This window comes from Podarcis pityusensis (genome assembly GCF_964106645.2).
Source record: "Podarcis pityusensis genome assembly, chromosome: 10".
Lineage (NCBI taxonomy): Eukaryota > Metazoa > Chordata > Lepidosauria > Squamata > Lacertidae > Podarcis > Podarcis pityusensis.
In genome coordinates, this window is record NC_138035.1 from 37531755 (window position 1) to 38685187 (window position 1153433).

Below are 1153433 nucleotides of genomic sequence, written 5' to 3' on the forward strand. Positions count from 1 at the left end.
TATGTCATGGATATATAAGTCCAGATTCATGTACAGTTTAGTAGTTCCCAATTGACAAAGATATATCCTGTGTCTCAAGATGCCAGGGGCTCCTGTTTCATTTGTATCACAAGTTACACTGATCTCTGCTTTAACAGTTTTCCTCCTTTCATCTTCTCCAGTTTACCACAGCCCGAGCAAAACTGATTGCAATCTCTTTTCAGAGTTATCTTGCTGCAGGCTGTTTGGATCTAACTGCACGCTTCTTCGTTGTTCTTTTGTGGCTTTCTTATTTGAGTCACTTTGCTAAAATGGAGACAGCATGTTCTGTGCTCTTATATAGCTTTGTTACATCAAGAAGGAATAGGCCAAATGATGATGATGAACATTTTATATTTATCTGTATTTGTAAATAGGTCACCTTGTGTAAGAAACCTACTATTTTTAAAACTGACTTTATGTATTATTTTGCCCTCTTGGTGCCAAGTGAGGAAGAGGTAAGACAGAGTGCAATGTGTTCTGATTGGTTCTTTGCCAGGACACTGCTCCTCAAGAGAATGCAGCAGCTCATCTGCTTCTTCTTCTTTTTATTAAAAAGAGTAACTCCCAACCTATTTGAAATGTTGCTACAGACATTTTTGGTCCTGCTTTGGCAGAGTCAGAAAGGACATGTAGAGCAAAATTTCCTTTGCTAGCTGGCAGGAGCACTGGGCATACCCAGAAGACTATGAGGGATTTGCAGTTTGCAAGTTCCAATTTTAATAGCTGCTATCCCCAACAGGGCCGGATTTAGGTTTGAAGAGGCCCTAAGCTACTGAAGGTAATGGGGCCCTTTATATGTCCAGCTGTCCTTTGTCAACAACAAATTGTCACTGTTTTTTGTGTTGAATATGTGCTATATGGTAATTTATGGGCCTAATAGGTATCTAAAGCCATTTGCAAATAACAAAATATGTATTTTATCAAAGTAAATTCTATCAAAGTAATTGTTGAACTGAAATACAATTAAGAAGAAGTATATTAATAGTGAAATACAATTAAGAAGAAGTATAAAGGTAAAGGGACCCCTGACTGTTAGGTCCAGTCGTGGCCGACTCTGGGGTTGCGGCGCTCATCTCGCTTTACTGGCCGAGGGAGCCGGCGTACAGCTTCCGGGTCACGTGGCCAGCATGACTAAGCCGCTTCTGGCGAACCAGAGCAGCGCACGGAAACACCGTTTACCTTCCCGCCGTAGCGGTACCTATTTATCTACTTGCACTTTGACGTGATTTTGAACTGCTTAGGTTGGCAGGAGCAGGGACCGAGCAACAGGAGCTCCGTAAAAAATATAAGGTTTGAATATTACATATTCATTTTCAGAATACCCTAACCTACCCCAAATAATGAATCTTTTAAACATTTGGGGAGAAATTGTCATTTGAGGGCTGCAATCCCAGCCTGCTGATTTCTGCTGGGTGAATTATCTGAGAATCACAGCCACAGATGTACAGCTAACATGCACTAGAATTTACAAAGTCTGAGGGCAAATACTTCCAGTTCTTCAGCGATCAAGTCTGCTAGCAAGAAAGATTCGTTATTGTACTTGGGAATTGGGGCCCAGTTAAGCAAGTGATTATGCTGGAAGGTTTTGACAGTCAAGCTTAAATTTAACACAGTGCAGTCAGTTTCAAATGCCAAACTGCTGGGTGAGAACAGGTGTTAACAACTCTGTTCTTCTTCCTAAGGCGAGACAGAAAAAGCACAAGAGTGCACGGTGGGCCCTTTTAAAACTGTTGAGTCTTGTTCGCTAACTGAGGAGGACTTGAAAAGCTTCAACGGTTTCCCAGACTTTATTAATTTAATATGACTTTAAGTGGGCAGGGCTGTAAACATTAAGCCCATGAAACTTATTATAAAGTCTTCTCTTGAAAAGTAGAAAAATAAATATCCTGAAAATTCTGAAGAATAATATGTCATCCCCATATCTGGAATATAAACAACTGAGTACCATAAAACAGCTTTACTGGAGGGAGTGATCGGGAGAAGTGAACACGATCATTATATTAAACATATAACTCACTGTATAAACTGTATATGCAAACTCTAAATAGTTCACTGTCTTGGATTCCAGGCATGCTAGAACATTTGTGAGAGACATTTTAACAGATATTGCGGTTATCTGCTTAAGACGGGAAATATTAAGGATCTGTTTATCACATGGCATCTGAGGTAGAAGTTCATCTATACAGAGGTACCTCAGGTTACATATGCTTCAGGGTACGTACGCTTCAGGTTACAGACTCCGCTAACCCAGAAATATTACCTCAGGTTAAGAACTTTGCTTCAGGATGAGAACAGAAATCGTGCTCTGGCGGCGCGGCAGCAGCAGGAGGCCCCATTAGCTAAAGTGGTGCTTCAGGTTAAGAACAGTTTCAGGTTAAGTACGGACCTCCAGAACGAATTAAGTACTTAACCTGAGGTACCACTGTACATATTTAGACAGCTTTGGGCTTGAGGACTCGGGGGGGGGGGGAAGCACTGCCTTTTAAATGTTCCATCAGGGTGCTTGTCCCCTTTAACAGTGGCATGATGCAGAGAGCACCAGCAGCCAAAACAGAGATGGGGGACCTGTGGTCCTCTAGATGTTTCTCCCATCAGCCCCAGCCAGCATAGCTAGGGATGATGGGAACTGAAGTCCAGCAACATCTGGAAGCCCAAAGGTTCTCCATCCTGGGGGTGAACCATTATCTTGTATGGAGATGATGTACTGATGGTGAAAGCTACACCATTGTAACCCCTTTCTGTTGAACGACTGTTAAATGTACAGGAACCCTGCCATACTGCCATAAAAATGCTAGGTGGCAATGATCTTACGGACAAATTGAAGAGGTGTCAAGGATACTTCTTCTTCTTCTTCTTCGGCGATCACTCATAGCCAAGTAAGATTGTCTGCCATGAACACCGTCTTAATAGTGAATCTGTAAGCAACTGTGGAGGCCAATTCTGGATCCATATGTCTTCCCCAACACGGGCTGAAAAGTCAGCACAGAATAATTTCATGGCTTGCACATGATGCAGAATTTGGCTCCTCAGATTAAATCTGATCCTTTTGGAGGACTCCCAGCCCCATTCCCTGCATCCGTAGATGCAGCTGTGCATTCCGTGTACTTTATATGCAAAGCACTGCGTATCTGGGGGAGAGAGACTAGCAAGGGAAGATTAAACAGGAGGGAGCCTCCATTGCAAGGTAGGTAGCAATGGAAGGGAAAGAGGTGGTAAGGTTCCCTTGGTTTGCAGCTATTTAATTAACCATTTTCTAGTGCGCCTGGTGCGGGAAGTATGTTTGAAAAATATTAACCTCTGCTCAGCTGACATGTTTGCCCTGTTTCTTTACTACACATGCGCAACTTGATTCTATATCAGTACCTCTTCCATCCCCCATCCCCCATCAGGCTGTGGGATGGGCACAGGTCTCTCTTGCCTGAGAGTCTGCAGAGGCCTTTAGAAATTAATCCTTGGTTTGGATGATCAGCCCAATAGGGCTGGTGTAGAGAGAGGATGCAGCTTGCATACTTTGTATGCAGAAGGTCATGGCAACTCAACCTTGTTCCAAGTCTGAGCAGAGGTCCATCTGACTTAGTGTTTTTGACTCTGCCTGGCAGAAGCTCATACAGGAATTTTTGCCAACCCTACCTGGAGGTACCAGGGATTGACCTTGGAACTTTTCACATGCAAATCATTTGCTCTACCACTGAGCGATGGCTTTGTTCCAGAATCACTCCTTGGCATCTCCAGTTTTAAAAGGATCTCTGGTATCAGGGCTGGCAAAGATATTTGCCTGAGACCCTGCAGAGCTGCGGCCTGTCAGAAGAGGCAATCCTGAGCTAGAAGGCTGAATGGCATACAGCAGCTTCTTACGTTCACAACAGAGAAGCACTGAACTCCTGCCCAAAGCCTTTGGAAGCAAATGTCACCCATAACCCAGTCAGCAAATAGCTCATCCAGACAGCGGTTAGCAGATTCACTCTCATCTCCCTGAAACTGGAGAAGGTGACAAATAAAATTGATTAGAGCTGTACTTTTAGAAACTGAAAGATGACTGTGGACTTTCCTGAAAGAGCTGGGAGATATCAGGGATGTGGGCTGAGGCAGAACCTCAAGAGGCAATGTCCCCATAGGCACCATGTTTGCCTCACCACCTTTGCTGCTGGCAGAGAAACAGTGGTGGCTTCCAACAAGCTGTCTTGTGACAGCTTGTGGAAATCTCATGAGATCTTGTGCGCTCAAAGATATCTTCCAAAAAGCTCTGTAAGATCTCATGAGATCTTGCCAGAATACGCTGTGCGACCCAGGTAAGGGAGGCTTTGGTGAGGGGACTTCAGAGGCATGAAGGCACCTTCCTGTTTCACCTCAGGTGGCAAAACAGGCTGGGCCACCCCGTCTTGTTCTCACACATCAGGTACCTATGGCTGCAGATCATTCTAGTGCTGGCTACTTTAAAGAGGGTGGGGGGAACCTTTTTTTTTATGAAGAGCTACGTAAGTTGCCAATCACACATTGCATTGACACAATGAGAGTGTTCCACATCTTTTCTTTTTTTAGAATCACAATATGGTATCAACATGAACAAAATTTGCATTTCACACAAACGTATACATACACACCTATGGTACATATGCAGCTGCATTCTAGATAGTACAGTAAATCACAACTGATACATTAAGCAGGTAGATAATTTATATTTTCTTAACAATGATATATAATGCAGTATTTTGAACATGTGATCTCATTGCAACTAAAGCTTTTCCTAAAGGAAAGGAACAACAGGCAGGTGAGGCTTGCAAAAAAAAAAAAAAAAAGCATGGAGAGGACCAGTGTTTTTCTTGTTAAATATGTGTCTATTTTCCCATATGTATTTTAAATAAATGCAGTATCTGTATATTCTCCATTATCACATGGTGAACTTTTGGATACGAGTGACAACTTTGTCTGCCAAGGCCTGGTTCTTTGTTGACCTTGAGTTCACTTGGAGATGCATGCACAGTGCTTTCTTGTTACGAGGAAGTGCCTTCTTAGAAAGTTTGGCTCAGGTCTCGGTAGTACCAATGGGTAGAAATGGCAGGAGGGCAGATAAGCATTAGAAGACATGTCCTAATTATATAAGACAATGGGGCAGTCTGCCACGAGGAGCTGGTGGAATAGGCTCTCTGCTACAAGTATTTCAGCAAGGATCAGCCATCTGCCAAGAACGCCATTGTTGCATCCTGCATTGAGCAGGGAGGGGTGTTTGGACTGTATGAACTCGCATTTCCCTTTCCAGCTCTATGATTCTAAGATGTTCCCAGTGCTCTGTCCCTCATTGCTCCTAATATTTAATTTCTGCCTATAGAGGAAGTGTGGCTGGAGTGTTGGACTTGGACGGCGGAATGCCCACCTTTTGACCCTTGTTGAACCATAAAGCTCAACAGGTAGGCTTGAGTAAGTCACTTTGTCTCAGCTGAGAACTTACCTTATAGGATCACTGTGAAGCCAGAAGACCTCAATGAACTCATTGACAGAATGGGGTGGTGGTGAGATGCACATTTGACCAATTACATAAATCATAGTATAGGCCAATGGTTCCACATTTTGCGTGCAGAGGACACAACACGAATGGTTCCTCATTGTTCCATATTTACTTGTCAGGTCCAGCTCATCATAACCAGGAAGCTGCCCATTTGCACCTCCCGGGTGTGTGGCATTGTTTCCTGTACACAGTGTTGGAAATTTGGCAATGCACTTGAAGAGCCTTTGCTTGGAATGATTGACTTGAGAGTCACAGCAGTGGGTGGAGATTCAGGCTGTTGTTCATCCTCAGGCAGTTAAGCAAACTGCTAAAACAGCTGTGAATGCACCTTGACTAATCATTTCCTTCTACTAATGCTGAGGAGATCTTCAGTTGATAACTCATGTGTGAGCTCCAGGCAACAAGCAACCTTCTCCAAGGACTATTGGCAGCACATCTAAGGCTCGGCTTAAAACAAGTGCTAGTGTTGCATTTTAAATGTAAAGTAATAATAATAATAATAATTATACTCTGAGTATTCCAGATACTTCTTTGTTGTAGTCCCAGCAGTTACCTCAGTATCCTGACTGCAATTGTACATCACTCTGGATACGCCATTTAATAGTAAGATACACATATTACAATTCAGTACTCTCAAACACTTGATGTCAGGGGAGGGGAAAAAACCAAACCCATGCTGGAAATACAATTATGTACCACTGAACGGACCTGTGCTATCTTCTCACTGGGTTTAGATGTGGACAAGCTTGGTCCTCTGCAATGAAAAGGTGAACAAAGTTTAGAATAAGTTCCTAGTGTGTACCTCTTGGAGGACAGAAAGTTTTTTCTTCTGTGTTCTAGGCACCCAGAGATCACAGCATTGAAAGCAGCACAAATAATGTGTCAGGACAGACTTGATTCATTTTCTCCATGGTGTATGGAAATGGGCATGCTTTGTTGAGTCAGCCTTCATTAACTTTTAAGTGCTTAGGGTCTCTAGAAGTCTTACTCCAGACCTGCCTGACAGCTAGGTTAGACAGAGAGAGAGAAAGCAGTCTGAAGACACACAGTGAGCTTCACGGCTGTGTAGGGATTTGAAACTTGGTCTCTCAGATCCCAATCCAGCACCCTAACTACTATGCCACACCTGGTAAGACTTTGGCACATTTTCCTCAGCTTTAAGAGCTTTGGCCACATTTAGAAGGTAAATCAAACCTATTCTTACTGTGGTTGCTGCATACATTTTTCTAGGTCACCCGGCTTAATATGAGTGGAGTGATTTTCACAGGCAGGATCAGTCAGTCCCTTGAGGGCCTTGATACACTTCCAGCCACCATGATGGGGTAATAACAAGTAAAATATATGGACTCAGCTGGCAAAATGGATGGGTTCTTAGGTCCCAAGCTGAGTATCAACCTTGGATCCATGGCCAGGTGGTTCTTAACTTCTTCCTCTGATTCCTGACTATCAGAAACCGTTTATTAATGAGTGTGACACTCCCTGGTTTCATTTTACCTTATTTCATTGGGAAACATGAGCCCGGACTGACTTCCACTGAGGTAAATAGAAATTACCTTTGCTGGGTAAAAGCAGTTTTAGAACCTTGGTGGCCAAATTAGATTTATGAGCCCTGAGATAATCCAGGGACATTTCACAAATAGGTTGCTTAACAGGCTCTCAAGGACTTTGTCGTGTAGCATTGGAAAACAATCTTTGAGCCCAACTAGTTGCATCAGTTCCTAACATGGTCTCCTTATTTGGGAATCTCATACTTGGCCTCCAGACACTGGTTTTAAGACTGTATGCTTAGGCATTAAATATGGTGTTTTCTGACCCTTTATGAAGTTTTATTTAAATTTTGAGAGATTAGCAGTCCAAAGCTCCCTGACATCCAGATTGTTAGGATAACAGCCTTTCTTTCTTTCTTTCTTTCTTTCTTTCTTTCTTTCTTTCTTTCTTTCTCTCTCTCTCTTTCTTTCTTTCTTTCTTTCTTTCTTTCGTGCGCATTGCTGTCTCCATTGCCCAATGGATACATATGTGCACCTCCAGTGACACAGCATAGAAGGGGATTATGACTCCCTCTAGATGCGCGTTGATGTGACAGTGCATACAGATAATATCCAAGTTTTAAGCTAATTTTAAATAGTTGTTTGCCTGCTGTTGCAGTAAACATCCAGCAACGCAGCCACTCTCCGGCAGCATTGTCTGCAATGCCTCGCCCTGAGGAACAACCCCTTCCTCAGAGGGGGACATGGAGCACCCAGGATGTTTTGTTAGCAGCATGCAGGTGAGAAAACAGGAAGGAGAATTGGTGGTAGTAGTAGCTAGCCAGCCGCTTGCTGCTACGTTGGTGGTGGGTGCCCTGCAAGTGGGTGTGCACCGTCCTCTGTTTCTCCTGGCCCATCTGAGCCATATGGCTCACAATAGGACCAGCCTGCTTCTATGAAGATTGGTATGGTGAGGCTACTTTCCCTGATGATTAAATATAATAACTAGTGTTGACGCTTATTGTTAGACCTCTTAGGGTGATCGAGGGACTCCAGTCAATGATGGAGTTCTTCCTTGAGTAGTTGAGCGGGTGCACAATTTGGGGGCTCTGGGGGGCTCTGCACAGCTTGTGGACTGTCAGTGGCTGCATCCAGGAGTGTGTTGTACCATCTGTACCTACTGAGGTGACTGAAACATTTCCTGGAACAGAGGATCCAGCAGCCATCATCCAGGTCTTTCTAAGGCTGCAGAAACTACTTTCTTCCAAAAAGTGACACAGGAATGAATCCAGTGTTACTTCTACTCAGAGTAGGCTCACTGGAATTGATGGGCATGGGTTCATCCATTTCAATGGGTCTACCTTAGTTGGATACAACCTATAGAGTGTGGATTGTTTTTGGTCCACAGTACCTATTCATAAGCCCGACCAGTGCAATCAAATCTAATTAGGAAGCAGTATTAAAGGCCCAACCCAGCAATTGGGCAATTTTAGTCTGCTAACAAAAAGAATGAAAATGTAAATTATAGTAAAAAATGTCTGTTTTTGCCAGAAGGGAGATAACTTCCTGCCGACATTGAATCCATCCCAAAAACCTGTTTTCTACAAGCTCTGCGTTATCGTGAACTTAATTAAGATGGAACTTAATTACATTTCTTTCACATTAGGTACACCAGAGCTAGTCAGAGCATTTGGCTTTCTCCTCACACCAGTAATTTTTGAGCACACAGTAGGAGGTCTGTCTACTTGGCTGTTTAAACCATTAACTGGAAAAAAAGTGTTTGTCAGCCAAGCTTCTAGGTTACTTAATGCATCAAAAATATCACCCAAGCAACGAATTCTTCTGAATGCGAAGGGAAATAGGGTCCCCTTCAGACTGTCACTGTTCTGCAGAAGGGATTCAAATGTATACTGTAAATTTAGGTTGGTGCAATTAAAGTGAGTGACAGGGCACTTTAATGATAGTGCAACAATTTTTTATTTATTTTTTAATTGCAGTTTAGAAGCTGTCGAGGAAATGCATTGAAAAGTGAGATGTGGGATGAACAAATGACTAAAGAAATACAGTATGGATGATTAAAATTTTAGTTAGGGCTTTAGTTAACTCCATAACCTTGCATTTCCCCCATCTATCGTAAGAGCTGAAGACTCCAAAAGTATTTAAAATCCCACCCATTAGGTTAGAAAGTTTACAGTGAATAGCGTAAAGCAGTTTGGCATGTAACCTTGCCAACTCAACATGGATCCTAAACTGCCCAGGCGCGTTACGTTTCAGACAATAATTAACTGATAAGCTTGTATGGTTTTCCTCATGAATGAATTCTGCAGGAATTACAAGTTTAAGCATAGCCTTGGCACATACTTGAGGGAAGTGTACATATGTTTGCTGTGTGCAAAATTGCCATTCAAACCATTAGAATTCTTATCACTCAAAACTGCGCCAGGTATATATATGAAGAATAGTCATCTTAAGTGTATTAACCTTATCCCAAATATTGAATTTAAGGGATGCCTGTCTTTCCAAGTAACCTCCTTTATCAACCTATTCAAATTCAATTTAATAATTTGAGAAATGTCTCTCTTGGAACCAAAAGGCCAAGATATGTTAAGACCTCTGGGCACCAACAAAATCACCAGCTGGCATACAAAGTAGGTGAACTACAATTACCCACTGACATTGATTCAGATTTTGACCAATTAATTGTATACCCTGAAATTCTATCAAAACAATTAATTATTGTGTATTAATTCTGCTGTATATGTTTCAGAACTACTACTAATAGTAATAAATTGTCAGTGACAGTTTAGAAGCACCCTCAGAAGCAACGGTGGTGCAATCATGTGACTGCTTCTTCCACTCAATCCACATTTTCAATATTACAGTTTGGTAGCTTGATTTGCCCTCCCATGCTTTGTGAGAGAAAAGGACAAGTAACTGTGCAAAATACCATATTTTCCCGTGTATAAGACTATATTTTTTCCTAAATTTTTGAAGTTTAAAATAAGGGGTAGTGCATAGTGCATTTTCTTAATTCTGAGTCCCCCCAAATAGGGGGTGTCTTATACATGGGGGCATGTTATACACAGAAAAATATGATCTATATATATTCTATACTAGTAGCTGGTATCTCTGATAGGTAATTAACGTGCTGCCTTCTGGGGCATTTCTAGGATGTATAACCCCATGTTATCTAAGCAATGTGCTTCAGTTAATGATGAATGCTCACCCTTGCATGGTGCCAGTAACAGCGCACGAAGATCCTTGCAGGAAGCCAGAGAGCAGCTGTCACTCAAACAATGCTCCATTTTTAGTTGGATGAGTAATTGTTGTGCTTCTGACCGTAACAAACATAGTCACTTAGACACAAATGTAGCCTATAGTAGGTTGTCACATATTTGAGAAGTCTCATCCGTGAATGGTGTGCAATTGAGCCTGCCTCAAAAGACATCATTAGCTTAGGTTTCAATTGACTATGGCCGAGGGTTCAAAAAGGTCACCTTTGGGGAACTGGTTCTCTCCCACCCCCCCCCCCAGTAATAATAATTTTTTGTTTCGTTTTACAAAATTAAAATTATAATCATACCACAACGCTTCTACAGTCAACAGATTCCTCTGAATCTCTGAACTTCCCACCTTCCCCTCAGTGGGCTCTATTGTTAAGCCTTTTCTACTGCATCTTATTCCAATATTCCAAGTTCTTTTATAACTCCATTATATCCATAGTTCTCGTTACATTCCAACTGTTATTTCAGTCCTACTAGTGCTTTCAACTACTTACAGTGATCTTCTAAGTAATTTATAAATTTCTCCCATTCCTTATTAAAGTTTTGGTCTTCCTGGTTCCTGAGCTTTCCGGTCAGTTTTGCCATTTCGGCATAGTCCAACAACTTAATTTGCCATTCTTCTCTGGTAGGGACTTTATCTCTTTCCATCTCTGGGCTAACAACATCTGAGCAGCTGCCACTGGGTACATAAAAAGTCTCTTCTGCTCTCTTGGAATTTCAGGACCCACAATTCCTAATATTTGGGGAACTTATTCTGATCAAATGTGGGTCAAGGCCTGAAGTAAACCTTGAGTTGGCTCCATCCAACGTAACTCAACTACAACCAAATCCTGTTTGTTTTGCCCCTTCATACTATATTCCCAGTGGGACGCGGGTGGCGCTGTGGGTTAAAGCCTCAGCGCCTAGGACTTGCCGATCGAAAGGTCGGCGGTTCGAATCCCCGCAGCGGGGTGTGCTCCCGTCGCTCGGTCCCAGCGCCTGCCAACCTAGCAGTTCGAAAGCACCCTCGGGTGCAAGTAGATAAATAGGGACCGCTTACTAGCGGGAAGGTAAACGGTGTTTTCGTGCGCTGCTCTGGTTCGCCAGATGCAGCTTGTCACGCTGGCCACGTGACCCGGAAGTGTCTCCGGACAGCGCTGGCTCCTGGCCTATAGAGTGAGATGAGCGCACAACCCTAGTCTGTCAAGACTGGCCCGTACGGGCAGGGGTACCTTTACCTTTACTATATTCCCAATGGGAGGGTGAAAAGCAAACATTAGGTAGTCCTGTCTGAATTCCCACAGGGATCCAATTATGTGCCTGTTCCATTGGTGTTAAAAAGCTAGATGGCAAGCCTCCGGTTAATGAAAGGAAAGCATTTGAACGACAGGAAATCATTAAAACAATTCAAAAGGAAATGCCACAGAAGTGGAAATGGTGCTGAAAAGGGAAACTAAGATGAGAAAGGGGTTGGAGCAAATTTTCTATGAGGAAAGGCTGAAGTTTTGGTTTTTTTTGGAGCTGGAGAGCACTTCCAGACTATTGCTATATTTCAGTGGGATTCAATTACATACTGGCAAATTCAGGTTGAGAGAAAAAATAGAGTTGACTGAGAAGTCTTGCGCAACAAACCCACTTCCCCAAAAGGTCAGGGTTGGGGTTTTTTACGATAAGGAAAGTGCCAGGATGCCAGGGTGGTTATTGTAAAATAAAATAAAATTGAAATATTTAGAGGGATTTATGGAACAAGTCAAATATGGTCTGTAGCTATAGATGAAATATTAACTCACAAATTGAAGGACAGTAGATGAAAACAACAACAAACAGACTCATTTTCAGGTATGTGGCCAAGGCTTCTTTTATACGTGAATGATGATAACCATGTTCAAATATGGCACTATGGAATTATTGGAGACTCTCCAGCTTTGAACATGAAAATATCACAAGATGCCCTTGGGCAATATTCTGCTACTAAAAAAGTTAAGGGGGTTGGAGAGGACATGTTATAACCGTTCCAGACCAATAATTATTAGTCTTCCAAAGGATGGTGAATGCAGTGACCCAAATTTGTACCTCCTCCTTTTTTGTATGTTTTTCCTGTTTTATTATATGTTATTGAACTATATAGTTTTGATCAACATAAATAAAAAGAAATTTTTTTTTAACCTCCCATCATCCCTCACCATTGGCCATGCTGGCCAGGGTGATGGGAGTTTTAGTTCAACATCATCTGGAAAACACATTGACTCCCTTTGCCTTATATTGGGTGGGACAATTGGGTGGGACCCTCTAGTCCAGTATTGTCTACATTGAGTGGCAGTGACTCTCCAGAATTTCAGGAAGAGATCTCTGCCAGCCTTAAGTGGAGAAGCCAGAGATTGCAATTTGGACTTTCTTCATGCAAAGCCAATGGTCTGGTCTCTCACTGAGCTACAATCCTTTCCCAAGAGCATTGGGGATTCTGATAATGCCTTTATAAAGAACGTAGACATTGCATTCCTCTCCATTTTCTCCTGCAATTTCTCCCATATGACCCTATGGTCGCTTTAAATTACTGTCATTTGTTTTGGTATGCTTGTCACCAAATTCCAAAAGGAACGGAAATATTCGCTCCACTTGTTGCAACAAACTGCTGCTTCTCTTCCCACTGGACGCAACTCTCAGAGCGGCCTGAATGCCGTTGTTGTTGCTATCTGCTCTGATATCTTTGAATAGAAGCTGGCATGCATATGGACACTCTTTCCAGCAGCGGCTGCTTTTACCTGGAGGCATGCAAAGCAGGGTCACTGGGTGGACAAAGGCACCCAGCCCTAGTTAGCTCCAGGCAATAGCCTGGTATTTTATGCAGAGACTGAATTTCTCCAGCATGCCAAATTAGCTGGGCTTGCCTCTGCTTCTGCAGATCATGCAACTGCAGGGCAGGGCAAAACTGTGTCATTGTAGTATTTCTTTATCAAGATCCACCGATCAATCAGGAATATTACAGGATGTTCCCTAGATAAGGAAAACCAGAATAAACATGCTGAAATGCTTTGCATTTCTACGAAAGCGTGGCACTGATTAGAACAGGTATGGGAGCTACCTTCACTTTATAAAGCAAAAAAAGCACACACACTGATGTAAGTTTCTTGCCAAAGTCACCTTGCCAAGGCAGAGCCAGGAATACAAGCAAGGTCATATGACTCAATCCCCAAGCTTTAGCCACTAACTAGGCCCTGATTCATTTGCTACAATGGAGTGGAGGGATGGGTCTGAGTGAGGAGAGCTTTGTTCAAAGTCTATAGATCTGTTCATTTGGCGTGTACGTTTGATTGCTTCATCCAAATGGCCAAGTGTCTTATCTATCTGTCTGGCTAAACTTTGCCCTTAGTAAAAAACATCATTATATCCAGTCAAAGCAGGGCTGTTCTCATTTCAGCAAGACAGATGCCAAAATGGAAGGCTGTGTGACAAAAGTACGAAACATGTTTCCCCCCCTGGGATATCACTCCCATCTCTCTCTGAAAATTCTTAAGATTCAAAAAGCCTGCAGAAATTTCCTCTTCATTATTCTCTCTCCCATGGTATTTTTAGACTCTCTTCATAATGTGTTTATAAAACAGAATTGTTCTTTCCTTTCAGCTGCAAGTCACTCAGTTAATGGGGATTTCTCCTTAGACTCCTTCAGGGATGAGCAGTGCATAGATGTCTGAGCAGGACTTCTGGGGTTACAGAGTGAAGTTTTTGGTGAGTCCAGAATTCCAGCTCAGCACAAAATATGGTTATGATAGTAATAATCAATGATGACTTAATGGGGAGAAATGGCTTTACCTGCGTGTTTTTCTGCCCACTGGCTGAAAAGCAAAACGAAAAGCAAAACAAAACTGGCCACCCCATTTAGTGGGGGATTGGATGCTAGGAGCACATCAGTCGCTGTTGAAAGTACATAGCAAGTTGGAGCGTTACCTTTAAAATATCGTAGCAAAAACAAATATTGACATATAATGTTTCTGCATACATAACTGGATAGTTGATGTTATGGTTTTATCAGAGGTTGCAGAGTTCATTAAAAAGTTCCAAAATAATCTTTATTTGTTACACTCTTTTTATTGGTCTTTTGACTAACCTAATGGAAGAACATGGTAATTTATATTATTGTAAGGTGTGCCCCTTTCCTGTGTTCTTCATAACTCCCGATACCATAAAGCTACATGTGGAAAAGTTTCTGGAGGCAAATAGATTCATCTTTCCATTCTGTAGACATTAACAGCCACAGTCCTGAACAGAGAATTGTTACATTGTTTGTTATTCACACTTACTTGAGAGTAAGCCCTATGATTGAGCATTATGTTGGAGCCCAAGTGAATGGAATCAAAAAGTTTGATTCTATAGTGAATAGAATCAAACTTTTTGATTCCTTGTTTCCTGGGGTTTCGTGTTGGTGTTTCCTTTTGAAGTTACTTTGTTCACAAATGGCCACTTTCAGGTCAGTATTACAGGTTCTGAGCATAATGCTGGGCCCCAAAAGTCTGCTGTTTCTGAGGGCTCATCAAGACTTGCTTTTGTGCCACATTCCTAGGCAGAGGCCCATGATTTAAAGCTCTGCATCCTAGCACTTTTTCCCTTTTCTTTTTGCCCTGGTGCTTTCCCCACAGAAACTCACTAGTTACTGCTGAATTGAGGCAATTGGCAATCCATTGAAAACCTCAATTTCCAGTTGTTTGTATTCAGTGTTAAACAGTGGGTTTTCTGGGGAAAGTGGCATGGCAAAAAAGGAAAAGCACTCTGACACGGAGCTTTAAAGCACAGATCTAAGCCCAGAAGGCACAGGAGAAAAGGTAAGTGTGTGAGGCCTCAAGCTTTAAATGGAAAATGGTGGAGCTAGGCAGATCTAAAGCACAGTTCTATACTTGTCTACTCAGAAAAGTCCCATGAAGTTTAGTGGGACTTACAGGGAAATCTGTGGAGGTCTGCAGTCTCAATCTGATATATGTCTGCCTGGTGCAAAACAGATTTCAAATTTCACTAAAGGCTTCTAGGGCAAGCAAAGAATAGTTGCTGCTCACCATTAGCATTAAAACTTATCAGCAGCTCAGGTCTGTCTCCCAACTTCATTGGAACCCATGGGAGGCAGGGCATGGTAATAAAGACAATATTTATCTGGCAATATTTATATTAGCAAAGCTGGAGGGTGTGTAAGCTCCAAATGCCAGTAGTGCCCATTGGAACTGGTAGGGTGGAAGGTAGGAAGACCTACAGTAGGTGAGGCCAGAGCCAATGACAGGCAAAGCAGCAACTACTGTAGTTCTTCTTTTGTCCCCATCCTCTTCTCTGCTGAGTTCTGCAACAGCGACACTCAGACTACGAGGGAGGGAGCTGAGAGCCAGTGCAACCCTCTGAACTGGATGTCAGTAAGAAGGTAGGCAGGTACGGGTTAACTTGAGGTTGGTGGGGCAGCTCCCCATTCACCATAACAGAGCAGTTTCCACTGTCAAAAGTTATGTCCCATCCTCAAGCAGCAGAAGAAAACCTTTGTTCAGTTTTAGGTTCCCTCTCCTGGATGGCTAAATGTTGTACAGTGGTACCTCGGGTTACAGATGCTTCAGGTTACAGGCGCTTCAGGTTACAGACTCCGCTAACCCAGAAATAGGACCTCAGGTTACGAACTTTGCTTCAGGATGAGAACAGAAATCGTGCTCCGGCGGTGCGGCGGCAGCGGGAGGCCCCATTAGCTAAAGTGGTGCTTCAGGGTAAGAACAGTTTCAGGTTAAGAATGGATCTCCAGAATGATTTAAGTTCTTAACCCGAGGTACCACTGTACTGTACTCTTCAAAATGTATAAAAGCCATGGGTAGTTGCGAAGCTAGGCTTTTGGCCCCCAACAGTATTCTTTTTCTAGAAAAAGAGGTGCCAGAACTCACCATGATCACTTCTCTCGTTCTCTTAGAATGGCAATTGTGCCCACCTGAGAGGTGCCAGAACTGAGTTCTGGCAAGTTCTGGTTGAAAAAAAGCCCTGGGCTCCAATATAGTGCTCAATTTACTCACACTCTTGCCCCATAGGCATTTGCTTAACATTCAGCCTAGAGAGACAGAGACATATTTTACAGAAGTCAAAAATTGCTATTTTGTGACATTTTAGTTGAGCCTGGTAAATGTATTACCCTACTGTGGCCACTTGGATTGGTTTCTAATGAACCCGTCTAATAAACTAGCCCTTCATTTAATTAATCCAGGTTAATCCCAGACAGATCTCAAGAGTTATTATCTCTTCCGTGTATTAAGAGACCTGCCATTTTTGCTACAACAGAATCTGCATTTTCATTATAAACATAAGCATCTAAAATTATGCTCTAGAGGTAGGATATGAATAAAAGGGATTCCTCACATCTATGCATTGTGACAAGTTCTTGGAAAGATTCCTGCTGAAGAATGTATCCAAGCAACACAATTTCCTCACTTGAGATCATTCTGGTAGTTGTACCTGAAGCCGGCAAATCTCAAGAGACAGATTGGCATATATTTCAGGAAGGAAGTTTGTGTTGATAAACGGTGTGGCATGGGTATTCCCTTAGACACCAGTGGTGAGACTTGGAAGGGTCACTGAGGCAGAAGAATTTATGAGGTCAGCTTGGTCTCACTAACACATCTCACAGCTATAAACGTTTAAAAGCCTTGGCTGTACTGTCATAATTTATCATGGTCTTTAGAGATGAAAACAACCTGATAGCTCGGTCATTGAGTCCAGACATTGAGTCCAGTCCTTGTTCGCTTAACCTTCTTATTGGGTAGCTTGATATTCCCTTTAGGGCAGCCTCCCATTCAGTGGCTTAGCAGTCTGTGTGCATTCTGAAATGTAGGCTGCATCCACACCATATATTTAATGCACATTTAAAGCGTACACACACCCCTGAAGGAATCCTGGGAACTGTAGTTTGTTAAGGATGCTGGGCACTGTAGCTACAGTTCCCAGGATTCTTGGGGGTGTGTGCTTTAAATGTACTTTGCATGTGTGGTGTGTATGCAGCCCTACTCCGTGAGTTTGAGATAATTCCATATGAAACTTAAACCTTCGTGAACTGAAAAGAAACTGGTCTTGTCACCCACTCCCTCATTATTTTCTTGAACAATAAAACCTCTATTTTGGTGCTGTAGTGTAGGGATTAAATCAACATCTATGTAGATGTGCATTTATCCAAAGCAGTTGCTTTTAGCTATAAATCAAGGCTCTTTTCATCTCTCTTGGTTTCAGGGGTCTGGGGGGATGACGACCATAGCAACCTCCCTCAGTTAATAAGATATATAAATGTAATATGTTAAGAAAACCTAAGGAGAGAGTGTTTTTCGGACAACAGCCCTGATGAAAGACTGTGTAGAGAGACAAGAATTTATAGTCAGTATCAGTATTCTGAATCTAAACTCACCAGCCAAAGACCAAGAGGAGGTTGAGTTCAGTGTCATTCACTGGATTGGACCCAAACTTAGTCATGCTTAGCTAACCTATATCCCATTGATTCCAGTAGAGCAGTTCACACATTATGCTGTTCACAGGTACAAGGGTTTTGTACACATGTATAAATGCTTGTGGGAATGATTGTACACATGGTGTATTTAAAAGGAAACATGTGAACTAACCTAAAAAAATGAGTACAGAGTACATGTAACCACATATTGAATATACCTGTGTAAGATTGAATGCAGTGCTCTACTGTATTTACTTTAAGCATCTGACAAAGTCTGAGTGGATTGCCTTTTTTTTGGTATGAGGACAAGAATGATGATTATGATGACCATTGCATGCACCCTTTGCTTAGGCCACTTTGTACAGCACCAAGAAGTTTACAAGCAAAGGGTGATATCTTATGATCAAGCTTTAAGCTGCCCAGAGTGGCTGGGGAAACCCAGCCAGATGGGTGGGGTATAAAATAAAATTATCACTACTACTACTACTACTACTACTACTACACCTTATGTCCTACTTCTGAATAAATGTCCATAGGATCAGGCTGCACATCTGCCAACTAATTTCAACCTCTGAGCAGATGGAGCAAGCATTAAATCCACAACCAGGTTAGTGCCTGGAATAGAACCTCTTTTGGAAGGACAATCATGGAGATTTTTTAAATAAAAAGTTCTAGCTATACTAAGTCTAGACAATTTTAAAAAATATTGTTTATTGATTTATATGCTGCTTAATTGGTAAAATGGTTTCTAAGTGATTTACAAGTATAAAACTGATTACAAAGAAGCAACAACACACCCATGGGCAAATTAAGAGGGCAACTGATTGCAGACTAGACTTTGCAGTGCGCCTAGCTACCTTGCAAGTCAATTGAACCACTTCCTAACATGGGGAAGGTCATTCCCCTAACATTGGGGGATGGGGGAAGGGGTTCTTCCTCATCCAGCTGTCTCTTCCTCTTGACTGGAATGTAGGGAGCAAAACTTGTTTTCACATACTTGACTGATCCAGTGTGAAGATGCTTAGTGTTTTCCACATTAACAGTGAAACGGTGGCTGTGTATTTTACAATGTACACCCTTTTCCTCTGTTTATGTAACAAGAGGCACCGGAGGAACAGATTTAGGTGTTTTTTTTAGTATGGTTCTGTGGCAGCCATAACTGATTTCCCAATGAAATGATAATAACAGTATTTGAAGAAGTCACCATAACTGAACATCTTCTGGGGTAGTAATTTTCCATGTCCATTATGTTCTGCATTTCGATGAAGTCAACAAAGTAAGGTGCTGGTTTAAGAAATATCTAATTTACTTTGTTAATGAGTAAGGGAACAGCTGGAAAAAGAATTATGTACTGTAAACACAGACTTGTTTGGAGCTTAATGCAGGGAATAGCCTCTTTCCAATGTTAACAAAATACTCGTTTTATGTAACACTGTAATTAAATTCCCTCCCCAAGGAAAACAAAGATAAGGTAAAATTTTAGTGGAAGGCACAAATGATTCTGAATGTATGTTATTGTTGAAGGATGCCTGTATCTTTATTTAGATGGGAAAATTGAGAAGTCCAGGCATTTAAAAGTCAGGGATTACGTAGCTGAAGGAGATCCGATCAGCAGAAGGAGGGTGGTGTGGGAGTTGGGAGAAGGGCTTCTTTAAAAATAACCTTTCCTACGTTTCTTTTATTTATTTGGACAGTTAGCCTGCCCACTCTGGCAGCTCTGAGGAGGTTACAACAACAGATTGTGGCTGTGTACACATTGCTGCTTACCCCAGCTCCAGCATGCTTCCACTGCTTGTGTTTGAAGCCAAGTACACATAAAGTTAGCCACAATCCACATGCATCCTGTCGTTTCTTGAGAAATACTCTTGTGCTTCCCTTCAAACCAGCTTCCAGTCAATTTGAAAATGGGAGCAGCAGTTAAGCTGAGGTGTGTACATTTCAGAGAGCTGTTGCGCATGTGCAAATGATAGCACATGCGCAGATGACAGCTTCAGTGAACTGGCATGAGGGAGGAAATCAGGTAATGGGCCTCAGGTGAAGACATCCCCAACCCCTCTCTGGGCAAGAATGTGACATGAAACAGTGCGAGACGGGGGGGGGGGGTGACCTTGCTGCATTTCAAGCCACTCAAATTTACATAGCCTTAATCACAACAGCAGCTCAGCGTGGTATTGTGGTTAGATTGGAGTGTTGAATCCAGGTTCAAATCCATGAAGCTTGCTGGGTCACCTTGGGCCAGTCACTATTCCTCAGCCTAATCTACCTCACGGGGATGTTGTGATGAGAAAATGGAGTGGGGGGGGGGGAGAGAGAGAGGAAAGGTGGAATATGACTGTAATAATGAATAAATAAAATTTCCCCACCAGTCTGAGCACAAACACAGTAGGATGCACGAAGTCTGGATGGAGAGGGAGGGAGGGAGGGAGGGAGGGGAGAAAGAAAGAAAGAAAGAAAGAAAGAAAGAACCTGAGAACACAATCTATGTGGCAACAAATGGTCACTCAAGAACTAGCCATCAGGAGGAAGAATAGGTTGCCTTTCTGCCTATCCCCACCCTCACTGGTTCAGGTTACTAACAGAAAACATTGCTGCATTTACTCACAACACAGCAGAAAATAGTTCGACTTCTTTAAAAAAGGAAAATAAAAAGGGAAGACCCACTCACAACCAGCTAATTTTCATCATAAAATCTGAATTCGTTGACTTTAAAATCCCCTTTGTGTGTGTGTCTCCACATTATACATTTAAAGCATATTCAACACACAAGGCATATGACACCCCCCAATAATCCTGGCAACTGTACTTTCCCCCCACAGAAGTACTGTTTCCAGCACTCTTAACCAACTACAGTTCCCATGATCCTTTGGGGGATGTCATGTGCTTTAAATGTGGATGGAGTATGCTTTAAATATATAGTGTGGATCTGCCATTCAAAGATAAGAGACCTGACAGCAACTTAACAAGAGAGTTATGGATCATTTGAACAGCCTTCTAAAGTGCTTTACTAGGAAACACTGCAAATGATTTTTAATCATTAATAGCTTCATTTTAACTAGAACTGGGTGGGAAGGAAACAGAAAACTTTCCACTTTGGGACCTTTGGTATCTTTAATGAATCACTGACACGGCCCAGGAACTAGAGGTTAATGTTGTAGTAACCATTATCTTGCCACCTGCTTCTGATTAGTAGCAGTAGCCCATTTAACTCCACCACAGTGGATACAGCTGACCATTTACTAAAGTTGGACTTGCCAGACTGTGCATGAAGCCACGTGGGAAGTTAGTTTTAAACCACTGCTTGAACGTACGCCTCTCAGTTTCCTTCTCATCCAGGAGCAGGTCTATTTTGTCAAATCACAATCTGTTTACATGTTACGCGTCCTTGGATTTTATATCCAAGCTGTTTAGTTATCTCCCTTATTGTAAGGTTCTCAGATGCTGTAACGCTCAGTCCTCCGACAATGGCAGAGCTCGTCTTCATCTTGTGGATGTGATTCCTGCTGATGGCACCAGCACACAGTTGTCCAGCAGCCATGTGCAGTTATGCACAATATCAAAGAGATATCAGATAAGCGTTGAAGGTCAAAACATGGAAACTTAAAGGTTCATGACAAGATTGCTAAAAGCACACAGTTGATGGAGAGCATTTGGAATTTCTAGGCAATGAATGCAGCACTCTCACAGGAGTATTTTCTTTAACTCCTATGCCGTAAAATCAACAGGAGGTTTGCAGAAACCTCTGGAAAAACCTTGATGATTGAAGAAGTGAGGCAAGTCAGAGGCTCACACTTTCCAAGTGTCCTTTGGCATGAAGGGTGTCAGGTGTTGGACAAAATCTGTCTAGGGGTTTAGGATAGAGATGAGGAAATTGTGGCCCTCCAGGTGTGGCTCTAATTCTCTCTCTTTTTTTTAAATGATATTTATTGAAAATTTTAAAATTATAAAAGAGAACAAAAAAGAAAAAACAAAGAAAAAACGAAGAAAAGACAAACCACAGTCAAACAATACAGATTAATAAAAATAAAAATAAAAAAAACACACGACACAATTAAAAGACAAAAATATTTAAAAACAAATCCAATATTCTCATATCTTTAACTGTCATTACCTTCTTTCTTTGACCTCCTCCTCCCCCCTTTTTTTGTATCCTGATTATTAATTGTCACAGCAAATCCTTTCCATATTTCATAATATTCTGTCATTACTTTACCTTAATCTATTTTAATCTTATCTTACTATGAAAACCTTAAAACTTAAAACTTAAATCTTATTTTTACCAATTTCTCATAAGCATAATATTCTTACATAATTCTTTAAACATTTTTACTAAAGCCAAATAATTTTGTTCCAACATTTTTTTAACATTCATCAATTTTGTAAAACAATCATAATAAAAGAAATAACAATCCAATCTTCATCCAGCGTCTCTTCCTCCTGGACCCGGGTTTTGTCAGTCCTTTCTATCCCATCAATCTAGCGCATTAACCTGGTAACCTTATGTCCGAGGCCCTTAAGTCTCTTCCATGTCCCTTCCGCAGCTCTTCTTCATATTTATAGCTATATTTTCCTTTATCTCCTACTTCTTTCACTCTTGGGAACTCCAGCTTGACAGTGCTTTTGCCCTTCTCGACAAATCAGCCCCTTTTCCATAGTTCCCACTAAGCTCCATGTGGTATTTAAGAACATGTTTCAAAGTCCCTCCAAAGTTGAGAGCCCTCACAACCCCAAACACCTCACGGCCCATTGCCAGACTCGAAAAGTCCAAACCTCCCTGCATAGGGGGGTCTATCCAACCCCCCATTTCCAAACCAAACCAAACTTTATCTTTCCAAACCTGGCTTTTTCCAAGTTCCTTTGTCAAATCCAAGAATTCATGTTCCTGCTGGGCCGCAACTCCCTCCATCTCTGGCGCCCAAGATTCTGCAACATCCTCTTCCCTCATCTGATCTGTCAGGGCGCACTCCTGATCTAATTCCTGGGTGGGCTCTATATAATATCCCACTGCCTGTCCAAAATTTCTAATCGCATCAGTCATAAAATCCATCTTCTCATGTAGCTGTTCCAGTAGGGCACTTGTTTTACAGAAAGCACTCAACAGAGCTTCTGAATACATTGTCCTGCAAGGTCAGAAGTCTATTCCCACGATCGTAATCTGTAACAGCTGCGAGCTTCCCGATTCAAAATTGGTTACAGTTTCACAGGCTCCCTCTAGGGGAAAAACTTCTGCTTGTTCTTTTCTTTTAAAAACAAATCTACAACAAAGTTTCCTTTTTCAGATATTTTGTCAATATTTGTTCCTTTAAAATGTGAAGGGGAACAATGCAATCACTATGTATCTCTTCCTTTAGCTATCTGTCAGAAACGTTTGTCTCTGGTCAATGAGCTTCAAAGAACGTCAGTCCTGACACCCCGCTCCAGGATCAAGACGGTGGAAAGTTACTTTACTTTACTCTCACTTCTGCAGGTTTAAACAGTCCAGAAAGAATCCCCCCTCTTCTCCTGCTTCCGAAGCGGGTTCCACAATTTGAAATGATGAAAGTTAATCCTTTAGAAGCGATTTTCAGAACTTTAGTTTGCAGTGTCTTTGCTTTAATCTATCTACAAAGAAACGGAAGGCTGACTTCCTGTTTAGACCTTCCCGTTTCAGTGCCAAATTAAATTAAATTAAAGTTTTCCTTTCTGCTCGCAAATCCTTATTTAGAGTCCAATTGTCCGAAACTTAAGTACTCACGGGTGGTTGTTTTAAAAGCCAAATTGTCCCAGGAAAAAGGCAGCGCTCTCCGGCAACGGCTGTGCGGCTTCGCTCCACGGAAGAAGCAGTTGACTCTCAGCACCGCGCCACTTCCCCCTCTTCGCTTCAGAGCCCGTTAGTGGGTTCCTTTGCAGGTTGGGGGGGCGCTAAAGGTGCCCGCCGAGTCCCATGGTCACAGGCTTCATCCGCCTGTGATTTTTGAATGGGTCCCCACTTCGCCGTAGCGGAAAAAAACCAATTCCCGTGGAGCTGGTCCCTCCAATTCAGAGGGAATCCGCCATTGCCGATGGCGCCACCCCGGAATTCTCATCAGCTCCAGTCAGGAAGGACGGAAACTACAGTCCAACTACAGCTGCAGAATTCAGGAAGAATTCTGCCTGAGGCTGGTGTTACTGAGAGCATGATAGGACACAGAACAAAACTGCCCTAGGTTTTAGCAAAAACAGCAAAGAGCCTTGTGGCACCTTAAAGCAGGCTTTCCACATGTTCTCGGACTCCTACTCCCATCAACCCCAGCCAACATGGCCAATGGTTAGGATGATGAGAGCTGTAATCTGACAACACCTGGAAGGCCATACAGTAACTTTCTAATTTCTGCCTTAAAGGCACATGCTTATTATGACATAACCTTTACTTGCTGCAACACCTACCCTGATTAGATTCATTTAAAACCACCCTTCATCAACTTTGATGCGAGGGCAATTGATTTTGTGAAACTTGAGGTCTTTTGCAGGTCTACGGTTGCCCCTTCTTACGCAGTGTGGCATGCATCTCACCCATCGCCTGGAAAGCTGGAAATGTGATAAAGCAACTCCCCAGCAGCAAGGGCTCCCTTCTTCCTCAGCTACATTTGGGTATTGTGCTACAGGTGCTGGTGTTGAGGCCTTCCTAGGCTTCCCCAAGTGCCATACAGAGCCGTCTTTCCCATTGGTCTTAGTGGTTCGTTGCACCAGGGCGCCGGCCTCTCGGGGTGCCCTAGTGAGTGGGGGAGCTGCGCGCCTTTGCCAGCAGCCTCCCCTTTCCCTGCACGCCCACCAGCTGTGCCCCTCCAACTATATGGCTGGCAGGCATGCAGCTTCCTTCCCAAGCCACCGCAGGAGGAGAGCGATCCCCGCAGAGGCTTAGAATGGAAGCTGCGTGGCCTCTGCATCTGCTAAAGACGGCCCTGCTCCCGGTCATTGTCCTCCTCCTGCTTCCTGATGAAAGGCGGTGTGCAGCCTTCCCAGGCTGCCTTCTTGGGTGCCCCGATGCCGGAGAGCATGTCTGCCAGTACGTTTTCCTGCTTGATCGCCGCCACCACGCTGGGGATCATATGATGTAATTGGCATGTCCCTCAGAGAAGGCAGCTGTGTGACATTGTGAATGGAATAAGAAGTCACAGAACCATGAGGAAGCATCCACTTCAGACAACTTACTGCAATAACATATCTTTCCCTATTAGACCAGACCCTTTAGATTAGATCTATCAGATCACAGGCTTTTTGTGATGTTACGAGGAGAGTTGAGTCAGTGTGGGTTTTTTTTTTATCCGGCACCGTTTAGATGTCATTCATTAGCTTTGCAACTGCTTCAATCTAAAGGCCGGATGAACAGGTGTAAGGGTATGATGATATCAGCAGCTCTAAACCTACATGGGGCTTTTATACTCTGTTTTATATTCAGAAATAGAACATGCTGTGAACACAAGGGCGAGAAACATTGCGCAGAGGCTGGCCTCTGTCCAACCAGCACTTTGCTCTGCAGCAACTTTCCGCACCAAAGAGCAGATAGCTTTTAAAACTTGGTAGACTTCTGAAATAGCTCAGAGAGAGGAGGCTGCAAAAGTTAAAAAGAGGAAAGAAAGAAAAAGCTTGGCTTTATCATGTCCAGGTCAGTCTGGCCTCCTCCTGTGACTTAACAGCTGCTTGATTTGCAAAAGTTACCAGGTTAAGCTTTTCACAGCATGGAGAGAAGCATAATCACCTGCTAATATCTGTAGATAAAGACATGGGGGGGGGGAGGGAGAGGGAGAGGGAGAGGAGTTGCTGAAAAAAGATTGGCAGCCCTAGAGCCAGATGATTGATCTATTTAGCTCTGCGCTGAGACCTCCTTTGCAGAGCACAGTCCTGTGGTAGTTAAAGGGCTGTTAGAGGGCAGTCTCCTACTTGAAGTTGTGTCCACTTCAAACCCAGTTTAAGAATAATTTGTGTTTTGTTTTGCTTTATTTATAGATGGATTTCTGTATGGCTCAATCTGGTCAAGGTGGTTCACCGTTTAAAACCCATAAAATAAAATTACTGTCAAGATTACTAAGAACAATCAGCGTGTAAAAAGCAACACCAGTGTAAAATTAATTTTAAAAGCATGCAACGTTACAAAGTGATGATCCAGCGAGTGAGATAAAAGCAGTAAGCGGCACTTAAAAACCATCAGGTTGGAGACAAAATAGTTCTAAAAGCATGGGATTTTAAAAGCCTGGAGGAGTGAGGGAAATGCCCCACTAATGCAGATGCCAGGTAAGCCTCTCTGGGGAGAGCATTTGATAATTATGGAGGCTAAGGCTATCAATGGCTAGCACTAGTCACAATGGCTATGTTCTGCTGTCATTGTCAGAGGCAATATGCTTCTGAATGACAGCTGCTTGCAATCACAGACGGGGAGAGTGCTATTGCTCCCGCTCACATGCTTCCCATAGGCATCTGGTTGGCCACTGTGAGAACAGGATGCTGAACTAGATGGGCCATTGGCCTGATCCTGCAGGACTCTTCTGACATTCTTAACCAATGTGCCACCACCGGAAAGACCCTCTCCCTTTGCCACACCATGTTAGATCGGGCTTCCAATAAAAATATTAAGGTACAGTGGTACTTCGGGTTACAGGCGCTTCAGGTTACAGACTCCGCTAACCCAGAAATAGTACCTCGGGTTAAGAACTTTGCTTCAGGATGAGAACAGAAATCAAGCAGCAGCAGCGGGAGGTCCCATTAGCTAAAGTGGTACCTCAGGTTAAGAACAGTTTCAGGTTAAGAACGGACCTCCAGAACGAATTAAGTTCTTAACATGAGGTACCACTGTACACCTGGGAGGAGGTGCTCTCAAGCTTTCATTATAAAGGTTAGTGACAGCACTTAGAACTGGGCCTGATAACAGGCTGGAAGCCAGTGCAGATGATGGAACATCCTCCCATCTGATGTCAAGGAGATAAAAAAACTACACAACTTTTAGAAGACATCTGAAGGCAGCCTTGTATCGGAAAGTTTTAAATGGTTGACTTTTTATGTTTTATGTGTGTTGGAAGAGTGGCTGGGGAAACCCAGTCAGATGGGCGGGGTATAAATAAAAAATGATGATGATGAAGCACTGGCATAATATACTGATATCTGCCAGCCCCTATTAACAATATTGCTGCTCTGTTTTGGGCCAGCTGTAATTGCTTGTCTGTCCTCAAAGGCAGCTCCGCATATAACACATTGCAGAAATCCAGCTGGGAGGTGAGAATAATAGAATGATAAGAGTTACTAGAACATGGATAGTCATAGGGCTCTCTTTGTCCAGATAGAATTGGTATTACCAGCCTAAGCTGCACAAGATGCTCCATAACACTGAGGCCACCTGTGTCTCCTGTGATGCAGCTGGATCTAAGAGCACCCACAAACCTGCTCTTCTAAGACGGGTTGGATTTCACATAAATGGCCAGACACAGACCAAACCTGAACAATGCCTCCATCTTACATGAATTGCTGCAGTTTGTTGGCCTTTATCCAGTCCATTACCAAGCTCAGATCCCATATCCCTACTGCCTCACCTAGATTAAGATCCCCAAGAAGAGGAAGCAGGGGGTCCCATCAACAGGACCTGGACTGAGCAGGCCAGAAGATTGTCTGGTCACAGTTTTCCCCATCACAGTATAGTGAAAAGGATTTTCAGGCTCCTCCAAATGACCTGTGAATTGAACATTCATCATGAGTCCCTTGCACAAAGCTTACGTGAAGCTTAGACTTTGTTCTTTATAGAGTATTTGTTCTGATTTGTTTGCGGGGAGGTTAACGAGAATTCATCCTCTTTTGCTTGTGGGATGTTTGTGCATCTTCACATTACCCATTTGTTCATCCCACACTGTCCAGGGCATTTCCTCAGCAATTTTCTAACAAAAAAACTCAGAGGTCCCCCCCCTCGGTGATAGATAGTGCTTTAATCTACTTTAATTGCACAAATCTACATTTTCAGTATCCACCTGACTTCCTCCTGCAAAATATTGACAGTCTGGAAATGACCTCTATTTAAAATATAGTCATAAATTGGAACATAGTAGCTCAGACTTCTGAAAAGTTCTAGCATGGAGGGCAAGCATAGCTCTTCAGTGATAGAGCACTTGCTTTGTCTCCAGGCAGGGCTGGGAAACCTCCTTCCTAAAACCCTGGGAAGCCAACAGTGCTGGTGGACCAATAGTCTGATTTGGTACAATACGGCTTCCTGTGTTGACAATGCCTGCAATGAAGCAAGCAAAGGGAATTATTCACTGGGTTTTTTGTTTGCTGCAAATCACATTGAAATGAGTGGGAGGTGTGCAAAGGAATGGTTGCAATGGGCTGCGTCAACATCCTATCTCATATATTGCAAGTGCAAACATCGTAGAAACCTGGAAAAGTAACATGTGGTGTGTTTTGTAAATAGGCAAGAGAGGAATTCTTTGTGTTTCCCCCCTCCCCCTTTCTTGGTCTGAAAAAGAAGAAAGGAAAGCTGGCTGAATAATGAAACAATAGTGCTGCCTTCCCTTTCCAGGACAAGGTATAGGAAGGACTATGTGGGGTAGATTACTTCACACACACACCATTCTCAGCATCTGAATGTGCTTGAATAGCAGCTTTTAATTTCAGACAGTTTACACATCTTAAAATGTGGGTCTGATTGTAATGCTGCCGTAGCCTAGAAAATATGTCAGGTCCCATAATGTAGCTTTCCTCCTCCAAAGTGTAACTGCCAATAAAGTTGTCGCAATTCCCAGTGGATGAATTAAGTTAATTCTTTATTCTTCCAAGAAAGCCTCCCGCTTGACCCTGTTGGTGAACGCAGGCATGTTCAAAGCGCAGGTCAACAACTAGGGCTGGGTGTTATGTTAGACGGGGTGAATCGGCTGCCTCAGGCAGCAAAACATGAGTGTCACGAAAGGACAGCAAATTGTACCTGATTTAATTTCTTATTATTGTATTTTTGTGTTTGGAGAGGTGCTTTGTGGGATTTTCTGCTTCGGAATAACTTGTGTGGCCTTGGGTATTACGCACCTTGACTCGGTGGAGAGATGGGATGCCATTTGTTCTTCTGCCTCAGGCAGCAAAATGTCTTGGGTAAGCTCTGCTAAAAACCCATCTCATTTCACTTTGCTGTGGACTAAAAGGTACCCTGGGGCAAAAGCAGATGAAGATTGGATTACAGCAAAGCTACTGACTTGGCAGTGGATATTTACTAGGATGGGGAGCAAACCTCAGGGGAGAGTCCACAATGAGGTAGGAAGAAACATGAGTCTTGAGCTGGAACGAAACTAAAGCTTTGGAGCTGAGTCTTGCGCTTTCCATTTGGAATCAGGATGGGGTGTTAACTGAAGCTGTGGCAAGGAACAGAAACTTCCAATAAGTTGGTATTATGCCCAACAGTACCGACTTTGAATGCCTCCTTAACCTATTTAATGGGACCTTTAAAATAAACTTTAATTTAATCCAAAGTTTTTGAGCTTGAGCTTGGTGTTGCCTGCTTGCCCAGAGTCCTGATCCCTGCTCTACTTGCACAGATGCAGGCAGGCCTGGAAGTTCCCCAAGATTGATGTGCTGCTTAGTAATAATTTAAAAAACTTACATATCTGAACCATTTATATCAGGCTTCCTTAACCTTGGCCCTCCAGATGTTTTTGGCCTACAACTTCCATGATCCCTAGCTAGCAGAACCAGTGGTCAGGGATGATGGGAACTGTAGTCTCAAAACATCTGGAGGGCTGAGGTTGAGGAAGCCTGATTTACATAAAATAGTGTAATAATGCAATATTAGAAACACTTAGATCAATTGGCATCAGAAGAATGTTCCCTCAAATGGTAAAACCCTCCTTTGCAGTGGGTAAGAAATCTAATAAACAAGATATATAAAGCGTTGGTTTTAAAAATAGTGATAAAAGGAGACCTGGAAAGCATTAGATGTAAGTAAATTATAAAAACACAGATAAAATATAGTTTTGAAAAAAAATATACAGAATTAAATTACATGCCTGGGTATTTTAGCAGGCATCAAAAGCAATACAACGAAGGCCTGATATTAACAGGCAGGCTGTTCCAGAGCATAGGTGCTGCCACACCAAACAGCCAATTTCTTGAAAGTTTAAAATGAGTATGACACGAGAGTGCAAGTCCTGTAGCCTGAGCCAGTTGTCGTGAGCACATATAGCGAAAACGGGTCTGGCTTGCCTTTGCAGATGTTAACATTTTGGTTCTGGTGGCATCGTTCTGACTCCATTGCTACAGCTATTGGGGATTATTAATAGGCTGTTATTGTATACAAGCGGCACTGGCATTTGTCATGAAATAAAAAGCTGCATAGCTTTCCCTATAAGAACAACATCAGAGCCAGAACCTGCCAGCGATGACAGCAGATGCCTGGGCATAAGGAGACAGTCAGCAATTATTTGCGCATGTCAAGAGAGCAGGGTGTATGTGTGTGTGTGGTGGTCAGTGCCTTTGCATAAGCAAGAGAAAGCAGGAGTGGCCACTCATGAACAATTGGTTTGCTCATTTAGGGTCAGGTTTTACAAGCCACCCAAGTGAGTAAGCCAAAAAGCAGTCCTGCTTTGCACTGGGACCACAATATGTATGTGTGCTAGAGAGAGAGAGAGAGAGAGAGAGAGAGAGAGAGAGAGAGAAGGAAGGAAGGAAAGAGACATTCTTTCTCCCTACATCAATTCCCAGATGCAAGTCACCCCATCCCGAAGCCACTGGCGGAGGAAGAGGGGGGCAGGGGGAGCGCACCGCCCCCAGCACCACGATCCCTGTGGGGTGCCATCACAGCTGCCCCCCCCGCACTGGGCACCACACCCCCGCAGGCAGTGCACCACACCCCCAGGACGTGTGCCAGCCACGCCCCCGCCTGCTTTCTGCCCCCGGTGCTGGAGCATGAAGTTCTGCCACTGCCTGAAGCTGCTGTTAACTGCAGCGGCAAAAACATACGGTCAGGAGTTCTTCATAGATAGCATAATACACTGAGAGCTGGTGGTAGTGGGAGGGGCATTGTGCCATCTTAAGAGGTCCCCTGCTCAGGATAATGCTACCACAGCAGGCCCATATCGGAACAGATAGTAAAGATAGTAAACTTTTGGTAATAATAATGACAACAGTAAGTTTTAATGTAGCAAAATAATACCAGCCAGGATCATTTTTTAAAGTAGTTCATTTGTTTATTATACTATTTATATGCTAGCTTTGGGGACATCATGGCCAATCAAAGCAGAGTATCATAAAAGCAGAATCAGTACCCATCATTTAGCACAGATAACGGCAGAACAGTAAAAATATAGGCTAGTTAAAACAAATAAGGTAAACCAGTATAACTATCGGAACCATATTCCATCAAGTAGTTTCCTGGAACAGTTATCCCAATACAGTATGTAGGAAGGAAGAAAAAGATGGAAGATGCACACTATGCTGTCCATGCAATAGCAATGAGGCTCCTCTTCATGTAAAAGTATTGTTATAGGGTGTTTTTTTTGGGGGGGGGGTCTGTCTGGAGGATATCTGTGGGTGCCTTCCAGGCCTGTGATCCTGTACCCAGTGAGGTTAAGAAACTAGTGTAAGAGGCTGCTGAACCAGTAAGACAAGTTTCTTGGTAACTGGCCTTCGATGGCCAGTTAAGTCCTGCCATTTACATGTCCAAAGAGGTTGGACAGGAGTTGCCCTGTTGCTACAGAGACAAATTGATGGACCTTTCCCCATTTCATGTGGCTGAATGCCATGTCATCCTAGGATGGAGAGCAATAGGTCCAAGAGGAGCTGTGTAGGTGTGAGTTTCAGCTGACACTGGAAGCTGGAGACACAGGCTGGTCTTGCTCTATTCTGGACCCAGAGCTGTGACTCCTGAGACATCTAGTGGGAGGCAAGATCTGTTGGAGTCTTAATACTGTGAGCCCTTCTGTCCTAGGCCAGGTTGTATATAGGTGTAAATAAAATCACATATCCTATCACTGTCTCCATTGACCTTCATCACAAGGAACGTGAACCCTGGGTAAGCACAGGAACCCTTGGAGTCTCTTGCACAACAGCAGGGTCTGTGAGAGGGTGGGATCCAGTTCAATGCACTGAATCCCTTATTGCTTTCCTTGTACTATCACCACAGGAGAGAGAGGCTGGGAGGTTGGGGAATGGCAAGTGACTGCTGGCAAATGTGGCAGTTTCAGGCTGCTGACTGCACCCTGTCTGCCCACATAGAGAGGCTGGGCAGCCTCTGCTGTAAATTCTATAAATACCTTTGAACATAAAGCCAGTGGAAATCTTTTTGTGAAGTTAAACATCTGTAAATGATCAACTTACATTTTCAAGATTATCTGGAGGTTACAGTTCTTTAAAATCTCTTTGGAAGGGAGTCGCAGGCTCAATCGCTAAGCCCGTAACAAGCTTTTGCCGGAATATACTAGCATGGGGTGGCTTGCGGGGATGAAGGCAGACATTAATGGACATGAGGTTGGCAGTTAAGAATTAACTGGAAAGTAGCCAGGTTTGGTGGCACTGGAAATAAGACGGCAGTGTTGTGACTATCATTCGATACACAAATATGAGAAAAGTAGTTGCTAGAATCCAGGGGAGACCAGCACTAGAGGCAGATTTAGGGCAGTGGTACGGTTGCACCAGGTGGCCAGCCAAGGAGGGCACCTTCTCAAAGCCTGAGAAGGAGACATGAGGGCTTTGACAGGGTCCTAGAGTCCTTCCACCTCCTTCTCAAAGCCTGGTAAGTGCTTACCTAGCTTTGGGAAGGAGGTGGAAGGGCTCTAGGACCCTGCCAGAGCCTCACGAGGGCTCAGGGGAGGGCATCAAATGGCCTCGCACCAGGCGGCTTATTACCAAAGTTTGCCCTGCCAGCACAGTGTGGTGGTGCTGTGAAGCTGCCCTCCTGACACTGTCTGAACAGTGTGGGGGCTTGGAAGAGGCAAGGTCAGGGCAGGCGCATCGATGGGAGTGTTGAATTGTCACTACTGGTTTGCCCACGCAGCTCTGACCTCATTGCGACTCTGCCCCACATGTACACCATCCAGGCACATTTGCTTTGATTCAGTGGTAAAGAGCTGGTTTCCCTGGGGGAAAGCGGTGGGACAAGTGAAAGTGTGGGCAAGCCCTGTGTCAGGAAGAGGGTGGCTTCTCAGCACCACCTCACTAGCCTGGCCACTCTTGTTAGGTCAATGTTCAGCCTGCATCCACACTACCCAAGTTTACAAAAACAAGACAGAACACATAAATAAAATACAGCAAATAATGCACAAAAAGAGTGAAAACACTGATTGCATTTCATTCCCATGCACTTCCCAGTGCCCAAGGGCATGGATTTTCTAGATGGACATAAGCATATATGCACACATAAATCCAGACCCAGATATGTATAGGTCATGCGTACCTGTGTACTGCCCTGGCAACTCCACATCACGTGGGTTTATCCAAAATAATCTGTGAAGCTATCAGAGCTTTCATACTTGATTCCAAGTGTTTCTGTGGAGTTATGGGATAAATAGGACACACATGCTGGAAAAGGGCATTGAGTCCATTTCTCTGAGCCCAAGTAGGGTCCCTCGGTGGTGGAGCATGAGACACCAGTTTAATTCAGTTTTGCAGGCAAACACTATTGAGAAACAGCCTTCCCGATGGTTAACTATATATGCACAGGTCATCTCCACCAGGAGCTGTGCTTTCAGTCCTGTGGATCTAATTCTGTAGAATTCCCTGCCGGAACATCTGGTACTTGGTAAAGACTTTAAAAAATCCCCCAAAATAAAACAGCAGCAGGCATTTTCGGTATGTCCCCCCCCCCCCAATTAATTTTAACTGATTTTACGCTATAGCCCTCCTGTATACCTAGTGTATACGGCTTAATACTTGAGGTATTAAGCAGCACCTGATTTTAAAAAACAACTAACTGTTGGCATAACTGAGTGGTTATATATTGTTCTTGATGATAACAACAACAACAAATTAAATGCCTTAAAATAAAATGGATATAAGAAGGCAGATAGTGCTGTATTGGCATGGACACGGTTTCCTTCTGAAACTCAGCTCAAAGCTTGGGAAAAAGAAAACGTGTAAACTTTAGGATGGAAGGAATCTTGTGACTTGAGTTTCCCAGCTTTATTTATTATTCTATTTCAGGATCTTTTGTTTTGTAGATTTTGGACAGGATCCAGAATAGTAATCCTAGAATACCAATGCATCTTTTTTTGTATGTGTCGCATATCTGCCAGATGCAAAACAGGAAGCAGAAGGTGGTGTGAACCTTTAGTAAAGCTTGATTTCACAAATTCCCCAGGAATTTCAGATCCTTGACAGATTTCACCCATTACTAATACTTGCTTAATTATACAACATTCAGATAGGATAGAATAAGACCATTAAAACAATCTACCCAATTTAGTGAGATTAAGTCTGCAATCTTACACAATTCTCTGATTTTGGAGTAAGCGCCATTGAATTCCGTGTGATTTATTTCTAAGTTAGTGCGCACAGCATGGCATTATAAGGGTGTGACAAATCTATTTTCTGTTATAGTAGCTACCAGGCTCCTTTTGGCTTTAAATTTCCCAGATTGCACTTTTGAAGAGAAACATCACCTTGACCGACAATTGAAGAACAAGTCATTGAAAGTTAATTAAATTGTCAGTTGAGGTGTTATGTTTCATGTAATACGTTATAATACAGTGGTACCTTGGAAGTTGAACGGAATCCATTCCAAAAGCTCCTGCAGCCAATTGGAAGCCGTGATGGATGTTTGGGTTCCAAAGAATGTTCGCAAATCGGAACAATCACTTCTGGGTTTGCAACATTCGGGAGCCAAAACATTCGACTGGCAAGGTGTTCGACTTCCAAGGTACGACTGTACTAGGTTTCTCAGTGAGAGCAAGTGTGGTGTATTGGTCAGTGTGTTGGACTAAGGCCTGGGAGATGGAGGTTTCAGTCCCCACTGAGTCATGAAGCTCAGTGGATGGCCTGAGCCAGTCACTGCCTCTCAGTAGAACCTACCTCACAGAGTTGTTGTGAGGATAAAATGGGGACAGGGAGAACCACATGTGCCACCCTGAATTCCTTGGAAAATAAAGGTAAGGACAATAAAAACATATACATAAATGAAGACTAAAGCATTTCATAAGCACGTAGGGCAGCCTTTCCCAACCTGGTGCCCTCTAGCTGTTTTGGACTACAACTTCCTATCAGCCCTGGCCAGCATGGTTGTACTGAATGGGACTGATGGGAATTGCAATCCAAACATCTGAAACACATCATGTTAGGGGAACATCATATGAAGCTGGCTCATACTGGATTGGACCATTGGTTCCATCTAGCTCACCACTGCCAACAAAGGCTGACAGTGCTGTCCACAGTTTCAGGCAGAGGACACCCTCTGTCGCCCTTCCTGGGGATGTTGGAGAATTCCAACATGGACTCTTCTGCATGCAAAGTAGATGCTCTACCACGGAGCTGCAGCAATTCTCCAAAGATTGGTGAATGGTGATATAGGACCTAATTATCAACCTCAGCACTGAGGTGCCTTGTAAATGTGGATCTTGGAGTATAATATCACTTGTTCTTAGCTATGAGAGGGAGTATGCCAAAGGTCAATAGGCAGTGGTTCTCTAATCAGTCATAGAGATATGGCAATGTTGCCTCCTTGCATGGTGTTCTCTTTTTTAACTCGAGCCCACAGCAAACCAAGTGGTGACCTTGAAAAATGTCAGGTAGGGAGTCAGTCTGTGTGCTACAAAGGGAACTGCAACAGCTACACTAGCCGAGGAGACCTTCACGCAGATGATACCCAACCAGCAATTCCCTGGGAGCTTCTAGACTGTTGCTTTTTGGGTGGGATTCAATCACAAACCAGCAAATTCCGGTTGCACAGTTATAGTTGACTGGGAGCTCTTGTAGATCTAATTGGAAAGCGATGGAGAAATGCACTGGAAAATGTGGGGGAACATTTGCTTGATGCAATTGTTGTCTAGCTCTAGCCTCCCCATAAACAAGAATGAATGCTCATTAAATAGCCTACATTATCTAATCTCCCTGGAAACGTATCTGGATGACTGTTCAATAAACAGATCATCTGGAAGCAGCCCTTGCTGAAGCTTCTGAGTCAGCCATGCTCAGTGGATGGAGAAACTATGAAACCTGTGCTTGCAGATTATAGGTGTTTCCCCTCCCATCCACTGTGTCATGAGAATCCCAAGATGACTTGTTGGAAGGACTGGTCAAAGGGTGAAGAGTCGAAGAGTCTGGAGAGTACTAAGCTTGATGCTGGGGAGGGGCCAACTAACCTGGCAGAAGTCCCCTCCATGCAGATGCTGGATGTCTCTTCAGAAGATGGAGAGCTACATAAACCAGTCCCTGCCTTGCCTCCTGCAAGAGGGCTGTCCCCGGCAACTGGGGAGGTGGACAAATAGTTGGCTGGGCAGACCCACCTTCTGTCTCTAAGGACACACCTGGGACTGGATGGTTGAGGGTGCTTCCATCACTGCCCTGCATCCACCACTCTGCCTAATGTTAGGGATGGCACTGCTTCTATTGTAAGTCAGTTGCTCCAGTGCGTAAACATAAACTGTGACGTGTGCACACAAAAGCTATATAGCATTCTAGCCTTACATAGAAGATCCTAAGGCACTAAGTGCATAGCTTGGAAGTTTCAATGGTGTCTATTAAATTCTGTCCCCAGCCAAGAGCCACATTATTCTAATGTCCGGATTTGAAGGTAGGATAGGAAGAAAAAATAAATGAAAATTAAGAATAGAAGACAAAAAGAAATCTGCTGGTCATAGCTGAAAATGGAACTTTACTCAATAGCCTTTTCCTTAACTTTTCCACTGTAAGGGATTTATAATTACCATGTCTTGTTATGATATCCTGTAATCCAGACATGATTGTTAAAATTACAGCATCCTTTGCAATTTTGTACATTAAAGTAGGAAACAGCTAGCATTATCTTCTTGGAAACCTCAAACAATATAATTTTAGGGACTAGCAACTTTGTTGCAGTGCCAGCAGCTTTAAAACCGCAAGGTCACGGAGGTCAAAATTAAATTCACTTATGCAGTATTTTGAATCTAAAAATCAATTTTAAACTCCATCGTCATCATGATTATCATCCGTACTTGATCTACATTTTTTCTTTGGCCATCAAGATTATCCATATAATCCATCAAGCCCAATGTTTTAATGTTCATACCAAAGGGTTTTGAAGTGAATCTGTAAGCGGGCATATACTGAAATGTTACATCAGGGATGGGGAACATGTGGTCCTCCAGATGTTGCTGGATTCCACCTCCCATCATCCCTGCTCATTGCTCATGTTGGTTGCGTCTGCTAGGAATTGGATTCCAACAACATCTGGAGGGTCACAGGCTCCCATGACACCACCCCTGTGTTACACTGAAGTAGCTTATTCATGTAAGTATTTATATTTTTTCTCATAGCATGGATTCTCTTATTGTTCTTATTGAGTGCTTAAATTATTATTTGATAAGAGTAATGTTAGTTGAAGTTATGGAATATGTTTATTTAAGTAAATGTATATATTACCAAAACACCAACATACATATGGCTGTATTGTTTTTTAGGAAGGACAGTTAAGTAAACCAAGTGTATACTTCCTGAAAAGGTTAATCTCTCATTTTTTTGCTCTTTTTATTTACTTATTTAACAATAAAAAATAAGAAAACATTAAAACAACCCAAGCCTTAGCAGCATCTCTTACAGTACATCACACATATAAGGTCACAAAAAGCAGAGAGATAAAAATTATTATGCCTCTTTCTCTTTTTATCCCAAGATGAAAAAGGTTTATCTTTAAAGTTTTCTTTTTAATTATTTGGAAATTCAAAATGCAGAATAGTTCCTGTTACAGTAAGAGCAGAGACAACATACCACAAAACGAAGTTAAATTTCCATTAGTATTTATTTTTTATTGTGAAACGTAAGTTTTCACATTTTCAAGATACAAACATAGACCCATTGGGTTAATGCAATTTATTATTATCAAAATAAGAACAATGTTAACATCCAGATTAATGATGTATTAACGCCACAAAGTCAATACCATGGCCCTCATTATCTCTCTGTCTCTCTCTCCATACCTGCACATATATGCAAACCACATTGTGGAGAATTCAGATTTAAAAATGCATTGACACTGATTTCAACTGACTAATATATCCTTCTCCAACCTGGTGCTTCCCATAGGTTGTTCACCACAACTCCCAGCATGGCCAAGTTATGATGGGAATTATAAGGTAAAGGTAAAGGTACCCCTGCCCGTACGGGCCAGTCGTGTCCGACTCTAGGGTTGTGCGCCCATCTCACTTAAGAGGCCGGGGGCCAGCGCTGTCCGGAGACACTTCCGGGTCACGTGGCCAGCGTGATGAAGCTGCTCTGGCGAGCCAGCACCAGCGCAGCACACGGAAACGCCGTTTACCTTCCCTCTATAAAGCGGTACCTATTTATCTACTTGCACTTAGGGGTGCTTTTGAACTGCTAGGTGGGCAGGAGCTGGGACCGAAAGACGGGAGCTCACCCCGCCACGGGGATTCGAACTGCCAACCATGCGATCGGCAAGCCCTAGGCACTGAGGTTTTACCCACAGCGCCACCCGCGTCCCTGTGATGGGAATTATAGCCCAACAATATATTTATTTATTAACATTGATATGCCACCCTTCTTTGCTAAGGTGCTCAGTAGAATTTTTTTTTTAAAAAAAAATCAAACATTTAAAAACACATAAGAACATTAGAAACATCTTTAAAACATGCAGATCAGAGGGCACCAGGTTGGGGAAGACTGGAGTGATGTCATCTTAATTTACTTGTGTTCCTTATTAGCAGGAGAAAATGTTTCCCCTCAATATTACTCTGCCTGAGTATGCAGTTGGTGGGATGTTTGTCAATGAACCGCCCTCCCTGTTTTTTCTGGGTATCAGATTGGAGCCATTAGGCGAGTGAGTCGCTCAGAAGAGCTCATTTTTCTTAGTATTCTGTTTGGTATGTTTGGGCAGTGAAAAGGGGAAGACTGGGGGTGCCAGTAATTTCGCAGTATTTTCAGTGGATCAATAAAAGGTGGTTATGACCTTAAAGTCTGTTCCCTTTGCTTGTACTAGCTTCTGGGATGCTGTAGGAGGGGATTGATTTACACAGGTTATATAATTCAGCTCTTCTGAGTAGAATTCCTTCAGCGTTGCAGAAGCCAAAACTGACACCTAGCCACGTGGGCCCATCATGTAACCCACACTAACTTGTCATGAGACCAATCTGTAAAAAATAGATCACTGGTGTAAACTTACACTAGAGTGAGCTCTACAGAGCTTGTGTGACATGCTCTGAAGTCACCCATTATTTTCAGAACTCTTTTCTAAGTTGGCCTCAATGAACTTTCAAAAGTAGGTTTAGGTTACATTACTGGCTTTACAACAAGACATACTATTTTGAAGTATGCTCTTTCATTTTTGCTTGCTTTTTGCACAGTCTTGTGTGTTAGGCGGTGCAAGACAGATTAGTAGAGGGAAAAGAAATCAAAGGTCCTTTAGTTGCGTTGCAATGTGTCCTCTTCCACTCCAAGGTTTCGTGGGTGTCTTGTGAAATGGCCAGGCTTAGCTTGCTCTCACTTATTTTATTTATTTAGAAACACATATAAACCTTTTAATACTTGAGAAATCTAAGCAGGGTACAACATACAAACAATAAACAGTAGAAGTAGAAGAAAAAAGCAGCATAAAATCAGTAAAAACATATAAAAACAAACAGGGAATTCAGGGAATTCAAACAAGTAAATAATAAAAAGGGTGCCTTTAGATTGAAGACATCTGAAGCAACTGATGGTTTCACAAATGGCAAAATGAAGTGCATTCCAGAGTTCAGAGACAATAGCAGAAAACGTCAATTTTCAGGTCATTGCCCTTGTGATATTCAGTAGGCAATGTACAGCACATGTGGAATTTCCTGTAAGCGATCTTGCAGGTGTAGAGCAGATGATTTTTCAGGCTACTAAGTGAATGAAAGCATTCCCTTATATTGCAGACCCTTATCTGTTTGCTCACATATTGTGAGCAACAGAAATACTGAATTAGTCCTGTTTACCAGTCTCCCATTATGTTGCGTGAAGTTTCAGATGGAGACATCTAGTGGCTATAATACACAAGACACCTGGATTACACCAAAGACTGAGTCTAGAACCCAGATCTAGAAAGGTGAATCCTCCCCACTCCTCCATGAGAAACTGTTGCCAATTTTATTTGAAAATCATTTAATTTCCCTCAGAATTCCTACATTTTATCTGAATAATATTATCTAAATGCAATGTTAAACGCTAATTTATTTGGCAGTGCTATATTGGGTCTTGTGGGGGATTGGTCTGGATGTCATCTTTGGGGTCTTCTCCATGCCTATGATTTTATATCTGTAAGATGAGATGCTCTAGAGAAGGAGACTGCTAAATGAATAGCTCTAATCAAGTTTGTGAAGTGTCTCTTTGCATATCTAGAGTACAGAACTACAATGCCACAGAAACTATTTAATTAATTAATTTGCCAGTTTCTCTATCTCACCCTCAGGTCCAGGAAACTTGTGGTCCTTCAGATGTTGTTGGACTCCAGCTATCAGCTTGACCAATGGTCAGGGATGATGAGAGTTGAAGACCAACAATAGCTAGAAGACTACAAGAATGACTAATCCAGTGCTAGCTGAAGATGGGCAGGCCTTCTGCTCCCTACCCAGCCAAGCTGGAAGTGATGCCATTGTTGTGCGTAAGAGAACAATACAAGTGAGACTATTCTAACTTGGCAGCTGGAGCTGGTAACACAGAGATTCTGTGAGATTCCAGCACTATGGGACTGAGAGGCTCTCCACTCTGCTGTGAAACATAGTGGGTAGGGATGAACGGATCTGTCTATTTCACTCTTAGTTTCTCATTTCTCCAATATTCAGTTCTCCACGTTTTCTGCACAGATTTGCTTTTTTAAAAAAATCCTCATGAAAATTCATCAGCATTTTTCTGCAAGCAATTTTCCTTAATATGCACACATTATGTCCATTTCTTCCAATATACACATTTTTGTAAACATTGTTTTGGCTAGAGAACTACATCACAAAATCCAGAGAAGTGTAAAATTATACGAGGACCAAAAACAGTCCTCATATAGTTTTTAAAAGTGTGAATTTGTTAGGTTCAACACTAAATGTGAACCAAACCAAATTTCTCCCCCATCCCGACTAAAGGGGCCCCAGTATTGTTCAGGTGTTAATGTTGTCAGCTCTTCCTTTATATGCTCGGGCTGTATATACATTTAGATATATCACAAAGACATCACAGTCTCAAGTGACCTCAATTCTAGGGAAACCAAACCCAGGTATGCACCAGCACCACCACTCTGGTGGCAATAATAAAATGCAATGACATAGTTGCAGGGTTTTCATCTCCTCTGAGTTTTCTGCAGGCTTTGGGGTTTAGTGTTCCTAAAACCCCCAGCAAGAGATAGAGAAAGAAACTCAACTCTCTAAACAGCAACAAAATGATATTACTTGGTGACTTTACACATTTGGGCTTATTTTATCCCTGCCTGGTTCTTCCAGCCTCCCCACCCCCCGCCCAAGCTGAATGTACAAAAAGGCAAGGTGTGTCTTAATAACACACTTTGCACTTCTGCTTAAAAGGCGTGAAAGTGTGACTGCAATGAGCTGAAAGCCTGAAAGAAATGTGTATAGTTTTTCTTTGCATAGAAGCATAGTATTTAAAAAATAACAATAAAGTGATATGCTGTGATTTGGGTTGATTTGGGAGCTGGTGTGAAACTTGCTACAGAACTAAACAGGGAAATGAAGTGACTTGAGTGATTCATGAAGTGATTCTTGAGTAATCATACCATAAACTGGGTAATCCGAGAATCTGTTAATTATTATCAAGCTCTGATCATTACATTTAATAGGTTCGATGCGGCCATAAAGGAAGGATTTATGCTGTCCCTCACTAAAATGTGGACTGAGACCAAGATAACAAGCAGCCAAGGTTGTCTGACATATAAAGCGACTTCTTTCCCTGTCATTCAAAACAAAAGCACACACTCGCAGGTTTGTTGTAAACCTGTCTATACACATGATGATAGCACAGAGCGGGTGTTGTGCTCCACTCTCCTCTGTTCTGTACTGGAAGCCGGATTTGTTCATTTCTGTTGTCTCTCCTGAGCATGTTTAGGATCAGAGACGAGAAATAGATGTTTGAGGAGCAGAAAAAATGGTTCTCCCATTGTAGTCTTTCTCATCAGTGGTGTAGTGTAGGTTGCCAGCACGTGGGGCCGTTTGGAGGGGTTGGGTGGAAGGGAGGGAAATGAATGGAGTATGCATGCACATTCAACTGCCTAATGGCGTCTGTATCACCCAGGAGATTGCAGCCACAGAGATCAGAAAAGTTGTTTCTTTGTCTGGGAGGTCACTTCCTGGTTCGTATGGAGAAGCCAGTGATAGAAACATGCAGCTGTATTGAGGCAGCACCAGGTGTTGAAATTTTGTGCCCCTTACAATTCTGTGCCTGGAAGAACTGCCCTTGTTGCCCTCCCCACGCTATGCCACCAGTTTCTCATGTCATAATCTAGAGAATGATGCTGCTTTGCCTTTTCTTCAAGACCGCTCACACATTCTGTTATTTATTATTACATTCCTATCCCACCTTTCCTCCAAGAGCTCAGATTGGTATATAATTTTATCTTCACACCAATGCTCTGAGGTGGGTTAGGCTGATGGACTGTGAGTGGCCCAAGGTCACTTAGCAAACTTCATGGCTGAATGGGCATTTGAAACCTTGTCTGCCAGATCCCACTGTACCACACTGGCTGCAATCCTAATTCTCACTGATATAATGGGACTCGTGCATAGCATTGTACTGCATAGGCATACAAAGCTAGTATGGAGACCTAGATTCATATGTATGAAGTTATGCTTCCTTGTTAGCCATGCTTCGTAATCACACATTTTATAATCTGCTTTTCAGTAATGTTTCTCAGATCATAGCACAAAAAAGGACAAAAACCATATTTAAGAACATAATTCATTTAATAAATTCAGTAGTAAAAATATGTGTACTCTAAGAGTCTCTTAAGATTATTAAAGGTCAAATACAAGCCTAAAAGGAAAGCTTTTAATTGCTCTCTTGAGGAAGCTCTCAGAATTGGCAGATCTCTGTAGCAACAACCTGGCTGGTCAGCGTGAGCCATTAGCAGGAAACAGCTATTAATAGTTGAGGGCAATTGTACCTGTCTTGGCCATAAAACCTGGAGTGAGTCTTTACTACTGGACCTGAACCAATGGGGAAATGGCAAGAAGGCATTGTAAAGCCAAACCATGACTTCGTGCAACCAAATAAGCATGCCAGCTCCTGGAGAGAAGAACCCAGCTGCTTTGTTGCTCCTGCTTGTTTGGCTGATGCACTGTATCACCCAAACCCAAGATCGTGGTTTAGCTCTCTCAGATGATCTGCAATCTGTAAATCATGGGACAAACCTTGGTAACTACTTATGGTTAGTCTGCCGAGAGCTAAACCATGAGCTCATGTCCAGATGACATGCTAAGCCAAACTATGGTTTAGCTCAGCATTGCACAGCAACAATATAACCAGGGAGGAGCAAAGTGATTGGGGTCTCCTCTCTGGCAGCCTGCAAGCCCATATACTCATGCTAGGTTTGGCTTAGTATGATGTGCGATCCAGGCCAATAAAGTGTTAACTAACACTCCCATCTCTCAATGAAAGTCTTATGATATGCCCCACCCTAATCACTTTTATTGGGTTGGAACTGAGTCAACTGATGTAGCTCATTCACCCAAGAGTCCTCAAGGCCGACTTTTATTGCAAGTCTATTCTGCAGCATCTTTTTTACACAATAATAGTGCAATAGTGGTGGATTTATTCTGCTTTAGTTTGTTTTTCAATGCTCCCCCAGTGCTATCACATAATTGCTGTCTGGATGGGCTACAGCATAACAGAAGTGGGACAAAAATAAACCAGAACATTTGTGGTATAAAAAGTTATGGGATTTCAACAGGAAGTTATGGGCTATGCATTGACTGGAAGTGAAGCAATATGACTGCTCCATAACTTTTGCAGGTGCAAACAGTATTGAAACTGGGGTTGTGTGTGACTGCCCCAACACCACCAAGAGAACAAATCATCATGAATGTGCAATAAAAAGTATGTCCCCAGGGGCCACTAATCTCAATGGATGAGCCACAAATAATAAAGGGCAAGCAATAAATGGCAAAGGGAAACCTGTTCCCACACCACTCAATGGCCCATGAGCTAGGCTCATTAAATGCACACAAACACTAGGCAATTCTTTCTGATAAGTAGTCCAAAAGACACCCACACCACTTGACATCCCAAAGAGACCATCCTGTTTAGTAGTGACCCTTCCAGTGGTTTGCCTTTGGCAAAACAAAAAACCCAAATCCTTCCCTAACGCCCAGCAAAGCTCCACTGATGAGTCAGGTTGAACATAGCCCTAGCCAAAACATAGGCAGTGCCTATTAGGCACTCATTGGCTGCTGGTGGGCAGGTAGAAACAGAAGGAATGGAGACAAGGTGGAAACAGTGCATTTCTTCACCCATCACTGTGAATGTATGATCTATTAAAAAGCCTGAGAAATCTGTGCAACCTGTTTAATGGAACATGTTTCATGAAAATTAACCCCTTTCTCTCTAGAATGGTTGAATGATTGAGTATATGCATCTTTTAAAGTGATAGAATTACAGATAGAAATCACTATAAAGGAATATACAATCTACAATAAATGTTCCAGTTAGTTATAAAAGGAGTCTGCTTTATTAGCAGGGAAAACACCGTATGGTGCTTTATTCATAATGCATATTAACAAAACCAGTCAGAAGCATATGTATCTTCTAATCATGGCTTCACACTTACAGGAACGATGAATTCCAATTTGTTTACTGCATGTCTGCATGGTGAGCATTGTAAAATATGGAAAGAGATGGGTATCTGAAACGTGTGATTAAATGTATCTATGAGCTGTGAATGGCCAAGGATCTTGGGTACATTTTAAAAACCACAAACTGGTGTTTGCCATGCAGACGTGTGGTGGATGAATGAGAGCCTCTCATTCGAATAATGCACATAGGGGCCATGGGGCTGTTCCTTCTATGTGCCAACTTCAAAAATAGAAGAATTGGTCCTCTCTTTCGTATGTACACAAATGCTTTCAGCACTTTGTAAACACAGGAATGGGATGATGACATTGAAGCTCTGCCTGAGAAGCTTGCCCTTTGGTGAAAACACTGATAGCCTAGATAGGTGTGGGCCATGCTTTGGAAGTCCAAACCTCAAGCCATAAAATGTATGCAGTCATCAAACTTTGGCACAGATAATCTGCGGAAACAGAAAGAGAGGGCAAAAGCCAAGTCTTCTTTACAATGATTGCTTTGTGGCCTTGCTCATGTGTAGGCAGGCTCTGAGTTGCATTAGAGTTTGTTCCGTTAAGCCATATGCAAGGGATAGCCTTTCATTTGGAAGGAAGGAATTCATTGCCTATTTGCTTTTCAAAGCTCCTTGTCTTGTTCCTAAAACATCTTTTTAAAGCAGTCTGCATGGACAGGGGAGACATGCTAGATTTTAATGTGGTAGCATGGAGGCATCACTTCTTGCGGTATACAAATTCATTTCTCATTGTGTACCAACTGGTCTTTTGTCAACAGGTTAAGCAGATTCCAAGCCCTGTGAAACCAGAGAACTGTGGGATGAATGTTCACACTAAGGGCAATGATGCCTCTGTCATGCCATTTCCAGGTATCCAAAAACAAACAAACAAACAAACAAACAAACAAACAAACAGACAGACAGACAATTGTTTGTCTTCAGTGTGTGTTGCTGAGACTATAGCAAGCAGATGATCATTTGGCTACGATGAACCATCCTTTGCTAGAGTGTGTGACCGAGTCCACATCAGTTTCCCAATCTCTGCCAAAGCTGACCATTGATCCTACAGTTGCCAGACTGATCTTTTCCCGCTAAAAACGAGCCATTCAGTTTAGACAGCATCAAAATGATGAGTGGCTTGATGCAAAGATAAGGGCACATTCCTTCAGTCATCTGTGTTTACAAGATGAACACACTGCGTGGCTCAATAGCTTCTTAAGGCTTTGTGTGCACAATAAATATTGCTGAGCAATGTGAGCAGCTTCCCCTTTAGCACGCTAAAAATAATAGGACTTATAATAAGCAATAAATGGCACTTATTGGTGGTGCACACCAACCCTTCTTGGCCCTGGCAATCTTGCACTCAAGAGTTTGTATCTTTTGCAACTTCTCATCCAGTTTAAACTTTGCATTTGCTAATGGACGCACTCGGCCTTGTACCAAGTGACAGAAGCAGAATTCTTGCCAGCAACAAATGCCATACTATTGTGTGTGTTTGTGAGTCTATAAGAGTCTGATGAATATTAGCGGCATACTTCGGAAAGTTTCCCCCCTCTTTTCCAAAGCTAACGCTGGCACGTTTTCCCTTTGGCGTCACCTCTCTTTCCTGTATTGTAATAGACCTTACTCCTTTACTATGTGTTTGCACTATTTTCCCCACTCTGCTTTAAAAAAACAAAACCAAGAAAAACAAAAGCAAGGATAGCTCCTGCAGAACCTATATTTTGTCATTGTCTCAGCATTATACCAAGAGTTTAAGACAGATCTAAAATGTTCAGGACACTGATTTATTCTGCTAGTAAAACTGGGAGAGTGGTGTGCATTTCTTAATTCTTACAGCAATCCAGATTTCCGATGTGCTAAATGGGTGGCTTTGTTGTGAACTCGTAACACACTTCACTCTATAATTAGGTAACTGCATGCTAGTCTAGCATTAAATTGAAATGTAGTGCAGAGGAGGGAGGCAAAGTGCTAAATATAGCCTATTTCAAACACTTAATTGGCTGAGGGGTGTGTTTTTTTCTACCTGTACTACAGATATACTACTGCTGAAACAGTATTGGCTTGGCTATATAAATATATCCTAAGCAAGACATTGTAAAATCTCTCAGTATATACCGGTAAAATGTGTGTTTCACTGATTATTGCTTTAGATATTGTATCTTTTCTAATGGCACTTCCAGATGACTTGTTTATTGAGTATTCATCCTGATTTGTTTGCTGGGAGATTAGATGATGTTGACATTTGGGTCCTGAGGTTCTACGCTCAAAGTTTAAGTCACGAGTAGGGGTTGGCAGGACTGGCCACCAGCCTAAAACCACCATGGCACTCTCTGGTTTGCTCAAAGGTCTGCAGCCTCTATAAGACTGAAAAAGAAACAGAGGAAACCATATCTACAATCTGACATGGCAAAAGCACAGTAATCGCTGCCAAAGAAGGGAGAATTATTCTCTGGGTTTTGGTTTTGTTGTTTTGTCTTCTTAGCTGTAGCAAGGAGAGCAAATGTAGGCTGCATACACACCATGCTTTTAAAGCACACATCCCTCCCCAAAGAATACTGGGGTTACCCCTCACAGAACTACAGTTTCCAGCACCTTTAACAAACTACAGTTCCCATGTTTCTGGGGGCGAGTGCTTTAAATGCATGATATATATGCAGCTGTAGAGATGGCTTGGTTCCAGTCTATCACCTATAGGCAATAGTATGAGGTAGGTGGCATGGGAAACTGGAAGAAAGTCTTCCCAGCATGCTTCATCCTGTAGCACAGTCAAATGCATTATTTCAGGATGATTTTCAACTTGGAGCTGTCAGCAGGCGGTTAATTTTTAGCCACACTGCAACATATGGAGTTGGTCATGTTAAATGACACTGTATGCATAAGTCAGCATGGATTAAAAAAAAAAAAAATGAACACACAATTTCAAATTAAATGCCATAATTTAAAACAGTTATTAGAAAAAATTCCAAGTCTAACCAAGCAATCCATAAAATTAACCAAATGCATTTAAAACACAATCAAAACTAGCAGTGAAATAACCACTAATGATAAAACCAGCCTAAGTTCTTACTTATTTCTTACATTTTTAAATCTTATTATCTTTCTTACATCATGGAACCCAGGTGGCTTCTCAGACCTTCATGCATGCAAGCATTGTGATGCAGCAGCAAAAAAATTCTAACGTTATTCTAGACTGCATCAAAAGAAGTATAGTGTCCAGATCAATGGAAGTAATAGTACCACTCTATTCTGCTTTGGTCAGACCACACTGGGAGTGTTGTGTCCAGTTCTAGGCACCATAGTTTAAGGATACTGACAAGCTGGAACGTGTGCAGGGGAGAGAAACAAAGATGATTTGGGTGCCAGAATTTGTGGATGCAAGCCACCCATCATTTCTTGATGTAGTAAGTGTTGGAATTTAATCAGTGTTTGAGAATTAAACTGCAAACACTGAACTCCCGGATTCAGCAGGGATTCAAGAAGGAAACAACACAGGCTAACTTCCTCATGAGGTAATCACCTGGTCATGGCTGAGACATTAACCCAGTGCTTTTTCCCCCTAGGGGGACATTTTGTGAATCTTTGTACTTTTGTCCATTTGCTGTATTTATATTTCCCAATTTGAACTATAAAATGGTGATTTTCTTGAGTGAAAATGAGAGTACCCCTAAACAAGCACTGCATTAATTTAACAAAAGATGAGCCATCAGGACATTCAGTGCCAGACAACCTATGTGTTTGTGTTGCCCCTCCTCCAGCTGTGTGTTAGTGGACAGAGACAAAAAGGGCTTAGGGTTTCAGTTTGGATGATGTAGGCTGGAGGGCAATTGTTTCACTGGGTTAGCGGAGACAAGGAAGAAGAGCAGGGCCCGGGGGGGGGGGGGGGGGGCCCGAAGAGCACCATGTGGACTTACTGTGACAGACTGTAACAAAGAAACAAGAGAGCATGGCTGATTTCTGTCCTTAGACCCAAGCCTGATACACCTATGGGAAAAGCAAGAGACCCTCTTGGAGTATAATGCTTTGAACCCTTCCATCTAGACTCAGGTTGTAGACATGTGTAATAAAACATATATCATAAAGACACCAGTGTCTCTGCTGTGCCTCATGATCCATTGCTCATGGAGACTGGGCTGGCATGTAGCTGTACAGTACTGTACAATGCTAATTCTCACTATAAAAAGCTTTGCAAGGCACCAAGGATCACATGTTCCAGTGATAAATGCCTCTGAAGGTGTTCTGATCCTCAGAGATAATGCTGTTATGCGGTGTGGGAAGCCTAGCTCATAAATCATATTCTTTATGATAACGAGAAAGGTATGAGTTTATTCTGAAAACATCTGCACAGTAAAATGAGTGCATTTCCTCTTGCAGCAGAATCTCTTCACATATTGCATGTAGAAAGCTAAATCTGGTTGGTTTGTCACTGCTCAACATGTTTTCGGCAATAACTGTAGTTCTCTAAAGCTAGGAGCAGGGACCTTTTCATTCTGAGGGCTGCATCCCTTGCTGGGCAACATTCTGTAGGCCACATGGCAGTGGTTTGCTAGTTTCTACCCACACTCACACACCCATTTCTTTCGTACATCCAGGCAAGGAAGAGGCATTATCAGAGTTCAAGGATACATTCCAGCTAGTCAAAAACACCAGCTGGAATTCAAAGCAGGGTCTGTGGCCTCAGGAGAGAGGGCGAGGGTGTGTGGCCTGCGGACAGTCCCAAGGGCCAGATAGAGAGGACAGAAGGGCCACATTTGAACCCCTCTGGCTTACATTAAAAAAACTACAGAATGTGGATCACTTAAAATGGTAACATGTGCACGAATGCTTTCTCTATGTTTGAAATGAGGACCTTTTTCAATAGCCCAGCTTGCTGGAAGCCGTGGGGGTTATGGTGACAAAGTGGGTCATTGCCCCCTGCTGTATCTTTGGTGTCAATGTTGAGAAAGCAGGAAGGGAACTGAAGATTAGCTTTGATTAAAATGTCCATGCTCCAAATAGCCAAAAGTCACATTTTAAAGCTGAGTCATCGCAAATTGCTTCCCAAGGTGAGGGAGAGTAAAAGCCATTTGGTTTACATGAGAGAGAATTAAATTACGTGCTTAACTGTGGCTGGGTCATGCCCTCCACACTGTGCTGTTAGGACTCAGTCTATCTGAAATTACTTATAAATATTTATATCTAATTGCATCCTTCAAAACAAGAGAGCTACCTGCTTTTCGATCCTACCTTATAAAGAGTTATGTGAATCTATAACACTTGAATAAACGTCGTATATATTGTAAGCTTTAGATTACAATTCTAAGAGTGGAACCAGCAACTGGCAAGAAGGATTTGATATAGAACAATAACAGCAATTGATGGTGTTTCATTTACATCATCCTCTCATATGGATCTATGATAACAGCTCCAGTTTACTGGGTTCATGCTGAACTCGGGATCTGATGAATGACTTTTTGCTAGACTACATTAACCTTGAACGTTATACTTGCAGTTAGCTACTGAACTCCCAGAAAAGAGCTAATTCATTCATCTCTTCTACTACCACCCCCGCTTTCTTGTAAGTTATTTGCAAGTAGATCGGGCCACTGGCACCTTATCATGCTATGACTTTAGTCTTGTTGGCACCATGTGTCAAGCGCAGTGTCAAGACTTTTTCTTTCTCATATGCTGCAGCATACCCAGTACTGTCCTGTAATTGATTTATTGTACTCACTGTGCTTTAAACATTAACCTGCAGTTTCTGATGGAGCTGGATTAACAGTCCACTGCACCCAGATGTGCATGAACTAAGCAAAGAAGTGTAGGCAACTCATTAGTCACGAATTGCATTCTAACTCTCCATGCCCGGAGAGCCTGCTGCTCCACGGGGTGACTGAGTTCAGCAAGTACCAATGGATTGCGCCTCCAACCAAAATGACATGCAAACTGCATTTCCTTGCAAATATTCCTTGTTAGCTTTGTGCCCCCCTTGCCTTTTCCCTTCTCCTCCCGTCTCTCACTCCCACTGCTTAAATTTAGACCGTAAGCTCCTCTCTGCTTATCTTTGTCATTTATATATAAATAGGAATAAAGACGCAGAAGGAATTATCCAATGCTAGGTGGTAACATCATTATATCCTATAGCCTGGGTGTTGGGATCTAGAATGACAAGGAGGGAGTCAATGGCAGTGGGAAGAAATGACTGAAGTGGAGTCCCACCCCCCCACCCCAATATCAAGGGAACAACTTGGGATCAGGTGTAGCTCTTCAAGCATTTCATGTATCCTCAGACGTATCCTAAGGTAGGTCTTGAAACGGCAGCTAAGTGATTTCTCGTATACTGTCATCACAACCAGGACCAGCCTGATTGAAGAAACACTTGAAGATGTTGCTGGGGGGTGGGGGTGGCTGGTACTATTATGAGTGGCAGTGAAATAACATATGATCTGAGATGTGGGCCATTTGCAACATCACAATTCTTGGATTGAGTGCAGCTGTGCTGGAACAAGAGAGCTATGCCCTTATGTGTGTCCTCTGTGACACTGAAAAGGATTCTGGGATGGCAAAATGGCTGCAGGGTTAGTTAGCTGGATGGCAAAGTGTCTAAGACTAACTCAGACACCATTTCTCTTCTCTTGATCTTCACTAGACAAGTGTCTATTTTATAAATATTGAGTACAGAGAGCCAGGCCTGTTTTCCTCTCAGCTTTTCTCTGGTCTGTTCCTCATATCTCCCTCATGAAATCCCTTTCCCCCATCTCCTCAGCTGCCACATAACTCCCTGTCTGGCTGGAATCTGCAGCCAATCAGTCTCTGCTGTCACTCAGACCAATTAGAATGAATTTACCTGATCCAAGCCCCACCTAATAAATATTCAAAGCAATCCTCCCTCTTTCTCCTCTCCGAACCTGCCGCCAAACGGCTACTGCTAAACAGGCTTGCTATATACAGTAATAGTACGTTGACAGTCACAGAGGTCACAAGATATTTGTTCCTTCAAAACACATAGACATATATACAGCATTTCCCCACAGCAGGTCTCCTCAGGCAGCACAGTTTACCCTCAGTTCTGTTCAATAAATCATGCCAGATTAAGGAGATACCTTTTGAATAATCTGCATTTAATTGCTTCCCCCTAAAGTGTGCCATAGGGCAGAGGCTGCACGAAGGACTTGACGATGCCTGTCTTCATATTGCTTAACATCATAAAAGAGACGGTTGCACAATTCTTGGCAAGACTTTGTAATCTCTTCAGGAAATTGTAGTGTTCACTATGACAACATCCTTAGCTGAAATATGCTAGCATTTTTGCCAAAATTATGACCACAAATTATATGGCTACAGGAAGCAATCCAGGAAAAAAGAAGAGAGGGCTCCTCCTTTCAGACAGTGCACCCACTTATGGGATCAACTGGCCCCATGACCTTACTGTCTTGGATCACAAAGCAATACATTAGTGTTGTTGAGTTTTGCTGTGTGTGTGTGGGTGGGTGGGTGGGGGGAGAGTTTGGCTGTATGCTTGATTCTTTCCCAATTCCTGGATATTTTATTATTTAGTATTTATCACAGTTATTTCCTACCTCTTCTCCAAGGAACTCAAGGTGGTGCACATGGTTCTCTGCCCATTTTATCCCAACAACTCAGTGAGCTTCATAGCTGAGTGGAGTTTGAACCCTGGTCTCCCATGTTCTAGCCTTAACCACTATGCCACCCATTTGTCTCCCTCAATAATACTGGCTTAACTTTGCATCTTGGCTCCTCAAAGCCCTCTGCTGACTGAGGTATCATTCGTTTGTATGGCTTTTTCAGTGGCAGAAAGCTCTGAGGGAGGCTGGAGCTCTCCTGGCGGAATGAAAAGATTGTATAATATATTTTGTGTTTGTTCTCAAATGAACCTAAGCTGTCTGGAAGATGCCCTTCTCTATTATTCAGCAATCTCTTCATCTTTCACCTTGCTGCTGGCTGCCTTATGAAACTTTTACACTATGCATGTTTGACTGACACAGAGATAAGCAGCAACCCATTTTAAAATATAGGCATTTGGAATGCCGTTTGCATTTTGTTTACTCTTTAGGTATGAAAAGGTTCCCTGTGTTAGAGGCACACTTCTTTTGCCTGGAACACAAAACAACACAGCAACAGAGGTGATTCTCTAGAATTATATATTTGTGCATGGAGGTGTTTCTGGGTACTTAAAAGTCTTGGGGCACAGAAGATGGTGGCTGTCTGAGGTCTCACTGGCACTGTGCTTTGCCCCTAGCCACCCTGTAAGGTGGAGGGAAGGTTTAAAAATGGGGAAATAGGCAGATGTTTTGGGCTCCACCACTAGCAATGCCCCTTGCTATGACATTCAAAAACACCCCTCACCAAAGGCTTCTTATAAAATTTGGCAGCCATGGGATAAGAGGACTCATCCTCTTAAGAACTGGTAACTGGTATAAAAACAGGAATCTGGGGTGGAATCTAGACACATATAAAAAATGTTGTGAAAATGCTTTAAAAGAAGTTTTGAAAAAAAATATTGCATTTGTCATAGCTCACTGCTGCCATCTAGTGTCACATTTGTATAATGCACTTTACAACACATTTAAAACATTTTATTTGCAGCTGTACAGCTGAGTCCTGGAAGCATTTTCACAATGCTGGGAAGGTTAAAAAAACAGCCTTGAGACTGGTGCAATTTAATTTGTCTGTAAATAAACTGTACAAACTATGGCATGTGTGGCCCTGGGCTCCTTAATACATGGTCTGGAACTTCTGGTTTTAGCATTGTTGGCTGGGATAAAGTGACACTGTAACTGCTCCCATGCCACAAAGGTAATGTGGAACCGAGCCACCCACAGACAAGTCAAACACAAAACATCTCCAGTAGCCACCTTAACATCAAGATGCTAACAGTCTAATTTCAGCTTGCTTCTGAGTCCAGAGGGCTGGAGCTGCAACACTAAAACATACCTGCTTCCTTCTTTGCAGGCCTTTCCCCACCTGACCTAGGAGGGTGGGGCCTCGATTGATTCCAGCTACAAAAGCTGAGGCTGCTGAACAGACTCTTGGGTTGAAGTATTGTTTAGGGGCTTTTGTTTGGGCAGCGGTGGCAGAATGGAGGGGTTGTTGTTGCTGTTTTTGATTTTTCTTTTTTGTATCTTTATTTTAGATCTTATGGTTTACGTGGACATTGTTTAATTTGGTTTTTTACCTTTTGATGTTTTATTTATGTTCATTATTTATGTTCATTATTTTTTGTTATGTTTGCAATTACAGTATGTATTTTTTCATGTTGCAAACTGGTTTTAACTATGGAAAGCTGGCATACAAATAAAATCATGTACTGTATGTATATTAGCACACCCTGGTAAATTGTACCTTCTTGCCTGATGCCGGCATTTAGCTTGTCTCTATGCCTTTGTCGGGTGATCTGGGTTTGTTGCACTGATGTGATCTTTCCTGATTGCTGATGCTATGTATTTCTGGCACAACAAACAGCATGTGATAGGGCAAAAGGTTTAGAAAATTCTGGGGGCTAGATGGAGATTGTCATGGGGCTCGCTATATAATTCTGTTTACAGCTTTAGATGTCAAACTCTCCTAGCTCTTTTCACCTGTTGTGCATTTGCACCACACTGAGCCTGACAGTGAAAGTGCAGCTACATTGAAAAGGCTGTAAATATTACTGCAGGAAAGATTATTGAAAACCTGGCTTTGCATATACAGAATGAGTAATAGCCCTCTGAGAATCAGACATGGAGGAAAATGTATACTGTTTGCCATGGCAAATATCTCTAGCAACATCATGGTGCCTCTGCTTGGTCCTATCAGATGAATGCAAATAGCAGAATGTTGTCTTCAGCACCTGAGCTTATTGTCTAACATATCTTTTCACACAGCATTGTGACCTGGGACCTGCTCAATTTTCATGTTTTATCATCACATAATTTCTTAATTAGTGCGTACAATGTGCTCATAATCTATTGATAAAAGAAAGATGCCTCTAATTACCATAAACTGGTGAGTCACACATAACCTTTTAAGATTATTAAAATGAAGGAAAAGGCAGATAAGTGTGCATCACTTGGAAAAGGGAAAAGGGAAAGGAAAAGTTGAGGGGCAAATGTGACCCTCTTGATTATATTTTACCATCTGGAACTGAATGGGCATGAAGCATATTTAAAGGTGAAAGGTAAAGGACCCCTGGACGGTTAAGTCCAGTCAAAGGTAACTATGGGGTGTGGTGCTCATCTCGCTTCAGGTTGAGGGAGCTGGCGTTTGTCCACAGAGAGCTTTCCGGGTCATGTGGCCAGCATGACTAAACTGCTTCTGGCGCAATGGAACACCGTGACGAGTGCCAGAGTGCATGGAAACACTGTTTACCTTCCTGTGATAGCAGTACCTATTTATCTACTTGCATTAGTGTGCTTTTGAATTGCTAGGTTGGCAGAAGCTGGACAGAGCAACGGGAGCTGACCTTGTTGCGCAGATTTGAACCGCCGACCTTCCAATTGGCAAGTCTCAGAGGCTCAGTGGTTTAGACCACAGCGCCACCCGTGTCCCTGAAGCATATTTATGGTAGAGACAGGAGTTCAGCATTATCCATTTGCCAAGCCTTGCACTACACTTCAGCGAATTTCTAAGTGAAGTGCTGTGAGGGGAATATTAATAAAATAATTAAATATTCCTGGGCATAATAATTATTATGACACACTTTCAATGTATTATTTGTATCTGGAGAATTTTCACACCCATTAGAAATTAGGATTAGTACATTTTCAGGGTAATATGCAGGAATTCAATCCCCCAACCCAATTTAATGATTTTTTACTTCTTGAGACTACATAAATTTCTGTAATTTACTTGTCTAGACAGCTTTGCTACAGTCTGCTGTCTCCTCAACAATGTATGTTGCCCAATTGTCTGTCATCTCCCCAGGCTGCAGCAGAAAGCATACATTTCTCATGGTTTTATTTATTCCAAATTTTCAACAATATTTCCAAATAGGTTAGTTTGTATTTCTGTCAGGGCTTTATTGCATGACTCACTATAATTCATCATATTTTCCTATTCTTTCTTTACAATTTATTCTTAGCTCTTTTCTTGACATCTCACACCTTAAATTCAAAATGGAAGTTGCAGTAAATAGGTGAAGGATCTGCCGATGCAGACAATATCTTGCTGAATTTGCTCCCAGCTCCTACTGGGTCTCTTGTGTTTCTCAGGCAGCACTCAGGATCCCACCAACCTGAACCCTACTTAACTCTGCTTGTAGATTAGAAGGATATTATTTTGCCATGAAAACGTGTGACTTAAACATCCATTGCACATTGTTCTGAGCTGGGTGGGTTATACCCCTTTACAAATAGGCCAGAGTTAGTTTGAAAATATATTAGTGGAATCATTTCCCCACCCCATTTTGAGTTCAGAACTGTAAATGTATAATTGTGATCTCTGTTCTTATTTATTGAGAGAACTCAAGCTGAACATACTGTTTTCAATAACTGCTTTTATTTTTGAAATCTATTTTCCCCTTCCTTTTTGTGCTTGGATCAGTTTAGTTCAAACTAGGATGTCTCTATAGTGTCTCTGGGGTTTGAAATCACATAGAAGAGATGCACATATTTTAAGGGCATTGCACTGTAACTCCACTTCAGTTTATGATTTTAAAGATTCCGTTCACATGCTCCATTGCATCCGAAAGGCAGCTAGAGTGTGTATTGCCCTATGATTTTGATTTCAAGCAGGTTACTTATTTATTAATTTTAGTACATCTATGTCCCAACATTCTTCAACTCTGAGTGATGTACATGGGGTCTGTGTGTGAACCTTCATCTAGGCACAGATCAGGCCTGTGTAGTGTCAGCAAAATGGCTCCATCATGTGTCTTAGCGTGGATGACCTTCCTGAATGGACACGCTGCCCTACGGCTTATACCAAGTAAACTGTCTGGGAGCAGAGATGACAAACTTAATTTCAGACTGTGCTTTATAGAAACACACACCCTCTTCTGGCTAGGAATACATGCTGCTCTTTTTTGGAGTTTTTGAAAAAAAAAGAAAGTTCAACAATTTTGGGGTTTTCTTAAAAACGCTCAACAACTCTAGCCAAGGAAACTACTTTGGGACTGTGTGCACCCTCTTGTGGCTGAGGAGAGATCATCTACCCTCCTGCAGCTCCAGTTTAAGGCAGCCAATCATTTCAACATTGGCTACTGTCAGCAGATACCTGGTCAGGTTTCATTTGTTTATGACTGTACAAATGAGGACTTCAAGGGAATATTGAACAGCCATCATTGCCATTTCTGTGCATCTTTCCTTCCTGTGTTTTGCTATGGCCTCTGTGAAACGTGTTTTGAATATTTTTGCAGCACATGGCATAGCTGAAACTAGCACCCAGAGATTTGACCACTCATATTTTGGTGTAACTATCATAATCTGTGATGCATTTATTTAAACAATTTTGGCATGGTTTTAAGTTTTAAAAATACATATACTCACTTTCCCCCCTCATTTGGATGTCCCATTACCATCTCAAACTCAACCTGTCCAAAACTGATCCACCACTCTCTCCTCAAAAGCTTTCCCCTCTTTGATTCCTCTTCCTATCCACCAACAACATCCCCTGTTGATCAGGCATGTAAGTCTTGGCTTCATCTTCAATTATTCTATTGACTTTCCTCTTCATACTCAGTGTGTTACCAAGGCAATTAACTTCTCCCTGTATAAAAGGTGTGCCCCATAGTCCCTCCCTCCTTTCACCGTGTAGTTCAGATTTCAGATCTGTTGCCAGTGTTATTCTGCAAGGCAGAATGTACACTGAGGACAAATTATTATTATTATTATTATTATTATTATTATTATTATTACTACTACTACTACATGAGATAATCACTTATGTATCTTTTAAAAAGAAAAGCACAGGGTGACCTACTCTTTCACAGCACAGGCCTACCATTTCAAAAATATTGTGTTAATATTTTCTTTGAATAGTGTGTGCTCTCCATCTGCATAATCTTAATGCTACAATAGGAGTTCTGTGACATACTGAAGGCCACACTCTCTCCCAAGACTGTGGAAGACGCTCCAACTACCTCCGTAGCCTCTCCCAAGGCCACTGAACCTGTGCCTCTGAACGCTCTTCCAAGGCGAGTGCATTTGCAGGCGGGATTTCTGATGGTTTCCCCCCCTGCTCTCCTAGCCCCTTCTGACACTTTCCCCCTACTTCCCCTCCCCTTTTTCCAGCCAAAAACATAAATATACAAGTTATGCCTACACTACACTGTAGTCTACTAAGCCAAGCACCACTGGTTGCAGGGGTGGGAGGGGGAAAACTCAGCCCTAAAATTAGTCAGCTCCACTCCCATGGCCAGAAAAGGGGTGGCGGGTGGGAGCTTCCTTCTCCTGGAAGCAGCCAGACTGCCTGCACCTCGCATCCTCATAAAGAGCAATATCTGCGAAGCACAATAAAGGGAACCACAATAAAACAAGGTGTGCCTGTACAGTATTCAAAATTTTAAAAACCCCTTCCCATGGAAGCTGATCTGAAACTGTGCGTCAAACAACTGCTATTTCATTTATTTTACTTTTAAAAAATGTCTAGGGCTCTAATCTTAGGTATATATAGAATCACAGCATTGTACAGTTGGAAGGGACCCTGGGGGATCATCTAGTCCAACCCCCATTTCTTATATATGATTTCTTATATATTGTATTCTATTAGAATTGGAATTGCATAGAATACAAAAATAATATTATAAGGAAAAAAAGAAGCAATTAAAATACCATTAAAAACAAATGTGAATATATAACACGATTGATGTGCCATGGAACACCTTGCAGACAAGTTTGGGAACCCCGATATTACAATGTGGTGCTAAGCAAACATGTAAAGGCTATGAATTCACAAAAAAAGGCATCATTTGTCTTAATCACAGTTATAAAACTGAGAGACTCCTAACTGCAGATAGGATGAGGCACAGAACCTGAATTCCACTGCAAGGAGAAATGGAGATGGACAGGTGGGGGAACTGTTTTCAGAAAACCTCTCAATAGAAAGAAAAAATAGGGAAGAGGTGAAGGATAGAAGTGACAGGGATTAACACACATTAAATAACAGAAACACAGGGAAAGATGAGATCATGGAATAGATGATTTAGTGGGGGAGACAAATGCACCTCCAAAGTAGATTTTTTTCAAAGCACATGGGGACTTGGCTGATGCAGGTGTCAGAGGATGGAGTGGTTTGTGGACAAGGGCAATGTATCTATAATTATATACAGTACTGGATGTCTTCACAAAGCAGCCAGAAACCTGCCATGTGTGTCAATCACAGGCACTGCTGCCAAACCTTGAGCACAGCATGTCCAAGGGATTATGATATGACACTGGAGCAAAAAGTTGGGGCAGAATCTATTACTAATACTTAGAAAGAAAAAAAAGAACATCGGAATAGACCTCCTGGATCAGGCCAAAGACCCTTCCAGTCTGGCTTCTAGTTCTCACAGTGGCCAACCAGATGCCCAATGGAAACGCACAAGCAGAACCTGAAGACAACAGTGCTCTCCCCACTTGCTGACACCCAGCAACTGCTATTCAGAGGCAGACTGCTTCAGCTATGGGGGCAAATAGCCATTGATAGCCTTATGCTCTATGAATATGTCTCATTCAATTTTAAAGTCTTCCAAGTTGGCCATCACAACCTCTTGCTGGAGTGAATTCCACAGGTTAACTATATGTTGTGTGAAGAAATACTTTCTTCTGTCTGCCTGAAGCTTCCAATATTCCCTTTCATTGAATGTCCATGACTTCTGGTGTTCTGGGGACGACGATGATGACAAACCTTTTCTCTGTCCACTTTCTTCACACCATACATAATGTTACACACTTCTATCATGTCTCCTCTTACTTGCTTTTTCTCTAAACTAAAAAGTTCCAAATGTTGTAACCTTTCCTAACAGTAAAGTTGCTCCTTCACCTTGATCCTTTGAGTTGCTGTTTTCTGAATCTTTCCCAATTCCACAATATCCTTTTGGGTCGACCAGAATGGTACAAATTATTCCAACTGTGGTCATACCATAGAGCTGTATAATAGCAGTTCTTACTGCAGTTTCGTTTTCAGTTCCTTTCCTACTGATGCCTAGCATGGAGTTTGCTTTATTTCACAGCTGCCACATACAGGGTTGACATCTTCACTGAGCTATCTACTATGACCCCAAGGTCTTGCTCCAGGTCAGTCACTGCCATTTCAGACCCCATAAGCATATATATGAAATTAAGATGTTTTGTGCTGACTTGCATCACTTTATACTTGTTTACATTGCATTACACCTGCCATTTTACTGCCTATTCACTCAGTTTGGAGAGATCCTTTTGGACCTTTGCAATCCCTTTTAGTTTTAACCATCTTGAATGATTGGTTATGCTCAGCAAACTACCTCACTGCTCACTCCTAACTCTAGATCATTTGTAAACAAGCTAAAAAGCACAGGTCAAAATAATGAACTCCAAATACTTTCTACATCCCACATTAGGATAATTGTCCATTTATTCCTACACTCTGCTTCCTCTTCCTCAACCAGTTACTGAACAGCAAGAGGACTTTTCCTCTTATTCCATTACTTCTAAAGTTACTCAGAAATCTTTGGTGAGGTACTTTGTTGAAAGTTTTTTGAAAATCTAAGTACACTGTGTCAACTGGATCACCTGTATCTATATGCTTGTAGACACTCAAAAAACTCTAAACAGTGAATGAGACAGGATTTACCCTTGCAGAAGTCATGTTGGTCAGGGCTGGCGCAGCCATTAGGTGGGTTTTTCTTCTTCAAGGCTTGCTCTTTTATATGCTTGGAAATTCTATCTTTTTTCCACCAAGAACAGATGTAAGGCTAACTTGCCTGCAATTTTCAGGATTCCCCTTTGGATTGCTGATGTTTCTAGTCCTCAGATATGAAGGCTAATCTTAGGGACAAATTACATATTTTTGTTAGAATGTCAGCAATTTCACATTTGAGTTCTTTAAGAATTCTCAAGGGGATGCCAGTCAGATCCAGTGATTTGACAGTTTTTCTTTTCTTTCTGAAGACTGACATCACACCCACACCATACATTTAATACATTTATACTCACAGCTTTCCCGCAAAGTATCATGGAGCTGTAGCTTGTTAAGGGAGCTGAAAGTTGTTAGGTGACCCATCACAGAGCTACAGTTCCCAGTTTTGCTCTTTCTAGATGGCATACATTCCTAAAATATAGCACCTTCCTTGAAGCTGCAGGAGTCTCTTATGTCAGTACCTCACACACTGAGAGTAGACACCCACGGAAAGGTGGGCCCATGCATAATGTTCATGGAAATGAGGTTCAGGTCTGATGTTTGCAGACAGTTCTTACTTCATAGTAATAATAATAATTTTTTTTTCCAGTTTTAGAGAAGATTTAAATTAGTTCTTCTGTTCTAAGAGAATACTTAATTCAATGTAGTATGAGGTGAGTTAATTGTGAAGCACTGGGTCCTAAAACGTTATTTTTTTCTATGTGAACAATGACAGGATATAATTCCTCTGAGTCATCTAATAAAATATTCCAAGACTTTGACCTTAATTAAACTGCATGGTGTCTAATTATTGCTTTTGTAAATTTTAATACCAACTACTTAATAAGAACCAAAACAACTAATTAATACCTCCTTTATGTTTTTCCTGTTTTCATATGAAACTTTTTTAAACAATCTACAATTCTGTGACTTGACAGTTAAGAGGTTTGCTGTTATAATAAGAGGATTTCCCCAGGTTTTCCAAGCAGCTTGCCCTAGAGAATTCAAATTACAACTCCCATAAGTGCTGGCAATCACTGCCCATTGCCCCTTCTCTCTCTGGCCAATGGAAGCTGTAGTCACAACAACATATTTGGATGGTTCCCTTTGGAGGAAGGCTGACTGGGCCCACAACATATTCACAGCCACAGTGAAGATAGTCATCTCTATAGTCCAGAACTCCAGATAACAAATACCACTGAGATTTGCAGCTGCTGGCCCTTCCTTCCATCACCACTTGCCACCTTTTAAATGTTTCTGCTCTTCTAATTTTGCCAGCTACATAGTAGTCTGCCTCCACAAGCTGCCTAGCTACAGCCTCTGGATGAACCTCAAGGGTAGCTAATACTAATATTTATACCCCACTCATCTGTCTGGGTTGCCCCAGCCCTCTGGAACTTTAGAACTCCCTGTGATCTTTTGATCCTCCAGTGAAGAACAGCCTCTAACTAAAGCAGAAAGCAATCATTTTACAACCCCCAAAATCAACAATTGTTGAACCCCTTTCATTCCTTCACACCTTCCTGTCCTGTTTGTGGTCTTTCCAAAGGGATCTGTTTGGCTGCTCTGGGAAACAGGACTTTTGACTAGATAGGCCTTTTGTCTGATCCAGCTGGGCTCTTCTTATGTTCTCTGCTAATTGTAGGGGCCCATAAAACCACTGCTTTGTAAAGCTTTCAAGACCGCTTTGGTGATTAAAACAACAAAGAGTCTTGTGGCATCTTGCCTTGTTCACCAAGCCTGGTACTAAATGGAGGGGGTTAGTTCTCGCAAGAGCGCAGAACATGCAATCCAAGAATTTATTCTGTGCAGAAATTGTGGGGACTGTGGAGCACGACTGTGGGACCGTGGGATCTGGAGTTAAGGAGGCCAGAGGACAGTGTGGGGTTGATATTTACAGGCTTACCTCAGATATCTGAACGCCCTGGACTGAAAACTCACATATGCTCAATTTTCCTATATAAAGGCCTCAGGAGATGCCACCACAACTCCTATGTGTGGACATGGCTGGAGCCATACCTGGAGCAGAGCACTCTACGCATGCCTAGGAGCACGCTTTCCTTCCGTTTTGATTCCTATCTTTGGCTGGGTTAGGTCCTGGAAGCAGATCGTGGGGCCCGCTCCTCCTCACGGGCGATCCTTGGGCGCCTAAGCCCGGTCAACAGAAGTGGGGCGTGAGGATGAGAAACTTCCCCTCTCCGCCGCGCGTCGCTTTAGGGGAGGACGGCGGCGGCGAGGAAGCGGCCGTTCCCGCCGTGCCTGAGGGAAAGCGCCGCCAATTCTACTCGCCCCTATCGGAAGAGACTTCGAAGAGCAACTCAGCCCCTCTTTCCCGCCCGAGACCCCGGCTCCTTCACGGGGCGGACAGATGAGGAAAGAGCCCCGAGGCCTCCGCCCTCCTCGCAGCCAGTCCCAGAGGGTGACACCTCCTTCTGCCGCCGCCGCGGCGCCGCGGCACCGCCTCCTGCTCCCGCCCCAGTCCTGGCAGCGCCGCCTCCGCCTCCTCCTCTGTCAGGGAGCGACGGGAGCGAGTTGGGCCGGGCCGAGCGAGCAGGGCTTGGAGTGGCCCCGTGATTAGGGGATGACCCTCGGGAGCTCGCCGTGGTGAGCTCGGACTTGTCGCCGCCGCCGCCGCCGCCGCCGCCGCCCTGGAGGGGACGTGACCTCCGCCACAATGTTTAGGAGGATTTTGCAGAGGGTAAGAGAGCGGCGGCGGCGGCGGCGGCGGCGAGAGGGCGTTTCTTCCGCCGCTGCAGCGCTTGCCTGCCCGGGCTGGAGCAGCAGGAGCAGGAGCATGGGGAGGGACGGAGGGAGCCGCACTTCCTGGAGTCTGACCGAGGAACAGACAACCGGCACCTGACCGGGGTCTTTCCTTCCTCACGCACACGCCTATAGACACGAGCCCATCCCAGCAGCAGGGAACCTGGCTGCTGCCCGCTTCCTGGCCCTTGGGGCCGGCTCGCCAGCCGCCACTGCTGCGGCGGCGCTTCCCTCACTTCCCTCTTCTCCAGGCCGTAGCTGCCGGTGCGATTAGGCCCTTCTTCTTCCCTTGCTCATTCATGGCCAGGGAAAGTGGCCCAGGCAACTGGCTGAGCCGGGCCTGGAGCAACAGGGGCATCGGGCGATTCTGCCGCTTGGCGGGGTGTGGAGGAGTGGAGGGGGCACAGGGCCCACGCCTGTTCCCGTGGGGGGGATTTGGGGAGGTGGGGGTGCGCTGTTAGGTTTTAGGTCCCTGCCAGAAGGTTGGGGGCGAGACGAGGGTGAGATAGGGGGCGAGGAAGTTCAGGGCTACTGGGGGGGGGGGAGGAGGAGGGGTGAACTGCAGAAGGGGAGCAATGGAGAGTGCGAAGGAAATGGAGTCTCATTTGTCTCCCCCGCCCCCAATATGTGGGGCCCAGGCAGCTTCTGAAGGGGCTTCGGCCTTCCTCCTGCCCATCTGGTTCCAGTTGCCTTAGCAGAGTAGCCTGGTGCGGAAGGCCTCCTGGCACTTGACGGGGTTAATCACGGCTGGTTTCTCCCTCTGACAGGGAGGTGTCTCTGTTGAGGGTGGAAGGCATTACTCACTGACTCTTCCAAGGCTCCTGCTATTAAATATTGCAGCAGATTAAATCTCTGTTTGAAGTTGCACATGTTGTATGCATGTCTTCGGATCTTGTACACTTCCCTCTGGGGCTGGCCATGTTCTCAGGTGGGAAAATAGTGGCAGTGTGTATTCAGTGGCTGACAACAGGTTGGGGAAGCACATGCCATTTGCCACTGACATGGACTGTGAGAAAGGAGAGGAATGAAAAGGGGGAGAATCTAGCAAATCAAACACTGCTGAGTCCTGTGCTTGTAAGTACAGTAGTTAGTAGCAGTTAATGCACAGAGTGCATAAGACATTAGCCTGCCATGGTGGTCAAGTAATTCCCAGGGCTAGGGGAACTATTAAAAGCTCCTGACTAAAATATGCCTCCAGAAGCCATGGCATCCTCCATGCTCTCTGCCCTGGTCTTTGAAATTATATTCAACTGAAAGTATGGAGACTTCTTACCCCAGAATAAAAAAACACTGGCCTAACATTCCTCTCTATTCTTACCACCCACCTCTTCCATTATAGGGGGAGTTTTAAAACCAGTGGCAGAATGACTGTGTTGTGCAAACTGAATGGTGCTTGAAGTACTTTTGGGAGGCAGAGGCTCCTACCATTGCGTGATTATTTATGTATTTGCTTATTTGAGTAGATAGAAGTGTCTCACATTCACATTTGGGCCCATGATATGAACTTACACATACATAACATGGAACTACTACTGTGACCATTACTTCAGAGTAACTGCACCATCACCCTTCCTAGTACAGTCGTACCTTGGAAGTCGAACGAAATCCGTTCCGGAAGTCTGTTCAATTTCCAAAGCGTGGCTTCAGATTGGCTGCAGGAAGCCAATCAGAAGCCGCAGAAGCCCTGCCAGACGTTCAGCTTCCAAAAATAGTTCGCAAACTGGAACAGTCACTTCCGGGATTGCGACGTTTGGGAGCCAAAACGTTCAAGAACTAAGCTGTTTGAAAACCAAGGTACGACTGTACTCTTGCTGATCACCTTCTTTATCACCACCTTTGATATACGCTTGAATACTGAGATGTGTCAGATATAATGTACATAATAGAGGTGATTTCTCACCTGGCAGAGAAGGTCCTATGGCTTCTTAGCAATGTAGATACTTCAGTGACTCATAAATTCGCTCTTTTTGCTTTGGCAGCCAAAAAGATCAGAAAGAAGACCCTGGGCAATATAGCAATAAACTGTAAGGGAGTCGCAGAGATCTAAATGAAGACCATTATTTGTGGCGCAACACCCCTTTTGCTTGTATTTTTTATTTAGATTTGCCATGGCCAATGGCTAGTACAATAAACTTACTGGGATTGGACTGGAGGTACAGAATCGTGGCATTTCTGCTTCACATTTATGTGGTGAGAGTTTTCAGGCTCATATCCACAGTAATCTTGGGTAGTGCACAGTTATTTGACTTTCCTGTTCTTCTGTTGACTTGTAAACCCAAGTTAAAGCATACCATATGTTGAATATCTTGCTAGCCCATGAGCACTGTGGCTGTCTTCTATAGCTCTGCCCTTAATCTTAGTCATTGCTTATATTCGAAACTATCTTGCTGTCATGGGCATAGCAGCTGCCGCCAAAATCAATCAAAATAAATACAAATCAATAGAAACCTGAGCTTCTACCCCTCGAACAAAAGCCTGCCCCCCCCAACAAAAATCCTGGCTACGGCAATTCTTGCTCTTATCTGTCTTGCTAATTATTTCCTTTATCACATGGTGATATTGTGAGATCATAGCTCATGCTATGCTTATGCCAGTTTCGGTCCCTGACTTCACCAATTAAAGGATCTGTGATGGCAGGGCTTGGAAAAATATCTATGGATAGTACTGAGCTAGATTCATTAGTGGTCTGACTTGGATACTTCCATATTTTCATATACACCGGGGGGAGGGGGGAGAGCAGTGGTTCAAGGGGCCAAATGCAGGCTACATCCTTCTCTCACTTTGCTCCACACCCTTCTCCACACATGTTGGAAAATGTCGTAGAACTGTAACAATGCCTCTTGCTTGGCTGGAGAGTTGTACGTATGGAAACCTCTGGCTTTTGCTTGGCTGGACTGTAGCCTACTACGCAAAGATAAGAGTAACATCTGTTGCCCCAAGCACTAATGGTATGCACCCAACTTATAAAGAAGATTCACCATGAGAGAATGTAGCTTTGGACTGAAAAAGGTTACTGACCCTGATATGAAATATTTCAGCGCACCAATCAGTAAGAAAGAGAAGGGCTGATTTCTGTTCTGATGCTATGGAAGCAGGAGAAGGGATAAGGAAGGATCTTCTGTAGGTAAAAACCTAGATATTGAAAGTGAACATAATAGAAACAAGAGTACCATAATATAGAGGGTTTTTTTCAGTTGTGGATTCACTCATTGAAGACCAAAGGTGATTCTTGCCTCTTCTGTGGGTTTACCTGTAAGCTGTTCAGAATGGAGTTGAGTCACTTAGCTCATTGAAAGAGAGTGCTCCAGTTTCTGAATATATGTCTTATAATGCCAGTGCCATGAAACACTAAAATCATGTGGTGAAAACTGCATCCTAAATGTTCGATACCCACTTTGAATGCTTAGAAGATTTTTGCATAGTTTGCTGGTAATTAGCTTAGTTGTTTTTGATGAAGGAAGACATGTTTTTACAGTAGACTTGGTGAGATCTTCAAGATGTGTTAAGAGTATCTTTTATCACTAAGAGCCTGTTCTTCTAATGTGTGTACTTTATTGCTTGTTGCAATTTCTACAAGATTGTTATAGTTTGCAGCTAGCTGTTTCCTTATCTACTTATGATTTCCCAGGCAATGACCAACTTTATATATAACAAGTGAAATGAGAACAAAAAAGGTACCCTCTGATGTGCTGAGCTAGAGGTAGTAAATGCATGGGAGGGCTGGATGAAGCCTGCCAAACCGCTGCCAAGTAGTCTTCCACCTGCTTGCTGAATTGGGTGTGCCTTCTCTTATCTGCAAATGCACCTCTTCTCCCTTTGGCACAGTGCCATTGGTAGGTGCTCGGGAAACAGGAATGAGTACTTCTTCCTCTTCCAGAGCAGTAAGATCTTCTTCATAATGGTGCCGAGTCAGAGGAAGAAGAGGTGCCTTTGCAGGTAAACAGATGGGGAGAAATCACCCCATCAGCGCACTCTCATCTCAGCCATGTGCACTGATGCAATTTGAAACTCCATCACAGTGCTGGGCTTTGTAGAGTTTTAAACCTCCTCCTAGTTCAGTGCTGTGATAGAGAAATAGCCTCATTGCATTGCTGGGATGAGAGTGCTAGGATGGAGTAATATATGCCTATATATGCAGGGTTGCTTGCATGTATGTGTGAGAGAAGTGTATGTGTATGTGTATGTGTATGTGTGAGTGAAGCGTGACTGTGTGCACGCACTATGCATCCGTGTGATATGTGGTGAGTGTGCACATTATTACTATCTATTACTAGGTATTTCATTTAAAAATTGCTTCCCATAAGACATTTTACAATATAATAAAAACCTGTGAAACAGTTGCATATATAAAACATTATGATTAAAACAACAGCAATATATAAAAGCAATTCAAACTCTGTGCAACTATCAACTGGAATAAATATCTCCATATAGAAGGCTTGATGAAAGAGGAATATCTTTAGTAGGCACTGAAATAAAATAAAGAGGGCACATGTCTGATATATAATGGGAGGGAGTTCCAAAGAGTAGGTAGGAGGCCCCATGCATCTCTGCATAGGCGCAACCACTTTGGCCGTGAACACTGTTGTGCACATGCTGAATTTTGAATGTGGTCCTTGGGCCAAAAAGGTTAATCGTCCCAACTCTGAGATGGCCCAGTTGCCCTCTTGTTGATGATGATGATGGTGGTGATGAAGATTACTATACTTTTCCTTCATTTACAAGTGAAAAGTTTTCTATATGTGAATTCTTTAAAAAGATCAAATAAGTACTGTGTACATTGGTGTCGATCAGATTTTCTTTACAATATGGCACTACTGTGTCTGTTAAAATGTAGAATGGCTACCATATTTGAAAAAAAATATCTGCCATGGTAGCTTCAGTCCAGAGAAGGACAGGTGGAAGATCCATGCATTCACTAGGCCTTAAAAATGTTCAGCTGTTCCGCAAAAGTTTTTTTAAAAAATGCCACTGAACATATTCAGTTTCTAGCATATGCACAAAATGCCTGTGCTAAAAAATAAATAAGTAAGGCGAGATCTATGCTTTAAAAACAAAGCTTGTGCTACAGTACTTCACTGAGTTGCTTATGGGAAATGCATGAAGCCAAGGCAACATACATGTGTCTTTAAACATCTAAGGAACCTAGAGAATTATTGGATGATTGATAGTTTTTATTACATATTCTACTAATAAGATAAATGTTCTTATTTTGTGATAGTGCCAACCTGTATGCTTGTTGCTATAGCTCTAACACTCCTGCTCAGTTTGTACATTTGAATATAGTTGGAGGCACTAGTGTAATTTCCTGTTACTCTAGAACAGAGAATTTAAACAATTCACATGTGCATCTGTTGCGAAAGATTTTATAAAGTATAACTGATTTAATAGCTATTTATTTCTTGCAATACAATAAGGAAATATAATATATTACATCTGCCTTTTTGTTTTCAGACTCCAGGCAGAGTTGGCTCTCAGAGTTCTGACTCCGATTCATCTGCAGTCCCAGGAAATGCGGTGGATGTCAACAATGAGAGCTCTTCAGAGGTACTGTATTACAATAATACATTACCTTAGATTGAACTTAGATTTGTTCTAAACCTTGGATCTGACCTCTTTGGAAAAATTGCCTAGGAATGCTTACTCCCCAGTCGTACTTATTTCAATGTTCAGTGTTTAGTTGCATTGAATATTTTGCAATATTGCATAAAAAGTTGTTTTGCGTTGTGTTTGGTTCTCCATTTGGTGAATCCCATATTTTGTATATATTTGCTGCCACAGAAAATCTGAACATTGTGCTGCCTATTTTGACATTCAGTTTGCTTCCAGTGTTTTAAAATATATACATGCCTAAAAGCAACTGTTTCACAGGGCTTCATCTGTCCAGTGTGCATGAAAATGTGTGTTACTGCCACTGATCTGTCCGAACATTACCAAGAGCACGTTGGGATAGAAACAAGAAGATTGGAGCTTCGTGAACTGCCTACTGCCACTGTGGGTCTTGTTTATTTGGCTTCAGTGGCTTGGTTCTGGGATGCTTGGAAAAATAAGTGCTTTTCCTTTCTGGTTGCTCTGGTGTGGGCCCTTTCAGCTTTTCTGGATACTTCCTACTCTAGGAATATACAAGGTGTATTGGTGGTTGTTGGGTTTTTTAGTGGTGGTGGTGTTATATCCATAACAGAAGGCTAGTGCCAGATATTGTATGTCCTGACAGTGTCTTGTGGTTCCTTCTTTCTGATTTGCAGCTGCCTTTTGTGGAATGGCTGTGGTATCGAAGATTGGCATTTACATATTGAAAATAGGTTTGCATGTTTTTGTTCCTCATGTAGTTATTTGAACAACTTGATACATTACTTGAATTTTCTCCTGCATATTTCATTGCGAACTTACAGAACAGTATATAAAATCATTTTCCCATATTAAGTGTTTGAGGCTTGACAGACTTGTTCACTAGAAATTCTGCTTCTAGGTTTCTGGATATAGAGCTGTAATTGGGCAGCTTGGTCTGTGCTACAAACCAAGATGGATATTTTTGCCAGAGCGTTTCAAACCTGTAGAAGGCTGGAGTGGTGAAGAATCCACCACCTTCAACATGGCTCATACATAGGCAGCTGTAATTTTGCTTGGGGTTTTCTATTGAGAGTTCATAGGCATACTAGGAAGGCATGACTACTTGAAGAAAAGTCAGGATTGTTTTTTTAATTTTTTTGTAGTGTATGTAGTGAAATCTCTCTTAGAAAATGTTACCTCTTATGGTAAAGGGCTGTGATTTTTTTCGTCTTTTTAATAAAACACCAATCAATAGTAAAACAATTGCACTCAGGCACTGTCAGGAGAATCTGGGAATGAGCTCAAGTAGCTTTTGCACTGTGCGTTTTACAAAGGTATTGCTTTCACGTACATTCAACAATTAAAGTGTTGCAGTGTAACTCTACATACTAGCATTGGCAGATATGGAGGAAGTTTACCTTCTCTCCTATAGCTTCATTCATACTAGTATGCAGATTATTATTTTTTTAAAAGATGCACAGTAAATGGCGTAGTTTGTCCACCTTTGGTCCTCACCTGTGGCTCCTAGAAGCTGTCAGCATGTGACAGCAGCCACACTTTGGGAAAAGGCTTTGACTGGCCAGCTAAACCAGGTGAGGGTAGCTGATGGGTCTTAAACTCTCATTGAGTTAAGGACTTCCCTTGCATGAAAAGACAGGCTTCGGCGGATTGAGCAGACAAGACTAATAGTGGGGCCAGTGGTCAAGAAGGCGGTCTTCAGGTGTTGTAGAAGAAAGTGAGGAGTAGATGGGACTTGTTAACCTGGGAAGGTAGTCCATCTAGGGGAAGGAGAACTCTGATCCTAAACCTCTGCTGCCTTGCAGAATATCTTCAGGAGAAGAAAAGGCTAAGGAGTAAACCCAACACAAATCCTAAAAGTCCTTGTACACCCAGCTGGTGCCAAATGTATTGCTCTGCTTTCCTTTGGACTACATCAGTGAAGCTGGGTGGGCGGGTCTTGTTGTCTGGGCAGCCCAGGACCTCCATACACACTGCCCAGACTTGCGCTCCGGGTAGGTCACTTTGGTGCTGCTAACGCAGCAGTTTCACCCCTGGAGTTTCACTCCACTGTCTCCCGAGACAGATGGATGCCAAAAACAGTAAATGTGAGTGGCTTGATCAAAGTGCTAAATCTTACATGTAAGTCCATTTTAGCTTCCCCCTTTTTAAGCCATGCCTTTGCTGAAATGTTTGGAAGAAAGCATTAAAAATACTGTACCATGCTTTTGCTTTGTGTGGGGCCGATAGATTCATTCTATCAATGTCTAAGGTTGCAATCCTAAACACACTTAATAGGGAGTAAGCTTTATTGGACACATTTGGAATTAGTTATGGGTGGACATGCATAGGAGTGTGCTGTAAACCAAGCCTGTGTGGTATGAGCCGATAGCCCTTTATGAAAACATGTTTTAGTTTGTGCTCATTCTCCTTCTGCTAAGTTTGACCGCTTGTTGGAAGTGCCATTATTACCTCCCAAGTGAGAGGTTGCCATCTCTTTTTGACCAAATGTTGCCATGTAAATCCTAACTAAATATAGTGTTTTTAAATATTAAATATTGTTTGCAAAAAATATTATAAAAGTTTAGTTAACTCTGCCATAGATAACAATATAATCATTGCCTATCACTTGTGGGATCACCATAGCAACTACAACGTGATCTCTTGAATTTTAGCGCATGAATAAAATTGCTAGTTGACAGCATTAAAATGTGTACAAACTTTTAAATTTATAGTCTTCCTATAGTTTAAGTAGATTACGGTGCATTGTTTTTATGTTAAATGTGTTTACTATTATTTTAAATCTTGGTCTTTTGTGTGAGAGAGCTGGAGCGTTTGTTCCAGCCCTAAGTGTATAAAACACGGCAGCCTTAGTTGTGCATTTTAGTTGCTAATGGTTGCCTGGTTGAACGTTGAGTGATCGGTTTGCAAATAAAATGGAGGACGCTTCCATTTGAATGCTATATCTGCATTTTAGATCCCCATACTTCCTGATTCTACTACTGTTAGAAGCAGCTCTTAGTGATGAAGAATGCCATGTATACAAGTGTCTTTAACAGCTTTTTGATCATGATGCAATTTTTTCTGATAGGGTTGGTAAATACTTTTAAAAACATGTTTTTCAACATGTCTGTCTTCAACAATGTTATAATAGTTAGCACCCAACAGCTATTATTTATTTCCTTTGTGAATTGTTTTCTCGGTGGCATCTTGAAGTTATTTATGATACATTTAGAATATATTACATAAACATTGCATATATAAAAACAATTTTTAAAATTACATATAAAACAATTATAAAGAGTAAGGTAAGCTCTACAGTGAATATACAATTTGTTTTAAAGTGGAAGTCATAGGAAGGATACTACCTACCTATTCTTAATGTCCAGCATAAAGGAGGTTGGCAGTTAGCAGTGGTGCAGGTAGTAATAAGAATTTAATAGGTCAAAGGGAATTGCTGAGCTCATTCCTCATTATTAGTCTAATGACATTTTATATCAAATGTGTATTTACAGTAGACTTACCCAGCGGCGTAGCGTGGGTTGTCAGCACCCGGGGCAAGGCAAGTAATTTGCGCCCCCTAACCCAGGGCAAGGCAAGTAATTTGCGCCCCCTAACCCGGGGCAAGGCAAGTAATTTGCGCCCCCTAACCCCTAACCTGCTGCCGCTGCCAGCTTCTTCTTGCTGCTGCCTGGTCTGGTCTGGTGTGGTTCTCTCCCGCGCTCAGCGCTGCGCTGGGCGGCCGCTGCACTGTCCCTCCCCCAGATAGTCCCTCACTCTCTCTCCGCACCGCATGCCTGGCACCCACCCCCTCCACAGTGGGCGGCGACCCAGCGGCTTGGATCGGATTCGCACAGCCAGCACTGCAGTGAGAGAGAGTGAGTGAGCCAGGTAGGGGCAGAGAGCTGCGAGTGCGAGCGCCCCCCCCAGATGTTGCGCCCGGTGCGGCCGGCCCCCCCTGCACCCCCCACGCTACGCCACTGGACTTACCTTGTTGGGTTGTGCTGATATGATCTATTCAATCTAGCAGTTATGGTGTGCTTGCAGAATTCAGTGTAGGTGCGTCTTGCTCTCTTCTGTAGCATTGTAATGCTCTACATGTGAATTAGAAACCCCAGTATTCAGAGGGAACATTTCATCAAGGAGAATGGGAAATCCACTCATTGGCATGTTTCAAAGATTGAGCCAGCAGTCTGTGCTCATTGGCCTATTTCATAAGTTTCCAACATTGTGTTTCCTGTTTAGAAGTGTTTTCTCTTCACGTGGGGGAAAAAGCATGAAGCTTACAAAGAGAGTTGTGTGGCAGTTGCCAATAGGGAGCTGCCTTATACTTTGGACAATGGTCCCTCTTCCATCTCTTCCATCTGTGCTGCCGGGAGAAGAACTTTTGCAGCATTTAGTTTCTGCAGATTGCTGGCGTAGCATTATGTATGAACCATAATTGTGATTTAAAATAAACATGTTCATCTTCCTCATGTATGCATTAGAGGTCATGGTTTAAAACAGTCACTTGTGGATCTTCGGGTCTCATACTTTAGCAGTGTCCCGTGCAACTCTAAAATTTGGCACCCCGCACATCTCGCCTTCCATTCTGCATAATAGTTGCTGCACCCCATGTGGCAACCCCAAGGCCTCGCTCCCAGTGTGACCGAACCCGTTGTGCTTCCCTAAATCCGCCTCTGCTTCAATCCAGGAGTTATGAAGCTGGCTTATTTAGCTAAGCAGTTTAAATCACTGTCTTTGCTTAATATGTAAGGCTAAGCCAAGCGTCTATAAAATGGAAACTAAATGTTCCAGAGGTGTTCCTCCTGGCAATGTGGAAGGGAAGGTGAATGCTCATATAGTTCAGCATTACATACAAATGTGGCCTAGAGGTAAGTTTCCTTAGCTGTGTTTTGGCACAGTGTCTGAATTGGAGTCTGGAATCTGAATTCTGCAGAAAGATCCTATGGATCAGTATCATACATGTGTTAAGACGACCCAATGACAGAAGTGATATAGGTTTAAAATGTAAGTTAAAAGTGTTCCAAAAGTCAAAGTTATGGCATGTCTGGCATTGAATTAGCAATTATTTGCTTATCATATTCAAAATTACAATTATTGTTGACTACTGCAACTATTGCAGGCACATCCATCTCAATTTATAGTTTTCGTTTGACGCATATTTATGAGTGGTTTGAAAACTGTATTGTTGAAATGCAGTTTTCTTGTTTTGTTACAGAGTATTCTATATTTAGATAGAATGATGAATTAAAAGTAGTATAAAAAGTAAGGGAATACTATTAATTCCCCCCCCTTATGTTACAGGGATTTATTTGTCCTCTTTGTATGAAGTCTCATGGATCAGCTGAAGAACTTTTTAAGCACTATGAAGCAGTTCATGAATCTGGTATTGATACAAGCCAAGGAAGAGAAACTAACATGTCTCCAAACAGGTACTAAGCAATACTAAGCAGTAATAACTTATCATAACGGCATGTTAAGCATGTAGTAATCTGAACATTGAATAATATATTGAAGCATGTTAATCTGTAGTAGATAAATGGTTCAGTTAAATGAAAGGATGAAGGCTACCAGTGTTAGAATCTTCAACAGCTTGCATGCTATTCATTGTAGCAGACAAGGTACAATGGGATTTTCTTGTGTACCGTTTGTAAAAACTTGCTAGGCCTTTGAATTGTACATCACTTCTTACAATTTTTCTGTGAATGAACTTTTAGTGTACAATTTTTAATATTGATTTATTTTTATTATGTTTATTGTTGGTTGCTTCAAGACTTTTCTGGAAAGTAACACATAAATAAAATAAGTTGCTGCAGTAGCAAAGATGCTTTTCTCTCTATAATATGATATCATTGTTGTAGTAATTATTGACTGTTCTGGTTCCCCTTTTTTTCTTAAAATATTTTTTTCTTAAAATACATTTTTTTTCTTAAAAGATGTTTTCCTAATGCTTCATGTAGAGAAATGACTGCATGTGCATTTCAAAACTGGATTGCAGTACTAAGTTTATTTAACTAGGAAGTAAGTCCAGCTAAAGCCAATGTTTAAGTTTGGACTGCATCTTAAGGTACTTATGTTAATAAGTGTAGCATTTCTAAATATGATGGTTAATATGAGGGGGAGCTAATGGAGATATGCTTAACTTGTATCTGGAATTCAGAAGACTAACTGAAAGTAGTTTGTTTGAATATTTCTCAGAGAAATAAATGTTATTTAATTTAACTGCAAAAATTTATTTTAACACAAGTTCAAACATTATTTGTCTCCTCTTTAACATGGGATGTTTTCAGAGATGACGTAACACTACTACGGCAAGAAGTTCAAGACTTGCAAGCTTCACTTAAGGTTGGAAGTGTGCATTACTTGTAAATGCAGTTCTTTGTTTAAAATTAAAAAGTGCATTAAAAGATTGCCAAACCTATAAGCTCATAAAATGCTTTTAACTTCCCTTTGCTCAGGAGGAGCGATGGTACTCTGAAGAGCTGAAGAAAGAATTAGAGAAAGTTCAAGGGCAGAGGCAGCAAGTAATTGCTTTAAAAATACTTGAAGCAGGTTTACCACAAGCAGTTTGTTATCATCCTTGAAATGGAAGATTAAAACCTTTTTTGTAAGGCACGTGGCCTGATTCAGTTAGTTCCATAACTCATTTACTGGAGTAGTTTAAGAATATTGCATGTGTGTGTGTGTATCATTTAATAGATTTATTTAATAGATTTATTTAACCTATACCAATAGTGGGGAACCTGTGGCACTCCAGACACTGTTGAACTTAAATGCCCCTGATGAGGAGTTAAAAGTCCAGCAGCATCTGTAAGTTCACTGGTTCCCCACCCCTGAACTATACAGTAGTAGTGTCAACAGTATGACCAGCTACAAAGCTTTCATATTCCTATTCTGGACCTATTTCCCCTCTTCTCTTAAGTCTTCTGTCCCTTTCCCTCCCATCTTGTTCTCTTTCCTCCCCATGGCTTCCTTTTCCTCCTATCACCCTTTTCTTCTCTATTGTCTTTCCTCTGCTGATCTTTTCCTTCTACCACTCTTTAATGTAGTGCCAGTTAAGGAAGAATTGCTTAATGTGTGCTATTTTTTTTTTAATGCACTCTTAAAACCTGTGAAAACCAGATATGCATGTACTGATCAAAATCCTATTAAAGAGAAACCCACCCCCTCTATTTTTACTGGGTGATATCCAGCTATGTCATACTTGGCATTAGGACCATTGAAATCAGTGGACTTAGTTACTTAGGTTTATTTATTTCAATCAGCCTACTCTTGAGTATGAGTATTTGATATCACCTACTGATCCTATCTGCATCTGTCTTCATTTCTCTGGTCTCTTTGCCTCTCTCTGGCAGTTTGAGTGCCAGGTGGAATAAGACCGTGGGGGCTTCATCCTGCAGCTCTGTCCTTTGATCCTAGCAGAATGAATGCATAGTAACCCAACAAATGCAACTACTTTACAATCTTTATTCATTTCAGTGGAGTCCTGTCAAGGTGAATGGAGATAGCATAAAAGCATAGCATTATTTATTGTGCCCTTAGTGTAGTGTGTGGACTCATAAAAGCACTTGTATGTACTAAATAATTTGTCTTGGTAACTTAGTCATGTGCAGGATTATTCTTAGTCACAACAACTTGGCATTCTTTTCTCTAGAGGTAACTGTTGAATTTGATCAATAAAATGTGCTGAATTTAATCAGTTCTTAACTTTTGTAACTTAAGTGTGTGTGGAACTAAATGGCAATATTTTTAAATACCTCTGAAAATTTTCTTCTTTTCTTTTTAAGGAGTCTAAACCTGATGGACTGGAAACTGCTGCATCTACAGGTAACGTACTTTTTTAAACACAGTTTTGTGGTGGTTAAAGAAATGTAATTGTCAAGAAAATGTTATTGCATGATTCACATATCTCTTGAAGCATCCCCCCCATGATGTCTGCTTCAAGAAAATGACTCAGCCAGCTGTAGTGCAAATATTTCAGTTTGACGTGCAGCTGACAAATATTCTAAAATTTTGTTCTCTGCTTTTGTCTAGAGCCATTTCTGTACCTCTAGAAAGTCATGCTGGTTCTATATTTTAATTAGAGGAAAGGAGATTAATTTTCTTGTAAAAGTGTACATGTTCCTGTAGCTTGTTCCCTTTTAGAACAATTTCTTTCTGCTGCAGCTTGTTATAGTTAATGATTTAATAAACCACAATTGCTACCAGGTTAAATAATTGGGAAACCACAATTAACACACAGTTAATTTGATTAATCTGATGATCTATTTGCTCTGGAAATTACTTGTAGTCCTCCACTTTAGTATTTATGTTAAAATAAGCAGGAAATCCTTATAATCTAAGTGAGTAATGTGGGAAAATAAATTTAAATAACAGTGCTCAAGATTGCTGTGAGTAAATGTGAAATATGCCTGTACTTTGTATGAAAATGCAGCATGTCTGCATAGTTGTTTTGCAATATAACTGGGGTTCCTAGAAAATGTACTGATTTCTTTAGGATTTGATTATGTTAAGCATCATTTTTTATTCACATGACAAGATTCTATTTAATGTGAAAAAATGTTATGTTTATCAGTATAAGGGTCTGTAAAACATTATTCCACTTCTGAGATATTCAATAAACATGCTTTCTTTTTAGAATTAGAATCATTAGAACAGCAGCTAGAGGAGAGTCATGTAGAAAACTTTAATATTAAGCAGATGAAAGACTTATTTGAACAGAAAGCAGCACAGTTGGCCACTGAAATTGTGGGTAAGTGTCCATAATTGTTATGCAACACGATTCTTGTTTCAGTTTAAATTAAACGAATGACCTTTTGTGTGACCTTTCTCTTAACGAGATCTTAAAGCCAAATATGATGAAGAAACAAGCCTTCGACAAGCTGCAGAACAGAAAGTGGCCAGTTTGACACAAGACCTACAAAAAGAGAGAGGTGTATGCGAAGATTTGAAAACAGAGCTGGTAACTTATTATCATGTGATCATTTTTACTTGTGCTTTGTCCAAATTGGAAGGGGGCGGTTCCAGCTATTGATCATTTTAACTGTATTTTTTAAACAAGCTGTTATTGTTCATCTTTGACAGTGATTTTTTAATGTTACAAAACAAGGCCCTGATGTAAGAATCTGTTGTCTTGCCCTAAACTAAAAAAAACTAATGAAAGAGAAATTGTTGTTAGGAAGTAAGAATTTTGTACTTATTTCCCCCCCGTTTACTAAATTTATCATGGCTTTTTTTTTTTACATCCTGTTGCCACATTCAAATTTATGTACGTATGCACAATTAATCAACTGCACAGTGCATTTTCTACCCAGGAAACTATTCCTGAGTACAAAAAGTAACTAGATACAAGTTATTACCCACAGCTGTTGCAAGTTTTAACCTTCATATGACTTTGAACTTCTCTGAGCAGCTCCAGTAGATGTAGTTACAGAGTACTGTAGCAACAGGAGTTGAGTGTCAAGACATCCCATGTAGTTAAAACCAACTGTCTGGACCTAAGAAATGAAAACTGGATTTGCTGTTCTAGAACTGTTCAAATACAGAAATATTGCATATGATGCAGTGACCATGTTGGTTTTAAGCAGATCTAAATCTGGCCAGGGCAGTATAGAATATTTTTTGTGTGCTGTTAATATCCCTGATCGCAGGTGTCCAGTTAGAAAATTTCTGGCAAACCATATTGAAAATATGCTGCCAGTCTGATTTCCATAAGATGTATTTGCCATTCTTTCATTTCTCTAAAGCTTCAGAGGCCCGGGGTGGAAGATGTTGCTGTTTTAAAGAAGGAATTAGTTCAAGTTCAAATGCTGATGGACAAGATGACTTTGGAGCGTGAGGAAGAATCTGAGAAACTGAAAGATGAGTGTAATCATTTGCGAGCAGAATGTTCAACCTCAGAGGTAGAGTATCTAGCAAAAAATATTTTTCATGTAAAAATAAATATTAATCGAGGACTCGAGTTCTTTCTTTACTGTAATATTTTTTATTAAAAAAACCTTTACTAGAATCTGTTATCATTATCAATTCATATTATCTTTGGAAGCCTGTGTGCATTGCTACTTCCAAGTCAATTCCCATTTCACAATATCATTTTTATTCTCATTATTATATGGTGATATCTCTAGACAGGGCTTTTTTGTGACAGTACCCACTGGTACAGAGAACTAGCATCTCTCTCTCTCCCCCCCCCCCAGAGCCATTTTCTGCTGGCACCCACAGCACTTTAATCAGTACAGTGGTACCTCGGGTTACATACGCTTCAGGTTACACACTCTGCTAACCCAGAAATAGTGCTTCAGGTTAAGAACTTTGCTTCAGGATAAGAACAGAAATTGGGCTCCAGCGGCGTGGCGGCAGCAGGAGGCCCCATTAGCTAAAGTGGTGCTTCAGGAAAACAGTTTCAGGTTAAGAACGGACCTCTGGAACGAATTAAGTACTTAACCCGAGGTACCACTGTATATGAGTACTAGCACCTCATTTTTTAACCAAAAAAAAAAGCGCTTAAGATTGTGGTGGTCAGCTATATGAAAATCTATAAACAAGTTGTCCGTCTAGATTGTTAGTTTTGCATTGATCATATTATTATTCAGTGTTTGTGACATGTTCTTTTTAGTCATCTGTGCTCATCTTCCTCTTGGATTCTAGATACTAAAAATGCTTTATTATATAGAGCAATGGTTCCCAATTAGCGAAGTATTGCACCCCCCCCCGATTTTCAGAAGCTAAGCCATGCACCCCTACTTTTGAAAATTTTAATATCTCTTACGGTAGTTTTAGTTATGTGAATGGTGTCACGAACCCCCGTGGGACCACCAGTTGGGAACCACTGATAGAGAGTATGGGTGGGAAACCTGTGGCTTGTCAGATGCTGTTGGACTCAAACTCTCATTGTCTCTTAGCATTGGTCAGGCTGCCAACGGTATCTGGAGGGTAACAGGTTCCTTACCCAAAGAGGACAGCTGTTGAGAGATAATGGGCATAAAGCAGTATGAAAAAGCAAAACAAATACTCTTTACTCGAAGAATGTAAACTGTAGTGGGACTGGGTCCCTGAATTAAAAAGGTGCTGCCCACAAAGAGTTATCTAAATACTTGCAACTTAATCTTATATATGTTTACTTGGAAGTATGTCCTAATACATCCAATGGTAAGTGTGCATAGGCGTTGCAGTCTGATAGTGCAGCTCTCTGTGTTTCCGCTCAGAAGTAAGCCCCATTGAATTCAGTGGTATTTAATCCCAGGAAAGTGTGTACAGAATTGCAGCCTAGCCCTGCTAAAAGTACATCCATGAAATTCATGAAATCTGTGTTTAACGTGGTACTAGCATTTATCATTGCTTTCTTTCACCATTCACCCATCTGTTTTATTTTTTTTTGCTGCTTTCTCATGGAGGTCTTGGAACTTGAGGTAATACTTTAAAAAACACAAAAAACCCCAACCTATGACATTGAGTTCAGTTCTAAAGATCATTTCAATATCTTGTTACATCAGGTGGGAACTTACTGTGTATTTGTGTGCAAATCAAAGACATTTCAGTAAACCTTTTGCAAATATTTTAACAATTCAGCAAAATGTTCAGGTAAGTAGATGAACAATGCCACAGAGTGTGATTACAGAGGAAGAAAAACTAAAGGCTGTGGTTATTATGTCACATCTGTGGAAGCGTTGGGGGATGTGGCATGGTTTTCCCTCTTCGGTACCTCAGAGCCATCCCTGATTAACTCTCCTTTTTTACTTAAATAAAATAAACATGTCCTCCTAAGTTTTAAAAAGTGACCTGGAAATTTGACATAGAACCTCATTTGATATAACATCAGTGGAACAGGAGTCTTATACTCCTAATTATGTCTGAAGGGGGAGAGCAGAACAGCAGTACAGCTGCCGTATCCAGCTGAGTTCAGCCTATGAGTGGAGCATAAAACACACAGCTGGAAAATACAAAAATGGCATAATAAATCACATTATAGCAGCTAATCCTATACATTATGACAGCTTGGATTAGCGTGGCAAGGTCCCTCATGGCCAAGAAGTGTAGCTTTATTTGAATTTATTGGGAACCTCATTGGGTTGAAGAATGGGGTGTTAAGTTATAGAAATAAAAGGGCTAGAGCTTATACAAAAAGCGTAGTAGCTAGGAAGCACTCTACAATCGCTACTGCTTGTCCAAAGACAAGGTGGGGTACCTGACCACTCGCAAAGCTTGTGTTAAAATGTAGACAAACCAATTCCATCTATCACAAGCAGTCTAAACACCTTCAGTCTGTAGATGTACTTGCTTCATAAAACCACAAAAAAGGACCATGGAAAAGGACCAGTTGTTCAAAAGTAACCCTGTCTGTAGCGAATGCTTATACTTTTATGTTATGGAAAGCCAGTAGTTTCATCGCGAGCTACATCCTGGTAGCTGTTTCGTAGCCATAGTACATGTGAGTGCACACACATGCAGAATAGATTCATACATGCACACACACCTTTCAGGGATCTGAGCTCTGTCACCAAATTCTCTTTCTCGTGTTGATAGTAAACATGCTTCACCCCCACCCCTGGGACACTCAATATTTTTAACTTTCATTTTTTAAAACAATAACTTATTGTGGTAAAAGAGTAAGGGACCTGCATTTCATATGTAAAAGTTAAACACTGATTTAGTAATCAGTTAGTAAAACCTTTTGAGCTTTATACCATCACATTGTCCTGTATCCATCTATATCAGATAACTGCGAAAAAATTTTCCACACTGCCGTCTCCTTTCTGAAAAGTTGTTTCTGGTTACCACAATAAAATGGGAAACAAAGTTTCCTTCTTATCCTGAAGAAATCGAAAGAAGTGCTGCAGGAGCAAAGCATCCTCTTCCAGAGATTCTAGATATAATTAAATATGCCCAGTTTCTTGGTGGTGATCTAAACTAATAAAAACTCAGTTTCATTAGAATACCCTCATGGAACACACACACACACTGAACCAAATATGTGAATTGTTCTTCTACCTTTTCCTTTTCCTTTTTAAGACTACTATAAATCAGTTAAGAGCTGAACTTGCCAAAGGACCACAGGAGGTTGCAGTATATGTACGGGACCTTCAGAAGCTTCAAACTTCCGTTAATGAATTAACACAGAAAAACCAGGTAAGAATCCTAGAGCTATTAACTTTATTTGAGAATGTCAATTGACACCAAACCTAGCATTTTCAAGTGGTTAGCTAGAATTCTGAACGTTGCATCTTTGGAATTTCAGAGGTGTAGAACTCAGTTGATGAAGCTGGCAGAAGTAAAATAATTCAGTGGTACAGGTGCCCCTTGACTTTCTTTCTTTCTTTCTGTTATTAAAAGAACACAACAAGAAAACAGAGACCATGATACTGACCCTTGGTATTTAAAGGGGCATGCATTTGATTTTGGGGAGAGAGAAAAGATAGAAATTAAGAGTTCATATCCATGTCAGCTTTCCCATACTCCCAAGATTTGGAAATACATGGCATTGCTGTGATGTTTACGGACAGGTATAGAGATAGTGAAAAACAGTTTGCTCATGTGGGAGCTGTGTGTGCAGCTGCTATAATTTGTGGCAGACCTTTCTTGGGCCGCCACAACCATGTAAAATGTTCATCTGTGATGTGGCCCTTTTTGCAGCAGCAGCTTCACGTGAGTATTATTCAGCTTTGAGACTTCCAAGGCACTTGTGTGGAAACAAGCACAAACAGTACCTGTAGCATAGATATCATTCACTGAGCAGAGCATACCATGCATGTGTTTTAGACTGAATCAGTTGGCCCTCTTACTTGTTACATACTTTGTTTTTTTATCTCCTCGTAAAAGAATGGTACCGTGATACCAGTCAACGCTTCTTAAGAATTTTAGTTGAGAATAACTTCACAGCATAATGGACTAACCTATACTTTAATCTTAAATTAATCTAATACTGTAGAGTCTGGCAGAAAAGTTGAAAAAAAGAGAGTTGGGTTATACTCAATTAGAAGAAAGTCTAAATGAAGAATTACTCGGCAAAAAAAATCTGCAAGCAACCCTTAATCAAAAGGACTTGGACTGTCAACAACTTCAGGCAAGGCTGTCTGCATCTGAGGACTCATTACAGAGGTTACAGAAAGAATTGGGTGAAAGGAGAGAAGCAAGTCAGAAACTTAAGGAAGAATTGTCAGAAGCTGAGACCAAGTACCAACACCTCAAGGCCGAGTTCAAACAGCTACAACAACAAAGGGAGGAAAAAGAACAGCATGGCCTACAACTTCAAAATGAACTAAATCAGGTAAGATGAATGTTTTTCACACAGAAGAAACTTTTATATTTATTTTTCAATTTATTCATTTTCATATGTGGATTACAAAATAAAGCATAAATTCATATCTGAGGTAACCCACATTGGAGGAAAGGGGGGCTTATAGTGGAAGCAAGTTGTGGGGGCTGCTTGTTCTGTGTTGTAAGAGCAGGGCAAGCCTGCCTGTTAGCCATACTGAGACTTTTGCCTTAGACGGTACTATGGAAAGAGGGGAGGGAGCAGACTTGAATGCTCTCACCTGGCCACTCACCTACTCACCCGTTTCCGTTTAGGACTCCAGGAGCACCACTTCTGCTTTGCCATTGCAGCAGAATGGTCAGCAACACTCCTGCACTGCATTTTGCCCATGTCAGAATGTCTGGGCAAGGTAGCCTTGAAGATGGCCTGCACTGCTGCTGCTTTGCCAAGGGAAATACTGTTCAAAGTTTAACAGCAGTTAATTTTTAAGTGTAGTGAACGGTTTGGGTCACTTCAGCCAAAATGCCTCACTCTAAGGACCCTACATTTCCTCAGTAAACTCGGATCCAGCATATCCACTGCCATATTTGTAGATGTGAGAAGAAATAGAGCTGTGTGGCATCAGTATATTAATGACAATACTCTCATAATGTCCAGATGATTCCAACTGGTAGTTTCATACAGATGTTGAACAGCATGGGGGATAAAACAAACCCTTGTGGAAGCCCACATTGAAGGCTCTATGGGGCCAGTCCCCAGTCACTGCTCTCTGGCTCTCAGATAGGACTGGAAATAGCACAAAGCAGTGCCACTCCAGGATGATACCATGGTCATGGATATCGAAGGTTGCTGAGAGATCAAGGAGAATTAACAGGATCAGACACTCCCTGCAGCCAAGGCAGTTTCCATGCCCAAACCAGGTCTATTGCATTTCTGTGTAGAGTAGCTGGTTCCAAATTTGCATCTATAAATATAAAGTAGCATATAGACATTTTATATAAATCTGTACCTTTTTGGTGGTGTGCCAGTTCTTCTTAGGGAGGAAAAAACAACCAAGGAGAAAAGCTTGTTTGCCGTTTTCGATAAGAATCTGTTTTGGTTTTCTAACCAATTGCCTGTAGTAGATTTGTGCTCATGCTGTGCCTGTTTTTAGTGCAACATACCTCTTGTGGCATGATTGAAGTCTATTGGTTGATAATGTTCTTTGGTGATGTGCCAGAACTGAAGATTCTGACATCCTGTTTGGAATTTAGATTGGTGAACTTGCAGTTGTCTCTGTAGCAACCAAGAGTAAAAGCAACAGCATCTTCAACTGATGAGTTCAGCTGGAAATTCATTTCATCATCACAGAGTGTGCTGTAAATTAATAGGATTTGAATAAGATGATTTTCTGTAGGAGAAATACTGGACTGAATAATAAATTTCAAGAAAAAGAAGTGCAGCTCACTGAAATTCTTCTGTGATAACATCACAAAGAGATGCATTCCATCCAGACTGGAGGTTTCATAATGGAGAATCTTAATATTATCCCTGTAGACCACAAAACATTCCAACATACTTAAAAAATAATATCATACCAGTCTGGAATCCCCAGTACCTTTTGCAATTCTGATTTCAAAAGGCGGAACTAAATATAAAGGCTTCGCAGTGTTTCAGGAAGGTTCCAAAGGGAATGTCCTCTGAGAAGACCTCTTTCTAGTTGTTTATCAAACTGTTGACAATATAGTCAAGGTGATACTGCGGGTCTATTTAAGAAGTGTGATCCAGTGTGATGGGAGAGGCTGTTCTTGGGACAAATCTGTAAGGCTGTAAATATATTTCTCATCTTTAACCCTTCTTTGTAAAGTGCTTTATAATTCTTAGCTCATTTATTGCTCCTGGAAAATTCACCCATAAACCCAGCATGTTAAAAGACAACCCTGTAAACAAACCCACAAAAACATCTAGCTTGCTGGGGAAAGACAGAAGAGGGACAGAGGACTCTATTGCTGTGTTGTGCCTGGAGGAGGAGACATGCCTCCTTGGACATCCCTTTTGGTTTCTATGCTGGGCTCAGGGGATGGATAGAACACACTATCGCATATCTGCCAGCCAACTCAATTGCCTGCAGGCATATCTTTATTGTTCACGGCTGCCGTCTAGTGCTTAAATACAAGGCTGTTGAAAGATGTAGGATAGCCAGTATAGGTTCTAAAGCACAGGTGTAATATGTGTGGCACCTGTTCATAGGAACATAGTCCTGATAAAATGGCATTTAATAAAAAGAATCAGACAATCTCAGATAAGGTTAGATTTTGCAAGCCTTGATTCTTTAATCTGAGAATGCTTAACACATGATAGATTGTGTGTGGTTGGCAAGGCCTAATCACTGACAAGTGTGCTGTTCCAGCTGTTTCTAATGGAAGAGAGATAGAAAGGGTGTTTGGTCCCCGGGATATTGTACTTGCCTCAGACTTGAAAGAGGTTGCTTTGTTTGTCTCTGGCTCTTTGAGATATTTCTTACAGAATCATTCTCAAATCTTGCAATCTGTATTTGCCTACAACTGACAAATGTTTTGTAGCAGGGGTAGCCAACATGGTGCCCTCCAGATGTCATTGGACTCTCATCTTCCATCAGCCACAGCCAGCAAGGTCAATGGGCAGAGATAATCGGGGTTGCAGTCCAACAACATTTGAAGGGCACTATGTTGGCTTCCCTTGTCTTATAGTATGTGCTTCTTTATTGTAGACATCCCTTTTATAGAATCACAGAATTGTACACTTGCAAGGGGCGCCAAGGGTCATCTAGTCCAACCTCCTGCAATGTACTTATGCAGTTCATATGTGCACATACAAGCTGTACGTCTGAATAAAAACATAGCCTTCGTATGTGTGTCTTCAAAATATTTGCCATTTATTATCATTACAAATATTTATTACAGAAAAAGAAAATGCATGAAAAAGGTGAATTCACAAAACCAAAGCAAAGAATGAATATGGCCTTATGATCCCCTACTTTTTCATTCCAAAATAGGAAGGTTATCCGTATTTCAATTAACTTATTTTCGTATAAATTGTTTTCCCTTCCTTTGACACAATAAGTAAAGTTGGAGCTTGTAAGTAAGTCTCAAATCCCAAAAAATCCACTCAAAGTAGGGTATCCTTAAGTTGAAATTGACATTCCAACTGCTGCTAACAGAATAGTGACCATTTCCGTGTCCACCTTAACAACACAGTTCTCTAACTAATGTAAGTTTATATTCAGTGGGTTCTTTAGAATCTCATATACAGTTAATTATTTGATGTTATCCAAGACATGATTCCAGAAATTCTTAGTTTTACAACACTCCCCAAAGATATGTGGGCACTATAAATATAAAATTATTTGCAAGGTGTAAAATACCATCAATACAAAGTTATAGTGATTTTATTTTAAATTATTTGCTATTATACTTTGTTCATTCTGTGCCCAATCCATTTCCAAGCTCTTTCTGGTATGTTGGTTCCCATTTTTTCTGATTCCCTTTCTCTTTTTTTAGATAAAGTTTGAGAAGTAGTCTATAGGTGTTATCCACCTTTTCTTTGTGTACTTTAACACAGAACAGATAAAACAGTTATCGAAATCTAATCAATTGCTGCTTATATATGCAGAATATACAAAATGAACAAGTAAATAAAAACATGCCATTGACCCCATTCTTTAGGTGAGGTAGCCTTGAAAGGGAATGATTTGAGTCCCTCCCACCTAACATATTGCCAAAGCAGTGCCGTTTTATGTGCAGTTCCCAATCCAGTGATGTGAGCCATATACACGTTACCCACAGCATGATGTGTTTGCATGCGAGTATAGCAGATTAAAAGATAAAGTGCCAAGCGTCTGCCAAACATTTTCTTTGAGAATAATGAGACCAGTTTCTCCCTCCAGTTGCACAATAAACTTCTGGAGACAGAGCATCAGCTTGGGGAAGCACATGGCCGGCTAAAAGAGCAGAGACAACTGTCAAGTGAAAAGCTGATGGACAAGGAACAGCAGGTGGCTGACCTTCAGCTAAAACTTTCACGGGCTGAGGAGCAGGTAGGAATTATAAGCAACATGAAGTTCTTGCTTAGCTTTTAAATTATGTTCCATAGTAGGTATCTGGAATATCCGTTATCATATTGTTGGAACTTTAATAAAGTATAAGCCAGTACTCTATAAATGTGCAAGTTGCTTTGACAAATTAATCCAGAAAAGACTTTGAAGTCTCTTGACCACTTAAAGTTTGCAAAAAAATAGTAAGGACACAAATTATTAATCAGTACTAAAATAAAGGAGGACGGGAAGTCAGAATTGAACTGGCCACTGCAAAGAGGGTGAGCAGGCACTGATCGTCTTCACAGGGCTCTGTGAGATGATCTCTCTCTGGAATTTGTGGAAGGAGCCGTGGCTCATCTTTCTCTTGAACTGAGATCAGTAGACCATCCTGCACGCTGCCAACAGTCTCTTTCCTCTGCTCCCCTTCCAGTACTTCTGTGGGATATCCTGTGTGCTTCAGTTGTAGCTACACCAGGGGGCGGGGGAGGATCCGAATGGTTTCAGTCTTAGCTAAAGAACTGTGCCTTCTAAAATCCCTTATTCTGTTCCCTCTCCTCTCTCTCCAATCTGAAGACATACAAAGTAGGTAAGGTGATATATTTTTAATGGATCAAAGTATTGGTCCTCCTTGATTGAACAAGAGGTCTTTATTATTTACTTCCCCCTCAAGATTTATCCTGGGGTTAAGGCAGTTGTCGCTATCTGGCTTTAACTAAACCTATGAAGATTATTGTTATTGTTATCTAAGGCACAGCATGCAAAATTCTAATTATGTCAAAATTCTTATTAATGAAACAGAAGCCATTCTCTTTTTTTCACATGCAAATTTCCAGATGTAAAGCACCATGCCAAGTTACACACTTTTATTGTACTTTGGCACCTGTTGGTATAGAAAAATTATTCCCTGGTGAAATACTGATACTTCATTTTGTCTGGTACAAACCTAATAAATGTCTTCTAAACTCATTTAAAAGGTATCTATTGTAAACTGCTTCAGTATTAGACAAAATGATAAACGCTATTAAACTACTGAATTGTGCTTATCAGTTTTCAGTCAACAGTCTGTGACTATTTTTCTAAGCTAAAGGAGAAAGCAGCAAATGCAACTGAATTGCAGCATCAGTTAGATAAAATGAAACAGCAGCACCAGGAGCAACAGAATCTTCAGCAAAGCACGACAGCAAAGCTGCGAGAAGCCCAGGTAAGAGAGCTCATGCTACTAGAAAGAAAGATCATGGCAGTAGGTACAAGAGGTGGCAATAGCAATTTCCTCGGATGCACCAGGCGAGCCCACTACAAAAAAAACAAGGATTTGACTCCTGTCATTTATTCATGCTTCAGTGACTTTTACATTGGATTAATGACACCCCAGTTTAAAAAAGCATTACAGCTGATGGACTGAAAACCTCAACTGGTTCAGCGTTTTGATGTTCATCTGCTGATGGTATAATGATATGTCAACCATATAAAATCTGTGCTGAAGTTATCTTCATTGGCTGCTAGATTTCTGAGACCCAATCCAAGCTTAGGGTCTTAACTTTTAAATCCATAAATGATCTGGGTCCTGTGTATCTCAGGTAGTAGTAGATCTTGCATTGAGGCCCTGTTCGAGGTATCATCAGTTGTGGACATCTGGTTGTCCTTAGCTTGCAGTCGTTTTCAGGGAGGGGCTGCTTTTTTGAACTCCACCTCTTTGAAAGTTTGACAGTTTTTGAGCACAGGGACTGAAAACTTGTTGCTTTTTTTTGGGGTGGTGGTGGTCAGGTATTAGATTCAGTAAATTCTGTTTTGTGTTTTGCTCATTTTGAAACTGTTTTGATTGCCCTTCTGTTGTGGCTCTCTGGTTAGGCTTGTTGCCTGTTACATTTATTTTTTTTAGACTTTCATAATTTCAATACGTTCTTACTGTAAACTGTGCCTGGAGCCATTGTGGTTAAAAGGCAATATCAAAATACAGTAAGTAAGTAAGTAAGTAAGTAAGTAAATAAATAAGTGCTATAATTAATTGAACTCTTTTATTCTCCTGCCACCCTCAAGAATGATTTGGAGCAAGTGTTACGTCAGATTGGGGATAAGGATCAAAAAATCCAAAATCTTGAAGCCCTGCTGCAAAAAAGTAAGGAGAATATCACCCTGTTGGAAAAGGAAAGGGAGGATTTGTATGCCAAAATTCAAGCCGGTGAAGGAGAAACCGCTGTTCTTAACCAGCTACAAGAAAAGAACCACACTTTGCAAGAACAGGTAAGATTTCTAAGGTAGAATTCTGGGTTCGTTTAAAAAGAGGTGTTGCTTTTCTGTTCGATTCACAAAGTGTGTCATGACTGAAATAGTAAAAATAAATGGAAAGAATACTGTTAGGCATTTAAAAGATCAGACTCTTGTTTTTTTCCTTGTAAATTTGTTATTTTAATATTCTTGAATATGTGAAAAATTGTTTAGTACATACAATGATATGTTATTAGCCCTACCCATACTATAGAGTGCCAACACTTTTCTGATATTTTGTAGTTTAAACGTATTATTTTCACATTGGATGTGATAATCTGATTCAATGTTAGATGGTGCTTTCCCCCTCTAGTGTATATATAAAATAAATACTTGAGTATGTTGTTTGTGGATACACTGATACAATCTGTTCCCATACTGCTACACCAGTATACCCTAGCCAAATTAGCATAACATTGTCAGAGTCCTGTGCTCCCATAGCAGCAAAGTAGAAAGCAAAATAATGCCAGTAGAAATAAGAGAGAACCTAGCAACACTGAAGGCCACTCCTTATAGCATTCATGCAATAAGACTGCCCTGATTGTGCTTGCTGAAGATGCCCCCAGATTAGTTATGCATGGAAGGCATCAGTCAAAGCCTGGTGAAGACTAAATGACACCATTTAACAATACCATTCTATCACCCACCTTGGTTCACATCCTTTCTTAGGCATAGTGCAAAACAGGAAGAGATGCCAACACCTTCTTTAGTACAGATCTCCACGGTACCTGTAGAAAGGTGTAAATTGATATATGCCATCAGGAGCTTCAGGTGTCTCTGTAGGCAAAGGCTTGAAACCCTCAGCAGCCCAAACAGTGGATGGTAGTCCATAATCCACAAACATTTTGCCAGGGAGGACTGCGAGGGAGAAGGAAGATTATTCTTGCTGCAGCAGTCAACCAGTTTCATATTCTTGTTAACGCAAGAACTCCATGGAGAGCCAAAGTGTGGCAGACCTCTTGGGAGAAGAGCCAATGTATGGTGTATATATAAAATGACTTTCTTTATAGGAACGAACTGAAAGTTGAGCTTCCACCAAGAACTCAAACAGAGCTTAACAGGAGGGCTATAATCAGATAGACCCTTCTGAGTCAACTTCCTTACCCCTTACCCTTTTGACGCTTAAATTTTATAAATTGGTTTTGCAGCACAACTTTAATTTGCATTTGATTCTAATAATAGCAGGGTAAATGTGTGAAGTCTATACTAGTGCTTGTCCTACTAAAATTATAAAAGAAAGGCCAACGGTCAGTGTTGGTCTTCATATTATAGAGTAGACAATATATTTTGTAAGTTTCCCTGTTCTGATTATCCTTTTCTTTTCTTTATAGGTTACTCAGCTGACGGAAAAACTGAAAAACCAGTCAGAAAGTCATAAACAGGCGCTAGAGAATTTGCATGAGCAAGTGCAGGAGCAGAAGGCGCACCTAAGAGCCTCTCAAGACCGCGTTCTCTCCTTAGAGGCAACCATAAGTGAACTAAATACTCAGCTAAGTGAAAGCAAAGAAAAAGTAATACAACTTGATTTGCAGGTAATTTAATTTTATGCTGCGTGTGAATCAAAATATATGAGGGGCAGGGATACTAGTTTAATTTCAGTAAGCCTGGTGACAGCAGTCTATCTTGATCACCTTCAGAAATTTGCTTCTATAATTCCCTGAAATTAAACCAGTATCCATGCAAACATCACTATTTTTTTTAAAAAAAGTTTGTAACTGTGTAACTTGCATGCTGCAGTTGTTTGCTCTTCATCAGTTAAACTACAGTTGGCATGATTCTTTGAGAGAAGCTATGTGCTTTAAATATATGGCATGGATGTGACCTTAGTGCTAATCAGAATTTAATTCAAATAGCTTTTGAGCTCTGATTCGCTCATCCAGTTGTTCCTACCTTTTCCTCTTTCCTCACCTGTGCATTGCCACTGCCCACCTTTTGGTTTGCACCTTGCTGCAACGTTTTGTCACTTTGTTTTGGAAGCTCTTTTCTTTTAAAAAGATCTGTCAAAGCAAATATTTTCACGTTTATGGATAACAGGAGCTAGCTTGGGGCTATCAGTTCTGCTATAGTTAACGAAGCAAAGATTTGCATGAACAGCAAGCGTAGTTGACTTGAATCTGGCGATATTGCTGAACCATGTAATTTACCTGCAAATTACATTTGCATTGAACATCAAGGCAGGTTGGAGGAAGTATTATTATTGTCTCTTTATTGTCTTGCTATACGCTAAAGAGGGTTAGAAAACATAGAGCCAGAGTAATAAAAGACTTTGCTTTATGTTATTGGCTTTGTGGGTTAGAAGCTCTCCAGAGTTTGGTTAGTTCTATGGGCTTCTTTTTTGCACTAGCCCCTGGAACTGTAAAAATGCTATACTGGAGGAATGTTGGTTTAGCTCTGTTTTGAATTGAAAATAGGCTTAGAAAAGAATATAGGAAATTTTAAATCATTTCTATGGTAAAAGTCAGTTTAAAACTTAGAAAAACTAAGGTACATTTGGAAAGTTCTTCAAAAATACTCACAACTGGCAACCCATTTTTGGACTTGAACTGATGAATCGTGGCTTTTCCCTGAATTGATGAACAGTTGAATTGCTGTGATGAATTCTGTTTCAGTGGCATCTTTTGGGAGAATAATTGATTTAATCGGTATCATGATACTTAGTAAATTGCTTACCTCAGGAAAATAAAAGTAGTTTAAAGAAACTGCAGTTGTTGTAGTATTAGTGATTGATACTGAAGCACTTGCTTAATTCTCTGTCAGGTAAAAGCAAAGACTGAATTGCTTCTATCAGCAGAAGCAGCAAAAGCTGCTCAAAGAGCAGATCTCCAGAATCACTTGGACACTGCCCAGAATGCATTACAAGATAAACAGCAGGTGAGAGAAACAACAAGGTCATGTAAAATGCCTTCATGATTAACAATGATAATCTGATATGCTTAAAACCAGATCACTTGGGGAAATCTTGTATATAATAATATAACTCTGTGGTGACCTCTATGGTTGAAATTGTTAAAACAATATTGTTAAGTTATTTTTTAAAAATGAAGTATGAAGGGAGATGCATACATGACTTACTACAATTGTGAATGAACTGTAGTGGAAGAAAATGGGTCAGATTTGACTCGATTCACACAACTTTTTAGGATTGTCTGAAGCCACTATGGGAATGTCAATCAGCTAATGAATGAGTGGGTGGGTGTAAAATTCAGAAATTAATACTCCTTTTTTATTTATTTGTTGTATTTCTATATCTATCCCATAATGGAGTTCTCTGGGTGGCTCATAAAGAAAATTAAGCAGTTCTTTGGGTCCTAGCCCATATTTTTCAGCTGGGAATGAATTTTCCTTGATGCATATTGGCTAATGAAACAATTTATGGCTTCTTAAACTTGAGGGAGGGGTATTCTTTTTGTATGCATTTTTGTGTTTTTATATTGTAAACTGCTCTGTGATTTTCGGATGAAGGGCAGTATGGAAATTTTAATAATAATAATTAATACTTTAAAAATGAATTACCGTATTTTTCGCACCATAGGACGCACTTTTTCCCTCCTAAAAAGCAAGGGAAAATGTGTGTGCGTCCTATGGAGCGAATGCAGGGGGGAGGCAGGCGGGAAAAGCCCTCAAGAGCCGCACACAAGCTTCGTGCGCTCTTGCGGGCTTTTCTCTAGGAGGGAGAAGGGACTGACTGGCTGCAGCAGTCCCTTCTCCCTCCTGGGGGAAAAGCCCCCAAGAGCGGCACCCTCTTTAAAGGGTGCGCGGCTCCTGCGGGCTTTTCTACGAGGGGAATCCCCCCCCTCCCAGAAAAGCCAGGAGAAGCCGCACAGCCCCTTTAAAGAGCGCGCGGCTTCTGCGGGAGTTGGGGGAAGCTGCAGCAGATTCCCTCCTCCCGGGCTCCCTTTGAAGCGGCAATGTGGGAGGGGAGCAGCTTACACTTGTGTAAGCAGCTCCTCTCCCACTTTCCTCCTTCAAAGCAACTACGGAGGAGGGAAGGAAGGGGACCATGGATCTCGAGGCTGCAGCGGATTCCTCCTCCGTAATTGCTTTGAAGCAGGAAAGTGGGAGGGGGGCAGTTTACACTCGTGTAAGCAGCTCCTCTCCCACTTTCCTGCTTCAAAGCAACCACGGAGGAGGGAAAGAGGGGACCCATGGATCCTCTTCGCTGCTCGAGGCTGCAGCAGATTCCCTCCTCCCGGGCTCCCTTTGAAGCAGCAAAGTGGGAGGGGAGCAGCTTACACTCGTGTAAGCAGCTCCTCTCCCACTTTCCTGCTTCAAAGCAACTACGGAGGAGGGAAGGAAGGGGACCATGGATCCTCCGCTGCTGGAGGCTTCAGCGGATTCCTCCTCCGTAATTGCTTTGAAGCAGGAAAGTGGGAGGGGGGCAGTTTACACTCGTGTAAGCAGCTCCTCTCCCACTTTCCTCCTTCAAAGCAACTACGGAGGAGGGAAGGAAGGGGACCATGGATCCTCCGCTGCTGGAGGCTTCAGCGGATTCCTCCTCCGTAATTGCTTTGAAGCAGGAAAGTGGGAGGGGGGCAGTTTACACTCGTGTAAGCAGCTCCTCTCCCACTTTCCTGCTTCAAAGCAACCACGGAGGAGGGAAAGAGGGGACCCATGGATCCTCCGCTGCTGGAGGCTTCAGTGGATTCCTCCTCCGTAATTGCTTTGAAGCAGGAAAGTGGGAGGGGGGCAGTTTACACTCGTGTAAGCAGCTCCTCTCCCACTTTCCTGCTTCAAAGCAACCACGGAGGAGGGAAGGAAGGGGACCATGGATCCTCCGCTGCTGGAGGCTTCAGCGGATTCCCTCCTCCGTGATTGCTTTGAAGCGGCAATGTGGGAGGGGAGCAGCTTACACTCGTGTAAGCAGCTCCTCTCCCACTTTCCTGCTTCAAAGCAACTACGGAGGAGAGAAGGAAGGGGACCATGGATCCTCCGCTGCTCACGGCTGCAGCGGATTCCTCCTCCTTGATTGCTGGGAGTTTCTCTGGGCAGGAATTCCCTCAGCTTCAGTGGGGTGGGGGAAGTGTGGCAGGTAGGGGGGTACTGAGAGACACATGTCTCTCAGATGAAAATTGGGAGTGGGCATTGTGTGAAGTGGCTGTGGATCTCCTGCCGCAGAACTGTAGGACTGTATAGAGTTGGGAGGGCCACCCAAGGGTCATCTAGCCCAGCCCCCTCACAATGTAGGAATCACAGCTAAAGAACGCCAGGCAGATGGTCCCCCAACCGCTGCTTAAAAGCCTCCAGTGGTGGAGACCCCAAACACCTTCCGAGGTCATAGAATTGCAGGGTTGGAAGGGAACCCCAGGAGTCATCTAGTCCAGCCCCGGTGGACAGCGGGCGCAATCCATCCCGTTGCGCAAGACTAAAGATGCTGTGCAAGGCTAAAGAAGAAGCCAAGGCAGTGAGCGGGATGGATCGCGCTTGCTGCCTTGTCTTCTTTAGCTGCACTGGAGAGGTTTAGCTCCTGGCTGCAGAGGTTGTGCGGCTATGGATCCCGCGCACTGTCTTGGCTTCTTTGCTCTTTGGGGCTGGGGGGGGAACCCGGGCTTCCCCCGCAGCCCCGAGAAGCTCTGGGAGAAGTGGACAGGCTGCATGCAGCCTGTCCGTTGCTCTTTGGGGCTGGGGGGGGGGGATAATATTTTTTTCCTTGATTTCCCCCTCTAAAAACTAGGTGCGTCCTGTGGTCCGGTGCGTCCAATAGAGCGAAAAATACGGTAGTTAAGGGCTTTCAGCTGCAAAGTAATCTTTTTTTCCTGTTAAACATGTGTGACAGTTACGGGGATTCTCTAAAAATTACCCTTTTCAATGTTTATTAAAAGGAGCTAAATAAGGTCAGTACACAGTTGGATCAGGTTACTGCTAAGCTGCATGACAAACAAGAATTCTGTACTCAGCTGGAAGCCAATCTTAAAGAGTACAAAGAAAAGCATCTTCATTTAGAGCAGAAAAATGAAGAACTGGAAGGTCAGCATAAGGTTAGCATCTAGGAACCTTTTTATTATTATTTGTTCATATACTGCATATATGATACGTGCATTATCAACATTGGCAAAGTGAGGATGGTGTGAGTGGAGAATTGCTCTGAAGGTAGGATCAACTTTTTATTCACCTGATTCAATGGCCACCAAATGTAGAACAAAGAGAAAGAAAAGGAAGGAGGAAAAGAAAAGGTCTCCAAATTGTAAGGGATGTAGAGAAAAAAATGAAGGTTTCCTAAAAATGCTATGGCACAGAAGCCAGTGAGTAGCACTGCTTCAGTAATGTACTTGCCTTTACAACAGTAAAGAAATAGAGTTTGGAGGTTATTTGGCGTTTGACTGCCTCTTTGAAAGCGAAGTTTTAAAAACAGCACTTTTAATAGCAATTGCCAGTTCACATTTAATCACAAAATTTGTGTAAGCTTCCCTGAAATATGTGTGGAACAACATCTGTCAAAATAAAAACACGATTTCTTTTCAGAACAAATGGACAGAAGGGGGAGGGGGAATATTTTTCAGAAGTAGCATTTTGGGTGTAACTTCATTATTATTATTCATTGAGTGCCACAGCTGGACTGTCAGTGTGGGTGAGGCATATTTGATTCCTAAACATCACATAGCAGAGATGATATCCTGCTCTGCAGTGTGTTTTAGTGGGTGAGACTGAGGTGCTGATCAAAGTCAAGTTCAGGTTTAAGCAAGTTATGTTGCTTAAGGATAAATATTTTGATTGTATGTAAGGATCTTACCCAAGTAATCTCGAAAGTGGCCATTTCTTTGAATATTTGTGGTCTTCTCCTTCTTAAATGTGGGGAAAGGTTTTGAATTTGTTTCTATCTGTTACTGGGGAAATTAAAGAAAAGAAACTACGCCGTTAAAATATCATGTGTATACGCTATACAAGATAACAAGTCTTGCCCTCTGCTTACTTAGAAGAATGGGAATTTATTTTTAAAAAAACTTCTTAAAATTGTGGCAGTGTATTTTGTGAAAATTGTTAACCTTCTGAAATCTTCCATTTCAGAAACTTGAATCTGACATTCTTGAAGTCATGGGAAGTAAGGAAAAGGCACTTCAGGAGCTACAGGAGCAAAGGCAACAATGCACAGACTTAAGTCTGAAGGCTGCAGAACTGACCAAACAACTAGACAGAGAAAGAGAAATGTATGCTAAATATCTTAAAACATACTACGTTCCAACTCTGAATTGAAGCATTTTTGTTGCAGAATGCTTCTTCTTTTCCCTCACCCCCACCTTGGGATTATAGCAGGGTTGGAGATTTAACTGCAGAAAGCTAGAAACGGCGCACATTTTTGCTCCCTTAACTCACATGCCCTGCATTTTAGCAGGAAACATTTCTCCCTCCTGCTGCCAGCTGCCAGCACACCTAACTGTATGCTTTGCTCATCTGATCAAGATGCATTGTGGTGTCTCTGATTTTCATACCTGAGGCACTGTATTCCTTATGCCACAGTTACTTAGACACATCACAGTAGCACATGTCCCTCCAGTGATGGTCAGTGATGGTCCAGTGAACCATACCATTGGCCTACTGAGTTCCGTTTTGCCTATTCTGATTGGCAGAGACTCTCCAAGGCCTCAGACATGTCTTTGTCAGCGCTTCTACCAAAAATCATTTTATAAGATGCCATGAATTGATCCTAGGCATTTATATGTGCAAAACACATGCTCTGCTCCCGAGCTGTGCTCTCCACAAGTGCAGTGCAGGGATTTGTTATTGGTTTGTCCTCATCAGATAATTCAGATCTGTCGATATGTCAATGATAAACTGCTTTCACTATTAGTACCAAGTTTTATGAATAAATTGTTTTGAATAAGCAACAAGAATACAAATAAGATTAGTTAAAATTCACACAACTGACCAAGCAGACCTGCATTTTATTACTTATCTATTTATGAATTTCCTTTTACATGTTTTTCAATATACCACAAAACAGCTAAAAATAGTTTTAAAAGCAGTACAAAAAGCAACTTCACCTTAAAGACAATAAAAAATGGGCACATAAGGGAGATTTTTTAAAAATCCAACTGGAAAAGCTTATTGAAACAAAAATGTCTTGAATTGTTTCTGAAAAGTTCAGATAGCGAGCGTAGATAATATCTCATCAGGACGACTGTTCCACAAAATGGGGGCAGTGTTATGGAAGAGTTTACGTATTTCTAAATGGAAAAGAGTTGAATCGAAATGGCTCTTCATTCTAGAATTTGCATTTCAACTCACAACATATAGTTTATTGGGCTGCCAGCATATCATTTAGCTATCAGGAGATGAAAAGAAAGCTTAAAACATTAGTGATTTAAGGGGATAACACATGTGACCCACTTGTTATATTTTATGTGTGAATCTTGGCTTATGCTGCAGTTTAGTATTGAACTATTTTTGAGTTTTATTTCCTCCCCTCTGTACAGAATATCTAGTACCAAATTAGATCTACAAAAGAAATGTGATAGCCTGGAAGAAGCGAACAAGCAGATATTGAAGCAAGAAGAAGAAAATGGAAGACTGAAATTGGATATTGAGAAATTACATCAAGATTCAGACAGACGGCACAAGGAACTGGATGGAAGGCTGCAAGCACTGACAGAGGATTTGCAGAAGATGAAGTTGGAAAAAGATACTCTATTAAAGGAACTTGAAGTTATCAAAGAAAAACTGTCAAAAAGCACTGAATCTTTGAAAGAAGCAAAAGATGAATTGGAAAAAGAGAAACAGAAAGGAAAGGCAGCAGTGGCAGAAATAGTGAGTCATGAATTTTTAAACAAATAGAGATTTCCTGTGCGACTGATTTGTGCATCTATGAATACTAGCTGTGCTTTGCTACTTGCTGTGAGATTTTAGGGCAGTATGCCAGGACTGGTGAAGCTGACAACGGGAAATTAATACTCTCAAGTATACTAAATCGAGCTTTTCACTAATTAAGTGTATTATCTTGGCCTGCACGTGTGTGGTTCTTTTGGGCACTGGCTGAATTAGATGTCCATCTGCTGTGATTAATTTTTGAATGGAATTGGAAAGAATTGGGAGAGGTAATGAAACAGGTTTGTTTGATGTGGTTTGTGGAAGAAATGCAACTAAAAGTGCATGAAATATCTCTGTGTGTGTTTTTGGCAATGAGGAGAACTCAGTTAATTAAGGAACACTGTCATAACTTTAAAAAGATGCCCATATGTTTTCCAGAACATGATATAGAATTCCTTATGTTGTATTATATATAAACAGATACTACAGTAACAATTCTCACTCTCTTGTGGGCTTTTGAGGCCTTTTAGAAAGGCAAGTGACCCTAGTACCCTGTTGGAGATGAGCGGCAGGAAAATTGTTGTTATGAATATGACGACTGAAATTGCTGGCTTTGAGGGGGGAAAGTAATATCAGCTAGAAGAAATTATAAACAATATGATGATATCAGCTGGTGTAGGGCAGTATGACCCATGCCTTAAAAAATAAAACCACATCTATTTTGAAAGATGATATTATCCACGTATTTCCTCTCTTTCCTGATTTCTAAGTAGGCCAACATTAGAGTACAATAGTAATATACATTTGATGAAATTTCTGTTTTTGAAAGCATATAGAAGCTTTTCCCTCAGAATTTCATTTTCTTTTTTTATGATGACAATATATTCTCTTAGTGTGATGCATTCTAAAACATTTAATATGTGTAAATTAAATATTTTTTACTTATTTTATACGTTATACACAAAACTTTTATTTAATGCTGCAAAGATTTCAAATCTATGCGTAAGTGCTGTATTAGGAATTTTTTTTACCCTAAAAATGATATGATTCAGTGCTTTGGTTTTAACAATAAAAGAATCCTTGAAATTAGTTGAGTTCTTATTTTTAAAAAGGTTTCGCTTCCTCCCACTGATTACTGTTGTTAAAGTTTGTTTCCAAAAACTTAATTTTCACTCATCAATTAAATGTAAAAGTATAATAATGCTTACAGTGCAAGTCTGTACGCTTCTACTCACAAGTAAGTTCCATTGAGTTTAATGGGGCAAACACATGAGTAGATATAAGATGGCAGCCTTGGCTTTTAACATAACTGGTTTTGTTACTGACCTTTATGATGAACAGTGTTTAATGAAAATGGTCCATTGTGAAAAGAGAAAAGTTCTCATTGTTTATTAGTGCTGTAGATTATTACCTTTGTTTCTTTCATAACCAACCTTGTGGTGCCAGGTTCTGATCTACACAGTATATCTATCTATCTATCTATCTATCTATCTATCTATCTATCATCTATCTATCACCTATCTATCTATCTTCACTATTTATTTATTATACTCAGTTTCTTTGAAACTGTCCATTGTTTTCTACTGAATGGGATTTTAAAAGCTGTTAGAATTCATTGCTGAAACTTCCCCATTTTTTTTCTCCCCAAAAAAGAGAGAGGTCTATATTTTGGAAATTTTATGAGCTCACCGGACATTCCTTTTCACACAGGAGAAATCTTGTCAAGAAGCTAGACATCAACTCCAGCTTCAGTCGGAATCTATAGCTAAAGAGCAGAATGAACTGAAAAACTTGCTGGAAAAACAAGAAGGGGTAATGCTGACTTTTTGACCGCAAGCATGTGAAATCAGCAATTGCTTTATCAAATAGTTTTTGCTAGAATCACACCCAGAAAGAGGGAGACAGAGTGCTAACTTTCCGCAAGACTATACCCAAAACAGATTTCAGTTAATAAAACTGTGGACGATCGCTCCAAGATTAAACAGCTGTTGTGTTCATGTTCATGTTTTAACTCAGAAAAAGTATGAGCACAGACCTAAAAATGTTGCAGTATTCTATTTCTACAACCAAATTCATAAAGTGGGTTTTTTAAAAATGCTCAGTTTAGCTCAGATGATGGATAATGACATAGCAGTGTCCCCTCCAAGGCATAATGTTAAAAGCAGCAGCACAAAAATAATACTACATATGGTAAAGATAATACACAGTACTGTTCTGCTTTTCTTCTCTATGTAGATCTCCAAGCAGCTGGCAACAGAGCTTGATTCAGCGCGTGCGCAAGTCCTGCAGATTCAAAGTGTCCTGAAAGAAAAAGAAAAGAACGAACAGCAGTTGCAGTTGAAGGTGAAAGAACTGAAGGAATCTTTTGACCAGAAGAAAAAGCAAAATGAAACACAGCAAGCTGAATTGAAATCAGCTCTCTTAGAAAAGGTAAGAGCCCACAGCATACAAAGAGGGTTTGCTACCAGTTTGGATTGATCTGAACACTGCTGTCTTCTGAATAAATGTAACAAAATTAAATAAACCATAGGTATTTATTTCATAGGGACAAGTATTGTAAAGTACTCTGTAAACGGAACAGCGAAAATGTTAGCAATAACGCAAGTAGAAAATGTTCATACTTGTACGTTTCCATGTTACTCTTTATTATGTATAAAGAAAACTCTTCTCATGTGTGTGTTAGGCAGAACTGGAGAATAAACTGCAGCAGCAGATAACCTTGTCAGCACAAGAGCTTACGGCAGAGAGAGAAAAGATAGCAGAGCTACAGAAGACACATAAAAAGACCCAAGAGAACATGGAAAAACTTCAGTTGGATTTTTATGGCAAAGAATCTGAGCTCTTGGCTACACGACAAGATCTTCAGGTACATTACATCACTTTTAAGGCTATAGGGCATCTTTTCTCACTGTGTGCAGTGTATTGTTCCTGTGCCTTTTAAATTGGCAATTAGAGGATACAAGTGGAATCTGCAGCAAAATACTGCAGTGTGGAATGCTCCTGTTCTCTCTCCCAATTGCTCTTTTTTGGGAAAAAATGTTAGTGTCTAAGGTGTATACACTGCAAAACATTTGTAAGGAAGCAAGAAAGACCTTGATAAAGTGCCTGTTATATGAAGTGCTAACTTTGAGGGTAAATAACCTATAAATACTGAGTTGTCTGAACTATGATAATGGCACCCTCTGCTGGAATATTTGGGAGAAATACTTCTGATTTGTGTTTTTTTCATTTTCCTTATAACTAAAGCTATAGCAGGATTTAAGACATTTTAAAATTAAACTAGCTTTATACTTAAGTCCTCTAGCCACCGTATATGTAATCCTAAACACAACTAATGGAAAGAATTACAACCAACAGCAGCAGAAGTATCATCCTCTAACAATATTACATATTTAAAGTTTTTTTTATTTTTTGTATTATGCTGGACATATATGGCTTTTGTTTTGCATTCATTGAGAGTTAGCCCGCTTTGATCATTAAAGCAGTAAATGCTCATTTCAATGCAGATGCAGTGTTGGCCGCATTTATTTATTAGAAATATTTATACCTAATCTTCTAACTGAAGTTCTCAAAGCGGATTTCAATCTATTCAAATTATAAGACTGACTTACAATGTTGGAGTCCTTCACCTGATCTATGGCTTCTGTCAGTCATAGTTTATGGCTCCCGGCAGCAGATGCAAGAGGCATGGAGTTGGGGGCAAAAGTGCTTACAGACCATTTATGATATATTAATATTAGTTAGGTGAAGAAGGGAAGAAGACGACCTCAGGTTCTTCTTCCCCACCCCCACTAATATCGTTTGGCATCCTCCATTCACTCCCCACCCAAATGATTTCCTTTCTCCTCATCCTCGCATCATTTTAGCTACTACTTCTTTCACTGTCTGGGAGAAGGTGTATAGGAAAACACATACCTGAAGTTTCCTCTGCAAAATTGAACGAATAAAATAATAGATAGTTTATGGCACAATCTACTGTTCAGCTGTGCTTATCAGAACTATGGAACAAACACATCACAACATACCTGGCACTAGGGAGATGGAACGGCCCAACTTCCGTGCAATGTCTAGAGATTTGGAAATGGCTATTGGAAAGCAGCTACGACCACAGCCGTTTGCGTGGTTTGTATGGCAGCTTGTGCAGAGACCCAAATCAAAAGTGAGGGCCTTCCAAGACTCAGATGACATGTGGTAGGGGAAGTGGGACAATGGCATCAGTGCAAAATAATCCTTTTATTTGCACTCTAAATTTTGTATCAGCATTTATTAATATTATTTCTTCATGTTTGTATTCGGAGCTGAATTGGAAAGGACTTTGTTGCATATTGCTAACAGGGTTTTTTTACTACTAAAATGAACTCCTATTTCTTCACATTAATGCATAATCATATCTGCTACTGTGACTGGCTGACTGTAATTTTAGCTGTGTTTTTCAAAAATTCAGTCCACAGAGGAGAAGCTTGCTTTGGCCCAAGAAGAATTGGTTTCAAACAGAAATCAAATTAGTAATCACAATCAGTTGATCAAAGAACTTAAGACTGCAAGATCTACATTAGAGCAGGATGTGTCTAATAAAGAACAACAACTGAAAGAGCAGAATAAACTGTTACAGGAAATACAGAAAGACAAGGTAATTTATTTTTTATTTAATGGTGATATGCCATGTGGCTATAGTTCTACAGTGGTACCTCGGGTTAAGTACTTAATTCGTTCCGGAGGTCCATACTTAACCTGAAACTGTTCTTAACCTGAAGCACCGCTTTAGCTAATGGGGCCTCCTGCTGCTGCTGCACTGCCGCCGCGCAATTTCTGTTCTCTTTTTTAATATAATTTTTATTAACAAACCAATCAAATCACATTAATTCCAAATTACAAAGCCAAATTTTTAAATTTTTGTTGGGGGTACCCATACTTCGAGCTCAGAAAGGGATCCAAACATCTCTCTTGCTGCTGCTTTAATATTCACAATTCTGTCCAAATAGTATTCACAGTTCTGTCCAATCTTCTTTTTATTATTTTCCTCATCTTCTTGTTGTTATCATTATATATTCCTTTCTTTGTGACCTCTGGTAGTCTCCACAAGTGGGTTGAAAACAAACGTTGTTATATCCTGTGTGGATTTTCCGTTCCTCCAAGAGCCATGTTCAAACAGACAGACGCCATTTCAACACTTCCGTACAAAACATTCTTAAAGTCTGCCCTTTGATCCTCGCAGGCCTGTCACTCACTTCTCAGTCTTCTTAGGGGGTTCTGCCGGGTCACACTCACAGTCCGATATAATAACAGAGCCATGGTCTCCTCCCCCTTGTAAATCCTAGAACCAGGCCTGCTTCCTAATAAGTCTCTTTTTATAACTGCGTCATTCCAAAGGCCTTTCATTCCTTTCCAGATATTCCACAAGCCATGTCTTTGATTAGTAATTCATTTCCACACAGTTCTTAATCATCCCACTTATAATCAGTAATTGCAACGATTCTTCCTGGGGGGGGGGGATTGTTAGGTAATCACATAAGATAAAAAAAGAAAAGCCCCCCCCCCCATTCCGTCCCGTTCCGACATACGTCTCTTCTTCTTGATATATTTTCCTGAATCCAGCCCGTCGCTCCACTTCACAGAGGTCACTTTAATTAGCAGTCTTAACTCCCGTTCTTCACTCGAAATATGTACATTTGCTTCTCTCTAATTGTTTATTTTGAGCTGCTACAACCAGTCAGAGACAGCGTCCGGGAGAGCCTCCCACACGAGTGCTGTGCGCCTTGTGCCCTCACCCCCTTCTTTCGAACTCGGGGGTGATTTATGGCAACCACAGGCGAGGCAGTGTTCCCCATTCCCTTGGGGTAACAAGGGAGGCTGCATACTCCCATATCAGCCTCTTAATTACCTCGTGTGGGACGGAGAGATGGTATTGTCGGCCATCTTCCAATGCGCCCCTAGCGGCCCCACGCAATTTCTGTTCTCATCCTGAAGCAAAGTTCTTAACCCGAGGTACTATTTCTGGGTTAGTGGAGTCTGTAACCTGAAGTGTAACCTGAAGCGTATGTAACCTGAGGTACCACTGTATGTGCAATTGTTAAGTTTCATTGAACATTGAAGCTTATTTATGAGGAAACCTGCATGTTTTCACTGCTGGACTAATTTGTCATCGTTTGGTTAGAAGGTGATGTTTTTCTGCCATGTCAAAATCGATACTGTTAGAATATGTATGTAGAGTAGAAATACATTAGAACAGGATTTTAAAGAGGCAGCTCTTTACCGCCAGAAAATGATCATTGCTTTGTAAATCAGTTAAAAGTGGTCTCTTAAAAATACCTGTCCATTTCCTCTGCTTCAAGGCTGGAAAAGAAACGGATCTGGCTAATGAAAGATCTAAAACAACTGAGCTTCAGAACATAAGCACCAAACTGGAAAAAGAAAATTCCAAACTAAGAGAAGAAGCCAGAACCTGCAAACAGGAATTGGAAAAAGTATGCTGAGATGCTACTCCATTTACGCTGGGCCACTTCTTTTGTTCAGCGTATTACCATTTCACTCAAAAGTTCCCTGCCTGCTTACTCTGGTGAACTTTCGCACCTTTCCTGCCAACTGTATATACCCTTCGGTATCTGTAGGCCTTGTGTTGGTTTTTAATTAATGTTCCCTTCTTAAAGCTGTGAGTTCTACTTTTTTATTTTACCTCCCGAGTTTAATCCTTCCTACAGGTGCTTTTTTTCAGGTCCGAATTATAGATTAAACTGGCAACATTTATACCTTGGAGAAAAAAGCAGCTATATCTTCTTTGGGATCAGATAGCAATGGGCTGAGATGGTGGGTGGGGAGAATGGATTTCCAGCATAAAATTATGATGGGGCCTAATCAGAAGCATGTCCCTACTCTGGGCCCCTGGCTGCTTTTTCTTCAAATAAAAACAGCCAGTTTAAGCATGTTTTTTTGAAAGCGTTTGTAACATAAGATGTATTCCTCCCCCCACCCAAGTCAATTGCTGACTGTGTCCATTTATGTTTGTACGCTCTCTGCTGCTGCATATGTTGTACTCTGGTCAGTGACCGAAATAAATCGATTCATTCATTCATTCAGCTTCTCCTTCCTGCCAGCAGAACTTCTCCTAACCACCCCCCCGACCCCTTGAGATGTGAAATTGAGCTCCCCAAAATATTGTAAGCAGTTTGACAAATGGTTAGGAATGAGGCAAAAAGACACATTCATCTGGTTTTAAAAATATAGAAAATAACTCACTTGAATTTTTGTCTTGTTCTTTGCTGAGAATTATACTATTTCATGGGAAATAGTATGATTTCAGATTGGCTCTCACCCAAGTATTATTTTTGTCATTGTAAATACTGTATGTTTTTAACAGGAGATAACAAATTTAAAGGATGCCAAAGAACTATTGATCAAGCAGAAACTGGAATTGCAGGGAAAAGTTGATAACATTAATTCAGCTCTTGAGCAGGAGAAAAAGAACCAAGAAGTTATCAAAGATCAGTTGAAAAAGAGAGAAGAAGAAATGAAGAAGAAATGTGCTGAGATTGAGGCAAAACTGGTTGGTATATCTATTATGAGAGTACTTAATATGTATCCATGCTTAAATATGTTTAAGCATCTGTTCAGCAGTTTCAACTTTTGTAGCTGGAGTCATTCAGGGTGCTGCCCTCCCAGGTCAGGTGGAAAAGTCCAGCAAGGCAGAGGGAGGTCTTTCAGGACTCACAGCCAAGATGGTCTCCTATCTATTATCAGAATCGTTTAATCCAAGATATTTAACCTGCTCAATTTAACTTACTATGTATCAGGGAGAATTCCATATTAAGTAAGACAAAACACAGAGGCTTCTATCCTAATTTCCCATGAGCAGAACTCTACTCATGAGATACCGTTGCTGGTGGAATGAAGAGAAAGTTATTTTCACTGATTTCTCCTTTCTCACTGGCTTCCCATGTTTATTTCAAAAATCTGCTCTGGTGGTTGGAGGGACAATGTTGTAGAAGGCTGAGGTGGAAATTACTTACTCCCATCTTCTGCCGTTGGATTGGAGTCACTTTTATGAAGGGAAGCAATTTGGGATCCTAGCCAGGATTTCATTATTTTTTCCATAGCAAGAAGAGTTAGATATGGAGAATGGGGTGGTTCCCTCTTTGGCTACAATCCCAGGGGTAAAATATCATCTGAACAGACCTTTTGTTGTTGTTGTTGGAATAAGGAAAATACTTACATTTTAAAAATGTTTTTATTGACTTAGCAAGCTGAGAAAAAGGAAAAAGATGAGCAATATAAAAGTCATGAGGAGGCTGAGGGTAAACTCAACATGCAGATCACAGCTTTAAATGAAAATCTGGGTACAGTGAAGAAAGAGTGGCAAAGCAGCCAAAGAAGAGTTAGTGAATTAGAAAAACAAACAGATGATTTACGTGGAGAGATTGCAGTACTGGAAGCCACAGTGCAAAATAACCAAGATGAGAGGAGAGTGCTGCTGGAAAGGTAAGTCAGTGAATTAGAGGCAGAATAATACGTTTTTTGTGTATGTATGTGGTGACTTCTGTTTTTTATAATAGAATGGGGAAAACTTCCTATTGTGTAATTTTGTACTAAAAACAAATTATAATGGAAATAAATAAGCTTATGCAGTCAGAATAAATCACCCAAATTGACAAAGAAGCTAAAATTCAAAAATCCTAACACTGACCCCCCTTTTATGTGAAATTTAGACTGCCCTGTGTATGTACTGCATATGGTGACTTACTCCTGGAACATAACTAGCCACTTAACACAGGAAGCCAACTCAGTTGTTGTTCAACGTAGACTTCTTAATGGCCTTATTTGTTTCTACAATAAGGGAGGTTACCTTACTAGTATGGTTGAAACCATGTTGGAATAGGGATTCACACAGTTTGAAATGTAGCTTCAACTCAGAAAGTGTTGGAATGGAATAGTTCTCTCACTAACATAAAGGAAACCAAAAGGATCAATTCCCTGCTCACCCCTGGTTCTTGACAATAGTCTGAGGGCAGGTTAGCAGTATGAATTTGCATGCGAATGATGGTTTTATTTTTCCTCAGTTTATGACATTGTAATAGCATTATGATTTCTTCTTTAGGTGCCTTAAAAGTGAAGGAGAAATTGAAAAACTTCAGAGCAAATTGATGGATGCACGAAGAAAACTGGATGACACTACTGCAGCCATGCAAGAGCTAGGCAGAGAGAACCAGTCACTGCAGGTATTTCATTTTGGTGCCTAAAGACAGACTCTGCGCTACCTTTAAATTTATTAAAGTAAACAGTGCTCTTTGCTAAGTTGTTCAGGTGAGTCAAGTAGATGGGTAGGGGAGAGGAACCAAATGTGGTAAGAATGATGTGGTTATGTGTAAAATTATACGCAACAATTCTGGGTTGGGAGTACTGTGTGTGGGTGTGTAGAACACTTGCTGTTGAATTTCCATGAAGTAGCTTTGATGTGATTTGGGTTTTTGATTTAACGTTCATAAAAATCTCTACTCTTACATTTTATAGATCAAACATTCACAAGCCCTGAATCGGAAATGGGCTGAAGATAATGAGGTTCAGAATTGCATGGCCTGTGGGAAAGGTTTTTCCGTAACAGTAAGAAAGGTATGTATGCCTGGGAATATCTTCTGGAGAAGTGTGTTTGTGTGTGTGTTGAGAATTATTTTTGTGAAAGCAGTGAAGCAGTGGCTGTATTTGCTAAAAAAAAATTTAAAATGGTTTAGCGTACTGTGAATGAGCTGGAACAAACCACAGGCTCACATACCCATCTCCATTTTCCATGCAGCCAGGAAGAGAAGTTGAGAAGTTTCTTTTAACTACAGTATTTGTATTGTTTGGTGCAACAAAGTGATTTAATATTAACTGGTTAATTTCAAAGAAACAAACATCAGTCTCTGGCCTTTGAAGCTGACTTGTTGAAGTTGGCTGTGGATCGCGTTAATCATTCTGAAAACACAGGAAGCTACAGTTAACAAAAAAGTGGAAGCAAAATTTTGAAACTCCCCTCTGTGGAGGAGAGGGGAAGGTGGGAGCACATTGGGTTCAAGGATCACTGTGATATACCGTGTTTTTCCATCTATAAGACGCCCCCATGTATAAGACGCCTCCTATTTTTCGGAACTCAGATTTAAGAAAATGGGGGGAGACACTGTGTATAAGATGCCCCCTAATTTTTGACATTATTTTTAAGGAAAAAAACCTAGTCTTATACATCAAAAAAATATGGTACCGTGGTTTAGCATGATGTGCCATCACAGCCAATGTGTGTTAAGGAAGCATTTTTAAAAGGTGATTGTTTAAAATGAACTTCTTGGTGATGTCTGGCAGATTTATATAAGGGAAATATTTGTATAAGCCTCATGCTTTCTTTTGTAAGCAATGCAGTGAGAGACTTGTCAGTACAAGCCGTGTTCAGGCCTTGTATATTTTTATACAACTTGATGCAGTCTGCTCAGCCTGGCAATGGCCATCTTCCTCCCTTGTCATTTGAACGGATATTTGCAGGTAGAAACAGTTACAGGATTATGAGGAGAGCAGTGTGAAAGCGAGGTTCACAATAACAAGTTGGTTTGGAGCACATAGGAGTGGAGAGCATGTTCATGCCATGGCTTGGCATTATAACTCTCCCTGTATATAATTGTTTTGCTTTGTTTTTCCTGTTTCACAGCATCACTGCAGACAGTGTGGAAATATCTTCTGTGCCGAGTGCTCAGCTAAGAATGCCTTAACTCCTTCTTCTAAGAAACCCGTTCGTGTCTGTGATACTTGTTTCAACGACTTGCAAGGATAATTACTCACAGCTCTTAAATGTTATGCTAGAATAAAGTTTCTGTTATGCACTTCGTACAACACTCAGACTACTCTTTGGTTTGGGTGATGATTGTAACAATGGGCAAAATTATAGTATTGTTGAAAATATACATATAAAAAAGTCAAACAATTGTACTTCTTGTGAGGCTGAAATTATCTATGGCTTGTTTGGTTTTGATCCTACAAGAGCTTCTGTGTCTAGTTTATAAGTCCCCAGTAACTTGTAAATAAAGTTTAAACAGAGGAGTAACAATGTATTTTTTTAATCCTAATTTCCTTGTTTAAAAGTAACACATTTTAAAGTAAACACATTTGCAGGGATTTTGTGTATCAAATGCTGCTGCTCTAATGGGATGGTTACAGTTTAATAGCTTCATTGAAGTGTGAAAGATACGTAGCAGGCCCAAACAAGCAGCTTTTTTGCTTATTTCTTTTATTTTCTCACTCTCTGGGGATTCCACTTACAGTGAATGCCCAGATAGTGGGAAACTGTCTCGAGGTTTTAAACTTTTCAGGATGTTTCACTACAGTGTCACTATATATTTCACTGAAAATGAAAGCAAGTGTCGAGTGTATAATGTATGCTTGACATCTTTAAGAATACTTTTCATCATATCAAAGGTACTTAAGTGGACTACATCATCCTTAATATGCAAGGTCTTGCTCTGAAACTTTTTGAGGTTGGGCCATGTTTTTGCCTTTTCAGAGGTCTTCTCCTTAGTTAATTTTATTATTATTATTATTATAAAATCTTTGTTGTTGTTCAATCACTTCACAGGAAACACTGCGTGGAAGTTCCCAGGAAAAAATACTGTGAAGTGTGGGAATTAAAAAATACAGCATTAGGAAAGAAAGTAGTCACCTTGGAATTCTACCTTTCTCAGTGTAAATTTTTGTCTCCAGTTTCTTAGTTCTTGCTAGAGATTTGCCATACCTCCCTGCCAAATGGAAGTGAAATTCCAGGTTCTGCTAATGGCTTTAAAGTAACTGAGATTCCACCACCAAGAGCCTTTCTCTTGCTTTAATGAGGTACATCTCAGTCGTAGGTTTTATAGTACAACGGTGTCATGTTTCGTCCAAATGAGAAGGTACTAAAATTGCTCTTTTAAAATCCAATCTTTTAAAGATTGGATTTAGGCAGGAAATGTCATCTTTCAGCCCCATCTTTTCTTCTCTTTTGATTTGAGAGGCGCGGATAATATACATACTTCTATGCACATTGTAATCACACAAAATAATGTACTTTGTAAAATTTAGAGTGACTAAAATACAGCATGACATTTAAAATTAACACCTTTTGGATATGTGGTCTATTTAAAATGCTATGAAGGAAGTGATGCCAGCAAGGAAGAATGTTGTAGACTGAGAAATGGAAGTACAGCACTAGGAAGAAATGGAGAAGCAAACAGCTTAACAGAAATATATTTGTAGAGGGGTCATGGCTAGCATGACCTTTGCACTCAGAAGATCCCAAGTTCAATCCCTCATGCCTCAAGATAAAAAATGTTTCATACATTCCAGGTCCAGCAAATACCATTTTTTTGCCTGGAACTTTTGAGAGGCTGCTGACAATGGGAGCAGACGACATTTGATTCAGTGGCCTGATTTAGTATAAAGCTGCTTTATCTGTTAAAAAATGTCCAGATGAACAAGTACAAATAGGATGTATGAAACCTTAATTTTTTTTGAGTTGGATATGCATGCTCCATATGCCAAATTTACATCTAATCATTCAGCGGCTACATGTGTAGACATTTCCCCCATCTATTTGGTGTGTTTTTTTTAAGGAGTAAATGGTAAAGTAATATCCGGAGCATCTACTAAGGTAATTGGGAATTATTAGGGATTTTACTTGATTAAATAAATCTTAGTCGATTAATCATACCAGTTTTATTCAATTAAACATGCTTATGAATAAATTAAAGTTTTGAAGGAAAAGAGTATTTTGGTTTTAGATGATGCTCGCATGTGTTGCAGCAGGCACCATCTTAGAAAAGCCGTCCTTTGTTCTGTGCAACAGAATGGGGAGAGGCCTTTGCCAGTCAGAGTTTTTGTAAGTACTTGCCTTCAAAAGAATATCTGAAAACCATCTGCTCCCTCATTCAAACAGAGGAAAATATATTGAAGTGGTTTGATTTGTTAATTGACAACACATCACAGCCCTAGAAGTTGCGAACATATATATGGAGGCAAGGGAAAATCCATTTTGTTCAGAGAAAGAGCATAAGATTGGATCCGTAGTTCAGAAATTTGAGCTACTTCAGTGGAAACGCCCCCTAAGAATCTCAGGAAGGGGAAGATAATAGCATTGTCACTTGCACTATGCACTTTCTTTCTCGTGTAACCAACATAATATGCAAGAAATGAAACAGCTGTTTTGCAAGAATTGTTGTAGTAATTGGTCCACAAGGCTATGTATTCTTAGAGGAGTGTTCATTGAAATTCCTAGTAACTTCATTTTTGTTAGGAATATTGCATCCTTAATTCTTAAGTGCTCCAGAGGACACGTGTATATATAGCAAAGGAATTTACATGGTTTTAACAAGCATTGTTTGACTTAAGAATCGAAAAATGTGGACATAGCAATTTTGCACATTTGTATTATTAGTTGACTGGTTTCCATAGTTCATGTATCAGCTTTTGTTTTCTTAGTATTGAGTTTCTCTAGAATTTACATGGATGGTCTGTTTTCCAGGCCATAGCAATAAGTACATACAAAAATCCCTATACCTAAGAGCAGACATGTTTGTGTTCACATTCTGTTTTGAATGGCTAGAAATCTTAAAACCAGTATACTACTTAAGAGTAGTATGCATTTATAAAATAGTTACAATTTTACAATGCTGCAATTTGTCAGCATTGACTGTTCTGTCTTGGTTAATGGAGTGATGCAATATTCTATGCAGTCATTGTACAGCAGGCAAATGGAAGGGTTTTCACCCAATTCAGTAGAACATATCTGATGGTCGGAAACTAATCTGTTTTCTCTTGTGTGCCAATTAAAGAGCCACTAAGTTCAGTGAAGACTTCTTTCTTAGTCATCGTTCCCTCCTTACACCCCAGTATGGAAAAGTTTTACCTACTGGCTTTGAGTTTTAAAGTATCTAAATACATTGTTCATTGTTGATATATAAACAGACTGGTGTGGCAGATCCAGATTTCCTGGTGTTGGTGCTCATACAATGTACATTCTACCATGTGGTTAAATCCCAACTCTCGTCACCAAAGGGATAAGAAAGAATGTCACATTGGGTTAGCAAACACTGAAACCTTTTATAATAGAAATCTGTCCAAAATGCTGCTTGTATAGGATTTGTCACTTTTGTAATAAAATTATTATTAAAAAAAACCCTTTAAAATAAACACACAACCCCCCCTTTCATTCTGACACTTGATGCCACTATGTAAGATTTCATTTAAACTACCTCTTGATATGAAATTCAACTTTAGTGCATTTTGATAGGATTCCTTCACTATAATGTTAGGTATGATTTGTGGTAACTGCCAAATTTTCCAAGTGTTTTGTCTCACCAAAAATGTAATATTTGGGTATGTATGCTAATGTAGTTTCCAATTATTCTAGGCTCACTTGTGCTCTTTTGACCTATGTAGTTTAGTTCTACAAACTTGTAGCTGTTGGACAGGAATGAAACCAATTCAAGCTGTCCTGGTCATAAGTCTGTTGGACTTTGTCACCTGTATGTAATATTGGCAAACTGGATACTGGTTTAAACATGAACATGCCATTAAATTAGCCTCTTGTTTGCAACAGTCTAGACAAGAAGTTGACAAATGCTATTAAGCTTATAATGGATGTGTGCCACAAAGTGTACTGTCCTGTTGGCCTCTTTTTAATGATTGGTTTATTATGGTCGCAGATGTGAATATTGTGCATAATATTTACTGATTTTTATGTATAATTGTATAAATTAGAATTGGAAAAATTCTGTGCTTACCTTATATTTACAGATGTTTTAAGGTAGCCTTACCTACACAACACTGCACTTCTTTTTCAACTGGACCCTTAAACTCACATTATTTGTAGATAGTCTTGCATGACCATTTTTATCAGTTGGATTCTCTCAAGTCCTCTCAGTGGTGTGTTTATGACTTGTGGTCATGTAGTTGTGCCTTACATTGTGAAAGAGTTTAGTTCAGTACGCACTGTAATCCCTAAACTCTGCATTTGGAAAGTAATGAAAGCTGAGGAGTGACACCCTACATCAGCTAATTCTGTATGAAATAACATGAGTGGATACTTGTGGAAATGTTACTTTTGTATTCTAATCTGTTATTGGGCTGAAATAAAATTAGACATTTCTAATAGACCATTTGCAGTGACTTAATTTGCTGTGCTTTTGATGTCGCTGTAGCCACTTTTATTCATTTGCAAATTCAGATAGTGGTCAGGCAAAGTTGAGTAGTATCCTTTTGGTGTTACATCATGAACATAATTGTGGTAAAGGTGATAAAAATGGCTCTTCTAATTGGTGCCATTCTGCTTCATTCTAAAATTCTTTGAACTAATAATTACTGAAGCCGTGTGGTTCTTACCCAGAATTTTACAAAAAAGTGTATACCTCAAAAGTATGTGCAACCCTGTTTGGTGTTGTATAGTCAGTATGAACTGATTTTACCCTGCGGCTTTAATTGGGGGTTGGAGTAATTTTTTTCTGGAACGCTACAGCCAGAAATTACAATTTCCCAGTTCTTAGTTTAACCCCATTCCAAGTTGTGCAGGTATCTCTCTTTGTAGCATAATGTTGATGAAATTTCTTCAAAGCGCTGATGAGGTGAGGAAGGTAATCTCAAGGTGACCACACTGCTATAAAATGGGTTGTGTGATTCTATAATCTAATGTGAGAGGTGTTTTTGTGAAGATCAGTGTTAGACTGTTACTTTGTTTGACATTTTGGTGGTTGGATAAATGGTTTCTGAGGTAGGAAAAAATTGTGCAGATTTTCTTTCTTTCATAACCCGGTAGTATTTGATCAAAAAACAGAATACTCTGATTTAAGCGGGTCTCATGATTACTGGTACCCCAGTTTGACTGCAGAAGAACTTGTAAAGGCAGTTTTAAAGATGTTGGTTTAATGGCACTAGTTTCCTTTCTCTTCCCCATATCATATCGCATATATTTTCTAGTTTTTATCATGGAATGCTAAACCAAAACAAGCCATCCTGTGAGGAACCAAAGGCCATAAGCATAGCACTACAGTTTGAATAATGACCATCCAAGCTGCTCTTTTCCTTCTCTGAATTCTGTTCTAGCAAGATTGTTTCCAGAGTTTCACCTTTCCAGGCTCCAAAAAATGTTCACAGACATTTTGCATGCCTTGGTTTTTTTAAAAAAGTAAATCTGTTACATTGTCTAGGGGTTCCCAATGAATCACAACTAAATTTCAGATGATTCAGCAGGTAAACTAAAAAATGAAGTTTTGGGTTTATTTTCTCTCTTTGTGCAATTTGATATTGCTGTTTCCATCTGTGACATCCATGTTTTCTGTAAGGTGAAAAAGAAGTTTTAATTTAATAACAAAAGTAACTTAGGGATACATACTTTCCATATAGCTAATTAGGCAATAGCATCTATTCATATTTTTGAAAGGGGTATCTCACTCTAGTGGGGCAAGCACAGTACCCAAGACAGACAAATAAACTAGCTCAAATCATTTGGGGAAAGGTGTTAGCATTATCTTAGGTGAATTGCTTGTGTTTATTTTTTTTAATGTTCGTAAAATAAAATACTTACTTTAAGAGACTCAGTCTGTGCTTGTAGTAAAAAGGCTGCTATGCACTGCTGAAACCGATTTCTGTGCTGTATTAGAAAAGCATTTCGTAGTCCGAAAACTAAGAAAACAATTGACACACGGTAAGACATCTTCCACAGCTTTTACTCCAGACCTCTATAAGGAGCAAATATCTGTTACCTTTGAAACAGGCCACATGAACTACTTCAGTGGAACTTGTATACATCCATTAATTGACTTTTAGACTGCATGAAATATCAACAATACTTAAGCTTGGTTTTGGATATACAAGTAACCAGGGATAAGGGATTGGGAGTGAGCTGCAATCTTCTGGCTTTAGGGAAAATAAAACTACATGTTATGTGGTGTAACTATTTTCTAAACAACAATTATTACATAATGAGCTGCCACCTGCAAAGCTGGCACTTTGTCCTTTTTTTGACAATTTGACATAGTTGCATATCATAAAGACTCAGAAGTGAGGACATGATTTAGATGGATATTAAGCCAGTGATCACAAGGGGTCTCATAAAATCACATTGATGGGAAATGCAAAAGCTAGGTCTTCACTTGGATTCTAATTTTATACAGAAACAGGAGCAAGTCTGAATCCATGGAGAGGAAAAGGAGTGAAGATAGTTCAGCTGATCAATTTAGAATAATGGGCAAAATGAGAAGTGTTCCCAAAAAATTAAATTTCTTTTGAACATTGGTTGGTTTAGCACAGACAGTGGTGCTACATCTTTAATCCTGAAGTGAGGCAGGTCTGTCTGATCAAAACTGATTTCCTTCAGCACACATTCTCTGATTTACCATGTAAATTCTCTTCGCTACCATTGTAAGCTGTTGGACCTATATACATCCCAGAGACTGAAGAAAAATTGTGGTGGGATGACTGAAATGAATATATTTTGCTTGAGGGGTAGCAACTGGCTTATTTGTATTGTGTTCCAAATATTTTAAGAGAGAGCTATTTAAGATGGGCACAGAAAATAGCTGTCCCTACATATATGCCATGCATCTACTCAATATTTGAAGAATGTAACCAAGCCATATGTAAAACGTATTTAACAGACCTGTTATGTGGAAGGACTCAATATTTCTTACTAACATTCTGTCTAATGGGATAGGCTGGTCAAGCACAGTGCAGTAGCCACCACCTTCAAGCAAAGATTGCAATTCGGGAGTGAAAAAGGGGCCAACAGGTGTTAAACTCAGGTCAGAAACTACAGATTTCTGAAACAGAAAGGAAAACCAATACGTTACCTAAGCATTCTATATTCCGGATTGTAGTTGTGCCATTTCTGACATGTAGTACTTGACTTAAATTTGTGAATGGCAGCTCTTGGAACTTAAGTCAAAATTGCCACAAGATTAAAATGCTTATTTTTCTGTTCCATGGCGCTAGCTTTGTATCATATCATTTGTTAATTGTAACAACTTGGCATTCAGTTGGACTGCTATGCTGCAGTTCTTTAAAATACAAATAAACTATGGTGCATCAATGTATCTGAAAGCACATGAAACCTTAGTTACATCAACACCGTACATTTAAAGCATGTCTACTTTCAGATGTCTGCTTTTTACATCTAAGTCAACAAGGTAATGGGAGGTATTGGGTTAAAAGGAACCAGGCTTGGGCCACCAGTGACCGCAGCTTCTTTAAAAAATAAGTGCATATTGCAAAGTGACTACTTGCATGAAATCAAAATATGGACCTGTACTCCTAAGGGGTTACCAAAATGTGCCCACTGTGAGGCACTGCCCCTAAGTATCATATAATTGCCGGGGTCTGTTCTTCATTTCTTTGATATGTCAGCAATTCACAACTCTTTCCTCAACATTTTTACTTTAATGATTTTAAAATATTACCTAAGTGTTTACTGCACCTACAGATCAAAATGTGCATGAGCGCAACAGCTGTAACTGATCTTTCTTTTCCTTTCTTCTTACCTTTTTCTGCCGGTTAGGCTTTGTAATCAACAGCAAATCATCAAACAGAAATAGGTAGACATCAACAAGTCTCATATGTTCTAAGGAATAAATGCGAAAGTAAACACTGTTTTTTATTTTGTAACAAAACTTCACATTTTATGCCTTAAATTCATCACTACATTTTGCTTTTGGATTTATCTTGACTGAAATAATTTGGAAAATTACTTGCTAAGAAATTCAAGCATAGTTTTTCTAGTTCCAGAATTCTAGGAAGTTTGTTTTAATGAATAGAACTGAACTTTCAAGTTTTATGGCTCAAGCTCCAGAGATTAATTTTAAAGGAAATAGGAAGCCAACAGCTGCCCCATATCACCTGTTCCTTAATATTAAAAACTCTGGATGTGACAAATATTCAGCTTTGTAGTTTGGGTTGTCTAACATTTGCAATACATTGGCAGCCAAAGTAGTCTGGAAGAATGGTGGATCACTTGCTTGCATAACTCACATAATATTTTAATAGTTTTTAGCAGAGCTAGGGAAATGACTGAATCTCCCATGAGTAAAAGATTATCAAACAGATTATAGAGCAAAAATAACCAGGGATATATATTGTCAAATTATTTGTAACATTCCATGGCCTATCAGCTGTTACATTTTTATCAGTCTTAAGTATATCACCGCCTGCCAGTTCATTTCAAAAGCAGGCAGCAGATTAAAAAAATAATCTGTTGTATGCTTCACTCTCAGCAATCTAATTCAAATTTGACTGCTAATTATGAACAGAAAACACTGAAGTTTAACATATTTCTCTTTTGGTAAAGCATATTTATTTAAAAGACCTACTTTTACACATCTTGTTTTTCCCCCTCTAGAAGAGTGGTACTGAGACATCATTCACACTGATTTTATTCTTTCTGAATATATTTTTATTCTTTGACCTTGTTGGACTGCAGCCTTATTTTGGTGTCATGAGCACTCACGTTCAATAACATGGAAGCAAGGAGTGGTGTTGAACTGAGTAACCCCACTAACAGCACACACCCCTTCTGTGATGTCTGTACATAGAGCACAAACATCTGTAGCAGGGGGCCTTTGCTCATATAGTTGTATATGCAAAGCCTTCATCAGAATCTGGAACACTGAATGATTGAGGTTCCATATTCTGGGCATGCCTTTGCATGTATAGCTCTATGCAGGAAAGCCCTCTCTACAGATGTTCATGTTGTATGAGCAAATGTCAGGTGTAGACATGACACCGGGGTGTGTGTGTTAGGTGATGCACCCCACTCTATGCTCCCATGCTGAACATGGAGGTTCATAACATCTTTATACAGCACTTGTCCAACTTTTATTCATATCCTCTCTTTAGGTTTGCAGATTAGTTTGAGTTAGGTGTACATTTCTGTTACGTAACTATGATACAGAAAGCACTCTTTACCTGCTAGGGTTAATCTCCCCTCATGAACAAGAAATCTCTTTGTTGGTGACAAGATGTTTTCATTTGGGTTTTCTCTTAATAAGTTCTTGAGACACTGGTGATGGAGAAAGAGAGATAATCATGGAACTTTTGAATAAAAAGTGGTAACAGTGCAATTAAAATCCTGAGTAACAGAAATAATACAATGGACTATTTAATTGGATGACTGGCTACATGTGTTAGACAAATACCACCTTGACAGCCAATCCTATACAGCAGCAGTGACTAACCTTTCTCAGTCTGGTGCACCTTGACTCATGCCCAACCCTTAGAGGGCTGCATGTCAAAATGGGCATGGCCAATGTCACATTACCGTATTTTTCGTCCTATAGGGCGCACTGGCCCATAGGACGCACTTATTTTTTTTGGGGGGGGGGAAATAAAGGGGAAAAAAAATTTTCCCCCCCCAGCCCCAAAGAGCAAAGAAGCCATGACAGCGAGCGGGATGGATCCCGCTCGCTGTCCTGGCTTCGTTTTTAGCCTCGGGGCTGGGGGTCCGGGAGCGAAGGCGAGGTTGCACAACCTTGCCATCGCTCCCAGAGCTTGCGGGGCTGGGGGCGGGGGAAGCCCGAGCTTCCCCCAACCCCAGCCCCCAGAACGGGTCCGAGAGCAATGGCGGAGTTGCTCGCAGTTTCGCCATCGCTCCCAGAGCTTGCTGGGCTGGGGGGATAGCTTCCTGAAGCCTAGAGAGCGAGAGGGGTTGGTGCGCACCAACCCCTCTCACTCTCCAGGTGTCAGCGAAAGCCTGCATTCACCCCATAGGACGCACACACATTTCCCCTTCATTTTTGGAGGGGAAAAAGTGCGTCCTATAGGGCGAAAAATACGGTAATTCCTTGCCTTCTGTCTGAATCCATTTATAAATGCTGTGTCATTACAAAGAACTACCTCTTTTCTTTTCCGCTTCCATTTTTGCTTCCTCCCCATTGATTTCCTCAGGAATCATTACCAAATAAATCTATTTACATCCCACCTTCAGTCCCCATATTATTTTATTGTCCTCCAAATTACTCACTCCAGTTTCTCATCATGAAGAGCTCTCCCTCTTCTCCCTCCCTCCATATTTGCTTATTACTTTTTCAGTGCTCACTTGTATGGGAGCTGGTCTAAGATCTGCGTAGTCTGTGTGCAGGCACCTCTCCAGAGCGTATATAGAACATTCTAGAGCTAGTTACATATTCTGAAGTTAAGCCATGAATATTTGTCCATGTTATTTTAACAGTTTTATGCAGATTTAAGAAGACCCTGCTAAGGACATATTTTTAAGACGGATGAATAAAAATTGCTTACCTCAGGAACAAAAAATCTTTTTTCTTGATCCCAAAGCGAAGGCCAAACTATAATTTCCTGTAGCTGTTTAAATTTCTGGAAGTTATCCAGCCATTTCACTTTCCCTTCCAAATCTCCTGAAAAGATACACCATGGAGCAGCAAGGTTGGCTTAATGAAAATGAAATCTCTGTCCTTCATTAATATGGGCCTTAGCATTCTCTATATGGAGAGCTGAGTGCCTTCTGTATTGATATATTCTAGTCAATGTTGTCATCCCTGTGGATGTTAAGAGTATGAGCATCAATGTTCATGTTTCATACCAAATATGAGTTATCAAGCTTATAGTGTTTTTTGGAATGTGCTGGTTTACATAATATTACTTTTGTTTGTAGCTAGTGAAGGTATTTTCATGTTTCAGTTCCTAGGGGAATAGTGTTTGCCATAGAGTCTTCATGCATGCCTAAATGCTGAGCAAGAAAGGTTGGCCCAAGGTATTTTTGTTGGATGAGGCTGAGGAGCAAATGGTATTCAGGCCCTCCCCACCCAAACCCAAGTCAAGTGCAAAGCACACAACATCAGCCAAGTTGTTTTGGCACCTGAGGCATGAAATCCCACAAGCAATTCTCCCCATCCTTGGTATAAACATACAAGCATAATAAATTAAAGAACTAGCTGCTTTTTCATGCCACATAAAACCTGCTGCCTGAGGCAGCCATACCACTCTGCCTATTGGTAGGACTGGCTCTGTGAAAACAACTCGGAACAACTTCTGAACCAAGAATGCAGTTTCAGACCTTCTCCAACTCACTTATAGATTTTTCCACCTTTTCTTTAATTGTACCAATGACAGATTTCTCGGCTGCCTCTGTATTTTTCCATATGTTCTTCAGGAGAAGGGGGTAGCGGGTCAGTTTGTGCAAAGGGGCAACCAGCAGTTCTGCGAGATGGAGACGTTTGCACCGCTCGTTCTGTTCACACCACTATCGAATACAGATAAATTTTGTATTAGGATTAACAAGTGTACTCTTGACAGTAAGCAGAATAATGCTTCATACCACCAACCAGCAGTGTGATACACATTTCTTAAGTAAAATAAATTTCATGAGAACCCTGCATTGTCATTGCTTTCAGAATGGCAACCCAGTTCCCATAGCAGAGGAATAAATGCACCCCCTTCTCTCATACCTCACACTTAATCTGGTAATAATTGGGATGAATCATCCACCTAAATAAAAAAAAAGGAAGGGAAATATCATGCAGATAAGTCTTTTGTGTGTACAGGCCTCAAGGTGGTGGTGGAAAAGTTTGCAGAGCACACCCACTTTACCACAGGAACTAGATTTCCACATATTTCTAGGCCCCATTCAAAGTGCTTGCACTAGTGCTTAAAACCCTAAACGACATAGGCTCCAAATACCATAAAAATTCATTCCTTCCCTACAGACACTCTCAGGTGTCCCCAGTTCAGGCCAACATAAGAAAATCATCCCCAATAATTCCCCCCAATAGCATATTTTACTTTAAAATGACACATTTCTTGATGTATAAGCCACATGAAGTGGAGGGGAATGATAGTAGAGATAGTGATTTCTGATGAACAAGGATGGGTATTGATGTTATTAGTTCATTAAATGTATACTTTAGTTCACCCTTAATCGTATCGGTGAACTATGATAGCAATTGACTTTGAAAAAACTGCCGCTGTAATATCACAACCGTAAATGTTGAACAAGGATAACAGCAAAACAATTGCTTTACTTTCAAATAGATCCCAAAATCTTCTCTTTTCTTCAGTTTTTCCAAGTAAAAGATAGCAGAGGTATAATTCAGGCAGTACATCTGGTGACTCTGACACAGGTTCCCTTGGAAATACTGCAAGACAAAAATGTAAGTCATTGAGGGCAATATGAAAAACTAAGTTATACTCAGAATAGACTCGAGCCTATTGCAAGCCCTTGGGATCCCTTACAACTCTACAGTTCTATGCTTCTATGATTTTAATGAGTCCACTTGCAGTATGACTAATGTTGCATATTCCTCTTGGCATTGTGAGAACCAAATATTCATTTATTAGATTTATACCGTGCCTTTCCTCCTGAAGGAGTCTATACATTTATTGCACATAATATTTTTTTGTACTTATCTCTGTGATCAGAGAAATCTGAGATGGCAGATAATTCCTTGTTACTTCATAGTAAGGATGGATCACCACGCCCAGTGCACGATCCATCCACAGTTAAGCTTTTTTTCCTGTGTGTGCTTAAGATAGTAGCCCAGCCCACACTTACCTTCATAGTAAGTTCCACTGACGTCATTGGGATTCACTTTTGCCTAAATATACATAGCACTTTGCTACAGAAAATCCCCACTGAAATAAATGAATTTTAAAACACCTTTCGCTGGACTATATTTTTTGTTTACAAAAAGACATGGACTTTTGGAGAATTTCAACTCCACATTCTTGCTGGCTGCTTCAGGTCATTCTCGGGTCTTTGCTTAGTGGTGCTGAATCTTAAAACTCATCAACCCCTCCGCATAATCAAGAATAAGATGAATTCCAGAGTGGTAGTCATGCAGCCAACAAATTCATGCTGGCATCTTAAATGTTAAAGCTGTAACGTTATACCCATTTACCTGGCTGTAAAGCTGCACTCCTGTGCTCACTTACCTGAGGATAAGCCTCACTGAAGTCAATGGGACTTACACTGAGTAGACATGAGCAAAATTGCACCATGAGCACAACTAAACTTGCATAGGGCCGCACTGTAAGAAATGTACTGTGATTTATGCTCTCATGGGCCAGAGCCTACTTCATTGGAGGTATGAAGTAGTTATCTAAGTGAGTGTTTATATACCCTAGGTACAGAGAGAAGAGGAAAATACTTTAAAAACAAAGTCTGGTCAAGAAATAATGGTTGCCTTCCCCCTTCCCCTTGTTTCCCTCTGTCAGTCAAACTCAATTGCAGTTGGAATTGTAGTTTCATGGGGGCTACAACCTTAAGCATGTGTACACACACACACAAACAACTTAACTGTGGATGGATCATACCATGGTCAGGGTGTAAACTCTAGGTCATTTCTGAACAAGTTAAAAAGCAGCAGTTCTGATGCAGATCCCTGTTTCATTTCTCGACAGTGAAAACTGTCCATTTACACCTAGACTCTGCTTTCTGCTCTTTAACCATTTACTGATGCATCAGCTAAGCTTAACACATTGTCACTCTTACCTTTGTGAGCACAGGGATGAAATCTATGGAAGGCATAGGCTGAACAAGGTGATCCTTTATAGCACTGAAGAAACTGGTCACAAAACTGAGGCTCACCTAAGTAAGAGAATCTTATTTAAGATGTCCTTTGTATGAAAGATTCGACTGCAAGGCACTAAATGAGCTCTCTGCTTTTATAATTCAGTGGAAGAAAAATGTAAGGCATAGTGATCATATTCAGCTTCACTACTCCAAACAAATACCCAGGGATGACTTGTTGTGTATTTGAATACAACATTTGATACATAGACTATAAGTGAGCCATTGTTGCTTTAAGACAAATGCACTAGAAGATGTAATTCCACAGGTCTTATGTCTAATTTTCCCAAAGGAAGTATTTAAATAGTAGGACCCACACTGCTTTGAGCTTGTTAATATAGTTTTGATTTAACTATTGTATTAAAGCTGTAGAATGAAAAGCCACAGTGCTGATACATGTTCATGGTCAATCTACAAATTAAAGTGTTTTCTCACCTGATTTAACTCCTCTAGGTTGGCAAACAGTAGCCCAGAGTCCACATCCGAGAGAAACTCCTTGCATTGCAGGTACCTTAATGTATCCATAAATATCTTCAGAAAACACATCAATGCCTAGTTAGTTATTTCTTCTCCAAATCCCTGAACCCCAGGGTTGCTACAGATTTCCTTTTCCGAAAAACATTCCTTACCCAAGTTCATTATAGCTCTAGTAAACATAACAAATGGGCTTCATTTGTCGTCTTGCTGCTATACACCTGCCTCTAGCACTTAACAAACATTCCTTCCTCCTTGCCCTGAAACCTGAAATCTTTCCCCACAGACCCTCTATGCATTCACTAAACACACAAGCAGTCACATTCTAGGAAACACTGGAAATTCTGCTGACAAGCTGAAAAGAGCAATTTCCTTGTCTCAGTAAAATGGCCACTCAATTAATTTGAATCAAGCTATCCTGATGGCTTAGATTCTAAAGCATTTAGGCTGCAATCCTTATAAATTAACCAAGGAGTAAGTCTCACTGAACTAAGTGAGCCTTACATCTAGTAAACAGGTATAGCCAAGCTATTCAAGTGCCATATAATATTATTGAGGATGAGGCATCTTCATCATAGCAGGACTTTCCATGGAATACTTTGCTGGTCTCTGAAAACATTCTCTTTGAAAGACCCACCTGCTGATATGGTGAAAATAACCTTGACCTAATTATAATTCAAAACAAGTGATGATACATAGCTCAGGAATTTAAATGCTGTTATGAATTTTGGGGTAGATGGGTCAGAGGTTGTATGCCTGAGTCCCCTTCTAATTCCTGGGTCCAGCACAGATTCAGTTCCTGGAATAGCCAGGTTAGCTCCCTGGTGAGGTGATGACCTTCTGATTATGGGCCATTAAGGTAACAAAGGAAGTGGCTCTGTGCCAGACAGAAAATGGGTAGGGCCCCCTCCCTCAACATATTGGTGGTTAGAAAGACAAATTCCAGAGTTGTGTGTGCAAGCCAAAAGTGAGAAGCTGCAGAAAAACAGAGCCATGCTTGGATTTCTGCTGGGATCCAAAGGCTAGAAGCCAAATTAATGGGGTTCAATTTACAAGAAAAAGGGATTTTAACTAATCATTAGAAAGAACTTCCTGAAGGCATCAGATATTCAGCAGTAGAACAGGCAGCCTCAGAAAATAGTGGGCTCTCTTTCGTTGGATTTTTTTTAAAGCAGAAGCTGGATGGTCACCTACTGGGCAAGTTGGAGCAGTGAATTTCCTGCATCAGTTGGAGGTTAGATGCCCTTCCAAGTCTGTGACCCAATTTTCTAACAAGTGATGGCTCTGTAGCTGAATGGTTCAATGCACTTTCTAATCTGTAGCCTGTTTTTAACGCTTGTCAGAATATGCTCCAGTGAGCTGCAAGACAGAGATCCGTGTTTAAGTACTGCTATGAGCTAATTGCAAATGGCTGCCTCCTGTAGGAACAAACGGTTGTGCGAAGGTACTTCCCATTTAGATTGGTAGCTAGTGACATAGCAAACACCCCACAATGGGAAGGAAACGGTTGCAAAATCAAGATAACTGTTTTTATCTTGTATGTTTTTCTTTATTTTTCTTTTTTTTGTTATATCTTAAAAACTTTATTCTTTTTTCTGTATTTTGTATTTTCTTGTATTTTTATTTTTTGTTTTTGTATTCTTTGAAACTTTAATAAATATCATTTAAAAAACAAAAACAAAATCCAAACCTACCGTTTTGAGAACCTGGAGATGATCAAGAAGGTAGGTGCATTCAGTTGTGAAAAGCTCCCACAAGGCTTCTTCCTTCTTAGTATCTAACTGATCACCACTGGCTTTTGGCTCAAGCTGATGCATATTCATGATTTCCTGCCAAGTTTTACCCTATCAGTTGAGAGCACAAACACAAATATTTATGCACATTTCCATACAAACAGCTCTTCCGTTCAATCACTGAAGCTGTTGTTAGTGCTAAATACCCTTGTTTGGGTTGCCATTGGTTTCTGCTTCTGCTTCAGTGTTACATTGTAAAAGACTCTTAAAGTATACTTAGAAGTACTCAACAATTTACACCGAAAAGAAGTATAATCCATGTCTACTGAGAAGTTCATATATTCATGTATACGTGTATATTTTCTTCCAGATGACCAGTTTACTGAGCATTTATCCCAATTTGTTAATGGAGTGTTTATACATGTTCCCATTCACCCACCCCACATTTTTCAGTATGTCTCTTTCCTAACTGTAAGAAGGAAGAGTTTTTATTAAAGTGGATTTGTGGTGCTGTCACAAAGGTGACAGAGGGCTTATCTGTGTTTCCGCTTCTCCTGCTGCTTTCCCTTGGGGAAAACAGTTCTTTAGTGCCAAGTCAGAGCAAATGTCAAGTTGGGTTTCCCCCGGATTGCCGTTTGTTCCAATTGAACACTAAAGAGTGGGTTTTCCCTCGGAAAGGAGCGGGTCAAGTGTAAAACTGCTCAGACCTGTGCTTTCTAGGCACAGCACATGTGGAAGTGTGAATGAACCCAGAGTGCCTTTATCTACTTCAGTTGCACAAACCTAAAGTTTTGGTATGCACTTGAAACCCTCCTTCAAAATAGTGACAGTCTGGAAGCACTGTGTGTGTGTGTGTGTGTGTGTGTGTGTGTGTGCATCTGTCTATGCTCATATATAAATAAGTGGGTATAGGATTGCAGAGTTAAGGAAAACCAAACAGAAGAACAGAAGAATAAAAATGAGGACCAACACACAAATTGTATCATTATAGTATATGAAGCATTTTCGTACCTTAACACTTTGAAATTCATAATCACTACAATCTGGTATGTTGAGGGTTACTGTGGACAGACAGTTTTCCAGATCTGATATTTGTTTGTGTTTGTCTTTACTCTGTTCAAAGACAAAAAAACAAAACAAAAACGCAGCAGTAAATCTGTGAAATCCATAGCCATGGGGAAGATGTTGCAGATAGAGGATGTTGCAGATTCTTCCTCAAATTGTGATTTGTGCAAGCAGACAGCTTTCCCCAAACTGAATTTTGAAAATGCACCAAATTTTGAATTTATTGTAACGTGATTACTAACTACTACAGAATATAGATCCATAAATGATTAGTCTATTTTAAAATAATGGATTAGTCAGTATTGACACAAAGTATATGCATGCCACTGTAGTGAAAGATGGTCATACCAATATTCATTAGGTAGATATATTCCCCTAATATATCTAGATATATTAGGTAGATAAAAGGTAAAGGTAAAGGTAAAGGTAAATGTACCCCTGACCGTTAGGTCCGGTTGCAGACAACTCTGGGGTTGCGTGCTCATCTCGCTCTATAGACCAAGGGAGCTGGCATTTGTCCGCAGACAGCTTCTGGGTCATGAGGCCAGCATGACTAAGCTGCTTCTGGCGAACCAGAGCAGCGCACGGAAACGGCATTTACCTTCCCACTGGAACAGTACCTATTTATCTACTTGCACTTTGACGTGCTTTTGAACTGCTAGGTTGGCAGGAGCTGGGACTGAACAACGGGAGCTCACCCCTTTGCAGGGATTCGAACTGCCGACCTTCTGATCGGCAAGTCCTAGGCTCTGTGGTTCAGACCACAGCGCCACCTGCGTCCCTCATTGTTAGGTAGATATATTTCCTTAATTTCTTGTATTCAGCAGAATTACAGAACTGGAACCTTAATTACACTGGGCATCCATCCTCCATAAACATAGCGGTGAACCAATCTCTTTCTATTAAAAGTGCCAGAGTGGAAAAGTTAGAAGCAAGGATTCTGTGTCCATATAGCCATATAGCCTAAATTTGCTGAAAAACAGGTGGCTGCTGAGGTGCTGGCTCAGCTGTAATGTTTCACAGAACTCAAGGCCTGTGCATCTGATTCCAGGAGCTGCTGCATTCCCAAAGGTAAGCAGTTACCTTTCTCTCTCACTCTCTTTCACAGTCACTTAGAGATGTTTCCCCGTTCCTTTTTTAATAAATATCTGCATGTCCAAGCAACACCTGAAGTGTGTTTGGGTGCATGTCTGCAACTTTTAAAAATCTGCTCTCTTTACATTTTATTCAAAACAACATTCCAAAACCTGTCCTGCAATAAAGATGTGCTCTGGGGACTGCTGGGGGAGACAAACCCATATATATATATAGAAATACTGGGGCATGGAGAGAAAGAGGGTTTTGCAAAATACTCACAGTTCCTTTTTTAGCAAATGGCCACCAGGGCTTTTTGGATTCTAATGAACAGAAACAAGGACATTGTTAGCTATAGAAACGATAAAGAATTTCATGGTAAATTTGACTTCATAGGGAGAGGGGGGTGGGAATAAAAAACAGGGCCATCTCTTCCAATGGTATCTGTATTCACCTGAGCTGTGCAGAGATGCTGAATGGTAAAGGAATTCTGCTGCACTGTCTGATATCAGCAGGTCTCCTGGGAACATCTCGAATCCAGGCAAGCTCACCACCACCGAGCTGTGCCTCCGTTCAGCTGAGTTGTATAGACTGCAAGGCAAACACAAACATTGTGTGCTGCTACTACTGCTCAGAGGCATACCTAGGGTTCCTTGTGCTCTTGGCAAGGACCTGTATCAATGCTCCCCCCCAAAAAAACCCCACTTTATTTGTGGTGCAAGAAGGACAGGAAGCTTCTCCCGTGCTTCATCTCACCGCGGCAGTGGTGTCATGCCACCCCTCACACATACGTCATACATCCCATAATCTGATAGGTGTTTTTTGCGCTCCCCCTGGGCCTGCACCTCTGCTGGTTTCGCCAACCCTTACGTACGCCTTTGGTCCTCCTAAGAAATGATACTCAGGTTTGAGGAGAGTCAGTCATGGTCAAAAAGCCCTGAAACTCACGAAGCTTTACTTTATCTTCCATTTAAAGACCCCCAGTATTGATAAACAACTGAATATTAAAACCACCAATTTATATTATAGAGAATTAAACTCAGTGGAGCTGCTGAAGCAAACTGGAGAATTGTGTCGCCTGGGTGTGCCATCTCAACTTGTGTGTGTGTGTGTGTGAAGAAGCTGGTTGATTGAAAATGTCTCCATGCGAAAATAGTGCATGATCTTTCATGTTACAATCTCCAAGAAGTGGCTTTGGCAGTTGCTTTACCATCACAGACTTAAAAAGTAAAATACTATGGCATGAAGAGAACAGCCTGATTGGCATGGTAAGGCAATGGATGCTGTAGTGCTAATTTAAGAATGGTTTCCACACAGCAGCCATTTCATGTGCGCCATCCCAAAGAGCTGTGAGATGACGGAATGAAGATTCATTATACCCTTTTAATAGAAATGACATTCAAATACATGACCATTAGGTAGGGAAGGGAGAGGATTTTGTTTGGTTCACATTTTTAAGTAGCAACCAAAGTTGCACATCAGAACACAATTATCCTTCAGATTTTACAATTCTACAAATTTTATGATACAGCTTAAAAATGTACCCATAAGCATATTTATTTATTACATTTACTTACTGCTTACTACAAAAATGTTTAAGATTTAAGTAATATCTAAATATTAATTTTCATATAGATTTTTTTTAAAAAGATAAAGACATTCACATAAGGTTGTCTTAAATAAATTCTCATTTATACAAGTGAACCTGCTGTCCTTCCCTAAGATAGCCTTGTAGTGTTGGCATGGCAGGTAGCTAGCAAGATATATTGCACATATCACAGCTGAAGTCCAATTTTAAATGACATTTGTGACCTAAACACATTCTGTTTGTGTTTGTGCAATTGTCAGTGGATTTTGTGATTTGGCTTTGCTAAGCAAAGCAAGTCAAGTCAGGTCCAGAATTGACCTGAACCGTGTCAGGCCACAGTGGGGCTATAGGGTAGTGGCCTTGCTAGTCCTGCTGCCAGTTTTGCAAACTAAGTCATCCCCAAAATCTAATATGACAAGATTATTCTGCTGACTTTTCTTGTGAGTTGTGTACCTTAGATTTACAGTTGGATGAATGTTCAAAAATTTGTAATGAAACTGAAATAAGCGTAAGACCGCAAAAATAATACTGAACAAGAAGATGCTGTTTGGTTGACTTTCCATGAAACAGATCTGATTTTTCGGAATTATTTTTGTTGCAAGGGTGTATTAGCATTGTAGATTTGTGAACGGTCAATAATGTTTCAGGTCTGGAAAAAGCAAATATGTGCTGTGGTCAGTCAACCTTAACAGCAAAGTGAAATCTCACACCCTCTGCTCTATGGTGTGTTCAGGTCACATAGAGATTATCATAAATTCTAAAACTGTGGAACCTAAGTGACAGAGAATCATAGAAAGGATCCTGAGGATCATCTAGTCCAACCCCCTGCAATGCAAGAATATGAAGCTGTCCCATACGGGGATCAAACCCAGAACCTTGGCATTATCAGCACCACACTCAAACCAACTGAGCTATCCCCTCCAAGATTTGCTAGAAACAATGCATTCTGTTGATTGCTGGATGGATCAGATTTGATTTGTGGCCCACAAGTAGTATTAATGTGGTCTTGATGTCAACCAGGCACATACCTCATACCCATTGATTTCAGTGTTCTGGGCTGTGACCTTTATGCATTTAGAAAAGCTACAAAAATTAATAACAAATAACACAACAATAACACAACAATAAAAGAGATGCTTATCAGACTTCTCAATAAACAATAGCTGGGGCATGCCTGAGGGTCAATTTTTAGCCTATAAAGCAACTCTCATTAAGGTGTGAAAGTGGCAGAAAGTTACAGTGCTAGCCCCCTAAATTTATATAGATCTTGCTAGCTACAGTAAATATGTCACTCTTGTCTCTTAATGGCTCATTAAGAGTCAACAAAAAGTATAAAAACGAACGAGGGAGTGCTTCTTTTTTACCATTTTCTTTTAAAAGAAATACGTACCTGCTAGGTTTATGCAAATGTAATTCCTGAAAAAGAATAAAGCATTCTATGTTAGTCTTTATAAAAGGCACAAGAATGGCACTTTTAACCTTGCATGTTCTTGCTGAAGAAAGGAATTTCAAAGTGAAATTTAATTCTTAATCATTTTAGTGAAACAATTGTTTCAGAACAGAATCAAAACTCACCTGTTCCCAACCCCTGAGCAAAAACTGAACCTGCATAACAGTGGTGATAAGTGCATCTCATTTTAGTTAGGATTGGAACTTTGGAGAAGGCGAGTTTAACCCTTCCCCTTCGATCCCAAAGAAAGTTTCCTCCTTTCCCTCCTCCTTAAGCTCCTATTTATTTTTGGAGGGAAGCTCTCATTGCGGCTGCTACTGCATTTCTGAAAAAATATTCAGTGATACAAATAAGGAATGGGCAACTAGATGTGTGCTGGTTTGGCTATAAAGTGAGGCGGGGGGAGCTTTGTTTTCAGGCCAGACAGAATATGGCGGTGAGTCAGGCATGGGCAGTGGTAGATTTCGGGCTCTCAAATTTCAGTGGTGCCCTGTGTGATGCTAAAATTTGGCACACACAACCCACTTCTCACTCTCCTTTCCACATCATTGCTACAGCACTCCCTGTGGTGCCGTCACCCGATGCAGCCAAACCGGTCACGCTACCCTAAAACCACCTCTGACATGGGCATCACCTCCCCACTCCACCTCCTTACTTGCACACAGTCTGCTCTTTGGAATAATTCCCCTGCTAACTTCAGGTATTGGAGGCAGTCTGGGGAGAAAAGGCTTCAGTGGAAAGCAGAGAAGAAAGGAAATAGGGCTGGGGACAGGTTTCATTACCATACCCCCTACTGAGTTTAGTTTAAAAAGTACAGTGGTACCTCGGGTTAAGTACTTAATTTGTTCTGGAGGTCCGTTCTTAACCTGAAGCTGTTCTTAATCTGAAGCACCACTTCAGCTAATGGGGCCTTCTGCTGCTGCCACGCCGCCGGAGCACGATTTCTGTTCTCATCCTGAAGCAACGTTCTTAACCCAAGGTACTATTTCTGGGTTAGCGGAGTCTGTAACCTGAAGCGTATGTAACCCGAGGTACCACTGTAAAAGCAAACAAAATATGCCTCACTTTATAGCCCCCTAATGTGCAGATGTTTAGCTATTACGTGCATGTTTAATCCTGCTCTCAAAGAGAGGCATCACATGTAATCTGGCCTAGCTAAATATTGATTAGACTGTCACATTCTCCTTAAATCTAATGGCTGTAGTCAACCAAGTTTTACTCAAGGTCGGCGCATTGGAATTAATGGACCTAATTTAGTCATGGCTATGAAATTTCTATGGGCCTGCTCTGAGCAAAAGTTAGTTGATTACAACCCTAAGAGCGGCAATGGCTTGATTTATAGTACCAGACTTTAGTTCCATCTGAGCAATCAGCAAAACACCAAACCAAGGAACGAGGAAATGCGTTACTTACCTGAACACATTCCTGAGAATTCTGTTTCCCTTTAGTTAGGGAAGAAGGGCTGATTTCCCTCGTGTTCTGCAATATGTTATCATCAACAAAATCATCTTTAGGATGTGGTGGAACTGATAGTGTGTCAGCCAATGTGGAGTGTTCTTTCAGTGCCAGTGAATCGGTGTGCATGCCAGAGTTGGAGGTCAAAGAGCAATGCTGAGAATGCAGAGTGCACCTCTGAGAAGCAAGAAGAGTTGATTCAGTTTGTGGCATCTGGTTGTGCCCCCTTGCATTCTCAGTGCTGTTTTGTAGTGAGAAGACCTGAGAGAGTGATGAGGTACTGTTTCGTAGCCTCCTAAGAGTTGGAGAAGTAGAAATCCTTCCTGGAGCATGCCTGTTAAATTGGTAAGGTGTGAAGTCACCATTGCCATCCTCCACAGGTGGAACATGGAGCAGATTTGGGCTGTCACTAAAGGCCCTCCTCTTGGTGATATTATTAGGGTACAATTTGATCTCAGGGCTGGATGGGGCTGGGATTTCGCAGGATGAAAAGACAATATTTCCCAAGTCACTCTTTCCTGCCAAATCCAAATTGTCTTCTTGTGGTTCGGTCACCTCAAGAATATGACATTGATCCTCCAAGTAGACTGCTTCATCCACTTCAAAAGATTTGCACTCCATTTTTATGAATCCTTTAATCACAGCAGAAAGATCTACAGAGATGAAAGGAAGGATTTCATTCTCAAAGCCAACATTTTATATTTAAAAACACCCTTGTGCTGCTACAATCCAAGGAACCCCCTTTGACAATGAAAGACTTGCATACCAACACCCTTTCCGATTGTGATTCACTGGAGGGAGGGTGTTTTTGATGCCAAGTTTTAGGGGGCAGCATAAGAGATTGGAATGGGTTCTGCTGCCAGAAGGAGAGGCTCTGAAAGCTTTCCATGAAGAAGCAGAAATCAACCAAGGCACTTTGTTCTGTGGGCGTGGATTCAATTATAAATTTATACTGGCCGATCCCTGACTTTGATGCTTAATCAGCACAGACCTGTTCATGTTGGTGAAAGGTTAGGGGCAATCCGATGCACCACTAGACAGCATGGGGCTTCTTTACGAGAGTAAAGCAGGATAAAGTTGTGCAGCCCATCATTTTAAAGTAGCTTGATTTCGCAGGATTTTGAATGGTTATAACACAAAACTGAAAAGCACCCAAGGGGAGTTAATTAGCAGTATTCTATAAACAGAAGCATGATACCATAACACATGAATCTGATAACGCTCCAGCTCAGTACTTACTGTTTCAACGGCAGGTGCGCAGGGATCACTGATACAGCCAGCTTCCTTGGGGGTAAACATGATCCTGCACGAGAAAATGTGTAACAGGGAAGTTGTTTAACACAATGGCTAAAGCCACGGGTAGTTTTTCTGCCCTTTTAGACTGAAGGGTGGAAATTCCTCTTTTCACTTTCCCAGCCTCCTTTCTGAATGCAGGAATAGGGAACTTGTTTTTCCTCTTTGTATGTTTCCAAGGGATTGCTTTATCTCAACAGTGCAAAGGGAAGTGGTAGCAAGCGAGTTTACAGAAGGTAACATGATCTGCCGCAACGCATAACTGATTTTCTTTGCTCTTTGGGCATGTTTGTTGAATTCTCTTTTTCTTCCCAATTCTTAATTCTGCCCCCCCCCCGCCCCCAGCTTCTGAGTTCAACATTTTGACACATTCGCTTCACTCAGGGGAGAACAATGGATGAAAGAGGATCAAGAAACATGTCAACAGGGGAGATTTGTCAGCCACTGTGCCTGTCCTTTGTGAATAAGCGTACAATTAGAACAGCTCGACCTTTCCTTTTGTGATGTTCCCTTTGCTGTCCCTTCACACAAAGAACCTTCCTGTGCCCTTAATAATGAAGCCCTTTTAAAAATCCCCCCTTAAACTTCTTATCAAAATCTCCCTTCAATATCATGTGAATGCACAAAATATTCCCGCCCCTGCTGATAATAGCCTAGATGACTCATGTTGACATAATACTGGTAGAATGTTTTGTGGTTGTGATAATACTATATTTTTTAGCTAGGTCACCTAGCCCATTATGGTAGCTGTTATATATACACTACTAGATATGACATAGTGTAGCAAAGTAGTCTTCAGTTTTTCACCCTTTCACCCACAAATGCTTTTGGGGATCTCCCCATCCCAATCTCTCCCTCTTTCTAGCATATACTTGTATGGTGGTAGGGCTGCTGTTGTGAGCTACCAGAGATCAGTTCATGAGCCCATAGACGTTCCTGACTCACCAGTTGAAGACCAATTCTGTGGTGGCAATGAGGATTACCAGGGAGCCGGGACATCCCTGTGTTTTCAAATCTCACCTCAGCTTCGATTTATGTGGCCCAGTGAAACTTGAACAACTGCAAAATGTAACGTGGCAAAACAGCACCAAATAAAATATGGACAAAATAGGGCTGGTGATTTACCAGAGATAGGTATCAAAAAATGGGGATTGTCCCCAATAAAATGGTCGGTATGCTACAACTCCTTATGCCAACAAAAAAGGGGGAAGCTCTAAACAACTGCAACAAGGAGCAAAAAGCATAGGGTAGGAAAAACAGAACAGGGTTTTCTTTTGTCCAATGCATTTCCAACTACTCTGGTCCTTCGTTAGCGAAATCTTCAATTAATAAAAATATTTATAGTTAGCAAACTGAATATTATATAGAAAAAACTTTTCATGAACAACATGTCAAAATCATGACAGGAAGAACCATTCACAAACCAGTCTAACAACTTGTCAAATGAAAATGTAAATATTTAAAAATGACAGTCCCTATATATTAATGGTATCGTGAAAATAGGATACATACATGTAATTCTGGACCTTCTACCTCTACTCTTAAGATGCAGCCACTTGAAATCAGGAATTTGACTTGGGTGTAGTATGGTACATGGTGTAACTCCTCAGCCTAGTTAAATTTATGAAGGCGGCCTGCCCACTGCAGAACCACCAGGCTTGTTTGCTTAGTGACTGGCTTCTATAAATACTGTATAAATGTTATACCTACTTCAGATGTGTCTGGACTGGCCCTGAGCTTTAAAACATCCTTGGCAGGTACCTGGAGCAGAAAGGTTTGATTGTTCTGGACATTTCCAGTAAAACACCAAGTATAAATTGTGGGGTTTTAAATATATATATATTTTAATAACAGATGTTGGAGTCCCTCTGAACTTTTACTAAAATGAATTGTATATAATTCTGTATCAGAATATAAAATATAGAAATAAAATATATACAAATTACTGACTCTCAGTGAACTCAGTGAACTTGTGAAGGAACGGATCTGGTGCCCCTGTCACGGGGGCACAACATCCCGTTTCACCCCCCGAGGTAAACAGGAACTTGCCATTCTGCCACCACACTGCCCCACCACTGAAACCCTCCTTTACGTGGGTTGCATGGCAGTGTCAGCGAGATCTTGCTGAAATCCCATGAGATCTTGTGTGCTCTGTGAGATCTTGGTGAGAGCTTGTGAGATTTTAGTGAGATCTCACAAGACCTTGCTAGAAGCTGGGGCTGATGCTGGTACTGCTTCTCTGCTGGTGGTGGCAGGTGGTGGTGGGTGTGGCACCCACAGGGGTGCTGTCTCTTGGGCTTCTGCCACCTGAGGCAGCTTGCTCACACTGCCTCATGGGTCTGTTGGCCCTGCCCTGCTGGTACACTTGCACTGCACCAACCACCCTGCCACCTCACCTCTGTCTTTCAGAGCAAGCAACACTGACCCACCTGCTGGGAAGCTAGTGTAGTAGCTACACCCCGAATACAGGATTTATTCTTTACCATCTTAAAATACATACATTTTACACTTGTGGAGGTTGGCAGGAAGCTATTTTTCTTTATAATGTGACCGGTAATTCAGCTGTTCCCTGCAACAGCAGCAGCAGCAGCAACAACAACAACAAAATGTTGAGAAGCGGTGTTGTCCATTTTCTGCTGCCAAGCATAACATTAAAAAGCTGGTGGATTGTCAAAACAGAGTTTTCCAGCCCGACGTATTCCACAGGGTTGAGTTCAGTTAGATGCTAAGTAATTGTACCACAGCATTGTTTAAAAATCCACAGTATCTTTGGAAGGCAGGAGGGGGAAGAAAACCAGAACAAATTGGTCCTGTCTCTGGTGATCCCCTTTGCTGCCCCCCATCCCATACCCGGGGGTCACAAGCCACCAGTGAAGATGTCTCTGCCCACCCTTCCTCTGTTAGTAATACTCTATTGCATTTTGAAAATTAGTGTAAGGAAGGTTGTCTCTAAACTAATCTGTGGTGTATTTTGTCAACTGGAGACGGCTATTGTTCTGTGCGTAATCTTATTATGATACTTAATTGTTTGTTACTCTTCTTTGTTACTCTTCACCACTCTTTCACGGTGGTAGAAAGAAAAAAAGACAGCTGTTGCTTTCATCCTAGGATTTAACTTCATCAAATGTTTTTTTAAAAAACAAATTGCGTGTATTTCTGCGATTAGAGGATTCCCAATCCATTTAGGAAATGAGTCATAGTTTGCATTAGGTGTTATAATAAAACATGTAGTTCTCTGTGTGTCTAACCACCATGGGGAATGATAGTTTTTTTGCAACTGTGGAGATTACCGTGCATCCTACCATTTTCCCAAGAGCTGGATATGGAGTCTTGGCTTTCCTGATGTTTCTTAATGCTTTATTTTCAATATTTAACAATTTTTTGGTTATTGCTGTAACGCTGAAGAATCCTCAGCTCCGTAACCCCATCAACATATTCATTCTCAATGTCTCCTTTTCAGATCTTATGATGTCCCTCTGTGGCACCACCATTGTTATAGCTACAAACTACCGCGGATATTTCTTCCTGGGAAAGAGGTTCTGCACTTTCCAGGGATTTGCTGTCAATTATTTTGGTAAGCAAAATAGCTAGATATTTCTGCTGCTGCTGCTTATTGCTGTTATAATTAAAATACATTTATATCCTGCCTTTCATGGCAAACCCCCTTAAGAGGGTTTGCACAGATAAATAACAGTACAATTTACAGTTAAAATACCTTTAAACAGACAAGTCGACAGCAATATCAAGTCGACAAAACCAGAATAAACAGCCAAACATTTAGTTCCCTCTTGAATGACAACTGATGTGAGATCTTTGGGTTTTATTATGCTAAATGAAAGAAGGTCATGAAGGTGCTTTGTAGTTAAAAAAAAAGAATAAATGTAAGTTTAAAAAAAAATTCTGGAACATCCTGGCCCAATCCTAGCTTGGAATTCAAATGACTAATTTTGTTGTTGTTTCTAAACCACTACTCAAAGTGTGTATAAGCACACAGACCTTTTTCAGAGTAAGTCCCACTGAAATAAGTATGACAGACATTTGAGTAAACATAGATAGGATTGGGTAGCACAGCCGAAATTTTAAGCTCATTTATTGTGCTATCCTATACTTTTCTACTCGGAATTATGTCTCATTGACTCCCGTGGGATTTACTCCCAGATATGTGTGCATAGGGTTGCAAAAGTACATCCCATTGATTTCGAATTTTTTTGGAATTTCCTATGAAATATGATCAACAGTATTGAAATGTGGAATATTGTGGTTTGATGATTCCTAGCGCTTTTTTTTGCCTTTCTTATTATCTTCCAGGAATTGTTTCTCTTTGGTCCCTGACCATTTTAGCTTACGAAAGATACAATGTGGTCTGCCAGCCTCTGGGAACTCTCCAGATGAGCAAGAAGAGAGGTTACCAGCTCCTTGGTTTCATCTGGGTTTTCTGTCTCTTCTGGGCTGTGGTCCCACTCTTTGGCTGGAGTTCTTATGGACCCGAAGGAGTCCAGACATCATGCTCCATTGGCTGGGAAGATAGATCTTGGAACAACTATAGCTTTCTGATTGTATACTTCTTGTCCTGCTTCTTTATCCCTGTCCTGATCATTGGGTTTTCATATGGCAATGTCATTAGGTCACTGCGTGGGGTAAGTAGTCAACTGTTTCCTCCACCCCATTCCACCTCTGTCCCCGTTTGCTGACCAATGCCACCTCCATACTTTTCTGTCACCAAGCCAATTTATTCTTGGTGTTAATGCATCCACAAGTTTGCAGCCTAAATGAAAGCCCATAGGATTCCTGGCTCTTTTCATATTTGTATCCGGTCAATGTCAGTGTCATCATGTAAAACAGTGCAGACTTTTATAGAGCTTTTTTAAAAACAAAAAAAAAAACTTTCATACAGCTATATAAGCAATGGCCAGATTTTTTTAAATACCAAAAAAAATCCTTTTATGTTTGAGTTCCCATCTGAAGGCACTATAGAGTGACTTGACCAAAGCAGTTTAGGCAATTATGGCCACATTATCTTTGCATTTGAGGTTAAAAATCAAAATCATGTGCATGCACATATACAACTCAAGAGCATAACTCTTTTAAAAAAAGATACACAAGTCTAGGGCTGCAAAATGGTGCCCCGTCTAGAAACTGTCACTCAAAGCAAGTGTTAAATGATGTGAAGATCATATCCCTTTATGCTAAAGCCAATTCTGAAGCCTAGTAGCTTAGTATGTGCTGCTGGTGTTTATTTCAAACTTTTCTGCTTTCTAGAGTTCCTCCAAGAAATTTACAGCATGGAATCAAAATAACAGCAGCATTTAAAAGCTCAATGATGAAATCGTAGTAAGAGCAAAACACAAAAAATTCAAGGACATACATGTAGTTTATCAGAAGAGACGCCCAGACTGCAATAAGAGCAATGGTGATTTGGAAGATATTAGCTTTCATTCATGCACCTTGTAGATGTACAACATGCAGGCTTTGATGTAGACATAGGATTTGCATGAGTCCAAACATAGCTGAATAAATGCCTCTATTGAATGGCTAATGCTGTTGATTTGATTTAACAGCTAAATAAGAAAGTTGAAGAAATGGGAGGAAAAGGGAATCCAGAAGAAGAGTTTCGAGCCGTAATTATGGTGCTTGTGATGGTGGTGGCTTTTTTGGTCTGCTGGCTGCCATACACAGTCTTTGCTCTTACTGTTGTTATTGACCCAGCCCTGAATATTTCCCCTCTGGCTGCAACCATCCCAACATATCTCTCCAAAACAAGCCCAGTATACAACCCAATCATCTACATTTTCTTGAACAAACAGGTATTGCACTGTCTTTTGTATATTTTGTGGGCTAGTTACTTTTATAGTGAATTTCATTTTGTAGATTCAGTTGCAGGCTTCCAACTTCAAATCTACTAGTCGCTGTAGAACCTTTGTTTGGGCAACCCTATTCTCCCCTTCCTGTCCCTCAACAGGATTTTTGAAATTATTTATCTAGGTGAGACCTTATATACATTTGCACAAGCATACTGACTGGGACGCGGGTGGCGCTGTGGGTTAAACCACAGAGCCTAGGACTTGCCGATCAGAAGATCGGCGGTTCGAATCCCCGTGACGGGGTGAGCTCCCGTTGCTCGGTCCCTGCTCCTGCCAACCTAGCAGTTCGGAAACACGTCAAAAGTGCAAGTAGATAAATAGGTACCGCTCTGGCGGAAAGGTAAACAGCGTTTCCGTGTGCTGCTATGGTTCGCCAGAAGCGGCTTAGTCATGCTGGCCACATGACCCTGAAGCTGTACGCTGGCTCCCTCAGCCAATAAAGCAAGATGAGCGCTGCAACCCCAGAGTCGGTCATGACTGGACCTAATGGTCAGGGGTCCCTTTACCTTACTAACTGGGCAAAAGGCAATTTGTACACTTTCACATGCAGAATCCTCTTTTGGGTCTGCTCATGCATCAGGATTTCTGGATCCAGTAGCAGGACTCTTGTGTGTGTGTTGTTTCCCCCACGGCTGGACCATTTCCCCAGATGGTTGGCATTGCCACTGCTGGGTTGACTCTGGGATGACTCCAGTGAAGTCATTGCATGAGCAGAGTGACTTCCGCTCACGCAATAGAACTTCTCCTTCTCCTCTCTCCTGCAATCCCTGCTCTGGGGTGGGGGAACCCCCAAGGTAGATTTGGGAAGGTTATGGGGGGTACACGAGTTGAGCAGAAAGAGAAGTTCCATTGCATGAGGGGAAGTTGTTTGAACCCCACCCAGAGTCAAACAATTAACCCTGGTCAGCCCAGGGCCTTGCAATAATTCTGAAAGAAGCTCATATGCATTGTACTCTGGTGAACAAAAAATGGATAGGAAGACCTTGTTGAAAGACCACAGGATGACATGTACACTGTTTCCAGTTAGCAGAATATAATATAACTTAGAGTTATACCCAAAAGGAACGCTATCTCACTGTGACAGCACAAAAGCACAAGCATATTGATTTTCCTTTGTTTTCGTTTTGCAGTTTCGTGAGTGCGCGGTTGAATTTATAACCTGTGGCCAAGTTGTTCTGGCAAAACCAGATGAAGAGATTTCGACATCCGCAGCTCCAGCTGAACCCAAAACTCCTTGTAAGATCAACCAAGTGACTCCAGTCTGATGTAGTTCTATTGGCTGCATTTTACAACATTTTGTGCACTTTCTCTCCAAGAAAGATAATGAAGCTCCTCTTCAGTGTCTTGTTAGTAAATGATCCATGCCAGAAGATAATAAATGTCCATAGGGCTGCTTATGATGAATGGCTTCACACAGTTTTCACTTGCTAATGTCAGAAAAGTCTTGCTTACACCAAATATTCTCTGAATATGTATAGAACAACAATGAGTTTGCTTGATACACACGAGAAAAGGACTGGGTATCTAAATTGTGAACAATGAACTTTTCCTCCATTGTTGATTAAATGATTAGGCAAAGGAACTATCCTTGCCTACAAACCTTTCATCCGAAGTTTTCTGCCTCTCAGTTTTGTTCTCCTGTTCCAAGTGCCCTCTCCCCCTCTATCCAGCCACCTTTACTGTCAGGTTCAGGAAGCAGAAAGCATGTTATAGTAGCTAGGCAATGTGAAGGTATACAGGGCAACCAACCGCTATTGTCTAGGACCCAGAAGGCAGCTGGAATCCAACAGCTGACAACTCCTAAGTGAGCTGGCAACTGGAGCAAATGTCCCATTCATCTTGTGCACTTGTGGCAGGCATATTGTAGACAACTGGAGAAAGGAAACCTGAATAAATGCCCCAGTGATTGTGGTTTGCTTTCTGTCATTGCCCCTTTGTGCTACTTTTAAAAAATATGGTCATTTTTTTTCTGTAGTATTCCATGATGTTTGAAGGAAAGCAACAGATGGGAGGAGAGTCAAACCTATAAAAGTGATGGTCTTCACGGCATTATCTCATGCAGACTAGCCTTGTGTCAAGTTTGAATACCGGAAGGTTGGTCTTGATACACATTATTACTAAATTATGAAACCATCAGCTATGAATCATGCAATATTTGGCACCAAATGGCACCTACAACAAAATGTTGCAGCATGGTGTGTCCTGCTCAGAATTCTACCCACTTCATGAAACTCCCCCCCCCCCAGTTTCCTGTTCCTGCCCCCCAAGCAGTTGGTTAGCACTCCAGAGCAACTGAGCATGCCAAGACCAACCCCTGGGCAATTGTTTTGCTTCGCTCCCATTAAGGATTCCTTCCACCCCAAAAGGAAGTTTTGATGCTTCTGCAACCCTCTTTAAACCATGCATGGATGTGTAGTTAAATCAAGAGCTTCCATCTGGCAATTTAATATTCGGGTCTGATTCCTGGCCCAAAAGTCAGAGCAACTTGAAAGGTTTGGTCAGCTTTCAGAAAAATGCAACCCCTTGCCGCATACTATCTGTATCAGTCTTTCTTTGGAGCAGAAGAGGTGAATGACTGTATGCTATTAAAAGCTGTAACCAGAGCTTCCTTTTCTACATTTACATTTTATAAAAAATATACTGACGTTCTTTACTCTTCTGCGATTTCTGCAACTTGGAACAGGACACTGAAAGGTAAATTGAACTGGGCTGATCTGGCATAAAGATATATCCGGGGAAAGAGCTTAAATTTAGAGAGTGTTCCCAATATCTCTAATCTGTTGCTTTCACATTATTTTGTATCCATCCACAGGGGATACTTGATAGGAAAGCTTCTCTGCCCAGTGAGCTTGTATAATTGGTTTGCTTATACAAGTAGGACGTGATCCCTGATTAACTAAGTTAAACATCAGCTGTGGACTCTGATAATCTGTTCTTTAATGCAGCCGACAAAGATGTTATAAAAAATGTTCCTGCAACTGGTTGAAGCTCAGTGTATGAACAGAACCAGGCAGCAACGTTTTATAAAAAAATAATTAACTGCAGAGAATTGGATCCAAAACCTACTGTGTAAGAGGAAGGAACACACAGAATACATGTTGACAGTCCCCTCTCTCTGCTTGACCAAAATGGGCTCCAGGTGATGAGGAGATTCTCCAGAGCAACTGGATGATAACAAAACCAAAACTCAACTCCCAGGAAGGTTCTGGAAAAAGCCAAGGCCTAGCCAGCTCTCCAAAATCTTCAGCTGAGAGTGCGCAGATGTCATAAATGTCAGTGACATCAGGAGACCTGCATTTTAAACAACGTTCTCTTTACTTATTGTAGCTGTTCTTATTTTGTCTGTTAATAAAAATTCTAAGAGCACAGTGGACATAATAAGAAAATGGATAAGAAAACAAACCGTAAACAAACCCGAATGATCGTAAAAAAACCCACAAGACCTAAATGGCGTGAAGATCTTAAACGCCAGATAAAATTGATGAGGAAATTATGACTAAAGGACCAGAGAAAAATAGAGGGGTCTTTGACTGGTGCTTGTTTTGTCCGCATCCTCTTCCTCAGAATCTCTGTTGCCTTTGTAGGGAAGAGGATGGGGACAAATCAAGATTAGTTGGCGCTACCTGTCATTGGTTCTGGCACCACCTGCTGTCGGTCTCTTGACTTTCTGACATACCTAATGAGCACCAGCCACCACAACTGAATACCAGATTGGATTTGAACTGTTACAGACACAAACTGAGAAGCAAAGAAAATGGTTCAGCAGCCTTATCTGAGCTGAAGTAAAGAGTATCCGTATTGCATGCTTATGTCCTTGTTTGTTTGGTAGGTGGTGGTCTGGCTCACCACAGACCCAGAAGCAGTCTTCCTGCACAGATAAGCATACCTGATTTTTTAAAGTGTCATCCAGTTTGGCATGCTAGCAAATAAAAAAAATGCTGAATTACCAAATTATTTAAGTGGCAATAGGAGAAAGCGGAAATTCAAAAACACTGCCATCATTCAAAACATTGTTGCTCTTCAGCATACAGCTGAGAGTTTTCAACTTCAATTAAACAGAAATCTGGGAGAAGATTTGTATTTCCTAAACTGGGAACGGTATTGCTTTTTAAAGCAAAATGTCAAAGATCATGTTCAACAGGATTTCAAATATGAAGCTTCATGAAGATTTCCAATCCTTCCACCTTGACAAAAAAATGGTGAGTGCTATCAGACAGAGCAGAACAAGTTTATCTAGAAAATAAATGGTAGGATTTTGGTTACTTGGAGTATTGAAGGGAAGATTGCAGGCTGGTGGAAAAGGATAGGCCAAGCTTCCTTTCCAACCCAGGTCTTCACCTGGGATAGAGCCATTAACATGACAAATCATGTCCTCCCTAAAAGGTGTTGCAGTGAGACCTGGAGAACGAACTCCTGTGTTGTGGGTGGGTGAGACTGGACAGCCACAACACCTGATTGGTAGGTTCCTCGATGTTGGGTTCATCTGGCCAATGGGGCGCAGTCCAAATGGATCGAGGGACCTATATATACCCATGCACGTGACCCAGAGCTTCCTCTTTCGGCTCATGCATTCAGAACACCTGACCACCTCTCCCTACTTTTAGGTCATTTGCGAATGACCTTGCTATGTTGTGTGTCCTCTGTTGTTGGGACAGAGGCACGGCAGGAATTTTCCCCACTTGGCTGATTGGCTGCTGCCATTTGGGTTTCGCCTGCCGCATAGCAAATTGTCACAACTTGTAAGGTTGCGGATATGCACTGGTTCAGGTGATAGGGATGGGAGAATGGTCTCGCCATCCCTATGTGAAGGGTATTCCGTTAAAGGAATCCAGGGACTCAACTGGTTTGGTCAAACCCTGAGAGGCGGTTGTGCCCATGCCTGAGTCTAGGGGGGCATCTGGGTGGTGAACATAGTCTGTTCCCAGCTGTTCGCCTTCCCAGGGGTTCACCCTTGACTGACCTATGCTGGTGCCCTGGGTCAGCACTGTCTGCAAGGGTGCAGGGAGCTAGTCGAACCAGAGCATATGCATCCACTCACCTTCTGTAATCAATAAAGTTGTGGCCTGAATTCTGCCAAAAACCAAAACTAAAATTTGAGTCAAGTGTGACTTTATTTAGGGGGAAGGTCTCTGGGTCTGAACACCCAAAAGGGGTTGATGGCATACCTGAGAACCTGGACCTGGGCAGACAGAGGATGTGTCAGGTGTGCGTGCAGGAGCCAAGCCCTGTGACCAATAGGACTTTGCAGGACTGGGGCCTTCCTAAGTTTATTCTGAAGAGGTGAGGCCATTTGGTAACTCACAGCACCTGGTGGCAAGAGCCAGGAAGGGATATAAGGTCAGCATTTCCCTTTGGCTCTTTTCCACAGCAACACGTTCCCTGCCTTGCTGTGTTTGGCTCCTTGGCTCCTTGCTTCTTGATCCTCGGACCCCTGACTTCGTGACTCCTTGCTTCTTGATCCTCAGACTCTTGGCTTCCTGACTCCTGGCTTCTGGACCCCCATTCCTGCTCCCACCCCGCCATCTTGCCCCCAGTCCTGATGTCCCCTGCCGGGACTTCAATCGCCCATGAACTGGACCGTGACAGGTTGCCATGGTGATGGGGTGTGGGTTCCAAGGAAAAGAGAGAGCAAGGTGTGCTGGGAAGAAGGAGGGGGAAAAGAAAGATTGGGATCCATCATAGGCAGGTTGTCTGAAGGCTGTCTGGGAGAGATGCCTTTGACTCCAGGGCTGCATCGCTGTGGGGGACAAGCCCCTCTTGAAATGACTATGTTGTAAGATCTGGACTCCCTCCATGCAGGCTGAAGGTGCAAACAGGTAAATAAACCACATTACTTAAAGCCATGTTTCAGTTCCCCAAAGGAACTGAGCACCACACACACACCAGAATCTTGCTACCACTCGGCAGAGTGGGGGTGGCACCCAACTTTTGTTACAATATTTATAAATCAATAAATAGGGTACAATTCAGCCAATTTTAAGTCCCATTGAATTGAATAAAAAAACTTACACTGTTAACAGATGGATCTGAAGTCTCATTAATAAAGGCTGCAAAATTCCCATTTTTAATAACATCTTAAAGGATACAGGTAAACAAAGATTGATAAAGATATTCCTTCACTTCATCCCCCCCACAGTGTGTGTGTGTGTGTGTGTGTGTGTGTGTGTGTGTGTAAAATACAAAGCGCACACACAATACTGAAATGTATGTCGTCATCCATCCCAAGCAGCAGATGGCACATAGGACTGCAAAGGCTCCTTTCTGAGAGGTGATATTTAAAATTGGCAAGCATATGGATCAGCTTCATAGCAACAAAAGAGTGCTACAAGAACATTAGCAGTGTGCCTCCATGCATGAAACCTGACATTTCTTGTGTTTGCAAATACGAGTGGGTTTTGCTTTGACACTGACGTTGTGTCATGTTATTGGGTTCATTCATTTCCTGAAAACCCAGGAAATGGGTTATGCAGGCAGAAATTTACTTTTCTTTTGAAATAATGGTAGTTTCTGATTAAAATGATAGCTAACCATCTGTAAATAATTGCTTTTCTTCTGCAGAACATGTAAAGTGAGAATTAATTGTGTTGGTGCTTTATGAACCTGTAGAAATACGCTTTTCCAGCTCAAACATTGATTTCATTCATTCACACAGATGCGCTTTCAAACAAACAGTCATATTTCTTTTGTTAAGTACCCTTTCTCATGCTTTGTGAGGTATTATTAAATTGTCCAAGGTCAAAAGATGCAATTTCAATATACGCTTTCTTTAAAAGACTCTGAACAGGATCATTATACACCAAACCTAGACTTTCTTCAGAAGCAAAATTTAAAATCATACCAAAAAACTGAGCAGCTATTGGCTTCTTGAGCCTGTCTAATGGTGTGTTCATGTGTCATAGCGAGCCATATGCTAGAGTTAGTGTGCATGAGTGAAATTGCACCTGCTGTTCTCCTACTGGCTCATTCTGAGAGGAAACAAGCCATGATCCCTAGTTTAGAGTTGTGTCTGAACCAGGCATTGTGGTGTGTTTCATCCACAACAAAGCATGATCTGTAGTCCAGGTTTGTCTTTAGTTTCTGGACTGCACAGCTTGTAGGGGGAAAGGTTGCAGCAGGAGAACCTACCCTTGGTTACACACATTCATTAGACTGTGAGAACAATCCCTGTGTGCCTAAGGCCGGGCACACGGAAGCCATTTATGTATGATAGGGAGCTCTGCAAAACAGCAGGATCCTCAGCTGTGCAGACAAGCCTATGTGTATAGAGTTTGTAGGGACTGTTAGTGCAATCTTTTGGGAGGATGTTACTTGAGGTCAGGGCCTGCTCCTGTGATTCTGTCTGGTGTCTTGAACTGTCTCGCCAGAGGGTGCATGCTCTGGTTATCTCCCGCTTGGACCACTGCAATGCACTCTATGTGGGCTACCTTGGAAGGTGACGTGGAAACTACAACTAATCCAGAATGCAGCAGCTAGAATGGTGCCTGGGAGTTGCCGTCGAGACCATATAACACCAGTTCTGAAAGACCTACAATGGCTCCCAGTATGTTTCCGAGCACAATTCAAAGTGTTGGTACTGACCTTTAAAGCCCTAAACGGCCTCGACCCAGTATAGCTGAAGGAGCGTCTCCACCCCCATCATTCAGCCTGGACACCGAGGTCCAGTGCCAAGGGCCTTCTGGTGGTTCCCTCACTGTGAAAAGTGAGGTTAGAGGGAACCAGGCAGAGGGCCTTCTCGGTGGTGGTGCCGCCCTCCCTGTGGAACGCCCTACCATCAGATGTCAAGGAAATAAACAACTATCTGACTTTTAGAAGACATCCGAAGGCAGCCCTGTTTAGGGAGGTTTTCAATGTTTGATGTTTTATTGCTTTAATAATAATAATAATAATAATAATCTGTTGGGAGCGGCCCAGAGTGGCTGGGGAAACCCAGCCAGATGGGCGGGGTATAAATGTTGTTGTTATTGTTGAACTGATTGTCTGAAAATTGACCACAAGTTTACTGTCTGCAATGTATAACTCCACCTGTTCTATGTATGGAATGACAAGGGATCATATTTCAGGTATTGGTATGAGTGTGTGCACATGTGTAGAGTCATTTCACTCTCTCTCTGTGTGTAGGCAAGGGCTTCTGAGGAAAGACTGAAGACCCACTCTTATATTCGACATTAAGCAAGAGAGAGGGAGCGTTTCTTAGTTTTATTCCATAAGAATATCTGGAAGTCTTGTTAGAAATTGAGACGTCATCTTCCTCAATGGCACTTCATTCTCTCACAAACAGACAATTCACCGGAAACATGTGCCAACATTTTTTTAATGCTTTCCAAACCCCCCCACAGCCAACGAGAGAGAGGAGATGTAGTAGCGCAAGAAAAGGCTGTCAAACTGGAGGTCACATGATAAGAGGGAGAGTCAAGGGAAAGGTATTCAGTATATCTGTGGGTACCAAATAGTGATGCATTGAATTATTGTTCTGGAGAAACAAATGAAGGCCAAATTTGATGGAACATTAAACATGTTGCTCTCTTGTTGTTTTTAAAATAGGAGCTCTGGAGGGGTATGTGCAAATGTGGATTAGAATCATAGTGTCATGAGAGGGTTGAAAACCAGGCCCCCTCAAGGTACTGTTTGCTCACAAAAAGGCCATTTGCTGCAATTAAATCATTTTTTTGAGGGGGTGGGATTTTCCAAGGAAAAGTTATAGAGGGCCCACTCTTTCCATGATTGATCCTAGTCAGGGCAATTAAATAAAACAAAGAACTATCAAATAGCCTATGGTGTGTTTATGATAATCTCAGCTGTGCTGTTACATTTCATCCAGTATCTCTTTTCCTCTGTTATTACGAATTGTCACAGTCTCCCTTAAGACGTGACACGACTAACCTCATTACTAACATATTTTGATGCTTCAGATTGTCGAGGCATTATTGTTATGAAATTATTTTAAGGTTTGTATTGCTACTGGAATGTACATTGATAGAATTTGGCAGGTAACCTCAACAACCTGCTCTTTTAATTAATTGCATGTTCTGGCTGAGTGCAGATGATATTTTTTTCAGAGCGTTGAAGGCATCATTAGTCATGAACATCCATGTTCCTTTTTCATGGCCTCAGAGTGGTGTCTGTTTGGAGAGACTCTGTAGGTTTTTGTTGTCTTGTAACTAAAACAAATCATCTTAAAACAATGATGCTTGTCATAAATGTAAATATTATGTAAGGGCCATCATATCTAAAGACCACCAGATGGCAGCACAGCATCTTTCAAAGCCTTGGTCGGTCCCTCTTCCATGCCGCTTTTCTGATAGGTGTGTTTTCAAAGACTGCAAAATGCATTTAATACATTGATGCCTTGTGTGGTATCCCACTAGACCTGTGTTTGCACAGCAGTTTATTCAATTTCTCTAACTGTTAATTGCTGTATTATATTTAAGTTTTCACATGACACCAAAGCCACTTTTGGATAACTAATGTTCTATAGTACATGTATAGAGTTCATTTCCATGTTACAGTGGTACCTCAGGTTACAGACACTTCAGGTTACAGACTCCGCTAACCCAGCAATAGTACCGCGGGTTAAGAACTTTACCTCAGGATGAGAACAGAAATCGCACGGTGGTGGCGTGGCAGCAGTGGGAGACCCCATTAGCTAAAGTGGTACCTCAGGTTAAGAACAGTTTCAGGTTAAGAACGGACCTCCAGAATGAATTAAGTTCTTAACCCGAGGTACCACTGTCTTTGACAACAGAAAAATAATAATTCGAATCTCCCCTAACCCAGAAAATCATGGGAGTAAACAGTCCAGCTCAAAGCATAAGCCTGGGGAGGGGTGTCAGCTGACTCCAGAAATGTGTGTGTGTTTAATGCCCCTCTGGAGTTTCTGTAAATTTGTGTTTTGTCAATAAAGTATTAAACTACCGGCTGTTTGTTGGTTGGGTGTGCTCAAGACACATGCATTGCTTGGGTATGTTCTTGCTAAAGCAACCATGTAGATGTGGCAAGGGCAACTTGGCAGATATCCATTTAGGCCACATTCACAGCGTACATTTAAAGCACTACAATATCGCTTTGAAGAGTGATACTTTCCCCAAAGAATTATGGGAGCTGAGGTTTGTTAAGGGTGTTAAGAGTTGTTAGGAGACCCCTATTTTCCTCACAGGGCTACAATTCCCAGAGTTCCCTGTGAAGAATTATAGATCTGTGAGGGAATCTACACTGATAATTATAGCTCTGTGAGGAAAGAATGGGGTTTCCTAACAACTCTTTAACAAACGACAGCTCCCAGAATTCTTTGGGGGAAGCCATGACTGTTTTTGGTGGCATCATAGTGCTTTAAATGTATGGTGCGAATGGGGCCTCCGACTATGCTTTTTCCCAATCCCACAGCCTGGCATAGTTATTTCTAGGGTGCAGGTTGGCAGTAGGACTTAGAATGACTAAATGCTGGAAGATGGTTTATGGTTCTCCAAGGCGACCCATGCAGTGATGACACTAGGGATGGTCTCCAGTGTTAAAAATAGCTTTCTTTCCTTTGCTTGCCTTATTCCCACATGGGGGGTCCTGGTGATTATAGGTATATAAAATGATTGCATATCCTATCCTAGTTCCTTCACAATAAACACACAATTACTGTAGGACTATAAGAGAAATAAGGTAGTTATAAACATTTAACTGCTCATTATCTGGTAATTACCAAGAATACAAGAGTTCTGATTACAAATCTTCAAAGGTTTCAAAGCCTTGTTTACTTTTGCTCTTGCAACCACATGCTAGTTTCGGGAGATTAGTAGCAGAGTTAGATGCCATGAGTGCAGTTTGACTGACTTAAGATGCTTAGCTTCTCAGAACAGAACCGTAGTAACTCAAGGCCTCTTGCAGATAATGTAAACAACGTCAACAACTTTATCATGTATGCTAACCATAACCTTTTGTAAGTAAAGGGCTTGTCAAACTTTTGAAGTAACAGAAAGCAGGCTTTAAAGTCAATGGCTCTTTTATATACTGCTCTATGCCTCCAAGAGGGTAATAAAGTTTTCTGTGGTGTGTGTGTGTTGGGGGTTTGATTGAAACAACCTAAGCTCTATGGATTGCGTGAATGCACTGCGGTACAAGCAGTAACTTGCCGACCAACTGCAGTCTTAATTACACGTCTTGGTGAGCGGAGAAGAGCATGCCAGTTCTTGGATCCAAAGCTCATTAACTGGCAGAGTGTTTGGCTGGGGACTTGTAACTTTAAATGCATACCAACACACTCACACCTTCTTCCACAAGAGCGAGGAAGATTGCCATGGTGAGAATCTGTTGGCACAAAGTGGGGCCCTCTTTGTGTGAGAGGTGGAGGGGGCATAAATGGACTCCCCCAAATAAATAGTTGTACTAGTGGGAGACAGCACTTTTGCTCTCTTTCACCCTGTTGAGCACTCTGCCCCCAAAATTAGCTCAGGGGAAGGTCAGAAGAAACCCCAGAATGACACATGAGGGAAGAAGAGGGGATATCAGGCATGAAGTATTGCTCTCACTAATGGAAACTTAGAATTCCACTCCATGTGCTTTAAATGTGTGGGGTGTAATTCAATTAAGTTTTACTTACAGCAGACCGACCTGAATTAACAAAGTTAGGTCCATTAAGTTCAACAGGCCTACTCTGAGTAAATTTTTGCTGACTACAACACATGGGGTAGATGGGAAGGTAAAAAGTGTGGCATCTACTTGCTACACTGCAACTCCCTTCATTAGGTTTCATTCTCCCTCCCAATCCATGAATAATTGCCACTTTATTTTCAATGTCTATTCTTGATTGAAACGTCTCAGAATGTTCTGAAAAACCCATAGCCCATCACTTCTTTGCATACTATGGAAAAGCTTCCAAGTGTACATTCATTTAAAAGTTTAAACAGTCATGTGTTTTTCAGTGGTGCCCCCCTATTTTTTCTTAGTATAATGCTCAAAGCATACGGAAATAGATATTTAAGGAACTCAGATGCTTTTGTCATTATGCACAACATTTTGTCCAGAAATGAAATTCATCCATAGTTGTTGTTTTTTTGGGTGTGTGAAAATGCAGAATAGTAAAAAATAAAAAAATAAAAAATAAATCACAAGTAAATTCCATTTTAAAATAAATCTCACATTAACTGCTCTTTTCCAGTCTCTGTTCTAAAGTGACTCCAAAGCCAAATTGTGCCCAGTATGGGGTGGGTGTTGGGGATGCATACCTGATTGAAATCCTTCTCATGTTAATGCCTCAACAAACTCAGTATAATTGCGGGGGGGGGGGGGGAGGAGGGAAGATGGCACTTCCTGTATTAATTGGATGCTGTTAGCTTTGCTGCCTTACAGGGTACTGGAGGTTTTGTTCCAATGTGACATATGGAATAAGGAAGAAAGTTTTTTCCGGCATATTTTAATGAAAAGCTCCATATGAGATTATAAACCACACGAGGAGTGGAGGCCTGGTCAGATTCTAGTGCCAAACAATTCTTTTGTTTGACAGTGGATGTCATCCAAAAGCTGCCTGAGGCAGGAAGGCAATCTACTTATCAACCAGTGGGTGGGAAGAAGCTTTCTAGGCCACAGAACTCTCTTCGTCTCTCATTGTAGCACATCCATATTACTACTAACCATTATCATTTATTTATTAGCTATTCGGTTTTTCTTATGTTTAGTCCCACGTTTCTTGCTTCATGGAACCGAAGGCAGGAGACGTGTAGTTTTCAGAACTTGCGAAGTCCATGTTATAAAGGAACTAATTCCAGGCCAAGTTTGTCCCTTTACAAAACCAAACCAGTTTGTTTCACTTTTGGTCCTCGGTTCAATTCAAGTTCATTCAAATGATCCTTTGGCACATTTTCCCCCAGCACTGAAAATGTTACAAGCTGCTGTGCTGAAGCATAAAATACACTTAAGAAGACTAAGTAAACACACATGCAGTGGAATGTGAATCATTTAATTTATTTACTCCTACAGTCATAATCTTTAAGCTTAAAGAGTGAAATAGTCTTTCTTAAACACATGTATGAGAAAGACCTTGAAGATGAACGAGAAATTGTTCAAGGTTCTAGCCCCAAATGAAATTAATTCACATTCAGTTCACTCGGCAATTATGGGAACCATTTTCAGGTGCTGTTTGGAGATTTTTAAAAATCTCATTTAGTGAATGTAGTTAAACTGAACTAGTTCCTTCCAAGCTCTGGTGGTTTCTAAGCAGTCACTCTTCCAGGTGATGACCAGACCTAGTCCTGCTTATATCTTCAGCAAGCTGGTGGCCTCATGCACTTCCAGATATTTTCCTTAATAAATATTTTTAAAGCGCCAAGAATGTTTCAAGGGCTGTACACATATTAAAATATAAGACTTGCTTTGTCGGTGATCTTGGTGGCACTTGAGATTTGCAGTTCTTTCTAGCTGCTTATTATGGGCTCACAACACAATCTAACTTGAGGAAACTTGGCCATTGCAAAGCTATAAAAAGCCTCCCTCTTTCCCTCCAGATATGAATGTGAATAATTAAGGTGAAGCTTATGTAGTAGAAGCAAAGCATGAGAGAATAACTGGATATGTTTGTGTTTCCATATGCAACCACCAAAAACAAGCAAAATAATCATAAATAGAAAGAAGCTAAATTCTAGAATCAAACTTCAACTATGACTTAGAATGCATCATACTGTCTAAAGAAATGGTGCGGAATATTCAACCAGTCTATTTCTTTATCTCCCTCTTCAGATGAATATTGTCTCTCAAAGTGGCTCACATCAGTGAAAAAAACAGAACTAGCCTGCCTCTTCCCTCAGGCTTACAAAGGAAAAGCAACACAACAAGGCAGGCAAGGGAAGGGAAGAGGAGCAAAAGCAAAAGGTGGATCAAGGAGATCTGTTTGACAAGGAGGTGGTGAGTCACACAGTTGCATTTAATGCTGGCCTGATGTATGTGGCTCATGTTTTTGTGTGGGGGAGGGGCAATTTCACAGGGGCGAAGGACAAAAACAGACCTTGAAGATCAGAATGCTCTTTGGGGTCCTGTAGAAATTCTGAGGCTTTGGCTGCGGTTGAAGGTTACTGTGCAGATGAGGTGGCAGATGATAAGTTTCTATTAAGTAGTGGATTGACAAAGCAAACGACACAGAGATGTCTCCAAGTGGTTCTTTATAGTAAGCTGGAACTGAACTGAACAGCAAGCAGCTCAGCCGGCCTGCTTTTATAGGCAGCCGGCAGTCAACATTGTAACAACAACAACCCAGGGTTTCCCGACTAAATTAACTGACGTGGACCTGAGTGAAAACTATATGCATGATACCCCTGGTGGCCAGGGTGATAACTTCAATACATAACAGTTTCTTCTCTCCTTTTTTAACCCCCCTGCCCCCTTTTGTCATTTCTTCACCAGGCACCTTGGCAGTATCCTGTCTTCATTTCCCAAGACCTGCCAAGACTGATCTTCCCTTGCTGGTTATAATTTCTTTCATGGTGGTGGTGGTGGTGGGGACCTTCAAGCCCAGGAACCAAAAGCAGCCCTTCAGCTCTCTTCGGCTGGTCCATGGAGCTATCCACAGGTCACACCCCTCACGGACTCTTGCCTCACACCTCAGCTGGGGTTTTTTGGCGGGGCTATAAATGCATATTTGAACGCTGATCATGCCTCTTGCTTGTCTAGATGGGGGAGAAAGATGGGGGAGAGAGAGGGAGAGGAAACTAGCCCTGTGAACAAAGGTAAATTGTGCATTTGTTGCTCTGCACTTTTTTTGTCTCTGCCCCTGCCCACCATTGACACAGTGGCGTAGCATGGGTTTGTGTGCACAGGGGCAGTTGCCCCGGGTGCAAAAATTCAACACCCGGTGCTGCCTCAATACAGCTGTACGCTTCTGTCACTGGGCTCTGTTGAAAACAGCTTCTCCATGTGAACCAAGAAGTGACCTGTATCCTTAGAGGCAAGACCCTCTCTAAGGAGTTGCTAGGCCTCCCTGCTTGAAAGTTTACGATTACTAACAGTGTTTTTCAAATGACGAGAAAACTGTGAAATTCTGCAAACGTATCTGTGGTTATAGAACTCCACAAGGCATATGGAAATATCTGTAATATGAAATAGATGTGTTTATACCAGAGGGTATAACCATAAGGAAAAGTAAACAGAATTGCCACACAGCCAATCTGGTGTAGTCCATTTATGTTAACAAACAAGGCCTGCATAAAGGCAGAACTTGCTGGATTGTATATGAGTTTCTAAGTTTCTGTTTGGATATCTCGGGGCAGAGTCTGTGGACCAGGCCTTTGCTCAGGGTTTGCTGTTCTCCTGCGGCAAGCTAGTCATGCCATCCCTTCACTATCATAGGCAGAACTCCATCGGTGTGACTTCTTCTCCATTATGTTCAAACATTGGCCAACTGACAAAAAAGATGACGTATGACAAGCATACGTGAAAAGACTCTGAATTGTTCTCCATTCCCCCTTATTTTACACCTTAACAGCTATTGGAATATCCTGCTTTCCTTAGGGATAAACTAGATGTAACAATGGCCACTGCATCACTTACCATTTGTCCCTTTGAATTGCAGAATGGACAGAGATTGTTTTCACATGAAAAGTGGTAAACAGGTGAAGGTAGCTGAGTCCTTCCAACAATTCATCATCCAAAGCACTTGTCCTGCATCCCAGTTCACAATATTGGAGATGAGCGGGGAGGAAAAGAGATGAGATAATTGGCCATTGGGGGAGTGGGGTGTGTGTGGAATAAGACAAGGAAGGCTCTCCACATCTGGGAAATCTTATTGATGCTAAAATCAGGCCCCACCCACGGCTAAGGAAGTTGCCTTATATTGTGTCAGAGCCACTGCTCCATCTAGTTCAGTATTGCCAATGCCCCCTGTCTGAAATTCTGGAGAGCTAATCAGCATTGGCAATACCGAACTAGATAGAGCAGTTAATAGGATGGTCAAATCCAAATTAATCTCCTACCCAGATCCAGCTTTCAAATCAATTCCTGTACAATTGCCTCTCAAACCACTCATTTCAGCTAATCAACTCACCCCAAAATCTCTCTCTCTCTCTTCCCTCTCCCACACCCATTTGCTCTCCCAGGACGCCCAATTCCAAACTTTCTCTCTCAGGTTCACCCCAAACCCTCTATCTTCTCGAGATTTCCTTCAGAAGCATGCATCCTGTTTGTTCCTCACACCCCTCCCCCTCACCTTTTATCATGTATTTTTATCTTGTGAACCACTCTGAGATCTTCTGATGAAGGGCGGTGTATAAATCCAATAAATAAATTATATATACATGCGCGCGTGCACACACACACCCACACACCACAGAATAGGTAGAAGTGCCTCACAGGCACCAGAGAAGGTCTCTAGGGACCTGATTTAGATTTGTTATTTTTACCATCCATTTGCAGCAAACCTTGTGAATTTGATTGTGCCAGCCACAGAATTTGGAATTGCAGTCAATTTGTATTCCTGCCCAAAGGCAACAAATCTATAACTGTAATTTGAGCTCATGTTTTCCATAACCATACCCAACACTTAATTCACTGGATTGTACTGTTTCCAGTAAGCTCCAGTAACCACGTGGATCCCAAATACTTATTCATTACAAGAAATGAAGAAGGAAGAAATGATTCCTGCATTACGACTCATAACAAAGACATTTTCATCTTTTCTGGGGAGAAAATCGTAATCTGGAATGAAAGTTGAGAAAATTCCAAGGGTGGAGGATGGGACTTCCTTTCTTTACCTAACCTCTTGACTGCATTGAAATATTTAAGATTACTTTTATGTGCACTGTATCAATAAAACATGAATTGCCACAGAAAGCAATTTCTAGTACTGCATTAGCTTTGCAAAGGCAGATGCATTAAAACGCATGGAACAAAATACTCTGTGCCTTTGTGAAAAGCAGCACAGGGCACGGCACAGAAGGGACATTTTATACATCTAAAATCAGTTATAACTATGATGGCAACAAATCATTTACTGACTCCTACTGACATTGCCTATTTCTTTTTAGATACATGGCGCAGAGTATTATATACTAACACCAATCCTCAAGAAAAGGTATTAGATCACAAATCTGCCTTGAAATATGTATTATGACAAGCAGCTGAGAAGTGCCCCCAAGTAATATATTAGATGCCAAGAAAAATTCATCTCTAGAGGAAATATTATATATCTTAGTTTAAATAAAATACAGATAACTAATGACCAAGAGAAGAGAGCCAGTATAGTTTCGTATAGTTCTGCTGCAACACGGTGAGCTCCCGTTGTTTGGTCCCAGCTCCTGCCAACCTAGCAGTTTGAAAGCACGTCAAAGTGCAAGTAGATAAATAGGTACCACTCCTGCGGGATGATAAACGGTGTTTCCGTGCGCTGCTCTGGTTCGCCAGAAGCGGTTTAGTCGTGCTGGCCACATGACCCGAAGGCTCTCTGCGGACAAACGCCAGCTCCCTCGGCCTATAGAGTGAGATGAGCGCCGCAACCCCAGAGTCGTCCGCGACTGGACCTAATGGTCAGGAGTACCTTTACCTTTACCTTACTGAGAGATCAGAGTTTGAATCCCTACTCAGCCATGAAGCTCACTTCAGCTGGTGCAGAATTCAGTAGCCAGGTTGCTTACTGGAGCAAGACAGTTTGAGCATATAGTCCTGGCCCAAATGCACTGGTCACCAATTAGTTTCTGAGCCCAATTCAAAGTGCTGAATTTGATGTATAATGCATTCAGTTTCTGAGCCCAATTCAAAGTGCTGAATTTGACGAATAATGCATTCAGCGCCTCGGGACTGACTGTCAGGTGGACGGGTAATAATACTAATACTACTAATAATAGTACAGTGGTACTTCGATTGTTGAATGGAATCCATTCCGGAAGGCCGTTTGACTTCCAAAATGTTTGACAACCCAGGTTCAAAGGGCAGTCTGCAAAGTCAATGGAGAAAATTGGGATAAAAACGCAGTGGAAGCCGTTCGACTTCCAAGGTGCATTCAAAAACGGAAGCAATTACAGTACTTCTGGGTTTTCAGTGTTCAAAAACTGAAACTTTCGGCTTCTGAGACACTCAGAAACTGAGGTACCACTGTAATCACCACCACCACCACCACCACCACCACCACCACCACCACCATCATCATCTCAAGGACTGCATCTCTCCATGTAAACTGACCCAGACCCTGCAATCATCATCTGAGGCACTTCTTTTGTGTGCCTCCTCTGCTAGAGGCCCAGAGGGTGGCAACATGAGAAAGTGTCTCTTCTGCTATGGTTCCCCACTTGTGGGACATTCCCTGCAGGGAGTTATGCCTGGCACCTTTGTTATATATCTTTAGGTGCCAGGTGAAAACATTCCTCTTCAACAAAGCCTTTTGCTGATTAATATCCTACAGGCTTTTAAATGTGTTTATGGACAGGGAGGTGGCTATTGTTTTCTTATTTTTGCTTTAACTACTTATTTGTGTTTTCATCTTGTATTTTTTATCTTGTGAACTGCCCTGAGATTTTTTGATGAAGGGAGGTATATAAATTTAATTATATCCTCCTCCTCCTCCTCTAACCTAGGATTCAGCTACACAGCTGCAAGGTAAAGGTAAAGGGACCCCTGACCATTAGGTCCAGTCGTGGCCAACTCTGGGGTTGCGGTGCTCATCTCGCTTTATTGGCCGAGGGAGCCGGCGTACAGCTTCCAGGTCATGTGGCCAGCATGGCTAAGCCGTTTCTGGCGAACCAGAGCAGTGCACAGAAATGCTGTTTACCTTTCCGCTGGAGCGGTACCTATTTATCTACTTGCACTTTGACGTGCTTTTGAACTGCTAGGTTGGCAGGAGCAGGGACCGAACAACGGGAGCTCACCCCGTCACGGGGATTCGAATTGCCAACCTTCTGATCAGCAAGTCCTAGGCTCTGTGGTTTAACCCACAGCGCCACCCATGTCCCTACACAGCTGCAAATAAAACACTTAAAATGTGTTATAAAGTGTAATATACAAATGTGACACTAGACAGCGAAAGTGAGCTATGCAAAATTCAATATATTTCTCAAAACGTTTTTTAAAAAGCATTTTCACAGCATTTTTAAAATTTGTGTGTAGATTCCACTCTAGAGGTTACTACAGCATAGACAACAGGGGGTCCCATCTACCTGGTCTAGGGAACTGCCCACTAACAGTGCCTCAGTCTTATCTGGATTGAGTTAGTCCAGGACTCCAGCCTTAATTCTAACGTATTTGCACGCAGTGTTGGCAGTCCAACTATTTGATGCCTGTATTCAGTGACTTACTGGGCCAGACCAAGTTAAACAGAGAAACTAAGCCTGTTGTCTAGCAAGTGAATCTACCAAAAAGGTTTTCACTAGGTCTTCCCAAATGGCTGGATGCTCTGGCATGACAAAGCTTTATGGGTCATTCAGACTAAGTCGAGGGGCAATTTCAATTAAGCATTTACAAACAGAACCTGGAAAAAACTGAAGCTGATGTGACCTTGAGCTCGGAACTGAGCCTGCATTGCCTTTGATCACTGCTTGCATGGTGTCCATTGTTTCCAAGGGGCAGGGTACACCATTTGTTTACTTTCTTCCTTGGCTGTTTTTGTTGGGAGGAAGGAATCCACATACAGTGTTATTTATGTATTATCTTACTTTACTAAAGAATTTGAATATTAGGAGGGCAGTGCGTCATGAATAGCCTAAGGCTCAGAAACCACAACAGCGTGAACAGGGTTGCCACCATCCCTAGAAAAATGGGATTGCCTGTTCTTGGACAAAAGTGTCCCCTGTCCCATTTGGACTTCAGTCAGGATGCCTTTTTTTCTCATATTCAAGCTCAGCCAGTCCAAAATGGCGGCTGCACAGCTTTTGGTGCGGCTGATGAGGAGCCCAGCCCGGCAAAAGTGACAATAGAGAGGAGGAGGAAGGAGTGACCTCCTCCCCCTCCCTCCCTCCCTCCTTCCTTCCCTCTCGCTGGTGGTCCTCCTCAGCCACTGCCCTCTAATCTAGCATGGCGCAGGTCTGCCACCGCTTGGTGCCCTCTCCCACCCCAACCTGACCTTTCCTGCATTTTCAAACCAGCTTCAGCCTGATTAGAAAACTGGATGTAGAGTAAGTGGTAAGATGGACGTACCTTAACAGCATGGGCAGAGATGACAGCTGAATGACTAGAAATTCCAGGATGCAAATGCACTTAAAAATGAATTAATTGCTGTCAATTAATATAAATAAGACACAGATATTTCATATAGCTCAGGAACGGAAAACCCTTGGCTCTTCAGATGTTGTTAGACTCCAACTCCCATCTTCCCTGACCATTGGTCATGCTGGCTGGGGCTGCTGGGAGTTGGAGCCCAGTAACACCTGCAGGGCCACGGATTCATCAACCTTGGTACAGATCAACTGATGAAGGAAGCAGAACGTTAGATTGTTTGGTGAATAAATAAAAGATTCCCCTTGGAACACCTCTTTTACTGTATGAAACAGTGCGGATAATACAAACTGAAATATGCAGGCTGGTGCTGTGAAGCCCAGCTGCTTCTTCCTCAGCTACCATTGTGCTGCTTCCTTTTCTTTCAGCGTTGGCAAGCACTTTCTCAAATAGTTTTGTATGTCATTTCTGGGATGCTCTCCATTCTGGCGCTGCCTGCCAGCAAGACAATAGATGTGCCTTTCTACCACGGCTGCATGCATTTTCTTTGCATACGCTTGGTGTTTGGTGAGGCAGGATGGTCCCTGCGGTTTTCAAAATGTCATGGCCTTCTTGCCAACAAACACATCTCCTGTCAACCCGGTTACTTTGTTCCAGCAGCAATAATAAAAACAACAACACAAAATGATGCTCATTTGGTGCTTTCCTGCCCTGCTGTGCAGACAGACTTTGCAGTATAATTCAGGCAAGAGTCATGTATTCTGATAATAATAATAAATTTACAGCAGTTGTAAGGTCATCCAGGTTGTTTTGTGAAGGGCTGCTCCTTTCAGCTGAGGGAAAATGGCAGCATTTTATGCACTGGGAGAAGAGTCCCCTGGTGATGCTGGCTGCCTGTGTAGGATTTCAGGAACTGGTGGGGCTGAATAGCCAAACTGCGAAAGTGAGCTGTGTCAGTATATGGAAAATGCCAAAAGTTATGAAAAGGGTAGGCCATTCTCAGTCGGCAACGTCCAGCATGTGCATGTTGTATATCTCCTTAGATTTAACATTGGTGTGCCAAGTCAGGATTACAAACAGAGTGGCTGCCCACCATTTCAATTTATCCAGAATGTATAAAGACCCATAGACCCATAGATCTATGAAATGGGGTGGTGGTGTGTGTATCGGAGCAGGAGGCTACAGACCCATCTGCGAATGAACCCCTTGAAGCCTGGTGCCTAAGATACTACTCCAAGCAATGGTTCCTCATCCTTGCTATGAAAACCTTCAAGGAAAGAAACTTCCACGACAATCATAGGGACCTTGCATTTAACATTTAACCCAAACCTACCAATCTTATAATTTAAACACATTGCTTCTCACTCTATCCTCACCTAACACAACGAACATGATCATCAGTTGGATTTCTCTTGATGTTAACTCTCAGCTCCACACTATATCTTGGTTAAAAATCAGTTGCTTAAAGCTGTTCAAGGAACCAGTCAGCAGAGGGTGCAATAAGAATAATGAATTTGGTCTCAAGATTCATGCATGTGCGGTGTAATGATTGCATGTAGGTTACTAGGATGAGAGCATCCTTCTCTGATCATTTTTAGTGATATTTTGCAAGCACTGCATGCAATTCCCACCTTGATGTCAGCACCGTTGTGACATAATACACTGTGAAAACTATAGGCTGGAGGCTGATGAAACCTCATTTATTTTTTCTTTCTTCCCTTCACCCAGTACTGGACTATATATTATGCATACCTGCACATTTTCCATGCATTTTCATAAACCGAGAGAGATTGTAGACGATAATTTTCAGTGAGCAAACATATCTCGCTTGAGCTGACCAGTCAGTTAAAATGGCAGTTGAATGGACATCATGCTAGTTTCAGAAATACACCCAGAGAGAGCAGAAGTTGGTCTCTGCAGATAAAAAGGTAAGAAGAGCCTTTCTGGATCAGACCAAAGTGAATTTAGTTCACTATTCCATTCCCACAGAGGGTAACTAGATACCCATGGCACATCTGCTAGTAGGACAGAACATCCGCTATAGCTCTCTCCTGCTGTTGCTCTCCAGTGACATTTGTCAATTTTGGTTTCTTTCAGTTTTTCATTTTTCTAGTCTTAAGTTTAGTTCATCACAGTATTATTTTTGTTAAAGTCCTCACAAAAATGTGCCAGCATTTTAGTGTACATTTCTTCTAATATACACCTTTCGTATAGTTTTGCCTCGCACACATATTTCTACAAGCACAGTCCCCCAATACAGTCATTTGATACTGCTTGCTGATTTTCTGCTTGGCCAGGTTCAAGGTTCTTATCTTAATTCACAAAGCCCTAAACAACTTGGCCCAAAGATATTTGTATATAAGTATTTTTTTAAAAAAACAAGCAAGCCCACAAGTAAATCACTGCTGAGGTGCACCCACAAGTGTGAGGCCTGGTCTCAAGATGATGATGGTACATCCCCAGCTGTTGCTGTTGGTTAAGGATTACTTGTGACATCACAAAAGTACATGGCAGCTGAGTGGATATAAAGGTGGGCCTTTTTCTCTTTCCCAACAGCTGCAAGATCCAGCATTTCCCAGTCCTCCACTTGGAAGTGGCACATTGGCAAATGGACAGAGGTGATCTACTCACTGTTGGTGGCTATGGAGTGACAGTAATGCAAATTCACTTTCTGAGAGGGATTGTGGCTTGATTGTGGTTGATATCCATTGTCAGAAATTGGCTTATATCTAGTGATGGGCCTAGTGGAAGCTGACAAATGTTGGTGGGTGGAAGCTGGTGGACTTCACATTCAGAAGTCAGTGGGTGTTTGTAAGGCTCAAGCAGGCTGATGTTTGTGGATGGAAGCTGGTTGAAATTCACCTTCAGAAGCCAGTGGTTATTTGTGGGTTGAAGCCGGGGCACAAATGTGAATGATTAAAAAGGGGAGAATGAGTGAATGTGGCCATTGGTGTGGTTCATAGATGTTGACTGGCTAATGCTTATGGGTGTGATTGGGAGGTTTCAAAAGTGGTCAAGGCCAAGGCGTCCTGTGAAGGCAAGAAAGCAGGTGGCCGGCATCAGCAGATCTCCATAATTTCTCAAGACCAGCGGCAAGCAAGCCTAACCCAGAAGCATTTATGAGAATGATGGAGCACCAGATTGGCCATGGAACTCCTGGCAAGTCAACCATGTGGCCTCAACCTTGCCACTAGCCTGCCCCATACAGGTAAGTGTGACAGAAAATTATGTTTTTGCTGGGCAGGTTGGGTCCCCAAGTGTTTTCTTTTTCTTTTTCCTTGCCAGCAAATGGTTAACGAATGGCAACTTCTGATTAACCGGGGTTCCAGGAGGGGGAGTTGAAAAGGAGAGGATTTTGAGAGTTGGGATAGAGGTTGGGACAATAGGTTGGGAGATAGGGAGGGAGAGTTGGTTCTGGGTGGAAACATCCACTCACAAGCTAGAGAAAGGAGTCTCTAGCTTAGGACAGTGTGTGGCATCCTGTAAGAGTAAGGAATTAACTGGGAGGCTGAGGTTGACCCAGGAGAAGTAGAAGCTGGAAAGATACAGTCTACTTAGGTCTCATTCCAGTCAGCAGGGGAGAGATTCTTCTACAAAAAGAGAAAACTCCCAATCCAGTTAAGAGGGGTGTGGTGATCCCCTGGGTCTGTTACTTGGAGTACCTCAGGAGTAGAGTTGTCAAAGGGGTGTGTAACTGACAGGAAGTACCACCTTATTTAAGAACCAAAGAATTAAGCTACTGGGACTTCCCCTGCAGACGTTAATGCACAGACAGGATAGTTTCGGCTGATTTTTTGCATGCCACACAGCTGTAAGTAGCACAGAGACCTTCCTAGAAGCAATGTGACAAAGCTGGTTAGGGAAAACATCCGCACCAAACCCTAAAAAGATAAGAGATCACATGATATTACGACATTTGAACAGCTCTGTTTTTCACCCTTTTCCTGCTCAGGCCAGATCTTTTTTAAAAAAGAAATTGGTGGCTTCAGTTTCTGCTCTCCAATGTCAGTCCATGTTAGATTTTCACAAGAGCCCTTCTATCGCGTTGAAACTAGAATGATAAAAATAAATCCTGCTAATCTTCGATAAAGCAAGGGCATAAAAAGTGGGGAGGGTGGGTAGCAACAGAAAAGAGAATTACTTTATGATGGAATTATTGGTGTCTATGGGGTCATGCAGCCACTGGCAGTCCATCGCTGCTTCTGCCTTTTGGGTGTAAGCTATCCCTAGCAAAAACAATTCTGAAATTTGAGCTTTGGCAGAATTATATTAGCACCTACAAATCTTCACTAGAGCACAGGGATAACCATACTTGCGATGGTACAACAGAACAAATATAGGCACTTCTAAGATTCTGGGAATCAGCAAATAAAGGGCTCCAGCTGACAGCAGCTGCAGGGAACAGCTGCAGGGCATCAAGAAAGCTACTGGGATGTGATCCAGGGCATACTTTTCTCCTGTTTCCATTTTTATAATAATAAATGATAATAATATATATACGGTAAAGGGACCCCTGACCGTTAGGTCCAGTCGTGACCTACTCTGGGGTTGCATTGCTCATCTCACTTTACTGGCTGAGGGAGCCAGCGTTTGTCCGCAGACAGCTTCCGGGTCATGTGGCCAGCATGACTAAGCCGCTTCTGGTGAACCAGAGCAGCGCACGGAAACGCTGTTTACCTTTCCGCTGGAGTGGTACCTATTTATCTGCTTGCACGTTGACGTGCTTTCGAACTGCTAGGTTAGCAGGAGCAGGGACCAAGCAATGGGAGCTCACCCCGTTGCGGGGATTCAAACTGCTGACCTTCTGATCGGCAAGTCCTAAGCTCTGTGGTTTAACCCACAGCGCCACCCGCGTCCCATATATATGGTACTTATTTATAAAAAATAAGTACCATATATATAATTTATATAAAATATAAACATTATATAATGCCAACTCATCAAAAATATCAAGGCAATGCACGATGTGAAGCATAAAGCACATTGAAAACTGTAGTGAGTATAGTAATTTAGAGGCATTTGCTTACAAGGAGCATTGTGATGGGAGTTTAGAGATGGTCCCTGGGGGATGGCTCTGACTGGTCTTCTCTGTGGCAGCCCCTCAGTTGTGGGATTCCCTCACCACAGAGGAGGAGATGAATGCTTGAAGATACATCTCTTTAGTGCAGCTCAATCACATGCTGTTTTTAAGGGAAGGCGGTTGAAAAAAAAAGTGTGAGTTTCGAACTTTCGAAAGAGCTTTTGAAAAGCTTGAAAGATGGGGTAAAATTAATGGATGTTTACTGGGCAGGTTCTACCCTTCTTATTCCCAAATGTTACAGTCTCTACTGTTAAGGCAAAAGAAGGAGGAGGAATAATTTTGTCTTGCTATTATGTCAGACACTTTCCCTCCTGTCCTTTAAAACATCATGTCTATGGGCTGTATGTGTTTTTAACCAAAATGGTGTCATATATACACTAGTAATTTAGATCTTTGTATTAGAGACTGATAGGGGCAGGATGTTGAACAGGCTGTATAAATTGTTTGGGCTATGTGAGTAATGCCCTCCACCTATGAACCATTGTTGTGTTATGTTGAATTTTTCCAGGCTTAGTATTGACATACTGCATTCTCAGACAGCTGTCTGGGTCCATTAAGGCCCATTTCTGAAGTTAAAGCTGCCCTGGGTCTCCTGTGTAGAGTGGCTTGGAGTTGCCATTTGAATTTCTCCACAATGCTCTGTGGTGACACTCCTAGGGAGGGATTGGGAGAAATTAAAACACTGGATCCCAGTTATCCGCTGCTGATCACAGCTCTGCTGCCATCACCACATAAGCCTGCAGTGCTCAACTGATGTAGGAAAGGGTCCACCTCTTTGCTGTGGATCCCTCAGACCTGGAGCCAGCCCTGAGTTTTCCAGGAGCAGAGTGCTGCCCCTCTGCCCATTCTCAAAACTTTTGCCATAATTTTGTCGCTCTAAATAACAACCTGAAATGTGACCCAACATGCATTTTTGGTGGTGAATTCTATTAAGTTTACTTTGCAAGCCCATTTATAAAGTAACCTGAGGTACAGCTACTCTTAAAATTAGCAGCGTTGGTGGGAAAAGCATGTTTGTGTGTATGTGAATGGGTTGGGACAGGGTGAATTTTTTCCTTCATTCATTTACTGCTTTCTGAATGGCTTTATTGATGTTAGAAGCTTTTTATGTGCCATATTGACTTCAAAGATTGCTCTTTGCTTATATGAATCCAGATAAGATTTCAAGGGATCTGAGAGAACATAGTAAAGGCCAGATGTCTAGCTGTTTGAAGAAATGCTTCTATGTTTAGCCAAAAAGAAAGAAAAGAACAAAAATTAATACTTGTACAGGAACACTTTTAGAGCATTTTAGCCATCTCTTTTTTTAAAGCTCCATTATGACAAATTATTATTATTGAAACATAGAGGCTTTATTATTCACTTTCATACTCTTTCCCTTCTCATTCTTTCATAAATTATATTTTTCAAAGATTATCCCTCCCCGCAGATCAAAGCCAAGGAGGAAAATGCACTCTTCAAATACCTCCAGGTTATTTCAGCGTAGGAGGAGTTTAATGCTTATGTCTAACACCAGCATAGTTCCATCCACAGGAACAGAGTGATCTATAGCTAATCAGGTTCATGGAAGCTGCAACACTTCACCACAAGTAGCAGATCTGCATTTTGCACACTCCACAAAAGCACTGTTAAAAATGGTCATGTATGAATATGTCATTTGTAACAGTCATAGTCCCATCCAGATGTCAGATTACAACTTCCATCAACCCCAGCCAGCTTGGCTAGTGGCCAAGGATGATGGGCAATGTAGTCCAACAACACATGGAGGGCAGCATATTTTTTATCCTTGCCTCAAAGTGTGCCTTTTGGTTGGAAGTATTTTGATTTGGGTTATATCCTGAGAGGAGCTTCACCTGCCTAAGATTCAATTCTGTCAGGGAAAACTAGTGAAACAAGTTTGGCAGATCAATTTAGTAAATAGATTTCAAGCTGTGTGGCAGATACTTCACTGTGATAGTATTTATTAGGCTTCTTCAAAGACCCCTCCCCCTCCCCCTGAACTCAAAGCAAGGCCACTAACAGACCAAAAACTCTTGAACAATGAAGCTTTCTGTCCTGGGACCACTTACCTGGGAGTAAGCACATTGCGCTCAATGAGACTTACTTCTGAATAGGCATGTACTGGATTGTACTGTTAAATCTCATTGCTAAGGACTTGCATGAACCTGCTACACCTGGGAGGGACTGTGTGCTGCTGAGTGTGGGAAGGAAGGCTGAATTTTTATTATTTTAAAATAAGCAGTCACATGTAAACAGGATTTACATCAATCTGCATCTTTAAAAAAATATTTTAAAAATTACTAGATTTAATCGGTAGTAAGCAGTGGTGCCAAAATTTCCTCCTTTTCTTTTTGAAAATGGGACTTTGGATGGGATAGTAGAAATGAGAGACAACACTTATAATGGGCCCTCAATGGAAAACTTCTAGTTAGGCTGGAGTGGTTTGGCGCTTTGTGCCACAAGCAAGAGCTAAATGAATAATTCACAATGAATAATTCATCCGATGCATTTAGCATCTCTTTTACTCGGCGGAATATCTATGAACAGATGCCAGTTCCTTAAAACATCTTCATTATTTTCAATTTTACAAACCTTTCTGTTGTCTTCTCTCTTTTGGGGGGGGGGGTTGGTGGGTGTTGTTGCACAGAATAAAGGCTGGTACCAGAAAGAATGACTGATTTACAGAGCTGTCAAGGGCTTTGAGGCAAATGCCAGCTGTCTCGTGGCCTCTTAACATTTCACAAATGGAAATAGGGACAGACTTGTGGACTTGTTAGCACCCCTCTTCTCACACAGGGATCAGTTGTGGGCCCCTGACCTCCAGCTCTAGCGCTTGTTGCTCAAGGCTCTTTTCTGCCTGCCATTCATGTACTCAGATTCAGCAGCATTGATTCTGTGGACTGGCGTGTGTGTGTGTGTGTGTGTGAGAGAGAGAGAGAGAGAGAGAGAGAAGGAAGCACTGGAATTTTGCATCCACAATATTCACCTTCCAAGGGGAATGCTGTGTTTTTTTACTACTATACTAGTCTATCTTGCATGTGTTTTTATGTAGCATTGTTGTAATTCACTTCACATGAGTTTTTATGTCTTGCTACATATTGTACTGCTCTTTCCATAATAACAGCCACTATTTCTTATGTTCTTCACGGGACCCATTCACTTTGTCTGTGATTTTCATGTGCATCCATTTACTGCAGCCTTAAAAATAAACCCAGAAAGTTTACTAGCCTGAAATATTTTAGATAACTAGCAGCTTGCGTTTCCATGCTGGTTGCAGAGGATAGAAGGTCCCTCCTTAACAGCCAGTTTAGAATCACAGACTACTGCAGTGGTACCTCAGATTACAAACACTTCAGGTTACAGTAGTAGTACCTTGGGTTAAGAACTTTACCTCAGGATGAGAACAGAAATCATGCGGCAGCAGTGGGAGGCCCCATTAGCTAAAGTGGTACCTCAGATTACGAATGGTTTCAGGTTAAGAACGGGCCTCTAGAATGAAATAAATTCATAACCAGAGGTACCACTATAATCTTTTAGGCGAATGAAACTCTGTTGTTGTTGTTTTAACCAGACTAGTTGAGGAAGTATAGATCACTCCTTCCACCCAACCCTCCTCCACTAGTCAGCTATGCTTCTGTGCTGATTCTGGGGGAAGAGAATATTGTTATGAGTTTGTGGATGTGAGGCTCCTATAATCCTAGAAAGAGTTAAAAGCTAATCAAGCCAGGCTAGCTTCCTGATGAGATAACTCCCTGGGTGATGGGCCATTAAGAGAACAAAGGAAAGGTGGTTCTGTGCCAGATACCAAATGAGTGGGGCCCTTCCTCCAGCTGTCAAATAGTTGGAAGAATAATGCCTGAGTTGGAGGGCAGAGTTTGCTGTTATGTGAGCTAGATACTGTTTGACTGGTAGAGAAGGAAGAACCTTTATCCCAGTGCTGCAAGCAGCCCACATGTACATGTCAACCATCCCCAAATGTGGGCTCCCTGGTTGTTGAACTACAACCCCCATCATCCCCAGGCAACATGCCACTGGGCAGGGATGAAGGGAGTTGTAGTCCAGCAACATCTGGGGACCTAAGGCTGGAACAGATGGGAAGTCCACAGACAGAGAAACTGCAGCCCATTAAATCTAGAAAAGGGACTTGGAAGACATAGATGGCACCTGCAAACAAAGGATCAAACCAACTGTGCTTCCGTTGAAATGCAATGCAATAAATAAATCACTTATTTTGTTTACTAATTTATATTTATTTCATAAAATGTATACATTGCTTGACTGTAAAATAAATAGAATAATACAGTTATCATTAAAAACAATTCTATAAAACATTCAACAAAATTTAAATCTACAATAAGTCGATTACAACACACATCAACATTCTATGTATCTGGGTATTGTTTCTGTGAAGAAGCACAGCTTATCTTTTCAGTCAAATATCTGGCAATCTTGACAAGAGCTAGTTCTGACGGAAAATAAAGATATATGCATTCTAATTCTGTAATCAAAACATTTACCGTATTTTTCGCTCTATAAGACACACCAGACCACAAGACGCACCTAGTTTTTGGAGGAGGAAAACAAGAAAAAAAATATTCTGAATCTCAGAAGCCAGAACAGCAAGAGGGATCGCTGCGCAGTGAAAGCAGCAATCCCTCTTGCTGTTGTGGCTTCTGGGATAGCTGCGCAGCCTGCATTCGCTCCATAAGACGCACACACATTTCCCCTTACTTTTTAGGAGGGAAAAAGTGAGTCTTATAGAGCAAAAAATATGGTAATTTACTTGTATAATCAAGCTATCAAAAATTAATAAGCAGCTATGGAAGGTAAAGAAAGGTCTTGTTCAGATTTAGTACGGTGTTGTTGTTTTTACTAGAAAATGGCAAGAAAGGGAATCCTATGCCTTTCAGAGACCCAATATCCAGCTTGAGGCCATTCCTTGTTTGCTGCCTCTTGATCGCTTTCCTTGCCGTTTCTTAGCTACCCACCATGGCTTGAAGCTTGAGTGAAGCAAGACTGGAGCCTCTTGCTTTACCTGCTCTCCCCATCTACCACTCTCTGCATAACACTCTGAGGATAACAGCCAAAAAATCCTGTTCAGAAAAACATCTGGTGACTCCAGGCCTTGATCTTCTGAAGTGCAAATGCGAGTAAAACAATTATACCGCATTCCAAAATGAATTATCTCTCAGCCCTGTTATTTGGGCAAAAACAGTTACAAGCCTGAACATTTGAAGTAATTCCGCCCCCTGAAATGATCATCAAGCCAAGTCCTGTACAATAACAGCTGTGGGAACTAAGCCACCACTGAAACCGTCTGTTTCAGATATGGACAAAACCTGAAGGCCAATTTCAACATGAAGGCCCCCACATGTGTCTGCTGAAAAGTCCTTCCTCTGGCAGCACCCAATTGACTGGCCATGATATTTAAGAACATCATAACGTAAGATCCCTGCAAGATCAGCCCAGGGGCCCATCTAGTCCAGCATCAGCCTGAAGCTATGTTGGGTGGCAATAATGTACCTGATCCTATGTTCATTTTCACAGTAGCAAACCCCACTGAACACATCAATTTCCAAGTAAATATGCAAGGAACTTTGCTGTTAAATTCAGGATTCCAGGCTGTCTTGATTTTTACAGGTGGGATTCAACTGCATGCTTTGTTGTTGCACCACCTCCTTGCAAACAAATCAGAATGACTGCTCAATAAAGAGGTCATCTAGAAACTACCTTAGATGATATTAAATGGGCAGATGGAGAGAAATGCAATGGAAGTTGGCACAGCAGACAACGTCACCTTTGCCATGTGGATGTGAAACAGCAGAGTCAGCATAACCTTCAAAATCAATAACACCCTACCACACATTTTGCTTAGGTGACCAGATGCAAAGGAGAGAACCTTTGTGTCTTTAATAGTTGCATGCCAACCTGCGCTTGCCACAAATCCCTCTTCTGCACACCTGTTAAAGGTGCAGGAACCGTCTTTTGAACTGTAGTATAAGTAGCCTTTTTTGACAGATGCTCTTAGCTTCTTTCACACAGAGGTCATTTAACAACCAGTTGGCACAAAGATTTGGGTGAACATGCCTGAAAAGGATACTCATCATGGACTTGAAGTGTTGCTTCATTTACGGCCCGCAGTTATTTTCAAACCAAACCGTGTATTTTGCACACCTTTGATTGATTCATTTAACCCAGCGATGCATCATGGAAAATCACATCTGTTTCTTACTGCAAAGTCAGAAACCTGATCTTTGACTGTTTCTCGCAAGCAGCCTGATAGGAATCGCTATGTGCTTGAGCAGATCATAACAAAGCCGGAGCCCTCGCACGTAATCCTGATGAAACAAGTTGTGGCTCTAGGCTGCTTAAAGGGCTGGAACTTTCTCCAGGAAATGTAATCATTGTATCTCTGTGAAGTTGGGGCAGAACATTAATCAGCAAGCTTTTCTTTTAGTGATAGGTCTTGGGGAAGGGCGGAAGAAAGAAGAAAGTGGTGGAGACAAACAGGACTGTGCAAATCCATGCATTTATTTTACCTATTGCATCTTTAGGCTTTAAAAGAGTAACGACCCTTTAACGTAAAAGCCAAACATGGCATATTACTAAGTGTGCAGTCCTATGTGTGGAGGTCAGAAAGGAGGGTGGTGTGGCTGCAACACAGCCCTATTCCCCTTCCCTCTCCTCTTCTGGCTGTGTGGATAGGGCTACATGCCAACTGGAGGTAAGAATTTCTGTAGACTATGAATCCCTACTTTGCCATCCTCATGTGTGGTCCCAAGTCCTCTCCCCCTTTGTCTCATCCAACAAACAGTAGTATTTCCCCCTGTCATTCATTTATGCAGTGAAACATAAACGGTTTTTTAGGGCTCTTAATCGCACATACAGTTAGACCCTTTCATTATGCTTTCATTACATAAGTAAGCACATTCAGCCCCCAGTTTCTTTTGTTAAGTAGATGGTCTGACACATTCCCTTTTTTGGACCAGATACTGTCAACCACCCCTGTGATCCTTGGATGACGGGCAATGTAGAAATTAAATAAATACAGTAAAATAATTAAACCAGATTTAATTTTGTGGCTCTTTTGTGGTACTCAGAGTGCACACAGAGTTTCTGGAGTAAAGATGTGTTGCCTTGAAATTACACGAAAAATGCCTGGAGCTGAAGTTGAAGGTATCATTAAGAAAATCAAAATAAACAGAATTTGATGTGAAATGTTGCTAGGATCTATAGACAGTGACGAAATTGAAACTGAGATGATCCGACACTTGTTCAATGCCCTCTGTGGACTGGAATTATGCTTTCTATCCCAGTGGACAGATAATTATGTAACGTTTCCAAACTGGCTAAACTACAGTAACTTGTCACCAGTAAGAAAATGGAACAAGTGGCTCAGAAAATTTTTCAAGTCATTCAAGAAAAACAGAACTGATGCTCAAATGTGATTTTAAAAACAAAAACAAAAAAGAGAGAACTCTACCAGGAGTGATTTTCAGTGTGGATCAATTTGGTTGATCAATTTGGTACAGAATAAATGCCTATATAGATATGAATTATTCTTAGCTGGAGAAATTGGGTTTTCTTTTTACAGGTTTGGAGCAGTTTTGCTCTAGGGTGAGGTCCCTGGGGTTTGATTACATAAGCCTAGAGGTGGCGGACATACAGCATATAGCTCTGATGTGCCTTAGACATGGTGACCTATGGAATTTATTACTGTATGTGCTCCACAGCCTTGTGACTTTCAGATCATATCTACCAGTTTAAAAGGCATGTGTTTCCTCCCTTTTTTCCGTTTTATTATTTATTTCAAACAGCTCTGATGTGAGCTTGGAAACTTTATGGAATACAAGTCAGAATTTGTGAGCTTAAATGTCAATTTTTCTTCCCAGGTCTCTAGGCGGCCGTGCCACTTTCATCGAATCAACTTGTTATTTCATGGCTGTGATGCAGTTAAGAGCTTTGCTATGTTAGGCTTTTTGCAGTGAAGTGGGGGACGGGGTGGGGGAGAACAGACATGCATGCTTCTAAATCTCTATAGGAAAAAAATTGGCAAACAGTGAGGTCTTTAAAATGAATTTATTTTATCTTTCAAGCATTGTTTTCTAACAGAAACCAATATCTTCTGAGGCTTTAAAATCAAATTGCAAATTACATTTGCTGCATGGCACATACGAGGTCCAAACCCGAAGAGGAAGCAAGGGGATTCTTTTATTCCCAAGAAATACGTTTTATGCTTATAATGTTTGGAGGAAGGCTACAACTCTGAGATCCCCTTCACCTAGCAGTAAGCCTGTAATATGCAAACATCCCTCTTGTTTATGGCTACTTCCTGCATATGATGAACAGACATCATCATAGAGAGAACCATTATGTTACGATAGGCAAAATTGCAGTCATCAGGGTAGGTTGTGCAAATCTGTCCATCGGCAAAGTGGATAAATGGCAGTAAATGACAAGTTTGGTCTCGTACTTCCTACATGCAAAGCTGCATCTACTTCTTTATCTTAAGTGACTGCAAGAGCACTCTGGGTAATCAGGCTATGATTTTGTGTAAAAACTATAGACTGGCTTTGTGGCGTTTGCCTGTTCTTTTGAAAATGTCTGTACTGGGGGAGAGAAAGAGTTAATAGATAGACCAATAGAAAAGCCAGATGCGGAGCCTACCTGTTTATAAAAGGGCTTAGCCCGAGGTTTAGTCAGTTAGTTGGTTGGTTGGGAAAAGGCAGTTGGGAAAGCAATTGGCAGACAGATGGAAATAGAGAGACAGTTAGTGCAGTTGGTTCTTGTGTGAGGGGAGGTAGAAGAGTTAGAGACAGAATAAAATAAGACTAAGAGGGTAAAGTGTAACAGGCTTAAGACACTTTCACGAGTTGAAAGTGACAATGGGCAAAATCCCTTTGGCAACTTCAGTGACTGCTAACTAAAAGTCGAAGGGAAAATTTGTTCACTATGACTATATGGACAGAAACAGTGTTAAACAGTTGTCCTTTAGTAATCCTCAAAAGCAGAGAATGGTAATTATTGCCTGTGGAGCTATGGAAATAGAACTGATATGTGTGTCAAAATGGTGAGAGTGATAATAATTCTGAGATATGAAAGGGATCTCTTGCATATCCCAAGATTCTATAGACTTTAAAAAAAGAAAGTACAGGGAATAACACACACAACAGGTTGTATTGGCATTGTTATATGGCTCTTCTGAATGAAGCAAATGGGAGCCGTTTACTATGCTGCTTGCAAACCCATAAATTGTTTCCATTTTAGTATAGCTATGCATCAACATGCCCAGCTCTTGTGGTTGCTAAAAGGCTTTAATGGATGGACAGACTCCCATCCTGTCCTGTTCCTACTCTTAACTTCCCCCTTCTCCATTCATTTCAGTGCAACATAATACTTGTGAATGTTACTGTTATGCATCATCTGACAGTGTTGCTAGCATGGTGGTGACAACTTACGCTGTCGTGCCAGACAAACATCACCATCTTGCTGATGCAAGCACCAAACCACAAGTTGTGACAATGAACAGCAATCCTTGGACTAATGGCTTGCATGGTAGATTGGAGGACAAAGCCATTAGTGAAGCTTTCAGGTTTTCTTGTTACAGAGCAGGACATTTGTGGCTATTTCATTTATTCATTGTTCATCAGCCTTGCAGAGTTGTGTGCAGGTTAGTGAGCAGACTGGTAGAAGAGTACTCCGTCGCTCCTCAGCTTCCAGCACCAGAGGACAAAAGCAGCCTCTTCCACTCCTAGCACAGAAATGCTGCTCTCTGTTCTTCTTCTGACAGCACCCACCAGGCTACTTTATTTTGCAGGCAAAAAACCTTTTTTGCAGGCTGTAAGAGTGATTTGCACACTATTATATGAGAAAGTTGACCAGTGCATGTGCCATTGTGTGTGGACTATCAAAAACCTAAACACGGACTCTGGTCCCTTTGTGGTTTTATCTTGAAAACAGAGGATGTTTCCCCTCCAGATGATTTTTCTCACAGTGTGGCCATTGGGTGCCATTCTGTGGCAGAGATGCCACAAGTGGTAGAGGCAGCAAGCCCTTGGGGGACATGGACAGGAATGCCCAGGTGCAGGGCCTGTATGTAGCTCAAAGTCAAGCGATCACAACAGCCGCCTCCCTCCTAGGATGCTAATGTCTGCTGTCCAGCTCAAACCATGGTGTTGTGCAGAGGTAGCCAACATGGTGCCCTCCAAATGGGGGGCACCAGCTCCCACCCAGCATGGCCAATGGGTGTGGGTCCTTATATAGCCAATCATCTCATCTACACAAAGCAAGGAGGTTTCAGCAGGGTTAAGGGAACCCCAGTATCGCACCACTACATTTTCACAACAAATATCCAGCGCTTGAAGTGTGCTTATGTCAGCCTGTCAATTGAGTCTATGGCTGAGAACAGTTGAGATTGGGAATGTTACAGCATCAGTTGACAACAGAACTAAAACAAAAAGGGAAATGGAATAAGCCGTATGTTTCTCAGCACTTTGAACATGAATATATTCCAGAAGGTTCCCTGCTCAGAGCTTTGGGGAAATATGATTCTCTTCCCATACTCTGTATCCTCTGGCTTCATATCAAAAGCTGGCCAATGACACAGCTGCTGCTGGTTATCATGTCTTCATTGCTATGAGTAATTAAGTATCAGTCATATGGAATCAGTAGTTTATGCTAACGCAGGATGGGAATGTGGTACAGGAAAGGGCTGAGGCAGCAGTTCTAGCAGAAAGCCACCAAGATCTTGTTCATGGGTGCACTTATGTGGTTTGATGGCTTTTAATATGAAGATTATCATTGAGCGGGGAGCTGACAAGCCAAACCAGATACTTCTTATCTGCATCCGTCTTTCTTGTGCATGCTTCTGAATTTTAGGAGCTGCCAACCAGGTTGCGGCCCTCAAGTCTTTTTCCAAGTGGGCCAGTGGGATAGTACTGACTGGCCTTGAACTGAGCTAACATCAAGGACATAAATGTGCAGGGCTCAAACTCTACAATATTGGGTGAAATGCCCTGTGCTGTGCTCATAAAGTGAAAGTCACACCTTATTACTATGCTCATGCCCTGATTGTGGGTTTCCCATGGGCATCTTCTTAGACACAGAATGCTGGTTCTAAATACCAATCAGTTCACAGGGCAGAGGTGAAGAGTTTGGATTTGATATCCCGCTTTATCACTACCCGAAGGAGTCTCAAAGCAGCTAACATTCTCCTTTTCTTTCCTCTCCCACAACAAACACTCTGTGAGGTGAGTGGGGCTGAGAGACTTCAGAGAAGTGTGACTAGCCCAAGGTCACCCAGCAGCTGCATGTGGAGGAGCGGGGAAGCGAACCCGGTTCACCAGATTACGAGACTACCGCTCTAAACCCCTACACCACACTGGCTCTCACACTTCACCACATTTGGCCCCTTAGCCTGGAACCCGAGGCTAAGGGGCCAAATGAGGTCCTCCAGACCTCTCCCTAACCTGTCCTGCTTCTGCTTCCGTTTATTCATTTGCTACATTTATATATTGTCTTTTTTCCAAAGACCTCAAGGCATGGTTTCCCCACTCCTCTCCACATTATCCTCACAACAACCCTGTGGAGTAAGTTAGGCTGAGAGACGGTGACTGGTCAAGGTGACTCTGTGAGCTTCATCATTGAGTGAATCTGGGTCTTGGTGCAACCTTCTAACCCAACAGGGAATCCCATTATCAAGGTCCCTTCATGTAGGCTACTTATGCCTGGACCAGGAGTAACCTCCATGGGCAAAGACGTGGGTAGTTTGATCTGTTATGGGTAGGAAAAGAGAGCTGCTGTTTGACTACCACTGTTCATCAATGAACAAAGATAGTGGCTGGGTACTGTAGAGTTATAGAGTTGGAAGGGGATCATCTAGTTCAACCCCCTGCAATGCAGGAATATGCAGCTGTCCCGTATGGGGATCAAACCTGCGACCTTGGGGTTGTCAGCACCATGCTCTAACCAACTGAGCTATCCATTGGTAGTGGAGGTGAATAAATCTGTCAATTTCAATTTCTTGTTTTCCCACTATTGACTTCTTCACATTTCTGCAGCAATTACAATCTTTTAAATAAATGAATCCTCATGAGTAATCATCAGCATCTTAGCATGAATGCCTCCTAATAACTATAGTTTTGTATAGAATTTTGACTGACATGCACATTTTTGCTAGCAATACTCCTCAATACAATGTTAGTTACACCAAAATATTCATTTTTAATGCACACTTTCACCTAAGTAGATGCATTTTTGTACACATTGTTTGTTTGGAGACCCACGTCACAAAATTTGGAGTAGTGCGAATTTCAAAGAATAACCATGTTTTGATTCAAATGAGAAGTACAAAATCAAGGGATTTCTCATTAATAGGCAAACAAAATCAATGTTCTCCCACATCCCTACCATGTAGCAGGAAAGCACACATCCTAGGCTTCTGTTTCTATAGCAGTGCAAAACCCCCATTCCACTTAGTGCTTGAAGATTGTCTGGTCCCTGTTCTCTGCACCTGAAGGGCAGGATTGTGGCTTCTGTTCTGTGGGTAGCCTCTATTTATTTATTTTTAAAAATAATTTTTATTAACAGACCAATCAAATCAAATCACATTAATTCCAAATTACAGAGCCAAATTTTAAATTTTTGTTGGGGGTACCCATATTTCAAGTTCCGAAAGGGATCCAATCATCTTGTTGCTGCTGCTTTAATATCCACAATTCTGTCCAAATGATGTTCACAATTCTATCCAATCCTTTCTTGTTGTTTTCCACATCTCTTCTTGTTATTTTCATATATTTTTCCTTTTTCTTTGTGACCTCTGATAGTCTCTGCAAGCGAGTTGAAGACAAATGTTTTTGTAGTCCTGTGTGAGTTTTTCCATTCATCCAAGAGTCATATTCAGACGGCTGCCGCCTTTCATCACTTCCATAGAGAAAACAATTTTACCATCCGTTCGTTAATCTTCACAGGCCTGTCACTCCCTTTCTCGGTCTTCCGAGGAGGTTCTGCCAGGAGTCCAATATGATAACCGCCATAGCTTCCTCCTCCTCGATCATCAATAGCTGTGTCATTCCAAAAGCCCTTATTCTTTTCCAAGTCTCCATAAGCCAAACCTTTGGTTAATAATTCATTTCCACACAGTTTTTTAATCATCCCACTTATAGTCAATTGTGCAACAGCTCTTTCTTGGGGGGGGGGGGTTGTTAGGTAATCACATAGAGAAAAGAAAAGAAAAGCCCCCCTTCCAGTCCCGTTCCGACATACCGACCCTTTGATGTATCTTCTTCTTGATTTATTGTCCTGTTGAATCCAACCCGTCGCTCTACTTCACAGAGGTCACTTCAATTAGCAGTCTTAACTCCCATTCTTCACTTGAAATATGTGCATTTGCTTCTCTCTAATTGTTTGTTTTGAGCTCCTGCAACCAGTTCGCGCGATCAGAGACAGCGTCTAGGAGAGCCGTCTCCCACGGGTGCTGTGCGCCTAGTGCCTTCACCCCCTTCTTTCGAACTCGGGGGTGATTTATGGCAACAGCAGGCGAGGCAGTGTTTCCCTATTCCCTGGGGTAACAAGGGAGGCTGCATATTCCCATATCAGCCTCTTAATTACCCCGTGTGAGACGGAGAGATGGTATTGTCGGCCATCTTCCAATGCGCCCCTGGCAGCCCCTCGGGTAGCCTCTATTTAAACAGCCCCTCACTTTTTAAAAAAAAGTTTCCAAATTCGATAGTCTCATTTTAGTAAAAATAGAATAAAAATTCCTAGCTTTTCTGAAAAGTTTACAAATAGAATCTTTTGCAAGCTACCAATGAGAGATTTCCTTCTCATAGTCACTGGAGGGAAAGCAAACAGCATTTCAAAAAACAAGCACAAGGTCTGCATTGAAGTTTAATATTTTTTAAAGATGAATTTTAGTGCTGCTGATATAGCTCAAGGCGTTTAAGAACCTTTGGTAACTGCAGTTAAGGTGCTTGTGCAATTTCCTTATATGTGAAACCTGCGTTTTAACACTTAGGCCCCCTGTTCAATAAACTTAGTGTGCCAGATAATGAAAGGTGGTTTGTTTACCCTGGAGAAAGGGGAAGTATTGCTGAAGTGGGGCGGATTCCAAACACTGGCTGACTTTCTCCTCTCTCCATCTCTGCCTTGACCTTTCCTAACAAAAACAAAATGAGCTTGGCTACACTGAGAGAGTTTTGTAGTGTTTTTCCTGCAGCAGACATGCTGACTCAAACAGGACTAGACTTGTGCTGTCCCAACCAGCCACATAATAGCTCCTTTGAGAACCAGGGTAGAAGTAGTGCAAAAGGTCATTGACTCTTAATTGCCATATGCAGTAAGAGGATGTAGTCAAACAGTGAAGCGAATTTATGAAAATGAATAAATAAGTATATGTTTATATAGCTATATAAGGTGCACATATATACATAGGAAGTTCGGGCACACGGTGTCCAAATGGGCAGAGGGAGTGAAGCTGTTAGATTTTTCTCTCTTTCTCCTGGCTGGAATATAGTTGCATCTGCATCACTTTTGAGGCTGTGCAACATTTCAGTAACACTCTTATAAGTGTTTTTATGTATAGGAAAAGGAAGTCTGCTTTGGGGCAAGTGTGATCTTCCCGCATGGCCTTCATACTTCCATACCCATTTTCATTCATTTGCTTAAAAACATAGCAGGGTGGTTCAGAAGAACCCATGCAGGTTCAAAGGCCACATCTGCAATATAAAGCACTAGGATTCCTTGTTAGTAGTCATGGCTTCCCACAAATAATTCTGGGAACCGTAGTTAGTTAAGGCTGCTGAGAGTTGTTAGGACACCCCCTGCCAGACCCATCACATAAGTACAATTTCCAGAGCTCCCTGTGGAAGAGGGATTGACCAGTAAGATACTCTTGAAATTGGAGCTCTGTGAGGAAACTAGGGATTGCCTAGCAAATCTCTGCACCCTTAACAAACTACAGTTCCTAGGATTCGGAGGGGGGGGGGAGGAAACCATGATTAGGCTTGCCATATGTCAGGAAAATTCCTGACGTCCTGGTTTCAGGTGTAAAAATGGCGTCAGGGGAATTTTGCCAAAATGGCAAAAGGTCAGGGAAAACTCAGATGTATGGCAATGCGATGGGAAAAGCAGCAGAAACATTTGTGTTTGTTCCCCCTAAAAGCTCAGCGTTTTTAAATATGGTAACTCTAACCATGATTGATGGTTAAAATGATACCATAGTGCTTTAAATGTATCGTGCAGATGTAGCCACAGATGTTCCATAGTCTATTTATCTGCCACAGACATTAGATTAGTAGCAGAAAATTGCTGGAATTTCTGCATAAAGGGCAACCCCAGTGGACTGAATGGGGAACGTAATCTAGAAGGAAATAGTGATGTGTGATTTGCAGCTTGAGGGCTTGAGGTGTCTGGACCAGCCAGGCCTAATAAAGATAACAGGAGCTGCTTAGACATCTGCTCGTGACTATCAACAAAGCAGTATCTCTTGGTTTGAGAAAACCTGATGAAGGTTTAATGCCCTGGCCCCAAGGATTTGAACCTAGGCAGCACGTAGCTTATTGCCCAGCTTGTGCAAGACCACAAAACAGCTTCCTTGTTGCACAGCTTGTCTGTGGGAAAATGTTGCTGGTGGTACAATAGGGGATACTTGCATGAGGACCCTGGTTTCTCTGTTACACCATAGCAGCTCCCAGGGTCTGCAGATCTGTGTCCTTGGTGCCTGTATATATTACAGCAACATAGGAGATTAAGGGGCCTGGACAAGGAAAAGTTGCCATAGCTGACGTGTATGTTTTGTGTACAGAAATGCAGTGATCTATTCCTTCTTTTTGCTCCTTTTTGCATTCATTGGAGCTCCAGCAGCCTTAAACATTGACATGAAGTGAAAAGTCAAAATTCTGTTCTACTTTTTAGGACCAGGGATTTTATTTTTTTGTAAGGATGCAGAAGGATGGAGACTAAATACTGCAGATTCTGGGGTGTGGGAGGATCATCTGCAAGGCTTCATAATAAGGCTGGCTATGTACCCCACCCCCCACGTTGCCCCGGGTGTCTAGCACCACCTTTCAGATAAACTGAAGTAAAGTTCTTTGGGCAGGAGAACCAAGCAACACACATTGCAAGTGCTTTTAAGATTCTAAAGCACTGGACTGTCACTTAATGTAATCAAAACATGCTGGAAACTAGGAGGAACTTAAGTCACACAGAGATACCATCAGACCATCTCTGTGGAGTTTGCACAACACAAAGTGGACTGTGATGTGTTCCTCAAAAATGAGTGAGTCATCCAAGTATCATAAAGATCTCTTACGATGGCTCTTTATATTTCTAAATCCCCTTCATTTTCAGAAGGTGCCTCACAAAAAGGGAAAACGTCGTATTTAGGCCCCTATTCAGTAAGGCACAGATGAATTTGAAGAAAATCTGTTGGACATGTTGTCAAGTTAACAGGGATAATAAAAGATATAACATACATAAATATCCTTACTATTCTATAGCCATCAATTTACATTACGTTGTTTTCTTGCTTTTGTTTAACAGAGACAGCCTTACCATTAGACAGTGAGATGGTTAGTTGCCTCAGGTGGCAATACCAAGAGGGTGGGCAGTGGCATCAAGATGGTGGAAGAGCTGGGTGTGCTATGTGGCTTTCTTAAATCCCATCAGTTAGCCTCTTGTCCTTAGGAGCAGTGGAGGACACGATCCTATTGCCAGTGCTGAAGTGAAGTAAGAATCCTGTGGCACCTCTTCTGCAGATGGAAGACGGATGCCATTATCTAGCCTTTGCCTCAGGTAGCAAAACATATTTGGCTGTCCTTGTTTGTTAATACTCTGTGAAAATATAGCAAGAAGTACTTCCAGTTTTCAGCTGTCCAAAGTAGTCATTGAAAGGCTGCCATTCTCCCTTCTTCCTCATGTCTGACTAGTCCTGGATAATCCTGTTTAGTCATAATACAATTTTCAGTCACAGTAATTTATGTGGCCTTATTGTCTTAGGTTAGTGTTTTCCTGTTGTACAATGAAGGCCCACCACTGGGTTGCAAGATTTATGTGGGTGGCTTCCTAGGCTCTACTGGCTGCAGTTTTCCTCTTGTCGTACTAGTAAGTAAAGGGACCCCTGACCATTAGGTCCAGTTGTGACCAACTCTGGGGTTGCGCGCTCATCTCGCTCTATAGGCCAAGGGAGCCGGCGTTTGCCCGCAGACAGCATCCAGGTCACGTGGCCAGCATGACTCAGCCGCTTCTGGCGAACCAGAGCAGCACACGGAAACGCCATTTACCTTCCTGCAGGAACGGTACCTATTTATCTACTTGCACTTTGACATATCTGACTGGAAAGTGCAGTCTCTGACACAGATGACCTGCCTTCTAACTCTGGGAGTGGATGTCTCAAGTGTCAAAGGAGTGTCTCCTGTTGAAGAAGAGGCATGCGTTGAGGCATTCTCTTGTTTTTGCCTCACAGCTGAAAGCTAGCATTAGAAATCAATTCATCTGACATCTCAAAGATAGTGTGGCAGGTTTAGCCATATGCTGTAATTGGTGTGCTCCTGTAGCCTTCTGGACTTTAGTTACGGCCAAACTAGGGAACTTTAGTTCACTATGGGTGCTGGGAGTTGTAGCTCTGTGAGGGGTAAATGACTGTTCCCAGGATACTTCAGGGGAAGCAATGTGCATTAAATGGATGGTGTGGATGTGACCGAGATGTTTGCTTAATATGTAGCAGGCAACTATGTATCTTGTTTCCCTCTGGGCCGATCCTACCATTAGGCAGAAGGACGCAATCGCCTCAGGCTTGGAGGCAGTAGCTTCCAGCTGTTCCTCTCAAATACTCCAGCCATTTTGCTCTGTTACCACATGGACTGTCCTGGGCTCTCTGATCTGGTCTGTGGCCTCAAGTGCAGCAGAGGATGTTATCCCATCAGCAGTGTTGAAATAAGTTTCAGCTGCCAGACCAGTTGGCTTTTGTGCATGGAATGGGGAGGGGAAATAATCTTGTTCTTCTCAGGAAGCAATATGTTTTGGGCTGGTCCTGTTTTGCCTTAAAAAAAAAAATTAAGGCTGGGAGTGGGCAAGCCCAATTTGTACAGGAAGGCAGTGTGCAGCGAGGGGAGTTATATCTTTTCACTATCCTACTGCAGTTATATAATAATTTTTTCCTAAAGCTCCCAGCTATTGGGTAGAGGGAAGATCTCCATTCTGATCCCTGTGGGGGAGGTAATTACCCGCCTCCCCACACACTTCTATCCCAGTAAGAACTGGGCTCCATGCACTGCCATTATTTCAGATAAATTGCTCCCTGCTAGATGTACCATCTAGTTTGGTCCTTAGTCATCTAGCGTCAACCAAGTAGCTTCCATTTGCTTTACCCACAATTTCTGTCTGCCTTAACCCACCTCATCTAGATAAAACACGGGGGGGCACTGCTCTCTTGACAGTCTACCACAGTGCTTGTGGCCAAAACCACTTCCTGGAGGGAGTCTACTGCCCCACTGCTATCCCAGCCCTTTCACATAGGCTTCCGCCCATTGCACAATGTAAGGCATTGTGTTGGTCTTGCAGTACTTTGAGGACTTCAACCGTAACCTTGGTTATATATACCAGAGGTACTGGTTAGATATTGAATGGTTTCATGTGGCATCCCTTCTTCCAGCCATTTTTACCCTACTCCAAAATGAGTATGTAGGCTTTGGCATCCAGCCTCAGTCCTGCTATATTGAAAGTAGGGAAGAATTGCCTATCAAGATGCTCTCTCTCTCTGTTTCCTGGACATGCCAAACATGATAAGAGCTCGGGACTTTTCCTGCCACTGATGTAGGCAGAAAGGTTATGCTTACATTTCTTGCATATGGAATAGTTTGTTGATACTTCCAGGGATGCAATTTGTAGCTTGAATCTGTTTTCCCCCCTGGCTGGGACTGCTTCCTTTGAAAAACTTCTTGCTATATGGGAACTATAATTTTGTTTATTATTTTTTAAATATACACTTTTAAACACCCCCTTTTTAATAATAATAAAAATCAGTTTCCAATAACACTTTGAAAAGCTGTTCCTTGATTAGCATTTATTATTTGGTTTTGCTCTGCATATTCTGGTCTATTGTCTGTGATGACATTGATATAACTATACAAGTATCAACTCCATTGTTTGGGGAAACAAAACACCCTGACCTGAAAGGGTGATCTGAATTTTGTGAGCAATATCATGGCAAAGGTAGAGCATCTTTTGAACGTTATAACCTCCAATACCTTTTAAAAATGTTCTGTCTCCCTCCTTTTGGTTTTCTAGGTTGCCAAAATAAGATTGAGCTTTTGAAATATGCAATGCTCAGCTGTACTTTGTATAAGCTCCACGCTGACTGGCACAAGTATTAAATATCAATTCTTACCCGACAGTGCCCGGGCACCATCCCCATGAAACAGAATCCGAAGGTTTTCAATCATTTTCTATGCAAGTGATGAGCCTGAACTCTCCCTGAACTTGACATGCATTGAAGCAACAAGCAGTTCAGAAAAGGAATGGGGGGGCAGAGAGATAGAGATGAAGGAATTAAGAAAGAAGCAAAACTATCGCAACACATCCCACTCTGTGCTCTCCCTTTCATCACTAAGGCTGCGTGTCAGTAGGATCAAAGTTACAGAAGGACTTTGATATTTTAATGGTAAGAAAACAGGAAACTCAAATATGTGTTGTTTTTGCTCTTCCCAAGACACAGCAGGTAGAAGCTATCTGTCACTTCTTCTGTTAATACTCCAAGCTGCACATTTCATACCTATTTCAGAATTGTACGAGGTGCTAACAGTAGAGAAGTGTAGCAAAACTTATTCCTTGCTGGGCAACAGGAAAAGTCTAATAGGTGTCTGCTTTTTTTGTTTGTTTGTTCTTGACAACATTGACTAGAAAACATTCTGATAGACAACTGGGAGGTGAGATTAATCTGCCCTATTTCTGTCACATAGCATGCCTCATGGATTAACAACCTAGCCAGTCTCTTGGAATGTGATCTTGTAAATTCTACTAGCACCAGTAGTGCCTAAAGACTCCAGGAACCCTGATAATGCCAGTCAATATGATCAAAATGTTGAGCTATGTTGGTAGATAATACTACTAGTCAGTGCTTTTTTCTGGGAGGACGCAGGGGTACATATACCCCTAAACATTTTATGAATCTAAGTTTGGCCTCATTGAGGAGGAGTGTCAATATGAGTAGGAAAATGAGAGTACCCCTAAACATTTATTTTTTTAAAGCACTGCTACTAGTAGTTCTGCTGGAGAAAAGGAGCAATGGGAGAAGGATCTTTATCTTCAGAAGAAGCAAGGCTGTGCTTCCCTCCTACCCCCGAAGAGTTCCTCAGGGTAGAACACATTGTGGTGGCAAACAGGAAAGGTGGACATTTAGAATCAGGGAAATGCTCACAATATTTCTTGAAAGCAAAATGGTAGATTCAGACCGACACCTCCTGTTCTGCTTGCCAACACCAGCACTTTGCTACCACATCAGAAATTGCACATCAAGTGTATATGGAATGAAGCTATTGTATATTCAGATTGTATTTGGAAAGTATTTAAACATTCAGTGTATGTCTGCAGAATATTCAATACCAGAGTTTGCAAAGGGAAAGAGGAGAATTGGGCCTGTGTGTGTATATGTGATTAATTTAATATTTAACTGGAAGCAACTCAGTGACTAGTATAGAGAAACAGAAACCCAGCCCAGATAGGAAGCCACAGATTTCAGTCCTGCCCTCCAGTTTTTGTGGAGCCAGCCCCTGGCCCACTTAGCATTCCAGAATCCAACAAGCTTGAGCTGCATATTCATAATTTAATCAGGTAAATGGTAAATATAGCTGCTTGAATGACTGAAATCCTCTTGGTAGTTAAAAATTAACCACATAATTTTTACCTTATTAAATAAAAGATTTAGAGGGATGATTAATTCATGTTGCATTAAGGTTCATATTTGCTGGTGCCTTTGTTGCTTGCAGCAAGTCCTTTGTTCTGGAGACTATGACTTTGGTGGAGAATTCTGAAACGGCCACACTTAACCCCCCTCAAAATGCACAGCGTTTCTTTGAAATCATGTGAAATGCCAGATCTCTCCTTTTACACCACTGTCAGCAGAGGAAATGATTGCAGCAGCAGTGAGTGCATGCAATACGGCATCATTAATTTAGATTATCCAGATGGCCCGAGGAATACAAGAATTATGTGGAAAAACAAGACTGGATAAATGAGAGTGCTATTTACAGTGATTTTCTGTGTTCCGTTCCAGATTTGTGCATGTGCTCAGGATGCACCATGAGTTTGGGGGAGGATTACATCAGTGACCTGAATGGATAACGTTGACTTTGGACACTAAAAAAAAAAAAAAAAAAAAAGAGTAGCTGCTTTTATTGTCTGGCATTCCTTTGGTGGCCATAAAAACTGCAGCAGGAGTAGACATTCAGCAAGTGAAAGCTTTCTGTTTTGCCAGGTTCACCCTGTACTGTAATGGGAGAAGGTAAAGACCTTTTGTTCCCTTCCATCCACAACTGCCAGTCTGGGTAGGCCAGTCATGCCTGAGGCTCTCTGGTCACTGCCCCCACACCCCCTCAGGTGCTTTCAGAAGATGCAATGCAAATACCTATAAGGGAGATAACATCCAGCATTCCTGTTCCTTCCTGATAACCAAAGTAGCTTGTTTATCTCCCTCAGACCCTGCTCATATACACACACGTGGCATGAAAGGGGTTGGAATAACCCTCTGAGTTTTAGAAGAGGTTTATTAAGCATAAAACTGACAGGCTGACATACCGTAGGTAAAAGCAGAATGGTACTACAGTGGTACCTCAGGTTACAATACGCTTCAGGTTACAGACTTCACTAACCCAGAAATAGTACAGTGGTGCCTCGCAAGACGAAATTAATTCGTTCCGCAAGTTTTTTCTTCTTGCGAGTTTTTCGTCTTGCGATGCACAGTTTCCCATAGGAATGCATTGAAAATCAATTAATGCGTTCCTAGGGAAACTGCTTGCCAGGCTGGCGGTGCGGAGAAGGGCTTTTCTCCCCACTGCAAGCCTTCAGGACGGGTACGGGAACAGAGGGGAAGGCGCGCAGCGCTTTCCCTCTGTTCCCGGGGCTTGCGTGGGAGCAGTGGCGTAGCGTGGGTTGTCAGCACCCGGGGCAAGGCAAGTAATTTGCGCCCCCTAACCCATGGATTTGCGCCCCCTAACCTGTGGATTTGCGCCCCCTAACCCATGGATTTGCCCTAACCCCAGATGTTGCGCCCGGTGTGGCCGGCCCCCCCTGCACCCCCCATGCTACGCCACTGGGTTGGCCAGTTGGTGTTAAAAAAGATAGAACTTTTTTTATGTATGCTACAACAGCAGCAAGAATACTCATTGCAAAGTATTGGAAGACGCAAGATTTACCCACTCTGGAAGAATGGCAGATGAAGTTGATTGACTGCATGGGATTGGCAGAAATGACTGGCAGAATCCGCAACCAGGGAGAAGAGTCGGCAGAAGAAGATTGGAAGAAATTTAAGGACTATTTACAGAAATACTGCAATATTAAGGAATGTTGAATGATGTTGGATTGAAATTACGTTAAGTGGTTTCTAGCTGTAATGGTATAAAAGGTTATGAAAAAATGGTTTTTTAAAGTAAAAGTTTAAGTTTCAAGAACTTGGATAGAAAATAAGGTGTTATTTAGCGGTAATGCTATGAGATAAGGATTTGCTGAACAAATAATTTGAACTAGAAAACAAGAAGGGGAGGTATGAGGAGGTCAGGGAAATATGTTATTGAAAAATAAGTTGTGAATTTTATGTGTTTTTAATATATATTTTTTCTATTTTTTGCATTTTTCTCTTTGTATAAAATTGAAAACTTTAATAAATATCTTATTTTAAAAAAAGGAATTTATTAAATTTATTATTTGTGGAGCCCCCGCGGGCCGAGGCAGCCAAAGCCCCCTCCCCTTGGGCGCCCGACGGAGGAAGGAACCATGGCCCGCCGGGCGGCCAGCGGCCTCTCTCCCGGTGCTGGGGGCGCACGGCGGCGGCGGCGGCGGCAGCGGCAGCGGCGGCTTCTCCTCCTCCTCCTCCTCCTCCTCCTCCTCGGGACTCGCTTCTCCGGAGGCTGCCCCAAGGTGAGCCCGAGCCTTTCTCCCTGCTCCGCGTCTGGCTGCCTTGCTCTGCCGCGGGGGCGACAGGGTGTGTGTGTGTTGTGCGTTGCGTTCTGCCTCCCGGGGCGGGAGGGAGCATCCCGGAGCCGCCTCCCCCTCCTCCTCCTGCGCGGGGCATGTGCCAGAGGAGGCTCCCCGGGAAATGGCCCTGGGCGCTGGGGGGTCTGGGCGGCATCCGCGGCGGCGGCGCTGAGCGAGGCGAGGAGGAGAAGCTGCCGGCGGGCGAGGGATGCGCGGGCTGAGCGAGGGGCGTTCCCCTTCCCTCTGGACTCGCGCCCCCCCCAGAAGTTGCGCCCGGTGCGGCCGGCACCCCTGGCACCCCCCACGCTACGCCACTGCGTGGGAGGAGGGTTTTTCCTCCCCACCGCCAACATTCAGAACAGCATTCTGAATGTTGGCGGTGGGAAGGAAAACCCTCCTCCCACCCCAAGTCTTCAGGAAAGCCATCCGAAGCCGGGCGGCGGGAGAAGGTGTCCCCCCCCGCCCGGCATCGGAGCTTCGTTCCGATGCCGGGCGGCGGGAGGAGGCGTTTCCCCCCCCGCCCGGCATCGGAGCTTTGTTCCGATGCCGGGCGGGGGAGGAGGCGTTCTCCCCCCCCCGCCCGGCATCGGAGCTTCGTTCCGATGCCGGGCGGCGGGAGGAGGCGTTTCCCCCCCCGCCCGGCATCGGAGCTTTGTTCCGATGCCGGGCGGCGGGAGGAGGCATTTCCCCCCCCGCCCGGCATCGGAGCTTCGTTCCGATGCCGGGCGGGGGGGGGGAGAGGAAGCGTTCCCCCCCCCGCCCAGCATCGGAGCTTTGTTCCGATGCCGGGCGGGGGGGGAGGAGGCGTTCTCCCCCCCCCGCCCGGCATCGGAGCTTCGTTCCGATGCCGGGCGGGGGGGGGAGGAAGCGTTCCCCCGCCCGGCATCGGAGCTTCGTTCCGATGCCGGGCGGGGGGAGGAGGTCCGAGGACAGTGGGGAAGACGCGCTGCGCTTCCCCGCTGTCCCGGAGATTTCCCTATGGGCTTTCGTCTTGCGAAGCAAGCCCATAGGGAAATTCGTTTTGCGAAGCGCCTCCAAAACGGAAAACCCTTTCGTCTAGCGGGTTTTCCGTCTTGCGAGGCGTTCGTCTTGCGGGGCACCACTGTACCTTGGGTTAAGAACTTTGCTTCAGGATGAGAACAGAAATTGCGCGGTGGCAGCAGGAGGCCCCATTAGCTAAAGTGGTGCTTCAGGTTAAGAACAGTTTCAGGTTAAGAACGGACCTCCGAAACAAATTAAGTACTTAACCCAAGGTACCACTGTTTAAAAAGAAAGAGAATATTTTTGCTCAGGTGTATCTATCCTATTGTAAGGTAAAGGTACCCCTGCCCGTATGGGCCAGTCTTGCCAGACTCTAGGGTTGTGCGCTCATCTCACTCTATAGGCTGTCCGCAGACACTTCTGGGTCACGTGGCCAGCGTGACAAGCTGCATCTGGCGAGCCAGCGCAGCATACGGAACGCCATTTACCTTCCCGCTGGTAAGCGGTCCCTATTTATCTACTTGCACCCGGAGGTGCTTTCGAACTGCTAGGTTGGCAGTCCTATTGTAGTTCCTTACAAACAAGCTTCTGGTCTCCTCACATGTAATGTAGCAGCATAGGTAGTCCAGTTGAGGCGCTCTGAGGAACAAAATGGCAGCAGCCAACTTTTAAGGTGGGCCTTGGCTGACAGATAGCTATGGTCAGTCACAAGTCAATCATGTACATTGGGGAAGCAGTTTGACACCTCCTGGATGTTGAGAGATGGGCTATTGTGGCATTAACTACTGTCAGAATTTTCTGCGAGATTGTGCATCTTGATGGGCTTTCTACATCAGTGTTATAAAAATCAAAATTCTGTTCTTTAAGAGCAATATCCATGCCCTCTGCTAGTACATTTAGGCTGGATGGAGGCTAGTGCTTACGCCTCAGGTTAATCTGACAGTGTGCGTGGTGGCTGACAGGTTGCATATCCACCACCATTTCACAAATCAAAGTCGGAGCACTCCTTTGCATTAATCCTTTGTTGCTGTTTCATTTATTCTTGCTTACACTCATCGATTTCCCCCTTTCTTTTGCTCTAGAACTTGTTTTTGACAGGAAAAGAGGAGGTGAAATAGCAACTCTTAACGATTTCTTCCCTGGAATGCCTCAGAACAATGCAAAATATGAGCAGTTCTGAGGAAAATAACATGGCGGGCCAAAAGGAGTGGCTGCTGGAATCAGCTCTGCTGATGCCACAACCACCGCAGAACAGGAAAGGCCCTGAATGGTATGAATGGGAGTAACGAAAATTATGCTCGTTCTCAGGGCTAGCTCCAGGTTTGTGTGGGTCCTTGGAAAGTCTCTCCCCACTGTTCCCATATCCTGTCTAGTGCATTGGGCAACTGCTCCAATTCCTCTCATCTTCCCACTCCTTCATCTCATAAGCATCCGCTATCAGCAGTAGGGTGGGGGAGATTAAGGAGAATATAACAGTGTGGAAAGAAGAAATGCCTTTGTTCCTTGGAGGGGGGGCAGAGATGGAGGACTAGTGCCAAGCACTTGTCCTGCTGCCGCTGGACCTCCCCTTTCAATACCAATTCACTCCCTGAACTAATCCACATCCTTAGCATTTCTGTATATGGGCACTAGAATCTAGAGTCACTGCCACCATCACCACCCTTTCAGATACAGGACTTTCAGGAAACTGGAGAGGGAACTGAGACTTGAAGAATCCTACTTTGCTCAGATGGACATCAACAGCAGCAAAAATTAAAATGGCAAAACAGAAGCAATACTTTACTAGGCACAGGGCAGGGGCTAAGTAAAGAGGTCATATCCTAAGTAAATCCGGATAGTTGGCTAGGGTAGGTTTCAAGCCTAGTAGGAGGCAATCGCCTCTAGGGCATATGCGAATACACTATCGGGTTCTTTACAACTCAAAACAAAAACATGAATTTTTCAGGCCCACTCTGGGTGCCAGTAATTGTCAGCCATACAACTTCAGTCCAAAAAAGCAAAATGGTTAAATATTTGATTAACTGAAAACAAGAGTGCTGCTCTAGTTTAATCTCCTGCTCTGAAATGTATTAAAATGAATGACATGGACAAATTAATGAGAGAGAGAGACAGTGAGGGAGGGAGGCTTTCTCCTACATTGGTTTGCATCTGTGATGATAATGAAAGCAACTAGGCCGTTGTAGTCTAGAAACAGTAGCAAACAAAAAGGCGGCGGGGGGGACGGATGGTTTCTAAAAACAACCCCTTTATTTGTGGCAATGTTATTTCTGCACTGTTATTTTGTTTGTTCCTACCTGGACGAAATGGAGCAGCTGGTTTTACCAAAGAATATATATATATATATATATATATATATATATATATATATTTCCATTAACTTGTCTCTAAGCATCTTCTCCCCTCTTCTCCCAACACTGGTGGCAGAGCCCAACAGCTGCTTTAGTAAATACTGTCACTCAAGATTTAAATAGTTTCGCATAATCTGCAATGAAGGACAGAGATGAATCCAAGCTTTTCGCTGGTCAAGTGGCAGGTGGGGAGTTTTAAACTGGGGTGGGGGGTTGGTAGGAAAATACAGTCTCTTACTCCCACAGGGATTTTCTTTTCTTTTCTACTGATTTATTATAAAGTCCTTTAAAAGGGAAGTAACAATCTGAAGGTTGGAAAAACAGAGACAGAAACTAAAAACAGCCAGCTGAAGAAGTTGCACCAATTCAGACTGAAAGGCTGTTGTATATGCCCTGTTATAAATGCCTGCATGGGGAGCAGAGGAAAACATTTATTGAGTCCTCCAGGCTAGATGAATGCAATAAAGGAACAATGCAGTCGATTATGTGAGTGTCCAGTGGAGTCCTTTCCTTTTCCTAGCACCTGGCTCCAAGTTGGTTGGAAATCTTCACAGTTTAGTAAGCTCTCCTCATGAACACAGGATGCAGTCCTATTCTGTGTTATCCTCTTTTCCCAGCAATACCAGGAGAGATGAGCGGCTTCAACTGGCGGCTCCTTGTGCCTTTCAACAAGCGCCTCAACAGGTCTTAAGTATAAGAGCTTAAGCTGAGCTGAGCCCCGGTTGTGGAATGTGTGATGAGGAACAGCATATTTATGTGCTGGTGTACAGAGCTCTTCCTGGACAAAGGTCGATTTCCCAGCTCCTGGTTGCATTTTCTCCGCAGGCATATATGAATATCAATTAAAATGGATAGGTGAATTGATCGTTCCAAGCCAGGGAGGAATAACATGCTGAACATAGCTTGCCACTGCTAGTGCATCAGGGATGGAACACCCCAGGCTGAGGAGCAAAATGTGGCCTCCATGGCCCTTGGGATTCTCTCAAGGCCACACCCCTCAGCAGCCTCACTTTGTGCTATCCTTGAGTGTTTTTGCCTGACTGTACCTTTCAACTCTAATAATGGGTCTTGGTTGCCTAGATGGAGGGATGTATGTGTCTGTGTAGAAAATAGCCTACTGGACAAAGGTTCATTTATTTGTTCACTTTTGCCTCTGGCCTGACCAACCGCTGGCAGGAGACTCCTGAATGGTGGTTTTCTTAGTCTGAAAATGGCTCTCTGCTCCTGTTGTGTCACCTTGGCCAGCAACAAGTTTGAGGAAGGGCCAGTTTAAGGACTGGGTATCATGTGGTGAGTCCCAGTCCTCCCAAGAAGCATGCCAGTCCCTCCCATTCGCCCTGCCCCCAGTTCTTCCACATACACCCCTTGACACTGGCTTGGCAACTAAGGAATCAGCTGACATTCCTCAGGAGGCCAGATTTGGCCCTGGGGGGCCCTCCCGTTGCTAGTTTGTTGTCTTGAACAACAGAAGAAGAAACTAGTGCTTCATTAGGTAGCATGGGACGTGGAACTATACTTCAGATGTTTTTGAAAGGTCCTGAAACCTGAATTTCTGCTCCCTCTGCCCTGGTGCAAAGCTTTCTTGAGCATTTGCAGAATGCTTTTTTCCAGCCAACGCCCATAGCTTGGTGTGAGGAAGAAACTGCTGCACCATGGTCCTGTTTCTATCCATTTGGTATTGCTAATAGCTTTGTTGTGTGTGTATATATGGAAAGGAAGGAAAGCAAAACTCTTATTTGGCTTGCTTAACTAGCTAGCCTTTCTGTTTGCACTCACTGTTCCATCATTCTTCAGGTGAAGGTGTGTTTACATGTCAAAATGAAGGAAACTTGATTCCAGTAGAGCTGCCCTTCATTCCTGTTCTTTCAACAGTTCTGGCTGGTTCTAGCCAGAATTAAACTGGATAATGCCTGTCCTGCCAGGCAGTAAAGACTTTTTAAAAACGCAAAACCAATTGTTATTCAAGGGAAGAAGTATAGCATGCCTTTTAAACTTGCAAGAGCAGATAGCAGTACTCCCTTAGAGCTCTATAGTGCTTGAGTGTTCACAAAATATTTTCTCTTGAAAATCTACAATGAATAAAGCTGCAAGCTTGTTTTGGTTTAACTACTGGGAGAGAATTTAGATCACGGAGGGATAAGAATTGAGGGTGCACATTTTATTTCTTGAAACTGCTTTGATTCAGGCATGTTACCTTATATGAGAATGAAAACATAGCCAAGGTAGTCTTTCCTTTAAACACTGGCCGGTAGCTTATTTTATTACATTGTGAAGTATCTTCCACCTCTTTCAGTATCTTAACAGGATAACCCTATCCTCAATTTATGATAGGGTCGCTATTAAATCCCTTATGCCACAAAAACAAAATATTATGCTGGCACATAGGATTTATTCCACTGAAGCATTAGCAGTGCAACAATGCTATGCAGTAGTACACCACTGAAGACAGAGGCCTAGAGTTGGGGGAGCAACAGAGTTTAGCTGAAATCATTCAGAGGGTGGTCCTGCCCCTGAAGACAGTGTGTTAAGACAGCAGGAGAAGTGGTGCAAATTGAAACAATGCCAATGGAGTCAATGAAGAGCACAAAATGGTGGCCTTCCCCTCCACCATGTCCTGCTACATCAGGAGATTAGGATTCCAGCTAACTTAGTAGCCAGTCACTGCACATCATGCAGTATATAAGTACCAGTTTGATAACACTGTATTTTGCAGAATTTTGTATAACTTTTTAATAATAATAATAATAATAATAACAACAACAACAATTTATTGAAAGTACCTGTTTTCAAAATTGGTCAAGCACAGTGGGAGGGGGCATTGAGTTTGTTTTATTTACAGTATTTACAGTCCACTCTTCCTTGATTTTTTTCTCCAATCCCAGAGTAGGGAGCAAAGTAATAAAAATAAACAAGGAATACACACACACACACACACACACAATAATCATTTCAGCAAGTCCGATAAACAGCAAACTTAACAATTCTGCCATAAGGCAAGCATGCAAAATGACAATGACAAGCACTAAAATTTCCAGCGTGACCAAATACCTAGGTAGAACCAAGCACAATACATTTGAACCAGATTAAACAACCAACAACCTTTAGCTTGTTTTACACTTAGAACAGCCAACTCATGCTCCTTCTGTCTTTCACACAAAGAGGGCTCCACTTTGTGCCAATGGACTTTCACTCTGGCCTTTGAGTAACTTAATATCTTTTGCCCCACACTCCCCAACCCATCTAGGCGCTCACCCTGAGTGGTATGAACAGATTGGTATTTTTCTGTTTTATAAGTTCAAGAAAATTAAAATGCCTAGTGCCATTTTGAGGTTTTCCTGCTTGTGTGTGTCTTTGATGTTTCCCAGCTTTATCTACAAGACAGCTGAGAACCTTCACTGTGATAAGACTTCAGAATTTTTTTGAGGCAAATTGAGAATCTAATATCTGTTAAGAGGAGGCATGCCCCATAAAGAGAGGCAGTTAATAGCACTGTATAAGGCACTACCAAAGACTCATCTGGAGCACCCATATTTGCACTTGATTCACATGACTGAAGTAAAGCCTGGCCCTTGCCTCGGAGGCACATGTAATGCCCATAACAGCTTGCTGCTCAAATCTGATTGCTCAATTGTGTGGCTTGATTGATTTTGCTGCCCACAATGTGGATGGAAAATGTTACTCACCGCATTAGGCGATAAAAATGGATCTGGCCCTGTGAAAGAGCAATCAGAGAATTATTATTATTTTCTTCGTGGCAGCTCTAATATGCGTTGAACCATATTTCTCCGCAAGCTCCAATTTTTGTTCATGTGACTCACCCTTAGTCACCTGTGTCCTAGAATGGCGCGACCAAACTGCAATATGTGGAGAGAAAGATCCCCTAGAGTGATAAGAGAAATGGTGACCCTGTTCAACAAGACAGAGTAAAAGGAGCTTGACCTACATAGGCTAGCAAACAGAAGCCTGAAAGAAGGCATAATTGGATTCCAGAAATGAATGGGGGAATCAGAGAGTGGAAGTAGCACATCTATTTCAGTTAAAGGAAATCAAAAGAAGAAGAATAAGTGTGCTTGTGTGTGCGCGTGCACATGGTGTTTCTTAATACATTCAATTAGGAGGCCAAAGGAAGGATTTTGACCCCTAGCAATGAAATTCTTGAACTGCCTGTTTTCGAAATTCATTACAAATAGCCGAGTTAACAATTTGGATTTTTTCCACTCTGCTGTTTATATTATTGGGAAGAAAGAAAAATATTCGGTTTGCTGGGTCTGATAATGTAAACTCAAATTACTGTTTAGCTATAGCTGTTCATAACATCAGTGTAAACTAACCAGGGCGGAATGAGGATCAGGAAACCTGTGGGGAGATACCACATGTCCTCTTAAAGCAGCAACAGTTGCAGGAAAAACAGGATGTTTGGGTAGCTTTAGGTATGCCCTGGGTTGAAATAGTGTGGTAGCTAGTGAGCTATTTTATGAGGAAATGCTTCAGAAGCAAATAAGAGTATAAATGAAAGGTCAAGATCTGCCCTCCAATATATCAAAAATCTAGTAAAACCCAGATTTCTATGTGGGTAAAGGTAAAGGGACCCCTGACCATTAGGTCCAGTCGCAGACGACTCTGTGGTTGCGGCACTCATCTTGCTTTACTGGCCGAGAGAGCCGGCGTACAGCTTCCGGGTCATGTCGCCAGCATGACTAAGCCACTTCTGGCAAACCAGAGCAGCGCACGGAAACGCTGTTTACCTTCCCACCAGAGCAGTACTTATTTATCTACTCGCACTTTGACGTGCTTTCGAACTGCTAGGTTGGCAGGAGCAGGGACCGAGCAACGGGAGCTCACCCCGTCGTGGGGATTTGAACTGCTGACCTTCTGATCAGCAAGCCCTAGGCTCTGTGGTTTAACCCACAGCGCCGCTTAAAAGAGCAAAGGGTGACATTTTATATGCAAGCAGTGGGTATTATTTCAAACACTTCTATAAAAATCAGCCCATATCATTAAACATACACAAAATAATTCCTTATGATTATGAGAGTATTGCTGATGATTGATAATTACGGGGTTGGATCAAAAGAGATCCTCCCCTTTTCTTTATTCCTGTGCCCAGCTAAATCTGTTCTGAAGGGCTTGAGTGACAGTAGGTCAAGCAGGAGACAGAAGAGGAAACTGGTGAAAATCACTCCCTGCCTTTCTGGGAGTGGGATTGCTAGATTGCCAGCCCTTCTGTGAATGGAAAGCATCAAGGGGGGGCAAAGGCAGTGTATTAAACAACCATCTAGATTTAATAGACAGGATAATTTCCATCAGGTTTGGAGATAGTTTCTTACACGTTCTCACATATCTGCATGGAAATTGCTACATGTTTGTTATTGCGTGCTGAGGTCCCCCAAATCATCCCTACCCCAATAACTCACACATCACACATAATTTTTGTTTAAGGTTTTTGGCATAATTTTGGCCACAACTTTTATTATCATACAAAATTGTGAGTGGTTGCGTAGGCATTGGTTATGACTAGCTATCCCCCCCGCCTTGGGGGATAGCACTGACTCCCGGATTCCAGCGTAAGTCAGTGTGGAGGAACAAGCAGGGCAACTGGGGCTGCGTTACAGACCCTTCAGTTCCTCCCTGCCTGCGCCTTGGGGTCTTACACGGCCCGCACCCGATTCCAGGGGTTTGGACAAGGGGATGGTAAGCCCCAGAATTCCTTTAACGGAATTCCCATTCCGCAGCAGCATTGGAGGGGTAGGCACAGCCAATCCATACCCCTCCACCAACCAATTTAACCAATGCCTAACCGCCAACCTTACAAGTTGTGACGATTTGCTACGTAGTAGGCAAAACCCAATTGGCACACACTAATCAGCCAAAAGGAAAAATTCCTACTAGGCCCCCGCACCAAGGCGGACGACCCCATGACAGGCAATAGCAAGGTCAGAGCGAAGCCCAAACAAGGGAGGGCGGGCGGGTGATCCGGTGTCCACAGCGAAAGAGAAAGGAACAAGCTGTGGACCCAGTATAAATAACCTCTGACTCCACCCCTTACTTGGCAACATCAAATTTACCCCAGTAACAACAGTCACCAATCAATTCAATTCCCTTGCAACAGCCTGGCTGGCAACTGAGGATGTTTTGTCTGGCCCCATCCGCAACACGTGCTCTCTCTTTAATGAGAACACGCTTTGCGTGCTGAGGTCCCCCAAATCATCCCTACCCCAATAACTCACACATCACACATAATTTTTGTTTAAGGTTTTTGGCATAATTTTGGCCACAACTTTTATTATCATACAAAATTGTGAGTGGTTGCGTAGGCATTGGTTATGACTAGCTATCCCCCCCGCCTTGGGGGATAGCACTGACTCCCGGATTCCAGCGTAAGTCAGTGTGGAGGAACAAGCAGGGCAACTGGGGCTGCGTTACAGACCCTTCAGTTCCTCCCTGCCTGCGCCTTGGGGTCTTACACGGCCCGCACCCGATTCCAGGGGTTTGGACAAGGGGATGGTAAGCCCCAGAATTCCTTTAACGGAATTCCCATTCCGCAGCAGCATTGGAGGGGTAGGCACAGCCAATCCATACCCCTCCACCAACCAATTTAACCAATGCCTAACCGCCACCCGAGCCCTTATGCTCGCCGCCAACCACTCACAAAGCAAACCACACCCTCAACTTGGACACCACTGCATCCAACCATACATCATTCCCAGACGTGGAAAGATGAACCCCATCAGCCCTGTATAAGACTTCCTCCTTAAACGAAATACGAGGGTGAGGAATCACGCATCCGCCCAAGCTCACCACCAACTTGCCCACCGCGGAATTAATCCGCTTCCTAACTTTCTCAATGGATGCTGGGCAAGGACTGCCCCACCAAATGCGGCGCTGAAGCAACTGTGACCAAATCAATTTCGTATTAGGCACCATAGCCGCCAACTCCCTTAGGTCCTGTAAAATAACAGTACGCAGCGTATAGCAAGGAAAAGAAACCATATCATTCTCCCCAAGCTGCACCACAATCGCTGAAGGTGGGCCAAGCAGGAGGACACGCCTTTTCATGAGTGGCAAGAATTCCCTCCAACGCATCCCCCTTCTGGAGATCCAGGACACCTGCACATGCTGCGGAAGGCCCAGGCCATCTCCCAATCCAGACTGACGAGCTCTGTCAGCGTCCCAATGCACAATACTGTGGCCCACTATCCAGATACGGATAGTGCCCGGACCTAGGGTTAAAACAGAAATGTAAGTACACAGCCACATTATTTCCTCACATACGTTTTGAAAGCATCCGATCTCCATCGACCCAAGTCCTTTATCCTCTTCACGGATAAACCCCAATGGGCGGCTGTAGTTGCAGCACCAATCCGGAAGGAGTGAGGTGCGAACTCCGAAGCCTCAAGCCCACACGCTACAATGGCTTTACGCATCACCTTAGTGAATTGATGCCGTACTAATGGGTGCCCATCTTCGTGAATAAACAGGGGCCCTTCACCCACTGGTCGCAAGGCCAGGTACCGCTTAAGGTCCTTTACCGGACAAGGGCCACCTTCCCCAGACGCCGGGAGCCTGATAACGGCTCCCCTACCCAGCTGATCCGTCTTTGAGTTTCTGATATTAATTTGCAAGTCAGACGGAGACATACTCACGTCCTGCAACAACAAGCCCCTGGAACCTCCATCCCGCTTTGGCTCAAGGACCACCTCTCCTACTCTCAGGGCCCCAAAGAAAGCCAATGAGAAAGCTGCAGAAAACAAACGGGCCTCGAATTTAGACCAACAGATGCTACGCAATTTAGTATGCATCTGCGCCAGCAACTCTAATGTAATAGGCCGTCTAGGAATAGGCTTAGAGGGAGTGAGACGCCCCCAACCTTCCACAGCTCTGCGCACCACAAACTTCCCACACGGATCCTTGTTTAAAAATGCCCTGCTAAAAAAGGAAATCGCTGCCGAATGAAGTCGCAGCGTCCTGGCCGCCCGGCGCATCTGGAATAGATGTGCCAAATACTTGAGCACCTGAGAGGAAGAATGGGGGGCAGTAACCTCCTCAACCGTCTGTCCATTAAATAATAAAAAATCTGCCCAGGCCTTTTTATAAGACCTCAAAGTAGAGGGGGCAACAGTGGAGGGGGCAAGAAATGCAGCTACTCCCTGTAAAACTAAGGGAAGACAGCAAATCATTCTCGCCCAGCTGTACCACCAGCACTGCGGGAGGATCTGCACAGGTCACACTCGACCGCACCAAAGGAAGGATCTCTTCCCAAAGCATTCCCCATCTGGACAGCCAGTATATGTTCACATGGGCAGGAAGACTGAGATGGCGCCCCAGTCCAGACTCGTCAGCGCGCTTGCCAGCCCAGTGTACAATGCTGTGGCCCAAATGTGCACAGCTGCTCCTATGAAAAAAGGAAATAACAGACAAGCATCAGCACAGACATCATTGTGACACTTCCTGATATAACCCTTGTCAGCGTCAGACTTCCAATGACCCGTATTCAAAATCCTGTCTACTGACAGGCCCCCAGTGTGCAGCCTTTGCAGCAGCACCTATTCGGAAGGAATGAGGCGTGTTCAGCGGTAAGCAAGCCGCAGGCCGTAATAACTGGTGCACGAGGTAAGCACATTGATGCTTGGCTAACGGGAACCCATTTTCATGCACTAGGAGCGGGCCAGCCCCCAGGGGAATGAAAAGCCAAATATTCTGTTATCCATAACTGGGCAAGGGCCCTCCTCACCTGTGTCGGGAAGCCAGATTGTGGCACTCCTGCCCACTAAGTCTGTTTTAGAGTTCCCAACTCTAATGACCAGCTCCAAAGCGGATAAGGAAAAGTCCTGAAGCAATAAGCCTCCAGACTCTCAGCCCCGTGCTGGCACCAACAACCATTTCCCCAACCCTCAGTGCACCAAAAGGCAATGGAATACTGAAAGGAGTCTCGCCTTGATCTTTAACCAGCAGACAAGTTTTAACTTGTTGCAGCTACTGCATAGGTAAAAATTGACAGACTTCCTGCCCACTGTCCTATGAGGTTGGAGCCTATTCCAACCTTCCAAGGCCCTGCGCACTACAAACTTTATACAAGGGTCTCTGAAAAATAAAGCTTCAGTATAACAGACATTGCAGCGGACTGAATTCTAATAGTTATAACCGCATGCCCAATCTGCAGCAGGTGGACCAAATACTGCAGGATCTGCTCAGAGGATGGGGGCCAGTTCATCTGAATAGCCGAGGACTGCCAGCTTAAGTCTAAGAAATCCATCCAGGCCTTCCCATAAGAGCTAAAAGCAGCAGGGGAAATGGAAGCTGCTGCTCTCTGTAATTACTAATTGTTGTCAAAATGCCACAGGTGGTCTGGAAAATTCTGGCAGTAGCTGAGTGTCTGGAGCCCAGGATCTGAAGCGCTCCATCTGAAAATGGGATAGAGTGTCAGCGACATCATTAGAGGATCCCGTAATCAGGAGCAGAAAGCACAATATTAAACCTTAAACGGCGCAGCTCGAAAACGTGAGCGGAGGGGCGGAGACTCTGCTGGAGCGTGAGGACTGTTTTGCCAAGACGCTCACCACTACCTGGTTATCAGGCCAAAAGCAGATCCGATGGTCACTGGACTCCTCGGGCCACATGTGAACTGCTACTACAATGGGGAAAACTCAAGAAAGTTAGGTCACATGATTGCCTCACCACACTGGGCTTGAGGCCATGGCTTTGCACACCAGCAGCCCTTGAAATAACAACCAAAGGGCAAAGATCCAGCAGCAGCAGCATGAACCTGAAATCCCTGTGCGGGTTCAAGGTATCCTGCCATGGCGAACGACTATTGCATTCATTTCGCAATTGCAACCATTGCATGATTAATTAAGTGACCCAGCAAGATCGGATCTGATGAAGCATCACTTGCTACAGAGGAAGTATTACAAAATAACTTCCTTCAAGGCAGACAGCTTCTCCATAGGCAAGTGGTATGTTTTAGCAATGATATCCAACTGGATCCCTAAATAAAATGGGAATATGGGCAAAAGGTATTGAGCTATTGCTTGCCAGCTTCCAGCCCCCCGCTTGGGCAGGGGGCATCTTGTGCTGCCATCATGATATGTAAATTTACAGGGCCGACGCTGGCCAGAACCCCTAAAGAAGTCCCGACAAAGCTGCCGCCGAGCCAGCTTCCTTTTCAGACACACACTCTGTGTAATGCAAAAACACACTCCATGCAGTGCACACACACTCCATGCAATGCAACTATACACTCCGTGCAATGCAAAAACCACACTCTGTGCAATGCAACTACACACTCCGTTCAATGCAACTAGACACTCCGTGCAATGCACACACACTCCATGCAATGCAACTACACTCCATGCAATGCAACTACACACTCCGTTCAATGCAACTAGACACTCCGTGCAATGCACACACACTCCATGCAATGCAACTACACCCCATGCAATGCAACTACACCCCATGCAATGCAACTACACTCCATGCAATGCAACTACACTCCATGCAATGCAACTACACTCCATGCAATGCAACTACACCCCATGCAATGCAACTACACCCCATGCAATGCAACTACACACTCTGTGCAATGCAACTACACACTCCGTGCACTGCACACACCCTCCGTTCAATGCAACTACACACTCCGTGTAATGCACACACACTCCGTGCAATGCAAAAAACACACTCTGTGCAATGCAACTACACCCTCCATGCAATGCACACACACTCCGTGCAATGCAACAACACACTTCGTACAATGCAACTACACACTCCGTGCAATGCACACACACCCTCTATGCAATGCACACACCCTCCATGCAATGCAACTGCAAATCTCTCACGCAATGCAATGCAATTGCAGCCCGTGCAGCACCGTGCCCTGCAACGCACAGAGCAAACTGCAATGCGGGCACGCAAAGGTGCTTTCTCCCGCTTGCATATTGCAAACGTGGCGCCCGTTACATCCCTCGCAGTGAGGTAACCACCAAAAGGACCTAAGTGTCCAGGTAGAGGAATGGGGGAGCATGCAGCTGTCCCATACAGGGACCAATCCTGCAACCTAGGCATTACCGGCACTATGCGCTGACCCAGTGAAACCAATGCTTCATGGACCACATGGGGACACTATTCAGGCCGGAAACGCTTCCAGGCCATTGAATTCTAGGGCAAAGCCCTAGGATCACCTGCTAGGCCAGGCATAAATATTTCCAGTGAAATAGCAGAGTTGAGGTAGCCCACAGCTTGTCCAGGTACCCCTGCTTGCCCTTTTAGAGGGAAGCACCCCTTCAAGAAACCCAAAATTCTTTTATCACAAATGGGCCGAACTACCCAGCAACAGAATAGCCCAAAAGGAGCAGTTTGTTTTGGTTTTTTACAACAATGACTAAGAGGGGGATATGAACCCTGTCTCCCAGGTCCTAGTCCTACACTTTAGCCACTAAGCCACAATGGCTCGTCTCTAAAATGGCAGTCACCGCTATCAGGGCAAAACAAACTTGGAGAAAATAAACTTGTTCAGAAACAGCATAGTTCAAGAGCATATACAGCGGGCTCATAGTCACTGGAGGCACAGAGAGCCTCTGGCACCCTCTGTCTGCCTCAGATATACCTTAGCAGCAACTGGGCCTGCAAGCAGATACATAGAGAGAATGAATCACGTGTCAGAGACTTAACAATTAACTGGTACCTGTAGCAGACTTAGGCTTGGAAGTTGTGTGCAGGCCGACTAGGCCTCCCTGCTTCTGCTCTTGAGAATCTGAGTCTCCTAGCAATATTAAAGGAACTCAAAATAGTGCTCCTGTCCAAGGCTAGATTAAATTTTGGCCAACAGCACTGCACACACTCAAAATAAAGCCAACCTTCGGGGATACTATAAACGAAAGTGATTCCAGCTAAGCTGGGAACAGCCCTGACTAGCCCCACAATTTACAACAGGAGAAATGGGGGAAACCTTTTTGCGAAAGAAAGCCCCTAATGGGGCTCTCTCCCTATTGGAAAGGCAAGCCACAGATACAGGGAGAATCTTCTCACAGGACAGGGTAAGGGGTGGGGTGGGAAATCAAACAGGAAAAAGAGGGAATTAAATTATTTAAGGGACTAGAGAGGATTAAAAGAAGGGGGAAATAAAGAAATGTAACCAGACAATGAGAAGATTGCATCACTGTCCTCCAGACAGTCCAAGTGCTCCATGTGATCCGGTGTCCACAGCGAAAGAGAAAGGAACAAGCTGTGGACCCAGTATAAATAACCTCTGACTCCACCCCTTACTTGGCAACATCAAATTTACCCCAGTAACAACAGTCACCAATCAATTCAATTCCCTTGCAACAGCCTGGCTGGCAACTGAGGATGTTTTGTCTGGCCCCATCCGCAACACGTGCTCTCTCTTTAATGAGAACACGCTTTATCAATATTATTATTGCTGGTATTATTTCAATATACTAGCCACTTGACACACAAAGGGGTCCCCTATAGAGCCCCTATAGCTAATGATTTACATCAAACTTGCCATATCTGACACTCTCCAACCTAGCCTGTGTTTCTTTCATGTCTTGAGCTCACACCTTGACCTGCCCATCCTTTAATCTCGTTCCCTCGTACACTCTCTGACTACATGACTTCCAATCCCTGAAATCAAACAAGCTGTAGGGTCTTTTTTCAACAGCAGATATTGCCTGTGCGCCATCTGCACCACCCACTTTGATTCCCAGGCAGGTCAGGTTTAATAAGTTAACCTCATAGGCCCCAAACAAACCAACATGCAAGATGTATAGTTTTTATCAATAACAGCCTGTTTGCTTCACAGCTACTGTTGGGAACAGGACACTGGACTAGATGGACCTCTGGTCTTGATTCAACAGGAATCTTCTTATGTTCTTATTATGTCCTTAATGGAATAATGCCTGAGCAGAATTCAGAGTGCCATAGTGATTATTGGTGGGTTGTGAGTAAAGATCCTGCAGTTTATCAGCTTTCTAAACCCCATGGAAAGAACAGGAGTTTATTGGTCAGATTCTAAATACTAGTTCATTAGCACCACTAACAGGAAGCCACTACAGCTTTAAAGGTACCAGTCATGTTTGACCCAACTTTTAAGCTTGAAGGATGACCTGTACCAGAAATCTCCATCATCCTACCAGGCCAGACTCTTCTGATTCAGAAGACTCATTCCTCAGCAGTTTCTGTCTCCCCCACACTTTAAGAGTGTAAAGGAGTGGCTTGCCTTGTGTGTGTGTGTGTGTGTGTGTGTGTGTGTGAGCTTCAGCGACTGCCACTTTCCAGGAGGGGGGGTCAGATAGTGGTGAGATTGGGGCTGTGTGGGTGTACCTGCAGAAAGCCAACCCACCACTTCTGCCAGTTTGTGTGGGCAGTCCCAATCTTCCTGCTGCCGTGTCCTCCCACGCTTAGTATGCAGCAGAAACATCAGTGCTAGGAGGTTATTACTGCAGCCCCAATCCTTTGGGTGAGCCACTCCTGGTGGCCAGTAGCTGCATAACAAGGCAGTGTTCATCAAGTACAGTGGTACCTCGGGTCACAGAGCTTCAGGTTACAGACTCCGCTAACCCAGAAATAGTGCCTCGGGTTAAGAACTTTGCTTCAGGATGAGAACAGATATCGGGCGGCAGCGGCGTGGCGGCAGTGGGAGGCCCCATTAGCTAAAGTGGTACCTCAGGTTAAGAACAGTTTCAGGTTAAGAACGGACCTCCAGAACGAATTAAGTTCTTAACCTGAGGTACCACTGTATGCAGATGATACCCAGCTCTACCTCTTTTTTAAATCAGAACCAGTGAAGGTGGTGAAGGTCCTATGTGAGTGCCTGGAGGCAGTTGGAGAGTGGATGGTGGCTAACAGATTGAGGTCGAATCCTGACAAGACAGAAGTACTGTTTTGGGGGAACAGAGGACGGGTGGGTATTGAGGACTCCCTGGTCCTGAATGGGGTAACTGTGCCCCTGAAGGAGCAGGTGCGCAGCCTGGGAGTCATTTTGGACTCACAACTGTCCATGGAGGTGCAGGTCAATTCTTTGTCCAGGGCAGCTGTCTATCAGCTCTATCTGGTACGCAGGCTGAGACCCTACCTGCCCGTGGACTGTCTCGCCAGAGTGGTTCATGTTCTAGTTATCTCCAGCTTGGACTACTGCAACGAGCTCTATGTGGGACTACTTTTGAAGGTGACCCGGAAACTACACCTAATCCAGAATGCGGCAGCTAGACTGGTGACTGGGAGTGGCCCCCGAGACCACATACTACTGGTCCTGAAAGACCTACATTGGCTCCCAGTACATTTCCGAGCACAATTCAAAGTGTTGGTGCTGACCTTTAAAGCCCTAAACGGCCTCGGCCCAGTATACTTGAAGGAGTGTCTCCACCCCCATCGTTCAGCCCGGACACTGAGGTCCAGCGCCGAGGGCCTTCTGGCGGTTCCCTCACTGTGAGAATTGAGGTTACAGGGAACCAGGCAGAGGGCCTTCTCAGTGGTGGTGCCCGCCCTGTGGAACGCCCTCCCACCAGATGTCAAAGAAATAAACAACTATCTGAAATAAACAACTATCTGAAGGCAGCCCTGTTTGGGGAAGTTTTTAATGTTTGAAGTTTTATTCTGTTTAATATTCTGTTGGGAGCCGCCCAGAGTGGCTGGGGAAACCAAGCCAGATTGTGGGGGGTTATAAATATTATTATTATTATTATTATTATTATTATTATTATTATTATTATTGGACCATCAAGGGCATAGGCATATCCTAGCCCACTTCCCTGGGAGCTCAAAACCCAGCAGGAGCAGGGCATGCCTGCACCAGTGCAAAGAAGACCTATATAGCAATATCCTCAAGACACCGACAATACTGAGATACATTCATATATCCTTGTCATAACCCCTTGCAAAATGGTCTTTCTTTTTTCTTTTTCATAGTCGTCAAACATTAAATGAGTTTCCTTTATTTCTTTATTTATAGATGCTTAAGCACATGCATGCCTTAAAGATTCTGTCATGTTTGACCTTTCCAGCTAACGCATCCTTTTGCCAAATCATCTTATTATCACATGCTGTAAACTAAATGGTGGGACAGTAAGGTTAATAGCAATGATTCAGACTATTTAAGTGTCCTGGAACTTGGAAGACATGCTGAATGTTACATCTCAGAGTAATTTGAATGGACCAGCACAACGGGGGTTGTGGAGTGATGAAACTTACTGAGAGTCCATAATATGAAACTAAAACCATAAGCAGAAACTCTCAGATAGGGATCAGCTGAGAGACGGCACTATGGGTCAAGTGGTGCCTCAGTGTGGAGTGTCACAGCTCAGTGACAGAGCATGCAGCAGGGCCCATGATCAATCTCTGGCCTCTTCGGTTAAAAGGGTATCAGGTAGCAGGACTGGGAAAAGCCTCTGCCTATGACCTTGGAGAATCACAGCCTGTCATAGGCAGTACTGGGCAAAGTGAACCAATGATTTGACCTACTATAGTCTCCTGAATGTATTATTCACAAAATGCACGCTTTGCATACATTGTTACTCAAATAATTCATCTTTAGAGGACATTTGGTACATTTTTTTTTGCTGTACTACAAAATTTCAAGAAGTGCAAAAAAGAAAAATAAAGAATTACCGTGTAGCATTCTGCAAAGTGTGAATTGGGTTGGTCACTTAAAAATAAGAGCTAGGCAAAATCTTTGAGGATTCCTAGTACTTTCATATGCTCCACTGAGGACCAGAGATGCTGCCCTCCAGCTAGCGATGGTGGAGAAATTCAATTCAGTTCATGGTCAAAGGCAAACTTACTTAATTCATGCTTTGCAAAACAAGACGCAAACCAAAACACAGTCGTTCCTCAAAATTTACCCTTCATTGACTTTTGCAGTGCAGTTCTCCAGCCTAGTAATGTCTACAAAAATGCACAGACTTGCATAGTCTTCATGTAAATAACATTTAAAAATGTGTTTTAGTAGGGAAAATTGCTTAGAAGAGATTTGCACTAAACGGCTGATGAATTTTCACGATGACTTCTCTTTTTAAAAAATTGGAAACCGATGCAGAAATATGAAGAACTGAACTTAAAATGGAAAATGAAGAAAAACAAAATTCAACACATTCACCAGCATCTATTCTTGTTTTAATAAGCACAGTGGGAATTTCCCCCCATTGTAAATAGCAGGTGAATAGCTGCCTCTCTTCACACCATAGTCCAGGTCAAACTTGCCCTCAAAGCTGACTATTAGGGCTCATCCACACTTCTGCTTGTCCCATGCTTAGAAAGCAGAGGTCTCAGTGGTTTCTTCCTTGCTCTTGCTATTATTCCCAGGTTAAAGCCACTTTTTAGCTCTAAATTGGAGCAAATGTAAATCCACGGAAAACCCAAATGGCCATTTGCTCCAACTGAGCACTCCAACTGAGCCCCTGGTTTTCCCCAGGGGAAAGCAGCAGAACAAGAGGAGGTGTGGCTAAGCCCTTAATGCAAGACCTCTGTCAAACTATATGAAATATGTCAGATTTGTTGGCCTTCAGAGCCAAGCCCCAAACTCATGTATCTTAAAGGGTGCATACCAATGGCAGGTTTAAATGCTTCCTGTCTTGGTCTCGTTCAGTTCTTCAGGTATGCTTAGCAGGAAGAAACATACTCAGAGAAGTGAGACAGACCTCATACCCAGTGAGACAGATCTAGTCCAGTGCTATCTGCTCTGATTGTCCAAGGCCTTTTCCATCACCCAAGATCCTTTTAAGTGGAGGTTCTGGGGACTGATGCAGGCATTTCCTGCTTGCAAAGCATTTGCTCTTCCACTGAGTTAGGTCCACTTCCATTTCACCCCGTTCACGGTAATTGAGTCCTATCTGACACCCACCACACTTTTAGTCTAACTCTGATTTTTATTTTTATTTAATGGAAGCAGGATGGAACCAGATGTGGGTAGTGGGTGGGTTGAAATACCACAGCACAGTTGATCACTTCGTTTGAGATCAGGAACCAGCCCTATTTTGCCCCTTGACAGAAAGTGTCCTCTTCTCCTCATCTCTGGGGGAGGCTGACAACGCAGGCCGGTCCTTGAAAGCATGGCTTGCGTGACCTTTCCTCACACAGCAAGATAACTTCTCTTCTTCTGTGTTGTCTTTCTTCTGAATTTGTCAGCAGTGAGTCCATTCATTGCTCCCCTGGCACAAGATGTATATTTTCATTGAGGCTGATATCAAGAGTTAAGTAAAGGAACATAATGAGGGAAACAAACTCTTTGAACTCTGCTTTCCTGTTGTGTACTTTGCCCAACACACTGTGGCACCGTATCCCTGGAAGGAAAACTGCCAAGCTCTTTTCATCTCTTAATTGCAACACAGTTGTCCTTTGCACTGGGGTTGCGCTAATGAGAGAACCATTTATCTCACATTTCATGATAGCCGTGTGTGTGTGTGTGTGTGTGTGTGTGTGTTTTATTTGAAGTGTGAAATAGGAACACTAAGAGTGTTTATTTAGCAGGGAGAAAATGCCAGACGGTTGGACTTTGCTTAAGACAAACTGGGTTCAGCCTGTGATTGCAGGTCGGAATGCCCTGGGCAAAATACCACCCTGTAATGCTAGCCAGCTCATATTTACAAATATCATGTATTTACCTTCACCCTGACCCGATTCTCTGATTCGCAGTGTGGATGGGAGGGGAGGTCTAATTTGTTTGTTTGCTTTGGCTTGGCTCCCAAAGCCTCTACAACAGGCAATTTGAAACTCTAACAGAAAAGAGGCCCAGATAAAAATAAAAAGGAATTTCTATTAATGGTTGACCATTAACCATTAAGTGAGCCTTTAATACTTACCATGTAATGCCTTCTTTTTCCGTTCCTCCTTTTTAAGGTCTCTGAAATCCAGTACTGGGTGCCTATAAAGGACAGTAGGTCAATGTGCGTGCGTGCGCACACGCACACAGATTGAGATTGAGAACATGTGGGCAAGTAGTTAATCTACAGCTGCTCCTGAGACTGTGGGTTGTGTAGGTTCTGTCCCAAGAATGCAACTGTTTAAAAAAGAATAACAGTAGCATCATACTACTGAGGCCTGATGTTGCTGTCTGTAGGCATGGATTTATCAGGCTCAGTCTGAGCAACTTTCAACTATATATATATATACAGTGGTACCTTGGTTTAAGAACAGTTTAGTTTATGAACAACTTGGATTAAGAACGCTGCAATCCCGGAAGTAGGTGTTTTGGTTTGTGAACTTTGCCTTGGAATAAGAACATGTTTTGCTTCCTGTTGAGTGTGTTCCATTTGTAAATTGAGTCTCCCACTAGTACGGGAAAGTACGTCTTGGGTTAAGAACGCTTTGGTTTAAGAACGGACTTCCGGAACGGATTAAGTTCGTAAACCAAGCTACCACTGTAATATATATTACAGGATTGCCCCAGCTCAGAATGCAGATGGAGGATGATTGTGTGTTTAAATATACCATTCCATCAAACTCTCCTGCAGGTCATCTAGCCTGTCAGGGAGGAGGTGATAAAAGACTCTGATGTGCTAATGCTGCAAGCGTACGGAATTTTTATTTTTTATTTATTTTACATGGAATGGAGACATTCAAATGTGATTCCTCACTTGCATTCTAAGGCGGCAGATTCAGAGGATAACTGCACTGTGTTCAATTTCAGAGTTTTTTGCTGGCATCTTTTTACAGCAGTATGCCAAGGGACCGTCCTGAGGGCCAGGCACCAGACACCCTGCTGAGGTTCCCATCCCTGCCATAGAGACCAGACCACCTGCCTGGGTACTGAGGTCATTGTCAGAGACCCATCCCTCGGTCTCACTGCTATCAAAGGTGCAACTTGTGGTGTCCAGAAAAAGGGCTTCTTCAGTAGTCCTTGGAAATTTTTACTCTCTAGTGAAGCTTGCCCAACACCATGGCCAATATCTTTTCTTCAGCAAGCAGAGATCTACTTATTTTCCCACGTCTTTTAGATTGTTTTATGCTGATACTTTCTTTGCTGTTCTGGTTGTTACTTTTTTATTTTATTGGTTCTACCATTCATGGATTTCTAATCTTTTCCTGTAAGCCACCCTCAGAATTCTTGCTGGATCCAAAATGTCAAATTGCTTATGTACATTAAATGAACTGAAATGTGAAATGGAACAGGAGATAGGGAAGAAGAAAAAGTAAATGCGTGTGTTTCAAAGTAAGTATAGTATGTTTTAAAGACTGCAATCCTATATACGCTCACGTGAGCTTAAGTCCTCTGCAACTCAATGAAAGGTACTTCTGAGCAGACATTTTTAGAATTGTGCTGTAATTAAAATATGCTTTTAGTGCTCTTTTTAAAAAAATAATACAGTAAATAACAGGTAAACATAATAATGGACATGCGAGCTAATGAAAGTGGTGTGAAGGTAATTTGTATTTATACCTTGTCTATACAAATAATGGTTTAACTGTGCAATTCTAATCTCCAACAATGAGCGAATATGATCTTTTTTAAATGCTCTGATTGCCTTCTATTTTATGCTAGTTCATAAAGCTCGAATTCCCCAGGGACTTACCCCAGAGTACAGGGTGGGAGGGATGAATACTTCTCACATATTTATTCCTCTTTCTACTCCTCTGAAGCTGAGATTTTAAAGGTATTTATGCACACTAACAATCACTTGTTATTCACCTTGCTTTGGTGGTTGATTTCAGTGTGATTTTCTCTTTTCGCAAGCAATGAAAGCATTAAATCAAACACACCTCTCTGGCAGTGTTATTTTCTCCTTCATCTGCTGATAACCGAGCAAACACAGTTTCAAGGCTGTTTTTTCTCCCCATCTCATTAGAAAGAAAGAGGGCCTCTCCCTCCCCACCCCGGTTCCTGGAGTACATTAACTTGACCAACACATCACTATCTTCCCAGCAAATTCCCCAAGAGGCTTCTGAGGATAAAGTTAGCCATTAGTCGTTTCATACTCCCCAGGCTCTCCTTTATGCAGATAGCATGAAAGTTCAGTCAGGCATGAAAGCCTTTATCTGTGCACTAAAATTAAATAGTGTTTCACTTCTTGGGGATATAGCTGGCACTGTACACGATGGCTATTTGCTATGCTGCAGTGATTGGCTCTGAAAGGGTGGTTGTCCCCTCCATCCCCACTCCGGCCAATGTATAACCTATCTGGCTGGCTGATGCTGTGTCAATCAGTTTTTGATAATGAAGGTTTGTCATCAAGTTAGGCCAGGAGGTTGGGTGATAAGTGAGATGCTACTACAGCTGCCATCTCCTGTTCTTTTAAAGTTTACCCTGCCCATCCCCAAGAGGCTCATCCCCAAGTTCCAAGATGGGAGATACTTTCCCCCTGGAGTGATCCCATGCTGCTCTGGTAACACTGTGTGTGAGAATTAGACAAGCACATTGTCAGAGACATGAACATGGATTTTTCCCACCCAATCTCAGCACTCTCCAAAAGTATGCCAGTTGTCTGGGAAAGAGTGGCAGGATTCTCGTGCTTTGCAGGCAGGAAGTCCCAGATTCAGTCTCTGGAATCTCCCATTAAAAGGACTGGATAGCAGGAGAACCATTGTTCATCAGAGTAGACAACACTGGGCTGGATGAACAAATAGTCTGAGCTGGAACACCACAGTTTCCTCTGCCTGTTCTGTCCGTGTGGTCATTTAATTGTGAATGGCAATAAAGAGGGGGATGCATGAGTGGATTTAAATGGGACCCAATGCCATTTAAGATCAATTCACAGTTAACATAGACCAGTGATCAAGGAGAACCCCAACAGTCTCTGTGTCCCAAGGCCTGGAGAGGCTGTCCTGCCGATGGACCTCAGGGCCCACCTCAACAGTAAGCTGTCTCTTTCATGGCAAGCCTGCTCAATTCCAGGATGAGCTGGATGCCAGCCAAAAGAGCAGCTGCCCTGGCACTGTTACCCCAGCAACCACCCCACCAGTACCTAAGGCGGGTGACTGCCTTGGGAGCTGTCTTAACTTCTAGTCTGCCATTTAGCTCCCTGGGAGCTGTTACCCCCAGACTCTTATACTGTCTAAATGGCTCCTGCTTGATCACTGGCCTACCTGCCAAGGTGTGGCAGATGAGTGAGTCAATTGAAACCAGATAACCCCCACCTACCCAATTTTGCAAAACATGCAATAATTTCTTCCTGGACTCCACAGGGTGACTCTTAGGGCAACAGCCTTAATTGGAGGGGGCACAAGGTGGAAGATGAGCTGCCTATCTAGCCCAAGTGACCGAGAGCAGGACCCTACTTACCGGTAAATACTCAGTTTCCCTTGTCCTAGTCTCACGAAGGATGCTGGTCCTTGCTATATCCAAGTAGTTTCTGTAAACATTAATGCTCATCTGCATGAATCCCATTAGTTTTACTGGCTCTCTCTCGGACATTTCAGTGCTCTCACATGCTTATAATGACAGAGGTGAGAGTTCATGGACGAACACAGAGTAGCTTCTGTGAGTGGCAGTGGGAGTTTATGAATCAAGAAAGCTGCTTTGGCTCACGATTCACTTGCCATATATAGTCAGGCTTTATTGGAAATTGCCATCAGGGCTGGTTGTATGAGCCTGGCCAGTGGGGAAGCTTACTTTCTTCATTTTCTTGAAACTGGCTGCCAATTTGATCCATTTTTTAAACCCCTCTGTGAATATCTGCTCATGCTTAATTGAATAGCTGGAGCTTTCTCTTGTTTGCCCCCACATGTTTTATAGTCCTTGCTGAGAATGTGATTTTGGCACGCGTAGAACAAGAGGGGACCATATGTAGGCACTCAATGGGGTGCTTGCGTCATCCATTTAAATTAGAAAAGAGATTTGCCCCTGTCATTGTCACTGTAATTCTGTCACTCAGTGGCGCTTTTATCTACAAAAAGGGTCTATAATTAAAACGATGAATTAATCATAATGTAGGCATGTGGTCAAGAAGTCTAATCTTTCCCTGACAGCCACAAAGTGTTTTGACATTAATACACACACACTGTGAGCACAATTCACACAAAGCTTCACTGAAATGAATGGGCTTGCACGATTGCTCATGGCAAGGCTGCTTGGGCAGGGAAAGTTCCAGAAGGAATATGGGAAAAGTCCTTCAGAAAGATGCTGTGTGCTGCCATTCTCGGAAACTCTAGGCCTTTGTATCGGTCCAGATTTCCAAGGGCTTTTCACATGGCAACCAAGCTGAATAAATGATCTGCTAATTTCTCTTGGAGAATTACTAAAGCACGCTTTAAAGGCTTCCAAAATCAGGGCAGGGTTTTTAAAACATGGTTATTATTAGTTTGTCAATCCAAGTGCATTATACCAAATCTTGCTCAGCCACAGGAGCAGCCCTTTGACTGATCTGCCGATACTTCTGATGGTATGAGTCTAGGTTCCAGGGTCATCCTTTGAAGGGCAGAGAGGCAGGTGTAACTGCAAGTGAACTCTGAGGCTAGCTGAGTGCCAGCCCAGAGAACATCTGTGGGTTTAGTGTGATGCCTGAAAAGGGGCACCTGCACAGCACACTTACAGCTTGTTAGAAAAACACTGGGGGCTAATATGAATAGTAGAATGCCTGTCATCTGGTGGGTGGGGCTTTTGTGTTGTGCTCCGGAATCTGCCCCTCCCTCTGGGTGTTCAGTTAAAGTTCAATTAGAGAGGCCAACTGTCATTCTTGCCTCATGATGTTGTCTTAGTTTCTGTCAGATAGTATGTTATTGTGTTACAGTTTTCTGTATTATTAAAGCTTTGTTTGACATTTACATGAGCCGCTTACTTTGCTGAAAGAAAAGAAACTCTGCTGAAGAATGGTGGAATATCCTAAACTGGTGAGTGAGGGGATATTCTCAGTCTGACAAGAGGATTGATTTTTTTTTAAAAAAAATCACCCAACCCTCCACAACACAGCTGTCAGATGTCCATTTCAGATGTTGAGCTGATTGTGTGGACCACAGAAGGGCTGAGGTGGCAGGCAGGGAATATGATGTCAGGGTAGGGTCCTAAAGGCATGGTCTTGCCACCCCTCCATGGTGTGTATATATAAGGTGATCTTCTAAGAAAAAGAGGCTGGTATCACTGATTCACCTTGTGCCCAACATCCAAATTCAGCCTATAGATCAAGGCATACATGCTTCCGCCATTTTTGTTATTTTGAGATTTGGTTACTGTTTGCTTATTTCTTTATACGATCTCTTACTCAATCTTCACCAGAAGGTCCCAGAATAAAGTATAAAATACATCACAATTATAAAATACATAATCAGGTTCCAGATGGAGCAGAACAAATTGTTATCATTATTAATCATAATAATAACTACCCACGCTTCACTCTGTGGTCTCAGGGTGGGTTACAACATTAAAACACAACATTAAAAACAGTTTAAAAACGACTTACAGTCACAAAAATAAGGTGGTCTCCTAAAACATAGACCTCAAGTGTCAAAAGCCAGGGAGAAGAGTTGTGTCTTCAGCGTTGGCCAGGATCTGTACAATGAAGGTGCCAGACACACCACCTCTAAGTGTGAACAAAATCTAGTGTTTTTGCTTTTTCAGATTTCCAACTTGCTACCATTTTGTTCTCCTTCTGTGTACTTCTAGTGGCGATGTGCATGTTACAATGAACAGAAATAGCTCTGCCTTAAGCAAACATTTTACTTCTTATCATGGAGCAAAAAGTATGTGTAGGAAATGGTGTCTGTCAGATAAGAGCTGCTAATTATTAGGAAATGGGTGAGCTCAGGGTTAGTTATCATCGGCGTTATCACTTCCAGTTCACAAGTACATTTTTGAGATATATGGATGTCAGGGAACTGCCATCGGAGCTAGAGGCGGAGGGAAGGCTCCAGAGGGATGGCGGAGAGGGTCCCAGTAGGGAGAGAGGCAGCCCGTCCGCTGGGGAAGGAAATCAGCATAACACAAATAGAGAAGGGGGGCAGATGGGGGAATCGGAGAGGAGGCTCCAAGACTCCTCGCTGGAGACCAGCGGAGAGAGTACGGGTACTCCGCTGCCCACACCCTCCCTGCGCAGAAGACTTCCGCGCAGGGAGAGTAGGAGGAGACTTGGCGTCAAAGAACTTTTGTGCTGGAAGAAGTTCAAGAAACGTCCACTGACGGATTCTGCCAGCGACTGAGACAGTCACGATGCTGGAGGCTGTTCAGTCAGAAAGGGTTTAACCAGGTAACCTTGCCAGGAGTGGCGGCAACTTACGCACGAGCAACCCCTAAACCCATTACAATGTATTTCGACTATCACGTTATGTGAAAGCCCTTCTTTAAAAACATTGGTTCAGGGTTTCAAAACTAGTAAATGTGTGACAGGGCCTATCAAAGCGAAAAGGTTCGCTGTGATAGTTCATGAACAATATAAATATTTCTGTACATTTCTGTATTTTAAAAAATATTTTAGTATACAATACAGTCACTGCAAAGTAAAGATCATAACATTTTGCTTATGGCATCATTTTACACGGTCTTAAAACACTGGCAGCCTTTATAGGTTCTCCACAGAAAGGTTTGTGAGGCTGGTAGGAGAGTTTTAGTTTCTTTTTCCCTTACGTATGAAAAAAAGGGAGACCAGGTTTCATCAAAGGTATTTTCCTTTATAATTCCATTTCCAACTCTTCCAAGCTCAGTTAGTCACTCTGAACTAACTACGTATATCCCAAATACTGTTGAACCAAGTCACGAGAGGTAGCTCCACCTTGGCTTTCCAGTGATCCACTACCATTAGATGTGTGGCTACCAATAAGAATTAAATCTTTATGCTGGATAGCAGGGTTGGAATGTGAGTTTAGTGAAAGCAGGGCTAAGGCTGGGTTCGGCAAGAGAGGTTGTTGAACAATTTTGGAGATAATATTGAAGACTGTGGTGCAAAATGTATTTTAAAAATTGCATTCCCACCAAGCATCAAAATGTGTTCCATATTTAAGTATTTGTGAAATTTTGTAAGACAAAACCAGAAGGAAATAGTACTTGCAACTGGGACAAAGTAAAAAGGATGTGTAGTTTTCAGCAAATGGGGGAGCAGCTGAGTTTCCACAATATTCTCTTGGAGAACTCAGGCTTACCGGTTGGTTATAGATCATCTGCATTGATTGTAAAGTCAGAAGTCCTCTGGTTTAGTCAATAGTCCAGAGGCAAGAGCTAAGTTTAATTTGCCGCAATTATTAGAATTTTGTCTGAAGTGATCTGGAGTGAAGGAAAGAAGTGTGGCTTGGCTCACCTGCCTGAGGAACCCACTTAACTCCTACACTGGGTAGCTTTGTGTAGTGTACCTCATTAGCATGTGCACACTATCCTGAACTGTTGTTTGTAGTTTAATCTGAGTATCAGTTATTTAGAAAATGTATAAACCAATTTAACATTTTGGCAAAAATCCCAAAGCAGTTTTCAAAAATTTAAAGACAGTGAGTGCAAATGATCAGAATGCATGGGACTCTCAATCTCGGGGCCATGGGCTTGAGCTCCATGTTGGGCAGAAAGGCATTGCAGGGGGTTGGACTAGATGACCCTTGTGACCCTTCCAGCTCTACTGCCCTATGATTCTATGAAATACATTGCTGAAATTCCGCCGTTTAAAACAGGAAGTCAGCAACTGAACAGGATAACATTCTCAAACATAATAATAATAATAATAATAATAATAATAATAATAATTTTATTCTTTATACCCCACCCATCTAGCTGGGTTTCCCCAGCCACTCTGGGAAGCTTACAGCATATCTCAAAGCATAATAAAAGCATCAAGCATTAAAAACCTCCCGATACAGGGCTGTCTTCAGATGTCTTCTAAAGTTATGTAATCCTTCACATCTGGAGACATCATAGGCCAGGTTAAACAAAATGAGTTTTTAGGAGACATTTGAAAGATCCAACAGACAGCGCTTCCCAATTCTCTTTTGGAAATGTATTCTGTGATGCTGGTGTTACAACAGAAAAGGCCGATTTCTTCTCTTATTTTTATTATTACTTGCAGTTGTAAAAAAAACCAGTTGATGATTGTTGTTGTTGTTTTTAAAAGCACTATCCTAGGGTTGCCATATTTCAAACAGTGAAAATCTGTACAACTTGCACCAGTGTGAGCCTGCCTGGGACCCAAGCTCAGCCTCTGTGACCCTGCTCGTAGACGTGCCACAAGGAAAAATTTGATTGGCCGGCCCAAGAGACAAGGCCTTTTCAGTGGTGGCCCCATGCACATGAAACCCTAGATTTGCATGCATTGCATAGTTCCTACACTGATGGCTTTTAAATGGACCTTGAAAACTTGCTTTTATATTCCAGATGGCTTTTGTTATTTATAATGGTACTACTGCTAGTCTTTTAATGTGCAGTTTTGCTGTCTGCTTTTACACTTGTATTATTTTACTGTGCTGATATTGTCTTAGCTATACTTGTGGCGATTAGTCCTTGCTCTAGTTTAAAACTGGTTAAGCGCTGCCAAATGATATTTCCCAAACTAAATAAATGTCTGCTGGGCAACATTTTCATGGGCAGAATTATGAACTGGCATGAGAAAATCTCCCTACTTGAGGTCTGGGTTGCAGTTTTCTACTTTAATCACTCCTTTGAACTTCTCATACAAAACTGTAGATGCTATTGCTCAGTATGCTAAGAGCATCCCTTAATTTCCTCCTAGGTAACTATCGCTATATGATGATGCCCAGGAATGTCCAAATTGCCACTGCTAAAAATGAGGGCTATTAGCTGTATTGTCAATATCAGGAGAAGGACATGGGAGAGTGGATGCAGCAAATGCAATTAAATGGGAAAAGATAGAAGCGGGAAAATCTCTATCCATTATTTAGTTTTAATGAGACAAGAGAAAAATTGAATATAGAATCTATTAGACAATTAGCTTCTTAAAAACTAGGGGTCCATGGTCTATATTTGGCCTAATATAATGCTCATTTTTTGGTGTAAGACAGGAGAAGAGATAATTACTTCAAGTTCTGTCATATTCCATCTGCACAGATCTGCCTAATTTCTCCATTTCTCTTTTTCCCCACATTGATCCTCTCCATCTTTTAAGACTTTGGAGTGAGATGTGAGGAAAGAGACTGAGGAGTGGGAGAGTGAATGAGCATCAAGGGATGGCTAGGGAAAGCAGCTGGAGGTGACATTTATTGTGATGAAAGTGCTTTATGATGAGACACATCAGTACAGAGACAGTGTGGGATGCATGTGTGCAAACGGAATGGCTGCATATGTGTTTTTGTGGGTGGTGTGGCATTAGTAGTCACTAGGGATGTCTGAGAATTCAGATGGAAATGGCAGTAGAAATGGCCTGTGTTCACTTATTTGTCCCACGTCCAGAACAGAAATCCATCCAGCAAATAGTATTCGTAATCACTGCTGCTGCTGCTGCTGCTGCTGCTGCTTTCAATCCGGTAATGACATATAATCAAGCATTTTCCTTGCACTGAAATGAATGGAGTGGAACAATACAATGACAACACATTTTACACAATTAATAAGCTTCATAATTTCAGTGAGATGAATAATGCCATTCTTGGTGCAAGATGAACTGAAGGAGAATGGAAACAGTGCTGCATGTGACGAACACGGGCTGGAATAGAAAACTATGCCTTCTTACATGCCTAGTACTCATCATTCAATTCAATAGTCACTGACTGAGCCATTCAGAATATATTTTTCAGAAGGAAAAACAGATAAGGTGTTCTCTGGAGGAGGCTGGGCTATCACGGAACATGCCCAAGCATATTTATTTATTTTGCAACATCATGGGAGTAGTGTTTCTACGACTAAGATGAAACTGCAAAGCTCCCTTGTTATTTGTGCTATTGGATGTTTCATGTTGTTTCAGTAATCCTGTCATATTTATAGTATTGACATATGGGTCCCCCCCTCGTATGTTACTATAGTTTTATTTTGCTATGTTATTATGAAATTGTTTCGTAGTGCTTGTTTGAAATGCAAACCTGTTTCTTTGTCGTTAGCCACTTTGAGCATTTTTTGTGTGTGCGGAAAAGCGGCATACAAATAAAATGAACAAACGAATTTTGCGCCGCGATTGTAGCCATACAACAATCATAGTCAGCTGGCTATTGCCTATGATGTCATTTATGTCATGTGCTACAACTTCCTTCCTCCCAGTGCCACCTGTGAGGTTTGGAGCAGGACATAGGGTTGTGTTGTTGTTTTTTAATCACAATCCTATCTCAGAAGAAAGTCCTATAGAGTTCTGCAGGACTTGCTCCCAGTTAAGTATGTATAGGAGTGTAGCCAAAATGTGTCATGCTGTGCATCCTCCAGACTACAAAAATGGTATTGAAGCGCTCAGCTATTGAAATTATACTCAGAGTCCTGTAGTGATTTCATGCTCTTTATTGCAGCTTGTAAAACAGTGATCCAATTGCCCCCCCAAACCTCAGGCTTTTATATACATTATTTACACAACGAGTCCCGTCTGATTGCCTGATTCTGCTTCCCTCCTGGAGCCTGATTGGTCTTTTCCTGCGGGCCAATCAGTTGTTGCATTCTACGATCCTACCAGCCTAATAGGCTGATTAACTTCCTCCTGGAGCCTGATTGGTCCTTTCCTGCAAGCCAATCAGTTGTTGCATTCTAGGGTCCTACTTGCCTATTGTTCTAGGATCCAAGCTTAGTACATAACAGCTATTTTATTACAAAATATACTTTGGCAAAGAACCATCGTTTTATTTCCTCTCCTACTGTCCTGGATTTTATTTTAGGCTACACATCCCTCTTCAAGTGTGCTGGAGAACACATCTATCCAGAGTTAAAGAAATGAGAAAGAGAAGAAGAGTGACCCATTATATAGTTTCTCTGCTAACACAAAGCTACCCAACCCCCCTCCATTTATCTTTTATGTTAGGGCAGAACCTATCACTACTGATACCAAACTGAGACTTGCAGAAGTATCATTTGGGATTAGTTCCATCTGAAGAAAGCTTTGTTTAGTTTTCCAGAAAGGTCCAGCGTGGCGATATTGCAGATGCTGGCACGGCAAGAGAGATAATATTGTATGTGACAATGCTGAGTCAATGCAAAAGCTAGAGTATATTTGTAGCAGGTTCATCTCTAATGCAGTGCACTTTGTAGGTGAACCCACAAGCCTGGTGCCCTTCTGTCTGCCATTTACTATACTGCTTAGAGATGAAAAACGGCATTTTAAGAGAACAATTTGACTTAAAATGGTACCTTTTATCTGTGCCATAAAACACAATAGCAGCAGATAATGGGATTGAAGGGAATGCTTTGTTGCTGATAATAGATGTATTCCAAAATAATCTTTCTGGTCATGTGATGAAAATGCTTAATTTCAGGGAATTTTAATACTGGATCCCATTTTATCAAATAAGAAGAGTCCACCAGATGATAATGTGACTGACATGTAATTGCAGTTTTACTACAAAAGTAGGTATTGTTATACCTGATAAAGGCACTCTTATTTATTTTATTTATATACCACCATTATTTCCAAAGGATTTCAAGGTGGTGTACATGGCTCTCCCCCTCCACATTTAATTCTCACAACAACCCTGTGAGGTAGGTTAGGCTAAGACAGGGGTTGGCAACCTAAGACCCATGGGCTGGAAACAGCCCACAGAGACCATTTAACTGACCCATGAGCCACCCCTGAACTGAGCTGCCCACTTGGCAAGTCCCCGCGTGCTGCGCTAAACCCGCGCAGCACAGCGCGGGGACTCTCTTCCACAGCCCCGGAAATTGTGTCTGCGCATGTCCGCAGCACCGGAAATCGCTTCTGCACATGCCCAGATGCTGAAAATCGTTTCTGTGCAGGCATGATTTTTGGCGTCTGGGCATGCGCAGAAGTGATTTCCAGCACCGCGGACATGCGCAGATGCGATTTCCAGCATTGTGCTGCGCCAGCCTGGCCCATGGAGGATCTCCGTGGGAGTGATCTGGCCCATGCCCAGTAAGCCTTGCTGACCCCTGGGCTAAGAGATGGAGATTGGTCCAAGGTCGCTCATGGCTGAGTGGGGTTTTGAACCCTGCTCTCCCAAGTCCTAGTCCAACCCTCTAACCATTATGCCACACTGGCCCACTTCACACTCACCTTTCCTTAATCCTCAAAGCCTCGTTTCTTGGGCCTATTTTAGTGCCTGCCATACAACTGGGGATAGTTTAGCACAAAAATTTGCTCTCTAAAAAGGCACCGTTCAGGTGCAGCAGCCTTCTTCAACCTGGTTCTCCAACCCTATGCTGCCTGATTGCTGTAGTCCAAAACATCTGGAGAGCACCAGGCTGGGGAAAGCTGAGATACAGCCTCTTCTCTATACTCAAATCTGTGCCTTAGAATAAATCACATAAAGGATACAGGGGTTGTATGTAACATGCTGACCTAGTGGTATGTCCCACAGAGAAATTTACGGTCTGCAAATAAAAACATCCTGAAGATCCCAGGCCACAGAGAGGTTAGGCTGGCCTCAACTAGAGCCAGGGCTTTCTCGGCCGCGGCTCCAATCTGGTGGAAAGCTCTGTCACAAGAGACTAGGGCCCTGCGGGACCTGACATCTTTCCGCAGGGCCTGCAAGACAGAGCTGTTCCACCAGGCCTTTGGTCAGGGCGCAGCCTGACCCCCTCCTCTGGCAATCTGCACAGAATTTTGCTTAATGGTTGCCATCAATTTGATTTTAATTTGATTTTAATTAATTTTATAATGAATGTTTTTAGAATGTTGGATTATTTTAATTGTTGTTAGCCGCCCTGAGCCCAGCTTCGGCTGGGGAGGGCGGGATATAAATAAAATTTATTATTATTATTATTATTATTATTATTATTATAATTGCAAGCAACACTTCTGTCAGCCTGCCTTGCTCTTTTCTCCTGGTGGTGATCTTGTACACAGCATCAGTACACAACCAAGGATATGTGACATTTCCCTGCTGGGTCACAAGAATGCAGCTCAGCATTCTCCTTATTGGAGTCCTCTCCTCACCATTTCCTCTTTGTTCCCCCTGTAAACAACTATTATTAAGTTGTTGGTTGGTTGGTTATTTTTTCTTTATTTTAAGGATGATTGCGATTTGGACATTTACTGTAGCAGACCCCCTCCCCTGGTACAGGGGCGGTTTGCAGGTGCTCATTTTACCTCCACCATAAAGTAATGTATGATTTGAGTGCACTTTGTAGAAGACTTAAAGTATGGTTGCCCCATCTCTTTTTTTAAGATCAGAGAGGAACGGACCATGCAAAACCAGCAGCTGTGCCTACAGATGTGCTGCGAGAGGATCACCTACAGTGTACAGTGGTGCCCCGCAAGACGAATGCCTCGTAAGATGAAAAACTCGCTAGACGAAAGGGTTTTGCGTTTTTTGAGCTGCTTTGCAAGACGAATTTCCCTATGGGATTGCTTCGCAAGACGGAAACGTCTTGCAAGTTTGTTTCCTTTTTCGTAAAACCGTTAATACCCGGGGTGCATTGCTTGAAGAGGTGCAGTTGCGACTTGACTTCGAGGAGCAACTCATAGAACGCGGTGTGGTAGCCTTTTTTGAGGTTTTTGAAGACTTTGCTGATTTTTGAAGCTTTTCCAAAACTTCTTTTGCAGCCATTTGGTAAGTTAAACTTTTAAAACTTTTTTGGGGGTTTTTGGATTTTGGGTTGGGGTGTTTGGAATTCAAGGACTTGGTGTTGGGGAGGGGTTTGCAAGAATCTGGAAGCTTGTGTGGTTTTTTTCTGAATTTTTATGATTTTCTGTGACCATTGGGCCACTCTGCTGTTGTTTAAAAAAATTTCTGGGTTTGAATTTCTGTGTGGTGGGTGGCTGGGGGAACAGTTGAGGAGGGGTTTGCAAGAATCTGGGAGCTTGTGTGGTTTTTTTTTTTTAATTTTTATGATTTTCTGTGACCATTGGGCCATGTTGGTTTTTTTAAAAAAAAAATTTCTGGATTTGAATTTCTGTGTGGTGGCTGGCTGGGGGAACAGTTGGGGAGGGGTTTGCAACAGTTGGGGAGGGGTTTGCAATTTCTGTGTGGTGGGTGGGTGGCTGGGGGAACAGTTGAGGTTTTTGAAGACTTTGGTGATTTTTGAAGCTTTTCCAAAACTTCTTTTGCAGCCATTTGAGGTTTTAGAAGACTTTGGTGTTTGTTTGTTTTTAAATAATATTTATTAAAATTTCAAAAGAAGAAAAATCACATTAATAAGAAAATTAACAATAAAAAGGAAAAATACAAAATACAAAAAAGAAAAAACAGTTAAAAACAATTCCATCTTTTCATCACTTCTTTTACGTTTACTTGTTTCCCGGACCTCCTCATACCTCCCTCTTTTGTATTCCAATTCAATTTGTTAATCCAGCAATTCCTTTCCCTCCTTTTTAATCCTAATCTTTAATCTTGATATATTATAACATTAAATTTTTACACATTAAAAACCAATTTTTCTATATTCTTTTATACCAGTACAGCTAGAAACCACTTAACTTCAATCCAACATCATTCTAACATTCATTAATTTTGCAATATTTCCCTAAATAGTCTTTAAATTTCTTCCAATCTTCTTCCACGACTCTTCTCCCTGGTCACGGATTCTGCCAGTCATTTCTGCCAATTCCATGTAGTCCATCAATTTCATCTGCCATTCCTCCAGTGTGGGTAAGTCTTGTGTCTTCCAATGCTTTGCAATAAGTATTCTTGCTGCTGTCGTAGCATACATAAAGAAAGTTCTGTCCTTTTTTAACACCGATTGGCCAACTATGCCCAGGAGGAAGGCCTCTGGTTTCTTCAAGAAGGTATATTTAAATACCTTTTTTAGTTCATTATAAATCATCTCCCAGAAAGCCTTAATCCTTGGGCACGTCCACCAAAGGTGAAAGAATGTACCTTCAGTTTCTTTACATTTCCAACATTTATTATCGGGCACATGGTAGATTTTTGCAAGCTTTGGTGATTTTTCAAGCTTTTCCAAAACTTCTTTTGCAGCCATTTAGTAAGTTAAACTTTTAAAACTTTTTTGGGGGTTTTTGGATTTTGGGTTGGGTGTTTGGAATTCAAGGACTTGGTTCTGGGTTTGAATTTCTGTGTAGTGGGTGGCTGGGTGCTTTTGAATTTTTTGGATGTGAAGCACTGATTCTTTTTTTTCCTTTTTTTTTTTTGAGTTTGCTAAGGTAGGAGCTGTGCTGCCATGGGACCCAAGAAGACTGCTGCTGCAGAGGCCGGCGAGAGGAAGAAGGAGAAGGTGACGCTGGAAATGAAGAAGGAGATCATCCGGAAGCACGACGGTGGAATGCGTGTGACAGACCTCGCCAGGGAGTACGGGAGGAATCCATCGACCATCGGGACCATCCTGAAGATGAGGGAGAAGATCCTTGCGACTGATGCAGCCAAGGGAGTCACCAGGATCGTGAAGAACCGCCCAGCTGTTCTGGAGGAGGTCGAGAAGTTGCTGCTCATCTGGTTAGAAGAGAAGCAGCGTGCAGGGGACACAGTGACTGAGGCCGTCATTTGTGAGAAGGCCAAGGCCTTGCACGCAGACCTCGTCCGGGAACAGCCAGGAACCTCAGGCGAGCCAGAAGTCTTCAAGGCAAGCAGAGGCTGGTTTGACCGGTTCAAGGCAAGATCTGGAATCCACAGCGTGGTCAGGCATGGAGAGGCTGCCAGTTCTGATGTTCCTGCGGCTGAAGACTTTGCAGCGGAGTTCCTGGAGGCTGTGAAGACGGAGGGCTACGTTCCACAGCAGGTCTTCAACTGCGACGAGACCGGGCTGTTTTGGAAGAGGATGCCCAAAAGGACTTTCATCACACAGGAGGAGGCCAAGTTGCCTGGCCACAAGCCCATGAAGGACCGTCTGACCCTGCTCTTCTGTGCCAACGCAAGCGGCAACCTGAAGATCAAGCCCTGCTGGTGTACCACTCAGAGAACCCACGGGCCTTCAAGAAACACAAGGTCGACAAGGAGCAGCTGAGTGTCATGTGGCGATCCAACAGTAAGGCTTGGGTTACACGTGTGCTGTTTGTGGACTGAGTCAATCTTGCTTTTGGCCCTGCTGTCAAACAGTACCTGCTGGACAACGACCTGCCGCTGAAGGCTTTGCTTCTGATGGACAATGCTCCTGCTCATCCTAAAGGCCTTGAGTTGGACTTGTTGGAGGAGTTCAGCTTCATCAGAATCATGTTCCTGCCGCCTAACACCACGCCACTGCTCCAGCCGATGGATCAGCAGGTCATCGCCAATTTCAAAAAACTCTACACCAAGGAGCTTTTCAGGCGATGCTTCGAGGTGACTGATTGCACCACCATCACCCTGCGGGAATTCTGGAAGGACCACTTCGACATCGTCACCTGCTTGAAGATGATCACCACGGCCTGGAACGGGATCAGCCAGAGAAATTTGAATTGCGCTTGGCGCAGCCTGTGGCCGGAATGAGTGTGGCACCAAGTGACTCTGATGCACCAGAGTCAACAGTGGTGCAGGACATAGTTGCCTTGGGGAGGACCATGGGCCTGGAGGTCACAGAGGAGGACACCAGCGAGCTGGTGGAGGAGCACGACCACGAGCTGACCACCCAGGAGCTGGTCGAACTGCAGGCAGAGGCTGCGCAGGAGCAGGCCTCGCTGGAAGAGGAGGAAGCAACTGAGGAACGGCTGTCCTCCAAAGAACTGAGGGACATTTACATGAAGTGGAAGGATGTGCAGGCTTTTGCACAGCGGCACCACCCTGACAAGCACGTGGCACATGACCTTGCGAACACTTTTGATACGAGGGTCATGTCGCCTTTCAGGGAGGTGCTGAAAAGGCGGATGAAGCAGCAGACCATGGACAGGTTCTTCAGCAAGAAGCAAAGAGTGGAAGAGGAACCTTCTTTGAGTGGTCCCCCAGAGTCTTAGAAAATGTACTGTACACTTTGTTGATTTTTAAATGTTTTTCTGTCATGTTTAGAAACTTAATTTATTGTTCCTTCAATTTTTGAAATGCTCTTTACAGTATGTGTGACTTTAAAGAGCAGTTAATAAACTCTTGTTGTACCAAATTTGGCTTTGTTTGGACTTTTTTGGACCACAGGAACGCATTAATTGATTTTCAATGCATTCCTATGGGATTTCGTGCTTCGCAAGATGAAAAATTCACTAGACGAAAAAACTCGCGGAACAAATTAATTTCGTCTTGCGAGGCACCACTGTATATCAGTATATATACAGTATATACTAAATTTACTTTATGCTTGTGAAACATAGACCACTTATAAACGCCATCTCCAACTCCTCAAAAGATTCCATCAACGGTGTCTCTGAAAAAATTTACATATCACTTAGGAAGATATGCGAATTAATGCCAGTCTACTGAAAGCTGCAAGATCACCAGTGTCGAAGCAATGATTCTTCAACATCAACTTTGTTGGACTGGTCATGTTGTTTGGATGCCTGATTACTGTCTTCCAAAGCACAACTACTCTATTCCCAATTTAAGAATAGAAAGCGAAATGCCAGTGGACAACAAAAGAGGTTTAAAGACGCTCTCAAGGCAAATCTTAAAAAATGCTGTATAAGCACGGATAATTGGGAAACACGGGCCTGTGAACACACCAGATGGAGAATAGCCTCTACCAAAGGCATCATGGAATTTGAAGAAGCATGAACTCAGGACAAAAGGGAGAAGTGAGCTAAGAGGAAAGCACGTTTTGCAAATCCTCACTGTGATCAACTCTCACCTGGAAACCTACCGGTATGTCCCCACTGTGGAAGAATGTGTGGCTCCAGAATTGGCCTCCACAGTCACCTACAGACACACCACTGCAACCATATTCATGGAAGACAATCTTACTTGGCCAAGAGTGATTACCAAAGAAAATAAAGTGGACAACAGGGGTGGACAACAGATCACTCTCTAGATGTTGTTGGATTGTAGCTCTCATCATTCCTGACCATTGACCATGTTGGCTGGGGTTGATGGGAGTTGGAGTCCGACAGCATCAGGATGGCACCACATTGCTTTCCCTGACCTATTTTAAACATTACTTTGAGTCTTGCATAGCAGAGGGGAAGGGTACCTTGCTATGCCTTTACCACACAAAGCTTTTATTGCCTGGTAAAAATCTGAGCCAGGGCTTAGGTTTGTGGCAGCATGAACTTTTATAGGCAATGTATGTACCCCATAGGGACATGGGTGGTGCTGTGGTCTAAACCACAGAGCCTAGGGCTTGCAAATCAGAAGGTTGGCAGTTCAAATCCCCACGACGGGGTGAGCTCCCATTTCTCAGTCCCAGCTCCTGCCCACCTAGCAGTTCAAAAACACATCAAGTGCAAGTACTGCTCCGGAAGGAAGGTAAATGTCAGGGAACTGCCATCGGAAGGAAGGGAGGTGGAAGGGCTCACACAGGTTGGGAGAGACTCAGCAGCTGAAGAGGGAACCAGTAGGGGGAGAAGAGCTGAGCTGAGGGAAAGTGAGCAGGAGGGATGGCTCCGAGACACTTCCAGCGAAAACAGTGGGGAGGTTTCAGGACCTCCTGTAGGGACACCCACTCCTCGCCGGAAACTGTCACGCAGAGAGTCCAGAAGACGTGTTTCCGTTAAGGAGCTTTTATGTTGGAAGCGATTCCGAAAGCAACCACTGTCGGAATCTGCAAGCGACTGACAGAGCCATGTTTAAGGGGCTCCGTTACAGACAGAGGTTTGCAAACTTGACCAAACTCTGAGGGACTTGGATTTTACGCACAAGCAGCTCATCATCCCATCACAGCATTCCGACAGTCCCTGTGAGCAGTTTGTGCAGGAGAAGGCATCATGAGCAACCCAGCCGGAACCGGAGAAGCAGGAGCTGGAGCGGGTCCAAGCCTGGAGGAAAGGTACCGGGCGTTGGAGGTCCAGCTAGCGCTGCAGACGGCGAGGCTCGAGGAGAGGAGGGCTCAAGATGCAGAGAAGGGGAAAACCACCCCGCTCGCCAGAAAGTTGCCAGGATTGGTGCAGAAGTTTGGGGGGGAGGCCAAGGACTATCATACCTTTAGGACAGAGATGCAATATGCCCTTAATCTGCAGTTTGATGACTTTCCCGACGAGGAATCGCGGGTGGCTTTTGTGATTGGGCATCTCGAAAAGGGGGCGAAAGACTGGGTGAGGCCCCTGATGGCAACAAACAATGACATCCTGAAGGATACGAGGAAGTTTTTTCGTGCAATGGATTTGATGTTTTCCAGCGATATTGAGCAGGGAGTGGTACGCAGACAGTTAATGGCGTGCAAACAGGGGAGCCGATCTGTGTGTGAGTACTGGACTGAGTTTACCATGTTGATCCATAAATTGGGGTGGGATCTATCGGCGGAACCCATTCAAATGCTCTTTGAAGAAGGGCTTGCTTCGGCGGTAAAGGATGAACTTTCCCGGGCGCCCAGGGCGGAGTCTATGGACCAGCTGACCAAATCAGCGCTGACCATAGGAGCGCGCCAAGAGGCGAGAGCCTTGGAGAGGCGGGAAGGGAAGGGGGAACGTTGGAGGGAGCTTCGCATTCCAGAGATTCCAGAGCCACCGTTCCCGCCGGGAGAGCCGATGGAAATTGGAACAGCGCGCGCGCGCAGTTTCAAAGCCCAGTGAAGAGCGGAAGAAGGAGGGAAAGGGCGCCAAGAAATGTTATCTCTGCCAACAGCCAGGTCATTTTGCCAGAGTCTGCCCCCAAAGAAAGGAATGGCAAGGAATGGCGGGAGCTGTTGGGGAGAGGGAGGAAAAGGTACCGGAGCAAGTAAAAGCCAACGCCTGGCTGCCACCGTCGGGGCACAGCAGCCAGGCCAAAGAGCAGTGAAAGTGCCCACGCCGGAACCTCCTAAACCCGCCCTAGTGATAGAGGTGTTACTAGAGCTGCCTAACGGACACCCACTAAAGATAAAGGCGCTATTGGACTCAGGCAGCTCCTGCAATTTCATGAGTAAGGAGTTTGCTGCTGAGCACCAGATACAGTCTATCCCTTTAAGTAACCCTTTGCAGGTGACCACGATCGATGGAAGGGAGCTGCTGGGAGGAGAAGTCAGCCAGCAGACCGTCCCAATGATAATGAGGGTAGCAAGACACACTGAGCTAATAGCGTTTAATGTGGCTACCTTGGGAGGAGCTCCCATTATTTTGGGGATGAGCTGGCTAGCGTTACATGATCCGCTAGTGGGCTGGCATCAGAGAGTGGTCTCCTTTGGGTCAGCACATTGTCTAGAACACTGCAAAGAGCGGGAGGCTCAAGGAGGGGCCAGAGCCACTCTAGCAGGGACGGAAGTAACGGAGAAGGGGAAGGTTCCCCAACAATACGCCGACCTGAGCAACGTCTTCAGTGAGAGGGAGGCAGACAAACTACCCCCACATAGGCCCTTTGACTGTCAAATCAATTTACTCCCTGGGGCACAGCTCCCTGTAGGCAAGCTGTATGCCATGTCAGACAGAGAGATGCAGGAGCTAAGGGAGTTCATTGACAAGAACCTGAAGAGAGGGTTCATCAGAGAGTCCAGGGCGGTGGGGGGCAGCCCAGTGTTTTTTGTGGACAAAAAAAACACGGACAAACCCAGGCTTGTAGTGGACTTCAGGGCCTTAAATGCAGTGTCAGAACCAGTGACTTTCCCGATGCCCAGAATTGATGACATTTTGACAAGGGTCAGGAAGGGAAAGATTTTTACTAAACTGGACCTGAGGGGGGCGTACAACCTGATACGAATAAGGAAGGGGGATGAATGGAAAACCACCATGTTCACCCCTTTGGGGGCATTTGAATATTTAGTTATGCCCTTCGGCCTACAAGCAGGCTCCGCGTGCTTTCAATCGTTTATGAACCACGTCCTGGGGCCTTTGCTTTACAAGAATTGTGTGGCCTTCTTAGATGACGTGTTAGTATATTCAGAGACTGAGGAGCAGCATGTAAAAGACGTCAGGGAAGTGTTGGGCAGACTGCAAGCCAATCAGCTGTGGGTGAAGCTAGAGAAGTGTCAGTTTCATGCCAAGGAGGTGGAATTCCTGGGGTACCGCTTGTCGGACAAGGGATTGGCCATGGATCCTGGCAAGGTCCAAGCGGTACTGGAATGGAAAACACCGAAAACAAGGAAGGATGTGCAAAGATTCCTTGGATTTGGAAACTTCTATCGGAAGTTCATCAGAAATTTTGCCCACTTGACGGCTCCCATTACGGACTGTCTCAGCAGTAAGAGGAAATTCGTTTGGACGGCGGAGGCGGAGCGAGCTTTTGAGGAACTGAAAAGGGCGTTCGCTTCGGAAGAACAGCTCCTGCATGTGGATTTACAAAAACCGATGCGAGTGGAGACGGACGCATCAGACCGGGCTGTGGGGGCGGTGCTTCTGCAGCCTGGGAAGGAGGAGTCAGAGTGGAGACCGTGTGCCTTTTTTTCGCGAAAGCTGAACAAATCTGAGAGGAACTACACGGTGTATGACCGAGAACTACTTGCCATTCATGAAGCGTTCAGGAGATGGAGGCATTTATTAATTGGGGCACAACATAAGGTGCAAGTGTGCACGGACCACAAGAACTTAGAGTATTGGAGAACGGCACGAGTGCTCAACCAACGGCAAGTGCGATGGGCCCAGGAGTTCTCCAAATTTCACTTTGAAATTTGTTATGTGCCAGGTCCAGAAAATGTTAGGGCGGACGCTCTCTCACGCAAACCTGAATATTTGGAAGGGGAGGGGGGACCCGAAGAGAGACATGTCATCCCAGAGGACCGCTGGGTGTGTGGGGCGGCATTGGTGGGGCAAAGAGAACTGGTAGAGGAAACAGAGAATGATGAATATGCCCAGAATAAGCTCAGAGGTCTTAGGGGTGAGGGAGAGGAACCAGGGGGTTTTGAGGAAAGAAATGGAGCGTTGTATTACAAAGGGGCACTGTATATCCCTGAAGGAGACTTAAGGGGGAGGGTACTCAAGCAGTTGCACGACAGCCCCACGGCGGGGCATTTTGGACAACACAAAACCATGTGGTTGGTCACCAGGGAATTTTGGTGGCCTAAGGTGAGGGAAGATGTACGGGAGTATGTAAGAGGGTGTGAGCAATGCCAGCGAGCCAAAGGGGAGAGTCGGGCGCCGGCGGGGCTATTAGAACCCTTACCAACCCCAGAACGACCTTGGGAGGCAGTGTCGATAGATTTTATGACTGATCTGCCAAAGTCCAAGGGGAAAACAGCCATCATGGTGGTGGTAGACCTACTAACAAAGATGTGCCACTTTGTAGCCTGTTCGCATGCAGTCACGGCGGAAGAGACAGCGAAGTTATTTGTAGAACACATTTTTAGGTTGCACGGGGTGCCATTGAGGGTGGTCTCAGACAGGGGAAAACAATTTACTTCCAGGTTCTGGAGGAAGCTCATGAGCTTATTGCAGGTGGAGGTCAACTTTTCGACTGCCCGGCACCCTGAAACCAACGGGCAGGCGGAAAGAGCAAACGGTGTCCTCCAGCAATACCTGAGGTGTTATGTCAATGACAGAGAGAATGACTGGGTAGAGAAGTTGGCGCTGGCGGAATTTGCGTACAACAATGCAGAGAATGTGTCCACAGGGATGAGCCCCTTCTTGGCTAATTATGGGTGTCATCCCAGGGCTTTCCCAGGGGGAGGAGGGGAGAGATGGAGCGTCCCGGCAGCCGAGCATTTTGTAGAAGAAATGGAAGCAATCCATCGTCAGCTCCAACTCAACTTAGAAAGGGCGAAGGAAGAATACAAGAGGCAGGCAGACAAGAACCGAAGGGAAGGTGAAACCATAAGGGTGGGAGATCGGGTGTGGCTGTCAACCCAAGGGTTGCCGTTCAAAGGAGGTTGTAAGAAATTAAGACCCAGGAGGTTGGGTCCCTTTGAGGTCATTCAACAAGTCAACCCAGTGGCTTTCAGGCTCCGGTTACCCAACCACATGAAACTGCACCCAGTATTTCACAGGTCGTTACTGTCACCGTATGAGGGGGGACGAGAAGGGATGGCCACTCGGGGACCGGTCATAGAAGAAAGAGAATGCAGCAGCCATGTGGCAGAAATCCTCGACGCCAGGTGGAAGGGGGATCAGGTGGAGTATTTGGTAGCGTGTGAAGGAGAACCGGAGTCAGAAAACACTTGGGTAATGGCAGAAGATATCAATGACGAGGTATTGATAGAAACGTTCCATCAAAGGTTCCCAAGGAAACCTCAGCCTGTGGAGAGGTTCCGGAGGGAATACTTTGGGACCACCGATGAGGAGGAGGAGTTGGAAGGATTCACGGATTCGGAAGGGGAAGGGGAGATGGACTCTGAGGAGGAGGAGTACTTCGAGACCAGGAACCGCAACAGGTGGAGAGAAGTGTTCGAGACATCGGAAGGTGAAGGAAGTTCCTTCCGGGGTTTTGCCTCCTCACCGTCCATAGAGGAGGGGGCGGGAGGGGGTGAAGGGGGCCCTGGAGGGGAGGTGGATGTCAGGGAACTGCCATCGGAAGGAAGGGAGGTGGAAGGGCTCACACAGGTTGGGAGAGACTCAGCAGCTGAAGAGGGAACCAGTAGGGGGAGAAGAGCTGAGCTGAGGGAAAGTGAGCAGGAGGGATGGCTCCGAGACACTTCCAGCGAAAACAGTGGGGAGGTTTCAGGACCTCCTGTAGGGACACCCACTCCTCGCCGGAAACTGTCACGCAGAGAGTCCAGAAGACGTGTTTCCGTTAAGGAGCTTTTATGTTGGAAGCGATTCCGAAAGCAACCACTGTCGGAATCTGCAAGCGACTGACAGAGCCATGTTTAAGGGGCTCCGTTACAGACAGAGGTTTGCAAACTTGACCAAACTCTGAGGGACTTGGATTTTACGCACAAGCAGCTCATCGTCCCATCACAGTAAATGGTGTTTCCGTGCACTGCTCTGGTTCACCACAAGCGGTTTAGTCATGCTGGCCACATGACCCGGAAGCTGTACTCCGGATCTCTCGGCCAGTAAAGCGAGATGAGCGCCACAACCCCAGAGTCATTCGTGACTGGACCTAACTACCTAACGGTCAGGGGTCCCTTTACCTTTATGTACCCTATAAGGTACATATATGAAATGCACTCCCCAACCATATTCCTTTCCTATAAACAATTATTTCTGTCTACCGTCCATTAGCAATTTGCAGAGTGTAATCTACCAAGGGCATAATGCAACTGCATATGCCTTAATTTCAGGACCAAGTGGCGAAGAAGACCTGTGTGGGCTTTCTACATCTTTTAATGCATTTGATTCCACATTTGTTTGAATGAAAATCTGCAGCAGCACAGAAGATCTTTCTTTATACAGAGCCAATCAGAGAAGCTGCGAGTGCTCTTAAAGGAAAAGGGGAGAACGGATGTGGTTTAGTCTAAACAGGATTTATTTAAGGTTTAAGCAGACTTTTCTCCCTGGGGGAATTAAGCTGCCATTTAAATGTTTATTTCCGAATATTTTACACATCACTGCAATCACTTTCAGATGACTTAAACATATGCATGGTATTATTGTTTATGCCTTCTGTCATCTCATACATTTTTCTTCAGCTGTTCTTTATTTTGAAAGTACTTTGATGTCTCTTGATTTAGGACTTGCCAAGATGGGAAATCTTAATCAAGGGAGCCACTGCTTCAGAAGGGCTTTTTGGCATTCAATCACAGATTTATTTCTTTTTAAAAACAAGGACGGGTATGAGAATATAAACACTGATCTCAGCTGTAGGATTATTTGATATTTCTAATACTGCACCAATTAACATATATGAATTCCAGTAGATTCACTCCTAGAAATCGCTGATCTTTTGGTGCATTTCTTGCTGTTATCTTCTTCTAACATGTGTCATCCTTCTGAAAACTCAATGGAGAAGACTCCTTCAATATTCCTTTTCACTAACAATGCATTCTGTATTGCTTTCCAACGAATTTGTCTCATTATATGGAGGTTGCTAAAATCATGCAAATTGTTGGGAACCTGTTTTGCAGACTTCCAGTAAGTCATCAGCTTGTATGGGTGGCATGAGAAAATATCACTTCCTTGAAATATATGCAAATGTCCCATTGTTTCTGAGTTATCGGGGCCTTTCTAAACTATGATTTTTCCACACACTAAAACTGCAGTTGTTATTCATTCGTTGCAAGGCAGCCAGATGTATTTACTCACAGAACGATCTATGTTGCGAAGAAATCACATTTCCCCCATACTCAAGCCACAGTATTTTGTCAATGAAAAAATGTCATTCTTTCCCCACCTTGAATGTCAAAAGAATGCAACCTTTTCAGATGTGGGACCCACCAGTAACAGCAAGCTGCAACAGAGAACTCAGTTGTTTTCTTTAAAAAAATTCTATTAAATCTACTGAAGACTTTGAAAATGGCTATAGTACAAATGGTATAACACACCATTGAATATGCCCCCAGAACCACTGGCCACAGCTACAGGATCTTCAGGTGGTAGATTGATGTCTTTATCTTTAAGCACCAGGGGATGGTAGTGGAGGCAGGTGCACTGTGGAAGCAGTGCTATTTTTCTTTAAAAAATAATTTAAAAAAGAGATGCCAGAACTCACCGTGAACACCTCCCTTGTTCTCTTATACTGGCAATGACACTTATCTGAGAGGTGCCGGAACTGAGTTCTAGCGAGTTCCAGCTGAACCCACCCCCTGCATACAACCAGTCCAAGCAGTGGGTCTGGCCGTCAGCACTGTCCTCTTTACTCTGTTTTCCCCTTGTAGAACACAGCAGGGAGGAGGATGAAGACAAAACTACCTGTCATTGGCTCTGGCTCCACCCAATTTTGGTCTCCCTGCCTTCTGCCCTTCCAGCCGCAATGGGCACCAGCTACCACTCATTCACTGAGGACAAAAAGCAAAGTTTTGCTCTCCTGAGCGACTTGATGAGGAAATATTACATTCCCGTGGAGTCAATATGAGTACAATGCATAGGAAGCTCAAAGTGGTTTTTTCTTAAATGGCTGGAGATCATTCAAGGATGAATTTGAAAACTTCAATTCTAAAGTAAGACTCCTGTCGTGGTGAGGAGGGAGATGCCATTTTGTGGTTCACCTCAGGTGCAGTGAGATCATTCAGTGTCAGTTCTGACAGTTATTGGCAGCCATTGTCTTATAGGTGTGTGTTTTAAGTTCACTTGTCTACCGAGATGTAAGTCGCAACTAAATGTGCACAGGAATGCAAACTAAGTACACATTTTGGCACCCTTTCCATGAGACAAGAATTGTACTCCAAACTTTGGAGTAATGCAAGAAAACTGAAAGGCCACTGCATTCTGACCCATGTATTCGCTCAGGAAGTATGTAGCAGGCTGATTCACTTTATCTGCAAATTAGACAAAAGTCTCAATCATCCCTAATTTAAGCTCATCACAGCAAGCTTTCCCCACTTCTCGCCATTGATGAAGTACTTGATAACACACCATGAAAGTGACTATCATGGGCAAGCAAACATGAGATGGAAGCTTCAGATGATAACTAAAATGACCGTGGTAAAATTGTTTGTTTTCAAAGAATCACATGAAAGCAAAGGCCTTAGTTTACCATCAGCCCATTGGTTTATCCAGCACCACAGAATGCTCTCAGCTGGATAAATGGGCAAAGTAAAGACTTATGAAAATCCCATCCGTTAATCTCCCTATGCCTTAATACCCCATCTGTAGAAAGGGGGATAAGTCTACTCTACCTCACAGTGGGTGTCTGGAGGATAAGCATAATGAAGGATATCCAAACTCACTGTTATCATGATGGTGGAGGGAGCATATAAATTATTTAGACAAATGCAATTCATGAAATGGATAATGCAGTGAGCATTGGATCTCACATTTTTAATTTCATGAATCTCCAATAAAAAACCAGTGACAGATATCATAGGAGAAAGTCAGCTATTTTTAACCTTGCTCTTCTGAGCAGGTTGAATGGCCCTGCTTTTGACTTGCATGCCTCATTATAGAGACCCTCTGATATACTGGCTTCAATGTGACTTCCCTCTACCTCCATTATTCCAAACTTCACCTTTTGGAAGGAGGAGGTTTCCAGGCTCTTTTGAAATGGGAGTTCAGAGAAGTCTGCTCCAAAAAGCCAGTGTAGGGATTCAGTGTTTGCATTAAACATGTACAGAAGCTGCCGGTAACTGAAGATGTCCATGGATCTCTTTGCACTGCCTTTAGGCAGCCGACAGACTGGATTATGGGAACGAAGTGGTCCGTGAGTCAGATTCAGTGGCACACTCCAGTTCTGTTGTGTCACTCTGATATCGTGAAGCATTTTAACTGGTGGTGGAAGCCAAATTTGTAGTTCATAGAAGCAGAAACCAGAAAAAATTGCCTCACAGGAGTGTAGACAAGCAGCCTGGGTGTACTTGCAGATGTTACAATAATTAAAACCTTAAAATCTTTCCACCAATGGTGCCAGGTTTCTCCCCTTCCCCTCTGTCCCTTCAAACTAAGATGCTGATAACTCACTCTATTCATACTCTTCCACACGGACCTTTAAATATTATTTCATGCATTCCTTATTCCTGGAAAATATATATTCACATTGCCTCATAATATTAAATCCTGCCTATATGCAGTTAATTAGCTATATGTGCTTCAACACCTCAGCACCACTGCTGCTCCTTTTCCACCTCCGCCTCATGATAGGGTTACATGCCCTGGGTATTGTGTTCTATGGACATTTCAATCTACAGTATTTTTATTACAGGCAACGACCGATTAACAAGCACCCAAAAGATGAGTGATTGCACACACGCACATGGAGTTGAACCCAGAAGTGACCCAAAAGTGTCACTCAACACATTATGAAATGGGAAGAATGGGGGCGGGGAATAACAAGGTGGGACACGCTGATACACACTCCAGCGATGCACACAGGGACCAGATCAGAATCCCTGATCTGGACCTTGTGTCAAAATGAATTCTCTCCACCACAAAAATGAGTTCCAAAGCTTTACTGCCAAACAGTCTTAAATACTAGTTACAATAAGATAAGTGTTATAAAATGGCCAAGTAGCACATTGCAAACAAGAAATGGGGTTCAGTCCTTTATGCTGTTCAATAAACTTTCCACCATCTGGTCCCAGAGGGAGATGCTAAGTTTGTTAATCATTGCAGAACTTCTCTTCAACAGCTGCTGCTGCCAGTACTAGCCATCTCCAATAAAGCACAGGCTGGCTTCTCATGTTTCAGCTTCCTGCTGTGAGAGCTCAGGACTTCCTGTTTCTGGTGATGAGTCATCAGATAGTTTAGTGCACTGAAATGGCAAAATAGCAGCCTTCATTGACTCTTTTGACAAAGTGCAACTTTTTGCCTTCGGTAAACTGCCTTTACAGCATTTTCAATACAATGCATTAAAACACAGCATTTTATGTACATTAAACTTATAACTTTAATATGGAGCACATGAAGGCCCCACCTTTTAAAGTTTTATTCCAGAGGACAGCTGCAGGTGATGTAAAAGATCTCTGCCCAAGTACCTGGAAAGCTGGTATGAGTCACAGTAGATATTATTGAGCTAGATGTGGTATATAAACTTCCTCTGTTTCTGTGTAACAGAGTGGTCACAGTATAGTCTCGGCTTCCTGCTAATAGTGACAGCACCTGAGGCTGAACTTCAGGTGAGATGAATGGACGAGAAGATTGATTCTTAACTTACAGAAGAAGGTGCCTAGGAAGCACCTTCCCTTCTCTTCCTTGGTCTGATGCACACACCAGGAAGACTTCTATTTCCAATCGTTTCTTTGCAGGAGTAGGAAGATGAGGAGCAGTGAATGGGTAGGAACTGTGGGTTCTAGTGTTGGGATCCATGGGCTATGATATCCTTGTAGACCTACATTAAAAAATAAATTAAAAATCCAGCTTTGCTTAAAGGATGAACACCTATCAGAACTATCCAACACCTCATACCAGTAAATGAATAGACTTTGAAAGTGTCTTTGAATCAGGTGTGTGTTTGAATTTTCACACTTCTTGTTCTCTTCCCCATCGCAGAAAAAGTGGACCTGAAGAAAAATCTCTCAATGTATGTTTATTTATTTTAAGGCGCAGCTGTCAAGTTCTGGCCTGACATATTTCTCTAAGATCATTTTACTTAGTACAGCAATGTGCTTTTTTCCTTTTTGCCTGAAGGTGACAGATGATACTTTATGAGTTTCAAAAATATTACCAGTATTCAGTGTGCTAAACCAGAGAGTAGTCATTAAGCTCCTTGTCTCCTGGTGCAGCGTTTGAAGTCATGTGCTGATATCGCTGGAATGGTGTCAGGTTAGATCTGCGAAACCTTGAGCTACTTTGTTGATGCTATGAGGCAGCTTCTTCACTGTTATTAATGTGCTTCATAGGCTGTAGGTAGCATTTTGTGTCTCTTTCTCCATCTCCCTTGGGCTCTTTGCTGTAAGCATTTTCATGCTGGTGATGACTTAATGCTGTACTTTCCATCAGTTTTCTCTCTGTCTGCCATTGTGACTCTCTTCCATTTTCTGCTCCTGAAGAGGAGACAGATCCAGTCATAAATGTTTAAATGCTTGTAGTAAAAAACCTCTGAAAGAATGACTATATACCGAAGACACTGCACATAATTTGTAATTTTCTAAAGTGCATTGAGAAAAAGACTTATCTTTTTGTGGGAACTGCCCTGAGACCTCCGGGTATAGAGCAGTATCTAAATTCAATAAATAATAATAATCTCACCTCCTTTACAAATCTTGCCTTGCCCATCCTATTTGGATTCTAAATGAAATACTACTGAAACCCAAGTGTGTTAAAATGATTATCTGGTGATAATTTACACAAAATAGAAGCCCCAGAGATCTCTGATCCAGCATGTGAGGAGGGGGTGTTACTCCCCCCCCCCACATGCTGTTTTCCTCCCCAGAATACCCCAATCTGCTATTTTTCTCTGACTCTTCCATTGCTTCTGAGTGTGGGATGGTGCTGATGCTTCAGATAATGTGTGTGGGAAGAATCAGACCCCTTCCCCACACACCATGGTCCTAATCCAGATCCTCATCTGTGATTGCTTAAAAGACAATTAAAACAATCCAGGGCCTAAATCATGGTCAATATGTCGACCATTTCGGGTCTTAGATCATTTCATTGGTTGCTGTTTCATATTTGCAAACCCCTTCCACAGCCTAGTTCTGAGGTAGTAAACCTGGACCTGTTCTGTACAACTTCAGGTGACAGAGGACAGCTTTTGTGACCTAATGTCTTTTCATACAAATAAATAAATCCTCCAGATTAAAAAAAAGATATTTGTGAGAGGGTTAGGCTGGATTGGGGTAGTCAGTGTGGTGGTTCCAGATGTTTTAAGATGCTTTTAAATGTCATTACTGTATCCATCTCATGAGTTACCCAAGAGACGGAATTCCAGAGTACAGTGAGTGTAACGGCCAAAAAGACCCACTTCTACGTTGTGATTAAGCAACCATCTGCTGGTCATAGAGTGGCCAATAGAGTCTTCCTTAGAAGATCTTAAACAGCAGGTTCTCGTGTACCAGGGAGAAGCAGTCCATAAGATATTTAAGTTTGTGACTTTAATTATCAGCAATGAAACTTTGGACTTGTCCTAGTGGCTAATGTGTACTCAGTGCAGATCTTTCAACACTGGGATAATATCTGTAAAACTGAATGATCCAACTAAGCACCCTAGCTATTCCAGCTTGCGCAGCTTCCAAACCAGGCCTAAGGGTAGCACCACATATAGCACATCAGAGTAGTGAGATTACCAATGTATGGAACACCATGACAAGGCTATTCCTTTCCAGGAACAGCCATAGTTGGCACACCAACCAAAGTTGAGTAATGAACACTCCAAACCGCTGAGTTCACCTGGACATTTGGTGACAATGAGGGATCTAGCTGCAACTCCACACATTGCACCTACTCCTTCAGAGAATGGAATTCTATGTGGAGGGAATTGTTTATATGGTGGCAGGGATATGGAAAGAAGCTACTGTGGGGAGATACTGCTGCAGTCATGAGCAAAGGCTCCCAGAATGAACACATCATTGTGCCAGTTGAGCCCTCTCCAAGCGAATGTACAAGTGTGGTCCTCTGGGGATGTCCTATGTCTGGAACCTGATATCAGTGTACCCCTCTAGCCCACATCCCTGATACTCTGAAACCCTGTGAGATTGAGGTTCCCAACTACACAGAAAGCCCCACATGCATACAGCTGTACATGCATAGAGGCCTCTTTCCTGCATTGAATTGAACACATCATCCTTGGGCAGAGAAGAAATGTTATGACCAGCGAATGGCGCCCAGTATTGAGAGCATGGCTAGCCAGCACAGCCAAGCTCATCCTTCTGCTGAGCACCTCAGTGCTTTTTCTGAAGAGGGCTTTAATGAGCAAAAGCTCCTTTCTTCTGTTTCCCAGAAGTTTTCTTAGATGCATGTTGATATTGGTATAGGCTTGCCAGGCATTGTATTTAGACATGTTACAATTCAGCCTGCACTGATGTACTTGAAGCGAAGGCCAGCGTTGCACAACTGTCAGGTGCTGCTCAGATACACCCACTGTTGTGCCAGCTGATAGACAGATACATCAGCACACTTGGGTGTGTTTTTTTTAATCTATCCCCAGGCAACATCTTGTTTATGTGTTCTGAGAAAAAAACGTATTAGCATGTTTTCAGTGACACAACAAAGGCACAATATAAAATACCAGGTATGAGCTGTGAGCTTGTTGCTGAGGTTGGCACTTCAGTGTTCCTGTTTCCAGGGTTACAGCTGATCTTTTTTTATGCCAGTTGTTCTCATCAGTAGTGATTTGGCTTTTTCCAAGGTCCACTATTTAAGCCTACATTTTTAACTGTCAAGCCCTTTCCCTTCAAATAAGGTTCATTACTCATTGTTCAGGGCACTGGCACCCACAAGAAGGAGGCTAAATTAGTGGCAGCTCTCTTAACATTTAGCATAAAATGTGCAAACCTCCATGAGAGTAGATGATTCATTTATCTTAAAAACAAAACAAAAAAAACAAAAAAATGGGGTTCTATTCATACAGAGGCATCTTCTGAAACTGCCAACTGGTTTATGACTTGTGAAATTCACAGTGCTTTTGAAAAATCACCTATGTGCTGAGCTAGGAAGTAATCTATTGTTTTAGCACTACTGCAAGACTGAGAAACAAGTGCCAACTGTAGGGAAAATGACTATGAGTGTCGTCCTAAGACTATAAAATATATGATGCAGTGCAACTGTAGGAAAGCTAGAAATGGCATTTTGGGAAGAGACTGTAGGTTAATGGCAGATAATGCAAAGGTAGAGCATGTGTTTCATATGCTTAAGGGCTCACATTTAGCCACTGGGGTCACTAGTTAGAAAGAAGATTGAGCAAACCTATGAAAGATCTCTGAACAAATCCCTAATGGATAGTAGCCAGCTAGATGCTTCTGACAATATAGTGGAACTTCATATATTCATATGCAAGAATGAATAATTTTGCATACAAATCTGTGTATGAAAACACTGGGAGAATATGTTGAAGGCAGCAGTTGTTGATAATAGACATTCTGACTGCAAATGGAATCAGCTGAAATTTGATAGGACAAGTGATTTTAACATGGAAACGCATGGTTCTGGAATAGGGTGATTCTATTTGAGAGAATGGTCCTTTATTTGAAGAGCTCCCCAATCCCAATTAGAGAACCCTAAGAATAGGGGGAGCCTCAAACTCTCCCATCAACAGCTAGCGCTTGGAGAGCCATCTGAACAGTCACACAGGTCACCTGATAACATTCCTCCTTAGCCCACTATGGTGAAACATATTCTATTTCTATTTAAATTGTGGCGATCTCTTCAAAATGTGCATCTATGCATACAAATAAGACATGCAGCTTTAAGACATGCATTACATGGAGGTGCTGAGTTATGCAACTGGCACCTCCATTCAATCCCTGCTAGGTCTGAATGTGTGAACCAGGGCACAGAGTCGAGGAAAGCAGGATCCAGTGAGAAAGTTTGACATATGGGCGGTGTGCTGGTGGTAGGAAGGGAGCAGACAGGTGAGCTTTGGATTCCCCAAAAAGGAAGCCAAAGAGAACAAGGAGGTAGTCTCCCTCCCTCCCTCCCTCCCTCTCTCTCTCTCTCTCTCTCTCTCTCTCTCTCTCTCTGACTATTATTTATTAAATTTGTATACCACCCTTTATCCAAAGAAAACAGGGCAATTCACAACATAAAAATACAAAATAAGAACATATTGTATTAGCAATCTGACCTAATCAGCCAAGCATCTCTAGGGTTATAATCTGAAAAATTTCCTCACCAGTTCATGATGCAGTTCACATTCCATAGTACATTACTACGTATGTTGGGATATTTTGTGCAGAATCATTTTGAGCAAGGATGCATTATTCTGAAAAATAATGAAATATTTTCGCTGAATGCTTTGTTGAGTGCTCATTCTACGGAATGCTGGGCTGTGTTTTGTAGCACAGTTTGAATGCACAATTGAATATTTTCCTTTGTACATTCTTGAGCTACTACTACATAGAACATGAGCATCTTTCTTAGTTTATTTTCAGCTGCCACACCTGAAAGTAACAACATAGCATGGGACTCTCTCCTACTGAAAACTGTAAGATAGGAATTTTTTTAAATGAGTTTGGCTGAATTATTATTAATTACATTTTTATGCAACCTTTTCTTTTCTTTACAGTGACCCTGTGAAATAGATTAGGCTGAAAATGAGTGACTGGCTCATGGTCACCCAGTAATCTCCTTGGCTGAATGAAGGTTTGAACCTGGGTCTCCCCAGTCCTACATGCTAACCCCCACTTGCTGTATCATCACTTTGTCGTGGTGAGTGGGCTTGCATGTTCCTATGACCCTTGTGAGAGAAGCCGTCAGGAATCTCGTACTCCCAGCAGGGTCACCCAAGGCGGTAAGGTCAAAGGAAAGGAGCTAGACAAAGAATGATCCAAGAAGTCCTCAACGGCAGAACAGGCGGATGATAACAAACAGTATGTTACAATGGCTGTGAAGGCCATGATCCTACACTTTGTCGAAGGGAAACTCCCCACTGGAGTAGAAATCATATATCAAACAGATGGAAAGCTCTTCAATCTGAGCAGGCTGAAAGCAAAGAGTAAGGTTACTGTAACTTCTGTCCTAGAGCTTCAGTATGCTGATGACAACATAGTGTGCACACACTCAGAGGATGACCTCCAAACCATCCTAAATATCTTTGCAGAAGCTTACGAAAAGCTTGGCCTATCACTCAACATCCAAAAAACCAAAGTGCTGCACCAACAAGTACAAAATAACCCCTCTGCAGCGCCACAAATCCAACTCAGTGGTGTAATGTTGGAAAATGTTGGTCACTTCTCCTACCTAAGCAGTTATCTTTCCACAAGGGCCAACATTGATGCCGAAATCCAGCATCGCCTGAGCTCTGCGAGTGGGGCTTTCTCCCGATTGAAGTGCAGAGTGTTGGAGGACTGGGACATTTGCAGGGAAACCAAAATGCTTGTTTACAAAGCTATTGTACTACCAACCTTACTATATGCTTGGGGAACATGGACCACTTATAAACGCCATCTCCAACTCCTCGAAAGATTCCATCAACAGTGTCTCTGAATTTTTTTACACTCACTTGGGAAGACAGGCGAACTAATATCAGTGTACTGGAAGATGCAAAGATCACCAGTGTTGAAGCAATGATACTTCAACATCAACTTTGTTGGACTGGTCATGTTGTGTGGATGCATGATGATCGTCTTCCAAAGCAACTGCTCTAGTCCAAACTTAAAAATGGATGTAATGCTGGTGGTCAACAAAATAGGTTTAAAGACTATCTCAAGGCAAATCTAAAAAAATGTAGTATAAACACTGACAACTGGTAAACACTGGCCTGCGAGCGCTCCAATTGGAGAACAGCCTTTACCAAAGGTGTCATGGGCTTTGAAGATACCCACACTCAGGACGCAAGGGAGAAACGTGCTAAGAGAAACGTGCATGCTTGGCAAATCCACACCGTGATCAACTCCCACCCGGAAACCAATGTCCCCACTGTGGAAGGATGTGTGGATCCAGAATTGGCCTCCACAGTCACTTACAGACTCATTGTTAAAACTGTGTTTATGGAAGACAATCTTACTTGGCTACGAGTGATCGCAAAGAAGAAGATGACATGCTAACCACTACACCAAGCACCACTTTGGCTCTGACTCATAGAATCATAGAATCATAGAGTTGGAAGAGACCACAAGGGCCATCGAGTCCAACCCCCTGCCAAGCAGGAAACACCATCAGAGCACTCCTGACATATGGTTGTCAAGCCTCTGCTTAAAGACCTCCAAAGAAGGAGACTCCACCACACTCCTTGGCAGCAAATTCCACTGTCGAACAGCTCTTACTGTCAGGAAGTTCTTCCTAACGTTTAGGTGGAATCTTCTTTCTTGTAGTTTGGATCCATTGCTCCGTGTCCGCTTCTCTGGAGCAGCAGAAAACAACCTTTCTCCCTCCTCTATGTGACATCCTTTTATATATTTGAACATGGCTATCATATCACCCCTTAACCTCCTCTTCTCCAGGCTAAACATGCCCAGCTCCCTTAGCCGTTCCTCATAAGGCATCGTTTCCAGGCCTTTGACCATTTTGATTGCCTCACATCCCACTGCAACAATCTTAGACTACAGGGTCTCCTCAGACCAAATTAATGCAGCTAATTCAGAAAAAGAGACTTCAGTATTGCATCCTCTAGCTAAAAGAAATAAATATAGTTTTAACTGTATGAGCTAGACTCTTTTATAAACATTGGCTATTCCTGGACTCCCAAGTGGCTAGCTTGGTGAAATAAAATGAAAGCTCTTGTACTTTTAAATATTAGGTGGAACAATCCAGAAACGTTGTTGTAGCAAAACATAACAACACACTTTATTTTCTGGGAACTGCACAAATTTTAAAAAAGAAACATACACTACTGTGGTTCAGTAGATGGCTTTGGCAATAAGGCAGAATGCTTGATGGTTGACCAGCCAAGTGAGTCAGGGGCAGAAGGTCATATTTACTGCGGTAGATTTTTTATTTTTATTTTAAATGTGGTTTTTCATCTGATATGTGCCCCTCCTGTTCTCCTTAAAGCAAAAGCCAGACTTTTGATTCCCCTCTTCCAGTGTGAAATTTACATGTGAGGTTCACCCTGTTTTTACACACAAGGGGCCTGATCCAAACATGCTTGTGAACAGCGTGGCATGCTGCACAGCCATTCTTTGTCCAAAGGTCCCCATTTCTATATTCAGATAGGTGGTGGGACAAGGAAGCTTGACAACTTGCTGAAAAGTTCTTTTTCCCTCCCATCCTCCTACTGCAGCATTATTGGGAAACATGCCAGAGTCTGGCTTGCTGTGGCAGCTGAACCTGAGCTCATGGTTTTTTGCTCTCCAAACCCACAAACCCAGGTTCAAACATTGCAATGAGCCAGACTCTGCAGCAGGAGTAGGAGCAGGGCCACTGTGGACCTGTAAACTGATGTTGCCTGCAGTGGCCAGCTCTTCCTCTGCTCTTCCTTCACTAGCCACAAAGGACCTTTACTGCATATTTTCCCCACACTCCTTTGAGTAAAATGGAAACTTTATAATACACTATCATTAAAACCACACAAGTAATTTTTCCTGGATTAGCAAAAAGCAAATACACAAAGGCAACTGTAAGGCATGTATTTACTGGGCAAAAATGATCCAAAGCAAAAGACTTTTCCAGGCACAATTTTTATTCACTCGTTTCAAATCTTACATTTGGACCAGCTGTGGACCTACATTTCTGGGTCCTGAAACTTGATCTGCTATGTGGGCCCTTTCACAAGCAGCAATGAGGTCTAGGTAACCACTATTATCTTCTTCAATGGGGCTGCACAGCGACAGATCACCGCCCTTTTACAACATTACAACCCAGTGCTATTTTTCTAGAAAAAGGGGTGCCGGAAGTCACCACGAACTCCTCCCTTGTTCTCTGGCACCCACCTGAGAGGTGTCAGAATTGAGTTCAGTTGGAAAAAAACCTGGTGCTGCTGACTCTCAAACTTTGGGATTGTTGAAATATATACAACTAAAAATTAATCAATACTAGACCCATTTTTTAAAAGCAATGTGAACTGAAGTTGCTTCTGGGGCCACTCTGGGTTTAGAGCCCTTGTTATTACTTTCCTAGCAGATCTGTCCCTCATTTGGACATCTTGTTTGCCATACCAAAAGGGTTGAAAATCCTAGATTACACATTGATAGGACACATTATATTGATGCTATCTAAATAATGGTGCCTTTTCCCAAGCTGTATAGTGGTAAGGTGCTAAAAATTTGCTCTGCCTTATGTGGAAAGGTTTTACCCAATGGTCTATGATCACGAGAGTCCTGTGGATTGCAGTGGTTTTACTACATTTCAGGGAATTCACATATACTTATAAACTAAGTTTAAGCATCTTACACCAAAGATAATTTAAATATGCAGTTGGGTTTGTTTGTTTTTCTAGTCCCAATCACTGTGTTGTTTGTTTTTAAACTATCAGAGATCAATTTAATAATGTGTCCTCCTAATGTTTTTGCTGCTTCTGCTTCTTATTAGGTTTTGAAGACATCTCTGGTTACACGTGTACGGACACATGAATCGTATCTCTAAATAGCTCTGATTAGACTGTGTGGAAATGCCTCAGAGATGCCTTCTTCCTTTCCCACAATAACTTTCCAGAAGACAGAACATCTTGCTGTCTGGACACGTTAAACCTTTGGATGAGGTAATATGAAAATTCTTCTACTGCTCTTATTTCCACTTGTGTATGTTTTTCCTGGCTCAGAATCAGTGACCCAGTTATTGTAGCTCCTTAGTTCTTGTACTTCTTCCAAAGTATTTTGTTTATCTTTGAGCCTGCGAGCTCATGTGTGTGCACACACGTTTTTCCTTTCCTGCCCTTTTGCCTCTTCCTCACAGTAGACCTGAGAGGTGTGGGAGGTTGGCAGCAATTACCGTACGCTAATGTTGCACTTTGTGCAAAAGAGTGAACTGTGGGAAAGGGCAATGAATGCAAGGAGTAAGGAAACAGGTCCACCAGATATCACGGGCCAATCTCCGTTGCTATGTTTGGGTCAATATGTGGGAGCTCTTGTACCTAAGACTGAACTTAGGCTTAGGAGGCAGGTAGATTTTAAGGGGTCCCACCACTTCCCCATTTCTCAGACTTGAGATAGACTCAGTGGTGTAGCGTGGGGGTGTATGGGGGCAGTGGCCCCGGGCATGAAATTGTTAGGAGCACAACATTTCAACACCTGGTGCTGTCTCAATACAGCTGTGTGCTTCCATCGCTGGGCTCTGTTAAAAATGGCTTTTCCATGCCAGTCAGGAATAATCTTCTTCTTCTTCTTCTTCTTCTTCTTCTTCTTCTTCTTCTTCTTCTTCTTCTATCTCTCCAGCTGCAATCTCCAGGGTGGCACAGACACTATTTCATACATACCCCCTCCATTTCCCTCCCACTCACCCCCAACTCTGTGCAGCCTTGGGTGATGGCAACCCAAGCTACACCACTGGATAGACTTACTGCAGGAAGCATGCACCATCTGGAGAGGATGTTTGAGTTTCTCCGTGACTGAAGCTTCAGTGTTCTGAAAAGACTCTCCTCCCTGAAGGGGAGGGGAGGGGTTGTGGTCGGGGCCCGAGCCCCGGCTAGCAGGGGGCGTGGCCCCCTGCCGCCCGCTGGCGGTCAGGCATTGGAATAATGTGTTGCGCTGTGTGGAAGTGCTAGGTGTGGCCATCGCCTATGCCTTCAATTTTTAGGGGTATTCCGTTAAAGGAATCTGGGGGTCGTGTATTCCGTCCGATGCCTGCTTGGCGGGAGGCCTTGGCACGACCTTCGGTGACAGCAGGGGTGAGCCTATAGTTGGATTAGCATCAACAGGCTCCACCTACTGGTGAAGAACCCACTTGTTTTGATCCAATGCCTAAGCCAATACCTCTTCAATTGCTGTAACCAATAAAGTTGTGGCCTCTTCTAGCCCATTAACCTTATATCACGTGTCCCTGTGTCTTCATTTCTCTTCGCCTGGGTCGGGTCCTCGAACCACAATTCAGTGTTCTGTGTTCCTCTTTTGTGTGGAGTAGGAGGTAAAAGCAATGTGGTCTCTGGTCTCTTTGTGGCATTGGCTGGCAACAGAACTAGTAGAAGTCAACTTGTTTGTCTGCATTCCCATTTGTGTTAACAAATAAGCCCTGTGCATCTTATGGACTCTGAGGACGTATCATGTCCACGTCTATGCTTATCATTTCTTGAGGTGCACTGACAATATTGTGCAGAAGACAAAGCGATACTTTTGCAGCGATGCCCATTTCCCATAATAATTTTTCAGACTCTTTGCTGGCCTAGCACTTGAAAGCCTGCACTTGAAAGGTTTCTAATAGCCTCTCAGGCACAATTAAAGCTTCTTCTTCTTCTTTAAAGCCTAAGTGGTTTTGGTCCACTGGCTTCAAAGAGCCAGCATGTCCCATCATGTTCTTGCTGATCCGTTGAGAAGGTCCTCTTGATCATGCCACACATCATATGCACCAAATCCATACGCAGACACAATTTTTTTACACAAATAAGGAATAACCTTTCTTTGGAGACTTGCAAATATTTGGGGAGGGCTTTACAGTCTTTTTTGCAGCATGGGATGGGTAAATAGGTGGCTGACGTTGCAATCACTTACCTGAGAGTCCCAAGGAACAGAATGACCTTATTTCTGGATTGCACTGAAGGAATATTTGGAAGGACTAGAAAAGCATTGCTTCATTTATTATATATGAAAGCTGCTAATATGCACTATCAAAACCAAATCTTGCATGCATACCCTTCCAAGTGTCCCAAAGCCAAAGCTCTAGTACTGCCCATTACTGGCTTTGGTCCCACCAAAAGCTACCCCACAGCCCCACAATAGATTATCCATAAAGGAAGGTGGCCCTAGGAAGAAAATATTGCCCACCCCAGGCTTCTATGGGTAGCAAAACAGGGGCATCTTATGAAGATAATAGGCGTAATTGCCCCATTCTCTTCTGAATGGACTCTCATGTTCTTAGCAGCTGTATTAGCATACAATGTACATTTTGTACAGCACAATGTACAATTGCAGCACAGTGTACATTTTGTACAGCCAAGGATTCACCCCCACATTTCTGCTCCCATGATCCTCTTTCTTTCTCTCTGCAGCACCACTGCTGCTACTGCTATGGTCACCACCATTTCCCCCTGGTGTTGATACTGCGCTTGTAACAAACAGCAGTGCAACAGGCAGAAATCTCATGAGAAGACAAGCAGTATTTGTTGAATGTTGGTCTGCCATGCTGTTGCTACAAGCAAGAGGAGCTGCCAGGTGTCAGAGGGCGGGGGCAGTGAGATGGTAACTCTCATAATAATACTTTTTTTTTTTTTTTGGCAAGGAAGGAATATCTCAACAGCAGACAAAGATGCTGGGTGACTCTTTAGCTGTGTAAAATATGTGCAGCATGTCATTCCTAAACTTCGGAACTTAATTCAGGGTTTTGGTACCCCCTGAATTAGACACTCTTCGTGCTAGACAGGAAATTAGCTGGAGACAGCAATCTCTTGGAATGAAGGAAGACTAAAAATTAAAGGTATTCTGGAGTTCCCCCTTCCTCTTTCTTTCTTTTAAAGAATGCATACCTTAATCTATTCAGTGATGGCAGGAGGGATAGATTTTGACTCTACACAAATATCAGATGGTTAAAGCTCCCTGTTTTTCATAAGCAAGACATTCCAGGACTAGTAGGTACATGTTGCCTATTCTAAAGTAGAACATGCTTGGGCCAGTAACAGATAGACAAAGGATAATCACGACAGGGAATTTCCTCCTCTGCCTTTCATATTTTTTCAATCGTTTTGTTCAAGTATATGCATGAGAAAACCTATTGAAATATATCTGGGTTGTTGTTATTGTTGTTGTTTAAAAACAGTCCTCATGGAAAGAGCGTGTGAATGGTTCATCCAGTGCCACGCTGCAGCTCCAGTCATTGCATGATGGGCAGTACAGAGTTTGACAGAAGCAGGGGTTGTGTGGTTCAACCTCCTTGCTCAGAAGCAGAGTGATCCAGCTACAAACACATGCACACCCCATCCAAGCAAGCTGTGCAACCCAAACCACAGTGCACCACAAGCCAAGAGCAGGTCACTGCAGTGAAGTTTAGGCAACCCAAATGGCTCACAAAGCAAGCCAAGACACACAGCTACTGTGTTCCTCTCACATCAGGACCACTGTGGCATGGAACTGGAAGCAACATAGCATGCATGGCTACACTGGTGCTCAGTCTGCCATCTGGATTCTCTGGCTTGCCAGCACATATTTGCATTACTGAAGAGGAGAGCTGTTACAGGCGGGTTACAGCCAGTTTTAGGCTTATTCATATACTTAACTAATAACCAGGGAGAAATTAATGCAAAGGCATGCCTGGGTGAACAGTCGCATTTCCATCACACCAAAGTGTCTCCATCATTTTTCTTTTTACATTTTGCTGTTGTTGTTCTTTGAGGTTTGTGTGCTCCCTTTTCTGGGGCTAGAGGACAAATCTATCCTAATTTCTTAATGAGGCTAGCAGCAGTATGACTGCCAATATACTCCCTCCCCACCAGTGTTGCATTATCACACTACAGTCTTTTGAATGTTTTCCCACCTTGTGATGTTTTATAGGAAAGTGTAGTCTAGAAATGCTGGAATTATGAGCAAAAGCTTAAGATGTAATTGAGGCATGCATTCATTAGTCCTCGGGAGAAGCCTCATTACTTTGCAGCAGCGCGATAAAATACATTTATTTGTTTATATAAGAGACCCGTTGTGGTGTGGTGGTTAGAGTGTGGGGCTAGGACCTTGGAGGCCAGAGTTTAAATCCCTGCTCAACCATAAAGCTCACTGGTTGACCTTGGTCCAGTCACCATCTCTCAGCCTAAACTGACAGGGTTATTTTGAGTGTAGAATGGGAGAGAGGGGAGAACCATCATGTAAACCACTGTGAGCTCCTTGGAGGAAAGTAGTGGTAGAAATTTAGTAGTAGTAATTTAGTAGTATGAAATCACATCCACCCAATGCATGCTGGCTGGAGCTGATAGGAGCTGGAGTCCCTACTGCTGATGTTCAGTGCAGATGAGTTACATTCTTAATGTCCTTCTCTTAAAAGAAACAAAACCTTCAGACAGAAACAGAGAGGTGCTTTGCAGAAACGAGAATGGAATGGGAGCCTGGAATTATGCTGGATCACTATATTATAGGCTGTAAAGGAGGATTTGGGGGGAGGGGAAGCCCCTCCCCAGTGCAACTGCCCCCACTAGGCTCTTCATCTGAATTTGATTTTGCATTTATGCACTTCAGCTCTTTCATGCATTGTATAATAGAGAAATGACAAATTAATTGCATGCTTCTCCCTCCCTTTTGTGGATCTATTTATTAAAACATGTGATGCCAACTCAGCTCTTTGGAATAGATGGTGCAAAGGCACTTTAATAATTACTATCATTCTGGGAAGCCAGCCATCTCTTGGTGATTTTAGCTTTCATTTCATGTAGTCCCTTTTGCCACTGAATAATTCCTTTCCCCAAACCCCTAAGAGACCACAGTAAAAAGGATATGTGGTTCCTATTTTCTCACCAAGTATAAAATGACTTTTTAGCACATCCTTTCTGCCCTGGAAAGGCGCATGCATTGTTTAGAGAGCATCAGACCTGTGCTACATTCGGTGGAAACCATAGTAACAGTATTGCCAGAAAATGGCAAATAATTATTTGGGTCATGCTAGTACATCAAGGAACATAGTAGATGTTAGCTGTATTTCCATTAAAGTTCATTGATCTATTATATCAATAGTGTTGCCATAGAGTGGGGGGAAAGAGGACAGCGAGTTGACCTTTTTAACAATTGCAGTGCTCTGCCTTCACCCATAGTGCAACATTCCCTGTCATAATAACTTTTTGCCAGTGCAGTATTTTCTTTGGGTTGCAGCCACTGGACAAGGACAGGAGGGCCACTCAGTTCTCTTGTGTCAGCAGAACACAAAGATATGCAGGCATAGTGGATTTACACGGCTATTGTTGCACCATTGCACTGGCATGCCGATGCCAAGATAACAAGGGGCAAAACATAAGCAGAGTTTGGGGGTAGAATGGGGCAGGAGAGTGAATTGCATGGTTGCTCAGAGGCTGGCTCCACCTGGAATGCTTGCGTCACATTTAGCAGCCACAAAAAAGTGCTGGATTAATAAGAAGAGTTTGGATTGGATTTGATATCCCACTTTATCACTACCCAAAGGAGTCTCAAAGCGGCTAACAATCTCCTTTCCCTTCCTCCCCCACAACAAACACTCTGTGAGGTGAGTGGGGCTGAGAGACTTCAGAGAAGTGTGACTGGCCCAAGGTCACCCAGCAGCTGCATGTGGAGGAGCGGAGACGTGAACCCGGTTCACCAGATTATGGGTCTACCTCTCTTAACCACTACACCACACTGAATTTTACAACAAAATGGACAAGATATCATTACAACTGCAATATGTAAATTTCAGCAACGATTACAGAGAATCATATTGCACAACAGTGATGATTGTTGCATTAAATGATGCTCTAAGCAGCTGACAACAAAAGACAGATTTCCGGGTAAGGTCCTGTTTTGAAGATCTTCCACAGATGATCACACACACACATTCCCATGAGGAACTGACAAACAATCATACTCCCAAATTAGTTGCAAAGGGTGGCATCCACATGTCAACCAAATACTTGGCCCCTCCCAAGCATTTTAAGGCCCTGACTGCAGTTTTCACAACTGGGAGGACTTCAGGAACGTTTTCTCTCCAAAAAAGGTTATTAAGTATAACGGAAACAAAACTATGATTATCTTATTCTGAAGTGTATTCAGAGTCCATAATGACAAACCACCAGCATTGGGACAGTCCCAGCATGGCTGTGTTGGCTGGGGCTGGTGAGAGTGGTAGTTCAAAACATCTAGAGGGCCCCAAGTTGGGGAAGGATGCCCTGCAGGTACCCTGGCACAGGCGGAAGCAGTCTTTCTCAAGTATTCATCTGCCACCGCCTCATCTTCAGCTTGTTATAGGGACCATCTCTCTTGCAGCTGCCAACCATGGCTTATCACCCCCCCCCCCCCGGTTTGTATTGTCTCCCTGCAGCCATTCAGTCTGTGCTACTGCAGGGACCACTGTAATAGCAGGTGTATGAAAATGCTGCATGGCAGACCCAAGGAAACAACAGGAAGTAACTTTTCTTACTACCATATTTCTATACTGCTTTGCCTGTTAAATGATTGCCTGTCATGCCCTGTAGAAAGGCACCACTAAAATGATGATGATGATGATGATGATGGCAGTAACGTTAGTCACGGGTGTTGCTTTCAGAACTCACTCCACTAATGTTGTTCAATAATATCTTAATCCTTTCTTCTGTGCTTCATCTGATCTAGTTAGAGCTGGGCACAAGTGGCCTGTCAAAATGCACCTCCCTGTTTTTGTGAGCAGAGAAACTGGAGGGACACTTTCCATGAATTTTCAGGGGAAAGGAGATATTCTTCCACAGCTTTTGTGGGGGGGCCCCTCACCATTAGCAGTGGCAGCAGCAGGGAAATCCAATTCTGTTGTATGGTGGGGCAGATTTGAGAGTAACTCACATGTGGTGAGGTTTTATTTTATTTTTTACCTCTGGTTTATTGCATTATTTGCAGATAATCTTGCTAGAGATCTAGCTGTTCCCAGAAACACACCCTGAAATCATCCCAGACTCAGAGGTAACTCCGGTCCACTCACATAAAGAACATACACAAGCTCTTTCACAAGCTCCTCTGTGACCTTTTCACATCCAGAGTTCATCTTCCAATGTTATAATTTGTGAGGTGGGTGTGAATTGGGGTTGTGTAAATCTGCCATACTGCTGAACATTATGAATTCCAGTGAAATGTTCCATCTTTAATTTCAGACTATTGCAGTTTCATTTGGACATGTGTTTCTTAATTCTACAATGTTACAAAAAAGGATAACCGTTCCTAGGAATTTATCCCAGAAGTTGCCATCAAACGTCACTACTCATTTTCCGCAATCCGTTTGTATGTGTGTTTTTAATGCCTCATTATGGCTTTCTGAGCCACCTTTGTGCAAGCTACAGCTAGGAGAGGTTGCTAGCTGACCATGAATATTGTGCATTATTTTAGTGTGTTCACAAAAATCCATACAGTTGCTGTTCAGATCTTGTGATGTGGGCGACATGCAAGAAAATCCAACCTATTTGTGTTATGTTTTAAACGAACAACCAACATCTACTTGAAGCATGGCGGGATTTTAGTTTTCTAAACCCTTGATGACACACTTTGAAAATCATGCTGCCCTGTGATATTACATTGTAATCACTATTTGATTGATTGATGAGACCCTAATATGCAGGGAGGAGTGAAATGCATGAACCAATCACAGAGAGAGTGCATGGAAAAGGTCAGGGTGGAGGAGCCCTTCACTTTGTTTCCTGAAAGATATTGGATATTAAATGTCAGATACAATCTTTGTCATGAAAATGAGGTAACAAGGCACGGGTGTAACCCTACTCTTCGAACGACAGTCGTGTCATTTGCTGTTGTTAGCGCTCAAATAGAGCAGGGGGAGGGGAGAGAAATGTATCACACTTCATTCAAACATTTAAATTAAGACATTAATTTAGGAATGGGAAACAGAGGCATGGAAACCAGCTTAGGGAGACTGCTTACAAATATGGTTTGTAAGCACAAATACGGTATTACACATACTATACAGTATCTTGTTTCTCTCCTAAGCCTTGGGAAGGCATTTGAGCCTAAATATTTAGGGGGATAGTGGGCATTTATCCCCCTCCCTGAAAACCTCCAAACCTACAGTTAATTAACTTCTGTGGTTCTGCAGGACTAGAAGTTAGTTGCAGAGGAGGTTCAGAAGGGAGGGTCACCTAGTTGCTTAGGCAATCTGGCAATTTTTCCTATACGTATTCCTGCACCAAGCTGCTGAAATACAGAGTAGGATGGTAGGGAGAGTTGCCTTGTTGTTGTCAGGACCCGGAGTCAGGAGTAGGTCAACAATAAAAGACCCAGTGTCAGTGAAGTTAACCGTTTTTTCAAAGAAACCAAAACAGTGAAGGGCTAGTGATCACAGCAGCTCTTCCCCACTGAGGTCTTGCCCCAATGAGAGAGTTGCCAGGACTGAAGGTCCCCACTTTCCCACTGCTCTCTCAGACTCCTCCTCCCCCAGATGGTTCCCAGGCAATTTCAGGCTCCTTTGTCTAGTCCAGGCATTGGCAAACTCGACCCTCCAGATGTTTTGGGACTACAGCTCCCATCACCCCTGAGCACTGGTCCTGTTAGCTAGGGATGGTGGGAGTTGTACTCTCAAAACATCTGGAGGGCAGAGTTTGCCAGTGCCTGGTCTAGTCTCTCTTCATTTCTCTTCATGTTCTGGGAGACCAGGCTTCTTCAGCAGACCGTCTCCACTTTGCCTCCCCTCATCCCGCTTCTGCCTCTGCTTCTGGGCTGCTCTCTGCCATAGCCACTTCCTGCTCACTAAACCCTGTTACCTCTTCAGCTTCCAACACCTTCGTCTCCCATTCTTCTCCCTCCTCCCTCTGACCACTTGTCGTTGTCCCACCACCAATCCCTTGGCTCTGAGTCTTCTTCCCATGGGGGTTCCCTTGGGGGTTCCCCAGCTTGTGCCTCCTGCCACTCCTCTGCATCCAGCCAGTCCGTGTCAGTTGTCTAGGCAACTGGGTGACTCTCCCACCCTATTTTCTGATACTGTACTGTTCATTTTCCACATCATCCTTTGAGGTTTTTTTTTTTAACAACTACTGTATAAACATTTGCAATTATTCTTTACATATTTTACCCCAAAATATGTATTTTAACCTAAAATATACATTTTGGCATATTGGCTTTTTTGAGCTAAGGACACAAAAACCAGAGTTCAAGAAACAGAAGGGTAACTGTGTTCCAATCCACATAGTAGCCCAGGCCAGCAAATCAAGTCACTTCACTTCTGAACTAAATGCTCAAGCATCCCTACCACAACTAACCATCAGTGAAAGGCCGGGGGTGGGGTTCCGCTTTGTAGCCCATGAAATTAGGGGGTTGTGTTTTGGCTCAGGCATAACTATACTGGGCATGAGAAGAGTTGGCTTTTCAGTCGAACAAATAGGAGAAATAAAATTACTTCTGGGAAAGAAAGTGGGGAAAGAGATTTGCTAACCTTCACACACACACAAAAAGACAGCCTCTGAATTTGTACATAAATCCACCCACTGTGCTCAGCAACTTTTGTCACTCTCACAGGAGAACCCAGTATGCTTTTCTTTAGTCTGACTGTCACCTTTTCATTGTCTGCTTCTTAAGCATTTCTGGAGGTGAAAAAGGCCCCAATTCTCCCCTGCATTTCTCACCATTCAGACTGTGAAACATTTTGCAGTTATGCCAGAGAGGTGTAAATAACAACTCAAAGAGCACTGCAGTCCAGGAGCTACAAACTTTAAAAATAACCATAACAGGGGGCCAAACAGGTTCTGAGCAGCAGCTCTCTATACCAAGAGGTAAAAATTAAAACAAAATAAAATGCAAGGAGCAAAACAGTCCTGCTGGCACTACAGGAATGTGTGTGTAAATCTAGGGACACAGCAGTCAAAGTTGAAAAACAATTTTGCCTTCCCCTGAAACTGGTGCTTTTTTTCAGGCTCTAAAATATCTCCCAAAAAGCCAGTAATAAGAAAATCGAGATTGCTGGGATATGATGTCAACCCCACTTGCCATGCCACCCACCTAAAACCAATTTGCCTTGCAGATGCACATGCAATCAAAAGCAGCTTAGACTTCAGATGTGGAGGGCATAGGAAGCACAAGGGCTTCCCTGTCTCCTCTGCCACATCTTCAACATGAGGGAGGAAAAGAATGAGAGAGTATAGAAACAGAAGGCATGAGCCATTTGCTTTTCCCATTCTGCCCCGCTCCCCCAGGCCTCTGATACTTTCAGACTGTTTCCATAGAACAAGATTTGACGCCCATTTTGGTTGCTTGTCCCCTCATGGGTGTCTTGGCATGTATACCTCATGGGGGCACATTTATTTTTTTCATTTATATCCTGACTTCCCTCTAAGGAGCTCAAGTGAGTTTCATGGTTGAGTGGGAACTAGAACCCCTGTCTCCCAAGTCTTAGTCCAACATTCTGACCGTACACAAGGCGCCACACTTGCTGTAACTTCAGCAGCTATGGGATCTCCTGAGATAATTAATGCTAGAACCTTCCTCTGCTGCTGATCCAATCAATGCCTTGCTGTACACCTATTGACTGGCCATGAAAAACCGAAAAATTCAGGTGCTTCCTCGCTTCCCTCCTCCAAAGCTCAACTGTGCCACAAACTTACCCTCAGTCTTTGCTTCTCTTCCTCTCTCCCTTCCTGGAAAGCCTTCAAGAGTTATCCATTTAATTACTATTTCCCTATGTTTTCTCAATAAACCTTTGCTTCTGGAAGAATGTCTCCCTTAAATACTTCACTCTGCCATCCTGACTATAAAATAAAAATCAGATAGGTGTCCTTGGCTCCTCTGTCTTTTGGCTAGAGTGCTAGTTTCAATGCCAGCTCTACTGGAGAGTTAGCAGCCTGTTCACCAGCAGTAGGGAGCCAGGGTCTAGCAGTGGAAAGTGGTTCCTTTAGCACAGCCTACGCCAACCTGGGGTAGTTTTCAACTACAACTCCCATCTGCCCCAGCCAGCACACCCGTACTTCCATCAGCCCTATGGTGCTGGGCCTGATAGGAGTTGTAGTTGAAAGCATCTGAAGGTCACCTGGCTGAGGAATGCCACCCCAGGACTTCTTTGAACACCCAGAACACTGAAGTATCCTGCAGACATTTTCAGAGGCACGTGTCCTCCTGCTCTTTATTTTTTAGTGCTCTTGTCTCCTTAAGCAACTTCTATTAGAAGCTTGGCTTCTTCTTGAAGTAAGGTGGGACAGCAGTACCCTGGTCTTTGGGTGGGGATGGTGGAAGCAACCATAACAGTGCTGGGCCCCTAAGAAAGAAAAGGAAAAAGATTACAATGGCCAGATGGGAACAGTGGACAGAGCTCCTGCACCTTTAATAGCTGTGTGAAAGAGGGAATTTCAGCAGGTGTAGCTTGTCATTGAATAATTAAAGGTGCAGGAGCCCTGTCTTCTTAACACAAGGAGAGAATTGCTGGATCATCAAGCCAATGGTCGATCTAGTCCAGTGTTTCCCAACCTTTGTTCTCCAGCTTTTTTGGGGACTACAGTTCCTACCATCCCTGACCACAGGTCCTGCTAGCTAGGGATGATGGGAGTTGGAGAACAGCTGGGGACCCAAGTTTGGGAAACCCTGATCTAGTCCAACACCTTGTTCTCACAATGTCCATCCAGGTGTCTATGGAAAACTCTCAAGCAGGACTCATGAACAAGAACACTCCCGCCCCCCTGGATGGCTTCCAGCAAGTGGTATTCTTTTCTGAGAGCATTACCTCCCCACCCCACCCTTTATATCCTCACATTGGCATCTATTAGCCAAGTCCAGGTGCTCTGAAAGTGAGCCTTGTGCCTTCTGAATCCCAAGTGAAACCATTTCGAAGAGCTCCCTCCTGGCAGTTATGGGAGACCTGCCAACCCAGACAGTAGCCAACGCTGGAACACTGAAACAGGCACGGCTGCTGTTCCACTGACTCTCGCCCGTCCTGAATTCCAGCCATCGCTTTCTTATTACTAAGAATTCCTTAGTGCTGCACAAGCATTTGTTTAATGAGAACCAGATTTGGGTCATAAACCTTAACCGTATCAAGCCTTTTTTTGTTAGCTAATGTTTACCTTCTAAGTGAGGGTTCTCTCCCCCCCCCCCCCACGGCCGCCTGCTCTCTCCCTGCCCTTTTTTGTTTGAGTAAAAGGGCACTGCTATAAAAGGCATGCATGGAAGCAAAGGAACCAGAAAATACTCTGAACTGCATGTGACTTGCAGCTGCAGGGTTTCCCACAATATCGAGGGCTGCCTCAACAAAGTGGCTTATGTGCTTTAACAAATATCAGCTGTTTGTCGGGGTGTAATGAACAAACTCAGGCTACAGCGACAACTGCTTCAAGTAATTATGAAGACAGCTTGCAAACTATAGCCCCGCTTGTTTTGAGCCCCCAGTGACGGCAGCCTGAATGCTGTTCCTGCCAGCTTGATTTCAAAGCATGTTTCTTTCCATATTTCAAAGGTCAGTGTGCGTGGTGGTGGCCAGCAAGAGGCTGTGGGTGTCAGGGAGACAAAGGAAGCCCTCTGAGGGCGTCCAGAATTCTGGTCCGTTATTAGCAGCCTGATAATGTTAACAGTGACTAGTTTGTCTTCATTATGACTAAAGCTGAGAATGGCGTCCCTTGTGCGAGGTGCTAGGCAGATGCACTGGCTTGGTTCAGATATAATAAAAAGCCACCATTTCCTGCTATATGAGCCATGGTGAGCCTTGGGTCATACACTCTTCACACACCAGAAGATATTGCAAGCATTTGCTTCCAGTTTTAAATGAACCAAAGTTTCTCCATGAAATGTGAACTTGGGGAACCATAGCTTGTTTGAATGATGGTTTCAGAAAAAGTCAAGATCTGAAAGCACGTGGCGTATTCAGCTAAGTTTTACTCAGCATAGAACCACTGAAATTAAGTAACCTAATGAATACCACTCATGGGCTGGATATGACTACTTCTCACTAACTATAGTTTAAGCAAACAGCAGTTCCCTGAGTTTGGACTACAGGTGAACTGTGGTTTACGATCACCTTCCAATGTCCTCTTCTGGGGTGAAAAGAGGAGAGGGGGGAGCATGCAAACCTGAGACTTGTCACAACTTATTCACATGGTTTTCCTGTTATGTTTCAACTCTGTTACTGAGTTGTAGGGCTCACAATCTAAATGAACAACACATTGCATATGAAATGGGAACAGTATTTCTTTCCTTGGGCAAAGTAACATGCATTCCCCAATGAATTCATCATTTGAAACTATCTCCTTCCAAGCTGTTCCAAACATAAAAGCCAATAATAATGAACAGTTACAGAGTTAAGGTAGAAAGATAAAATAAGGGTTGACCAAGGGCCTCCAGATATTGTTGGATTTCACTCCCATCTACCTCAGTCAGTCTGGCCAATGGTCAGGGGGAGTTGTAGTCCCCGATCGCATATGGAGAACCACAAGTTCCCCATCCCTGAAGTAAATGAAATGCAAATGTAAGACATGGCAGAACAAAGGCTTTTCCTGAGTAGAGAATGGCGGACAGTTGACACTCAGGAGATGGAGACTTAACCATGAAGCATATGAAAACTAAGAAAACAGTTGATAGCTTAAGTTTCCTAAGCTGCATCAAGGCAGATCATCACAGCCCCACCTGAAGTCTTTGCAAGACATCCCACAAGAATGCTGCTGTGCTTACAGTTGCTAATGTCTGACCTAACCAAAGTTTCTCTTATGTACTGTTATCTGCTGGGTCACTTGGCTAAATGGCCGGGCAATGCTTTCAAAGCTGCTCTAACCCTGCCTGCCTCCCTTCCTAGTGCAAAGACTTATTCCCAACCTCCTGCTGGAAGGAAACACATATGCGCCATGAAAAGAACACAATGCCCAAAGCATGCCACAAAATGACAGCGGGGAACAATACATGAAAGGCCACGCCAGATGTTGCAAAGAAATAACTGTGCAGAACGGCTGCCATGTGTCCTCGCAGTGAAAACTAAGGGCTGGTGGGGAGGATGTATATTTGCAAACACATGGCAAACATGTGACCGGAAATCTCAGTCAGTTGCTTGCATCCATATTGTTAAAGTAGAGGATGTTCTTTAAGTACTGGTTGTCTAATGAAGCTTCCAGCTGCCACTTCTGGTGGCAACAGCCCCAAGCCAGATGTGGGGGAAGTATCGCAGCCAAAGAAGAGGAACTTCCTAGTGTGAGACTTTTGCTCTGCAATTATTTTGCTTCCCTGTCCTCCATCTCTGCTCATCCATCCTGATTTGCTGTCAGTCTGAATGGGCAACATTGCCTCTGTGTGGTTAATTCAGTGTACCCAACAGTTACAAAAGCCTCTGTGTAAAGAAACATTCTACTAATGATTCTTCTTTAGGAATTTTATAATTCCCTTTGAGGCGAAAATCACTCTGGCTGAATGTGTTGGTAGTCTTCTTCATATTGTTACAGTTAAGTATTGCCATCTCTTAGGCTTATCTTGCTGCCGCGCTGTTTAGAAATATTTATGAGAAGCAAGTGAGCATTGCCTTAATTTTCAGCATTCACTAGCCATGTACAACTACCGCACAGAGAAATCTAATGCAATATGAATTTAATCACTTTCATTAACTTTAATGGGAAAAGCCAGCTTGGTTTTCTAGTTATAGAAGTCATTTTGTGCTGACTGCTTTCAGGCTCTTGGCTGAAATTGAAATCTATATCTGGATAGGAATTTCATATATTAATTTCTAACCATGGACATCTCAAGCTTCCGTGAGGGAAGCAGCATTAATTTAGACCACTAACAATGTGGGAACTGTTGGAGGCTCTGTGTTGAATTAGCAGAGCAGTAGGAATGAAAGGAACTGTTTTGTAGAAGTCTATGCAATTCTATGGTGCTTGTTAGAGATCTATGGAGAGATCCATTATGTTTAATGAAGTGTGCATGCATGAAACTCTTATAAATATAGAATAGCAGGCTATCTGTTGGTGAAAAAAGGGGTAAATGAACTATGTCTCCTTTTTCTAGGGCTGTCTGCATTCTGTACATTTAAAGCTTATTTCCCCCCATCCCCATCCTGAGAATTATGGGAACTGTAGTTTAGCCCCTCAAGTTACAATTCCATTCACACGTAACAAACTACAGTGCCATTTCCAGGATTCATTTTTTGTGGAGGGAGGAATGCTTTAAATGCATGGTGTGCACACAGCCAAGGGCAGAGGGCTTTCTGTTTGATGGCTTCATGTTCAGTTTGACCTTGATATTAACATTTTTGGTTTATCTACATGTCTTCATACAATTATGCTCTGCTCAGGCCTACACATTGCTTTCAAGCCATCTAGGTTTCCCTCTTGGCCTGTATCTTATTTGCCAACTCACTCAAGACCAAACTGAAATACACATGAATATATCTCAGCCTCAGATAGCACATGCAGAAAGGCCCAGGCTAGATATGGACTGCAGGAGAGATGTGTGAGAGTTAACCCTTCCCTCTGTTTGCCTCAATGAAGATCACTCTCCCACCCAAGCTGCTGTTTGCTCCAGGAGGAAAGACTTATGTAAACAAATAGCAACCAACTGGTGGGAAGGGAGGCAGAATTTCATTGGGCAAAATAACCCAGGTAGATGGGTTAATCCCTTCTTTCCTCACACCATCCTGATTGTGCCCCTCATCAGGCAGGTGCTATGATTCAGAGATTGAGATGGATTCCCAGTATTCCATCATCATGTCTAGATTGGTCTTAATCCTTCACCATATAATTTGTTCATAGAAGAGAGGAAATCAGTTTGATACCAAGTTCTTGTGAGACAGTGAATTAGTGTGCAAGTGAATGAGGAAGCCTCAGTTTGGGAAATGGAAAAAATCAAAGTGATTTGCCCCCTCATCCAAAGGTCTCTTTGGTAATTAGGCAGAAACCTATTTTATGTCCAGTTTCTTAACTTCAATTTTACCATGGCCAAACTGCCTCTTTTTAAATTTAGAATGCATTTTACTGACATTTTTATCATCCTCTCACTTTAGTCTTGAAATGAATTCATAAATAATGCAATAAATACCTAGAGATCAAGCCAGTATATTAAGCTATAGGTGAGATATATGAAATGTGTATTACAAGAAAATTGTTTTGTTTCTTCACCACTTTCATCAGGTTTGCTTGATGTAAATTTCACTGAGATCAAAGAGATTTGCCTCCATATAAATACGGTTTCAAGATTCGCTAAGAAAAGGTTATTATCCTATCATCCCATCCCATCATTATTCTATAAATAAATTTATTTCCATATGTTTATAGAAGAATGGTCAGCTGTGTAGGTTGTTAATGCATCTGTTCAGCTCAAATTTCTGTTTCTATGGGTGGCATCAGACATATGCAAAATAGACCCACTGAAATCAATAGTCTGAGTCAGATCCCATCCTATGAATTTTGGACCACTTTTTCATGCCGCAGTAAAATAAATAAACAAGAGGTGCAAGGGAGGAAGAGGCTAAAAAGTGGTTAAATCAATTTGCCAAACTGAAGAGTATTTCATTGTAAGTTTTCAGATACTTGCTTTCTCTTGTGTGCTAGCAAAAATTCATATGCCTGCTTCATTTCTCTTTGGATCTCACTGATATGATTGGGACTGACGAGCACCATAAATATGACCAACCTGAATGCAAGGCTGCAGAAAGGAAGGAAAGAAGGGAGGAAAATGATAAAGTTCCTGTACACCAAAAAAACAACAACACACCCACAACAAACTACCGTATTGGCCTGAATATAAGCCTCACTTTCCCTCCAAATTTTGTCCATGAAATGTTAAAGTGCGGTTTATATTTGTGACTTTGCGGTATGCAGCCAGGAGCACAGCAAAGCAGCACCTGCCCCTGTCCTCCCCCCCCCCCCCAAGGCCAGGAAGGGAGAGAGTGAGGAAGGGGAAAGGCCGCCAGCAACGCAGCGTGGCTCCCCCCCCGCAAAGTATGCAACCAGGAGCAGCAAGGAATGGTGCAGCTTATATTTGGGTCAATTCGGTATGTCTGTTATGTGAATCACTGAACTCATAAGCATTACATGTTTTCTGGACAATTTTTTCAATTTGATTTTTGTGCGACAAGATAAAGCAGCACAAGACATCTTTGGGCACTTTTGTCTTGTGTCTTCAACATGTTTTCTGTAACATTAATTCAAAGGAAATGTTTCTTGGAAGATAAGTCATGCTACCATTTTCCTGGATTTCAGACCATTTCTCTCTTCTATTCAGAATAGGTTGGCAAGATCCAGAAGAAAATGAACTGGCCAAAACTCTGAATGATATTCCAGTTTTCCCTCCATTATGATGTCTGGTTGATGATTCAATACTGCCATTTAAGAGGTACGGGTAGACAGAATTCAGACAAGCTGAGCATTGGATAAGTCTGGTGGAACATGGAAAGCTACACTGACAGCGTAAATACTTATTTCACTGTACTATAATTAAAGCTGTCACTCAGTGTAATTAGTTAATCCTGATATTTTATAAATAAAGGGATTAAATCCTAGTTCCAGATTCTGCAATCAACATTTTGAACATATACCATCCAGCAGGAAAACGCTGTCCAACAAGCAACTGTCTAATGTCTCTCTGTGTGTCTTAACTGTGTTAATTAGATTGCAGAGGTCCTTAAATGGGATTTATTTATTAGGTTGATCACAATGCACTATGCTCCTTTTCATTCAGTAAATGCCTTTATGTAATTATGGTCCTCCCAAGGGACTGTGGAAAGGAGTAATCTTAAATATCCTACATGGAGAAGAGACAGCATAGATAATGTGGGTCTTCTGTAGAACCTGTTGCCTCATTCCTTTGAAACCGCCCCCCCCCATCAAATTCTCTCACTGAGGGTGAATAAGAGTGAAAAGAAATGGCAGAAAGGGTGGGGTCCAGTGAGCATGGTCTCACTGTGTCCCTCATGCAACTGAAGTCACGATTGGAATTGTGTGAAGACAATGAAGGCCAAATATGGCTACTGTCGTTCTGTTATTTGGCCGAATCAGTGATGTTAAGCTTGCCCTTTGGTTAAGCTGAATATTGCAGGTGGTCTGACACCACAAACAGGTTTTACTTAGAGCAACCATCATGCAGAAACCTTTCAAGCTGCTTCCTGCGGGGTTCTTGAAATATAAACATTAGCTATGAATAGTCCTGTCTTTGTTGTCAAACATCAGTGGAAGCACTGTATGTGAAAACCTTCCAGTGCCTACTGCTGACATTCATTTTATGAAATGCAATATATGTGAGTATAGCTGAATAGGGTTGCATTTTCCAGTTGGAAGCCTTTCAAGTAGCCCCTTATGTGGTGCCATAAAGGTAAGAAAATAAGGTAGCTTTAAAATCCTAGCCAAGGAAACCAGAATAGTGGTCCAAAAGAAAGCAGGGTGCTTTAATCACTTAATAAAAATCATATATGCGACTTCAGTTATGAAGGGAACAATGAACAGACTGCTTTGGTTTCTTATTAGGTGGCTGCAAGATTCTTTTGAGGTTACACCTTAACAAAAGGTGTAACAAAGTTTACCTGTAATGCTTCTGTTGGACTATGGACATATTTTATTAAGCCGCAGAAAGATGAGGAATCACGCCTATCAGATTTCCTGATCATGAATTGCTGTGAATAGTTAAAATGTGTAGAAGAACTCTGTTTTCTCCATCTGATCAATATGCTTGTTTGTCTTCAGCACATACAAGAGTGGGAGGTGTGGCATTTTTCAGCTCCTCAGAAACCACATATAGAGAAACAGGAAATACAGACGGCAAACTGTTAAAAATAACCGTAGTACGTAAATTGACCTTTTAAACAGAGCTGCAGAGATCTGCTTTATAAGTCCAAAGACAAAACAAACATACATCTCTGAGGAAAATTCTGGGCTGTACAAGTTTGTAAGTCACATTGAGTCATTTTATGAGTGAAGCAACTAATACATATAAATAACAACAACAAACGAGTCGAGATACAGGGCTGCTGTGCAGTGGCGTAGCGTGGGGGGTGCAGGGGGGGGCCGGCCGCACCGGGTGCAACATCTGGGGGTTAGGGTTTGGGGGCGCAAATCCACGGGTTAGGGGGCGCAAATTACTTGCCTTGCCCCGGGTGCTGACAACCCACGCTACGCCACTGCTGCTGTGTGAAGGGCATTGGAGTGGCTAATGTTCAGTTGCGTCTTCTTAATCCCTAATCATCCAACCTTTGGTGAATTTTAAGTTGCGTTTCAAATCCTTCGGAATTAAAAATAAACACCACAGTCTGAACTGCTGGAGAAATGTTGTAAGGCTTCAAGAGGCTAAAGATGTATGCTGATTTTTGCCTTCCTGTCTACTAAATGGCTAACTATAAACAGTGAAATGGGGTTAGATACGCAGGAACACTAATACTTTTCCTGGGCTTATGTTTTATTTGTGTTCCTATAGTTCATATGTGGAATATAATAGTTTTAAAGGAGAAATAAAAAAGTAACAAATGCTCTTTAAATGTGTTTGGGTGTGTGTCCCTGTGTGTGCAGTTTGCCTCTCAGAGCCAATGCACACCCTTAGCGTCTATTCAGAAAATAGCTAGCTTGCACCGATTTGTAATGTGGGAACCCGGCTGTTGAAGAATTAAACAGGAACCTTGTAAATATTAGGCGTCGAATTCAACATTTCTGCTTGCCCGATGGAATGATCTCCTCACTCTGCTCCATGCATGCTGTTCTGGAAGGTTCTCTTGGCATTCCAGAGCAGATTTGGATGAGAATAAAATTTCAGAAAAGAAATTAAAGCACTGAGGAAGAGGTGAGCATGGTGTTATGGATGTGGTGGGGGGCACATCTTTAAAGTTGTTACAGTGTTTAAAAAGTTATGCCTAAATGTATCCTTTCACCTTGACAGCTCAGGAAAGATACCTAGCTTTATAAATTCATGTAAAATCAGTAGTTTGACCAATTCTCTTCATTCCAACGCCATTTTAGCCTTAGAGGAAAGGAATCCTTTACCTTTCTCTTCCACCATAATCCCGCAAGAGTGAGGGCATGTACACAACACCCCACCCAGGCAGTGCCCAAGGGTGGCGATCACTGAGCTGATAGCTGACCATAAAATCCCAAGAACTCATCCCTGGACTTGCCCCAGGACAAGGATATGTAAAGAGTTCTATTGTTCTTTGGTGATAGGTACTTGAGAGGTGTTAAGAGACGTGTCTGGAAATGTTTGCCAAGGTTGAACTAGTGTAACCCCTGTCTACCCCTGCCCATTTGTTGACATGTCAGTGATGTAAAGATGATGTATCAGTGATGCTGTACAAACTGCATTCTGTGTGATTGCGGGAAGTTTTAAAAGCCAATGTCGCCCCATGCTCGGGGTTCTTACTCCTGTGAGGACCTGTTGCGCAACAATAAAGATCATGGTCTACCAACCGCTGTTTTCTCCAAATTACTTGGCTGGAACTTCCTTCTTTTACTGACCGCATGGACCCGCAGGGGACTGGGACCCCAACGAGCTGGTCTATTGAGTAGTCTCTCACTCCATAATTTTTCCTTATCAATGGATAAGGGGAGTAGCAGAAACTGACTTTTGATCCACCCTAAACCACTGAAACGAATAGTATGTGACCCCTATGTGAAACAGTTTGGAGTCTGTTTTCCCCCAATGTATTGGAATATCCCTGTATCAGTCAAACCCAAGTTTTTAGGGGGAAAGCATTGAAACTGGTGTAGTTTGAGGTTAACATCATGTGAACTACACAATTTAAATGGAAATGAAAAAAGCCTAATACCGGATTGGGCAAGGTATCTATTTACCCTTGTACTAGATAGATAGATAGACAGAGATAGATAGATAGATAGATAGATAGATAGATAGATAGATAGATTTCATCTTTTCTCCATTCTGTGCTTTGGGACACCATCTGCTCCCACAGTTTTCAAGCCTATAAGTATAGAATAATAAACTAGGCAAGGAAATGAGTTTCCAAAGCACCATAAATGTTTAAGACAAGTACCATTGTCTGCCACTAGACTTCTTAGTATATTTGTACTAGAACAAAGCACCTGCTTAGACCTAGATTGGTTTGCACAGTCGCACTTTTGTGCATTCAAACAAAATCAAGAGTAGTCAATCAGTAGTGTATGTGATACTCAGATTAGTATGTAAGACCTTCTGCTGGGTAGACATATGGATAAACTAAGCAGAGATTAACCAGGTCTGAGTTGGCATTAAAATCCTGATGTCAAATTCTAGTGCTTAATGATATAAAAACAAAACAAGACTAGGACAAAAGTAATTCAGTCTGATTGTGGTTTCATTTTTCAAGATTACGATATTGTGGCCCTCCAGGAATGGCTGCAGTGATTACCCAGAAATGATACCCAATTGTCTACAGATGAAGTGAGGGACCCTCCACTGCTTTCCTTTTCTTCTTTGTAGTTAGATTTGCATTTGACTGTGGATTCCAAGCAAGAAAGCAACATTTGAACACATAGGAATTGACTTCTGAGTAAACATGCACAGGATTATGCTGAAGTGCCCAGCCCAGAGTGGTATTTTGGGCACGCATCCATATGATGCACCCACCTTGCAAAAACTAAGCAGATCTGACTGGTGCCTGGAGCTCCATATATGCCACCCTGAGAACCTCCTCATGAAAGAAAGGTGGTGTATAAATGTAAGAAATAAATGACGTTAAATAAAACATCTGACGTATAAATTGCATCTCCTCGAAATGTTTGTTGGATTTGCAATTCTTAACTGCTTCTCCAGGGAGAGGCCCAAAGTCATAAACCTCTGCTCGTGACAAATTATTCCTATTTCACCAACTAGTTTATTTGTGAGGAAGACTCTCAATCATGTGACACTTGGGCCACACTAACCTATTTGAAACACACAAAAATGTAGTTCTCCATTCAGTATTATTCATGCCCATCCTCAACATGCTGCTATCAATCTAGATTAATTCTAGATTCTGTCCACAAAACTGGGTGCGGTTACTTGATACCTGTTTGAAAATCCTCTCCTTGACTAGGGTTATCCATGCCTTTTCCTTCCTGCACATGCCCCAGGTGAATGAAGGAGGAAGTGGTGATTGTGATCTTGGTCTATGCCCACCCACAACACCGTTGGAAAGGCGTGGATACACTCAATCCATTGCCAGGACTGGCTACACCTGTTTTTTTTTTAACTCTTTTCAGATGGATGCACTATTGGGTAATGCAGAATCCATCTGCAATTAGCATTTGTTTTTAGAATGAAACTTGTTTCTCGATAATATTTTTTTATGAGCAAAAAACATGCAACAGTCTGAGCATTTGCACAGGACCAACTGCATTTGAAGAGGGAGGTGTTGGTGGTTTACCTTGGATTTCACATCACACATATTGTTGCAGGGATGAACAAACTAAAGACAATACTTTTTTTTAAAAAAGAAAAAGCATATAATTAAGAATACTATACACTCGGAAGAGCTCTTTCTGACATCATACTCCATTTCCATTTTACTCTCTTCAACATAGGACATCACAGCAGGTCCAGACCTTTGGTACATGTGCTTAGCCAAGAAGCCAATGCGAGGAAATGACATGGCAACTTCAGAGGCTTCAATGTGGATCTGATGATTTCAGGCAAACGGCTTCCCATCTGAAACTGAGCTCTATGAGGTATATTCTACCCTGAAAAAAATATTGTGTGAATTGGCTGTACTGTATATCTTCCTTCTCCTACTGTATATCTCTCCCTTTCTCCAGTTCGCTAAAAAATAATCTGTTCTCTCCCTCTATGGTTTCAGAAAATAAACTCTATAAAGTCCAGAAGCAAAACCCCTAAAGTGAGTGGCAGGAAGCAATGTTGGCATGTCAGGGGAAATTTCAGAGGCCTGAAGTCAATGGTCAAAATAACTTTGCCTTTTGTTGAATGGGAAGTGATCATGGCTTGCTTGTTATCTTCCTCAGGTTCCACTAATTTGTGTTATTCTGCTAACACAGGAAAACAACATATGTTTCAGATTTCTACAGGACTGAAACATCCAGCCATCTACTTCCCCATCCCCACCCTATGAGATTATAAACAGAAAAAAACCTTGCTTATCCAGACATCTCTAATCCAAATGCTTTATTTTTTTCTGAACATACTTTATGGTTCACTCATATGCCTCCCATATACATGCCATCCCCCATTAAGTAAATATTTTTCCACAGTGTCAGTACTTTCCATTCCTGCCACTTTCACATGGATATAGTTATCAGGGTGCTTCCAAACAGACATGAAACTGGCTGGCAGTCTTTCCTTTACAAACAGGGCACCAGCTTGCTGAAAAGCAAGATTGTATAAATCTTTTTTTCCGATGGCATAACTATACAATGAAATTGCCATCCTGCTCACTTTGGCAGGCAGGAGTGGTGGGCAGGAAAAAGACAATTTGAACACTGGGGGAAAGCAATGTACACTATGACATACATTATCATTGGCCTGCAGTGTGTTTGTTTTCTATATGTTTATTAAAGCTTTGCAAATGCACAACATTGAAAAATTGTAACAACAAAAGAAATTACTGAATGCAACTTAAAGTCACAAATGTTTTTTGTGCTTTTTGTTCTGGAGTGTCCAAGCAAAATACAACATCTGCGAGGCCAGTTCTAGGAACAGAGGGACAATTATTCATAAAGGGATACTGAGTTGTACAGCAGTCATCAGGGTGTGCTACATTTCTTGACGAGTTCAATAAAGTTAAATCCCATGCACAAGTCTATCACTTCTCCAAAGAGCTTATGTTAGAGTCCTTACAACAGTGCAGCTTCTAAGCAAGCTATGGCCATCAAGGCAATTATCATTATAGTATCTTTATTTAAAAAACATGTTTATGCTAATCAGTGAAGAGCATTAACACCATTAATCTGGGTTCAAGATCCATGATCTGCCTAGTAATCCAAGATATCTCATGAAATTCCCCCCACTCCCTCCAAAAATGTCTCATATATTCCCACGACATGTGCCACCAGCACAGTGGAGACATCCCTCTGGGACTGGGTCTTACACAGTTATTTTGTTTATTAAAACCTCCTTCACTGAGACTGCAGTCCTATGGCCATTTACCTGGTGGTAGACTGTATTGTTTATTGGTTATGTACACTGCTTAGAGAGTTTGTGATTAAGCAATCTATATTTTTTTCTAAATAAATAAATAAATAAAAACAACGAATAGGCCCAATTCATTTACATTTTCCACATTCACTATTAAGCAATAATGTAGCATCTTTAGGGTTCATTCTGTAGCCAAACTGGAAGATTAATTACAATGGCTAGTAGTCTTGAAGACACAATGGTGTGAATCTGAAGTACATATGAGTTCTTTTCCAAGGTTGGCATCACCCATTGAGTTGGGTAGATTTTGAAGGCCTATATTGCTGACTGATCAGAGTGTCTCCAAGTGAGTAGCAGTGCACACAGAAAGTATTTCAAATTTGCCTTGATCATAGAGAATGAGGCACTATGAAAAAAAGGGGGAAAGTTTAATGCAGTAATAAAGCCAGGCAAATAAACTGCATAATCAAATCAGAACCATAAATTGTTAAGGAAAATGAGCTCAGTCTTATTAGATTCTTATGGCAAATTCAATCAGTGATTTATAATCTCACCTGCTCCACATTCAAAATGCTGAGTTATGTTACTGTATCTGTAGGGAAAATTACTTCACATAATAATAAGGCTCCATCTATTTCAAGTATCAACTTGATTAAAGTAACATCTGGGAAAGACGGAAAAAAAATAAGCTGCTGAGCATCTCACTCTGCAAATTTGTTATATTTGATAGCCCTCATAAATGTACTGTTAGTAACATTATCTTTTTATTTGAATCCCAGGCCTTGCCTTATATCTTTTTCAATACGTTGTATTATGCTTTTAAACTTTGTGATAAAAGCAATTTGTGATGCACTACTTCTAAAAGAGGTTTATTTACTTAAAAGGCAGATTGCCACTGGCTAGGGTAGAAATGTCTCTCCCTCCCCCTCGCCACGTGCAATCCAAAATGATTTCTGCTTCATAATAGCAAAGCTACTGTTAAATGAGTCCTGCTGAAGAAAAAATGGCTTTAATCTCAGAGTCAACATTCAGAATACAGAGGGAAAAATCAATGAAGGTGAAGGTTATAGAAAGAAATGATTTGAATGTACAATGAGGCAGTCTCCCACACAATAAAGGTAGAAAATAATTAGGTCTATCGGAATATACAAAGCACAAACACCCTATAAGTGTGTTCTGAAACCACCGCATCATTTTATTTACTTCAGTCGTGTAAATGACTCTGGTAGATAAGTGGATGATGGGCAAAGAGACCCATAAATTCAGAAGTGCTAAGAATATCTTTCCCAGCAAAGCGCTAGGCATTTTTACTTAGATGTGAGGATCACTGCGTTCAGTGGGGCTTACTCCCTTTCAAGTATGTTCTTGATGATATGAAATGTGTAAAATACACTGAATTCGAGGACAATGTTAATATATTCCAGTTTGGATAAAGAAACCATATACCCAGAATAAATCCCAGCTGAAGCACTGCTTTTGTTAAGTGTGGCAAATGTTTAGAGTGCTGATGACTGAAAACTAGGGATTAATTACCAGATGGGGTTAATGGACTAGGGTGATTAACTGATTCTAGCCAGTTGTTAATCCCAAGGAAATACACTGTTTTCAATGTTATCAGTTAAAAACGACACCCTGGAGTCCTGCTATTATTCTTTGCTCATTTATTTTCCAAAAATATTTGTCAAAAGCAGAGGCAGGGTAATCAAAATGAATGCAAGCAATAAAATGTCATCTTCATGACTTTGACTATTTATATAATTTAAGATTATTCAAAAGAAATTTCCTGGGCCTCAGGCTTCAAAGAGGGATATGTCAAGTTAGGCCTTGGACTCCTCAATGCTAAAGATGCGTGTAACTGTGACAACGGAACACACACTTGTGCTGATAGCAGAACAGTAACATTAGCCCCATTCACACATTACCACATGCAGAGCAATGGCATGTTGACTTGTGCATTGCATGTGGTTGTCTGTAAGGAAACCCCAACAACAGAAATCCTGCTTGTGTAGTCAGGTCACCTGGTCTTGTGGGTGCCCCACAAATCCCTAAACAATGGGGCCCCAAAGTGCTTTAGGCTCAAAGTACCTGATTCCTTCTGCTTCACCTCAGTAGCTGAGGTCTTCTGATGGGGCACTTTTGGTGGTCCCATATGCCCCAAATATTTGGCTGGTGAAGCCATTAGTGTGGCAGCCCTGCCCTGTGGATCTCCTCACCAACAGAGGTTTGGCAGAAGCCAGCCCTGCTCATTTTTAGGTGTCTTCAAAAAACCTCTTTTATTCAGGCAGGCCTTTCAAACCCAATATTTGTTGCCAACCAGCTTTTACTGATGATGTGTTGAAAATTTTATATTTTTTTACTGTGATACCGTGTTTTTAGTTTGTATACCACCTTATGTTATTTTATACAACAGTGCAGGTCAGAAATATTTAGCAGAGAACAGTAGTGGTGCCATAGTGTAAGGCTTGGGTGGTCCATAGCACTATGCAGGCAACACATTTTCTAGTAGGCTTCCCAGACCTGGAAGAGCAGCCATCACTCTCCAAATGCTTGCTGATTCTCTCAGAGTTCAGGGACACGAACCTCAGATGCTGTGTGTTTATGTCAAGATGGTGGTGAATGTGTGGAGACGTTTGCCATGTGATTAGTGAGGAGACTGAGCACAGGTGCCCTAGGAAGGAATGTGTGTTGAGCCAATGTAAATCTGTTTATCTTTAGTCACATCACACCGTTTTAGAAAGGATACAGCAATAGGTCTATATAAAACCTGCTTTCACCTTTTAAGCTGAGTTTACTGAAGGAATAGAATGAGAAGCAGGATCGTATCTGTATATACTGCCCTTTGCCACAAACTCTGTAAGTGCAGCAGAAGCTGTGACGGGGCTCTACACAAAAGTCTAGGCATAACTGGAGTGAATTTGGATCATAAGCTTCCAATTTCCATCAGCCCCAGCAAACATAACTAATAGTCGAGGATGATGAGAGTTGGAGTTCAACAACATCTGGAGGGCCACATGTTCCCCACCTTTGACCTATGCACACAGTAATCTCTCCCAACTGTATACATGAGGTAGGAATTTGTTTGGTCGATTTGGTTTAGAAGCAGCAGGGCTGAAGTCTGGTTTCACATCAAAACTTGGTTGATCAAGTGAAATTAAGAGGCAGCCTGTTATTACAGAAATCCTTTGCAGATTTGGTCAACATATTCCGTGTAATGCATAGCAGTGACGCAGCCTTTCCCCCCTGTTAGCTTAAGGGTGATAGTTTTCAAGGATCAGTGTTTCTTTCTGTTGTCTATTATATGATCTGATTTGCTCTTCACATAAATGCTCTAGTTATATAGGCATTATTTTTAGTGCCTTAAAAACTTTGTAAGGTTTGGTTTAAGGGAAACGGCAGCAAAACTATATAGTTCATCTTGCCAAACATCTGAATTGTTTTGGTATGACGTTTCACGGGAGTGTTTTGTGACTTTCCTATCCTTCATGGGGTAAAGGTAAAGGGGCCCCTATTAGGTCCAGTCGTGGCCGACTCTGGGGTTGCGGCGCTCATCTTGCTTTATTGGCCGAGGGAGCCGGCGTACAGCTTCCGGGTCATGTGGCCAGCATGACTAAGCCGCTTCTGGCTAACCAGAGTAGTGCACGGAAACGCCGTTTACCTTCTCGCCGGAGCGGTACCTATTTATCTACTTGCACTTTGACGTGCTTTTGAACTGCTAGGTTGGCAGGAGCTGGGACCGAACAACAGGAGCTCACCCCGTAGCTGGGATTCAAACCGCCAACCTTCTGATCAGCAAGTCCTAGGCTCTGTGGTTTAACCCACAGCGCCACCTGCATCCCAACCTTCATGGGGTACAATGGATAAACATCACACAGATGATGAAAGCACCACAATTATAGAGTCCATCTGCAGTGCTTCTTGCAGTATGTTAAATATACTGATATGGAATCTAAGTGCTACAAATATATTTACTGTTTATATAAAATCCATGGTAATGTACTTTGCCTGAAAGTTTAAACTGCATAATAATGGCCTTTCCCTCAGCAGTTTCGTTTTTTAAAATTATTTTACTGATGTTGTAAAATAACAATGCACTTTCTCTTCTAGATAGGAAAAGATACATCATTTATGGTCCTGCTCTGACTGTGTAAATGACCTCACAGATAAATGGAAAGGGATATTTCAATCCTCCAGTTTATTATTGGTTGATGGCATGCTGGTCTTATCATTCAAGACAGCGTTTAACTTTGAATAATGTATTATGCTGTCTTTCTGAAATGGTCATTATGAGGTTTTAATGCACCATAAAACAGACCTTATGATCTCCAGCTCACTAAGATGTCAGTCTAACGTATTAATGCAACATATATCTTGGAAAGAAATAGTTTGGCAACAGCAGTCTTTGCTTCTCAATATTTATTTTAGTATATTGGGGGGGGGGACATTTTTAATTGTTGGATTATTTTCAATTGCACCCAGGTAGTAGACATTAAATTGGATTTTTGGCAGGAGCTACAGGAACACTGTCTGGGAAACACAGGGGATGTTGGTCTCAGAGTTCCTGGTCTTTAGGAAGTGCAGCCATGGACTTACAAAAAATCCGCTCACCTTCCTCAGTAGGTGGTGTTGCAGACAGACCTCGCACCACGCAAGTCATCTGGTGAATGGCAGGCCGGATCGTTTAAGCCCAAACCCAGTATGCTGTTGTTATTCATTTCCCTAGGGAACTGTGGAGTCACAGGGTCTTGGCATGCAGCTTCTGATTTAGCTCTTAGTATGCCAGATTGTCATAGAATCAAAACTTGTGAAACACACCAAGAGTGGATCTACACACAGGAAAAAATACCCACTATAAATAAGTCAGAAATTAAATCATTATAATAAAAGAACAAAAAACACTAGGGAAAATAGCAAATAATTTTTTTGCTCTCTAGCACCACCTGGTGTTGCATGTTTATAATGCGTTCAAAACGCTTTTTTTTTTTTTTTTACTAATGTAGCTGAGTCACAAGTTGATTCTCTGACCAGTGTTATGAGAAACACAAAGTAGGACCACAATGTGGTCAGCTTGAAAGCAGAAATAGACTTTTTAGTTACTTCTTTCTCCTCTACAACCACACACACACCAGCAATTTATATAGGGTAAGAAATATGAAAAAGATTATGCTATCTTCAAACTCTTTCTAAGACCATTTTTACTATTTCAGTCACAAAGTGATCAGTCTCTGCACTTCAGACAAACCTTCCTAGTTTATTCCCTCAGCTTGAACCTCCTAGAAGCACAGTTCCTCAAACTGTGAGCTTGACCTATCTTAGGAGGTGCCTAGTGATCTCTTTCAGCAAACTTTTGCTCAAATCTAGGAAAACTGTGCAAGTTATTTCACTTAAAGTTTGTTTTGTTTCCTTCTGTTTTTCGTAAAGGACTCCGCTAAAGCGGAATCATTTCTGGCAATCTCTTTAATCTGCAATCTGTCTTTCTGCAAGATTCAGGATGCGAGTAATCAGGAATAGAGAAATTATTCATAATTTCTCAGTTGTGTTTTGTTTTAAAATCAGAGCTGGTCCTGCCATAAAGCAGGATGGGGTGACCTGCTTCAGGCAAGCGCCATGGCAAGAAGGGGAAAAGATGTGGGAAGGATTTTAGTTACTTATTTATAAAAGTGTTCCTAGAGCACAAGTTAGGGATGGGGAAGAAATTCAATTCAGTTTGCATTTAAAGGCAAACTTACCTAATTCACACTTTCCAAAGCAAGATGCAAACTGAAACAGAGTCATGTGAAATTTGCACTTCGCAAAATTCACAGAAATTAAAGTGTGGATTCAATGCATGTATTCGTAAATATGGAAGACAAAATGCATTATATGGGGGGGGGGAAATGCTTTGCAAAAATGTGTCTATTAAGCAAAAATGCATACAAAAATGTGTATATTATATTGGAAGAAATTAACATTAAAACGCTGCTGAATATTCACGAGAATTTTTCTTTTTTAAAATAAAAGTTCACAAACTGATAGAAAAAAGAAACGGAGAGAAATTGACATGTCCACCTGTTCTGAATACCACCTCATGTAAAATATTAATACAGTGGTACCTCAGGTTAAGTACTTAATTTGTTTCGGAGGTCCGTACTTAACCTGAAACTGTTCTTAACCTGAAGCACCACTTTAGCTAATGGGGCCTCCTGCTGCTGCTGCGCCGCCGGAGCACAATTTCTGTTCTCATCCTGAAGCAAAGTTCTTAACCTGAAGCACTATTTCTAGGTTAGCAGAGTCTGTAACCTGAAGCGTATGTAACCTGAAGCGTATGTAACCCGAGGTACCACTGTATGGTATAAAACAGATAAAATTAAATATGGAATGGTATATAAAATAATCACCAAAATAACTGGCTATTTTTTAAAAATGTAAGCAACTGCATAGGTCTGTTGGCATAAAAAAGGTCTTCAAGAGACACCCGCTGCCACACCCCACCCACCTTGCTACTTCTGCCACCGCCAGAATGCCACCCTCTTGCTGAACTCAGTGAGAGAGGGGGGTTTTCCTCAAGTTCTTGCCATTCATCTTCTCCTTCCCAGGGTTGGGGAAGATGAGCAGCAACGCTGTGTGCCAGAATGCCTCCTTGGTGAGAGTGGGGGGCATTCTGCAAGGTCTGGCTGCTTGTCTTCTCAGCCCTAGGAGCAAGGAATACAAGTGACAGTGCTGTGCATCAGAAACTGAGGCAGGCGGGGCGTCTGCTCCTGCGCTTCCACTGCCTGAAGCAGCTGCTTCAATGCATCTAATGGGTGGGCCGGCCAGCTCTGGCAACCATACCCTTTCCAATGTTTATGGGCCCACTACCCGTCTTTCAGAAGTCATTTTAAGTTGTTGGGTATAGGTGGAAGGTAGAACAAAATCTAAGATTCCTTTGAGGGGGTTAGAAAATATCCCACCCTGCAGGTGATACAATGAAGCCTATGAACAATTGCTCTCTGTTTCTTTCAGTTACCTCTCTTCTACAAGAAAGGTCAAGCCAAATGGCTTTTTCATCTCCTGGTATTTGTAGATAAGGACATGCTTAGCAATCTATCTCCCTCAAACATCAAGCAATATATTGAGGACGACACCTGCATTTATGCACTAAAGCCTAAAGGAGCAGCTACTTGACAAATACATTAGGCGCAATCCTTTGGCATTTTCTTTTGTAATTACCTGCCTTGAGAAAAGTGTGGATGACTTGATCCATGATAGGGCCATTTGCACTGTCATAATTACTTCTACTCTTCTTCACAGAAGAGACACAATGTTTGGGGGCATCGTGGTCCTCAGCCTGCTGCTGATATAAAAGTGCATTCAGTACGTCAACTGCCCATTCTGGCTTGGTCCTCCAAGGTTTTTGATTGGATACCTCAGTGCACAGGGCTTAGTGCAGGGCCCATCAACCTTTGAGGGCTACAGGGCACATTTCATAATGAGCCTTCATGAGGGAGCTGTTTCCAGAGGAAGATCTATGAAGGTAGAGAGAGACTGTTTGCCATCAGGGGGTGGTAGGTTTCACTTATGGTGCCTCACCTCCAGCCCAAGGAACCTTTAGAAGGGAGTTGCTGCCGCAGGTATAATGTGTATGGGTATTTTAATGAGCTAGATAGAGTGAAAGATTATGAGTCATGGGTGTGTGCATGGACTTAACAGTGGACCTATGGGGGGGTGCACCTATATTAGCCACTCACAAAGACAGGCTCTTTGCACCTCTCCTCTGAGATGTAGCTGTCCTCCTGTCAGAGCAGTGAGGTGACTGAGGGTTAATTGGAGGCTGAGCTGGCACTGCGGATATGGAGAAGCCAGTGTTGGCACAAGCAAACCTTGATGAGCGAACCCACTCCAAAGAGTGCCTGCTTGCTTGCCTAGTCTCGGGACTGCAGCCGCTTGCTGGGCCGGCCCCACTCTTCATAAGGAAGGTACAGGGGGTGTGCCACTTGTTGGATCAATGTATTAACTTGTGCATTATCTCAGTTGAAAAATGCATCTTCTTCTTCTTCCAGCCAGACAAAAACACTTGAACAGTGTCAAAGAGGGTCATGGCTTGGGGAGGAGTAAGTCATGCAGAGAGTGCCTGGGGCAACCCAGCCAGATGGAGTGGTATAAATTATAAAATTATTGTTACTATTATGGCCTGGGGGGAGTTCCAAGGGCTAGCTAGAGAGGCTTGGGTGGCTGCATTTGACCCCCAAGCCTGAGGTTTCCCACTGCTGGTTTAACTGGTGTGAGACTTTAATGTATATCTTTATTTCTGTTTGATGTGATATCATGCATGTGTTACTTCTGAATTGTGACCTACCATGTACACTAAGAGCATGGCAGGTTAGAAGTGGAACTGATTCAATGTGTACTTCTGTTTCCCCTGCTGTTCCTAGGACTGGCTATCTGCACATAAAGAATACAGTCCTCTAGAAAATAAATATGAGATTCACCCACCTACCCCACACATGTGTAGTTTTGTTTTTGTTGTTGCTCCTATTATAATACTCGCAAGAGGGAAAATGAACAAGGCAGTGATGGAATTTATGTATATACTATCTAGTATGGACTGTGGAGGAGAAAGGTCAAATTATCACAGCAAGCCCACATAAGTGACTTCTCATTGTTGTATTTATATTTTCACACACTGTGGGGCTGCTGACAAAGGGCAAATGGAAGCCTAGAAGCAATAAATTCCACAGCACACAGCAGTGTGATGTTGGCTATTCATTCTGTTGCTGCTAGTCTGGATTCTCTTTCTTTTTTAAAAAATTATCTGTCATTCTGTCATTATGATCCCGAAACTCACCCCCCATTGCAGCAAAGTGGAATGTATCTTATGCTACCCCCTAATATTTATCTCATCCCTGAAGGTGATCTCTTTATTTCACAGCATCTCTTTATTTCATGAAGAGAATAGAACTAAGAAAGAGTTGTTTTGTTCCTTCCAACTTCTCTCTGTGTGAATTGTTCAAGAATTTGGATTCATCTCTGAAATTAGGCGCTACTGGAGAGTCTCTAGTCAAGGATAAATCCATGTCCTCATGGAAGTTGACAGGCTGGCTCCCTTCAGCATAATCTGTAAGAGGGAAGGTGGATACTTGGCTGCACAAAACAAGTTCTGACCTGAGTAGCAGCTTAAGCTTCTTGAAATGGGGTCATGTAGACTGGAAGGTTTAATTAACAAAAATTAATTAGTCTGTTCTGCTAACATCATCATGGTTCTGGTTCTCTTATGTCAAAAACAGGCTTTCCACACCCTAGCTCTCCTCCTCTGAAACAAAGCTCCATTCAAAAGATTGTCGTAAAAGTATACGTGTATGAGAGAGACAGAGACTTCCGGAAACATGTTCTAAACTGTAAACAATACAAAATACTTGAGAAATGTCAGAAGAACTGACAGAAGAACTGTGTGCATATAGGGATCTCTTTCAGGGCAGGAAAATGTGTGGAAACTTTGTACTGCAAAAAAACAAACAAAGCCGTTAAAGTTAGTTTAACTATAACTTGCAAGAAAAGAACAGGATACCAAAGGGGGATCAAACTATGGTTTATTAACTTTGGGTAGTACAAACCATGGTTTTCTACATTCAGACAAGATGGGGAACTGTGGTTTGTCCCAAACCACAAATGGAAGCTTCTCGTTTCCTCCCCACATGTGCAGAAAGTGGGAGGGAGTGTACATAAACATGAGACTTGCTCTAGGGTGTTCTCATCACAATAAAAGAAACCAAGGCTTGTTGTGACATTTGAATGCAGCCAATGTGTGACAGTGTCAGGGTGGAGCTTGGGAGAGTATCACATTTCAATAATATAGCAAATGCACACTCCAACTTGCTGCTGCCACACAGTTCTCTTCATAGTAAGAGCACACATAAGCACTGCACATGCAGCTTTGGTTAAAATCCAAAGGAATCAATTTGCTTCACTCCAAGAACTGTTTTTGAAGCCCCAAACCGCTTGAAAAGCAAATTTATGGCTCTGGAAATCCCACTTCCAGACACCACCACCTCTGCCTGCTTGGGCAAGGTGGATTAGCAGGAAGCCAAGCTGTAGTTGAGCATGTAAGGCTACAATCCTAAGCATACTTAGTTGGGCGTAAATATCATTGAATTTAGCAGGTATTATTTCTGAGTAAATGTGCATAGGATAATTGATGTGCATTAGTGACTCAAGTGCAAATATACAGTCCTAGAAAAAATTAATCCTAGATTGACCTGACCTGGTTTAATAATTTGCTCTGAGCATACCTTTCTGGAGATGATACAAGGTAGTCCTGTGAGGGAGCCAGTCACAGATGGATTGGTGTTCAGGTGGTTTTGCCTTTTAGTCCAAAATTTAACATGTTAACCTTATTATCTGTGATCACTATGCTCTTTGTTCACTGAACATCACAGTAATAGGATCGGATGTCCCCCGTCACAGGGTACCTCTGTTCACACCACATACATTGTGGCTATTATTTGCGCTGTGAAAGCTTTGAGAAATGCCTATGATTTCACTGAGTGTGATCCTTGCGGCATGGCATGGGGGGCAGAGTTTTAAATGCTTGTTATTAAAATGTGTATGTAGTAAAGCATGCCTGCTTCGATTTTCCTGTAGTAATTTTGCTTTCTTATATTGTCTGCTGCAAAAACAAACCGGGTCTTAAGTTCCTTACTAGAACTTCAGAATTGCCCATACTTGTCTGAGAGGGTAGGGCAGCTTAATCAAAGAGAAGTGATACAACAATGGATTTTAAGTAGTTTAAATCTACATTTCAGACTGGCTGTCTGGACTACATAACCTCTTGGCCGGATGCCAGCAGAGTAAGAAATGCGCAAACTCACTCAAGGTGGCAATCGTTTGATCAACACCACACAAAACGAGTAAGATTAACTACATCTATATCTCCATCTCCCTTCCACTCCTTGTGAGCTCAAATTGCAAGATAAAAGTGTATTTTGTATAGAATCATCCCAGAAGACAAATTTTGATTACTTTTGTATGGTAGAAAATTTCAGTTGTTAATCAAGCCTGCTGCATGAACGGTTGGTTTTGCTTCTCTCTGTAACTGACTGGAAATGCGACTGGAAGAGTGTGTTGGGGTGTTCAAACACAGTGGTGTTATTATCACAGTAATATGAAGCTGTATCTGAGGTCTGACAGCTTTTTTGTTGTACAATGAAATTCCTGAGCATGCTAAGTTCATTGGACATGCAATATTTCTTTTACAAAGGCACCAGGAAATGCCTGACACAAACATGGCTGCATTTTCTTTTTGCCATTCCAACCTTAACAGCTGAGGAACCCAAGAATTATCTATATATTCTGGGTAGGACCATGTGCACTTTGAAAAAAATGTAAATGGCCAAATAACCTCCTGTTCTAGGAGTACACTATGTGGGTCTAATAATGGAACCTAAACAAGTAAGAACATATTCTTTTGCACAGTTGCTCTAAACAAAAAGCTCTGACAGCTTTTTCAAAACCAGCGGATCTAGTCAGAAACCATTCTGCCTGTGTGATTGTGCTGTGATTCTATAGTCTTGTTGAATTATGTGGGGCTTATTTTTGATTAACAGTGAATAAGGTTGGTCTGTTAGCTTCTATGTATGAATCAACTGGAGTGGCAGCCTCTGTCTTGGGTCTTCTATTTTGAACGGTCTTTTGAAATACAGTGGTACCTCGGGTTAAGTACTTAATTCGTTCCGGAGGTCTGTTCTTAACCTGAAACTGTTCTTAACCTGAAGCACCACTTTAGCTAATGGGGCCTCATGCTGCCGCCGCGCTGCCGGAGCACGATTTCTGTTCTCATCCTGAAGCAAAGTTCTTAACCCGAGGTACTATTTCTGGGTTAGCAGAGTCTGTAACCTGAAGCGTATGTAACCTGAAGTGTATGTAACTCGAGGTACCACTGTAGTTGTTTCCTATTGTTATAGATGGGGTACCAGAGTCTGTTAATGAATACCAGAAACTAATAAAGGGTAGCATTTACATAATATTTAGGATATGAAGGGAAAATACAACCTGCAGAACTGTACCATATGAGAAGTTCCTGGGTTAGCTTATGCAAACCAGCCTGGCTGGGCTAGCTTAGTGCAGAGACATTGCGGGGCGATGGGGAACCAAGCACTGATCCATTAAGGACATTGGCAATGCAAAAGAACTGTCCTCTCTGAGGAGTGGACAGTGACAGGAGAATTGACAGGTTGCCAAGGTGATGAGGGGGCATGATGTCACAGGAAAATTTGTCCTTTTTGAAATCTAAAGGTTTGCTGGGAAGGAATGGGGCAGAGTTCTGTGAGCTGTTGTGGAGGTGAGAAGCAGGAACAAATATGGCAGGCGGGATGGCTCTGAATCCAATTCTGGGGGGCAGGGGAGGACAAGCTGCACCTGAGATGGGAATGCTGTAAACTCTGCACTCCCTTCATCTACACTCAGGGTGTACATATGCATTAATAAACCATCTTTCAAACACTCCACCATGCTTTATTTTTCCCCAAAGAGACAAAGACCCTGGCTGAGAGCCAGGACACCTGGATTCTTGTTCACCGCTCAGCAGAAATTGGGGTGGCTAGTAACACTATTTTGAGCAGACTTCAGACTTCAAAGTGGGGGAGTGAAAAATAACTGAAACTGGGAGTTTTGTCCTATGTATAAATGTTAAGTTCTTGCAATACTTTTGTGTAACATATAAGCTGATTAGCAGGTATACGAGTTATTCCTCTTGGGGATAAACTAGATGTAACATTAAATGTGCACAAGCATTTAACATGCTCAGCTTTTGTTCTTTAAATAGCAGCTGCTGAGGGGCAGACGAGGCTGACCAGGATTTGAACCATGGTGTGCAGGAGGCTTGAAACTCCCCCCTCCCTGCACAAACATACCATGATCCCAATGAAAATCCCCCTTGAGATTTCCCCCCAGAGGAATGTTTCCACAGGAGTCAAAGAACACTTTCCAAATGGGGATAATAACAGTTTTAGGGGAGATTTTCATTGGGATGTGGGAGGATTAACATTCCCCTTAGAACACACCAAGGCCCCGATTCTGATTGTTCGCTACACCCAGCTGCTATTTAAAGAACAACAATCTGATGCATTATTATCATGACGTCTAGTTTGGCCCTTCGATAAGTTGCCCATTATATTAATAACTGGAGTAGTTCCAGAACACCAACTTTTATTAATCCAAGGGATAAAATCCAATAGGAGCTTAAATTTCATGAAAGAATGTGTGTGTGTGTGTGTGTGTGTGTGTGAGAGAGAGAGAGAGAGAGAGAGAGAGAGAGTCATATAAATATATGAATAAGCTAAAACATTTATCAGTGTTTGTATAAATGGCAGGCAGGTTACCATGCTTCTCTGTTTTTTTCATGTTGGCATATTGTGGCTGTCAATGGTTTATCTGGAATAAGACTAACTGAATTCATTGTTCTGAAAGCACCTGAGGATTAAGATGATCTCCTGTGGTTTTAGCATCTGTGCATCCAATGGGAGGTGGAGGAGCACATACTCGTAATGTGTAATCGAGTAATGGAAAAAGGGATTAAGAAACAATAGCTGTCCTTTGTAACCAATTATTGGCTACACTGTTAATTCTCACTCTTTTTCCAAGTGGGATGTTGTCAGCATTGAATCAAATGTGCACGAGACAGGATTCATGCTGGTTTATTGTAATAGGCGACATTCCCTCATTTTCACACTCCATCCCCCTTAATATGAACCGATGAGTAGATTTCTTTTTCTTTGTTTATACCTCCCGCTTTCTAATAGCACACTGTATATTTTATGATCAGGAAAGTCCAGTGTTTTTGACAGGCAGAATAAACATACCCATATCCTGAGCCTGAACATACCTACGAGGAAGTAAATGCCATGAATTACTGGGAATTACTTGTACTGATATACAAGTGAATTGGTTTAGGACTGAGGCATAAGTCTACATAATTACTGGCCGCCTCCTATATTGCAGGGATAGCCAATGTAGTGCCTTTCAGATGCTGCTGACCTACAATTCCCATCAACTCTACTTCACAAGGCCAGGGATGATGGGAATTGTAGTCCACTAACATCTCAAGGGCACTCCTGACTTACTGTGTTGTAACAGCAGCATGTAGGATTCTGGTGATCCTAGCCCTGGCAGATAGGGAGTTTGTATCCTTGTGCTGATGCTGATTCCAGACGTATTGTGTTATACTTCCCTTTCTGACCCATATGTAGGGGCCATACCTCAGCAAGGTTCTAAATTTTCTTTATTTTGTTCGGAACATTCCGATGTATTCTAAATGGTTAGAATGTGTTTCCTTTCTGTGCTTGCCTCTTCTTAACTGTTTCCCATGCTTCTGCACTGCCCATGCATGCCAGAAATAAACAGCTAATTGCATTATCACTTTATGGGGCTATATTGTCGAAAGAAATGGTCACCAGTGGTGTGATTCTCATTAAGTATTTCAATCTCCTATCCAAGTACGTTAATTTTCTAATAGCTGGGAACATCAGAAATATCCACTCTCGAAAGCAACAAAAACTAGCAGCATTAGACTGAAAATTAAACTCTGTGCATTTTAGAAAGAAAATGTAATGCTCAAGTTCTGCATTTTACATGTTTTTTTCAACAGCTAAATAATACTAACAACAAATGCCTGTACCTCCCATTTATCTCTCCATCTCATTCCATGCTGTTACTCTCTTGTTATTACATCCGTTTCTCAATGGTGCCATTTCAGATTTTAGTGAGAGAAGGGGAGAGATTTCAGGAGAAGGCGGAAAATTGTAGAGGAAGGATCAAAAGCTTGTTCTAGGGCATATCCAAGATTAATCTGTGGCGGCACATGCGGCAGCAGGGATTGTCCCCCCCTTTCAATGACGCTGGTGGTGGTCATACAAACTCCTCTAAATATTGGGAAATAAAGATATACCAGGTGATATCAATCGTTGGGATATATAAGCAAGCTGTATACATGTAGTTTAAAATGGAATGGCTGTACCTGGCTGAGAACCCACGTTTTCAAGCTGTGAATGTAATCCTTGAGAAAGATCTGAACTGCCAGCCTGATAAACATGCACCTGGCCGCGAGATTTGGATCAGTTTTGATCAGCAAAAGTAAACTTACAGTCTAGAAATGGAAAATACACAGATTGGGGCAAGGCTACGTATTTATAGAACTACTTTTTTTTTAAGCTGGACTGTTGGAAACCTTATTACTGGTAACAGTAATATTTGCTTTGCTGGAGTATACAGTTGCCTTTTATTAGTAACACAAACGGGCCTCCTTTCAATCTCCCTGGAAAAATGAACCTACAGATGGCTGACATTTGTACTGTTTTGCTTTAACTTCTTTTCAACAAGTTAGAATAACGGAAGGAAAGTCAGAAAAAGAGGGCTTGCAGACTAAGGCCTTTTAAAACCTCTCTTTTCAACTGCCTCCCCGCTCCTCTGCTGTTATGAGAACTTTGGATCGTTATAAATATACAGGAGAAAATAATTTGTGATGAATGAGCTGCCTGGCCATTGTAGGATTATGTTTGTATTTTGAAATGCTTGAATAAAATAGTGCTTTGAGCTGTATGTTCTAAAATGCCATTATTCCTGCTGTAGCTGGGACAGAAGGGAACCATGCTTATGAAACCTCGAAGAATCTAAGGAATAGTTAGTGAAAGCAGATTCCTAAATGCCAGTATGGCATAGTGTATAGAGAATGTTGGACTTGGATCAGCAACATTTGTTTTTCAAGTCTCTACTAAGTCACAAAGCTCACAGGGCACTTTTGGATGTCAGTATTCTTCAGCATAACCCAAACACAAAATGGGGGGGGGGGGAATAATGTGTACAATCCTTACTTAGGGAACTGAGAAACCCACCTTATTTCTTTTATTGTAAGTTGTTTTAAACTGGTTTTAATATAGTGTTTTAATTGTTGCAACCCTGCGCTGGGACCTTAAAAGTGAAGGGCAGGCAAATAATAATACAGATATGATTAGCAGTCATCTGAATCTGTGTACGCACCATACATTTAAAGTATGACTTCACCCAAAGGATCCTTGGATAGTGAAGGCTGTAGCTTGAGGGAGGAAACTATAGCACCCAGGATTCATTGGGTGGGGGGAGTCATGTGCTTTGAGAGCCAGTGTGGTGTAGTGGTTAAGAGCAGTAGACTCATAATCTGGTGAACTGGGTTCGCGTCTCCGCTCCTCCACATGCAGCTGCTGGGTGACCTTGGGCCAGTCACACTTCTCTGAAGTCTCTCAGCCTCACTCACCTCACAGAGGCAGGGGAGGAAGGGAAAGGAGAATGTTAGCCACTTTGAGACTCCTTTGGGTAGTGATAAAGCAGGATATCAAATCCAAACTCTTCTTCTTCTTTAAGTGTGTGCTACAGATGCTGCCAAGGGCAAACCAATATGAATGCAGAGAACTACCCTTGACTTGTTCAACTTGCAGCTAATGTGCCCTTATACAATGCAGACTTAAGTGGTATTCTCTGCTATCTGAAGCTTGCAGGGATATGATCATCATTCATTAGATCAGCATCAGAAAGGTCAGTGTTGGCAGGATTACAAACTAACTGAGACACCATCCCACAACTCCAGCCAAGATCTGTTGGCTGGCCTTCTTGGTAGCTTCTTCGTTCATAATGGGTTGCTATGAATCTGGGGGCAATAAGATTGAAGCAGCTGCAGTAGTTCCAGAACTGAGGATCAACTGTTAACACAGCATTCCTTGAACCAGGGCTGCCAGTTTTCCCCCATATATGGTGGTTCTGTTCTTTTCCTCTGCTATTAGATGCATGGCATGATTTGGGGAAGGGTGTGTGTGAACCAAACCTGATATCCTGGGGCATATCCAGTGATAGTCATACACAATTCAGTACATTTATTGTGCTAGACAATTATGCTATGAAACACCTAAACACAAACACAGTAATAACATAACAAACGTCAATAATATTAAAGAAGAAAAAATAGAAGTACCATCAGTATCTTAGTGTACCATAAGTACCTTAGCGTCTCAAATTTCAGTAGCATCCTGTGCGTTGCCAAAATCCGGCACCCCCGCCTCTCACCTTCTGTTAGACTTCATAGCTGTGGCGCCTGCTGCGGTGCCCCAGAATTTTCGCGCCTGGTGAAACTGAACAGCTCACACTCTCCTCTATTTGCCTTTGGTACCATCAGCGAACTCAGCTTCAGATTAAGCCTCAGAGTTCCCAAAACAATTTGCAGCAATATTATCTAACACTCTTTTTTTATTTTTTTTTGCAGCCAGTGCAAAAAAGATACACTTCATGTGTCACAAAGCTGTTAGTGTCACTCAAAATAAATAGTACTGTTTCTTCCAAGGTGTTCCTGCTTCTATATGTCAACAGACATTTTAGAAATCTCTCTTGGATTACTATATAAAGGACAGATTAACAGATAGTGAATAATATCTTCCACCTGAAATTGGCCACAAACACAGAACCTGCTGTCATAAGTGACCTTGTTGCAGTGACCACCCAGAACTGCAGTAGCACTTGAAATTGCAGCTCAGTGAAGGCATTTCTTAAGAGATCCAATCATTTCAATAGGTCTACTCAGAATGTGACTAATGTTGGCTATCACCCACTGTCTCTAACTTAAAAATGACCTCAAGAGCAGGCTGACATAACCACATTCCAGAAAACATCAAAAGGCATAGCAGGGAATCACCACACATCTATTGCCTGCCAAGAAACCTGAGAAACGTTTTCTCCAAGTAACAGCCAGATTTAAGTGTCCATTAACTGGCCATAACTTAGGCCATCAGCTCTGACCTGCTGTCAATTTCTTTTCTGATTTCCTCTGCCTTCAGTAATTAACACCAAGACCTGGCAGAGTCTGGCATTCAAAATAAATCCACACACTGGCTAGTCGAAATTTGCAAGGGGTGCTCTGCTCAAAGTTTCCCATGTGACCCGTCCCAAAGGAAGATTCCTCCCTGCAACAGTGCCATCTTGAAAGAAGAAGGCTAACGTGGTGATGGTGGTGGAATGGAGAGGGATTGTCCAGCAGTGGGAAGGGCACAAAGAGAAGTCTGCTCTTCTGGCCTTCATTAGGTCCGGAAGTCTTACTAACAAGAAATTCCCAGTGCAAATGTACCAGAGGTAAAGGCCCAGAAGCTCAAGCAAACTGCAGTTGCCATAGATCTGTGTTCCTGGAATTTCCAGTTAGTTGTTACTTGACCAACCACCCCCCTTTGACTTTCCCCATTGCTACTGCTGAGGGTAGAGATGGTGGAGAAGTGAAACTGATTGTAGGGAAGATTTGGAATCGAGTTGAATTTCTTTGGAAAATCCTGGGCTTTTGTGTATGAGTTCTCAGTAATCTGCGAAGAAGAAAAAACCTGAAACAACAGCCCTTTTCTAAACTGGAAGTGTGGATGTGAAACTTACCCATGTTTACAGAGAAGTTAGAATGAATGTTTATCTCTGTGTTTTCCTTTCTGCATTGCTTGACTATGGATGCCCCCTGTATAAAACCTTTCTTGATTTAGTGCTCATCCACACTTTTGCTTGATCTGTATTTTCATTGTATTGTGTACCAATTAATTCCATCAGGTCTAAGAGCTTTTCCTGTTGCTCTATGGCTGTGCCTTGAGAAAATCTGATCTTACTCGCTGAGTCAGGTCTTATCAGATGCATGGAAAATCTGAAGAGAGATTTGCTTAACGGAGCTTCAATTCAGCGGGTAAAATCAGATTTCCGCAAGGCACAGCTGCAGAACAACAAGAAAAGCTCTCAGACCCAGGGGAATTAATCAGAACACAATGTGATCAAAATATGGGTCAAGCAAAAGTGTGGATGAGCTCTTATTTTAAATGCTCCCTAGAGTCAGTCGGGTCCAGCCTGAGATGTCTTGCTACCTGAGGCAATGGACCCGATGGCATCCTTCTCATTTCATGAAGCCAGCTAAATTGGCAGTTAGAAATACTTGTCCTGGAAGCCATGCATCTAATAAAATGTCAAAAAGGATGCTACCCTACTCAAAGGATGCAGCTCACATAATTTTGAACTCAAGGTTATGACTTCTACTGGTTTAAATGGATCTGGATAGGCCTTCAGTGTGTGCTTTTCAGAAGGCTAACATTAAAAATTAAAATATAGGCTGCAATCCTATACCCACTGATCTGGGGAGTATGTCCCATGGAATTCAGGGGTACTTACTTCTAAGTGGACATGCATTGGGTTGTGCTGTAAGGCTATGATTCTCTGTACACTTACATAAGAGTAAGCCCCATTGAACTAGGTGAGACTTACTTCCAATACATGTGTGTAGGACTACACAACGTTTCATAAACTATAGCAGTAATAAGTAGTTATACTTTAAAAATGATAAATAAGTATGTGATGTTAGGTCATCATTGTATCAAGCTGTGTCTGTTTTTAAAGCACATTCAATTTGCTGTTTTCATGTTCTGTTGATGGGAACATGGCTAACCAGTTTAGGCTATGCCAATTCTGTGCTCTCAGTTTGTGAAATGATAATGAAAATAACTATCTTCAGTATTCTTATGTACAGCAGTGGACAACCTGAATAGACTCACACATGGCAGAGTTGCCTGTAACAGGGTGTGGCAAGACTTGGATTATGATGACTTTGCTGACATCTTTGTGCACCAGCTTAGAAAAACTGGATGGGGCTGTTATACATATTGTGACAGAATATTTACTCAATCCTAAAAGTCTTATTGAGACAGTCTAGTGCCATTTCCTTCAGTATTTTGCCACTTATGAAAATCATTGAAATAAGAAATTCTGTCTAAGAATGTTCAACTCTCATTAACTGACTCTGTTTTGCTTCTGTATTCAGAAAGGAATTTGATACAGAACTTCAAGGCAACCTGATAGAAAGGAGCAACTAATTGACTTGAGAGAGTCATCAATAATGAGGAATCGGCTACAGAATTTTCAACATCAGAAGGACTGATCTGGATGCTGTTATAAAGTGTATTGCAGATGTGAAAATCACTCCTGCTTCTTATAATGAAATAACACTGGAAGTTACGATTCTTGGATCTTGGTGAGAGCGGATGACATTTACGTGTCATCACATTATTTGTTACTTTGTTAGTGGGGACAAAAATATAATTCAGGGGCATCTTGTTGAGTAGATTGCAAATTGTTAGGAATGAAAAGTGGTGCATGGCTGGGATTTGTATGCTTGAAACTATATTTTTATATAGCGCTATATTTTTAGCAGAAGAGTGGAATATAATTCATTCTTATAAATGTACATATGTACGTGTGGATGTGGAGTTGAAGCAAAATATTAAGCACAACCTCAGGTGCCAGATGCGGCCCCTGAATCCAATGTTTCAGTCCAGTGTGTCATCTACATGGGATCAAAATACACAAGAACGAAGATGTGGCAAGTCTACTGTATTTCAGATATTGCTTTGGCAGGGTGGACTTCACACGTGTGCACGCTTGACAATGGTGATCTGTAGGCACACCCTTTGTGAGTGTGGTGTGTCTATAGTTCACAGCCATGCACCATATGGAATGTTGCTTTTATCTGCATATGCAAAGAAGGTATTGGAGAAGCATTCAGACAACCCAGCGATGGGTGCACTATAAATGCCTAAACGGATTAGGCAGAAGGGAAAAATAAAGCATGCCTCAACTGGCCCCAGGCAGCTTTTAAGATCTGCTGCTGGAATAGATGTATGGCACATGTCTGTGAAATGCCAGATTTAATGAGGTCGGGTAGTGTATACAGAGCAGACCTGTGGAGAAACAGGCAAGTCCAACCATCAAGATTTGAGTCGGAGATGAAATACTGCCTTTGGGGAAATGTCCACTGGATGAAGAATCTATGTGAGAGCAGATCAGAACAATGAGCTTATCCTATGACATCCTGAAACTGACAAATAGATGAGTTCACATGTGCATCAGTCTTTGAAATACATTTTGCTCCAAGTGGTGGGATTTTTAGGCTGTTGTATTTTCTTGTCTCTCTGGAATAATACATGTTGTTTAATCACAAAGGTAGTTATTTTTCCACAATCCAAGTTGACTGTGCTGATAGGGTACTGTTTTCATACTGGGTGAGATACAGGTGCTTGTAATGAGATAACCCTGGACCCTTGTCTTCTCAATGATAATTCAACCTCTTTGGAGGAGATAAAATTGTATTTTGTTACCCACGTCTGGTTGCATAAAATGCATTTTCCTCCCCTTTCCTGATCACCTGTGCACAATCCTGAATAATCCACATATAAATTGAGAGCTTGGATGCCACCAGGGAGACCTGGCTATGAGTTACTGCCAGTGATGGGACAGCTTCACCCGGCACCTCTTAACTCACGGGCTGAACAAAATTGGGAGAGGTGCTCCTGACAAGTATTTACAGTATTTCAAGTATAGATCAAGGACACACAAAAAACAACTACAATAAATAATCAAGAGAACCAATATCTGCTTAGTTGGGTGGCCTGGATGTATATATAGTTCACAACAATCAAATACTTTCCCACTCAGAGTAAAAGGGTTACCACTATAGAATGCATATACATGTACCTGCATATTTTTATTATTTTTTTGTAGTTTGCCTTGTGATCAGTGAAAGTTTCATTGGGAACAAAGAGGTTGATATGGAAGAACATTGGCAGATGCTCTTGTAAAGCAGCCCTTTCAGCCTGAGGGCAGACTACGAATGTGCAGAATCACATTTAACATTTGATGGTGGAGGAGAACTTCTTGGGGGTGTGTGGAAATGATGCTCAGTTCGTAACACAAATTCAGTACAGTGGTACCTCGCAAGACGAATGCCTCTCAAGACGAAAAACTCGCAAGACGAAAGAGTTTTTGGTTTTTTGAATTGCTTCACGAGACGAATTTCCCTATGGGCTTGCTTCGCAAGACGGAAACATCTTGCAAGTTTGTTTCCTTTTTCTTAAAACCGTTACAGTAATACAGGGTGCATTGCTTGAAGAGGTGCAGTTGCGACTTGACTTCGGGGAGCAACTCATAGCACACGGTGTGGTAGCCTTTTTTGAGGTTTTTGAAGATTTTTTTGAAAAAATTGAAACCGTGCTTCGCAAGACGAAAAAACTCGCAAGACAAAAAAACTCGCAGAACGAATTAATTTCGTCTTGCGAGGCACCACTGTATTCTGAACCAGGTCATTATGGATTTCAGTGGCTTATCCACTGAATCACTCCCTGCTGCTTTGGCTCCCCATAGTCTCATTCACCTGCCTTGCTTTTTGTTAATACACAGTAGTAAGGAAACCATGAGCTATAACAGTATCAGTCTACACCTGGTCTCCCTATTGTCCCATTCGTTCCTTTCAGAGTCTATCCAGAATTTCTGGTAGCTCAGTATAGCTAGAATTTATTTATTTAGTCAGTCAGTCATTTTAAATTTCCATCTTATGTTGCTTTTCTCCTTTGCATCTTTTTGAATTTGTGCAAGCAAGTGCTAGTAGTTTTCAATGGGCAAAGATTCATTCAGCTTGTCACATGAAAATAATTATGTGAGGTTATCTGAATCTACCTTTAGGTCTTCCAAAGCAATGCTCTTAAGCAGCTGAGCTACGCCAGACCTTGAGTAGACAGAGAGACTTTGTTAACTGATTCTCTGAGTTCTCAAATACTTTTTTCAAAGCAAGCAATATCAGAGTGCATTAAATGCAGAACAGTTCTGGATACTGGACTAAAATCCTGGATACCTGGATTCTTTTTCTATGAGACAACCAATGACATCTCCACCATGCAAGACCAGCAGAAAAGGGCTAAAAACATACCAAGAAGTTTCTTCTCTACATTCTCCTTGATAATGGGTCTTTCATTATTTCTTTTTGTCTGACTGAGCTTGATCTGCTTTCATGACTTCATTCATTGTCTAAAAACCCAGGTGTTCCCCACAAAACACATTAAAAGAGCAATGTTTGCGCATTTTGCTGCCTATCTTGGGTTCTACAAGAACTAGAGACTTACAGTTTCTACATGAAAACTGGGAATCGGGGGTTTGTGGCTCACTTGGGATGGGAACTGGCCCCCTTGCACTCCTCAGCAGATGCCCAGGCTGCTTTTCATTCTGAGTGGGACCTGGAAAATTTGTCCCCAAAGCTCTGCCCACAGTACACTACTATGCACTGGTAGCCTGAAATGACTAGTGAGGGTACAGACCAGGGATCTGAAACAGTTCATCCAGTGCCACATATAATACCCATTTAAATACTGCATCCAGAATATCATTCTGTTTCTTATTCTGCTTGTGTACATGAGTGGGGTTCTTCTTCTTTTGCTATATCCATAAATACATCAGAGGCAAGCTGAGAAAATTGGTCATTGTTTGAAAGAGACTGGAGAATAATAAAATGGTCTCGTTTTTTGGTTTGTTTCTTTAAAGGTAAGCAGCAAAGATACGGAAAAGCAGTTTCTCCTTTTCTCCAGTACAGCCACTATTGAGATATGCAGTTGATAGAAAGGGAATGTTGATTTCCCCACTAAGTGGCAATGCTGGGGCACTTTATAGGAGATGGGCAGCATTCATTTATTGCATTTATTTTCCACCTTTTCCTTCAGGAAATTTAAGGTGGCATACATGGTTCCCACCTCCCTATGTTCTCCTCACAACCTACCCTGTGAGGTAGGTTAGGATGAGAGGTCCAAAGTCACCTAGTAAACTTAATGTCTGAGCAGGAATTTGAGCCCTGGTCTAACTCTCTAACGGCTACACTGAACTGGCTGTCCATTTTTGTTCCCATCACATATTTGTTTTTAAGAACTGCTTTGGGCCTGATCTCTGGGTAGCAGGAGGAAGTAGGAGTGGTGTAATAGCAATGCAAGTAAAAGTTGAACAGCAAGCGAGCAACGGTTGAAGTAGCATGAGGCGAAGTAGGAAGGAGCCTACATCCCAGATAGGATTGCCACCTCAGAACTTCATTGTCTTCTGAGACATCTCAGGAACAGCAAAAAGGATACCTAACATGATGTTCAGTGTTGGCTTTGGGGTAACATGCACAAGGACCATTTGCTAGATTAGAAAGTCTTCCTGAGTGAATATTAACAAGTTCTGACGAAAACAATGCACACTAACACAAAATCAAATATGTGATCTATAAACCTCTTAATTAGGTCCTGTTGCAGTTAATCAAATGGCACCAATGTAAATGCAGATCCACCAGTCTAATTGATTTATGGTGATTAACAAGCCATTTGTCTTTCAAATAATCTTGGTGCTAAGAGTTCACAAATGCACATTTTTTGTGCATTTAAAGCTTTCTTGTCCATAACCAGGTGCGAATGTATTGAATTAAAGTAATGATGTTGAAAGAACAAGAAATGCCAATATGGGTTGGGTCAGCTAGAAGAAATCTCTGTAGTCCTCTTAAATAATCAATATGTGCTGTGCTTTCTAATGCCTCAGATTATTGTAAGCAAACAAAAACTATTCCTTGTATGAGCCACCTCATTTGTGATTGAAGCTAAGAAATTGAAGTAAAATCATTAATGTGTTTTTCTTTTTTATTCATTGCCTAGAACATTGCATAAAATTACAAATGAATGACATTTACAATATAATCCTATAGATGTTTATTCACAAGTAAACTCCACTGAGTTTAATGAAACTTTAGGTTGCAATTTTAGGGCTTATTCACATTTACCTTTTGCCTCATTCTTTCCACGCTTAAAAGTCCCATGTCTGAGTATGTGGGGTTTTTGTTTTGCTCCAGAGCTCTCTTCATGAAAACGTGCTCTTTAGTGCTCAAACGGAGCAAACGTCAATTCAGGTTTTCTGCAGATTCCTGTTTGCTCCCAATGAGCTTGAAAGAGCAGGTATTTGCAGGCAAAACTCTGGAGCAAAAACAAACCAAATGCTTGGATATGGAGCTTTTTAAGCCTGGAAAGAGCAGGGCAAAAGGTAAGTGTGGATAAGCTGCTTTCCTAGGAGTAAATCCCTTTGAACTCAATGGGGCTTACTTGTGAATAGATGTCTAGGGTTGTACTGTTAATCGCTTTCAGCCCTGATTCTATTGATTTGTAGCCAGTCATACCCCTTCTCATCCATTACTGACCTGTCCTTTCCTCAACACAGTTATATTACAGTTGATGATTAAAACATCCAGCGATAGTGAGTTCTAAAGGTCAGGAGTGTTCTTTGTGAACCTATTTTCTTTGTTCAGCCATCACAGAATATATCTGTTCTGTGATGTAGCAGCAGGCTTTCGATCTAGGAGTATGACCCAGGGAAAATTAATCACTTTTAAGTCTTATTGATTTCAAGGGCAGAGTTGCTCAGGTTACCTTTCGTTGGGCCACTAGCATTCTAGCTTTGTGTGTTCATGACTTTAAAAAAATGGACTAGCAGCCTGTCTCTAAAGAGTTGGCCGATAAAATTCCAATCAACACGTAAAGTTCAGCCTCCTTGGGGTCCACATGGAACCTCCAAGATCGAACCTGAGGCTGTATACCACGACAGATTGGTTGCAGAGGAGCAGCAACAGTAGGAGAGGGCTTCTGCCTTTATGCCCTGCATGCAGGCTTGTGGAGGTAGCCAGTTAGCCACTGTGGGCAGTAGGATGCTTGAGTATGACGCTGCCTGCAAATTCCCAATGAAAAGGCCGCCCCAGATGTCAGCACTCTCCATGGCATGCATGCATGACATCAGCATGCATGGTGGCATGCTCGAGGCATGCTGACGTGTCATGTGGAGGCCCTGTGATGCAAGCATGGCCCATGGCATGTGCACATGGCCCTGCAGAACCTTTGGGGGTATGGCCCTTTCATTGGGAATTGGGGGGAGCCATGGTGCCCTGGCCCCCCCTTCCCAGGACCCTTGCTGCCATTGAACCCAACGTGTTTCGATTATACACAATTTTGGCTTTAGACACGACCACAGAATGTAACCCCTGCATAAGTTGCAGGCTTGCTGTATTTTAAGGGCATGGTCTGACCCCACCTGTCCAAAGCATAATCAAAGATGTATGTACATGCCAGAGCTCAGGAATGCCCTGCTGATCAAGCAAGGTTCAACTGCAATAATAATAATAATAATAATAATAATAATAAGGTACTTCACTGAGAGGCTGCATTTCGGCAGTTCACCACATAGGGCACTGCACCCAGACACAGTAGCTCATGCTGCTGCTCTTGATTTGCCTTGCCTCCAACTGTCTTGTGTCTCATTCTCACACCCACCTTCTCCTGGCAGAGAGATTAGGTAACCAGCACACTGTAGCAAGCAAAGCCATGCATGTTCCAAATGGCCTCTCCCCGTAGCTGCAGCCTTCCCAATGTAGAACACACCCCTTTCCTCCTCACACCATTCCTGCTGCTGGAGCTTCACTGCCTCGAGCACCCTACAAGATGCTCGGCTCTTCTCTCAGTTCAAAGCAGCTTGTGAAATTAAAAGGATACGTACTCTAAAAGCAAGTGGTCTAAAAAAAGATTCCAAAACCCATTCAACTCTCCCCAAAGTCAAGCTGCAACAACTGAACTTGACACAGCAGACAAGCAGCAGCAAAAGATTAAGGCGTACTCTGGCAGGCGTGTCGGAACAGGGAAGCTTATAAAGCCTAAGTGCCTCCAGGATTCAGCAGTGGCAAATATTCCCAGGGAAACCGATCTGGAACGCCAGGCCCATCAGGGCTGAAGATTTAGAAGGCCCTGCTTGGACAGTGCACACCAGGCTAGAGGCCTCTATGCTGACCCTTACACATGGAAGGAAATACAGTGGTACCTCGGGTTACAGACGCTTCAGGTTACATACACTTCAGGTTACAGACTCCACTAACCCAGAAATAGTGCTTCAGGTTAAGAACTTTGCTTCAGGATGAGAACAGAAATCGCGTGGGGGCGGTGCAAGGGCAATGGGAGGCCCCATTAGCTAAAGTGGTACCTCAGGTTAAGAACAGTTTCAGGTTAAGAACGGACCTCCAGAACAAATTAAGTTCTTAACCCGAGGTACCACTGTAGATAACGGGAAACAATATTTGAGGTATGGAGGACCTTGGCCAGAGATGGGGAAACTGTAGCCCTTTTTGGCCCCAACCTCCAGCAGCTCTAGCCAGGAAGGCCAGTGAAGGGTGATGTCCTGCAACATCTGGAGGTCTACAGGTTCTCTATCCATGACCATAGACATCTTGAGCTTTATAGATGTAAACCCGCACCTTAAATTGGCTCTGGAAGGGAGTAGATAGCCATCATAGTCCAGGTTTTAATATGCTCACTCCTTCACAGTAGTTATAAAGGCTTTAGAAATCCACCAATGAAGGGGTCATGCCTAGTAGGGCATTCCAAGGATGTGGCGTACCTACCTTAGATCTGATAAAAGATCCACCCCCTGCCCTGTTCCCAGCATAACAAAGGGCTGCTTGCCAAGGTACGTGGAATTACATTTGGAGGGACTGCTAGGATTATATTTAACAAGGGGAGCGCAAAATCCTAAATTAATTGGTTTTCCAACTCTATTGAGTTCTGTGTTAAAGCAATATGTATATTGGTACATTGTGAATAAAAAATTATAGAGAGATCATATAGGCCTACAGTGGGATTTAAAATACAGTTCTACATTGTCATCTGCTTTCAAAAATCTGATGACACACACAAGATTTAGCAAGAGTGTAGTCTTCCTGGCTATATTATAAGGTTCTGAGAGGTAATTCAACCTGGATTGTGTTCAGTCTGTTTTTGTTGCTGCTCCCCCCCCCATCTCCTCCATACAAAGGCGATTTCTCAGCTGACAGCTACCGAAGAGTTCGGATGAAGAAAAGCCTAATAAGGGCCTGTGACTCTTTCCTATCTGCAGATAACATGACACATTTCTGCTTGAGGAAAAGCAAGATGAAGATTGAAAATATGTTGACCCTTTGACCAGCAGAAATTAGTCCAATGAAAGAACCGATAAATGTCTCTCATGTTGTCTGAAACCAAATGCAGCAACAATAACCAAGCAATCATACTGCTGAGATGTTTCAGGCACAATAACACGAGTGTGCTTGATTTTTTGTTTTTCTTTATGTAAAGCAACTGTATCTTTTCTATGCTGTAATGCAGCATGATAACATAAAGCAGGGATGAGGATTATGAAGCCCTTAGAAAGGGATAAAAACCTCTGAATCCCAAGCCTGACCAGCCTCAGCCAGTGGTCAAGGATGATGGGAATTATGTTATAGGTTCTCAGCCCTGGCTTAGAGAGACCAGGCACCTATTTTTGGGTCATTTTCTTTTACACAGTATAGGGGTGTGTGTGTGTGTGTGTGTGACTTTACAAAGAAGAATGGCTGAATGAAGTCTGAGAAAATGAACAATTCATAAAATTTCTGTCTCATATAACTTACTGTGCAGACACCAGAACACAGCCTATTTTTTAATTTTTGTGGTGTGCAAAGAATGATTTGTTTAGGCTACTGCTGTGAAAGCATTAGATGACAACATGATCATTGATAGGTTCTAGAATACTATGATTCTATGATCTGGAGCACAGTTGTTTTCCCTTGTTATGAGGAAGTGTACCAAGTCCACCAATGAACGGTCAAGTGGACAAAGATGATGCCTCTTTAGTTCAAGGTTGGTTAACCTTTGATCCACCAGATGTTGCTGGACTACAACTCCCATCGCCCCTGACATCTGATCGTGCTGTCTGGAGCTGATGGGAGTTGGGAATCCCTGGCCTGCAAGCTGCAATCAGACTGGGATATATATATATGTATATATGCATGTATATATGTGTGTGTATATAATATATATAATCTTACGGGATCCATGTCTTGGGACGATGCCCCCTCCGTCTCACCTCTTTCCATCTACCAGTTAGAGCACCAAAAGACACTGTATTTGTTTACAATGGTGCTGTTTGTGATATGGCTGCAGGCGCCAGAAGCTTCCTGAGCCCTTCTCTCCCAGGCCTCGCCACATTCGTGACTGCTGCGGCTTAACGAAAGCGGCTGGTTTGCGAGCTCCCAGCTGGAGGTTGGGGGAAGGGGGGGGGGGTGAGACGGCAGCAGGCTCTGCAAAGGCCCTGCCGCGCCAGGTTTTGCCTCTGAGCAACCCCGGGGTCCTCCGCCTTCTCCCCGGTTCCGCGAACGCTTCCAGAGCTAGCTATGGATTTGAACTGAACCGGGGCGCGGATCAGTTGGACGTGAGCGGGAGCATGTGCGAGCGAGCAGGCAGCAGAGGACTGCAGATGCGCAGTCGGGGGAAAGAGGAGCGGCGGCCGGAGAAAGGCGGCTCGCGTCGTTTCTCCCTTCCGCGCTGGCTGAGGCGAGCGAGGCCGGCAACTTTGCGCTCGCTGCCTTGCGCGTCTCGAGGGCCAGACGCCGCGCTCTCGAGCAGCTGCTCCCGCCGCCGCTGCTGTTTTCCAGCCCGACGACGCAGCTCCTCTTTCTTCTTCTGCTTCTATTTGTTTACAACCGGGTGACATCACTCCTCCCCCGCGCCCCTCCGCTCCGAACGCGACGTCACAATGGTGCGATCCCCGGATTGGCCGCGGCGGGTTCTCAGCCGCCATTGCCGCCCGGACGTGGTTATAAAAGGCGGCGCACGCACAGCCACTTCCTTCGTGCCTCGTAGAAGGAGATGCTGGAAGTGCCTGCTAGTGCAGCCGCCGCTGCCGCCAGCCTACGTCACAGGGAGGCGGCTGAGGAGGGGGGCCTGCTAACTTAAAAGTCCCTTGAACTCGATCGCTCCGTCCCCCTTCTAACCCGCTCCTTTCCCGCCTGCTCTCTCGCCTCCTCCTCCGCTTCCCACCCCCCTTTGAGGCGGCCCCGTGTGCGCCCACCGTGCCCCCTTCCACTCAACGCCCGGAGCTGGCTACCCCTTGCCGCCTCCATGCATCCTGCCCTTTACACCCGGGCCAGCATGATACGCGAAATCGCCGCGGCCGTGGGCTTCATCTCCAAGTTCCTGCGCACCAAGGGGCTGATGAACGAGCGGCAGCTGCAGACCTTCAGCCAGAGCCTGCAGGAGCTGTTGGCAGGTATGGGGGAGGCAGCAGAGGGGGTGGGAAGGGGACGATTTTAAGTATTTATCTCTTCTCCGCCACCCGCCTCCTCCTTCTTATCTCCCCGCTTTTCTAATGCTGCCTCATCCTCCCTCTCCAGGTTTTGTTTCTCTTTCCATCGCAGCCTTTGGAGGAGCGGGGATCGCTGCCTCGATTGCATACTTTTTTCTTTGGTGGTGGTGGGAAGGGTGTTGTGGAGTTAATGACCTCCTATAAAATGTGCCGCAGAACGAGATGCATTTCGCATAAGACCAGGAAATGGCTCTCCCCACCCCCCACGCGCTTTCAAAAATCGGGATTCACGAGATTGTAGTGCGTTGTTTTATAGTACTATCGCAGTAACGGTTCCTTCGTGCTGTCCCGTCCAGAGGGCTGCGGGGGGGTGGCGCGTTTCCCCCTCGTATGTTCAGCTGCGTGCCTGGAAAGTCCCTTCCTTCCCTGCCTTCCTCTGTTCCTTCTTCAGTGTTTGTACTCAAGTTCACGTCATGCAGATTAGTTCTCCTCCCCCCACCCCCGGCCACGCATACACACACACACACACAAAACCCAGACACCAATCGCACTTTTACGCAGTTATGGAAATAAAGGCGGGGCGGCGCTATTCCCCGCCCACCACAGTGGTTATTTGTTTTACATGATGATTCGAATCCACATGAAGGTGATTTGGGTTGAGGTTCGGTAGTTACTGAACTAATTGGGTGCATAGGAGTTACTTTGCACAGCTGTTAGTATAAACGCGTGAAGGTTTGTTTATCCCGCTCATCTGCATCCTTTTGCTCTCGGGGACAGACACAAGTGGCCATAAGCTGCGTGTTTGTCTCTTCGGAAGGAAAAGCTCCTTTGCAGAAGGAATCGGTTTCCTTCTCTGGTCTGTGCTGGGTCCGAGGGTGGTCCTATCAGCTCTTTGTGTTCTGTGCCCCTCAATTGCAGACCAAGGGGGTTGCTGTAGCCATAATCTTTGCACATTTGGAGACTAAGAATCCTATTTATTTTTCCTCCTGGTTTCTTAGGGAAGGGATTTTTGTCAACACTTCATCTCTGTGGCAAGGCTGTGGTAGTGAATAGTACCGTTTACCCTTTTCTGCTCATTTGGGGGAGTCGTTCGCTGCGAACACACATTTACATGGAAGCAAGAACCAATGAACAGAAAGGGGACTTGTTTCTACGTAAACATGTGTGGGATTGTGCTGCTAGTGTCCCTTTTCTACCTCAGCTGTTCTCCAAGCTGTAGTGGGAGCCCTTTTTCCTTCTCTCCCTTTGGTGGCTGCTGCAGGGGCAAAATGCCATGCTAATTCCTGCTGCTGCTTATCCCACAACATACAGCTGCCCCTCATTTTCTTTTTGCTTTGTCTTAGTGTGCTTTCTCTTCATTGTACTTAGACAAAGAAATGCCAGCAAGGAGATTGTAATGTAGTAATTCAGTATGATGTGGTTAGGTTCTGTGTGTACATTATAAGACTGGGTCCAAGATGCTCCTTGAAGTACATTTATCATAACAATAAAACAACCTACATTGGACTTGGCTGTTATTCTTTTGCATATTTTTTAAAAAAACAAATAACCCCACTATTTCTAAACAGTAAAAATGGTTCAGAGGAAGAAACAGCCCTTCTAAAGAAAACGACCGTCTTATTGGATTAAATGCATCTTACTCTGAGTTGCTTACTTGGAAAGGCTCCTAAGCACAGTTCTGGAAATAATAGATAAATAAAATGATGGGTAGCATTGGAAGATTTTAGTTAAAGCAGTTTAACCTACTGTAACAAGATTCCTGTTCTAATGTAAGAGCAAATGTTGTCCTGCTGAGAATAAATACCTAATCCATACATGTAAACATATGAGGATGAGTCTAAATTTGAGCAAAACATTAAGATTATTGAGGGAAATGTCAAAAAGTTCATTTTTTCAAAAATCAGTCACCCAGTGTGTTTCAGTAATAATAGACTCAAGAGATGGCAAACCAATTCTAAAAAAGAAATATGCATAACTTGCCTATCCCAATTGTTAGGAACCCAGAATTCTGGAAAACTTATAGCCAAACATATAGGCGGTGTGACACAGTACTTAGGACACCTCTTTGTTTAGCACTGCAGGCAAGGTTCCACTTCACATGTTAGAATTTCATATGTGCATATTCTTACTTGGTTATGGAGAAGGTTGCACAAGTCTGTGATATGTTGCACACATCAGGAAATAGATTTCATGCTTCTTTCAGATGTGTATTTATGGTACAGCTGAAAAAAGATGTGGGAGAATATTACTGCATTACAAACTACACATAATGAAACTGTGAAGAGGCCTTTGGATATATACTCAAGATTCTCCCCCCCCCAACCCCCAAATTGGTTTTATCGCCCTACTTTGAAGTGTCTAGGTGCCCAATTACATGTTTTTCTCACCCCCATTTGTGGAGGGTATCATTCAGTACTGCTTTTATACATGCATAGGCAGTTAAATGTGCCTTTAGCTACAGTGATCAAAATACTTGGTTTCTGTTGAGCCTGTCATTATTTTCCAGGCCATTGAATATTCATTTTTGCATCTGTGTCGTATTTCTCTCTCTCCCCCCCCCCCCATGCTCTTGTTCTAAGCTACCATTTTCAAGCGTAATAACACAATTACACACATTGGTTACCTGAAGAGCAAAGTATGATCTTTTGTTGCTTTCATTTTGTTCTGTAGAACACTATAAACACCACTGGTTCCCTGAAAAGCCATGCAAAGGATCGGGCTATCGCTGCATCCGGATCAACCATAAAATGGATCCCTTGATTGGGCAGGCAGCACAACGAATTGGACTCAGTGGTCAAGAACTGTTCCGGCTTCTTCCAAGTGAACTCACTCTCTGGGTCGACCCTTACGAGGTATCCTATCGCATCGGAGAGGATGGCTCAATCTGTGTGCTGTATGAAGCCACACCAGCAGGAGCTAGCCAAAACAGCACCAGCATGCAAATGGTAGACAGCAGAATAAGCTGTAAGGAAGAACTCCTCTTGGGCAGAACCAGTCCCTCCAAGAGCTACAATATGATGACTGTATCAGGTTAAGATAATAGCCTATGGATGGATCATCTTATAATGGATGGATAAAATTTGGTTTTTACTTTGGGTGGGCTCCTCTGGGGATGGATTATGGAATTTAAACCATGTCACACCTGTGAAGACCTGGCACAAGATAGAATGGTAAACTTTTATTTTATAGTGGCAGTGCCATAGTTTCGACAGTACCTTTCAGTGATTTAAATAGCCTGTGAGTAAAGATGATTGCTTTATTTCCTAAGGTGTGAAGTTGTCCAAGGAAGGCTGCAGTTTTCTCCCAGATGTCTTGCTTAATTTTTTTTCCATTTTTTTTGAAAAAACGTCAGTTTTCAGCCTAAAGCTATAGCTATAAAATTTATTCTCTGCAGTAAATGTTGCAGAGTAAATTTGCACTATTGACATTTTTAGGGGAAAAAAATTGTTAACATTTTTGGCAGCTCAGTAACAAGACTTGTTATGAACATGGTAGTACTGGAAATTTTATCTGACAAGACTTTTACCTAGCACTTAACAATCTGTATAAACTGTACATAAGTCACACTTGGTGAGCATGAACTGGGGGAAATGGTCAGATCTCTGTATATTGGCCTTCAAAGTAGCAAGTGAGCAGGATCTGCTATGCCAACAGGCTTGAGAGAGACCATATAAAGACACTGTCTGAACTGTGGTGTGTTTTACCAGCCAGCTATCTGTACATTTGCTAGCTTGTAGTTTTCTAAGACTGAGTAAACCTCTTATTTTTAGAAAGTGGAGGTCTGGTTTGTAATTTCCTTGTACTTAATTGGGTAAAAGTCTTTTCCACAAACCACCATCTATTTTGTGAACTTTGTTAGTCATCTTTTTTTTTTTTTTTTTGGTAAATTATGAACTGGTGTAAATTTGTACAGTTCATGTATATTGATTGTGGCAAAGTTGTACAGATTTCTATATTTTGGATGAGAAACTTTTCTTCTCTCTATAATAAATTGTTTCCTATCTTGGCATTTTAATTTAATCTCTTGTCGTGCTTGCATAGGATCAGTTTAAATTATTTTTAGTCCTAGTAGACTCTCATGTTTTGTAAAGGATGGGAGCACTTGAGGTAGGGGAGAGCTTGATAAAAGTTTTGGATGGAAGAAGAGGATCATTGGGTATAAATGTTTGAGGAGCCCAGACCATACATTAATGTATCACTTTTAACACCTTTAAAAATGGGCCATAACATGGAAATAATGCAAGGGTCCAATTATTCCTAAATATGAGGAAAACATGCAGAACGACCAACAGACATGCAGAACAACCAACAAACGAGCAGTGAATAAATCCTGCGGATCAATGTTTACATGGTTTCCTGATGAACGAGGAGCTAGCAAACCATTAAAACGAAAAAATAAAAATAAACCTCATTTCCAACTTGACGGATGCCCAGCTCAATTGGTATTTACTAGGATCAATGTCACACAGCCCTTAGGAGCAGGTTAACCACTCAACAGAAAGGTTGATTGCCTTTTGCTTTTCTTCAAACACAAGATTCTCTTAGAGTTCAGTGAGATGGGATCCAGCAAAAGGTATGTATCTATGTTTTTCTTTCCCAACGATAGGTGTTCTGGTGCTGGCCTGATGACACTAAGGCAGACATCTTGGGCACTTTGCTTGGAGGTAAGCAGGACTTCCAAGTAAATGTGTGTGGAATTGGGCCAAAAGTCTGAATTTATAAACTTGTAAATAGAGCTTGTATTCTGCAAGTTTATATCCTTTTCCTGGCTGCTGATGAAAATGGCCCTTCCCCTAGTCCATGGCTGGTTTCAGTACCTGTCTCATTCATCTGCGTCCATCCTATATGGCTTGGCACACTACTAAAGTATTTCCTATTGTGGGAGGTTCATGTAGTATGGTGTGCCTGCTAAATCTAAAAAAATGTCCCATTTTAGGGCTAGTAATATTGGATTACCTCCATACCAAATTGTTACTTTATGACTTTTAGATGAGGGATGGGGTGAATCTCTCTCTCCAGATGTTGTACTACCACTGATTATGCTTGTAGATGATGCTAGGAGTTACATCATCTGGAGGACCAGAGGTTCTGTTCCTGTTTCAGACGTACCCTAACAATATTGATCATAACACTGTGGGAAGTCCAAGGCTGTTTGCATTAGGAAATCTATTAGCTTGGATTCTGTAAGCAATAGGCATAGTCCCAGCTTCTGAATTATCCACCCTTTCCGAAAAACGCTGAAGGGTGGTCTGAACTCCCACAGCTCATCATTTGATATTATGTGTAACTTGCTTTCCTCAACTTTGAGTTCTTGCCTCTGAGGTAAACTAAATGTCCTGCTTCAAGTGAGATTTCTAGTAATCTGGGTTTCTTGGACCCAGTGTATACCACACTTCAGTTTCTAAGTGGTGGAGAATGTGTCGCCCTCCATACATCACTGGACTAAAGTTCCCATCGTCCTGATTATTGGTCATGCTGGCTGTGGCTGATGGGAAGTGCAGTCTAGCAACATCTGAAGGGCCACATGTTCCTGAACCCATTCTAAGTTTTGAGGAAATGCCATAGCCATCTGTAGAGATGATGCACTTCATCTTCTTGGCTGAGGGTTATTGTTCACTTAAGCACTACATGAATGCCAATTATCCATGGCCAAGCTACGCTGGAAAGCAAGTTCCTAAGCACCTGTAGAAGCTGAATTATGACATGAGCTTGAAAGCTACATTTTCATGATCTCGCACACAACTTTTCATTAGCTTTAAAATGCTTAAGCCTGGTCCTTTTCAGTAGTGTATTATTTCTATAAAGCTCTACTGATTTTAATTGTAGGCAACAGTGAGTGCCACTCTTTCCTAAGCAATTAATAAATTAATTTCACTTTACCTGAAGGTCATAGTAAAATTGGGCTAGAGCATTACGATCCTTTCATATAGGGAATGAACACTGTCACATGAGCCTTTTGGCCTTCATAGGTCCAGCTTCCTATGTGCTTCTTGTCTTTGAGTGTAGTTATTATCAATATTTTTTTTTAAAAAAAACATTTTTAAAATATGTTGGCATTTGTCTTGGCAACTCTTTTTTAATTTGTGCATGGGTTTTAGTTGCTAAGTAGGTCAGCTGCTAGGGGGGAAAGGTGCTTTTCTGATAACACTGAAGACAGCTGCTTTATGTAAACAGTTTGCATCTTCGGTGAGCCAATGCTTGCTCTGAAACCTTACTTATTCGAAACAGCTTGAAAGATTGCAAATATGTGGTTGCACTTAAGCAGAACACATAACCCCTTTTGGAAAAAAGTAGTAATTGAAAGTACATTGACAGTGGTTTCCTGTGACTGAAATACTATTTTGTTTCGCAGCTTCCTTTTTTTGCGCATGAAAGACTTGCAGATGCAGCTCTGCTTGATCTAGCATGCTTATGCTTTTCTCTTTGCTTTTTAACCAAGCTTTGGAACCTGAAGCATTTGGTTGCCTTCATGATGTCAGTTCTGGCAGTCATGGAAGCAATATAAGTCTCGTCTTTTGTCAGGTTGGCTGCTTGTACACAGTGGCTGCTACACCTGCTGCAGGAGGCTTATTTGTGATACTGAATTTGGAGCAGGCCCTGTGTGATGGCTAACATTTTGAATCCTTTTAAGGCTTGGGTGACTTTGTTCATGACCCTTGTTAAGAGCTTTTGCATAACTTGTAGAGCTGACCCTCACTTTGTCTCTCACAGCTTGAGTAAATATTCCTCTTGACTACAGATCTTACCAGCAGCATTTTAAAAAACCAGTAACAAGGCATTTGCATTTAAAACAAACAGCTTTTGAGACTGTCAAACTATGTGGTGTATAGTTGCACAGAACCTAGTCAACCACAGGAAAAGCTCATCTGTTATGCTGAAGAGTAGTGCCACCACTATAAAACTGACTTTTGGACCAAACATTAGCAAAATAGTATAATTCTAACCTGCAAAGTTTGTTGCAGTGCAGTCTTAAATTGATCTCACAGGAATACTGAGAGGTAGACTGCTGTTAACTTCTCTCCGATGCAGAAATTCATTCTGAGAGGAAGCTTATTAACACAAGGTGACCCAGCAACTTCAGAGCTGAGGGAAAGTGTGAAATGAAGTTGTGCAGGGATAGGTAACATGGAGCCCTCCAGGTGTTATTAGGCTACAACTCCCATAAGCCACAGCTGGCATAAGTTTTACTTAGCCAGATGACTATATATGCATAAATATTTATATGAGTACAATAGTTCTAAAGGAAAAGTCATACTTTATTTCTAGGTGATGGATATTTATATGGCAGCAGGCCTAGCCTTAGAGGTACCGATTTTCTCACATAGGAGAGTGTTCTAAGGTGACACCAATTGTAGTTTTCATATATCTGCTTATAGTAAAAAATAAATATGTGGCTGATAAATTGGACCTTGTTTTCAAATCAAATAAAAACCCTTTGATCAATTGGCTAATCAAACATGGCAGTCCTAATAACAGTCTGTGTTCATAATTCAGTGATGATCTACCCCCTATTTTCTTCTTGTTTGACTTCAGAGTCAGTTTAAGGGTGCAATCCTATACACACTTAACCTGGGAGTGAGTTGCAATATATTCTGTGCAGACGTGTACAGGATTGAACTGCACATGTTTTTGGCAGAATAAATAAAGCATCCTGTTATGCTTTTGAGGCCATTGCTGCTGGAGCTCAGTCTAGGTGAGACAGTTGCTTGTTTTGCTGCCTCATAAACATAAGAGACAATATTTGTTTTTTTAAAGACTTATTCAGTCAATGGATCAGTATTTAGTTTCTAAATGGTAGCCTTTAAAGCAGAATTGGGCGTCTTCCATATGTTGTTAGAACCCAACGATATAGATATCGAGATATCAAATTTTATTGTTTTTCAATATCAAGAAAAAGAATAAAACCCAACTACTATCTGCTTCATCCAGCATGTGCAATGTTCAGAAATGATAAGTTTTGTAGGGCCACAGGCTCTCCACTTGCCTTAAAGCATTAGAACTCTTATCCTACCTGTTTGGAAAATAATATTAAATATGTCTTTGTGAGGTAGCAGTGGATATTTAGACCACAGAATGTTAGATGACACAGTCTTACCAGACTTTGTGCATGGCTAGAGGACAAATTATGACACTTCTGAAATGTCCATTATGAAGGGAGGTGACCTTCCTTAGCCACTCTCAGCTAAAAGCTGTGGTTAGGTTTTTTTCCCACTGCTAAAACTTCAGTAATAGCCTATCCTTTCTCATAAACACAGGTAACTGCCAGAAACAAGTCAGTTTTAGCATCTGTGTGTTTGGATGTGTAATACATCTCCTGCCAACTGAGACTTCCAGGCAGTTGAGGTAACTAAGAGGCCTGCTGTTTCTGATGCCAGTGCTCAAAATGGTGACTCACCTCTTCAAACGAGAGTTGGGCTTAGAAATGGTTTGAAAGCAAAAGGCATTTTTTTGAGTTTCGTTTACAAAACACTCGCTTTAGTTTATCAGTCTTTGAAATACCCGGCCCACTTTTATGTTTTCTTTTGATCCAAGCCCTAAATTTTAGGGTTCTAGTGAAAGTCTCTTTCTCTGTTCAGCTCAGCCTATTCAGATTTTGGTCTTGAGGGAGTTTTTCTTCCTCCCCCCCCCCCCCACTTTATGGCCAAACAGCTTGCCACACATTTCCAGGCAGAAAATGAGGCTCAACGCATGCTGAAGGACAAGTAGTCACTGTAAGTGATTGAGAATTCATTTGATAGCGTGGAATATGTATCTTGATTTGTAATCTCTGGAAACTGATCCAGCAGTCGCTCTTTATCCAAGCTGAATTAATCCTGAATAATAAGCATTTAGAGTTTTTATAAATGCCCTCTAGACAGCACACAAAATAATATTTTATCTTAATAATACCTCTCAAATCTGTGGTGTGTGAACTATTATTCCTTTTTTATGTATTTTATACAGAAGTCACTGGGAGATTAGCTCCTCCATATTCATGCAATTGTGAATGTGAATCCTGAGGAACGAAGTCACCGTGTAGTGACTAGTTCATTTCAAAAAATAGTTGTTGGCCTTTCTGGACGCAGCAGGAACAACTGTACATTGACCATTTCCCCAGGTCTGCAGTCCACCGTTGTTTGTTTGCTTTGTAGGACTTTTGTTCACTCCTCATTGCTGTAGTTCATAGTTGCAGGTTCTTTGGTGTATAAAACTTGGCCTCTAATGAACTGGCAATGTTATCGATGTGGCATGAATAACTTACCAGGACTATAAGAGTTGGTAATGAGGAATTAATAGGAACTAAAGTACAGTGTTTCCTGACGGCTAATTATGACTTTTCAACTCCCACAAATGTGATATTGCATAAAAACATCAAGGTAGAAGGGCAAGACTTGCAAAATCAGTGAAATGGACAAGCATACAGCTGGGTTCTAGGTGAATTCTCTCTTTGCCATGGTTTCTTGAAACTAATCAAATTTCCACTTTGTGTCACTCTCATAGGACGTTAGGGAAAAGTTTAAAGTATGTTAAGTTTACAGTTAAGAGTTTGCGATTGACAAAAATAGATTGTAGGGATAAATAACCAGACCAAAAGCAATAAGAAACTGTGATTTATTAATGTTTAAACTTGTGACAGAAGGTTTTTTGTTTTTTGTTTGTTATACCTACATTCCAGGGTGGTAGCAACTTCGTGTGAGAAGCAGGATATTAAACTAGCAGCTTTAAAATATTATTTATTTTATGAATCGATTCCCGTAAAACATCCCAAAGCGATTTGACAATTGAAATGTCAACAATAAAAACACACATAAAAACAATTTAAAGTCCAATACAGATAGAAACATTGGATTTATACCCTAATTAGTTATGTAGCAACCACACTGTATACACAGGATCTGGGGGCGCTTGGGTGCAAGGTGACTTTCAAAGCCAATAAGGTCAGATACTGTTTAGCTTTGTTAGCTACGGAAACAGAGAGCAAGCTGCAGCTGCACACATATAAACAGTTAGCCATTGCTAGACCTCTGTTCAGGCAGACCCATCTGCTCAAAACATACAGTTGAAAAATGTCTGCATGGAATGCTCTTAAATTTAGGACAAAGCTAATTTGCCTTTAGGGACGCGGGTGGCGCTGTGCGTTAAACCACAGAGCCTAGGACTTGCTGATCAGAAAGTCGGCGGTTCGAATCCCCACAACGGGGTGAGCTCCCATTGCTCAGTCCCTGCTCCTGCCATCCTAGCAGTTGGAAAGCACGTCAAAGTGCAAGTAGATAAACAGGTACCGCTCCAGCGGGAAGGTAAACGGCGTTTCCATGCGCTGCTCTGGTTCGCCAGAAGTGGCTTAGTCATGCTGGCCACATGACCCGGAAGCTGTACGCCAGCTCCCTCGGCCAATAAAGCGAGATGAGCGCCGCAACCCCAGAGTCGGTCATGACTGGACCTAATGGTCAGGGGTCCCTTTATCTTTACCTTTAATTTGCCTTTGGATTGTGCCCATTGTATCTTAACAGATTTTAGTTCCAATGCTACTATCTTCCTCAGGCCCAGCCCACCCATAAGGTGACTGCCTCAGGCGGCAGGATCCACATGGGCAGCAGATCTTGATATAGAGCTTTATTCAAGGCCAGCCCACCAATGAGGCAAGGTGAGGTGACTGCCTCACATGGCAGGATTCATCGGGACAGCAGATCCAAAGGTCAATCTTTCTTTCCCCTCCCCTTGTTCCTGATGTAGCTATTCCCTGGCGGGGAGGGGGTGTTATTGTGAATGGTTTTGAATGGTTTATGTCTAGTGGGCACAGTCCCAAGAACTATCTGAGGCATGCTCTATTGCTGGTAAAGCATATCAGCTATATCGTATCTGGCTTCTCATATCATTGGTCAAATATAATATCTATACAAAAATAAGTTTAAGGAAGATGTTAAAGTTTTAAGCAGCTTATTTCAGTGCAGTAGCTTCTTGAGTTCTTGTTAATCATGGCTCTATGGATGTCTTTAAAAAATAATTGTCCTCTTCCTGTGGAACTCTGAATGCAAGTAAGAATAGTGCATCTGTGACATTATACCACTTTACATGCATTAGATTTTTGACTTTGCAGAATCAGCAAGACATAGGAGTTTAGGTACAGTGTACGCGCAACCATCACACATGCATTAGGTATTCATTGCCACTGTTTGAATTAGGCCTCAGCAAGCGAATAGCAGGGCATTTTATAAAAGGTGAACTTCAGCAGCAGTATAAGGTTGGGACATTGTGTGTGCTTGTTCACAGTGAAAGAAACTTCTGTCTTCTAGTAATCATCCACTTGACCTCTAATCCTTCAACTTGTTTGTGTACCCTTTTACAGGTATTTGGCTTTCTGTTTGGGTCATGGCCTTTCTTAACACTTTTTCCTCTCAAATGTCAGCATTTGACCTGTCGTCTCAGCTTGTTTGACGTAAACTAGAATCTGGATTGTTTAATCTTATGATGCTTTGTTTTCATTCTTATAATATTGAATCAAAGCAATTATTTATACTGTACTTACTATAGATAATACTTTACGTTCATCCAATTCATCCTGGGAAATAGGCAACTGTTATTTCCCAGTTTGCATAATGGCAACAGAACAGAATATGATTCGGTGTGAGTTTGTGGCTCAGCAGAGGTTTGGACTCTGATGTATTTACAACTTCTATCACAATCCTTCACAGGTTCTTGACAAGTTGGTAATAAAATTGGCATTTGTACCACATTGTATTTTAACTTGGTTTGCATTTGGCCTTTCTGGCTGGTCATGGAAATAGTTTTACCACAAACTCAGATAATTAAATATGTTTGTTAAAATGCTTTTATTCTGTATTCCCACCCATAACAGAAAGTCTAAGGTAGCTAACAACAAATCAGTAATAAAGTACTTCAAGATAAGAATACAAAATAGCAGTGCCAAGCAATAAAAACAAACAATCATAAAGTGATAGCTCATAGGACAATTCAGTTGCCATGTAACTTAAATTCATGCTGCAATGGCAGTGTTTTAGTCAGGCATCTGAAGATGCGTAGGGGAGAAGTGACAAATCCTCCTGGGTTAGGGAGTTCCACAGCTTGGCTCTACCACCAAGAAGGCCCCGCCAAACATTATTAGCTCAACACACCTCAGTTCATAAGGGGGGATACAGAGCAGGAACTAAGTTGAAGGGGAAATCCTCTCCTCCTCACGGAGGGGAGGCGTTGTGATCGGGAACTGTTCCCGCGCTGAGCAGGGGGCGTTCCGGCCCCCGCTCAATGTCATCACTGATGCGCCCCCCCAGTGAGCCTGCCTATCAGCTGCAGGCTCGGGGGCGGGGTTTAGCCGCTTAAACGCGGCCGCGGCAGCCCCCTTTCCCTCACTGCGCTGCTGGGATCGTCATCAGATTAAGATACCGTGCATGGCACTTTAAAGAGTATAAAATCCCAGGTTCCTGCCCTGAGGACCTTACAGTCTATAATTTGAGATAGGAAACCACAGAGGCACAGGATGGAAGCTGAAGGGGGATCAATAGGAGAAAAAAATACTAAGTTTATTTTATTAGTATAGTTCAGGCATCCCCAACCTGCAGCTCTCCAAATGTTTTGGCCTACAACTCCCATGATCCCTAGCTAACAGGACCAGTGGTCAGGGATGATGGGAACTGTAGTCCAAAACATCTGGAGGGCTGAATGTTGGGGATGCCTGGTATAGTTATATCACACCTTTCTACAAGAAGCTTAAGGTGGCATCCACGTTTCCCTATTTCATCCTTACAACCACCTTTTTAAGGCAGGTTGGACTGAGAGATGGTGATTGGCTCAAAGTTACTCAGTGAGCTTCATGGCTGAGTGAGTATTTGATCCCTGGTGTCCCAGATCGTAGTCCAACATTCTAGCACTACACCATATTGGCTTTAAGTTAAATATACATAGACTAGACTTGGTAGCAGGGCCTGGGAAACTACTATTGCAATGTTTTCTGGGTCCATGGGGCTGTATTTAAAGTGTTTGGAAGCTTCAACTGAAGCAGAAATATCACCACCAGATTGCTGATAGGAATTGATTGACCAATACCAGACTAATACGCCTCAGTCAATCTGCACTGGTTCCCCGCTCAGTTTAAGGTGCTAGGTCTTATCTTTAAATATCTAATCACCTTGGGCCTTGGGTACCTTAAGGATGCCCCCCTCTTCTCTCTAGGTGCAACATCTGAGATCCTTCTCCATGTGCTTCCACAGTCTGTGGTCAATGTTGTCTTGCAGTGGCAGCAGCCTTAAGAATTCACATTTACAGGGAGGCCCACTAGCCCCAACTTCAGGTGTTTTCATGAGTCAGGCAGCAACCTGTCTTTAAGAAGGCTCTTTTGGATTCAGCTAATCTTTATATTTCCTGGTTTTCTGTTGATTGAAATAGTGGCTAGTCCCCCTTGTATTATTGATTACTGCTGCTTTATTCTGCTAGCTGCTGCCAGTTTATTTCTTTTTAGTTTGATATTTGCTGTTGCTATGATTTGTTACAAGCTGCCTTGAGAGAGCTAGAATGTGTTTTAGCAGTTCTGTCTAAGGAACAGGCAACATGTAAGTTTAGAAACAGACAGAACAATTCAGAAATGGAAAGCATCAAGGGCATAGAGGCTTTGTTATGGTACTGGCATAGGCAGATGGGCTCAAGAAAGCACTAGCCATTGAGGTACTTCACAGTCCAAGTTAGTGCTGTGCCGAAGTCTGTCTTCCAGTTTCTCAAAAGTGTTCTTCCTCTGCTGGAGAGGCGTTTGTTTTTCAGCCTCATACTCACAGTGTTTGAGAATCTTTTTACAGTTTCTGTCATTGCAGGGTTGTGAGCTTACTAGGATGGTTACACGGTGCCCAAAAGCAATGCGTGCATTTTTCTTCCCAGTAAACATTTCTCCAGCAATCTCCAGCCCCCCCTGACTGCTCACTCTTCCTCATCTAAAAAGGCCCCATAAATTTTCAGTACAGTAGCACTATAATAATAATAATAATAATTTATTATTTATACCCCGCCCATCTGGCTGGGTTTCCCCAGCCACTCTGGGCGGCTTCCAAAAGAATATTAAAATACTATGATACATCAAACATTAAAAGCTTCCCTAAACAGGGAACTAGTCCAAGTAGCCATGCATTGCCCACGGAGATTGATCTGATTTGTAAGAGGAGGTTCAGGAACTACAGATCAAGGTGGTGCAAACTTGGGGGTTTCCTCTAATTCTGTGAAAGCTAATCACAAATACTGCTGGCTCTCAGGTATTTATGGGTCTCAAGTGCCTAAACTGGAAATTGAGAGTTGTATCCAATATTTGTCCTAGCCAGAGTAGACCCATTCAAATTAACGGACCTAAAAGGGTTGTGTCCATTATTTTCAATGGGTCTACTGTGCTGGGACAAGCATTGGACACAACCTTGAGATATGGAAGAATCAGTGCCACTGTCCATGGATCCATGGTCTCAAACGTTTTTTTCAAGGATACTACACTATGATTATTTTCTTCAAAAGAGTCCCTTATTACAGATGTATGCCTTCAAATTCTTTTTATCTACACAGGTCTTTCAGGAATATTTTAGAAGGCTTGTCAGTCTTCGTAATATGTTTGTGGAACTCTTCCTACAGCTTAATCTTTTTTTATTTTTTATTAAAGGCAACAGTCATCCCAGATGTCAGTTGGTGCCTGGAATTTAATAGGTGTTAATGAAAACAAATGCTTATGAAAGTCCAACTAGAGTCTGCTCCCTCACATCATTAACTGTCTCTCCCTTGTAATGCAGCTGTTTCCTCAGCTCCCTTTGGAGGTAAACATTCTATTTAAAAGGGGAAGGGTGCAATTCACATTTGACCTATGTGGAGGAGGAAAAACAGTAAGTGCTCTGGGGAAATTTCAAGGAATTATTATTATTATTATTATTATTATTATTATTATTATTATTATTTTACAAAACTAAACCTCAAAGACAACTATCAAAATGTTTCTGTTTTAAAAAGATAAAGTAAAAATACAGTTGCATAATATGGCTAATATTTGTTACCTTTATGTTGTTGTTTAGTCGTTTAGTCATGTCCGACTCTTCATGACCCCATGGACCAGAGCACGCCAGGCACTCCTGTCTTCCACTGCCTCCCGCAGTTTGGTCAAACTCATGTTGGTAGCTTTGAGAACACTGTCCAACCATCTCGTCCTCTGTCATCCCCTTCTCCTTGTGCCCTCCATCTTTCCCAATATCAGGGTCTTTTCCAGGGAGTCTTCTCTTCTCATGAGGTGGCCAAAGTATTGGAGCCTCAGTTTCAGGATCTGTCCTTCCAGTGAGCACTCAGGGCTGATTTCCTTAAGAATGGATAGGTTTTATCTTCTTGAAGTCCATGGGACTCTCAAGAGTCCCATGTTACCTTTATACTTGCCACTTTTTGTTTAGCAATGTCCTCTGCCCTTATCTATCCCTGTTTCTTGGGATGGGTTCTGCTGGTATCACAGTTGTTCAGCAAAGCTGTCCCTTTTCCCAATATACATTCAGTAATTTCAAGGCTGGCCTCGACAAATAGCAGTATGGGCAGCTGCCTTGGGTTTCAGAATTCAAGTGACACAGGGCTACTCTGCAAAGTTCTCCCTCGCCTTTAAAACTCAGAAACTTGGATTAAGCCACAATATTCCCCTCCCTCAAAGGACAATTAGCAGACAGTTTTTGTATGTTTCATATGTCACATTTAGAAATAATTATTACAATTTAAATAGAGCTACAGTATATATAGTTAATGGGCAAGTTCAAGGTCCTAGCTGCTCTTTCTTACGGTTCTTTAAGTTGGCCAGCCATTTAAAATAAAATAAAATGGTAGCCAAGCAAGTTCCACAGATGGAGGAGGAGGCCCACTAGATGTTATGTTTCCCAAAGCCCCCCCCCCCCAAAAAAAAACCCCTGGAGCCTGCCCTGAATATACGGTAAGTTTTCCCCACTGACCTTTATTTTACTTCTCCCCAAATGATGTCAGAGTACTAAACTGCAGCTTTCTGTGGGATCTGAAAAGCTGAAAAACACAAACATTTATAACTTCATGTTCCAGTTTAACCCGTGTAAACTGTGCTAAGCAACAGATTTTAGCTGTTCCCCACAGAGCTACCAATCTTGGCAGTCAATTCAGCCATCAGTAAATGAGTCATGGCAGTTGTACAAGGAAGGGGATCCATCTTGGTGCCAAATTCTCTGTTTGGGGACTACAGGTGCAGGTGAGCACTTATTCATTTATTATTTATTCAAAAAGCCCATCTGAAGGAAGAAAATGGAAGAAAGCTGTATGTTGTAAATATAGAGCATTACTGTTTCCAGCTTGGGCTGCTATTCAGTTCAAAACTTTCAAAACAGATGCTTAGAGCGCTACAAACTAATTAATAACTCAAGGGAAGCAGAGACGAGCATTATTTTTTTTAATGAATATACAATTCTATATAATAACACATATTGTGTACTCAATGCCATCATTTTAACAGATGCAATACAGATGCAATTTTTTAATGAGTGACATTTTAATTTATTTTTAATCTTTGCTGGAAGCCTCCCAGAGTGGTTGGGGAAACCCAGCCAGATGGGCGGGGTACAAATAATAAATAATAATAATAATAATAATAATAATAATAATGCAAGTCTTACTGAAGATGCGCAGTTGTGCTAGTTAGCCTCACTCATTTCACACACATGCTGAAACTTTTTTGATGCAACTATTAAGACTTTTCCTGGGTGGGGTCAGACATTTGTCAGGACTCTACCATGAGTTTCCCTTGCCAACTGATCAGTGAGTGCACATATAAGGGCTGGGGGTTTCCCATACACACAAAATTAAAAAGAAATTTGTTGTTTTCTACAAGCAAATATTTAACAAATGTGTAAAATAAGAGGTGCTACTTAGAAGTAAGCTTGCTTTAGCTGTGGAAGCTCCTCCTAATTTTAGCTGTTTTGAGACTGGATTTGATTAAGCATTGAAAATGGAAAACACTTAGTACATTATTAAGTGCATTGCCATTGTCATCATCATGTTTACGTGTTTTTGGGCAAAATGGGGAAAGCAGAATGATCATCTCAGTTGCAAGGACCCCACAAGGACCTGGAGATAGTGCAAAAATGGCTGGATGCATCATCTTCATGAAAACTACAGCAACACTGAAATTTCAGATGTGGACACTTGTAACAATTGTGTGTGAACAGTCAATATATGTTTGAATATTCCCCTGGGTTCTTGTGCAGCTTGATTCTCTCTTAAGAGATGTGGGAGCAAACTAACCTTGTCCCCATACTCACAGTGTCTGTATTAAACAGGGCTGCTATGATATCTTGATCCATCTACAGTTACCTGTGTTGAGATCCTGTTGCTTTGGAATAAGCCACAAGCTGGAATAAGGCAAAACATTTCCTGCAGCAAGTGCCTCTTAAGACTGTTTTCCATTTAGTGATGCCAACCAAATTATACGGGCCCTTTCTCTTGTGTTTATCATACATGTGATCTGATTGACCTCTCGCTAGCCAGTTCCAGCCTTGGTTTGTTTGTTTGCTCTGGTCTGTGCTGGACTTTCACAAGAGCTCCTCAGTTCACTTTTTTCAGCTTGTTTTTTAGGCTTTGTATCTGATTTCAGTTGCAGTTGCACAATAATTAAGCTACCAAGCTTGCTTATGAACTAAGGAGTGACTGTTACATTTCCTTCTTGTGCCTTCTCGTTGCTTTTTCACAGAGCTCTTTCAATGTTGAGATCTGAAGCAATGGTTTCCTTTCCTGGCCTGTCTCAAATCAATCTCAGTTTCTCATGGTACTTCACAAATGCTGTTTTATTTGCTTGATCCAACATGCAGGCATTAAACAGCAACAGATAACATATTAATATGGCTCATTAGACACAAAACACTCTTTTTTTAAAAAAAAATGTGTTGAATTTAATCCCTCTGAAGTGCCTCTTATTGCTGCTTTTCTAGTTCATGGGCGAGATTCTTTTTTTAGATGGATAGTAGAGGAGAATAAGTTTGCAAAAGCAAAAAAATGCCAAAACTAATGTATGGCCAAAAAAGATAGCTACATTTTGCATAGCATTTGCTCAGATGCAAATTTAGAAATAATCACTATAACTTAAATAGAAATACACAGCATTTGGGCATCATGGAGAAGATGTGAATGGACGACCTGAGTGCCTGTTCAGTTTGCTATTCAGATGCTAGTTGCTGATAAGCAAGTTCAAGGCCCCTGCTAGTCTCCCATGTTAGGCATTTGAACCAGGCAGCCATTCAGATAGAGTCCTGTCCTTAGTAACATAGGCCATATAGCCATCCTAGAAGTAATCCTACCTCCAAGATGGCAGCATCACTTTCTCAAGGATATAAGGAGCTGCCATATTGAAATGCATCTATGTCTACTCAAATCTACCACAATGCATGCTCTGGCAAGGCTTGCCTTAGCCCTGCTACATGAGATTTTAAACTGGGATTGCCGGGAAGTAAACCTGGTGTTAGAAGCATGAAAGTCAGATCAACCACAGATTTAGAAAGCACTACATAAAAATGTAGAGTTGTGAGTAGTTTTAAAACGTCTACATCTCCATTCTCTGTGGTCACCTAAACAGTAGGGCCATTTAAATTGTCAGTTACTGTGAGTGGTCATATTTGGAGGTTCCTCTTACCACTGCTTACCAGAACTGTAATTCCCAGGACCTTTAACAAACTACAGTTCCCAGGATTGGGTGGGAGAGGACAAGCCATGACTGTTAATGTGGTATAAGAGCGCTTTAAATGTATAATATGGATGTGATATATGCTGTCCTGATCTATAACTGTAGATAATGTTACCTATGGCTAATTTAAACCATCTTAAACTTAATTATGACTTATTTAAACAAATCAGCTTCATAAAATATGGTTTGAGGTTGACTTGCTTGAAACTAACTATAGTTAAAATTAACCACAGTTTGCTTGCTAGTTCCAGAGAACACGACAAGCTTTTGTTAAGCAAAATTGGAATTAAAAGCTTCCAAACTGCTCCTGGTGACTGTACTGAAGGAAAGGGAAGCAGGGAGTGTGTGAATCTTAAAGTTCACACCAGCACACATTGACATGGTCATTATCTTTTAAGGAGACACTTTCCCAAGTAGTACCTCACTCAGAAGTTGGAATCCCCAATGCAGTACTCATCATGGGTACCAGTGTGGCTGCCAGCACCTCCCATTACACCTCAGCAAATATCCCCTCAAAAATCCATAGTGTATGAGATACTATTTCTGTCTCTTTCTTGGTTCTTGTTTACACTGGCTCAGCCTCTGCCACACTGAATATGCCTCCTTAAACATGTCCACATTTCACTGACTGCTCTCCCTTCAATTCTGAACAGAGGAGGGGTACAAAGAGCTTTTCGTGAGTGAACATTCTTCCATGGGAGGGGGATGACTGATGGGGGAGCACGCCCACACCATTTTGTGGCCCTGCCTCTTTTTGCTGTTTTAGATGTGGCAGTCATTTTATGTTGTCCCCGCCCCCATGGCAGCCATTTTGTGATTGTCACCCAGGGCACTTCCTCAAAATTCCAAATGTGTCCACTGGGCCAAAATCCATTGTCAACCCCTGTCTTATCACACTCTTATCACATGGCATCTTGTCAAAAATAGTCATGCAAATTGCTTGAAGACCCTTTGACACAGAGCACTAAGCTGCTCACTCCTTGAGGCATACATTCCACATTTCTGCTGAGGTGATAAAACTGCTGCTTCAATGGAGGTAGCCCAGCCTGTTTGAGTTTGTCCTTGACATGCTTTTATGAAAATGAAAGCATAGACAGAATAAGGAAGGTCTTTGGAATTCGTTTATTGCCCAACAACTTCAAGCACCAGTGGCCTCAGTTCCCACATCCAGCTGGGTGATATTAAGTAAAGCCATTGGGTGGTGAGAGCATGTGAGACTCAGATCTAAGCATTTGCAACATTGTTGGAAAGGGAACATTTAACTTGTTGCTTATGTTGCCTCTGGGCTTTATGGTTTTCCTTTTGAGGGTTAGCAGGATAATTAAGGCTGCCAATCCTATATATTCTTACCTAGAAATTAGTCCCATTGAACTCATTGCTTCTAGGTTGGCACAGGATTTCAATATTAATTCTTTGTTTGAAATGAGTTAATGTCCCAGCAATGAAAAAGTGATGAAAAGTGTGTCATCCTATACAATGGTAAATAAATGGACTTTGTGCCTAAGGAGCCAAATAGCATATTAAAACAAAAGGGAACATTAATCCTCTTCTCCTAAATTACAGTATTCTTGAGGCTAGAGTATTTGTTGTGGGCATCTTGTTGTTCTGCACAAAAGGCTTATTATTCTGTTGTGTTTTGGAAACCTTAATGGGTATTAGTAAGTGAGCGTTCAGAGAATTTTTTGGCAATTTGTCTTAGCGAGATTTGTGTGAATTTAAAAATAGCTTTTAATAGCGTTTAATGGCTACTGCATTTCATGAGTTTGAGCAGCAAGACAGCCTGACCCAGTCACTTAGTGCTCCATCTCCCAGGTGGCATAGTTGAATGGAGCTTATGAGGAATGGCTTCAAAAACTGAACAAGCTGTTCCTAAATACTCAAAATGGACCACGGCCATGTGCTTTTAATAGACGCATCCTGCATATGCAACCTAAAAATGTCAGTTTCAACATTTTTAATTTTTTTAAATTGCTTCTTTTGTATCTATCATACTGTGTGTCCTAAGTATTTTCAATTATTTGTCCTTCCAAATAATTGGTTAGGTTAACCTTGAGTTAGGTTGCCATTACTGACATTTTGCAACTAGAAACTGATGAATGCTTGTTAAAGGCCACAGTGGGAAATTATGGAGAGGGATCTAAATCTATATTTGGGGCGAGGGGGGGGTCTAAGTTCTGCACTCTATTCCAGGTCCACAATGATTTTCAAGTGTATCGCAATCCAAAATCAGCCTAGCTGAATGTAGCCTGGTGCCAGCATCTCATCATTCAGCATGAAAAAGGTTACATTTTTGTGAGCATTCATTGTGGGTCGTTGCAGTTAGACTCAAAGGCACTTGCATTAAGTGCTCGCCATTTCCATTTCCAGGCCCCTTTTTGAGTGCTGCTGCTGCTCCTGCCACCACTTGAAAGGTAAGAAAAGAGGAAGGTGGGGAATGTTTCGAGGAACGGATACTAGTGTGGATGAATTTGGAGAACTGTAAGGATATGCGGGTGGCACTGTGGGTTAAACCACAGAGCCTAGGACTTGCCAATCAGAAGGTCGGCGGTTCGAATCCCTGCAACGGGGTGAGCTCCCGTTGCTCGGTCCCTGCTCCTGCCAACCTAGCAGTTGGAAAGCACGTCAAAGTGCAAGTAGATAAATAGGTACCGCTCCGGCGGGAAGGTAAACGGCATTTCCGTGCGCTGGTCTGGTTCACCAGAAGTGGCTTAGTCATGCTGGCCACATGACCCGGAAGCTGTACTCTGGCTCCCTTGGCCAATAAAGCGAGATGAGCGCCGCAACCCCAGAGTCGGTCACGACTGGACCTAATGGTCAGGGGTCCCTTTACCTTTACCTTTTAAGGATTGGCAAGGATTGCTGGAAGGATCCAATAATTCATTTCTGACATGGATTTTAATTCAAGCCAGGAAACCTATTTCATGGTGAGCTTTTACCAGCCCTGAAAGTTCATTTTCTTTAAAACAAAAAAGGAAAACAAGGGAAAAGCTGTGCATGCCAGTGGCCATCAAAATACTGTGAGCTTGATGCATTGAATGAATGTTTGCCCACCCTGAGCCTAAACACTTAAGAAAGGGACTCTACACTAATCATGCATGCGTACTAAAAGTACGGAACTGCCTTATACTGTGTCAGTCTAATGGTCCATCTAGCTCAGTACTGTCTACACGGACTGGCAGCATCTCTCCAGAGTTTCATGCAGGAATCTCTCCAATCCCTATCTGGAGATGCTGGGGATTGAAGCTGGAACCTTCTGCATGCAAAGCAGATGTTCTACTCTTGAGTTACGGCCCTTCCCCAACCCTTCTCATAAATTTCTATCATTTCTCTGCTTGATCATTAACAACAACAACAACAACAACAAGAAAACACCTAAGCCCCAAAGATCCAAATTCTTAAGTCTCCCACATAAGGAAGATGTTCTGCTTCCTCTGTTTTAGTTGTTTTCTGCCCTCTGTTTCAAGCTGAGGCATGAATTTGCCTTGTGACCCTTTGCAAAAGAGGGAAAAATCTGTGCATGCAGCATTAGCACAGTGAGCATAAAGCCCTCCTTGTCTTTTGTGTCTTTTGTCTGAAGGCGACTGTGCACGTGACAAAAGCCACACAGATCTTGAGCAAATGTTTGAAGAGCTTCTTGCACAACAGAGCTGAGCAAACATTCAGGCATACCATTTTTAACGCAGTGAGGGAACACATGGCAGCAAATGTGCTGGCACCAAGTACATTAAATGACGTTTGTACTGCAGAGAATAAATGGCACGAGAATTTGGTTCCTGTGCCCGTTTCTGCAAGGAAGAGGTGCTGCGCATTTTAGATGTCATTCAAAACTAACAGAATAGTCCCATTGTAGGACTGCAGTAACAAGCTGCAATCCTCCAAGCCATTCCTCTAAAACAGGTATGGGGAACTTGTAGCCCTCCAGATGTTGTTGAACTCCAACTCCCATTAGCCCCAGACAGCCTGGCCAGTAGTCAAGAGTGATGGGAGCAGGAGTCCAGCATAATCTGGAAGGCCACAGCTTCCCCAGCCTTGGTCTAAAATTTGAGAGCCCATGATTAGTGGCTCGTATTCTCAAACTGTCCCTATTTTTTGCACGTGTCTCTGGTAAAACACTGCCACTTGCATGTCCTTATTTGCTATTGGGATGGGAAATTCTTGGGAATCTGGATATTTGTTTCGTAAGTGGACTCAAATACACTGAATGGAGAGGGACCATAGCTAGTGGGTACAAAGTTCATGTTTCATATATGAAAAGTCCTAAATTCACCCCTGTCCTGTCCAGTTAAACGGCTGCAGAACACTGGAGAGATTCTGTCACTCAGGGTGTACAAAACGGGTTAAATTATTTGACCTTGCAGAAGCCAGTTTCCTATTTCCCTGTGGTTGTTCAGGTTTCAGCTCCTTCTACTGCTTCCTTGGATGATAATTCTGTTTAGTGGAACCGGAGGCTTGTTGATCTCAGTGCATTTTCATATAAATGTGCACTCACAAACAATGTGGCAGAAAGTATTGTGCAGCATGACATATATATCACATGTTGCCACTTACAAGGCTCATTTAGGATTATTGCAAATGATGAGCATGTATCAGTCGCAAGGGCTGAATGTGATCCTCTAAACCCCTCTATCCAACCCTTGGGAGTCTCCACAGCCATGCCCCCTCTCTCAAACCTAGGGCTGCCAAACGTTCTGGATTTTCCTGGACATTACCAGATTAGACATCCGGGGAGAATTTCCTGGGTCTTAGGCAATTCAATTTTGGGGTGTCCTGGTTTATACTTTTTGAAATATGGCAACCCTACAAACCACTCCCTTCACCATCCTTCCTTGCATGCTTTTGTTAACCAGAATGTGGCCTTGGAATGTGGTTCTGCTTCTTGTTTGTCTAGATGGAAGAGTTTGTTTTATTTTAAAGCATTTATAAACGGCACAAGATTTCAAAAATCTCTAAGTGGCATCCAGTTTAAAAAAAGCAAACAATATTTCATTAAAACATTAAAGCGCAACGTGAAAGCAGTAAAACACAAACTCACACCCAAAGCCCATATAAAAGGGGGAGGGAAGCAAATCCAGAAGATTCAAACATGTAAAACAAAGTCCAATCTTCTGGGTGTCAGGGAAAGACCCAGACAAAGAAACAAGTCTTTGTAAGATGTCTGAAGTAACTGATGGGTGCTGCTTTCACTAAGGGCACAGAAAAGACATTCTACAGTACAGGGGCAAAATGGCCAATGAGACTCAGTAGGTAGTGGTGCTATAAGGAGACCCCCCCCCCCAGATTATCTAAGTGATTTTATGGATCTATACAGGCACATGTGATCTTTCTTGTAACCCAAGTTGTTCAGGGCTTTATATGTTAACAACAAGACCAGTAGCTGATTTTATATATGTGAAGAATTTAAATTTTAAAAAATCCTCTAATTTTGTGCACCAAAGAGCTTTAAATCATAGGCAATTTAATGTGAAAGGGTTTAAAATTGCAGTCTGCAAAATCATGAGACAGGCTGTCCTATGGAGGCAAAAAGCATTGCTAAAGAGAGGTTCAAGTAGAAGTAGGAAGAAGGGCAAAGGGAAATCTTGGAACAACAACAAAGGAAACAGGAAGGGGACACAAATGTGAAGTGATTTCAGAAACAAAGGCTTGCAAAGACTGTTCACACTGAAGAAATTTTTGACTGAAATGCTAAAGTACACAGTATAGAACAAAAGCTGTGTTGAGGCTGTTCCCGCTTTAAGCTGCCCCACCAGTAAAACCAAGTCCATGGAGTAGCTTACCACATTAAGTGCACCATCTATGCCATCAAAATTTTATGTATTTATTTATATTCATTTGAAATATTCCTGTCCCATCTTTCTTACAGGAAGGAAATCTGAAGCAGCTTAAAATATTGTATTTAATTACTTAAGCGGGGAAAATATTTAGCAGCAGTTTGAGGCTTGCTTCTGCCTTCTGAACCATTTGATTTATTTTAGTTCTCTGGAAAGTTTATGCTTGCTATTTTGTGTCAGATGGCACATCAAGCCAGATTTTTTGTTTTAAAAAAGAATGGAGTGGGAGTATTGCACAAGGGATAAAGGGGGGGGGGCATGTTTTTGAGTAGAAAGTTTCTTAACCTTTTCCCCTTTAGGCTTTTGAACGTTCCCTCCATATCATAACAAACCTTCTTCTCTTCTATAAGACATGTCTAATGTGGCACTGGCCTGGAATCTACCACAAGGAAGTGCCAAATATGTGAAACTGATGATTGCCATGCTGTTTTCCTCATGTTCTTTGCTGCTGAATCAATTCAGTGCCAGCTGTTGTTGTTCCAAAAGAGTAGAACTGTTAGTGTGTTGTGGCAAAACCCCCCAACAAATTCTGTGACATCTTAAAGCAAAGGTGAGGAACCCTCTACCCTCCAAATGTTGCTGGATGACAGTTCCACTGTCCCTGAAATATACTCGGAGTCGAGTGTGAATTTCATGCTCCTTATTCAGCTTGTAGTAGCAATGAATGAAACTTCCCCCAAAACATCTAGCTATATATACATTATTTATACAATGGGCCCCGCATGATTGGCTAATTCTGGGCTGCTCCTGTAGGCCAATCAGATTGCGGATTCCTTCCTCCAGAAGCCTGATTGGCTGCTCCTGCAGGCCAATCAGGTCGCTGATTGACTTCCACCTGGAGCTGGATTGGGTGGCTCCTGCGGACCAATCAGACTGCTGCATCCTGGATCCTATTGTTCTGGAGAGCCTTGCCTTAAGACATTTGTTGTGGCATGAACTTCCAAGGCAAAGGTATTGGAGGTGAGCTTCATGCGTCTGTTGGAAGTGGGTTTTTGCGTAAGAAAGATCATGCAACAGTTCATCTTTTAGTCCCTAAGGGGCCATGAGGATTTTTACAGTGCAAACCTATACATGTCTACACCATTGCGTTTAATGGGTCTTATTCCCTGAGTATAGGATTGCAACCTTAGTTGCAAGCAATACGTGAGGTCAATCAGCTGAATTTGAGGTGTGCATTCCCTACTTAAGCAGTTGTCAGTGTGGTGTCTGTGGGCACACACATGCCCTTATATGTCCTCCTTGGTGCCCCAAGTGACACAACAATAACAACAACATGCAACACATTGTGCTAAGGTCATGGGCAACTAATGGATGTGCTTTAGATTTATAGCATGCCTCAGCCAAAAAGAACCTCCCTCTTATCCCCATAGCCAAATAATGTCAAATTAAGCATTCACTGTGATGCCTCATGCTTTCCTGACTTATGTTTGAGCCACAAAGGCCAGCTCAAAGAGATGCTACTGAAAGGCACTTGGGCTTGACTTTCATGTGTGTATGAAACTCAGGGATCAAGCACTGAGGGCTGTGTTCCCTCGTGGGCAATCTTCAGGAACCACATGTCAGTGGTGGGTGAGGAAACAGATGTGGCTCTGATATTTTCACAGCAAGCTGCACTCCAGCCATGCAGAAGCGAGAGGTTTCTACATGAGTATCTGTCTATCCAGGCAAGATAGAAGTATTATCATAGTTCAATGATATCTTCCAACCAAGCAAAAATAAGGAAACACCGGAGCAGGACCGGCGTGGGATATAGTCTGGTAGTTGGGGTGTGATGTGGTCTGGAGAGAGCACTGAGGGCCAAATAGAAAGGTCTGGAGGGCTGCCTTAGGCCCCTGGGACTAAGGTTATCCACTCTTGGTGTACGGAATAGCCGCATAAGGTGTTGACCTTCTTGTTAATTCGGTTGTTAATTGTGATAACACATTTGGGAGATTCGTGGTGTAAGAAGAGGTTGCATCCTGCCATTTACTACCCAACAGAGCCAGATCCTGAAAGTTAAAAGAAAACCCAGTAGATATAAAATCCTCAAATGCTGGGGAAATAGAAACAAAGACATATCAGTCGTGAGCAGAGACTGAGGCTGCTGGCGGTGCAGGGAGAGAAGGACCTTGTTAAGTAAGAGACAACTCTGGAATGATTGGACAGGCTTCAGCAGGTCCTGGCTTCACATCATATCACACCATGCTCCAGCTCCAGACAGTATGGAACCACTTGGGCATTTGACATCCACTCTCCTGGAATGCAGACTAAGTCGATTAGGTAGTTCAGCTGATTTAGAGAAGCTTCTGGTTTAAATACAAAACCTGAAGCTTACTAAGTACTTCAGCTGTCTTCAGAATACATATGGTAGAGGAGGACGCTGGGCAGTCACCAGGAATTCCTCTTTGCATCCTATAATTCTGAATCCGTTCATAAGAGTGACATCTATTGTCATAACCTATTATTACATTATGCCCAAATACTTGTCCTTTAAGCCAGACAGTTCAAACGAAAATGGAGGTGGTGGTGGTAGGAATTCATCTGCTTTTCTACCTCGAAAAAAAGCCTCACAGTCTGATGGGAGTTGGTGTGCAGTCTCCCTGTGCTACATGATTCCCTATGAAGGGGAAGGGGAATGCCAGCCCATAAGGCCAAATCGGAATGATAACTCTTTGTGCCAATGCCATTTGGACACCAAAGTGGAAGCCTGAAGGGGAAGAGTGTCCCTGAGAAATACTTAAATATTTCTGCTGTGGGGTGGAGTCCTCCTGAAACCTTTGGCCTGGTGGGATTGGAAGCAGTGGAATCAACTTCTAAAAAACCACACCATTTGGGTATGGCTAAGGTTTTAAAAGTATGTATGTGTGTATGTAGAAGTCTAATGTTAAAGGACCCGAGATGACGATGATGATGATGATGATAATGTTGTAATGTATGAAAACTATTATTATTATTAATTCATAGCTTTTAATAAAATGTCTCAAACTGGCTTACAAAATATGGCAGTAGGCAAATTACTATGAAGGAAGAATTTTTTTTCACTAGGTAGGAATGGGTGCTTGAGCCTCTGAACAGAAGGTTTGGCTCAGAAAACAATACTCTGTGAACTCTTGTCCTAATTTCTATATACATAAAACTAAAATGGCTTGAGGAAATCGGTGTGGTGTGTAGAGTGTTTGTCAAAGAATTCACATCCTTTCATTTCATTTTTGTTTCCTTGTATTGTGGTATCACAGCTCTATGTCTTTACTCATTAACTGCTAACATTAAAAGTGTTGTTTTAACACTGACCTTGACTTTAACACGGTTGGTGCTTTTTCTACAAAGGTTAGGAATTTGCAGTGGCATCTAGCGAGCTGGAAAACAATCAGACCTGAAAGTTTTTTGTGTTTTTTTTTACATCACTCCCCCTGAAACAATACACGGAGACAATATTTTCCTTTGCTCTCTCTGTCACGCACCATTTTGATTTCCAAGGGCACATGTGCATTTGCACAACTTTGTTCTTGAATTTTGTAAAACTCAGTTTAAATTAAAGAGAGAGAAAATATTAGATAGGAATATAGGGAGCTGCTTTAGTGCTTTATACCAGGGCAGACATTTTGATCACCGGGCACAGTAATGTCTAAATGCTCTGCGAATAGTCCTGCCCTCCACCCCAAACCAAACAAACAGGTACAGGGTGGGGGGGCAGGATGGGCTTCACAGTGAAACACGTGAGAAGTGATCTTGGAACTGCAGTTTATCCCAAGCCAGCAGTGTAGTGCGGCTACAAAAAAGGCCAAATGCCATTCTAAGCTGCATCAATAGAACCAGAGTTTCCAAGTTCATGAGAAGTAATAGTTCCACTTTATTCTGCACTATTCAGACCACAGCCTGAGCATTATGCTCAGTTCTAGGAATGACACTTTCAGAAGGATGCAATCTGGAATGGTTAAGTTTATTAATGATTAAGAGACCAGGGAATAAGAAGACTTACTCTGTTTTATTTCCCCTTGTTTGCTTCATTGTTTCTGAGACCTGCCCTTCTGCAATTTCTTTTTTTTCTGTGCAAAGTCCAGATCTGTGATTTAATTGGTGGGAGTGGATTCTGCTCACAGTCTGCAGGTACCTCCTAATAATAGCGCTAGGCAGACATCAGCCTAGACGTGTCCAAGATCAGTTTTTAATCTGAATTTTATTACTAATGACTAATGGGGAGAAAAAGTGTGATTGGATTTTTGGCTCATTTCTAATTGCTGGCTGACTCAACAGAATTTTTACCAGTTCTCTCTCTCTTGTAACTTCTTTATTATCTGTGGAAAATACACCACCAGCACCATCAACACATAGTTCCTGACCTTTGCAACAGTTCTGAAACCAACAGGCACATTTTGCACATATTAGCTGTAATTTATTGATGTCCATGGGAGGTAAGAGCAACATTTATTTTCCTAGTCAAATTGTGGCTTAAGAAAAGCATTACAGAAAGTTGATAAGACTCTTCCTCTTGATGGAAATATTTATGCACACATCCTTATTGCACTTGTAGGTGAACCAGGGAAATCCCTCCATATGGAACTGCACTATCAAAACCAACCAACCAACCAACCAACCAACCAACCAACCAATACCCCTGCTTTATCAGTTAGATTTTGTACTAGAACCATAGAATTGTAGAGCTGGAAGGGACCACAAGGAGCATCTAGTCCAACCTCCTGCAATGCTATGCTAAGAGTGCAATCCTGCACTTATTTATTTGCAAGCCAATCCCATTGAACTCAATGAGGCTCACTTCTGAGTAGACATGTATAGAATGGCACTGTTAGTGTCATACAGAGTGCATATCTTCTGCCTGGAAATGTTTATGTCCTGGGCAGACAAGCCTGCCCAGATGGTTAGAAAGTTGATGCAAATCTTAATATGTTTTCAGTCCATTTTTGTTCTAACTTTTTGAACGTCTTAAATTATTGTTGTTAATTTTTCTTTGCGGTAATTTTATTGTTTTCTCTTTTTTTGTAAACCACTCTAAGGGATTTTTTAAACAACCAAGCAGTGTATAATTTTGTGTGTGTGTGTGTGTGTGTGTAAAACACCTCATCATACAGATCATTTTCTTGATATATTTTTTCTTTAGTTATAACAGGTTATAAACCCTGTTGTTCAAATGGATACTGCATTTTGAGGCTGATCTTATTAATGGCTGGGTTGGGACATTAATAATAGAATAAAGATTGCAGCAAAAAGGAAAGGGACCCAAAGCCACACAGGAGTTAGCAAAAGAACATAAGGAAGAATCATTCTGGATTGGTCATGATTGAAGAGTCAGGGCAGAGTGGCTTGGACATAAGGGATGGACAATGGAAGAAGGTGGAACATGAGAGAACAAGAGTAGGATGAACTGAAATCCCTTAAAGTACCTTTTTCCATTGCCCAGGCAAAAGCCAATGTTAGGCTCATGCTGCATTTGCCCAGAGACATATTACTGGTAGTCTGTCAGTACCACTGAAGTGGAAGTCTCTCAGCTAGGTAGGCATTTCTGGTAAAACCTAGTTCTGTGCAGCTTATGAGGCTGTGTTCCAGAATTGGCTGTTGAGATGGCCAGTCCCCGGCATAAATCCCCCATCATATTCCAGGAAATGGAAATATTATTACTGCAAGCAGTTATCCTTTGTACATACATAAAGCAGAAAAAGACACTTGGAGGCATGTAGGAAAAGTTTATAGTCTTTACTCTTATTTCATTTTAATGGATTATATGCAAAGTGGCATACTGCTTTTGATGCCGAAGCAGTTCTCTTTCATTGCCTATAGGTAAGCCATCCTAAGGGGCTAAGCATAGCTGCAAAGGGAATTTGGTTCAAGAAAATAGCGCAAGAGAAAGGGCAATCCTTCCCTCCCCCTGAGCTGCTCCTCCAATCAAATACAGAGCCTTCTACAGTGGCTTCAAAGTAAAAGCAAACCTTTGGGGAGATCCAGTCATACAGTTTGGCTCTAAACAAGTCTATTCTCTTTATCCTTTTAGTAGAAAATGTCGAATTTTTGCTGCATTTTCCTGTCCTTTTCCCACAGCTCTTTACAAAATAGCAGGAAATGACTATTGTTTTGAGGCTAGTTTGATTTATTTTTAAATGTTGGATGCCAAAGGTTGTTTCTTCTTCTTCTTCTTCTTCTTCTTCTTCTTCTTCTTCTTCTTCTTCTTCTTCTTCTTCTTCTTCCCAAATTCATTTGCAAAAGAAATCCAGCTGTTAGGTTACAAGGAGAAGGCACTTTTCAGCTTTAGGGCTTCACTACATCTAGGAAATACAAAAGAGGAGTTGTCACAGGGACAAATCCAAAGGGCTAATGATGCTACAGTGTGCATCTAAGGGCTAATCCAGATTTCTGCTTGTGCTGCTGCTTCCTCCTGGGAAAGCCTGCTCTTTAATGCTGAATCAGAGCATACTGTACGTTAGTCAGGTTTTTCACAGATTTACATTTGCTCTGATTTAGCACTAAAGAGCAGGTTTTGCCTTGGAAAGTGACCGGACAAGGGGAAAACCACTAGGACCTGTGCTTTCTAGCCACAATACAACACATATGTACAAGCAAAATGCCACGACCAGTTCTATTGAGTGCATAAATGAAATGAAATACTTACCAATTCATGTGATGTGGGAACAGTGCGACAACGAGTCTGAGTGACTTCCACTCCTTTTCCACATTTCCAGGGTAAAGTGAGAAGGGGCATTCCTTTATCACAGGTATATTATTATTAATTTTTATTGTTATTATCATCTGGTGAAGCTATGGCTCTTCAGATGTCTCCGAACTACCATCAGCCCCAACCAGCATGACCAGTGGTTGAGGATTATGTAAGTTGGAGTGCAACAATGTCTGGAGGAGCACAGGTTCCCCATCCGTGCTCTATGGATACTCAATGTGGAGTCAGCTCATACATCTCCCCCCCCCACCTCCATTCTGCTTTGCAGAATTTCTTGGATGTGAAGTTCTTCCCATCTGCACTTTCCCATCTCATGTCAAACTATCTGAAGTGACAGTATAAGTATATATGAAAATCTATGTATTTGGGGCTGATGCAATGTAATAGTGAAGAGCTATGAGTCAAAGGAATCCCTCATCCACATCTCATTTCAGCTCAGCTATAAATTTTAGGCAGGACACCATCAGTACTTTTACCTCCATATTGCAGAAGGGGACAGGAAGCTAAGGGGTAGAAGAAAAAGCCTAATGCATTTCAGACCTCTCAGGTCCTCCTTCAGGGAATTCTACAGATAAAATTATTTGTATGCAATTTTGTTTGGGAATTCTGAGAACTGCATGTACTACCTTTGTATATCATAACAGATTTAAAAAGAACAATGAAAGAATAATTGTAACCAATACAAATGGAAAACGTGCCTAAAGTGTTTGTGGTTATATATTAATATGGTGAAAGCAGTATATCTACAATGACAAACATTGATTACTTAAACACAGCAGTTCAATCTTTCTTTGTTGTAGGCTCCTCTTTCCTTCTACTGAATAATAATGCTGGCTTATTTCACACTATTGTTAAACAGATTGCTGAGATAATGTCCAAGAGCTGCCATTTCAGTACTACATTGTTATTTAAAACATAGCTTTATTTCAAACTCACAATCTGATTTTTTGTTGAACTAAGAAACATTTTTTTCCCAGCAAAAATGCACTGTTGTAACTAAGTATGAAATGTAGCAATAAACCACTAGTACCAAAAAGTGAACCCAGGGGCTATGGCAGCAGGGAGGGATATTGTAGGGTTGGGAAAGGTCCAGAAGAGGGTAACAAAAATGCTCAAGGGCACAGAGACTCCCTTATGAGGAACAACTGCCTCCATGGATGGCAGCAGTAATGTTTCTGAATACCAGTTCCTGAAAACCACAGTGGAGAGTGTGCTCTCGCACTTAGCTACTGGTTGTGAGTTTCCTGCAGGCATCTGGCTGGCCACTGTGAGAACAAGATGCTGGATGAGATGGGTCCCTGGCCTGACCCAGCAGGCTCTTCTTATGTCCATCAGTTAATCTTAGAGGTTATGGAGGTAGCAGCTCTTGAAAGGTGCTACCAAAATCCTTTTACATACGTTGCATATTTTCAACCGTAAGGCTAGAGCCATTTAAAACAAACAGACAAACAAACAAACAAACAAAAACCGTAGCTGTATGCTTCTCTTTTGGTTTCACTGCAGTTCTATACAAAATCCCATATATGTGGCGAGTTCCGATGTGTGGCGAGTTACTACCAGGTTCGGTAAGCCTCCTAACAGATTAGCCCACGTTATCTTTATGATTGCGTGCCACAAGCAGTGAATAGGATGGAGAGAGAGAGAGAGAGAGAGAGAGGGAGAATGATTTTGAACTACTGAGCTGTGGATCAGACAAGGAACCCAGCCAAGTGAAACAGACGAATAGTAGCTCTAGGCATTGTCATGCCAAGTACCTAGGCTGCTTTGCAGGCAGCTTTAGAGAGGGTTTTTTTAAAAAAAAAAAAAAAAAAACAGAAGTGGGAGGGGGGAAGGCGGATAGTCTTCTTTCTGTCTTAGCCAAGCAGAGAAGCCAATCAAAGGCTGTTCTTCGTGGTCTGCCTCCTTTGTTTCCACAGGAGGTCCCGCCTTCTACCTTTGTCCCCCGTCCCCCGCTTGCTGCAGTTCTGCTTAACGTAAAACAATGGGTATGCAATGATAACAGGCACTTGTTCCAAGGTCGTCTTGTTTATCAGGATTAACTGTTACACCAGTAAACAAAGCAGGGTGTGTAAGGGCTTTCTCCCTCCTGCTGGTCTGCCTGGTCTTTGTGGTTCCGGATTCCAGATGGCACTGTGTACGTACACACACAGAGAGAAAGACAGACAGACAGACAGACAGACACACACACACACACACACACATATTTTAGAGTGTTGTCCTGGCCGGGTTACTTCCACCCCACCCCATTGTTTGGAAATGGCTTTGATGCAGAGCTCTCCCCACCCAGCCCCCTTTCAAAATAATGAAATGCAGTGGCAGCTGGCTAATGGCTGGGAAAGTGCAGACCTGGCACTGAACTCTTCCCATTAGACTATTCAGCACCAAGGCAGTGTCAGTCTCAAGGAGAGGGCAAAGAAAAGAGGCTGGTTGCCACGCAGCTTTTGGACAGGCTGATGTAGGTGGGGTTTTATTTTGGTGCTGAATGGAGGTGGGGTGGTAGAGGCAGTGGGAAAGTGGATTCATCACGGTTTACTGTCTTCACTTTCCAAGAATAAGCAAGGCAGAGCAGTTATATATATATATTAAAAAGTTAGGCAGGCTTTAAAACTATGGCTTGTTCAAAAAATTCAAGGCCTTGTGAATTTCCTCTCTTTCTTCACAGATGTCAGCTGTCCTTACCTAGAATGCAGGAGGTTTTTACTCTGTGCATTAAGAATAACAGATACTTTATTTTGGTACTGCAAGCTCATATAGAATATATATCTATGTGGTGTGCAGAATTGCAGTTGAAACCAAAACAGCGTAGCAAATAAAATCAAGCAGAACACGTCAATGAAACAGAAATACAAAAAACAGGTCATACAGCATGTAAGTTATAAAAACTATAAACTGTTTTCATAGGAAGGTTGGTTGAAGGAACCAAGTATTAAGTAGCTGCACCGCCATGTTGTGCTAAATTTCATTAGCTCTAGTGGATGTTTGCACAAAAATGGTGGGAAAGAACTGTATGCCGAAATACCACCCCAAATTTCATGATGTGGGCAGCAGTGGTGTGGTCCATGAAAACTGTATAGAATTTACTCTCACAACCCCCTGGGTTATCACACACACACATTTTTGGAAGCATTTAACATGGTACACTTCTTCTAGAATTCATTAGATTTTCTGCTAATGCCTCCATACAGTGGAACACTCTTCCCTCTTGCATACATAAAAGAGCAACCAAGAATTGTTTCAGATGTTTTGTAAACTCTTCTCCTTTTGCCCATGCTTTCCCCAATTCATAAGACCAGACATTGTTTTCTGCATTTGGATCCCCTTAATTTCTCTGTTATTTGTTTTTGTGTTTTTATATTGCTGTTTTATTGGTTATCTGTTGTATGTTTATTGAAATTATTGTTGTTTTAATATTGTATACTTTTTAGAGCTTTTTTTGGAAAATTCAGCAGCCTGTACATGCATTAAAACACATTAAGAAAATTATGGGAATTTGGTTCCAGTTCATTGCTTATGGGGGTATGCCAGACTCATACATCATAAAGCTGTCCAAATATTGATTGCTTTGTGTTTATTGATCACTGACAATTTCATAATAATTCCTGTTGCTTCAGACGACCACATCTTTTTTTCCATTTCCTCCGATTTAATTTTTGTGTGAATGTTATCAGATCTATCTACTTGGTAATAACTCAGGAGTTAGTTCCCCCTTTCTTTTAAAATTGTTACTGTTTCATTGTGTGGATAACATTTTATCCTTTATGAGAATTAATTTGTTGTCTTATGACAGCTTTGTATTTTTTTTAAAATGCAACCCTTGCTGAAACTATACCAAATAAAAAAGGGGGGTATAATCTATGGAGCTTGAATTCTAGATTGCATTATCTGCACATTAAAAGTGTACAATTTATACAGCAGTTGAGGCAACCTTTACAATGAACACAGTTTACAAATATGCATGCATATACAATTCTAGAAAACTTTCTAGACTTAATACTCAGACCCATTAATGCTACTCTTACTGGTACTTTGTTGTGTTCTAGTAGAGGTGAGTTGCAGGAATTTTAGCCTTTAGGACTTATTTAAAACATTTTTACATAAAATGCCTCAAACACAAAAGAAGCTGAAATGTGACCTTTTTCTAAATTGCATTAAATTTAAGTAATTTTCTCCCCTATAATTTCAAACTGTCTACTTCCAGCTGAATGAGAAGCAAAATCCAAGCATGTATTAAATAACTTCCTCTCTGCCTCAATAGGGAACATTTGAAGATGGGCTGGTGATCACATTTTTAGACCTTTGTGCTGTAAATGTCATGAACTGGCAGAACAATGGGAAGGAGGAAAAGGAGGAATAGGATCCCGGTGAGGGGTGTAGCCAGGACTGGGACAAACTGGGGCAAGCTGGGGATGGGGAAGGACAGGTTGGTGTAGGAAGTGCTCACAGGATGACAGAGGAGTAGGAGGTCAGTGTACAGGAACCAGAGTAGCAAGACCCATCACCAGAGCCAGAGGGGCCCCTATCTCCATGAACATGGCAGGCTCTGAGGCATAAGCAGCAATGGATAGTACACTCTAGGAGGCTGAGGCAGGCAAGGGCAGACAGCCCAGCTCCCTAGCTGGCCAGGTGGGGCTCGCTACCTCTGGGGAAAGGGGTATGATTTCTCAGCTGGAGTAGGCAGAACAGGTGAGGGCCATTTGCCTCATTGAGGCCAGGTGCTGCAATCAGCCTGCAAAGTACAAAAGGGAAGCTATGTGGGCTCAACTGCCCTTTTGATGGATCTTGACTTGGATGCTGTTGGACCTCAGGTTTAACTCTGGACTGCTGGAGTTCAGACTTGGCTACTTGGATGGACTGTATTCCTGGCCTTTGAACTTTTGGACTTTGCTTGTGTGGATTGATTCTGGGACCTTGAACTATGGACTTGGCATACTGACTTCCTGCCAGGTAGGCCAGGGGTTCAGAACAGTGAAGGCTTCTGCTGATCAGAGCCAGGGATACAATAGGCTCACTTATTTGTAAGGGTTGTATTCCCCAATCCTGGATTTTTAGAGGAAAATTGAGTGCCCTTCCATTTTTATTTTGACCGTAATAAATATTACACGTTTTACAGCCAAAGATAATTCAGTTTGCATTGCTGCCCATAAAACATGCAACATTCTACCATAAAATGGGTAGTTACTATGCTCTCTTAGTGCATAAATGTTTGCATGATAAGAGTTTGTATAAGGTATTTCAACATAGTCCTTTGAATGAAAGTAAGCAATAGGATTACATCAAAGTCCGTAGTTTAAGGATGGATTTAACAGCTTGAGCCCAAGATTTGCTGTGCTAGCATGTAATTGTTTATGGTGGGACATAAAACCATTGCACCAGCAGGCATAACATAACTTAATGCCAGTGCTGGCAGCATAGGTAAATTCATTGGTGTAAATGTTTGCAGTCACTGTGCTGAGATGCTTTGTCTATCCAAAGCTTCTCAGTTTCATTGACCGTGAAGTATATTGTTATAGGTTTGTGGGTGCCAGTCTCGCTTAAATTCCTGGGTCCAGTAGGTGTTTGAATTTAATCAAAGCTTGAGGAGTTAAACTGGATCCCAGATTCCTAATCCCTGGAGCCAGCTTCCCATGTTCCGGAGATCACCTGGGTGATGGACCATTAAGAGAACAAAGTAAAGGTGGCAAGCCATTAAGAAAGCAAAGGCTCTGTGACGGACAGCAAATGGGTGGTGCCCCTTCCTCAACTCAGAGTTTTAAATATTTTAATATGGACTTTTATTCACATTATTTGGCTGGGAAACTGCACTACGAAATTTAGAGGATTGCAAAGTCTGGATCATGGATATGTTTTGGGTCCTGTATTGCTTTGGAGAATGTGAGCTAGGCAAATTCTCTTTTACATGAGAAATGAATAAAATGTCTTCCCCATTCCTAGTTAAGAGGCTGGGGTGCTACTTTCTTCCAATGATTCTGTCAGCACAACCCAACAGAACAATTTTTCCTCTCCTCCCCACTGCCATCATTCTGAGTGTTCTCCAAATCCCATTGTGCTAGTGGTGCTCACTGTACTCAGAGGCGGAGCAACCTGCTCCAGTACCCGGAGCGGCGCTCGTCCGAGGGGGCATGGCTCGTGTCCAAGGGGGCGTGGCGTGCATCCCGAGAGGTGCACAGTGAGCACCCAAGGAGGTGCCGCTGATCACTTTTCACCCCTCCTTTGGAATGGCACCTGGGGTGGACTGCCCTCCCCTGCCCCCGCCTCGGAACGCCCCTGACTGTACTGCCTCCAGCTAGTACACCTACACAGGCCTTGATTAGTCCATGCCATAATGAGGCCTATTCATGTGGTAAATCTGAGAGAGAGAGAGAGTGCAACTGCAAAATTCACCATGATGAGAATGCTTTTTAAGCATCAACCTTGTGGCAAGTGGCTCTGTCAGGAAGCCATAACTTAACACCGCTAGTGATATTTTCATTTTCTCAATGAGAAAATAGAGGTACCTTTTTGGAGACTTTCGTATGTGTGTGTGTTGATTTTGTTGTTCGTTTCTACACTGGGACTGTTGGTTGAAGGGTGGACTATGAATGCTTTTAATAAACAAAGAAGTATGGTGTACACATGGCTCTGTGACTATAATAGTCATTGACAATAGTTTGAGAAACAGCCATTGCCACAAAGCAGTCTCACTAAAGCTCTTTAATGACCTTCCTGTCACATCTGATTGGCTGTCTAGAGAGTGAAGTGTCACTTGAAACTTTGTCTGCCAGGAAAATTTAAAGGTGGCTTGGAAAGCAGATACTATATTTGAGCCTTAAAACAGAAAGTGAATAGGCTTAACCTACTGATTTAGGCATCTTGTGCCCTGATTTAATAAAAACCTGTTTTCTAGATGATGCTATACACAAAAAGAAGTATAAATATCCAGTTGGTTACCATTAGATTTCATTTCTAAATGATGCCAAAGAAAGATGTATTTTAAGGAGCCCCCAATAACCAGGAAGAAGAACTGTTAGGAGGCTTGGGGGAGGAGATACTGGGTCACAAACATTGTTTGCACCTGACGACGTAGACCATGAGACTCACATTCCATAACTAATACTTCTGTTTTTCTGAATATTAAAATGCTGCAAAAGACCCAATGGAACAGTCTAAAATTGCATATTTCCGTCTTGTTCCTTTCCCTTTAGAGAATTTGGGCTTTGGATTCAGGTGCACAAAAGGATGGAAATGTAAACTTCCAGGAAGTGTTATCTGAAGGCCTCCAGGCAGGATTGTTCAACTGTCCAGACACTGATTGATATCAATAATTTCTAGTCGGAGCACCTATTATTCTGGGCTCAATTTTGCAGACGAGGGGTAAAATGTAACTGATGGGAAGGGAACATTTTTCAGCTCGAGGCCTGCATTCTCTTTGGAGAAACCTTCTGGGGGCCACATGGTAGGTGGAGCAACAAATGGGAGTTTTAGTTCTGTACAGTAGGTTAGTCTTTACCCTAGCTTGAGAAGTATATTTTTTATATCTCCCACCTTATTTCTGTAATTTTGTTTTAAACTGTTTTTAATTGCTGTAACGCACCCTGGGATCTTGGGCTGAAGGGTGTGACAAGAAGTTTCTACACACCCACACCCCTCTCTGTTCTCCATCCAGGTAAAAAAAGAAGCAGCATTATTGGAGTTCTAGAACATATTCCAGCCAGATAAAAATAGTTGAGGAAGGTACAAAGGAGGGCTTGTGGGGGTGGTGTGGGGGTGTGTGGCCTGGGGAGAATTCCAAGGGCCAGACAGAGAGTTCTGGAGGGCCACATTTGGTCCCCAGCCTGAGGTTCCCCACCCTAGGGAACTTGGGACAATGCAGTCTCAGGGATGTCTATTTTCACTGGTAATGGAGGAAGACTCAGGATGAGCTCTGTGCTGTGGTGACTACAGCAGCAAATAAATACTTTCTCCATTGTCACTATTACATCTGCACAGACTTGTCCTGCTGAGCTGACTTGAGTAGTAAGAGGTATATTGTATCAAGGACTAGAGAAAATCGAATATGAGGTCTTAGCAGCCTGCTGGGACAATTTCACTAGACAGTTTGTGGATAAAGTTGCTCGCATTCACTCTGATGCCATGGTTATAGCTGATCCTGAGAGTGTACTGTTGGCACCTATTTGTCTGGTTGTGATGGATACAATTCAATTTGTACAGCCTGAGGAAGATAAGATCTTTCGTAATGTGAGATCAACCACATGTGCACTTAATCCTTGCCCATTTGGGCTGATTAAAGTAGTCAGAGGATGCTTGGTGGAGTGGATAAGGAAAGTGGTGAATGATTCCCCAGAGCAAGAAAAATTCCAGCTAGTGTTGTAAGACCACTGTAAAAAAGCCCTCTCTAGAGCCTACTATCTTGGATCATTACCAGCTACTCCAAAATTTGCTTTTCCTGAGCAATATTTTTGAGAATGTAGTAGCATCTTAGTCTGTTTCATCCAAGAACCACTGGAGCTATCTAGACCCATTTTTTATTTGATTCAGGACTAGTTTGGGGATTGAGATAGCTTTGGTAAATTGGGTAGACGATCTTCATAGACAGGGAGATCATGTTTCCGCTAGACACTTCAGCAGTGTTCAGTACCATTGAACCTGGTATCCTGGACTTACTGATGGGGATGGGAGTAGGAGGAACTGTTTTGTGGTGGTTCTGGTGCTTCCTTGAGGAAGGTTCCAGAAATAATGTTAGAGGTCCCCTTTTTTGCGCCTTGGCTACTTGCTTATAGTGTCCAGAAGATTGTCTCCACCCTCCATGTTACCCAGAACTTCTTTGAGAATTCATCCAGGGATTTAGATTGTGTTGTGTGCAGATGACACACAACTCTACGTCCCTTCCAGAAAAGCTGCCCACTTCCTGAGGTTATCTGTGTCCCACCTAGGGTGTAAGCATGTTTGAGGTGAATTAGAGAGGAGGACTTCTCAGTAGCTACATTTACCTTATGAATTTTCTAGCCTTGTGATTTGCCATTTTCCTCCTGCCTCACTTACTCAGCATTTTATTCTTGCAGGCTTTTGTTGCATGGTTTGTTGTTTTCTGAAACTAATTTTAAACACTGCAAGTCACGCTAGTCGTCTTTGACCAGGGACAGCTCTGTTTAGTTCCCAGTCAACGTCCACAAAACCTTTTAAGTTCCCTCCCCTCCAAAATCATTATTTTAGTGTTTTGGTGGGTTTACATGTGTGCCATATTGGCGTGTTCACAGGTGTTTTATCATGCTATGAGTAATGCACGCATGTTGGGACAAGTTTGTTAAAATAGGTCCTAAAGCCAAAAGAAGTGGTGTCAGATCTTAAATTCAGAAATTTTTTCTCTCAAGTGGGGAAAGAAAACATTTTACTATTTTAATTTAAGGCATATCCAGCTACTGGGGGAAAAGAATAGAAATATTTGTTCTAGTTAACCGTAATCTAAGTTTAGCCATCTGGAGGTCAAATCCTACAACTGAATCAACAAGCTCTGATCTTATAAGGATCTTATATCATATTTCCCAGCATAAATAGTTAGTTTCTACTCTGAATCTCTGCAGTTCCATTATAAACACCCCTATTAAGAATTTGTTGTTATCAAGTAAATGTATTTCCTACATGAGAAAAAGTGCACTCAATTTGCCTGGGAAAGTGAACAATGGTGAGTTGTGTGGATGGCCTCTCAAGCAGTTTCATCTATGCTAGGAACATACATCAAAGTCGTCTAGTCCTGAGGTCGTAGAATGGAATACCGTGGACAACTTTCAAGGGGTCTGCCATTAAAAATAGTATTCTGGGTCTTTCTTTCTACAACCATTTTATGTAGCTTGGAAAATTGTCAAGAGACAGTTATTTCTAAAGTTTAGCAAAAAAGTTGAAAGGGGAGGGATGTACAACAGTTCTGAAAGCTGCCTTGCATGTGTTAACAATTTGCTCAGTTCTCTTGTGTCGATCATAACAACGTTTTATAACCAATACAGCAGCAAACATCTCACGTAGGAGTGTCACATCATACTATCCACATGTGTGGAAATTGCTCAGATTTCTTCTTGATGGAACCGACTTCTGAGCAGGAATGTGAAACGGCTCTGAGCATTAACAATTTGCTCAAGAGATGCTTGAACTGCCTTTTGATTTTCACGCATCTTTGCGGTGACATCAACCACCTGCAACATGCATGTTTAGATGCTAATGAATTTGTGCACTTAGAAATACAATTCCCATCTTTTTCTAATGTAGTGGGGTCTGTCCTCTGAATGTTCAGTTTCTGTATGAAAAAAATGTGGGGGCTAGCACCAGGTGACACTCTTCTTTGAGTCAGTATCTATATATAGAAGTAGGAAAATGCAAATCCAAACCAAGTTCACATGGAAGCTCCCCAAATCTTTGTATGGTAATGCGCTTTGCCACCATTCAGGTTCTTTTGGCTAGGCCTCACAACATTTTCTTTGAAAACAGCACTACGGGCAGGAGCACAGATAGATATTTCCAACAGCATTTTTCCAGTCCAGCCTTTCTACCCCGTATAAAGATATCAACCAATGTGTGAGGGAGTATCTAAAACAAAACAAAACAAAACAAAACAACAAAACAAAACAAAACAAAACAACAACAGTATTTTTAAGGAAAACATAAGTACTTTCCAGTTGTGTTTTCCTTCTCACACAAAATGACTTTGCTAGTTTTTCTAAATGCATTGTTGGGTCTTCAGTTATTTTGGCTACGAACAAGTCATTTCCTCTTTCTGTGAAGCTATCAAATTGGCACCCCTAAAGGCATTTTCCATTGCAGGCCCCAGATAGTTAAGATGGTTCTTTTTCTATTTTCCCTTTATAGTCTCCCTTTATAGAGGATGTTATTGGCAGGTAGGGATTTTTGGCTGTTAATATCACACAGAGAGAGATACTGCTTCTTGGTAAATCTGTATATTATGTTTTCTTTACATTCCTTTCTTTGGTGATTGTATTTTTTTAAAAAAATGATATTTATTAAAATTTCAAAAACAAAAAATTACATAGTTAAAGAGAGAAGAAACAAGGAAAAATATATATATATAAAAGAGAAAAAAACATACAAAATACAAAGTACAGAAAAAAATAAAAAAGAAACACTTAAAAACAAATTAATCCTTCTGTATCTTACATTTCATTTCCTTGCTTCCCTGACCTCCTCTTACCTCCCTTTTTTGTATTCCAGTTCAATTGGTTAATTCAGCAATTCCTTTCCCTCTTTGTTTATATCTTAGTCCTTTAACTTAATATTTTATAACTTTAGATTCTCACCTATTAACCCCATTTTTACATACACCTTTATGACATTGCTACTAGAACCACTTAATTTCATTCTAACATCATTCTAACATTCATTAATTTTACAATATTTCTGTAAATAGTCTTTAAATTTCTTCCAATCTTCTTCCACCGACTCTTCTCCCTGGTCTCGGATCCTGCCAGTCATTTCCGCCAATTCCATGTAGTCCATCACCTTCATCTGCCATTCCCTTTCTTTGGTGATTGTAAACTGTTGCCTTCGTATTTTCTTTTTTTAGAAAAAGAATGACCTATTTGTTGCATCTCTGAGTTTCTGACACATACTTTGAAATACATTTTCTATTCTTAGGATGCAGTGAATGTTTCTAGTTTTAATTAAAAAGTCTTTCTATCCTGGCACTTCTCACACTCAGATTATGCTTTTGCTTTCCTTTGAAACCTGGCTGTAAATTGTAGCTGACTGGTAATGGATTTCCCTTATAACCCTCCACTAAAATCTATTCGTTCTTCATGTTACAACTTCCATGGAGAAATATGACGTGGGAGTCGGAGACTATACCAAAAGGCTAAGATTATGAAACAGAAAATAATTATCTTGAGTTTCTTTGCCCTGCTAAATGAATGTTTTCACCCAGACTACAATATAATTTCTCCTATGGGGATTCCATGAGGCTTGACCAGTGGAAGGGCCGCAGTTCATAAGTAGAACATCTGCACTGTATCCAGATGGTCCCAAGTGCAATCTCAAGCATCTCCTTAGAGCTGGTAGGGACCCCTGTCTGAAACCCTGGAGAGCCACTACCAGTGAGTGTAGCCAGGACTGAGCTAGATGGACGAGTGGTGTGACTTAGTATAAAGCATAAGTTCCCTGTGGATTGTGCTTTGTCCCTCAGAACTACAGTGGTACCTCAGGTTACAGACACTTCAGGTTACAGACGCTTGAGGTTACAGACTCTGCTAACCCAGAAATAGTACCTCGGGTTAAGAACTTTGCTTCAGGATGAGAACAGAAATTGTGCTCCAGTGGCGCAGCAGCAGCGGGAGGCCCCGTTAGCTAAAGTGGTGCTTCAGGTTAAGAACTGTTTCAGGTTAAGAACAGACCTCTGGAATGAATTAAGTACTTAACCTGAGGTACCACTGTATAGGGGCCTTCTGGCGGTTCCCTCATTGCGAGAAGTGAGGTTACAGGGAACCGGACAGAGGGCCTTCTCGGTAGTGGCGCCTGCCCTCCCATCAGATGTCAAGGAAATAAGCAGCTATCTTATTTTTAAAAGACATCTGAAAGCAGCCCTGTTTAGGGAAGTTTTTAATATTTAATGCTGTATTGTTTTTAACACTCGATTGGGAACCACCCAGAGTGGCTGGGAAAACTCAGCCAGATGGGCGGGGTATAAATTAATAATAATAATAATTATTATTATTATTATTATTATTAATTAATTATTATTATAGAAAAGCTTGGTCATGTTGAGTGCTGTGACTAACATCATGTTTGGTTTTGACCACAGACTGGTGCCAGTCTCATGATTACCTTGAGCTGTGATGAAAACATTATCATTTTACCACATAACTGGCATTATTCTAAATGATGCCATAGCAAAGGATTAGTCAGCATTGATACAGTTAACCATGCAGCCTTCTACAGCAGCCACAAAGCTGACATAAGAAAATGAATAACACTCACAGCACAATCCTGCCCTGCCTATTTACGTAGAATAATGTAATGGATTTAGGGGTTGCTCGTGCGTAAGTTGCCGCCACTGCTGGCGAGGTTACCTGGTTAAACCCTTTCTGACTGAACAGCCTCCAGCATCGTGACTGTCTCAGTCGCTGGCACCAGCGTTCCACCAGGTTGGAGCCGAAAAAGCCCTGGCTCTAGTTGAGGCCAGCCTAACCTCTCTGTGGCCTGGGACCTTCAAGATGTTTTTATTTGAAGACCGTAAGTTCCTCTGGGGGGCATACCAGGAGAGGCGGTCCCATAAGTACGAGGGTCCTAGGCCGTATAGGGCTTTGAAGGTTAAAACCAGCACCTTAAACCTGATCCTGTACTCCACTGGGAGCCAGTGCAGCTGGTATAGCACCGGATGAATGTGATCTCGCAGCGAAGACCCCGTAAGGAGTCTCGCCGCGGCATTCTGCACCTGCTGGAGTTTCTGGGTCAGTCTCAAGGGCAGCCCCACGTAGAGCGAGTTACAATAATCCAGTCTGGAGGTGACCGTCGCGTGGATCACAGTGGCTAGGTCAGGGCGAGAGAGGTAAGGAGCCAACTGCTTAGCTTGGCGGAGATGGAAAAATGCCGCCTTAGTTATAGCTGCAATCTGCGCCTCCATGGAGAGGGAGGTATCGAAGATTACACCCAAACTCTTAACGGACGGTGCTGGCACTAATTGCACCCCCGCAAGAGATGGGAGTTGCCCCCTCAATCCCATATCGTCCCGTCCCAGCCAGAGGACCTATGTCTTCGAAGGATTTAGCTTCAACCGGCTCCCACGTAACCATCCAGCCACAGCTTCCAAGCATCTGATCATTGTTTCTGGGGCCGAGTCAGGATGGCCATCCATCAACAGATAGAGTTGGGTGTCACCAGCATACTGATGGCAGCCCAGCCCAAAACTCCGGACATGCTGGGCGAGGGGGCGCATAAAGATGTTAAAAAGCATCGGGGAGAGTATCGCACCCTGGGGCACTCCGCACACCAAGGAGTGGCGGGATGACAATTCCCCCCCCAAGCGCCACCCTCTGTCCCCGACCAGAGAGAAACGAGCGCAGCCATTGAAGGACTGTGCCCTGGAACCCCACGTCGGCAAGGCGGTGGTCCAGGAGTTCATGATCATCCATGTCGAAGGCTGCTGACAGGTCTAGAAGAATCAGCAGCCCCGACCCGCTTCTATCCAGCTGCCTGTGGAGATCATCTGTTAGGGCGACCAGAGCCGTCTCGGTCCCATGACCAGCGCGGAAGCCGGACTGGAATGGATCCAGAGCCGATGTTTCATCCAGAAACCTACCAAGCTGTTCAGCAACCGCTCTCTCAATCACCTTACCCAGGAATGGAAGATTCAAAACCGGGCAGTAATTGGATAGATCTAAGGGATCTAATGATGTTTTCTTTAAAAGCGGGCGCACCACTGCCTCCTTCAGTTCCCCTGGGAATGTCCCGGTGCCAAGGGACAAATTGATGATATCCCCCAGGGGGGCCCGCACCTCATCTGGACACGCTCTAATCAGCCAGGATGGGCACGGGTCGAGAGGACAAGTGGTGGGCTTTCCAGCTCGGAGGAGTCTGTCCACATCGGCTGGGGATATCTGCTCAAAGTGGTCCAATACTGGACCCGAGGACAGTCGAGGGGCCTGCAGTTCCTTTATTGTATCCAAATTGGCAGGGAGGTCATGGCGGAGCAACAGGACCTTCTCCGCAAAAAAGCTCGCAAATGCCTCACAGCTGTGTGTCAAATTGTTATTTAAATTTGGCTGTCCTTCGAGGGACGTTAAAGACCAAATTATACTAAATAATTGCGCCGGGCGAGAGCTAGCGGATGCAATGGAGGCCGAGAAGTAGGACTTCCTAGCGGCCTTCACTGCCATCTCGTAGGTTTTCATAAAAACCCTATAAGCTCCGTCACGGGCACCCCGCCATACCCGCTCTAGCCGTCTGAGGTCCCGCTTCATTTTCTGGAGCTCCTCGGTAAACCAGGGAGCCCGGTTTCTGCGGGGTCGCAGAGGGCGCTTAGGTGCGATCTCATTGATGGCTGCCAGGAGCTGGGTATTCCAGCCCTCAACAAGCTCAGTCAATGAGTCGCCAGGGGGAGAAAGGTCCCGCAAGGCTTGACGGAATCTATCAGGGTCCATCAGCCTCTGCGGGTGAGCCCAAATCGGCTCACCACCTAAGCAGGGTGGGGGTGGAACGTCAATCCTGGCTTTCAGAGCGTAGTGATCAGACCATGGCACCTTCATCGAAGGAAACATGATCACATCTATCCCGACGCCAAAGATCAAATTCAGCGTGTGGCCTGCTTGATGTGTGGGGCCCGAAACAAACTGGTAGAGCCCTAGTGTCACCATGGAAGACAGCAGGTCCAGAGCCTGTGAGGAGGGAGTGGCATCAGCATGGATGTTGAAGTCCCCCAATACCAATAGGTTAGGGAACTCCAAGGCCCAGCCGGCCACCACCTCCAGCAGGCCGGACAGGGTGGCTGCTGGTGCGCTAGGTGGCCGGTACACCAGCCAGACAGCCAAGCTCACCTCAGAGCCCCACACTAGGCCAACACATTCAATGCTGGGGATCGATGGCGATGGTAGAGCCCTGAAAGAACAATCTTCCCGGATTAATAATGCCACCCCTCCCCCCCCCGGCCCACAGTCTGCGACTGGTGGAGGACGGAGAAACCCGGGGGCGCCATCTCTCGTAAGGTAACTGTTGCCCCTTCGCGCACCCAGGTCTCCGTCACACAAGCCAGGTCGACCCCCTGTGAGATGAAGAAATCTCGCAGGGTGGCGGTTTTGTTGCCTATAGACCTGGCATTGCACAACACCAGTGATGGAGGTGAGTAATCCTTGCTCACCCTACCCTCGTCTCTCGGGATGGGGCGCTGATTGGAAGGGGTACGAGCATATCCGTATCTCGATCCCCTTCGCCTATGACATCTGCCCCCACCGCCATACCTCCCTCGCCCATCCACAGTAGGAATCCCAAGCCTCATACTCGCCTCCATTTACAAAATATAAAAGCAAACAAACAAACAAAAAACAATTACACCAAAACAAAACCAATCCCCACCCCACTCAACAACCATCCCACCCCAACCCAAAATAAAACAAAACAAAATAAAAATACATGGATAAAAACCACCGTTTATGGTGGTACAACAAAGTAAAAAGTAAAAACACTTTTAAAACACTTTAAAATATATAAAAACATTTGCTGCAGCAGCACCAGTGTCCTTAAAGTTGTGGCGGTGGTGAGTGTGGGCCCCGCCCCCTGGCCTGGTGGAGTGGGCTTGCAGGGGGAAGAGCCCTCCCCACAAACTCACAGCGAAGCGGCAGCAGCAGAAGTGAGTCTTGCCAAGTTTAATTGATCTTGCTCCCAAGCAAGTGTGTTTGCAGCTGTGCAACCTAAATTTATGCATGTTGTCTTAGAAGTAAGTACCACTGTGTTAAAATTGGGCCCAAGTAAGTGTGCATAAGATTGTTATCATCATAAAAGATACATGGAAAAACATGCTCCTACCTTCCCAGCTGCACTGTGAATTTACAATTTGATAACGGCTTGTGTTAGCTTGCACCAGCTGCCCATACGCTACAAAGCCAGGTTCAAGGTTCTTGTATGAATGTACAAGGCCCTTAACAACTTGGGCCCAGAATTCCTCTGGGACCGTCTGAACCCTTATATCCCTCCCGAATCACTGAGTTAGTGGTCTGTCATGGCTCAGATACACAGTTCACATCCTCCAGTGTGAGCCAGTGTGGTGGTGTGGTTAAGAGTGGTAGACTCATAATCTGGTGAACTGGGTTCGCATCTCCGCTCCTCCACATGCAGCTGCTGGGTGACCTTGGGCCAGTCACACTTCTCTGAAGTCTCTCAGCCTCACTCACCTCACAGAGTGTTTGTTGTGGGGGAGGAAGGGAAAGGAGAATGTTAGCCGCTTTGAGACTCCTTCGGGTAGTGATAAAGCGGGGTATCAAATCCAAACTCTTCTTCTTCTTCTCCAGGAACCATGCAATCTGTATTGTGGGCCCAGTTTTATGAAAGTCCGTAACTAAGTCCTTATGTATTTCAGTTTAGGAATACTAGATTCCTAACTATGACTTGTGGGAAAACTCTGTCCCAAGTGGAAATAATGTGGCATCAACACTTTAAACTCATATAACAGTATCGTGGTAGTTTCTATGTTAAAAAGAAGCACAACCATTGTCTGTACACAAAATATTATTATAATCACTATTACCATATCTGATCCTAAACCTCCACTGCCTTGCAGGATATATTCAGGAGAAGAAAAGGCTAAGGAGTAAACCATACACAAATCTGGAGTGGAGTCCCTAAGATGGTTGGTTGGCGCCTTGTATGCCTCCTTCCAGCACCACCTGCAGCCCGTTGTTGTTTGTTGTTGTTTAGTCGTTTAGTCGTGTCCGACTCTTTGTGACCCCATGGACCAGAGCACGCCAGGCACTCCTGTCTTCCACTGCCTCCCACAGTTTAGTCAAACTCATGCTGGTAGCTTCGAGAACACTGTCCAACCATCTTGTCCTCTGTCACCCCCTTCTCCTTGTGCCCTCCATCTTTCCCAACATCAGGGTCTTTTCCAGGGAGTCTTCTCTTCTCATGAGGTGGCCAAAGTATTGGAGTCTCAGCTTCAGGATCTGTCCTTCCAGTGAGCACTCAGGGCTGATTTCCTTCAGAATGGGTAGGTTTGATCTTGCAGTCCATGGGACTCTCAAGAGTCTCCTCCAGCACCATAATTCAAAAGCATAAATTCTTTGGCGATCAGCCTTTTTTATAGTCCAGCCCAGCTGGTGCCAAATGCATTGCTCTGCTTTCCTTTCGATCACATCAGCAAGGCTGAGAGGGAGGTCTTGTTGTCTGGGCAGCCCAGGACCTCCAGACACGCTGCCTAGGCTTCTGCCCCAGGGAGGTCACTTTGGTGCTGCTACCCAGCACCAGTTTGACTTCACCCCCAAACGTGCACTCCATTATCCCTTGAGACAGACAGATACCAACAAACAACGTCACCATATATGCACTATTAATAACAGTAAGCGGAGTGCCTTAAGGAGTTACCTGGACAGAACCCTGCTCCCAAAAATCTTATAATCTAAAACAGACAATGAGGAAACAACAGAGGGAGGGAGGGTCACTCAATAGGGTGAGGAGGAATGTGGGCAAATACTGTTATACTTACTTAATTCTTGGTGGAGAATTTTAAGATAACAATAGTCCTTGGGTTAGCAGAGGGTGGTAGGGATGGGCAAAGTTACTGATAAGGATGTAGTGAAACAAGGGCCAAAGGATAGCTTAATTGACACATCTTTTCCATTTTGCCCTTACATTGACTAGTAACAAAGTCAAAGAAACAAAACAAAATGCAGTCGTGACCACTGAAGTTATTTTTTGTTCTTCACAAAACATAACTAGGAAAAGGAATGAAAGCTTGGGGGGGGGGGGGAGGTTCTCTCTTGACAGAACAGTATGCCAAGTTATATCTTATATTGGGCTGGACTACTCATTTAAGTTTGAACCCAGTAACTTTTCCATCAGGCATGACTATTCTAAGCAAAGTGTAAATGAAATAAAATGGGGTATGTTCTTGCATGTATTGTACCACCTTTTGGTCACAGGGATACCCTGGAGAATAGGCTGTGGGCTGTTGATTTAATGACATTCATATACATTTTGCCTCCAAAGAGATAGGCAGTTCTCAGACAGAGTCATTTTCAAAACTGGGGAAGGTAAAGGAATAAAGTATTCATATTTGGTTCAACATTTTTCCAACTCCAGAGAACAGTACATTGATGGTAAAGAACTACCCATTTTTCAAAGCTATTTTGTTTCTATTCTTGATTTGTGCTTGGCAGTAATTGGAAAAACAAGCTTTATTGCTGTTAATATTCATTGCTAGTATGTTATGTAAGCTCAAGAGAAAGGTAACAAATTTTGTTACCAGCTGGAACGGCAGGTTAACAGGCTCTTGTTGATTTTATCTACAGAGAATGTTGAAGGACTCATTTTGTGTCAAAGTAATTGCACTAGCAGGTGCAGTTGAGCAACTGTGTTTTGCTTGCGACACTGCTGTGTCTCACTGCTTACCACAAATGTTGATATATATATATATATATATATGTATAAAAGAGTCAGTTCTGCTTTTACCATCTCCTGCAAACTGTCTGAAAGAATGGCATAAACAAGGATAATGCAACAGCTAAAGATTAGCAAACCAAAAGCCCACTTGTGTAGCGGTCCAGAGGATGAATCTGCCTAATGACTAATTGCAATTTAAATGATTTCTCAGAAGATGGTACTAGATTAAGCACTGAACAATTAAGAACTGTTATGAACTGGGCTCAGGCTTTTTCTTAGAAACTCATATCAAATGTCCTTCGTTGTTCAGAACATAGAGTACACAATTGCCAGTATTGCAAGGTAACTCTGGCAGAGATGGGGGATAAGTAACCCTCTAGATGTTGCTGGAATATAACTCCCCTGACCTTTGTCCATGCTGTCTGAGACTGATGGGAACTGGAATCAACAACATCTGCAGGGTCTCAAGTCCTTCACTCCTGCCCTGAGGGTTATATTTGTGAAGTATTGGTTGGGTACAGCATTGGCTGTCCTATCAGACAGAGTGAGGTGGCCACGCCAGGGAGAAAATCCTAGGAGGCATGGGTGCCAGCTCTGTGACCCCTAAGCTATCCTTCTGCCTCCAAGCACTACAGAGAATGCTGTTCCTTCACCTGTGTTGAAATAAGATGCAGATGACAGGCTGCTGGAATGAGGAAAGGAGGCGCCATTTTGTCTCTTGCCTCAGGTAGCAAAGCTAGGAAATTTACCAAGCCCTTGGTGGGACATCATGCGTGGCTGTTGATGGTAGTCAGCTTTGTGGGTCATGAACTGCACAGGCCTGTGCTGTTTCTTCCAGTGATTCACAACTTGTGACCCACAAAGGTGAGCACCGCACTCCAACCATGTATATGATGTGCAATCTGTGGATCAGCAAATCTCTCAGCTTTGCTACTTGCCTGAGACTTCACAAATCAATGAATTGTCAAGTTACAGTTCAATGGATGGTGCTCCAAATTTGGCTTGATGGGTAATGAGTTATACAGGCCTGAAGTAGCTTATGTTGCGGCCCACTGACATTATTGCCAGTGGCTCACCCAAATGTGCTCCAATTCCACCAGCATTGCTTTCTGCAGGACCTAGAATGATCCTGGAGGAAGGGAGGTATGAGCATGTTCAGCTTCATTCTGCAGCAGCAACATGGGCTGTTCACTTCCAGGTCTAATTTAAGATGTAATTTCCTTACCTTCTTCATAGCTTATGTTGGGTTTATCTCTCAGAGATTGCCTGTTTGAGGCTTATTAAGGTCATTTTTAGGAGTTCAGTTTAAGGTGCCTTATAGTCAAATCTATAAAATGTAGGAAGAATAATAGAATTGTAGAGTTGGACGGGACCACAAGGGTCGTCTAGTCAACCCCCCCCCCCCATGCAATGCATGAATCTTTTGCCCAATGTGAGGCTCAAACCCATGACTCCAAAATTAAGAGTCTCATGCTCTGTCGACTGAGCAGGAAACCATTTTCAATGCTGTGTATGCTGCTAAAACTTTCTGCCCATTACCTGCCTTACAATGACCTGTGCTGCTGTATTTTCGGAAATAATTTATATAACTCTTATTTTGGAGGTGTTTCAGAAATCTGTGATGAGCAATGTTTATATACTGGTGGTTTAAGTACAGTGGTACCTCCGGTTACAGATGCTTCAGGTTACAGACTCTGCTAACCCAGAAATAGTACCTCGGGTTAAGAACTTTGCTTCAGGATGAGAACAGAAATCGTGCGGTGACAGCAGGAGGCCCCATTAGCTAAAGTGGTACCTCAGGTTAAGAACGGACCTCTGGAACGAATTAAGTTCTTAACCCGAGGTACCACTGTACTGGATACTGCATTTCTCATTTTGAATTTGTTGATTAATTATGCCTGATATTATCATTTTCAATGTATTTTGAAGCTTTATCTATTGATACTGATAAGGCAGGATGTAAACGATATAAAGAAGCAGGTCAGGTTCAGGCTGCTCACTTAGTGAGGAGCAAGGCCCCATTATCCTTATTAAGACCAGCTTCTGAATAAGTGTGCTTAGGATCCTACTCGTTCCATGGGAGAAGAAGCTGATCACTTTTTGAGGTTTCAGTAACCACCAATAGAAGGAAGTGTATGTGAATGGCTAATTAAAAACAATGGGTGGAACCTAATGTCACACTCTTCCCATTGTTCCTTCTGTGCATGCATGCATTCTTGCTTGCCAGACAGAAGAATGCCCCCTCTCCTCCTCAGGCATATTGTTCTGGGTGATCTCTTGACCCCCAGAGCCAATATTGGGGTGTAGCAGGAGAGGGGAGGGAAGCCCCGCTGCACAAGCAGAAGTCTTTGTGCAGGGCTGCTGCTCACAGGACTGGTTAGATGCCTCCCCACCAATGGGTTGTTCCCAACTAAGTCACACAGTGTAAACCCACTGAAACCAATGGTCGCGGCTAACTTAAGTTCATTTATTTCAGTGACTCCTTAGTTGGATACAATCCAGTGTATTTCAGATGAAAACATAGAAGAAAATGTCTCCTTGCAACAGCAGGGAGATTAGCTGCTCATATAAACTTTACATTTGGAAAAATTGGAAGAAACTGTGATCTCAGCAAAACAAGCTCTGTTGCTAAGAGTTTATCATTCAGCTGATGACTGGAAGCAGATTGTTCAACATATTCCACACCTTTCAAGCAGCTTTTAATATTTTTTTTGTTATATACATTTCTCCTCTGTTTTTCTTTTTAACACAAACTTGTGAAATGTTCTCTTCTGTAGCTTTCCCATGGCTCATTTATTTGCCACCAGGGAAGCTTTGTTCCTGATCTAAACCAGCAGCATGAGGATAGAATTACTACAATAAACCATGCTGCACGGGCAGAAACTTTTCTGCTGGAATACTGGGTTAATGTTGAGTTGCAATACTTTTCCACCATTTATTTTTTTTAGAGAAAGAGACCTGGCTCAGTGGTGGAGCAGATTCAACCCCTAGGTTCAACCTCAAGTAGAAAAGGGTCTGTTTTTGATAGCCTGGAGGCAGCTTCTTAACTTTCTGTGGCAAAAATGAGACATCTGGGATGGAAGCATGGCAAGGAGCTGCAGTTTATATCACAATCCTATCCTCATTCAGAGGTGGTTCCTTCTGCCAGCAGTAATGTAATGTTACATCTGCAAAATAGGTGACATAAGTAAACACATTCCCAATGGACACCCCACCCCACCCCAGCCATGGCAGAGGACTCCAGCTAAATTAGGAGCCAATAAGGGTATAGTACCTATAGGTTTTACATGTAGGCTCTTCACCGATGAGCAACTGGAGCCTCTGACAGGAAGAGCTGAGGGTGTGTGTTGTCCAAGGGAGGCTGTAAGATGATGGATTTCTGACCATCATTATTGCATTTCTGCCATCACTCTGTGTGTCGAATGGTGTCTTCCACGCACCAGTGTGTCACCTGCTAGCATTCTTCTGGCTGTGGAATTGCCAGGGAGCTTTTAGGGTGGCTGTTGTTTATGGTTATGTTCCTGTTTGTTTGTACTACTGTTGTGCTTTTGACTTTGCTCTTGTTTAGCATGGGATCCTAATTCCATTATGTAGGGGACCACAGGTTTGGACTGACCTCCTTTCATAATGCATGGTGTGTGTGTGTGTGTGTGTGTTACAATATGTCGAAGATGACTGTATATTTTTCAAGCTAGAGCAGCTGGTAGTCTTTCAGTTAGTAGTGTTTGTTTATTAAATCACATGACTGTGGGGGCTGGTGAGCAGGATGGTTCTGCTTTTGTTTTTTAAAAAAGTGGATTTGTTATTGAACTCCTCAAGAGATCGGCTGCTACATATGTTCAGATAAGTCGTCTCTTCGGTGAAGCTGTACCACTGAGGAGAAAAATAGCTCTATTTAAACTGAAAACCTCTATCTGGAAAATGAATATTTGGTAGTTGTGCCTGTTTGGAGACATTGCTCAGTAAATGACTAAGGGTAAGCAATCGTGTCTAGGATGTGTCGGACGACAATAGCACACTTATGAGCAATTCTTGGTTCCCTTGAGAACTCAGCCGAACTTCCACCGATTTCAGTGTCTGCTCAAAGGTCACTCCCACCCCCCAACGCTGATGTTACATCACACCAGCAAGATAGTTGACAAAATCAAAAATGCAATTGCCGAAAACAAAAAGGGGACCTGGTTGGCTGTCCCCTTCCCTTCCCTTTTCCCCAGAAGCCATAGCAGAAGATAGTAATCTGATTAACTCAGGAGCCAACCCACAAGAGGAGTATCTAAGCCCCCATAAGGGAACATGGACCATCTAACCAAGAAGCCCAACATGTGGTTATATCAGCTTTTCCCAGTCTAGCACCCTCTAAACTCCAGTAGAGGCTGGTCCATCAGGGGAAATGGGGCAGTGCCCCACCAGCATCCATTTTTATTCTTCCAAGCCCTCCTGCTTTATTACTTACAGATTCCTCACCCTTATACTCAGTTTTGCCCTTGTAAAACTCAGCAGGGAGAAAGATGGGGACAAGAGTAGAATTTGTTGCCTCCGTTTCTCACTGCATCTTGCTCAAACTGTCATCGTCTCTGCCTCTGCCTACTGCTGGCCTCTCTGCCTTACAGCCTACCAGTGCCAATGGGCATTCCCTCCCCCTTCCCCAGTGTTGGACTCTGCCCTGTTCAGGGATGATAAGAACTGTTGTCCAACAACAGCAAGCAAGACACGAAGGCAATAACCCCTTCCAGTTGTTGCTCCCCAGTAACTGGTACTCAGAGACTTAGACCACATTCACACCACACATTGAAAGCTCTAGATAGGCTCAGGCCAATGTGTTTATTGAGGTGGCAGCCCAGCTTTGGAATCACCTTTCCAGAGAGTCCTACCTGTGTATCCCACTGTTGCAGTGTAGGCACATAGAAAACAGCAGTTTTTAGTTGTCTTGTGCATTTTAAGTGTTTATGCATTTTAAGTGCTGCTCACCCATATGTATTTTACCTGTTTTATTACTGCTTTGGACATTTGCAATGCTTCGGCTTAAAAAGTGCTTTTATTGCACAATTAACACATTTTATAAAATGAATTCTAGATCAGACCACCTACTGGGTAACAATATAGCCCTGATCTAGCCAGTGGGAGAGCTTGAGGCACAGGCTTCTCAATCCCACTTGAAACCAATGGGGCTTCTTTTTGACTGAGTTGTGCCCATATTGTATCATTCAGCTAGGGCTCTTGAATAAATGTAATCTCATTTTACCTGCTTCAGGTTAATTTTCTGTACAGATGGCTGAGCTTAAAAGCTCTAGCGGAGCTTGCATGAATCACAAGAAGACAATGCTAACCTCCAATTTCATGGTTGTTTATAGCACACTTATTATCAGAGCCTTTTACCATCACTGCACATGAATTTATATCTCAGAGGTCTAGAAAATTATTTTGCCTGATTAGTTTTAGGTTGGCATGTCAGAAAACATCAAGGAATAGTCCATTTGACTCTTTTTAATTTTGTTTTCAGTGCTTGAGGAGGGTATATGTGTGTGGTAGCAAGAAATCACATTCTTGAGTTGGAGGACATGTTTTTTCTGGTTTGGAAGAACCATGTTTTTGATAAAGTTTAGAGATATCCTGTCAGCTTTTGGTAGGCAGGAGGGCATGTCTTGCATGTCTTAGCAAGATTGTGAGAGTGTGCAAGATCCTGGAGATTAGATCATAGCCTCTGCGTTCCTCCCCTGGTTCTTCTGCTACTGCAGTAACCTGAACTAAGCTATAGCTTGGCTTCACATCACTGCAAAATGTCTGCGGCCCTCACATCATACTTTCCCATTTCTGTTTCATGTGTCTCCTCTGGGACACTGAGCTTCGTTCACACTAAGGGAGATTTTTTTTAGAGTCTCTGCGGAAATTTGCTTGCAGTAATGAGCTACTCTTTGTACAATGGCAAAATTCCAAGGGAAGCTTAAGCATGTGTATAACGGGGGGGGGGGGGGGGAACCTGTATCATGTGATGTTCACTGGAAAGCAGAATTTTGCCCAGGGCGGTTATTTGCTCTTTAGTTTTAACATAAACATTTTAAAATGACATCTGTTCTGCGTTATGTTTTCAAAGCTGAATTCTCAGTTAAACTAGTATTGCACAATATTTTCACAGCAAATATATTTCATCTATATATTTACTGATTAATTATTAAATTTACATCCCACCCTTCCTCCCAAAGGAGCTCAGGGCAGCAAGCAACAAGAGATAAAACAATTTAAAAAATCTTTTAAAAAATAATTTCAAGACAGATGCAGACTGGGAGGAAGGGTTTCAGTAGATGCTGAAAAGACAACAAAATGGCACCCATCTAAAAGTCCTACAATGTGCAGGACTAAAAGTCCTACTTTGTGCAGAACAGGCCTTCAGAAAAGATGTTATCTACAAGAGACCCTCACCTGTAGAGCACAATGATCAACTGAGTATATAATGAGTGAGATGATCTTTCAGCTATCTTGGTCCCAAACTCTATAGGTATGCATGAGGAGATTTCACCCCTCCCATACCCAAGAATCTCCTGATCATCTCCTGATGGTCTCTGCTGACTCTCCAGAGAGGAGGAGGCGTGTCCTGCCTATCTACTTATTCTGCCCAGCAACATATCTGTGTGTGAGAGAGAGAGTCAGTCAGTCAGTGTATCGGAGAGAGTGAGAGTGTTAGAGATCCTAGAGATAAGATTGCTGCTAAGAGCAGCTGCAGACTCTCAGTGTAGCATTGATTTATGCTTAGAATATTCAGCTCTGTATATAGTTTTGTATCATAGTTGTAGTTACAGAATAAAAGGAAGATATTTTACAGAGCTGCTCTCCGAGTGGTTTATACTCTGCAAGACTCTGCAAAACTCTGCTGCGCAACGACTGTATTATTGAGACAGTGAATCCGGTGCTCTCAGCTCTGAGCTGTGAGTCCACAGCACTGTGACCGTTTCCTGTGAGAAGGAGGTCTCTGGCGGTGCTACCCAGCTCGCCTAGCCCAGTCGGGGTTGAGGTGCATGAGTCCAGTTGGTGCACTGGCTCTAGGGCGATGCTGACAATGCATTCCCCAAAACCAGATACAGTACATCCATTAAAGAATTTTCAAGTGAACCTGTGCCCAAGACTAGGAGATACAGTGCAGAGGATGTTGTCAAGTACAGTGGTACCTCTGGTTATGTACTTAATTCGTTCCGGAGGTCTGTTCTTAACCTGAAACTGTTCTTAACCTGAAGCACCACTTTAGCTAATGGGGCCTCCCGCTGCTGCTGCGCTGCTGCCGCGCAATTTCTGTTCTCATCCTGAAGCAAAGTTCTTAACCCGAGGTACTATTTCTGGGTTAGCGGAGTCTGTAACCTGAAGCGTATGTAACCCAAGGTACCACTGTATGCTAAACTAAAATCAGCCCACCTCATCTGGTAAAATAGGGTTTGTCGCCCGCCCTGGCAACCTTCATATCTGCCACATTCATGGAAGAAATGAAACATTTTCAGGCAGAAGTAGCAAGACTATTGCAAGTTGAAAAGGAGGAGGCTGGGGTGGGGGGGATGCACAAATATACCCAGAAGTAGCAATGCTACTTCTGGATGCATTTCTGCATTCTCCCCCACCATCCTTTTCAACTTGTAATTTTCTCTCCGTAATGTTGTGTTGGTGGAAGTGAGCAAATTGTAGAAAGCACATTTCTGTCAGGAAAGCAACACAGACAAAGGATATGCTTTTAATTTGAAATTCATGTTATGCTGGGGTTATATATTTATTTAGAACATTGTTACCCCACTTGTCTCATAGAGACTCAAGATGTACAAAAACAAATGCATTGTACTGCAAAGTAAAAGATTTCTGTTGTAAATTAAACTCTTCATAGCTTTCTCCTGATACACGACTACTTTTCCTCAGAGAATCTGCTGCCAGCTTAATCTGGTAATGGTCAACTGCCTCAGGGTGCTTGCAGACATGGACGATTTAGCAGCACCCAATCATTCTGTTCTGCTTTAAGCTGGAAGCAGAACAGCAATTCGGATTCTAGACTTCTATCTGCATGTCACCAAGTGGGCAAACGTTGGAGGGGGAGATTTTCATTGGGACCATTGCGGGGGGTGAATGGTTAAATACTGTCTTCTCCCACCATTGCTATTATTATGATTCCCTCCCCTGCAATTTAGGAGAGAGAGAAAAAAAGGGGGGGTAGGTTATCAAGCCAAGCCTATTCAGAAAATGAAGGGTTAAAGTGATAGAGTTGATTCCAAGAAAGGGAAGACAGGCCATAATGAAATAAATGTTTGAGTCATCTATCCAGATCATTACTGGTCAGAATAGTAGTGCAACAAGCCATGTACACCTGGGGAAATTGCGCAGTCATTCAACTTAGTTTTTAAAAAGATGGTTTCTCTGAGTGTTGGGGGAGGGGCTGAAAAGGAAAAAAATGGAGCCCCATCTCCTTCATTTCCTTAGCTAGATGAGACTTTTGCTGGCTGAAAAAGCAATACTGGGTCAAGGCACTATGATGTTTGTTAGAACTTTAGCTGAAAAATGAGGAATCAGAGTGGTACCACACTGGTTTTGCCAGGAAATGGATGCACTGTTCTGATACAGGAAAAAGAGAAGCAGTTTCTTGGGGGTCTTCCTTTCTATACCACTTGGAAAGTACAAGATACCAAGAATCTGTGCAAAATGTTTCATGTAACTTATGTTAACCTTAACCACATTTCTTTAAATTGTGAAATAAACAGTCCCTTTCTTCTTAAATGCACTGGAGGAGGAAGTGCAAGTGAGCCAGAGATACACTTCCCTTTTTTATGACTCCAAAGTAAAGTTCAAAGGGAGGAATCATCCCTTTATTGGAAGCACTCACAACCGTCTGTGGAAATTTCCTGACTCATACAGCTTAGGCCTGACCTTGTGATAATGCCCGAAAGCCCACTTATTTGCACATTCCAACCATTAACATAATGTATCTTTGTTACTATCTGTATAAATGCTGCAAAAGTAGACCCATTTCTACTTGGCACATTCTCTCTAGAACTTCTATACCCCATGCATATAGTAGCTGAGGTTCCTCTTGTTTCTTCCATATCCTTTGAGAAAATATGAGATGCATGTAAAACAAATACGTAAAAGAATATATGCTTTGTCCAATGTCACCAAAGGCCCCTTTACAGTTGTCAGGGGTAATGCGTGATAGGAATGATATAATGGTTTTGATCCATCCAAGGCAATGGCTAGAGAGCAACATCAAGCCTCGCCAGTTTACCACCACCAGGATGTAAATGAAGCTTGAAGAAGAGAAGCTGAACAGGAAAGTTGAAGTTGGAAACTGATCCTCTTTGAAGCAAACCTCACGGTGTGGAGACTTGATCTGGTTCTCCCTTACTCCCACTTCATCAATAGCCCTCGTCCTCAGTGAGGAAGGAACATGCAGCCATCACAGTTAGATGGTTTACCAGTAGGCTGCCATTTAATCTCTTTACATGTTGCCATGAAGAAAAGCAAAAGACAGAGTTAGAAAACATGGTGTTGGTCATAAACAACAATTTGAGAGAAGTATTTATGCTGGGTTTGCTTCTAGAATAATCACAATAATGTGAAAACCTATTTGTTGGAGGTGTAATTTCGTCCAGATCAGCTTTCAGTTGCTATCCTCATAATTATTTCCCTGAACTTCTATCTAATTTTAAATTGTTTTTGGACCAGTTGTGGCCAGCTATCATCAACAGATTACATCATGTAATTGCTCCAAAGCCTAAATCCAAGGGCGAAGATGCTAGAAATTCTGAATGGTTGGTGTTTGGAAAACTGAAAGCTCAAATCTGTATGATCTGCTTAGGTGTAGTTTTTAACACACTGGACAAGTAGTGAGATACAACTACAAGTATTCCCACCATTTTGCTTCTTCCCTGTACTGCCAGTTGGGGTTTAGGATGGCTTTGCAAGTCTGAATCCAAAACATGCATTTAAATGGAAGGGTTTTTATTTTGTTCCCTTTTTGAAGCAGGCTCCAGGAATTTATTTGTGTGTGAGGTTTTACTCATTACTTTTATTTTATTTTCACATATGTTTTGCTTTTGAATATATTTCTCAAATTTTATGAGGTGAAAAGCAGGTGGAGTTTATGAGGGAACGTAACTTGCTTTTCATCGAAACTCTTACAAATTAGTTTAGTCAACCTGACTGGTCTTCACGGCCATTCTTCTCATCCACCATCTGGAAACCTGGGCATTGGTATATAACAGGGGTGGGCAACCTCCAACCCATTGCCCAAATGTGGACCACCTAGGTAATCTGTCTGGTTCTCAGGTCTTTCCCTACGCCAAGACCTCCCCAGCCCAGTCTGTGCCCTCCTTGAGTGCTTTTAGCTGGCTGAGAAGTGTCCTTGAACAGTGATACTACCTCTTACATGCTTGGTTGAAGAGGCCTGCATATATAGGTGTAGAAACCTCTGACGTGTGCTTGGAATGTAGCTAACTGCACAAATCCAACTGTACAAAGAATCCATTGCTCCATCCACTTTTACCCCATGCCCTAAACAGAGCTGGTATGTGGCTCACAGAAAGTTACCCTGGAAGAAATATAGCCCTTGGGATGAAAGTTTCCCTACCTCCTGACATACAAGATGTTTCAATAAGTGTCTGTTCTAGTTCAGAAACCAGAAGGGGGTCCATGTCATGCTTCCAGTACTGAATGACGACGAGCAGAACTTCAGCATGTTCTGTTTTCTGCTTGCAGAATTTAAGCAGTTTGCAGAATTTGTTAAAAGGTTTGCTCACTACTTGCTTCCACAGCATGCAAACCTGGGATGTACAGATGTTTCACTATATTTTGACCAACCAGGTGATCTTAATGTTCAGGGTGGTGGTGCTTTTAAAGAACCTGCATTTACTTAGCTACTCTAGTCCACTTATTAGGTTCATAAATAAATATCACCAGAAAATGCTCTTTTGCACTGGTGCTCATTAGTACTTGAAGTAATGAACTTCTATTAGCAATGATCTGCAGAGAGGTTTCTCTGCTTTAGGATGCCCCCTCTTTCTACCCCCTCCTCCCCCACTAAGCATATTGGTTTTCACCAGGCATTTTGAAGGACCCTTTTAATTTTGCGCAGATATACAAAGCCCCATTTGCTATGTAAAGGTTAATCATTCCAGAATTCTATCTCAGCTCTCCAATAAATAATACATGATAAACAAAGCTGTGTGAAGCTGAGCATGAAGGATGCTGTTGATTAGTCATTTATCTTTTAAGCAGAAGACGGGCTGTTTTCCTGCCAATTGGCATGGCGCACTCTAGGCAGTTGTCATATGAAAGTTCTGCCCCCAGGTGTGTGTAAAAGCATTAAAAAGAAAAGAAAAAAGAAAAGAAAGGAGATCTGTCCTAGTGTCTTGTAACTCATCTAAACACAGCCCACTAACCGTGGGCAGGGCCAGTTCCTGCCAACCTAGCAGTTCAAAAGCACATCAAAGAGCAAGTAGATAAATAGGTACCACTCTGGCAGGAAGGTAAAAGGCATTTCTGTGCACTGCTCTGGTTCGCCAGAAGCAGCTTAGTCATGCTGGCCACATGACCCGGAAGCTGTACGCCGGCTCCCTCAGCCAATAAAGCGAGATGAGCGCCGCAACCCCAGAGTCGTCCGTGACTGGACCTAGTGGTCAGGGGTCCCTTTACCTTTACCTTAGATGTCAAACAAATGTTGCAGTGCAGATGCTGGTGTGCCTCACATGATCAGAACTATGTGCATGTGTGATACCTGCTGCAGTGCATGGCCTGGGCTGGGCTAGCTGCTTCTCTGTCTTTGCTTGGTTAGCCTTTCCCAGCAGCATAGTCTGTGAAGCACTGGGAGAAGAGAGCTAGCCAGCCTAGTCAGCAATGAGCAAACATTTCCTTCATTCCTGGGCAGGGCTGCCAGCAGATAGGTAGAAGAGGTTGGATTTTGGTGGGCCCAAGCCTAGCAGAGCTCCCAGATTCTTAGGCTTTTTGTTTTTATTTTTAAAGGAAGTTAATTGGACATTTCTGAAGCAAGTGAGAGGACAAAACACAAACACCGCGGTAATGCTTTAGCACTAGGCAGGCAGCACCCTTGCTAAGGACACTTAATCACTGTTGCCAAGCAATTAGAGGAAGGGATGTTGACCACTCTCACCTGGAACTTGGGAATGGCCTCTCCCAGAGCAAAGGGAAAAAGCAGAAGCTGAATGGGGGGCAGATAATGGGGTAAGTTTGTTAAAGCACTTTACTCATGTCCAGATTGTTTTATTTGCTCTACAAGTGTGTTGCCTTTACAGAATGGTCTGCTTTCCTTGGAAGTTACTCCCTTGAAATAAATGTGCATTCCTTCCTACTGAGAAAAAATGGTGATATTGCAGACCCCCACTTTGATTTCCTATGCCCTCCCCCCAACCACTGCTACTCTGCTTGTCATCACTGGGTGTCATTGATTAATATACAGTAAACATCTTTAGCATGCATTAGGGACAGGGGAGAAATTTGACCTGGATCTCATTTAAAGGTGACCCTACCCAATTCATTTTCCAAAACAATATGCAAACCAAAATGCACTTCTCCAAATGTTGCAGTGCAGTTCTCCAGCCAAGTAATGTGTACAGAAATGCATATACTATATGTAAAGTGTAGATAAAAAATGCATGTATTGGTGAAAATAACACAAAAATACATATTAGGGAAGTTGTTTTGCAAAAATTGCACAATTTTTTGTGGGTAGGCAAAATTGCATGCAAAAATTATGGATATTATGAAAAAAATTCACAAAAATGCTAATTTATGCTAGGACTTAAAAAATTCTCAAACTGAAATCGACAGATTCATCCTTCCCTAGTGTGCATGTGAGAATGCAGAGCACATACTAAACATTTCCTATGCATAATGCTTTCTGTTTCATGTATATTGATCCCATTCATTGCTTTCCACCCAGACCTTCCTAGTGGTGCCTTGTCTGCTGGTTACCCTACTTCTAAAAATAACTGTTTCTCCCCTAACTGTGACCTGTGCTGGTGAGTCACTTTGAATTCTTGGTGGGCAAAATTTGGCCTGCGGTTATTAACTGAAAAACCTTAGTATGAAAGTATTCTTCCATTTGCCTTAGCATTGAAGGAAAGTGGTGCAGAATATTTTATTGTGGAGCAGGGATGACCTTCTAGGTTCTGCTAGACCACTGCTCCCATCACCCCTGACTATTGGCCATGCTTGTTGGGGCTGATGGGAATTGGAGTCCACAACGTCTGCAGCACCATGGCTTCCCCATTGTAGAGGATGGAGCAGAGTAGGGCTGAATAATGCAGGATTGTTTGCTCTGAAAGAGCAATTGCATAAGTTAATGTAATCCAGTTTGCAAGGTGAAAGGTATTTTCTATAGCTGTACAGTACATACACCGAGTTCTGCTACAATTACAAAAATAACCTGTCAGGAAGAACAGTGGGGCATAGTTACAGCTGAGTAAAGGTTCATAATGTACTCATAACATCCTCTCACTCTGTGGTTGTGGTTTGGTGTGCTCGCACATGCTCTTTTTTGTGTCAATATCTCATTATTTCCACAGTGGTTGATTTTGCTGCTGTATACCAAACGTACATTACACTGTTTTGTTATTCTGCTCATTTGACCAAAATGTTGTTAGTGATTGCTGAGAGAGGATTTTCTTCTTCTTTGTGATTGATTTGATAAAGTAATGATAATTCTAATAATTTCCTGAGGCTTTTAACAATGCTGTGCTCTATTTTAGTGTTTGTCTTATTGGCATTTAGGAATCATTCATAATCTGAAACAATACTGGATTAAAACTGTGCAATCTGTTTTGGAATACAGTTGTTGCATCTAGAACTTTGTGACTAGCCTGATGGATAAATAAGTCAACTTTGGTTTCCCAGAGGTTTTTTTTCCTCTCCCTCCTTCCAGTGTTAAGTTCAGTATTTCACATTTCTGCATCAGTTTGTGATTTTCTCTCTCTTAAATTCCTCATAAAGGTTCGTCAGCATTTTAGCACACATTTCTTCTAATACAGGTGACTCACAACTTATTTTACTGACACAACCACAGCTTTGTGCACGTTTGTGTGTGGGAGGACAAATTAAAAAAATGGAGAGTGGGGGAAACCCAATTTCCATTTATTTACTTCCCCCACAAAACTGTGCAAAGCTGCAATTGCAAAACTCTATAAGCATTTTTTAAAAGATTATGTTAGGAATATTTATTACAATGATGGGGGAACCTCAGGCCCACAGGACAAAGACAGTCCATCAGGTCTCTTTATCCAGCCCTTGGGACTTTCCCCAGGCTACACCCTTCTGCTTAGGATGGCTAGCTCAGTTGGTAGAGCATGGGACTCTTAATCTCATGGCTGTGGGTTTCAGTCCCACACTGGGTGCAAGATTCCTGCATTGCAGTGGCTGGACTTAGATGATCCTCGTGGTTCCTTCCAATTATGATTCTATGACCTTTCACTGCCTCTGTGCTCCCCTGGATTGGTTTTGCCTGGGTGGAACATGTTCTTGAACTGTGATAATTCCTCTCGCTTACCTGGATAGAGGACGGATGCTATGTGTGTGCAGAAGAAACCTTTGACTTTTGTGTGGCTGGAATGTAGCCTACTGCACAAAGGAAGGAGTTTTTATCCATTGCTCTGCCTGCTCTTGCTTCTAGCCACACCAATGTTTGCCTCTGCCCTTCCCGCTACTGGCCTGAAGCCTCTGGAAAGTTACCCATGAGCGAAAACAGGCTTTGGGCTGAAAAACATTTTCCACTTCCATTTCCAATTAATTGCAAGCTACAAGAGTTTTAACACACCTTAGCACTGTGCATACAAATGTATGTTTCCCTGCCTGTAGGTTCACTGGCCAGGAATCTTGACTGGCAATTTAAAGCAATGCAGTTTTTCCATAGGAGACATTGAGGATAATTTCAATGGAACTGAATGGGTGTGTCTAACTGGGAAAGGCATTTGTGACATGCATTTGCATGTATAGTGTCTGAACTCTTCCATTGTCCATTTGAAGCATAGAAGTTCTAGGCAACTCCTTGCTTAGGCGTTGTCTTAGCTCTGAGCCAGCAAGGTGGGATTGAATTAAAAAACAGTACCATAGTTACTGTTAAACTATCAGAAGTTCCTGTGTCTGCTGGGCTTGTTGTTGTTTAAATTAAGAAGCTGCTGTGTTGTACACCTGCTGTTTTTCCTCAGCCTCATCACTTGTGAAATCACAATTCCTCTTTTGTTTGGTGTTAACCGTTTTCAAGCAACCTAAAAACATTTTTAAGAACACAAGAAGAGCCCTGCTGGTTTAGCCAAAGGTCCAACATCACCAGTATCCTATTTCCAGAAGTGATGCCCATTTAGATATTGATAGGAAGTCTACAATTGGGGCCCATGGGATTTATTTTTTACATTCTGTACCGTCTCAAAAATCCAAACAAAAACTATTTCAGACTTCACAGTTAATTGCCATCATTATGTTTTAATTTGATGAACATATTGATACATTGGGTTATCATGCTGTTCATTGTTTCTAAGTTTTACTCTTTTCTTAAATGTAACCTCTGGAAGTTTGCATTGCCAGAATCAATCATTATTTATTGGAACACTTCAGTGGCCATTGGCTGAAAGCAGTAGAAGCTGATGGACAGAGGAGGCAATAAGCTTTCTCCAGCAGTTGGTATCCAGGTGAATAAAAGCAGGCTCTGGTCAGGGAAGGTGCCATTTAGCTATCCTAATGAGGGATGGAGTGACCTGTCAATTACAGTTCTCATTTTTCCTGTCTTAAATTTGCAGTGATGTGCAAATTTTATTTTTAAAAAAATCTTCATCAAAATTCTTCAGCATTTAGTGTGAATTTCTCTTAATAAACATATTTTTGTATGCAGTTTTGACTCATACACATTTCTGAAGCAATTTCTCCTAATATACATTTTCTGTGTTCTATTCAACAATATGTTCCCTTTGATGCACACTCCTACCTACCTAATATATGCATTCTTGTAAACACTGATTGGTTGGAGAACTGCGTTGCAAAATTTGGATAAGAGCAAATTTTGAAGGAAGGCTGTGTTTTGGTTTCCATATTGTTTCAGAAAGTGCAAATTTGATAACCTGGGCTTTAAATGCAAACTGAATCAAATTGGATTCAAGTTACAAGAAAGAAGATTTTGACTAAACACAAGGAAGAACTCTCTGACAGTAAGAGCTGTTCGACAGTGGGATGGATTCCCTCAGGAGGTTGTGAGCCTCCTTCATTGGAGGTTTTTAAGCAGTGGTTGGATGGTCGTCTGTCAGGGATGCTTTAGTTGAGATTCCTGCATTGCAGGGGTTGGACTAGATAGCCCCCAGGGTCCCTTCCAACTCTACAATTCTATTATTCTCCGTCCCTAATCCTAGCTAATAGTTCTGACTGATAGACCTGTCCTATTTGTCCTTTCAATGATAGGATGTTTTTAAAGAGGAGGAAGATGGACATGCAAAATAGAAAATCAAGACTGAGTTCCACATTGAAGACGTACTTTAGCAGGTGAGTCCCAGTTCTTAAGAGATTAAAAGAACTGTTCTACATAACCCCTAGGAATGCTGTGCCAATTGTTCAAAACAGGCCAGCAGGTTTTTACACATGATGGGAATGGTAGTCCCCTAAGATAGCTTGAATGTCTTCTAGCCTGGTATAATACTTCCCTTCATTTTCTTAATTATGGCTGCCTTTACTGGGAGATGCTGTTGTCTGGACAGACCCATAGTGACTCCATGGAGTGCCTGTCCTATTTACAGGAAAGTGTTCATGACCCACCAAAACAACCTCTGTCAAATGTTTCCCACACATTTCCTTTTTGTGCATCATTACAGCTCTGTTGACAGGCGATATATCCCTTTGTGGAGTGTTTGAAACAAAGAGTATTCCTGTGTTGCATCATACTGATATATACAATGTGGTAGTGTGTATATAGCCTTGTTTTATTTATAGAGGTTTTTCTGACCTAGAACTGTGAGCCTTGAAAGGTACGGTAACTCATTCTGGCAGATAACCACTACACCACATGAGAAGTAAGCAGAACGTAGGAGTGTCTCAATAGGAAGAAGTAGAAAATGTGAAACAAGTGACCTTTATATATTTGGAAGGGAGAGTGTCTCAGGCATGAGATGCAGTTTATGGCTATCTATGAATCAGAGTGCTGGTATTGTGCATCCAAGAAAATTCAGTTTCTGTGTAAAGAAAGATGGGTACGTTGTGAAAATATTATATTCATTCCAGTTTTGTGTGATGCACGAGGTATTTAGGCTTTCAAAAACAGCCAAATAGAGAGAGCGTTAGTAAAACATGTTTTGTGACTATTGAAACTGAATACTGCACTCAAGAAGATGTATGTTAAAGGTTTTTATATGGCTTCCATTTTACCAGAAGGGCTCTGGAACAAACCGATTTTGACATTTTCTATTTCTGCATCTGCACTAGTTCTATGATAATGATACCAAATTCTCCACCAAGAAAGTCCTGTGTTCTGAGCAAGTTGAAGTTACTGCGGTTTTATAATTTGCTGGAAGTTGCCCAGTCAGGTGGGTGACAAATAGCTAGATAGGTAGATAGCTAGATAGATGCTGCTGTTAGGAACATGGGGGACTGACTTATACTGAATCAAGCCACTGGTCCATCTAGCTCAGTATGATGGACACTGGCTGGCAGCATGTCTCTAGGTTTTCAGACAAGAAACATTCCCAGCCCTATTTGTAGATGCTGGAGATGCTGGAGGGATACAAACTGTCTGCTCTACCATTGAGCTATTGCCCTTCTCCCTATTCCTCCCCATTACACAGAAGGAGGAGGAAAGAGGAAGCACATGGAACTTTACCCCAAGAATTCTGGGAACTGTAGTTCATTAAGTGTCATGGGAATTGTAGGTTTGTGAGGAGTAAATTCTTTGTGGTGGAGGGATGTGCTTTAAATATATGGTGTGTGTACAGAACATAGTTCAGTTAAAGCAGGATATGCTATTAGAGGCCTGAATGTAGCATTAAGGAATCTCCCTGTTAATATGGAATTTTTCGTCTCTCTTCAGCAGTCTCTAATGCACTGACTCTTCTCACAAAGAAACTATGCTGGATGGTGTAATCAAATGACTTTCAGTTGCTGGGAAAAATCTAGGCTCTGAAACAGAATCCATCTTATTGAAAATTGATGCTTGGATTTATTGATATCAGCAAATCTTGCCCTTCTGGCATCTGGGCTAAAAGGCCAATGTCTTGGGAGCTGAGGTGGAAAAATTTCCAGAATGGGACTATAAACCACTCTAGGAAATAACTGCAGGCCCCCAGAGCATGGAAAGGATAATGGTTTTGGCTTTCCCTCTCAAAAAATGTAAATATGCAAGTTAAGGGCTCAAGTTGCTGGAGTTTGTGTCCAGAACTCAATTGCATGCTTTTCCTATGGTTATGTAAAACCACAGCATACCCAAAGCCTTGTCTATTCCTTTCACCCTTCCTATATCAGAGACAAACAAGTGTGAGCACAGCAGACTCATATATTAGCTTGTCCCATCTTGACAAAAAGCACCAGCATTTGATCAAACATGTTAGGAGTCTTGGGAGTTGAAAGAGTAGAAACTAAAGAAACAGGATTGTCAGATCTAATCTATCAATTTACCAGCATTTTATAATCAGGACATGGACTGACTGTAAGTTGGACCATAATTTTCTTTCATGAGTGGGCAAGTAAACAGTAATTCTGCACTCCAATTATCTTTGATGATATGTTTACGTATACATTTTGGGGTCAATTATTCCCTCTCCCCCTCCCCCTTCCACATGTCTATGAATGGACCTAAGGACTAAATATTTGCAAGACCACAAACAGAGGTGTTTTCTTTTCCTATTAACTCTTTTATTTCTCAACATATGAAGTATGGATGAGGTATGGGTGTACAAGGGAGTTAATGTCATTGTGAAAACCATCAAATTCAGCAAGCTGAAGGTTAAAAGCTTTCCCTTGTCATTTTTGGCACCTAGGTTGGCTACTTGATCAGGTGTGTTTTGAGCTAAAAGTGAATATGGTATTAAGGAAACTAAAATACCATCTTAGCTTTCAAAATAAGACACCAGGAGTAGAATGCACATTTAACTCAAGAAAATGAATCAAAGAAATTATTAAACATTTCAAAATAAAATATTATTACTAAAGGAAGTAAAATATAGAATACACATTTAAAACAGCACAATTAACAAGAGAATAAAATGTTAACTTAAACATAGAACTTATCTGCTGCTTTTGCTGTCAATGGTGGTTCAGGGCGACTGTCGGCTGTGGGAGCTTGGTTTCAATGGCTCTGATCTGCACAAAGTGACTTTCTGGTAGCAGAGCAAGGAGAGGGGCTTGGGGACTCTTAGTGTGGGTAGAAATTCAACTTCATTGGTGGTGGTTGCTCCCCTTTGGACTTGGTGGAGACAGGGCAGCAAACTGTACTGGAGCCAGAGGTCAGAATAGGTGGAGCCATCACTTTTTCTCCTGGTCCCACTCCTCTGTCTTTTATCAGCAGCCCCTGTGGAGGCCATGTTGCTTCTGCTTCAGCAATACTTTTTATTCTATATGTTTGGGGTGGATGAAGCTACTTCAGACTGCAGTGGTAGGGGCCCTGTTGAGATGGTCTTTCTTTGGAGGCTTACAGCATCTGATGGATTCCTGAATGCTCTGGGGCACTTTCTGTCTGGCACTGCTGTTGAGTCTCTTGTCACATGGGAGAATGTTGAGATATGTAGAGCCATCAACACGATTGCTCCTGAGTGCTCTCGCCTTCTCTGCTGGAGCATGTAGGTCAACTTGGCACTCTAGTGACCTTCAAGGTATGTCAGCCAAGTTTTGCTTCTTCAAAGCCTGTCAAACTCCCAGCAGAATAATGTTCTCTGAAGTGGTTCAGCCAAAGCTCTCAGGTGCTCAGGTATTTGCTGTGGATGTCAGCAGATGTTAACACAAGGAAGGGCTTAGTCTTCAGACTGCAAGAAGTTTTTTTGGGGGGGAGGATTGGAGGAAAGTACCACCGTGATCACAGCTTTCCTTCCCACTCTACACGGGAAAGGGGAGTGACTGAGAGGGATGATACTTTGTTGTTGTTGTTGTTCATTTGAGTGTGTGGGGTTGTTGAAGCGCTCCAGTTTGCCTATTGGGGACCATAAACAATCAATACATTTCATCTTGTGGGCAATAAGAGCTCTTACCTTTAAAACTCTAAAATTCCATTATATCCATGTATCCTTATGAAATTAGGCCTGTGATGAACTATGGTAGGAGGTCTGTTGGCTCAAGTAGCTCACCTAGTGTTAGGAATGTCTTCCTCTAGTCAGGGGCATATGAAGCGGGAGGCGGAGGGGGCAGGCCGCCCTGGGTGCCACTTGAGGGGGTTGACAAGATGGCTCCTGCCTCCCCCCAGCTGTAGAGCAGCTGAGGGCGCGCGCAGTCCATATGTGCAGCATCCTGTACGGTCGCCACACATGCGCAGTCTGTATGGGCTGCCACTTGCATGGCGACTGTACAGGCTGCTGCACATGCGCAATTGGTATGGTATGCCGCTCACACGACAGCCCATATGGACGCCGCGCAAGTGGCAGCCCATACAGACTGCACATGTGTGACATTCCGTACAGAGTGCGCATGTGCGGGATGCTGCACATGTGCAGTCCGTACGGGCTGCCCCGCCCCTGGTGCCGGAGAGGGTTCCTCCGCCACTGGCTCCAGTGAGAGCCAGTGTGGTGTAGTGGTTAAGAGCGGTGGACTCGTAATTTGGTGAACCGGATTCAATTCCCCACTCCTCCACATGCAGCTGCTGGGTGACCTTGGGCTAGTCACACTTCTCTGAAGTCTCTCAGCCTCACTCACCTCACAGAGTGTTTGTTGTGGGGGAGGAAGGGAAAAAGAGATTGTTAACCCCTTTGAGACTCCTTAGGGTAGTGATAACGCGGGATATCAAATCCAAACTCTCCTCCTCCTCCAAGCAGCTTCTAATGCTATGAAAGCACCCCAAGCACTTTAGGACAGTGGTTCCTCCCGTCCATGTAATGAACACTTTCTCCAGAGGAAAACCATAAAAGGGGGATGAAATTATGTGGGCAACAAACACTTCTTAAAACTTAATCTACAAGTTTTTCATATGCAAATACCCTGGGTATTGTAAAGCCTTATTCCAGAGCTATCAGGTTTTCTATTTGTTCCTATAGAAGAGGGTTGCTGCATAATTCATAGAATCTCTTTGGCAATGATGCTCTTGAGGTATGTAATTGGTTTCAGAACAACGAAACAACTCCTCCAAGAAACGGTGCCAAGATGTATTTCAGGAACTACCCTTTAGTTCTTTATCTTTTCAAAATGGCTTTCTTTTCATATAACACTGTCTTTTTAATAGAGGGTATAGTATACTTTCTCAATGACAATATTCTCACAAAGTGCTTTTCATAGCAGCACCAAAATTATGTTTCCACATAGTTTTCCTGAGCTGCAACCTTTTACTCTCACACTAATTAAATGGTATTGACTTACGAGTAAACGTGCCCAGGATTCACTGATAGTGATCAGTGAATTTGTCCCTTACCAGTGTGATATGGATTTGCAGCATAGTGAAACCAGCATGGTGAATTCTCAGATTATTTAATGCAGAATGATCATCCTCTGAGAGGTCAGCTGGGGGGAAAAACATTTGCTTAAATTTGTATGAGAAGGTTAAATAGGGTAAATATTTAGTGCTATGATCAAGACCCATTATTATTATTATTATTATTTATTATTATTATTATTTTCTATACCACTCTTCATCCAAAGATCCCAGGGTGGTTCACAATAGTAAAATACAAAATGAGAATACAAAATACATAATAACACAAAAACAAACCAATAACCTCCCCCCTCTAAAAAGCCATAGAATTTTAATCAGCTAAATGAAAGAGAAATGTTTTAGCCTGACGTCTAAAGAAATGTAATGGAGTTTCCAGGTAAACCTCCTTGGGGAGAGCATTCCACAAACAGGGAGCCACTGGGGAAAAGGCTCATTCTTGTGTTGCCACCTTCTGGTGCACTCTAAGGCCAGGGTTTCCAGATTGTGGTGTAGGGACCCATGTTTCATTCCAGTGGTCCATGACATGTCTGTGCAGAACACACAATTTGAATTCTGTAGGATTTGATGGAATTCCGATTGTAACCCAATGAAATACAACATAAGGAATAAAAGAAGCAATAAAAATATATAGAGAAAGAACAGGTTGTGCAAAGGGAAATACTGGGGCTACAGAAATCTGTTGCGCAACCAGTCATGAGAACCATGTTGGCTTCCTGTGCCTTCTCTTGCGCAAGCCACCTCACTAACACAAGTCATTCTGCAATCAGTACACTGCTAAGGGATTTAAACTTAGTGCTATGTTGAATTCTTCCCTGTGTTTCATGGTTGAATTTATTATTGCAATTTACTTTTTGGAGAAGCTACTTATACATCAATAAACAGATCTATGACTAGACATAAATAGTGCTCTCATAATTTATTTCCACAGCTTCTACAAGCCATCAGGGCCCATAAAGAACTGCAGATTTAAACCAGATGGGACCATCCACCTCTCTCCTCCTTCCTGCTCTAATCTGAGTAGCACTGTCTTTGCATGGTACAGCTGGGGATAAGTTGTCATCTTTTGCCGGCGTCAATACACTGATGCCTCATCACAAGACCTGCCTGCTGCCTCTGCACGGCAATTCATTGGTTTTCACCATAAAGTTGTAGTGGAGAAATAAGCTTTCTGAAAAGGTTTTGTGTTATATATATATATATATATATATATATATATATATATATATATCACACCAGCTGATTCTCTTTTCAATAAACACATCATTTTTACTTCTACATAGACAGCTTGGTGGGCGTTGTTTTCTTTATTCTGGTGGTGTTATCAAGCACTGGTGTATGCAGCAGTGCTGATAAGGAAAGAGAAATGTCACCCATGAGACCGTCAGGGATTATTGTTATTCACAATTGTATAATGAGACAGCCGATCACCTAGAACGGGAAAGTATTCTATTGTTCTGGCTGGGCAGTTGCTATTATTTCTCTACCAGGACACTGGCGCGGCGGATGCATCTGGCTTTGTGTGCGACAGATTGAAATTTCCTTGTTCAAAGAAGTTCGACAGTGCTGACCAGGGGAGGTCTCTTGATGTAGTTTCTTTGAGGAGGCAGCTGAAAGGAGCAAAGATGTAGGGATAAATGGAATGAATGAGCTCAAAGATTCGGAGGCTCCCCCCCTTTTCTTTTTACAGAACACTGAGGCAGAAGATAGAATAAAAAGTCAGGTGTTTAGAGCGCAATTCTTTCATGAGCCATAAGTATTGTGTAGCAAAATGCACCTTGAATTTTCAAGGTCCATTTTTTTACCTTTATCTGAGGAACGTTTAATAAGGCCTCATCTCACCACCTATTCTCCACCTACCCCTGCATTCATGAGAGGAAACTGAGTGTGGACACAGTTCTTGTTCTTTGTGCTCCAAATCCTACTCTAATGGAGGGGAGTTATTGTCGATTTGGTGCTGCTCATGCTGGATGTGTTTTGTGTTGGCCACACATCTTCATCATTGATATGCCAGCCCATACATTTGACTTGGATTCTCCTTTAACACAGAAAATCCAGTAAGTAAGCTGTGATACATCTCTAGCCACCATGGACATGAAAGATCGTTATTTTCCACTAGGTGGTTTGTCATGTGTATGGTGAGGTTTCAGTTGATTCTCTTTATCACAAGGTTGGGGAAGCCATCTGGCCCACAGGCCTAAATAGGTCTGTCAAGGGTCCCAATTTTGCCAGTGATGCCTTTCAAAGCCATATTAACCTCCCATATACCTGTCGTGTGTGGCCTCAGATACGTGACAGGTAAGGACATCTTTCCAAAGGGAGAACTGGGATATTAAAGTGATTCTTTGCAAACATCAATTGCTGACAGTGTTGATCACAAACAAGAGGTTCCCAGAAACCTCCTTCATCCCACGTATATATAGTAGCATTGCCAAATATCCTGAACTGGAACTCAGTAGTGATGATGATGATGATGATGATGATAAAAAATAATGATAATTATCATAACATGTCACTTCAAATAAAAATATTTAAGTGCAGATGATGCGTGTAGGCTTAAAATCTAAATAATTTTATTCATCTTTAAATCACAAAAACTAGCTGAAACATTTATCTTTCAAATGCTATATCACGACCAATAGTTACAGATTAAATAAATAAACAAATAAATAAATTGTCCTTTAGCACCTTAGAGACCAACTAAGTTTGTTCTTGGTGTAAGCTTTCGTGTGCATGCAGACTTTTATTTTTTAAAAATATTTCAACTGCGTCAGACCAACACGGCTACCTACCTGAATAGTTAGATTTCAGCAGATAAATTTTGATTTCAAAGGAGATCTCTATTTCCCTTTCTTTCCTTTATGCAAAGAACCTTCTAAATATTTTTATTATTATTCATTTCATTTCTGTACTGCTTTATATTTTTTAAGGGGAAAAAAGCAGTTTGCAGTCTATATTAAAACATCAGCTGAAACAATCCAGAATAAAACATTACTGAAGAAAGTCAAATATAAAGTATACATTCAAAGCAGCATAATTAACAGGAAACTAAAATATTATCTTAAAGATTTCAAAATGAAACATTACTAAAGGAAGTCAAATATAAAATGCACATTTTAAACAGCATAATTAACAAGAGAAGAAAGCTTAGAATATATCTCCTGCTCCAATCCTGCCAATGATGATTCATGACAGGCAATGGTTGTAGAAGCCCAGGCTCAGTGACCTGGGTTTGCACTGAGAGTCAACCAAGATGGTCCCTGGGCTCCTCAGTAGCCTCAGTTTTAGTAGCTGGAGTCAGTCAGGGCCTAGGCAGGCAGGGAAAGGCTTGCAAGGCAGGGAACAGTCTTCTGGCCCTCACAGCCAAGATGAGTTGTACTAAAACACTTGGGTTAAGAATCCTGCCAGTTCCTGGAAGGAAACCTCTGTTTGATTCTACAGTGGCTGCCATTTATTCTAATTTTCAGCGCTCTCTGTGTGTGTGCTCCAGTTTTTAGATCACATCCGATAATACAGTGCAAGTTGCTGATTGAAAAGAACTTAATGCAAGAAGCCCCTTTTCAGAAAGAAAATGCTTTAATGCTGGCTACAAAACAGAAACATGAGGAAAGTATCAGAGCCAGATAAGACATCTTATCTGAGCATTGTTTTTTTGTTTCTGCATTTTTAGAAACAAAAGGGGAAGTGGAAGGGAAAGATTACAATGACACACTTTGTTGAGTTTGGATGGAATAAGTAAACCACATGTTGAACTCAAACCATGTTTTAGCTGGTGAGTAGCTATTCCTAGCAACATTTGACTAGATAATTATGCAGTACTGTATACATGTCCTGAATAAGAAAGAACTCGTCTTAATTATTATGAGAACTTTTCTGAGTTGCAATAACTCAAAAATGCCTACTAATGGATACCATACAGAGAAGCTTTGTCGTCTGCCTGAAACAACTGGCCTGAACTCTTGTGTAGATTATAATGCCATGATTATAAAATAGTTCCTGAAATGTTATGCAAAAGTTGTAATGAATAAGACCTTATATTTCTGGGTAGGTTAAGGGTAGTCAATGTAGTGCTCTTCAGATGTTGTGGACTACAGCTCCCGTAATTCCTGATCATTGGCAGTTCTAGCTGGGACTGATGGAAGTTGTAGCCCAAAATTAACAGGCTACCTCTGAGGTTGGTGATAGGGAAAAAAGAAATCTTGGCAAAGTCAGATTGCAACACCTCCCTCTTTGTCCAGAACTACCAGTGTCGTTTCAGTTAACTTTTGACTGTCCGTTGTCACCAGGAACACAAGGAGCAAAATCTGTTCTAGAATTTTAAATAGGAAGGCAAAGGCAGGGGCAGACTTTGGTAATCTTTTGTAATATGGTGCTCTGTGTGAGGCCAAAGTTTGGCTCTCCCAAATGGATTGTCTCAATAGTTTGCCCTCCTCTTCTTGCCGCCCTGTGTGGGGAGACTGCCTGCACTGCCCTAGATCCAGCGCTGCAAAAGGCTAGCAAGGTTAGACCTTGTGGTCAGAGATCATATGCATGTTGTGAACAGAACGCTTGTTTCCCTCTCACTAGATCCCCCAGGGTGATCCAGTGAAGCTGATTGACAGAACACGCAGAAAAGACAAAAAGAAAGTACTGCTTTGTACAATGCCTGATTTATTTCTGGAATTTGCCATCAAAAGATGTGGTGAGAGCCAATAGCTCAGATGGTTTTAAAGGAGGGTTAGGAATGGCTAGAGCTCTCAGTGGCTACTGGTCATGGTGGCTTTTAGAGACAATGTACTACTGAGTACCAGTTGCCATTAAGCAAAACAGGAAAAGGCTTTTGTCTCCATATTGGGCTTGGGAGCTTCCCAGAGACATCTGGATAGCCACTGTGGGGAAACAGGATGTTGCACCAGATTGCACTTTGGTCTGATCTAGCAGGGCTCTTCTGTTCTCCTGTACATTGTGAATAATTGACTGGAAGTGATGGAGACTCTGATGACCCCCATAACGGTTGGTTCCCTTGACTGTTATCAGACTTCTGCTTTTCCTGCTCATGTCAGAGAAGACTGTGGCAGAGAGAAAGCGATGATGTCAGCCAAGTGCGTAATCGCCTTCTTCGGTATGGACACTTCTTCATTTTGTAATGTTTGCTGTATTACAAGGACTCATTTGCTATGCCTGCAGTTTCTCCCCAGAAGTTCTCTCTCCTGCTGAGAATGCAAAATAAGATTCTGTGTATTCAAGCTTAGGGTTTAGCAGTCGAAGAATCCAAAGCCAGAGCACATGCTTTGAATGTAGAAGGCATCAGTTGCTTTTCCTTGGTGTCTCCAATCAAAGGGCTCAGATTGCAGGTGATACAGTCCTCTGCCAGGAAGCCTGGAGACCTGCTGGTAGCCAGAGTAGTCTAGATAGGCTAGATCTGGGGCATCCAATGTGGTGCCTTCCAGATGTTTTAACACAACCCCCATCAACCTTGGCCTTTGGCCATGTTAGCTGCATTATTTATTTATGCATTATTTATTTGTCTTTTTAAAAAGCATCTGTGTACCACATAACTTCTCAGTTATGCTATACTCATTTAAGAGGAGGTGCATGAGAATCATATTGTCAAACCCAGGTGTTTGGTGGATTTAAGGACTGTCCTAGGCACAAGAAACTCTCATAACTCTGTAGCAGGCCCAGCAAATGAGTGAGTGGGCTTCATGGCAGTTACCCCTGTATAAATAACAAGTTGAATACCTTTCAGCATTTTCCCTGCAAGACACAGCTGGTAGTGTATGCCTGACTCATCAGAGTAACTTATTTTGCCAGGAATCAATAAGCCTTCCAGAAAATTCATTTTTTTGAAGAAATGTGACTTCCTTCTTAGTTTTGCTATACTGTGGTGTCATACACCAATTTATATTTGATGAAACTCTTGTTGATTATTACTTGCTTACCTTTTGTGTGGCGGTTTCTCCTCCCCACTGTCCTCATTAAAAACCTTGCCTTGTTTCTGGGTGTATTTACTTACAAATGGAGCAATTGAACTTCCAAGCACCTCTCTATCCATGCCTGGTGGATAGGGGAAAGTGAATTACAATTCCCAATGAGCAATATGATGGTATATATGCTCATGTCAAGAACTGCATGTACGTACCAAACATTACGGGTACGGTCAGAAAACAGACAAGCTACTTCTAAACATTGCACCAAGATGATTCTGAATAGAGCCAGTACAAGGAGATTTTGCCCGTCTCTATTTTGTGTCCCATCTTGGACTAGCACATTTCCTGGACTGGGCCTGACTTTGTTTCTACTTTCAAGGTCTTTGGGGGATTTGGACTAGCATAATTTCATGTATAATGTGCTGTTTAAAGGAAGATCAGTAGGGCCATTCATAAATTATCATGTCCTGAAGAAGCATATTCATTAGTAAGATTTAATTTTTAGCTCTCTGAACTAAAAATCAGGTCAGATAACACCGAAGTCATCCATACAGTAATCTTAAAAACTGGCATTCTGCATTTACAGGCACAACATTCATTAAATTAGATTCTGAATATTGAAAATTCTCTGCCTGATTCAAATGAACTCAACTGTACTGTTAGAAGGATAAGATAAACTACAGGAAGGCTTTCAATGTGGCTAAAGGGGACGTAATTAACTGATATATGTAACTTGCAACGTGACTCTCATGTGGCCCAGAGCACTGAAGACTCACATAAAACTTGCATGATCCTATTAATGTTCTAATGAGAGTGTACTATAATAGCATAGTCAGCAGTGGGGGAATTAAAAGGACAGGGTGCCATTAAGCAGAACATGCGCTTTATAGAGAAGTTTAGTAAAAAACCAAAAAACCAAAAAAGCCTTCAAAATGAATTAACCGTGTTTTTATTACCCTACTCTATATCTATCAGATTAAACTATTTGTTTTCCCCCATCTGGATCTGATAAAGAATGAAAAAGTGGCACTGAGGATTTACTCAAATTCACGGTCTTAAAGTCTCCGGGGATTTCTACACGGATTTCACTGCCCATGATCTAGAATCCCAAGTGTGTGCACACAAGGTGTCAATAGCCAGCTATGACAGAGTTTTGTGATCATATACATTTCTTTCCTTTTGTCATCTGGCTCTGGGGAAGCTCCAGTTGCACATGTGCAGGCTGCTTTATTGGCTCATAGCCAATGGCGGCTTTTTTTTTTTAAAAAAAGAAAAAACCAACACCGCCTTTGTTCTTTCTCCAGAACAAATGCTGCTAACCTTTCGTAATTTTCTGCGTACCTCAGTATTCAAATTTAGTTCTGTATTTTCTTACTGCTCATGGAACCACAAAGCCTATCGAGTTCTGCTGACTTCTGCATTCTGAATAATTTCCAACTATACCATGATGAGAATCAGTGTGTCATGATGGTTAGAACGCTGCATTTTGAAGCGAGAAATCCAGCTTTGCCATGAAGAAATCATGCTTGGCCATGGAGCTCACATGGTTGGTCTTGGGTAAATCTCACTGCCTTTGTTGCAAGACTCTTGTGGAGATACAATATACAATGTGGTGGTGGTGGTGGCGGCGGTGACCTCTGGAGCATTCAAGGACCCGCTGTGACCAACTAGCTACACATTTTGATTCTTCTTCTTTGGCGATCACTCGTAGCCAAGTAGGATTGTCTTCCATAAACAATGACTCCGTAAGTGACTGCAGAGGCCAATTCTTGACCCACACGTCCTTCCACAGTGGGGACATTGGTTTCCGTGCGGGAGTTGATCACGGTGTGGATTTGCCAAGCATGCCTTCCTCCTAGCATGTTTCTCCCTTGTGTCCTGATTTCAAGTGTCTTCAAAGCCCATGACACCTTTGGTAAAGGCTGTTCTCCAACTGGAGCACTCATCTGGAATTGCAATAACTGTAGATTCTCATGCTGTACCAACTGAGCTGAGTCCAAAGTTGAGCATCTTGAGTCAAGGTCACTCCAACTTTATAATCAAAATGTGATAACAAGCGGTACACATTTTGATTATAAAGTTGGAGTGACCTTGACTCAAGATGCTCAACTTTGGACTCAGCTCAGTTGGTACAACATGAGAATCTACAGTTATTGCAATTCCAGATGATGCATCCAGTGCCATAGCAATGTGTTGTGGGATAGGCTTCAGTTTATGCAGTCAGCAGGCGTGGATAAGGTGTTGGTAGCGATACACCTGCACACATGTCCTTTTATCCTGGCTTATTAAATGGAGCAGAGGGAGTTTGACTGTTTGGGTCCAGAGCATGGTTCATGGTGTGAGAGGGTGGATATTAAATAGCCTTGAATGCTATTTTTAATATCTATATGAAGCCACTGAGAGAGTGATACGGGCAAGTTGCCACCAGCATTTTCTTTAAATTACAAACTGATGAGGAAATAGGGCAAAATGAATTTACGATTGGGGGAAAAGAGAGAAATGGAGAGAAATCTAAGCTGGGATTCACTCACCCCTGTTAGCAGCACACATACATAAATTAAAAATCACTCAGTCAGTCACTCAGAATGCATATTGGGACTTGAACGATCAGTTTCAGAAAGGGAGGAACTTTCAGACTTGAAAGACCCTGAGAGACACAGATCAAAAGCTTCAAATGGTTGGGTTTTTTTTAAGCAAGCTTTTGCTTCACATGCTGCTTTAAAGGCAAACATGGACATAAAAATGAGTTGCTTACATTGCAGATAAGCAAACAGAGATATGGGGTGGATGAGGCTATTTTTGCTTAGAGTTAAATAAGGCTTCACAGCTGTCCACGGGACAAACATTATTATTATGATAATTTTATATTCACATGTCTTACATGATTGACTTCCCCCAGTTTCCCACTGAAAAGAAGGTTGACAGGTAATTTCTTTAGGAGTGCTTCTAATTACTCCCCCACAAAGCAGAACTTCTGTGTGAGGTTTTTTTTTTAAACACACATTTGCCTTTGTGAAAGTCAGATTCATGAAGAAGTATATAAAAAGGTGCCTCGGAAAGGAAGGGAATAACGGCTGTTCTTAATGAATATAGAAAATTGCCACTGCTTTCACAGCTGTTGCTGGATTTGATGAGGCCCTTGGCCGCCTCCTTCCCAGGTAGGGATAGCAGCACCAGAGGAGCCAGCACAGCTGCCCATTGCTCAGGTGGCACCATCAGTGGTAGAGGAACGACCCTGATGGGTAGGTACCCCGGGTGAAAGTAGCTCAGCTCTTCTCCTCTCGTGATAGGTGAGCTAACAGCCTGGCAGTAGCAAAAAGGTGAGGGCAGCATACGAGTGAAACATTGGTGCTGGTCCCCAGCATTTTATTCACCCCCATTGCCTCTAGGGACCCCACATAGTTACCCCATAGGGGCTTTACGATGGGGTCATTTGGTAGGAAATTAAAACACCAGCCGTCACCAGCAGCACCTGCCAGCTACACTGGCTTCTTTAAAAACATTGCTTTAAAAACATTTTAATTTTGAGCCCATTTTTGAGCCTATCCTTTCCCACGTGTTTAACCCCAACCCTGGGACTGGACTGTGTCTCAACACACCAATTTTTTTGAATGAACTGGGACATGGGCATTTGCAGACTCCTCCCCACATTCCACTTTAAAGACATGGGTGGATCACTAGCAGACATGTTAAATGCTCTATGTGCTAGTGGTTGAACCCAGGCTTCCTTCATATCAGACCTCTGGCAGAAGAGCAAGAAGGGCTGGTTGTGCCCCACTGCCCTTGGTCACTTGGCAACCCTAGGAGGGAGCTGACTGAGGCAGCTGACCTCCACCTCCCTTGACAACCACCTCCCTAATGGTTGCTTATTGCCAGGTTGGAACCTGTCCAGAAATACTACATTAAAAAAACCCCAAACCCATGCCTTCATTAATTTACCTCTTTTCATTTAGGCTTCATGGGAGACTTTGATCTTGTACCTGAACCAGCTAATTAAGGGATGGATTCTGCTTTCGCTCTTGGTACACATTATTTTGCATGGAGAATGGGGCAGTTGAATCCACAGTGCTAATGGTTTGTCAAATAGGGGGTTTACAATTCTGAATTGGTGCATAGATAAGCTGCTTATGAGTGGGCTACATCAGGGGTGGACTTTGGTCATAGGGACTCTGAGCGAGGACAAAATTTACCCCACCATATCTCTTATTTTCCTGCCCTCCTCCCTCTCACCTTCTGTTCTACGCATGCTCTCAAGCGCACCACGTCAAAGTTGTGGCATATTTTGTGCCCCCTCATCTTGGCATCCTGGGTGGAGGAACTGTCCTCACTGCCCTAAATCTGACTCTCTGACTCCACACCCTTCAGATAAACAATATAACAATTTTGAACTTCATTCTCGCTCCGTTTGATGGTGATAAATAGTTCCTTTAACAGCTCCCTTTCCCAAGAATATTGCTTCAGCATCTTTCTCTACTTCCCATTTGACTCTCGGTACTTAGTCATTGTCTTTGCTTGCCATCCTGTTACTGGACTCAACCAGATGTCAGCTATCTTGTGTTGCCTGCATCTCTGTTGGAAGGGTGTTCTGCACTATGAGACATGTTTATTACATTTATATCCCACCTTTCCTCCAAGGGTCTTAAGAGTAGTGTACATGGTTGTCGTCTTCCCTATTTTATCCTCACAAAAACTCAGTGAGGCTAAGAGACAGGTCACCCTGTGAGCTTCATAGCTGAGTGGGAATGGGAACCCTGGTCTCCTAGTCTGACATTCTAACCATGACACCATACTCTATCTCTTTATGAGACAGTGGTATGTATATACTTTTATAGAGAAAGAAATATTGATTTAGAGGTCTTGAGTAACAAACTGATTTCCGCAAAAGGTGGAGCTTTTTGTGATAAGGCAAGTGACGGGGGAAACGTGCTGGAAAGTGATGCATCAACTCATCTCCCGACAAATAAATTGGGATGAGTGTTAAATAAGCATAGAATCATAGAGTTGGAAGAGACCACAAGGGCCATCGAGTCCAACCCCCTGCCAAGCAGGAAACACCATCAGAGCACTCCTGACATTTGGTTGTCAAGCCTCTGCTTAAAGACCTCCAAAGAAGGAGACTCCACCACACTCCTTGGCAGCAAATTCCACTGTCGAACAGCTCTTACTGTCAGGAAGTTCTTCCTAATGTTTAGGTGGAATCTTCTTTCTTGTAGTTTGGATCCATTGCTCCGTGTCCGCTTCTCTGGAGCAGCAGAAAACAACCTTTCTCCCTCCTCTGTGTGACATCCTTTTATATATTTGAACATGGCTATCATATCACCCCTTAACCTCCTCTTCTCCAGGCTAAACATGCCCAGCTCCCTTAGCCGTTCCTCATAAGGCATCGTTTCCAGGCCTTTGACCATTTTGGTTGCCCTCCTCTGGACACGTTCCAGTTTGTCAGTGTCCTTCTTGAACTGTGGTGCCCAGAACTGGACACAGTATTCCAGGTGAGGTCTGACCAGAGCAGAATACAGTGGCACTATTACTTCCCTTGATCTAGATGCTATACTCCTATTGATGCAGCCCAGAATTGCATTGGCTTTTTTAGCTGCCGCGTCACACTGTTGGCTCATGTCAAGTTTGTGGTCAACCAAGACTCCTAGATCCTTTTCACATGTACTGCTCTCAAGCCAGGTGTCCCCCATCTTGTATTTGTGCCTCTCATTTTTTTTGCCCAAGTGCAATACTTTACATTTCTCCCTGTTAAAATTCATCTTGTTTGTTTTGGCCCAGTTCTCTAATCTGTCAAGGTCGTTTTGAAGTGTGATCCTGTCCTCTGGGGTGTTAGCCACCCCTCCCAGTTTGGTGTCATCTGCAAATTTGATCAGGATGCCCTTGAGTCCATCATCCAAATCGTTGATAAAGATGTTGAATAAGACCGGGCCCAAGACAGAACCCTGTGGCATCCCACTAGTCACTCTTCTTCAGGATGAAGAGGAACCATTGATGAGCACCCTTCGGGTTCGGTCAGTCAGCCAGTTACAAATCCACTGAGTGGTAGCATAGTCAAGACCGCATTTTACCAGCTTCTTTACAAGAATATCATGGGGCACCTTGTCAGATGCCTTGCTGAAATCAAGGTAGGCTACATCCACTGCGTTCCCTTCATCTACCAGGCTTGTAATTCTGTCAAAAAACGAGATCAGGTTAGTCTGACATGACTTATTTTTCAGAAATCCATGCTGACTATTGGTGATCACAGCATTCCTTTCTAGGTGCTCACAGACTGTTTGCTTAATGATCTGCTCCAGAATCTTCCCTGGTATTGATGTCAGACTGACTAGGCGGTAATTATTTGGGTCCTCTCTTTTCCCCTTTTTGAAAATAGGGACAACATTTGCCCTCCTCCAGTCTGCCGGGACTTCGCCTGTTCTCCAGGAATTCTCAAAGATGACTGCCAGTGGTTCTGAGATCACATCTGCCAGTTCTTTTAATACTCTTGGATGCAGTTCATCTGGCCCTGGAGACTTGAATACATCTAAACTAGCCAAGTATTCTTGTACTATCTCCTTAGTTATTCTGGGCTGTGTTTCCTCTGCTGAATCATTTGCTCCAAATTCTTCAGGTCGGGCATTGTTTTCTTTATCGGAGAAGACTGAGGCAAAGAAGGCATTGAGGAGTTCAGCCCTTTCTGTGTCCCCTGTTTGCATTTCACCATCTTCTACTCTGAGTGACCCCACTGTTTCTTTGTTCCTCCTTTTGCTACGAACATACCCATAAAAGCCTTTTTTGTTGCTTTTAACCTCTCTAGCAAGCCTGAGTTCATTCTGTGCTTTAGCTTTTCTGACTTTGTGTCTACACGTGCTGGCTATTTGTTTGAATTCCTCTTTGGTGGTTTCCCCCCTTTTCCATTTTTTGTACACATCCTTTTTTAATCTTAACTCAGTTAAAAGTTCTTTAGATAGCCACCCTGGCTTCTTTAGGCACCTTCCATGTTTCCGTCTCATTGGTATTGCCTGACGTTGTGCTTTTACTATCTCCCTCTTAACAAACTCCCAGCCATCATGAACTCCCTTTCCTTTTAGTATTACTGTCCATGGGATCTCACCCAGCACTTCCCTAAGTTTTATGAAGTCGGCTTTCTTAAAGTCAAGAAATTGAGTCCTAGTATGCTTGGCTGCTCCTTTCCGCTGTATAGTAAACTTCAGAAGAGCATGATCACTCGCGCCTAATGATCCTTCCACTTCTACCCCACTAACCAGGTCATCAACATTGGTTAGGACCAGATCTAAAATGGCTGTTCCTCTTGTTGCTTCTCCCACTTTCTGGACAATGAAGTTGTCTGCAAGGCCAGTGAGGAATCTGTTTGACCTTATGCTCTTGGCTGAGGTTGACATCCAACAAATATCCGGGTAATTGAAGTCCCCCATTACTACTATCTCCCTTCCTTTTGCATGCTTGGCCATCTGTTCCAGGAAGGCATCATCTATGTCCTCCGTTTGGCTTGGGGATCTATAGTAAACTCCCACAATGAGGTCACTGTTATTCTTCTCTCCCTTAATTTTGACCCAAATGCTCTCACTTTGGCTTTGAGGTTCTAAATCTTGGATCTCTTCACAGGTATACACATCCCTGACATATAACGCCACTCCTCCTCCTTTCTTGTCTGGTCTGTTTCTCTGAAATAGATTGTATCCCCCCATTATTACATTCCAATTGTGGGACTTATCCCACCAGGTTTCAGTGATGCCTATTATGTCATATTTAGTTTGCTGTACCAAGAGCTCAAGCTCATCTTGTTTATTTCCCATGCTTTGCGTGTTAGTGCACAGACATTGAAGTCCATTAATCATTCCCCCGTGTCTCTTATTTAAGGATTTTTTCCTCCCACCACTAGGTCTGCGTGCTGTTTGCTCCATTTGGTCTATGACATTTGGATGATCATCTTCATCAATTGATAGACTCCTACCTTCAGGAGCACTGTCTTCTACATACTGGTAACCTCTGTCTTCTACATACTGGTAACCTCTAGGTTAGATTACTGCAACATATTATACGTGGGGCTGCCTCTAAGGACAGTTTGGAGATTTTACCTGGCGCAGAATTCAGCAGTGAGTCTGCTCACCAGGGCAAGATAGTTTGTGCATATGACACCAATCCTAGCCTGATTGTACTGACAATCATAATCTGAGGCCTTTCTTCGTGTTGCTACCTCTATGAGAGGTCCAGAGGGTGGCAAGACGAGAATGAGCCTTTTCTGTGGTGGCTCCATTTGTGGAATGCTCCCTCCAGGGAGGCTAGTCTGGCACCTTCATTACATATATTTAGGAGCCGGGCAAAAACATTCCTCTTCTTCCAGGCCTTTGGCAGGCATAGGCAACCTTCGGCCCTCCAGATGTTTTGGACTACAGTTTCCATCATCCCTGACCACTGGTCCTGTTAGGGATCATGGGAGTTGTAGGCCAAAACATCTAGAGGGCCGAAGGTTGCCTATGCCTGATCTATAGTCTTTTAAACTGTGTGTTGGAGGAGAGTGCTAATGTTTTCATCCATTATTATGGTATTCTTTTTGTGTTTCTATATTGTATTCTATCTGTTATCTTCAGATGAAGGGTAGCATGGAAGAAATAATAATAATAATAATAATAATAATAATAATAATAATAAAATAATAATAATAAATATCTATATTTAAACACACACACACACACCAATGCCAGTTGTATAGGCTTTGTGAAGGAATATCTGTTTTGTATATTTAAAAGTTAAGAATAAAATCACAGTTCTCAGCATAAGGAAGAGGTTTCTATTACATTCTCAGCTAAACTTCTTTTCTCCTCATATTTCCTTCTTCGCTTTTTCTTTTTGGTTTGGTTTGGCCAGAATACATGTTGCCAATAGTTTGATGTTTTGATCTTGTTTGAGCTAGATTTACCAGATGATACAGGGAAGGTATATGTTATTAGAGAAGGTTATTATTAAGTTACAACATGCAGAGCATGGAACACTTCACTCATTAATTATCAGATTTATGTCTTATGAAACTGTCAGGCCATCACATATGGCACGATTCTCCTGTTTTTACCATATAGATCAGTTTAATGAGCGTTTCCCAGAGTTGCAGCCGTGGTAGGAATATAAAGAACAGATTCTCGACCCATACATGTTTAAAGGAACAATTCATATGCAAAACATTGGGTTTCAAAAGTGGCCCTCAACCTGGAATAAAAATCTGCTGGAAAAGAAAAAGAAGGGGTGGGAGTGAGGGAGGGAGGGAAGGAGGGAGGCAGGCAAGCAAAGACAGTACCAGGGATTTGCCCTGCCCTGCCCACAATTTTCACCAACTCCAGTGAGGCTTAGTTGTTTTGGTTTTTTATATATAAAATAGTTCTTGGTGTATCTCTTGTGATTTATTAGCAGCTTTGAGAGTTCTAGTTAACAAAGTGGTATGGAAATATGCTAAATATATAAATAAATCTACACAATCACTGATTGGCTAGGATTACTTGTTGAAGAAGTTACCAACCTTTAAGAAATCTATGGCCGTGGTGGATGTCATGGAGGTAGGGACATCTGGCTTCCTTGAGATTGTATTCTTCACTGCAAAACCATTCACGGGGGGGGGGGGGGGAATCAGTATAGTGCTAGTGTCTTGTGGTCCGAGGCCTGGGAGCTGTGTGGAAACTATTAGAGTCATGAACAATTCTTAAAATGAGATGCACTCATATTAATCTATATGCAGTTGATATTAGAGATCTGTGGGGTGAAATCCTTTTAGCTTGAGGATGTGGATGTTAGTGGAACACATGAGACACTGCTACCCACAGAAGCTGCATGCCAACAGTGTATGGAAAGAGCCATCATACTTATGAAACTACATCATGAGGTCCCCCTATAAGGGTTGTCAGTCTCCCCTTTCATGGAGCTGTGACCAGTAAGAGAAAGTGGTAGTCTTGAAGGTCGGTAGTAGTTTGACTGTGTCTGCTGTATAGCTCATGTTTTGATCATGATGCAGCTATAGGTTTGCTGTGTAACCTTAAAAATGCATTGCTGGCTACCTGCCTCCTTGCCTAGGATGGTCATTTGAAAAATAACGAATTGGCAGGGGGTTGGACTCGATGGCCCTTGTGGTCTCTTCCAACTCTATGATTCTATGATTCTATGAATTCCTGGAGCAATCTTCTTTATTCATCATCAGAATCTCCATGTCAAGTCTTTGTCCCATACTGAAAAGACGTTTCAACCCTTTTAGAGGGTTCTGTGAAATTCCCTGATGTTGGGAAAGATGGAGGGCACAAGGAGAAGGGGACGACAGAGGACGAGATGGTTGGACAGTTTTCTCGAAGCTACCAACATGAGTTTGACCAAACTGTGGGAGGCAGTGGAAGACAGGAGTGCCTGGCGTTCTCTGGTCCATGGGGTCACGAAGAGTTGGATACGACTAAATGACAACATCATCAACAACAACATGAAATTCTAATGCTTAACGGCTGTCAAAAGTGGACAGCATCTACATTCATCCAGCCTACCCATAGATAGCTTAAAACTACTGAAGCCCTGTTGATTCCTGTGGCAGACTCAGCTCGAAAAGTCCACCTGAGATATAACATTAATGTGAATAAAAGATTTCCACCTGTTCTAACGTTTGTGGAAGGTTTTTGTGTATGTGTTTGTAAGTTCAAATTAAAAACTCCATCCCATTGACTAGTGAGTGGACGTAACACACAAACTTCCATCCCCTGCAGCATTTTATGATAACGGCTATCTCTGCAATTCTATTTTGACTACTTTGCCAAATTTCCAAGTGAAGAAATTCCCCGAGGTGGGTCCACTGAAATATAAGCTCCTGATTTTAGAAAGTAGAGTGGTATCCTTGCATATCTCAAGGTTGCAAAGCTGTTAAAGTGGGTCTCCAGGCATTTTAATGACCTATTTATTTCTCATATATCCTGGTGGATTTATTTTTCTAACACAAATGTGTGTGAGCAATCAACTTTACAACAGCAGCAAAACTCTGATTGTCAAGCAGCCTGTGAAATCATATATGCAACAGTGATTAAATTTTCTTCAGGAATGTATAACATCTCATTCTCTGAATGTCAAAGGATAAAAGTCTATCCCTTGGTTACTTCACATCTGGTGACTGGCAGCTGAATATGTGAACTGACTCCACTCTAATTCATTTGAGGTGATATGAAAGTTTTGTCTGCTGGGTTTTATCTGTGGCTACTTACCTGTGGAGGTCATCACCTAATCTTGCAATGCCAAGTGAACATGCACATGTGAAGAACCGCCCCGTAGCTCAGGGATGGGGGACCTGTAGTCCTCCCAAACATTGGACTCCAACTCCCACCAGCCCTAATCAACATGACCAATGGTCCAACAACATCCAAAGGGCCATGGGTTCTGGCTGTACTTGGGGTGTTATGTGTTTTTGTGTGTTTAGGAGTGGGCTGCCATGATCAGTCACCACCACTTAAGGGCAACTGAGAGGGGAAATGGGCTTACATATATAGCAGCAGGTGTAACTGAGTTGGAGGCAGGAGAGAAATGGGCCACATCATAATGGGGAGATGGCTTTGTTGAGGGCCTGCACTATGTGTTCCAACATCTAATGGAACAGTTCACACAGGTCTTAGGACACTACAGTGGTACCTCAGGTTACAAACTTAATTTGTTCCGGAGGTCTGTTCTTAATCCAAAACTATTTTTAACCTGAGGCACGCTTTCGCTAATGGGGCCTTTTGCTGCCACTGCGCGCTGGCACGCAATTTCCATTCTCATCCTGCGGCAAAGTTCTCGACTTTGTTCTCAAGGTACTATTTCTGGGTTAGCGGAGTTTGTAACCTGAAGTGTTTGTAACCCAAGGTACCACTGTACTGCTCAACCCCTGTGACCCCAGCCTTCCTTCCCTCCATTATCATGGCTAACCTGGCAGCTGTTGATAAGCTCTGTCTCATCATTTGCTTCTCAATAATAGCAGCCTCCAGTGGAGTTTACCATGACCATACTTCCTGCACGCTTGATTGGCCTGGCTTTATCCTGAAACATCCATAGGCAGCAACTACTGCATATAAATTTTATTGCTTAAACATTTTGATGTTTGCTGCCCTAGGCTCCTTTGGAAGAAAGGGCAGGTGAGAAATATTATTAGCACCATCATTTGGGCTATTACTGCTGTACTACCCTTTCTCGATACAGCTCAGTGGCAGAACACATGCCATGCATGCAGAAGGTCCTAGGTTTACTCCCTGGCCTTGCCAAGCAGGGATGAGACTCTGCCAGTTGGAGCAACATGGGAAAATGTTCTGGCCTGGCACAGGGCGGCATCCTATGCCGATATATCTTCAAGCAACAGCAGAATGGTGTCCTCAGCATTCATTCCAACAGCAGAACTGTGTGAGAATAAATTCCAGGAGCAAGATTTCGGCCCATGGATTGCTTGCTTCTTAGATCATCCTGCAGCTTCTGTTTCTTCTAGCACATGTTATGCCTCCACATAGCTGTTGTCTTGTCAGTTAGCAACATGCAAAACACAATCCACAAAACTACATATAATTCAGCCTCCTCCAATATCCTCTCTCTGTTTCTTATGTCTCTGAGGAAGGAAGGAAGTCTCAGCCCACCATGTTCTCATTTCTTAGTTCTTTATTTGGCCTTTCTAGCCTTTAGAGTTGGCAACTTTTCCAGCAATTGCATTTTGGGGATTCTAGAATGAGAACAAAGGAAGGTATCTCCAGGCCAAATATGTGTATAAGTCAGTGTTTCTGTGTTGTGAAATGGACTTTAGCGGAAGTCCTGCTTGCAGATTTATCATTTGAAGGCCAGGGTTTCATATAATCCTGTGTATGTACATGATGGGGAATTGCTGACTGGCTAAAGTCTCCTCTGTGTGAGGCAGCTGTGGACTTGATTAGTTTCATCCATGCACTTGGCAATGTCACAATGAATTTCATTTTGTCGGTGGCCAAGCAGTAAGCAAGGTTCTTTTGGAGCTCTTCCCCTCCCTTGATGAAATAATTCCCTTGCAATAATCAGAGCATAAGAGTTCACACAAGGCAAAATGAAGAAGTCAGACATCTTGAAGGAGGAGAAAGGCAGAAATTATGCCATTATGACAAAGATTACTGCTTCTATAAGGCTTAAAGAAGGTCCACAGAAGCATAATCAATTTATAGAGAACTAAAATATATGTATGTATAGACTGTGATTTGGGGCATAAGGAATTAAGAGTGTAGTCCTGCACTACCACCCAAAGTTGATGGCTGACTGGAGTGTAAAAATAGGATTATACACAGTCTCCTCTTTGCTGGCATGTCAGTGGAGAGGAACTGCAGATCTCCCCTTGCAAGGTACACAGGATAGCTCTGTTAATAGAAGTCTAAAAAAGAGAGAGGTGTTAACTAATTATTCATTATTTTTAATTATATTTTAAATAAAATATTCTTTTAATGAAAAAGGGGGAAATAAATTAGGGCTGTCACCTGATGCAAACTCACTTGGAATTACCGTAAACTCCATTCAATGCATCATGCTTGCTTCTAAGTAAACATGCATCAGATTCTGCATTTAAAAGAAATCTGAATGTCCTTTCAAACTTTTGATTAATGAAATTTGGATAACAGCAAAAACACACAAACTTACTAAAGTTGGAGAAAATAGTTTGTTTTTAGAGAGTAAACAAATGTATGCACCAAACACCCCCTTAGTAAAGGATACTTGTTTTTCTGTCACACAGGAGGGATGTGTCTTCTAAGCCTGAGATTGTTATCCACAGTTTTTTTAAGAATTTGCATTTAAAAACCCTTTTTTTTTTAGATCTGCTTAATTAATCAGTGTTTCATTTTAATCACTCAAAATGTTTTACATTGATTAATCTAGCCAATTATGGTGGCCTCAGTAGAAATTAATAACTATTATGACTTATTAGGCACTGCATTTTTATAAGGGAGAAACGATGATTTTCATAAATATCTATTGGCAAATTGAATTGAACTGAAGCCTTTAATGAAAGCTCAGAAGCAGTTGCTTAATCTGGCTGTCATTTTAGCAATATGAATTATTTTGAGAAAATTAATACACCATAATTTAATAATTATGCAGATTATAAATATGCAATTCTTTTGCAGTATGCTGGTGACAAAGCACTTGCAAAATGTATATGCAGATCCCACCCTGGAAAAACCCAGCGTTTGAACACTATCAGTTTCAGAAACTCAGCATAACAGGTGGGACTTGCTGCATAGGCAAAACTAAGGTTGCAACTATTGTAGTTCCCAGGTAACCAAAGAGGGAACCGCACCCAGAGATGCGAGGGGAATTTCTATTATATACCAGGCATGTCTCTTAAAGAGACAGGCCACACACACTGCACACCCGCCCCCCCCCACCTTATTGTATGCCTGGCTAGTGTTCTCTGCCCCCCAAAAATGACACTTCAGTTCTCACACATGCTCCTGATTTTCTTCTCAGAACAGCTTTCTTCAGGTAAAAGCATTACTCTCTCTCTCTCAAAAGAATGTTCTCCAAGCACAAATAGCCACTCCAGAGTAATACCTACAACTTAGGTCACCGCTGTTGTCAAACCAACCATCTCCTCCTTTGTGCCTGTGCTCTACATACGTGTTAAATTGAAATTGCTGCTGTAATATGCTAGGAAAGTGGTTTCTTGGGTATAAATAGAAACATGGTCACTACCTGCTTTAAATGTCACCGAGTGTTTTCTGTGAGCTAACAGCATATTCCTCTATACAAAATCCTGTTCCAAATGCGCAGAAGTTGATTAATAATTCACAGACGACGTAGAGAGTGAGCTCAACAGGTGTTCTGTATGCCTCTGGATACCTGGATTTCAGCCTTTCACTTGCTTAGCTCCAGGTTTAATATTTAATAGAGGTTTAATAATATTATTACTAGTGGCATTGCCAAGACTCGACCTTCCATGCTCGGGGCGAGTCTCAAGGTCTTGCAATGCTCACCTCAAATAAGGGATGGGCATGATGACTTCCCACTCCAGATAATTCTCTGGCTCAGAGTTTTATCTTGGAGGATCATAATTCTCATAACCTTGTATTGAAAGCGACCACGGAGTCACAAAGGCTCACATTCCAAATCAAGGAATTGGGAAGTGCGGTGACACATTTAGTGACACAGGAGTTGTTGCAGTGCAGTCCGCCCCCACCCCTCGGGTTCCTGAAATAACAAGGAAAGCCACAGGTCTTGTGAAAGGAGCCTATGTGGTTTTTCCTCGTGCCATGGAACTGCCTCTCTAGGAAACCGGGGCAACACTGGTCTGCGTAGGGGGAACTGCGCAGGCTCCTCCAGCATTACCTCAACAGCAATGAGGAAGGGGTGTCAGTATGACAGCTCCCACACTGACACTGTAACATAAGAGAGTGGGGGGGGGGGACTTCAAAACAGGGCTGTGGATAGCAATGGCTTTGCAAAAACGAATCTCCCGAATTTTTTGAGAATTTTATCCTGTTCAGCTGTTGCCTTTCTATTTTGAATGAAGAACTTGAAACACATTTATTGAATTCTGATCTTTATTTGTACTTTAGTGTGTTTTGATTGTACAATCTCTCTAAACCACTTAGGGATTCTTGCACAAAAACATGAAGCGGTATGGTATATTACCCACCCACCCCCTGCATGTGGTTTTGTGTGCATGTGATCAAGATATGCTAGCACTAGCATTTTACGGAATTCCAAAAACCAATTTGGTGAGATAAAACATTTGCAGTAATGTTGTGAAAGGGTGTTCTATACATTTAGAAGAATTAGTTGTCTGTGACATCAAGCAAAGGTGCTGGTATTTGACTGTCCACCCATTTTATATTTTGATCCTCAGTTGCAGACTATCTAATAATGATGATGATTAATAATTTAATTTGGAATATTGGAGGAGAATTGCAGTTGTGAGCTCTTATCCACCCCCTTAGGAGCTCTCTTGGGCCCAGTTCTCATGGGGAATTACTTCAAAGGACAAAACTAAAGTAATTCAATTCTGCTATTAATATAGGGCATGGCAAGTATATGTCTGAGGAATGTTACTTGGGCATTCTAATAAATTTGAGCATTGTTGTGTGCTGATATTCCCCCTGACAATCTGAAATAATCAGATATTCAAAAATATTTGAAATAATCATGTTCACAGCATTTCTGCTTAAATTTCTATAGTACACATTGTTGCAGTGTTGTGTGTACACACAGAGAGAGTCAGTATAATAATTAAATTTCAAATTAAAAGTAGCAAGAATCCTGCTGTTTTAATTATTTAGAAACATTTAGAGTGGAATTCAATGTTGCAGTAATACAATTCTTCCACCGGTGTAAGCATCTTTGTTTGCCAGATGAAACAATATTCCCTACCGCCGTGTGCTGTTCTGGGGGTTTCCTTGACCCCACAGAGTCAATTTGTGGGGCATGGGGGACATGCAGAGGGAGGAGAGGCAGTGAAAACCTTGTTGCGCTGGCTCCCACTAGCAAGATTGTTTAGCTGAACCTGGCCCTAAGAGAATATGCACAGTTTCACTAACATGTAATTCCTGGGTTTCTGTCGAGTTTCGGGTAGAGAATTTTCAAATCCCCCATCAACTGAAGTGCTGTGCTGGTTGTTTGAAACACAATACTGAAAGTACTTTTAACACATCTTGAGCTGTAATCCTATGTGCACTTACCTAGAAATAAGTCCCACTGAATAAGAGATCCTGTACACAACTTCTCAGCATTCTACAGGGTTTACTCTGCAGTGCGCACACATAGAATTGCACCCTTAAAAGTGTTGCGCTTTGGCTGGGAATGGATTCAGGCACGGCCACCCTACACTCCTTTGAAGGATTAATATAAAGGAGGTGATTTTCCAAAATGCAACACTTTATGTATACGACCACTCAGGTCACGTTTTATTCTCTTGCTAATTACGATGCTTTAAATGTGCATTTTGTATTTCACTACCTTTAGCAATGTTTCCTTTAAAAATGTTACAGATAATTTTTTGGTCGTTAACTTTGCTGCATTTAATGTTTATTTTGCTGTTGCCCTCCTTTGTAATGTTTTATTCTGAAATCTTTAGGATAGTTTCCTGCTAATTATGTTGCTTTGAATGTATACTTTATATTTGACTTTCTTCGGTAATGTTTTTGTTCTGCATTGTTTTATTTGGTGTTTTAATGTAGGCTGTAAACTGCTTTGAGATCTATACTGCTTTTATAAAGCAGTATAGAAATGAAATGAATAGTAATAATAATACATATAAACCAGCTAAAATTTGTGCTAGAACAGAAATGCTATAGGAAAATCCTGGAACTTCGGATCTTTTGCCACCTGGGAGCTTGTCTACAGAAAAAGGAAACACACACACACACACACAGAGAGAGAGAGAGAGAGAGAGAGAGAGAGAGAGAGAGAGAGAGCTCAAAATTCCCATGGTGGGAATTATAAATAGAGCAGGATAAGTGCTCACTACACATGAGGAAATGGCGAGGAATTCTTTACAATATAATATCAGTTGGGTTGATGTGAAATTGCCGTCACAGTTAATTCTACCCTTGTAGCTGAACCATTTTACAAAGAACATTTAACCTGTCTTTTACAAAGGGAGCAGGTTATATGCCTCTAGATATATTATATGTCAGTGAAACGACTGTATGGAAGGGAAATCTTCCACCCAGTGTCAAAATTACTTTTGTTTGTGTTGCGATGTAAAAACTGGGTCTCTGCAGATTTAATTCGATTTGGTTTTTAATTATGTTTCATCCCTATTCCGGGGGTCAGGGAGGGATGTTAACTATTATGCATTTTTTATTGTACGCACATGCCCAAGGGCCCTCAGGCAGAAGATACATTTAGAAATCAAGTACATAAATAATGCTTTTTCCAGTTTTCTTTAGAAGCATATCCAGAGTGCAGTGGCGACTGTGATGTACAAGCACCATGAGAGTGTTATCAGCATTCTGAGTCAAATTAAACTGAAATATGCTAGGCCACGGGTGATTTTATATTATCACCACAGCTTTTCTGAGAAATACAACCAAAGCCAGTGGGATTTAGAGATAACGCTTCATGATAGAAAACTGAAATTTGGCACTACATGACCTTAGAAATTATGACAACTTGCTGGTATATCTTCCATTTCTTTGCAATTCAAGGATTTCAAGGCACAAAAAGCCCCTTGCCCCACATTACTTTTTATGAACTCGCCTTCCCCCATTTAATTTGTATGAGCAGCATTTATCATTTTACCCTGAGTGAAGCTGGGTGGTCTTGCTGATTTTCTTGTTTATCTTCCTCCCAAATATTTAATCTGATGGTTTCACTTTGTTGCTGCTTCTTGTCATTTTGTTCCAGCAATGTATATCTGAGAACATAGCAATTAACTTGTGCCTTCAGGTCAAGTGCATTCTCTTTTTGCTTGGAATCTCACCATTTGAGTATCGATGGTCCTTGGCCAATGAGAGAATAATAAACTTAAATTCCTAATGGGTGTCCACAGGGAGATAAACCATATTTTCTGGATCCCCAACTTCCATTTTTTAAAAAGAGAGAAAGTTTATAAAATTTGTGGAACCAGAGATATGGTGTCAGATATACAGGTCCCATTCTTCACTTTTTTGTGTGAGAAAGTAGCACACCCACCATGCTTCTTACAGAAATGTTACGAACTGCCCTGAGAACTATGGGTACAGTGGTGCCTCGCAAGATGAAATTAATTCATTCCGCAAGTTTTGTCGTCTTGCGATTTTTTTCGTCTTGCGAAGCACGGTGTCGGGAAAGTTTTGGAAAAGCTTCAAAAATCACCAAAGTCTTTAAAAACCTCAAAAAAGGCTACCACACCGCGTTCTATGAGTTGCTCCTCGAAGTCAAGTCGCAACTGTATTAACGGTGTTAAGAAAAAGGAAACAAACTTGCAAGACGTTTCCGTCTTGCGAAGCAAGCCCATAGGGAAAATCGTCTTGCGAAGCAGCTCAAAAAACAAAAAACGCTTTCATCTAGCGAGTTTTTTGTCTTGCGAGGCATTCATCTTGCGAGGTACCACTGTATAGGGCTTTTAAAAAATATATTATTGTTGTTATTAAAAACATTTTTTGCAAATTTTGATGATGATGATGTTATGGATATCTTGGGCATCCTTGTGTCCCTCATCTCCCACCTGATGTATTTGCCACATTTTAAAATTCAGATCCAGGGGCACCCTGAGATGTTTTGGCACCTGAGGCAAAATGCTTTGCAGTTGCCCCTGTATAGAGTTAGGGGCATGAGGCTCTGCCAGGGCTTCCCCTCAAGGAAGAGCCCTTGGAATGCCTTGCCACTGGGTATGGGAGGGGGCCCAAGCTTCTCAAGGGGAGGTCATTGCAGATTCACTCCTGTCACCTGGCGGTGAGGCTTTGCAAGGGTTTTTCCTTAGTGAGAAGCCATTGCCGAAACTCCTCGCCCCTGACTGGCGTGGTGGTGAGGGTTTGTAAGGACTTTTTCTTAAGGAGACACCCTTGAATATTTTCGCCACCCTGCTGGGCAGGAAGAAAAAAATCAGCAAAGGCTTTTCCTTAAGCTGAGCCTTGCTGCTGGGTTGGAGGAAAGACTCCCTGCCAGGGTGCAACACAGTGCACTGGAACAGCTCCCTCTTGCCAAGACTCTCAACAAGAGGGGGGCATTTTGCAAGCCTTTGCTGCTGGTACCCTCTAGGGGTGGGGGAGGCCAGCCGTTGCTGAAGCCTCCATTGCCTGGGTTGCTTCTCCAGTGGTGGTGAAAGCAGGAGGGCATGTGGGGCACCCACTGGGGTGCCCCTTCTGGCACTTCTGCCACCAGAGGCGGTTGCTTCACCTCACCTCATGGCTCTGATCCTAAGATCTCATTCAAAGCTAAAGACCATGGCCAAGTCTTCTGGATGTCCCAGCTTTAAGATTTCAGGAACAAAATATTTGCAAGAAGAATACAGTCTTAACCTTGGGTTAAGAACTTAATTCATTCCGGAGGGCCATTCTTAACCTGAAACCGTTCTTAACATGAGGTACCATTTTAGCTAATGGGGCCTCCCACTGCCACCACGCGATTTCTGTTCTCATCCTGAAGCAAAGTTCTTAACCTGAGGTACTATTTCTGGGTTAGTGGAGTCTGTAACCTGAAGCGTCTGTAACCCGAAGTACCACTGTACATACTTTTTAGGCAATGCAGGTTTATATTTAAAATTTTTAATCACATGGACATGAAAAAAGTCTGCCTGTTCTCCCTGCCCCCTTTTAATGTCAGGAGATGTAATCATGCATTGCCTGCACCTAGTGTCATTCTGCCCTAAAGCCTAGTTCTTGCAAAGAGCAGATGATCCGATATACCTGTGTCATTTGACCAAAGGTCCCTCCACACAAACATACAAAAACTTCACTGCACATGGAAAATGAGATGAAAGAGCAAAGAGCTTTTACCTAGCCTGGAGTGCTCAACGCTGCAAGAATAAGTCCCAACTCTATTTATAATTACTGGCTTAAACCCCAGCAGGAATTATGCTTAATCTTTTAAATTCCTTTCTGAGCACAATAATTGCACACAGCTATATTCTATGCCACTTGAAGTATTCCCCCCGCCCCAAATAAACAACCTTAGAATGTATTGTTTGAGGTGAGAGAAGGAAGCACGTAACTGACCTTGAAGACTGCTTTTCCAAACTTGCTGTGAGATTTCCCTATGCTGTTCTCATCTCCTCTATAGCTCTGTTCAGGTGTTTCCCCTGACACAATTCCAGTTGCACAAGGAAAACACAACGATGCATTTCCTACTCCCCTGTCTCATCACAGTCTCCGGATCCCAGGGTACTCAAATGCACACAATTTAATGAGTTGATATACAGATATATGGAGGATATACATACAGAGGCGTCGACTGCCTGTTTCATTCATCTACCTTATGCTGGAAAACCAAAACAAACAAGATGATGCAGCTTTCTTTATTTCTTCCATGCTCTTCGAATGCCCATAATGGTGGACCTGCCATTCACCATGTCCAAGGTCTATGTTGCTCAGTGTGCTTAACTAGCAGAACCTTTGATAAAAAAATTTAAGTGTTGGGAAGTCATAATGTCTTTAATTAATTTGGCCCTGCTTCCTTGGAGGTGCTTACCTTTTGCACTTATAAAATGCTTATGGTTATATCAGAAGATACTTATCAATCTTTGGGGACACTGCTGAAGTGACATAAGCTATAAAACGGTCTTTGTAATCTAATAGGCAAGCCGCCTCATTATTAAGGTACTTCATCAAATTTTATGTGACAGTGTGTAGCAGTTGGAAACTATTATCTAAGATCTGTCATTTATAATTCCATGTATTTATAACCATTACATTAGCATTTCATTAAACTCATGGAAGAATGCGTGTGTTGGATTTTTTTTTTTTACACATTTATCATTTTAATGATAACAGCCTACAAAAACATTATTATATACTGAAGCTATAAACATTCTATTGTCATGCACTGTGAGCAAAGATTTGGTCCTGGAGCGTCTCTCTAGTTCCCTAATGAAGGCTTCAATCCCAGTTCCCTGAGATATGAGCTTGCTAACATAGATAGCTCTGGAAATACCCAACTATATCCATTTCCTCTTCCTTCCCATTTAGTCGTTGATATCATACTTCTTTCCAATGTAAACTTTAATTCGAAGGGAATTTGGAATTTGGAGTTTTGGTGGGGTTTTTTGTTTTCTGTCTGGATTTTCACTGTTTGAAATATGGCAACCCTACCCATGTGTCATTCTCTCAAACTTCCAATGTGCCCACAGGCCTCAAAGGTTTGGTGACCCTTGTTCTAGAACATTCTGGAATCTCATGAAACCTTACGGGCTTTCTTAGAGCTTACATATGCTTTAGTCAAACCTCCCGGAATTTGTCAGCCAAGTTTTATTGTGTAATTGTGAAACTGTCTTTGTGTGATGTGATATGCTAACAAATGGAAGGGCATCAGTGCTGTGGTAGGTGCAGGGATGAAAACTGTGAACTAGGACGTCCCCATTTAAAATACCAACTCAGCATAAAGTCACCAAGTGGGCTTTACAGCAGACCACTGTCTCTCGGCCTAAGCCGCCAACCCACTCTGCACTATGGTGCTAAAGGCCTTGCAGGCTATGGTAAACATAATTGAGACCAGGGAATTATTTCAGGTGGGCACCATTGCTATTATAAGAGAACAAGGGAGGCGTTCATGGTGAGTTCCAGCACCTCTTTTTCATGAAAAATACCACTGAATGAAATAGCATACGGGAAGCACATTGGCCATTCTGAATGGTGTGTAAATGCTAAGGATTATTATTTTAATGAATCCTGATGCCCAGAATATACCCAAGATGTTTGCAAGGTAATGAAAAGGGACACCTTGAAAATTCGCCACACTTTTTTCCCTCTTCACCCTCGAACCTGTAAACGCACCTTTGCTAGAAAGTGATCCCCTACAGCTCTCTGTCCTCAGGACCATGAGTCACCAATGAACAACAGAGGTGGGGCTCCACAGGTCTTAGCTGTGTTATCTTTAGCATAAATAAACATTATGAGAAGAGAGAACATTCATTTTATATGCCAGATTCAAAACAGGGCGGAGACGGTTCACAGCTATACAGAAATTTAACATTTCTATTTTTGTAAGAGCTGGGGGCCAGCAGAATCTGAGAAGGAAGTGCTGCCAACTCACAGTGAAATAGAAAATGACAGTAATTAGTATTTGCCCCCATTTCCTGCCATGCTTGCAAGGTGCATTGTTTTAGTTGAACTGCTGATTATAACATCCGAACAATGACTTATCCAATTCCAAAAATAGGTGTATGCTGGTTTACATAAAAAATGGCAGATAGCCAGCAAGATGCTGTTTGGATGTACTTTCTACAGTTGGGAAACTCGATTCCTTGCCAAAAGAAAAACAACAACAGCAAAATAATTAAAAAGCTGATCTACAGGCTTTTCTCTCCGTAAATGTATTTTCTTTCATTCCTTGTGGCACTGGGGAGTCTTCAATCAACTTTTTTAAAAAAAACAACCACAACCTACATCTTACCTGGTGTCTTTTAAAAAGTAGCAAAAATAAAAGTTAGATAAGACACATTTTTGGTAGCAGTAAATTAAGAGATTTGTGTCACAATCACGTGTAAGTTTGAGTTTGATTTTAATTTATAGCAATACATTACACACATACATACATGCACACATGTGGATGCAGCTTTCTGTCAGATCAAAATGAAACTGTCTTGTCACTAGTGCAAGAGTAATGGATAACTAATATCAAGTGGTATGAAGCCCTAGGTGTGTTTAGGATTGCTGCCTCACTGTTTTCTGATACAACTCCAGTAAATTTCATTGGGGGGGGGGGACCCAGCATGGTGTAGTGGTTAAGAGTGGTCGACTCGTAATTTGGTGAACTGGATTTACGTCCTCGCTCTTCCACATGCAGCTGCTGGGTAACCTTGGGCTAGTCACACTTCTCTGAAGTCTTTCAGCCTCACTCACCTCACAGAGTGTTTGTTGTGTGGGAGGAAGGGAGAGGAGATTGTTAGCCGCTTTGAGACTCCTTAAGGGAAATGAAAGGCAGGATATCAAGTCCAAACTCCTCCTCCTCCTCCTCCTCCTCTTCTACCAATGACCCCCTTTGTGATATCTGAATGACCCTCTTGCAGATTAAAGTGTTTGGGGGAATCTCCTCTCCTGGAAACACAGAACAATGCCATACACTGAATGGCATTTCTAGACCACCAAACAGCTGCAGGTAAAAATGTTGATTAATGGCCAGCTCTGCTTCTTCGGAACCTTAATCTTTTAAATAATGCACCAGTCAAGCTATTTTTTGCATTGATTTTATACAGTTTCTTCTAGATTCTAAACTGAGCACATGCACACTTTTTTGCATGCCTGGCTTGCATACTGTTTAAAACCCCTGATCTCAGCAAAAGATTAGCATGACTTTAAAACTAAGCGATGAGACTACTGATGTGGCCAAAGTAAATCGTGGGCTTAATGGTGTGTTAGATTTGGGTGTAACTTTGAGAAGTCCCCTTTCCATCCTTCCAAATTTGCACTGGATGCCTCTCTCATTTGTCCCAAACTGCTTTGCCCACCCTTCTCCCTGCCCATGGTTCACAGGAATCTCTCAGCTTCTATAAGGCTTTTATTTGCAGGAAGGTGTCCTGGGTTTAGTTACAGATTCCCAGTGCCTGCCTCTGTGTCCAGCACAATGGAGCATAATATCATCTTTTAAAATTGGCTTTGGGCACCCTTAGAAGCTTCTGCTCCCATCCCCTTGAAGGTTGCTGCTCCTCACAGTTCTCTTGGTGGCATACCACTCATGCACATGTTTATTCAGTAGCAAGCCCCGCTGTATTCAGCAAAGCTTACTTGCACATGATTAGGCACTGGATTGCATCCCAAAGTTCACCATCCACGTCATATGCAGTCAGTAAGTCCTGCAAACTTTTGACTGCTGCTGACATGAGAAAGAATCAGGCCTACCTCTGACCCATGATGCTTCCGTTTATAGGAATGCTTGAAGCTGCCTAGTCCCAAGTCAGATCACTGGTACATTTAGCTCAGTATTGCCTGTGCCAGGGGTCAACAATGTGCTGTCCTCTAGATGTTATTGGACTATAACTCCCATCAGCTGTAGCCAACATGGTCACACAAAAACATTCGTCCTCTTCTTTTGTTGTTGTTGTTTAGTCAACTCTTCATGACCCCATGGACCAGAGCACACCAGGCACTTCTGTCTTCCACTGCCTCCCACAGTTTGGTCAGACTCATGCTGGTAGCTTCGAGAACACTGTCCAACCATCTCATCCTCTGTCGTCCCCTTCTCCTTGCACCTTTCCCAACATCACGGTCTTTTCCAGGGAATTCTTCTTCTATGACCTTTTAAAGGTCATTCTTCTTCTATGACCTTTTAAATTGCAGGGTTTCCCCCCACTTATTGTTTGTTACCATGTTATGTCTTGTTGTGTTTTTATATTGTGAGTTTGGGCAGGGAAGAAGTAGGCTGTATGTGAGACTCTTCTAACCCCTGGATCCAGCAAGTGTTCAAATATGAACCTGTGTTGAGGTGATAGCTTGGGTGATGGGCCATTAAGGTGGGGGGAGGAAAGGGGCTTTGTGTGCGAAGGCAAATGGGTGGGACCCCTCCCCCTCCTTTGCACGTGGTTAGTTAGAAGATAAAGCCAGAGTTTGAAGGAGAGCTTGCAGTGATGTGATCTAGAGCTAAAGCAGCAAGCTAGAAAAGAGAGAGCAAGATCTGAGAATAATTCTTGATTTCTGTATGAATCCAAGGCTGCAGCTATAGGAAAAACAGTACCCTTTTGGGTTGTTAATGCTGTGAGCCTCTTCATCATGGGCTCAGGTTGTACAGATGTGTAAATAACTATATATCCTAAAGACACCACAGTTTACGGTGTGCCTCATTCCCCAAAGGAAACACGTACCCTGGAAACACGTACCCTTGATCAGGGATTGGGGTGGCATGCAACAATATTGTAAACTTCCGATGAAGGGTGGTAAAGAAATTAAACAAATAAATGCATTTAAATAATTTTTATAACAAAGTGCCATAGCCTTATTCTTTCAACTTTCACCCAAAAAAAAATCACAAAAGGCCTCCTGCAATTCAGATCAATGATCTAAACTAGAATCAAACAGGAACATAAATGTGACCTGTCTTGATAGAATCCTCCTTGTCTCCAGTTATGCTAGACAGGTCAGAATTGGTGATCCATGTTTTGTCTGCAACAAGTGCCTTTAGACTTCAGGAAAAGTTTGAACATTTGCAGACTATGCACATGCCAAAGGATAATTTGGATGACATTTTAGCAAAGTGAGGCTTGTACGTAGCCAGCTATTCTGCCTCTTTTGCTGTCGTTGACTGCAGAAATACCTAAGAACACTCCCCATGCCCTACTGCACTCTAGGAATTATAAAAAGCTAAATTCTAAAGTTGGATCTGCAGCAGGAAAGGGTGGCTGCTTTCTTCAGGCCCAACAGGCTTTCTACAGCTGACCTTTTCCATAGGATCCAGTGGGCTTCCTGGAGGCATCTAGTTATGCTTTGGTTGGATCATCTAATAATCTGATATCCTTTCATCAGATTGCATTTTGCACAGAGTCTCCATTATATGCTCTTTAAATAACTGTATGTGCATGTTCTCTCTGTTCACTCTGTTAATACTTTTTGCAGCGTTTGAGGTTTTTCTTCCATATGATTCTTGGCCCTCTAGAGCATGCCTGTGGATTTCACTAAACACTGGATCAGACCTTGTAATGATATTTATGTTTGGCTGAGTGCTCTGGGAAATGAATACTGCACTTTCATGTGGAGGAAGTATAATTATGCTGTATCACAAAACCATATCCCTCAGGATTCAGCATTTTAAATTGGTTGCATTGTATAATTATTGCCAGTACCTGCCAGAGCTCGTCTATTCTGCATAATTAGTGCTTAAAGCCTCTGAAATTATTTGTAAGATATGTTCTTGGGGTCTCCCCCTCCTTTCTTTTGCAAGTCCCATGTCTTCTTCACCTTTTACATTGTACGGGAGTATCAGGAAGACACATTTGTCCTCTCTTTTGCACATCCTGTCACACAATCCTATTGTATGACAGTAAACCAAAGTTATAGCCAATGTACTCAGTTCATGTTCACTTATTTTTCTTGCTAGATTTAAATTATTATCATTATTACGTTTGTATACCGGCCTCCATCTGTAGATCACAGCACTTCACAGCATAAAAATACAAGAGAGTTGCGGCGAGAATAAAATTGTGTTACAATAAAAAACTTTGTGATACACTGAAGATGAACTATTTTAATGAAATAGGCTTTCTTGCATTTAGAGTGCGCTTCATCAGATAGAGGGAAGGTGATCCTCTGTTGTCAGGTATATCTGCAAAGGTGGAGGTAATGAAAGGTGGAGGTAATGAAAAGGTTGAACCTGGTTGGCCACAATGAGAACAGAATAGTGGACGCGGTGGACCATTGGCTTGATTCACCAGGCTCTTCTTATGCTCTTAATGGAATGCAAAAGTACAGGGTATGACAATTCATTTCGAACTGGGGTGGAAACCTGGATTCAGCCTGTTGGCTGGATCCCTATCTCCACATACCCTTACAAGCCAGGTTTGACAGTGAGGTCAGCTGCCCCATTTTTCGCAGCATGGTTTGAAATCAAACCACACAGGCAAAAAAGTGCATGCAGCTCTTCCCAAGCACTGACATTCAGCTGTTTGTGAACACGTGGGTGACATGAAGAGCAGGGCTTGCTAAGCTCCTTCTGCAATGTTTCCCATCAGCAGATTGTCAGCACTTGTGTTTTAGAAGCCTTGTACGCAGAGTTTCTCAAGCGCTGACAATCAGCTAGTTTTTGGCACTTGGGAAAATATTGCTAAAATATCAGTGTGAGTATGTTATAAATGCTAGCCTCAAGATCTGAGATCACTATTCTCCTCTGCTTTGCCCTTCTCTTCCTGCCTTGTCTTCTAGTTAGCTCCAGGGTTCCTTCTATGCTAGTACTTATGGTCACTTCCCGTGACACTCAATTCATCTTATGTTTGGAGTTGTCTCCCACAAAGTAGGATCCTGAAAGATACCAATGAAATCCTTCTATTCTCCCAAGCACCATTTCAGCACAAGGCCTACTGAAATGGATTAGACTTATGCTGGTCTGAGCAACAGAATTGTTTTGCAGATGGACATTTGGATTGAGTCTAGGAATACCATTAAGTATACATGGAGCCTAAGAATGGCCTCTTTGGAACCCCCCAGAAAGCAGGAGTGAGGAGAGAGGGTTTTGAGGACGTACCTTGACACTGGAGAAGACTGAGAATGATTAAATTGTCTCCTCTTCTGTCTTACCTCTGAACAATTTAACAGGGAAAGGGGAATATTTGTTTCCTACCCTGGGGTTCTTCAAGAGAAGAGAGAGGACAATTGGTTGATAGAACCCAAGATATTGTTCACCAGCAGCTACAGGAGGGAGAGGGGTCAGTGACTGGACTACATGCATTCTCCCAGGGCTCCATAACAAAACTGACTTCTTAAAAGGCCAGGTGTTTCTATGGAGACCCACGGAATTTTATTAATGTACAAATTGGAAGAGAAATCAGCAGATGGATCTGAAGGATTCATCATGCATTGTGTAATAATGTCCTTCCATCATTGTGGCTGCCAAAGGCATGAAGTGTTCAGTAAGAAAATGTAATAATAAGTCTGAGAAACTAAGTTAATGGCAATGACATGAAAACTGTAAAGTGCTCCCTCCAAGCCTTCCTTCATTTACTTGGCAAATGTTTTGGGGGTTATTTATTTATTTGGCAACATCGCTAATTATTGTAAACAGATGAATTATGAATACGCACTCAGGCAGCATTTGACAAAAGTAACCCTGAAAGAATTATTGTTGTACTGCTTGAGGAAAAGGTAATGATGACATAATTGCTTCTGTTCTTTTTCTTTCTTTTTGGGGTTTAAATGAGAAATACTGCCACTGGCTATGGCTAAATGTAGCCAGCATCTTTCAATACATCTTGTTCAAATTAATATTGTTTTTCAGTGATTTGCTTGATAAAATAACAAGATTATATGCTTTTTTTTTTCTTCAAATCCCCGAAAGTTGTAAATAGAAATCTATCTATGTCCTGCCAAAAATTTATTTTATCCATTGGAAAAGGAATTCTTATTTCCTGTGTAGTGACACTAAAATAAATAGGTTGCCTTTCCTGTTTTAGGAATTTATTCGTATAAAAATGCTTAGTGCAACATCTAATGTTTGCAAATGCTCAGGAGCCAGTATGATAGCAGTATAGAAATCTCAAAATATCTGAATAATTAAGTGAAATTGTGAGCTTATTGTCTGAGGAAGTTTAAGAAATGCAGCCGGTAAGGAATGGCTGGATACTTATTGCTATCTTATCAGATCAACCAACTTTGAAAGCAAACTAGGAACAAAATGTAGTAGAACATCTACCTTCAAGCTTGTATGCAAGGAAGAATAGACACAAGAACCCAGGACAAATTGTACAATCACTGTTTCTAAATAAGTAGTTGTTCTCAAACAGCACAGATTGGCCCTGATAGTTCCATTCCAAACGTAACAAGATGACATCAAGCCACAGGAAATATATTTGAAGTAGTTCTAAGAGGCTGAGCCTGCTATCGAACCATTCTCCCACCCCCGAAAGTTACTGTCTGAACTGGAACCAAACTGGAGAAATGAGAACTACTGATGGAGCTGAATCATAGCTTAATCCACATTTTCAAAATGGTTCCATGGTTATTCATTTATTACTAGCATTTAGTTATTCAATTTATATTCCATCTTTCCTCCTGAAGGAGCTCAGGGTGGCAAATGTATAAATAAAACAAAACATTTTTTTTAAAAAAGCATTTTTAAAAACCCAGTTAAACACATTTTAAAAACATCCAACCAGTGATTTCAGGGTTGCCAGGAACTGTGTCTTTCAGCCATCAATTACCTGGGTAAACAGGAATGTTTTTAACTTCCTCTTAAAAGACAATAATCAGGGAGACACCTCACCAGGGAGGGCATTCCACAAACAGGCAAAAGGCACTGAACAGGGCCTCTCACAGGTCAACACAAGCTGGGTAGCCCCTAGTGGTGGCACCACCACCTGCCATACCAAATGTAGAGTCTGAGATGGTTGATATTGGGGAAGATGTTCCTTTTGGTACTTGGATCCAAATCTGTTTAGGGTTGTGTATGATGGTACTAGCAATTTGAATTTGTCCTGGTAGCTCACTGGCAGTGAGTGCAGCAGTTTCAGGACCGGTCACAAATGGTCTGATAGGGTCTCCCCACTTACCAGCCTAGCAACTGCATTCTCCAAACTCCAGCCTCATGAACAGCGAATTACAGAAGTCCAGATGGGAGGACATCATAGCATGGACAACTGAGGCCAGGCTTCCCTAAGCCTATGAACAGTGAATTAGTCTAAGCTGGGCATAAGCACTCCAAGCCACAGAAGCCCCTTGAGACTCCATAGACAAGTTGGATTTGAGGAGTATTCCCGAACTGTGAAGCTGTTCCTTCAGGGGTGAGCATAACTCCTCAAAGCAATGTTCTACATCTAACTCCTGGACCTGGGAACCGTCTGCCCACAGCCCTTCCACCTCATCAGCACTCAGCCTCAATTCATTCGCCCCCATCCAGTCCATCACTGCACCGAGGCACCCGTCCAACAATTTAGCAGGCTCTCCTGATTCTGCTGGAATGGAGTGATAGAGCTGCATACTGGTGACACTGGGCTCCAAATCCCCAGATGACAGCAAATAGAGATGAGCATAGAAGACAGAATGGAGCCTTTTGGGACCCCAATGCCTGAAAACCATCGGTGGTGGCCTTGCAGGTAGGGGCAGAACCGCTGTGTTATAGTGCCTCCAACTCCCACCTCCTTGAGCCTCTCAAAGGGATACCACGGTCAATGATGTCAAGAGCTGCTGAGAGATCAAGGACAACCAACAGAGTTTCACTTCTGCTGTCTCAGGGTGACCAAGGCTGTTATTAACCACAACTTCTTCAATCTGCAAGTGCCACATATTGTTCATTCTTCGCTTGCAAGGAATTGATCTTTAAACATGGCAGTTCCTACCCTTTGGAATTCCCCAACCATTAATGTCAGGCTGACTCCTTTGCTGCAATGTTTTTGGAGCCCCCTAAAAGTGTTTTTGTTTCACTAAGTCTACCCAGTCATGTAATTTTAATATGTGGTTTTATTATGCATAATTGTTTTTATATTGCTGGTTTTATTTATATTTTAAAATTTTATGCTAACTTGGTTTTAATGTCTTCTTTTATGGGTATTTTTAAATGTATAGTTTAGATTGTCCTTTGTACACCACTTAGATGTTTTCTGTTCAGTAAGCAGCATATCTGTTTTTTGAATAAAAATGAAATAATATCCAGCCCTAAGTACACTCGCTCTTTTTTTTTTTACTTTGTTTTCATGGAAGTTAATTCTCTAAATGCTTACTAAGCAAGGAAAGTGGAACTCTGAACTAGAAGTATAAAACCTTTATTTAGACTTGAACGCTGATCCAGTAGAAGAGGATGGCATTTGTTTATTTTATTTTAAAATGGCTGATGTGCAGAACTATAGAACAGAAGGAATCCAGTTTTTAGTACTATCTCATTCTTGTAATAATGACTGTATCTTGAAATATGGTTGTACAATATATTATTTTATGTAGATGTTTCTGAATATAAGCAGTACAATCAAATGGAATTTGTTTGACCTGCTTCCTTGATTCTGTTATTTTGTTAAAAATGAAATCCAGTTCATCTGAAACATGAGAATAGAAAAATACACGTGCCCTTAAGAACTTTGCTTTCTCCTATGAGCTGGACAAAGCATAGCATCTAGAATCTCCCTATTGAAATGACAGTTGTGTTGTTATTAAGAAGACATCTTTTCATTTCCTTTTCAAACTTTACATTCTTTGAAGCTCCCTCACAAGAACATGTTTTATTTAGCCAGCTGCAAGAACACAATGTTCTCTGGCACTTCCTGTTGCTACAGTGGTGGAACTGTCACATACTGATAATGTTAAATGGAGTTAAAAGAGGCAAGTGTGAATACCTGTAGAAAATACAAAACAAAACTGAAATCAGTTCAGATCTCTGCCAGAGATAAGACATGTTTAACATCACACAACAGCAGAGACTGCTGTCTCTCTCTCACACTCTCTCACCCTCTCTCGCTCACACACATGCACACACGTCTCAAGAGAGAGGTTGGTTAATTGTTTAAGCTTCTCCACTCCAGAAGAATGCACCACATTGCAGCTTACCGAGAAGCTCAGTTCTGTTTCCCAAGGCAAGGTTGGAGATTCTGTGGCCCTCCAGGTATCAGTGGGCAGCTTGGACTATAACTCCCATCATCCATGACCATTGGATATGCTGGCTGAGGATGATGTGAGTTGGAGTCCTACGACATCTGGAGGGCCACAGCTTCTTCATCCCTGTCCTTAGGCTTTAATCAGAGAAACAGTTTTCTATCTCACTGCAGCACATATGCCTGAATACACAGGGGTTACGTGAGAATGGGGGCTGAGGTGGACACACAATTCCTGCCCCCCATGTCCCTGTGCACATCTGACCCCATATACTTTGCCTCCATCTTTCCTGTGTCTTATCAGGGTTCATAATAATAATGCAGAGGGCTCATTGTGTGTCTAAGCAAATGCGAGTAAAAGCTCCCTGCAGCCTTCCCAACACATGAAGGTCAAGGATTGAGTGGGCAGGGCTGACATGCAGAGGAATGTATGAGGTGGAGCTTGTGCACACAACCCTGTCTCCATCCTCATTTTTGAACACGTTCAGATGAACACTTCAACACTGCTAGCATGCGCCAATTAACTTAGTAATGCTAGAATGTTTGTGCTGTCATCTGTTACTACTGGTGTTGGGGTCATTGTGTACAAGAAGCTGGACATTTCTGTCATATAACGTCAGGGCTCTGTCATCTGCACTGGCTACCAATCCATTTATGGGCTTGATTCAATGCGATAGCTTTGAACTTTCAAATCCCCCGAAGGCTGCTTCCTATTTAAAGCAATGCTTCTAGCAATGCAGACCTTGATAGATCTTCAGAGATCCTTCTCTGGGTGACCTCACCAAGTGAGGTGTGTCAGGTGGCCACTGAGGAGAAGACCTCTTTTGGTTGTGGTGCCCCAGCTGTGAAATTCTTCCCCTGAGAGGCTGACCTCATGCTGAGAGGCTTACTTCATTACCTTTAAAACCCTTTAAAGATATTTTAAAACTGCCTTGAAATATTGTTAGGTTTCCTTAGGAGTTTGTTTTAATTCTCTGCTGCTAGATTTTTCTTTTTGAGTGTCGCATTATATATTTTGTCCTAACGGGCTATATTTTGTTCTTCTGATTTTTTAAAAAGCTTTTTATTACTATTGTAAGCCGCCCAGAGAATTTGGTTGCTGGGAGGCAGAGAAATGGTCTTAATAAATAAATAGATGGGAATCTTAGATCAGCTTTTCATGCACAGAGCTTTATGGCAGTTGCATCAACGTTATAAAACTGGAACAAGCAATGATGCATTTGAATGCTCTCAAATGATCAAAAGTAGCTCTTGCTGTGCTTCAAGCCTTTAATCCCTCATCTGTCAGCCTACTTTGCAATGAAACAAAAATATACAGGTAATTCATATGAGCCCACACTAGATATGATACTTCTGGGGACAAAAAAGGCCATGCCAAAGAGCAATTGTTTGCAGACTTTCAAAAAGTATATTAACTCAACCCACAGACAGACTCTGAACGTCACCTGTTGATTTATATACTTGTATTGGTAAGATATACATCTTTAAAATATTATGCAGGATCTGGGTGATAGTTGTAGGATTCTTCAGGGTGGCAGGAAAATGCTGAGAAGTGGTTTGAGCAGAAGTCGGTTTTATCAACATATTTAAACATTATGACAACCAAGAATAATTGCAAAGCAGCTAGCATGTAAGACCTTTTTTCAGACATTCAGGGTTTTTATGAATGCATCTGTGTAGGGGGAGTGGTGTTGTGGCAGTAGCCTCCCCAACCTATGTGCACCCATTTGAATATGCAACAAAATCTCCATCACATATCACTGAATGCTCATAGACCAGGGGAATACCATCCCTGCCACCATGCATCTGAAAATGAATCCAATAATTCATACAGGGAACTGAACTTTATTTTAAAATGGCATTTATAAAGCACATTTCAAGTTCAGAGCAGTTCACATTTGTCCATGCCTCCATTATTCTTAGAGCAGCCATATACAATAGATCAGTATTATTCTCCTTGCACTGTGAATGGGTTGTTGGTGCTGAGAAACAGTGGGCCGCCTAATGTTGCCAGATTTCATAGCAGAGATGAGATTCTGAGCTGGGACTTTTTGCTTTGCAGCTCACAAGCCACTGTGCTAAAACAGCCTGTGGTTCACATCCTGATGGTTTCTCAATAGCTGAAGATAAAATGTATTTATCCACTCTACTGCATTTTTATCCCAGCTTTTTCTCCAAGGAGCTCAAGGTGGTGTACATGGTTCCTCCCTTCTTATTTTATCCCCACAACAACCCTGTGAGGTAGGTTAGGCTGAGAGGCAGTGACTGGCCCAAGGTCACCCAGTGAGCTTTGTGACGCAATGAAGATTTGAACCCTGGTATCTCAGGTCCTAGCCTAACACTCTCACCATTAATCCACACCAGCTCTGTTGTTGCCAAGGAAGGGTGAGTTTTCACACACACACACACACACACACACACACACACACACACACAGAGCTATGGTTACATCTGTCAGGGTTAAGATATGGCTTCAGCTGCTGGAGAGAAAACATGGTACCATTTCTAGCAAGGCTGAGTCACAGCATTGGCCTACCAGAAGAGCAAGAGTGGATAGCAGGAATGAAATGCCACCTCACTTGGCAAAATGGGAATTTATTACTGTTTATGAATGTTAAATGTGCAAAGTGATATTTGCACATAACCACTGTTTGAGGTATTCTTATTTTATTGCTGAGCAAGTAAATCTGTCACTCACTCAAATAATACTGACAGCAAGCCGGTTCAGGAGGGATTTGCAAACAGGTTGAAGGACAGAATTCTACCTTCTGGGCCACATTTAGGGCTTACCTACACCAACCAGTCTAAAACTGGTTGAATTGGCATGGCCATTGTGCCATGTCTCTAAGAATTGTAGAGCTACAAATTGTAGCTTTGTGAACATACTGATGATTCTTTCTTGGAGATCCTTTGTCTCTTCACAGAACTAGTTACCAGGATTGCTTGCTTATGAGCTGTGGGAATTAAACAGGACTGTCAGTGGTTTAAATTTATAACGCAGACACACTCACAAAAAACAGCCAAAGTAAACGGAAACAAATTGAGCATGTAATGACATAACCAGGTGGCATTCTCTAGGATCAAGGTAACCTTTAACCACAGCTGCCACTACAAGGCATCTGCCATAAAAGATTTCCCTCAATACTGCTAAAGTTAACAATTTGTCACCTCTGCAGTCAGAACAAATCCCTTTATCAATGGGTTTTATGTGCAAGTACTGTGTGTTCTCCACTGCTGTCTTTTAAAAATGTCAGCTGAGCAATGGTGACATAAATATGCCAAAATATTTCCGAACGTTTTCTGTTTGTTAAATAACACAGGCATACTGGCTTCATGAAGATGTTCCAGACAGGAACTCTTCAGAGCTGCAAAGTTCAGGGCAAACTACATGTTACACAGAAGAACTGGTGCTGGGCAACTGCAGTCAAGTCCAGAAGAAGGAGGGGAGGTGGGGAGGAGATGCTTAATCCTTTCCCTGCCCAACCATTTCCCTCTTAAATCAATCGCCTTGAAGCTGCTTTTCTGCCCATGAAGGAAACAAAGTATGTGCAATATACCCTTTTTCTTTGGAGTGGGAAACAATAAGGCCAATTTTGAGAGTTGAAAGCAGCTGGTAGAGAAATAACACATGCCTCCTCCACCTTCTCATCTTTTGCATGTGATTGCAGCTGCTCTTGGCTTGCTTTCTTTTGTAAAAGGTTGACCGTGAGGGGAAGTTGCACAGAGCTCCCTCCCTATGTGTGGTTTGGGGTTCAACAATTGTTGCAAAGTGGAATGATGGTTGCAAAGTGTTTCATATAGCTGTAAAGAAAGAAAAGAAAAAGGTAATTATACTCGGAATGGAAAAATATCGGATTTGACGCCTGGTTCCTATCCAAACGATGCAATGAATAGAAAGATCTGAGATTTGCAACAGAAGTGTTTGCTTAGCATTTGTTTGTGAAGGGAAGGTTTTCAAGACTGTAGGACTTACTTAAATGAATGCAAAATCAAGTTTGCCCTGACACTGAAAAAGTAACTGAAAAATACGAAACAGTTATCAGTAAGCTCCTTTTACATTGGCTACAGATCTAACCATCTATGATAAAGTTGTAATTTCAGAAGCGCTAGGCTGTGGAAGAGTGGATGGTGATATGTGGTAAACAGAGAGAGAAAGAGAGCTGTAGCATCTCCCCTTCTCTTATTATACAAAGACAGGAAGTTGCCTCTATTGAGCAAAGGAGAGGCAAGAAAATGCTGATATTTCTGTGAGTGTTTGTATTTTATAATGTAGTTGCTGAATTTGTTGTTTAGTCATTTAGTCGTGTCCGACTCTTCGTGACCCCATGGACCAGAGCACGCCAGGTACTCCTGTCTTCCACTGCCGCCGTTTGGTCAAACTCATACTGGTAGCTTTGAGAACACTGTCCAATCATCTTGTCCTCTGTCGTCCCCTTCTCCTTGTGCCCTCCATCTTTCCCAACATCAGGGTCTTTTCCAGGGAGTCTTCTCTTCTCATGAGGTGGCCAAAGTATTGGAGCCTCAGCTTCAGGATCTGTCCTTCCAGTGAGCACTCAGGGCTGATTTCCTTAAGAATGGATAGGTTTGATCTTCTGGTAGTCCATGGGACTCTCAAGGGTCTGCTCCAGCACCATAATTCAAAAGAATGCTGCATACCAGTGGGCATATATAATGATCCCTCAATGTTCACTTTCATTTTGCACTGGCAGAAAGAGCAGGATTAGCAATAGGATGGCAGGCTCATTCCCAATACTGATGGTATGATGAACCCATCTCTGCCCCGACACATTCATTGGCATTTATGTAAGACATAAGAAGAGCATGTTGGATCAGGCCAATGGCCCAGCTAGTCTGGAAACCTGTGCTCACACCCCTTATGACTTCAGAGCACAACGTTAGCAGACGCTGACAGCCAGAAAATGGTTGGAGATCTTTACGTCATGTGTTGCTTCTACAAATATATTCAAGATTTAATGGACTGCTTATCATTGTTAAATACTGAACTGCAAGCTTCTCCTTTCTCTTTTATGTAAGAGTGTCCACAGCAGCTGTTGCATTGCCACATAGCAGCGGGACACACAATCTTCCAACGCTTCTTGTTTCCCCATAACAAACAAGATAATCAGGCCTGGCCCTACCATTAGGTAGAATGAGGCAGCTGCCTCAAGCAGCAGGTGCAGAGTGCTGCTGCTGGTAAGCAGTTGGAGGACACAGCTGCTATGTACAAACCTATCGTTAAAACTCACAACACAAGCAGTTGACAACAGTAAAGAGAAAGCAATTGAGTCAGCGTGGAGTAGCTTTGAAATAATTTCTGTAGCACTGCTATACATGCCACTGTTTTCACATCGTTAACAGAAACATTAAATGAAAAAGTGGGCTTAACGTTCTGCCCTGAGCCACTGCTCAATTAAATCAATGAAAAGCCCCTGCGTGATTTCATTGGGCTTTACTCTACTGCTGTTTGAGTCAATGGCACAGACTTTGTTTTAATCAGTAAAATCAATGAAGGTTGTGAGTTCACTCTCTTACACAACAGGAAGAAGGCATTTTTGCCTCTGATGCAGCTCTTTATTAAACGCGTGAATCAAACCAATGTAGTACGTAACATAGAAAACAGCCATTTTGCCTGAAACCCAGCATTCAGATAAGCATGGCTCTCCCCCCCCCCCTTCTGCAATCCAGTGGCTGTGTACTTTTCTGCTTCTTGATGTGGATGCAATCTCATCAAAGTGGATTTTTAAAAATAAATTATCTGTTCTTATTTTGAAAACATGGAGGACCGGAGCTGTTCTGTACTTGTGTACGTGCCCTTTCCCAACCTGAAAGCGATATGAGTAGCATAATGAGGATCAGAGTCAGGATCACAAAACTGGCTCTGTGCTGCTGCATAATGCATCTTGGTGTGGTTTTAAGATGGAGACAGAAGAGATTTTAATAATGCTTAGGTATCTTCTGGGAGTGGGCCAAAGACTGCACCTGGCCTTCAATCTACTGACAGTGCAATTCTGCCCATAACTACTATTACTAGAGCCAAGGTGTGGACTAGAGGTGTAAACCAAGGTGTGGACTAGAGGTGCAAGGTGTACCAATAAACAGGAATGTACATTCATTTAATGAATGGAAAATTAAGCAAACGAATCTCATTCAATTTACTTGTAAAAATGAAAAGGCACTACAAATTAATGACTTTTGAGTGAATCTTCTATTCATATTGTTGTACACCACCCCAATCGCCGAGCGATGCAAGATTCCAGGGGTTCCGGGTGCTTATCCTGGATTTATGTTTCCTTTTGGAAATGAGGCACTGTGGAGACTATGGTGTCTTTATGAGACATACAGTGGTACCTCAGTTTAAGAACTTAATTTGTTCTGGAGGTCCGTTCTTAACCTGAAACTGTTCTTAACCTGAGGTACCACTTTAGCTAATGGGGCCTCCCACTGCCGCCACACAATTTCTGTTCTCATCCTGAAGCAAAGTTCTTAACCTGAGGTACTATTTCTGGGTTAGCAGAGTCTGTAACCTGAAGTGTTTGTAACCTGAAGCGTCTGTAACCTGAGGTACCACTGTAGTTTATTTAAACATACATACAGCCTGAGACTACAATGGAGGGGTTCACAGAATTAACACCCCAAAAGGTCTTGTTTCTTTGATAGCCACAGCCTTGGATTCAAACAGAATTCAGACATTGCTCTCAAATGTTTATCTGACTCTCCAGCTTGCTGCTTTACTTCTGGGTCACATCACCCGCAGCGCCCTAAATTGGGCGCTGGTACAGTTCACAGAAAGGTTACTGGGAGGGGGTGAAGAGGCAGCAGGCATAATCCAACCTGTCCATTCTGTACGAATGCAACAGGTCTCCAACATTGCAATAGGCCTTTTGCCCTCATTGCCCGCAGAGAACTCTCCAGTCACCATGGTGAAAGGCAAGCAAGGGGAGGGAGTTTATAAAAGTGAGTGACACGTGATTTACTTTCCTTGAGCTGTTTCTCTCGCTGTCTGGTGGTTCCCTTTGGTGTTTCCTATACGCAAAATCAGTTTAGTTTCTCTCCTATGGCTTCAGACTACCTGGCACCTAAGTTCCTCCACCTTGCTTCTTAAGATTAGCATCCATCTGTCTACCTGGTTACTCCTTTGCTGTGCCACTTAGTAGTTCTGCTTCATTCGCATGGCAGTTAGGACAGGCGTAGCCAACATGCTACTTTCCAGATGTTGTTGGACTACCCTCCCATTCCTGACCATTGGCTATGCTCCCTAGGGCAGTTGTAGTCTGAACAACACCTGGAGGCACCATGTTGGCTGTCCCTGTTAGGCTGTGTTGTATGCCTTTTAGTTTCCCATAAATGGGGGCCCTTTGTCCTGAAATGTCACAGGTCTAATCCTTGGGCAGTAGGGGAGTAGAGCACCAGAAAACCCCATGCCATTTGGATGAAAAACAGTGACAGACGAGAAGAGCACTTTCTGGGTCTCCCATTGAAATTGATAGAAAACAAAAAAACAAGAGTAACAAAAATGTGTGGACTGCTTCCAAATCAGTAATGAAAGAAACAAAACTTTTAATACCCAAAAAGGCATGGTGTAACAAAACAGTTGTGCCTGCCCTCCCTCTGGCATGCCTCTGGCATCAGTGTCTCCCAATGCGACTTTCCTGCTCTGTGTTTGCCTTTCAGAGGTGCCTGTGTTTTACAGTTCTGCGCAGGATCCTGCACATCTTCTGCGTGCCCTCGTACATCAGGTGGCAGGATCATGGTGCATCCTGTCCCTTTCAGCCAGAATGAATGTTTGCATCTCTCTCGCTTTGGCTCGGGCTCTTGAGTTCTTCATAGTAATCATGAAAGCAACCCTGCGAAGTACACAGTGTACTTGCAGCTGGGGTCGTAAGCAGACAGAAAGGCCGTTGCTGAAAATAAAAGTGCTCCTGTCCTTGATGATGTTTCTTTGGTGCTCTTAGCTCTGCAGTTCTTCATGCGGTTGTTTTGATCCACAAGGGAGGGGGGATGATTTGCAGCCTCAAGGAACAATATGACCTGGCACGCTGCTGCGTACTGATATCTTCCTCAGACATGAGCAAATACAATTTGCCAATGATGATGTTGTGAAAGCCTCTTTCACTCATGATTGTGCAAATGTTTGAAATGCTTAAAAGCAACATCAGCAAAAGAAAAGTACTGTTTGTAATGGATAGGTTGTTGCCACAAGCTATTGATTAAACAGTATTTTAAAAAATAACCTTAAATTAAACACTTAAAATTCATAAGAACGTAAGAGCCCCGGCTGTGTCAGGTCAATGGCCCATCTAGCAGCTTGCTCCCATAATAGCCAACCAGATAGCCTTATCTTCCACGAAGTTGCCTAATTCTCTTTTTAAAAACCATCTGAGTTGATGGCCATCACTCCCATGTTGAGGTACCAGCTTCCGTAGTTTATGCGCTGCATGAAGAATACTTTATTTTGTCTGTCCTGAATCCTCCAACATTCTGATGAGAGAAAGAGAGAAGCTTCTACATATCCAATTTATCTACAGCATACAAATATCCTATACACTTCTATCATGTGCCCCCTTACTTGCCTTTGTTCTAAACTAAAAAGCCTGAGATTCCTAGGAGAGTTGCTTAGAGAGGAGAGTCTACTTTAGAAATACCGCAAGTGGGGGTGGTGGTGGTGGTGGTGAACCTTGCAATCTTCTTGTCCTGGAATGGGATATGTACTTTCTCTGGTCTCCTTCCACAATGCTGTCAGCATAGAGATGCATATGTGCCAGCTACAGAGACAGCTTGCACAAGTCCTGAGCAGAGGAAGGTGCAGAAACTGGATATCAGCAGGGCTAACCCAAGACATTCTGCTGCCTGAGATGAAGGACAGGATGGTGCCTCCCATTCTGTTTACAAATACCAACCAGAGTGGCAACAATCGTAGTTCAACACTGGGAAACAGCATCCGTGCCAGCATCTTTCACTATCCCTGAGAGCAGCAGGCAAACTGCACAGGCCTCATAAAACACACAGCTGCAGCAGTTGTTGGCATGTACAGTCCACCGGAATGCACTTTCTGCATTGTATGTTGCTTTGCAACCTAAACTTCTGAAACGTCAGGTCATGGGTGATGATTAAATGAACAAATATGTAGTTGTCAGATCTGATTATGCACATTTTTACTTATGCAAGAATTAGTTAAGTAGAAATTCAGCTAGAAGTGGGTTAGAAGCAGCCTGGGACTGCATGGTTTGGAGAAAAGCACTGGCAGGCTACATGCAGATTTCAGCCTTACTTTGTCTACTAGAGAACCACTATCTCTCCCTGCATCCACCACCATTCCCCACCATCTTTGGTAGCTCGAGTTTAGACAGGCCTGTATTTTAAAATATGAATTTTATATTTATAGAGATTATGTATCTGATTGGGAGAAGCCTAGCATCGCATAAATTTAAAGCATAACCAAACCACACATACCATTTCCCCCTTATCAACTCAATTATATGTAATGATGGCTGACTCTTATGGACCAATAACTGCATAAGTTTAGATACCATTAGAGCATCATTGTTAAAGTACCTAACATCACCCAAAATATCATAGAGGCATCTTGGAGGCATCTTTCTAACTTGTTGGCTGCAGTCTGGGTTCAATTGACCCTGCATGATGCAAACATGGCCAGTTCTAGGATTATATTGATTTGCTTGACCAGCAACAGACATAGATCAAAGAGTAAAATTTAGCTGAGGGAGCCCTGTGCAAATGACTTCCTAGCAGCCTTCCTGTATGAAAAGCAGCACTGATCAGTCCCATAACAAATGCAATGTAAGCACTTAGGCCTTCTAAGATGTACAGCACAGGGGTTTTTTTTTTCCAGCTGGAACTCTCCAGAACACAGTTCTGGCACCTCTCAGGTGGGTGCCATTGCCATTATAGGAGAACAAGGGAGGTGGTGAGTTCTGGCACCTCTTTTTCTAGAAAAATAGCAATGTGTACAGGTAAATATGTTCTCTAACTTGTGCACTTCTTATCGGTGGTACTTATTTACATCTACTTAATTGTACCTGCCATACCTTTGGTTGTCTGCTGCCTCAGTCTAAAATGTAATGTTCAGTATCTAGGCTGAACATCTTTCCACCTAGCTTACATTATTTAGTTTTCACTTGCTTGTTGTGTATGAACATGTCACCATGATAACTGGCGGTTTGGCATCACCATAATTTGAAAGCCAGTTCAGTGCCTTAGTTATAAGTGCATTCAAGATGGGGGTTATGAGTTAGATTGCCACAGTGACTGGGCATAATTAAAGTCAAATAGGCTGTAAGCCATAGTAGAGGGGTGGGGGTGGAGCCACCCTGCTGATACTGAAGCTCTGTCTCCTCACCCTGCCCCAGTGCTGTCCCAAGTAAGCAGCAGTGATGCTGGTGTTGGGAGGCAGCGACTCTGTATCTCTGTTTCACGACATGCTAGTTGAAATCAGTATGAACGAACCCACACGGTATAAAATATATTGTCATGCGTTTGGGAAGGGAGGAGTAGGCTGCATGCCAATAGCCTTCTAATTCCTGGAACCAGAAAATGTTAAAATCTAAGCAAGGATTCAAATTCCTGGAATAGCCAGGCTAGCTTCCTTGTGAGGTAACAGGCTAAGTATTTCATTTCACTTTTAACTTGTATACCTCTTTTCTATATTACTATGCACAAGGCAGTTTACATCAACAAAATATACAACAAAGAACACAACCTTATAAGTATGGGTCATTAAGGTAACAAAGGAAGTAGTTCAGTGCTGTGGGTGGGTTCCCTTCCCTCAACTCACAGACAGACAAAGGCCAGAGTGGAGAATTGAGTTATGGGAGCTAGAAGCTAGAAGCTGGAAGCAGCAGGCTGGGAAAACAGAAGAGACTGAGCAGTGCTTGATTTCTGTCTGAATCCAAGGCTGTGGCTACAGGAGAAGCAAGACCCTTTGGGGATGTGAATTCTCTGCACTTTCTCCACCATAGGCTGATATACGTGTGAATAAACCATTTATCATAGAGGCACCACAATCTCCTCTGTCCCTCATTCTGAAGGAGACACAAACCCTGGGTAAGCACCTGGAAAACCTGGAATCTCTCACCACTCAGAAGCTGGAGTGGCATGCATCAATATATTAGAAATACTGTATTGCAAACACTTAAGCAGAGACATCACCTTGCCAACAAAGGTCCGTATAGTAAAAGCTATGGTTGCCCCAGTAGTGATGTATGGAAGTGAGAGCTGGACCATAAAGAAGGCTGATCGCCAAAGAATTGATGCTTTTGAATTATGGTGCTGGAGGAGACTCTTGAGAGTCCCATGGACTGCAAGAAGATCAAACCTATCCATTCTTAAGGAAATCAGCCCTGAGTGCTCACAGGAAGGACAAATCGTGAAGCTGAGGCTCCAATACTTTGGCCACCTCATGAGAAGAGAAGACTCCCTGGAAAAGACCCTGATGTTGGGAAAGATGGAGGGCACAAGGAGAAGGGGATGACAGAGGAGGAGATGGTTGGATAGTGTTCTCAAAGCTACCAGCATGAGTTTGACCAAACTGAGGGGGGCAGTGGAAGACAGGAGTGCCTGGTGTGCTCTGGTCCATGGGGTCACGAAGAGTCGGACACGACTAAACGACTAAACAACAACAACAACTGCAAACACTGTCTGAAACCATGTTTATAAAATCATGGCTGTAGAACGCAGGACATCTGGGTTGACTTTGCTTGCACTTTTCCTCATGACACCTTGGTGCAGGAGGTTAGACTAGATGGCTGCAAGAAGGAACATTCCCTCCTTACAATTCCATGACTGGCTTTTCTTTCATTCCATTTCAGTTCACTCGGAAAGCCCCTTTGCCTTTAGTTAAATTGCTATATAAAGCCTGCAGAGAGACGAGAATACTGAATTATACATGGTTTTTTCCCTTTTCTTTTCCTGTCCCAGAAGCGTCGAACTGCCACTTTGTGTATATGTGTGTGGATGCGTTTGTTGGCCTAACGTACGCACCTTTGCACAGTGTGTGTTGAAAAGCAACATTTAAAGTGCTGCGGATTTTTGGCTCCATTTTTCTTTTTTCCTTTTTGGTGGTGATGGTGGTGTTTAGACCCAGTCACTGTTTGGATGTATGATCAACTGTGATATGAAGCTGATGAAAGAACTATATCAACAGTATGAATAAATGATGGCCCTAACATGAACAGCATAAATAAATGATTCCCTCCCTCTTCTCCCTCCTGCTTCCCCCCCTGAATATAAGATCAGTTAATTGAATGCCTAGTTAGCTGGATTCCCACCCCACTGCTCCATATAGACTACTTGACCAAGCAAGCTTGCCTGCATATGGGAGCATTTGTGCATGCCCACCCACACAAACGGCTAGATCCTATGGTGTTCCTCCATGCACAGAATTAATCCTTCCATAATTGAAGGTTCCTGCAAATTGTAGGACAGGATATGATTTTAGCTGGCTCCCCCAACCCCCACACTTCCCGAAAATCTGCTCCAGAGGTTTAAGGAAGCCTCCAAACCCCCAAACTGGCATAGGAGGTAGTTCAACACAGCTGCAGATTTTTTTATTTTTAAACCCTACTACCTTCCTTCATGGGATGCAGGTGGCGCTGTGGGTTAAACCAAAGAGCCTAGGACGTGCCAATCAGAAGGTGGGTGGTTCGAATCCCCGTGACGGGGTGAGTTCCCGTTGCTCGGTCCCTGCTCCTGCCAACCTAGCAGTTCAAAAGCACGTCAAAGTCCAAGTAGATAAATAGGTACAGCTCCAGCGGGAAGGTAAATGACGTTTCCGTGCGCTGCTCTGGTTCGCCAGAAGCGGCTTAGTCATGCTGGCCACATGACCTGGAAGCTGTACGCCAGCTCCCTCGGCCAATAAAGCGAGATGAGCGCTGCAAGCCCAGAGTTGGCCACGACTGGACTTAATGGTCAGGGGTCCCTTTACCTTTACCTTACTGTTATGTACTGAGTTGAATAGGATCCAAACTGTAGCAGTCTGATTGGTCCTAGAACAATAGGATCCAAAAGGCAGCAGTCTGATTGGTCCTAGAACAATAGGATTCAGAATGCAGCAGTCTGATTGGTCCTAGAACAATGCAGCAGTATGATTGGTTGGCAGGAACCACCCAATCCTGCTCCAGATAGAAGTGAATCCACAACCTGATTGGCTTACAGTAGAATTCCAGAATTAGCCAATCATGTGCAGCCCATTGTGTAAATAATGTATATAAAGCAGATACTGTGAGGGGACATTTATTCATTCCTCCTCACCACTATGAGCTGAATAAAGAGCATGAAATCACTTTGCGACTCTGAGTATATTTCACTGGCGACGAAGGTGGGATCCCGCTGAGCTGACTGCCACACACAGCACCGCAGCACCGCCAACTGCCGCACCGCTGCCTCGCACCGTGTATCCAGGCTTCAGCTCCGGGGCACAAGGAACTCAGAATGGCAGCCAACAGCAGCTTCTCGCCATTCAACCCAGCATCTGGAGACTGGGAAGCGTACGCCTCCCGTTTCACCTTCCTCCTAGAAGCCAAAGGGGTCACCGACGAAGAAGACGCCAAGAAGAGGGCGATATTCTTCAGCGTCTGCGGAGAGGAGACGTTTGAAATCGCCCGGGCTCTCCTTGCGCCTGAAGACGTCGCTACTGTTCCATACAAAACAATAATGGAACAGCTGAAGGGGCACTTTTCGCCGCAGCCCTCAGTGGTGGCTCGTCGAAATGCCTTCTACGCAAAGCGGCAAGCCCCTGGGGAAACCATAACTGGGTTTGTGACCTCTCTCCGCCAAGCCGCCCGGTTCTGCAACTTCTCTGAGCTGGAGAACATGCTTCGTGACCGCCTCGTCGGTGGCCTGAAGGATGAGAAGCTGCAACGACGCCTCTACGCTAAGAAGGACCTAACGTTCCAGGTCGCTCTGGAGGAGGCCCTGGCAACAGAAGCTGCCGAGAGGTCGACCCAAGAGGCACGGCCGAGCCTGCCATCCCAACCGAGGGTCCACCATGAAGACCTCACCGACGACTCAGGATCCGACAGGGAGGAGGTGCACCGAGTACAGCAGCGCACTCAAGCAGCGCACAGACCACAGCTGCCTCGACGAGAAGGAGGGAACTGCGCAAGCTGCGGGGAGAGTCACGAGAGGAGGACCTGCCGTTTCCGCAACGCAGAGTGCAGGCAGTGCAGAAAATCGGGACACATCGCCCGGGTGTGTCGGGCTCGGCCCACCCGACACCAGGCATCAGATGACCAATCCAAGAGCCCCAGGTCCCGGGGCCCAACGCACCAAGGCAACTCGACGGAGCTCACGGACTTCCAGGTATACCAGTTGCCCCACCCCAACGTAGAGAAAATTTATGTAGAGGTACAGATAGAGGGGGCCCCATGCCGCATGGAGCTTGACACGGGTTCAACTCTATCCATAATCTCGGCAAGGACCTTAAGGAAACTGTGTCCCACTGGGGGTCCCAAACTCAGGCCGGCCCCATTCACCCTCCGGGATTTCCAGAAACGTAAGGTCCCCACAATGGGGGTGGGGACCTTCAGGGTGCAATACCGAGGGCGGACGCGGCAACTGGACTTGCTTGTGGTCAAGGGCCCCTACATTAGCTTACTGGGATTGGCATGGTTTGGACCACTGGGGCTAGCTGTCACCGGGGTGAACCACACTAGCTTACAAGTGGACGTGGACGCCATATGCAAGGAATTTCCAGGGGTTTTCGATGGGAAATTGGGACAGTATACGGGCCCCCCCATTGCGCTACAGCTTGACCCCGCAGTACGACCGGTCAGGCTCAAGGCCCGCTGGGTCCCGTTCGCCTTGAAACCCCGTATAGACGAGGAATTGGACAGACTCGTAGAGCAAGGAGTGCTGGAGCCGGTGCCTAATGCTCCCTGGGAAACCCCAATCGTCACACCCGTCAAGCCTAATGGTTCGGTCCGCATCTGCGCAGACTACAAATGTACCATAAACAAGGCCCTCACGGCCCACGCATACCCAGTGCCAGTGGTCAGCCATGTCCTTGCCACCCTGGCTGGGTCGAAAATTTTTGGCAAGCTGGACTTGGCCCAAGCATATCAACAGCTGCCAGTAGATGAGGCCACAGCAGAGGCACAGACGATTGTGACGCACAGAGGAGCGTTCAGGGTAAAGCGGCTGCAATTCGGTGTCAGCGTGGCACCAGGCATATTCCAGAATATAATGGACTCTCTCCTTAAAGGGATTCCTGGCGTCACCCCCTTCTTCGATGATGTGTTGATTGCCGGCCCCACACCAGAGGAGTTTGAGGACCGCCTCCGCACCGTTCTGCACCGTTTCCAGACGGCAGGTCTCAAGGTGAAGCGGGAAAAATGTCTACTAGGAGTGCCTCAGGTGGACTTTCTGGGATTTATGGTGGACGCAGAAGGGGTCCACCCGACTGGGGACAAGGTACGGGCCATTTGTGATGCCCCAGCGCCCAAGAGCAAGACTGAACTTCAGGCCTTCTTGGGACTATTGAACTTTTACCATTCCTTCCTTCCCCACAAGGCGGCGGTAGCGGAGCCCCTACACAGACTCCTGGACAAGCGGGCCCCTTGGGTGTGGGGCCAGCGCCAGGAGGCCGCATTCCAGGCAGTCAAGGACTTGCTTGTCTCAAACTCGGTCTTGGCACACTTCGACGAGAGGCTGCCGGTGGTGCTAGCATGCGACGCCTCACCCTATGGCATTGGAGCTGTCCTGGGGCACCAACTCCCGGATGGAAGAGAGGTACCGGTGGCGTACTTTTCCCAGACACTCAACACAACCGAGCGGAACTACTCGCAAATCGACAAGGAGGGTCTGGCAATCATAAAGGGAGTAAAAAAATTCCATGATTTCTTGTACGGGCGGCCCTTCACCGTGGTGACTGACCACAAGCCGTTGCTTGGCTTGTTTGCCCCCGAAAAGCAGACCCCCCAAGTGCTGTCTCCTCGCGTCCTCAGGTGGTCAATTTTCCTTGCCAGCTACCAGTATGCACTGATTCACCGACCTGGGAAGGCGATGGGCCATGCGGACGCCCTCAGCAGGCTACCACTACCGGAAACAGGCCCTGACCCAGCACCTGCACAAGAGGTTATGAGCCTGGAGCTGCTTCCCGACCGCCCCATTCAGGCACAAGAAGTTGCACACCATTCCAAGAAAGATAGGGTCATCTCCCGGGTCCTGGACTGGGTGTGGAGGGGATGGCCCAGCAGCAGCCCCGGGCCAGAATTCGCCGGCTACACAACCCGCAAACATGAACTGTCGGCCCACAAGGGGTGCCTGTTATGGGGAAGCAGAGTCGTTGTTCCCCAGCCCCTCTGCAAAAGGGTCCTCACAGCCCTACACGAGACACATCCAGGGGTAGTAAGAATGAAGGCCCTTGCCAGGAGTTATGTGTGGTGGCCGGGGATCGATGGAGAGATAGAGGCCTGGGTCAAACACTGCCAGGCCTGCCAAGAATCCCGCCCAGATCCCCCAAGGGCCCCAGTCCAGTCCTGGGAGTCCGCCCGAGCACCATGGTCACGCCTGCATGTGGATTTCGCTGGCCCCTTTCAGGGGAAAACATTCTTCATAGTGGTGGACTCCTACACCAAATGGCTGGAAGTCGCACTGGTACCGTCCACTTCCACGTCCGCAGCCATCCGGGTACTACGCAGGCTGTTTGCAACCCACGGGCTCCCTGACACTCTTGTCTCAGACAACGGGACTGCATTTACGTCAGGAGAATTCCAAACCTTCACAGCGCAGAACGCCATCCGCCACATCCGTTCGGCGCCGTTCCACCCTGCCACCAATGGCCAAGCAGAACGCATGGTGCGGACCACCAAGGACACCCTTCGCCGCATGACGCAAGGGGACTGGGAGTACCGCCTTGCCACATTCCTTCTAGCACAGCACAGCACCCCCAGCTCAACGACTGGCCGGAGCCCCGCTGAACTACTAATGGGTCGGCGCCTTGCAATCAGATTGGACCGCCTTCACCCCGATAGAGCTCAGGATGAGGTAGTGGTGGGGGAAGGCAGGAACCCCCGGACCTTCGAGGCCCAGGACCCAGTGTACGCAAAGAATTTTGGGGCAGGCCCAGCATGGGTACCCGCCACAATCACCAGGGTCACTGGCCCCGTGTCGTACGAGGTGCTAACGGATGGGGGGCAATGCTGGCGCCGCCACTGCGACCAGATACGGCGACGATTCCCGGGAGAAAACCAGGAGGAGGACAGGTCAGAGGAGTCCCAAGGGAACAGCGGGGCAGTGAGGCCCATAGAGCAGGAGGGGCCAGCAGGAGAGGCAGAATCAGTAAATACAGAGAGGACCCGTGAGGCCGAAAGGACACCGGAACCAGAACCACGACTGAGCGAGCCGGTTGCACCAGACCAAACAGCCGCATCACAGCCAGCATCCTTGGAACACGAGCCAGAACCCGGAGCCCGGACCAGGGAACACCCCAGGCCACAACGCACACGTAGGCCGCCGGCATACCTTGAGGACTATGAATGCGACCTCCCGGGCAGGACTGGAACTTAGAGGGGAGGGGTGTTATGTACTGAGTTGAATAGGATCCAAACTGTAGCAGTCTGATTGGTCCTAGAACAATAGGATCCAAAAGGCAGCAGTCTGATTGGTCCTAGAACAATAGGATTCAGAATGCAGCAGTCTGATTGGTCCTAGAACAATGCAGCAGTATGATTGGTTGGCAGGAACCACCCAATCCTGCTCCAGATAGAAGTCTGAGTATATTTCACTTACCTTCCTTCATGGAAGGACATTTGCTGTGCAGGGAGAAGTGCCTTAGGATCGAACCTTCTGCTTGTGTTCCTGGGTGTTTGTTCTCCCACAATGAGGTAAGCAACTGGCATTATGTGGGCAGTTTTATGCCCTAGACCAGGGATGCAGGAGGATGAGGAATCGGTAAATAGTGACCTTGAGCATCCTTTCTGTAAGCAAAATTCTGCTGATTGGTTCTTTCCCAGAGGCTCTAGAATCTGTGTCTATGATGGGTGTGTGAGTGTGAAAGGGGTTGTGTCTGAGTGTGCGCTAATATGAAGGGACTAGAGGCTGTGCGCCCTCCTCGACATCTGCTCAGAACTTTGTGCAGATTTCTGAGCATGCAGAGATCTATTTACCTGCATTTATGAAATATGTAAATACTTTTTGAAAAATGTGTCCAGGCTTTTTGGCTGACAGTTTTATGAAGTTTTTATTCCACTGGTTTTAACTGCTGTCATAATGTTTTGAATCATTTCATGTAATTTTACTGCTGTGAGCAGTCCTGGGTTCCCCTTGGGGAGGAAGTGTTAGGGTTAAACATCTGAAATTATAATACTCATAAACAGTAATAGAAAAGGGAGCCCATCCCTGCTGTAGCTTTTTTACAAGAACCTAACTAATTTTGTTTATTCAGAAAAGTCCGTTCAGTGCATAGAAAAACGACAATCAGCCATTTCTTACAGAGTTATCACAAAATCAAGCAAGCCAGTTTTTCAGGCTACAAGGTAGTATACTTAATGGGTCACAAAATGTGCGGCAACTGTCTTTTGATCCATAGGTCATGCAAAGTGTATGACAACACCCTTTTTACCCGAGGCAGCCTTGCATCAGTACGAGCAGACACAGGGACTCCATCTCCAAATTCCTAAATTTAGGACTCCTAGATCCCTATCAGGAAGCAGGTATTCACTTACCTAGATTATGTTGCCATCAGGTCCATCAATCTATATTGTAATAAGCTGGAGCTAAATACAGATCTATATACGATAGGAGTAACCAAATGCAACATGATTGTTTAATTGGACTGGTTTGTTGTGGCCTGTGTCTGACGTTACATAGCTCCCTTTGCAGTTTCCAGCATAGAAACAGTGTTAGATAACTGAAGAAGGGATCTGTGTAAATTACAGTAATTAAGAATAATAGCAAAGAAGATTCATTTGGGGGCATTATGTAAGCACACATCAAAATTTAGGTAAGTTTCGTGCCATATGGTATTGTAGTAAGTGTATGTCACACCCCTCCCCCAAAAATAAAGTTTAAAAGGCTAAAGGCTGTTTAATTAGCCAGAGGCTGGGAGAAGAGGAATGTTTTTGCCTGTCACCTAAAACTATGTAACAAAAGCACCAGGTGAGCCTCTTTGGGGGAGGTTGCCCTGTGAAATGTGAAAGCACCTTGATTTACTTGTGAGGAGGTTTACGCTGGGGAGGCATGCTGTGACAAAGTGTGAGAACTCCTGCATCATAGAAATCTGGCCTCAGTGGTATTTTAATCTTCTAGGAAGGATTGCCCAACCTGGCTGTTGGTTCAAACATGCTGACGGAGACGAATAATGGGGTTTTTTTTAAAAAAAAATGTGAGGAAAACTGTAGTATATCAAAAGGGCTGTTGAAGGGGTGGAGGAAGGCTGTCTATGTGTGTGTGGGTGCCTGTGAATGCATGTCTTTGGAGTTCTTTGAACAGTCCACGTGCTCCCTTTATCTCCAGCTCTTGTTAAATGCATTTGCTTGGCAGGGGTCCACCTCACATGGTCACCTGAGCTATTTCCATTCCCATTTCCATGGCAGTGCATGAGAGAATCAGCATCACGTGGCTCCTTCGGTGGAACACACAGGAATCAGTTATTATTGCTGCCAAGGAGAACGGCATAAAACCCAAAGTAATGAAGCCACATCAGCATGTAATAATAATGCAGTCTTTATGTACACAGGGACAGAGATTTGTGGCAGGTGTGTGGGGTGCAGAATAGGTAAAACCTCTGCAGAAACAACATATTTGACAGATCATTAGCACATGGATCACCCCTTCTGCTGAATTACAAGTCTGTTTTTCTCTCCAAGCTGCTGTTTTAGACTCCTGCCTCAGACAGGCCAGTGGTCAGGGATGATGGGCGTTGTGTTCCAAAGCATCAGGAGGGCACCGGGTTGGAGAAGGTTGCTCAAGCTAGTGGAAAATAAAGAACTGAAAATAAAAAGAGACTGGTTAAAACTAGGGCTCTATGGGAACATAATTCTTTGGGAAGAAGAACCGATTTAGCAAACTTTGTCAAGTCCAGCTTCTTCTAGGATTGATCATGGCTGTGGAGCCTTAACATTTGAGGGGCAAACTACAAGTTACACTGTCGTAATGAAGCCTGATGGGTCTTTTGTCGTTGCAAATCACTACCAAGGAGAGGCAATTGCCTCATAGGAGGGACAGGAGTGCTTCTGTAAACATGGATCCAGAGTGCTGTTAGGTGTGGGGAGGTAGAAACACCTGGAGGGAATAATCAACAAAGCTCCTTTCTGGAGTATTATTTCCACCAGAGACCAGGCAAACGCAACTTCCAAAGGCTACTCACTCCACAACTAGAGCAGGTGAACTTTTTCAGAATGTGGCCACATTCTGAGGGCTACGTTCTATTTGATGGCAGGGCTAGAGGCAAATGTGGGCAGAGCAATGAATGTGACTTGTACCTTCATACATTCGGCTAGCACAAATACCCTCTCTATCCTCCATCCATGCAAGTGAGAAGCATAATCGGAGTTTCGAAGACAATTTTGAGCCAGGTAAAGAAGGTGCAAAGCAGGGTGAGGGGCGTGACTTGGACATTTGTGTGACCTGATGAGAATCAGGAGGGCCAGATAGTGATTTGGATTTGGCCCTCAGGACTGAGGTTCCCCTCTCCCTCTCTACTTTAAGTGGTTGCTGTGTATTTGGCAAGCCTGCCAGCTTTGAAAATACGCTTCATGCCTTTACAAGCCTTTCCCCCTCCTTCAGATTCAACTTTTGCAAACACTGGCTCACATAAGGAACAGCATACATTTTCCCTTTTGACTGTGTTTGTGTGCAACGGTTTAATATGCAGTGGTAGACATTGCCAGTGCCTGAGTGACAGATGGGGTTGGGCATACATTGAATTCCAGGTTTCAAATACAGTATTCTTCAATAATGGGAGGCATAGCCTATCGAGGGTTTAGCTGAAACAGGGGCCGCTTTTTGTTAAGCGTTTCACCTCAACTCATGCCCATTTTGGAGAAGTGTTGGGGGCCTCATTAACATTTGCCCCATCCACAGGGTGATCTTTCCCCTTCTGTCAGCAAGCGCTTTGCTGAGAGTAGAAGAGACAGCGATGGGAAGGTAGAGGTGGGGAAGAAATTGGGTCAGTTAGCATTTTAATGGGAACCAACCTGATTTGCCCTCATGGACCCAAGATGCAAACTGAAAAGCAGATATCTTTCAGAATTCACACATCTCTGAATTTTGCGATCTGGTTCTCCATCCAAAACGGTTATACAATGAAGTATGTACTGGGGGGGGGGGATGTCTACATTAGTGAAAATAATGCAAATAATGGTCTTATTTTAGGGGAAAATACTTGCAGAAATGTTTATATTATGCCAAACATGCAAATATGCATATATTAGGAGAAATGTGAATGTTCATGTGGATTTCCTTTTTAAAATGGCAAATGGGGAGAACTTCAGGCTGAAAACGTGAGAAACTAAAATTTATGGATTTGTCCCTCCCTAAAGACAAGGAGGCAGTGCCTGCTGCCAATGTCTGGGATCATCCCTGCTGCAGGTGGGCTTGTTTTGGGGTTTGGGGAGGGGTGTGTGTTTATTGTCTGATGGCTGTCTTTGCTGTTTGTATTTCATAGGGTGCTTTCAATAAACTATCCACAGGCATTTCCCCATCTGTGTTGCACATTCTATGGTGTAGCCCAGGCAGTGGCAGCTTGTGGAGTGTGGGATGTGCTGGTGTGCTCCACCTGTATTTGTTTTACCTGGTTGTTCTGTGCCATGCTGTTGGTGCTCATGGCTATGTGATTGGTAAAGTGTGTGGTACGCATGCCTGGAGTGCACAATGTGCGGCCTGTGCTGATAGGCTGATGAATTGAGCATTGCTAGGGACACCACATGTGCCCTCTTAGTTTGCATTCCTGGGCTGGCGGTTGAGAGCCTCTTCCCATGAGCTACCTAGAATGGTGCTTGGGAATTCTCCCCTGTGTGAGCACCATTTTTGTGGCAATGCTGGCTGAGATGGATCTCTGTTTTCATGGTTTCTTTTCACTATGCCAGACTGGGACCAGCTCAGCTGGCATGTACCCCTAAAACAGGGTTTGGATCTGTCATACTTTACTCTGGCTTAAATTAAGTCACTGTAACTTTCGCTGGCTCCCCATAACCAGGATTCATCTCTGAATTAATGAAGGAATAGATCGTTTGATGTCTATAATTTTAATCCCCATTAGTTCACTGAGCATTTCAAAGAGCTGTTCTTTTGTGAAGACTTGGTTGCATATACAGTTGTCTTGTGCCGTATCTTACAGGAGCTTAAAACACCATTTCTTTCACTCAAATATACCCAATTAAGGCTAGCATTTTAGCATGGCAAAGCATGTAAAAGTGAATGTTCATCTGTGTGGCTTTGCAGAGCAATACAAAAGCTATTATAGGAGTCAATTGGGAATGAATTGCTTGTGAATAGATTTTTGTCATGTGGGCTCTCTCTCTCACACACACACGGAGAGAGAGAGAGAGAGAGAGAGAGAGAGAGAGAGACATCCTGGAGGTTAATTGCAAAGAACAATACATAAAGGTAAAGGGACCCCTGACCATTAAGGTCCAGTCGCGGACGACTCTGGGGTTGCGCCGCTCATCTCACTTTACTGGCCGAGGGAGCCAGCATACAGCTTCCAGGTCATGTGGCCAGCATGACTAAGCCGCTTCTGGCGAACCAGGGCAGCGAACAGAAATGCCGTTAACCTTTCCGCCGGAGCGGTACCTATTTATCAACTTCCACTTTGACATGCTTTCAAACTGCTAGGTTGGCAGGAGCAGGGACCAAGCAATGGGACCTCACCCCGTCACGGGATTTGAACTGCTGACCTTCTGACCGGCAAGCTCTAGGCTCTGTGGTTTAACCCATAGCGCCACCCGCGTCCCAACCATACATACAATTTAAATAAATTATCCAACTGTATCCCAGGAGTAAGGCCCATTGAGCACAGTAGGCTTTACTTCTGAGTAAACATGCACACAATTGTGCTCTTGGCCTTCCAGCATGACAACCTAATCAATCCAAGTAGGCAAAGAAACAAAAAAGACAAACAAAACTGGAAATATATTGAGGGGAGGGGATGTACGTTGCATAAAAAAATAGCAATTAACCTTTGAAGAAGCAATGTGACTGATTAAGTGAGTAAAGAAAAACAAGAGGGCTTGGTATTTTCATGTTTCTCAATTCTGTTACGGGAAAATCCTCCAGGGAGAACCTTTGAAGTTGCTTCTCAAAGTCTGCCGTTTGTGATGTGCTCCACCCTGTGCTGAAGGGGTGGGACGGTGGGGAACCGCTGGGCTTGGGTGAGGTTCGCGTGTGCAGACCCCTTCCTACTTGAGACCGCTGTTCTTAGGAAGCGAGGCTCCCTCCCTGCCAACGTCTTCCTTCCTCCTCCCTCCCTTCCCAGCACAGCTGTGTGTGTTGCTTCCCTGCACATGCTGTGTTCTTGCAGGCTGATTTCCACAAGATACTTGCCTGCTTGGGAGGCAACCCTGTCACGATAGTAATCATGAAATATTCGCAAATTATCCTAACCTCTGCCTTCAATTAAGATCTGTATCTGGGTGGATTTGTATTAAAATTACAAATCCAAATGCAAGGCCCAAAGATACCCTCCTCTGCGTGTCTTCTTTCAAGTCTGGTTTGCTTGCTAGCAAGGCTTATAAGCCCGGCATTGGTTATCTGAGTTTTTGCCAGTTGTGTTTTCCCTTTGTGTAGAACCCAATTGGCAGGTCTGCCCTTCAACCCCAAAAGACAACTTAACATGCTTCCCTCCCTATGCTTTGGACCGCCTCTATCACCCATCACCCTTGACCATTGGCTATGCTGACTGAAGCTGATGGGACTTGCAGTGCAGCACATTGGGCACCACTGTTAGACCTGCTTTACTTTCTTGCACCAGCTTATTTCCACCCACTAACCTGTCCCCTGTCCCCCACCAACAGCCAATAGCATCCACATACCACAAACCAGCAGAGTGCCCTCAACTCCCCAATGGATCTCTCCAATGGATTTCTATCCCAGCTTTGAGAATCACTGAAATTCAGCACACCAGATTCTTCAAATTCATATGGAGGAGGTCTGCTATCTGCCTATAAGATCTGGGCAGCTTAAATGGTCCTATACAGCAGAGAGCAGTTGGTTTTGACTCCTAACCAAGCAAAACCTAGCTAAGCTTTGGAACATTCAGGCTGCGTTTATAATTTTTTTTGGATACTGCATTATTTTTACATTTGCTGCTACATACATGAAGGCTCTCCTTCATCCTTATCCTTCCCAGCACACACCCAAACCCTCACTTACCACAAGGCCCACCAGGGCTGGAGACATTTAAACTGTAGGGCAAAAGGTTGTGTAAACCTCCATTAAGCTAAAAGCCTCTGCAGATCTTAAGTTGCTAAAAACATCTGAGGCAGACTATATAGCAGACTCCCTGGTGGGCAAATGTTATTTGGGCACATGAAATGGTGGACATACTTAAAGATCCCATTGAATTTGAGGTATGTGTCCTTGGGCTATGAGGTTTCTAAATGCTGCTGCCATCCGCACCACTCCCAGGTTTTCCATGTGGCTATGGAAGCCTGCCTGAAGCTCTCTCTGCCTGAGCTAGTAACATCCAGCTTCCTGCAATAATCCTATGGCGAGGCCGACTGCAATACATCAGACTCATATAATGTTAATGGGATGTCATGCTAATGGGAACTCGGAAGCAAAATCTCCAGACACATCATTGCAGGCATGTTCTGCACTATTTAGTGATAATTGCATTTATTCTTACAGTAGTCATTGTTGTTGGAAATCTTCCTAAAAAAAATGGAATGTAACAAAATCATGGAGAAAGGCTGTACAGAAACAAAAGGCAACAACAAATTGCTCTTTAGGATTTTGTAGTTGTTGCAAGGATGGAGGGAGAGCATCTCTTAAATTCTCTGGCCATGACTGAGAAGTATTTTGACAATATGTTTGCAAGCAATGCAGTCTGCATGCTAGGGGAGGGGAGGGTGAGATTTTTTGGGAGGGCGGGGTTGTTCTAAAACATTTGGCTGTCTGAAGCAAAAGATAAGATGGAAGCCTCCCATTCCTGTCAACAGCAGCTACTGCTCGAGTTAAGGGAGAGGTACACATAGATGGTTTACAACAACAGTGGTGGTGTTATGGGTGGCATTCAACTAAGCTTTACCCAGAGTAGACACATTGACATTAATGGGCCTATCTTAGTCACCTTCATTAACTTCAGTGAGTATACTCTGAGTAAAACTTAATTGAATGCCATCCTATGAATATTAATAATATTAGCAATAGCAATAATAACCAGCACTAAGTGTCTTTTCACAAGGGCCATGTGTTATTAGAAACCAATTTAAAAGACATTATGTAGCCTGTAATTTACTGCACTGCTTGCTTAATTACACTAGCGCTTTGCCAGAATCTGACCTCTAATTTCTTGGAAGTTTTCTTTCCCTGCAGAAAAGGCGTCCTTTTTCTGCCTCATTCCCAGGACTCTTTGGAATCCCTTTAGGATTTTGCTGGGTTTCAGCTTCTCTTCTCTCATTATGAGGTGCCCATGGGTGGTGTGTATGGGGTTTTGGGTTTCTTTTGCATGCAAAATATATTACATAGGGTGGCACTTCTCAGTGAAATGAATGTCCATTGGCACAGCCTCCATGCTGTGTGAACCAGAAGCCTCTTTGAATGACTGTATATGGGCTTGAAGTGGATCAGAGCACATATGAAAGCCCTGCTCCAATGTCCCCACATGCAGGCTCCAGTTCAGACCTTCTCACAAAAGGGGTTTTTGAGATGTGTTCAGTTCAGCTTGGTTAGTATCCTATGTACAAGAGAAAAGGAACATATCTCAGTGAGAGAGCATCTGCTTTGCAGAAGGTCCCAGGTTCAACCCCCAACATCTCTAGGTACTCATGTTAAGCCTGAGGTCCACTAAGGCCCATTAGATCCTTTTCACATGTACTACTGGCATGCTAGGTGTCCCCCCATCTTATACCTGTGCAGCTGGTTCTTCCTGCCTAAGTATAGTACCTTCATTTGTCCCTATTGAATACCCTAACTGTTATGTACTGAAGTTCTCACCCTGGGCCAGCAGGGGGATACTGTAGATAGTTTTCACTCAGGTCCACATATGCAAATAAGGGATTGAAAGTGACGTTCAGTGATCGGATAGTTACAGAAAATGGTTACTGTTGCGTTCTAGTGGAGCTCTATATAAGCAGGCTGGCTGGACCCTTCAGTTCTGTTCTGGCCTGTGAATAAACAAGAGCTGTTTGAAGAATCGCTATGTCGTCTGATATGTTCACCCACAACTTAACACTAACCATGCAGTTGGAATCTCAATGCAGACCTAAATGTGTGGAGATCAGGAGAGGAGGGGCAGGAGCAGTGTCCACGGGGATATTGGCAGAAGCAGCCAACACAGTGGAATGGCCTGCACAGCACTGCTCCACTACACCAGCCACTCCTGGACAGGGGTGGCTAGCCAGAACGCGCGCGCGCGCACACACACACACACATTGCCCATATCCTGTCCAAGCCCTCACATGTAATTGTGAGTGCTTGAAGAGGACTGTGGACTTGTGTACAATATTGTATGTGGTTTTTGTGTGTGGGTGGTAAGTAAAAAAACAACAACAGTATATGAGATTCTGCATAACCTATGGGTAACTTCCCCTCATTTCCAGTAACTAAAGTTCATAAACGTTTGCAATTTATTACTACCCAAAGGGGATATTATGATATATATATATAGAGAGAGAGAGAGAGAGAGAGAAATATGCTAGCAGCAGTGCTCTGTTGCTGCCATGGGCTAGACCTCTTATTCAGAAACATGCCCCTCCTTAGCCATGTGAACCGCTCTGCCAAATGCCTGTGAGGAAGGAGAGCACAAAGCAAATGAATCTATTTCTGTGCTTCACCACAGAAACACGAAGTTTTTCTCGTAAACCCTGCGAATGAATGTGGAAGCAGAACAAACCGAACCAAAACAAACACCACTTAAATGTGACTGCCAAAAGGCTTATATACCTGAAAATAAGCTGCATATGCCCCAAATTGCTCAGCCTTTTGCCCCAGGAGGTTTCATTTCAGAAGATTTGGATAATGAGAATTACATTGCCTAGACAAACCATTTTTCTTCCAAAGTATACTTTATCGATCCTTTTTAATTTTTTATAAGCCTTTGGAGAGGAAGGCTGTTTTAACTACATATATGAGGAATGAGAATGAGGTCTTTACGTGAACACCATGAACCTTGCAGGGGTGGCCCATGGCATGGAAAGAGCAGCGCAATCAGCGCTTTCTGCCCACTTACCACTGTGGTGCAGAACTGAAAGGGCTCCCATGCTTCACGGTGAAGAGAGCCTTACAGTGGTTACAAGAAATAGAACAGCATACTGCAAATGAAGGGTGTGCATTTGTTTCAGAACGAGTGGGAAACTGAACAGAACAGGACCCGTTCAGCCCAATTTCCATATGTTGGGAAATGAATGCAGAGGGGTCTGTTTGGGAACCAATTTCTTCCATTTGTGGTTCTGCTGTGGTGTCAGGACTGTCTTCAACTTCCCTTTTTCTTTTGACAACTTCTGACACTGGACACTCCCGGTGGCTGCCATTTTGTTCTTCCTAGGATGCTCTGGATGTTGTTCTGAGGTGTTATTGGGAATGGGGGTACTGGCTGCTGAGACAGAAGACAGCTCATTGCACTACTTGCCACCATTGCTTTTGCAAAAATTAAAAGAGAAGGAAAGAGAGAAAGAGTAAGAAAGAACTCAAGATGAATGCGAGTACTTTAACAAAGTAATTACTAATGAATAAAACATGAAGCAAACCAGATTTTGACAAATGAAAGGCAAACCAAGTAAGAGTTTCAGTAATGGGTATGGATGAAATTCTGAAACGAACATACAAAAATTCCTTATACATCACTCTTGTGAAAAAGGCATAGCTGAAGTAAATTGAAGAAGAAATGTTTCATTTTCTCTCTCACTCTTTCTCTCCATGACTCTTATAGTCATGCATTTGCTTCTGTTTCAGAGCCTCTGCACTGGTTCTCACAATCCCATGTACCGGTAAATGTCTTATTGTCAATAGAAATCACAAAAGCCATGAGAAACTCCCACCACTATGGACTAGTTTAGACTAACTAGTCATCAGGGACGGGCGAGTCTGTCTCTTGTTTTCTCATTTTTCAGTTGTAAGTTCAGTTGCCCTCATTTCTGCATCAGTTTTCAAAGGGAAGCCCATTGCAGTATTCCAGCGTTGGAGTAAACTACTGTGGTCAAACTTGCCCAATCCTGTGGTCAAGCGTTTGCATGTTACTCTCACAGATGTAAGCATTTTAATGCACACTTTACCCCAGTATATGCATTTTTGTACACATTACATAGTTGGAGAAGGGCAGCACATATTTTGGATTTTGAAAGATGTGTTTGTGTATTGTTTTGGAACGTTCATCTTTAAATGTGAATGGAATCAAATTCCCCTCCATCCCCGTGTAATAGTCAGGGCTTTTTTCCACCAGGTACTCACCGGAACTTAGTTCTGGCACCTCTCAGGTGGGCACCATTGCCATTCTAAGAGAACAAGAAAGGTGTTCATGGTGAGTTCTGGCACCTCTTTTGCTAGAAAAATAGCACTCCTCCAGAGCCTATACCTGCCCACAAAGGTTGTGGGTTTCATGCCTATGAAATGTGCCAAATAGGCCTGTGACTAGTTCGTTGGGTCATGGCTGTCCTCCAGGCCTAAGTAAAGGTAGTTGCAACCAGGGGTGAAACTAGGCTTTATTTCCCTTGGGTCAAAGACCCAGTTGGAACCCCCATGCTTAAGCTTAAGGGCCCCTAATCTCAGAGGGGCCCCAGAAGTTACTTTACTCCACATTGCTTTTAAAAAAAATGGGTCGAGTAGATGCAATTAGAGTTGCAAAAACTTGAAAATTGTAAGGCATAAGAAACTTTTGTTCATACCAGTGACTTTGACATGTGAGATAATCCAGTACAGTGGTACCTCGGGTTAAGTACTTAATTCGTTCCGGAGGTCCGTTCTTAACCTGAAACTGTTCTTAACCTGAAGCACCACTTTAGCTAATGGGGCCTCCCGCTGCCCCGCTGGAGCACGATTTCTGTTCTCATCCTGAAGCAAAGTTCTTAACCCAAGGTAATATTTCTGGGTTAGCGGACTCTGTAACCTGAAGCGTATGTAACCCGAGGTACCACTGTACAGCAATTTAAATCAAAATCTGAGATCACAGAAACATAGAGTTGGAAGGTACCCAAGGGTCATTATCTAGTCCAGCCCCCTGCAATGAAGTAATCTCAGCTAAAGCATCCATGAGACAGGAATCCAACCTCTGCTTAAAAACCTCCAAGGAAGGAAAGGAAGTAGTTAATGTAGCAGGATGTAGTAATCAACTTTTTTTTAAGTTGTGTGGTGATCTGTCGTGGAATCACCCCATTGAATAAGATAACAGTGGTTACCGAGACCTTGTTGTTGGTTGCAAAGGGGTCTCCATAACAGTTCAAGCTTCAGGGCTCCAAAACTGTAGGTCTGCCACTGCACAGGAGTATTTCCAAAGTTAGACAAGGCCACCCATAGTTCATACCATTCTAATACAACGGTGAAGGAACTGCTTTCATGGAGGGGAAGGAATCATAAGAACAAGAATATGGAACATGAGAACCCTTCAGAATGGGAGAAGTGAACAATATTTACTTCATTCATTTCATACCATTTGGATTGCAATTTCCCGGACACTTAGCCCTCCGCAATAAGCATAATGGGATTACTGAAATGTGGGTTAGTAGCTGGCATTACTGGTTATATCACCTGCAATTTAAGATAATGGGCCTTGAGGAAGAGACCTAATTTGAAAAGAACTGACCTACAAAGACTCGAGTCATCTGGAAGGCAGTTTCTGTCACCGCTGCCATTAAGCAACATTGCTCTTAACGAGTCCAGGCCATTGATGCAATCCACAGGGCACCGCTGGTGCTCAGACATCATTGCCCTGCATAGACCCCCATGGAAATGAATACAGATGGGCAGCTTCTGTGCTTAGTGGATTGCTTCCAATGTTTGCTTAGCATTTAATTCCGTGCCAAAGCCCACATTCGCTTATCATGGCTTTCCAGAAATCGGAGCCATTGCTACAAGAAGCCATGGGGAAGAATTGGAGACTTGATTAGTAAAGCTAACAATAAATAAAGGACTAAACTTCGATTGACAATGTCAACATACAATACGTAAAAACACCCACTCAGATATTCATACTACATAGGATGGATTTCCCTATGTCCTTTCCTTTAATTAAAAACCCATGGTTTTTTGGATCAGGGTAATGAAGCTGTGTGAGGGGTGATTTAACCCTTTGCCTTATGCAGTTTCCCTGACATAAACTGCATGTATTTCCCCTTCCTCCTCCACTGCTAATAGCTTCAAGGGGGAAATTAAGTTGGGAGATAAGGCATGGAGAAAGCAATTAATTCACTCTTCCCCAATGGTCCAAATATGACTACATTATGACTGTTTTTAATGAAAGAAACAGATTTTTGGAAACCCAGATCTCCTGCAGCACTTGAAGTCTGACTGAATTCAATGAGGCTTACTCCTAGGTAAGTGTGTATAGAATGCAGCCTTAATAGGCTTCTGCTGTCCTCCCTCATATGTCCTGGCACTGTTCAATTGGTTTGCCACATTTTTTATCTTCCTGCTTTCCTCAGAAAAATATGTGTAAGGTTCCCAGGAGACTCCAGATGCTTCCTGTACCCATGGGCAGAGCCAATCTGGCATTCCTGCGAGTTTTTGCACCATACCAACCTCCCCACTGCCTCGCCTCTCCCGGGACGCAACATTGACCCACCTGCCAGGAAAGTGCCCTAGTAACTTGACCCCATTTAAAGCAACAGCCCTGTTCATTCATTCAAAGGAACATGTCAAGATGCAATGCTGAGGTGGGAGGATTGGGCCTCTCCTTGACAGGCAAATTATCTTGTGTGTTTGATTTACATAGACACAAGTGTTTGTGCCAACAGCCTTAAAAATAAATAAATCAGACCAACAAATCTAAGTTGCCATTCTGAAAACGAATCCAATAAACACCTTCAGCTTTCAAACACTCTCAGATGACTAAATCAGCTTGCAGGAATACTAGCAGTCTATGCAGCCCCATGAGGAGGATTGAATGTAGAAAGAAAGTCTTCCTTATAGAACTGCTGACAAGTTCCAGATGGCGAATTGAGCAATGCACCTTAAAGAAAGAAGGAAAGGGAAAAAATATACGCTACCACATTGAACAGTTTTTCTCATGAGTAAACATATGCAAGGATAACAAAGAGACAGATTGATTCCCACTTTTTTTTACACATGTTCTGTATACAAAGAGAACTAATTAGGCCCATTGAAAACTTTATCTGCGCATACTAGACACTGATTAAAAGGGAGGTTTTCAGTTTTTTCAACGTAGAGTGTGTGACATGCACATTCTGTAGTGTACATAAGATTGGAGGTGCTGCAGGAGGTTGAGAAACTGTAGACGGAATAAACCCTTTTATCCACAGGATTAGTGAAGGACTTGTATTTAGGAGTACGTTTACAAAGCACACAATGACCACATGAATAATGTCCCTTGGGCATAGTTGCACCCATGCTCTTGTATAGGTATTAGTAGAAATAAACCAATATTTATTAATAATGCTGTGTTAACTTTTAGTCAGAACAAAAACCAGGAAGTTCTGCTTTTGCCATGCAAATTCTTTTGTAATAGAGCTTTCTTGGTTAAGGTTGCAAAGAAATGAGAGAATAAGCTCTTGATAAGGCAATCATGCTGAAACATGTTAGGCACATATCTACAATAAAACATTTCCTCATTTTGGCATATTTGAGATATTTCTCTTTATCAACTTTTAATAAGAAAATGAGAAGGGAGACTACAAAACTGAGACTTTCCTATTGTTCTGCAGACAATCACAAGGAACAAAAAGCTCCTATCTTATCGATGGTAGACCACTTGGAGGTATTTTGTTTTAACAAGTGGCACATAAATGTTGTTAAAGAAGATAGACCTTCCTTGCTGATTTGATGACTGCTGACAGATACCCTCTGTCTTCGAACTTGGTCTAAAGAGCAGCAGCTTCTTGCTCAAAATCAGAAACTGATGAGGAATAACAAAGCATTTACAAGCCCATTTCAAACCTTTCCACTCAATACAGGAACAATGGGGAGAGAGGGGGTGTTCTAGGCGTGAGCAGGGATTCTGAGGGCAGGGCCAATGAGCATTTGTGTATGGCCTCTGTCTCCAGTTTAAGCTGCCGTGCATTATTTTGAATGCATGAAGAAGATATAAGAATGAACTCTACATCTCCTACGTGCAGCACCTGCTGCATCTTGATTGAGAAGCATCAACATTACATTCATGCCTTCTGCTATGTTGGCAAGAACAATACAGTTCCACGTGATTCTGAAGAGTCTTGCCTTGTGCAGCTACTATACAGCATGCTCCTTGGAGGTCAAATCTCCTCAGCAACACCCCTCTGGTCAAATAGGAGGTGCTGCTGGTGTCCTCCCGCCCTTGTTCCCAATGGATATCTTTATCTCCCCCCCCCCCCCTTGTTCCTGATGTAGACCTTCAGCCATCCTTTCTTCCCTGGCAGGGATGAGGCTTGCCTCAGGTGGCAAAATGTCTTGGGCTGGCCCAGGCATCCCCGCCCACCTGCCTACCTTCTTATTTACAAACATTTCAGGGGGTGGTACTGGCTCACAGGCTTCTCCTCCTTAGTCTCAGTGTTGCCCTTGTAGAAATCAGCAGACAGGAAGACAGGGACAAAGGTAGAATACCGTATTTTTTGCACCATAACACTCACTTTTTTCCTCCTAGAAAGTAAGGGGAAATGTCTGTGCGTGTTATGGAGCGAATGCCTGCGGGTGGCGGGAGGGATCTGCTGCAGTCGTGAGCAGAGGATCCAGGGTTCCCCTTCCTTCCCTCCTCCGTGGTTACAAAGCATGGATCCACATGGATCCTCAGGATTTTTGCATTGGGCTACTCCAAACTCACTGTCAGATCACATGTCTGTGGCCACAGCATGAACCACAAAAATCATATATCCACTATTTCGTTTAGAATATTTTTTTTCTTGTTTTCCTCCTCTAAAAACTACGTGTGTGTTATGGTCTGGTGCGTGTTATAGAGCGAAAAATATGGTGGTTGGTTTCAGCTGTCATTGGCTCTGGCTTCATCTTCAGTCAGTCTTTCTGCCTTCCGACCTATCAGTCCCCAAAAGCCCCAGCCCCCACTACTCAGCAGTCTTGAGTACAGTGGTACCTCGGGTTACATACGCTTCAGGTTACATATGCTTCAAGTTACAGACTCCGCTAACCCAGAAATAGAGCTTCAGGTTAAGAACTTTGCTTCAGGATGAGAACAGAAATCGTGCTCCGGCGGTGCGGCGGCAGTGGGAGGCCCCATTAGCTAAAGTGGTGCTTCAGGTTAAGAACAGTTTCAGGTTAAGAACGGACCTCCGGAACAAATTAAGTACTTAACCTGAGGTACCACTGTACTGTCAATGTCTAATGATTGCAGAGGAAGGAAAAATATAGGGGGGCCTTTTTCTCTGTAGAAAAACTCTTTGCAAAGGACTGTATAAACAATTGCATGCAGTCATATCTGCAGCATAGTCTTTTCTGGACCCATCAGGTGAGATTGTTTATGTCTCTCCTCTTAGAATTAGGCCCTATGTTGTACGTGATCAGGAGTGTATATTTTTTTCAGAGGCTTTTATGAGCTCATTTCTCCTCTTTCCCCTCACACATTCTGCCAGTTATAACTACTGCATGGAAGCTACTATAAATTGCAATGAAAATGCTTTTGCTTTCAGGGATATAAATCTACATTTGAAAATGGGGAAAATGGGATTATATTATTTCACAATGGGCCCTATGTGTATCAAGGCTGCCACTTCTCAGAGTTAAAACCAGCTATAATGTATTAACATATGCAAAGTAATTTAAATGTATGCAAATTGTCCATTGATTAAAGGTGAGGCTGTGACCTTAGAAGATGTAGTCAGGGGACAAAAGAATACTGGGTCAGTTGATAGCTAGTTATTTTGAAACCATTTTGTGTAAGTGTAATATATGAAATCTTGGCTGTTTTAATTTAGAGAGATGAGGGTTGGGTCATTGGTTGGTTGGTTGGGACTGAGTGTTCATTTTCGTTTAGTAACTGGTTGGTTGCCATAATTATTGTGTTAGCATTCCATATTAAAGCCTGCCTTTTTCAGTTTGGGGGGTTGGGTAGAGTTGTTAGCCATTCATTGTAATTTTGGGTTGTTGCTGTTTCACTCTAAATATAAATGTTGCATTAATCTGATAAGAAAGATTATCAGCTTTGGGGAAGCAGTTTCCACTTTTAAGTTTTCCAAGTGAAGCAATACCTTGTCTGTTCCAAGTAGGAAACAGTATATCAGACCAAAAGCTTAATTAACTTTTTTTTTTTTAAGTGAGTTACTCAGCAACAGAGCCCTGTTATCCTTTAAAGACTTTAAGATGCTTCTTTAGTCAATCAGGGGAAGCACTTACTTGCAAACATAACACACACAAATTCCCATTGAGCTGTGAGCGTGGCCTTTTTATAATTTAAGCAGTTAAGCATAATAAATATGTCTTGCTTTTAGTACTTCTCACAGACGAGGTTGACTTTGCTGCTCCCTGTACTGGCAGTCCTAGAATGATTAATTAGGCATAAATGGAGGATGCAAAAACACGTGCTCGTATAGTTTATTATAATAGATATAATTGAGAAATATATTTTAATTGAAATTCCAATCAGCAGCAGCACACAAGACAGGAGAGGACACTAGCTAAGAGATGCATTTGAAGTTTCTTTTAATAAAACCCATTACAGAAGAGTGAATAGAGCATGGAGCGTATGGGCTAGAGAAAAGTGCGACCCGAGGTTTTCAGCAGGACTTTAGACAGCCTATTCCACTAGTATAGTCAAGGTGACTTGTGATGGAACACCACTCCAACAGTCTACCTTTTATCAGCCTGAGGTTACAGCCAGATGGATGTGCCTTCAAGTGCCACTGGGACCATTTCAACCCTTTGGACTCATTCAAGCCAGTTACACATTCTCACATAACATCCCATATGAATTTAAAGTTCAAGAATGGGGCATCTGTAAGCTATTAGGTCTAGACAAATGGTTTTCTGCACTTGCTATGGGGCTTTCCCAGACAGTAATTGCCCACATGGACTGCAACTCCATTGGCCATGCTGGCTGGCACTGATGAGGGATGGGATCCTCATAACAGAGGGTCCTGGTTGCGCGCGGGACCCAAGAGCTCACCTGATAGGGTTAAAATGGGGGGGGGAGGAGCAAGAAGTCCTGGCCATTCCCCTGGGATCACACCAGGCGATTTTAGCCAATAGCCAGTGGGTGGCGTGATCCCAGGGGCTTTAAAAACAGCAGTGTGATGCAAGGAGGGGCACTTGCTTCGCACTGTTGAACACTTACCCACCCTCCCTAGTTTAGTTAGAGTTGCTTGGCCTTGCTTTGGTTTGGGTCGCCTGTTTTAGAACAGGGGCTGGGTAGGAATTTTTCCATTTGGCAGATTGGCTTTACCCATTTGGTTTTCACCTACCCCTTAGCAAATCGTCACAGTCACAACTTGTAAGGTGGCGGTTAGGCATTAGTTCAGTTGGATTGTGGGGAGGGGAGGTGCGGCCACCACCTGCCCCTCCAGGAACTGGGTATTCCGTTAAAGGAATCTGGGGGTCCTGGATCTCATCCTAAGTCCGCTTGAGGGGCTAGGGCCATGCCAGGACCACAGGAACCCCGGGGTGAGCTTAGGTTGGTCCTCATCGACCTAGCTCCCTCGTTTGGTTTACTCCATTTGACGATCACCCTGAGAGGTGGAGCCAGTTATAGTGGGGAGTCAATGCCTAAGCCAATACCGCTCACGTGATTGTATTTCAATAAAGTTGTGGCCAAAAATTTTGCCCAAAAACTTAAACTAATATAAGTGTCCGTGTGTATTTATTTTGGGGGTGGGTCTTGGGGCCTCGAGACGCAATTGTGGTCCACAGCATCTAGAGACCACCACGTTGGCTGCCCTTGTCCTCGGAATTATGTGCATTCATCCTTCCTTTGGGGCACATCTTATATGGATACATGGAAGGCTGTTACCTTTCCAATTACCTACCTCAGCAATTTGTCCCTACAGGCCAGCCACATTGCCTAGAACAGGCTTTCCTAAACTGTGCTTGCTTGGGCTGATGGGAGTTGCAGTTCAAAACATCTGGAGGGCAGCAGGTTGGCAAAGCCTTCCCCAGGAAGTTTGCCAGCAGGCTTGTCTTCCCCTATGGAATCAACACCCTCCAGTTTATTATAAATGAAAATGGAGATTGCATTTCTAACGATTATGACTAGAAGGCCGTGATGAAAATAGATTATATCTTTTGCCAGTTTTCTCATAAAGCTATAGCATAACTCTGACCTTAGAGACAAAAAGAAATAAAAAACTACATTGGTAGCAGTACTTGTGTGTTCTTCTCCCAGTTGACCTATCCTTCATTAACACAACTAATCCTTTAAAAAAGCTATTGCCATGTTTATTTGTGGCCATCATGACATCCTCGCTCATTGAGTTCCATATGTTCTTTTCCGAAACAGTCTCTCAGTTCTCACTTGATGACCTTGAGTTCTTGTATTTGTGCATGTGTGGGAGAGAGAAGAAAGCATATTTCTGCAGTCACACTTCCCATACCATCTTACATTACATTCTCCCTTCACTAACCTTATTTGCAAAGGAACCATTCTCAACAGTTTGACGGGGAGGAGTGGGGAATCTGCGGCCCTACAGATGTTGTTGGATGTGCTGTAGCATACAGTGGTATCTCAGGTTACATACGCTTCAGGTTACAAACTCCACTAACCCAGAAATAGTGCTTCAGGTTAAGAACTTTGCTTCAGGATGAGAACAGAAATCATGCTCTGGCGGCGTGGCGGCAGCAGGAGGCCCCATTAGCTAAAGCGGTGCTTCAGGTTAAGAACAGTTTCAGGTTAAGAACGGACCTGCAGAACGAATTAAGTACTTAACCCGAGGTACCACTGTACATCCTAATTCTTTCTTAGGCTGCAGAGCTCTGCATAAGGGGACTGACTTTTGGGTAGACAAGAATAGAATGGCATTGTTAGTTAAGAACTGATTGATTCCCTTGGATCATTTATGTTACCTTCTTTATTTCCAATATATCCTTTTGGATATATGATATATTTCCAATTTATCATTTATGTTACCTTCTTTATTTCCAATATATGCTTTTGGAAACGGGCAATCAGAAATGTACAGACTGTTCCAAATTCAGACACACCCTCTCTTTGTGCAATTATCATTAATTTAATCCCTTTTCTAAGAATTCTTAACAAGCCTTTCCCATTTTTTACTGTCACGGCATATTGAGCGCATATTATTTACTGTGATTGTTCTCTTCCACTGCAAGCCTGCTTTCTGTGTCAGTAAAGCCACATCAGAACCTATCAAAGCACATATGGAGGTAGGATTATTTGACATATGGTGCTTTGCATGTATTAAGCTCTCTCTCACACACACTCAGTTTTTTGTCAAGTTTGAGATTTCTCAGACTTTTTGTGGGTTTTACTATACTACTGTTCCCTCACTTGCATAGTATGCCAGCTCACCTTTCATTATTGTTTTAAATAAAATTTATTACATTTTATTCTGGGGTAAGATTTTGCTAGCGTCTAACCCTGCTGTTGAAAGAATTGCACTGGCTGGCCATTAGCTGCAGGGCTAAGTTCAAGCTGGTTTTGGTATATCAATTCCTGTACAGCTTTGGACCAGATACCTGAAAGATCGTCTCACTCCTTATATACCCATTTCCTCATTGAGCTCTGCAGGTGAGAGCCTTCTGCAGATAACATCTTATCAGGACATCTGCTCTGTACAATGTTGGAGTCTGGCCTTTAGTGACCTGCCCCTTGGAATCAGCTCCCCTTGAATATTAGACAGATACAGTGGTACCTCGGGTTAAGTACTTAATTCGTTTCGGAGGTCTGTTCTTAACCTGAAACTGTTCTTAACCTGAAGCACCACTTTAGCTAATGGAGCCTCCTGCTGCTGCCACGCTGCCGGAGCACGATTTCTGTTCTCATCCTGAAGCAAAGTTCTTAACCTGAGGTACTATTTCTGGGTTAGCGGAGTCTGTAACCTGAAGTGTATGTAACCTGAGGTATCACTGTACTATTGCTATTGTCTTTTCAGCACGACGGAACTGCTTGCTCTCTCAGCAAGCCTTTTAAGCCAGGGGTGTTGAAACTTTTTTCAAAGAGGGCCAGATTTGATAAAGTGAACATGCATGAGGGCTGACCAAATTTGTTGAGATTTTTAAAGGATTTAACCCCAAAGTTGTTGACCCTTTTTTTAAGGATTGAAATTGTTGACCTTCTTTATAATTGAGGTTGTTGAGCTTTTTTAAAGATTTAACACCAATGCTGTGGAGCTTTTTTAGGATTGAAGTTGTTGTGCTTTTGGGGGGATTTCCCTCCAAAGTTTGGATTTGGTATCCCACTTTATCACTACCCTAAGGAGTCTCAAAGTGGCTAACAATCTCCTTTCTCTTCCTCCCCCACAACAAACACTCTGTGAGGTGAGTGAGGCTGAGAGACTTCAGAGAAGTGTGACTGGCTCAAGGTCACCCAGCAGTTGCATGTGGAGGAGCGGGGATGCAAACCTGGTTCACCAGATTACGAGTCTGCTGCTCTTAACCACTACACCACACTGTTCAGCTTTTTGGGGGATTGAAGTTGTTCAGCTTTTTTCAAAAATTTACACCAGGAAATAAACTGCCACAGGGGCTGGATTAAATCGACCAGTGGGCTGGATTAAGCCCCTGTGCCGGACTTTGAACATGCCTGCTTTTAAGATGAGCTCTTTTCCAGGCTGGGAATTATTTTGAATATTTTTTTTATTGCTTTATCACTTGTTGCTTTCTGCCCTGGGCTCCTCGTGGAGGAAATAAATTGAATAGCTAACTAAATAATACATAAAAAAGAAAGAGGCAGATGAGTGTGATTAAAAAAAGATCAAAGTACTAAACAAACTGCATTTTTATGGGTTGCTCCACCCCTTTGTTTAACCTACCACTATTTAAAGTAATGTAATTAAATATTAATAAGTTGCCTTAGACAGGTAAAACAATATTTCAAGTTTCACTTTTTCTCAACCTCCTCCTAAAAAAACCCCCACAACTGACTTTATTTACAAAGCAGAAATAAAGAATTATAATCACTCTAACGTCCAAAGCCGTTCTCATTAACTTCAAAAAAGCATTTCAGACTCAGGCAGGACGTTTTAATTCTATGCATGCATTTTCCTCAGCTCTTTCATAAACATTCTGCTTATCTGCATAATAACCGTAACAGGGTGCTAAGGCTGAACTAAATGCTGTGGTGCTGATTCCTGTCTTAGAACACATGCTGTTGCCAAGCAGGTGCAAAGTGGAGGTTGCTGGGAAGCCGGATGCAAATAAGCTGAAGGAATCCACCCGCTTTGTAATCTTGGAAGAGCCAAAGATCACATGCACACCGCACATCTAAAGCGTATTTGTACCACAGCCATGGCTCCTTCCCCTCAAAATAATACTGGAAACTGTAGTTTTTATCCTCAAAGAGCTACAGTTCCCAGCACCCTTAACAAAGACCCAGGATTCTTGGTATAGGGGAGCCATGTGCTTCAAATGCATGGTGTAGATGTGCTCCAAGTTAATTTCCCAACCATGATGGTCAGATAAATTCCTTTAATAGGAACAGGCCGGTCCTACTATTAGGCCGAGTGAGACAGCTGCCTCAGGCGGTGAATGCTGGGTGAGCAGCGCAGTAGCAGTGTGGTGTTGGAAGGCAGAACTGTGTGTGTCATGTGGCATTGCCTGCATCCCCTAAGCTAGCTTGCCAGCCTGCCCACTTCTGAATTGCCACTGGTCAATTGGCCACAGAGCAGTTAGTTTCTGTTGAGGGGGGAGGAATGGGGGACATGGAAGAAATGTAGTACGCCGCAGAAAGGCTGGCTGGCTGGCTGGAATCCTGATCCAGAGCACTTTGCGCTGTCAACATTTTATTGCAAGTCCCATTTGTTTACTAGTGTATGTTCAAGACAAAAACAGTTGAACTGAACCCTTCTAATAAGCACACCCAACATGTAATAATAGATATTAGACACATAATGGTCACATATAAAGGCTTAAAATGTGAAGGGGGATTGGGGTGTGTCTTCAGTACCTTCTGGACAATATTTTAATCTAAATGATACATAAACCGAGTAATTTGAGCATTTGTGAAACTGAAGCCTGGCCGTAATTATTCTAAGCCATCTGAAGCTCATCTTGAATGTTGCTTTCTGGCTAAGAAGGATGAACTGTTAAGCTTCCCCCCTCCCCTTATATATTTTTTTCATTTAGGAAATTGAGATTTAAAATCCTCCCAGATGACTGAATAGGGTGATCTGGCTGATTAATTGAGGAAAGAAGCAATATATGCGAGACCTCGAGATGAAGGGAGGAAGAGAAAGAAGATGACTGGCTAGAAAAGACCAGATTTCTGAACAGAAATAAGTAAAGGGCTGCATTTGCAAGTCAGTTTATTTCATTTCTCTAACTGTTAATTTCCACATTATAGTTGAACTTTAACATGACCCCAAGAGCCACTTCCAGAAATCTAGCAGCATATAGTGGAGGTTTAGCACTTATTGGTGTGTTAATTACTTCCAGGAAGAAGAAAAAAAAATCTGTTTGCAACCCTGTTAACCCAGAAAATTGTGGGAGTGAAGTGATGAAATTTGGGGCAGAGTGCCAGAATATAGTTCTTTCCTGCCATTTTCATGTGTGAATACTGGGTGAATAGAAGCACATATGTGTGGAAAAGCTGAGGAGTAACGATGTTGTCTGGTGGCATTCATTGCTGTGTCACACCACACGACTGGTGTGGCTTATATTTAGCATGAGAGATCGGTATATCAGTGGAAAAACCATAGTTCCACAGTGCAAACAGCACTGCAGTGTGAAAGGAACATTAGGAAATAGAATAGAAGCACTAGCATAATAATTGGGAAAGCTAAGACAATATTCCTCATGTCTGAATGATCCAAGGTGCACCGAAAACTGCCCCTTTCTTCTTAGGGTTCTTTGTTCCCTCCACAAAGATGGGAACCTCCTTTCATCTCCTTCTGAGTGAAGTGGGTGAATTTAGAGAAAAATGGCTTGGAGTTGAAGGTTTGGTGTTGTTATGTACTGAGTTGAATAGGATCCAAACTGTAGCAGTCTGATTGGTCCTAGAACAATAGGATCCAAAAGGCAGCAGTCTGATTGGTCCTAGAACAATAGGATCCAAAAGGCAGCAGTCTGATTGGTCCTAGAACAATAGGATTCAGAATGCAGCAGTCTGATTGGTCCTAGAACAATGCAGCAGTATGATTGGTTGGCAGGAACCACCCAATCCTGCTCCAGATAGAAGTGAATCCACAACCTGATTGGCTTACAGTAGAATTCCAGAATTAGCCAATCATGTGCAGCCCATTGTGTAAATAATGTATATAAAGCAGATACTGTGAGGGGACATTCATTCATTCCTCCTCACCACTATGAGCTGAATAAAGAGCATGAAATCACTTTGCGACTCTGAGTATATTTCACTGGCGACGAAGGTGGGATCCCGCTGAGCTGACTGCCACACACAGCACCGCAGCACCGCCAACTGCCGCACCGCTGCCTCGCACCGTGTATCCAGGCTTCAGCTCCGGGACACAAGGAACTCAGAATGGCAGCCAACAGCAGCTTCTCGCCATTCAACCCAGCATCTGGAGACTGGGAAGCGTACGCCTCCCGTTTCACCTTCCTCCTAGAAGCCAAAGGGGTCACCGACGAAGAAGACGCCAAGAAGAGGGCGACATTCTTCAGCGTCTGCGGAGAGGAGACGTTTGAAATCGCCCGGGCTCTCCTTGCGCCTGAAGACGTCGCTACTGTTCCATACAAAACAATAATGGAACAGCTGAAGGGGCACTTTTCGCCGCAGCCCTCAGTGGTGGCTCGTCGAAATGCCTTCTACGCAAAGCGGCAAGCCCCTGGGGAAACCATAACTGGGTTTGTGACCTCTCTCCACCAAGCCGCCCGGTTCTGCAACTTCTCAGAGCTGGAGAACATGCTTCGTGACCGCCTCGTCGGTGGCCTGAAGGATGAGAAGCTGCAACGACGCCTCTACGCTAAGAAGGACCTAACGTTCCAGGTCGCTCTGGAGGAGGCCCTGGCAACAGAAGCTGCCGAGAGGTCGACCCAAGAGGCACGGCCGAGCCTGCCATCCCAACCGAGGGTCCACCACGAAGACCTCACCGACGACTCAGGATCCAACAGGGAGGAGGTGCACCGAGTACAGCAGTGCACTCAAGCAGCGCACAGACCACAGCTGCCTCGACGAGAAGGAGGGAACTGCGCAAGCTGCGGGGAGAGTCACGAGAGGAGGACCTGCCGTTTCCGCAACGCAGAGTGCAGGCAGTGCAGAAAATCGGGACACATCGCCCGGGTGTGTCGGGCTCGGCCCACCCGACACCAGGCATCAGATGACCAATCCAAGAGCCCCAGGTCCCGGGGCCCAACGCACCAAGGCAACTCGACGGAGCTCACGGACTTCCAGGTATACCAGTTGCCCCACCCCAACGTAGAGAAAATTTATGTAGAGGTACAGATAGAGGGGGCCCCATGCCGCATGGAGCTTGACACGGGTTCAACTCTATCCATAATCTCGGCAAGGACCTTAAGGAAACTGTGTCCCACTGGGGGTCCCAAACTCAGGCCGGCCCCATTCACCCTCCGGGACTTCCAGAAACGTAAGGTCCCCACAATGGGGGTGGGGACCTTCAGGGTGCAATACCGAGGGCGGACGCGGCAACTGGACTTGCTTGTGGTCAAGGGCCCCTACATTAGCTTACTGGGATTGGCATGGTTTGGACCACTGGGGCTAGCTGTCACCGGGGTGAACCACACTAGCTTACAAGTGGACGTGGATGCCATATGCAAGGAATTTCCAGGGGTTTTCGATGGGAAATTGGGACAGTGTACGGCCCCCCCCATTGCGCTACAGCTTGACCCCGCAGTACGACCGGTCAGGCTCAAGGCCCGCCGGGTCCCCTTCGCCTTGAAACCCCGTATAGACGAGGAATTGGACCGACTCGTGGAGCAAGGAGTGCTGGAGCCGGTGCCTAATGCCCCCTGGGAAACCCCAATCGTCACACCCGTCAAGCCTAATGGTTCGGTCCGCATCTGCGCAGACTACAAATGTACCATAAACAAGGCCCTCACGGCCCACGCATACCCAGTGCCAGTGGTCAGCCATGTCCTTGCCACCCTGGCTGGGTCGAAAATTTTTGGCAAGCTGGACTTGGCCCAAGCATATCAACAGCTGCCAGTAGATGAGGCCACAGCAGAGGCACAGACGATTGTGACGCACAGAGGAGCGTTCAGGGTAAAGCGGCTGCAATTTGGTGTCAGCGTGGCACCAGGCATATTCCAGAATCTAATGGACTCTCTCCTTAAAGGGATTCCTGGAGTCACCCCCTTCTTCGATGATGTGTTGATTGCCGGCCCCACACCAGAGGAGTTTGAGGACCGCCTCCGCACCGTTCTGCACCGTTTCCAGACGGCGGGTCTCAAGGTGAAGCGGGAAAAATGTCTACTAGGAGTGCCTCAGGTGGACTTTCTGGGATTTATGGTGGACGCAGAAGGGGTCCACCCGACTGGGGACAAGGTACGGGCCATTTGTGATGCCCCAGCGCCCAAGAGCAAGACTGAACTTCAGGCCTTCTTGGGACTATTGAACTTTTACCATTCCTTCCTTCCCCACAAGGCGGCGGTAGCGGAGCCCCTACACAGACTCCTGGACAAGCGGGCCCCTTGGGTGTGGGGCCAGCGCCAGGAGGCCGCATTCCAGGCAGTCAAGGACTTGCTTGTCTCAAACTCGGTCTTGGCACACTTCGACGAGAGGCTGCCGGTGGTGCTAGCATGCGACGCCTCACCCTATGGCATTGGAGCTGTCCTGGGGCACCAACTCCCGGATGGAAGAGAGGTACCGGTGGCGTACTTTTCCCAGACACTCAACACAACCGAGCGGAACTACTCGCAAATCGACAAGGAGGGTCTGGCAATCGTAAAGGGAGTAAAAAAATTCCATGATTTCTTGTACGGGCGGCCCTTCACCGTGGTGACTGACCACAAGCCGTTGCTTGGCTTGTTTGCTCCCGAAAAGCAGACCCCCCAAGTGCTGTCTCCTCGCATCCTCAGGTGGTCAATTTTCCTTGCCAGCTACCAGTATGCACTGATTCACCGACCTGGGAAGGCGATGGGCCATGCGGACGCCCTCAGCAGGCTACCACTACCGGAAACAGGCCCTGACCCAGCACCTGCACAAGAGGTTATGAGCCTGGAGCTGCTTCCCGACCGCCCCATTCAGGCACAAGAAGTTGCACACCATTCCAAGAAAGATAGGGTCATCTCCCGGGTCCTGGACTGGGTGTGGAGGGGATGGCCCAGCAGCAGCCCCGGGCCAGAATTCGCCGGCTACACAACCCGCAAACATGAACTGTCGGCCCACAAGGGGTGCCTGTTATGGGGAAGCAGAGTCGTTGTTCCCCAGCCCCTCCGCAAAAGGGTCCTCACAGCCCTACACGAGACACATCCAGGGGTAGTAAGAATGAAGGCCCTTGCCAGGAGTTATGTGTGGTGGCCGGGGATCGATGGAGAGATAGAGGCCTGGGTCAAACACTGCCAGGCCTGCCAAGAATCCCGCCCAGATCCCCCAAGGGCCCCAGTCCAGTCCTGGGAGTCCGCCCGAGCACCATGGTCACGCCTGCATGTGGATTTCGCTGGCCCCTTTCAGGGGAAAACATTCTTCATAGTGGCTGGAAGTCGCACTGGTACCGTCCACTTCCACGTCCGCAGCCATCCGGGTACTACGCAGGCTGTTTGCAACCCACGGGCTCCCTGACACTCTCGTCTCAGACAACGGGACTGCATTTACGTCAGGAGAATTCCAAACCTTCACAGCGCAGAACGCCATCCGCCACATCCGTTTGGCGCCGTTCCACCCTGCCACCAATGGCCAAGCAGAACGCATGGTGCGGACCACCAAGGACACCCTTCGCCACATGACGCAAGGGGACTGGGAGTACCGCCTTGCCACATTCCTTCTAGCACAGCACAGCACCCGCAGCTCAACGACTGGCCGGAGCCCCGCTGAACTACTAATGGGTCGGCGCCTTGCAATCAGATTGGACCGCCTTCACCCCGATCGAGCTCAGGATGAGGTAGTGGTGGGGGAAGGCAGGAACCCCCGGACCTTCGAGGCCCAGGACCCAGTGTACGCAAAGAATTTTGGGGCAGGCCCAGCATGGGTACCCGCCACAGTCACCAGGGTCACTGGCCCCGTGTCGTACGAGGTGCTAACGGATGGGGGGCAATGCTGGCGCCGCCACTGCGACCAGATACGGCGACGATTCCCGGGAGAAAACCAGGAGGAGGACAGGTCAGAGGAGTCCCAAGGGAACAGCGGGGCAGTGAGGCCCATAGAGCAGGAGGGGCCAGCAGGAGAGGCAGAATCAGTAAATACAGAGAGGACCCGTGAGGCCGAAAGGACACCGGAACCAGAACCACGACTGAGCGAGCCTGTTGCACCAGACCAAACAGCCCCATCACAGCCAGCATCCTTGGAACACGAGCCAGAACCCGGAGCCCGGACCAGGGAACACCCCAGGCCACAACGCACACGTAGGCCGCCGGCATACCTTGAGGACTATGAATGCGACCTCCCGGGCAGGACTGGAACTTAGAGGGGAGGGGTGTTATGTACTGAGTTGAATAGGATCCAAACTGTAGCAGTCTGATTGGTCCTAGAACAATAGGATCCAAAAGGCAGCAGTCTGATTGGTCCTAGAACAATAGGATTCAGAATGCAGCAGTCTGATTGGTCCTAGAACAATGCAGCAGTATGATTGGTTGGCAGGAACCACCCAATCCTGCTCCAGATAGAAGTGAATCCACAACCTGATTGGCTTACAGTAGAATTCCAGAATTAGCCAATCATGTGCAGCCCATTGTGTAAATAATGTATATAAAGCAGATACTTTGAGGGGACATTCATTCATTCCTCCTCACCACTATGAGCTGAATAAAGAGCATGAAATCACTTTGCGACTCTGAGTATATTTCAGGTGTATACCTTACTCAATAGCTGTATAAGACTACAAGTGTTTTTCATTGTTTCTGTTGCTTGAGGAACAGTCATGACTCAGTGCTCTGCGTGTTGAAGTTTCACAGGTTCAATCCCTGGGTAAGGACTGGGAATGTCTCCTGCTAGAAACCCTGGAGAGATAACATCTGTCAGCATAGGCAATACTGAGCTATATGGCTCAATGGTCTGACTCGCCATACGGCAGTATCCTACACTGCTGTTTTCCTTCCTTTGAGCTTCTCAGACTGCTTGCCAGCAGCACAAGGGACTGCAGCTGTCTAGCCTCACTGCAGCACTTTCAGAAATGTCCCTGAGTGATGTTACATCACAAAACCTTCCCATGAGAACAGCCAGAGGGATAGGCTCCAAGCTTAACAACAACAACAAAGTTTCAAGGAAGGAGCGTCCTTTTCCATTTACAAAACCTTGTCCCAGACCTTGTCATGGTCTTTCATGTTGTAATTACTTCCAGATTAATCTCCTGTAATGTGTGTTCTACGTAGGGCTGCCCTTGAAAAGGGTCCAGAAACGTCCACTGACACAAATGCTGTGTGTTGACAACAGTGAAGCATTTTGACCATATTATTGTTGTTTGATCTACACAGGGTGACAGCTTGTTTTCTGGTTCCATTCAAGGTGCTAATCTTCACCTTTAAAGCTCTAAATGGGTAGGGACCTGGGTATCTTAATGACCACTTTCCTCCACAAGTCATCTCCTGTCACTGTCTAAGGTACGGCAGTGGTACCTTGGTTCTCAAACAAAATCCGTCCCGGAATTCTGTTCCAAAACCAAAGTGTACCCAAACCAAGGTGCACTTTCCCATAGAAATACCGGGGATTAATCAGGTCCAGACTTTTAAAAACAACCCCTAAAACAGAAATTTAACATCAATTTTACTATCTAACGAGAACATTGATCCATAGAATGAAAGGAATAATCACTGTATTGTACTATAAAATAAATAAGACAGTATTGTAGATGATAAAAATAAAAATTATTATTTTTTCCTTACCTGCACTGATGATAGTCATTGTTTGGATGGGGGGCTTTTATCCGTTTCCGCAGCCACACAAATCAATCAATCAGTAGCCAAACTGGGTTCCACACATTCACAAAAACAAATTAAGTGAAAAAGACTCAAAAACAAAAACGCAAAATAAACAGCAAAAACAAAAGCACCAAACTCAATCTGTTCTGGAAGTCCGTTTGACTTCCAAAATGTTCGAAAACTAAGGCGCAGCTTCTGATTGGTGAAGGCACCCTGGAAACAATAGCTGACAGCCACATTGGACGTTTGGCTTCCGACTTCCGAAAAATGTTCAAAAACCAGAACACTTCCGTGTTTTTTGAGTTTGGGAACTAAGGCGTTTGAGAACCAAGGTACCACTGTACTCCAGATTCTTTAACCACATGAAGCTTGGCAGCTAAAGGGTAGCGGGCTTTTTCTGTTCTGGCTCCCCCAATCCCAGTGCAAGGTCTTTCCTACTGAGATCACACACGCCATTGTTTTAGGTGGCAAACAAAAACTTGCCCTTTGAAAAAAAGGCTTTTCTGTTTTGACTACTATTCCCAGAGAGTGGGTTGTAGCCGACTAAGTTTTGCTCAAAGTAGAGCTGTTGAAATTAATGGTCCTAAATTAATTGTGTTCATTAATTTCAGTGGGTCTACTGAGTATGAGTAATGCTGGATACAACTCACAGTCATTGTTTTTGGTTTTTAATAGCAAAATTAGGATTTTATGTTGGCACATAAATGTGGATGATGTTTATTGTTTCGTCTGCTGCCTTGAGAAATAAGCAGGAGATACCTTTAAAATGTTTTTTTTAAAAAATGAAAAAAATTGCAAATAAGGGGAAATAAGCTAAATAGCACCTAGGATTGATAGATCTATATGAATATCATTTTTTTTAAAAAAATTCTCTTTATTAATTTTCATACACACATATACACACATATGTACAGAAAAATAAATTCTTCACGGAAAAAAAAACAATAATAAGAACAACATAACTTAATTATAAGAAGAAGAAAAAAACGAAACAAAACAAAGACAAACATGTAAATTATTGACTTCCCTCCATCTCAGTTTTGGGTTATGTAATACATTTCCCCCCGCAGTTTTTCTTTAAAACTTTTGTATGTCGAAGGGTTATATTAAGCCTACTGTGATCTTTGGATTTTTTAAATCTACTTCAATATAGGTTATGAATTTATTCCATTCTTTAATAAACTTTGTTTCTTTCTGGTCTCTAATTTTTTGTGTTAATTTTGCCAATTCTGAATATTCAAATAATTTACTTTGCCAATCTCTTACCGTTGGGATATTGATTGATTTCCAATTTTGGGCGATTAAAATTCTAGCAGCTGTTGTTGCGTACTGGAATAAGGTCTGGTCCTCTTTCTTAATTTCATTGCCAATCATTCCCAGAAGAAAATTTTCAGGTTTTTTAACAAAAGTATATTTAAACATTTTTTTTAGTTCATTATAAATGAGCTCCCAGAAGTTCTTGATTTTTTCACAAGTCCACCACATGTGGTAAAAACTACCTTCCTTGTTTTTACACCTCCAGCACATTTTATCTCCATTCTTATAGATTTTTCCTACTTTTACAGGGGTGATGTACCATCTGTACATCATTTTTTCCATGTTTTCTCTTAAGGCAACACAAGCAGTGAACTTCATATCTTTATTCCAGAGCTTAATCCAACTATCGTATTCCAAATTATATCCCAGATCTATCACCCATTTCACCATAACTTCTTTTATTTCCTCGTCCTTAGTATCCCATTCTAACAGTTGATTATACATTTTTGATAAGAGTTTTGAATTTCCTTCCAGTATTTCTATCTGGAATCTTGATTTTTTTTCGTTTATCCCGATCTTTTTATCTTCTGTCCACAGTGCATTAATTTGATGGAATTGTAACCAACTCGTTAATTTATCTCCTAGTTCTTCATACGTTTTGATCTGCCAACCTTTTTCTGTTCTCACCAATAAATCTTCATATGTCCATCTCTTACCTTCTATGTTTGTTTTTTTAATTGTTAAGATATCTATTGGTGATAACCACCAGGGAGTTTTCCTTTCAAGAAGATTTTTATTCCTTTCCCAAACCTCTAGCAGTGGTCTTCTAATGATGTGACTGGAGAATTCTTTATGTACTTTTGCTTTATTATGCCACAAATATGCGTGCCAACCGAATCTGGTGTTAAAGCCTTCTAAATCTAGTAGGTCAGTGTTTTTTATTACAATCCATTCTTTAATCCAAGAATGAATCTCATATTTTTATATGTGGTGCTTTTCCTAAGCATTTCCTAAACAATGTCTTAACAATAGCCCCAGTACAAAAATACAAATCAGAAAAGCGTTATTACTCTCTTATTGCAAAAGGGAGTGGCAGTGGCAGATGAGTTTCAATGCCTGCTGAATTTTAATTAATTATTATTATTTGCTGTAAGAACAGAAGAAGTCATACTTTCTCCCGGACTTCTCAACATTACTTTCACCTTTATTCACATTGCCCAACATTTATTTTTCATTGGAGATCATTTATGAAAAGCTAAAAAAGGACGGAGATGGGAAGAAATGTTAGATCCAGCTGCGTAGTTGTAGTTCTAGCTGATCATAAATACAGCACACACATACAGACATGATTTACAGGAATGTAACATGTCAGTTCTTGAATGCTTGCAATTATTCAAACCAGGCCAAACCATTGAGTTTGCAGAGATGAAACCATCGTTTGATTTCACTTTCCCAATATTTCATGGATTTCCACAATCCTGTGATGTCTAAAGTTCTTCAACCTTGAAATTAAGTAAGGTATTGATTTTGCTTATTTGTTTTGAGCTATAGTGATTCTGCAATTTATCAAATTGAGACTTGTTGTGGGGAGGGCATAGTTTTAATATTCAAGGGATCTTCATGCTTCTAAAGACCAGTATGAGATCCCAGTATTGCATGGCTGGTTTCACATTTATATTGACTTTGAGAAGAACGTTATTAGCTAATGTTGGGGCAGTCATGCTGCTATTTCCCCCCTTTCCCCCCCCCCATTGCCCCCCATGGCAGAAAAAAAGACACATGGAAGAATATTATTAATGTCCGGCACTTCCATCTCTACACACTGTCCTCCAAACTCTGATGTAGTTCTCTAAAGACTTATCAGTCAGGTGTGGTCTAATAGTTATTCAGAGAGCATACTGTGATACGTTTACATGCCTTTCTGATTGGTGCTGCTGGTGGGGAGATCAATGGCTGAGTTGAATTAATCAAATGTGTTTTGTGAACATGTGTCATGGTCAAGAAGCACCTCCTATTTGGGAGTATTCCCAGCGATTATCTTCTCTCTCAGTTGCTTTTGTTTATTTGCAATGATGTAATAAGGCAGAAAAAAATGGCTACATACGGTAGCATTGTGGCTTTGTGCTATTCACTATGTAATCCCTGATTGGCTGGGACCATCCATGTAATTGTATCTACAAAGGTTTGTCAGCATCAACACTTCCCACAGAACCTTCAGTGAAGTATGCTATGAGCCCAGAGAGCAGAGAAATCAAATAGCCCTAGCAGTAGGTTACAGCAGTCTCCAAAACTCCAGATCTATGTACTGGGATAATGATGGCTGCACCCTCATGCCCGCAAAAGACAGGGACTGTGAAATAAGCTACAGTGGTACCTCGGGTTAAGTACTTAATTCATTCCGGAAGTCTATACTTAACCTGAAACTGTTCTTAACCTGAAGCACCACTTTAGCTAATGGGGCCTCCTGCTGCCGCCGTGCTGCCGGAGCCTGATTTCTGTTCTCATCCTGAAGCAAAGTTCTCAACCTGAAGCTCTATTTCTGGGTTAGCGGAGTCTATAACCTGAAGCGTATGTAACCCGAGGTACCACTGTATTTATGCCATATTCCCAATTATAGAATGGGTGGAGCACAGCATAGCAAGCTCCTTCAATGCTGGTGGACTACAACTGCTGGCCATTAACTAGGCTGGCTGAAGCTGATGGGAGTTGGACTCTTAATAACATCTGGGTGGCAGTGCATTGAGGGTCCCCAGCTTAAAAGCTTCAGGTGGGGCCGGGCTAGGGAATTTTAGGATGAGTGGGATCTGATAGAAACTGGAAATTGATATTTTTGTTATCTAACAAAATTTACATGGCACTTGATGGTAGTAAAGCTGGTAACAAGTATTAAAATGATCAATAAATACAGTTTAAAACAACTAAAATATTTAAAAAATAATTAAAATGAATAGTGAAAGAGATTAAAACACACCAGCTTCTGCATGCCTGGATAGACATGCCTAAACAAACATTTAATTCAAAGCCCCCGACCTTTTTCATTTTTCTTTTTTACACTGATAACAAGGATCTCTGAACCACACAGCAGTGAGGCATATTTACCCTAAGTTTGCTGAGTTCCTGAAGGCCACACACCTATTCCTAGGGGAATCTATGTCGTATTAGGTAATAAAAAAACCACTTTGTTATTACTTAGCCTGTGTTTAGAGTTCAGCTGTGTCACCCCCCTCTCTGTGTGTGTGTTAAAAAAATTGTGTAATGCAGAGCCAAAGCAAAATGTACCCTAAATCATGCCTCTGTTAAAAAAAGAGAGAAAGAATTACATACAACAAATTCTCATTCCTCCCTGTTCCAATGTTTGTGGAGAATTTAGTTTTGTACTCCTGGCGAAATATGGCAGAACAACGGGCAATTGACCAGGAGAGTAAAAGTGTCCCTGGGGCTGCATTAATTTCTTCCTACTTGACCCACGACATAAAAAGAAGCAGATCCCTGTAATCAGTCCAAGCCCCTCTCACTTCCTAAGTGTGACAAAGCAGTAGTAGCAAATACACGCTCTCTGCACCCTGGGGAGGTGAGGGTGGGAGTGCAGCTGATTGCATATTTATATGGAAGGGAGTCAGGAGGGATGGGGAAAATGCAGAGAGGAGTGCTTTCCCAAATGCTGTTCTATTGAGATACAGCCCTTATCTGTTTACTGATGTCCACAACCTTATTTCCATAGATAGCCCTGTTTTGTGATCGTAAAGCATCAACGATGGCAGGAAAAGATTGGACCTGATGCCATATGTGGAAACTAATTTAGTAAGAAATTGCACAGCGACAAGGCAATGATGCTTTATTTTAAATGGCAGATGCCTCATTAGTGATGATTTATTTAGATGACCTTCTCAGAATGCTGCCAATTCTCTCCCTTCTTCCCAAGCCCCCTCCCCTCTCCTGGCTCACTGCAAAATATTCCTTAGGAAGCAGAAGGAAGCACCTCTCATCTAAAGCTCAAACTGGCTTAACCTTTCTGCTCCAAAACATTTCAGCAACACAGCAATTCGTAAGGTTTTGCATCGGGTTTAGACTCTGCGATTAAAATTTACAATGTGTATGAAACCCTGAACAGGAGCAATGTTTTCCTGCATGTCTCATTTGTGAAACATCCCTTTTCCTCGTGTTCCTTTAATCTTAAGACTGGGACTAGCTGAGTAAAAGGGTTGCTAGAGATGTGCAACACAGTCAGAAAGGCTTGTGTCATAAGGTGTGTTTTGGACATTACCCATCTACCACACAAAATATCATCATTTGACTTTGGGGTGGAAGTTGAACATTAGCAAAAGGCATTTGGGAGAGCGGAGAAATTTCCCAGTGAAAGCCAGCATGTCCTACTGGCTTCCTGAAATGTTAGAATTATCAGGAAATGCCAACATTCACAGAGTTTCTGACATTTACCAAAATGTATTTTGATTGCGTTTTTTGTTCTGCTTTGTTTTGTTCTAGAATGTGGCAGGCCTTGGAGGGGAAGGGAGATACGCAACCAGTTTGGGCTCAGAGACAGAAGGTCCATGTCTCCTTTTGTGGGCTGGAGCCCCTAAAGGACAGCATTGCAGTCAACCACTAGCAGGTAGGATACTCCTGACATTTGTTTATAAAGGTGTCTAATTGCCATATTTATATTCAACATGACTGAAGGTAAGTAGTAAGGGAGCAAAGGTTGCCCATCGCAGGATTTCAAAGCTATCTAATATTTTTCTCTTAATTAAAAATTTCCCCTGAAGGGAGTCATGTCTTTTGACATGTTACTCATAAGTTTTGATAGGCATTATCTTCCTTAGTAATGGTAACAGAACATGCTGTCAGTATTACTGAGTAATGTTGCTATCCCTACGGGGGACCCGATCCCTGGTGTCATTATCATTTCTTGTTTTATTCAGAAACACCTTCAACAGAACCACAACAAACTGTTATATAAAGGCAATAATTAGCACTGGATCAACCGTTTGCATTTTCACATCAGTGATTTCTCTCTCCCTCTGGAGCAAATGTTTGTTGCTATGATCTTATTTTTTAATTTACACTGCAATACCCAACTTGAAGTTAGACTCCATGTGGCATTTCAACTTGGCAGATAAATATATGAATATACACAAACACATCAGGTGTATTAATTTAAGACACAACATCATGCTTGATTGGATATATTGGGCATGAGGAACTGGATCCAACCAGTGAATTGGAGTCTGATCTTCCTTAAACCCTGTGGGCCAAGTTTGATGGGTGGGTGGAGCTGCTCACCAGTCCCCTGACTTCACAATGATGTCGGGGCTAGCAAAGCACTGGGCAGTGTGCTATGCAAGCTTGTAAAATGTGGTCCATTGAGCTTTGACCGGTTTGGATGCGGAGCTTCTGGGATCCTACAGCAGGTGCTGCAATTATGAAGTCCAATGGAAGGAGAGAGGCGAAGGGGACACCAGATTTTGGCATCACAGTGTGCTACTGAAATTTGAGGTGCCAAAGTCTGCCACTGATTGTTGGGGCTTCTGTACACAGTGCTATGCAAAAATGGGCCACCTAAGATCATTCTGGCATCAGGTTATTGCTCTAGAAAGTCATGGCTCTGTGTAGCTCTGTGTGGCCAAGCTGGAGGGAGCCTGCGACCCATGTGCTCCATTTGGCAAGCAAGACTGTTTTTGCCAAGAAAAGTTTCCCATATTTTGTCTGCCACTACATAATACATGTACTACCTTACTGCATTATTGGAACAATTTCTTGTGCTGCACATTGGGATAGCTGTCTTTGTGCTAATTCTACCTACTTTTCTGTGTTATTTGGATGTATGGTTTCAGCATCTCAGTATGAATTAGCCTAGTCTGGCACTGAAGTCAATCTGTTTGCATTCCAGCATCTCATATTGTGCAATAACCCAATGATCTGTATAGACAAACAGAGCAACGTACCCTATCAGCATATTGTTTATATTATTGACACTCTTGGAAAATAACTTACAAAAGTTGACTAAGTCTGTTGTTTTGAGATGCTCGCCTGGGTTGTGCATCACTCAGTGTTTTGATATTAGGTGGCCACATTCTGCCTCGAGATGGGGGACCTTTTAAGTTGCATAACCTTCTCGTGAGGCTACAACTGCTAATTTGGTGTTTAATTATCTATATTTCACACTGTTTATTTGACAACGCTTTGATTAATTTCTCTTTCCAAGCAAATCACATTTAGGGATGCATTTGCATATCTTGATTGCGGTTTAATGCCCTGGCTATCACAGTGGGTTTTTTTTCTTTTCCAAGAAGAGTACTTTTTTTTATATATAAAAAAAAGGAAACAGGGAATGGTTCCACATTACTGCATTGCAGATTGCTGGATGGACATCCTTTTATTTGAACGAAGAATGAACTTGACCATAATAAGGATCATATTTTGACAATCTGCAACCTTCTTGGCTTTATTTGATTATGGTAAATATTCCAAAAAATGTTGCTGCCCTTGGCTTCATTGGGAGGAAGGGAAAGGTATATTTAATAAAATATTCAATTAATAAGTGAAAATAAGGCTATATATGCATGTGTGTGTGCATGCACATGCATATTCCACAATCATGCATTTCAAAATGGAAGGCAGAGCAATATTAATAGATCAGAGGGAACTATACCCATGCACTGCCATTCTGTCATTAGCAGGGTAGAAGATGAAAGGAGAGTGGATTTTCATCTTTTCTTTCCCTGCTTTTGGCCTCCCCCTGCATTCACTTTTACGGAGGTTTTCTCCAGGACAATACCAATACTAATACCAATAATAATTTTATTATTATCCTGACCATCTAACTGAGTTTCCCCAGTCACTCTAGGAGGCACTTTCTGTTCTACACCAGGGGTTTGGTCCAGAGTTTGGGGAGCACCAGTACCAGTAATTTCAATGCTGGCTAAGAGGGTATGCTGCTAAGGATGGATCTCCTCCTCTGAGAGTAGCCTTTCTACTCTGCTCAGGGTACATCCACACTCCTGCTTGCCCCCATCACCTTCCCCCGGAAAACCTGCTGCTTACTGCTGGATCAAAGCAAACGTCAGTTGGATTTTCTGAGGATTTTCTCCGATTCAGTGCTAAAGAGTGAGTTTTCTGGGGGAAAGCAGTGGGGCAAAGACAAAACTGCTCAGACTTATGCCTAGAAAGCATGGGGCAAGTGGAAAATTGCTCAGACATGGAAGCAGCAGAAATGTGGAGAAGCCCTCAGAGGGAGAAATATTCTGAATACCACAGGATGCCTTTGGGATTGTGCCCTAAGCCTTTGGAATGGAATTGTTCCCTTTGATAGCATTTGGGTCCAAAAGCAGACCATCAATATAAGAAACCCAGATCCACACATGTTATATAATTATATGCATTTGCAGACATTCAACACAAATTAATCCATTGAATCTGAACTCTTACACAGTTAATGATTGCTATCGAGCACCCATAAATCTGTTTTTCAGTTTCACGCAGCCACAGTTCAGAGCTCATTGCTGGCTAAAGAAGATGGAGTTTTTCCAGTATCCTGTGTCCATTTTGCATACTACTTTTATGCCCACATGGGCTGATTGTCCTTTCTCTGCCTCAGTAAAAAACAACAACAAACCATGTTGCTCCTCAGCTCCACCCACTCTTTAGGGCTCTTCTGATTCATGCACATTTCCAGAAGATACACATTCTCTTGAATGGGGGAGAGTCAATCTCCTGGGAACACTCTGCTGTAGTCTTTATGATAACAAGACCCAATATTTCCCATTCAGACAGCCTCTAAACACTATAAATTGCACAGCACCACAGAATACAACACAGCACAACTGAATATATTTGAGGCAGAAATTTTCCCCGCTATGATTTTCTTTCATGATATGAAAACATTCCCCCTGTAAACATTTTTGGTTTGAAGCCAAAATAGGATGGAGATCACATAGTTCAGAGTTAATACAGACACTGCATATGTCTGTATTACCCCATTTAATCAATGCATGTACATACCCCATTTAATCAATGCTCTGCAGCTGCTCCCCCATAAGAGGAAAAGGACAACTAAGATCCAACTACAGTGGTACCTCAGGTTACATACGCTTCAGGTTACAGACTCTGCTAACCCAGAAATAGCACCTTGGGTTAAGAACTTTGCTTCAGGATGAGAACAGAAATCGTGCTCCGGCGGCACGGCGGCAGCAGGAGGTCCCATTAGCTAAAGTGGTGCTTCAGGTTAAGAACAGTTTCAGGTCAAGAATGGACCTCCGAAACGAATTAAGTACCCAACCCGAGGTACCACTGTATAAAATATGATTCTTGAGAATTTCTGTGCACAACCTTTTAAAATAAATATTAATGTTTGAATTCTCATCCTAAACTTGCATGCAAATACACAACAAGAGAAACATGACAGTTTATGAGAAGCTGCTATGAGAGTATTAGACTGTTTACCAATGTTTTTTATGGGCAATCGCTGCAGTTTCACAATACTTCATATAGAGCAAACGCTAAAAGACCTGATGTAGGCACATGTTTTTCAGTTCCAAATTATAAAGTGCTTTAAAGTTTGTGGGAATCAAAACTTTAAAGTTCAATCAATCAGTTGTCTGGAATATATTGTATACTTCTTTTATACCTGATCATGATTAGCAATATGTATGCATATGTGCTGTTATGAACTCCTTAAATTAAGCAAAATGAATCACTTTGTTGCTTGAATCGTCTTGTTGCACGGAGCAAATAAACTAAGCCTCATGTGTCTGAACATGCAAACAACAAGCGCACCGGGGAGTAGGAATCATATCTGCAAGCTTGGTGCCTGCCTGCACGTTTCCTCATCTGCAGTGCCTCTCGGTGTGCGTGAACTGAATGTGTAGGTTTGAATGTGTGGCTGAGGCCCATGCTTGCGAGGACTCTGGTATCGTGTATGAGCCTTTACATGTGCCCTTTGCAGAAGCAGCACAGGACAAGGCTTAACTCCATATTTTTACACCCTTCTGTGTATATTCCAACGTCTGAACCAGGTTCTTGTAACTCACTCTCCTTGCAAGGGATGGCTGTTTCCACCTGTCTGGCTCCCACCCACCAGTTCTGAGAGCTTTCCTAGGGCAGCTGTTTCCAGGAGAAGACATGAAACCTTGGGGAGAGAGCATCTGATTGTTGGGAAGTCAAAGTGCTGTGCAGAACTCCATTGTTGCACACTGTGGTTTGGTGGTTTGAAGAGCTGGCAATTAGCTGATCAGTGACACTTCAAAGTGACATCCCAAGCTCTTTGCAAGAGGCTCACAAATAAACCTGCACTGTGCTTTGAGGTCAGCCAACTTCAGCACTTCAGAAGCCAGGTGTGCAAAACTTCTGAAAGCCGAAGTGTAGAGCCTCTTGAATATCAGACAATTGTCGGTTCTTCAGAAGCCCCTTGGACTCAGCCCAGCTGCTCTTTTACCTGCCCATGCCTGATGACGTCAGGTGACCAGCAGGTGCATGTGGCTTGGCCAAAGTAGTCAGGTGACCTATTTAGGTCCACAGACTGGAGGCTCCTCACCCCTTATCTATACATCCAGCGGGGGGAGGGAATTGTACTATGCCCTCAATAGCAGCAATCACCTCACATTCATCCCAGTTGGGTGGAGACCATGAGCAGAATGAAGGGGCCATTGCTGAGTGAGAATTATAAAGCCCAGCTGTCTCTGCCCATGTGTGGTTGGTGTGGCAATGCAGGGTATAGCACAAGATCAGTTCATCCATAGTTGGTGGTGGACACAGTGCCTTTCTCCACTAATGAAGCAAGCACAGGAGAAAGGGAGGAGAGCCTTTGTTTTTGTTATTTGTGAGAAGGAACAGAAGGAATCCGGTGAGATTGCCACTAGTATCTTGTTTTCCTATGTTATGTGACCATGTGATATAATGATAATGATAAATTATTTATACCCCACCCATCTGGCTGGGTTTCCCCAGTCACTCTGTGGCTTCCATAGTTCATGTACTGCTGAGTTCCATTTCAAAGCATGAATGTTCTTTCCTAAAACTGTTGCTCTTCTGCGTAATGCGTCTACCCACCTCCATCTTTCCTGTCTTCAGCATTCTCTTTCAAAAGCAAGGGAATTAAAAGGATGATGAGCAAAATGGGTTTTGTTGTTGTGCTCACCCAATTTTGGCTGCTTTAGTTTTCAGTTTAATGCTTGCAGAGGAAGGCTGAATGGATTTAATTAATGTGTCTAAAATTATGTATTTCAATAGCTATAAACAAATATACTTGCATTTATTAATATAAAAAGCTATGCAAATGGCTGCTCTTCTGATTGTAGCAGTATCAGAAAATTAAAGTAATGATACACTGTGATTAATTGATTCAGGATGGGTTTTGTTGAGTAATTTTGTGCTTAATGAGGTTCCATCTATTCAATTTCGTTTTCCATTTCCACTTGTTTCACTCCTGGTCTTCCAGAAAACATGATTTTTTAGAAAAAGCAATGAATAATGTTATAAAGGATATATTGCTGATCACAGAGGCTTGTGTTTTAAAAAATAACTCACCTTTTCAGTGTGAAGCTGAAGCATGTTAAATGCTTTAGTCGGTGCTTTTTTCTTAAATACATTTTTAGGGGTACTCTCATTTTCCTACTCATATTGAAATACTGCCCCTTAATGAGGCCAAACTTAGATTCACAAAATGTTTAGGGGTATGCATACCCCTGCGTCCCCCCAGAAAAAAAGCACTGGCTTTAGTCATTCGGAATGAGTTTTCTTAAAACCTTAAGAGCATCAGATAGTCAATTAATAGAGCATGGATACATTACGAAGGGAGGGGGGGAGCGGAGTATACATTGAAGATATGTTAGCACTGCAAAAAAAAAAAAAAAAGTAACTTTTTGCCATCTTGCATCAAAATGGCATCCACTTGTATCCAAACATAGATGAAAACCTGTGCCTTAATCAAAGGAACCATAATGAAAAATTTGCTTATGATATCTTAAGTGATGTCTAAATACAAAGCAAACAGAAAACTTTCCAAAGCACACAGTAAATGTTCTACTCTTTTTTGTTCAGGCAGAAAGTAGGAGCAGGAGCAAGAGTCACATACTCCTGTGACCCTCAGTTTTCTAAAAAAATGAAAAACTAATCAAAGTTTCTATTGGGTTCAGTCCGTCTTATGGAACTCAGCTTCCTCTGTTCCTCCACTTTGGATTTTGTGCAACCAAAAAGGAAAGTCACCTTGGCTTTCTGATAGCAGGGAGAAATTTGCTCTCCCTTTTTATCCTGACAGAAAATCACTGCACTCTCCATTGCCCTGGCTATCACATGCACCGTGGCTTCAAAACCATCCAGCAGGAGATTGATTTCTGCAAATGGAATCAGGCTTATGGCAGATGGAAGTCATATCTTCCTGGCCGAATCTCACTCCTCTGTGTAAGCGATCCTTCTCACATGCGAAAACACATTAGCTTGGTGAGGACAGTGGGGAATTGAATCATGACATAATCCAGGGATATCTTCTGGAAGCAGAGGAAGTTACTTGGGCTAATGGATTGATTGATGAAGGCAAAGAAACCACAAATGAATATAAGAGATGTTCAAATTAAAAGAAAATTCAATTCACAGACTGAAGCAGCATTTAGATCACAGTCATGATCTCACGGAAAACAGGCAAAAGTCAGGAAGTCCTTCAGGCAAGAAAATGACCTGTTTCGACTCTAGGATTTCTCTGACTTGGCTTGGTCTATGCCAGAAGTATTAATGTTGCTGAAATGCAATTAGATATGCTCAGTATTAAATTGTGCACTATTCTAGGACATTTAGGCAAAGAGCTCAAGCACAATAACTTGAAAGAGAGTTTATGATGAAATCATACAAGCTGAGCTACATGCTTAGAATTGTTGAATGGCACAGCTATTCTGATTTTAAGCAAACACTGCCTAAAGCAAGATTGTATTTTACATATTTGGAATACTGTTCATACTGTATATAGCATATCACAGAGAAGCCTGTGCTATATTTTTCTCTCTGCTATGGTTTCCACAGACTTGCTTTTAACATACAACATTCTTCTACTCAGTTCCCCACTTGCTTTCTGAAGCGGTGGTGTTCAGTATAGTGGTTTCTGCATTGGACTGGAACCCGAGAGACCAGGGTTCGCTCCCTTGCTCAGTCATCACTGGGTGACCTTGGACCAGTCACCGTCTCTCATCCTAACCTACCTCACAGGGTTGTTGTGAGGATACACTGGGGAAGAAGAGAACCTTGTATGCCACCATGAGCTCCCTGGAGGAAAGATGGGATATAAATGTGGTAGGTAGGTGGGTGGACCACATGGTGTTTCTGAACACAGAGTTTGGCTCCAATACTGTGAGCTGAACAAGATTTCAAGTTGTGAGACATTAACTTTCCAAAAGTAATAGGTGTGTGTGTGTGTGTGCTTCTTGCTGTCTCAAATCTGACAGTGGATATGGGTGACCCTGGAGCCACCATGGATTATTATGACACCACCCCCACCATTCCCACACCTCCTCGAACATCAAGGCAGGTGCAGGAAGCAAGGGAGGGCCTATGACGCCGTGGCTGTCAATAAGAGACCACGTACTCTCTCTTTGCTTAGAAATACAAAATGGTCATGTGATCCAAACAAGGATTCCATTCCCCATCTTCAAATTCTCATTGATCATGGCAAAGCACTAACATCAGAAGCGTAAAAAGGGCTTTCGCTATCTCATGCTCCAGTGCTTCTAACATCCCACGCAGTTGTTTATGTGTCAGATTCAGCCGTGAAAGTATCTGAAGGTCTTATCTAAACTGAAGAGCCAGCATGACCAAGGATGGCAGGAACAACTTGCAGATTGTCCTGGGGAGATAAAGGCATTCAAGGCTGCAGGGAACGAGGAAGGACTGGGTATTAATAAATCTAAAGCCTGACACCCAAGGAGAAGAAAGAAGTGCTGTTGGTGAGAAATGGGCATGTGTCACCAAGTAACCAAGCAACCACTAGTGCAGGCAAACTCACCCACATCATTTCCTCAAATACCCTTCTTAATGTTTTCTGTTATGAAGCTTCTACTTTAGCTTGCACGAGGAAGCTAACATTTTGGGGCGAAGGGGGAAAACCATTTCCCTTTCCTCAGCAGTGAGCAGCTTCTGAACCATGTGCCTAATTGGGTCTAGCCAGCCCAAGCCGTGCCCACTCACCCCACACCTGATACCATATATGCCATCAGGTGTCAGACAGGGAAAGATGGAACAGGTAGGAGCCTTAAAGTGCATTCCTGATCGTTCTTTGGCAAACTGGGGTTTTATCCAGTGCCTTTAAAATTTGGCACCAAATGCAAGCCTGGCAAAGATTGGTTCCACTCAGGAACTAATCCCTGCCAAAAGTGTGTGGTGTGTGTGTGTGTGTGTGAGAGAGAGAGAGAGAGAGAGAGAGAGAGAGAGATTTGCTCTGATCAGTTGGTCCCTGCTGGGATCAGCTACACACTTAAGTATCAGGAATGCTGGAATGCAGTGTGACTTGAATTCAGATCACACTGCAAATGGGAAATGGTTCGCCTGACCCCATGTCACCATCAGGTGATTGACAGGGGGTGCACACCAATAAAAGTCAACCCTATCTAGTAGGATCAGTGGTCAGGGATGATGGGAGTTGTAGTCCAACGACAGCTAGAGACCCAAGTTTGGGAAACTGCTTTAACTGTACTTTGATGCCTCCTGGGGACATTGGCTCTTCCTTTTTATCCTTACAGGAGAGCACATGCCTTTCTCAAGACGCAGACGACAAGCTTTCATTAAGGAGAAGAGCACATCAGGGGCAGCTTATTTGCTTCATGCAGAGTGATCTATGCCATTCAATTACAGAACTTTCTCATCTGCCCTTGCTGCCCGCAGTCCTAAATAACTACCTTGTAATAGCAGGCTGTTATTTATGAGTGGCAAAAGGCACTAGTAAGTTTTGAAATGCTGTGTTCCACTGACATTTGCGCACTAAAAAAATATTAAGACAGAGAATGACTCAGAGGTTTTGACACGCGCGCGCGCACACACGCACACACACACACACACACACGCACACACACTCCTGATCAGTCTCCTGCCCTGAAGTCTGCTTCTTCTCTAGCACCCTCAGATACTTTTAATCATCACTTCACCATTTCAATCTTTCCACATTGTTCCAGTGCTCATTTATTAGCTGTGAATGACCGTGTCCCTTTATAAAACATCACAAAGCCTTAACCAAAAGCCCACTTGATGGCTCTGAATATTAGCAACGAAGAAGAAAATGACTGGCATGGATCATTCATCATTATTTCAGTGACTAAAGCCATTCTGCAGTAGACAGCTATTTAATGAATTCAATTTGATGGATGGATGAAAAAATATGTTAAGTGGGGAGCGACGAAGGTTCCGATCCTATGCACAATTACGGGGTGCTAAACACTATTAGACACAGTGAGGTGTAATTATGAGCAAAATTGCATAGGATTGGAGACAGAATTTGGAGACTAGATTCTTGAATTTTCTGCTTAATCAACCATTCTTTGTTCTGTGATTGTACATCAGTTGGTCACTGTGTGGTTAAGCAAAGCAAAAGAGATTAACATAGCACACAGTACATTCATGTGCAACAAAGAACATGTGTGATTTCTAATTATAGCCTGAACTGGTCATCAATTTGAATGGATGAGACAGTTTCATGTTATGAAATACCCTGCACAATTACAATTTTGACAGTGGCTCATTATTTCTTCAGCTTTGTATGGTTTAGAGTTGAATCAGTTATTTTCAGCTCTATATTCCTTTGCTTATACAATTTTCCCTGCAAAAAACAGTTGATTGATTGGACACTGAATATTGTCTTACCTGTTTCTGGTAAATAGGCACTGTTCCTGTAAGAAACAATGCTAGATCAACACTCCCCTTTTGGGAGTGTTGATCTAGCATAAAAAAACAGTGGTGTGTCCATTCTCCAAATTACAACCCTGATCACCTTCCAAGGGCTTGCAATTGGATTACTTTTCCGTCCAGCCCAGTCCTAGGATTCTGTGCTGCTTCATGGAGAGGGAAAGTCTATAAACACTGAGGCATTAACCCAGTAGTTTTGGTATCCTTGGTTCTCTTGTGACTTTCATAGTATAAAATGTGTACAATTAACAATTTTGGACAGTAGAATGTTGCAGCGTATGAGTACAGACAAGGGCTTGTTAGCCAGTTCTTGTTCTTTTGTGGGATTAGCAAATTGAGAGATTTCCCTTTGAAAGCATATTGAATGTTTTCAGGCCTAGTAGTTAATTGATTTCAAAAGCCATTTCCTGCACTATATTTTCCTCGGGACCATATGATGGCCAGATTTCAGAAAAGTACAGAAAAGCAGATGAAAACCAGAACTTAGTTTTGAAAGGAAGAAGGATCTGTGTGAATCAACTTTTGTGTGGGCGTGTATATTCCCTGGCAAAGCCTTCCCGGTATTTCCTTATGGATAATGGCTTCTGCATCATGCAGGGACACAAACTTTGGCTCAGGCCTCAGCAACTATTGCTACCTCCGTGGATTGCAAGTGTAAAGTCTAGTGAGAATACCAGTTATGAGCTAAGCAGTAGAATCCCAAGGCACTTAAGAGAATGAGTGGGAAATAGCTGTGGAATCTGACCCGGCCCTATTATTCAGCAGGGATGAAGCGTCCACCTCAGGTGTTGGGGTACAAAGCTTTGTGGGCCACATGGCCTGTTCTGCACGGCTAATCTGCTTCCCTCAGGTGTGGTGGGGGATACAGGCCTGTGGCACCAGAACATTATTACTACTACTGCTGCTGCTAAATTTTCCAAGGGGTTCAAAGTGATGTATATGGTTCTTCCACACTCCCCATTTTATCCTCACTACCTACCCTGTAAGGTAGGTTCAGCCGAGAGGCAGCAACTAGCCCAAGATCACTCAGTGAGCTTTATGGTTGACTGGGGATTTGAACCCTGAACTCCTAGTTCAGGGTTTCCCAAACTTGGGTCTCCAGCTGTTGCTGGACTACAACTCCCATCATCCTTAGCTAACAGGACCAGTGGTCATGGATGATGGAAATTGTAGTCCAAAAACAGCCGGAGACCCAAGTTTGAGATACCCTGTCTTAGTCTAACACTCTGACCATGCTGGGTATGATGCAACTGGCAGGCTAGTGGGCTTCTGTATGGAATGAGAGCCATCTTATCCTTTGCTCAGGCAGAAAAATGCAATAGGCTGACCCTGAAAGGCATACCAGGAGTTTCACAATGACCCCAAAGTGCTACAGCTGACTGGGAATCACATCCCAAGCCCAAAATGTGAATTGACACACAGAAGCTTCAGAGCAATGGAGGAGAGGCTGACAGGAAGGAGGTCTTCAATGATTGTTTTGAATTTGGGTGGTGGGAGCTATTTTATTTTTATTTTGAAATCAAATAAATTCAAGGCAAACATTTGACATCTTCTGGAAAGTTTTATTTTTTTGCTGCCTAAAGAGGAACTGAAATATGTATTTTATCTAGGATCCCCACCCCCACCCCATCTTCTGCCAAACATATGCTGAAATCTTATTCATTATGGTCTTTCATCCCTACCAACAAAATTCATAAGATAAAAAGGGAGCTATTGCTCCTTGCTCTTTAAAAAAAGATATTGGCAGAATTCTCTCTGTCCTCCTTCCCTGTCTCATCAGAATGATTCTCCTTCGCCCCCCCCCCCCCAGACCTCCCATCTCGCCACACAGGGTTCATAAAGCACAATTTGGAGATAATGAAAGAAATACAGGACACAACATGTTTCTGGCTGATAGTATTGATTCCAGGTTTTCTCACAGAGAATTAATTCACCCATATGCTCCTGCTGCAATGCTACTTAACTGCTTCTATGACTGCCTGTTGAAACTGTTTCGCATATGTAACAGACCTCAAATCACAGATCAAAACTAATTACCAAAAAGTCACCCTAACTGCTCAGCAGAGGACATATCTGAGATAAATGCAGGTTCACATTGGCACCTGATTTTCATTATCCGTTTAATGGAGAGGCTAATAAAGAGGATACAATACAAATAACGAGTGACACATTTGGCGCAAATGATGGACTAGCCTTGGTACAACAATGCTGCATTTGTTTGTTTTTCCTCTTTTCAATTTTCTATGTTCCCTCCCTTAATTCATTTGTATGCCATTATCTTTGTCATAATGGAAACATCCTACAACTTATGAAGCTACTTTGTGGGTTGGTCCAGATAGAACGCTAAACCATTATGTGCAATGTTATGTGAGCTAGGCTACCCACTGCCCCTGGCTCATGTCCCCCTCATAAGCTGGCACACTTCCATTAAAAACAACAAAACAAAACAAAAACTGGAACTTGCCATGTTGTCTGAAACCAGAGAAACTACTACAGTTAGTGAAAACCAGCCAACTTCAAACCATAGTTTATAAACTGGCTTGTTTTCATTAGCCACACTTAACCACGGTTTATGATATGCACAACACACTAAGCTTCTGAACTCCTCACAGCCACCCTGGAGAAGGGACAGGATGCATGTACATGTATGAGGAAGCTAGGCTTGTTCTCAGACTACTAGGCCATGGCTTAGTGCTATGTCTGAAGAGAGCTTTTGACAGCTGGTATAATTGCCAATTGCCACTGTCTTACAAGGATTTTTCTCGCTGTATTGGTCATAGAATTTTTGTAGTGGGCAGAAGGGGAAGTGGGGAGGTTATTTTGAGAGGATTCTCTTTTTTTGGAGTTTATTTCTCCTCCAAAGCTGAGTCAGACAACTGCAGCAGCTCTAGACAAGTTGTATCCAGTAATTTTTATCATACTGATAGCATCACCTTTCTCAAAATACACACTGCTGGAATAAAAACAATTTATTCCTTGTGAGCACCAGCTGCGGTAAAAAGAGCATGGCCAGAGATTTAGGATTGATTTGTTAGTGCATTTCTCTGATGGTACAATCTTATTATCACATAGCTCTGCCTCACTGTTTTAAGTATGTATTAAGAAGTCCCTGAATGATTTATATGCTTTTGTAAATGCCTTTTTCTTCTTCTTTTGCTGTGGCCACTCTTTCTGAGCTGCTAGCCCTGAAGACTAAAGCACCTTCCTGTGGGGCTTGAGTCTTCCTCAACGCAGGAGAGTCCCACTGAACTGCCTCCAACTGATGCATGGATTATCATTTCCACCAGAGAGCCTGACAACCACTGTGATTTCTGGCAGAAAATGAAGTCAAAGCTATGCATTAATTGCAGCCAAAGTGTGGTCCTTTGAAGTCTCCCTTGTGCTGTGGAGATCCCTGCATTGCATGGGGGTTAGAATAGAGGATCCTCGGGATTCTTTCCAACTTTATGATTCTGTGGTTCTAACACATGCTATCCCCCGCACTATGTTTTTGGCGTTGGGAAGGGAAAATATTAAGGAGTGGCAAGGAACACAGAGTTGGGCCTTCAGAGAGGGTGGCTGTTTTCACTTTAAAGTGGACACTCTAAGCAAACTTTTTCAGCAGGGGGCTGGTCCACTGTCCCTCAGACCTTGTGGGGGGCTGGACTATATTTTCTTTTTTTGGGGGGGGGGATGAACGAATTCCTATGCTGCACAAATAACCCAGAAATGCATTTTAAATAAAAGCACACATTCTACTCGTGTAAAAACACTGGGCAGGCCCCACAAATAACCCAGAGATGCATTTTAAATAAAGGGACACATTCTACTCAAGTAAAAACACACTGATTCCTGGACCATCCATGGGCCAGATTTAGAAGGCAATTGGGCCGGATCCAGCCCCCAGGCCTTAGTTTGCCCACCCATGCTCTAATGCAAGCAGTGCTTTACTTTGAATAATCACCCCATTCTAAATAATCTTCAAAGGCACCTCCTTGGGAGTAGGGGGCATGAATGATTCATAGATCCCTTGGGATTCTTACTTCTCCTTACCTGGCTATGATGTTGAGATGGTGGCAAATCAGTTCATATATTTACTTTCATATATTTAGAGATTTCCAAACAATGCTTTGCTGTTATTATTTCTAGTTAAATTTATCCCACTGGCATTGATGTTGCAAGTAAAGTCTGGAAATTATCTCTCCTGCTCTTTCTCTCTCCTTGCTTTCCGAAGTGTTTATTCACCAGAGTCCTTTAATTTTGAGCCTGTAGACAAGAGCTGCTCCTTTGGCTTCATAACTCAGGAGCTACAAGGCTGCAGAAATAAAAATGAGAAACAGTTATGTAATTGAGAGACAATGAAAATCTCTATCAGCCCTGACAAACAATTGTTTTCCTCACTGCCTCCAAAATGTAATTATATGGGCCTCTCTTGCTTTCATGTATCTAATTACTGAATTACTATAGATCATATTGTCTGTGCCGTATCCAAACTGCAGCTTCTATTGCCTTCCAAAGGGTTTATTGTTCCATATCAATTTAGGATTCTCTTTTCCCACACTTCTCTTTCATGCTTCCCTTTATGTAACCCTTACAAAATATCAATAACATGCCCTGAAGAGGTTTAGACCTTGTTTCAATTTTCCATGACTGTCATGGTGTCCTTTCATCTCTGGCAATGAGCTATTATTTTCATAGATCTTGTGTACATATTACCCCCACATTTGCTTACAAATACTGAATGGCATCCTTAGGCAGTGGCACTTAATAAATGTATAGGTTAATGATAGCTTTAGTTAGGAGGACTACATGCAAACAAACGTCTCTCTGCGCAAATTATACCCATGCCATCTTTCTTTTTAATTTTTAGGGTTTTTTTAAATTCCTCATTGTACAGCTTTTACTAGCGCTTTGGATGATGAGAGCTCATTGAACATTATTCTCAACTCACTTTCCAAATTAAAATGCCTGAGCCAAAACCTCATGATGCTGCACATCTTTTCCGCTCCTGCCATTTGTTGCAAATTAGTGTTTCGAAAATGAAAATAATGGTACTGGGAGGAGAAAATGCTTGTTTCACACTTAGGTGTCATGTGACGTGCCCTAGATAATTTAAAGACGCGCTGAAGCATGTGAGCCGAGTGCGAAAACAGAGTCATGACAGGCCTTGTAAAAGATGCGTGATTCTCAGTGATGTCTGCATAAATGCAGTCCCGTTTCATCTAACATATTCATAAGCGTGTTAATTATGTGAGTTTTCATGAGGAAAATACATTGTGTTCTTCATATAAAGGAAATATTCTAAATTCTCCGTAGCTTAGCTGATTTCAGTTTATGAAACAGCAATGTCTTCAGCCTGGGAGAAAAGGCATTCTTTCCCTGTGTTGTGTTATTTGGTAAAACCTGGTCATTACTGGCAACCTGCAAGAATTTCTAACTGTAAAAGGAGATGCTACAGTCTAGTGGCCCCTTAGAAGGTGTCTCAGGGACCATATGACCTACCCTCCAACATTTTTCTGATGAAAATAGGGTCGTCTTGAGGAAAAGTTCTTAAGGAACTTCTTTCCCAGAGAAATTGGCCTGGAGCCTTCATTATACACCTTTAGGCACCAGGCGAAAAAGTTCCTTTTTAACCAGGCCTTTGGTTGACCGGATTGACATCCGACATCCTATACCCTTTTAAAATGTGGCTCTTTTTTGAGGGGTGTGTGTGTTATTGGGTCATTGTTCTTATTTTGACTTTATATATTGTAATCTTTTCTGTGAACTGCCCTGAGACCTCCAGGTATAGGGCGGTATATAAATTCAATTTTAAAATAAAATAAAATAAAAATAAATAAAAATGGGATATCCCAGGTTCAAATCAGAAACCAAGATGGCTTCTGTAAATCTGTGACTGTCCCTAGAGGATAGGGACTGGGGACACTTGGGGGGGGGGGCTGATAGGGTGGATCAGAGGTTCTTCTCTGACATCAGAGAAGGACATCCAATGTTGGACCCCTTGTTGCTGCCATTGCAGCAACTTACATATCCCTTGCCTAACTGACTCCAGAGTTTTGACATCACTAGGGCTCCAAAGAGGGTATGCCTGGGGTGGTTCAAGGGCATGCTGGCAGAGGCAAACTTCTGCTCCTCTAAGCAGGCCTGGCAAATAAAACCTTTTCTATTACCTTTCAATGTGTCACTCTAAAAGTCTTCCAGCTTTGATGTTTCTACCAACATCTCTGTTCTAGATTAATAAGACGCCTTGCAGCCACTGACAAATGAGAAAGCATTCTGGGGAAAAGAATGTATCATCATGTTGAGACTTTAGCTGAGGTCCCAAGCCACCTGGAAAGGAAGAAATTACCAAATCCATCATTAGAATCAGCTTTGTGGTGACAGCAAAGGCTGGGGAAGAGAAGGGATCCAATGATATCACGTGCCATTCTTGAGAAAGTCAAGGAAGTTAATGGATCTGTTAATTTGATTATTGCTGCAACTGTGGCCCTATCACATCACTTTACACAATCATGCCTTCCCCCAAAGAATTCGGGGAGCTGTCATTTGTTAGAGGTGCTGAGCTACAATTCTCAGAGCATGCAAACACAGTAGTTTAATCCTCAAATGAGTGTGTCTATAATAGGCTTCCAAACATTCTTGAAATTACTACAACAACCAAAAGCCACAATCTGCAATAGAACTTCAGTGAGTTCAATTGTAATAGATTTTCAGCATTTTCATGCTGGGTGAGGAAGGCAGACCAGCCACACTTAATTTATTGAAGTATAATTGTCATGTTCAAATGCAAGAATAACACCATATGGAACATTATGCTAATGTGTTATCACACTAATTACTTCTTATATTACTCACCCTTGGAGCTAACAAAAACCTGCATGTCTGCCGAGAAAAAGTACTTGAAAAGTTTTCATGCTGTTGTTCTGCTTGGACATCTATATCTATCCATCCTTTCTCTCTTCTAACAAAAATAATTGGACACAGAAAAAAGAGCCTTTAAAATCATATAGATGTTTATTTGCTAATGCTAGAAGCCTGAAAACCCAGATGGGCGGATTGTTGTCAGAGTGCCTCAGACTAAATGTTCCATTGAACATTTGAACACCTATGGGATACAGTTATCTATGGATATTGTAATCGGGTACCTTCTAGTTGAATAAGGTAAAGGTAAAGGGGCCCCCTGACCATTAGGTCCAATCGTGGCCGACTCTGGGGTTGTGGCGCTCATCTCGCTTTATTGGCCGAGGGAGCCGGCGTACAGCTTCCAGGTCATGTGGCCAGCATGACTAAGCTGCTTCTGGCGAACCAGAGCAGTGCATGGAAACGCCGTTTACCTTCCCGCCGGAGCAGTACCTATTTATCTACTTGCACTTTGACGTGCTTTCGAACTGCTAGGTGGGCAGGAGCAGGGACCGAGCAACGGGAGCTCACCCCGTCGCTGGGATTCGAACCGCCAACCTTCTGATTGGCAAGTCCCTGGCTCTGTGGTTTAACCCACAGCACCACCCGTGTCCCACATTCTAGTTGAATAGTTCAGTGCAAATTTGTGTGTTTAGTGGTAGAGAAAGGGCAGCAGCATCTAAAAAATGGATGCAGCACATGGTCACAGGAGCATCAGACTAGCTCCACTGCTATGCACTGCTCCACACTGAGCTTCCTGCACCTCACCCCTTCTCTTCTTGGTAAGTGGCAGTGACCTACAATGTTGGGAAGCTAGGAGATCTAGGGCACCCCACTCACACCACCACACTGGCCCCGACTCCTCTTAGCAGACTGCATGGAAAATAACTGGTGCTATGGCACTGGTCCTGCCTCTGACACAGAATACTTCATCCTTTCTATTGTGCACATACATCACAAAGAAATCTGAGCTTGGCTGGCATTTATTTAGTTTAACCCCATAGCTGCCCCCATGGCAGAGAACTTCTCTGAGTGGCTCAGACAACAAATACAACAATTAAAATACAATGCTGAGAACAATAAAAACTATTAACAACTAAAAAACAACAACACAATAGATCCATAGACATAGAGGTATTAAAAAAGCCTGGGGGAGCTAAAAGGTTTTCAGCTGGTGCTGAAATGATCCAGTGGGTTTCTGGAGAGCAGGGAGGGGGGGGTGGCAGCTGGGTAAAGCAGTGGCTCTCAGCTGAACTCCAGCTGCCTGCGTTGCTGCTGCATACTGGGTCTGAAGGAGGAAGCACACGGTGGTGGTGAGGTGTGCACAAGCATTGCACCGGCTCTGCTGGTGTGTTTGCACTGCCCTGACGTTGCCGCAGCAGCTGCCCGCTTTTACACGGATCCTCCAGTCTCCTGCCAGCCCCAGAGCATTAATTCTTCCAGTTGTTGACATTTTTGGATACAGTATTTTTCGTCCAGATTGGAGAGAGAGTGGCAGAGAGGGTGTTTAAAATGTGTTTAGAGGGTGCTCCCCATTTATGCGATTTTTGCTTATGCTCGTGGGGCCTGGAATGTAACCCCCACATAAGTGGGGGGATGCCCGTACTGCACATCTATGTCAAACTGAGTTTTTATTATTCTCATTCAGGCCATGCCTTTTCTCCCCTGTTTAAATGACAGTGAAGTTAAAGACAGGAGATCTCTTCTACCTGGTTACATTTCTTGATGCATATTGTTTTCCCCTGACTTTCTGACACTTGATTATGTTTTTGTCATTTTTCTACATGTACATGAAATTGTATTAACAAATGAATTCGATTGACATTCCATTTTAACTGGGCTGCCCTCATAAATCATGTATTTCACCAAGTTTCACAAAGGCCTATACCACTCATCACTGCCATGCTAACTCAGCCGGGGTTGATGGTGCAATATGGGTGCAGGCTCCTTTTTGTTTTGGATGGCCACTGATATGTTTGGTTTTATAAGCACACCTTGAATACTCAGTTGCTGTATTGGGGGCCAGTGAGGAATTTTTCCTGCAGACAATTTGGGCCTGCTGGAAAATTTTCACCTGCCTCGTAGCAATCACCACAGCTTCTTGGCAGATAAGGCATTGGGTTGGATCCTTAGGTACCCCACTAAAGGGGTCCAGGAAGTTGTGTTTCTGTCCGGAAGCCCACAGGGGGGCTAATGGGCCATAGCATCCATCCAAACAGCAGTCCTGATAGGATCACCCTGATTTGATGCTGGTCGACCCAGCCTACTGGTTGATTCCAGATACATACCCAAGGCCTTTGCCATAACTTACTTACATCTGTGATGAATAAATTTTGTGGACTATTTTAACCCAATACCAATTTCTTCTTTGGCCTGTCCTGTGCTGCTTCCTACACCTGGGCCCGGAATATAAGAGCAGGCAAGGCACTGGCCAGGGGGAGTCACTATCTCTCCACCCTGCCTCTGCCATGCATCTGGAAAGACACTCCATCATGAAATACTTTCATTCAAAATTTGGGGTGATGGAAGGATATGGTGACTGCAGATTCTTGCTATTTCTGCTGCATGAAACAGCTGAGAATATTACAGTTACGTAAATAAGGGAAGAGAGAGAGAGAGAGAGAGAGAGAGAGAGAGAGAGAGAGAGAGATGCTGCTGGTGCCTCTACTTTGATGGTGAAACCTCCTTCCTCTTTTCTTTTTTAAGGTTCATTGGCCCCTGAATGTCATAAAAAAAATAGGTACTGCTTGACTGTAAAAACAAACAAAACAAAACCTCAGAGCAGATTACAAAAAGAATAAATATCTGTATCTAGCCAACCTCAGGTTGAAAAGTCTGTGTTGGGGGCTCCTTGCTGATATGTGTTTTCAAGACGCGTAGAGGGAATGCTGTCATGTCCTGTCACTCCTGGGGGACTTCTGCCACGCACACTGAAACCGTGCACTGGAGCCCCATGTGTCATGCTAGCAGCTCAGGATACACAGTTTTAAAGCAAACCATTTGGGGCAGGGGAACAGAGATGGCACACAACCCCTTAGAGCACCACGTAAGTTGACCACTTAGAGCAAATGTTTATTCTAAATGTGTTTCTGGGCAGATTTCTAAGGATTTCCCTGTAAATATCCACCTGGAAATGGAACAGGATGGATTTAGTTCCAATCTTCCTGAAAATGGGGGTGGGCTGGACTTTAATGGGCCCATCCATCTCCCGTACCTACAGGACCGCCTCTCCTGGTATGCCCCACAGAGAAACTTACGGTCTTCAAATAAAAACATCTTGAAGGTCCCAGGCCACAGAGAAGTTAGGCTGGCCTCAACTAGAGCCAGGGCTTTTTCGGCTGTGGCTCCGATCTGGTGGAACACTCTGTCACAAGAGACCAGGGCCCTGCGGGACTTGACATCTTTCCGCAGGGCCTGCAAGACAGAGCTGTTCCACCAGGCCTTTGGCCAGGGCACAGCCTGACTCCCTCCCTCGGCAATCTTTGCGGAGCTCTGGCCCAATGGTTGCCAGTGGCTTGAATTAATTAATTTTATAATGAATGATTTTAGAATGTTGTTTATGCTGTACTTTTGTACTGTTTTACTGTTGTTAGCCGCCCTCAGCCCGGCTTCGGCTGGGGAGGGCGGGATATAAATAAAATTTATTATTATTATTATTATTATTATTATTATTATTAATTTGAACTCTGGAAAGTACTCAACAGTGTATGCAAAATGACCCACATTACCCAAACCCATTCCACATTGTGCCTGGGGAACCTAATCCATCACTATTTTGGAATCTCTGAAATAACTTTAATAAAGAATTCCTGGGTCTGTCCATTTTAAATGTCCTCCTTGGTAATTCCCATTAAATGTGTTCTGGTTTACTTCTGAGTAAACATTTGCTGGAGCATGCTGTTGAGATCCTCCTGGGAGCCAAGTGAAAGCAAACCAGGTAGCTTTCATGCACTTCAGTGAAATTAAGGTCAGATCCCCACCATACATTTAAGCACATCCAATTCACATTTCAAAGCACATGGCTACCCTCAAAGAATCTGGATGTAGGGACTTGGACCTCTGTGTAGGGAAAATAGGGTTCCTATTATTCTTTAGGAGACGTCGTGTGCTTCAAATGCACATTGGATGTGCTTTCAATGTATGCACAGAGAATACGACGATAGAGCTAGAAAGAGGACAACTCTGTCCACATCCTGTGGTTTGCAGAAACTGTTTTGCAAGAGGCGAGAGTTCTTGTTTACTTTACCCACAGAGACTTCCTCAACCCCTGAATAAAAGCCTGCTGTTGTTTTGGGGGTGGGTGGTTTTTTTTTTTTTTTTTTTTTTTGTACAAACAGCTTAATACACAGAACCCACACCCAGGTTCATTGAAGTAAATGGCAAGACTGCTATTGACGTCACTTGTCTTTTGATCGAGTCCAGAAGCAAGGCTTCACTAAACCCTTAATTCTTCAAGGCCGGGTGACTCATTCTTTTGAAAGAAGACAAATTACCTTGCTGAATCATGGCTTAAATCTCTCAGATTGGCCATAAGAGCCTATCTTGTTCTAGAAAAAAATAAAGACGGGGCTGGTTTGCATGGTTGGAAATATTAAAATGCTGCATGTACAAAGTGGAATGGATTTATGGACACCCTTCCACTGTGCCTGTGATGGCACATAGCTGAACCTTGCCTTAGCTTTAGCAGCTCCAAACTACCTTGTTCTGGCCACAGATCATCATTACTGGACTTTCTTTACTGCCATTCTTAACCTAAGAGCATAAGAAGAGCCTGTTGGATTAGGCTGGTGGCCCATCTAGTCCCAGAAACCTCTTCTAAGTCACCAACCAGATGTCCATAGGAAACCCAAAAGCAGGAACTGAGTGCTGAGGTTGTCGCGGAAGAATTCAGAGTGGACCTGGCCTCTCCAAACTGCCCAAGCTTTTTTGCAAGGATTCTCTGAACTAGCTTGGAACTAATAAGAGATGGGGGACTTTGCCAACCTTTCATTACAAACAGTTTCAACATGGATTTAACAATGTTCTTCTTTTGAAAGTGCATGCTTTCGCTTAGCACTCAGAAGAGACCATGTTTTGCTAAGCACCCAAACTGAATATCTGTGATTGACAATACGATTTTATGTTGTGTAGGACTCTAAATTATCTGCTGGAATTGACTACATAATTAAGGCCTAGCAGGCAGCAGTAAGAAGCCATGTAGCTCTGTATTATACTCGTAAACAATGTCAAGTGTCTTCACTGATATGCATACAAATGGGACTTGTCCATTTATTAATATTTACTGATGTCATCCCCCCTCCTCACCACTGCAAACAGTTTAAGATGCCTCTGAGATGAACTGTCCTGCTGTGAAGTTTGCCAACATTCCCCCCCGCCCCCGAATATAATGATGAGGTGATGGAAATGGAATCTTCTCACTGAGTTTTAAAAATCTAGAAATGAGTTGAAATTAGTGAACCTGAGCAGAGGGAAGGGAGAAACCCCAACTTGCAGGATTAAGTACACAAAAGCATTGTGCAAGTATAGGAGAGATCACACTTAATATACACCGACTGTAGCCCAGGGTGTGTCCTGCTGATGGCTTTCTGCAGATGAAAGCTACCACAAGGTTCATATTGCAGGCTTTGTCCCTGAGAAAAATGGAAAACCAATTCACATGACCCATATTTGCCCTGGACACATAATTGCTTCAATGTGCATCTATGAAAGAGCACTTGGCACACAAGTGCTCTTGATGAGGTGGTGAGTGAAAAAGATGGATCATGGCAAATGTTCCATTTTAAACCCAGTTACAAAGTTTCTTTTGGGTTTTGGGTGGGGTGTTGCAAAAAGGCCAGAATTCGTGGCAGTTTGTATCATTACAACATTTAATGATGCAACTATTACCTACTTCTTTTACAGCTTTGACTGATTGATTGATTATATAATAGAGACGGTAGTGCTCATACTAACTTTAAAAGCTTTCATTTACTGATTCTATAATGGGTCCCAGACTGGCACAATAGGTTTTTTTTTTTTAATTAAAAAAAAACTTCAGTTGCTCTGGATTATGTGACTTGGAGCCCAGGAAAGGGAGGGGTGTTCGGGTTAAGTGTTGTTACTACTGCTTCTGCTTTTTAAAAACAACAACATTGTTTTGTTTTGGTATCTGAAGAAGTGTGCATGCACACGAAAGCTCATACCAAGAACTAACTTAGTTGGTCTTTAAGGTGCTACTAGAAGGAATATTTTTTATTTTGACTATGGCAGACCAACACGGCTACCTATCTGTAATTGTTTTGTTTTGTTTTGTTTTGGTAAATTACTTACTTACAAACTCTCCAAAGGTCAGATTCATGTGCTTTTTCATACAGCATTCAGAAAAAGTCACACAGGCAGTAAAATTTAGTTTAGCTACAGAGAGGTAAAATTACTGGTATATGAACTCAAGAGTGGCTTGTTGTGCAGTATAAGCTTAGAGCAAGTTGCTCAAACCTCTTTACAGGCTAAGCTTAACAGGTAGACTGGGGTACAACAATAGGCATGACTGCCCAATTCATCCCACGATAAAGAATGCGACATAGCTAAGCCTGGCAGAACAGCTTACTCTATGGTATTAACCCCTTTGTGCATTAATTGGACTAAGCATGTTGGTTATATGAGGCTGGTTATCCCACATTCTCAATACTCCTTAACTGGACTTTAACCTGTCACCACCTTCCCTGGAAAGGACATTAATGATACATACTGCTCCTTATTTGTTCAAACTTCCCCCGCATGCACCTTATTTCCACAGGAAGGATGTACACTCTGCTTCCCTGCAAATACTTTGATTTGTAACCAAAACATTCTCTAATTAAAAAGATTCATTTGTTTTGTGACAGAGCGAGGGGTGGGGTTGGACAAGTGACAGTGAGTCTCTTTGTATAATAAGTATCTATTTTGTAATAAATCATTTTGCTTTTTTAATTTGGGAATTCAGAGGAGAAATATTGGATGGCTTACATATGTGTTACAATAAACTGTTTTAACCATTTCCTTACATGCAAACATTAAAAGCTACAGCAGCTGCTAGGTGGGACAAGACAGGCAAGGTAGCTCTGAGCCACATGAAATTCCAGAGAATTTGCAAAAAAGGTGTGTGGATCTGCTTCCAACGAACCCCTTTTCTACCTATGGATATATAGTAAATGCACAGGAATGCAGGAAATGCTGCCACTGTTATTTCTACCTTGTTCTTTTGCGAACTCATCAGTGAATTTCTAAAATGCAAAGTTTGGGCTCTGTGCCCATCTAGATATGAGTCTGCATCCTTCCCCAAACTCAGATTATATTTTTCCAAATCGCAGACATTTTCAGGCTGAAAAATTGTGTGTGTCCATCAGAATCATAATGGCAGCATGAGGGAAGAACTGGTTTCCCTCTCTTGGGTGGAGATGGCGTGCAAGTTGCCTTCCTGCCTGACCCTCCATGTGCCATCATTGTTTCATGTTGCAGAAAGCGCAGTCTTCAGAGTTTGTGCAGATGGAAACCACAGATGAGATTTCCCAGTATTGATTAGATTTTTCTTTTCTCTTTCCAACATCTGAATCGTAACGGGCTGAATTATTAGCTGAAGCACACACTTTTCATTCCCAGAGATTCTATTAGGGCCATACAGTATCCAGCATGGTGGTATCGATTAGGAGCAGGCTCACGCCTGCTCTGCCAACCACCTGTTTTTCCCCTGCCGCAAAAGATGTTTCCATTCACATATGGCTGCAATTGCTGTTGGGCAAAAAAGAACATGCTGTGGGGGTAGGGATGATGCATTCTGCCAAGTTGTTCAAATGATCATTAAGACACACCATTTTCTTGAACTGGTGTGTGTGTGTGTGTGTGTGTGTGTGTGTGTGTGCATCCTTCCTTTTTATTACTTGTACCTCACAAAGAAATAAGAGCGCTCGGGGGGAAAGACAGCCATAATTGTGAAAGAAGCACCACTTGCAGTTGTATAGGTGAGAAATGAATTTGTTCCAGGTCTCATGGCCTCCTTGGCTGTTTTTCTTAGCTTGACACACTGAGGAAGCAGAGAATGAAACCACATGAGAAGGAAACGCTTGGTAGAGAAAGGCCTTTTGGCCTGCCTTCCTGCAATTGCATTTTAAACATGTTACTTCCACCTTTTTTATAGCACTGCAGAATTTATGCCATCCAATTTTTTTCAGGTCAAAAACCAGGACGCACGTCTTCTGCAATGCGCTTCTGGGCATGTCATGTGAGCAGTGCTGCAATCTTGCCCGCCCGCCCCCAGGTGCCTCCCAAAATGGCCACCACAATCTCGCATTAATAAATAGGATGTTCCATTTTTTCCAGGACACTTGGCAGGCATGAAAATTACAGCTACTGCCCTCTGCAGCAGGGGAAGGGGAACTTCTCTCAGCCCCAGCCAGCATGGCCAGGGGTCTGGAAGGCATAGGTTCCCCACCCCTCCTACTCTAGGTACAGTGGTACCTCGGGTTACAGACGCTTCAGGTTACAGACTCCACTAACCCAGAAATAGTACCTCGGCTTAAGAACTTTACTTCAGGATGAGAACATAAATCATGCAATGGTGGTGCGGCGGCAGCAGGAGGCCCCATTAGCTAAAGTGGTACCTCAGGTTAAGAACAGTTTCACGTTAAGAACGGACCTCCAGAACAAATTAAGTTCTTATCCTGAGTTACCACTATACTGCACTGTGTGCTTTAGGGGAGACTGGGGAACCTTAGGCCCAGGGATGGGGCCCTCCTGGCTTCTCTGCCTGGTATCTAGGATTCTCCACAGGCCACACTCTCACTTGCCCTCCTCCCTCCGAAGGTGGTAGACTCTCCTTCCTTAGGGGTTTTTAAGCAGAGGTTGGATGCCCATCTGTCCTGGATGCTTTAGTTGAGGTGCCTGCATTGCAGGGGGCTGGACCAGGTGGCCCTCGGGCTCCTTTCCCAAGTCTACAATTCTATGGTCTCCTAAACAATAAGGTGCCAGACAAAAGCACCCCTCTTCTCCCAAGGCCTTTGACTAATTAAACAATCTATGGCTTTTTAAACTGGGGGGTGTTGACCGCAAAAGGTAAGCTGGTCTGGAAGCCCTCCTTGCAGCATATTGATGGTCAAGATGATTGGTAGCAGCTGTAACACTGAGCTCATATGTCTTTCACATGCTTAGACGTATCCACAGGCCCCAGGCATAGCTAGAGGGGGAGGTAATGAACAGCCACCTGTGTTCCCATGTGACATGGCCTGCCTGGGCTTATAAAGGTTGTGAGTATGTTTTCTTGATGTAGACAAGACCTCGCTGTGGAGTCTGTCTCATGGAATGCTGTGAGCAAGGCCAAGCAGGGAGCCTTTGGACCTTTGCTGTAAGTTTGTCCCCTTCTTTAATAGACCTGACCATTCTGACAATTTGGGCATCTTTCTTTGGAATTCCTGCATATCTGAACCTCTGTGAGCTCTCCTTTGGCTCTTCAGGGTGCTTCATGTGTTTGTGTGATTGTTTGTTTGTTACTATTTTATGCAATTGTGTGTTTTTGTGTTATAAACTGCCCTGTGATCCTTGGATGAAGGGCATTATAGAAATTCAATGAATAAGTAAATGAAATGAAGTACCTAAACTCTGTCAACAACACTGTTGGAGGCAGTATGCCTCTGAATGCTAGGTTGCTGGGAGTCACAAGTGGGGAGAATGCTGTTGTATTCAGGTCCTGCCATGGGCATCTGTTTGGCCACTATGAGAATAATAGTGGTGGAGCTTTGGCCTGATCCTGCAGGGCTCATCTTATGTCCCTATCTTTGGTTTCAAGGGAACACCCTCCCCCTACTCTGTTCACAGTAAATAAAATACTCTTACACAGCCAAATTAATGATGATATTCCATCAAGGTTTTTTTTAGCTTTGTTTGTTATCTATCTCCTTTCAAACTTTGCGAAGGGCAAGCTGAATAATGTGATTAAGAGGCTGAGCTCAGTTAAGTTTCCAAGAACTGGGTCATTATTGAGATTAAGTGCTAGATTAAAAGGATTTAGGAAAGTGGTAGGATTTGATTTGCATATTGCTCCGAAGACCTTTGACTTATGCAAAGCTTCCTCTTAAAGATTATCACGCCAGAGTATTACATCAAGCAATTTAGTAGTTGCAAATTACTCTTGTCTTCTTTGACCTTGTGTATGGTATAGCACCAATATTTCTAAACTACATTTATTTTCTGTCGTTTGCAAAATGTATGACTGCCCCATAGAACAGCGTTGGAATGGAGAATATGAATAGGCACCTTGTGAAGGAATGAACTTTCCCAATAGATGTCTGCAGGGTCCTAACTGAGAAATTCTTTATTTAAATATTTGTTAAAGAAAAGGCAGGGCGGGAGTTTTAAATCTAAAATGTCAGTAAAATTCCAGCACTTTGAAAGACGCCTTTAATTTTCGGCAGCTGCAACACAGTGAAGTTATTTTACCTTGCATTTTGTAGCAATAGATAATACAGGGGATACAAAGATAAGGGAAGGCAGCTTCCATTCTGCTTTCTACTAGGGATGGGCAAATTTCTACCAGTCCTTTGTCTTATTGTTCATTCACACTGCCATACTTTTTCCATTCCTCCCAAATTTCACCAAAACTAGGAGAATTTCCAATGTTAATCTTGAAATTGGAGTTATTCAGGAATAGTAGTTGCTGAGATCCCAGGACAAGGGATAGCTTAGCCTGGTCCATGAGGATACTAAATGGTAGGTTTGGGGTTTCTGACATGTGTCAAAAAGAAGAAGGTAATAGAGAAGACAAAATAGAGGCTTATTTCTGCCTTTTGGTAGAAATGAATTACTTTTGAAACTGGAGAGTTTAAACTCCTCGTTTTGGGGAAGAGATGTAAACAAATAAGCTGCAGTGTGGAAACCTGTATCTAGTCAACAGGACCTGCAAAATTTGCACACCTTTAATAGGTATTCTGAGCTGATATTAAAAATAATTTTGACTCAGAAGCCAGCTGTGTGTTTGGAGCTGAAGAGTGGTGGCAAGGTGGTTTAAGAAAAACCTCTGTCAGAAGTCCTTCAGTTTAAGATGGGGTGGGTGGAACATATTTATTAGTAAAGAAAAGGGGTGCCTAAGAGAACTCCTCACTTTACCACTAAGTGAAATGTCTCATCCCCAGATAATTTTGGGGCCAGTTGCTGTCAACCTGATAACATTGGCAGTGGAGACACTCCTCTTTATTCCTCCAAATCACGTACTTATTCGCACTGGCCAATCACTCATACCTCAATTGCAGTCTATTTCCTGCCATCACCATTAACCTGACTTCGACTCTTGTCGCTCTGGTGCATACCCTCTATTACTTTAAAATACCAGGCTCAGCTGGCTAGCCATTTTACCTCGGTGCTTTATATTACATTCCTACTTTATAATACAGAAGCTAGATTAAGTCATTTCGAATTATTCTCCTGTCACCCTCAGGTTCAAACACACATGCCTCACTCGGGCTGCCGAACCGCCATTGCTGCTGACATATAGTTTTGAACACGGAAATCAGAAGAGCTGCTCATGAAAGTAAATGAGCTTGTACATAAGCACTTTCCAGGAGCAGGGAGGGAAAGGCCCAATCCATCTCCTGCCTCTGTCAATGTGAAATGTCCATTCACGGTCCCCCGAATAGCCTAGAGGAGGGGAAGCTGGCATGGTGCCCTCTGCATATTGTGGACCCTCAACTCCAATCAGCCTCAGTCAGCAGGGCTGATGGAAGCTGCAGTCCAGAACTTCTGGAGGGAACCACCTTGGGTACCCCTGCCCTGCAGAGAGCCAATGCGGTGATCTGGGAGCCTGAGGCTTTTTCATTCATTCATTTGTTTAATTTATACCTAGGGAGATAGCTCTATAGAGTGTGAGATTCTACATCAAGCCCCTTGTTGGGCAAAAGATTCCTGCATTGCAGAGGGTTGGACTAGATGACTAGATGTGTTCCGTGAAGTGGGACTATTGTCCTTTGTTCTTTTTCCCTTTGCTGTCTGATGCTAGAGTGAGGGGGAGCCATGTTGCAGTGCTCCATGTGTGTTTATATGTAAATAAAGCAGATTAGCAAAAATGCTGAGTTCTGTCACGCAAACTGCGCAGACTCTGCAGATCCCTAAGTGTGCTGGTGTCTGTTGGCATTGGTCGCTGTGATTTTCGGGCAGAAGGAAGCTTTTGAAGCTCCCAAACGAATGACCAGGAGGGAGATAACATGCCAGTCAGGCATGTGTCTCTGCCAGGGTCCTACTCAAGAGTAGGCTGAGCTCCTGAAAGCTTCATGGCTCAGTGGAGTTTTCAACTTGGGTCACCACACTCTAAGCGTTTGGCATCCTAACCGCTTCATCACACTGGCTGAAGGACTCCAAAGCAACACAAGGCCGGCTTTTCTCCAACATTTTAAAGCTGGCCTGCATCTGGACACCCCTGTCCAGAAAATCACCCACAAGTCATGTTAAAGGATTTGTCTGAGCAAATTAATGCTCTAGTTGCAGGTGATGGCAGTGGAGTGCATGCAAACTATTGGTACTCAGCAGCTCTTTCTGATAGGACTTTATTGAATGGTATTAATGATTCTGAGGAATGAATTTTTTATATTTTTTGATGTTTTGAATTACCATGACTTTACTGAATTTTCTTAATCATGTTGATGAATTTGCTGTTTGCTTTATTTATATGTGTTTGATAGTACAGTGATTGTAATGGTGTGTTTTTTAATGCTTTTGTGATTATTGTGAGCCGCTTTGAGCTCAACATTTGTTATTGAAAGAGCGGGATAGGAATATTAACTCCTCACGCACATTACATTCCTCCTCAGACTCCCAACATTCCCTGTTTCGCATGGGAAAGGTCTGTAGGGAACATTAACTTGCATTCAGTGGGGATGAGGCTTGTGCCTCTCTCCCTGTCCACATTTTGTTTTCTTGTGTGTTTAGACAAATGCACACACAGATACGTTTTACACATATGAGCATAATCTACTCTCCATCCCAGTTCGTTCACAGGCCTTTTGTAACAGTATTTCAACCATTATGAAGATGAAAGCAAAAGGGGAAAAAATCTAGTAGTAGCCAGGTTCCACCATGTTATAACTTCCTGGCCATTACCTGCGGAAGTTGCTGTATAACAAAGGACACGAGCAGCTAAATCACTCTGCGTGATCAAAGGAAGATATGTAGCATCAGGGCAGAATGGAAGAGGCAAGGAAGAAAGGATGCAGAATACATGTGAACAAAGGAACATATTACCTCTTCATGCGCTGTAGCCACTATGTAGAGCAAATTGGGAGCAGGACCATACTGAACAGCCCCACCATTGGTGTTTGTTCCATGTGCTAAACCATTTGCGGCTCCCCCACCCAGTGTTATTTATCAATGTACATGTGTTTGTTGAAGAAATAACCTTCTCCTAAAATCTGCCTTGTTACATATACTTAGCTCAATTTTTTTTGTCAGTGTTTAGCTAAGTGCACGCTCGTAAAACATCGCAATAAAATAATTTTGATTATGCCAGTAGGCACAATCTCATCAAGATTGCTTCTCAGAGGAGGGAGGGTTCAGTGCTTGTTTCCCTTATTTCAAGCAGTGTTCTGATCAACATTCAGGTGCATATTACGTATAGTATTTTATTATTTCTCATTTTTTATTAATCCAGACTCCACATTATGCCAAAAGTGGCTAATCTGTCAGGATAACATCTTTAAATCAACCCTCCAAAACTCAAATGCATTCACCTCCCTGCAACCTAAAAGCAAAACCAGCTCCTTCAAAATGTCAAAAGAAAGTAGGAGTCACCAGAGCCCCACTATCTCATTGACAGTGACCCAAAGATAGCCACCTTTCTAGCTGCAGCTGCTTATAAAGTTCCCAGGCTGGGTGAAGGAGCCTAGGTATAAAAGCTTGCCTAGCCCAATCTACCCCAATGTCCTCAGAACCAGGGTTGCCTTTTCCTGTAGTCTTAGCAAATCTGCAAGTGAACACCCTGCAGTCGTCTGCCAACCCTGATCACTCTGAGCTAGCAACATCTGGGAAGTTGTAATGAGGAGCAGAGGTGCCAGATAGGATGCTGCTGAGCATCCGTTTCTAGAACAGCACAGGGGACACTGGTTCCAATTATCTAATGAAAGGTGAGCTGAATTCAAAGCAAGGAATGACTGCGAGGTGAATGGCATCAGATGCATAACACAGACATGTGACAAGTGAGAAAGACAGGGGGATAAGCGCAAGTCAGGAATATATCTTAATCAACCGAGAAGATGTAAATCAGAATTTTCTTACCTCTAGAAAATGTAATTGCAAAAACATTAGCAGAAGGAAACTAGTCTATATCATTCACAATATTAGTCAGTGTTTGTCACAAACCTCCTGACACCACAAATAATTGATTTTTTTACTTTATTTTTGGACAGGATTCAGTGCTTCTGTTGGAGTAACTTGTCATTTATTCTCAGTTTAAAGTATGGCAAATGTCCAGATCACATGCTTTTGAAACGCACACAAAAATTCACATGGTGTACCAGATGAAGGCTATATGAGTTTCCAGAGGAATTTGCATAATATTAATTTGATGTTTATCAGAGAATTGTAGAGTTGGAAGGGACCCCGAGGGCCATCTATGCATTATGATCATGTGCCTGTAAAGCCGTCTATCTGGTGTGCTGGGAGGAGAATATGCTGGGAAGACAGGAGCATTTTCATATGCCAGCTACTGCAGTATATTGGCAAATATATTAAACACACTGTCACACACGGGAACTGTAACATGTAACTCTGTTTCATCCATGTGATTAATGCTCTCAGTTGTGACACAGACATACAAAGCATGGACGACAAATGCGTAAGAAGAAATGCAGAAGTGGCTGGTGCCTTTAAAACAGTGGTGGGACATGACAAGTCCCACTAGGCCACTCCCACCAGTGGAACCAGGTGCAGGATGGAGTACAGTGGTACCTCGGGTTAGACGCTTCAGGTTACAGACGCTTCAGGTTACAAGCTCTGCTAACCCAGAAATAGTACCTTGGGTTAAGAACTTTGCTTCAGGATAAGAACAGAAATCGTGTGGCGATGGCGCAGCGTTAGTGGGAGGCCCCAATAGCTAAAGTGGTACCTCAGGTTAAGAACAGTTTCAGGTTAAGAATGGACCTCCAGAACGAATTAAGTTCTTAACCCAAGGTACCACTGCATGGGCAGTTGTGGGTCAGGACTTGGTGGTTTCTGTTTGGTTAGGTAGAAGGTACCTTAGAAAATGCACACTGAATAAGGTATGCAGTGCTTACTAATGCCACAAAGAATTTTGAACCTACAAGGAGAATGTTATTACCATTCCTTCCTTCAATCTAAGGGCATCCATCTTTAAATTTAATTGTGCAATTAAATTCTGCCTTTCCTCCAAAGAATTCAAGGTTGCGTCCATGGTTCCCTCCTCCCCATGTTATATTCCCAGAAACTCTGTGGGGTCAGGGTGGGCTTCTTGGCTATTGGGGGATCCCAGTCAAATTCTCCAAGCACAACACTGACTCTCCCACATGCTGAGATGTGCATGTGAGGCAAGGTCTAGCATATCGCAGGGGAATGCACTAGGCACCTGCTTCATTTGCCCAAGGCAAATGAGACACAGCTTCCCATTCATGCCTAGCGGCTTCCCTTTATTCCCAGAGCTCTCCGAGAGCCTGCCCCAAAGCAGTAGGTCCTGGTCTCATTCTGGAAATCCAGTGAGGCTGGTATCTCCCCACCCCATTCCTAAGTTCCACTGCAGTACTAAACCATGAGGGAAAAGGTCAAACATTGTGGTGTGTTTGCACTACAACATCTACTTTGGACTGTGCCTCCAGTACTGCAAATGGTGGTTCCAATTCTTCGCAATGAACAGGAAATTCCTGTGTGGCTAAGAGGTACCAAGTATGTTGAATTAGCACGAATTAGTGTTCCTTCAGCAGGGGGAACCTAAAATGCAACAAATACATATAACCTTCTCATGTGGTCCATAGGTTCCAGCTTTTTGTGTGTAGCAGCAGTTTGCATGTTTGTCAGCAGTTCAACAAATTCAGTCTGAGATCATTGTTGTTCCTGATTGGCAGGATTTCCATACTGGAGGCATTCAGACTTCCTAATATCTGAAGAAGATCCTATCACATCCCATAAATCAGAATGTTAGTTAGATTGGTTTTATGTCCATGCTTTCTGGTTACAGGTTTCAGTTATTTTAGATTCTGGTCTCTGCAATGCAACGCTTCTGTTTGCTAAAAGGAATATAAGGGGGAGACACAAATCTTACTTTGCTGATGAATCTAACCTGCTAGTTAATGCAAACAAATTAACACTGAAATATGATGAGGAAGCAGCAAACAAAGCTACCTTGGAGATAAACTTTTAATGTGCCAACAACTATAATAAGCAATGTTAAAGTAGCAGTACCATTTCAGTTCTGTACTGTGAACTTCCATGAGTATTTGGAGTACACACAGCATCTCTGTTCTTTTGAAATCTTCCTTATCCAAATTCTTAGTTTTGCAGTTCCAAATCACCTGATTTTGTTTCTAGTGTGGAATTCTTCCCCTGGGTACATGAATCTTGTATGATACACTGCACACAGTTTTGTCGCAGCTTCTCCATTTTCCTGTTTCTTCCTCCCGCCACACAAACCTAGGAGCCTCTGTAGGGGTTTCTAGAAGCCTTCTACACAAGCTCTGCTTCCAGTGAAATATTATGATGCCTCCTGTATATTCATCCACTTTAGTACTTTAGCCACTGAACTCAGTAGAACCTGCTTCAGAGTAAACATATTTAAGTTTCTGTTGTCAGGCTATAGGGGCATTCATTCAAGAAAGCAGCAAAATTAAAATTCCAAGCTGAATATCCTTTAAGAAAGATGTGTAGCATCTGATTTCTTGGACAGACACTTGTGATGGCCTTAGGCATTTACTTTAATTTTAATTGGGCCATTAAATCTTTGCCTTTTAAACAACTTTCTGTGGGGCAATGGTACAGCCATTGTAACAAGTGCCTTTCAAATTACCCCTTTCCACTGAGTTAATTAAAAACACAGATATAGTGCCACAGGGTCATTTAACGATGTCTTTATATTTTTGCCTGAAAATTCAGTTGCCACATCATGTTCAACCTAATCATGTTTTTAGGGAACTTTATATGCCATTTTGTTAAGTCCAGTAAGTTCAGGTTTAATTCTCACATTAAAAGCGTACCCTCTGGTAGCAATTTTGATCATTCAGCAAATGCATATTTTACGACAGGAGGGCCTGGATAGACTTGAATTTCAAAACCACAATGTAAGAGCTCCAGGACAATGCAAAATGCTAGTAAGGTTCTCATTAATATGACAGGCAGAGTGTGCATGTGGAAGGAAGGCTTTCTTATTGCATTTCTTTGTGCTCTGCATACAGGTAAATATTGAACTCCTTTGGGGATATTTTGTTATTGAGGGAATCACTGTGATGGGTAGAGCTGATCTGGAGTGGACTTAATGTTCACACTTTCTGTTTGGGGCCAGATAATTTATGTGATTTCATGCACCGTTTTTACAAGATAAAATTTCTTCCGAATGCCTGATGAGGGTGAAATTTACTACAGTTTGGCGACTCATCTGTCAAGATTTGCTGTGGCAAATCTTGTATCTCACAACAGTGGAAAATATTCAGAAACACAAATAGTTACCACCAAAAAACCACACAAGTTAAAGTACCATTATGGTTCTGTTTGCCATATCAAGAATAAATGCATGGATTGGACCCAGTGTGCCAGTTTTTCTAGAAGCAGAAGTGATTTAGGGGGATCCTCTGGTACAAGTGAGTATAACAGTTTTCTGGATTGCCAAAGCCTGGGTCGAGGTCTGAGCGTTTCATGGAAGCAGCAGATAAATTAAAACAGTCATGCTTTGTTCACTCTTTTTACTAGGCAACCACACATGAGGCTGTCATCTAATCATTGTACATGAAGAAAGTCAGATTTTGTTTTCATTTATTTATTTTGCAGGTGAGCAGAAGTGTAGCATCATATTTACAGGGGCAGATGCAATTAGTGCTACCTATCCATCTTTTTAAACAGATGTGGTTTTGATGTGGGCAGTGATCTAACAGGTTATTTTGCCTATCACAGCTCAGCACAGAGTTGTCATAGTGTTACAGCTCTCATATAATGTTAATTTAAAAGAAAAACCAATCTTTCTGGTCACTGCCATTAAACATTGTGAAAAATGGTGGCAGACAGCATTACAGTGTTCTAGAGCTAATTCATTAATATTTTAATTTTTAATATATTTCTCAGAAAAAGCATTTTGGCTCTAATTAAAAGATAGATTAAAAATAAATAAATGGGTTGATAAAATGGCATCCATGGCAAATGTTACAATGGCTCTGTGCTGAGCTTCAAAGGGCCACTCACTTTTTTGGGGGGCTAAGTGCTTCCTTTGAATTCCATGCAGCTTCCAGAGAACCACCAGCAGCAGCCGAAAATTAGATACAGACTAGAATGCTAAAAATGATTCCTTGGTTATGTCCTGCATCTGTAAGTTAAGTTTGCACACAAGGCAGAATAAGCTGGTGGAGTTCTGAGGTTGCACAACAGATTCTACTACTTGTTTTAGGGTATAGTGCCCGAAAAAGCGCTTTTTTGTGGGGGGACCTGATCTACTAGAATCATGCTGCCAGCTTCACATGCTAAATGTCTTTTGTAACAAGGGTCACAACTACATCATACATTTAATGCACATGACTTTTAGGTGTGATTCCGGCACTGCAGAGAGGAACTACATGACTCTTGGGGTCCCTTCCAACTCTGCTAGTCTATGACTCTATTGCTTCCCCCAAAGAATCCTGGGAACTGTAGTTTGGTAAGGTGGCTGGGAACTGTAGCTCTGTGAGGGGTAAGCTGCAGTGCTAGGATTCTCGGGGGTGGTTTTTGTGTGCTTCAAATGTATGGTGAGGATGTGAGCTGAGTGAAATCTGAAAAATAGCTTTTTTTATATAGCATAGGAGTTTGCATTTCCAAGGGAGGGAAGTCAGAAATCCCACTAGGCCATGCACAAATCCTTTGACATGCCTAAAATAGGTCTTTGCATCCTGGTCTTGGAACTGTTCATTAATCTTCACCTCATTTAAATGTCCTGGGGAAAAGCTGGGCTGCAACAATAAGACTCCAAGGATGGGAATGGTAAAAACCTTTTTAATCCTAAATGTTTAAGATAACTCAAATCTCATGTTGACTAAACATTCCTGATTTTTACATCACTGTAACTGTGACATATTTAATTAGCTCAAACCACAAAGTCATGTGGTAGAAATTGTATTTAACTTAAAAATCTAAGAAATCTCTTAATATGCCCTTCAGTAGAAAGGGTGACCTAGATTTTACATCTAATATTTGTTTAAAGCTGTGCTCTGCTTTAAAAATAATTTTATGCATTGGTTAGTAAGAAATCAGCAAGAGCCTAAGGCTATCAATATGGTAAGTAAGCTGCTTTCCTGGATGGGTTCCGATGTATATTCAAGTATCGCCAGAAGTTTCTTGTCAAATCAGAAAAATGAACAGAAGCAAGAGAGAACAAGGTCCTCCCCCCTAAACAAGCCACAAACAGTTAATACATCTATTTTTATATTCTTATGGACCCATGCAGATCTTACAAAAATAACTAAATTCCAGCAACCCAAAAACTTGAAATATTGGGAGGTAGTGGTAACTCTTTCCATTTGGAGGATATATTCTCTGTATCATGCTAATGCCCTTTCATCCTCTCGTTTTTTCTAATCCGCTTTCTACGTCTGCTCAGTTTTGGGAGTGCTGCAGGCAAAATAGAAGGCTTGCTTGGAGCTTCTTTTTTGGCTCAACATAAAAAAGAAGTTAGCCCCCATGATTTTCCTGTATTTTATCTCTGAATCAATTGGAGGCTAGGATTTTGCACTTCAAATTTTGCGCTCACTGGCCATTGATCATAAGGGTGATTACTGTGGCCTATGCTCTGTAGCACATTAGTATCATTACCAATAGAAAGCATATGTATCTATGCCTCCCTCGGATAGGCATAGCTGGCACAGCTGTTTGCATCAGCTGTAAAATAAAGCATCATTTCTGTTCCTTTTATTCTGAGTTTTTTTATTTGCTGGCATGGTGTGGGGCCGCTGCTAAAATATGTAGCAAAATCTGTTGTTGCTTTCTTGTAGCTAGAAGGCTCTCCTGTGCCTCCTTTTATGTGCCAACATGTGCTTTTTTCCAAAGCTGAGCAATTCTGAAATATTACTTCCTGTTGGAATTGGTATACAGCTGGACATTTTTCACTTTGTTGTTCCAGAAGATGCTTCACAGTTCTTCAGATTGACAGAAATGATCAGTCCCATCGAGCACCCAAAATTATTTTAGCGTTATCGTTGCCACTTAAGCACATTGGACATGGGCAGCTTCAGCTGATGTGCAAAGCCCAGCTAACTGATCAGCTGGCCATCTTTGCACTGCACTCCTGGTTAGTGGTCTTCTTCTTTGGCAATCACTCGGAACCGAGTAAGATGGTTTTCCATGAACATGGTTTGAACAGTGAGTCCATAAGGCCAGTTCTTGATCCACACGTCCTTCCATAGTGGGGACATAGGTTTCTGGTTGGGAGTTGATATCATGGTGAGGGTTTGCCAAGCATGCCTTCCTCTTAGCACGTTTTCCCCTTGTGTCCTGAGTTCAAGCGTCTTCAAAGCCCATGACACCTTTGGTAAAGGCTTTTCTCCAATTGGAGTGCTTGCAGGCCAGTGTTTCCCAGTTGTTGGTGTTTATACTACTTTTTTTAGATTTGCCTTGAGAGAGTCTTTAAACCTCTTTAAAGAGATGGCCAGTGGTAACACAGCTAGGGGAATGATCTTTTGTCAAATGCCCAGTATGGATCTGCTCTTGACGCTTTGGCAGCCTGTTGCCTGGGGTGTGGTCTCTTGGTTTTGTTTTGTTTTTGAAGATCATTGTCAATGGTAAAAACACCCCCCCCCCACGGGAATGCAAACAACCAGTGTGCAATAACTTTTCCTTCGCTTGATCCATTGCATGCAAAACCAGTAACTGAAGACTGAACAGTGGAAAGGTGGAAGTCTATGTATCTCTTAGGCTGTCTGCCAGTCTTCTACTTGAAGGGGAGTGTGGTTCAAGGCCAGTTTAAAGGTAAAGTTCCATAAAATGGGAGAGCAGGGGATTTAAAGTTGCTCATCAACACTTGGTTGAGCAGGCAGATACGTCACCTCCCCATAGTCTCCTTCACTATGGTGAGATGTACTATATTTCTAATTTGCATAAACTAGCACATGCAAATGTTAACACAAATCTGTATTCTCTTTTTTTGATTATGCATTTCCTGGTTACTGTTTTTTTGTAATGCATATTTGACCACCTAGACTAGAGTGGACGTAGAATCAGAGTTGGAAGGGACCCCTAGCCCAATCCCTGCAATGCAGGAATCTCAACAGTGATGGATCTCAAATTTAAGCGGTGCTCTGCGAGACCCCAAAATTTTATGCCCCCCAACCCGACGCCTTCCATTCTATATATTCTATATAATAGTTGCATCACCCCCTAGGATTCACACCCATTGTGACCAAACTGGTTGTGCTCCCCTAAATCCGCCACTGATCTAAACAAAGACATGAGAGACCTGGTTCAGCCAAAGATTCATTTGCTGCCCTATCACCACCCAGTGCAGTCTAGAGAAGCACAGCAACATTGCTGTCGGGAGACCAGCTCTGCAGCTCCAGCCCACCAGCTGCCACTGGGATACATGTGTAGTTGTGAGGCCTTGTAAAAATACCAGCTTAGTGTTGATCTTCATTTCTGGTACGAGCATTTCTAAAGTCAAAGAAGATGGCTTTGCTTTGAACCATTTCTCATCTCTGTCACAATATGAATGGGTTAAAATTATGCTATCTTCTGGTTTCTGTTGCAATCTGAGGCATTGGAATAGGAATGGATTTACTTTGTGTCATTGTCAGTTCTCGTTTCGGTCTCTGTCAAGGGAATGAATTATAGCAGCACTGTAATACCAATTCCTCTTGTTATAGACTTTCATTTGTGGGATGGAGATGGTAATCAGAACAGAACATTGTGTAAAAAATGGGGGCCATTCATAGAGCAATGCTAAAGGTATGAGGAAAATGAAAGTATCTGCAGCGAGGCACAGGGGAAGGATTAATCAGCTACTCTTGCACAAATTATTCTGACAATTAACCCATCTTATCAGAAATATTCATTTTAGTAGCATCGCAGCCGTATGCCTGCTGGGTGCCTCTCAGTAACAAATGCATCAATATAGCCAGAGATTATATTCATAACAACAACAATGCCAGCAACACAAAAACAGCCATATTTTTATAGCCATTTCCTAACAAGTTCTCTAGGTGACTGACAAAAATGGGCGGGGTGGGGAGACTGTAAAATTAAAATGCAGTATAAATCAATAAAACTATAAGAAAATAATTTTTAAAAACACGATTTAAAGCTCAGCTTAAAAATTAAAAAAAAAAACAGTTTTAAAAAATGTTAACTCTTATAAGATATCACCTACTCTCGAATGATTTCAATTTGAGAGCCAGTGTGGTGGTTTTGGTTAGAGGGCTGGACCTGGGAGACTGGGGTTCATATACCTCCCACTCAGCCACTACTGATGATGTCGTGGCCCCCAGTTTATAAAAGGAAGCTGAGTTTTCACATAGGCAAAATTCTGATTCTTAAACCCATCTCTCCATAGACCAGAGTTGACATTATTAAAAGTAGTGTTATTATCAGTAGAGATGAGGGGAGAAGTTCAATTTGGTGAGCATTTCGGTGTGAACCTGCTTAATTCATGCCTTCCCAAAAATAACTGAATCAATCTTTCCTTTGAAATACAAGCTTTTCTGAATTTTGTGATGCAGTTTAACAAAAACGGGGGGTGTATATCAAGGGGAAATTTGGAAGAAGAAAAAACAAATTTGTGAAAATGCTTTACACTTTGGGGAAACTGCTTGCAAAAAGTGCATATTAGGTAAAATTACACATTATAGTTGTAACCGGTTTTGGGACCTTGTTGTGAAGGATGAGTCAGTAACCTATAATATTCACAAGGTGATACGAAGATGTGGCAAACTTATTTTAAGATTAGAAAATGAGAAGCTAAGATTTGACACATACGTCCATCCCCGGTTATCACGACAGTTAACAGGGCCATTGTAAACTGTGAGGTTCATACATTTAATTTGCAATTGTGTGGGGGACCATGACCTTAGTTACACATGATGCATGTTGATGCAGAGTACTCGTCTGAAAATAGAAATTGTCTTACTGTCAATAGGCTGTTGAAATCTGAGTAACGTAATGCACAGTGCAGTTTGATAAATCCATTTGGGCACACTTGTGCCTTGCTGAGATTAGACTGAAATCCAGCCTGTGAAATTGAAAAGATGCTTAGAGAAGATGTTCATTCAGCTCTCTGCTACTGCTTAGGAAAAAATAAACAAAACTTAAAATGGGAGCCACTTCAGTGTAGAAATATTTGGTTCTGAGCAATTTCAGAATGGTCCATTTTAAACAGTTAATATGCATAATATGTTTTGCTTTAAGGGAGAAAGCAAAATAGCTCCAAACCTTGCATAGTAACTTAATCAGTCCAGCTTTTTAGTCACACTTCAAGTATAATAGCATTATGTAAGTGTCTCATTTGCATCTATGCACTGCCTTGATTGCTGAGGAAAAAGTTTGCAGTTTAATAAGCTTCAGACACAATGTTGCCTTTCTTCTAATTTTCTTGCAGCCGTGGTGCTAGCTGACATTATGCATGCTTTCCCCTTTTTTCCACTAATGAGCACTAAGGTTACTGTGAATATGACTTTTGTCCTCACATGACTGAAAAGCCTGTTAAGAGGTGTGTGTTTTTGTTTTTTTTAAGTACTGGCGGTATTTTGAATTCAGCATGCATATGAAAAAGGCCATAAAATTGGGGTCACTGAGTAAAAAAAGAAAGCATATGATCCCTGATCCCTTAGCAGAAATGAATGGGTTGGTTTTCAAGCACATATTTTCTTCTAAATTGCAAACCTGTTATGATTCTTCCCTGATAGCAGATCATAATAAATGCTTTTAGAAAGACCCCGTTTATACCAGGTGTAGGCAACCTGTAGCTTTTAGAAGTCCAGTTCAGACTTGCAGTTGGTCCCTCCAGTGGCATCTTGCTGCATAGGGATGAGGGGTAGAGAGAATGAGAAGGAAAGGGGGGGAGAGAGAATGAGTGTGGCAGCAAGATAAAGAAAAGGAAAAGGGCGGTGCTATACACTTTTGACTCTGGTCCTGCCCTCCGCAGGATTCTGCCCTGCTTACTGTAGCCCCTGATAAATTACTCCCAATGAAATGCAGCCCTCAGTAGAACAAAAGTTTGCCCACCTAGATCAAAGTCCATCGATCCAGCATTTTGTATCCATGGCTGTGGAACTTCACAGATGGGAAATGCAAGTGAGAGCCATCCCATCATTTGTTCCTAGGATCTACTACTGAAAGGTATGCTGCCACTCTGCATGGAACCATCCGTGAGCTTTCATGATGATCTTAGTGTTTTGTTTTTGGGTTTTTTTAATAATTTTTTTAATTCATTTTCCAAACATTTTTATACAATCAACTCATATTAACTCTCACATTCATCAATTTTTGACTTCCCTCAGTTTCTCTGCCAATCTTTTGTTAAAATTTCTATTGTTAACGCATTTCTGAACTTATTATTGCCTTTAACCATTCCTCTTCCTTTCTCCTACTTTCTTTTTTACAATATTTCTTAATTTTTCACAGAGACTCTTCAAAACCAACAAGCGTTGTCTGTGCATCACATATGCTTTTCAGATAATCTGTAAATTTCCCCCAGTCCTCGATAAACTTTTGGTCTTTCTGATATCGAATCTTCCCAGTCAGTTTCATTCTCCATTCTTCCACAGTTGGAATTTCTTCCTGCTTCCATCTTTGCGCCAGAAGTATTCTTGCAGCTGTTACAGCGTATTGGAAAAGTTTACAATCTTTTCTATTAATTTCATTACCTACCAATCCTAGTAGGAAGGCTTCTGGTTTTCTAACAAATGTATATCTCAACATCTTTTTCAATTCCTTATATATCATTTCCCAGAAGCCTTTCACCTTTTTGCATTCCCACCACATATGATAGAAAGTTCCTTCTTTTTCTTTAGATTTCCAACACTTGTTACATGTTTTATACATTTTACCTAATTTAACTGGCGTTATGTACCATCTATATACCATTTTCATTACATTTTCCTTCAATGAGGTACACGCCGTAAATTTTAACCTTTCATTCCATAATTTCGTCCAATCATCATATTGTATATTATAACCAAAGTCTCTGGCCCAATGTATCATTACTGATTTCACCTCTTCATCTTTTGTATGCCATTTCAACAACATTCTATACATTTTAGACAAATTTTTATACTCATTATTCAATACCTCTATTTGAAATTTTGATTCTTTTCCTTCATATCCACACATTTTACAGTCTTTTTTGAACATTTCACTAATCTGGTAGTGGTGCAACCAATCATAAGCAAATTCTTTCACCTCTTCATAAGTCTTCATTTTCCATTTCCTCCCCTCTCTTACAATCAATTCTCCATAAGTTATCCACCTCCCCCTCATGTTTATCTTTTTCACACTCATCACTTCCAATGGTGAAAGCCAATGGGGGAGTCTTGGTTCCAACAAATTTTTATACCTCTCCCACACCTCTATCAATGATCTTCGGAAGATGTGATTTTCAAATCCTTTATGAATTTTTTTCTTTTCATACCACAGATATGCATGCCACCCGAATCTTTTATCAAATCCTTCTAAATCTAACAACTCTCCATTCACTAATTTAATCCATTCCTTTAACCAACAGAGGCATGATGCTTCATAATATAGTTTCAAGTCTGGCAGGGCGAAGCCACCTCTTTCTCTCGCATCTGTTAATAACTTAAACTGAATCCTTGGCTTCTTGCCCTGCCAGATGTATCTTGAAACTATTTTTTGCCATTCTTTGAAAATTGATGCCCCTTTAATTATCGGTAGTGATTGGAATAGAAATAACATCCTTGGCAGCACACTCATCTTTATCGTAGATATCCTTCCCCAAAAAGATAGCTTCAGTCTTCCCCACACCTCCAGATCCCTTTTTATCCCATTCCAAACAGGTACATAGTTATTTTGAAACAAATCAATATTCTTGGGGGTTAACCATACTCCTCAATATTTCACTTTGTTCACCACTTCCAGCCCTGTACTTTGTTGCATTTCTTCTATTAATTCTTGGTCCATATTTTTCACAATAATTTTGGTCTTTCTCTTGTTTAAATAAAAACCTGCAACTTGACCAAATTGTTCTATTTCTTCTAGGGTTCTTTTAACACTTCCCGCTGGCTCTTCTACCGTCATTACCAAATCGTCCACAAATGCTTTGACTTTATACTCATTTTTCCCTACAGACACCCCTTTTATTTCTTCATTTTTTCTTATTGATTTTAGCAGAACCTCCAGCACCAATAATGGTGATAATGGGCATCCTTGTCTTGTACCCTTTGTTATTTTAATGTCTTCCGTTGTATAATTGTTTACTATCAACTTCGCTTTTTGCTCTGTATATATTGCCTTTATTCCATTAAAAAATTCCGTACCTACGTCCATGTGTTCCAAATTTTTTAACATAAAGTTCCATGATATATTGTCAAAGGCCTTTTCCGCATCCACAAAGATTAACATGGCTTGTTTCTCATTCCTGGCATTCAGATATTCTATTATATTTATTATATTTCTTATATTATCTTTCATCTGTCTGCCAGGAAGGAAACCCGCCTGATCCTTATGTATAAGGTCTTGCAGTACTTTTTTCATTCTCTTTGCTAATATACTTGCAAAGATTTTGTAATCAGTGTTCAACAGCGAAATAGGCCTATAATTTTTAACTTGCGTTAAGTCCGATTCTTGTTTTGGGATAAGTGTAATAAAGGCTTCTTTCCAAGTTTCCGGTATTTCCCTATTCTTCAAGATATTGTTTACAACTTCTTTCAGTGGTACAAGTAGGGTGCTTCTCATTTCCTTATAGTATCTAGCTGTGAATCCATCTGGTCCTGGGGCTTTCCCCTTTTTCAATTCGCTTATCGCCTCTTTAATTTCTTCAATTTCATTTGGGGCATTCAAGTTATCTTTTTTCTCCGTCGGGATCTTCTGCACTTCTTTTTCCTTTAAGAATCTTTCTATCTTCCTCATATTATTCTTTTCTTTGTTTTTGTACAGTTGTCTATAAAAGTCCAGGAATCCTTTTCTAATTTCTTTCGGGTCTTCTATTTCCGTACCTTCAATGATGATTTTGTTTACTGTATTCTGCTCTTTTCTTTTCTTTATCTGCCACGCCAGCCATTTTCCTGATTTATTCGCAAATTCAAAATTTCTTTGTTTCATTCTTTTTATATTCCCTTCTACTTCCTTATTTATTATCATTGCAAACTGTGTTTGTAAAGTCTTTATGTTTTGTCTTATCTTTTCGTTATTTGGTTTTTTTAATCAATTTTTGTTCATTCTCCATTATTTGTCTCAATAATTCCTTTTTATTTTTTTTCCTATTTTTATTTTTCAGGGCATTTTGTTGAATGAAAAAGCCCCTCATCACAGCTTTGCTGGCGTCCCAGACCATACTCATTTTTGTTCCCTTATTACAGTTATTTACAAAATATTCCGACAGGTTCTTTTGAGCATTTTCTACTACTTTCTGATCATCTAGAAGATAGTCGTTTATTCTCCATCTAAACGTTCTTTCTTCAAAACCCTTTAGTTCAAATTTTATTGCACTATGGTCCGAAATCACTCGTGGTTGAATTTCAATTTTCGAGATTCTTGGAGTTAATTCATTTGAGACCCATACCTGGTCTATTCTTGACATGGATTGGTTTGGTTCTGAATAAAACGTGAATTGTTTCTCCAATGGGTGTCTAAGTCTCCAAATGTCAATCAAATTACAATTCTTAGTCATTGAGAAAAAAGTCTTAGGTAATTTCCCATCTTTGCTCACCCCTGTTGTTCTCAGTCTGTCCATTTCCATTGACACCACTCCATTCAGGTCTCCCATTATTATAATTTTCTGATCCACATATTCGAACAATCTTTCTTCTAAATTTTTATAAAATTCTGTCTTGTTTCCATTTGGTGCATAGATCCCGACAATTATTATTTTTTCTCCTTGCCACTTAATTTGAACTGCCATAACTCTGCCTTCTTCATCTTAAAAAATTTGTTGAGCTTCAATTTTTTTTCTGATGTACAAAACTACTCCTCTTTTTTTACTCCTATCCGAAGATATAAATTCATTTCCCAGTCTTTTATTAATTAAAATTTTTTTATGTCTTCTTGCCACGTGAGTTTCTTGTAGACAAATGATATCCAAATTTTTCTTTTTTAAATGTTGTTCGACTTTATTTCATTTTTTTAATCGTTAATCCCATTAATATTCCAAGTCCATAATTTTAGCTCCATTTTCGCCATTTTGAATTCTTTATTACAAATTTTATAATTCATCTACCTCTTCTTCTTCTTCTTCTTCTTTTTCTTCTTCTTCTTCTTCTTCTTCTTCTTCTTTCTCTTCTTCTTCCCTCTTTCTTTCTTCCTCTTGTTCATCCGGGTCCACTCCTCCTGCCGCCTCCATTCCTGGTTCCACTTCTCTTGTTTCTTCCTCATCACTTCGCAGCTCTTTATATTTTCTTAAAAATTTTCCTATTTCTTCCGGGCTCGTGAGTCTATGTCTTTTACTTTTGTAAATAAAAGAGATTCCTTCCGGGTATTCCCATCTGAATTCTATATTATTCTTCCTTAAAATCTGAACTGTTGGTTTATATGGGTCTCTCCGTTTAAGTAGCCTGATCGGGATGTCTTTATGTAGCTTCCTTCAATGTTCAGCCTGTTCTCTCTATTTTTCTGGAGTATCAAATTTCTCATCTCTCTGTCCTTAAAGGTAATCAGGCAGTCCCCCGGAAATTTTCTTGCCTTAGCCGATCTTATCTTCATTTGAAAAGCACTTTGCACCGATCTTGCCACCTCATCTACATTCATCTCCATCCATTGTGCAATCTCTTTTATTAACTTCTCTTTAATATTTTCTCCTTGCACCTCTGGAACCATCTTCAATCTTAAATTCACTTCTCTCTGCCTGAGTTCGTTCATAGAAATCACATCCCAGACTTCCTCTTGTGTTTTATTAATTTCTGACATTCCCGTCCTTATTTTTTCTTCCTCCTTCTTCACTTCCCTCATTTCCAATCTTGTCTTTTTCAACCCCTCTTCCAAATTCTGTGTCCTCTTACTCACATCCTTCAATTGCCCTTTCAGTTCATTAACTGTAACATCAATTTTTTTTGTCCATTTGGCCCATTCTCTTGTCCATTTGCTCTAATTTTGCTTCTATATTTTTTCCACTCTGCTTAATATTGGAATTGATCTCTGCAAACATTTTCAAAATCTCTCCTTTAAAGTCCACTTCTTGTTTTGATCCTCTCCTCTCTACCGGTGTTCCTCCCCCCCCCTTTCTTTTGTGTATGAGACATTGTAATTAATTTCCGAACACCTGATATGATATACAGTCAAAGACAATCAATATATATACGATCAATAGCAATCAATATTCAATCTTAATATAAATCATAAAATCACTTCTTTTCAAAGAAAGGCGTCGAAAGAAAAAAATAAGAATTTTTACCCTTCCCAATTCTCATGCACTTAAACCCAAATATTACTCAATTTATGTATATCAGTTTTTCCAAAATAGTTTTCACAAATATATACTTATAGGGGGGAACACCAATAAATTTTTAAGATTCACACTTTTGAAAGATCAATCTCCCACTGCAAAAAAGAAATTAACTTCCTTTCTTCTTTCTTCTTGCCACCACTTAGGCTATATCCATACCGACTTCTTATTGAAGAAATACCTTCCGAATAATGCTGCTGTACTGTCTAAATTTTTGTAATCCAATGGTTATATATTGTATTCCCAAAATTATAATCCAATTATGTGGCCAAAGTTATTAAAAATACTGATAGGTGTTCCAATTATATCCAGAAATGTCCAAGGGGCACCAAGTGTATCCAGAAGTAGGAAATAAAGAAGAAGTATCTAAAGGAGTCTGACCACCAATAATTGTAAAGGCTGCCAGTCTCCTTATTTTGGAGTGATATTTGAGTTCAAATGTGAAAACAGTAATATTTTAAGTTCAGATGTAAAAACAGACGGAGAAGAGAAAAAGAAGAGTGATCTTTAGTTTGACATTCCAGACTAATCCGATAATGGGAAATGAAAAATGAAAATGAAAATGAAACACGGAGTGATTAGTTCAGCTCCAATTTTCCTTAGCTCCAAATAAAAATATAGTACTGAAGACAGACAGCTAAGCTGTTCTTTCTCAGTTCATTCTGCGGACTCACACAAAAAAGCCAAAAAAAAGCAAAAACAACTTGGGTAGATAGCCTCATTCCAACATAGTCCTTTTTTCTTTCCTTTTATATTTAAACGTTCAAATTTAATTAAATTAAATGCAGAGGTATCCAATCATATAAGAAAAAAATTTACTGTTCAATATTGTCTTTCCATCCCTTTATTATATTTTTTGTCACTGGATGACTTCCTTCAACTTAAAATAGAGAAACAAAAGTTCTATTTCGTTGCAGTTTTTTTTCCAAAACCGAAAGTACCAAGAAGTAACTTTCTTTCTTTCTAACTTCGCTCAGACCGTTCGTTGTATCAAAGACCTTTTAAAGTCACAAAGTAGTTACCCTCTGCTCCCTCTTTTAGTTATCCTCTTTTTCTGCAACTTTTTGTTACTTTTGCAACAATTTATCTCACTTTTAACAAGTTCTCCAAGAGGGAGAAACTCAAACCGCTTGCCGTTTTACCAACCTCCGCTCCACGCTCCACTCGTAGTCTTGCGCTCCTCTCCGATTGCAGTCAAAACTGACCTCTTTTTTATCTCCTTCTTTTTTTCCCCAAAGCCTTTCTTTCATATTCCAATTGTAATCCAAGTTAGGCTCCGATTGATTGCTTTTGAGAATCGGTCACTCACCCTGCAAGCCTGGGGCTGCGTTCTCGAGGGTGAGACAACGGCTTCCCGGTGCCTGCTTTCTCCGCCCGCCGCTCTCTTCGCTCCTATTACAGAGTTACCTGGCGGCCAGGCGATCTGCAAACGGCTCCGCTGGGATCCTGACCCTCTGGTTTCCCTCCAGAGGGGTTTTGGGGGGCTATCGCGCCCTGTAGCACCCCCTTTTACCCTTGAGAACCCAGACTTTCTCTTACTGAGAAAATCCCGCTTGCGACGGGTCCGTGGCTCGACCGGAAGTCAAGCTTTCATGATGATCAAGTGGATTTCTCTTACTCATTTGAAAGCCACCTGAGCTACTGCCTCTTGGAATATATTGTTAATGAATTTTGTACTGCGAAATGAGAAGGTCAGATGAGACTATAGTAATTTCAACCATTGTTACGCTTTGGAATCTTAGTATCCCCAAAACATGAAAGACACATAATACTTTACTATTTTTGTACAGCCTTTGAAAGGGGTTCCAGATGAGTTGGCCTTGGACAAGTTGCTGATCCAATCTACAGATTTTTACATTTTAATTCAGTCCGATTCTGTCAGTTTTATGATGACTTAATATTATAGTATGCTTTATCACATTGCTTCTGTTTCAGTTGTTTAAATTTCATCAATTGTATTGTATTGCTTAATGTTGCAGTTGGATTTTTAGGACCACTTGTGAACTTTTTCATGAGGAAAAGCAGCATAAAATCGTATTAATAACTAAGTTACTGAATGTTTTCCCAGTTTTTCATTTATAAGCCTGGGATTCCTGTGTTCCATCTTGCCTGGTTCCTGTGAGCATGAACCAAATAAAGACTATAAAACTTTCTGCACATTGTCATTTGCAGAAGGCATTAAAAACAAGAAACTGAGTTTCTGCTTCCATGAATATTTGCACAATGGTAAAACAAATTAAGACTTTGGACCACGTGCAAATAAAGCTTTCTAAGCATTTTCATCCTGGAAGAGTTCATGCAATTATTTCTTTTAGCGATTGTATTGTATTGCAGTTAAGCTGATTAGAGAACTGCCTTTGATATGCTTCTTTTCTCTATATCTTGGATGTGTGGACTTCCAAATGTTGTTGGACTCCAACTCCCATCAGCCCCAGCTTGCGTGGCCAGCAGGCAGGGATGGTTACTGTAGAGCTGTAGTCCAACAATAAATGTGGACCCTATTTGTCTGCTGAAGCCAAAAAGGCAGTCTCTGCCCATCAGGGAAATCTGAAAAGACCAACAACAAGTGATGTGCTCTAGACACGGAAACTTGAAGAGTGGACATTTATCCTCTCAGCCTGCAGTGACAGAAACTCTTTGGAAGGCAGCAAAAAGTTATTGCTAATGGCAATGTGACTAAGTATCAGTAGCAAAACTCTCTTCCCCAAACAGTTATTTGCAGCAGGAACATATGTATACCTTTAGGCTGAAATCCACCTTGTAACTATGTCTTCACCAAAGCAGCAGCAGCAGCAGCCACTGCATCACAGCTCACAGCAGGCTCCAAAATAACTCCTAGTAATAACTGAAAAATGTCAGTAGGGCCCGCATGTATAAGAACTGCCTAAGAAATAAGCACAATATGGTGATTAACCAGGCATGATGCACAGATGTAGGGGATATGAAAAGGGCACATTAAGAGTGTCCTGGCTTAACACAACGTGTCCTGAGTTGGCTTCTTTCTTTCTTTCTTTCTTTCTTTCTTTCTTTCTTTCTTTCATGTTGATTGTATTGTAGAGAAGGGATAAGAAACTTGTGGCCTTCTGGTGACTTACAAAGAATTAATCTAGCAATTCCCTTTATTATGGGCCAATTCTTTTGCAATGTCTATTCACAAGTATGTTCACAAGCAAAGGTCCATAGCAACTTACTTACTTGCAGATTTGGCTCATTTTACTGCTTCCTTGACTGGCAGTAATTGTCTTGGGTTTCAGAAACTCTCTGTACTGAGAAATGCCAGGATCTCAACCTGGGGTTTTTTGTTGCATGCGAAACTAACTCAAATATCACATTGCTTTGGTTTTTGAGCTTACCTCAAACAATGTTTGCTGATAATGATTCTCATTTGGTTGTTATACAGAAAACACACATTAGTTTGACTGGCTAGATAGGCATTAAAAGTCCATTTCTGTTTTTCAAAACAGGGGGAATGTGTCACTTATTGGTTGTCTTTAAAAAATAATCACTGCACAAAGTAAGTTTGAGAGCAAGATGCCAGACTTCTTTCAAATTACATGTGTGAACTAGTTTTGGGCACAAATTATACTACATTCAGGGACTCTGTAATTAAGATTAGAAAATGGTTGCCATAAAGCTGTATGTTGGCTAAGACAATCACTGCTTAAATGTCACCTTTGTTGTGCTAAGAGCAGGCAACATTTCATCACTGAGACACACTATTCTGCAGCCCATTTCACACTAAGATGCTGTACACTATGGATCTCATACGCCACCTTCTCCTAATTTTGGGCTACAGCTCCCATCCTTCCTATCCACTGCCTATGCTGGCTGGTGCTGATGGGAGTTGTGGTCCACAACATCTGGAGAACACCAGGCTGAGCAATGCTGTCCTATGAATGGTGAAAGGAGGAGATGCATTAACTGCAAAACTGAAGGAACAAGATTTCATTCTCTACAGCTTCAAGTGACTACTCTATATTAGACAACTTTAGATATAGAGTTAAACAGGCAAGAATATAACAGTTTACTGTCCCCCCAACACCTGCATTCTGTTCTGTAAATGCCTTTTCCTCCTTTCAGTATAAACCACCCTGTCCCTGCCCTCTCCTTTTCTGATATATATGATCTTCATGTGAGATCTGCTTTGAAGTGAGACATAATAAGCATTGTATACAAAGTAATTTAGCTTGAGGTTTTTGTTTTGTTTTTTGATGTTTTATAGTGGCTTAATGATAAGATTTGGAGAAGTCTTTGAGAAAAACCCTGCAAGTACCTTAACCACATTATAAAATAACACTTGGCTAAAGAGCTCCAAACGATGCACACACTTTAAGACAATACATTGTATGGGCATGTGCATATGAAGTGGAATTAGACACTCGACTTTTTAATATCTTGTGTGTTGGCTACATGACAACTGAGCAATTAATTTAATTATCAGGTTGCCTCTGGGTTTTACGTGCCCTTAGTTTATATTAGTGCTGTGCCAAAACCTGTTCCTCAATTTTGTAAAAGATCTCTTCCCCTGTGAAAGAGGCCTCTACTTATTTATTTATTTATTTGCTCCTTCATGCTCAAGGAGCTTTTGAATTCCTTCAGGATTCTGGTGCACATTTGGTTGAGCTTACTTTCTTGTTGCTAGGTGGCCCTGGCTGGTATGCGAATGCTTCTTTCCAATAAACATTTTTTCAGCACTCTACCTCTTCCCTAGTTGCTTGCATTTCCTGATATACAACAAACAAACAAACAAACAAAACAAAACAAACCATAGCTACCTCAAAATTGGTGCTTCCATGTGACCTATTTATTGAGCATTCATCTTGATTTGTTTACAAGGAAATTAGACAGCAATGGCTACTTCATGAGTATGTGTTCTTATTTATGGAAAAGTAACACAATGGTGCATCAAAGCAAGTGTTATCCCACACTTTCCAGGGCATCTTCCTATCACCTTGCTTATTGCAAAAAGTTCAATCTTTGGAGGAAGCTGGTTTGTTGTGCAAAACCTCCCAGTCAGTTATAATTGTGCTACCTGAATTTGTTGGTATGTGATTGTCACTCTTTTAGGGTTGGGATTCAGTCTGGAAATGCCCAGTGTCTTCTTCAGAGTTTCATTTGAAGCACAAGAAGCTGGCTAGTGAATTCCTTGAGATTGGTGTGATTACTTGTTTTGTTTTTAATGGAAGTTACCTTGAAGGAAAAACTTCACTTACTTCTTGAAAGATCAAAGCAAAACATGAAGATTCAATTGTAAAACAGCTGCCAGGTACTCTGTATGCAGCTTCCTCACCTTCCTGCGTTTACAGGAAATCCCAGTTAAGGATGCCATGGCGTATTTAGAAAACACAAGCACCCGGGGGGATGCAAAGTGCCAGAGAGCTGATTTGTAGAATGGGTAGGACACTCACAAACAACGCTTGGCCACTTTGAAAGCAAGGCAAGAGCAATAAAAATACTGTGGCATACCCGTAAGAATTTCTCTGACATTTTCTGTCCCCTTGTGTATTTATTAAATGCTGTTGGTTTTCTCATAAATTGCATGCCTGAAAAAATGCGGAAGAAATATTAAGCACAACACTAGTTGTGATGTAGAAGTAAATGCTCAGGAAGTCTTGTAAATTGTAGAATAGTTTATTGCCAAGTGAGAAATTATACCTTGAACTTTGACTACCACAGTGCATGATGTTTCTTTGAAAGGGAAGAATGATATTTAGGCAAATTAAGCGAGTCTCCATTACACCGTCCTATTCTGCTTGTATACATTTGATCTACAATATGTTCATGCCATGGTTAATGATCTCCAAGTTCTGTTTTTTATTATATATGGGATTTTTTAAAAAGAAGAGTAGGAGGGGTGGTTTAGGAGTCAGTTAACACTTGAGAATTCAGCTGCGAAATTCACACAGGTAGGGATTGGATGATAAGTCATGGTCTAAGGAGATGAGGAAGAATTTGAGTCTGAAGTCATATGCTAACAAGAGGCAACCATGTTACCAAACCATGGAAGCGAAACAAAGAACAGATTAATAATCAGGCAGATATATATATATATATGCATAAATAGTGTAGAATGCAGTATTGGGGAACATTCAGCAGCAAGAATATCAGGACACACAAAGCAAATCTTACTTAGTAGTAATATCTGAAATACAGGAGCAAAGAAATTAAGATGGCGTCTCTATAATATACTCATGATTCAACAATAGGAGGAAAAGGAATTTGTGTCTGAGGTGTGTTGTTTGATCTTCAACACAGCTATGAATGGCTTCATGTTGGATTAGGAAATCTCTCACTTAGTCCCTGGAGCACTGATTTCTAACCACTCTATGGATAAGTAAGGACACACTGAACGCTGCTCAGAGAATTAATTACTTTCCACGTTCCAGATAAGTGGGCAGAAAGGAAGCATCAGAGGCATAGCAAGAGGTGGCAAGATCTCAAGCCTTCTTAGTAGTGGGGCTCCAGTTATGGAAATTTCATGTCCAGGGAGGCTTACTTACAGGGGAGCTTATAGATATATTCTTTCCACAGTTTTAGGGAAATTGCCAACTTCTATTTTGGAGGGTATTTCAGATGCTGATTACTGCTGAGAATGCTATTAGAGGAGGCAGTGGAATATCTGTAATTGCATCTGAATTTATTTGGTTTTGTTGAAATGGTTTTAGGTTTAAATTTGATTTAGGTTTTTTAAACCCCTTCTCTTTAATCATTTTCTGATCTGAATCTACACATTCATGCTTTGATGTTTTAAATAGTTGATGTCATGAAAGAATTTTTTTTAAAAAATCTTAATTACTTTATTGCTTTATTTGAGGCAAACAAGCTTGTTCTTTGTCTCCTCATGCATTTTGGGTGTTATGTGAAACTGGAAGAGGCAAAGTCTTTTCCTTCATTTTGGTAGAGGTGCACCTCCCACCGTAAGACGTGGCCACCCACTAAGAAACTAGGAGGGTTAAGTGCAAACGACATATCCTTCCTTTCTTGTGGTTTCTCTGTAACGTCTGCAGTGGCTCTGTGTCCATCGCAAAGGTGTGTGACTTGTCCTGTGACAGGTTCTCTAGAGGAGTCAGAGACTTCCAAAAACTTCATTTAACAAATTGATCCCACTATTGGATGCTTATAGACTGTGTATTATTTCAGTCAAAAGCAGGAAGCTATGTGGATTAAAGACAGGCAGTTGCCAAAGCCCATTACCGAAAGATGGAACATATAATAGGAGCTCTTGGTGTGGCACGCAACACTGAGGTCAGATTTAATCACTTAGAAATATCAATAGCTGGAGTAAGGCCAAGTGTCGTCCTCCTCAAAGGGACATGTCTTCTGACTGCCATGAAAATGATAGCCTTCTTTTGAGGAGGCAGAATCTTGATCGATAATGAATCTCAAATTGTCTTTTGGGGAGGCTTTTAATTATTTGTGACATGCTCATAGAGTTCTGACAAAGATGACAGTTTAATGGAGACCAAAACTTTAAAAAGCTGCATGGTTAAAAATACAGATATATTGTTCAGTGTATGATTTATGAAGGTAGAAAGAAAAAAATAGAATTGGCATCAATTTTTTGATTTCTGAAAATATATCCGATCATGTTAATGGCCTTTATTGCTGTAGGTTTCTAATGTGCTTTTTGCTTCTATATTGTTCAAATAGTAGAATTAGGTAGATGGCTAGATCGGATAGGAGTAAATTAATTAGGGTAAAGTGACGCGGGTGGCGCTGTGGGTTAAACCTCAGCGCCTAGGACTTGCCAATCACATGGTCGGTGGTTCGAATCCCCGCGGCGGGGTGCGCTCCCATCGTTCGGTCCCAGCGCCTGCCAACCTAGCAGTTCGAAAGCACCCCCGGGTGCAAGTAGATAAATAGGGACCGCTTACTAGCGGGAAGGTAAACGGCGTTCCGTGTGCTGTGCTGGCTCACCAGATGCAGCTTGTCACGCTGGCCACGTGACCCGGAAGTGTCTGCGGACAGCGCTGGCTCCCGGCCTATAGAGTGAGATGAGCGCACAACCCTAGAGTCTGGCAAGACTGGCCCGTACGGGCAGGGGTACCTTTACCTTTACCTTAACAGACTCCCACAAGAGGTGGTGGATTCTCCTTCCTTGGAGGTTTGGAAGTCGAGGCTGGATGGCCATCTGTCAGGTATGATCTAGTTGAGATTTTGCAGGGGGTTGGACTAGATGAGCCTCAGGGTCCCTTCGAACTCCACAATTCTCTGATTCTCTGAATAGATTCTTAGTACAATGCGTACAGCACTGTTATCTCTAATTTTCCCCATCTCTGGCATGCTTAAGTTTGGCTCTTCAATCAGTCAAGTAGGGCGGTTTCAGACTACCACAAACTTTTCGGAGAACGAAGTCTTTAACTCTGCTTATTTAGACTAGTATCTTTACATTAGTACTACATTAGTTTTGCATGTAAAGTAAATGTGGACTTTGTCTATCTTTAATATACTTGAGTATGTATTAAATGGTTGATGTATTGAAATGCAATATATTAGAATAAAAACAATTATCCATTTTATTAATTCTATGCACCTGGATCAGATCTGGTAGCAAATTCATTCCTTTTTCTGCCCAAGAACTCCAGCCAGTAGGGTTTGGCTGTATCTCTGTAGTGGGCAATGAAAATAATCTTATTGCTGCATTAAGGAGTGCTATTAAGGAGTTGTTAGAATTCCATTTGCATGGAATACATTTTTCAAGCATATATATATATATATATATATATATATATATATATATCTCACAGACTCAGCTTTAGCTTCACAAAGTTAAAATGGACATATGTAGGACATGTGACAAGAGATGACTTAGGCTGATGGGTTAAAGCAGTGTTAGCATGGAGACCGACTTAGGCTGATGGGTTAAAGCAGTGTTAGCATGGAGACCCTACAATTTTAAAGACCAAGGGGACAACCACTGATGCAATGGGTGGACAGTCTAAAACTAACAGCAGGGCTTATGCGGATGCAGAAAGCAAAAAACAGTGAACAATTGTTTTTTTAAAAAGATCACTCAGGAGGCATTAATAAATCTTACAAAGAGCACCACAAAATCTCAGCACACAAATACATTACAATTTTAAATTTGTACATTTTTCAGTCTTCTCCTTTGTGGCAGAATTGTATTATTATTATTATTATTATTATTATTATTATTATTATTATTATTAATTTGTAGAGCTTGGAATCATATTACTGAGTTCATAGTTAGCTGGTCTGGTTTTCAAATGTGCTGATTGTTCTGAATCACCAGGGGATTTAAATAGATGTGTATTTTGGCATCAAACTTGTTGATCTAACCCCTGTTATGGCTAGTGGATGCTCATATGAGTAAGTCTGGAGTGTGGTTTTGTTTTGCAAGATGAGCTGAATTCAGCTGGTGCAATAGCATCCTCCCAACTCCATTTTTTGAATTAAAAATGTATTTTATTACACTTTCTTTTACAGAAGAAGCATAAACACAAACTAAACAAAACTTGGAGTATAGTTTGTCAGTCACATTTGTCATAATTAAGGGACACACAATGGTAATTCATTGCTGAATTAAGACTTTCCATAGCAAAACGTGTCATGGGAGGCTGTAAGCCAGCCTTTCTCAACCTGTGGGTCCCCAGATGTTGTTGGACTACAACTCCCATCACCACTAGCTAGCAAGGCCAGAGCTCAGGGATGATGGGAGTTGTAGTCCAACAACATCTGGGGACCCACAGGTTGAGAACCGCTGCAAGCAATGAGGCTGATTTGTTTATATACTCAATAAACAAATACCATGTACTTAGAAATTTGTATTGCTTGCTCTGCCCTGCTTTGCTGAGTCAAGTGTTTGAATGCTATTTCTCATATATGGATGAACCAAGATTACAAAGTAAGACATGCCCCTGTTTTCCACCTGACTGCTGTTTCCATTCTGGCGGTGGCTATCAGAAAAGAAACCAAGGCCTGAGATGGAATCTTGGGGTAGAGATCCCTCTCAAGTGCTAAAAGTGCCTGCAGCAGATCCATGTTTAGTTTATGATCAATTATGATGGAGATTTCAAGGCGGTGCTTTTTTGTTGTTGCCAAAATGATCATATCAGGTTGGTGATGGATCTGTTGGATCCAAAGCTGAACCCATTTCCTAGAGAAGGCCCAGTTTGGACCAGTCCATCACACACGCCTGGACCCAGCCTAGCACAGAAAAAAGAAGTAGTTTGAAATAGCCAGCTCCCCACCCTGTCAGCTGAAGTTGCAGCGTTCTGGATGCAGCAGTAATCTGGCACTCCATTCTGCCCCACTGCTCTCAGCTAGGGCTTCAGATTGCTCTCCAACTCTGAGGTCACCCAGTAAATATTACTTAGTAAAGCCTCATTCCCAGAATCCCTTACAGATATACAGAATGCAGTAATAAAATTCATTGGGCTTCATCCACTGTAAGCTCTTCAGCTATATGTCACAAGGAAATAATAAGTGTTCCATAACAGACTACGAGACCTCAGTTGAGCAAAGTATAAGCTTCTACTTAAATATTTTACTCAACTGAGACGGAATGATTTCTCCATCCAACGTTATGTCTAAATGTCAGTCTTCTCATTTTGCACATGAGCTCAGTTATTCACTATCAAAGACCCAATTTAATTGTGCACATCCATGATGTATTAACCGCTTAGTGTTTTCAGCTGAACAAAGGTAGAAAGGTTAATCCAGTATGTCTGATCCCATCATAGGTATTTACATACTATACCATTTGAATCTTTAATAACTCAAACGAAGCTGAATGTTGGAAGATTCAGGGTGGACAAAAGTTAAGTACTTCTTCGCATAGTGCACAGTTAAACTATGGAATTCGCTCCCATTAAATGTAGCAATGGATGGCTGCAAAAGAGGATTAGACAAATGCCTGGAGGTTAAGTCTATCACTGACTACTAGCCATGATGGATATGCTCTACCTTCCACAGCAGGAAGGAGTATGCTTCTGAATCATAGCTGCTGAGTATCAGAAGTGGGGAGAGTTACACTCAGGTCCTGATTGCTGCTGCAGGCATTTGGACAGCCACTGTGAGAACAGGATGCTGGGCTAGAAGGGTAAAGATAAAGGGACCCCTGACCATTAGGTCCAGTCACGGACGACTCTGGGGTTGTGGCGCTCATCTCCCTTTATTGGCTGAGGGAGCCGGCGTAGAGCTTCCGGGTCATGTGGCCAGCAAGACTAAGCTGCTTCTGGCGAACCAGAGCAGCGTACGGAAACGCTGTTTACCTTCCCACTTGCACTTTGACGTGCTTTTGAACTGCTAGGTTGGCAGGAGCAGGGACCGAGCAACGGGAGCTCACCCCGTCACGGGGATTTGAATCGCCAACCTTCTGATCGGCAAGTCCTAGGCTCTGTGGTTTAACCCACAGCGCCACCCACATCCCGGGCTAGAAGGGTATTCGGCCTTATTTTCTTACTTTGTTGTTGTTGTTTAGTTGTTTAGTCATGTCCGACTCTTCGTGACCCCATGGAGCACGCCAGGCACTCCTGTCTTCCACTGCCTCCCACAGTTTGGTCAAACTCATGTTGGTAGCTTCGAGAACACTGTCCAACCATCTCGTCCTCTGTCGTCCCCTTCTCCTTGTGCCCTCAATCTTTCCCAACATCAGGGTCTTTTCCAGGGAGTCTTCTCTTCTCGTGAGGTGGCCAAAGTATTGGAGCCTCAGCTTCACGATCTGCCCTTCCAGTGAGCACTCAGGGCTGATTTCCTTAAGAATGGAGAGGTTTGATCTTCTTGCAATCCATGAGACTCTCAAGAGTCTCCTCCAACACCATAATTCAAAAGCATCAATTTCTTACTTTAGCATCATGCTATTGCATGCACAGTGACAAAACACATTTATTGTGCTTTGGCTTGCTGTTTATTAAAAAGCAGATTATAGCTTAATGAGACACCTTTATGTTTAGCTGTTAAATGTTTATAATCCACATCCATTTAGTATTAAGCATTTTTACTATTAACATAAATGAATGCCCACAAATTAATACAGTAGATGGGTGCCAGTGTTTGGTCGCAGTGTGGCTATATCCTTTAAAGATTCCTGGGGCTCTACCACTGTGTCCAAAATGCAAATGTTGGAATAAGTAAACTGTCCCTTTAAAAAGAAATTCCAGTTGGTGGTTCTCTAATATACAGGTATCCACCCCCCCACACACTTGTACATGCGTTCTACATGTGCATGTCTGCATATATATGTGGTGTTGGGAAATAATTAAATGAATAGAATTATACCAGGAAATGGTGGGAAAGAACTGTAGAGTCCTTGTGGCTTGCAAGGAGACCCTCCCTGGAGCCCAAAGAGGACAGAGGAGGAGCAAAACAATGTGTATGAAAGAAAATGCCCATAAAAACACTTGTTTAAAAAATACTGCTGTGCTGCCTTCCTCTGTGCTTCTAATATTAGATAGCTTTAGCTTACTCAGGAATCAAAAGTTCTATATCTCTTTTGTAGGAAATGTATACCTTTCTGTGCATTCTGCCACCCACCCCTAACTCGGACAGCCGCTCCAGAAGGATACCATGGTTGATGGTGTCGAAAGCTGCTGAGAGGTCAATGAGAATTAACAGGGACACGCTTCTCTTGTCTCTTCCCCTGACAGGGAGAGCAAAGCAGCTTCTGTGCCAAAACCTAGAAAGAATTGTGAAGAGGAACTGCAACAACAAGAAGCTCATGGAATGCATGTCATGTGACCACCCCAGGTTTTGATCCCCAGCATCTCCAGGTGGGGCTAAGAGAGACTCCCACCTGAAACCCTGGAGGAGCTACTGCCAGCCAGTGTAAACAGTACTCAGCTAGATGGATCAATGGTCTGAGGTGGTGTAGGGCAGCTTCCAATCATCATATGTTCCTAAGGCTTGTGCCCCTCAATTCTTCAGCTAATTCTCCCTCTCTGTAATATTTTGCCACTACTGCATCTCAGACCTTCGTTGTTTTGACTATCCCACTGCAACCTGGAGAAAGCAGTTCAGCTTTAGATTATCCGGCAGTGTGACCGGTCTGGTGGCTGGGGTGGTTGGCTAAGATTGTGGCTCTCCCTTGCCGATAGGATCTTCATTTGCATATATAAGAGAGGGGAAATTCCAGCTCATAGTCGTCTTCCTTGCTCTGGTTTCCACATCTGATAAATCCGCTGGCAAGAATTCTGTGGGAATTTTTTTGAACCTAAGCAGCGATACACCTTAGCGTTCAGTCTTGCTTTTTTGAGATAATGTGTATCTAAGAACATGCACAAGCCATTGGAACAATAGCAACTGTAGGGTTTCTTCACTTGAGCTTCACGAGTGACAGCATTAGAGGTTTTTTGGGCCAACAGTGGCCTCTAGTGGAACCATTTCCGCCGTGTAGTTGATGCTTATCCCATCTGAAAAGCAAACTGAATGTCCTGCAGGATTTTCATATTGCCATAGTTACTAATGGCAATTTTGTTGGTTACAGAACACAAGTCGCAGCATGGCACCAAGCTGCTCTCTCGTGTGTGTGTGTGTGTGTGTGTGTGTGTTTAAAAAAAAAAACTTGGGTAAATGAGTTCAGAAAGCTGCAAAGAAATATTCAGTGATTTTGAAAAAGCTGTGAGGGGTCAAAAAAGGGGGGGTGGAAGCAACAAAATCTCTTGAGTCTTTTGTTTGTGCATGCATTTTGTAAAATCCATTGGGGTTTTTTTGCCTCTCCTTCCTGGAACTTCGAAGGATTCGCAGCTCTGTATTGCCAAACATTTGTGCTTTGTAGATGCTAAGACGCCTTTGTTTTGTCCTCAACCTTCTCGGGCGGGCTGAGCTGATTATTACCTTGCTAAACTGCAACCAAAATAATTTCTACAGCCGGGAGCTCTTTGACGTGGATAAAGCGCTTCACACAAACACAGGCTGAATTGCTTTTGTTCTCAGCGGCTCCCATAGGCCAGGCAGATTTTGTCGCTAGCCAATCAGAAGCCAGTTGTTAGGCTACACTTTCTATTTTTAGCATCTTCCATCCACACATGCCCACAGGCTCAGCCGGTTTCACAATGAAAGATAGGAAAATGAACGTCAGCAGAATAAAAGCAAACAGTTCCTTGTGTTTAGTAAAAGCATCTTAGCCCTTGAGTATAATCTGAAGTATGAGAGACCTTTGTTGCTAGCTTTTAGCGGAGGAAAATTGTCAGAAAGATGTTTCTGGCTGTTGCTTTTTTCAAAGGGAACTGCAGGCACAGAAAAGAATAAAATTAGCAAGATCACTAAACATCAGCATTAATATTTATGGAGATCTGCAAAGGTATGGTTTTATGGTTTTGCATTTCGATTGTCACTATTATCCACACTCCCACACTTTAGGATTTGGAATAGTGAGTTGGTAACACACACACACACACACGCACCCAAAGACACGTCTCCTTAATTTATACAGCTCAAACCGTTCAGTGCTAGCCAATGAGATAGTTTAAAAAAAACACCCTGGAAAACAAACAAACAAAAGAAAACAACAACTTCCCAATCCCACACTTACAAAAATGCAACTGATGCATTTGAAGTAAAACAAGGGCTTCTTTTCTGGTATCAGGGCTGCATAAAACATGTACATTTATTTTTAAGTCATAAAATTTTATATTTTAAGTTCTGTGTATTTATAACATTGTGGCAAAGATAAATGACGGGATAAACAGCAGTCATCTACAAGCCTATTGTTATTGTTTATCAAATGCCAGAATTAGGGAAATGATAGCTGTGTAGCTTAAAACGCAGCTAGGTCTTTTGTCCCAATTCAAATTGAAACTGGTTTGGAGAAAACGCATCAAAACACACCATTTCATTAGGAACAGCAGGATAGATACAGGATCAATCTGGATTGTGGCTAATGCTCTATGTACATAAACCATTTCCCAGACTAGTGGTGGGAGCACATTGGGTGCAGAGTAAATGGGAGCATGTACACAGCCTGGGTTCACGGGTGTGCCCACAAGAAGGGTGAGGACAGAGGAAGTGAGTTTGTATAATTATAAAGAAATGTCGACAAAAGGATTCCAGTGCTACTAGTTTAACACACCAGTCAGAGGGCCCAATGCAAAAGTGTGCAGGACTTCTGCGTCTCTTAGCACTTTTGTAGTAGGGGGAATCTGGGCAGATGTAGCTTGCTGTACAGCTGTCTGCCCTAGTCAGGAAGCTATAGAAGGTGTTCCTATCACCACACAATATCATATGGGACAAGCATCCTGTTTCGTGTTCCCTCCATTGCCCTCCACAAGTTAGAGGGTGACTCTCTGCAGTAGGGAACTATTTGTGCAAGCTCCCCACGTGTCTAAGAATTCTGGAAAACCAGGTTCCTAAAATACGCAGTTAGCATAAATGAGAAGAGCAGGCTCCCCACTGCAATTTCATAATACAATAAAAACACATATAAAAACATTGCATATTTTTAAAAAACAGTTGGAAGAATTACCTGTATCTAGTAGCCATTGGTAGCCTCATTTGTCTATTTGTCTAATCCCCTTTTTAGAGCTGTGGGAAATAAGCATGAGGTTAATACTTTTTGCCAGCAATTTATCATCTTATTTGCATTCTTGTGTCCCGTCTATATATTTATAATCTTGTGATTCTCAAAAGTTATAACGATGAAAGTGGGAGCGGGAGATGTGAGGAAGTCCAAAGAAAATGTGAAATTATGTTAAGACATATGTTATACTGTTTATTATATCTATTTTTATTTTAAACCCTAATAAATATTTAATAAAAAAAAAAGCATGAGGTTAATGTATGGTCACTGCCACCACCTCACAAATAGGCTTGCACCCTTAGCTACTGGCCATTCCCATTACTGACTCACCTCTCTACTCAAGGGCATCAATTTGAAAGGATGACCACCTTCATCTTTGCATACAATGACATCATATAGTATGCATCTGGACTACAAGTAGGGTGTAGTCTCTATGGAGAATTATATTTATTAGGGCAATCGTATTGGAGAGCAAATCTTGGTTCTCTCAAACCAACAATGCATTGAAAACATTCATTCAAATCTGGTTTTACTTTACTGTTATCAGGATAACAACATCTGATTCTTTTCACAGGTATATAAGAATGCAAGAAGGAACCTAGTCCAGCATCTCCTTCTCACAGTGACCAACCAGATGCCTCTGTGAAGCTCAGAGCCAGTCTGATGTTGTGGTTAAGAGCAGTGCACTCGTAATCTGGTGAACCGAGTTCACGTCCCCGCTCCTCCACATGCAGCTGCTAGGTGACCTTGGGCTAGTCACACTTCTCTGAAGTCTCTCAGCCTCACTCACCTCACACAGTGTGTGTTGTGGGGGAGGAAGGTAAAAGGAGATTGTTAGCTGCTTTGAGACTCCTTAGGGTAGTGATAAAGCGGGATATCAAATCCAAACTCTTCCTCCTCTTCACAAGCAGGACATGAGCACAGTGACATGGTCCCACTCATGAGCAACTTTCCCTGATACTGGATGCAATAGTAACTATAAATAGTAACATAGGTAAGAATGCCATTACCAGGGTTGTCTGGTTATGTGATTTTCATGGCACCTAATGCATAGTGCTTGTGACATCACTAATGACCAGTGATACAACTTTCTCCCCTAACCATGCCATGCTATTAAAATAACAATCCACTTGCAAAGAAAAGGACATCCAGCAGAAAATGAAACAAGGTAACATATGGAGAATCCTCTTCGGAGTTTTACCAAATGATTAAGACTTGAGTCTAAACTTGAGACTTATTGCTGAGATAAAACGAAGTATCCATTGTCATTCAGTCTTTGAATAGACAAAGGGAAACAGTAGTATATCTATTCTTCCTCCTCTGAAAACAAATACTCTAACTCCATAACAAGGCTACCCCCAACTATCCCTTATGGTTGAACTGGGTGGATGCTTGTTTTTCCAACAATATTTATATCCCATATAAGGAACAATAATATATCTTTTAAAAACAAACCCATTAAATAAGCATAAGCACAGGTAAAATTCAGTTACATTATTATGCTATTGCCTTTGAATTGTGAATAATCTCATAAAGGATTTAATCAAGAGGAGGGCCAGTCTTTGAACTTCACATCTGAATAAACCATAGGAAAATCTGATCCAAATATACATGTATATGCAGAGCTTGAAACTTGACTGTGTTATTCAGCGACAACTAGAAAGTGGTGCTATCAACAAAGATGTCGCCTTGGGCTCTTTCCTCTGGGGAGGTAGGATATAAATTTAATAAAATAAACATTAGATGTAAGTTCTTATCTTTGTTGGACACATCACCTAAGGCATCAGGAGTTTACAATATGATTTTTCCTCCTTTCCTCGTTCCTTACTTCCCATCTCACTCAGTCACTCACAAACACACACAGCAGCTGCACCATGTTCCATGTCTGAACCTGTTCCTGTGATTGCTACCCCAGCTTAAAGGCATAGGCCAACATGTTTTAACGGCTAATAAAAGTTAATTTGCTTAAAGAAATACTTGAGATTAATAAACACTCACAAAGCCAGAAAATCATTCCAGCTATTCATTTTTCTTCAGTTTCCTTAGCTTTGAATTATTATGCAAGATTCTTCCCCCTTCCTATTACCTATCGGAATATAGACACATTTCGAAATTAGAATCTTTAATAAATATTTCACATGGTGTTGAAGGCTCTCTCTTGGCTTGTGGGGTGTCCACCTAATGTACAGATTAAACTAAGTTTTCACAGAGTCAGCTCACCCAGCAGGAATTCTGCTGATCCCATTATGTGCTGTGATGTGAGAGTGAAGATCGTGCTGCATAAATATTCATTTAGCATCTTTTGAGATTTCACTCCTCATTCATTTGCTGCCTGACCCCCTTTGCCATTTCTCTCCTGCATAATCATCACTGCTGAGCAAACCAATTGGAGGGGGGGGAAACGAATTTGCAAGATTAAAACAACAGAGAGAAAACAGATTCATGTGCACGGGAAGGAGAGCAAGGAGAAGTCCATTCAGGATCATTTGCTTAGAGGTTTAAATCTATGGTCTGGTATATCTTGCCTTTATTCTCTCCTGTGTCTGTATATGCGATCAGATTAAAATTCTGCCCCAAAGGATTGGTAGCAAGAAACTATTTCTAATCATGTTGACAGATGGTGAAAACATAGACTATCATCCTTCCTCATCCGGGTGCAACATCTGCATGCAGAGGACTCTCCATAGCAATCAGTAGAGCCATATCCCCGCTCCCTTAGGGAAAGCACCCATATTTTCAGGTTTAGAAATAAGGACTTCAGGGCGCTGGGGCCATGAGATTTCATTCCCATGCCATTTTGAGTGCTTTCCCTTAACCTTGACTCAAAAAGTCTTCTCTTTCTCTCTTTTTCTGCATGAAAAGGTGATCTGGCACAGGAGCAGTCACAAAGGGTGAATTTGGCTGCAAGTGTACAAATATCCTGTTGGTTCAGAGAAGTCTCCCACCCTCTCTTCAGATACTGTAGACCCTCCAGATCAGGCATCCCCAACCTGTGGCCCTCCAGATGTTTTGGCCTACAACTCCCATGATCCCTAGCTAACAGGACCAGTGGTCAGGGATGATGGGAATTGTAGTCCAAAACATCTGGAGGGCCAAAGGTTTGGGATGCCTGCTCCAGATGATATAAACAACCTTTATCCACACAGTTCCAGGCCGATCAAAGCTTCAATATATACCTATTGATGGGCTTCCTGGAGATCTAAAGGGGAAAGGCAATAAAATATTCCACCCAGTATAGAAAAGTCAGTCACATGCAACCTCTTCCTCCCTTATTCATCAAGCCATGGACTTTTCCTTTGTTTCTGCATGGAAAGCACTTGTAAAACCATTCCAAGGTCTATAACTGCCTGCATATCCTAGCTCTCCCTTACTCGGTGGTCTGGAGTCCTGCTTCTTCCAGTCCACAGGGAAGAGCTCTGCAGTACAGCACCTGCTTTGTGTGAAAAAGCCCTAGTCTCAGTATTTCCTGAAATCCTGGAGAGCTGCAGCCAGCCTGCTTCACTCCAGCCCTTTCCCTGGAAAGGTTATAGCCAAGGATCTTACCCAATCTCTCTTGAATTCTAAGCCTAAACTTTCCCACTGGGCTACAGCACCACCTAGGGCCTTTTCAGTATAGGAACAACAGCAACAAAGAGGACAGCACCCCATAGTACATGGTTCTGAATGAGTTTTGAGGAACTTATTTATAAAGAGAAATGTTTAGCTCTTCTAAATAAAAACCAAAACTGCTTGGGACAACTTTTCTTCTCCAAGGCGCCCTTCCTAGCAGTGTGTCTGAGTTTGCAGTGTTGAAGGACTAGGCTCTGTGACATCTGCCTAATGCTCCAGCAGTTGCCACCCATGTATTTATTTGTTTGAGCTACTTATACTGTATACTGCTTAATTACCCAAAATTTCTAGGTGTTCTGGCTGTTGAAGAGTCATGATTGGCAAGCATCACAGTAGTTGGTGAAAGGAGCTGCCAAGGATTTTGTAGAAGCTGGTGGTGTACCAGTTTTTGCTTTTAGAGCTATCCTTGTGATTCAGCTTTGCTGCTGATAGTCGCATAGGATTGCCACTGCATTATAGTGTCCCAGTGCTGGGGTAGTGGCCGTTGATGTAATGTAGGGTCAGCCTACTAAGAAGCTCATCGTTCTAATTAAACTGACTTATAAAACGGTTTACAGCACCACAGCCTGCACGGAAATGTGTCACATCACATCTGAGCATATCAGTCACGTTAGATTACATGCAGCTCAGTCAATCAGCCAAGAGAGTGATGCCATATGTAGAGATTTTTTGTGTGCTTTGGGCTTCAAGCCCTTACAGCTGTAGGTCACAAATACTTGCGATCATAAGGCAATGGCAGAAAAGAGGAGGGAGGTGGAATGGAAACACAGAACTCGTAGATGCTGCAAGTCTCAACACTGTATTGTCAGTGCAGTGCAGTTTTCGGAGAAAGGAAAATGGAAAATACCTTGCACAGCTATATGTTGAACATTCAGTGTTAAGACTTGCAGCATCTATGAGTCTTTTTTTTTTTTTTTTAATTCACATTCAGTAGGGAAGCATTACTAGAACTTACTAACTTTTGACTTTCCTTCCCCCCTAGAATCCATGGTTGGTTACAATATATTCTCATTTCATCCTCCTACAACCCAGTGAAGTAGGCTTGATTAATGGGCAGGAACGACCCCAAAGCTATCAGTGAATTTCGTGGTTGAATAGGGTTCTGAAACTGGCAGCTTGGCAGAAGACTTTATAGTGTGAGTACAATAGATGTTTTCTTCCCTATTTGAATAAATGAGGGTAAGTGTCTCCAGTTGCTAAATAAATTCTAGGTGTAAAATGTTGGAAGTATTTATTATTTAGGAGGCACATTATTTCAGCTGGCCAATTGTCAAATCAAGTTTCCACCTTCATGGAAAATTCTGCTTCCTATGAGGAAGGTATTGTCAACCGGGATTGGGGAAGGCTCCTCTTTCTGAAGCCATGGCAAACCACTGACAGCTGCTGTAGACAATACCAAGCTGAACAGACCATTTTGATTCATTCATAAGACTTGTTTCTATGTTCATAATCAAGCCAGAAAGATGTCAGGCAAGCTAGTAACTCTCACGTGATTTCCCCCTCCCCTACTCCCCAAATTCCAAATGTACTAAACAGAGACGAGCTGAGAGTATATTGTTCTGGAGCAGTATTAAGTCTTTAATCTGACCTATACGGGCTGCCAGTTTCTGGCATGATAATGTTTGAACCTACCTGCATGTCACCCAGGCTATTAATGGGAGAACCCCAATAGTGGTCATTTGTTTTTTCTGTTTTTACTTTTTTTGTAGCTTTATTCCTAGAGGAAAGGTAGAAAAGTTGTGTGTGATCAGCTTTAAGAACTGCCAGAGCTGCAGAATCCCTGTTCACACTGAGGTGCGGGGTAGTGCCATTATGCATCTAGACATTGGTTCTTATTTGACCAAATCAACTGGAGAGAGCCAAACTTGAAGAGGAGTACAAAAGATGCTTGAGACGAGGTCTACAAGCATTTCTGCCAGAACATTTTACTTGCTTCCAGTGTGATTTCCATTAATTTACCTTGTTCATAGGCTAAAAGGCACCTTAGGCATGAAGAGCACAGCATGTTCTTCAGCCGAATTGTAGAGCCAGTTCGTCATTCAAGAAAATGAAAAGATCACCTTAAGCTGCTGCTTTGAAGTTTCACTGATGTGTTTTCCCCCTAACACATTTCCTCCCACGTGGAAAAAGCTTGCCAAAAGCAATCCCAGGAGAGTAAAATATGATTTGGCTAACTGAGATGCATCTGACTGTCAGAGATTGTCAGCAGATCAAATGGTAGGCGGGTCAGGTTGTTTTTCCACAGAAATTTTGCTTTAAAAAGCCATGTTTTCCAGCTTAATTATGCTATTCATTTATTTCAATGGTAATATCTAGGGGAGATGTTAGTATGGTTGTAATTTTTTCTTGTTTTATCTTTTTGTAAACTGGACCATAAAAACTGAGCACATGATTGAAAAACTACACTGAGGATTATTATAATCTCCTGTAGTGAAATAGGTGAAAATTTTATTAAGACCAAGTGTGCAGTACTTAGTATGTTGATGTAAGTACACCAGCTTTTCTGAGTCAATACACCATTTATACTTTACATGGTCTGGTTTCAATAATAAGATTATAATTATTCCTATTTTGTATGCCTTATGGATGCCCTGGTGACCTTTCCCTCTCACTGAATCTGTTCTTTTGACTACATTGACCTGAAGGCCTCTTGAAAAAAACAACTTTGTGACACACACACCAGTTCTTATGACTTTCCTACACATATTTGGGATTTCATCCTCAGCTCCAGAAATTGCCACCGGCTATCTATGATATTTTGCTTGCTGTGGAAATAAATGTTTCTCTGTGTGGTTCATTATTTCATTCCTTTAACAGCTTGATCAGCTCTTTCAAAGCAGATTGCTTTATTTACAGCCTTCTGATTTTCCAGGATTCAGCAGTACTTAGTTCAAATTTTGTACCATCCAAAGAACCCTTGGTTATAGGTCTCAGGTTATTTTTGTTTGTGTCTTTGTTCCACTTTAAATGAAGGTTTCTAGGTGGTTGGAATCATACAGAAAAAAAGAAATGCATAAAATCCATGATAGAAATTAGTCAAAATATCAGAAAAATATATAACAATGAACAAAATAAAATACTGGAGAAGAAAAGAAAATCAAGCAGAGGTCAGGCCACTGACAATTAAACCATGCTGAGAATAATAGCTCTGTGAGAGGAATAGGGGTCGCCTAACAATTCTCAGCACCTTTAACAAATTGCAGTTTGCAGGATTCTTTGGATTAAAGTGGTATAATACTGATTTAAACATATAGTGCAGATGGGTCCTATGCCTATTTATGTTTTGTGCTTTGGAGGGTGGAAATTATGTGACCTCTGTTGATCTTCATAGAATTGTAGAGTTGGAAAGGGCCATCTAGTCCAACCCCCTGCAATTCAGGAATATTTTCGCCCAATGTGGGACTAGTGTCAGCGGTGCTTTTTTTCTGGGGGGACGCAGGGGTATGCATACCCCTAAACATTTTGTGAATCTAAGTTTGGCCTCACTGATGGGCAGTATTTCAATATGAGTAGGAAAATGAGAGTACTCCTAAACAATTTTTTTAAAGAAAAAAAGCATTGGGTGTCAATATGAAACTGTCAAAATTTGAGGTGTTGTGCAGGACTGTTTAGCAGTAGCTGATTGGTGACAAGTTCTGAAACGGGAGAAAGAGACTATTGTTTTTAATGGGTCTTTAGACAGGTCTTGGATCAGGTAAATTCATTTTGATTGCTCTGGGAAACGGCAGACTGATAAACTGGAGGTTCTGGTTAGTGAAGAATGGGCACTTAGCTGTCAAGAAAAATAACTACCAATTGGGAAAAGGCATTGGGAAAATCAGTTGATGAAGGAGGTGTGAGGCAAAGGCTAGAGAGCTGCAGTCAAGGTGGATAGCAGAGAGGGTATTCATCCTTGGTGTGTAAACAATATATTGCTAGTGAAGATCAGAGGAAGGGTTGGACCAAGAGTCTGCCCTGTGTAAAGGTCTTAACAGAAGAATGTTACACAAGTGGGGGGTTGTTGTTTTAAAAAAGTTAGCTAAAGTGTCCAAGCGGCCAGCAGTAATATTGAATCAGAGTTGGAAGGTACCGAAGGGCCATCTTGTCTCACCCCCTGCAATGCAGGAATCTCTTCTAAAGCATTCATGACAAATGACCATCCAGCCTCTGCTTAAAAACCTCCAAGGAACTTCAGAGGGAGTCTGTTCTGCTGTCAAACAACTGGAGGAGCCTCGAGACTGTCGCTGTCAGAGGATTAAACTTCCATCGGTTAAATCATCAAACCCCCCTTGGAAGCAGGAGAAGAGGGGGGAAACTTAAGATCGTGTAAGCCTGCAGGAGAGAGTGAAGAAAGTCAAATTACCGCCGCTCTGAACCTGGAAACGGGCTGCTAGCAAGATTGAAGTTTCGGATATGCTCATTAACTGTGAATAGATCGTCTGCTGACAGTAAGTTAAAGAAGAGAAATACATTGTTTCCATTGTCTCCTTCTGCGTTTAAAAAGGAATAAAGGTAACTGAAAATTGAAACTAATTTTATTGTTTGAACTGTGCTTAAAAGGATTGATACAAATAGAAATTGTTTCCCCCTAGAGGAAGCCTTTGAAATTGTTACAAGAGCTGAGCTGGGGGAATTTTCCATCTGCAAGATAAAACTGTGAGAATCTGGGATTGACCTTGAATCGTTAAGAATGTTGACAGAAGAAGCCTTAGTGGTTGCATTTTGTAAGATTAATGATTCACTGGAACAGCTTTATAAGAAGACGGATGCGAGGACTATAAAAATTGATAACTTGGAACAAAAAGTGACTAATTTGGCACAAAAAGTCAATATTAATACAGAAATTATTCAGGAATCGATACAGGGATCTATTTTGACATGGCAAATCGAGGAGAAGGCGGGGGAGAAAGTTTTTGTTGTGGAACCTAAAGTGGTACAAGTGGTGAGGGAGAGAGCCCCAGCTTTACAGTTGCAATTTGATGATTATAAGTTGATGCCTTCCAAGACTGAATTTAGAGAAAGTCAGACTTTTAGGATTGGAGCCCCGCTTGGATTGGAGAAAGAAAGTTGGATAGATCCCCTCATGCAGGGGTTTATTGACCTTTGGGACCTGGACTTGGGTCAGGAGGAGACTGGAGTTGTGGGGACTGCCAGACTTGGAGGAACTCTGAAACACGACTGGAAATATCTTTTGAATTTCAGTTCCAACTATGGAGATTTGGCTGACTTGTCGAGAAGGAATAAAAACATTGCTAGATGGGAATTTCCCGGAGATCTACTTTTCAGCATCAAAGGAAGGAAAATAAGAACAAGATCAGGAGAAGACAAAGTAAAGTGCATGTATAAACATGAAGACGACTTGCAGAAGGGACCTGGAAAAGAGTTAAGAGCCTCGGACAGAAGATCACCAGGTTGATGGGCTTTATGGAATTGACGGATGACTGGCAGAACCCGAGACCAGGGAGAAGAGACGGTGGAAGAATATTGGAAAAAGTTTAAAATTTATATATGGAAATAATGTAAAATTAATGAGTGTTAGAAAAATGTTGGAAGGAAATTATACGGCTTTAGTAGAAATATTTTAAGGAATTAAGTATAAATAAGTATTAATGGAAAATAAGGTTAAAATATGTTAAGATAATTACATGACAGAAAATAGAGAAAGATGGAAAGGATTTGCTGAAACAATTAATAGAAATGGAATACAAAAAGGGAGGTGAGAGGAGGTTGATGAAACAAGGGAATGAAAGAGAGGATATTGAGATGGTATGATGTGTGTTTTTTGAATTGTTTTTGCTTTTGTTTTGTTTAATGTGTTAATGTTAATGTTGCGTTCTGTATTGTTTATATATTGTATTGTATTGTTTTTTCTTTTGTTTTTCTTCTTCTTTTCTTTTTTCTTTTCCTTTCTTCTTTTTGTAAGGTTTAAAAGCAATAAATATTTTTTTTTTAAAAAAAGAGACTGTCGCTGTCAGTTGGAGTAGGTTGTAACTGAATTTTGCTGGAGCGGCGATTTAGAGAAACTAGATGGATGGTTGACTTCAGGCTTGCAGAAACTATGTTTCCCCCCTTTAATAGAAACCCAGTCAAAGCCAGGTGCAAAGTAGTGGCTCAAGGGGCAGGGAATTCCTTAACACAGAATTAAGGAACAGGATGCCCCTGTGCACATGCTCAAACTACAAGAAAGAAGATTCCACCTAAACATTAGGAAGAACTTCCTGACAGTAAGAGCTGTTCGACAGTGGAATTTGCTGCCAAGGAGTGTGGTGGAGTCTCCTTCTTTGGAGGTATTTAAGCAGAGGCTTGACAACCATATGTCAGGAGTGCTCTGATGGTGTTTCCTGCTTGGCAGGGGGTTGGACTCAATGGCCCTTGTGGTCTCTTCCAACTCTATGATTCTATGATTCTAAACCAGAAATTGGTTTTCAGTACCGGAACCGAACTCACAGTCCTGTCTGTCACACAACAATCCTCTCCTGGACCCCCATCTTACAGCTTTCATCATCTCAGCAGCCTAATTTTAGATAGTGGGGGAAAGGCCTTTCTATTGCTATGATGAAAAAATTGGGAGAGAGTAATTCTTGGTAATTGATTAGAAATCACTCTGTCCCAAAATCTTCCAATCAATCGTAGCCTACCTTCCACTCATTCCTGTACATAAAAAGAAAACAAGACGATTCTTAAATATCACCATATTGATCTCCTGTAGGAGCCTTTAAAATGCACATAGGCATAATATTAACAAACAGATTAGTTAGGCTTTTAATAGAGTAGCACGTGCCAAGAAACCAGGGGGGAGGGAGATACACAGAAATATATACTGCCTTTTAAAGCTGGGGGGGGGGAGTTTTTTTATACTAAGGCACACACGTTCCCTACTCCTCTTATCTAGAAACGTTAAGCTGCACAATTTAAATGCACTGTTATCCTATTTATTTTTATCCATGGTATAACACTGATAATATTTTAAATCATTTTTACACTGCGCAGAAGAACATAACTGTGTTTGATTAAGTACACAGTCTTACTGGCCACTTGGTGTCACCATTGCTCCCTCAGTTTTGAATACTCAGTACTACAAACTACTGCACACAATTACTGTTTTGTAGGTTGCCCCATTGAAACCATTATGAACCCAGCTACATAGTGGGAGAGGCTAAAACATACAAAATATATTGTTGTACAAATAATAGTTGCACATGCAATATAGAAGCCAAGGTTGATGTTGCATCCACTGTCAAAATGCTCCCACCTGAGGTTCTTCTAAATGTATATTTTATTAACATCATCTTGCATAGAATAGAAACAAAATGTGGTATCATTAAAAGAAGGGTTCATTCGTTGCACAGATACTTTGCTCGGGCATAGCACACATACTTTGCATATGTAAGATTTTTATATGTATAATGTTTGTGTGTGTGTCTTCTCTCTCTCTCTCTCTCTCTCTCTCTCTGCTGTTCTCAGTATAAGGATGTTTCATATGTTAATATTTCCTAAATTCTTCAAGGGAACATGCTGTTTTCAAAAAGGCCATGCACTTCCAACCCCTCAACTCCCCCCCTAAGAATCTGTATTCACATCCTCTGTCAGAACACTAGATGGCAGGCAGTACTTGATTTCTTTCTAAACCCCTTTGTGCCTGCTGAATTTATTGAATCACTTTCTCCATTTTCTCTTATAGGTAATAGGAGAGTCTTTTTTTAAAAAGCAACATGAACATGAGAAAGGACATCCCTGTATCTGCTTAGGAAATGTACTTGACTAAAAGAGCTTGTTTTAGCAGACAGTTAAACTTAGAGTGCTTGGATTTATTTAGATTATCTCTGTTGAAGTTCCTGGGAGTTTTTAAGAAAATGGAAGAACTTCAGCCTAAACTGCTAGTGAATGGGGCCTAACAGTCTAGGCTTCTCATGGAGCAGTTTAGATTTACTGTACTTGGTATGGTGACCCATTTATTGTTACTTGATTTCTGGCCCTTAGGTCTTGAACAGCCATCGGTTTTTAATTGCTGCTTTGCCTATTTTGTAACAATTACTCCAAGAAAACGTCCCTAATAATGTTGGCCTTTATATAGTAGTTAACAAAGCTAGTCAGTTTTGTTTATGGGAATGTAAGAACATCAACCATCTGATTGCAGATATCACTTCAGAAGCTATAAAACAAAAGCATAATGAACTATGAATATTTTAAATAGTTTTATTCAAGTCCATTTTGACAAGTATAAGTGGGATGACTGGGCTTATATTTTGTCAACAAGTACGCTAGTGCAGGGTTTGATGGCTGTTGTTAAACATGGGCTGTACACATCATATGTTTAAAGCATTATGATAACACTTCAATCAGTCATTGCTTCTCACAGAGAATTGTGGGAGCTGTAGTTTGTTAAGGGTTCTGAGACCTCTAATTTTCTCAGAGTTAGACTTCCCAAAGTTCCCTTTGAAGAGGGACTGATTGTTAAACCACTCCCAAAATTCCCCTCTCAAAATAGACTTCATTTATCCAATACCGGAAGTGACTTAAAATCAGATAGTCTGAGTGTGTGGAACATATCTTTTTTTCTTACTTATTTAAAGCTCATCATAATATTTCATTAAACAGTTTGGCAAGCATTTCATTTTAGTGGACATAACTTTTATATTTCACAAAATGAGTCTGTGCTATTTCATTTCAGTAAACATATTCACATGCAGGGATCCACAAAGCAAATCTTCTCAGTCTGAACACCTCATAAATCAGTGAGAGCCAGGATCACATCTTGTTTAGAAAAATGAAGAGGGCACTAGCATCTTTTCAGGGAGATATATTTTGCTCTCTTTAGGGATGTATGAAGGCACTTTTCATGGTAACGTGAATCACTCAAAACTGAGTGAATGGAAGGGCCTTCTGTGAATGGAGCTCCATTCACACAAATTTCCTCTCCTTGAATTTAGGGGATAAAAAATTTGCCAAATATGCAAAGTCCCCCTCACACTTTAACCCTCCATGAAACAAGCTATGATGTTTAGGTCAGCTCCTTAAAGGTTTTTACAGGATGTATCAGAAAACAAGATACAGTAGATGATATCAGTTTCACGGCTGACCTTCTGCAGTTTTTGGAACCAACACACTATAACAATCATTTGAAAATGGCGACTGTTAAAGAGGGGCAATGAATGTGGAATAAAAACCTGAGGACTAGCTGGGGTTGGGCGATGCACCTGGAAGGTGTGCTCTGGGTGAGTGCGTAATGTAGAGGTGTAATATAATGATGGTGGTGGTGATGATTAATAATAATAATAATAATAATAATAATTTATTATACTCTGCACATCTGGCTGGGTTTCCCCAGCCACTCAGGGTGGCTTCCAACAAGAGATTAAAAATACATCAAAACATCAGTCATTAAAAACTCCCCTAAACAGGGCTGCCTTAAGATGTCTTCTAAATGTCAGGTAGTTGTTTATTTCCTTGACATCTGATGGAAGGGTGTTCCATAGGGCGGGTGCCACTACTGAGAAGGCCCTCTGCCTGGTTCCCTGTAGCTTTGCTTCTTGTAGTGAGGGAACTGCCGGAAGGCCCTTGGCGCTGGACCTCAGTGTCCGGGCAGAACGATGGGATTGGAGACGCTTCTTCAGCTATACTGGGCTGGGGATTGAACTGGGCACACAACAAGTTAAGGACATGGATTTTCAGGGGTTAGTTGAAGGCCCCTTCTTTCGGAACTTGTTCCCCAATATATTTGTGTTTGGATGACAGGAAATCTTTTCAGATCAACAAGTATCTAAACTCTCTTACCTTCCCTAAATTGTGAAGAGCATTTATACTGGTGCACCCTAATCTCCTGCCAGGAGCATTAATGGAGGGTTGATTTAGCCAGACCCCATTGGAAGAAAGAACATGCCTCTTGTGAAGAGATCTGGTAGGAATCCCTTTGTTTATTGCATATAATATAATGGCATTAGGAAGGATTAGATCTTTGCCCTTTTGAAAAGCATTTACCTGGTAGCCAGATCAGCATTATGTTGGAATTCTGTATGAAGGGAGAGGTCAAGAGGGTATCCTTTTTTAAAGTTTGGCTATCAAGATAGGAGTTCTGATCTCAGAGTGGGTTTGGGATGGATAGAAGGTTTTGTATGTCTTGTTTGTATTATGCTTCTTGGTACGTGTAATACTCTTTTATTTGGGGCCTGTTACTCCAGTTACAATGTGTCTATCGCCATATAAATAAATCTGATCTGACTGTAATATGCAGTGAAGTGCTGCAAACAAAGGGCTGGGAAGGAAAGCCAGAAGTTGGCAGGGCAATCTGTTTATTAAACTGATAAGTCTTAATCAATTTAGCTCAATTAAGGAAAAAACCTGCTAGATGAAAATGGAAATGTTTATAATATCTACATAGTCTAGTTATATACTCATTGGTGCATAACATGTTTGTAAACCATTTGTGGCACACCCAGCTGTACTGCGTAAAGTATATCAAGAAAGTATGTCTAATGGCTTAGGTATATAAACCATAATTTGCACCATGTGTACATTTGTAATAGTGAGAAGGATTGTTTCTTCAAATTTCCATTGTCACTTTCTATATTAGCGAGGAGGCAGGAACATAAATGCTTGTAAGTTGCAAAGTCAATTTGGATTGCCTAAAAGGATATATATTTTCTCTGGGGCCTGCCAAATTACATCACACACACATAATCAAGTTATCTTATTTGGGGAAAGGCACCTGGGGAGTATGATGAGAGCATTTATTGGCCAGCCTCTGCATGGGGCAGAACCTATGAGTCTGAATTTGCAAAGCACACTAGAATTTCATGGAGAACAAGAACAGGCAGATTCACCACGTATTCAGTTATAGGGTTTACCTGTGTATGACGTGATGATGCCCACAAGCCTAGGTAACTTAGAAAGTGGATCTAAGAAATTCATAGGAAATAGATCTGTCTGTCAGTGACTGTTAACCACAATAATACAATGGTACCTCTGTGGATGGAGGCAATATAGATCTGAATTCCTGGTTTTGAGATCAAACCAAAGGATAAGACATCACCTTCCTTTTCTGATTTTAGGAGGAAAGGGTGGATGGTTGATTCTATTTCCAGTCTGTGACAGCTTCATATGTTTTTATGTCACATTTCTGCATCAACTGGTGATTTTTAAAAAGAAATCCATATATTTCAACATGTATTTGAGCTCAAAGAGCAACCTTCTACAATATTTGTTTTTAAGCATGTCCATTATTTGAGCTTATAACTGCATCGCAAAAATTGGAGAAGTATGAAATCCAAAGCATTATTGCACTCCACTCTGCACATTAGTTCAGGTGGTACATATATCATGCCAGAATGAAGAAGGGCCATTCTCCAATGGTTAAAACACATGGTTTGCAAGCAAAATGTCCCTGACTCAGTCCCTGGCAACTTCAGTTAAAAGGGTAAGATAGGTGATGGAAGTGGATAAAGAAGCTGATGGGAATGACCTCTGCTTGAGATCCTAGAGACATGCTGTGGCTTGAAGTAGACAGTACTGGCCTTGATGCCAAATAATCAGAACTGATATAAGGCTGTGTTCCTAGTTGTACAACTAGAAATAATAATGTTTGGCAACCATATCAAAATCCTGAGTCAGCCATCAGACATGTTGCAGGTATTATCTTGATCCAGCTAAGCAAGGCAGGGCTGTCGCGGTACAGTCACAACTCATGTGAGTTTTACCGTAGTTTTCTATATATTAGACTAAGTTTTTCTATTATAACAAAATATTAGCAATTGGGGGTCGTCTTATACATGGGTAGTTCAGAGGGGGAACGTGTGATTGGCTGCACCTGCGAGAAGGAGATTGTCAGTGGCGATTGGGCAGGTGATTGGTGGATGCGGCAAGGCCTGCTGTTGATTGGTTGCTGCTGCGGTAATTGGGCGGGTGATTGGTGGCTGTGGCAACTGCTGCTGGCAGACAATTTGTTGTGATAGGCAGTGTTGGTCAGGCAGGGAAGTGATTTTCTGCAATCCACCCCCCCCCCAAAAAAGCTCAACAACTATCAGCAATCCCCCTCAAGAAAAGCTTAAAACTCTGGGCAATCTCCCACCATTTCTTAATTTGGAGCCTCAAAAAATAGGTGTCGTTTTGTGTTATACATGGAAAAATATGGTACTTTCCAGAGGCAACACACAAACACAAAATCATGCATAGCCAAAAACTGTCTGCTGGAAGTAAGGTAAGCCCTGTGCAGAGGACCTCTGCTGCAACCATCACTGGGAAGGCCACTGCCACCAGTTGAGCCAAACATGTATAATTGAATTTGTGAAAGTAAAGTGAATGTGTGTTGTGATTGCACTCTATATCTAAAAGCCTGACTTGCCATCCTGCATTCATAAAATCCAAACTTCCACACAATTAGAATAAAGGATGCTCAAAGGGGACTTTTGTGTGAGAAGATCTCCTTGGTTGAAAGTCTTAAGCATATGTTTTCATTTGGGGAAGATGTTGTATTTTCAGCACTTCAAGAAACAAATATTGCAGCAGATTAGTATTAAAAGAGTGGTTTAACTATTTATAAAAAGATATTTGAATGGCTTAGTGGAAACATTGCAAGATTTAGCCTTGGGCAAGACTATATGGTTAGAACCTACCTAAGATAACATTTCCTACTAAAAGTGTTGGATTTCCTCTTCGTGAGCCTGTAGAAACATTTTGTAAACCCCCTCTATGCTTTCACACACATACCTAGTCTCTTTCAACTTCAGCCATGATAAAGCATTAGCCAAATATTCAAAGTCCTAACATGCAGAAGGAAAAAACATGTACAAGCCTATTTGCTATCACTGCTCAAATGTATGATCACATTTCCAGTGGTTTAAATTGAGCCAACATGAATATCTTAATACTCAATTTTACTTGATTTATTACTCCAGCTTGCTCCTACACAAACAAAACAAAATAAAAAACCTACCCCTGGGTTGTGTCCTTTTGTTTTCATAAGATATACATTCCCCCATTTCTTCTGAAATTTTCCAACTCTTTGTTTCAGGTATATACGACATGCAAATACACTTTGAAGTCTTATTAATTTCAGTGGCAGAGCTTTAAGTACATGTTTCATCAACAGAACTTCAAAGTGCTTAGTTTTGGCTAGATCATGCCCCACCTAAAGCATCTGAATTGGTTAAGAGTGACATGTTCATCCTTTGACCAAAGCAAAGGTAAGAAAGATTTCCCTTAATGACTATGTTTTTAACTGACTTTGCCACATCATGAGAGCAATCCTGTTGCTTCCTTGGGCCCATGGAATTGGTGGACATGCTGATCCACCATCAGAGAGGGACCACCCCTAGTTGGTGACAAGTTTCTTACTTTCCCAATCTTAAATTTAGTCCTCCACCTGAAAATTCATCAGCATTTTTGTGTGAATTTATCCTAATATACACAATTTTCCAGGGAATTTTGCCCAACATACCCCAAGGGTTCTTCTAATATAATGCATTTTTCCTATGATATTTTCATAATTTATCATTTTTTTAAATGCACACTTTACCCTACTGTATACTTTTCTGTACACATGACTTGGCTGAAGAACTGCATTTCAAAATTCAGGGACATGTGTGTTTCGGTTCATGTACTGTTTTAGAAAGCGCAAAGTGGAAAGTTTGCCTTTTAATGCAAATGGAATTGGATTTCTGTATCCTTAGTGACAAGCTGCTGGTATGAAGGTGGAAAGTTCCATCTCATGATGCTAAACAAAATCTAATTAATCTTATCGAACTTCATTCTATTGGAATCAAAGGTACCATTTGAAAGCTTAACTAGGTGGATGTGTATCTGGAAGCTAACTTGTAGAAATCTGAGCAACTCCACACTGGTATCCAAGAGGCTTGTTTTAGTTGAGAGAAGGAAAATAGGATCTCCGTCCATCTATTGTAGTGCAGTTGGAAAAGGAATTGGCAGAAGGTGGTCATGTAAAATAATATAAAACTTAAGATTGTTCCATTCCTGCAAGGAGGAGAAATCTATTCCAAATAGTTCCTTTGGGCATCAGCACTAGTTCTTGGAGAAGAAAAGAAGAAGTGGCGCCCTCCCTGTGGAATGCCCTCCCACCAGATGTCAAAGAGAACAACAACTACCAGACTTTTAGAAGACATCTGAAGGCAGCCCTGTTTAGGGAAGCTTTTAATGTTTGATGTATCACAGTATTTTAATATTCTTTTGGAAGCCGCCCAGAGTGGCTGGGGAAACCCAGCCAGATGGGCGGGGTATAAATAAATAATAATTATTTATTATTATTATTATTATTACTTTTGCCAAAAGGGTGTGCCAGACTCAAACCAACTCGTGGTGAATTACTGTATGCAAACAATCTGGTCAAATCTATAGTCTTTGTCAAGTAACAGTGATTTGGTCACATTCAATCATTATTGTTCATACAACAACCCCACATATGGAGGGAGATTGCATCTTTTGAATCTGCCTTTGCCCTCCAGGTCTGAGCAGAGCCCACAAATGTACAAATGCTTGCATAATCAGGGACCCTGACTTTGGAAGGGTTCTCAATCAAGTGCAAAGATCCCACGCACATATCATTTGTACATTCATGGGCTCTGTTCACATGTTAGAATCCTGTTGCCCCCTTCCCTGCACACACACACACAGTGAACATATGAAAAGAATTTTTACTAGTATCTGGTATTTATTTTAATAAATGTGTTGTACATATTTGAGTGTCATTTTTAAGACTATGGCATCTCCTTTATGCAGTTCCGCTCTTGCAGCAGTCTAACTCCCACGTAGAGTGCATTGCAGTAGTCCAAGCGGGATATAACTAGAGCATGCGCCACTCTGGCGAGACAGTCCGCAGGCAGGTAGGGTCTCAGCTTGTGTACCAGATGGAGCTGGTAGACAGCTGCCCTGGACACAGAATTGACCTGCACCTTCATAGACAGCTGAGAGTCCAAAATGACTCCCAGGCTGCACACCTTGGTCTTCAGAGGCATGTTTACCTCGTTCAAGACCAGGGAGTTCCCCACACCTGCCAGCCTCCTGTCCCCACAAAACAGGACTTCTATCTTGTCAGGATTTAACCTCAATCTGTTAGCTGCTATCCATCTTCCAACTGCCTAAAGACACTCACTCAGGACCTTCATTGCCTTCACTGGTTCCTATTTAAAAGAGAGGAAGTCAACTCAAACTGAAATCAATATGTCAAAGGGACTTAACACTTCATTTCAGTGGCACTTAGGTGTGTCTAACATTCTTCTGGATTATTTCCATTATCTGTCCTTGTTGATATCACTTACTTTTTACTTGTAGAGCATCAACTAGAAGAGACAGACTGTTTCGCAAAAGCCTTCTCAGCTAAGATTTCCTGGAAATATCTTTACTTGTCTGTGTTACAAGAACACAAGGAGGATGGAGAATGATACAGACCAGGCATGATGCTTTAAAATAATAACGATACTTTGACAAAGCTGATATAACATGCTTTCAACTGTTTGGTGTTCTACTTCTAAGCACCTAATAAAACTACACAAAATTGCATTCATCACCTGAAGTTCTCTCATAAGCCTGTTTGGAGCAAATACTGAAAGAATCATAGAATTGGAGGGCACCCAACAGTCATCTAGTCCAACCCCCTGTAATGCAGACATCTTAGCTAAAGCATCCATGACAGGTGGCCATCCAACCATTGCTTTAAAAACTCCCAAGGAAGGAGAGTCTACCACCTCTCATGGGAATCTGTTCCACTGCTGAGCTGCTCTTAAAAGTTTTTCCGAATGATGAGTTGAATCTCCAAAGTTAGCAGCCAACTGCTTTTTGCTGCCATTTAGAACTTCATAGTTCACTTCATTTGCCTGTCACTCTAGAACTCAATCCCAAGAAACAGTGCTTTTGTGAAAAGTTATTAAGCTATATACTTTGTCTAATCCTTTAAAAATGTATTGCAAACATCTGTGCCTTACTGTTTTCCCCTCCATAATAAAAGTCTGCCTGATAAAGCTGAACTAGGACATTAAGGGCTCTCCGTCTTTAAGGCTGCAATAATAGTCACACTTTCTTGAGAGCAGGCCTTATTGAACACAATACACCTCATTTCAAAGCTGACATGTACAGGATTGTGCTGAAAGGCCCTCTTTGGTAAGCCATCAGCATTTCCCATTGCCAGTGTATCTCCATCTTTGTAAAAAATACATGTCTGTTTGCTTTTGTGTACATGCACACACATATATATGTTTTGAATGAAGGGAAAATAGGTGTCAAATAATATAAATAAATAAAACAAGGTTTCTACAGAAACAAATTTTAGTCCTATACAATGAAATCAACAAGGACATTACAGTAAAAATGCTCACTTAACTCCTAATAATACTGAAGCATTTCTCTTTTGAACAGTATCAGCCATCAATTTCTCTAGTTTCTAGGGTTTCGATTACATTTTGGAGCTTTCCAGGATAGAACCCCCCCCCCCCCTTTTTGGCTACTACAGACAGATTCAGAGCCAAAAGTCTTACAGAAACTTGTAGAGAATTATCCAAGCTATTAAGCAAAACAATTTTATGATCAAAAATAAGTGTGGCCCCCTGGTCCTTGATCATTTACCTCCAGAACTTGTTTCCAGTATCTTTGTATCGTATTAAAACTCCACTAAAGACATAAAAACCTGCACTAATTGCAGTGCTTTCCCAACTCATAAACCAATTTGCCTCTGATATTTCATTTGATCTACCGAAGTTCATATCTCAGAAAACAATCTTATGGAACAGAAGAAACTGAAGAGTTTTTAATGTTGCTACATAGACCATTTCCTCCCAGACACTTGAACATTCAGATTTCAGAAGCAGCCAACATGGCATGGCACAGCTGCAGAGCTGGTATTCTTGCAGTGGATGCTTACCAGGAAAGTGTGGGGCTGAGGAAGGGCAATGGCAAGGTTTGGGTAGCACAAGGGCACCTGATTGGTTTCACGGCACTGTTCTGGTAAATGGTAGTGGTAAAGCTGCCCAGAGGCACCTACCTAAGGTAGACCTTTAAAATAAGAAAGAGAAATTAAGGATGGCTGAATGAGGTGAAATTTGGTCCATTTGATGACCAGAAAATAATCTGAGCTTTCCTGTGTTTTGGAAAGCTAAATAGAGGAATAGTTATGGATCCCAAAGGAACTAGGCCTGACAATGTGAGTAGTTAAGTGAGCTAAACTAAGTTTTAAAAAGGATCAAGCATAGCAGAAGTATAGAAGAAATCAAGATGTTTGGTGAGATCCTTGAAGAAAGTCAGAGTGCAATAAATAAGCAAAGATTGACTTTCTGAAATCCAGAAAATTAATGTCACTGTCAGCAGCACTAACACTTAAGGCAGAGAAGATAAAGGTAGAGTAGCTGAAACAACAGCCTGCTCAGCCGGAAATATAGATATGTGGAGAATCCATTTCTGGGAATAAAGATACAAAGTTGGGAATTATATCTGTCACTGAAACCTCACTTGAGTAATGGAAAAGGCATGTCCTGTATGGAAGCTTGACCTTTTTCTCAGTTTAGGGGACTTGTCCAGGATTTGCAAATTGCAATACAATGCTGTCTTCCTGGCAGACAAGCTGGAAATTCTGAAATCACTTTTGAACTGAAAAGCTTTTTGTGCAACAGTATTTTGGTTAACTCTTAGAATTAGAATAGGGATGTTTCCTCTTAATTTTGCAGTGCTGGGAGTGACTGGAGTAGGGAAAATGAGTGGCACATTGGGAAGTGATGCTAACCATACCTTAAAGTAAGAAAGTGTAGAGCTCAAGTTGTATGTACAAGTCACATACTGTTTAGAACCGTTCCAATACTATGCTTCTATTGATTTTCAGTGTTTGATTGGAAAATACCAGGGTTTGACTCTGAAACTGGGGTTCTTAATTCTACATCTACACTTGCCTAATGAACATGTTAGTGGCCTGTTTAATCTCCGCCCCCCCTGTAAATAGGGATGACAGAGAATTCTTATGAAAATGGCCTCTGGAACTGAGGTATTAAAGATTGGTGGGTGGGTTTCAAGGTGCCAATATCGTCAGCTTTGGGGCCACTTTTGGATATGAAGTTATTGGATATTGTTATCTGAGCTTTATTTTTATATATTTCCAGTGAACTTTTAATTGTTGATTTTTTTAGTGTTGCATTGCAGTGATACTGTAACTTTTATTAGGTATCATGGTTACTCACTGTACTACTGTATTTAGGCTGCACCTTGAGCACAGATGTGTTTGTGGGAAATGTGGTATATAAAAAAATAGAATAAAACTAACTATGAAAGTGAAAAAATAAGGCATTTCAAGATATTGCAAATATGAAATACATTGTAATAAATGTAAACATACATTTTGTATATTATGCAAAAAAGCATTTGAAATGAACTCACGAGCCTTGTTTCAAACACTGTTAGTAGCTGTATTCTAACTACAACAGCAGTGTTTACCAAACTATATCCCTTTTAATGTTATTACTAGGGATGTGCAGTAGATTCAGGTGGATCCCAAATTTGATGAAAGTGAGGGATTCTCGGCTTGTCCAAGGCAAAGTGGGATGTGTCTGAGGTGCCCTGAACTGAAATGGGGACCTCTGAAGCGCTTTGGGGCTACAATGTGGGTGAACTACAGGCACTCAATTAAAATTTATTTTTAAATGGCCTGCTCATGAACATTCCCCATGTGACTGAGAGCCCAACAGGGTAAGAGTGCTAAACCATGCATGGAGGCCACACAAGTACCGCAGGCTCCCCACTGCATACTTCCCCCCTCCAAAGCATAGAGAGCAGCTCTAGTCATGGTTGATTATAAGGGCTCCTGTCATTTCATAACTTTTGACATGTTCCCTGCATATTTTAGGATTTTCTTCCACAACAGTGAGCACTAGGAACTTCCTTTTGTTAAAATAAACACTTTGGAAATCTAACATAGGCTCAGGGGGCAAGAAATCCACATTTTGTCTAAATTAGCTCAAACCTGCTTAGCTGAGACATTTCTCTTTGCCTAATACAGTTTTAATCTGTGCAAGTAGTATGATCATATTCAGTATTCATTATCTTTTCCAGGTGGGTATTTCTGGCACATAAAACAGAAAAAAAATAGCAGCAATAAAAGAAGAATTTTGCCTACGGTGTAGTGAAAGCTGCAAAATGTGCCGAGGCATATACAGGCATATACAAACAGCAATAGGAATGATTATAAAAATGATGTATGGGGAAATAATAAAAACTATAATCCCTAGAGGGGATTTTGGATGTTTCAGAGGGGAAAATACTAGAGGAAATTTTAAAGCTTAACCATCTTTTATCAAAACAATTTGAGCAGAGATATATTATATTCTGTTTGTTTCAAGTCAATCAGCCACAGTTATATAGAAAAGCATAATGAACTCTTTGTTATACAACAAATATATATTTACTTATTAAAAAGTAATAGAATGTGTATGATTTCATTCATTAATTTAATGTGCATTAATATATAATAATGGCAGTAATGGATTGAGCAGTCATTATTGCTTTTATTATAAATCAGTACTCATTAAATGAATTAATTAGCACCATAGATTAGAGGCAGGCAATTTTGACGGGATCCACTATGAATGCTTGGACATTGAAGGTAAGAGGGAAAAGGCAGGCCTTAGCAGACTGGATGCAGCCCACCCCATGCATTTTATAAGCAACCTTCTCGACATTAGAGCAGCCTCCCCCAACCTGGTGTTCACCGGATGTTGTTGGACTACAAGACCCATCAACCCCAGTCAGCATGGCCAATTGTCAGGGATGATGGGAGTTGTAGTCTAACAAACAACGGAAGTGCATCAGGTTGGGAAAGGCTGCATAAGAGCTTCAGGTATGTAATGCCCACTGCTAATTCAGAAATGAAGGGCTCTCAAATGAGACAAAGTTACCAAACAGAAAGGAGCCTCCATTTACCTGCTGCTTTTCTTTTTTGTCAGCACAATAATCTGTGAGCGGCAATGTACTGAAGAGGCCAAAGATGTTAGACTTTGAACTTTTTAGTACATCCCCAGCTACTGATCATTTCCTTAGCAGACAGTTGCTTTCATTTTATTGCTGTTTCCAGCATCTTTCAGAGAATATCTGCAACATAGATTTAAATCAGTTTAATAGTAATTTCCCTTCCCCAGGGAATTCTGGGAACTGTAGCTCTTTGAGTAATCTTGAAGTGAACTTTCAAAATCTTCACCCAGCTACAGTTCTCAGGATTCTCTGGTGAAAGACACGATTGCCAAATTTTGTTCTCTTGTCTCTTCATGAGTGGCGAAGGGTCTTCACTTCAGAAAGGCACTTTACAATTTGTGGAGGGTTGGAAAGGTGATGTATGTGATGGGCTGGAATTGGTGGTGCTTGCTAACCTGCCCCTACTTTCTCTCTCTCATGTGAAAGTTATCACAAGGGGAGGGGGAATGAAGGACCAAATAGGGCTAGTATGAACTTACAATGCAGAGAGTCATCTGGTTTTTGTCATTTAGGGAGGGGGCGGGATAGCGAACCTGATGTGGACATACATTTCTGGGTCTAAAAGGCTCTCAGGCTGTCCATTTTTATTAAACATACATATGCTAAATTGGGGTGTGCTCAGGGTTTTGTTTGGGGTGGTTGAAAGTGGAATGCAATTATGAAAGAATGTTAACCCTAGATTAACCTTTGACCTCTGAATCAATTTAGCTGGTTTGCCCTATTCACCCTAGATAGAAATACTTCACAGAGGCAGGCATATGAAATACCAAATGACTTTGGGAAAGGCACAGCAGAACTTTTTGAAATGCTAGCCAAATCTTAAAAAGGGAAACTAAAAACCAGTGTGCTTTTAAGCAATTAAATTAACATTAAATTGCAATCTAAATATAAGTTTCTGTGGGGTTTTTTAAATTGGGATCAGTTAAGAAAGATGCATGTGTTTGTGTCTGCCCATGTGTATGTGTGGTAGGTGAACAGTATGCCAAAACAAATAGCACTGGAGCTTTTAAGGAGCAGATGCACCACAGCCTCTTTAAAGGAAGTGGGCACCATATTATCATGCAACAATGCATTCATTACACTCAGAACCCACATGGCCACACCATTCAAACTATCTTAAACCAACAAGTCCAGGGGGCATGTGATCAAATGACTGCAATTATTCTGCCCACATCACCAGACTACATCAAGTGGAAATAATCTCATAACACTGGGCCCACAGAGCTAGGTGATTTTATCCCCAACTGCTTGCAGCTAGCCAGTGATCCACAAGCCAGAGAGGCCAGAACCAAAGTGGGTAGGCCAGAGTGTGTGAAGCACCCCATTCTCCCACTTTTTCTGCCACCCTTCCCCCTATTTCCCTCTCCTTGCCACCTACATGAAACTAGGCTACGCTCCCCACAAAATCAAATCAGAGGGTCACACCCTTGTGTTGCAAGTTGCACGCCCTTGCTCTTAAGACAGAGTAGTTGCTTCTCAAACAGGTGGAGCTATGAGCAAGCCTCAGTGGTACTGCAGGAACATTTACAGCTAATGTATTTGGACCTGTCCATCCAAATTATTTTTGTGAATATCTTTGCTCATTGAAGTGACATAACATTTTCAAGAACCTCACCAACTAATGCAGTCATAAACTTTTGCGTGGATGGGTTTTCAGAATTGTTAGCTCAACTGTTGTTTCGCCTTCTGTCTAGCCACCATCCATCCTCCAACCGCCTCCAGGCACTCACGCAGGAACTTCACTGCCTTCACTGGTTCCGATTTAAAAGAAAGGTAGAGCTGGGTATCATCCGCATATTGATGGACACCCAGCCTAAACCCCCTGATGATCTCTCCCAGCAGCTTCATGTATATGTTAAAAAGCATGGGGGAGAGGATGGAACCCTGAGGCACTCCACAAGTGAGGGCCCAAGGGTCTGAACACTCATCCCCCACCACCACTTCCAGGACATGGCCCAGGAGGAAGGAGCAGAACCACTGTATAACAGTGCCCCCAGCTCCTCTAGATGGTCCAGAAGGATGTTATGATCAAGTGTATCAAAAGCCTCAGAGATCCAGCAGAATTAGGAAACAGTATTATGTATTTAAAATATTTATATGTCAACATTTGGAATCCACAGTCAAAGTTCCTTTTTTCTTTTTTTGAGAAGAGACATGTTGGCAATTCCCTTAGGTGAGTGTAGCTAGAGGAGGGGTAGGCAATGGAATGCCAGCCAGATGATGTTGGAATCGGCCACCATCAGCCTTAGCCAACGATCAGGAATGGTGGAAGTTGTAGTCCAACAATATCTGGAGGCAACACATTGCAACTATCTTTGAATTGCTTATTACTAGTATGTTAGCTAAAAGACCAAAGTGCCAGTTAGAGACGAGATGAGTTTTCAAAAGTTTGGTATAATTTACTGATTTATATATAAAACTTCATCCGTAAACCAAACTTCAACTTTCCTGTGCTGTTCAGTGCCTTACCCATACCTCACAGTACTTATTTAAAAAATAAAATAAAATCTCTCCATCTTATATTACTTCCTCAAACAAGGTCACACAAGACAAGTGAACACATCAGAAAATGTGCTATAAATAGGACAACAGTATGCTATGTCACAAACTGTTGATGACATTGTTGTCCTTCAGTAAATAACATTACTTGGGTCAACACAGCCAGTTGGATTTATCTACTGAAGGTAGATGCATTGACTTTGCTAAGTGCAAGAACATCACCACACTTTTCAAAGCATGAATGAAAATGAGTGAAAAGTTCAAGAGAGTTGAAAAAATGGTTTTTAAAGCCTCCTTTTAAATATATGCAAAAATAAAATCACAAATGTGTGAGTAATTTCATCTTAGCCCTTTTCCAGACGACTCAGCAATAGTAATCACATTTTAATTTCAAAGCTAACATTGGGCTTGGAATGTATACTCTCTTGCATATTTTGTGGTTAAGCTGTTATAACTCAGATTTCCCCTTACATTTGGTCAGACTAAGTCACATTTATTGCTCTTTGGGCTAATGCACTTCTGATGGGAGGTGCATAGCTTCAACAGAGCCGGGAAAGGTGGAACAGTTCACACCACCCAAGTTTCTGTGAAAAAGACTAGCCACAGACTTCCCTACTTTGAAAAGTGAAAAAGATAAATTGTGGAGAGCTAACAAAAGATAGTGACAGCAAGTCATTTCAATTGGTTTGAAGTGCAGCTGCTGGCATTTTGACTGGAGATAGTCAATCAGGTCATATTACATTGATCTTGTACCATCCACACTGGTTGCAAGAAAGTATGAGCATGAATGGAAGTGCACGCATGGGTGAATGTGAAAAAGTGTGGGTTGGCCCTGGCCACCACTGGCATGTGACCCCTAGGTAGTTTGCTCAAGTGGCCCTTGAGCAGAAAAGGGTGTGTGTTCTTGTATCCTAACATGGAACCTTTGTTTGGCAGAAAAGACTATGACCTAAGAAAATCTTTAAGAAAAACAAATTTTAAATGTTTCAATTTTTTTATGTTTGCATTTTTAACATCTGTACACCTATGACTTTACCAAAATGTCTTAGTAAAGCTTATTCATTTTTATTATTTATTACAATTTTATCCTACTTCCCCCAAAGTGTTCAAGGGAGTATTCATGCCCCCTCCTTACCCTCACAGCAATCCTATGAAGATAGATGGCTGAGAGACACTGACTGGCCAAACATTACCCAGTTGCCTTATGGGCGAGTATTAACTTGAACTCAGATCTCCCTGATGTCAGTTCCATCAAGGCTTCAAACATTGTACACTATAGGATCAGAATAATAAAAGCACAGAGCAAATAACTTTGAGGCTTTGAAACAATATCACACAAGTCTGGTTTTTCCCATTTCTGTGTGTCCAGAACCCCAGCATACCTGGTGTCCAGTCCTGCTGGCAAATGTTAATGAGTACTCCAGAAGTCCAACAGATCAGGGAACATGGTCCAGGTTCTATACAGTAGGCCGAGTCTAACAGTCAGGCCTGATTCCCACCTCTGAAGCCAGTCCAGCGTTCAATCCCCAAAAGGACATTTCCATGGAGCTCCTAGGACACCAAGCTGTGGTCCATCAACATGGGAAGTTGAACAGACACAGCACCTCAGCTCGGCTGCCCTTTCATAGTTTGCCTGCTGATTGCAGCATTTGGGCTTGATGAGGCAGATGACCCTCACCTGTTCCAAACCTTCTCCAGCTGAGGAATCACACAGCTCCTCCCAGAGCTAGCAACCCCACCTGGCCAGCTAGGGAGCTGGGATGTGTGCCCTTGCCTGCCACAGCCTCCTAGAGCACCCCTCCCGCTGCTCCCTACGCCTCAGAGCCCGCCATGTTCATGGAGATGGGGGCTGCTCTGGTGATGCGTCCTGCTCCTCTGGTTCCTGTGCACTGACCTAGGGTTGTCATATTTCAAAAAGTGAAAATCCAGACGCATAAGTTGTTGAGCTTTTTAGAAAATTTGTCAAAAAATCAACACTTCTGATATGGGCTGCCATATACCCCAGATTTTCCCAGACATTTTAACTAATTTCTGAAAATTCTACCCAGGTGCTATTTTCAAACGTATGGCAGCCCTAACTGACCTCCATCTGTTTGCCATCCTCTGTCACCCCATGAGTGCTTTCTACACCCCCCAATCTCTGCTTCTCCACCCTCAGATTGCTCCAGTGTGTACCAGTCATGGCTACACACCTCACCAGCACCCTCTTCATCTCCCCATTGTCCTGCCAGTTCATGACACTGAGATACTTTTATTATCTTCTGTCCTGTATATTTTCAGGCTTCCTAATAAATTTAAACCACATTCAGGCCCATACCTTCTTTCAGTCCAACGTTACTTGTTTGCCAGTACTTTGAACTGTTATTGTTTGCAAGGTATATAAAAAGTTGTGTTTTTGTTATGAATGCACTTGAAAGAAGGTATTCAAGATGTAAGCTTTAAAGAAAAGAAATGAAACACACAGGAAAAAATGGGGGAATTAATGTTGATTTCCCCCATCTTTAAGTTATGTTAACATTTCTAGATTCTTAAGACCAGAAGGGCATGCTCAACTGGAAGCAAGGAGAGGTTGTTGCTTACAGATGTTTGGTTGGTGATACATGCAGTTTCCCCTTGAAGTGTCTGCAAGAGTGAAAAGGAAACATTTGTGAGGTGCTCTATACATTTTCTGTGAATTGTAAATGATGAACAATGTGTGCATACAGAATTCCTCTGCTGCACCAATACAGCCTTATGGTCCTCTAGGACCCTCCCAATCAAAAGAAAAGTTCATTACCAAAAAGAAAAGAAAACGCAGCAACTATTTCTCATAAAACTCACAACAGAAACTCGAGTGAGAATTAAGAAGCCTAGTAAAACATCCACCTTTGGAGTTTTATCTCCTCATCTGGTTTTAAATTGCTTTCCGTTTCCACAGGTGTTTTCTATAAGGTCTGCCTTTTTTGTTCTCACAGTATGGATGACATGTTCAAAAAGCCTTGGACAGGCTTTTCCTCACCTGATACTACAGAGACTTCTTAAGCAGAGCTGTGTGGGAGGTGTGCAGCTCCTGAAACAACAGCATACACCCCCAGAGGCTCTGTCTGTCTGATCGCTTTCAAACTACTTCACAAGGTCTAGCCTTTCAAATGAAGGAAGGTCTGCCATCAGAAACAACCCAAAGGGAACAATGAATGACGTACTTTGAAAGATAAAAATCAATGCCAGGGCATAGTTATCTCTGATTTGTTTTCCCATGATTTGTGCATTAGTTTAGTATTGAACTGAGGAATGGATTCACCTCATAGGAATGCTGGAACTGGCTTGCCACACTACCGTTGCTGGGAGTTATATACAGAATCAGGTTTATCTTGTAGCAATGGGGTTTTCTCTATTATGAAACTTACTTAATTCTCGCATAAAAATAAGGAGGGAGGAATATATGCGGAAAGTGTCATTACAAAGTTTTAAGTTCTATCCAGGGTGAAGCAGGAGTTTCCTTTTGCTGTTCTGTTCTTGTTTAAGAGAGAGAGAGAGAGAGAGAAAGTTCTTGTCCATTCATGTGTCCTATAAGCATTTCATATACTAGTTTTTTGTTACCAAGCTTAGCATACAGCACAGCCATCCCCCCACTTATACACAGATGCACAAGTTGATTGTGTGCATGTGCAGCACTGGGAAATACAAAACAATTCAGACCTGGAAATGGCAGGAGAGAACAGGACAGTGCTTGTGGCTCATGAGGAAACCCTCCCTGGAGCCCAAATATATGTCAGTGAGGGCAGAGGAAGCTCCAGAGAGAACAAAGGCACAAGCATGGCCTTGTTTACTCTGCTCAGTATCCCTACCTAACAGCTGATGAGCAGCAGCCACCACTTTCCTGCACATCCTCCAGCTTCCAGTTGTCCCCAGAGCGTCAATTCCAGTTGTGGATATTTTCGGATGTTGGGTTTGGAACTTAACTGGTTAAGAAGTTCCCATGATGCCTCAACATTCTGACGTCAGCTTTAGAAGCTGGGAGGAGCTGGGAGGAGTTTCGTTTACTCTGTTCCCCTCTGGTTCTCTGAGGGAAGAGGTTGCAGTTCGTCATGGCTGCGGTGAGCCCAGGAGATTCCTGGGGAATGTCGGAATAAAGAACTGAAATGGACAAACCTGGTCTCTCTGTATGTTTGTCTGAAGCTAAGTGAAGCTACGTGACAGTTTTTCGCTGCTGTGTTCAACTCTGCTGAGGCGTGACTGGAGAGCTACTGGAGACGGAGCTGAGTGGCGCAGCTCGGAGGAAGCGCGCCGGGCATAAAGAGCTAATTGGGGACCGTAAATCAATTAGCGGGGTCACGCCAATAAATCAATTCCACAGGTTATGGGCCCAGCACGCTTCCGCTGCGCTGCGCCACTCAGCTCCGTCTCCAGGAACAGGGGCATCAGCCATCTTTAGGCTTTGGCAATACTTCTCCGGGGCTCTGGCCTCCTGCTGAAACTTCACAGCACACGCAGCACATCCCCAGCAGCCCTTGCTCAACTTCTTAGAGTGAGCATTTCAAACGCAATGTCCTCCAAGACCTGGCTGCCTGCCATTGTCTTCCGTTCTCCCAAGGGGCCCCAAGCTGTACTCACAGATCACAAGCTCCTCCGGCACCCATCCGTGGGGAAACGATTTTCCAGCTGCTCTTCAGCTCCCAGCACTCAGCTCTCAGCACAGGCAAACACTTTGCGTCTTTCAGCTGCTCTGAGCTCCGCAGCTCTCCTTTGCCTCTTAACACCAGGCAAAAACTCCTGCCAGCGTCTCTGCTTCAGACCGCAGACTTCAAACGCATTCCGGCACTTCAAAGCGTTCCTGTGACAGTTTTACGATCGGTGATTAAGGGTCCATAACCTGTGGAATTGATTTATTGGCGTGACCCCGCTAATTTATTTACGGTCCCCAATTAGCTCTTTATGCCCGGCGCGCTTCCTCCGAGCTGCGCCACTCAGCTCCGTCTCCAGTAGCTCTCCAGTCACGCCTCAGCAGAGTTGAACACAGCAGCGAAAAACTGTCACGTAGCTTCACTTAGCTTCAGACAAACATACAGAGAGACCAGGTTTGTCCATTTCAGTTCTTTATTCCGACATTCCCCAGGAATCTCCTGGGCTCACCGCAGCCATGACGAACTGCAACCTCTTCCCTCAGAGAACCAGAGGGGAACAGAGTAAACGAAACTCCTCCCAGCTCCTCCCAGCTTCTAAAGCTGACGTCAGAATGTTGAGGCATCATGGGAACTTCTTAACCAGTTAAGTTCCAAACCCAACACCCCCTCTTGCCGAACCATTCTGACAAGACCTTTTTGAGTTCAACACCTTCCCCTTTGCCTTATGCCACTTCCCGGCATCTTTCCCAGGCACCTGTTGAACCCCTTCAACACTCCCAGAATCACACTGTGCGACACTTTTCCACGCACTTGTGACCTGATACCCTACTGACCCATTTGGGCCAGCAGTTGTGTCTTCTCCGTCAGATCCTTCCCCCTCTGACTTGACACCCTGTTTGTGAGCTTTCTCCATTACGCTAACCGGAGATGAAGCCTCACACCTGGACACTCCTTTCACAACCTTTGGAGATGCCCAGACCTGCCCTGAACCCTGATCTTGGACCTGGTCCCCATCACCGGGTTCTGAACCCTGATCCTGGACCTGATCCCTATCACCGGGATCAGCCTCTGGCTCCCTTTCCTCCTCAGAATCAGACAGACATTCTGAGAGAAAAATCAGGACCATCCCTGAGTCTTGAACACCCATCCTGTTCACAGAACTCAGCCTGCTTACTGACCAGCAGCTTGGTTTGATCACCCTCTGGGTATGCAAACTTCCACCCATTGGTTGCAGGACCATATCCACAGAAGATCATTTCCTGAACCTTTGGACCACCTGCCTCAAAGAGCTCAAAGGGCTCTTTGGCTACCCTCCCAAACCCGGGAAAACCATGTACCTGTGCACCCTTGCATGCCCTGCACCCTAGGGACCTCCCACATTTCCGGAGTTTGTACCCTTTTGTGCACCTGTGCAGCTTTTGCACATGACTGGGAACCTTAGCACACTGCGCCTGTGCTTTACCAGCATTCCCACCACCCTCCAGAGGTGACTCCAGAACAAAGAGATTGTTCTGCCCCCTTTTCACGTTGGCCACTTGTTTCCCCCCTCTGAAAATGGATAACAAACAACAATTCAGTCCCGGCACAACGTAGACCTCTAGCTCCTCCTGTAAAGGAGAAAAAAACATGTTAGCCACACCAGAAACAGATTTTCTCATTCCGTCTGCTAACATCACAGTTGTGTCCTGTTGAAACAGCCCTGCAGTTCCGCATTTCGCCAGCAGGTTTGCTTAGCAGGTGCTGACCAACAGCAGTATCCAGCACCCAGCGTGTCACCGTGCCCTGGCTGGAGTTGTTCTTCACAGTTGCCATAGAAGCAGTGATAAGAAAACAACCCTCCCCAGTGTCTGAGCCACGTCTTTCCCTTGCGTTCCCACGCTGGCCTCCTCTCCGAGACTGACTCCCATGGGAACTCAGCTGGTTGACCTTGGGACCTTCCTGCCCAGCTGTCTCCGCTCTCCATGGGCAGCAACGACGAACTCCAGTGGAAAAACACTGCCCGGGGCTCCTCCCAGCCGGCCTCCTTCTCCTTCTTCCGGAAAAGCACTCCTTGCCAGCTCCGCCCCCTCTGGCCTGGCTCCCACTGCGGCTTTCTGGGAACCTGCTTTGTTGACATTCCACTCCAGCACGCACAGTGGAAAACTTTTACACTTGCCTTTGGAATCCTTCGCCCCCCCGATCTGCTCACTAGCACTCCTTGAGGCTAAAACATCAGGAACAGGGGCATCAGCCATCTTTAGGCTTTGGCAATACTTCTCCGGGGCTCTGGCCTCCTGCTGAAACTTCACAGCACACGCAGCACATCCCCAGCAGCCCTTGCTCAACTTCTTAGAGTGAGCATTTCAAACGCAATGTCCTCCAAGACCTGGCTGCCTGCCATTGTCTTCCGTTCTCCCAAGGGGCCCCAAGCTGTACTCACAGATCACAAGCTCCTCCGGCACCCATCCGTGGGGAAACGTTTTTCGCTGCTGTGTTCAACTCTGCTGAGGCGTGACTGGAGAGCTACTGGAGACGGAGCTGAGTGGCGCAGCTCGGAGGAAGCGCGCCGGGCATAAAGAGCTAATTGGGGACCGTAAATCAATTAGCGGGGTCACGCCAATAAATCAATTCCACATCGGATACAGTATTTTTAGTATGGATTGTACAGAGAGCAGCCGAGGGGGCATTTCAATGGTTTTTAGAGGGTGCTCCCCACTTTAGGCTATTTCACTTATGAGTTTGGGGCATTGGCAGGTCACAACTACAACCTTTATTGCAACAGTGATCTATCTCCGGATTTCAATCACTTCAGTGGGAGTTGCTAGTGGTCATTCTTCAGGCTTCAGTCATTTCCCCAGGTATCTAGGCAGTAAATTTCCAAGGGGACATCTTTAGTAAATGTATTTAAATGCATGCACAGGAACCATAAGGCACCATGTCACACAGGACCCATCATATTCCCCTCTGCAACTGCTGCTGAGGTTTCTTGATTTATATTCCAGATTTCATCCTGTGATTACAAAATGATTTCTATTTAAAATGAGTCAAACCAAAAGGCAAACAATAGTCATTTAAAACCACAAAGGGTATTCAATGAACTGTCAATAGCCTATTGTAGGGCAATTTTCTAGTGCTGTATATCTTTAACCCAAAGAACATCAGAGGAAGGAAGTCTATTACAGAGTAAGTGAGTGCCACATACAGTCAATGGAGCAGTAGCTTCAGCAATCCATAAAAACAGTTTGGGAAGGCCTTAGGGAATGACCTTTTTTATACGAAGAGAGGTATGACATGGTGGAGGATATGTTTCTTGAAATGTCCAGGAGCTGTGAAAGTTGATGCAGCCATATTCCTCCCCCCATCCCACTCTTTCTCTGGAACACATATCAATCCCTCTCCTCCTGTCTGCTGGTATGACTCTTTTGTTCCAATTGAATGACAGCACACCCATCACTGTCCCAATTTGAGCAGAACATCCCGGAATTATAGAAGCCACCCCAGTTTCTGATTGCATCCCAGGATGCCCTGTTTTAGTTCCTGCGGGTGTGCGGCACCAAAAGTTGCCTGTTTTGGAGGGCCATGCTCTCATGTGAATTACCTGGCGCCTGCAAGAACATAGCTCCCAAAGATGTGCATTCCAGTTTTCCTCTGTGAGATGTTGGAGGGTATGTGACAGCTGGAATCTTTCTTCTGTATCATTCAGGGAATGACAAATGGAAACTCTTCCCATATCCTCCTGCCCACACACTGAGAAGAAATGAGGGCAGATGAATTCTCAAAGGTACACAAAGCAAAGTTTATGTAGTCAACTATTTAAGGGGCCCTCCAAATGCAGCTCTATAGGGTCATCTGCAGATGGCCCAAAGTGGGGGCTTATCTCTTCCCTTCCCCACTGCAATCAGAACAGCAATCCATCCTCCACAAGGCTAGGGACCTTGTGGGGAAAAGGCCCCACTGGCAGTACAAAGGTTCCTAGCAGCACCTGTGATTCATGAAGGAAAAATCAGATATGTCAGCTCAAACTGTTACTGCTTATGGCCAAAAGCCTTTGCAAAACTTCAAACTGGCTCAAAGGTATGCAGCAAATCGAATTTGCACATGCAAATACTAAAAATGCTACATGTATAAACCACATCACATAAAAGCTAGAATCATGTTGTTTTATAAAAAAATAAAAAATCCAACTACAATAAAACAATTGATAAGGGAGAAAAAAGGAAAAAAGCAATAAAATAAAATTATCTTCAAATCAGGACCTCACCTATATTACAGCTATCTCTGCCTGAAATCATATATATGCAGCAGCCAGCACAAACAGAGACACCCTATAAATCATAAAAAGGCAGTATATGACAATGTATTTTTCCTGGGGTGGTTTTGACTATAATGCCAATAATGCAGTATCCAGAAATTTAAAATGGGCTTCCAAGAACAAAAAGCAAAACAAGATGTAATGTGGAATACCTTCTATCACACTGGTTCCACAAATATATCTATGCTGAACGAAAAGAATCTGAGGATAGCCACCTATCATGGCTGAAAACTATGTAAAGCAGGTTTGATGAAACTTTTGCCCGTCAGATGTTGCTGAACTACAACTCCCATCAGCCACAGCAAGCCTAACTAATGGCCAGGGGTGATGAGAGTTCAGCAACATCTTAAGGGCCATAGTTCCCCCACATTTTATGTAAAGGCTTTCATTAGCTTAGAAAAAGTAAGAGTGCCTCTAGAAGACCACTATTTTGAGGAAGGGATTCTGACATGTACTGAAAATTTAGGTTTGCACAATTAAAGTTGATTAAAGTGCTCTGTTGCCCTAGTGCAACCCCCCCCCCCTTTTTAAATGACTTTTTATATTTGGGAAGTGATGAGGAAATGCACTGAAATACGTGGGATGAATAAACCATTAGTGGGAAGACTTGTAAACACCACACACAAAAATCAGGATGGATTCTCATTGTAGTATAAGCACCCCATAAACAAAGCAGCATGGATGCTCAGTCAAGACCAGACATAGTTTACCACCACATAAGTTTTGTGTGAGCAAATCAGGATGAATGCTGAAAGAGCCTTTCGCCTAGCAGTCTCCATCATGGCTTTCTGGCCCAGGTTTGTTTCTCCCCTTCAGCTGGAATTTGTAAGACAGGGGCTTGAAAAATGTACCCCACCCATGGGCCATATTCCTTTCTGGGCAGGAAAACAATAGTCTACAGAGAGTTCTGAGGTTCAAACACAGAGGCCAGGAAGGCCCAAGGTCCCCTGACCCCACTGCTGCCATAAGATTCACATGCTTTTCTATGTGGATGATTTGGTTCCTCTAACTTTAGACATGTACCTGGTCTTTTTAAAAAAGCAGTTGTCAAGTGAATACTGCAAACAGCATGTTTTGTTCATCCATGAGCCACTCCTCTTTCAGAGGTGAGACCTATGTCAACTAGAGAGGATACATTTTCAGTACCAGCCCCCCAACTGAAACGTTGTCCTCCCTGAGAAGCAGTGCCGGATTTATGTATAAGCTAAACAAACTACAGCTTAGGGCCTCACTCTCTTGGGGGCCCCCCAAAAAATTTAAAGGACAAAAAAAACTGGATGCACATTTCCAAAATATAAGATAAAAAACAAAAAAAAGCCCTACATACAGCAACAGTGTTTTGTGCTGTGTAAGCTCCTATTTGTTATGTGCAAATGGCTTTAGATACCTATTAGGTCCATAAATTACCTTACAGCATATATTCAGCACAAAAACAGTGACAATTTGTTGTTGACAAAGGACAGCTGGACATATAAAGGGCCCCATTACCTTCATTAGCTTAAAGGTAAAGGGACCCCTGACCATTAGGTCCAGTCGTAGCCAACTCTGGGGTTGTGGAGCTCATCTCACTTTATTGGCCGAGGGAGCCGGTGTACAGCTTCCGGGTCATGTGGCCAGCATGACTAAGCAGCTTCTGACAAACCAGAGCAGCGCACGGAAACGCCGTTTACCTTCCTGCCGGAGCGGTACCTATTTATCTACTTTCACTTTGATGTGCTTTTGAACTGCTAGGTTGGCGGGAGCAGGGACGGAACAATGGCAGCTCACCAAGTTGCGGGGATTTGAACCGCCAACCTTCTGATCGGCAAGTCCTAGGCTCTGTGGTTTAACCCACAGCACCACCCGCGTCCCTTTTCATTAGCTTAGGGCCTCATCAAACCTAAATCTGACCCTGCTGAGAAGGATAACCTGGTGCCAAAGCCTTTATGCATCAGGTAAAACCTTTCTTTGTTATCTCCACACACTTTAAATATTGTTTCTCTCAGCCGTCATCTATCACTTTTTAATTTTAATTCTATTCTATTTCAAGTATTCATTAACCACTTAAGTGGTGTACAACATAACAACAATAAACAACATAATTAAAACAAAAATATGACAAAACCAGCAAAGCAGTTATATAGAAACATATAAAAACAGGAATACAAGGCATTCCAACAAGTAAAAACGGGGTCCAATTTATGGACCAGGGAAAGCCCAATCAAAAAGATATGTCTGAATTAACTGATGGTTGCTGCTTTACGTATGCCAAAGACATTTCAGACTGAAGGGGCAATAGTAAACATGCTCATTTTGGGGTCAACACATTTTGGTGCCAAAAGTAGAATTTCCATCTAAACTATATGACTATAGATTATCCGTTATAGATTTGGTTACTATACTAAGTTGCTCTTGAAGGTATTGTGATGAACATTTATTTACATGTTTTAAACAAATGAAGAAAGCAGTAAAAATTGGGGCTGCAACCTTTTCAAAGTTTCAGGGCTGTTTAAAGAAGGATGCATCCCCAGGTTATAAAATACTGACTCTACTAGGCTGGAACTGCTTCAGATTCTCTTGGCTTTTATACCCTACACCACCACCATGGGAATTACTCTTCCTGGAGTAGTCCTCTGCTCTGTTTTGAATATTCAAAGGCCTGCAGCCCTGCGGGTATGTTAAACCACGTGGCGTCTTTCCCATGGCATCAGCACCTTCCTTCTCTTTGGGATCCACTTTGGTGGGAAGCATCCATATGATGATCATCAGACCTGGCCATGTGGCTGCGGGCTTTTCAGCATTACAACATCACCATGGAACAAAGCCATGGAAAAGTGACTCTCACAGCACCGCACCTTGGGAACATTAACAACAATAGCAAAACAATGGAAGGAGGACTCTTGGACCAGAACGAAATGTTATGGCACTTTCAGCAACAGCCCTGCCTCTATCTAGAAAGACAGCACATGCAATCTGATGTCATCACACTGTGAATTGCAGCAATAGATCAAAGCAGCAATAAAAGCAATGTGGACAGCATCGAAGTTGGATGCAAAAAGAGCTCTCTGTTACTTCAGCAATAACTGGCGAATTTAGGGGTATTTCCTTTAATGATATGGTGTTGTTGCCTTGTAGCCTACTTCTGTTTCTTCGTCAAACAACAACAAACTTTCCAGCGAGGAAAAAAAACAGAACACCATCAATCAATACATTACTTGCAAATATCTTCCTTAACAACAACAACTTTGTTGGAATGCACAATGCATACTAAGAAAATACATGCTGCAAAAGCTGAGCATCCTTTTTGTTGCTATTACACCTCTGAAAGTGAGGTGGCGCTTGTGTAGTCTGTCTTTTTCTTTTGCTCGCTGTCTCGGAGCCAGGGGAGCCAAGCGGACCCACCATCTGATTTTCTACATTTCCACACACCAGAGCATAGCTGTAAACATCAGCGGGGACATTGCTGAGTCTGACATTACTGCGTGTGTTTCTGCAAGGCACAGACTGCTGTTTAAATTCCAGCTAAAATTTGAGCTTTCCTGTTTGCAATGAGACATGCCTGATGTATTCTGCCCATGCTTTATTTTTAATTTGCTTGATAACACTGAGTGGGGCTGTTTTTCATTCTCTCTCCCTCTCCCTCCTCTCTCTCTCTCTCTCTCTCTCTCTCTCTCTCTCTCTCTCTCTCTCAAAGCCTCTTCCCATCTTTGTCATCTAATTAATACAGAATTTCAACAGGCGTATAAGCCAGCTTGGGCCTATCAAGTCCCAGTATTCTGACAGCAGATCTGAAAAGCTTTGTCACAGCTAAACTCTATAGGCAAAGGAATTGTATTTTATGGTTTTCTAAACTGGGAAGGAGGAAGGGGCATTACTGGCTTTTACTCAGATAGGAGTGGCCATAGCAGGAGACAATCTCTGTATCTTCAAAGACCAAACAGATCTCTGGAAGTAGATTGTGTTCCTTGGTAACACAAAGCAGCCATCTATCAAATATAAACTGCATTTTTGTGGAGTTGTGTGTCTCCCTAATGTAAATAATCCAAAGCATTCCTCATAAGGGGCTGAAAGGGAGAAAACATGATCAAGTTATCCCTCCTCCCTCCCCCCCCCCAGCCCCCAGCCAGAAGTCTACACATCAGACTCCTACAGCGTTACCCACATGGAATCAAGTTAGTTTCGCTTTTCAACAGAACTGGGTCAGATTGTGGTTTTGAGTCTTAATAATGTAAAATGTGTTATGAAATTGGTTGAAACTCTTTCAATGCTGTCTGCTTTTAATGATAAGCCTGAGGAATGATCGTAAGCAAATTGCAAAAGAAAGCAAAGAAGGAGGACAGGCGAAGCCACAAAGACCAGCACATGGAGATCTGCTTGAAACCATATGAAATAAAATGACTGTAAACCATTCATACTGACTTTGGAACACCCATATTTTGCAATTCATTGCAACATCAGATTGCATCCGAGGGTAAACCACTTAGCAGGCTAGATGGCTCAAGGGAATCATAACGGCTATGCAGACTGAGGGTTACTGGTTCAAATATAACTGTGTCAAAAGTATATGAAAGCAGATCCCATACAGTTATTGCTCAGTGGCTTGTGAAATACACTGCATTAGTCTCCCATCTGGTTTCCTAAGAAAGGATAACTCACATCTTTCAAATCCTGTAAAAATTAAATTCTTAATTTAATGGTCTCAGTTGAGAAATCAAGAACTGAGAAGCTCTATAGTTTACCCAGCCTTTTTCACTTGATGGAATGAGAAAGCCTTCGTGACAATGACTGCAGAATCTTCTTAGAGTTGATTGGTATGATCTGTTTTCCTGAAACACCCTATTAAAACAGCTCAGATATGTTTACTCAGGCAAGGGAAGCTGTACTAAAGGCTGAAGTAAATGACAAAGAGAGCCCTTTCCTTGCATAATATTTATGCCTCTGCTTTGTCGTGAATTGATGTACCTTTTAAATGGTCTTAGGTTGTCTTCATATGGGTCATCCCACAGTCTTGCTGTAATTTAAAGGTTCACAACCATGTGCTCAGGGCTAATCACATGGGCTTAACAAAAATCACCACCTGACCAGGATCAAGGGCAATGATGTGATTCTAAGAAGGACCCACTGACACAGTTGCAGGTCTTTAAACATTACAGGAGTGTCATCATTCAGGAGTGGCTTCCATAATTCTACTATAATGTCTAATGTCTAAAATGTAGCTATGTGAGCAGCATTGTCAAAAGCTTGGGGGTATAGAGAAAATCCATTTTGTTATGTTCTGGACCTCTGCATGTGTCGGTGGGGCCCACGTAAAGCATTGGCCAAAATTGCACGGTTGATTCTTGGATATTTATCTGGGAACCAATCATGCAATTTTGGTTAATGTCTGTAGGATTTCATTCATATGGGCTGCATTTTGGATAGCTTTCTCCTGCATGGATGGCCAGGGTGAAGCCAGGGGACATGACTGGAGTGGACCTTTCAAGCATCAGCTGAACTGGCCCAATGAGAGGAGTTCAAGCAGTTTAAGAGTTTAATTCCAGAGTGTCTTAGATTGAGAATAAAAATCCTAAATAGTCCAAAGGTTGAGCAGATAATCAGAAATTTTGGACAAATAAGAAACCAAAACGAATCAAAGATCTCCATTGTTATGCTTATGACTCTGAACATTAAGCCCAGAAACATTACACGAATTATCAATGTCTATGTAAGTTTTCTAGATGTATGGTAATAAAAAGCCACTTCAACTAGCCAAACATTATGTCAAGAAGAGCCCACAATGTAAACCAGAATCAGCCCATCATCTGATGTGGAGATTGGAAATAATATGGTACAGAAAGAGACATGGGAAAAATAACATTGCAAAGGGCAGTTTGCAAACCCTCGCTCAGCTTTGCAACTTCATTACATCCATGCAATGGATTTCTATATACAGCACTGTGCTGTCAACATTCTTGTAGGCTGAGCTTCTGTGGCTTTGTAATCAGCCTCCCTTTCCTTGCTGCAGTTAAAGTGAATTGTTAAGAAGAATGTGCACAAGGGTTATTTTAGCAAAGCCATCAGTAAATACAGTGTGGTCTGTTTTCAACATAATGGAGTGGAAACTTGGAATAATGCACCCTGCAAAAGAAATTAGGGTATATTTTTTACCATCTGCCATTTGGAAGCCAAGAGGCAGTCGTGTTTTAGCTTTAGATGGACTTTTGTCATTACTGGCTTCTTTTTAGAGTCAGGAAGTAGACACTCCATGCTTTGGAAAGGAGGGAGGGGGTTGTGCCACATAGCTTAAGATAATTCATGACCACTAAGCATGTCAGCATTCTGCCATTACAGGTATTTCTAGTGAGGAATTGCTTCGGTTCAGTCATGCTTTATATGTCTGTAGTGTCATTTCCTCCCATCAATGTAATATCTGCCAAGTTACTATGCAGGGATGCCAAGGTGGTGCCCTGCAGATACTGCTCTATCTAGCATGACCAATCATCAGGGATGACAGGACTTGCAGTTTAGCAATATTTAGAACCACCCCCCCGAAATCCTATGAGATCAACTTCATGTTTCTCCTCTTCCCTGGTCCTACCAGTAGGGGGTTAGATAGTCTATTCTGGTGTAAACTAACATAAGGCAAATCTATGTTTAGGAACACCATTTGCTCAGCCAAGGGGAAAATGTGATTATTACAAGACTGAGCTGGATTGAAGCAAGTGCTGCAGTGGGCAGAATCGGTGCAATTCTATGTGCAATTCTATCGCCAATAAGTAATCCTCACTGAGTTCATTGAGGCTTACTCCCTGGGAGATCTGTAGAGGGTTGCCGCAAACGTTGACCTTGCAATACTGATCCAGCCTACCATAGCTCTGAAACCTGTGTGGCCACAGGCAGCTCACTATTTCTTAGCTAAATGTATTTCATGTGTTGTCAAGATAATTAATGTTCAAAAAGAATAAATTCTAACTTCCCCAAGTTCTTAGGCTAGAGCAAGGAAAAATGCAGATAAAGTAATACATTCTTGTGAATGCCAGCTTCCATTGACCTTTGATTAAAAAGAAACCCTCCTTCCAATGACCTACTGCAGGAACAAAACCTCTGATATACACATTGCGTGTGCACATGGCGCAACCTCTTCCCTAGAAGTGAATGGGAGAAATCCCATGTGTGCGTGTTGCTTACTCCTGGAGTATGCAGGTCCTAGTCTGACACTGCACCACGGTGGCTTTTTCTTGCAACATGTCTTCCTATCTCCTACTTTTTCACCAGGGAAGTTCCATATAACCAGACTGCAGCATTTGTCCATTTGCTTCTCTTCTCCAGAGCTGCCAATTGATCCCCGTTTGTATTTGTTCCGCTAGTAGGATTAAAACGCAACAATCCCTCTAACTAGGTGGTCTCACGTTTTTCTTCTGTGGACTGCCAACACAGCCCACTTTTAATTTTTTGCCTCAAGCATCATCCTATTCTGAAACATCTCATATTGCTTTTGTTGATATTTGGTGGGGGGGGGAGGGAAAAATGGATTAAATTTGGAACAATAGTAATTGCTTGTATGTGAAGGCATTTGTCTGTACTTTGGTGACTTGCCAGCACTTTTTAGTCAAAAAAAGTTAGATAAATGTTGTTTCAGCAAATGATTGTGTTTTTTTTTAAAAAATGGGAAAGCACTTATAGCCCATATCTGAATACCACCACCTGCAATTAAAGAGAAACCTCTCAATTACTGCTTGAGGATCTTGAACAAAATTAACTTATTTTATGAAGCTGAAGCAATTGTGGCTGTAAGGGGGGGGTATGTTTAGGATTAGACTGTTTAGGCTGTTTCCTTTGTATGTTTGTATTAATGTAATCTGTTTTGACTACTGCTAGTTTGTATTTTAAGTAAGAATATTTACATTTTATAGTATTGATCTATGCGATCTTTTACACACACACACAAAACTAATTCTTAAATGTTTTAATTAAAAACAATAAAATTTATTATAAAATATAAAGAGGGACTTCCAGGTCTGAAATTACTCTCTAGTTCCTTTTTAGGATTGTGTTGCTGTACTTTAACATTGCATGGTGTCAAACTAGGATTCACCCTTTTCTCCAGATGAATTGTGAGAAGGAAAGTGCACTCCAATCTGGTGAGTGAAAAAAAGGCCAATTTTAGGACTACAACTAATTGCTTCCACCCACCCCAATTCATCACCCCATTCACGAGAGGTGAATTAGGGGATTACATCTCATTAATGGGCCATGTGCACAGCCATCCTTTTGCCCATTCAGTACCCCTGGGAATGATGCTCCATAAGGCAGAATCATAGAGTTGGAAGAAACACGGAGTATCAAGGTAAACATTTATTGCCTTCTGCTTTCACAAATAGACACGACTCCCAGATTTAAAATTGGGGGAGGATTGGGGAGGGGGAGTCCTGTTGCACAAGGGCAAGTCATTCTGCTCACACAAAGGGCTACTTAGTGCTATGCTGAATGCAACACTGAGTGACCAATTGAAAGTCCAATTGAACTGACATCTTACAGGTCACATATGATCATGAGTGAATTCGTAAGAATCTAAGAGAAAAGTTAAGAAAAAACTGATTTTCTCAATACTATACTTTTAGCAAATATGAATGGAAGAAAGAATAGCTGACTTATATGCAGTGCTGCCCCACTTATGGCATACCACACCCCTAGGAAGATTCATTTGCACCCACAGTTAAGTTTCAGGCAACAGATCATGACATTTAAACATTTATTGAAGCATTTTAGTCTGTCTTACTGTGTGGTGTATAGTTGGTTTTATTCAAAGTGATTTTATCCTGCTGTTTTGAGTATTTATTTTATTCTCTTTCTGTCTGCATAAGTCACTGCTGCTTAAACCCTGCAGCTTTTCTAGTTTTTAGTAACCCCCCCCCCAAAAAAAAAAACCACAATTGTGGGAAGAATTCAATGTTGCATTGTTACAAATGTTCCATCAGGGCAAGCATTTCTGCTTGCCTTGTGGAACAATCTCCTCTTTCTTCCCGCAATGTGCTCTTTCTGGAGGTTGTTCCATCACCACCTTGAACCAGTTTGGGGGTGTGCAAGGTGGAGAACTGGCTGGAGAATTGCATTGCAAAATTCAGAGAAGTGCAAATTTCAAAGGAGGATGTATTTTGGTTTGCAAGTGCAAATGAAGTAGGTTCATCTTTAGAAGTGAACTGAATCCAATTTCTCCCTCATTCCTAGAGGTAGTTAAAGGCAGGAGCCATAGCTTAGAGTTCCTTTGGTTTTTTACAGCAATGAAATATAACTATTCTCTTAAATAAAAGTGCAACTAGAGTTGGATGGGTGTATGTAGAGGTTTAACCCCTACCACAGGTATGGCCAAACTTGGCCCTCCAGCTGTTTTGGGACTACAACTCCCATCATCCCTAACAGGACCAGTGGTCAGGGATGATGGGAACTGTATTCTCCAAACAGCTGGAGGGTCAGGTTTGGCCATGCCTGCCCCACCATTTTGGGACAGTTTATAGTCTGATACTTTGAGGAGTCATTTGCTCTTTTTTCTTTTACATTTGCAACAGAGTGACTGCCATTCTTCTGTTGTTACATTTTTTATCTTTCCCCTGTTGAACTATATTAGATTTTATTGCTTTTCAAAAAAGTACATGCCTAAAATTTAAGAGCATACAATACTGGATTATGGATATTTATTCAAGAAACCACAGAAATGTTCAAAGCAGCATTTGAAGCTTCATCATAACACAGTTCACAGGAAATGATACTAAGGCTACGTAAACAGATGCAAAAGGGTGTGTGTGTTTCTTACCTTCTAAGCTTGTATGGCACCATTTCATTCTTTCTTATCTATATTCAATAACCTTTTTAAAAGAAAAAGATTTCTCATCTGAAGCACACCACCTGGTGAATATGAACTGTCATTGTTTTATGTGAAGACCAGATTAACATATCTAATTTTTCAATAGTTCCAAACATTTTTAAACATTTTCCCCCAACATGAGGTAGTTATGAATTACCGTACATCCAACTTCGGAAGCCAAGTCTGCTGAATTCAGCATTTGGGAATCTATATTTGCAGTTAGCAGCTCAACTTGGGGGGCAATGATAAAAGTGCAAAGTGATTTATTTATTTTTAGTCATTATACAATAATTCAAATGCACAGAGCAAGTGAGACAATATCCTACTCAAATCAAATTTGCAGATACATAAAGCTCTTCATCAAAATTGATGCTTAGACCTAGAACTCATAGGAGTGATGGGGCACTGCTTACCTGACCTCTTAACAGGTGGGTTGCTGTTACTTACTGGGAGGGAAAGTGGAATGGGCAAGGGGGAAGGAGGTCAGCGCTGTGCAAACGCACCAGCAGGAGCACCACATTGGCTCATCCGGTGCACCTGCACAGGGCTGAACTCCATGCCACCTTGACCCTCTCACTTTCTCTCTCTGCAAGCAGCTGCGATCCACGTGCTGGGAGGTCGGGTAAGCACCACTATGCCATACGCCACCATCTGCTACTAGCTGCCATCCTATGTAGAGTAAGCCCCATATTTCTGCATAAGATCGCTTTGTCAAAATATTAAAAAGAAGAAAATGCCATAATTTGAGATGAAGGCAAGATTTAGTTCCAGTTGTGCACCTTCAAATGCCTTCTTTCCAATGAACAAGAGACACATGCTTAAATCTGAATGAAATGGGTTCATGCTTAGTGGTAGAACATCTGCTTTGCATGCAGGAAGTCCCAGGTTCAGTCCCCTGGGAATGTCCACTGCCAGAAAGCCTGGAGAGCTGCTGCTAGTCGGTGTACACAATACGGAGTAGATGGACAATGGTCTGACCTGGTTTATGGCAGCTTCCTATTTTTCTGTGTTTGTCTGGACCAACATTTCTGAAAGTGCATTAGGTAAATCAACGGTCAACAAACTGTTTGGGAATACTGGGCACATTTTGAATTTTTAGAGTGCTGCGGGTGCCAGTCACAAAATGGGTGCCATGGAGGGGGCATGACATAACACAATATGGCTGTCTTGGGGAATGACATAAAATTAGAACAACCTTATGCTTACCATGAAAAATCAGCTATTTTCCGCTGATCCTGACACACAACACACACACACACTGATGCTGTTGCTATCTAATAGCAACAGGGAGCATTCCTCAGCACCAGAAAAAATATGAAAAGTTGCCACACCATTCTCATTTTACAGAAATTGCCTAGAAGCAATTTTGCTGCCCCATAGCTTTCTTTCTAGGAGAGCTACAGACTTAATTTTTAAAATAAAAGTTCAGAGTCTAGGGCACCTGCCCAAGGACACCAAGAAAAACCTTTGCAGGTGATATGTCAGCCATAGGCACCAGTTTGGAGACTCCTGGGGTAAATAGTGAATCGCTGAGAGAATAGGTGTGAGCTGTGCTGAATGATGATTCCCCTCCCCCGAACAATCTGTTTGCCCTCATCGGGTGGGCAGCTTGGCAGGTGGGCCTCAGGCCTCCCCTGTGAACTGGCCTATTGTAGGCTGGATCATCCTCTAGCTGCTGAATTGGCCAATGGCAGCAGAAATTTAGGGAGCGTTTCACTGGGTGCAGTGCCAACTGACCAGTAGCGGTGCTTGGCACTGTGCCTGGGGCAAGGATAAATGCCCGGCCTGCAGGGCTTTTTGGCCTCTCTCGTAATGGAATTCCATAAGGGATGTGGCAAGATGAACCAGAGTCAATCTTGAGCTGCCATTGCCCATGGTGCATATATGCTAGGTGAGATGGAAGTTAGTAGTCTTTACTGCTCTTTTAAGAAAGCACCGAAGGGCATTCTCCTCAATAAAAATCTCTCTCTCAAAATGTGTTGGGAACCTGTTCCCATGTGCAGCCGTCTTTTTCATTTTCCTTAAAGCCCCCCAAATGCCTTCAATTCATTTAGAACATTTTGTTTAAAGCTTCAAACCTGCAATCAAAGTCATTCAAACAACTGCTAGTTGCATAAATGGCACTGTGTCTAGCTTGGGTCTTGATGGCCTGCCTTGGCCCACAGTGAAGTTTCTTTTGTTTGTTTCTTTAGCACTTCAAGCAGTCCATATAGCCCTTAAAGAACAACAGTAATAACAGCAAGGATACTACCCACTCCCATACAACGGTGCCCCACAATCTAAAGCGAAAGCTCTGGTATTCTTCTCTGTCAGAGAAAAACAGAAAATATGCTGATAAATTAAGGGTCTGACATGAAAAGACAAGATTAGCCATTTACAAAACATCACATTTTGACTAATGCTTCATAGCTGGGTGTACACAAAAAGAAGCAAGAAAACCCACAGGAATGGGGAGGACAATTGTTTTTTAAGTGCAAACTTTTTGCTTCTATTTTTTAACCTCACACATCTCTTTAAAATCTGGATTAACCTTCAAGGTGGAAGAATGGAATGAAATAAGCAGCCTTTCATTTACTTCCAAAACTAACAAAAATGTTCTGTGTGGAAATTTATGTCACCAACACAGACTGACTCTTACTCACAGGGAGCAGAGATAGAATTACTGCCAATGGAATACATTCCTTCACGTACTTTGCTTCCAAGATACACTCACTATGCCACGTAAATTCAGGCAATAGCCATGCTCTGACGGCTGAGAGCTATGCAAAAAACCCTCAGACAGTTATCCTGCAGTTATCCTGTCCAGATATTGGGGGACTGCATGAAACAATCTGGGGGTGCATTTTACACCTATGTAAAGCCATGCCCTCCCCATGTCATAGGGTGACCACTTACACAGCCACAGAAAAGAGGAAGCAAAAACAGAGTGGGATCCACATTTTCATAGAAATGGCATATTATATGTATCATATTACCCAATAACATTTGGGTAATGAAAAGGAGACTGGGGGTAAGTGTGCTTGCTCTAGAACACCCTCCTGCCACAAGACCTTAATAAGATGCTTATTGTGCCACAATGTCATTGAAATTCCCATGACACTTAATGTTGTTTTCACCTCAGTTTTAAGCAAATACAAACTAAAAGCTAAAAAAAATAATCATCCAAACAAAATCAGTAGCAACTAGGAGGCATGTGTCTTTTTGTGAAAGCAGAAGGCAATCAATGTTCAGTTGGTAGTGCATGAGACTCTTAATCCCAGGTCGTGGGTTCAAGCCCTACTTTGGGTAAAGGATTCCTGTGGCTCTATGATTCTAAACAAATAGTTTCTCTACTCTGAGTGTTGAAGACAACAAGCAAATCATCTTTCCCCTCCCATTTCTCTTTCATATTCTGTTTGAGTAAAGTTTGAGTTCAGGATCTATCTTACAAATACTTCCACCACCACCCTCCTTCCTGTTTCTTTCATCTTAAATAGATGATGACTGCTGCCACATAAATCTTGGAAATAAATCAGAGAACATGTTGCAGTTGCAAATCATTCGGAACAAAGACAACAAGTATTTTGGTCTTGGCAGCAATTCATATGATAGTGTCAGATTCATTGTCTACATTATGGACAATTTCTATAGTCCAATTTATAGGACATAGACTGGAAATGTGGTAGCAGATCATGCTTCTTTTCTATTTCATGTTGATTTGTTACCTCCTCCCCTGCATCACAACTGTCAAAACTATCTGGCCACTGAGTTGTGAACTCTTATGAGAACAAGGATCGTCTTTCTTTCTCACCTGTGCATTACACTGTGGAGGAAATAGGGGCTGAAGACAAAGGAGAATATAAACTTACTCCGTGTGCATCAAAAGGCATTTTTGTTGACAATGTGATAGGGATAGGTCAAGCAAGATATTTATGGGTACTGTCATCATAACTCACAAGCTTCTATCAGAAGAAACCATAATCCAGTTTCATTCCCAGATAATTTTTGTTATTATTTTCTATCTGAGCTGGAATTTGTTACGATTCTACTACAGTGACTGTCTATTTTCCTATTTTAGGCCTGCATTGCACAATGTAACCCTATGCTTTGGTTTTGAGAAACAGGTTCAGTCATCTCTTGAGATATCATCACCAAATTTGGCACAAGGGTTCCTAAGGTGGAGACAGCAGTCTTAATCAATATTTGGATTCCGGGCATAATTTTGATTCAATATGGCAACCAAACCATAACTCTGGTGTGACTTCACCTGGTTTTTTTGGCACAGGCTTGGTCACCTCCCAATCTATCATTTCCAAACTCATCACAAGGTTTTCTGAGGTGAGGCAGAGGTGGATTTAGTTCAGTCACACTGGGCACAGAGCCTTGGGGACACTACTGGGGATGCTGCAAATATGATTTAGAATGGAGCGTGAGAGGTGGAGGGTGTCACTCAGGGCGCTGCTGAAATTTGATGCCCTAAGAGCTGCCAGTGGGGTTGGCAGTGTTTCATTGATGTTTGGATGCCAAGTGCCATTTTGAATCAAGATGGTGAGCTCAAGCGTGACTTTGGTGAGACTTCACTCAATTGTTGGCATGATGGGCACAAACTCACAAATTACACTATGCATTCTAAAATCACAATATTTTTTTGGGGGGGGGGTTTCTGAAAATTCCCGGGCATTGCCATTCACACCCTGTTAGTGCTATATAAAGGAGAAACATCTGCTGATTTGGGAATCTTGCCAAGTTAGAGGCTGCATTAAATTATGGCTGAATGTTCACGTCAAAAATGTCCTGTTTATTAATGATTAAATATAAAAGATAGGTCCTCTGCTAGTAGACCCAGTGAATATCTGAGATAAGATCTCCCTCTAAACATGCTATGATTTATTATTATTATTATTATTATTATTATTATTATCCGTAGTAGTAGGGAATCTACCATATCTGAATCGTTTCTCTCTGGTCGGGGACAGAGGGTGGCGCTTGGGGGGGAACTGTCATCCCGCCACTCCTTGGTGTGTGGAGTGCCCCAGGGTGCAATACTCTCCCCGATGCTTTTTAACATCTTTATGCGCCCCCTCGCCCAGCTTGTCCGGAGTTTTGGGCTGGGCTGCCATCAGTATGCTGATGACACCCAACTCTATCTGTTGATGGATGGCCATCCTGACTCGGCCCCAGACACACTGATCAGATGCTTGGAAGCTGTGGCTGGATGGTTACGTGGGAGCCGGTTGAAGTTAAATCCTTCGAAGACAGAGGTCCTCTGGCTGGGACGGGACGATATGGGATTGAGGGGGCAACTCCCATCTCTTGCGGGGGTGCAATTAGTGCCAGCACCGTCCGTTAAGAGTTTGGGTGTAATCTTCGATACCTCCCTCTCCATGGAGGCGCAGATTGCAGCTATAACAAAGGCGGCATTTTTTCATCTCCGCCAAGCTAAGCAGTTGGCTCCTTACCTCTCTCGCCCTGACCTAGCCACTGTTATCCACGCGACGGTCACCTCCAGACTGGATTATTGTAACTCGCTCTACGTGGGGCTGCCCCTGAGACTGACCCAGAAACTCCAGCGGGTGCAGAATGCCGCAGCGAGACTCCTTACGGGGTCTTCGCTGCGGGATCACATTCATCCGGTGCTATACCAGCTGCACTGGCTCCCGGTGGAGTACAGGATCAGGTTTAAGGTGCTGGTTTTAACCTTCAAAGCCCTATACGGCCTAGGACCCTCGTATCTACGGGACCGCCTCTCCTGGTATGCCCCACAGAGGAACTTACGGTCTTCAAATAAAAACATCTTGAAGGTCCCAGGCCTCAGAGAGGTTAGGCTGGCCTCAACTAGAGCCAGGGCTTTTTCGGCTGCGGCTCCATCCTGGTGGAACGCTCTGTCACAAGAGACAAGGGCCCTGCAGGACTTGACATCTTTCCGCAGGGCCTGCAAGACAGAGCTGTTCCACCAGGCCTTTGGTCAGGGCGCAGCCTGACTCCCTCCTTTGGCAATCTTTACAATACTTTAGTTTATGGTTGCCATCAATTTTGATTTTAATTAATTCTTTGATGTTTTTATAATGTTGCACTATTTTAGTGTTGTTAGCCGCCCTGAGCCCGGCTTCGGCTGGGGAGGGCGGGATATAAATAAAATTTATTATTATTATTATTATTATTACAGAAACTAGGCATTGTATAATGATAAAAATAGCTTGCTTCTACTGAAAAAGAAAAGAAACACAAGACTTTAGTTGTCTTCTTTTCATCCCCTTTAAACAATGTATGTATTTCCAGTCATATTTCTAACTTTATTCTTCCTCAAGTGATTTATTTTTCAACCCCCTGGCCCCAAATAATTCTACATACGCTAAAGTAGTTTCCCAAAGGCTTGTTCTCACATCTTTCCCTCTTGAACTTCTTCATGTTTTTGACATGTCACAGAGTTCAACTACTTTGCTAACAGGGTATTTAAAGCATGCTTTCTGTCAGAAAGCTCTTCTGACACATCAGCCTACGCATTGTTCTGTTTCTGCCAATAAGCCTTTTAGCGATATAGAACTGCATGTTTGTTTAGCTGTCAGGGCACAACACAGTTTGAGCCTCAATCAAATGTTTTAAGTTGGCTTAGAACGTTGAAGAGATTACAAAATTTGTTTTGGCCTCAATAGCCTATGTCAATTTATACATACTAAGTTTAGAGCTTGTTCTGCATTTTATTCTAAGAACCCAATCTTATGCTTACTCAAAAGAAAGCCAGAACTAACTTACATCCAAAGAAAAGTCATAGGACTGCAGCTTTTTTAAAAAACATTTATTTAATTGTAAATAAGATCATCAAGTCAAGTGCCCAAAGCTAAGGGCATCTGCAGAATGAGTAGATACAGTTCAAATGTCCAAGTGTCAGAGAACTGTAAAGCTGGCACATGTTTGAGACTACAGTTCCCATCAGCCCCAGCCAGCATGGCTATGGTCAGTGATGATGATAACTATAGTGCACAGGGCACCATGTTAGCCAGCACTGGTATTTATACTCTCTGTTTGGAGCAAGAGCAGCTGAATCCAGAAGTGCATCTGTACCCAAGAAATCTAGTTCCTGCCTCCACATGGACCAGTTTTGTTGAAAAGTGACTACTTAATTCATCACTATTTCCCAAATCCATACTCCTTCAACTGTCCTGTTTTCAGTGGGACATCCCAAATAACAGAAACCAATCTTGGAATGTCCCAATTAAGACTGGCACCCTGGTGTGAGTCAGCCCAACCCTGCTGACAAGCACCAGAGCACTTTCTGGGATCGCTTCGGCAATTGTCAACAGGTCGCACCTCCGCCCTGGCATGTCCCTTTGACAATCGCCAAGGTGCCTTCCAGGAAGGCACACTAGCAATCTCAAAGCGATGCACCAAAGCACCTTGGCAGACCTCGCAGAGGAGGAGGAAACAACCTCAACATGCAAACCTGGTAGACCTTCATCTTGGTATTGGTTGTTAGCATCATATTCTCCCATACCCTTTTGGAGAGGTGAGCCTTAGCTGTACCTGTCTTGCCAAAGGAACCAGGCCGGTTGGCAGACCAACTCCATGCTGCAAAGATGTCTGCAAACATGACATGAAGACTGGCAATATCAACCTTGCCATGTGGGAATCCCTTGCAGTGATCATCCATAACAGTGACCAGAGGAAGAATGGCCACTGGGAGGAGCACAAATCCCATGTTGCATCTGCATCAGCAAAACCGGATGCCTTCATCTACCCCAGCTGCAACGAAACATCTCCTGTATCAGTCTCTACAACCACAGCAGGCATTGCAACCTTCCAACAGTTTGACTTCACCCCTAAAGGCACACTTCTCCGATGTCTCCTGACACAGACGGATGTCAGCAACAACTGAGAACTGTAGCTCTGGTGTGAATATGGCCAGCAAGTGTGACGTGTATCTTGCATCTATGATACTTGCTGGTGGAGCTCAACCTGAGAAGGCATTAAAGAAGGGAAGAATTTTGCAGTGCACAACTGTAAATGAAGCTATATAGTCACAATGAGTGTGTGTGTTGGGGTGGGGGTGGGGACAGAGGATTTCCATTGTTCATGAAGCCAGGATCCCCCAAAGCTAACCTGATGGACTGACTAAGCATGTGGTTTAGGTCTCATGGCATTTTAGTTCCTATAACATCTCTCTAGCCTCTCTATGCATCTATAGTTGTTTGAAACAGTTGCTCTTAGAAGCCTGAAAGCAACAGCTGCTTTCTTCATCTTATGAACTTTATATAACCTACTTCATAACGTTCTGTGGAGCCTATTTTCCCTTTGTATTAAAAGGGAAAATCCAGTCCACAATGCAAGAACGTGAGCAACCCAAGCAGCTAAGAACTGCTTAGTTCTTTTTGTGCTCAGTGCAGTTGAATTTGTAATAAGAGCTGAACCAGATGTTTTCAGATGCTCATAGACAACTGTAGGAAGAGAAAGAGAGAGATGAGGCAATGAAGGGACTGTTCTGAAGGGATTTGATTCTCTGCAAGAAGCCTTTTTTCAGTCATTTATCAACTTGACAACACTGTTGCAGCGTTCTGCCATGGCTGGTGAAGCACTTTCCCCATAAAAGTCATTTCAATGCATGCAATCCGCATTGTCTGAGAAATGGCAGAAAATGGACTTCATGTAGAAAATTACATGTACTCAACCTATGCCACAGGTATTAGAGAAAAATGTGGATGTAATATCACTCTTCTCCCAAGATGGGGGCACCATCTTGTCACAAAAACCATAGAATTGTAGAGTTGGAAGGGACTCCAATGGTCATCTAGTCTAACCCCCTGCAATGCAGAAATATCAACTAAATCATCCATTCTTCCTGATGTTTAGTCAGATGTTTGTTCTGAAGGGATTTGATTCTCAAGCAGAAAAGTAACTTGAGCCAGCTCTGTCTGTATTTCAGATTCGTTTTAAAAGACTTTTGTGACTAGCTGCTCCTCTTTCAGATATGTCTCTTTCCCATGCTAACAAAAGATAACCACTGCATTTATATTTTATTAGGAGCTGTTGCCAATATGAACTTGGCAAGCAGGCAACACACCCAGCTGTAAGGCTGCTTTTGATTAGGTTCTTGTTCCGTAGAATTATGGAGGCAAATTTATTTTTTAAAGTTTCCTGTTCTGTAAACATAGCCTGATTCAGCAATGAGTGAACCTTGAACACTTTTATAAACTTATTTTAAGTGACCGGCTGATGTTGGTTTTGGTGATGGAATCAACAAAATGAGTCAGAGGTAACTTTGATGGTTATAGATCACAAGGGAAATGCATTGGGAAGAGTAGTCATTTTGCGCTTACCATCTGGAGAAAAATAGGTCTCTTAAGGGATGGCTTAATAGTTAGGTAGCCAAATATACTATCTATGTTGCCTTCTTTAAATACAGCATATCAAAATTTCTATTTCTTTCTTCTTCTTTTTTAAACCTACTTTTTAATAAAGAACTTACAGTGGCCTGGTCTGAACATCAAATTAAACCATTGTTAAAAATAAACTATGGATTCATAGAATCATAGAATCATAGAGTTGGAAGAGACCACAAGGGCCATCGAGTCCAACCCCCTGCCAAGCAGGAAACACCATCAGAGCACTCCTGACATATGGTTGTCAAGCCTCTGCTTAAAGACCTCCAAAGAAGGAGACTCCACCACACTCCTTGGCAGCAAATTCCACTGTCGAACAGCTCTTACTGTCAGGAAGTTCTTCCTAATGTTTAGGTGGAATCTTCTTTCTTGTAGTTTGGATCCATTGCTCCGTGTCCGCTTCTCTGGAGCAGCAGAAAACAACCTTTCTCCCTCCTCTATGTGACATCCTTTTATATATTTGAACATGGCTATCATATCACCCCTTAACCTCCTCTTCTCCAGGCTAAACATGCCCAGCTCTCTTAGCCGTTCCTCATAAGGCATCGTTTCCAGGCCTTTGACCATTTTGGTTGCCCTCCTCTGGACACGTTCCAGTTTGTCAGTGTCCTTCTTGAACTGTGGTGCCCAGAACTGGACACAGTACTCCAGGTGAGGTCTTACCAGAGCAGAATACAGTGGCACTATTACTTCCCTTGATCTAGATGCTATACTCCTATTGATGCAGCCCAGAATTGCATTGGCTTTTTTAGCTGCCGCGTCACACTGTTGGCTCATGTCAAGTTTGTGGTCAACCAAGACTCCTAGATCCTTTTCACATGTACTGCTCTCAAGCCAGGTGTCCCCCATCTTGTATTTGTGCCTCTCATTTTTTTTGCCCAAGTGCAATACTGTACATTTCTCCCTGTTAAAATTCATCTTGTTTGTTTTGGCCCAGTTCTCTAATCCGTCAAGGTCGTTTTGAAGTGTGATCCTGTCCTCTGGGGTGTTAGCCACCCCTCCCAATTTGGTGTCATCTGCAAATTTGATCAGGATGCCCTTGAGTCCATCATCCAAGTCGTTGATAAAGATGTTGAATAAGACCGGGCCCAAGACAGAACCCTGTGGCACCCCACTAGTCACTCTTCTCCAGGATGAAGAGGAACCATTGATGAGCACCCTTTGGGTTCGGTCAGTCAGCCAGTTACAAATCCACTGAGTGGTAGCATAGTCAAGACCACATTTTACCAGCTTCTTTACAAGAATATCATGAGGCACCTTGTCAAATGCCTTGCTGAAATCAAGGTAGGCTACATCCACTGCATTCCCTTCATCTACCAGGCTTGTAATTCTGTTAAAAAATGAGATCAGGTTAGTCTGACATGACTTATTTTTCAGAAATCCATGCTGACTATTGGTGATCACAGCATTCCTTTCTAGGTGCTCACAGACTGTTTGCTTAATGATCTGCTCCAGAATCTTCCCTGGTATTGATGTCAGAGTGACTGGGCGGTAATTATTTGGGTCCTCTCTTTTCCCCTTTTTGAAAATAGGGACAACATTTGCCCTCCTCCAGTCTGCCGGGACTTCGCCTGTTCTCCAGGAATTCTCAAAGATGACTGCCAGTGGTTTTGAGATCACATCTGCCAGTTCTTTTAATACTCTTGGATGCAGTTCATCTGGCCCTGGAGACTTGAATACATCTAAACTAGCCAAGTATTCTTGTACTATCTCCTTAGTTATTCTGGGCTGTGTTTCCTTTGCTGAATCATTTGCTCCAAATTCTTCAGGTCGGGCATTGTTTTCTTTATCGGAGAAGACTGAGGCAAAGAAGGCATTGAGGAGTTCAGCTCTTTCTGTGTCCCCTGTTTGCATTTCACCATCTTCTCCTCTGAGTGTCCCCACTGTTTCTTTGTTCTTCCTTTTACTACGGACATACCCATAAAAGCCTTTTTTGTTGCTTTTAACCTCTCTAGCAAGCCTGAGTTCATTCTGTGCTTTAGCTTTTCTGACTTTGTGTCTACACGTTTTGGCTATTTGTTTGAATTCCTCTTTGGTGGTTTCCCCCCTTTTCCATTTTTTGTACACATCCTTTTTTAATCTTAACTCAGTTAAAAGTTCTTTAGATAGCCACCCTGGCTTCTTTAGGCACCTTCCATGTTTCTGTCTCATTGGTATTGCCTGACGTTGTGCTTTTACTATCTCCCTCTTAACAAACTCCCAGCCATCATGAACTCCCTTTCCTTTTAATATTACTGTCCATGGGATCTCACCCAGCACTTCCCTAAGTTTTATGAAGTCAGCTTTCTTAAAGTCAAGAAATTGAGTCCTAGTATGCTTGGCTGCTCCTTTCTGCTGTATAGTAAACTTCAGAAGAGCATGATCACTTGCACCTAATGATCCTTCCACTTCTACCCCACTAACCAGGTCATCAACATTGGTTAGGACCAGATCTAAAATGGCTGTTCCTCTTGTTGCTTCTCCCACTTTCTGGACAATGAAGTTGTCTGCAAGGCCAGTGAGGAATCTGTTTGACCTTATGCTCTTGGCTGAGTTTGACATCCAACAAATATCCGGGTAATTGAAGTCCCCCATTACTACTATCTCCCTTCCTTTTGCATGCTTGGCCATCTGTTCCAGGAAGGCATCATCTATGTCCTCCGTTTGGCTTGGGGATCTATAGTAAACTCCCACAATGAGGTCACTGTTATTCTTCTCTCCCTTAATTTTGACCCAAATGCTCTCACTTTGGCTTTGAGGTTCTAAATCTTGGATCTCTTCACAGGTATACACATCCCTGACATATAACGCCACTCCTCCTCCTTTATTGTCTGGTCTGTTTCTCTGAAATAGATTGTATCCCCCCATTATTACATTCCAATCGTGGGACTTATCAATAACCAGGATGTTAGTGCATGCCGATCAAAAGTCCCCACTTCACTCCACTATCACTTGTACTGTTACCATGGAGCAGGTACTAATGGTTTGTTCTTTCTCCCTCTAACACACACATACACAGAAACCAAAGTCTAGGAGAACTGATAGGGGAGATGGAAACTCCCCAGCTGGGTCAACTTCTTTGCTTGCAGGACAAAGTTGAACAATGATACCATGTTGTTTTAAATGGATTGTTTTAGGCTTTATTGGTTGTCAGGGACGGGCAGGGCTCTGAAGAGCATGTGGTGGAGGCAGGGGACCAGGGCAGTGACCCAGGAGAGGAGACCAGTGATTTGGGGGGGGGGGTGTGACGCCACCCGCAAGGCAGGATCCAGGGAGGGAGGGAATGTCAGGGCACCCCAAGGCAGAAGAAGGTGTGCAAGATATGGTGGTGGAAGAAGAAGGGACAGGTCAGATGAGGGACGATGGGTCAGTAGATTCCCGACCTTTCGCTACCCACTGTCTTCTAGAGCCAGAAGGGGCTTGAAGAGGGCAGAGCAGTAATCATTTCTGTGCAGGAGACATCTCAGGTTGCAGGCATGCAACCCAAAGGAGGGGATATAAGCCAGAGGAGGAGAGGGACTCCACTGTTGCTGCAACTGCTCCATAGGGCCCAGACCTGTGGACAGGTGCCTAGAGGCTACAAGTGTGTAAGCATGTTTATCTGGAACAACATGAAAGCTGCTGTGTTTCTTTTGCCAATAAGGAGTTAACTATCAGACATGTCCCTTCCTTATCTGGGCGGGCCATGATAGTAGTCTATTTTGCCATGTCATTTCAACTGAAAAGCAGGTCATGCTATCTGAATAAAACAAATAATTAAGTAAACACCTGTGGTCCCAGATACACGTCATGGTAACAGTTTTTTAAAAATGTGATAGCTGTGTGAAGAGCTAACGTGAAGAGTTTCATATTTGTGATATGGTTCATCTTCTGCTCTCTCTGAAATTTGGAGTGGCTTGACATAATAGAAAAGAATCAAACTGAGTATAGCTTATGTTTCATCAGATCACCCACCCTTGTGAGATTACAGGACAAAACTTCACTAGAGGACCTAAACTTCACTAGAGTGGCATAACCAATATGGCTTGCCTTTAAAAAAAACCATTTGAATTGGAACTCTGTGATACTGGGACTGTGTGACAGTATTTAGGGGAGAATGAAAAGGTGTGGAGATGGAGAGACAGCAGTTTGCAGACTTCTCTCACTGTCCATTTTTCACATCAGACTTAGCAACCCACTTCAGTCACAAGCCATTGACTCAAGTGCCCTGCGCTTGATTCACTTCCTGTTCCTCTATGTAAAATCAAGCCATTGCTCTATCCTACCCAGGAGATGTGCAGATTGTCCTTGCATTGGAAGGGCACATATTTCGTTAATGAGGGTGATGTGAATTTTCTTGTTTGGCAGATGAACAAGCACGAACCATCTGCTCTTCCTGTGCTCTCTATGCCATCATCACATACAAAATGGAAACCTGCTTGTCTTCGAAGGTGTGTTGATGCATAATGAGGCACATTTAATGTCTGACCAATACTCAGTAGAAATTTAAATGGCAATTTAAATTTAAATTTTTTATTAGTGATTATGCTCAAGGTTGTTGGGGTAGGCAGCTTTTTTCCTGTGTGATCATTTGAAGTGGTACAGCTGTGTTACATTTCTTATATGTCACATTGATATTGAAGTTTGCCTGCTTTCAGTGCAAGTCACATTGATACTGTAATGTTAGGTGATAAATAAATCAAATGCATAAACCACTCTACTGTAGTCAATTAATTTCATTGCAAACTATTATCTGAAAAATATGTATTTTCTGAATAGGATCTTGGAGTACATTCCCTAATATGGGATCACACAACATCTCCTTAAAAGGCCCTTAATGCATTTTTAGCAAGTCACTTCATGACATTCTTTACAAAAGAATTCTGAGAAGTACAAGATGAAAGAATGCTGGACTAATGAAGAAGGCAATGTGACCAGAATGTTGGGGAGGAAAGGCTCCTCTAAGTCTCTGAGTTAGAGGTCTAAAGTGCACATGCAAACTCTGAAAAAGCAGGGCTCCTCTTGGAAATATGAAGAAAGTCCATGTCACAAGGCAATAAACTACACAGTCCTGTTCCTTTCCTTGCCACACAAGCAATAGGTTAGATCCTGGGAAACATCCACACTGATTACACAAATTAGAATAAACATCCTGGAGCTTTTTCTCCTTCTATTTCTTTTTCCTGTTGCTTCATTATCATGTCTGAAGCTTTATTTCATGAATGATTAACATTTTATTGTGATACACTTTTAAATACATCCATAATATGCATATGTCTGTAAGGTAGCATGTAAAGTAGTCCAGGAGGTATGGATTAGGTAAGTTCCTCAAACAGCCTTATCATAAGGTATGTGTTAATGTTTCTCTGGATCACGGTCGGCTTAGCTTCAGCCTCTTACTTGTACAACTAAAAATATGCCGTCAGGGAAATCCATCTTCCATTGTAATACTTTTCTCAGTTTGAGCAGAAGAGGCAAACAGAATTCAGTGCACTCAACAAAATACTAATTCTTAGCCAAGTGTCAAGCAAAAGGTTACAAACTGGAAACCACTAGGTCCTAAACTGCGATCAACACCCATAAATCCATTGCCATGCATCTTAGTCTGCTGGTCGGTATACCACACCCCTGTACAATCACTCATTTTCATGCTTCTCAGTTTTAGCTTACAATGATAACATACTGCTCACAACATCTGATGGTTGAACAGGAGGGGTTTTATTTTCTTGCAAGATCTTGGGGGCCCTACATCTCACGCAGCCTAGCAAAATCTCAGGAGAGAGTGCTAGCTTCCTTTAAAAGGATGAGCCACCATCTTGCCTGAATTCTTTCCTCCTTTCCTCAAGTAGAGTAAACTTTCCCAGCCCTCCTTCCCTTGGTTTAGAGGCTCTCATTGAGGCTTGCTGTGGTCACTGATTAACAGGGGCAGCATTGTTCTTGCTTTGGATTACTACATTTTGGTCACATGGTCAAGCCAAGCAAGGATCATGTAAGGAGAATTCAGATGTGCCTGAAAAATATATATGAGTGGTATTGTGGGGCTGTGAAGATTAGCTTCATCTTCCTCTACCAATGCACCTGGTGGTGATGTGCCTGGCCATCTGGGCATGGGGTATGTAAGGAAGCTCTACACATGGACTGCTTGGACCAGTGGGGTCCCTTGTATGGAGAAATTCCATGTGCTTACATCTGTATGCATACAGAGTCCTTTCACGCACCACGTAAACACGCAGATGAGGGCATGGCCAAAACCAGAGTCAGTAGGAAACAGATATGAGGCAACCATTTGATTCAGTAAACATTTAAAGGTGAACTTACCTAGTCCACACTTTCCAGAATGACGTGCGAACTGAAACAGGGCCATTCTTTGAAATTCACACTGCTCCAAATCTTGCAATGTGGTCCTCCAGCCTAGCAATGTGTACGAAAACATGTATGTATTAGTGTAAAGATCATGATTTCTCCTTTCACTTAGATTGAACTTATTTTCTTCTCCTCAGCCACCTTTCCTTTCTCTCACTTCACCTCCCAGTCTCTCCAGCAGAAAGTTATTCTCTCTCCCCACCCCCAGCATTCCAAAGCTCTTAGCACTATGTCACTCCTTTGGTTTTTTCCTCAGGCTGTTTGACGCTGCCGAGAATTCACATTCACAAAAACAATAAGTACTTTTGGCTGAGACCCCCAGTTTAGGCTGTTCCCTCTGTGTGGATAAAGCAGACAGAGAAAAGTTTTTCTTCCTCTCTTATAATATCAGAATTCAAGGATATTCAATTAACCTGAATGTTGGAAGTTTCAGGAAATTATTTATTCACACAGTCCATAGTTAAACTATGGGATTTGCTCCCACAAGAAGTAACAATAGCCACCAAATTGGATGGCTTTACAAGATGATCAGACAGATTCATGGCTGACAAGGCTACCACTGGCTACTAACCACAGCGGCTATGTTCTGCCTCCACTGTTGGAGGCAGCATGCCTTTGCATGGCTGTTGCTGGGAGAGTGCTCTCAAGCTCAGGTCCAGCTTTCAGACTTCCCATAGGCATTGGGTTGGCCACTGGGAGAACAGGATGTTAGACTAGATGGACTTTTGGCCTGATCCAGCAGGCTCTGCTTACATTCTCCTATTATAGGAATCCTATATCCTCTAACAGTTGCAATGGTATCATTTTAATAATATCATAGCGTCAAAAAACCCAAATGAATCACCTGAAAGCAGAATTTGATATTGAATATTAGCAATGAGTAAACTCACCTCAGCTTGATTCAGTTTATGTTCCTAGCCCCCGCCCAAGAAAACTACCCCTTCTTTCTCAGCTTTCTTAAACAGAAATAAGGAATGGAGAAATGTGCCCCTGGTTCAATGTCAATTCCCCACCCAGCAAAATATTTAATCTTGAAAAAGTGAAGAACTGGTGGGGAGGGTTCACTGGAGACCTAAGCTCCACTGTTGTTACCTGGAATGAAATTCCACTGCATGCTCACAAACATCACTTCCTGCTAGGACTATGGGACTGCAGCTGCTTTTGCTTCCCAACTGAATTGCAAGCAGGTCACTGCTGACCCTAGCGAGCCCTTCTCACTATTTGTTACTCTTCCCTTCTTCCAAATGTACCTTTTTTTGGTGGGGAGAGACTGGACCTGAATTCAAAGGAGTCTGCATCACTTGTGACGGGGAATGCCTTCCCAAACAAATTCTGACTCACCTCATCACTATGATACAATATACAGTGGTACCTCAGGTTAAGTACTTAATTCGTTCCGGAGGTCCGTTCTTAACCTGAAACTGTTCTTAACCTGAAGCACCGCTTTAGCTAATGGGGCCTCCTGAAGCAAAGTTCTTAACCCAAGGTACCATTTCTGAGTTAGTGGAATCTGTAACCTGAAGCGTATGTAACCTGAAGCATATGTATGGACTCAACACCATGGAAAAAGCAAGCAAGGTAATGAAAAACATGGCAATGTGGCAGATTTAGCTCAAATGGTCTACTAAAAAGAAAGCTTTAAATTTAAACGCCACATATTTTACCTATTTCTTTTGTGTAGCGTCCGACGCTAATGGTGTCTGTCTCTCTCTCTCTCTCTCTGTGTCTTCTAGTCCATGAATGGAACTATGAGTAAGGAGAATGTGCTTACTTCCTTTGGAAATTGCTCATAGGAAGCCCAAATGTATCAGAAACAGATTGTGAAGAAATGTGTGGTCCCAAGACAAATGTTATAGATATATTCATTTTCTGGGAAGTGTATTAAAACTAAGTTAATCATTTCTCTTTTCCTCTAGTCAATTAATGGGAAACAGCCATCTCCACCAACCCAAATGACGAGGATATGCTAACAGACCAGCGATGAACATCAATAACAGACTTTCTGGATGTTGTCTGGAGAATTAGCTGTCCCGAGCAGCAGCTGGCAAGTGTTGCACTGAAAGGTTAAGAAACAGCAATAACCTGCTGCTGCTGAGGGCAACCAAAAGAGGGAAAGGAACCTATTACCTAGCAGGAGATGCAAGATAAAAGTAGAAGCAGAAGGAAGCTGGAAAAACTAAGCACCATGCTGATGTGCAGCTGGTAGGAGTGCTCAGTGCAATGTTGACATCAACAGCCCTTACTCAAATTTCCTACTTCTCAGCAGTTATGTGCTTCCATGACTTTATACAATCTCTGCTTCCCTTGGTATCTTGCTTCTCCTTCCAGTATGGGCACCAGAGCCCTCACCCATTTGGTCATCACTCACGACTTAGCAGTGGCCATTTATTCCTGCTGCTTACATCTGTCTGCACAACCTCATTGGCTGCTCCTGGAAACTAGCAGAAATCATGGTCACAAAAATTCTTAATATTCTGTGTACCGTGCATGTTGACTCTAAATTCTAATGAAACTGACATTTTTATGAGCTTGTATTTTGTTGAAATGCTCTACTTCATTTGGAATATTAAAACAGCAAAGCTTCGCAGTTCAAATATTTACATTACTGGAATAAATGTTAAACATTGGCATCAATTGGGATAAGCAGAATACTCTAAGAGGAGAGGCTACAATGCAGTGGTAGAGCACGTTTTTTGCATGCAGAAAGCTCCAGTGTTTCCAGATTAAAGGACCCCAGGGAACAGGGCTGAGAAAGTTCTGTATATGACAACTTGGAGAGCTACTGCCAGCCAGGGAAGACAGTTGTTTCAAACAGAAAGTAAAACACTGCCAATAGTCAGTGCCATTTTTCTAGAAAAAGAGGTGCTGAAACTCACCATGAACAGCTCCCTCATTCTCTTAGAATAGCAATTGTGCCCACCTGAGAGGTGCTGGAACTGAGTTCCTCTGAGTTCCCCCTAAAAACAAGCCCTGCCAGCAGTAATGTTCCATCAGCTGTGTTTTCCACTGCAGTAATGGGGGCTTCTCTGATGCAGAGTCCCCCTACCAGAGGAAGTTGGTTCATGGGCATGTCCACTATATTCTAACACCACCCAGCCGCAAAGATCAGGGGGTCACAATTGTACACACAGAGCTGAGCTAAACTGCCCTTTTCTATCCCATTCATAGGCAGCAAATGGTATATGTGGGGGGTTTTTTGGGGGGGGATTCTTTCATAAACTCATGAGGCTACAATTGGTAGCAGCTGCAGATGTTTTAGCACAGCTTAATAGATCTGCCTTCTCACAAAAAAATACACAATGTAAATTGTTCCATGGCATTTGGGAGAGGGAGGGGGGATGGCAGCCATTACTGATTGCCACCTATTTGAAGAAGAGCTCTGCCTCTATTGCCTGTGGTGGCGGAAGGAAGGAAGGAGATGACAAACAGATAGACAGATGATAGATAGATGATAGATAGATAGATATAGACTGCCATCACCACTAAACCTTTCAAATAATTTTGCTCAACCTACAAATCGCCCACCTCCCTTCAAAATTAGGGATCCTCTAAAATTCACTCCCCATTGCAACTTGAAAGCTTTCAAGCAAGACATTTCAGGTTTCTCCTAATCAGACTCTGTGAACACATCCAACATTATGTATTTAAAGCAAATCAAACACACATTTAAATCACATGACTTCCGTCAAACAGTTATGAGAACTGAAGACCGCCCCCCCCCATACAGAACTAACATTTACAGTACCTTTAACGAACAACAGTTCTCAGGTTTCTTTGGGGGAAAGTTGCAAGTTTTAAATGTGTGTTGAATATTCTTTAAATGTATGGTATGGATCTGCCCTCAGTGTGTACAAGACAAATTTATTGCCCTTTATATTCTACTGATTTAAATGAGCTAGGCTCAGTGGTGGGTGGGGTGGGCACAAACCCATGGTACCTTTATTGTACAGTTCACCCAATTTGTGAACAGGGTACAATCCTACTCAGAATGAAAGAAGCAGCACATAACAGTGAGAAATGTGTTGCTTCCAAGTTCCTGAAGAATATTCATTCCCATGTAAAGTGGCAGGACAGTTTTACATGTAAAAGACAGGTCTAGCTATAAATGAGTTGCTGCACACCTTTCCACTTGATATGAATTACTGTAGAAATGCAAACAAGAGGATCAACATTAGACCCCCAGCTGACCTGCTCTTAACATTTCTGTGGAAGTCTATATATGGATCCTTTCCACTGGAAGCTACTGTATGTTTGCATGTGCATTTTGTACTGTACTTTACAAAATACTATATTTCACAAAATAATGGTTTCTAATAATACTCAAGACAGTAGCTGAATTGCAAAAAGTACTAGCCAATGATGCCAAGGGTTTAACCAACACTGCAATTGTCAGCAAAATGGATAGCTACTTTGGTAACCATCAATCATTCTGGCCGCCAAGAGATCAGAATAAATACAGCAAAAAAGTTACCGGTATCTAATAGCTTTCATGTACTGTACACAGGAAAACTTGAAATAATTTGGTCCTTCTGAACACATTTTTGTTGTTGTTTACCAATCAGCTAAGCCAGGAGTTGTGTTTCATCTAACATTTTTGTGTAACAGCCTCAAAGAACCGATCAATAATAGAAAGATTTCCCTAGCATTCAAGTAGTAAAGGTAAAAGCATTCAAGTATGCATTTATTTTACCTCTGTAGGCTACCTACAATGCATTTCCCTCATGGAATTATTGCTTTCGGGTGACGGTGGAGAATTTCACACACGTTCTCATGGAGGGTTTGACATATCACAGTTTCCTGATGAGGTGGTCAAGGAACCTTTCACTTACATTTTTTTTAAAGCCAGGGTGAAACCATCCTTTTCCCCCCAGGGAAAAACAGTTTAATCACAACAAACCAATGCTTTAATGGGCATTCTGGCCCAGGAAACACAACTCAAGAGGCTTTAGAGAGTTTTACTGCCACTAACAGTTTTTGGGTTTTAAAAAAAGCTCTTTAAGAAGTGTAAAAAAGGATGGAGGGGCCCTCTGTTGACTACCTTGTCAAAACTAAGGTAAGCCACCCCATCCACACCTAAGTCTCCTGCTCCTAAACTCTGAGGGCATTTTCTTTTTGCCTCATGGCCCACACATTGCCAAAAAAGAAAAGGAAAGTTGGGATGGTTCAGCCAATTTTTAGATACAGCAAACCAGGGGTAGGCAACCTAAGGCCCGGGGGCCGGATGCGGCCCAATCACCTTCTCAATCCAGCCCGTGGACGGTCCAGGAATCAGCATGTTTTTACATGAGTAGAATGTGTGCTTTTATTTAAAATGTATCTCTGGGTTATTTGTGGGGCCTGTCTGCTGTTTTTACATGAGTAGAATGTGTGCTTTTATTTAAAATGCATCTCTGGGTTATTTCTGGGGCATAGGAATTCGTTCATTTCCCTCCCCCCAAAAATATAGTCTGCGCTCCCCACCCCCCAAGGTCTGAGGGATGGTGGACTGGCCCACAGTTGAAAAAGGTTGCTGACCCCTGCAGCAAGCAATATAACCCCACTCTGAAAGGGCACAAAACTTGGCTCTCAGTATTTATACAAGGCCTGGCCTCAAGAGACCCCATAGCACCTGCCAACTGAAGGAGCCAATGCTGTCCATGCACTTGACGGGGGCTCTGAGGGCTACTAACCTATACACCCCAGTATACCTCTCATGTCATGACCAGTTCCAGAAATTTTGAGGTTCCCAGTTCATTCCCCAGTGACCCTAACACAGTTGTACAAGAACAGGCAACTTGTAGGACTTAGGACCTTTTCACACTTACCATTTATAAAGGTATGGTTGCTGTTTGATCTGACATTTTTAAGAGTAAATTATCAGCAGACCACCTGTGCCTTTGGCTACATATTCCTATTACTGGAGAGCTAGTGCATTTTTTGCCTTCCATTTATGGCAGGTTGAGCCCGAATTGAGAAAAGTTCTATGACTAGAGTCTCATCCATTACAAAAACACAAATATACTAATTATGGGCAGTGTCTGGCACTCCCCACTAATGCCACTATAAAAGGTAAGTGTGGAAAGGCCCTTAACCTGCTGTTCTAGTGCAAAATCTTAGATATCTGTATACCAGATTGAAATTTGTAGTTTTAACCAATGATACTTTATCAATGTCATACCTTGTGAAAACTGCTCTAGGATGCTGATCTATTGTTCACTAAATTAAATTAGGCAGATGGGGGTGGGGGAAATCCTGCTGACTTCTGTATACTTTGGATTAATGAGCTGTTTGGGCAGGAGCCTGAAATAGAAGAAAAACAGCTGTTATAACCTTATTTTAAAGATACACAATACTTGGTCGTCAAAAACTTTAAATGAATTAAAGCTATGAACTTTCATACAGCATATTTGAGAAAGGCATTCTTAGGCATTCAGTCTTCATGTCTGGAATTCCTTTCTCAGCAAAAAATGAGTAGAGCTTTCAGTATAACTTATATCATTTTGCCATGAAAGTGCCTTTAAAGAGTTTCATGTGTGCTTCATCTGTTATACCCAACAATGAAATAATAATAAAAATTGCAAGGTAACTAAAGTGACTTCAATTTCAGTAGGATGAACGTTATGGTACTATATACATTTACCAGGGGGGTAATTCCCTTTGAATTCAATGTATCTTTTGGGTAGAGCTGTATAGGGCTGTACATAGGATAGCAAAACCCAAGATCACAAACGAGCTAAAACTAACCACAACTATAGGCCCCTTCATGTATTATAAGTGTGGGCACTCCATGAGAATAAGGAGGTGGGGACACCACTTCAATGTGATGCATCTCCCTGACTCCAACATCCATGTCTTGAGCGTGGACATCTGAGGAGGGCACATGTGCATATGTAGAGGCCATGTACATATGTTTCCACATGATGTGGAACTCTGGTTGTGGCAGGGATCCAGACCATGTGGAAACCAATGTGTGTAGAACTCTATGTGAGCATGCTTCCCCTCTTCAGATATCAATGCTCAATGTGTCAGAAGTGGGGCTGATGTCATGCGCGATTCAAGGAGTGGAGCTTGAGAGATGCACAATGTCAGGAGAACAGGATAAGTGAAAACCCCTTCAGGTGCGTAACATCACTTCACTTTCCATGCTCAATGAGGGCCTACACTCCCTCCATTACTGCATTCCTTGGCTACCTACATTGGAATGAAAGTGCTACTTATGGTCATTTTTTAACACAAATGGAGATAAGGTTGGCAGGTCATCTGTTATCCTGAGCCAAATTATCAATTCATTTGTGCATCTATAGCAAGGACCTTTTCAAGGCCAAAAGTGCTGTATACATCTGTGCACACCTCTGCAGCTAAAACTGGCCGATAGCATTAGGCTTCTAATTTAAGACAGCTGTCTTCCACTATGGTCTTCAAGAGCATTAAAGCCAGCTTCAGTACAAGAATGTCAGCTTAAGTGGTTAGTGAATTACAGGCTTTTTCTACCCTTTTATCAATCATCCTCTCCATTTGTCTTCCCAAAACAGCTACTGCTACTTTTTGGATGCTAAACTTGTTCTTGTTTGTTAGAATGGAAAAACATAGTTTGCTTGAACTTTTAAAGTAGTTACCCAAATAGTCATCGTTAATATGTCATTTTCTAATATTTTATAACAGTTTTTTATTTTTACTTTTCAAAGCATTGCCTTTTGGCTCCCAGCTTCCTTCAGTCCATTCCAGGTAAAAGCACACAATACTTGCTCCTCTGTTTTTTGCTTTTTTCTTGGAACCACATGCAATTTCAATCAGAAACAACAAAGAACATTTCTGGAATTAAATTTGGACATATAGAACTTAAGATGATGCATGCAGATGCTATTGCCTTAACCCAGACCCACCCAATTAACTCTTTCAAACAACCAATGGACACTTTATTTTTATTCAGCAAAGCATCTGGTTATAAAATAAACTTAGATAAGTAAGAATGATTAGCAGTAACTTCAATTTGAAACAGAATGCTATTTACAATGGAAAGACAAGCCAGCTGGATACTTATCCTGACCTCAAATCAGTCACAGAGTAGAATCTTAATATATTAATAACCACAATTGAAAAAGATTATAAACAAAAGATTAATAATCTACCATGGCTCAGGAGAACAGCCAGAGTTAAAATTAGCATTCTATCACAAATAATATTTTGTTTATTAACATCTCATTGAGACTGAATTACACAACATTATACAATTGGGAAGCGACCATAACAAAATTTATATTACTGAATAATGGTTCTGTGCAGAATGATCCCCCCTCCACCTTCTTGACGTTAATAAAGGATGGATAAATGTACAAAATACTAAACACTCTTATAATGATGTAATAAGACTAATTTCTATTAAAAACTGGTACCAACCAGGCAAAGTATTTATAGCAGAACAGGAACATGCTAAGGAAAATTTCACAGATGTACAATGGTTTAAACCATGGAGTTTACCGCATGATCCCACTAATTTGTAATCTACAAAATCTACTATCCAGCTTTGGTGCCTCTTATTTTAGTAATCTGAAATGAGCAAATATAAAACTCATCACAACTTGGCATCAAAAATCGATTTCACCAATTTATAGGTGGCTCTTCAGTGATCATATAATCTCTTACAACGAGCTTGCTACTATACCGTGAGGTTAGCAACCCTTGCTTTTTCAGCACTTTCAAATTCAACATAGAGCCAGGGATAGCCAGGGTAGAGCATGAGACTCTTACTCTTAAGGTTGTGGGTTTGAACCTCATGCTGGGCAAAAGATACCTGCGTTGCTGAGGGCTGAACTAGATGACCCCCAGTGTACCTTTCAACTCTACAATTCTGTGATTGTCTATCATTGCCAAAATAGTCAGTCATGAAAAGACAATGCTTTAGAACTGTATTACAGGCCTCCTCCATTTTACGTGGGGTTTACGTTCCGAGGCACTGCTCACGTCGATGAAATCACGTATAATTGAAACCCATTGAAAAAGCCTGAAAACACTCCATTTCTCTCCTGCTCTGCCCCACTCCGCCCCACTTTATGTGCCACAACTGTCCAGAAACCTGTGAGAAATGCTCATTGACTTTGTTTACTTATTGTGCTCCCTTTATAGCAGATCACCTGAATACCACAAAAAAGTTCCAACTTCCATAGGGATTCTGTAACCTACCCTTTCCATATCATCCACATGCTGATCCTAATTACTTCTTTCAGTAAGGAGCAGACGGGCACCTTGAGAAAGGAGGTTGCTGCCACTTGGAGAGCCTGCGTAAGCTGCACATCCACACAAAACATATCAAACCTGCACCATTGTTACCAAACTAGCAAAGCACAGATGACCAGCCATATCACTTGCCATGTTTTGCAGTACTGGAAGGCCTTGGTGGGTTGCTTTACGTGGCTGGTTGGTTGCATGTGGTTTGGTAGGCTACAGATTGTCCATATATTTTTAATTTTAATTTGTGCTGAAGATCCACACAAAGGATAATCACATAACTGATTCAGACACACACAAAAATTGTAGCTCTAAAATAAATCTGTGTCTACTCTTTTTGTGGTTGGGTTCAACAAGTCTATACATTTGGTAATTTCTGTGGCTTTGTGGTTTGAAAGGTACATACTTGTGGATGTAGGTATGGCAGACATGAAAGTAATGTGCAAAACAGACAACAGCCCTGTTCAAACACTGAAAATATTGTGTGTAAGAATTGAAAAATAATTTGCTTAACAGACATCGTTGCTATGAAGGTCTTTGCTAGAACTGTGTTGCAGGATTACATCAACTGTAATGTTGTTTTTATTTACAGGAAGACAGTACTAGGAAATCTTGCAAAACTCAAGCCTGGATTTTTATTTATATTTATTCCATCCTTGTGGATTTCAAAAAGCCCTTCAGTAGAATCAGCTGGAAGGTTTTCTGGAAATGAGTGATCATAGCTGGGTCTATCCCAATAGTTTTCTTGCTTTGATGGTCAAGCTCAAGGCAGATGGTGAAATGTCCAGCTCTCTGCTGTCAATAACATCTACATGCCATCTCTCCCCCCCCCATGCTATTCAGGATCTTGCTTCTCTGTCTGTTTATGCCTCCAGAGATTTTGATCAAGACATTTTTGTTTACCTCAAAACAGATAGCAAATTGTTCAGTCTTCATTATCAACAGTCCGTAGAAAGAGCTTTGAAGAAATGTTTGTTTGCCGATCATTTCACTCTTGATGTCTGTACAGAAAATTGCTTCCAGATCATTTATTTTCAGATGCTTGTAAGATAGCTGACCTTATTGCAAATCTGAAGTAGGAAGATATGAGAGGCAAAGGTTCCATTGAAACAGGGATGCGGAACTCGTGGCCCTCCAGACATCGCTGGACTACAATCGCCATCACCCCTGACTATTAACCATGCTGGCTAGGGTTGGTGAGGGTTGCTGTACAACAATGTCTGGAGGGTCACAGATCTTGCCTCAAAATATCATGCTCCACAGATGGAACCTGTGGAACCAGTTCACATAATGTACTCCTAGACAGTGATGAGCAAAGCTCACTAGAAACAAAGATCCCTATTGCAAGCCTCAGGCTGGCAAAGGGTAAGGGATTAGCACATTGCAGAAATATAAAGTGAGACGAAATTGTCAGGTTCAGTAAGTCATATATACATCTGCCAAACCCAGGAGCTCCTGAATCAAATCTGGTGGCTAAAAGACCACCTTATGTTAAAACAAAAAGTTAAGGAAAGATTTGTGATGGATATACCTAGCTGACAGACAAGGAACAAAAGAAGTTCAGATCATCTACTCATAGGCCATTGTAGCTCACGTGAGAGTCCCAAAGTACCAATGGATTCATTTGGAAATTAGATAATGGTGGTCTTGAGCAGTAACAAGAAGCATTCCAATTGTAAAAGAGTGTAGGATAAAGGAGGGATGGAGAATCTCTGTTGTTGGACTACTACAACAACTATAATTCCTGGTCATTGATTGATGGGGCTCATGGGATTTGGAGTCCAAAACAACCAGAGGAAGACATGTACTCTATCCCTGGGATGTTTCTGTACCTACCTATCTTGTGCTTTTAAAAGGCTTTTGTATAGGAAAGTAGCCACCACGAGGAGAATGTTTTAAATTGCTCCCTGTTGCATCACCTTCCACATGACAGAACATTTGCTTGCAGTCACTTACATGAAAGATGGAGGGATCTTCTACTACAAAGTTCCCATTCTACCCAAAAAGATTTATACAGTGTGGATAATATAACTTAATCTGCACGAGAAGCTGATGCTTGGAACATTTTGAAGGATTTCATACCAATTTCCCCCTTCTCATATTCTGTTAAACAAATGCAGCAGCAATTTGGATTTAGTTGCAAACTCCCTACAAGGTGTCAGGTGAATCTAGAATGTGAAACTGTCCCTGCCTCAGAAACAAACACCTGCTATTGAGCGGTTTCATAAAGTAGCTATGGAACTGAAGTGTGTGTGTGTGTGTGTGTGTGTGTGAGAGAGAGAGAGAGAGAGAGAGAGAGAGAGAGAGAGAGATGAGATGAGCAGATGAAGAAGAGATGAGATTTAAGAATCACTGGGCCACATCACTAGGTGTTTCACAGAGTTTGGCATTTGCACTAGGGCTACACAATGAACTCCATCCTTCTCTAAGCAACAGGCTTGGCCTCTACCCCAGTCTTCCTCTATTTTCCCATTCATCCACCAATATAAACTAACAACAGAGTTTCATTTAAGTTTAATAGAGCCAAAATTGATCAGAGAAGAGTTTTTTGAGCATTTTTGCTTTCATTCTCATCCAAACTGAGAATTCCACTTCTCCCCAGAAAACATCTGGCAAAATGCTCCCCACCCTAATATTGCCACCCAGAAATAACATGAAGATTTGGAGAGGTGATTTTTTGCTCATTCCTAATCTAAAGATGGACAAAGAGGGAACTCAGCAGTTATCCACTACAGATTCCGGAATTATCTCAGTGCCACCACCAAGAAGGCCTTGAGTCTCATGCCTGATCTCATGTATGGACAGGACAAATAACAAGACCTCTGAGGCTAATCTTAAAATCAGGTTCCTATGGGAGCAGGGAGTTTATGAGGTTTAGAAGATGGCTGGTGGACAGAACTCCAGTTGGGACACCCCCATCAATGGTTTATCTCTTTCCACACATCAAATCTGGTATTTATTGTCCGTCAGGTAACATTAAAAAAAAAATCTTTGCTCACAACCAGGTGGGAAGAACAGGAGTTAGCAAAATGCACTTTTTTATAGTGGAGGCAGAATTCTTATAGGAGAGAATTCTTACATCAAACAAGCCCACACAAGTCTTAAACTAAACTAATATGTCCCCAAGCTATACGAATCAAAGTTGTGCAAAGCTTTGTCATAAAGCAATAACCCAATTCTATTTTTCCTTGATGAAATAAAATACATTCTTAGAACAAAGTTAGACCTGAAATACAAACCAATTCAGTTAAACTATCCTCAGTGCTTTAATTATAAACACAAGTACATTTTGTGGTCTCATTTTTGAGTAAGAGCTTTTCAGATGTAATTTCACAGGAGAAGCTATAAAAAAAGTTTCCAGACAGACTAAACCTTCCCTTTGAGGTCCAAATAATATTTCAGCCAATGTAGAACCTTTCTGCTGTCTCCAGTATTTTTAATGGAAACATTTTGTGCATGTTTTATTGTGTTAACATCAGTAACTTTACTTTCTCAATTTGAAACATTCTTAAGATGCTTCCTGGGGACTTTGAAAGGACTGCAGGAGAAAAATGCTACTTGCTTTAGTTAAGACCTGAGAAACAAAATGGAGTGAAAACAATTAGTAAAAAGCAACAATGCCTCTCTGTCCTCCCAGCTTCTATTTCATATGGCACATGCACCATTATGAGGCATCTCTTCACTTGCTATAGAAATCACAATGGGCCATGGAGGGAGGAGTAGTTTAAGATAAACAACACATTTTTAAAAAAAGATTATCCTCAGTGCTTTTTTTCTTTAAAAATGTTTAGGGGTACTCTCATTTTCCTACTCATATTGAAATATTGCCCCTCAATGAGGCCAAACTTAGATTCATAAAATGTATAGGGGTATGTGTACCCCTGCGGGCCCCCAGAAAAAAAGTACTGATTATCCCCCACTTCCCCCAAGGAATTCAGGACAGGAGCGAGTGGTGCTGTGGTCTAAACCACTGAGCCTCTGGGGCTTGCTGATTGGAGGGTTGGCGGTTAGAATCTGCGCAACGGAGTGAGCTCCCGTTTCTCTGTCCCAGCTTCTGCCAACCTAGCAGTTCGAAAGCACACTAGTGCAAGTAGATAAATAGGTACTGTTGCAGCTGGAAGGTAAATGGTGTTTCTGTGCGCTCTGGCACTTGTCACGGTGTCCCGTTGCACCAGAAGCGGTTTAGTCATGCTGGTCACATGACCCAGAAAGCTGTCTGCAGAGAAACGCCAGCCTGAAGCAAGCTGAGCACCAAACCCCACAGTCAAGTCTGACTGGCTTTAACCGTCCAGGGGTCCTTTACCCTTTACCTTAATATGATCTCCCTTTTAAATCATCACACGTACTCTATTAGGTGGGTTAGGAGGAGAGATGACTAGTCTCTATAGCCTCCCTGCAAGCTTTGAACTGAGCAGTGCTCTGATATTGGGTCTCCCTGGTCTATCTATGACCAATACTTTAGCCACTTTATCATAATGCAAGCACAAAGTGATATTGCAAAAATATATATAAATATATTTGGAGAATGAACTCGCCCCATGTCCATTTGACCATCAAACAAGGGCTCCCACTTACCTTCATCCCTCCACTCTATGCATTTATTCTTACTCCTACAACCCTGCTCAGACATTCTTCTCTTCCCCCCCATCCTGCATGTAACCCCCTGAAATCAGGCATGATTCTCCAAATAAACACAGTAAAAAAATAAAAATAAAATACAAAGGCAGCCCAAGAAACACAAATGCTTAAAGAAAACCCCACAATATAAGGGTTCAAAAACACACATTTTTCAAAAAAACGTGTTTCCCATCGCTTTAAATCATAGTTTTATTAACTGACAATACATAGAAGAGAAGGTAGATCAAACAACAGTAACTAACGGATAAGAAAATATTATTAGAAAATATATTTTTTTCAGAGAATTTCCTTTGGGGGGCTTTCTCCAAAAGAGTTGGAAAATTCCAGGAACTCTGACAAATATTCCCAGCTTCACCACACACACATAGGCTGGTCAGTTTAAATGCAACTGTGGATTCTAATGTATTGTTGTGAGTTGGGGGTGGTTGAGTAGGCCGTATGTGTTTCTTCTAACTCCTGGATCCAACAAGGATTCAATAGCTGGAATAGCCAAGCCAGCTTCTTGGTAATGGCCCGCTAAGTATGGGTCATTAAGGTAACAAAGGAAGTGTCTCTGTGCCAGACAGAAAATGGTTGGGCCCCCTTCCTTCAACAGCCTGTTTGTTAGAAGGACAAAAGCCAGAGTTCATAGAATCATAGAATCATAGAGTTGGAAGAGACCACAAGGGCCATCGAGTCCAACCCCCTGCCAAGCAGGAAACACCATCAGAGCACTCCTGACATATGGTTGTCAAGCCTCTGCTTAAAGACCTCCAAAGAAGGAGACTCCACCACACTCCTTGGCAGCAAATTCCACTGTCGAACAGCTCTTACTGTCAGGAAGTTCTTCCTAATGTTTAGGTGGAATCTTCTTTCTTGTAGTTTGGATCCATTGCTCCGTGTCCGCTTCTCTGGAGCAGCAGAAAACAACCTTTCTCCCTCCTCTATGTAACATCCTTTGATATATTTGAACATGGCTGTCATATCACCCTCTTCTCCAGGCTAAACATGCCCAGCTCCCTTAGCCGTTCCTCATAAGGCATCGTTTCCAGGCCTTTGACCATTTTGGTTGCCCTCCTCTGGACACATTCCAGTTTGTCAGTGTCCTTCTTGAACTGTGGTGCCCAGAACTGGACACAGTACTCCAGGTGAGGTCTGACCAGAGCAGAATACAGTGGCACTATTACTTCCCTTGATCTAGATGCTATACTCCTATTGATGCAGCCCAGAATTGCATTGGCTTTTTTAGCTGCCGCGTCACACTGTTGGCTCATGTCAAGTTTGTGGTCAACCAAGACTCCTAGATCCTTTTCACATGTACTGCTCTCAAGCCAGGTGTCACCCATCTTGTATTTGTGCCTCTCATTTTTTTTGTCCAAGTGCAATACTTTACATTTCTCCCTGTTAAAATTCATCTTGTTTGTTTTGGCCCAGTTCTCTAATCTATCAAGGTCGTTTTGAAGTGTGATCCTGTCCTCTGGGGTGTTAGCCACCCCTCCCAGTTTGGTGTCATCTGCAAATTTGATCAGGATGCCCTTGAGTCCATCATCCAAGTCGTTGATAAAGATGTTGAATAAGACCGGGCCCAAGACAGAACCCTGTGGCACCCCACTAGTCACTCTTCTCCAGGATGAAGAGGAACCATTGATGAGCACCCTTTGGGTATATGTGCTGCCGAAGCGAGCACGATGAGCACCCTTTGGGTTCGGTCAGTCAGCCAGTTACAAATCCACTGAGTGGTAGCATAGTCAAGACCGCATTTTACCAGCTTCTTTACAAGAATATCATGGGGCACCTTGTCAAATGCCTTGCTGAAATCAAGGTAGGCTACATCCACTGCGTTCCCTTCATCTACCGGGCTTGTAATTCTGTCAAAAAACGAGATCAGGTTAGTCTGACATGACTTATTTTTCAGAAATCCATGCTGACTATTGGTGATCACAGCATTCCTTTCTAGGTGCTCACAGACTGTTTGCTTAATGATCTGCTCCAGAATCTTCCCTGGTATTGATGTCAGACTGACTGGGCGGTAATTATTTGGGTCCTCTCTTTTCCCCTTTTTGAAAATAGGGACAACATTTGCCCTCCTCCAGTCTGCCGGGACTTCGCCTGTTCTCCAGGAATTCTCAAAGATGACTGCCAGTGGTTCTGAGATCACATCTGCCAGTTCTTTTAATACTCTTGGATGCAGTTCATTTGGCCCTGGAGACTTGAATACATCTAAACTAGCCAAGTATTCTTGTACTATCTCCTTAGTTATTCTGGGCTGTGTTTCCTCTGCTGAATCATTTGCTCCAAATTCTTCAGGTCGGGCATTGTTTTCTTTATCGGAGAAGACTGAGGCAAAGAAGGCATTGAGGAGTTCAGCCCTTTCTGTGTCCCCTGTTTGCATTTCACCATCTTCTCCTCTGAGTGACCCCACTGTTTCTTTGTTCTTCCTTTTGCTACGAACATACCCATAAAAGCCTTTTTTGTTGCTTTTAACCTCTCTAGCAAGCCTGAGTTCATTCTGTGCTTTAGCTTTTCTGACTTTGTGTCTACACGTGCTGGCTATTTGTTTGAATTCCTCTTTGGTGGTTTCCCCCCTTTTCCATTTTTTGTACGCATCCTTTTTTAATCTTAACTCAGTTAAAAGTTCTTTAGATAGCCACCCTGGCTTCTTTAGGCACCTTCCATGTTTCCGTCTCATTGGTATTGCCTGAAGTTGTGCTTTTACTATCTCCCTCTTAACAAACTCCCAGCCATCATGAACTCCCTTTCCTTTTAGTATTACTGTCCATGGAATCTCACCCAGCACTTCCCTAAGTTTTATGAAGTCGGCTTTCTTAAAGTCAAGAAATTGAGTCCTAGTATGCTTGGCTGCTCCTTTCCGCTGTATAGTAAACTTCAGAAGAGCATGATCACTCGCGCCTAATGATCCTTCCACTTCTACCCCACTAACCAGGTCATCAACATTGGTTAGGACCAGATCTAAAATGGCTGTTCCTCTTGTTGCTTCTCCCACTTTCTGGACAATGAAGTTGTCTGCAAGGCCAGTGAGGCATCTGTTTGACCTTATGCTCTTGGCTGAGTTTGACATCCAACAAATATCCGGGTAATTGAAGTCCCCCATTACTACTATCTCCCTTCCTTTTGCATGCTTGGCCATCTGTTCCAGGAAGGCATCATCTATGTCCTCCATTTGGCTTGGGGATCTATAGTAGAGGTGTTTGAGATGTAGAAGCAAGAAGTAGGCTGGGCAGCTGAGAATTAGAGCCATGCCTGATTTCTGCTGGGATCCAAGGCTGTGGCTATGAAAGAAGCAAGATTTTATTAGGGTGTTAATGCTATGAGCCCCTCCATCATAAGCAATTATTAACCATCTCTGACAGTGTTGCTCTACTTACCTAGCGGGAAGGCTAGAGAGTCAGTGTCCCAGTTCAGGCACACTTAAAGTGCTCCAAGGGCTCAGTGCTCCAAGGGCTGAGCAAAGAAGGAGGTAGGAAGGATATTTGTTCAAACTCCATTCTTTCCTGGGAAAAGGCCCCATTAAATAGAGAATAACTTGCACATGTAACATAGAAAGTTCAGTTATTTGTGCAAGAATTTTGCTGGAAGATGTTAAAGAGAACTTAAAGGAAAAGTGACAATTGAGGAGGTTCAGAACTGACCCACTGCCTGACCTCCTGTCAATCAAAAGTCTTGCTTCAAACATTTCCGAGCACCAGACATAACAAGTGACCTGGATTTGAATACCTGAAATTGCTAAGAAGCCATCGCAATGTCAGTGAACCTAAGAGTGGCTCATCTGAATAGGATTAGTTTCTGCTAGACGGTTGAAATGTATAAGGGCAAAAGCAATCATGTACACCACAATGTCTCATCTGAAAGAATTGCCAACTATTGTTCTCAGTGGGTAGCACAAAGGGACTATCAGCTCCCTGGAATGCCTAAATTGACTCAGCTTGTTAAAAAGATGGATAAGTAATCTCATAGCACTTCTAAAATATTACTTTAAGTAGCATGCCTTATTTAAAACAACACCCTTGATTTGAACCCTATACTGCAATCAAGTCGTGCTAAATGTGACTTGTTCTTAAATCCTACTTTTGGTAGGAAGGAATGAGAACAAACTTAATGACTTTTAGGTCTCTGGTGTTCAATCAGGAATACAAAGCAAGTAAGATTTAAAAGTCTCTTACGAGTCTAATAACTTATCTCTCTCCTAAAAAGCCTTTAACTGACACTGCACTTGCACCTGGTTGCAGCCTGAGGGGAGGGAGAAAGTTACAAGTTTAAACATGGCAACTCAAACCCACATATTTTAAGCAGAAAAGGTAAGAACAGAAGGAAGTTCCATGTGTTCATTTGGCATTTGTATCCCAGTCTGATGCAAGTTTGTTTAGAAGTAACTCACACTGAGTTTAATGGGCCTGACTCCAAGGTATACATGGGATTATAGGCTGCTCTAACCACCAGTTACTGTAGGTGACGTCACTAGAGCATATATGTATAACTCCCGTATAGTTTGAGAAGCCACATTGCAACATCTGTACAAAATGTTTCATGTAACAGTTGCGATCCTAGATCACAAAACAAGTAAAAATGTATTATTAAAAATCTCCCAATTGTATTTTTTATTTCTGTTCTGCACTTTTAAAATTGTAACCTTTTCTGTATGACATAGAAATGTATCATACTGACAATCTTATACCCATTTACCTGAAAGTAAGCCTCATTTTACACATTGGGGCTTACATCTGAATAGACATATTTACCGTCCGCTAGTATCTTAATAAAGATACAGACTGCAAGTTCCAGTCCTACTTGTTTTTTAAAAGTACAAAATCATGGGATTATGTATGCACAGCAAAGGCATGTCTGCTTGCTTACTTTATTCCTATTATAAACCAAAAGGTACCTGCAGAAATATTTGACTTAAGGCTAACTCATTTATTTTCTCCTGTAAATCTGTGTGGTTTTTTTTTTTTTTACTAACTTTGAGAGATTACTTTCCTTCCACTTCCTTGGGTTTCATACACTACTGTAAACCAGAAGCCTCTCTCGCTCTCTCTAGACATTTTTCTTCCACGAAAGAAAATGATCGCTCAAAGTTAGAAATCCATCTAACTAAATATGTGATTTTTAAAGAAAATGACGGAAATAAGAAAAAAATGGCATCAAGCAAAGCATTCTGTGCTGATCTGTAAAAGCACTTAGGATCCTGAACACATGAAAAAGAAATAAGGGGAAAAAGGGGGCTGATAAAGTTTCTGGCTACAATACAGGAGACATATCATTACCATATGATCTACTGTGGGTGTCAGCTTGGATTCTGTTCATTGAGGGAAACCTTGCTTTTTTAACTGTGCTATGGAATAGAAGACGCAGGAGGGTTTTCCACCAAGTGACAGACAACTGAGCAGTAATCTACCCCTCCTCCTTTCCACACCTGCACCTTCTTCTGCCTGGCTTGAATATTTCAGTTTAATTGCATCTCAGCTCTGAGGGCGCCTTTTGCAAATCCCTGGATTAAAAGGTATGGCTTTCAATAATTATCCTGAACTCTGCTCCGGTACAGTAAAACTTCAGTAAAAGCTAGGAGAAACAGGGAGCCTGAAAGAAGTGGCTTTAAAAGAGATGTTTAGTACTGTTGTATCTGCATTATTTGGGAGCATTCTAGAGAACTGTGGATGTTTCCTAGCATTCTTTTACATTTGGGGCCATTTCTTTGTATTTTTGTAAGGATTTGTATGTTCCGAGTTTTCCAGCTGTGCATTTTCTTGCTCTAATGCAAAGTTTGAAGTATATGATGTTGTAGGAGGAAAACAGAAACTTCATGTTTTGTAGTTTGAAAACCAGAAGGTATTTGTTTTAAGTTAAAGGGGTGGTGGAGGAATGTTTTGCCCAGAGTAGCAGACATCTTTCTAAACACTGCAGAGTGGTATATTGCATATGTAAACAGCGATTGCATATTTAAGACAAGAAGTTTCTTGACTGGAAAAACTAAAGATAAACAAGCAGGCATTCCATACAGTTTTAAAATTGAAATAAACATGCTTTCAAAATCTTGAATGTGCCCTGTAGCATGTTCTTTACCTCATCTGTTCTAAGAAAAGCATTTGCTATGAAAAGAAATGCAGTATATTAGTTGCTGTTGAAGTAGATGAAACTGAGATAGAGCTGTAGTTCTCTTTTTAGAAAAGTCCTTATTCTCTCCATTTTCTAAATGGTATAGACATCTCTTTATTCTGCAAACTAGTTACGCCAAACATTCAGTCCTAGGACTCTGGATCAACTGATTTATGGATCAGGCTGTATAAGATTTAAACTCCTAGAAAGAAATACCACAGCATAATTCAGTATAGAATTAAATCACCCCACCCATCCCCACCCTCAATATAATATATATGTATCATCTCACAATCCTTCTCTCCATATGGTTTGTTTATTTTGCTGTTTGTATATTTTTTTTCTGGCTATTCTGGTGTTTTTATTTACATGCCTTTTACAACTGTCTGTTAGTTGATTCGATAAAAGAATCACTATAACCTCAAGCCTTATTTGCTGTTCTCAGAAATAACTGATTGAACTAATACATGGCACAATTCTATGCATGCTTACTCAAAAGTAAGTCTCACAAGGTTCAATGGGGCTTTCTCTCTGCAGCTACAGAATAGTTGTGGAAGGAGTACTCCAGCAATTACTGAAGGATAAGGCCCATCGTTAGTTGGCAGAAACATAGTTTTTTCATTTATTTTAGGCTGCTATGTTCATCAGATTTATTTAAGTTCCTTTGACGTTCCTTTGAACTTTAGTTCCTTTGAGATCTTTCAGAATATCATTGTTAATCAGGGGTTTTTAAAAATGCCTTTTACATTATGTGGGTCATCATTTGAATACAGTGACATAAGCAAAGGATGCGCCTCTTTTGTAAATCATCTTTCAACAATGACTTACATGGAATTACCACGACATTCTTCATGTGCCAGTTATGCCCCTAAAGTGAGAATCCTAATGGCCGATAGGATCAATTGATTATTTACCAAAAAATATTACAGGTTTCATAAACGAAACAAAACTCTTACAGACTTTATTCTAGACTCTAATTTAAGGCACAGAAATATTTTCAAAAAATCATAACATTTTAGCAACAGGGGAATAAGAGTTCATATAAACCATCCTTTTGCCTGATTAACTGGGAGAAGAAATAAAATACCATTTATGCTATTTTATGTTTCACATTTGGATTTGCTAGAACATTTGTCCCTTTTGATACTCCTAAGGATTAGATTTACTTCCTCTTAATATGTAATTAATCTATTAATCTGGAAACATGCCAAGGTCTTTTAACTTCAAGTAGAGTTAATAGACTTCGAGACCTGTGTGCCAGTGTGGTGCAGTATCATTCTAAAGTGTTGGGTTGAATCAGGGAGGCATGGGTCCACATTTTTGCTCACTGGGTGACTCTGAGCCAGTTAATATCTCTCAGCCTAACCTCCCTCACAAGGCTATCATGAGAATAATATATATTGGGGGGTTGGGAGGGTATATATGATATGGAAACCAGAACTCCTTTGAGGAAGGTTAAGGTCAAAATAAAACCAAGTTCATTGCTTCATTGTGTTGTGCTCTAATTCACATGCAATTGCATAGAAAAAGAAAAATACCGCCCAAATGACTTTTAGAAGTTCAGTAGTAAAAATTCTGCTCCCACTCTCACTACAAAGAGAACTACAAACCTGCAACCATCTTACAGAACTTCTGCTACAGTAGTTTTGCCATCCTCATCCTCATAATGGCAAACTGAAAAGATTTCGTCCTGTTTCATGCTGGGGGAAAGAGCCTACAGTTAGCTATGATCTGTGGGGATGCACAGTGGAATATCATTACTGTTTGTTCTCCATGAAGTTGTAAGAGCCTTCCAATAGAGGCCTTATAACTTATAAAATCATAGAATCATAGAATCATAGAGTTGGAAGAGACCACAAGGGCCATCGAGTCCAACCCCCTGCCAAGCAGGAAACACCATCAGAGCACTCCTGACATATGGTTGTCAAGCCTCTGCTTAAATAATTAACTTGGGGCATGGTGCCTTACTGACAGGGTTACCACCTTTGTTTTGGCAAAATACAGGACAAGACAAGATTGATGGGTGAAGTCCCCCCACACCTGGTGCTGAAATGACTTCAGCACAATCCATTACATTGCAGCCTAACAGGACAACCCCTCTGGGATTGGTCACATGCACATGGATGTGTAAATATGTCTGTGCTTTGCTACCCAGAGCTTAAATTCCTGACCTTTAACACACATACACTACTGTATGCAGGCTGGGGCAAAAAAATAAGTAAATGAGGTGGGTATATTCTGATGAGGCATATGTTAAATTTCTGAGAGAGAGAGAAAATATTAGGGGGTGCGGAGCAAGCCTTCTGGGGAGCTACTTCTCCTCCACCCTCCTCTCTCAAATATCATGCAGTTAATTATGTTCAGAACTGGGGCTTCTAGGCTACACTGACCAAAACTACTTGTTTCTAGAGACTCAGACCCTCTTGCTCCCTGAGAAACAAGGCCTAGCACTCCCAGGCTGCAGCTCTGTGGAAGACCGCCTCAACCCACCCTGAAGCTGAAGGGAATTGGAAGCAGCAACATGAAAGCCTTGCCCCATTGTTTGCTCATCCTTGGGGGCGGGATGAGAGAGGGAGCGATGAGAAAAAAGGAAGGGAAAGAAGCAAGAGGCATTTTCTCCAGCCAAGCCAGCAATGACTTCCCTGTAGGAATGGAGGCAGTCATTTGGAGAGGGTGATTTGGCCAAGAAAGAGCAAGAACAAGAGAGCAGGACAGACATTCAGGAAATACAGGACAAACAATGTCCTGTATTGAATCAACACAGGATGTAAAATTGTGCATTAAAACATGGGGCAATCCTGTATTATACAGGATGAGTTGCAACCCTCCTTGTTGTTGTTGTTGTTTAGTCGTTTAGTCGTGTCCAACTCTTCGTGACCCCATGGACCAGAGCACGCCAGGCACTCCTGTCTTCCACTGCCTCCCGCAGTTTGGTCAGGCTCATGTTTGTAGCTTTGAGAACACTGTCCAACCATCTCGTCCTCTGTCGTCTCCTTCTCCTTGTGCCCTCCATCTTTCCCAATATCAGGGTCTTTCCCAAGGAGTCTTCTCTTCTCAAGAGGTGGCCAAAGTATTGGAGCCTCAGCTTCACTATCTATCCTTCCAGTGAGCACTCAGGGCTGATTTCCTTAAGAATGGATACGTTTGATCTTCTTGCAGTCCATGGGAATCTCAAGAGTCTCCTCTAGACCATAATTCAAAAGCATCAATTCTTCGGCGATCAGCCTTCTTTATGGTCCAGCTCTCACTTCCATACATCACTACTGGGAAAACCATGGCTTTAACTATACGGACCTTTGTTGGTAAGGTGATGTCTCTGCTTTTTAAGATGCTGTCTAGGTTTGCCATCGCCTTTCTCCCAAGGAGCAGGCGTCTTTTAATTTCGTGACTGCTGTCACCATCTGCAGTGATCCTGGAGCCCAAGAAAGTAAAATCTCTCACTGCCTCCATTTCTTCCCCTTCTATTTGCCAGGAGGTGATGGGACCAGTGGCCATGATCGTCATTTTTTTTTATGTTGAGCTTCAGACCATATTTTGTGCTCTCCTTTTTCACCCTCATTAAAAGATTCTTTAATTCCTCCTCACTTTCTGCCATCAAGGTTGTGTCATCTGCATATCTGAGGTTATTGATATTTCTTCCGGCGATCTTAATTCCAGCTTGGGATTCATCCAGCCCAGCCTTTCGCATGATGAATTCTGCATATAAGTTAAATAAGCTGGGAGACAATATACAGCCTTGCCGTACTCCTTTCCCAATTTTGAACCAATCAGTTGTTCCATATCCAGTTCTGACTGTAGCTCCTTGTCCCTCCTTACTGGGCTGATTTTCTATATTGGCAATGCAGGCTGGGGGCTGTTTCCCTACAGCAGGGTTTTATGGTGTAAGCAATAATTACAAACAGCAAGCAAGTAGATGACATGGTTTCTTTCCATACCAATGCCACTCTGGCAGTGCTAGTGTGGGAAATAACTGTGTCATCAGTTCATCCTGTGTGGTTTCTTTTGACAGATGTTACTGGTATAGGATGGGATCCAGATATGAGGAAACAGCATTTGAGCCACAATGGTATGAGTGGTCATCGTAACATGAATTAGCCCCAAGGGTGCTGACAATAAGCAGCATACATCTGTGAGGCTATGTTGTTGAGTTTAAAAATGTACTATAGAAAAACAAAACTTGTGGGGGGGGGGGAATTGCACACAACTACGAAACAGCAGAGATAGCCCAATCCTTTCTGTTATTGCATCTGAGTCAAGAAACAACAGCAGAGGAGCTTCAAGGTCCTGCCCTGCCTCTTCCTGTACCACCCCCCTTGAGATACCTGAAACTTCAGGTAAACGCCATCCAGCTGAATGTCAAAATTAGATGTAAGGTGCCTGGCTGTCATTTTTTTTATCAGTTTTAGGGGCACCTGTAGTACTATGGCAGATGGTTTAAAATTGGACTATATTTTGATATACAGACAAGAAAGCCAAAAATAACAAACTTGAAATTCAACCTTTTCCCTTAAAATACTTTACAGGATTTACTTTAAGCAACTAAAGGTTCCTTTCACATGATATTGCCAGCCTGGCAAGTTTTGGGCTTAAAAAAAATAATCAACAACAGAATATTATCCCTCCCTTCCCAATACTATCATAAGTTTCACAGCCTCAGGCTAACCGTGACAATGGGGAAAAAACAATTCAGTCCATTTGCTATCTTGACTAAGAACTGGCAAATAATTCTTCCCTTAATTTTTGTGCAGAATCCTAACACAACTGTTTGTTACTAATAAATACAAGTCAAATCAAACTATCCAGACAGTTGTGCACAGAACTGACTCTGTGTTCCTCTGTGAATCTCTGTTTTATAAATACTTATTGGTTTTCTACATAAATTATATCTGGGTAATGCTTTATCAGGACGTGGGTGGCGCTGTGGGTTAAACCACAGAGCCTAGGACTTGCCAATCAGAAGGTCGGCGGTTCGAATTCCGGCGACGGGGTGAGCTCCCGTTGCTCAGTCCCTGCTCCTGCCAACCTAGCAGTTCGAAAGCATGTCAAAGTGCAAGTAGATAAATAGGTACCGCTCTGGCGGGAAGGTAAACGGCGTTTCCGTGTGCTGCTCTGGTTTGCCAGAAGCGGCTTAGTCATGCTGGCCACATGACCCGGAAGCTGTACGCCGGCTCCCTCGGCCAATAAAGCAAGATGAGTGCCGCAACCCCAGAGTCGGTCACGACTGGACCTAATGGTCCGGGGTCCCTTTACCTTTACCTTTACCATCGCATTTATACACTTCAGCACAACTCCACCAAAAACTGTTTCGATTATAATTATAATTATGTGAAAGATATGAGTATGCACACAATGCCACCAATTTACAAATCTTTGCTTCTTCTTTTTTGACTTCTAGATTCACAGCTGCCACCTTGAATAGATGAACTAAACCATGAAGGTAGCCGTTTTCTTCCTTCTACTCCTGCCACTTTGCTTGGCTAAGCCATTCCACCAAAAAGGCTTGTTTGATTTTATGCTTGAAGATGAAGCAGGTTCTGGAACTACAGATACTCCAGATACTTATCCTCCACTGCAAGGCCCAGTATGTCCATTCCGCTGCCAGTGCCACCTTCGAGTTGTGCAGTGCTCCGATTTAGGTGAGCAAAATGAAATGTTGCTTCATAAAATGTCTGTTTATGCTGGCTCACAATGACAACTTAAGCTATTTTTGGGTATCAACACCAACATAGTTACTGAGTTCTCCTGTCACACTATAATTTTGCCATTGTTGTGATAGTATCTGTATGATAGTCTTGTCGAAAACAACAAGGAAAATAAGGAGAGAGAGTTCAGCTGAGAATAGGTCAGCTGAAAAACAGGGTCTTTGTGGTGGTAGACCATGAAAGAAATAGTGGTAGTCATTTGCTTTCCGTCCATTTTACGCTGCCTTTCATTCAAGACCACAGGCATTTCTCTTTAAGGAAATGCCAGTTTGTCAATGTTCTATCATAATAAGCCCGGAAACTGTATGCCGGCTCCCTCGACCAGTAAAGCAAGATGAGAGCCACAACCCCAGAGTCGTCCGCGACTGGACCTAATGGTCAGGGGTCCCTTTACCTTTTTTTAAATATGGTTGGGTGACACAGACCTATATTACAAATCCAGGTAAATATAAATTCTGAGTACCAAACTCTGCTACTCATAATTTCTTGAGGAAATTATGATTCGCTCTATTTCCTAATCAATAGGTTACACGGGCCACATAAAACTGGTTGTTACAAGTTTTAACTTGGAAATATGAGCATGTGGACTCTAACATTTTCTAACATTGGCTTTAATTTGGGACTAACAGTAATGCTTTTAATTATTCTAGTTTGATTAAAATATAACTATTTTAGTCTTCATTGACAAATACAAATATACATGTTTGTGTACTGGATGCTTTCCAGACATGAAGAGGAAGCAAAGCAATGGGCAAAGGTCAAACATCTAGGCAAGGAAGTACGGTAGATCCCAAGTAAAGGAAACAAAACCCCATAAAACTTAGAAATTGTGGGAAAAGTTAAGGATCAAAAGAGCAAAAGTTTTTTTGTTTCTTTTTTTAAGTTTCTATGATGACTGTTTTTCCTGTTGAGTTGACAATTTTATTTCTCTGTCTGGGGTTTTTGATGAATTCTTTCTAGGAAGTTAATTATCCTATCACTTCCTTATATGAAAACGCATGCCTCTACAATTATATAGTCAACCTGTATCTTCTAAATAAGCAACATTGTGCCTGAACTAGAGCTTTGGGTATGCTTTGAATTTTCAGTTGGGCCTGTTAAAAATTCAGCGCAGTTTTAAGTATTGTGGTTCGAGGACCCGACCCCCGCGATGTGAAATGAATACACAAGGACACGTGATATAAGGTTAATGGGCATGGAAAGGCCACAACTTTATTGATTACAGCAGTGAAAAGGTATTGGCTTAGGCATTGGATCTCTAAAACACGTGGGTTTATTCACCAGTAGGTGGAGCCTGTTGATGCTAATCCAACTATAGGCTCCCCCCTGATGTCACCGAGGGTCGTGCCATGGCCTCCCGCCAAGCAGGCATCAGACAGAACACACGACCGCCAGATTCCTTTAACGGAATACCCAAAAATTGAAGGCATAGGCGATGGCCACACCTAGCCCTTCGACACACCACAACACATTATTCCAATGCCTAACCTACCCACCAATACCACAAAAGTTGTGACGATTGCTACGAGGTAGGCGAAAAAACCAAAAAGCCTAATGCCAAATGGAAAAACTCCTACCAGGCCCCCTGGACAACCAGGGCGACCAACCTAAGGTCCATAGCAAGGCCAATGACCTAAGCCCTAACTCTAAGGGAGTGGAGGGTGGGTGACTCGCGACGAGATGACGGCGAAGAATGAGGCCAGGGAGAGGCTGGCATCGCAGCATAAGGCTGCTGAACACGCCCCCTCCGAGGCACCTGGTTGGATGCCTGCAGAGGGGGCGTGGGCGCCAGCCAGGTGAGGTGGAGGCAGGGGGCAACTGCCCCCTGCTAGGGGCGGTGCTCGGGCTCCGGCCCACAACCACTCCCCTCCCTTCCAGGGAAGAGAGTCTTTGTAAGTGGAGATGTCAATGACATTGTCATAAATAATGGAGGGGATGTGTACTGCAGCAATGAACAGCTACCATTTATTTACAGGAGAGAAACACAATTCTGAGACAATTACTGGAACAGGACAGATTTCTGTTTTGATCAGTTGTCTTCTAAATTGAAACCAGAACTCAAAAGGAGTCAATGAACACCAAACTTATTCCATCTGCATAGTCCTTCACATTCTTCTGAAGAGATCTGCTGACGGCCTTGATGCTATGAAGCTACTGGATGTTGTTGGGTTTTTTGGAAGAGATATATTTATGATGCTTTTTGTAATATTTGGCTGGTTGGGAGAGGCAAACAGCAAAGCTCCTGCCTACATATGATTCCCAGAGTTACACAGAACCCAAGATATTTTTAGCCTTCAATAAAGGGGCAAACAAGATATTACTTTAATAGTGTGATTGCCAACTATGCTTGGTTGTTGTTGTTATTTAAATATTAAGCTATGTGATTTTCATTAGGATTGCAGCTGAGGACAGAAGTTTAAAACTGGCCTCCCCTAATTTCCGTGACCCTTATGAAAAATCACCCCACTTTCACAACTATCAATTTAAAAAATATGGTTGCTAATTATGCTATTAAAGTAATGTCTGGTTAGGCTCCAATTCTGTGCTCCAGTTAGAAACTGCTTCTATTATGACACACATATAACCATTCAACAACCACTTCCCCTCAGCTGGAGGAGAGGTCACCTTCTCAAAGCTGAGATCTCCCAAATATTAGCTCCCATTTAGAAAAACATTCCCCATCAATCCTGTGCCATTAGAAATCTGTTTAGCAAAAGAGATGACTAGCTAATCACAACTTGAATCATACAGTTCTCAAAAAAGTGACAAATATTGTGATTTCTAGCTTTCAGTAGGCCAGTAAAATCAAAATTTAATTTCCTTGACTTACAGGTAAAGAATATCCATTACTTCGGACTGATTGTGTATGTCCAAAACAAGTTTAATGAAACAAACATTTTGGACATTGTTCGTAAATCTCAAAACCAAGCCATTAATGATGGAAATAGTTCAGATTGAGCTATGTCCACTGATAAATGGTGCCATTTTGAGGGTTTTAATCACAGTCCATTTCATGAATATACTTCATATATGTATGGCGTATCTCACTCACATCCCAAATAGTTGCTAGATTCTAAATTACGGTACTAACGTGTCCAAATAGGGACTTCATTTTCTATAGCTTTTCACACCAGACAAACTATTGCTTTGCTCTGGCTGTTGGAGCCTCAGAATGCTGGCTGAATTAATTCTGTTATGCTGTAAGAATTCAAGTTGACTGTTATCCAGACTTCATCCGCCCTAGTGTGCAAGGGTGGAACAAGATAACATTACTATATCCCATCAACAAGCTTTTTACAACATATTATTCATGCTAAAATTCCCTCTGGACTGAATGATCAAATATGAAAATATTCCTGGATGGTTTGCTTAGCTGAGTTGAGAGTCTGTTTAAATATCTAGTTAAATGCCCAGCAATTTGGGTGGATAATTACTTTTCCTGATTGATTCTCTTCTCTCCACCCACGCATTACTGAATGTTATTGCAAACAACATTCCAGCCTCTTAAGACTCAGGGGGCAGATGTTGCTGGATTCCAACTCCTATGCTCCCTGACCACTGGTAAGGCTGACTTGAGCTGATGGGAACTGGAGTCCAGCAACATCTGAAGGACCACAGTTTCCCATCCCTGAATTCAGTAATAAAAATATGTGCATTAAGTACATCCTTTGTTAGCATATATGGAGTCAAAATCTCTGCACTGGAAGATTGTGGTTTAATCAAAACATCTTCTCACACTTATCATATATAGTGGTACAGTTGCTGTTTGCTCCAATAGTTTTAAGAGCAAATTTGTAACTGATTGTCTGCATGTTTGGTCACATGTCACTATTATTGGATAGTGCAAGTTTTTGTAGTTTTTTTGTATTTGTATTTAAAGTGGACTCAGTGCCATCATCTCTCTGTCATTTATATCCTTCGGTCTGAGTCTGCAAACTGACAGCTCACATTGGTCAGAGGTGCAGAACAGATGTTTCCCAAACCACGCCCACCAACCACTACCTCTCCACACAAAAAGCAGGATGATGCTGCACAAATGAAAATACTGAGGATCTTTCACAAAAGTCTGTTTTTTAGCAGCAGAAGAAAGAGTTTCAGTGTTGTTTTGATTTGGCCAGCACTTGAAAAACTGATGAAGAGTCAAATAAATTTGAAAATATACTTTGTGCATGTGTTGTGCATGTAAAGGAACTTCTCTGAATACTTTCTTTTAAAACTCTCCAGCACATTTAGCACTCAAGCCTACATTGCTGAAGAGTTGACCTGAGGCATACATTCTACCCATTTGCTGTTATAGACATCACATAGGAAGAGTCATATGAGCTTTTTGCTTTGTTAGGGTTTTGCAATCAATATGCCAATGGCTTGTTTAAAAGTTTTTTCCAAGAACACTACATGGGGGAACGAACAGGGGAAGCACACCTTCCCATCTCTACCAGTCTGCCATTCCTTCCCAAACAAAAAATAAAATAAAATAATAAAATAAAATAAAATGAATGAATTGTATCACATAGCAATTAGGGTTGTTGAGGAACAAACCACAGGCATACTAGGCTTTTGAAAGAATGTCCAAACACTCAAACAGTAATTTAATACATGGCATCACTTCAGTGTAGTGAACCACATGAATCCCATGTGGTGTTCATCATGAACCACTAACACATTTTGCAACATGCACATGTGGTGGAAAGTTGTTGGCAATCAAGACTTCATGCCTCATGTGAAATAGAGGGCACAGGAATTGTACCAATTTTTGCACAGAAGCAACTTGATGGAAAGAAATGGAGGTAACTGTCATATGGGGTCTCCTGGAAAGACTCCAGCCATTTACACACAGGGAGGAACTAATGTTGCAGCCAAGGTTCAGGGACATGCCTCCATCCTCCCAACTTGGAAAGTAGCACCAGCCTGTAGGAAATTTGTGCTACCTGGATGATTGGCTCAGTCTAAAACAGAGATATGAGATATAAGGGGTTATTCCTGTGCATGCAGTTTCATGTCAGGGGAGAGGACAAGTACTCTGAGTAATGGAAATTTACAAATGCTACCATAATTGTATATACTGCTACACAATATTTCTGATAACTTCAGCTGTGGAAATGGTGTTATGAAATACTAGGATCAAAAGGTCTTATTATTTGGAACACATTTTAAGGGTTAGTCATTCCAGAATATATTCGGCAAAAGATATAAATGACAAAGGCAATTTATAGGCCCGGTGGCCCAGGCTGAGTCATGTATGAGCAATGAATGGAGAAATCTTCAAGAAAATCAATCACTGCCATATGGCTTCCTGTTGCTAGATCAGTTTCACATGTTTTAATTTGCTAGGAGTCCAGATGGATGAAATAATTCAAGCTTATTCAAGTTGTGCTTGCAACAAGTTCTGTAAGAAAATGCAAATTTTATACAAACTTGTAGTGGCAATAAGTCTTCTCTTAAACCTAAGCACAATAAGTAAATCCAAAAGTATGGGTTTATATAAATACATTGGGCAATTCTATCAGCTCCTGCAACAAGGAATCTATAACAGCAAGCTATTATGAGTCAACCTTTGCAAGCTTCAGAATTCATGCAAATTGGACTTTGAAGTTCTATTTAACTTATAAACCAACAGTAAGCCAGTAAGATTTCTTGGTTAAAATAAATAAATTATTTTATTCATAAACTTATGGATAGAAATAGGGCTGACATATGGCATTCAGAGATAAGAAGGCTGCAGTAGTCAAGGCATGAGAAAACCTGAGCACAAACCATACTTTTCACTAGTGAGCAGAGAGAAATGACCATAGGTTTGCAATAATGTAAGGGGGGTAGGGTAACATAACTTGGCAATAGACTGAATATGGGAAGTTAAAAAGAGAGAGATGAATCAAGATAAGGCTAAGGTTCTACCTCTGGTTTTATTCATAAATCAATCTAGTCTTATCTTCAAATGTTTCAGCTTGTACTTCTATGATATTTTCTAGTGTTAACTTTGTTTGAAATAAATTGTGGATTTTATATAAATTGCCCAGACTCCTCACTACCCTGTCTTCTCTGCTTACTCTCCCGTATGTACCTACTTGAACCTTAAGATCCATTCAGAGGCACCTTTGAGTTTTGGTGCCAAGTGAATACCTTTCTTTTCATCCAGGCCTTTGAAATATTATTCTGGGCCTCTGCGTTTTAAAAACTGTGTAGCCATTTAAATTAATTGACCCAAGTTAGTCATGACTATTAATTTCAGGGCTAGTGTCAAAAATGGGCACATATCGCAGTACTGAGCAATTCTTTCTTTCTGTGAAAACTTTCTATACTAACAGGACAGACAGAATGAATATGCATACTTACAAGATATTTTGGTTAGAAAAGCAAATGTGGGTGACAGTGTTATTTAATTTAGATAGGGCTGTGTAATATGAAATAATTTTAATTTTCTTCCTTCACCTAAGCCACATATATGAAATGGTATCACAAGTGTTTTTAATTTGAAATGGTATCACAAGTGTTTTTAATTTAAACTGACTGATGTTCTTCAGGCATTCACAGAACAGAAATGAATCTGTTTGTAAAAACAACGCTCTGCATACAGTTTCTGTTTCAAAAAAAGAAATGGCAGTGGAGTCATTTAAAATTGTCTTAGTTTTTATAAATCTAATAGCCTGAACATTTTAGATGAGGATAAATATGAGAGCACTGATATGTGGAAAAGCCTGAATGTAAAAATAATGCTAAACATCTTTAATTATATTCTGATGTTTTACTCATTACAATCAGTGATCAGCTCTTTATGTTAGTGGAAGGATACAAATCAAATGAGGCATGTTTTTGGTCTGACTACGTTGATTACATACAATTTATTCTTTTTAGATGTATGACAAGGAACTGAATCTAAACATGGCCTCTCTTAAAGCACTTCATATTTGCTGAAGTCAACAGAACATGGTATTTGGAAAGTTTCCAAGACCGGGTCCCTGACTGTCATCCAGAATTAGAGTTTAGGATTTAACTGATCATAATTAGAACATGGAGGACTTGGAATTTGAAGCAGTGAACTTAAAGCTTGACTTGACATTGTATGAAGAAACTGCTTGTTTAAATTGGTGGGGAAAGGGAAGCTATTTTACTTCAATGGGGTGGGGGTGGGGATGTCAGTAGGACTGGTTTCATTCAAAATTCAATAGAATAAGTAAGAGGTAGCTCTGACTATGAACCATGCTTGCTAGGGCTGACAGAAGTTATAGCCCAACAACTTCTGGAGGGCACCCTGGAATAAACAATAGGAATAACTCCTTCTATGGTACTGATGAATGATGCCTTGGCTAAGGACCAAGGTGAGAAAAGAACTACAGATGGATTGTTATAGGACCAGACTACTGTGAACAGTTGAAGATAGAAGTTAGCAAATTAGATGTTTATGATATTTTTACATTTCATTGTGTGACTTCCCCAGAATAAGAGAATAGTTACATGCATTGAACTTGAGAGAGATCTGTCTGTCTTTCATCTAAACAAATGTTTCCCATTCTTGGGTCTCCAGCTGTTTTTGAACTGCAATTCCCATCATCCATGACCACTGGTCCTGCTAGCTAGGGATGATGAGAGCTGTAGTCCAAAAACAGCTGTAGACCGAAGTTTGGGAAACACTATCTTAACCCTCATTGAGGGAACTGGCTATTATCAAAGACAGAATGCTGAGGTAGATGAACCACTTGTCCATTTCAGAGTAGAAGTTGTTATCAATCTTTTCAATTTTTAGGTAGCGAAAGCTTGAAATCAGTTGCTCTGCTTCAATAATGAAGATATAAGTAACTATTGATCCTCTTTAACACATCTTTATGGTTTTGTATGTTGTGACGGTGACCAGCTTGGATGGCTTTAAAAGAAGAATAGATAAATTCAAAGAGGATCCCTCGGCCGGAAAGCGAGATGAGCATCACATCCCATAGTCGCCTTTGACTGGACTTAACCATTCAGGGTTAACCATTTAACCTTATAAGTGGCTACTAGTCATAATGGCTATATTCTCCATCCACTGTTGACCATATGCCTCTGAATACGAGTTACAAGTTGCATTCAGATCCTACTTGTGGGCTTACTATAAGCATCTAGTTGGCCACTATAAGAACAGGATGTTGGTCTACCTGGACCTTTGGTCTGATCCAGCAGGACTTTTATCTTGTTCTTATTAACTGCTATTTTTAAAATCCCATTACAGGTCTGGATCAAGTTCCAAAGGATCTCCCCCCAGATACGACTCTACTGGACCTACAGAACAATAAAATCACTGAAATAAAAGATGGAGATTTCAAGAACTTGAAGGATCTTCATGTAAGTTGCAGTGAAATACACATTACATGTTAGTCACATGTTTGATCAGTTCCAGTAGGTTCAGAGACTGACCTGGAATAATATCTACCTTGCTGTTGGTACTATATAAATATTTGGCATATAAACATATAAAGGTTATGTACTAAGCCACTATTGCTACTGTAATTGTGGGTTATAGTCAATTTAGTATTACTCAGAGTAGATCTATTGACATTAATGAGCAGGAATAAGCTAGGTGCATTCATTACAATGGCTTCAGGTCTGGTCATGGCCCTGAAACTGCTTTGGCTACCCTGGTTCATGACATTTATCAGAAGAGAGATGGGTGGATGTGACCCTGCTCTTTCTCCTCTCAGTGCTTTTTCCTATTGGTGGCCAGAGTATCCTTCTGGAGCATATCAGAGGGACAGGGGAATTGTGCTTCACAACAAGAAGAATACTGCTACTAATAATGGTTTACATTTCTACTCACTGACCCCTAGTGCATAAATCATTTCCTATCCCCCATCTCCCCTGTAAAGCCTTAACAAGAAATTTAGATGTTCTAAACTTAAAGGATATATCTCTCGCAACATCAGACAGCAAAAAACAGGTATTTGCAAGAGACAACCTTCCCTTCTGCGATCTTAGCAATGGGTGGATGCAATTGTTTCTGAAATCGATTTAGTAGTAGGATGTGGAGTGATAGCCTGCCCTGGATGGGATTATACTGCCCTGGAAGGATTGGGTTGGCACGTCCTAGTTTCTACACGGTCACTGGAGTGCTCAGGTAGCCTCAGTGGCTAGGAGTGCCCAAATGAAAAACAACACCAATATATCTGAATACATAGCAGAAGTTTGGTTATTTTCCTGGTTCCTCAACTACCATTGAAAACATCTGATGGTACCTATTAGAACTGCTGCAGGAAACACCAGTGTGAAATAACTGTATGTGCAATGCATGCACCTGAGAAATAAGGTTGTTCTATGTTTCCCAGACACATGTACATGCATATTTTACTTCCAGACTTGATGAGTTTCTTACAACAAAATCAACATGCAGTACTGCCCATAGCAGGACTGTTTTAATATTTCAGTTGTCCCCATAGTTTGGACAAAGTTGGCATCCACAGGACAGATGGTAAGAGGGTGGACAAATTATACCCATCAGCTGTGCAATAATTGAAGACCGAGCTGAATATATAAATTTAGAGATATTCTGAAACACATAAAAATTTATACCAAATTGGGATTTGTATGAAAGGATTAAAAATGAGTGAACCCCTAAGGAGTTCTGTGGAATCATTTTGGATAGTATGTGGATTGCTGTCTGTGGATATAGAAGGATGAAGAGAGAACCTGGTTTACATGGCTGCACAAAGGACGCAAGGTGCTAGCGATTGGCACCTGTCGATTTCTGCAGAGGCTGCTGCCTACACAGAATAGATGAAGTCTCTACTGATACTGCCTGATGGATCTGGGTTGAGGGGAGCCTATAGGAACCCTTATGTCTACAAGCATTTGTAGAGTTGCTACACTCAAACACTGTGTTAGTACTGGACACTGATGCCCAGGAGCAGCAGTGGCCTCTGCGGAGGCTGTATTCTTCCTAGGAAGAGGTACGTGAAGAGCAGAAACAAAATAGGGGACACCTGCAGCAGGCCACAGCATGCACAAAGGCCTTTACGCTTTGAGGTGGGCTGATTGTGGCTCATAGTGCTTGGGACAGACCTTTGTCTGAAGGTCTGCTTGGAAGGCAGAGGGACCAAGGCATTGTGGTGAGACTAGCAAGGAATCCTGTGGCTTTACTTCTCCATCCTCAGCATAGGAAAACCCAGCAAACATGATTAAAAATGTACTATCCATTATATTAAAACTGGTTAGTATATTTGAGGCTGCTTTTGAGCTAGACTCAGAGCAGAATAACCCCTCAATTCAGTATGTTTTGACTGTTTAGACCGAGTGTTTCTTATTGTTTAGACTGATGACTTCCCTTCCTCATCGCCCTGGCTTCCAGGGTTACAACCAACTATGCACTCATATTGGGAGTAGGGACAGTTGTACTGAGCAGGATTAATTTCCAAGTAATCATATGTTGGATTGAGCCACAGGAGTCAGCATGCACAGTACAGTCAGGGAGAAGCATATGGAGTGAGATAAGGGCAGGCACTTGACTGGTTGCTTTAGCTGTGGCTTAGCAGCTAACTGAGAAATGAAGCATAGGCAATATTTCTTGAAATTTTGTGGTGGCCTTAGGTAACAGTAACATCTTTAGGGAATCATATAGTTCTGTTTCCTTCCAGGGACTCAATATTGTGACTAAAAGGCCACTGCCTCCAGCAACACAGCTTGATGGAAAGGGGGGGGGGCTCCAAAAACATTATAAATGAATTAATTATGCAAAAGGAAGTAATGGATCTAAAAAAATTAACATTTGGACAGATTTGGCACAAATTCCATGCAAGGCTGAACTCAAGATGACTCAAACAATTATAATTGCAAAATACAAAATCCCAGAGAGATTCCACCAAGACTAGTAATATAAACTATTGGGAGAACATTTGTGTGAAGAGAATTCCTTCTTGCAGAACTGTAACTGTCACTGCTTTCTTTTCTTTTTGAGCTCACCCAGACTGCTGGAGAATTTTACCTTGCCCCAGGATTATTAGATGTTTGTGTGGTTGCCTAGCAGTAACAAATGGGCTACATCCCTGTTTTCCCATTCCAGTTTAATTTTTAGTACTCTAGTTGCCATGAGCATGTCTAGCAGCCTTGGTCCAGGCAAATCCCTCCTCTCAAGTTTTTCCACCTGGCTTCTTTGCTATATGTTCTCCTTAGGATAGGAGGAGTTTGTGTTTGATAGCCAGCTAAATCTGGCACTATTCACTTGGTATGCTAGCAGCCAAAGTGCTACATGTGTTACTGCCATAAGTTCATCTCTCACCAGAATCCACTGTCAAATAAGTGAAGTAAACACAAGAGTGGCTCTGGGTGTTTTTCTACTCATTCACTTTGGGTTAATAGTCTGAGGGTGGGGTTTATTTGCTGCTTGCTTTAAAGACTTCTGAAAATGCAATTTCTTGTATTTATTGGTTGGTGCTTATTATGCTTGACGTGTTTATTCTGTGAACTTCCTTTTGAGTGGTTTTACTAACCACTAGAAGATGGTTAGTAATTTGTTTAAGAAATAATAACAATCAAGGTATGGAATTCCCATAAAAAGGTAAAGGGACCTCTGACCGTTAAGTCCAGTTGTGGACGACTCTGGGGTTGCGGCGCTCATCTCGCTATACTGGCCGAGGGAGCCGGCGTTTGTCCACAGACAGCTTCCGGGTCATGTGGCCAGCATAACTAAGCCGCTTCTGGCGAACCAGAGCAGAGCACCAAAACACCGTTTACCTTCCTGCCAGAGCGGTCACCTTAATTTAAAGCAGTGGGAAGGAAAGGAAAAGTTGTATTTATCATCAATTCATCCACCTAATGACTAGGTTCAGCAGTGATGAGAGGGTGTGAGTTGGAGGGGATATTATTGGGTTGTTGTTTTTATTTTGGGGAGTTTTTATTTTGTGTTGGCAGGGTTATTGGGTTGTGAACGGCCCTGAGACCTGCAGGTATACAAATTCAATAAATAATAGTAATAATAAAGGAAAAGTGTTTGGGACCATTTGGATAGGTGAGCGACCATTCAACTAAGTATGTGGCACAGGATTAGCTTGCTGGCTGGAAGAGCAATCCACACCCCATTTAAATCAGGCTTTGGGGTCTAGGGTGCTTAGACTAGGTAGAGGTGTCCCTCTGCCTGGCCCTCACTACCTTTGCATACTGAATTATGCCAGGAATAGTCCACTGGTGTGTAGCTCCACTTTCCACCCACTGAACATATAGGTGACAGCAGTGGGATCCCCACCAGTGGCAGACAACAGAAAGCCCTGAAATGAGTCATTTCAGGGTGGAGGGCTGATTTGGCAAAGGATGCTGGATTCCAAGCTGGTGCCATTGCTGGCTCTGATCTAGGCCCGATCACTGCATCAGCTCCAGGCTGACCCAACAACGTGCCTGATGCCACCTTCACCTTGTACTGGTGGCCCTGCAGCTCTCTAAGTCCCTAATCTAGTTGCTGACGCCTGCCAACAAAAAGTGCTCTGAAGCTCCTACTGCATGCAGGGGAAGGGTGTGTGTGTTATTTTTAAGCAGCTTCTGTTTGTGGTGGTGTATAAACATATATAGAACATCATCAACAATGTTCAGAGATTCGTATTAAAATGGACTGGTCATTTATATCTCAGTGGTAGTCCTTGTAGCTCTGAGTTGAAGAGAGAAAAATATGTCCACAGCTAAATGAACAGTAAATGTTTTTGGGAGAGGCTTTCTGCTAGCACTGCTGAACTTTGAGTGACCTCTTCCTCTCAGAGATCTGGCCACTCCTGGCTAGTATACAAAATTAAAACCATGCACATCTATCATATACACAGTGGAGCCATCTGCAAAACATACCTCCTGTTTTACTGACAATGAACAGGAAATAAAATACACTAGAGAGAAAATATACAACACATGAACTGTTCAAAATAATAGTTTCTCCTCTTTTTGCTTTTTCTTCATGTTTTCCCTCCCTGCAGCTGTTTATATATTTTCTGATCTTTGCAAATGTTCAGCTTTTCCTCCTGCACGTTTTAAAGATAGCTGGCATAAGTTTAATTATGAAAGGATTTAGAATGGCTAGAAATCAAAACAGAGAGTTGAACCATCTGTTTTTCCATTCTTACAAGTAAGATAATGCATTCAGTGAGCAAATATGCTCTACAGCTGTGTTCCACTGATCAAAATAACAAGGGAACATTATTCCTGAATAATTATTGCTTTCCAAACATCTCAAAGCACTTTCCAAATGTAAATATATTTAATCTCATATTTTTGTGAGAGTCTGAAGAGGAAACAGGTACACAAGAAGTAAGGTTCACATAACATAGTAGGGCCACATGACTGCTACTGTAGTCCAGTGATTTAGGCTCTGGTGACTATGTGGCAGTGAGCAAATCAATCTCTGCCTCAGTTTACTTGCTGCATATTAAGTGAATGCAATTTATATACTACATTATATTGTGGTTGTAGTGGTGCGTCAAGAAGGAAGGGGACAGAGAACAGATGAAAGATTAACCCTGTCACCTCCCTGTAGTTATTTAATAGGTTGGTCACCTATCTATGGAGTGGGGGGGGAGCACTCCATTTAAAAAAATCTCTTTGAAGCTCACTTTCCGATCGCCTACTAGTTCTACCCATTCATTTCAGAAGATCGACTTCCCCTCCACCTCACAGATGTCTGGCTGGTGCCACCAGCCTCCCTTTCAGAGACTGAGGGAGAAGAGAACAGTGAAATCAAAGTTCCTGTCCAGGAGCTTACTCAGGAAGATGCCTACCTTTTGTAACTAGAAAGAAGCAGGTGTGGGATCTGGAATGGACTTCCTTGGAGGAGAGGGGATCATGAGTAAAAATATTTTCCTGGACTAACAGTGGTGTGCAGTTTTGATGATGGCAAAGGATAGGGCAAAAACTGCTAAAAATGAAAGTGTTGGGGTTAAGGACTGCATGAAAGCCATGCCAGTTGCCCTGGATCCATAGGGACAAACAATGTAATACATTGAATGTGTGATCATATTTAAGGCCTGTTGGTACTGTATTTTTTTAATAGCAGCTATGGGTGGGATCCAGTCAGAATCAGGTCTACAGCATGCATGAAGGGAAGTCAATAACTTTTCTCTCTCATCAAACAGCATTGATACTACAGCACATGGAGAGTTAAACCCTCCATAATCAGACCCCGTGCACCTTTAAAAAGAGAATATTGTTGGCTTCAGGTACTGTCTCTCTCTAGGCCTCCGGTTGGCCACTGTGAGAACAGGATGCTGGACTAGATGGGGTTTTGGCCTGATCCAGCAGGGTTCTTCTTAATAATGATCTTACATTTAAAGCAATGTGCAGTTTGTTCCTAAGTATTTGAGAAGACTGTATATAAGCTATAGCTGTTCAGTGATGGAGGAAGCATGCTCTTCACATTTTCAAAGGCATTTTAGATATTAAGACACAGAGCAGATATTTAAAACTTATTCCAAGTCTGAGTTCAAGTAGACACAAATTGTGAACAAGGAACACTTTTCTTGGTTCTACACACAAATTTGTGTGAGAATCTGAGGGGCTTGAACTTTGAGGTTTTTTGAGTGACTCAGACATAGCATTAATTTGGAACTTGTGCAAGATGAATAGTTGTGACAACACAGAATGTATGTACTGAGCCTTAGAGAACCAAAGAGAACTTAGTTTCATTATGAAAAAACTGGTTAGTCCTGTATGAGCTATATAAATCAAATTCTGAGCCAACTCTGACAATCATGGGGATTCTGATTAGGACGTGTACATTTATGTTTATGTGTGTGTGTGTGTGTGTGTGTGTGTGTGTGTGTGTGTTACAAGATCTGCTCGTTTATGTTCACAGAACCATCACTCCTGGGAGTTTCAGTGGAAATAATTGTATGTCACAGAGGTTACTGCAATGGACCTGATTACTCTGCAAAACATTGCTTTGCTTATTTGCGGAAAATTAGTAAACACTAACAAAACCAGTTCCAATGACTATAAGGTTTATTTAGACAAAATGGCAGGTAATGAGTAAAATGGCTTTGTAGCTTGAATAGCTGGCAAAGAAATATAGAAAGATGGTCAGTTGTTATGAGTCACAGTCTACCCAAACCCATGTCCCCTGAACCATAAGCTTAAAATGTTCCTATTACAGAGATAGAGCTTAAAGAATACCTTACATGGAATATAGATGGGAACCAGGCACACTATAGATGGAGGCCTAAATGCACCAGGGGGAAAAGCTTGAATGCCAATGACTAGAACTGGACTAGTGTGAGAATTCAGAGAGAACATGACTGAAGTAATAAGGAAGACAGGAGAATAATGAAGGAACGAGATGTAAATAGCTGTTGCAAGCAAAGTAGATATAAATGGTTTTCTAATTTTCACTATTGCCTTTATGTGCACAATCACAACCAAGATTCCTAACAGATGCTTGCATGTCGATGTGTGTTATGGAAGTTCCCAATGGTCAAGCACACTTGGATTAATTATTATGTCTTCTGTGACAGACTTGATAATCTAATCAACCCTTAGGCTTCCTTTAGGCAGATTCCACCCCGGCTTATGAGAAACCCTCCCCAAAACAGAAAAATAAAAGATGTTTCTTTTTGTAACGATACTTCCTCCTGCAAAGGTCCTAACTAATGTAAAACAGAAAAACAACAAGTACAGCTGAAAAATAGGAAGTTGTGGAGAGGAAATAAGGCTAGCTATCTAGCTAAAGGTGAGGAGGTTTGGTTCCCACAATGATCTATAGGGTTGGAGTGTCTTGAAAAAGAGTGATATGAAGCAACTTCCTGGAAGTTTTTTTTAAAAAAGGATGAGGGCAGTGATCTCCTGTGCAGAAAGCTGAACCAAGTAGGGACTGAGAGATGCCCACATAGGAAAAAATCTTCTCGACTGGCATTAGCTTTAACCCAAAGGGTGATCTTTCTGAAGACAGGGCTGGACAGAAGGGGGACTAATTGCTAATTAATTTAAGTACTGAGTCTTTACAGTCAATATATGTTTCCTGCTGCATGGTGACAAGGATGTCATAACTCTCAGACAAGTGACTGAGACATCCCTTGTGGAGAAATATGATGATTTGCAGGAAATGTAAATGTAGGTTTAATTCAATTAATGGAAGAAGGTTCTTGCTGGAGGCAACCTCAACTTCTGTCCAGAGTTAAACTATAGATATGGTAGACATTGAGAGGGAGGGGCTATTAAGGCTTGCATTTACATGATCCTTTATGCATTTTCTTAAGCACAGATAACTTTTCTGTACAGCAGCTACTATGGAGAGGATACAGTACTTGGAGGGAACTACTGGGGCATCCCCCAGTACTTAGTTTGTACCACTATGACTTCATCCAATTCCTTGCAGTGACACTGCATTCATTTCTCAGAGCAAAGACAAAGTAAACTCATATTTTCAGAGTATGCACTAGGTTCCAGTTGAACAACTGGAGAGTTAAAGGCCCCCTTCCCCATGTCACAGTCCTAAACATGAAGGCCAAATCACATTACAGTGGATGCTCAGGTTGCAAACGTGATCCGTGCGGGATGCACGTTCGCAACCCACAGCGTTCGCAACCCGCAGCGGCGCATCTATGCACGCACGGGTTGTGATTTGGCGCTTCTGCGCATAGTGCGATTTAGCACTTCTGCGCATGCACGACCTCTGAAACCCAGAAATAACCCGAAGCGTCTGTAACCTGAGGTATGACTGTACAAACTTGTAGGACATAGAGAATTAACATTCTAATGGACGTGTGTATCTTTAGTGGATACTTGTGTCTTCCTTTAACAGTATGCCCATGTGTGGCATTAACAAAGTTCTATTTTATTGTTTCTTGCTTTACAGGCATTGATCCTTGTTAACAACAAAATCAGCAAAATCAGCCCGGGAGCTTTTGCTCCACTCAAGAAACTGGAGAGACTTTACCTTTCCAAAAACAATTTGAAGGAACTTCCAGAAAACATGCCTAAAAGCTTGCAGGAGCTACGAGCACATGAAAATGAAATAAACAAACTAAGAAAAGCCGTCTTCAATGGACTAAGTAATATGATTGTCGTAGGTATGCATCGCTGCTTACAGATAGAGTCCATGATAAGATTTTATCAGATGAAAGATGGTAAAATTCAAAGTCAGTAGAATTTGACAGAATCCAGACTACGAAATTTCTTAATTTTATTATTGATGTAAACACTTCCAAGGGGGGGATGTAACAGTGGGTGGTTGAATGTGAAAAAGTGAAGTGTAATTTGGCGTATCAAGTGTTTTGGTTCATACTGAGTTTGCTAAAGTACTTTTCATGTGTTAGACCATGTGTTAGATAATAACCTTCCCCCTTTTTTCACTGGTAACAGTTGGGCATTATAAAGGAGGGTGTAACTGAGAGAAATCAAAAGGAAGAGTTGAAGTAAACATTTGTCTCATAGTGTTCAGCTAGGCTGTTAAAATCTCCAGCTTCCAATTTTTTATGGAATGAAATTTTCACAACATGCTGCAACCCAGAAAATATAATCAAGCAAAAGAAAACTCCTGTGAATTTACCAGCTGAATGTTATCACTTCTTATAAAGAACCTTTACAGAGGTATCACACCACTAAATGTGATTTTATTTTAAAAGTAAGGCTGGAATTATTTCGCAAAGTACAGCGCAGCCAATTTAACACAATTAGAGAAGAATTAAGGAGGGAGGGGTATTAATCTGTTGGTTAAGACTTGTCAATGTTGTTTATTTTTAGAACTGGGTACCAATCCATTAAAAAGCTCAGGTGTAGAAAATGGATGCTTTCAAGGGATGAAGAGACTCTCTTACATCCGTATTTCAGATACCAATATAACAACTGTCCCTAAAGGTAAGCACACTACTTGGGAAACTGAGGCTGTGTACAGCATCACTGCCAAAATATTATGAAGAACTTTATTTTATATTTTTATCTTAAATTGTGTAAATTGTAAAAAATATTTAAAAATTGTCGAATGCAAATAATGCATCACATGCAGAATATTACTTTACTTTTAGAATACAGTAACAAAAGACACTCAAGTTTAAATGGAAAGTATATATCGTACTTTTCTGTGTATATGCTCAACAACTCCAATCCTCCCCCAAAAAGCTCAACAACTTAGGGCCATCCTCCCCCCCAAAAAGCTCAACAACTCTGGGTCATTTTCTTAAATTGGAGTCCCCAAAATTAGGGGGCGTCCTATACATGGGGCTGCGTTATACACGGAAAAGTACGCTATGTGGTATCAAATATGCATTTATCATTCACACTTAGGAGGGCGGACTTTCCCACAGAGAAGCAGAGAATAGTAATATAAAGTATGTATATACTTACGCTTTATTCAAACTTGTGAGATTAATTCCATCATTCTGCATGGTCAGCCTTTATTATATCCCATTTACATTCTGCTTTTAAGATTTAGGAATGATTTTAGGAATATGTGTACAATCACAAGCATGGGTGAACCACTGACCAACAGTACTGTTTCCCAAACTTGGGTCACCAGCTGTTTTTGGACTACAACTCCCATCATCGCTAGCTAGCAAGACCAGTGGTCAGGGATGATGGGAATTGTAGTCCAAAAACAGCTGGAAACCCAAGTTTGGGAAACACTGCTCTGCATATTGCATAGGCTGGACATGCAGAGGGACAGAGTCAATGCTGAACTGATTGGAGTAAATAAGGAATTTATTTTGTGTGAATTCCAGTGTGAACTGACCTGATCTGCTCCTCATGAACTGCAGATCATAATATAATTATCCTTCAGATTTTCTCTTCAACTTTTGCAGTACAGTTCTCAACTCAGAAACTGAACAAGATGTGTTACCATAATATATAATAATTAAATACATATTCATATATTAATTGGTGGCTTTTTAAAAAAATCACATAAACGTAGAAACAGGATGGAACACATGCAATTGCAACATATTATAATGATAGCGATCCATCCATATCTTGTACCACTCTATCTTTCATTTATAAATCTCCAACTAATTAGCAGTCTGTTTATCTATCTGAAAACCACATTGTCACATTCTAGCAAGACCAAAAAAGAGAGTCTAAAAAGTAGCTATACAGAAAAGACCAAGCTTGATAAACAAGGCAGCTAGGACCTTCTTGGGCAGCGGGCAAGTTCAGATTCCTCCATAATGAACCTAGGGTTGCCATATTTCAAAAAGTAAAAACTAGGACACTCTGAAATCCTGGATGTATGGCAGCCCTAAATGAACCAGAAAGTGCACATTTACTTCTTCCCATATAAGTGAATGTCGGCAGTTTACTTCTAAGGGTGGAGGGAGGGTTGCACTTGGGAACTGTGCTATAGTAAAGACCAAACATGCCTCATCACCCCTGAAATGACGTGGATGGGCTCACACCAACCACCGACTCCCACAGGAGCTTTGTGTGCAATGTGTTTTTGTATACAGTCTACCTTCCATGGGTCTTTACAACACACGTTCTCCATCTTTTATTGCAGGTCTTCCCACATCTCTGACAGAACTTCACCTTGATGGCAACAAAATCAACAAAGTTGATGCAGACAGTCTAAAAGGACTAACCAATTTGGCTAAGTAATTATTATTTTATAAAAATGCCCAGCATTATGCAAAACTGGTAGCCTAAACCTTCCTGAACAGCCACAGCTCACTGCATCTGTTAACAAGTTTCAGGCTGTTTAGAGTTGGATCATTCCAAGCACTTTGGCAAGAAAAGAAACCGTTACTGAAAATGTATTGAATTTTACATTAGCTAGTTTTCTAGCTTTAAATTGTTTCATCTTTCTGTGTTTAATAGTCTTCAAGGTAGGCTAAAAATATACTAAATGAACAATTTTCATATACTAATGTAGTTTGCCCTACCTTCGTTGAGTAAATGTCTAATATGAGACTGGAATACATATTTCCTGGAGTTGTATACATGCTACCACATAAACAAAGCTGTAAAGAACCAGTTCTTAAAAATTACATCTATATTGCTGGGTTCTCCCAATTTCCACAAATAAGCCTATTTTTTTACGCTGCACTACACAAAGCAACCTCCCACCTGCTTTGGCGTGCATTGATATTCTTGTTATACAGGTATCTCTAGCTGCAGCAGTATGTATAGAGATATTGCAATCTTATCTGGTACTAAACATCGTTCTACCCGGACACTGAGGTCCAGCACCGAGGGCCTTCTGGCGGTTCCCTCACTGCGAGAAGCCAAGTTACAGGGAACCAGGCAGAGGGCCTTCTCGGTAGTGGCGCCCTCCCTGTGGAACGCCCTCCCACCAGATGTCAAAGAGAACAACAACTACCAGACTTTTAGAAGACATCTGAAGGCAGCCCTGTTTAGGGAAGCTTTTAATGTTTGATGTAACATAGTATTTTAATATTCTTTTGGAAGCCGCCCAGAGTGGCTGGGGAAACCCAGCCAGATGGGCGGGGTATAAATAATAAATTATTATTATTATTATTATTACTAAAATCTAACTTTAAAATAATATGGTACTAAGTACCATGTTACTAAAGGACGTGGGTGGCGCTGTGGGTTAAACCACTGAGCCTAGGGCTTGCCACTCAGAAGGTCGGCAGTTTGAATCCCAGTAATGGGGTGAGTTCCCGTTGCTCAGTCCCTGCTCCTGCCAACCTAGCAGTTCGAAAGCACATCAAAGTGCAAGTAGATAAATAGGTACTGCTCTAGCGGGAAGGTAAATGGCATTTCCATGCATTGCTCTGGTTCGCCAGAAGCGGCTTAGTCATGCTGGCCACATGACCTGGAAGCTGTATGCCGGCTCCCTTGGCCAGTAAAGCGAAATGAGCGCCGCAACCCGAGAGTCGTCCGCAACTGGACCTAACGGTCAGGGGTCCCTTTACCTTTACCTTTACCCACTTATTAATTTGATATATTGTGCACATAGTGATAATTGTATGATGTGAAATTAGCTTCGTAATAAGCCTATGTAGGCACAATACATAACTACAACTGGCCATGTGCAATAGAATTAAATGTAACTATAGTACATGTTTTTTAGTATAGCAACTTGTGCACTATTTTCCTGTTTTTGTGGCATGGCTAGAGAATACAGATAATAACTTACAAGGTGTTTAATGTGCGATGAATCTACAGAAACAAATATCTATGAGAACAGTTATTTCAAAATAAAAAAATTCCTTCCTGTAGCACCTTAAAGACCAACTAAGTTAGTTCTTGGTATAAGCTTTCGTGTGCATGCACACTTCTTCAGATACACTGAAACAGAAGTTACCAGATCCTTCTATATATTGAGAAGGTGGGGAGGGGTATTACTTAGAAGGGTGGTGGGAATCGGAGATTGGCAGATAGCTGAGATGAGCCTGTTGACGACTCTTAACGACTGTAATAGGTCTTACAGGAAAAGGCAAGGGGTGAGAAGGTGAGAAATGGCTTAGTCATGTATAATGAGATAAGAATCCGATGTCTCTGTTCAGACCAGGTTTCTCCATTGTTTTAAGTTTGGTAATGAGTTGTAATTCAGCAGCTTCTCTTTCCAGTAATACCATCTGTAAGTGGAACAGTTATTTCACTATAGCTTGCACAATATTTTTCTCTTGCAGGCTTGGTCTCAGTTTCAATAACATTGCTAGCCTGGATAATGGCTCTCTAGCTAACGTGCCACATTTGAGAGAATTACATTTAGACCACAATGAGCTTGCCAAAGTACCTCCTGGGCTTGGAGAACACAAATATGTACAGGTAAAGTATACCATAAGACTGTGATATACAACATTTCTAATTATTGTATATCTCACAGGCAACATAGGACTGGCAGTAGTACCTACATCTAATAAAGATGTTGGAAGATCTAATAGAGCAGTAAACTGCGTTTCCTCCATTCACTAACTAATACATAAATGCTTAGCTGTAATATATAATTCTGATGAACTGCCTTTTTAATTATATGAAGTAATGGTGCATGTAGGGATGTAACAATTGGTCTGAATGCCATTATCCAACAACCTTTCTGAAAGTTATAGTAACCTTCCTGAAGTTAACACAGGATAGTCTGCGTCTGCTAGCTACCTGGGTCGGACACCACCTAGGAACCTGATGTTTGCTATTTGCACTTCCATCATAGGAATAAAAGCATATATAAATTAATAAATAACAGATAATATAATACTAGTTTAGTTACCAGGTGGACAAAAAACCATTTTCATTTATGTTTTTCCACCCACTTTGCTTAGCTACTGATCTTGTGATAATATCTGCATTACAAGGTATCTTATTTTCATTTGTTGTAAAACAATATCAATAGTCTTTTTGTAATCCAGTGGCTCCAGGGGGAAAAGCAGGGACTGCAGCAGACAAGCAGAGATTGACCACATTATTCTCAGTGTCACCCACTGTTCCACATGTGTAACAGAGAGCATTCCTCAACAGTGATAAATTGGGGTTGTTCTAGTCTACAGCCCTACTCTGGTGCTATTGTAATTGTGCTTAAACCATGGGTGCAGGGGGATGCTGTCCCCACTTCCCAATATCCTCATCTCCAACCGATCCATTGCTGACATTCCCGAAATGAGTGGGAAGGTCTGAAGAAAGTTTTTAAGCAGGTTTGGTTGAACACACTTAAAGGTTTTCCTGCAATAACAACATCTGCATTATCAGTGTTCCCAGTCACAAAGAAGCTTCTAAGTGCGTGCAATCAAAGGAAAAGTTGGGAGAATGGGGCTGGGACATATGCCCCTCACAACCCAATTGTGTAAGCACAATAACTCCTGCATAGGACTTATATATGCTTTGGAAATGTATATAAGAGGATCAAAAGAGCTTCTGCCTTCTGGTCTTCCTGTAGTATCACAAGGATGGCAACAAATATATGGAGATGTCAACACAATGCAGGGACATAGCTTTTTTTGCGGGAAATTCCCTTATTCCAGCACCGTTTCCCGCTGCTATCCTGGATTGTTAGATATCCCATAGACTGTCCCTGGGACAGGTAAGGCTGCTGATCCCTTATTTTGAAGAAGAAGAAGAAGAAGAAGAAGAAGAAGAAGAAGAAGAAGAGTTTGATTTGATATCCTGCCTTTCATTCCCTCTAAGGAGTCTCAAAGTGGCTAACATTCTCTTTTCCCTTCCTCCCCCACAACAAACACTCTGTGAGGTGAGAGGGGCTGAGAGACTTCAGAGAAGTGTGACTAGCCCAAGGTCACCCAGCAGCTGCATGTGGAGGAGCGGAGACGCGAACCCGGTTCCCCAGATTACGAGACTACCGCTCTTAACCACTACACCACACTGGCTGCTGATCCCTTATTTTCAAATCTGAAAGTTGACAGCTATGTGCAGGGAACTTTAGTGTGTTACCCGGTGGGCAGAGTGAAGTATTAATAATGAGTGAGAGCAAGTTTCTTCTACTCTGGTTACAGTGATTGCTCAAGGGATGATTTTTAAAAAGTGATTTTGGCTTAGTATGCGGAAATCCATGTAAGAAATGATGATAAATGACCCATGTTAGGTTTCTGCAACACAATAGCCTGTCTCACTTCTGCAATGTTTCTACTTTCCAGGTGGTCTACCTTCACAACAATAAAATTGCTGCCGTTGGTCCCAATGATTTTTGTCCTCCTGGATACAACACCAAAAAGGCTTCTTATTCAGGAGTGAGTCTGTTTAGCAACCCTGTGCAGTACTGGGAAATCCAGCCATCCTCCTTCCGCTGTATCTATGAACGATCTGTAATACAACTTGGAAATTACAAATAGATGCACAAATGCATTTCTGCTAGAAATACCTGTTGCCTGTTAAAATGTTTGCTAACATTAAAGCCAAATACTGGAAACTTACCTGCAGAGTGGATATCATTATGTATGTAAAAAAAAAAGCAAAAACCTAATAGATCATTCCAAGACAAAATTGCTGAATTTACTATGTTTTACTTCCTTGCCAGCATGTGGTATATTTCTGTGGTCTCTATCGATTAGCTGAGTGCAACAGATTTCAGTATTCCACTGTGCATGAGATTTGAGGTAAATATTTGTCATGCTTTTCACAATTAGAAATTATATAGATGGTGGTATTTACAACAACACAAAGGGATTACTTGGAGGGAAAGGAAATGAAACTTCCTATATATATATTATTCTTGGTGTGGGGCAGGAATAGTCAACTGAAGATTCAACCAAACTCCATAGGAATAAAGCCTGAATGTAGGTACCAGTGTGCTTACATAACATAAGCAATATTAAAATGTTGCTTTTGTTAGCATTCTTGGTTAAAATACTCTCTTAATATATTCAAATTTTCATTTATAAATATCCTAAATATAATTTTACGCAAGATTAGGAAACATCTGCTGCACAAAGTACATGATTATTGTATCCCTGGATGCTGCTATTTCTGGACTACAACAGCTAACTTGTAGAGGAGCAATTTGTTTCTCCTTGCTCTCATTACCACTTCTCTGTGTCATAATCCACCAAACAATATACCCATATGATTTCCATTCATCTAAGCATCTGCAGTAACCCACTCAAGGGGATGTACGCAGTGAAACTGCAGGCATGTGTAAATTTAAGCAGGCATAAGCCCACAACATTAATTCATTGCTCTTAAATACAACAATGCACTTTCATCTTTTCACTGCATTTGAGTTTCAACAACCTTTTAAAATAGAATGTAGAGAGATATGCAGACTTCCTTTTCAGCAGTATCTAGAATTACATCTGAGAATATATAACTGGCCAGAACTTGATGAGCAGATTTAGAAGTCTTCTCTTTTAAAAGTCATCTGAAACCAAACCTTCTACATTCATCTCTGTAACTGGCTTCAGTTAGTGGCGAGCATACCAAAATAAGGATGTATATTTCTGGGATCACTGTCTTCAAAGTTAACTATATATCTTTCCACATGTCAAAGAAAAGTTTGGATACCTCTTAATTGTCTAAAATACAATATTTTCAATGTATGTATGTTTTTATATTAAACAGTACTGGCAAACTCCAAAACCTTGTTGTGTGTTATATAGCCTCTCCTGTACAAAACAATGTCAGAATAGCTTCAGAAAACTAATAGCTATTATAAAAAGCAACAGTTAAAGTTAACATGGGTTATCTTAATTGTTTTTACATATATCTTTTCAAATACACATGAATGTATTTTTTCTGAAGAGAAAATCTTAAGAAAAAATGTTCACCTCTAGTTATTAATAAGATACTAAAACACATTTGGAGAAGAAAAGAGGAATTCACCTTTATGAGAGAAGTAAAAAAATGGCAGGGTTATGTTTCCATAAACTATTTTCTTTTTATCGCATTAACCACAGTTTGGCCATATGAGAAGGTTTTGCATTTAAGAGGTAAGAGATTTTCCTTGATTTCCATTATCCCCCTCATAAAAGTAAAATAGTATTTCAGTATGGTATATAATACAATTCAAAACTTTACCAATAAATAAATAAAGCTGAAAGGATATCCAAAATATATCTCTTCGCTAAGGCTCCTGCTAGAAAATTAAAGAGAGTCTCAGCCCTTCTAGTGAAACATTCAACATTCAATATTTTGCACCAACCACCAGAAAACTCACCCTGTGGCCACCCTCCTATCATCCCTGCTCTTGGCTTCCCTGATAAAAATGCTTTAGATACCTTAGGGAATTTACTGAGCTAATGGAGCATACAGATTATCTGTATAGAGCTATACAGAGCTTATCAGATAAATGTTTTGGGACGTCAGTTGAGGGTAAAACAAGATGAGTCAACAGAAAACTCTTCTTTTGGTATAAAGCAACAGAGGTGGCGAGATGGGGAAAATAATTATTTCCCTTGGGATATTTTCTCAATGAAGATTGGTACCTCAGACTTCTATTCGCCTTATTAGAAAACAGGCCAAGAATAGGATAGCAGTATACTGTACTTGTTTCACGTTGTTACCAACTACCGGTATTCTTGTGGAACAGATTGCACAACAAGAATCAGCTGCTGCCTCTGCTAGTGCAACTGCTGTGTAGGATTCTGTTGTTGTTTACCTTTAAACTCTGTCAGAGAATGTTGGATATGGCCTTGACGGAAGTGCTTTTTCACAATATATTTAAATTATGGATCTTACTACCACAGATTTGGTGTGTTTAAAAGGGTATTAGACAAATACATGGAAGAGAAGGTTATCAATGGCTACTAGCCATGCTGGTTTCAAATTCATGGGCTCCGAGCTTCCGATCACCAGTTGCTGGGAATGAGTGTTGTTCCACTAATATCATGAAGAAGGCTATTCCAGAAAGTAACAAATAAACTCTTAACTCCTCAAAATTTCTTCAGTTTCTATTATACCAAATGAAATTTTGACTTTTTACACTAGAATAATTAATATCATTATGGAAATTGGTTGTTTTTGTTTGCAGTTGTAATTTAGGTGCAGTATTCAAATCCACAATACTATGATTATTATTATTTTTTTAAAAAAGCATTAAGGTGTGTGGGGGAGAACAGCAGAACAGTCACCTGGTAGTTCTGTGGGAACAGCAAAAAGTTGAGATCTTTGAGGGGGTAAAGGGTTTTCTCAGATAATTTTGAAAAAATGGAGGGTTGACAGATCCCTTCCTACCTGGAGTACAATAGGTAAAGGTAAAGGACCCCTGGAAGGTTACATCCAGTCAAAGATGACTATGGGGTGCATGCTCATCTTGCTTTTCATGCCAAGGGAGCTGGTGTTTGTCCACAGACAGCTTTCCAGGTCATGTGGCCAGCATAACTAAACCACTAATGGCACATGGAGGACCGTGGTGAGTACCAGAGTGCACAGAAACAGGCAGCGGTACCTATTTATCTACTTGCACTGTGCTTTCAAACTGATAGATTGGCAGAAGCTGGGACAAAGCAATGGGAGCTCACCCCATTGCGGGGATTCGAATTGCCAACCTTCCAATCGGCAAGCCCAAGAGGCTCAGTGGTTTAAACCAAAGTGCCACCTGCGTCCCTACCCAGAGTATACTGATATAAAGCAACATGCCAAAATCTAATGTAATTCATGCAAATTTAGCAACTGCTTTTTAAAAGGAAAGGAAAAGAAAACAATTTTCTTGAAGAAATGCAATCAGATCTTGAGTTAGCAGAAAAAGTTGATGAAAACAGAAAGAAATATAAACATAGACACAAAGCATGTTTAACTGTTAAAATAATGTAACTAGGTCTGAACAGTAATGGTGAATGGAAATCTAGGTAAGGTTTAGAGTTGGGAGTTTTGGGGAAACGGGTGGGATATGGGTAAGCTAAAGGTAAAGGGACCCCGGACCATTAGGTCCAGTCACGGATGACTCTGGGGTTGTGGTGCTCATCTCACTTTACTGGCCGAGGGAGCCGGCGTACAGCTTCCGGGTCATGTGGCCAGCATGACTAAGCTGCTTCTGGCGAACCAGAGCAGCGCACGGAAACACCGTTTACCTTCCGCTGGAGCAGTACCTATTTATCTACTTGCACTTTGATGTGCTTTCGAACTGCTAGGTTGACAGGAGCAAGGACCGAGCAACAGGAGCTCACCCCGTCACGGGGATTCGAACCGCCGACCTTCTGATTGGCAAGTCCTAGGTTCTGTGGTTTAACCCACAGCGCCACCCGTGTCCCATGGGTAAAGTAGAACTGAGGATATCCAAGTTTGTGTGTGTGTGTGTGTGTGTGTGTGTGTGTATAAGAGAGAGAGAGAGAGAGAGAGAGAGAGAGAGAGATGGAAACAATAATAAAACAAACAAATGAGGCCATAGGATGAGGAGAGCCCTTCCCTCTGTCTCTTACTTCTGGGCACCCTTATCCTGTAAGAAGGCCAGGCAGTTAACTGCTTACACTGTGTCCTAGCAGCCTCTAGTGATCAGATGTTTTTCTTGCATTCACCATGAACGATGGGATAGATAGATGTGTCTTAAAATAATGAACATTATCATGTTCCGCGTTCATACATTCATGATTGTACAGTTACCACAAAATGTGTGTCCGCCCCCCACCCCCCGGAAGTGGAAGAAGTTCTGGATGTTTCACACTTCAGATAATTTTAATTCACTACCTTGCTGTTTTCACCAAATGCACCAACATTTAAAATGAGAGTTCCTTCAGAAGAAAGGAAATATACTGCTCACATGTATCCAAATTTGGATGATTTGAATGATACACCTGGCTCATTTTTCTCCTTCAATTCCTTACATGTATATTAAGACGTGAAAAGGGAAAAACAGCACAGGGTAAGCAGGCAACTAACCTTTGCTCAGAGTACAACCATTGAAACTAGTGGACCTAATGTAGTCATGTTTATCCATTTCTTTTCTTTTTTTAAATAATATTTATTAATTTTCCAACCGTTTAAACACAACAAAACAGAAAAACAAAAAAGAACACAAAAAAACAAAACAAAACATAGGACTAACAAAACAAGACACAAACCATTTAAAACAGAAAACAATTTCAATATCTTAACTTTCATTCCCTTATTTCCACGACCTCCTCACACCTCCCTTTTTGTATTCAACTTCTGTTAATTGTTTCAGCAATTCCTTTCCATCTTCCTCTGTTTTCTATTCTATAATTATCTTAACATATTCTAACCTTATTTTTCCCTTTAATATTCTATTAATCTATTTATACTTAATTCCTTATAGCATTTCTACTAAAGCCATATAACTTCATTCCAACATTTTTCTAACATTCATTATTTTTACAGTATTTCTATAAATAGTCTTAAACTTTTTCCAGTCTTCTTCCACCGACTCTTCTCCCTGGTCTCGGATTTCTGCCAGTCGTTTCCGCCAATTCCATATAGTCCATCAACTTCATCTGCCATTCTTCCCGAATAGATAAATCTTGTGTCTTCCAGTACTTCACAATGAGTATTCTTGCTGCTATTGTTGCATACGTGAAAAAAGTTCTATCCTTCTTTAACACCAATTGGCCAACCATGCCCAGAAGAAAGGCCTCTGGTTTCTTCAAGAGGGTATATTTAAATACCTTTTTCATTTCATTATGAATCATCTCCCAAAGTGTCTTAATCCTTGGGCATGTCCACCAAAGGTGAACTCTAATCCTCAAATTGGTCTGTTTTTCTTTAAGTTCAGTCATAACAAGCGTCAGCTTATGTTCATCAAATTGCCTCTGTAGGGCTGGGGCTCTCTTTCTCTTTCTCTCCAGTTGCGTTACTTTACATTCAACAACAACAGCTTTTTCCCTAACTTCCTCCGCAGTTTGCCGTATCAAAGTAGGTTCCTGTATCAATTTCTGGGTGGTTTCTGTATTGGTATTATTTATACTTTCTGTAATTAAGTTAATTTTAATAGTTGAAACATCCACTTTCGCATTTATCGTGTCCATTTTCCTGTTAAGCTGATCCAATGAGTCATTTATCTTATATAATGCAGCCACTAAAGCCTCTTCTGTCGACATTCCTCTTGGTTTTAAATATACTGGTACAAAGGCTGCAACAGAAGAAGCAGGGGAGCCTGATGATGGGCCTCTCCTGGATTGTTGCCAAGTCCTCCCAGACCTTAATGTTTTGTCAGCAGTTGACTGGTCTGTTTTTCCTCTTCCATTTACCATAACGCTTAAAAGATTCAAGGTCAGTCCCAGAGTCTCACGGTTTTTAACTTGCAGCTGGAAATTTCCCTAGCCCAGCTCGTGTAACGCAACCGGTTTCAAAGGCTTCCACTAGGGGGAAACAGTTTCTATTTGTAATAGTCAATAGTATCCTCTTTTAAACAATCCAAAATTAGTTTCAAATTAGTTTCAATTTTCAGTTACTTTTCAGTTACTTTTACTCCTTTTTAAAGCAGCCGGAGACAGTAGAAACAATTTATTTCTCTTGTTTAACTAGCTGTCAATGAACGTTCTAAACGCTGTCAATGAACATTCCAAAAGACGTCAGTCCTACTAGCAGCCCGTTTCCAGGGTCAGAGCGGCGGTGTTTTAAATCTCTTCGCTCTTTCCCGCAGGCATACTCAATCCACAACTTCCCCCTCTCTTCTCCTGCCTCCAAGAGGGGGTTTAATGTTCTTTACCGATGGAAATTTAATCTTTTACGAAAGACTTCCCAGGACTCCAGCTTGCAACTTCATTGCCTCAGTCTATTTACAAAAGGGGAAGGCGGACTTCCTGTTTTGAACCTCCCCGTTACGATACCAAATTAAACATTTAGAAATCCAATTCGTCTGCTTCAGCTCTACTCACGGCTAATTACTTTAAAGTCAAATTGTCCACAGGAAAAGGTCAGCGCTCTCCGGCAACAGCTATGCGGCTTCGCTCCGTGGAAGAAGCAGACGATTCGATGCACCGCGCCGCTCACCCCACGTCGCTCTGGAGCCCCAAAAACCAGGGTTCCCCGCGAGTGGGGCAGGCGCAAAAGGTGCCCGCTGAATCCCACACTCACAGGCTTCTCCTGCCTGTGATTTTAACGGGTCTCCGCCTTCGCCATGGCGGCCAGACCCAGATTTCCACGGAGCAGATTCCTCCCGGTCAGAGGAATTCCGCCATTACCAGATGCACCTCCCCGGAAGTCCCTTCATGTTTATCCATTTCAATGGGTCTACTCTGAGTAAAACAGCAGACTACCACCTATTGTCACGCAAATTGGGCATTTTAATTTCCTTACTTTCTTAATGTTCTGTAATAGGACCTAGGAGACAAAAAGAAATACATTGAAGAACTTAAAGGGAGTAGATGGCCATAAAATGGATCATTATACTTGCATACTTTACATTTACATTTCTAAATAATAAATAATTTAGTAGTAGTAGTACCCTGCCCATCTGGCTGGGTTTCCCCTAAAGCAGGCAAATTAAACAAAGACTTGTGTTCTAACTAGGTGCTGGATATTGGGGAAGTGGTATTCTGAAGGAAATCCACCAGTTCTGGAGTCATCAAACTGGTTTGGGAATTAGAATGTGATCTACCTGGTTAAATCATATTAAACACCTATATATCATACCTAGATAATTGTATCACAAAAATTATTTCCTAAATCTTGCCTGTGACTTGGAAAATTATTTTGTTAAGTGTCAGTGATTTTAGTGAAAAGCAAGTACAGTATATGCAAGTATTTATTTCTAAAACTCTTCTTCCTGCATATCAGATTTTGCATATCAGATTTTGAAGGAAATGTCCTTTAATCATTAATTTTATAAGTGAGAAATACACTGTTCCAAAATTGTTGCAGGATTCAAAACCAAATGAGAAATGAGCTAAAAGCCTCATCGACAGATTCTTCTGATACTCACAGGTAAAAAGGTAGAGGTAAAGGACCCCTGGATGGTTAAGTCCAGTCAAAGGTGACTATGGGGTATGGCACTCATCTCACTTCAGGCCGAGGAAGCCGGCGTTTGTCTGCAGACAGCTTTCCAGATCATGTGGTCAGCATGACTAAACCACTTCTGGCGCAACAAAGGACCGTGACAGAAGCCAGAGCGAGTGGAAACACCTTTTACCTTCCTGCCGCAGTGGTACCTATTTATCTACTTGCACTGGTTTGCTTTCGAACTGTTAGGTTGGCAGAAGCTGAGCCAAAGCAATGTGAGCTCACCACCATTACGCAGATGCAAACCACCGACCTTCCAATCGGCAATCTCAAGAGGCTCAGTAGACCAAAGCACCACCCATGTCCCTGGTACTTACAGACTGCTCTTATACACAAGCCCTCCTGCACTGATCGTGTGATAAAAATAAGATGTCTGCCTCTCCCCATTGCTTCAATTTATCCTATACCACTTTTATTCTCTGAAGTTGAAGATATGAAATTGTATCTTTTCTAAGCATCTTTTACTTTCTCTATGTGACTGTTCATAATGAATAAATAAGGGTTAAATGGTTTTTGACAAACTAATATATGCCAACTGAAATCCAGATCCATTTTTTGTTGGTAAAAAACAGTTAATGTAGCCAAGAACCACATGGCACAACCCATAGTTTCACATACAGTAAATTCACCTCTGACACATGCTTCACTCTATTTGAATCTGCCACAGATCTCACCAAGCCCTCTTCTGCATATGCAACTCTAAGCGTGCAGATTTCCCTCATATCTGGGATTAACTGGATCCGCCCCTAATCTTTTTGCCCTTTTCACATTCAAAATATATCTCTCTTCCTGCTCTTTTGAAGCTTTCTGCACACAATTTTTCTCAACAAATGAATAAGAAAACCTGTTTCTGTAAACATTGTGAAATTAGACATTAATAAAGAGAGGGAAGAAATGGGATAACATTAGGGAGTTTTAGACATTTTCAAGAAAGAAGCAATGCAATGAGTAATTCTGAATTCCCATAAAAAAGATACAGGGATCAGATTAATACTCTTGTGGTCAGTTAATAGGTTGTACTAGGAGTACCACTTTGTAAATCTCCAAAGCTGCCATTTCCTTTTTAGGAATAAGAAACATGTCCAAGAGTACCACAACTTCTCTAACACTTATATTATGTACTCTAATACTTTCCATTTGAAATGCAAGTAAAGTGTGGCTATCAGACAAGCAAAATGACAGTCTGGGAACATTCCCATTAAAAATAATGAATGCCTTGCACGATTGGAGGCAGATTGTTTTTCATGGAACATTTATATGATTCAGTATGATGTTAAAGTTCTAAATGGGTAAAAAGTTTTTTAAATGTTAAGAGTTATGAGCAGTATTTAAGATTGCAATATGTTTAGGGAACAGAAAAATGATGTGAGATATCACAGAGGATGGGGGGTTAACACCGTTCCGAATTGGCAGTGACGCTCCTTGAAAACAGTCCGATGCAGAAGATGGTCTAATACCTGCATGCCAATGACTGCAGAACAATTTAGAATAAACTGATAAATTTCACACAGTACACTGAAGCTTTTTGTAGCTATGTTTTATTTGCTCATTCAAGTAAGCAACCCAACATCTGATCCCAGGATTTATCCTTCATTTCTCAATGATTTAGCAAGGAAATGGAAATGTGTAGCCTAAACTTGAAGACAGAAGTGCATTCCTTCCCCTAAAATTGTAAAGAAGAGAAGAGAAAATAATTCATCTCTCCCGCTTTGTCATTTCTTCTATGCTGGGGAGGTCCTGAGGAAGAAGATAGAGGCAGATGGTGTGATGCTGCATTCGGTTGAGCTAGACAAAATGAAAAGGGAAGGAGGAAGAAACCAACACAACATGGAAGGCATCCTCTTTTTCGAACACTGCTCAGCAGTAGCAGCTGGTTAAGTGTACCTGCCCTCCCTGACTCATTACCATCACCCAGTGCTACATGTGAGTGACCACTAATAGGAAAGCTGACACCTAAAAGCAAGTCATTCATCCTTCATTAACAATAACATAATTTATTTTAGAATGCCTATCCCACTGCAGTTATTCTCTATACGTTCAGACTCTACTCAAGATATCATTGCCCAAATTAGCAGAAAGGATCACGAGGAGTGGGTGGTGCTCTTCTCCATTTTTTGAGTGTCAGATGCCATTTTGAATAAAGTCTTTGGTAAGACTTCACCCAAGGAGATACTGATGCATGTAGTTCTGATATAGTTGCTTCTCTATACTTTTCCTTATGGCAACAATACAAAAAAAAAGTGTTTTTGATGCCCAAATAGTGGGAGGATGTGTGGGCAAAGGAAGCATGTGGGGAGGAAGAGAATCAAGGGGGAGGGACCAATGATTTGTGGGGTTCCATGAGGCAGCTGAGGAGCCTGCAACACCCCCAGAGAGAGTTGTATCTTTGGGATCCTTTCTGAGCACCCCAATCCGCTGTCTCCATGCTCAAGGGGGTGATGGGAGCAGCTGAAACTGCTGTTGATGAGCTTTCAGGTGCTTGTGTAATCCATGTTAGACAAGGGGGTTTAAGAAAGCAGGTGGGCAGGGCCACAGTGTTGCTCCAGCTGTTGAAGATGGAGCATAGGTCTGCTGGTAAGTTGCCTAACCAGGTACCTTGGTTCTCGAACAGAATGCATTCCAGGAGTCCGTTCAACTCCCAAAACCGTTCGAAAACAAAGGCATGGCTTCTGATTGGCTGCAGGAACGTCCTGTAGACAATCAGAAGCTGTGCCAGATGTTCAGCTTCGGAAAATCGTTTGAAAAGTGGAACACTCACTTCTGGTTTTCGATTGTTCAGGAGCCAATACGTACGAGTTCCAAGGTGTTCGGCAACCAAGATACAACTGTAGTTAGTGGGGAGTGCTGTGTATATTACTTGCACTTTATAAGCTGATGCAATTAAGTGCTTTGCCAATAAAAAACCCAAAATCCAGTTGCTCATTCTCATTGTTCTAGGTATGATCAGGACACTTACTCAAGATAGTTGGTTGATTGTGTCGGTTTATGATTGGTTAAATGAAGAAGAATCCATTGGATTCCTAGATCCAAACATGAGGCAGAATAGTCAGCAGTAAGAAAGATCCCCAGCAGAGGTTTTAAAACACAAAACATGCAGCAAAGTGAAGCATAAGAATATATGCTAATAGACCTTTTAAATATCCTGTTTTAAGTCATTTGTAGCACTTTTGCTTTCTACAGTTTGGTAAGTAAAAATGGTTGTTATTTACAGACTTTCAAAGGACAGATTCATGGGCAGAAAAATTGGGTTACAAAATATGGTAAGAAGTTTCGTAACACTCGGTCTGAGCTTGGAGCAATCAAGTTGAGGTGCCCTATCTGGCTGGTTCACATGGTGGAAGAGAACAGACAGAGGAAAGAAAGTGAACAAATAAATTTCCTACCTGTTCATCACCAGAGGTAAGGGGGCACAACCTAGCTGAGTCCAGTAAAACAGCTTACTCTGTGGTTTTAACCCCTTCATGCATTAACTAGAGCTGAGCATGCTGGTTAATATGATGCTGAATTTCCCACAAACCTCTTCTCAGGCAAATATAAACAATTGCATGCAATACTAATAAACCACCCAGAAACTTGGCTTGAAGGTTCTCACAACTGTCTCTTCGGAGTGGCTTGATGATAATGTTGGCTGTCATCTCTTTGGTTTGACAATATGCCAACTCAACAAGTCCATCTTGTATTACCTCACACACATAGTGGTATTTTACCCCAATGTGTTTGATTCTTGGAAAAATAAAATCCCACTTTGAGATACTAATTTCAAACAGCTTTGGTTCTCCTAAATCAGGCATGGCCAAACTTGGCCCTCCAGCTGTTTTGGGACTACAATTCCCATCATCCCTTACCACTGGTCCTGTTAGCTAGGGATGATGGAAATTGTAGTCCCAAAAGAGCTGGAGGGCCTGGAGAAACTGGACAGGTTTCTCCCCAAACAACCTAAAGCCCATAGTTAGTTGGTCAGTTGCTCAATCCAGACCAGTTGTCTACATGCCTCAATTGTAGCTATGTATTCTGATTTTGTGGAAGACAAAACTACAGATCAGTGTTTACAACTGGTCCAGGAAACAGGACCATTTCCAAACATAAAGAGAACTCTACCTGTTGATTTGTAATCCTTTCTGTCTCTGGTGCAGAGAGCATCTGTGTAACCTAGAAGTTTTGGATAGTTGTTGGCAGTTTAAGTATACAATCCATGGTTCCCTTTAAGTATCTAATAATTCTTTTCACAACAGTCCAGTCCTCCTCAGTGGGAGAGCTACCATTACTACTTAGATTCCCACTGCATTTGCTATGTCTGGTCTGGAAATCATGGTCATGGGATTGGTTATGTGCCTCACTTGGGGGCTGAGTGGGAATTTTTGGTGCCCTATGATTGGCCAATAAAACATTTTGTTTTGTTTATGTGATGCTGCTCTTTATTGTTGAAAATGGTGTTATTTAATTTGGCTAACTGCTATTCTGTCACAACTTTAGTGGTCATGTAGTGTGGGCAGATAACAACATTTACCCACCAGCAAGTACTTGGAGGCACCTTTGGATGAAGGGCATGTAGCCAACCTACCTCATATTACTGCCCTCCTCATTATCTTGGGTTCTGTTGGCTTCACCCTTCCAAAAAGCAACCGGGGTGGGCAGGATGGCCAAACAGGCACCTCCTTAACTCACCTTTATGGTGAGCTGATGAAAGGCTTGCATTAGTCAACAATGGGTGCTGGGACTGAAGCTAGAGTTGCCCAGTTTCCCTCTTATCTACTCGTGATAGACATGTCCAGTGGCGTAGCGTGGGTTGTCAGCACCCGGGGCAAGGCAAGTAATTTGCGCCCCCTAACCCGTGGATTTTGCGCCCCCTAACCCGTGGAGCGCGCCCCCCAGATGTTGCGCCAGGTACGGCCGCCCCCCCTGCACCCCCACGCTACGCCACTGAGTGCCACGCTTAGCCTTTGTGGCCAGGAGCCATCGCGAGCATATTTTAAAGAGGTCTAGAAAGGGAGAACCCCCCTCTCTTTTCCCAGCCCCCACCCTCGAAGATGATGGTGGCGGTGAATTAAATTTGTATACCGCCCTTCATCCATATATCTCAGGGCGCTTCACAGCATAAACATGGCCGTTCACATCCTGCACCGGGTCTTTCCGCGCTCCCCACGATGCCCGCCGGCTACCGAGGAGAGACCCCAGACCCGGGCTTTGCGCAGGGGGGTGTCTATTCCCTCTGTGCGCCAGGTGCCTCCAGTGAGGCTGAAGGGCAGAGGGATGGGTGCTCCTGACAGATTTGGATTTTTATGACTTTTTTGTATTAGGCTTCTGCATTCTGGCCATCTTTTAGCGCAGTGTTTCTCAACTGGGGGCCATATGGCTCCCTGGGCCCTCCCCCCAGGATATTCCAAGGGGGCCACAGATGAAAATCGTGTAAATGGGGCGGGTACGGCACGAGACTGGGGGGGGGGGGCAGAGAGAGAAGTGAGAAGTGAAGAAAACAGAAGTGACCTAGAGAAATAAACAAGAAAAAGACGTTGCTGTTTCTTTGCAAGAAGTGCTGCTAGAGCTGCAGAACGAAGTAGCAGCCAGAGTAACTTTCAGTCAAGAAAAACACCGTTTTTGGATAAAGTGTACAATATCTTTAAAGTTTCCACAGCTTTGGGATAAAGCAAAATTGTTTTAGTGGCATTTCCTACGTCTTACTTAGTAGAAGGAGGTTTCTACCTGGCCTGAGCAGTCTGAATGGCGGGGGGGGGGGCAGCAGAGCGTAGAGGAGAGGGTCCCTGCCTAACCCCTTTCCCACCAGCCATTATCCAACTCAATATTATTCCAGGCTGAGCCTGCTTCTCTCAGCCCCGGGAAGCCATGAGTCAAGAGAGAGCCGGAGAGCCAGCGCTGAGAGCCGGAGCCAGCGGCGCCCCCTTCTGCCGGGAGACCCTCGCCCGCCCGCCGGCTTCCTCTCGGAGGGTTTAGGCGCAGCGAGGCCCCTTGGAGCTCTCCTCCCTCCCAGTCGGCAGAAGCAGCTGCCGCCTGTGGCTGGGCCGAGGGGATGGTGTCGGCGTCGGGGTGCGGAGGCTGCCCGTGCCCGGCCAGGCGCCGGTGGCAGCGTCGGCGCTGCTGCAGCGGCTGCTCCTCCTGCGAGCAGTGAGTGGAGCGCAGCGGCGGCGGGGGGCGCGCGCGCGCTAGGGGCGCAAGGCTGGCGGTGGCGGCGGGGAGCCCGGCGGAGGAAGGAACTTGTCCCTTCCCTCTGGACTCGCGCCCCCCCAGATGTTGCGCCCGGTGCGGCCGGCACCCCTGGCACCCCCCACGCTACGCCACTGGACATGTCCACAGAAACGACGTAGAGTTACTACTGTATTGCTGCAGATTCCCTAGAAAATTGGATTTATGGCAATTTTTCACACCATAGCTTTGACTTGTATCTTCATTCCAAGTCCACCCAAACTAATGGAAAGGATCAGGTGCTTGATGTGTGCAGACCTAACAGTTTGTTGCGGTTCTGTCAGAAAGTTTCTGATAGAAGCTTGTGATTAAAGTTCTCATTAGCTAGGCCCTGGAGATATGTGGTGGCTGATATGCTGCACACACTTTTTGCTTCTGTTTTTTTATCTATTTAAATTGAATTAGACCATTATTGTTCTTCATTTCTTCAAGGCAGCTAACCTACGTTAAAATAATCACAACTATTTTAGAATAAGTTGAACATTATTGCATTATAAATACAATAAAGCAGCCATACAGCATTCAGGCGGGAGTAGAGACTAAGTGATCACTACATTTATAAGAACTGTTGTTCTCAAATTATCTTCTCTTTATATAAAGCAACAGTCTAAACGCAAGTCTAAATACTATGGGTTGCCTCCAATGTTAGTCATACTCAAAGTAGACACACTGAAGTTAATGGACATGACTACCTAAGGTCTATTAATTTCAGTAGGTCTACTCCAAGTATGACCAACATTAGAGACAGCCCTAGGGTGATTGATTGTCTAACACCCTATGCAGACAAGGTAAACTTAGCATAAGATCAAAGTGGGAGAGCCCATGAAGATAAATGTAGTTATTAGGCTATTAATACACAAAGCAGAGGCATTTTATTGTATACATTTGCCACACCAATGGTATCTGCAATCTGTAAAAAAAAATTATCTGATGCAATAATAAGTTTGTTCTAGATTGTCTGAAAGAATCATGCTTTGCCCTGTCTTCCTTGTCCCTCACCAAACCAGTTGGTGTAAAGATCGCTCTTTTAAAGGAGCAATGTGTCTCAGACAAAATGGAGATCTTTGATGGGAATTTTCTGGATATATTGGAACCAGAAAGAATACTTAAAGTTTTGCCAATTATTTTCCTTATTTTTATAGCATTATATTTGGCAGTGTCTTATTTCAATAGCGTTCACATCCAAGCTTTAGGAAGCATTCTTGAACAGTATCCATGAAATAAGAAACAGACAACACTCAGTTGATTGCTTCCAGATTCTGAATGTCCTAAAAGGGACAAATGTTAGTATAATTTTAAGGAAGCTGCCAACCATTTATTTCTATCTCAACATTATACATATATATATATATATATATATATACACACACACACACACACACACACACACACATATACAGAGAGAGTTTTTGTTATATAAATATTTAGGTTAAGCCATAAAATAAAATGTACATGGTTTATGGTTAGATGTATATTTAACCAGACCCATCATATCCAATCTTCCCTTTTACTAATACTTTTTTTACAGTACAGTAAAGGAAAAACCTCATGTAGTTTCACCATTTGGGGTTATATATTTTTTCCACTGCTAAGGCTTTCATTGAACCATTATGTACTGCGCATAACTTAGCAGAAAGAAAAACAAGAAAAAAGGAACGAGTCATTTGGCTTAAGAACTGTGGCTACACTGAGGTTTGAGAGTTATTTGTTAGATTTTGCTGAAGGCTATAAAATGAGCTAGGGAAAATGCAATGTCTGTTTGCAATTTGAGCATTATTTAAAATTGGTTTCCCCCCTTTTATAATTCTGTTGTTCATGCTGTGGTAGTCAGCTTGAACTTTTTCAGGTTCCTTAAAGGGGTTATCTCCATCCTGTTCCACAGGGAGAACAGATGGGTTGTCCTTTACAATTCAGTGTCCACCTGCACTTGATTAGACAGCAGCAGTTTTACATACCGCACCACCAGAATCCCATGATGACATAGCCTCAGACAACAGCGTGACTAGGATTTTTTCCCCCAAGCCCTTGTATCACAGAGGATCTGGCAGCCAGTTACCTTCTGACACTGTTTATAGCATATATTGGTTGATCCAGTCCCTTACTGAATCTGCTGTGGGAATTAAAGCAAGCAGCTTCAAGTCAGAAAGGTAAGTGCTCTCGCATGCTTTAACACTAACAATCAAACAGCTGAAGGAAGCAGTAATGAGAACATGCCACAACTTTGCCAATTTGCAAACTGAATACAGTTGCTTTTGTGCAGTTGCCTTCACAGTTTGTTTTTAAATGCTCCACATGTTTTGTGGGTTATTGTTGTACTCCTTTGTAGAACATCTTGGCTTCTACGAGAAGGGACATTCAGTACAAATGACCAAGCCTTTGAGAGGGGGGTAAATCCTAGCAAACGAAAATTTCTATATATCCAACTACTGATTACTATGTTAACAAAATTTAAAAAAATTAATTTTTAAATGGAGTTAAAATTTAAATCAATATGCTTAATTTGACTCCACTATAATTGGAATATTATGATGCATGAAAGAAGACTATACAAAATATTATATGCTGGAGAGTTTTGTGTGCAGCAGTTTACAGTTTAGTTTCCCTGTTTCATGGAAATGTTCTGGAGTCTTCATAACGAAACTTTTAAAACTAGCACACAAGTAATTTGCTTGCTTACTGCAAAGTAATAGGCTTCTTTTTTTTCATGGAAGAAGATTCCAAATGTCAAAGTAATGCTTGCAACAGAAATTTTAAGGAGATTTTTAGAAGATTTTCAAATATATGTGTCAGAGAAGTGTTCATAAAGTACCAGTTTACTAATGACCCAATTCTTGATTCACACACATGTGAAATGGTAATACTTAGGATTACAAAGCACAATGATGAACTGTCAGTCAAATTTTAAAGAGAAATCTTGAAGGAGTCATCCACATACTATGCCATCCTAGATCTTTTAAATATATTGGTTAGGAGTTAAAATATAAAACCTTTTGTTTGAGTATTTGTCTAACTTCACTAAAATCAATGAAAATTTTCCAGTTTCTCCAATGGAAGCTCAACCATCTCATCCATATGTCTTTCATTTCCCAAATTCTATCTTGTCAAAACTTCCAAGGTCCTAATTACCTCTAATTTGCAAGGATTCACTGAATAAATAAATTATATTTCATAAATACATACCAAGGCCCAACATTTTCTGTACATCCAACTATTAGTTCTCTCAAAGATCTACAAAGAAATGTTTTATTTTAAAAATAAATTGCTACAGCTAAATAATAAGGTGCATTTATATGTTATGGTCTCAAGGGCAATATTTTAAAATTTCTCTGGGATGGAGAGGATGCAGTGTTTCAGAATGATCACTGCCTAGGGCAAAGAAAGCTTTTGCTGCACAAGTAATTAGTACAAGCAATAGGTTTTTAAATTTTTATTTTCATGTGCAGCACACAAACGATCCAGCCATTCCATTAAGATGTTGCTAGGCATATTTATCCAGGGCAAAAAAATCAAGTGGCAAAAGAATATGCACTTGTAACATGAGAACATGAAATTTGCTTATGGCTGTCCAAATCTAATGCAGCTGTGGCAGCTGCACTGCAAAGATGAGCTTCCATGGAGGCATTTATTCCTTTTCTTACATTTATATCCTGCCTTTCTTCCATCACAGAACCCAAGGGGCATACATGAGGTTCCCAGATGATCCCCCCTTCCAGACACTGACCAGACCCAGACTTGCTTAGTTACAGCAAGGTGATGATAGCCTCATTTGCCTTCAGACCATATTCTGGGCAGCATTTATTTATTGATTTCCTAAATTCCTGTGCTACTCATTCTGCTAAATTTCCCCAAATTTCTATCTCACTTCTATGTCAACCTATCCTGTATGCCTCTGCCAAGGCTACCCCTACCAAAACAAACTCTTGTTCATTGAGAACAGTATGGACTTACAGAAGCTCCTATGAGTACTAAGTTGACAATTGACCACATAAAAGTTTTCAGTTGATTCCACTCTGAGGTTGTGCAGATACGTTTTGGCTACATTTTCCCTGCACTAATGGAATACTACTGACAGTCAGGCTGAAGTGTGTTCCCAAGTTTTGAGATGCAATTGTTGCTTGTGGAATTTCAAAGGTAAACAGCTGAAATGCTCAAGTAGCCTATCCTCATCAAACCCAAATAAAGTATCCCACTTTGTGGAGGTATCCTAAAAAGGTGTATGTTATGAAACAATAGGAACGTTTACTACAAAGAACTCTTGCTTTGGGAAAAGTCTGAAGTCAAATATATTTATAATAACCTAAAATGTAACAAATAAGGAACTACATGAAAGACACATGTTCCATCCAGTATGTGAACGTGCTTTAGTGCATGTGTTAACCAGCATATTCAAATGAAACATGTTAAACAAAAATACAATAAGAATTGCTATTTCCAATATGTATTATCCATCCATTTCCTAATGTTTTCTGATTTCCTAGTGAAATTATTACAAATATTACAAATATACATGCACCCCCCAATAAAGTCTGATCCAACAACATGAATGCATGCCAAAGTGTTTGTTCATAACGTATTATTTATTAAATTTATGTAACACCCTTCGTGCAAGGATTACAGGGAAGTCTGCAATCTAAAAGCACATAAATACCCTCCATAAGGTAAAGGTAAAGGGACCCCTGACCATTAGGTCCAGTCGTGACCGACTCTGGGGTTGCGGCGCTCATCTCGCTTTATTGGCCGAGTACAGCTTCCAGGTCATGTGGCCAGCATGACTAAGCCGCTTCTGGAGAACCAGAGCAGCGCAGGGAAAGGCCGTTTACCTTCCCGCCGGAGCGGTACCTATTTATCTACTTGCACTTGGACATGCTTTCGAACTGCTAGGTTGGCAGGAGCAGGGACCGACCAACGGGAGCTCACCCCGTCGCAGGGATTCGAACCGCCGACCTTCTGATCGGCAAGTCCTAGGCTCTGTGGTTTAACCCACAGTGCCACCCATGTCCCAATACCCACCATAGTAACAAACAAAAACAGCAACACCTGCCCCACAGAGTTTAAAAGACAATAGATTGTTTAATTAGCCAATTTGCCTGGCGCCTAGATATATGTAACAAAGTCTCCCTGGAGAGAGCATTCCCTAAATGAGGGGCCACCACAGAAAAGGCCTGTTCTCATGTTGCCATCCTCCGGACCTCTTGTGGAGGAGACATGAAGAAGGGCCTCAGATGATGATCACAAGGTCCAGGTCAGTTCATATGGAGAGAGGCAGTCCTTGAGGTATTGCAGTCCTAAGCCGTTTAAGGCTTTCTGATCAAAACCAGAACTTTAAATTGGGCCCATAAACTAATTGGCAGCCAGTGCAGTAGGGCCAGGATTGCCTTTATATGCTCTAACCTTCTTGCCCCAGTTAGCAATTTATCTGCTAATTTCTGCACCAGTTGAAGTTTCCATCTTCAGAGGCAGCCCCACATATAATGTGTTGCAGCAATCTAATCTAGAGATTACCAGAGCATAGACAGAAGTTGGGCTATCCCTGTCCAGATAGAGGCGTAGCTGGGCTCCCAGCTAAAGCTGATGGAAGGTACTCTGTATCACTGAAGCCACCTGAGCCTCAAGGATCCAGAAGTACCTGCAAGCTGCATACCTGCTCCATTCCAAAGGGAATGTTATTCCATCAAGAACAGGCCACCTCCTACCCATACAGTCTAGGAAACCACTTACTAACAGTGCCTCAGTCTTATTTGGATTGAGCTTCAGTTTATTGGCTCTCATCCAGTCCATTACCGAGGCAAGAAAATGGTCTAGCACATGATGGTTATGTGAAAGTGATATCTATGTTGAATGTTGGACATGTATTAAGAAGTTCTTGTAACAGATAATGTATGACACTGTATTCCACTTTGCACCATGGTCATCATACATGGGTGATCCCATTTTATCTTCACATGGACAGGTATGTTACATTGAAACATTGACAGGCCCAAAGTATCCCAACTGGCTCAATCCCTGACTAGAATATGAACACAGATATTCTGAGCTATATTAATTTCTCTATCCATCATAATTATTAACAATGCACCAAATTTCACTATACTTTCATACAGTCAGTTCATTTTCCATACATCCCCTTCATAGAAAAATGAACTTCTGTTTTTACTATTTTGATATGCTTCCTTGTAATCACCAGTCAAGTAACTGTATGCATTTCATCTCCCCTCAACAGGAGCAACACACACTGCAAAGATGCATCTGAATTCTCTTCCTTTCTTCCTTTTCTTGATTAGTGGCATCTTCTGTCAATATGATTATGATGGGTATTATGCTCCACAGCCTGATTATGGTTATGCTGTTTCAATGTTTGATCACTCAACAGCAGTCTGTGCACCAGAATGTACTTGCCCTATAAGCTATCCATCAGCCATGTATTGTGACAATCTTAAACTGAAGAGTCTCCCAATTATTCCTCCTGGAATTAAATACCTGTATCTCCGCCATAATATGATTGAAGGCATAGAAGAGAAAGCTTTTGATAATGTAACAGACCTGGAGTGGCTAATCCTAGATCATAACCATCTGGAAAATTCAAAAATAAAAGGCAGAGTCTTCGCCAAGCTAAAGAGTTTAAAAAAACTTCATATTAATAACAACAATTTAACCGAAGCTGTTGGACCACTTCCCAATACTCTGGATGACGTGCAACTCACTCATAACAAGATTTCAAAAATCAATCCCAACACATTTGAAGGACTAGTGAATCTGACTGTCATTCACCTACAGCACAACCAACTGTCTGAAGATACACTTTCTGGAGTTTTTAAAGGCCTAAATGCACTTTTGTATCTTGACTTGAGCTTTAATAAGATTACTAAACTGCCTTTGGGACTGCCCCCTAATTTAATGATGCTGTATTTTGACAATAATCAGATTTCCAACATTCCTGATCAGTATTTCCAGGGTTTTAAAGATCTTCAGTATTTACGTCTATCTCACAATAAGTTGACAGATTCTGGAATACCAGGCAATGCTTTCAATATATCTACCCTTGTTGAGCTGGATCTCTCCTATAATCAGCTGAAGAGCATTCCAACAGTAAATGAGCATCTCGAAAACTACTACCTCCAAGTCAATCAGATAAACAGTGAGTAATGTTTCCCTTTTTGAAAAAAGGTAAAGGTGATACAATGAAATGTTAGATAATAACAGGTGTGTCCTTAAGTTTGACCTATGGAACTCCCTCCTGCCTGCACTGCTTAGTACTCCTTACAGGGAGTGATATTATTGCCAGGATGCATTCATACATTGGTTTCCTCACAGAGGTAACTATAGGGTCAGGGGTGGCCCATCCCATTCTGCCACCTGAGGAGAAATGGGAAGGTTCCACCACTGAAGCCCTATCTCTGCCAAACTTTCCCTTACCTGAGTTGCATGCTAGCGCCCACAAAGCAGCAGTGAGGATGGGTTCCAGTGAGATCTTGCAGAGCACGAGATCTTACAAGATCTCATTATATTTTGGCAAGAACTCGTGAGAACTTAGCAGAAGCCACTACCTCATAGTGGGCCAGCCCTGCTATATTACCACAGAAGTGAAGAACCAACCTTCTTGCCTGAATATAGTTCTGCTAAAATACAGCACTTGTGTATTTTATGATGTCAAAAATTTTACAAGACATGCACATTGGGATGCCAACTTGTAACCAACAAAACCAGTATCAAAATAGAGAATAGTGTACTATAAATATAAAAATAATAATATGAAGAATTAGAATTAAGAGCAGTGGGATCTGACATTCCCTTCATAAACAATCTATTCACTGGTGAACAAATGTTCTACTACACCAATCAAAAGATGCCTTTATTCAGAAATAGGTATACTTTCCATTAATAAACATATATACCCACATGTACAAATAGATTATTTCTTCATAAATAGCCTTTCCAAATAATGAAAAGCATGATAGTTATCAAAATTTCTTTCCTGCAGTTCTCCTGCATTTCCCTTTGCTTCATACTTGTCCATCTTTCATCAGCTCAAATATAGTTCTTCTGCCTACTATTACCAGAAATCTCAGCTCTCAGAAGTTGTATCTTTTTAATACTTTGGCTCAAGTAATCATCACAAACAGGAGTTTCATTTATTCTGTCTCACCTAGCAAAGAGCTGGAGGAGATGAATGAAACCTGCCTGAAGGTGACACATTGGAAAACAACAGACCTGGTGACAAAAATGGTGTTTTTCTTCTTTCAGAAAAGTAGTTCTGGCTGTCCTAAGCAATACTGCATGGTAATAATACATGCACTAGATGGAGAAAGCGGGTGGTCTTTATAACCTGTATTCAATTAATAATGTGGCATGAACTTGGTGCGTACCATCTCTTGTGGGAAGCATTGCTTTCAAAACAAACCTGGTGTTTTGATTGGTAGCCCCCTTTGGCTTTCTTTTCTAATTGTGATATACTTCAACGTATCTATCTATCTATCTATCTATCTATCTATCTATCTATCATCTATGAAAACCATAAATCCATTCTACTGCAACATAAGTAGGCATAGTTCACTTAGAAAATTGTTTGCACAATCCCATCTCTAATTGTTAGGGTTCATTTGAGCACCAGCTTGCTCTCCTATTAATTTCAACGGGGCTCCAAAGAAGCTTCCTGCAGAGGAATACCCACAGAATTTACCCCCTGCTATTTGTTGGGAGGGGAGGAAAGAGAACACCCCCCCCTTTCTGGCTGTATGTTTGATTAGGGCTTAAAACACACACACACACACACACACACACACACACACACACAACCACCACCCCCAAAACCCACCCCAAATTAAACATAAGCCCCCCCCCCAACTACTTTGGGACCAGATCCAGGGCTAGGCAGGTGGTCCCCATTTTAGCCCAATGTGGGTCTCCTTGATTCAGAACCCATGGATTGAGGTCATGAGGTGGCTAGGAGGCTGTACCCAGTCCCAATAAGTACTAGTTACTTTGGTCCAGAGTAGACAGTGCATAAGACATGGGAAAATCAATTAATGATATTGAGTGATATCCAACATTAGTCATACTCAAACTAAGCCCACTGAAATCAGTGGGCTTAAGTCCACTGATTTCAATTGGTCTATTTTATGACTAATGTTGGCTATCACCCATTTATGATCTGAATTTGCACACAAAAAACCAAAAACCCATCTAATGAATAGGATGCTAAGTGATGACTCCAGAAATAGGCCTAAAAAGCAAACACTAGGTGAAAATTATTTGAAAAGAAGTCCATTAATATACAAGAAACGTGTCGTTGTAATGTTGCTATTGCTGCTACTAGTAATAAATAAAAAGCTATAACTACCTAAAGGGAGCACTGTGGTATTCAACAGATGCATGAGAACTCAAATAACACAGTGGACTCAAATAACACAGAATGGGCGACTAACACTTTCCATCCTTATTCCAGTGAAAGTATTCTTAATGGCATGATCAAACTAGCATGGGGTGAAGAGGTGTCAAATTTTGTTTTGAAAAAATCAACACAAGGAACATGCCTACTGTAGATGAGCTTCACTGAAATTTCTTTGCTGGAGTAATAAGTCATAGTAAAAGGAAAACAATTTGGCAAAAGCAAAAAAGAAGACTTGGAAAGAGGCAAGGCAGTAAAGAAACAAGCAGCCACTATTGGTCCTCTTCATTTGTGGCTATTAGTTTTCAGAATAAGAGTTGGGAAAGGGTGACTAGAAGACTCTGAAAAACAATGTGCGCCCATGGGTACCCAAAGTAATGTATAAACACTAAACTTATACAACCTCTTGGTTATTGGGTGAATAGAAGTTAAGCAGTAGTCTTCTGCTTGTCTAGACTACAGCACCAAACCAGGAACCAGCTTCAGCCAGTGTTCAGTTCTTAGTAACTGTTAACACTGCTAAATTTGCACATGGCCACTATGAACGGTGGCCTGACAACTTAAATATAGCAGCTTGACCATGATTATTAGTGCAGTGCTTGATATATATAAAATGTATTAGATGATAGATATTTGACACACTTTTAAAGAGCTCCTGATGAAGCAGATGCTTTATTTATTCCTATTTATACAAAATGTGTATCCCAAAAAGGAGTTGCTCAAAGCAGCTTACAATATATATAAAAAGCATAAAATCACAATACTGTAATCTCAAAAACACAATAGACTAAAAACAGCATCAAAGAGCCAAAACAATCAATCAATAAAGTAAGTTAAGCAGCAACAGAATCAAAAACTTGTTTAAAGAACAATGTCTTCTGTTGCTCCAGGACATAAGAGAGAAAAGATACCCTAGCTCTACATAACCACTGTTTTGGAGTACATTGTAAGAACCTTTTCACCAGAATACAACTGAAAGAAGATATTGGCATACTGATGAAAACCCATCCCCAGATAGACTCTCCCAGTGGTTTCACGAAGATTCTGAAATGCAAAGGGGATGAAACTGAACCCTGTGGAACCTCAGTCAATGGGTTGAACACAAGTCCTCAAAGCACTATCCTCCGAGACCTACAGACAAGAGAGGACTTGTGTCACTGCAAAATGGTCTCCCATCCCAGCAAGGCAACCCATGGTTGATTGTATAGAAAGTTCTTTTCATATTCATGCATCCATACATCAACAGGCCATCATTTTAAAATCTCCAGGTGTTTCCAGTGAGATCAAGCAAAGGTATCACATCAATCTGCACCTTGCAGTCAAATAAGAATAATAATAAAAAATGTTCCTACTCAAACATTTCCCCACATTTTATGGGCAGACTGATGTTCACATTGCAGGACAGTAATACATGATTGGATTAGCCTTACTTTGAATGCTTTCAGTTGCTTCATGCCATTCTGTAATCTGTATTTTGGTATATTTTATCTGATTTTGGTATGCTTCATCAGATTAATCAGCTCTTAATCAGTTTTGTAGTGGCCAGACAACTGTTGAGAAAGTAAAAAACCTCAGCTTTACCTCTACTTCTCCTCTCCAAATCACAGTGTGCTTCTGCTGCTTTTTAACTGTGTGGCAGCCACACAGACCTGCATTTGTCATCAAACCAGTAGCACTTGATGGGACTTTGCACGTGGGGCTGCATTGTCCTCCTGGTTTCCCAATGATTTGCATCACTGCTGGTTGCTAGGGCAGTGGAGGGTGGGGGCAAGACAGCTGGGAGCTCAGCATGGTGCAGGCCCAGTGATGCATGGCAGGGGGAAGTCAAGAGCTCAACCAACACAGTCCCCACCTGTGCAGCCCCACCAACCACTACTACATCAAGTCTAGTTTGGCCTCAGTGGCAATGGAAATTTAACTAGTGCCAAAGAATGCAAAGATAAAACCAAATTTATGAGTGGAAGTATTAGTTACAGTTACCATTACCAGCCAACTAAAACTCTGATGAGACCTTCAGTCTCAATTGAGCAAATCTCTCCCTAAAGGAGCACTTCTTTAATCTACCCCATACAAGATTGAGGGGAACCTTCCAGACCACAATGGACCACACATGAGGTCTCGAGTTTAAAATTACAAAATCTACTCTATAAATTTACCCCTGTCTCTTTATCTCAAATCTAGTGCAAATCTTTCATTTACAATTGTTATAAGGAGACCGATTTTAGAATCCTAAAATTGTAATAATTAAAAAAAACTTGTTCTGATGGCCAAAATTTGTTAATCACCAGTTTGTTTCCACAATCTTTTGCAATAATTATCTTCATTTAATAACTTTGCTACCCCTTCCAATTTATCTACAAAATGAAATACACTAGCACTCAGTTTGAAGTATTTGTTAGCAAACTTCACTAATTCCAAGAATTTCAGGAGATACTGAGTTGTTGATAGTAATTATAATTTAATGCAGCAGGGGGAGGAATTGCATAATTCTCATGTGTTGTAGAGAAAATATTTTAAAATAATACAATATCAGAGGTTAATTCATTTATTTTTATAATTAGCTATGACTCTAAGAACACAGACATGGATCCCTTTGACTATGACTCATGAGATGATCACATGCCACAATCATGATGTTATTGCAAAGAAGACAAATCCAATAGCCAATATATGTTTCAATATACAAAATCTTGGTACATTCCAGGGAATACCACTTGGGGGATACAGTAGTACCTTGGTTTAGGAACTTAATCCGTTCTGGAAGTCCGTTCTTAAACCAAAGCGCTCTTAAACCAAGGCGTGCTTTCCCATAGCAGCGGGGGACTCAATTTACAAATGGAACACACTCAACAGGAAGTAGAACATGTTCTGCTTCCAAGGCAAAGTTCACAAACCAAAATACCTACTTCCAGGTTTGCAGCATTCTTAATCCAAGTTGTTCATAAACTAAGCTGTTCTTAACCCAAGGGACTACTGTATATGATTCTGCTACTAATAATGTGCCTTTGATATTACAGAATTTCCAGTGAGCAGCTTTTGCAAAGTTGTTGGAGCGCTAGCCTACTCAAGGGTCAGACATCTGCGTTTGGATGCAAATAATCTCACAAGATCTGATCTTCCTCAAGAAATGTACAGCTGTCTCCGAATGGCTGCTGATATCACCGTGGAGTGATTTGTGCATTACTTCATTCAGTGGCCATCTCCATTTTTGTAATTTACCACACTTTAAAGCTAGAATGTCGTATTGCAGAATGTCAATTGTGTTTGTTAACAAGCAGCATGGCCACCTTTAAAAAGAATGCTTCTGTTCTAGAAAATCTGTGAGGTCAAAGTTTTGTAAAGCTAGGATGTCCCCATAGATTGTGGACAAAATTGTTTTCATGTTTCTTTTCTAGACAAGTACAGCCTGAGTTTGAAAAGGATATTTTTAAAAAGCACTGTACATGCATGATAAACACACACCACTCCTTGTGTGCAGTCCTACTCAGGTGTGCAGTCCTAACTCAGGTTTGCAGAAGTCAGGCATATTCTGATCTAGATAGAGTATTTAGTACTTTAGGGCTGGACCAATATATGTACATTATTTTCCTATATTCAAATCAAAGGTTCTCATCCACTTTTATTCCTTTGATTTGCTTTCTTGTTGTGATTATATTACACGGGAAAGCAATAAATCATTATAGCTATATAAATTGATAACACATACAAAAACATATTTTAAAACCCCAGTTAACTATGATTTATGCAAAGAATTGAAAAAAAGCAACATTTTCCAGGTTTTTATTTTGTTAACGCATTTTATATTTAATCAGTAAAAAATGTTTTGGTGTGGTTTGTTTAAATCTTTAAAATGGAATTGTTACTTTACAGTCAAACATGTACACCATTATTGTTATTCAGTTATTTGCATGCTACATTTAACATGATTGTAGAAATAAAACATAGCAAATAAAAATACTGAGTGCAAATTATTGTCAATGTATGTTTACATTTTTAGAAAACAGTAAGTGCAGATGAAAACAAACCAAAAAATACACTATATTTTGCTGAATTATTGTAAGACTACAACTCCATCAAATAAATTGTTTTATGTATTTCATAGTTTTAAAAGTTCTTTTTTAAAAACAAAACATAACAAAACTTATCTACCATGTGCCTTGTATCTAATTCCAATGAGCTGAATTATGGATAAGAGGATACTCTGATAATAACCTTCATAGAACTCCCAGGAAATCAGTGGGACATAAAGGTAAAAGGTAAAGGTACCCCTGACCAACAGGTCCAGTCGTGACCGACTCTGGGATTGCGCGCTCATCTCGCTCAAGAGGCCGGGAGCCGGCGCTTGTCCGGAGACAGCTTCCGGGTCACGTGACCAGCGTGACTAAGCCGCAGCTGGCGAGCCAGCACCAGCGCAGCACACGGAAACGCCGTTTACCTTCCCGCTGGAGAGCGGTCCCTATTTATCTACTTGCACTTTGGGGTGCTTTCGAACTGCTAGGTTGGCAGGAGCTGGGACCGAACAACGGGAGCTCACCCCGTCGCAGGGATTCGAACCGCCGACCTTTCGATCAGCAAGTCCTAGGCACTGTGGTTTAACCCACAGCGCCACCCGCGTCCCTCAGAGGGACATAAGCATATTCAAATGTGTGCAGGGTTGCAGTCAATACTTTCAAATGTAGCTACACAAGTTCTGCATGGAGGATTTAGACTAGCCACACTGTATGGCAGAAACCTATTTTATTGCAGCACTAGAAGCAGGAAATTCTGAATCAACTCCAATGACAAATTCATTTTATTATACAAGTTTTACTGGACTGGAGACCAGAAACAATGGCAGAAACAATAAGAAGGTCCCAGATGCAGAGACTGCCCTAGCATTCCAACAGCTTCCTTGACTGAAGTGGTGGAAGTGGTCTCAAGTGTGATGTTAGATAACCTAAGGTTTTATCTCACAGCAACAACCTTGACCTGTGCAGGTGGACTATTAAGATGTTCTACCCCTGGAGACTTACGGAATCTGATGGATTCTTGAATGTTCTGAGAGTTTCCAGTAGCTAGAATCTTTCTTGTAACTTGAACCCATTGGTTTGAGTCCTGGCCTCCAGACCAAGAGAAAACAAGCTTGCTCCATCTTGCATGTGACAGCCTTTTAAGTATTTGAAGATGTCTATTATATCTCCTCTCAGTCTCATCTCCAGGCTAAACATACCCAACTCCCTCAAGCATTTCTCATAAGGCTTGGTTTCCAGACCCGTGATCATCTTGGTCACCCTCATTTTGTTAGTATGGGCCCAGTTCTCCACTCTGTTAAGATCATACTGAATCCTGATTATAACAATTCTTCTGTGACATTAACTACCCCTCCCAGTTTGGTATCATCTGCAAAACTGATGAGTATCCCCTCAATTCCTTCATCCAAGTCAATTATAAAGATGTTGAAAAACAACAGGCCCAGATACTTTGAAACCGCTAATGTCACATCAGACTTACCTGTTACTTGGGTCTCCCCCCCCCCCCTTTTGAAGATGGGGACATTTGCCTTCCTCCAGTCTGCAGGGACATTACTTGTTCTCCAAGAATTCTCAAAGATCCACAAGCTCCTTTGGTACCCTTGGGTGCAGCCCATCAGGCCCTGGAAATTTGAATTCGTGTAAAGTAGCTAGGTGTTCCCTTACCACCTCTTCGCCTATCTTGGGCTGCATCTCCCTCCTTCCTCATGCTTGCCCATAAAATGTTAGCATAAGAATACAGTGGTACCTCAGGTTACATACGCTTCAGGTTACATACTCCGCTAACCCAGAAATAGTGCTTCAGGTAAAGAACTTTGCTTCAGGTTGAGAACAGAAATCGTGCTCCGGTGGCACGGCAGCAGCAGGAGGCCCCAGTAGCTAAAGTGGTGCTTCAGGTTAAGAACAGTTTCAGGTTAAGTACGGACCTCCGGAACGAATTGAGTACTTAACCCAAGGTACCACTGTACAATAGGTCAAGCAGTAAAATATAATACAAACTCATCTTTCTTAATAGTAGGAATCCCATTGAGTGTAATGTTGCAGGAGTATACTCATATCCCGGTGCTCTGGGGTACAGCAATATGTTGCATTGGGGAAGAAAGAGGTGCCACAGTTTCTAAAGGTGAAGACACCTGGAGAAGGACCATCAATAGCACCTCAATGTACAGGCAGGTTTGGCTGGTGAAAGATGGTCCTTCAAGTACTCAGGGAGCATAGTATCCAAAGGAGACATAGAGCTGAGACCAAATATATAAATGTGTGGTACTGAGTGCAGCTTTCCTGCCCTTGATGCTTCTAACATCAGAGCAGGGTTAGGGAACCTGTGGCCCTTCACATGTTGTTGGACTCCAACTCCCATGCAACTCCAACGCCCCAGCAAACATGGCCAGTGGTCACGGGTGGTGGGAGCTGAAGTCTAGTAACCAATGGAGGGGCACAGTTTTCTTACCCCTGGTTATCCAGTGCTCACTGAAATTTCTGTGTGCCAAACAGAGACATCAATTTCACAAAATTATATATTAAGCATTCTTTCGATGCGATTCCTGCATTGTATGGGTTTGGGTTTTGGTCCCTTCCAACTTTACGATTCTATGATTTCTATGATTCAGACAACCATATATTCTACTATTTGTCTAGATTGCCAATTGACATAGGTATTTCTGCTAAATGAATAGAAATTACAGAGACACTTGCAGACATTTGGTTATCTACCTTATAATTTAATCAGGATCAACTTTTTACATTGTGAACAATGCAACCAGGTCCTTGTGCAAATTATGAAACAGATTTATGTCAAGATTGATATACCAGCCTGGTTAAATTATACAGCCAAAAGAAACATAATTCTTAAGCACTTGCATAGAATCACAAAAACATTATGGAATCACTATGGTAAAGAAACAGCAAGAATATGTTTAAAATGACCATTATAGATCATGCTAAATAAAGCTGGAAATGTATTAACAGCAGCCAAGTTAACATGCTCTTTTTGTGTACAATAATGAATGACTATAGCAGATTGTCAAAATTACTGGTGTTATACACAGACTCATTATGAAACATCAATTAGAAACCGAACTCGGCTGCCACAGAGCTGACTGCTGCAGCCTCCAGTTAGTACAGGGCAGAGTGCTCCTTCCTGGATCAGGTGCAACAAACAAGGCAACTCAGAATTATAAAATACCAGACTGGTATCACTAGTGATGTTTCAAATATGAAACAAAATCCAACAGACACATCATACGAGGAAAGTGTGTGTGTGTGTGTGTGTGTGTGTGTGTGTGTGATGTCACAGGTTATTAGATGCAGGATATTTGTTGATAGGTACAGCTTCCAATCCAAGACTGCAATACCTCAGGGACTGCCTCTTCCCATATAAACCGACCTGGACCCTGCATTCATCATCTGAGACCCTTGTTCATGAGCCTCATCCATGAGAGGTCCGGGGGGAGGCAACTGAGAGTGGGCCTTTTCTGCAGTGGCTCCATTTGTGGAATGCTCTCCTCAGAGAGACTTGCCTGGCACCTTCATTACATTTCTTTAAGTGCCAGGCAAAAATGTTTCTCTATAAACAGGCCTCTGGCTGATTAACATTCTATGACCTTTTAAATTGGGGTGGTGGTGAAAGGGGGGATTATTGGTTTGTTTTTGTTTATGTATTTTGTGTTCTCATTTTGTACTTTTATGCTGTGAACTGTCCTGTAATTTTAGGATGAAGGGTGATAAAAAAATTAAATAAGTTCAGCCATAAATCCAATCCAACTAAGTGATTGCTGGCAAGTCTCTGAAGCTCAAACACCAGAAAAAAGGTAGGATGCAAATTCCACTAATAACAATATTATTGCAGACCCATGCACAGCGAACCCAAGGCATTAAGGAAAGTGAACAAACTGGACAAGAAAACACTCTGGTATTTTAAACTGGTCACAATTTTATCAATTCCAGATGGAGGTGGGATTTGACTTAAGCATTGGGTGTATATCCCTCTCAGCCTCCTGGTGTAGGGCTGAGGCATGACAGGGTCGAGCCTAGGATTAATGGGCTATCCACAAGATGCAGACCTACACAGATGGCCCTCCCAGGCTGCTGAAGGCAGCTCTATGGACCATCAGCCAAATGCCTTGGCTTTTGGACAGAGACTTCCATCTAGACCAGGCCTAGGCAAACTCGGCTCTCCAGGTGTTTTGGGACTACAATTCCCATCATCCCTGACCACTGGTCCTGTTAGCTAGGGATCATGGAAGTTGTCATCCCAAAACATCTGGAGGGCTGAGTTCGCCTAGGCCTGATCTAGACCTCTCTAACGGGGTACCCTGTGAACACGCCTTTTCTGAGGTTGGGGTGACACACCACTTCACCCCCCACCTGCTGCTAGACTAGGATTCCCTCTGCCAAAGTTGTGACTATTGCTATCAGGAAGGCAAAACCTGCAAAGGGAGCCAATCTGTTTGAAGACAAATTCCTTCTGGGCTCCAAATACAGCAGGATGGGGGCTGCTTGAGCCTGGTGGGGCAGTGCCTCATTCACCCTAATGGACCCGCCTTCAAAGATGCCTCTTTGTCACTTGTATGTTGCATCCAGAAGTGTACTCCCTCTGAATCATTTAGCAGTTGTGGCTAAATGTGTGGAACTTCTGTTGGCAGACCTCTGGTAGAAGAGGTAGGAAGAGCTTAAGGATGGTGGACACAAATAAGTTATGGTGCTTTAACTGATTCAATGGGATCTGGAGGAGGAGGAGGAGAAACAGAGGGTGAAGAAAGAGCTGTGCGTGAAGGGAGAGCCTTTCTCCATCCTTAGGACCCCCTGGGAAACTCAATAAATCTTCTGTACCTGGAACAGAGTGTGGAGAATGCAGCTGAGGGGGACACAGCTGTTGGCAGCCTCAGGAAGTACCATCTACCTTAGGCCTGCCCATAAAAAACAAGTAGAGTGAGATACTAGGGTGATATTTGCTGTTTCCATGAACTCCTTGTTGTGAGACTTTTGTGGATGTACATTTTATAGGTAATTGTATTTTTTTAATATTTTGTTTAAGCTGTCTGTTGTTGCTTCAGTTTTTTGTACCCTGCTTAGAGATATTTTTAATAATTAAGTGGTGATGATGATGATGATGATGATGTAGAATCCACACTTTTAATACCCGCTGCCTCTGTTTCTAGTGTATGATGGATACATTTTTTTAGAACTCTCAAGTCCCAGACTCTGTAAAAGAGCCTCGTGGCTTCATTTTCCTCTAAATAATCCATCTGCTAGATACAAGTACTAGACAAACCCATAAAAGCACAAATTCAAACCAGATTTGGTATTTCATTTAGAATAACAATGAATAATTTTTCCCCCAGAAAGCTGGTCAATATCACAGCCAAATTGATAAAACAATAGCTAAACAATAGCTAAAGTTTCTATACAACTGTGTTTCTAATTTATTTTTCATTCCTGCCTGTTGATGTTACCCTTCAAATTGGTAGTAGAGGAGTTGTAGCTCAATGGTAGAGCACATGTTTGGCATGCAAAGGTCCCTGGTTGAATCCTGGCATCTCTAGGTTGTAGTTTTTTAAAGCAAATCTCAAATAGGATGGCAGGAAAATCACCTACTGAGTGAGACCTAATTCAGTGTAAGGAAAAGTTACTTAAGCTACTTTTTCTCTAGCAAAGCAGATGTACTAAAAATAAAATACTATGCTTAATGGTGTTTAATGTGATACTAATGGCAAAAGAGGCAGTAAAATATCTTATTTTTTGTACGTCATGGTTCTCAAAACAGTTCCGGGAGCCACAAACACCCAGTGCACTGCTGCTGCCAGTCACAAAGAGCAAAGAAGAGTATTTTATCATGGTCATTTACATCCTTCCAAAAGCACTGTGACAGGAAGTGAAAAAAATAGCCCTGGTAAAGTCATTCCCTGGTTGGAAAATAAAGCTGTCTGTCACAGAATTACACCCCACCCACTCTACCTCGCATTTTCACTTTATGGATAACACAGAGTCAAATGTGGGAGCTACATCAAAGTATCAACCTGAGGAAGGACCCTAAAAATGAAAACCTTTCCAAATCTCCAAAGCAGTTCCAGCTGCTTTGGTTCAGACCACTTCAGATTAAACTTGTTTGGATGTGCTCCAAATACATCTGAAGTGGTAGCATTCACCTCCAATTCTTTCCTTGACTGAGTTCTTTTGTAGAAGTTTGGGCATATTGATTGGTTGTCCTTGGAACATTCTGCTCTGCTGCTTCCTTCTAATAAATGCTTTTATTTAGTTTTTCTAATCTAACAACACAAAAAAATGTGCATGTCGCAGTCAGTTTCTGATACATATGTTATTAAGGCATCCCATATTTCTACAGAAAAGGGGTTTTTTCCCCCTTACATGATGACCCTAATCTAGATTGGCTGAGCTAGGCAGAGACCTCCAAGTATCCAGCCTGGGGAGGATGAAGCCAGCCCGAACTACCAGGAGTCGCACTGGGATCCGGGGGGCTGCACATGATCACATAGAAGGCACCCCCATTTGATGTGGGGAGCGGTCATTTGTTAACAATAGTCTGCTTATTAGAAATGTTTATATAGCACTAAATGAATGTATATTTGTCCGGAATGTGTAGCTATCACAATACATAACATCTTAGGTGTCTGTACATATTCTGCAAACTTCCATTGTTTTTTTCCATTGTGACTTCACACTTAGACTGCAACGCTGCATCCTCCCTCAAGAATATGCCCAGAGGCTCAAACTAGAGTGTTCCTTATTAATAAAGATGAGGGTATGTAAAATAGACAATTGACAAACCTGTGTTAAATGAACCAATAGAGGTCAAACCAGACATGACAGTAAAAGTGTATTTGCATTTATGTGCAAATTTTAAAAATGCAAACAGAACCCATTGTTGAGAGGATGCATCACAGCATGTGTGAAGTGAGAATTTAACTGTTTCCTCCCCTGCTGCAGCTATGAGAAAGATCACTATTCCGAAACCGTATTTCTATTAGGAGGAAAGTCCCTTTAAGCACCTATGGGGAATTTCATGCCAACGCAATAAAAGCTTCAGAGTAGCTATTTTATTCAAGACCAAAACAAGAAAGGGTTAAAAAATTCCCTCCGTACATGCTACAATTTTGACAGTGATCACACACTACCACCTAGTAGCTATTTGCATTTAAAATGAAGAAGTAGTGCATGTTAAATTCAAATATGCATTTTAGGAAGTGGTTGCAGGTCAGTGGAAGAGATCATGGCTTTGCATGTAGAAAGCCCCCGGTTCAGTTTGTGGCATCTCCACATAGGGCTGGGGAAGATTCTTGTCTGAAACTCTCTTTACCCCTGCCAATCAGTGTAGGCAATACTGAGCTAGATGGGCCAACAGATATATGGCACTTCCTGTGTTCCTAATGTCACATTTATTCTGGCTCTTACTCTGCATCCTTGCAAAAGCTTGCACAATTCCTTGGTGCAAATATGAATGTTTCTCTATACAGTGCATGCAAGGCACCATATTATGATCACATTTTGCGTTTGATTTTTTAAAAAAGTTCAACATTAGTCAACAGTATGATGCAGCAGCAAAAAACACACACACCCTAATACTATTCTAATGCATCAACAGAAGTATAGTGTCCAGATCAAGGGAAATAATAGCACCACTCTACTCTGCTTTGGTCAGGCCACACCTGAAGTACTGTGTCCAGTTCTGGGTGCCACAATTTAAGAAGGATATTGACAAGCTGGAACCTGTGCAGAGGAGGGTGAGCAAGATGATCAAGGTTCCGGAGACCCTAAGTAAAGGTTGGATGGCATTCTGTCATGGGTGCTTTAGTCTAGATTTCTGCATTGCAGGGGGTTGGACTAGAGGACCCTTAGGATCCCCTTTCAACTCTACAATTCTATGATTCTCTGATTAAATTGAATACAAGAAAGATTACTGAATACAAGACAGATTAGGCATAGTTTAACCCCACTAGAATCCATGGAACTTGTCTGTTTAAAGATGCACAAACATTCTACAAGTTCTAATGGGAACAATCAAGTCCCAACACCCTCACCTGGGAAATTAAATCACACAGTAGGTACGGAATTCAAGTAAGCATGTTCCTGATTGTAGAATTAAGCACACTTTCCATGGATCACATTGAAAGTGTTTCTATGACACCTGTCATTGGCTTTCTTCCTTTATCACTACTATTTTGAGGAATGAAGAACTCAATGCTATAAAACATTGTAATTATATGTTTTATTAAACCAAAACGCCACAGAGTTAGAACTAAAACTGTTTTGCATTACAGCACTTAGATACCAATGGAGGGATTGACCCAACATGCCCCAGCACTGAAAACCCTAAGCAAGAATGTTTCCTCCCCAGGGCCCTCCCCGCCCCACTATCAAAATTGGGTTGGGGGCGAGTGGGATTAAGAGAACCCCCAGAATAACATGCAGTGGGTAGAGAGGGGTAGTAAGCTGCTAGACTTGTACAGGCAGAACACTTGTACTAGCCCAACACTGAATTCCACCCCAAGTCCTACTAATTAAGCAGAAACACATTTTGCTGTCAATATTTCACAGTTTCTTTAAAAAAAAATTGTTTTGCAAATGACAAGTAGTCAGGTTGTTAGATTGGTAATGTTTTTGTCTTAAAATCTGCCTGTGGTTATTGGCCAACAGTAGAGAGAAACATGCGCCCTTGCAAGTGGCAGGTGGAGGTTGGGTGAGTACCATGCTAGTGCTACTGATATTTGTGGCTTGTGCCCCAACAGAACACTACAGGCAAGTTGTTGCACATCAGTAACGGCATAGAGGCACCATTCCAATAACTACCTCCTAGCCCACTTTAGTAGTTGCATCAGCCAATTTCAAAGCAAAAAGATTCTTCAAATCTGGAGACCACTTTATGTTTTGTTTTATTATTATTTTTAGTATCATGTGGGATACATATGCTTCTCACTGCAAAACTCTTTATGCTTAAAACTAATTAGCATAAAAATTAGATCAGGTGGCAGAAAGTCAGTTCCATTTCTGGAAAGTTATTCAAAAATAACATATGCAGAATAAGCATCAAATTATATCAAACTATTCTAAGAGTATCAAAGAATTTCTTAGCAAATAATCTTACTTACTTTTCCTAATCAAGAATCATATCTTTAAAAACATTCCTGCATCTGTTTTTGATCATAATCAAATAAAAGGTTTCCGCAGGAACAGATGGCACAGTTTTAATGCTTTGTTCCCTAATTAAGATGAAAATGATTTATTAACATTTTATTATATATGTAGTAATGATTCCTTTTGCCCAGGCTATTCATTCTTTTAAAACTTGAGTTTAACATCTCTGGGAATGACCTTAAGGGCTGCAACTGTTTGATGTGAAAGCCAGGATTTCCTGTACTTTAGCATGAAGGTGCTGAGGTGCATAGCTATTTTAAGGGTTAACAATTGTAGTCATTGATGCGTATATATTAGGCTGTATTCATAAAACACTGCGTGTTGCCTGAGTCAACCTCTTACAGTCTAACCGCAGTGACCAATAGGAAGAACAGAAGAGAATCCAAGAAAGCTGAGGTAAGCTAGATTCTCAAGCATTGTCAAATTAGAAACAACAGAATGTTAGGTGTCTTGGGTAATGTGTCTGGGGATTACTGCTGTGTATTTAGGGTTTTATGCTACAAATTTACAAGAGCTCAGACTTCAAATAATGTTAAAAGGAAACAAAGACTTTTGTACTTAAATGATTTCCAACAGCCACCAGAAATCATCACCTAACCTGTACAAGGTAAAATATTTCAGTTACTCATTATAACAATGTTGGTATATATTTCTTGTAAGAGAAAGATGTCAGAGACATTGTGCTAAATCCAGTATGACATTCTCTGTAAATAATTTAGTTTCTCTCACTTGCTCTTCTTTCTATTTTATTACTTCAGGCAGTATTCTGCTATTTTGTGGACAGCAGTTTCAAAGCCTGTTAGCTCTTTTCAGCTGTTGAACTTTAGAGAAGGAGCCGTTTAAAAAACAACAACCAAAACCCATGTAAGGCATTGGTTTTCCCTTTGATTTAGTGATCCTTATGACTTATGATTTTCTTTAATACTTCCCCCCCCAAAAAAACCACCCCCCTCAAAAAAAAAACACCCCAACCTTTCTGCACCAGTGTATCCAGCTTATTTTCTTTCTTTCTTTTGAAATGTTATATATACTTACTTTTAGAAAACCAAGACAGACATAAAAATTTGAGATGCATTGTTGCTGTATAATTACTACTGCATCGTAGTAACTTGGCTTGCATGTTAGATTTTTTTAATGTATAGCTATGGAAAATGTTAGTTTTAATGTGAACAATTTAAAAAAAGAACTCGACAAAGAAATCTGAATACGTGGCCAAGCAATAAAAGTGAAGTTCTAGGGAGAATTTGTTTCCTAAGTAATTTACATTTTAAAGAGGAAAGCCAATAATTTGGGGCACAGGGGAACGATTGAAGAAGAGGAGTAGATTTTCAAACACAGCTCTCTAGACTTCTAGGGAACATACCCAGCAAGCAGCTGTTAAAATATTCTTTGATCTTTTTCTTGTGTGTGATGAGAACCAGGCCTAGAAAATCAGATCCATATGCCTTCTCATCTAGGAGTACAAAAGAAGATGTGAGTTTCTTCATGGAGGACCAAACTAGGACTGGATAGCAGTCAATAAAGGCAATTATGTCAGTTACTGTATGCCACCTCTGTTTTGGGTGATGTTTTGGGTGATTTTTGCACATGAAATATTCTCCCTAGTTTGGAAAAAGGCAAGTTTTTAAATGTTACTGAAATTCAGTAAAAGAAGCAAGAAGCAAGATAAGCAAACATGAACTGAATGTCTGCACACTTACCGTATCTGGAAAAGGAATGATATCCAGATTGAAACATACTATACTTAGAGTCATAGCTTGTAGTTCCCCCTGTATTTAAGATACGACCCCTCTTTTTTCTCTTGAAAAAAGTTGTGACACCATGCAAGACAGCATTTCACCCTTATAAAGGAATGCACATTGTTGCTTTCAGAAAAAGATACTGTGGAGATGTATACTTTCTTATAACTATTTTCCCCTTTTCTCCAAGGTTAACTATGAATGTGCAATTGTATTCCAGACTATTGGTAGTCTTCTTTGCCAATACCGTGTGGACTCGTAATATCAGGCCAATGTATGATCAGCCTGATACATATGACTGGTCCTTCTACAGCTTTGAGTGTCCACAAGAATGCTTCTGCCCTCCTAGTTTCCCAAATGCCTTATACTGTGATAGCAAGGAACTTAAAGAAATTCCAGCCATCCCAGCAAGAATCTGGTATCTCTACCTCCAAAACAATCTCATTGAAACAGTTACAGGGAAATCTTTTGTGAATGCCACACAACTAAAATGGATAAATCTGAACAACAACAAAATTACCAGCAATGGAATTGAAAAGGGTGTATTTGGCAACTTGAAAAATCTGCTCTACTTATTTCTTGAGAATAATGAGTTAGAAGAAGTGCCTGCTCCATTGCCATTGAGTTTAGAGCAGCTGCGTTTGGCAAGAAACAAAATCACTACAATCCCCGCAGGGGTCTTCAACAATATGGAAAACCTCACTGCGCTAGATCTACATCAAAACAAACTGTTGGACAGTACTCTCTCAAGTGACACCTTCCAAGGACTTAACAGCCTCATGCTACTCAACATCGCTCAAAATTCACTTACAAAAATGCCACCAACCCCTCCAGCTAATGTAATACAGCTGTTTTTGGACAATAATTCCATTGAAGCAATACCAGAAAATTATTTTGATGCAACGCTCAAACTGATTTTCCTTCGACTGAACAACAATAAGTTAACCGATAAAGGTCTACCATCCAAAATATTTAACATTTCATCTCTTCTTGACCTTCAGCTATCTTACAATGAACTCACCAAAATCCCATCTATCAATGTTCACCTCGAGCACCTTTATCTTGACAACAACAGGATCGACAGTAAGTGCATATCAGCAATCTCAGACAGAAGTTTTTCCACAGAAATACCCCTCCCCCACACTCCTCCCATTTATAGCACAAATGTTGCAATGCTGTGCACACATGCCCATGCACACACACATGCATTCACAAGTCCAAAAGTGTATAGGTATTAGAAGCAACAAGAAACCAGACCAGCTCTGGTTTAATGAGAACCTATTGTATTTCAGAAATACAAGTTCTGTACATTTGATCTAAACTGTAAATTCCACTGGCTAGCAACTAAGCCCTATTTTGTCTAACCTCAGTTTTTGAACATAATCCATTCCGGAGGTCTGCTTGACTTCCAAAATGTTTGAAAACCGAGGACCAAAGGTCTGTCAGCAAATTCAATGGGGAAACTTGAGAAATGCGCCTCGGAAGCCATTCGACTTCCAAGGCGTGTTCGAAAATGGAAGCATTCACTTCTGGACTTTTGGCATTCAGCATTCATATTTGTGATCACATATAATGGGATGAGGATCAAGTACAAGGAACATAGGGTCAGCTCCCACAAAACAAATTCTGGCACATGGTTAGAGATCCAAAGTAAAATGTAGATGGGTCTTATTAACTGGAGGAGCGCACAGAATGCTCTGTTCACCTAAGACAATATTGCAGACTCTGTGGCCCATAGCTTAACTTCATGTGGCTATGGAAGCCCACAGGCAGAGGAGGAGGAGGAGGAGGAGGAGGAGGAGGATTGAGCTGGGGGAACAGCCAAAGTGATGGATTCACACAATAATGATTTATAATTCACACTAGATTGCCGCAGAAGGAATATACATGTTAACAGAAGAATGGTCCCCATCCCTGACCTAAGGTACACAGATATTTTGTGTGCTGGCAGATCCCTTACCATTAAGCAAACCATCCAAGCATGATACCGGGCCAACAAAGATCAGCTTAATGCAAACCAGACTGCAATTGCATCACAAGAATAAAACAGAAACAATTAGTGCATACCATAAGCTGCTGAGCCTAACCACAAATCACACATCGAGTCACATTATCACACACATGCATGATAGCACAACAGAATTAGGCATTGCTTCCAAAAACAATTTACCCATTTTACAGATGGGAAACACTAAGAGCTTCTAGTTCAAAGAACAATCACGCTAGAAAATTCAAATCCCAGGCAAATCAAAATTACTAGACACCACTCCTCACAAGGAGTGAAGAAGATACTGCCAAGTTTTAAGAGGGAACATGCAGCCTCATCACCTGGTGACTGCTGAGCAGCAGCCACTTTTAATTTGCTCTGTTACCTTTCTCATCTTCCATGATAAAAAAATAGAAGGAAACAAATGCTGAACTGTGATTCCTCTGGCTTCCCAACAAGTCCTGAGTTTTTTGTGGGGAGGGAAGACAATGACTCCCAAGCACTTTTCTTATGCTCTTGTTTTTTTTTGTTTTGTTTTAGGTATTAATGGAACCCAAATATGTCCAGTTCCTATCCCAGGGGATCATGTCTATGAGAGGAACTTACCACGACTCCGCTATCTCCGCCTGGATGGCAATGAAATCAAACCTCCAATTCCATTTGACCTCATGTTATGCTTCCGACTTCTTCATGCTGTTGTTATTTAAGGACAGCTTAGTGTTACCATTATTGCGTTAGTAAACAGGTTTTGCTGGCATTAAACTTGTTAGAACTTCCAGGTGTTTTTCGATCAATTATACTGTCCCCCCATGGAGTTTGGTTTTTAATTGTTAGTGTTTCATCACTTCTTTTTCTTTCTCAAAAATACTCTCTTGGTACAGCCAACCTGTCCCAATTATTTTAAATGTCACTCTATTAAGACGATGCTTTTGCTACTCAAATGTATTATCTAGCTGTGGGTTCCATAAAAGTTTTGGCATTCTTCTTCTACACATTCCATACATATTGGCCTGCAGATTCAGGTGTAGTACATTTCACATATTAAGCAAAAGTAGAATATATAATTGCTTATTTTGTTATCTTTTTTTAAAAAAAGAGCATTGCTGTAGATGCCAGATAGCATGTTTAATGATAAAAATAAGTAGCAGAAATCTCTTTCCCACCCTCTTCATTCACGGAAATTGCTATATTGAATACATTAACAGCTGAAACACTGCTTCATTTTGTTAAAATGGGGCCAAATATCTCTCTTTACAAAAATGAACATGTAAAATCGTACAGTTCAGAAGCTCCATATGCATGGAGCATGGCTTTCCACCAGCAGTGATGTTTACACATGTACTTTCTTACTTGTACTATTCCCTCATGATATACCAGCAGAATTGCCAGTAAATTCCACCTGTAAGAAATTTCAAGGTATACCTTAGCAAACCATCTAAGGAATTTTGAGGGAAGAGTTATAAGAAGATGAATGCAAGTTATGTACATCCCTAAAACACTAACATTGCTACAAACACATTTCATTTATCATTGCACATGAACAGCAGAAGCAGCCTTAGGTATCTGTTTATTGAAAAAGTGCACAAAGATATCTGCAAAAAATGCTTTTGTTAGGAGAAAGGCACATGAACTGTGTTCAAATTTTTGTGCAGGCTTTATTTAATCAAATGTAAACTGGCATAGAAATGGAGCAAACTGAACTTAAAATTGGAAAAATGAGAAAGGAACTGAAATTGACAAATCTGTTCATCTCTACTTGGTGAATGTTATCTTTACCTTCCGAAAAAGTAGATTTGCATGCTAAATTATACATAACTAGAGCCACAGTAGCCATAGTAATTTATTTTTAGTCAAACAACTTTACATGATGATGATGATGATGATGATGTTAATAAAGAAATGTGACTCACTAATTAGTTTTTGTCATATATTTAGTTTTGAACACTTGACCATGTTCCTTTCTCTCCAATTGCAAATTTTACATGTTTCCTAGCCCTACGCTGAGAAGCCAATCATCGTCCTGTCCAAGATTATTGGGCTATAACAGAAGCAACTGATGACCTTGCCACCCAAAGTCAATCCTGCACTAGATAATAAGATAAGTGCAGATATACATAATGACCCAAGCCCAAGCTTTTTGTGTTGGGGAGGGGAATAAGAGAATACATAAAAGCATAAGGTTTTCCAGTCGGCGAACTTATACCATGCTGTTGCCTATGAAAGTCTTAGTTAGTCTGCCTTTAAGTTGCCACAGTAAACCAATATTCCCATCTGTTTGGAATTGCCCATATATAAAATATGCTGATAAGCACTATTAAGAATCTGTGTCAGAAATATAGAAAATGTTTGCTATATGACTGTATGCAAGAAATGGAAACTATAATGCATAAGACCAATTCAAGGCAACACCGACAGTTCCTGGGGGTTTTTTTTGGGGGGGGGGGTTGCAGTACTGTCTATGTGAACTCCATGGTATTCTTGAAAGTCCAACAGAAAAGAATTGAGGATGGAGCACAGCAAGGTTTATCAGTTTTGCAACTTTTTTAAACAATAACAGCTGTGTCTAAAGAATCTGTTGATGAGGAATGGTCATTCAAAGGTGCAAAAGAACTACAACTCAAGTATAAATGAATGTCTAACAAAGTAAATTACAAATGGCACATCACAAGGTACAACTTCACGTAATTAATGCATCCCTTGAACTTGTATTAAAAATATTCATAGCAGTTGTAAAAAAGGACACACATCTCTAGGATCATACCCATCTGTCCTTTTTATGTACCACATGCAAGAAATTTCTACTCAACCAACTGTGTAGCTGGAAAGAATTAAATCATCTATCACTGGCAAGTCTAAAGGAAAAGTTTGCAAGAGCTATGTTTTATATAACAAAGAGTCTCATATTTCATGGCTGAAGGAGAAAAAGTAACTGCTAAAGGAAAAACCTACGTCATATATTATGCATCTTTATTCAGTGGCATATGAGATATAATTAATGTATATTTAGTATTGATTAATTTAACCAGTAAAGTCTATTAAAAGTCTGTTGAGACAGCTGATTCCAGAACTGCAGAATCATATGATGCTTATTAGGAAGTAAAGCCTACTGTAAGCATGTTTAGGATTTCAACCTAATAGTACCAAATGATACAAACAAACAACTCCATTTTGAAGCTGTAGTCTAATGGTATGCAACTCCACAAGTAACACTTCATTTATTTTTATTTTGAGTTCTGAATTACAGTATTTTCCCTACCTAGTACCAGCATATCTACAACAGCCAACCTATCATGAATTTGGCTGGCTCTCAACCTCCACCCCCACCTCCATTTCTTTCATCCTCAATTATGGTGGGCTTCAACTGTGCAGGAGAGGTTGACACAGCAGACCACAGCAGTATTCCACGTGTCCAAGAAGCATGCACTGAACTAACACGAGATATTTTGTTCCTCCCACTCCCAGCCATCACTAGTTGTTGGATGAAGAGATGGAAAAATCTACTGTGTATTGTAGTCCAGCATTTGTACTAGCTTATAATGAGAAAAATTCTTAAACAGAATTCTTAGTTTTTATTCACATGCCCTTTCAAAATATTTTCAGTCTTTGGACTCACAAACTGCAGAACCGGACTGTCATGACATCAGTATTTCATTACACATAGTTTAATGAGGCACTGGTTGTGAATGGAGAACTTGCCATTTTAATTTGTGCTATCCCCTCTCCCCACTATTTTTTGTCATCCAGTTTGGAGATGTTGTCCATGAGAGCCAAAAGCAAACAATAGTCAATCAGTACAACTGATACTAACAACTAGGAACAGATGGTAAATATTTTCATATGGCAGATTTTGGGAAAACAGAGTGACATTAGGTCTTTGGAATCAGATTCCAAATCAGATTCCATCAGATTCCAGAGCCTGGAATCAGATTCATATCCCAAGCCCTCTAATATATTTTTTTGTGGGGGGAGGGGAGAGGACAACATAAATTACCCTCACTATTTTTCCCAAATATTGCAGTACCTAACAAATGCAGAATTTGAACTGGTCTACTAAAACTGTTTATTTCAAGTCATGATAGACTCATTTAAATTTAGGCAATTATTCCCAATGTTGGTTTTCTTGAAGCTACAAAAATATACACATTCATAGATAGATAGATAGATACACACAGACACAGACACACACACACACACACACACACACACACACACACACACACACACATATGCTACAGTTCAATAATCTGAAACATACTGGGGTTGTAAAAACAAAACAAAATGGAGCACAGCAACAGATTTTCTCATTCCAAATCATCCAAAGTGAAGCATTTGAACACAAGAAAGCATCATCAATCTACTAAAAAGGCAACCATATTATTAGTTTTTAAAAGACACTGTTTTCATATAATTATAGTGAAGTGGCATATCTAAAGGATATGTATCTAAGGGATTGTTTAGTACTTATTCCATATACAAGCTAAGTCCCAGTATGTGAAAAATGCATTAGCATATATTCTTTCCCTGTTAGAGGCACGTTTATTTCACTTTTCTTCCCCTTTGTTAAAATTTAGATTGTAAACTGTGTGGGACAGGGACCTGTACAGTGAGTGCCATGCATATCAATGGTGCACTATCAGTACTATTACAATGAAGAAGAGGTTTGAATACAAGAAGTAGACATTCTTACCTGTAATCAATGTCCTTTTAGATCTGCTGTATTGGGTATCTTTTGTGAAACTGCATTTTCTTTTTCAGAACCCAGTTTCCAGAAAAATCCATTCAACTAGGCCTGGTTTAGGGAAACAAGGCAATGTTAGGACTTTGAAGTTGGTTGAGTGTAGCTTTGGAACATACCAATAGAAAAACTGAAGACAGTGGAATAGTTACTAATGCTGTTGTCAGGATTATAACTACTTGCGAAATAAAAAGTAACTAACTCTTTAGAACCTCACCTACTGTAGCTCTTTAGATTCCAACAGTTATTAATCTTTGACTGCTTATATATGGCAGCTGTGAAGACAATCTCTTTGGGCTGTGTTCCCTAGTTCCTCTGGCAACCAGGTCATGAGCACAGCCCAACACTCTCTTTTAATCTAATTCCTTACATCTGTGAAGGAAGATAAACCTGTTCATTGTAGATGCCACATGGAAACAACTTTAAATTGCACCACCTAATGATTGCTTCCACATGGTCATCTATTGGCATCAAGCATGTAATAATTCATTGCTTTAGTTGGGATTATTTTGTCCATTATACTCTGCAAAATGCAAGAAGCAACAACAACATTAATAATGTCAACAAGTCCTTACTCTAGATGAATTAAGATTAACATATGAAATAGTGAAGCCACTGCAGGAAGATTTGTGTATTTGTGTGCATGTGGCAGCCACTCCTTTGAGTAGTGAAATTAAATGTCAATGCAGCTCACTATCTCCTGGATATTTAAATGTAGGATAAGTTTGGGAAGTTGCGCCACACCACATGTATATAAATGTTTCAGAACTTTAAATACAATTAATAAAATACCCGGTTATAGCTTTGTCACCACAGTTACTGCTTCAGCTGGTAGAATCCAGGTGATTCTGCTTATTGTGCTGCACTCAAGCCATTTATCAACCTGAAGCCCATTTATTACAATTGTCTTTCTGCTTTCCTGAAGAAACCTACCGTATTTTTCGCTCTATAACACGCACCAGACCATAGCACGCACGTAGTTTTTAGAGGAGGAAAACAAGAAAAAATATATTCTAAACGAAATAGTGGATATATGATTTTTGTGATTGTCTGTGGCCACAGACATGTGATCTGACAGTGAGTTTGAAGTAGCCCAATGCAAAAATCCTGAGGATCCATGTGGATCCATGCTTTGTAACCACGGAGGAGGGAAGGAAGGGGAACCATGGATCCTCTGCTCACGATTGCAGCAGATCCCCACCACCCGCAGGCATTCGCTCCATAACACGCACAGACATTTCCCCTTACTTTCTAGGAGGAAAAAAGTGAGTGTTATGGTGCAAAAAATACGGTAGTTTGGAGTAACCTGTTTCCTTTCCTTGCAAGATAAGCCCTCTTCTTCCCACCCTGAAATGGCACCCCTGCAAAGGAGGAGTTATATACACTCTGAGGGGAGAATTATCAGGGTTAGAGCTAGAGTTGGGTGTGAGGAAAGAGAAGTAACTAAGACTGAGGGAGCTAGTGAGATGAGATTGCAAGGGGGAAAGATTTTAAAAAGACATAAATGCCCACTAGCATCCAGTAAATATTCAGTGCCAGCTCCCTTTGTTCAAACTGCAAAATGATTTCAGTAGTCTGAGGTCACCTACAGTTCACCTACATCAAGCCATTGGAAATATACCTTAATGCTTTACAGCCTGAGTTGTGGGGAGGAATTAGTTTGGGATTCGCACAAGGACAAGGCCGCATCAGTGTTGACAAACAGTATACAGTACTTTGGAGAGAGAAAAGGGAGATCTCAAAATAATTACTTAGCAAGCAGGCCTCTCAGAGATGAGGAAATATCTTGCAGAGTTCAGGCTTAACTAGGCCTCAGCTAGAATTCATTACTGTTTTTTTTTAACTATACTACAAGGCCTTCTCTTTATATGGGGCGCGCTTGTGTATTTTCTTTTGTTTACCCTGAACACTTCTGTTTGCTACTATTTGGTTAAATAAATTGTATTTCTCCAATACAATCTGTGACCCGTTTAAGAAATGACAGCCCCATCTAGGTTAAGAGGGTGGGGGAAGAAGGGGGCCCCATTTGTTTATTTGTTTTCTATATCCCCCTTTATCTAAACATCACAGGGCAACTGAGAGAGCTTGTTAGTTATTTAGCCTATTAGTAGGGAAGTGGAAGACCTATCTCATACCCAGGGTGTGGGTGGATGTGGCATTGAGAAGGCTGTGCCTTGAGAGAGCAATGGCCGTCATTGCAAAAGTGCCACAGTTCCTGCTGAGGAGAAGTGGCTGTGGAAAAGCCCAGTTGCTGAAGTTACTACACCCGGAAGGACTGCCAGCATTATGGTGTGGGCCCCTTTCACCAACATGTCACCAAAGTCACTGTTACTCGGAAGGAAGTCTGTGCCCCCAGGATCACTGAGGAACAAACTTTGTGGACAAACATTTTCAATTCCTCTCCATGCCTTCACTAAGGCACTTTGCTGACTGAGGTGTAGGAAAAGATGCCAAAAGATGACCAGACTAACAGGTGCTGTGTTCTACGTGCAGTACAAAACCTGACAAAGCTGGCAACAGTTGTCACTGTTATTTATTTTATATTCTGCCCATCCTCCCGAAGGAGCCCAGGGCAGCATACCAAGCACTTAGAAAACATTACAAAAGAAAACTAAAAATAGTTTATGAACATTCTATTAAAGAAGTTAAAAATATACTCCCATCAGCAATCTCAGGGTTACCTGGATGTCTTTCAGCCATCAAATGGCAGGGTCAATTGGGATTTTTTAAATAAAAAATTATCCTGCAAATCAGTAATGAGAGATACTCCTCACTTAGAAAGGCAGTCTGCAAATGCGGAACCACCCCTGACAAGCCCCTGTCACAGATCATTGTTAAACAGGCAGCTCCGTGTGGTAACAGTATCAACAAGGCCTCACCTACTAATTCTAGGATCCAAGATGGATGATACTAGGAAAAACACCTTTAGGTACTGGGTCCAAGCCATGTAGGATCTTATATGTTAGTACTAACACCTTGAATTGGGCCCACACTGACGGTCACTGTGTGCTTTCAAGCCTGATGTCAGATGGCTCCATAGGGCTGCCACGCTTACCAGTTTAGCAGCTGCATTCTACACTAGCTGGATTAAAGATTAAAGAAGAAAGGTATGTGTAAATTTCTGTCAAATACTCTGGGGAATGTCAGCTAGCTACCAAGTGATGCAAAATGAACACTGCTTGCTTGGCATCTTCTCATGCACCAGTGTTGGTCAATCCAGAGCCATTTCTGAGTATGGCAGGCATGTGTTTCACTGTGAAAAGCATCTTGCAAAGAGACAATAGGAGCTAAAATGTGGTAAAACATTTGAAACCCTACCAAATGATTTCCAGTTGCGATTTTTGGGATTAAAATACGCATTGTGTGGAATGCACTGCACTGGGTTTCATTTATCATCATAATTAGCGAAGAGGAAAATCCTTCTGGTGGTTAGACTGTAGTTATTGCAATGTTTTAATTTGGGGATAATTGGGTCAAACGACTGAGCCCTGAGCTCTTTGGATGGCCTTGAGCATGTCATTTCCTCTTAGCTTCAGTTGCTCAAATGTCTAGTGAAAATATTATCATATTTCTCAAGTTTCTTGTTAAGAGGATGGATGTAAATATTTCCTGAAACACACTTTGCACACTAAATGTTCATTTGGCATAATAAAATAATAAATAATTGTATTAATACTAACACGAACTATATAAGAAAAGGTACGCAATGTGTTTAGTTGTTCCTTTTCTTACTACTAGGCTTAAAAAACACAGGCTCAAGTGTTCAGAACTTTCTGTTTATTCTTGGAAATGCTGAATGATGTATTAGCTGGTGCAGTAATGGGTTTTAAAATCCTCTTTCTGCAAAAACAAATTGCACCCAGTTACATCATTAGCTTTTGCACTTAGATTTCTTTCAGAAATTGTGATATGAAGGTGTTTAAGCACCAAGAATTTTCTCAGGATTAGAGCTTCCTGTACCACCCTCCCACAAACCAGGCACCCCACTGCCATTGGTTAGGGTCAAATACCACAGGCTCTGCATTCAGAGTAATTCTGTGCCATTTGAGAAAGCAAGAGCCAAAGGTAAGTTTTCTGTTTCTTTCTTTATTGATTAGCAAACTGGATTTTTATATATATAAAAAAGCAGAAACTATTTTTAAGCAATGCATTTTAATATTTTGAGAAGAATTAGAATTATAAAAATGTACCTTATGTTATTTTTATATGGCTATTTCTTAGTAGCTTCCTGTGAGAGAGTAATACATTATTGGCATAAAAATATTTGACAGCTCTTGTAGATGCCAGTGTAATTACAGTATGTTCCAATATTTTGCTTATACTCTAAAAGGTGTACAGAGACACACAGATTTCACAAGCAGTTTTTAGTGGACCAAGCAGATTTACAGGTGTGTGTGTGTGTGTATACAACACATATACAGAGACATATATATAGTATATGAGAGAGATTGGTGTGGTTTTATTTCTTTAGATGTGGTCTTCAACAGCCAAATATGCTCCAAAATACGCTCCAAAATACTAGATTATAATTTTTTATTTGTAAATGTAATCTAAATTATATAATAAAACAATAAAATAGTAATATGATATAATAGCCTCTTTTGCCAGTCCAAACTCTTATTCTTCCAGTAAAACAAAACAGTATGTTCAGTGGGTAGTGTGATGGTTTTGCATCTGGAAGACATGGGTTCAGATCTCTCTCCAGTCATGTGTTCAAGACACAGTCTCTCGGTTTCAGCATTACATTTGCACATTTAGATAATCAGAGACTTACTTCAGAGCTCCTTGTGAGAATGTCAACAACAAAAAATCAACTACCGGTACTTTGCAAATTAGACGTTCTAGACAATATGAGCAGTAGTAAAAACAGTACAAGTTACAATATGAACAAATCAACACACTGTTTGGAATTATAAATAAACAGAAAAAATAACCAAATTAGACTGTCCTTATACTATTTATTACAAAAATTTCCAAATAAGTTCATTGACATATAAGAGGTTCCTAAGTTATCAGCATAATAGCATATCTGTAAGGCAACTCTTTAGACAAACATTTAACACTGTAAATAAATCAGTTCTGAAAAGTGCAATACAGTTAACCCTTGGTTATAGGCAAAGAGAGTCTGCCAGCTGTAGGTTATGTCTTCTAGGTAGCTAAAAAAACTGGAAAGTGTATAAGAGAAAAATGAGTGCCTTGTGCTATTCACCATTCCCATTGGAATTTCATGCCTCCATGTGTAAACCTGCTTCACAAAGGCCTTCTTTCAAGGGGCTTAATATCAGTTTGTTTCAGTCTAGGGAACCTCAAAAGACAAATTGTCTCATGAATTTCTAATATCATACACTGTGTGCTTTAAGCACAGCTTCTAAATGTGTAAAAAGTCATGTGCTGCTTTCTCAGTTTAAATACAGTGTGTGCATGTGTGTGTGTGTATTCACACTTTCCCCATATAAATCCCTCAATGTATGTGAATGATACAATGAAGATTGGAAATTGGATGGGGGAGGGGTATTTAAAATTTGATGTGCAATGCTTTAAAATAATAAGAGAAGACTGTTAATGTTCAGACCACATGGCTCCTATCCAACTAAAGCTATTTGTGCTTGGCACAAGTTAGTTGCAACTAACAAAGCACATTGATTCCAGTTTGGCTTAAGGGTGACTAACTAGTTGGGCAGTGGCCAGCACTGTAAACAAAATTCAAACCAGTGTTCCAGATCTACTTTAGATTTCAATAAAACAATATTGAACAATATAGTTATAACCTAGTCCAATCCACTATGCTGAGAGTGCAGAGGCTCTGTGAGTTCAAAATCCAGTTTCATGGGCTGCATTCACATTGCCACCAGAACCTGCATGCAGCCCATTGGAAAAACATGTGCATGAACCTGGAGTCACTCATTGCAGAACCAGGAAGGATATACTAGATGAGTTATTGTGCAGCATAGAGTTTAGGCAGCATACTTCTAGCCCAGAATCCCGTGGCCTGAGCCCACGCTTATGAATAGAATAGTCCCATTTGAGCCATATCGGGGTCTGGCTTTATCCCATAACCAAACTGTATCTATTTAGGTATATGTGCTGGACTCCTAGCTGTCAGGGGAGCACCTGATGCTATAGGGTAGCAGTCCCTTACAGGAGACCACAACACTAAAATACAATCCAAAGTATTGAAAGAAGCTGAGCGGGAAGTGGGGAGAGCAGGCCTAGAGTATCCTCTGATTTCTGGATCCAGGTGATCACTCTTCCTAATGTATTCAACCTGCTCTGTACAACCACCCCACTAAGAGTCTCAACCCCTCCTCACAAAATGGGATACTCACCTACAGGCTGCAACCAACATAGAGATGGAGCACAGCTATGCACCTGTGATGTCCACTGACCGCAAAGGAGACAATATGAATCCCATCAGGACTTCTTACTCATGGAGCCAAAGTTTATCTCTTTTAGAGTAGTGTTTAATTGGGAATGTTGCCCTTATACATCCAGTTGTACAAGTATGTATATTGTTTACTTGACAAATAATTCCAATTATATATGCTGAAGTAGAATGTCTAAATAGAATAAGTATCATTTGAAAATGTTTCTCTCTGAAGTGTTGCACTCTCCTGATTTCCATCATGGCTCACGTGACCAATTACTGTGTATACACACATCGAATTATTTGTAAAACTCCTTAGCTCATCACATTTCTAGTTTCATTTCAATAACCTATGTATTATATTTCATATGATATTTGCATTTATATTTTTAATAATCGCGTATATGCTCTCTTCCTTTAGGAGACTGAAGAATGAAGGCCATTGCAAATATTTTCATGCATTTTTTTCTCTTTGATGCTGTTTTGGCTGGTCCTACAAGGAGTCCTGTAACTTACGACTCTGAAACATATGATGTTGGTTTGGAAGATCTGGATAGCCTATATGACTATGATGAAAATCTGTCTGTTGATCAGGCACAGGTAATTCTAAATTGTGGGGTTTATTTTGCTCTTATGTATTATATTGTACAATTGTTAATAGTGATAACAAACACATTTTTATATTAGGTGGGTTGGGGAGAAGAAATGAGTTACATTGACAGGTACTTGTATTTCCTGTTTAATGGACTCAGTTTACAATTCAGATCACAGTCAGCAATTTGTGTGTTTCTGCAGGAAATAGGTACATATTGGTGGATCTCATTAGGGAATCACTGAGTGATGGCATGCTAAAATAGAATAAAGCAAACATCCATTATCTCACCTGTTTGTACCATGGCCTGTTGGCATCACCTAATCTGTTGATATACCATCATGTCTTTTGATAACACACTAGAACAGCTGGTGCTTGAGCCCATCTCATGTTCTTGTGGATCACTTGGGGTATAGCCAGGAGCTGATAATACATTAATATTGGGAATCTGAGGTGAGATACCCATGTAGCGGAAGTTGTCCCCAGTTCTGGTCACCATGCAGAGGCGCCTTAAGGTCCAAAACAGTTTACTGCTGCAGAAGATAAAGCTTCAGTAATACAGTTCCAGATGTTCATATATACATACAGCTTGTAGGCTTTGCAGCTACAGATAGATATATACAAGTTCAAAGTATTTCTGTTGCTCCAGTTTCAAGGCATAACACAGACTCCAATTCACAGACAGACTCAAAGACTGACTCTGACACATAGACCCAAGATCCCGGCAATGCTGAACTGACATGCCTTAATCACTTATATAGACAGCACTGGGCCATTGCCATAGCAACTGCCTTGGTTGACCTTGTACCTATTGGCTTATGATTCTGTCTGAAATGTCAATAGTGACCAGGCCTGGAAGGAAAAAATAGACAATTTTTTAGAGGTAGTTGAAAATGTTTTGATATTCATGTGAGAATTTTGTTTTACATTTGCTTTCAGAATAGTCTCTGTGTGTGAAGTTAAGCAACTGGAATCTGACTGATAGAAGAATGCTAAGAGAAGCAATTTCTGACAGTTTAGGGCAATAAACATTATATTATGTTGGGCATCTTAGGGACGAAAGTCTGGCTATATTACACAAGGAAATATAGGAAAGTAAAACCAGTGTTTTCTTCACATTGTGAGGAAAGTGTATTTCTTTTTGTGATTTATAGCCAAGATAGAAGTCTAGGATTTTTGCCATGGTGTCAGTGGGAGGTCTTCTTCCCACACTGGAATTCTTTTTACAAATTCATACAAATGGTATAAAACTTTTAAGAATGCATGCCTGGAATTTTATGTAAATGCTCTGAGTTATGTATCTTCTTAGATAGAATATGTTGTTGCCATCCTCCAGGTGCTAAGGAAAGTGGACAGTTTGTGCAGATTTTGAACTGTAGGATGATGAATTTGGCTCTTGACATCTCCCTTTGTACATTGCTGTCTCTTGTATCACTGTGATCCTTCCAGGTAGGAAGGTGGAAGATCTAAACAGAAGTCTGGGTTCACTTTAATTGTCCTATTGCCATAGTTAAGAAGAATACTAGAGTGGAAAGTTCTGGAAGTTTACCAATCTGCAGATGAGGTGGTATATTGGCTTTCGTTTCTTCTTTAGCTTCCAAGTTCTAGGAACTTGGCTCCTTTTAAAATATTTCATCCTAAGGGGGCTTATTGTTCAGGAGAGAATTGAGGAAAAGAAAGATGCCATTCAAGTAGATAATTTATGTGTCTGCTGCCAAGCAGAGACAACAGGAAAAAGGAAATGTTAAAAGAAAATAAACATAAGAACAAGGAAGGGATGGTTAGGTCCAGCAGGAGAAAGAGACTAGAAAGGGAGTGCAATTTGAGGAGTAATCTGTACTTATTTTCATTTTTGAGCTGAGCCTCAAAATGTTCCTCAAGCTTCTGAAATATAGTATTTATATTTTTCTTTGGGGGTTAGCGTATCAGTCTCTTTTGAGAAACGTGTCCATGTTTGCCTGTAGCTGTTGAAAGATTCCCATGTCTATAAAAATCTTAAAGTGGAAACATTTTTATTAGCTCTGATTCAAACTCCAGAGCTGAATAAGTAAGCTGAGCTACCTGCCTGAAAATGAAGATGTATGGGAATTCCCTTTCAAATGCTTGAACCAACCCTAGAATAGCAGAAGAGGGAATTGTAGTTCTAGGCAGGAGTGTAAGTCTGAAAACAAGACAAGTCATATAAGACATAACAGAGCAATGTAAGACATCCTCCTTCACACAGGTGGGGAAAGGGGTGTTTCTATTTGCAGTCCACATTTAATAAGATGCAAATTGCACTTACTGACACATGTATTATTGTGACACATGTACTATACTCAACTCATGTTGTACTCTTATGATAGTATTTATTTATCACATTTATATACTACCCATATAACTAAGTTGTTTGCAGCATCTTATGTATAAGATGTATAATGCATTTTTATTATACAATCCAAAGTTTAAAACAATAAAACCAGCAGTAGAGAAACTATCTAAAAGCCAGCATAAACAGAGCAGCATAAATGCAAACCACCATAAAACCAGCCAGGGCGAAGAACTTGGTGCAGTTATTTAAAAGTGCCAAACAAATATGCCTATTATAAAGGTGTGATAAAATAAAATTAAAAAGGCTTCACCTTTTCCTTTTTACTGTTCCTTGCGCCATTCTTGGCAAAAGTCATCCCACAGGGCAACAAAGACATTTTCCATTCCAAAACTAGGCCTGAAACCCAACTCAATTAGAGAAAACCCAACTCAAATAGAAAATCAGCGTTATCCATGAGATCTAGAACTACTTAGCAATCGCCCAGTAAAATACCATACTTAGGAAGGGGATATTTGTGACCATCTTGGACCTGTTAATAGGTCTAGGCTCGTTGTTTGTTTTTCAAGACAATCTAATTAACATCTCTTTTAAAGTGCCTGGGACTGTTTCTTCTTGCAATGAGGAATTCATAGCCTACTGGATCCAGATAGACATTTGATATAATACGGCAAGATATGCAAGGGTCAAGCACATGTGATTGGAAGTAGGGAAGTCAGTCTTCCCTACTAAAGTTTAAGTGCCAGTAAAATAGGACATTTAACATAGACTCAGGTAGCATTTTCCATTACTTTCATAGAAGTAATCCTTAGCATAATGTGATAAAATTAAAAAGCAAGGATATCAAGAGAAGCATCCAAGAGAAAATTGCTAAGCAGCAAAAGTAAGGGAATGACTACCCCTCCTTTAGAATCCTTGAAATTAAATTTGAACTAGGGCAATGGACCAGCGGGGGGGGGGGGGTGTCAAAGTCTCTTAGATGGTACATGTTTAAATTATTTAAAAAGAATGAAAATTCCTGTGTAATCATTCTGATTAAAAGGCATACTTAAACATGATGATTTTCTCTTCCTTGAAAATTTTCAAGACTAAATAATAGCAGAAGGGAGTAAAGCTAAAAAGCTGACATAATGAGAGAAAAATGTTTTCAGCTGTGATGGTATAAGAGATTGATTGTAGCAGGGGGGAAATGAAAGAGAATCAGCATACACAACTCCTATCAGCCTTGACAAAAATACTACATGGTGATCCTACATGCATGTATACAGGCTGGGAAGCAATTGACTATAGCTTCCCAGGTCATGTTACACTATGTGGACAATCACGTCAAAAAGGATGCTTAGAATTGTGGGTTGGTTTTTAAATAATGCATTAGAAAATGCCAAATTGGTAATATCATGTATTTGTACACATCTGTCAACAGTGCAAAAGTTCATTTACTTTCCATGGTTCAACGACTGCTGAAGGTTTTTATCAGAGGAAGGAGATTAGGATGCAGCTCATTTTCAGGAAGATAGGTGTGCAGAAATCAGTGGATCCTCATGGGAGGATTATGCTCCTCCTGCTGCTACTTCTGTCTTGTTCAAAAATAGGCTCTGACACCTTCTCCCTCTGTTGGGGTTGAGAGGAGATAAGAGCAGGGTAAGAGGAGAAGGATCAAAGACCTTAAATTCTTTGGGGGGGTTAGGTCAGGTCTTACTCAGATGTAGCAAAGGAGCTTTGTTTACAGCACTTCTAGCAGCAGTTTTCTGAGCTCAAAGATTATAGGTGATTGCCTCACCTGTTTTACAAACAGAGTTTGAGTTGAAAGAGAAAATAATGTCATCGTGAGCTACTTGGGTTGGGACTAAGTGAAGATCTTTTGATCAGCTGGTTTTGATACAAAATCATTGGGAACTAGTTTACTTTGCTTTTTGGGGGGAAGATGCAGATCCAAATAACTACTTGGGCTTCTGTTGCTAAAGTTAATGGTTAAATAATGATTGCCGAAGGGAGAAAAATTAGCATTCATATCCATCAGCTATGGAGGCCAATATGCAGTTAAGTTCACATATACTGTATAGTGTAGGTCATGTAAACAAGGGTGTGTGTTTTCCCTGAATAATTTTCATTTTCCACAGGTATTACATTAACACAGAATTTTCTGAGGGTTTCAGGACTTTAGGTGGCTTGGGGATTTTGCCAGGGTAAGCCAATGGGCACTTAATAGAAACCACTCAGGAAACCATTTTAAAATTTCATTCCTGTTTACCACAGAAAACACAGTAGCAGACTGCTTTGGAAGAAACTGTAGAATATATGCTTAGCTTAGGAAAACTGAATGGAAAGTGCATAAGATGGACATTGAAAGGTTTTTAGAATGTATTTAATACTTTATTTCCCCCCGTTATACCATTCACAGTATGCAATTTGACTTTGAAGAAACATGTACTACTGCATATCTGAGAATCCCCATACTCATGCTTATGTAGCCCAAACCACACTACTTGTGGACAAAAGAGAGGTATTGCTAGACTCAGGGTAAACTGAAGGTATGAGAAATTTTTAGAGGAAAATATCCTAAAGGGGCAGAGACTCCCCAAAGAGTTCCATAATAGCCCAATTACATTGAATTGGGTTCAGTGAGAGAAAAACATGACAACTGGATGGAAAGGAGGACTAGAATGGAGTGACTGAGAAAGGAGGACAAATAAACATGTTTGTGGTAGGAGGAATCAGCTCCTTGTACAGATACGTAGGTCACTTCCTAGGTTAGGCTGAGAAGCTATATTTAAATACCAACAGAGACGGAAGAGAGACACGGCCATATACATGAATGGGGAAATAAGAGAATTCATTGGAGCTGAAATGATGTACATGTGTATCCCCCCGCAACCGGGCCCCTCCAAATAAATTCTAGACAGCCCAACGGGTACTGACTAAAGGCTGGGCAAACAAGGGGGAGTGGAAACAGTGTTTGTGTTAGCAGATTTAGGTGTCTGGAACCCTGAACACAACCACTTCACAATGCAACATTTTGTTGCAGGCCGCCACTTAGACATTCTAGGTAAGAGTAGCAATGTTGCCTTCTTGACAAGCATAAACGGCACCCAATCAAAAGTTTAAAAAGATCCCTAAAGGCATTTCAATTACTTCCGTTTTAATTGAGAATCCGTAAGATCATAACGAGGTCAAACTTACAAGGAAGTGTTTAAGTCCCATTGATTTCAGTAGAAAAGTCTTTATGGGGATGTCTTATTTCTTCAAAGATACAGTTCAGATACATTGCTTGTTCCTACTGTTTCTGTTCACATGAACTAAGTGTCTTGATGTCATGCTGTTCATGAGACCTTTTAATGGGAGACTGTATTATTAATTTTATTAAATTATATACTACTGATATATGAAAATTGCTTCTGTGAAGCAAACCTCTTTTTACTTTTTACTCCCTTCATATATGACATATAATTTCCACTGTATATTTATTTGGAGGGAGAAAATGCTTTCTTAGAACAGCAGAGGAAATAAACAAAGAGGGGGAAAGTAATACATCACACGGACTATTCCTCTGCCCCATCACAATCTCACATTTCTGATTTTTCAAGTGTTGCCAAAAACAAACATTTGGAAGATAAAAAACTATTTTCTGCATTATTGAACCTAGCAACATCTTTGTCTTGTTAAGCTCTTGTTTGAGCTGTCAGATATGTAAAAGACAGAATGGTGCATGGCTTAGGATAAAACTAATGAGAAGCAGATTTCCCTTGTAACCTCCAGGTCACATGTTCTCATTGTGTGAAATGGCATAGTAGCATATTGATCAGTGCTTTAAATCACCTGTCATTGGATTGATGCCCAAAAGACAAAGCCAGAACGATCACTTTATTGACAGTCTTGTGAAGCTTAAGATTTAGCAGTCAGGAAACACATCTTTGATTCTCGTTTTTTGGAATGCCTTCTGCAGTGTTTAACTTTGGAAGAGTCATGTCAGAAATGTGAGCATCCCAGTTCATTCTAGATGGAGTAAATGCAAGTTTTTGCCCAAGGCACAGCCACATAGAGGGTGAATATATGAAGGATTCATGAGGAGTGTGAAACTACATCCTTGAGTCATTATCCCTTATGTTCCATTTTCTGGTTTCTTCAGCTGAATCTGTCTGTTGAGAGATCGTATTGCCTCCTGCCTTTCAGATCAGGACTTGTTTGCTTTCAGATTTTTGTGAATTTGCACCATTACACCAATGCACATGGCTGTACACCTAGCAAATTTTGATTTCTTTAGTTATGAAAAGAAATACAGTGGTACCTCGGATTAAGTACTTAATTCGTTCCGTAGGTCCGTACTTAACCTGAAACTGTTCTTAACCTGAAGCACCACTTTAGCTAATGGGGCCTCCTGCTGCTGCCATGCCACCGGAGCACGATTTCTGTTCTCAACCTGAAGCAAAGTTCTTAACCTGAAGCACTATTTCTGGGTTAGTGGAATATGTAATCTGAAGCGTATGTAACCCGAGGTACCACTGTATATGCATGTGGTATTGTGAGAGGGAAAGCATGTGGAACAAAGAGCCATTGTGGAAAGAAGTGAGAGGAACAGGCAGAAAGAAAGCAGAATAAGGTGAGAAATGAAAGTGTGTTGGTGTGCGTGCACACATTTAAGTTGGCATCCCTTATACCAGCATTACTTTCTAATGTTAACATTTTTTTCAGAATACTAGTGGAATCCTTGTCATTCATCTCTCTTCCAGACCAAGCCAAGTCCCCCGAGTTGTTGCTGCCATAAAGTGATATTTCAGAAACAGAAAAGATCATAAGAGCTACAAAAGCTTTTATCTAAATGTAGATCTTTAAATAGCCATAGTGATAAAATTAGTAACCACAAATTGAAGCTTCAGTTCTGTGTGTACCTACCTGGGAAGCTGAAAACAGTGAGATTTATCATTATATATAAATAAATAAATAAATAATTTATTGCTTATAACCTGTCAGTCTGACCGGGTTGCCCCAGTCACCATAGGCAGCTTCCAACATAATAAAAGCACAGCATTAACATGCATACTGTTACACTGTAAGAGATATAGCTTCCTAAATGTAAAAACACTTCTTTAAGCTCGTCAGTCTCTATTGTATTTTCTAAACATGCTGCAATTACTATTAAAGAATCATTTTAGAAAAGATGATATTCTCTGATATGGCCTTGATCAAAAGTAAATTGCTCATCATGTCTGCTGCTTCAAGTGGATAAGCTGCCATATTTTTACATGGCATATGTTAGCACTTTTGCATAATGCTCCTGCTGGGTCAAGATGTCTGGAATGTGTGCCTCCCTCTAGACTTCCTCCATGAAGAAAACATCTGCCTTGATTTCCTGTGTTCTTTTGGTCTTCTTTTGATTTGTCCCAAAGTCCATTCTTGTCTAAGCTGTCTCCTTTTCAAAATGACAGATGGGAACAATGTGTTTTAGAGACACGCATATGATAACAGTCTTTATCCTTGTCACCCTGCCTAGAGGGACAAGAACATATATCTCATCTCATCAAGATACCGATATCCCGAAAACACTTTCTTAGCTTCATAGTCACAAAAGAAGGCATTGATGGTGGCAGTTCCTGTTCTCTGCAAAGAAGAGGAATTCCAGGTTATCTATTGAAGGGGGAGGTGGGGTGACTTTGGCCTCTTTGCTCCCTGTTCAAGGTTCCTTGAAGGTGTACCATTTTATGTGGATGCTATTGGATACTTGCAATGTGGAATTGTAGCTTCTGTTGCATGGTGTGTTCTCTCTTTTATCTCAACATCCCTTCCCTAATCACTGCAACTTGAGTGACCTTAGGTTTAATCACAGTGAATTATTTTCTATCAGTCAAAACATGAGATACACACACACACACACACACACACACATGAGATACACAAACACACAGACACCCCTCCTTACCTCTCAAGCTCTGTCAGCTTAGTTTTGATTCTTAGAAAGGAGAGGAGAGGAGGAAAGTTTATGTGTTTAACTTCTTGAAAGAAATAGACCTCAGGAAAAACTTGGAAGCTTAGTAGGCCCCTGATCTTCCTCGTTAATAACGTGATCTGGTCAGGAACATGGAATCATGACTGGAACAACCCCAATTCACCTTATTCAGCATGCACACAGAACTTACGCAGATCCCTAAAATATTTTTTATCAATTCATCCAAAGACCACATGGCAGTTCACAACATAAAAATATAACATTAGAACACAGACTACATAACAAAGCAATAAAAAACAAACCAATAAGCAGCCTCCCACAAACATATTTAAAGGGCCATGTAATGTTGATCAGCCAAAGGCCTGGTAACAGAGTAATGTTTTCTCCCAACACCTGAAGATATGTAATAAAGGTGCCAGGCAAGCTTCCCTGGGCAGAGCATTCCACTAATGTGGAGCCACCACAGAAAAGATCTTTTTTTTGTGGTGCCATCTTCAGGCCCTCTCATGGAGGAAGCACACGAAGAAGGACCTCAGATGATGATTACAGGGTCAGGGTTGGTTCATATGGGGAGAGGCGGTTTAGGTCCTTTAAAAAAAAAAAAACTTTCTTATTCAAAATTAAAACAAAACATTATCCAGAAACATATCATCCTTATTTTCCCCCTTTTTCCCTCCCTCCCCCCACGGAACCCACCCCCCCCACCCCCCGACTTCTTCCCTCATTTCCAGTCTTTGATTTCTCTAAAAATGCTGTTTTCTGCATGTTACACGGTTGTATAGATCCTCAAACTATTTCGGTAATAATTATCAATAAAAAGTTTGTGAATGTTTACGCAAAACCAGCCAAGGAGTCCAGTTCGCTTTGTTGCGTCTTCAAATACTTTGTAAAGGGTTCCCATTCATCTTTAAAGTTGCAGTTATCCTTGTCCCATAGCTTGTATTTCAGTTTTGCCAGTTCTGCATAGTCCATCAATTTTTCTTGCCATGATTCTTTAGTTGGGGTTTCTTCAGTCTTCCATCCTTGTGCTATTAAAACTCTCGCGGCCGTTGTCGCATACATGAGAGGCGGTCTAGGTTCTTAACCAAGTTCTTTGTATTTGCAGCTTTGCAAGCACTGTTTTGGTTCTTTGCTGAAATTCTGAACAATGGTTGTCCCCATAAACAGACATGGAAAATGTTCATTCAGACAGTTGGGGGGGATTAAAAAACAACAACCCAGCAAATGATTTATTAACTCAGTCCTTCACTCAATTTATTTCAGTATATTGAGAATACAGAAAGTTTTACAATTCCATTAAAAAAAACAGCCCACCAACAACCATTTGGATTTTATTTTATTTTTGCAATATGTTACTAATTTATAGAATCTGTTGCCAGCTTTCTCCAGAGAAAACAATCTAGCATGTATGAGAAATAAAGCTTCACTGAAAAGAAAAATTAAAGTGAATTTTAAAGAAGAGTGGGTTAATGTACGATTTTATAAATTTGTAGAGTTATGGAACAGAAAATATGCTGATATTGTTGTGTTCCAGGGAGTATGTGCCATCTACTGGTAAAATAGGATGCTGAAACTACTATTTCCAATCTGTGTTGGATACTTACTACGTAAACCAAAGAACTATTCTAAGTCTCCCAAAAATGTAGGTATACAAACTGGGATGCTTTTGTCAGAAACCACACATTTAATCTTGTAGGGTGGCCTCTGCCCAATATCTTAAGGTATCAAGTTTCATGAAAATTGCAGGTTATCTGCCAATTTGGGTTGCAAAGATACATTGGTTTTTAAGTATGTGAACCTAGAGTGGTTGGTAACAGCAGCAAGATGGTGAATGATAGATCCTGCTGTAAAAAGTACTAATTTGTATGTGATATGGATATTTCACATTTCCTCTGAGCTAGCAGAAAAAGTCTTCCCATCACACATTCTGCCTGCATTTAGTGCATAATGCTTTCTTACTGACACATTCTTGCTCCAACCACACCAGAAACTCCCAGGCCTTTAATATAAGTCCAGGTAACTTGAATATACGGCAAATTATAATAAAAATTGACATTGCATACCGATACCACATTACTGCTTTAATATGTGTGTGTCTCCTAGGTAGAGATTGGAACAGTAGTACCATCTGTAACTCGAGAGATTTATTTACCTTCTCCACTGCCAGAAGAACCCGAAGAAGAAGCATCCACACCTAAGCTTATTGATGGCTCTTCACCTCATGGACCAGGAGTTCTTGGTCCCCATACACATGAAGGTTTGTAAGAGAGAGTTGAGGGACATGATTTTGGCTTTCTGCTTTGTCTAGATTTGGGCCTATAATTCCACACAAGCTAAGGAGCCTTTTCATCAGGGAATATGTAATGCAGTTTTCTATACGGGTTTGCAGTATGCAGACTTGCCTCCTTACCATCTAGACTTCTTAAATTGTCTAGTGAGTGTGTGGACATTCAAGAGTGACAGATAAATTGGGCAATCTAATCTGTTTTCTTCCAGTTTTGAAAAGCAAATTGCTGATTTTGTGTTATTCTGCCAGTTATGGTAGAAGCTGAGCTGAGTTGAGCCAAGCCAAGCAGTGAGATGTCAGTTGCTAAAGAAAAGAAAATAACTAAAGCCTCCTCCCCAGAACACAACATTGATCCCTCCTATAAGTCAAACAAGCCTTAAAGCTTGGTTGTATGTTAATTAAAATAATGTCACTAAATTTTAGGTTAATTAGTATAATTATACTAGTACTTCCTCCCTGGGCAATGTGGTTGAGAGTGTGGTGGCTAAATAGCTGCAGGGACAGGGTGAGCTCCATTGCTCTGTCCCTGCTCCTGCCAATCTATCAGTTCGAAAGCACATAAAAGTGCAAGTAGATAAATAGATACCGCTCCGGCGGGAAGGTAAACGGTGTTTCCATGCGCTGCTCTAGTTCGCCAGAAGCAGCTTAGTCATGCTGGCCACATGACCCGGAAGCTGTATGCCGGCTTCCTTGGCCAATAAAGCGAGATGAGCGCCGCAACCCCAGAGTCGGCCACGACTGGACCTAACAGTCAGGGGTCCCTTTACCTTTTAGACCTGTAAGAAACGGATTCTAGTCTGGTTTCAGGCCCAGAACAATTTGGCCCTTTCCATGTAACCTCCTTAGTCCCACTCACATGACCTTATTGGTCCCCGCCTACATAACCTCCTTGACCACAGGTTGCCTCACACCAGGTTCAGGGGCGACCAGTCACTGCTCAGGAACAGTAAGGGAAAAGAGACTAGCAGAAGCAAGGGCAGAGGAGTAAATGGAGCTTTAGGTTTTGAGCAACCTGGGAGGTGTGAGGCCCTGAATTCCTTACTTCTGGAAAACACTCCAAATCCCACTAAAAAGAGTCCAGTAATGTTAACCAGTAATGTTAAATAATGCTTTCCAGTCTATCCTAAACACCCACATTAACAGCATTAGACATATAAAATGGCATCATTTTGCACCATTATGTTCTATTTTCTATAAATATTTGTGATGTTTCTCAATCCCACCTCCTTTTTCAGAAGGCAATAGGGAAATGCAGAGCTCTTCCCAATTACATCCACACACCTGTTAATGAAGCCCTTTCATAAATTGGTTTAAATGCTTTAGATCATTTTCTTATGTTCATTCAGCAGTAGTTTGATGTTTTATTTAATAATCTACAGCTTTCAAGCAGTTTTTCCTCAAGGGTTGGTTGAAGCCTTTCCTGATGTCATTGTTCTGCATGAAAGATGCTAATTAAAAACAATTCTAAGGAAATTGAGGTCTCATGGGGGGGGGGGAACCAATTTCCTCAAATATCAAAAAAGCATGCTGGTTACCAAACTAAATGTATGCAGGTTTATTAAGTTTTAAAGGGAAGACACAGATCCTGGAGGTAGAATATAAAATGAAGATATCATCCTGACTATGACTTGAGAAATCTAGTATGGACAAAATGCTCCATTATTCATGAGTATTTCCTATAAAACATTACAGATGTAGTGAGTCACTAGGATTATTCAAGCAGCAATTTTCATATCCAGACCAATCTAATAAACAAGGGAATCCACTTGATTTGATTACACTGAGTCTTTCAAAGTTGTTGGTTTTGAACAGCCACATTGCCTCCAATAATAAATCCACTTAATAACTTCTTGTGTGTTTGTTTCATTTAATTGTAAATTTACAAAAGCGTGGTTTGTAACTTAAAAAATAAATATTAAGGGCAAAAAATTGGAGCATTGATATTGTACACATGTTTGCATGTGCACCCAGTTGTGAATGGCGTAACACAAAGTGCATGAAATATTCAATATAACATTTCCCAATATCTGAAAAATATCACTATGCATTACTCCACAAATTGTGTAAATGTGGAACTTTTATCAAAAGGTGCATGACTGGTGATTATTCTGCTACACTAAGAGGAAAGTTATTCATGAGAACTCAGATACCTACACATGAGCCTGTAGGCTCTGTAGGATGGTATGGCTCTGTGTGAATTTGCAGCAGGTTAGATTTGACAGAAGTCATTCCATGTGTCTCTGAAAAAGGCTAATCTAAATTTTTACAAGTGTATAACTAAGTGAATGGTTTCTTGTTTCATGTTTTAGGCCTCCCAACTTGTCTTCTGTGTATGTGCCTAAGTACTTCTGTCTACTGTGATGATCGTGAACTCGAAGATCTTCCCCCCTTGCCGAAGGAAACCACACATTTCTACTCTCGCTATAACAGAATCAAAAGGGTCAACAGGGATGACTTTGCTAACCTAAGTATGGATGACTTTACTATTGGTTACTACACTTTATTTTATTGCACGCTATGCAAAGTACTTTCTCATACTGAAATATAAGTAGCATACATCTTCTGGACATAACATCATATTATGAACTATAATTTGGAACTATTTACATCCAAAGAATGGTGATTGTCTGTCCTCCCCACCCCCACCCCGGTGTTGGTCTTTAAAAGCAGGCAGAAATGCTGTAATTATTTTCCCTGCTTTGGTGTCCCTGACTAGGCAACTTAAAAAGGATTGACTTGACTTCAAATTTTATATCTGAAATTGATGAAGATGCCTTCAGGAAACTACCACAACTTCAGGAACTGATACTTCGAGATAACAAGATAAGGCAGCTTCCAGAATTACCACCAACTTTGATATTCATTGATATTAGTAACAACAGGCTTGGTCGCAAAGGAATCAAACAAGAAGCATTTAAAGTGAGTTCTGTATTTAACTGCTGACTAATTTGGAAAAAAAAATCCCTCTATTTGACTAATAAAAATAGTCATTATAAGAGCAGGAGGGAGTTCTCTCATAAAGTGATGTGAGATAGCTCTTCCAGTGCAAAACAACATAGTGGCAGAGGCTTAATTCCTAAGGTCAATGTAGAAAGGATCATGGATTAGGCACATATTATTTTCCTCTTATTTATTTTATTTTATTTTATTGTGCACTGCTTGATTGTAAAAAAGCTCCAAGCAGTTTGCAAATATAAAACGATAACATTATCAGTAAAAACAACCAAAACATTTTTTTAAAATCAAAATTTGCCACTAGCATGTATTTTTAAGCAACCTGTGCCATGCACATATACATCAAAACTGATACAGAAGCCATATTTTTGTACTCAAATTTAATACTCAAATGGAAAAAATACCTTGCACAAAGTCACTGTCAGAGTAAGGTGGCAGTTGTATGGCAGCATAGTATGATTCTGTCTTCTGTGCTCTGAGAACAACAGGGAAATTGTGCAGTGATAAAGAGAGAACTGCAGTGAGGTCAGGCTCAGTCTTATGGCCTGAAGTAGCCAGGCTTTGCAAACCTGAAAACAAGCAAATAAAACCACTAAGCCGAATATTCCACACAACATTCATTGAATCTCTAAAAAGAATCTATCTTGGTACAGATGTTTAAAATGATTGACTGCATTTAAGTGTCTATAGTCATGTGTGGCTCAGAATGAGAACAAAGAAATCACTTCTCTTTTTTTAAAAAAAATATTGTTTGTTTTCTTCAGGATATGTTTGACTTGCACCATCTTTACATCACTGATAACAACTTGGATCATATCCCACTTCCACTCCCTGAAAGCCTCCAGTCTCTTCATCTGCAGGTGGGCTAAAACAATCAATAAATTCTTTTGGATATAGTGTTTACTGGATAAGAAGTGTGCCAAATTTCATACAAATAGGTTCAGGGGCTTTCGTGCTAGGAAGAACTAAATATTATTTCCTCTTGTTAGAAGTTGGACCCATTGGTTACAAAGGTGCTCTCTCCCCCTCCGCATCCTCATGCTTTTCTTAAATTTGGAGACATAAATTACATATGCATACACAAAAAGTATCAGGTGTTATAACAATAATTGAACAACAAATCAACAACACCAGAACTGGCTTATGAATATAAAGAACAATTTCATTGGAATAAATATATACCCTCAAAAACCAACTAGACAATGAGGAAACTAAAGTGCAATGTGCATAACCAAGCCTGGAGATATTCATAAACATAGAATGTACCAGTGTCTCTCTCATTGCTGTACTGGTTTTGTATGCAATAAATATGTCATAACACAGCTGGAACAAATAGTCGTTCACTGGAAGCACAGCGCAATAAATTTAGGAGCGGTTGCCAGAAGGCGTTCTTCAAGTGGTTAGCTGGAAACGCAAAGCCAAATGATCAATTGAACCCAAATAGATGAGACCTGTTCTCCAGATATTATCCAGGTTTTGCAGCAAGCTTCATCAGTCCATGATGCTAATCACTCAACACGGTTCACTCAAGACAAAAGGTACTCACAGGCACAGCTTACATATGGTCTTGCAAAGCTGCTTCCCTCCACTCCCCATAGCATGGGGATCGTTGACAATGGTAAAATCATGTCCTCTGATAGCAAGCTAGACCTGTCAGTCACAACAGAGTTCCTCCTCTGTGGTCTCTCTAATCCTGATGTTCTCCCTTCTCCCATCCTCCCAACATAGTGGGTAAGCTTAGACACATTGGGCCACATCCAGGGCTTCAGCTTTCCTGACGCAACAGACATCAGTGTGTGCAGTATAGCTTCCTTTCCCCATCCTGTCACCCTCCAGCCTTCCCACAAAATCAGCTTGGAGGTGGGGAGGACACCCTCCAGAGCAGATTCTGGTATATGCAAGAGGTGGAGAGAAAATGGAGGTCCTATTGCACCTGGCATCTGAAGGGAGTGTGTTCCACAGGGAGGGCGCCACTACCGAGAAGGCCCTCTGCCTGGTTCCCTGTAACTTCGCTTCTCATGATGAGGGAACGGAACCAGCAGAAGACCCTCAGAGGATCTCACTGTCTGGGCTGAGCGATGGGGCTGGAGATGCTCCTTCAGATATACTGGACCGAAGCCATTTAGGGCTTTAAGGCATAGCTGTCAACGTTTTCCTTTTTTAAAGGGAAATTCCCTTATTCCGAATAGGATTCTTCGCAAGAAAAGGGAAAAGTTGATAGCTATGCTTTAAGGGTCAGTACCAACACTTTGAATTGTGCTCTGAAGTGTACTGGGAGCCAGGGAAGATCCTTTAGGACCGGTGTTATATGATCCCGGCCACTATTTCCAGTCACCAGTCTAGCTGACACATTTTGGATTAGTTGTATTTTCCAAGTCACCTTCAAACGTAGTCCCATGTAGAGCGCATTGCAATAGTCCAAGCAGGAGATAACCAGGGCATGCACCACTCTGGCGAGACAGTCTGTGGGCAGGTAGGGTCTCAGCCTGCATACCAGATGGGGCTGGTAGACAGCTGCCCTGGACACCAAATTGACTTGTGCCTCCACAGACAGTTGTGAGTCCAAAATGACTCCCAAGCTACGCACCTGGTTTTTCAGGGAGTCCCCCACATTCGCCCGCCCCTTGTCCCCCCAAAACAGTACTTCTGTCTTGTCATGATTGAACCTAAACCAGTCAGCTGCCATCCATCTGCCAGCTGCCTCCAGACACTCAGAGTTCCCTGCTCTTATTATTATTATTGATTCAATTTCTCATCTGACCTTCATCACAAAGTCCTAGGGCTTTGACTTGTGCCTCTTTGATATCCCACTTCACCTCTAAAAACCCCAAAATTCCTCTGAGGCACCCTGCTTGGCCCCAGGATCTATCCAAATCCAGTGCACGCTACTACTAATTATTAGGTTATTGTTGACAAACTGACATTTAAATTGGAATTTAAATACTGGCTTTAATAAATCTTTTGTTTTCTTTTTAGAACAACAATATACAAGAAATGCATGAAGATACTTTCTGCAAAATGAAGGATTATTCTTACATCCGCAAGTCTCTCGAAGACATCAGGCTAGATGGCAATCCCATTAATCTGAGCAAAACCCCTCATGCGTACATGTGTCTACCCCGTCTGCCTGTTGGGAGCCTTTTTTAGGCTTAGGCCATAACGAAAATGTCATGTAACATAATTTCTTTTGCAAGTATGCTTTCTAAAGCAAACTGCTTCAAAAGCTTGTGACAGTATGATATGGTTGCATTGGTGTAAAATAATAAGTAAACAGTTGCAGTCAGTAACGCACAGTGCTGAATACTAATTCATTCTCTATTAAAGTATACCATGCTTCCATATTGTAACCAGTGCATTGTAACCAGTGCAGAATAGCTGACATGATAACTATGATGAAGGGAGAAGGGAATGAATAAGTATTAGAGAAACTGAATATTAATGATGCATGGTTCATAATTTTATCCACATTAAAATTGTAATAGTAAAGCTATAAGAATTGTATATAAATAGAAAATGACCCATGCCACCTTGTTTTTAATCATATTCTATATGTAAAGCTTTTCCATAATTTTTTTCATAAAAATGTAACAAAATTCCTGTCTGGATGAAACGAAAGCTCCATATAGGCCAGCGTCCTACTTGCTCTAGAGGGCAGCTAGGTGCCAGATCAGGTTATTTTACTAAAACATTAATATTAATATTAAAAATAAATATACTCTCTTGTAAAATGTTGAACACTGCTTTGGACTAGAGAGGAAACATGGAAACCGTCCTTATACTGTATAAGTAAAAAAATGTACACCAAGTATGTGTATTGTCTTCACAGTAATTTTGTGCTAGATAATAGTGAAGAAATAAAATTCCCCGCTTCTCTACTAAGCTCACCAACCAACTCAAATCAACAGTAGAAGACTTTTGTGAAATGGTATATCTCAATAGTTCCTGACACTATGGAAATAAGTGCAGAGCAATACCAAGTGTATTGTAGAAATTTTACAGAATGTTTCTGTTCATATATATACCAAAGGGGAGAAAACATTCAAATATGAAGCACTACCTCCTAAGAAACTCTGTCCCCAACATTCAGTCAGTATTTACCTTCTACACATATGCTTTCTTCTCTAGCATCACACTACCTAATACTTACTTCAAGTGTCTATGAAAGTTTAGAAGATACTGTCCTTATTGTCTTGGAAGATGTTTAGTAGGGCCAATTCTGGGGTGGTTTCTAATACTTGCTTAGTTGTTTTATATATTTCTCGTATGGCTGATGTCCAGAATTGTTGGATTTTGGGGCACTCCCACCACATGTGGAGGTATGTGCCTGTGGAAGTGCACCCTCTCCAGCATTTTGGTGAGGTTCCTGCCCATTTACACCACAAAGAACTCATAACCCACCTAATTTCAGCAGCCAGAAACATCATAACCAGACACTGGAGAGACCTGTCAGGAGTAAGCATAGACCAATGGTAACAAATAGTATGGGAAACAGCCTTACTAGAAAAATTAACCAATAAACTGAAACTGACACGGGGACAAATAGAAGAAGATGCCTTCACCCCGGTATGGCTCCCCTTTATCACATACACAGCCCAACAAGACAATGACAAAAATCCACCAACAGCATACAAATCAATATGGGTAACCTGATCCAAAACACCCACCCACCCCACTCACACATGAAAACAAAGATCACCACAGCCAATCACAAACAAACAACCACACCCTAAGCCAATCCTAACCCCTCTCATCACCAAAGGAACACAAGTGAATAGCAGAGAACCTGCATAAGTGACAATGACACAAAATCCCACATATATTAAGGAAAATAGAAACATCACCACCCGACCCCATCCCCACTCACCTTTCCCCCCCTCCACCTCTTTCCTCCTTTTCTTCCTAATGTCTCAACAAATGAAACTGATCTGTAAAAAATGTTACTTGGAATTAAAAGAGAGAGAGAGATTCCACATACTTTTGTAAACCAAGAAAATCTTTAATAAAAATACATTTAAAAAAAGAAAAGAAGATAAAACAGAGCAGTGCCTACAGTGGTCAGTTCTGCTTAAATTAGAATTGTCCTGTCCTGGCTGTGACTGGTTGCAATAGGTTGAGATTACATGGCAGACAGAAGGAATGTAGCAATTGGTCAGGGTCAGAGCAGATCGATGGCTTGGACTTACTGAAGCAACTGACCTTCCCAAAGCTCTGAGTGTGGCAGTTTGCTCCCCCTCATGCTGCCACAAGCTCCCCTCCCTCCCTGCTTCCCAGAACCAGAATTGGGCTGAAATGGACGGAGCAGTGACAGGCTGCACATAGGCTTGGTCCCTGATTGCTTGGGGAAAGCTCTGGAGAGGAGAGACTTAGATGGCTCCAGGAAGGTTGGGACTTTTTCTTGGCAACTGATTCGTGGCATAAAACTACCAGGGATGAGCTGCTGTACTCATTAGGCCTGACACTCAGCCAAGTCTGTGAAGGTTGTGTTTTTGCTAATAAAGTGTTAACTCCAACTTTGATTGGTGTGATTTATTGCAGACTCGCACTTTGACTGTCTGTATTTTAGGCATTTGCTTTTTTTATTTGTATTATATGCAATGGTCTATAGCTATAAGCAATAAATCTTCTATTGAATAAATAAATAACATTCATTTGAGAGCAATGCGATTTGTGCTTAAAGGTGCATTCTTACATGTATTCCAATGTGTACTCAGATGTTCACTCCAATGCCTAGCCAGCCAGTGCTTCCCATTCTGCTGCTCTACTTTCATTGCTAAAAGTACAGTGCAACAAAATTTTACGCAGGAGCAAAGGCATTGGCCTGGTTGCCAAGACCATTGAGACTAGAGGGTGTCTATATAGTTACTTGCTCACAGGACCAGCATTTATTCTCTGTGGCCCTTTCATTACTCCCTTAAAAATGGTCAAAATAGGGGCTTCTTTTCAAGGGCAAATATTTGTTAATATTCAATTGAGATATCACAAGTGTTGCTATCTATTTGTTGTGAGACAGGGATGTCTAATCCATGGCCCACGATCTACAACTGGTTCCCAAGAGTTGTAGTCTACTAAGACCTTCCTCCCACAATTTACCATGTACTTATGGCTTCTTTGGATCCCGTTTCGATTCCATGATGACAAATGCTTTTTTTTTGTGGCCCTCTAAGCCAGTCCTGGTACATTTTAAAACAATACTTTAATGTATATATTAATACATATTAACTGATTGATCCCATAGTCACCCAACTATAAAAAGCATGGGAACCCTGGAGTTTTCTTTAGAAAAGGAAAAATCATCACACTCGTTTACATTTTGGCGACCTGCACCCTGCACTTTGGCATGCAGTCACTGGGGGGGGGGGGTTGACCATGAGTCAATGCAGCAGCCTTCAGCCCAAAAGGTTTGTTACCTCGGTTGTAAGAGTTGTTCTTCTTAATACTGGGTGCAGATTAAAGTCAAAGCCATACTTGCACGCATATGTGCAGTAGAAATGATAGGAGACACATGCATCTATCTTTAGACCTCTCCTTTTCCTATCCATGTGGTTTCTGTCAACAACTGTTGATCTTTTTTTTACTAGCAACTAAGACGGCAAATACTCGGAAATTTAGCCAACCTCTGGTTTATTTGTTTTTTAAAAAAAACTTTGCAAATAATATCAGGTTTTTAGAATGTTGATAATTTACTTGCATTGGTATCACCATTTTAAAGAGTACTACTGCCATCATGTGTTGAGATATTATAAATAAAGCTTGTCAAATCCTCATATTTGTATTTTGTGTGTGTATTTAAAGTTGGGTGCTCTTTAACAACGGACTTGTTAAATTATCTAGTAATTCTGGCTGAAGTTTCTATGTATCAGGATTACAGAACTCTCATGCTTTTTAGCTTCCCTAAAGTGTCTGGAGAATAAAGCTAGGCAAGGTGGAAATTAAGCCTGTGTCTGAATATGTGACAGCTCCTGTACTGATAGAGAATGAAAGGAGATAATTCATTATCTTTTCAAATGGTCATTCTTCTCAGTCACGCTGATAAGAATCAATGAAGGAACATATTAGAAGCAGAGCCTTTGTTTTATTTAATGGCCAAGTTTCTGAAGCTGAACTTTCAGCATAGTTTGGAATGGTACATTGGTTTCTTTCCAATAGAATGCAGTGTTTTGCTTTTTTCTCATAAGAGTGAATAAGCCTTTTATCTGAGAAAGCAAAAGAGTGTAGCATTCAAATGTTTATGGGGTGAAATTTGCCACCTGGCCTTGATGACATAGGGAAATTAATAACTAATAATAATATTTATATGCTTCCCATCTGACTAGATTGCCCCAGCCACTCTTGACGGCTCCCAACAAAGTATTAAAAGCACAATAAACACCAACCATTAAAAACTTCCCTGAACAGGGCTGCCTGCAGATATTAATGAAAAGCCTTCTGGATCAAACCGATGGCCCATCTAGTCCAGCATCTTGATCTCACAGTGGCTGACTTGATGCCTGTGGAAAACCTGCATGCAGAATTAGAGCATTGCTGCACTCTCGCATACTATGGTTTCAAATAATTGGTATTCAGAAGCATTTCTGCCTCTGACTGTGGAGGCAGAACATAACCATCATGGGAAGTATCCATTGATAACCCTCTCCACCATGAATGAAGGGGCAGGTTTAGCCCCATCAGCTGAGCCCTAGATTAAACACTAGACGTGGGTGGCGCTGTGGGTTAAACCACAGAGCCTAGGGCTTGCCGGTCAGAAGGTCAGCGGTTCGAATCCCCGTGACGGGGTGAGCTCCCGTTGCTCGGTCCCTGCTCCTGCCAACCTAGCAGTTCGAAAGCACGTCAAAGTGCAAGTAGATAAATAGGTACCGCTCCGGCGGGAAGGTAAACGGCATTTCCGTGCGCTGCTCTGGTTCGCCAGAAGTGGCTTAGTCATGCTGGCCACATGACCCAGAAGCTGTACGCTGGCTCCCTTGGCCAATAAAGCGAGATGAGCGCCGCAACCCCAGAGTCAGTCACGACTGGACCTAATGGTCAGGGGTCCCTTTACCTTTACCTTACTTTATTGCATATCAATAGACTATTGATAGGCTTGGTTACCTGCATAAATACAAAAACTTGGATCCTGAGCTCCATGGCAACATTCTCCTTCTGATGGGGCTTTTCAACACACACACCCCGTCTCACTGCAGCCCCTCCATTCCCCCTGGAAGCTAATCCTGAGGATTGGGAAACATGTTAGAAAGCCATGGGATGGTGTACAAGGGCCTGAGGAGCAATGGGGGAGTCAGGGGGAAAGAACCTGGGATGAACAGAAGTGTTTCTGATCATATTGTGGCAACTTTGGATCCCATTAAGTTATTTTTCAAATCAAATCAAAGACATTTATTAGCATCACAGTCTAAAACATTTCAGGTCACTGGAATAATTAAAAGGACAAGGGTGAAGCTGTCGAGGGTCAAAAGGTCACACTGTGATCGTGTGCACTTAGATATTCTGCTTTGCCCTGTCTGTTCCCTGAAAGGATGGTTCATTGGGAACCCTTTCGGGTAAAATTGTGGCTAAAAAGGAAGCTACTAAAGCAGGGATATCTTTGCCCTGATCTGCCAGGAGAAACCTCATTTGACTTCTTCTCAGAGTTACAGGCCAGAGGTCCAACATTTTGCTCAGTATCAGTTGGCAAGGTCTACTGTGTAGAGAGCAATCTAAGAGAATGTGGTCCATTGAATCAGGTACTTCTTGGTTGCAGGCACACAAACGGGCTTGATATGGGGCATGTGAGAATCTACCCTTGATCACTACAGAGGGGAAGGCATTTCATCTCGCTAGCATAAAGGCTCTTCAATGGGAAGGGAGTAGTAGATCCTTTAGATATTTGGCACAGGTTCCGTAGGGTGTTGTAATACCTAAGGCCTCCAGTGAACAGGATCTCGGAGTATGAGGTAACAAGTGCTGTCTTTCATGGTCGTAGAGTCACTGTTTGATTATTTGGAATATGTAACTTTCGTCACATGCTTCAAGGCTCTTAAGAGCAATGCCCAAACTACGGATTTTATCTTGAATTGCTCTATACCATCCAGGGCTTCAAGCATAGAGGTTAAGAAGGAGTTAGATGTTGTTCTAAAGTGGACTTTCAGCCATGCCTTGGTTGTAGTGAGCCATGCATTGGTTTCCATCAGATGTTGACCGGTCTCAACACATAGGGTTAAGTAACTTATGCATTTAGGGTCACCATGGATCTTAAGAATAAAAGTCACTTGAATTTCTTCAACTTCTCTATTAAATGCTTGTATCCAAATTGGAATACTGTACAATAACTGAGAAAGGGAATTTTTTGATATTCTGTTCCATACCTAACTACGCATTACACAGAGACATTTGAAACTGAATCCAAACCAGCTTTCTTAAAAACAACAAAAAACCACAACAACAACAACAACAACAACTGGAAGGGAGGAACAGGAGGGGCCCAGGGGCCCTTATACTGCCTGCTAGGTCTCTGCTACAAACCGCCCTGAAGCCTTTCTCCATGCATAGATCAAAGCACATTTGTAGTCAAGACGACGAAAAACCAGCTGGAGCAGATCTACTTGTAGCTGAGTAGCACTGGGAAAGGAAAGGGTTAAGAGAACCCTCTCCCTGCTACTTGTCTGCTCCAAGTCAAACCCCCCCCCCCCCAATATGGCTGTCCTGGAAATAAAAAGGACAGCAGAGTTTGGTTATATGTATTTGATTGCAGTGTGTAGTTAATCTTTTGGGTATTTAAAAGTTAGCTTCTTCTGCCTTCAACCTTTTGATAAAATGGAAGAAGGGCATATTCTGTAGGGTGTGCTCTATCAACTCAAAATTAAAATTTAACTATAACCAAATGCATACATTTATAAGAAACAGAGTTTCTAGCTATAAAATCCATATGAGCATTAAGATATTTAGCAGTTTGTGGGCCCAGACATTCTGCGCAAAACAGAATGTTAAGTGTTACTGCATCAGTAGTTTGGGTAGATAGAAACATGTTGACTGTTATCCAAGCATCATTTGTAGGAACTGTCCCGAAATCTGATATATATATGGCAGACATAGAAAATTAAATATGGGGTCATGGGCAGTTTATTCACATCATCCCTGTGTAATTTGGACAGGAAAATCATGAGATGGGTTTGTTTTTCAGCCTTCTTTTCTGAAAAGTAGAACGGATTCATTACTTAATCTTTGGTAACAGCTTACATTGAAGTCATTAAAGATGTCATGTGGCATAGGTCAGTCTTTAATGATTACTGTTACACTGGATTGGGGTATCTGAAAACAGTATTTGCCTTAAGCTATGTCTGGCTAAAAGATGCACGCCAACATGGCTACCATGACAGTTGTGTGGAGTCAGTTGCCCTGGAGCCTAAAGAAGACAAGAGTCTTTGATTCTACAGAGCTGCTCTCAAAAGAACACCTATCACAGCCCCACCCTGTTAAAAGCTGGCGGAATGTCCAGTTACAGCCCCACCCATTGCTTTATGATTGGTTCCCTGTTGCCTAGGGTGATGACGATGCTTTATTCAATCTATACAAGGCTCCCAAGAGGAAAGGAAGTTACCACCCCTAGTGGCATGACACCTATGGCCCACTGAATCTGGGTCAAAGCAGCATCTCACACCGGGGTCTCATTGTATTGCGAGCAGTGGCACCAAAGCCACAAAGAAAGAGGGAGCAACAGAAAACGACCAGGGGAAAAAAGTACTGGAAAATCAGGAGTGTGTACCCAGCTGGTTAAGGGCAGAAGGCACAAACCACACAATACAGAACTAACAGCACAAGCAGTGGCTGCTGTGGAAGGAGAAACTCCTAGGGAGGAAAAATCGAAAGTTGGAAAGGTAGTTTTTTGGAAGAGGCTTCCCAATTATCTCCTGAAATGTGGAGACAGGGACGGCGGTGTTATCAGCAGCTGTCTCTGCAACTAGGATATACCAAACAATGGCCCAACATGGGAAGAAGGGACCAAAATGGTGAAAGAAGTGATCCAGGAGTGTCTCATGGTAGCCATCATGATACCAAAGTGAAGAAGCCCAAAGCTTGTCACTTTTCCGAACGGAAGAACGGTACGCTCTCTGGGAATGGTAGACCATGGAAGAAAAGGGGAGGCTATTGGAAGAAGAAAAGATCACCTAAGAAGGAGAAAGCAAAGCATTGGTGTGCAAGTCACCAGTGGAAATCCAGATGTTGTAGGATTGGGAGAAGTCACCGCCGTAATCGGAAGCGGAAGAGTCAGCGTTTGTTAGCATTTATGCATGCAGCTGTAAAGGGGAGACTGCGCCCCATGAATCTGTGTGGATGGAGGGCACCAGGAATGCGTGCCCCTAGGAACACAACACAGTTTATCATGCATCAGGTGTACCAAGACATGCGCCAGGAGGAGAAAAGGGCAGCGGCGGAAAAAGCAGCTGCTGCAGACAAAAGAGAAGAAGAGAAATCAGAACAACAGCAATCCACAGGAGAGAATGATTGTGACATGGTATTTCCAAATGCCAGTTGCATGGCCACCATTTCGGCTATGAGCCCACAGATAAATATTTTCATGGGAGATGAGGAAGTTGGAGAAGATGAGAGTAGTCAGAAAAACCAAATATATGAAGATATAGGTCTGGAATCTCACCTGAGTATTTCCTGTGAGCCATAAAAATACAATGACTGGACTATGCGTTTGTATTCCTCGATAGTTCAGAATAGATCTTGATCTCCAGATTCTTAAATAAATGTATATTCTGCTCTCTCAGCTCTGTTCCGTCTTTATCTGGTGTGGTTCACATGCTTACAGAGATGTGCAAAAGGCAAAGATACTATTCTTAAAACTCTGTGTCCTCAAAGTCAAAAATGATTCAGGAAATCATTTAAGCTTAAATCCTGATGAATATAAATTGGCCCTAAAGAAAGTTAATTATTCAAAAGTCTCATTGAAAGTGAAGTGGGAGTTAAGTGTGGCCAAATTAAATTAAATTGGGGCTATTGAGTTTGATTTTGAGAAAGCTTCACATGCTGTGGAAGTGTTCAGTAGGTCTTACTCCCAATGAGATTGCCTCTTTTAAACCTCTCAGTGACAAGTTCCAAAATGTTAGCGCCACTACCAAGAAGGCCCTGGTTCACGTTGCCACTCACTGTATTTAACATTAAATGGGTAGGTCAAACATCTGAGGAAGGTCTTCATGTGAAGGATGGTTCACATGGGAGACAATCCAATGTCTCCCATACAAATCCAGCCCACATTCCAACTTGTAAATGTGGTATCCAGTACTGTACAGGTGTGTGCCTGTGTCTTAGTCCCTATACTACAGTAAGCCCATAGGGGGAACAGCACACAGGTTGGGTGGGTATCAGCAAGGATCCTAATGGGCCTTGGTCAGGAAGGTCAAGAAAGTAGCCAGGTGGACTTGTACAGTTTGGTTTACCTTCATCCAGAAACCACAGGATCTAGGAGGCCAGAATGCATGGTACCAACTGGTTTCTCCCTCTTACCTTGGAAGTCAAGGTTCTCAATATGATCTCTGTGCCCCCCCTCAAGCCCCTGACTGCATTGCACCCTTGCTTGGGACAGAGCCTCTGCATAGCCAGTGAGTAACCTTCACTCCTGGGCTGTTAGCCTTGGTGTCTTGCCAAAGGGGTGGCAAACATCCCATTGCTAGATCACTAGGTTCCATCTGGCCTGTAGTGGCAATTGTGTGATTTGACTTCTGTGGGTCCATATGAGAGATGACAGGATTGTTCTCTCCAAACGAAAGAAGCAAGATGTCTACTACTATTAATAATAAAATACGTCAAATGTATTCCAACTTGAGCTTACTGTACAAACTCCATTAATCCAGACTGACTCCATAAATTCAGTGCGCTCGTTCTGTCTCATTCTGTCCCCTGTCAGACTGATCACTAAATCTTTGTTTCATGGTTGGGTTGGAGAGTTTAATTCTGGAACCTGTGAGGCCAATAAATTGTAAAAAAGAATAGATCAGTGTAGAAGAGTGATATCTTTTGTATTCAGTAATGCTTCCACAAATAGAAAATCGATTCCTATTTCCTGTTTTTCATTATAGAGAAAAGATTATGGCAATCCTCAGGGTACTTACTCTAAAGCAGTCTTATTGATTGCATTCAAAAGCTCTAGTTCAGGTGTCTACCATTTCAATGGAAAAGACATTCAGAGGAGTGCTTAGGATGACAGTCTGACTTGGCGTTGAGCTGAAACGATATGTTCTGTGCGGTGCATTTTTCAGAGGATTAAAATGTAAGATGTTCTGAATGTTCCCAGCACCATTACTTTCATAGGACCCCTGTAAAAGTGGGAAGGATAGTTTCAGGAGGGAATTTAAATAATTGGGTGGAATGGGCAGGTCTTACCCATAACAATAAGATGGGCAAAGGCTCTTCTTGTAAAATAAAAAATAGCCTTGCCACTGCTCCATATCAGATCCCCCCTATTTTTTCAAAGAGGGCAGAGGAGGATAACTTGACCGTTTTGAAAGGACTAGTAATACTCTTGATACAGCAATGATTAGAAAGGTGTTTGGTAAATTTTGAAATATTCCTCTAGATTCCATGGCACTTTTGGCTGTAATCCCCTTTCCGAGCCATCTATGCCAGGAGCAATTGCGACAAATGGTGGTCACAAATTCTGTATGCTAATCATACATTGTGCGAAAAAGCAATGTCTTTTCTCTGTCCTGAATTGACTGACAATCATTTTAATTGAATGACCCTGAGCTCTTATGAAAGAGGGAGAGAGAGAAAACCTCTCAACACAATTTCTCTTTTAAATAAGCTTCAATCATGGCTCCTCCTTAGCCCAGAGGCTTTAGCTTTAGTTGCCCATTTCCAGCCTTTTTTAAAGGCTTATAATATCCTTATTGAGATTTTCAGTGAAATATCAATCAAAAGTCGAAACTCCTCTTCCTTATTAGCCACCACCAGATCAGGCCCATCATCATATATGGGGCTTGGGATTTGTGTCATAACTTAATGCTTACATTGGGTATAATTTGCCAATTTTTTTGCTCCTGAAACTGCTGGGCAGCTTTGGACCCTTAAACTATTGGTGAATCTTTGGGGAGGTTGGAAGGGTTATAGGATGGAGGTGTGTGCTCAGGGCCAGCCCTACCATTAGGCAAAATGAGATGATGGCCTCAGGCAGCAGTTACTGGGGGGACCAGTCCCCTAGCTGTTCCTAAGCCTCCTTCCACTCCTAGTCATTCTGTCAGAGAGCAAAGCTTCAGATGCTTTTAGGGTAGTTTAAAGGTAAAGGGACCCCTGACCATTAGGTCCAGTTGTGGCCGACTCTGGGGTTGTGGCGTTCATCTCGCTTTATTGGCCGAAGGAGCCAGTGTACAGCTTCCGGGTCATGCGGTCAGCATGACTAAGCTGCTTCTGGCGAACCAGAGCAGTGCACAGAAACGCTGTTTGCCTTCCTGCCGGAGCGGTATCTATTTATCTACGTGCACTTTGACGTGCTTTCGAACTGCCAGGTTGGGTAGGAGCAGGAACCGAGCAACAGGAGCTCACCCTGTCGCGGGGATTCGAACCGCCAACCTTCTGATTGCAAGTCCGAGGCTCTGAGGTTTAACCCACAGCGCCACCCGCGTCCCTTTAGGGTAGTTTAGGCCAACCTAAACTAGCTTGTTGACTCAGGTTCAGTGGGACTGGCTGAGTGGCAAGCAGGGAGGGCAACAGCCAGAGCCACACCCTGGATTTGTTATAAGTAAGAAGGCAGGCAGGTGGGGGCTGGCTGAGGACAAACTGTGGTCTGTGGGGCAGTATCTCATTTGTCCTCATAGGCCAGCCTCCACTGAGCAGAGGGCAGTGTCATGTCACCAGCGCTGAAGAAAGATTCAACTGGAAGTCTAGTTGAGTTTTGTATGTGGGAGGGAGTGCCATTTTATTCTTCACCTGAGAAAGCAAACCTTCTTAGGTCAACCCTGAGGGTTCTTATTATTCCCAGCAAACAGTGGCATTTTTCTTCTCTCTCTGTTTTTATTCGCTTAAAATTTTTGTTGTTGTTGTTGTTCTGTGTGGAGTGCAGTGGTGCTCCTGCTGGCTGCATTAATCTCCACCACTCACTTGCAGGAGGTCACAAAACTACATTTTAAAAAGTGAAAGACCTGAGAAAATGCCATTGTTTGCAGCCAGCAGTAAGTGTCCCTCAAACTGTTCTAAAACAATCTCTCCTTCTGAAAGATAAATGAAATGTCTCCTTTTTGTTGCCCATGAGTGGTGTAGCAAATTCAGAGAGGGTTTTTCACCCCCCTTTCAGACCTCTAGTAAGGAAACTGGTTTTAATGATAGATTGTGTCATTCTCTTAGGAGGTCAGCAATTTCACTTCACGTCTTTCAAGAACTTTTATATCATATGGACCCAAGGATTTGTTGACTGTTAATCAACATAGACTATGTCAATCAACATAGAACTTCATTTCGTCTTCTGTATGTGACTTACTTCATCTGACGCCCTCCCTGAATCAAGTGGTTATGTGTATGTGTACAGTACTTATCACATTCCCATTTTATTTTGAAAATAGATAGATTAGGTTAAGAGAGACAGGGACAAATCCAAGGTCACTCAAGGAGCTTCATGGCTGAACCAAGATCTCCCTAGTCCTAATCTGACACTAACTACTTCACCACACCTCAGTGTGAAACTCCATGAAAGCTTGCAGGAAGCTGGCAAATACTGAATTGTGCTGACCCATGACTAATTTCATAATAGAAATACTAATAACTTTGTTCCAAATGAATGGTCTTCTCTCCACATTCTCTCCTGCTTTTTTTATTTACCTGGCACTCTGTGTGTGCACATGTGTATAATGAATGATCAAATGCAAAAATAATAATGTTTGTCCTTAAATTTAATTCACGAATCTTGGATGAGTGTAGTAATGATCTCTTCCACTTGGAGGCAATCTTTTCAAAGAAGAAATTAAACATTTTCAATCAGATCTTGTTATGATTGACTGGACAGATTAAATAAATAGTTCCAACCTAAGGGAGAAAGGATAAAGTATTCTCTGTGTATTTCAGCAAAAAAAAAGTCCTGTCATTTGTCTATGGTGGGTTTTTTAAAAAAAAAACATTTTTTCTTAAAGTGTGTTCTGAAAACTTAAACTGAATTTAAAGAAGCTTCAGACTCCTTTTAGATATCTCCATGCTTATAAGATGTTCATCATAGACTCATCCACCTAAGTAAAGTAAGACAAAGGACCAATTCTGAAGTGAATCAAACCCAGAAATGTTAAAGCTAGTTGAACAGCAGAATGAATAAACCAATATACTGTATGTTGACTGTTGTGTAAAAACAGGTTCATACTGAGTACAATTTTTTCAGGAATGAATTTGGAATGAAACGGAATGGTGATTTTCTGGGAGGAATATTTGAAGTGGTTAAGGAAGGGAGAGGAGGTTGTGCATTGTGTTTACATTAGGTATGCAATGTGGCAAGTGCCACTATGGGCAGCTTCCTGTTCTCCCTGTTCCTTGCCGTGTGTGTGTGTGTGTGTGTGTGTGTGTGTGTGAGAGAGAGAGAGAGAGAGAGAGAGAGAGAGAGAGAGAGATGTAGTTAGCCAGCTAATAAGAGCAAATGTTCTGCTAGCAGAGGCCTGAGCAGAGGATATCATTTTCCACACCCAGAAAGATGCTCTACAGAGAACCAGAGGCAGCTAGCAATTCTATATTAAAACAAAGCACCATTTTTAGCTGCTGTGGATTGGTCTGAGGAAAGTATTGTACTTTTTTTAAAAAAAACCATCAATAACAATAGTATTTTCCTAACTTCAATGCCTTAAATCGGATCTCTGCCAGTAGTAATTAATAACAGTCAGATAATGACTTGCAGGGACTTAAGTAAGGCAAGATGAAATATTAACATGAGTGCAAAAAATAGAATTCATGTGTTGAACAAATTATAGAGAAGAATAAAGAAAGTAAAAGTTGGAATACAATATTCAGTCTCGGAAGAGTTTTTATTGTTTAAAAAAGAGATGCATGTAATGAACAAAATACACAGATCATTATTCTTCCTCCCCATATATTTCCACTTGCAGATGCCTATTTCTAATTTCTCTAACAGCTGACACCCAGTGAATCAATGAAGTTGAACTATTGCCTTTGCTATTCTTCACTTTCACAATTCCCACATTGCCTCTTAGTCACAGTGAGAGGCTGAATACATTACACACTTAATGACTCTTATTGCAGATTTTTTGTTCTGGCAGAAGAGCACTTCTCCTACACTTTTTTAAAAAGCAACAGTGAATTGGGCTGGGTGGGGAGGAGGTTATATTGAAATACACTGATGATTCATCACGAATCTCTCATCTATTGCATAATTGGCCTGAAATCAGTAAGATGTCAAGTGCGAGACATTTCAAAAAGCACCTTGAAAGACCAATGAAATGCTAGAACATTCATTTTGGTTCTTGGTTGAATAGGAGATGTGGGCATGGGTAAAAACTAGTCTATACAGTGTCACCCACCTGTATTTGGTCACTGTCGTTGCTAGTCATAATACATTATAATAATAATTTAGTACTTATACCCCACCCATCTGACTGGGTCGCCCCAGCCACTCTGGTTAGCCTGAAACATAAATCTGTTTCTCTTTAAACAGCCACCAGACTGTTGCTTTTAAAAATTCATACACATTAACTGTGCTTGGATGATCATCTCACAACTTAATCTGCCATCATATGAACAACTCCTGTGATGACATTCCCTCCTCCCTTCTCGGCCTGATCTTCAGGAAACCATAGTTTCCCATTTTGTCCAAACTTGGAAATGATAGTCATCAGGTTTGGAACAATCCAGGGCCTTAAACCAACTTCAGCTAACAGGTTGGCTTCCTGGTTTGGAAGAAACAGGAAACTATGGTTAATAGAATATTTCCTGGATTACTGTAGCAAACTGTGGAGGGAGGAGGGAAGGATAGATGCAAGTGTAACCACTGTTGTCTCACTTTATCAAGGCTGAAACTTATTAATCACTATGAGTTTCGTAGAAGGATACATAGTGATCAAGGTGCTGCTTTTCAAACTGAACTTCGGGAGGGTGGTGCTCTATTTTGTTAATTTATGGCACTTGTGTAAATTAGATCATTTGTGTAAAATCCTTATGCACTGCTGTTCGACATTTGAGAGTTCTGTGTTATTTGCCTCTATAGAAATCATTTGCTGTGAGTCCCTTCAGAGACCCTTAATCAAGACTTTTGGTGAGTAAAAATAATCATAAAAAAATAGTTACACAAGCATGGACCAGGGGCAAAGCCTCGTGCATGTTTTGATTTAATAAGCCAATATATGATCCTCCAAAACAAACCACAGACACATTCATATGGGAAATGGATGGATGAAACTCTCTTCTCTCATTTTTACTGCTGCAAAATTGTTACATAGCCAAGCATCATGTTTCACAAAGGTTATTGTTCAAAGCAAAAGAGGGGAAAATAGTTGCAAACTATTTATTAACAAGAGTTTTGACGAAATGGTGTGAATCTAGAGAGTGCATACTTTCCACTGTAGTATTTTATACTATCTGACTATGGGGTCTGTGACTATTGTAATGTATTTGAGAAAATATGTGGGCCTTCATATATGATTTAAATGCAAAATTGTCTTTCTTGCATTTGGTCTCGAAAGATGATGATGTTCTAACTCTGTTTTGCTATAAAAGAGACAGTACTGATGTGAGCTTAATTTGTAATGTAAAATACTTTCCAAGCTTGTTTTGAGGCCATGTGGATGACTGTTTACAAGACTTAACATCATGGGTTTTTTTGTCTTGGAAGACAACACTTTATATTTGATCATTGTTTTAAAATAATTCAATCAAGTTTGTTTAAAAACAATGGGTTAGTAAAATGAGGTTCCATAATCAAAACACAATTGAGGGTTCAAGATTTTGCAGGTACACTTTTCTGAAAAGGGTGGTTTATTATTGGTTGAAGAGAGAAGATTATTTAAATGAGAAGTAATAGAAAGAAGAGGCTCAGAAGTGCAATTTAAAATTTGATGAAAATAATACGTAGTGAATGCTATTATTTCATATCTCAGTAGTTCAGCAGAGTAGATTTTCTCCCATTTCCAAAGATTTTCTTTTTTAAAAAAAGATTCAGATGGCTGTTTTAATCTGGTATGGAGATATGTTTTAGCAAATATCAGAAATGTTTGAATAAGCTGTACAAATATGAGAATGTGTAAGGAGATATCAACCAAGGGTAATGCAGGATAAAGTGCTAAATTTTTGAAATATGGACATGTAGTTAGGAAGGCTCAACAGAAGTGTTAACCTCCTTTGTTGACTTGCTTGCTAAAATGTGAATTCATATTCCATCAGGTAGATGCTGCTAACAAACATATTCATCAGTATAAGAAAATTGACTTCCTAATGCAAAATTGACTTTAAGTCATCAGTAGATGGCTTTTTCTTTCAGTAGACTTTGCAAAGAACATAGGAAGTTGCCATCTTCTCTGGGGGTCCCCTCAATCTTCTGGGGGAGGAGAAGGAAAGGACATTCTATTGCAGAAGGTGTTCTTCGTACTCAATGACTTTCCTGCATTCAACCCAAAGCAAGCAGATGGGATAGGCAAAGGATAGGTTATTAGTGCAATGTGGCAGACAAATCAAGCCTGATTTAGTCTGGATTGCCTCAGCATAAGTCAAACTATTTCCTAATATCATGACAGGCTTAAAGATAACACTACTTATTTTGAGTCAGTTGGAGGAGATTAAGATGGAAGGCAAGGTTCACCTGATCTTTACTCTTAACTCCTTTCTGCCAAGACAACCTGATCCAAACTGCATGAGCAATGCAGATGTCAGCTACGCCCTTCAGCTGCATGTCATTTCCTTCTTCTCCCCAAACGCATGCTGCATTTTACTTTTGCAGTACAGAACATGCCAATGACACTGGAAACAGAAGAACACTAGTAAACTAGTGCTTTTCACATGCCAAAGGGAATCTTGTCAGTGAAAAAAACCCATTTTGCTGTGCATGAGTTTCCTGTCTTCTGTTTCCAAGCTACTTTCAAAAGAGTGCAGAGTTTCAAAGTTGAGCCTCCAAGATCCACACATTGGATCTACAGATAAATCAAGGATCCATCTGAGATGGTCAGCTTAGAAGGTCAGGTCATGGACACTGGCAGTCCATGATAGGAAAACTTTGTTCCTGCCAACATGTTGTTATTGCATGATTGTGTAGGTAGCTAATTGCCCTATGATTACCTTCATGGTTCTAAAATGACTATTTTCTCCTTTTGGGAATGTACAACTTTAACACTAAATATAGAATTTGAATCATTATAGGTAACAATTTTTTCCATGTGAAAGTAAATATTAGCTGAATTTTTTTTAAAAAAAACTATGTAAAAGATGCAAGAGTTTAGTTACACCAATTATTCAACTGCTTTAAAATTCTCTTTCAAAAAAAAGGAAAGAAAACCATTTCCCTTAATCTTACATAAAAATGCTAATGATATCCTTATATAATTTACTCCCTATTGATAGATTAAGTTTGTATTGGATCTTAAAAGAGCACACAAGCATTAAGAGTGATTATTTTCTAATAATCCACTCTAATTACAAATACTTAGCCAAGTCTGGTACTACTGAGATGGAAAGTTTTATTAAACCAGGTCTCAGCAGAGGCAATTGCTGATTACTTCAACAGAAGTATATTATTCCTTAAAACTTTTGGATCCTGCCTGGTTGGGACACTTATACTCTGATTTCCATAAATCCTAATGAACACAGATTGCTGTTGGCATCCATCTGTCTCTGAGCCAATGGAGTGCACCTCCAGGGGTGAAGTCAAACTGCTGTGTTAGCAGCACCGAAGTGATCTCCCCAGGTTGCAAGTCTGGACAGTGTGTATGGAGAACCTGATGAGGCATGTGACCCTCACCTGTCCCAAGCCTACTCCAGCTGAGGAATCACGCACTCCCTCCCAGAGCTAATAAGCCCCACCTGGCCAGCTGGGCTGTGGGCCTTTGCCTGCCTCAGCCTCCTAGATCATACCATACGCTGCTTCTTATGTCTCATAGACTGCCATGTTTGGGGATTTGGGCCCCTCTGGCTCTGGTGATGGGTCTTGCTGCTCTGGTTCCTGTGCACTGACCCCCATCCCCCTCACTATCCTCTGTTGCCCCATGAGTACTTTATACACCAACCTTTCCTTCTCCAACCCTAGCTTGCTACATCCCTCACTGGGATCCTCTTCCTCCTTCCTGCTTCATGACAGCCAGTTTATGACAGCAACTATTCCTTACAATACATTTTGTAACATGAGAAAAGGGACCCTTGTTGGTTGACTCCAATGTTCAGGAATTATAGGAGTTGGGAGTCCGGCAACATCTAGAACACCACAGCATAGACAACAGAAGTTAGGCTATCCCTGTCCAGATAGAGACACAGGTGGGCCACCAGCCAAAGCTGACGGAAGGCACTCATTGCCATTTAGGCCACTTGAGCCTCAAGTGACATCAAAGAATCCAGGAGCACCCCAAAGCTACGTACCTGCTCCTTCAGAGGGAGTGTAGCCCCATCAAAAGCAGGCAACCTCCCACCCATCTGGTCTAGGGAACCACCCTAGTGCCTCCATCTTATTTGGATTGAACTTCAGTTTGTTGGCTCTCACCCAGTCCATTACTGAGGCAAGACATTGGTCCAGCACTTCCACTGCGATGCCTGCAGATGTGAAGGAGAAGTAGAGCTTTGTGTCATCAGCTGGATGTGCATAATTCTTACCTCTCTCCACTTTTGAGGTAAGCTACACTTACGTCTTTGTGGGTCTCCGTGTATGTTATATTATTATGATCGCAATTGTGATTTTAAGGTATTTGTATCCCACCTTTCAAGGGACGTGGGTGGCGCTGTGCTCTAAACCACTGAGCCTAGGACTTGCCGATCAGAAGGTTGGCGGTTCAAATCCCTGTGACGGGGTGAGCTCCTGTTGCTTGGTCCCAGCTCCTGCCAACTTAGCAGTTCGAAAGCATGTCAAAGTGCAAGTAGAAAATAGGTACCGCTCCGGCGAGAAGGTAAACAGCGTTTCCGTGCGCTGCTCTGGTTCGCCAGAAGCGGCTTAGTCATGCTGGCCACATGACCCGGAAGCTGTATGCTGGCTCCCTCGGCCAATAAAGCGAGATGAGCACTGCAACCCCAGAGTCGGCCACGACTGGACCTAATGGTCAGGGGTCCCTTTACCATTTTTTATCCCACCTTTCTCCCAAACACATTGTATACGATCACATTGTGAATGCACTGAGCCTGAGGAAGCTAGTTTCTACTGAATCAGACCACTGGTCCATCTATCTCAGTATTGTTTACACTGACTGGCAGCAGCCTTTTGTCACACAGAGGTGTTTGTTGGCTCAGTGTTTCTGAAGTTGATAATAGTGTCTACATTCACCTCACAGAGAAAGAAAACATTTCACTTGTCTATCTACATTATAAATAAAGTTATTAAAATAAGAAATGCCATCCATTTCCACATCTGCTTTATATAATGGGGTCACAGATGTCTTTCTATCATTTGGATTATTAATCTTCAAGCATGGCAGGAGAAAATGCAACCTATTTCTTCAACATTTTATGATATACTTTGCTGAAAAGTCATTCATGAACTAGGGTATATACAGTCATCTAAAATTCTAGGGGTTTTCCCTATTAAAACGCATCATGTTAAACCGGGGAGCATGTTGTGCAATTTGTCATTATTTTTTAAAATATAAATTTCATGTGTGTATTTTCTTATCTGGTTTGACCAGGTATGAGAAATAAAACTGGAGAAGAATTTTAACTGTAGAGTAGGTAAAATGTGGACAGCTTTTGAGGGCAGCTTATCTTGGTCCTCAGATACTCTTAAGACATTTGTTAATACCAAATTCTCTCCCAAGAAAATGGAGGTTTCTGATGGGAGCAGAAAGAAGCCAGGGAACAGCATGAATTATGCTGACCCCCCCCCCACAACCCCCTATTTTTACACACAAACACACAACAATTCCTATTAAAAGAAGGACAAATGCCGCTGCCACAGCACCAGTGGAACACCCCACACAAGCCCCCCACTATCCTGAGAAAAATCCTTAATCATGATTTTATTTATTTTATTGTGATCTTGGTAGTTTTACGGAAGGAAAAACACACACCAATAAATAAATTTTAGAAAGGGGCAATATTAGATATGGACACATAATATTTTTTATTTTATTTTAAAAAATCAGTATTCCTTGTGCTGTCCTCTGCTCCGCTCCACTCCCCCTTTCTTCCTGCCCAGGGCAGCCGTGCTCTCTGCTTGCCCCAAATGTCTTAAGAGTATCTGAGGACCAAGAGCTGGCACATCATGTGGGGCTGTGCCTCAGTAGCGGCAGCCTTTCCTCCTCTTCACCTGCTCTCCAGCAGCTACTATGAGCTGCCCAAGGGAGGAGGCTGGTGGCAGCGGCCATAGAAAGGCCATGGCTGAGAGCCTGGAACTCCTGGGATATTGCTACATCTCAGCAGAGAGTGGGAGTGGCACTCAACCTTTGTAATAACCTATATATATATATCACACACATGGAGAGCGCCATTTCCCCCAACTGACAATTCCCAACTGCCATTCTCTCCCCTGGATTCTGTTCAGGAGGAGGGACTTCCCCCTTGACGAACAGTTCTTCTAGCCAAGCTGCAGAGCCTGCAAAATCTCTTAGTCCAGCCTTTCTCAACCTGTGGGTCCCCAGATGTTGTTGAACTACAACTCCCATCACCCCTAGCTAGCAAGGCCAGAGCTCAGGGATGATGGGAGTTGTAGTCCAACAACATCTGGGGACCCACAGGTTGAGAACCACTGACTTAGTCACAAGGCTATCAGCTGCTGGGGGTGAAAGCAAACATAGTCAATGGACTGCTTGGAGGAGAGCTTTCATGCAGGGCCAGGAGATGCTTGGCAAGTTGTAAGGCTAAAACTCTGGGACAAGAAGTATCACTTTTATATCTTGCTTCTCATTCTACATGAATGACTGAGGGCCACTAGGGCATGTGGGTGGCGGGTGGAGGACTGTAGCTCTGGGAGGGGAATATGGGGTCTCCTTACAACTCTCAGCACCTTTAACAAACTACAGCTCCCAGGAGACTTTGGGAAAAGCCATGACTACTAGTAGTACTTTAAATATACTGTATGTTGCAAATGTTTTAGACACATTTTTCCTCAGTGTATACAAGCAACTTTTTCTTTTCACTGTGACCCATGTCAAGTGAACAGAATGGGATCTTAGTAATTACTGAACTTTCTTTTTTTAAATAAATAAATCAACAGTTAAGGACACTTGAGTAATTTGCAAAACATGAATTAATTTGAATATCATTAATTTGAACTGAACTTGGAGTTTCAAAAGCAATTAATGCTCTGGGATGCCAAATGCAAGGCTCGTGTAGGGCACTGAGATCCACTCTTGACAAAAAGATTCATGGCTAAGGTTGACAGCTTCTGACTCAAAGATGACCTCTGCCTTAAATAGTTGCATGACAGTGGGAAAGAACGGCTTCCATAATGACAGCGCAGCAGTGACAACAGAAGCTGTACCTGTCAAACTTCTTCTGGCCATGTAATTTTTAAAAATAGCCCCTAAACATCCTATAAAGGCACATGTCAGGATACCAATCTAGAAAAAACACTTGCCAATGGGCAATTCCAGTTCTCTAGATCAGATATAACCTGAATGCAGAGGTTATAACTAAATGAAGCATGGCTTCATTGAATATGTGTTTCCATGTGTTTATTCCGCACTTTTTGGAATTTGGGCTAATGGATTTCAACCAGTTTAGAGCCCAGGCCTCCCCCTCTTCTAACGTATTGTCAGGGAACTGCCATCGGAAGGAAGGGAGGTGAAGGGGCTCACACAGGTTGGGAGAGACTCAGCAGCTGAAGAGGGAACCAGTAGGGGGAGAGGAGGTGAGCTGAGGGAAAGTGAGCTGGAGGGATGGCTCAGAGACACTTCCAGCGAAAACAGTGGGGAGGTTTCAGGACCTCCTGTAGGGACACCCACTCCTCGCCGGAAACTGTCACGCAGAGAGTCCAGAAGACGTGTTTCCGTTAAGGAGCTTTTATGTTGGAAGCGATTCCGAAAGCAACCACTGTCGGAATCTGCTAGTGACTAGAGGAGCCATGTCTGAGGGGCTCCGTCACAGACAGAGGTTTGTGGACTTGAACAAACTCTGAGGGGATACGATTTTACGCACAAGCAGCTCATCATCCCATCACAGCATTCCGACAGTCTTTGAAAGCAGCTTGTGCAGGAGAAGGCATCATGAGCAACCCAGCCGGAACCGGAGAAGCAGGAGCTGGAGCGGGTCCAAGCCTGGAAGAAAGGTACCGGGTGTTGGAGGTCCAGCTAGCGCTGCAGACGGCGAGGCTTGAGGAGAGGAGGGCTCAGGATGCAGACAAAAAGGGGAAAGCCACCCAGCTCGCCAGAAAGGTACCAGGATTGGTGCAGAAGTTTGGGGGGGAGCCCAAAGACTATCATGGCTTTCGGACAGAGATGCAATATGCCCTCAATCTGCAGTTTGATGAATTCCCTGACGAGGAATCACGAGTGGCTTTCGTGATTGGGCATCTTGAAAAGGGGGCGAGAGACTGGGTTAGACCCCTGATGGCAGAGAATAGTGACGTCCTAAAGGACACGATGAAGTTCTTTCGCGCCATGGATCTGATGTTTTCCAGCGATATTGAACAGGGAGTGGTGCGCAGACAGTTAATGGCTTGCAAACAGGGGAGCCGATCTGTCCGTGAGTACTGGACTGAGTTCACCATGCTGGTTCACAGATTGGGGTGGGACTTATCGGCGGAACCCATTCAAATGCTATTTGAAGAAGGGCTTTCTTCGGCTGTGAAAGACGAACTTTCCCGGGGCCCCAGGGCGGATTCTATGGACCAGCTGACCAAATCTGCGCTGACCATAGGAGCGCGCCAGGAGGCGAGAGCATTGGAGAGGCGGGAAGGGAAGGGGGAACGTTGGAAGGAGTTCCGCATTCCAGACATTCCAGAGCCAACTTTCCCGCCGGCAGAGCCGATGGAAATCGGAACAGCGCACGCGCGCGCAGTTTCAAAGCCCAGTGAGGGGGGAAAGAAGGAGGGAAAAGGCGCCCGGAAATGCTATCTCTGCCAACAGCCAGGTCACTTTGCCAGAGTCTGCCCCCAGAGGAAGGAATGGCAAGGGATGGTGGGAGCTGTGGAGGGAAGGGAGGAAGAAATACCGGAGCAAGTAAAAGCCAACGCCTGGCTGCCACCGTCGGGGCACAGCAGCCAGGCCAAAGAGCAGTGAAAGTGCCCACGCCAGAACCTCCTAAACCCGCCCTAGTGATAGAAGTGGCGCTAGAGCTGCCAAACGGACACCCTCTAAAGATAAAGGCGCTGTTGGACTCAGGCAGCTCCTGCAATTTCATGAGCAAAGAGTTTGCAGCTGAACACCAGATACAGACAATCCCTTTAAGCAACCCCCTGCAGGTGACCACGATCGATGGCAGGGAGCTGTTGGGAGGAGAAGTCAGCTTGCAGACCGTCCCAATGATAATGAAGGTGGCAAGGCACACCGAACTGATAGCGTTTAATGTAGCCACCTTGGGAGGAGCTCCCATTATATTGGGGATGAGCTGGCTAGCGTTACATGATCCGCTGGTGGGCTGGCATCAGAGAGTGGTTTCTTTTGGTTCAGCACATTGCTTAGAACACTGCAAAGAGGGAAAGGGTTTGGCAGGGGCCCAAGCCACCCTAGCAGGGACTGAAGTAACGGAGAACGTGAAGGTACCACGACAATACGCAGATCTCCGCGACGTCTTCAGCGAAAGGGAAGCTGACCAACTACCCCCGCATAGACCCTTTGACTGTCAAATCAATTTACTCCCTGGGGCACAGCTCCCTGTAGGCAAGCTGTACGCCATGTCAGACAGAGAGATGCAGGAGCTAAAGGAGTTCATTGACAAGAACCTGGAGAGGGTTCATCAGAGAGTCCAGGGCGGTGGGGGGCAGCCCAGTGTTTTTTGTGGATAAAAAAAACACGAACAAGCCGAGGCTGGTGTGTGACTTCAGGGCCTTGAACGCAGTGTCAGAACCAGTGGCCTTCCCTATGCCCAGGATTGACGACATTTTGACAAGGGTGCGGAAGGGAAAGATTTTCACAAAGCTGGACCTAAGGGGGGCGTACAACCTGATACGAATAAGGAAGGGGGATGAATGGAAAACCACCATGTTCACCCCTTTGGGGGCATTTGAATATTTAGTTATGCCCTTCGGCTTACAAGCAGGCTCCGCGTGCTTTCAATCGTTTATGAACCACGTCCTGGGGCCTTTGCTTTACAAGAATTGTGTGGCCTTCTTAGACGACGTGTTGGTGTATTCTGAGAATGAGGAGCAGCATGTGAGAGACGTCAGAGAAGTGTTGAGCAGGCTGCAAGCCAACCAGCTGTGGGTGAAACTGGAGAAGTGTCAGTTTCATACCAAGGAGGTGGAATTCCTGGGGTATCGCCTGTCAGACAAGGGATTGGCCATGGATCCCGGCAAGGTCCAGGCGGTGCTGGAATGGAAAACACCCAAAACAAGGAAGGATGTGCAGAGGTTCCTAGGATTTGGGAACTTCTATCGTAAGTTCATCCGAAACTTTGCCCACCTGACGGCGCCCATTACGGACTGTCTCAGCAGTAAGAAGAAGTTCGTTTGGACTGAGGAGGCGGAGCGAGCATTTGAGGAACTAAAAAGGGCCTTCGCCTCGGAACAACAACTCCTGCATGTGGATTTACAAAAACCGATGAGAGTGGAAACTGACGCATCAGACAGAGCTATTGGGGCGGTGCTTCTGCAGCCAGGGAAGGAGGAGTCAGAGTGGAGACCGTGTGCCTTTTTTTCGCGAAAGCTGAACAAATCCGAGAGGAACTACACGGTGTATGACCGAGAACTACTAGCCATTCATGAGGCGTTCCGGAGATGGAGGCACCTGCTAATTGGCGCACAACATAAGGTGCAAGTGTGCACTGACCACAAGAACCTAGAGTATTGGAGGACGGCACGAGTGCTCAACCAATGGCAAGTGAGATGGGCCCAGGAGTTCTCCAAATTTAACTTTGAGATTTGTTACGTGCCAGGCCCAGAGAACATTAGGGCGGACGCTCTCTCTCGCAAACCTGAATATTTGGAGGGGGAGGGAGCACCCGAAGAGAGACATGTCATTCCAGAGGACCGCTGGGTGTGTGGGGCGGCATTGGTGGGACAAAGAGAACTGGTAGAGGAAACAGAGAATGATGAATACGCCCAGAATAAGCTCAGAGGTCTTAGGGGTGAGGGAGAGGAACCAGGGGGTTTCGAGGAAAGAAATGGAGCTTTGTATTACAAAGGGGCACTGTATATCCCTGAAGGAGACTTAAGGGGGAGGGTACTCAAGCAGTTGCACGACAGCCCCACGGCGGGGCATTTTGGACAACACAAAACCATGTGGTTGGTCACCAGGGAATTTTGGTGGCCTAAGGTGAGGGAAGATGTACGGGAGTATGTAAGAGGGTGCGAGCAATGCCAGCGAGCCAAAGGGGAGAGGCGGGCGCCGGCGGGGCTATTAGAACCCTTACCAACCCCAGAACGACCTTGGGAGGCAGTGTCGATAGATTTTATGACTGATCTGCCGAAGTCCAAGGGGAAAACAGCCATCATGGTGGTGGTAGACCTACTAACAAAGATGTGCCACTTTGTAGCCTGCTCGCATGCAGTCACGGCGGAAGAGACAGCGAAGTTATTTGTAGAACACATTTTTAGGTTGCACGGGGTACCATTGAGGGTGGTCTCAGACCGAGGAAAACAATTTACTTCCAGGTTCTGGAGGAAGCTCATGAGCTTACTGCAGGTGGAGGTCAACTTTTCGACTGCCCGGCACCCTGAAACCAACGGGCAGGCGGAAAGAGCAAACGGTGTCCTCCAGCAATACCTGAGGTGTTATGTCAATGACAGAGAGAATGACTGGGTAGAAAAGTTGGCGCTGGCGGAATTTGCCTACAACAATGCCGAGAATGTGTCCACAGGGATGAGCCCCTTCTTGGCTAATTATGGGTGTCATCCCAGGGCTTTCCCAGGGGGAGAAGGGGAGAGATGGAGCGTCCCGGCAGCCGAGCATTTTGTAGAAGAAATGGAAGCAATCCATCGTCAGCTCCAACTCAACTTAGAAAGGGCGAAGGAAGAATACAAGAGGCAGGCAGACAAGAACCGAAGGGAAGGTGAAACCATAAGGGTGGGAGATAGGGTGTGGCTGTCAACCCAAGGGTTGCCGTTCAAAGGAGGTTGTAAGAAATTAAGATCCAGGAGATTGGGTCCCTTTGAGGTCATTCAACAGGTCAACCCAGTGGCTTTCAGGCTCCGGTTACCCAACCACATGAAACTGCACCCAGTATTTCACAGGTCGTTACTGTCACCGTATGAGGGGGGACGAGAAGGGATGGGCACTCGGGGACCGGTCATAGAAGAAAGAGAATGCAGCAGCCACGTGGCAGAAATCCTCGACGCCAGGTGGAAGGGGGATCAGGTGGAGTATTTGGTAGCGTGGGAAGGAGAACCGGAGTCAGAAAACACTTGGGTAATGGCAGAAGATATCAATGACGAGGTATTGATAGAAACGTTCCATCAAAGGTTCCCAAGGAAACCTCAGCCTGTGGAGAGGTTCCGGAGGGAATACTTTGGGACCACCGATGAGGAGGAGGAGTTGGAAGGATTCCCAGACTCGGAAGGGGAAGGGGAGATGGACTCTGAGGAGGAGGAGTACTTCGAGACCAGGAACCGCAACAGGTGGAGAGAAGTGTTCGAGACATCGGAAGATGAAGGAAGTTCATTCCGGGGTTTTGCCTCCTCACCGCCCGTAGAGGAGGGGGCGAGAGGGGGTGAAGGGGGCCCTGGAGGGGAGGTGGATGTCAGGGAACTGCCATCGGAAGGAAGGGAGGTGAAGGGGCTCACACAGGTTGGGAGAGACTCAGCAGCTGAAGAGGGAACCAGTAGGGGGAGAGGAGGTGAGCTGAGGGAAAGTGAGCTGGAGGGATGGCTCAGAGACACTTCCAGCGAAAACAGTGGGGAGGTTTCAGGACCTCCTGTAGGGACACCCACTCCTCGCCGGAAACTGTCACGCAGAGAGTCCAGAAGACGTGTTTCCGTTAAGGAGCTTTTATGTTGGAAGCGATTCCGAAAGCAACCACTGTCGGAATCTGCTAGTGACTAGAGGAGCCATGTCTGAGGGGCTCCGTCACAGACAGAGGTTTGTGGACTTGAACAAACTCTGAGGGGATACGATTTTACGCACAAGCAGCTCATCATCCCATCACACGTATCTTCCTTTTTCCTTTGATTAAATAATTCACACAAAGAAATGAATGTCTGTGATAGGCATTGATGCTGAATGCACATTCTGCTTGGATTGTGCAGAAGAGGTCTAATAACAGAAAAATGAGAATGGATTTCTTAATCCCAGCACAAGGTATCTTGATGGCACTGAAAATATAATGCTTATAGGTAAGAGGCCCTTGTCTCTTAGTGTCCACTTTCAGTCAATCAAAGCCCATAGGGCAAGGTAGCACCCATGGTGGCAAACAGAAGGCACACAGAGAGAAACCAGAGGCAGCAGACAGTGATGACACAATGTCGAAGGCCTGGGATAATGTGGTAGAGATCCAATAGTCAAGGAAGGGAGTTGTCCATACATGATAAAGCAGATATTCTCAAGCACGTATTTTGTTCTAAAGCTCCCATAGAAGAGCTGCACCTTATATAGCACTAAATGTGCTAAAGACCAATTTAAGCTATGTCCCTTTGATGAAGAATGGAACTTTTGGAAGGTTGTGTTCCTGCCTGGAGTCTAGAACATTTTCAGAATTTTGTTTTCTCTCAGAAGTGCTTCTACCTTCTCAGCAGGTCCCACCCTACCATTAGGCAGAGTGAGGTGGCCACCTTATGCACCAACTGATGGGAGGCAAAGAACAGTAGGGGGGAGGGTTGGAGGATACAGATCAGAAGTTGACAATGGTGCAATTTGGAGAGACTATCCATAGCCTTTATTCCATCATGGAACCCAAGGTGGCAAAAGGATTGTCTTTCATCCATGCACTGACCAGATCCAAACCTGCTATCCAAACCCATCATGTGTGCTCAGACCAAATGGGGAACACTGTGTATGGGGGGGGTATGACGTGGTAACACACACATAAAGCCACTCTGAGGCTGTTTCCATAGGCTGAGTGCTTTCACATTTGCCAAAGAAAGATCATTTAAAATAAAAGGCTAAACTGCCACAGATTTCATAGCCAACCTTCTTATTATGCACCAAATGCAAGACTGCAGCTTTTATTAGCATAGCATCTGAGGGTATCTGCCAATAGAATATGAACTGTCAAGAGATTAGAATGCTATTTTTATAATCAAGCTTCTTTCACATTCTGTTGAAGCTCCACTATGCTGGCATGAGCTCAGGGGATTGAGCCTTGGCCTAGCAACTGTTGCATGGCTAATTACATGGGACACAATGGGCCGTCACTAACGTGCTAATAAATAATTGGAGTCAAAATTAAATTCACCCATGTATGAATTGTTACAGTGAAGACAAGACCTCATTAGGCTATGAACCAAAATGGGTAACGCAGAGAAGTTAAAACAGATCTGTGATCATGCATTGCATTTAATTACATTTCTTTTTACTAACTATGCTGCATTATTATATTTGCTTTGGATTTCGCAAACAGATTAAAAAATAAGTGGCAGATTTTGTGATATTAAACATATGGTAAATGTTTCCTGGCATTTAATAGCTGTCTACATTAATTTGCATCCAGTGAGTGAAAGTCAGCATGGGAAGAGGAACATCACAAGTTATTGCTCACTACTTCAATAACTATATTATGATGGAAAACCCAGATACTATAGCTTAGTTGGTAGAGCATGAGACTCTTGATCTCAGGGGCATGAGTCTGAGCTTCACATCGGGCAAAAGATTCCTGCATTGTGAAGTTGGACTAGATGATCCTTGTGGTCCCTTCCAACTCTACAATTCTCTGACCAACACACAATGTTCATGTTCAGGAGTCATGCTAAACTATATTTTAGTGTGACAAAAATGAGCCTAGGCAATCCCTGGTCCTTCCCCTTTTCCTGAATGTCTGCAAGGAAAGTTTTGTGTCTATTTTTGTTTAACCATTGTTTGTTGCCCAATCCAAACCAGCAAACTGTGGTTAATCCAATCCAAACCAGCAAACTACAAGAAAGAAGATTCCACCTAAACATTAGGAAGAACTTCCTGACAGTAAGAGCTGTTCGACAGTGGAATTTGCTGCCAAGGAGTGTGGTGGAGTCTCCTTCTTTGGAGGTCTTTAAGCAGAGGCTTGACAACCATATGTCAGGAGTGCTCTGATGGTGTTTCCTGCTTGGCAGGGGGTTGGACTCGATGGCCCTTGTGGTCTCTTCCAACTCTATGATTCTGTGATTCTATGTTAACTCTTGTTTATCTGAAGCAAGCCAACTTGAAACCATGCCTCCGAAGACAATTCAGAAACTGCAATTAGTATAGAATCTAGCTGCCAGGATGTTAATTGGAGCATGTGGATGAGAATGCATAACACCAATATGACAATCTGCAATCATTACCTATTTGCTTCCTGAATTAATTTAAAATTCTAGTTCTAAATGTCTTTGAACCAGAATACCTTTAAGGAGTGCCTCCTCCCATAGGAATCTGCTCAGTTCTCAGAGTCTAATTCAAGGGTTAACCAAGGCAGTGCCTGGGGGAACCATCATGCCTGCAAGGACCTCCTATGGCACCCCAGAATATCTCAATATATATCCCACTCCAAAATCCATTATGCACCAGAAACTATTCACTCTTCCAGCTCAGTTCCTGTTTGCACTAGCTTGACCTTTCCTGCACTGAGCATGGTCCCTCAGACACGCCACCATTTCATTTCTTACCAAGATAGGACATCCACCTTCCCTTCATTTCTGAACAGAGGACAGGTGCAAAGAGATTCTCTCTGTGAGTGCAGATGTAGTGGTTGATGTAGGTTCCTGTATTCCATTGACTGGGATGGCAAATGTGTCCACCGACCCAACAGCACTGATGGTGACTCCTAGTTTAATTCTCAGTCTCTGCTCCAAGTTCCCCGTATGGTGGATAGGTATGAGAGACAGAGCCTTTTCAGTTGTGGTGCCAAGATGCTGGAACAGCTCTGGTAAAGGTAGAAATGCATCTGGCTCCTTGACTGCTCACCTTTCAGCAGATAAGCAAGAAATGCATTGTTTCCAGCTGCCATTTTTAGCTGTGGTCCTTTAAAATGGCTGATGTTGGAACCATTTTTTAAAAACTTTTATAGTGTTTTCATATAAAATTCAGGATATATTAAAAATTTCTGCCCTAAATATTTTTATAGGAAAGCAAGGAAAGAATTCTGAAGATCAAATATTTTATTTCATCTATTTGAAAACATTTGAGCAGTAACTCTTTTCTTTATGCTTTATCTCTTTGTCGGTGTTGTACAGAAAATAGCATACCATTTTACACGGTGAAGTGAATTTACGGATTTACCTACAGCAGCACTAAATCATAGCTGAATCAATAGATCTACCTATCAGGAAAAATTACTAGAGCCCGCTTATTACTGCAAGCTTAGAAATATCACTCTAAGCCATTCCTTTCCCACCGATACGCACCATTATTTTTGTATTTCCTTGCTTCAATATGAAATAATGTCTCAGGTGATCAGCAGCTTCCTTCACTACAGTTTCATGGGTTTTATTATCAATAAGCCAAGCTATTTCTCCCTCACATTTGAAAAGAGTTCTGACACATCCTCATATCATTTGCTTTAGTCTCATGTGCAATCCTGTAGATTGAAAAACATTTTCCTCCTATATGAAGTAGACAGACAGAAGAAACCAGTGCTGGAATATATCAGCATTTCCTAACATTCTGACCCACCATTCTGCTGTAAATTCAACCTTCCATATTCCACACTGCCCAGGCTACAGAACACAATGTGTCAGAAACACATTTGGTTATCTTGGACTTCCCAAGTCATTTGGTCGGATTAATATTTGAATATTAGTTATGGAAAGTTGTGCTCTATTTTCAGAGTTTAGTCTGCATGTAATGCAAAATTGCTCCAAATTTGTGCACATCTCTCCTTAAACCACTGTAGTGGTTTCTAAGGGGTTGCTCGTGCGTAAGCAGGTACCTATCTCTCTAGCTGGGTGCAAACACCCGGCTGGGCTGCCAAAGTGAACCTTATCTGTCCGGACCGCCACTCACCCGTGGCTGACTCAGTCACTTGCAGAATCCGTGAGTGGGCGTTTCTTAAACTTCTTCCAGCAAAGAAGCACTTTGATGCCTAGTCTCCGCCTACCCTCTCTGTGCGAAAGCCTTCTGCGCAGGGAGGGCGTGGGCAACGGAAGACCCCTACTCTCCCCGCTGGTCCCAGGCAAGGAGTCATGAGACCGCCTCGCCACTTCCCCCAGCTGCACCCCTTCTCCACTGGTGCTACGCTGATTCTCTTCCCCAGAAGATGGGCTGCTCCTCCCGATCCCTGGACGCTCTCTGGAATCCCTCTGGCTTTTGCACTCTCCCTCCAGGACTGATGGCAGTTCCCTGACAACCACAAAGCATGTATCATAATAAAGTTATTAATAACAGTGACTTCTCCAGGTTTGAGTCAGAAGTCTAATTTTATTTATTTATTAATTGGTGGGATGGTAGAAGTGGCACAGGCAATGAGTATTTTTCCAGCTTGAAATCGCAATCTGAGCTGAAGAAGAACTATCAGGGCTATAATGCACACTATGGCTTGAGGATAATCTAGATATAGATTTTTTTTTCCCCTTGGAAAAAGCATGAGTCATAAAACATTCACTGGATGTGACAAAGTAAAAGAACCACTGTAAGTCTTCCCAAAGAGCTCCACATTCCCTTATAAACAAGCCAAGTGTAACTATTCAATAATGGGATCTTTATAAAAGTCCATCACCAATTTCATTATGGGCCAAGAACAATCAGGTCAGCTCAACTATTTCTTTTGAAGTTATTTATAAATGATACACTGAGTTGTTGCTGGCAAAGTTAGTGGAAAATGTAAGATGATGTAAGATTCATGAGCTTCTAATATTTTGAGCACCAAGGAATATGATAAATCTTTAATGCTTGAGAGCACAGATTTGCAGTAACATTGGATTTCTTGAACAATGAATCAAAATCCTGGGCACTGTGTACCATTCACCTTTTGTCTGAAATTCCTATTGAAAACAGTGGATTTTTCCTCTTTCGGTTCTTGGGTCCTCTTAGTTTTTCCCCTGACAACTCTCAAACTAATCAACCTCACAGGGTTGTTGTGGGGATAAAGTAGGGGGCTGAACCTGGTGCACCAGGCTGAACTCCTTGTAAGAAGAGTAGAGCACAACAATGAATGGCTTCCAGAAAATGAATGGCTCCATTCAAAAATGAATGGAGAAATGAATGAATGGAGTCACCTGCATTGCTAATATCCATTTTTATAGTTCTTCTGGCACATATGGTGTTTAGATAAATGTTTATGGTGCTTGGATCAATGGTATATTCATGCAGATCTGTCCCCTGATCCACAGTAGCTTACTGGTTTGATGGTTATCTTCCTACATCTCGCTACCCAATGATTGGTGACCATTCTGTGATTCTCCATCTCATCTGTTACAGCAGGTGTACAGAGATCGAATTAAAAATATTTGACAGGATGAAATAATTCAAGCTTGGCATAAATTTTATGAATTTTACCTAAAGTTGGCCTGGAATAAAATATACCATTTAGAAAACGCTTGGTATATGCAAATCAGGTTTTTCAGATTTGATATGAAAGCAAGGCAACTGATGTTGTCTCAGTAAGTTAAGTTCAGTCGAATATAATTAAGTACAATTGGATATACTTTGGCTTTTAATTATCCTTGGACTTCTTGAGGGGGTGGGATATTTTAATCTTGCCTTTTAAAAATATGATTGCATTTTATAGTTTTCTGTTTTGCTTTGTTTTTGGTTTATGCTGGTTTTGATGTATGTGTTTGTTTATTTTTCTCTGTAAGTTGCTGTGAGTTTTAGTAAAAAACACACTAACTAACTAATAAGTTTAAGAAATAAATAAAAAGTGCAAATCAAGTACCACCACCACCTGGTATCTATGATGTAAAAATAAGACCCAGACAGTCAGATGCATAGAGTTCAAAAGATGAAAATCCAGTGCCAAGAAAGATTATTGCACAAGGAGTTGTTGCTGGCAAAGATGACCTTTTCTTAGTGTTTTCAGATGTGGGCTGACCAGATTGGATCTTTATGTTCTTTGTAGAGATAATTCATGCATCCCAAAGAGCAGTCATTGTTTTTGAAATATCAGCAGCTCAAGTTGTGGTTTGTATTGTTGCACAAAAACACTAATCAACACCATATTATCAATTATTATCGCAGTGTATGAGTCATTCAAGCAAACCATTCGATTCCTTAGCACCATGTGGTTAATGCCAGCAATACTTGGAAATACTGTATTTGCAGCAGCAGTATTCAATTTAAATTGACCTCTTTAAGCACCCTTATGTAGGAAATAGCACTAAGATGACCCTCCCTTACGTGCAGCCATTTTTTATTAATTCTGTTCATTTGAGGACAGCTGGGGGCCTTCCATTGTGAGAAGAGACAGTGGAGGATTCTAGTTATTCCCTTGCCACTTGGAAGCAGTGGCAAAACTGTAATCACCAAGCTGGAAGTGGTTGCAATGTCCTCCTACACAATGGCCCAATGGAAATGGCACCATGTCCTGGCCAGTGGGGGCATCTACCTTTCTCCCCCCACAATGCCCCTGGTGCTACATGATGATGCAGCATTGCTCCCATTGGACCACAGGACATCGTTACGCTGCCAAACTGCTCCTTGTAGCCCTGTTGCTTTTGAAGCAGTATCAAAGCATTATTGTTGATGTTTAAAAGAAAGGAAATGGAACCCTTTGACCATAACCGCTCATAATGGAAAGCCGTCCATCTCTGAAAATGAATAGATTTTGCCATGCCCATGAAAAGATGGACATTCCTGTCATTTAAAGTCTACTCAGTATTGATCCAGAGTAGATTCCAATGTATAGTCAGCAGAGTAAAAACTTAAACACGTTGCAGGATTCCCCCCCAAAATAGACCAGGGGCAATTGTATTTCATCCAGCAGAGCTTTACTGCTACTGAAGGCAAATGAGAATACAGTGGTACCTCGGGTTACATACGCTTCAGGTTACATACGCTTCAGGTTACAGACTCCGCTATCCCAGAAAAAGTGCTTCAGGTTAAGAACTTTGCTTCAGGATGAGAACAGAAATCGTGCTCTGGCGGCACGGCAGCAGCAGGAGGCCCCATTAGCTAAAGTGGTGCTTCAGGTTAAGAACAGTTTCAGGTTAAGAACGGACCTCTGGAACGAATTAAGTACTTAACCTGAGGTACCACTGTAATGGTCACAAATCCAATACATTCAGGATTGGCACTGTCCATAAGAAATCCAGTTGCGGCAGACTTAACTTAAACTTACAATAACTTATAATAAGACTAAAGCTTAACCCTACATACAGAACACCACACCAGAAAGGGGGGGGGGGATAGAAACAGAGTGTGTGAAACCCAGGCTCCTTCTGGCCTCACTGTTATAGTCAGCATGACCTTGACAGAAAGAGATAACAGAACCAGTTTAAACCAGCTGTACTCAGCTTCTCTGAAGGAATAGCCCAAACATCATGAACCTTCTGCTTGTTTCTTTCACACAGAGAAACTTCCAGAAGCTTCTTGAATTAAGCAGAATAGGAAAGATCTCTACACATCAGATCAATACTTTCTGTACAAAGAAATACACACCGACAATTCCTTCCTTGCCCTTTTTGGCCCACCCCTTGAAGTTTTTAAAAAAGAAAAAGGGGGGGGGGATGCTTTGGCCTGGCACAAGACCAATCTTCCCAGGTTTGCCAACATTTTTGCTACAGAGGTTTGCCAGAGACAGCCACTGAGAGAGCATAAGCACAAGTGCAGAAAAAGAGTTTAAGGCAAACCTTTCCCTCTCACTACAAGACCTTTTCCCTTTCCAAGCCAGGTTGTGTACCTTTCGAAAGTAAATGAAATGGTCCTCATCTTGTGCACTGAAATAAGATACAAACATGAAGGTGAGCAGCATTTTCTTCATCTGCTCCTACGCCTGTGCTAGAAAGAAATACGCAAGGCTGGCACCACGTAACAATTATCATAAAATGTATGCATGCCGGCCTCTTATTCTGACAATGCAGTACAAGTTGACATTTCCAATTTTAAGGAAAGTTAAGAGAACCTTATCCTTCATTAATGAGGGCAAAGCTTCCCACTCTTTCCTCTGTGCAGACCAGAAACCCAGCACCAAAAGCCTCATATAAACAATATTTCATGACATTCAGAAACTTTGAAATGTACCTATTTAGCAGAGATCCATTTTTTGGGAAGCCTGTCCAGTTTAATGAGAGTGGTAGTGGTGCTTAGCCTACTAAATAAAAGCAATTGCCACTCAAAGCTTTCATAAGTTATTTGAAGTCTCCGAACTCACTTGTCAAAAGCAGGGAACAAGACCATCTGACGGGTGCTTAACATAGCTCATGCAACGTCTGGGGTGATGTCTTTAGATTTAAATGGGATTCTTTATTTATACAAAGCATGGGCATCTATGATTTAGAAAGGAAAAAGGAAAGAAATGGGCCAATGAGGAAGAAGAAAAGGAAACAATTTTTTTCTGTTTCTTTCATTCTCCCTCTTCCATATCTGCCATATCTGCATACAGACAGAATTAGGCCTTCCTGAATGCTTCTTACTAAAAGCTATTACATAATAACTCATTTGAACTGGTAAGGCTCACAATGACAAGGCATCCCCTGCAAAGTTAATAAAATGAATGTCTCTGTGACTGAAGAAATGCAGCTGTGCTAATATTTAGGTATTTAAAATGTTTATATATCACCCTTCATCCTATTTAGGATGTTAGGATCAATTCCATCCCCATAGAAATAATAGTAAGGCAACATGTAAGATACTTCAAATAATTAAACTTTAAAACCTTGAAGTGCCTGGGTGAATACTGAATAACATTTTTGTCAGGCACCCAAAAAGACTTGTAGCACAGGCACCAGATGCGCCTCTTTGGAGCCCCTTAACCAGGGTACAACTGCCAAAAAACCTATTAATTTTGTTGTGAACTAGTGTAAATAGAATAAAGAATGTATCTGGAGAAAGGCCTTGACATAAAATCTCAATATCATTATTTGTTGACCTCATGAAACCATGAGCCATATGTGCAGGATCAATGCTGACAGTAGGTGAATGCAATGAGAAAACTCTAGTGTAATAACCAACTGTTATAAACTATGGGTGGTATCCAACAAAGTAGATCTCCTAGTGCAAAGATTTTCAACTGCACAAGAGAACTTCCCCTCCCTCTCCCCATGTGCATTCTCCCCAATCTGGTCTGGACTGTCCTCAACCCTCTAAGTCAAATTTGGGGAGGGTACAAGAGGTGCACAGGAAGAGGAAAGGAATGGGAAGTTCTATTGTGCAATGTTAACTACCACGGAAGACAGAACAGAACCCTGGGGAACCCCAAAGGCCAATGACAAAGGCATCAAACAGACGTTCTCCAGCACCACCTTCTGGGTTCACTCCTCCAGGAAGGAACGGAGCCACTGTAAAGCAGTGTCTCCAAGTTCCGTCCCAGCAAGGCTGCCCAGAAGGATATCATGGCTGATAGTATCAAAAGCAACTCAGAGGTGCAACAGAACCTACATGGACACTCTTCTCCTATCCAGTTTCCAGCGTACATCATCCACCAAGGTGACTAAACCTGCCTCCATCCCAAATGGATCTAAGATACTCAATCTTCTCCAGTAACCTCTGGAGCTGAGATGCCACCACACGCTCCAGTACATTGTCCAAAAATTGGTTATCAGAGCAAATTGTTTACAACTCGGGCTGTCGAGTGGTCTAAATTATTTTCTCGTGGGCCAGAGTATAAAACACTCCTGACCACTTGAAACAGGTTCGCTGGACAGCTCCTTGTTGATGCAATGGAGGCCGAAGAGGTTTTTTTGTGTTGTTTTTTTTGCTGCCTCCACTGCCACAGAATAGGGCTTCAAACAGCCTGTGTTCAGTCACACTCATACTGAGTTTTCCAGCAAGTTGCTGTCTTACATGTTTCATCATCACCAGCTCTCCGGAGAACCAGGGGGCTGGTTTAGCTCCACTTTGTGAGAGGGGATGTTCAGGAGCTAGCATGTCCACCATCCTGGTGATTGCTCCAATCCAGAGGTTCCTGGCCCATGTGTGGAAGGGAGATCAGGCCAATCAGAGCACCCCACTCTGTTTGCCCTTCCCTTCCCACAAACTTTCCTGCTGCCACCAATCCAAAGTCTTTATTTTTCCCTGACTGCCTCTACCAAAAAACCTAAGCACCTTGGACTGCCTAGGAAATGTAGGGTTCGGCTGTTAAGTGTGGCATGTATTATAGAAGACAAGGATTTATGAACCAAGTTTAAAAGTTTACTAGGAGAAGATTATTCTTAGGAAAAAGGTCTTGCCATCTGGAAAGACACATGCACACACAGAGGGCTGGATTTAGATGAAGAGAGGCCCTAGGCTACTTCACTTGTGAGGTCCCTCCCCATCCCCCACCCTCACAACTAGGAGAAAATGGAAGAGTGTTATAAACAAAATTGAGTGAAGCCAAGGATGATGACGGGTATTTAAAATTCTGCAATTCACAGTTTCTCCTCTAAAGGACATAAGATATTATTGTTAAATACCATGGTGATTTTAAATTCAGGTTGCGCCCCACTGCTTCAAATTGGGCCCACTGACTAGCCCTGAGTCTCATAGTTGCTGGGCCTGAGTTGCGCCACCTTGCATGAAGTCTTGGGTTTGCAATTTGGGGAGAGGGGAGACTGCCTGCTGGGCAGCGGGAGGGCTGGCGAGGCCCCCTGGAATTAGAGGCCCTAGGCTTCAGCCTACTTAGCCTATACATAAATCTGGCACTGCACACACAACAATCCCAAAGGAACATTTGCGTACAGAAATAAAGCAGGTTAAACACATCTAGCTAGTCCTAGTGAAAACTGATTCCTATCAGCTAAGATTCTGTTAAGCAAGTCTTACAGTTAGAGTTCTTGAGATCTTAAGACAGTTTCCAGTGATGGTCTTCTTTCTCTTATCTCATTATTTTCTAACACTTTGGCTGGCTACCTGCTCTCAGACCACCTCGTACGAATGCCATACATTATCTAGGGAATCCGGCAATCTGTGGATTCCTGAGTGGACACCCAAGTCAATCCTCACGTTGGTCGAGACGGTGTGAATCAGGTGGTTCCACACCAGGGTTTGCTTTTGCCTGGTTCCCATCCATTCCTGACAATGTACTGGCTCTTGGTGCCCCACAGTCTATTTTCAGCTTTATTTCCAATGGGACTTACGCTGTAAGGAGGTAAAAATAAAGATAAAGGACCCCTGGATGGTTATGGGGTTGCAGCACTCATCTCGCTTTCAGGCTGAGGGAGCCGATGTTTGTCCACAGACATCTTTCCAGGTCATGTGGCCAACATGACTAAACCGCTTCTGGTGCAAAGGAACACCGTAACAGAAACCAGAGCACATGGAAATGCCATTTACCTTCCCATCACAGTGGTACATATTTATCTACTTGCTCTGGTGTGCTTTCAAACTGCTAGGTTGGCAGGAGCTAGGACAGAGCAATGGGAGCTCACCCTGGCACAGGGATTCAAACCACCAACCTTGTGACTGGCAAGCCCAGGAGGCTCAGTGGTTTAGACCACAGAGCCACCTGTGTCCTGTAAGGAATGAAAGGCTGGTTCAGATGACATATGACATGTTCTCAACAACTAAGAAATTGGGAAACAGTTTGCTCCATTAGTTTGCTGGGAATCAAAAAAGGAAAACAAATAGTAGATGCTGCTTTATTCTGCATGTAAATACTAGAAACTGTACAGCTAGCTTTCCTAATTTGGTCTGAGAAGAGACATGCATAAAGAAGACTTTATATGCAAATTGGAAATTAGACAAGATAAAAAAATGTATAGCGAAGTTTTTGACAGAACTGCTTAGCATTGCAGAAGTGCTCTCACCTCCCTCTTTATCCCTTTTTGGCATTTCACACGCAGAGACAAATTAGAGACACCCTTTGACATTTCTGTCTGTTTCTTCTCCACACAAGTGATATCAGTCAAATAAAAAGAGGGGAAATGGCAACTAGCTTCTTGTGTGTTGATAGAAAGCCATTAGTGACTTTCCGCAGAAGACTTGAATTGGGAATCAGACATGAATCTCCGAGGTAAAGCCCTTTCAAAGTGACCCAAAGTGAATACCACCTTCCAAGCTATTCAAAATATTCAGAGCTATTAAAAAAACAAAAAACCATACACAGTTGCCTAGACTAAGGATGACATCCACTTGTAGCAGCCTTGTGCAGGACCCAGAAGAGAGCCTTTTCTGTAGTGGCACCCTACTATAGAATTCCATCTCCTTGGAACATGAATGGTCCCATGAAGACCCATGTATTTTCTGAAGCCTTTTGAGAGATGAAACTTGATTTATTTTTGCCTGGATCATCCCAGATATGTATGTATGTATGTATTATTAATATTATTATTATTGGAATGAAACTGTCCACTATGCTTTAATTGCATTGTATGATGTTTTAGTGATGTTCTTATGTGGAAACTGCTTTGAGATTATTCTGATAAAAACTAGTATATAAAAGTCTCAAATAAATAAAATAAATAGATCTTTCAGAGTAGGTATCCAAATTAAAGTAAGTCAATGGCACATATGATTCTTTGTCTTCTTTCCTACTGTTTCAGGCACAAATAATCTAAGCAGATGTCAATATGAAGAGTACAGACCCTCCAAGTGTCCCTGCTTTCCAAGGACGTCCCTGATTTAGAGAAGCCATCCCGGTTTCTGATTTGATCCTGGAATATCCCACTTTTCCTTAGGATGTCCCTATTTTCATTGGATAAATGTTGGAGGCTTTGGAATTATCTGACTCCCCAAGCCATCAGAAGGTAATGCTATATAGGGAAGTGGGGTTTTTTAATGGTCAATGTTTTATCATGTTTTTATATATGCTGGAAGCTGCCTAGAGTGGCTGCGGCAACCCAGTAAGATGGGTATAAATAGTAAAATCATCATTATGGAATGGGACATCCCTATTTTCATCGGAGAAATGTCGGAGGGCATGCGAGTAGAGGTATTTCAAGTGTATCATTGAGGCTTGTAGTATGAAATTATTCAAGGCTTTGGCAGCAAACCAACCAAAAAGTCACTACTGTAAGACACACAGAGAGAAATATTCCATGTGCTTGGAATATGACTTGGGTCCAGGCTCAACATGTTTTGAGATGAATCCTTCTTCAGAGGTGCATTTCTAGCTATATCCCAATGTTTGGAATATTGTCGTGACTGCTGTACTGTATCCCGTGTATCCAGTGAGAACCACCGCTAAAAACATGCCCCTGAGGAAGGATTTCTTCCATAATGTATTGGGCTTGGAATAAATATCACTCTGAGCACTTGGAATTTTCTCCCTCCCTCTTAATTTCTCATTCAGGGCCTGAATAAAGAATGATGTTTCAGGCCTACACTATTAAATTGCTCCCTGCTCCCTTAATATTTTTTTTTATTGGCAAGGATTTATTAATACATGTTGGTGTTAATAAACTAATCCCGAAACCTTTAATTGGTAGATTAATTACCGTAACTAAAGTTTTACTTGATCGGTAATGACAAACTTTAATCAGCAGGTTGAGACTAAAAGGCACGTTTGTTTATATTTTAAGCCGGTTTGGCTGTGCTGTATTACTCTTAACGGGGAAGGAAAAGTAAACACTCAAAAGACAAGCAACTCTTGCTGCAACAAGAGTCAGCTTTGCTTGATTAAATTTAAATGATCTTTCAGTTAAGAGCTCAAAAAGGCACATCATCTAAGTGTGCTGATATGCAGAGGGGTTTAAAAGGCAGGTGATAAAGCAACTAAAGCAATCTTGAAACATGCGCACATCAAGCTCTTCTCTTAGGGAAGCTCAGAGGATGATAGAAAGGGAATGAATGGAGTAGGCCAGGGATGTCCAACTCCCAAGAGAGTGTGATCTACTTACAGAATAAAAAACTTGCAGTGATCTACCCCTTTCTGTCAGGAAAATCCCATTTTTTTAGGGAGAAACGTCCCATTTTGGGGAACATGTCAAAATTTAGTAAAGGGGAAAAGTCGCTAACAAAAGTATTGGTAAGGAAACAGTCTGCCTCACAGCGAAAGCTCCGCCTTAGGTTCCAGCGATCATGCGGAAATGGAGGAGGGGGCAAGGGGCTGGGGCTGGATGTTCTTGCCACCGCAAAGGAAAGGGAGCCCGCGATCGACCACGATTGACCAGAACCTCCCGGGGATCAACTGGTAGATCCCGATCAACCTGTTGGACAGCCCTGGAGTAGGAAACTGGATTCAGGTCTCATTTGAAGCCACATATGTCAAACCTGCCCTTTTCAAAACTATATGTGAACCAAAATACAACCTATCCTTTGAAATTTGTACTGTGCAGTTAGTCAACTAAACAATGTATTTTTGAAAATTCCTATATTAAGGGAAAGCATGCTGGAAAATGAATATATTAGTAGAGTTAACACAAAAAATGCATTACATTGGGATAAATTGCTTACAAAAATGTGTACATTTGTCAATACTGCATATTAAAATGTGTTTATTAGGAGAAATTAACACTAAAATGCTGATGAATTTCCATTAGATTAAAAAAAAAAGAAATTGTTGCAAAATGTGGTGAACTGAATTTAAGACTGGGAAAATCAGAAACTGAGAGAACCAAAATTGACAGTTCCTTCCATCCCTTGCAGAAGGTCTTTTCATTTGTGAATCCTCATCTGCTCAGTGTTGTCCCCAGTGACATCTGCTTGGTGCTTTTGCTGATATCTTTTCAGCACATGCTGAAAATTTACTCTTCCCCGCACAGCTTTTGATGGACTAGGATAATGTTCCTTTTGTTGTTAGTGTGAGGCCAAAGCTTTTTGTTGCTGTTGGGTTTCTCTTATTATTTTTAATCGCATGTGTTTTTGAAGTGATATGTTAATGTTATAATGTAGTTTACTGGTGCTTATGTTTTAAAATATGTTGTAAGTTGCTTAGAGATGTTTGCATAGCAAAGAACGATCTAGGCTAGGAATTAAAGAAAATGTTGAAAATCCCAGTTGTTAAAAAAACAGAGGCATATCTCCTAGGCTTGATAGTGAAAGATATACTGCAAGTGGAAAAAAGAATCTTTCTATATGAAGCTACAGCAGCCAGAGTAGTGATTGCTTGGAAATCTCAAATCTTGCCCTCAAAAGAGGAGTGGATATGGAAATTAAATGAATATTTAGAACTGGCAAAGCTAACATAAATTATAAAATATCAGTCAAATAAAAAATTAAAAAAGGAATGGAAATGTTTCGAAGATTATATGTTAAAGTATTGTTCTAAGAAAGATATGCTAATATGCTTAGAATAAAAATGTAAAGTATATGTATGGATTGGAAAAGAAAAGAGATAAAAGAAGTACAAATAATGATACATTTGGAGAATGCAAAGATAAATGTGGAGATAGAGATTTAAAGAAGTCGAACTTTGGCGGAGGGAAGCTGCGGGTGGGTGGGTGGGGGAGTACTACACAACAAGTATGTTTATTTTCAAAGTTTTTGAACTGTGTTTTTTTCCTTCTCAATTTCATTTTTTCCTTTCTGTTGATATTCTGTTTTTGCTGTACTATTTAAAAAAAGAAGAAGAACGATCTAGGCTAATGATGATGATGATAATCAGGGCTCTTTTTTATAGCCAGAACTCACCGAAACTGAGTTCTGGCACCTCTCAGGTGGCGCACCGTTGCCATTATAAGAGAATAAGCAAAGTGTTCATGCTGAACCCATGCCAATCTGTGGGCAGACTAGAATCCACCCCGCCAACTTTCCCAGGTCGCAGGCATGGCTGTGGCCTGATCGCAATGCTGCTGACCACGAAAGGTAAGCAGATTTGTGGAATTTGTCATTTTAAGACTCTAATCCTGATCATACTTACTTGGAAGTCAGTGCAACTGATTTTCATGCTATCGATTTCTACATTTATGTGAATAAGTCCCTTGAGGTTCAAAGTTTGCTATAGGACTGAAGTTTTTGCATGAATGAGGACAATAAAACCACAGACCCAGTCTGAAAAACTCAAAACAAAATGTGCACTCTCTTGCTCTTCATATCTGACAAAGAAAAGATGAGTGGCATTTAAAAAAAAAAGCCAAATCAAATTGATTTTGGTGGAAAACGTCCTGTACTTTAGCACTGAAGTGTTTATTGGCAGAGAGGCAAATATGCTTCTACACTATTTTCATTTTCCCAGAGCACAACTTAATTAATGCTGTCATCTAACTGAGGGAAACAGACTCCCACCATAACAGTCCTCCCACGCCAGAAGATCAATGGACCCCTGCAAGGTACAACAGAAAGAAATTAGAAAGTGCATCAAATTTGTGAAGCTGATAAAGAAAACACATTTGCCCTTCATGTATTTTTAAAGAGGCTCTTTTTCATTATTCCTTATAAATGACTGTTCAGTAAAAGCTACAAGACTATGTAGAAATAAGCGTTACTCCTTCGCAAATTGCCAAGTTTTCTCTAGCTTTTCACCGAGGCTCGTATGAACCTCTGTTTTGATGATTCTTTACATTTTCTTTCATTCCTCACTCAAACAGTTTCTGGGCTGCTTCTTCCATAGGATCAAAATGGAAAACAAATAAAACAACATGCAAAACTGTAGAATAAAACATAGGCCCAAGTCATTCTGAATCTGTTTACTATTGAGAAGTCAACACTGACATTAACCAGAACTTATAATGTAGCACCCTGCTTGTGGTTAACGCTTAGCTGGAATGAAATATTCAACGCAGCAATAGAGAAATTAAAATAATAATTTATTTGTCAGACAAATAAATGAGAGGCACAGTGGTATATGGTTACCAAGCTCTGGCCTGGTCTCCTGCCATTATGGCCAGCACTTATATTCCCTCAGCCCAGCCCCCTTGCTCCTCCTTTGGCTGCCTCTGTCCAATCAGCCTGGTTGAATTTCCTATTGGCTGATTGCTAGAACCAATCATATAAGATACTCCCATTTCCTATTACCTTTTATGGGAGACAAAGAGCTATATTTCCTTCTATTTATAATTGGCAAACAAGTAGCCATTAACCTCTGCAAGGCACCTTAATTAACGATCACCTTTGCCCTAGACAAGGCGCCTTAACTAACATTTCACCTTTTGCCCTATTGCCCTATTCACTCCAGAACAGATGGTGGCTAATGGTTCTATTTTTATCTGAACAGAGATCTTGGGTTCACCAGCTATGAAAGATCGCCTTCTTTGGAGCCATATGTCAGGAGTGCTCTGATGGTTTCCTGCCTGGCAGGGGGCTGGGCTCAATGGCCCTTGTGGTCTATTCCAACTCTAGGATTCTATGATTCTATGAAATAAGAATCTAACATAAGAATCTAAATTTCTAAATCCTTTGCATAATTACATTTAAGCCAATATATTTAATACATAACATATATAGTTTTTTTATAAGCAAAGACGTTCACAGTAAGAAAAAACTTAAAAACACTTTCTTCAGAGAGAAGCCCCCCTTTCCCTAGCCAGCTGCTGTTTCCATTAGCTCTTGCCGTTTGTCCTATTTGTGGCACAATATTCTTACTATTTACCAGCTTACCATTGTGTTTTTGCAACTTGATTATTTGTAAGGTCAGTGACCTCGCTTCCCAGCCTTTTTATGACCGCAATAAACCAATAAACCAAAGGGGCCCTCTGCCTAAGAGGATGAACATCTGCCAAAATCTTAGCCAGCCTAGTTCCTGCCTGGCATGAAACATTTGTGAATTTAAGCCCATTTTTAGAATTATAGGAACCTGATCAAAATATAAGCCTTGATTATAATGCAGGCTCAGATGCCTCATTCCCCCCTTTCAAGCTCAAGGACCTTCATCCCAAGTGTCCTTGATAGCTTGACCTTCATCATATTCCTGAGGTAAAGCTCTATATAGGGCCATGATATGAGGTAGAGTTTCATTCGAAATCATCTTGCTAATTGTACTTCTAAAACATGAAATGATACATGGCACAATACATAAAACCATTATTACTACCGTCAAGAAAAACAAACAAGACAATAGTATTCCTTTGAGTCCCGCAACATTAGGTAACCAGTTGGTGAGCCATCCCATATCCCATCCTTCCCATGTTTGTACTGGGACATGTGCTATACTCTCCATCTTTGTGGCCAACACACGGATTGCCTCACCATTATCAGAAATGTTAAAGCAACAGGCATTCCCTGTCAAATTCAAGACTCCACATAGGCCTCCCTGCCTGGCAAGTACATAATCCATTCCCATTTTCAGCTGCAAAATGGCGGCTCTACTTTCATCCAGCTGTTGTGCAATAAGTCTCAAACTCTGGGCTGTTGCATTGGTTACAAGTTCCACTACTGCTTGCAATCGAATTATTCTGTTTAGATTATAAATAGGATCCCGTGCCCCTTGTATGAGCTCACCAGGATTCCAGGAGGCAGGATCATAATAGGCTATAATGCGCTCTGGTGGCCAATCATCAGTATCGCTCCAACTTTGGGTACTTCCTCCTGCTATATGAGAAATATCAGCGTTTCTTCGTGTACGCTTGGCCGAATTAGTGGGCATAATCCACATTGGTGGTAATACCCATCCCAGGAAACAAGTCCCACTCCATTTGGAAGGGAGTTGCTTGTATGCCCATTCTCCACATATCCACCACAACCATCGGGTCTGAGGTTTTTGGTACGTGGAGTGCAGAAGGCGAAATATCAAAAGGGGTAGAGAGTTCACAGTGCAGTATGTTAGATTGCCTTTTTCTGTCACAGTTATGTTCCATACCACTTTCCATGCATCAATAAAAGGAGGTGCACAGGGCAAGGTATTCCGAGTTCGATAGGTAGTACCGTTTACCCAGGTTTGACTATTCTTAATATAATCCCAAGTATAGTGACAATGAGAAGAGCCTACCATGGTAGGATCAGCTGCCTCTGATGATTTATGTACACAGAATTCCCCTTGTACAGGTATAACTCGTATTGGTTTAGTTGAGTTCCATCCGGGGAAATTCTGTACCTCTGTTTGGTGTGGCATTTCGCTTACCATACCAATGGCATTTAATGGTATCGGTAATAAGGGCATACCTCCCTCTGAATCATCTGGCCCAAGAGAGCAAACAAGACAATTGGTCCTATTTGTAACATTGGCTACCATCTCAGCTAAGCCTACCCACATATTGTGGTCATGGCGGAATCCATATTTAGCAAATTTGGTCAGATTCAAGGACCCTTCCCCTTCCCAAGGGATCAGGATTAATAATAAAATCATGTTGATGTGTAGTATATGCATTCCTTCCACAAAAGATTACCTTATTGTGATAGCATAAAAATATTAGCCCCAATATAATTCCCCCAGTGACAGAAATGGGGAACCACCAAGACCAAAACATATATCCCAAGGATCCCCAATGAGTAATATCCTTGATAATTGTTCCACAAGGGGGGGCAGTCAATTAATTGTATTAGAGAATCTTCCCGTTCACAATCGCTGGTTTAGACGCTCCTCAAGCTTCAGGCGTGCGCAGGTCAGCCAGCTTCCAGGTTGTGGCTGCAGCAGGCCGGTCGTCTAATGTTGCCCGTGACCTAGCCCGTTCCCCGTAGGGCTAGATACAGGGGTTTTTGGAGAGAGTCAGTTTTAAAGGATTAGAGGGGTCACCTTTGCATGTCCAACTGCCTTCAGACTTCTTCAAACGGGAGTGATGAATCCAGGGGGTCACCTCAGCTACCTTCACCGCTGTTGGAGTAGAGAGCAAGACGGTGTAAGGTCCACGCCACTTAGGTGCAAGTGGATCACGTTTCCACTCTTTCACCCATACGCTATCGCCAGCCTGGAACTGATGAATCGGCTCGGCAATGCTGCACGGCGTGCGCTCGAGGGCCCACCTGTTAAGAGAAACAAAAACACGGGAGAGAGATTGCACTTGTCCCTGTGTCACATAGTCTCCTATTTGTTTGAGGTCAGCTAGAATATCCTGAACAAAGGAGGGCGGCCTCCCATACAGGAGCTCAAAAGGTGACAACTTAAGTCTTTTTGTCGGTGCACACCGAACACGAAACAGTGTTATGGGTAACACATCTACCCATCCCAATCCCGTTTCCTGGGTTAATTTTGCCAATTGGGTTTTCAGAGTCCGATTCATTCTTTCAGTTTTCCCTGAACTCTGAGGCCTATATGCTGCATGCAGTCTCCATTTCACTTGTAGGACTCGACATACTTCTTGTACTACTTGATCAATGAACGCTGGCCCATTATCACTTCCAATGCATCTAGGTAATCCAAACCTCGGGATCAATTCAGTGAGGAGTCTCTTAGTTACCTCTCGTGCCTTTTCAGTTCGGGTGGGAAAAGCTTCAACCCATCCGGTAAGAGTATCTACAAACACAAGGAGATACTTGAATCCCTTAGAAGGGACCAGCTCTGTGAAGTCCACAATTAGGCTTTCCATGGGGACATATCCCACATGTTGGATTCCAGGAGGTTGTACCGGTCCCTGCCTGGGATTGTTTTTAGCACAAAGAACACATTTCTGTGAAATGCAAGTTGCTAATTGTGATAGGTTAATAATATACAACTTCCGACTGAGACTCTCTCTGGTTGCAGTACCGCCAAGGTGAGTAGATTCATGATAATTTCTTACAATTGTGCCTGCTAGGTGATGAGGTACATAAATCCTATTGTCCGGCAGGATCATCCAACCGTCCTTCACAACCGCTCCTTCCTGTTCAGCCCACTTCCTCTCTTCTGGGGTATAGTGAGGTTTAACTTCTCCTGGAACTACCTCTGGTATGAGGGCTGCTATAAATCCTCCCACAGGCTTTTGGGCTGCCTCTCGGGCTGCTTTATCAGCAGCATGATTTCCTCTGGTTATTGGATCCCTTCCTCGTCCATGACCTTTGCAGTGCATTACAGCAATCTGTTCTGGAGCCCATACTGCTTCCAACAGGATTTCTACTTCAGGTCCATATTTCAAGGCCTTCCCGTGGGCTCCTATTAGACCTCTTTCTTTCCATAGAGCTCCATGTGCATGCAGGGTTAAGAAGGCATATTTAGAATCAGTATAGATGTTTGCCTTACATCCGGCTGCCAATTGCAGAGCTCTAGTTAAACCTATAAGTTCAGCTTTTTGTGCTGAGGTGCCAGCAGGCAAAGCTTCAGCTTCCACAACTTCCTCATTGGTGACCACAGCATATCCTGCTCGTCTGGCACCTTCATGCAGGTAACTGCTACCATCAGTATAATATACAACATCTGGATTTTTCAATGGTTCATCTTTCAGATCGGGTCTACTGGAATAAACTTCATCCATTATTTGGAGACAATCATGTGATTCTTCATCATCTACCTCTGGTAGGGGCAGCAAAGTTGCTGGATTGAGCATATTCACTACTCGTAGATGAATCCTGGGATTTTCACACAATAGGCCTTGGTATCTAGCCATCCTTGGGTTCGTTAGCCAATAACTACCCTTATATTCCATGAGTGTCAGAACAGCATGAGGTACATTCACATACATCGTCTGGCCGAAGGTAAATTTATCAGCTTCTTTGACAAGGCTTGCAGTGGCCGCTACTGCCCTTAGGCATGGAGGCCATCCTTTTGCTACTGAGTCCAATTGTTTTGACAAATAAGCTACTGGACGATTCCAACTTCCTAATCTCTGGGTCAGGACTGCTGCTGCAATCCCATTCTGTTCATGTACATACAGCTGAAAGGGTTTTTCCGAATTAGGCAGTCCAAGGGCTGGGGCCTCCATAAGTCGTTGTTTGATAACTAAAAAGGCTTGTTGCTGCTCAGGTCCCCATACGAATGGGTCCTTTTCTGCACCTCGAGTGCTTTCATGTAAGGGCTTGGCCAGACTGCTGAAATCAGGTATCCATAGTCTACAAAACCCTGCTGTTCCCAGGAATCCTCTGAGTTGTTTCCTTGTGGTAGGTTCCTTGATAAGGCAAATAGCTTCTTTCCTCTCTGGTCTCAATGCTCGTTGTTGGTGTGAGATGTCAAAGCCCAAATATTTGACCTTTTCTAAACATAACTGTGCCTTTTTCTGGGAAACTCGGTAGCCAGCTTCCCAGAGCAAGTGGAGCAGTTCCTCTGTCCCTTCTTTACAGGTATCAAAATCCTTTGCTGCTAATATAAGGTCATCTACATATTGCAGAACCACCTTTTCTCCAGGTATTGAGGGGTAACTTGTTAGATCCTTCGCCAAGGCAGTGCCAAATAAAGTTGGGGAATTTTTGAATCCCTGGGGCAATCTCGTCCAGGTTAGCTGGCCTTTTGTTCCTGTTAAAGGGTCTTCCCACTGGAAGGCAAATATAGGTTGGCTCTGTGGTGCCAGCCGGCAACAGAAGAATGCATCTTTCAAGTCCAATACAGTAAAAAATGTTGCTTCTGGTGGGATCAAACTCAGCAGGGTATATGGGTTTGGTACATTTGGGTGCAAGGTCTCGATAGCCTGGTTTACGAGCCTCAAGTCCTGTACTGGCCTGTATTCATCTGTCCCAGGTTTCCGAACAGGCAATAGAGGTGTGTTCCATTCTGACTGGCAGGGCTTAAGCAGACCATATTTTAATAAGTGGTCCAAATGTTTCTGGATGCCCTCTGCTGCTCGCCGGGGTAAAGGATATTGCTTTACAGATACAGGGGTAGCCATAGGTTTTAGGGTTACTACAATTGGAGCTATATTCTTAGCCATTCCTGGTGGGCTATTTTCGGCCCATACTCCTGGTGGCACCCGTAGGGTTCGGAGGAGCTTGTTTAACTCTGTATCCAATGTGGGTTGGACTTGCAGGGCTGACATTAGGCGCCATGATTGTTCCTTAGGTACTGAGAGGGAAATTATTCCTGCTGCCTTTGATGGCAGTTTCATTTCTGGACCTCGAGGAGTGAAGGTGATTTGGGCCTGCAATTTGGACAGCATATCTCTACCTAAGAGAGGTATTGGACACTCAGGTATATACAAAAACTGATGGGTTAAACGATGTCCCCCAATCTGGCATTCCAAAGGTTGGAGGAAAGACCTCTTAGCTGACTGACCAGTGGCACTTTTAATGACTACACTTTTGGATGCCTTTTTCTGCAATAGTTCTGGGAGTACTGAGTATTCAGCCCCAGTATCAATCATAAAGTCTATTAAATGGCTCCCTAATTGAATCGTGACCGTGGGCTCCTGGAAGCCTAACTTTATGGAGTCCGGTCGTTCCTAGTCTTGGGTAAAATCCTCCTCTGCCAGTCCAATGAAATTGTCCCTACTCCGTCCTTGTCCAGGTCTCTGATATCTTCCATCTCGGATCATTCCCCATCCCCGTCCCTGGTTTCTTGGGCCGGAGCCTGGGCCTGGGCCTGGGCCTGGGCGTACTTCTTCCAACCTCAGGGGTTCAGGACACTCCCGCTTCCAATGACCCTCCTTCTTGCAATTTGCACATTGATTCCTTCCCAGTGGTGGATTCCTTCCCCGCCCTCTCCCTCCATTTAAGGGGCGGTAGTCTTGCTTCACTGCTGCGGCTAGCATTACCATCTTTTCCTTCTGCCACTTCTTCTTCTCTTGTTTCTCAGCCTCATCCCTATTCCGATAAACTCGGCGTGCAATGGCCATAATTTGGCTCATCAGCATCCCTTCCCATCCTTCTGATTTCTGAATTTTCTTACGAATGTCAGAAGCGCACTGGGCCACAAAAGTAGCAGTAATCATTCTGCTGTTTTCAGGGGCTTCAGGGTCAAAAGGAGTCCATATACGATAGGCTTCCTGCAGCCTCTCTAAAAAGTCTCCTGGACTCTCATTTGGTTTCTGTTCTACTTCTGAGACTTTAGACATATTAGTGGGCTTCTGGCATGCCCTGCGGATACCTTGCACAAGCGTTTGGCGGTAGGTGGTAAGCCTGGCCAGGTGAATTACATTGTTTGGATCCCAATTAGGATCTTCCAAGGGAAAGTTGTCCCGGAGATGACGGTCAACATTTAAAATATTTCCCACTCTGGCCTGCTCACGCAAATATATCTGTGCCTTTTCAATTATGTCTCTCCTTTCCTCAGTGGTGAACAGAGTATTCAGGAGCTGGCGGCAATCTGTCCAAGTAGGACTATGAGTATTTATTATTGAAGTCACCAAGTCCATCATAGCCTGAGGTTTTTCTGCAAAAGATGGGGTGTGTGTTTTCCAATTCATCAGATCCGTAGTTGTGAATGGAATGTACTGGAGGGTTGAAGTTCGAGGTGGCCGTGGTCCGAGTTGCCCGTTAACCAGCACAGGCTCCTCAAGTGCATCAAATACTCTTCTGAGAGGGGCTACTACGTGATCTTTCTCTTCGCTTTGCTCTAGGGGCCTCAAATCATAGGGGATAGTATCTGTCCCAAGGCGTTCTTTTAGCAGCCTTATACGCCTGGCTGTATTGCTTGCTGACCGATTAAGGTCTCCCTGTAACTTCTGTAATAATTCTCTAGGACTTGGATGTACAGGGGTTTGGGGTAGGCAATCAGTTGTTCCACTAAAAGAGACTGTAGATGGAGTTCTACTGGGACTCACAGGTGGAATAACCACTTCTGCTTGGGCTTTATTATAGGCCTCCAATGCCTCCTGAAGATATTTATCATAATCTATCAAGGAATCAAGTTCTGTGACTCCAGCCCCATTATTCATTCCACTTTCTTGCCTTGGGGTTACAACTGGTGGAGTGTTTGGATTAGGCTCCCTTCGATGTGGAGCATAGGGTGGAGGTGGAAGCACCTCTTCCTCTGGTCCCTCAAAAATGGGTTTGAGTTTATTTGGCAATATTCCTTTCCTAGCTTCGGCTTTTACAGCCAATAATTTGCATCGTTTGACTTTGCATTCCCTTATCCATGGAGGATTTTTATTTAATGTGTTCAGCCAAGAATCTATATATGAAAATTGTTCTGGGCACCCTCCAGTTTCTTTGGCGATATTAGACCAAAGTTTGCTTACTAAATTTATATCAAAGGTTCCCTGAGATGGCCATTCAGTATTTTGTTTCGGCCACTCTAATTCACATAACGTTCTCAAGCGCTCTGGCGTCATTTTGACTCCATATGCCCCTGAGAAGGCTTTCTTAAAATTATTTAAAATACATTCAAGAGGTGTATTTTCCCCCTTTGAACCCCCAACTCCCATTGTATGGCCCTGTGAAGTATCCACTCAGTCACTCACACACACGCTTCGTGAGATTCCTTGCCCGGGTGAAGTCGCCTTACCGGGAACCGAAGTACTACCCACTCCACACTCAGGTCAGCTACAAATTGTACTTTCTCACACATACAATGCGCTGGATACTTCACCATACTCTACCTCCCAACCTTTCCCTTTCCCTACACCAGATCACCATCTGATGTACCCAACCACCTAGCGTACTCAGTTCCCCTTTACTGAGACGCAGAAGTTTGATCAAGACTTCTCTTCCTCCCAATTAATTGGAGGGCCAAAAACCCCTTAGTGCACTTACCCTTAGTTGGTTGCCTGTTTATTTCTCTGGTTCCCCCCGGTCCGTCGCCGTCGGTGGGCAGGGTATCAGACAGACGAGACTTCTGCGTTCCCCTGGAAAAAAACTTTCCAGTGCGCGCTGGGTAAGCAGTGAGTGGTCCTCTCTCTTGTACCCTGCCCAGTAAGGCGAAGGGGCTGCGTTCCAGCAGACCACTTATCCGAGTCACAGGCACCATAAAATGTAGCACCCTGCTTGTGGTTAACGCTTAGCTGGAATGAAATATTCAACGCAGCAATAGAGAAATTAAAATAATAATTTATTTGTCAGACAAATAAATGAGAGGCACAGTGGTATATGGTTACCAAGCTCTGGCCTGGTCTCCTGCCATTATGGCCAGCACTTATATTCCCTCAGCCCAGCCCCCTTGCTCCTCCTTTGGCTGCCTCTGTCCAATCAGCCTGGTTGAATTTCCTATTGGCTGATTGCTAGAACCAATCATATAAGATACTCCCATTTCCTATTACCTTTTATGGGAGACAAAGAGCTATATTTCCTTCTATTTATAATTGGCAAACAAGTAGCCATTAACCTCTGCAAGGCACCTTAATTAACGATCACCTTTGCCCTAGACAAGGCGCCTTAACTAACATTTCACCTTTTGCCCTATTGCCCTATTCACTCCAGAACAGATGGTGGCTAATGGTTCTATTTTTATCTGAACAGAGATCTTGGGTTCACCAGCTATGAAAGATCGCCTTCTTTGGAGCCATATGTCAGGAGTGCTCTGATGGTTTCCTGCCTGGCAGGGGGCTGGGCTCAATGGCCCTTGTGGTCTATTCCAACTCTAGGATTCTATGATTCTATGAAATAAGAATCTAACATAAGAATCTAAATTTCTAAATCCTTTGCATAATTACATTTAAGCCAATATATTTAATACATAACATATATAGTTTTTTTATAAGCAAAGACGTTCACAGTAAGAAAAAACTTAAAAACACTTTCTTCAGAGAGAAGCCCCCCTTTCCCTAGCCAGCTGCTGTTTCCATTAGCTCTTGCCGTTTGTCCTATTTGTGGCACAATATTCTTACTATTTACCAGCTTACCATTGTGTTTTTGCAACTTGATTATTTGTAAGGTCAGTGACCTCGCTTCCCAGCCTTTTTATGACCGCAATAAACCAATAAACCAAAGGGGCCCTCTGCCTAAGAGGATGAACATCTGCCAAAATCTTAGCCAGCCTAGTTCCTGCCTGGCATGAAACATTTGTGAATTTAAGCCCATTTTTAGAATTATAGGAACCTGATCAAAATATAAGCCTTGATTATAATGCAGGCTCAGATGCCTCAATAACATCTTTCATTTTTGTTCTGGAAAAAGAAAAAAACTATCTTCAACGAGGCATGTATAGTTTAAATGCTCTACACCACTGATCTCCAACTGGTGGGTTGCAGTCTGATCCAAGGAGGGCCACAGCAGGAACATTACCACCATGCAAATCTGTGTTAAAAGAAATGGGTTAAAAGTGAGTCTTGGGTCTGAAAAAGTTGAAGATACCTGCTCTACATGAATATGTGACACGTAGAAGAATGTGTAGAACATGGGTAGGCAAACTAAGGCCCGGGGGCTGGATCCAGCCCAATCGCCTTCTAAATCCAGCCCGCGGATGGTCCGGGAATCAGCATATTTTTACATGAGTAGAATGTGTCCTTTTATTTAAAATGCATCTCTGGGTTATTTGTGGGGCCTGCCTGGTGTTTTTACATGAATAGAATGTGTGCTTTTATTTTAAATGCATCTCTGGGTTATTTGTGGGGCATAGGAATTCATTCTTTTCCTTTTTCCCCAAAATATAGTCCAGCCCCCCACAAGGTCTGAGGGACAGTGGACCGGCCCCCTGCTGAAAAAGTTTGCTGACCCCTGGTGTAGAAGAAGGATAGACAGCATGGGAATGTGATGGAATGCTGAGTGGCATTACAGACAGTGGTATCTGGCTAAAAATTGGCAAATCTGTCCATTTTTGTTTCGGTTTTTCATTTTTCCAATCTTGAGTTCAGTTTTCCACATTTGCACATCAAATGTTGCAAAATGTCCTTGTGAAAATTTCTCAGCATTTTAGAGCAAATTTCTCTTAACAGTCACCTTTAATGCAATTTTGCCAATATATACAATTCAAAGCATTTCCCCCCTAATATAATGCATTTTTGTCTCCTGTTTTCAGTGAGATATGCATTTTTATGCACATTTTTTACTAGCACATGTATTTTTGCACACATTACTTAGCTGAAGAACTGCACTGAAAAGATCAGAGAAATGTGAATTTAGAAGGATTATTGTTTTTTGGTTTGCATATTGTTTCAGGAAATGCAGATCAGGTAGATTCACCTTTAAATGTGAACAAAACTGAATTTCTCCTACATCCCAACATCTAAGAACAGACTATCAAAATCAGTGGACTTCATTTCAGTGCGTGGCTGTGCATCCTGGAAGGCCTTTTCCCTGCCTTTCGGGCCCTTTTCAACCTGGCCTGGAAAGAAGAGAAGGACTGACTCCAGCTAAAAAAGCTGAGGCTGTGAACTGAGGTGGAGTGTTGTTTAGAGGTTATTGTTGTGGGGTGCGGGGGTTGTTGCTGTTATTTATATATTTTTTGTATTTTAGATCTTATGATTTATGTGGAATTTGGTTGTGCATTTTTGATGTTTTATTTATTATTTATGACCACTTTTGTTATGTATGTAACTAGGACATTTTTACATGCTGTAAGCATGAGTGAAGAAAGGACAGAGAATGTATAGAACGAATGCTAGATTAATCTTTCCAGCCTCTTTAAATGTCGTGGAACATAGGAGAGCATGCAGATTCTGCACCTCCTATCATTCTCTCTACTCATTCACTTCTCCCTCTCAACTCTTGTCCAAAGCTCTCGTTTTCAAAAGCATTTTTTGAATTGAAATCAACTCCATAGTAGTGCATCTTTCACCAAGTATATCAGGTTAGAAACCCTCGATACCTTTTTCCTGGGACAATTTGGACTTCCTGGGACAATTTACCTTACCTCGCTGCCTTTTTCCTGGGACAATTTGGACTTTAAAATAAGCACCCGTGAGTACATAGACTTTGAACAATTGGACATCAAATAAGGACTTGCGAGTAGGAAAGAATCGGACTTTAAAAAATTTACTTGAATTTGGTATGGAACAGGAAGGTCTAAACAGGAAGTCATCCTTCCGTTCTTTTGTAAACAGAATAAAGCAAAGGCAATTTAAACTAGAGCTCAGGAAATCACTTTTAAAAGATTGGATTTCACCATTTAAAATTGTGGGACCCCCCCTCGACAGCAGGAGAAGGGGGGGATCTTTTTGGACTGTTTCAAGTGACTTTAAAGTGAAGTAACTTTCCTCCGTCCTGATCCTGGAGCGGGCTGTCAGGACTGACGTGTGAAGTTCATTAACCAAAGACAAGTGTTTTTGATAGATGACTAAAAGAAGAGAAACCTAGTGATTCCACTGTTACCTTTCGCATTTTAAAGGATTATATATGGACAAAGTATCTTAAAAAAGGAAACTTTGTTGCAAGAATAGAAGTCTTTCCCCTAGGGGGAGTCTGTGAAATTGTAACTGTGAAACTGTAACTAACTCCAGGGAGTCGACAGCTGTTACAGATTACAACCGTGGGAAAAAGTATCTGACCTTGTAGGACAATGTATTCAGAAGCCTTGTTGTATGCTCTCTATAAAACAAACGATCTACTGGAACAATTACACGAGAAGGTGAATTGGATGGTGACTTCGACTAGAAATTTTGAACAGGCAGTGGGAAACTTTGAACAGACAGTGGGAAAATATGTGGAGCCCACTCAGGATTTAAATCAGGAGTGTGTCTTGACAGAACAGGAGTTTTTGACATTAAATCAGGAGTGTGTTTTGACAGAACAGGCCCAACAGGAATATGATTTTTTGGATTTGACAAATGAACTTGGATTGACCCCCCCATGCTGGGATGTTTGGACTTTTCAAATATGGCAACGGGCCGTGAGATGTTTGGGACTGTGGGGGCTCTCAATTTTGGAGGGCCTTTGAAACATGCTTTTAAATACTACATGGAATTCATTGTTGAACATGGAAAAGGGGCTGATCTGTTGAGAAGGGTTAAAAACATTGTCAAGCTGGAGTTACCACGAGCAGGAGACAAGGGAAAATACAGTTACAAATATGAAGAAGAGCCGCGGAAGGGTCATGGAAGAGACTTGAGGGCCTCGGACATAAGGTTGCCAGGTTAATGGGCTAGATTGACGGGAATAAGGACTGACAAAACCCGGAACCAGGAGGAAGGGACGCTGGATGAAGATTGGACCTGTTTATACCTCTTTTTTCAACCATTAGAACTGTTTTATAAAATTGATGAATGATAGAAGAATGTTGGAATGAAATTACTTGGCTTTAGCAAAGATGTTTAAAGAATTATGAAAGAATATTATGATTATGAGAAGTTGGTAAGGATAAGATTTAAGTTTTAAGTTTTAAGGTTTATTCTATTATAGAAAGATAAGGTTAAGGATTTGCTGGGATAATTAATAACTAGGATACAAAGAAAGGGAGGAGGAGGAGGTCTAAGAAAGAAGGTAATGACAGTTAAGGATTTGAAAATAATGAATTTGTTTTTAAATGTTTTTAAAGTTTTGTGATTTTTGCATTCTTCTTTTTTTCTTTTTTTCTGTCATTTTTTCTCATTTGGAATTTTTTTGTATATGGTGGGAATGGGTTGGGTTTTTTTTCTTTCTTTTTCTATTTTGTCAATTATTTTTATCCTTTGTACTCTCTTCTGCTTCTATTTTATTTTTTCTCTTTTTTGTAACATTTTGAACATCTCAATAAATATCTTTTTTAAAAAAAGAAACCCTCGATACAAATCCTCTTCTTCAAAGCAGCATTCCTTGAGCTACAAGTGCTACTTTGTTCACACCTTAATGTAGATACTACAAGAACTGGGTATCTCCTCATCCCTAAATGTGATGCTTTTGTGCCTAGCTGAAATTCAAATGACCTACTCTTACATGCAATGCGGACCTTGTGTATATATATATTTATTTTAAAAACTTGCAATTTAGTTTCTGTGCATTATTAATCTCATTTTTTTCAATTGTTTGAGAACCCCTATTTCATTGCTCAAGACAATTGGCTAGTGTTGCAAACATAACGCTTATATAAATGGATTCACATTTTCAGGATGATAAAATATCATCTAATTTAATTATTCAGCACACCTCTCTCTTTTAATGTCTTGCTAATTCAAGCAAGAAATTAACCTAAGGAATCAGTCTAAACCCCTAAGAAAGAAAGAACTGTGCCAGCAGGACACTCAGTATGTGCTGCTTTTGAAACCGTCTGTGCTAACCCTCCCCTTCATGGATCACTGCCTTGCCGTGGCAAAGGGGCTTGAATAATTCAGAGAAGCTATGAGCTATGCCATGCAGGGCCACCCAAGATGTACAGGTCATAGTGGAGAGTTTTGACCAAACATGATCCACCTGGAGCAGGAACCGGCAAGCCACTCCAGTATCCCTGCCAAGAAAACTCCATGAACAAAGACAACAGGCATATGAAAGTTATGATGCTGGACAGTTTAAGTTACTAACAGATGCGAAGGAAAGAGGTGGCTTCGCCCTGCCAGATTTGAAACTATATTATGAAGCATCTTGCTTATGCTGGTTAAAGGAGTGGATTAAATTAGAAAATGGAGAATTGTTGGATCTGGAAGGGTTTGATAATAGATTTGGTTGGCACGCCTATATATGGTATGAAAAGAAGAAAATTCATAAAGGGTTTGAAAACCACATCTTCCGAAGGTCATTAATAAATGTATAGGACAGGTATAAAAATTTGTTGGAATTTAAACTCCCCCACTGGATTTCACCCTTAGAAGTGATGAGCATAAAAAAGATCAATATGAGGGGGAGGTGGATAACATATGGAGAATTGACAGTTAAAGAAGGGGGGAAATGGAAAATGAAACCCTATGAAGAAGTAAAAGAATTTGTCTATGATTGGTTGCATTACTATCAGGTCTGTGAAATGTTTAAAAAAGACTGTAAAACGTATGGATATGGAGAAAAAGAATCAAAATTTCAACTAGAGATATTGAATAATGAGTATAAAAATTTGTCTAAAATGTATAAAATGTTGCTGGAGTGGTATACAAAAGATGTAGAGGTTAAATCGGTAATGATACATTGGGCCAGAGATTTTGGTTATAATATACAATATGATGAATGGTCAAAATTATGGAATGAAAGACTAAAATTTACGGCATGTACTGTGTTAAAGGAAAATGTGATGAAAATGGTATATAGATGGTATATAACGCCAGTAAAACTAGCTAAAATGTACAAAACATGTAATAAGTGTTCGAAATGTAAAGAAAAAGAAAGGACATTCTATCATATGTGGTGGGAGTGTAAAAAGGTGAGAGGCTTCTGGGAAATGATATATAATGAATTGAAAAAGATGTTGAAATATACGTTTATTAAGAAACCGGAGGCCTTCTTATTGGGATTGGTAGGAAATGAGATAAGTAAGAAAGACTGTAAACTTTTTCAATACGCAGTTACAGCAGCGAGAATACTTCTGGCCCAAAAAGGGAAAGGAGTCTTTATTGTAGTGTCATTCAATCCTGGCAAACAGAGCAAACGGTTTTGTTCTGAATCACAGGACAGTGGCAGCACCATGGATAGCTCCAAGTGAACAACTCGCTCCAACAAAGGGTGAAGAGGAACTTGTGAATCTCTTCCTCCAGTTCACACTGCCCAGGCTCTATCCCAGTGGTGGGGGACCTTAGGCCCTGCAGATGTTGTTGAGCCACAGCTCCAACCATCCTTGACCATTGGCCACGCGGACTGTGACTAATAGGATTTGAAGTCCAATAGTACCTGAAGGGCTATAGGTTTCCCACCCTTGCTCTATCTCCTTGGCCTGAAGACTATGGATATTAAAGGGCCGCTGCTGCCACCCAGCCTGAAAAGAGACATCATCCCCTTTCTATGGCCTGTGTCTTAGTGTGTTCCTCATGCCTTTGGGCAGACATGGCACTCGGGGAAGCACTTGGATCTTCAATTGAGTCAGGCTTGGGGAATGGCATCTATGAGGGTCCCAGCACCACCAGCCTCCAATTGGCTCTAGCAACAGGAGGCTGATCCAGTTCCCCAGCAAGGTGATACTGCAGCCCTGGACTCACCTGGCTTCACCTCCTCAGATTCTGAGCTTTAGACCAAAGTCACAACAAGTTGTGATTTCATTTAACTCCATGCACTATATTCACCTTCACTTTGTATCTTCCCCCTTCGCTGCTTAAAAGACAGCCATGATAATACTTGGTACAACCAACATTTGGCAAGTTTAGAATAAGGTTAAATGGTGGTGCCTAAACTAATGTGTCTTGTTGGCTAACTTGTTCATACAGATTTTTGTCTCCTATTCCTCACTGCAATCCTCCAGAATTCTGGTCACAAGCTGGGAGAGAGGCTAAAGTAGTTGCTATTAAGACTGCAGTGAAATCTGGGCAACTGCCTGTGAAGTGCCTCATGCACTCCCAGAGAGGTGATAATAACACTCTGCTTGTAGACATATTTATTGGGCATCATAGGGAATGATATTCCACAGAACAAGAAAAGAATATTTCTATATGCTACAGTAGCTGCCAGAATAGTTCTAGCCAGCAAATGGAAAAGCGAGACAGTACCCTCTAAAGAAGAATGGATTTGTAAACTAAGTGAATACACAGAGTTGGCAAAACTTAACAGCAGTCATAAGATCTCAAACAAATCATAAATTAAAATCAGAATGGAAATGTTTTGAAGAATACATGGAAAAATGCTGTTCTAAAAAGAATATGTTAATATGCATAGATTAAATATGTAAAGCGGTTGTGAGAATAAAAGTATATGTTTAGTATGTATAGTTTAAGTATGCAAAGTAAAGGAGAGAGTAAAAGTAAGATGGTCGTAAGAGATGAAGATTTCTAGGAATGCAATGAAATAATCAAATTTAAAAATTAGGGAAGTCGAGTCGTGGTGGAGGGAAGTCACGGGGTGGGTAGATGTTTTGTTTAATTTGTAGGGGTTATATGTATCAGATGCATTCTATGTGTATTTGTGGTATTTGTATGTCATTGTTTAATGTATTTTCTCAGTAAATAAATAAATTAAACAAACAAACAAACAAACAAACAAACAAACAAATAAACACTGCTTGTCATTCACTAGATGGCATGCATCAAGCACTGCTGGCAGCCATTTCTTTCCTCATGGGGGAGACAGAAGAGACTTGACTTCATTGTCTCGAACATTGTGAAACTCTAATTCACTGCAAAATAGAGATTTAAAAATTGAGACTTTTTTTAAAAACTACAATGGTACCTCAGGTTAAGAACTTAATTCGTTCTGGAGGTCCGTTCTTAACCTGAAACTGTTCTTAACCTGAAACTGTTCTTAACCTGAGGTACCACTTTAGCTAATGGGGCCTCCCGCCCCCGCCGCCAGATTTCTGTTCTCATCCTGAAGCAAAGTTCTTAACCTGAGGTACTATTTCTGGGTTAGCGGAGTCTGTAACCTGAAGCGTCTGTAACCTGAAGCGTCTGTAACCCGAGGTACCACTGTACTTACGTCATTGCCAGTGGAGGCTTGTCCATTAGGATGAATGGGACAATTCCCACCAACCCCAGTCTGTCCTCTGCTAGCCTTCTTCCTTGCAACTAGTACATGGAGCAGCAGCACCTATTGACTGACATGCTCTGAGGTACTCGTGAGAATAGAAGCCATAATACCCTGATCTTCCTAAGCGGCGTGGTTGTGCCTCCTCCACAGAACTTGCAAACACCGAAACTAAGAATGTGACAGGTCAAAGCTTCAGAGTCCGGGATAGAGGAAAAGTTGACTGGTTTCATTAAAGGGGCTCTGGGGGATTATGCAAACATGCAAGAGAATAAAAGCATAGGCACTTTTCTGTTTTGTGGCCTTTAAAATAAATATTCATGTGTTCATGCTGTGACCTAAAGTAGGAGATCTCCGTTATTATAACCACTTATTCACTTCTTATTTCTACCCTTTTTAATGCGTTTTCCATGTATATTGTTTATAAAGTGCAGGAACACAAGAACTCCAGTGAGCACATTAAAAAGGCTGTTTATGTGCCTGCCTTTTATTTGTTTACTGAACTTTCAGCCTTCAAAATACACTTTGGCAGGACTTTAGCCTGCAATCTTGCAAGGTATTCACTTAGCCTGTGGAGTCTTGTTAGGATCCTGAGAGTCGAGATTAAAAAAAAAAAAAAAGTTGCTAGGTCTCATGGATTCAGAGAATAAAGTGAATGAATTTACCAATACAATGTCTTAGCAAGTAGGCCCTGTTATGAAACCTCCTTCCTGTGTCCTTAGGTATCAATGTCACTATGGGGAAGAAAAGTACCCTTTCTATCCCTTCATGAAAAACTCAGTTGTTTGCTTTTAAATGCTTCAAATAAAATGTAGCTTGGTATTTTAGAGAATAATAGAAATGATTTACAAATTATGTTAACTGCACACAACCAAAATATGCAAACTAACCCAAACATTTATTTGATTGTCCCAGCTTGACCCTTGTGTCTATACAATTCCTAAAATGAAATAAAAATAAAAATGAAGCAAGTTATACATTGTGGGGCTTTCCCAAAGATAGGATACAAAAATCAGCATGTGTTGGTTCTCTTGCCCTGGTATTCTTCATGAGGGAAAATGCAAAGTCCATAACATTTTAATTTACAGGGCAGAAAATAGCTTTGTTCTAATTAAAATGTGCAATGGCTATGTGTCAGAGCTGCTTCCAGATCCTAGCTCACAGAGGATCACGCTAGCCAGCGATCATTAAATAAAAGTCTTTATTGAGTTACAGTTTCCATTCTCAAGCTGCTGCGTGCAACTCTACGTCTCATGGTTAGATCGGCGAAGCTCCATCTGAGTCTCCGCCCCTTGTACACCAACTTAATATCCTAGCCTTGCTCCACCTTTTCCGCCTGACTGTTCTTCTCTGGGTCCCTCTGCCCCCCGGGGTCTCTTCCTTCCGGGATTCCTCTGACGCTGACGCTGACCCCCCTGACTCTTCTCCCTCCTTTCGGCGGGCTTTAGGACCTGGCTCCCTTTCCGGGCTGCCTACTGCGCCACCTTCCTGTGCATTTGAACTTGGCTCGCGCGCCCAACCTTCCACCTTCCGTCTGACCGTTTCTTCGCTCCCCGATGGAGGTGTGGCCACTCCTGACTCGTGCCCTCCCCCCTGTTGTGAGCTGCCAGCGCTTGATCCCTGGCGCCCTTCCTTTTCCCTGCTCTCTGGCGGTGACGCTGGTCCCGATTTCCAACTGCTCCCCTCTGAGTCCCCTCTGGCTCTATCTTCCTGGGGTGTCCCCCTAGGCTCCCCCCTTGCCCTGGCCACTGGTGCTCCTTTCTGTGAATCTTCTGATTCACTGGAAAGACTCGGAGATCTCGGGTCGTCGTCATCACTCATCTTTTCTTCTGCCTCCTCCCCCTCGCTCTCTGTTTCCTCCCTTGCCCTTGCCTCTGCTCCTGAACCCCTGACATCCATCCCCCCCTCGAAGCCCCCTCTTCCCCCCTCCCCTCCTTCCGGTGCGGGATCTGGGTGCTGCTGTGTCAGGGGAACGAATGTCGGATACAGTTCGCTTCCCGTGGCGGGCCGCCATCCGAAGTCTTCCGGTTCTTCCTCCCTGCTCTCGTTGACGACGGTCACCTCCGCTTCCATCTCTGTGCCGCCGTGCTCGAAACCCGGGTCGTCCCCGAAAACGTCCATGTCCGTCTCTCCCTCGTTGCCTTCTGGAGACGTTGCTCGTCCTGGACCCTCCAGCCACCTTCTGCGGAACTGCTCCTCTGGTCGATCATCCCACCAATACGAGGGTTCTGAAGCAGATCCCGAGGGTGACCCCTCTGGGGAACGGGCGTCTCGTGTCGGTTCCTCGTCCGAGTCGAACCCCCGGAACGTGCTGGTTGAAAGCGTGGGCGTGAAAAGCCAGTCGTCGAAAAAGTCTGCTGGCATTGGCCTATGTGGGAAGAGGGCATGAAACTCTTCTTTGAGCAGAGGTTCGTCTAAAGCGTAGCCCGGCACCCAGCTGTTGGCACTGGCCGGGGTGCCCTCCTTGGCGAGAAGGTATTCTACCCCCTCTTCCCCCCATCTGGAGTCCAAAATCTCCGTGACTTCGTTGATGCGCTCCTCCTGTGCCACTCCCCCTTGCCCGGTTCTCTCTCGGAGCGGACCCGGTGCCGTTCCTGGTTCCTGGAACCTGTGAGGTGCCTTGTAGGGAGTGAGCACCGATCTGTGGAACACCGGATGCATTCTGGAACCCTCCGGAAGAGCCAGCCTGAAAGCCACCGGGTTGACCTGTTCTTCGACTTGGTAGGGCCCCAGTTGTTTATGCCCTAGTTTCTTCTTCGCCAACGACCTGGCCGGCACTGCGTGGGCTGCTAACCAGACCCAGTCTCCCACATGGATCTCTTCGCCAACCCTTCTGTGTTTGTCCGCTTGTACCTTGTATGCGTGTTTAGCCAGCTCCAGGTGCCGCCGCAGCTGATCGTGGACCTCCTGCAACTCCGACGCGAACGCATCTGCTGTCTGCGGCTCCCCCTCCCCCATTCTTTCCAGTCCCGGGAAGGTTCTAGGGTGCCTCCCGTTGTTGGCGAAGAACGGCGTGACCCCCGTGGACACGTGCTTCGTGTTGTTGTAGGCGAACTCGGCGAGAGGCAGGTAATCCACCCACGTCGCCGGCTGTTGATTCGCATAACATCTCAGGTACTGCTGCATGATGGCATTGACCCGCTCCGCTTGCCCGTTGGTCTGCGGGTGTCTAGCCGACGCCAGGTTGATCTTGACGTTCAGGAAGCCCATCAGCCTCTGCCAGAAGTTTGAGATGAACTGTCGCCCTCGGTCGGACAGAATAGACCGCGGCAGACCGTGAACCTTGAACACGTGGTCTATGAACAGTTTGGCGGTTTGTTCCGCCGTGGCCACCTTCGCACACGGAATGAAATGTGCCATCTTGGAGAACAAATCCACCACCACCAGCACAGCCGTCTTGCCCCTCGAGCTGGGCAGATCCGTGACAAAGTCCAGGGCCACTCTCTCCCATGGCTCGAACGGAGTTTGCAGCGGTTCCAGCAGTCCGGCCGGCGGTCTGTGCACTGGTTTGGACCTCTGGCAGGTGTCACACCTCGCCACGTAGTCCGCGACTTCCCCTCTCATTCCGGGCCACCAGAAGTCTCTGGCTACTAATTCCACCGTCTTCTCCTTGCCAAAGTGCCCGGCAGTGGGCACGTCGTGCAGCTGCTGCAGTACCTTGGCGCGAAGTTCGTCTCCCGGCACGTAGATGGCCCCTTTACGGATGAGCAAACCATCTCGCAGCTGGAACTCGTCGGTCGCTGCCGTGCCCCTGTGCACCTCTGCCATCTTTGCTTGCGCGAAGGAGTCATCCTGCAACGCTCGTCGCACCGCATCCAGGTCAACTGTTGCCGCCGCGCACGCCCACACTGTCGGTGTGAAGATGTGCATGGCGGCCGCTGGCGTTGCCTCCTCCAGATACTGTGGCTTACGGGAGAGAGCATCCGCCATGATGTTGGTGTCCCCCGGGACATACTCTATTCGGAAGTCGAAATTCGCAAAGAACTCAGCCCAACGTATCTGCCTCTGGTTCAGGAACTGTGCCGTGCGCCAGTGCTCTAGATTCTTGTGGTCCGTGCAGACCTGCACCGTGTGCTTGGCGCCGATCAGGAAGTGCCTCCACGCTTTGAACGCTGCATGAATGGCCAGCAACTCCCTGTCCCAGATGGTGTAGTTCTGTTCGGACTTGCTGAGCTTCCTTGAGTAAAACGCTCCCGGCCTCCAAACCCCCTGCGGGTCTTTCTGCAGCAGGACTGCTCCCACAGCTCTGTCCGAAGCGTCTGTCTCCACCCTCATCGGCCTGCTGGGGTTGACATGAAGCAGCTGCTCTTCCGACGCGAAGAGACGCTTGAGTGCCTGAAAGGACTGCTCCGCCTGCTCTGTCCAGATGAACTTCTTTTTCTTGGAGCTGAGCGTGTCCGTGATGGCCGCTGTCTGCATCGCAAAGCCTTTGATAAACTTGCGATAGAAGTTCGCGAAGCCGACAAACCGTTGGACCTCCTTCCGGTTGCGTGGGCTTTTCCAATCCAACACTGCTCGGACCTTGGCGCTGTCCATGGCGAGCCCTTTATCAGACAACTTGTAGCCCAGGAAATCCACCTCGGTCACGTCGAATTGGCACTTCTCCAGCTTGGCGTAAAGCCTATGTTGCTGTAGCCTGCTCAGCACTTCCTTGACGTGTCTGTCATGCTCCTGCTGCGATTCCGAAAAGATCAGGATGTCATCCAAGAAACAGACGCACGTCTTGTAGAGGAGCCCCGCCAACACGTGATGCATGAAAGCTTGAAAAACGTGGGAGCCATTTTGCAATCCAAAAGGCATAACTCTATATTCGTAGGTGCCCAGGGGCGTGAACATGGCTGTCTTCCACTCATCTCCCTCCCGCATGCGAATGAGGTTGTATGCCCCTCGCAGGTCCAACTTGGTGAACACTCTGCCCTTCCGTACCTTTGCGAGGAGGTTGTCGATTCGGGGCATGGGGAAGTCCGATGGCTTGGTCACACTGTTCAAGATGCGAAAGTCCACTACAAGTCTTTTTTGGGGCGTGTCCCGCTTCTTAACAAAGAATACCGGACTGCCCCCCGCTGCCTTGGACTCTCGGATGAAACCGCGCTCCAAATTATGATCTATGAACTCTTTGAGTTCCTGCAGTTCGTCCTCAGACATGGAATACAGCTTCCCTTTGGGCAGCGCCGCCCCCGGCAGCAGGTCAATTTTGCAGTCATATGGTCTGTGGGGGGGTAGCCTGTCTGCCTCTTTCTCGCAGAAAACCTCCAAAAATTCTGCGTACTTGTGGGGAACCGCTTGCAGCGTGCCTAGCTGCAGCTGTGACTCCTCTTCCCCTCCTTCCTGCCTGGGCACGATGCAGTGTTCAGCGCAAAAGGAAGAGCCGAAGGTCAGCTGCCTCTGGTACCAAGCCAGCGTCGGGCTGTGCTTGTCCAGCCAACTCATGCCCAATACAATGGGCGTGTCCGATAGTTGAGTGACATTGAAGCTGATGATTTCCCTGTGATTCCCAAGTCGCATCACCATTGGTGGCGTCTGCTTCACCACTTGCCCCCCTAGCAGCTCCCTGCCATCCACCGTGACAACCTGCAGGGGCAGCGTGGCAGGCAGCAACTGTATAGCGTGCCGGTCGACAAAGTCCTGCCCTATAAAGTCCGCATTGCTTCCGGAGTCAATGGTGATTGGCACGTCCATGGTGATTCCATTGGGCAGCTGGAGCGACGCGGTGAGCTTCACTACCGGTTTGGGCGGGAGGGGGTCCATGGGCTGTAAAATCTCTGGGGACTGCTTCACTGACACGTCTGGCTGGGCCCCAGTGCCTCTTCTTCCAACCAGACTCCTTCGTTTCCCTGCTGTGGTTGTCCTTGCTGCGTTGCTGCAGTTACCATTGCTGAGGCTGCAGTGTGCTTGTGGAGCCTCTGGGGACACTCTTTCGCCATATGCTGTGGATCATCGCAGATGTAACACTTCCTGTTCCCTCTAGGAGGCTTCGCTTTCACTGCTGCCGGTGCTAGGGCTCTGGCTGCTGACTGAGCCCTTGCACCTCCAACCTCCATAGGTTCCGCTCCTCCTCCTGGCGGAGGCGTGGATTGCGCACGCGCTGCTTCTCTGGGAAGGAAGGAGGAGCCCCTGGCTGGTTCGCGCCCTCCACGCCCTTCGTCCCTGCTCCACGGACGTCCTTCCAGCCGCACCCCCACCGCCAGCGCCCTCTGAACGATCTCCTGCGTGGTCCGGGGTCTCTCCCCCCTCGCAATTTCATCTTTAACCGAGCCGTGCAATCCCTCCCAAAACAGGTCTCTTACAGGAGCCGAATCTCTGTCCCATTCCAGGGCACTGACCAAAGCGAAAAAGCGGGCATGGTACTGCCTTACGCTGGCCCTCCCTTGCTTCAGTCCATGTATCTCCTGCCGAGCAAGATCCACGTCAATGCTTGATAAAAAGCACCCATCCATCGCTTTAATAAAGGCATCCGCATTTTGGAGCGCCGGATCCTTATCTCTCCACAAATTGCGCAGCCATGCTTTAGCATCTCCATGCAAATGGGACATGATGAATCCCACCTTCTCTTGCTCATCTCTAAAGTCTTTGTTCAGCAGTTGCAGTGCACACATTACATCTGCTCTAAAGTTGGGGTACTGTTGCAAATTCCCATCGAAGTGAGAGACCAGACCGCCTGTTCGTCTCCCCAACCCAATCCCCTCCGGTTTGGGTGTCAGTTGCCCTTGCTTCGTAAGCACTTCCAACCTGACCTGGAGATCCCTGTAGGCGGCAGCTGCGTCCTCCTCTCTCTTCCTGGATGCAAGAGCCTCGGCATTCAGTCGTGTCACTGCTTCTCTGAGTTCCACTATCTGCTGTTCGGCCGTCATGTTGTCTGCCGTTCGTGAGCTCGCTAGTAGGCACCCGCTTTCTCTCCTCTCCGCGAGGACGTAGATGCCCACAATCTAGTGATGGAGCTTACTGTCAGAGCTGCTTCCAGATCCTAGCTCACAGAGGATCACGCTAGCCAGCGATCATTAAATAAAAGTCTTTATTGAGTTACAGTTTCCATTCTCAAGCTGCTGCGTGCAACTCTACGTCTCATGGTTAGATCGGCGAAGCTCCATCTGAGTCTCCGCCCCTTGTACACCAACTTAATATCCTAGCCTTGCTCCACCTTTTCCGCCTGACTGTTCTTCTCTGGGTCCCTCTGCCCCCCGGGGTCTCTTCCTTCCGGGATTCCTCTGACGCTGACGCTGACCCCCCTGACTCTTCTCCCTCCTTTCGGCGGGCTTTAGGACCTGGCTCCCTTTCCGGGCTGCCTACTGCGCCACCTTCCTGTGCATTTGAACTTGGCTCGCGCGCCCAACCTTCCACCTTCCGTCTGACCGTTTCTTCGCTCCCCGATGGAGGTGTGGCCACTCCTGACTCGTGCCCTCCCCCCTGTTGTGAGCTGCCAGCGCTTGATCCCTGGCGCCCTTCCTTTTCCCTGCTCTCTGGCGGTGACGCTGGTCCCGATTTCCAACTGCTCCCCTCTGAGTCCCCTCTGGCTCTATCTTCCTGGGGTGTCCCCCTAGGCTCCCCCCTTGCCCTGGCCACTGGTGCTCCTTTCTGTGAATCTTCTGATTCACTGGAAAGACTCGGAGATCTCGGGTCGTCGTCATCACTCATCTTTTCTTCTGCCTCCTCCCCCTCGCTCTCTGTTTCCTCCCTTGCCCTTGCCTCTGCTCCTGAACCCCTGACATCATGTTTAAAAAAATGAGAGAGAAAGTCAGATTGCCTTTCTAACCTGAAAACAAAATATTAGAAGCTGACAAATGATATAAGTTGCAGTCAACACATAAGCTCCTTCAAGGCATCAGTTGTGATGAGTGTGGCTTCAAAGCAGAGATTTCCATTTTAATTTCCAAGTGAAATGATTCAAAAAGCTGTTGCCCCGGTTATTTTGAGAAACGTGTCAAGAATCTAAAAAGGACAAGAAAAAAAATCAACCGAAGAACATACAAAGGGGCTAATTTTAGAAATGTCATAAGGAACTCAAACCTTTCCAACCCACACGGGGGAAAGGATCTGCCATTTCCAGCAAAATACTGCTTAATGGTATCAGGTGGCTTCATTCTCTGAGCACCCCACCTCCGCATGGTGCAGGTCAACAGAGATAAATAAGCAATCCATGGAGGTCATGATGGCGAATGTCTAGTTATAACACCGTCAATTTCCATTATGTTTGCAACTATCATACAGGGTTCTGTGGAATTGTGCAAGGATGCTGTCAGCAGCTCTCTGCCAAGGCTGTCCCCATCCATCAGCTGACATTTTACGCTAGCAATTCCTCCTTTTTATGGCTAAAAATGTTATGAAGAGGGGGGCCAAATGGTACACAAAACAGGAGCATTTTCAGTTGTGAAATAGCAAAAATCTAAATAGGTTTCCTCACTGCGAGAAGCCAAATTACAGGGAACCAGGCAGAGGGCCTTCTCGGTAGTGGCGCCTGCCCTGTGGAACGCCCTCCCATCAGGTGTCAAAGAGAACAACTACCAAACTTTTAGAAGACATCTGAAGGAAGCCCTGTTTAGGGAAGCTTTTAATGTTTGATGTATTACTGTATTTTAAAATTTGATTGGAAGCTGCCCAGAGTGGATGGGGAAGCCCAGCCAGATGGGTGGGGTATATTATTATTATTATTATTATTATTATTATTATTATTACTATCCTATGCGTGTCCAAACATTTTTCAAAGAGGGCCGGATTTGATGAAGTGAAGGACCGTGAGGGCTGACCATTGGACTAACCAAAGTTGTTAACCTTTTTGTAGTGTTGAAGTTGTTCAGCTTTTTTTTAGGACTGATGTTGATGAGGTGTTTTTTTGGATATTACCCCAGGAAATAAACTGCCACAGGGGCCAGATTAAACCAACCGGCGGGACGGATTAGGCCCCCGAAACGGACTTTGGACATGCCTGCTATTAAGTGTGTTTAGGCTTGCTGTCTTAATTAATTAATGAATGTAAATTAAGATGTGCCAAGTTCCCAGGTCTTCATCTAGTCCCTATATTTTAGGGTGACCACCTATGGAGTCCATTCAAAGCAGAGAGGTTATTTCCATGCAATGTAGCGTTTTCTTTGCTAAACGGTGCTTGCACTTCACAAACATTAAACCAAACCTCATTAGCAGTTTCAGCGATGTAGTAGGTAATTGGGAGGCTGCCGTAGCAATTCGATGCATGCCTCTCCACCCTCTTGCCCACCTCCTGTGCAGCCCTTTCTGTTCATCTCCAGTCAGAAGTAACTGGGCTATAGCCACTCTCTTCCTTTGCGACAATCCCAGCGGGATCATAACCCACATTTGGCGAAACCAGGGCCTTTTCTATTTCTTGCCCTATTAGCTATGAATATATTCAAAATATTCTGCATGCCCCGACTGATGTTCTATGTCCCATTTTATGAAACGGCAATATATGGAAACTTCTCTGTGGGGGAAAAGGCACTGCTGACAAACTTGATATACGCTTCTGTGCAAGCGGTAATATTCATATGTGGAATATTTCATAGTCTTCCACCTCTGCAGCTTCAGAACACTGATAACTGGATAAAATCCATAAATGATCCAGTACTGGGTAATTTGTTACAAAGAGTGCTGGGCATTTCAAGGGAGTGGGGTGGAAATACCCCCTGAATATTGCATTAACCTTTGATTTGGTGTGGGGCAAAATCTAATAACTGTCAGGCATGGGTGGTCTTACTTTTATAGACAAAGTAGCTAGGTTTCTTTTCTTGATTTAACAGATAAAAAAAACCAGTGAGAGCTGAGCGTTTTCTAACTGGAGTTAGCTGAAACTAGGAACTCAGCTATACAGCTGCAAATAAAATGTTTTAAATGTGTTATAAAGTACAATATACAAATGTGACACTAGATGTCGACAGTGAGCTATGCAAAATTCAATGTATTTTTCAAAACCTTTTTCTTATAAAGCATTTTCACAGCATTTTTTATATGTGTGTAGATTCTACCTAGGTGTCCAGTCTGGGCTGCTTCTTAGGTTGGTCTCTGAGGCACCTTCTGCCTTGAAAGTAGGTATGGGGAAGAAATTCAGTTCTCATTGAAAGGTGAACTTATGTAACTTACTTTATGTAACAATATGAAAAATGAAACACAGCCATCCTGCAAAATTCACACTTCTTCAAATTTTGCAATGCAGTTTCCAGCCAAGTAATGTATATAAAAATGCACACCCTAGAGTAAAGTGTGCATAGAAATGCACATATAAGCGAAAAAAACATTATAGCATGGGAAATGGTTTTGCAGATATGCACAGATTTGGCAAAATTGCACACAAAAATATGCCAATTAGGAAGCCCATACCACTGAGAACATGTATGGAGAATCTTAAATAAGTTGCAGGTGTTTTTTTGGAAGGTAGGAAGGTAGGTAGGTAGGTAGGTAGGTAGGTAGGTGTTGGGCAACATAAAAGATCTCTCAACCACTTTGTTATATTAAAAAGGTAACCACTATACCTGCTCTCTCACCATCTCACAATGATAAATTTATTTGAAGTTTTCTCCCTCCTGACAAAAGAGGCAGAAAAAAACAACTATGCCTCTATCATCCAGAGCAAACAACTTAATGTTAACAGGGGATCAGGGTTTAGCACAGCGCTACTATAAATACAGAACACTGTCAAGGTTTGGAACAGGTCCTTTCAGTAAAACACACAGAGAGATTACTTCTGTATTGCAAATGAAGCACTGTTGAAAAGAAGTCGTGAGTTTATGCCATAAAACCCCCAGTGAAAAGCTTATCTGGAAATTCAGAATGCTTCATTGCTTTTCAGAGAAAGCAATGGTGATATTTTCAGTTCTCGTGGGCAAATGTTTTCCTAGTAATCAAGTGAGGTATGGATCAATGTCACTGGTAAATGCACACTGTTATAAATAGGTTAGAATTTTGGGAGATTCAGAAACTTCTGGATGTCTTCCATGGGCAACATAATTACGCACCATTATTTCACTTCACAAATTATGTAGAACTTGTTGCTGCAGTTAAGCTTCAGGAGGAATCTCTTCTACAAACTTAGTTTGGCCATGTGGGAGTTGTGTACAGGAAGGAAGTTCTTACTATTATTATTCATTTCATGATACCACTTTATATTTTTTAGAAAAAACCTCAAAGTGGTTTAAAAATATCACTATAAAATTTCAAATACAGTGGTACCTCGGGTTAAGAATTTAATTCGTTCTGGAGGTCTGTTCTTAACCCGAAACTGTGCTTAACCTGAGGTACCCCTTTAGGGAATGGGGCCTCCCGCTGCCACCACATGATTTTTGTTTTCATCCTGAAGTAAAGTTCTTAACCTGAGGTACTATTTCTGGGTTAGCAGAGTCTGTAACCTGAAGCATCTGTAACCTGAGGTACCACTGTAAAGCAATCCAGAACAAAACATTACTGGAGAAAGTCAAATATAAAGTATACATTCAAAGCAACACAATTAACAGGAAACCAATGTAAAACATTACAAAGGAGGCCTGCTACAGAATGCACATTTAACGTAGCAAAGTTAACAAAAAACTTTTGAAATCTTAAACATTTCAAAAGAAAACACTACGAGGAAGTGAAATATAAAATGCACATTTAAAACAGAGAATTAACAAGAGAATAAGATACTGTCATAAGCATAGAACATATCTGCTGCTGTTGCTGCCAGTCCTGCCAATGGTGGTTTATGGCGGAGGATGGCAGCTCAGGCTTGATGACTAAGAGACAGCCAAGATGGCCTCTGGCCTCTTCAGCAGTCTCAGCTTTTGTAGCTGGAGGCCCATCCTGCTAGCTAGGTAGGAAAAGGCCTGCCAGGCAGGGAGCAGGTCTTCTAGGATTCACAGAAAGATGGTCTCTTATGTAGCTCGGCATGCCATCTTACACTGAGCCAAACTATGTGCAGAATTGGTAGTGCCTGGGCCAACCCAAAACATTTTGACACCTGAGGCAAACCACAAAATGGCACCTCTCCTGACCAGGGAAGGAGGCGTGTGTGAAGATCTACATCAAGAACAAGGGAGGAATAAAGATCTACATCCGGAACAAGGGTGGGAAGAGACCAGCAGCGCCTCCTATTCATCAATAGTCCACTGTAGAGACAGCATGGTGGGGGTGCTGCTGAGATGACAGCAGATCCAGCCTCCAAGGCTGTGGCAGTGCATTCCTTGAGTCCAGATCTGCTGCCCCTGTGGATCCTGCTGCATGAAGCGGTCACCTCACCTTGGGTCACGGGTGGGCCATCTGTGGGTAGTGCTGAGGCAAAACATGAAGCCATAATTCCCAAACACAGTTGCCCATTGTGAAAGCCCATTTTTGGCTCTTGTTCTGGGTTGCCTTTGAAGGTGTGTGAACATGTAAACTAGCAGTTGCAATGTGCACCACCTGACAACATCATGAATTAGGGCACACACGATGTGGCTTCAGAAAACCATAGCTGGTTGTGGAAGGTCAGGCTTCAGGAAAGTGACTTTGTCCGTGGATAATCAGAACAAAGCAAAAATAGTCTCTTACCGTTTAAAGATATTTTAATGATCACAGCTCAAGAACATAGAGTCCATCTTGGAGGAAAGGTGCTCCCAATTAAGGTTCCCACCCACTTCCCCCCTAGTCATTTCCACTGCTTGCAACCTGATCTCGCAACCACCGTGCTTTTTGTGTAGCCACCTTATCTGCTCTACGTGACTTGGACTGATAGGCTCAACACTTTTGAGCGAGAGAGTCTGTTAGCTCTCTCTCTTCCAGTTCTTCTTCACCTTGCTGCCTCCCCCCCCCCCCAGTTCTTCCCAGCTGTTGTCTTCAGAACTGTGCCCCTCTGCAATCCACTGTTCCAAATCTATACTGCTCCACTGCTCCTGGGCAGCTTCAGGATCTTGGTCAGGAGCAGGAGAAAGGGGAAGACTTCCACCATTCCTAATCAAAGCTGTACTCCTCAGCCTAGTCTCTGACGTGGAACTATGATCACTTTGGAGTGCCAGGATTTGTGGAGGAGAGAGCTAGCCTATGAAGGGATAGTCAGAATACCAGAGCTATTTCTTTGGAGTGAGAGATTTGGAAATGGGTTGGGCTCTACTATACACTACTAAATAGTTAAACAATATATGGAACAAATAATTTCAAAAGTTGGAAGTTAGCATGAGCTGATTTCGGGTCATATCTAGATGCAGTCAGACTTTCAAAACAGTAAATACTGAACTTGTGAAGGGAGAACATGTATGTACCACTGAAGGGCTACATAAAACTGTACCCATGCAGCATTTCCTTTTACACATTCTGCCAAATGCCTGGAGGCTAGGATGGGCTCAGTCATCATGCCTGGGATGGTATCTGCTTCAGTTCCTCCTCCATGCATTCAGTGACCAGGAGGGTGAACAGGTAAGTGAGGTGTCTGTCTGAAAGGATTCCTGGCTTTGCAGAAGATCTTTGGAAATCTGTAGCAAATCATATGAATAATATTATCAGATACAAAATCCCAACTGATCAAAGGATTTTTCTGCTACAATTTCTTAAGAACACAGGTAATAAAGGACATCAGAAGCGACGCAAAGTTTAGTAACTCCATTTGCATATTAATTGCAAACCAGCGGAAACAATGACAACTTTCAACAAAGAATAGATAAGTCCCCCCCCCCCCATACAGGGCTGTTGAACAAGTTTTCAAAGGCCTAAATACTGAAGGACTGTTGCTCTTGGAGCAATAAAATCTTTCCTCTCCAACTGGAATAGAATTAAAATGCAACATAATATACAGAATGACATTCTGGCTACTGTTGTAATTTTTTCCTTAATGACTTAACGTTTCCCTAAGCTGGTGCCCTCCAGATATTTTTTTATGTACCCATCATTCCTGACCTTTGACCATGCTGCCTGAGCTGAAGTCCAGAACATCTGGAGGGCAGCAGATTAAAGCGATTAAAGCTGTTTAAGTGGTATTATATAGGAATTATTTATTGTATTTCACTTTCTGTACACTCTTATAATTTGAGCACTAAAAAAAAGGGCTTTGAAAAAGTGATGTATCAATTTCTCAAAGCCCCTCATACCTGGGAGGGGTTCTGAGAAGAAGCTGTTTCATTCCAAAATTTGACATTCCAGAATCTGGGTTGCTAACCAAAATTCAACCAGGTGAGAATCAACCAGCTATCAAACTCCTTGAACAATTACGGAATGAAACTGATATGTTCTGCTTGCCCTTATTAGAAGCGTAGGCCTAAGCATGGGTACTTAAAGCAAATCTCATCGAAATAAAATAGAACTCACAAGTAAATACGTTTAGGGCTGAAGTGTAACAGAAAAGCGCACTAACTGAATATTCTGGAGCTGTGGCTTTCGTTTCAAATTGTGAACTGAACAAAGATTCAGATAAGAGACTGAATATACGCATTGGTCATAATTTCATAATTATTGGTTCCTTTTCCTTCAGACTTAGTTATCCTTCAGATAGCACTCTCTGCTTAGAGAACTGAAAAATATAAAATCACATATGGAACTGAGATAAAGGAAGGCCAAATTCTACTGAAAAAGAACATATTTTTCATGAGCCCGGCTTTGGCTGGGGAGGGCGGGATATAATTAAATTTTATTATTATTTTATTAGTATTGATTAAACACCCCTCCACACAAAATCTATTCATGCTGAAGTGGCTGATGGGAGCTGTAGTCCAGAACATCTGGAGGGCACTTCATGAGGGAAGGTTGCTCTAGAGAGCTACCACAATGAATCATGCCAAAGATTTAAAAGAGGGGGAAAATATTTTTATTCTTTTAGCGGGCATGCCAGTTTCTTAGACAAGGCCTCAGTTAAAATCAGGTTCAGCCTGTTCTGCACAACTGTAGGTGCTTGTGGGGAAGATATTTTACATTGGACACAATATTTTCCATTGTGGAAAAGTAAACAGATCATAGGTCTCTTTTGCTGCCAAACTTCCAGTGAAATTCAGAGGCAAAAGAATGGCGTCTTTGAGGCTGGTTTCTCCACATTTACTTTTGATGAAGTCAAGTCAATAAGAGGTGGTTTATAGCCTGACAGGATTTTAAAGTTAGAAGGGCCCTTAGAAATCATCTAGTCCAACCCCAGCTCTATGCAGGTACAACTGCAGCATCCCTGACAAAAGGCCATGCTGTCTCTACTTAAAAAAAAAAACCAGCAAAGAGAGCCCACCGTAACTTTTACAGAATGAGAATTCCTTCTGAATACGCCTTCATGTGGTTGTATCTGAGGATGGAGTCTTACACCGATTTGTAATGTGTGCCCATTTATGAATACACCAGGAGGCTACCTGAAACCATCTGAAGAAAGTTGGGTCGTCTTATGTAACATGACAACTTATATATTGCTCACCTTGTCATGAAAAACCAGTCAACGGTGCTAGGCTAGGTGGGCAAATAGTTTGACCTGGTGTCAGACCAGGTCCTATTATTCAGTATTGTGAGCAAGCTTTGCCATGTCCTGATGTGTCAGATTTCTATTTCCTTGTGGGAACACAATGGAGCTCATACTCAGGAGTGGCTGGGGCAGTGGGAGGGAGTGTGCTGCGAGTCTGTCCTCCTGACTGCTGCTTACTGGGACAGCATGGTGATGAAAGTGGTGCTCTGTGGACCCACTGCTTGGAGTTCCACAGAGTTCCACTGTGAGTGCACCCACACAGACCCAACCTCGCCACTGCTCTGCCCCACCCCACTCCAGCGCTGTGTACTTAAGCAACAACTATGCCAGTGTCGGGGTGGCGGCTTTGCAGCGCTGCCCCACTGCATGGCTGCTCCTGTTTTTATTACTATGACTTTTAAAATACCAGCCACACCACACTGCTCTATTTACCAGGTCCTGGAAAAGACAAGACCACAATGTCGAAGTTGACTTATTTACTGACACAGGAATATATTCAGACTGAGATGCTCACCGTGTGAAGGTGATTCATAAGTCTCATGTCGCTGTGACTTTACCAGGTTAAAAAAAACAACAGGCTCAGAGGTGACAACATTAATCTGGCAAAGGAAATTACATATTCACTTTTTCATTTGATTAAATGTGTAACACAAAGGCAATAACCCACAAATGTTTGAGACCTGAGAATTGAAAGAAAAAGGAAAGAAAGAAAACTTTTGGAAAGTTTTCTCTAAGCAATTTTTTTTTCTTCAGGCAGTTTTTTTTAAGGGTCACACTAGAGAGAAGTAGTTAAATCTAATCTTCCTCTTCATATAGAAAAGGACCCGAAGACCATCTGTTTTACTCCACGTTGATGTGTCAAGTTGAAACATTTGGTGCTGATATAATGACAGTCAAAGCATTTCCCCAGCACTGTAGTCTAAAGGGAGGTGCACAAAGGAGGGGGGAATCTACATATTAGGCAGTGCTTTGCTGTTGATCTATCATTCCACTGAAATTTAGTTGCCAATATATTTGTAATCATCCAATGATCTGCTATTCTAAAACCAGTGTCTTTCGAATAGAGGCACTGATTTAGAGTATTGGGAGTTTAATGTCAGCAGAACATTATGAAAGTTTTCACTAGAATTCACATCCACTATGAGCAGGAATCTATCATGGGAAGGAGGAGAATAGGTTGGAGGGAGGCCTGAGAGCTGGACAGAGAGGTTTGGAAGGCTCCACTTAGCCCCTGCTCCTGAAGCTGCTGACCACCTGGCTTCAAGAGCTGGAGCTCTGGCATTCACCCCAAATATTTTAATGAAAACCATTGGGATCCAATGCCAATGTCTGAGAACTGGTTTGACAATAAGCGGGTAGTATCACAAAGCAATAATGCATTTCCTACTAAAGAACCCATTATTTTACTCATTCCTAGCAGGCAATCTGATGTTTCGCATTAAAGGAAGGAACTAATTGTGGTAATATTTTCTCTGGGCTTTAATGAATATTTTATATGTCGTATTTAATTCATAATATTATACATGAATGTATTTTTCCTTTCTTGGTGCAGCTATTAATGATCACAATACAATACAATAGCAAGTCTTTTTAATATCAGTTTGCTGCCATGTCCTATTTAGCGATGTATATTAGGGAATGTTTTTGCAATCAGATAGGGCAACCATGTTAAATCCTGATGGTCGTAATAAGGTTAACATTCATGCAATGTTTTGATTAATCTCATCTAAGCAATGAAATTGAGCTATCACATAGAAATAAAGAGGAAAGAGACAACAATGCAATATATGCAGAGGGGAAATAAGCAAGACTGGAAGTAATATTGCAGGAGGAAAATATATTCAGCTAATTTATGGTGGATTCATGGTAAATTCCACATTAGCTGACCTGGGGAATAACTGAGTTTCCAGCATTCATTTTAAAATGAACACCCAACCACACCACCCCCTTTTAAAAGAAATATCAACAGAAGCATCATTCTATCATCACTCAACAAAATAGAGGACTGATGATTCTTCCTGCAGAAGATCCTACTGCACATTTTTATGCCAGACTAAAGTCTTAAGAGAGAGCTGGACCATCAAGAAGGCTGATCGCCGAAGAATTGATGCTTTTGAATTATGGTGTTGGAGGAGACTCTTGAGAGTCCCATGGACTGCAAGAAGATCAAACGTATCCATTCTTAAGGAAATCAGCCCTGAGTGCTCACTGGAAGGACAGATCATGAAGTTGAGGCTCCAATACTTTGGCCACCTCATGAGAAGAGAAGACTCCCTGGAAAAGACCCTGATGTTGGGAAAGAGAAGGAGCACAAGGAGAAGGGGACGACAGAGGACGAGATGGTTGGACAGTGTTCTCGAAGCTACAAACATGAGCCTGACCAAACTGCGGGAGGCAGTGGAAGACAGGAGTGCCTGGCGTGCTCTGGTCCATGGGGCCACGAAGAGTCGGACACGACTAAATGACTAAACAACAACAAAAGTCTTAAGAATTAGAGGACAATTTGCACATGTAGAAACACGGTGGGCAGATTATTAACAGGAGCCAACTCACTTGGACTAACTCACTTAGACTCACTTAGGATGAATAAATTTGGGAAAATGTGAAACTGAGATAACTGAAACTGACACTCTTGAATTCAGTTCTCTACATAGCAATTTGTGATTTAAAAAATAAAAAAATCCTCATGAATATTCACCAACATTTTAGTGCAAATTTCTCTTAATAAACACAATTTTTAAAGCAGTCTTGACAAATAGATGCATTTTCCCCCAATACAATGCACTAATATACATACTTTTACAGGCACACTTTACCCTAGTATATGCATTTTTACACACATTACTTGGCTGGGGAGCTGCATTGCAAAATTCAAAGAAATGTAAATTTTTAAAGATGGCTGCATTTCAGTCCATGCGTTTGTTTCCTGCACCAGGATTCCCCAGAAGCAGTCAACATAATGAATTTAGCCATGAAGAACAGAATCCTACCTCATTTTCTTCCTATTCCCATTCTCTGCACTTTATGTGAAAAGGGTTCTTTCTTGTGCTTTTAGCCCATATTCATCTGCTCCTAGGAGATCTCACTCCAGCTTGAATCACTGTTCTGAAACCAAAAAAGCCTACAATGAGCAGTGAGGCTCCACTTGGATGAATGTATCAGGACAGTGGCAGGATCAATGGCGGCCAGTGGCAGAGGACAGAGTGACCCTTATTTTGTGTATATAGTTCCTTCCCTTCCTGCTCTCCAGCACAGCAAATGAAAGAGATCCATGGACCAGTAGAGGATGTTGGGCTCTCAAATTTCAGCGGCACCCTGTGCAATGCTAAAATTCAGTGCCCCCCGCCTCAATTGCTCCATTCTACAACATTGTTGTGGTGCCCCATGTAGCACAACACCCAGTGCAGCCAAACTGCTCATGCTACCCTAAAAACACCTCTGCATTATGTTTTGGATTGTATGTTGCAGGGGCTTTTGTCTAATGAAGTTGGAAAGGAAATTGGACTGCATTCATGACACTTGTCTGTTTTGCAATCTATTGACCTCAGCTGACTAAGCAGTGTGTGTGTGTGTGTGTGTGTGTGTGACCTGTCCTTCCACTGTGAGAACAGTGTATAGAGCAGCTTATAAGCATTAACAAATATAACATAAATCAAAACATTAGCAGCACAACTTAGTAGTAGAATTTTTATTTTTTTATTTTACAAAAAAAGGGAAAGGAGCAGTCTAAAAATGAGGGGTCAAATACTTACATTTATGTCTCACTTTTCTGCCTAGGAGTTCAGTGTTCACGCCACCATTTCATTCAAACAAGAACCCTGTGAGGTAAGAAAAGAGAGGGATTCATTTCTTCAGCAAAGTAATGTGTAGAAAAATGCATGTAGTAGGATAATGTGAATATAAATGCATATATTAGTGAAAATAACATAAAAATGTGTAGTGTTGCTGGAAATTGTTTTGCACAAATGTGCATATCAGGTAAAATTGCATACACAAATGTGTATATTAGCAGAAATTCACACTAAAATGCTAACAATTTTTCATGAAGAAATCTGACTGGGAAACTGAGAGGCTGAAATTGACATATTTGCCCATCCCCAGATGTTCTTGTGCGCTCCATGACTGAACGCAATTCCCTCCCCCTTTTCTCCCATGTATTATTGACTATATCCAATTTTAACTGATGTTGTCTCTATTGTATCTCTTTTGTAACTTCATTATACTTAGAAACTGCAATGTTGAGCGATATATAAAATGTTGAAAGAAGTGCATAAAAAGAAATATTCCTGATTACACACTGCAAATATCAATGGCACACTGATTTGACTACTGCCTTCTCTGTGCACTGCCAGTTGGGAGTTCCACAGGCCTCTGTAGAGATGTTAGAAGTTGCAACCCTTTCTCCACGCCCAAATTACACACAGGGCTTCTATTCATTCTTTTTTGGGGACATATTTTTCACCTACACTCTCTCGGTGCCCAAAGGAATTGGAAAATTCAGATCTTCAGGAAGGAATGACTCATTAGTTTGCCAAAGAGAACTTACCAGTGGGGTTTATGATATAGCTGAGTTCCTTTTCATTTGCCCCAGGCTTTAATCCATATCAATTCAAAAGAACTGAATTTGGGTGAAGCTTGTATTCCCGGCTCTCCTTCGCATTTAGGTCAAGTGCCAACTGCTACTGAAGAATAATTGGTAGATTTATGGAGCTCTCAAGCTCCTCTAATGTTTCATTTGCAAATTGTCACAAACTGGGACAGGCAAGTGTTTGCAGCTTGTCTCCTGGAGTACGATGACCATTCTGGAAGATGTCATGTTACCTTCCAGTGTTTTCATTGAATGCGCTTGAACAATATGTGCTGATAGCTGATTTGTTCTATTTAAAAATATCGCAATTGAACAAATTGTCAAGCTGATTAATTCAAGACAATCTATATTAGATACTAAATTAGATGGAGTAGCCAGAGCAATTAGAGTCATGCAGGGTGTAATTCATCATTGATTAAGTATTTATTCAGTTAGAAACCACCTTTGTCTCACAGCGAGCTCAAGAAAATGAAAGCCACAAGATATATGCATTTTCCCAGTATCTCTGAGTTGGCAGACAAGTAATGTGGACAACAAACCTAGTGATGCTTGACAATTTCATTGATGTTCACATTTTAATGGGCATTTCCATTAAACTAAGACAAAATGTATACTACTAGCTCTGGCTATAACACTCCTCTGAATTTCTTAAGGCATATAGCACTAGTCTGCTTTATAAACCCTAAACCCCTAAGAAACTACTATGAGGTAGCTATTCCCTTTGCTGTTAGCCAATAGAGATCAGCTTCTGGGAGCAATAGTGTACCTTCAGATTAGGCAAGTATCTTCCACTTGCTGTCTCCTCTGGCTCGCAAGCAGGGACTTGCCACTGGATTGCATTAACCGTATATAGAGCATGTGTACCCTCCTTCTGCTCCCTCTACTATACACCCCACTTTCTTCACAATCCCATTGGCTGGGACTAGGTATGGTGGCCTCAGTCTTCCCTTATCAGCCTGAGGAAGAGCCACACTTCATTGGTAGTGCATCTGCTTTCCATGCAGATGGTCCTAGGTATATGTGGATTCAGGGCAGTGCAACCAGATCCGTCTCCCTGGGTGCCAAGCTGAACAGGCGCCACAGGGCACTGCAAGTGTGATGTAGGGAACTGAGCAGAATGGAAGGAAAGAGACAAAGGACACTGAATTTTGGCCTCTCCCAGGTTCACTACCCTCTCCACTACCTTCCCCAGAAAAGGGACATTGGCCAGGGGCGTACGAAGTGGGGGGGCGGAGGGGGAGGCCACCCCGGGTGCCACTCGGGGGGTGACAAGATGGCCCCTGCCTGATGGACTACATGGAATTGGCGGAAATGACTGGCAGAATCCGAGACCAGGGAGAAGAGTTGGTGGAAGAAGATTGGAAGAAATTTAAAGACTATCTACAGAAAAATTGCAAAATTAATGAATGTTAGAATGATGTTAGAATGAACTTAGGTGGTTTAAGCAGTAATGCTATAAAGGTGTATGTAAAAATGGATTGATAACAGGTGAAAATTTAAAGTTATAGTATATTAAGTTAAAGGATTAAGAGAAAATAAAGAGGGAAAGAAATTGCTGAATTAACTAATTGAATTGGAATACAAAAAAGGGAGGTATGAGGAGGTCAGGGAAACAAGGATATGAATGTAAGGCATGGAAAGATTGATCTATTTTTTTTAAAGTGTTTTTTATTCTTTTATTCTGTATTTTGTATTTTTCTTGTATTTTTACTTCTGTCTTTTGTTTTTGCTTTTCTTGTTTTTATGTAATTCTTTTTTCTGAAATTTTAATAAATATCATTTAAAAAAAAAAAAAGACAAGATGGCCCCTGCCTCCCCCCAGCTGTAGAGTGGCTGAGGGTGCATGGCATCCATACGGGCTGCCGCTCTCGCGCGCCATCCATACAGGAGTCTGTATGGGCTGCCTCTTGCATGGTGACCGTATGGGCTGCAGCATGTGCGCACTCTGTATGGGATACCGCACATACACAGTCTGTACTGGATGCTGCTCATGTGGCAGCTGGCCACATGACATTGGCAACTGGCCAGTAGCTGCGGCATTATTGTGCAATGCCTGATGAAGAGTTCTAGAGGACCTGAAGGCTTGTCACATTTTTGTCTCATTTTGGTTGGTCCCAATAAAGATATTCCCCAACTGTGGATTTTGGACCTCTGAAATTTTGGAACATAGTCATTAATACAACAGCTTGTTTGCTGTTTTGGAGCTGTGTCCCCCTGTCCCAATGCCCAATGCAGAGTGGAGAAGCATTTAAATATCCTGCAGGACACAGGACCAAAACAGAGGAGGATTTAAATGTCAAGAAAAAGTAAATAGATCAGTACCTGGGGATTTTGCTGCTGGAAATTATAAGTTGTTTCTGAGCAGCACACTGATATTAACTATGGCAACGGGTACATTTTGTGGCCATGGCATTTTCATATATCGAACCCAGTAATAATTTGAAATGCTCAACATGCAGTTAACACATAATTTTGAGCAAAACATTATGTCAGCTTTTAATTTGCAGTCCAGGACAGCTCATTTGATCAGAATCTAAAGTCTGCATTCCTTCTCAGCCATTCAGAAATTATTTCCATGTGTTCTCATTTACCATAGTTTAATTTGTTTAGGAAATTAAAGTAATAAAACATGAGTTTGTTGTTTGTCTAAGAGAGCTGTGATTGTCTCAGCTGGTAGCTGTAAATGCTTGAAGAAGAAAAAAGACTTTGAAAAGATATGCATATCAAATAAGGTTCTTTTACAAAAGAGGTTCTATTTATGCTCTGCTTTTAGTGTTATGATCACATTAACTGATACTTCCCTTGGATATTATTAAAAATATAAAAATAAACAGCACTGATGGTGTCAACTTCCTGTTGTGGTGCATGACACATCATGGAATATAAATGGGTGACTTTATAATGACTAGAGGTGCACAATCTGTTTTCAGTAGATGGCCTGAATGCAAAGCATTGCCCATTTTGTAGTCCTGGCCACAAAAGTCCTGCCTTCTGCATTGTGGTGGCTTACATGTATTCTGTCTTGTACCCAATGGACTCCATATTGACCTTACAATGCAATTTGTGGAATGACAGTGCTAGCACCCAAGTCTGTCTGGAAATGGTCTCATTAAGTTTGTCCCGAATCCCAGAAGTACAAAGGCATTTTGTGCTGAGGGGAAAGCCTGTTCCAGAACCAAGCCTGACAGAGAAAAGAGATTTCTGGCTATCGTATAGGTACTGCATGCTGATTGATTCAAATAATCAGTTTCACACACCATGCATGATATCTGCAATCTCCTTACGCTGTCTTAAGGATGAACTAAGAGCACTAGCTTAGCACGCACAAGATCCTGGATTCAATTTCTGGCCTCTCTTGTGAAGGGTCTCACGTAGAAGGACTGGGCTGCACTTGAGACCATGGATAACCTTTGTCAGTCCAGCTTGAACCAATGGTCTGGCTTTGTAAGAGGCAGCTTTTTTTGTCTTTTAAAATAATCCAGTGTGTTCCTCATCAAGTTGCAATTTTGGGACTTGCTGAAAGCATTATGATCAAGGATCCCTAGAATACATGTGGAGTTTTTCTCCCATCCAGACTGATCTTGCACTTTCCTCTTTGTCAGCATTCTGTGAACATTCTATGCCATCACATCACATCCACAATGGTTTGGGGTGGTGGGGGAAGGGCTGTTGGCAGTTAATATTAGCCAGTTTCCAGTGTGTATAATGTATGCACAAACCAAGCAAAGGCATCTCTCTCTCTCTCTCTCTCTCTCTCTCTCTCTCACACACACACACACACACACATGTATATTCATATATAAACAGTTAGAAAAAATGAAGATATTCCAGCAAAGGAAGTTGTATTATTATTATTATTATTATTATTATTATTATTATTATTATTTTAAAAAAGGAAAACACTTTAAATCATACAGTCCATTATACGATGAAGCTAATGAATTGTAGTCTTGTGTAACAGCAGCTTGCCTAATGATATCATTTGTTTGTGGGACTGGAAGAACTTCCTTTTTATATTAGAATATGTGATGGTGCTGGAGTTAAGTTTGAGTAAATCACACTTTAATGACCAACAAAGAGGAACTCCATTATGTGCTTTCATGTTCCTTAATTGTTTCAGCTGGGTGGATTAGTAAACTGAATTGAATGTGCTGCAGAAAGACTCAAAAGAAAATTAGAGTCTCATTTGATTTCAAAGGGGAATTAGTATACAAGTGGGTCATGCAGAATGAAACTTTCTTTTTACTTTACCCTTTTGAACCTCTAAGCTGTTTCATCAGTTAGATGTAGGGCTTCCATTTCTTCAGTACTAAAAGCACGAGAAATTTAAAATGTTACCATCATTTTCCAGCCTGAACCCATGAGTTCCTTTGCCAGACAATTAATGTGCAAGATAGGATCTAAGATAAAATCTGGAGCATATAATGGAAGACTAACAGCAATTTATTAAATTTGGGAACAAAGCTGCTCACCAGTGGTATCCATTCAGGCTTCTTGCTTTCATGAGCATACCCTGCTATGCCATCTTCTCATCATAATGGACAAAGTTATCAGTTGGACCAAATAAGTAATTATGTTTCATTTAGCAATGTGGAATAATTAAATCTGTTAATTATTAGAATATAAACTTTGACTTTGGCAGTGAATAAATGCATAATCTAGTAAAATCCACCTTTAAAATGGGATTTTACCGCTGGTCAACACATGCAAATCCAGCTGCCAGCAAATTCTCTTCAAACTCCTGAATGGACACCTTCAAGCTGTTGTGCTACAGGTGACAGACAAAGAGATGGCCAGGGTCATTTAAATTACTCACTAACACGAGTCTTTCACCCTTTTGTTAAGCAAAGCATACACAGAGTGAGAAGCAAACAGGGTGGCTGGTTTTTAGCCATTTCTCACTAGGATGGACAAGGTGAAAAATGGGCAGGAGCTCTAGGGGAAAGACAGGATTTCCTCCTCTCAAAGCCCCTCCCTTCCCTACTAGGAGACATTAGCCAAGAATATGATTTAAACCCCAGACTTTCCAGTACAGTGGTACCTCTGCATACATACTTAATTCATTCCAGAGGTCTGTTCTTAACCTGAAACTGTTCTTAACCTGAAGCACCACTTTAGCTAATGGGGCCTCCCACTGCCGCCGCACCATTTCTGTTCTCATCCTGAAGCAAAGTTCTTAACCCGAGGTACTATTTCTGGGTTAGCGGAGTCTGTAACCTGAAGCGTATGTAACCTGAAGAGTTTGTAACCCAAGGTACCACTGTAGTCAGTAACTCTTCTAGCTGCGACAGAGCAGAAGTTATGCAGCACTCCTCCTCACCAACTCAGCCCCCTTCTGCTTCACTTTAAGGACAGGTATACTTTCCTCCGCCCCCCCTCCACTTCTAGGGTGGGTTTATGGCAAAATTGTCATGTCCACATTCTGTAGACTTTAAAATAGTTAGGGAGTCATTCTTCAGATCGAGCGGTGTGTGTGTTTTAGGGGGCTGCTGCCTGCTTAATTTGTATTTTTGTTATCTGAAGCAGTATTTATATATCCTGTCACTTCTATTTTGTATACTAAACCAAGCTTTCTTGATTCCTTTGGCATGAGAAGTTCTTGCGGGCATAAGGTTTCATTAACGTACTCATAGACCAACCTGTTTAATAACCCCAGCAAAATATCTGAAACCTCTCAGAAGTGTGTATATGAACACACACGTTCTCCCTCCTGTCAGCAAGTGTGCTTCAGCCTTCTCCACTAACTCCAGTTTCCAAATCAATCTTAAAAGAGGCCCCACATACAGTGCATTGCAGTAATCCAATCGTGAAGTCGCCAATGCCTTAACCACTGTGTTTAAGCTTTTGCTTAGGAATGGATGTAGCTGCCATACCAGTCACAGCTGGCAAAAGGTTCTTCTGCCCACAGAGGCTACCTGGTCCTCCAGTGACAGAGTTAGATCTAGAAGCACCATAAAACTGCGTAGCTGCTCCTTCAGGGGGACTGCAACCCTATCCAGGGCTGACATGTGAGCCACCCAACCACAGTGAATGCTTGCCAGGGTTCAAGCTCAGCTTATTTCCCCTCATCCAGCCCACAACTGTTCCCAGGCACCTGTCCAGGGCCCATACAACACCACCAGATTCAGATGTTATGGAGAAATAGAACCAAATATCATCAATGTACTGATGACACCTCCCCCCCCCCGACCACTCCTGGTAGCTTCATGTAGATATGAAAAAGCACTGGGAATACAATAGTGTAACTATGGTTGTAGGTAGGTCCCGCCCCCACCAACAAGTTCGGCAAGACAACTTTGAAGTTACTTTTGCATTTACTGAAAGTGGCTAACTGACAACAATATTTTTTTTAATTACTTTTTTATTCAAAATTAAAACAAAACATATTATCCAGAAACATATCATCCTTATTTTTCCCCATTTTTCCTCCTCTCCTCCCTCCCCCCACAGAACCCACTCACCCCCACCCCCGACTTCCCTCAGTTCCAGTCTTTGATTTCTCTAAAAATGCTGTTTTCTGCATGTTACACAGTTGTATAGATCCTCAAACTATTTAGCTGATAATTATCAATAAAAAGTTTGTGAATGTTTATTCAAAACCAGCCAAGGAGTCCAGTTCGCTTTGTTGCGTCTTCAAATACTTTGTAAAGGGTTCCCATTCATCTTTAAAGTTGCAGTTATCCTTGTCCCGTAGCTTGTATGTCAGTTTTGCCAGTTCTGCATAGTCCATCAATTTTTCTTGCCTTGATTCTTTAGTTGGGGTTTCTTCAGTCTTCCATCCTTGTGCTATTAAAACTCTCGCGGCTGGCTAACTGACAACAATAAAGGACAATCCTTCAAATAGAGGGCTGCCCTCTGTTATGTGTTGTGCCCTCTGCAGGACACATGGCTACCTTAAACAGATGTGAAGGGCTGCTTCTCTGAAAGTCACCCTATATTGCATTAAAAAAGATTCTCAGCATGGGGGGAATGAAATGGAAATCCCTTCGGTCGGGAGCTTTCCACAAAGAAGGAAATGATCATGTGGGAGTCACTTTCTAAAGAGCAAAGCCCAAATGTGCCCTCTGAGGCAGTCGGAGTCACATGCAAGCACTACAGCACATCAGCACCTGCATGTTTGAATCAGCTCTTATACTGACAAGTATTTGATATATTTACCATCATTAACTTTTTAGGGTGGTTATTTTGGGTGTTGCTTCTTTTAAAAGCTTTAAAAAAAATGCTGTTCCCTTTATTTACTAAGTGTCTCAACATATAATTAGAGGAAATGAAATGACTCAGAAGTTAGGGGGCAAACAGGATTATTTTTAAACCAAACCTGCTGATTATGGAAATACAGTAAGGGAGTACACAGGGAGGAGAGAGATCTCCCACAGGAAGTCTTGCAATGAAACTGCAGTTGGGATTACCTTCAATTCAATTACTCTCGTGGGATGACTAAGGAAGTGGTCATTTGACAGGTCTAGAGGGAGGGTCTTCAGAAGAAAGGAGGAAAGGTACATTTGGAGAGGCAGATCTGGAAGCTTAGCCCCAGGGCTGCTGATTCTTGGATGCAAAAATACTTGGGCCGAGTCTGAGGGCAGAGCCATTAGGCCAGAGATAAAGCAAGCATTTAAGGGGTGGTGGTGGAACTGAGATCTTTCCAGCATGTGGAGACCAGGCCCAAGGACAGAGCCCAGTATAAAATCTGTAGAACTGGGTATGAATGGTATTGTTTTGCAGTGGTTCCACTCAGTGGAGGCTAATGAGCTAATGTGGAACCACCAGAACCAGCCCAAGACATTTTGGCACCTGAGGCCAACTACAAAATACCCCCCTCCCCAACAGGGAAGAATGAGTGAGTGAAGATCTGCATCAGAAAGGAGGAGGGAATAAAGATCTGAATTAGGATCTGCTGCCCCTGTGGATCCTGCCACCTGAGGTGGTCACCTTACCTTGCCTCATGGGTGGGGCAGCCCTGAGCACTGCCACCTTCCTTTCCTTATTCCCAGCAGCAGAACTCAACAGGGAGAAGGACAAAACTAGAATTAGTTGGCTGTGCCTGCACTGACTCTGGCTCCACTTACCATTTGTCTCCCTGTCTTCTGCCTTACAAGTTCCAACAGGTAGTCTGTCCACTCCTACATGTAAGGCAGGTTTCAAAAAGTGGTGTGGATGGATTTCTGTTCTATCTCATGGAACGTATCATGGGTGGTGACGCAGAGTTCCATTATGTGAGCCATGCATTTCAATATTTACATCAAATAGATGGAGAAGGAGTAGAAGGGATTTGTTGCTGTCAGTCCATCAAGACTCAGGTATATATCTCCCTTTCCTCAGATTCCAGTGAGGCAGTGGAATCATTGCCTAGAATCATTAATGGGCTAGATGAGGGTCGGTAGAATAAAGCTCAACCCAGAGATAATGGCATTGGGTATCTCCTTATACCCTGTCAGATCATAACCTCATTTAAGCCCATGTTGTCTACTCTGACTGGCAACAGCTCTCTAAGACGGATCTAAGACAGGAAGAAATCTCTTCTGTCGCTTGTTACCTGATTCTTTCAGCTGGAGGTGTCATGGCACAATGCAATGCATGTGTTGTGCTACAGGACTATGAGTTGATGAGTGGACTACATTAGCTGGGGGTCACACTCCCCTGAAGGAAAATGACTGATTCATGGGGATAAGGATCTGGCCTTTAGTTCCTAGGTTCCAAGGTGTGGTTGTAGCCAGCAGTACCTTTCTCCAGCTTTACTTTGTGAACTTCAGAGAGTATCTGGAATGGTCTCAAGCAAGAAGAGTCAAGAAACTTGTCCATGGCCATCAGGGTTGCTGGCACTGGTAGCCTTGAATGAGCACATTGAGCCAAACAACAAGTGCAACTTTTCACTTGCTGCCATCTGCTAATTATGGAAAAATCTTTTCTCTTGGTCAAAAGAGGGCTTACTAGTTGCTGGAGAGTGGAGACAATCAAATAAGTCTTCACAACTCTTTCCCAAGTTTTGGTGATTCACCAGAAATAGAAAATGCAGAAAGTTTCACTTATCTATCTTGTACACTGAAGTCATCATTCCTTTAGGAAATATGTTCCCATGTCATTTTTATTAGTCATCATTGACAAATCATTGCCATTTATATAATTATTGTCAACAAATTGTCTTTTTGAGTGGCATCGGCAGAGATGATGGAATAATATTTGCCAGTAGTGCGTATGCTGATTATTTTCTGACAATATTTATTTGCAGCTCTGTGGGCTACTACAAGATAACATATAAATAATTCATATTATTTCATTGATGATGAAATAAATCATTTAATATTTGTATAAATTTATGTCAGTTAAATCTTATTATAGATGATATTTGCAGTGCACTTGCGTGTAGAACAGCTGCCGTGCAGTCTAACCCAGGATTTTGCAGTGGTTGAAGTGCATTATTATGGGTCAGTACTAGTGACTGCTGGGACGCGGGTGGCGCTGTGGGTTAAACCACAGAGCCTAGGACTTGCCAATCAGAAGGTCGGTGGTTCAAATCCCCATGATGGGGTGAGCTCCTGTTGCTCGGTCCCTGCTCCTGCCAACCTAGCAGTTCGAAAGCACGTCAAAGTGCAAGTAGATAAATAGGTACTGCTCCAGCGGGAAGGTAAACGGCGTTTCCGTGTGCAGCTCTGGTTTGCCATAAGCGGCTTAGTCATGCTGGCCACATGACCCGGAAGCTGTATGCTGGCTCCCTCGGCCAATAAAGCGAGATGAGCGCTGCAACCCAAGAGTCGGCCACGACTGGACCTAATGGTCGGGAGTCCCTTTACCTTTACTAGTGACTGCTAGTGTTTCATCACAAGATATGGCGTGGTAGGATGCTTCAAATTGCCTAGCACAAATTCAGGCCTGCCCTGTGGCAGCTGATGCTGATCAAATGGATTGAGCAGTTTGAACCCTTCACGTAATAGATTCTACAGTTTATCTGTCACAGAGATTGCAAAGCTGACCACTGACTGGAAAGGGAATAGAGCCAATGATTTCGGTAAGACTTCAGACTTGCAACTCTGTACAGCGGAATAATATAGTGCAGGGGTAGCCAACATAGTGCCCTGAGGAAGGGCTCCCCCCCCCCCCGCAAAGCAAATTGATGCAGAAAAGTGGTTAACTAAACTTAAGTTTGAAAGAATGAAGTACTGAGAGAAACCAAAATTGACAGATTTGTGCATTCTTAACCACAAGGAACAATTTAAAGTACCATCCCTAACTTGCAAGCAAGTAATTGAAGGTATAAGGCCATTTTAATTTAATACTTTCCCCCAAACATTCTTCCATAGTATTCCCCCCCCCCCCAGCCCATTATCCTTCTTTATACTTGCACTCTACAATTCAACATAAATATCATGCTTACATCTGGCCATTTTCCATCATGGCTTTCCTTAAAAGTAAATGCATACAAGTTTGGCTATTCTACATGGAGCACAGTCTCATATGCATAATTAGGAGGCTGGATGAATAGAAATCACAAAATTAATTTCTTCAAACAGAGACAAGAATAAAAAGCAATCTGTATAGCAAATTGAAGCATGCTGCATGAGTGACCACAGGTTGTGTTGCTTTAGCAAACATTTGCCTTTCTGTTTTTCCTCCTGACGAATGTGCTTCTAATTTTCAGATTTGAAGAGCTAGGCCACTATTTATTTATTTTTTTTTAAAAAAGCAAAGTGTGACAAAAGCTTCTCACTTCGAATTTACCAATATGCTGGGATCCATATTGGAAGACTTTGTCTGTATCAACCCACACACCCTTCATAGGTGTTACTGGCAGACTCAGTAGGTTGGTGTTTCAGGATGAGTGGAACTCACACTTCTCACTGTGCTTCTCAGTGTAGAAATGGGACTACTTTATCCCATCCTGGTACAAAGAATACAGACCCCAGAGATCCATTGCCAGGCAGGGCACCAGGGTTACATGACCAGGTAGAAGATGTATCCTCTTTCTGATGCTCCATGGTGAATGAAATAATCTCATCTAATGTACCACCCACTGTTATATCAACATTGCTGTAAGATTCTACTGAGGTGCATATTTAGCAGTCTATCTTCTGCTTGTTCTCTCTTCAATGGAGGAGGAAGTTTCCTTTGTCCAATAATAATAATAATAATAATAATAATAATAATTTATTATTTATACCCCGCCCATCTGGCTGGGCTTCCCCAGCCACTCTGGGCGGCTTCCAACTGAATATTAAAAACAATACAGCGTCAGACATTAAAAACTTCCCTAAACAGGGCCACCTTCAGTTGTCTGTTAAAGGTAAAATAGTTGTTTATTGCCTTGACATCTGATGGGAGGGCGTTCCACAGAGCAGGTGCCACTACTGAGAAGGCCCTCTGCCTGGCTCCCTGTAACCTCACTTCTCGCAGCAAGGAAACCACCAGAAAGCCCTCGGCGCTGGATTTCAGTGTCCGAGCTGAACGATGGGGGTGGAGACGCTCCTTCAGGTATACAGGACCAAGACCATTTAGTGCCAAAAGGAAGCAGCTGTTGCACCGAAGAAACACTAATTACTTTCTGTGAGCAACCATTCTTGACCAAGTATGCTATATGCGCTGCAAGGGATGTGGGTGGCGCTGTGGTCTAAACCACTGAGCCTCTTGTGCTTGCCAATCGGAAGGTCGGCAGTTCGAATCCGCATGACAGGTTGAGCTCCCATTGCTCTGTCCTAGCAGTTCGAAAGCATGCCAGTGCAAGTAGATAAATAGGTACCGCTGCAGCAGGAAGGTAAATGGCGTTTCCATGCGCTCTGGCACTCGCCACGGTCCTCCATGTGCCAGTAGCGGTTTAGTCATGCTGGGCCACATAACTCAGAAAGCTATCTGTGGATAAACAGCAGCTCCCTGGCCTGGAAAATGAGATGAGCACCACACCCCATAGTCACCTTTGACTGGACTTAACCATCCAGGGGTCCTTTACCTTTTTTTAACCTTTGCTATATGCCATAGTGCCCAATGAAATTCTCTCCGAAATAGCTTCTGCTTTGCCTAAGGGAAAGCAAAGCTCAAGGTGCCCTATGCAAGGCATATTAGCAAAAACAGTTCATCTATGGCCTCAGGTAGACCGATTGCAACCTGAGAAACGGCAGTCTAGACAGCACCATAATGTTGTCTGAGGGCTCCCAGACATTCGTGGTTTTTCCATAGACTGAGCCACAATGTGAGCCAAGCCACAAACATTTGTCTTCAGGACCATATTTCACTTGTTACAGCATTATCATAGTGACCCAAGCCTAGTCAAAGCCACAATATAAGGCTTCCATACTAAAAACTACAATATATAAGCAATCAAATCATGCAAATAGTTTGAAGGGGGAAGAAGCAAGGGTCTCGTGGCAATCCCTTGCTAGAGATTATAACCCTGCATTCACCAGAAAGCTGAGCCGAGAAACCCAGATCACTCTTTATTTTCATTTATGCACAGTGGATTAAGTGTCACTTTGCCATGCATCCAATTAGACTTTTAATATTAAATGGACCAACAATATCTGCATCAGGTTACAACATCCTACATTCAAATTTATTTTAGTTTTTTTTATTGTAAAGAAAGAATTTGAACAGAAATCACAGCATGTAGAGTAGGTGATATTTAAAGTGAATGAGTAGAAGAAGGTTTAAAATGTTGGTAAAAAAGAGCCAACAGTGGTTATTGCTTAAAAGATACATTATCATTATTTTTGATAACTGAAGTGTCTATATTAGGAGTACAGGAGGTACAGGGATGTAGTTCTAATTATTGATCTTCCAAATCATCTGTTGTTCTCTCACTCAAGAATACAAGAAAGGGACACTGCTTGAGCACAACATTGGCCAACAGTGTAATTTTAATGTACATTAAAAGGCAGCATTTTTTGGCTAGCAACATCTATATGTCTCCTTGTCAGATGGATGATTTTCAAGGTACTTCAATATGTAGATCTTTGGGAATTCTAATGCTAAGATAACAAGATCCACACCTTCTGGACAAATGTGAATTGGAATCAGTTTTCATACTTCCCAGGCGTTTCAGTACAGCTGTTTTTTTTTAAAAAAAGTATCCGAAAAAGAGTCAACACAATCTCTTGGGAGGAGTTCCAGAGTCTGAGTGCCACATCTCTCGAACCAGTGACATGACAAGGAGCAAAGTCTTCCCCAATGGCATGAGTCATAGCAATGCAGGGCATGATAATCTTTAAGCCTCCTGGTCTTAAACACCTGAACATCTCTCCAGGGCACTGGGGCTTCAGGTCTCAGATGAGCTTCTGTGAGCTCCATGTACTTAGGTAGCCAATGCAGATGTTGTTGGAATTGAGCTCCTAACTGGCATGGCTATTGGCCAGGGATGATAGGAGGTAGAGTCCAGGAACCTTTGGAGAGAACCATATTAGCTACACATTAATCAGACATTCTCCTTCATGGATCACTGCCTTGTCGTGGTGAAGGGGCTTGAATAATTCAGAGAAGCTATGAGCTATGCCATGCAGGGCCACCCAAGATGGACAGGTCATAGTGGAGAGTTTTGACTAAACATGATCCACCTGGAGCAGGAACCGGCAAGCCACTCCAGTATCCCTGCCAAGAAAACTCCATGGACAAATCACTCATTAGAGTTCTCTAGTGTGGAAGGGAACAAAGAAACTTGGCATCAGCCTCTGCTATTGGCCCTCCATATATAACTTCATTGGATTGCTTAGGATAGCAGTCTTACAGTCAAAAGGGTTCATTTGAGCAGTTTACTTCATGGACATTAATTTTGTCCTGTGGTGAAGTGTGCAGTCTTTAACTGACAAGACAGCTGGAATGGCTCCCAATGGTGCAATCCAATCATATATATAGCAATTCCCTTTCCCAGAGCTTTCTCCCTTAGCTTGGTTCAGAATACAAATGGCAGACAATCTTACTTTCCACGAGGGTAGCTAAAGAAATCTTTCAGCAGTAATGGGGGTTGAGAATAAACATTTCGAGATTGAAACCCACTCATCTGTAAACAGAAATGGGATGGCTTGACATTTGCTGAAAAAATAAGGAGAGATTATCTTTTCACAGTAGCTGGAGGATGAAAACCTGCAGACGAGCAACACGAACTCTCCTCGGCAAACCAAATCAAGCCACTGGGATGCTGTGTAGATGTTTTGATTTAAGTACACTAATTGCTTTACTTCTGCTTTTAATGAGCATCCATTATGCTTCCTCGTTTAATAGCAAGACCTGACTAATTCACTGGAAAGAGCAGGAAAGGGCAAAGACACTGAAATGGTTACTGAAATAACTTCAGCGAAGAAAAAGATGCTTAAAGGACCTCTCCTAACAGCATTTAGAAAATGGGAGGAAAAAGATAGATGGCCTCCATTGTTATCAGGTCTACACTAGCTCTGACTCTTACTGTAAAATACTGAATTTCAAGCCCAACTCTACAAAATACAGATACTTTGGAAGGGGCTGCTTTCCATTTAGTCGTAATAGTAATAAGAATAACAGTCATTCAATTGGCTTTGACAAGCACTGCAGATGCTTTACAGTGATATTCTGTGCTAACTACATTTATAAAATTATTAAAAAAGCAGATTGGAAATACTGATAACAAACACCCCACAACAGAAGAAAGAAAAACAGCAATTCATTGTTTGAAATGTGAGGGTCTTTCCAGGTAAGTGGAGTTATGGCTGAAGGATATTTCTGCACAGTTACAAAACTTGATAAAGATAAGAGGCTACTGGATAATAACTGCAAGCCCACATCTCAAGCACATAGGTTTGGATGCAGACAAAGTTAGTTCCCATTGAAACCAATGGGTTGTATTCAACGCAGAGCTAAGGCAACCATTCCACCAATGCAAACATTTCTTCTTGTGTGAGGGAATGATCTCCGCTTGCCTCCTCCTGTGTGCTGTTCTGTGGGTTCTCCTAACCCCCTGGAGCAAATTCAGGGAGAACATGGGGGCACATAAGGGGAGGAGAGGGTAAAGTTCCATTGCACCGGCCCATGAAGGAATTTTGAGTCTGCTTCAACAGGCCTTAAGTTTCTACCTGATGAGCCACTGCTGTCACTCTCCAACCCTGGCAGATGCACACAAACTCTTAACCTAGCATAATGCAGCTGAGCTACGGAGGGTCAGAAGGAAGTACTGCAGGAAGGGCCATAGTGTCATGGCCTGGCTGGATGCAGAGGAGTGTGGGAGGCACCAGCTGGGGAACCACCTAGGAAATCCCCAGGGGAAGAAGTCTCGGAGCCAGGGAATTAGTGCTCAGAGGGAGAGGGAGCTGGCTGGGAAGGGAAGGTGTAAGGAGCAGCAGAAGCTATAGGGTTTAGTGAGCAGGGAGAGGCTGTGGAAGAGAACAGTGCAGACTCAGAGGCCAGAGAGGAGGGAGGGTCAAGAGATTGTGGAAGAAGACAAGGTATCTCCCCTCCTGCTGTGACCTGCTCTCTCCCCCCCCCCCCAGTCTCCCAGAACATGCAGAAAAATGAGAGGCAAGAAGACGAAGCCTTAGGCTATTGGAGAAGGAACTGGAGGAGGAGCCTTAGAGAGCAGAGGGGAAAGACTTCCTGGAAAGAGTTGCTGAGACCACTAGGCCTGAGCTGTGGTTTGTTTCCTTGAATAAAGACTTTCTTTCACTGTCATTGGGTGATTTATTTATTTTTTATTGCTGATCTACGCCTGCACTGCATGCAGAAGCTGTAAGGTTCAATCCCTAGCATTCCCAGAAAAGTCTGAAACCACTTTCCTCTTTGCACCATCCTGAGAGTTGTTCTTCTCATGCAACTGGGTTGTTGGCTTTAACTCTCCAGCAAATGAATCTTTTTTTGGCTTTGGAAATACATTAAGTCAGTTAGGTGTGAATCACAGATACTTTATGTTTGTCAAAGCATACTGTGTTTCATGCATATTTATTCCCCATTGCTCTTGTCAAATTTCAAGAAGGTGGATTTTGGCTCTCTAAACTTCCTTATACTTTTAATGGATGTAATGCTCTCTCTTTCCCCCTGTCATAAACCAACATGCAATCATTCTTTCTATTCTTAAAACCAGAATTTAATTTCTCTCTGGAGACTACTATTATATCTCAGCAGTGGATGAAGTCATTCCTGGAAATATATTCCATGTTGATCTGGAAGCTTTTAAAAAAGAAATTGCTTGCAGGATTTAACTCTAAGGAAATGCCTGGTTTTTTTGGTTTTTTGTTTTGGAAAAGTGCATACCTGTAAACGTTGTAAGCAAATATATTGGCAGCATAAGCAGGGAATGAATATTGGGTGTTATCATCATATGACAGGAAGCCTTAGAAAAGGAAAAGGAACACTGAAACATGGTTAATACATTGGTGGGCCGGGTGAGGAACAGAGATGGTTCTAAGATCAGACAGTGCTGATTTGAGGTATCACAAAAGAAGAGCACAGTTTTTGTTACTTCTTAACTGTTTTAGGAGTGGTCGAACTCCAGCTGAAGGAACAGGTCCATAGCCTTGGAGCACCCCTAGAGTCCAACCTGTCACTGGAGTCCCAAGAGGGTTCTTTGGCTAGTAGTGGTTCAGCCATTCTGGGATACTCAGGTCTCAATTGACCGTGCTCTGACAATCTCCTACCTAGTTTACTGCAGTGTATTCTACACAGGTAGCTCTTAGAGGTCTGAAGGCTACAGCTAGTGCAGAATGTGGATTCTAGGGACAGTTTAATGTGACCATGTGTCACTAGTCCTGAAAGTGCTGCGCTGACTGCCAGTAAGCTAGAAGCTTTTATCTCCTTTCTCTATGAGCTTTGGCAGCCCCTGAGTTGTTGGTTCTTTGGTGGTGGTGGTGGGGAAGTGGTGCGCAGTGGGTCAGTCATGGAAGGCAGAGGAGGGCCAAGAGCGGGGATCCCTCAACTGCAGACCAGAAGATCTGTTTCGCCCTTCACATGAGTGCAGGCATGTTTTCTTTCCAATTGAGATGAATACATTGTAAAATCTCAGTTAATGTCAGTTGGTCTAAATCAGGTATAAATATATTTGGACACAACAAGTATTCCTGTTCATATGTTGTGAACTTAAAAGTTGACAACCTTTATTACTGTGTACTGTACTTTACAATGTTCCTGACATATATTTCAGCTTTCTGGATTTATTTTTCACCTGGCCTTCAGATATGAAAGACAGAATGATTTAACACCTGTATAGATTTGTCATCCATGTGGCGAAATGAAAAGTATGCCATTTGCAATAAACTTTGCATAAAATCGTTGCATAAAGTTTGCGTTTAATTTTAATGATTCTAAGAATGACATGCAAAATGGCCGGGCCTCGTGCATGTTCACTTCATCAAATCAGGCCTCAGCTCTCATGCTATCTGCTGCTGCTGCATGTTGTAGTCTCCATCATCTGGGGAAACAGGTTGACAAAGGCTGCTGTAGAGTCTCAGGAGTTGAAGCAGCCCAGGAAAGGAGACGCCAGTAATAATGGAGAGCTTGTATCTTTGAAGTTTGACCACAGTCAGTGTTCTCTTTTGTCTCCTCAACACCTAAGTGTAAATGTAAATTAAACCCAACAATTTCTGTGGGGAGCAATTCTAAAAAAAAAAGCTCAACAACTTCAACCCTAAAAATTTTTTGGACACCACTGGCTTAGAGTGACTGGTTACAGTCCTTAGGGTCTCCCCCAAGTCTACCTGGAGATGCTGGATATTGGACCTAGGACCTTTTGCATGAAAATCAGATGCTCTACCACTGACCTGCGACCCTTCCCCAAAAGCAATGGGGTGAAAGCATTGTTAATTTGTCACCATTAATATGTAATGCATATGTATTTTGATATATTATTTTCTATTGTTATTCAAGCTCTGTTGGGATTTAACAGCTCATGGCTAACACCTCTGTCTCATTTTATATCACTGCAGCTGGTATATCTTAAATGAGAAGCCACAGAAAGCAACAAGAGCAGCAGCACAACAATATATATAACACCACTCACGCATGACGTAAATATCAGACAAATGATACTCAAATATTCATTTGGCCTCCATAAAATTAGAGGTAAGAGCTGGAGGCAATATCTTCTATTTGACAAAAAAGAAAGGAGAGAAGAGAATAAAAAAATGGAAGAACAGATGGCTCAAGGACTGGTAACAAGACACAGAATCTATTTATCTTTATGTCAGTGACTTAAATTCATCTGAGGTTAGTGACCGAAATCTGTTCACAACTGGCTGCTGTTCAAGTGGAAAATTAGTTGTTGGTTTCAGTAGATATTTCAATGGTGGGGGGAATTAAAAAACGAAAAAGCAGAAATCCTTGTGTAGCATACAGACAGTAGAGATCACAAAACAGAACCAGGATGTAAATTGAAATACTAAATCTTTCAGCCAGGTCAATGAAGATAATTACAAACCAGACTAAATTTGCAGCTTTTTTTATATGAACTTCATAGACCTGCCTATAAAGGAAGCCACTCACTGGTTCAGCAAAAAACTATATGTGTGCAGAAAAAAAGTCTCCATGCAGGAGTCACCCACAAACACACCCACCCACCCACCCACCCACCATTACATGCAAGAGGCTGTAGCAGGTGGATGTGAAGAAGTGGTTCGAACAATTATATCTCTTAATATTAAACCATAGTTTCAGAACAAGGAAACTATGGTTATGAACCTTTGAACAAGCCCAGGCTATTAAACCAACTTTAAAGCATGATTTAATATCCTGGCTTGAAGCTGGTAACTACAATTTCATGCTTTGGACAGAACAGCAAACTATGGTTAATTGGAGCCTTTCTGCTTTGGTAACTAGCACTGCAAAGAGAGGAGCAAAGGCACTGAATGAACAGGTAAAGGACTGAATATCTCAGTTTAATACATTGAGATGTATTATTATTATTATTATTATTATTATTATTATTATTATTATCATTATTATTATTATCCCGACATCTGGCTGGGTTTGCCCAGCCACTCTGGGCAGCTTCCAACAGAATATTAAAAACACGATAAAACATCAAACATTAAAAACTTCCCTAAACAGGGTTGCCTTCAAATGTCTTAAAAGTCAGATGGTTGTTTATTTCCTTGATATCTGATGGGAGGGCATTCCACAGGGCAGGCGCCACTACCAAGAAGGCCCTCTGCCTGGTTCCCTGTAACCTCACTTCTCACAGTGAGGGAACTGCCAGAAGGCCCTCATAGCTGGACCTCAGATGTGATAATCGTGGCTGAATATGGCCAAATATCTCACACTTAACGTCCCAGTTGTGTATGCAGCTATAGTCATAATCTAGAGATCAGTGTTGCACTATGTACACACCAAGTTATGCATTTCCGAATACAGTGGTACCTCTGGTTACGAACTTAATTCGTTCTGGAGGTCCATTCTTAACCTGAAACCATTCTTGACCTGAGGTACCACTTTAGTTAATGGGGCCTCCCGCTGCCAGCACGCAATTTCTGTTCTCATCCTGAGGTAAACTTCTTAACCCGAGGTACTACTTCCGGGTTAGCGGCATCTGTAACCTGAAGTGTTTGTAACCTGAGGTAGCACTGTACCTGTATACTGGCTTAACTTGGTTAGAGAAAGAGTGCAGGCAAGCCTATCACCTTCCATTAATCATCAGCCTGAAGGAGAAAAGTCAAGATGGGAAGCTTGAGTCTCTAGGTCAAACCCAGTCTGTTTGTTCTGCACATTTTAACTGGATGATCTAGTGTCATTTCATCAGTCTGATCCTCAACCCCACCTTGACCATACTTACACAAATGAGATCCAAATAGAATTACTATCAAACTACTCAGCGCTATTCACTTGCTCTCTCTCTCAAAACACTTAAGTAAATTAACAATAGATTTGTAAAGTCCCAGGTAGGGCAAAGAAGAAGAAAAACGCATATACAATTGCAGAATATTGATTAAAAATTAATTCCTTTGAATAAAAGCTTACAGTTTGCTTTTATTTTCTTTCCATTTTGAGAAAGAATATTAGTAATTGTCAGATTGTGAGTTAGATTGTTTTCATCCTCTATGTTGATTGGTGTGTGTTTCCACACGCATGTATGTGTGTCTGTATAACTGGATTTGGTTCAGTACAGTCCAAACCCACTTAATTTTGAAGAAAAACAAATATTCCTTATCTGAAAGGGTTGGAGGGCAGGAGAACATTAAGCAGTATTATAAAATGCAAAAAGTCAACTGATCTTTAATTGCTGATTAAACTGGTAGGGTTGGTCGTGGAACTTTCCAAACCAGGCAGATATACCAGTTCTGTCATCTTTGAGCCAAACTGGATGAATAAGAGACATCAAGGTTGTGTTCCTTCCCATTTTGCATACTAAACTAATGGACAGTTCATCTTGTGGAGTGGCTTGCTATTCCAGCTTCTTGGTTAGGAAAACCACAGTTACTCCAGCACAGTATCTCCAACATGGTGCCATGCCAGTTAGTTGTATTAGTTGTGTCATTGTTAATCATTTAACCTCAGAAAAATAAAAGCACACATCATAGTTGAAAAGTAATTTTAAATGCCAAGGCTTGATAGTAGTAGCCCTGTGTAAGGTTGAATCGATATCTGAAAGCCAATTGGGAGGAAAGGAAACAATAGATTTGGGAGATGTGGGGGGGAAACAAGTAGCAAAATTAATTTGTGAAATGTAGTAATCTGTAACTTTGAACTGAGGGATCGAAATAATATTTTTTTAATGAAATTAACTTTATCTTTATTTTAGCTGATATAGTTATGAAGATTTGGCAAGAAGTATGAAAAAGACATTCACAGAAACATTATAAGATCCTCATCTGCCAGGATCTTAAGGCGTGAATGCAGGGTGAAAGTGTGAGCAGATCAGGCCTATTTAGAAATGTTTATAATTCTGAGGTTTTGCTATAACTATAAATAAATTACTCTTTACATGTATATTTTACTTTCTTTTTCTTTAAAAACACACACACCAGAGTTCTTCTGTGTTCCAAAGACAGACAAAAGGTACAAAAAGTATTAATTACTTCTATTGTCTTGTCTTCTTGGATTGACAGCATCTTAAATACTGAGTGAAAGAAAGCTCCATTTTCTTCCAAATATATATATATCGAAAGCAGTGAGCTATGATTAGAGAACGCCTGATCACTGGTGTTCTTGAAAGGAATAGATTTTAATCTCTGTCTATAAACAGATAGCGACATTTTTAAAGGAACAATTATATGTTTCTTTAGAGGGATGATTCATCAAATTAGTCAAAGAATGCACATTATCAGGCTTTTTATATTTATGCTTGAGTTGCCAACAAGCAGAATCTAATGGTGGATTCAGACAACCAGGAAATAATGTGAGGCCCCCTTGGAAAGCTTACCACATGGAACCTCTAGACATGTTGTATGGACATGTGAATGTGCCCTTTATTCAATTGGATCATTGGTCCATTTACCACACTATTGTCTGTTCTGACTGACAGTTGCTCAGGGACTCCATCACCATGAAACTGGAGATATGGGGAATTTCTCATACTTTGCAAGCCGAAGACCCTATCACTGAGCTCTAGTCTTTCCCTAGATACCGGGAGACATTTATATGGAGCCTTCAACCACATGGCCAACCGTAGAGTTCAAAGCCACCCAGATTCACATGTTTTCCCTACACAGGGAAAGGATACCTCAATGGGTTCATTTCAGTGCTAGCACTCGGGAAATTATAAATCGGGAAAGTAAATCGTATGGAGAGCATTTGGGCATAGGTAAACTGAGGGACGCGGGTGGCGCTGTGGGTTAAACCACAGAGCCTAGGACTTGCCGATCAGAAGGTCAGTGGTTCGAATCCCCGCGACGGGGTGAGCTCCCGTTCCTCGGTCTCTGCTCCTGCCAACCTAGCAGTTTGAAAGCACGTCAAAGTGCACGTAGATAAATAGGTACCACTCCTGTGGGATGATAAACGGTGTTTCCGTGCGCTGCTCTGGTTCGCCAGAAGCGGTTTAGTCATGCTGGCCACATTACCCGGAAGCTGTACGCCGGCTCCCTCGGCCAGTAAAGTGAGATGAGCGCCGCAACCCCAGAGTCGGTCACGACTGGACCTAATGGTCAGGGGCCCCTTTACCTTTACTAAACTGAGGGCAGGGTGGTTGGTGGCAAAGACTGATAAAGAGGACAGGAAAATACTAGGAGGAGAAGGAGGAGGCTGGTTAATCAACAGAGGCAGGGAGGCAGTTTCAGGCATAATATTTAACATTTTTGTTCAAAACATTTCAGGATTCCTCTAATGTTTTCAGGAGGTTAATAAGAAAGGTGACTGAACGTGAGTCAAGTGAACTGATATAATGAATGTCAAAAGAATAATAGCAAAAATGGCTTTGTCTGAATATCCTTTGGCAAAATTGGGCTTTTAGAAAGTGGAGGCTTTGTAATATAAAGTGTATTGCTTCATTAGCTTCCAATTGGCACAGAGCACTGAGTGCAATTAGCCCCTCATCACCAAACAACTTATTGAACAAGAGGATTTAGCAAAAATGACTTTTTGCTTCGAGAATAACAATGCCAGGATTTCGGAAATATACTTGACAACAAAAATTATACTAAGCTAACATTTGTTAACAACAATACAAGCGTGAAGACTTGATCATGATCCACAAATATTTGAAGTAAGAGATGGGGATCTGTGACTCTCCAGATATTGTTGGGCTCCTGCTCCCATCAGCCTGCCCCCCCCCCCCAGCCAGCATGGCCAATGGTCAGGGCCCCAGGTTGCCAATGCTTGTACACATCTGCCATCAGACACAGACTGCAAGCAGGACCGCTGTGGTAGCTTAATGGTTAATCTCCTCCTCTTCAAGTGACATAACAGGCTGTTGGAGATAGAGTTCCATATGATTAAAAATGAGCTCTCATCAGGAAGTTGCATTTGGTTTGTTCTGTGAATCTTCCTTGTAAACTCAGTCCACTTTACAATATTTGGATCCCACCTTTTCCACTGAATAATTTTAGCTGCGACTACTTTGTAAGAAGCAGTTGTCAGAGGAGATATTCCTTTGGTCCAAGGGAGAAAAAACAATTTCTGCTGCTTTTTAATGAATTTGAGCAACCCAGTACCCAAACCATTTAAACCAGACAACTTGTATTTAAACATGTTTTTACCCTCTCCCCAAATATTCTTTCGACTGGCTGTAAAGCAGTCAGCCTAGGGATATCCACCTGCCTAATGTTGGGTAGTTATCAGCCAAGATCTCACATTTTCTGCTAATTATTTCAGCACTTATTTTTGCATGCACATTAGACAAAATTGCATTTTCTCTGGAAAAGTCCACTCCGACAATGTCAAAGAATTAGAAAATTATCTGTGCTTAGCGTGGGAGTGGGCACACCAGTGATGATCATCATGCAAGGCATTACTTAGTAATTTTCTTTCAGTAACTCTGTCAGTTTTACCATAGAAACGAAGAAAGAAAAACCCAGCAAATCTAATAATAATAACCAAGTGAGCTTTAGATAGCATTAATAAGCATGTTATTTACTATTTTTGAAATTGCTAGCTTTGCTTTTTCAGGGGAGGAAAAAAAATCTGTTCTCCTTCTTTGCAATTCTCCTGGAATGTACTGTGTCTAAATTTATGCTCTTCACCATTTTTGACCTAATGCACACAACAATCAGGTGTCAAGTAAGAGACTGGAGAGAGGAACAAAGTTTCCAAACAATCCCTTTTAACTGTTAAGAGGCTTCCTGTGGGGTTTTACCCAGATGCTGCCCAAGTAAAAAGTACAGGAACTCATCATGGCAGCCGCCATAGAAATTTCCCCCATAAGAACACAAGAGCCTGCTTGATTAGGCCAATGGCCTGCCCAGTCCAGCAATCTGTTCACACAGTGGCCAAACAGATTGTTGTTGTTTAGTCGTGTCCGACTCTTTGTGACCCCATGGACCAGAGCACACCAGGCACTCCTGTCTTCCACTGCCTCCTGCAGTTTGGTCAAACTCATGCTGGTAGCTTCGAGAACACTGTCCAACCATCTCGTCCTCTGTCGTCCCCTTCTCGTTGTGCTCCTTCTCTTTCCCAACATTAGGGTCTTTTCCAGGGAGTCTTCTCTTCTCATGAGGTGGCCAAAGTATTGGAGCCTCAGCTTCACGACCTGTCCTTCCAGTGAGCACTCAGCGCTGATTTCCTTAAGAATGGATCGGTTTGATCTTCTTGCAGTCCATGGGACTCTCAAGAGTCTCCTCCAGCACCATAATTCAAAAGCATCAATTCTTTGGCGATCAGCCTTCTTTATGGACCAGCTCTCACTTCCATACATCACTACTGACTTTATGGTCCAGCTCTCACTTCCATACATCACTACTGGGAAAACCATAGCTTTTACTATGCGGACCTTTGTTGGCAAGGTGATGTCTCTACAAGCAGATACCTGTGGAAAACTGGCAAGCAGGACCTGAGGACAAGAGCACTTTCTCCTCTTGTTACTTCCAGCAACTGGTATTGGAAGACAGTCCATAGCCACACCAAAGTTACCCAGTTTATTCATCTTCTGGTTTGACTAAGACCCCCTAGATCCTTTTCACATGTACTGCTGTCAAGTCAGGTGTTCCCCATCCTATAGTTGTGCATCTGATTATTTCTGCCTAAGTGCAGAACCTGACATTTGTCCCTATAGAAATTCATTTTGTTCATTGGCCCAGTTCTCCAATCTGTTGAGGTCATCTTAAATCCCAATTCTGTCTTCTGCGGTATTAGCTACCCCATCCCAGTTTGATGTCATCTGCAAATTTGATGAGCATCCCCTCAATTTCTTCATGCAAGTCATTTAAAAAGATGATGAGCAACACCAAATACACCAAATATTTCTCATGCTCTGCTAAAAGAAACAGCCTACAATTGTGCTCCTCTCTTTCCCCTCCAGTATACCAATGATTGCACCACTCCTTCTAGATGCCCTATCTCACCCTTTGCTGAGCTGGTACCCTCATGGTTGGGGCTGATGGGAATTGCAGTCGCAAAAACTGGATGGCACCTGTTTGTCTCTCCTCACTAGTTATGCAATCATAAGTCCTTCATGGACATAATGGAATAAGACATCAAAAATGCATGAGCATTTATCAATGAACGTTAAAAGAATGCAAGAATAAATACAAAGGCATGATAGCAAAAAATAACAACAACCCTTAGATAAAATACGCCTCTAAACTCTTCATCAGAATCTCACTCTCTCTATATTTTCTGATAACTCAGCTGCTATAAATAAGCTTCTTTGCCCCTGGATGAGAGCTCTGCTTGGGATCCACAGTGTACCTATTTTATGATATTAGTAGTAGTAGTAGTAGTAGTAGTAGTATGCCAAGGGAATTCTCTGCAACATTTGCTCTTCTAAAGGACCATCAACTTTGATTTTTAATGGTTTGTTTTCCACCACCATCCCACCTCAGCTGAAACTAAAATTATTATACCAAAGGGTTGAAACGTTATGACCCCTCTTTCCATGAAGACAACAGTGTTTTGCAACACAGAGTTTGCTATGCAGCTTTAAAAATAAAAAAGGAAAACACAGACCAATAAACTCCTTCTTAAGCAAAATTGTGAAACCACGATTCCATCTGTTTTATCTGAATTGCAGGTTGTTCGACATAATCTACTTCAGCCATGTGTGTTATCCCAACAATTACACTATTAAAAAGTAAAATGGCTTTCTTGCAATCTTTGTGCCTTGTAATAACATATTCCGCTTTCCAAGGATGACTGATGTGGCTCTGAGGCTCCTAAACAGGGAAAGGGAGCCCATTTCAACAATCTTTAAATAAGGCTGTTATTTATTATTTGTATCCCCAGTAGGAAAAAAAGAACACAGTTTCACTGAAATGAAACAGACTGTTTTGTGTATTGAGGGGCTTAACTAAGAGAGCCAGGATGATTTCTTCCATAAGTAAACCACACTGTACCACTTCCTAATACTGTCCCTGAGGACTCCATAATTTGTTTGCAAATATTTCCTAGAAGACTGAAACAAGTTCAAATAAATGCAGAGTCGCTTCAACAGGGATTGGCTCCCAAATGTTGTGTTTTGTCTATAATTCTATCTACTGTTCTTTGGGGATGGCAAATTTAGAAAGTTAAGAGGAGGCCTCAAGGATTAGTCAGTAGGGAGAACTTTTGTACATCAGTTGGGATGGTATCTGTCCTAACTTTGTTTTCCAGGAATAGTTACGAGATTGCCAAAATACTTTGGCTGTAGATACCCAACATCTGTCCCTGCTTCACTGTCTTAATTCTAACACGCTTGAATCCTTTCGTAGCTACAACTTGGTTTTTCTCATGAATTTCCCTTTCTGAAAACAATGGAATAGGCACAGCTGCTCTTTTACGAACCAGAAACCTTTCTTTCGCTTAAGAAGAAGAAACACTGGTTGCCCAACTGAAGCTCTCCTGAGTAAACCCCCTGGGACTGGTACAAAACTATAATCATCCCCGTCCTGTTCATTTCATTTTCACAGGAAAATATCCAGATGGGTTGTGTCCGAATGAATTGTGCATTCACAGCGCATGCTATGTAAGAAGCTACAGTAGCTAGGATGTCCCAAACATCCACAAAGTACTGTGGGAGCTGTTATGGAGAAGCCCATAGTCTGTTAGGTGGCCGTTTTTAAATAAATAAAATAAATTAATAAGCCACACTCTTTCCCCTTGGCAACTCAATACATGGGTCTTCTGCAGTTTCTCCTTACAACATCAAAGCCTACCGTTTGTTACATGGGCAGTTCTCCCTAGGTTGTGTGAAAATGCATAACAGAAGCACCTATTTCCAGAAAAATGGAGCGTACCACGGGAATTGCTGCCAAAAATAGCTCTGACTCCGAGTGCCTCCCCCACCTCTCTCCTGCTCTCCCTCTTCCCATTTGTGCTTTTCTCTTCTTTGCACTGATGCTTCCCCCTCACTGCATCCTGTATCTCACGTTATCGTTTATTCCAGGGTGAACGGGCAGAGCAATTTGGTGTGAAAATGAAAAACATTGAAACCCTTGACCTCTTCTGCTGAAGTCAAGCACATTAGTTTATCAGATACGTGCAACGCTATGAGCACAGAACTAAGAATTTATTCAATTTTTTAAAATAAAAAACCACATGAACTAATGCTATTAACTTGAATAGAACTAAATTTCACAAGTGGCCCCCTCAAAGTGAGCAGTGCTATTTATGGACTAATGTACTATTCAGTAGAAGGGTGTGGGCTCCTGTAATTTACTGCTAATTTTCAGTAAAAGCAGTTGAAGCAAAAGGTATTTATAGTTAGCTTTATACAGGAGGAATATTGAATATTCCAACAAGAAGATTGGAGTCCTGTTCAGACAACATGTGTACACTGACTGAATGCATATGAGCATGGGTGGCTCAGGATCATGCCCACTGCTTCCCATGTGTCTTTATCATAAACTTTCCAAGAAGGCCCAATGTACGTAGGAAATACCTGCATATGTTGTTGTTGTTTAGTCGTGCCCGACTCTTCGTGACCCCATGGACCAGAGCACGCCAGGTACTCCTGTCTTCCACTGCCTCCCACAGTTTGGTCAAACTCATGCTGGTGGCTTCGAGAACACTGTCCAACCATCCCATCCTCTGTCGTCCCCTTCTCCTTGTGCCCTCAGCTTCATGATCTGTCCTTCCAGTGAGCACTCAGGGCTGATTTCCTTAAGAATGGAGAGGTTTGATCTTCTTGCAGTCCATGGGACTCTCAAGAGTCTCTTCCAGCACCATAATTCAAAAGCATCAACTCTTTGGCGACCAGCCTTCTTTATGGTCCAGCTCTCACTTCCATACATCACTACTGGGAAAACCATAGCTTTAACTATGCGGACCTTTGTTGGCAAGGTGATGTATCTGCTTTTCAAGATGCTGTCTAGGTTTGTCAATGCTTTTCTCCCAAGAAGCAGGCGTATTTTAATTTCATGACTGCTGTCACCATCTGCAGTGATCATGGAGCCCAAGAAAGTAAAATCTTTCACTGCCTCCATTTCTTCCCCTTCTGTTGGCCAGAAGGTGATGGGCCCAGTGGCCATGATCTTCGGTTTTTTTGATGATGAGCTTCAGACCATATTTTGCGCTCTCCTCTTTCACCCTCATTAAAAGGTTCTTTAATTCCTCCTCACTTTCTGCCATCAAGGTTGTGTCATCTGCATATCTGAGGTTGTTGATATTTCTTCTGGCAATCTTAATTCCGGCTTGGGATTCATCCAGTCCAGCCTTTTGCATGATGAATTCTGCATATAAGTTAAATAAACAGGGAGACAATATACAGTCTTGTTGTACTCCTTTCCCAATTTTGAACCAATCAGTTGTTCCATATCCAGTTCTAACTGTAGCTTCTTGTCCCACATAGAGATTTTTCAGGAGACAGATGAGGTGATCAGGCACTCCCATTTCTTTAAGAACTTGCCATAGTTTGCTGTGGTTGACACAGCCAAAGGCTTATTATTTAATCAACCACATTTTACACAAACTTGAAGGCAACTTAGGAATGTACCTACTGCTGGCTCCCTTTTTGGAAAAAAAAACAGGGTACAAATATTCACACAAAACAAAATGGAAACGAGAGGAAGATCTTTGCTTTCTATAGCAGTCCTTACTAGTGGTTCAGCTAATGATTTTTCAGTTAAGGTTAAGACCTCAGGGAATGTTCTGGAGATGTATTTTGTTGTGTGAATACCAAGAGTTTACAAAAATGTTCCCTAATGAATATTTCAAGCAAACAGGGCAAGGAAGCTTTTACTAAACTAGGCATTAAAAAAAGATGAATCAACAATTGCATACATATTTTACTGAGGCTGTGTCCCAAAGTGTTTATGTTATGAAGCTCCCACAGTGGCATTTTAAAAAGATCACCATGTTCCCATGCAACCTAAGAGGACAGAGGCTGTGGAAGAAGTTCAGGTAAGGCAAAGAGGCGAAATGATTTTAGAGATATTTCAGACACACCCATGCCATATATTTTAAGCACTGTTATACCACTTTAACAGTTATGGAGAATTCTGGGAACTGCAGTTTGTTAAGTGTGCTGGGAATAGTTCTGTGAGGTCAGGACCCTTATCAAACTATGGCATTAAAAGTGGTACAGTGGTGACTTAAATGTATGTTTTGGATGTGACCTTCCTGATCCTGAAATTGTTTTTATTCACAATTCCAAAGAAAGCTGAACAGTTCTGTCTTAATCCTACATCATAATGAAAATTGCTTTATTATGTAAACTGAAGGCCATCCATTTGCCTTATCTTCCTCAGGTGCCTTTTAGATCATGGGATAAAAGCAAGCAGTGAACATTCATTCATCCAGACATCCCATCTGATACTGTTAGTCACAGAGGACATAATCCAGTGTAAAAACGGAGGGCTCCCCTCCTGAAAATTCAGCAATTCTGCTTATTGTTTAGATGCATCGTGCATTTTAAATATGAAGCATTAAAGTAAGAATCCAAACTTTTGCCTCTTCACATCTAAAAGAGCTTTTAAAGCATGAAAACTGAAGTAGGAGCAGTATCTGCCGTAATCTATGTTCAGAAAAAGAAGGAGGTACACCTTGTTAGCATTATTGAAATTCATTCATACTCTCTCTCTCTCTCTTTCTCTCTCTCTCTCTCTCTCTCTCTCTCTCTCTCTCTCTCACACACACACACACACACACACACCCCACATTAAGATCTTCATCACACACTCTTCTCCAAGTTGTCCTGCTTAAAGAGGGAAGGGCCTTTCTCGTGGGGATGCCCTGGTTTGGGAACCCTCTCCCCAGTACGGCTTGCTTGGCACCTGCATTAAGATACTTTCAATGCCAGACGAAGGCCTTTTTATTCTCCCGCACCTTTTAAAAGTATGCTTCAGTATATTTGAGTCCTTGAGACGAATTCTTTTTAGCTGAGTCTTAATGCTGTTGTAGAATACTTGTATGCTGCTTAAGGTGGTTTTGCGTAGATATTTGTATGCATGTATTATAGTTTTAACTTATCACATTAACCTTGGCCACCTTGAAAGTAATTGTAAGGACGCCCCCTCCCCCAAAAACCTGCACCCTCAGAAACGAGAATTTTATAGAAATGGCCTCTCCTATTTCATAATGTTAGAATGCAATTTCTCTTCTCGTGAATGGATAGGTAATGATTGCAAAATAAAGAATGCAGTAGACTTTTGTTGTTGTTGGATGGCACTGTGTTCTAAATCATAGAGAGAACCTGCACATATGAACCTGGGGAGCTGCCTTATACTGAGTCAGAATACTGGTCCCTCAACTCATGGTCTACATTGATGGACAGCAGCTCTTTAGGGCCTTTTTTATGCAAACCCGATGCTCTGAGCTATGGCCTCCATAGACAGGCTGCCCATGTCAGAGCTTATTTTATTTTTCATTAATTAATGTAATTGAATTAAGAATTCAGAAATTCAAGGTGCCATACATGGTTCCCTTCCCCCATTATCTCCCCAACAACTCTGCAAGCTGGGTTAGGCTGAGAGACAATACAGTGGTACCTCTGGTTGCGAACGGGATCCATTCTGGAGTCCCGTTCGCAACCTGAACGGAACGCAACCCACGTCTGCGCACGTGCGATTCGTGATTCGCTGCTTCTGCACATGCATGTGATGTCATTTTGTGCGTCTGCGCATGCGTGAGCGGCGAAACCCAGAAGTAACCCTTTCTGGTACTTCTGGGTCGCCATGGGACACAACCTGAAAAGACGTAACCCGCAGCATTCGCAACATGAGGTATGACTGTAGGTGGTCCAAGGTCATCCAGTGAGCTTCAGTAACGGCTGAATGGGGATTTGAACCCTGGTCTCCCAGGTTCTAGTCTAACACTCTGACCCCTACCCCAAACTGGCTCTCACCTTCAGCCCTCGTGTGTGCGTGGTTGTGGCTGAGGACTCAAGAGAGATGTGCAAAGAGCTTCTGCCATCCCACACAATTATAACCGTGTGATTAGAGAACGACTGGAGGGAGCTAATAAGGTGTGGTGGTTGTAATTAGGTGACAACTGTTCCATTTCTATTAAAAGATACTGCTGTTAGAAAAAGATATGACAGTAAGAGGGAGTGAAGCAGAGTGTGTGCCTGACTACACTCGAGCTAATTGTCAGACTCCCTAGATCAGTTTAACTAGCCTAAAGTTATTCTTGAGATAAGTTAATTGAACAAATTGAGCTGCACTGAGGAATAGCGCTGAAAAACCTGGATTACTGAAAAGGGAAAAGAGTCTTGGAAGGGAAAAAACCAGGCTGACTGTTTTATCTCCCCGATGCAAAGCTGTCATTTTGAGGCAGCTAATTAGGCACAGGGAGTTCTTCTTCTTCCCCCAGATTTGTAGATGGGGAAGCTTTCTCAGCTTCTTACGAGGCTGCTTTCAGAATCCTCCTCTGCAGGATTCCTGCCCAGATTTTGAAGTTCTACCTTAATGGATATAAGTGGGGTCTGCAAAAAATAAAAATAAAAATTGTGGCAGTATGGAATGCTCCTGTGCAGGATCCTAACCACCCACCCGGCCATGTCCTTTCCCCAGCCATTCTATTCCACCACCCTACAACAGCTCTCATTTGCCTCCTCCCAGCGTCTTGTGCCTACTGAGCAGCCTCAGTCCTTATTTCTTGCTCCTTTAGGGTTCTCAAGGTCAGAGTCTTTTTTGTATTTCAACAAACCACATGGTCCTCTCCAGCCTGCTGATGCCTCCATTTTGTACATGGATGGTGCCATTTTGATGATGATGATGATGATGATGATAATTTATACCCCACCCATCTGGCTGGGCCTCCCCAGCCGCTCTGGATGGCTCCCAACAGAATCTTAACAACATTTAAAACTTCCCTAAACAGGGCTGCCTTCAGATGTCCTCCAAAAGTCAGATAGTTGTTTACATTAAGAGTTTGTTGTTCATGGGATGCAGGGATGCTAACTTGGATAAAATATTGTGGGGGCCCAGATAAGCCTTGATCTGTATAATCAACCACATGATGCAGTGCACACACACCATTTTAATGGGAGTGCCCATCAACTTGGGGGGGTGTCCCCCTCTAATATTTTATTGTGGGTGCCGTGGCCCCCACAGCCCCTAGGTGTTGGCTCCACTGGTGGGATGTTTACCAGAGTGGAAACCTTGGTTCTTCCAAAGGTATATTTCTAGAATGTGGCGAGGAATCATAATAAAATTAACTGATCAATTAGCAATAAACATGGGCTACAGGTTTTGTTTTTAAATGGGGAGATCTACCTAGGACCATGCCAGTTAGTAGCTGGGAGGGGGGGAGGTGTTCTTTGAAACTCCATTGAAACTTGCAATTGCCCTGAAGATAGAAGGTAAATGAAAGAACCCCTCTAAAGGAATGCTGTTGTCATAGAAACGAATCAAGACCACTCTTTAATCAGCTAGCTACCTTGAGCCAGACCATCAATTATAGAAAAGGATTAGAGGCTGCACATTGTTTCCTCTTCCTGCCTACTGATTTTCATTTGTTTCATTGAAGGACGGGATGCAGCCACCTCTCATTTAGCAGACAGGCTGTTCCCTGAATTCTGTCCAGGCTGCTTAGGAACACCCCCCCCCCAAATAGTTCTGGAGGCTGCTGCAACAGGTTTCCATGCAGTTTTCCAACTTACAAATGTCCCCAGAGGTGCCTTTGGATTATCAGCAGGGAACCTCTGGCCCACAGACCCACATAGGCCCATCAAGCCTCCCCCAGTTGGCCTGAGAGTCCATCTTGGTTCAGTCATGCCCACTTGCTTTATTTTCCGACCGTGAAAAGTTAAAGTGCAGCTTAAATTCGCAAACTTACAAAAATGGGCTTTTATGGTATCGCTGCTGAAACAGACATACAGTAAAACTGAACAAAAAATGTTTTATTGCCGATTTGCGAGCTTGTGTGATTAATTCTAATGTCATTCATCGCTTTCATTTGTGGGTTCTCTCTAGTATCCGTAGGATTTTCTTTGCCATTTATGGGTATGAGTGCCTGCGGAATTTTAAGGGAGCGGCTTATATTCGGGTATTGTCTTTTTTCTCCCCCCCCCCCTTTAAAGGTGCGGCTTATATTCAGGCCAATACAGTATATGCACCTCCCATGTTTCTCTGATGAAAATAGGGACGTCCCATTCCATAATGATACTTTTACTGTTTAAACTCAACACATCTTATTGGGTTGCCCCAGCACTCTGGCCAGATTCCAACATACATAGAAACATAATAAAACATTAAATGTTTTTTAAAAAACAACCCTGTTAAAATGGTGGGGGATTGCTTTAAATTTACAGTGTGGATGTGATCACTATCCCTTCTCTGAGGGATATGAATTCAGAAGGCAGTTGCAAGATGCCTGTGTTCCTTGTAGTAACGGTTGTGTACCTCTGCCCACTTCCTCAGCTTTCACCAGTCCAATTCTAGTCCAAAATATTATAATTGCATAACAAAGATAACATATCCAAAGCAACATATGCAAAAAGCTGCTGTGGTGCCAATTTATGTGGTGGTTATTAGTTTGGAATCAACAAAACGCTTTTAAAGGTTACAATAACAATGGCTTTCGCAGGATATATCTTAATTACCAGAAGGGCATGAGATAATGGGTTTCTTGAACAGCAGTGCAGTAGATTTCCAAATGCTCCCAAATAAAAGTTTCTGAAACACAGTGACGGCTAGTATTTATGGGGACTGTATGGGGACTGTAGAGTGAGAGGCCAAGAGTAGAGGGAGCCAGAGTCAGTGAGAGGCAGACCCACCTAATTCTGCAATGCATAGACTAAAGAGTTGGAAGCTGACAGATGGGGGTGGGGGAGGTAAAGGACGCCTGGATGGTTACGTCCAGTCAAAGGCGACTATGGGGTTGTGGCACTCATCTCTTTTTCAGGCCAAGGGAGCCAGCATTTGTCCACAGATAGCTTTCTGGGTCATGTGGCCAGCATGACTAAACTGCTTCTGGCACAACGGAACACTGTGACAGAAACCAGAGCGCACAGAAATGCTGTTTACCTTCCCACTGTAGTGGCACTGGTGGAGGAAGAGGAGTGCGGGGGGGGTGCACTGCCCCTGGCAGCACGATCCCGGTGGGGTGCCATTGTGGCTGCCCCCCTGTCTGCACTGGGCACCACACTCCCTCAGGCAGTGCGCCCCATCTTCAGGACGCATGCCAGCCCCACACCCGCCTGCTCTCTGCCCCCCAGTGCAGGAGCATGAAGCTCCGCCACTGCATAGTGGTACCTATTTATCTACTCGTATTGATATGCTTTTGAACTGCTAGGTTGGCAGGAGATGGGACGGAGCAACAGGATCTCATCCCATCATGGGGATTCGAACCACCGACCTTCTGATTCGCAAGCCCAAGAGGCTCAGTGGTTTAGACCACAGCACCACCCTGTCAGACAGTACCACCCCTTGGATTGGTTGTAAGTGAGAAGGCAAACAGGTGGGGGCTAGCTGAGGGCAAACAGGTTACTGGGACAATACTCCATTTACTCTTAAGGGAGTAGTTTCCATTGCTGAAAGAAGGAGTAGATCTGGAAGTTTCAAACATATGTCCTTGGCATGGTTTTGTATCAGCTATCTCTCACATGTTTTCCTTGTTTGCTTGCACTGTAATTTGGAAGAACCTCCTTTTGCTGTTGAAATGCCTCTGCATATAAAGATAATTTTACAGTGGTTGAAGTGGTGATATACTTTTTATATTGTCATGTTGCTTTATTACAGATTTTACATCATGCGGCTGTGTAGGCTCCATTAGATTGCTAAAACAAACGTTACATAAAATACAATGCTCAGGACTTTAATTGCTTTTCCACTGGCAACAAAACAGTGTTTATCTCAGCCTATTCTATGGGGCCTGTCCTCCAAATTATAGGATCAACTGTACTACCTGGGCATACCACATGATTTAACCTTTGTCTCAGGAGAATACAAAAGGCCTTTCCGACAACTCCCATCCCACTCCAAGAATCGGAAAGTACATTGCGTGCCCAGGTGCAGAAGCACACAGTCCAGTCAAGGCAGCCCCAGGGAAGGAATAAGACTAAGGACACCAGCATGTGGGTTGAAATAGGCCACAGCTTTATTGATTACACCCAAGTAGGCACTGGGTATGGCCCACCCGCCTGCTGATAGGTGAGTGAGCTGGGTCAACCCTGGATGGAAGGTTGCCCTATGACATGTCAAATTGGAGCACTCTCCTTGGGGTAAGGGCAGTGCTACTTTTTTTTTAGAAAAAGAGGTGCCGAAACCTCCTTCAATCTCTTAGAATGGCAATGGCGTCCACCTGAGAAGTGGTAGAACGAAATTCTGTCTGAAAAAAAAGCCCTGGTGCTACCCTAGTGGGCTCCCGGACAGAAATACCTCCTTAAACCCCTTTGATGGGGTACCCGTTAGCCAAAATTCAAACCCGATGCCTAATCTGCCTTATCCGCCATAATTTGTAACAATTGCTTTGAGGCAGACAAACACCAGTTTGTCTGCAGGAAGAAAATCCTCGCTGGCCCTGAATATGGTGGCCAAGCATACCATAGCAAGGTCAAGATGGCCCCAACTTGCTCACCTTTGGGATGGAGCTAGCTGTCTGCCAACAGCTAGAGGGCACTACATAGGCCACCCTTGTGTAATGGCAGAATCAGAGGAACTCGAGGTAAACTGTCAAGCAAAGGCTATAATCTGAAAAGCAAATTTTTAATGCAGAGTTGAAGAACCTGAGGGACCATGCTGGCTGGGAATGATGGGAATTGGAGTCACACAACATCTGGAGGGGCTCTGTTTCCCCACCACTCCTTTCACAGATTGCTTAGGCTGCCAGTTGAAATGCATTTTGATGCTCCCATTAAACCATATTGCAGTTGGAATGGATGCAGTGGGATTCATTTCCACCCTGACCTCAATCTGACAGTTAAAATAGGTTGAAACAGGAGGGGGAGCTCTCACTGCATGATCCAAGGAAACAGGGAGGACAAAAATACATTTGTCAGTCCTGTCTTGTGGAAATGACACACACACACACACACACAAACACCACGTAACACCAGGCCTTTTTTTCAGCCGGAACTCAACAGAACTCAGTTCCGGCACCTCTCAGGTGGGTGCCACTGCCATTATAAGAGAACAAGGGAGGTGTTCATGGTGAGTTCCAGCACCTCTTTTTCGAGAAAAATATCGCTGTTTTAAACCAGTATCTTCTTGCTGCATCTAATTTTTAAAATTACATTTTCAAAAATAATTTCTGCTACTTGGGAAAATAGCAAAAATCCTTGTGGGAAAATAAAATAAAATAAAATAAAATACTGTTTTGTTGTAGGCAAGCCTGAGTATCAGCTATTTGGCCCAACTGCTGGCCCAGAAAGCAAAGGCAGAATCAACCTATGAACAGTTGAGGGTTTTTAAAGGAAAGAGATCTTATGCAACAGGGTAACATTTCCGAGGAAGCAGGTTTCTCAGATTTAAAGCCACTTTAGAAAGAAAACATCAATCAACCAATGCTGGTTTTATAACGCTGACAACACTATTACTGAAATTGTTAATGAAGTACTAAATTCTGTGAGTCGCTAAGTAAAACAGATCCTTCACACTCACCGTGCCATACATCATCAAGAGTTATGAGACATCCCTTTGCACAATGGATGAGATCCCCATATTGTGAATAATAGGAGCACATAACAGTAGCTATTATCATGGGCTCTCTGTTATTGGTCTGATCAGCATCATTTGATGAATAATACATACTTTCAGCAGAATAGCCAAAGCATTTCATTAAAGTGCAACGGGCACTATGTGAAAATGGACGTGAGACACTGCCACTTTCTTTAGCTGGTGACTCCTCGCAGGAAGTATTATGTCTTTGAACAGCCTACCTCCCAAATATACCATTGATAAATAACAGTGATTAATTGGCATGTTCAAATTGCAATAAAGAACCGGCACCAATGCTCTCTTTGTCTATTAGTATACTGTTATCTTTATGGAGACTTTATAGAGACTTTATGGAGACTTATTAGAAGCAGAAGGCCGCCAGTGTAAACAAGTCTGTACATTGTTCCTCTTCCCATGCAAGGCTTTTTAGACTGCTCTCCAAATCTCTCAGCGTTTAGTTTCAAATGTAAAGTCCCTGCACAATTCTTTCCCTTTCAGATGTTGTCTGATGTCCTCATATTATTTCTGCCCTGCATTTCTATCCCAAGGAGCTTGAGGTGGTGTGCCTGGTTTTCCATTTCCTCAGTTAATCCTCACAACAACCTTGTGAGGTAGGTTAGGTTGAGAGGCAGTGACTGGCCCAGTGAGCTTCATGATCAAGATCAGAATTAAAACTCAGGTCTCCAACTAGTCTAACAACTACATCACACTGGGTACTCAGAAAAATATTGAGCAAGACAAAATTTGCACTGTGTACCAAAATTTTCCAGTCACGTTTCTCATAAGTTCAGCTTGAAAAGTGATCCTGATAAGATGGTTAGACAAGAGGCAGAGGATGTGATTATAGGTGTTTCATACATGTTGTAAGATCTAAGCCCCTTCTTCCTCTCCTGTCAAGGGCTCACCTGTTATTATTGACAGTTCACATAAAGATTCTCTCTCTCTCCTCTCTCTCTCTCTCTCGCCTGCAAACAGAAGCAAAATGATATTTTGATATTTGGAGATCCTCTGACAGCTGCTAATGCGAGCGCTCAAGTAGCATGAGGCAAGCGGCTAAAGCCAGAGCAAGCCCAAGAGACTTTTTGAGTACAAGGCAGGAAAGGTGAAATATATTCCAAACCAGGGGAAAAAATGACTGGGCAGAAAAAGGTCAGGTGTTCTGGGAGATGTTCAAAAGGGTGACAGCCTGTGCTGTTGTTTCAAGGTCATTGTTGTGAAAGAGAATGGGTGGAAAGTTTGGAGTCTCGCACAAATATGTGCTTTTTGTGTGCTTTTATTTTCTCTGTGTGTTCCACAGGCAGCGCTGTCCGTGCACAGATTAGTGCTTTTAATACGGTCTTTTGGCAGAGCATTTCATTTATTTATTTATTTATTTCTAAAAAGGATTATTTTGCTGCCTTCGACCTTGTTGCTTGTGGCAGAGTTCTCTTGTGTGCACCTGTTGTTTATGCCCGTTCCCTCTCGGCAGATGGAAGCAGGCTGCCTCCCGTACATTAGGAGATGCCCTTTCCCCCTGCCGTGGGGATGGGAGAATATGCCACTAGCAGTTCATCACAGGCAGCTGCTCTGAACCTATTAAGAATGGTGAAACAAAACGCTAATGGCAGCCAAGAGTATCCCATTAAATCCATAGGATTCCTCTATACAGCCATTGCAAGTTGCCACATCCTGAAAATAACATGCTTTTATTGATTGCCTTTTTACGTCACATACCACAGTGTGAAGAAAGATGGCGGTGGTGGTGATTCTTTAAGACATTCTGTTGGATGCCAGAATGATGAAGAAAGGACGAAAACTTAATAACATAAATATTAAACTAAGTACAATTTAAAATACAGCATCCAGCCACAAAAACAGCAGCAAGCATAAAAAATAACTGTTATCTCCAAATGTCTGGGTGAAAAGATATTACTGTTTTATATGATTAAATATAGTCTGTTATATAATAGTTATATTTAAAGTTACTTTTTATATGGCACTTCTGAATGTACATACATGATTTTAGTAATCATTACAACAGGCCTATAAGGTAGGCTAATGGTATTGTCCCCATTTTGCAGGCTCAAAGATGGCGGCTTGCCTAAGGTGACCCACTGAGCTTGTAGCTGGTGTGTGCTGTGAAAGGCTTCCTATCTCACAAGAAAGTAAATGGGCCTGAAAGCCAGGCTACAAAAGACTCAGCTGGAGCTGGCTAAGGAGACTGATCAGGCAGATGAGTGTCAGGAACTGAAATTTTGGTTTGCCAATCGGGGTGAAATGTAAAAGCTAAAAGGTAAAGGACCCCTGGACGGTTAAGTCCAGTCAAAGGTGACTATGGGGTTGCAGCGCTCATCTTGTTTCAGGCCGAGGGAGCTGGCGTTTGTCCACAGACAGCTTTCTGGGTCATGTGGCCAGCATGACTAAACCGCTTCTGGAGCAACAGGTCACTGTGACAGAAACCAGAGCACATGGAAACGCTGTTTGCCTTGCCGCCACATCAGTACCTATTTATCTACTTGTACTGGTGTGCTTTTAAACTGCTAGGTTGGCAGGAGCTGGGACAGAGCAATGGGAACTCACCCCATCAATTTGAACAGCTGAGCTTCAGATCAGCAAGCCCAAGAGGCTCTGTGGTTTAGACCCACAGCGCCACCACTATTACACAAAAAGGAACTTCAGGAACTAGAAACTCATTTGGGAAAACAGCAACAACAACTTTGTGTGAGGTTAAGTCAAATGGTCAGAGACCACACTGGAAATGAGTGACCGAGGGGGTGGGCATCAGGAGCAGCTCAAAAGGTGGGTGAGACAGAAAGTGCTAAAGACTTCTCAACCCTAAACACAGTCACAGAAGGAACACTTTCTTCCGCAGAAAGTGGTGGTGACCACACTGAATTGCCTTTCATGTTTTCTGTTCTTTTGATTAACCCAAGCATTCCAACATACCACAGGCTATCTAAATAGGTTTCAGCCCTGTGGCTCTTATTGCTGTTTATCACACTTCACTTGGGTCCCCATCTCACTCCCACCCACCACGTTCTGCTGTGTTTTATATCATATCTATTGGGGCATTGACTCTCACATGATTACAATCTTTCCCAGTATTTAAGTAGGCCCTTAAATACCTGTTCATTTAACAAACAAACAAACAGTTTTCAGGATGGTTTTTTTCCAACTCAAGCTACATTTCAGTCTTTCTTGGAGATAGAAAATGTTCCAAAAGCAAACAATGGACGTGGCATCGGAAGTAGTCGGGTTTGTTTTTTTCTTTTAAAAATGGAAATTCTGGGCACCTAAATGTGCATCATTGGATCTGTTTTTGTTGAGGAAAAATGACCCCAATATGTTACAAATGGCCTGAACAAAAGCACATCCCAACAGCAAAATCAATAGACTCTCTGAGGCATTTGTTTTTGTTCCAGGTTCTTTCTGTATATTTTTTGTGTATAGAAAGAAAACTGTTTGCGGGATATTGTGTATTACTGTACAGAAGGACTACAACAGAGGTCTACTTCTGTGTAAATTCTGCAACAAAAACGGGTACTGGAGGTGTAATGTAACCACCATGGTCTGGGACATGGAAATTTGTGAACCTGTTTTTCAAATTATACTATGCTCGAATCTTTTAATGTACAGTATTCACATGTCAATTTATAATTGATAGTGCTATTGATTGTCTTGGCTTAAAGTATGTAGCTGTGTATATTCTTGTATATTTGCATAATTTATCTATGTGCCACTCTGTGATATAATTTTTCAAAAATGTAGGCTATAAATTGTTTAAAGCAATACATTTAAATAAGTAAGTGCGGGGGAAGAGTGGGGCTGTGTCCTCTCTGCCATCCTCCCATCACTCAGCACCACCAGCTTCCACTACATTGAAGGGGGAAAGTCTATAGGCGAGTGTCCCTAGGAGATTTAGAGCCCTGTGTGATGCTGCTCACTGAAAGCAGAAGTAGCAAGCTTTCTGAATGGCCTCCATTTATAGCTAAGCAGCAAATGATTGCAGAGACTGAAAATCAATTTTGCTGCACATAAAAATAGTAAATAAATAAAAAAATCAATATGAGAATGCCATTAAATTATCTTTATCTCTTACAGGTAATTTACTTAAAGCAGAAACACATAACCCAAGACAAGGTAAGAACAAATAGCTGCTTTTTGAAAATTCCTCTTGGCAATTGCTGGATTTACACTAGTTAACATTGCAAAACATGAATTTGAAACTCTTCCAAGAGACACGTAAATACCCACTGACAGAGCGTGTTCTCATAAAAGAGAGAGCACGTGTTGCGGATGGGGCCAAACAAAACCCCAGCTAGTGACCAGCCCATTAAGGGTAATGGGCTGGAGCAGATTGGTTGAAGTTGTTGCTGGGGCAAAATTGATGTTGCCAATTTAGGGGTGGGTTTAGTCCCCATATATAAGCAGGGTCCACAGCTTTCTCTTTCTCTTTTGCTGTGGACATCGGATCTATCTGACCGAGTACCTTCAGCAGAAGTCTGGTTGTATTCCTCTATTTTCCCTTTCCCTTGCCCTCCCTTCTCTTTCTCCTCTTCCTAGTACCCCTTCCTTTTATTTTGTTCCCCTCTGGTCCTGTTCCTGGATCCTCTCTCGGGCAGGACTGAGCTCCTAGCTGCTCCCGGGGGGGGGGGTGCGATGGGCCTGGTAAGGCCCTAAACTCACGGGCGCAGGCGTGGGCGGGCCTCCGCGGCCGGAGGGAGGGCGGGTCAACGGCCTGGGCCTACTCCGACCGAGTGGGCCTGGCTGGGGGCCATCCCCTACGCTTGGGGCTTCTGGGGCGCTGGGGGCTGACAGCCTAGGCTGAGGGGACTCACCTGGCCTGACGTGGGCTCCCCAGGCTGCTCGCTTCCCTCCCAGGCAATTTTGGCGGGAGCGCCATTTTGCTTCCCCTCTTGGTTTGGAGCCATCTGGTGGCCAGTCCCTGTAGTTGCAGGGTTGTGATAATAATAATTGAATGGTGGCCCCTGGTGGCTGTAAGGCGTATTGCAGCGGAAAAATTTTTCATTAGAGCCTGGATAGCTCAACTGGTTAGAGCATGGTGCTGATAATGCCAAGGTTGCTGGTTTGATCCCTGTGTGGGACCACTGCATATTCCTGCATTACAGGGGATTGAATGAGATATTATTATTATTAGGTGGTGGCCTCTAGTGGTCGCTGCCATATTGCAGGGGCCGCATTGCTGGATACCTGGTGCTTGTGGATTTTGGCCTGGCGGTCTTTGGTGCTGCCTCGCCATTGTGAATTAGTGCCGGTTGGGTTGTGCGCTACTACTGGGTACTTAATCTTAGTGGTTTGTTGTTTATTTAATTTTCTTTCTTAGCCTTATTGCCTTTATTGTTTGCTTTTGCCTTATTTGGTTCTAATTTGTTTATTCTCTAATTATTTAATCAAATTTATTTCTGTCTTGCCTGTAGTAGGATGGCACCTAAGAAGGCGACAAAGGAGTCTGGTCCGGCCTGCTCGGCAAAGCGGCCTATTAAGGGCCCGTCTCAGGCCTTACGTTCTCCTGAGCCTGGCCAGTCGGTGAGACGCCTTCATTCCATGGTCTCAAGTTTGGCTGGTGACCCAGTGGCCCTGGCGAGGATGGAGGCGGAGCTGGAGGGCTTGATGCACCGCCGCTCGACCCCGTCAACTTCCTCCACCATCCCGGCTCCCCCTGTGGACGCTTCGTTTCCTTCGTCATCCAGTGAAGAGGAGGGAGAGCCATTGCCAGCTAGTGGTTATTTACCTGATGCGCCGCAGGCCCGGTCCACGGTGCCGCCCGAGTCGCGGCTTGCCGCGCCGCGGGGCCGGGCTTCTTCCCGGGTGGGGGCCAGAAGGAGGGCGCCTGCGCGGGGTCCAGTTGCGCGGGGTTCACCAGCGCAGCCCGCAGTCGTGGGGAGCCCGATCCATGGTCAGTCACAAGTTGTGTCTTTCCAGTCACTTCCAGCCACTTCGCAGCAGGGCGATGCTTCAGAGTCGTCGCTCGAGGATAGCCTTCCTCTTCCTCCGAAGACGTCTTCAGGTGGTCACCGCCGCCGTAAGAAGAGTTCGAGGAGGCGTGCCAAGAAGAGGCGTAGAGACACCTCGTCCTCTTCGTCAGGTGCGTCATCCCAGACATCTAGTAGCGATGAGGAAGCGCCCCTTAAGTTATACTGGGGTTTTGGGGAAACCTCAGGGCTCCCAAAGTGGGTTTGGGAACGGAGGGCGAATTCCCATAGGGCCAGGTACGGTGCAGTGCTAGACTGTCTTGATGGGGCCCTGGTGCCGGACGTAAAGGTCTCCACCAACTCGGCCAGGGACATCATTCCGGGGGCGCACCTGTCTGCCAAGTTGCGTTCAAGGATATTGGACGGGCGCTATGTTGATATTTTTAGCCTAGCCCCCCCGTTGGAAGGTCAGGAGCCTTTGGATAAGGGCCTGCCAGCTCCAAAGAAGCGGACGTTCATAGCTAGGGCCGATAGGACCTTCGAACGCTGGTTAGATAGTTTCCAGGTTTTTGCTGGAGTGGTGGCCTCGGCCTATCCCAGGAGATCCTTACATCTTTGGGTGTATCTATCCATAGTCCGTTCTGCCTTCACAATGGCTGGAGAAACTGCTGCGCTAGCTTATGACCAGAATTTTAGGCGCAGGGCGGCAAAGATCCCTACGGCCCGCTGGGATCGGAAGGACTTGGATGTATGGACCACTTATGTGGCCCCCCGTATAGATAAGAAGGTCCCTGATACCCAGAAGTTTAAGGCTGCCCCTGTGAAGCTAGGGCGTAAACCATTTTGCTGGGATTTCAATAAGGGCGCTTGTACACGGCAATCCTGTAAATACGCACATGCGTGCGATAAGTGTTCAGGGAACCACTCCGGGTCTGCGTGCCAGACAGGCCGCCGCCCCTTTCGGAAGGGAGGGGGCTCTCAGCAGCCCCCAAAGACCGCTGCACAAGCCCCTGCCGCGGGAGCAGGGAAGTAGTATGATCTCCTCTTTAGCTTACACCCCGGTAAGGCTTCAGCCGCTGCTTGCTTTGCTGGAGTTGTACCCCGATGCCAAGGCGGCGTCCTATTTGCGCGAAGGTTTTTCCTTCGGTTTTAGAATCCCGGTGGTCTCTACCCCGGTTGCCAGAAACCCAGCGAACCAGAAATCGATTAGGGATATGCCTGAGGTGGCGCGTCAGAAAATCGCTAAGGAATTGGCATTAAGTCGCATGGCCGGTCCTTTTGCGGTCCCTCCTTTTCCCAAATTGCATATTTCACCATTGGGCATAGTTCCCAAAAAAGCCCCGGGGGAATTTCGCCTGATCCATAATCTCTCACATCCTAGAGGAACATCAGTAAATGATGTGATTCCCCCGGAACTTTGTTCGGTTAGGTATGCTTCTCTTGATCATGCAATCAAGATGATCCGGAAATTTGGACCGGGCGCCTTACTGGCAAAATGCGACATCGAATCAGCATTTCGGCTGCTTCCTATTCACCCCGACGATTTCTGGTTGCTGGGATTTCAGTTCGAAGGGAGTTTTTACTTCGATAAGGCTATGCCCATGGGCTGCTCAGTTGCCTGTGCGGCGTTTGAGAGTTTTAGTTCATTTTTGGAATGGGCTTTGCGTGAAAAAACCGGTTTAAGCGGTGTCACGCATTATCTCGATGATTTTTTGGTCGCCTCGGCTGGCGATACAGGTGATTGCGTATTCTTATTGCAGGCCTTCGCTTCCTTAACGGAAGATCTGGGCGTCCCGTTGGCGGCTGGAAAGACCGAGGGTCCTTCTACGCAGCTGACCTACCTGGGTATCTTGTTAGATACCGTGGCTCAAACCTCTAGCCTGCCGCCCGAAAAAATAACCAACTTGAGGAAGGTTATTGAGGATATGATTCCTTTGGAGAAGGTTTCCCTCCGCCAGCTTCAGTCACTTCTGGGCCACCTGAATTTCGCTTGTAGAGTGGTCTCTCCTGGGCGCCCATTTTGTTCCCGCTTGGCCAGACTTACCTCGGGCTTGCGGGCCCCGCATCACAGGGTCCGCCTTCCTTCGCAGGTGCGGGCTGACCTGGCTATCTGGCTGGAATTTTTGGTGGAATTCAATGGGGTGTCCTTGTGGCAGGACACTTTGAACCTCCACAACGACTTCCAGGTGCATTCTGATGCGGCGGGGTCCTTGGGGTTTGGCTTGTACTGGGACGGCAGGTGGTGCGCGGAGCGCTGGCCTCCTGATTGGCGGGGGCAGGCTATAACCCGGGACCTAACCTTTCTTGAGTTTTTTCCCATTGTAGTGGCAGTGCACTTGTGGGTCGAGCGTTTCAGGGATCACCGTGTTTGTTTCTGGACTGATAACCAAGCGGTGGTGAATGTACTGGCCAAGCAGTCTTCACGATCCCCTCGGGTATCTGCCCTTCTTCGGGCCTTCGTTTTGCATTGCTTGCGTTTTAACATTGTGTTTTCTGCCCGCTTTGTCCCGGGAATTTCTAACGAAATTGCTGATGCTCTGTCCCGTTTTCAGATGGAGCGTTTCAGGTCCTTGGTGCCAGTGGCTCGAGACCGTCCGGAAATTTTCCCGGATCATCTCTGGAACCTTGGCAGAACTTAGTCTTACGGGGAGTAGCTGCATCTGTTGCACCTTCTACCTTGAGGTCCTATAAAAAGGCCTGGGCTGACTTTTTGTTATTTAGTGGGCAGCCTGTAGGGGAGGTTGCCACTCCACATTCCACCTCTCAGGTGCTCCGGTATCTGGCGCACCTATTCCAGATGCGTAGGGCAGCTAGAACCCTACGCCTGCACGCTGCAGCAATTTCCTTTTTTAGTAAGGCATATTTTAACAAGGATCCGTGTGGGAAGTTCGTAGTGCGTAGGGCCCTGGAGGGTTGGGGGCGTCTCACTCCTTCCAGGCCCATCTCCAGACGACCCATTACATTTGAATTGCTGACGCAGATGCGGTCTAAGCTGCGGAGCATCTGTTGGTCAAAATTTGAGGCTCGGCTATTCTCAGCAGCCTTTTCGTTAACTTTCTTTGGGGCCCTGAGAATCGGAGAAGTGGTCCTCGAGCCCAAGCAGGACGGAGGTTCTAGGGGCTTGCTGTTGCAGGACGTTAGTGTGTCTTCACGGGACCTGCAGGTTAACGTCAGGAATTCAAAGACGGACCAACTAGGCAGGGGCGCTGTCATTACACTCCCTGCAACTGGTCAAAGTGGCCCTTGCCCGGTGAAGGACCTTAAGAAGTATTTAGCCTTGCGTCCTGACGGCGAAGGACCCTTGTTCAAGCACGAAAATGGCCGCCCGCTGGTGAGACACCAGTTTACTGGAGTGTTGCGGAAAGCTGTGGTGGCTTGCGGCCTTCCGGCTTCCGAGTTTGCCCCTCACTCCTTTAGGATCGGAGCGGCTACAACTGCCGCACACTGGGGCTTGTCAGTTAAAAGGATAAAGGATCTGGGTCGGTGGCGATCGGATGCGTTCAAAGCATATGTGCGGAAGTAATGCGTTTGTACTTACATGTTTGTGTTTTACCCTAGGTCGGGCTGCTATCCGTATCTGGATAGTGGGGCACAGTATTGTGCACTGGGCTGCGGACAGAGCTCGCCAGTCCGGACTGGGTGACGGCCTGGGGTTCCCGCGCCACGTACAAGTGTCCTGGATTTCCAGAAGGGGGATGCTGTGGAGGGAATTTTTACCCCTCATGCGAAGGCGTGTCCTCCAATGTGGCCCTCCGTCAGCGATCGTGGTGCAGCTCGGGGAGAACGATATGGTTTCTTCTTCCTGCTATGTGCTGCGTGCTACCATATTACAGGACCTTGGAGAGTTGGCGGCACTGGTGCCGTCAACTAAGCTGATTTGGTCACAGCTATTGCAACGCCGTATTTGGCGAGGTAGTCCTTGCCCGGTTGCCACCGAACGTGTAAGGAAGCGGATTAATTCCGCAGCAAGCAAGCTGGTGGTGAATTTGGGCGGGGCTGTAATCCCTCACCCTCTGATTTCATTCAAGGCGATTGAAGTTTACAGGGATGATGGGGTTCATCTCTCGCCAGTTGGGAATGATATGTGGTTGGATGCTCTAGTGTCCAGGCTGAGGGTGTGGTTTAATCTGTGAGTGGTTGGCGGCGAGCGTAAGAGCTCGAATGGCGGTTAGGCATTGGTAAAAATTGGTTGGTGGAGGGGTATGGATTGGCTGTGCCTGCCCCTCCAATGCTGCTGCTGACGGGTATTCCGTTAAAGGAATTCTGAAGCTTACCATCCCCTTCGTCCAAACCCTGACGGCAGGGTGCGGGCCGCGTAAGCTTCAAGGAACATGCGCGGAGCAGTGAGAGTCTGTTACGCAGCTCCATCTGACTCTGACCATGATTCCTCCGGGACTGGCTAAGGAGTCAGTGCTGTCCCCCAAGGCGGGGGGGGGACAGGTAGTCATACCAATGCCTAAGCAACCACTCTCAATTTGTATAAAATAAAGTTGTGGCCAAAATTATGCCAAAAACCAAACAAAATTATGTGTGATGTCTGAGTTATTGGGGTAGGGGTTTTGTGGGACCTCAGCACGCAACTGTGCATTAATTAATAAGCCAAGACTGGTGGGTGGGACACATCCTCCAAAATTTTGGGGAGAGACCAAAAAACTATTTTGGGCAAGGTGCCTGAGCATACGGTGGTGAATCAACTTGTGAGGTACTTATGGATTGTCTGGATCTGTTTCAGTATAGGTCCATTTATAGGACAGAGGCAGTCTTGGACACCCTAGTGGATGACCAACACCAGAAACAAGATGGAGGGAGAGCGCCCCTATTGATTCGGTAGGACCTCTCAGCAGCTTAGGATACCATCAGCTGCAGTATCTTTCTGAACTTCCTGGATAGGATGAGGCCAGAAATTAGTTTTGTTCAGTTGTCAAAACCCTAACTGTAAGCAAAAAAACAAGCAAAGGCTGCTATGTGTTTGTGCTTGGACAACTAGAAGCTAATCCCCTCTGAATCAGCATTCAACTCATCAAATCCAGTATAATAATGTTATTACTATATTCCCCTCTGGTAATTATATTACAACTCAATATGAGGAGTCTGTGATTTTTCTAGGAACTATAAGAGCTAGTGTTCACTCATCCCTTTGTGGTCTTCCTGCCTTTGGTGCTCTTCCCACAGGAAAAAGCTGCTTTCAGATAGCTATGGAGAAATCAATATCTCAATCAATCACAAAAATTATTGTTGTAATTGAGATGTGAGGGTAGGCTGGCATGTGCCTCTTGACCTTGTACTAAAGTGAGAGGAGTCTAAAAATAAAAAGTAGGACATTTCACAGTTGCAAATTTCACGATGTTCAATTAATAATAATACAAGCCATAGATAAATGACTGCTGTCATAGAGAGGGAATCTCATTTGCTGCTCAGTTGTTGTTCATTCCTAAGAAGAATGAGACACAAGCAGTCTGTTCCATGGAAAGAGATTGCACAAGCACAGCCCTGCGTTCCTCTGACCCATGTATTCATTGTAAGTTGAGTGGTTAATGTTAAGAACCACTGGCTAGTGCACAATATAATAATAATAATATTTATTACGGCCATAGGCCCATACAGATAAAAACAAGACATAAATAACAGCTTGTGCACGTGGGAAAAAACAGCCGCTAAAACACCACTGTAACAATAAAATACTATGAGATGGAATGACACAATAGTGCACATATTCAATACACTCCCTGGAGAATGTGCACATAATCTGTCCATGGAGAGGAAATGGTGTGCATTTCCTGGTCAATATACCTAATCTTCAACAGGCCTTTGGGAATATGCATATCTTGATAGCATTTCATGCAGCCTCTGGCCATTATGCATAATCCTAAATGGGCCTTGGGGGATGCTCGTATCTCGATTACATTTGGTACATTCCCTAGCCATTGTGTATTAATCTCTAACAGTCCTTGGGAAATGTGCATATTCGGCTGCATTTTGTGTATCCTCAGGGCCTCAAGTGAGGGCAAGTGAGGTGCAATTTAAGCAAATGTGAAGCTTTCTCCATGTGACCCCTAGGAGTTGGCTCCTATTCCCTGAAGCAGGACACCTCACCCTGTGGCCTGGCAGGGCTGTACCCTGCATGTAGCCAAAAATATGCTTCTAACTGTGGACTTCTGCAGAATTTTTTAAAAGGATGAATAACAACAAAAGGCACTTAGCAGAGTGCTTCAGTTCTTGTTGTTCAGACCAAGCTTCTGGTAGGTGAGGCTTTAGATCAGAACAGGCAACCAGGGCCGTCTTTAGCAAATGCAGCGTCAGGGTGCAAATATCCGCCTAGTGCCCCCAAATTACCACTGCCAGTCATGGGGGGGGGCGCAACTCTCTCCCATGCCGCTGTGGGAGAGTGATCCCCACAGAGGCTTGCCAGGGAAGCTGCACGCCCGCCAGCCTTATGGTTGGCGGGGCGCAGCTGGCGGGCATGCAGGGAAAGGGGAGGTCGCCAGCAAAGCCGCACAGCTCCCCCACTTGCTGGGGCACCCCTGAGAGGCTGATGCCCTGGCGCAACGCACCACTAAGCGCTATGGGAAAAATGGCTCTGCAGGCAACCATGTAGTACACGTTCTGGGCGTTCTGGCCAACTTCATTATAGGCTCAGGCTGGGATTCCAGCTGGAGCTTAGGCAGTTTGTGAGCAGCCCAGGCTACAGCTAAGTAATGAATTTCTGAAAGTGCAGAGAAATCAGGCCAGAGACAGTGGTTATATTCAGCCAGGTGAGGCTGTATTTACAGTTTGGCAGGGGTGGACTTTGATGACCTTCTGCAATATGGCTCCCTGTGTGAGCCCAAAAGTTGGTGTCCCCAAATGGATCTTCTCAATTACAAATCTTCTCAATTTTGTGCCCCCTTGGCTTGGCGCTCTGTGCAAGGGAAACTGCTCACACTTCCCTGAATCCATCACTGTGCTTGAATCAGCTGATGGTCAGTGCAGCCTGGTGGTTATAGAGTGTTGGGCAATGACTGGAGAGTTCCTGCTTCATATCCCCACTAAAACCAAGCTACGGTACTCAGAGTTGCAGTCACTCTTATAGTTTCATTTTCAAAGAGCAAAGACAACTCTTTTAAAGCCTCTGGAAATAAATTCTGTCCTCGATTAGAACAAATCGAGTGTTCTTCCTTTTAATTTATATACCAATTTGTTAAAATGACTTCTAACAAGTGCAATAAAAATCTCTGTGGGGAGCTAATTCAGAATATGAATTAGGAATGATAATTTAATTTGTAGTGCCACAGAAAATGTTGGCTGAAGAAGTATTCTTCTCGGTGCAAATGTATTCCTTTTAAATAGACTGCACGCTACCATGGGTGTCCACTTAATAAAAAAGAAAGCAACACATTGGATCAGTCCAGTCTACTGGCCGCCCTAATTTACCAGCCCCAAATGGAATCAGCATGGAATAATCTGCCTCCATTATGCTTTCTTCTCCTAAATAAAATCTGGATTCAGTCCCAGAGAATTTGTTTTCAATCCATTCTGGTAAACGTAGGATGCTTCAAGGTGGGCTCCAATGGGCTTTGCTTTTTAAAAAGCATTTGAGTTATGGGGGGGGGGGAGAGAATTAATCAACTATTATCGCAGTCATTTCATATGGGGGGGAAAGATGACAGATGAGGGTCAGATCTCAGAAAAAAATGTAAAACACTATGCAGGAAAATATCTTATACATTCTTATACAGTATTTCTTTATTCCTAATTACATTTACTGTCTTTTTGCACAGTTGAACTGAAAAGAGATCTGTGTGTATAACACAAAGTAGACAGAGAAGTAGCATGTATTAGTTTAGAGAATTTCTTTGCATTTTTTCTGAGGCGACATGAGAAGGCCATGTAATGGAAAGAATAAGAAGAATCAGTCTTTTTGTTGTGAGAATGAGCATGGCTGGCCCCACGAGTGTACATGCTCTTGAACATAAGTACCCTGGAGAACTGAATGTTTATCTCCTCTTAAATAGTATACAGAGATTAAGATGCTCACCATTGTGAGTAATGTGGTTAAGATCATGTTCGTCAATGCAAATTCGTGGTCTTAGAGTGGAATAAGAATGCTTATGTCAAATTGATCACCAATCTCCCACTCCAAACAGCTAAATTCTGCTGTTTGTTTTCGTTTCCATGTCTACAGTTAATGGACTGTAGACAAGAGGACAGTGCTAATTTGGATACATTTGTAATGATTTGCATTTAATCCCCTGCAGAGGACATCCTAACCAATGGAAATGTCAAGTAAGGTTTTGAGCACAACTTTTCTGTGACATGTGATGAAAAAGTGATATTTTGAAATGTTGAACTAATAATGTCTGTCTCTGGCTTTTCAAAACAGCAGCTGTTCCAAGGCAGGTAATGAAACACCTGTGATGACAAAGATGCTTGGGACTGCAGGTGTGATTCACACAGGCTACAAAAAGGCAGAAGCCCCAGACACAATTCAGTTAAGGTAAGACTACACAGCGCCGAGAGCACGGAGTCTCAAAACCTAAATTATGTTCCTTGTAAGAACACTGTTTCCTTTTAAAATCTGCATGTTTGGGAGGATCAGTGTGGATGTTAAGGTAAAGATGTCATTGAGACAGGGCCCCAGAGCTTTTGCAACACACTGGAAATGACTGCTCAAAGTAATGTTCAATCTTCTAGGTATCCTGTACAGTGTGTAGCCAAGCAGGTTATATTTATATAGATGGGAGTGGAGCTGTGGAGAGGACGCTCCTATTTGAAAAGAAACTGGGGTTTTGGCTTCTGGACTATGGAGAGAGAGATAATGGTTTGCAACTCAGATATGGGATGTATTTAGACATTACATTCTCCAATCCTCCAAACCATAGTTTGGAGCTTCAGTAATGTGTTTTCTGCATGTGCCACTATTCCTTCCTCCCCCTGCCTTCCATTTCCTCCTGCTATTCTGCACCTGGCTTAGCAGAATATTTCCTGGTTTCTAAAACCACAGTTTACCAAGATATTTCACATTCCCATTGTGGATGCAGCTGAAACTGCCAGATTACTGGTGGAAATGTAAGATAGTAAAATAATTTTGGGAACTGATATATAATGAGTTGAAAAAAGTGTTTAAAATAATATTTTCTATGAAAACAACAACCTGAAACCTTCCTTTTAGGAATTCTAGGTGCCGATATCCCAAGGGAGCAGAAAAGACTATTTATGTATGCAACCACAGCTACACGGGTGTTACTGAATCAGAGATGGAAAAAAGATGAAGTCCCTACCAGAGAAGAATGGAAGATCAAGTTGATGGATTATGCTGAAATGGCTAAAATGACTGGAAGAATCAGAAATCAGGAAGACCAAAATTGTAATACAGAATGGGGAAAATTCATAATTTATCTTAAAAACCATTGTAAACTGTTAAAATCGTTAGTAGGATTGCAATAATACTTGTAGTTTAATGGTGAATTTTGGACACAATGGAGAGGTACTATAAAAGATTTGGATTGTTATAAAAGATTCGGGAGGAAATGATTAACAAAAGAACCCACAAAAGGGAGGAGGGAAGTCCAGGAGATTCTTGGGAATCTTGTTTCTATGTTGTATGTTGGATATGTAAATTTTAATATGAAAAACAAAATAAATAAATTTATTTTAAAAAAGAAACTGCCAGATTGCCAGATGAATTTTGCCATAAACTGCAGCTGTATTCCAGGGCTGTTCACTACAGAAAGCGGGCTCCTTGAGAGACCACCTTCATACATTCTGAGTGACAGTTTCCATTGGTACAAGACTGGTGATTGTGTGTTCAGGCAGGCCAGTTTGCATCTGTCCTTGCATGAAAGGGAGTTCATATACTGATGAAACAGAATAATGAAAAATTGGGTGAGTCAGGCATTGACTAGAGAACACAACGGTCTCCAGGAATAAGTACCCTAGGCATTTTCTTTTGAGTTGCTTTGAGAAGTTCCTTCTTTTATTGGGGTAACTCAGGGACAGTGCATTGTATTTTAAGGGCATTGGTTTGGAAGCTGATTTCCTTTCCCTCCCACTTGGTATCTGAAAAGAGCGCTTCCTTTTACAGTAGATGGCATTGTTTTTCTGTCGCTTTGCCAGCTGATGTCAAAGCACTTCCACCATAGATGCAAAAGAGTAATGGGAACAGAGGACTACTTGCAAACAATCATTTAAGTGGCAAGGAGAGAAACAGCGGGGGTAGGAGAATGATCAAGTGCTCTCCCCTCCAGCCCCTCCCCACGGCTCCAGCCCCCCTCCCCAAAGGAAGATGTGACATTGTTGGCTATTATCTGGCTCTTTGCCATTTTAATCTACTCACTCTGTCGGGAAACAATATTTTAAATACTAAAAGAAAACACTGCGATAAGAATTTCTTATTAAGAGAAAAGCCGGAGGGAGGGAGGAAATCCTTCCCGCTCCCTGCTCTCCCCAGCTCTGTAGAAAGAGGCCAAGCTCTGACCCACTCATCTCAGCCCATCCCTATTGCTTACATTTGGCTGAACCCAAAGCAATTTCATTTTGACTGATAGACTTGCATTAATGTAAAACCATAATCTATGTGAGAATAAGATCAGGCTCTTAATATGCAATCTATCTGTCACCCCATAGAAGGCAGCATGGAAATTCCAATAGATTTAAATGGCTCCTTAAAGAGGGAGGAAGCAACCCACCCCATCTCTCCACATCTATTTGAGATAAGAGACAAGAGAGTACTAACTGCTTCCGTGTTGGTGCAAGTGATATTGAGAGGGCCTTCTGCAAGGCAATAACCCTGTTCATACCAACACATATGTTTACTATCCTTCGAGTGAAGAATCAGGATCACGCTGTCCTACAGTGCAAATCTAGAATTATACACACTAATCCTCCTTTCCAAATACAATTTAGAAGAAGAAATGAATGCTGTTTCATCTGCCCTTGCCTATTAGGACTTAGTATTTTGTATGTTATTGACAAAGCTGAAACCCTGAGCTCAGATACTTCCATGCAAGGACCACAAATCTCCGTGAAATGGTGAGGTCCACGCTTGCATGTTCATCGCTTGATGACTGCAGCAATAAGTGATACCTTGAAGACCATTTTGGCTTATAAGGTTTTCTGGACCGGAGTAGGCAAAAGAGTGAAGGCACCTAGTTTGTGCCGCTTCGCATTGTTTGCTGTTTTCAAACCCAGTTTTCAAGCCAAAAATTAGCAAGGGTGGAAGCAATAACTAACAGGATGCCAGTGGAGAAAATCACCTTTTTCCTGCTGGGACAAGAGAAATCAGCAGTCATATTGTAATCTTTGTTCAATTTAATACATTTATTTCTATAAGCAGGTGTCCCACCCACGGGGTGCGGTGCGGTGGGGTGCATAAATGAAAATTGCATAACTGGGGAGCAGCCTCTAAACACACTTCTATCTCCCTCTCTGCCACTCTCTCTCCAATCCAGACCAAAAATACCGTGTCCAAAAATATCTAAAACCAGAGTTGAAGCTCTGGGTCCAGCTGGCGGCTGGAGAACGTGTGAGAAAGAGGCTGCTGCTGTGCCACCCCATGCACCAGCTGTTAGGCTGGGAGGCTGAGCAGCCTAAACAATGCTGCACTGTGCCTCTGGTCTCATTGGGGTTCCTCCACCCTCACTGACGTCCTCTTTGGGCTCCAGGGAGGGTCTCCTCGCGAGTTGCAAGGACTTTCCAGCTCTCTCCTGCCATTTCCAGGTTTGAATCAAATTCTTTAATTATTTCCCAAGACCACACATACATGCACAAGTCAATCACGTGAAAGTGGGGGAGGCGACGCCTGTATTTTGGAACCATTACAATTTAAATGACCATTTTTTATTTTTTGAAAAGAAAAGGCACGCAGTGCACAGCCATGAGAAGATTAGCAAAAGCTGCAGAATTACCCAGCAGGTCCACCCGCCCCCCTCGCTGCATGCAATGGGATGTCTTGGGCTCTGCTCCACCTCCCAGTTGAATAAAACCAGCCTGTGCTTTCCCTCTGCACCCAAATTGCATCTGCCATCTGCCTCATGCACAATGTATGCCCAAGCTTTTAAAAAGTAAAGTCAAAGGAATGCCTGTCTGTGCTACTTCAGTGCTGCTCTGTCAAGCACTTGTCAAGCCAAAGCCCATACATGGGCCCTGGTGCCTAGTCAGACCGCGGCAAGAGATTGGAAACTGGGTGCCATTTTTTATTATTTGTTTTTGCTGGAGTGACTTAATAACTATCTTGAAAATGAACACACATTAGGCTGGTCAGAACTCCGCCATGCCTTATATGGACTCAACAGCTTGGTAGGATTCAGTAGCATGGCATGCTACAATTAAGCACAGATAACAAGACACTTCAGTTCAGTGGAAGAGAGTGAGAACACAAAGCTTTGTGGAAGACTTCAATGCAGAATACGACAGCACTTGGTAGGAATCCATGAGCTGCCTTCGTGTTATGCCTCCTGCTTCAGTTAGTCATTTTGTTATACAACAGCACCATCAATGAGCACAGAACTTTATTGGCAGTTCATAAGCTGGGGGCAGTAAAAAGCTTAGTTGACTGAGGCAACCTTTCCACCTCGGGTCCCCAGAAGTTGGTGGACTACAACTTCCATCATTCCTAGCCAGCCGGGCCAATAATCAGGGGTGATGAGAGTTGTAGTCTGACAACAGCTGGGGACTAGGACTGGGGGCACCAGGGTTCAAATTCCTGCTCAGCCATGAACCTTAGTTGGTGACCTTGGGCCAGAGACTAACCTACCTCACAGGGTTGTTGTGAGGATAAAATGGGGAGCAAGAGAGAAATATATGCCGCCTTAATCTCCTTGCAGGAAAAGCGGGATATAAATGTACTAAGTCAAGCTAAATAAAATAAACTCTGCTGAACACACACACACACACCTGTTCTCCCAATGATTTAGAATTCTGCTCAACATTATGAAAGAAGCAAGGCTGTGAGATAAGCAAGCCAGTCAGGCTGGCTCCTTCTTGGGCAAAGGGCTCATAAGCTAGGACCTGACTGAGGAAGAGAATGCATTTTTTATTTCTTTTAAGAAAATGACTTTGGTGTGGGAAGCCAGGGAGGGATGTCCTCTTTGCTTAGGCTGCTGGGACTCTGTCAGAACAGCTTCGTGTTTGGCATTTGAGAGGCTGACAGATAACACCTGGGATTTCCAGTATGGCATTTCCCCCCCCTTAGGAAATCCCTCTCCAATGAAGAATGCGCTGAGTATGTGCCTCGCCACCTAAATATGGACTGTTCTTGGCTTTAGCAGCCAAGAAATCCCCGGAACAGGTGTTATATTAAACCAACCCTGCTAACATCTGCCCCCTGCCTCAAGGTCACTAAGTGTTAACATGGGCAGCAGGAGTTTGGAGAAAATAGCTCACAGCTCAGGGAGGCAAAGGAAATTAGTATTGCCCAGCACCGTAAACAAAATCTGACCTCAGAAGTCCTCCTGTGTGCCTGTGTGCAAGGCAATTTAATTTTGCTTTGACAGGGAGCAGGTTCAGTGCTTCTACAGAAAACATACTCATCTTTTCCTGCCAGCATTAATTTATGCCACATTCCATTTCTATGAATACCGCCCAACCTACCTAAAAGGGCAACAGATGCATTCACATATAACCAAATGTTAAAATATAGTTAAAATGCTGCATTTAGACATGGATCTCTGCTTAGTGCTAGAAGACAGTTGTCCCAGCCAGTAGTTTCTCTTTCCTATTTCTGTCTAAGCAGCCCCACCTTCTCCTTGTACACATTTGGTGTAGGAATGTAATGTGTGAATCAGCAGGTCATAAATATAGTCAACAGTGGTGCCGCATGACTGTGGCATCTGGGGTTAATTGTTGTGGCAACCATGGAAATTACTGCTCGCAATAGATGTGATTCCTCAGATCATCCATGGCTTGCCTCTGCATGACCACATCTTCAAAATAGGTTTGGTTGGGTTTACACACGTGAAGAAGGAATACACTGCACGAACCCAACCCAAGACTATACATTTTAATATGGTTATTTGCTGTATTGGTGCAAATATAAGTAACCCTCAAATGTAGACCATATTTGGGTGAGAAGTCTGCTTATGACAGCAGCCGTCTGGGTGCCCATACTCCAGTTATGACCATGGCGAAGACATTGTCCCGTGGTTCCCTCTTCCCCCTCCCTCCCCTCCAGATTAGGAAGTGCAGGGTGGCCAAGGAAGCTGCAGAGTGCTGGATAAATGTTGACTGGAAAGAAAAACAGACACACAAAAGCCTTGGCTGCCTAAGGTATTGTCATAGGTTTGGACAGGGGAGCAGGCTGTATGTAGTGACCCTTCTAATTCCTGGATCCAGCAAGTGTTAAAATCTAAGCAAGGTTTCAAATTGCTAGCTTCCCTGCTGAGCTGATAACCCTACCTAGGTAATGGACTATTAAGGGAACAAAGGAAGTGGCTCAGGGACAGACAGAAAATGGGTGGCCCCCCTCCCTCAACTGGCTGGAAAGACAATGGCCAGCGTTGAGACAAGGCAGTTGAGTGGTGTGAGCTAGGAGCTAGAAGCAGGAAGAAAAGTTTCAGGCTGGGAAGCAACAAGTTGAGAAGCGAGAGAGTCAGAGAGATGCTTGATCTCTGTTTGAATCCTGGCTGCAGCTAAGGGGGAACCAAAGCCCTTTTGGCTTGCTGATACTGTGAATCCCTCCATCATAGGCCCAGGGTGTATATATGTGTAAATAAACCATATATCATAAATACACCACAGTCTCTGCTGTCCCTCACTCCAAGGGAAACATGAACCCTGAGTAAGCGCTTGGAACCCCTGGAGTCAGAGATTGGGGTGGCACACAGTGGTATGCTCAAACCCCACACACAGTGAAATTTTAAAGAAATTCTCAAATGCCCTGAGAATTAGACAGAAAATTTGTCTCTTTTGCAGGGGAAGAAACCTTAGGAGAAGTTGCAGAACAGGTTTCAGCGCAACACTAGTACCTAGGAAAGCCAGACTGCTCCCTCAGCCTCATCCCATCTCTGAGTTTTCTCCTCCTTGCTCTTGACAAAACAGAAATTGGGCCTCAAAGATTGTGTACAATAAGCATTATGAGCCCCAGCCCTATGAAATTATTTATTGGCTTCTGAATTATATCATTCAAGGTATCAGCATATGCAGAATTTTGCCGTACAGCCTGCAGAGGTTTGGATATTGAACAGTAGAGCCTATATGAGTTCTATGCATTTCTGTGAATAAACTATCTTGGCATACAAGGTTAGACAGAGACAAAGATTGCCTTTGACTGTAATGTTGAGTGACTATCTGTGTGTGTTTTTTTGCCAGTAGTCAAATGTTGTGTGTATAAAAGAAACATGGTGAGGAATGTCGACATTCAGCACACAAACAAAACACTTGACTATTAATTATTATGCTCCCCACTGACAACTTAATATACGTCTTCTGTGCTTCCCATTTTGTTCATCATTTTAGGTTGGTTTTTTTTTTAAAAAAGACCTATAATTATTACAGAGCATCTTTTAATTGTGAAACCGTTTTCCAATGTTTTCTTGCCAACCTCTTCAAACAAGATGATAGGACTCTGTTATTTCAGTTCTAGAAATGGGGCTGGGCTGTCTTTCAGCGATGAAACTTCTACATGCAAATTCGCATGTCCACAGCTTCAGTTCCTAGCATTTTCTATCCTCAGACGCAAGAACATAAGAAGATCTCTGCAGGATCAGACAAAAGACCTATCTAGTCCAACATTCTGTTCTGACAGTGACCAACCAAATGCCTAAGAGAAGCCTACAAGCAGGATATGAGGGCAATAGAAGTCTCTTGCTTATAGGCTTCTGATACTTGCCATATGATAGCCATCCTAACCAGTGGCCAATGTTTGCCTTATATTCTCCATGAACTTGTCTAATCCTTCTTAAAGCCATCCAGATTGGCAGCCATTGCTACATTTTGTGGCAGCAAATTTCACTAAGCATGCACTGTCTGAAGAAGGAAAGAGGAACGTGTGGTGGGGATGTAAATATGTACAATTGGGGGGGGGGGCAAAGGGTGTTTAAGGAGATAACAGAAATCACTGGGTTAAAGCTGGCCGAAAGTCCAGAGGTAGCATTATTATCAATTTACGATGGGGTGGAAGGTTCACAGGCTAGGAAGGACTTGCTCACAAATTTATTGACAGCTACACTAATTATTATAGCCAGGAAGTGGAAGGGGCAAGCAGATTATAAAATGGAAGAATAGTATAAAGAGGTGTGGGATATAGCTATTAATGATAAATTAACATGTGCCATTAAGGTAAGATGGGGAATATGCAGGAGAAATTATTTTGAGGAGATAAGGAGGGTGTTTGTAGAATTTGTACTGTTAAAATGGAAAGGGGTCAAACCATCGCAAGAGGTGTTGACATTCTGGGAGGCTGGATAGTTACAATGCAATGGTCTCGGTGGTGGGGTGCACATTTTTATTCTTATTCATTATGATTATTATTTTGTCAAAATAAAATAAAATTTAAAAAAAGAAGGAAAGAGGAAGTGCTTCCTTTCTGTCTGTGCTAAATCTCCCACCCCAACTTGCTCTAATCAGTTGATTCATATTTACTTTGATGGAATGAGATAGGCTTGAGTTTGTGAGGAGAGGAGGAAAGGCCATGCTCAATGATACAGCTCCTGTTTTGTATGCACAAGGTGGTTGAATCCCTGGCATTACCAGGTAGGGCTGGAAGAGACACCCGCCTGCAACCCCGGAGAGCCACGGCCACTCAGTGTAGACAACACTGAGCTAGAAATAGACCAGATATAAGACTCTAACTCAATATAAGGCAGGATCCTACGTTCTTCGGCTCAAGTGCAAAGGTGCCAGCTAAGGTCTTTTGTGGGTGACAATATAATACTCCATTTGGTTTTTGCTGGTCTTGTTAACAAAACTGCTTTCACCTCAGCCTCAGAGCTTAGCAGCTGATCGTTCTGGTTGTGAAACATGTGAGCGTTTTGCTAAATAGGTTACATGCCTGCTCTCTGCTGGGTACTAATAGCTGGCACATCAGGCTGCTTGCTGAACTGTGACAGACATACGAATATTTTCAGCAGACTCTGAATTCATCAAAGAAATAGAATTTCCACCCCGTGATCCAAGGGAGCCTACACTTAAACCTGCTGCATTTTTTCCATAACCAGCTGCAAGCAGCAACACATTTGAGAGCTGTCTGGAGAATGGCTTTTTTAAAATAAACAATGCTGAGACACCATGGATCTAAATATGGTTTCTTGGAGCAATGCCAGAGGGAGCCCATGCAGTGTTGCATGATGAAGTTCCTGTCTGCCACCACTAAGTGGTGATGAAGGAAGAATCCATGCATTACCAATGACATCGTGAGCAGTGCTGCTTGCGGTTGGCTGTCGAAGCACAGGAAGGCTATACCTACATCAAAGCAAAACAGATCAACATCCATCTTTCATCAAAAAAAGATCTACTTTGGCTCCCATTATGTTTCTGAGCACAATTCCAAGTGTTGGTGTTGACCTTTAAAGCCCTAAATGGCTTTGGTCCTCTATACCTGAAGGAGCATCTCTGCCCCCATCGTTCAGCCCTAACACGGAGGTTCAGCTCTGAGGGTCTTCTGGTGGTTCCCTTATTGCGAGAAGTGAAGTTACAGGGAACCAGGCAGAGGGCCTTCTCGGTAGTGGTGCACGTGCTGTGGAACATCCTCCCCTCAGATGTCAAAGGGAGAAATATTTCTATGACCTTCCGCAGACATCTGAAGGCTTGACATTTTTCAGTGCAGCAGGATCCTTCTTATGTTATTCTGCTGCCCCATCTCCCTATATTTCAAGTAAATGGTAATTATTTGACAGGGCACTTATTTCTACCAAAAGTCATACATAGTTTTAGTATCCTGTGCAATCTTGTCAAGTACTGTTCAGTGATGGAGGCACCCGTGGTGTGTGTGTTTATGGTACATAGGCACATGTGCTTAAAGAGGTGCAGAATAAAGGAAGGCATTCACTTATCAGCCCATCTCCTATCGTTGAGCAGACATTTCTTGGTCCCTGTTGCTGGTTGCTTGCCAATCATTCGCAGAAGACTGACACTGCAGTGAAAGGCGGCCCATATCTATGTCATGCTTCATGGAGCAAAAAAGAAGGCAGGAAAGTTCAACAAGAATATTTCTGTGCAGTTCTTCTTCAATTTTATTTGATGTATTTATGGCCCTTAAGAGATTTCTTAGGTCCTCTTGATCAGAATATTCCACGACAGTGTAAACATATATATGCGTGTGCATGTTACTGTGATTAACAAGACACAGAAAGAGATCATCCAGAGCAAGCTTGTGTGAAATGCTGCTTGATTAAAAGGTAAAAGGTAAAGGACCCCTGGACGGTTAAGTCCAGTCAAAGGTGCTCATCTCACTTTCAGACCGAGGGAGCCGGTGTTTGTCCACAGACAGCTTTCCGGGTCATGTGGCCAGCATGACTAAACTGCTTCCATGTACACTAGTTGTAGGGTTGGGTGAGGTCAGACTTCAAAGCAACAATGGGGAACTTGCAGTGAACTTGTGATTGCTATTTTGTTGAAAGAAGACATGCTCCTACTCACCCATCAGCTGGTGTGACGGTGCTCCAACAGTCTTTTCTGCCCAGTCTTTTTAGATGGTATCTCAGCTCAAGGAGAAAGTGTTTTCCATTCAGTGGGAACCAATTCAAGCACTGCGTTCCAGAGGTTCAAAGAGAAACACGGCTTTTTGAAAGTTCTTTCCCGAACAGCCAAGCTCTGCTCCAGTTTTCAGAGATTCAAGGAGCTGTGCTGGGGGATGTTTACAAAGGGTTTTCAAACAGGATACAGGGTTGCTTAGAAAGGGTTGTTTGAAAGCCCTTAGTAAACTTTTCCACTAAGGAGCAGCACAAGGCTGCTTGCAGAGGGATTTCAAACAGTCCTGTGCTGTGCTTTGAAGTTCCAACAATTGGGGGTTCAAAGTGCAGCATCATGTCATTAAGCAATCCCTCCCACTACCATTCATCAGCTGAAATTCAAACCTTCAGGTGGTGCTTTTGCTTTTAAAAAAGAAGAAAATAGGTAGTTTTATACAGCTTAGCCCTGGTTTATTATCCTCCACCAACACCAGTACAAAATTCTGGGCTATGGAGCTGTAACCTATAGTGCCATAATTATTCTACACTTTGCTTAAGCATTGGTCTAGATGAATCTAATTCTCCACAGCACGCCGTAAATAATATTCTTCCATGGACATTCTTATATGGAATGCATTATTATATTGCTTATTGTAAAGGAAGGTGATACTCCAAGTGCCTGAGTATGGTTAATGGTGTCACAATCTGGCTGAAAGTGACTTATAATCAGCCAACCACAGTAATATGCTGAAAGCGTTTGGAAAGCACTTGTGAAATATTTTAATTTATAAATTGATTGTCCCAAGGAATCATTAGATGTGACACTTGCCAGGTCATTTTGGGCAGAAAGCCATTGACGCTTAGCAGCACTTGCTGACATTTGGAACTTAGAAGAAAAGGGGGGGCAGAGGAAGGTGTGGTCATACATTGTTGTTCTGAGCCAAGTATTGGGGCTTCAGATTTTCTTTTAACTTTATAGGCCACTAGGGTTGTGCAAAAAGCTTCACACAAGGTATGGGAAAAAAGTGAATAGTCCTACTTTGGAGGTAGTCATATCACCTCCAGAAAGGTGGGTTAGGGTTAGAGTTAGGGTTAGGGTTAGGAACACTGGGTCCAGTTCTGAGCACCACAGTTAAAGAAGGATATTGATAAACTCAAAATGTGCACAGAGGAGGTGACCAAGATGATCAAGGGTCTGACAACCAAGCCTTGTGAGGAATGGCTGAGGGAGTTTGGTATGTTTGGCCTGGAGAAGAGAAGACTGAAAGGTGATATGATAGCCATCTCAAATATCTAAAGGGCTGTCACATGAAAGATGGAGCAGGCTTATTTTCCACTGCTCCAGAGGGTAGGACCTCTGAAAAGAAAATGAAAAGAAAGGAGATTCCAACTAAACATTAGGAAGAACTTTCTGATGGTGAGAGCTGTTCAACAGTAGAATAGACTACCTTGGAGGGTGGTAGACTCTCCTTCATTGGAGGTTTTTAAGCAGAGGCTGGATGGCGACCTGTCAGGAATTCTTTCACATCCAGAAAACGAATGGAATGTAGTGCATGTTTAGCAATTTCTGTGTTATTTGATTCGTGGGGGTTTGCAGCCCCTTTAACCCAGAAAATTGCAGGCACCCCAAACTTTGGGGTGGTATCCCAGCATACAGTTCTTTCCTGCTGTTTCCATTGGGAACTCATGGGGGAACAGAAGCACACATGCTCAGAAAGGGTGGGAGAGTAACAATGTCACTCAGTTACGTTCACTGTTGGTGTCACACCAAACCCATTGGTGTGAATGAAATTTAGCACAATGTAATGCCGGTATAGCGGTCAAAAAACCACAGTTCGACAACACAACAGGCACTACACTATGAAAGGCATATGAGAAAATGGGACAGAATTGCTAGCATTATATTTCAGAAAAGTACTGCTATTTCCCCCACATCTGACTGCACCCAGAGCGTCATGCTTCTTTCTGCCTATGACTGTACCAGAATAGCTCAGCACTATGCGGAGCTACTGCCACTTTAACATAACAAAAGCATATTCGGCTACAGCATAGCTCAGCTGTGTAAACTGAACGTCTTAAACTATGTCAAATAGTATTTCAGGGGCCAACACAGTGCTTTATATTTTAGCAATATCCTTTTTTTCTTTCTTTTAAAGACAGGGAGTTTTATATCCACATTGAATCTGGACTTTATTTGATCCTTTTCTTCTCTTTCTCGCTCCAAGATGCAGCTGCCTCGCAAAAGAACATTTCAACATAAAGAACAAATGGATTCTCTCTGTGTCTTGTGGGTACAGATTGCTGCTTCCTACACACAGTTTTCTCCATTTAACAAAGACATGTGAAAAGCAGCACAGCGTCGCACTTGCTCATCCAGCTTCCAGGGTGGATACTTTAAACTTCCAAATCTAATCTTAGTGCTAAAATTACTGGCTGACACAACCTCAAAGGGGGCCACGGGATTCATTTCCACATAGGCAGACCTTTCTAGAAAAGGCCAGCACTGTTGCGGTAATATGGTAAGTTGTGCTGGGAGCTGTGCTTGATGAGGCAACCTCAGAAGTGCTTCTCTGGGTGTGCAAACTAGCTCCCGTTTCCGTATACAGCTCATGTGCAGAAACCACCTTCTTGAACGTTGGACCTACTATTGGTCTCATCTGCTCAATCCACCAGAGCCTGTCTTCACACGCAGGGGAAGTCCCTAATTCACTGAGGGTTTGAGACTCATAGGCTACCCTCATTTGGTTTAGCCGGCCAGTTGAAGCAGTTCCCAGGGTGTGGCTGCTGCTGCATGCTGACAGCTTATAGGAGACATAGATGAGAGCTGAGTGCAGGGTGAGGACCCAAGGTGGACAGACTACCCCAGAAGGAACACAACACATCCCACCAGCAGAGGTACTACCCCTCCCCTAACACAAATTGTCACGGTCCGGTTCACGGGCAATCAAAGTCCTGGCTGGGGACATCGGGACAGGGGGCAAAATGGCGGGGTGGGAGCAGGAACGGGAGTCCAGAAGCCAGGAGTCAGAAAGCCAAGAGTCCGAGGGTCAGAGAGCCAGGAGTCAAGAAGCCAAGGGTCCGGAAGCAAGGAGTCATGAAGTCAGGGGTCCGAGGATCAAGAAGCAAGGAGTCAAACACAGGAAGGCAAGGAACGAGTTGCTGTGGCAAAAAGCCGAAGGGAAAAAGCTGACCTTATATCCCTTCCTGGCTCTTGCCACCAGGTGCTGTGAGTTACCAATCAGCTTCACCTGTGTGGCCGCGCCTTGCCTCTTCAGAACAAACTTAGGAAGGCCCCAGTCCTCCAGAATCCTATTGGTCACAGGGCTTGGCTCCTGAATGCACACCTGACACAAATCCACATTCAGAACAACAGCCCAGTAATTCTAGGTGCAAGATGAAACCTGCATAGCACCCAACAGAGCCTTATTTGAATGCCTGCCTCCTTCTTCCTCATTCCGTTTTAATACTATTATAGTTTTATTTTTAAAGCCATTACATTGAATGAGAGACCAAGCCCTTTATACCTAGTAGCTGTTTTATGGGGATTGTGCCAGTGGGGCAGGCAGTGGTGGGGAATTATGTAGTGGTTACATCCAGACTAGACTACTATAGCGTACACCAGGCAACAACTCCCATCTTCCCTGACCATTGGTCCTGTTAGCTAGGGATGGTGGGAGTTGTAGTCCCAAAACATCTGGAGGGCCGAGTTTTCCTATGCCTGGCATACACTATGTAGGGCTGCCTACACTTGAATATTATGCAGAAACGTTATCTGGTATGGCATGTGGAAGCCAGAATATTATACACATACTGTACTGACAATGTTGTTTGTGGATTCAATTTAAAGTGCTGCTTTTGACCTCTAAAGCCCTGAATATGTTATTTGAAGGATCCATTTGCATGGATCAGGAAATCTGCTCAGTTGTCTGATGTTAAGGTCTATCCGACCAGATACTAGAGACAGGTCCTTTGCAGTGATGGCCCCCAAATATTTGGAATTCTCTCCTCAAAGAGGCATTGATGATCTATCTGTGCTGCCTTTAAGCAGAACTTGTTTAAGCAGAAAAAGTGTTGCAGGTTGTGTTTTACTGATATGTTTGTGTACTGACATCTTAACTACAGCTTTAAGGAGCAGGGAGTTTTATAAAACTTATATTTATTATATTATTCTGTTTCTAAAATTTCCTCAAAGCTGCCTTGGGGGGGCTTTTGTCCTGAAAGGCAAGATATAAATTATTCAGAATAAAATAAAATAAAATGGGACTTTATGTAGCTGCCTACATTGGGAGGGGGGAGTCTTTCCCCGTGTAATAAATGACTACAATAAGCTTGATAATTGGGGGAAGAGAAAGAAGGATAAGGGACTAATGGTCTGGCAGACTAAAGTGACCTAAGCTAATCTCTTGATGATGAAACTTCATCCTACCTAAACAGACCTGAATCCTCTTCACAAAGCCCAGCAGAAAATGTTTCTTCACAAAGCTAGGCAGCGTCCTTTATCCATTCAAAAGCATTTGAAAAGAAAAGGGGAAAGAGGATAAAATCTAGCACACACATTAGTTGTGAGTTCATTACTTATCTCCCCTCCACCCCACCCTGCTTCAAGCTTTTATTTTCCATGCTGCATATCCAGAAACAAAACCAGCAAGGACATGCTACTGGAAAAGACGCTCCGGCTCTCAGGCTTCCAGTTATGAATAAAATGTCAGAAGTAATTTATTCAAAAGGTGGTTTGATCCCTAAGGGGCAGTTCACTCCTCTGTAATCTGAATCACAATAACAAGCAATACTTCAATAATAAGACTAAGCTGGCCTTTTTATTTTTTAAATGCAAAAGCAAACTTATGCTTTGGAGACGACTTTGTCAAAAGTAAGTACAAACTTGGCTGGTTTTTATTATTATTATTATTGCAAATTGCACTGGATAATATGGTAATTGTGTGTGTCAGGATTTATATAATTCTGAGTCATTCAGAAAGGTCCTGGAACATCCATAGCTACTGAGAGGGTTTCCTGAAAGAAGAATTGCATAATCCTGTCAAAAATTCTGATCCGAGTGGACATTTAGAAGTTTAACTGTCATTGAATTCCATATTTCTACTGCCTGCTTAGCAGAAACTGCTAAGTATGCCCACATTCATCAATTTGAGAACAGGCAATCTGCATTTGGAAGGGACCAGTGTCTTCTAGGTCTTTAAATAAATTGTTTATCCTTTGCTATTATTCCTTCTTTCTTATTGACTAGCCTGCCAGGCCATTGCAATTTCCATGAAAAAAACATAGTGTAAAAACAACTAAAAAGACAAATCCCATTCACATCATAAAATATACAAATATATCAAGCAGGAGAATCATATGCACAATCAATATTTTTTTTTATAAGACCCCTTTATCCTTGGCACCTGAAGAGCAAATCTGGTAAGATCATTTGTAATATAGTTTTGGTCATCTTGCTATAAAGAGTTGACCCCTCCCCCCCAACCCCCCCCAACAGGTCAGGTGTATCCAAAGGCAACACAGAAGTGATGAAAGAGATTCGTTTTCACGTGTTGTTTACAGAGGAAGAGGAACAACGCTGAGGATTTAGTTGAGTCATCATCAGGGTAGCCATAAGTCACAGGGGCAGAGAGCTCCTGACAAGTGGCATGTTTTTCTGGAATCTTGCTGCCGCTACAGAAGCACGGCTCCCAGAAAGCCAGAAAAAAGAGTGGGATCCTAAAGGCCAATCAAGAAGTCCAGCCCCTTGCCAAAAAATCCTACTCGTCCCCTTGAAAAGGCAACTGGCAAAGCCCACACTATTGGAGGGAGAAAGAAAAGAGTTGGTTTGGGGGGTGGAGTTGGCTTGAGAAGCCTGGCTCCAGCTACAGTTTTCTTCAACTGGCCTTCTCAAGCCATGTGGCTCCCACACTCCAACCCTGTCCCTTCAGGATTGAATCTCCCAAGTCTTCCTCACAAGAATGGATGAGGCAAACTGCCCCTTCTCTCCCCCCCCCCCCCAGTACAAGCAGAAATGGATTTGACAGGAGTTTTTTATCTCATATTTTTCTGTTGCCTTCAACACTGAATGTAAACTGATACAAATTTAAGGTGGGGAGTCAAGGACCAATACTCATTAGTTATCTTTTGACAGTCTCAAAATAAAGATGAGCTAAATGGGACAGATAGCTAGAATTTTATATGAGTATCAACTGCCACCTTAAAATAGCAGAGAGGAAGTTGTTGAGGGGGCACAAGGAACAAAGATAGATCAGAAACTTTAGACTGCCACATAAATAGATAGGTAGGAAGATGTTGAGAAGAATATTAATCCTGTTTACCTCTAAGGCTGTTGGGTATTAAACTTGTTTTCCTGAGTTATGCTTGAATGAACATCTGATGATGAGGTCTGATGTTAAGGTCAGTTCTCTGGTTCATAATGAAACTGAACTCTGAGACAACTGTATTTAGGAGAAAGTCTAAAGGGTTCTTACTTTTCAAAGTAGCAATGGCACACAGGATGAGTCATGAGTTTGTATGAAGGACACAACAGACTGTTCCTGACTACATGGTAGCATTATTCACACCATTCTCAAGCAGCTCCCATACTCATGAGTTTTCACATCAAAATGCACATAACATGCATTTTGAGGCCATTGACCATTGGAATGTATGGGGCTTGGAAACCACCAAAATCTGGAGGGCCACAGGTTCCCATAAATGCCTTACACAGGGTTGGGATTGGGATTGGGAATGATTATTTTTTTGTAGAGGGAGCTGTTATATCAACTGGTGGCAAGTTTGGCCAAAAACTTCATTTTGCTTTTTTCTTTTAAAAAAACTTAAAATATGAAAAGTTATTTCAGAACTTAAAAAATTTACAAGGCCGCAGACATAAAACTGAACTGACACTGAAATCAAGCAGGCAAGTCATGTGTGCTAAAGCAGCTTATAGCTAAAAAAAACTATTTCATTTCATTATCTATTGACTGTGGTGTACATTATCCCTTCCCTTGTACATTTTTTTCTTTACAAAAATCCTGTGAGGTAAGTTCAGTGGAGAGGTTGTAATTTGCTCAAGGTGACAGAAGTATATGTGCAAATGACACATCTGTGTGCAGGGAATCAAACACAGGAGAAGCTTCCTGATGTAGAATAAAGGTAAAGGTAAAGGGACCCCTGACCATTAGGTCTAGTCGTGGCCGACTCTGGGGTTGCGGTGCTCATCTCGCTTTATTGGCCGAGGGAGCCGGCGTACAGCTTCCGGGTCATGTGGCCAGCATGACTAAGCAGCTTCTGACAAACCAGAGCAGCGCACGGAAACGCCGTTTACCTTCCTGCCGGAGCGGTACCTATTTATCTACTTTCACTTTGACGTGCTTTTGAACTGCTAGGTTGGCAGGAGCAGAGACCGAGCAACGGGAGCTCACCCCGTCGTGGGGATTCGAACCGCTGACCTTCTAATGGACAAGACCTAGGCTCTGTGGTTTAACCCACAGCGCCACCCGTGTCCCCTGATATAGAATAGAATATCCCTATTTTCAACTGAGAAATGTTGGAGGGTATGAAAGCCCATCAATTGGCTTTATGGTGGGGTCAGGCTTTCTCTCCAAATCGTTCAAAATTGCCAGGTACTTGTGGTGTGCAGTTAAATATTTTACTTGGCCACCTACATCCTCAGTTCATATAGAAGTGAATGGTCTTATCCTGCTCTATCACTGCCTTGCTTGTTGCCAAGGCATGTTTGAAAACGTTCCACCATGTGCTGTTTTCTCTTCTGATGGCTAATTGCATTTGGCATGCATAAATTTGCAAATGCAGTTCAATCAATTCATCCTTCACAAAGATAAGAGATTTATTTTTAATGGGAATGTAGAACAACCAGGCGTGTATTTTAAATGTTAGATCATTGTGTCACTCAATGTACCTTACACTTTGTACCAAGCAAAGATTGGGATCTACAGCTTTGTTCTGTTTTGCAATGCATTGTAGTTGTTGAACATGTGCCATGAAGTACGCTAATGAGTCAGCCAGAGAATCAGCTGTGATAGTTTTACCCCCCAAAAGCACAAAACTCTCCAGAGATATATATCCAGGCTTAATGCAGTAGTGTTGCTGAAGATTTAAAGAGGATTACTTTGAAATATGTCAATATGGCAAAATCTTTTGACAATCTGCATCTGAACTTGAAAGTGCACATTTATTCTAGTACTATTTTAATTTTAAAAGAATATGAAAGAATAACCCTGCAAATTTAGTAAACACCTTTAATATGAAGGACAACATAGTCCTAAGGACATTGTAGAAATCTATGGTGAGAGGTCCGTATAGTTAAAGCTATGGTTTTCCCAGTAGTGATGTATGGAAGTGAGAGCTGGACCATAAAGAAGGCTGATCGCCGAAGAATTGATGCTTTTGAATTATGGTGCTGGAGGAGACTCTTGAGAGTCCCATGGACTGCAAGAAGATCAAACCTATCCATTCTGAAGGAAATCAGCCCTGAGTGCTCACTGGAAGGACAGATCGTGAAGCTGAGGCTCCAATACTTTGGCCACCTCATGAGAACAGAAGACTCCCTGGAAAAGACCTTGATGTTGGGAAAGATTGAGGGCACAAGGAGAAGGGAACGACAGAGGACGAGATGGTTGGATAGTGTTCTCAAAGCTACCAACATGAGTTTGACCAAACTGCGGGAGGCAGTGGAATACAGGAGTGCCTGGCATGCTCTGGTCCGTGGGGTCACGAAGAGTCGGACACGACTAAACAACAACAAAATAGTGAGACCACGCTTGGAATATTGTGCACAGTTCTGGTCATCTCACCCCAAAACGGACGTTGCAGAGCTGGAAAAGGTGTAGCAAAGGGCAACCCAAAGACCAAGGGACTAGAGATGCTCCTTTATGAGGAAATTTCCAGCATCTGGGGATTTTTAGTTCTGCAAAAAGGCAAGTAAGTATAAAAATATGCCCGATGTGGAGATAATGGATAAATACTAGAATGTAGGACTTTTCGATGAAGCTAAATGTTGAAAGATTCAGGGCAGATAGAGGGAAAGACTTCTTCAAGTATAGTTAAACTTCAGAATTCTCTCCCACAAAATATAGTGATGGCTACCAATGTGGGTGGCTTAAAAAAGGATTAGACACATTCATGGATATGAATGACTACTAGCCATGATGGCTGTATTTTTACCATCATTGTTGGAGGCAGTATGCCTCTGAATACCTGCTGCTGAAAATCACAAGTGGGGAGAGTACGGTTGTATTCAAGTCCTGCTTTGTGTGGAGAGCCCCAGTCACATTTCCAGGGCTTACCTTTTCTTTAGAAGTAATTCAGTCCATCTCTCTGAGAGCTAACCTGCGTAAACTCAACAGTGTCCCTAGCACTGCCGTGAATCTCGAAGGTGGGCTTAGTAGCTCATGAAGTATCCTAGCATAGACAGATTCTATTTGTTATTAGATCTGAAACTGATCCTCTGCCATGCCAATGTCTCTGGCATATCAGGGGTTGCTCAACTCTTTTTTGTATATATGGAAAAGTGACTTAATGGGGGGAAATTGTGTTGCTGGTTTGTCTCACATATCTGCTGTCATTGATCTAGTGCAAGCCAAATCTATGGTCAAATAGAGAACAAAAAATATAGATGTGCAAAGAGCTGCCTATGTCAGCTAATGAACTATGTACACCACAGTCTCTAGGCCTGACTTGGACTGCCTCTGGCATATGAATGCCACGTGTAAATTTTCTTATAGAAGAGCAGGGTTTTCAGTCCAGTCCATTTCCATATTTCACCCACTAAGGTCAAAGTACGTCAGCAATAAAAACACCAGTGTCAGTGAAGTTAACTCTTTATTCAAGAAACCAAAGCAGTACAGTGATCGCACTATATATCTTGCCCCAATGAGGCAGTCATGAGGCCTGAAGGCCTTCCCACAGCTGCCTAAGTCCCCTCCTTTCCATGGTTTTTCCAAGCAATCGGAGCCTGTGCCTGCACACAACCAATCTCTTCTCTGCATGTTCTGGGAGATCGGGGGGAGGCGAGCTGGTTTCAGCTAGGCAGAGAGACTCCCTAGATTCTTCCGTTGCCTGCCTCCTCTCTGTCTCCTTGTCCCCCTCCTCTCCAGCCTATGAATCAGGACTGCTCTCTGCCCCAGCTTATTCCTACTCACTAATCCCACTTGTCTCTTCAGCTTCTGCCATTTCCTCCTCCCAGTCTGCTCCCTCTTCTCCCTCTGATTACTCATGGTCATCCCACCACCAGTCCCCTGGCTCTGAGCCTTCTTCCTCTGGGGGTTCCCTTGGGGGTTCCCTAGCTGGTGCCTCCAACCAGCCCATGACCCCCTTTAAGATCCTAGACAGGAAATTTGGCAAAGATCTCTTCATGGATAGGTGGTGGCATTGTAATCATTCAGAAACAATCTCAAGGGCTTAGAGAATGTATAATTTATCCTCTTATGAGGAAGTTTCTTTGCCCTTCCTTAGGGACCCTTTTGAGCAGCTTCTCTGACCTTAAATTTATTACCAAACAAGTGGTAAAATATCGTAACTCTCAGACCTGCTATGACTGTTAGTTCCTAGTTTGCCAGTGTTAATCATTCATAACTGATTCCAACGAGGCTGCAAATTTGTATTTTGTTTATTGGTCAATTGACCATAATAAAACACACAAGTGATTGGTTTTTTAGTGGTAAATTTTAAAGAATTTACTATTGCCATTCAATCCGGATCATTTCCCTAAAGGTGGCCTTATGCCTGACATTTCCAGGCATCTTCACGTATGGTTGCTCCCACATAAAGAACTCACATCATTCTCAGTGATGCCGTGAGTCACAGATGGCTTCAACACAAAAAGGCTTGTGTTGAACAATTGCCTCCGCGTGTGCATTAGAAAAACAAATTATTCATGAGCAACTGAACTTTTTGTTCAACAACTTGTGCTGCCCGAACTCCAAATTCACAAGGTTAATCGTGCATGGTCAGCGAAGAAAGAAGTTTAAACGCATGCTCTCAGATATCACCACCAGACTGCAGAGTCCGCTTTGTGTTTTAATTTGTTGTCTAGTAAGGTTTGTTAAGCAATTGGATGAAGTGTGTCAGATACCCACGGATGCAGTCATCTCCCTGTTTTTGGATCTTCTTCCATTCCTTTAGTCTTGGGTCATGTTAGCAGGGAATCATTCTCCCAGGTCACTTATAAATAGGAACACTCTTATGGTTTGCTGTTTGCAATTTGCTGATGAACAGAGTTGCCAAAGCTTACCAGAGCTCTGTCCCAGGAATGGTTTTCAGTGCTATAGCTCCACACAGTCCTTTGTGAAGAAAGAGCTAGGCCTGACAATGGCTACTCCTTACCATCACTGAGCCTGGAATCACAGGACACAGAAGGCCAGTGGGTGTGGCATCTGGGGGTCCTGTAGCCACTTCACAGACTCACCACCTTCACGACTGCTCTGACAAATTGGGGTAAAAAGAAGAAGTAAATTTGTGAGAGGGAATAGAGAGTCCAGTAGGGTCTACTACCAGATGTTGTCAAACAACTGCCAAAGAGCCTGCCAATTGCGAGTGAGCACTTCCATCCCAGCACATGGCCCAGCCGGGTCACAAATGTGTGTGTTGTGTTCAGTCTACCCAAGTTCTGCACCAACAGATCAGGGATTCACAGGGTGCTTCAAAAGTTCTCCTAGAACACCTGCATAATATGACCTCCCTCACAGACTGCCAAATCCCTCCTCAAAACCCACTTCTTTCATTCAGACTTTGGTACGAGCCCCTAGTTCCTATGCCCTACTGCAGGGATGTCCAACAGGTCAATCGCAATCTGCTTGTCTATTGCGGTAGGTCCCTGGTCGATCCTGGTTGATTGTGTGATCCTGATCGATTGCCCCCCCCCCCGAAAAGAAGAAGCAAAAGCTCTACAACTTTGGTCAATACAGTGGGTAGATCACTGCCAGGTTTTTCTTAGTGGTAGTACATCGCAGTCTCTTGGAAGCTGGACATCCCTGGCCTACTAGAGCCAGTGTGGTGTAGTGGTTAAGAGCGGTAGTCTCGTAACCTGGGGAACCGGGTTCGCGTCTCCACTCCTCCACATGCAGCTGCTGGGTGACCTTGGGCCAGTCACACTTCTTTGAAGTCTCTCAGCCCCACTCACCTCACAGAGTGTTTGTTGTGAGGGAGGAAGGGATAGGAGAATGTTAGCCACTTTGAGACTCCTTCGGGTAGTGATAAAGTGGGATATCAAATCCAAACTCTTTTTCTTCTTCTTCTTCTTCTTCTTCTTCTTCTTCTACTACTACTACTACTACTGTAACCAGGCTTGAGTATCTGCAGCTGATGCAGTTTGTACCTTCTTCCCCTATTTACTCCTGCCCAGTCCTTTTTTCTGGGGGGATGTGGGGGGACACATACCCCTAAACATTTTGTGAATCTACGTTTGGCCTCATTGTGGGGCAGTATTTCAATATGAGTAGGAAAATGAGAGTACCCCTAAACATTTTTTTAAGAAAAAAAGCACTGCTCCTGCCTCTCCTTACTCTCCAACTCCATGTTGAATTTTGAATTGTAAATTCCTTAGGACGGGTACCTGGCCTCTTGTATGCTGTAAAAAAAGCATGTACAGTGTGTGCTCTCCCCAGTTTCAATCTATATAGATGGATGGATGGATGGATGGATGGCACCTATGCCCATGCCTTTCAGTGGCATCTGTGGAACCACTCCTTTGGGCAGGAATGGGGAACTTACAGGCCTTGAGCTTCTGTTGGACTACAGCTCCCATCATCCCTGACTATTGGTCATGCTAGCTGGGGTTGATTGGAGCTGTAGTCCAACAACATTGGGAGGCCCACAGATTCCCCATCTCTGCCTTTGAGTTAAAGAGGTATCTCTGGAAGAAGCATGGGGGCAGAATCAAGATGCCCCTGGGCACTTTCTTTCCTGAAGGGGTGTCTGCATTGCAACCCGTGGTGCTTCATGGTGCAGTGAAATGGTGACAGATATATAAATATATGGAAAATGAAGGTTCATCCGTGGAAGAGTTAACTGGGAAATTGTGAATTTCTACTTGCAAATTGCTAAACTGTGGTTAAACTGTGACAAAATAGGGGGCATTATCTGTCTGGCAATTCACCGACCATTATAAATAGTCAGTGAATCACTCTCTGAACTCTCTGTGTTGCATTTTCATCAGGAGTTGTCAAGAGCCTAAAATTGCCTGTGTCATATAAAAGCTACAGTGGGCATCTTGCCCAATTTTAGCTGGTGTATCTTAAAAGGCTCAAGACATTTCCCTGCTTGAGGTGAAGGACAAGGTGACCCTCATTCCACATTCTGCACACAGAAGTAATTGGACAGACACTTGAATTTCATTTCCACGTGGTAATGTTACAGCATCCATAGAATCATAGAACTGTACAGTTGGAAGGGACCCTGAGAGTCATCTAGTCCAATGCCCTGCAATGCAGGAATCTCAACTAAAGCATTCGTGGACAGATGGCCATCCAACCTATGCTTAAAGCACTCCAAGGAAGGAGACCCCACCACCTCTCATGGGAGTCAAACAGCTCTTACTGTCAGAAAGTTCTTGTTTGGTTGGGATCTCCTTTCTTCTGATTTGAATTCATTGGTTTGGATCTTACCCTCTAGAGCAGCAGAAAACAAGCTTGCACCATCCTCCATGTGACAGCCCTTCAGATATTTGAAGGTGGCTATCATCTCTCCTCTTAGTCTCCCCTTTACCAGGCTAAATATACAAAATTCCCTCAAACATTCCTAAAGCTTGGTTTCCAAATGCCTAATCATCTTGGTTACCCTCCTCTGAACAAATTCCAGCTTGTTAACATCCTTCTTAAATTGTGGCACCCAGAACTGGACACAGTACTCCAGGTGTGGTCTGACCAAGGCAGTAGAGAGGGGGAATATTCTTCCTTCCAGGTTTCCTTGCAGCCAGTTTTGGCTATCGGGCAGGCTGGCTCCTGACTGTTGGCCTAGGCAGGTCAAGGTGCCTTCCCCCATACCCAGGGGTGGTCAATGCTGTGCCCCCCAGATGCTGTTGTACTCCATCAGCCCTAGCCAGGATTGCCAGTGATTAGGGATGATGGAAGTTATTGTCCAACAACACCTGGAGGGCACTATGTTAGTTACTTCTACTCTGAACCAACTGGAAATGTAGTTAATAAAGTTGTGTCCCATTTATTCATGCAGTGCTGTGTGTTGGCTCCATCGTTTGTCCTGTATTCCTACTGGGGCAGAAATGAATGTTCTGTGTTCAGGCAGTTGGGTCATGGTAAATTATGTTGCAGAATGTGTTTTATATATGAAACCGCATTCATAATATATTACAAAGATGCTGGCAAGTGAAAGCCCATCACGGGTCTTGGGTTATATTGGAGAAAAAGTGACATGTTGGTGAAAAGATGCTTCCTAGCCATCCATGAAAGATGGGCAATCCATCACGCTCTCCCACTCCCCAAGCAGTGAATTTAGTCACTTTTTAAAAAACAGTGCAAGCTACATTGAAAGACAACTCATTCCATTGTTCCAGGGATAGCTAGCCATCAGTCAACGGGCCTTATCTAGCCCACAAAACAATTTCTAAAAGTCCCTACAAAACCCTACAAAATTTGGTGGCACCACCACTTTTCTCCTTATCACACCCCCCACCAACTTCCCTTGGTACCTTCTTGTTGCTGGTTTTCACTTGATACACATCTGAAGACCCTCCCCTTGCTTAGGTTGTCCACGCCTCTTCCTCTGCACATGCCCCAGGTGAATGAAGAAGGAAATGGTGATTGCGATCTTGGTATATGCTCACCCACAACATCATTGGGAAGGTGTGCATAGACACACACAGCACTACATCTGTTTTCAAATGGGCACACTGTATGGTAATGTAGTATAAATGAAAGCAGATTCCCAAAAATTGCTTTACAATGGCAAAAAAAATATGCAATAGATCTCGGTTGTATGTGGGCTACATTTAAAAAAACAAAACCCACAAATAACACTGGGTCCCCATTGATTCTGGAGTAAAATGTCATGTGTATGCAGCCTATGTATGGTCATGTGCCTTGTTAGGGGTTTCAGACCAAACGCCCGTGCTTTTTTCTTGTTAGATAAGCATCCAAAATACAGCCACATGCCTCTAGGAGCTCAGAAATAAATATCTATGCTCATTACCTAAATTATATAGGAAGAGGCTTGGAAACAGGTGGCTAAATACTAAATATACTGGTTGATTTCCAAGTATCCTCAATGGGGTGCAATGAAAATGGCATGAAAAACAGAAAAACGGCAGCTTGCCTAAGGCAAGTAGAAGCCATGTACCACCCTCTATGTGAATAACAGAGAATCAATAGACCAATTGAGAGCAAGAGCGAGAGAGCAGCACATTTTGGCATTATTCCTCACTGCCACCCCTTCCCCTTCCCATATTTGCACTTTGGAAAACAGATTGAAAATATTCTACCAGCAGACAGTTTCAAATACAGTGTTAGAAAGTTATTCTGCTTGAGGAAGTGACAGAAAGCTCTGTCACTAGATTTAGATTATTCATAGCCTGCGGCATTTCAGAGAGAGAGAGAGAGATGGGAAAAAGGACTGAAGAAAACAGAGAACTGGGAGATGTTGTAGAGATGATGCAAGAACAATCTGGGTAATTTGAAGGAGAAGCAGATGAGGCAATCACATTCAGGGAAGTGAAACTGATTTGACTTTTAAAAAATGATCCGTGCAGCAACTGTTGCTAGTTTTGCAGTGAGAGTGCCTGAGCTTCAACATCCAGCACTCCAACAGTTTATGATCCCCCTCCCCGCAAAGGCTTTGCATCCTTTTGGCTTTCCTCTCACACTAGTGCAAGAACAGAGCTGACTCACTCATGCATGTGCATAACTCGAGTCAGTGTCTCATCCCTCAGTGAATATGTGAGCCAGGGGCACTGAAAAGTGTTTTTTCTAAAATGATGCAATGTGGTGATCCGAAAGCTCTGTCCATGGTGGCTCCTTCAACATCATTCTTCACCATGTCTGTTCTTGCAAGTCTGTGGAGTGGGAGCTGCTTGAAAAGGCACCTTTACAGAGGCAGGTCCAACTGGCAAGTGCTTTTCTTTTCTTTTGTAAAGCAGCCTGGGATTGAGCAATGCACATCTCCAAGGCCAACCTAAGCGCATGGTGTCAGTATGCAACATCCTGTCAAGTCTTCCTTTGTTTGCATTCCAATCAGTGCTGAGCAGCTGGACCTGAGAGCTGCCATTTAAATCCCATAATGCCCCTAATCTGATCTCACACCCAAACATTGTGGTTCATTTAAATAGGCATTCCTTGCTTCACCTGTGTGAGCATGGATCAAGGTGCTGATAAAGTGATTGCCACCAATTTGATGCCCATAAAAGAGGATTACACAAAGATGGAGGATAAGGCTGTCCACTGTTGGAGGCAATATGTCTCTGAATACCAATTGTTGGTCCTGCTTCCTATACGCATCTAGTTGGCCATTGTGAGAACATTGTGAGAACAGGATGCTGGACTAGAAGGATCAGATGGGCTTTTGGCCTGATCCAGCAGGACTTTTCATACGTTCTAACTTCATACCAGCTAGTTTTGCCAGGGACAATCTGTGAATGTGTGTCAGCATGTTGAAATTTGCTGATTGACCAAACCAAACCACACCACCTCTGTAGAACTACCTGCACATGGCAATGTTTTTGAATCCAATTGAATCTGTATCCTTTCTAGGTCTGTGGGGAGATAAACTTTAACCAAAAGTATGCTTTATGGAGATCGAGAAGCAATAAGAGCTTTTGGGAATGGCGCAGCAATTAATTCGGAGTCGCCATCTTGCAAAAGGATTTATAGCCGGGAGGAAGAACGGACTTGTTTTTAGACTGCATTCCTAGTGAATCTCCTCAGAGGTTTTGAGAAAGGAGGCAGATTGGTGAAGATTAATGACGCTAAGACTGTTTGATGTATGGAAGTGATGTTATATGGAAAACGTCTGGATATGGCTACTGGATAAAAAAAATAATATCCACGCAGGATTACAAACTGTTCTAACCAGCTTGCGGAGACTATCAGAGGTCACAAAGAGAAAGGAAAAATATATGAAAATAACAACAAGAGATGTGGAAAAACAATAAGAAAGGACTGGATAGTACTGTGAACATCATAAGGTTAGATTTGTGGACATTAAAACAGCAGTAAGAAGCAAGAAGTTTATTGGATCCCCTTCGGAACTTGAAATATGGGTACCCCCAACAAAAATGTAAAATTCGGCTGTGTAATTTGGAATTTATGTAATCTGGTTTGATTTGATGTGATTGGTCGGTTAATAAAAAAATATTCTTAAAAAAAAAGAATCTGTATCCTTTCTTTAAGTAAAGGTAAAGGGATCCTGACCATTAGGTTCAGTCATGGACGACTCTGGGGTTGCGGTGCTCATCTCGTTTTATTGGCTGAGGGAGCCGGCGTACAGCTTCTGGGTCATGTGGCCAGGATGACTAAGCCGCTTCTGGCGAACCAGAGCAGTGCACAGAAACACCGTTTACCTTCCCGCCGTAGTGGTACCTATTTATCTACTTGCACTTTGACGTGCTTTTGAACTGATAGGTTGAAAGGAGAAGGGACCGAGCAGCTGGAGCTCACCCCGTCGCGGGGATTTGTTGATAGCACTGCAAGGAAAAAAGGCCCCCGAGGAATGAAAATCATAAGGAATGATACTCAAAGGTTTCTAAATGAATGTGGAGATGAACTCTTTTTTAATGTTAATTTAAACATTTTGAGGTTTTTGCCTATATGCTGCAGCTAACTGAACTTTTCAGAAGACTGATAGTAATGAACAAACTTGGCTTGTAGATGGATGCTGCCTCAAGGAGAATTTCCATAGTAATGCTGTCCAATTATAATTCAGAAATGATGTATCATTAGAGTAAACACTAACGGCATTTTGGTTATCTACAATTAACACGGGCAAATATTTGCTAGGTGAATTGTCAGAGGAAAGATGGATGAGTTCCAAACGGATCTTGGGAAAGCACGTTTGAAAGGTTTCCAGCTCAAAAAAGGCTCTTATTTTTAAGAGGATGGATAAAATTGAATGCACTCTGTGCAGTGATTAAACCCTCACAAATTGGGAGAATATATTTAGAATTAAATAAAAAAAGATGAATATACTTAGAAAATATATTACTGTAACCTTTTTTTAAAACAAAAAAAAATCCCCCCTAGAATAACTGTTAGGAAAAATCTTATTATATTGTCATTGATTTAATACCAACACCGGCTGCACTCATTAATCTATGCAAGTCATTTCAAAACACTTGGGGTCTGATCCATTTGGCTTTAAGAAACGAATAAGTCTGCTTGAATAGGGAAAAGAGCCATTTAATCCACCATTTTGTTTCCCACAGGGGCCAAACAGATGCCTATGGGAAGCTCACAAGCTGGAAAAGAAGATAATAGCCCTCTCCCACTCCTGGTTTCCCGCAGCCTATATTCGGAGGCACACTGCCTCTCAATAATGACTGGTAGCCATTGGTACCATATCCTCCATGAATATGCACTTGAGAACACTGTGCAAGGGGTTGTGACAGGTAGGCGGGACAACCATCATAATGGCATGACCTGATTGACAGGTGGGTTGCCCCACCCACCTGACAAAGTTGGCCCACGCATTGGGGCCAGATGTGGAGCCAAAAAGCTAGTCTAGATCCCATGCATCAAAAAAGGTTGCACTATAAACTGATTGTATGAAGACTCCCCCACATTCCAGGACTCCAACATCCATATACTATGCATCCGTACATACTACTCATTGGACGACCAAAGTAGTATGAAAAGCTTTACTGTACATCATCAGTGCAAGTGTATGGACTTGTCGCAGCAGTGTGGAAAACCTATTTTAGGCATTTTGCCAGTAGCTGAAGATCACTCTCGATTGCATAAATGCCAGGGGCCATTGTGGTTTTTCCAACATAGTAGCTCTATTGCATAAAGAGTCTGCTCTAAACTCAATGGCATTGCCACACAAGTGGCAAAAGGAATAAATAGCAATTGCCAAATGGAGAACCAAGTGGATTGCAAATAGCACTGTTCTGTTCCTGCATGTAATTCAGAATACTAAACATCTGGAAGTTACATCCACTTACAACTGTCATAGACTGCAGTCTTAAAAGAGATGCGAGCTTTCAGTTTTATGTACATAATATTTAGAGGCATAGAATAACTTTAAATGGAAGGAAGGAAGGAAGGAAGGAAGGAAATACAAACAACTCTTTTGCAAGGGAAGCTTGCAAAAGGACAAGAAAAAGGGTCCTGATCTATTGGAGCTCATTGTCTGATTTACTGACTAGGAAGCAGCTAACAGTATACAAAATCATCCCCAGCACAATACAGCCAACCCAAGAATCACAGTGGTTCCCAATTGGTGGTTCATGGACCCCAGAGGGCACCATGGCACCATTCACATAAAAAGACTACCTTAGAGATATCAACCTTTTCAGCAGTAGGGGGTCCTTGGATTGGCTTTTGCAAAACTGGGGGTCTGCAGTACTTAGCAGTTGGGAACCGCTGCTTGAGAATCCCAGTAATGCATTGCATTTTATCAGGAGATTGTGTTTGCATAGTGTTGCCCTGCACACATATGTGCAGGACATTCTTATGCATGTTAGTTGGGATTCAGTCCCCGCTCAGTGGAGCTGACTTCCACATACGTAATCATTGGAATGGAGCCAAAAAATGGAAAGGAGGTGCACAGAAAGCCAGTGTGGTGTCGTGAGTAGATTGTTAGGCGGGGGGAAATGTCATCACATGTTTGGTTAGTGCTGAAGCTCACTGGGCGACCATTGTTGCAAGACATAACAAAGTTCTAGGCTTCCTCAAGAAAGAGAGGGATGCAAAATCCAACAAGGCAAAAATGGCATTCTGGAATGAAGAAGATCTGGCAGATATATCCCAGTAGCCAGGGACAGTTCCAAGCTGACAGAGTGGGTTTATATCGAAATAGTGGTGGAGAGTAGCAGGCAGTAGCAACACTCTTAATTTCCCACAAAATCCTGGAGCATTAGGAAAGGAGTATTTGCTTCATGTACTGTCACATAAAGCTAAGAGTCAAGGCAAAGCATCCCCGTATCAAACAAGAACCTGAGCACAGGAATGCATCTTATGCAAAGCTGTAATCAGTGTACAAACTTAGCTTTAATTAGTTTAGGCATGCTTTGGCTTTGCTACAGCAATAGTGACGGAGCCTCTTTCTAAATTAAATGTCTGTAAGCACACATACAAATGAAGCTGTGTATTTATAGTAAATCAATATACAAAGAGAAGAGCTTATATGTACGCAGTTACAAGACAAGGAAACAAAATAGCCACACCCAGGTTTCTTCAAATTACTGTTATTCTTTTAAAAACGCTGCTCCTCTCTGTTTCTCTCTCTCTCTCTCTCTCTCTCTCACACACACACACACACACACACACTACAAATGATTAGCTACTGTTCTATTTTGGGTGGGAGAACATCTGAGCTTAGAACATTTCACAGATACGTAAATTGTAACTTGGAATAGTGAACTCCTGCCTACCTTGTCCTTAGGCAGAGTGGAGGCATGGCAGACGTGCTGGTGCAGAGGTAGCATTTCCAGAGACAGTTTTGTAGGTCAAAGTTGCCCATCATCAGTTAGGGATCAGAAATACCTGAAATTCACCTTTCACATTAGTATGTTCTTTTTATTTCTTTCCTTCCACCCAGGAGTTTTTAGTGGGGGGTGGGGGCAGGAAAGTCTTCACCACTAGAACCTATGCAAGTTCTAAACTTTAGGATCATACACTAGGCCATCAGATTATGTGTTCATCTACACTAATATATTCTGTGCTGACTGGTATTGGTTCTCTAGGATCTTAAGCAATGGTCCCCCCCCCCCCACACACCTGGTTTTTTTCACATCCCCGTAGCAGAACCTGTGGTCCCTTTCCTTCTAAATTTTACATATTGATGATTAAGGCCAAAGACCTTAGTCGGGCAACTGACAAAGTGGCAAAATGGAGACACCTAGGCATGGTATCTAATTGTCTGCTGTGCCTGTAGTTCAGAATGTTTGCTTCTCCAAAAAGGTACTAAATTATTGTTTTTTCCCCATCAGCAGCACCATAGTAACATCCTCCTAGAGTGCATCATTTGAGTCAGTGAGTCCCCTCTGCACTTTTTTCTGTTTCTCTCACACAGGCTCTCCCTGGGTTGCTTAGTTCTGTGACGTCAATTCCCCACAGGCAGACAATGTCATTATCATTACCAGACAAAGACATGCAAGTAAATTTGTCCCATGGGATTGCTGATATTATTGACCCAAACTAATGTAGTCTGACTACTGAGAAATGCTGATTGAAGCTATGTGACATACTACGGCTTGCTAATATCAATCAAAAATGACGCCGTCGCTTTTTAAAGTGGGTAGAAGCTTTTACGACCCGATACAGTCCTTGAACACAGTTGCCATCCACATGGCCAGCGCAGATGGCGCTGGGGCAAGAGTTGCCAGATTCCAGATTACTCACGCCCAGATCTGTTCCGACTGCTGTGCGACAATAAAAACTATTTCTTTCCTCAGGGCGCCTGGTCATCTCTCTTCTCCTGTTTGCCAAAGCCACCAGGACTCCTGTGTTGCCTCGTCGTAGGCAAAAGGGGAGAAGGGACAAGGGCAGGAGTGGGTTGGGAAGAACTGTGACTGCACCTCTTTTCACAACGGCAGAACTGTTCAAAGAACAGGCTGGTTCTCTTGATTGCAGCTACCAGGATAGCACCACGGTTTTGCGACTCCGTTGCAATCCAGAAGGCCGTCCTAATAGAAAAGCAGTCATTGTGAAAATGAAAATGGTGAGAAGGCCGGCTTGGGCTGACAAAGAAAAGAAAAAGAAATGCACATATGGACAGCAAAATTCAAAAGAGAATAAACAAAACAGAAGTGTAGAGATCTTTTGATATTTGGTGTACTTGTTCACATTTCCCACCATTTGCAGGATAGTTGACAGTACAAACTTATTCAAGTAACTATGAAGGAATTATTTGGGGGGTGTGGTCCTACTTATTTGATCATGTGGTTCTAACCATGTTTTATTGAGATATGATTGATTTGTTATTATTGTAGTTTGCTTCTCTGAGCTTTAGATTGGAGGGAGGACAGGATATAAACATATTACATATCTATCAAATAAAGAAATAAATGCCTACCCAGAAGTAAGCCCAGTTGGGTTCTCATCAGAACCAGCTATGAATGGTGGGATGGAGGGGGTAGTCTAACAACATTTGGAGGCCCACAGATTCCCCGTTCCTGGTGCATATGATTGCATCCTTGGACTCTTAATATGTGATTGGTGCAATAAATCTCCTAGGCCCTTGGGGCATTTATTCAAGTGAATTAAAGGTAAAGGGACCCCTGACCATGAGGTCCAGTCACGGACGACTCTGGGGTTGCAGTGGTCACCTTGCTTTACTGGACGAGGGAGCCGGCGTACAACTTCCGGGTCATGTGGCCAGCATGACTAAGCCACTTCGGCGAACCAGAGCAGCACATGGAAATGCCGTTTACCTTTTCGCCAGAGCAGTACCTATTTATCTACTTGCACTTTGAGGTGCTTTCAAACTGCTAGGTTGGCAGGATCTGGGACCGAGCAACGGGCGCTTACCCCGTCACAGGGATTCAAACCACCAACCTTCTGATCAGCAAGCCCTAGGCTCAGTGGTTTAACCCACAGTGCCACCCACGTCCCACTCAAGTGAATTAGAACCTCATTAAAAGGTGTGTTATAGGTTTCCTATGAGAAATTTGTGTAAGATACTTGACAAAAGAGTTTTGATAACCCATGATGTTCAAGCAATGCTTCTCAAAGGGAGCTAACAAGGCCCAAGAAGGTTTAGGTGATGGGCAAAACTTTTTTTATTCCCCTGACCAGCTAAGCAGAAGCGGGCAAGTGAGGTGTTTTGCAAAAGTTTAGACTGGGAGTCAGGGTCACACATAGAAGAGACTAAGAGAACTGTCCCTGGGCTCTGAAAAAAACTTGTTCATCTTTAGATGCTTGCTTCGTATCTAAAATATCTGATGTCGATGCAGTGAACTTTGGGGTACCTTTAATGTCATATCTCTGTCTATGCTTAGCATGCATGATTGTAATTAAACACAAATATTATGGAATACCATATATTCCCTGTGACATCCTTCCAACTGAAACAAAACCTGAGTAGCACTGTCCTCTTGGAAATTCACAGCACTGGGAGAAATGGGGCAAGCACAACCAAAGAACCAACATGCATTCTTTAGACCAATATGAAATCCAGATTCTGCAAAAAAACAAAAACAAACCCCAGATATTCTTTTTCTATTCCCTCCCCCCCATTGACACTAAACTCTTAGTTCTTTTTTTTTTTTTTTTAGGTCTTCTTCAATGTATTTGTTTTGCAACATTGATCACAAAATCAAAACAATTTAAAATGTATTTTCAAAATACTGTAACTTATCTTCTAACTTTCTTTAAGCTGGTTCAGTTTAGTATTTTGCCAGAGGAAAACAGTTATTAAAAATTGTTCAGATCCCACAACTCCACAGTTCAAAGAAGCTCACTTAAAGTCGAGATTTAAAAACTACAGTGGTACCTCTGGTTACGTACTTAATTCGTTCCGGAGGTCAGTTCTTAACCTGAAACTGTTCTTAACCTGAAGCACCACTTTAGCTAATGGGGCCTCCCACTGCTGCCGCGCCGCCGGAGCACAATTTCTGTTCTCATCCTGAAGCAAAGTTCTTAACCCAAGGTACTATTTCTGGGTTAGCGGAGTCTGTAACCTGAAGCGTATGTAACCCGAGGTACCACTGTAATTGCACCTCTGTCATAGCTGTCAACATTTTCTTTTTTTTAAGGGAAATTCCCTTATTCCGAATAGGATTCCTCGCAAGAAAAGGGAAAAGTTGACAGCTATGACCTCTGTGCCTATCGTAGATCAATTCCTAAAATCTCTTTTGGCAATAAATGGAAAAGACAGTATGTGCACCACCATTGGGGTCTGGTTAAAGAAATGAGCTACAGAAGAAGTAGCTGGAACCACAAGTCATGTGATATGGTGTGAGCTATAAAACCTTCTGGGTCAGATTTCCCACTGGCCTGAACTGCATAGGGACATAGTTGACTGCTGTATCCTGTCTTTGCCAGCCTTGCCTTCCTGACTTTGCAGAATAAAAATCTGTGCTGCAATGCTTGGGTTCCAATGCTTTACACAACTCAGGGGTCTGCAACCTTTAAGACAAAAAGAGCCACTTGGACCCGTTTCCGAAGAAAAAAAAACTGGGAGCCGCAAAACTCGTCATTATAAAAATAACTTTTTTGTCACTTTTTATTATTTCTTTGTTTGACCTCTCAGAATTACTCCTCCTCATAGAAATAAACGTTAAATTAACAAGTTACCTTTTTTTGTGTGTGTGTTCTTCACTCCCCTTCAAAACAGTGACCAGCGTACATGCTCCCTTTCAATGCAGTGACCAGCGTACATGCCCCTTACAATGTAGCGGGCGGAAAAGTGACGTCGGGACGGTGCGTGACTAACACACGCACCACCCCCATGCGACGTCACGGCCAGTACAGCACCCACCACAGTGGGGAGTGTCGGGGCGCACAATGCGCCTCCTTCCCTCGCTAGTATCCACCCCGGAGCCGCGGCAAAGGTGTAAAAGAGCCACATGCGGCTCCGGAGCCGCAGGTTGCAGACCCCTGACACAACTGAAAGAGGCAAGAAAGAGGGTGCCATGCAGGGATTTGGATGTCTCACGTACCGCCAAGACCTGTTTTGCAAAACGTTTGTCCTCCCCCTCTGATGGAGAAAGCCTTATGGAAGTTGCATGCAGACATGCACAGAGCTGGTAGACTGTGAATAAAAGGGGTAAGGAAGGCATTTTAACCTCCAGGTATGGTTTGGATAGGAACAATGCGACAAGAAGAGCTTCGGCGTATTTTGAATGGCAGCCGGAGCAATGCATGAGACACATTTGCTCTCTGACAAATCTTGAATGAGAACCTATGGGAAAAGCTACATTATCTTGGGAAAGATTGAAGCATCCAGGGCTGCGGGGGGTGGGGGGGGAGAGGACTAATTGAGAAAATTAGAGTGACAAAAGCCACATTGACTTTCTGTGGTCTGCATAGACTTTAGGCAATCACTTTAATGGAAGAATTGTTGGCATGTTTTAGAGGGCGTGGATTTGTTCCAAGAAACAGGGTCTCTGTGGCAGGACGTTACTCACTCCGACTCCCCCCACCCGCCACCCGGTATCAAATTATTGTGGGCCACGTATTCTGTGCTGCTTCATTCCAACATCAGCAGTATTACTGGGGTTCTATATTTAAATTTGATCCGATCCCATCCTGAAGACTCTGGCTATTAACAATAAATCAAAATGTACGTGCATCCACCCAGAGCTAGGTACTAATCATGCCTGCATCCCGTTGAATTTAATGACCAAAACGGTTTATGAACCAGCACTATAGCACTAACAGAGCAGCTGCTCCACAGTGCCTCTTTCCTCCAGCGATCACTTAATTTCCTCCTTTGCACTTATGGGCAGCGAATCCTGGACTGTCGTGTCAAGACCAAGTGGCAAACAGGGCTTTGGAAAGTCTATGATCTACTGCTGGCCAGATGGTCATAGCCTGTACTTTGCGGGAAGGGAGGCAACCGTGCAGCCATTCTGGCAGTTCTGTTTTCACTGGATAACATTTATACCGAATAACAATATTTTATATATATTTTGGGGCTGTCAAAGCAACTTAGTCTCCCTGCATGTTACATGCTGCCTGGATAGCTCAGTTAGATAGAGCATAGTGCTGATAATGTCACGGTTGCAGGTTCAATTCCTGTATGGGACAGAGGTTGGACTAGATTATCCTCAGGGTTCCTTCAAACGCTACAATTCTATGATTCTGTGGACATTAGGGATGAATAGCGGCCGAGAAAGCTTCTCAGGCGCCTGGGGAGGGGCGCACCACGGGGCCTCCCAAGTCTGCCTGCCTCCTCCCATTCAGCCGCCCTACAGCTAGGGGTGTGGCAGTGGGTGGACCGTTTGGGCAGCATGGAGCCTGCCTATGCCCAAGCCACCACGTCTCTCCCAGGAGAGACGTGTGGCTCGGGCACGCTGCAGGTCCCGTGGTGAGTGCCGCCTGGCATTTTGTCACCCTCCTCAGACACCTGGGGCGGTCTGCACCCACCACACCCCCCTTCCTCTGCCCCTGGGGATGGACTGATGGCTCTACTTACTGTCCATGTCTGGATCACCTGCATTAATCATAAGTTTCTCTGCATTTATCTGCATAAAAAGCATTTAATCCATACTTAAAAGTTCTTTTAAATGCTTGCTTTAAATATGTTTAAATACATAGATATGGCTCTCTAAATATGCTTTATCCTACAATACACATTTTTTAAAAAATCATTCTGGGTCTTTTTCCTGAGCATAGAACCGCATCTCAAAAAATGGAGAAGTGTGATAATTAATTAAAGGTGTCAGGGAACTGCCATCGGAAGGAAGGGAAGTGAAAGGGCTCACACAGGTTGGGAGAGACTCAGCAGCTGAAGAGGGAACCAGTAGGGGGAGAGGAGCTGGGCTGAGGGAAAGGGAGCTGGAGGGATGGCTCAGAGACACTTCCAGCGAAAACAGTGGGGAGGTTTCAGGACCTCCTGTAGGGACACCCACTCCTCGCCGGAAACTGTCACGCAGAGAGTCCAGAAGACGTGTTTCCGTTAAGGAGCTTTTATGTTGGAAGCGATTCCGAAAGCAACCACTGTCGGAATCTGCCAGCGACTGACGGAGCCATGTTTAAGGGGCTCCGTTACAGACAGAGGTTTGCAAACTTGACCAAACTCTGAGGGACTAGGATTTTACACACAAGCAGCTCATCGTCCCATCACAGCATTCCGACAGTCTTCGTGAGCAGCTTGTGCAGGAGAAGGCATCATGAGCAACCCAGCCGGAACCGGAGAAGCAGGAGCTGGAGCGGGTCCAAGCCTGGAAGAAAGGTACCGGGTGTTGGAGGTCCAGCTAGCGCTGCAGACGGCGAGGCTTGAGGAGAGGAGGGCTCAGGATGCAGACAAAAAGGGGAAAGACACCCAGCTCGTCAGAAAGGTACCAGGATTGGTGCAGAAGTTTGGGGGGGAGCCCAAAGACTATCATGGCTTTCGGACAGAGATGCAATATGCCCTCAATCTGCAGTTTGATGAATTCCCTGACGAGGAATCAAGAGTGGCTTTCGTGATTGGGCATCTTGAAAAGGGGGCGAGAGACTGGGTTAGACCCCTGATGGCAGCGAATAGTGACGTCCTAAAGGACACGATGAAGTTCTTTCGCGCCATGGATCTGATGTTTTCCAGCGATATTGAACAGGGAGTGGTCCGCAGACAGTTAATGGCTTGCAAACAGGGGAGCCGATCTGTCCGTGAGTACTGGACTGAATTCACCATGTTGATCCATAAATTGGGGTGGGATCTATCGGCGGAACCCATTCAAATGCTTTTTGAAGAAGGGCTTTCTTCGGCTGTGAAAGACGAACTTTCCCGGGCGCCCAGGGCGGAGTCTATGGACCAGCTGACCAAATCAGCGCTGACCATAGGAGCGCGCCAGGAGGCGAGAGCATTGGAGAGGCGGGAAGGGAAGGGGGAACGTTGGAAGGAGTTCCGCATTCCAGACATTCCAGAGCCAACTTTCCCGCCGGCAGAGCCGATGGAAATCGGAACAGCGCGCGCGCGCGCAGTTTCAAAGCCCAGTGAGGGGGGAAAGAAGGAGGGAAAAGGCGCCCGGAAATGCTATCTCTGCCAACAGCCAGGTCACTTTGCCAGAGTCTGCCCCCAGAGGAAGGAATGGCAAGGGATGGTAGGAGCTGTGGAGGGAAGAGAGGAAGAAATACCGAAGCAAGTAAAAGCCAACGCCTGGCTGCCACCGTCGGGGCACAGCAGTCAGGCCAAAGAGCAGTGAAAGTGCCCACGCCAGAACCTCCTAAACCCGCCCTAGTGATAGAAGTGGCGCTAGAGCTGCCAAACGGACACCCTCTAAAGATAAAGGCGCTGTTGGACTCAGGCAGCTCCTGCAATTTCATGAGCAAAGAGTTTGCAGCTGAACACCAGATACAGACGATCCCTTTAAGCAACCCCCTGCAGGTGACCACGATCGATGGCAGGGAGCTGTTGGGAGGAGAAGTCAGCTTGCAGACCGTCCCAATGATAATGAAGGTGGCAAGGCACACCGAACTGATAGCGTTTAATGTGGCCACCTTGGGAGGAGCTCCCATTATATTGGGGATGAGCTGGCTAGCGTTACATGATCCGCTGGTGGGCTGGCATCAGAGAGTGGTTTCTTTTGGTTCAGCACATTGCTTAGAACACTGCAAAGAGGGAAAGGGTTTGGCAGGGGCCCAAGCCACCCTAGCAGGGACTGAAGTAACGGAGAACGTGAAGGTACCACGACAATACGCAGATCTCCGCGACGTCTTCAGCGAAAGGGAAGCTGACCAATTACCCCCGCATAGACCCTTTGACTGTCAAATCAATTTACTCCCTGGGGCACAGCTCCCTGTAGGCAAGCTGTACGCCATGTCAGACAGAGAGATGCAGGAGCTAAGAGAGTTCATTGACAAGAACCTGAAGAGAGGGTTCATCAGAGAGTCCAGGGCGGTGGGGGGCAGCCCAGTGTTTTTTGTGGATAAAAAAAACACGAACAAGCCGAGGCTTGTGTGTGACTTCAGGGCCTTAAATGCAGTGTCAGAACCAGTGGCTTTCCCTATGCCCAGGATTGACGACATTTTGACAAGGGTCAGGAAGGGAAAGATTTTTACTAAACTGGACCTAAGGGGGGCGTACAACCTGATACGAATAAGGAAGGGGGATGAATGGAAAACCACCATGTTCACCCCTTTGGGGGCATTTGAATATTTAGTTATGCCCTTCGGCCTACAAGGAGGCTCCGCGTGCTTTCAATCGTTTATGAACCACGTCCTGGGGCCTTTGCTTTACAAGAATTGTGTGGCCTTCTTAGACGACGTGTTGGTGTATTCTGAGAATGAGGAGCAGCATGTGAGAGACGTCAGAGAAGTGTTGAGCAGGCTGCAAGCCAACCAGCTGTGGGTGAAACTGGAGAAGTGTCAGTTTCATACCAAGGAGGTGGAATTCCTGGGGTATCGCCTGTCAGACAAGGGATTGGCCATGGATCCCGGCAAGGTCCAGGCGGTGCTGGAATGGAAAACACCCAAAACAAGGAAGGATGTGCAGAGGTTCCTAGGATTTGGGAACTTCTATCGTAAGTTCATCCGAAACTTTGCCCACCTGACGGCGCCCATTACGGACTGTCTCAGCAGTAAGAAGAAGTTCGTTTGGACTGAGGAGGCGGAGCGAGCATTTGAGGAACTAAAAAGGGCCTTCGCCTCGGAACAACAACTCCTGCATGTGGATTTACAAAAACCGATGAGAGTGGAAACTGACGCATCAGACAGAGCGATTGGGGCGGTGCTTCTGCAGCCAGGGAAGGAGGAGTCAGAGTGGAGACCGTGTGCCTTTTTTTCGCGAAAGCTGAACAAATCCGAGAGGAACTACACGGTGTATGACCGAGAACTACTAGCCATTCATGAGGCGTTCCGGAGATGGAGGCACCTGCTAATTGGCGCACAACATAAGGTGCAAGTGTGCACTGACCACAAGAACCTAGAGTATTGGAGGACGGCACGAGTGCTCAACCAACGGCAAGTGAGATGGGCCCAGGAGTTCTCCAAATTTAACTTTGAGATTTGTTACGTGCCAGGCCCAGAGAACATTAGGGCGGACGCTCTCTCACGCAAACCTGAATATTTGGAGGAGGAGGGAGCACCCGAAGAGAGACATGTCATTCCAGAGGACCGCTGGGTGTGTGGGGCGGCATTGGTGGGACAAAGAGAACTGGTAGAGGAAACAGAGAATGATGAATACGCCCAGAATAAGCTCAGAGGTCTTAGGGGTGAGGGAGAGGAACCAGGGGGTTTCGAGGAAAGAAATGGAGCTTTGTATTACAAAGGGGCACTGTATATCCCTGAAGGAGACTTAAGGGGGAGGGTACTCAAGCAGTTGCACGACAGCCCCACGGCGGGGCATTTTGGACAACACAAAACCATGTGGTTGGTCACCAGGGAATTTTTGTGGCCTAAGGTGAGGGAAGATGTACGGGAGTATGTAAGAGGGTGTGAGCAATGCCAGCGAGCCAAAGGGGAGAGGCGGGCACCGGCGGGGCTATTAGAACCCTTACCAACCCCAGAACGACCTTGGGAGGCAGTGTCGATAGATTTTATGACTGATCTGCCGAAGTCCAAGGGGAAAACAGCCATCATGGTGGTGGTAGACCTACTAACAAAGATGTGCCACTTTGTAGCCTGCTCGCATGCAGTCACGGCGGAAGAGACAGCGAAGTTATTTGTAGAACACATTTTTAGGTTGCACGGGGTGCCATTGAGGGTGGTCTCAGACCGAGGAAAACAATTTACTTCCAGGTTCTGGAGGAAGCTCATGAGCTTACTGCAGGTGGAGGTCAACTTTTCGACTGCCCGGCACCCTGAAACCAACGGGCAGGCGGAAAGAGCAAACGGGGTCCTCCAGCAATACCTGAGGTGTTATGTCAATGACAGAGAGAATGACTGGGTAGAAAAGTTGGCGCTGGCGGAATTTGCCTACAACAATGCCGAGAATGTGTCCACAGGGATGAGCCCCTTCTTGGCTAATTATGGGTGTCATCCCAGGGCTTTCCCAGGGGGAGAAGGGGAGAGATGGGGTGTCCCGGCAGCCGAGCATTTTGTAGAAGAAATGGAAGCAATCCATCGTCAGCTCCAACTCAACTTAGAAAGGGCGAAGGAAGAATACAAGAGGCAGGCAGACAAGAACCGAAGGGAAGGTGAAACCATAAGGGTGGGAGATAGAGTGTGGCTGTCAACCCAAGGGTTGCCGTTCAAAGGAGGTTGTAAGAAATTAAGACCCAGGAGATTGGGTCCCTTTGAGGTCATTCAACAGGTCAACCCAGTGGCTTTCAGGCTCCGGTTACCCAACCACATGAAACTGCACCCAGTATTTCACAGGTCGTTACTGTCACCGTATGAGGGGGGACGAGAAGGGATGGCCACTCGGGGACCGGTCATAGAAGAAAGGGAATGCAGCAGCCATGTGGCAGAAATCCTCGACGCCAGATGGAAGGGGGATCAGGTGGAGTATTTGGTAGCGTGGGAAGGAGAACCGGAGTCAGAAAACACTTGGGTAATGGCAGAAGATATCAATGACGAGGTATTGATAGAAACGTTCCATCAAAGGTTCCCAAGGAAACCTCAGCCTGTGGAGAGGTTCCGGAGGGAATACTTTGGGACCACCGATGAGGAGGAGGAGTTGGAAGGATTCTCGGAATCGGAAGGGGAAGGGGAGATGGACTCTGAGGAGGAGGAGTACTTCGAGACCAGGAACCGCAACAGGTGGAGAGAAGTGTTCGGGACATCGGAAGATGAAGGAAGTTCATTCCGGGGTTTTGCCTCCTCACCGCCCGTAGAGGAGGGGGCGAGAGGGGATGAAGGGGGCCCTGGAGGGGAGGTGGATGTCAGGGAACTGCCATCGGAAGGAAGGGAAGTGAAAGGGCTCACACAGGTTGGGAGAGACTCAGCAGCTGAAGAGGGAACCAGTAGGGGGAGAGGAGCTGGGCTGAGGGAAAGGGAGCTGGAGGGATGGCTCAGAGACACTTCCAGCGAAAACAGTGGGGAGGTTTCAGGACCTCCTGTAGGGACACCCACTCCTCGCCGGAAACTGTCACGCAGAGAGTCCAGAAGACGTGTTTCCGTTAAGGAGCTTTTATGTTGGAAGCGATTCCGAAAGCAACCACTGTCGGAATCTGCCAGCGACTGACGGAGCCATGTTTAAGGGGCTCCGTTACAGACAGAGGTTTGCAAACTTGACCAAACTCTGAGGGACTAGGATTTTACACACAAGCAGCTCATCGTCCCATCACAAAAGGATACAGTGGTACCTCAGGTTACAAATGCTTCAGGTTACAGACGCTTCAGGTTACAGACTCCGCTAACCCAGAAATAGTACCTCGGGTTAAGAACTTTGCTTCAGGATGAGAACAGAAATTGTGCTCCGGCGGGGCGGCGGCAGAGGGAGGCCCCATTGGCTAAAGTGGTACCTCAGGTTAAGAACAGTTTCAGGTTAAGTACGGACCTCCAGAACGAATTAAGTTCTTAAGCCGAGGTACCACTGTAATTAAGTTCTAATCTGCACATTTACCCTAGATGCACAGAATCATGTTCATGATTCACACCCTGGCCAGCACTTTCCTGATCTCCTGCCCTCAGGCAGAAGATATAGAAGCATGATTAGTCACACCAACAGGGTAAAGAACAGCTTCTACCCATGGGCTGTTAGGCTGCTGAATGAAAAGATAACAGGGCAACTGACTTTTGGGTTTGGTGGGTGTGCATCAGTAAACGAGGGGAATTAAGACTAAGAGAGCTGAGTGAGGGGTCCTCGTGTAATCTCACTGTATACAAGTTGTACAAGTGACAATAAAGTATTTCAATCAGGTTTGTTTTCATCAGAATTCGCAGAAAAGTCTGAAGTAGCCTGCAGAAGGTGGGCATGAATTTTTTCAGACATGATTTAAAAAAAAAAATGTTCAAAAATCCAAGGACATAATCAATGGGGGCTATCTCCTGCACAAGCCCTGTTGCAACACAAATGTAACTTGATAGGGCATTCTTATGAACATAAGAAGAGCCTGCTGGATCACGCCAATGGCCTATCTAGTCCAGCATCCTATTCTCTCAGTTGGAAGGGAGTTCCACAGGCTTCTGCCCCCTGCACTGAATACATGACTTCTGGCAGTTATGAGCACTGCATCTGAGCCTCGAGTGGCTACCAACAGTGACTCCCTGTGGATCTCATTAATCAGGCAGGCATATAAAGGATCAGGCAGTCCTCAAGATACTCTGGACCCTAACTTTTAAGGACCTTGTTAGTTAATGCAAGAACCTTGACTCTGGTCCAGTAACATAGGAGCAGCCAGTGCAAGTTTTTAAGCACTGGCGTGATGTGTGCCGGGGGGATTTTTCACCAGTTGGCACTTCCAGACTAGCCACAAGGATAAAGACCATGAAGCACTTGACACCTTCAATATTTGGCGAGCCTGTTGCAGATTTTCAGAGACACTCGTTTTATGGGAAAGCTGAAATGTGAAATGGTTAAAAAGAACCAAAAGTCCTTTCATCATTGTACTTCATTATCCCCATCACTGTGCAAGCAGAGATGAGCCTTTAGGTATCCTGGTTAGCAGCACATCAGAGGATTAAGCGAAAGCCAGCTGTGATAATGTGGTGGCAGCGGGGAGGGCTAGCTGGCAACCACATACATAGCAGTACTCCCGTTGCTTTTAGGAGAGTTACTTCAATTTAAAAAGCTTGCTTGTTCCCATCATTATATTCTCGTTTGTGGCACAGCGAAACCATTCTGTTTGATTTTGGCTAGATCTTTTTCTGGAAGGTGAACTATTCACACAACATGGAGCTGGAAGGTAATTTTGAATGGACGCATTCCACTTCTACTTTAGCACATCAAATTTTCTCTCTCTGTGTTTAAAGAAAAAGGACGGACCTCCATTCTCCATTTCTCCTCTTGCAAATATATTGCTTTGTCATACAACTGCCTCTGGGGCTAATCCTCCCCACTTGCAAAATCTTCTTATTCTAGCCACCAGAGCACTGCCGAAGCCAAGGTTTTAAATCCCTAAAAATAGTAGCCGTAGCCGGATTTACTTGGCTTGCAGACTGCTGCAGCACTTTTAAGTTAGTATTCTTTCTTTTTTTTTCTGAGGGAAATTTGCCATTCACTAAAAGCCTAAAAGCTTGTTGATGGAAAAAATTAGCATGGTTAGCTTTTTAATTACTCAGCTGGTGGCCTTGGTTATTTTCTTGCACAACTGGAATAACCTTGGTGGATTAATGTGTATGTCTCTGACAGAGATAAAACACCCCCGCTCCCCCTCTCCCATAAACTGTTAATTCAACTTCCTCTCTTCATCCCTCTCAGTCTAAGAATGTCAGAGCTTTGGATCACTGACTTTGCATTTTGGCCTTAGTTTTTTGTCAAGGCGGAGGATCTGGCCACTTCAGAGGAGGCCCACAATTTACTCCTGCCATATACAATGCCTTTTGGTTGCATTTCCTGGAGATTGTCAGGGGAATGCTGCAGCCAGGACATATAGTAGCTCTACAGGAGTCCTGCTGGGAAACCCTGCCAGACAATCAGCGACAGGAGGATTTCTGAGTTTAATCCCGGCATATTTATTTATTTATCTATCAGGGTCAGTTCACTGAGGTGCCCCTAGCTAGGAAGTAATCAGGCACAACTGAGCCTAATTATTCAGTCAGAATCTTTGCAGGGTGAAAGGAGGATGAAGGGATTGAAGATGCCAGAAGCTAAAATGATGAGGCAAGTTACACACGCACACAACACACACACACACACACACAAGTCAATGATTTCATGAGACGGAATGCATTTCTAAGCCTCATATTGGCCTCTATTCAAAGCTGATGTCAAAGACTTTACTGGAGCGCTAAAATGGAAAATTGTTTAGTTAGTTATCCGTCTATTTATTTGTTCCTTCACTGATCTTTAAATTCCCACAAATGGTTCCAAGGGAGGTGTCAGGGCAGTTCACAGCATATAATGCAAAGCATAAGGCACCCAATCAATAAAATATAATTCATTAGATTTCCCTTAAGCTGTCATCTACATATTACTACTGATCTCAAGTCTCTGAGTACTGGCATTTACATAGCCAAATCTATACCACCCACATACAAAGTTGGGGGAGGGGGTGTCCACTGATTCTGATTTGTAGGGCTACAAAAAAACCTTAGGAATAACCCAACCATGAGAGCGCCCCCCCCCAAACAGCTCAAGAAGGACTGTGGACAACTGTTGTGAAAAAAGAGGAAGAAAAGAGGATAACAGAGGTGAGGTGAATGGAATGGAATTACTTGGCAAACATGGAGGTAGAGTCACATAGATATAACTGGTTGGGGAAAAGCACATCATTGCCCAGGCAGAATTCTCTCACTAAGAAGCTACTTTTAAATGTCTCCAGGGACGGAAGTGAGAGCTGCCCATAGAAATCAAAGGAAGAATTCAAGATTATTATATTGTTTATTAAATTTCTATATCGCCCTTCATCCAGAGGTCCAAGTGTGGTTTACAACATAAAAATACAAAATAAAAACACAAAATACATAATAAAACAAAAGGGGGGACAATTACCCCTTTCCCACAAACACATTTAAAAGATCATAGAATGTTAATCAGCCCAAAGCCTGGTTATGGAGAAACCAGGTGCATAACGATATGTAATGAAGGTGCCAGGTGAGCCTCTCTGGGGAGAGCATTCCAGACAGGGAGCCACTGCAGAAAAGGCCCATTCTTGTGTTGCCATTCTATGGAAAACAACATTTTATTGCAGGTCCCATGGATAAAATCTACAATCCTAATCCCAAACTTTTAAATTGAAATCAGCATTTTCATATAACACAGAAGAAGGCAGTGCCATAACTTTGAGTCCAATGCAACTTTGCTTTGTTGATTTCACTTCTCCAAACTGGGCTCATGAGCCAGTGTGGTGTAATGGTTAGAGTGCTGGACTATGACTTGGAAAACAAGGTTCAAATCCCCACTCTGCCCTGAAACCAGCCAGAAAGCTTTGCACGCTGCTGAGAGGTGTCTTGGAAATTCCTCTGCACTTTCATAAACAATTTTTTAAAAAAATCACCAAACTGGGCTCATCAGATGCATTGTCTGGAATTTGAATGTTTTGATTTTTTAAGATCTGTTTCTTGTGTTTCATTCTTGCATTTATTTATTTTTTTAAAAAGCACACTCTCATTCTTGAAGGCTGGTTGACTGGTGGCCATATCAAGATTGCTTCTTGCACAAGTCTGCCTGTCTGCAGGCAGCTGCTGTGGGTTCACAGTTTTACTTCTGCTTCTACATTGACGCTTGGCCCTTTATGCGGCACTTACGTAATTTGACCTCCATTTTCCAAAGCAAGGCAGGATCTCTCAAGTCACATGGCAAAATGCTTGAGAGTGTCACCATGGTAAGCCCCACAGACATCTTGGCCGGAGACCTTCATGCATGACCTGGAATGACCACCGCTGGTCAGTCCATTTCTGAAATAGACTCACCAGGGGTGGTTATTCTGGGCTGATATGGGAAACCCTCACTGCTTGCAGTTATCAAAGCTTTAGGTGTTCCTTATTTCACAGCCCTGACCCTTTCAGAGGCGTTGGGCAGAATGCAATATACAGTAATGTCTGTATATACTGTCTAAGAGCATGGCTAGAGTGTTAGCTTAATTGTAACTTTAACAATTGTTCCCTCTTGCCAACAGATCTATAACCCAGAATACCCACTGAACTACATTTCCCAGGATTCTTTGGTAGAAGACATGGCCATTCAACTGATATAAAGATTGTGTATAGAGCTGGAATATAAAATATAGGTCCTATTCTGACATGCATATACATTCCTGTTATATCTGTTAGAATTGCATACATGCAACAAGGGATCTAGTCTTGTGGCCAAAATATTTTATCCAATCAACTCTCCTTACTCTAGAGGAGCAATACATATCTAACTACACAGCACATATACAATAAAATGAATGCAGGATGCTTTTAAATCCTTTCACAATCAGTGAATCATTTAGACATGGTTTTAAAGCTTGCATACCTAATTTTTGATATTTTTAAACGATTTATGAACACCAGTCCTCAAACCATTAGTTGGACACCAACATATGGCTATGCAGCAAAGCTTTAAAAATACCATACGGGTAATGTGCAAAATCTATTCTGCAATCACATTAATCATATAGGAACAAATTAACGAGCCACTAAATCAAAGTATCTGTTAACACTTCTATTACTTTCAGGAAACTTTTCACCCCCCAAAAAATCCCTTCTTAAATCTGTGGTGCTAGAAAGATGTGTCATTTTGTCAAAAATGCTATGGGTGTATTAATTCGTATAAGGTTTATCTGAAGGGTACACAGACAAGGCATTAAAATCACCAGCACATCAAAATGGGTGGAAGAGTACTGTTTGTGTATGTTTTATTAAGGTCCTGCACACATTTTAATTTGTTTCTCTCTCGTTGCCACCCACCCTGAGAACATAGCTACAGGGAGGCATATAAATATTTCAAATAAATAAGTAACTGTTATTTGCTCCATTTTGCTTTCATGACTTAAATGGGTGTTTTACAGTGTTTTTTCTCCTGATGGCAACCAAGATGCAACTATTTGCACAGTTAAGGTATTGTAATAATGAGTATTTAGAGTATTTATCTGATTTACTTCTCACAACAACCCTCTCCATTAGGCCGGGGGTGGGGAACCTCAGCCCCAGGAGCCAAATGCAGCCCCCCACCCTGGCCTCTCTATCTGACTCTCCCCAGGTCATCACCCCCTCTTCAGCCACACCCTCCTTCCCCAGGCTATATTTCTCACAAGTCTTGCTCCACACCCTCCTTCAGTGTTTTTGCCTGGTTGGAATTTGTCCTTGAACTCTGTTATTGCCTCTTGGTTGCCTGGGCCAAGAATGCAGAGGAGTGTGTGTGCAAAACCAGCCTCCTATACAAAGTTAAAATATGTGGCTCCCCAGAAGGGAATGTGACACTACGGTGGAAAAGGTTTCATGTAAAAATTGTCGGACTTGCGTTCGACCGAATGACCCCTCCGGTCGAGCCTTCCAAATCTCCTCCGATGATGATTAATGACCTGAGCCTTTGATAAGGCTCCAAGCACGTTCCCCCATTACGCAGAGTATACAGCAGCATGCGGAAGGATGAGATAGTATGAGCTACATGGCTAAAGAGTTTTATTTCTTGCTATGCAGACAGAAAAGAAACATCCTCTCTCTGTGAGAGCTAAACTAAAAAAAAAGGAACAGGAAACAGTAACATCACATCAGTTTCCCATCTTCCGTCAGACTTCCAACAGCCTGGAATCCCTGGAATGTAAACAGAGTCTTGTGACTCCAAGAACTACACAGTGGCACGAACAGAAACTAACATCCTCCCCCTTTCTGTGAACACCACTGGGCAGTGTGTCAGTACAATCTCAGTACAAACCCAGTTTCTGTACATAGGTACAGTGTTGATCCTTTGAAACAACCTTGGACAATAAATCAGCAGGAATGTCATTACCTGGCATGTAGGACATTGTTACAAGTTCTTTCTGAACACATTCCCTAGCATGTTGCAGCTTCAATTGCAAGTGCTTCGTGCTTTGCTTACAACCTTCAGAAGTCAGCAAAGCCAAATGTGCTTTGTTGTCCTGATAAACCTGAACCTGTAACCTCTTCTGGGGAAGAGACTGAGGGGTGTCCAGAACAGGCATCAGCAGCTGGTCTTGACACCACCATGGAGTCCTTGCAGCTGCCCAAGGATGCCAGCCATTGATGCCAGCCCTGAGTAAGGTGAATCTGATGAACAAAGATATATTGTCCTGGTCAGAATCACCCCAGCAGGGCTGGACTTGTCATGATCTCATAGTGCGACCTTGTGAAAATTGGTTTTGATACTTGAGCTGACATTGACTAGAGAGTTCACGCTTCAGTCAACTTGCTTCTCATGAAGTCTAGCAGCTTCCCATAGTAGTCTTTCAAGGAACTAGGGTTATTCTGACTCTCTTCCTTGCTTGTCTCTGGTGTCTTCCAAGGCAGCAGCTCTCACCAAAATCCTCTGAGATAAGAGAGTAGGGTTGAGCAGTTGGGTCTCCATCAGCCTGTGGTGGAGGCCAATCTTCCCTTGTTGCCAGTGGCCAGTTAATAATAATAATAATAATAATAATAATAATAATAATAAATTTTATTTATATCCCGCTCTCCCCAGCCGAAGCCGGGCTCAGGGTGGCTAACAACAATAAAACAGTACAAAAGTACAGCATAAACAACACTCTAAAATCATTCATTATAAAATTAATTAATTCAAGCCACTGGCAACCATTGGGCCAGAGCTCCGTGAAGATTGCCGAGGGAGGGAGTCAGGCTGTGCCCTGGCCAAAGGCCTGGTGGAACAGCTCTGTCTTGCAGGCCCTGCGGAAAGATGTCAAGTCCTGCAGGGCCCTAGTCTCTTGTGACAGAGTGTTCCACCAGATCGGAGCCACAGCTGAAAAAGCCCTGGCTCTAGTTGAGGCCAGCCTAACTTCTCTGTGGCCTGGGACCTTCAAGATGTTTTTATTTGAAGACCGTAAGTTTCTCTGTGGGGCATACCAGGAGAGGCGGTCCCGTAGGTACGAGGGTCCTAGGCCGTATAGGGCTTTAAAGGTTAAAACCAGCACCTTAAACCTGATCCTGTACTCCACCGGGAGCCAGTGCAGCTGGTATAGCACCGGGTGAATGTGATCTCGCAGCGAAGACCCTGTAAGGAGTCTCGCTGCAGCATTCTGCACCCGCTAGAGTTTCTGGGTCAGTCTCAAGGGCAGCCCCACGTAGAGTGAGTTACAATAATCCAGTCTGGAGGTGACCGTCGCGTGGATCACAGTGGCTAGGTCAGGGCGAGAGAGGTAAGGAGCCAACTGCTTAGCTTGGCGGAGATGGAAAAATGCCGCCTTTGTTATAGCTGCAATCTGCGCCTCCATGGAAAGGGAGGTGTCGAAGATTACACCCAAACTCTTAGCGGACGGTGCTGGCACTAATTGCGCCCCCGCAAGAGATGGGAGTTGCCCCCCCAATCCCATATCGTCCCGTCCCAGCCACAGGACCTCTGTCTTCGAAGGATTTAGCTTCAACCGGCTCCCACGTAACCATCCAGAGTCAACAGCTGACTCCAAGGTCCTCTGAGGTAAGAGAGAGGGGCTGAGCAGCTGTAACTCACACAGTCTGTGATGGAAGCCACCAAATTCACTCCTTCTTTGTGAAACTGTCTCTAGGCAGCAAAGCTGCACCAGCCTTTCTTCTCCAACCTGGTACCCTCCAGACATTGTTAGACTACAACTGGCCAATATGGCTGGGGCTGATGGATGTTGGTATCCAACAGCATCTCAATGGCACTAAGATGGGGAAGGCTTAGTTACATGGTCTGTTCTTTGACCCAGCAGTTTTCACATCTTCTTTGCTGAACCCCTGGTGTTGTGAGCCTTATCAAACACTATAATTTTTCAAGACCCCTCTAGTACAGTTTTGTTACCTCAAAGAGGTGCTTTCTTTTGTACCCCAGGCACTTTTCTCATCAGGTTTTCAAAATTAGAATGGTTTGCCATATTCAGTTCCCTTTTTCTGCCCAGAAAGCAAGGATAGGGTAGCTACCAGACAGCTGCCTTTGACAAGCACCATTGTGACCAGCCAATAGCTTTCCTTAGAAAAGGACAACAATTTGAATGTAATAGGTCTACTGTTACTGACAATTCAAGCTAATTGAAGCATAATGGGTAAGAGGGTCTCCTGCTGTCACTTGCAATTTGAGCTAAAGGGGGCAGAAGCACTGAAAATGAGGAATGATTGGCCTAAATCTTCTCTGAGTGCCCTCTACTCCTTCCTTATGGGAAATCTGTGGTGGCACAAACCTTTTAAAGCTCTAAATAAAGCCCTTGTATTTTGATTCCTGTGGCTACATTTATTAATGTCCAGCAGACTCTCTAGGCACATCCTGTTAAAAGTGGCCTCTTCATAGTTTCCACTTCTGACAGCACGAATGGGAGAAGGGGGTGGCTGGATAATGCAGTCCATATGTCTGGAGCAGAAGGCAAAAGGGGCTAGCAGAGTCGGTCTGCCCCAAACTGCAACTGGCCCAACACATGCAGGAAAACTCAAGTTTGATTAAAAAAATAAATATATCAGAAAGATAATGGCAAGCAGGTGAATCTGAAGCAGTGGAGTGGTATTCAATATATTCAAATAAAATAAAACCCCACTTAGGTAATTTGGAACACAAACAAGAAATAAGAAAACTGATTGTGAGATATTATTCGAAAAGAACAAGTGTGGAGAATTCTCAAAAATATACCAAATGCTGATAAAGGAATATTGTAAAACAAACAACCCCCCCCCCCAAAAAGTCCCTTGTGCAGAATTTCGCTGACTGGATTCATTAGGGGAATCCCACTGACAGTGCTTTTAGTTGTTGGGGTAAGTTCTTATTTGAGATTTTCAAGGTATTTAGAAAATGTGAGATATGCAAGGAATTTGTTATTTGAGAAATGTGAGAGAAGTTGAGCTATTTAAGGTATTTGTTGCATGTAAGAAATCGAAGCTATTTATTACAGTGTGTTTGAATCATTTATATGGAGATTCCGTTTTTTGTTTAAATGATTAGTGTTTAGATTGTATGTTGGTTTGTTTGCATATGACTTCTTGTTTTCCACAGTAAATTTGTGTGTATATATATATATATATATATATATATATATATATATAGAAAACAGAAAAAGAAGCTGTGCAGCAGCTTCTGGTTCACTAACTTTCCCACAGAGGGAAAATTGGATATGAGGGAATGCAGCGGAGAAGGGAATCTACAGAAGCACAGACTCTAGTGAAAAAGTGAGCCACACTAATTAGCAGTTTGCAACTCATTTTCTGTGAGACAGGTTTATAAAATAGTAGGCAGAGATCTGAGGAAACCAGATGACTTTCCACTGTTAGTTTCTTACCTCTGTGCCATCTATCCTTCTCCTTTGAAAATCATGAGGAATTCCAAACAGAGCTCCAGAAACATTGTTAAGTGGTGCAGAACTCAAATGAAATAATGTATCTGATAGGAAGAGCTCTTGCAGAAGTTTAGCTCACACAGACTTTCTAAACTTCGTGATCCTATACATGTTTACTCAGAAGTAACTTCCACTATGCTCAGTCAGACTTCCTCTCAGGTAAGAAGAGTGCAAAGGAATGCAGGCTAAATCAAACAATTGGTTTTACCTGCTCCTCTTCCACTCCAAACAAAAATAAAGTGTGCCAGCCTGTTAGTGGGTTCAGCATTAGTCATGTAGTTGCCAAGCAAGTGTAGAGTGAGTCTGGGGGGGGGGGGTTAATGGCTGCATGAAAGACAGACATTCAACAGGTACAGCCTTTTTTTTAGCAGAGACATAGTGCTGTGGTGAAGCTTCAGCTGCTGAATGTTCATTTGTTTTGCAGCTAATGATCCCACAAGAAGCTCCCAGAAACAAAGCTATCAACCCTACATATTTTGTTATTGTTCTGTTTTCCATTTAATTATGCTTCGCATTCATTGGAAGGCCAAGTATATCATACTTAACCGTCTGGCATTTGGAACTGTTATTTAGCAGGAGCTATTCCATCTGGCTATGACCAAGGGAGAGATGGGAATGCAGGGGATCTCCACTGGCCAAGTTGACAGACTAGCAACTTTGGGTTACTTCACTCCTTCCATTCCAGCAGGTTGCTACAAAAACACTCACCCTAGTAACTATTTTATCCGGTGCTCTAAAGGCTTCCTCCCTGTCTGCACATCCTAACCCAAAATAGCCCTATGGGAGGAATTACAGGACACCCAAGAAGGCTGCCGAGTGCAGATCCCCTGGTGAGTTGGTGTGTAGAATGAAGGGATATTCTCTCACACAAACACACATCTCAGTCACTTCAAAGTTTTAAGTTAAGTGTGATAAAAAAAACCTGGTACCACACCAGAAAGAATGTCACCAAAATTTCCTCTCCATCTTGATTTATTTACATATTTATTTCATAAATTTGTATAACCCTTGTGTGTAGAAAACTTCAAAGCAGTTTACGAAAAGAAAAAAACAATATGATTGTGGGGGGGGGGGCAATTAAAATATTCAAGAAAATGAAAACCAGCAATAAACTAAAAAAAGGCGTTCTGAATATCTGAGCAGGCCTGTCTAAACAAAAATGCTTTTCGCAGGCGCCAGAAAGAGAACAGTGAAGGAACTTGCCTAGTGTCTGTAGGCAGGAAACTGGTAATTTTCGAATGCAATTTCTCTCCTGAATTGATGGAGAATCGTTGAAAAAGACCCGGGAGACATTTTTTTGGCACAGCACCACACAGAACTATTGTTTCAACTGCTCTATGCCTCTCATTCTTTGAAACCAACATGGCAATTAAACCTCAGCCCAACTGCAGCTTATGTTGGTACCACTTTACCATCTACTGTCATTTTAATCCCATCCCACTGCTGGAGAAAAACAACAACATCCTAACCGTTCTGTACCTCTTACCTAGCAGACCACAATAATGATGCTTTCCATGTTCACTTCTATTTAATTATTACAACATAGGATTAGCGCATAAACATTAATTACCTATGTAAACAGGAAATGCTACTTAAAGTAATGAGTGGGCCTAAGCTAGCTAACAGTGAGGTATTTTAGCAGACCTAGGTCCCCCCTCTGAAACAGCAACCAATTCCTTTTCAGTGATTTAATCACTTCCTTTCCATTTAATTACTTTGAGGATTAACTGCAGGCAAGTGTATTCCATTTCCAATAATAAGCTGATCTACAAAGAGCAGAAAGCTTCCGGGAGGTGGGGTAGGGGGCTTCACCACGTCTGTCTGTAATTCAGCTACATAACTATCTATCATGTTTCCTTAGCTGTCTTAAGCCTTATGTGTCACCTTGCTTGAGTTTAAGAAAAGCATCTCTTCCTAGGCTATTAATGTTTGCCTTTCTATAAGCAAGAACATAAGTGGAGGCATTTAACTCAAAGGACAGGAAGCTATTTCTCCCACCATTGTCAAAAAAATAAAAATAAAAATCAAGTGCTGCTAATGCTTTTACAAGCTAAAGCTTCTGTCAAGACAAATAAAATTGCCAAATGGGCATGTTTCTTTCCCAGTTGCTCTAGCAGGAGTGGGGGGAAATGCTTTTACAGTCATCATAATGTAAAATCTAGTTGATATTTATTTTTAAAAAGAAAACACTTTGGATTCTCTTATCTGAAAGCTAGGGTTAAAGATTCATTGCAGATTCTGTATCAAAGTGTCACAGAAGAGAAGTTCTCTTCCACCCTCACTTCACAACACAGGGAAAGAACAATTGTTTACAGCTTCTTTTGCATCATTGGAACCTTCAGACCACACATAAATATTAGATTCCTATGAAGCTTGAATGAAAAGTAACCCCAGGCTGAATTCTGCAGGCAATTCAATCACCTCTGTACCGGTTATGTTCAAAGTTCTGCAAGCCTGTCCACCCTTCACTTACAGTGGTACCTCGGGTTAAGTACTTAATTTGTTCCGGAGGTCTGTTCTTAACCTGAAACTGTTCTTAACCAGAAGCACCACTTTAGCTAATGGGGCCTCCCGCTGCTGCCGCGCCGCCAGAGCACAATTTCTGTTCTCATCCTGAAGCAAAGTTCTTAACCTGAAGCACTATTTCTGGGTTAGCGGAGTCTGTAACCTGAAGCGTATGTAACCTGAAGCATATGTAACCAGAGGTACCACTGTATTTGGTTCAGAAATACGCTGCACTTTTTTTTACCCCCAAATGGGAACAGTTCAGGGGTTTTTTTGAGGTAGTTCAAACTCAGATTAATCCCATACTCATTATTCCTACCCCCTTCCCACCAAAAAACACCCTCCTTCTTTCCTTCATAAAATACATTGGTGGCAGGAGCTGGAGTCAGGAGCATATCAGCAATAAAAACCTGGTGTCAGAGAAGTTAACTCTTTAGTTAAAGAAACCAAAACAGCACAGGCCTCTTCACATTCTGGGAGATGAGGGGGAGGGGAGCTAGTCATAGCAGGAGGGGGAAACTCCCTGGCTTCTTTAGCAGTTTGGCTCTACTTTTCCTCTTGACCCCCCTCCTCTCCCGCTTCCGCTTCTGCCTCTGATTCTGGGATGCTCTCTGCCACAGCAGCTTCCTGCTCACTAAACCCTGTTACTTCTTCAGCTTCCACCACCTCCTCCTCCCAGGCTGCTCCTCTTCTCCCTCTGACTACTCATCATCATCCCACCACCAATTCCCCTGGCTCTGAACTGTCTTCCCTTGGGGGTTCCCCAGCTGGTGCCTCCTACCACTCCTTTGCATCCAGTCCACAACAGCTGCCTAGACCAGGGGCAGGGGCAACAGTGACAAACCAGGCATAGGGATCATGCCAGGCAGGGCATGCCTGCTTGCCCATAGAATCATAGAATCATTGAATCAAAGAACTGTAGAGTTGGAAGGGACCTCAAGGATGACAGGCTGGAGACAGCTGGCAGGGGTGGCAGATCCTGGCTATCTCTAGAGTGTGCTGCTCACCACCTCCTGCGCTTGTTGACTACCCTCCTCCACTCCCTACAACCTTCTCCTCTCCAGCCTCCTTTCTTTTCTCCCCACCCACTTTCAGCAGCCTGGGCTTCCCTGGCCTACCTCCAGTCATCTCAGATGGTGGAAGAGGCAGCAGGAGGGCAAAGGAGGAGAAATTGGGTGCACAGCATGTTCTGTTTTGCCTCAAGCAGCAAAACGTCCTGGGCCAGCCCTGATGGTGAAGGTCTCCCTTTAGCTCTCTGGCTCCCTTTTTAGAAGTAGGGAATTTCCCAAAAGCCATCCGGGCCTTGGGTCCAGTCAAGGAAGTGGGTGAGTGGAACATCCTATGCCCATCTCAAAGAGCAACTGAGTAAGGCGGCGTGAGGCAAACTTTCAGATGCAGACCTGGCTTTATATGTCTTTCCCCTGAAAAGTTCTCTGAAGTCCCAGTATGAGAATGGAGTAGAAAACAGCCCTTACTCTCAACCACTTCTAGATAGGTTATGCACACTGATGCGTCAAGCAAGCAAACCATAAGAAAGCATCTCAACAGAGCATCTCTGGGTCCTGATTTTAACAAATTGTAAACGCACCCACAATGTGGAAGCTTGGTGGATTCCAACCATACCAATATCCCAGTGCTGTGCAGGAGAACCTGATGAACTTTGAGATCATTTCCACCTCTGTAATTTTGTCACTATGTGAGTCAGCTTTGCCTAGCAGCTGAAATGAAAGAAGCGGTTTTGGGAAAAGAAAATTTAACTGACTAAACCTTGCAAAACTCCTGTGTTCAAATTTCCAGGGAGGGAATTCAGGAAAAGCATTTTGCTTTACATCATTTCAAATGTAAGGAATATTTATTATTCTCAACAGTAGCACCCTATAAATCAACCTCAGCTAATGTAAGGAAATGTTCCTTTAAAATTCTGCACAGGTGGCCCTGTGCAGCTTTCTCATATGACATCAATTACCCCCCCGGGATTGCATCCCCTCCAACATCCCACAGAGGAAAATCAGGACACGCCTCTTTTAGGGTCACGCTCCCAGTCATGTGACATGTGTGAGAGCACAGCCCCTCAAAATGTGTGTCTTTTGGGGCCACACTCTTGCGGGAGCCAAAACAGAACATCCCAGGATCCAATCAGAAGCTAGGGTGGCTTCTGTAATTCTGGGATATTCCACTCAAAGTCAGACAGCTGAGGGGTATGGAATTCTTGGTGTGGTAGTGGTAGCAGGTGGACATTTTTCCACTTATGGCAGGAATACCCCATCTAAAATGCCCCACATCTTGCCCTTTTGAACTTGTGGGATGATCAAACAGCAGAGGGAAGTGGCTTACCACTTCTGGTGGTGGACCAGAGTTGCTGTCCTACCTTCTTGCCTGGTGGTTCCTGTTTCCTTACGAGGAAGGAGAGAGGAAGGGGTGAGGTAGCAGGGAAGTTGCTGGGGTGCAAATGCACTAGCAGAGCCAATCCAGTGCTCCTGTCAGTGAGTTTGCACTGCACTGATCTCCTTGTTGCTTTGCTGTTCTTCCTCCCTATATTCAACAGCATCTCACCTGCCAGGAAGCTAATGTAAAGGCTTGGCCCCGCCTTGTTGGTCTCAGAGGTGGAGTGCTCACTCAGGCCTCCATGCTGCGATAGGTTCTTCTCTCTAGTCTGCGCTCAGCAGAGACAACTTCCTCCTTATCAGAAAGAACACTTGGAACTGTAGCAAGGCCGCAAGGCATACACAGAGAGACAGAACAAACAAGAACAATACCAGGCCAGTAGCAAGCGAGGAAACCTGAATATATTCCATTACAGGCTCCTGAAATATTCCTTTGGTATATCAGATATGGTGACTTGCCTGTAGGCCACTGATTATAAGGAAAGGGAGGGAAGCGAATCCAAGCCTTGGCAACTCAGATGTAGGCTCTAAAGGCATGGGCTGACTTCCCCTTCATCTACATAGTGAACCACAAATTTGTCAAAATGTTGTAGCTGTTTTATATATATTTATTTAAAAAAGAACATGGTACCTGGGAGAGTGAACATAGGAGAGTATAAGACTGGTTGTTACATTTTCCTTTGTGAAATATGAGCAACTGTCCAACTCTCATGACTTTTTGTGTCAAGTATTGACTTTGATAGCATTTGAAGAGCAGGCAGGGCAATCCTGTTGAGTCTGAAGGAATTAGGTGTCCTGCACAGGAAAGAGACAGCCAGCATGCGAAGATTACACACCCACACACACCTGCACAGCAGAAAGCATTTGGAAGATGCCTTTGGCGCGTTATCTCCTCTCATAAAACATTTCAGGGAGTAAACAGTCCAAAGATATTTTCCAGTGTCATGCTCTCTATTATAAGTATTTTAAGGTGCTTATCTCTATGGTATCTAAGCAACAAGCTTAACAAGCTTTAAGGAAAAATTAAGCATTTAAAGTATGCAGAAGTGTGCAGAGGCAATATATCTGACATAACTGGAAGTATCTCAACAGACAGAGGCATGCTCTCTGGACTCATGTCTCAAAAACACTATTCCTGACACTAGATTCTAATTATTCTTTTTAAAGGTGATTAGGAGTCCAAGATTTACTTAATAAGTGTTTGTTAGCAGAGATGATGAGTAAATAATGGGCAAAGATATAAAATAAATCCCTTTTGATAGCCCAAATCTCTGCTACAGGCTGATTTCCATGGTTACTCCACTCCCTGTTTTTCTGTACCACAGTTTATCATTTCACCTCATTAACATACAGAGAGGAATGGACTTGCACAGAAGGAATGCACACCCAGAAAGGCCTGGCTCTCCGTTAGTGTGATCATGTGTCCTTCTTTACAGAAGATGGTTCTCTCTTTGAAGGAGCCCTGTATTTGATGAGCTATCTGCTCCAAGTCTGGTTTAAAGATAGGAAGGGTGAGCAGGAGCCTTGAAGTTGCCCATCACAGTTGACACCTGGAAGCACGTCTGAGCAGGCACACTTGCCACCTGTTTCTTCCCCACTGTAGTAGATGTACTATTAAAAACAGTGTGGCAAATATATATTTTTTTGACTCAGAGGCCATATTCCCTCCTGGAGGCCACAGGCCAGCACTGGTGGCTACAGTATGTTCATTCAGCCCTTGAGATCTCTGATGGTGCACTCCTATTCACATCTACTAAGAAACAAACCACACTGAGTTCAACAGGACTTACTTCGAAGTGTATAGGTACAGGATTTCAACTTGAGTTTCCTACACCCCTCTTCCTAGTGCAGACTGGGTTCTCCCCCTGCCCTCCCCTCCCCGCACTCCCAGACTGCTCCATTTGGGACACTGCAATCTTAATGCAAAACCATTACTGCAAAACAAATGGACATATCTATTCTACATGCATCTTACATTTCCCAAACTGTCTTCATTTTTAATTGGATGCTCAAAATGTTGTGGGGAACAGACCGCAAGAACCAGCATCGGAAAAATCCAGCCTGACCAGTTTTTCAACAACAGATAGCAGCTGGAACTATTATACATATATATATAAATTCTCTAGTTGTTACCTCTCATATCTGAACTCCTGTCAAAATGAAGGTCTAATGTTTTGTTCATTGGTAATCAATATGGCTGACTTTCAAGTATTCCCATAGAGTTTATTGCACATGGATCGTCCCACAAATGGGAGTTTTTAATAGAAAAATTTCTTCTTAGCCCAAGTCCACTCTCCTTAAATTTTGCAAGTGCACAGGTAGTTATGATAACTCTAACAGAATCACATCCTTGTAGAAACTGGTAGAATTCACTAGTTCAAAAAGAAATGATTCTGAAATAAATAAACAAGCTCATCAGTTGTGCATCATGAACATTTGAAATAAAACTTGCCTACATTTTATAGAGTTGGAGCAAAATCATTTACTGCTAGGATAAAGAAGTCTAGATGATACAGCTCCTTTTATTCTGCAGAATAAAAGCAGTAAAATGCCAATAGTCCCACAAATATACAGCAGATAAGCACCATTGTATTAAGAAGACACAGCGCTATATGTCAGACAAATCCAATATTCAGTAACTGGCTTCTTACTGTCTTTCTTTGGAGTTACCTGTTTTCAGGTCACAGTCGAAGGCCCTTTTATCTTGCTCTAAATAGTTCATTGTCTAGCATTTGTTGTTCTGAAAAATGCTGTGATTCACATATGCTCAAACCCAAACTAGCCTCTGAGATGTGCAGGGGTTTGCTTCTGTAGTGATTACAAGGAAGGAGAAGAATGCTCTGTTGATTTGGCAGCATGCTGAATGCTGCAGTAAAACTTTAAAAAAACAAAACAGACCAGAAAGATAAAGCAGCCTTTACTTTATCACATAAAATTAATTGTTTAGAAGCACTGAGCTCTGGTGAACAGCTGAGAGTGACTCAGCCTTGGGCAAGTGTGCTGTGCTCTCTCCACTGTGTTTCATTTCAATATGAGAGCAGATTGTAGATTTTCTAGTGTGATTGACAATGACTAAGCCCCAAAGACACTAGAGCTTGAGTCATTGCACTTGTTTGTCCAAAAGCGATAGAAAAATAAATTACTTAGTGCAAGAGAGAGAGAGAGAGAGAGAAACAAAAGGTCTATAAGCCCTTAAAATGACTATCAGTCGAAAAACAAATGCTGCTGTAGCAGTGAAAAATATCGGGGCTGTATCAAGAAGAACACTGGTAATCTTGATCATTTAATATGTCCACACTTGGGACCCTAAGCCCTGTCACTGCCACTGATTTGAATAAGCCATACTTATCCATAGAATCACTGGGTGGGAGGAGGTGGGCGAACAAGGCTTGCCTAAGGCCACCTTGTCAGAACTACACTGTAGTCATCCTTGCATTAACCCCTGGGCCCCTGCATTAAACTGTCCCTTGGAGAAGCCTGCCGGGGAGTGGGTCCCAGCCAACAAAATGGCTGGGGTATGTTCCACAGAGGGGGATGCGCTGGGACAACCGATCTCAGTGATCACGGGTAGGAGGAGGAGTTACACTAAGACCAGACCATGTCATTACAGAGGAGGCAGGTTTAGTCGTTGTCTGAGGACTATCCCTGCCTCCGGGTCTGGTCCTGTCCGGACGGATACTAGAATCAGCAAGGGATACCCACATAGCCTGAAGGTGCTGCTGTGCAATGCCAGGTCAATGATTCATAAGACCACTGCCATCCATGACTTGATCATGGATGGAGGATTTGACCTGGCTTGTGTAACAGAGACTTGGTTGGATGAAGCAGATGGGCCTGTTCTTGCTGCTGCTTGTCCACCAGGTTTCTCTTACGCACAGCAACCCAGGCCTTGTGGGCGGGGAGGGGGGGGTTGCAGTGATTTTTAGGAAGTCATTAGTTTGCACCAGGCGTCCTGTTAGGAAGACCCAGTTCTCTGAGTGCATGTTCTGGAAGTTGGGCAATAGGGGCAGTACAGGATTCCTTTTGGTGTACCGACCTCCCCGCTGCACCAAGGATTCCCTGCCCGAGCTGCTTCAGGTTGTGGCGGATGTTCTCCTGGAGACACCTAGTTTGGTTGTCCTAGGGGATTTTAATATCCATGCTGACACGACCTTACAAGGGGCCGCTCGGGACTTCGTGGAAAGCATGGCCTCCATGGGGCTGTCCCTGAATAAGTTTGGCCCAACCCATAGCCGCGGACATGCCTTGGACCTGGTGTTTACCTCCATGGATGTTGGTGTTCTGACACTAAGTAAAAGCGAAACAAAAGAAGTGCCATGGTCAGACCACTTCCTGGTGCAACTTGACTTCTCCGCGACCCTTCCCCTCTGCAGGGAGGTGGGACCGATTCGGATGGTCCGCCCCCGCCACTTAATGGATCCAAATGGTTTCCAGAGAGCGGTAGGGGATGCTTTATCCCATGTTGATGGCCTTTCAGCTGATTCCCTGGTGGCCCGCTGGAATGTGGAGTTAACCAGGGCTATTGACTGTTTGGCTCTGAAGCGCCCTCTCCGATTGCATGGAGCCCGGACAGCCCCGTGGTTTTCCACGGATCTGAGGGCAATGAAACAATCGTTGAGGCGGCTAGAGCGCCGGTGGCGGATGACCCATTCTGAAGCTGACCGGACACAGGTTAGAGCTCAGTGTCGAGCTTACCAAGTGGCGGTAGCGACGGCGAAGAAGGCTTTCTTCGCCGCCTCTATTGCATCTGCAGAAAACAGCAGCAGGAGACTTTTTCAGGTGGTCCGCAATTTAGCGGAACCACCTGCTACATCGGGGCCCCGTACGGGCCACATGATCTCCTGCAATGATTTTGCAAAGTTTTTTGCAGATAAAGTCGCTCAGATTCGGGAAGAGGTAGACGCCACCGTGGGAGCAGGGCCGGGGCGGGAGAGTGCTGGAGTCCTGTCTAGTCAAATTGCGTGGAATCAATTCCAATCTGTTACCTCCGAGGATGTGGACAGGCTGCTTGGACGAGTGAAACCAACCACCTGTCTCCTTGATCCTTGCCCATCCTGGCTTATAAAAGCTAGCCGGGAAGGGCTGGGCGATGGGCTTCGTGGGGTGGTGAATGCTTCCCTCCGTGAGGGAGCCTTCCCAGACCCGCTGAAAGAGGCGGTTATTAAACCGCTTCTTAAAAAACCATCTTTAGATGCGGCCACGATGGCCAACTATCGCCCAGTCTCAAATCTTCCATTCTTGGGCAAGGTGATTGAGCGAGTGGTTGCTGAACAACTCCAGGCACGCCTGGAAGAAGCGGACCATTTGGATCCCTTCCAATCGGGATTCAGGCCTCATCATGGGACTGAAACTGCCTTGGTCGCACTGGTTGATGATCTCCGGCGGGCTAGGGACAAAGGTGAGAGCTGTTTCCTAGTTCTGCTGGATCTCTCAGCGGCGTTTGATACCATCGACCATAACATCCTTCTGGACCGTCTTGAGGGGCTGGGAGCTGGGGGCACTGTCATACAGTGGTTCCGCTCCTTCCTCCTGGGCCGTGTTCAGAAAGTGGTGGTGGGGGATGAGTGTTCAGACCCCTGGGCTCTCACTTGTGGGGTGCCTCAGGGTTCTGTCCTCTCCCCCATGCTTTTCAACATCTACATGCAGCCGCTGGGAGAGATCATCAGGGGGTTTGGGCTGGGTGTTCATCAGTATGCAGATGATACCCAGCTCTACCTTTCTTTCAAATCAGAACCAGTGAAGGCGGTGACAGTCCTGTGTGAGTGTCTGGAGGCGGTTGGAGGATGGATGGCGGCAAACAGATTGAGATTGAATCCTGACAAGACAGAAGTACTGTTTCTGGGGGACAGGAGGCGGGCAGGTGTGGGGGATTCCCTGGTCCTGAATGGGGGCCCCTGAAGGACCAGGTGCGCAGCCTGGGAGTCATTTTGGACTCACAGCTGTCCATGGAGGCACAGGTTAAATCCGTGTCCAGGGCAGCTGTGTACCAGCTCCATCTGGTACGTAGGCTGAGACCCTATCTGCCCGCGGACTGCCTCGCCAGAGTGGTGCATGCTCTGGTTATCTCCCGCTTGGACTACTGCAATGCGCTCTACGTGGGGCTACCTTTGAAGGTGACCCGGAAACTACAACTAATCCAGAATGCAGCAGCCAGACTGGTGACTGGGAGCGGCCGCCGAGACCATATAACACCAGTCTTGAAAGACCTACATTGGCTCCCAGTACGTTTCCGAGCACAATTCAAAGTGTTGGTGCTGACCTTTAAAGCCCTAAACGGCCTCGGTCCAGTATACCTGAAGGAGCGTCTCCACCTCCATCGTTCTACCTGGACACTGAGGTCCAGCACCGAGGGCCTTCTGGCGGTTCCCTCACTGCGAGAAGCCAAGTTACAGGGAACCAGGCAGAGGGCCTTCTCGGTAGTGGCGCCCTCCCTGTGGAACGCCCTCCCACCAGATGTCAAAGAGAACAACAACTACCAGACTTTTAGAAGACATCTGAAGGCAGCCCTGTTTAGGGAAGCTTTTAATGTTTGATGTAACATAGTATTTTAATATTCTTTTGGAAGCCGCCCAGAGTGGCTGGGGAAACCCAGCCAGATGGGCGGGGTATAAATAATAAATTATTATTATTATTATTATTATTATTATTATTATTATAATCATAAAACTGTAGAGCTGGAAGGAACCATGAGGGTCATCTAGTCTAACTCTCTGCAATGCAGGAATCTCAACTAAAGCATCCATGACAGATGGCCATCTAACCTTTGCTTACAAACCTCCAATGAAGGAGAGGCCACCACCTTCTGAGGGAGTCCGTTCCACTGTCAAACAGCTCTTACTGCCAGAAGGTTTTACTTACATTTCAATGCAGACAGCAGCAAAGTAGCACACAGAAAAAAAATACTTAAGTTACAGTAAAACAAAGGTTGCATGCGTTCCTAGGGGCAAACTACACGTTGCTGTGTACATGCACCATTTGGAACGACATGTGCTGTGCTTACGCCTGACTGCAGTGGTTCAACTTTTAAAACACACCGAGCTTTAACAAAAGAGCTTCCACCAGCCAAAATGCAATGCGAACTTTTAATCTGAACTGCAAGCAATCTTGCAAAATGTGTTGCCTTTTAAACAGCTAGCATGAAATGGGAATGCCATCAAAGAAAAGGGAAAGTATCTACTTTCTGCTCCATTACTTGCCTTTATTCTGTGACAATCCACAACGACAATCTGTCATAACCGTGAAAGCTTCATTATCACCTCAGTCATTTTCCAGAGCAAAGCAAGCCCTTCAGTCATCCTGGTGTTCCAGCAGATGACTTGGCCTCTGAAAATGCCCCAGAGTTGCACTCTCCTGTGTTTCCCCTCTGCTACATCACTCCTAAGCATCATGTGCAGTTGGGCCCCTTCAAGTATGGCGCAGGGTATTGGGAAATGAGATGACTAGCAGACTTCCTCTAAATGGATATATATATATTTATTTAAAACTATTGGTATAAAACCACAAATGTGCAATGTGCAAAGTGCTATACAATCCTTATTTCTCCTTTGTAATTTCAGGCAGGTCACTATCATTTTCATTTCACAGATAGGTACCTAAGCCAGAGAGATCATGGCTTTCCTTCACCCCCCAGGGAGCTCACAGCAGAGCAGAAATCTTAACACAAGGCACCAAGGTCTAATCCAACCCTACTTACTTTCCTTTGAACTGTGGCATAGCAGCTGCTGCAGTGATATTTTGACACTAGTATGAGCCGCTTTGTAACCTACTAATGCTATATCACTTCACTAGCTAGGGGTGACACATGGTATCTTGTTTAGGTATTGAAATGAGCTATAATTTTGATATCCAAAGGGGGACCAGGAATGAAGGTGGTGCAGTTTTTTCATCAGGGTTTTGGGAGAGGGCAACAGAAATCCGTGGTTCTCAATCATGAAAAATACGGTTTTGAATAATGGATTTAGCTCACTGCAGGAAATGTATCCTCTTCCTTAGATGGGGGAGTAGGCACTGTGGCAAGAGCCACTTTTTGCCACCCTTGATATGCACAGCTTGGGCTGTGACTCCCTGAAACCAGCTCAAAATCAGTAAAACATCCATACCGAAAGAAATATCTTGGACAGGTGTGAATAAAGTTAAGACAACCTATAGAATAATGGGGGGGGGGGAATAATGGGGAAAGGCACAAAGGGATTTTGGAATGGGACAGTACAAGAAAACACTTTCAGCAAATGCCTTTGTTGTTTGGGAGTTTTATCTATCTAAGTTTACATATTGTTAATTGTGAATTAAAATATCTTAATAAATATCTGATTGTACATTAACTACTTTTTTAAAAAAAATTATTATTTTCTTTAAATAATCTTTTTCCAACAATCCATACATTTACCAGCATATAAACCCTTTGGCTCTGCCGAGCCCTGACTTCCCTCCGTCCCTTCAGTTGGTATCTTCTATCACATTTTTATCGTGTATTTTGTTCTTTTATCTTTACTAATTTACATTGTAGGTGTTATTCCAGTCCTGCTAGTGTTTTTTAGCTTTTACAGTTCTCCTTTAAATACTCATTAAATTGATTGTCCATTAACTACTAGTTATCCTTTCATATTTTGTATTTGGAAATTTCTTCCTTCTGTTTTTTGCTAAAGTTGCAACTAAAAAAAAGTTCTGATTTTATTGATATGTGTAGGAGGCAGGGAAGTACAAAATTCAAGTTACTATTTGCATTTTGCCATTTTAACTTAGGAGGATTTTCAAATGGCAAGGAGCCGCTGTCATCTTCATTTTTCTTCACTTTTCTTTTTCTTTTTCCAAGGAATCGGTACAGTGAATCAGTATATGTGTTTGAGCCCCTGGGATATGTTCACCTCGGCTCACTAGGTTTTGCAGAGAAATCCAAGAGCTGGAATGTATTCTGTGATTCTCTTCCTGGTGTACTATTAATTTTTAAAGCCTTTAATAATTTATGGCTATGGGCCATTCTCCTTCTGCAGCCATTTCCCCCCCTTCCAGCATAAGAATCCCTACATTGCTAGCTGAAGATGTGTCTTACTCCTGTGAATCCATACAGAGATTGTGGCATTCGCATCTGTTGCATAGCATGATGCCCCTCACACATTCAACACACGCTGATGTGTTGCCTTTAAACAGAAGCCTTATGAAGACATAAAAGGTAGAAATGATTGTGTGGAACAGAGGAGGGTGGGTTGGAATGGTGGGTGGAGACAGAGAGTGGCAGGCAGGGAGTGTAAGTGAGGACAGCTAGAAGACTCAAGAATAGGATGAGGAGAAAGGCTGATGGTCAAGATGGTATACAGGGGAACAAGGTACAAGCAAACCAACTTATGGGGTGGAGGGGGACTTTGACCCTCTCAATATTTGCTGGCTGGGGGCAGGGCCTCCTTGATGTTGAGAGATGTAGGAAGAGGCTGAGCGTGTTGTGGTTCAATGGCTGGCTCCTCCTGAGTGCAAAAGAGGAAGCCATGCCCTGCATGGCTAGACCCCTAGAGTTAGGGACACGCCCAGCAGAGAGGAATCTCCAGAGGAGGAGGAATTGGCTGCACCTGAGTCACCAAAAAGTAGGAGGCAGAGCAAGCGATTTTTGCAGGGGTCAGCAAACTTTCTCAGCAGGGGGCCAGTTCACTGTTCCTCAGACCTTGTGGGGACTATATTTGGGGGGGGGGGGATGAATGAATTCCTATGCCCCACAAATAACCCAGAGATGCATCTTAAATAAAAGCACACATTCTACTCATGTAAAAACACCAGGCAGGCCCCACAAATAACCCAGAGATGCATTTTAAATAAAAGGACACATTCTACTCATGTAAAAACATGCTGATTCCTGGACTGTCCGTGGGCTGCATTGAGAAGGCAATTGGGCCTGATCCGGCCCCTGGGCCTTAGTTTGCCTACCCATGGATTAAAGCAGAGGCAAGGCAGCAGGAGGCAGGGAAGGACGTGGCGTATATCTGGCCTTGAGAGGGATCAGAAGCCAGTCGAGTCAACTGACTCTGACGGTGAAGGATGAGTTGTGTTACTGAGAAATAAACCTCAGCTACTTAAACTGGCAGCATTCCGTGTCTTGTGTGGGAGAAGCACTAAACCTGACACCTAGTTACTTTGACTCCTGAGGCTCAGCGCCTCATACTCTATGGGCACAATCTGTTCACTTCATTAATCATCTCACCTACTAGGCAGAAGAAAGAATACATTAGCCAGTCAGGTAATCTGACTGCCCATTGTGTGAACCAGGATGCGGGTCTAAATGGATCCAACGCTCCTTCCTCAGCAGCACCCACTCTTCCCAGGCCACGCCATCCAACAGCCCTATTTCATACCCCTCTTGAGTGTTTTTGCCTGGCTGGAATGTGTCTTTGAAGTCTGATAATGCCTCTTGGCTGCCTGAATGGAGGACAGAGGGATGTATGTGTATAAAAAATATCCTCCTGTACAAAGGTAAAAATTATATTCATTGGCCCGTCCACTTTTGCCTCTGGCCCCACCCACCACTAGCACCTAGCCCCCAGGAAGGTTGACCAACAAAGCCTTGGTCTGAAAAAGTTTTCGTGCTCCTGGTCCAGATGGACAAATTGTCTGATGTGGAATAAGGCACATTCCTGCCTTCCATTGCCTTTTGCATTGCCAAATGAAAGTGCTTCATTTCTGACGTGACCTGGGTCAGATTAAGTCAGATTATCTGTCCTCACAGTAGAAAAATACGGCCTATGATGACACTGCAGTTGTTACACACTGTGATGAGGAGAAAAATGCAGGGTTGAGTCGATCGTCCTGCGCAAACTGTCAAGATGATTTTGGTAATACAAGCCTCGCTGCTCGGTTTGAGCTGTGCTGTACATCACGCAAAATATTATTTTTAATCCAGCATTCTTTGAGATTAAACATTAGGCAGCCCCTTGCTTAAGCTGCTCTGAGTCCAAAGCACTTAAAAGAAGCAGCTTGGATGAAAGAGGTAGAATGGTTGAAGGTGGATTTTTCCAGGTTAAAGTGTTCTGGTGTGAGTCTCTGACAGATGGAAGGTGTTCCTGAGGGAATTCTAGGCAAGTGGCAGCAAAGTGCTTCCTGTGTTAATTCTGTCAGCAAAATGCAGCCAAAAAAGAAAATACCTGCTGTTTTCCAGAGTGCTGCTATTGCAACTTCACTGTGTATTAGTGTCAGGTTCTGGAAATGGAATTTGCATCGTAGACATACATGACATACCGTACCTTAAATCTGGTCATGTCAAGGATCTAAGAAAACTTCTTTCCCCACCTTGGGATGAGCTAAAAATTCCCCTGAGGGTTTTTTCCCCTAACCCTTCGCTGTCAACTAATGATAAAATAAATTGCACCTTTGTAAATGATCAAATGGGAGAGAAAAATCTGAGTGGACTTCTCATGGGTGGGGGGGGTTGGGTTTTGTTACACTTTCTCTGCTTTTGAGGTAGCTGAGGATATGTATGTCTCTGGGTAGATGTGGGAAAGATTCTGGACTGGGATCTGTGTGTGTGTGTGTGTTTATATCAAATGGTAAATATAGAATGACAAACAAAAAACAAGCATTTCAACAAAACAAGAATCAATGGAGTACCAGGCTATGGCATATGCATCGACTTCAATAAAGAGAATTACTTCAAAAACAGATATACAATGCAAATTCGTGTTTCACTCAAATATCAGCACTACATAATATGAAAGGGAGTGTGGAATTTTCAGGCACCCTTTCTGTCAAGTGATCTGAATCATGAGTGGATAGACGAGATTTCCATCTCTAGTCGCATAAAACAGAAACCTGCTGCCACTCAGTGTAGACAGCACACAACTAAATGGACCAATCAATGGGACTCATTATGAAGCACATTTATATGTTCCTATGACCGGGATGCTCCCCTGAGGATAGAGAGTTCCAGAGCCTAGGCACCACCAATGAGAAGGCCTTACACCACATGCCTACCAATATAACCTCAGCCTTATTATTGTTTCTGTAAAGTCGTTATGTAAGCTTGGAACTTAGAAACTCCTAGGAACTCTGCAGTTGTTTGGAAGCTGATTATGGGCTCCTCAGTTAAACTACAAGCAATGGGGGGTGTTGTGAGAAGGACGTACTGCCCACGATGATTGATCTTCAGATGTCAAGCACAGCTGGAACAGAATGTTCCAGGGTATAATGTATCCCAGGATTCTCTGAAAGGGGCAAGGATGGAACAAATGCCATTCAGTGGCTTCTCAGCAGGCCAATTGGTGCAGAAAGGGTTTTCTGAGGGTAGAAAGCCTGAAATCCATTCCCTTCAAAGCAGAACATTTCAGAAGGATGTCACCTTCCCTATTTGTCTTCTTCCTGCTCCTGATTTCTGCCAAGGACAGTTTCCCTTCCTCTTTCTGTTCCCCCTTCTTGTTAGCTGAAGAAGAGAGGGCACATACTACTTTCTCATTCTATGTCCCATCTGTTGTGACAGATGGAAGGAACACATATCCTCCACTCCCAGTCCAATGGACAATATATGGTTTCTCCAAAAGTAGAACGGACAATTAAGAGAATTATAAGTCACCTTACAATAAATTTCAAGAAAGTCTTCATAGATTAAATCATAACTATCTAATGTGTTGCTACACAACATTGGAATATGCAGAAGTCGAAGCATCAGGTTTGGCATAGGCTGGCTTCCTTACTCAAAATAAGTATTTCCTTCACACGTAGCACATGTTTCAGGGGCTATTTGTCACCAATTTGGAAGACTATGGAGGAGAATGTTCCTTAACAGATGCTCAGTTACATGGTCTCAGGCTCCTTTCTGGTGGGAAAGGTGTCCTCACAGGAGCCTCCTAGACCACTTTAATCCACCTGGATTTTGGCATATTTTTGTTTTCTTCAGACAATTTGCTACACAATATGATGGTGCAGCAAGTTGGCCAATTCTCATAGTTTTATTTTAACTATTTATGAAGTGCCTTTCCAAAAGGTTCATGGCAGTAACAAAAAATACAGAAATACAGAAAGGAAAGAACATTTTTCAAATTACATTAAAAATAAAAACAAAAACTAACTAATCCACCAGATCAAGTAACTGCCAACTCGAAAAAAAAGATTTTGCAGCCAATATCTAGATATAACTATCTTAATTCAACACAATAATGAAACAGTAAGCAGAGATTGCTGACTCAGCTGCAGTTGGCTACAGCTCATAATTTGTCTCACCTCACATGGCCAGGTTTGGATACAACACTAAGCCAAGCCATGGTTTAGCTCTGGGTAATCTGAAAGCAGCAAGGCCAGGGAAGGATCAAAACAGCTTCAATTTTACACCATAAACACATTCATTCATGTCTAGCCATGGTTTGCTTTAGGATTATGTGCAAATTTGGCCTTAGAGACTGATGTGATCTGCAGTGTCAAAAGCAACTAAGATTAGCCTAGTGAAATAAATAGAGAGCTGTTCCCTCTGTTGATCTCCAGACAAAGATCAGGACTACCAAAGTCATCTCCATTCCAAAGCCAGGCTGGAAGCCAAATTGAAATGGAATTGTAGCCTTCACATCACAAGAAAAAAGTGGCCACTGGGAGAATATGCAGCTCTGGAATTTAGCCCACAGGGATGAAATGACTCATCTCTTAATGTGATAATGACATAAGCCCCCTCCCCTATGATGCTGGCATAAAAAATGCTAATTCTAATTTACTGTACCTCAACCACTTCTTTCCATAAATAGGTTTCTGTTTGCATGAGATAAGGAGCTTGATTGCTGGCCACTGCTGTGAACTTTCTGTTATTAATTATGAGAAGACAAAGGAAAAAATATATGGCAAGCTATTAAGCTAGAAGGACAAATTTAAAGCAAATAATTGTTCAACTTCTGATCAATGCAAAGAGTATTAACAACTGTCCCTGTTTCGAGAGAAAGAGAGCAATGCCATTATTTCATACTGCAATGCTTTAAATAAGCAATTTATAGTAATCATGGTGAATCAGAATCATGCAATGATTCAGCAACACTTTCTGCTCCTTCCCAGCATGTGCTTTGGGAAGAGGAGTTGGGAAAGGTAACCAAAGAACCCCTTAGGGGAAAGGCCTAGCCACGGATGCTTCTCTGTAATAGTACTGGTAAGGCATGATATCATCTAACAACAGGAAGGGCTCGCTGGATGTGGCAGAGCTGTTACACTAGCTTCCTGGCTTGTGGGAGGGAAAAGTGTAGGGCTGAGACAATGGGAGGTCAGCACGGTACAAATGCACCAGCAGATCCAATCTAGCACTCCTGACGGAAGTATGTTTGTATACTGACCTTTCCACCACCATGCCCTTTTGACAAGCAAAAGTGACCCATCTTCCTGGAAGTTAGAGAAGTGGCTTTGCTGCACTCATTTGCTCTCATGCACAGTTAAGGCACTTCCTCCAACCCCCTGAAAACAAACAGGCAAGCAAGCAAGCAAACAAACAAACAAACAAACAAACAAACAAACAAACAACAGAGTAAAAGGAGAGACAAGTGTCAATGGGACACACAATTCACTCAGTAATATATTTGAGTGAGTTGGTCTTGGTGTCCCACAGTAAGGCTTCACTCATCTATGCTATACATTAAAAGCAGTATCACATACCCCGCAAGTGTCCCGGAAAAAAAGGGACATCCTGTTTTTTCATGTGAGAGCACTGTGGCCATTTTGGGTGCTGTGATTTCGGGCAATTTCACCCTGAGATCTTGCCCTGAAAAAAAGTGATCCCCACATTTTTGGGGACTGTGCGTGTCCCTGGTGGGAAGATGTGAGTCCCAATTTTTGGGACTCAAGCTGTTGGAGGGTGTGGCATCATATTACTTTAAACAGTCATGGGTTACCTCAAAGAATCCTGGGTGCTGAGAGATGTTAGGACACCCCTATCCCCCTCTTACACAGATACAATTCTCAGAGCAGTAAGAATGAACCACATCTGGAAAAATCTGTGCTTATATTTCCTCTTGTCACACTAAAAAGACCCTCTTGAAAGCAATCTTGTTTTATTCCAAATACAGAGAAGTATTCAACCCACTTCATACGAAGGGGGCAGAGAACATTTAAAATGTGTAGGATTTCTTTTTAAAAAATCACACATCAAATATTTACACAACAATCAAGATATTACACAGCCTTTCCTTACCATTTATGTAAATTATACCAGTTAAACTCCAGCGATTGTTCTTTAAACAACCAATTAGCCTCTAATTAACACATAAGTCTCTATAAGCCCTGATTCAAAGTACTGGCTTGGCCTGGCTTTGTTTTAGTCCTTTGAGAATAGAATGTTTGCAGTCCATCAAGTGCAAATTGGCAGGATTTTAGTTTGAGCAGGCAGGTGTTTGGGGGGTTTTTTAAACCCAGAAGAGCACTGATGGTTTCAGCTGCTGTGCCATTTTAAGACCAGAAACACTAAACAAAAACTTAGTTAATTTTTAAAATGATCCTATATTGTGCTCCCTGGCCTGTCCTTTCTGGCTTTAGATAGAAGTGTGTTTCAGTTCGTCATACAAATCTAGCAGCCGTATTTGATAATGTAGCTGTAAGTCATATTTAATATTGGGAACATTAGGCCATCACAATAAAAAAACAAATTAGACAGAATGGCAAATAATATGCACAGTTGTTTGCCAATACAGATATAAAACAGAAGAAAACAACCCAGAAGGACTCTCTCTTCTGATCATTCTTCAAATCTGGAAGGAAGACACATAAGCAAAATATTAATAATAAGTTATAATACACAGATTAAAATTGGAGGAAGCTGCCCCATTCTGAAGAAACAAACGCATCTTAGTTGTCACACTAGGTTGGGCTACTGTAATGCATTTTATGTGAGGCTGCCTTTGAAGGCAATGTGGAAAATGCAGCTTCTGCAAAATGCCTTTTGAATAAAATCACTAACAAGAACCATGCTACACCCATTCTGAAAGAGTTGCACTGTCGGCCAATACATTTCTATCAGAATTCAAGGTTTTACAAGTGACATAAAGGGCCTTAATGCTGTTGCACTCAGGTCCTGCTTGCTGGCTTTCCATTAGCATCCGATTGACCGATGTGGGAACAGGTTGCTGGACTAGATGAAAAGCATATTTATTTATTTATTTTAAAAAACCCCTAAAGCAATTAAAAGCTTATTATACATGGTTATTTTATTGTTAATCACCCTGTAACTTGATCTTTTTAGATTAAAGGTAGCATATAAATATTTTAATAATTAATAAATTTTTGTCCAATGGTGTAGGCATGGGCTCTGTAGCCCAGCTGGGATCTGCACTTTCATAGCATCTGAAACTGTGTGAACAGAAGACTGCACACGTACGCACAACTTAAACATGCATTTACTGAGTTCAAGCCTCCAGACAGATGCATGGAAACCTGGGGAGGGGGCAGAGCCTGTGATGCTATCCCACTTCCACTCTCTTTGTGTTCATTCTGTACACATTATGCTGTGCGAATAAGACTTCAGGATCCAATACTGAACAGATTTTAGATGTCGTTCTCATATTCAGTACTAAAGAAAGAAGCACAGTACTGTACTCTAGAAGCCAAACAGACACATCTGGAAGATACATTCTATTACAGTGGGACCTCGGTTTTCGAACGTAATCCGTTCCGGAAGACCGTTCAAGTTCTGAAATGTTCAAAAACCGAAAACTTAATAGCTGACAGCAAGGCCTCAGGATCTTACACTCAGTGGAAGCCGTGTGGCATGTTTGACTTCTGAGGCGTGTTCAAAAACAGAAGCCTTTACTTCCGAGTTTACGGCATTCAAAAACCAAAATGTTTGTCAACAGAGATGTTCAAAAACCAAGGTACCACTGTACTAAGTTAAAATTTGGTAAGTGCTGAGAGAGAGAGAGAGAGAGAGAGAGAGAGAGAGAGAAAGAGAGAAGGCATATAACAATATGCAAAACGCACACACAATGCATACCTTCTTCTTTTGCTTTATTTCCTAATGTTTGAGTTACCAGTCCAAGAAATATGCACTTAATGTTCAACTTCTGATCTGTACCAAAGTAGCATTGGGGAAACCTAAGTCCACAAAAATCACTCATCGAAATCAATCGTCATGGGCATGCCTAAGTCTGAACAGAGAAGAGCCCTTAATCGTCACCCAGCAAAAAATGTATCTGAAATCTGTGTTATCTGGCTTCAGCCAGTTTGCTTCAAATCAGCTTAGTACAACCTAATCTTGCATGCCTGTTGTGACTTAGGGTGGGTGGGGCTAAAGATGGGGCAGGCGGACAAGGCTCAGGATGGTTGCTGGCATGGACGGCTCAGTGAAGTGGCATCCTCTGTCCCTCGTGACACTTGCAGGGCCGGATGTCTCAACAGTGACACCGACTTGATGTTTATAGATGTGTAAATGTGCAGTGGAGTGGAGGGGGTGGGGTGGTGGGTGGCGGTACATCCAGAAACTCCTTCCATAGCAGGGAAGTCTGTGCGCCTGTGAATCAATGAGTGTTTACCGTTCGCTGAGCTTCATTCTGGCAAGGAGCCAGGCAAGAGTGTACACTGAAATTAGAATAGATTGGGAGAGAGGACTTTATTCCAAATTGATCTGGATGACGATAGCAAGGCCAAAAGCAGCTCTGCCGTTTTAAAGGTTCGCTGTATATTTTTAGCAAGGGGAGGGGGGAGGAGGGAATGCATTTAGGAAAATAACAGGAAGCAGAGCTAAGGCGGGGGAAATGGTCTCATTTTATTCGATTGTGTTGCAGGCAGCAGCACTGTTTTATTATCATCGGCATGAGAGCTGCAGCCTGCAAATGCCACACACAGAAGTGCATGAAGCAGAAAGGAAGAGAATGCTTCTACCACTCATCTATTCATTATTTTAGGGATCTCGTTTCTCACCCCTTTTCCAGTCTCAAAAACCACAGGACTCCAGCCAACCACATCAAATAGTGACTCCAACAGGGGTGGAAAATATGTATTGCTACTTAATGAGAGTAATCCAGGTTTATAATATGATTAAGAGGTCTTTAGCTTGGGTCTGTATGTATGTATGTATGTATGTATGTATGTGTATGTGTGTGTGGTGCTGCTGTTGTTAGTTTTTTTGCAACCTTTCAAAGTGGTGAATGAGCTAAGCACATAGCAGCGGAAATTAGGGTGACCACAAACACCTCACCCCAAAGGAGGAAATACATCACTCAAGAGACAATAAAATATGACACAGATATGCATAAATGTGGCACATGCTTATTTATTTATTATTAACAGGTGCAAATTTGGAAATACTTACTGCACTTTAATAAGAAACACAATCCATTTCACGACAGTGGGGAAGACTGTGACCTGTGTGTCTGATCAGTCTTGCATGCCCTGCAAGTGTGCCGGGAAAACCAGGACATCCCATTCTCCCCCCCCCCCCATGAGACCATGGTGGCCATTTTGGTTGCAGTGATATCGCGTGATTTCGTGCCAAGATCTCACCCTGAGAAAAGCTCATTTGGGGGGCCACAATCTTATACAGCACCCCACAATGCTTGTTCTTAGGCACTGTGGAAACTGAGGGGGTCAACACATTTTTTTGCTCTGTGATCTTGCACTGGTCACATGATTCACATGGGAGTACAGATGGGAAGACGCACGTCCTGGCTTTGGGACTCAACATGTTGCAGGGTTTGCCGCTGATGTGCAATTTCAAGGCCCCTGATGCTCTCCTTTCTCACAGTTCTTTATATATATTGGATTGGACCCTTCAACTGAAAGATGTCTTCAGATAGCAGAGCTGCCTTCTGATAGCCCTACCAATGAACGACAGTCTTCTGTAAAGTAAGACAGATGGCTACTCTAGTGGGAATAATCAGTACCAAAGGAGAAGGAGGAGAGGAAGAAGACAATTTTATTTGCAATTATTTGGGCCTTCACCCTCATTTATAGAGAGGGCCCAGAAATAATATGATAGAACTTAGCCTTCCCATGTTCCATCCCTGAAATACATAGGGTGGTTGTTGTTTTTTTTAAAAAAAGACTTGGCTTGCAGATGTTGGCTAAGTCTCTCATTGGACACACCAGAAAGCCACCACTACTCAAAGTTGGCAGCACTAGGCTAGATGGACCCACAATTTGGCACAGCAAAAGGCAGTTTCAAATGTGATGGAGCAGCATGCAGTGGATATGTTAAATATCAGCCTCATTTGCTTCATGAGGCCCATAGTAGAGGAACATTCCAAACAGTCCCATTTTGAAACATTTGCCATCAAGAAAGGCCAGGAGCAGAGTTCACAGAGGGTTTACTGTGCATTCAGGGTGGGTCTCGTTTGTAAAAAGCTGATACAATGGAAAAATAAATCTTGTGCAAGAACAGATTGCTAAAAAGGGAAGAACTTTGACCGCCAGCCACCTTTCCTTTGCTAGCATTCTGCACAGTGAAATGAAAAAATACAAGAGATAGTCAAATCTGTCAGACTGCCAGAATGACAAATCTACTCATTAACCCTATAAAATATTTTTGTGTTAAAAAACAAAAACCCAGCAGCTCTTCGAAGAAAGGTCTACAGAAATCACATAAAAGGGAAAACATTTAAAGTCTTTGCCCTTGGCAGTGCCTTCTGCCCCGAGTAGTGGTCAAGCACAGGATAATCTTTACAAGGTCTCAAATGACAAGGTTGGAAAAGAGACAGTTTGGTATTTGTGGCATCTTTAGAAAACTTTTATCTACAGATTATAGAATGATAAAGAGTAAAAAGAAAAGGAGGGGGGGAAGGTAAAGGTAAAGGACCCCTGGTCAGTTAATTCCAGTCAAAGGCGACTCTGGCGTTGCGGTGCTCATCTCACTTTCAGGCCAAGGGAGCCGGCGTTTGTCCACAGACAGCTTTCCGGGTCATGTGGCCAGCATGACTAAACTGCTTCTGGCACAACGGAACACCGTGACGGAAACCAGAGCACACGGAAACACAGTTTACCTTCCCACTGCAGTGGTACCTATTTATCTACTTGCACTGGTGTGCTTTTGAACTGCTAGGTTGGCAGGAGCTGGGACAGAGCAACAGGAGCTCACTCTGTCATGCAGATTCGAACCGCCAATCTTCTGATCAGCAAGCCCAAGAGGCTTAGTGGTTTAGACCATAGCGCCACCCACTCCCAATAAAGTGTATTCTGTAACAGCAGCCTACATATAGTAATTTTTTTTTTTAAAAAAAAATTGCCTTCCAACAAAAATCTCACAACAACGCCATGAGGTTGGCTGAGAGATAGTGTCTGGCTCAACAACAACAATTAAGCTTTGAGACAGAGCAGGGATTGGAACCTCAGTACCTCTACTCTTGACTAATGTTCTAACTCAGGGTTTCCAAAACTTAGGTCTCCAGCTGTTTTGGGACTACAGTTCTCATCATCCCTGACCACTGATCCTGTTAGCTAGGGATGATGGGAGTTGTAGTCCAAAAAAACAAAAAACCAGCTGGAGATCCAAGTTTGGGAAACCCTGCTCTAGCTGGTACATTGCACTGTCATGGGCAGCCCTGCTCTCAAGGTAGAATAAATGAAGGTCCCGGAGCTCAGCACTTTCTGAGCATACTTTAAACCTTGGGATGTGCAGATCCTGAAGCCAGGCTTGGCCCTGTAACCCATTACCAACTGGGACCACTGTTTCCTATATTTGTATCTCAGGTTGTTTCCTGAAGAACCTGTTTCCTATGTTTGTACAGTGGTACCTTGGGTTACAGACGTTTCAGGTTACAGACACTTCAGGTTACAGACTCCACTAACCCAGAAATAGTACCTTGGGTTAAGAACTTTGCTTCAGGATGAGAACAGAAATCGTGCTCCGGCGGTGCAGCAGCAGCGGGAGGCCCCATTAGTTAAAGTGGTTCCTCATGGTTAAGAACAGTTTCAGGTTAAGAATGGACCTCCAGAATGAATTAGGTTCTTAACCCGAGGTACCACTGTATCTCAGGTTGTTTCCTGAAGAGGCCACATTCTACTGATTTCAAGTGTTAGGTCAGCAGAAGGCACAAAGGAGCCCCAAGGTTAACAGTGTAGTGCTTCAGTTTATTCCAAGGGTGTGGGAACCTATGGCTCTCCTGATGTCATTAGACTCCATCTCCCATCAATAAGAGTCAGCATGGTCAATGGTCAGGGATATGGGCACTGCAGTCTAACAACAACTGGAGGGCAACACTGGCCAACCATGGTTTGTTCCATGTGAAATCCAGTGGGAAGAGAGTAGGGGATGGGTTTATGGGTGCATCTGTCCGTGGGTCACCCATACAGTCCACAGCTTGCCAAGCTTTGCCAATGAAATGTGTTTCAAGAAAGGAGTAGAGATGGCATTACATAATGCTATCATCCACATTCCACCCAGGTGGAATTCTGTGTGCAATGAAGAACAGTTCCATTTTGTACACAATGTAAACTTATCATCAGTTCCAGTGAAGTTTAAGAAGGGTAACACTAATTTGGTGAGCATCAGATGAAATATAGATTTGCCTAGTTTGAGAGAGAAGCTATTTAAGTCTAGATTTGCAGGTAATGGCCTATTTCTTTCCATCCCATAGACAATTCTAACGTCAGCCACTCACAGATGCATGTCTATTGCATACTGCAAATAAAGCTCCTTCCGTTCCACTGCTGTGTGACCTCAGGGCAATTTGCTTAATTGTGTAATACAATTCTCAGAGAACAAGAGTTTTGGGTTAGAGCTTTAAATGGTAATATCATGCTTCATGAAAGATTAGTACTCTTGGTAGGCAGCTAACAAACTGAACTACACGTTTGCATGGATTTGGAATCCAATCCAGTCCTGTGGCAACAGAGCATAGGATTCACCGCAGGACTCCTAACTATGGAAGAAGGAGACAACTCCCATGCTTCCAATCTGATCCTCCCTGCTGAGGCAGTGGCAGCTACTGGAACAACTGCAGTGATACTGAGAGAAATCTGCAAAGTGGTGGGGGATGTTTGAACACAGCAAGAGTGAAGAGTGGCTCACACTGTCGATGCATGGTGACTATGGACGCAAACCTCGTCAACTTAGACCTATCACACAGTTGAGCCAACAGAAAGCTATCAATATAGCCACTCAAACTGAGGACATGGCCATTGCTCTGGGTTCTTCTATAACTAAAATACTTCCTCAGTGGGCACTGATGGCTAGAAGATGCTTGAGAAATGACCACTGATGGCTGGTGGTTAGCAGCTGCAGCACACTTTACTTGCTTGGCTGGGAGCTGAAGTAAACTCTGACAATTTTGAATGCCAGCTGCCTGCCTGAAAGCAGACTTAGGATTAGCCCAAGGGCATGTTGCTTGCTCTCTGGGGGAATTGATAATGCCTTGAAGACTACCTTAAAACCTTGTTGCCTCTCCCATCTTATCTTTCTAGGTAAACACATATTAAACACACACCCAGAATAAATTCTCCAGTTTCCTCCAAGTAAACTGACCCATCAAAGGCCGGCTCTCGGAACTCCCTATCAGCCTTGTAGGCAAGAGTGTAAAATGGTATTGTAACTTAATAAGGGCAGAGGAGATTTAAGAGGTAGTGGGGCAAACCTGAATTGCTTTGATCTGTCTCCCTTGCATGAGAAGCTATTCTGGCAGCAGTAGCACAAGCAGAAGCCTGCCCTTCAGCAACTAAGGCCTCTGGAGGAGCTTGGCCACTAAATTCCTCATCAGCTGCAGTTTCTGAAGCATTTTCAGAGACAGCCCCACACATAATACAGCAGGGCTCCACTCATGGTTCTTAGGATTAAGGATCTTCTTCCAATTGTCTTTTTCTTCCTTCTATGGCCTCCACCTGCCTCTTAACACCCCTCACAAACATCCCTAATTGTCCAGCGTCATGGAGTCATCCACATTTTCACTTACCCTGCTGCTTTCCCCCAGGAAAATCAATCTTTTGTGCTCAATCAGAGCAAATGGCAAATTGGGTCGTTCCCCCCCCCCCCCCGATTGCCACTTGTTCCGATCTATCGCTATAGAGGGGGTTTCCCCTTGGAAAGGAACCAGGCAAGGAGGAAATTGCTCAGACCCATGCTTTATAGGGACGGCACAAACAGAAGTGTGAATGCAGCAAATGTCCATAGGGTTTTCTCTGGATTGATGTTTGCCCTGATTTAGTGCTAAAGAGTGGGTTTTCCAGGAGAACGTGGCAGGGAAAGGGCAAAACAGCAAGTGGAAAACCAGTTAGACCTGTATATACTCCATTTTAAACATACCCCCCTCCCAGCACATACCCATACATGTAAAAGGTAAAGGTACCCCTGCCTGTACGGGCCAGTCATGTCCGACTCTAGGGTTGTGCGCCCATCTCACTTAAGAGGCCGGGGGCCAGCGCTGTCTGGAGACACTTCCGGGTCACGTGGCCAGCGTGATGAAGCTGCTCTGGCGAGCCAGCACCAGCGCAGCACACGGAAACGCCATACCATACATGTGAGGAGGGACTATTTACATGCATAAAGTCCCAGGTTCAAGTCTTGGCATGTCCAGTTAGAAGGATCAGTAAGCAGGAACTCTCTGTGAGAGTCTGAAAAGCCACTTCCAATCAGGACACACAAATACTGAGCAATGTGGACAAGTAGTCTGATCTCAAATGAGGCAGATTCCTACATTTCTAACCCATTTTCAAAGTTGGAGGGACAGACAAAGAAGATTTCAGAGCAACATTTCAAGCACATTCTCTCAACGGCTACAGTGGCAATATTTTTGCAAGAAACTTACTTGCCAATGCATAGATATTGAGTGCTCCAAGGCTGCACCACAGGAAGTGAGAGTTCCCATTGCATCATCGTAGCCTAGTGTAGAAAATATGCTTGTTAGTTGTGCTCGCTCCCCCCCCCACACACACACACAAAAAGGAGGAGCGATCAAATTCAGGCCTTCACCTCTACCTCATTTACATGGACCTAAACTCTACTGGTTTCAATGTAACCTATTTCTGAGGGTACTCAGGATTACAGCCAGGAACATGGTCCCCAAAGTGAATGGTGGAAAACTTTATTACTATAATAATGTTCATTTTATATATAAAAAAAATCCATCTTGCTGCTGGGGGTGGGGTGGGGAGAATCAGCCTATTTTCTTCCTTGCTGGGGCCAATTTCCTGAGTGGTCAACGACAGAGCTAAGAATAGATGCTTGCCTCTTAATTCACAGTCCCTTGCTTTTACCACTAGATGATGATGTCTCGCCAAGGTGCAGGGAATGATGCCCAGTGACATTCTTTTCTGGAGCGTGAGACACCCGCCCTGACAGGGCCCTATCAATTAGAAATGAGAAAATGACAATAGGCTGCATTTAGCATGCTTTTGGGCACGGGACCAGATCTAAAATGCTGCCATTGCATTTCCTCTTCCTCCTCTTCTTCTTCTTGGTATGAAGGCAGAAACCCATTATTTCAGGGGGAAGAGAGAGAGAGAGAGGGCTTAGGAGAACTCTTGCCGTTTCACTGTGATTTAAAAGCCTCTGATGGAGATCTGTCTTAAGACATCAGAGAACAAGGGTCAGGGTGCTCAGCCAAGAAGCATTAGGATTAGCCAAAGGAAAAAAGCCTGCTAATAGGCTAGTGTATAAACATGATCATAAGGGAAATGTACAGTTTTCCCTAGCAAATTGCAAGTAAGCCAGTCACATTGCATTAGGGTTTTAATGATAATCCCCCCTCCCTTTTCCTAAAAAGTCCTGCGCCGAGAGCCCTTTTTCTGCTGCGACACGCAGTCACATTTCTGCATTTGCAACACACGCAGGCCCTAGAGGCTGTACAGTCTATTTCTGTCGCAGATTAAGTGGCCCGTGAGCCTTTTTGCTTCTTCTAACCAAGGAGAAAGTTGCAGGTAGATGTTCATCCCTGGCTGAAGCTAAACCTTTGTTGGTGGTGTTCGCATGAATAACTTATAGTGCCATGGCATCATGAACAGCAGTGCTGACACTGTTGACATGACAGCACTATAGACTGAATCCCGATCTGCCCTCCGAGGAGAAGATGGAATATTTGCTCGCTTCACATTTCACCAAGTCAGGCTGTTCAACTATTTATAAGATGAAGAGAAATTTCCACTACTTCAGCTGACACACCTTTACCTGGCAACTGATCAGACAGGACTAGCTTGGCCACATGAGTGTCAAAGAGCATGCCGGAGGGAGGGGGGAGAGAGAGACCTGCCCGGGGCAATTGCAGGAGAAGCCACTCTTTTACACTCATGGACTGATTTTGTGGAGGAGAGACCAGAAGAATTTTGTCTTTAACATATCAAATTATATAAGTGCGCTCCAATTTTTATTTTTAATTTTTAAATACATTTAGCAGCGATTCTGATGCAGAGGTGAAGCTGCTCTCAGCATGCAAGGGAATCATTTGAGAACCAGCATGATCAGGTGTAGAGAAAGTTTTGGGGCAAAAGGCAACAGATCCCAATTGCAGTCTGACCAAGCAGGATTTGTTGACACTGAAGTCATGTCCCTGATGATTCCAGGCTCTCATTCAGTGACCAATATATCGAGTCTTAATTACTTCCAGCAGTAATTTACTATTCCTTACCCCAAGATGCTTGAAAGAGGCTAGTTGTCTTCATTTATTACTCATGTGAAGAGAGAAGTTGAGTACAAAGGGGCTGGAGACAAAGAGACTACCTTGGAAATTACTTTTCATTCTAAATATACACTATAAGAAAACATTGTTGATCATGGTTACAAGCAGGTTGAAACACTTAATAAATCCAAAACTATAAAACATTCTGATAGCCATATGAAGCCAACGCTGAGCTTCTGGGGCTGAGTACACATCACTAGCAGAGCTTGGTAGTTCTCAATTCAGATTGGAGCTGGTTTGGGGAAAACACATCAAAACACACTATTTCATTTTTAAGAAACAGGATAGATACAGATTGTAGCTAATGTAATATGTACACCACTTCCCAAGCCAGCAGTGGGAGCATGCCGGAGGCATAGTAAAAGGGAGTGCGGACACAGCCTATGCTACATTGAGTTTAAGATGCCCCATAGCATTACCCAAAATGTGCATAAATTATGTAATTATGTAAAACTTGAAATTTAGGGTTTTTAAAAATGTATTTAGAGGCCCCTCATAACCCAAGGCCCTAAGATATAGCCTGCTTAGCTTGTGCATAAATCCAGCACTGCCTGGAGGTGCATTACACAAGAGGTCTTTGAAGCAATTTGTTCTGCCACATTCAAGCAGTCATATCAAGGTGGTGGGAGAGGGAACAGTCATGTCAAAAGCCCCAGAACCACAAAGGATTTGAGTTATGCATGATCCAGAGTTTGTTTTTGCAGATATGAGCATTACTTTCATTCATCTCCCCATAAAACGGGTGATTATTATGTGAACAGGTAACACAGGTATCTGATTCACCTATTCACACAATATTATTTCATGGAAATAATGCTATGATGATGATGATGATGAATAATAATAATAATAATAATAATAATAATAATAATAATTTTACTATTATACCCTGCCCATCTGGCTGGGTTTCCCCAGCCGCTTGGGGTGGCTCCCAACAGAGGACTAAAAACAGAACAAAACATCAAACATTAAAAACTTCCCTAAACAGGGCTGCCTTCAAATGTCTTCTAAAAGCCAGATAGTTGTTTATTTCTTTGACATCTGATGGGAGGGCATTCCACAGGCTGGGCACCACTACCGAGAAGGCCCTCTGCCTGGTTCCCTGTAACCTCACTTCTTGCAGTGAGGGAACCGCCAGAAGGCCCTTGCAGTGGACCTCAATGTCCAGGCTGAACGACTGCGGTGGAGACGCTCCTTCAGGTATACTGGGCCGAGGCCGTTTAGGGCTTTAACGGTCAGCACCAACACTTTGAATTGTGCTCGGAAACGTACTGGAAACCAATGTAGGTCTTTAAGGACTGGTGTAATTATGGTCTCGGCGGCCACTCCCAGTCACCAGTCTGGCTGCCACATTCTGGATTAGTTGTAGTTTCCAGGTCACCTTCAAAGGTAGCCGCACATAGAGTGCATTGCAGTAGTCTAAGTGGGAGATAACTAGAGCATGCACCACTTTGGCAAGACAGTCCACAGGCAGGTAGGGTCTCAGCCTGCATATCAGATGGAGCTGGTAGACAGCTGCCCTGGACACAGAATTGACCTGCACCTCCATGGACAGCTGTGAGTCCAAAATGAACACTCAACAACACTTCCTGAACACAGCCCAGGAGGAAGGAGTGGAACCACTGTATAACAGTGCCCCCAGCTCCCAGCTCTCTAGACTTCTAGACAGTCCAGAAGGATGTCATGGTCAATGATATCAAAGGCCGCTGAGAGATCCCGTAGAACTAGGAAACAGTTTTCACCTTTGTCCTTAGCCCTCTGGAGATCATCGATCAGCAGTTTCAGTCCCATGATGAGGCCTGAATCCCGATTGGAATGGATCCCAATGGTCCACATCCTATATTGATGGCAAAACACATCAACTCCTGGCTTAAGCCAAACTCTAATCTGATATTGTCCTGGGGGGGGGGGGTTACCTAACCATTCCTCCCTTCCCGCATTTTTGTTTTGTTTTGTTTTGCCGTGACTGTCTGATAATGGCTAGTGAAAGAGCTAAACGAATATTTTAAGTGCTTTCCAAGTGTGAAGTATCATTAGCACTATATATATTGAATGCACTGGACAAAAGCAGTAAGGAAACAGTACGTGGCACAAGCAGGCACTAACAATTAGTACATTTGTTTTGAATCAAGCTGGTCTTGAATATTTGCTAAATCTTCTTTTCAGATACATGCCAGCCACTGGGCAAAAAAATAAAATAGAATCCTGATCTGGCAATAAAACATTAGCATTTGTTAGTACGATCTGTTCTGTTCTTGCGCGTGGGGGAACAAAGAGAGAAATCGAGAAGAAGTTGAGTCCTTTAAAGCAAACAAAGTGAACATCAAGCCCCAACCAAGCTTGGGAACCAAAGTGGTTTGAGAAACGCACCCTCTGAAAGATGTGGCTGTCAGAGATTCACAGCACTGGTGGCACGATAGCCTTGAGCAGGTCTGATTTTAAGCTTCAGAAGAGGATGAGCAAATGTCTTGCAGTGTGCCAGCACCATGGTGCCATATAGCTTGGATCAGTGAGCGTTGTGTTGGCTGCAAGAGAAGACCTAGCTTGGGCTACACAATGTGATATATAAGAGGTTGCAATGAAGAGCTGATAAAGCAGGAGCAATTGATGCAGGAGGATAATAATAATCATTCCGAACAACCCATAGTAGAAGAACAGCCTTCTCTTTAGGCATGTTCTCTTAAATGCAGAATTAGGGTCAGATGTGGGTGTAGATAGAGTAGTCAACATTCTAGATTGTTGTAGAACTCCAAGTTCCATCAGCCACAAACTGCATGCAAAAATACATTATATTAGGAAAAATTTTGCTTGCAAAAAAATGTGCTAGTCAAAACTGCACACAAAATGTGCCTGTGGTAGAAATTTGCACTAAGATGCCGGCAAATTTTCATGAGATTTTTAAAACACAAATTTAGCAAGCTAATCCGTGCATACAGACGGACATGGCAGTGGATTATTGCAGCCAAAAGACTTACTTATTTCAAAAGGTAAGGAAGACAGAATCTCCCCTCAGGAGCAAGCACTGCAATATTCCATTTCATTCCGCACAGCAGGGCTGTGACAAGATCTAAGGAGGTCACAGGCAGCATAACAGAAGAGATCTTATGCTAAACCTTAGCTAACAGCAAGAGTAAAATTTGCTTTTGTTGGAAAGAACACAGAGTACTCTGGGGGTGGGGACATTTGAAATAGAAGTATTTCGGTCTCTCGCTTGATTTCCAGGATTACTTCTCTCTAGTCTGGTACAGGTGTTATTTGGTGTCTCTTAAACCCAAAAATCAGTTACCTGTGCGAGTAAAGTAACACATGGGATCTCAGCCAAAGCAACTTGCATGAACTGGAAGGTGGGGGTTGGGGGTTTCTGCTTGGAGGGTTGTATTTGAGGAAAGTGCCCTATTGATAGTTAAATTCACTGTGGGATTCATTTAACCTGAGAAATAAAATATCCCCTTCCCCACCTATCTTTATTAAGTTTGTTTGTTCGTTCATTCATTTATTCATTCATTGCATCTATATCCCACCCTTTTCTCCAAGGAGCTCAAGGCGGTGTACTAGGTTCATCATCTCCTCGTTTAATCCTCACAACAACCCTGTGAAGTAGGTTAGGCTGAGAGGCAGTGACTGGCCCAAAGTCACTCAGTGAGCTATTTAGCCACGTGAGGATTTGAACTCTTATCTCCCGGGTCCTAGTCTGACATCTAACCACTACGCCACACTGGCTGTTGAGTAAATAAATGGCTTTTAATTACCTAGTTGGAAGAAGGACTTGCATAACTTCATCAAAATCCCCGAAAGATAGTTTGTGCTGTGTTGTTTGTTTTGGATATTTAATCCATCTGCAGAAATGGCGGAGGTCAGAGGCAACTATGAGTTTTGACTGAACAAAGCAAGCTATTCTGGAGTAAGGTTTTCTTTTAAAAAAGCATCATGATTGTTAATGTCTTCCAGTACCATGCACTAAAACAAAATAAAATACCAGTGAAGAACACTGGGAAGACGGCATGTAGCAAATGTTCTAGTATAATGAGGGACATAGAAATGCTAAATCAATTGGCTTTTTAAAAAACGTGTGCATTCTCTGACGCAGCAGAACAAAGATCATGAGATAAACTAAGGGTGGCTCCTTGGAACCCAAGTGCCATCTTTATCCTGTGAAATCAAATAAATAAATGATGGTTGTGCCCTTTAAATGTTTCAGTAACCTGTGACACAGATCGCCAGCCATTAGGTTAAAGTTGAGATTGGCAGACCCACAGCCTGAAGTGGCTACTTACTGCTGCACACTGGGAATTCTTTCAAAGTGGCAGGACTTGATGACATTCTATCACTATCCAAGGAAACAGTTCAAAAAAAACAACCAAAAAAACCAACCCACCATGAGAGCAATGGAATAACTGTAGAATAGGAATGTAAGAGAATTTTGACAAAAACAGGAGTGGAAAGTGCCAGTGTTTGCTTATTTGTCCCAGGTCTGGAATGGAAATCAATTTGGCAAATATGTTCAGTATTCACTGTTGTTGTTTCAGTGTGCAAAGAATATAAAACTGATGACTCCCCACCCCCAATTTCCATTGTGTTTCCTTTTCATTGAAATGAACGGTGTGGAAGAATATGATGATAAGGGAATTCACTGCACAATTGTTTATAGAAAGTTTTGCCACAGCAGACACTGAGATGAACAACGCAGGTTCTGTGGGAAGCGGAAATGCAGCAGAACAGAAAGAGGACTGCATGCAGTGACCACAGGGCAGAACAGAAACCAATCCCTAATGCAGGGGCGATTCAGGGTCCATAACACCTCCAGGCATGAAGTCAACGTCTGAAAGTCAGATGACAAACGTTTCTTTGCCTATGGATATCACGACTATGGGGGGGGGGGGCGCTTGATAAACTACAGAAAAAATCTTAGTGTGGTTATTCATAAGGATACAACAAAAACTACCATATTTTTCGCTCTATAGGACGCACTTTTTCCCCTCCAAAAATGAAGGGGAAATGTGTGTGCGTCCTATGGAGCGAATGCAGGCTTTCCTGGGCTTCCTGCAGCTCCGCGCCACCCTCCCGATCCCGGTGCGAAGCCGTGCGGGGCTCCGGAGGGTAGCGCGGAGCTGCCTGCGCTCCAGGGCTTTTTGCAGCTCCGCGCCACCCTCCAGACCCCTGCGCGAAGCCGCACGGGGCTCCGGAGGGTGGCGCGGAGCTGCCTGCGCTCCAGGGCTTCCTGCAGCTCCGCGCCACCCTCCCGATCCCGGCGCGAAGCTGCGCGGGGCTCCGGAGGGTGGCGCGGAGCTGCCTGCGCCCCAGGGCTTCCTGCAGCTCCGCGCCACCCTCCCGGTCCCGGCGCGAAGCCGCGCGGGGCTCCAGAGGGTGGCGCGGAGCTGCCTGCGCTCCAGGGCTTCTTGCAGCTCCGCGCCACCCTCCAGACCCCTGCGCGAAGCCGCGCGGGGCTCCGGAGGGTAGCGCGGAGCTGCCTGCGCTCCAGGGCTTCCTGCAGCTCCGCGCCACCCTCCCGGTCCCGGCGCGAAGCTGCGCGGGGCTCCGGAGGGTGGCGCGGAGCTGCCTGCGCTCCAGGGCTTCCTGCAGCTCCGTGCCACCCTCCCGATCCTGGCGCGAAGCCGCGCGGGGCTCCGGAGGGTAGCGCGGAGCTGCCTGCGCTCCAGGGCTTCTTGCAGCTCCGCGCCACCCTCCAGACCCCCGCGCGAAGCCGCGCGGGGCTCCGGAGGGTGGCGCGGAGCTGCCTGCATTCCGAAGCCTGGTGCGCACTGAAGAGCGCGCCCGGGCTTCGCGCACCTCGCCACAAGCCTGGGGAGACCGGCTCGGTTCCCTAGGCTTGCGGATAGCAGGCTGTTCTGGGGGCTGGGGTCAGGGGAAGCTCGGGCTTCCCCCGCGCCTGCCCCATGCCTGGGGAGGGAATTTTTTTTTCTTTATTCCCCCCCCCCAAAAAAATAGGTACCTTGAACGCACCTTGTTTTAGAGGGAGAGAACAAGAAAAAAAATTTTTTCCCTGTTCTCCCCCTCCTATGATCCAGTGCGTCCTATGGTCCGGTGCGTCCAATGGTGCGAAAAATACGGTATTTATGGTTTGCTGAACTGTGCCGTTAAAGCAAACTTCTAGAAATGGGGTCTGCTTTGTGGGGACAAAGCTGTGATACATATAAATGTTTTGCCACAGATTTTGTTTGCTTCCCCCCAGATATTCTTGTTATATTTTTATTCTAACGTTGTCCAATGACAAAATATAGTTAACAAATACATAGAATAGGTAGACACAGGGCATACTTCAAGGACTGAAACAGCAGGGAAGTCTGAGTGTTCCTAATTTGAAATAGTTGTTTGATTGGACTAATCTGCCTAGTAATGAGCATCAGATTTCTCTAGAAGAAACAGTGACCTTGAAATTTTGCCACTGGCTCACTTACTGTGAATGTCTACACACCTTAGGCCAGGCATGTCCAAAGTCCGGTTTCAAACGGCCCCCAAGGCAATTTTGAAAAAACAATCTCTTGCGGCCCCCGAGCACCTGCCCACCAAAACCATTTCCTTTTTGCGGGATCATCACGAGCTCTCCCCTCTGCGCAGGGGGTGTGGCTAGCCCCTGCGCCATTAGGGAGTCCGCAGTTGCGTCACTCCTTGGGTTGACCAATCTGGTCGGCCGGGGGCGTGGCTAAATAAATAAATAAATAAATACTAAAGTACACGTTCAGGACATTGATGCTGCAGCGATGGTGGTGGCAGAGGGGCGGTCGCCTTCTTGACCCAGTGCCGGATTTAAGTAGGCTAAGTAGGCTGAAGCTTAGGGCCTCTAAATCTAGGGGGCCTTACCAGCCAGCCCGCTCCCCAGCGGGCAGTCTCCCCTCTCCCCAAATTGCAAACCTAAGACTTCATGCGAGGGCAGGGCAACTCAGGCCTCTGAATCTAGGGGGCCTCGCCAGCCTGCCCTCTTCCCAGTGCTGCAGTCTCCCCTCTCCCAAAATTGTAAACCCAAGACTCATGCAAGGTGGGGCAACTCAGGCCCAGCAACTATGAGACTCAGGGCTAGCCAGTGGGGCCCAATTTGAAGCAGTGGGGCGCAACTTGAATTTATTTATTTTTGTAGGGCCCCAGTTCACAGCCAAAGTCTGCAAAATATTATAGATATAAATAAAATCCATCTAAATTGCCCTGGTGCGGGGGGGGGGGGGCTCAGGAGCGGCACACGGGGCCCAATTTGGCCAAATTGTTCCAGTTGCCTTAAGGTCAGCCCTGATGAGACTGTGCAGGGGTTGGACTGACCAGCCCTGCATCTTCTAGGTCCCTGGTGTCACCATTCAGAGTACAGACTCGAGGACTTGGTATGGAAATAAAAGGGGGGCACTTATTGGAAATCAGTTTTGTCACCTCTTTCCCCCCAAACCCCGAGACAATGAGCCCAGCCACCTTTTATTCACAGTCGCATAAGCACTACACTACAGCATGGCCATAAACCTATACGTTTTGTGGGGAGCAATTCTAAAAAAAGCTCACCAACTTTGGCAGGCCCTCATGCATGTTCACTTCATCAAATCTGGCCCTCTTTGAAAAAAGTTTGGACACCACTGCCTTAGGCCCTTTGTTTTTTTCCTCCTGCCTGCTAATATAGAACATATTGATAGCTTGAGATTCAAGATGAAAACATACCCCTCCCAGAGTTTTCACCTTATGGCCATAATAATTTACCATTCAACTTTCTTGCTCAGCAAAGGTTTCTAAGCTTTTCAGGATTGGTGTTCAAAGAAAGTTGATGAATGAATATTGAATTTATGAAGAAAGAAGGGTTCCAGCCCCTCCCCTGTTGCACTGGGTTTTTTTTAAATGGAGATAACATGGTTTGGGTTCAAATAGATGGGGGCGGTGGCAGTGGCAAGTGGTCCTCTGATTTAAATGATGTCTTTTGACATTTCCCCCCATCATTGAAGCACAGAATCTGCACATGAGCTTGTGGAAGAATATATCAGTTATGAGGACAAGCGATCTAAGAAGCCGATTAATTAAAATTTCCTTTCTTCAATTTTTCAACAAAAGAGCTTCAAAAGAAGCCTCCAGTGCAAAACTGCTGAATTAAAATGAACCAAGAAGTTTTACTCTTCTAATTTAGTTTGGAACTGAGATGGATTTTTCCTGGCTCACTACAAGCGTTAACTAGCATAACAAAATTAGAATGATTGTGTTACCACCATTCATTGTTACTGTGAATGATCACTTTATTTTTATATATTTAGAATTGCCAGATACTGTATTTTCTGCATTTCATATATATATATAGAGAGAGAGAGAGAGAGAACAATTTAAGATTACTCTTCACACATATGATGTGACCGTAACTCTGTTAAGCCTGTGCCGCTGAATCTTCCACCTTTACATAAGTAAATACAGGCAGGATATCACATGATGACTTTACCTTTTGTTTTGGCAGAGGTTTTTCATTCTGCTATTCCATCTGAAGACCTGCTAGGTCAGGGGTCTGCAACCTTTAAGACAAAAAGAGCCACTTGGACCCGTTTCCGAAGAAAAAAAAACTGGGAGCCGCAAAACTCGTCATTATAAAAATAACTTTTTTGTCACTTTTTTATTATTGCTTTGTTTGACCCCTCAGAATTACTCCTCCTCATAGAAATAAACATTAAATTAACAAGTTACCTTTTTGTGTGTGTGTGTTCTTCACTCCCCTTCAAAACAGTGACCAGCGTACATGCTCCCTTTCAATGCAGTGACCAGCGTACATGCCACTTACAATGTAGCGGTCGGTCGGGAAAGTGACGTCGGGACGGTGCGTGACTAACGCATGCACCGCCCCCATGCGACGTCACAGCCAGTACAGTGCCCACCACAGTGGGGAGTGTCGGGGCGCACAATGCGCCTCCTTCCCTCGCTAGTATCCGCCCCGGAGCCGCGGCAAAGGTGTAAAAGAGCCACATGCGGCTCCGGAGCCGCAGGTTGTTGACCCCTGTGCTAGGTCCATCAGACTCAACGTTTGACTGTAGATTTATACAAGTGGAAACAGCAGCAAAATCATCTTGCAGGGCAGCCTGCTCATGGCCCAGCGCAGTCCTTGGATCACCACTTTGAGTAGCACCATTCTAAGAAACTTGCCTCCACATGCAGTGGTCTTTCTCCCAAATCAGGAGTATAGCTAAAAGTACATTTAGGAGGTGGGAAGATTCATGATATTTTTAGGTGTGAGTAGTAAAATGTGCATTTGTGTATTTCTTTATTAAAATCTCTACGGTCTTTTTAGAACATTTAATATTTGTTATTTATGATCTCAAATGTGTTAAATATATAGAACTATCTATTATCTGTTTTCATATTTGATGGACAGTTTTCTCATGCATAACCATTTTCACAATAGAAAAATAATAATGTGTGTGTATATATGTGTATTTGGTATTTCTTGCCTTTCTTTGGGGCCGTTAGTGATCTCCCATCTAAGGAGCTGATTGGGTACACATCTGTGGAGAAAGCAATCCTACCGGTAGGTCTAGGAACTCTGGTGTTGGAGGATCCATAGTCTCCAAAGTCCAAATAGGCATGCAGAATGAGAGGCAGAACAAAGCCATGTTGTTGTTGTTGTTGTTGTTGTTGTTGTTGTTGTTTCCTTTCTGGGGTTGTTTTCCATTTTCACATGGGCATATCAGGTGACTGAGCAGGCTCAGGGTCCTTCAGATCCAAATCTTCTCCAGGTCTTTGCCTGTCATCCGTTCAGGCAACTTTTAGTTTAGGCTCCCATACCATTCACTGCTCCTGCATAAAGCGGTCTCTGATCTTTTCTTCTCCACCACAAGATGCTGGAGGTAGACCAGTAGTACAAAAAGTAAATAAGGAGTGGGCTATCTTTAAGGAATACATCAAAATCTATGTGGAAAAAGTAGAATTTTGACAGATACTGAGTGAATCCAGAAAATGATTAGAGTGAAAGGAGAGTAAAGTTAAGATAGAAGAAGAGATCAAAGAAATAATGAAATGCGTTTAAGCTAGTTAGAAAAATAAAGTAGAGTAACAAGAACAGCTGGAAGTCAAGTCACTTGGTGGGTGTCCATGTGAGGTAGGTGTGTAGGTATATTGATATGTATAGTATAGGTAGGTATTATATAGAGTAATGTAGGTATGTTTTATGCTATGAAAATAAGGTAGTGTGTTGTGTATATGTATTGTGTAAATGTAAATGTATGTGTTTTATATGTTAATAAATGTCTAAAAAAGAAGGCTCTGCTGCCATTGCTGTTCTGCTGGGGGTGCTCCAGTGGTTGTGGGGCCGTAAATGAGAAGTCATTCCCCAAGCACACTGAAAGATCCAATTGATTGCAATATCTTATGGCTTTTGGTTGTCCCAACATGCCCCACAAAAGGTCCTAAAACTATGCCAGCCTCAGAGCTGGTGTTTTTAATTCCTTTCACTGGCCTGAATAGGAAGGGGAAATCAAAGGATGACCCAGCACCTTCTGCCCTGGTCACTGTAAGTCATTAAGATCCTGGATGCAATGGTCCCTGAACCAAGGATCTTTCTTCCACCTCTGCTGCAAGATTAAATAGAATTTGTCTATTAATACATTTGTATTCCATCCATTAGGAAACCCTTTGTTTGTAACTCAAAGAATTCTGTTTGTCAAAATGGCCTTGCAACCAAGAGCTTCTGCATGTATAAATATTTATGTCTGAAATATTCATCCGCTGCCTTTCAGGAACAATTTGAATTGCATTGTCTTGGTTTGAATGCTCAGTGCTTGAGGGCATGCCAATGGAACACATTCAATCTGGTTTTCTTTAAAATCAGCAACGTCTGGTTCAAGAGATATAGGATGGAGCCACACAACCACAGCTGGTTGTTTAAAGCAGTGGAAAAATCAGGGCCGGCCCAGTCATGAGGCAAGGTAAGGCAAATGCTTCAGGTGGCAGGATCCACATAGCCAAGAATGCAGCATGCTCCTTGGAAGCTGGATCAGCTGCCTCCTCAGGAGTACCCCCAATGCCACTTCTATAGCATCCTCTTGGTGAATAGGAGGTGCAGTTGGCCTCCTCCCATCCTTGTTCGCAATGTAGATATTTATTCCCTGCTTGTTCCCAGTGTAGATCTTCACACACCCCTTCTTCCCTGGCAGGGGGAGGCATTTTGTGGTTTGCCTTAGGTGCCAAAATGTCTTGGACCAACAGGCCTGGCACTGCAAAGGACCTTCCCCCTTCTCACAGGAACTGTACATTGATTGTGTAAGTTAAAGAACGATAAGGGTCACGTTGAGAAAACACAGGCCGCTTGTACATCACACAGGTGCCATCTTGTGTGTTCAGCTTCTCAATCTGTGAGGACCACATGGGTGCAATGCCCTTAAAACTCTTTAAAAATATAGTACATTCCAACATTGCTATCCCTAGGCTAGTCCTTCTCACAATACCACCCAAGCTCAACAGCTGTGTAACTTGCTAATATTAAATGCAGTTTCTTCTTGAGGAAACAGCTGTTTTCTGTTATTAATAGTCATAAAAGAGGAGCGTTTTGAAAAGTAACCTGAGTAATGTCTTGACTGGCCAAAGATCCATTTCAATTATTCATGCTAGTGATATATTTAGATTACTGCATTAATTGTAGATGTAAAAAAAAAAAAAAGTGAAATGGTAATCAGAGTGGATCATATTGTGTGCAACAATCTGCAACAGTTATGCAGCAGATGCTGAACTCTGTTAATAATTCCAAGGTTTAAGGGCACATCCACACCATACATTGAAAGCACATTACTTCCCCAGAAAGAATCCTGGGAATTGTGATTTGTTAAGGGTACTGGGAGCTGTGGGCCTGTGGGAGGGAACTGCAGTCCCCAGAATTCTTTGTGGGAGGGTCATGTTCCTTGAATGCACTTTAAATGTATGGTGTAGTTAAAAACAATACTGCAGAATTATGTGGCAGCAAACATAGACAGTCTTGCAATGGCTATAGACCACCATTGATTGATACCTTAATGCTTGTTGGATCATCTTCCATGGAACAGTGGCAAAGGCAAAGGAGGAGCCCTCCCCCCATACATCTTTGAGGATCAGACTATAAAACCAAAACAAGCGACCCTTAAGAACAGCCCAGATTTCAATTAACACCCATAGTGGCCCAAATATAGCTCTCCAGATGTAGCTCTCCTTACCTCCTTACCACTTGACTGCTTTGATCAGTGGAACTATCACAGTTACAATAATACCCATTCCACGTTTTAAAGAATTCAAATCTTTGAGTATGGCAGCACGTACCTGTGGAAATCCCATTCTACTGACATCAGGCAGGGGTCTTTGCTGTTCTTTTCCCAATGCTTGTTAAAAGCATTTTTTGTTTAGGGAAGCCTACTGAGATATTTAAAAAGCGGATGGAATTTTTAATCTGTTGTTAGTTCGTTGTTATTTTAATTTTTGAATGTATTAAATGATTGTTAATGCTCCTTATTGATATAATTTTATTGTTCTGTCTTTTTTGTAAACTGCTTTGCACACTGGAAGCACACCTAAAACAGCACCCACACATTTTAACTTAATGGGGTCGAGACAACCTTTTTCTCTGGCTCCTAGTACAGGTAAGCACAACATAATCTCCTAGCATTGTTTCAAAGTATATCTCTATAAAAAATTTATTATCTACTACAATATATTGTATAGCTGAAAATCTTTTTTCCCATCAACATTTGTGGTTTCAAAGGTCAAGACTTTTTTTTTTTATTGGACTAGATAAGCTTCTTTTATAACTTGCATAAAGTTTAGTGTGTGAGCTACTGGGAAAACATTTTGCTTAGCTGAGCACTCAGCGTAAAGAAGCACGTATGACATTGGCTATTATGAGTTTTTTAAGTTCTATGGCTTGGGGTTCAAAATTTCTGTTTCTCTGTGTAAGCAAGCACTAAACTGTGCGCATGCCACCTGGCATCTTTAAAGGAACAGTTCTGGGTACTTTCTCTAAACAGCAGTATAAATTTAAGTGTCTATTTGTATAAAATGAGTACCAAGTAATTACGGATTCTTGACTATTTAATCTGAACAGCAGACAAACACACTGTGCAAATCAGCTCTATGAGAAGCTAAAATTGTAAGGCAAATTGGCTTGATTGGGTGAGGTTTTCACATGCCCAAGTCAGACTGTGCCATTAGGATCTTGAATCAGATCAGCGACTCTCTAAAGACCTGAGTTGATTTGTGGACTTGGGTGTCCAAAAAAACCACTGCAGTTTTGCATTTACAATAAAATGACCACTGCATTTTTTGTGAAGTCACAAAGTGACTAGAGAACCACCCTGGGCTCAAGTGAGGTGAGGGGACAGAGGGCATGGAGCAGTAGGGTGGATTTCGTTTTGATGGGCAGGTCTAGGTTTTCATCACAGAGGATGATTTTCCCAGTCACAGTTATTTGTGGGAGGGATGTTGAAGTAAGTAAATAGCATTGTTATTCTGAGATCTACAGATTTACAAATTAGATAGATGATTGATGATAGATAGATAGATGATAGATAGATAGATAGATAGATAGATAGATAGATAGATGATAGATAGATGATAGATAGATAGATATAGATGATAGATAGATGATAAAGATAAATAGATAGAGATAAATAGATAGAGATAAATAGATATGCCTGCGAAAGCAGAGCCTTAAGAAGAGCAGTAGACTATTAACATCCCTCCAAATTGTTTACCTTTTACTAAAAATTAAGAACCAGTACTTCAATGTACTTCCCCCCCACATACCCCAGTTTATATTAGATTTGTTCTTAGCAAACTTTTAGGAAGGCTCAGTATAGGATCAATTCTTTCTGTTCTCCCTAAGTTCAATAATAGGGTTTCCCATGTGAATTATTTGTTCTTTTGTATTCTAATGACAGTGCTTTCCATCAAACAACACCTTTTTAAAGATTTACACTTCATTAATTTGTTTTCTCTTACCTTTCCTTAGGTTTGTGCAAACCTCTCTTAGAGTTACACCCACCCACACAGCACTGTGGCTACTATGTTTGTTTTTCTCGCTCTTTATTCATTTCTAAATGCTTTTTTCTCAGTTTTAGTTCGTCTGTTCAAAGTTTACCTTCCACTCCTCAGTTTTAGGGTACCTCTGATTCCATTACATTGAATTCTTGTCACCTTGTATTATTACTATTTTGATGAAAATATTTAAGCCCTCTTCCCTTGGCATATATTTGTGGCAAACTGGAATTATTTGTAGCCATATATGGTCAGCGTTAAAGAAATGAGCTGATCCAAACCAAAGGCAGTGTCTGTTATGGTAAATCGCCATAATTCCTTTCAAAGTAGATGAAAAAAAGCTTTTCTGATAGCACTTCTCTGGTTTGGCAAAGAAGACGAAGCTGGAAGTGGAGTGCCAATGTCCATGAAATTCAATTATGCAGGTCATTTGGGTTAATTGGCACTTCTTTAATGAGCTACAAATGGCTAACATTCAGAATCAATTGCTCCTTCATATGAGTTGGACTTCATCAGAGGGTGGAACAGAATGTTTTCTGGTGTGCATGCACCAGGAAAAGCAGCACAAAAGTATGTCCACCCTCCCAATGCTTGAGTAGCCAGTGCCCATCCTGTTCCTTCTCCACGCTATGGGATCATTAATGATGCGGGGACGACAACCCAAAATTTGCTCCACTGAATTGAAGGAAAGCAGCAGTCGAGTTGCAACACTATTTAGAGGTGGTTTCCTGGTTTTATTTATTGATTTAAAAATGTGTGTAAGTCACTTAATATTTCAAAATCTCAAAGCGACAGGGATCAATTATATGTGTTGGGCAAAAAGCTATGCCTTCAATAGATGTCTGAAGCCTCGCTGTTTTCTACCACTGAGCTACAGCCCATGCCTGAAGAACCTGCCTCCAATCTCCATGTACTGAATTTGCCATCTGCATAGCCCTGTATGCATGAGCTGTACTGTGCAGAAAAGTATAGCTCATGCACCTGTTAGGGTGAGTATGCTCCCAGAAAGGTAGTGATGGACACCAACTTGGATGGCTCAAAAAGAGCAGCTGGGGGAAATCAGGTAAGTGGGGCAGCCCTACCACACTATCTGCTCCTGATTTCCATGTTGAGAAGCAGCTGAAATTCTGACCCAGTGGAGGAGTGCCTAGCCAGATGGAAAGGAGTAGCCGTGGTGGACCAACTCCATGGATAACTGTGATTCTGAGTAAGTTAGCTAAAAGCCCCTTGAGCCACTCACTCCCAAACAAGGACCCTCAAGACAACATAGAAGCATTCAACCTCCCACATATGCCAGGGTGTTGTTGTTTTTTTACACTCATGCAGGCAACACAGAGGAACTGACAGAGCTGGAACACAACTATATGCCCAAAGACTATCCCTGTAAGGCTCTCCCCTCCTTGGGAAGGAGAAAAGATGATCTTTAGATCTATCAGATCAAGTTCCTAAGTTGGAGCTGTCCAAGGTCCTACAACTCTGGCCTGTGGCCTGCTACCAGCCTGACTACACCAACTTGATACCATTACACTCGTGGTCCGCGCAGGACACCTCAATACTGATCTGATTAGCACACTGAGAGGTGTACATGTGCCTAACAGCTCCATTGTCCTGATGACCACATACATAATGTTTAGTTGCTTCCCACCATTGCCAAACTTAGGCATTTTGCACCTATCTTCATCCACACCCCCACAATACTCACAATTGTTTCTTGGCTGTGTTCCTTCTACCTACACCTATCACCCCAAGAGATCCACTGCATTCGGCTCTATACCTTCTACCCAACAGTACTGATCTAGCCAAGCTTTGTTTAACTTGAAGGATCAGGTGACACATGGCCTACGTGAAAATAATCTAGATGCGTCTTTATTAAAAATGCATTTCACCCCCTCCCCTGGAACATCGATCCATCAATATTTTAATGTGATATTACCTATTTACAAACTCATGCTGTGTTCTGCAAGGCATTCAGAAGAGCAGGAAAGTTTTGCTAAACATTTAATGCATACAAAATAGCATTATGTTAGGGGGAGCACAGCTGTGCTCTCTTCACACGAACACAGCTTACAATTCAGACTCCACCTAGATTTGCTGCCCCGCTGCAAAAAAGAAGGCTGAGCTGCGAGTTACGTTCATGGTGAAATGATGAATCAAGATTACAAGCACTTTGTCTCAAGGCCAGGTCTGCTGGAGAGTTGCTCACTGTGCCAAATTGGCTGTGTGAATTGGCCTTCAGCTACAGAACCTATGCAGACCTGTACTAAGCATGTTTCTGCAGAAGACAGGGCCATGCTGATGGTATAAGAGACAGATCTGCCACCATTCCACGCCTTTTCTCCTTTCCCCCCTTCTAGTATCTGACACAAACAATGCCTGGTGTGAGTCACTGCCATCACACCATGTAGCTCTCCTGCGCAGCCAGCCAATGATGTGAAGCACTGATGGAGAGACACATACAGTGCGGTGACATCATGTCACACATTTTTGTTAGATGCGACAAGGAAGAAAGAGAAATAGGAGAGAGAGAGAGAGAGAGAGAGAGAGAGAGAGAAGGTGCACATGTCCCTGCTTTGGTTCTTCATTCCACTATGTTCAGTGTGGTATATTCTCTTCTCCCTGTGCAAAGGAGCACAGCATTTTTGCTGGTTGTTTCAGCTTCGACAGGATGTGAAAGCCTTTTCTATCTATTGTGAGCTTCTTTTCCCACATAATGTACAAACTATTGTTTTGGGAGGGGAGCGGGCAAAGACAAAAAGAAGGGAATCAGCCCCAGTTTTCTCCTTAAGAGCCTGCCATGCGTTTGCCGTTCGGAAACAACTAAAATAATCTGCTGTGCCATATGTCCTTAAAAACACTTTGACTGTATTCCTCTTTAATTATTAAGCTTCTTCGGAGGCTGTAAGCCAGTGAGAAAGGGATTAGAGGGGTTACTTTGTGCCTCTGCACCCATGAAAATCCCTTGGCTCCAGTAGCAGTACTCTGAGTGTCCTGAAAGCTTTGATGTAATCCTCACCTCCCGGCTGCCACCGTTGCTGCCGCCTTCATTCTATTTAGACGCATGCAAAGGCCGAGCTCTAATCCAACTGCTTTTGTATAAAGGAACAAGATCTATGCTATAAAGCACGAGCCCAGGTTAAAATAAAGCGGCAACATTTTAACAAGCATCATTCTGGGCAATGGCAAGTGAAGCCATGATAACAATGGATTCCGTGGCTCCCTTGTGCACCATCATGGCGGTGCTGCACTGCATTATGGGTAACAACCATGAGGGTTCTGTGTGCACCATAAGTACCAACCACGTGAAGATGGCATCTAGGCTGCTGTGCTAATAGGCATCAGCTATGAAAGTATGGACAAGCGTAGCTTCAGAACAATGCAAGCCCTGCTTAAGGGGAGTTGTAGTTCTGCAGCATGTGGCTAGGGTGAGTTAGTGGTTAGCAGTAGCTTTTAGACCAGGGGCACAGCTGAAACACCCACTCAGCCAAGAAAAAAACGTAGCAAAGCATGGGAAGTGAAAAGCAGTCACCCACAATGGAAGAATGGCTGCAAAAAGCGTGGCATGCGATGTTCCGTTTTTAATGGACACACTTCAAAGTGTTGCAGGAAGGAACAGTTTATTCAGCAACCATTTACTGAGTTTGTTCATGCAGCAACTGTGACCTTTTCATTTGCTTTGGAATACTGTAAAACCAGATGAGAGCATTTCGGATGACTCCTGTCCTCTACTTATGCTTAAGCTTATAAATGGAGCCATGTTATTGCTTACACAGTTATTCCAAGAGGGAGTGACTTGTGACTCTGAAAATCCCTTGATTTGTGTAAACAAGCCTGGGTTGAACTGACGTATTGGATGTCTCATGATTGAAACCTGGAATACTTACAACCAAACATTAACTGTTGGATGTATTTACATCTCTATTCTTTTTTTGTGGGGTGGGTGGGGGAGGCAGGGTATCTTTAACACTACAAAACACTAATTTATATCAGTAAAGATAAAATTGGCTGACCCAGAACAGGCATAGGCAAACTCGGCCCTCCAGATGTTTTGGGACTACAACTCCCATCATCCCTGACCACTGGTCCTGTTAGCTAGGGGTGATGGGAGTTGCAGTCCCAAAACCTCTGGAGGGCCGAGTTTGCCTATGCCTGGTTATAGGTCAGCTCAGGGCCACAGCTGGCTTAAGGCATTTTGCTGTCTGAGCCACAAAACAGGATGGTGCCTGCTCCCAAATTTGTATAAAAGGTACCTAGACTGGTAGTTGAATCTTACTTTCAACACTGGTGACCAGAAAGCAGCCTCCAGTGCACCTGAGGACAGCAGGCTAGTTCAAAGGAGGCAGAGCAGGCTGGCAGGCACATACAACTGTATCCTGAAACACCTTGTCGCTGCATTGAACCTGTTCAGGGAAGCATGATCCATTACACTAGGCCTCAGTGTACTCAAACCTTCAGAATTTTCCCCTCTCACTGGATTTGCTTCATACCCTCCTTGAGTGCTTCGATTTAGCTGATAATGACTCTTGCTAACCTGGATAAAGGACAACAAGGAGTGTGCATAGAAACTAGCCTATTGCACAAAGGCAATATTTACATGAATTGCTCCACCCACTTTGGCCTCTGGTCCTGCCCACTTGAAAGATTGCCAGGAAGGAAATGCGGCCATTGCGGTGTGTTGCACTAAGCTACAGAATGAGGCCACAATTAATCTTAAGTTTCTGCTGAGGAGCCGTTGCTCTGTATGGAGAGTTGCAGTTATCTTGCCCACACCTCAGGGCTGCTTTTAAAAAAGATAGTGACTGCATCATCTATAAGAACAGATGAACAACTATCATGTGTCAACTGCAAGAATAATACATGCAATTTCACCAATGTGAACCAAATATTGTCTCTTCTTAGTAACATTTCAGGGGTAAGATAGGAGAATATGGATAGGACAAAGCTTGTGTGTGTGTAAGTGTGCATGGGCCAAGGAGGATGTGTGGTTTATTGGTCAGGAATCTGCAGGGCTCCACAAAATGGCTGAATAAGGACACACTAATTGGTTTGTATTTCACTGGTGCTGGCATGTTGAGGGACCCATTATGGTATCAACTTACAGTCTGAGTCAGTTTCACAGAAAGTGCCAGGTAGCTGTTTACATACAGCTTTAATAGGGCATTCCTAGCTGCACTTCTGTCAATGAGCTCAAGTCTACTTCCTATTTGACCTGGCCTGGCTCCACTACGCATCAGAGAGATTGCAATGTTATAATTGACCTTAAGCACTCTCCAACATGGAATAAAGGGGAATCAACATCCCTTGCTGAAAAATAATACTCTGGTGCTCAGAAAACAGAAGACGGACAGCTTCCAGGAGCTTTGGAAATCAAGCAGCAGTATTCTTATCTTATTCTTATTCTTATTCTTATTCTTATTCTTATTCTTATTCTTATTCTAAATCTCTATCCTGCCCTTCCTCTTAAAAGATTCCAGGGTGGCAATTAAAAATAAAATTTATAAATATTTGAAACAATTAAAAATAATAAAGAACATTTAAAACATTACAAACATTTAAAAGCAGTAACGTACCCTCATAGCTAATAATGTCAAGGTTGCTGGAAACAGTATCTTTCAGCCATTAAATGTCCAAGTGAACAGGAATGTTATCTAATTCCTCCTGAGTGTTACTAATGAGGGAAACAGATGCACCTCGCCATAGAGGGCACAAATGGGGAATTACCACAGAGAAAGCCATGCCACAAGTCAGCACGAACCAGGCAACACCCAGCCACAGACACCCCCCCCAATAGAGCCTCCCTTGGCAATCGCAGGACCCAATATGTTACTGCACAGAAGTGTCCTCAAATCATTTTTTGGTTGTATCTAGTTGCATTTTTTGTTTCATCTCTTTGCAGCCCGTTATATCTCATGAGGTTTGGGGATGGAGCATCAGTTTTATCAATCTTTCAATCAATCTTTCACTAATCAAAGTTTCAGAACAGAGAATGGGGGTGAGAAAGAAGACAAATAAATGGGGAAATGGGAACTTTTGTGAAAACCTTTCTATTCTAATTTCACCTACCCTGTTTCTCTCCTCTGCCAAGGAAATTAACCATTTCCTCCTCCAGTTTCCCTGAAATTATCTCCTCCCACAACTGAGTGCTCTTTTTTGCCCAGTTCTTCTCTTCAATTTAGTCCCCTTCCTCGTATACTCACTTGCTTGACATGGTAGTACAAGAAAGAAGCTCTGAGGGTTGCTTTATTGGTGAATGGATTTCTTTATTAGCTACATTTGTGTCCTGTCTTCCCTCTGAGGAGCCCAGATCAACATTTTCCAACAAGTCTGTAAAGTAAGGAGACCAAGAGAGGGGTTTGTGCCTAACATTATGTGACCTGCCTAGTGAGATTAATCACTGATAAAGTTATTTGAACCTGCATTTCCCATATCCAACAGGAAGGGCAGGATCTCACAGCATTTCTCCGGATAGGCAGACTACATCTGCTGTGCTGGAGGTGCAGTTCAGCTTGGCTAAACAGGGCATAATGTGTGCCCAAACTTTCCTTAGCTGCCCACACAAATCCCCCACTTATGTCTTCAATCCCACTGCTAACTTGTAAACCACATCCATAACACCAAATGAGCACCTAAGAGGCTTCTTCAAAAACCAGACATTTATTTTACTGATCATATGACTTTTGGAAATTTGAGATGTTCAGAGAGCAGGACATACAATCAAATAAATGCACCACAGTTCCATTTTCACCGCAGCATGGGATATTTTAGAGACAACTCCTTAAGACGGCCTTGCCACAGACCACAGGTACGGAAGTTATTTGTTTACATTGCCTGTCTTCTTTACCTGACAACAAACTGTGCCTCAACCAAAGCTCTCTGTCTAGAATGCACTGTACCATTTCTGTATGAAAAATGAACAGCGCCACTTTGTTCCCCCTGTCCTTTTGATTTGCTCCTTGGTTGCCTAGTGGCCAATGCAGTCGGTTTTCACGACTCAAAGAGAAGAGCTGAATGCAACAGCAGAAGCATGCCAAGCCGTTCATCCTAGCATTCAAACACCCTGGGGTTTGAACAAACAGTGCTGAGAGTACTTAGCCCATTTTAAAAAAAAAATGGTTAAAATTATTGTTTTAATCAATGAGTTCTAAAAGTGACATGTTTCAGCTATAAAGCCTTAATGTTCCACACACTCTGTTTTAGACTGGGGGCTGGGGAGGGGTTTGGGGGCCAAGAGGGAATTGATACAGAGGCAGCTGCTGGGCATTTATTTTTATTTATTTTTTACTTGATCCCTGGCAAATTCTTCTGGGCTATTCCTGGCCAGCAAGTGCCCTGTGCCTCTCCCAAGTTCTCCTGAAAGAACAAGTGGAAAGGATCTCCTCTTCATGCCAGTGGTTGCCTTGTGTCAGAAGACTGTGAGGGATAACCATTGCTATTTATAGGTAATCCCCTTTTAGAAAGGTCAGGCTTTAGAGCGTGTTTGTTTGACCCTTACTTATGAGGGAGGGGGGGAATCATTGCATCGCAGGCTCGATCTTAGTAGCTGTTTCAGGCCGATAAAAGTGGCATAAAATAAGACAGCTTGAGCCGGCTGTGGCAGAAGGAGCTGCTGCGCTTGCTTCTGTGCCATTGATTTTGACATTTTTCTTTCCCTTTATCTGCTTTAGACACTTGGGAGTCTCTCTAGCTAGGGGAAGGCACTTAATTCACACATTGTGCACTCTTGATAATACAGCAATGGGAACTGAATGACTTTCCTTATCATGCATGGCTCAAGTGAAAACAAGAGGCCATTTATCAAGCCCCCAACATGCAGTCAGTCACCGTGGGCCAAAATCTCAAAATGGGCCTGGTCTGGTGTTTGTCTGCCTTCCTGTCCCTGGTGAAGAAATAACCACTCTCAGAGTGACTCACACAAATCTTGTGCAGTGCAAGCCATGATTGTCTTTCATTCAGATGCTTACCAGTGTCTATTCTATGCTCTTTAAAAGAGTTTGATAGAAAAGCCTGTTTTATCAGGCTTATTATGCTGGTCCCTAGGTGTGCTGCCTGTTACACTGTTCAAAAGTGCAATTCGCGTGTCCTTCGTTTTGAACTCAATTTGGACAGAATTCTGGCTGAGAACAAAATAACTACTGCACAAGATGAAAGACTATTCTTTTTGGATGATCTCATGGGATGTGAGAAACTTTCCCATTGAGAGGGCTGGAGTTGCATCTCTTCATCTTTTTTACTTAGCAAAGCATTGTTTGAGTAACTTGAAATAAACTGCAAACTGAATCCTCTCTTGTCAGCGGAGAATTACAGCCGCTCACCGCTACTGTGTTTTTTGCCTACCCAACTTGACTTTGGACAGGACTTCCTTGGACTCCACTTCTGCTGTAGGCTACAGTTCTCCCTCTCTCTCACTTTTTGAGAGAATGAGAGATGCAAACATCAATACTTCCCAACCTCTGCCCCACATAAAGGTAAAGGGACCCCTGACCATTAGGTCCAGTCGTGGCTGACTCTGGGGTTGTAGTGCTCATCTCGCTTTATTTGCCGAGAGAGCCGGTGTACAGCTTCTGAGTCATGTGGCCAGCATGACTAAGCCGCTTATGGCGAACCAGAGCAACGCACGGAAATGCCATTTACCTTCCCGCCAGAGTGGCACCTATTTATCTACTTGCACTTTGACGTGCTTTCAAACTGCTAGCTGGACAAGAGCAGGGACCAAGCAACGGGAGCTCACCCCGTTGCGGGGATTTGAACCGCTGACCTTCTGATTGCAAGTCCTAGGCTCTGTGGTTTAATTCACAGCGCCACAGGTAATTGTCCAAGAGTTTGGCAGTCACCAGCTGTTTAACGAAGAGTTTGGGGGGAGGCAATTCTGTAACACGTTTGAGAGGCAGATTTCAAGATGGTCATAAGAACATAAGAAGAGCCAACCAGATGCCCACCAACAGGGTCTGAATGCAACAGCACTCTCCTCTTCTGAGGTTTCCAGCTACTGGAGAGATACTGAATCTAACAGTAGAGTATAACAAAGGTAGTGCAGGACAGGGATGGGAAACCTGTGGCCCTCCAGATGTTGCCTGTCTCCACCTCCCATCCCCCTGACCTTGCTGGCTGGAGTTGAATGGGAGCTGGCCAGGAAGCATCACCACAGGGTCCCCACCCCTGGTTTAGGACAGATGTAGTGGTGGACCTACATTTTTGAGGCCCTAATCTGTTATAGGGCTCCCTTTGCAACCAGCAATGAGGTCTGGGTAACAACTGTTATCTTCTTCAATGGGATTTTTCCACATCAGATTACCACATATTATTTTATTTCTTATAGCTACTACATCTCAGATTTCCTTATATTTGCTGTGCTGGATTATCTCACATGTCAGAGTCACTGGTGTGAATAAAAATTTCCTGTGCTTTATGGTTTTTGAGTCATGTAACTCAAATTGAGTCTATTAAACACCCACCCCCCACCCCATGAAACAATGTGGAGTAAAATCGCTCCTGGGGTCCCTCTGGGATTAGGGGCCTGAAGCTTAAGTTTCATTAGTTTCATAGCAGATCTACCCTGTGACATTTTCATAATGGAATTTGTAATTAATAAAGTATGTTTTTGAAATTCATTGGCCAGCTAAGGTGGTGGGATGCATGCATTTTATTTTTATTATTAGTGTTGTCATTAAAGCTCAGCCAACTTCATTTTTGTGAAAGAGAATTCAGTGAGTCACAGCGTTCTTCAGTGCTGACAACCTACCAGTGGCTTCATCCTTCTTTTGTTCCTATGGCAGCAGTGGGTTTTTAATGCACCGTTGAAAAGAAGCGCTCGAAGCACTACACATTTAATAACAAGCCCGAGGGAGATGTCTATGCCACCTCACTTATTATTATTTATTTTTTTGCAGGTCCTCTGCACAGTATTCTTTTCAAGAGCACCATTCATGCTTTTAAAGCCATTATTTAAAATTATTGCTGAGAATGCAGTTGCAATGCCCCAAACAGCAGCAATAATTTCTCGAAAGATTTGCCCATTTCCTTCTGCTGCTTTTAAAAGTGTGCATCTGTGTGAAAAGTAATTCAGAGTTTATTTGGATAAAAGCTTAGGCAATTATGTGACTGATGCATAATTAAATTGGTGGTAGGATAAAAATATATCTAAGTGGGATTCAGACAGATCTGCAGCTTCTCGAGCTGGGCACATGGATCATGTTCATCCTGATTCTTTCAGAAATGCACTGATTACCTCTAATTTATGCAAGAGAGAAGTTCTAAGTCAGTCCTCCTGCTATAACCTCACAAAACTTGGCATTACTATTTGTCAGTCATGGTTGACGGAGTACTACAATATAAATTATGTCTGTTCATACATTGTCCCTTTCTTCTTGACATGGTCCACTCTGTGCTATACCAATGATCCACTTCCCAGTTACATGAAAATCCACATGTGAATTGGGAAAGTGTCTTCTTTCTGTTGGTTTCAGGATGCACATTGAAAAACATATATTCTCTTGTATATGCCTGGACCACTGAGAAAATGTCCAAATATATAGATCAAGAGGTTATGTTTGCTTGGCCTCAGAAAATGCACCATAGGGTCAAATATTCAATTCCAAATACTGTGCACCCAATAATCCCTTGTTTGAATGGTTTGTCCTGTTAAGACAGAGAAGAAGAGACGTTCCTGTACCTTCTTAGTGGGGCTGCTTCTGTGGTTCAGATTTTCAGACACAGTCCTTGCTGTTGTCAGCGGGCCTTTTGATCTGGTGGCTTTGAGTTATCTCCTTGTCTAGCTCCTTTTAGCATCTTCATTAGTCAAAGAGGACTTCAAGGATCTATGGCAGACTCTGCTCCTTGCTTCAGCCCATACTATCTCTACTCAAGTGAATGCATGACTGGAGAATCTAGGTGCTGAGCTCTCAACCATTCTGGCTCTGGGCAGTGGATATGGTCCTTTTCCAAGATGGACTCTGCAGGGATCTTCCAGGATGTCATTCTACCCAGAGGAAGTCATTAGCAAGGGCAGACTTGGGTCTTTCAAATTTCAGCAGCTGTGTGAGCCAAAAAGTCAGCACTCCCACCTCTCACCTTCTGTTCTCCTCAATTCACTATGACATAGTTGCAATGCCCTGCAGTACCCTCTAGGCTCAGTGCCCAGTGCAGTGGATCTCTGTCGGCCTCTGTCATTAGGAGCATGTGAGAAGAAAACAAATCTGAGATTGAGGCATTGCATTCTATTAAGGCCGAGAGATCTGTAGAAAGCCAGCTTCTGTTGAGTGTGTGGTCTGGCAAGCCTCGTTCACTAAACAGGTACCTTCTGAGTTGTAAGGACAGGAAAACAGACTACTATGTTAGTTAGACATTGCTTTGTCTATTTAAAGAATTTTGGCCCTATGTCTCAGCTGAAAAGTGGAAAAGGAAAAGTGATTGGATGGGAACTTGGACCCATTACAAAGTTCGCATAATAACCAGCTGGAATAGAAACAATCCATAACAAATATTATCCTTCTGCTGCAGCCTGATGGAATGACTGCTGCCAGGTTGCAGGTTGGTTGAGGGAGAAGCCTGACAGGGAGTGATCAGCTTCCCTTCTCTTCTTTGCCATAGTCCAACGTAATGGCTGTTGCAAAATAACGGCTGAGGGAGAGGAACAGCCTGATGGAACCAGCTTCATCAAAGCCAATGGAGTGGCCCTGCTTCTCTTCTCTCTTTTGCTGCAGCCTGATAGAATAGCTGTTCACAGATGACAGCAGAGGAAGAGGGAAAGCCTCCTGGAGCTAGCATTAGCAAGAAGGGAAAATTAAAAGAGTCTTCAAAGTTCGTTCTGCAAAAGTAGCAAGCAAGAATGATGATTTATTTGGTGTTCCTTATTAAGACTCTTCGCAGCTGTGTTTATGGGTGATAGGAGCCTAGGAAGAGTGGGTGGAATACAAACAACAATTACCATCTCCATTACATTTTGAGCCATGAACTTCAGTACTTCCCTCTTGTCCAAATTATGGGGAATATATATATATATATATATATATATATATATATATATATATGTCGCAATAATCTGAATTAACAACTTTATGTGTTTGCAGAAAATTCCAAAACACATATTTAAATAAAGTAGCATCACACATGCTGAGAGACTGAAAGTAAATCTACACTACTGTTTTGGATTTTATTTTAATTGTGAACTTCAAGACTTAAGCCTCCCACACAAGAATTTCAGTACTGATAGAATTCAATATATCTCTGCTGGTGACTCAACAGTAGGCTTGGAACACTGAATTGCTTCCTAATCATCAGGTGCGTGCCTGCAGGTCACACCATCCTGCCACTCTGCCTGGTGACTTTGCTCTTACTGAGAAGCAGAGCAGGGGAAAATATGCACCAACCTTCCATTCAGAGAGTGAGGACCTTAAATGTTACACACAGAGAGATTTTATATGTTGCACTGTATGTTTGTGGGGGTTAGTCTAGTGTTATCGTAGGGGTCCCTGACAACCCAGCCATTGATGGTTGCGTGACTGGGGTTTGGTCAGGAGAGGTTTAATGCAACCAGCTGGATTGCTAGAGATTACTTTGTCCCCTGTTTGGGGGCCTGCTCATACCTCCACTTTATGTTCTCCAGTTACTGCTAAAGGAAATATATAAGTTTGGCTCAAAAATGGTTTTAAAGGGGGACAGAACATACCGCCAATGTTCAGATGAACCTGTCTCAAGGGGAAGAGATGCTGTGCCAAAGCAAGTCAAGGGCGTGTTCTGTGATGGACTGGCCTTTTAGTCCACACCTGATCATATCACAATGAATTTCAGGTTATTTTTTAATACAGTAATACTCTGTGAACGTCCGCCTTGTCTAGCATCCATTCTGGCAAATGTCTGTGGCAAACCCAGAAGTACCGGAATGGGTTACTTCCGGGTTTGCCACTCGCACATGCACAGAAGCACAAACCGCTCCGTACACATGCGCAGATGCGGCGCTTTGCCCTGCGTCCATTTTGGCTAGCGGCCGGGGCTCCAGAACAGATCCTGGTCGCAAAATGAGGTACGACTGTAATTATTTGATGGTAGAAGATACAGCCTATGTCACATTGAGATGGGCACTTGCTGCAGAGAACTATGTTGATTTTCTCAGGAGAATATCTGAAAGTGGTCTTGTTTGACACTAAACACAGGACTGTTTCACACACCAGTCAGGAAAGGATGTTCACACCACCATGCGCCCCTGTAGTTCAGTGGTAGAGCGTCTGCCTCGCATTCAGAAGGCTCCAATCATCATAATTGTTTTTACTGTTAAATCACTTTGAGATACTTTATAGGAAATAAATGTACATGAATAAGATGCTTCCTGGTGACTGGTGGTATAACACTCTTCCGATAACACTGGGCAACAATTTTTTACGTTTTGAATGTTGTCTAGATTTCTACAATTGATTTAGAGTATTTTTGCACTGCTGAATCAGGAAATGGGATCCGTTTCTCTCCATCAGGTCAGGTTTTTGTGCTATGTTGATTTGAAAAAAAATCAGATCTTGTGACAAAATCGATTACATTTTTGTGGCATTATCACCTGATTTTTGTCAACACATATCATCCTAAATATGTTTTTAAGAGAAAAAAATGTTTTTCCAACAACATATATTGATTACCTGATAGAAACATCGATTACTGTAAACTGAATGGTGGGCATTGATAAAGATAAGTACACGTAAATTGCATGTTGCTTCACCATTTTTCAAACTTCAGGGCTTGAACTTCCGTTTCTTGGAACTCCTGGAATGCTCAGCGGCAGGGAGGTCTCTCTTCAGAGTCCAACAGTAGTCAGCCATCATGACTGCGTCCCAGCGACCCTGATACCTGTCTCCATCTCTTTCATGTCCTGATGGAATCTCCCCCCCCCCCCGCTCGTCACTCATTGAACCCAGGTTCTCAGGAAACCGGTCCATATGTGAAAATAGGTAGTGCATCTTGACGCTCATGTTGCAGCCCAGGTTTCTGAAAGCAGTCAGCATGTTGCTGACAAATTCTGCGTAGTTTCTGGCCTTATTGTTGCCGAGAAAGTTCTTCACTACCAGAACAAATGCCTTCCATGCTTCCAGTTCCACTTCGTTCATTGAGTTTCCGAACTCTGGATCTCTGATGAGCTGACGGATCTGAGGACCATCAAAGATGCCAGCTTTCAACTTCTCCATGGTCAATCCTGGAAAAGCCTGGCACAAGTAAGTAAAGCAGTCACCATCCTTGTCCAGAGCCTTGGTGAACTGCTTGATTAAGCCGAGCTTGATGTGCAGCGGTGGGAAGAGTATTCTGTCTCTGTCCACCAGAGGGTTGTTGATGACGTTCCTTTCTTTGCAAGGCACCAATTCCTCCCGCACAGGCCAGTCCTTCTTCATGTAATGCTGAGCACGGTCCCTACTATCCCACATGCACAGAAAACATGGGTACTTGGTGAAGCCAGACTGTTGTCCCAACAAAAAGTTCACCATCTTCAGGTCAACACAAATAAACCACTTATGCTGATCATAACCAATTTTCTCCAGCACATACTTCACCGCTTCATAGTTCTCCTTCAGTGTATTCGAGTGAGCCAGGGGTATAGAGGCAAACTGGTTGCTGTTGGGTAGCTGAACACATTTCAGTGATCGCTTGCTGCTGTCAATGAACAGTCTCCAATCTTTGGTTTCGTACTGTGGCACTCCAAGCTTGAGCAGAAGCTGCGCAATATCTGTACAGTACACCAAGTCCTTCTCTTCCGAGAAAAAATGGAGGTACTCTTGATGCCTGTTGTGGAAGAAGCTGATGCGAGCACTGTCAGAGAGGAGGTTTTTTTCCTTCAATCTGGATGCCAACAGTTCGGCAGAGTCCTTTGAAAAGCTGAGGTCGCGAACTAGATCATTTAACTCCTTTTGGGAAAATGGATGTGGAGCATCATCTTCAAGAACCACTTCTTCTTCATGTCCTTCAACACTGGAGGCATCTTCGTCACTAATGTCAGGAAGTTCTCCGAAGATAGGCACTGGAATTTCATCACAATGAGCTACAGCACGATGTGCTGATTGAAGATCAGGATGCTTGAGGCTGCTCCAGTTCTTTCTGTTGATCCCAGTCACATCAACAGCGCAGAAGTAGCAGTCAGTGACATGGTTTGTCGGCTCCCTCCAAACCATGGGAATTCCAAAGTTCAGACTCCTCTTGCCATTGGTCCACCCACGTAGAGTCTTGGTGCATGCCTTGCACACCATGTGTGGCGCCCAAGCTTTATCCTGGTCACCAAGTTTAATACCAAAATAACTTTATGCTTTGCCGCACCAATTTATGGAAGATTTCGAGATTTTATGACTTCAAACTGATCCCTTTTTGACATAATCACCCAGAACTATTGGACCTGAATACTTCTTGTCATTAAAATAATCATTTCCAATCAAAACAATTATTCGACATGGCATTTTACCCCCACCAACTTCTTCTAAAATGCTCCACACAAGCGTACATGTGAACAAAAACGTAAAAAACCGACGTGTGGCCATAGCTCAAAAACTTGACCTGATTGAGCAAAACCAATGTGATTTTTGGATTCAGCGCATCAGATTCGTCTTAAATCAACTGAAAAAACGCAGACAACAAATTTGTTGTTGACCAGTGTAATCAGAGCAGTTGCCTTCATTTGATTGCTTCTGTGTTCTGGAAGAAAGATAGTAACAGTGGCACAACACCATCAGCTCCATCCTCTTGTTCTATACATTACTCTTGCTTAGAATTCTAACTCCCCTTTCTTCCATCCTGGACCTCAAGGCAGCATACATAGGTTTCAAAGACATCCTGAGCCTTCCGATTATGGACTCTGGCTGTTAAGATAAGAAATCCTCACCCCTGCCTGTCACATGAGCTTGGAGAAGCAAAGATTAAACACTGGTTTCAGGGAAGAAGAGCTTCTGGGGATGGCGGTGAGCAATTGCTCTCAGACCATCAAGGTTACTGACTGAAACTGCAGCGCTAAGCACATCTGACTGTTTAAAAAGGGCCTCTGAAATCAATACGGCTGCCTTCTAAGAAAACATGGCTAGGGTCAGACTCCAACTACTGTTACACACACTCACACCAGGCCAGCCCTGCCATAAGGCAGAAATAAGCTTGCAGCCTTAAAGTTGGGTTGCCCAATTTCAAAAGGAGCTTTCTTTAGTAAAAAGCTACAATAATTTTTGAGTTCTGGAGCTTTCTTAGGCATTTTCGGCACATTTTAACCCCCGTTGCTGGTTTTCTGGGACATTTGCCCAATTTCCGAAAAATAATCCAGGATGCCATTTTCAGAGGCGGATTCCAGGACATGCCCTGAAAAATCAGGACGTATGGCAGCCCCACTTAAAAGACAACAGATTAGTCCCGTTCGTCACAATCCCATGCTTGCTTCCTCAAAAGTCAGTGCCCCTGTGTTTGAACCAAGGATGACTCCCCACAACAAGCCATCACTGGACTCTAACTCCCAGCCCCTCCAGCCTCTGACCAGTAGCCATGCTGGCTGGGGCTGATGGGAGTTGGAGTCCAAGAACACAGGTTCCTTATTCCTGTTTTAATGGTTCTTCCTCCCTCATCTTCCTGCTTTGGTTTGCAGACTTAGGTTGCTAACTTCCATGCACGGGCATGGGAGTAAGCCCCATTGAGCACTGTGCACTGCCTTTAGAGTGTAGATGCTTAGGATTGCTCTGTTAATACAGTCTTGTACTTTACCTTTGGTGGGAAGGATTGGAAATTTCTGCCTCACTCATCAATATGTCTGAGCTGGTCCTTCTCCCCACCCCAGCCTGTGCAGTATTCTTTTTGCAAGCAGAGCTACAGTTCCAAACATATGAGTCAGACTAGACAACTGACATGATTACTGCCTATCAGCAGCAATGCTTTTTTACAGAAGCACATCTCCCGACCCTTTGGATATTAGGGTTCAGAAATGCACCGACCGTAGCTGGGGGAAAGTCAGTATGCAGCCAAGGATTAATTGTCATTAATAGAAAACAGGGTGTGTCACTGGAATGGAACGCATTTGCTGCTAACATGCTTGCTGGAAGATAAACATGTGAGCGAGCATTTTCTCATTGTAGTTTGTTAATAATGCAGAAGGGGTCTGACTGTCGGTGCTGGCTGACCTAGTTAGATAGAGTCTTTCATTGGAACTTGCACGCCTGACTCATATATAATGATTCCACCCCCCTTTTACACCATAAGCTGTAAAGTGAGCATTTAAGCATTCTTCATGTGATTCCTCAAGGTTGTCAGAGATTATTTTAATACGCAAGGCAGATGGAACAAAGGGCTGAGCTGAAACAGTAAGACATTCTCCCTGCTCCACACATTCGCACAAATACTTTCACCCCTTTGTATAAAGTACCTCCCATTTTAATTGACTGGGGAGGAGTTCAAAACAGGATGACACACACGGGCACATACATAGCACTTCCTCTCTGGTAACTGGCATTCAGGTGTGATGGTATTGCTCCAAAGTAAGTCCCAACTGGCTGTTCTGGGGGCTTTTCTGACCATTTGGCTTTCATACCGATGGATCGTAATGTAATCATGTAGCCCTCTTGCCTACATGATGACTTCAGTGAGGGCAAATGAAACTTATTGCCACCGCTCTGAGCTAGTTTTTTCAGTGATGTCATCACAGAGGCAAATTTCATTGGCTAAAATGGTGGCTGGCTCAAGGTGGGTCAGGGCTGCAAAAAGGCGAAAACAAGGGAAGCAGAGGTGAGAGGTTCATAGAGTATTTTGTCCCCTCAAAATATCCCATTTCATGCTTAAAAGGTTTGGCATAGCCCTACTAAAAAAAATCCCTTTCACCTCCTATGTAATCCTGTAGCATTTTTCATGCTTCAGTTCTCCAGGTACTCTCTTGGAACTCTCTTGACAAAGAACTCAGAGAATCAGGGTGTTAGCTTTATTTTCCAAGTACCAGCACTGGTGATGAATTAAGCAGGTACTTGGTGCTGCTATAGGATCAAATCCAGAGCAAGGAGATATGAAACTGTACAATCACCATTCATCGCCATTTAAAACACCTCACTTTTACCAACACAGTGAGTGTGTTTCACACATTTGAAATAGAGTTGCCAGAGAAACCACATTTATTTCCTGATTTACACAGGGTTGAAAATTGCTGAATTTTGTATGCTGTGTTCCATGGCAAACACCAGATTTGACTTTCAGATAGTCGACAATGCACGACCAATCTATTTCTGTGTTTTCTTGTAAGCCAGCCTCTTCCAATTAGAACTTTGCTTTATTTTTCAACATAATATTCTTATCTGGTATTTTTCAGTTCATATTATAACAACATACAAGGGTCAGAGAGGCATGGGGACTGAGTTGGTAAGCCGATAAATAGATGTGTATGTGTTTCTCCTCATTATATCTGTATGTGCTTATTCAGATCTTCAATAGTACTTCTTGAGATCAAGCCTGGCTGTCCGTGTGAGCTATCCACACTTCCAGTTGGTGTCCATTTGCTGTTGTCTCCATTATGCTATGGGCTTAAAATAAGAAAATGACTAGTCTTGTTAACTGCAACGTTCCAATGTTTCCAGGGGCATTTCTTCTTTTTTAGGTGGCAGGTGGTGAGGACCTGTGGCACTCCAGACATCATTGGGCTCCAACTCCCACCACCAACTTCCACCAGCATGGCCAGCAGTCAGAGGTGATAACTACTGTAACCCTTCGGGTTCTTTCTTTTCAGTTGACCCTCTGAGTTTATTTGACCCTAAAGTCACATGATGTCAGGTGACTGACATGGAGGCACTGTTTGGGCCAAACCATGCTACAAGCAAAGCGAAGAGATCTGGCAAGCCTAATTAAGCCTGCAGGCCAGAGATCCCCCACCACTGTCCTACATGGATATCTTAATTTAAAATATTCCGACTCCGCAAATATCAGAACAGACATTATTTGCTGCTTTGTGTTTAGATGCCTTCAGGAATTCAATATATTAAGCATGATGTTTGAAAGTGAGTCAAGAAGACAAGATTGAAGTAATGATGGTAAGGCCACCAGGAGCGTCATTCAAGTTCTTAGCATTCCTCAGGAGGCTCCCCATCATTCAGATATGTGTGCTAAGCATCATTTGAAAGTATTCAGACCCTGCTTGTGGGCTTTCCATAGGCATCTGGATGGCCACTGTGGGAACAGGATGTTGAGCTAGATAGGCCTTTGGCCTGACACAGCACAGTTCTTCTTATGTTCTTATCTGTAATGGGTTTAGGGGTTGCTCGTGCGTAAGTTGCCGCCACTCCTGGCTAGGTTACCTGGTTAACCCTTTCTGACTGAACAGCCTCCAGCATCGTGACTGTCTCAGTCGCTGGCAGAATCCGTCAGTGGGCGTTTCTTGAACCTCTTCCAGCATAAAAGTTGTTTGACGCCAAGTCTCCTCCTACTCTCCCTGCGCGGAAGTCTTCTGCGCAGGGAGGGTGTGGGCAGCGGAGTACCCGTACTCTCTCCGCTGGTCTCCAGCGAAGAGTCTTGGAGCCTCCTCCCCGATTCCCCCACCTGCCCCCCTTCTCCACTGGTGTTACGCTGATTTTCTTCCCCAGCAGATGGGCTGCCTCTCTCCCTACTGGGACCCTCTCCTGCATCCCTTTGGAGCCTTCCCTCCGCCTCTAGCTCCGATGGCAGTTCCCTGACATTATCCTAAGACCTTTATACTCAAACTTAACTGGGAGTGGTGAAATATATTTTCCTTTTGGTGTGGGTTTGTTTTCAAGGTTATGACCCAATCTGAGTCTTCAAACTTGGACAAGTTAGAAAAGTAAATGAATAAATACTATCCCAATAATGTTCTATAGAGAGAAAATTGTTATTTGCAGTTCCACTTGAAGATAAAATAATTGTTTGCTATGCCTGTGGCTTGAAGGTAGGTTTTATCCTGACTGAATATTGTGCATAAGACAGACAGACAGACAGACACAAATCATTTTATAAAGAATTAAGGCTGTGATCCATTTACGATGGAGTAAGTCTTACTGGATTCAAAAGTGCTTTCTTCAGAGTAGGTGTGTAGGAATGCACTGTACGGATTCCCCATGGGAACCTGCACAGACCCCGAGATGGTCATGTAAGGCCCTCCAAGAGAGGTGTAGAGTGTGGTGATGAGAATGGGTCTCTTAGCAGCTTCCCATCTATGGAGTGCTTTCCCTGGGAAGGCCTCCCTGGCACCAACCTTGTTATTAGTCTGACGCCAGGCAAATAAGTTCTTGTTTTCCTGGGCACTTGGACAGCATCAGGGATTGGATGTTTTTACTCTGACCCTGTTTTTCAGTAAGTTTAGGTCTTTTTATTAATTCAATTTATTCTTCTACATCTATATCACTTCAGGATTTTGTTGTTGTTGTTGTGGGAGGCAATTCACCAATTTTTAAAAATAAGAATAAGAATATCTGTGTTTGTTTGTTTTAAAATAAAACTGATTAACCTAAACTGACTAGTAGGGAAGTTAGAAATCATTAACAATGTACCCTAGAGCAGTTATTTAATCTTAAAAAAAAATAGAACAATAATCTGGATTGATTTGTAATACTATTCACATCTGTATAGACCATTTGATGTGGTAACTACAATGGAACAGTAACAACAACAAAACATCCTACAGATATATGACATAGACAGACTAAAACAGTCATATGCTTTTTTGGACGCAGGTGGCGCTGTGGGTAAAACCTCAGCACCTAGGACTTGCCAATCGCATGGTCGGCGGTTCGAATCCCCGCGGCGGGGTGAGCTCCCGTCGTTCGGTCCCAGCTCCTGCCCACCTAGCAGTTCAAAAGCACCCTTAAGTGCAAGTAGATAAATAGGTACCGCTTTATAGCGGGAAGGTAAATGGCGTTCCGTGTGCTGCTCTGGTGCCGGTTCACCAGAGCAGCTTCATCACGCTGGCCACGTGACCCGGAAGTGTCTGCGGACAGCCCTGGCTCCCAGCCTCCAGAGTGAGATGAGCGCACAACCCTAGAGTCTGTCAAGACGGGCAGGGGTACCTTTACCTTTAGCTCCCTTCAGACATGTTTGTTGCTTGCACATTTTGAAAACTGAACTCATCCATCACTTGACCCCCTCCCCTGCAAAAAAAAAGTGATGGACTTGGTCCAGCTGTTGTAAAGCTTTTGCGTAATATGGGTTTGTTATCACTGGCTCAGGGTAGTTAACTTTTGACTCCACTTCCAGCAGCAGAGCATCTGATTAGAGAAATAGTGCAGTAAGAGCTAAATGACTCCATTCAGTCTTTATTGGCGGCCCTATTATGCAGACAAACACTGGCAGATTCAGCATTCTAGAGTTCAAAGGGGAAAACCAAAGGACTGCAAATACAGACATCTTAAAAGTGCAGCATTTCTATCTGCCACAGCAAACAGCGCAGAAATTGATTATATTTGCTTGGTTTGATTATTGTTTCCCCTGTGCATGTTAGAAAATTAAGACATCATCAGAATAACTGGATTTACTGCTGGCCTCCCTGGATGGCAAAGTACAGTCTAGATTACAAAATTCCAATCCCATGACCTCTGGAATCCTTCTCAGAATATCTTTTATTTTGTATGCATCTATATAAAAGCACTGTCCAAGTGCTTTCGGGCTTATTTGTTTCCTTCAGTGATGCGGCTATGAGACTTTCATAAGCAAAATGCAAGGGATTAAAGATCTTCAGATCTGCAAATGTCACCAGATTTTGCATCGATGGCACACTTATCTTCGTGCACATTCCTAGGATATGTCTGCACCTGTTAATTTACAGGATATGTTTGCTCTGGCTGTTTTCTCCTGCAAACTGTTGGTGCTGTTCACTGATGTAGTCTGCACTGCACCTCTGTGAAAGGGAAGTGAAAACATCCGAGTTTGCCTAATAAAATGGCTGTTAAAAAAAAGAAGCAAGGGTTTCGGCAACATAGCTTGATCACCAGAGTGTGAGACAGGAAGTGCCCCTAAGAAATGAAACAATGAACAACAAAGTGAGCAAATTTGAAAAGATTCCATTTTGTGGCCCTTAAATCCTCTCACAGTTTATATGATATGCATCTTCCCACAGGTTTTCATCCCTATTTATCCATGCCTCAAACATTTTGTACTCCAAACCTACCACCAAACTAGGGATTGTACATTTTTCCTGCAGGGCCTTTTTGTATACCATGTGGTAAAAAAGGTAAAGATAAAGGACCCCAGGATGGTTACGTCCAGTCAAAGGTGACTATGGGGTTGTGATGCTCATCTTGCTTTAGGCCGAGGGAGCTGGTGTTTGTCCACAGACAGCTTTCCAGGTCATGTGGCCAGCATAACTAAACTGCTTCTAGCGCAACAGAATACCCTGACAGAACCAGAGCACACAGAATCGCCATTTACCTTCCCACCGCAGTGGTACCTATTTATCTGCTTGCACTGGCATGCTTTCAAACTGCTAGGTTGGCAGGAGCTGGGACAGAGCAACGGGAACTCACCCTGGGTTGGGATTCAAACCACCAGCCTTCTGATCAGCAAGCCCAAGAGGCTCAGTCAGAAGTCATTTAAGAGCTAAACAGCAACCAAGAATCCCCCCCACCTTTGAAAGGTAAGGTTTTGCAAGTGGAAATTACTTGTATTTGGAACATGACCAGTTAGATGCTTGCCAGGTATGATAATCCCGGTCTCTTTTTAGGGGGAACTGCATAAAGCCTCAAGAAGTTGCCCTCCATATGTTTTTGTACTTCATCTTCCATCAGCCATTGGTCAGGGGAAGATAGGAGTTGGAGTCTGACAATGTTTGAAGAAGCACCACTTCTCCATGGCTTCAGTATCTACAATTCTTTCGCATAACTCAGACTTTCACCCCATCCTTTCAGAAGGGGGATGTATCTTTTGAATTAGAGACACAACAAGATAAAAATTGTCCAGACATTAACCCACTGTGTGCATATGGGGGAGGGCAGTGAAGAATAGTTTCAGAGAACGCCAAATAACAAATTGCACACAGGAAACCAAAGAGATTGGCCAACCTCGCTCAGTTCCTTCAAATTGCCTTTGGAGTATCAAGTTCGTGTATGGATGAGAATAAAATAAGTCAATGCGTGCACAGCACGTTTTCAATACTCAAGAACACAATTCAGACTCTTTACCACCTCTTCTAAGTGATAAGATAAATGACTACTTAGGGTTTTATAGCTTAGATAGAACTCTTTCCATCCTAGCTTATTCCCTCTTTTATTTTCTATGGTTGTAAATTATTACAATCTGTATTTATTTTCCTTTCCTCTCTTGTTCAGTCACTAATTTACTTTTATTGCCCCATAAGCAAAGTTGTTGGACACGTCACCTGTCATCCCCCATCATTAAGGTGTTCTGTAAATACTTGCTTGTAAAACGATAATACAGAAAATGCTGGTGTAATTTACACAATCTTAAATGGCCTGGGCATTTTTTTTTCTTTCACTGCTTCTGTTTATGGAAGGCAGCTCAACAGCTGAGTTCATTTGAGTAACTTTCTAAGCAATCCATGTTTGAATGCTCTGGAGAATGGAAGAGGAAAGCTTTCCGTGAAAGTTCTCCGCCATCTGTCACTGCCAGTAATGCTCCCTTTGAAAATTTACCACGATTCACTAGTGGTTACCTACTATTTTTTCTTAAATGAGAACTTCTGAGAGCAAAAATCCCACGTGTGTCTTTTCAAGGACTGATGAAAGAATGTGATTCATTTCTCTTTTGTGGTTTTTGGCTGCAGCAGATTGCAGGTTTCAGTTTGCAAATTGTAGTTTGCAGATTTCAGTTTGCGCAACTTAAGGACTGTTAACAGTAAGCTGTTATAGCACCAACAGACTATTGCCAGGCAGCTTCCAGGCTGTCCCTAAACCACATACCAGCAAATTCAGGTTGCACAATGAAAGTTGATTTGGCATTCAGATGCAACAAACCCACTCCCATTTATTTATTTATTTTACAAAAACAACAGTGACACAACTGTGATGGTAAGATACACGGGAAAGCATGGGATGCCAATTGCTTGATGCGATCTTGTACCTTAGAAACAAATTAGAATGAACACTCAATAAACAGCAGGTGTGGTATAACTTCCCTGCAAACCATACAGAATGAACAATAAACAGGTTGTCTGGAAGTAACTTTCCGCACCTTTGCACTAAGACCTCTAAGATGTAGGTCAGTGGTTCCCAATTAGCTAAGTATTGTGAATCCTCTGTATTTCAAAAGCCAAGCCATGGACCCCATATTTTTGAAAATTTTGATATCTCCATGGTAGCTTCTGTTATGTAAATGGTGCCACAGACCCCCCTGGGTGGGTTATGCAGACTCCCTGCAGCCTGCGGACCACCAGATGGGACCAGTGGTGTAGGTGCTTCTTCAATATCAATGCAATGACCACTCCCAAGAATGCCAGCTTGGCCCCACAACCGTGGGTGCCTGGGGCCATGGGTGCTATGCAATGTGCATGGCCCTGGCACTGAAATTTGTGGGTGCCTGGCCCCTTCATGGGGAATTTTGTGGGTGCTCGGGCACCCAGGGGCCCAGGGAGTTGGCACCTATGGCCACTTCCTACTATGTATCTACACAACCTCTATAATTCCCAGTTCCAGGTTATACTACAAGTGTGTGGAGTCCCAATAATGAAAGTGGCAACCACACAGTTGAAGAATGTATGAGATCCTAAGGCATTTAGGGACCTGAGTTCAGATACAAACTAAATAAGCTGTCCCTTGGCCCAAATAGCTTATCACATCCCTGTTCCTTCCTATGTCTGTGCGATACAAGAGCAGGGCTGGCCCACACTGATGAGGCAAAAAGAGACGCTTGCCTTGCGTGGTGGCCTCCATCTTGCCACCACTGCCTGCTCCTCTGCCACCAGCGCTGAAGTGGTACCACCAGCAGCACCAGTTTCCAGAGAGATCTTGCAAGAGCTCATGGAGTGCACAGGATCTTGTGAGATCTCATCAGAAGCCGCTGCCACTGTCCAGGGCAAGTATGAGGCAGAGGAGCGGCAGCAGTGGGGGAAGAAAGTGCCTGTTTTGCCTCAAGCAGCAAAACAGGATGCACTACCCCTATAAAGGTAAAGGTACCCCTGACCATTAGGTCCAGTTGCGGACGACTCTGGGGTTGCGGTGCTCATCTCACTCTATAGGCCGAGGGAGCCAGCATTTGTCTGCAGACAGCTTCCGGGTCATGTGGCCAGCATGACTAAGCTGCTTCTGGGGAAACCAGAGCAGCGCACGGAAATGCCGTTTACCTTCCTGCCAGAGTGGTACCTATTTATCTACTTGCACTTTGATGTGCTTTCGAACTGCTAGGTGGGCAGGAGCTGGGACTGAACAACGGGAGCTCACCCCATCGTGGGGATTTGAACCGCCGAACTTCTGATCGGCAGTCCCTAGGCTCTGTGGTTTAGACCACAGCGCCACCCGCGTCCACCACCCCTATACAAGAGGGTATTTGGGAGAAGAAAGCAGGCAGGGGCATACTTTTGCTTGGATTATTCTTTCCAGTAGTAGCTTTACATGGTGCCATCACTTTTAAGGTGGTAAAGAAGAAAGCTGAGGGCCTTTCAGGCATTAGAAGTGGTGGAACCAGCATAGCCCAAGAGGCTGCTTTAGCAGCACTGGCAGAGGTGTTTGGTTAGTATCATAGGACTAGGATGTCAATCAAAAAGGGGGCGGGGAATCTTGAACACTCTGAAGATGGTACACATAGTTCCAAGCCGGCATCTCATTCAACTACTAGCATCAGGTACACCTGCATGGCCTCAGAGATAGTACATTAGATTCCTTCAGACTGTTTTCTAAACAAAGTTGTAGATACTGAAAACAAGATGTTTTGGGCAATGTTGTAATCTTGCAATAACATGAAATAGACTAAAAGAAGTGTTGCATAGAGTCACATAAATCCATATTCAGTTTCCCCCATTAACTGCCAGTTATCGGATTATAAATACAGCATTGTCTTGGACCACAGTGGTTGAAAATGATACTTTTTAATTTTGTGGACTGGGACAGAGGATGAACGTGGTCTGAGGCAATGGGTAACGCTTAATGGGTCTCAGCTCATAATGAAAACTCTAAGCATGCTACTATTTCAGATTAATCCAGCTTTTCCCAACCCACTGCCCTTTAGATGAGGCTGATGGAGATAAAGGTAAAGGGACTCCTGACCGTTAGGTCCAGTCGTGGACGACTCTGGGGTTACAGTGCTCATCTCGCTTTACTGGCCGAAGGAGCCAACGTACAGCTTCTGGGCCCTGTGGCCAGCATGACTAAGCCGCTTCTGGTGAACAGAGCAGCACAGGGAAATGCCATTTACCTTCCCGCCGGAGCAGCACCTATTTATCTACTTGCACTTTAATGTGTTTTCGAACTGCTAGGTTGGCAGGAGCAGGGACCAAGCAATGGGAGCTCACCCCGTCGTGGCGATTCAAACCGCTGACCTTCTGAATGGCAAGCCCTAGGCTCTGTGGTTTAACCCACAGCGCCACCCACGTCCCTGAGGCTGATGGAAGTTGTAGTCAAAAACATCCAGAGGGCACCATGCTAGGTGGGAGTTATAGGGGGCATCCCATAATTCTACAGTTTGACAGATAGAAAGAACTCTGGCATTTTGCTAACCAGATGGAAGGTGTTGATCTCTATGTTTAGGAAGGTGACAGCCTGATGACTTTGTACTTGATACTGAGCCCCAATCCTGAAAGCATTTACAAAAATGTACATTATTCAAAACACCAGACTAGGATTACAATACACATGCTTGATGTACATCTTCCTCAAGTACTTATTTCATTTTAAAAAATCATTTTGTTTTATAATTTTCTGACCCATAGCTTTTGGACAACCTTCCTGAAATCACATGGATATAACATGGAGCTTACTCAGGTCAGTGAGACTTACTTCCAAGTAAGCATTGTTGGAAACACTGCTTAAGAAGACTGCCAGTTTTTATTTTCATTTTTACTAGCTCTGCTTCTGTTTCTTTAACAGTGCCTGGCATGCTGTGAAACTTTTCCTGGCGTGGGAATAAATTTTTTTTTTAAAAAAAAAACATACAAAACAAAAAACTGCACCCTTAAATTTTGTATGTCAAGTTACAGTAGAGAAAGAGAGAGATGTTTCATAGCAATGTGTGAACTGGAGGTAAGAGTTGTGACATTAATGTGGTTATTGCAGTAACCTTTGGAAAAGGTAACTATGACACTTATGCAATCATATTCCATACACAACTGACTTGGTTGTCTGAAGGGAGGGGGAAATCCCAGTGGGAATGGGTTGCCCCACATCGGAGGGAGGGGGGGGGAAATGACACGGCTCCTTCACTTAAAATTGTGTAAGGAATAGGATCTCAGGATGTGATCTGCCCACCCCACAACCTACTAATCATTCGCTTTAAGTGAAAATGCAGCAACCCTATATAAAGCCTCTGTTTATGTCTCCCTGCTAATTCCTAGTCCTAAGCACTGGGAAGAACCACATTATTTCATCTTTACTTTCTTTATGTCTTGTAATAATTATAGCATGCTCTCCTTTTACTTTTTTTTAAAAAAAAGAAACTCCAAAGTGATTCTCCCTAAAGCAAGAAGGCCTGGTACATGGTTATTTCATTATTTCAATGAATACTTGCATGTAAGGTGAAGAACAGGGGAGGAGCACCTTCCAGCTATCAAAAGAATGTTTGCCAAGGCCACAAATGCCCCGTTTATAGGGATTCCAGACACAGTTGTTCTAATATGATACTACTGTCTCCCATATGAATTCCAATTCCTTCTCTCCCACGTGTGTCTGTTAACCACTGTGCTATAGTCATGAATTGTTAAGTTTAAAAGAAGGGCTCTAGAATTTATACTTATGAACTTAGCTATAATGGACTGAGGTATTAAAGACTTATTTTTAGTGCCTGCTGGCTTATTGCCAAGATACATGCTGCATTTTTTCTGGAGGAACTTCAAATCATTTGCCTTTTACAATGTTGCCTTAGGAATTTGCACCGGTGGAGTTCTAAAGCAATGGCTGCATTGCCATACTTGTTGGGACAGTACTCTAGTCCTCTGTAGAAAACTCTGGTTAGAAAAGAGACAGAGGAAAGAAAATGAAATAGGGAGATACCAGATAACTAGGTCCTGTGGCAGAAATACAAACAGGCCTGTTCTATATATGGCTTCAGAGCTGTTTTAATGGTGTCCTTCCTCTGCAGATTGCTGTCCTTTGATCCTGGAATATAATTTTAAACTAGTTCTCACCCATTCATTACCTTTTACTCTTCCCTTTTAAATATTATCTTCATCCGTGCTCCTAAGGATCGTAAAGTGTATGTTTTGCCTGTGGATACACCAGATGGAAAAAACAAAAGAAAACTCTGCTGGATTTGACCAAAAGTTTTATCTAGTCCAAAATCCCATTCTCATGACCAGCCAGATGCCTATGGGAATCCCTCAAACAGACCATGTGGACCACTGCACTCTCCCCATTTGTGGTCCACAGCAACGGGCATTCACAGTACGGCGGCCATTTTGTATCACCGCAAGGGGGAAAGCGGTGGAGAGGATATTTTAAAAGGCATGATGCAATAACAAACAAAATGTAGTAACAAAACCATGACATTCCCAAGTAGTTTACATGTTTTATTATTCACTGTTATGTTTATCCTATTTGCCTCTTCCTCTTCAGATCTGAGGGTGGGATACATTATATTATTTTAGCCTCTGTGGTAGGTTACACTGTAGGATAATACCTTGCCAGAGGCCAGTCACACATTGAGAGAAACTCTGAACCTTCACAATTTCCTAAAATATGGATAGGGAACCTGTGGTCTATGGGACTCCAACTTCCATCAGTCCCAGCCAGCAGAGTCAACGGCCAAGCCTGCAGAAGTTGTAGTCCAAGGGTACCTGTGGGCTCACCAGTTCCCCATCCTTCTCTTATCATTACACATAGCATTTCAGCCATTTTACCATGTTGTGGCCTATGTTGATATTGTGGTTTCAAGGCCTCATTTTGTAAGTAAGAGTCTCAGGAGGGGAATTACTTCCTGTTCCTGCCGTCCCAATATTTAACCTGCAGATTAAAAATGAGTTCATTTTTTAGGTCATAGCTTCAAACCAATACAATCATACCTCGGGTTAAATGTGCTTCAAGTTAAGTATTTTCGGATTGCGCTCCACGGCGAGCCAGAAGTAATGGAGCGCGTTACTTCTAGGTTTTGCTGCTCGCGCATGCACAGATGCTCAAAATGACGTCACGCGCATGCGTAGAAGTGGCAAGATGCGACCCGCACACACGCAGACGCGCCGTCACATTTTACATTCTATTCAGGATGTGAATGGGGTTCCGGAACGGATCCCGTTCGCATCCAGAGGTACCACTGTACAGACAATGACCCTTTCCATGATGCCATGTGAGTTGTCCAGATCGGCACATTAAAAATCACCATTCTCCTTCCCCGCCCCCTTCACTACCAGAGCCTCCAAGTGTCCCTATTTTCCAGGGACGTCCATGATTTAGAGAAGACATCCCAGTTTCTGATTTGATCCCAGAATGTCCCAGTTTTTCCTTAGGATGTCCCTTTTTTCATTGGAGAAATGTTGAAGGGAATGGTAGGATGTCCCTATTTTCATTGGAGAAATGTAGGATGTTATGGAGTTATCTGACCCCCGAGTTATCTGAAGGCAATACTGTATAGGGAAGGGTTTTTTAAAAATGTTTAATTATGTTTTTAAATATAATGGAAGCTGCCCAGAGTGGCTGGGGCAACCCAGTAAGATGTGTGGGGTATAAATAGTAAAATTATCATTATGGAATGGGGCGTCCCTATTTTCATCAGAGAAATTTTGGAGGGTATGTACCGTAGTACATACCCTCCAAAGGTACCCTCCAAAGAGGGCGTCAGTGGATTTTCTGGGCACATTTCAAAAGCCTGTAGCCTGGAACTGTTTTCATTTAAATACATTCCCCTCCTGCTTGCTGAAAGAAATCTGTGGAGATGGGACCAGCTTCTGTTTGAAATGCTTTGCCCTCTGGAGTTTTCTTTTTTTAAAACAAAGAATACAAAAACAGTCTCATGGGAATCTATATTTTACTCAGTTGAAAATATATTTCTTATCTACGTATGTAGGCTTGCACTGGTGAAAGCTTGGCAGGAAAAGAATGCGGCAGTATCTCTTTTTCTAATAATAATAATTCCCGATTCCCATGGATACTGTGTGAACAAAAACATTGTGTAAGCTTGGGCCTTTGTTTATATGCTCAGCTACTCTGAGATAACAGCTCCTAGACTTACTTCAGCCTCTGGCGCTTGACACGTTAAATGGTGAATCAAAACAGGACCAGGATAAGCACCTGGGTTGCCAGAGACCCAACAGAGCCCACCAGTGCTGACACTGGTGCCTGTTTGGGTGTCCTGCCCACCTGTTTCCCTACTCTCTGGTTTATCTGGAGGCAGATCAACTGATGGGTCAGGGTGCCACCAATGGCCACTTTCTCAGGAGCCCTTTGAAAACTGGAACCGGATAAACCAAACCAAACAAAGCAAAATGAGAACAGGAATCCAAACAAGGCCAGAATATTCACCTCAGCTAGCTCAATTGGTAGAGCAAGAGACTCTCAGTCTCAGGGTCGTGGGTTCAAACCCCATGTTGGGCAAAAGATTCCTGCATTGCAGGGGGTCGTGATCTCTTCCAACTTTCTAATTCTATGATTCTATGTACAGTAATGCACGTTATAACCAGAATTGAACACTGTTGTCGCCCTGATCAGACCTCTTTCCATGAACCTCTGTGGGCTAAAGAGACGGACAGAGGCAATGAGACACACCACACTTGGGATCCATATGGTCCTCCTTAGACCTTCACACATTTAGCACAAAGGTCTGCAAAGGGATTCTAAGGGCATTCGATTGAATATACTTAATAATTTCACCATGGCTGGAAACTCTGATAAGAGAAGGATCCCTATCTCAGGGAAGTTGCTAAGGGTATTCAACAGAATGCACTCAGCAGCTTTGCAGACCTTTGCACTATGGTCTGTGCTGGGGCACTGGATCACTGGACCCAGGGCTTGCGTTTGCAAACCACACCCATCCACTCTCTTGGCCCTTGGGCATTCATTCTGAACAGGGCTAGTAATTAAGACAGATCTCCATCAAATCAATGATAATTCAAAACTCAAACAATAGCCATCAAAAGCTCTGCTGACTTCAGAAACACCTCCATTGAAGAACTGTTGCTTGCATGTGAAAGCCCTGTGTCAATATTATCAGTTTTTTCTTAGCCCTGTCCCCTGGAATCTTTTTAAATGGAAATTCCACTGGTTGAACCTCTGATCCTAGATATGCAAAAAAAAAAAGGAACTGTGAATTATGGCCTTCCCTCAAAGGGAAACAGGAATTGTAGTGAAGGTGGTTAGGGGATTAAGCAACTGCCCTGGCCTATGCAGCCTTTACTATTAGGTAGTAACTGGGGGCATATATTATCCCCATTCACAGCAGACAGAAGAGCCTGGAACCCCAACTTGCAGGAGACCAACCGAAATCTGTCTTAGGCAATCCTCTCACAATAATAAGTGAATTCTTTCTTTGGCTGCCTTTAAATTCATTCACAGAGATCTACTAGGTCTTTTGCATCATTCCATTTATTTATTTTAAAAAACCTCGCTTTTCAGGTTGCTTACCACACTTTGCTCTTCTGGTCATGCAAGATTCAGTCCTGCAAAAGACAGCCAGTATTTCAAGCCATGATGGTCAGTTTCAGCTGCCCAGCTGAGTTTTTCCAAATCAATAGAACAATCATGATGTTCACCTGTTAGCTTTCCAAGTGCCAGTAGTAAACAACATGCCATGCCAAATCATTTTTAATTTCTATGTGACTGGGAGGTGCTTTGGCAACAGCCAAATCAATAAATATCTGGAAAGACATGTATGCTAATACTATAGGCAGAAATAAGTTGAAGGGACAACGGGTCATGTTTTCAGAAACAAGTGTTGTTCAGTACATGCCATGTTACTGAGTGTTCATTGGAGGCTACACACACACACACACACACACACACACACACACATTCATTCATTCATTCACACACACACACACACACACACACACACACACACACATACATTCATTGTACCAGGTGAGAGACAGCTCATGACTGACCAATTTTCTTTCACCTACAGATATGTACATTTAAATCATTTGAAAAATGATACATTTTAAGGGCACAGAGGGGTGACACAGTGGCATGGCTAGGGTGTGGAAGTTTGGCAACAAATAAATGGAAGGGATGAGACTTTAGTGGAGTCTGATTGGTGTGGGAGGGAAGCAGCAGCCTCAGCCCAGGGCTGGCCCATACATGAAGCAAGGTGAGGCGACCGCCTTGGGCAGCAGGATCCACAGCGGCAGCAGATCTGGCCTCCAAGGAATGCATCCCCCACTGCTGCTGCCACACACTCCTTGGAAACCGGATCTGCCTCTTCCTCAGCAGTCCCTGCAATGCCACCTTTATAGTGGACTCTTGGTGAAAAGGTGGAACAGCTGGTCTCCTCCCAATCCTAGGAAGTAAATGGCAGGGGCTTCCTTTGGGGGATATCCTGGAGCCTGTACCCACCTGGCGTGTTTCAGAGTGGGCCCTTTCCCCTCCTGCAACAGCCTTTGATTCCCTTTTCATCATCATCAAACCTTTTATTGGCATCACATACAAACATCCATAGCAAGATTCCCATTTCAATGGTCAGGTAAAGTTGAATTGACCCCCCACCACCGCCCCGCCACTACCTTGTTCCCAATGAAGATTTTCACCTCTTCCTCCCTTGCAAGGGGATGCCATCTTGTAGTTTGCCTCAGATGCCAAAATGTATTGGGCCAGCCCCGCATCAGCCCCTTGTATATTTACAACAGCATCAGCATTTGCTGCTGCTGCTTCTTACATAAACGGAGGCAAACAAAGCAACCAACTTTGCACAAATTGCTCAGAGTAGCATGCAAAATCCATGGTGGCAATGTCCAAACTCAACTGGACATTTGCGATGTCCTGCTGCTTTTGTAAGGCAGGCGCTCTCTGTCGCTGGTGTTATCTGCAGACTTCGTAGTTTCTTCTAAGTTACCTGCGCCAATCACATGAGATCCGAAGGCACAAGAACTTAATGGAGTTGCCAGAACTGAAGATTATGCAAGGGAGTAAAGCGCTGGCTCATCAGTCAATGTTAGTCAACCCTAAAGCATTTGAACCAAACTGGAAACTGAAGTGAGTAATTTTTGTGAACTATGAAGAGAAGCTCAGCTCAGCATCCTGTCCCAGGATAACAACCAACCGCACAGGGCAGTAGCCACTCATGCAAGAGTATTCCCAATCCATAGAAAGCTACAATTAATATGATCAAGCTAGTCCTGCTATACCAGGGCTGTACTGATGTCCTATCATTGCATTCCTGCAACCTCACAACAGCGCTATAACTCCAATAAAAGCCAGCTCAGCCATACTTGAAAAGCAGCTATACAGAGTCCCTGGTAACTTCCATGTTCAATGAGATGCTTCCCCATTAGCATTTGTTGAAGAAAGGCCATTAATTAGAATCCTGTCCTCCAATGTGGCCGGCCTGCCACCCTGGGCTCTGCTACTCACTGCATTGAGGATTTTAATTTTATTTTTTGCTTATACTGCCTCTTTCCTTTTAGCATTTCTGTGCACCATCATCAAGGGAAATGACAACTTCTCAGCTTTTGGGGGGTGGGGGAGTTCCTTTTCCTTTGTGGGCAATTTTCCAAGGGACACATGCCAGGGTGGGAAGAGCCAAAGGCAAAAAGTAGATGTAGCAACAAATGTAATTTTTTTCTTTTGTACCTTAGGCTAGTTTGTACACACACCCCTCTGTATTCTCCATCCAGGCAAACAAGGAGCGTTATCAGTGTCCAAGGACACATTCCTAACTATGAAAGAAGACTAAAGCAGGGACATTGAGGGCTGGGGCCTGTAAAGAGGCTGTGTGGCCTGGGGGAATTCTGAATGCCAAATAGAGAGGCCTGGGAGTTTGTATTCAGCCCTAAGGCCTGAGATTCCCCACCCTGTTCTAAGCAAACAGGATTCTGGCTATGATTCTCTCATTCCACCACATCCAAACTCTGTCCTCTTCTTTGCCCCTTGTGCTTAGAACTGGATACTGGTGGCCATAAACTCATTGCACCAGGATTAAATGTTGCTCTGCCAGTGCAATGTATCTATTTATCCTGCCCGCCAACCTCAGCCAAGAATGGGAACACATTTTTAGTTGCAATGCTAACCCATTTACTTGGAAGTAAGTCCCATTTAATTCAAGTAGACATGGTGAGGCTTGAAGTGTTAACTGTATTGATCTTAGAGTTCAGGGTAACATTTTTTTAAAAAAAAAAACTTTAAATAAGTATATCAAAATACACAAGTTTCAACTACCCTCAGTCTACGTACAGGTATGCAAAGTACTTGATTGAGATGTACAAAAACTACAGGCACAGCAGAGCTGGAAGAGGTACAAAACAATTTTTTGAAAAATCATTAGAAGGGGACACAACTCCCTCAAAGCAGCCCCTAAATGAGGACTGAGTATGCCACACAATTCTGACCAAATGTTGGGGGTGTGCAAGAAATTCAGGGAGAGAATTGGAATGGGATAGCTGGAATCTCGAAGAGCGCATCCCACACTACAAGGTTTTGGGGCAGCTCCTTGAAAGTGTCGTATTGGCCTTCAGCAATTATATGAGCCGAGCTTTCTTTGTGCTAGTTTCTGCATTGCTTCTAATGCTTTGGTTTGCAAAACTGTGATTTTCCTTCCGAAAGGTGTTGAGCATGGTTGTCCTTCCAGTATGCACAGCATTAGGCTTAACTTTAAAGTTATGGGAATGTTTTTGATATCAATAGGACAACTCCAGCATGAAGAGCATAAGAGCCTGCTGGATTGGACCAAAGACCCATTTAGTCCCACACTGTATTCTCACAGTGGCCAACCAAGAAGCCTGTAAGTAAGACCTGGGTGTAATTGCATTATTATTATTATTATTATTATTATTATTATTATTATTATTACACCTCAAGGTGGTGTACATGGTTCTTCTCCATCTCCATTTGACTCTTACAACCACCCTGTGAGGTTAGGCTGAGAGATTTGACTGGCCTATGGTCCCAAAGCAAGCTTCACGAGCAGGAATTTGAACTCTGGTCTCCAAGGTCCTAGCCTGACACTCTAACCACTACACCACACTAGCTCTCACACCTGTGATCCCTGGTAACTGGTATTCAGAGGCATACTGCCTCACATTAGTAGAAAGTAGCCATTGTGGCTTGTAGCCACTAGCTGCTTCCATGTTCTTTGCTGAGGCTTGCACTCTGACTCAAGCCATGCATGATGCAAATACTGAACACAAAAAACCAAGAGTCTAGAGGAGGGTGGGAGATGGCAAGAGTGACAGCTGAGTTCTGAGTCATGTGTGTATGAATTGCATAAAGAAATAGCTATGAAGATGAAGAGCTATGCCTAAGATGCTGCTCTGGCCCCTATGCATGAGAAGCAGTATCCCATATGCTACCGGGGAGGCCTTCTGGCATGTTTTGCAGAAGAGCGGACACGACAGACTATTTCAGCACCAAAGGAGCTGTTAGATACGTCCTGTCTGTGAACTCAGAAGGATCTGTACAACAGACTGTCACAGGCTCAGATGCCAGGCTGTTTTAGAGTTCTTTAAAGGTGTATTTGCAGGCAAAGTGACCACTTCAAAGCAGAATTACCTTCTTCTGCAGCTGTTTAAAAGAAGGACGTGAAAGAGCAGCAGGATCCAATGTGTGGCAAATGAACCAAGGCTCACCAATTCAAGATCAAAGCTGTCCCTGTGTCCTTAATTGAACTTTCAGTGCCCTAGGATTTCAGCAGCTTCATCTCAGTTGGTGATCTTATGTACCAAAGGCAGCACAGTAGCTGACAACAAGGATACAAATTCTCCCTTTGCACAACTTAACCAGTTTCAGTTGGGTTACACATCCCATGTAAAATGGACTCTGGCGATGAGTCAAAGGCAGTGTGTCGCCTCAGATTTCTAAATCCTTTGCTACAATGTCACTTCAGTGTTAATGATCTGCAGCTGATTGCAATTTCCTGTTGGTTAAAACATCTGGTTGATTTGAAGGTAAGTTGTGGTGAATAACTGACACGAAACTTAAATGATGGAAGAAAGCACGAAGCAGTTGCTTGCTTAGATATCCATCTCCTACTAAAACTGACTGACCTACATTTCTATATATTGCACACTGGTTTGGTGGGAAATCAAAATGTTTTCAGGATAATGTCTCCACACCTGGTCATGCCACTGGTCACTGTTTTTGCTTATCTAGATTGTCTTTCTACTAGCCTAGGAAATGCATACCAGGAGAGATATGCATAATCCATGGTTGATTGTCTCAAGTGGCAAGAGACTGCTTAGAAGTTTGGACAGTGTGTAGCAAAGCAGCGAAATGGGAACAGAAGTTCAGCCTTCGCTGTCAATCTGGAAGCTGAGAGTTATGTGGAGACGCAAATATCTTCTTGCTAATTCTGCCTTCAGGGCCCTATATTGTTGTGTCATATTAAGAAGGGGGAAAGGTAGAAGTGCAAAGCGGATGGAGTCTGCAAAACATTCTGTGATACTGCAGTGTGTTGTATGCTCCAGCGGGAAATCAAGGCTGTCATAAGGCACAGATGTTTTGGTTTAGATAAACTCTTGTTCAGATCCCAAACCTGTACACAATTGTTTGAGGAAAGTGCACAGCAGAACCAAGTGAATAATTAATGGAGAATATTTAATCATGCCTATTTAAGTCATGCAAAATAATTGTAGGAAGCGCTTCCGTTTTAAAAAAACATACCTCAAGGAGGTTGTCTAAGCCAATAACTGTGCAGTTATGCGAAACCATTGATATAACATAAAAAATAAAATAAAAGCCCACAACAAAAGTGAGGCAGAGAAAATAGGTTTGGCATATATACAATTGCATTTCCTGAGATCAAAACTTATAAAGGCAGTGGAAGGCAGAATGGCCAGCTTATCATATGAGCAAACATCATATCGCCATTGTATTTTTAATATAGTTGCTGAAACTCAGTTGGTGGTTAAATCAATGTAATCAACCTATGGGAACCTCAAACATTAACAATAGCAATAATCTGTATTTATGTAGTGCATAATAATAATCTAGTTTCAAGTCCCTGGGGTGTTTCACGTTTTCTCAGTATTTCTTAGCTATAGCAGATCTGTAAGGCAGCCAAATATTGCCATCACCTCTTCATCAGGGAGGCAAAGGCTGAGAGACAGAGAACACAGTTTGCCTGGCTACCTAGAGAGTTGGTGGCAGCAATTTAAGCCAGGACTCCCAGCTCACTCTTGCATCCTGATATTACAGCCCAGCAATGCCACTGCTGAGCCGGTGTTATGTAGTCATGATCCTATGCTTTCCCAGCAGCAAAATCAAAAGCAATGAAAATTAACATAACATTGACCATTAGTCCCATAGTGTCCTTGTCAATGCTGCCACTCACCAAACACTATTTTGCTTACTGTTGGTGGTCCTGTATTAACTCTGCAGGGAACTCAGGCATCAGCACATGACTATGATCAGAACATCATGATGAGGAACTGATTTCCAATAATGGTGTTCGGTTTGCCCCTTTGGAATGTGAACCAGAATGCAACATAGGACATCATCTGTGTACTATCCTCAAGCTAATGGGGAGATTTAAAGGTTTAAGAGAAGTTTGAATGAGAGTTTGCAGACAGCTGAATTAGAAGGGAAAGCATGGAACCTTAGTGATTTGTGGGTTTTTGCAGGTATAAATTGCTGCACAGCACGCAACACAGATCGCCTGTAGAATTATTGCATGGGGGACGGGGACCTGTACACTAAATTGAATTTGGCCTGGATATTAAAATGTAAGCCCAATATATCTTTAGAAACTGATACAGGGGAAACAATTGAGAGAAAACACACAAAAGAAATGTAAAGTGTATACAAATAGATGTCATGGTGCTGAGGAACAAAGGGAAAACGAATGCAGCTCTTCTGTTTGAGTTAGGAAAGCTGAGATTCTGCAGAAGGGACTATATAGACTTAATAGCCCCTCATAAAGTTTTTGGAAGAAGAGGATCTATACTTATAAACTTTCTGATGGACATGTATGGAATGCTTCTTCTCTTGCTCCATTAGAGCCAGAAATAATCTACATATTTGAAATAATCTAGATATTTGGTCTCTGTTAGAGGAGTTCATCTTGTCCCTTGGCATTGAAGGCTACATCAGAAGCTGGCCTTGAACGACCAGAGACTATGGCGGCACCAGAAAAATAGATTTGGGCCAGTGGTGTGCAGAGTGGCGGCAGAATATATTTCTCAATGGGCAAGTTGTGTCCCACAGGTTAAGATCTCTGACAGGAAAATAACAGTATATATGCTAATGGCAGGGTTCCAGCAATGGGTGAGGCAAGTGGGGGAGAGCTTTTTGCTTACAGAACCCCAAACAAAATGGCGTGGGATAAAAGGTTGTCCAGTTTCTTCAGCGTAGCCTCGTTGGCTTCAACCTCGCACAGCTGTACTAACATTGTATTTGTGGTTGACAGCCTCAGATTGTGGCTCCATCCTTTATTAATGAACAGATCCTAATTACTCATTCTGTCAGTGTTTTAAAGTGTTCGCTTCTGTGACAGGCTTCGCTTGGTAGGAGAATTTCCCCCTTCAGTCAGAAAGTGAAGGAGCTGACGGAGGTAATGAGACCCGACAGTTGGCGCCCGGGGCTTTTCTTGGGGCCTGTTTTCTGCCTCAAGTGGTGCAATAAAAGGGACACGGCTGAAGGCTAAGTAACATCCACCAGACAAGAAATATAATATTGCCTGGCACTGCTCTTCATACTATCTTATCACAGTTATGTAACACAACTAGGCTTTAAAAAATAATAAAAGCAGGGAAAATGCCAGTGCTGTATGAATGCTGATGATCGCTGACAGCAGCTCACCCATATGATGGGGCCCATGTGCTTTTCTGTTATAGTACAGATTACAATGTTAAAGTGCAGGATGCTTTTGGGGTTATTTTTTACATGGGTTCAAGAATTTGTAACAGTCATATATGATATTTAAATGGAGATATACAGCTACCCTGGCATGAATCGTTTCTTTATACCGCTCCCTCACTCCAAGCTCACAGCATAGCTTAGCCACCATGTGTCCAGTTCATTTTCTCCATCAAGCAGCAACATAGGCCTGCCTGGGATAGCTCAATTCATAGAGAACATGAGGCTCTTAAACCCAGGGTCGTGGGTTTGAGCCCCGCGTTGGACAAAATAATCCTGCGTTGCAGGGGGTGGAGTAGATGACTCTCCTGGTTCCTTCCAGCTCTATGATTCTATTATCATCCCTCCTGTTCCCTTGTGACAAACCCATTTGTGAATTTTCCTGTCATTCTCCAGTAATTTAAAAAAAGTTTCAGCAATGTTATTTGCATGAAAAGTGTAAGTGAGCTCAATAATGGGTCCCACTTACACTTTTCTGGTTTATTTGCCCTTGCTCCAAAGCCACATGGGGTGGATATTTATTTTAAACAATTTAATGCTTGGAAAAAATAACAACATGTTTATCCTACAGTCTAGAGGGCTCACAGAAATGACCTTTATTGAGCATTCATCTTGAATTGTTTGTGAGGTGTCGTTTTTTCTACATCTTCCCACTAATCTTTTGTTCGCTTTTCAGTGCATTTCCCATCCCTGTGCTGACTTCTTTTTTTAAAGTGGACTGATTGTGCAAGAGCAACAGAGCTCTTGAATCGCACCTAAATTTCTGGCATGTGCTTGAATCCCTCTGGCAAAATACTGACAGTCTGGGGGCAACGAAAGTTAGAATGTGACACAGCTATTGTGTGATGAGGTGCCACTTAGCCCAGCAACCTCTAGGCTAGTTGGTGAATTGTTCCCTCGGAACAATGGCGGGGGGGGGGGCAATTTCAAACACAATATGCTGGTGCATACAAAATGGAAAATTCTGCCCACACACTTACCTACTTTCTGGAGTCTACTCTGCCTCCGAAATCAAGAAACTCAGGTTGAGATATTGACATATGACTCAAACAACAGGGTGATTTAGTCTTGTGCAGTGGCAATTAAAGAGAGAACGTGGATGGCTGGGCAGAGGGACTGACCTTTAAACATGGAGTGCCAATTAAATGGAGAGATTCACTCAAATCTTTAACATAATGTACCAAAAGAGACCTTTATTAAGAAAATGTGCCATATGCACTTATTGCTGTCAGAACAGAAGGAAGAGTTGGAGTAAGGCACAGAACCCTTCTTCATTCTTCAGGGAGGAGGGGCAGAATAGATTGGCTTTCAGCTCATTGGAATTGATTTATTAATGACTACTTCATTAAGATGTTTTGCTTCTCTGCCAGGACTGGGCCAAGCATGAGCCAGAGTGAGGTGGCCACCTCAGGCATCTGATTTGGGGTGTCATGAAAGCGCAGCAAATGGTTAGCTATTTAATTTATGGTTATTGGGTGTGTGTTTTTTTAGTTCCAGAGAGAGGGAGAGGTGCTTGTAAGATTTTCTACTTCAGCCGCCAAAAATAGCTTGGCTGGCCTTGGGTGCTGTGTACTTCCTGACTTGGGAGATAGAGCACCATTGGCTGCTCTGCCTCAGGCAACAAAATGTCTTTGGCTGGCTCTGTTCATTTCAGTCATTATTGGAGATCTGTAATAACTTTTCTGTATCGATTTCCCATTCATACCCTAATTCATTCATAAATCCTAGTTACACTCTCACACATACCATTCCCCACTCCATAAGCACAACACTGACAACCGTATACCATCCAGACAATAGCTGATCTTTTCTCTGCATCCCTTCTCACCAGAAATAACTCCAAAGGCTGACAGATGCTCCCCCACACCATTTTCTCCCCATCCTTCCATTTATTCCCCCAGTTTTCAGTCACAGTATACAAAAGTCCTATACAGGATGGATTAAATCTTTTCTTCCCCTAATAATAATCTTTGTCCCCTCTTTGCTACCCCAAACTAATTTTCCTGTAGTCGCATCTGCCTCTCAACCAACATTACATAAGCCTCTTCTGTAGGCTTTTTGTGCTAGTATTTTATCCACTTAGCAGCTGGACAGCTCAATAGAATGTCATCACACTATAGCAGTTCAGCCTTAGGCTAGGGTTAAAAATCACATTATGCAGAAGATTTGCAACTGGATCTCAAAAAGTTTGTTTTTGTGCAGTAATGGAAGGCTCTAAATTTAACTGGAGCAGTGGTTCTAGGGATGGGGATGTTTGTCACTTTCCTTATCTAAATTATCCCCTTTTCAAATCTGTTATCAGACCCAGGGGGTGGGCAATATAAGTGCATCTGTTTCTCCCTGCAGAAATAATAGGTTTCAGGAGGTGTTTTTCAGATCAGAAAATTGGAGCAGTGGGAGAAAGGGTTAAGTACCTCATCCTGCAGTTCCACGCCTCTGCTCAAACCTCTCCCACCCACTCCCCAAGACACGAGCAAAATACAGCACAAACAAATGTCAGGAGATCTAGTTATGGGTCCCCCATGTCATATGTTGTTTGGCTGTAAAAGGAACCTATTGCAATATGGTGGAGCCAGTGTTCTTGTACCCAATACCTAGGAGGTTTTGAAGACTGCATAGGTTGGTTTTGGGTGGTGGGTTTTTTGTTGTTGTTTTTTAAATTGCTTATACACACAAACAAAAATATTTGTATGTTTTGTGCTCTGGTGTGACATCACATTCATAGCTCTGATGGCAATAAATGTCCCAACAGCTCACCAAAGGCTGTCTTTGTTTTTGCTATTATTATATAAACAGACTGGAGGATTTCAAGTAGTTCTCAAGCCACATATTCTTGAAAGCTCCATATCTAAGTTAGTTGCAAAATTTCTATATGAAACATTTTTCCATGTATGAATGCACATTCTGAAAAATGTCAACAAATCAGAGCTTCCCAGCTCAAGAATACATTGCAATACGCATGTGCAATTGTTGCACGTGGTGATCAGTAAGTTGCTAATCCGATGGAGAAGTTGGGAAGCGCTTTCCAATGCATGCGGTCAGAAGCAGTATGCTTCTGAAGAATGGTTGCTGGAACCTGAAGAAGGCAAGAGTGCCGTGTTGCTGGTTTGAACTTATATGTTGTGCTCTTGGTTGTGAACCACCCTGAGACCTCCAGGTATAGGCCGGTGTATAAATTGAAATAATAATAATAATAATAATAATAAATTGCTCAGGTTCTGCTTTCAGGCTTCCTGTAGGCATCTAGTTCAAAGAATTATAGAAGTAGAAGGTGCACCAAGGCTCATCTAGTCCAACCCGCTGCAATGAAGGAATCTCAGCTAAAGCATCCATGACAGAAAGCCATCCAGCCCCTGCTTTAAAACCTCCAAGGAAGGAGGTCACTGTGGGAACAGGATGCTGGACTTGATGGGCCACTGGCCTGATCCAGAGGCTCTTCTGTTCATATGTCTGGCCCTAGTTTTCAGAAACTGTCTATCAAGTGTAATAAATGAAATTCTGCCCTTTTTCCCTTATGGGGAACACAAGAGCCCTTATAGAGTCCTTTGCAGGTTCTCCATCAGTCGGAGAAAATAACAGGCCAACCAGAGAATATTGAGAAGTAAAGCAGCTAGTAAGCCTGATCCTTATTGAACTGTTGCAACAGGGTGCCCCCTCACACGCAGGAAAGGAGGAGGACCCAGAACAAAGGTGTGCCTGCCCTTATATAGACATTTTAAATTGCCCGCCCTGGAGTCCAAGACCACCCCCATAAACATCATACATACATCCATCACAAGAAGGGGTGTAGCTCAAGACCACCCCTCAGATACATCATACCTACATCACCGAAAGGGCAGTCTACAACAGAAATCTGAGTGCGTTGTTTATCTCCTGTCTGGCAGACCTGTTAATGGCCACTTGATTGGATACCCTGGGGAGCCTGGCCAGTCTTTTGTAATGATAAATACTTAGTTCCTGGCCAGGTCACAGGCTCACCCTATTCATACACAGACATACCCTTAAGACAGGATTTGTGAAGGAAAAGACAATGGGGAGGCTTTTCCATTTTCCTTCGACCTTGCAGAGAAAACATTTGGTCAGTTTGGGAGTCAAAATGGTTTCAGGGCTGTTTTCCTGTGCTGCTTCAGACATGTGGTTTATATATTTATGTACGTGTTTGCTTGGTACATTTATGAACATTTATTATATATATATAAGACCTTAATTTTTTTATTTCAATAGGTTCATTGCCATTTTTCTATTGTTTTCCCCTTGATCAAAGGGCTTCGGTTACACGGCAAGGGAGACCCAAAGCTGCTGAATTAGTGCTGCTAGCTTGAAGTAAGGAATTCCAGAGCACTTCAGTTCTGCTCCTTTGCTAGCGCAGGAGTGTCAAGCCGTCTTCTCCCACCCCCTCCCCCACACGGATGTGCGCAACCCCCCTCCCCAATTGAATGGAAACAATGAACAGTGCAAACAAAACAGCAGGGATATTTTGGGACTGGAGTCAGGAAGAAATAATCACCAACAGAGACTAGTAATTTTACATGAATTGCTGTTTTGTGTTGAAGAACACCTGGCGTCCTGGCTAACCCGCAGGCATATATTAACAGCATTTAAATGATAATCAAGTTTTTGTCTTTATTATTCAAAGATATAGTAGATTATTACATCTACTGGCATACCAACAATGCAATTATGGTGTGGCTTGCTTCATGTTTTGCTTTCTAGGTAAGATTGAAAAATTGAAGTAAGTGATGGTTTTTAAAAACACAAAAACACACACACAAAAAGCAGAGTTAAAAATAAGCCAAACTCCCACTCAGCTCAGAATAGGAAAAAAAACCCTCTATATTAGATCGGGAGGGGGGGGACATTATAAGCAAGTATTTCAGTTCAGGAATATGTGTATCATCATAATTAATATAGCATATTTTAAGTCATTCTTTTGCTCATAATCCATTTGTGTTAAGCTTAACTGAGAGTCAATTCAATTTTTTTTAAAGCATTGTAGGCACTTTTGATGGCTTCTGGCTTTGAAGTTTTTTTCTATAAAAAAATCTGTTATATATTTTAAAAAACTTTTGACATGTAAATTTGAAAATCAAATAAATACTGTATAAGATTACATATTTATATTTTATAGCTCATTCATTTACACAGATTCTCTGAGGAATATGATTATTCCCATTTTACAGATGAAGAAATGTAAGTCAAAACATGGTCACACCGAAAGCCTATGATGATTTTGTTATTATAACTACATTGTTGTCTTGCCCTTGGGGCAGTGTATACAGTCTCCTCAGCCTCATATTAACTTCTTAACAACCCTGTGAGGTAGGTTAAGCTGAAACTGTGACTCACAGTCACTGAGGAATTTCATTGCTGATGAGTCACAGTAGGTCCAAACAGGGGCAACACAAAAAGAGGCCTTTTTATCAGTGGCTCCCCTTTTTTCTTCTCCCAGGCCTTTGGCTAATTAAACAGTCTGTGGCCTTTTAAACTGAGTGGGGGTATAGTTTTGTTTGTTATTGTTATGTACTTTTTTGCTTTTATACTGTAAACTGCCCAGTAATCTTCATGTGAAGGGTGATATATAAATTTAATAAATACTAAATAATCATCGTCATTAGGTTAAGCTTTTAGTGTTCTGTAGATCTCTTCTGTCTGGACCACTTTGGCATCATATGTTGCTCAGTCACGTATGCCCATTTCCACACTCCCTTTTGAAAGATGGTAATTGGGTCTTTATTTTCATTTCTGAAGGTTTGACATCTGCTCTATGAGTGTTCCAAGTCTGTTTCCACGGTTATTGTTTTCCCACAGGTGAACCATTTTTCTCTCTGAGTACAGCTCAGTTGAGTAGTTAGTGCTTTGGAACCATAAACAATATAGGACCTGGCATCTCCTGATGTCACTGTTGGTTCATTTACATTGCAATACTTCGACACAGGTGCTTCTGCTGGTGCCCTCTCTGAATACAAGGTCATGGATCGGCAGTCAAGAAAATGCAACACGCCGAATCAATAAATGGCCTAACGGCATTGGCACTATTGTCTTGTTTAGAATAAATATTGCTGGAGGACTTCCGGGTTGGCGCCATCGCCGAATGGCGGACTCCCTCCGAGCTCCGGAGGGAGCCTGCTCGGCAGGGGCTGGGTCCTACCGCACCGGCGATGCGGGGACCCTTAAAAACCACGGCCACGAGGGTCGTGGACATGGAGACTCGGCTGGCACCGCTAGCGCCCTCCCGACTCGTGAAGGAGCCTTTTTAAAGGCTACGGATCGGGTGCCGGGGAGAAGCGTGGTGCTTTGAGTCCTCTGCTATCCCTGCCGAGCGCAGCCGCATGCCATCCGGCGGAGAGCGCTGACTTCTTCTATTGAAAATTCGGACTTTTAGACAACAACCCGTGAGTAATTTGGAAACTGGGTTTAAAAGGAGGAAAAAAAGAATTTCTTTTTGAATTGGATACGAGCGGGGGGGGATCCAAAAAGGAAGTCAGTCCCCCCCCCTATTGTAAACCTTTCAAGACAAGGACGGGGAAACCAAGGTCCAAAAAGATTTGTGTTGCTGATAATCACTAAGAATTCCACGATGGGGAATCATAAGAACTGTGCTGGAGGATGAATTGAGGGAGAAGAAACGTAACCCCCCCCCCCTGGGAACCGGGGTGATTGAAGAGAGAGCCTGGTGAAAAGAGTCGGAGATTTTGACAGCTGTCAAAGTAGCTGTCAAAGTCGGAAAGCAGAGAGGATTTTATTATGAGAACTTTGCTGGCTAAATTTGTTACAATTTGCTACAACTCGTTAAAACTTGGATACAAAATGGCGAAAATATGGATAACAATCGGACTTTTGGACTAGAGAAGACAAAGTTATAACAATCCCCCTAGAGGAGTTTCGGGACATTACAAAGATGGTCGTAAGTGAAAAAAACACCATTGGAATTTTACAGGACTGGTTATCTTCTGGGAAAGCTGCAAAACGGAAATAATATTTTGTCTACAGGGTGTTCAGCTAAAGGAGACAATAGAATTTTCTATTGAAGAAAGGAAGGGACTGAACGCAAGTTTTTGTTCCTGAATAACAATAATCCCTGCAGACTTACTAAGCTTCTGAATTAGAACGTTTCAGCAGCGGAACAAGAGGAAACTGGACTATAATTTGGAAAGAACAATGGGGGGAGCTTTATTAAAGATCTGAAGTTAAGTGTTCTAAAAATAATTATGAAAGGGAAAAAAAGAAAAAAAAACCAGCAAGGAGTTGGGGGAAATAGGTGATTCATGGATTGTAAGAATTCCAGGCGGATAATATGGTTTGGTGGTCAGGGGGAAATTAAACCGGGGACAGGGGGGGAGAACTAAAATCCAAAGGCTTGTCAACTTCTTTTTTTTGAACTGGCTTTGTCTCATCTTTTATACTCTTTATTTCTTATCTCTGATATTTTTATTATGTGGGGTGTTTCTATTATTAAAAAAAAGGGAAATTGTGGAATGAAAATGGGGTGGGCCCTGGGAAAGAAATTTTCTGTGTTTTATTAAGGGTATTGATATGGAGTGTAGAAATTTTAAATTCGAATAATGGTTTAAACAAATTAAGTTTTTATTCAGAACTGAGAGCTTGTGGAGCCAACAATATGAAAAAGGAATATGGTAGGGGTGGGGGAAGGGGGGAGTCCCAGAAAGTGGATTTATGAAAATAAGGCTATGAACGTATTTTAATTATTGCTTTCTGTATTTTCTTTTTTTTGAAAATCTTAATAAATATTATTTAAAAAAAAAAAAAATAGAATAAATATTGCTGGATAAGGGATGAGTTCAGCAAATTTTTATACAGCAGTTTTGTTGTTTCAATGAGCTATGGTTTCAATGGTTTCAATGGCTGTTTGGTTAAGCTATGTGCTGGATATTTTGTTTCTGTCATGGCAAACTTCCATTTTCCTTTGTTCGGATTAATGTTGTTCCTTTGGCACTCATCTAGAACTCATATCAGCTTCTCATTATGTTTTCATTTGATCTTCCAGCACATCAGACTATTGTCTGTTAATAAGAGTGTGATGCCATCAAAACTTGAATAAAATATTTGGGGGCCAGGCAATCTCCACCCCACATAACTGATCACATGATGATGCACACACACATACCATGTGAATGGCAATGCCCATCAACTTTGGGGGGCCCCAGCCCTCTCAAATATTTTATTGGGGGACGAAGGGACCTTGGCCCCTAGGAGTTGGCTTCTATGGGGCAGTTGATACGTGTGGGTTTCAAGGCACCTTGCCAATGCTGGCGTTCCAGCAGTTCAAGCTGATTTAAATCTGAGTGAAGCCAGGAAGGGTAGGCTTCACCCCGGACTGCCCCATAAGTCCTGTCTCTTAGCTTGTCCATAAATGGCCCACCTGAATTCAAATTGTAGAAGAGTCCCGATGATCCCCATGCCTTGCTGAGGCTGATGATGACACCTGTTCGTTGTGTGAGAAAGAATTTTCACGCACCCCCTCCAGCTCACCCGTGGCCAAGCCAGGTCTCTGCCGCTGCCACCAAAACAGTATGCAGTCATTAGTGTCTCGCACTCTAAGAGATGACTTCATAACATATGTTGCCTCATCCACAGTGAGAGGCACACACTGAGCTGAGGTCATGGATGGGAAGGGAAATGCACTTCTATCTCTTTGGATAGAGGTTTTGCCTGGCCCCAATGTGCTGAAGGAGCCTGTGGCAAGTAATATTTAAATCAAATTGACCAGGAATGAAAGTATTTGTTTTCTTTTAAGCCAACTAAATGTCATAAATTACAAAAATAGTTCTATGCAAGCAGAGAAGTAGTCAATAATCATATGAGTCAGAAACATTTGTGGACTTACTTGCAAAGCTGATGTAAAAAAAAACCACTCAGAATATTTGGGTTTGAAACGAAACGTGGAACTGTGCAACTATGTACCATATATACCCACACTTCTTGTGTGGGGATCCTAGCTATATGGAGAACTGTTGGGCACTGTGGAATGAGGGAGAAATTGATGAGGAAATTACTAGGGGGATCCCTGTCTATACAGGGAAGTTTATATCCACATAGTAAGAAAGATGGTGATTCTACCTTTTTTCTTTACATCTGCACTGACACTCATACATTATATTTTCTTTTTAAAAAATCTTCATATCCTTTTCTGTATATCTAGGTCTTTGCAGCAGGATGTAGAAATGCCATTCTGAGGATTTATTTATGAGATCCAGCAAGCGCCAACCATGGTTATGCATTAAATATGGAATATTTGGGTCATTCCAGTCCTTAGTTAATCTCCTCTCCAGGCAATAAGTACCACTTCTGTGCAGGAAGAATAATTCATGAGGAATAGTCATGCAGATGCAGTATCCTTCTCTGAATTGGTGCAAACATTTTAAGCCAAGGAGAGCCCATAAAAAAACCCCGCTTATCTCTCTTACATATATACATACATGCAATTCCAGCTATTTATAATATATGCTTTCCTGAAGAAGAAAAAGAACATTGGTATTTGACCTGAGACACATGGTGAGATTTGTTACTCGGCTGCACATTCGTATGTGAATGGAATAAGAACCGTTTTCCTCAGAACCACGTTTAAAAAAAGCAATCAACCCCAAACAACATAGCACTTATTTCTCTCTCTCTCTCTCTCTCTTTCTCTCTCTCTCTCTCTTTTACAGTTCTTTAGTTTTTAAAATAGAAAGAAAAGGTCTGCCTGTCATATCAAACTACCCAGCTTTAAACAGAATTATGGTTACTTTGCAGAGAAATGTAAAATAGGGGGACTGGAAGTTGCGTATTAATGACAGTATTTCAGCTGGTTGTGGGGGGGATACAAATCAATAGAAAATTACTTATTTCTTATTGGCATTCTACCACGTTAAAATTCCTACACGCCAATACATTCTATTCCAGAAGTGATACATCGTTGCTAAAACTGCTCAATAAATTGCACCTGGAGAAGATCAAGCAAAATACAAATGAAACTGGGCAGAACTGGGCACCCACATGGACTGCCAGTTCATTTTGGTGTGCCTTGTGCCAGAGACATTTCAATGGATCGTGCCTAAATATCTTTTCTAATTACTATTTGGTTTCTGCCAGAAATCAAAGCATGGCTTTAGGCTGCTCTTTTAAGTGAAGACTATAAGGAAACCTCTTACTGCATCAGACCAAACTTCCATCTGATCCAGCATCAGGTTTCCCTCAGTGGCTAATCAGAGTCTGCGAGCGAAGCATGAAGGCAAGATCCCTTCTCTGCTGTAGCTGCCCAGCAAGCGATCCTCAACAGTATTAAATGACAGGTTCCATATAGTCATCATAATGAGTAGCCTTTGATAATGTATCCAACCCCTCTTGAAAATCATCTAAGTTGGTGACTATTGCCACATCTTGTGTCAGTGAATTCCATAACTATGTGTTGTTAAATGCAAAAGTCCTGCAACATTGATTTCAACAAATTGCAATGCAATTCCACAGGCATCCAAGTATTACACTAGTTTCAGTTTGCTGTATTGAATTTTTTGAAGGAGGAGATGCCAACAGGCTTTTCAACCACTAAACCCTTTTGGGCTGTTGGGGAAAGAAGCTACAAGGAAGTGCTTTGCCAAGTTCCATTTGTTGCGCAGCAGACCAAAGAAATAACCCATGCTATTTATTTCAGATCTCCCTTCCAACAATGTGGAGACTCTTCACATAGATCACTGTATAGGATTTCTGACCATTTATATGCCAGGAGACTCGAGTTCATTCCCCACGTTAGTGTTGTAAATAATGTGCTTAGCACAGGAATCCCTTTCCAATCTATATGTTTTTCCTGTTAATCAAATCATGTGACTAATAAGAAGATCCACAATTTTAGTACTGAGGACATTTATTTAAAAAAAAATTAAGTGGAAATAATACATGGTTCACCATAGTTCCCCCTATTCAGAAAGCCTTGGGACCAGTGAGCAGTAGTGGTGCAGAACATGGCCTTGTCTATAAAAGCTTAAATTCTACCACCAACTATCCCCAATTATTTTGTTTGGGCAGGAGGAGCATTCAAAGTCAATGATTGTCCATAGAGATGGTTACAGAAGTAGCTTTTCTTCTAAGATGACTTCACCTAAGATTGTGTGTGAACTCTGTATCATGGTACCTCAAGCTTCTTAACCGGGCATTGGCAAGGTAGAGACCAAGCAGTCGCCATCCATTGGCCACGGAAGGAGCAACTGTTCCCGTTGCCCCTCCCATTCCTTTTTCCTTTTGTATCATGTCATTGTGAGTCTACAGGCAAGAACTATCTTTTATAGGTATGGTGCTTAGAAAATTATATCAACCGTAAGACTCAACCCTGAACTCAATGGAATTTACCCCCGAGTGAGCAGGATCAGCATGGTCCTGAACAGCAAAGCATAGGATCTGGCTGTAAGGTTGGCCGTGCATTCCCTGTGCATTTAATGCTGTTTAATGTGCCGTATAATTTTCAGAGATTAATCTGACATACACAATCAATTTATAATGCAATGCTCCTTTTCTATAACTGTGTACGGGCTTAAAAAAAATGCATTCTGTATGCTTTGTGTGCATATAATATTCACAGTCTGCTGGATGGTGAGAAAGTAGATCAAGTCTTAGCTTTAGTATCTGCCACTATACTTCTGTTACATTCATCATGAATTATTTCAGCCTTCATTAATTAGTTACTGGAGAAAGAAACATACGTACAGTATTCCCAGACTCTGTATAATTAGACAGACAAGGCTGAACACGAATCTGGTCAACGGGTTATGTAACAAATGCATGTGGCGCTCTAGTAACTGCAGCTAGGTTCTGCTGCTAAGACATCGCTTATGCTATGTTACGGGATGGATATGCTACCTGCAAAATGGGAAATCAATCAAATCAGCATCTAAAACAATTCCACTGCAGTCTTTGATGCTTAATACTGGGGACACAATTTCAGATGTCAATAAGTAGGGACAAGAAGTGCTGCAGTGGGGAGATGTAGAGGACTGATGTTAAGTGAGGTCCAAAAGCATGCTCTGAAAAGCTATAAATCATAGCATCATAGAATTGTAGGGTTGGAAAGGTCATCTAGTATGGCTGTAGACATAACTAGTATAGGCACTTAGAGCCACTAATACCACTTGGACTTTCAGCAACAGAGATAAATGTAAGCGCACCATTACCCCATGCACCCATTCCATCAGAGGCAGTGCAACAGATCATCTACTCAGTTCCCAGACACAAGGACTGGCTACTCAAAGGGCCTTTGACTTCTTAGGATTTGACTCCAGTTTACTAGCTCTCATCCAACTAATTACTGCTTGCAGACACTGGCCCAACCCCACACAGCTTCTCCCGTTTCATATAGTATGGAGAGCTGGGTATCATCAGAGCTTTTTTTCAGCTGGAACTCAGTTCTGGCACCTCTCAGGTGGGCGCCATTGCCGTTCTAAGAAAACAAGGGAGGTGTTCATGCTGAGTTCTGGCATCTCTTTTTCTAGAAAAATAGCGCTGGGTATCATCAGCGTACTTATGACACTGTATTCCAAATCCCCATATGACCTTTCTCAGCAGCTTCATATAGATGTTAAACAGCATTGGGGAGGGGTGGACAGATAGAAACCGTCTGGATCTTCCACAACATAATTGCCATGGGGCCAAGTCGATGTGCCCCTTTGCCAATCTCTGCAGGTAGCAACAAAACGGCCATTTCACCTTGCCTCTGAGCTGATCCAGAAGGATGCCATGGGAAATGGTGTCCAAAACCACCAAAGAGGTTCAGAAGGATTAGTAAGGTTGCACTTCCCTGCTTCTCTCCTTGTATGTCATTGATCAAGACAGACGAGGCAGCTTCAGTGCCAAAACTGGGCCTGATGCCAGAATGAAATGGGCCTGGATAATCAATTTCTTCAACATATGCCATCACACATCTCACAGAGACACTGATGTTGTTTCAGTGGCAGGTGAAGATGAACTGACCACTTTGTTCAAGCTTTGGGATGTGTGTGAGAGAGAAGGACAGGGCACTTGAATTTCTGTCACTGCGGTTTTTATTTGTAAATGAATTGAATTGAATCAATAAAATTCGAACAGCATAGAACTGCATTTTGCTTTATGCTGTTTAATTCTTTTGTTTTGTATAGATTGTGTCTTTTCTGGACTCTGGGACCTTCAGATGAAGGGCAGATAATCAACATGTCTGATCAATCAATCACTGCGTGGGCAAAGCCTGGACCCCTCTGAGCAGAACATGATCTTTGAACATGTATCATGATATTAAGTGGAATTTATTTCCAGGCACATTTATCTAGAATTAATACATTAGAATGGCAAAATATGTGAAGTTTAAGTATACACTTCTCTTTTTTGGTTATTACATCCACCATGAAGAACTTTAAGGCAGCCTGAAATAAATAATTCTCATCAGCAAAATGACCAGGACTCCCTGGAAATTTGGGGGAAGTATGTCTTATTTGTTCTCTCTTCTTTAAGAGCTCAGATAGCCGTGGGGTGTCTTGAAATATTTTGGTTCACTTCATCTCAATCTGTATAGCTGGGAAGATTCCCAGAACCATTATGAGGAATAAAAGAAATGTTTTATATTTTACTTCTATACCTGTCCTTAGGAAGCATGAAAGTCAACTTGTGCCTCTGCCTTTCAGAATCATTTTTCTTTTATGCTCCATTGTGCTCTGAATGAGTTTAGTTTATAACATGATACATTTACTCAGTCAAGGTGACACAGAATGGAAAACTTATTTAGTAAGAGATAAATTCTGTAATATTGTAATTTTTGTGTGTGTCTTCTACCTAGGGATTGAAACAAGTTTAATCACTAAGAACTGTGCACAAAGGACCAAGGCTTGTAACTCACACCTTGTCAATTTATTTATTAAATGTATATACCGCCCTGCAACTGAAGATCACACCTGCAACATAAGAAGGGTGGTTTGCAACATGCATGGGAACAGGAGAAGACACACAGCCATGCTGTTTCTGGGGTTTTTTGAGGAGGTGAGCAAACTGCTCTCGGTGGGCTCACCTCTTCCCCAATGTTGCTGCTGCTGCCCATTTGCTTGCCTTTTCTTCTGGGCCCAACTACTAACCACTTACCAGAAAGAAGCCCCATTCACACATACGTTTAAAGCACTACAATACCACTTTAAGCAGTCATGGATTCCCCCAAAGCTGTAATCTGAGAGCTGTTTGGCGATGCCTATTCCCCTCACAGAGCTACAATTCCCAGAGTTCCCTGGAAAGAGGGACTGATTGTGCCACAGTGCCATCCTCCCAACACAGGCATCACTGTCAGTTAACAGGATGGGGCTGGAGCAGGGGAGGGTACCAGTGAAGTCAGGCCTCATATTGCCCCCAACAGAGCATCTTCACATAGTCCTGACCTCACTACTGCTCCGACCCAGCCCCAGCCAGGTAAGTTTCAGTGGTGTTGCAGGGTGGCAGTTGGTTCAATTATAGGTGTGTGCAGTGCCTTGTGTTTTTTTCCCTGGGGGTACTCAAGGGAACACAGTACCGGCACCTCTCTTTTGTTGTTGTTAAAAAGTGTGGCACTTACTGTAACCATGGTGAGTACCAGCACCAATTTTTCTAGAAAAAAGCATTGCGTTTGTGTGTGTAGTAGACATTCTTTGTGGTCCACTGGAAGCATAAAGGTCAGGAGTAGGACAGAGTACTGCACTGTGGCTGCCATGTGTCGTACTTTACTGTGGATGGTCCTCTGTTTGAAGGCATCCTCTGTTTGAGGGACTTCTGATCTAAGTCTGATTTAAAGATAGATGAGAAGGTCCTTGAAGTTGATCACTGGGACAGCAAACTCAACAGGCACACAGGTCATTTGGTCACAGTCTTCCTCACTATGGTGAGATGCATTGTGTTTTAAATTATTGCAATTATTTCTAAAGTTGTGTCTATACCTATACCTTAGCATGTGCCAGTTTTTGCAAAATCTGTGTCCTCCTTCGTCACTGCCGTGTAAATGGCCTTAACTAATCATGTTCGACATGTGAAGAAAGTCTATAAATGAATCTCTTTTGAGGGTTGTTCTGGCTTGCTGGAGAATAAATAACATGTCTTTAAATGAAAGTTGGCACCTTAAAACAAGAGGCAATTTAAAACCACACAGAGGTGTTTAAAGTTTTATTTCCCAGTTAGTAGTCTCAGGTTTAAAGAATGATTTTTAGAAGTTCTGAAATAAATTGGAACGCCCAATGTCGGAAGATTAATATTATGGAATAGAGGATGGACATCCTAGAATAGAGTCCAAAGGCACCTGGCAAATTTCACTGCCATCAGAAATCTAGACTCAGCTTCAGAGACAAAGCAGTAATATAAACCCAGTAGGGTCTAAAGTGTGCCTTGGGGGAAATTCCAGGCAACACTCAAAGGTCAAAGAGCAGATCTGCAGCAAAATGGGCAGTTGTTTAAAAGCCTCAATCAAATCTACCACCTGGGGCCCAGGATAGGATCAAAGGGTAGGTTTTACAAGAAAAGTGTCATGACAAAACAGTTTGTTATCCAGGCAGGCAGGCCAGTCTGTGGCAGTTTGATCAATAAAACAAAGTGTATCTGTATCTTTTACTGGAAACTGATTTACTGCCTTAGAAGATAGTTTGAAAACTGCAGCTGATGCAAAAGCTCATCTCCTGATAGGTGTAAGCAGAACCGAGTATTTTCAGCCACCAAGGACCAGCCAGTTTTACTGACTTCTAGTTTGCTTCTAGATCCAACTTGAGGTGCTGGTAATTATTAATATGGTCTGGTCCTAGGATCTCTGAGAGTGCCTTCCTTCTGCCTTATAAAGCTACCCATGCAGTATGAACAGTTGATGATGTTGTGTATTTCTTTGGGTGTGTGGTTAACATCACAGCCCTAAACACAATGGTAGATTTGCATACAAGTGCAACGTAAGGTTATGAAGCCATGGGAAACAGATCCTTTTCTGTATTACTACTCTCCAACTTTGGGACCCTGAAAGGGAGTGCATCACTGAGTTTTTGACAAGATACATTTTTTTATTTCTTCATCTGCCCCAGTTGCAATGCAACATGTCTCTCCCATATTGGTCTCTATAGCCACTGCAAGCGGTGTAACTCTCCAATGCTTGGATTTTACCCAGAAGGCACACACTTCCATTGTCTCCCGAGGAAGACAGATGCCAACATTTTTTAGTTCTTCAGGTCTTTGGATAAGACACATGAATGGTTTTAATAAACTTTCTGATTTAATTGTGGATTTGTTATTTGAACCTTGGAATGTTTTCTATTAATGCAGGTTATTATGATTTGAAATGCATTTTTATTGTTTGTTATAAGCTGCTTTGGACTTCCCCATTCAGGAAGGAAAGCCAGGAAAGTCTATTAGAAATGCATTTCTTAATCTTTGTAAGCCTTGTAACTTACACTGAAGCCAATTTGTTGAACATGTACAACTCTCTTTGCTTACAGGGTCACAGCCAACTCGTAGAACTAGTGACTGAACAGAAGGTCTTGCCAGGGCATACAGCCTTAAAGGACAAATCACAAGCTAACCATACCTAATTAAATTTGAAATTGTCTGCTTTCCATGCTGCTAATTCATTGTTCTAGTATTAAACTGAAAGTGTGGAACACAAAGCTCAGAGAAGGCAGTACATGGTTTGAGATCCCTTGCTTGATTCACCTTGGTGAAGTTAAGCAGGTTGCCTTCTGGGCAGTGCCAAGATAGGAGACAACCTGGGAACCCCATGTAACCGGCCTTGAGTTCCATGAGGGAACAATGAAATAAATAAATAAAGGTGCCATGGAAGGACTTCTGAAAATTCTTCCATGGGAACCACCCCAAAAGGTAAAGATAAAGGACTCCTGGACAGTTAAGTCCAGTCAAAGGCAACTATGGGGTGTGGTGCTCATCTTGCTTCAGGCCAAGGGAGCCAGCATTTGTCCACAAACATATTTCTGGGTCATATGGCCCGCATGACTAAACCGCTTCTGGCACAACGGAACACCATGGCGGAAACCAGAGCACACCGAAACGCCGTTTACCTTCCCGCCACAACGCTACCTATTTATCTACTTGCACTGCTGTGCTTTCAAACTGCTAGGTGGGCAGGAGCTGGGACAGAGCAATGGGAACTCACCCTGACTGGTGATTGGAACTCACCCTGTGGTTTAGACCACAGCACCACTCGCGTCCCCATTCTTCCTTGGGAACTATAATACTACCCCTGTTGTCTTGTAGAGTATCAGCATGGGATAATATTACAACAGAATTGTGTCATGCACTCATTTAGCACATCTGAATACAAGTGTCTCTACCATTAAGGACCCTACCCCAGGACCCCACCCCACCCCACGGAGACTCTTCTAATTCACTAGCAACTACCTCCCACTTAGCCCACCTTTTGCTTTTTCAAGGAGTCCAATGCATAGCTATCTTAACACTGTTTTTTCCCTCTGCAGCTTACAGACACCAGGCCTACTAACATCAGTCTTCACGGCACACCTTTCAGCACCTGTTTAAAGCATTTTTTGTTCATGCAAGCCTATCTAGACACAGAGACGTTGATATGTTTAAATTTTTTTGCTGTTAATTTTAATTATCTATCTTTCATTGTTTTAGTGGTGATTTTAATGTTTCTTTTAAACCACTTAGAGATTTTATTGCAAACAAGCAGCATACAAATTTCGTTAAACAAAATAAACAAAAGCTATCCCTTTCCTGGTTAAAAAAAAAAAGCCATATTTCATCTAAAGTTCCATTTTGTGTGTTGTTATTCTGCTTTTCATGAGGTTTTTCTTGGTAATGCTCCTTTAATAAGATTTGACAGATTTTGAAAACATTTCCCCCCCTTATTATTCTCTAACACTGTTAGATAGGATGATGATGTAGGATCATCTGACAATTTATAAGAACACAGAACTAATTACCCATGGTTTCAACAGACACTTATCACTCACATTCATTGCAAATAATCTTTTAAAACCAACTTCCTTTCCACTAGAACACTCCATTCACATAGCATAGATTATTTTGCGTATTTAAATAACTGTAATTAAAATGCCAGAACCATATGGAACATACGGCTTGGCAGCTGCACTTAGGTGGCTGGTGCGAGGTGCAGTCATGTTTCTAATGCATCAGCCTTATTATCTGAAATGCTCTGAGCCCGTATTAATGAAGCCAAACTTTCAACTCTTGGAATCGTGAGAGCTTTTATGAGAAACTTTATATTATCCTCTTTAAGGAAAAGAAGGGATGCTTCCTCTCTTCATATATAAGTGGGCTTCAAGTAAAAAAAGAATAACAGAAAAACTTTTATGCCAAATCCTAGAATGAAGACACAAGTGAATGCTTAGGGTCATATTTAATAAACTTCATTGCAAGATCTGCAATGTTCATGGTCCATGCAGGAGGCTAACAAACCTTCCGACTGCCACTATTTAACTGTGGCATTCCTGGAAATGCAGAAGCCATCCCAGTTTCTGATTCGATTCAGAAATGTCCCAGAAATGAAGCAAGGCCCAGGCCACCAGGGTTGCAGGGACGATCCTTGAGTCCTCTTGCCTCCTTCCCAAAGCTAGCAAGCTTTTCCAGGACTTTGGGAAGGAGGCAAGAGCCAGTGTGGTGTAGTGGTTAAGAGCGGTAGTCACGTAATCTGGGGAACCGGGTTCACGTCTCCGCTCCTCCACATGCAGCTGCTGGGTGACCTTGGGCCAGTCACACTTCTTTGAAGTCTCTCAGCCCCACTCACCTCACAGAGTGTTTGTTGTGGGGGAGGAAGGGAAAGGAGAATGTTAGCCACTTTGAGACTCCTGAAGGGGAGTGAAAGGCGGGATATCAAATCCAAACTCTTCTTCTTCTTCTTCTTCTTCTTCTTCTTCTCAGACCCTGTCATAGCATTGTGCATCCTTCCCAAAGCCAGGCACGGGCTTACAGGGCTTTGGGAAGGAGATGAGAGGCTTCTGGTGGGATCTTGGAGTCCTCCTGTCTCCTTCCCAATGCTGAGCAAAGGCTGAGCAGGCTCTGGGAAGGAGGCAGGAGAGTCTGCATTTCCCTATTTTCATCTGTCAAATGTTGGTAGGGGGTTATGTGCTAACTATTGTTGGAGTCACAGGCAACTATATCTACTTGTTATAAATTAAACAACTTGGATGCTGAGGAAACCTTTCTGGAGTCATGCACATTCACAGGCCCCACAGCTTCTGATGGCTGCCCCCAACAATTCTCTATCCCCTACCCATGGGTCCCACAGCCCTGATGGGCAAGCCTTGGAAACCAGCTTTCTTCATTAAGTGTGCCTCACAGTGCTCACCTAAGGTCTTCCTAGTTGTAGCTTCCAGCACATCCCTGCCAATATGACCAGTCAAGCTGTTCCTGTCCTCCAGCAGCAGGTCCCAGTTAATTCAGAATTAAAAACATTTAAAATGGAGTATGGTCTCTGGGATGGTGTGGGCCCTGAAAACACACATCTCAGGCACCAAGGGCCAGAGAAATGAGGCTGCAACTTCAGTATTCACCAAAGGCTGCCTAGTGAAGGAGCCAGAAACAGTTCTGAGTGGAGGGAATCCCACAACTTAGGGGCTGCCATAGAGGTTATCCTCTTCTGGGCCACCCCAGCCCTGAAGTTCTGAAGGAGGTAAAACTACCAAGAGGGCCCCCTCCGCTGATCTTAACACATGGGAGGGTACTATTCATTTGCTATATCTTACCTTTGGCTGCTCATACCTTAGTTATATAGTATATGCCGGAAAAGGTGTTATTGGTCTGCCTGTGAATCATTAATTTAAAAATGTTAATTGGAGATGAGTAGCCTTGAGTGGCCAGATACTTCACAAAAGAGAGTTCTCAGCTATCACTTTACTCAGAGGAAAATGCAAATACTTATCTTGTGAGCGATCAAGGTATAGAATGCTCCCAGTGCTGACAATTCTATCCCATTAACAGCCCCAGCGTTGTCTAACCTGGCAAGTCCAGAAATGTTCCACTTCTGTTCTTTGTCCTGCCTTGTTATGTGACAACCCACATTTTCACCTCTTCCCCTTTTTTCATTCTGTTCCCCATATTCTCCATTTCCACTGTACAGAGCAGGGGATTTCTTAAATCACAGACTTCTAGGCATACAAGTCTGAAACATGGACTGAGATGGCTCAGTCAGTAGAGCATGAGAGTCTCAGTTTCATGGTCATGGGTTCAAGTCACATGTTGGCCAAAAGATTCCTGCATTGCAGGGGGATGGACTAGATGGCCCTTGTGGTCCCTTCAAACTCTACAATTCTATGAGGCATTCCTAAGCACCAAATGATACCTGACATTCAATGCATCTTTGCCTTAGCTGGTAAGAATCAGACTTAGTGAGGGGTTTAACTTTTCCTCCACTGCTGAGGAAAATCCATTCTGATGTTGGTACTTATTGGTCAGGGAGGGGAATCCCTCATTGTTGCCAATGCAAATAGAAACTTCAGAGGAGAGATGTCCTTCGGAACTGCCGTATGAAAGAAAGGGTTAAGTTACCCCTCCACCCCTCCACCCCTCCTGCGATCCTGATCATTTTCAGCCCACCAGAAAGGCACATTTAACATCACTTTTACCTTTGCCCTTCACCCTTTTGAAATCAGTGATACTTCAATGCACAGTGAAACCTAACCCCCAATTCTAAATGTGAACATCGGTCCCATTTAAATCAGTTCCAAGTAAAATAGCATGTGTCGTACAACCCAAGAGAACCAGTGTTATTTCTATGCAGCTATTAAAAGCACTGGAGTCCCGTTCTTATCCGAATCTGACAAAACTATCCACAGAGAAGCTTCTGTGGCCTGATAAGTAGCTGACATGCAGCCCTAATTGAATTTGACTCCTTCCTAGCCCCAAATGAAATAACAAATATTATTAGGCTTCCATTGCATATATTTAGAAGTAAGTTAATACAGCAGGCCTAAATCTGTGCCCATATTTGCAAAGTCAGAAATCCAGCTCACAGAGCTTTCGGTTAAGTAAATCAAAACTCTGCATGAAAGAGCATTATGATGTATTATACAATGCTAAGCCCAGGATTTCAGCATATCACTTTCAAAGTCTTGATGGAATCTTAAGCCCTTCATGAAGTAAACTTTTGTTGTTTGGGCAACACTTATGAGTTGCCTTTACCTGCTATTATAAGTTCAAGCTTTGGGGTGCAATCTTCTACTGAAGATCGGTTGGCTGAGGGGCTGTGGGATCTGGCAGAAGCCCTGCTATGGATATTTTGGAGGAACTCCCAGGCTATGCTGGTGGAACCCTCCAGTGCTGGAGCCACTCTGCTGGTCAAAGATACCCAAGATATAAAGAGCTGAAACAGGACAGCTAAGGAGGAACCGCACACCTCTTCCCAGAGCTAGCAAGTCCCATCTGGTCAGCTAGTGAGCTGGACTATGGGCCCTTGCTTGCCTCTGCCTCCTGGATGCCCCACCCGCTGCTCCCTATGCCTCAGAACCCACTATGTTCATGGAGACAGGTGCCCCTCTGGTGATGGTCCTGCCACTCTGATTCACGTGCACTGACCCCCATCTCCTCATCATCCTCTATCACCCAATGAGCACTTCCTACACCAACCTCTCCTTCCCCTCCCCAGCTTGTCCCGGTGTGTCCCACATCTCGCCAGGATCCTCTTCCTCCTCCCCATTGTTCTGCCAGCTCGTGACAGTTACTTGGCTGAAGAACTTCATGGCAAAATTCAGAAGAGTGCATATTTTGAAGGGTTGTTGTATTTTGGGTTTCCTGTTGTTCCAGGAAGTTTGGATTTGGTAGGTCTGCCATGAAATGCAAACTGAATCAAATGTCTCCCCACATCCCTACATGTGAGTTTAAGAAAGGTCTGTCAAAACCTTCTGTTCCTGAGGGGGAAAGAAGGGTGCATTTTCCTGTAAATAATGAGTAATTTCTCATAGTATTTGCATTTCATAGACATTTTACAAACTGTGCATATGATAAGTACTCTTCCTAGCTTTTGGTATGACAACTGTTTGCTACATGTTGATTGCATTCATAAAATGAGAGAATTTTTTTGGGCTGAATCCCAGAGAAAGATGTAGCAAATCTCAACCGGACTTATTTTAGGCAATTTCAGACCTTCTACAGAGGCAGGATTATTTCTTAACAGATTCCCCCCCCCCCCTCCATTTTTCTGGGCTGTCTAACTTTTCTAAAACGTGGATCTGACACCAGAGAACAACTATTCATTGTGTTTTTTGCTGTTGTGTCTTGGTAGTAAAGCAAACACCATAATTGTTTTGTAAGGAGAATTGGTATGGACTGTTCATTTTCAGAGGGTCAAGATTAATGGTTATGTTGAAGGGGGAAAGGATTGATACAATTTGTCAATGAAAACTCCAGAAGGATGTGCCTCAAGTAAGGACTGTGGTTTATGACAAAGACATGAGCTGCCGAGTCTAAGGCTGCACAGCTAAGCAGACATATCTGGAAGCAAGCCCAGTTAAACAAAGTAGAACGTCTTTCTAAGCAAACATGCATTAAATCACGGTGCATTTTTTTCTTTATATTTATTTTCTGCATGATACGTGACTGGATGGTTAATCTAATAATCTTTAGCCGCAAAACAATGTTGGCAGCTGGGCGCTCAAATGAGATAAATCATCAGAACTGATAGGTATGCAACAAATGGAAAACAATGGATTGTCTGCTGTCAAACTGTTAAAAGAACAGTGATTCTAAGTTCAAGGGTTGGGTTTGTTTGCTGTTGAGCAATGCCTGGAATTTTCTATTGTAAACCGACACTGGGGATAACCCAGAGGTATTTGCTGATAAAAGAATAGAAGCTTCTGTATATCTGGCAACTCTTCATTTGCTAAAGACTTACGGTTTGGCGTACCAAGCTACTGCTGAATTGTTCCAGAAAGAAACGTGAAAAAGTCTGTTGCATGTTGCTGTTTAATATTTTCTGGTTTGCATAAAAAACAAAAAACAAAACAAAAACCTTTTATTGGAACTTTTATTGGAAACAAATGTAATTATATGAAATAGTAATGAAATGCATATACAATATTTATAAAATAAGGAAGTGTTTAGTTAATTTCAAATCGTACCATTGGGGGATGCAGTAGACCAATGGAAACCAATACAAACACCCTATTGCTCCTAGCTGTATTTATGCTAAAGGCACAAGAAGTTTTTTCCTCACAATGGACGCAATCTACTTATAAGTTCTCTTGCACAGGCCCCATTTCACAGCAATTAGTACTTCTTGCTGGTCCAGCTCCTAAACATATTGACTTGGCAGTACTCCATAGAGCTAAATCTCCAAATAAGTACTCTTAAGATTGGAGTCTTAGACACAGCTATGCTGTCTCCTAAAAGTTGACATATTGGTAATAAAAACATAAAGGACAAATGTTGTTAATCCATACGGGAGTCACACAAATTAGAATTAGTGGCAGATGTCAATGTCACATTGACACACTGAAGGAGACTGCAGTGGATATTTTGTTTGTTTTCTTGAGCTACTGAACAAGACGAGAACCTCCCTAGACAAATAGGCCATTCAGTGGCAACTCCACATCCAGGGCACTCCCACTGCAAACTTTTAAAGCCTCACTCATATTTTCATTAGCCACAATCCATATTGATCCTTTATAATTTTTTTTGGGGGGGGGGAACTGATGTGTATTTCTCTTCGCTGGATGTAGAATCAGCGGTAATGTGAACATTTGAGACAGCCATCACATATGTGCAGATGATAGCTTTATGAATAGGAGTTCTGGAGATGAGTGTTGCAGGGGTGAGGAAAACAAAAAGGTCTTGAGCATCAGATGAAGACATCTTGCCCATTAGGGCAAGCTAATCATTTTTAATGGCATGAGTAAATCACTGCACGACCACAGGAGCTTCTGCATTACCCAGAATTATTTGATGTGAACAACACCATGCAAATGTGACTTTATATGCAGCAGGGGAAGGTGATCTTGCTGTGACCTTCCTAATGTGAACATACGCTTGGCTGCAGGTGTGGGTTGCAGGAATGAATGCTCCATAGAAACAGCCATCACACTCCCATAGGAAATGGATCTTTCTTACTATGAAAAGGGTGGATTGGCCCTCCTATCACAATTAATGTAAGAAGCACGGCTATGCACCACGTCCCTATCATTTGCAAAAATTCAGGCAGTAGACAATGCTGCCAGAACTTAGGCCACATGCTCAGAAAACCTTCTCTGTATGCATGTCCCTACACCAAGGGTGAGGAACCTGCAGTCCTCAGGTTGAGGCTGCGCTGCAACTTCCATCACCCCTGATCATTGCCACGCTGGCTGGGGCTGCCAGCAGTTGCAAACTAACAGCATCTGGAGAGCCATGGGTTGCTGACTCCTGCCCTATACAGTCAGTCAAAAAGAGGGAAAGCATGGGGTGAGGTGTGCAGGAAAAAGGGAAGGGCGGACTTCTGTGCTTCTCCCCCTTCCCATCTGATACGACTAGAGAAAGGGATGCATGCGGACTGTGCAAAGGGCTTCCTTTCCCCCATCATAGATGGGGAAGCCTTTCTCCCAATCCACCTTGGATCTTTCCTGGAGCTCCTGCTGTGTACTGTGAGATTCCTGTGCCCATTCATCAAAAGGGTTGTTGTTGTTGGTGGTGGTGGTGGTGGTGTTGTAATATTTGCTGTTGCAAACTTTGTAGAATTATATCACAGGAGACTAAAGTGTGGAATAAGCTTAACGCTGTTCAACACTTAATGTAATGGATCTCACAACAGCTGCCTTCCCAGGTTGAAATTCTTAGGTAGAACTGCTCCCCTCCCTGCACCCACTTAATGGAACACGTTGGTTTCCACCTACATTACATCCCACTCCCCCCCCCTTTAAGAAGAACATTGCAGCACTTATTTTCTTATTTCTGTTTCATGACGCAATCACAGTCATCTCAGTGTCCAAAATCGTTTTTGAAATCTCAGACTTACTTTATGCTCAACAGTTTTATTTGTTCCATCCTGAGACTCTAGATCAGCGAGGTCCAACGTGTGGCCTGAGGGCTGCGTGTGGCCCTCAATGCCTTTTTCTGTGGCCCTTGGCAACCTTTGACACCCCCAAGCCCTCGCACTGGCTTTCCAAAGCTAGGTAAGCGAGGCACTGAACTTTGGGAAGGCAGCATGAAGACTCTGGCAGGGTTCTAGAGTCCTCCCACCTCCTTCCCAAAGTCTAGTTAGCACTTTCCCCACTTTGGAAAGGAGGTGGGAGGGCTCTAGAACCCTGCCAGAGCCTCACACCTCCTTCCCAAAGCCCAGCACCTCACTTAACCAGATTTGGGAAGACAAAATGAGGGCTGGGGGGGTCACATTTTGGCCTCGCTCCTTCACCACCACCACCACCACCCACACAACAAGGCAGTGTGAAGCCCACAGGTTCCATGTGAAAGTACTCTTGTGGCCTACCTGGTATGAACAGTTTGGCTGTCTTGTCCTAGATTTTCTATATCTGAAGCAGACCCATCAGCATTTTCAATTGTTTTGTCTATCATTGGCTCAAGACTTTCAGTGCTCTGCAGATCTCTGCTGCAAATATCATCAGTCTCAACCAAATATTATTATTAAAAATATTATTATTAATATATATATATATATATATATATATATATATATATATATGCTCTTCGGGTCATATACTGATCGGTCACTTTTGAGGACAGACCGAGGAACCTAACCATAGAGCATATAAAACCATCTACTACATAACTATGTAGTATTTGGTACTATCAAAGTTTTATATGTAATATGTGATACTATCAAAGCTTTCTGTTAGATCACCTGTTGATACACTTTGGAGCCGCAGATAGTGATCCTGAACACCTTCACCTAAATGTGTACTGAATCTATAGAGACATTTGTCATCACCTTCAGTTTTCTAATACATTTCAGTTCCTTTTGAGTGTTAAGAATGTGGTACCTGTAGATTTATTCTTATGGAGTATTGCTCTGGTGAGCAACCTAAGCCATGTAGCTAGAACAGTAGGGTGGGATGTAAATCTGCTCAAATAAGCTTAAAATACGCATCTGTAATCTTTATCAACATTCCACTGAACTACTGGGTGTGTTGCTCTCAGGGCATCTCTTTTAATTAAATTTAAATTAGTTGTGACCTTTACAGCCAGTCAGTCTTGTGCATCACAACATGCTACCTTATCTTTTTAACTGCAATTCAGATGACGTTTACCAAAGATTTGCAATCTTTGCTCACTGTATGTTAATCTGGTGTTCCACCGTTGAAATGGCTCACCCTAAAATGCTTTGCAACTGGTGTGGGGTTTTTTATGACATTGCATTAACATGTGCTTCTGTGTCAAATTTCACTCATATCAGTGATATTCACTAATATCTTACCCTTCAGTTTAAAATAAAACTTACAGGGTGACTGTACTCTCCCCATACAGTAGCCCCTAAAAGCGTTCCAAATAGAGTAGTGGTCTTACAGTTGTTTTCTAGAACAGGGGTTAGTTAGATGTAAGATTGGAATCAAAGCCTTGGGCAATAAACCAGCAAGGATTTGTGATTTGACAATAAAATGACTTCTTCTTTGGAAACTGGGCTACTGAAACATAGAGAAGAAGAGTTTTTGGATTTGATATCCCGCTTTATCACTACCCGAAGGAGTCTCAAAGCGGCTAACATTCTCCTTTCCCTTCCTCCCCCACAACAAACACTCTGTGAGGTGAGTGGGGCTGAGAGACTTCAGAGAAGTGTGACTAGCACAAGGTCACCCAGCAGCTGCATGTGGAGGAGCGGAGACTCGAACCCGGTTCCCCAGATTACAAATCTACTGCTCTTAACCACTACACCACACTGGCTCTAACGTAGAAAGCTAACCAGGATTGGATTTCCGAGAGCTCAACTTAGTTCAGTTCTGGTACTGAAAACAATTCCCTAGGCTCAAAACATGTTCAGAGGCAGACTGTTCTTTAATACGAAATGTGTGGCTTTTGCACTTGGCTCTGGTTGGTAGATTTTGGGGTTCTAGTAAAAAAAAAAAAAAAAAATTCAAACGAACAAATAGATCTGACAACCCTGAAGTCTGCCTGTCCCTGTCCTAAAAAATGTTCCATCAAGTCACATTGAATATGTACTCATCTAATTGTCCAGCTGCATTCCTTGGAAGTTTAGAAAGAACTTCCGTTTGTAACATTGTCTCCCAGCTCCTTCTGAGCGTTGGCCAAAATGTGTTCTGAAAGGGAAAGCTGTTTGTGCCCAATATTACATTGCCCCTCTCTGTAGAAGAAAAGCCCCTGGTTCCACACACTGGTACTGTGCCGCTTGCAGTGGAAAAGGTAATAATAAGTCTGAGTCATCTGTTACTAGCAACAGACTGTATGAGAGAGCAGTAGGCTCTGGTTACTGAGGCATCTTTAGCTGTACAGTCTGTGCAGGAAAGGATGTGGGGTGTTGGAGTCTCTAAGAAACCAAGATGTCTCATTCTGACTCCATTCTTTCCCACACAGTCTTCTACGTTCTCCTTCTGCCATGGAGTCAGCTGGCTAACCTTTAAAATATAGTCAAGAGAAAGGATTTATGTTTGTGAAGATATCTCAACGTCCTAGTACATAAAAAGATCAATTCGGCTTATCGAGAGGTTTATAACATTATCCACGAATTGGAGGAAGTGGATAGAATGCTGCTGTTTTCCTTCTCACACATTATAATCCAGAGGCAGCTAAATGATATTGATTGGCTGTAAATTCAGAAAAGACAGGTTGTATTTCTTCCCATGGTACTTAATGGAATTTGCTACCAAGGTGTGGTGACAGCCACCAGCATAGATAACTTTGAGAGGGGATTGCACAAATTCAGGGAGTCTGTCGATGGCAATTAACTGTGGGGGTGATAGGGACCTCCATATACAGGCCTTTCCCAGGAGGCAACAGCAGGAATGGGCTATGGTCTACAAACTCTGCCTGGATGGCCACTTTGGGATAACAGGATGCTCAGGCAGATTGAGTCTTAGACTGATCTAGCAGGACTTTTCTTATTCTAACCTTCTCAATCAATGAGGATAGAATTTTCCATCCTACATTTATACTGCACCCCAGATGGATTAAAGAAGAAGACAGTGGTTTGCAGGAATTTTGGTTTGAAATGTATCATCTATGCACAAACCTGCAGTTTGCTTAGATTACAACACAAACCTGCAGTTTGCTCAGCAACTGCAACATTATCTCTCTGGTTTGGTGCAGAGCTTAATTTTAAGAATATGGATGCCACGCAGGACTTGAGAAGTTCATATTAAAAAGGAATTAGTTATAGTTCATCCTGCCAAAATAGGAGCTAGTTCAGGCATGTTCTTTTTACCAAATGAACTAGTTCAACTCAAGTTCATGCAAGTTCATAAAAGGTTAATCCTCAGCAATATTTTTCAGCACTTGGAATGCCCTTCAGCACCTTCTCCAGATGCTGCTTTGTAAGTTCTCTCATAGAATTCCTCATTGGACAGCTTGGATTCTGATTCTGAGATTTTCTGTATCCCTTCGTGTGCATGCCTTTGGGACCCTGATCTTAAAGAGGGAGGCGGATCAAAGGACTTAGGATTCTCTGGGTCTGATCCTGGTTATGGCAGATAACCCCTCTGGACTCACCTGCGCAGAAAGGGTGATTTTTCTGCACCATTCAAGGCTCAGGACTTGGGTGAGGAAAACAATTCATTGAAATTTGCTCTCCTATCAGCCATTTGCTGAGCTGCAATGATGTCACAGAAGCTATGAGACTCAAGGCTTCAACATTACATTTAAATTATGATCTTAAAAGATATCAATCAATGGCAATATTTATAGGAGAGAAATGACAAGAAATAGTATAGTAAATAGTATTAAAAACAATATGCAGAACCATAAAAAAATGAATTGCTCATTAGGAGCCTACCATTGCCTACTCAGTAAAGTCAACTGTGAAGCATTTGCTTTAGATGATGTTGTTCTAGTCTTGCCATTAACGACTCTTCATAATTAATTATTTAAGTATGTGTAAATGGAAGCCTATTATGCAGTTGTATGCCAGACACATTAAAACCTACTCCTTCCATTAGGCCTGCAAGGAATGAGTTTCTAATTAAAAGGGGTGATGTTAAAAAGTATCTGTAGATTTCCCACCAGGCTTGCTCATCTGTCGTATTATTCAATCCCTTTATGAAGTCTTTGAGGGAGTCAGTTTGACAACACTGGTTCAAGTGCAAGTGGAGTGAAAATAATACCCAGCTTCATATTAAATATATCGTACCTGCCTTTCAGTTTTGTTAAAGTCAAATAGGATAATGTCTAAAATAGGATCCAGGGGAAACAAAGGTGATGCTAATTTAAAGAGGAGTTGCAACTACCTCTGTTATAGCTTGAAGTGTAAAAGTGATACCTAGATCACTTACATTGGCTGCTTTTTTGTTGGTTTGGTTTGGTTTGGTTTGGTTTTGAAAAGCAGCAGATGCCACTTCAGAGAAATGGCAGAAGGGAAACCATTCCCACATTCAGTACAATGTATGAAATATCCTCTGTGCATAGATACTACATGTGTAGGCTCTCTGTGTATAATCAGGGACCCTTAAATAAGCAGGGCCCCTGACTGCATGTACAATCATTGTGGTCAGCATGCACAGAGGTGGAGCCAACAGGAATTACCCCACTCTCCCTTCTGTGAGTGTTCAGAGTAACATCTGGAAATGGTTGGAATAAGGCAGGGGTAGGTAACTTAAGGCCCATGGGCCACAAGCGGCCCAAGGGGTCGTTTAACCAGCCCACAAGCCACCCCCGAACCAAGCCACCTGCTCGGTGAGTCCCTGTGCACTGCGCTAAACCGGCGCAGTGCGGCGCAGGGACTCACTTCTGCAGAGCTGAAAATCACATCTGCGCATGCGCAGACACCGGAAATCGTGTCTGCACAGAGGCAGATGCTGGAAATCGCAGGTGACTGCACTCACATACACGCACACACAATCTGGCCCACAGAGGGATCTCCGCTGGAGTGAACCGGCCCAGGCGAGGTAAACCTTGGCGATAAGGCAATTTCATAGGCAGTCTCAAAATGGTGCTTTATGCTTTGTGATTTGAGGGAATGATCTCTATTTCAGAATCTGTTAAGTGTTCATAAAAAGAAACATTTGACAGATCCCAATAGGTTCCAACAATACATTTGTATTGCAATGCAGAAACCATTGGGTTGGAAGAGGACATGCTAATGGCACTCTCTCTGTAGAAATTCTGGTTGGGCCATCAGCATTTAAAACCGAAGCTCTATGATGTGGATTCGAAATGTAATCCATGGTCATGATCCTGCCCAGTAGCCTTGGGACTGTGTTGTCATAGTGGATCCTGATGGAAAATTCCCAGTGATATCCTCAAGTCTGAAAATGTTTCCTTTCATTTTCAATGAAGCAAAGCATAAAAATAAGTTGGCAGTACTGTATGTTAACCGCTCAGAAATCAGAAGGGTCCCAATAGTCAGAAATCTGGATACTTGCACTTTTTATCCCTTATCCTCTTTCATCCATCCCTGAAATTGCAGAATTCTTCCGTAGTCACCACCTATTCCCTGTCTAAATATGAATTCTAAATTGTTCTATCAAGTTCTATCATTTCACCTGTTAGGAATATATACTAACAAATGACACTTCCAAATCACCTGTTTATTGAGCATTCATCCTGATTCATTTGTAGGGAGATTTGTTGATGTCCACTATTTACTGAGCAGTTGTTCATGTTTGCAAGAAAGTTAGGAAATGATACATCAAACAAACACACTTTTTGGTGCCTTTTCCCATCACTTGTCACCAACAGTTTTGGGGGGGAATGCAGGCAGCAGTTTTGTTATGCAAGAGCTGCATATCAACTTTTACTTGCACGGCCTGAATTTGCTGGTATGTGATTGAAGCCCACCTGAAAACCACAACAGTGTGGAAACACCATACTTCATATTTTGAGCTCTACAAACAATAGATGGGCTGCAAACTATGAAAGACCACCCTGTTCTGTCCAGGGCATGATAAACTTACATATTTCACCTCAGAATCACACAGCTAAAAGCATTGACTTGTTGTCATACCCACAGTGGTAGGTCCTCTTGTTCTTTTCAAGAGTATTAATCAGCCTGCTGCTACACAGTCATGTCCTTGTGCCCCCCCCCTTCTCAGTGGGCCAAAGAACAGCCACAACCAGGACTATCAACTGTGAAATTTGACCAAAGCAAACTGCTTTGAAGAACAATCCTAGATCTCTGTAATCAAACTCTCAAGAATATGGAGGGCTTTATGGCAGAACATGTCCATGGTGTGCGAAAGAACAATAATCTCAGTCAGCATAGCAACACCTCATTTCATCAAGGAGCTCAAGCCAACATCAACCATGATTCTGCATCTGTGTTTTGATTTACATCAGACGACCAATATTCAGAATGTGGAGTCTATGATTTATTTATTTATTTTTTGGACGTTGTTGTTGTTGTCTTTATCACTCCTTGGACTGCTCAAGCTTCCATTTTAAATGGCTCCTGAGCATTTGAACAAATGCAGTCACATACATTGATAGACGAGCTGAAGTATCATTCATAGCCTTGGATTTGGCTGACTCATGAAAGGAAGTTGCTCTCCAAAATGCCAAGTTTCCTCCTTTCTCTCTCTCACTCTTTGAGACCAAGACAGCAAGCTGCAGGAACCAGCCAAACAACTTCCCTAAGCCACATACTGTGAAATTTTGCCATTTCTCCTTCCCCCACTCATTTTGCATGAGCAATTTCCATTCTGTTGTGTTCTCTCACAGATGGTGTTCTGGAGATACGAAAGAAAACGAAGACTATTTTTCAATCTGTCGCAGAGCGATCTGTAGGGATGAGTGTAGTCTATTTGCTGGCTTATAGACACCTTTTATCCTTGGAGCTCTGAATTAGTTAAAACATAGGCTATGTGAAAGGGGAGGAAAAAAACTAGCCCTCCACAGCAAAGCAGCTTCCCTCCTTTTATAGATATCATACATGCAGTATGAGGGTTTCGAGCATATTGTTTAAAGGTTGGCCATTTCTTGCTTACTGTCTTTTGCCTTGAGCCTAATTTTCCCTCAGTTCTCTGTTCCATTGCCTTTTTCCCCTTGCAGGACCATTAGCAGCAAATCAAAATGACATGGCCATTCTTTCTTTGCTTCCAGCTAACAGAAACCAAAATATGACCTCTGCCTCCTGGCTTCCCCTCAAACCTTCTCAGAGCTTCATCCCAATGACCTGCCCACATACTAGCATTCATTCATTCATTCATTCATTTAAAGAGATGCCCCATGCAAGCATTTGGATATGCAGACTGAAAAGTGTGGTTGTTGTTTAGTTGTTTAGTTGTGTATGACTCTTCGTGACCCCATGGACCAGAGCACGCCAGGCACTCCAGTCTTTCACTGCCTCCCGCAGTTTGGTCAAACTCATGCTGGTAGCTTGTGATAATTCTGAATATTCATTTTGGGGTTTGTTTTTAACCTTTGGGGAAGGAGTATGCATGTTTTGTGTAGCACGTAATGCCTTGTGTGCAAATGTTGAATAGCCAGGGAATCGCTGACTGATCCTGTCCAACAGAGAGATCTTTTTTAAAAATAAAATAAAGTATAAAAGAAATATGCCCTCACACCAGAAGTAGTACTAACCGAAAGGCTGCAACTGAGTGGTAGGGCACATGCTTTCTAGGCAAAACATCCCTGCTTCAATTTCCATTTCCATTCCCATTCACTAGGCTCTCACGAAGTAGGGCTGGAAACATCTTTCTTTGAATCTGTGGGTTGCTGCTGCTGCCAGCCAGAGAAAGCAGCATTGGCCTAGATCAGCCTTTCTCAACCTGTGGGTCCCCAGATGTTGTTGGACTACAACTCCCATCACCCCTAGCTAGCAAGGCCAGAGCTCAGGGATGATGGGAGTTGTAGTCCAACAACATCTGGGGACCCAAAGGTTGAAAACCGCTGGCCTAGATGGACCAGCAGCCCTGCTCAGTATAAAGCATAAGAGAAGCAAGAAGCTGAATATGCAGTTTTTTCAATAAAATTATGATAGCATTTGACATAAAAAGGCATCTGAGCAGGTAGGGGTTCATAAGAAACATTTCATGAACACATTTTTCATTTAGATTCTCTGCTACAGTATATGTCTTTAGAGAATAGAATGCAGGCCTTATTATGAAAATGTGATCAAGGCTTAACATGTGCCTAAGTCATTAGCATACTGTGGCATTGGGTTGAATTCGCAGTAGCATTTCTTTAATGGGTCTTCAGACATTCAAATGTAAAAGTCAGGGAGCAGGTTGAGGGGGGGTCTTTTTTCTCCCTACCAGTGTAGCTAGAGAATAAAGGAGATGTTGCAGCAGAGATACAATGTGCTTCCAGTGACTCACCCGTGCCTTGATTTTGTATCAGCTAAAAGAATCACATGACACAGAGGCCTGGATTTTCCTTAATCAGGTTCTTAAGTGTGAAATACAATATTATCAAAGAACTTTGAAAGTCCTGGATGAATTTGTACCCACAAAATTGCTTTTGAATGCTCACATTCATGAAATGCTTAAAATTTATATACTTTCCTTAAAAATCTCTGAATATAGATATGGAGGTTTGCTTGTTTGTTTGTGTTTTTTAAAACCCTAAGCTAAAAGTTTCCTCAGAGACCAAATCTGGCAAGCCTCTTTGTGACATCAGAGCAGTTCACCCAATGGTACGCAGAGGAGCTACCATAAAACTGTATAGCCAAGGCTACGGTGACATTGAAGAAAAGCCCTCAGAGTTGTGGCAGAGGGGAGAGAGGTCAAGGTTGCAAAGGAGATTCAGTTAAATATGATAATGAAGAAGAAACTAGGATTAACTAGAAACTAGTGAGCATAGCAATCAGTCATATACTTTCAGTGAAATCAATCCCATCTGGATGACAGCTTTAAAGTAGGAAACCTATGTGATTGACAGGGTCCTTGCAATTGTAGCATGCTACAACCTCTTGGAATTTATTGAGGAGATGTTGCTTCATCACTATGAACTGGAGGTACCTTAAATATTGTGGCAGCAGCAGCAGGTTGTACAGAACAACACCACTGGGACATTAACGCACACCTTGTGTTACTTGATCAGAAAATTCTAAGAGGATTTCCTTCCGTTCCATTTTAACTTTATCTTCTTCAGGCTTTTACCCTCTCTATTTTTTTATTATGGAAGGAAGGAAGGAAGGAAGAATGGATGGATTCCCCACTTCTCTAAGTTTGATAAGAGCATTGTGGCTAGGTTATAGAGTGATCACCTGGATATATACATATTACAGTTGTGTGCTGAGGGAACTGCAGCAGCTGCCAGTTAGCTATTGGGCAGTTTTCAGGATCTTGTTACTAACATTTAAAGACCTGAACAATATGGGACCAGGTTACTTAAAGGACCACCTGGCCATTTATAGACCTGTGGGATCACTTCGATCAGCTGGGAAAATTTTACTTGGAAAACTGCTTGCTACAGAATATCACAAGGCAGTGATCCCAAAACTTGCATTTTCCACCAGTGCTCCTGCACTCTAGAAAGCCTTTCTCTCTGCCATACACAAAGCATTATCCGTTAATTGCTTCACATGTCTTGTAAAGACAGACCTTTTCACCCAGTCTTACCCAGACCCATATGATTGGATCCTGTTATTACAGTGGTACCTCAATTTTCAATCTTCTCAGAAGTCGAACGTTTCGGCTTTCGAATGCTGAAAACCCAGAAGTAACTGCTTTGGTTTTTGAATGCTTTTTGGAAGCCAAACATGCCACACGGCTTCTGTATTGAGTTTTCCAGACGTAAATGCTTCCGGAAATGCATGCTTCATTTTCGAACGTTTTGGAAGTCAAATGGTCTTCTGGAACAGATTACGTTTGAAAACCGAGTTACCACTGTACTGGATTTCTTCTTTTATATCACTCTTTCACTGCTGATATCTCTTTTTATGATAATTGTAAAAAAAAAAATGTATTGTATTTTTGTATACTGCTTAAGAGATTTTAAAATAGTAAGTAGTTGAGCAGTGCTTTAAGTAAGTAAATAAATATAAACATCCAGCAGCCAAAATGTATCCATTCCCTTTTTTTCGTTGCTGAAGATTTGACCATAATCAATCACCCAGAATCATGCCATGTTTTGTATGCTGCTTTGGGGCCTGATTAATCCCCAGTGAAATTCCTGAAGACAGTCAGGAATCTGGCCTCAATGATTTCCAGTCTCATGAACAGGGATTGCCAAAATTCCTGGGCATCTCTTCATTATTAGGGTAGTCGCCTAACACTGCTTAATTAATAAAAGGAATAAATAAAGTTCTGTAGTCCCTGGCCTGCTAAATTTAATTTAATAAGGGTTAGAATAGGATGAAAGGGGATGCAGGATGGAAAAATATACGACACAGAGTTCTCAAGAACTGTTTATGAACTGCCCATATGGTGTGGACACAAACAGTGTGAGCTTTCTGTATGAGCATTGTGAGGTTTGAAACCTTCCTTCCAAGCTAATAGATGCCTGCTGCAAAATGTGTTTCTTGCTTTTAGCACTGCTGGTCATATACAAGCATGAAGGCTGTATATTTACGTTTCCATATACCACCATGAGAAAAATCCAAAAGGATTTCAACTGTCTCTTATAACAAGAAGCACTAGCAAAAGGCCTTTTTATACTTGCATCTCCTAGGATCATGCCACTTCTGAGTATAATTACAGCTGACACATTAAGATTTTATTTTTTTTATCCTAGCAAGGAACCAGAGGTAGGCTTTGAAGATCTACAGCCCAGCTATTTGGCAGCCTACTGCTGTTCTCTAGACTTTTGTTGGTAATTCCATTTAATGACTCCTGAAATCTACAGGGCTGCAGGAGAATACTTTCAAGAGCAAATTACATGCCATCTGAGTCACACTGATGACAAATGCCTATACCATGGTGAAATATCAAATGTTCTTAATGCAGCAGATGGCTTTTTAAAAATTCTGTCATACAAAATATCACTTTGCTTGCAGCCTATCCTTTAAAATGCATTTTAGCATCGTATGCATATTGATGGTTTTCTACAATGAATTTAATAGCTTTAAAATGTCAGTGAAGCTTTTCTTTTCCTAGCCTGACTTTCTAAACAAATATATTTCTTTGTAAAGTTACATGCCATTTTTTTTATTTTAAAAAAAGTCCCAATGATACTTTAAACAGAAATTCTTTCTTCGTATCCACACAGATAATACTTATAGATATGATTGATGTAACAGAATGTAACAGATATAAAGGACACTTTCTAAGGCTATATTCAACTCCAATGTAAGGTGAAAAACCCAGTACAAATCAATTGCATGGAAACAAATTTCATCACAATGAAGATGACATGCTGCAAGCAACACTAACATTGTAATGCAATTCATTCAGATCCTATGCTTTAACACTCCTTTTGACAACCATAATGTCTGTAATTGTCTTTAAATGTGCCTGTGCGAAATGAGTCCCAAATCTGCACAATTAGAACGCAGCGTTTGAAACCAGCTTTGAACTTGAATGTGCACTGGTATAAATAGGTGTGCAAGGACTTTAAATAATAAAGGTTAAGTCCAGTCGAATTCAACTTTGGGATGCAGTGCTCATCTCGATTTCAGGCTGAGGGAGCCGGCATTTGTCCACAGACAGCTTTCTGGGTCATGTGGCCAGCATGATTAAACCACTGCTGGTGCAAGGAGGACCATGACAGAAACCAGAGTGCACAGAAACGCTGTTTACCTTCCCTCCATAGCGGTACCCATTTATCTACTTGCACTGGTATGCTTTCAAACTGCTAGGTTGGCAGCAGGGACATAGGAAGTGGAGAGCGGGGGATGAGGTCCGTCTCAGGTGTCACCCTTGAGGGGGGTGACCAAATGGCACACCGCGGGGGGTGGCACTTACTGTGGGGCCTGACTTTCAGCGCGCCCCAGCCATGTGTCTTTCCTGAGAGTGACGCAGTGGCTCGGGACCCCACTCTGCCTAAAATGGCAGCATGGGGCTTGCGTCCACCAGGCAGACTCCGTGAGCAGTTCGCCACACCACCACCCCCCCGGGCGGATTGCCGCAGCGCCCCTGTGGGCGGCTTGCCAGGCCCCGCCGCTCTGGGTGCCAGGGCAGCTAGCTATGCCCCTGTTTGGCAGGAGCTGGGACGGAGCAAAGGGAGCTCACTCCACTATGTGGATTCGAACTGCTGACCTTTCAACTGACAAGCCCTAGAGGCTTGGTGGTTTAGCCCACAGCACCACCCGCGTCCCTGCTTTCAATAACAGGGCAGCAATGGGCCTGAACAAACAAATCTGGACCAGAAGGTGAGAGAAATCTATGTAAAGATGCCAGGTAACTGTCTAATGTTTTGATCAACATTGATTGATCTTCAGATTCTCCAGCACCTCTCTTGTAAACATAACTACAAAGATTAGAATTGTATTGTTGGCACGGCAACAACAAAATAAATCTCCCAGCAACAATGGTAATTGCTTATTTACAGTGTGTCTGTGTAACCACACAAGTGAAATATATGTTGGTTGGAACTGATGAGTCATCAGTTTCATATTTTTAGCATTGCAACAAAACAGGAAAGCCATGGTGAAAACTAGCTGGGTTGTGATAAAAAGGAGCACATGACATGCTTTCACTGCACCTAGGAGATTAACGTAACATCTAAAACCTGCAAACCGGGTCCTGATAGGACTGTGGTTTTATCCCCACCCTCATCCCCCTTCATTTTGCTTTTATCCATTATAAATTTCACTGTGTCTGCACAAGATCACCATCATTTCCCCCTCACTTACTAGGACAAATTATGGTAATGCCAGTGAGCATTGCCCATAGGGAAATGCACTTACTTGCATATATTAATTTATTTCAACATACTGAAGCTGAAAATTGTCCATTGGCTAACCTTGAGATTGATTTGCTTTATCAGACCAGAACAAATTATCAAAGGTGGGTCTCTCTGCCCCTGTTTCCTTCTAACCAAGAATGGCATTTACAAGCATGTTTGGTGTGTGGTGTGTGTTTTACTACATGCAGATTTGTTATGAGCTCATGCAGCCGGGTGAGTGGGCCCTCAACCAATTCCCCTAGATCAGCACTTCAGGGTAGCAAAGATGGCACATATAATAGTTTTGGACTCATATTTTGAGTGCTCCTGCACACACATTTCAAAACAAATACTGCTATCACTAAAACAAGAATACAGAGGTGGCGATGCTGGCAAGTGAAAACTTACCATCTATGATTAATTAATTTATGCCACCCATACTCTGACAATCAGATGTGACATATATGGGGTGCAGCAAAAGGATTATGGACCATATCATATAATTTACTTCCTTATCACTCTAAAGCAGCCCATTTTCTGAACTCTGTTATTTATGCCCTGCTCTTCACAGTGTGATATCCATTGTTTAGGCAGGCTTAAGGCTTGCAGGAAACAATGGCATGACATTGGCTACTTCTGTCCTCAATCTTTATGACAACCAGTTATTTCTCACCCCTCCACCCACCGCCATAGTGGTGGCTGTCAGCAGCGTAGCAAGGGTTGCCGGCACCCGGGACGGGGCAAGTGTTGCACTCCCCTGGTGGTCCGGGCAGCTGGGGTGGGGGCACATGCCAGGGGTGTGTGTGTGGAGTCCACATGTAGGGTGAACGGAGCCTGTCTCCAGCAGGCTCCTCGCCTGCTGCCTCCATCCACCTGACCACTAGACCAACCCACCTGCTGCCATGCCTCAGCTGCCAGGGCTCTGTGCTTATTGTGGGGGCGCCTGATTGTGCCCCCTCAAAAATGTGCAGCCGGGGCCATGGCCCCCCTGGATCCTCTGGTGATTATTGTCCATTGAGCCTGGTAGGGCAGAAGCCAGAGAGCCCAAAGTAGGTGGAGCCAGAGCCAATGACAGGAAGACCCTCCCCCAATTGCTTGTAAGGAAGCAGGTAAGTAGGGGCTGCCCAGGTTAATGACAGGTTAATGGGGCAATGCCACATATACCCTAATGGACCAGTCTCCACAGCCCAGCCATCTCCTTTCTGGCCCTTCCCCTTTTGAGCTCTGGGTGCTTCCCATGTCAGTTTGGCTTTGTTTCTCAGAAAACCTTATGGGCAAACTGAGGCAACACTTCCTGTTTGTTGTGGACTCTGCTAATCCTCCTCAACACATCTTGCCCATGGTGTGATCCAGCTTGGTAGCATGAAAGATGATGTGGAACACCCTGATTTGTCTTGTTATTCGGGGTACACAGAGGGCTAATGCACACTCTTAGAAAACACATGAAAGAGAACGTATATTAGCATGACGGAAACCACTGCACATATAAGAAGTGGGTGTGCTTTTAGGAATGATTTTGTTATGTTTTTCATCTTGTTTCCCAAAAATCCAAGTTTCGGGACGAACTCGGACTGGGTTCTAATAGCAGCTCAGACCTCAGGGAAATTGGGTAAATAGGCACTTTTTATTTTATGTCTGCAAAAGAATGTGCTAAATCTGTGTTAAAGATCAGGATAGATAAATTAGCATTAGGAGATTTGTTCTCATGCAGCTTCTCTATGTAAGTCATTTCCTGAAGGCACTCTGCTGTAGACTGCTCCAATGAAATAAGTAATTATAGTTTATGTGTTCCAAAAGAGAGAGAGAGAAAAGAATGTGGTTAACATGGGTTTATTATAGATTATTGTAGATGGGTCATAAAATTGATTGGGTTTTTTATTTCTAAGTTTATTGAGTTTTAACAAGTCATGTGTGGATTTCAGTCCCCGTAATAATCACTACATCTTTGCACAACCTGTCATACATGCATCAGACAATTGACTCTGGTCTGCGCAGAACAGTATTTCTTTTGTAGATGCAAAGTCTCAGCTCTCTGCTACAGCCATACTACCATTGTTCATTTCCTATCAGATCCTATAAAGGAGTAAAAGGTTCTGGATTTTTGCTAAATACATTTATTTGATAACATTGTAGAGAAGTAGCTGAGCAACATAGGTAGAACGCATGACTCAGTGATCCAGCACATGCTTTGAATTTATATGCTCTCGGGTTCAATTCAGAAGACAGGAGTGCCTGGTGTGCTCTGGTCCATGGGGTCACGAAGAGTCGGACACAACTAAATGACTAAACAACAACAACAAAGGTTCAGTTCATAAGATTGTAGTTAAGTAGTTGAAAACTACTTAAAATTTATAATTAAAATAACAATGAAGAATAACTGTGATACAGTGGTTAGAGTGCACTTGTGTGGTTAGAGTGGTTCGACTGGACTTGTGAGACCAGGGTTCAAATCCTCGCTCAGCCATGAAGCTTGCTGGGTGATCTTGTCCCAGTCATCGCTTCTCAGCCTAACCTATCTCGCAAAGTTGTTGCAAGGATAAAATTAGAAGAGGAGAACTCCATAAGCCACATTGAACTTTTTAGATAAAAGGTGGGGTATATAATAAACAAGCAAGCAAACATATTTGCCTGAAATCTTGAAGAACTGCCATATACAACAGCTCCCTATAAACTCCCTGGCTCCTTAATCTAGCCCTTTCTACTTTACATCTTGCTTTCTATAAGCGATTTACAGAATTTGAAGGATGGAATTCTGTTTTAATCTGTGTCTCTTTGGGCAGTTCTCACACTCCAAGCACATAGAGTAAGCCTTGGGCTGGTGCATGCTCTGTCAACTCACATATAATTGATAACAACAACCAGGGCCTACACCCATCAGTACCTAGGTGCTCTTTACGCTGGTTATATACATTGTTTGGGAGTGTGCCAAGCAGGGTACACGGGTTAGGGGGCGCAATACATGCTTTGCTCCGGGTGCTGGTAACCCACACTACGCCACTGCATGATACTCTGAGCCCCAACCTTAGCTTAGCACAGTGCAGGAGCAAAAAGGACAGCGAAGGAGCAAAGCAGCTAGGAGGTGCTCAGAGAGATTACACATGTTTGGCTTACCGAGTTGTGAGAACTAAGCCGATGACACAAATAAGTGGTGAGGCATCTTCCTATCACAATCTCTACTTGCTTGGGTAGGGGGGTGGGTAAAGACAGCAAGTGGCAGGAAGTCAAGAGAAAACACTGACCTGGCTAGAGGCCTAAGGGAGCATCAGTCAAGGAAATGATGTTACTCATAAGAAAGAGGATTAATGTTAATGATTACACTTTATTTATCAGAAAAAGAGCATAAAGGGTTATGCACGAGTGGTGCGTGTTACCTGGGCTCATCAAGAGAATGTACTTTAGAGGCTGAGGCAGCAGGCTTATTTGTAGTGGTTCAGCTGAGTTTATTGAGTTAAGCACATGTTAATATATGAAAGGACCCTAGTCTGTGGCCAGAGTCCCTAATACGTTGGGACCATATGCAGGAAAGATTTGCCATATATATGGATAATTGTATAAGGATGGAGGTTTGTGTCAGACCATTTGCAAAGTTTCTTGAAGGTATGAGGCATCCTCCTTGTTTTAAATTCAATGTGTAGGATGTTTGAGTCATTAGAACAATTTTTTTAGCGTGCATTGTCACCAGAAAATGGAGCCTTCAAAAATCAAATGCAATCTACATCACTGAGGGAAAGTGGAGGAAGGGGGAATATATTATGTTTGACTCACTTCAAACATAAAATAAATTCTATGCTACACAAGCATTTCATTAATTATTTTTATAGAATCAGCACAGTGGTAGCTCAGGTTACAGACGCTTCAGGTTACAGATGCTTCAGGTTACAGACTCCACTAACCCAGAAATAGTACCTTGGGTTAAGAACTTTGCTTCAGGATGAGAACAGAAATTGGGCGGCAGCAGCGCAGCGGCAGTGGGAGGCCCCATTAGCTAAAGTGGTACCTCAGGTTAAGAACGGACCTCCAGAATGAATTACATTTTTAACCAGAGGTACCACTGTACTTATGTTCACTTTCCTGCAAACTGTATCATGGCTCTCTTGACCAGGAGAAATGGGAGTCCGTCTCATTCTTTGTCGGGCCTAAATATTAGAAAATCTTCAAGACTAGGTATGCAAAGATCTGATTCTTTATAGCAGGAGAAAATGGTAATGTTAATGACCCATTGTGAATCCACATCAACATTCCCTAAGGCTGCAATCCTAGGCACACTTATTTGGAAGTAGACTGCATTAAACTCAATCCTTCAGAATAAACATGCATACCATCAGACAGTTCCTTTAACTAACTCTACATATTACCCTCCCCATCCCTAAATGCTTTTTTCAAACATATGACACACTTAATTTTAAAAGAGATAAATGAAAGATGCAATGAGATATTTGGTGGTTTGGTGGAAGGAAAAATTGCTGGACGACCACCCCTTCTCCAATTCTCTGGTAAATAAAACATTTAATAAAAAAGAACTAAGGTTGATAAATCACAGAGAGACTTATTCTCAAAGTATTAGTAGTGGGTAGGGCTCATTGGCTTAGTTGGGGCACCAGGCAAAAAGGAATCTTAGGAATGTAGTGAAAATATTTTAGAGCAGTTTATTTGACATATTTCATACCATCATGGTGAAAATATTATGCTGCACACTGAAAAAGTAATAAAGTCCCATTGCTGAAAGCTCAATTTATTTTGTCTGTTAAACCTTTACTGAGAAGCAGAGATTCTATTGTTTATGAACATGGTACTAAGTATATAGATTTTGTGAGTAATTATTAGTAAGGCTATGAAAGTCAAATATATTGATAGAAATTAGAACCTCCAAGGAAACATTATTGTGACATGCAGATAACTGTTTCCTGAAATTTTATTCTCTTGTGTGCTTATGTGACTATGATAACTGAACATATGGAGATTAGGATGAGTGTAGGAGTCAAAGTGTTTATCTCTAACTAACAGCTCTATAAAATTAACAAATAAAAGTTTCAGCCTTACTCATACAGACCATTTAGCTTAACAGCTTTCATGTATTATCCATATGAAAATGCTGGGGACCAAGGAAAAAGAGAAAAATATATATAACAATTGCCATCTTATTTCAGGAGAAGCTCTTCTGTCTAACTGGTGGATTCAGGAAAAAACCAAACCATATCTTTTTGGTAAGGAGTGCTAGCTTTTGTGGTTTCTAAGCACAGAGAATCAAGTCTACAAAAATCCAATAGTAGGACTGCCATCTTTCTTTCTATCTATCCTGATATTTAGGAGTTCATTAATGAAGTTTATAGAGGTGAAGTGATAGGAAAGGCAGCTGCTGCTAAATTTCTATCAGATGAAATTTACTGCAAATTTGGGAAAACATCCTCCAAAAATCATGGGAGTTCTACCACACTGGAACTGAAAATCTGGCTGCAATTCATTTCCCTGAGCATAAGCCTTCCTGAATTCAATGTGACTTATTTTTGAGTAGCGATATATAGCAGGGTGGTTCAACCTCTCAGACCAAGTGTGCCACAAGAGTACTTCACCACAGAACCTGTGGGTCACACACGGAATTAAATTTACATATCATGAATTAAAGTGTTTTCATTATAGTTAATATTATTTAATATACACATTTAATATATTAAATTGAATATATATGATTAAATACACAACAAATAGGTCAACTCCCTGTCAGGGACATTGAGTCCCTGCCAAGATAAAAAAGCGGGGTATAAATAAATATAATAGCAACAACAATAATAATGACATTATTTTAGAAGCCTTCTAGTCCAAATCATTTGAGCCCCTTGAAGAAGAGTGCATGGGTTTTGGGGAGGAGAAGGACAACAGCCGCCTCATCCACCTCACTTGCCTGCCAGTTGCCACAGCCACCACCGTCTTCCCCACACGTGTGGCCTCGTCAGGCCAGTCGTTAACTGAGTGGGGGGATCTGTAGAATTGGAAGGGGCACCCCTAAGGGTCATCCAGCCCAAACTCCTGCAATCCCTGGCAGGCAGCCACTCACCACCCAGCTGTCAAAAGAGGGCAGCGCTCTTTTGTTGTTGAGGGAAGAGGGGCCAAGCAACCAACCAGCGGGAGGAGAAGCTCTTATGGGAAAGGGTGGAAGAGCAGAGCCGCTGAAGGGCACTAGCAGGGCTGAAGGGCACTAGCAGGGTTGGGTCACAGGCCATGTGTTGGACCACCCTGATGTATAGGATTGCACTTAGAAGCATCCAAGTGATCTATTTTACTCTTCCAGTTAGCAGTGAATCTATTATTCTTTTACAAGCGTAGCTTTGGTATATTTTGTATCTTCTTATCTCGTATAGTTTGTGTATTTTCTTCTGAAGGGGTTTTAATCAATGACATAATTATAGCTCTTTGTTGCTTGTGGGGGGGAAAGTTCATCTCCTCAGACGTAGACTATCAAAAAGAGAAGCAGTTTATTGTGAAGAGAACTGTTGAGATCTCATCAAACAGACAGTATCAGAGAGGTTTGCTTTCATTTTAAAAAACACACACAACCCAGTGGATGCATTAGTTTTCATTCCAACATTTACCAGCAAGGCCTTTATTTAAAACTCCATCTCTCTGCCTCTCCTCATGCTCTTCAATCTCAGTCCCCCCTTTCTTGCACAGGTTAGGCCTTTCATTTGTCCCATTCCTGCCCCTGTACTTTCTGCCATGCTGCTCCCTATGTCTGGAACAGGATTACTGGTGAGGGTCTGTTGAGTCTGGAAACTGAGCTAAATGGTATGCACACTAAGCAAAGGGTGGTGAAAACAGCATCCCTGTGGTGAGTTCTTCCTCTCTCTGCTGTAACATTTGGAAGCCATCCCTATGTAATGCAGTAACATCATGTTGTAAGTTTTACCACCACCACTGTCAGCCAATGGCATGAATCACAACTTCAAAAAAAACCTGTATTAAGACCTCCTGCCAAGCAATAAGAAAATCACACCACAGTTCTGCATCTGATCAGAAGTTCTCATCATCACTTGGCAAGGCAATACAGGCAACTAATTTAAATGTACACCATAGGATGTTACAATCTGGTTTATTTATCCCTTAGAAAAACTTATGTACTGCCTTTAACATAGGTATCCAGGCAATGTGCAACACAGAACAAGATAAAGGTCTACCAGGGTTGCATGTTCAATCATGGACAGCTTCCAACCTCCGGGAATGACGTCTCAACACCTTCAGGGAGATTTTGGCCACTCTTTTGACTTCCCGTGTGAAGAGGAACCTGAGGAAGGACCTCAGAAGAGGATTGCAGGGTCCAGGTCAGTTCATAAGGGGAGAGGCATTGAAGTATTGGGGTCCTGAGCCACATAAGACTTTATAAGTCAAAACCAGCACTTTAAATTGGGACCAGAAACTAATTGGTAGCCAGTGCAGTTCAGAAAGGATAGTTTAATTAAATACTTCACAGTAGTGAAGCGGCAGTAATAGATCTACCACTAATTAATACTAATTAATACTGTCATACTTTTTCAAGAGAAAAAATGGACATTGTCCCTTCCTGTCCACTACTGATCCCATGGAGGAAGCAGCATGGAAAGTTGGTTGGTTACAGGACCAAGGAGAGCTCCTAATTAACAATTTTTTTCTGAGAGGTTCAGAAATGAAGACTACCAGTCTACCTCTGACCTCTTTTGGAGAACTGCCTTAAAGGGGCAGCTTATCCCACATTCCATGGCCATGACCTGCTCCTTGTGCTGTTGAACTATAAGTTAGTACGAGAGGCACATTGTTCCTTGAGCCCAGGGGAAGGTGGTTGTGAAAGTCTTCAGCTCCAAGGGCTGCAGTGCCGTGACATCACTGCTTCCCAATGTTGGGATCACCAGCATCAGAATCAAAGATAGGAGTAGGCATCTGAAAGTAGGATATTGAGCCAGCTCCAAGGACATGGAGATGCCAGCACTGGCACAAACAAAGCTCACAGGTTCAGCCCACTCACAGAAGTGCCTGTTTGCTTGCCCAGAGCACAGACACCTGTTGTTTGCCATGCTAAGGCTTATGCCCACTCCACTGTAGAATAGGAAGAGACAGAGTGTGTGTAGTTTGTTGGGTCAATGTTTCAGCTCACACTTAACTATGTAATTCACAAGCTGTGCCTTGCCTATGCATCAATCAGATCTGTGCATTAAAGAATTTGGTAGAAACAGAAATTCAGCAGTGAGGGTCAGGATAGGCAACAACATTGGCCTAATTTTTAACTATTATTATGATTATCATGATTATTCCTCCCTGTCACCCCTGCTTTGTGTAACATCCTGCCTGACAAAGCATTCTGGAAGCTTCTGTGACATTCTGGTTAGTCCAAATAAAGGTTTTGCCCAACTGTGGATTTTGGAGGTTCCCTCCCCCTGTGGACCAATACACTAGTTTTGTTTTTTTCACGTTCCTGGTGGATTGTGCATCACACCATCATACATCCCCAGGAGCTACTGCAAGAGGCATTTTGACTTCAAGGTACCCATTTAGCTCAGAAAAGGAATAAATTACTTCATGTAGCAATTAATTATGGCAAGCTATTCTTGCTGACAACAAGCTAGTGTGAAGACAGTAATCTCTACTCCCACTTACTCAAGAGGAAAGCATTATGTGATAAACCCTCTTTTCTGCCCACCACCATGTAGAGTAATAAAGGAGTAATAAAAGAAGGCTGAGGCAACCTTGTCAAATTAATCTTATAACATTCATTTCTAGATTTTGTAATATGATTACAAGATCCACATTAAAAATATTGGAGTAAAGTGTTTAAAAAGTAGGGATGTGCCAGCATAGTTGCTGTACTAGGCTTAATACAGGATTTGTACTGATTTGCTGTACTAATATGTAGTATTTTCTTTGACTTTTGCAAATCTGAAAGACATAACTGGTGCTGGATTGCCTATTAGACAGAGAATGCTGGAGTGAGGCTTTACCAGTATGAGCTACTGCAAGTTTATTATTTGTTTGCTTGCTTGCTTGCTTGCTTGCTTGCTTGCTTGCTGGAATATTTATAGATCGCCTCTCAAATAAAGTATCAGGGTATTATGCAACAAAATTTAAAGTACATAAGGCATAAAGCACCATACAAACAATACAAAATGATAGTAAGAATGGCTGGCTCACTTTTTAAAAGTTTAAGCAACTGAATAAGCCTTTCAACATAAAAATATCTTCAAGATATGTCTGAAGGTTGGCCGCAATGATGGCTGCTAAATTTCTGCTGGAAGAGTATTCCCATAGCATGGGACCAGCAACTCTAAATGCCCAACTTTTGGATGAAGCTTCTAGTCAGCCTTCTGAAAGACAGAAGGCAACTAACATCTATTCCCCAGGTGGCCTTGGTGACTGAGCTTGGATGTAATGCCACAGGCAGCCGTTAGGATATCCTGCGCTCAAGTTGTCCTGGGCTTTGTATATTATCACAAGAACTTTGAACCTGGACCAGTAGCATATGGGCAGCAAGTGCAGATATTTTAGCAGAGGTGTCACATGCTGTTGGCTGTCTGCCCATATCAGCAGCCTAACCACTGTATTCTGCACTAGTTTAAGCTTCAAGATCAGGCCCAAAGGCAGTCCCACAAAGAGTGCATTGCAGTAGTCCAGTCCTAAGATCATAGGTACATGGATACAATTGGCAGGCAGTGCAGAGTTCTGAACAGGAGTGTCAGGTTGCCATTCTGTTCAGCAAGTGTGCTAACTGTAGCTTCAGGCCCAAATTCAAGGGGAGCCCCACATGGAGTGTGTTGCAGTAATTCAGTTTTGAAGTTACCAACTACCATTGTCAAGCTAAACTATTCAGGAACAGCCATAGCTGTCAAACCAGCTGAAGCTGATAAAAGGTACTCCTAGCCACTGATGCTAACTGAGGCTACAGTAACAAAGCTGCCTCCAGAAGCACACCCAGACTGTGAATCGGCTCCTTCAAAGGGAGTAGTAGTAGTAGTAGTAATAATAATAAATTTTATTTATACCCCGCCCTTCCTGGCCAAGACTAGGCTCAGGGCGGCTAACATCAGGTATAAAAACAATTGATTAAAATACAACTTAAAAACAGGATTAAAATACAACTTAAAATGCAGCCTCATTTCAGTGGAAGCCTAGATCAAAAACTGTTTGGGGGAAGAAAAAGTCAAATCTTCACCAAGGCCAACTATCCAGACTGGTCCTACGTGGGCCAGAAAAAAGCCAGGGAAGTTGCCAAATAGGGGTTCCATCACAGAAGGAAAAGGAAAAGGAAAAGGAAAAGGAAAGAGGGGGAGGGGATCAGGCTGATTCCAAGCCAACAACTCTGTTCTCTTGAGACAGAGCATTCCACCAGACCGGAGCCAGTATTGAAAAGGCGCTGGCCCTGGCTGAGGCAAATCTGACTTCCTTAGGGCCCAGGACCTCTAGTGTTGCTATTTATGGACCTTAAGGTCCTCTGCAGGGCATACCAGGAGAGGCGGTCCCATAGGTACGAGGGTCCTAGGCCGCAAAGGGCTTTTAAGGTCAAAACCAGCACCTTAAACCTGACCAGGAGCCAGTGCAGCTGAAAAAGCACTGGGTGAATGTGGTCCTGTGGCGAGGACCCCATAAGGAGCCTCACCGTGGCATTCTGTACCCACTGGAGTTTCTGGGACAACTTCAAGGCCAGCCCCGCGTAGAGCGAGTTACAGTAGTCAAGCCTGGAGGTGCCCGTCGCATGGATCACTGTGGCCAGATCAGGGCGGGAAAGGTAAGGGACCAAAGGTAAGAGTACAACCCCATCCAAAGCAGGCAACCGGCCAATTTGTCAGACACAGGACCTACTCTCTCACAGCGACCCCCATCTTACCAGGATTCGAGTTCAGTTTATTTTCCCTTATTCAGCCCACCATTGCACCCAGGCACCAGTCCAAGGCGTGCACAGCTTCTGCTGTTCCAGATGTCAGTGACATAGAACAAAGTGTGATCAACATACTGGTGGCACCTTGCCCCAAAGTTCCTAATGACTGCTGCCAATTGCTTCATGTAGATGTTAAATGGCATAGGGAACAAGATAATGCCTTGTGGCACCCTGTAGTGTTATTGCCTGGGACATTAGAAACACTCTCCCAACAGGGTTGGACCTTGGTAATGTGCAACCCTTGCTTCACTCTCAGCCAAGGTCACCCACCAGGGTGACTAAAGCCAGACCCAGTCCCATCAGCTCTCAGCAACCTCTGGGCCACCCAAAAGAGCTCTGCCTGCTGGAGGATACAAGAGACTGTGAAATGAGCCTTCTTCACTACTTGCACTGCCACATTATGTGCACTGACCTCCTCTCGATTGACTTCACTTGTGTCAGTTGCACTCTAGTCATTCATCTGGCTTGCTTCATATCCTGCAGCTGCCCAGTGTATCAAGGAGCCACTGGAGACAGTACTCAAGTGTCGACCATCCATCTCATCTCACCATTCCATCGTGAGACTAGAGCTTAGACAAAATCATCACCTTTCCCCTCTGAAAGGAACCCTAGAGCATTCAGGAATGTGTCATGTCCTATCAGTCTCTGGGGGCAGGCTATCCAAACACCACCCAAAGGCCTTCACTCTTGCAGGAGTGGGAGGGAAATTGTCACCACCTATCCAAAGGTCACCAGATAATGGTGTGGCTGTGGCAAGGGAGTTCATTGCTTCATCCCTCAAATCACTTGAAGAAGACTGCATCAAGGGTATACCCTGCTTGATTTGTTGGACCAATGACCCTTTGAGAAAACCCCACAGTTTTCATGGGGGCATGAAGTCCCAAATCAACCCAACAGCAGCATCTATATGGATTCTGGGGTCACCTAAAATTATCATCCTGTGGTGTTCCAATACCATGCCAGATACCATCTTGGCCAACTTGGTCAGGAAGGGCACTGGGCAGCAATGGGGTTGATATGCCCAATCTGTGTCTCTGGCTCAACACCAGGTGCAAACTCTTTAAGCCTGTTCCAGGATCAATAGGTTTTCTGGTCAGGGAGATGGTGCTTCTATAAAAAATGGCCAGATGGGTACTAAACCTTGGTGGACACTGCTGAATTAGGTAAACTTTTTCATCCACAATAAAATAAAATTGTGGATGAGAATATTGTTCTAGACTACTGATCTAGAATTAAGAAACCACACCACCAGACCACAGGGTTTGCCAGATTTGTATTTAAGGCCTCCTGGTAAATGAGAGGAAATGTGTATCTGAATTTGCTACCTTCTTCTCTTGTTTATGGGAACAAAAGGATATAATTATTTCCAGAGAAGAAGCAAAACTGTAGCATTAAAAATGGCATTTCAAAGAGAGTGAGATCACCAGGTTCAGTGTCTGAACCTTAAGAACTTATCTCATTAGTTTTTTATAGTTACCATTTGCACTTAGGAGCTAGAAAACGAAGAATTGAGTGGAACACATCTGCTAGTCCCAAAAAGCTGTGTTCCCAAATGCAATTTTTAAAATGTCTGGGAAAGTCTTGCTGAGCCACAGTGATCAGTACAGATGAGGACACTGATCTGCAGAGAGAAGGAGAATTTTGTATATGTGATGTATTTTTATTCTCTCCTACTGGGAAGACATGCAAGAGAATCACATAAATTAGTCTGCAGGATGCGTCTGTTCATTGTTTTGATTTTTCAATTGACCTAAATATATCTGGCATAAGGTAATACTCAGCTGCATTCAGAAAGGAAATAAATATTGCAGTGACTCTTATTTGATTGCATTCTTTAAAAAAGAACTTTGCCGGGAGAGAGGCAAACTGAGGCTAAATAAGAAACAGCATAAAGTAGTATATAGCCATTTCAACAGATCTGATAGGATTCTTTTGACTGACTCTTGGGCCCTGTTCTATAGTAGGCAATGTGCCCTGCATTGCCTCTCCTCACCCTACCCACTGCCAGGCCCCAACCTATCACCATAACTTCAAACATCCCAGGCGTGTTTCTTTAAAATCATTTGTATGTGTGCATAAGGCACAGAATTAAAAAGAAACATTACAGTCTGGCCCATCATGTCCTCACTACCCAAGTATTTGGGTAGCTTACCAGAGGAAATCTGATAAGGTAGAAAAAGGTACCTATTTTTATATCACATGCTCTATTGAATTATATATGCTCAAATTCACCAAGAATCTCAAACATAAATTTGAAATATTACTACTTTAAGCATTGATGGGGACCCCCATTAAGTACTGGGATTGTTTATGAAAGTGCCCAACTCATAATGCAGGTAGAAAGCATTTAATTAAATTGGTTTTGTTTCCTTTTTTGTTCTCTTTCCATTGCACTGTTGTCCTCTATATTTTTTTCTTCTTGTGCTAGCCATGTGATTAAAGAGAATAAATGATTTTATGATTTTTTTTATGATTAGGAAAAACTTTTATCATGTCCTTTTTCGTCTTTCATTGTATAAGACATAACAAGGAACTTAGCCTTTCTCCACAACCCTTTCACCACATCTCTTTGGTCAGAAAAAGCTTTCTTTGATCAGAAAGAGTATTGTGAGCAAGTCTCCTCTGTGTTATTGATTTTGGAGTAAATATTGTGCTTTTGAAATTGCATCTTTTGCTCCATCCATGGACAGTGACAGTGAAGATTAGCCAGCCCTACCTCACCCAGGAAGCTTTGCCAGTGATATGAGAAGACACAAGAGAAGAAAAATGTTATAAGGCTAGGACTTACTGAAGAACATGAAAGATCACTCAGATGTGCCAAGCACAAGTTTCAACAGTCAGACTCCAGAGGCAGATTTAGGATGAGCTGGGGGCAATGAAGCAGGATGCCTAATATTTTAAAATGTTCCCACCCCGGTAACATTTACATTTTTCTGTCACATATTATGATACATTTTTTATGTGAACATTTATTGCAATTGTATGTGAAGAGCGTTGTGTTAAGATTGAGCAAGAGGTAGCACTACTTCAGAGTGCACTCTATTCATGTCGCTTCTAAGTTTAGTACAAGTGTCTTGGAAGACAATGGGTGTGGATCAGCCTAAGAATAAGCATTATAGTATTTGCACCTGGCAAAATGAGAGGATGTGTAATAGGGAAACCCTGTGAAAGCCGGTGTGTGAGAACTGAACATGTTGAAGGCAGTATCTGCCCCTCTTCAGGAATACAGTGCCAATGAGCAGAAGGTGGAAATAACAGCTTAAGTGTACCTTAAATCAGGAGCTCTGATTTAGGCGGAAGCTGTGTTCAGTAAGGCGCCAATACAGTGGTACCTTGGGTTAAGTACTTAATTCGTTCCGGAGGTCTGCTCTTAACCTGAAACTGTTCTTAACCTGAAGCACCACTTTAGCTAATGGGGCCTCCCGCCGCCGCCGCGCGAGCACAATTTCTTTCTCATCCTGAAGCAAAGTTCTTAACCCGAGGTACTATTTCTGGGTTAGCGGAGTCTGTAACTTGAAGTGTCTGTAACCTGAAGCGTCTGTAACCCAAGGTACCACTTATGATGAATAGAATTAGGAAGCCTCGTGGTTCCATAATACTGTCATCATTGATGCTATGACTGTACCAGGATGTGTGTTTCCTGTAATTTTTGACATTTGTATCACATTGGAACCATAGTGGATCACTGTTCCTCCTACTTCCAGACATAGTCCTGGTGCAGGTCTATACATAACACAGGCATGGACCGTCAAACAAACTGGGCACAGTGTTTTTGTATGATGTCTGGCGAAAGACAGGCAGGATTCTCCGCCAAACGTGAACATCATTTCCCTGTTACCTCAACTTTCATTTGAACTCCGTGTGTGCAGCTGACCCACAGAGAACATGGAAGCCACCCAGCTATAATGCACCCCCAGGACCAAACAGTTTAGGACTGGGCTAGCGACGTCGATGGAGAATAAAACGGATTTAAAGGCTGAGCACCACCGCGCTTTTATACATATGATCTCTAATATAAACGGCAGCTCTTCACTTTGTCCCTCACCCCCTTCCTCTCACGCACACGCTGCCGCGAGGCTCCTCAAAAGCAACTGCTCTGGCAAGGCGAGGAAGTGACTAAACACGAAGCAGCAGCACGCGTCGTCATCTTTGTTCTGACAGGGAGGACATGACAGGCGGCAGAGCGAGAGATCCGGTCTCTCCCAGCGCCCCCTCCCCCGATCATCATCATCATCAAGTGTCAGTGACGGAAATCGGTCGACTCTCCCTCCTCCGTGGTCTCTGTCTGTAAATGCCGGCCCTCTGAGGGAACGTCGTGTGCATTGGCTTGGGTGCACTGCCTTCTAACCCCTTCAGGCCCACCTCCCGCTCCTCCCTAAGACGGCCCATCGCTCAGGCACGTCGAAGTCCCGTCTCTCGTGCTGTCATTTCAATCGCAGATGCCACTCGGAAGGGCGAACGGCCGCCGCTCGGGGTTTTCTCTGCGGTCTCCTCGAGGGCGCATGTTTCGCGCTAGCGAGCTGACAAACGGTGACCTCCGCCTCCTTTGGCAGTTGGGTCTTCTAACCGCCCCCTCCCCCCGCTCCCCCCGCCCCAATCCTCCTCCACACGTCCCTCGCCTTTCCCAGCCTGAAGTGAGTCAACGGCCAGAGCGACCCGCGCGGGCGCCAGACGACCCCCCTGCCCGCAGTTTGTGGGGTGGGGTGGCCCAATGGAGCGGGGGGGGGAGGCGGGGACGTGCAAGTGAGGTGGAAGAGGAGGGGCAAAAGCGCCTTAGCTTCCCCCCCCCCTCCCCAGGGAGACGCTCGTGGCAAAGTCAACGACCCGGAGCCCGCCGGGCCTCATCAAACGCCTCAGCCCGACCCACATACGTCATGGAAACAAGCACGTCAGGCAACTCCGACCAATAGCGGGAGGTCGGGGAGGCGGAGAAAGCGGCACGCACCGCCCCTTCAGGCGCCAGTGCCAATCGGAGGCTCCGCCCTTTCTCTCCCCCGCTTGCCCCCCCTCACCAGTGAAGGCGCCGCGCCTTCAGACCCCCGCCTCTTCCTCCAACCCAAGCGAGACCCTGTCACGTGACGGGGACCGGGGAGAGAGTGTGAGTGAGTGTGTGAGTGAGGGGGGGTCGGTCCGGTTCGGAACCTGGTGGCTACCGTCGCTTTGGGGAGGAGGGCTCGCCTGAGGAGAAGCGGGCGAACGGACTAGTAAGTGGCCGACCCTCGCGGTGGAGAGCGAGCGAGCGTGCGGGCAGCGGAGAGGGAGAGCGAGCCGGGCCGCCTGTGGCTGGGAGGCGGCGAAGGCAGCGGCTCCCTCCCGCGCGGCATATGGCTCGGCGAAGGGAGCCGAGCGCTGCCCGCACGCCTGCCTGCCGCTGACTAGCGAGGGCGAGGCGCTGCTGCTGGGGAGCTACCGCGGAGGGCGGGGCAGGGCGCCCGGCTCCCTCCTCCTCCTCCTCCTCCCCCTCCCTCCTTCCTTCCCTCCCTCGCTCCGGCTGCTGCTGCTGCCGCCACCTCCTCTCTCCCTCCCTCCCTCTGTCCCTCCGTCCCCTCCCGGTCTCAGGCGGGCTTGGCTGGGGCTCGCGCGCTCTGGGGCGGGGTGGGGGGATCCTGTGCAGCAGGCAGGCACTGGAGGTGGAGGCGGCGGCGGCGGCGGCGCTGGCCGCGTGTGGGGCTTGGCGGCGGCGGCGGCGGACCCTGAGGTAAGAGGCGGAAGGGTGGGCAGCGTGCGGCCGGGCAGCCCGAAGAGAGGACGCGGCGAGGGCGTCGGACGGGGCACCTCCGGAGGCGCAGGTGGCGAGGCGCCGCGGAGCAGCGCAGGCCAGGCGGGCTGGGGGATTAGCCTGCCGGAAGGAGGCGGCCGCGGGGTGGGGGTGAGGGGCAGGAGACCTGGGCCCTGCCCGCGCCCCTCCTTCCCACGGGGAGCCCACGCCGGCCGCCTCGAAGCCAGGCGCGGCATGACCTTGAGGGCAGCCCGGGAGCAGCGCCTACGGCCGCCCGCCCGCCACCTTCTCGCTGGGCCGGCAGCTGGGCGAGGGAAAGCGAGGGAGCTCTCCCCTCATGCCCCTCCGGTTGGTCAGCGTTCATCTCCCCGTCCGCCGACGCGCGGCGGCGGCTGCTCTTTAGAATGGGCCGCCGGGCGCCCGTTAGGTGAAGGTGCTTCTTGGTCTCCGGTTTGCTCTGCCGGGCTAAGTAGCCGGGATTACGCCGCCGCCACTGCACGGCATTATCATCCTCGGCAGCCTTGAGCTTCTATTTACCCGCCCTGCGGGGCGCCCAGCCGCCCAGCCAGCCTCTCCTCTTGGGGAAGGGAGTCGGGAGCCGGAGGCTGGCGGCCGAGGGTCCTCCTGCTCCTACCTGCTAAGCCTGACTCCTTGCTTTCAAGTCAGGGGTTGTGGTTGGGAATAGAGCGGAATGTCAGGCTTCTCTCTCTCCCCCTCTCTTGCACGAGCCCCTCTGTGTGGTTTATCACGACGTTAAAGTGATTTACTAATGGCTTAGTTGCATGTGTCGCTTATGAACATTTTGGAAGCGCCCTCGAATGCCGCGTGGGCCGGCGAGGCTGACCAAAGCAGCCTCCCCGGGGCAAGCGTCTGTATGTGAGGAAGGTGGCGTTAGGATTTATCCCATTTCATCGAAAGTTTTCATGACCCTGTCATCTCCGCCAAGTGGTATGCCTAAGCTTTGGATGTGACCACCACGTGAGTTCATGAAGATGCCTTCACGGTGCCAGTAGTGGGATGAGGTGTGGGATTGAGGGGGAAGATTGCTGCGTGTACTTCATAGGAAGAAAGCGCTGCCTGTTTGCCATACTACTACCCGCCCAAAGGGAACTTAGATGGGTGACCAGGAATATCTTCACATTCATCTTCCAGACAGCTGGCACGTATACTTCCTGGATGTAAAAAGTTGGATATAGTTGGAGGAAAAACTTTTGTGAGCAACTTACCTGGAAACTAACTGATAAACGTTTGGAGTATCTGACCTTGTTGTTGCCAATTTGTACCTACTGTAACCACTCCTAATGTAGAAGACTATGCTGGCAAAGATCCAGTTTCATTAAAACAAGGTAGGAGGTTCCTGGTTGAAGTACCTATCTCTTCTTGGTCTGCGGATTTGATTAAATTCTGTTGTAAGAGTCTTGAATAATGCCATTTTTCCTTGTGCTATACTTATCCCCCACCCCCACCCCTTTGAGATGTTTAAGATAACTGAACTGCTTTGCTCGCATTCTACAAATGCAAGTATAGGAACTCAAAGTATTTGCTGATTCACAGAGTAGTATGCCTTGCCTTTTATCACTGTAAATCAAGCTTAGGTTGCTCATCCATTTAAGAGTTGGTGGCTGAGACTGGGAGCCTGCAAGTCCCTGGTTGAAAATTTATCTCTGCCATTAATTCACTTGTTGCCCTTAAAACATGCCTCTATTATTGTAGTCTCAGCCTACCCCCTGCCAAAGATATATGAAGTATGTGAGGTTAATAATTCTTTAGCAATTTCCAAAAGAAACAGAAATGTAAAATATTACTATGCCATAAAGCAATCTTCCTCAGTGTGGTTCCCTTCAGATACTGCTGGACTACAATCCCCATCATCTCTGGCCATTGGCTATGCTGACTGAGGCTGATGAGAGTTACTGTTGGATGAAATTCATAGGCCAACACATTGCGGAAGGCAGCCAGAGAAACTGGGGATAGATATGACACTCACATAGTATATTTATACAACCAAATGCAGATCCTGTGGCAATGAGAACAAAGCCAAGGGTGTCAAAAGGCACAGTGTAAGGGTTTAGCATCACTATGTAGAATTTACAAGAGATACCATAGGAATACTAGAAATACACACTTAATGTCCATACCCGATGTAGTCTCTTGGTCTTTTGTCTCCTGGTCAAAACACACACCCCCATCGGCAGTTGATCTTAAATACTAATATTTAGTATTTTTCTTATATTAATGCAGGTTTAGTATGAAGAAATAATCACACATGAAATAAGTACCTTTCAGTACCTTATGGTCCTTAACATTTTAGAACTTCAGTTCCAATTGTAGAAGTCTACATGATCATCAGATCGGAAGTGACAGTATTTATGGCATAGTGGATGCAAATAGAAAAATGAGTTGAAATAAAAGATGGATCAAACTGTTTCTGAATTAGGTGTTGATCTATTTGTAAAACAGTTTCTTGTGTGGTTTGATGCAGTGGTAGCAAATCTATCACCTAGATGGCTGTCTTTATGGAGAAAGAGGAGCATAGCTATGTGTGTTGATGCTCAGATTATGACAAGGGGAGCATTTCATATTATTGATTAGCAGTGCCCCTTCTAATATTATAGTACTACTTTTTCTTAATAAGCTTATTGAGTTTATAACATTGAGTATTGGGGTCCCTCAGTTGTCTAAAGGAGACTGGGCTTGATGAACCAGTAATCTAACTTGGCATAATGCAGCTTCCTAAGTTTCTACAACATATTTCCAATATGAAACCCCATGACTGTTTCTGGTTAGCATGAACTCACTATCTTTCATCTGTCAAAGTTTAAAACTCAGAATTAGCAAGGTGCATGGTGTGTTTCAAAGATGACACACAGGCTACATGATATCTATACTTATCATCTCTATAGTTATTTCTGGGCAGTACCACTGGTATTGCAAATACACAATAACGATAATAGTGAATATTTGTACTAAAATGTATGTTATCTTGCAAGTTGTATTTCTATTAAAATCAAGCCAGAGGGAAGCAGATGCCTTTGCATTTTGCCTCTACTTAATGGCTGTGTTCCACAGACTATAACTGCAACTGAATACGCTGAAATCCCATCCTTTTGTATTGTGAAATTAAGTAATAGCAAGCAGTCATTGGTTGTTGGGTTTGTAAATACAGATTATTTTAGGTGATCTTTTCTGAAATGGTTGTAGCAACCTCATTTATAAATGTTTCACAGGTGACAACTTGAGTACTGTGGCTCATTCCGAATGGTTTTTGACATGAGATTAAAAACAGATCTGTTCACAATGAATTTAAATTCTATTTTTTGAAGGAAAAACTTCTAGATTTATCTGTTGTGTTCAGCAATATTTCTTTTGAAATACTTTACTCATGATACAGTTAGTCTTGGTGTGAAGATAGCAGGTGGTAAATCTTGTAAGATTCTAAAAACCAGCAAAAGTGACTCTCATGAAGATTTAAACACTTTATTATTGGGCACACATGTTGGTAGGTTATTGTCCAACTGCCTCGGGATCCAGTTTCTAATAAAGGCAAGAGACGGTGTTTCTTCTTGGATAGTTGGTAGTGATTGGACTATATATTTTAGGTGCGTAGTACAAAAGATTAACCCTGTACTTATGAAAATACTTGTTTAATGGTTTAATTTGCTTGTTGATAAGGCATGCTGTCCCTTATCCTTTGCATAATAAACCTATATATATAAACACACACACACACATATATGTATGTGTGTGCTTTGCAGGTTGTAATGGAGAATTTTCCGTAAAATGTACATATTTTGTATGCTAAGAAAAATGGTTTCATTTTACCTTGAACACTGGAGTTTATGGGCATACACACCTTATACAACTGGTGATGGTAGTAGAAAGTACTTGCTATCCATGTATGTTTGGATCTTGCAAATTGGGTCGTAATTCTATGTATGGTACCTTGCAGTAAGTGCTGTTGAATTACATTAGGAATTACTTCTGAGTGAGCATGCATAGGGTTGCACTGTTGTGTAGTTTCTATCTAGGGAGGAGGCAGCTTATCTAGCACCAAAGACCACCATCATGCTACATATTATAAGTAGAAAAGCTGTAGCTCTTATATTTCATGTAACTTCCATTTATCCAAGCTAATGAATACCTTATATCTAATCTGAACTTCATATTAAAATGGTGTGTGTGTATCTGTCTGTCTGTCTCAGTCAGCCATTTTGGATGCTGGCAAGGTACTGGATGCTGGATCATGGTAATAATAGTTGGCAGATCTTGTAGTCCAGAAGAATGGATCCAACGTTTAATCAAGTAGAAGCATAGGTTTGGGGTACTTTTAGAGTATAAGGCAACTTAAGGTACCGGTCATGGGCCTATAACTCTTTAAACATGGTTGGGACCTAGATAGTTTTCCCCAATGTACATAATAACCTCTCATGTTATGTGCTCTGCACTCTTATGGAAGCCTTTCTGAACTAAATTTAAATGGGTATACAGATACACATTTGTGGATCTCATTCATTTGGTACCTAGTTATGCTAACGTCTTGCCTGTTTGTTCCTGATGTTGTAAATATAATCTCAAATATACCATAAAATTGAAAAGCAGAAGTTGACAGGCCTTGCAATAAAAATGCAAATACCTTCGGAGTTGCTAACTCTGCCTTTTAAGTTTTGAAGCAACACTTAGCAACTCCCTCCTTCACTTAACAGGATTCTTTCTCTCAGCTGCCTTTCCCTTTTCTTTTTACTTGTACCTCATGTTGCCCCACTTCTTCTGTAGAGCTGCTGCCCATACCTTTGCTTCATTTCTAAGTATAGAAAACATATTTTGTTGCTGGCTGCACATATACTCTCTTGTACTCCAGGATTTAAAGTGCCAGGAGTAGTTCTTCACAGTGATGGAGCAGTGTGCAGTTTTCAGCAAGCAGGTGAGTGGGGAATTGCATGGCTGCACTAGGTGCTTTCATGCTAGGCATAAATTCCTGTCTCCAAACTTGTGGTCAAGTATTCAAGCAAGTAGCTGTTCATATACGTTACCATGTCCATGTGGTGTAATATACCAACTGTCCAGGGAAACTCACGTCATACATCTGTCCCCAGGAAACCTTTTGAGTCATAGATCAGACCCCCATCTCCATTTGTGATACACCTGATGCTTCAGAGTAGGAAGAGACAACCCAAAGCACTGAGGGCTATTTTCATTTTTGTTAAAAGAGGGCTGCACAGCTATTTTAATTTCAGAACAGTCTGTGTCTGAATACAATTCAGTCTGCCAGTCCTTTGCACATAACACATTCTATCTGTACTCTTACCTATTAAAACATTCTCTCCCTATATTTCTCTCTCCCACATTGGAGCATGCACACTTTTCTCAACAGTCTGTTGCCATCTCCTTATATTTCCTTTCCACCTGGGGTCTCTGTGCCTCTACCTCTAATCCTTCTTTTTTCTTTGCACTCTGTGGCACTCTCATGTTTCCATACCAGCAGGTTTTTCTGCACACCCTTTCTGTTTTTCTCTTTTTCTACCGCAAAGTCTATCTGCACTTGCATCTTTTAACATTTACTCTTTTTTTTTGTTCACTCCTTAATGTGCTACTCTGAGAGCTTGCTACCCATTTTTCTTTCTTGTACATCTACATCGTTGTTTATATCTCCATACTTCCATTGGTTTCTTCACTCACATATTTAAATCTATCTTTTCTAGGGTTGCCAACTGACCAGACAACCCATGCTGGCCTGTTTTTCAGCCTTGAACAGCAGCTTCTGCAGAATCTAGTGCACTAGGCTGAATATCTTTACAGCATGCAAATAAACAATGGCACCTAATAATATCTGCCTTTAAAGGCACAGCTAGACTGAGCAGTTGAAGAGCTAGAAACCCTACTTTCCCAGAATGGCAGATTAGACTTCCAGCAGTTCACATGGTGAGATCTTCATATAACAGGTAGAGCACATAGTTAAATTGATTCGTTGAAACACAATGGAAAAACTGATGCCAACTCTACTGAAAACTCTGAGTTGGAGAAACACAAAACATAACTGAAGTGTGTCGATATGACACTGAAGCCTGGCTCACAAATAAGACTGCAAACAATGAGTTTTAGAATCTCCCTGGCAGTCCGGGGCTGTACATATCCAAGGAGTGGGACTTAGTTGGTTTGCATGATGTACGTTAGGCAGGTTTTGCCACTGAAACGTGTCCCCACACCCTTCCTGAGAAAGAGGAAAGGCTTGGAGAGTAGATCTTGCTTGGGACCTGTGGGTCTTAATTAATGTGTCAGATAAGAATATTAAAACCTTTTTTCTCAGATCTGACAATCTTGATGTGTAGTTGTTTTGAGACATCACAAAAATGTTATACTTAAAGTCTTCTCTGATAACCCAACTATCCATTTGTGTCCAGTTAATAACTATTGAACCTGCCCTTTTCCATTTTCTCTAGTCTTTGAGGCCCTCCCAAGTCATACCGAGTTATTTCCTGCTTCAGTGTGTCAACTGACTGTTCAACCATGATTTTCAGGTAGCCTTTGGCGAGTTTCTGTCTAATGCTCTTTTTTCTACTGGAAAGTATCATGGAACAAAGCATATTTTGTCAGTATGTTGCATTTTCCTTTCAAAAGATTCCAAAGATCCAGAGACTGATGACAGATCCCTTCAATCTGAAGAAAGTACAGTAGTACCCCATTTTGCGACCGGGATCTGTTCTGGAGCCCTGGTCGCTGGCCAAAAAGGATGCTGGACAAAGCACACACACATGGAGTGAATTGCGCTCCTGCCATGCACGAAGTGCGATTTAGCACTTCTGCACATGCTCAAGTGGCAAACCCGGAAGTAACCCGTTCCGGTACTTCTGGGTATGCCGCGGACGTTCAATGGAACGGGCACTTGACGAGGCAGATGCTAGATGAGGTACCACTGTATCTTTCTGCAGACATCCACAGAACTTTTATTTTGCATGATAGCCAGCCACTATTTGTGGTTGTCCTGGTGCCTGTCAAACATTTGACATCAGCAGAGGCTTGTTGAAAGGGAGAGGCATTTTATGTGGCCATCATGCTAAACTCCTACAGAAGGCATATGCAGTTTTTTACTGCTTTTTGCAAAAGCTCACCACAAACACTCCTGCTTTCCACTATGTTTCTGCAGTTCATGGGTGGTGAAGGCAGAGGTGATCTTTGTTAAAGGAGTGAGTTGAACCTTTGATCTTGCCACCTAATCCCTTACATTTTCTATTTTTCTTTAATAAGGTTAAAATAAGCACCTTTTCAGCTTTAGCACCTCCATGTTAGAATACTTGTCAGTGGCTTGGTTAGCATATCACGTTAAACCAGTGTTTCCCAAACTTGGCTCGCCAGTTGTTTTTGGACTACAATTCCCATCATTCTTGACCGCTGGTCTTGCTATCTAGGGGTGATGGAAGTTGTAGTCCAAAAACAGCTGAAGACCCAAGTTTGGGAAACACTCAATTAAATCATAGTTGAATGCTTTCCCTAAGGAAAATGCTATTTTATTCAAAGTATTTTGAAGACAGATGAATTCTGTTGGCTATATATGCTTGCACATCTTAAATTGTAGATGGTTGAAGTTTTTTGTGCTGGATTTTGTAATCAGGCTTGGTGCTAAGGTTGGTTTTATGTTGACTGCTACCTGAAAGGTGCTTCAATGACCATAAAGTCTGAATTGGCAGTTTGGTCAATAGTACACACACCTGCTATCGGCACTATTAAGTGGTACCAGAAATACATTATTAAAAACAATTGGTTTTTCCTTGTTAGCGAAATAATTCATACTTCATCTGTTGACAAATTCATGACCAACTATGATTGCTTTCATTGGGTTAACTGCCGTATACTATACATTTGAGAAAGCCGAGTCAGACATTTGGCCATGTGTACATTTAAAATACTCAGTTTTCCACATGCCAGTTTAAAGCTTACCACTCCAGGGTCAGAGACAATATACCTCTGCATACCAGTTGCTGGGAACACAGTTGGGGGAAAGTAGTATTGCACTTGGGTTCTGCTTGTGGATTTCCCATAGGCATCTGGTTGGCCACTGTGAGAACAGGTTGCTGGACCAGATGGGTCTTTGGCTTAATCCACTTAATAGTCAGAATTTCTATATACATACCTGTATCAGTTATCATTTTTATCTCAATGTTTTCATGTATAGAAAGGAATGCCTCTGTATTGTATTTCTTGTACAGTATTTATAGATGATTGTAGTTAAGTTGTATACAACATGTTTAAATAGAATAAAGATGGCACTGTTACTTTCCTTGCAATTCTAATTTTTGTTTGTTTAAGAATGCTGTTTATGTTACTTATTTGTTACTTATGTTTGTTACTTATTTAAAATCTGCTGACTGATTAATTGGAGGTACTTTTAAAATTTAATTGAACAACTATCTAAGTTGTAGTACAATTTATACTGATTTGAGGTGATATGTTTGTCTCTGACATCAGGGCCACTTAACACCTGCGAATCCTTTCATAACTGTTTTGTCTCTGACTTGCAGCTTAGTGTGTGAATTACTTCTGTTGAATTACTTTTATTGAAAAATAGTGTTTGAGGTGATAAAGGAACACTTCAGCATGCATTGCTTGATGTTGCAGTAATAATAATGTACATGCATGTGTTGCTTGCCCTTAATCTCTTTCAGTCTTTAAAATGGCTTTTCTAAAATCAGACTAGTGTAGTCTGAAGAAAGAGCGTAGAATACCTGGGTAGGTATCAAATCCTGCTCCAGTGTATTATCGTAGCACACCTGTGAGTGATTTAAAACCTCTGGTCGAATCCTTATGCACTTTGTTTGAATCTTGGTTGAATAGCAACTTTTTGGGGTACAGGATGTGGCTTCTGTAAGAAAGGGAACTAGAAAAGTGTCTGTATTTGCAGCCACAGCTCAAAGCTCATCAGTAGTAGTAGGTACTTGAAAAGGGTTCTTTGACTATACACCCTGTTGAAGCAGAAGAGAAATTTAATTTTGGTTTAAACTGGATGGCTGTACCTTAGGGGTAAAAGTTTTCCTCTTGTCAGTACAAACATTTAAATAATTTGGGTTCTTTTTGACTCAAAAAGCTGTAGTTTAGAAGTGGTTTGGAGAAAGGAAAACTACCTTTCATGTTGAATGGATAAATTAAAGCATTATGGAAAGTTTCTGTGTTTGAGAGGCTGGTTATCTTTATAAACTTTGGGTAGGATACAAGTATTTTAATTGAAGGCTGCTTCCCTTTTAAAAGCAAGCAATCCCCTTCCTCTTTATAGCACAAAGCACTCCCACCCCCTATTGCTATGCCCAGTGTATCACTAGTTTCCTCTGCCCCTTTCATTCCTAGTCTCCTCAATGCTACAATAGATGGGTAGCTTTGTAAATTGGTCAAATATTGCCTATTGTGTTAGAGTGTTTTTAATAAGTTGTGTCATAAAGCAAAATGATATTTCTAGCTGGAGATCTGCACCTTGTAGTGGCATAATGTGATGGAAAAGATAGGTGTAAAACCAATTCAAGAGGAGTCTTGTGTTACATGCATTTCTTAGGTGTAGGTGATCCCTTCCCTGTACAGTAGCACCTTGGCTTACATTACCCTTGGTAATGTAATTACCCTTGGTAATGTAAACTTTGGGTTGCGAAAGCGGCAAACCCGAAAGTGTTTCGCCATGCGTGCATGCGCAGAAGCAGTCCCTCCAGTTGTGGAAACCTCGGGATCTGACTGGAACTCTGGAACGGATCCCGTCTGCAACCAGAGGTACCACTGTACTAGGTCGATAAACATGTTTAAAAGCTAACATCTTTTTTTATGGCTGTTAAGTTTGTGGGTGGCGCTGTGGGTTAAACCACAGAGCCTAGGACTTACCGATCAGAAGGTCGGCGGTTCGAATCTCCGTGATGGGGTGAGCTCCCGTTGCTCGGACCCAGCTCCTGCCAACCTAGCAGTTCGAAAGCACGTCAAAGTGCAAGTAGTTAAATAGGTACCGCTCTGGCAGGAAGGTAAAAGGCGTTTCCGTGCGCTTCTCTGGTTCGCCAGAAGCGTCTTAGTCATGCTGGCCACATGATCTGGAAACTGTACGCCGGCTCCCTCGGCCAATAAAGCGAGATGAGCGCCACAACCCCAGAGTTGGCCACGACTGGACCTAATGGTCAGGGGTCCCTTTACCTTTAAATTTGCTCTGAGGCCGTTAGAGTAAGAAATGTGATGTGTTTATTTCATTTTAAACAAAACTCCTTGTCTGTGTATCACTGATAGCTACAAATAGTTAATTTCACAGCTAACCTGGGCTCATAGCGTGTCTTGCGGTTCTAAAGTGGTGCTTTAAATTCTTGACCATTATTGGATAGTTATGTAATGGTCAAATGACTAACCTGAACTTCAGGCCTTCTGTCTTGAAGCTCACTGCCCACTGAACCTCCTTGCTGTAGTTCCAGTGTTCATCACACTGGTTTCCAGCCTTAAAACTACCTGCTCTGCACACCTGTCTTTGCCTCTACTGCCAACAGCAAGCATGTCTCTGGTCTGTAGGCCTAGTGTGAAATCTTTCTTTAAGTGTAACTATATCTTTCCATATGGAAACTGCACTGTTCATGAATACTTCTCTCCTGGCAAGTTTTTCCTAAGCTTCCGGATGTTTGCAAACATTCCATGTCATCACAGTACTCCTTTAATAGTTGGGAAGGGGTAATGGACAGCAACTGGTTTTAGTATATTATGGCTGTGTTTTAGAACCTGCTTCAGTAGTACAAATAGTGCTTAAATCAATATAGTAATTGCAATCTTAGGAAATGGAGACAAATGATGCCATCTAGTGAGACCTCATGTTTTCAGCTGAAGTCAGTAACTAGACTGTTTAATACTGGTATTCTGACATCAAACAACATTCATTCCTACAAACTTGCTTGCTGCAGGCAAATCTGCTTTTAGTAACTTTAATATTTAGGTTGTGTGTGTGTGTGTGTGTGTGTGTGTGTGTGTGACATCTTAAATGTAGAAGCACTTCAGAATAATCTTCAGATTATTAAACAGTTTGTACATGCACCAATGATGTTGCTAAGTTAATGCAATAATTTTTTCCTTCTGATACTTAAGTAAGTGGGGAAACTGATTTATACAGCGCTGTGCGGGTGACGCTGTGGTCTAAACAACTGAGCCTCTTGGGCTTGCTGATCAGAAGGTTGGCGGTTCGAATTTGCACAACAGGGTGGGCTCCAGTTGCTCTATTCCAGCTTCTGTGAACCTAGCTGTTCGAAAGTCTACCAGTGCAAGTAGATAAATAAGTACCGCTATGGCGGGAAGGTAAATGGTTTTCCATGCGCTCAGGCACTCGTCACGATGTCCCGTTGCGCCAGAAGCTGTTTAGTCGTGCTAGCCACATGACCTGGAAAGCTGTCTGCAGGCAAACACCAGCTCCCTCGGCTGAAGTGAGATGAGCACTGCACCCCATGGTTGCCTTTGACTGAACTTAACCTTCCAGGGGTCATTTACCTTATTTTACCTTATACTAGGATATTTGCACAGGAGTCTCTAGCTTTATTTCAGTCTTGACATTTTTTTCACTCAGAAACTGAAATATTTTGGTTGGTTTTTTGCTAGTTCTGTATACAGGTACAATTGGAATCACAGGAACCTGTGTACTCAAAATACTTGCACAGAAGTTGGTAGCTGGCTGCAGTTCTTCACACCCCCTTGAATACTACTATGGAGATTTTCCTGGTCTTGTGTGTGGCTTTGAGGGAATGTAGGGCAGCCTTCCCAACAGTAACCTTCAGATGTTTTGGATTATAGCCCCCATCAGTCCCAGAGGAAAAACCCTGAATTGCACATAATTGTGTTGATTTGGAGTTCCCAAACTGTGACTTTTTGCTTAAAGTTAGTGAAACATTTTAAAATGCAGCCTTTGAGGATCACTACCTCTACATTGCTGAAGTTTCATAGTAGTATGAAGGGATAGAAAATAAGCAAAGAAATGAGAAATGGATTAGTACTCTCTCGTGGTGGTTACTGATCCACACACAAAGAAGTAGAATAAGTAAGTAGCTGGGAAATAAGCCCTAGCGATATTTACTGTATTTTTCGCTCTATAAGACGCACCAGACCATAAGACGCACACACATTTTCCCTTACTTTTTAGGAGGGAAAAAGTGAGTCTTATAGAGCAAAAAATACGGTATCTATGAGGGGTTTTTTTGGGGGGGTTATGTCTGTAAATTAAGCACAGGGGTCCAGTCCCAAGCACACCTGCCTTTTCTGAAGGAAAGATGAAGTGGGGAGAATGCATTGCTGGGCATTGATCATAAGTGCCTTTAGGCAGGGACTGACTTTGTGGTTTGGACCTGTATCACCAAGGCTGTTTGGGCACCTGCCAAACTAACTCCAGCATTTCATGTTTTGTAATTAATAGGTGGTTGTTGTTTAGTTTTTATTCAGTTCTGCGACTTCATTGCTGAGACTGAGGCTTGCTTCTCTCATTGTGCTCACCAGTCAGCAGAGTCACACTCACTTTGCTGAATGTGGCGAGCAGTTTTGTTGATGCCTTTCTTAAGGATTCATATTTTGAAAGCTTTCAAAAACACCAGTGGAACCTGTGAAAAGTTAAGGTTCCGAATTCATGGCATGTGCTCATTTCACATGACAGATACATTGGTGTCCTTCAGTTTTATTATGAATTGAAATATATTGTACAACAAGTAACAACAGTTCCCATACAAACAAACGTAGTGTTAAACATTCCATTTTCTACACATGCCATCCATTATAAGAAATCTGCTCAAAAGCTTTCTGTCAAGTAAACTGTGTGTATGTATTATAAAAGTCATTTCGTTACCCCAACCTTTATTTTCAAAAATATACTATACTGACTCTGATGCTTCAGTTTTCTAGCATTTACAGTGTATTTCAACTTAACTGCTGTATGAATGAAAAACACAGATAACTGGTTGTATGGTTTAAGCCCGAATACAACATTTAAAATGTTTTAAGACTTTCTTGCTCATCCTTTTAAGGCATTTAATGGGGTTTTCACAAACCATTGTTCTAATTTATCTATATGGTGGTTTTGATTTTGTATTACTAGCCTTTGATCCATATTAGACAATAGCTTCTCAAATAGTGTAAAGCATGAATACGTTTTAAAAAAACATAGACAAAAATGCCCTATTCTGTTCTGCTAATTCAGAGGTGTGGAATCTTTTTCGCCTGGTGGGCCAGATCTTTTTTTCATCTCACACTGTGGGCCAGATTTGCAAAGTGTGTGGGGTCACCCTAACTGAGCAGAATTCAACCTCCTTTGTGAGCTGATGAGCAGGGGTTAAATCTTGTAGTGTGTTTGCCAGTTCTCTGTAGGGAACATGTGCAACAAGCACAGAAAGGAACTTTCTTCCCACATATCAGCCCATGCAATTGATGTCAGCGGATTGACAGATGGGTGGGTTTTTGGGGGTGGGGGTGGGGTGGGACTAGCCTGCAGGGGGCTGCAAGACCTGAGGCCTGCAGGCTGGAAATTCTCCACTGCTGCATTAGTTGTTGTTAACCTTCTGTTTGCTTTCTTTGGTATAGCAAATGTAATTAATTACTTATAGTTCCCAAGTAAATTAAAAAGTTCTATCAACTAGTTTATTGAAATATAAGAGGTTAATAGGATAGAAGGGTTAATAAAATAAAAATTGTTAGTAATGTCTTGATTTAAAAATAATAATGATAAATTAATGTAAGGTGGTACATCATAGAATCATCTATCAAAAAATCTACTTATGTTATTAGTTATATTAACTTCCCACAGAAGTAATAAGAGATATCTCTAGATCCGTTTCTAAAAAGAGAAAAGCCTATGTAATCTCTTTCAATACCCTGATTTTACTTGAGAGCAAGTAGCACTCTTCAGGGTTGTGGGGAGAGTACTTCCTCTTTTCCACCATTTCCCAGAAACCAATGTATTCCAATTAAATCTTGCATTGATGCAATCTCAGAAAGTGGAGAAGAAAAACACGAATAACAAAACAGAACAAGGCAATCCAGGAAAATGCAGGTGTTCACCTGGTGGTAGCCTGGGAATCTACCACTTCATAACTGAGTAAAAATCATCCTTCAATGCTAAACATCCTGACATGCCCCTGCTAACCCTCTAGATCAGTTGCTGGGGGTGGGAGGGGAGGAACAGAAAAGAAGATCCTGTTGCATAGGCGGAAAGTCATTATGCTAACAGGATTACTTTGTTGAATACAACTGTGGGTATAACTTACAGTGCTGTTAAACAGTGCAAAAGAGCCAGGAATTGGGGGAGTTCTCTAATACTACCTGTAATACTAGCTGTACTGTAGTGTAAAACTTCATTATACAGTGGTACCTCAGGTTAAGTACTTAATTCGTTCCGGAGGTCCGTTCTTAACCTGAAACTGTTCTTAACCTGAAGCACCACTTTAGCTAATGGGGCCTCCTGCTGCTGCCGCGCCGCCGGAGCACGATTTCTGTTCTCATCCTGAAGCAAAGTTCCTAACCTGAAGCACTATTTCTGGGTTAGCGGAGTCTGTAACCTGAAGCGTATGTAACCCGAGGTACCACTGTATAATACAAAATTTCATTTTGTTTTATAAAATTCTATAGAATTGATAGAAATAAGACACTTATCTGAGCTCTTTACATTTTCCATGGTCAGAATTTTACTTATCAACCTGTTGGTGTCTCATTGGACATACATCCATAGGTGGATCCTGATTACATCAGTAGCTGCATATCACTGTGAAGAGTAAAACAAGGCCAACCTTCAGCTCTAGTTCAGAGGTCACCTGTTCATAGTGATCACTTAAAATATTTCTTGGAAATTAATTACTAGATGCTTAGATGCTATTATTCTTTCATGCTTCATCGGTTTACAGATGTTGCCTTTCTGTCTCTGACTCTTTTGTGAGTTTAGAACAGTGGTTCCCAACATTTTTTTCTGTGAACCACTTGGAAACTTGCTGAGGGTCTTGGCAGGCCACAATGGGTTTTTCTACCAGCTGCAACAGTTGTAATGCATTGTGTCAGATGCTGTATGATTTTTAATTGTCTTTTAATTGCTTATTTATTTATCTATTTTGTTGTAATACAGTTTTCATGGAATTTAATTATACAATATACAAGTATTGAAAGAAGCAATAGAACACAATTGTAATCAATGCAAATATTTAATTCAAGGGGTGCATATGGAACAGAAATGGGTGGAATTTATTGAGGAATTTGTGTGTAGTGGGATTGGTTGCAAAAGGCAAGACATCTGTGAAGCGGGTGGGAAAGGACTGAAAAGACTTCTACTCAAAGCACTCCAGATGTAATTTCTGTTATCTGCAAAAATCCCTTTAAACTTGTTATTATTTTCCCCTGCCACTTTTCCCTTCTAAACATAATTGCAACTTGGCTCTCTTTCTCCCTACACCTCATCCTGTAGCAGTTCCCATGCCCCACTGAGATCAGTGGTAGATATGCATAAGGTTACAGCCTTAGAAGCTTGAGCTCATGCACTTTTATTCAAAAGTAAGCCTTACTTTTCTGTGGCGATTATAATCTGAGGCCTTTCTTCTTGTGCCGCTTCCATGTGAGGTCTGGAGGGAGGCAACATGAAAACGGGCTTTTTTTCCCAGTGGTTCCCCATTTGTGGAATGCTCTCCCCAGCGATGTTCATCTGGCACCATCATTATATATTTTTAGGAACCAGACGAAAACGTTCCTCTTCAACCAGGCCTTTGGCGGATTAATATTCTGTGACTGCCACATCCTTGGTGCACAGGCACATACTCAGAAGAGGGAGCGGGTGGAAAGGGCTACCGGAACTGATGTCAGTTGCTACTGCAACTAGAGTTGGAGGACTGGGTAAAATATGATTGCTACCTCTCCTCTGCTCTCATCCGGTAACCTTCCACACTTCGAAAATGAAATCAGTTTAGAAGGAAGGGTGAATGTGAGAGAAGGGGAATGTGAATTGTTCCACTAGCCACAGAAGAGTTGGGTTGCAAAACAGGTTCTGCCTCCAACAGCATGCAGTGCAAAGCCTTAGAATGACCGAGGAGCTGTTGCTCCCACAGTTCTTCTCAGTCACAAAGAGGACCAACAGCATGAAGCTCATGGACTATAGTTTGGCAACTATCTTTTAGAACTTTTGAGTCATTTGGTTACTATAGCAACAGAAATGGTGCAGTTAAGGTGCAGTTTACATAAAAGCAATAAAAGTGCAACCATAACAGTCCATAAAATTTCCTGGACTAGCTAAAGTCAAGATGAAGCAAAACTATATATCATATAAAACAGAGCAACGCACAGAACAGAGAAATAACAAATTAAGAGTCAAGATTCACCCCATGAATTACCTGAGGGAAGGCATTTCGGAGGGTATTTCAAAGGCCTTACATCTGACTTTTCTTCATATGGCAGTCTGCCGATAATGAAAAGACTTCTCTGAAAATCTTAAAGATTGACTTGATCTGTATTGGGGGAGGTGGTCTGGCCTAATTAAAACCAAATTTGAAATTAGTATCTTTAATTAAATTGGCAAGCTGTATAACGTAACTGGGTTTAAAGCAGGGTCAAAGTTGTAGAGAGTGGCTTCTGCAATTCTTTTGAGTTTAATTCAAAGGGGAACTTGTAACCTCAGCTTTATAGCCAGATGGGTTTTTTGTAAAACTATTAACTTATAACTATTAGAAAATAAAACATGATGAAGAGATTTCTTTTCATTTTTTTGTTGACTAGATCACAAACCCACTTTATTTTGACATTTCATTCTTACCAATAAGTTTAGAATTGTGTGTGTGTGTGTGTGTGTGTGTGTGTGTATTTGCATGTCACGTATACTGCTGAAATCTACCCACCCTCAAAAGGGCACCAGAGTCGTGGAAAGAGGCGTACATTACACTTATACCGAAAACAGAGACTGAAAAGACTCAGCTTAAGAACTACCGCCCTATATCGTTACTTAATGTGGATTACAAAATTTTTGCAGACATTTTGGCCAAGAGATTGAAAAAAGTATTGATGGAAGAGATCTCCCAGGAAGACACTTGTCTGATAATTTGAGAAATATAATTGATATTTTGGAAAAACTAGAAGTGAATATAAATACTAAAGCAGTTCTGATATTTGTGGATGCGGAGAAAGCCTTTGACAACATCACTTGGAGCTTCATGAAGAAGAACCTACAGGGGATGGGGGTAGGCCAAGGTTTTGAAAATGGTATAGGTGCAATATACTCTGAACAAAAGGCTAAATTAATTGTAAATAATGTGGTGACGGAAGAATTTAAGATAGAAAAAGGGACACGACAGGGGTGCCCAATCTCCCCATTGCTTTTTATATCGGTCCTGGAGGTTCTGCTGAATATGATTAGAAGGGACTGGTTGGTTAAAGGTATACAGGTTGGAGCCAAACAGTACAAACTGAGAGCATTTGCAGATGACTTAGTATTGACGTTACAGGAGCCAGAATCTAGTACTAAAAGGGTTTCAGAACTAATTCAAGAATTTGGTCAACTGGCAGGATTTAAACTGAACAAGTTAAAAACTAAGGTTTTAGAGAAAAATTTAACACTGATTGAAATGAGACAGGCCTGACTGTGGTTAAGAAAGTGAAATACCTGGGGATTAATATGACAGCCAAAAATGGGAACTTATTTAAAGATAATTATGAAAAATGTTGGACGGAAGTGAAAAAAGATTTAGAAATCTGGTCAAATTTGAAGCTTTCACTGTTGGGTCGTATTGCTGTGATAAAAATGAATGTATTGCCTAGAATGCTGTTTTTGTTTCAAACATTGCAAATTGTGGACAAGATGGACTGTTTCAAGAAGTGGCAGAGAGATATTTCTAGATTTGTCTGGCAGGGCAAGAAGCCCAGAATAAAATTTAAGATATTAACTGATGCAAAAGAAAGGGGTGGATTTGCCCTGCCAGACTTTAAACTTTACTATGAATCAGCAGCTTTTTGCTGGTTGAAAGAATGGCTACTTCTTGAAAACACAGACATTTTGGACTTAGAAGGTTTTAACATATCATACCAGTTAGTCCAAATTATATCAATACACATCATAAAGTCCAAATGTTTTCCAAATTAAATTTTTTTTTTGTGGGGGGTACCCATGCTCCTCGATCGTCAGGAATCCAAAGATCCAAATTCGTGTGGCTTTCCTTACTACAATGATGTTTCCAGTCCCATCTTCTCATATTTGTCATTTATTCATTTTCCTTTTCTGTCACCTCCGAGTTTTCTCCACAAGTGGATTAAAAGGAACAGTCTTTTGAGGGGGAGGGTTATCAGGTACTCACATAAAAATAAAATAAAAAAGTCTTTTCCCCCCCTCTCTCGTACCGTCCACATACCAAAATGTCGGCAGTTCTCTGGTTTTATCTCTGTTCCTTTCGTCCTTTGTCCTTCCGTCTCGATCTTCTTCACTCAGTGGTAAATTTATTAGCAGATAAAAGCATTCCTGATTTCTCTTGAAGCATGTGTGTTTATTGGTCCAATTGTTTTCTTCTTTTTAAACATCGCAGCCAGGCTCGCTCCTGAAAGAAGCTGGCAGGGAGCTCCAAGCTTGCCCGAGGGCTTTCCACCTAGTGCCTCTCACCCCCTCCTTCATCCGAACTTGGGGGTGCTTTATGGCAACAGCAGGTGAGGCAGCGTCTTTTCCTTCCCTGAAAAGACGAAGGGAGGCTGATGTACTCCCCATATCAGCCTCTAATTACCTCTTGCAAGCCGGACAAGATGTTATTAGCAGCCATCTTTCAAGGCGCCCCTAGTGGGCCCCCCATTCGCTTCCACATTTTTAAAGGATGAAAATGCTTTAGAAAGCTATGTACTTTTAAGATTTATATCCACTTACTAATAGAAATCTAATCTTTCAAACCTGACTGTGTGCTCACTGTGCAACACAGTGCCCTTAAAACAGTTGCTTTCTGCTCCCTCCCAGATGGACCTTTTTTCTTTCTGAGGATGTTCAAAACACTCAGATGACTTTGATTCTAGTTTCTAGGAGTACATGAAGTCCCATTGGCAGGTGCTGTTCATTTTGCTTAGCATATGTGAAAAAGTTCTATTTTCCCATTTTGTGCAAACTAATTCTGGGAAGGCAGTGTTCCTTTCTCCCCAGTTGAAATACAGACGCACACAATGGCTGAATATTCTTACATATTATTATCACAGAATTTTGCTATTGCCAGCTTTGTCTACAAACACAGCTATCTTGAGCATCCTTTGATGGAAAGGCAGAATACAGATTCATCAAATAAATATATAATGTATGTATGAGCTAAATTGTACACCTTTAGTGAACGTGTGTTGAATGTTGAATTTGGGAATGTCATGGCTTGTACTTTTGTATTACTCTTATAGTGTATTGAGAAGGTTATTGGATGCTGTAAAACAGGCTTCCTCAACCTTGGCCCTCCAGATGTTTTGAGACTACAATTCCCATCATCCCTGACCACTGCTCCTGCTAGCTAGGAATCATGGGAGTTGTAAGCCAAAAACATCTGGAGGGCCGAGGTTGAGGAAGCCTGCTGTCGAGTCTTTTCCTCTAAAATAGTCTGAAGCGTTTGTCTGAACCACTTAGCTTTATTTGAATTTTAACATGTTGCCATTGACATCCTCTAAAAGCTGTTGGGTAGCTACAATTACAACTATGTGATACCTGTGCAGCTGCTCCCTGTTTTAACTATATTAAGCTTTAAAGGAGCGTGCATTACTCAGTTGATTTACAGATGAATGACTTGAAAAGATGCCTGCACTTTGGTATGGCATAGAAATTAACTTTTGTATTTTTGTCAGTTCTTGAATAGCCATGGTAAAATGTTTGATCACTTTAATGTGTTTTTGCTGATTTCAAGGCAATCAGTCAATGTACCTGAGAGTAATTGGTTGTGTTTAGATGACCATATATATCTTGACTTAAATCACTGTGCCCTGGTTTTGGTTTTTCAATATTTGAGCTATTATTTGCATTGCATATGCATGGACTATTTCTTGTGGGAAGGGATATATAATTGTTTGTTATATGTAGTTTTAGATACTGGAAGATAAAGAAGTTAAACAAAAATATTTTTAATTCCAAAGCTGGTAACCATTGCTTTCTGTTTCATGAAATATTGGACATTGTTTGACTGTAGTTGGTTGAACCAGCCCAAATGGTTAATCTGTCAAGTCATTTGTTTGGAATGAGTGGGAACTTGCATGATTAGCTTAATGGAGAATTATTGGGTAAGTCGACATTAAAATTGTATATGTTGCAACAAAAAAGCTGTGCGTAGAAACTACTTGCATTTAAACGGATTTCTCCACCATGCATGTTATTGCTCAGCATAATTTCACAAAAATTGAAGATACTCTGCATCCTGTTTGGAACCAAATTGTAATACATCAATTGCCTGAGAATACCTTTCTAACTAAAGCTTTCCTGCCTACCTACTGCAAGAGTTAACTATCCTAGAGTGTTTGGTAACACAGGTTATAGGATAGTTCACAACATTATAGACTGCATTAGAGTCCCCTAACATCCAGGACTTGAGGGCAGGGAAAATAGAAATGTATAACATCTGCAATGGCTTATATACTGTCAGAATATAACAGAGTATGTACAGTGTATAAAAACTTTTCACAAATATTGATTTCTGTAGAAAAGCTGCATTGTTAAGAATTTCATACAACATATTGAATACAGGCAGGATCTGACAGCTAGAATAGAAAAATATCCAATCAAATATAAAATCAAAATTGTAGGTAACTTAAATCAAGTAATTATTCCTCATTTATGCACATAAAATATCATGCAAGGGAAGTGTGTCCTATTTAAATGTGTTTAAAATACTTCCAAGAATCCTAATAAAAATTTCAAAGTAAAGTGAGTTTGTTTTAATGTAGCATTACATTAAAGAGCACTTTGATTCCCCAGTCGTATTTAAGTCTACCACTTTTGACTTTTCTGGGGAAAACCCCCCTCAAAAAGTTTTAATGTAACATGATATCAGGGCTATATGCAACTAAATTGTTGTATTAATAGGAGAAGCCCATCCACAAGGATTCCTAATAGCAAAGCAGGAATTTCCCCCTTCTGTGCCATCACCAAATCATCTTTGGAGGGTTGGAGGAATTGCCAGAATAGATTTAGGAAATGGAGAGGAGATAACTGCCGCGAAACGAAAATCCTTGTGCTGAAGGAACCGTGACTGTAGAGCTATGTAGAATAGTAATTCAGATAAACATGCTAAATCATATCTGCATCAATTCAGAAAAAATGGTAAACCCACATTGTGATGCCTTGTTGGATTTTAAAGTCTAGTAGTTCAGTTATATTGTTCCAGGACAGGGGCATTTTTGGGTTGTTCATGGGTAAAGGAGTTGCAGAGGTTCTGAGAGGCAATGACAAAACTGGTGCTGGATGAGAAAGCTTATTTGACCCTTATATATGTCAGTATTTATAAATTTCCATCTTTTCAGATGCAGAAATGGAAATATTTTTGTAGCTTGCTTACCTAGCATTTGAGTGTTTTTCAGGCGGTATCAACAACAGTGTTATCACTAAGTTTAGCTTTCAGTAATGTGACTAGTTGAGAGGAGATTACTGTACATTTTCCAAATACTTCTGTTTTATTAACCTTGCTGCTTTGAGCAGAGGCTACACTGGTATTCTTCCTCCAGGGTAATCTTGATTCTGACTAATGTGGGAAAATGTTTTAGCACCATAATAGAAGTGGTATATACCATAAATATATAGAATAAAATTCACTTAGTTGGATTGGAATGATTGCTCTTGGTAGAGGGATATAGTAACAGATGTACAGATGAACAGGGAACAAGATTGTGGGTGACAAAAATACTTCATTTTGGATTCTTCAGGGACTTCCGGGTTGGCGCCATCGCCGAATGGCGGACTCCCTCCGAGCTCCGGAGGGAGTCTGCTCGGCAGGGGCTGGGTCCTACCGCACCGGCGATGCGGGGACCCTTAAAAACCACGGCCACGAGGGTCGTGGACATGGAGACTCGGCTGGCACCGCTAGCGCCCTCCCGACTCGTGAAGGAGCCTTTTTAAAGGCTAAGGATCGGGTGCCGGGGAGAAGCGTGGTGCTTTGAGTCCTCTGCTATCCCTGCCGAGCGCAGCCGCATGCCATCCGGCGGAGAGCGCTGACTTCTTCTATTGAAAATTCGGACTTTTAGACAACAACCCGTGAGTAATTTGGAAACTGGGTTTAAAAGGAGGAAAAAAAGAATTTCTTTTTGAATTGGATACGAGCGGGGGGGGATCCAAAAAGGAAGTCAGTCCCCCCCCCTATTGTAAACCTTTCAAGACAAGGACGGGGCAACCAAGGTCCAAAAAGATTTGTATTGCTGATAAAAACTAAGAATTTCACGATGGGGAATTATAAGAACTGTGCTGGAGGATGAACTGAGGGAGAAGAAACGTACCCCCCCCCCCTGGGAACCGGGGTGATTGAAGAGAGAGCCTGGTGAAAAGAGTCGGAGACTTCGACAGCTGTCAAAGTAGCTGTCAAAGTCGGAAAGCAGAGAGGATTTTATTATGAGAACTTTGCTGGCTAAACTTGTTACAATTTGCTACAATTTGTTAAAACTTGGATACAAAATGGCGAAAATATGGATAACAATCGGACTTTTGGACTAGAGAAGACAAAGTTATAACAATCCCCCTAGAGGAGTTTCGGGACATTACAAAGATGGTCGTAAGTGAAAAAAACACCATTGGAATTTTACAGGACTGGTTATCTTCTGGGAAAGCTGCGAAACGGAAACAATATTTTGTCTACAGGGTGTTCAGCTAAAGGAGACAATAGAATTTTCTATTGAAGAAAGGAAGGGACTGAACGCAAGTTTTTGTTCCTGAATAATAATAATCCCTGCAGACTTACTAAGCTTCTGAATTAGAACGTTTCAGCAGCGGAACAAGAGGAAATTGGACTACAATTTGGAAAGAACAATGGGGGGAGTTTTATTACAGATCTGAAGTTAAGTGTTCTAAAAATGTTTATGAAAGGGAAAAAAAAAAAAAAAAGAAAAGAAAAAACCAGCAAGGAGTTGGGGGAAATAGGTGATTTATGGATTGTAAGAATCCCAGGCGGATAACATGGTTTGGTGGTCAGGGGGAAATTAAACCGGGGACAGGGGGGGAGAACTATAATCCAAAGGCTTATTAACTTCTTTTTTTGAACTAGCTTTGTCTTATCTATTATACTCTTTATTTCTTATTTCTGATACTTTTATTATGTGGGGAGTTTTTATTATTAAAAAAAGGGAAATTGTGGAATGAAAATGGGGTGGGCCTTGGGAAAGAAATTTTTTGTGTTTTATTAAGGGTATTGATGTGGAGTGCAGAAATTTTAAATTCGAATAATGGTTTAACAAATTAAGTTTTTAATTAGAACTGAGAGCTTGTGGAGCCAACAATATGAAAAAGGAATATGGTAGGGGTGGGGGAAGGGGGGAGTCCCAGAAAGCGGATATTTGAAAATAAGGATATATGAAAATATGTAAATTCTTGCTTTCTGTATTTTCTTTTTTTTTTGAAAATTTTAATAAATATTATTTAAAAAAAAAAAACATTTTGGATTCTTCAGGCTTGGTATACTTTTTGAAGCTCTAGTTTGTGATTTTTAGGGCTAGGAACAAGTATGGTTAAAATATTAAAGCTCAGTACAGTGGTGCCCCTCAAGACGAATGCCTCGCAAGACGAAAAACTCGCTAGACGAAAGGGTTTTGCGTTTTTTGAGTCGTTCCGCAAGACGAATTTCCCTATGGGCTTGCTTCGCAAGACGAAACGTCTTGCGAGTTCTTGCGAGTTTGTTTCCTTTTTCTTAAAGCCGCTAAGCCGTTAATAGCCGCTAAGCTGCTAATAGCCGTGCTTCGCAAGACGAAAAAACTGCAAGACGAAGAGACTCGCGGAACGGATTAATTTCGTCTTGCGAGGCACCACTGTATTTGCAATTAAAAGAATGGCAGTATAGTGTACCATATAGACATACAGAATGTAGGCAGCCAGCTAACTACTCTTGTAGCCTAATATGGATTTCAGAATCACTATATGTTACCATTTTTCTACTTTGTTTTTGCTTATCACAATCTTAAGTCTTCTAAAGCATTGCCCATTGGGACAAAAGCAGTAGCCAAAAGTAGTGCTTAAAAAGGCAGCAAAAAACCTGAAGTGCTGGGGCACCGTATTGGTGAGTACTGTCACAGAAAGTACTGCTTACAGGCAAACATCTTGCGCCTCCTTAGATTTTCCAGAAGCCTTGATCTGAGTACCAGCATCTTTGGGAGATAGTCGTGGGATTGAATGCTTGGGTCTGAGAGTTCAATGTTGCCTTCACATAATTAAATTACCTTTAGGCTAGGATTCAGCAATTTTCAGTAGTGACCAAGAATGTAACTGCCCTTGCCCAGTTAAAAAAAAAAAAAAAAAGTTACTTGGGCCTTCCTGGTTTGCTTTCTGAAATGGAAGCAGATTGATTTCAATCTGAAAACCTTCCAAAGTACTATAGGAGTCTAAACGTTACTTGGTGGAAAAATGATTTCTTTATCGAGCACTTTGTAAATACTTACAGGACAATGAAAGATGTACACAAGTTTATTAATTTTAGTAGTGTTGATAATATCACATACCTCATGTCACCTTACTGTCTGCACAAAATAATTTGTTCCATGAAACTGCCATGCTTCAGTAAGAATGATATAAAAGGCACTAAGCGAATGAGAGGTTATATAATTCATTTGGCCAGTGTTTACCAAATTTATTATTAAATTTCTATACTGCTCAGTAGTGGAATCATCAATAGAAATTGATTCATGTTTGGAAGTAATGAATAGGCTCTCATTTTTCTTTTTCTTTTTTGTTGAAGTTGGCTGAAAACACTAATTGTGTTGAGACTGCCCTGTGGCAGTCTTAAATGTTAATAAAACATTGTTTAAACACTTGTTGAGTAAGCAGTTGCATTTAGTAATGCTAGAAAACTAAGAAGAAAGCAAAACTAAGATACTATCTGACGGCTGCAATGTGGTGCTTCACAGATTTGTAAGGACTTTTGAGCTAATTAGATTTAAGCAAAGGCTTTCCTAAGATAATCACTTTGGGAGCCTTCTCTGGAGCCGGGCTGCTGATAATGTGTAGCTGAAGGTCAAACCTTCTACATAGTATTCTCCAAAGATTAAACTGTGGGTTATGAAATGAACTATTAGAATATTTCAATTCCTGAATGTTTCAAAAAATATTTTGCAGCTCAGACACCGGTGGTGGTGGTGGTGGGTGTTAAAAGCTTTTACTTTTCACCTACTTGTGATGGCACATTACTTCTAAAGTCAGCAAAATAGCATGTTGTAGTGGTACAATTCATTTTGGGAACACAAAGTTTGATACCTTTATGTAGGTTTGCAGCATGTTGTCATCAGAATTTGCGATATTGACAAGATGTGAAGCCAGGGTCTATGGATAGCGTCTGGATTCTGGTTAGCCATGAAATATATCTTGATTAAAATGACACTGCTACAAATGAAATTAGTCATTGCTTTTAAGGGGATCTCTTTTATCCCTATGTGGGAAGAGAGACATGATTTTAGAAGGGTAGTGTTAAACTTTAAATATTGTTAACATGCAGAATGCATGAGCTAGTAAGGCATAGAGGCAACTTAAGTATTCTAAGTCCTCATTTCCCACACACAGACGCACACTTCATTTCCCACCTTTGGGGGTTCCAAACTGCTACATCACTAAACGTGCTACAAAGTCAACCTTGAACACCCTTCTCCCATTTATACTTTATTACAATCACCTGGGTTGAACATGGATTCCTTAGAGTCCATCAGCAGAATTGTGTACATACTTCAAGAGATAATTTGTTGGCTCCACAGCTAAAGTAAATTGTCTCCAAAATAATAATTTCAAAGCTCCTCCTGGTGTTTCTTCCATACTACCAACTGCACAGTAAAGGCCAGCACTGTGATATTTGAGCAGAAATTCCTGTCACATATGCAAATAGCTCTCTGTTCTGCATTAGTGTATCACTAAGCAAACCGACTAAAAAGTAAACCTTTTTTGTTTTTTCTTTGACTTATGCTATGCTACAGTGTCAAAAAGAAAACAAATTACTGTTGTGAGTGAAGTAGACTGGGGTACTTTCCAAGAGGTGGATTACTCTCAGCTGGGAACTATGTAAGGCAGCTTAAGTGACATGGTGTGGGCACTACCAACTCTGTGCCACCACTTTTGTCTCTCAAATCCTTCCAGATGAGATGCAGTAATACATTGCTTTAAAACATAATCCTGTTAAAAGGAGTAGTAAACTCCCCTTATACCTTGTCGATAACAATGGGGCATAATACCTAAATGTGCTGCGGAGGAGATCTACCTATCTTTCATAGATGTGTTGCTCACACTTCTTTTTACGCTGCCTTATTACATGGAGACTGTATTTTTAGCTACCATAGCTAATGGTCATTGCTAAACCTCCATGAATACGTCTTACCCTTTTTGAAATAACAATAATAACAATATTTTTTTAAACTCTAAGTTCTGCAAGTATTGTTGTCCTGTCCTGAGCCTACTGCCAGTTAATTTTATTTAGTGGCCCTACTACTTCTGTAACCTTATAAGCTTTTTCCATGTACACCCTTTAGGTGTCTCTTCTTCAAACTAAACCATAGCATCCTCTTCAACCATTGTTCAGTGTAAAGGTACTGTAATTCATTGATCGTTTTATATGTTCCTTTTTATGGTTCATAGAACAAGAATTGTACACAGTATTCTTAATGTGGCTGGACAGCACTCATCTAATGGCATTATGATATTATCTGGCATTTTAATTGCTTTCCTAATCATTCCCCAAACTGGATTTACTTCTTTCTCCACTGCAGCACATTAAGTTGATGTTTTCAGTGAACCTTTCAAAATCTTTTCCTGGGTAGTAAAAAAAATCAGCTTTCTTGATGCGTATGTAGAGCTTTTTTTTATTACAGGTAGGTAGCCGTGTTGGTCTGCCATAGTCAAAATAAAAAAATCCTTCCAGTAGCACCTTTAATGGGGAGGGGTATTACTCCCCACCTTCTCACTATATAGAAGGATCTGGCAACTTCTGTTTCAGTGTATCTGAAGAAGTGTGCTTGCACACGAAAGCTCATACCAAGAACTAACTTAGTTGGTCTTAAAGGTGCTACTGGAAGGATTTTTTTTTTACTTTTTTTTATTGTTTTGCATAATTTTGTCCTGCATATTTTTGTAATTTCTTGAAAAATTGTTAGATGCCTCCAGTTATATCGATGCTACCAGGCTGTCCCAATGTTGTTTTCGATCCCCTGAATCTTTTGTGAGCGCTGCCAGTAAAGGGGTATTGATGACTGGTTATATAACTTGATAGCCATTGCTGGGTGATCAAAGTTGCTTTCAATGTATTCATGAGCCAATCTGACACATTTGGCTGCCCTTGTATGACTTGTTGTGATCTCTAGTGGCCAATAGGAATGGAGTTATACTTAGAGAGAAATGTTATTTATCCCCACATTTAAGGGCTTGAGATATCAAATAGTTAAATCTGAATACAAAGGGCATTCTGTTAAAAAGTGTGCCCAGTCCTCTACTTTGGGGCATCCAGCTGGGCAATTTCTAGCCACACCATACTGAGTCCCATAGTTCCTTTCACCATTGTCAGCTGTAAGGATTAATCAGGAGCCATCTTAGCTCATGTGAGCAAGGGGGCACTTTCCCAGGAAGAGTGACAAAATCTTTATATATTGTATTGGAGCAGCACCCAGCAGTCAGTTCCATAGTGGTCTGAAAATTGACATCAGTCAAGTCATCTGGAGAACTGAGCACAGTTGCAGCCCATCATAATCAAGTGGGCTAATGAAAAGCCCAAATAGTAAAAAGTGCATACATCATAGCTTCCCAGTAATCCCTCCTGAAATCCTCAGATACCAATAAAACCAAAAGTGAAGCCAAAAGACTGTCTTAAGCCAACAGGTGATGGCCACTTTCTGGGTAAGCATTCCCACTGAATGAAAAGCCATCTTTAATCAGGCAATTTCCTTAGAATTGTCTAGGTCCTTAGAATAGATCTAGGTACCCCTTATATTTTGGATAAGAACTTACGTTGCACTGCTTGCAATACTGCAATGTGTGAGTGGGCCCATATGAGTGTTCCATACAGCAGCCTTACAAAGCTCAAAAAAGTAGCTACTCCCGTTGCTCCTGCCAACCTAGCAGTTCGAAAGCATGTCAAAGTGCAAGTAGATAAATAGGTACCGCTCCAGCAGGAAGGTAAACGGTGTTCTGGCGCTGCTCTGGTTCGCCAGAAGGGGCTTAGTCATGCTGGCCACATGACCCAGAAGCTGTACGCCAGCTCCCTCGGCCAATAATACTGGCCACATGACCCGGAAGCTGTACGCTGGCTCCCTCAGCCAATAAAGTGAGATGAGCGCCACAACCCCAGAGTCTGCCACGACTCGACCTAATGGTCAGGGGTCCCTTTACCTTTACCTTTACCTTTAAGCACATACAAATCAACTTAAAAACAACAACAGCAGCATTTACATATATAAAATCAATTTCAAATCCAATAGAGATACCAGCTGATATTACAATCTCCACTTAGAAGGTTTGTTGAAAAAGGAAAGTATTCAGCAGGTGCTGAAAAGACAATAGAGATGACACTTGGATGAATTATATTTGGAAGGAGTCACAAAGGGTCGATGTTGCGACTCTGAGGACCTGATTCCAGCATCATGCACAATGGTGGTATCTGTTGATTGCTGAGAGAGATTGATGTTGTGAGTGGTGTCTCTTCTTAGTATATGGGCAAGTTGAAAATGTTAAAACATTTGAATCCTTTTGCATTTCTGCTGGGAGGAAGGTTTCTGGAGTTAATTTTAAGACTGATTATATCAGATATGTTGTTCAGAGGTAAAATAGCTTGAAGACTGCCTTGCTTTGGTTAACGTGGCCTGTTAAGTTAGTTATTTACATAGCATGGTGGCTTATGGTAGCTAGAGCATGTCCATAAAGCAGGGGTCAACAAGGTTCATCTTGCCTGGGCCAGATCAGTTCCGTGGAGATCCCTTCGTGGGTTGGATCGCGTGCGCGCATGAGCGTGCACACCTGTGATTTTCGGCATCTGCGCAGACGCGATTTCCGGCACCGCGGAAGTGAGTCCCCGCTCCGCTCTGCACTGATAGCTCAATTTGGGGTGGCTCGTGGGCCGGTCAAACGACCTCTGCGGACCGCTTCATACCCCTGTCATAAAGGAAGCTCAGTCCTGACTTCAGCTTATAGCCAGAAGCTCAGGATATGGGTACAACTGAGTAAGCTGAGTGAGTGTGCTTTGGATCTGCAAAATCTCAGTGTAAAAGTATCTCCATGTTGTCCCCATTGAGTACCTTTAATTAATATTTTCAATTTAATGTAAAGTTATTCAAGTTGATACCAAGAAAATTAAACTGCATGTTGGTGAATGGTGAGACTAAAAGATTTAAAGGGTATATTAATTTGAGTCTTAAAGCGTCCTTTATTCAATTATCTTACTACTAAGAAACTTGAGCATTTCATTTCACCACCTTAGTGCTGCATTTGTGAACTCATTGAATTATTATTTATATAACACCGTTGGTATGCTTGGTACATTCTGATGATTGAGAGGACAGATCGAGAGGCATTTACAATTTAAAATTTTGGCACAGTGGAAACAGGAAGAGAGGCAGGGCAAGCAATAAAGCAGTATGTAAGAGGAGAACCAGCAAGGGCAGCATAGCAGAGACCTATGGCTTAAAGAGAATAAAGAGAGAGAGTGTGACCAACTGATCAAATGCAAGAGAGATAAAGAAAAATGAGGACTGAAGATTTTGCTTTAAAGAGCAAAAGAACAATTTCAGTGGCATGCAAAGAGTGAAAACCAGATTTGGGGGGGGGGGTCAAGAGTAGACTTGGAAGGGAAGTCAAAAAGTTAAGAGTAAACAGGCAAGCACATTCTAGAAGTTATGGAGGCAAAGGAAAAAGGGAACTGGGGTGATGTGGAGAGGAAAGATGGACTAAGGAGTGTTTTTATAAGGGAGAATGAATGCAGGAGGGAAAGAGCCACAGGACAAAGAGGATGATTATGTGGACAAGAGGAATGATAATGGTAAGGGAGATAGCAACCAGGAAATGGGAGCACAGAGGATTAGTTAGCTGACTATAGTCAAAATAGTGGGTAGAGGGAAGAGTAGGAAGATGGGCAACTGGTAGGGGGCAGGAAGGTGGATTGGAAAGCTCGTTTGGTATTGAAGCCTCAAGGAGGCAAAGTTTTGGTAAGAGAACAAGGAGTGGATGGGTAAATGATGGGGTAGGCCTCGGCAGAACATCAGAGGTAGAGAAGAGGCACTGTGTATCAGAGGTGTCATAGTGCTGCTTAGCCAGATGCATAGCAGACAGTAAAAGGCTGTGATGCTTCTGTGAGCAATGTTGAATCTTGTTGCTATGATCTTCTTTCTTTTGCAGATTGTATTCCCCTTTCATTTGGATTGGAATGAAGGAACCAACAATGGGATTGCACTCAAGATAACACTCCTGGAAAGGGTATCTAATGGCTCTCATCTTTTTTGGTGGTTTATATCTGCACTTTTGATGGTTTTCATATCTGAAGGATTTTCCTTTTGGAAATATTTCAAATAAAAAAAATTGTTCCTCCTTGGAAATAACTTCTTCCTTGAACGCTATACATCATGGGAGACATGGCTAACAACTCGGTAGCATACAGTGGTGTAAAATACACTGTAAAAGATTCCAATCATGGAGACTTTGGCATTACACTTGAAGAGCTTCGTGATCTTATGGAATTGCGTGCTGCAGATGCTTTGCATAAAATACAAGATTGCTATGGAGATGCACATGGAATCTGTACAAGATTGAAAACTTCTCCAAATGAAGGTAAGAATTTCAATTCAAAAAGTTACAAAATTTGTGTTCATTTATATGGGAAATTTATATTGAAAAATACTTAGGTCTGTATAGATGCATTCATTGTTTGCCTAAGATGTTTTATTGGTCAGTGACTGAAATTCCTGGCCTGGATCTACTATATATATATTTTTAATTGTCTGTACATTTATACAATGGGACACCACTTAAGAGATAGTAACAAAATTTGGGACAATAGTTATTGAGGTAGAAGAACATAATACATTTGATGTAAAATTTGACATTTTCATTTTTGGTTAGTCTTTTTTGATTGTACCAGGTTTTTAATAAGATGTTGATTAAAGCCTGCTGTTATCTTACACATTAGTTTACAAGAAGTTTGTGAAGTTACAAATGTTGGACAGCTTAAGGTGTTGTACATAAAAACTTTGTAGAAATATATATCACAACTTCCCTGAATATTTAAGGTTAACCTAGCACAAATGCCTTGCAGCTTGCAGCTGTAACTTAAATCAGCTGTACTTAAAATCCACTCAGAAGTTACATCTTATGCTATTTCAACATTTAAGGGGATGGTTGTTAGAACGGGTTGTTGATAGGCGCTTCAAATTAAATCCTTTAAATCTTGCGTGTCTGCGTGTTGGTAAAGGTAACAAAGTAAAATGAGCTGTTAATGCAGTCTTCCCCAGCCACGTTGGGACTAAAACTCCCATTAGCTATGCTGACTGGGTCCAATGAGAGTTGTAGTCTTAAACATCCAGAGAGCACCAGGTTTGGAGAAGGGGTTTCCTTGGAGCAAGAGGCACATGCACTGAATTTGGGGAAAACAATGTTGATTTTTTTCAGTCTAGGGAACTTGTGTGTGTAGGCAATGAAACCTTAGTTTGTGGTATGTGTTTAAATGTACTATTTTAAACATTTTCTTTCGAGGAAAAAATAAGATAAAGATATAAATAAACCATTCAAGATAGTGAGATGGCGCTTTTCTGCTAAACCTTTGTTGCCTGTGGGAAGGGTTTCACAACTACCCAACTTCTTAATAAAGCAATTAATTTGTCCACTCCTATCCCAGCCTTTCCATAATTAGCAGGATTTGAAATGACTTTATAATTGGCAATTTATGTTTGGGCATTAAACAAGTTCTCAATGGGTGAAGACACTCAATGCCATCAGGTTAAGATCACTGTTCTTGTTTTTGAAATTCCACCAGTCACTAGTTTCCAGACAAAAGGAGGAAACCTTTTATGTGCAATATTTCACTTCCAGCAATCCAAATGTTTTTCTGTAAACACTTCTAGTTACAGTTGTGTTAAATATCAGTTGTGTGCCATGCTGGATAACATTTTAATGTTCTTAAACTCATTGTTCACAGACTGCCTTGTTTCCCCTCAAAATTTGTGGAATCTGAAACTCCCTAAATGAATTTTGTTTGGGGCTAGTAGTCTGTATTACTTACTCAGAACAGCCAGAAAGACAAGACAAATGCAAAAGTGTTAAAACAGATACCTTGTAAATCACAGAATTATGAAAATGAGCAGGCATATCTATGAGGTGTGCTTGTTGTTTTTCTTGGAGCAGAGTGCCTCCAGTGAGATATCTCTAATGTTTGGTTGAAAAGAATTTTGTCTTGAAATGTACAGGCACCAAACTCTGTAAGGTAGTATCTGTTTCCAGGTTCTAGCACCCTGCAATGCTTAGGTATCTTTTGCTAAACCCTTTTATCTCTATCGAATGGACCGTTGCTTTTTATGGTATAGTAGCCTGAAGGAAGAGAAGTGTTTCCTTTTTCCTGCTGCTAATAATTCCTTCTTGAATAATTCCTTCCTGTAGCAGGAAAAAATGTAGTGATTGCTGTTCCAGCTTTTGTATTTTTTTCCTTTTCTCATTAATCCTTGGAGCAGAATTTTGAGACACAATGTGATGAATAAATATTGCTCCATTAAGTTTTATATGAAAGAGTAGGACAGGATATCCCAGCTTGCAGGGATTTCTACATTAAAAAGTGGGGAGAATCCTTTTTTTGTGTCTCTAATAATTCATTAGAAAATAATAGAATGCAACTTGTAAACTCATTTCAATATGGATATATAGTCTGGCCTGAATTGTGTTAAAAATATCATCCATGTTGGATAAGAAATGATTCTTGTGAGAGGGCTGTCAACTGAAGCTTTCAACTGAAGAGCTATTTAAACACCCAAGAAGCTTTCAGTAGTCATGGTGAAGGTTACCCAGTGAGTCTGCAACTTGCTTCTATATGTACTACACTCATCTTGAAATGTGGATGAGTATGAGGTCCGGTTGAATAGTACAGAAATACCACAGATGGGAAGTGATAAGATGTGTAAGGGAGAAACCTGGACTTGTTCCAGCTAGTACTGAACTAATGAATTAGCAGAAATACAGAATCTGGCTCACCGAATGACTTGCTGAGTGATCCTTTCCTACATGAGAAGGATTAGTTCAAAGGTGAACCATGTAGATCTAATTGTTGAGGCCAGATATACAATTTCCGCTATCCTTAAAATAAAAATGTATTTGAAGCCTATGTGTTGGCCCTGCCTATTATTGCGCTATGGGCTTCTGTGTAATATGTAATAAGGAAAAGACCCCTTAGAGATGTAGCTTTGCTTCCTCCTGATGTTCAGCATCTAGATGGGTGTTGCCATGTTGTGCACTGTGGTTATAAAAAGAATTACTATTGTATTGGGAAAACAGAAATAGACTTCTGCTTAACTCTCGTGTTTGTTGAACTCAAGTTTCTGAAGTGACTAGGAATTTCAGCATATACTGGAATGATGTGCTCCAAAACAAATGCTTGGCTTTCTTGGGAATTGCTTTTTTTGGACTCTGCAGCACATATATTTGTGGGGGAAACTCAAATAAAACCACTATTAGTCAAGCAACACTGTGGGTAGGAGAAATCTGCAGCTATCTTTTCCCCATGTTAGAAACGTCTACAGTAGAGTTCCACTTGATATTGATATTGTATCTTCTAGAAAGCATAGGACATAAAGAGTCCTGTTAAATTTACTAAATACAAAAAAAAACCAAAAAAAAAAAAAACCACTGTGCAGCATATACTTAAGGTGCTTGTAGAATTACATAGCAAAAAGGGATTTGTTAAGTGATGTATAGATAATGAAATTGCTCTAAAATTGTATTTTTCTTTTTAATATTTAGGCTTAAGTGGAAACCCAGCAGATATAGAAAGGAGAGCAGCTGTGTTTGGAAAGAACTTTATACCTCCTAAAAAGCCAAAAACATTTCTTCAGTTAGTATGGGAAGCACTACAAGATGTTACATTAATTATATTAGAAATTGCAGCCATAGTATCATTGGGCCTTTCTTTTTACCAACCACCAGGAGGGAATGAAGCATGTAAGTAAAGAGTTTGTTTCTTTATACTTGTGTACCTCAAAATGTATTTCAGAGTTTGGGTATTGTCTGCCAGTTTATGTATTGGTTATGTTGTTGTTTATACCCTTCTGTCTTGGGAGACAATGGAGGCATGTGCCTTTGTGGGTGAAGTCAAACATCGGAAAGTTACAGCAGCTGCTGTGGCTGTAGAGACTGATATGGAGGAGACATGTTTGGTTGCAGCTGGGGCAGATGAAGGTGTCTAGTTGTGCTGTTGCAGATGCAGCATGGCGTTTCTTTTCTTTTCTTTTCTTTTTTGCACTCCTCCCAGCGGTCATTCCTCCTCTGGTGTGGTTACATGACCTGACTGTCTGTCTCCAGGCACTGCGGTCATCTGCAAGAGATTCCCACATGGCAGGCTTGATGTTGCCAGCCTTCATGTCTCGTTTGCAGTAATCTTTGTATTGCAGAATTGGTCTGCATGAAGCCATTAAGTTGTTTTATTGCTTTATATTATAATTGCTTCATAGTACAATTGTATGATAAGCAAATTCTGGTTCAAGTGCCGAGTAGAATGACTTCTAGTCAGCACTTGAACCAAATATTTAAAGTTTTGTCACAATGTATTTGCTAAGAGATTGTTGTAATTTTGAGGTATACTCTTTAATTTCCCCAAATATAAGGTGTACTCAGATTTCTTTCCTGGAGCGAACCTAAGCTAATGCTCTCTCTTTCTTGCTCTCATCAAGAAGGAGAAATGTACATACAGTGGTACCTTGGTTTAAGAACAGCATAGTTTATAAATAACTTGGATTAAGAATGCTGCAAACCCGGAAGTAGGTGTTTTGGTTTGTGAACTTTGCCTTGGAAGCAGAACATGTTCCACTTCCTGTTGAGTGTGTTTCATTTGTAAATTGAGTCCCCTGCTGCTATGGGAAAGCACACCTTGGTTTAAGAATGCTTTGGTTTAAGAACGGACTTCCGAAATGGATTAAGTTCATAAACCAAGGTACCACTGTAGTTAAATTGAAGCATTGGAATACAGGAACTTCTGGCTCTCACACTGAATTATCCCTTGAGAAAGGAACCAGAGCAAGAGAAGTGGGGGCAGGCTCACTCCTTACCAATGAAAAGGGGAGGCTTTTTTACTTGTGGCACCAGTGTTGTAGAATGCTCACCCTGCTGAAATAAGAGAAGCCCCATCAGTATTGGTGTTCCATCAGTTCCTAAAGGCATAACACTTTAGGCAAACATTCCCCTGAACAGAACTTCTAATCGTATTCTTTTAGCTATATTTTAACTGTTCAGTTGTTATACTTTTTAATGGGCTTGCTTGACTGCATACTTTAAGAATCTTTTCATGCCCCATTCAAGTTGTGTTGTGCATTTTAATTATGTATAAAATTTATAATTGATTTTATAGTTGTAAACTGCTTAGGAGCTTTTGACACAGAAGCAGCATATAAATAAGCACTACTTCCTGTTCTTCCAGTAAAAAGCAAATGTTGGCGTAAAACTAATCTGCTAAATTGTGGGTCTTAAGAGTTTAACAATTGTACCAAGGCTGATACATTTTCCCCCAGTATTTTCCACACTTTAACATGAAATCTTGATGACAGGATAAGTGTCTCCAAGCATTCAGTGAATGTGCACCATGGACTCTGTTTAGAGATTCAGGTTTCAGAAGTTGCATGATGACTACCATGGCAAAGGCTGGTGCGCTAAATATGACTGAACTGGCATGCTAGTAGTTCAGATAAGTCACCTTGTCACTTGTCCTTTTAAAAATTACCTGCTCCCTTCTTAAAATCAGTGCCTACACTTTTTTTCTCTTTAATCTCTTTTGCCTTAGATTATGGCTTAGAAGATCCGCTAAACTGAGCTTCCTGCATGTCTCAAGCATGTTGCATTTCTGTACATACCTTTATTTTGTGTATTGTTAGATATGGTTGCTTTTTTCCTGGGGTGGGGTGGAGTGGAAGTTGTGCCTAGCCATGTAGCTCTAGAGAGTCCTCACAGCTATTTACAATAAAACATAAGCACTCCAATTAACTTGATACAACCATGCCCAAGCATCAGAAATCATCCTAAAATGATTGTGTTGTATATTACATAGCATCAGAAATAGCAGGCAAAATGTGTTGCGGGGGGAGGGGTCTGGCAGTATTGCTTTAAAGCCTACTCATTGAATAAAGGCCTTATTTTGCCACAGGTCTGAAGGGTAGCAATGGGAAAGGTTTTCACCCTATTTCTAGAAGAAGAAGAGACTATGACTTCGGCACTGGGACAGCGTGCAGTAACACTGTTGAAAAGAAACTACTGCTCATACATTACTCTGGTCTCAGAATATGTTTGGAATTGGATCCCTCCTGACAATTTTTGGGTGTGGGGAGAATAATTTCCTTAGGTCAGTTGTGAGGAACTCATAGCCCTCCAGATATCATTGGACTCATGCTCCCATGAGCCCCAGCCACCATGGCCAGTGATCAGGGATGATGTTGTTATAGTCCCACAACATATGGAGAGCTACAAGTTTTCTGCCGCTGCTTTGGGTAATCTGGACCAAAGCTATTTACAGCTTTAAAGGTTAAAATTAGCACTTCAAATTATGAACTGAAATAGGTTTGAAGTCACTGCAGTTGTGCCATTATAGGTGTGAATGTGTTACCAATGGCTATGTAATGCACTACTGCTTTTGGAACTAACTGAAGTTTCTGGATGTTATCTGAATGCACCCATATGATGGCCTAGTTTAGACAATCAGATCATTGATTAATAAATCTGGATGTGCACAACCATCATGTACTCAAATGTAGCCCTTTTGCTTCCACTTCTTTCTTTGATCAAGTGGAAAAACAAACCAGGCAGCTGCAGTTAACCATGGCTTTCCATTATATGTAAACCAATAATTATGGTGGTTAGTGACCTCTGAAGAAGCCAGGATTGGATCACATGAATGGGCTATATGAGGTTCATGCATGTCCTGACTTTCTAAGTCAGGATTTGATTAAACGTGGTAACAGAGTCTACCCTCATGGTTATCAAAGCATGTTTGATGCAGCAGATACTGTCTTCTATGAGTGGGTGTAGTTGGCCTACAAACCTAAGAAGGTATAAAGCATTCTTGGCTATGGTGACTAACTGAGATTCTAGGAATAGCATCTCTTCATGCCCAGTTCTTCAAGGAAATTAAGTCCTCTCCAGAACTGCTGGTTCCTACATCTGTAGGAGCTATCGCCAACAATAAAATGAGTCTAGCCTAGATTTCTTTATCATTTATTATTCCTTCAGTTCCTTTTATCATGCATTCAGTTGTTATCCATAGGTACCATTTAAAGAATTTATTACCTCGTGGATCTACCAAAAAGGAGAAATAGGATGTAATTACCCCCCCTTTCATATTACAGTATCTCTCAGTTGTTTCATGTAAATTTTAAAAAGTATGACAGAAGATGGAACCTTGTAGAATATCATACAGCATACCTCGCTCCACAGCTGACTCCTGCCTGATAGGTATTGAAGTCACTGTAATAAAGTGTAACTTCTAAGCCATGACTTCGCAGATTGTCTAAGTCACACTTAGACAGAACAACAACATATGAATTTATCAAAGCAGAAGTTGTCTTAAAATTAAGTAGCTCAGGCTTCATGTAGGTTGATTTAAATAGTTTCTCTCCTCCCTCACAATTATAGTTCAAGTATTGGATACTTGCATTGTTTTCTACTATACTGCAGAATACGGAGGAAAGTATGGAATTTGACCAATAACATGTTTATTCGTTTTCTAACTAAATTTTTATTACAAAAATTGAAATTAATGGACCTAACAATCAGGCTCGTTAATTTAAATGGGTTTATTCTGAGTAAAACTTAGTGAATATTACCCTAAAGTTTGTATTTATCAGCTGCAGTGATTTGTTTCCTCCACCAACCACTATGGCAAGTGATCTGACTAAATCATGCAATGTCAAGCATATCACTGTGCTCTTAATGCCTCTCAGTAACAGTGTTCTAAAGGGGAGGAGATGAGAGAAATCTGTTTTATTTAATTGATAAAACACTACCTAATTTCTAGCTGTTCCCAATTACGTAATTTGATTCTAAGGCTGCTTGTTTTTGAAAAATTCAACTTGTAAAACACAATGAACCTTAGTTTAACAAAGGCTTCTCAGACAGCTGAAATGCAGCCTTTAGGGTTTAATTGGAAATTTGAACAATCTTTCAAATAATTTTATAATTTAAACTTAAGAATGCCATCAACAAAAGTGGAGTGAAATCCGGATGGGGTATTTCCACCCACTCACGCCACTGGACAAGAAGATGCAAATGAGCAGGAGTCATCTGATTGGGCCAGAGGACCTCTCCCCAGTTCACTTCCTGCTTAGCTGCACTGCAGCACATCTGTTCCCCACCCTGTCTTTTTACTAAGCCAGGGTGGGGTAGCAACCGGATTTTTACCCTTTCCTTTGCTTTTATTTTACTAACCCATAGTGTAAGTGAGCCTCACTTAGGCCATTTCCAAAAGGAAACCAAGGAAAAAGCATAGGCATGGAAGAAATGGGCCAGATGATATCCCCAGCAAATAATCACAAACAATAGTAAAACTGAAATGTGTCACCACCTCATTTGCAAGAGCAGGGAAGGCTATCATCATAATTAAACCTAGTGAATGGATTTGTCAAAACTTGTCCTAGCCTGAACAGGTGATCCACAAGTATACTGTGCTGAATGGTTTTAAAAGCTGTGAGATCCAGGACAATCAAAAATTTCTTCTCAGGTTAACCCCAAACTCATTTATTTGCAACATTCCTGTATTGCCAAATAAAAAATTTCTTCAGGCAGTTCACACAAGTTAAAACCATGAAGTTGGTTTTAATAAACAGTCAAAACAGCAACATAATAAAACCAGCAACAGAAAACAAATAGTGCAACACGTTTCAGTAATAAAACAAACACAAAAAGCCTGGGAAAATGAAAGGTCATTACAAGGTGTTGAAAAAGACCACAATGTAGGTAAACTCCTGGGGGGTGGAAAGTTTTCCATAATGGGTACCACTACTGCAAATGCTCTTTCCCTTGTGGCTTCCACTTCAGCTGATTTGGCAGGGACATATAGAAGTGGGCCTTCAGGTAATGATCCTTCAGGTAATTTGGCTCTAAGCCACTTGGGACTTTAAATGTTAATACAAGCACTTTGAATTGAGCTCAGAAGCAGACGAGAGCAAACCCCACAGGAAGTTATCAGAACATGAATGACTATAGCAAGACTATCTTTGTCCAGATAATATCATAACTGGTATATCATTTTGAGCTGATAAAAAGGTTCTCTGAACTACCAAGGATGCATGTGCATTAAGAGACAGTGCTGGATCCAGGAACACCCTCCAGACTGTGCTTCTGTTCCTTTGGGGAGAGTGCAACCTCCTTCAAAACAGATTGTGCACCACTCAGCTTGTTGGATAGACCACCCACTAATAATACGTCTGTCTTGTCTAGATTGAGTTTCAGTTTATTGCCTCTTACCCAGTTCATTACCATGCCCAAGCACTGATTCGTAATGTCCACTGCCTAACCTAGTTTTGATAGAAAGGAGAGAAACAGCGAGAGGTCATATGTATATTGGAGACATCCAAGGCCACGCCTACAAATAACCTCAGCCAAAGAGTTCCAAACAGGCTCAAGACTGAATTTTAGAACTGAAACATGACTAGCAGTTCTCTTGTTCAGGCATTCCCATCATTACCCTATTCTTGGGCAGAAAGTAATCTGATCTGGATGATTTGTTTAAACTCTGAACCAGATATACATGCACTGGAAAAAGATAACATAATGAATGTACTGCCCATCAGTGTACCTTTTATGTCAAACTATTGCCATTCTTCTCACATCTAGAGTTCTGCATGAATCATTTAATAGATAGTTGGAGAGTTTAAAAACATACCCATTCTCTCTCATTTCTTTCTTCTTTGACATCAGTTGAGTCAGTTCTTTGGGCTAAATAGGACTACCCTTTGTCAAAACTTCAAAATAGACTTAATCCACGAAAATGAGTAATACTGACGTGACCTCCACTAGTGGGGTGTGTGTGTGTGTGTGTATCAGACTTATTCATGGTGAATATTTTGCTCCAAAACATGAAAACTTAACCACCTCTCTAATTTGTTGTATACTGACAGTTACATTCTTTTTATCCTTGGCTTTAATCTGTTAGTACCTAGAATATATTATTGGACAGAATGGATCAGACTCTTATCTTGAAATAAATGGAAGAGATTCAGGGGCGATGTTCTTGGTTGATCAAATTTGCTTACATATTGATCCATAAATTTCGTAGTACTCTTCCAAGAGTTGGTCCCCATCATGCTACCTTTTTATAAGCCCATAGCTGCTAAAAAGTGAATATGGGAATCTGTTACATGCAACGGAAAAGGTAGAAACTTTAAATCCTATGATCACAAGAAAAAAAATTTAAGTATTGATGTAAGCTCTGCTACCAGAACTTTTAGTTATGGACTAGATTAGTGGGCAAAGGTGAAAGGCAGGGAAGCTCTATGCAATGTGAAAACCCCTCTGTTTTTCCCAGCCCACTTCTGCTTTAATTGTTGAAAGCTCCAAGCCCAGCATGAGAAGAAGGGGGAGGTTTAAGGATATTTCTCCAGAAACACCCACACACCCTGCGTGGGCATAGATACCTTGGCTGTGTACATACCAGAGTCCTAATGCACATGTGTGTCACACAGATCTGATTGTTCCGTGTGTGCTTTTGCTCACATTCATCTACACATGAGCATTCATTTGAACTCTTTTAAGTATTTTATTGTCTACGCCAGTGGTTCCCAATTAACTATGCTCTGCAGACCCCCTGTTTTTGAATAGCCAAGCCATGGACACCCTACTTTTGAAAATGTTATGGTAGTTTTTGTTATGTAAATGGTGCTGTGGACCCCTTGGTGTCCGCAGACCACCAGTTAGGAGCCACGGGTATGCACTAGTGTGGTGTGCTTGATAGGATGTATTCTCACTGTGAGTTGTTGTCCCCTCCCCTCAATTAGTACTTTCTTACTTGTCCCAGAGTTCCAGAAACCTGAGGTCCATTGTGGGTATGTGCACAGGTAATTGTTTACCTGTGCGTTGAGTAATTTTATTTTTATTATTGAGATGCAAGTTTTCCCATGTACTAAACTTGAACAAGCTGTGAGTTGAAAAGAATGTCTGTTGTACCACAGTGGAAACACCAAATTATATTGGGGGGAATGTGGACTGCCACTTGGATGACGACTGAATAATGTGGATGACATGAAAAGTATGCTCATGTGGAATGCATTGAATGCACTTTAAACTGCTGTGTATATATAACACTTGTGGACTGATACATTTAATCTGAATAATCCTATAGCACTTGTAATATAGTGGTAGGATACCACTGTCATGGTAGCCTAATTGCAGCAACATAATATGAACATTAACCATATTTTTTAAACTCAAGGCTTGTTGTAACCTTAGGAAAGCTGTCAAAGCTAGTGTGCATTTGATATGGGGCCTAAGTCAGTATTATTGGGTTTCTTGTGTAATAAAGTTTGGATGATAAATTTCAGTTTTCAGATTAATGCAGAACAATATTAAAATTTGAGTATGCGATGCTGATTATTTGTTTACTTTTTCCAGTATGTGGAACAGTAGCAGCTGGTGAAGAGGAGGATGAAAGTGAAACAGGGTGGATCGAAGGAGCTGCAATTCTCCTGTCTGTCGTTTGTGTGGTATTAGTCACAGCTTTCAATGACTGGAGTAAAGAGAAACAATTTAGGGGATTGCAAAGCCGCATTGAACAAGAGCAGAAGTTTACTGTCATCAGGGGTGGCCAAGTCATCCAGATACCTATAGCTGACATAGTTGTTGGTGATATTGCACAAGTAAAATATGGTAAATATACTTATTTATGATGTCATCTCTGGTAACTTCTTATTGAATGTATTTTAAAAGTACCATTTGGGCTCTTTCTTTTTTAGGTGACCTTTTACCAGCAGATGGTGTACTTATACAAGGAAATGACCTCAAAATTGATGAAAGCTCACTGACTGGAGAATCTGATCATGTTAAGAAAACATCTGATCGAGATCCTATGTTGCTCTCAGGTGAGTGATCAAGTGATAGCGAAGAACTGGGCATGAGGTATTTTGGAAACTGGACAAAGTTTCCTACTTCAAGAACTAGGTTATGTGAAACACTGTCTTTCTAGGTGACAGCATGCTAAGATCTAGTACTCTTATGTATTATGTATCATGCTTTTAACCTTCTCAGGGCCGGAAAGATGGGTCTTAACAACAGGTAGGATTTCAGACATACAAGCATCGTTTAATGTGATTACTTTAAGCTAGTGTGCATCACTGAAATGTCTCAACTTTCCATATTTATTAAACACTGTTCATAGGGTAGTTTTATTAGACTCTAGTAACATGGATGCGGTGACCCCCTGAATTAAGTCAGCATGCCCTCATTTAGCTCCTCATCAATGAAATAAAAGATGAAATTATTCAAAGCCTGAAGTGAGTTATATGGTTAAGACTGCAGAAGTACTGCAGAGCCTTCCAGTTGACAGAATTCAGTTGTGCAAATAGGCAGCTATTGTTTTCCACTATACCCCAGAGACTCTGCAGATTTAAACCTTATTGCCAGTCTCGAATTAACTGGTTCACTATCTTATATAGTATAGCCATGAACAATAACAAACTGAACGGTCTCCTGAGCATGTTGATATTTCTCAGTGGCCCTGTTTGGCTATATATCTGTCAGCACTCACTGCCTGAGTTTGCTGTTGGTGATACTTACAGCTGCTCAGTTCAGTGCACTTGAGGTAGATAGGCATTATCTTTGCAAGACAGTATATTTACAAATCATTTGAAAAATAATGGATTTTATTAGAATGCTACCCTTAACTAGCCTAATGGGGCTTGTCAGAGTGTGTATCATGGCCTAAGATTTAAAGTATTTCAGTAGAAACTCAGATGTGCTCCAGATAAACAGGACTGATTGCAATAGTTAGATATATTAGCAGCTTATGGGAATACTGAAATGTGGTCTTTTCTTTGGAATTTGTTTTTTTCTTTTGGAAACTTTCTTCCCTAATCAACTTGATATCATGCAACTCATTATTATAATACATGAGTGTGTTAATAGTAAGAATGTTATGTTCTGTCTAATGCTACACTGCAGTTTTGTATAACTGTAATAAAATGTCTTATAAAAAGCAGTTCTAGTGTAAAGGACTTTACTGGAGAGCCCAACTTAAATTCCTCCAGGGGCCACTTTCGTTTATTAACCCAGCACGACTGCATGGCAGCTGCATTAACTACTGAAAAGCATTTTTTTGCTACAGTTGTAACTGTGTTCAGTGCATTCTGCTAATCCCTTCTTGGCTTTGCTCCCATAGTACTGTTTCTTCTTTCTCTGACCTCTGTTAAACATCCCTCCTTCTCTGTGTGCCCCATAGCACATGCTGTGTCTTCACCACTACAAGTGTGCAGCCCATCTGTTTCCCCACTTGCAAGTGTCTGCATAACATGTTACCAACTCATTTTTCTCCTTTCTGTACCTCTGCAGTTCAGAACCCATCTGTTCATTCCTTTTCTTTCAGCATTTGCTCCATTTCTTCCATTTCATCTCACCCCTTATGTCTGATCTATTGTGATTGTGCAACAGTGCACAATACTTTCACTCCCCTCAGCATCTGAATTGCTGGGAAATCTGGAACAGGTGGACAAGGCAGCCTGGCTTGCTGGCTAGATCACTAGAAGAAAACTCTGAATCCAGGAAGGGAGGAATAATACAGGCATAATATGGCAGATTTACTCCCATCTTACTTCCAGCTTATTGGCTATTTCTACAAATGTGGAGAAATGTGTTTATACAATGGATTTTATTTTATTTTGAGAGAGAGTTATCCTTTCAGAAGGTACATCTCCAAGAATCTCAAACATTCCATTCAGCTGCCCGATCTCACATTTAATACCCCCCCCCCCAAAAAAAACCCCATAGGGAATGGGAAAGTAGTTAAAGGAGAAATTGGTAGACAGGTGCAATGGCAGCTCTCATCTTTCCTGCACCTTATCCAAAGCAGTTTTGGGCTACTTAAGGGTGCCCCACTATAGTGCTGGCAAGGAAGGATCAAGTGCATGTGCCTTTAGTTCTTGGCCACATTCTTAAAATATTGTGGTCAGAAACCAGAAATGGCTGCACTAAGTTTTCATTCCGAAATGTGTGTTTAGTGGTTCTCCTGCAAGAAGTACAGTACAGCACTATATTTTACATCAAGTGTGGAGAACCTTTGGCCCTCCAGATGTAGCTGAAATAATAATAATAATAATAATAATAATAATAATAATTTCATTTCTATAGCACTTTGTGTTTTTAAGAAAAAACTCTTAAAGATATTTACAGCACAATAAAATATTAAACAAAACAATCTAGAATAAAACATAAGCAACACATTATCAGGAAACTAACATCATAGATTTGTAGAGTTGGAAGGGATCCTGAGGATGATCTTGTCCAACCCCCTGTGATGCAGGAATATTCAGTTGTCCCAAATATGCATGAGTTTCAGTGTTGCACATCACATTGTTTGTAACTTTGTTGTTCAGTAGATTGTGCAACAGCATTCTGTTGGTGCAAAGCATTTCACCAGTGGAGTTAAAGTCACTTTAACTTAGTGTTACATTGGATGCATCCCATTGGATGTATGTGTGCATGTGAACTTGGTAGGCATGCATCTTATATAAGCACAAATGTAGCCCACATGTGGATTGCACAAATCCTGCTCACCTGCCAGCTTGTTTTTCTGCAGCCTGCCCCCCCCATGTGACTTTCCTTCAGCTAGATTTGTATAGGAGGAGCTTGGCTGGGGGAGAAATAGTTGCAGGGGGATTTCAGCATGTAAAGGGTAACTGTTCTGGGTTTACTTCTGCACTCCTTTACTGCTAAAATTGCACACACACCCATTCCTGAAAGATTGTTAGGCTAAAATGGGAGTAATCCTATGTATGCTGCCCTGAGAATGTAGTTGAAAGGTGGCTATGAAAGGGGGATATAACTGCAATTGTGCCAGTTTTTAGGCATTTATCAGTGATCTTGCACATCAGCTGTATATTGGTTAGCCAGTAGCTGGCTGTTGGTAGGCACAAAATTTTCTAATGGCTATAGTCTTACTTAATGGTTTTTATTGGCTTAGCGTTTCTTGGGTATTATAAAACCCTTTACTTCTTTATATTTTCTGAATATCCTTTATTGATCAAAGGTGTGTTTCTGCTATAGGAAATTAATGGAAGTATTGTAACAAGTTTCTCGCTAACTTGTAGCAGATGTCTGGAACTTTTCATGAATATGAATGCTTTCACATTTCAGGTACTCATGTAATGGAAGGTTCTGGACGAATGGTAGTTACTGCTGTAGGTGTAAACTCACAAACTGGAATTATCTTTACCTTGCTTGGTGCTGGAGGTGACGACGAAGAAGAAAAGAAAGAAAAAGAGAAAAAGGACAAGAAAAGTAAGCATGAACTTTTGGATGGACTTTAGAGATATATTTTGTAGTTGGCTTCTCTTCTATAAGAATGTCTGCAAGTGGTGTTGACCATGCAGAATGACAATGTAGGCAGGTACAAAATAACTACATAGAACTCCTGCTTCCACTCATTCCATTGTCCAAGCGGGTAAGTTTGAAAATTAAATAGTCAATTTTGTCTCTGAAGTCTTTCAAGTTAACATTCCCAACTTGCTTCAGCTGACACTTCATTACTCACTTAATACAATCACTCAAGTGCTCTTAACAGTATCACAAAAATAGGGTGTGTTAAGTGAGGCCTGTCTGATATTAGTAAACTCCATAGATTATAGAGTGTTCCCTCTTTTATACTAAAGGAAAAAACATGAATTTTTTTTTTATATATTTGAAGAAAGGCCATATCATTTGTTGTGTCACTTTTGAAGTTAACCCTCTCCTCTAGCCCCTGAGTTTTTTTATTTTTTATTTTGTAATACCTATACAGGTGTAGGTATAATACCACAGCTGCCATGGAGGACAATATTCAGATATTGTTTAAAATTACACTGCTTCACCTGGAAACTGATATTCACCTCTTTGGTTTGTATTGCACCTCATAGATGACCTGGCTCTAGCTCAGAATTTTTTTTTTTTTTTTAGTGTGAACCTAATCAACACTGAGAAATCTCTCCACATTTACTTGAATTAATGTCAAACTCACCTTTACTAATCTTGATATGTCAGGACTTGCATTAATAGCAATACAATAATGTGAGGCGGTTTAGGGCTGTATGCACTCCATGCTTGTACTGGGTAAACCAGTAAAAGGAGTAGCAGAAGCATTTCTTCTCATTTCATTTGAACTATAGCTATAAAAGAATCTGATTTGTTATAATCATCCCCCACTTCCCCTGTTTATCATGAATAGAATAAAAACTCCTTGAGGTTGGGGGTAGAGGAAGATTTCAACTTTTGAGCTTATAACTACAGTGGTACCTTGGTTCTCAAACTTAATCGGTTCTGGAAGTCTGTTCCAAAACCAAAGCATTCCAAAACCAAGGTGCACTTTTCCATAGAAAGTAATGCAAAATGGATTAATCCATTCCGACTTTTAAAAACAACCCCTAAAACAGAAATTTAACATGAATGTTACTAACAAGACCACTGAGCCATAAAATGAAAGCAATAATAATGTTCTGTACATACAATACAATAAATACAATACAATACATACAATAAATAAGACAGTATTGTAGATGATAAAAATTAATTTTTTTCCCTACCTGCACTGATGATAGTCATTGTTTGGATGGGGGGCTTTTATCCATTTCTGCAGTCACACAATCAATCATAAAACGAAAAACAAGCCGCAGTCACAAAAATGAAAAAGCCACACAAACAAAAATAAAAAAATAGCAAAAACAAAAGCACCAAATATCACCTCAGAACACTGCAATCAGAAACGGAAGGCTTTAATTACAATGGGGGGGAGGACTTAAATTAGTTGCGCAAGGGTAAAACGGGATAAAAAATGCCTTTATTACGATGGGGGGGCCTTAAATTTGCTGCACAAGGGTAAAACGGGATGAAAATGCCTTTATTACGATGGGGGGGACTTAAATCTGCCACGCAAGGGTAAAACAGGATGAAAAAATCCTTAATTGCTATGTGGGGGACTCAAATGAGCTGCACAACAGTGAAAACGGAAGCTTAGGAGCACGTTCAGCTTCCGAGGCAAAGTTTGAAAACCGGAACACCTACTTCTGGGTTTGTAGCGTTCGGGTTCTGAGTTGTTCGGGAACTAAGCTGTTCGAAAACCGAGGTACCACTGTACATATGTATTGTAAGCTTACATATGAAACTAATCACCTTCCAGCTCCTGTCACAATGTTCAGAGGCATAAAGTTCCCCTAAAGCATGGCACCTCTGAACAGTTGAACACTGTTACATGTAAAGAATTGCAGGCTTATTCTAAGTGAAATTAAACCTGAACATTCCAACTGTCTTCTGAAACAGATTGGGATCTGCACCTTGGTATCAAGCAAGACATTTTTCTAAACGTGTCATTAGCAATTATGTCAAGTTTTTAATATTTAATACTAGGCACAGGGAGAGCTGAACTTCATGGGGAACGTTGCAGGAGATTTAACCCTTTCTTTCACAGCCACAGTTGAAATGAAAATTGCCCCCTGCCACCAGTAGTGTCAATGGGAGCTTTTTTTCCTAAGGTGAATGGGGTGTGAGGAAGGATCTTTATTGATATAATGACTGGGGAGGGAAGGGTTAAGCCACAGTTCCCTGCATGCTGTGATCCTGGTGGCTATCAGCCCCTTTCCCAACCCTGGCATTTAAAAGAACCTGATTTAGTTGCTAATACATTTAGTATGGCTTTAGATTGGTATGCATCCCTGAAGTCCAGAAAACTGCTCAATTACTGTGAAAGAGCCTGGTCCAGCACAGCAATAAACGCTTACGCAGACTTCGCAATTATAAGAGAAATTATAAACAGTCTCCTCTTCATGCTGTTGGTGCAGCAGTGCCCTTTAAGACTAGATAATTGAGCAGAAGATCTCATTATCCAAATCTAAAAGTGCTTTGATCCTAGATTTCTAAAAACAACTATTTTTTTATTGGCAGGTAAAAAACAAGATGGGGCTATTGAAAATCGTAACAAAGGTAATTAACAGTACTTACAACATTAACTTGATTTTTTGAGCAAGCCGGATTAACCATAACTTTTAGGCAAAAGTTGTGCATCACATTTTAAAACTATACATAGCTTAATCTTGCATCTAATATATGTAACTAGCCCTCACAATCTTATGCTAGGATATATGGAACTGATGGGATTCAGCAAATGCACCCTGTCAGTGGAAGCGCTGTGTAAGGACTTCCACTTGCACAATGGAACCTTCTCCCCTTTCTGCTGTCTGTACCCAAAAAAAATGGCTGGGGGGTGTGGCTCAGGAGAATCCTTAGAACAGCATGTGAGGGGAAGGGAGGAACAATTGTTCCTTATGGCAAGCTGCTTGTTAAAGCACAACATTGAATTCCTCATGTGCTCCTTCTCCCAACACAGAGCTTAAACTGCAGTTAAGAATTCGATCAGTGCCAATATTCACCAAAGTTAAAGCTAAGCTGGACTTTTGCTTAATACGGAGTTCTAGCTGGGGTTCCAAGTGGCTCACTCTCAGATGCGGCGGAGTGAGGATGTAATTCTGTGGCCTCCTCTCAATCTGACCATGGTTTTATAGCAAGTCCAAGCCAGTTGATAGTCTGAAAAGTCAGTATTCTATTGCCGTGTTCTGTGAGGGTATAGTACTGTTCTTATAAATGCAGGATTGTGTCTGAAAATGGCAGCCCACTGTCACTTTCCCTTAGTGTACTTTCCCCTTCTCTGCTTGTGATGTCCAGTGAGTGAACACTTCAGCAACAGACCCATGTTTAATATCACAAGGCATTGTGCTGTAATAAATCTATTTCTCAAAGCAATTTCTTTCATTCTCTGTGGCCTGAGATGCAAATAACTGTATCCAGTTCTTTGTTTGCCATGGACCCCTCTCTCATGCACCCCAACCCTGTGGAGTACTCAGGTAAGAAGGGCAATGAGTAGTGCCCTTCGTCATTGTGTTGGACATGTGCAGAATGCTGTTTGTCTTGGTCTCAGCAGGAATAAAGAGAACTCCACTAAACACCCCTTGAGTTCTCTGAACTGGAGAAAAACTTGGGGGAAAGGATGCATGTATGCCTTCCCCCTGCATTTGACATGTGCCTAAAGCTAAGCAAACACCATTCCTTTTCCTAGAGTTTTCTGTAGTTTGCAGAATTTGGGTAACAGGATTTTTGTTGGAGGCATGCAAAACAGGCAAACATGGAATAGGGAGTCACTTGGTCACATAAGCCAGTCTTGCTATCTATTCTTCACCCCTTTAATTTCAGAATATTAAATACATGCTGCTCTAGATATAGAATAAATGTCAATGACTAAATCTTTAATTTGAGGTTTACTCTATAGTGTTAGGAGTGGTGGTTTATCTATTATTTCCCCCCTTAAACTTAGCAAAAGCTCAGGATGGTGCAGCGATGGAAATGCAGCCCCTAAAAAGTGAAGATGGTGGTGATGGAGATGACAAAAAAAGAAACAATATGCCCAAGAAAGAAAAATCAGTTCTTCAAGGAAAGCTCACTAAGCTAGCAGTTCAGATTGGCAAAGCAGGTATGGCTTATTTAGTGTTCATCCTTAATGCCAGATTCTTAATGAACAAGCATTCAACTGTAGATCTTTTCTCAAACTTAACTTTGTATTAAAATTTTGAAATGAGTTTTTGAAACCTATTTTTAGAGTTTTGTCAATAATATGAATGATTAACTGGTTCTCATCTCTTCCTAAAAGGATTGCTGATGTCTGCAGTCACAGTCATCATTCTTGTATTATATTTTGTAATTGATACCTTCTGGGTCCAGAAACGTCCTTGGCTTGCTGAATGTACACCAATATATATTCAGTACTTTGTAAAGTTCTTTATCATTGGTGTTACTGTCCTGGTTGTGGCAGTTCCAGAGGGTCTTCCACTTGCAGTTACTATCTCACTGGCTTACTCTGTAAAGGTATGTGTGAGAAACCTATGCTTTTGTATGGTAGTACATTATATAGTATAGATATATGTTCATAGATGTTTTTCCTAAGAAACTGGATCAATGAACTGTTTTTGAATGGTTTATCTGCTTGTTCTGTTGGTTTGTTCTGCATCAACCTATCTTTACAAACACTGTGGTCATAAAGTAATCACTCAGCATTAAATGTAACTCTTCCAAACACAAGGAATATGCTTGTTAAAATAACCCTTACAGTCGGTGCATCTGTCAATTGATTTTATCTTTACCCTCTGGGTACTAATTATAAAGCTTAAATATGGGATATCCATTGAATATTTATTATTGAGGAATCTCAACCTCAGCATGCACAATGACAAGGGAATGTGTTTAATGCTGTTAGACTGACTTAATCTCTTTTTTATAGAAAATGATGAAAGATAATAACTTGGTCAGACATCTGGATGCTTGTGAAACAATGGGAAATGCAACAGCCATTTGCTCAGATAAAACAGGAACATTGACAATGAACAGAATGACGGTAGTCCAAGCTTACATCAGTGAAAAACATTATAAAAAAATTCCTGAGGCACAAGCTATTCCTGAGAAAACCTTGTCATACCTTGTAACAGGAATCTCTGTAAACTCTGCTTATACTTCCAAAATCTTGGTAAGTGTGTATTGGAAACTATTGATTCAGTGGTAGAGTTAAAGCATCTCCCATTGAAACAATAGGTCTCATAACTTTTGAAGGATTGTTCTCATTTAAATTCTTCAGAGTTCTATAATAAACATGTTTACTAAAGTCATATATGTCATATATGTACATTACTGAAAGATTACTAAGCTGATGGGAAAGCTTTGATCCTTCTGAGTAACTATTGGGAATATACCATATTTTTCCGTGTATAAGACTAGGGTTTTTTACCCAAAAATTAGGTTTAAAATTGGGGCTCGTCTTATATACGGGTAGTGCTGAGGGGTGTTTTCTTAATTTGGAGTCCCCAAAAATAGGAGGCGTCTTATACATGGGGAAGTCTTATACACGGAAAAATACGGTAATTAAAATGAATGTTAATATGATATTTGAGCTTCCTTGGCTAAATAATTTTTTGGCATTTGGTTTTTGAAATGCCAAATGGCTCTACATTGCTCTTCTCAGCTCTAATGCATTTTGAGTTGAAATGTATTTCCTGGGATATAGCAATAACAATAAAAGCATAATAATAATAATTTAAAAGTTTGTCTATTTTCTGGATAAAATAGCATCAATTAATTCTGAAACTGATAATTTTATGCCTCGGCTTACTTAATTCATGGCTTAATTAGTTCAAATTTCTCAAGTACTAATGTATATGATCTACTGGAACTGTTCTGGAGTCACAAAGTTTCACTTGTCATTTTAGCTTTCTTGTCCTTTCAGTATTTTATCTGTTGCTCTGATTGGGAAGAGCAGTGAAATATGCAAGAATTGCCTTAGCAGACTCACCAAGCCAAACACCAACCATTCTCTGTGTGGCCTGACAGTGCTCAACACCCCCTGTTTTTGCAGTCTCAGGTAGGCAGCAAAAACAAGTTTATTGAGCAGCTTACAGAGCATGGTTAGTGAATTGAGTTTGGCTTTATGTGTTGTATTATGCAGGCCCACATACCTGCAAACTAGCAGTTGTACTGATTTAAGGACATGTTTACAAATGACACTATCCTTTATTTTTGTTTGGCCTTGGTAAAAGGGCCATTCCACGCTGAACACCAAACTACAAATGTGTCTCTGTGTCTTGCCTGGTATTGAAATGTGCACCTGACCTTTCTCATTGCACCATTATCCTGCCAGTCTGTAAGAACTGACCCTCAGTTACTCATTGCGTCTAATTTAACAGCTTTCTAAGAACTAATATGACTCCTGAAATTGTCTCTGACTTGTAGTGCTTGTGCTCTGACTTGAGAAGACAAATTAGTAATATAAATTTTTCTATTGGTTGCACTTTATGAACATTAAACTGTCCCTAAGCAGTGACATATTCTTTAAAGAGGTGTGTAAGCTAAAATTTGCATCCAGTTTCAGCATATAACTTGCAAACCTTCAGCGTATGATTTCTGAGATGCTGAATTCTAAGCTGCTGCCTATTCCTTATTTCCTTGAACCAGAAGCAAATTCCTTCTCAAGGGTTTATTCTGTCTTTCAGCCTCCTGAAAAGGAAGGTGGCTTGCCCCGCCATGTTGGTAACAAAACTGAATGTGCCTTGCTGGGACTGCTGCTGGATTTGAAACGAGACTACCAGGATGTTAGAAACGAAATACCAGAAGAGGCACTTTACAAAGTCTACACCTTCAACTCTGTTAGAAAGTCCATGAGTACTGTGTTAAAGAACTCTGATGGCAGTTTCCGGATATTCAGCAAGGGTGCCTCGGAGATAGTACTTAAAAAGCAAGTTAACTTTTTGTGGTCTCTTATCATGTAACGGTGTGATGAAATGCCTGAAATGGTACCTTCTGTTCCTTGGCTTTTAAGCACTGTATTTCTTCATTGTCCAAGTCGGGAGTTCTTAGAACTAGCTAATTTAGAAACCTTTCCTATAAGATGTTGGTGTAGAGCTTGCAACACAGCTGAATGCTTCATTGACCCAAACTTAAGCTAGTTACTTTCCAAGTCTTCGGTGAATACAAAGTTGCATTTTACTTTCATTAGTCATGTGATGCAATTACTACTTTTTGCTAGAGATTAGATATATAATCTTGTTGCTTAATCATAGAAACAGTGAAGTATTTCCTGCTCGTCTTCCCTTTAAGATGATAGTTTTCATTATCTGCCTACTGAATGAAATGTATTCTTTTCTTACTTTTTAATTGCAAAGTTTGGTGGTCAGTGAGGGCAAACTTGTTCACATGGACTGGGTGAAAAGGGAGCTAGAAACAGTCATTTTGCTTTTGCAGTTCAGGCTATTGTGTACTTTATCTTACAGGTCACACTGAACTGATTGCGGAAGATAAGGGGGGGTCTGTAGGAAAACATGACAATTCAGCTCCTGAACAGTTCCCTCTTTTGTGAAGACTTGTAGAGTTGGCTTGTAGCCTTGACATTCTTGTGAATATATGAATATGCATTTTATGATCTGCTAAGCACTTACCCTATATATAAAATATGACAATGCCAGGACTACAGCACCTCTTACTGGAACGGATCTTGCTACTCTTCTGAGCCTTGTCCTAATGTTTTTAACATCTGAGTGAAAACCTTTCCCATTTTGGGTGCATTTGACTTACCTTTGTTACTGCTGGGCTGTGAGATGCTGGCAAAGGGGAGCAGGATAAACTCCTGGGAGATACTCCTAGAACATGGTAGGAATGCCGTACTGTGAATCCCTCCCCCTCCCCCACTTTTGTGCCTTCGCTAGCCTTTATCTTCCCTATCGCCACCACCAAGCATTGGCATAAAAATGTTCACGTACTGGGAGGTGGGATGACAAGGCAACCAAGTTCTTCATGAAATCTGTGCTGGGATGCATGTGTATCTAGCTGCTGCAAGTTTTAGGAATATTTAATGTTAGCCCCAGAAAGTACCGCATTTTTCACTCTATAACACGCACCTGACCATAACACGCACGTAGTTTTTAGAGGAGGAAAACAAGAAAACAATATTCTAAACGAAACAGTGGATGTATGATTTTTGTGGTTCATGCTGTGGCCACAGACGTGATCTGACGGTGAGTTTGGGGTAGCCCAATGCAAAAATCCTGAGGATCCCTGTGGATCCATGCTTTGTAACCACGTTTTTGCGCCATTGCAGCCCCATGAAACAGTGGGTGCGTGTGTGTTTTTTGGTGCAGGCTGTAGCCATGGATATGCTATGTGATCTGATGGTGAACTTGGGGTGACCCAGTGCAAAAATCCTGAGGATCCATGTGGATCCGTGCTTTGTAACCACGTTTTAAGTGGGGAGGGAAGGAAAAGCATTCAAGGGACAAGGAGCACGCATGGGGTGTGTGGAGAAGGATGCTGCTAATAATGCAGGAGAGGGGTTTAAGGGGAGAAGGAGCTCGCGTGGGGTGTGTGGAAAAGGAGCTTTTCAGCGAGCTGAGGGGGGAGGGAAAGAGCACTGTTGCTTTAAAGGAGCCAACTGGACAGCAGCCACTTACAGCAGTGTAAACAGCTCCTTTCCTCTCCTGCTTTGCTCCTTCTCTCCCTCTTTGCTGCTTTACGCAGCTAATGGCAAATCCCCTGCAACCCAAGTCCTGCTCAGCGGATCAGCTGAGACGCTGGGAGAATCGTAATTTCCCCCTCTCCCTCATCCCATGCCCTCCTGTCCCCAGCAGCCTTTTAAAAAACTTTTTTACTGGTTTTCACTGCGCTCGTGCCTCGGAGCCCTCCTGTGCCCTGCCGTCCCTCTGCAGCCTCATTGCTCCGTTTAGAGAGCGCACGGACCTTTGCTAGCTGAGGCTGCAGCAGCTGTTGCTGGCTATGTGGCGCTTTTTCCGGCTCGCTATGGCTCCCGTCTGTCCCTTCTCCCGTGTAAGCGGCTGCTGCCCTCTTTGCTGCCATGGCTCTCCTTCCCTCCCTCCTCCCCCTCCTCCTGGCTGTAAAGCAAGCAAAGCTAAAGCGGGACAGAAGCCCTGCAAGCGGCTCCCGCTTTGCTTGACTGACGGCAGCCATGAGTGCATTCGCTCCGTAACACGCACAGGCATTTTTCCTTACTTTCTAGGAGCAAAAAAGTGCGTGTTTTGGAGCGAAAATTACGGTACCTGCGATGCAGATGACCTTTTTTATTGAGTGTTCTGAATCTTGAAAATTGTTTCTATTTTGTTTTCAGGTGCTTCAAGATACTGAGCGCGAATGGTGAACCCAAAGTATTCAGGCCAAGGGACCGTGATGATATTGTAAAAACTGTGATTGAGCCTATGGCCTCAGAGGGACTCAGAACCATATGTCTGGCATTCAGAGACTTCCCAGCTGGAGAACCTGAGCCAGAATGGGACAATGAAAATGACATTGTCACTGGGCTTACATGTATTGCTATTGTAGGCATTGAAGACCCTGTGAGGCCTGAGGTAGGCGGAAACTCTTCATTAAAGTGTGTTTTAGAACATTATTTGCTAAAGTAATAACTTAATGTTCTGCCAGTGTTTGGAAACAATGCCATACTTTACTTCGAAAACAGGTGTAAGCATGTCAAGGCATTAAAATAATTCCCGAGACCTAACATAACCAAATAAAGATAAATTCACATCTTCATTTTGATTGGCTTGAGTTCGATCTTCAAGTCCCTTTTGTGAGTGAAAAGTAACTGCTGCAGATGGTGTCATTTTTAGGGAAACATATCACATCCTGAATTTGTGTGAGGTGAGGTAGATCCCTCTGCCTCTTTAAGAACATGTCTTTATCCATGCTCCAATGCAATAGATGGTGATGGTGGAAATCAGCTACTTTTTTTAAAAAAAAACCCTAATTAAATACCCCAAATGAGAGAAATATTCAGTATAAACAGCATGTGCTTTTAATCTAAAAGTTACTAGACATTTGCAGAATGTTTTTTCCTGCCCTGCTGATCAAGCTTAAGTCGTAGTTCTCTTAGATAGCAAGTGAACCCTCATAAGTAGTCTGCTGTGTTACAGGGTTTGATAACAAAACTTGTGTCAAATGTCTGAGAATTAGACTTTGTCTCAAAATAGCAAGAAAAATTTTATACATTAGTTAAACAGGAGACTTCAGTCCCAGTCTCTCTCTCAGCCTTAAAACCTTTCAAAGATGGGACACCCAAATGTTTTTAGTAGTAAGTGCATTTAATAAGTTAACTGTAAGCTATAGGAGCTTAAGTGTTACTGGTGCCCAGTTGTTGCCATTAACACCGAAATATACATGATTATATTTGGAATATATGCCTAATAACATGATGATATAAAATTATCTATGGAACTGTGTTAAGCCATATTATTTCAACTGAAGGACAATTTGAGATTAAGTAAGCAGGAGATTGGAGGGCAGAGAGTTGTGGATAAATAATGTTTCAAGCATGTCCATGTAGCAAAGCTTCTTCATAAACTATTCTTTTTTCAAAATAAAAATTAGGTACCAGATGCAATAAAAAAATGCCAGCGTGCTGGTATAACTGTGCGTATGGTTACTGGTGATAATATCAACACTGCCCGTGCTATTGCTTTAAAATGTGGCATTTTGCATCCTGGTGAAGATTTCTTATGCCTAGAAGGCAAAGAATTCAACCGACGAATACGTAATGAAAAAGGAGAGGTAGGTTTGGTTAATATTATTCCCTTGAATTTTGGTTTTTGAAAGTTTGCTTAGTTATAAAGCTAATCTAAATTATCTTTGCAGATAGAACAAGAGAGAATAGACAAAATTTGGCCCAAGCTTCGTGTGCTTGCAAGGTCGTCCCCCACTGACAAACACACACTGGTAAAAGGTAAATAAGCATTCTCAAATAGAAGGGTTGACTATAACTGATTGCTTTCCTTTGGAGCGGGGAGAATAAACTTTTTATTTTAGCCCATGATACTTGTATTGATCATATCAATCCTGTATCTAGGGCTGTCAAGGTCATCTTTCAAATCTGTAACCCTGCTCTGCAGGCATTAAAGGGCAAAAATTTAAAGAGGTGTTAACCAAAGTATTTTGGAAAAGACTTGTCCAACCATTTAATCAAGGACATCTATTCACTGACTGGATAAAGGTCTTTAGGATCAGGAGGCCATATCTCTTCTTAATACGGTTAATATTAGGTCAAGGCCAAACAGCAGCTCATGATTTGTATTTTGATGGCAATTCATATATCTGTACTTCCATTTTAGGTATAATAGACAGCACAGTTTCAGAACAGAGGCAAGTTGTAGCGGTGACTGGTGATGGTACCAACGATGGTCCAGCATTGAAAAAAGCAGATGTTGGCTTTGCCATGGTATGTTTAAACTTCTGTCTACTGATTTTGATAAGTGCTCCTTTGCCGAGCTGTACTGCCAGTTTTCATTGTGATGAACATTTGGATTTATACCAAAGATTGAATACATCTAACTTACACTCAGCAGTGGCAAGAGCAAAACTGATTGCAGCTCCCTTGGCTTTCTGTTAACCCTATTCTGAAATAACCTTGAAGAGGGAAAGTGCATAAACTTACAATGTCCATATACAGGATTACACATGTATGAAAAGTGAAACAGGACTGCAGTTGGGTTCCCATCTGTTCACTGTGTCAATTGGGATAGAAGCACAACTTGATTTTTCAGTATATTATGTTGCAGCTTTCTTGGTGAAGGGTGGGATGTGGAGTAACTTGTGTCTTTGAATCTAAAATCAAAAGTAGGAACCTGAAGCTATTAATGTGGAGATGGCACAATAAACTTATGTTTTGATAATACCAGCTAAAATAGCTGGGATTCTTAATTTGTGTAAAGACATATAAAGCCATCATTGAGCATTCCGGGGGACTGTTCTGAACGGATAGCGGGGGAAGAAGTGGAAAACGGAATGTGACGAAAACCTCAGAGAGAAATTTTACTGTCGCTGCTTGAGGTCAGATTGTATGAAACTCACTTTTGGCCATTTTAATCTGAAGCGTGCTGGGTCATGAGAAGTTAATGTGGTTCATGCTAAGCTGATACTACATTTGAGCATTTATTGCTGAGATCAGGTTTCTTCTGTTCCTTTTCCTTGTCATAGTGGAATTGTGCCACTGCAACTAAGATGAGTGTAGACTAGCTTATCTCTTTAGAATTTGGTGTCACTTACATGACGCTGAACCATGAATGCTTCTATGTGTGTGGTTTTTTTCTTTTGAGTCTGGTTCATTGATCATTCCAAGAAGTAGAAATGAATTAGTCTTGTTGCTCTTGTGGCAGGTGAAGCTTTAGATTCCCTCCATACCACTCACATATGTAGTAGCATTTTAAGGTTACCCTTCCTTTTTTTGTTTAATGTAGCTGTGTTGCTGCATAAGTAACATTCTTTATACTACCAACAGTTTTTAACACTAGCAGCTTTTCTGATTTTGTGGATCATAATCATTTGACACAAGTAGCTGACTACTTTCCTTGTTTGAATGATACGTAAGGGACCATGCCTAGATTCCAAAACCTATTGCTTTCCTCAGCTAGAACTTGTGGAATTTGCTTAATGTGAATGGAACATTCAGGAGCTGTGCTACTGTGCCCCCTAGTGGCTTTGGAGGCTAACAAAAGAGGCTTTAGAGCGTCAGGCTATTTTCATCTAAGCAAAAAATGTGCAAAATATTGATAAAGGGCAAATGAAGCCAAAATGTGCCATTTCAGATACTTACATTGTGGGTTTATTGTACTGGAATAGCTTTAACTAGCTTATGTGCCATACTTCATCAGTAATCATCCCTAATGGGAACAGATGAAATTCACTTTCAAGATTTGTAGAGTCTATGCATTGCAATTCTGTAGTGAGTACATTAGACTAAGACTCATTGAAATCAGACTTTCTTCCGCATGTGCAAAGGAATGGATTGCATGTTTTATTAAGTCAGTTAATATTAGTGCCAACAACTCTCTATCTCCAGATAGAAACCCGAACTAATAATTGTTGCAATTGATTTTTATATACAAATGCTGACAGTGTCTAGCCTAAACAATTGGATATGACACAATAGTTATTCTTCTTACCATTTGATATTACTTAAACTCGCTATCAAAATAGTGCATCATAATAACAGCTTTTGTACTGAAATATATGTTAAAAGCAAAGGATGAGACCACTGGAAGATGGTAATTTTTGGACCAGTGTTTTCAGGACTTGTGCGTGTACTTTTTAACTGCAGTGTGTATAGCTGGAATGTTGTTCATTATGTTGTGACTTTTTTGGGATTTTTCTTTCAGGGTATCGCTGGAACTGATGTAGCTAAAGAAGCTTCCGATATTATTCTCACAGATGACAACTTCACAAGCATTGTTAAAGCAGTTATGTGGGGCCGAAATGTGTATGACAGTATCTCCAAATTCCTTCAGTTCCAGCTTACTGTCAATGTAGTTGCAGTAATTGTTGCTTTCACAGGAGCATGTATTACACAAGTAGGTATTATGTGTTCATTTTCAACTAGTGAAAATGCACACTTTGTATAAACTGATGATACTAGCTTTTTAGAGTGAATTTACTAGATGTATTTTTAAAAGCACAGTACCAAACCTCAATGGAGAAAACATTTAACTGCTGCATGGCTTGTTGGTTTCTAGGATATTTGTGTTTATGTATTAGGAAATGTATCGTTTTTGTAGGATTCTCCACTTAAAGCTGTTCAGATGTTATGGGTAAATCTCATAATGGACACACTGGCTTCGCTTGCCTTGGCAACGGAACCACCCACAGAAGCTCTCTTGCTGAGGAAGCCTTACGGTAGAAATAAACCTCTCATCTCGCGAACGATGATGAAGAATATTCTGGGCCATGCTTGCTATCAGCTTGTGGTTGTCTTTACACTCCTGTTTGCTGGTAAGAATTCTAGATTCCTAAGCTTTAACTTTTTAGAAGCTAAGTGTTTTCTATTGACTGCTTCTCAAATAGCTATTTTAGTTTTCGAATGAACTCTTCAGTATTTGATGTTTACATGGTAATGCCTTACATGAAAATCTAAATCAGCACGAGATACTGAGAGTGTTAATCTCCCCTTCACAGGTGAAAAAATATTTGACATTGATAGTGGACGGAATGCACCTCTTCACGCACCTCCTTCAGAGCACTATACTATTGTGTTTAATACATTTGTTATGATGCAGCTTTTTAATGAAATAAATGCCCGAAAAATCCACGGTGAAAGGAATGTATTTGAAGGAATTTTCAATAATGCTATATTCTGTACCATAGTTCTGGGCACATTTATTGTACAGGTGGGTTGGTTACTGAACTTACTTGATAAAGAATTTTTTACTTTTTGTTGCCAAAGTTTTTCTCTCTCTATATATACCGGTATATATGTATATGTATATGTTAGGATACAGCATCCTTAGCAGGTCTAACATAGTATGTAATTTGGCTGACATCTTTAGAAATGCTTTAAATTTGGAGATAAAATACAGGTGACAGTTAAGTTCCATATCTCTGCCCATTATTCTGATGAATTCATAGATCCAACACGATCAGTTAAGACAATTTTGTTTGGAAATCTGATCTTTTCATATGTGACTTAAATCCAGCTTCTAATTTCACAATTAAATGGGCATTGTATTTGCATGTTAGATAAGATTGAACTTTTGACTCTGATCCTGTCCGCTGTCAATTAAAGCTAAGTGTATCCATCTAAGAATGTGGCAGAATTAGTAATTAGTGTTTTGGATGCCTGCACTGGAGTGTTAAATATGTTTGTATGGTTCCAAAAAAAATGAATGCCTTCTCCCAGAACTGCCCTGGTAACTGCCCCTTAAAATGCAAATAATGCACATTCATAGTTTGTATTGATTTTTTTACTTCATTGCATTTTTCCTCCACCCATCTTCCCAAAGGAAACCTAGGGCAATGCACATACAATCCAACATAATAAAATAAAATATTAAAGTACCAATATAAAACTATAATTAAACAATAACATTCCAGGTAGCAGAGATAAAAATATCACCCCATCACAGTTTCCCAGGGGCTTCACAAATCGTGACCTAGCTGTCTACCAAAAGATGCGCGTGGTGGCGACAAACAGTAGACCAGATGCATTGGCAGAAGCAAGCTTCTGGGGGGCTCTAAAAATCCAACAGAAAAATAGCTCAGAATTTTATTTTCGGAATAGATGGGTCAAATAATTTGGTGCAACATAGCCAGCACCGACTTTTAAAAATAAAGTAGTGATAATATTTGTGATTTTTCTTAACAGATCGTCATTGTGCAGTTTGGAGGGAAACCTTTCAGTTGTTCAGAGCTTACAGTAGAACAGTGGCTCTGGTCAATTTTTCTAGGAATGGGCACACTTCTCTGGGGCCAGGTAAGAAGCAATAGCTTTTTTGTGCAGTTCACTTGCTGGAATTATCAGTTCTTCTGTTTGGAAAAATATGTGTGTGTGCATCCTACACTCCTCCTATAGCAAGTGTGGTTTTCCCACCTGTAAGCAACTTGCTCCATTACTCCCACTTTGAAGTTTTGTAGGGAACTTAGGGAAAGGAAGAATTTGCTAGCAGTGTCACTCACCTGATGGTAAGACTTCTCTCCGTGGAATGGGGAGCAAGTTTTTGGCAATTCTGTCTTCCTCCCTGCAGCTCCCCTGACTCCCTAAACCTGCTGCAAAGGGCTGGGGTAACCCTCTGGAGCATATTTAGGAAGGACACAGTGGGGTGCAAGTGGGGGAAATCACAAAAAATTGCTTCTGTCTCCATTCACCTGATGCAAGCCATGCTGTCAACTGAGTGGCACAGTTAAATGCAACCAGCAATCTCTCTTCCTGCTGCTGTGAGTTGTCGGTTACTGCCTTGGTTGCATCTATTGCTGCTGTGCTTTCTACCTACTGTTTGCCATAGCCTCCTTTATCTCCCTGCACCCCAGTTAGTCACTGTATGTTCTGCTTTGTTAGAAAAGAAGGTTTCAAGTAAATATTGTGGTCGGTGGGTGGGAAATCTCAGTTGTTTATCTGGAATTCCCAGAATTCCTCAGCACAGCTTGTGTTATAATTAGCTTTGACAAGCCTGTTAACTTCTTTCTCATGATTGTAGTTGATATCAACAATTCCAACCAGCCACTTGAAATTCCTTAAAGAAGCTGGTCATGGAACCCAGAAGGAAGAGATTCCAGAAGAAGAGTTGGCAGAAGATGTAGAGGAGATTGATCATGCTGAAAGAGAACTGCGGCGTGGTCAGATATTGTGGTTTAGGGGCCTAAACAGGATACAAACTCAGGTATGGTCTTGGAACAGGTAGGAGATGGTTAGGGATGAGGGGGTTATAAATCTTCCCGTTGTTCTTGGCATTGGTTGGGGGGTAGCTATAAACGGTGTGACTGAACTCTTTGCTATGTGGTCAAATGGTTGGCTCCTTAATCCCTCAAATTCCTTCTTTACTTCATCTCTAAATGCGCCTCTTGCTTCTTTACCTGCTCTATAAAAGTGCCTTTTTTTTCTTTACTTTTTTATATGTTTTATAGATGGGATGCTCCTTTCTCTTGTTCTCTCTCTCTCTTGCTGAGCAAGCTGTCACAATCTCTGATTCCTTGCAGATGGATGTAGTGAATGCTTTCCAGAGTGGAACTTCTATTCAGGGGGCTCTAAGGCGGCAACCTTCCATCGCCAGCCAGCATCATGATGTAACAAATATTTCTACCCCTACACATGTAGTGTTTTCCTCTACTACTACTTCTACTACTACTACTGCTTCTACTACTGTGGGGTGTGAGTGCGTGTTCCTAAGTGCATGAAATTAACATTTCCTAATTCACACACCTAACGTTTCATTCTCTTCTTCAGTCCTTAAATTCATCGTTAAGACTTTTCATACTTTTTCTCACAAAATGGAGTCCTCGAAACTCTTTTTTTTTCGTAGAGGGCTACAACACAGGTGGAACAGTTGCAACTATTGATTTACAATGAAAGCTGTGAGCCTGCACATATTGTGCCTTGATTCTTGCAGAGGGGAGTTTAAAAAATATTCAGGAAACCGTTATAAATATTTGAGTATATGCCTTCAAGAATGACTGTTTGCAGGAAGATATACAATACAGTTCATTTAAATGTTTAAAGCTGGCAAATGTAAGTAGCTGGCTTTCACATCCTTGCTAAAGGGAAGTACAAAACATGTTGGGCATAACTCATGCATAAAATATTGAGGGTTTGTATTAATAATAATTATTAATATTATTTATACACCGCCCATCTGGCTAGGTTTCCCCAGCCACTCTGGGCGGCTTACAGCACATAAAAAATTGTAAAACATTAGACATTAAAAATTTCCTGAAATAGGATTGCCTTCAGATATCATCTAAAAGTCAGATAGTTGTTTATTTCTTTGACATCTGATGGGAGGACGTTCCACAGGGTGGGTGCCACTACCAAGAAGGCCCTCTGCCTGGTTCCCTGTAACCTTACTTCTCTCAGTGAGGGAACCACCAAAAGGCCCTCGGAGCTGGACCTCAGTGTCCAGGTTGAGCGATGGGGGTGGAGACACTCCTTCAGATATACTGGGCCGAGGCCATTTAGGGCCTTAAAGGTCCACACCAACACTTTGTATTGTGCTTGGAAATGCACTGGGAGCCAATGTAGGTCTCTCAGGACAGGTGTTATATGGTCTCAGTGGCCGCTCCCAGACCAGTCTAGCTGCCGCATTCTTTCTTTTACATGGGGTTTCCTTCAAAGTTGCAGGAGTTCAGTTACTTACTGAGACTTGAAACCAAATATTTTCATTAATTCAAAGTAGTTGTTTCAAGTCAGTTACTTATATCAGGTAATTTGATGCATTTTGCCCCCTAGGTTATCTTGGCAACTATATGTAAACCTCAGTTTGGTTATTTCTTCAGCTTTCTTCTTCTTGTGCCTTTTTCACTCACAATATTGCCATTGTATGTGCTAACTGCCCTCTAAAATTAGTAATACTTTAAGATGGAAAGGACGTAACTTAGAACTTTAAATACTTGGGTTAAAATACCTCAAGCCTGGTATATACCTGGAAAAGTGGATGCCCCCCCCCCCAATAATGAAAGTGCCTGGTGGGTTTTTTGTTTTCAAAATAACAAAGGTGCCTAATTACATTGACATTGACCTGAGAAATCTTTCTTAGAAATACTGCTTCTCATGAAGTATTTGAGTGGCATGAAAGAGGGATGATACCCATAGAAATGGAAAGGCCCCACAGGCTTGTTTGCAAACTCTTGTAGTAAGAGGAAGTTTTCTTTGTCTGCAGCTAATGTCTTGATGTTGTGAGATTTGTATGTTTTTGGATCCCGGTCCAAGAGTTTTATGTGCTTGAATTTCAGTATGTTTCAAACATCAAACTTAAAGAAATTACATGAAATATTTGACTAACATCAGATATTTCAAAAATAGAAATGGTATTTCCAATAGTGTCCATAATACTGAAAGTGTAGGGGTGAGCAATTATTTCTGTTGCTTTCTATTGATAGTTTGGTGACGATCTCCTTTCTGTGAATGGGGTGCCTTGTCTTTCCCAGTAGACCAGTCTAAATCAATTTGGTGGTCTTTTGGCCTCCACATGCTGCTTAGCCCTATATGAATACTGATACAGAAGTCCAGGAATAAAAATGCATGCAAACTCACATGTACACAACATGCTTGCTGCTGTTCGTGTATTGAAAGGTAACACCTCTTTCCAATATAGATCTTTTAAAATGGTCTGCAGTTGACTTCTGCCTAGTAGTTTTGATGCATTAGCTCAAGAATTTTTTTTCCTTGGACTTACTTTTCTTCTGATAGCAAAGGAAACCTTGTCGTGTTGGAAATGCAGAATTTTAGTGCAACATAGAGGGTGGGCCGACTGGGGTATGAGATTCTTCTATGAACAGGCATATCACAAGATTAGAATATAAACATTGAGGAGGAAACTTGCACAAGTCCCTTCCCTGAAACAAACTGATAATGTGAATACATCATGTAAACATTCTTTTCACATAAGTTGTCTGACACATTTTGACCTAGCATTTGGTTAGCTAAGGAGGTGATGGTTCAAAAATCTATAATCCTACTAAAAAGTTGTTATGGATTTTAAAAATTGCTCATTTTTAAAATAGAATCTTGCCCCTTGGTTCTATATGTATTCTGACTAAAGAATGTGTGTTCTGGCATTCCATTTGTAATGAGGATGTTTTCATAAATGTCAAAGTTACGTGCAGTACAAGAGAAAACACCAGTCATTTTATAACACAGATTCTCAGTTTTGCAAAGGTACTATTTGGAATAGGATCAGATGGTTTATTTTCATAGCAGAAAAGTTATAATATGAAATGTCATAATGGGATTACGATTTAGAAGATAGCATTACATTCATACCTGTTCACAGTATTAAACTTCATTTGACAAACTGAGATGTACAAATTCTTTTCGCTGTAGCCTTTTCACTGTAAAACAAAATGAGCTGCAACAAATATTGGATGTCTTTTATTACTGCCCTTTTCAGTTGTTTGGAAGACAATTACACTATAGAGTTTACGAAGGTTAAAATCTGTATTCATAAATCATGGACCAGCTGTTTCATATGTTCTGGTGTTGTTTGAATGTGACTGTGATGCTTGTGTGTATATAATATGGTTGAAATACATGCCTCTTACAGATAGTATTTTATAGTATTTATATTTGTATTTCTTCTTGATTCTGCAAACTGTGATACAAATGACTATGCAAGTGTTCTGTGTGGTATATACTCAAATATTTACATTTGTAAAGGTTTTTTTTCTCCTTTCTTGATATTAGAAGGAATGTCAGCAATTTTGACACTGCTTACTATTGACTTATTCATACTTGGACACTCCATAAATCCAGGAGACACCATAATTCCCAGCATGATTGAAAAGTAACTTCCAAAATTCCTGCCATCTTTATGGTTTCAGAAGTCTAATGTTTTACTCATTTAAATTGGAGTAGATTTTTCAGATTGGCTCAATATATATATATTTTAATCGCTTAGCCCATGTTTAATTTATAAGTGCAGCACCAGTTCAGCTTTGTAGGGTTTTGCATTTTTTACAGGGCACTTGACATTTTTATTCCTACTGAAGCCTGGCAGTGCTCTCCTGAAATGCTCTTCCATTTTTATTTTTATTTTCACAGTCTATTGCAAGTTCCACTGCATTACATACAAATTCAGTTCACTCATGTCTAGCTGTCTGTGGATTCAAACCCATAAAAACCGTATTCCCTTTAGAACAATCAGCTGTATACTGACATTTACGCTTTTCATCCTTGCAGATCCGAGTGGTGAATGCATTTCGTAGTTCCTTATATGAAGGATTAGAAAAACCTGAGACACGAAGTTCGATCCACAATTTTATGACGCATCCGGAGTTTAGCATAGAAGATTCTGAGACTCATATTCCCCTTATTGATGATACCGATGCTGAAGATGATGCTCCAACGAAACGAAACTCCACTCCTCTTCCACCCTCTCCCAACAAAAATAACAATGCGGTTGACAGTGGAATTCATCTTACAACAGACTTGAACAAGTCTGCTACCTCTTCATCCCCAGGGAGCCCACTACATAGTTTGGAAACATCACTCTGATTGTAAGCCGAATGTTAATACATTAGCTGCATTGTAAAGAAACAAATTGAAACTGGGTCTTCTCACTCACTGAGATGGGCAAGATGGTATTCTTGTCTTGGACTTCAACAAGAAGATATACTTGTACGAATGTAGATTTATTTTTTTAAAAAAAGCTTTCTGCCAGACTTGAGGGTGCTTTTTTGGGGGTGGGAGTAATAATGAACTCTGACAGATAAACAGTAACTTGGTTTAAGTGACCTGTGGATCATCAGCTGTACTTAAAAATGGCCCTTAAGAATGTCTTAGCGGAGCTTTCGTTTCTTGTTCCTTTTTGAGGAGAGGTCTGGAAAGGGCAAGGGAGCTCTGGATCACTGAATTGATGATGATTTTTCATTTCTGCTGTTGGCTGTTAATAATTTGGATTATTTATGTTTATAAATGATACAGATCTGTTTACAAGGTTTGTAGATACTTTTTTGTTCCTGTTCATAGATGGGAAGCTTCCTTATAAATGATGCAGAAAATATTAGTTCATCAAATACTGCTGTATTTTCAGGAAAGGGTGTTTCTATTGAAACTGTACTAAATTTTTGCCTGCAACTTACCTTGTTAAATATTGTAGATAAAATTGCTACTACTAATAGCCAAATAGGTAACACTAATGCTTTGTAAAAACAAAAAACAGGAAAAAAAACCATGAGCAGTGGTGTTCTGATGAAGTTATGGCCTCTGTCCTAATTAGTTTCTTAAACATTTACTACTTAATGGTTTTGAAGCAACTGTAAAAAATTTACAAATTGAGAAACATACTGAATAACTTCTGTTCAGAATTTAGTAGAGGATTGTTTAATGCAGGACAATGTGATGGAAGTTGCTTGAAATACTTTTGTTATCTCAGGCAAAATGGATTAAATCAAAATACATCAGAACCTTAGTCCTTTTTGTTTTTGTCTAAACACAGTAGCTTAGTGCTGTCTTGGTGAACTGTGAGTGAAGCTGTTTATTTTTTCTGATCTTTAGTATCTTTACAGCATGAGGGCTGCTGGCATTTGGAAAGTCATGAGTAGGTAGCATAAATGTTTTCTTTTTGTTTTGGAATTCATTTGTAAAAAAATTAATAAATCGGCCCTTTTGTTAAAATAAATATGCGGCAATGTTTTTTACAGGATTCAGCATCTTTACAAATTGTTGTTTTTTTAAATAGATTTTGGTGGCTTCGTTGAGAATGAAGTTAATGAAAGTTTTTCAAAAAAAATACACTGGGTGATATCCAACAGTGTCAGTCCGCTTTTGCAAGTGAGTCTTGCTTGTGCGATAGGACTTGAAACTTCACCATTCTCTCCTCCCCCTGCATGCCCCCAGAATCTGCCCCATAGGATTAGGGGTCCCAGTGGAGCAGCTTGAGGGGGCATGGGAGGTGGCTACAAGGGAAGGAGAAGTCCTGTCTCATGTTCACTGGTGCAGTGCTGAATATCACTCACTGTTCTCATTGGTGCAACAGATGAGATTTGCGAATCAGGCTGGATATGTTCTCAAGGCTTAAAGGTCTGAATATTGGCAGCAAAATGTGTTCTCCTATAAGGTTACCCATGACTACTTAAAAAAGAAAACCAGAATTCTTGGAAATAAAGTCAGATGGCAAGTATTGACTATCCTTATAAAGCAGTTTTTTGGGGGGCCAAAAATAGTACAGGTAGCAAGAAGCTGGAAAGCATACACTTGAGTCTCTGAAAGCTGGGTTTTTCTAAAAGCAATGTTTTGTAACAATCTGTTCCTCCTTTTGGGATTTCTTTTCTGCATCTAAAGCATTTTCTCCTCCTGCAAGTCTTGGATACTTTTTTTTCTTTTGCCAGTGAAGCCAAACAAAGAGGAGAAGAATAAATAACTCAGATAAGTAGTTTGATGAAAGTACTGCTGAGTGGGAAAGTGAAACAGGACCCTTGACAGTAGCTCTTTGTGTGTTCTGAGTCATGGCTGAAGGCACCCAGGTTTCACTCTTCAAAGCGATCTGTTTTTAAATCCTTTTGTAAGAGCTGTGCCTTTCTCATAAGGGAACCTGGCATGCATCAGCTCTGATGGTAGGTGGTGTTTTGACCTAGTTGGAGGAGAGTAGTTCTGGGGAAGCTAACCTAACAAGGTAAAGAGAAGAGAACGCACCATATATGTAGTGTGCAGAATTAAACAACTCGAGAATGAAATGGCTACACTTAAGAGTGCTTGAGTTGACATCATACTGGGGAGGTAATGCCAGCATCAAATGCATATTGTTTCAGTTTTTCAATGAAATGATGTACAAATGTTCAAGTAAAATATTTAGGATTTTGGTATCGAACCAACTCTCTTCAGTGGGCATATATAGCCATCCTTAAGGTTTTGCACATTGTATCCCACTGTCAACCACTCATTCAAATTTCATGAATGGTTTCTCCTAGTCCCTTCTGGAAAATTCACTATATAGTCACACTACATTTGTACTTTTATGTAACAGCTATTCCAGAGGTTCCTTCTTGTAAGTGAAGAGGAAATACAGTTTGGGAAGGTGACAATCTTGTAACCAGGAGGAGAGTGTTCCTGCAACAGATATAGATAAGTGAAATTTAACTGTCGAGATTCAATGTAATAGTACTTGTTACATTTTTACCTTGCTATTTGAACACAATCCTGGGGTTTTTTTTCTGTCTGAATGGTAGTCATGATTGCACTCTACTGTCCAAAAATCTACTGTGAATTATACATTTCAGACCTTTTTTTGAGGAACTGTAGACTTTGTGTACAAATTATCCATTTTGATCCTGTTGACCAACAGTACATTGAGTCTTATAGCAAGTGTAAGTGTAATCTGAAATTGGGACTACTTGTTCAATAACGTTACTACTGTGAAAGCAACATACCATAACATGTTAGTTATCAAACTATCGTTGCCGCTTTTCAACTGCTGAGCCCCACATTGCTTTCTCTGGTTGTAAGGCTTTTTTAGCTTGCTCAATGTAACTTAAATAAATAAATGTGCTGTTTATCTGTCTCTGGATGGGGACTGAAATTTTTGAAAGTATTTATTTTATTTGAAATATATAACTTTATTCTAAATAAGCAACCAGCTTTGCATCTGTTTCTTAGAGTTGTGTGTGATGTGTACTGTGTTATTTTTATAATGTGGAAACTTGTACAGAATTTCTGTTTGCAGAAGTTTTTTAATGACTTGTGAACGCTGACTAAATAATGGAGCCACATTCAGGCCCACCACGAGACAAGCAAAGAGGTTACTGGTGTACAAGCTTTCTTTTTTATCAGGTCTCTAGCTCTTCTACAAAGAAAGTTTACAAAGTAAGTAAGTACTTAGTGATTTCTGTGAGATGAACCAGCCTGGCTGCTGCTGCCTTTCAGTGTTTTAGCTTATGAGTGAAGTCAGAGCTATGACTAACAAGTGAGTTGTTTGGATAGGCAATAGGAGGATTCCTAGAGTCCTAAAGAGCTGCTGTTTTTCCTCTCCTTTACTGCATTTCTTCTGCTTCTGTCTCATACTCATAGTCCTCTGAATCTCTGTAGTTAGCCATTCCTCCCCCCCCCCCTTCAACCAGGATGCAGTTTTGCTGTGGTGAGTTCGTGAGACACCAGGTACTCACAATAAGCGATTTTCTGCAAATGCTACTGTGGCTGTTAAATCATCTCTACTCACCCAACGGAAAGTGCAAAATGTGAAAACTTCGCAAAGTTGCTTTGGCATATCTCCTACTTAGCTAAACCACCAGGCACTCACACACACTCATTTACTTCATTACATTTCTCCCAAAGCCGCCCAGAATTCACTGCATAGTTGATCCTACAGTACAATGGTACAGTATACATATATTCACATAAGTACGTCTCTGTGTTTCATGGGCTTATTTTCATGTAAAGGATTTTCAGGTACAGGATTGCAGCCTAGGCTTTGGTTTATGGTTGGCATCAGAGGTAAATTATTATGCCTTTAACAGCTGTGTGGCAGGCCATAATTCAACAGGTTAAGCATTTACTAGTATGGAAATAGAATTGTGAGGAAAGTTTCACCTGTTCACATTCCGTCAGACATTTTAGTACAGGAGTTACCACAGATTTATATTTGGACTCTCCACTCCTCTCACAAAAGAAGACACAAATTTGCATCTCACGCACAGCGTATCCAAATTTTATGTAAATATTTTATTCTTTTGTGAGTGGGTCGGAGAACTGAATCCACATAATGTTAGACCCAGAAAATCTGGTGAAGCCTCCAATTCAGGTTTAGCACCAGAACTAATTGAACTTGGTGAAAGTTGTTGCACGTGTCTCATGCTTGAAAGGGTCAAATTGACATTCTAGGAACTTAGAACATAGGCAACTCATTTTTCCAGGTATGTCCCCATACAAGAATTCTTCTGCTGCATCATCATTGGAATAGAAATTAGAAGACTCCTCCAGCACAGGTGAGCTACATGGATATGGTTACAATATCCAGTTGCTCAGCAGACAAGAAGTTGGATTTCTCCAGCTGAGTGTTTTAACTATTGTAAATATGTCATGCAATACTGTAAACATGCCATGCAAAATGAACTTATAGTGATATGACACCTGTGGGCTCCAGTAATGACTAATTTAAAGCACTGTTCCTTGGTTTTTCAGCAGAATTCTTTTCTGCAGCCAAATTGCTTTTCTTTGTGAATAAAGAGCAAAACTAATTGTGTACTTTAAGACTATAAGGTAGTTCCAATAGAAAAGGGTAAAACTCATGACGACTTTCACTCGGTTGTCTCTGCATTGACCTCTTGTGTTTTCTCCATAAAATGATCATTTTTCCTCTTGTTCTTTTTTTTGCAGTGTTTAGAAATTCTAGCACTTTTCATAGACACCTAGTCTTTGATTTAGGACAGGCTTCCTCAATCTTGGCCCTCCAGATGTTTTGAGACTACAATTCCCATCATCCCTGACCACTGGTCCTGCTAGCTAGGGATCATGGGAGTTGTAGGCCAAAAACATCAAGGGCTGAGGTTGAGGAAGACTAATTTAGGATCATAACAGATAGAATTTATCCAAGTATCATTAATCCAGTTATAGTCTCACATAAGCTGCTTAATTTGTCATGAATTTTTAGAAATAAAAATTCAGTCTCAAAAACAGCAGTGTATTTTCTCTGAAACCACATTCTGGCTTTTTTGTAGTAGCTTAAGTAATTTGCAAATAAAACACTGCAGGCCACAATGCAGAGCATCACAGCTACAGACATATTCTGTTCTTCTGAATTACTCACACTTTGAAATCAAACTATCATAGAATCACAGAACAGTAGAGTTGAAAGGACCTGGTGGGGTCATCTAGTCCAACCTTCTGCAGTGTTGTAGGGTATGCTTCTAAACTCTTGTAACCTTGGCTTAGTGCCTCTTCCTGTATATCTGGGCCAGATGTGGGCAATGTCCCACAATATTGGTTGAGGATGTATTTCATTTCTCCAAATAATGGTCTGATAGAATTCGGAAATACTTCAATTTTGCTGATGCACCACTTACCTTTTATTTATTATTTAAAAGCCTTTAAAAACATATATTTCAAGTAGTACAACATAAAACAATAAACAATATCTTCTTGATACAAAAATACAATATAAAACCAGCAAAACATACATAAACATATACAAACAAAGGGAAACCAATCATATGGATCAGGGACAGCCTGGGAAAAAAGAGATATTTACAAGACATCTGAAACAACTGGTAGTTGTTGCTTCACATATGGCAGAGGGAAGGTATCCCTAGTACAGGAACAACAGAAGGAAATGCCTGTTTGGGAGTCATTGCCGTGTGATAGTTCACCGTAAATAAAATTTCTTACAGGTGTATACGGGGGCAGGCAGTCTTGAAGATAATCTTACATTAGTTGACTATCAATGTTTGCAGTTTGTCTATGATTTTAAGGCCTTGGCTGACGTAATGATCCTTGTCTCCCGTGGCATCATATTCTAAAATCTCACAGATTTAGTTCCCTTAACATCAGTATGAGATAAACTCATTAGATATGCCCATTGAACTTTAGACACCCAAACTGTGTCTAAAAACAGCAGTAAGCGTCAACCCCACTTACGGTATATAAATTAGTAACTAGTGCCTTGGTTCCAAAGAATTTCATTCACTGGGGCATTTCTGCTTCCTTCCCATGGGACATCTCATGCTTTCACTCTGCTTCTCCTAAGGACCAGGAAACCCCCTTGTAATGGTTCATTGAGGGGGGCTGTCACTGAGAAGGATTGGGTGGAAACTGGCTGTATCTTACATTCGTTCATTAGCAGAAGTGATCCTTGCAGGAAGCGCCGGACACTTTATAATGTAAGCCATTTTATCTACCAATAGCAAACTCATTCTCAGAGTGTGAATCATTTTTACAGATAATTCATGCACAAGAGGGGCTATAAACAGGGTGGCGAGGGAAGCAAAATACTTGAGAAACCCTGAGGAGACCCCCAAAAAGCAAAACAAAACCCGAACAGTGCATTTAGGGGGTTAGGGTTAGAAATTCAATTTTGTTTGCATTTTAATGAGAAACTACCTAATTTGTACTTTCCGCACTAGGTTGTGAAGCCGTCCTTTGAAATTTGCATTTCTCTGATTTTTACAATGCAGTTCTACAGCCAAATAATGTATGTATCATTGCAGACTTTAGTGAAGGCAACGTACAGCATTTAAAAGGTGAAATTGCTTGCAGAAATGTGTTCTGAATTACTGAATTTTTGTGAAGATTTTTTTAAAAAGAAAATTCAGAAATGGCTGTGGAAATGTGGAGAACTGAATCTGAGATGGGGGGAAATAAGAAACAGAGAGAAACCTAAATTGGCAGATTCGTCCATCCCTAATGAGGTCTAAGCATGCTGTGGCCGTAGAATGCTGGCTATTGGAGGGGTGGCGGTGGAATGGAGTATGTTGGAAAGGGGCCTGTGTGGTTGGAACCTTTAAACAGTAAAATTTCACACTAGAAGACTTCCTTGTATTTACTGTGAATCCTATGTTAAAAGTGCTTGTGTTGAATTTAGGATCCAAATGAATTTGACCAATTAATGTTATTTTCACTTAGCATAGCCATTGCCTTTTTATTACGGTATTTTTAGTAGATACTATGTTTTCCCTTTAATAGTCCCTCTTGAAACATGCCACTTCTGTTTTGTGTACTTTTGTTATCCAGAATTCTTAATTATTTGCCTTGGAATTTCATATATTTCATCAAACCACCATACTTGGCCATCGTCAATCTTGTCTTTATAAGAAGATTCCAGCTAAGTGTGGGCAGGTGTGTTCGCAGTTCTGTTCAGGTGAAAACCATGTTTATTTTTATCTGGCTTTGCTAATAACCATTCTTCTCCAGCTCTTAGAATAATGTCACATCTTAGGCATATTCTTGTTTTGCAGAATCGTTTGGATAATTACCAAAAAAAGCACCAGTGGTTTACTTTGATGCTCCAGGTTATGTGTGTGATAGTCACCTATAAATTGGTCTTGCACAGCCATGAATTGGACACAATACAGTTAGATGGTGTAGCTGCTCACCAGCAACATCTAATAACTTTACAGAAGCTTGAACCTGGTGGGTCGATGTTTGGACTTGTCAGCTAATTTTAAACATTTGTAGGCTAGACAGGTGGCCACATGACCCAGAAGCTGTACGCCGGCTCCCTCGGCCAATAAAGTGAGATGAGCACCGCAACCCCAGAGTCGGTTACGACTGGACCTAATAGTCAGGGGTCCCAGGTATCAGATTTTAAGCAAAACTGGAAACATTCTGAGAGTGTGGGTGGTTTACTCCTCTTTGATCAGTGGCCAAGAATACTTCATACCACCAACTGTGTTAAGGTGTTACATGCTCCACCTCCCCATTTCAATCCTGTCAGGGCAGGGACTTAATGTGAGCTTATGACCCACACTTCCTGGGAATTCCTTGTTCATGGGGAACAATTGTAATCCCCGATCCCCATCATAATTGGGGATCAGCGAGTTCCAGTGAGTTACCTGCACCTTTTGGCGTAGGCAGTGACTGGCCCAAGGTCACCCAGTGGGGATTCAAACCTTGGTTTCCGGGGTCATAGTCCAACGCCTTAACCATTACGCCGCACTGGCTAAACCTAACCTCCATGAGTTTAAAAGCAATCATCCTCAGTGTTTTTTGCCCTGTCAAAGTCAGGTTCAGTCAACATCAGCTGCCAAATTCATGGATGTGCATCTCTGTCCCTAGACACTGGAAAATACTGGCACCTGGCCTTAGGTTTCCTAGACATTGCCTACATTTGTGACCAACATGGTGTCCTCCAGATGTTGTGAATTACAATTCCCATCAGCCCCAGCCTGCATGACCAATGCTTGGGAGTGACTGGAGTTGTAGCTCACAACTTTTGGAGGGCACCATGTTGGCGATTTCTACTATTAATCTCCTCTGAACCAAATCAGTAGCACATACTTAGGAGCTACTCTCTGGCAGGTTTGCGATCTGTTGGGATGTTTGGGTATAGCAGGACAGGATGCACTCTGTAGTGTGCATGTGTTTGGGATTATTGAAGATGGGGGGATGGGGAAATGTTAAATATTTGCCTTGGAATTGAGGGTGGCAAGGGAAGATAAACTGGATTTGTAAGGGCACAGAAACAGAAATTACGATGTGAGAGAAAGAGCCAGAATCTTGAAGAAGGCTATATTAACAATTGTGGCCCTGTTCATATGGTGCAATTCAGCTTATTTGGATAATTGGCACTTCTACTAAGTTTTAGAGAGCAAGTTCCAAATGTTATAACTGTTCCTCATGGAGTTGCTCAACTCCCTTAATCACTTTCTGAAGCCTTTTGGAATTTCCCTCTCCATTGCACCACACTTTAGAGAAGACACTGGCAGTTTGATGTTTACATCCTACTCTTCCTCTTGTTAAAACCTCAGTAGATTCTCATCATTATCTTTCCCAGGTCATTTATCATTTGGTGTAAATGCAGTTCTTCCTTGTCCTGTATTTCATATATGGGCATAGCTGTATTATGGATGTTGTTGTTGTTCAGTCGTTTAATCGTGTCCGACTCTTCGTGACCCCATGGACCAGAGCACACCAGGCACTCCTGTCTTCCACTGCCTCCTGCAGTTTGGTCAAACTCATGCTAGTAGCTTCGAGAACACTGTCCAACCATCTCGTCCTCTGTCGTCTCCTTCTCCTTGTGCCCTCCATCTTTCCCAACATCAGGGTCTTTTCCAGGGAGTCTTCTCTTCTCATGAGGTGGCTTCAGGTTCAGCTTCAGGATCTGTCTTTCCAGTGAGCACTCAGGGCTGATTTCCTTAAGAATGGATAGGTTTGATCTTCTTGCAGTCCATGGGACTCTCAAGAGTCTCCTCCAGCACCATAATTCAAAAGCATCAATTCTTCGGCAATCAGCCTTCTTTATGGTCCAGCTCTCACTTCCATACATCACTACTGGGAAAACCATGGCTTTAAGTATACGGACCTTTGTTGGCAAAGTGATGTCTCTGTTTTTGTCTAATGGCAAATGATGTTCCATGAATAGAACCCAAATGACAAATAATGCAAATACTCACCAACCTGGTTGGAGAAGAGATAGGAAAAACTTTGAAACAAGTTGCTGCAATTTTACATTTGGGGAGAAAGGAGCTATAAACTGGCTAAAAGTGAAGCGATTTTGAATGCAAGGGCATGATCTGAAAACCTTTTGTAGGGCTAGAAGATTAGCTACTTGTTGTGTGTTTCTGATATGCTTGTCCTGTAGATTAGTAAATAAATAATAACGTTGCCCCAAGTCTCTAGCACATTCTCATCCAAAGGAAACAAAATATTGTAGTATTACCCCTGGAAATTTTCATCTCTCAGAAATGTGGGAGCACGTTGAAGGGGAAAAACATGGATATTAATTCAGGAGAACTTTATTTTTAAACCTAGATTTTAAATAACATAAACCTTGCAGCTTTATTCAAATTAGTGGGGGTTTTTATTGGTATAACATACAAGTATAAAAAAAAGTTTTCAAGTATGTATAATTAATTTTTATAACAACAACAACAAAAGGAACGTAAAAGGAACCATAAAAACTGCTAAGCAAACGAATTATTCTATAAATCACTAACTTGTTTCTAATAGCCTGTATGGATGTATATCGGATTATTATTTACACTAGTAAAAATGAAGCAATCTGTTTACCTTCAAGTACCCTCCCAATGTTAACTTTACCCTGTGGACCAGTTCCCAAATTCTTATAATCTACTTATTTACCCATCTTGAGAATAAATTATTTCTTCTAATTGTAACAGATGATTAAATGTATATTTATTGCAAGTATATTTACTTGCTCTGCGTCCACTAATCCTACTATATCTTTGACATATCCAAATACGTTTATTAAGGGATATTTTGCAGATTTGTACCCTGTTACCAATTTAGTTTAATTTCCAAATATCTCTATTTTGGTACACAACTAAAAAAAGTAGTAACAGAAGTTGTAGTAACAAAGATTAGCTGCAAAATTATATCGTGTGACTAAAGTACACAGGTGTTTAAATAACAGTTTAAGGGAACTTTCTTTTAAACGTGCATAATGTCTTCGATGGCACAGATTGCCGTATTCATCAGAATATTCTGTCTCATTTTTGCTGTTACTTTGATACAAATAATTTGTATCTATATTCATACACATCTTACATCTTTACTTAGAAGTTGTTGCTTTTGTCCATTTTGTCACTACATTTTCAAATTCTGTTGCATCTCTCAGAAATTATAATTTAGAAATACTGAAACAGAGGGTGCTTGCTGTTGTCCCATTTCATTACATATACCAGTAAGTTAAAAATAATGCATAGTGGTGAACACAGTTTTGTTCACAAGGAATCCTCTTGCATCTTGGCACGAAAGAGCTGCATTTCCCCCCCGATTCATTCTTCTTTTTGAAGTTATTGCATGTATGGCAAATAAAAGAAACTATGTGATGAATATTAATTGCACTTTTTTATAAAATGAACTGCACATTTACAGAATGTAAACTTCTAGTTCTTATCACAACACTACATACTGGTTTTTCATTCACAGTACTTGGTCAGGAATGGTGGGGATCTATAAAATAATAATATTTGAACACAGGCTGTTTTTCTTCTTCTTTGGCTTACAAATGCTCTGTGCAACAAATGAGTTGACACCAGAAATGAATCATTTGAAGCTGTCTTTCCTGACTGTAAAGTCTGAAAGGCGCGATGTCATTTTATGATGCAGTTATATACTGTTTCCCTCTGATCACCTTAGGGTGCCTGTCTGAGTGGTTTCTTGCTTCAGTCTAGAATGAACCTTTATAGACCCGTGTTGCCTGAACTCCCTTCCTTGTGAGACATCTGAGGAGGTGGAAGGAGACCATGTGGCGAAAACAGGATGCCTATCTCCCTAACATGCAGGAGGTGTGTGGGCAGTGTTTGCTGGCAAGCTTGGTACAGGCAGGTATATCTGCAGCAGCAGCAGTTCTCAGATGTTTCATGATCTTAGGTTAACAATGTATGAAGCAGTGAATAGTCAATGGGACTAGCTATGCATTGCTATGGAACCTGTTAGTGAAGGGTGGGTAATAAATTTAATAATGATGATGATTAAATCAGTGTAAATTCTCTAGGGTTTTTATCCAGCATGCTTTAGGGAACTTGCAGTAAAATAGGTACTCTTTTTACTTTGTGCCCAGGTGTTTTTTGGGGGAGGGAGAGAATCATTCTATTAGGACCTCTTACTTCAGTTGCATAGACATCAATCTCCTAATGTTAAGTTCGTTTGAAACAAATTTTTGCTGTAGATGCATTGCCATTGCAGTCATGTGTGTACAGAAAGCAGCATACTTCTTTCTGGCAATTCTCCATTCAGAATGGGCACCCTGAAATTGTCCACAATCTGTACAAAAGAATTGGTGGCGTGGAAAGAGGTGGAAGTGTGCAATTCTTTACAATTTCATGATGTATTAATTTAAGGCAAATGTTGTCAAATGACATCCGAGCACTGGAGGAAAGTATTCCTGCTGAGATGGTGACTCAAGTTTTGAACGGTGCTGTTCCTAAAGGAGCAGAGTCACCTCATCAAAATCCCATGCTGATGATTGTCAATAGAAGGAAGAAGTGAGTACAGGAGTCTTCTGTGTAAGCTGACAGAGTGGTGGAACTTGGCCAAGCTATTTCACATGACTTGCTGCTACAAGATGTTGGACACCAAGCTGAGAATTTTCAGGAATTGTAGGGAAATTATAACGCCTTTCAATGGAACCCAGTGGGGTTCTGCCCTGTCCACAAGGGCAGATACGGTACTGCCACACCTTCAAAATATCTTGAGCCTGCCCCCTACCTGCCTGTCTTCTTTCCTGCAAGCAGTTGGGGGGTGGGATGCCTGGCTGTCAGCTTCCTCCTCCTCAATCCCTGTAAAACTCACCATGGAGGAAGATGTGGACAAAGCCAGAATTAGTTGGCTCTGCCTGCCATTTGCTCTAGTTCCACCTGCTGCTGGGATCCTGGACCCTACCAGTCCGATCCTGCCACAGATATTTCCTGTGATAAAAGGAGTGAGGATCCAATGCTTTTTTGTCTTTCCCTTTTTTAACCTTGGATCCCCAGATATTGCTGGGCTGTAACTCCCATCATTCCCAGCCAACTCAGCCAATGGTCAGAGATAAAAGAAGTTGTGTTGCATCATTGTCTGGGGACCGAACGAAAGGTTGAAGACGACTGCCTTAACTTGCGTAGGATGAACCTATGCTGCTTTTGCATGAATATATATTTTTCGTAAATAGTTTGGACTGCTTTAGTTATATGTGCTTTCTTTTAAAGCTTGTTCCCCTTTCTTCTACTCTTCTACTGATTTAAATAAACATGATCTTTCTATTTGAACTCTGACATTTTGTCCAGCTGCAGGAGCTGCTCATGTTAATGTTACCCAACAAATTTGCTTTCCCACCCTCCAAACTTTCAAGGAGAGATGCTGGGAGTTGAAGATTGGGCTCTGGCTACTTGTAACAAGTCAGGAATTTGGGATAGTATCTCCACCAGCAGCTCAGATCATTATAACTACTCGAAGTCTGGATCTCTACACCACCTTTCCTTTTAGCCTATCAAGGACTAAATATAAGAAGCAGTGCCTCCCAGCTTGCCCCACCTCACAGGATTGGTGTGAGTGAGCTCTTTGTCATGCCCCACAAGCAGATTGCCTCTGGTTCCCCTAGTATCACTGTTCTTGGTGTAGTGAGTCTCTGAGGATGAACACCAATTCAGCTTTTCTAGATGGCAAGACACTTGGGTAGGCTAACTACACTACAGTTTTAAGTTTTAAAAGCTTATATAATGAGCTGGAAATAACAAATCTTAATCTAAACCCTGCATGCATCGTGGTGGCCAAAGCATGCCGCTGTTGCGATCACTTTTTTCTCAGTGTCAAAGCCCTTGTTCTTTCAGAAAATGATTTTGCGGTGAACTTTACCCAGCTTAGCATGGAAATGGAAAATATAAATGTTAATTCGATTTAACACATAATGGACATAGAGTTGCAGTGTGTGGGGGGGAGATTGCCACTCCCTCTCCCCAATCCCTGTTTGCAAACTTCTGCGCCAAGAACTAAAGAGCTGGTGCTTTTTCTGGGGGGAAAAACTGGTCCTGGTGAATTTCTCCCTTGCTTATAATTCTAGACTGGACAGCCACATTGTTAAGCTCAATGGCACAGCAACCGCTTTGCATGCAAGAGATTCCAGGCTCTTCGCACATATCAGAAGTAGGTTGTGGTGGTGGTGTTTGCATGCTTAAGGCAAAGAGAGAAAAAAGCCTTGCACATCCGTCATACCATACCTTTTAACTTCTCCAGCTTCCTCTGCGTGTAGACATAGGGGAGCTGAGAAAAAGTTGCCCCCCTTCCCAGATCCATGAAGTACGATTTTTCTGAACTTCTTAACTGACCTAACGTCACTCTCACCTGCTCCTCAAGCCGAAGCGCACCCGCCAGAAACCCCCTTGAGTCGTGGCCTACAACTCTTCCCTTCGCTTCTCTCCGTAGTTCTAGGCGACGTTTCTCCCTTTCCTCTTTGCGTTCTTCTCCCTCCCCTTGCGAAAGCTCCGCGACGCGCACGCCGTCACTAGGCAACCGCCTCCGCTTCCTCGGAGAGAGCCGGCCCCTTTAAGGGCGCGTCGAACGCCGATGGCATGGATGGGCGAGCTCGGCTTCGAAATGAGGCCGAGCGGCGCTTCTTCGCTCTCCTCCTCCTTCCTCCTCCCTTCCCCGCCTCGAGCGCCCGCGTATCTCTGCGGGTGAGGCTGGCCCAGCCTTGGGTCGGGACTCGACTGATATGGTCTGGAGAGCGGGGATTTTGACAGGGCCGCGGAAGGTGGTTGGCCGGGGCAGCGGAGGCCCCGGGAGGCCGATGGCGGCGGCGGCGGCGCTGGTAGGAGAGTCTAGGGCGGGTCCCCTGGGGAGCCGGCAGCGACGGTGGGCATTCAGGGCGCTGCACCTCTTCCCTGTCGTTGTTTCCCTTGTCGCGGGGAGTTCCGTCGGCGGGTGTAGTGAACCGAAGCGCGGGGGCTCACGGGAAGCCCCGGGTTCAATCCCACCCCGCCCCCCGATGTTAGCAGAGCTGCTGGCTGCGAAGAGCTGGGAGGGAAAATCCTTTGTGCTGTCTTCGTGGCTTGTAGGAGGTGCAGCATGGAGACGCATACAGAGATCTCCAGCCATTGAAAACGCAGCATTAAGATAAATTCAACAGTGTAAATGAATCGTGATGGATGTAATAATGGAATACTGAATGGTTTAGTTCATGTAAAATACGCAGGGATTTATGATTTGTAAAATGAACCGTGGAAAGAGAAGTCGTTGATATTTTAAGGATGTTTAAATGAGTATTCTAAATTGTAAAACAGAAAATTTAATAAAAATTATATATATATATATATATATATATATATATAAACAAAAACAAAGATCTGCAGCCAGCAGAAGTTCATCTTTTGATCAGAAATGCGAACGACCTATTTGTTTTATTTGGTAAGTCACACACACAAAATCTTCGATAAAAACTATTGAAAAAGAAAATAAATGCGAGCGACCTTGCAAAAGAAGTGGTGCCGCTTCAGCTGCTAGCTTGAGGTAGGAGTTGCACCAAAAGGAAGGAGCGCCTAGCCCTTGATGGATGGCTGCCCCCCCCACCTCGCTCGCCCTTCTCCGTGCTTCCCTGCAAGAAGGGAGCACAAAGTGGTGATGGCCCACCAACTTGGATGGCTTTTGAAAGAGGATTGGGCAAGTTCAAGCAGGATAAGGCTATAATGCCTCTGAAAACCAGTTGCTGGAAACCGCAGGAAGGGAGTGTGTTGTTGCGCTCAGGACCTGCTTGCAGGCTTCCCGGTGGGCATTTGGTTGGTCACTGTGAAAACAGGGTGCTGGTCTAGATTGGACACTGGCCTGATCCTGAAGGGCTATTATGCTCTTATGCTAACTTGAAATATTCATTATCCTTTCACTCACTAGCCTGAGAAAGGAGGGCTGGTCATATTATGTCACTGCTGTTGCTTGAAGTGCGGTGGGGAGTCCTGGAACTGTGCTCTTCCATCCCACACACACCTCAGTTTTTGTTGCACATGACCACCTGGACAGCTACAGAAAGCCTTGCTGGGCAGAATCTTGTACGTGGCTGACTGGAAAGGTGCATTGATCGTGTGTGCCTAACAGTGTAGTCCGACACATGTTTATTCAAACATTACCCTTTAGAAAGTTCTGTTAGGATCGCACTACTGTATCTTCAAAAATGACTTGACCGAACAATTAGAGAGTAAGAGAAGGGAGACAATGAATTATTTCTTCATAAAACAGACATATATATATATATATATATATATTTACAGAATAGAAAACAGGCTTTTACAGAGGTTAACACATTTATTTCATGTTACAAGGTATCATTGTTCTGTTTCTATAGCTGGCTTGTTTAAAAATAGCAGAGTGAGAAGCCATAGAAAAAGGCTTGGCTATAACTATGAGCCCTGGGTTTAGACAACGCACCAAGCCAAACCACGGCTGAGCTTGCAGCAGCAGGAATGGAAGAGGACAAAACAGCTGCAATCTCATTTCCAGGAGCTTTCATATTTGTGCTAAGTGTTACGTGCAAACCAGGTCTTCAACTCTTGTGGCACTAACAGCTTGATTGTGCTATTTGATTGATTGATTTAGCAATTCAATGATCAGATTAGGTGACTGTTTAAAATAAACTTTGAAAACTACAGAAGGTTTTCTTCCCCTCTAGGAGGATCCGGTCTTGATCCGTCATTTTAAAGGCCACAAAGATGCAGTCACCTGTGTTGCCTTCAATCCAACTACTAGAGCACTTGGTAAGCTTACTTATTGAAGCACAAATGAACAAATGATTTGTGTGGTCTCTATTATTTATTCAGCTTTTGCCTGTTGGGCAGTTGTAAATCTGAGACTGAATGCCTTGGAATTCTGACCCAAATGATTTGTCTTCAACACTTCAGAGTTAAGGACTGTATTAACAGCAAATATATATTTCCCAACAAAAACACCAGGTATCAGAATGAGAGCCCTCTCTCTGCATTTATTGGGGTACATTTATTTGCCTTGATTGCAAGTTTGGGAGGGTAGTGCAAGTGTTGGGTAACTAGTCTTTTAAGGCTGTAATACTGTACACACTTATCTGGGAGTTAGTCCCATTGAACTCAGGAGGATTTATTGTTGGTAGATGTTTTTAGGATTGCACTATGGGTGACCTTGAGAATGCACTGTGAGGCTGTAAGCCATGCACATTTTATTTGAGGGTGAATCACTTATTGAAATAAGCATACATAGGATTGTTGCTCTGCAGTGTGTGCTACACCCTGTTTACTGAGAAACAATAAGCTCAGTTGAGTTCAAGGAAATGCACACAGAATTGCAGGCTTTGTTTCACGTGCACTGGTTTTGCTTTGATGCCCTCCACCTTCTCTGGCAACTTAAGGCAAGATGCCAACACTTCTGAGCGTTTTGCAGCTCCAGGCCTCTTAATGCCTTGTGGGTGATGCTCTAACCAAGGATAAGCTTATGGTATCACAGCTCTATGACAAGAGGATTTAACAGTGCATTTAACAATGGTCACCTTACAATAATGTCTTTGTAAAATATGCAAATAAGTGGTGATAACCCTATTTGCTTACCCATTTCCATTCTTCATCCAAACACTAAATAGGTAACATGGTTTGTTATTTGGCTGAATTCGCTGTGGAATTATTTTCCTAGATCTCAAACTAGAATGATTGGACTTCATTAGATTCTGTATTTTATTTTTATATCAGTTCATGAAATTGGTAGTAAAAGTAACTGAGACCTTTATGTTGGAACACAAAATTGATATCTAAGTGTGGAGCTTTATAATTATTTCTTGCCAGCTACCTCTTCTTTGGATAGGTTTCTTATGATATGGAACTTGAAGCCAAACACCAAAGCCTTCAGATTTGTGGGTCACTTGGAAGGTGTGACCAGTGTACAGTTTTCACCAGATGGAAACTTGCTGGCATCTGCTTCTCAAGATAGGACAGCCAGGCTATGGATTCCATGTATGTAAGTATTACTGAAAATTAAATATTTCCAGGGTTTTTGGTTTCTGAAGAGATGTTGGGCTTAGGCATAGTACTGCTTCCTCTAGTTCAGAGAGGCCAGATTCATATAATCATAGTTGGGAAGGTACCCTGAGAATCATCTAATCTAACCCCCTGTGATGTAGGAATATGCAGGTGTCCCATACAGGGATCAAACCTGCTACCTTGGCATTATCAGCGCCACACTCTAACCAACTGAGCTATCCACTTGGATTCCTTCAAGGGAAACCTTCTGGAGGTTGTATGCAAGTGGTGGGTGGGGCCAGAGGCAAATATGGGTGGAGCCATGGATGTTATTCTTACCTTTCTACAATAGGCTGTGTTCTACCCATGCAGAAGTCAGAGGCTTCTATATTCCACCTCACACACATCTCCATTGAGGCAAGCAAAATGCATTATGACAGTTTGCAGACACATTCCAGCCAGGCAAAAGCAGCCAAAGAGGCTGTTGAGCAGGGCAGGCAAAGGACCGGCTGTGGCCTAAGAGTCCCAAGGGCTAGACAGAAAGTTCTGGAGGACTCGATTTGGCCCTTGAGTCCCCCAGCTCTGCTCTCATCTTCTGTACTTTATGTAAAAGGTTTTGGGTTTCGCACGGGGACAAAGAAGCAAGGGAAGCTGTCTCTTTGAGGATACAAGCTAGGTTTGATTTGGGTTGAGGGGCGGGGAAATTGGATTAATCTGTTATGCGGTTGTGGGACTAATGCATGTGCAACATATTTTATATACAGTCACGGTGAATCCACACCATTAAAAGGCCATACATCAGCAGTCCGTAGTGTGAACTTCTCGTACGACAGTCAATTTCTAGCTACTGCATCCAACGACAAGTCTGTAAAAGTCTGGAGTGTTTACAGCCAACGTCTTTTGTTTACCTTATTCCAGCACACACACTGGGTGCGCTGTGCCAAGTGAGTGTTTGCATGCTTTGCCTTCTTGGTTTCTGAAAAGCAGTAACTTTTTTTTGTCTTTTTAAAACAGCTTCACATGTCTGTTCAATTCAGGATAAAATGGTCACTAACTTTGCAAGCGGCAATTGATTTAGATGCTAGATATCGGCGTTTTTAAAGCTGCGGTATATTTCTTTCCTTTCTAGATACTCACCAGATGGAAGATTAATAGTTTCTTGCAGCGATGATAAAACTGTTAAAATCTGGGATTTAAGAAACAAAACCTGTGTTGATGACATAATAGATCATGAAGGGTAAGCAGTCTTCATATATGGAAGGAAATGTGGCAGTGTTGTAGTGACACTTGCAGATCTGCTAGAGGCCTCTTCAGTTGTTGTGAAAAGCAAAGTGTTGGAGGTGCAGCGCCATTTGCACTGTCTCCACGACCCATCTTCCAAACTCAGAGACAAGGCCCGAAGAGGGTTTGTAACGATGTTTGTCACTGTATTTTAAGGCTCTTCGGAGTAATCTACTGTGCTGTAACGTATTAGATGTGCTTCTGGTGTGCTTTAGTTTTCCATTCTGCTCTATAGCCATGTTCTGGCTATAATGAAAAGCCCTTGGTCTCACAGATAACGTAAACCTAGTACAATCCAGTCTGCTGTGTTTAGATACCTTCCTTTACTACTTCTCTTTCCTGGAAGGTACGCTGTTTAGATATGGAACACATAATAATTTGGATGACGCCAAGTAGTAAGCCAATCCCTAGTTTTCCTAATTAGAGTTTGTTTTAAAAATAAAAAGCTTAGGAAAGAAATAAGCAGAGTACAGGCCTAAATGAAACACCAAGTATCGTTAAGCTAGCGTAAACTGCACAAGCTAAATTCTCTTACATGGTGGAGATCGCTTGGGTTTTCAACAGTGAAAGCAAAAACATTGCCAAAACTGTTCCACTTTTGTTGTGGGACTTGGGAGGTGAATGATTGACAGCTTGAGGAGCTCAGCCATTGGAAAGATGGCAGGGGATCAAAAGTGTATGTTTCACATATTTGTGAAATTCAAGGCACCTTAAGAGGTGGGCAGAAAGGAGTGGTTAGAATCAGGGCCATTTTCCATTGGGCAAGACTAAACAGACTTTAGCCTTGTCCTTGTGGATGGAAGTGAAGTGCAGGAAATGCAATCTGTGTTTGTGCCTCTGTGATGGAGAAGAAAATCTCTGCGGCAGCAGTAGGATTTCTTAAAGAGGCATGCAGAGTCTACTTAGCGTAGCATGATGCTCACCAGTCAGGAACTCTTGGTGACAACATGCACATGCCACCCCATAGATGGAGGGAGTCAATAAACTCACAACGATGAGCCCAGCCTAGGTGTGCACAGTGCCCCTAACCATCAGCCCCACTGATACAGCCAGTATCAACCATTCCTCTTCTGCCACTTCCTAGGTAGGAGTTCAAATTTCCTCGAGCCCCAAAACTGTGTTTGCATGCAACCTAGTGCACAAAGACAGAAAGGAGAGGACATTACTCCCTGAACAGGAGGCAAGCTGAGAGTGCACACAGCCATCCTGGGGTGGCATCTAGATTCAGACTCTTTGGCCAGGCAACCAAGAGAAAGGGGTAGGAAATATGACAAAGGCAGCCACAGAAAAACACTGACAGTAGTAGTCTCCAGGGGCTCACTCAGTGGGACATGAGTTTGGGAAGCAGGAGATAGGAGTTTAAGCAGGCCAGAAAGTCAGGGAAGCAACATCCCATCACTGCTGTGAAAAGAGGGACTTTCTGGCATGCAAGTGACCCCAGCATGGCTGTCAAGAGAAAGTATTGTATCTTGGCAAGGAGTATCTAGGTTCAAATCCTGCTCAGTAAGATAGCTTCTGCTAACAACTTCATTTTATTTTTTATGGAAACTGCTTTGAGGGTTTTTTTTGTTTTACAATCATAATATAAGTACTATGAAATAAATAAACGTATCTCAGTGTGGTCTACCTTACATGACAATAGTGAGGGCAGATAGCATGGCTCTGAGTCCTTAAGATGTGATGGAAAACTCATTAAAAACATGGGCCAATAAAGTAAGCCAAGTGGATGGCATTGTTCTTTAACAAATGACAAATTGTTATTTTTAATGTTTCCTTGTAGATTTGCCAACTATGTGGACTTCAGTCCTGATGGTACGTGTATAGCTTGCGCAGGCTCCGATCATTCAGTGAAGATCTGGGACATTCGAATAAACAAATTATTGCAGCAGCACCGAGGTAAAAGGTTACTAAACCTCTTCCTTTCGTAATTTCTCTAAAAGCTAGTAGAGGTCTTAGTATCTAAGAGTGCCGGCTGTGTCCCAGAAAGTTTCCAGTTACAATCATATCTCTGCTGCTAACTTCACTGGCCAAGCCTTTGTCTCTTATCTTTTACTTGGGGATAATAAAGCAAGCCTATGTTACAGACTTGGCCTAAATATTTCAGAAGGAATTTAAATCTGGCATTCTGAGCATCTGGAAGCATACATTAATGCAAAACTAATATTTTAAAAGAGGACTTTTTGATAAGCATATGGCTAATATAGCAACATGTAATTATATAAATTGCATGAGCCATTTTAAAAGTATGTTCCCTTATGTTCCATTTATGCTGTTGCTTTGGTTTTATTTGGTGTCAACACTGCCCTTGAATCAGTATGGGCTTTTCTTGCCCACTAAATCTTCTTGAGAAACATATTGTTCAATCTGTAGACTGCCCAGTGTACCATCCTAGTAAATTCACATTTAGCAAGGTCAAAATGCTGACACAATTTCCACTTTAGGGCCATAGTAGATGATGACCCCCAAAGCACTGAGTGTGTAAATCTGAAAAGATGGCAACTCTGTTGCAATGATAAACCATAGAGGACCACAATGGCTGGAATTAATATCCCAGCTCACTTCTTAAGCTCATTCTGTGGCCATGTAAAATCTGCAACCTCTCAGCCCTATTTTACTTTATAGGATAACCCATTGTATGCTTCTAGTGTCAGTGGTCCCCAGATTTTTGGCTGGTCTTGGTAGCTAGCAAAAACTTGCAGACACAACCATGCCCTTCCCCCAGCTCCCTCTGATGCTACCCTGAGCTTTAGAGAAGCACGGTCCATACGTAGGAAAAATCCCACACACCCCTTCCTAGCTCCAAGAGCAGGAGAAAGGTGGGGGCTTGTCTGTGATACACTGTGCTGTAACTTGGAGTGCCTCCAATGTAGGGTTCAACCATAGGGAGAACCTCTCCTTCTCCGCTCCTTCAATCCTCAGATTGAAGTTCAGGGGAAGGACAGGAGCTTGCCAAACATGCCACAACAGGGAGGGCTACCCAATGTGTTTTGTGAATTTGTGGATCCCTCATCTTGGAGGAATGGCAAGATATAAATATAAAAATACACTCAATTTTTCTCATACGGTCCTGCATTGTAAATAAGAAAAACAAAAATTAAAACGTGTAGCCAAGTAGTAACATGCCTTTGTAAAATTAGTTACAGTTGCTATATATTCTTCTTATAGTTTAATAGTCTGGATATTGCTGTTTGTTTAATGAAACATTCCTTTTTGACCAACATATTCTTTCTTAAACTTCAGGGCTCAACCACATTTCCTCAATACTGCACCTAGAAAGCATGGGTCAGAGTTGTTTTCTGCTTGTCCTGCCGTTTCCCCCTAGAAAACTTGCTCTTTTGCGCTAAATCAGAGCAAATACCAGCTTGCAGAAAACCCGATTGATGTTTGCTCCAATTCTGTGCTAAAGACCAGAGTTTCCCAGGCAAAAGTGGCAGGACAAGCAGAAGTCTGGATGAGCCCTTATTCTTGATCATGGGTAGGCAAACTAAGGCCTGGGGGCCGGATCCGGCCCAAATGCCTTCTAAATCTGGCTCGCAGACGGTCCGGGAATCAGCATGTTTTTACATGAGTAGAATGTGTCCTTTTATTTAAAATGCATCTTAGAATCATAGAATCATAGAGTTGGAAGAGACCACAAGGGCCATCGAGTCCAACCCCCTGCCAAGCGGGGGAATTTGTGCGGCATAGGAATTTGTTCATTCCCCCCCCCAAAAAAATAGTCCTGCCCCCCACAAGGTTTGAGGGACAGTGGACCAGCCCCCTGCTGAAAAAGTTTGCTGACCCCTGGGACTCTTGATCAAGGCTTTAAAAGAATCCATCTGCTTTCCCTCAATAAGAACTAAGTGTTCTTGCTACTTTAAGCCACAGGATGGCAGCACAGTAGTGTAGATAAAATCACAAGTATCTTCCACCTAAACATTAGGAAGAACTTCCTGACAGTAAGAGCTGTTTGACAGTGGAATTTGCTGCCAAGGAGTGTGGTGGAGTCTCCTTCTTTGGAGGTCTTTAAGCAGAGGCTTGACAACCATATGTCAGGAGTGCTCTGATGGTGTTTCCTGCTTGGCAGGGGGTTGGACTCGATGGCCCTTGTGGTCTCTTCCAACTCTATGATTCTATGATTTTTCAATAAGGTAGATACTTTGAGCTTGACCTAGGAGAGAAAAATAAAATCAGCTTGTGTTTCTATGCTCTGCTTTTCTTGCATTTGGTTGTTGAAGGGGGTTCAGATTCTCTGTACCCAAAGACCCATCCCTAACCCAGTAATCATTCTCTGTTAGTGTGTGGAGATTCATTTCTTTCAGAAGCCAAAAGCTCTTGTTTACTCATGTTATACAATACATTTCATTGTGTACTACCTGCAGCAGAGCCAAAGCCTATAGGATTGGCTCACACAGCTGATGTCAGCTCCACCACCAGCGGATGGGTAGCAGAGTTGGAGCTGTCTGGATCTCTTTTGCATAACCAGTGCTTGCAGAAAGCTGAAGCCTCAGGCACTTTAAAGCACTGAGCAGGTCTCTTTGCAAGCTCTATGTGGTGCTTTGAAGTCTCAACTTTGATGCTTCAAAGGTCCTAATCACCTGATGGCATTGGGATGTCAGGTGATTGACAGGTGGGTCCACAAGGCTAGATCTAATATGGATACTTCCCATGGAACCCAAAAAGTTCCTCGCCTCTGGTCTACAGGCTCCTTCAGTTAAAACCAGGGCAGGAGAATCCGAAAGTACAGCCATGTCAGATCCCTTACACATGGTTTGAAACCCCTTGAAAATGGGTGGTTTTCCAAATCATTCATTTAACCAGCCTTCTTAAAAATCGTTTCTAGACAGCTGGTTCAGGGATTCAGCTATAAGAGCTGGACTTTTACCCTAGAACAGTAAGCAACATTTTCCCCTCCAGATGTTGACAGACTCCAGTTCCCATCAGTCTTAGCCAGTATAGCCAGTGAACATGAATGATAGGATTTGTGGTCCAATAGCATCAGGAGAGCACCACATTGATTATCCCTGCCCTGGAGTACAGCAAGCAAGGCAGCATCTTCTTTGAAAGCCATGCCCAAGGACTAGATAACTCTGTGCCTTCTGTTCCCAGCCTACCTCTTGAATATTTTGGATTTGTGAGTCACAAAGCTCTAATTATTATTATTATTACAGTGGTGCCCCGCAAGACGAATGCCTCGCAAGACGAAAAACTCGCTAGACGAAAGGGTTTTGCGTTTTTTGAGTCGTTCAGCAAGATGAATTTCCCTATGGGCTTGCTTCGCAAGACGAAACGTCTTGCGAGTTCTTGCGAGTTTGTTTCCTTTTTCTTAAAGCCGCTAAGCCGTTAATAGCCGCTAAGCCGCTAATAGCCGTGCTTCGCAAGACGAAAAAACCGCAAGACGAAGAGACTCACGGAACAGATTAATTTCGTCTTGCGAGGCACCACTGTATTATTATTATATACTGCCCTTCATCCAAGGATTGCAGGGAGGTTTACAATTTAAAAACACAAAAATGCAAAACATAGTAACAAACAAAACAATACCGCCCCCCTTCATGACACAAACAGTTTAAAAGGCCATGGGATGTTTAGGTATCCAAGGGCCTAGGAGAAGAGGAATGCTTTTTCCTAAATATATGTAACAAAGGTGCCACGCAAGCCAGAGCATTCCACAAGCAGGGAGCCACTGTAGAAAAGCCCCTGTTCTTGTGTTGCCGACCTCTCGCAGAGGAGGGCCTCAGTTGATGATCACATGCCTCCATCTTAAGCGGCACTGTTAAGTGCATCTGTTAACAACTTTATGTTCAATTCTGCAGAAGAACACAGGGTTGCTGGGTTTTGCTCAATAGAATGAAGTAGTCCTAACCACAATGCAACACAAAGGAGAAGCAGCTGAGGGGGAACTATAGGCACAGTTTAGGGCTGGCATGGCCAAACTTGGCCCTCCAGCTGTTTTTGGGACTGCAATTCCCATCATTCCTGACCACTAGTCCTGTTAGCTAGGTATGATGGGAATTGTAGTCCCAAAACAGCTGGAGGGCCAAGTTTGGCAATGCCTGGTTTAGGGATAATAGAGTGGCTATAAGTCAGGTTTGAGGCAGGGATAGGTAGAAAATATTTTAATGATTACTGCAGAATTAAAACAAAAGGTGTTGTTCATTAGAGAATGAACTTCATTTATATTGATGAATCAGTTTTCAGCTGCACTCTTATGAACATGTATCTGGGAGTAAGTGCCTTTGAAAACAATTCTCAGTAAGCATGCTGTGGATTGCGGTGCAGATATTGGCTCCTTTCTTTGCCATCAAAATCTGAATTCTTTTTTATTTAAATCAGTTCACAGAGCCGGCGTGAACTGCACGTCTTTCCATCCTTCTGGCAACTATCTCCTCACAGCTTCCAGCGACAGTACTGTTAAGATTTTGGATCTTTTAGGAGGAAGGCTCTTGTATACGCTTCATGGGCATGAGGTAACATGTTGTTCTCTCTTCTACCCTCTTGCTTGTTTGGGCTTCTAAGGACCCCCTCATACATTGCTGTTTTCTTGAAAGACATAATTGTTTCGAGCGGAAACACAGAGTTACTGGAATGTGAAAAGTGTGGCAATGTATGTGCTTGGGCTGTGAATACAACCATTCAGCAAACTTAGCAAACACAAAATGTTCAGTAGGTGTATCTTCGGCTGTTTTACTTCACATGTTACAATAAAACAGATTTCCTACACTGATTTAAGGCTAAGAGAACTGAACTGAGTTACACAGGCCTGGTTCACACATCAAGTGAAGCCAAAGGGAAGATAAAGTTTGGTTTAATTCGAATGAGCAGTGTGCTAATGCAGGTTGCTGATTCTGCAGGCACTTCGCTTCTGCTGGGAATCAGAACCTGGGCTTAATCATTTATTAAATTTCTATCCTACTTAGTGGCCTGGATTTCACCAACCTGGTGCCCTGTAGTTTTTTTATACTACCTGTCACAGCCAGCCATGACTGCATTAGTTCACACAGGACTTGAGAGATGAGCCGCTATCACAGGGATGCAGCCACTGTGCAATTTGGAGTGGTATCTGCTTAGCTGAGTCCTGAGACAGCCTAAACAGAGTTGAAGGGATAGAAAAAGTGAAGCTGGGTGTTACCAATGTGTTTATCTGAGCTTCCAATTTGTATGCAGTCTTGCTCAGTTCTGTATATCTTTTGAAACTGGCCTAGAGCTTAGAATGAAGCTCAGTAGGACTTCACAGGGGAGAGGGTAATGAACATCATACGTGTTTTATATTTTTGTTTCAAAGGGAGCAAAAGGCCATGCTAATGAATGGCTAACAATGTTATGGTCTCAATATAAACTGCATTGTAGAAGAGGAGAGGGGCTTAAATGTAATTTCTGCCTGTGACACAGGCAACATTAATCAAAAATTCCTTTTTTTTCCTTTTCCTTTTCCTTTTTGCTTTGAGTTGACAAGTTGAAATGAGACATCAACCTCAGAAACGTTTAAAGCTTCCCTTCAGATGTCTTCTAAAAGTCATATAGTTGTTTATCTCTTTGACATCTGATGGGAGGGTGTCCCACAGTGTGGACACAACTGCTGAGAAGGCCCTCTGCCTGGTTCTCTGTCCTTCCACTTATTTCTGTGAGGGCCAGAAGGCCCTCAGCACTAGACCTCAGTGTCTGGGCTGAATGATGGGGGCAGAGACACTCGTATACAGGAATAGGAAAGATGATAGGCAAGAAAAGGATAGGCATTCTTATGGAGGGGAGCAGGAAAATATATTAAAATTATAAACACTATGAAGTCTCTTAATTTTATTTTTAATCTGGCTTCTTTTCTTCTTTTTGACTAGGGACCTGTTCTCTCTGTAGCCTTTTCAAAAGGTGGAGAAACATTTGTCTCTGGTGGTGTGGATGCACAGGTTTGTTAACGATTTTGATTTCTTAACGTGAAACATGATTTTATTAGATGCTTTAAACAATTAAGAGTTTACCGTGTTTTATTAATACTTTCTTAACAGTCTTACTGACGTTATTATAATTTGAGCCCCTGCCCCTTTGTTTGTGCATCTGCGAGGTCTTGCCTTGAGATGCCTCCCTGCCTAAGAGAGGCAAAGTATTTCGCAGTATCTCTCCTGTGTCCTCGTGCCAAATGCAAGGACCACAAAACCAAAACAGTAAGTGTGAGTTAAACATCAGTCAATATTTTTATTTATGACTTTTTACAGGTATTGTTCTGGAAAACAAACTTTGATGCATTTGAATACAAGAAAGTTCTTAAAAATCACATGCGAAAATTACATGGGGATGAACCCCCTCACCTTCTTGATATTTACCCTCGATCACCTCATCGCCATGATGCAAAACCACAATCTGTTGAGGTAAACATTATGGCTTCTAACCTCTAACTATTTACAAGTTAGCAAGTAGTTGCCTGCAAGTGAGACCTGCAGCAAAATATTGCTTCCTGGAATGTCAGCCAACCAGTCTCTCTTCCAGGCTATTCCATTCCGTTCCCTCTCAATCTACTCTTTTGCAGACCCTGAGGTTTTATATGGTACATTTCCCCATGTTCCTAAATAAGCCCAACAAAAACTAGCTTGTTATCAAATCAGTAAAGAATTAATGTGTTCACCCGGGAACTCAAATCTGTAATCATTGAATCAGTACCAGCACAGACCCCAATATTCACCCCTCCCTTTAATGCAGAAATGTACATCAGTTCAAGTCTGGTTTTTTCCTTTTGAAAATAATTTTTATTTGGTTTTACAAAAATAAAGTTATAACAATACCAAATGAATGTCCACATTTTGAGATTTCTCTGAATCACCCGACTTCCCCCCCATTCCCTCCTTGGGTCTTAGTGTCAACATTTTCAACTTCATATTATTTCGTGATCCATGTTTTGTATCTGCCCATATTGTCCACAGTGATTGTTACATTACAAGTGTTATTAAAATCCTGCTAATGTTTTCATCTGCTTACAGTGGCCTCCTAGATATATTACATTTTCCCCCATTCTTTCTTAAAGTTTTTGTCTTCTTGATTCCTGAGCTTTCTGGTCGGTTTTGCCACTTCGGCGTAGTCCACCAGCTTAGTTTGCCATTCCTCTTTGGTCGGGACTTTGTCTTCTTTCCATCTCTGGGCTAGTAGCATCCGCACAGCTGTCGTCGCATACAGACAAAGTCTTTTCTGGTCCTTTGGGATATCAGTACCTATAATTCCTAATAAAAAAAAGCTTCTGGTTTCTTTAAATAAAAGTTATTTTAGACATTTTTTCATTTCATTATATATCATTTCCCAGAATGCTTTTATTACTTTACACGACCACCACATATGGTAAATGGTACCTTCTTTTTCTTTACATTTCCAGCAGGTATTTGTACTTGTCTTATACGTTTTTGCTAACTCAGGTAAAGGTAAAGGTATCCCTGACTGTTAGGTCCAGTCATGGATGACTCTGGGGTTGTGCACTCATCTCACTCTATAGGACGAGGGAGCCGGCGTTTGTCCGCAGACAGCTTCCGGGTCATGTGACCAGCATGACTAAGCCGCTTCTGGCAAACCAGAGCAGCGCACAGAAATGCCGTTTACCTTCCTGCTGGAGCAGTACCTATTTATCTACTTGCACTTTGACGTGCTTTAGAACTGCTAGGTGGGCAGGAGCTGGGACCAAGCTAACTTACTAGGAGTCAAATAGATCAGTACATATCTTTATCAACTAAATAAATAGTTGTGCACAGGTGTAGACAGAGAAGGACAGAAATACATGCACACATGCAAAAAGAAGGGAACAGTGTCATACAGTAAAAGGCAGTCACCATAATTGTTGGGTTTATTAAGTATTCCCATTAATGAAAAATAACACCTTTTAATATGGCTATTCTATATTTACCAACTGTAGATGGTTTATAATACTCTCAGCCATCTTCTTGATGCTGAGTAATAATGCTGATAGGTCATGTCATGTTATCATTGTATCATCATCCAAGATTCTGTATAGTATAGGATAGCTCTATATCATGGGTAGGCAAACTAAGGCCCAGGGGCCGGATCTGACCCAACCACCTTCTAAATCTGGCCCGCGGACCGTCCGGGAATCAGTGTGTTTTTACATGAGTAGAATGTGTCCTTTTATTTAAAATGCATCTCTGGGTTATTTTTGGGGCATATGAATTCGTTCTCCCCCCCCCAAAAAAATATAGCCTGGCCCCCCACAAGGTCTGAGGGACAGTGGACCCCCCCCCCCCCCGCTGAAAAAGTTTGCTGACCCCTGCTCTATATGCTTTCCATAAAATTTTTTAATCAATAGTTGTCATCTAAGGCAAACAGACACTAGATGGCACTAACATTTAAGAATAGTTTGCACAGCCAGTATGAGATATATATTTTTTCAGAATGAATATGTTTTTAAATACTGGAAATGTCACACTGTGTCCTATAGTTTCAATCTTACCTGGGCAATATATGTGATGAAGGACCAGGATATGGATTAATTTTACAGCCACAGGAAAGAGATTACCATAAAAAGTTCTCTGGGCCTCAATTTCCTAAACTGTTCAGTTTCCTTCTGCCATTCTTTATTTTGCACCCACATGCACACACCAGTTTTGTAAAACTGTTTTAAATCTGGTGACTTGGAAAAGAGAGTTCAAATAGCTTTATGATCCAGAAGCTGCTAAAATTTGGAAGCTTCGGTTGGTACCAAATGCCTTAGCCCCTCTCCTGACAAGTTAAATGAAGACAGGAACACATGGAGCCTGTTTGGCAGTTATCCAGAAGCTACTGCACTAGATTCCTCTAGGCTTTGTGAGGCCTTGCTTGAAGTCTCATCCATGGAAGAAGTTGAAACAATGTCAGGTTAGAATGGGGCTTTCCGATCGTTGCACTGATAGTGAGGTGTGCATCTGCACATAATTGTTGATGTTTAAAAATTTATGTCGGCAAGCTTTTTAAAGGTTTTGATGTGACAGAGGGATATTTTAACATCATGTCACTGATTGTGACTGATCTGTTCTTGACTGTCTCAGATATATTTTAGTGTGCTTTGTGTGATTTTAGGATGCTTTGTCACGGTGAGAGTCCTGCTGTTAGCACTCTGCATTTGTGGATAAGGCTTCTGACAGACATTTTTTTACTTACCATTTTTAAAAGCACTGGTTCATCTTAGAAGCAAGAATGTGGCTTATAACTAGTAATTGCTCCAAACACCTTGAGGAGAAATCCAGTTACCTTGGCAGAAACCAAGCCATACAGAAGAAAATTGTGCTGTATGTAACTGGCTGCTACTGAGATTACTAGTTGAGATTCCTACATTAAAGGGGGTCCCTTCCAACTCTTCAATTCTGTGATTTTGATACACATTTAATAGTTTGACAATGGGAATATTATCTTGACATGTGGTCTTTCATCCTGTGTTCATTTTCTGTAGATGAAACAATCATAATATTTTCAACTCTGATTTTCAACAGATAGATCCCAGCTATGACGTCACAGATATGCAAACACTTGACCCTCCTGTCATAGATATTACCTCACCTTCTGTTTCACTGGTAAGTTTTCCAAGGATGAATTACAAACTAAAATATAATCCAAACATTGATTCTAATACTTTTTTTTAATCCAGAGCAATTAAAAAGCTGTACATATGTTGACTTCCAAATCCTGCACAGCATCTGGTACTCATGCCTTATTTATTTCATTACAGCCAAATTACAAGGGTATCCAATGCTACAGATTACCTTATGCCCAAAGGCTCTCTTTCTGTTTTGATGTTGCTGCTTCCTAAATACTTTGACTTCCGATGTCCATGCCTCAGCAACTATATATTTCAAACCTTGGGTATATTATTCTCAGATTTCTTATTATGTGATTTTTGTAGACCATCACCAAAAAATGCTGCATACTAGGGTTTTTAATTCAGCCCTGTGAGACTGTTGCCAAATATGCCAGGGCAAGAGCTGTTGGTGGCTACTCTGGTTCAGTGAACTACAAGTATGTAAAGATCTGCTCCACTTCTGGGTGAGACCTCCCCTTTGTATACTGCAGCTAGGGAGTATTTTCTTGACCAAAGGTGTCACTTTGAAAAGACAAATAATAGTGACCAATAGATCCTAGAGATCTAGAATATGTGTTCTGAAATTAAGTGAAAATGTGCACCACTGTGTTGTTCATTAATAGTCTTTACCAAGCGCTTTGTGTGAAAGGGGGATTTATTTGTCGCTGCATTAACACCTCAAAGGTTCTGTGGGATTTGGGCATGGACGCTCACTCTGTATTCCTTTCCCATAGTACCTTCATAGTGTATTTTACTTGTGAACTGTGACATCCTGCCTCCATCACCAATTCTCTCCTTCACACCTTCTCATTTCCCCCATTTTTCTGGGAATCGAAGCTGTGACCATTATTCTCACAGCTGATTCTGAGGCATATATAAAATTCCTCACAGCCATCACGAACAACTGCTTCCTTCCTCTTCCTGTGGAAAAGCAACATTCTCTGAGAGCTGTACCCTGAGGAATGCAGAAACAGCGGCAGGCCTTTCACACAGGAAATTACTACTCTAGCACTCTCAGAAAGTGCTTCTGTCACTTGGACTGTCTGCCCATAATGAGCTTCCTGCTGACCTACAAGATGATTTACTACTGATCTCAATGCCTTTGCCACTCCGTAAGCATAACCAGCGGCTAATGAAGCTGGCAATCAGCAGTTCTGTAAATCTGTAACTGCCCTGCTTTAAACTTGAATGTGGTAGGCACACATATCTTTGGCCGAGCTTGTTCAGATTCCATCAAGTATGGTTAGGTAGCAAATTGTGCCTGCTTTCCAAAGTGGAAAATATTGTTGCGAATCACGGAACCCTTTACAAACAATTTTACTTTTTTAACATTAAATGTCAACGATTTCTTTTTTAAGCATTCAATGCCTATAGCACAAATAGTTGAAACAGGACACAGAAGGCTTCCATCAGCCATCTTGATGTGCCCCATTGAAATCAAAGGAAGTCAGAGAGAAGTAGTGCTGGATCTGAATCTGGAGCATTGCCCTTGCTCTAATTGTATAGCTGACTCTTTAGGAATATTTGTAAGGCCCATTTTTCTGGGGGAATCAAAGCATGAGCCTCTGCACAACAGCCCATGCTTTCCTCTTCAGTGACAATAGTACAGTACCCTACCTAGGTAAAGGTAAAGGGACCCCTGACCATTAGGTCCAGTCGCAAACGACTCTGGGGTTGCGGCGCTCATCTCGCTTTGTTGGCCGAGGGAGCTGGCGTACAGCTTCCAGAAAGTGGCCAGCATGACTAAGCCACTTTCTGGCAAACCAGAGCAGCGCACGGAAACACTGTTTACCTTCCTGCCGGACTGGTACCTATTTATCTACTTGCACTTTGACGTGCTTTCTAACTGCCAGGTTGGCAGGAGCAGGGACCGAGCAACGGGAGCTCACCCCGTCGCGGGGATTCAAACCACCGACCTTCTGATCAGCAAGCCCTAGGTTCTGTGGTTCAGACCACAGCACCACCCGCGTCCCTACTTACCCACACATAATATAGATGAGTGGTGATATGGGAAATAACCTTGCCATTGCAGAATAACCATGTGTATGTCTGTCTGCCTGCTCTCCTTTTGGAAATCTTAGATATATGTGCATTACACACCGCATATGGGAGTGCACAGCCTTCAGATGACTTAAAAATGAGTAGGATATAGCTGAGCCAAGGATAAATGTCACATACATGATGGGGAGCAGGATGTCCATCCCCCCCCAGTCGTTGCAAATTATGCCACCAAAAACACCCATCCCCTGAAAATGGGCACAGTCAAAACAGGAATGTGTGTGTTGTCTTGACCTACAAGCGTGGGCGCAGCCGGGGGCGGGAGAGGGGCAGCTCCCCCCCCATCAATAAAATTCAATAAAAATACATAGCAAACTGAGGTTTTGCCCCCCCCCCCCGCTAACAAAAGGCCTACCCCCCCTAACAAAAATCCTGGCATGGGCAAAAACCTGTTGCATTTCCCCCTTGTGCATGTTCCAGCTAAAGCTGAGCACTTTAACAGAACAATTCTATGTCTGCTTTCCTCTGAAGTCAATCCATTGAAAACAGCATGGCAGTTTAAACTTTCTTGCTGGATTGTGTCCCTATGTTAAGAATGCAGCTTTGAAGAAAGACATGCAGTCTGTGTTTGGTAAATGAGAGACATGCACTTGTTTGAACAAAAGGCTCTTGGAATCTAAGAGGGTTCACACACACACACACACACACACACACACACACAGTGATGTTATGAAGGATGTGGGAGAGAGTGGTAAGATTCTGGGTCAAGATAAAGCTAAGGCATAGAAATTCAGTGGTTCTAGAGTAGGGCCGTAATTACAATTGAAAACTGGTTCAGACAAACTGCAATCTTTTATGGTGTAGCAGGAAAGAAACCAAGCTGAGCCTGTGAGGTGCTGGATTCAAATCTTGCCTCTGGCTCAAAAGTTACCAGGGGTTTGACAGACCTACATCAAAGCAGAAGCTAACAAAGTATTTAGCTTCTGAAGGGTGACCTTTCCCTTGCTGTCACTCTCCAGATGCCATGCATTCCTGACCCTGTAGTGGATGCTCATTTCCTCAACACACTATTGTCTTCCCCAGGCCTCTGAAGAGCCATCTGCTATTTGCACATTTATGCCTTCAAAGAAACACATGTTTAAATCGCTTTTCTCAAAGAAAGCTTGTACAATCTAGAAAACATCACCTGTGATATCTCAGGCACCGAGATAGTCGGTGCTCTTCACTGTCCCTTATTCTTCAGACTAGCAGAACTTGTTCCTCCTGAGCTTAGTCCCACACATGACACATTTCCATCAAAGAGTCCCGATGTTTTTGTAATGTACATCTAGAGTTTTCCTTCCCCTCGTGCCTTATTGTTTGCCCATCTCCATCTTGTCCTCCCACAATTTGCAATAAGGTTAGTATTGTTGTTCCCAGTCTTACAGAGCTATTGCAAGGTTTACCAGGGTGACTGGATGCAAAACAGTGTGACCATTCAAAATCCCTATCTATGCAAAATATTATTTCAACCTACAACAAAATATTACAGCATATCATCTCTGCACCCCGCAGTGGTAGTGTTCTGTTCAGAGTACCTTTCTCTGAATTGTTAGGAACTTGAATTGTTAGTAACTCCACCTTTTCCAGCTGACACTCAACATTCCTTGTTGCTGGATTTTGGTGTGTCTCTCTCTCTCTCTCTCTCTCTCTCTCTCTATATATATATATATATATTGCAGCAGAGTGCAGAAAATTAGTCTGGCGAGACTGCTGGTAGGAAAAAAAGAAGAAGCTTAAAAGTTTATTATTCCTTGTGAACAAAGCCATTCTGAATATAAGCTTGCATGCGGCAATCATGGAATCATTATGCTAACAAGAGAAGGTCCAACACTCAGCTTTTGTAGCTGGAGTCAGTCCAGGTGCTGCCCTCCCATGCCAGGTGAGGGAAAGCCTGCAAGGCAGGGAGCAGGTCTTTCAGGACTTGCAGCCAAGATGGCTCACTATTAAGAGTGTGTGATATTGCTCCCTAAGTATTCTCTGTGTTTCAAGTGGACCACAACTAATCATTTTTGTAAGGAAAGGAAATGTTCAGTCAGCATTGGTGAACTTTTTAGCTTGGAGTAGATTCCATATATATCAGTTCTGCACCATTTCAGACTGAAAATCCAGTTGACAAAGATGGTGTATTCATGTGGCATGTCCTCTTGTGCATCAAAGACAAGATAGGGAAGGCAGGAAGGAGGGGTAGAGCTTGTTAAGCTGTTTTTGGAGAAGGTGCTAGAACTCCACACCAGGAAAGAGATAGGTTGCTCTGCACCTTTGCCAAAAGGCCTCACTATAAGGTCTGAAAAAACTTGCTGCAAATAAAACTTGGCTCATTTTTATTTTGATAGCAAATAGTGGGAATGTTTCAGCGGTTTTGAGTTATTTGTCCTTCTCATTTTAAGAGCTGCCTGCAACAGCTGTTTGCAGGGACACTGAAAACCAGCCTTTATGACATTTCTTTACCCCTCTCTGAAGAGATCATATTGTTATTTTTGGCGCCTCTGGTCTTCACAAGAATTTTTGTAGTTTATGAAGGCACTTGTATGTTCGCCTTCCTGAAGCATTTATATTTAGAGTTGACTTCCTGTCAGGGAATTTCTCACCTTTGGGAGCCCAGAGCCTGATGATTTTAGTCTCTGGTGGTGCCCTCTTTTCCCCCTTTTTTCTTTTTAAACTCAACCTGCTTTGCTGATAGATGAAAATTCAGCTTGCATTCTTAAATGTAAATTAAATTTAGCATATGAAAAGGTCATGGAAAACATTGGCTTAATATAAAAATGCAATGTTTTAACATTCATATCTACACAGAAGTATAATTTTATGCAAGTGATTATATGCAACCAATACCTACATATTGGTCTAATAGAGCACATTTCTTCAATGGGGTAGAAAATGCCTTGTTCTCTCCAGCGTCTCACATTTGGGGCATAGCTTGACACTGAAGAGGATGGGACAGGTTAATCAAGCTCACAGAACTAGTGAATATTGGCATTTCCTGTTGTGCGCATCTGCAGCCCTTGCGCACACCTGTAATAGGCTAGATTTTTTCCCCCTGTGTTAAAAATGCTAAGCGATAACAACCATTGATTTATGAGCTATTCAGGAAGCTTCCTTTAAGACCATTTGCAATCTGAAGCACAACACTCATGGGGCTTTCCATATTTCGCACCCCAAACCCAGATCTGTCAAACAGACCATATAGACCCACTTACTATTCCGATAGACCATGGCTGAAAAGCAGCTGCTATTTAATGCCATTGTAGTTGTGCTAAATATAGCACAGCTGTCAACCTCAGCAAATAAATAAATAAAACCGTCTTCCCCAACCACAGCTGCAAAGGCAGCAACTGGGGAGCTGAGTTTATTTCCCTTGCATATGTTATCATAAAATCAAGTCAATGAGGTTTTTTTTTGTTTTTTGTTTTGTTCTAAAATGACCTGGTGCCCTCCAAAAGCTTGACCAGCTTTATGCTAAATTAGTAATAATAACGAAGTGAGCTGTGAAAATGTCGGTTTCATTAAGGGAGCTGGTAATCCTGTTAGCCTTGCCGCTTGTGGTTTGTGGGGGTCCCTGCATTGCCACAGATTTACAGCTCATTCCTAGGGCTTAAGCTGCAAGAATATATGAAGCGACTTCTACTTCTGTCTCCCTGGGAAGCTTTCCTTGAGTACTTATCCATTCCCTGTTTTATAGAATTAGGCAGGGTACATTTGTGCCAGACTTTGAGCTTCTGTGGCTTATGAAGGTGAATAGAAAGCAGTGCACAATTTAAGAGTTGGTCATGTTCTCTCTCTTCCCCTTCCCCAAAGCAATACAAACTTCACTGTGTGTAACTGCTGTGATGTGATTGTTTGATCTGCGCCAAACAATCTTTGTAGTGTAAAGCTAGTAGAAAGATCCTTAGGCTTGGTCTTTTCTTGAATCATAGGATCGGTCTGTCGAACAATAAATTGAACATATTAAAACGCCTAACCTTAAGAGAGTAGTTTTTATCACTTCTTTTTTATAAATTGAAATTATTACTAACATTTTATTATTCTGTATATCCAGGCACTTTTCTGAACTCTGTATCAATCAAGGGAATATGAACTTTAATTGAAAACTCTGTGTTATACTTCAGAAACTGGCGTGTCCCATCCCTGGGTAACATTGTACAAAAGCCAGACATCAACTAAAAGCCTAACCTGCTTAGGGTGCAGCCCACCAAGCCTTGCTTCCATTGCTGATTCCAGTAGGTTTGATAGGGTTGCTGGGATGGAATACATAAAACGTATATAGTAATTGCTTTCTTTCATAGTCACATGGCGCGCGCGCGCACACACACACACACACACACACAGTCATACCTTGGAAGTCGAATGGAATCTGTTCCGGAATTCTATTTGACTTCCAAACATTTGAAAACCAAAGCGCAGCTTCTGAATGGCTGCAGGAAGCAGCTGCAGCCAATCAGAAGCCACGGAAGCCCCGTCGGATGTTCGGCTTCCAAAAGAACATTAAAAAACCGGAACACTCATTTCCAAGTTTTGATTGTTCGGGAGCCAAAATGTTTGAGAACTAGGCTGTTTGAAAACCAAGGTATGATTGTATATGCCTTGAAGATAGAGACCTGCTGTCTCATTCTTTGTAAGGTGTCATGAATTTAGATGGCACTATAATAAAGATATGGTTGGTTTTGACACTTCAAATGTGTGAAAAAAGAAAGTAATATCAAAGGACTAGAACCAAATGGCTACAAAAGAAGTAATATGGTAGGAGTAATAATAAATGATTACAAACTGGCTATTTGTATTTATTTTGCTTGAACAAAATTCAATTCAATTATCGTCATCTGGTTTTGTGATTTAATAAACTATTGGACTGTCGAGTAAAATGCATAAGCTTCCTCCCAAACAATCCAGTCAGATATACTGATATTTATTTCTATAATAGCTACTCCTTAAGCATATATCACTGTGAAGATCTAGTTCTTAATGAACTCCCATATTACGTATCTAGTCTGTTCTTAAATAAGAGGTAGAGTGTGTGTTTTTCACCTTGCATGCAACAGAGCAGTGCAAAAAAGTTCAACATCAGAAGGCAAACTGGGAGCTGGCCATCCTATTTTTAAAGTACATGCCTCACCAACGTCATGATTCATTAGAAAGCCTATCTTCAAATCCTTGTTTGTCATGAGATCATTCCTGGTATTCCACAGGAAGCTGTCAGATATGCTTTATGTGTGTGATGCCTGGCCAGAGATTAAATGCAGATGGTTTTTGAGTCGGATAACATGGCATGAACTTTCTCCAGTACACTATGACTTAGTTTATTTGCAGGCAAAATTCTTACAACTGATATACAGTACTTTGGAGTTAAATAGATTCTGTTAAGGATGTGCTTTTGCCTTTGAATTGTACCAGTGTTTGATGTCATTAGCTATATGGCAGATCTACATGGAAGAAATTCCTTCTTGCCTAGATTCAGAGAGAGCAGCACCTGGTCTCTTTGACTAGGCCTGCTTGTTGTATCTGTCAAATGGCAGGGACACCGACTATAACAAGCTTCGTGCAGAACTGCTGTACTGAGGTTTTTTCTACAATCAAGCCGTATATCAGTTTTACGAAACAAACAAAGAAATAAGAACTTATCCTTGGTTTAATGTGGAGAAGAGAATTTGTTTCTCTGTGATGCTTTGTGATGCTAAATACTTGGCTCTATTTTTTTAGCTTTCATCATTTAAGCTACAGAGAATTCACTTTATGTTCCTTTTATTTCCATATGTGTTTCAACATACATACAGAATGCCTCTGCCCCCCACCCCTACAACCTTATTTAAGAATAGTCCTGATTTGATTTTATTTTGCATTGGAGTCTGTAATAACCTCAGCCTACTTGGCACACTCAAGAGTGGAATCTGCCGAAACTGCTTCCATGCAGGAAAAACGGCTTCGGTGCAGTAACACTTCTAACTGTGGCTGAGATCTAAAGAGCTACTTTAGGTGGCCCTGAGAGCTTGGGCTTGCCTAGTAGGCCCCTCCAACTCATAAATAACTTGCTTTGCGGCTTTGGGAACCAACCCTCAAGGGCATGCAAAACTAGGCTTCTAATCACTGTGTGTTAGTTCAGTCTCATGGTGAGTCTTCCTGCTAGCAGTCACCAGGGAGATTTATTTTGTAAACCACTTCATGATAGTGAAAGGCTACAAGTAAAATACTTCTGGGAGCTTCCAGAACAGCAGAGAATAAAAGAACAATGAATACGAGTTATTAAAACTGGTAAGTCCTTTTGGGGAAATGTGAGAGAGAAAAGATGCAGGCTGAGGAGGAACCTCCTCTGTTTTTTTGTGAGAACAGCTACAGCAGGGTAACAACTGCAGTTCTTAGGTTTGCTTCCGAAAGGGAAAAAAGGATGCTGAAGATTTTCAAGCTTACTACCCTCTCTGCTTTTCCTTTTAATCAAAGACAAAGCCAAGTATCCCTTTAGTTCAACCTTCCATGCAACAAGAGAGAGTGATCATGCAGCAAGATGGAATGAACAGCCAAGACATGCAGCAGCATTCAGTTTTATCCTCACCAAGAGCAACAAGGACAAGTTTGGAAGATGGAAGTAAATACATTGCGCACACCATGGATGAGCCAGTAGGCATTTCTCCAGTTTTGACTAACGCCTTGGAACACATTGTGGAGCAGCTGGATGTTCTTACTCTTGTGAGTAAATCCCCAACACTATTGCATGTACTGGAGTGCCTGCAAATAAATAATAAATCACTAGGCTTCTTGGGGCTAGTGGTGAAGTGACAAATAGCCCTGTTCCTCCTTCAGGGGCCAGCTAGGCCTTGCGTTTGGTCTAGCAGGACTCTTCCTGTCTCCTTACGCCTCTGGGCCCTCAATTCAACATTTATCTATTTTAAAGATTGACATCAAAAACTTTCTATTCAAAAACTTTCTCAGGTGGGCCTACACAAATGGTAACTCCTTCATTGACCTGAGGCAGGCTACACTCAGTCTCTCTGCCTCAGCCCTTCGTCGATCATAAATGCATAATAATACTATCTACAGAGTTGTAATAATTACCAATAGTATGTTTGTGAAGTAGGACTTCTGATCAGTCAGCGAAAGAAATTGCGTATCATATGTCAATGCCAGTATAGATGTCTTTCTGAGATATTGAAGGAAGTAGAAGCACTTTAAATTTAATAAAAGTTGCTACTATTTATCAGATGGATATGCCACCATAATTAACATACCTGAGCTAAAATAGTGTCGAAAAAGAAGTTTTCCACAATAAAAAAAATTGCTCAGCCCAACGGATAACAAATTCCTCCCCACCCCAATTAGCAAATGCCTTAGTAGATTGATCTACTACCGGTAATTTAAAACAAACTGCTTTATATGTGAAGTACTTTGAGCTCCTAGAAAAAATACATCAGCTGCAGAATAAAAACAATAATAGGTGAAATAGAGAATAATTGTATTAGATAAAAGTATGTTATATAAAGCAGTAGGTATAAGGTAGGAAGAAAATACATCATTGTGGTAAGGGTGAGAAGTCAAAATTTTAAGAAAAACATATTTTGAAACTTAAGTAAATTTGTAAAACTTGTGAAAAGAAAAAAAATTATGACCAAGAAAAAGAAAAAAATACATCCTTTAATCATTTTTGTTATTGTCGATGTAATTAAGGTCTATCAGAGCATTACCCAATTTCTACCCAAGAAGCACAGAACGTGTCTTACATGGTGTGTTCAGATCCACAAAAACTTGCTCAACACTTCTCAGTAACACCATTCCTATCAATTTAATGTGTTCCACAATAAAGTGGAGAATATATTTGAAAGCAGATATCACTGAAAAGTTGGATTCTGATACAACAAAGTATTTCAGACATTTGTGATGTCCATCCAAGCCCTTTCTGAAGTCCCTTCATAACTCACAATATTTACGTGCCAAGACCTGAGGACCCCCTGAGAAGGCGCTTCCAAGGGTATGGAGGGGTGTGTCACTCATTCTTCCCCAGCTGCAGTCTCCACATCATATGCCTTACCTGCAGCTGTTTAGGGCTACACCTGTTTGGGGGAAGGGAGAGATTTGGAAAAACCCTGCCGTGTGTGCAGAACATCTCATGTGGCCCTGTGGGTATCAGCTTTGAAAGGGGAACTCTCAGCACTTTAGTTTCCAGAGTTATAGAAGCTGGAGGCTTTATTCTCCGAATCAATACTCTAGTCTGATACAACTGAATACATAGCACATACAGGGATGCTCTGTCAAAAAATATATATATTTGGATTTTAGAGTTCTTCTCCAATAGTTTGTTTTATTTTGATGCCAAGACCATGATGTGTTTAGCACGGCAAAAAACCCCATGTATTTTTAAAGTTTCCGTGAACTACTGAAATGGTGGAATATCTGAATCAAATCTTGCAGTTCTCTGGTTTCTTTAGTGTATTAAGAGAAGTTATTTTGTAAATAAAACATTGCGATCAATAACAAGCACTTGTTGCCCTGTTCTCCTAACAGACTGTCTCAATCTTGGAGCAGCGCCTGACTTTGACGGAAGATAAACTGAAAGAGTGCTTAGAGAACCAAGAGAAACTGTTACTCTCTGTCAGAGATTGAAAATAAACAATGCAAATGCATTCTCAGGAAGACAAAACAGTGACATGAAGCAAATAAAATGTGCCTCTTTGGTGTAAGTGATTTCCCTAAAAATCATTGATAACATTTTGAATATGTAATTTTGTGTGTGTGCATTTATTAAATATATATTTGTGTTTTTCTGAATATCCAATCTGTTTTCTGATATTTGCCCATCCTTTACATGCTGAGCACAGTTCAAAACTCTGCTGATCTCCAGTGTGCATGTTCTCCAGGTGCCGGCACAGTATCTGCCCCATTCGTTTCCCATGCATCATGGTGCGAGTTCTTGTTGATGTATATAGGGCATTCCTTAACTCACGGGAAAAACGAGGTTGCATCTTGCAGCAGAAGGTGCCATATTCTATACCCAGCATTGTCAGGTAGGAAACGCTGGGAAGCCACTACTAGTCAGTACTGAGCTAGATGCATGAGCAGATCTGAGTTAGTATAAGACAGGGGTCAGCAAACTTTTTCAGCAGGGGGCCAGTCCACAGTCCTTCAGATCTTGTGGAGGGCCGGACTATATTTTGGAGGGGGGGAAATGAATGAATGCCCCACAAATAACCCAGAGATGCATTTTAATTAAAAGGACACATTCTACTCATGTAAAAACACGCTGATTCCCGGTCTGCGGGCCAGATTTAGACGGTGATTGGGCCGAATCCGGCCCCTGGGCCTTAGTTTGCCTACCCATGGTATAAGAGCAGGAACAATGTGGCATGCAAGAATGCTGCAGTGACATCATTTCTGCACCAAATAGAGTGTTTTCTCTTTCCCCTTGTCTGCCTTAAAGAGGAGCAAAATAAGACAAGACTTCATACCAGGTTGTTAGCTGGAACATTGGCCATAATTCTTGCTTCCCCAAATTTCTTTCATTCCCCTAATGACTAATGACTAAGGTATTCAAGAGGAACTGGAAGGATAATTATTGCACATAGGGTCAACAGAAAAGTCCTTGGGCTGGGCGCCACCAGACTAAAAGGAGCTTGCCTGGAAAGGCTGTACAAGTTGCGTGGAAGTCATGCTCACTGACTACAGGAAACTGAAATCTGTATCAACTTCTTAATTATTTGAAACCTTACGGGCTAGAAAAGTGCTCTTTTGTGTTCTAAACTGAGATTCTTTGCATATGCCACCAGATTCTTCTTATCACACATGCACAAATTATGTATGTATTCCTTTGGGTTTGTTTGTTTGGGCCTGGAGGCATTGTAAAGAGAAGATATTGTAGAATAAGGAGTGTGTGTTGGGCTTCTGCCTGGATACACTGAAGTTCAGACCTGTGCTCAACAAAGTGCCAGTGGCTTCAATAGAGGAATGGTTGTCAGCAGAGAAGTGAGGGTGGTTTCACCATGACCACTTTCCTTCTGTAGCTGCATTGCCACCCATAGAAGCAGCAGCCTCTGTTTTATGGCAGAGGGAAATGGTAGTGGAAAAGCAGCAGTCTTGAAGGTTTTATAACCCCCTCACAGATTGGGATGCAACATAAAATATATAATACATAATAAAATCTGAAGAATCAAATGGCAACAATGCGTCAGCTTGCATTGCAGCACCAGGAGAGCGACAAAAAACCTCCAGTCAACTTAAGGAAATGCCTCAGTATGTCCAGTGCTATTTTTCTAGAAAAAGAGGTGCTGGAACTCACCATGAATGCCTCCCTTGTTCTCTAAGAATGGCAATCGTGCCCACCTGAGAGGTGCCGGAACTGAGTTATTGTGAGTTCCCCCTGGAAAAAAAGTCCTGTTATGTCTCTAAAAAGGTACCCCTGCCCATCAGGGCCAGTCGTGACCGACTCTAGGGTTGCGCACTCATCTCGCTCAAGAGGCCGGGAGCCGGCGCTGTCCGAAGACACTTCCGGGTCACGTGGCCAGCGTGACGAAGCGGCATCTGGCGAGCCAGCACCAGCGCCGCACACGGAAACGCCGTTTACCTTCCCGCTATAAAGCGGTCCCTATTTATCTACTTGCACTTAGGGGTACTTTCGTACTGCTAGGTAGGCAGGAGCTGGGACCGAACGACGGGAGCTCACCCCGCCACGGGGATTCGAACCGCCGACCTTTCGATCGGCAGTTCCTAGGCTCTGTGGTTTAACCCACAGCGCCACCTGCGTCCCGTTATGTCTCTACAAGTTGCTTAAAGCTCATCACTGTTGGAACCAACCAAACTGCGAGGGGAGGGCATTCCACTGTTGGGGTACCACTATTAAGAATGTCTTCTCCCATGTCACCCCAATGGCAAGCATGGCATTGTTAGGTGTCTCCAGTCCACTTGATCTCAAGAAGTAGGCTGGCATATATAGGGGAGGAGGAGGTGATGCAGCAACTGCCTTCCTGGGCCCTAAGCCATTTACGGATCAACACAAGTACCTGGCTTGATAGTTAACTGGCAGCAAGCAGAAGAGGCCAGGGGGGAGGAGCAGTGCTGCAGGCCTTGCCTCCAACAATAGCAGTTCCGGGGTGGTGTGGCGAGGGCAAGGCGGTAGGGACGCCCTGGCGGAGTTCATCCTACAGATGCGCCCACCGCAACCTTGCTGCCACGTCGCTCCCACACCACTCCAGTAAGCAGCAGCGCTTCCAGGAGGCCAGGTCCATGGAACATGCCTTCCCGCCAGCTGTTCTTGGCAACCGGTGAAATTCCTCAAACTGTTTTACAGTGGTACCTTGGGTTAAGTATTTTATTTGTTCCGGAGGTCCGTTCTTAACCTGAAACTGTTCTTAACCTGAAGCACCACTTTAGCTAATGGGGCCTCCTGCTGCTGCCGTGCCGCCGCCACTGCCCAATTTCTGTTCTCATCCTGAAGCAAAGTTCTTAACCCGAGGTACTATTTCTGGGTTAACGGAGTCTGTAACCTGAAGCGTATGTAACCCAAGGTACCACTGTACCATATTTGCCACTAGCTGCTACTCACCAGCTTTACCACAATATTCTGCGCTGGTTGCAGCTTCTGAACCAAGCCCAAGGGACAGCCCCACGTGAAGCACATTGCAAAAAATCCATTTGACAATGCGTGTGCCACCGCAGCTCTCCTCCTGCTCTTTCTCTGCTGGGGGCTGCCCTCTCACAGAGCTGCTTCACCCAGAAGCACCCACCGCTGCCATTTGTATGTAATGTGTAGTTCAGCCCTTACTTTCAGCCCCTTACGACGCTTATCAGTTTCCAGATGTTACCACGAAGAAGCTTCAATAAGGAGGCCATAGAAAATGGATCAGGGAGATAAATGAATCCCATAAACTCCTATTCAGCTTTAAGAAATCAGAGACAATGCCAGGAGCAGCGACTGAGTCATCTTTTCATAGGGTTGTGCTTTATCTGGCAAAGCAAAGGTACCTCCAGCTAAGGTTGTTTCCCAAATCCCCTGTGAAAATCCTTTTTTCTTTGAGAAGAGATAAAGGGGGGGAAAACAAAAGAGGAAAGGCTCAGGAACCACCTTGATGCTATTTAATTTCCACTGAAGCTTTTCCAACCCTTGATGGTCGAACCTGAAAGCTTTACTGTCTTTATTGCTTCACCTGTATTGAATATCAAGGTCTGTGGCAAGATAAATCATTTAGAAAGCACAGCAAAGCATGTTCGCACCAGACGGTTGTTTCTGGGAGCAATTGTGTCAGGGAAAAAGTTCCGTGAAGTTCAAAAGGTGCTAAAGCATCTGTAAGCTGGGGTTTTTTTTAAAGCAGGTAAACTCCAGCGGAGGCACATGGAACAGGCCTGCTGCTTCATGTTCCCTTCCCTCCTCTCACATCTCTGTCAACAAAACATTAAAGCTGCCGGCCCCTTTGAGGCAGGAAACAGGACAGACTGTGGCAGGTAGTATTTCTTTCTCGATGAAAACATCTGTCACGCTTGCAGTTTTGTTTTGTTTTTTGAATATATTTTGGGGCATATTATTATGACTAGAAGGATCATCAGGCTTGGATAGAAGTTTTGTTTTGCTTTTCAAATGCAAGTATAAAATGTAATATTCGCAATTGACTGCCAAATACTAATTCAGTTGCGCCCAAGGAGTAAATTGATTGAGTGAAGCTGGATTTGCAGTTGTATGCAGTGGGCAGATTTGGGGACTTTGCTGCGGAAATGCTTTAATTTGTAATTGTAATTTCTCCCCATCGTTAGATCCTAATAGAACAACAAGAGTTTGTTTTTAGTTGCCACCTTCTTATGAGGAGATGCTCTTGAGGTCAAGCAAATTCAGCCATTGTAGAAAATTACGTTTGTGTCCATAATCCGTTCCATCTCTATAATGCTATGGCCTAGTTCACCGCTGACCATAGCTGTGGAGGGAAAGCATTAATGCAGTATCACATATATGTTGTGTGTTCACGCACAACACACTGAAAGTTGTTGAGCTTTTATTTCTTTCAAAAACACCAAAAAAATGCAATTTTCTGATCTAAGATCCAGAACAAAGTGCCGCCTTCCGGAAATTTCCACCGAACGTCAATTCCGCTTTTGAACTCCCAGACGTATGGCAGCCCTATGTGAATCCTGCAGACACATAGCTACATTGCTTGGTAGGTGTGCCTGGAGCTTGTGAGCATTCTGTCCACACTTGTGGGTGGAATTATTTAGTCAAGTATATGACCTAGAAGGGACGCGGGTGGCACTGTGGGTTAAACCACAGAGCCTAGGGCTTGCCAATCAGATGGTCAGCGGTTCGAATCCCCGCGATGGGGTGAGCTCCCGTTGCTCGGTCCCTGCTCCTGCCAACCTAGCAGTTCGAAATCATGTCAAAGTGCAAGTAGATAAATAGGTACCACTCCAGTGGGAAGGTTAACAGCATTTCCGTGCACTGCTCTGGTTTGCCAGAAGTGGCTTAGTCATGCTGGCCACATGACCCGGAAGCTGTACGCCGGCTCCCTCAGCCAATAAAGCGAGATGAGCGCCGCAACCCCAGAGTCAGCCACGACTGGACCTAATGGTCAGGGGTCCCTTTACCTTTACCTATGACCTAGACCTCTAGTTTCTGTCGGATTGGCAGAGTATTTGTTTTGCCATCTTAAGTTAGAATGACTGTAGGGTTTCGGGTTTTTTTTTTCCTTTTCAACCCTCTATGCCTTGAGACACGATGAAAGGAAATGAAAGTCTCTGTTTTGGAAGTAGGTATGAATGAATGTTGGAGAGTATTTGGAACATCTGCCTCCGGTGGCTATTTTCATCCTTGCAAACAATCTGCTCAGTGAACTACAAATTCTGCATCTTGTTGTCAAAACCCACTTGCTCGCTGGAGTGAAAAATGATAGAAATGGCTCTTGCCATTTTTCAGAAGCAGATCCAGTAATGCTGTGACCATCATGTGCAGAATTATAGGGCTGGAGGGATTGGAAGGTCGTCTTCTTCAGTCTCATGCCATAAGCTGGGATTCTCTACATGTTTTTTCATACTCCCCCACCCATGGAGTAAACTCAGGCTATAGTGTATCATAATTTATCTCAGAGGGGCATTAAGACATGGTAGACTGTATTGATCTTCATGACAACACAACCTTTATATGTCACAAGTTTTGTAGAGGCCTCTGTCAAACTCACTCTCCTCAGTCTTTGGCTTCAGCTATTTGGGGCATACAGAAGAAGGGAATAACATGCCTCCTGTTGTAAGATTATTAAAAGCTGTTTAGAAGCCATTCCCCAGTTGTGCTGCTGTTGGGTTGGGTTAACAAGAAATAAACCTTTAATTACCTGCTGTATCTGTTGCGCTCTTCTGCTTTAACCAACCATTTAGGAAGTGCACAGGCAATTATTTGAGATGGGATTCTCTAATGTAACAGAAAGCAATGTTCAGGAAGCCCCATATTAGTACACATATGGCAATAGAATATTTCCTAGTGCTCTCCTGTGAACACTTTCCTTTCCACAGACAGTGCTCTTAACAAGAGAAGTATTTTTAAGGTTCATCGAAATGGGCCTGCTCGCCCAATGTAACCAGAGGAGGCTCATTAAGTTGAGTGCAGTTATGCCGCTTTTACGGTGGTATTAATTAGCAGAATATGTTTTAATTAGCGGGAATCTTCCACGATATGTAAGCGAGCCTCCTCTCACAAGCTTATTCTTAAAGCCCACTTTTGATCATGCTTCCATTTTCAGTAGGTAAATTCACTGCCCAATGAATTGAAATGACAGTACTAGAATGTTAATCCCACGCTATCCAATAAATGTCCATGACGCTAAATGATGATACAGCAATTTTGTACATGGAGAAGCCACTGGTGATGCATGTTAGCATGACAACTGGACTTGTGACACATAACACAGGTCTGCTTTATGCCTGCCTGTGCCTGTAAGTTGACCCCTGTCTAAGTGATAAGTGACAGCTCCCCTTGAATACACAAACTGAGAAATAGGCCTCATTTGGCAGAGAGATGCAGAAACCCTGTGGTAGCAGATGCTCATTCTTAAACCTTGAGGTTTAGCAACAAAATAAACTTGTGTGCATACGTTGTCATGTATACTAATAACATAATCAGTTTTCTGAGGGCAGCTCCTTTTGTAGCCAGAATCATATAATTGTAGAGTTGGGACCCCAAAGAGGCATCTAATCCAAACTCCTAGAATACAGGCATCTCAACTAAAGCATCCAAGACAGATGGCCATCCAACCTCTGCTTAAAAACCTCCAAGGAAGGAGAGTCCCACTGTCAAACAGCTCTTGCTGTCAGAAAGTTATTCCTGGTGTTTAGTCAGAATTTCAGATCTTGTTACTTGAAACCATTGGTTCAGGTTGAGAGCATGAGAAAACAAGCTTGCTCCATCTTCCATGTGACAGCCCTTAAGATATTTAAAGATGGCTTTCATATGTCCTTTCATTCTCCTCCTTACCAGGCTAAACATACCCAGCTCCCTCAACCGTTCCTCATAAGGCTTGGTTTCCAGACCCTTGATCATCTTGGTTGCCATCCTCTGCACACGTTTCAGCTTGTCAATAGCCTTCTTAAATTGCTGGACTCAGTATTCCAGATGTAGTCTGAGCAACGCAGAAAAAAGTGGTACTGTCACTTCCCTTGATCTGGACATTATAGTTCTGTTGATGCAGTCTAGAATAGCATTAGCTTGTTTTGCTGCTGCATCACACTGTTGATTCATGTGAAGCTTGTGGTCCACTAAGATGTCTATACAAAAGAAGAAGATAGCAGCAGGGTCATGAAAACCCAAAGCTTTGCAGATTCCCCCCCCCCCCCCGTGCAGAGACCTAAGAGAGCAAATCCTCCAAACAGTTCAATGAAGAATGAGCATGCTGAGTGGGCATGGAATGCCAAGTGTCACTTTGGAGAGAGAAATTGGGGAAATGAGAGGGAAGGTGGTAGAATGGAGTATCCTGGAAACGGGCAAGGCTGCTTGGCTAGGACCCTGGACAGGAGCTCTCCACCCTGAAACCTTTTGAAGGACCTGCTTGTGTATCTAGTGGTGATCAAGGATGAAGTGCTTCCAACTTCCTTTGTTTCACACTAGAATCAAATACGTTGACCTTAAAAAAAAGAGAAAGAATAGTTAATAGGTTACTAAGGCTTAAGGGTTTTTTGTCTTTACTTTAAAAATGTGTCAGGGCTTAAATATTAATGACATTGTTTCTTGTTGTCTAATGAGGTAAATAAAAATCTTCAACGTCCTGCAATAGCAATCAAGCTATTAGGAAGAGGAAACGAGCAGTCTGGTTACACAGAACATATTGTACCTTTCAAACATTAACTATTGTTAAGTGTCTGTTGCCCCAGACACAGTGGCTACAAGGCACAGGAGGAGAGGTAAATTCGACCCCGGGGAACATCATTTTAACAAGCCATTCCTTAATTCAGAGACGTCTGCTTTCCCGCTGTCTCCCAGAAACCATTTGAAGCAAACCATTTTAACTGACCAAATGTGGTTTCTTTCTATGCTCAGAGAAGTGAGGTACTTTGGAAGCAACTTAGAAGGGAATAGTTTGAGGTATAACAGCCTATATTTTCATGCTTTACTTTGCTGCATGTTTTGTGCATGTTTTGTGATTTTACATCTCTCACCAAAGAGTACTTGCCCCAACCCGGATTTAGGCAACCAGGGAATCCTCATTTTATTATATGATTATATTGTATTATTTCCTCTTAGCCAAATACAAAACAAAAATTCCAACAGTTATAAAACAGTTTGGGAACTGTGACCCCAACGACGCACGGTTTAATGAACATACAAGTGGAAAATTGCCTTAAAAGTCTGACAGAGTTGTATCCAATTTCAGAAGAAAGAATCCTTTAAACTGAGGGGCTTTGTTTAAAAAGTAGGTGGAGGGAGGAGTCAGGAAAGTCCATTCCCTTCAGGGAGGTTGGGTACTATTTTAAACCAGTATAAAAGAGCTTCAGCTACAAATGGAGACAATGGATTAGAGAGAGTATGAACAAGCCCAGAAGATACCAGTGTGGTTAAACAGTGGCATTAAAGAAGCCATAAAAGGATTGCATCTTTTGAAAAGTGCAAGACTTGTCTAAATAAAGAAAACTTTGGAATGCACAAACTCTGCTTCAAAACAAAACAAAACACTACAGAGCAGTCTGGGCAGCAGTAGAATAATTATTACTATTATTCATTTCATTAAAAAGTATACATAATTCAATTTGTGCAGCTTAAAAATATTATATTATATGGAATTGTTATGCCCTTCCTTAAAGCTGTCCAGAAAATTTGAAAACATTGGGTTGCCCAATTTCTAGTAATGATTGAGTTATATTTTCTCCTTGACAAACGTAAAAATAATGCATCACTTTCGTCATAAAGATAACATCGCAGCACCTTGCCAAAGTTACAAAGACAATGTCTAAGTAGATTGATTATTGGGGAAGTACCAATAAAATCACTACTGATGGAAACTGGAGTCTCGCTGCAGTAATCTTGATCAAATTGATTCCTTCCCACCTACCCAGCAAGAAGCAGTCCCAACAGTTTCACCAGATAGGAAGGAAATTTACATTGTTACTGTTATAAACCCAACTGATAAACACCTGGCAAAATCCATTCAGTCTAGCAGGCATATAGTACAGTACAAGGTTTGGTCAAAACATGCCAGCTTCATATATACCAGTTTGACTCCAAACTGGCTATGATTACCCAGGAGAGGGATACTGAGGTTGTGACAGACAGCTTACTGAAAATGGCAACTCAGAGAACAGTTGCAGGGAAAGAAAGGAAGTTTGATATTGGGAATTGTTAAGAAAGCGATGGGGAGGAGTGGAACCTGCCAATGTCATGGTCCCTTTATAAAAAATGTAGAGTGCAGCTGTATTTTGAATACTCCTGTTCTCAGTGCCCCAGCTCAAAAATGATGCTGTAGAGCAGGGGGTTGGGCAGGGACAGGGAGATGCTCTCTGGGCTCAGGGCTCAACCCCAAGTGGGTTCACCTACCACCCAGCATGGCTATTAGTCAGGGATGATGGGAGATATAGTCCAATAACACCTGGAAAAGGTACAGAAAGGAGCAACTTGGATAACTGGGGAATTGAAGTATCTTCCCCTCATTGAAAGGTATATTTGGGGGGGGGGGGCATGTTAGGCATCAATCGAAAATGTGCTTGGTAGGGAGGAAGCCCCTTTTAAATAACTGTGATTTATTCCAAGTAAACATGCATAGGTTTGGGCTGTATATATGGAAATGGGGGGGGGGGAATGTTATACAAGGAGGATGTGCTAAGATGTTTATGAAATTATGTATGGTTTTGAGAAACCCATGTTGGTCTGACCCCTGGCCTGCAATATCGGGCATTTTGGAATCTGAGGTGGGCCCCCTCCCCACCAGGGAAGAACTGTGGAGGGGAGATCTACATTGGGAATGCAAATCAGCATTGGGGCCTGCTGCCCCTGTGGATCCTGTGACCTGAAGTAGTTGCCTCAGCTTGCCTCTTGGTTGAGCCGGCCCTGTGCAATATTCTCACCAGACTATTTTGCAGGATCACTGTCAATGTTCTCAGCCTGCCCTGGGACAGGGGAGGGGAAGGAAGTCTGTGTTGCAAATTTGTACTTGATGACACCTGGGCACTGACTGAACACCGTATATTGAGCTACAGAGAAGGTATGAATTCGCGCTATAGTTTTATTAGCATAGAAAGAGAGAGCAGCCAAGCTGCAATCACTTTAATCCACTTTAAACAAAAGTCCTACGGATGGTTTGCGTTCTTCTTAGTCAAACTCGGTTCTGTTCTCTGCGTTCTTTGAATTCCCTTAGATAAATGTCAAGTGGGTACTTGCTATTTACAAAGAAAGTCATCTTAGCACTTTGCATGAAATTGAAATAAATGGCCAATTTCTCCCTTCAACAGCTCTTTCTATCTCCTCCAGAACTATAGGTATAAAAAATTAGGTCCCCTTCCCCTGGCGAAACTCAAGGTGATAATGGCTGCAATCCTCTGCACACTTACCTGGGAGTAAGCAGTGGTGGAGCTTCATGCTCCAGCGGGGGGGGGGCGTGGAGAGCAGGCGGGAGCGGGGCTGGTGCGCTCCCCGCGCACCCCTCTTCCTCCGCCAGTGGGAGTAAGCTGGATTGAATACAGCAGCATATACTTCTGAATATATCGAGCAATGCTCTATAAGCTGAAGATCATTTGGGTGATTCACGGGCACATTGAGACATCAAGACACAAAACGCTTGTGACCATGGCTGCACATTTTGCCAGTTCTTATTTCATAGCTGATTCCAAATATTTTATTTGCTCCAAATTGCCAGAAGAGCGTTAGTCCCATTGTGCCTGCCTTTACTACTTCTGGTGCTTGTGATTGGCACTGCTTGAAGTTGGGTAGCGTGGGTGTGCAGCTATGAGATTAGTGCGATTTACATAAATAAAAAAATCAAAGTAAAAGGACTTTACCTGAGCCATGAAGATCTGGTTGATAAATGTATTCTGGTGCACAATTGCGTTTTTGGGGGTTTTTTTAATATTAAAAAGAGCTGTAGCCTCTTTCCATCAATTCCCCTAGCACTTGTAGTCCTCTATGCCAGGCACATCCAACAGGTAGATCGTGATCTACCAGTAGATCACTGGATATCTGGTAGATCGCTGGCAGATCAGTGGCTCCCCCCCCCCCAAAGAAGCTGAACAACTTTGGCTCCCCTAAAAAAAGCTCAACATTTTGGCTCTTTCTTCACCCCTCCAAAACGGGCCTTCCCTCCTCCCTAAAAGAAGCTCAACAAGTTTGACCTGAACCCCACAATACAGGGCTTTCCTTCCTAAAAAAAATAAAAGCTCAAAAACGTTGACCTTAACCCCCAAAAAGGGGGTAGATCACGGCCAGTCTTTAACTCTGTGAGTAGATCGCAGTCTCTTGGGAGCTGGCCACGCCTGCTCTGTGCCATACTCCATGCTGTTTCAGCAGATCTCACAGTGCCAAGGAGAAGCTTAGACAATGCGAGTTCTGCATCAGAAAGGAAGAATGAGTGGAATTCTGGTGCCCTGCTTGGTGTAAGCAGAAGCCATTCCACCACCATTCGAGATAAGCCATCGTGTCTAGCCACTTTATTTATTTATTACCAATAATAATTCATATCCTGCCATATTCAAGATGGCTTACAATCAATAATAAAAAATGATTGTTTTGGGGGAAATCCAGAGCTAGAATACACGGATGTCCAACAATCCAATAGACCTCTAGTGAGGGAGATCCCAGTCACCTCTCTGCAGACTTGCTTCCATTGCCAAACTGCTGCTATCCCTCAGAGGGTTCCACTAACATGCCAACAGAATCTCTCCTGTAACTTTAACCCATTAGATTTGACCGTCTGGAGCAGCAGAGACTATGGTTTGCCCTTCAAAGGATTCCATGTTCTCACCTGGACCCTGGCCTTATTTACCTCCCCCAGGGAAAGCAAAATAAATGAATATATAATTCCCAGGACAGAATTAAGTTAATCAGCAGAATTAGTTCCATCTGAGGAGTCAGTGACAACAGGGGAGAGAAAGAGAAAGAGAAAGAGAAAGAGAAAGAGAAAGAGAAAGTGAAAGTGAAAGAGATTTGATAACAGGTAGCTCTTTCGATAAAAATAAATCAATTTGGTTATGAGTGAAGTTGCTTTTCCATTTTCTGATATTCAGGCTGTGAGTGCCATTGCTTATGCCGCCAAAACAATACCACCCACACACTAGCAGGAAATACCAGCTTCTGAAGGCTTCTTAAAGTACAGAAAAAGAAATATGCTGGGGGAAGGGGAATGACCTACAACAATCTTTTTTTGTTCTCTAAATGTTATGCAGAAAGGAGAGCATCACAGGTTTCTGAAGCTAAACAAAACTCCTGTTTTTATGTGGGCTCTAATGACAGATCGATAAGTCTGTGGTATTGAGAAGCTACTATGTTCTCTGAAACACAGGGTATTTACAACTAATAATATTATGATGACGATTAATTTATTGTTATTGTTTTGTTGCTGTTATTCTATGTCTATACATAGCTTAATGCCAGAATAGACTTCTCAGTAGATTCAATTACGGTATTTGGATCCTCCCTAGAAATAAAACAACATGAAAACAATATAATATAACTAGCTGAACACATGGTTGCTTTCTTACAAAGTATATAAGTATGGCAAGAGGGTAGTCTCTCCAATTAATCTGAAATTAGGAGGGAAAACAAAGCTTATACTTGGGGTCAAACTACACAGTAGGTTAAGCATGCCTTTATTTTGAATCAGAAACTATTCCTGTGTAACTTGAATTGACATTGACATGTGATTACTGTATTATTTCATGGAGGTCACACAGGTATGTAAGCTGGAAAGAATTGTGAGTGATGCCCAGCAAACATACACAGGACAATGGAGTAAGGCAGAGAGTATTGGAGAGAAACTTTTATCACCACTAAAATGGATATTTTTAACCATGGATGTTGAAATATAAGTGAAGGATCTGCAACTGGTGAAAGACAAAGAGAGAGTTTGCATTAGTCTGATGAGAAAGAAAGCTACGCCTGAGCTCAGTTAGGCCACAGGAACAGGGGGAGGGGGGAGGAAATGATGGATATTTTGCAGTGTTTGGAGGGAGATGTTTATCCCATTAGTTGAGGGCAAGAGGAGGGCAAGTGATGAGAGATCCAAAAACGAGGCAATGTGGTTGAGATGGTTGGAAAGAATGGTGCTGAGCAAGCAAGCAAGGTTTAGGGGTGGATTATGATGAATGGGGCTGAGGTGGGAGTGCTGGTGAGTCATGCGGAGAAAAATGTGGTGGTCATGGGAGTTGTAGCGCTTGATAAGTTTTCCCAGAGCAAGTGTGGAGGAAGAGAGAGAGAGAGAGCAGGAAAGGGCCTACTCTGCTAGAGCCTTGCCCTGTGGAGTTTGAAGGAAGAAAGAGCTGCCACCCACACAGGCCTTAAAAGAATCCTCCGACAAGGAAGAGAAGAAACTCCAGAGAAAATTGAGGGGATTTCAAAGAGGAGAAGGGGACCAAGGAGGGGACTGTGTCAGATGGGCAGCTGAAAAGTTGGATGAGGATGCCACAGAGACCTCTTGATATTGCAATTTGGGACACCATTTGTGGTTTTAGTGAAGAGGGTGTTAGTGCTATAGGAGGACCAAAACCTAAATTTTAAGCAGAATAGCCCCACTGAAAACGATGATCCTAAAATAATCATGATTTCAGTGTATCTGCCCTGAAAATTGATTTCAGTGGGTCTACCCTAAATATGGCTAACACTAGATAATAACCCTATTATGACTAGTACTGGATAGAGCCCTTGTGCATATTGGGGGCAGGGAGTTTAGTAGGAACTCTTCAAAACACAGTGTGTGGCTCTCTCAAGTCAAAACTTCCTTGCGTACTTCATTTACAGCCACATTCTTGACATCATTCTTCCAAATGCAAAATATTGCCTTGGCTCAGGACAAAGGATCGTTTGAGCACGGCTGTTATCCAGTCGGTTTTGGCTCCTTTCTTGTACATTCCAGCTGCATGGCTCAGGCGGTTCTTTCGAAGCATCATGTTTCATCTCTTTTTCCTCACCAGAGATGATTTTGAACTGGGTTACTGGAGAACTGACTCACACAAGTAGACAGACCCTTTTGTTTCAGCAGATCCCATCTCTACAGATGCAGTGCAGACAAATCCGTGATTCACAAGCCCATTTAAGCAGGAGTGAATGTGGAGATTAGTGCAGGAAGAAGGGGGGTGAGTGCTTAGCCTCACAGGTTGGGAACCTGAGGCCTGGGGGCTGAATGTGGCCATCCAGAACTCGCCCTCGGGACTCTCCTCAAGCAAACACTCCCTTCCCCAGGCCACATTCCTCATTGGCTCAGCTTCTCGCCCTTGAATGTTTTTGCTTGGCTTGAACCCTCATAGTGCCTCTTGCTTACCTGTATGGATGAGAGAGAGAGAGAGAGAGAGAGAGAGAGAGAGAGAGAGAGAAACCAAGCTAGTGTACAAAGCTAACATTTATATTCATTGCCCCACCCACTTTTGCTTCTGGCCCCGTCCAGCACTGGCATGTGGCCCCCAACATGTTGTCCAAAAGGGAATGTGGCCCTCAGTCTAATAAAGCCTCTCTATTCCTGCTTAACTATTTCCTGCCCCTCCATTTTCCTCTCCAACCCTTTCCCCTCAAGTTGCTTTTTCCTATTTAACTGGCAGCTGCATCTTCAAGCCTCAGCTTCAAGCAGTATGGAAGGGAAGAGCCCATGGCGGTAAGTAGCTGTCAGTAATTTAGTACTTCCAAGCAGTCCTGTTTTTAAATAGCCAACTCAGAGGAAAAACAGAACCCAGCAAGGAGGTATTGGACAAGGTTTCCTTATCTCGACCGGAAATGTGATTACCTCAGTGCTGCAACCGCATAGGATCATAGGAAGTTGCCTTCTGCCAATTCACACCATTGCTTCATCTGGTCTGCTGCACTGACTGGCAGCTTTCAGAAAGACGTATTTCCTAGACATGCCAGGGATTGAACTTGTAACCCTCCTGTATGTGAAATTCGGACGTGTCTCTCATACGAGAGCAAACGAAATCTATGGTTTCCCAACATTCATTTTGACTGGTTCTGCTTACCCTGAAGCCCACATGACTTTAAGTCGGAAGGCCGATGTCTCTTTCTGTTTATGCAGCCACTTTTTGCCAGGCTGTGCAAAGAGATCTTTCATTTCAAGTTTCCTTATCGTGCTCGTAGATCAGAGCTCTCCCCAGCCTTTTTCACCCCCCAGACCTCTCACTCTGCTGACTGCTCCTTTCCTGTTTACCCGACATGCTGTCTTGTTACCCAGTGGGATGTTTTCCCTTTGCAGCTCACTGAGGCGCCCAGCTTGTTTTCCTTCTCAAACTCTACTAGGATCTGCTAGTGTCTTTTGAGGCAGACCATCCTGTTTTCAGACAAAGTTCCTGTCTTCTTGAGAACAATCGTTTCTAGGTGTTTTCCCAACAGCATCTGCAGTTGACCTTTTGAAAACCGCATGACATCCCATCCCTCTTTCGCCTCCACTCACACTTTGCATGTTCTGAAACAGTCTGCTTTCAAAAGGTATGATGGACCATCATAAGCTATGTGGGTATGATCTCACAGAAGACAATTTCAGGGCATGATATTGTACTGCTGCTGTATGAACATGCTGGGCAAATTCCTGGTAGGGCTGCCTTTAAAAACAAAATGATGATGATGATGATTGATGATAATAATATAATAATGGTTTGATGCATATGGACATTTTGCTCCTTCTCTATTCTTGACTGTGTTGTTTCAGGCTACCCTGCACAGCCCAGAATCTGGCCTGTTGTGATGTGTGAACCATGAGCAGTAAACCAGTTACATTTGTTTCCCTCTTTAGTTTATTACCTTTATTTAATAACAATAACTAATTGCTTTAAATCAGGCATAGGAGAACTCTGGCCCTCCAGATGTTTTGGAACTACAATTCCCATCATCCCTAGCTAACAGGACCAGTGGTCAGGGATTGTGGGAATTGTAGTCTCAAAACAGCTGGAGGGCCGGAGTTTGCCTATGCCTGCTTTAAATTATTTACAGGATAGTTCCAACATGGGTACCATATCAGCAAAACAAAAACAAAAAGTCACTCATCTTCTTTGAAGAGGATTTTGTTTTAATGGCTTTTCTTTCTACCTTAGTGAAAAGCAACAAACGTGCTCTGGTTTTCTGAGGTAATTTGTTTTAAAATCCCCACTACCTGCCTAGGTTAATTAAGTGTTTCCGTTTATTTGTTTTGAGGAAGACTTATCAGAACTTCTGAGTGCTACCTGGAAACTTTGGGTTGTTATCCAACATTATATTCAAAGAAGACACAGCGAAATTAATGGACTTGGCAAACTGAGTTCCATTCCTTTGAATGGCTGTACTCTGAGTAAAACTTCCTTGGCTACAACCCATAATGGCAAAGGCCACTGTATCAGAATGGACTCCGTGAGCTACCTTTGCCTGTCAAACAGTTCCAGAAACAAGCCTGTCAACAATGTGGTTTAGTGTAATGTTATTGGGGAGGTCACAATGTCAATTTCTCTAACTGTAGGATCTTTTGCAGGTTCTGATGCCTTTATTTCCATTGAAAGCAAAAGGCATTCAGATTCATGTCTCTGAACCATTCATGGGCATAAGCTCATAAATCAAGGTTTTTGAAGCTCTGGTAATTAACAGGCTGAAGTTACACAACCCGGAGCCTTCCACTTAGATCTTCTCAGACAAAGTCAATACATCCAGCTGAATAAATAACATCAGGCCAGGGATCCCTTCCTCTGTTAAGTGATAAAAAGCTGATAATGTCTCCATCTTCCCAAAGCACAGGTGCTGCAGATCAGAGGAGCCAGTAATGCCAACTGAGTCTCCCTTGCAAAGGAAAAGGCATGGATTGCTTCATATTGACTTACTGTTTAAATGAGATCAGTGTGAGTTTTTATTCTTTTTCTTTTAGGGCAAAGGATACAAGCCTAATCACTCAAATGGTGTGAACTGGCAGGCTTCCATTCAACCTCACCGCTTTACACCAGCTACGGCTGAGTGACTTCAATTGTACCTTCCGCTTTCCTGAAACCTAATGGACTTCTGGCATTCACAGATGCACTTTCCTCTCTTCCCCAGCCTCCTCTCACAGGCTAGCTTCCTGCTTCTGATTTCCTCCTTGCCTTTCTCTTCCACCTTTGAAAGAGTGAGATAAATATCCTCTTACAATGCAGAGGATGAAGCTCAATATTACTTTCATGAGCATGACTTGTGGAGAGGGCAAAACAACCTTAATGGCCAACTCTGTATAGCTGGGCCATGTTGCTATAAGAACCCCCCCCCCCTTCTCCCATATATAAAAATGAACATCAGAGGCCCTGCTGTTTTTTATATTTGCTGTTTTATTCTGTTTTTAATCTGTTGGGAGCCGCCCAGAGTGGCTGTGGGGAAACCCAGCCGGATGGGCGGAGTACAAAGAACAAATTATTATTGTTGTTGTTGTCATCGTCATCAACACATTAGATAGACTCGGGCCTTTTTCCTGTGTGTCGCCGAAGGAGACCTGCTAGTTTCCATCTTTCTTCCATCAGAGATTTAAACCTGGGCAGCAGATTAGGCAGCCACACAGGTCTCCCTCGCTGCAATGAGATGTATTGTGTTTCTAGTTAAACTATAGTATTTCTAGATTTGCATGTGCAAATGTTATGCTAACCAGTGTCCTCTCCTATCCTCTATTTTAGAGATGCATTTTCTCTCTTTCAGCAAAGCGTAAGTGGACACCTTTGCCTTGTACCATTTCACCAGGAATAAGGGAACTATAAACCAGGGGTGCAGGAAAAGGAAAAGACCTGCATTCCAGGACACCCACAATTCCTGAAGGATGCTGCACACATCCTTTGGCAGCCCTGCCATCTTGAGTTGGCCTTGTGCAGCGATAAAAGGCAATGTAAGCCACCCTACCTTAGTTGTCGCAACCAAATCATTTAGAATGTTATGCAGAACCCTACAAGATCCTAGGAAACACTGACTTTCCCCCCCAAACTGTATTGTTTCTCTTGATTTCCCCCCCATCACAACATACAGAGAGCTGGATAGTCTGACGGATCGCATAAGTTGGGTTTAATGAGCAGTACTGAAAACCATGTTATGTTATGTAAACCGCCCTTAAAACATGATTAACATATGGTATACAAACACATTGGCATGAACAAATGATTTAGGCTGCAATCCTAACTATGTTTACGCAGAAGTAAGTTTCAGTGAATTAAATGAGCTTACTCCCAGGTAAGTGAAGATTTAAATTGAGCTACTACTTTTTATATATAGCATGGTCCTATCCCCCTTGATTATAAGTCAAATATTTTGATAGAACTGCCTTTCTACTGCTTCCAGATATCTACTTGCTCTTCTTTCCTACTGTGCCGGTCCTATTAAGTGCTGTCTATTGATGGAAAGAACGGTGTGTGGGTTTTTTGCTTTTGCTTTTAAAGGGATGGTGACACAGCTGAAAAAAGAAGTAATCTAATGTGCAAAAAAATATTAGAGGGCAGCTATATCCAGTGTAGATTCATTGCAATTAAATGAGATGCCTAGCTTAGCTTCACTGGCTCTAGAAGGTCTACACTCTGAGTAGCACCAGCATTTGATACAACCCAGATTCTTTAATGAGAGAGAAAGGTTAAATCTTAGTTTACTAGCACCGGAAAGGAAAGGATTTATTATGCTGGCATAAAAACTGACTTCAGAAGGACTTGCCTGCTCTTGCATAGCCCGGCATTCATGTCCTCGACCTTTCAGCAATGCCCAGCACTGAAACACAGGCAAGCCCAAGGAGCCAAGTAGTTTATTTTGTCATCTGTTCACATCTGGTAACTAAGGTTTTGGAGCTTTTGGTACAGGCAACCCTGTTGGGAGATGACGTTCTCCTTCAGGAATTCATCATGCTAGAACACATTTTCAAATGGCAAAACCATTTTTTAAAAGCTGCCCACTTTAACTTTTTCACAAATTTAAAAGACATAGCTACAACTCTAATGCCTTTTAGGCACACGTATATCAAAGAGATGGGACGCGGGTGGCGCTGTGGGTTAAACCACAGAGCCTAGGACTTGCCGATCAGAAGGTCGGTGGTTCGAATCCCCGCGACAGGGTGAGCTCCCGTTGCTCGTCCCTGCTCCTGCCAACTTAGCAGTTCAAAAGCACATCAAAGTGCCAGAGTCGGCCACGACTGGACCTAATGCTCAGGGGTCCCTTTACCTTTACCTTTATATCAAAGAGAAATCCCCATTTCCCTCTTCCTTCTACTTCAGGGATGGGGAACCTGTGACCCCCCAAATGGTGTTGGACTACAATTCCCATCCTCTTTGACTCTTGGCTACACTGGCTGGGGCTGATAGGAGTTGAACAACGTCTGGAGGTTTGCAGGTTCCCTATCCCTGCTTTATTTGGCTATTGTGTATCCTGCAAGAGAAGCTTCCTTTGTTCGCCACCTGTCAGTTTAGTGCAAATAGAAAGAAAGAAAGAAAGAAAGAAAGAAAGAAAGAAAGAAAAGAAAGAAAGAACAATACCATGCAGGCTTGTGCAGGTCATAACACAGAACTTCCCCAAGTGAATTGCACTTAGTGAGCAATACCCAGAACTCACCAATCCTGGGACATGGACAGACAGGTTATTTATGTATTTTATTTATTTTTTAAAAAATGAATGCACCACTTGATTGCTAAAAACAAACAAACCTCAAAACAGTTTACAAAATATAAAACCACAGAATCAGGAAAAAACCCACAGCCCTACTTTAAAACATACTAAAGTTAAAATACTAAAACGGATTAACATTACCTCAACTTGTCTTGCCGAATGCAAGGTGGTTCTTTTAAAAATGAGATTCAGAATACAAAACACAAGTGAGTGAGAAGATTAAAGGTTTTGTTCTAAACAGCAAGCAATATACCGTATACTGTACATACCAAGCAAGCACTTCAATCTGCCACTTGGAAGCCCTCAAGAAGTGGCGATGTGACTCTCCCAGGTACCCCCAGGTTGCACGGCCCTGTGGCCATCAGTCCGTGCACGAGCTTCTCCCTAACACTCTGCCCACAACCATCCGATTTATAGATAGTTACCTGTTAGCCTGTGTTGCTTGCCGGACTGGCTACGTGCAGAGTATTCATTAGCCACCCTCTCCCAGTGCCTCACTTTCTCCAAACAATGTCCAACATCAAATAAGGTACCGAGCCCTATCACTTCTTCCTAACTGATTAAGACATTAAAGGCTGTTCTCAGCCATCAAACAGCTTAACAAAAGATAGGGAAAAGGAAGGAACAGGGGGCAGGAAGGATAACCATGTCAGATCACTAAATCCTCAAAATACAAATATATTCCGGATAGATTGCCCATACACAACTTTCTAAGCATCTAAGTAGGCTTGTCTAAACAAGAATGTTTTCAGCAGGAGCCGAAAGGAGTAAAGCAAAGGAGCCTTCTTAATCTCAAAAGGTGGGGAGTTCTAAAGTGTGAGTGGTTGTCACACTAAATGACCGAGTTCTTACAAATGCAGAATGGCAAGGGTGTCAGTGTGACTTGCTTGAATTTGATTTATAGAAAGGGTAGGAAGTTTGGAAGCAATCTTATTGGTTTCTATCAGACCTTGTCTCCTTTGACTGGTGGCAGAAGCTCAGGATCTCATGGAGAAGCCGCTTGCAGCAGCTGTCCCTTGATCCTTTCTGTTGGAACATGCCTGGGGGGCACACGCAGCCCTCAGAATGAGACAGACCTCTCCGGGCATCTTCCTGATGAAGCGCAGCCCGGGACATTCACAAATCAGTCCCAGTGCGCACTTGCGACACATATTAAAAGACATGTGCATTCTCACTCTAGCAGAGTATAGCAGAAACAATCGTGGAGCGTGAGTGTAACATTCTAAGTGATTTATTAAGCAATATATACAGGACAAAGCAACCATGGTGTCCTCTCACTTCTCCTTCAGGAGACACACACACACACACACACACACACACACAGTACAAAAGTACAGTACAGCGGAAGAAATAAGACTGACTTCCATTCTCAGACTTACACAGACATGTGATGTAACAATCACACATCCAGCAATGGAGGAGTGAAATGCTAACACTTTCCACTAGGAGAGGGTCGCCAACATCATGCCCTCCATATATATTTACTTCAAATCCCATCAGCCCCAGCCACTTGGGCAATGGACAGGGATGATGGGAGTTGGAGTCGAACAACATCTAGAAAGCATCGCATTGGCTGTCTTGAACTAGGGATGTCAGGAATTGAAGCATGCAAGCATGTGCTCTACCGCCGAGCAGTAAATCTTGAACCC

The 1153433-nt window shown here is 42.4% G+C and overlaps 11 protein-coding genes and 10 long non-coding RNA genes across 70 annotated transcripts; 11 read left to right on the forward strand and 10 right to left on the reverse strand.

Annotated features, from left to right (window-relative positions):
* Positions 1-38388: 38388 nt before the first annotated feature.
* LOC308486163 lies at positions 38389-62730 on the reverse strand. The gene is made up of 3 exons (XR_013990975.1): positions 62393-62730; positions 60329-60522; positions 38389-45052 (listed from the first exon to the last, which is right to left on the reverse strand). It is a non-coding gene; the product is annotated as an uncharacterized lncRNA (long non-coding RNA).
* A 158-nt stretch (positions 62731-62888) lies between these two features.
* Positions 62889-113124, forward strand: EEA1 (early endosome antigen 1). 2 transcript variants are annotated; one of them, XM_081022459.1, is made up of 30 exons: positions 62889-63071; positions 68588-68680; positions 69005-69127; positions 73988-74115; positions 74974-75028; positions 75142-75207; positions 76471-76510; positions 77322-77435; positions 77524-77645; positions 78430-78585; positions 81692-81808; positions 82608-82946; positions 86839-86988; positions 88070-88189; positions 89026-89229; positions 90585-90785; positions 92011-92124; positions 95073-95228; positions 96256-96395; positions 97662-97992; positions 99703-99804; positions 100228-100422; positions 100676-100858; positions 102437-102622; positions 104325-104456; positions 105347-105532; positions 106226-106464; positions 107081-107201; positions 107494-107592; positions 108656-113124. In XM_081022459.1, the coding sequence occupies exons 1-30, from the start codon at positions 63048-63050 to the stop codon at positions 108776-108778; spliced, it is 4359 nt and encodes a 1452-aa protein (XP_080878585.1). In that variant the 5' UTR covers positions 62889-63047; the 3' UTR covers positions 108779-113124. The 2 variants fall into 2 exon arrangements, with proteins under 2 accessions (XP_080878585.1, XP_080878586.1); XM_081022460.1 differs by lacking the exon at positions 69005-69127.
* On the reverse strand, positions 81810-97651 carry LOC308486160. The gene is made up of 6 exons (XR_013990972.1): positions 96562-97651; positions 95981-96074; positions 91770-91868; positions 89901-90111; positions 83944-84290; positions 81810-81999 (listed from the first exon to the last, which is right to left on the reverse strand). It is a non-coding gene; the product is annotated as an uncharacterized lncRNA (long non-coding RNA).
* A 748-nt stretch (positions 113125-113872) lies between the features above and the next one.
* Positions 113873-134735, reverse strand: PLEKHG7 (pleckstrin homology and RhoGEF domain containing G7). The gene is made up of 20 exons (XM_081022493.1): positions 134619-134735; positions 134181-134429; positions 133574-133727; positions 132615-132678; positions 131334-132028; positions 129861-129886; positions 127337-127473; positions 127165-127205; positions 125755-125856; positions 124705-124854; positions 122972-123067; positions 122459-122554; positions 120990-121103; positions 120040-120211; positions 119251-119366; positions 117922-118015; positions 116502-116581; positions 115625-115784; positions 114551-114648; positions 113873-114301 (listed from the first exon to the last, which is right to left on the reverse strand). Exons 5-20 carry the CDS (start codon positions 131994-131996, stop codon positions 114194-114196), a joined length of 2253 nt encoding a protein of 750 aa, XP_080878619.1. The 5' UTR covers positions 131997-132028; positions 132615-132678; positions 133574-133727; positions 134181-134429; positions 134619-134735; the 3' UTR covers positions 113873-114193.
* Positions 134736-135002: 267 nt separating this feature from the next.
* Positions 135003-140864, forward strand: LOC308486146 (pinopsin-like). Of its 3 annotated transcripts, none has more exons than XM_081022546.1 (5): positions 135003-135185; positions 136129-136242; positions 136977-137305; positions 138227-138472; positions 139660-140452. In XM_081022546.1, exons 2-5 carry the CDS (start codon positions 136134-136136, stop codon positions 139792-139794), a joined length of 819 nt encoding a protein of 272 aa, XP_080878672.1. In that variant the 5' UTR covers positions 135003-135185; positions 136129-136133; the 3' UTR covers positions 139795-140452. The 3 variants fall into 3 exon arrangements, with proteins under 3 accessions (XP_080878672.1, XP_080878671.1, XP_080878670.1); XM_081022545.1 differs by lacking the exon at positions 135003-135185 and adding an exon at positions 140505-140864 and having other exon boundaries at positions 135649-136242; positions 139660-139765; XM_081022544.1 differs by lacking the exon at positions 135003-135185 and having other exon boundaries at positions 135650-136242.
* Positions 140865-144262: 3398 nt separating this feature from the next.
* On the forward strand, positions 144263-290959 carry LOC308457565. Of its 11 annotated transcripts, XR_013976989.1 has the most exons (10): positions 144263-144345; positions 152246-152410; positions 161192-161288; positions 161636-161843; positions 241703-241845; positions 245605-245773; positions 263010-263120; positions 268262-268405; positions 280580-280684; positions 289624-290959. It is a non-coding gene; the product is annotated as an uncharacterized lncRNA (long non-coding RNA). The 11 variants fall into 11 exon arrangements; XR_013976990.1 differs by lacking the exons at positions 144263-144345; positions 152246-152410 and adding an exon at positions 160369-160563 and having other exon boundaries at positions 161192-161253; positions 161599-161843; XR_013976991.1 differs by lacking the exons at positions 144263-144345; positions 152246-152410 and adding an exon at positions 160369-160563 and having other exon boundaries at positions 161192-161253.
* On the reverse strand, positions 152616-165807 carry LOC308457576. The gene is made up of 3 exons (XR_013977012.1): positions 165785-165807; positions 154049-154159; positions 152616-153168 (listed from the first exon to the last, which is right to left on the reverse strand). It is a non-coding gene; the product is annotated as an uncharacterized lncRNA (long non-coding RNA).
* Positions 235986-238970, reverse strand: LOC308486801. The gene is made up of 3 exons (XR_013991322.1): positions 238767-238970; positions 237206-237524; positions 235986-236293 (listed from the first exon to the last, which is right to left on the reverse strand). It is a non-coding gene; the product is annotated as an uncharacterized lncRNA (long non-coding RNA).
* A 7158-nt stretch (positions 290960-298117) lies between the features above and the next one.
* On the reverse strand, positions 298118-299214 carry LOC308457575. Its single transcript, XR_013977011.1, has 2 exons — positions 298519-299214; positions 298118-298434 (listed from the first exon to the last, which is right to left on the reverse strand). It is a non-coding gene; the product is annotated as an uncharacterized lncRNA (long non-coding RNA).
* Positions 299215-299322: 108 nt separating this feature from the next.
* On the forward strand, positions 299323-303789 carry BTG1 (BTG anti-proliferation factor 1). Its single transcript, XM_080971532.1, has 2 exons — positions 299323-299738; positions 302445-303789. The coding sequence occupies exons 1-2, from the start codon at positions 299591-299593 to the stop codon at positions 302807-302809; spliced, it is 513 nt and encodes a 170-aa protein (XP_080827658.1). The 5' UTR covers positions 299323-299590; the 3' UTR covers positions 302810-303789.
* Positions 303790-307668: 3879 nt separating this feature from the next.
* On the forward strand, positions 307669-588539 carry LOC308457563 (uncharacterized protein). Of its 9 annotated transcripts, XR_013976972.1 has the most exons (6): positions 307669-308485; positions 310296-310398; positions 366418-366498; positions 462413-462536; positions 541511-541682; positions 543784-547511. XR_013976972.1 is itself a non-coding variant. In XM_080971533.1 (4 exons), exons 1-4 carry the CDS (start codon positions 429793-429795, stop codon positions 587307-587309), a joined length of 309 nt encoding a protein of 102 aa, XP_080827659.1. In that variant the 5' UTR covers positions 429660-429792; the 3' UTR covers positions 587310-588539. The 9 variants fall into 9 exon arrangements, 1 of the variants encoding a protein (XP_080827659.1); XR_013976973.1 differs by lacking the exon at positions 310296-310398; XR_013976975.1 differs by lacking the exons at positions 307669-308485; positions 310296-310398; positions 366418-366498 and adding an exon at positions 379088-379190.
* On the reverse strand, positions 436909-446083 carry LOC308457569. 2 transcript variants are annotated; one of them, XR_013977004.1, is made up of 6 exons: positions 445537-446083; positions 443912-444054; positions 442067-442125; positions 440438-440585; positions 439221-439485; positions 436909-437018 (listed from the first exon to the last, which is right to left on the reverse strand). It is a non-coding gene; the product is annotated as an uncharacterized lncRNA (long non-coding RNA). The 2 variants fall into 2 exon arrangements; XR_013977005.1 differs by having other exon boundaries at positions 440438-442125.
* LOC308457564 lies at positions 474900-681624 on the reverse strand. 9 transcript variants are annotated; one of them, XR_013976984.1, is made up of 9 exons: positions 681525-681624; positions 679342-679443; positions 591497-591618; positions 585295-585387; positions 525247-525347; positions 524863-524921; positions 523933-523988; positions 514908-514984; positions 514232-514631 (listed from the first exon to the last, which is right to left on the reverse strand). It is a non-coding gene; the product is annotated as an uncharacterized lncRNA (long non-coding RNA). The 9 variants fall into 9 exon arrangements; XR_013976985.1 differs by lacking the exon at positions 525247-525347 and adding an exon at positions 530158-530242; XR_013976983.1 differs by lacking the exon at positions 525247-525347.
* DCN (decorin) lies at positions 604437-635873 on the forward strand. Its single transcript, XM_080971511.1, has 8 exons — positions 604437-604678; positions 610667-610907; positions 619174-619286; positions 627751-627964; positions 628638-628751; positions 630385-630478; positions 632483-632621; positions 634436-635873. The coding sequence occupies exons 2-8, from the start codon at positions 610703-610705 to the stop codon at positions 634628-634630; spliced, it is 1074 nt and encodes a 357-aa protein (XP_080827637.1). The 5' UTR covers positions 604437-604678; positions 610667-610702; the 3' UTR covers positions 634631-635873.
* LUM (lumican) lies at positions 650232-661862 on the forward strand. The gene is made up of 3 exons (XM_081024123.1): positions 650232-650530; positions 654604-655518; positions 660786-661862. The coding sequence occupies exons 2-3, from the start codon at positions 654624-654626 to the stop codon at positions 660938-660940; spliced, it is 1050 nt and encodes a 349-aa protein (XP_080880249.1). The 5' UTR covers positions 650232-650530; positions 654604-654623; the 3' UTR covers positions 660941-661862.
* KERA (keratocan) lies at positions 671168-676567 on the forward strand. Of its 2 annotated transcripts, none has more exons than XM_080972104.1 (3): positions 671168-671324; positions 672858-673750; positions 675195-676567. In XM_080972104.1, the coding sequence occupies exons 2-3, from the start codon at positions 672865-672867 to the stop codon at positions 675359-675361; spliced, it is 1053 nt and encodes a 350-aa protein (XP_080828230.1). In that variant the 5' UTR covers positions 671168-671324; positions 672858-672864; the 3' UTR covers positions 675362-676567. The 2 variants fall into 2 exon arrangements, with proteins under 2 accessions (XP_080828230.1, XP_080828231.1); XM_080972105.1 differs by lacking the exon at positions 671168-671324 and adding an exon at positions 671361-671535.
* EPYC (epiphycan) lies at positions 679697-703641 on the forward strand. Of its 5 annotated transcripts, XM_080971514.1 has the most exons (8): positions 681764-681862; positions 683278-683454; positions 686175-686353; positions 696698-696851; positions 699191-699349; positions 699598-699800; positions 700601-700696; positions 702813-703641. In XM_080971514.1, the coding sequence occupies exons 3-8, from the start codon at positions 686186-686188 to the stop codon at positions 702981-702983; spliced, it is 951 nt and encodes a 316-aa protein (XP_080827640.1). In that variant the 5' UTR covers positions 681764-681862; positions 683278-683454; positions 686175-686185; the 3' UTR covers positions 702984-703641. The 5 variants fall into 5 exon arrangements, with proteins under 5 accessions (XP_080827643.1, XP_080827642.1, XP_080827640.1 ...); XM_080971517.1 differs by lacking the exons at positions 681764-681862; positions 683278-683454 and adding an exon at positions 679697-679715; XM_080971516.1 differs by lacking the exon at positions 683278-683454 and having other exon boundaries at positions 681732-681862.
* A 13143-nt stretch (positions 703642-716784) lies between these two features.
* Positions 716785-721592, reverse strand: LOC308457573. Its single transcript, XR_013977009.1, has 2 exons — positions 721041-721592; positions 716785-717682 (listed from the first exon to the last, which is right to left on the reverse strand). It is a non-coding gene; the product is annotated as an uncharacterized lncRNA (long non-coding RNA).
* A 135014-nt stretch (positions 721593-856606) lies between these two features.
* Positions 856607-865966, reverse strand: LOC308457586. The gene is made up of 3 exons (XR_013977019.1): positions 865733-865966; positions 859976-860041; positions 856607-856619 (listed from the first exon to the last, which is right to left on the reverse strand). It is a non-coding gene; the product is annotated as an uncharacterized lncRNA (long non-coding RNA).
* Positions 865967-1023989: 158023 nt separating this feature from the next.
* Positions 1023990-1094223, forward strand: ATP2B1 (ATPase plasma membrane Ca2+ transporting 1). 11 transcript variants are annotated; one of them, XM_080971464.1, is made up of 24 exons: positions 1024051-1024174; positions 1025842-1026035; positions 1051309-1051365; positions 1055156-1055584; positions 1058756-1058953; positions 1066598-1066852; positions 1066939-1067064; positions 1070330-1070473; positions 1073105-1073143; positions 1074528-1074683; positions 1074861-1075075; positions 1075488-1075730; positions 1077247-1077488; positions 1079868-1080105; positions 1081124-1081303; positions 1081388-1081475; positions 1081861-1081967; positions 1083904-1084095; positions 1084300-1084513; positions 1084697-1084908; positions 1085883-1085990; positions 1086712-1086894; positions 1087211-1087297; positions 1090905-1094223. In XM_080971464.1, the coding sequence occupies exons 4-24, from the start codon at positions 1055380-1055382 to the stop codon at positions 1091217-1091219; spliced, it is 3747 nt and encodes a 1248-aa protein (XP_080827590.1). In that variant the 5' UTR covers positions 1024051-1024174; positions 1025842-1026035; positions 1051309-1051365; positions 1055156-1055379; the 3' UTR covers positions 1091220-1094223. The 11 variants fall into 11 exon arrangements, with proteins under 11 accessions (XP_080827595.1, XP_080827596.1, XP_080827587.1 ...); XM_080971465.1 differs by lacking the exon at positions 1051309-1051365; XM_080971467.1 differs by lacking the exon at positions 1025842-1026035 and having other exon boundaries at positions 1024121-1024174.
* A 4110-nt stretch (positions 1094224-1098333) lies between these two features.
* POC1B (POC1 centriolar protein B) lies at positions 1098334-1132364 on the forward strand. 5 transcript variants are annotated; one of them, XM_080971486.1, is made up of 12 exons: positions 1098334-1098510; positions 1107469-1107553; positions 1108604-1108775; positions 1109542-1109721; positions 1109907-1110014; positions 1111839-1111954; positions 1116374-1116507; positions 1117873-1117941; positions 1118248-1118400; positions 1121491-1121571; positions 1130046-1130291; positions 1132101-1132364. In XM_080971486.1, the coding sequence occupies exons 1-12, from the start codon at positions 1098349-1098351 to the stop codon at positions 1132197-1132199; spliced, it is 1605 nt and encodes a 534-aa protein (XP_080827612.1). In that variant the 5' UTR covers positions 1098334-1098348; the 3' UTR covers positions 1132200-1132364. The 5 variants fall into 5 exon arrangements, with proteins under 5 accessions (XP_080827612.1, XP_080827615.1, XP_080827613.1 ...); XM_080971487.1 differs by lacking the exon at positions 1098334-1098510 and adding an exon at positions 1105345-1105486; XM_080971488.1 differs by lacking the exon at positions 1098334-1098510 and adding an exon at positions 1105494-1105620 and having other exon boundaries at positions 1107472-1107553.
* The last annotated feature ends 21069 nt before the right edge of the window (positions 1132365-1153433 follow it).

Coding starts and splice junctions, on each gene's coding strand:
- EEA1 (XM_081022459.1), top strand. CDS start 63,048: ATGTTTAGGAGGATTTTGCAGAGG. Junction 96,396..97,661: donor CTAGACAGAGAAAGAGAAAT/GTATGCTAAATA, acceptor CCCTCTGTACAG/AATATCTAGTACCAAATTAG. Junction 107,202..107,493: donor GAGAGAACCAGTCACTGCAG/GTATTTCATTTT, acceptor TACATTTTATAG/ATCAAACATTCACAAGCCCT.
- PLEKHG7 (XM_081022493.1), bottom strand. CDS start 131,996: ATGGAGTGCAAATCTTTTGAAGTGGATGAAGCAGTCTACTTGGAGGAT. Junction 127,474..129,860: donor CATTTGCATAAACCTAGCAG/GTACGTATTTCT, acceptor TTTGCCTTGCAG/TCTATACAACTCAGCTGAAC. Junction 114,649..115,624: donor TGAGTCCTTCCACATAACAG/GTCTGTTAAATA, acceptor TTGTTTTCTTAG/TTTTCGGACTACGAAATGCT.
- LOC308486146 (XM_081022544.1), top strand. CDS start 135,921: ATGGGGAATGATAGTTTTTTTGCAACTGTGGAGATTACCGTGCATCCT. Junction 136,243..136,976: donor ATTTGCTGTCAATTATTTTG/GTAAGCAAAATA, acceptor ATTATCTTCCAG/GAATTGTTTCTCTTTGGTCC. Junction 138,473..139,659: donor ACATTTTCTTGAACAAACAG/GTATTGCACTGT, acceptor TTCGTTTTGCAG/TTTCGTGAGTGCGCGGTTGA.
- BTG1 (XM_080971532.1), top strand. CDS start 299,591: ATGCATCCTGCCCTTTACACCCGGGCCAGCATGATACGCGAAATCGCC. Junction 299,739..302,444: donor CCTGCAGGAGCTGTTGGCAG/GTATGGGGGAGG, acceptor TTTGTTCTGTAG/AACACTATAAACACCACTGG.
- LOC308457563 (XM_080971533.1), top strand. CDS start 429,793: ATGCAAGTGAGAAGCATAATCGGAGTTTCGAAGACAATTTTGAGCCAG. Junction 462,537..583,344: donor TTGCAGTCAACCACTAGCAG/GTAGGATACTCC, acceptor CTTGTTTGGCAG/ATGAACAAGCACGAACCATC. Junction 583,428..587,255: donor AAACCTGCTTGTCTTCGAAG/GTGTGTTGATGC, acceptor CTTTTCCTCTAG/TCAATTAATGGGAAACAGCC.
- DCN (XM_080971511.1), top strand. CDS start 610,703: ATGAAGGTAGCCGTTTTCTTCCTTCTACTCCTGCCACTTTGCTTGGCT. Junction 619,287..627,750: donor AGAACTTGAAGGATCTTCAT/GTAAGTTGCAGT, acceptor CTTGCTTTACAG/GCATTGATCCTTGTTAACAA. Junction 627,965..628,637: donor AAGTAATATGATTGTCGTAG/GTATGCATCGCT, acceptor GTTTATTTTTAG/AACTGGGTACCAATCCATTA.
- LUM (XM_081024123.1), top strand. CDS start 654,624: ATGCATCTGAATTCTCTTCCTTTCTTCCTTTTCTTGATTAGTGGCATC. Junction 655,519..660,785: donor CCAAGTCAATCAGATAAACA/GTGAGTAATGTT, acceptor TTGATATTACAG/AATTTCCAGTGAGCAGCTTT.
- KERA (XM_080972104.1), top strand. CDS start 672,865: ATGAATGTGCAATTGTATTCCAGACTATTGGTAGTCTTCTTTGCCAAT. Junction 673,751..675,194: donor TGACAACAACAGGATCGACA/GTAAGTGCATAT, acceptor GTTTTGTTTTAG/GTATTAATGGAACCCAAATA.
- EPYC (XM_080971517.1), top strand. CDS start 686,186: ATGAAGGCCATTGCAAATATTTTCATGCATTTTTTTCTCTTTGATGCT. Junction 686,354..696,697: donor TGTCTGTTGATCAGGCACAG/GTAATTCTAAAT, acceptor TGTGTCTCCTAG/GTAGAGATTGGAACAGTAGT. Junction 700,697..702,812: donor TCCAGTCTCTTCATCTGCAG/GTGGGCTAAAAC, acceptor TTTTCTTTTTAG/AACAACAATATACAAGAAAT.
- ATP2B1 (XM_080971469.1), top strand. CDS start 1,055,380: ATGGGAGACATGGCTAACAACTCGGTAGCATACAGTGGTGTAAAATAC. Junction 1,086,895..1,087,210: donor TAAACAGGATACAAACTCAG/GTATGGTCTTGG, acceptor GATTCCTTGCAG/ATGGATGTAGTGAATGCTTT. Junction 1,087,298..1,090,904: donor TCGCCAGCCAGCATCATGAT/GTAACAAATATT, acceptor TCATCCTTGCAG/ATCCGAGTGGTGAATGCATT.
- POC1B (XM_080971486.1), top strand. CDS start 1,098,349: ATGCCACTTCTGTTTTGTGTACTTTTGTTATCCAGAATTCTTAATTAT. Junction 1,110,015..1,111,838: donor GACATAATAGATCATGAAGG/GTAAGCAGTCTT, acceptor GTTTCCTTGTAG/ATTTGCCAACTATGTGGACT. Junction 1,121,572..1,130,045: donor CCTCACCTTCTGTTTCACTG/GTAAGTTTTCCA, acceptor TTTTAATCAAAG/ACAAAGCCAAGTATCCCTTT.